Source organism: Lissotriton helveticus, chromosome 12 (assembly GCF_964261635.1).
Source record: "Lissotriton helveticus chromosome 12, aLisHel1.1, whole genome shotgun sequence".
NCBI lineage: Eukaryota > Metazoa > Chordata > Amphibia > Caudata > Salamandridae > Lissotriton > Lissotriton helveticus.
Genome location: NC_136073.1, coordinates 455,708,054 through 456,655,717, shown reverse-complemented (window position 1 = coordinate 456,655,717; position 947,664 = coordinate 455,708,054). Strand labels below are relative to the sequence as shown.

The 947,664-nt window shown below is 45.8% G+C and overlaps 3 protein-coding genes, 1 long non-coding RNA gene and 1 pseudogene across 5 annotated transcripts; 3 read left to right on the top strand and 2 right to left on the bottom strand.

Moving 5' to 3' along the window:
• Nucleotides 1-54,200: 54,200 nt before the first annotated feature.
• Nucleotides 54,201-66,012, top strand: LOC144799951 (F-box/LRR-repeat protein 8-like). Its single transcript, XM_078671585.1, has 3 exons — nucleotides 54,201-54,318; nucleotides 60,237-60,440; nucleotides 64,785-66,012. The coding sequence occupies exons 2-3, from the start codon at nucleotides 60,289-60,291 to the stop codon at nucleotides 65,764-65,766; spliced, it is 1,134 nt and encodes a 377-aa protein (XP_078527711.1). The 5' UTR covers nucleotides 54,201-54,318; nucleotides 60,237-60,288; the 3' UTR covers nucleotides 65,767-66,012.
• Nucleotides 64,684-187,121, top strand: FBXL8 (F-box and leucine rich repeat protein 8). 2 transcript variants are annotated; one of them, XM_078671584.1, is made up of 3 exons: nucleotides 64,684-64,744; nucleotides 184,476-184,686; nucleotides 186,053-187,121. In XM_078671584.1, the coding sequence occupies exons 2-3, from the start codon at nucleotides 184,535-184,537 to the stop codon at nucleotides 187,065-187,067; spliced, it is 1,167 nt and encodes a 388-aa protein (XP_078527710.1). In that variant the 5' UTR covers nucleotides 64,684-64,744; nucleotides 184,476-184,534; the 3' UTR covers nucleotides 187,068-187,121. The 2 variants fall into 2 exon arrangements, with proteins under 2 accessions (XP_078527710.1, XP_078527709.1); XM_078671583.1 differs by lacking the exon at nucleotides 64,684-64,744 and adding an exon at nucleotides 144,450-144,802.
• Nucleotides 187,122-190,760: 3,639 nt separating this feature from the next.
• Nucleotides 190,761-191,689, bottom strand: LOC144799937 (uncharacterized). The gene is made up of 2 exons (XR_013603902.1): nucleotides 191,611-191,689; nucleotides 190,761-191,252 (listed from the first exon to the last, which is right to left on the bottom strand). It is a non-coding gene; the product is annotated as an uncharacterized LOC144799937 (long non-coding RNA).
• Nucleotides 191,690-405,480: 213,791 nt separating this feature from the next.
• On the top strand, nucleotides 405,481-912,945 carry HSF4 (heat shock transcription factor 4). Its single transcript, XM_078670271.1, has 12 exons — nucleotides 405,481-405,603; nucleotides 565,272-565,380; nucleotides 579,836-579,963; nucleotides 586,230-586,354; nucleotides 601,824-601,899; nucleotides 617,549-617,613; nucleotides 728,548-728,647; nucleotides 736,405-736,529; nucleotides 817,426-817,531; nucleotides 837,466-837,531; nucleotides 888,440-888,527; nucleotides 909,427-912,945. Exons 1-12 carry the CDS (start codon nucleotides 405,481-405,483, stop codon nucleotides 909,621-909,623), a joined length of 1,308 nt encoding a protein of 435 aa, XP_078526397.1. The 3' UTR covers nucleotides 909,624-912,945.
• LOC144799086 (serine/arginine-rich splicing factor 7 pseudogene) lies at nucleotides 747,424-748,678 on the bottom strand (annotated as a pseudogene).
• Nucleotides 912,946-947,664: the final 34,719 nt, after the last annotated feature.

The window sequence follows — 947,664 nt, the reverse complement described above, 5'->3', positions numbered from 1 at the left end:
AATCCATTGTAACTGTGTTTTGCACCCTAGACACAGTGGATACCGCTGCCCTCGGAGTCAACGCAGTATCCTTATCCGAAGCCACACATGACTCCACATTTCAGCGTTTAAATCCGAAGTGCAGCAACATCTGTTCAACCTCCCCTTTGATGGAGAACAACTGTTTTGGCCATAGGTTGACCAGATGTAAAAAACAAAGATAAAGAAGCATTGGCAAATCCAATAGGTCTCACCTATGCAAGATCTATTCCCTTTGCCAATCCAATGCGTTTAATCCATATTATATACCAGCATGACTGATGTTAACCATGGCTAAACGTTGCATAGAGGAGAATGGCATGGTATAGAGGAGAGTGGCGTGGAGTAGAGTGGTGTCACTTGGAGTGTTTACATTAAACTCCAAGCACTCCAAAATCAAGTCCAAGTTCGTATTGTACGTTGATTTCCAGTGTCTTTTATTCTGACATTATACTTCATATTCCATATGACAGTTCCTCTGTACAAAATTCATAGCCAAACATAACAGCTTCATGCCACAGCTTCATGCCAACACATGTTTCGTCCGTTATGTATAGCAGGACTTCATCAGGGCTTCAATTGTCACTATTCTTACACGATCTAACTGGAATCTATAATCCATGAGAAACTTTTTTTAAACCACAGTATTAAGCTTCAGTCCACATGGTATATGGAAGTGGAAAAGTATAGAAAAACGTCCGTATTCGGTCGGTAAATGGAGTGTTGTAGACTAGGGTGGCATAGAGTAGTGTGTCATAGAGTGGAGTGTTGTAGTGAGGAGTAAAGTGGCTTAGAGTGTCGTAGGGTAGGGTGGTTTAGAGTGGAGTGTCATAGAGTGACGTAAAGTGTTGTAGAATGTCCTGGCATGTAGTGGGCTAAAGTTCAATTGGAGTGGAGTAGAGTGCCATAGAGTAAAGTAAAGTGGAGTGGCATAGAGTAACATAGCATAAAGTGGTGTATAGTGTTGTGGATTGGTATATAGTGTCTTAGAGTGGAGGGACATAGAGTGGAGTAAGTAGAGTGGCGTATTGTCACGCAGAGTGTAGTAGACTGTCGTGGAATGTTTAGAGTGGTGTGGATTTGAGGGGCATAGAGTGTATATTGTGGAGTAAAGTGTTGTAGAGGGGCGGTGTGCAGAATGTCGGTGAGAGGCACAGATAGGAGAAAAATGTTGTACCGTGAGGAGGAGTAGAGTCTAGTAGAGTGGGCTAGAGTTGAGGGGCATACAGTAGAGTAGTGTGTCATAGAATGGAGACACATGGCGGGCAGTAAAGTGTTGTGGAGTGGTGTAAAATGACATGGAGTCTAGTAGGGTGGAGAGGCATTGAGTGTCATGGAGTGGCGTAGTGTCGTAGAGTGGAGAGGGATAGAATAGAATAGAGTGGAGTGTCATGGAGTGGACTAGAGTTGAGTGGCGTACATTGGTGCGCTAGTGCACTACCATTATAGACAACATGTTTTCAATTGAATGACCATTACATTTGAACAGACATACAGTTTTACTGACAAAACTATACAGCAGATAAATGATAATGTGTGGAAATGGCATCACCTAGTGCAGGGTTCTCCAAAGTCGATCTTGGAGGGCCGGATCAATGCCACATCTTTAGCATATCCCCATTTATATAAATGTAGTTATCTTAAAAATCTGGTTTGGATCTGGCCCTCCACGATCGACTTTGGAGAACCCTGACCTAGTGTATTGATTTGGCTTGATCTTATCCAAATATTTTTTTCCAGCACACTTCAAAATTTCAAAACAAATGTGCTTCATTTGAGCTTTCCCAATTCTGATATAGTCTGAAATATTTGCACAGTTCATTTACAGATATTAAAATGTGTTGTGTGCTAGAGAATAGCCTTTAGTAAGTCAAATGAATTTGTATAGCGTACAGTACCCAAAGATATGACTGCCCTAGCAAAACCCAGCAGCTGCGACAGAGGCAGGGAGAGCAAATGAACTAGAAGAGAAAATCCTACACTGAATCAGAGGGAAAAAGACTCCCGCTTCCACTCCCCCAGATTGTCAGATAAAGCCTCTCACTTTGAAGTCAGAAAAAGAAAAGCAAACACCAAACTCCCTTGGAAGACTGAGCCTGACATTTGACCTCTGTCTTTTTTTAAAATTAGCTTTATTTATGATGTCAAAACAGACCGTGGCCGCAATACAGTAATAGTACTTTCCAAACCCATGTACATTGAAACATCACATACAAATCCATATTCTCCTACAACCTTCACAGTACAAAGCAGAAGGACGGCACAGAAGGGAATAATCAAGAGACAGCAGCATATGTTCAACACTTTAACAAGCTTAGAAACTCCAGCTACATCAAGATTGATCATGCCCATAGACAGACTGCAGTACAGAATGATGGGTTTGTGCTGAGGGAAAGTCATGCCATTAGGGCTGGGTCAGTGGGGCATAACTGCAGATAAGTGTGGAGGTATTGACCTCTGTCTTGGAATCCACTGCAAATCTGACAAGATAAGAACAAAATGTAAAGGCATGTTTACAGAAAGCGAGCAATGTGGAAGAATACATTAGACAGGTTATACTCTAAAGGATGGACTGACTCAAGCTGGACCGCCTAAAATAAAGCCAGCAAACAGAAAGCCACCAAATGTGAGTTACAAAGCCAATGGTAAGCAATGGTTGGAATGCATTCCTAGGTCTGCTTTCCAAATGTACCGAAGAAGTCTTTAGCAAACTAGACAGCTGCGGTGCCTGGAAGACCTTGACCTAAATAGGATACTGATACTGCAAAGGCCATGGGTGCCCTGCAAACCCTTGTCCCCAGTGGCCTCTTGCAGAGGCAACAGTATCAATGCACCTGCAAGGCTACCTCCCAAGATGCAGGCTTCTACCAGAGGCAACAACAACAAGCCTACCACGCCTACACTCCCCGAGGATATACTAGAGACGGGTATAGAGGAAACTAAAACAAACGTAGAATCAAAGGAGGTTCCAGCAAAAAAGCCTCCACCGCCAACAAACACATTGACTTTACATCCTCCGCACCGATCACACAACACGTATCATGGATGCAGGATTCTGGGATTTCCTGCCACAGAGGCAGCTAATTGGGGAGAGGATGTGGTCTAATGGCTGGAGCGGTCAACCTCCAATCTGGGGAACCAAGTTTGAGTCTCTGCAATGACGCTCAAAATCCTGTGATTCTGGGCAAATCACTTAATCTCCCCGTGCCTAACAAAAATGAATGTGTCCTTGTGTAACACAACTGGTTCTCATGTACAACACTCTGATACCTAACACCTTCGGGTAAAGTTTGAGCTATATAAAACTCGGAGATTTTTTTTTTTTTTTTTTTTAATAATCACCGCCGACTATCGGGCTAATGGGTCCTAACAGTGGTGCAACACGGTTACTGCCTAGAGCTTCTCACTCTCACCTAATCTTCCAACATACCACCTGGTGCCTCACACCTCAGGAAAGAGGTGCAAGCCCGCTTCACAAAGAAGCTATCAAACCTGTTCCCTTGCAACCGAAGGGAAAAGGGGTCTACCTCCTCTACTTCGTCATTCCCAAGAAAGACAGCTCCTTCACCTTCCTTGACTTACCAGCCTGCCTTCTATCTCTGGCGCGGAGAAGGCGTTCAACCGAGTGGACTGGACCTTCCTCCGGGCGGTGTTGCAGAAGATCAGACTGGGCCGGCACATGATATCTATGATCATGGCCCCTTACCTCTCCCCACAAGCCAGTGTACGGGTTAATGGACAGCTCATGGACCCTTTCTCCATTCACAGGGGCACACGACAGGCCTGCCCCCTGTCCCCCCTGCTGTTCGCCCTCGTGGTAGAGCCTCTAGCAGAGATGATCTGACAGGCTGTGGACATACATGGTCTTCCCCTCGGGGGTCGTCGGAATAAGGTGGCGTTTTTGCGGATGACCTCATCCTCACGTTGTCACGTCCACATATATCACCCCTGGCGCTCCACTCCCTACTACAGTCTTTTGAGCGGGCCTCGGGTTTCAAAATCAATCATGGAATATTCTGGGCTCTGAACCTTACCATTCCTGCGGAAGAGATACCAGTCTGGAAAATGCTTGCTCCTCATCAATGGGCCACTGACCACATGCGATATTTAGGCCTTCAATTGACCCCCTCCCTAGACACGTGGACCCAAGTGAACTGGCAGGGGTGTAGGAGAACTGTGTTGGAGGATTTGAGGGGAGAGAAATCTCTGACTCTGTCCTGGTTGGGCCGCCTTAACGCTATTAAAATGTCGATGCTTCCCAAAATTCTGTATTTATTTCTATGCCTCCCCACCCCTATCCCGCAGCACCAGATTCAGGGCCTTCAGCGAGACCTCACCAGCTTTATATGGGGCGGGCGTAGGCCACGATTCTCCCACAGGGTCCTCATGTTCCCACGAGACAAGAGGGTTGGCATGCCCCAACCTCCTGGAATATTATTGGGCCTCCCATCTTCGCATTGTTTCGGAGTGGACAACCACTGAAAGTGAAAAGATCTGGTTCCATATGGACAGGATGGTCGCTGGGTGTACCATCTGGGACCTTACGTGGCTCCACCATACTGTGCGTTCCCGCAGCGCCTATATTGTAGTGCCCACAAAGACAGTCCTAGATATATTGGACAAAGTGGCGGTGCGTAAGGGACTCACAACCTATCCCTCTCCCCACACTCCCATTGCAGGCAACCCGCTATTCCCTTCGGCCCTTAACCCACAGGCTTTTGCAAAATGGTTGCAAGGGGGATGCAGAGTGATCAGTGATCTGTACGAAGGGAGAGTGCTTAAGACGTTTGCTCAATGCAGAGAGGAATTCCACCTTCTAGTGGGAGCGGGAATACAGTACGCTCAGCTGCGACATTGGGTGTCCTCGCCCGAGATGCAAAAGGCAGCCACTCGTCCATTCACTCTCTTTGAGGAATTGGTTTGTTCCTTTAACGAATCAAAGGGCCTTATCACTCGGACATACCAGATCCTCCAACACCCCCCATTAATAACCACACATCCATATCAGCACCAATGGGAATTGACGTCCCCTACTGAAATCATGCCCACACAGTGGAATCGCCTATGGCGCGACAATCAAAGGGTCTATCGTAGCATCTCGCAGCAAGAAACTGCGTACAAGATCATGACGCAATGGTATTACACGCCCACTCAGCTGCACAAAATGTTTCCTGCCACATCCCCATTGTGCTGGAGATGTTCGAATGCATCTGGAGACTTCATCCATATCTGCTGGGCTTGTCCACTCCTAACCCTGCTCTGGAAGGAAGTCCTCAGCAGCCGCGGGCCGTGGAGGGAGTTACGGTGGGGCGGGGAGGGGGAGGGGCAGGGTGGAGGGACCTAAAAACCAGCATATGGATAATTGCAGGTAAGTACACAATTTAATTATTAAAACGAATTTCGTAGCGCGCACTGCATCGCATTCCTCCACCCTGGCCCTCCCCCTCCCCGCCTCCCTGCCCCACCGTAACTCCCTCCACGGCCCGCGGCTGGTCCTCAGTCACATTAAGGAGGTATTAGGCTTCCCTCTGCCTGAGTCCACAGCCACGGTTCTGTTAGGCCTCAAGCCTGATAACTTAAAAGCACTTACCCGCAGCAATTGGATTATAGCCCTTCACATGCTTGGAGCTGCTAAACAACTTATAGCGTTATATTGGAAGAAAGCGGAGACCCCCCCCAATTGCCGCTTGGTTTGTGCGCCTATGGCACGTTGTAACTATGGAATTCTTTACAGTGCGACTGCAATCACGTGACACCCGCTTCACCGCCATCTTGCAACCCTTAGTTAAATATCTTTGTAAAATAGAACATGCACGCTACCTACCTTCAAAACTCAGGGCCTTACGACTCTTTGAAGACGCTTTATTCCCGACTGACCCCAACAGACTACTCAAGCACCCAAATCAACCCTGCATGTAATCTCCCCTGACAGGTATTTAGACTCTTGGTCTAAATAACAGGTGACAATGGTTCCACTACACCCCTCCCCACCGTCCGCCCGTACGAACCCTTTCACTGCTGTCTCTCTTCTCTTTAGTGTCTCGTCTTTTTTTGGACATTTTTCTGTCTGCTCACAACTACTCACTTACTATGGGCCTCTTGCCCACGTTCTCAGTTTTGCTCTTTGCCACAGCATTAGTTTGTTTATATAGGGTCTTGAGAATTCCCACAATAGTAAAATACAGCTGTGTATAGTACACCACGCGGCCGGCCCAACACGGGTTGTAGGCAACATGCTGTGTTTAAAATACTTAACTAATGCTACTCCCAAACTTTTGGAGACCCTTTTAAACCACGCGGCCACCCCTGTATAGGTTTGTGGGCATAACGCTGTGTATACCTGGACCCTCTATCTGGTCTTTCTATAGAAAATAAAAACATTTAAACAAAAAAAGAGTCACCCCCAAGGGTGCCTGCAGCCCCTGACTGGAACTTGATGTAGTCCTTACTAGACTCATGTGGCCCGCTTTCAAGCACCTATATTCCTGCCCTCTCCCATATTTGTTTCTGGAAAGTAGCATTTCAAGTCATGATGACTTCACCTAGTTACATTAGTGAATTGCAAACATTCATGGGGCTTTTGTTTAGGTTTTCAACAACAGGGTACTTAGGACTAACCCAAAGTTACTGCCTAATGTTATTTTTCCTTTTCACTTTAAACAGACTATAGATCTCCCAGTCCTTTTCCCACATCCAGAAACAGTGGCAGAGAAAGCCACCCACTCTTAAGATATTAAACTGGCTCTTGTGTACTACATTGACAGAACTTAACCTTTTCCCAAGGCAGACCATCTGTTTGTAGCCTTTAGCAACCCCCAGAAAAGTAAGCAAATTTCAAAAGTAGGAATTGCTAGGTGGATGGTCGTGTATTCAGACTTGCTACCAAAAAGCAAAACAAGTTCACATCGTACCCTCCGTGGTACACTACATTTAAGAAGGCCGCCACCATGGCCTTCCTCTAAAACATTCCACTAGCATTCCACTACATTCAAAGCAGCTACCTGGTCAAAACTAAACACATTTGCTACATGCTACTTTGTGAATATTCTTGCTAAGTAGTACGCTCAAGTTGGCCAGACAGTCCTAAGGACCAATTTTCAGATTTCTGCCCTTACTCGAACCACCATTTATTCAAAAGGACTACTATGAAGTGTATGTGTATATACAGCTTCACATGCTACGAACAGAAAATGCTACCCTGTAAGCATCTGTTTGTTGCGTGTTGTACTGTAGATTCACATGTGCCCTTCCTCCTCCCTGGAATGTGTGGCTTTGAAAGCAGATCTCTTCTTCATATACACAAAACCCTGAATATGTAACTTTACTTTGCACGTGTTTACAACGCTTGCCATTACCCCGCATTTTTTACTCCGCGAAATCTTTTACAATGCAGGGCTTTACAGCACATTATTCATTACAGCGCACTTTACTATTTTAACTCCGCCGGGGCGTTGTAATGGAATGCGTTGTAATGGTTTGCGGTGTCAAGCCCTGCATTGTAAAAGATTTTGCGGCGTAAAAAATGCCTGGTAATTGACTGCGTTGTAATGCAGTTATTGTAAAGGATGTTTAGCCAAAACCCTTAACAACGCAGACGTGCACCACACTCTTTCAACCACTCCATACTGCTCCTACCCAACAGATGAAAATCAGTCTAACATGGAGTTGCTACACATGCTCAGTGCCAGCCTAAGGAAGACTCACCTTATACCTCGTGACTCAAAAGACTTCGTCAAAGAAAAACAATTTGTAAATGTCCAAGCCCAACACTAGAAGGCATGAGTACACACAGAGCATGTGAATCTACAGCACTACAAGCTACGAAGAGGGACTTACAGGGTATGTAACATTTTCCTTACTATAAAGAAAAACATAATTGTAAAATCAAGATATCAGATTATACTTAAAGAAAACATTAAACAGTATAGTTAGCAAGTGGAAGTATCATACTGCAATGAAACAATCAGTAAACCATATTCACTATAGTGCATTTATAATGGAAAGAATATGCATGTGAATACGTGAGTATATAAAATCAACTATGGAGTGCCTCAATTGGAAGACTATATCACATATTTGTGTTTTCAACAAACAAAGCACTGCTCTTCCCAAAATAGCCAACAAACATCCTTGAAGACCTATACAAAGGCAATTGGTACTTCATGAAGGTTGTTGTGAAACTTGGACAGGCTTGGCAAAGATGCTGTAGCACCAAAACGTATCTTCTACAGGAGCGCAGAACAAGTGTGAACACCTCCTTTCAGGTCATTACGAACAGTGTGTTCGAGGCATATGAGCTGCAGATTGTACACGTAGCAATAGATCGCCACCTGGTGTGGGGCTCGGATGATTGCAGGTTGTTGTCTTCTTGGAAGAAGTCTTTGTAGTCACGAGATATGTGACTCCTCCCTTGGACAATACTGCACATGGTCATCGACTCCATCCTCAGATTGTTTTTTTCCGCCACTGGGTTCGGATGAAAGTTTTCCGCTCCGGCTAGAAAAGACTCTTTTTGGCATTTTCGAAGCGTGAAACTTTAGACCAACAACTTTCGACATCGAATAAACTTTTTGACATCACCAGCTACATCCCGGTGCATCGACGCGGGCCGTTGGGCCTATCGGCGCCTCATGGACAGAACTCCATTCAAGAGATGCCCGGTATGTCGAGCAAAATTCCCTCATAGCGACCATCCCGAGGTTTGCAACCTCTGTCAATCGCCGGAACATGACGAGTCGACCTGCACAGCCTGTGCCTCCTTCCGATCGAAGAAGACCATTCGGGATCGGAGGGCCCGTCGACACGAGATGAGGAGATCAGCGCCAGCACCGGAGGCCATCTTTGAGGAGGAGATCGTCGAAGAAGACTTCTCCGAGGACGAGAACCCACTCGATGATATCTCTGAGGATGAGGCTGCACTCGTCGCCGAAGAAGACTCGCCTGATCTCCAGATCATATCGGGAGCAGAGGACTCGGACGATTCGATTCCATCTCGACAACCCTTGAGTACCTCTGCCCCTGCACAACAGACATTGCCCAAACCAAAGGCAACGGTTAGCACTCCGCCCATGGGGCCCAGTCGAGACCGAAATTTACCCTCCGACGCCCCGCCTTCGGGCTCGGCTCCGAGGAAAAAGACTACGCCTTCCGGTGCCTCTGCACCGAAAAAACCACATGTGCCAATTCCACCTCCTCCGTTGGCACCGAAACATCCTTCGACACTGAAGGACTCTTAGGCACCGAAGCTAACACACCCTTCGGCGCCCAAAGACTCTTCGGCACCCAAACCTAAACAGGCATCGGTGCCGAACCCAAGAACCGTAACTGACCCGAAAGCTTCGACTCCGAAACCATCCGGTTCCAAAAATAAAGAAGGGAAGCTAGATTCCGGTGCTGCAGGCACAACAAAACCTGTCTCCACGCCAAAATCTTCGATAACGGTACCAAAGACTCCAAGGCCTGATACAGACAAGCCTAAACCACCTTCGGCACCGAAGAAATTGCCACAGGACTGAATCACTCCTCCTACGGCAAAAAACACTAAACAACCACTAACGGCACCGAAGAAATCGACGCCGAGGAAGATTATAGAAGAGGAAGATCTGTTTAGACCAGATCCTAAACAGAAAAAAGTCTATATTAATCCAAAAACCGGACATGTGGAAGCAATTCCTCATAAGAAAAGACCAGCAGACACACCACTTCCAACTGTGGTTCCTGCCAAAAAGGATTGTGCAACTTCTCCAATGCACCCTTCCTCTCCTTCACCTTCTTCCTCTCCTATCACTCCTTATATTGAGCCTATAACTTCTCCTGCTCAATCTCCCGCATCATCACACCACACTGATGAAGAGTATGACTTAGGTGGGGGGGATGATGTACCAGAGCCACATACATACCCTTTAGATGAGGATGAAGATGTCAACCCAGAATATCCCAAAGAGGATGATGCATATAATTTCCCACCAAATAATGCACCAGACATCCCTGATCCTCAGTACTACCCAACAAAACCTTCCCCTCCAGAGGATAGTATTGGGTTCAATCATCTATTAAACAGAGCTGCACTTTACCACGGAGTTCCAATGCACTCCGATGCCATTGAGGAGGATTTCTTATTAGACACTTTTGACCAGTCACAAAGGTCTACTCAAATACTACCTATGATCAAAGGGGTCATTAAACATGCTCCAGAGATTTTTAAAGATCCAGTGAGGTGTAGGGTACTAAATCCCAGAATAGAGAAAAAGTATAGACCAGCACCAGCTGACCCAGTCTACATTAAGGGACATCTACCATTAGACTCTTTGGTAGTGTCAAATGCACGTAAAAGAGCCTATTCCCAGACTTCTGGTGACACACCCCCGCCTGACAAAGAATCAAAGATTATTGATGTGTCAGGGAAACGGATTGCTGCGCAAGCAACAAACATATGGCGCATAGCAAACACACAAGCCTTACTCTCACGCTACAACAGGGCTCACTACAACCAACTAGAAAAATTAATGGAACACCTACCAGATCAATACAAAGATCAGGCAGCAGAGCTTTTACAAGAAGGCAAATTAATATCTAATGCCTCAATTAAATGCGCAATACGCATTTTGCAACGGCCCCTCGCGGTGGGATGCCTGGCTTTCACCTTGCGGATACCCTGCTGGGGTTATCTCACAGGGGAATACCAGGACGGGTTCCCTAAGCAAGGGTTCCCTAGGAAGAGGTGTGGCGCCGCGGCCAGGGCGACTGACGCTGGAATCTGGGGACCATGGTTCGATCCCCGGCTCCGGCGGCAGGTTAGCCCAGCACCATGTGACTCTGGGCAATAGCTCGCTTAATCTTCCCGACGGCCCCCAGCGCCTAGAGACCCTTACGGGTGATTGTGCGCTTTACAAATGTCGACTTTACTTTACTTTAAGCAAGCGCTTAGAAACCGCTTGGTGATTTGCGCTATATAAATTCCTGTACATTTACATTTACATTTAGATGTAGCTGACACAGCATCCAGAGCAGTTAACACTAGTGTTATCCTCAGACGTCATGCATGGTTAGGCATTTCAGGTTTCAAACCAGAAGTACAAACTACCATCCTGAACCAGCCCTTCAATCAGAGCCAGTTGTTCGGGCCAGAAGTAGATAACACACTAGAGAAGATGAAGAAGGACACAGACACTGCTAAGTCTATGGGTGCATTACAATCCACCCAGACTAGATGTTCTTTTCGTCGCTCCTCTTATAGAGGAGGCTCCAAGCAGACCGGCGCAGATAACACATCATCTTTTAAAACACATACACAAACCCCTCTAATAAAGGCTACTTTCGTGGAGGGTACAGAGGCAACAACAATAAGGGAAGAGGTACAGGTAATAACAACAACCGCTCCTCTTCCACTCCCGAACAGTGACTTCCATCTGCCTCCCCTACAGCATTCCACTCCTGTGGGGGGCAGACTATCACAGTTCCTACCTGCCTGTAATTCCATCACAACAGACAAGTGGGTAAGACAAATTATCCAACATGGTTACTGCCTAGAACTCACAGCAACCCCCCCAAACATACCGCCCAGGCAGCGTTCAAGGTCCACAGAACACATAACCCTGCTTCAACAGGAAGTTCTAGCACTTCTACAAAAAGATGCTATTCAAGTGGTCCCCTTACAGGAACAAGGAACAGGAGTGTACTCCCTGTATTTCCTAATACCCAAAAAAGACGGGACATTAAGACCGATTCTCGACCTCAGGCCCCTAAATCACTACATACAATCGGATCATTTTCACATGATCACTTTACAACAAGTACTCCCATTACTAGAACAGGGAGACTTTCTTACAACACTAGACCTAAAGGACGCCTATTTTCATGTTCCTATACATCCTGCGCACAAGAAATATCTAAGATTTGTCATACAAGGACAACACTATCAGTTCAAAGTCCTTCCATTCGGGGTCACAACAGCACCATGAGTGTTTACAAAGTGCTTAGCAGTAGTAGCAGCACATCTCAGAAGACAACAAATACATGTCTTCCCTTACCTCGACGACTGGCTCCTAAAAGCAATATCGTTCAACCAGTGTGTACAACACACAAAACAAACAATACAAACATTACACGACTTAGGGTTTACAATAAACTACACCAAGTCGCACCTAGAGCCTTCGCACGTTCACCAATATCTAGGAGCTACCATAAACACATCGGCGGCTCTAGTGTATCCCAGTCAAGCCAGGATTCAAAGCATTCAGAGCTTAGTCTCCCTTTTTCAATGCCAGCACTCTCTTCAAGCCAGAGTGTTCATGAAACTAATAGGCATGATGGCGCCTTGCATCTTCATAGTTCCTCACGCAAGACTGCAAATGCGCCCACTACAAGAATGTCTAGCACAACAGTGGAATCAGGCTTAAGGTCAGCTCACAGACCCAGTGGTGGTGGACAGCCATACACATCGCTCTCTGCAATGGTGGAACACCAAAAACTTGACAAAGGGACGGCCGTTCCTAGACCCTGTTCCACAAATAGTGCTCACAAGAGATGCATCCCTCACAGGATGGGGAGCCCATCTCCTGCACTATACCACTCAAGGCCAATGGAACAGCCAACAAAAACGGTTCCACATCAATCATTTAGAGTTGCTAGCAGTTTTCCTAGCACTCAAGACTTTTCAAGTACAAGTACAAAACAAAGCTGTTCTAATCCGGACGGACAATATGACAGCTATGTATTATATACAAAAACAGGGGGGGGGACACACACTCTGCAACTGTCCCAGCTTGCACAGAACATTTGGAGATGGGCCATCCCTCAAAACATACATGTGACTGTAGAACACCTTCCAGGAATTCACAATCAGATAGCAGAACTGTTGAGTCGTCAGTCACAACAGATCCACGAATGGGAGTTGCACCCACAGGTTCTCCAACCATTTTTCCAACCAAAGGTGGGGGCAGCCACAAATAGATCTGTTTGCCACCCACGAAAACGCAAAATGCCCAACCTTCACCACCAGGTTTCCACACCCACGGTCGGAGGGGAATGCAATATGGATGAACTGGTCAGGCAGATTTGCGTCCGCTTTTCCGCCTCTCCCACTTATTCCACTAGTAGTACGCAAGCTCAGACAACAGTCTCTCAAACTAATACTAGTGGCCCCCACATGGGCACGTCAGCTGTGGTTCACCACGCTACTAGATCTCTCACTAGTTCCACATCAGAAATTACGGCTCACGCCATCCCTGTTAACACAGAACCATGGAGAAATAAGGCACCCAGAACCAAGCCAACTGAATTTGGCGATCTGGCTCCTGAGGTCTTAGAGTTTGGCTACTTAAACTTACCACCAGACTGTATGAATATAATTAAAGAAGCTAGAAGACCCACCACTAGAGCATGTTATGCTGCTAAGTGGAAAAGATTTGCAATATACTGTAACAACAATCACATTGATCCTTTGGATGTTTCCATCCAAAATATTATTTGCTACCTTCTACACCTACAAAGGTCCAACTTGGCTTATTTTTCCATACGACTGCATCTAGCAGCAATTGCAGCCTATTTACAGAATAAACAGCAACCATCTCTCTTTAGAGTACCTGCGATAAAAGCATTTATGGAAGGATTAAAACAAATAATCCCACCTAGGTTACCACCTGCACCAGTATGGAACCTAAACGTGGTCCTTACAAGACTTATGGGTCCCCCTTTTGAGCCTTTACACAAGTATGAACTGCAATTCCTAACATGGAAGACTGCCTTCCTTGTTGCCATCACCTCTCTCAGAAGAGTTAGTGAAATACAAGCATTCACAATAGAAGAACCATTTTTTCAGAAATACCCTAACAAAGTGGTTCTTAGACCCAATCCAAAATTCCTGCCAAAAGTGATTACTCCTTTTCACCTTAACCAATCAGTAGAGTTACCAGTGTTTTTTCAAAAACCAGACTTTGTTGCGGAAAGGGCTTTACACACCTTAGATGTTAGAAGAGCTCTTTTATACTACACAGACAGGACTAAATCCTTCAGAAAGACAAAACAACTATTTGTATCTTTCTCTTCCCCACACAAAGGCAGTCCCATCTCTAAAGGAGGAATTGCCAGATGGATTGTAAAGTGTATTCAAATATGCTATCAAAAAGCTAAACGTACACTAACAGTTCCTCCTAGAGCGCACTCCACTCGCAAACTAGGAGCCTCTATGGCTTTCTTAGGAAACATACCACTAGATGACATATGTAAGGCAGCAACATGGTCTACCATACACACCTTCGCTAAACACTATTGTGTTGACGTGCAAGCCAAGCAGCAAGCTGCAGTAGGCCAAGCTGTCCTTAAAACACTATTTCAGTATGCTGCAACGGATACAAGCGACCACCGCTAGGGGAGACACTGCTGCACAATCGTTGCTAAGTGTACAATCTGCAGCTCATATGCCTCGAACGGAATATGCTACTTACCAGTATGCATCTGTTCTTGGCATGTAGAGCTGCAAAGATGTACACGCCCTCCCGCCTCCCCGGGACTTGTATCCGTTCCAGTACTCATCTTACTTAGATGCACACGCATGGACATCCTTTCTCTTTACTTCTACTAACTCCATCATTTCCCATCATGGCGAAAAACAATCTGAGGATGGAGTCGATGACCATGCGCAGTATTGTCTAAGGGAGGAGTCACCTATCTCGTGACTACAAAGACTTCTTCCAAGAAGACAACAACCTGCAATCATCCGAGCCCAACACCAGGTGGCGATCTATTGCTAAGTGTACAACTCTGTAGCTCTACATGCCAAGAACAGATGCATACTGGTAAGTAGCATAGTCCTTCCAGTCCTGAACCTTTGTGTGATCACCTAACGTATTCTGGGTGTTGTATCTTTCATTCAGTTAATTAGACTAACACCTAAAATCAATGTTTTGTAGGTGAAACATTCAGGACTGGAGACCATGTCTGACCTAAAGTGAGGTGGTAATGCTACAATGAGCCAGAGGATACCAGGAAAAAGAGGGATGCCAGATTGATTATGTGTTGTGTCTGTTAGCAAATCTGCAGCTGGAGTGGAGCACAATAGAAACTAGAGAGAGTGTAAGGTAGAGAGAGTGGTAGTCTGCAGAGGATATGGTCAATAAGAAAGAACTTCATTTTGTCACACGAGCAGTGACGTTTTCTGCCACTCCTTGACTGTGAGTTAACCAGGTGCCAAGAGGTGTTGAAACCTGAATTTAAGTCATTGTTGAACAAAACCACGTAGTCCAGGTTTGCCTTTGGAATTCCTTTTAGCATGGTGGGAAAATAGATCCCCTGTGGGGCAAAATTCAGAAGGTAAACTTGGCTCGCATTTCTACATAATTTGGATTGGGGCAAGGAGGTTAAGTTGGCACCGACAAGGCAAAAAAAAAAAGGGGTTATTGTACTAGGCCATGCAGGGCCTTCCCTTTCTGTCCTTCACTGGCTAATGAAAGACAAACTAGTGTTGCCTGTCATACGCAGATGATACTCAGCTGCTGTTTCCTTTTCAGACAATGACGTCAGCAGTCAAAAACTCCTTCGCTGCGGGGATGAGAGCTGTATCCCATTGGATGACCTCCAATTGCCTGCAATGTAATGTGGGAAAGACGGAGGTCATGCTTTTCGGAGAGGCCCCGCTCTGAGTGGTGGCCTCCCGACCTAGGCTCTGTCCCTTGTCCTAAAGAGATAGTAAAAAACTTGGGGGTTCGACTTGATCAATCTTTGACACTCAAAGATCAGGTAACTGGATCTTGTTTTAGGGTCATTGGACTCCTGAGAAGGGTGTTCCCCTATCTAGCGGATAGCCATAGGAAAACTCTAGTCCAGGCATTGGTAATCAGTAGACTAGACTACTGTAATGGGTTGCTTATTTCTGCCAATGAGGAGCAACTTGGTTGGCTACAGGTATCCCAAAATACAGCTGCTAGACTGTCTTGAATGTTCCATCTAGATCCCCCTCTCATCCTCTGTTGAACAATTTACATTGGTTGCCTATTCGCCAGAGGGTGAAATTAAAGATATGCTGTACAATTCATAAATGCCTGTCTGGTACTGGTCCTAAGTACCTATCAGAAATTTTTAGACCTTATGAGCCAGGTCATTCTCTGCGCTCTCAGACCCAATCTTTGCTCCAAGTACCACGGATCAAAAAGGAAAGACAGGGAGGCCGAGCTCTCTCTTATAGAGGCCCCACCCTTTGGAACTCCCTGCCTCTCACCCTTAGGCAAAATCTTAATTTTGCCACTTTTAGGAAATGCTTAAAGACTCATTTGTTCCTGACCATGTAAATATCTTTTTCCTGCCTGATCGTTTTTTATTTGAATATAGCTCTGGTAAGAACACAAGCGCGGAGATACCCCTTCGGGGGTCGAATTCCTGCGCTATACAAGCAAATAAATAAATAAATGTTGGAACTGCACAGCAACCTTATGGGAAGTCCTGTTTGTGACAAGGGGATGAATCGATACAGTGGGTATTGTTGTTTAATGATCTAAAATACCATGTCATTTCAATTAACTGTCCAAGTTATTGATGCTTACTTTTACATTTACCTTGTCAAGTGTTTAATTATGTCTAGGCTTTCCTGTTTTCAGTTTCAGTTTTTGATAAAATCTGGTGTTTTTTTCAATGTTCTCAAGTGATTTCAATACCTTAAAAAAACTGTAGTTATCAGTGGTTACACATTGTTGTGCCATTAAAAACAACAGACTCTGTTTTGCTTTTATTACTGCTTTCTGCACTGATAGTGCATGGTATAAAGTCCATGTACATAGTGTGTATATGTGGTCCAAATACATTTTTACAAATCAAACTTAATGTAGTACACCATGTATATGTTTATCTGTGAAATGGCCATCTTGAAATTGACACTTGAGACTGGCAAAGCCAAAACAGCCAGTTCACAATTTTTTAACTCTGGCCACTGGCATAGCTTTCCATGCCTGTGGGACAGGTTCTACAACAAATGCATTGAACTGGGCGCATATGCCCTCAGAGTTATTGAAGCTGTCAAAAATAAAGCAGCACTTTTGAAAGTCTGGAGAAAATTCCCTTTGCGAAAGGAATCTAGAACTTGTGCAGAGTACCACAGTGAGGCTTCATTGACTTCAAATGCCATGGTTGGTGAAGGGACATTTCTATGCATCATTGCAAGCCATTTCTTATACATTGTAAAATAAAATTTCCTGAATTGCCCTTCAACATTTCTTTGCTTATCAAGTGGCAAGCACTCTAACATGGGACATTTTCTAGTGCCAAAGTCACTAAAAGTGTTTTCCAGCCTACTCTAAAGGAAATATTTCACATCTAAAACAATTATGCTGAACACTTCGTAGACAAGGGTGACTCTAGTTTTTTTTATGATGTCCACTACAGCAGTCATGTTTTTCTGTAAACATCAAATAATGCCGTAGAGTGCACTTTTTTCACATCATTATCAATATGTGACCGAAAATGCTCACATTTATTGCCATTGACATCATCACTCAGTAAACATTCTGTAAACAGTTGCCACATGGATAATATAGCATTCACGGCCTCTAGGACTTAGATCCACCAGCTAAATGCCACAGTTGGGATGACTCTTTCTTTGATGCCACACAAAGCACAAAATGAGAAATATTTGCAGTTTAGTTCCCGCGCGTAGCAAAACAGTGCACCAGAATAGACTTAAAAAATCAAAAGCATTCTTCATTAACTCTGAATAGTGTACAGATGCTTTCGGCAGACCATCTAGCAAGTGGCAAGGATCTCTTAGAGGGAAGTACTTCAGCTCAGGTATCGATTTTGACAGGTCACCCCACAACTTTTTCATATATGTAGCGGAATCACTGCAAATACAAATAATATCACTCCAATCTTTGTTGAACTTGGTAAGAACTTTTTCAGCAGCATTCCAAGTGACACTGCGTTCCATGTTTTCTAAACGTCTGGTGGCATGTTTTCACCACTATTCCAGATGCTTGGTGACAGCCCTCTTTTCACAAATGTCTGTCATTACACCTTGCATTGGATGTTTAAAGCCTGGGGTGTTTGGCAATTCACTTACTATCAATACTGACACAATAGAAAAGAGGGCTGATGTATCAAGTGGTTTTACCCATTCTCTGTGGGTAAATGTGATGGTACATACTGGGAACGATTCTATATAACCAGCCATTTTACCTATCAGTGAAAGAATCAAATGCAGCCAAAATATCAAATATGATTTTGATATTTCCGCATTCTCTACAGTTTATAAAAGAATTAAACAAGACATAAAACATGCTTCTAAACCCTGCATCTTTAAACCAAAGACCGCCAAACTGAAAAAAAGCAAAAGGAAGAAGAAACCATATTTTAGTGACATCCCTAAACAACAAACCTCAAGCAGAATATTATTAGCCCGGTCTTTCTTGCTGCTACCTGGTTTAACAAAGTTACATTGTGTTGGCCCCTTCAGGAAGAAATAAAAATGACTCTTTCACTCTCCTTTTCCTTTCTTTGAATGGCATTTAGTTTGTGGTTGGCAGTTGTTTTTTCAGTATTTATATGTTTAAACTGGTGAGGGCAATTTCCCTTTCGGTTGAGTTTTATCAGTTATCCTATGTATAAACCTAAAACAGGTTAGCCTAATTATGTCTCATCAAAATGGTAATTTCTAAATTGTTAAATATCTTTTTGAAGGCTGATTTTGTTCTTTCTTTATCCATTAAGACTCAATTCACGAATTTACAAGCACTGGATTCTGTTTCACACATATAAGGCTCTGCCCTTAGTTAAACCGGCTACTCCTCTTGTGAAGGTTTCTTAGATAACAGTTGTAGGCAATTAGGTGGCTCGGCTTCTAACGACATAGTCTGCATTAGGGTCACTGGCCAGTAGAATGAAGACTATCCTGCACTCAGAGCAAGTAGTATCCAGTTTAGGGGTTAGATAGGGATATGTTAAGTGCCCTGAAGTAGCAGCCATCATTAATTCTAGGCTTGACTATCATAGTCCTCCGTACCTAGGTATTTCAAATTCACAGGCTTCAAGTCATCCAAGATCAAGCAGCTACATTTGTATGGTTAGCTCCTCATTTCGCATCAAGTAAATCTATTTTGTCCAGATACCACTGGCTTTCTGTCTAAAAGAGTATTCTTTTCAAAACCACCTGCCTGGAACATAAATGCCTTTTTCATCTCTCACTCTGCTTCCCTGAATCTAAATAAAGTAAATATATGCCCTCTTGCTCCCTATGCTCTTTCAAAGCAAACCCAAAGGCCAGCTCTTTCCATTTCCGTTTTAGGAAAAAAACGGTAGACCTATCTTTTCACACTTTAATTACTGTCGGTCCTCTCTGTCCCCTTACTGCTCCAGCACCAAAAGTCCTTTCGGTGTTAGTGCGCTATATAAAAGCTATACGTAGCATACCCATATGTTTTCGGATTGCATTTCCTAATTCTTCATGTGTCTATTATTTTACTTCTGATGTGTGGCAAAAGAGGTCAGTGCATTAGGGGTAGAATAGTGTGTGGCTTGAGAAGGCTGGTATGTGCTCAGCCTATAATGGTCTCCATTTGAAGTCTATGCATTGTAAATACTGATTCTGCTGATGCTGATAACTGTGCTAGATTCTCTGTAAATAAACTCTTTTTTAACTTCATAATAATGCAATTGATCCTTTTGAAGCAATTGTGAATAATGTTGTAATTTGGCAGTGTCCAGATCTCTTCCACTGATTCGCAAATCCAATGAAAACAAATAATAAAGACACTCCATTGAATGGGGGGAACTTTTTCCCTGTTGTTCATTAGGAATCTTCTAATCTAGATGCAAGTTTATGAATACAGCACACTTGCTGGCCATCACTGACAAATGCCAGTTGCAGTCGCCATTACCCAACACGCTGCACCAAGCATCAGGTTGCGAGAAAAAAAAAGGGCAGAATGTGATGGGGTGAACCGACACCGACTCCCAGGCCCATGTCAGGGACCCCAAAGGGAAGGCCCTGTGAATAAAATGATTATGAAAAATATATATTATTATTATTGCAGAATTGATTGATTGTAAATTGGATTCCTGAACCGCGGAGACCCCCTGGGCCCCAGGATTCTCAAATTCAGCATAAGGTCCACAAATCCTGTAAAAAACAAAAAACAGTATTCAGTTCACTACTATTGCACTTGGCCAACGGCAACAGGTGGGTGGTGGCCGTTCATTGCAGGGTGTGAGTAAGACCTGGCCATAGTCCAGGCCCTGCGACCAATCCCCCTTTGGGTATGAGCATTGAAGGGTTGGGTTCAGGACCTGGCCCGAGTCTAGGCCCTGTGGGTTTTACATCTAGACCTCAGCTGTGCATGGCTGTAAACTGCACAATTGGAGTAGGCTGCTTGTAGAGGGTTGGGAGCAGGGAACGTTTGGATGTGGTATATGTATATATATATATTAAAAAAAAAAAACATTTATGAACTTTTATATAGCGCAAACTTGACCCGAAGGTATCGGGTATCAGAGTGCTTTATATAGCACCAGCTGCGTTACATGGGGACACATTCATTTTTGTTAGACACGGGGAGATTAAGGGATTTGCCCAGAATCACAGGATGTTCAGTGTCATTGCAGAGTCTCGAACCTGGTTCCCCGATTCGAGGTCGACCTAGCCGTTAGGCCAACTCCTCCCCCCAATATATGATTAAAAGAAATACACTTGAAAAAAAATTAAGATTAAAATAAAGTTATGGTTAACTTTGGTTTTACCACCTTAACATGATTAAAAAAAGAACTTCACAGATTCACTTACAAACATTATTAAAATGCAGTTATTGTTCTAAATTAAAACCAAAAAACGACTGACATTCACAAGTTATGGGAGGTTCAATCCATAGCTCACACAACATCCATGCAACCATAACTCACATACCAAATGCAACGCTTATGACCTCACAATATTTATACTAATAAATAGCATTACCTAAAGTGAAATGTAATTCAAGAACTACACATAATCAAACCAATTATTGATACTAAATTCATAGTCTTCTTTGTCAAAATATAATGGGTAATGTGACATATAGTTGGATCAGTTTCATTCAATCGAGGTTATGAGCATAGCATTTTGTGTGTGAGTTATGGTTTCAAGACGTTTGTATGAGTTATGGATTGTGCTCCAAACCATACCTTGTGAATATCTGTGGTTTTCCAGTTTTAATTCGAAAACCACAACTGTACGTTAACTGTGTCTTTTGGATGACCTTCTGTAAGATTATGGGTGCTTGGGTTGGGAGTGACCGAGGTAGAAGGCACTGTAGGCTGTGCATGAAAATGGAGGATTCAGTCCATCACATTATGGTGAACTGTCTCCTGCGCTCTGATATTTGAGAGAAGCTTATCCTCCGCTCTTAAAAAAATCTAAAATGACCTCAAACTTGATTTGGTACATGAACTATGATAAACTATCAAACACTAAATCGCGGAAGGGGAGGCACTTCCTAAAAGCAGTTAGCGGTCTATCAGTTGCCTTTCAGGAATGCAGCAGCATTGATGACTAATGAGATTGGTCTATCAATCAATCAATCAATCAAAGCATTTATATAGCGCACTACTCACCCGGAGGGTCTCAAGGCGCTGGGGGAGGGGGTCTGCTACTGCTCGAACAGCCAGGTCTTGAGCTGCTTCCTGAAGGCGAGGTGGTCCAGGGTCTTGCGGAGGTGGGTCGGAAGGGAGTTCCAAGTCTTGGCGGCCAGGTAGGAGAAGGATCTTCCTCCTGTGGTGGCTCTTCGGATGCGGGGGACGTCGGCGAGTGCGTGGCTGGTCGATCGAAGCTGGCGTTTGGGAGCGTAGAAGTTGAGGCGGCTGTTGAGGTATCCTGGGCCTTGGTTGTGTAGGGCTTTGTGTGCGTGGGTGAGGAGCCGGAAGGTGATTCTCTTGTTGACCGGGAGCCAGTGTAGGTCTCTCAGGTGTCCGGAGATGTGGCTGCGGCGGGGGATGTCCAGGATGAGTCGTGCTGAGGTGTTCTGGATCCGCTGGAGTCTCTTCTGGAGTTTGGCGGTGGTTCCGGCGTAGAGGGAGTTGCCGTAGTCCAGATGGCTGGTGACGAGGGCCTGGGTGACCGCCTTCCTGGTCTCGGTGGGGATCCATCGGAAGATCTTACGTAGCATGCGCAGGATGTTGAAGCACGACGAGGAGACGGCGTTGACTTGTCTGGTCATGGAGAGGGAGGAGTCCAGGATGAAGCCCAGATTGCGTGCGTGGTCTGTGGGTTTGGGTGCGTTGCCCAGGGCGGGGGGCCACCAGGAGTCATCCCAGGCAGAGGGTGATGATCCCAGGATGAGGACTTCCGTCTTGTCCGAGTTCAGCTTCAGGCGGCTGTTCGACATCCATTTGGCTACTTCTGTCATCCCTTCGTGCAGGTTGGCTCTGGCGGTGGTGGGGTCGTTGGTGAGGGAGAGGATCAGCTGGGTGTCGTCGGCATAGGAGATGATGTTGAGGTTGTGCTGGCGTGCGATGGCTGCGAGGGGGCTCATGTAGACGTTGAAGAGTGTTGGGCTGAGCGAGGAGCCTTGAGGAACGCCGCAGATGACTTTGGTGGCCTCCGATCTGAACGGTGGGAGGCGGACTCTCTGTGTCCTTCCGGCGAGGAAGGAGATGATCCATTTCAGTGCCTTCTCCTGGATTCCGACGTTGCTGAGGCGCTGCACTAGGGTACGGTGGCAGACAGTGTCGAAGGCCGCGGAGAGGTCCAGGAGGATGAGGGCCGCTGTTTCTCCGTTGTCGAGCAGGGCTCGGATGTCATCCGTAGCTGCGATCAGGGCGGTCTCGGTGCTGTGGTTGGCCCGGAAGCCAGACTGCGAGAGGTCGAGGGAGCCGTTCGTCTCGAGGAAGGCGGCCAGTTGCTTGTTGACGGTCTTCTCGATGACTTTTGCCGGGAACGGAAGCAGCGAGATGGGGCGGTAGTTCTTGAGGTCGGTGGGGTCGGCTGATGGTTTCTTGAGTAGAGCGCTGAGTTCGGCGTGCTTCCAGCTCTCCGGGAAAGTGGCGGTGTCGAAGGAGGTGGTGATGATGTCCCGCAGATGGGGTGCGATGACCGCGTCGGCCTTGTTGAAGACGTGGTGAGGGCAGGGGTCGGTCGGAGATCCGGAGTGGATGGAGTTCATCGTGCGGATGGTGTCTTCGGTGTTGATCGGGGTCCAGGCGTGGAGGGTGGTGGTGGGGGGCGGTGGTTCGGTCGTGGCGTGCGTCGGTTGAGTGCTGAAGCTGTTGTGTATGTCCGCGATCTTGTTGTGGAAGTAGGAGGCGAGGGAGTTGCAGAGGTCTTGCGAAGGGGTGATGTCGTTGATTCCGGCGTTGGGGTTGGAGAGCTCTTTCACGATGTTGAAGAGTTCCTTGCTGTTGTGTGCGTTGTTGTCCAGTCGTTCCTTGAATGCGGTTTTCTTGGTGGCGTGGATCAGTTGGTGGTGTTTTCGGGTGGCGAGCTTGAGGGCAGTCATGTTGTCCGGTGTTGGGTCTCTGCGCCAGGTTTTCTCGAGTGCTCTGCAGTTCTTCTTGGAGCTCTTGAGTTCGTCGTTAAACCATGGGGCTTTCTTGCTGCCGGGTCTGCTCGGCGGGGTCTTCAGAGGGGCGAGGTCGTCTGCGCAGTCGCTGATCCATTTCGTGAGGTTGGTGGCCGCTTGGCTGGGGTTCGTTGTGCTGGTGGGAGGGTTCTTGCTCAGGGAAGTAGCGAGCTGGTCTGCAGTGATCTTGTTACAGCTTCTGCGGGGGACCTGTTGCTGGTGAAGGTGGAACGTGGTCCTACTGAAGCTGAAGTGGACGCAGCTGTGGTCCGTCCAGTGGAGTCCCGTGGCGTGGCTGAAGGCGATGTCCTTGCTGGAAGAGAAGACCGGGTCGAGTGTGTGTCCGTCGTAGTGGGTGGGGGTGGTCACCAGTTGCTTGAGTCCAGTTGAGTCTATCAAACAAAAATGTAGCTTAGGAATGAGATGATCGGTAAAGGGGCTGTTAATGTGGATTTCATGTTTGTTAAATGTAGTGAAATAATGATGCTGCCAAATTTTAGGAGAAACAATACAATTTACTTTGAAACTGTATTATTATTAGTAGGGTATTACACATTTTTTTCCCCAAATATACTTTTTTTTTAGGACAGAACAATCATAAAGGATTCCCCGGTTTGAAATAAGTAGCACAAACAAATGTTGTTTTAGAAGTTTTTGGGACATTTGGTAGGTGTTCAGACAGATTCTGAAGGGATTTTGAGTTTAGATGACAAGGTTCAAGCTTGTGTGTATATGGCTTCCACAGCCTTAGCCTCAAAGATTTGATGATTGTGTAGCAGAGATTAATGTCTAATTTGGCAGTTCTTCAGAAAGAGTGGAGGAGGAACATTGTTGATCAATTGAGAAAAGAGGCCAAGGCTGGTGTTTCATGAGCAGGTCACAAGGTGACACAGAAAAGAAAAGAATTACCAGGGAAAAGAGAGGAGAATTCTAGTTTGCGGGGACATGATGGTCCAGATGTTAAGACGATGGCAAGACGAGAAGGGTGACTCAGTTGGAGCAGATGTTACAGCTATAAAGGCCACAAAGAGGGTTCACAAGCGATTGCTTATGATAGATCATCCAGCAGTCGAGATGTGGAAATAAGTTGATCTTCTGATCTAGAGGAGTCGCATTAGGAGGAACAAAGAGTTGGAAAAATAAAAAAGGTATTAATAAAGTGGATCAGTGTAAGGTCCTTTCGCAGAGGATATGTTTGATCCGCATCTTATTTACCGCCCTTTGTCTCCTCAGTGCTCTCCGGCTGATTTTGTTATTCAATATGTGGATTATTGGGTTGGATGAGGAATGCTGGAGGAGGTGAGAAAGCAGATCATAAGGTGGCTTATACTCCTGAGTTAAATCCTAAGATTTGTTCTAATTTTTTTAATAAATCTGGTCGAGATCCTACAAAAGGTTTGGACAAGGGCCTTAAAGGATGTCAATATAGATTGTTTGATGTGTGGGGACCTTTGTCTAAGGTATTTAATATGGGTGAGAACGGATATTTTAAAAAGTCTGAAATTAATGTGGAAGAGAAGTGCCAATGGGTGCAATGGGAAGTTTGTCTGTTGGGTAACACAAATGTTGGTCTGTGCATTGAAAAGAAGAAGAATATCCTCATGAAAATTGACTAAAAGCTGGTGGAGCTAGCAAATAAGAACCTGGGCTTGGGAGTCAATGGGTTTCATTTTTGGAGAACAGTTTGTGAAGGATATGTCCAGGTAAGTGGGGACATTCAAATCGATTAAAAAGGGGCAGAAGGATATGAGAAAGATGTTTGGAGGGGCCGGCAGAAAGCAGAGTATTTTTCCCAGCCACAGATAAAGGGTCACGCCGGCTTCATTCTCGCAGGGTTGTGAGCCTCTGGCAGATAACAATCTTCATGGTTCTATAGCAAAGAGGAAGAGTGAGAGGTGAAAAAAGGGTCAGAAGATCAGCAGGTATGTTTGGCAAAAGGCCATTTATGGATCCTTAAAAAGCTGGGTGGTATACTGGCCCAGTTTAGGTCACTTTGGAAGGAGATTACAGCAGATCCAGGGGTTTTGGATACGGTACAGGGTTATCATGTAGATTTAGTACGGTTGCTAAAGCAGTTAAAGAATCCCACGGCATTAAAGTTTTCAAAACAGCAAAAGATTTTGGTTACTTAGGACGTGAAGGCACTTGTGTAGAAGAGTGCAATAGAATGATCACAGACTCAAAAGGGCCTGTAAGCAATATCTTTTTGGTAGACAAAAAGGACAAAGGGATGAGTCCAGTGATCTAAGGGATCTCAATGATTGTGTACAGTACAAGATGGAAGGAATCAACATTTGAGAGATTTGTTGAGGAAATAAATATGTGCCTTTAGAAATGATGATCCATGCGCAAATGTACTCATTAGATGATCCCACCTGACAAGCTAAAACTTGTCATTACTGTAGAATAAGCTGACTTTATCAAAATATATTTCTTCCTTCCTACGCTACATATTCTCATCATATTTAGATAGTTTTATCCTCTGTACAATACAATGCTGAATAGTGACTAGTATATTAAAACAATTAATGTGCATGTGAAAACGTGAATCTCATGACTTAATCAGAATGCTGCAGAAAAGTTCATTGTTACGCAGTTTAATACTGAATAGCTGGTAGTTTAGGCTTGCTAAGATTCTCATGAGAACTCAGACTCACTGTAACATTGATATAAATGTTTAGCAACTAACTGATACTTTTAGGTTGTGCTTTGTCAACATTGTGAGTTTTCCCTGGGTATGAAGGAAGAAGTCGCAGACTGTCAGATAATTGCCTTTCATTGGCTCGTGATGATTTGACACCTGAATGGATTGATACACGCTTTAGAGTTTTGTATTGGTGCGTGATTCCTAGTTGAAGCAGAGGTTCTTACATAGCCACTCTCGAGACTCCAGCCCACACTCCTCAATACTTGCTATAAGCTAGTCCTGTCAGTTCTTGTTACTTGCCACTTTGGCGGTGACTTTCTTAATTTATTCCTTTTCATACTTATATGGGTGTAGCTACTGCTGCACCTGCTGAATTCGCATAGGTTGACTCGGCTGAGTCTTCCTGACCTGCCTTTCATGAGTTTGACTTTAAATGCTTCACTGATCTCGCTCTTTTCACGGGACTCTATAGGTTTCTGTTTACTTTCTAATTCTGAGTAATTTAGAATAGGGACCAGTGGCCAGATGTACGGCATGCAAAAAAGTGCATCGCAAATTGCGAGTCATTTGCGACTCGCAATTTGCGAGGCGCTATTTTGCATGTACAACAGTGTGTTTTACACTGTTTGCGATTCCCAATGGGGCCGCAAATTGCGAGGCTCATGAATATTAATGAGCCGCTCGCAATGTGCGAGCCCATTGGTAATGACAGGCCCTCCCAGGGATGGTGGCCTGCTGGGCTCAGCAGACCACCATGTCTGGGACTGCTTTTTTAATAGAGCAGCTTTTTTCCTTAAAATGCAGCCCGTTTTCCTTAACACCTTGGGTGCTCATGACGTCTCCCGGCCGTCATGAGTCACAGTAGGCGTGTGCTCATGACAGCCGGGAGCCGTCCGAGCGTTGCCGCTCCGCCCACGCGGTATTAATTCCCCACCTGTGCAAGGGAATTAATCAGTGGGCGGAGTCCGGATGGCTACCGGCTGTCATGAGCACACGCCCACCATGATTTATGACGGCCGGTAGCTGTCCACAGTACGGCAGCGCCACGTCCAGCCCCGGCATTCTCGCACCGCGGCAGAATTTCCCCAGCAGCGAAGAGGTTAAAGGAAAACGGGATGCATTTAAAAAAGAAAAATTTAACTTTTCAGTTTCTTTTTTTTTTAAGGGCAGGCAGAGGTCTCTGGGACCACTGTCTGCTCTTAAAAAATATTTTCCAACATACTCACAAAGGGGAAGGTCTCCCATGTTGACTCGCTATTAGGAAGGTACACCCCTTCCTAATAGCAAGAGTCACAAATGCTATTACCTTTTTTTTCGCAGTCGCAAACGGGAGGTTCTCCCGTTTGCGGACACAAAAAAAGGGTGTACATCTGGCCCCAGATTCCTTCATGGAACAATCTTATTTGCTGCATTTATTCTGACTCTAACCATGAATAACTTGATATTTCTGTAAATTGAGTTATCTGACCTACTAATTGAATAAAAATGCAACAAATCTAAACTTGTAATAAGAATAAAGGTTTTAAAAACATAACTTAAACTATCATCATTGACTGAACTAAATTAACTGTGATGATATTGAATATTGAAATGTGTTTTACTTATGCTCCATTCTAAAATGGTGGCAAAGATCCATTCGCCTGGAGAAGAAACAAAGATGCATAGTCGGAGTCCACTCTTGTAAGTTACGGGTTGAACTGATAAATTCAAATCAACTCGCGCTCATGCACTACCTATAGATCAGCAGGTAGTGTGGTATCGGAGCTCAGGGGTCTCGGAAGCATTAGGACTGAATATAAATTTCAGAGAGCAACCGTGTGTTAGCTAAAAAGCTTCCGTTGACTGGAAGCGTCAGACATGAGATGGAGAGACTTGGTCATTACTACAGTGCTTGGTTATACATGGGATAAAGAGCCAATAAAAATAGCAAGTGTGAAAGGAGTAACATTTCAGATATATTGCTCAGGTACTGTTCTCTACATGTATTCTTTTAAGCTTATTCCCTAAACTATACAAAGGTGTGTTAAAAAAATCAACACATTGATGAGAAGAAAAACATTTTAAAATATTTGTTCTTTATTACACTTGTATGGTTTCTTATAGATCAATGGGTCTTAAACTGTGGTCCCTGGACCCCTCCGGGGGCCACAACTGTTTACATGTACTTTCACTCGAAACCTGCATACGTTTTTAGGTCTCGCCTAGTCAGCGCACATGCTCTGCTCTAGGAGGGCCTTTAGCCATTAGTCTGCTCATTTTCAAGCACACCTTGCGGGAGCGAGCAGCGGGGAGCAGCGGCGCACGTGCTAATTGGCCACTGCACGCTCCCACAAGGCGGATGGCACCACAAGCATGAGTGTGCTTGAAAACAGCTGCTGCTTGTTTTAGCATTAGTCATTCACTGTCACACAGCACTACGTGATGCATGCTTTATTGTACTGATGTGTACGTCTACTTCGTTGCCTCACATCGGTATTCTAATGGTTCACCTGTGACTAATAGGCTTCCGGGAGAATATTGAGTTTGCAGTTTTCCAAAGAAAAGAGGAAAAATACGAGCGCTATAGAAAGATTACTATTGTTTTTTGGAGAGTAAGGAAACTGGGGTGAATATTTTAGACTAATGTCTTAAGGAAGAGTTTTGTTACTGTAACAAAGACTGCTTTTTGCCATCTTTAAATATTGTTTTCATTTAGCCCCATAAAAGGTGTCCAAATCTAGATGGTTTGATTCTTAGGGTGAACCAACTTTCTTTGCTCACTTTTAAACACGCACAGTTTTGGTTGCTAGCTTTCAGCGTCATACCGGTAGGCAGCCCAAAAATATGCATTGTTCCATATTCTATTAGGTTATCACCTTATTCACCTGTATAGAGTCCTTATAATAATCAATATCAGTGCTGTAGAGGCACTTCTAATCATCGATTGATTCTGCACAGTGAAGTACGGGCATTGAAATTTGACCTGGTGCATGCCACGTTGTAGTTTGAGAGAGATAAAGCAATGTCTTTCGGCTTCCAAACAGGGTTTCTGGAGAGTGGAACACTTTTTAGGGCCACAATGAATGGTCTATGCTCAGATCTTTTCACTGGCCTTTTTAAAAAAATATATTTTTATTGCATTTTATCTTTTCTGTTACATATAATCTAAACATCGGTACATGTTGCACTTATAACAACATTATCAGTACTATGTTGCTGGTGTATAAATCAAGGTGTTTCCATTTTACAATCTTAGTATAGTTTGCGACTACAGCGCAGGATTTGATGTGCATTTGTCAAGTAATCTATGTGTCAACAGCCCACACATACTGTCATCCCTAATTGAGGAGCGAGATATGTCTACTATGTGGATGTGGACAAGCCATCGTCCCTACCCCGTCGGGGCGGCGTTCCAGACAAGGGTCCCTCCCCACAATGCGGTATGCTGCCTCACTTACCCCTCGGACTTCCTCTCTCTCTCTCTGCCCCCAGGACCCGGCAACCCTCACCCCGACCATCGGACCGGAAGAGACCGCAGCAGACACCGGAAGTCAGGCATCGGTCGATGACCCGGAAACCACCAATACTGACCCCGGAAGCACTTCAAGCAAAAACAGACCGGAACGGAGAAAAGCCGGCTGGAAAGGAGGAGAGAGGTTCCCACCAGCGGACTCGTGGCAGGAGACAGCGGTAGGCATGGAACCCCTGACGGAGAGCGGAGCGGAGACGGAGCGAGGAGAGGAGGACGAGGAAGAAGACGTTTGGTCGGAGGACTGGTGGCGACCTCCGGAGGTGGCTGGAGATCGGCCGCAACTCGGATGAGAGTTGCGGCGGGGCACGTGAGTGACCACTATCCTTTCTCCGTGTACCTTTGTAGATTACTGTACATATTGTGTAAAGATCACGAGCACCCCCTCACTAGCGATAGAGTTAGCGAAGTCACTGGCACTGTATATACTCCCGCGCACTGACCCCGGACACAACCAACACTCTCTTCCCTTTCCTGATCCTCCTAGTCCTTTCCCCTCTTACCCCTACCGCCTTCCCCACGCTCGATTTCCGACTCCCTCACTCCCCGGTGCAGGTGGAAGCACTCAACAGTCCGGAGCTGAACTGGACTAACCCCTGTCTTCTCTCTCCCTTTGTATACCTCCGAGGAGTACCAGTGTCCGGCCCTTACCGCGACGACCTCAGCCCAGCAGAGGACTACAACCCCGGAGCCTTCCCTACCTACGAACCACCTCAGCCCTGCACATCCCGCCTGGACTCCCTCATCCCACTCGGTTGATATGGACCTTGCATTGTACTTAACTATAAACAGCACTGAACATAGCTCACTATATTCGACCTCCCCGCCTGTTATTCCGGTCCGCCCTGCCCACTAGCCCACAGGTGGTGTCAGAAGTGGGATCAACCGGAGGCATGGAGGCCGCAGTACAAAAACTCGCGGAGACTCAGGAGGAACTCGGCAGAATGATGGAACGTTTCCTTAAAACCGCAGAGGACGATAGAGGACAACTCCATGATGTCCTGAAAGGCCAGGGGACCTCACAGGATCAAGCACTAAAGAAACTAACCACTGTCATGGGGCAACAAAGACCTGTAACATCCTTGCCCTCAGTGGTCCTACAAAAGTATGTACCTGGGGAAGACCCTGACTATTTTTTTACTAATTTCGAGCGCCTTGCCCAGGCTGCGGCTTGGCCTGTTGACCGCTGGGGCCACTACCTGGGTCCCCTGTTGACTGGTGAGCTCCAGGCCGCCTACCAACAGGCCAATATACAGGGACAGACCCCCTACAACGACATCAAAACCTGCATTCTGGAGCATCTGGGGATTGACGATGAGAACTACAGGGTGCGTCTACGTCAGGCTAAGGAAGGACCCCAGGAAACACCTCGGGCTCTCTCGTTCCGTATACAGGACCTGGCTAATCGGTGGCTGAAACCCGCCACAGCTACCAAGGAGGACATCATGTCCAAGATATACCTCGAGCAGTACTTAGCGTCCCTGCATCCAACCACCCAAAAATGGGTACGACAACACGCCCGCCTAACTCTTGATAGCGCTGTGGAAATTGCCAGTGCCTACAACCGAGCCCAGGAATCACAGCGAATCAAGGAGGAACTGCATCCGCGTGCTCCCCATGGCAGCCATTCCCGACCCCAAAGACCGCCTCCCGCGACCAGAAGAACGGATCCGGTCCCTTTGTTCCCCTACCCGGTTATGCCTCGGCCCAACCCTCCTGGACCTCAGTGTTATCACTGTGGTGGGTACGGACACATAGCACGTATGTGTCCTCAAAAGGAAGAGCCTATGGACATAGGACTGGCCAGAAACTACGTCTGTCTCAATGCTGATGCCACCCCACCGCCTTTCCACTGTCCGGTACGGATCGAAGGTCACCGTATGATGGCACTGGCTGATACGGGTTGTAGACAGAGCGTAATACGACCCCAGGAACTTCCCCCACCGGTCGGTGCAGTGACCGGAACAGTCGCTATCAAATGTGTCCACGGCGACACCAAGAGTTATCCGACAACCAGAGTTTGGGTACAACACCCCTCAGATGAAGGAAGTATGCTAACCGTCGGATTGATACCCACTCTCCCTGAACAAGCTATTCTGGGTAGTGACTACAGTGGCCTTCCCCACCTCCTCCAGGACACTACCGACTCCCTAAAGAAATGGTGGGCAGAAGCCCCGCTTCCTCATGAGCTTCCTTCTGTGGACTCTTCGTCAAAACCAGAAAGACCAAGAAGCAAAAGAAGAGAGAAAAAAGGGACTTTACCAGTGCCTACCCGGCTCAAGCAGAGATCCATCCTTGGGAAACCGATAGGGAATTCCGCGCAACCCAGCAAGAAGATCCGGTGTTACACGAAGCCTGGAACAGTGCCCTGGACAACGAGGACCCCCTGAAAGTAGGTCCTTACTTTTTCAGAAAGAACGGACTCCTGTATAGAAAAGGGGGGCCACAGCTTCCACCCCAGCTAGTCATCCCTGGGTTGTTTAGGGACAAGGTACTGTTTCTGGCCCACAGCCACTTACTGGGAGGACACTTCAGTGACGAAAAGACAGGACAAACCGTCCTCAAGAAGTTCTACTGGCCGGGTGTACACGGACAAATAAAGCGGTATTGCAGGGAGTGCCCGGTTTGTCAGAGAAACAGTCGGTATCGTCCCCCCAGGGTTCCTCTCCAACCTCTCCCTCTCATTGATGTCCCTTTTTCCAGAGTGGGGATGGACCTGATAGGACCCTTACTACCCTCTAGGAGTGGGTGCAGATACGCTCTGGTGTTGGTGGTCTATGCCACCCGATTCCCCGAAGCAGTCCCCTTGAAACAACCCACAACCCAAAACATAGCTAAGGCCCTCATCTCCATCTTCAGCAGGGTAGGGTTCCCTCGTGAGATCTTAACCGATCAAGGGACGCCTTTTGTGTCTGCCCTCATGCGCCAAGTATGCGCCCATCTGGGTATCAAGCAGATAAGAACGTCAGCATACCACCCCCAGACAGATGGGTTGGTGGAGCGATATAATGCCACCCTGAAATCCACCCTTAAGAAACTCCTGGGCCTCGAAAGCAAAAGGTGGGAGGAGATGCTTCCCCTGGCCCTTTTCGCCATCCGCTGTAAGGTACAAAGCAGTACCGGGTACTCCCCTTATGAACTGTTATATGGACGAGCCCCCAGGACCCTATTGGATATGGCTCGCGAGGCCTGGGAAGCTGAACCAGACCGAACCCGTCCCCTCCCTGAGTATGTCGACAATCTCCGAACCCATTTAGGACAAATCAGGGAGATCGTACGACAGAACATGGTAGCGTCCCAAGGCACCCAGAAACAACAATATGACAAAGGGACCAAAGCCCGCTCATTTAACCCTGGGGACCTGGTGTTGTTACTCCTCCCCTCTTCAGATCACAAGCTGTTAGGGCAGTGGCAGGGCCCGTTCACCATCCTAAGACAGGTGACTCCCGTCACCTACGACGTCGAAACGGACTCCGCACGAGGGATCACACAGATCTACCATATAAATCTCCTGAAAAAATGGGAAGGCCCCCGCCCTGTCCTGATGAACACCTCATCCCTTCCTTTTGAGAAATGCCTGGACCCCGATCTCCCAGACAGCAACAAACAGGACCTCAGACATGTTTTGTCCTCGGTACAATCTGTGTTTTCGTCCCTGCCGGGCCACACAACTATAGTGGAGCATGCAATCCACACAGACCCAGGAAAAACCGTGAGACAGAGACCGTATCGTATCCCTGAAGCGCGACGAGCTGTGATAAAAGAAGAAACAAACCAGATGTTGAAGATGGGTATCATAGAACCCTCCAGCAGCAGCTGGAATTCTCCCATCGTTCTAGTCCCCAAACCCGATGGTTCCACCCGTTTCTGCATCGATTTCAGAGAGGTGATCAAGATCTCTGCTTTCGATTCCTATCCTTTACCTCGCGTCGACGAGATGGTGGAGCGCATAGGTAAAGCACAGTATATCAGTACCCTGGACTTGTGCAAGGGTTATTGGCAGATCCCCTTAAAGCCCGAAGACAAACCAAAAACCGCGTTTTCAACCCCTGAGGGTTTGTTCCAATTTAGGGTTATGCCCTTCGGGCTCCATGGAGCCCCGGCAACATTCCAAAGGGCTATGAACCTGGTATTGCGACCCCATTCACATTATGCCGGGGCATATCTTGACGATATAGTCATCTACAGCGACAGTTGGGAACAACATCTGCAGCATTTGAACTCGGTGGTACACTCACTGGGGACACACGGTTTCACCATTAACCCCGCCAAGACCACTTTGGCTGCCCAAAGCGTGAAATACTTGGGGTATCTGTTGGGGGAAGGGGTCATCCGTCCCCAAGACAACAAAATCAAGGCCATCCAAGCCATACCCTTCCCCCACACCAAGAAGGAACTTCGTGCCTTCCTCGGTTTACTGGGATATTACAGGAGATTTATCCCCAACTTTTCCCAAACCGCAGCCCCCTTGACCGATCTGCTGAAAAAGACCACTAGAACCGAGGAAAAGTTAATGCATCCCGCTCCCATGATGTTACAAGCCTTCGACCTACTCAAACAGTCCCTGCTGTCCGAACCAGTCCTGATCAGCCCTGATTATACCCAACCCTTCATCCTGCAGACAGATGCCTCCGATCAGGATTTGGGGGCAGTCCTGTCACAGAAAGATCCGGCAGGAGTCGAGAAACCGATCCTGTACCTCAGCCGGAAGCTCTTCCCACGTGAAATGAACTACGCTGTTGTCGAGAAGGAGGCCCTGGCGATTAAATGGGCCGTGGACAGTCTCCGGTACTACTTAGAGGGACGTGAGTTCCTCTTGTATACGGATCACGCCCCCCTTGAATGGATGGCTCGCAATCGGGGCCACAATGACCGAGTCCTTCGGTGGTTTCTCTCTCTCCAGCCCTTTCGGTTCAAAACACTACACCGAAGGGGCTAGAACAGGATAATGCGGATTACCTCTCTCGTTATCCACCTCATTCAGACCCTACTAGTAAGACAGCTAGGGAAAGGGGATGTGGAGAAGCCATCGTCCCTACCCCGTCGGGGCGGCGTTCCAGACAAGGGTCCCTCCCCACAGCGCGGTATGCTGCCTCACTTACCCCTCGGACTTCCTCTCTCTCTCTCTGCCCCCAGGACCCGGTAACCCTCACCCCGACCATCGGACCGGAAGAGACCGCAGCAGACACCGGAAGTCAGGCATCGGTCGATGACCCGGAAACCACCAATACTGACCCCGGAAGCACTTCAAGCAAAAACAGACCGGAACGGAGAAAAGCCGGCTGGAAAGGAGGAGAGAGGTTCCCACCAGCGGACTCGTGGCAGGAGACAGCGGTAGGCGTGGAACCCCTGACGGAGAGCGGAGCGGAGACGGAGCGAGGAGAGGAGGACGAGGAAGAAGACGTTTGGTCGGAGGACTGGTGGCGACCTCCGGAGGTGGCTGGAGAGCGGCCGCAACTCGGATGAGAGTTGCGGCGGGGCACGTGAGTGACCACTATCCTTTCTCCGTGTACCCTTGTAGATTACTGTACATATTGTGTAAAGATCACGAGCACCCCCTCACTAGCGATAGAGTTAGCGAAGTCACTGGCACTGTATATACTCCCGCGCACTGACCCCGGACACAACCAACACTCTCTTCCCTTTCCTGATCCTCCTAGTCCTTTCCCCTCTTACCCCTACCGCCTTCCCCACGCTCGATTTCCGACTCCCTCACTCCCCGGTGCAGGTGGAAGCACTCAACAGTCCGGAGCTGAACTGGACTAACCCCTGTCTTCTCTCTCCCTTTGTATACCTCCGAGGAGTACCAGTGTCCGGCCTTTACCGCGACGACCTCAGCCCAGCAGAGGACTACAACCCCGGAGCCTTCCCTACCTACGAACCACCTCAGCCCTGCACATTTCGCCTGGACTCCCTCATCCCACTCGGTTGATACGGACCTTGCATTGTACTTAACAATAAACAGCACTGAACATAGCTCACTATATTCGACCTCCCCGCCTGTTATTCCGGTCCGCCCTGCCCACTAGCCCACAGTGCACCTCTTCCCAACAGTGATCATCAATGTTTAAGTATATCGATGTATACAAAAGTGTGCAACCCATACTCAGCTCAACTTTGAAATCGTAACAGATAATGTTTCTTGGGCAATAAAAATATAAATGCCGTAGCTGGTTACTAGATATCTTATTTTTTAACATTTTAACCACATCTAATGAAAACAAAATAAAATCAAAAGAAAGGAGATATCAAATACTTAAAGGGATATGTATCCAGTAAATAGAGTGCTGTTCGAGTTTAGTCATGCCTAAGCTTGTGTGTTCGTAGTGAAAGTGGACTGCTGTTCCTGTGCTATATACTGTTGCATGGACACTAGGGTATCTTGTGGCAGAAGTCTTACCTATGAATTGTCATTAAGGACTGTGAGGTCATTACCCAACCCAACAGCTGTGGCTGAGGTTTCCTATGATTGCAGCGTATCCGCTTCACCTAAGCGACATGTCAGGTATTATCCCCCGCTCGTTGCGTAGAGGGTGCACGTAATGTGGCGTTAGAGTGTGTAAGGGCTTTGAGGACATCATCCCAGGATTGTGCGATGGGATATTTTCGCAACCCTTCTGTTTCGTCCCTGTGAAGGATAGTGCTTTCTTCTTGTGCCCAGACCTCTAGGGATTTTATCCAGTGGAGTATCTCTGGAGGGTCCTTGCGCTTCCACCTCTTAGTTATCAGTCGTTTTGTGGTTATTAGGCCTAGATCACGAAATCTAGAACTTACTGTGTTAGTTTTAGTGTGTTTGTAAACTCCCAGGTGTGAGAAGTTGGCCTGATGTATGATGTTCACTATTCTAGTGAGCACCTTGTATCAGCCCAAACAATCCCTTATGGTGCTGGTTGTAAAGTCAACCTTATAGACAAGCTATCCTAGGGGTAGCATGGACTAAGCAGTCTTAGGCTAAACTCAAGAGGGCATGTGAAGCCAGCTGTTTTACCATATGCAATCCTGTAATATCAAATGAAAGGACACCACACAAGTTATATTTTATAAAAATATATGTATTTATAACTAGAATAATCCTCTGTACTCTTTATGAGTGCAGAGGCACAAGCATTTAAACAAAAGCACAGTTAAACATACAAAAGTTGCACAATTATGGATAGGCCCAGTGGCCACTCAAACCATATATTAAATAAGTGGTATAAGAACCGCTGTACAAACAATGGTAAGGCCTAGGGCCTTGGGAATCGCGGGGACTACACTGGACTAACTGTAGTTAGGACGGGAGTAGCCTGCGGGATCCGGGTGCAGCGCTAAAAGCACACGCATGCACCAATGCAAAGTCAATGGTGCGTAAAAGTTACAAAGTTACTGTTTTAGAAGTCTTCCGACTGGACTAGAACTTAGCCACTTAAAACTAGGACACTAGAGGTGTAAACCACTACAGGAGCACCGGTGTTTGATCGTTACCTCACCCACAGGAAGCGGGTGCATAGGTGCCAAAGTGTGTCGGGTTTCGTCATGGAGTTCCATGGAGCCTGAAGATGAAGATGCTGCAGGCGGCCAAGAGAGAGGAGTCCGGTTGGATCCAAGGGTGGATCGAAGATGTGAAGTACCTGAAATCAGAGGGGACAGAGTCTGGGTCAGTAGCCAGTGACCAGGATGGAACCAGGAAGGAACCAGGCGATGTCGGGCGCAATCAGGTGGTTGTCGGGAAGCTTGTCTCCGCTGCCACGTGGACTCTGGGGCACCGAGGATGACCAGGAGTGGATCACGAGCTGTCCCACGAAGGCTCTCGCTGTCAGCGGTGTCGGCTTCCGGATCGGAGTGAACAGGCCTTGGCAAATGCAATCAAAGTCAAATGCAACCCACGCAGGAACTGCAGATCGCTTCTTACTCGGACCACCAAGGTCAGAGAGGTGGCTCCTTTTTAGGGGAGCGAGGGCCAGTCTGGAGCAACCAGACCAGCAGAGAAGTTTCAAAGATTCATCGTCGTAGACGGACGTACGGCAGCGCTCCTATTATTAGATCTGAGCGCTGCTTTCGATACTGTGTCCCACCGTATACTGATCCAGCGCCTTGAGGAAGCCGGAGTAGCTGGAACCGCTCTCCAGTGGTTTCGATGTTTCCTCTCAGATCGAACCTTTAAAGTGGCTATACCACCCTGCCAATCCACCATTCATCCCTTGGATCTGGGGGTCCCACAGGGCTCCTCGTTGAGCCCCACTCTGTTCAACCTATATGTGAAACCGCTAGCAGCAGTCGTCAAACAGTGGGGTTTGACGATGACCTCATATGCTGACGACACGCAGCTGGCGGTGACACTGAGTGGAGACCTGGAAGTGGAGGCCCCCAGATTCCGAGCTGGACTTGTGGCAGTAGCTAGTTGGCTACGTACCAATTGTTTACAATTGAATGCCACTAAAACTGAAGTGTTGGTTTTAGGGAAACATGCTGAGCTATGGGGAGACCAGTGGTGGCCTCCAGAGCTGGGCATTACTCCCATTCCAGCGTCCGAAGTGAAAAACTTAGGGATCTGGCTGGATCCTGCGCTCACTTTCACAGGTCATACGAAGAAGGTTGCAGCCACTTGTTACGGTATTTTGCGAGGCATAAGGCCGGTTCTTAAATACTTCGACCCTCCCACTCGGCAGCTCGTGGTTCAAGCCTCGGTTTTATCTCGGTTGGACTACGGAAGTGCGTTGATGTTAGGGGTTAATCAGGCTGAGGCATCCAGGCTTCAGAGGGTACAAAACGCCGCGGCGCGTGCCATTGTTGGACTTCTCAGACATTGCTCTGTTTCCGGCACTATCTCTGCCCTTCACTGGTTACCGGTCAGACAGAGGATTAAGTTTAAAGCGCTCTGTCTGGCTTTTAAAATCATGAAACTTTCCTCGCCGCCGGCTCTTGTTAACTTGCTCATTCCCTACATTCCTCCGAGATCGTTAAGATCAGAGGCTTTGCATCTGGCGGTCTGCCCCCGTTTCAAACTCAGTAGAATGGGTGGCCGCTCTTACCGGGTGCTTGCCGCGGGACTGTGGAACTCGCTCCCGGTGCACATCCGAGCTCTGAATGACCTGTCCACCTTCAGGCGTGCTATTAAAACTTTTTTGTTTCCTGTCTCTGAGTAGCCGCTCCCTCCTATTTTTTCTGCGTGTTATGTTATAGTACCTGTCTGAGCGCCTGGACGCCCCTTTGCTGGGGCAGCAGCGCGCTATAAAAATAAAATTAACATAACATAACATAACATAACTAGCCAACGGGCAAGTGACCGGACAGACGCGTCGAGCAGCAAAATGCAAAAGGGCCCCACGCAGCACTCGGTGAGTGTGGAGGGGTGAGCTTCGGTGCACGAGCTGCTCGGGGCTGGGGCTTCTCAAACCCCAATGCACAGCTTCGAGGATACCTCAGGAGCTGCACGGTCAGCACTTTGCAGTCTTTTCAAGATGGCCGGTCCCACGACTCACGTCGCCTCCACGGGTCTCAGCTTTGCTGTAGCTGTTAGATGCCTGGGAATCCGGTTCTTGTCGATCTCTGTCGCTCGAGCTCCGGATGGAGCTGCAACAAAGCAAACCGTCGGGCGCTGGATGGTGCCTGTTTGCACAGGGTGGTCACTCCTTGACCACAAGGGAGATTCTTCAGTCTTCCACACCGAGTGGGATGTCGAAGGGTCCAGAGTTCTGTATCAAAGTTTCAGTCAGGATAATCTACTGCTCATGGGCACAGCTCCTACCTTTATTCCAAATCAAGGGGCTGGATTACCTGCTAGGTCCCTCCTATGGGTGGGACCCAGGAAGGGGGTGGTTACACCCCTTTCTCTTTGTCCAGTTTCGCATCAGAGCTGGGGCTGGAGTGCCCCAGCACCGGTTTGAACTGGGCTATGCATGGGACACCTTGTGTGCCCCAGGCAGTGTCTAGTTTCCCTCGCCCTGCTTGCCTCAATCCACTATCTCCTGTCTGGGGTGGTGTAACACCTCCCTGTGACAGGAAACCTTTTGTCCAGGCCTCCCCTGCCAAGTTTCGGTCAGCAACAGGAGGCCAGACTTGTGTCTGTGGCGGCAGCATCCATTTTGTGATGCTGAGGCTCTGGTTAGTTTTAACCGCATTTACTGTTACCCCCATGTCTTAGCCCTCTATAAGGGTGGAATGCTACCCCCGTCGCCAGAACTGGCGAGGGGGTAGTATCCAAAGTGTATGACACCTTACACGACATGTTTTGATAAAGCCAAACCAAAGTTAGCAATAACCGCGAGGATTATAATGCACTTAAGAGTATATGGTATGGCAATATCCCAGAACAGCTATAAGGACATGGTTCCGAAAGCTGCAGACAGGCTCAGCTCATGCTAGAGCACCATCTCACATAAAACCAAGCACTCTGCCTCCAGGATTGTTAAGGCCTGCCATAGGAGTGACTTATAGGTGTATATGTGTCCAGATATAGGTTTAGATATAGGTATACTATATCCAAGCAAGGGGTGATTACACGACCTTGCCTCAGCTGAGTGATCAGCCAGTTGTGTCAGTTTGGATGGCCAGCCAGGGGTGGCAAAAGATATGCTGCAGCCCCTGGTAGGCCTTGGATGCACCTATGCCCTGGGTACCTTTAGTACACTGTACAGGGGCTGATAAGGTGACCCAATATCCAATTAGTTATGCACCTAGGGTACATGGAGTCAATTTTAAAGAGAGAGCAGATAGCCTGGGGCCCTGATTAGCAGGGTCCCAGACCAACTAAGTCGAAAAACAGCTAAACACAAGGCAAAAAATCTGGGGTAACCATAGTCCGGTATCCACCCTCCTACACCAGGATACAGACCTCTCATGTGGTAGGCACCTCGGTGCTAGTGCAGTTCGTAAGTGTTTCTGTTATCGTGCGTCAGTAGGACAGAAGCAGGGGGCAAGACCATAGCATATGTACCAGATCAGCGTCCAGGAGACGGCAGCTCGGGCATTCAGAAGTGTTGATGTTAAAATATTTATTGATCTTGTCTGGTGAGAGATACGCTCTATGGAATATATATGTTCGTATAAGCTTAAATCGGGAATTGCGTGGTATGTGCGTGGCACTGGCTAGGACACGTTCCCATTCCTTATTGGTCCTGGGTCAGCCTCTGTCCTCAGCCCAATGTGTGCAGAGTCTCTGTATTGGTTTTAATAAGTGGATAAGCAGGGCTTGTACTAGCCAGTGGATCCCATGCGACCCCTCCCCATTACATGCAAATACTGCAATAACTGATGTGTTGATGGCTCGTTTGTCAAGTCTCCCCATGCTAGCGTCAGCGTCCGTATGATAGCTGCATGTAGAAGGAACTGGCTTACCGGCAAACCATTATCTGCTGACAGGGTCGCAAAAGGGAGAAGGGGGCCGTCTGCGTGTAGGTCTCCTAGCGTCTCCACTCCTGCTTCAGTCCAGGGCGTCAATGCTACGTTTGTTATAGAGTCTCTGGGTGTCCCAGTAAGTGGCAGTGTTGGGGCATAAGGGACTGTATCTTTTGTGAGTTGAAGGCTCCTCCTGTAACATCTATGAACTAATTCAATATGCATCTGTGTCGGGCGAGGGAGCTTCGCCAGTGGGTGAAACAAACTATAGATCTGAGTCTGCGTCCGTGTTGAGGACTCCGTCGCTGTGTCCGTCAGGTTCTTGCCACTCAGCCACTTTGTGACCCATTGTAGCTGGGTAGCTAAGTAATATAGCTCCAAATGAGGAACTGCCGAGCCTCCACATTCCGGTGGTGCATACAATTTCTGCAGTGCTATCCTGGGTCACCCCGTATTCCAGATTAGGCCTCGGGTTAATCCCTCCAGCTCCCGAAATAATTGTACTGGAACATATACCAGAAGGTTTGCAAAATAATACAGTAGCCTTGGCAGTACTATCATTTTGGTCAAGGTAATAACACTCATCACATTGAGCGGTAGAGTCTTCCAGAATTGAACTGCGCCCTTACGTAGGAAATGGTGCACACTAAGTTACCCTCCAGTATGTCTGCTGGGGACCTGTATTTATATATATGCCCAGGTACCTGAACGTGGTCGGGTACCAAGCAAGCTCAGCCCCATTGGTTATTATATCCATCACGGCCAGGTCCTCGCGGAAAGAGTAGGCGCCTGATTCAGCCCAATTTACCTTGAGGCCTGACACTTCCTCAAAGCTACGGAACAATGCGGGTATGGCCGGCGGCACAGCATGCAGGTCTCTTATGTACAGCAGCAGGTTGTCTGCAAATAGGGACACTGTGTGGAGTTTATCATTCAAGGGGACGCCCCAGTCAGCGCCACTCTCTCGGAGGAGAGCCGCTAAAGGCTCCATAGCAAGAGAAAAGATAAATGGGGACAAGGGGTATCTCTGGCTGGTTCCTCGTCTAACCCTGATCGTATCAGAAATGAGCCTACCCGTGCGAGCCCGTACTGTGGGGCGCTGATACAGTAGTTGCACCAGTTGCAAATATCCGTCTCCTAGCTCGTACTTGCGCAGGACCAATGAAAGATAGGGCCATTCCAACTAATCAAAGGCCTTCTCTAGGTCTAGCACTAGGCAACCAGATTGTGGCCAGTTCTTCAGTGCATACTTCTAGACTCTAAACAGTCTACTTATATTAAGAGAGGTACTCTTGGTTGGAACAAATCCATTTTGATCATTATGTACCAGAGTCGGCAAAAACGGGGCTATTCGTTTAGCTAGGGTGGAGGCAAGTGTTTTATAGTCGGTGTTCAATAGAGCCAGTGAGCGGTAGGAGCCCAGGAGTTCAGGGTCTCTGCCCGGCTTCAAGAGGGAGATTAGCGTTACCTCCTTTTGCATGGGTGTGAGCGCTGAGTCATCTAGAGCCACTGCATATACCCGCAACAATTCCGGTATCAATATGTCCGAGTAGGCCTTGTAGAATTCAGCCGGTAGTCCGTCTGGACCCAGAGATTTGCCATTTGAGAGGGAGAAAATACTATCCCTTATTTCCTCTGGTAGCAGAGGGGCACCCAGTTCCTCTTGTTGGGGCTCTGTCAGTTGCTGCAACGTGAGGGCGGATACAAATTCCCATATGACCGCATCTGTAGCTAGCAAACAAGACCTGTACATCGTGGAATATTGTTCCACAAAAGCTTGGTGTATGTCACTCTGGGTATGTACCATGACGCCTTGTGTGTTCTGATGTTACGGGTGCAGTGACTGCATCCTGCCGTATCAGCCATGACAGTAACTTGCCAGGCATGTCTCCCATATGGTGGGTGCGCGCTGAGTGTGCTGCATAGCTCAAATTGCAGAGCCGGTCTAGCAATCTGGAGTGTTCCTCTCTAGCTTGCTCTAAGGATCTGGCATTGCCCCCTAGCACTTCTCCCTCCCTTCGGTGCAGTTTATTTTCAAGGTGTGTGAGTTCAGCCTCGAACTGTCTCCGCATGCCCGCCCGTGCACAGAGGCAATCGCCCCGTATCACTACCTTAAACACATCCCATTCTACCTGAGGCGTCGTGGCTGTGTCAGCATTTCCTTCAAAGTATTGGGTGATGTTAGCGGCTAGCGGGCTACAAAAGGGTGCATCCAACAGCATATCTGGTTGCAACCACCAGGTTGGAATTGGCGGCGGGGTGTTCCCACGACACTTCAAATATATGTGGGTTATGGTCTGAATGTGTCCTGCCTAAATAGTAAACTGCAGATATATGTGGGAGCAGCTCCTCCGAAAGCATGTAACAGTCTAACCGCACATGCAACTCATGAGCACCTGAGTAATGGGAATATACCCTGTCATGGGGGTGGCGATGTCTCCACACATCCCTTAGGCGCCATTGTATTGCCCAGTTAGCCAACGCCTTCATGGCATTGTGTGTGTTTGTACCCGGAAGAGGTGGAAAGGAGCGGTCCAGTGACATGTCAAGTACGCTATTATAGTCTCTCCCAAGAACATAGGAATATCGTGCCATGGCGCTAGGACGTTCGATATATTGTCAAAAAAAAGCAACCTGCTGGCTGTCCAGTGTGCCCCTAACTACAACATAACTGCCCTCCGTGTCTACCAATGACTGTGTGATTTTAAGTGGGACCCCTGGATTTCTATTTTGGCCAGGTGAGTCTCTTGCAGAAGAGCTATTTGTATGTGATGCCGTTTAAGGTATGAATATATCTTATACCTGCGTGATGGTGAATGCATGCCCCTCACATTCCATGTACCAATTTTAAGTGAAGACATAGTCCTTACAAAGTGCTAAGTGTCTGTGTCTGTAGCGGTCCAACAAACATGTACGGTACAAATGACCTGGTAATGCATAACTTTCCAAGCATACTGACTCTTGGCATGTTATGTTGTATGAATCGGCATACAATAAATGATATCTCACAATTAAACCAGAACAAGAACATGATCATAAGCAATTCCAAAAGGGCGAAAATACAACTAGCAACCCTCCAAACTCTCAATAGAGATAACAGTCAAAAACGATCTTGGGGATGCGCTGCGTGCTACTCTTAGGTAGCTTACAATTCGTGTGTCCAGTGTCTCAGAGGCTCCCCATCTTCAGGCCAAATACAATATAAACAAGCATTTGCAATGCAATAGGTCTCCCATTAGGAAAGTTTGAGCTATTGGTATTGTAAATGACAATATTTTTATTTATGTGTTGGTTTTGAAAATAGCTAAATTAATAGCTTTGTCATTTACAATGCCAATAGTTCTAACTTTCGCAAATGTGACACCTATAGCATTTGTACTGCAATGTGTGTTGTATTTACGTGACTTAGATGTATTGATATTCCAAATAACAATGGCTTTTAATTTTTTTAAATAATTAATACTTAAATAGAAGTTATTGTAATTTATAATGGCAATAGCTTAAACTTTTGTAAATAACTTTTGTGAAAATTATGTTCAGTGTATTTTATTGTGACGAAAATCCAAGAATAGAAGTGAAATATTAACATTTTTTGTGACATTTGTAATAAAGCTTGAAACATTGAGAGAACATATTTGAACCAGTTGTTGTTGAATGGATGCACAGATTGATGCTGTGGTGGCGCTGAGTGATGCTGTGGCGCTGAGTGATGCTGTGGCATTCAGTAATACTGTGGTAGCGCATAGTGATGTTGTGGTGCCCCTGAGTGATGCTGTGGTGATGCGACAGATAGAGTGAGTGCGATAGATAGATAGAGTGAGTGCGATGGATAGAGTGAGTGAGATAGATAGATAGAGTGAGTGCGATAGATAGAGTGCGATAGATAGATAGAGTGAGTGTGATAGATAGAGTGAGTGCGATAGATAGAGTGAGTGGGATAGATACAGTGAGTGCGATAGATAGAGTGAGTGCGATAGAGTGTGATAGATAGATAGATAGAGTGCGATAGATAGGTAGAGGGAGGCCGATAGATAGATAGAGGGAGGCCGATAGACAGATAGAGGGAGGCCGATAGATAGATAGAGGGAGGGAGGCCGATAGATGGAGGGAGGGCGATAGATAGATAGAGGGAGGGCGATAGATAGAGTGATAGAGTAAGGGCGATAGATAGAGTGATAGATAGATAGAGTGAGGGCGATAGGGCCGCCCACGACTGTGGAATTTCTGCACATTTGCCAGAAGTTTCCAGTTGCAACTGGTATCTGCACCTACACAAATGTACTCATTCGGCCCATTAGGAAGCACCACGAGAAGAATACGAATAAACTGTGGATGGTGTGGTGTCCTCGTAGAGTCATGTGTGGGTACCGAACAGCCCTAAACATACCTGAACACAAAGGAAAAAACAACAGTCTAGCTTAAAGTTTGTTAACTTAGCATAACATCACAATAGAGCGGCCCAGGATGGTATACAGTACATTAATGTGCGGGTCTGCGAAGATGCCAACAACAAAATATAGTGGTTTTAGTATTATGTACATCAGAAGAAGTCCATTAAATGTGTCATATTTTGTTTAGAACCGTACTCAAAATATGTGTTCCCATCACTTCCAGCATTTAAAGGCAATAGGCTTTATTTGTCCTTCTATTATTAGTGAAATATGTTGAAATATTTGAAACCTTCCAAGAGTGTGCCAGCAAATGATGGCACACCTAATCCCTGAAAGGGCCAATAAATTTGTAGCTATAATACGGTTCCTACTTTGCAGCCAGACACACACAAACATCGACGTGCATACAAAATGTTGTAAAATGCAGTATCGATGTGGCGTAACTGCAGCAAAACATTTGACCACCCAAACTGCAAGAAAAATGAGTTAAAAAACTCTAATTGCACAGTCTAGGGGCTGAAATGGCTCCAAGTCATGTGAGTGTGCGGCAGCGCGTACCGCACCGTGCTTCCAGCGCCCTGCAATTACGTGCATTCAGATTTAACAATCCGACCCGTGCCCAATAAATTAATGATGACAGCATCCTCTGCTCCGCGGAGCTAATGATTTGTTCCAGCCTCGCGTGCTGGGTGCCAAGCAATTGTTCGCTGCCTCTACCTCCAACGCAGCACACTATAACACCTTTTGTGTGTTTTCCTGGTGAAACGTTTTGCCTGCTTTTCTTTAAAAAGTCTGAATTTGTTCTCGTAACTAATTGAATGAGCTTTAAAAGCACTGTGATTTGGATTGATATCTCCTCATCAATAATGTCTTAGTCTTGGGGCTAGATGTAGCAATATACTGGTTGGAAAAAGTGGTTGCAAATTATGACCAGTTTTTTATGACCACTATAGAGTTTTTCTTTGCAAATTAACCACTAGTTTGTGCACTCCATTCTCTGGTCCTCCGGTTTCTTCGGATAGAATCTCCGTCTTCTTTCTGGCACTACCTCTCTCACACTACACAGCATACATATTTACTGCTCAGTCGTAGGAAAGAGACGCTATACATTTCCCATCTATACGCATGCGCAGGAGGCCATCTTTGAGCATCAAGCCTCGTTCTCAATCTTCCCACAACTTCGTGTTTTAGTTTTGTGGAGGGGAGAGGAAGACCTGACCGGAGACAGCAGGCAAGATATCGATTAAGGAGGTGACCGATGCTGTACACTTCTTAAAGCAAAAACTGACGTTGCTGAATTCCAAGGCGCCGAACCAGGAGGGGAAACCTGAGGCTCTGAAGGTGAGTAGGGCGCAGCAAAGATGGTTTACATGAGCGAGAAGGCTCCATTCGGAATAACGGCGGCGGAAACCCAGCGCGAGGGATGGTGCGCGCGATGCTGACAAAACGGCTGCAGGCACCTGCTTGTGGGGCACATGTGTGAAAGTTGCAGGAGGTGTGTGTGTGTGTGTGTGCGTGCGCGCGCGTGCGTGTGTGTGTGTGTGTGTTTGCGCACTTCAGGGAATCTGAGGCAGGAGATGGGTTCGGCGCCGACCTGGACGTGCGCGTCCACAGACACCAATCGCCGCGCGTGCCCAACCCCTGTCTCATATTCCCAGGAGACGGGCAACATTAGTTGTCAAGCTGGACGCAATGCTTCGCATTGCTTTCTCGAGCTCGACCTAAAAAGGCAGTCGGTGCACCCCGGCTTAAGAACACTCGTCAGGCGAGCGAGTGTACTGGTGCCCACGTGACAGCAGCAGAGCTTGCGGTTGAGTCCCGCCCCCTCTCCCAATAGCATGACATCACCCCCGACCCCATGTGAACGTTCGGAATCACAGTAGTGTCTACCCCATATGGCTATACTGTTAACAACTGCATACCCCCACATATTTACTACAATACCTCAAATTGTAGTCCATTCAAGGATAGGGTCTCGCAATGTTCATACTATTATATCAGCCGCCTGTGGGGTGACATCTGGCTGTTCAGCTGAATCCTGTGAGTTCTGCAGGCCATATATTCGCTCGTCATCACTGGATAGGTCACGCTGACTGGAGTTGGATGTGTCCTCAGTCACCAAAGAGCCACTGATCTCCGCTACTGCCTGCAGGGCGTCACGTTGTCCGCTTAGGATCAAATCTGAGTGTGGTCCTACAGTTGGGGAAGGCGGTGTCGGCGTCCCTGTCTATCTTGCATCTCTCCGGCGGCGGCGGAAGGGGCCTCTCACCTTCGGTAGGGTCGCTGTTCCGGCAATGTCTCGATGTCCCGCAACAGTGAAGGTGTCTAGCCAATCCTCTGCCTCTTCCGATGTGCTGAAGAAGTGTGTTTTATCACTCGCATCGACTCGTAGGTGCGCCGGGAAGAGCAGAGAATATTTCAGGTTCTTTTGCCGAAGGCGTTTTTTCACTGCCATGAATGAGAACCTCTGTCTCTGCACCTGGTTGGTATAGTCCGAAAAAAACATTATCTTATGATTCTCTATATGAATATCTTGCAGCTTCCTGGTTTCCTGTTGGATGGAGTCCCGGTGTCGGTAATTGAGGAGTCGGAGGAGCAAGGGCCGCGGGTTCGACCCTGTGGGAGGGGTTCTCGCCGGGACTCTATGTGCACGCTGTATGACAAAGTGTGATGAGAGTGTCCCCTCAGGTAGTATCTGAGCCAATTTTCCATGTGCAAGGTAGATTCCCTTCCTCCCCATCGTTCCAGCACACCCACTATGCGCACATTGTTTTGTCGTGCTTGCTCTTCAGCATCCTCGGCGCTGTCTTCCAGGAACTCCACACGGTTCAATAAATCTTGTACATGTTTATCTGTCTGAGTCACCTGTGGTTTGATGTCAGCGAGCGTGGTTTCCAGGACAGTGGTGCGGTATGTTAGCTTCCAGTGATCTGCATGCAAATGAGTGAGTTCGATGGCCACCTTGTCGATTTTAGATTCCAGGGAGGCGGGGTCTGATTTATGGTTTCTTCCAGCTGCTCCATTGCAGCAAGCACTGCATCCAGTTTATTTGCTGTTTGGTCCATGGGTTCCTGCTTCGCCATCTTGTCTGATTTAGGCTTGGACGGCGGCGGTAGGGCCTGTGTTCCTCCTGTTCCGGTCTGCGCTCTGGTGCCACCCGACATGAGTCGTAGAGTTCGCACACCTATTCTGTTCCGTGTATGGCAGAACCCCAATACGATGTCTCCACGGTGCAGGCTTCACAGCGGGACCCACTTCGACGCCAATGGGTTGCGGTCATTAACCGCTTCACAGCTCGTGGTTCAGCAGCAGGGCTCCCCCGCCACGCACAGGTATCCCCTCCGCAGCACAGCCATCATCTATGCCACACAATCATTCAGGTCACGCCAGGCAGTGGTGCATATCTTCACATCAGTAAGAGGTCATTTATGTTTGGTGTCAGTGGTGTAAGTTCCATGGGCACCAGCAAGCTCCACCTACAGACACCACCCAGGCAGCCCGCACGGAGCCCCCCCAGGCGCGGCCCACCAGGGCAGAGACGGTCCCGCACTAATAGTGCAGCGACTACCAAAATAACTGTGTGTGTCTCATTGCAACAAAAAATTAAAGAGAGGACCCCTATAAAATCCAATCAAGGACAGGGGAAGAGTATGTTGCAAAAATAGAAAATCCCTATGCACTCAGAGTATAGAATCTCAAACTAGCAGTCAAAAATAACCATGCCACATTATATCTAAAACCACTGTGAAATCACACCAAATAGAAAGAACAAGATTATGTGTTCATTAATACCAAAGTATATTATTTGCATTTTATTAAGTACAATACATGTTAAAAATGAGTTGTTGGGCAGTAAAAACAAATTAAAATCAGGACATCAGCAGCATAAACGTATTTAAAAAAACATAACAAAGTTCCAATTACAATAGTCATAAACAATAATAGGTCACAGTATTCATACAGGGTAGTTGATCACCAGATTACAATGTTCATACAGAGAAGTTTGTCGACGCAGCGTTTCGGTATAGTAACAATTCTTACACCTTCTTCAGGACTGTTTGTAAACAATGGAGAACAAGAAATTACTCATATTGCCTAATCACATTGCCTAATCACATTCTTAATAAACAATACATAGAGTTTTATTCAACAGTGGTTTTAAGAGGCAGGCTCTACACCTAGTTGTTATTGGCGGTTATGACTGTATTTTCACAATAGTCATCTTAACTTACTGATTTTAGTATACATTCGATAGGTCGAGAATACATATCGTTTGTCACTGTATGTAACAACAATGTGGCTTGGAGTACATTAATAAACCTATTGGTTTAACAAAACAAGGAGACAGCGGAGAATAAACAAAATCATGTAGGAGAGTTTATGAACATTATGTCTGCTTTTCTAAGGAATTGGGCTATCCTTCTGTCATTACTGTTTGGATATAGGTATATTTATGTTACATACCTCAATGAATAAATTTATTGAAAATTTCCTTATAATGGATTCAGAAGGCAGGTTTGATGATATGCACTTCTTTCGATGTATGCTAGTGTCAGCTACTTACATCTGGACATTCTGATCATACTAAAATACAAAGTTATACCTCTATTATAATTATCTGTGATCAAGGTACGTAATACTCGATAACTAGACAGTATAAGAACAGAGCTACCTTAATTTATAGTTATGATTACGATATTCTTCCAGAGGAGCCACCGTTTCTGGATTTGGTAGTTTCAGAATAAAATCTAAAAAATAATAAGGAAAAAGAAACTAGAGATCTAGCTTTTCTGATTTAAAAGGTCACTAGTGCTATTGACTAAATAAACTGCATGACCCAAAAGTTACTTACCAATTGAAAGTAAAATAGAATCCTAGACCGTCATAGCCTTGATTGTAATGCTACTTATTTTCAACGGCATTAAGTACTTCTTAATTGTACACTAGGACTGTATTTGTTATTGGCCAATCTGTAATAGAAAGAAGGTGTATGTTTGCACTTTAAGCCGCCAATTATTAGCAACGAATATTAGTATGTCGTCTAAATCGAACAGTTTGAGAAAGATATTTTAAAAAGTATTTGGCGGAGGTACTAAGGGTACTAATAATGTTATTAATGTCAGGGTAGCTAGTATCCAACTTTGGCCATATGTTATCCTATAGTTAAAGATCACGGTTAGTATAGCTGTCATATATTGTACATGTGACTAAGCGGAATGATAACTATCCGGTAATGCTTACAATGACAAGGCAGTATTAGGGCTGTAATTGGTTGCGTATGAGGCGCAAACCCTATCTCAATGTCGAGACTATAATAATTAAATTATCGCGGAGGTAGCATTGCGGCTATGATTTACTCCGTATGCCTGTCCTCGTGCAACCAAATAGGCGCATAGTAAATGCTGTTAGCGGAGGTTTATAATAGTCAACGAGGCATTCAACAGAAAGCGAGAAGCTCCCTGCTCCCACTGGCGCGAAAAACAGCATAACATCAGATTCCGTGTTTTGGGCGTATGAAACCAAAACAATATGTTAAAGAATTAAATGTCAAATGTTAAAAAAAAATTCTACTATCATATAGACATCTATCAGCACAAGGCTCTATGTTCCAGGGCACTAAATACCCAGTGCTAAAATGAAGCTGCTCTAACAGAATATAACTACTAGCATATGAAGATAATGATCAACATTATAAGTGATAGCCCAATTCCTTAGGAAAGCAGAGATAATGTTCATAAACTCTCCTACATGATTTTGTAACATACACCTTCTTTCTATTACAGATTGGCCAATAACAAATACAGTCCTAGTGTACAATTAAGAAGTACTTAACCCCGTTGAAAATAAGTAGCATCACAATCAAGGCTATGACGGTCTAGGATTCTATTTTACTTTCAATTGGTAAGTAACTTTTGGGTCATGCAGTTTATTTAGTCAATAGCACTAGTGACCTTTTAAATCAGAAAAGCTAGATCTCTAGTTTCTTTTTCCTTATTATTTTTTAGATTTTATTCTGAAACTACCAAATCCAGAAACGGTGGCTCCTCTGGAAGAATATCGTAATCATAACTATAAATTAAGGTAGCTCTGTTCTTATACTGTCTAGTTATCGAGTATTACGTACCTTGATCACAGATAATTATAATAGAGGTATAACTTTGTATTTTAGTATGATCAGAATGTCCAGATGTAAGTAGCTGACACTAGCATACATCGAAAGAAGTGCATATCATCAAACCTGCCTTCTGAATCCATTATAAGGAAATTTTCAATAAATTTATTCATTGAGGTATGTAACATAAATATACCTATATCCAAACAGTAATGACAGAAGGATAGCCCAATTCCTTAGAAAAGCAGACATAATGTTCATAAACTCTCCTACATGATTTTGTTTATTCTCCGCTGTCTCCTTGTTTTGTTAAACCAATAGGATTATTAATGTACTCATTGAGGTATGTAACATAAATATACCTATATCCAAACAGTAATGACAGAAGATAATGATCAACATTATAAGTGATAGCCCAATTCCTTAGGAAAGCAGAGATAATGTTCATAAACTCTCCTACATGATTTTGTTTATTCTCCGCTGTCTCCTTGTTTTGTTAAACCAATAGGATTATTAATGTACTCCAAGCCACATTGTTGTTACATACAGTGACAAACGATATGTATCCTCGACCTATAGAATGTATACTAAAATCAGTAAGTTAAGATGACTATTGTGAAAATACAGTCATAACCGCCAATAACAACTAGGTGTAGAACCTGCCTCTTAAAACCACTGTTGAATAAAACTCTATGTATTGTTTATTAAGAATGTGATTAGGCAATGTGATTAGGCAATATGAGTAATTTATTGTTCTCCATTGTTTAGAAACAGTCCTGAAGAAGGTGTAAGAATTGTTACTATACCGAAACGCTGCGTCGACAAACTTCTCTGTATGAACATTGTAATCTGGTGATCAACTACCCTGTATGAATACTGTGACCTATTATTGTTTATGACTATTGTAATTGAAACTTTGTTATGTTTTTTAAATATGTTTATGCTGCTCATGTCCTGATTTTAATTTGTTTTTACTGCCCAACAACTCATTTTTAACATGTATTGTACTTAATAAAATGCAAATAATATACTTTGGTATTAATAAACACATAAACTTGTTCTTTCTATTTGGTGTGATTTCACAGTGGTTTTAGATATAATGTGGCATGGTTATTTTTGACTGCTAGTTTGAGATTCTATACTCTGAGTGCATAGGGATTTTCTATTTTTGCAACATGTGTCTCATTGCTGCCATAGGCTGCGGTGGGCTGTGCACCAAGATTGCATCCAAGTACCTGCACTGCGTCAGCTCTGGGGATTAACAGTTTCGAAGATCTCAGGTAGTAGGTGGGGCAAGTTTAAATTCTCCCATGTATTGCCACACAGCTCCCACAGGGGCACCAGCAGTCCGCTCTATATTGCACAGCCGCAGGTATGGCTCAGCATGTCCCTGTCACAGTTAGCGATGTCTCAGTTAGCATCATAAGGAAGCCTGACGTCCCAAGAGCGAGCTGGTGGTTCGCAGCAGGCAGCCTCACAGCGGGGGCCCACCTTATTTAATCACGCCATGAGGGTAATAGCGGCGCTGGTGATCTGGGAAGCATCTTCACATGCTTTCTTCCTCCCTCCGCAGCAGTGGCCAGCAGTCAGTCTTTGGAGTCTCACGCAATGGAGATGTTCAGGTGGTTCAATAGGAGAACCAATACTGCATTTTAGGTCATGATGGATTAAATAAATATTCTAAACTTTCTTTGTGTCTTTTGAGTTTCTTCTTGTGGAGGAGTACGAGTGAGAGAGTGCACAGGTGTGTTCTGGTACCGCGATCCCTGAGTGGGTCGAGACTGTTGTGTTCTGGGGTGCTAATTCGCTTGCTTCTCTAGTAAGGCTAGGAGGGCAAGTGAGACACTATAGCTAGTCGGACTCTGGCTCCTAGGTACTGAGCTGGTATGGTAACTCATTCCCTAAACGTGGATGTTCTATGGTCCCAAGCATAGTTCTGTTTCTGAGCCGAATTCCTGCAACAACAGGTTCTAATAAAGAAGTCAATGCAAGTTGAATAGAGTGAGAGAAAGTGAGAAAGATTAATTTACCAGGTGGCGCCTTAGATGGTGGGGGCCCTGGGCAATTGCCTCCTTTGTCCATACCCTAAACCGTCGATGTAAGGTTCATGTGTTGGAATTTAAGGCTCAAAATGTTGTAGGAGCAGGGCATGTCTAGCAAACAGAATCTAGTTTGCACCATATGTGGCCTCAATTGAAAGACTGCATGCTACAACAACAAAAAAAAAGAGATCATGTATAAGGAGTAAAAAAGACGACGTGATATGTTAAAAGTCTAGCATGTCGCTTATCTATTGCAGATAAAACCCACATTTTTAAACGCTTCAGCCATCCCATTTAAATTAATATTTGTATTTTGTATGTTTTTAAATTAAGTGAAATGTTTAATAATTTGTGTATTTGCTTGATGTATGACTATTTGTGTTTATTGTTATGAATTTAAAATCGTAGAAATGTCTTTGGTCATGATCCCGGCATCCAGTAGGGTTTCCGTTGGGGTTCAGATACGTCAAAAGGTTTAACAACATAGGCTGTAGATATTCCGTGCTCCAGACTGCAGCGATATTCTGATCTCCAGACTGCAGTGATCCAAGCTTGATGGCCTGGAAGGATCAGAAGGCAGGACGCGCACTGATTGGCTGCCCCAAAAGTCGTCATTGAATTGAATAGCCAATACAGCTGGAAGAACGAAAAGGCGTCATCAAACAGGAAAAGACCTACAGGTTATGTCCTACAAGGGATGGCACTGTCTGAGACTGGGCGTTTGCGTGGAAAAACAGCGCAGCTACGACAAAGTATTTAATTAAAAGCTTTGAGAAGGTAAGACGTGTGAGTGGACGTCATGTATTTCTATCCATCTGATCAAGCGGGCATCCATTTTCTTTAAGTTTACTGTTTCCGTTCGAATCTTACTGTCCCCGGCTTGAGTGCGTCATTGCAAGCCTCCATAAAGTGTGAGTAAATTGTGATATTAAACAGGCTGCAACTATAAAAACATTAGGTGCAGGAACTGAACTTACTAGTGATGCCAAAGTGCCCCGGGTGCTTAGCGCACTCAGGCTTGTTGCTTTGGTACCGTGGCGTTTCAGGTTACAAACCAAAGAGAGTAAAATTATAACTAAATAAAAACAAGACTGCACAATCTCTTGGCATTTGTCATGCACCAGCTTTTCATATCTGCCCTGACGTTACTGCTCGGAAGGAAAGGTAAGCACTGTTATACTTAGTTCCACGTGACCCAGCGCTGGAAAGGTAAACAAGCATTGGAAATGCAAAATGTCTCGCCTTAGTTAAAGCAATTTGTTTTGTAAATGGTATTGTTTTTTAGTTTGGTATTTATTAGTGTATGTTTTTGATTTGTCGAGATTTTACGTAATAAGAATTGTGTTTGTTAACTGGGTAATAGTTTAAACCATAATGTAATAGGAGAGGAGCAATGTTTAAGATTTTAGAAAGAGAATGATGAGAAGAATGCATTAGAGTGAATGTAGAATAGTGAGGAGTAGAATAGTATGATGCAGAAGACCGTTTTCGCATTTATGAGAGTTTGAGCTATTGGCATCATACTTGACAATGTCTTTTATTTATGTGTTGTTTTTAAAGGTATTGTAATTTACAATGCAAATAACAAACTTTCGCAAAAGCCGAAAAATTGTTGGTAAGTGCGTAGACACCGCGGCTCCCCCGACCACGCCATTCCTTACTGTCTTTAAGAGTTAATTACGATTTTTAAACCCATTTTATGAACAGTTAGAATTCATGTGGGTCGGAATTCCGAAAAGAAATTATAACATGCACACGCTCTCTGGTGTGTTCTTTTGAGGCAGAATAAAAACGAAATTGCTCTTATGGAATAAATGTGTTCTGAAGTACAATTCAGGAATCAGGGGCCCCACTTTCTTTTAATTCACTTTAATATACCAGATTGGAGAGGCGGGCATCTTATGCAGAGCTGGCTCAAGTGAAGCACTAATTTCACAGGGTTTGTGTGACAGACAAGGGGTGGGAGCAGGGAACTACAGGGAGATGGGTGAGAGGAGAAAGGGCACATCAGGAAAGAGGAAAGGGGAAGAGAAAGCTAGGTAGAGAAGAAAAGAGCTACCGAAGGAGCAGCGCTGAGTGACATATAGCATTTGTGTATGATTTAAAACCCCATACTTGTTACTCAGGAATACTTCAGATCTGTAGGGAGGGGTGTTAAATAAGTCCAGTTTCATGAAAGAGGGAGGGTGAGGCCGAGGATAGAGTCTATCGGGTGGGTGCGATATGGAAGCAAATGACACACCTTAGGTGTCCACTAGTGCCATGAAGCGGCTCAGGGCTTAACACAGTGATATCAAATAAACACTAATGCTTAGTAAGTAACTTCACCCAGACGACGACGTCCCTTCCCCCTCCCGTGGACAACTCAATACAAGACAACGGATTCTCAGCGCCATGAAGCATTTCCCACGCCACGGGGTGCAAGTTAGAAACATGCACAAAAAACATGTCCACCATTTTGCAGACTTTTATCCTGATGAGCGTACAATATTTTATGAAATACCGTGCCACACATGTCATAGGCTGCACACACTCCCTGTGCCAACCTTCCATTCTTCACACGTCAGGCTGTGCCTCAGACCTCTGCAAGAGAATGGGGTGCAGTGAGTGATCCGCAAACAAAAGTGGAGGTAAGGAGATGGTCGTGGGCACTGCAATCACTAGAGGGGCAGCGAAGGCTTTGGATACGAAGGAGGACGGCGAGGGCTCGGAAAGAAAATGGGGGTAGGTAAGAGGGTTGTGCTGGAAAGGGCAGTGAGGGGTTGACGAGACAGCGAGGGCTCTGCGCAGCAAGAGAAGCAACAAGCGCATGCTCTTCAAGTCGTTAGAAGTCCGCTGCTAGAGAAATTTGTCTAACTTGGGGCAGCAACCATCGCTATTGAACTTGGTGCCGCTACTCACCGTCGCTGTCCTCGGCATGCCGTCTACGGGACATGATCACTGCTCTCAACTGCAGGTATGCAAAAACACAGTAGGTCCGCTGGGGTCTATCTGGTGCTCTCACGAAGAGTACCTGCCTACTCAACCGGGAAGGCACTTCATCCGTGCTTTTCTGTAACTCATCTGCACAGTACTTTGCAGGATCCGGGGAAAGGAATTGCTGAGTTTTACAGCAAAATTTACAAATTCTGGGAGATTTGGATAAACACCAAAATAACTAGCATGTTAACTTTTTATTTCATGGGAAAATTTTGCAGTGCGTGCAGAGCTTTGAAAGGGTTCGACAGTTGCCCATGGAAGGGAAAGGGTGAATGTGTCAGTGGGCAGATCCCTGGTAGTACTCGGTTCCCCAAGTGACATGTGGGGCTGGCATGGTATGCCAGGCAGGATCCCTCGAGGGCTGTGCCATGGGAACTCGAGTGGCCCCTCGCCCAAGAGGCACCTAATGATGTGTGTTTCTGTTCTGAGGGCACGTGGCCAGAGACCTCTTTTCCTTCCCACTGGTAGAGATTCACATTGTGGGAAGGGTGTGTGTGTGGGGGAAGAACGACTGTGTAACGGGGGTCTGTCTCCCTCGTTTTGCCTTTTCCCTCACCTGCATATGGCGTAGTTCACATCATTTCATGGAATGGTATGCGCCTACGGTAATAACCAGCGGTTCCGATTGGTTTAACCAGGTCATTTTACTACTGTTGTTGTTGCCCCTCGCGCACTCTCCTTGTTGTTGGGGCCCCGTTACACTGCTCTCATCTCTCAGAACTCTGTGGCCACCCTCTCTCTCCAGGTTCATACAAGTGTACTCCAGGGTAATGGAGCACTCTTGAGAGGTGCTGCTCGCCGCTTATAACCTTTTTGTGACAATGACTCGGAGCTGCCCGGCTGGGGTCCGTGGGGCCTGCGTTTCCCACGCAGGACATGATGATAACAGCAGAAAGGACCACACAAGAGAGACAATGAATAAAATAGGAAAACTGGAACAACAGAACGATTTCAGAACAAGGGATTAGTGCAGACGCGACATCAGCAGTGTAGTGTGTGTGCAACCCGCCCACCCCTGCCCGCAGGCAGTGTCAGCCGAGGGCTCGATCACACCGATATGTGTGTGTTTGTGGAGCATTATTAATGCACTGCACAGAAACAATGGGCAAGAATGTTACTAGTGTGCACACCTCGTTCGCAACACAATTCACCCCATCCTACGGCTATGTGTGTGCACACAAAACACGAACCCCGTTTTATTAATGCTAATACTAAAATACATGGGTCCTACATTTGCTTTTTGTGTAAAACTCTCATACTTTTGCTGCTTATGAGCCTCTTATCAGCTACTGCTTTTCATGCCCCTTCAACTGCCTGACAACCCCCTGTTGGTGCCTCACTCACAGCGGCCTGATGAGCAGTTGATCGATCTCATCGGAGGGGATCATCACCTCCGCTTTTCTCACCACCGATATTTCATCTGCGCTTGAACATCCTTTATACCAGGGGAGCCAGCTGCAGTCTGAGCAGGGGAACGCAAAGCCGGAAGAAGGACTTCTCTATTTCCGGTGAGACTCCAACCTACTGGCAGAAAGACACTTTGGTAGTGCAGTCGAGCAATTGGATTACATCGAAAGCTAACAGGAACCATAGAGCGTGGGAGTGAGGTGTAGAGCGACGCCTGGTGACAGAGCCTGTCATGAGAGGCTTGTAGACTCTACCTGTTTGTCAAGTCGTCAGCAGACTGAATATGTCCAGAGATGCATTGGAGGCGGTAAGAAATAACGTCACAGGGCTGAGTGAAGAGGGCGGAATGTTGTTGGAATGCCGAGGGCTATTAAAAATATAGAGTATTTTGTATCGCGACGAATGCGATAATTCATAATTTCAACGTCAAGGTACAGTAATGTTGTTATAAGATCTGACATTATGACAGAGACTTTTCTCTTTTTCAGACGGCCCACTTGGACGGGCTCGTCTGACTTCCTTTTGGCGTAAAAGGTTTCTTATCTTTATGGGGCCCACCCCATAAAGACAAGAAACCTTTTATGCCAAAAGGAACTCAGACGAGACCGTCCAAGTGGGCCGTCTCAAAAAGAGAAAAGTCTACGTCACAGAATGCTCTTTCCCAATGGCTGCCCCCGTTTAGCATAAACAGTGACGCCGGCCAATGGGAAAGAGGGGCGGGGCTTAAAGCCCGATACTGTAGCTGACATAAAAACATAAAATCTCACCAGCGAGACTGCGCATGCGCAGCCCACACAGGTGAGACCTAAAAAAATGTCGACCGAGAGCGCAGTATGTATTCATTCTCATTGCCGTGTGTCGGATTACAGACACTCCCATTTCAACATGCCTGGGGCACGCACACTCACTTAAGACTGTGATATTATTGCACAAGACCAGTTAAAACTATTCAACTTGTGCGAGGTGTCATTTTATTGGTACACCTGCGCCTTCAACCTGAGACTTTTTTTTGTTCTTCCATTCACTTCACGGTTTCCTGGTATTATTTACTGTGCCCTCTTAAATGTTTTGCACGGTAGCTGGAAAGAGAGGTTTGTACTAGGGCAACTTCTATGTTACCAAATTTTAGATTTTCTTAATATTTCATGTCAGCGTGCCCCGGTCATCTGTCATGGAACACCTGTACAACGCTTGCTGGAACTCGAATAATGTTGCATTCCCTCTGTTGCGTTTTGTAATGAGAAACTGTTCCAGAAGAACAGTTTTTGAAAAGTACCTCTGGCTCAGTGAATGATGGCTCTTGCAGCAGCAGAATAAATCTCTCCATGTGAACAGTGGCCGGGTCTCCCATTTCTTACACATTCTGCATTGCTTTTTGACACCCTGGAATAATTATACAGCATTTTATTGCTTCCCTTGGGGACATGTATTATATTTTAACTCAGTTTTATACTGAAAGTATTCATGCGCTGCCTGATATGTGTGAAACACTGGACAGTGCGGTTCGGTTGCAATTAGTAACAATACCAACATGTTCAGTTATGTTAGTCCCAAGGTGGAGTTTTTCTTATCACTTTGAGACACCCATCTGTAGAAGATGGATCATTTCTAGCAGGCCTTTGTCACTGAGCACTTCAAATGTTGTTCTTATGGGAGCAGTGAAACCACGGAAGTGAGGATACCTGGTCTGACGGCGTCATTGTGCAGGTCAGGCGCAGCACTTTGTTCAGCCACTCATTGGTATTAACATTGTCGAGGTGAAATTAGACATTTGCAAATTAGTCGAGAGTGGTTTCTGTGACCACAAATTTGCTTGAAAATGCACCATTTGTCCACTCTTTTTTCAAACATTTCTCAGGGAGAGAACCTCCTGTAGGGTATTTGGGCTTGCTCGCTCGCCGCAGTGCAGTACGACAATAATTTTACGCCACACCACTTTCAAATGTCACCAGCCGCCACTGGCCCTAAGTATTGTATTTTTAATTTTAACATGCATATTGGAATTGACTGTGAATTAACATAGATTGAGTATTTCTTTTGAAATTGGCATGGCATTTACTGTATTTTCAAAAATTAAGTTGGAATTCATGTACTTTTTGTTACAAGCAGTATCTTTGCGACTTGAGGGCAACGGCATACAACCTACCATAAAATACATAGGGCAGGATCATACTTATCACGTCAAAGCTAACAAACTAGTGCTAAATCTATCAGCTCTACCACAGAAATATTTTAAATATAGAAACAATTGAGATTATCATGAAGATGTCTTCTGGTCACCTTACTGAACTATTTGTGTTTTTGAACAGGGAGTAAAGACTTCTGAAAGAACATATTTACCATCATTCTGCAAGGATTCTGATGGCCGGACTTTGGAAGCATGTCCCACAGGAAATACTCTGCCAGATCTTTAGTCATTTGTCTTTGAAAGACAGACATGCGGTGGCCCAGGTGTGCGTAGACTGGGCAACAGCTGTGCTTGATTACTCCGTTTGGTACTCTACAGAGATCAGGTGAAAATGAGACTGTGTAGATAAGGTTTTGTGGGCCGAATGGGGGGTAGCTAGTGCTATTGTGTATCTCTTAGTTCACTTTAGCCCACAAATATGAGACACATTGGAGAAACATTGATGGCAAATAGTTTTGTTCTTCAAATGTGTTTTGGCCTATCTTTAATAAGCATCTGAGAGGTTTCCTGGTGATAATGTTCAGCGCATCACAGATGATGTTCGACTACTTACTAGTTATTTTTGATACAAGGAGTTCTTATCATCATTAGCAAAGTCCTCACCAAAGAGGTGAGTTTGTGACTGGAGGAAGGCAACATGCTATCCCATAAAGCGTGGTTTTTATTAATCCCCACATATTTAGGTACTAATATCACACATCAACCTTCTGTTTACTTACAACAGCCGTTTGTTCGGCACATATATCTTTAGAACTCCCCAGATCATGTAGTAATACATCTTCTGTGCATTTTGGGTATCATAAAAACACTGAAAGCTCCGCTGATCTATATAAAAAAAGGCGATGCATCTGTTTAGGGCTAAAATCCTGCTTACAGAATTTCCGTATCAGAGAAAAGCACATATATGTCTTTAAATTAAACAATGATCCTAGCTTACCAGCCAAAGACGCACAATATTAGCTGTAAGATATGCCTACCATATGCTCAAAATGGTGCTGCCTATAAAAACAAAAGTAAATCCACGCGCATCAGACAACCCAGCTGTTATATGTAGAGAGAGTGCCAATGCTGCAAGTATCAAATCAGTTTTAGCTAATAGGGTCTGAAGAAAAGACACAGCAAGATGCAACAGAAACCCATTCCTTAAAACTTCTAATCTCTTTTAGGGGTTGCAAAATGGAGAAGGACATTTTTGAAAGTGCACTAAGAAAAAAACCCACTGACACCCAGTGTACTGGATATTCACACATCCCCCTTTAGAACACACAGTTCAACCTCTGGGTCATTAGGCAAAACTGACACATCGTCTGAAGAGGCAATTGAGGGAGACGAATTGGAGAAGTCGAGGGTGAAAGACACAGTGGCTCATGACTGGTAAAAGTAAAGGGCACCTCGCCATGCTCTGCTATTCCAGAAGCACTAAAATGACGTGCTTCAACTTCCTTGGACATTGGTAGTCGAGATATCATAACAAACAAAATCCTTCCACATGACAGAAGAGGATAAACAATTGGTAAAAGGGCTTTATTCTACGAGACAAAAGTAATGATCTAGATCAAGCTCCTGAACAGATCCATAGATTTTGAAAAATAGCTCCAAGCTCTGTTCAGTTCGATGACCAGGCTTTTTGCACTGGAAAGCACAATCACTGGGCAGATCAGGATTCCAAGTTAACACATCCGCCCTTAATCCTAGATTGGTCTCCAAAATCAAGGGCACACATCGGGTCGTTGACAATGCTTCTTCTGTCATTCAGGAGGAGTTCAGCCTTCAGGCCAGATTTATTTTCATTAAAGTCATAACTGAAATGAAGGTCTTCTATATGAGGTATGTCTTCCTCCAACTGGACTGTAGATTTTGAACACGAATCTTTAAAAGCAATCATGCCCTAAGAACAACACCTGTAAATGTGGACAGTTCTCCTTGAGCTGTCAACTATTGCTGCGCTGTTGCTGGTTTCATCTCCAACATGGTCAAAACTGACTCTGAAACTTTAACTGGCAATCTAGCGAGAGAAATGTATGTCTCCGGACCAAGTAGAACCAAGCACATGTGCATTCTAATTGTTGGTGTGGCTGAGTGCTCGGTGTTTACTGTCTATTGAAAACCCAGACTGCTTTGGAGTCTGTCATATTCTCTATGTTTCCAGATAAATCTGCTGAAACATCAAGTGGTTCAAATGTGGATGTACGTAGCCCCTCCACTCTGCCACCGGCCCACGTAATGAACCAGGGAAGGAAAGCTCCTTGGACCAGCAAGTTTGGAGCAATCCGCCCCAGCTGTAAAAGCAGAGAAAACATCCTGTACTCCAAGAATTTTTAACCACCATAACCAGCTGAGGACAGAATTATTTGCATACCACAAACAGATGATGGACCAATGCATTCTTTTATTTTTCATGCACGTTCTGGGAGCAGGGAATTCCATCCAGCTGAAACAGAAGAGAGACTGAAAAACAACTGCTCAACTTCTTAGACTAGCAACCACTGTGACCAATAAGAAACACACTTGGCTACCCCTTGTTCATGGAAGAGCTGGCAGTTCCTTTCCCAAAAAAAGAGACCTGAAATTTTATAAGAAACGGTTGACCCACATAAACTGAAAAAACGTTAGTTTGCATACTGACTTTCACAGCCACATAAGGCACTGGCTCTGATAGAAAAAAATGTTTTGCCTCCAGACAGGGATGACTTGCTAGGTTCATGATTATCGAGTGCAGAATCACTCCTGATGAACTATATATAGCTAATTCACCCAAGGAACACTGTTAGGCTATCAGTGGTGTTATTCTTCCCAAACAAACTCAGCCAAACATAAGAATTCAATTGAAGTAGTTTGGTACTGTTGAAGCACGAAGTTCTCCTCAGGATGGACTCCTCAGTAATTGTTGACTAAACGTCTGATTATTACAGAATTGGCTGACAGTCAGTCAAGTGTTGTCTATGACTTTATTGGAAAATCATGGTTTATTGGCTTTCATCTGCCGTATCTACCTCTTTGTGAGATGTGTATATGCTAGTTGTGAATCCTTCCTGTAGCTTTTAGCTGTAACTAAGTATTTTTCTGGATTAGTTTCAAAAGTTCTTTCTGATTTTGAGAGAGCCCACTTGATGGCTCTTGAAAAGACGGTCTACTACTCCTGATTTGTCTCTATATTGTCTGTTATCTCAGACACATTATCAACATAATATAACGTAAGACTTCTCTTATCCGCTTGTTTATTCTTCACCACCATCTAACACTCTGCTACTACAGTTGAATGAATTGCTCCTTTAAATCTCTGTACCGTACTTCTAATTTGAGGCTCTGTATGCTTCTTGCATCAGTTCACCCAACCAAGGCTGAGCAATTTCTCTCATCCTTTGCAAGTCTATGGAGCTGCCATTTTAAAGTTCAGATAGGTACTGACTTCAGTTTCACCCGCCATTATTGACCAACCTGAAGTAGGTGCTCATGTGGGTCTACCAGCCACTTAAACCATGTTCGGATGCCTTTCCACTTCTGCTGAATGGGTGTTATGAGCTTGCGTACCAGATTATTTGGTTCTTTCATGGTAGGTGTTTCCAAGTCATGGGGGTCTGCAAAAAGTGGTGAGACAAGTTATTGGATGAACTCAAGCTTAGGGGGACACACACTCTTCAGTTCTGGCAAGAACCATAGCATTCTCTCTACATTTTGAAGCAAACAATGCTACAACAAAACTGAGGCACCACTGCAGTATGCATTCAAATGTACCACAGGAACACTTTCCAGTAAAGTAATCACCAAAGTATTGTAGCAAGGTACTTTGAAAGAGTAACTTTTTTCAAAGAAATAGAATAGATTTTTTCAATGGTGAGTGTGAGACATTTTTCAACCGCTTCGAAAATATGAACATAGGGATTATACAGCACATTCAGATCCCTTTGATCATTTCTTTCACTTTCTAAAATAAGTTTGTCTGGGCGATATGGTCAACATATGACCTACATTTATAAATTGTTTCTTGACTCTTGGTTGTTATAAAACAGTGAATTGCTATTACATATGTTAACATAAAATTGTACAATTCTTTTAAAAAAAAAAGGAAATTAAACATGTTAGTACAAGCCATCTTTATGATAAATAGCCAAAACCAAACCTACAAGGTATTCATTTTTGGGAAACAAACAACCAGTTTCATAGGGGGACGTGAAGTATTTTTGTTGTAAAAGGAGTGACTGAATATTTTTACTTTAAATAAATGATAATATGTTGCCTTCTTTAGGTCACAGATTCACTTTATGATTATGAACTTTTGCAAGGAGTACAAGCAAAGTGGTCAGTTATATCTAAAGGCAGCTGTGAGTGCTGTTGCATTGCTGTCTCCAAGTGCAGCAAAATCTATTAGTTTATGGCTGCTGTGCTTTGAATACATTACTTGTCAGTGACTGGGGTTTCACTTAAAAATCGCTGGATCAAGCTTTCAAATAGTCAATATTTAGCATGCTCTCCAGACTATAATTGTTTAAAGTAAGCTTTTCCTAAAAATAAAAGAATTGACAATTATCTCAACCTGTTGAAATAGCTTATGTTTTTCAGGCCTGCAGCGCTCTCTTTAAATGCCCTTCAAATAGAGATCCAGCAGACGAGTAGTGATTTGTGATGTGGGTGAGTTTACTTCATTAGTTTATTACTTTCTCTCTTTCAGCTGTGACTCAGTTGATGACAATGTCCTGTTGTATCAGGTTTTGGGTCATATTAAGCACCTGACGGTCTTGTTTGATCAATCTGTGGAACTTAATCGAAACAATGTGGCGCATGTCCTGGACAGCTTGGCCCTGGAGAGTGACAGGTTGGAGAGTCTCATCATTATATGCGAGGGGGAAAACCCTTATTTCTACTCTGGACAAGACCTCTTGGAAAGCATAAGAAACGTGTGTGGACAAAACAATCAAATTGACCTTCATCACATTGATTTTCGGAAAATGCCTATCACTCTTGATGATGAACTTGTTATGCTGATCGCCATAGGAAACCCAAACCTACGTGGCTTGTTCATCAACAACCGCACACTGGTTTGTAATGTGAGACCAGAAACCATCAAAGGGGTGCTTAGGGTTTGCCCTAAATTATCTGTGTTGGGTGTGTTTTATGCCAGCTTGTCTGATGATGTTCTTATTGAACTGCTGAAGCCTGAGAGAGTGCCTCTCACTCGGTTAGATATTTTCTGTGAGCGATGGGACAAGTATATCCCTGTCATTTCGGAAGCTCGTTGGGACGCTTTAAGTCTTCGTCATCCTTTTTTGTTAGTGGACCTGGTTTTGTCCTTCTCTAGACCCGCGTGGAAAAATCCAGACATTCTGAAAAAAAAGATCCGTGTTTCCACTTTAGAATTAAACTCGCTAAACTGTATGGCAAACCAGGTCAGGTTTGCCGCAAGAAATTATAATCAGACTTTAAGGAAGCTTGTCTTGCAGACCATCTGGACAGCCGAGCTAAACTCCTCATTGATAGAGCTGTCTGTGCAGTGTCCGAGCCTGGCGGAGATCCATTGCAACTGTATGGTGACAAGGGACGTTCGGGAGGCATTTATGGCAAATTGTCCTGGACTGAAAAAATGTACGTTGGAGGTTACAGGAGAACCTCATCTAGTGTCAACGACAGTCTCACCCAAGAAAAAGCTAATATAGTTGGTGGCCTGAAGCCACTTAATGTAATCTAATGATTCCTTAAAAATGGGATAATTGTTAACGGCAAATCATAAGCATATGCCCACACCATGTTGACATATTTATCGTGTGGAGATGTGAAGTAAAAAAAAAAATATATATATATATATATATAATGGTCGGGTTACTTCTGGCAGAACCTATAGGAGCCCAAGATTTCTAACAAGCACAACAATACTCAAAGAATAAACACCTGCTTTCTTGATACCTTTATGCAGACATTAACATTCTGATTCTACCTGAGGGATCAATGTACAAAGATGTGGGTGGAGTTTCTAGACTTTAATTTATGGAACATACTACAGAGTGGGACGCACAATATCTCAGAAATTGTTGTCAGACTTCTTGTAGTATTTTTATGGTAATATATTATATAGACTGTTATTTACTAATAACGCATTTTCATCATGTCTGTTATCATATGAGAGTGTATGTACGTGAAACCAGTGTGGCATGTTTAAAAGCACGCACACTTTGACATGTATTTGTTTTTTACATTGACTCGGTCTCTAGGATGTGCTTTTAGAGGTATAAACTAAAATCTATAATAGGCATCTTTGACTTAAGGATAAGAACAATATAAAGCTGCGACATGAAAACTGTAAGCTCCGCAAAATACAGACAATACACAATGTTATTATTTTTTTGGCATTACTGATTTTGTTTGAATCTTTTTATTACATTTTAAACAGGGGTAAGGAGCTGGCATGTCGGGACAAGTTACATTGACTAATGCCAATCGAAAAATGGGCACATTCCGCAGCCGGCAAGTCCATAGGCTTCCAGGTACAGGTGAAGCAGGTTTTAAAAGCCACCGCAATACCTCCTCCTCTCCCCTTACGGTTTAGAGTATGGATGGCATAGCCCGGAGGAAGATTCCAGATTAACACTGGCCGTGTCCTCATCCCTTAGCCAGGTCTCCATCATAAAGAAGACATCAGGGCCTTCTAATGAGATAAGATCGTAAATATCTTGATGATGCTTTGACAGTGATCTTGACATTATGGTGCCATAATTTTATGGCGCTTAAAGGGAGAGGTTCTTTCCTCCGGTGTACCCTTACCTGGCTAGGTGGCATCCTTGGTGCAGGTAGTCCCCACCAGCCACAAGAACAGTTATAAGGGCCGCAAAGAGGATGTTGAACCGTGCACGAGCACGGGGGCAGGCTGCGTCTTATCAGGCGTAGAGCCTGGCTAGAGTATTGTAAAGCCATACTACTGCCCGATAGAGTCCAACCGCGTCTCACGCGTCCTTAGCGCGGACGGGCGCAGACGGGCACGACTCTGGCACGACTCTGGCACGACTCTGGCACGACTCTGGCCACGCGAGGACGCGCCCGCTGCGCGATCCCGCTGCGTTAAGGGAGGAGCTTTAAATAGGCGTTCACACGCAGGCACATGGGCACTAACGCGCTGGCGGATGGAAGCGCCTCAGCCCACTCACCCCACTCCAAAATGGCGGCCAGACAAAGGCTCCTACCCCAGGATCAAACCCGCCAAAACGGCGGTGCGGGGACCAATTTATCGTGCAAGTAAGAGGGCAGTGCAACAAAATATTAAAAAGGTGAGTTTTAAAAATTGCAGGTTTTCAGCATGCGCGCAAAAGCGCTGTCGCAGCAATCAGCGATCAGCTTACCTAGTCAGGGGGAGAATGTCCACAGGGACTCGCCCTAAATAGGCGTTCACACGCAGGCACATGCGCACTAACGCGCTGGCGGATGGAAGCGCCTCAGCCCACTCACCCCACTCCAAAATGGCGGCCAGACAAAGGCTCCTACCCCATGTTAGGCCCAGACTAAACCTCCCAGCCCTCTCCCTCCTATATTTGTCAGCAATGCACGTTGCCAAAAGCCAACCCAACGAATCATGATTGTGATGCAGGTTGAGCACCAATCATCTTTCCGTGTGTCCGATGCAAAATAATATGTCAGGTCTCTGCATCTACCTCGCCTTCTCCCTCTGGGCCCCCGGGGCGGTCTGAGTCAGGGTGCATTTCACTTTGAAAGTCATGCAGTATAGTGTCCCAGTTGGCAGCTATGGAGAGTTTACGCAGCAATAAAGTATCCTCCCTGTGCAACGCAATGCTCTCAGCCTGGACCCACATCAGGAGAGATTGCCTCCAGGCCACCAGGAGCGTAGGCTTGGTTGACCTCCAGCGTCTCCTGATAAGGCATTTAGCTGTCAGCATGCCCAGATCAAGGAAGTGGCAGGTGACCTTCTGCCTCTTTTCTCTATGTAAGAGGCCCAAGATACATACTTCGCATTTGTGCATCACTGTGCGCCTTGTGCAGGCGGACAGCTGATTCCTGACGCTTCGCCAGTAAGTAGTAAGGAGTGGACAAGTCCACAATGAGTGAATGAGGTTGGCATTGGGGAGGCTGACATCTAGGTCGGCATCAGTGCTGTGAAAGTTACAGTTTATCTGAGCAGGAGTGAGGTAAGACCTTTGGACAATGTAATATTGAATGAGGCGGAAGCGAGCATTGCAAGGAACTCAGGTCAGACTTTTTCATATAACGTGGCCCACTCTTTGTCCATGCAGGCACGGGCCAGATCCTCCTCCTAGTGTCTCTGCAAAGGCAAAAACGGTGTCGCCGTGTGGTGGACTAGCAAATCCGCAAACCAATGTGCACAATCTCTTCCGGTCCCCATGACATGTAAGTATAGTATAATTATGTGCATTGGATGTTTCCGTATCGTGTTGCCCCATTTGTTTCCTAATGCCACAAGTAGTGAGTTGTGCAGATGAAATTGGCCCATGGGTGTAGACCCTCCTCCTCTACTAGTGTGTCATAGGGCACAGTGGCACCATCCCGGTATAAGTCCCCCATAGTGTGTAAAAACCAGCCTCTATCCAGGCGGAGAGCTCTGCAGGCGTAGCGGTGGTGCAACCTCTAGGTGTGCTGAGTAGTGGTAACGACGATGCTTTCAAGATCGTGGATCGGGTGAGTTACAGACTTCGAAGGTAACATCGATACGCAACTCCAAGAAGCAGTGACTCCTGCGGTTTACCTGATTGCATGGGTGAAAGAGTCGAAGAATCGCTAGGAGAGTCCAAGCCGGCGACAGCGTGCCAGTGTCTGACGGATGTAAATCCACCATCCATTAGAGTTGATAGACAAGGTAATATTGTTCAACACTGCAAGCCTGCCTTGGAATGTAGATAAATAAAGTTTCAACAGCACCACCCTGCAATGTGAATTGCTCCAAATAAACTCTTATGGTTCCCTCAAAAGAGCAAAAGAAGTGAGGCGCGATGTGCATGGGCAACTTGGTGAAATGATAGAGCAACTGGGATAGGACCGCCATTTTGAGACGGCTATAGGGCTCATCACAGACAGCGAGTTTAAGCGCCAGAAGGACATCAGGGACCTGATGGCTGATGTAGCCCTTGCATGGTTACCATCAAACAAGTCAGCTGGCTGGTGATACACCCTGACTCCCAAATATCGAAATGTCAGGCTGCCACAGTATGGGAACTCCACTAAGGACAAAGGTATGATCAGAAAATGCAGGGGTACAGGGAAACAGGCCTAATTAACCCTCAGACCGGAAAGAGATTTCTTTTTATGCATTATTGTTAATGTCTGGTAGATTGGTATGCTGACTATAGGTCGGAATGCCTTCCACAGTGTTATCATGTTGATGACAAAGCTGATCTGTTCTATACTTTCCTGACATGCTAGCAACCAGTGCTGAAGATACCAAATTTACAACGGAACAACACCCTGTGTTGTTGGAGTGAGTACCCAAAGCTTAGCACCAGAGAGGTATGCGTTGAATCTAGGTAGAGTACACAGTTGCAGTAAACGATAACTATCCCGCCACAGCTTTGTGTATATAAAATATGTTTCCAGTGTAAACAGTAATCAAAGTAATAGAAACATTAATACTGTGGTTAAGCGGTTTATTGGCATCTTCCTGCACAAATGGGACACCTGGTAACGCTTAAGTGTGTGACTAGTGTTGGAAAACCCAGATCCCTAGGAGGACCTACACAACACAAGTGAAACAAAATCACAAATAGTAACTACAGTGAAGCTGGGACCAGCAGGGAAAAGGACAGTGTCTTGGAGCTCGAGTGTGTTGACAGGGCGGAGACTGGGGAGGTACACAAACATCTGTGTAAGGGGACATGAAATAGACATGGATGGGGGGGTAATAGAATGGAAACCAAAACAAAATGTTGGAGAGAAGGCTGTGCTTGCCAGGGAGAGTCACCAGTGTCTTAACTGCAGTTATAGCAGCCAGTCTCTGGGGGAGCCTATCTCCACTGCAGGTGCTCTGTTGAAGGGGCTCAGCAGATGTCTGGAAACACCTGCGGTCATCAAGGTAATTACTTCAGGAGCCTCCTGCATCTCACAATGAGAGGTAGAGTGGCTCATCCCCTCTTCACTCGGGCAGACCTCCTTGAGCCGGATGGGTGGTTCCACGAACGGCAAGATCGGCAGCAGGCAGACAAGCATGTGTTCAGCAGGTCCAGTTAGCGTATTCCTAAAAGTGAGGAATTGGGCAACATGCCAGCTCCCCATGGTGGAATACACCTTCAGGAGCCACCATACAGGTCCTCAGTCCAAGTGATGTTCAGTGAGCTACAGGAGGAATTAGTTGAGCAGATTCTCAATGCCAGTCAACCTTCAGTGCATCAATGCGAATTCAGTAGTCCATCAACCAGGCTGGGTCATTCTTTCCCTACTCAGAGAGACGTCTCGGAAGGCAGGAGTCTCTGCCGATGTGCAGGGGGCTTAGTTGAAGCCTTCTGGGATTCTCTCGTGACAAAGTATGTTGATTCCCTCCCTGAGTAGCTACAAACTAAAATCAAAGCAGGTCTAAGAAGAGAGGTATTTGGCTGTTCTCAGTGACCAACACTTATGCCACATCTTGCAAGTGCCATTTCTTTTTACATTATAGTAAATGGTTTCGATTATCTAGGGGTAATGTTTGTGAAAACTTTCCCTCACACTAGTGCTTGTGAAGGGTAAAACGGCAATGATTGCACACAAATTACTTGTATATTTACAAAAATTGCACAGTTGCACGGTGTGCCTGGGATTTTCGTCCTTGCACTACAATGCGGTATTTTAAAAATCAGAGGTCCACGGAGCGCTAGTACCCAACGTACTTCGTGGAGGACTGTTTTATGATTCCCATTTTAATATATATGTTATGGCTCCCAGGCTTGGGCATAGTGCGTGATTATAGTGCCCAATGGCGAAAAAATATGCACCTAAATTTCCTCCAAGGCTCGATCTATTCAATCTTGATTTCTTGGATACTTCAAATATCCAGAATAGGAGACCATGCTTAGTAACATAAGATTCCTTTCTTCAGTGCATTCACTTTTTACCGACCTGATTTGAATGTAGGCACAGTGTAGGGAATAAAAAAGATGCTGTAAATAACGGTTCTGGTCGGACTGGGGAACCAAAAGCTGCCCAGGCAAATTAACTCAAACCAGCTCTGCCCCCGTTGTCTCCATGCGCAAGCTCTCTCTTTCCACCCATCCATTCTCCATCTCCCCCTCTCTCTTTTATATCTGTCATCACTTTCTCTCCACCTTTCCTCTCTTTCTTGGAGCCTCCCTGTGCCTGCTGCACTTTCCTCGGGTACCTGGGAAAGTGAGAGGCATCATGGGTGGTCCTGAGATTTCAAATCAGGGCTCCAAGGGCTCAAGCTCACCAGGGAAATGCCCAGTTTAATAAAAGGCCCGACCGGCCCTGATAATGGCATATGCAGCAACCAACAATCCTGCTCATTTGAATCAATGAAACCATTTTTGAGGCCTGTTGATGTGATAATAATGATGGGTGTGTGGTAACTGAAGGTGTTGCATGCATATCATTGACCCGTTGTCAGGCATATTCAGCTTCTCGTTTGTTCTGGGGTCACCTCTTATGACAGCCAATCTTCATTTGGGCAAGATTTCTCTCAGGTAATGCTGGCTGCCCTGGAGCACAGGGCTTATAGGACATTACAAACTCACTTGAATCAGCCAGGCTTACCAATATGGTACCTTCCCCTTTCGGATTAGTTTTAGAATAACGAGTTTTGCAAAACAAAGGTTGCCCTCATCCCTTCTAAGCAAATGTGTACTCTAAGAATTTACACAGTCCTGTTTTGAAGTCTGTGCCCTCTTGGGCCCTCATTGTGAAATGCCAGAGCGGTACACTTGATTAGCCTACAGCTTACCCATTTTATGGGTGGTCTCTATTTTCTGACCGAAAATTACCAAGTTAGAAAACAGTCAACCCGGTTTTACCAGGAGTGCATCCACACCATATTAAACTCAGGATGGGTAGCAGCAGGGCTGCGTACAGAGGATCGGCTTGGTACTCATTGTTGACCTCCTGCACTAAAAGTGGTGCAGGTGACACTCCTCCCCAACCCACTGCGGCCACCCCTTGCACCAGACACCACTTTTTCCCCACAGCAACAGTCCACTTCGCTTAGGTCAGGTGGTATATGTCAGTAGAATTGACCTTGGTATCAGGAATAAAATGCTGATCTGTACCTCCTATTTCAGGGTGTGCATAATTATTCTCCATTCTAGTGACTATAAATCGTAATGACCAAATGTAAGGCTGGGGATACTGGCCAGATTCAGACACTTGTGGCCGCTGTTATTCCCACACCTACATCCTGCTAACGTGTAATGAGAGACTAGGTTTGTTAGGTTTGCGAGGAATCTGTGATTATCTCTTAGGTTTGCTTTTCAGGTACTGGGCTTTGTTTTTTAGACATATAATCGACCAAGAAGCTCCTGGTTGGAATCATCATACTTTCTCGATGTGTCCACAAGTTCACCCTCTATTGAATGTGTCGATGAGCCCTTGTTGTCCCTTTCTTTTGATGAAGGGCTCCACCACAGAAAGTCTGCTGTTCAGTGGATTTCATTTCGACTTCTAGTGTCAGCACTGTTGTCTCTATTCAATTGCTGCTGATTACTGTTCAGACCCATTTTATTCTGTTTCCCTCCATATCTTTCAAATTATTTTCCCTGCCACTATCCCTTCCCCAAATTTATTGGTGACACTGGATATTTTTAATTGCTGCTGCTTCTTCTCCCATCTCTGAAAAAATGTTGTGTCCTAAATAATATTTACAAAATACTCCCTATTGGAGGTAATAAAAGAACATCTACACCCGATGGAACATTACGTAATTGTATTATTTACTTTTTCAATATCGATACATTATACGCATCCAGTTTTCACATAGTTGAGATATGTCAGCCAGGTACCATGTTTTTCCTCCTTTAGACATTTACATTAATACGCGAAGGAGAAGAGAGCAGGTATTACGTGGATCAGTAATTGATCCAGTTGTCGTTGACTTGACCTATCCCCCTCTGGCATCAACTACAGGTTCCTTCACATTATAAAGCAGGGGTCTCCAACATTTTCTGTAGTGAGAGCTAATTCTGCTCACGGAAAGTCCTGCGGAGCTACTAGCATATTTTATCACTGTAAAACGCTGATGATATGTACTAACATTACACTATGACCACCCTAAGAACGATTTATCAGTAGTAACCACCCAAACATTCCAGATAAAGTTATCAGCAGAATGCTAGGAAAACGTTTATCAATATTAAATGCTTGTAATCAAGTAAAATTCAAATCATCACATGCGGTGTGCCACAAAGGGTACTACCACAGCAGTAAGTCTCCCCAACTCAAATTGAATTATCATTCAGCTAACAACTTTATATGTGTTTTAGAATTGTAATATTTTGTCTTAATTAGCATATTAGTTTTTAAAAATACACATATTTTGCTATCAAAACCACTTTTCACTTTGAGCAATCAAACTCAATTTTCCAAAAGAAAAAGCTTTTCAGAAAAAGCATAATTTTTTTCTTTAAAAATCAAATCAGTTTTCATTGTTAGAAAATACACAGTCCCTAAACATCAGCTTTTCATTTTCATTGAGTACCGCCATGTAAAAATGCCTCTGATGGACAAATTCTGCTTCAAATACCCAGGAATTTGAATCATAGGCCATGCTTGCTCCCCATACCACTATTAATGTATCTGTTATGCTAATAATGCCCACCATTAAACCGGGGCTACCACTGTGCCACAGCTGGATGCCCAACATATATCAGTTATGGACATTATTATGGGAGAAGCGGTTGCCACTCTGTCAGGAATGGCTAAATGCAAGCCAGTCATGCTCTTAATATGTCAGTTATGGCAGCAAGTATGCAATTACTAGACTTGTATGCCCAAAATAGCCAAGGTTGAAAATATTATGGCAATAGCACATTATGCCATGAACGGGCACAATAGCGTCAGAGATAATACTCTTATGATGGGGACCAGCATACATATTTGGCAGCCCTTGACACTAGGAGTAGCTTTCAGGAACCATCACTGTTTATTAGGGAAGGACACAATGTCACACACCCATACAAAAATGAATGTGATGCTTCTAATTTTCTCTGCCCTGGATGCATACTCTCTTCCCTCAGCTCTTTGGTTGATCATGCTCCCAACTAACACATTTTCACTCTAGTTCTTGCAGTCACACTATGGTGAGTCAGCCCTGGTTACTGCTGCCACTAATCTTTGATTTCACACACGGTGTGACTGATAGAGCAGGGCATATAACATGGCCAATTTCCTTCTTACGTAGATTTAAAGTGGCTAAAGATGGTTCATGTGGCAGACCCATAGGCCAAAACCGTAGCCTCCACATGCCTACAACACCCTCTGCATACTTCGCAAGACCTTTAAATGGAACCCCCCCCCCGAATCCATGAAGACCGCCACCCATGCACTCATCACCAGCAGGCTGGACTGCCGGAATACCCTCCATGCCGGAATCAACAAATCTCTGCTCCACAAACTCCAGGCCGTCCAGAACACCGCAGCCAGACTCGTCCTCAGCATCCCACGACAAGACCACATCACCCAGCACCTACGAGACGTCCACTGGCTCCCCTTCGAAAAAAGAGTGACCTTCAATCTGCTCACACACACCTACAAAGCCATCCACAACACTGGACCCCAATACCTCAAAGAAAGTATCTCCTTCTACGCCTCCAAGAGAAACCTCCGCTCTGGTGACCAGGCCTTGGCCGAAATCACCCCCATTCACAGAGCCAGAACAGGAGGCAGATCCTTCTACATCACGGCCAAGACCAAGAACGAACTCCCCCTCAGCATCATATGAAGCCATACACTGAAAGCATTCAGGAAGAGCCTCAAGACCTAGCTTTTTGAAGGACCGCAGCTGCCCAAATGCCCCCCCAGCGCTTTGAGACCCTCACAGGTGAGTAGTGCACTCTATCAATCCCTGTTTGATTGATTGATAGGCCAACAGAGTGTGTTGGAGTGTTATCAAGAGGTCCTGCCATTGGTTTGGCTGTCTGTAACTCTTACGGGTAATGAAACGAGTAGTGCTGCCTTCTTTAATATACACAGAATCCCTGAGATCGGATTGGTTTGGCTTCACCTCTGAGAACTACTTTGATGGTGCTGGTAAGCTACCAGTAGCTCCCGAGCTACTGGTTGGAGACGCCTGTTATGAAGGGAATAAGTTACATCTTTAAGTATATACGGTTCATACTCCTTCCACTTATTTTATTTTGTGCATGCTATTGGGAGCATTTTGCGATGTATTCGCCCACAGTGTTGGAAAACGCAATATCCGTCAGCCAACAGTCCTTGGAGGCTACTTGCCTTGAACCGTGTCATTGCCACTCGCCTGTTCACCAACACCATCATCAGAGTCTAACATTTCTTTGCCCTTTTAGGGAGTTTGTGTGATTGACTTAAAAGCGCCACCATCGGACCAAAAACTAACTGGGTCCATACCTCGTCAGACACTACCTTAGAATTCTCTCCAATACCTCTTCCCTAGCTGGCAGGACCGTGCCAGGTCTATGACCAAGCATTGGCAAAGCCAATGGGTCCCACCTATGCAAGAGCTATTGGCTGTGCCAGTATGTTTTACCCATATTGTACACCAGCGTGGTTGCTCTTTAGTATGGCTAAAAGTGGGGTAAAGGAGAGTTGAGTAGAGTGTCGTAAAGAGGAGTAGAGTGGAGTGTTATAGAGTTGCTTAGAGAGTCGTGGAGTGGTGTAGAGTAGAGTTGTGTGGCATGAAGTGGAGTGTCATGTTGTGACATAGAGTGGAGTGAAGTAGAGTGTTGTGGAGTGTCGTGAGCGAGTAGAGTGTCCTGAAGTGGAATGGCATAGAGTGGAGTAGAGTATTGTAGAGTGACCTGACATAGAGTGTCGTGGAGTGGTGTAGAGTGGAGTAGATTGCCGTAGAGTGAAATGGCATAGAGTCGAGTCGAGTAGCGTAGAGTACTTTAGAGTTCCTTAGAGTGTAAGAGAGGAAATGGCAAAGAGTGAAGTGGCGTAGAGTGGAGTGCATTAGTGTGTCATAGAATAGAGTGGACTAAAGTGGCATAGAGGGAGTTGCCTATAGTGGAGTAGTGTTGTAGAGTGGAGTATAGTTTAATTGAGCCAAGTGTCATAGAGTGAAGTATCTTGGAGTGCCGTAGACTAGAGTGAAGTGGTGTAAAGTACAGTGGTGCAGAGTAGATTGGTGTAGAGTGCATTGCTTTTGAGTAAAGTGGTGTGGAGTCCATTGCCATAGAGAGCACTGATGTAGAATGGTGAAGAGTAGACTGCAGTGGCCTAGAGTGCATTGGTGTAGAGTACAGTGGTGCAGAGTACAGTGGTGCTGTGGTGAAGAGTGCAGTGGTGCATAGTAGAGTGGGTTATATTGCACTGTCATAGAGTAGAGTGGTGCAGAGTAGAAAGGCATAGAGTGAAGAGGCGTAGAGGGCAGTGGTACACAGAAAATTAGCATGGAGTAGAGTATTGGTGTAGAGTGCAGTGGTTACCGTGGTGCAGAGTAGAATGCAGTGGCGTAGAGTGCAGTTGGGCAGAGTAAAGTGGTGTACAGTTCAGTGGCAGAGAGCACAGTGTTGCAGATTAGAATGTCGTAGAGTGCACTGGTGTAGATTAGAGTGCCATAGTGTAGAGAGCAGTGGTTTTCTGATCTTGGCTACGAGATGCCTTAAAATGAAAGCTTGTATAAGAAAGTCACTTCAGGAGATCAGAAAGTGTGGTGGTGAAATTCACATTTAGGTGTTCATGCGGCACTCTAAACAATTGTGTCAAGTGTATAGTGAAAGTTAGTATGGTTATCCAGGTTGAGGGCGTGCAGAGGTCTTTAAAGGAGATAACATTGGCGAGTGAGCCACAATGAATATTAGATGTTAATTGTGCATGATATGAGATAGTGTGACCGTAGCCGGATAGCCTACAAGTCTGGACAATAACTCTTGTCTAAAAGCACAGATATTTAATTGGTCAGTGATGAGCCAAGGTTGCCCTAATCTTATTTTCTTGAGGAGTTGTGAGCATAATAATGAAATATGTTTAAAAGCTGACTTGTTTTTCTGCTGATTTGAAATGTTCATACAACAAACCATCCCCTCCTTCTCCTCCACAGGAAAATTTTAGATTTATCCCAACGACTACATGGCCAACTGAGTAGCTTAGTATTTTCTGGCTATCTGTTCCATGTCCTACCTATTCACCCATCACTTCCAATTCTCCTCCCCTCTGCTGCCTTGCTACCACATCCACTCCCCTGGGAGGTTGAAGCCTATATATGTGCCAAAGCTCAGTCATTTCATTTGTAAAGCGACATGCTTCATTAAAGTGGAACCAGAATGGTAACATGAGTGAGGGTTATGTGTGACACAGCTTTGTCATATGCTGTACACAATATTTGCATTAAACCTTGAACGCCTTAGTATGTTATAATACATGGAATTCTGTAATCCCTATATAAAAACCTTTCTCTAATTTCTTTATAATTGGCAACTTGTAACACAGCCAGTCACCGATTATAAAGAAAAGACATTATAACTCAACTGTAATAACTTATTAAAGTTGAGATCTGACATCTTAATGCCTGCTGCAAGCAGCCAAGGTGAAAGGCAGGTCACAGAGCATAATTAAAGCAGCTCTTTAAAGGTACGAGAACAAAACACTACTTTTCTTTCTTCTGCTCTATTTTTCTTGCTTACCATGACAAGCAGAAAGAACATGTTTATTTTTTGTACTTTATAAATAATTATAAAAAAGTGAGAATCCTTCTGCATGTTTCTACACATCCTGATTTTGCTGCTAGCATTAGTTGTTCTACCTGTTCATGGGTAACCTGATAAAAACAAGAGAACACAATATGTCCCAAGCTGTAAGCAGAACTTTCCTCTAATGGTCATTAGAGATTTCGACCTCATCTGAACCTTCCTCCTTAAGGTCTTTTGAACTTGTAGCCTCAAATTGAGCATATATATATATATCATTAACTTTTTCCGTAAAAATGCTTGCGATGTTGTTGCAGATTGCTTGGCTGCTCTTTTTAATAGTTTTATTAGGTAGGGTGGTAAGCTTGTTTACTACCTGAAATAGTTCTTTAGCGGAGTTTTTGGCCTTTTCAATTTGTTTTGTATAAAAATCCCCTGTGCCTAAAGCCTAGTGTTTAATTTTGCACTAGAGGTTCTATTTTCATTCTTCATGTTTACAAACATGTTCTCTCTTTCACATGAAAGAGCTATGCACTATGGTTTTAAGTGGTTTATGAAAAAGATGATGGTGTGCCAATGCATCCTATGGGATAAAGTACCCCCTGCCATACATGATCAGAATATTGCAAATCACCTCAGAGTTCCATAACCTTATAAAGGAATTCGACATTCAAACTCGTTTCTTTATATGGTTATGGAACTCTTCTTATGTGACTTGCAATATCCTTATAATCTATGACAGGGAGTACGTTATTCCCTTATACAATACACAATAACCTACAATCTCTGTATAAAAACCTGTCTATAATTTGTTTTATTGCATTGTGACATCACCTGTAATTAGAACATGACATAGCTCCCTAGCAATAGCAAGTTATTTTAGGTGCATTGTGATGTCACAATGCCTGCTACCCAAAGTAGCCGGGTGAAAAACAGGTCCTGGAGCAGAATTACAACGGCTCTTTAAACAGTAGTGGAAATAGGAACTGGCTTTTCGGCTCTTCTGGGCGGTTTTCCTGCAATTAACAGCAATGAGTGAAAAGGAGCCACGTATGAAAGCACGTTTATTTTTTTTGCATAAGTTCCAGGGGCTTCTAAAGAAACTTGGTGTTCACCTTTGTTCTCCTACATGGTCACGGAATACCTTGGTCCTTTGTAATATCCTTCTAATGCACAGCAGAATGTAGTTTATGTCATATATAGGGAAAAAGGGGAGAATTTGTATTCTGCTTTTTCCAGGCCACACGCTAACTTTCAGTACTACACAGGTGTCATGAACCCTTTCTCCAGTGTTACAGCATAAATCTAACTTGAGGCCATTTAAGATATTTTAGGAATATAACTTCACTGATACAAACTCAAAGTTTTGTAACTTTGAGGTGGTAACTTATATGTTAGATTTTGTAATATGGCTCAGTTAATAAAACACGTGAATTTCAAATTAGAAATCTGCAAGCTATTTGTAAAAGAAGTTTATGTGATGGAAAGAAGGTTCAGTGAAATATGTTTTGAAAATATGAGATGTTCACCGTTCATATATATAGCTCCTTCAAAAGGTGAACCTGTGATTCTGTCTTTGGTGAACGGTGCTTATTTTTGTTAAGGAGGGTCTGTAGAGGCCTTTGTGTGTATTTTTCATTTCAAAATATTGTATTAATTTTGAGGATACAGAAATAGAGAGAAGGGTGATAATAAAATTGCAGTGGATACAATGCTTGGTCAACATCTTCATTGGGGCCAGGACCCTTCCCCTTGATATGCAGGTGTCAATTCCAAACCCCTTATCCTACCCTGACAGGGCCCTCAGAGTCGGAGATCTGCAGTTTCCCTTTGAGTGTCTTTTTTAAGCTGTCTCCCGGGAATGGACAGATGTAGCTGTCCCCGGAGCACTCAGATGGGGATTGGAAACAGGCTAACAGGCACACAGAGAGCCATGAGCATAGAAATGCCCACTTTCCCAAAGTTCCATAAGTGGGGAGAGCAACATTCACACTCCACACCCTGGTGCACTGCATTTATTTCGGATGCTAGATCCATCATATATTTGTCCGTTTGTCTCATCCATGTTTATCCATATTTAATCCTTTTTTGTCATATTATCTTCTGTGATTCCGTCTGTTCCACATCATCACCAAATTGCTTTTGAAACTTTACGCATCAACATGTGCCCATCCAGGCCTCCTTGTAAATACGATCCATACACAAAAAGTAGTTGTCAGCAGCATTCTTTTATTCATGACCCAATGCATTTCGAGCAATTGCTTGCTCTTTGTCAGGGGTATCTGAAATTTCACACAACAAATTTTTCCATTAGATTTAGTCTGAACGGACCCACATTCAAATCTAAAATCTATCTCGTGCATATGTACTATTCAAAACGATGTTATGGCATTATAAAATTAGACAATCATTCTCATAAAATCACCCCTGATGCTTAAACCAGAAACGATCAAAACTAACAGTTTTCGAGGTCAAAAGGCTAAAAAATTAGGCTTTCTAGCTATTTGTTCATGCATATTTTTGTGAACACCCGGTCTCTTATCGCACATTGTTCTTGCGCTATTTATTAGTAACATTCACACAATTGCTATATTTATTATTTACGCATGCCTGTGGATTTATCAGTTTAAATGCTTAAGTTCTGATCACACAATTTACTACTGAACCTCGCTAATACCAATCGCGCGTACTGCGTACCTGCTTTTACATTCTCCTAATCACAAGTCCCGGTTCGTCATGAACTCCTAATTACTCTCTCCTTCTTCCCGCCCAACTTATAAACTAATTTGACCCCTCCCTTTCCTGCGCAAACAGTCAAGGTGAAAGGTTAACCGCGGGTGTGCCTTTGTGAACTCACGCTACCATAATGCATCATAAACATCAAACCCTCATGTTATTCAAATGTGTTTACATTGCACAAGTGTCCATGTCCTTTCAGAATGCCTCCGTACTCGCTGCCGAGAACTCGGTGTTCTAATAATGTTGCGCCTTTCAGACGGTGATGCCTTTTCTCCAAACATTTCATCTTTAGGTGCAACACCAATGTGGCAGTTAGTGTTCATAATGAATGTGGTAGTGTGCACACCATATATACCTAATTAATCCAATCGAAATTTCTTTAACATATTTGACCTTTTGGTCACATATGTTAAAGAAATTTCGATTGGATTAATTAGGTATATATGGTGTGCACACCACCACATTCATTATGAACACTTTCCCAAAAGGGGCATTTCCCACATTAGTAATGTTGAATTCACTCTCACTACCAGACAGGATTAGTCATTACCAATCCCTTGATACTAAATAGCATTGTGCTACTCTTCTGCTATTAGCAAATACAGCTCAATAGCCTTTCCACAGATCCCCCATGTTAATAAATGCGGGAAGCAGGCCTCCGAGTACTGAACACACCCTCTGATGTTATTCACTACTAGGGCATGTAGTGCACCTGTGCACATGCCTACCTCTTCCCTACAGTACACCCTGCCACCCAGTTCAAATTCAAATTTAGTGAGAGACATGCAGAACTTGGCAAGTAGCTTTTAAATGCCACGCTGAGTAGCAGTAACCCACACACACAGGCCTGTGTCACATTTGAACAGCTACTTCTGTGGGTGGCACAACCGGTGCTGCAGACCCTAGTAGTAACATTTGAGTTCCATGCCCTAGGTATATGTCTTACCCCTGGACAAGGGACTTACAGTTAACTCAAGTAAGCCAATCATGTACACACCAATCACCAATATGTAAATGACAAGCACTACGCTTTAGCACTGAATGGCAGTGTTAACGTGCTTTAACCTCTTCGACGCGACCGCGATTCCCCCTCCGGTGCTGGGCCCTAATAAAAACGGGCGTGGTCATGACGGAACGGTTCCGTCATGAGCACAGCTCAACCGTAGCTCATGACGGAACCGTTCCGTCATGAGCATCGAAGGGGTTAAGTCCTAAGCCTTCAAAACAATGTCCAAACCGGAGGTCAGAAAGCAAAAAGTTTGGGGAGACCACGGCGAAATATGCCAAGTCTAACAAATCTTTTTCAAAATGAGTTCAGCATCTTTTTTTAAATCTTTTTATATACGTTTTTAAAACAATAATACAGCACATTAGGAAAGGAAGAGACTGGAGTACATAATAATTTATCTCGGGTAATTCAATGGAACAAAGCAAAACATCAATCGAATCCTTCCATTCCTCTCCAGTCTCCTATGAAGTGAACTGTTCACCCCCACCCCCCATGTAGTCCCCATATCAGCATCGAATCTTCCACCACATACGATCTGTGCCCTCCACCCAACCAATCACTCACTATCTGAGTCACCATCCCTTCCAATACCCTCAACAACAAGTTCCGGATCTAAGAACCCAGCACACAAATCACTGCAAACAGCGATATCCTCTTCTGCCTTTTCATCCCTCCTACTGAGCCTCATATGAGCTTCCTCTGCGACCGCCCATTCCATATTATCCCTACGCCAGCGATTAAAATCAGGAGCATTCTAACTCGACCACGTAATGGCCACGCGTCTTCGGATCAAGACCAGGGCCAACTGCAGAAATTCATAGGACATTCTCTTTCCCTTTGGTCTTACAATATTTCCCAGGAGGCAGCAAGCCGAATGAAATCAAATGTAATACGTCCTGCCCTTTGGATTTCCTGCACCACCAATGCCCAATACCTTTGGACCCCCACAGTCTCAAGCTAAATGCATAAAATCCACCTTATCCACGCCACTCCTAGTGTATACCGCTGAGTGGGTAGGATCGCAGCACTGGAGTCCCTGCAGTGTTATGTAGGACCTATGTAGAAAATGATAATGAGGCAACTCAAAACGCTACAGGACATTGTGTGCATGAGATCATTAACTCTGTCCCAATGCCTGTCGGTGAGGGTTATATCCAAGTTTTACTTCCCAGGCTAGATGCGCTTTAGAGGTGGGCCCCACTGGTCTTCACGCACAGCCTTATAGAGGAATGTAATCAAGTGTTGGCCCCTTCACATGTCAATACTATGCCCAAGGTTTGAGTAGTATTAGGAGCCACAGGGTAAGTGGGGCAAGTCATTATAGCGGTGTCCACCAATCCGACCTACTGCAAGAAATGGCGAGGGCCAAACTGGAAAGGGAAATCAAAGGAAATTAAGTGCTCATCCGGGTATAGATCCCAGAGATGTTCACAATTGCCCGCTCGCCACGCCTGAAAGGACATATTATCCAGTAATAATCGACTGACTTCAAAATCCGGGTGGGAGTTCTTTATGGAACAGAGCCCTCTTCAATACTGACCATACAAACAGTGGCGGCTAGTGACATTTGAAATTGGTGAGCCGTAAAATATAAGCATCGGTACTGCGATTATGGGGATGATTGGCAACAGTGTTTGGTCAGGTGTAATAATCAGACGCAACTTCAACCTGAGCCTGCTCTGGGCACCATCTGTCATTCTAATTTAGTTCAGAGTTAAAGTTAGCATTTTCTATGAAGTAACTTAGTTTTTGTTTTTCTGTGCCCAGAATTAACGGCAGTAAGATCCACCCTACGGTTATTTCCCAAGTTATTTCTGCTTGCAGAGATCAGTTCATTGGCTGTGAGCAAAGGTATTATCCACTTCACTTCTGTGTGTTTTCGATAATGTCCTCTGCTGTATGTTGGTGCTGATTACTTACACTGACAATAGGTTAATTGGTCAAATTACCATCAGAAACCTATTAGTGAGACTGCCAATGATGGGAAAATGTATGAAACTGTAAGGAATAGACCAGTTAGTGAACAGACCAACAATGGGGAATTGAATTGAAATGACGGCAATGACCAAATTAGTGAGACTGCAATGCATTTGCTGATATATACGAAAACCGGTAAATTCCTGAGACTGCAGTGTGTAGGCTAATTAATGACCAAGCCGAACGTGTGTCAATTAGAATGTCAAATGTGTTTCAAATAATGATGCTGCCGGTCAGTCAGTGAAACTAGCAGACGTGTGCAAATTAAGGAAACGGCAAACAATTGACCGATTGGTTAGATTAACCAATCAGATTTCCTTAAACAGGCAGACTGCCAACAAGAGTACAATTGCCAAGATTTCACCTGTGCCTGTGAACACATACCTCTTGCTTGCAGTCGCAGTGCCTTCACTCTCGCTCCAGAGTTCAATCTGAATTGCAGCATAAACTATAGTGCTTTTATGCCCCGATGAAATCAAGGATGTGGTGGCGGCGAACGCGCTCATCGCTCAGGCGCAGGATCAACTAAGCTTTGAATGCATTTGGGTTCTGGCTAATTTCTTCTCTGAGTTACAGATGTAAATGAGTCTAATGGATGGCCCCACCAGTATGGTGCGTGTTTCTTGTAGAGAAAACATGTTTCCTTTACTGGATTCTCACCTTCTTTTCTGTCTAGCAGCTCTGAGGTTGTTGCACACATGAGTGGCGTCGCCCTCTGTGACGTGGGTGCAGTGAGAGGCCTGAGGCGACGTTTAGGTAAAGCGGGCTTTATTTTCTACAAAGCGTTTCTCTGGCGGAATGTCAGTCTCTCTCGTGCAAACTCGGATGCATCCGTGGTGGCTCTGGACTCCGTCTCTTCCTCCCGGTGTCTTTGGCCTCTTCCGGATACGGTCTGGGGAGGCTGGTACCCTTCCGTCGGTTTGCAGCGTGATGGGGACAGAAACAGAAGGACCGTTAAGTCTCACAGCCTCGGTTTATACACACCCGGGGGGATACCAGGGGTGTGAGGGGGTCACCGGTGACTCGTGCTATACAATTTAGGTAGCGTGAGTTACGTAGTGAGGGGAGGAGGTGTAGGGTGCAGGTGGGAGACGAGGCTAGAGGGGGTCGGGAATATTTACACTTATGTACAACTATGTACAGTAGGGAGGGAGTGTTCACTTGATCTAAGGTGGTGCAACACCCCGCTTCCCCGCCCAACTCGCAATCCTCTGCCGTACCTGTCTGAGCCACACTTCTCTCCGTCCGCTTGTCTCCTCGTCCCGTCTTTCTCCACGGTGTCGTCACACGCCGTTCCCTGTTCTTCCCGTCTTTTCTCCAATGCTGAGAAGCCAACGTCATACAGGGGCGTTTCTTCGTCTGTGGTGTACGCCCAATTAAAGGCGCCGTTTCCGTCCTCTTCACCCGACAACAGTTGCCATGATTTCTGTTCGTCCTGAAGGGAAGGAGGGGAGGGATCAGTGACCCACCATTCCATACAGGGGTCATGTTCCTCCATACGGTGTTGTTCCGTGTTACACCCTCCCCGATCAGTGGTGGCTGGCATCTACAGGGGGCGAGCGGCACAGTCAAAAATAATATATTTTTTTTTTAACGTACCTGGAGACGAACGCGACATCCTCCGATGCATCTTCTTCCTTGCTTTCACCATATGAGCAGCTCCCTGATAGGAGAGAGCAGCCTCACCTGGTGCTCCAAAGCACTCTGGCAGATTGCACTTACTCTCAACCCAGCTGTCTTAAGACAGTTGGGTTGTGAGATTTAAAGTGAGCATGTGTGGCTGGCCGTCGCAAGACGGCCGGCCAAAAATCCATGCGCTCTTTAAACAAGTGCAAAAGGCAGCCAAACCTTCTTCCTGCTGCTGTCATTCAGCAGCGGCCCGCCCCTGTCCTGGCGCTCTGTTCGGGATGGGGGATGAAAAATAAAGTGGTAATGAATTACCATTTTATTTTTCATCTCTGGGGCTTGGGGTTATGTGAGTAGGGCGACGCTCCCCCGCTCCAATGGAGGAGCCGCCCCTGCATACAAACCTGTTCCATAGTGTGGCAATATGTGTTACAATGTGAGGGGTGTCCGATGGGACCCTTGCACCTTCCATTAGGAGTTCCAGAAGACTTTACAACTGTATCCTGCCTCGCATCAACCTTTTCTCATGATTATCAAAAGAGTCCAACCATCAAGCTGCATATTGCAACTGGGCATCAAAATAATATAATTCGAGACACAGAACCTCAAGTCCTCCATCCGTATACCGCCTAGTCAAAGTCAACAACACCACTCTGCTTCGCTTTCCAGCCCACAAAAGGGAGATAAGGATGGTATCTATCTGTCTAATATATGAGGCGGGAGCAGACAAAGGGAATTCTGCAATACGTACAGACATCTAGGCAACAGCACCATATTAGCTATGGCCATCCTGCCAATTAATGAGAGTGTCAAATTGTTCCAGATTGTCACCGAAGCACAAAGTCCTTCTAGGTGTCTAAGATGAAGTTCCTGTGAGTTTGCTACGTTAATCCTTATATATCTAAACTGGGATGTTTCCCAGCATATACCCAGATTGGGAAATCCTTCTTTTGGGTTCTGGGCAAACAAGCGAGGAACATCAATGACTTAGTGCGATTGAGCAGGAGAAAGGAATATGAAACAAATTGCTCCAACAAACCCAGCAACACTGGGACTGACACCCGGTGTTGTCTGACGTTTTAGGCTCCGATTGAATTTTCCCTATTCATGCCCTTATATAGGTACAATTCACATTGCCCTTATATAGGAATAGAAATCCAGCCCTTATTTAGGCATAGCCCATGCTACCCAAATACAGGCATGGCTATTTCCATCCGTTCACCAAACGTCACAACGATTTCTTGGAAAACCAGCTTAAGCCGTTAGGGAACTTCCCTTTCGCTTGAATATTGATTTCTCCATGACGTTCATATGCTTGACTTTACGTCAAACTATGGCATTCCTAAACACCTTCAAGGTAAGATACGGTGGTTCGGAGCAGTTCGAAGACCTACTTGCCCGATGCAGCTCGCTACAGCAAGTGCCGAAGGAAGCCGACTCTCCAGCTGACGCACTGATCAGGAAGCTGCTTTTCTCCTGCCGAGAATCCAGCTCCAGTGTTTCCGGCTCCCCTTGCGGGGTGTTGGGAAATCGAGTTCTCGAGACAGAGACACCAGACCTCCTTCATTCTAAGGTATGTAGCCGATTAGAACCTTTGGTAGATTCTTGGCAAAAACTAAACCTATGCTAAACAATACTTACTTCTTCCCTCGTACTAGACTTAGGTTAGGTACATTGGAGTAGGCGTTTTTTAGAAGCACCAGTTGAGTATTTTAGTGTATGTTATTTATGTATGTATTTTTATATGGCTTAGAAACCATACAATGCTCTTACAGTATTATTTCATATTACTGTTTACGCTGTACGCATTATACTTTGCAGTCTGCCTAACGATTGTAGCAGTTCACTTCTCTTGCATGAGGAAAAAGACTGTTCAATAAACCCTTTTATTGAAAACGCCCATCTCACTATTTCTCTGCAAACTCTGTAGAAATGAAGCATGCAGGATTGACTGAGTGAACTAGTTATCTATTGTTTCCGCGACTCTGAGAGATATATTCTTATTCTGGGGAAACAAAGTTGTCATGTTTATGCGGTTGTCAGAAACGAATCCCTTTTTGTGTATTCGAGAACGTTTCTAGTGACTTCTGAGTTAGCTGGCACACTCACAATTAAGTTTAGTATATTCGACAGAGACCTACTGACCTAAATCCTACGTCATATCTATAGGATATAGTATTCCAATGCACAGAGCCTATTGGGAATATAGGAACTACACTACACGGCGCCCAGCGTTTGGTAAGGCACTAATTTAACGCTAGATACTAAAGTAACTCAGTCGTGCTTTTCTCAGAGACCCCTTTTCCCATAAAATACTCCAATAGCCGTTTGGAGTGGGTAGAAGGATAAATATCCACCATTGCTGAGTAGGACGAAAAATCCTATGTATTAGTTTTTGGTTTATTCAACGTTGAAGGATACAGTGTTCCAAAATATTTAGCACCTTATCTTTGCTTCCTTGAAACTTGATCTGCAAACTTTCAGTCAACAAAAATGTCCCTTGATAATAATACCGAGGCCGGTGGAGCTACAGGCGACAACGCCGTACAAACTTTACAGGTCTCCAAGAGACCGACGAGGATGCTAAAAGCATTCCAGAAAATTTAAGGAAAGCCATCACTATAAAACCCATACGAAATGGCCTAACAGCAAGAGGTGGTAGGGTATTTTTTGTGATAGAGTCACATGAATATCACTAGACAGAGGTATTCTATTCATGGATAGTCTTCCCTGAAGCAGATCCAAGAACAAAAGTGTTTCACTTCTACAAAGAAGATGAACCACCAGAGGAATACATTCCTTTCGAGGATATTGAAATTCCACTAACTTACCAGGAGCATGCGCTCTGGTTTAAAGGCGCCCTAAAACATATAAATCACATTACCATGCTCGGTCCACTAGGTAGACCAGGAGCAACATGGCCGGTATTAGCCAGCTATACACCACATCCTGCCATTGAAGAAATGTCATATGCAGAGCTATTAGTTCAACTGAAAGAACTAATCAAAATCTATAGACAATTGGTTCAATATTTCATGCAGACTCTTACAGTCCAACCGGCAATAATGATTCCACAGCATCCTCCTTACCAGGGGAGCACAAATAAAATTACACCACAGACTCTACATTCGGTCGTTGGTAAGTTGCCTGCAAAACAGGAACAAATTCCATTCTGGATAGCTCAAATTACTCAAATCGAGGCAGTAATTCCTTATACTACCCCTCATGAGAAACACAGAATTCTAGTTGGTGGCTTTATCTGGGGGAACCGGAGACGGAGGGTGGCACTAGATACACTGGTACGCCCGAGAGCGGAGGGGGGACATGCAGTGCATGATTTCGCGTGGTATTATTTGGCTGCACAGTTCCAGGGGCTCACCCAGGCGGTGGCGCTGGAATTCAGAGGTCCCGAGCGAGAAATTGAACCGGATATACCTCGGCACGTGCTGTCGTTTGTTGTACTCCAGCAAAAACTATATATGGACTCGCTATCCGTTGAGGAGTCAAGTCAAGTCAAAAACCACTTTATTCGATTTAGTTAAAAATCATAAAAGCATTCTACAATCACATTAGAAGAAGGGCAATACAAATTCATAAGGAGTTACAAAAATCGTCAATCAATAGTATTTACATATGCAGAATAAAAAGATGATATGAGAAAACATCAATAATAATTAATTAATATACAGTGTAAAAATACATCGTAAAAAGAGTAAATACTCAATAAGATAGATATTTAAATATGCACAGCATTTTCATTTCAGTCTTCTCTACAAAACCCTAATGTAGCATTATTAAGTCTTCTTCTCCTCCTAATCCTAACAGCAGCAACAAGATAATTGGCCACGCTAAACATGGCCAACGCAGAGTCCAATAATTGGAGATAAAGGAGGGCAGGTTTTGCCTGGTAAAAAGCTTTGTCCTTTAATAATGGTACCAGGTATTTCTGTCTGGGCGCAGTGAAAAAATTACAAAACAACATAAAGTGCATATTATTTTGCGTAGAAAAATTATCGCAATTACAGACAGGTGCGTCCTCCTCCTTAAACCAGCCTTGACTATCACACAAAACTGTGTAAATCTGATTAAACCGGAGTTTAACCAGAAGCCACCTATGAAAGGGGATAGTGACGATAGTAAGGTACGGTTGTATAGTAAGGCAGGTGATGGTCAGATAATGGGCTCTGACCGTGGGCTTAAGTAATTGGCGTTCCTCCCTCTCCACATTTTTCAATGTAATGAAATTGGCCTTCACCCAATCTAAATCAGATTTCTTTAGACCCTGGGGGACCAGAAAAATGTCAGGGCGTCCCAGGTCCAGAGAACACTTTTGTATGTAAGAAAGCCAAGTAATGTTTTTGTAATTATCCAGATTTAAACAGTCCACTAGTATTTTATGATTCAGACCCAAGTTTTTGTTGGTCCAGAGCCTTATCCATAACAAGATAGGGGCCATGAGAAGGATGTCAGATATGTACCCAAGGCCAACTTCCTGGTGAACTGAAAACGTGGCTGTAGATTGGGGAAGCCCTAAGGTGGAACGCAGGAACTTATTTTCTTCCCTTTGTACTGATTCACTATTTACATAGCCCCACAGACCTGAGCCGTACCTGGCTATTGCTACTGATTTCGCCCTGTACAAGTTAAGTAAGGCACCAGTTGGCTTCCCGCCCAGTCTCCTGGAAAAATTTAAAATAGCGGTGGCCGAGCTCCTGACCGCTTTGGTTTTAGCTACAATTTGCGGAGCCCAACTCCCCTTAGTGTCAAAAATAACACCCAGGTACGTAAAAATTTTGACATTAGTGATCACGTCACCATTGCAGTAGAACTGTTTAGAATTATTTTTCCCAGCCCCAAAAGCCATGACGTGAGATTTGGAGTTGTTTATCACTAAGTCTAATGATGACATAAAATCATTAAAAGCATTTAAAAGTTTTTGCAAACCTATCGGGGTCCGAGCTATTAAAGCTGCGTCATCCGCGTACAGGAGAACAGGAATACGAGTGTCCCCTGCACGCGGAGTATCCAAGGTAGCAGTTAAAAGAGTCTCCTCAAGTGAATTTATATACAAAGTGAACAGCATGGGAGCAAGAATGCAGCCCTGCCGCACGCCCCTACTGGATTTGAACCACGCAGTACAATTACCTTCTTGGTCCATTCTAATTGAGGCTTTTAAATCTTTATGTAGTTCTGCCAAAAAGTATACAAGGGGAGGATCAAGACCCAGCTTTAACAGCATGGTCCACAGCCGGGCTCTATTCACCAAATCAAAAGCCGTGGACAGGTCCATAAAAGCAACAAAAATTGACCCTGTTAGACGGGGACTCTGAGGGTCGGCCGAATACTGAGGGAGAGGTCCCCGATGAGGACCGTCTCCGGCGATCGTACAGACAAGTCACCTCCCTCCCCACAAATAGGCACCACACCAGGTCGAGTTCAATGCTTTATATAAGGTACGTAAGGCAAGGATATTAGCGATACAGGATATCTCGGACCGGAGGGTCCTCTCACTTCTAGTCTCTGTAGGGAAAAGGGGGTAGCGGGACAGTCTTGGTACCGGGTCGGTACCGGGGGTGGCAAAGGGGCGAGCTCACAATCCTCGAGCTGGAGAGTCTGTGAGTCGGGCCGCGGCAGCGCCAGCAGGCCAAGGCGATGGTTTCACGAGGCAGAGGGCCGCGGCAGCGCCAGCAGGCCAAGACGATGGTTTCACGAGGCAGTGGGCCGCGGCAGCGCCAGCAGGCCAAGACGATGGTTTCACGAGGCAGAGGGCCGCGGCAGCGCCAGCAGGCCAAGACGATGGTTTTCACGAGGCAGAGGGCCGCGGCAGCGCCAGCAGGCCAAGACGATGGTTTCACGAGGCAGAGGGCCGCGGCAGCGCCAGCAGGCCAAGACGATGGTTTCACGAGGCAGAGGGCCGCGGCAGCGCCAGCAGGCCAAGACGATGGTTTTCACGAGGCAGAGGGCCGCGGCAGCGCCAGCAGGCCAGTCACGGATGAGTTCTTCTCGGGTCTCTCGACTCCAGGATACAACTGCCCTCCTGGTCCGGCCCTGCCCCAGTTATAGGTCTGGACCCCTTTGATGTCCGGACCCTCGCGCCTGGGGGGCCGGGAGGTCCGGGATGAGGGAGTCCAGACACCCAGCAGGGGGGTGGAGCCAGCGCCCAGGGCGGCCTGGGGTGATCGACACCTGGCGGAGGAGAGCCGTTGACGATTCCTTATCCCATTGACTCGCCAAGTGGTCACTCTGCCTCCTGGGCGGAGGTTGGTGCCTCGATGTCGGGGCCGGCCGGGCCCAGGGTTAGGGTCGAGTTGAGGCCACGCGGCCTCGTGCTGTAGTACCCAAAATGGCGGCTGGGCCGAGGCCGGGGTGTGGATGGTGACCCGGGCCAGCTGGGTCCGGAGCTGGTGTCTTGTGGTGGAGGGATTGCAGGGTACTTCGGGTGGTCGCCGGGGACCCTGGTTGGGGATTCAGGGAGAGCCAGGGTCCGGGTCCCGTTGCGGGGAGGGGGGACAGCCCGACCATGCGGCCTGTCCAACATGCGTCCCCCCCAGCTGAAGGCGGGGAGAGTCAGCCATCTTCCTGGGGACTCGTCTCGCTGAGGCGGAAAAAGCGTGACAGGCCGTCGGCGTTGGCGTGGTCCTGGCCTGGACGATGTTCCACCGTGAAGTCCATCCCCTGCAGGGAGATGGACCAGCGCAACAGCTTCGGGTTCTCCCCCCGCATTTGCATCAGCCATTGCAGGGGTCGGTGGTCCGTTTGCACCCGGAAGGGGGTGCCGAAGAGGTAGGGCCGGAGCTTCTTGAGTGCCCAGACTACGGCGAAGGCCTCCCTCTCAATGGTGCTCCAGCGCTGTTCTCGGGGCAGTAGGCGTCTGCTGATGAAGGCCACTGGTTGGTCGACCCCTTCGGGGTTGAGTTGGGAGAGGACGGCCCCCACACCATGATCGGAGGCGTCCGTCTGCACAATGAATTCCCGGCTGTAGTCGGGAGCCTGGAGCACGGGGGCCGTGCACATGGCGGTCTTTAATTTCTCGAAGGCCGATTGGCAGTCCGGGGTCCAGTTGACTGTTTTGGGGCTCTTCTTGGAGGTGAGCTCTGTGAGGGGCCCCACGATGCTGCCATAGTCCTTCACGAACCGCCGGTAGTATCCGGTGAGCCCCAGGAAGGCCCTGACCTCCGTTTGGGTCGTGGGGGGTTGCCAGGCCTGGATGGCAGCAATCTTGAGCTGGAGAGGGGCCACCAGCCCGCTTCCCACTTGGTGTCCTAGGTAGGTCCCGGACCCTTGGCCAACCTGGCACTTGCTGGCCTTGATGGTGAGCCCGGCTTGCTGGAGGGCGTGTAGAACCTCCCGCAGGTGGCGGAGGTGGTCGGTCCACTGATGGCTGTACACAGCAATGTCGTCCAGGTAGGCGGCGCTGAAGTCTTCCAGGCCCGCCAGTACCTGGTTCACCAGCCGTTGGAACGTTGCCGGAGCGTTTTTCATGCCGAAGGGCATTACTTTAAAGTGGTAGTGCCCGTCCGGGGTAGAGAAGGCGGAACGTTCTTGGGCTGTTCGGGGGTCGAGGGGCCCCACAATGTCTATTCCCACTCGTTCGAACGGGGTGGTGACGACAGGAAAGGGTTGTAAAGGTGCTTTGATTTTTCGGCCACTTTTTCCGCTGGCCTGGCAGGTGGGGCAGGCCCTGCAGTGGTTGGTGACATCCTTTCGCATTTGGGGCCAGAAAAAATGGGTCACCAGGCGGTCGTAGGTTTTATCCTGTCCCAGGTGTCCGGCAAGGGGGACATCGTGGGCCAAGTTCAGGAGAAAGTCTCGGAAGCGAAGGGGCACCACCAGTACCCGACTGGCTCCTAGTTCTGCAATTTTCTGCTCGCTGTAGAGCAGGTCTTGGTCCCAGTAGATCCAGTGGGCCCCCGAGGTATCCCCTGTGCTTTGGGCCAGGGCTTGCTGCCGGAGTCCTTCGAGAGAGGGACATGTTTTCTGTTCGGCCCGGAATTGTTCCTGAGTGGGGCCTCCCTCCTGAGGCCATTGTGCCAGGTCAGGGAAGTCCCGAAGCTGGTCGGATCCTTCTTCTGTTTGGGTCGAGGGACTGGCTTCTGGGGCGGCCTCCTCTGGGATGAGCGCGGGAGGAGGTTCCGGCCACTCGGGCTCTTCTAGACTGGGGACCGCGCGGGCGGTCATGGACCGGGTCGTGTTGCAGACCCATTCGGGGAGGCCGAGCATCCCCAGGTGATCCCTTCGTTCGACAGCTGCCCAGGGAGAGCTTTCGAGGTCGTTTCCTAGGAGGCAATCCACGGGGGCATCATCGCGGACAGTTACCCTTAACATCCCTGTTACTCCTCCCCACTCGAAGGGGACGCAGGCCATGTGGCATAGACTTTCGGAATTGTCTGCTGATCGGACAGGGCAAAGAATGTTCGGCAGGATTTGGTCTGGAGTGACAAGGTGGCGTCGGACCGCCGTTACACTGGCCCCGGTGTCGCGGAGGGCTTCCGCCCGGCGGCCATTAATGTTGACCCACTGACTGTACTTCTGCGTGTTGGCGGGAAGGGGGGCCCGCGGAACCATCTCTCTCTCCCCCAAGCAGACCAGCGCCATGGCGGCTGGTGCCCACTCAGAGGGGTCGGTCTCGTACTCTTCTTGGTCTTCCGGGATTAGTTCTTCCCCTAGGGCGGCCGCTGCGACCTGGCGGGGGGTAGTGTTCGGATTCTTTGGGCAGTTGGGATCACTGGCGTAGTGGCCGGGTCGCTGGCATCTGTGGCACATAACGTTGGCCCGGAACCCGGCCCGGATGGCTGGGCTCCCTCGGCCGACCGGGGTCGAGGGGCTGCTTGTGGGTGACAAGGGGCCGGGGTCTCTCCCCCGACCCTGGCCTCCTCCTCCTCCTCCCCGGGGGCGATGGGGCCCTGGGTACGGTCTGGATGATTCGCTGGGTCCGTTCCGGCCAACTCGGGTGCTTTCCCACCGGTCGGCTTCGGCGGCGAGTTGTCGAGGTTCGGTTAGTTTACTGTCCAAGAGGTGTTGCCGGAGTTCCACGAAACAGTTGTTAGACAGGTGCTCCCATACGATAAGGTCAAAAAGTTGTTCGTAGGTGGTCACTTTGTTGCCCTTGACCCACCCTTCGAAGGCTCGACTAAAGAAGTTCACGTACTCCACCCAGGTTGTACCCGGAATCCGCTTGCAGTCGCGGAACCGCTGGCGGTACATCTCGGGTGTGAGCCCGTATCGGGTGAGGAGGGCGGCCTTCATGTGGTCGTAGGATGTCATCAGATGGTCCGGGAGTTGCAGTAGGGCGTCCCGCCCTTCGTTGACAAACCTCCCCCATAACCCAGCTCCCCAGTCGCTCCGTGGAATCCGGTGGGAGGTCATGGCCACCTCATAGGCTTTAAACCACTGCTGTATATCATCGTTCTTGTGGTATTCCCGGATGACATCTTTGGGGATGTGAACCTTGGGCTCGGTAGAGGCAGGCAGGGTCGGTCGTTCGGGGACCCCGAGTTCTTTATTCTGTTTCTGGATTTCCAGTTCCTTGAGGTTGCGCTCATGTTCGTACGCTAGTTTCTTTTCCTCTAGCTCTCTCTGTTTTTGCTTCTCTTCTCGCTCCTCTCGGAGCCGTAAGTGTTCCAGAGTTATTTTTTGTTCCGCCAGCTTGAGTTCTCCATCCAAGCGAAGTCGGGCCAGTTCTAATTCGTGGAGTCTGCTTTTTTCTCTTTCTCGGATCTCTTCCAGGGAGAGACCCGCTCTTCTTTCTTCAGTTGGTGCGGGGCTCGTCTCAGTTGTTCGTGTTCGGGGTACGGCCGTACCCGTTTCTGCCCAAGCTTCTAGGGCTCGTTTGAAGTCTTCCTTTGTGCTAAGACCTGTGGTTGGAAGGCCAAGTTCTATGCAATATTGCTTCAGTTCCCGGTGGTTGTAGTCTTCCAATTTTTCCATCTGGAATTTTTCCGTTGTTCCGCTCTCTGTTGTCATGGTGGTTGTGTGTCGTGGGGCGAGTGACTTTCTGTACGATTGTGCGTAGGTTCGGATCCCGTCGCTGGCCACCAATGTTAGACGGGGACTCTGAGGGTCGGCCGAATACTGAGGGAGAGGTCCCCGATGAGGACCGTCTCCGGCGATCGTACAGACAAGTCACCTCCCTCCCCACAAATAGGCACCACACCAGGTCGAGTTCAATGCTTTATATAAGGTACGTAAGGCAAGGATATTAGCGATACAGGATATCTCGGACCGGAGGGTCCTCTCACTTCTAGTCTCTGTAGGGAAAAGGGGGTAGCGGGACAGTCTTGGTACCGGGTCGGTACCGGGGGTGGCAAAGGGGCGAGCTCACAATCCTCGAGCTGGAGAGTCTGTGAGTCGGGCCGCGGCAGCGCCAGCAGGCCAAGGCGATGGTTTCACGAGGCAGAGGGCCGCGGCAGCGCCAGCAGGCCAAGACGATGGTTTCACGAGGCAGAGGGCCGCGGCAGCGCCAGCAGGCCAAGACGATGGTTTCACGAGGCAGAGGGCCGCGGCAGCGCCAGCAGGCCAAGACGATGGTTTTCACGAGGCAGAGGGCCGCGGCAGCGCCAGCAGGCCAAGACGATGGTTTCACGAGGCAGAGGGCCGCGGCAGCGCCAGCAGGCCAAGACGATGGTTTCACGAGGCAGAGGGCCGCGGCAGCGCCAGCAGGCCAAGACGATGGTTTTCACGAGGCAGAGGGCCGCGGCAGCGCCAGCAGGCCAGTCACGGATGAGTTCTTCTCGGGTCTCTCGACTCCAGGATACAACTGCCCTCCTGGTCCGGCCCTGCCCCAGTTATAGGTCTGGACCCCTTTGATGTCCGGACCCTCGCGCCTGGGGGGCCGGGAGGTCCGGGATGAGGGAGTCCAGACACCCAGCAGGGGGGTGGAGCCAGCGCCCAGGGCGGCCTGGGGTGATCGACACCTGGCGGAGGAGAGCCGTTGACGATTCCTTATCCCATTGACTCGCCAAGTGGTCACTCTGCCTCCTGGGCGGAGGTTGGTGCCTCGATGTCGGGGCCGGCCGGGCCCAGGGTTAGGGTCGAGTTGAGGCCACGCGGCCTCGTGCTGTAGTACCCAAAATGGCGGCTGGGCCGAGGCCGGGGTGTGGATGGTGACCCGGGCCAGCTGGGTCCGGAGCTGGTGTCTTGTGGTGGAGGGATTGCAGGGTACTTCGGGTGGTCGCCGGGGACCCTGGTTGGGGATTCAGGGAGAGCCAGGGTCCGGGTCCCGTTGCGGGGAGGGGGGACAGCCCGACCATGCGGCCTGTCCAACAGACCCTTTTTTAACAATTGTGTATTTCGAAATTAACAAATGAAGATTTAAGCATTGGTCCTCAGTCCCTCTACCAGCACGGAACCCATACTGGGCATCTACTAGAATATCATTGTCTATGGACCAGGTGTTAATTCTAGCTAAAAGGACTTTGCCCAAAATCTTCATAGAAGAATCTAATAACGAAATTGGTCGAAAACACTTGGGGTCGCTTCTTTGACCCTTTTTAAAAATGGGTACTATAATAGCACAAGACCACGTTTTTGGCAAACCCCCCTCATACACACAATTAAAAACATTAGCTAAAATCTCAGCCCACATCTCAGAGTTAAGTTTATATAGGTCCAGGGGTACCCCGTCCGGGCCCGGGGCTTTATTTGCAGCAGAGCCTAAAATTGCCAACTCTACTTCTGATTTGGTAAAATTTAATTTAGAGGGAGACGATGGGGAGTAAGGTATATAAAACGCCTCGGCTATTTCATTTGAACCATATATATTGGAGAAATGGTTAATCCAGTCAGCTTCAGAGATATTTGTTTCAAGATCCATGTTGTTAGTGTGGGAGAACAAAGGATTATTTATTATGGCCCAGAATTTGGAGCTATGTTTAAGAGTAATAGGGTCCATCAAAGAGTCCCATGCTTCATCTTTGATGGCTTTTTTCCAAAGTTTAACTGCCAAAACATATTGTCTTCTTAAATGTGCCACCAAAGACCTATCTCTAGGAGATTGTTTAAGACCCTTCAGCAAAGCTGAGTGAGCCTGTGAGCAAGAGCGGTCAAACCATCTACACGCTGGAGCAGAACCCCTCCCTGGTTTAGCTCTAAGCTCTTTTTCTACTCTAGCACAGATAGCTTCAAAGGCACTCACAACCTCCCCCTCCCTCCTCTCTCCATTCCTACATTTCTCAATTTCGACTAACATATCTTGTACAATAAGACCATGAAAATCTTCTGGGCAGACTTTACACCATTTAAGGCGTCTTCCCTGATCTTTACTCCTTACGTCCCTTGTAGAGCTAGCCCTTAATTCTCCTTTATGCAGCCCAGAGAGGGCGTCCAAAACCAACAACACAGGATTGTGGTCACTAAACCCACTTACAATTGCATTATAAAACAATACATAACGAAGGAGCCCTGGAGACATAAAAAAGTAATCGATAATCGATTCACTGCCCCTTGCGTTATACGTGACCACACGGTTTATTGGATCTGAAAACCCCGGTTCATATAAGTCATTTGATGATAACAGGTTTTCCATTGCCACACCTTTAGGGCTATGTTCAAAGTGTGGCAGCGAAGTATAATCAGGACCGGTATCATCAATGATCTGACAATGGGACTTACACGCATGAACATTAAAATCACCCATCATTATAAACTGAACAAAAGTGGTTTGTTTTGACATATATTTGGTTAAAAAGGCCGATAAACCATCTAACACAAAATTTGGGGGCCCCCCCTGCATAGAATTATAACAATTTATTAATACAATCTTATTCCTGTCAGCCAAGCAAATTTCCACCAGCTGAAAATAATGCGAAGCACTGGGGATTTCTCTAACATTCCCTGCAATTTTAACTGAAACAAGGAGTAGCAAACCCCCTCTATCCCTTCCTGATGTAGAGCTCTGGGCATCAACAAAGAAAGAAATGTATCCATCTACCCAGAAGCCTTTATCTTTCGTCCAAGTTTCTTGTAAGGCAACTATATCATGGTTCTTCACTGATTGTAACCAAATCAGATCGTCCTGTTTTGCCCGTAGGCCCGCAATGTTCCATGATAATATCCGTATGTGCCCTCCACCTATTTGTAATGGGTCATTTATAACAGTTTCAACTCTGTCATCAGGTGGGGCCACCTCAGTATTGCCTGTACATAGGCGAGTCAGGTTTTCCTGTTCAGGTTCAGGTTCTAGTCATTCAATGTCTATTCTATCAGCTAAAGCCGAAAACATGTTTGACAATGGAAGATCATTAGAGGGTGTGTTCCTTACAGCATTTACCACCCCATTACCTTTGGTTGGCTTAATCATCCAGACATTAGTAGGCATAGGTGAGATAAGTTTATCCTCTGCCCAGGTATTATCAGTAAACTGTAACTTATTGATCTCCATAACACCTGGTCTATAAGGACGAGGATAAAAAAAAGCCAAGGGGCATCGCCCGAACCCCTTTACTTGCAGAATCCAGAGGGGAGTCATCCCAGAAAAGTCGACTAGCGACATTCTTGGATTTGAAATTTACAATGACACAGTCTCCAGATACCTCTTTCTTGCTTCTGCCCACCCAATTTACCCGTCTACTTGTTACGATATTGTCTGCAATATTACTTTCTCCCGTGCAGTTAGCATTACACCATTTTTTAACGTGCCTAAGAAGGGTCTCATGTTGTTCCACCACCCCGTCTTCAAGTTTGGGCACGTTAACCAAAATTGCAACAAAGGGTGTTGCATCCGGAGGTAAATTTATTGGGGGAACCCTTTTTTCCACTGCCCCCCACTGGCCTCTAGGCCTTGTGGAGGAACTTGCACTGTTGCCAGCCTCTGTTATGGGAATATATATACCTTTATCTACTTTCCCTTTTTGTGGCACAGGGTTGACAATAGGCAGAAGAGGGATAGCAACCGGCCTGATTGTGGGTGGGTCACCAACTTTAGGGGCAGACACCTGCACAACTGAGGGACATGGAGCCAAAGGCATAAAAGAAGAAGGGGCCCGAATGCTAAGAGCATCATTGATGCGATCACATTTTGCCATAAGATTCTTAACACAGTCCTTCAGAGTTTCATTAATGTCCGAGGCAATCTGAATTAAGGCAGTCTCCAGTCTTTCTGTGAACAGTTTTTCCAATAAGGCCATAATGCCCTCCTCCGTTACAAAAGTTGGCTGGGTAGAGCCAGCCATAGTTAAAGCAGACCTTCCAACCTCCCCGGGGTTCATAGGAAAGTTAGGTATCACAGTTTCAGTTACAGCCGGACATGGAAGAACTGTGGCGAGTTGTGATAAAGTAGGTCTACAAGCCTCAATGATAACCCGAGGCTCCAACGGAATACAGTTTATAGCAGAGGAATTGGATGTATCAACAATCCCAGGGCTAGGGACAAGGCCTAGTTCACGCTCGGACTCAGCGATCTGCGATGATAATTCCCCCACCTTTGTTGTTAAGTATGTCAGTATGCTGGTAGTATACTTTGGCACCTTCGCTTTTGCTTCATCTGCCGCTGATGTAACCAATTTACGCTTACCCATGATTAATGATGCTACGGACGTGGCGCTTGTGCAGGAAGTGGGCGGAGGTAACTGCAGGGCTCGCTGGGAGTTGTGGTCTGCTCCGCTCCGCGGCCGTGCGATGGCGCTGCACAGCGGCGGGGGCGACCACAACGTCAGGGACCCAGCGGTGCTGTGTGGCAAAGGCGATGTAGGCAGCGTCTCTGCGACCCCTCCTGGAGCCGGTAAGTCTTTGGTTTGGACCCCCGCTCCTCTCCGGGAGCTGTCGCCTTTAGTAGCGCCTCCTGGCGCTTGTGCAGGAAGTGGGCGGAGGTAACTGCAGGGCTCGCTGGGAGTTGTGGTCTGCTCCGCTCCGCGGCCGTGCGATGGCGCTGCACAGCGGCGGGGGCGACCACAACGTCAGGGACCCAGCGGTGCTGTGTGGCAAAGGCGATGTAGGCAGCGTCTCTGCGACCCCTCCTGGAGCCGGTAAGTCTTTGGTTTGGACACACTCTGAGGCTTTGCTGGAGACTATACCACTGTAGAGTTAGGATACAGCGCCCTTATGCCCCGGAGATACCCTTGGTTATGTGTACCGCCCTTCCATATGGTGGGGACTGGTTGGCACTTGCGGAGTGGGAGTCACTTGGAATACAGGCAGTAGGAGACCTATACGAAGATGGCGCTTTACTACCATATAGTGGACTGCAGGAGAGATTCGGGCTCCCGCGGGGACACTATTTGATTCACACAGCTCTGATAGCTGACATCCAAAAGTACTGGGGAAGAGGCCTGTCGGAACCACCGGTGAGCTCAGCATGCCAATATGTAGTAATGGCAGCGGGCACCTATAAAGCTGTCACCTGCTTATATCGACGCATGCTTGGGGAGGGTTTGCAGCCCCTGAAGAAGATACATGATCAATGGATGATAGATATTGATAAAGAAATTCCAGACGTGGCCTGGTCACAGATAGTTAAGAGGGCATTGAAGAGCACTAGAAATGCCAGATTCCAACTAGTTCATTTCTTCATACTGCACAGGGCATATCTCACACGCGGCGAAGATAAATCAATATTTTCATGTAGACACAGCACAGTGCCCCCGCTGTACGTTAGTGGATGCGGGCCTGTTGCATATGCTATGGGATTGTCCACAATTGGGTACATACTGGGAAGATGTAGTGGCGCTACTCTGTAATATTACGGAGCGGCAGATTGCTCCGGACAAGGGTTCCTGCTTACTGCATTGGTTCCCCCACACTAGTAAGACAAAAATAACTAGTAAATTCCTGGATTTGTGATTGTTGCTTGCCAAAAGGGAAATCACAACCCACTGGAAGGCTACAGGAGGGCCCAGCTTCGCCAGATGGAAGGCTGCATTGTTTACATGGGCGGGGAGTGAGAGCATAGTTTGCCTGCAGCAGGCTCAGAGATCCCACAATGATAAAGCGCTGGAAGCAGCGTGGGAAGGCCTGGTCACGGACTTGAAGGCTGCAGATGCGGACTCTGGTTCGGAATCAAGCCAACATGCAGGAGATGGAACCTCGTAAATGATTGAGCCAATAGACAGATATAGGAGCGTGTGAGTATGTTCCCCCCCTGCTATAGTCATGTTCTTGTACACCGACATATATATGGAGCCCCGTTTAACTAGCACTGTCCAGTATACTATCGCGATATTTTATGCTGTAGTAAATGACACGCCGGTGTGAGTGGGTGGGTTGAGGGTGGGATGTGGGAGGATGGGACAGTTTGATTTATTACTATATGGCTCTGCAGCATATACATACTTATAATGCAGTTGTGTATTCTGGTGATAATATGAGAATATTGGGACTACTTAGCTGTTACTTAACGATTGGACATTACTCATCCTGACCTAATATGCCGATTGTGTTATCACATGTATTATGATTTTACCACTGCCTAAGAGATATCAAAAGAGCACGTATTGATATATTTGATCATTATGTAAGTTGATTGTGGTGGAAAATAATAAACAGATAAAAAAAAAGAGAGAAACACAGAATTCTAACAATCTGTTTACCGATGGGGATCGCACCACACCTGGAGGACTGCGACACTTGGGGTATAGTCTTTGCTGTAATTTACACTAAAACACATGGTGTTCTGTCTATGGCGGTAATACCAGACGTCCTGAAACAGATTCAAAATGAATACGGGGCAGAGCCTGCTCCAACTCTAGGTATGAAATTATTGAAAGATTTCAAACAGGTCTCAACCATAATATTAGCTAATATTAAAGGTGAAGCAGCATCCGTGGCAATCCGCCAAAAGTTAAGGGAATTTGGTTGAACTGAGCAACCACAAGAACTATAGAATAATTGAAAAATCCTATGAAGAATTAGGCAGGGACAGCTTGGGGGGGGGGGGAACCAGTTAAACCCCAACTGTCAGAAAGTCCTGAAAAGGTCTTCTCTAAAAACATTCCTACTCTCAAAAAGAAGTGGGAGATCACTAAACAAACTTCTAAAGAGAAGCGTTCTCAATCCCTAGGCAGGTCTCCTCAAAAGGAGCCCTCTGAAAGGAGGTATAACCTCAGGAATAGAGATAAGTTGAGAAAACCTGATAGATACCAAGATACTGATACACGTTCCTCTCGTACCTTTCAGACTTCGTCACAGAAATCCGAAAGAAGAGGACGGTCAGAAAACAGGGAAGAACGTGTGAAGTCCAAAGACGATCAACATGTTCAGAAAAATAAGAAAACCCAATTCATCAAAAAGAAAGTAGCAGGTGTAAAAATCAGACATGCCGAGGATCTTGAGGACACAACTCAAGAACGGGGAATGGGCTCAAACGATGTTGGACAGCGCAGCAGAAGTCACCATAGCTCGCAAGAACTTGAAGGATCATCTGGAGACAGTGGACTTGAATGAGTTCATTCAAGTTTAGACTGCAGATACCAGGGTTAGTGTTCCACATAAGTTATACGAAGTAACACTCTGGATGGAGGGAGACATACCAGGAAAAGTGAGAGCACTCTCTTGGGAGCGACTTTCTAAGGGTTATGACATTCTTCTAGCTGAAAAAGACTGGCCACCGGAATTTGTCAGGGAGTGCCCACATGGCGAAGATATCATTATGCCAGCTTTCTCCAACCACATTCCAATTCATTTAAAATATATGTATGCCAGGAAATGGGCAGTTGCCCAAGCTCCTGCATTATATACAAATCATGCAGGATGGGATGAGGAATCTCCTCACCATAAATTCCAGTTAAAAAATCAACCAATTGCACAAAGGCAGTACCCAGTTAAGCAAGAAGCTAAAAAACAGGTCAGGGAGATATTAGATCAACTTGAATACCAAGGGGTGATTGAAAAATGCACCTCGTCAATGAACAATCCTTTGTTTCCTGTCTCCAAACCAGACAATACGTATCGTCTAGTAATGGATTACAGGCATTTAAACTCTTGTTGCAAAACGTTTACAGTACAAAATGCACTTAATGCAGCACTAATGAATAACATTGTGCGTAAAAAGTATAAAAGCACATTAGATATTTCTAACGGTTTCTTCTGTCAAAACATTGCACCAGAAAGTAGGTATTTGACCGCTTTCTCAATTATGGGGACACAGCGTCACTTCTGTCGTCTCCCTCAGGGATTCAAGAATAGACCAGGGTTATTTTCAGCCAGAGTAACAGAGTTACTACAAACCTATGATGATGAGGCATTAACATATGTCGATGACATCTATCTAACAGGCGATGACTTGGATAGGCACTTGAACAGGGTGAACACCACCATACTTGGCTTCACCTCTGAAGGGTATAACTTCAATTTTAAGAAATCGAGAATTGCCCATTTAAACGTCCTCTTTTTGGGATATGAATTATAAAGTGAAGGCAAAAGCCTGTCAGCAAACTTTCCAGAGAAATGTGTGCTGCTCCAACCTCCAAAAACGCTGAAAAACGTAGTCGATTCTAGGTTTCCTAAATTTTGGAAGAACTTACATTCTAAACTACGCAGAAAGGGTTAAACCTCTCTATGAATTAATCAAATTTGATTTTAAAACAGTTAATTGGACACAAAAACACACAGACATTTTGCGTTCAGTCCAAACCGACATTTTAGCAACAAAACATTTGCAGACACGCTTAAAGGTGCACAACTTAGTGATCCGAATCATTCCAGGACAATGCCGATTCACGTACTTAACCTTTAGCGAAGGAGAAAAAGTACCAATAGCTTACAAATCATACTTGTACACAAAAGCAGAAATGAAATTCACTTCAACAGAAAAAATTCTGACAGCTGTTCAAACTGCAATATCAAAAGAAAGCCCTGGCACAGGGAAAATGAATTATGGTTGTTACACCTGTACCTGCCTTAGAGGCAGTAACAAAAGCGAGCATTCCAAATGCTAAAGCTTTACATACGAGATAGATACAATGGGTTAATTCTCTAGCTGCAACAGACGTTGAATACATTTTTATTTTTTTAAAACTTTTTATTGATTTTATAACGCAAACACAAACAACTTGCAAGGAGTGAAGAAAAAGAGACATCAGTATACACAACGTTGCAGTACATGGTGTTGGAGCGGTAAGGACAATCCAATGAGCGTTTGTTCTATCGAGAAAGAGTCTCACAGGGGGGGGGGGGCAGAAGGAACAAATTGCAACCAGTATACAATAGTATGTGGAGGAACCCTCGGGTTACGGGGACGTAGGTGCAACATCTGGGTCAGGAAGAGGAGGGGCACATATATCGCCACGGTAAGTGTTCCACTGAGTCCATATCTTCCCCCATTTTCGGGGGGTACCTCAAGAAATATAGACAGTTTTTTCTCTGAACATGCACCAATCCATGTTTTGTTTCCATTTCCGAATCCCGGGCGATCCCTGAGCGCCCCACAGTTGCGCAATGTCTCTTTTGGCAATCATATTGCCCCAGGTCACCCACCGAAGCTGCGACACGGAGTAATCATTCGGTTCCCATACGTTCAGCAGGCATCTCCTAGCCTCCGGCATCGATTGCACCCCCGTAACCTCACTCATCACCTCGTGCACACGGGTCCAGAATCGCACTATCTCAGGGCACTCCCAGATGATATGTAAAAAGGTGCCCAGGAGACCGCATCCACGCCGACACAAACCATCCACAGAAAAGCCCATGTGTACCAAACGGGGACCAGTGACATACACTCTATGCAGGATTTTAAGTTGCACAAATCTAAGGCGCGCCTGGATGGCCACCTCTTTAGGGGAGGAGATCGCCGCCTGCCAGTCCTCATCGTCCAGCTCCAGCCCATCACCAGTCCAGACCTCTCTGAGGCGAAACAGGAGATCAGACCTGGAGTTGATTAATTTTTTATAAATAAGCGAAATCGTACTATCAGGAACATGTCCGTCCAGTACCCTGTCCTCAAGCGGGGACGACTCCGGAATCTCCACACCCGAAGGGAAGACCGAGAGCACCGCGTGGCGGACCTGCGCATAGCGAAAAAATTAGCGATCGCTCAAAGCGTACTCGGTTTTCAATTCCTCAAACGTCTTCATTCTCCCCTTAGTCCAAACATCATCAATCCTGCTGATACCAATCAAGTCCCACCTATCAAACCCCCGGGACTGCCAAAGTGAGCCAAGTCTATCAGACGCGTACAGGGGGGTGGCACGAGTCAATTTATCAGTCCACCCAAGCGCCATGGAAGCATGTCGCCACACCTGGACGGCCGTCCTAGTGGGGCCCGTCACGTTGCGAGGGGTGGGTTTCGAGTAGAGGGCTCTATTGTAGTCGCCCCCCGGTAACAACCATTTGTCCATCTCGAAGGCCGGATTCGGCAAAGGGCCATACATGCAATGATTTATTGCCCCCAGTTGAGACGCCCAATAATAGCGACGGATATCAGGCAAAGCAATTCTACCGTCGTACCACGGGAGCGACAATTTAGCAATGGCGATCCGGGGCCTACCCCCCCACACCAGTTGTCTCTGTAAACTCTCAACCTCACGGAAGTATGTAGCCGGGACAACGTCAAGTGTGTTTTGCAATGCGTAGAGGAAGCGGGGCAGTGACATCATCTTAAACAATGCCGCTCTACCCAGGGGAGAGAGAGGAAGTTTCCCCCAGGCGACCACATCTGCCCGAAGGCGCTAAAGAGGGGGCAGTAAATTACGGTCAAACCGCAGTGCAGGGCTCAGCGTGATAAAAATGCCTAGGTATTTAAATCCATCTTTCACAATCGCGATAGGACAACCACTTGGCAGAAGGGGGGCGGCACCCGACAGGACGTATACAAAGGACTTCGACCAGTTGATGACAAGACCCGAGTTTTTGCGGAAGGACGTTAAGACATCAAACAGCACAATGAGGGATTTACGGGGTGATGTAAGATACAGCAGAATATCATCAGCGTAGAGAGATACACGGTCCTCAAACTCCGAATTCCATCTAATGCCCTTCAGGGACGGTTCCCACCTCAACCAGGCCGTCAGCGGTTCCAAGGCGAGATCAAACAACAAGGGGGACAGGGGACAGCCCTGTCGCGTCCCTCTGCTCAGTGCAAAGGGCGCAGAGACCCGACCATTGACCACCACCTGAGCCATGGGACCGGCGTAAAGCAATTTGACCCACCGAACGAACTCCGAACCGAAACCAAACTTAGCAAGGACCGCCCACAAATACGGCCATTCTATTGTATCAAACGCCACCGTAGCGTCTAAGGACGCCAAGATGGCGGGCTCACGCAGCGTCTCGGCCCGTGCCAGGACGCCATGCAACCTTCGGAGGTTAAGCGCCGTGTTACGATGCGGTATAAAGCCGGATTGATCAGGGTGAACCAGGTCCCCAATGACGGTCGCCAAACGTGTCGCCAGCAGCCTGGCCAAGATTTTAGGTTCCGCATTAATCAACGAAATGGGTCTAAAAGAGGCACAGCGATCCCGAGGTTTACCATCCTTGTGGATGACAACAATAGTGGCCAGTCTCTGGTCTGGCGAGAGAGAACCCACCTCCAAAGACTCAAGAAACATAGAGCGCAGATGAGGAGCTAGCGAATCCGGGCGCAGTTTATATAGCTCAATGGGGAGCCCATTAGGGCCCGAGGCCTTGCCGGATCGGACCGAACGGACAGCAGCGGCAATCTCGTCCACAGTAGGCGGAGCATCCAGAGCATCTCTATCAATGTCAGACAATCGGGGAAGTGCAATATCACGCAATAGCAGGTGGGAGTCCTGCTCTGATCGATCAGACACCTGGGAGTACACCTCGCGGAAATAATCGGCAAAACATGCAACAATATCAACAGGGTCTGTACAACACTCTCCATTCTCCGCAACAATCACAGGGACGACACGACTTGCATTCTCCCTCTTATCCAACCAAGCAAGCAGTTTCCCAGCCTTATCACCCACATCATACAGGCGTCCCTGCTGTTCTCTTCCCATTTCCTTAGCAGCTTCAGTGACCAGAGCTCTGTATTCATGTTGTTTCAACTCCAGTAGATGTAACCCCTCAGCGGTAACCCCAGATTCCAAGCACTCCTCCAGGGCCGTGACCTCCCCCTCAAGTCGAACCATCTCAGCACGGTTGGCCAACTTCACGCTACCAATCAATGAGAGGGCCTGGCCACGAATGACTGTCTTGTAAGCTTCCCAAAGTAAACTAGGGGAGGAAACAGAGCCCACATTTTCCTCAAAATAACAATCGTGTGCTTTAACCAGCTCATCCCTGACCCTGGGGTCCTTCAAATACCAGGGGTTGATCGGAGCCACTCGGCCCGCCGAACCCTGCCGTGCATCAACCACCAGCCAAAGCGGAGAATGGTCCGAGATACCCCGTGCCAGATGTTTAACTTCCCGTATGAGGGATGCACGGGCCGAGGGCTGTAATACGTGATCTAACCTCGAGAGACTACCATGAGCACCAGAATGATAGGTATATTGCAACTGTCCCGGGTGAAGCAACCACCAGCAATCAGTGAGCCCCAGCGTCTCCAGGAAGTCACTCAACCAAGTCTGGGCCTTCGGCAGTTCCCTGGGAGGGTGACGATCACGCATCCCCGAGACCACCGCATTAAAGTCACCCCCAACCAAAAGCAGACCCTCGGGGAGACCCAGGATAAGTCCACTCAGATCAGCAAATGTGGTGGCCTGGAGGCCCGGGGGCACGTACACAGAAATCAGAATAAGAACCTTCCCCTCCCAGCGCCCCACAATGGCGGCGTATCGTCCCTTATCATCCAGTATGACATCATCAATGGCCAAGGGGAGGGAGGTCCGAACCAGAATGCCCGCCCCCCTAGAGCCCGAAGGAAACCCGAGTGCGCCACAAGGCGATAACCACGCCTATTCAAAGCGTAGCACTTGTTGCCGAGCAAATGAGTCTCCTGCAGTAAGACAACATCTGGAGTCAAACGTTTCAGCAATTGCAACACCACCCTCCTCTTAATCCCATCCCCCAACCCGTTCACGTTCCAACACAATAACCGAAGTCCCATACCCCCATCCCCGTGTTCAGCCCCTCCCCCGCCCCACACCCAGAGCAACTGCAAAAAACAGGAGTGCGCCTTTCCTTCGCCTTGCAAGTAACAATAAAATTCAAACAAACAACCCAGTTCCCCCAACAATGTCAAAACAACTATACCCCCCACCCCGCACCCCTGCTGAAGACCAAAGAGCCCCCTAAACTTGCAGTGTGCCTGTCGCCCAACCACCCAACTAATCTACGAAAAGAAACCCAGGAGGAGAAAGGACCCGTTCACCCTCCACCCACCCCCAAAAAGACTATTACTTGCAAACATTAAGAACACAGCATAGCACAGTTCAAAGCCAACGGGAAGGGTACGGGGTCAAAGTCAACAGCTACTCCTGCTCCGTCGGGCCACCTTCCGCCCGATCCGACTTGCCAGAGTCCTCAAAAGGTTCATGATCCGTAGGCAGCGTGTCAAGCCAGTCACTCACGACCCCAGGATGGTCGAAGAAAAAAGTACGATCCCTATGTACCACCCGCAAACGGGCCGGAAAGAGCATGGCATACTTCATAGACCTTTCCCGGAGTCTCTTCTTGACCCCTTGAAACCCCAGCCTCTGTTTCTGGACCTGTTGTGTAAAGTCCGGATAGAAGCTGACAGTAGAGTTCTCAAAGGCAATGGGACCAGACTGCCGCGAAGCCTGCAGGATAGCGTCTCTGTCCCGGAAATGAAAGATCCTCGCAATGATGGGTCGAGGGTTAGCACCCGATTTAGGTGTGCCGCCGGGGATCCTATGTGCACGTTCGACAGCGAAAAACTTGCTGAGACCCTTGGGCGCCAAGTGATTCAGCACCAGGTCTTCCACCAATAGGTCCGTCGAGGCAGCAGTCGATGATTCCGGGACCCCAATCAGGCGGATGTTATTGCGCCTGGCACGACTTTCATAGTCCTCTAGGCGCCCAGAGTAATAATCATTGGCTTTCCTCAGATTCCCGACTTCAGCCTGTAAGTCAGAGACGTCGGTGACCAGGCTAGAGGTCTTAAGATCCAGGGATTTGACCTTTTCATTTGTCTTCGCCAAGTCCGCCCTGATCAGATTGACATCAATCGACACCGTATCCAGTTTGAGAGTCAAGGCCTCATATTGTTGCCCCAATGAGGCCTTCATACCGGTGATGGCGCCCATGAGATCTCGCAGCGAGGGCTCGTCCTCAATCGATGAGTCCTCCGGCATTGTCGTCAAGGGTTTAGCTGCTGCTCCCGGCGATCCCTTAGCTAGAGTGTACCGGTACATAATGTTCGTTTGCAGAGCACTCCCTCGAACGCCCGGTTTAGGCCCGCGCTTCCCACCCTCAGGCTTGGTGGCCATCTTGGATCCTAGACCCGTACGGGTCGCCTGTTGACGGGTAAAAATGGTGACTGCGGTGGCAAATGTAGGACCAAAAGGGCGATGGTGGTGCCAGTCTCAGATCTGGAAGCCGCTACAGATCGGCAGTAGAAGCGGAGAGACCAAGGGTGTAGGAGCGTCCGGCCGTCCACGGAGCCGACAAAGTCAGGTTGAGCTCCGGACAGGAATCGAAACCGAAAGCGGTCGCCAGCCCACGCAAGTCTGGCAGTCCGTTGTTGTTCACTTACTGGACGGCAAGCGAGACAAGATAGCGCGGGGCGTCACCATGGAGCAGGCCAGAAAACTGCGACAGTCTGTAGCTCTGGACCCCGAAGTCCAAAAAAGTTCGCTGAAACAAATAAATGAGCAGTAGAACTGTGCCAATAAACACCCGTCGTCCGAACCAGGATAAAGTACAGGATAGTCGATGGAGGTGGCGAGGGTCCGGGAGCCCTGTGCTCACGCGACCATCTTGGCTGCGCGCGAAGCTCCTCCCGTTGAATACATTTTTGATCCATATTTAAAAACACAAGCATTTCTACAATACGAACAAGAATGTCCTCTGCCTACTGAAATTCTGCCTCTAGAGCAGTATGAATGTATAATTTATACTGACGGATCAGCTCAACCAGCTATGGGGGCAAACAAGCCTATAGTGCTGCGTATGCGATCGTTAAAGGTTGTTGGCGCGATGGCAAATTCCGACCAATGGTCACTAAAACACAATCTGTAGGAGATTGTACAGCTCAGCGAGCTGAACTACAAGCATTCAAGATGGCACGTCCGAATAAGGACCGCGCATTCCCCACACTCATAGTGTGCAATTCGTACTATTGTGTTCAATCTTACAATGAATACTTGCAAAACTGGATTCAAAACAGTTACAAAGATGCAAAAGGTGGCAGAATCAAGCATAAATAGCTTAGGGAACAAGTAGTTCAGTTACGACAAGGACTACAACACGCTCCTGTGATACATACACTGAGTCATCAACGTGATGGCATTCACGTTGCAGGGAATTCATTGGCTGATGAAGCCATGAAGGCAGCTGTGCAAACGGCTTCTTTAGCTGCAATCACTCGTTCAAAAACGAAAATAGATGGCGAAATAATGTTAGACAAAACTTTCCACTCAAATACTCACATATAATTGATGTAAACTCCGTTCCTTTTGCTCGAATCTCTGGAGTGGGGGATAGAGTAATTCCAAACAGGAAACGTAGAGTAGCTTTGATACACGAAGCACATTTGGGAGAGGGTCTGATACATCAAGGGATCTCTCAGTCTATACTAGAATTAAAAAAAACCAGGGATGAATGCTCACATTCACACATTTGCAATTAATTGCCATGACTGCAACAGAGATCGCAGCAGAGAACGCCGCCAGGTACCTGACTACAGTGTAGGCAGCCCAGTACAGACACCATTGTTAGACAGCATTAGACTATCTACATGCTGACGTCCCTATGGACAGATGCAGGCCCACAAATATTAAGACAAGATTTATTTGGATGTGGCCTCAGCACCCAGCTGACGCTCGAACTGTTATAAAAGATTTGCGAGTCTTTATCGGCACATACGCAGTCGGCACGCTACATTCAGACCAGGGTCCTGCGTTTAGCTCTCTAGCTTACAAGGAGCCCATGGCAAAATTGGGCGTTGCATTGCGGTACTCTAGTCCATTCCATCCTGAGGGAAATTCGGTAGTGGAGAGAAAAAACAGGGACATAAAGAAATCTATGACCGCTAAGGTATTAGGCTCGGGTGACGGGTGGGTCAAACATCTAATAAGTGTCCAACGTAGTCTTAATAATCTGCCAAGAAGTTCTCTAGGGGGTATCATTCCATATGAAGTCCTTTTTGGAACCAGAATGATAATTTCGGATCTCGATTCAGACTTCAGTGGTAGACCAAAAACCCTTTGATATCAAAGACCGTTTGGCTGTTTTACCGGACTTAAATGAAATAAGAACGAAACAAAGTAACGTGTTCCTGAAGCCAACCACCACTGAAGAGAAACCAACCGTTCCAGCAAGGCCTGTCTGGATTCCTAAGCTTGGGGATCTAGTCAGAGAAAAGATCGCGGACAAGAAGGAATTGGGCCTTCTTACAGACAACCAGTACCTGTCCTAGCAATCCACGGATCAAGAAAAGTATTACTGCCGCCCCTTGCTGGTAAAAAGAACAGGTTTGTGTCCATCGACCTGGTCAAGCCACATCTTGTGGCCAATCATAAGCAGTAGGCCAAGTGGACTCCGTCAATGTAGCAGATGCCCTAATCTGGCTACTATCCAAGAGGTTCAAACTGAGAGACTCATCACCTTTGAAGAATCTGCAGTGCAAAATGAAGGTCTATGCAACAAAGCTATGGAACTTGTACCTCTTGAGACCCAAATAACAGTTCGTCAAAAACACCTGTCTACAATGAAATAGCATCTGACTATACCAATGTAACAAGTGATCAAGTGGTTCCAGCGATTTCAACGAATGCTGATGCAATCCCTACAATTGACAGAACTGCCTCTGGCTATTCCATTAACTTTGATACATTTTCCGAGGATCCCAGCGAACCTGAAATGACGCCAGTAAAAAGAACTTTAAAAGAACAAGCAACAGACCTTTCTCATCACTTGGAAAAGACTTCTCTAGTTCCACCATGGATTGAACTTTGGATTGTGTTGGGTGTACTTTTTCTTCTACTTTGGTTGACTCTGGCAATAACTTTGGGAATGCTGATAAATGGAAGATATGTTAAAAAGGACACAGCAAGTAAGAACATCAACTTACTCCTCAAGCCACACAAATCATCTCATCATGAACAAAGAGACATGTCATCAGTGAACATCACAGCCGTTCCTATACCTGGTGGTTTAGCTTGGGACAGAACTGATTATGACATTTGTGGTCCTGCGGAGCTGTTGAAGATTCCACACCAGTTCAAGATTTCCTTGAATGACTTTGTTTCATCTAGTACCTTTTCTTATGATTGGGACTTTGAGACTTAATAATATGATGTCAGACTTAGAAATGTCTGCTGTATTTACAAATCATGAATACTTAGAAGGTTCATCAGATTATGAACAAATGTATTGTTAGAATCACTATGGTCATCATTTCTTGCACAAGTCTGCAAATCCTAGAAATGTACTGATGTATAACCAATGGGAACATTGTCCGACGCCACCAAAGCGTAGCTCAAAAACATTTTGTGGCAAATTTCCATACTTTTCAGGTTTTAATGTATCCAATCCAGAATCATTTTACTTTAAAAATGTTAATAGGAGAGGAATGAAAAGTATGTTGACAAATTCCAAACAAATTTATTCTGCTGCCTTTTATGCTCAGCTATTTTCGTTAGGTTTCGACTTTTGGAAAGACAACATTGAGACAAAAACTGTCTGGGGCACAAAAGGCTGGCAAGTGCAGGGATTGGAAGCCTTATTTAGAGCCTGCACCATCCCAGAGCAAATAATGTATTTGTATGACACTGTCCAACAGACATCTTGTCTTGGGTTAGTCAAGATCAAAGAGTTAAACAAACCGTCCATACCTACACCTACACCTGATAGCAGTAACACTTCAGAGGGGGAGGTCGACGTACATACTTTTTGCATCACAACAGAACAGATCCAGATTGGAAAAAATGGTTATTCTGGCCCACAGACACAAACATCTGTCAAGATAGATTCTTGAATAAAACACGGGGGTTCAAATTCACTAGGCCAGTTCCAAGATATGTTCAGAAACAGCATCCAGGAATAGTAACAACATACAGTGTAGGGAAACTGTGCATTGAATGGTTACTTAGATCTAACTAAAGGATGTTAAACAACACTTATCTTTACTTAAAGATGGCGCTGATCATAGGGAATTCTTGCTAGGACCAAGAACACCGCGCCATAAACGTTTTATATATGCCGGTATCTATGCATTGTATAATGAAGCATGGAAGATTACGCAAGCAGAGACTGCAGAACGAATACGACAAATTGATCATATTAATTTAGAGAAAACTCTGTAGTTGACAATGGGTTAACAACTCTGTCGTCCAGGATATATTCTTTGGACAGCATAGTATCCTCTGCCATAGACATCATGGAACAGGACTTGGTCATGTTGCAACATGGTCAGTGCAGTACAAAAGGGGGTGGTGATGGACGGAGCATCTGAACCAATCAAACACTCACACCCAGTCAAAAGATCTGGGTTTGATCCATCACCGTTCTTTAGCCCACTCTGCCACCCCAGTTCAGACTTGGCTATATGCAAATCAGTCTGACCCTGTGCCTCATGGGAACAGTCCAGCCCGAACTGCCAAGCCATGCCTTCCCTGGACCGGAAACAAGCTTCCGAGGACCGGTTTCTGGCATTCCAGCCGTCTTCAGCCCGGCTTCCTTGAATCCAGTGGCTAAGTGAGCAAGGGACTCGCGTCTGAGCATACCCTGCCACACTTATGGCGGCCAAAGCGGTACAAAAGGGGGTGGTGATGGACGGAGCATCTGAACCAATCAAACACTCACACCCAGTCAAAAGATCTGGGTTTGATCCATCACCGTTCTTTAGCCCACTCTGCCACCCCAGTTCAGACATGGCTATATGCAAATCAGTCTGACCCTGTGTCTCATGGGAACAGTCCAGCCCGAACTGCCAAGCCATGCCTTCCCTGGACCGGAAACAAGCTTCCGAGGATCGGTTTCTGGCATTCCAGCCGTCTTCAGCCCGGCTTGCTTGAATCCAGTGGCAAAGTGAGCAAGGGACTCACGTCTGAGCATACCCTGCCACACTTATGGCGGCCAAAGCGGTACAAAAGGGGGTGGTGATGGACGGAGCATCTGAACCAATCAAACACTCACACCCAGTCAAAAGATCTGGGTTTGATCCATCACCGTTCTTTAGCCCACTCTGCCACCCCAGTTCAGACATGGCTGTATGCAAATCAGTCTGACCCTGTGCCACATGGGAACAGTCCAGCCCGAACTGCCAAGCCATGCCTTCCTTGGACCGGAAACAAGCTTCCGAGGACCGGTTTCTGGCATTCCAGCTGTCTTCAGCCCGGCTTGCTTGAATCCAGTGGCAAAGTGAGCAAGGGACTCACGTCTGAGCATACCCTGCCACACTTATGGCGGCCCATTTGCTTTGCCTGCCGCAAGACTCATAACGGCTATCTCAATCTCATCCCAGCTTATTGGCCTTATAAATAAATCTGTCTCTTCTGGACACAGTGAAAGTTGATTAGCGCTTCTAAGATAATCTACAGGATTAAGAGTCTTATCAACTTCATTGCTAAGATCATTATACAATGTCTTATAGAAATCGTGAAATGCTTCTAATACTTCTTCCCTACGTTCGTGAAAAACACCATTCATATCTTTAATACACTGTATTTCGTTAATTGAGGCTTTTTGTCGCAGGCGCTGGGTTACTTCTAGATGGTTGGATATAGATCCACCAACATTTGAACAGTGGCTGGGAAAGTTGCTAAACATCTATAGAATGGACAAAGCAGTTTATAAACTGAAGGGACGGAAAAAGAAGGCCTTTGCTCGGAAGTTATGGTCCCCTATTGACAATTGGATCTGAATCTAATAACAATTGTATATGTAAAGATATATCTCATATTCTATATTTCTTTTTTTTTTCCAGTTTTTTAAAATTTCCTATATGACAATAATGTAACAGAAACTATGTGAATGACTGCTGCTGGTTAGATATTGCTTTGTCCTTGTATGTTTTATGCCTCTGCCACAAAAAAAAAAAACAAAAAAAAAAAGAGAACTAGAATTCTTTGAAAACTTCCAGAGACTATATTTGACCTTGTTCACATTCAAACAGTTTAGATAATCTGTCATGAAATGGTCTCGACTTTTTCTTCTGTATTTAAGAGCCATTTCATTAATGTATTTTTTCATGATTCAGTCGGTTAGCATTTTCAAATGTCAAACTATATGCTTTGAATGAAACATTGCTTTAAATGCGTACAGCGCATATGCTCTTTTCGTGTACAACCAGTACCAATGCACTTTTATGTTTTTTGGGTGGGTTTTTAACACATCCTGTTTAGATATGTTTAACTTGTTTAGAACTTAGTAATGTCGTACATAAGGAAGTGGAGTTGGTGTTGTGTGGCGTTTTAGGCTCCGATTGAATTTTCCAGATTCATGCCCTTATATAGGTACAATTCACGTTGCCCTTATGTAGGCATAGAAATCCAGCCCTTATTTAGGCATAGCCTACCCAAATACAGCCATGGCTACTTCCATCCTTTCACCAAACGTCACAATGATTTCTTGGAAAACTAGCTTAAGCCGTTAGGAACTTTTCCTTGCTTGAATATTGATTTCTCCAAGAACTCAGTAGTTTAAAATGAAAAACTATTCCCCAGGGGTTCATTTATGACGTTCATATGCCCGACTTTACGTCAAACTATGGCATTCCTAAACACCTTCAAGGTATAAATATACCTTCACTTGCTATAGCAAGATACGGTGGTTCGGAGCAGTTCGAAGACCTACGCAGCTCGCTACAGCAAGTGCCGTAGGAAGCCGACTCTCCAGCTGACGCACTGATCAGGAAGCTGCTTTTCTCCTGCCGAGAATCCAGCTCCAGTGTTTCCGGCTCCCCTTGCGGGGTGTTGGGAAATCGAGTTCCCGAGACAGAGACACCAGACCTCCTTCATTCTAAGGTATGGAGCTGATTAGAACCCAGAGCAACCTTTGGTAGATTTTTGGCAAAAACGAATCCTATGCTAAACAATACTTACTTCTTCCCTCATACTAAACTTAGGTTAGGTACATTGGGGTAGGCGTATTTTAGAAGCACCAGTTGAGTATTTTAGTGTATGTTATTTATGTATGTATTTTAATATGGCTTAGAAACCATAAAGTGTTCTTACAGTATTATTTCATATTACTGTTTACGCTGTATGCATTATACTTTGCAGTCTGCCTTGCATGAGAAAAAAGACTGTTCAATAAACCCTTTTATTGAAAACGCCCGTCTCACTATTTCTCTGCAAACTCTGTAGAAATGAAGCATGCACGATTGACTGAGTGAACTGGTCATCTATTGTTTCCGCGACTCTGAGAGATATATTCTTATTCTTGGGAAACAAAGTTGTCATGTTTATGCTGTTGTCAGAAACAAATCCCTTCTTGTGTATTCGAGAAAGTTTCTAGTGACCTCTGAGTTAGCTGGCACACTTACAATTAAGTTTAGGATATTTGATAGAGACCTACTGACCTCGGTCCTACATCATATCTATAGGATATATTATTCCAATGCGCAGAGCCTATTGGGAATATAGGAACTACACTACACCGGGGGGACGACAATGTATCGCCATCATATAATGATATAATATGCTGTACGTCCCCTGATATAATACCCCATGCCTGCATCTCTCGTCATACCCAGACTGCCTATGCTTCCATCACAAGTGCAAAGAGGAGAGGGGACAGCGGGCAACATTGCTGCGTTCCCCGACTAATTTCCCAGGCCTCCGAATGGTTTTTGCCCACCCTAACTTTGATACGTGGCTCAGTGTACAACGGGTGCACCCACATGCGGAAGCACAGCCCAAAACCTATGACCCGGAGCACCGAGTTCAGCCTCTTGAAGTGAAACAGCATATGGCTGTGGGTGTCTGGCGAGTCATGACAAATCCAACATTTGTCCGAGTCTGAGATACCTAGTTTAGAAAGTTTTTCGGTGGTCCAATGGGCTTTGTGTAAGATCCAATACTTGCATTGTGAGACGATGAGGATACTTTGTTTTTAGCTGCGTTAGTCCACATTTTCTTCCATGTGTGTATTTAATGCTAAATGGTACCTATTTTAAGCTTGTGTAAAAAGGGTGAGAGGGAAGTCCTAGAAAATCCTTAAGTAACATTGCAGACTGCACTAAGGTGTAGGCCGAAGGTGGTTCAGTACATGAAAACAACCTCTTGAAATCTGGAAGCAAATTACAAACTCATCAAACAGTGGTGTCATTGGAAGGCACCCAAATCTATCAATTGGGCCAGTGAGTAGATGATTCAGCATGTGAAACACAAGGCCTGTCAAGACCGGTGCTCGGGCTCCTGTGCAATATTTAACAAGGTGAGTGATGATGGAGCAGGATTTCGCAAAAAGAAACCTGCTCTGATGAACACCCCCATAAAACGTACTAACAGTATGTAGTAATAGAAAATGAATGTACACATCACATGAACATGAGGGAAACTGCTTTCCGCATGCATGTACTAAAGTGAGATAATGCATGAAAGAACTAAAACCGTATTTACATTTTGCTTTGAAAGAAATTAGAAATAATGCATGATTAAGCCGTATGTGCATTACGTAGTTTGCATGTTGCTTGGAATTAATAAATAATGCTGCTTTTGCTTAAAGCTATGCTAGGAAAAACATCAATAAGGGATAGAGCTAAGGTGGGAGGTGAACTGTGAAAAGTGCATATCTATGTAATTAATGAATGCTTATGTTCTATTTGCCATAGTGAGCCGAATTATCTTCCATTTCCTTAAGTTTGCCGGATAGAGAAGGGGTTGGAGAAAAGAGTGAAACTGACCTGTCTGAACAGACAGAAGTGCTGAACATTGCAGATGAGGCACAGAAGTTCAAGGCTGATACGCTGAGAGACTATATTGAGTGCCTGCCAAAGGGATGTGACTGACCGTGGGACCTAAAACCTCTTCCGCAGGCATAGCCGAAATACTTATGAGAATGTCATTTAAACTGTTACATGTATTAAATGTATGAACGAGTCAGAACTGAGGTAATGGGAAGAGAATAAAAACAATTGTCTATAGTAGTCCTGAATGGGAATCTGATGGTGTGACACACCACCCCCTAAAGCCACCAATCAACTGTCGAGTTTTGTGAAATGTTTCAACTGATGTGGGTCGGCATGTTGGTTTTAGGGTATAACTGTGGTACCTTTAGGGGTGTGGTTCTTAGTTAGGTTGGCTACGGAGAGAGAGAGGGGAGATGCGTCGCTGTCTGTCGGTTTGCAAAGAGGCCTAGCTGTTCCTGTCTTGTCCTGTACCTGTTCCTGAATCCTTTGTTCCCTGACTCTATTTCAGGGGACCCCCACCACTTTCTTGGCCAGGGGTATTCTACAGATCTTTTGGGTTTGTATTATTCTGCCTTCTATGTCATTCTCTTGAATTTGACAGCATTTACCAAATATTATGCAATGCCCATTACTTTAAAAACAAGGCTTGTCATTGTGGAAACATTATATGTAATGTAATGCTATATTTATATAGTGCGGCTATCACTCCGAGGAGCATCTTGGTGCTGAGGAGTGGAACCCCGCTGGAAGAGGAGGAGGTTTACTGCAAGATGGTAGGGAACGGAGATCAGATCAGCGTTTTGCATAGAGTGTTCGGAGCACTTAAGATCCAGGTTTTTTGTGCGTTCCTAAACAGGGACTCTGATGTAATTTGGCGGAGTGTTGGGTGGAGTTTGTTCCAGGCCTTTGAGCCTAAAACCATAAGCGATTTTCCTCCCTTTGATACTAATCTGAAGGCAGGTTTTTAGGTCTCGTGACCTTAAATGCGCGCAAGCGCATTGAGGGAGCGAGAATTCAAGTAGCCAAAATCCTCGTCAAACCAAGGGCTTTCTGCTGCGGTTTTCCTGAAGTTCATGTGAACCACGTGACCAAACAAGCACGTGCATCAGCCTCCCTCCCTCCTATCGGCCGTACTTTCAGTTTCCCATCAAAGGCTTCCCCAGCACTGCCCCGCCCATCAATCATCCTCCCACTGCCACCCCCCTCCCTCTCCATATGGTGCGCTCTGCCTCAGGCCTCTGAGCCGTCCCTACGCTCCCCGCCCACCCCCATCCTTCACACCCTTCGGCACCACTCCGATCCTGAGCCGTCCCTACGCTATTTCACTTGTTTAAATATTCTGGCCGATTTTTTCCCTCTCAGCCTGACACCCGCTCTCTGTACCATCTGTACCCCCTGGGCAGATTGGCAACGAGGGGACAGTTGCGGTGTTTTACCATTCTGCACCTATTTGCTCTGTGTAGCGATAAGGTAATTTTTATCACACACCTGGCTTCCACTTTTCCTTTCTGGTGTTTTTTCCATAAAACTTCGGCGAAGCAAAAAGAAATACTCCCAGTAGTCCATGTGCCTGCTCAAGTACCGTAAAGTCACAGGTTTAAATCATGGTAAAGCCAATTTAGATTTCATTCTTCAAGGTCGATAACATAAGTACTTTTGAATTGAACAATGACATGTTTCAAACGCGTAGACCCAATTATGTTTATGCTAGCTGTAAATTAAATATGAATGCTTTTATTTTTTAACTCAGGAAGGTATTTTGTATTTTTGAAGGAAACTTGATGGTTTCAGAATAGCATACTCGAGTCTCAGAAACTTAAGAGTTTGACAGAAAATCTACTGCAGTTATTAAAGCAGCACTGCCCCGCCCATCAATCACCCTCCCACGCTGCTTCACACCCTCATCGCCGCTCTCCCCGCTCCGCCCCCTCCCCTGCCCGCCGTGTCGCATTTCTCCTCCCCCCTCCCCACAGCAATGCCCTCGGTCTTGTTACTAGTTTTCGTGACAATTTTGAATAAGGTATTTTTTTAACGATAGATAACTTTCACGGTGTTTTACCATTCTGCACCTATTTGCTCTGTGTAGCGATAAGGTAATTTTTATCACACACCTGGCTTCCACTTTTCCTTTCTGGTGTTTTTCCATAAAACTTCGGCAAAGCAAAAAGAAATACTCCCAGTAGTCCATGTGCCTGCTCAAGTACCGTAAAGTCACAGGTTAAAATCATGGTAAAGCCAATTTAGATTTCATTCTTCCAAGGTCGATAACATGAGTACTTTTGAATTGAACAATGACATGTTTCAAACGCGCCGACCCAATTATGTTTATGCTAGCTGTAAATTAAATATGAATGCTTTTATTTTTTAACTCAGGAAGGTATTTTGTATTTTTGAAGGAAACTTGATGGTTTCAGAATAACATACTCCAGTCTCAGAAACTTAAGATTTTGACAGAAAATCTACTGCAGTTGTTAAAGCAGTGATCGGAAGCGGTTTTGTCTTGTTTGCTGAACAGTCGGAAGCCTACAAATTCAGAAACGTATAAAACCATGATAAAGGCCAGACACGTGAGGTTCCCTTTGCTGTCATACTACAATATCTGTGCTTTTATTCTTCTTCTTTTGTACTCCGCCATGATTAAGTATTGTCACTATTCATATGTAAAGGTCCCAGACAACCATTTCAGTTCATTTGGCGCGTGCACAGGAATTCGCCCCCCTACCCCTCCCACAAAGCAAGACAAGAACATCAAAGGGGCCATCTGCTTTTCCTGAATTCCTTTGTGGACATCTGCTTTTTCTGCCTCTCACACCTGCCCCTCCCTCTCCCCCACCACAGAGCAGCCTAAAACATTAGGAGGACTGCTTCTTTTCTAGAAGGAAAGCAGGAGTTTAGGGCAGAGATGTAGAATGGAACAATAATGGCGTGTACCACCGATTCTCCTTGCTCTTATACTACCTTTCTCTTTGGTGATAGATCTATTCGAATACCAATTTATTTTGTCTTTTATATATTATTTGGTCTTTTATATAGCGCTAGAAGTAGTCAAACAGTGAGAATAAAACTTCATCAGACGCTAGGAGGGTTGCAATTAAATGTACAGAAACTTATGAGAAGTTATCTTACTACAGCATTAGAGTATAAAAGAAATTAATGTATTGGGGCATTTATAGTATATTAAGTGCTTTAAGCCTTAAATGTACCAGCACCCCCCCCCCCCTCCAGAGTACCAGAACTTCTCCATTAACAAGGAGAGTACTGATATGAGCAAGCATCTCATTTCGACACTGTGGTACATGTTTACACAATGGCCATTTTACACCGGTAGCGACCATAGCAGAACAACGTGTGATGACACTTGGCAGGTAGCTTTGCGTGGGGAAGAGGTCGCTGTGCGGCAGGAAGTAAGGAGAGCCCTTTAAAACATGCAGTTTGCTCTGGCTTTCCCGTTCTTTTTTTTACCAGCGCAGACAGCAGGACGTAAAACGAAAAGCCATACAATTCTGAGGAGGCAGAGAAGAGCTCCTGCAAGAAGCCAGGGTTGCCCCCAGTGCCAGTCAGATTCAGGGTCCAGCGAGGAACCTTCTGCAACTATAACATAAGTGAGTGCCCTTACGGCGCCCCTGCCCCAAGCACACTGAAGGGGAACCGATGTAGCGTAACGGCAAGAGCTGCTGCCTTTGTGTAATATAACTGGTGCTCATGTAATGCTCTTCAATAATTTTGGGCCGAGTTCACGCTTATATAAAACTGCAAAAAATTACTGCACCACAACTTCCCACATACCTCTATTTAACTTTTATTGATGCTGTACCATACTGTATTTTTAACATGCAGTTGAATGCCAAATCGTTATGCAAGAGCTCAGGCAAGACTGATGACAGACTCACTAATTCTTTGTAGCTACAGACGTGCATCCCATCCCACAAGCCACCAGCCTCCCTCCCACATGCATCTGAAGCTTCCCCTAGCCGTGCGATCGGCCGGCTGTGACTCGCATTTCTCCTCCCCCAACCCATGTAGACACCAATTAACACCTTAAAGCTTTCCGTGTTAATGTTAGACACGGGTTACCATTCTCGCCACCATGTGAGACATGTCCTCACTTTACCGGTTGACTCGCCATTTTCTTACGCGATCATCTCTTTGTGGTTTCTACTGCGCAGGTTTTTACATTCACGGACCATTTTGCCTACCAGTTTTTGTTAGGTCTCGCGACCTATCGATGCGCGCAAGCGCATCGAGCGGAGCGAGAATTCAAGTAGCCAAAATCCTCATGAAACCACCAGCTTTTTGCTGGCGTTTTCATGAAGTTCACGTGAACCGCGTGATCAAACACGAACGCGCATCAGCCTCCCTCCCTCCTAATTGCATTTGCCGCACAGCACATCAAAGGGCTTCGCCCAGCGTGCGCTCTGCGGCTTCTCGGCTTCTCCTCCCCTAATTATTCTTGGATGGCCGGCCGGCACACAGCCTTCCTTGCATTTCTCCTCCCCCTCCCCAGCCAGCTTCCCCCAGGCCGTGTTCCCTCATCCCTCGCACCCCCTCCTCCTTCAGGCCCCCACCATTTGCTTCCATTTGTTTTGCAATGTTCCCAATGTTCGTGTTTCTCAAAGTTTTCTGAAAGTTTTCTGTTCACTTTAAGGCAATTGTTGTTCTAATCAAAGCCAATATTGTACAGAGTTTTTCAGTGCTCAAGGGCAAGTATATCGATAACGTATCTTGAAAAGTTTACTTTTTGCCAAACGAATCTGTAGCAAAATTCACAGAATTCATTCATATTTAGAAAAGGGGATATCTTCGAGGACCCACATTTTCTAAGATTTTCGCCAAGGTAGAAAGACCACTGTTGCCTTTTCTTCGTGGGGCAGGGCTGAGACGCGCCTCTCCTCTAACGGGCGGAATTACAGTGCTGCAGCCGTCGGCGCTGGAAAATACGGCAGAAATGTGAAGACAGCCGGGAAGCAGGCCCTAACGCGTTTTCGGTGGAAATGAGAAAATGTTATTCAACACCAGAGTTAAACTTTTCCATTCCTACACTTCCAGTAATGCTATGGATGGGGAAACGGTTGGCTACATGGGATACGAAAGCGGCAGAAGTCGCTGTAAACGTGGAGAAAAACAAGCATTGGCATTGCCAACCTTATAAGTATTTAGTTTTGCAGCACAATATCCTTGTTGCACCAAGGATATTGTGCTGCAAAACTAAATACTTATAAGGTCCCACAAGCGAGACCTATTGGCAATGCCAATGCTTGTCTTCAATAGACGACAATCGTGATTTTTGCAGAATTACCACGCTACACATTTTTTTTATGTCAGACTCATCTCCCTGTTTATATTTGCACAGAGTCATCCTTAAAATCAGTGGCACCCAGTTATTTATATCTGCACATGATTTACTTTGATATCAGGGATTCCTAGCAGGTTTACATGGTCCCAGTTCTTGGATTTTCGTCACAATAAAATACACTGAACATAATCTTCACAAATGTTATTTACAAAAGTTTAAGCTATTGCCATTATAAATTACAATAACTTTTATTTAAGTAGTAATTATTTAAAAAAATTAAAAACATTGTTATTTGTAATATCAATACATGTAAGTCACGTCAATACAACACATATTGCATTACAAATGCTATAGGTGTCACATTTGCGAGAGTTATAACTATTAGCATTGTAAATGACAAAGCTATTAATTTCGCAATTTTCAAAAACAAAACCTAAATAAAAAATGTGTCATTTACAATACCAATAGCTCTAACTTTCCTAATACGAGACCTATTGCATTGCAAATGCTTGTTATAGTAGATTGGCATTCGCAGATCTCAAGCTTCAGGAGGGAACATAACGCTTGAAGCCCAGTCTGAGGTATTGGGGGCCCCAAGAATGGAAGGCCCTGAAAGTAATAATAAGGACCTTAAACAAAATACGTTTGTGAATTGGTAACCAGTGTAGGATATCTAGTGCCGCTGTTGCGGATGATCGCCTGGGCCATTTCATTACCAACCGTGCAGCTGCATGCTGGACCATCTGGAGCTTGTGCAGTACTGCTCTATTAGTTCCTGCATATAGACTATTGCAGTAATCTAGCCTGGAGGTGATAAGGACAACGGCGACCGTTTGCCTTACCGAGATGGGAATTAGATCAAAGAATTTCTTGAGGCTTTTTATGATGTGAAAACAGATCCTGGCAACTGTCAGGGATTGCTGTTTAAACTATAGGGTATTGTCAAATTTTATTCCAAGGTTTCTAACCACGTTTACTTGTTTGGAGGAGGAGTAGTATCTTCTGGCCACCAGAGTTTGGGCGAGAAAATATTTTGTTGACCTCATGGTAATATTTCATTTTTTTCCAGAGTTATATCTCAAGTGGTTATGGTTCATACAACTGAAAGTTGCTGTGAGACAGTTGCAGAGGTTTTCTTCCATCTGTGTAGCATTGTTGTCTAAGACAAGGATTAGCTGAGTATCATTTGCATATGAGATGGTGTTTATATTGAAGGATGATATCAATTTAATTAGCGGAGACATGTAGGCATTGAAGAGGGTCGGGCTAAGACTCGAGCCCTGGGGGACCCCTGACAGGATTGTCCTGAGAGTTATATTGACCTAATGTGATCACTTGGCGACAATCTTGCAGGAAGTTCTTAATCCATTCTAGTACAGTGCCAGATATGCCATATGATATGAGACGGTCTAGAAGAATGACATGTGAGACCGTGTCGAAAGCAGCAGACAGGTCTAATAACACTAAGACTGCTCTCTTTCCCTGGTCCAGGGCTTCTCTCAGGAACGTTGTGCTCTGAAACCTGATTGATTGGTGTGCAGTGCATTGGTTTCCTCCAAGAAAGTTGCAAGTTGTCTATTTACACATTTTTCAGTCAGCTTACACAGACTAGGAAGGAGCGAGATGGTGCTTAGGTTAGAGAGAATAGTCGGATCTGCCAATTGTTTCTTTTGGAGTGGTTTGACTGCAGCCAGTTTCCACTCTACTGGGATCTTTGCTGTGGAGAGGGACGAGTTTATTATCTTATTTATGTTGGGATTCACAATGTCTATGAGAGCTTGTAATAGGGTAGGGGGGCAAGGATTGAAGGGAGATCCTGATTTAATGGACATGATCGCCAAACATGATTCTTCCAGTGTAGTAGGCTTAAAGGTCAGCATACTTGCTCTGCCTGTCTCTTTGGGAATATCCTTGTACGTGGAGGTGAGGGTGGGAGAGGGAAAGTCTTTAAGTAGTTTCTGAACCTTCTCTTCAAAAAAATCCGCTATCTCATTGCAGACACTTTGAGAGGGGGGATTTCTTGTTTTAGACTTTTAGGATTTGTGAATAGATTGACTATTTTAAAATCTATTTTTGATTATTATTGGTAGTTTTAATAGCCTCCGTATAATATGCTTTCTTGAAGATTTTGATCAGGGTGTGATGTTTTGTGAGGGCTGTTTTGAAATTTTTAAGCTTATTTTCATTGTAGTTTTGCTGCCACATGCGTTCTAATGATCTAACGCCTTGTCTTACACTCAGCACAAGCCATTTTAGATTTACTCTGAACACAGCGTAAAGGAATTGACATTGAATTCACTGGATTCTCAAACACAAGCAATGGCACATCAAGTTGACTGTCAGCTAAAGAGCCAATATGCCCTATATGATAGGCATCGCATTTAGTCGCCAAACATAATATTTCATATGCTACTAGCAGGGCTCCCGGTTCTATGGTATTTATTTTAGGTAATTTCTGTCTGTATTTATCCATATTTATTTTTTGTCAACTTTTTCTGTATTTATCCATATTTATTATGGGTTTTCAGAAAAAACTGAAGCTGAAACTGGTATATTTCCACTTTTATTTAACCAATAAATATGCAGTCATGCTTGAATGCCTGCCAGGTTTCAGTCATATGAACAGCCGCAGAAGATAAATCAATGCACTTACATGAAAGCATGCACATTTCACTATCACCCTTGTGCATAGTACTGTTTAAGCCTCTTTACTAAAACTCCCTTCTTTTTTACCCCCCTTACCTATCAATCCACACAGTTATTGGCCTGCCAGTTATAGCAAAGTGTATTTAAAATCACTCAAAAAAGCACACAATTTCCGTTTTTATCCAATTTAAAAATAAATAGACAAGAAAACAAATGGTTTTCTGTCCGTATTTATCTGTAAAAATCAGTAAAAATGGAAAACAGGGAGCCTTGGCTATTAGACATAAATGTTTGTGATATACTAGTATCCATCCATAGCGATTTGCAACCTTTGTACTAGTAGGTCGCGAATTGTCCATTCACCGGGGGTTGTAAAACAGCCTGCCTAATGAATTTTAAGTAGGCAGGACGTAATTTATGACACCCTTTGATTGACTTTGAATGCAGTGATGATGGACTGCAATCGATAGCAGACGTCTGCCCACTTATTTGCATTCCCAAACAGAGGAAAAAATTAAAGCAGCGGATGAACAAAAGAAGCACAGGTGCCGCTTTAAATAAATGTTTCTTGTTTGTAAAGGCATCAAGGGAGCAGGCAGTGGTCCGCAAGACCACCGTTTACTACAGTAACGTCACCGAACATGAATCCTCTCTACAAATCAGTTACCACCATTAACTGGTGTCTGAGCAATGGTTTGTGACTGTAATTGCAGTCACAAACCATTGAGACATAACTTTGTGCCTCATAAATAGAAGGGGAGATGACCCCCGAAGATGCCCCTGCTATTTTTGATATAGAAAGGATCTCAAAATCCCTTTTTTAAATCAGAAAGACTTTTCTGATTCATGAAAGGAAGTCTTATGTACTTTGTAAAAATGCCTTTCACATTATAAACCATTCGATTTTGTGAATTGAAAGATCGTAAACAACCCTTATGTATGTATATACACAAATACAGACCTATTCACACACCTCTCCCTGAACACCACACTTCCCCTTCTTATGGCCAGTCCCAAGCTCAGCTCTGCCGTTGAAACACATGTCTAGGCCAGTGCTGTATTTTAATGAGGGAGGCTTGTGAGTCTGCATCTGGTGGCATCTTTGGTCCAACAGCAGGCTATTTTCCCGCCCTTGCTGGCCGGCATCTGCCAGCCACAGGGCTTGCTTTTAAGACAACATCTGTCTGTAGACGTCAGTTCACCAAAATGGCAGGAGTAGCAGAAGTAATGTCAGGCTATTTTTACCTCCTGACATAGGATTGAGTACTTGTTCTCATCCTTTGCCTCACAACTGTTTATTTGCTGCTGATGGCAGGGCTAAAGGCAAGGAACAGGAATTGCAGACAGTAAAGAAGGTTTATTATTTAAGAGATTTGTGAAGTGCTAAAACATATGCCTTTTCAGACTCTTCAAAGTGCTCTGGGGTGGCTTTTGACAAAGAATCAGTGCAGTCCAAAAGGCCCAGACATACAGGATAGATCTAAAATGTTTCCTTGGGGACGTGAAGAATAGTGAGCGGGCCAGACTAGTCGTAGTGGGGACAGGGCATTTTCCCCGTAGACTGGAAGGGTGGGTCCCGGTTTTTGATCAGTGGGGCCGGTTTTGTTTCTGGGAGCTGGATTTGCAGCAGTGCTGCAATATCGGCCCCCTGTAACAAAAGCAGCAGCAGTGTTAAAGTAGCTGGCAGCAGGGCTAAAAAAAAGAGGCACAGCAGTGCTTCTCACTGGTACCCCACCCACTGCCCCCCCCCACCCCCCATGCAGACGGTCCAGCTGTATTGCAAGGCAGGGCCAGGCTGGCCCCAGCGTGCACTGGGAATATCCCCGGTGGGCCGGAGGTGTGGGGGCCGGTATTGTGACCGTGGGGGCCCAGTTGTTACAGGGGGCTGGTTTTGCAACTGTGCTGTAATATCCCCTGTAACAAAAGCGGGAGCATCGCTTTTTGCTGCTAGCAACCCCCCTTGGCAGTTTGGGCTGGGCTGTTCCCATGAGGCACAGGGTCAGACTGATTTGCATATGGCCATGTCTTAACTGGGGTGCCAGAGTGGGCTAAAGAACTTTGATGGATTAAACCCAGATCTGTTGACTGGGTGTGAGTGTTTGATTGGTACAGATGCTCCGTCCATCACCACCCCCTTTTGTACCGGGTTGATTTCTGAAGCAAAGGTTTAGTTCAGCAATTCTTTGCCTGTGCCCTGGAGGTCCGCAACACCTAATCAGGGGTTCACAGCTGTTTAGAAAGCTAAATTATATTATCAGAGTGATAAAGCATATATAGTATATAGTCACAAAAATAACAAAACTGGAAATGTGTAAATATTGTAAACATGAAGGAATTAGAACCTGGAACTAAAAATTTATTTAGCACCCTTATCCTTAATTTGTGGGAGCAGTATGACTACAGCAAATGGAATGAACAATTGGTGGCCTCAATTGAAGCACCGGTACACAATGACAAAAATAGAGCATGTTGTAGGAGGATGAAAGACAAAATGATATCCTAGGGTCTAGCATATTTTTTCATCTTTAAGAAATATCTAATTTTTTTTTTAATCCAATCTTCCCATTAAAATTAAATGTTAGGCTTTTTAAATGTTTGTGAATTCAAATATTTCATAATTTGTTTATTTGATTGATGTATACTTGTTTCTGTATTTTTATCTATTGTTTTGAGGTTCAAGTCATAGAAAATACTTAGGCATGGTCCCTAGCTTTCAGTAGCAGACGTCTTAAGGTTAAGAACCGCTGGTCTAGTTTGTTCCACATGTAGGGGGCCCAACACTAAAGCCCAGCTTACTTTCGGTTCCTTCCTTTGCCTCCACGATCTCTGACATCAAGGGTAGCAAGGGCAGAGTCAAAGATACTCAAGAAAAGGCTAAGAATAACAGCTCTTGCTGTAATTGACATCTGTGCCTTTGGCTATCTGTCAGCTGTTTGTTTTCTGCTCTGGACAGAATTGATAACAAATAGAAACCTCTGTCTCCTACAAAAGGATCTCCCTTTCCCACCTAGGGGGGACTATAAAGGAGAGGCACCTGTTACTTGTGGGCTGTGGTATCTCTTGGTGCTGCACCTTGGGCCGTCTTCAGATCTGGATCTTGTTGTGGCTTATGCTGCTGTCTTTGCTTGGGATTTGGCTTGTTAATGGTGTTTTGTGCTCTGCTCGGTTTAGTTACTTTTGGGTACTCCCTTGCTTCTTCCTCTGAAGGATGCTGGCTGAGGTGCTATTGTCAGTCTTCTGATTTACCCTTCTGCAGAACGCCTGGTCCTTAAGGTGCATCTTGTTCCCGCTCCTTTGTGAAGGGATTTTGCAAACTTGGGTGGCTCTAACATCTGACTTTTTTTATGATGAATAGACTGCTGAATAGCTTTCCAGGCGTTCTGCAGAAGGGTAAATCAGAAGACTGACAATAGCACCTCAGCCAGCATCCTTCAGAGGAAGAAGCAAGGGAGTACCCAAAAGTAACTAAACCGAGCAGAGCACAAAACACCATTAACAAGCCAAATCCCAAGCAAAGACAGCAGCATAAGCCACAACAAGATCTTTGCCCAGCCTAGTGTGTAGGCTTCTGTGTCGTCCCTTCATCTTATGTCATCCTGTTGTTGTTTACTCTTGTTCTGGTGTCTACCACTATTTCTCCTGTGATGGCCGTTCTGGGCTATGGTTCCTCTAGTGATGTGGCCATCATCCTGTGGATTCCCTGGAGCCATTCGAGAAAGAGAGAGAGGTTCACTGTTTTGGCACTTCAGTTGGCATGACCTGGCTCTGACTGTGGTCCTTTGTCTCGGTTGTTCCTGTCCCTGTGTCTTGCTAAGGGCTATGGTTTTTTTTAGCTTTATGGCTGCTTGGGTTTTATCCTATCTGTTTGTATGGTCCCAGTTGCAGTGCCAGGTTTGGTTCTTCGTGTACTTGGTGTATTTTTTTATTTTATTGATAAGCCTTAAGCAATAAAATCAGGACAGTTATCATGACAACTTGGCAAGCATGGCACGATGATTGGGTTACATAATCTGAGAACCTCAATCCCACAGTATACAAAATTGTCAAGAAACATATCTGGGATACAGAGGATTGCCATTAGTTACTTGTGTACATTAATATCTCAATACCACCCTGAGCAGTCATTTAACATCAGTTTAGTACATAACAATCAAACAGTTTGGTGCATCAGAGGAGCTAGCATATGAAACGACATCACTGCAAGAGGGACACATCTGTTAGTCCAGATTCAAGTTTGCCAGATAGGATCTCAATGGATCCCAAAAGTCTTGTGGACGGGCCACCGATGACACAGTTTCTACATATATGCCAGACTATTCCTCACACAAAGACATGTCCTTCAGCCAGTCCTGAAACCTCCGGGTAAGGCTGCTACCCAATCTCATGGCCACTCTGTGGTTCCCCAAAAGCAAACCAGGCATTGGAATCTCTTTGACATAGCCCAACAACACTATAGTGGGAGTGAGTCGATGGGCGTGTTCTGACATTTCGAGTAGCACTGTCATGAGTTCAGTCCAAAAATAGCCACTGCTGAGTAGGTCCACGCTAAATGGAAAAGAATATGTTCCATAGTACCACAGCGCTTGCATCTAGTGTAAATGTCTGGATAATAACGTGCAAGAGCTAGTGGTGAAAGGTACACTCTATGTAGAAACGTAGAACGAATCAATCGATACCTGCCGTTGGATGATATCTCCTTTGTTTGTTGGCAAGCTAACCACCCAAGCCCGGCGAGTCCTAGGAGACTTTGGAATCAAGCCGTCCATTACTGCTGTGTACAATCTTGAAATAAGTCTATACTGTTGTGGGTTAGTAAGTAGAATGGTCAACACCGACCTTTCAAGGGGCTCCTCTGGGAACATATCAAAGAGGCATTGAGCTTCATGTGAGAGCTTGCCTAAAGTAAGAACATCTAGCACAGTGGCTGGTGAGTCGCTCACATACTCTCGCTATGGTTTGAACCTGTCTACTAGAAATAAATCACCTAGTGTTGTGATGTCTCTTTCCCATTGACTGTACATTTTCAGGGGTGCAATACAGTTGTAGTATGTGATGGTGCCTAATGGGTATTTGCGGGAAACATGGGATGGATACATTATACAGAGCTACTAGCCTGTTCCAGGCCCAAATGGTGCAATGCATCGTGTGGATTTCTTGGGTTGGTCTCAGGAGCTGAGTGAAAGTGGCCGCCAGGAGAAGGGCAGGGGACACCAGACCACACTCAATAACAACATGGAAGCCTGTCTGCTGTTATGGAACCAGCGGTGAATGAATTGTACTTGTGCCACCAAATAGTATGCTTTAGAGTAGAGGGCTGCAAACCACCCGTGTGATATGAAAGCTGTAAGGTGTGCAACCAATCCTGGGCTGCCTGCCTGCCTGTCGGTCCATCACAACTTAATCTGAATCCAGACCAGCGACCAAACTCTATTATGTCTCTTCTTTTGTGGCCGTATGCTCCAGTATGTGGCAGAGAAGTCTAGTATTGTCGTTAGACATCCGCATACGTAGGAAACCCACCTGGGAGTTGCTTATCAAGTTGGGTAGGACAGAGTTGAGTCTGGTTGCTAAGATTTTTGCATATATTATAAGGTCCACATTAATAAGGGATATGGGTCTGTAGTTTTTGGGTGACAGATGGTCCTTACCCTCCTTTGGGATGACTATTATGTTGGCTTCCGACATGAATTGAGACACAGTCCCTTTATCTGCACAGTGGTTGAAGACCCGCTTCATGGTAGGTTTCAGCTGCTCTAGTAAGGTCTTGTAGAAGGTGGCTGTGTACCCATTCGGCCCGGGGGCCTTGTTATCTTTCATTGATTTGACTGCCATTTCAATCTCAGCAACGCTAATTTCTTGCCCTAATCTCCGTGCGTCTTCACGGGTTAGCTGTGAAAGACCGAGTCTGTTGAGGTATTTTGTGCATGCCTCTAGATCCATGGTCTGGTCGTTTTCGTAGAGTTCCTGATACAACTCTTGAAAGGTCTTGAGGATGTCTGTGTCTTGTGTGGGTTTTGTTGTTTGAATCTGTGATGGATGAGACGGTAAATTGGCTGCATTTGTGTTTTAAGTAGGATGCAAGCAGTTTCCCCACGTTATGTGCTTTGCTTAGGTTAAGGGCGTTATATTTGTTAAACCACAGTCCAGCTCTCTCACTTCTGGATTTTGTTGTATTCATACTTTTTTTTGGTTAGGTCTGCTAGGAGTTTGGTATCCTGAGTGGCCCTGGTATGGATTTCTAGGCTTTTAATGTCCTGTTCGGGCTATGTCAGCTGCAGGTTTGTGTTTTTGTTTATTTTGGATTTTATTTCAATTATTGTGCCTCTAATGGTTGCCTTCAGGGCATCCTATAGTGTGGTGGTACTAGTCCCCGGCGAGTCATTGTTTCTCATTTAGTCCGTTATGGCCTCCTCAATCTTTTCTTTGCTCGCAGGGACTGTTAGGACGTCGCTGTTAAACCGCCACCTCCGGGGTACGCTTCATTGTGGCAGCCGCTCAGCTTTAGGTTAATACATGAATGGTCTGAAACTAATCTAGGTGCTATGTCAGAGTGTTCTATTAGATGTGGTGGAGCCCTGAGATTAGTATGTAGTCTATCCTGCTGTACGAGTTGTGTGGGTTCGAGCAGAATGTAAAGTCCCTAGTGTCTGGGTGCTGGAGGCGCCAAGGGTCCTTAAGGTTGAATTCAGAGCAAATATTTTTGAGTGTGGTGTGTGAGTTAGTCGGCTGATATTGGCAGGATGACTCTCTATCCAATATATGGTCCAGTGGCATATTAAAATCCCCCGCCATTACCATGAGGTAGTTCTGAGGGAAGGTATTTAGTTTGTGTGAAACCCCCTCCCAAAAGGTCGGGTCGTCCGTGTTTGGGCCGTATATGTTAGCTACATGGATTAGCTCCTCTCCCCTTCTCAGATGTGTGACCAGAAGTCTACCCGCTTCATCGTGGTACTGTGCTAGTGTTAGGTTGGATCTTTTAGATAACAGTGTGATGACCCCTCGCTTCTTCCTTTCGGCAGGTGAGCAAGCCATCTGTGAGATCCAGTTGCCTTTCACAAGCCTAGCATCCTCCATGGATAGTTTGGTCTCTTGTAAGAGGATTATTTCTCCTTTAGATTTTGCAAAGTATTCTAGGATCTTCCTGCGTTTAATGGTTGAGGCCTTTGACATTGAGGGATACTATATTTAGGTCAGAAGCCAGGCTGAGAGTGTTACTGTTGGCCATTATCTATGGTAATGTGTGTCTGGCGAGTCTATTCTAACTACCTGATATGTGGTTATACTCTCTTTGTGGGGCCTGGGCTGAATGGTGTTGCTTGCCCCCCCTCTACATCCCCCTGTATGGTATGGCAAAAGGCCTCTTGTAAGCTGCGTGTGGATTGTGTGGGCTTTGTGTGGATATCTATGTCAGGTCTCTCAACTTAGTAGGTTATCAGTACTTGCCAGAACCCTTGTGTGGTAAACAAGAGGTGAACGTGAAAATCTCGAGGATCTGGTCCCCAAAATCACAAACCTAAAATTCAACCGTCAGTTTGAGCCAGATATGGCATACAGGGTCCCCACCTTCAAATCCACAACATTAATATGCAAGCCTCTGAGAGCACAGCACACGGAAGCCATCTTCAACTTTGCTCGTAAAAACCACCAGATCTCATGGAATGGGTAGAAGATCATATTTTCACAGGACTACTCTACCCCCATGAAACCAATTCGTCCCGGCGACACACCCCCAAACCCCTTTAAGTGCGGTAAAAAGGAAGGTAACTGAGCGCAATCACTATGGCCCTACGGATCGGTTGGACTGACGAGTCTCCCTATCTCGCCATAAGCAAGCCAGTGATGTGGCGGTTTGATCAGGTGTTTATAAGTCTCACAATTACTGAGCCTTTCTTGTGTCCTTCTTTCACCCCTTTCTCTCCTGCTTTTTTCTATCATCTTTTTCCTTGTTCTCACTAAACCACGTCAGGTGGGGTTAGCTAAGCATATGTTTCGAAGTAACTGTTAACACTGTTGTACAAACTATGATTGGCTAACCTTGTAACAGAAATGCTAATGTCTTGTCTATAAAAAAATAATAAAATACTTTGAAATCTAACTCTATTATGTCCTGTATAATGGAAGACAGGCTTACAGAGGGGTCTTTTACAACCATCATCGCTTCATCAGCGTACATGGATAATAATGTGTAGCAAAACCCCCATATTTACTCCCCATCTGTAGTGGAATTCATTTAGGGCACACGCCATAGGCTTCACCATCAGGGCAAAAAGAAAGGGCAACAGGGGGAAGCCCTGTTGTGTACCTCATCCAATCACAAAAGGCTCCCACAAGCCCCCATTCAAGCACAGCCTAGTATATAACACCTGTACCTGTTTCACAAATGCCTCACCCAGTCCCATTCTGGGTACTATAGTGTGCATGAAAGGCTATGCAACTGGGTCAAATGCCTTAACGGCATCAAAAAATACAACAACTGGCACATCAGGTTTAGGCTGATGTGTGAGGGCAAAAAGTGAGCGGTCTGCTGTTGAGCGCCCGAGAAAAAGACGGACTGGTCTGGATAGATCAGCCTCGGTATTAATAAAGAAACCGATTTGCCAGCAATTTGGCCAAAATGTTACTATTGACATTGATAAGAGACAGGGGACAATAGGATTCACATTTATTCAGAGGTTTGTCCAGCTTGAGATGTGTGATTCCCTCATTGTCAAGGGTAGGATACCCAGCTGAAACGCCTTATATACAGCTAACAATATGGGTGTCAGCAGCTCAGTGTAGGTTTTTATAAAATTCTACCAGGAAACAGTCACTCCCGGGTGCCTTTCTGTTTTTTAGGTCTCGCGCCTAGCGTTGTACTGCGCAGCAGTGCTCGTGTAGCGCGAGACATTTAGTGAGAGAAAACCGGGGTTACCAGGCTAACCTAGGAATCGCACACGCTTGTGCGTGTGCTTTTCCTTAGGTGAGACCCAATTGGCCTTTACGTGCGTGCGTCTTTTCATGAAAGACTGCACGCAATAGGCCAGAGGCGGGCGCATTGCTCCACCCATGGCCTATTGGTGTCTATTACGTGCTTGGTGCGCGTAATAGACACCAATAGGCCATTGCTCGCAGTAGCGCGTTCGCGCGTACCACTCGCAGGCTTTTTTTTTCAATCGGAAGTGAAAGCGAACGCTTTCCCTGCCGCTTGTTTAATTTTAGGCAGTTTTTTTATTTTAGCAAGGGAAAATATTAATGAAAACAAAAGCTCTTTCACTAAAGTATTATGGCTGAACTAAAATGCGTTGATAAAAATATGTTAATTGTGGCAAACCAACTACACATGAGCCAATCAGTTTGGAGGGCCATGAGGGTTAAACAAGCATTCCAACAGCAAAGGTGGACAGAACAATTAACAAAATTAAGATATTTTCAGAGAGGCTGCTACCTCGTAAAAGGTCCCTAAGGCAGAGTTACATGTTTTGTGCTTCTAACTCGATACATCCCCACATTTCAGAAGAAATGTTGAGTCGACAAACCTACCAATTTCTTCTTGCAGTCTAAGTCGTTCCTGTTCGTTATTTTTAAAAAGCCCAGTGCACACGCCTTAACCGGAGTAAGAAACAAGTGAGCCTAAGGCGGGAATGACTGGTACCTCTTGATGGCCGCCCACTCCAGTGAGCGTAACTGCGCATGTTGTCCAGGTAACGCCACGCAGAGGTCGAAACAAAATGGAAGCATGTGGGGAAGTCCTCTGGTCAGCAATGATGTCTCACTGTAAAGAATGCAAGTCAGGCAGATTCTACCTGACTGCAAACAGACTAGCATGAGGGCCCAGGGTGACATTAAGCAGCAGTGTCTCTAAGAGATGCCACACAGCCCATGGGCACGTGACCTGCCTTCCGCTAGGCAGGAAACCATGCACGAGACCTGCGAGGGAAGAGATGGAAGGTGACGCACTTTGCAGAGACCCTGCCTGCAGCAAACGGGTCGGCCGTCCTCCTTGTTCACAATGTATTTACAATGCCAGACCTTTCACGTTTGCTTCTGCCTACAGAGTTCAATGCTATTTATGGACTCGCCCCCAGGTCGCAGTGCGCCCGGAGCGCGGGCACCACAGAATGCACCTCTATACCCTGTCTAACCTGATCGAAGATTTGGGTCATAGTGTTGCTTGTGTAAAGACAGCTTGCTTGGGGACTCTGCACTTTCATCAATAAATTATCGTTACTTGAGCTTGCTGTTGAGTGCATGGCAGTAGACTTCCTTACCACCTAAACTGTGAAAAATAAACCAATATTTAATAAGAGCAGAGGCCTAAAGTTTTTCTTTAAAGCTAGAGCTGAATGCTGAGGTTGCCGAATATCAATGCTGGTTGGTTTTCATTCCACCGCATATATTTCTCTTCTGTCTCCCTACACTTACTGTGTTATCTCACTTGAACACATGTTCTTTTTCATCCCGGTTTTCTCACTTTGTCACTGTTTACTTATTTTTCGCTTCATCTTCGCTTTTTACCTTTCTCTCTCCTGCACCAGGTCAGAGGCTGATGAGGAATAGTGAGTTTTGGTCCCTAAAAATGAGTGCTGGTGCCGACTGCCTGCAAATATTATTAGACAGTCTGCTTCCACTTGATGAGTTGTATAGGAAAGCCAGTACTTCAGTTCTATGATGGTGAAATGCAAGCCCAACTTGTACAGGGGCCAGACACCTTCCTGCTCCGCATCTTACATGCTGGCACTTGTGCCTCTAATCCAGTGGTCTTCAAACTTTTTAATGCCACACTACAATGTAAAAAAATAAATAAATAAATAAATAACCCTTCGCCATTAGATTTTGCATTCTGTTAAACTGCCAATGTTTAAATATGTCTAAACATACTTAAACATTGCAGTTATAATTATGTTACCCCATTTACACACACCCCCAGGCAGGATATTAATGACAAAATATGTTACTGATGGCCCATTACAAAGTGGCTTACTACTGCTCACTTCTGTATCACTTAAAAACAAAGCATGATGCTTCTCTTGGCCAGAGCCACGTGCCCCCCTGCCCCAGGGATCACTTAAGCCCCCTCCCCTCCCAGAGGGGACCGCCCCCTTAGTTTGAAGACATCTGCTATAATACCACTTAAAAATTGAATGGTCTGGTGACAACCCCTTTTACATCCCTAACAAGGGGAGGCATTTGTAATTTAACCTCAGATGTTGACCTCATTTAGTTGCTTCGTAAGTAGGCGATGAGGATCCATCTGACACTCTCAACCTAAGGTGAATGTATGTCTGAATCCTTAGCATGGATTCAGATATAGTTATGTGTCTAATGAACTGCAGTCCTCTGAAACTAGTGCGCCCGCTCCTCTGCTAGATGGATCATATTGTATCATTTATTTAGTGCCTCATTAGCATGACAAGGCTTCAAAGCTCTTCCATTTGCACGTGGTTCCTGGTGCCACTTTCAGAGTGCTGGCTAATATGATATGGGTTGCAGTTTGGCCTCTACTGGAAGTGCTTGAGTATTGGAGACGTGCTCCATTCATACATAGATGGCAAATTGCTAACTGTGCATAAACCGGAGGTATTTCAGAAAAGTGTGAGCATAAATACGGGCACTGATGTGGGTACCAGCCAACTTTTTTAGGATTGGTCTGTTCAATGCAATTATGTGACTGGATAAAGCCAAGTATTTCATCCAGGTTTCGAGGTGGTTATCAATTATTCTCACTATTGTAGGAATGCACTGAAAAAGAGCTTCACAGCCGGGCTTATGCGATCGTAGCCATTTTTCATGGTTCTACATGCCATCTTTCACGCATTCAAGCCTGTCCACGCTGTGTGTGATCAAACATTAACTTTTAACTTCAACAGCCGCTTTAGGTAGTAGATATACAACTGAGTCAATACAATATACTGCGTGTATAATGAGGCAGGGTAATTGCGGGAGGTCATGTTAAAACTCCATCCTTCTGAACATCCGTTTCTGGAGCACACTCATTGGGCCTCACTTACAACATCAAAATCCTCCACTAATGGAGTACACTGCAACCACCATTTCTTCCTCATCTATGTATTGGAAGAATGGGTAATGACCTGTACCAATTTGGAGAGCACTTTGAACCTCTACAAGAAATAGGAAAGCATTATAAAAGTGCAGCAATGCAACATATTATGCATACATTCTCATTTGTTAGATTTGCCCTATTGAAGTCCCTCATCGCCCAAATTATTATTTTTTAACTTTATTTTCATTTTACTATAATACAATGCAACTAGACCGTTTTGGAACATGTATTGACTCTGCACGACGTATATTTTGCTGTTACGGTGGTAATCCAGTATCTTTGTGAATGAATGGAACCGTAATCACATGTTCACCCAGAGTCGTCTAGTCTGTCCCACTTTCAGACTAGTGCTGTAACCATAAAATTATCGGCCTATACGGTATCCCTAAGAACCCGGGTACATCTCTTATTTTAGTAACAACAATTCTTCTCTCAGGAGAAGTCTTGTGCGCTTAAACTTCTAAAAGCATAAATATAACATGTGTTACTTATCTTGTTGAGGATTTTACAGGGTTTTTCATTGCTGTCAAAGGTAGAAAAAAACCAAAGCTAGAAAAACAGTCAATATTGACAGTGGGTGCTCCTAAAAACGGTGCAGTGAAAGTGATTGGTGAACTGAGTCGCCCTTAGTAGCCCTGTTGAGTTCAGGTTGTGGGTGAAAGTTTTCAATCGGCCACAACTGAGGCCACTGGAATTGAGGCTGAAGGCAACAGAAGTTTCTCACATTGCCTGTCATTGGGTCATAAAGGAGTGCAGAGCACATGCTCATCCAATCCTTGTCCTCTCTGCACCGAACAATGTCGTGTATTCCAATTGTAATTGTGATTCTGTGTGAAAAGTGTGTGAAGGCGGTACACAGCTGTTGAAATATTGACAGGGCAAAAGTCAATCAATCAATACATTTGTAGAGCGCGCTACTCACCCTTAGGGGTCTCAAGGCGCTGGTGGAGGGCGGGGGAGTGCCGCTACTGCTCGAAGAGCCAGGTCTTGAGGGGTTTCCTGAATGTGAGGTGGTCCTGGGTCAGTCGTAGGTGGGCGGGGAGGGAGTTCCACGTCTTGCCCGCCAGGTAGGAGAATGATCTTCCTCCGGCGGTGGTTCTGCGGATCCGCGGGACGGTGGCGAGGGTGAGGCTGGCAGAGCGGAGTTTGCGTGTTGGAGTGTAGAACATGAGGCGGTTGTTGAGGTATTCGGGACCTATGTCGTGGAGCGCTTTGTGTGCAGCGCTTTGTGTGCATGGGTGAGGAGCCTGAACGTGATCCTTTTGTTGACGGGAAGCCAGTGCAGGTCTCTCAGGTGGGCTGATATGTGGCTGTGGCGGGGGAGGTCGAGGATGAGTCTTGCGGATGCTTTCTGTGTGCGTTGGAGTCTTTTCTGAAGTTTGACTGTGGTTCCTGCATATAGGGCGTTCCCGTAGTCTAGTCGGCTGCTGACGAGGGCCTGGGTGACCGTCTTTCTAGTTCCGGTAGGGATCCACCGGAAGATCTTACGGAGCATGCGCAGGGTGTTGAAGCATGATGATGAGATGGCGTTGACTTGCTGGGTCATAGTGAGAGAGGAGTCCAGGATGAATCCTAGGTTGCTTGCGTGGGCAGTGGGTGTCGGTGCAGTGCCCAGTTCTGTGGGCCACCAGGAGTCGTCCCAAGCGGATGGGGATGGTCCGAGGATGAGGACCTCTGTCTTGTCTGAGTTCAGTTTCAGACAGCTGAGTTTCATCCATTCAGCGACGTTTTTCATTCCTTCCTGGAGGTTGAGTTTGGCGGTGGCTGGGTCTTTGGTGAGGGAGAGCATCAGCTGGGTGTCATCGGCGTATGAGATGATGTTGAGGTTGTGTTTGCATGCGATGGTGGCGAGGGGGCTCATGTAGATATTGAAGAGGGTTGGGCTGAGCGATGAGCCTTGGGGTATGCCGCAGATGATCTCGGTGGCCGCAGAGCGGAAGAGAGGGAGGCGGACTCTCTGGGTTCTGTTGGAGAGGAAAGAGGTGATGCAGTCCAGGGCTTTACCTTGGATCCCGGCGTTGTGGAGGAGGGTTATTAGGGTACGATGGCAGACTGTATCAAAGGCGGCTGAGAGGTCTAGGAGGATGAGGGCGGTTGTTTCCCCGTTGTCAAGTAGGGTCCTGATGTCGTCGGTGGCTGCGATGAGGGCGGTCTCGGTGCTGTGGTTGGCTCTAAATCCGGACTGGGATGGGTCGAGGGATCTATTGGCCTCGAGGAATGCGGTCAGCTGTTTATTGACGATCTTCTCGATAACTTTTGCAGGGAAGTGAAGAAAAGAGACGGGGCGGAAGTGTTTCAGGTCTTTAGGGTCCGCTGTGGTTTTCTTCAGTAGGGCGTTGATCTATGCGTGCTTCCAGCTCTCTGGGAAGGTGGTGGACGCGAGGGAGTTGTTTATGACGTTCCGTAGGTGGGGAGCGATGATGGTGTCGGCTTTGTTGAAGATGTGGTGAGGGCATGGGTCGGAAGGAGAGCCGGAGTGGATGGTGTTCATAGCGTGGGCGGTGTCTTCGGTGCTGATGGGAGACCAAGCGCTGAGGGTGGTTGTCGGGGCATTGGTTCGGTGGCTGGGGGCAGAGTCTGGGAGCCAAAGCTGTCGTGGATATCGGCGATCTTGCGGTGAAAGAACGTGGCAAGGGAGTTGAAGAGGTCTTGCGATGGTGTGATGTCGTTGCTATTGGCGCTGGGATTGGAGAGCCCTTTTACGATGCTGAAGAGTTCCTTGCTGTTGTGTGTGTTGTTGTCCAGCCGTTATTTGAACGATGTCTTTTTGGTGGTGCGGTCAGCTGGTGGTGTTTGCGGGTGGCGTTCTTGAGGGTTCCTATGAGGGTGGTCTTGAGGTCGGTGTGGATCTGGAAGTGTAGGTGTTCGGCGGTGGTGAGGGCATCTTCGGAGTTGGTCGTGACATCGATGGTGTTCCTGTAGATGATGGCGATTCCTCCTCCGGTTTGGTTGACGCGGTCCTTTCGGGTGATCTTGTAGCCGTCCGGGATGGCTATGGCGATGTTGGGGGCTTAGGAGACGTTCATCCAGGTTTCTGTGAGGAAGGCGACGCCTGGTGCTGTTGTGTCGAGGAGGTCCCAGAGTTCGGCGGCGTGCTTGTGGACGGAGCGGGTGTTGAGCAGGATGCACTTGAGGTGGTTGTTGTTTTTACCTGGTCCGGGTGGTGGGGTGTAGGTTCGGATGCAGGTGAGTTTGCAGATTTGTCAGGAGAAGGGTCTGTGGGTGCGCTTCGGAGTGGCTTGGTAGCAGGCGGCTGGTCGGCCGGTGTCGAGTGCGTGGAGGGTGGTGGTGTCGTATCTCAGTCGGGTTTCTTGGTTTCGGCGGTGGCCAGGGGTTCTGGCCCTGGGCGCGGTCCAGGCGCGGACGGGCGCAGACGGGCTTGCCTTTCGCGCGCCAGCGGCGCGCCCGCTGCGCTGCCTCCATATGAGGGGCTATGGGAGGGAGGAGCAGCTGGGAGGCAGGAGCGGGGTGGCGAATGGGGCACCAGGGGGGCGGGGCCGCACGAGGCATCGGCGGGAAGCGCGAGGGAGGGGAGCGGGTGGGGGCGGGGGGAGGGCACAGGGCACTGGCGACTGTGGCAAAAGAAGCAACAATTAGAGGCAGCAGAAACATTAACATTGGCAAAAAGAGGAAAAAACAGTAAACAGTGGTCAAAAAAGGAAAAAGCAGTCCAAGGCAAAGGAAGAAAAGGATGGCAGCAATCACAGGCAACCAGTCGAGGACACAGCGGGCAGCTAGACATCGGCACATGGGGACCGTGTGGTGGCTGAGGGGGGCGACCTACCTGGTGACGGTGTAAATGACAATGTAGTGCTTACAGGGGAGTGATTGTGTTGTAAGTGAGGAAAAGTGTAGTTATTTAGATGCAAAGAAGTGCAAGCAGAAGAGTGACGAGGGTGCTAAACAGGAAATAGATGAGGTGTGAGATATGTAGAAAAAGGGTGTAAGTGTTCAACGCAGTAGGGAACTGCGGAGAAAGTGGTGTGACGGGAAGAACCTGAGTAATTGAGACACTATCCCTTCTACAGACCGTAGTAATGTTAAATTCAGTCTCATATTTTCAGAATTGAAACATTTTCCATTCTAATTATGCACAACAAAATGATTGTTCTTATTCATTAATTGGATTCTTCTAATAGTATTGACAAACTAATAGGGTGGTGTTTTTAATGTGCATGTCTGTTATTGTACTTTTCTGGATGCAATAACAGAAAGCTCACAGAGAGGCACCAAAATACTGGTTGGGTGGCACAGTATGTGAAGAACAGAATATTAGTTTAAATGTTTGAAGCCATTGCCTTATTTACATAGGGAACCTCACTTGTAAAAGATTGTTAGGTATGATTCTTAGACCACACCCCTTAAAGAGAACCCTGCCCCCCAATCATCGGCTGCCTCTTACCTCCTCACCGGTTTGGAAAAGAAAAACACCGGGCACAGTACTGTTTACTTAAGAAGACTAAACAACAACAAGAAATGCCAGTACTGATACGTAATTAAAGACCAATATTTAGAACCCAAATACAGACACCAGTTCATTACTCAGGGCTGCTATTAAATAGCTGTTTATTCGAAAATATTTCTGTAATGCACGATTTTGAATTAATGTTCAAATTCGAAAAACACATACATTTAACAACAAAGGACATCAGGACAGAGTAATAAGGTAAAAATTCATCCAAACTAACACTCGTTAGCCATCAGACATATCACATTCAAACCACTCACGTACAAACATTCAAGCTGAGGGTGTGCTCATTATATCTCAGTGTTCATTTGTTTTTCACGTTGACCTGTGTTTATAAATTTCATGCTGTAAATTATGATGAAAATTACATTGATTTATTTGAATTAGCAACAGTGCATGATTTAGATCATTATAGAATGCTCTAGATTCTTGAGCAGACCTTATACTTCTCCAACTGGTTTATTGGTTTTTCCAGATTGTGTGAGGTATTCAGCTTGAATGTTTGTACGTAGGAGTAGGCCTCTGTCAGGGATCCTAGTGCTTGTTTATAGTGTGGCTCACTCTCATTGTCACCATCCCTGTATCCCTGTATTGAACGTGGAAGCTGATGCGTCTCTGCTTTTTTTAAATCCATGTACTTTGATATGGCGACTATGTTTTCTTTTGTGATGATCTGCTCTTTGTTCTGGACATCGTGCGTTACTTCAGGCATTCATGGGCTGTTTGGAGATTGGGTAATGAGTATGCTGCATCTGGTACAGCCTCAATGACCTAAGAACTAATGGAATGTTCCAATTTCTGACAATCATCATTACTCCAATTATCATTTCCTCATCCAATTATTTTAGGCCCACCCTCCTGTGTCTTGATCCCTGATTGAGATTCCCAGTGCCTGGTGGTGTTAAGTGCGACGTGGCTCCCTTTTATGGTCTCTCCTGCTGGTGAGGCGCAGGTGGTTTGGTGGATGAGATGGTACATACTTTTTTGTTGCAGCTAGATCATGTGGTGCCTATGGGAAGGCGGTCTGACCTCAGTGATGTAAGTACTGGGACGAGGAATGGTAGTTGGTGTAATAAAGACTACTAGTAAGTAATTAGCACAGTTCGGAACACTCTCTACATCAACTGTGGGTCTGCGGACCACTGGGGTTCTGCGGACCACTGGGGTTCTGCTTTACTTGCTCAGAGACTGTTCAGAAAATAAATAATATTGTCAGATTATTCAAGCACACATGCATAAATAAGCAAAATTGAAAAATTGAGATGCACAAATACAGCACTTGTTTGAAGCAAAAAAATTTGAAATCTCCAGCATTCCTACTAAAATATAATTTAGATTTTTGCATGTTTTTGTTTTGTGAATTAAACAAAATATTTAATAATTTGTGTATTTGTTTGAGGTATACTTGCTTCTGTATTATAGTAGAAATTGCCGTTGTGGGGGGTTCCTGGCTCTGAGTAGTGATTCAGGGGAGGTCCACAGAGGTCAAAAGGGTAAGAACCTACTCTACAGCCATAAGTGAATTATTGGCAATTATCTTCTTCCTCAAAGAAACGGTTTAACTAACATTTTAACCAGTTCAATCTGCAGAGTGCCAAAGCACAGAAGTAGGCATCAAAAAATCTTTAGGATATATTTTCCCTGAAAAAGTAGTAGCCTTCTCCCTAGTTCGATATCGCCTTATATGCTAACATGAACTTTCTTCTAAAGTATTGTCCACCTCATTGTAGTTTATTTTATCCGCTGTCCACATGCATTTACCCGATGACCTATTGCACGAACCAAATATATTAACACATTGTGCAATAGCGAACTTTTTTTTAAGGAGTGTCTCTTTTCCTGGAACACCGAGAGCCTTCCCAACCCTTTGAACACGTCATTATAATTGAAGTACAATTGTGCCACTCCCGGTGTAGCCAGTAGAGGCTGGCTCTTAAGAGGAAGAGTTCCCATTGGACGGAGTGCTTCCGCTCCTACCCTTTAACCGGTCACGTCACGAGCGTGCAAAAGCTGTATAGTAATACGAGGAAGTGGAAATGTATCTAGGAGACCGAGGATGGACCTAAAGGGAGAGAGTTAGTTAGGACAGACATATCGCGTCAGAGGACATACCCTACGAGACTCCTGCACACTGAAAAAGAAAAACAATACGTTAACGCGATTAATTCGTGCCTGCCGAGAAGAGGGCGTCTGCTGTATTTTATACTGCGACTGTTAGCGAACAATACTTACTTTTTCACAGCTGCATAATCATCAGACACTTTGTCCAGGTAAGAAAACAAGGGACATTTTATCGTGCAGACATTATCTGTCGCATCGGTAAGAGTAAGTGGACGTACTTGCAATCATTAATCTAAAGTGCATTTAACTATATAATGGAACCGTCCCCTTGACTGATCTGAGCATGTTTGGCTATTGCGAGAATCACTCATTACCTCCTCGTCCTGTCTCCCCGTCCCATTCCTTATACGTGAGCAGCTAGTCTGCTCCCCAGAAACCTAAAACCTAGCAGAGCTTTTCAGCACTTCCCCCAATATGGCGCCACCAATCCGGTGAGGATAAAGGGGGAAGTGCGTCAGAGAACATCCTGTTCTTTTTTTTCTGACTTCGTCAGTTGCCTTCATGCCTAGCGGAGCTTCGGTTCGGGTAAGTGTCCCTTCTGATTTTTAGTTTGTTTCTTTTGGCAGCCTGCTGTAGCGGCCGCTTTTTTCCTTGTGTTTGGGGTTGGTGCTGGGAAATGTGCGTTTTTCTTTTGTGCCTTCTCACGGCCTGCTTTAGCGGCCGTTTGTGCCTATTTCTTTTCCCTGCCCCTCGCCCTCTGGTACTCGGCCTGCTTTGGCGGCCGCTCCTCTCACGGGGGTCCCGTCTCGCCCTGCTTTAGCGGGCGGGGGCCATCTGTTCTTTCCCTGCGGCGCGGAGCGTCCTTGGGTTTGCTGCCTCCCCTTGTACTTGGGGTTGGTGCTGGGAATTGTGCGTTTGTGTTTTGTGCCTTCTCTCGGCCTGCTTTAGCGGCCGTTTGTGCCTGTTTCTTTTCCCTCGCCCTCTGGTCCTCGGCCTGCTTTGGCGGCCGCTTCTCTCACAGGGGTCCCTTCTCGCCCTGCTTTAGCGGGCGGGGGCCATCTGTTCTTTGCCTGCGGCGCGGAGCGTCCTTGGGTTTCCTGCCTCCCGTTGGTGTTTGTTGGGAGGCCGGTCGCTTTTTTTATGCGTCCGCCCCCTTACCACCTGGCTTGCGTGGTCGGGTGCCTCGATGGCTCCTTCTTTGGCTGCCTTGCTCCTCCTTATTGGTGGGGCGTGTGTACTCTCTGGCCATGTTGCCTGGTGGCCCTCTGGTTTGGCCTTCCCCTTCTGCTGCTGTGGTGGGGCCCGTTAGGGGTGTTTGTGGGGCACTTGCGGCGCGCTGTGCGCTTGGTGCTTCATCCACTGCTACGACCTGAGTTCACCATGGTCGCTGGACTGCGGCCGTGCCTCCCTTATGTGGCCTGTTTTCGTTTGGTTTCCTCGCGGTGGCCTAGTGGTTCGGGCCTCTTGCTTTGTGGATGCTGGGTCTGGTGGCTCAGTGGCCTGTTGCATCCGCTGCTGCGGCCTGTGTTCTCGGCCTCATGGTCTTGGGTTTAGGTCCCGGCGGGTCCGCTCAGCCTTTCATCCCTCTGAGGTCGATGTGGTGCTGCCTTTGTGTTTGGTGGCGATGCTACATCTGTCTTTTGTGCTCCACGTGTCTTTCTTGCGACGCATGTTGTCAGGTGTTTTCACTCCTGGTGCTTCTGTGGTCGTGTTTTGCCTGGTTGGTCCCTGGTTGGGGGTCTGCCTGGGTGTGCCGGTTGCTGTGGGTTTTATTCCCCTCTTGGTCCGAGGTGCTGTTGCTCTGGGGTAGGTCTTGTGCCTTTGGTGGTGTCCTCCCTCACGAGCCTGGTTCACTGCCTGCCCGTGCTGTTGTTTGCCCTCCCTCTGCCGCTGTCAGCGGGTGGAGGGGGTGGTTGGACATTCCTACACTGCCTCTTTGAGGTCGGGCTGTGTCCTTTTCCATCTACATGGTCCGGTCCCTGGTGCAGGTTCCGGGCCCCGGCTCTTTTTTTGCTGGTGTGATGTTTGGATGGTCGGACCCCGGCTGCGCCTTTGTTTTTTGCATGCCCCGGTGGTTGCCGGTTCCGGTTGCCTGGTCCTTGCGGCCTGTGTCCATCCATGGGTTTTCGGTTCCGGGTCCCCCCCCCGATCTTCTTTGTAAACCCCCCCTCACCCCGTCATCCTCTACGGGGGTGGCCTTGCTTGGGGGTGTGTGCCTTCTGTTGTTATAGTTGGCTGTCGTGGTGGTTCATTTCTGGTGTGGGGGCGAGGGTTGTTGTTTGTTCCTCTTCCTGGCCTCGGTGATGGGTACTTCCTATTCTGTGCCCTGTTTGTGTCTCGAGAGGTTCGTTCTTTCTTTCCCGGACTTGCGTTCCTGTTGGTGGCTTTGCTGTCCATCCTGCCTCTGGTGCTTCTGTGTGGCTGCCTGGCGTCCCTGGTTCTGCTGGATGCGTGTCTGCTCGTTCCTGACAGTCCCGCGGGTTTCTCCGTTTGCTGTGGGGATCCTTCGCTTCCTTTCCGGGTGCTCCTGTTCGGCCTTTCCTCAGCACTCAGGGTTTTCGCCGGGCTCTAGGCCCCTCTGGTGGATGTTCTTCATTCCTGAGGGCTGCAGGTGTTTCCCTGTCTGGTTGACTGGTTGTTTTTGTCTCCTTCTTTTTCTCCGGCTCTGTCGGAAGTGGAGCGGGTGTGTCTTCTGCTGGGTTCCTTTGGGTTCCTTCTCGCCCCCAAGTGTCCTCCCTGGTGCCCTCCCAGTCCCTGTATTTCCTGGGGGCTCTCTTCCGCATGGCCCTGGGCTTGGTGTTCTTCTCCCGGGTGCGCCAGTTGGCTTTGTGTCGTCGCCTTTTCTGGCTTCTGTCCCTGTCCCGGGTGTCTGCCTGCCTCTGGTTGCGGAGTCGGGGGAGATGGCGTCCGCTTTGCGTCTCCTTTCTCGGGCCGGGCTGCGTCTGTGCCCCCTGTTACTTCGTGTCCTGTCACACTGGGATCCTGCCTCCTTGATCTACGTGTCTCTCCTCCTTGTCGCTCCGGGGTTTCGGGCGGATCTCAGGTTTTGGTTGTCCCCTCTGTCTCTTTCCCGGGGGTTCGATCTCCTTCCTCCCCTGTCTGTGGTCGTTTTTCCACGGATGCCAGTGCTCTGGGGTGGGGTGCCGTTCTGGGTGCCTCCACGGCTCGGGGTCGGTGGTCCGGCTTCGAGTCCCTCCGGTCGTCGGACTGGAAGGTGCTGAGGGCTGTTTGGTTGGCTCTTCTTTGGTTCGCTCCTCTCCTTCGGGGTCGGGCGGTCTCGGTGCTGACCGACGATCGGGTGGTTCGGGCTTCTGTGAATCGCCTGGGGGGCATGTGTCGTGCCCTGTCTCTCCTTTCCCGGAGGATCGGCCTGTGGGCGGAATCGTATCTCTTGTCTCTGTCGGCGGTCTATCTTTCGGGGTCGGAGAATGGGCCTGCGGACTCTTTGAGCCGGGTGTTCCCGTCCTCGGTGTCCCTCTGTCTGTCCCCGGTTCTGTTCGATCTGATTGTCCTCCGGTTCGGCCTTCCTTGGCTGGATCTTTTTGCCTCGGAGGAGTCCGCCCTTCTTCCTCAGTTTTGCGGCTTCGTTCCCTCTCCTCTGGCGTGGGCCTCCGATGCTTTCTCGATTCCTTGGTCGGAGGGTCTGCTGTTTGCCTTCCCTCCGTTTGCCTTCCTTCCGTGAGTCCTCCGGGAGATTCGTTGGGATCGGGCGGTGGTTCTCCTGGTGGTTCCGGAGTGGTCTCGGCGGTCTTGGTGCCCCCTTCTGCTGGCCTTTTCTGTTCGCCCTCATTGGTGGTTTCCCCTGTGTCCCTCCCCTCTGAGGGTCCCTCTTCTGGGCCTTGCCTCCCTGTGGCGCCTCCGCCTGGGGGTTTGGCACTTGAGGGGTTGAGTTTGCTGGATCTGGGGTGCTCGGTGGCGGTTGCCCATTGTCTTCAGCTTTCTCGGCGTCCTTCCTCTTTGCTGTCGTATGCCCGTCACTGGAAGAGTTTCTCTTCTTGGTGCCTTGGGACGGGTCTCTCTTCTGCCTCCTGTGACGCTGTGCGGGTCTTGGACTTCCTGCGGGAGGGTTTCCTCCTGGGTCTTGCTGTTTCTTCCCTACGGGCTCAGTGGGCTGCCATTCTTGCTTTTCGGAGTTCCTCCGTTGCCTCTGTCTCCCCGTTGGTGGCTCGCCTTCTGCGGTGTTTCTTGCTTCAGCGTCCTGTCTCTCGTTCTCCTGTGCCTCCTTGGGGTTTTACCCTGGTTCTGCGGGCTTTGACGGGTCCTCCTTTCGTGCCTTTGGACTCCGTGGCCCTGTAGTTCCTTCCTGCGAAGGTTATTTTCCTGGTGGCCGTTGCTTCTGGCCGGTGGGTTGGTGAGGTTGGGGCGCTGATGGCTTCCCCGCCCTTCTTGCGCTTTTGCGAGGATGGGTTGGTTCTCCGCCCTAGTCGGTTTTTTCTCCCTATGGTGGTGTCTTCCTTTCACTATCAGGCAGATATTGTTCTCCCTGTCTTTTTTCCGGCTCCTGCCTCTCCTGAGGAGGTGCTCCTCCATTCTTTGGATGTGCTGCGGGCTCTCCGCATCTACTTGGTGCGTACGGCTGGGTTTCGTTAAGTGGATTCCCTGTTCGTCACCTATGGCCTGTCGGGTTTGGGGCTTCGCCCTTCTCTGTCCCCCTTGTCTCGTTGGGTCACGGGCGCTGTGGTTTCTGCTTACGATTCTGCCCGGTGTCCCCTGCCTTCTTCTGTTCAGGGTCAGTCGACTCGCAGTGTTTCTGCCTCCTGGGCCATGTTCAGGGAGGCCTCTTTGTGGGACGTTTGCAATGCTGCCACGTGGGCTTCTCCCCACACTTTTGTTGCACATTTTCGTCTGGTGTTGGGGATGGCGGCCTCTGCTGTTTTTGGGGCTTCTGTCCTGTCTGCTGTACATGATTTGTGATCTGTACTTGTTTTTGTTGATTACAACGGACCTGTTACATGCTTTATTCTGGTCTGTTTTTTTCTTCCAATCACCGTGGGCTTGGGTATGGGCTCACGTATAAGGAATGGGACGGGGAGACAGGACGAGGAGGTAATGCCCGGTTACTTACCGGTAATACACATTACTCCGAGTCCTGGTCTCCCCGTCCCATTCCTGAGCCCTTCCCTCCCTCCCTGGTTTGGGTTTTCTTTGGGTGATTGTCTGTTTTCGTTCTGGTTTTCTTTGGTATTCTCAGGATGTTCTCTGACGCACTTCCCCCTTTATCCTCACCGGATTGGTGGCGCCATATTGGGGGAAGTGCTGAAAAGCTCTGCTAGGTTTTAGGTTTCTGGGGAGCAGACTAGCTGCTCACGTATAAGGAATGGGACGGGGAGACCAGGACTCGGAGTAATGTGTATTACCGGTAAGTAACCGGGCATTTCTTCTCTTAATCTTAAATTAAAGTGCTAATCTCAAACAACATGTTTAGAAGATACTTTGCCATATAATACCGCGTTATTTCCCTTGCTTGTGAGTTTATAATGGTAACAATGTTTTTCTGGTTTATAGAATATTTTTGTTACAGAAAGTGTTGTAAACGGATTGGTATTCCACTTTCTTTTCTGTCACTGCTAAGGTTTTGTCATAACTGTTCATTTTTTAAGACTGAAATGAAGGTATTTTTTGTGCAACACTGAAGACAACTTCGGATGGTATCGGAGGTACATCAAGATGTAATTTTTTGGGGTAATTTTTCCCCCCAGCAATAATGCGTTTTAAAGGAATGAATGACTTTGGTCAGAACTTGGATAGACTTTAATGACCACTTCACGGGGTGAGGAGGGGGGGTGGGGGAGATTGGGTTCTCCTCCTGGGATTTGACAACAAAGAAAAACAATAAAAAATGTAAGTTTACCCTCTTACACTTACTACACAGACACTGTGCAATTTCTCGTCTTTTATCTCTTATTACATGTTTAATATGGAAAGGAATGCGATTGGAAAGCAGGGGAATAATTGAGTGGCTAGGTTGCAGTTTTCAACATCAATAGACATTGATTTCTTGGTGTCTTTTTTTGATTGGACCATGATCTTGGGCATACTTCAATGAATCTGAGATTCCTTACCATTTTATGAGTGCCTAGTGGGGTTTAATTTGATGTGTGTACTTCACAAGAAAAATAATTAAGAATCAGATTGTTTTGAGTCACGGAGCAAGCAAAGGCCATTTACTAAAGGGAAGTAAGTAGATCACATCACTGGCTGGTTTGCAATTGTCTTTTTTCGTACTGAGGTCCAGTTTTCACAACTCTAGCATGTTTATTTGATTGAATTATTTGCAGGCTTGTGTCAGAAACCATGAGAGTGATGAAAGGTTGGGCGTTTAGAGCGATTTGCATATTTGTGTAAACATACATGTCACTTTGTAAAGCCTAAGTTAGCATTGGTTTAACATGCAACATGTCAGTGAGTCAAAATTTATTTCCTGTTTGTTGTAGAAAACTTGTATTGGTTTCAAGGATGCATTGGAGCCCATCATTTTAATGGGGTACTTGCCACCATGTTGGCAAAAAATTGCTACTTTTTGACAATTTTACAGCACACAAGTGACTTGTGACACACAATTCTACAGCAATTACAAATATTATATGGCCATTGAAGTGAAGCCATTTTTGCAAGAATCTGAAAGTCCTATGTCAGAGATTGCCAAATCCTGAAACTTCGGTTGCAATCCCGAGGGATTCCTGCCTCGATTTTTCTCAATGACTAGGGCTGCAGCCTTTTTTTGCTTTTGTTTATCCAGGCAACACACACAATAACAATAATTATGTGTTAATCCAAGGGACGTGTCTAATGTAATAAAGGGCGTGGCTGAAAAGCACATAAACTAAAAATCTGTGCTCAGCATAGTGTGCCGCCGACTGTTATTTTGTTGTTTATTTGTGTCCAGATATATAATACATTACACCCACAACAAGCCAGGACTATTGCCTTTGTCAATGGTTGTTAGTTGCATAAGACAAAAAAGCAACAACCATGTCTTTGTTGTATATAATATTGAAAATGCCTCAGTTCTGAAATGGTAGGACTGTGAAAGAACTATGACAAGTCACTTTAAAGTTCCATCAAAGCCAGTGAAGGGGGGCACTGCTGCAGAGTAGAGTTTTCTTTCACCCTGAGGGTGAGGGCAAAAATAGAGAGCGCGATAGGGACCCATCTCAGCACCTGGTTTTTAGAACTGCCGATGCTGAGCACCAGCAGGACCCGCCCACTTAAAGCCCTGGTGCAGTATATGGGAGCCTGGTGCTCCGTGCATCTGCAGAAAGTACCAACAGACTTCCCTCACAGGTGGTCCTTTCTCTCAGTGCTGGCACATATCAGCGTGAGCCCTGCCCTTTTCCATTCGCCTGGAGGTGTTTGGTCTATTCAGTATTGTAAAGTTACTTAAAGAGACCTCTAGTCAACAGTTTTGTCAAGTTCCTAAGAAAAAAACTAGGGCCATGTTTACATAGAAGTCATGTAATGCAGATCTGCAAGTTAAGTTGCTGTGAGAGGGAGACAACAGAACAGCATCATACCTACTAAGATGTGGTGCTGTTTTGCTCTCTCCCTCCGCTGGCGCACTTTTGGCTGCCATGAGCCAATGCAGACACTGTTGAGCCATAGTGCAAGGGTGCCTGCATTTTGTGAATCATAGATTTTGTGCTAGAGGGCTGCTTTCCAATATAAAAACTATGCTTTAAGGCGTTTCCCACTTTGTGTGTGTGTGTTGTACAATGCAGCACACATGAAAAGTGGAAAAACGAGGATAAATGGAAACATTTATCCTTGTTATGCCTGCCTCTAGGATCCGAAGGACTTTGGCGTAAATCTATGTCCACAGGTGTTTGTAGATGGGGATTTGCTTCAAAACCCATGGGTAGTTGCATGGGTATGACCATGCTCCACTCATGGAAAGACCCATAGACGCAATGTAACTCAGGGCAGTGCATTGCGCTTCTTTCAGTTACTTGGGTTACCATCCAACGCAAATTGTGACGTGCTTTCAATTGTAAATCCCACCACAACACTCAGCGTCAGGGTTGTGTTAAAAAAGTAATTCAAATCCATAACAAAGTGCTTGTAAACCTGAGCCCTAATCTTTTTCGTCCTCAATTGCAATGGAAGAATTACGCTGAAAGGTGGGCCCCTTTGTCATTATATTCACGATTTTGTGCCTAATTTGGCTTGTGTGCAGGTGTTTAGCCTGGCAGGTGACACCGCAAACTATAGGTGACTTGTCAGGTCTGAGAATGCAGAGCCTCGGCCCCTCTTTTAAACATGCTTGCCGTATAACTACTGATTTCAAATGTAGGCAACTGCATTTTCAGCAAATCTAGAGCCTTATCTAGTGCCTACAGATTTGTTGGTGTCATCCTACAGTATTTGGGTTATCTGGGGATTGAACCCTGTCAAGAGCTGAGTAGGAAGAGAATTACCAACAAGTGTGTAAAAGGCCCGCTATGTCCTGAAATACATTCTTCTCTTTCAGCTACCGGTCAGTTACGAGTTGACACTGTACCTTTGCTGATGATGAACTGTGTTAATGGGGTTTAAACTGTCCACCATGCACAAACATCACTCCGTATTATCATGCGGGGGGCTAGTACCTCGTAGTTGAAGTTTTTCGTGCTGTCCTATGTGGGGCACTGTATGGAAGTTCAGTTCATTTTCCACAAGGCTCAGGTAACATTTTACAATTACTATGTGGCACAGCTTTTCAGGTCTTCCAGTGGCATCTTGTTCAAACCCCTCCCAGGGGCAAGTCTCCCCCCCCCCCCCCCGCCCACTTAACCGCGTCCATTTTACCTTTAAATTACACCACTGACAACATGGTTTGGTGCCTTAAAAGGTCGCAGTTTATTCAAACATAACATGGTTGTACATTTCGCAATTTTATTGGTCATTCATAAACATCCATGTTATTGTATACATTCATTGTCTTTGTACATTCCTTGTCGTTATGTGCTCTCAGACAGTATAGTGTGCGGGGTGCCCCTTTGGCCGGTCCTCTGTGTCTGCGGTTCCAGGCTTCAACTTCCTACCGAATTTGGTGGGTGTCCGTCAGGACCTGCCTGGGTTGCAAGTGCTGTTCTGTTTGCCCTGGACTCTTTGTTGGCCCCCTGCCTGCTCCTCAGTGCCCCTGGTGTGTTGCATCACAAGGACTCTGTGTGAGCATTTCATCTGTCTGCCTGTGGCTGTGTCCTGTCATTTAGTTCCCTCAGTACCACTGCCGTGAGGCTTCCCAAGGACACTGTGTGAGCTTTCCGTCTACTTTTTTCTCTCTTTTGTATATCTTTCCTGGGTTTCTACTGCCACGCTACCTACGGTTTTACGATCGGAGAGGGCTCCCCTGCTCTTCCTTCCCATCCTTCCTCACGAGAAACCCATGTGCTCTAGTACCCCTATGATGTTTAGCAAGAACATGTCCATCCCCACCCCTGTAAGGTGTACCCCGTCATCCAACTGATAACACAGGGATCTCAAGTTGATAAAACCGTGTCGCATGTACCCCCAGTCGTTGGCCCTGCATACTTTTGCCATGGTGATATTTAGCTTACGTCTGGACTTCTCTACCACCCCCAGATCCACGGCCCCTCTCCATGCTTTGCGCACTATTATCTCTGAAAAGATCACCTCGGCCGGGCGGACTAGTCTTACTATAGCCGTGAGGCCTGCCTGCCTTTTCTTCAAGAGACCCCATCTCCCTATTATTGCCAGGTCATTCCCTCCTAGGTGGACCACCACCGCATCCGGTCTGCCATCTTGCCCCAGTGCCTCCCGCACTGCGGGGAGCAGTCGGTCCCATTTCATCCCTGGTCTCCCCAGTCAGATTACTTCCGTGTCCCAAAGCCATAGTCCGGCAAATTCGCGTCTGGCTGCCGTCCACCGTTGTGCCCGCGTTATGTATGTAGCACCTTCCTCATCACTGCTATGAATTGGAACCGGCTCCAGTAAGACCCGTCCTCCTGCATAAGCAGCGACCCCCTCTTGTGTCCCCCGTGTTGCAGGTATGTCCGAACTAAGCACACTGGACAGCATGACTTGTCCCTGATGCAGTCGATCCTGGTCCACTTACCTCTGCCTGCCTGGTCCATCTTCAACCGCCACAGGAGGATGTTCATGTATCCCGCCCCCAGTTCTACATCGGCCCGGCGAATGCAGACCGCTCCTGGGTTATCTATTGCGGGGGCCACTATCTCGCTGACCATGTATGTCCCAAAGAATGCCAGCGCGAACGCTGCCCTAAAGAACATAGCCTCCAGCTCCGTGGTGCATTTCTCGCCCACTGCCCCTATCATTTGCCGTATTACTGTAAATTCAATAGGCCGCCTACTATCCCCTTTTGTTTGCTGCAATCTACCCCAGCCTTTTAAAGCCATCCTACACCGGAAAGACCTTGTTGAATCCTCCCTGCTGCCATCTTTGTGTAATATGCTGCAGCGTTAATATGTGCCTGGGCCAAGGACTTTGTTTTCCCAGTCAAGAAGGCCCATTCTAGGAAACCTAAGACCTCTTATTGCCCTGCCATCCGGTCCCCAGTGACCCCCATTATGTCGGCAAATGTCACCCAGCACTTATGGTATCGATTCTCTGTCTAAGGGGTCAATGCGTTGTCCAGCATCATCTTTAACCCGGGTCCAGCCATGCCCATGCTTCTTCCGGCACTGGGGTCATCCCTTGGTCCGTGCCCGGGGCAAGCACTCGGAATCTTCCCCACTGAAAACGAGAAATGGCATCTGCAATTGAGTTGTCTACCCCCGGGATGCGCTGTGCCACAAGTGCGATGTTTGCTTTAAACTGGCTGTTGACTAGTTTCCGCTGCAGGTTGATAACTGCTGGACATTTTGCTGTTCCTGTGTTGATTGCCTGCCTACCGCATGGTTTTCTGACCAGAGAATTATCTGTTTGTTGGCCAACCAATGGGGCCCAAATATGAAATGCCACCACAATGGGAAATAGCTCTAGTAGGTAGAGGTTGGCCGTGACTACTGCCTTTTGCCAGCTTGCCGTCCATGCCCCTGCTGTCCATGCTGTCCCTAGAATGGCCCGAAGCCGTAGCCTCCTGCCGAGTCAGTGAAAAGTTCAAGCTGATTGGGGTGTACCCATGGCTCTTGCCACATGAGGGTGCCATTGAAATTGGTCAGGAAAGCCTCCCATTGCCCCAAGTCCTCCTTCACTCCCTGCGTCAGGTGAACCCTGTGGTGTTTCTGTGTCATGCCCCTGGTTAGTCAGGCTAGGCGTCTGCAAAAGGGCGCCCTGCAGAGACTACTCTAGTGGCGAAATTCAACATTCCTAGCAGCTGCTGCACCGCGCCTAGCGTTGCCTTCTTTTGTTGCCTAAGCCTGCCAATGATTTGGGCGGCAGTTTGCATGTTCCGGCCACAGAGTCCAGCTCTATCCCGAAAAAGGACAGTCTTGTGGTTGGGCCCTCCGTCTTGTCCTGAGCTATGCAGACCTCCAATTCCTGCGCCAAGTCCATGAAAAGGCAGAGGAGGTTTGCACATTCCCCTGTGCCAGCCCCCGATGAAGAGGACGTCATGCACGTAGTGGACCCTCCCCCGGCCGGGGTGCGCTCACCTATCTCCCATTCCAAGAACCTACTGAAGGCCTCAAAGTATGCACAGGAGATGGAACAGCCCATAGGCAGGCATTTGTCGTAGTATAATTGACCATTTAGCTGGAAACTTATGAAGTGGTAGCTATCCGGGTGTCCTGGCAGGAGTCGGAAGGCCGACTCTGTCTGTCTTCGCTAACAGGGCCCCCCTCCCTGCTTGTCTTATTAGGTCTACTGCGTCATCCACTGATGCATATACTACTGAGCATCACCCCTGTTCCAGCCAGTTGTTGATGGATTCCCCATGGGGTGTGACAGATGGTGTATCAGGGGAGTAGGAATTATCTGGCCGGATTCCCCCCTGGGTTTAGGCCCTTCCTGGCTCTACTTTTTTCTGCGTTGTTGGCCTCAGAAACTGCTCCCCCCGCGCGGTCTCCTCATTCCTTGCCTCTCCATTCTGTGTCTCCTGCTGTGGATTCTCCTGTCCCCTGCCCGTTGCCCCCTTTGGGGCCCCTTTTTTCTTTGATCTTTGGTCTGGCCCCTGGCTCCCTCCACTGTCCTCTATATTCCACTGGGGAACCCCCGAATGTGGATCCAGCCCCCGGCCATTGCCAGCAGGGCACCAATGCTGCTGGGTGAACTGTCTTTGACCCCATGCTTTGCCCTCGAATCCCTGTTGGTCCCCTCCCAGGCCTGTTAACCAGGGGCGTTGGAGAGGCCATGTCTCCCGCATCACTAGATTGTTTACCCCTAGCTGTGTCCCTATGTTCACAATTTGCCCTGGCCCCCCCATCTGCTGGACCAGCGCGCTGCCTCCCCTTGCACTTTATGCATGGTGCTTACCCATGTCCTTTTCCATTGCGATCTTCTGCCCTCTATGTGATTCTTGAGGGGCTGCCATGCTGTCTACCGACCCCTCATCTCTGCTGCTCTCCTCCGTGTCCGAGCCGGACAACACCTCAAGGGATGATGGCGCTCTGCCTCTGACCCGGGCTCCGCTCATGTCCCTGGTGCCCTTCACTTTCCACTAGCTCCGATCTTGCTCATCTTCCTGAGGGACCCCGTTTTGGCTCCATGCCCCCTGCCTCCTGCTTGTTTAGGGGTTGGTGTGAGAGGGGAAGCCTGTCTTGGCTACTTCCCCCTCCCGTTGGGCCCCTCCCCAATTTGCTGTTCCATCCAAGTCTTCCACTTCAGGGCAACCAAAGCCCTGGCCTTCTCCAGCCTGGCCTGTAAGTCCGCATTCAGCTCAGGTCCTACATCTGCTTGTGGCCTCTTCTGCCCTTTCGGGGTGCTCTGTGCCCCCTGCGTCTCCCTGAAGCGCCCTGGCATCCATTCTTTCTTCTCCTGGCCGGGGGGGGGGGGGGTTTGTGTGCTAACTAGCGCCCTTCTTTAACCCCCCAGCCGCTCCCCAACTCGCCCCCTGATTGGAGGGGGGCGCCGTAGGCTACTTTGGGCAACCGATCCTGGTCGCCTCTTCATTTGCGGGCTTTTTGTGACGGTCATACATTCACCCCAGTACAGAGATCTGGGCCTAAATCCATCGGAACAGGGTCAAGACTGAATTGCATATGGCTGGGTCCAAACTGGGGTGGTGTAGTGAGCAAAAAAATGATGGATGAAACCCAGGTCCTTGTGACTGGGGGTGAATGTTTGCATTGTCCAGCATTCCATCCATTAATTGTTTATTTTGCATATGTTGCCCTAAGTGGGAAGGGTATGCCCAGACGTGGGTCCCGTGCTCACTACACCACTGGATTCAAGGTAGCCTGTCTGATAAAGGGTGATGCCCTGAAACCGGTTCCAGAAGCTTTTTTCCGGCCCAGGGAGGAACTGGCTTGGCAGTTCTGGCTGGACTGTTCCCACAAGGAACAGGGTCAAGACTGATTTGCATATGGCTGGGTCCAAACTGGGGTGGTGTGGTGAGCAAAAAAATGATGGATGAAACCCAGGTCCTTGTGACTGGGGGTGAATGATTGCATTGTCCAGCATTCCATCCATTAATTGTTTCTTTTGCATATGTCGCCCTAAGTGGGAAGGGTATGCCCAGACATGGGTCCCGTGCTCACTACACCATTGGATTCAAGCTAGCCTGACTGATGGAGGGTGATGCCCTGAAACCCGTCCCAGGATGCTTGTTTTTGGTCCAGGGTAGACCTGGCTCTGCCGTTCGGGCTGGACTGTTCCCACAAGGAACAGGGTTAAGACTGCTTTGATTATGGGTGGGTCCAAAATGGGGTGGTGTGGTGAGCAAAAGAATGATTGATTAAACCAAGATCCTTGTAACTGGGGGTGAATGTTTGCATTGTCCAGCATTCCGTCCATCAATTGTTTCTTCTGCATATGTCACCCTAAGTGGGAATGGTATGCCCAGATGTGGGTCCCGTGCCCACTACACCACTTGATTCAAGCTAGCCTGGCTGATGAAGGGTGATGCCCTGAAATAGGTCCCTGGATGCTTGTTTCTGGTCCAGGGAGGACCTGGCTTGGCAGTTCGGGCTGGACTGTTCCCACAAGGAACAGGGTCAAGACTGATTTGCATATGGCTGGGTCCAAACTGGGGTGGTGTGGTGAGCAAAAGAAGGATAAATTAAATCAAGAACTTTGTGATTGGGGGTGAATGTTTGCATTGTCCAGCATTCCGTCCATCAATTGTTTCTTTTGCATATGTCGCCCTAAGTGGGAAGGGTATGCTCAGACATGGGTCCCATGCTCACTACACCACTGGATTCAAGCCAGCCTGGCTGATGAAGGGTGATGCCCTGAAACCGGTCCCAGGATGCTTGTTTCCGGTCCAGGGAGGACCTGGGTTGGCAGTTCAGGCTGGACTGTTCCCACAAGGAACAGGGTCAAGACTGATTTGCATATGGCTGGGTTCAAACTGGGGTGGTGTGGTGAGCAAAAGAATGATGGATTAAACCCAGATTCTTGTGACTGGGGGTGAATGTTTGCATTGTCCAGCATTCCGTCCATCAATTGATTTTTTTTTGCATATAGCTCATTTTAAAAAGCATTCCACATTGGCAAATCCAATAGCGGCACCATCACAGCCATGGTAAAGGGAGACGAATAGTACTCATTTACTTTGCATTCCCGCATGGGGTGGTTACTAATGTAATTTTGTGTGGCGTCTGCCTAGTAGCACATTAATAGCTGGATATGATTTTCTTTGAACATAAGCGTCTCTTATTAAAGAAAAGGCTGGATATATATATATATATCTATATATATATATATATATATATATATATATAGATATATATATATATATATATAAAACATATTACCTACCGGCAGTCGCCAGTAGGTAGTTAAAGTTAGCACCTAGTTTCCATAGGGAAATAATTTTTAGACTTGCCTATAGCTTTGGTCTCGTTTGACCAATCTTCATGAAATCAAAAAAAAAAGGTGTCAAGGTAGGTTCTGGTTGTCATGGAAAGTTTGAGCGTGATCCGTGCAGTGGGGATCGAGAATATGGAGCGCGACATAAAGGTGTGTATGTAATGGTAATTCCCTTAGGAACCTTTAGCCACAGCTACAGCCCGAACTGCTGAACAGACTTGCACCAAAATTTGGCAGGGAGGTAGATGCTGGTTCAAGGAAGTGCCTTTTGCTTATTTGGTGTAAATCTGTTCAGTAGCTTTTGAGAAATTTAAGCCAAAAATGATAGTGATATTTCTGACTGCAGATATTTCTCTGTGGTTTCACAATTAATCACCGATGCACGGGCCAACGGGGATGCTCTGATTGGCTGGACAGAACCTGAAAAGAAATTTGCAGCAGCCATTTTAGTGATCAGTGAAAAGTTCCCGTGCTGACAATTTGTGAAAAAGTTAACATAAGGGTTTAGACTAGAGGTACTCTGACCCCATGTTTGAGAAATGGGGGTGTTAGTGACACAAGATATGTGTCCAAAATAGTTTTTTTAGTCATTCCCAATATTCACGACGACGACTCGCCCGCCAGCGCAGCCCTCATGTACCATTGTGGGGACATCGCAACTATCACGACGACACCGCAAATATTGGCAGAAATATAAATAAATATATCAGTGATTCATTAATACGCATTGTCCTAGAGATATTGAGATTCGGATAAATGTTATTTATATAGTGAGTTATCTACTGTGATGGTTGGAATTAATAATATAGTTCTATATTTTTGATGTGGTGGTGGCAGCGGCTATTGAATTTCTGCTTTTTGTTTCAGTTTTCGCGACGTGTCCGTGGGGTATCGCAATTACTGAAGTCATCGTGATCTCTGGAGTCACTGCAAAAAGACAAAATGGGTTTTAGAGATAGTTTTTATTGAAACTCTCTAGAAAAACATGACTTTGGAGAATACTGTAGTACTCACAGACTCATCCATTCACTCAGCCACTACCCATGCACTCATCCATTCCCCCAGGTACTATCCATGCACACATCTGATCCCCCAGTCACTTCCATGGCACTCATCCATTTACTTAGGCAGTACCCGTGCCATCACCCAGACCCAGCTTCCCTCTGCTTGATCGCCAGTTGGATACGCTTTCTTTGATTGGTTTTAAGTTTATATAACATGGACGTCATCCCACATGAATTTTGCAGCAGTTTATGATTTCCCAGTTGGGATTTAAAAAACAATCCTAAGCCACACTTGCCCTTTTCTGGGGAGGCCCCTCATCTTCAATATCTTCTGTGTCTACCTACTCCACATCCAGCTGTTCTTGCAACTGATCCCCATCTCCTTGCTCGGTTGCCATTTTTGGTACCAAAAAAAGCCCCCAAATAGTCTTTAGGCAAAATCAATCACCTGCTCACAATAAAGTTCTGGAAAAGAATATTCAAGATGAAGGAGTTGGTGTGTACTTCCTGTTCATTTTGCTGAAAAGTATATTATCCTGTGATATTCCTTACTTTCCCAGTCAGGTGATAATCACGGTGACCAAAATATTCGCGGTGACCAAAATAATCGCGGTTAACGACATATCCACGTTTACCGCACAAAAGCGGAAATTCAAAATACAAGTTTACAGTAGTTTTTTCTAAAAATGGAAACAAAAGCAGAGCTTTCAATACTATAATAGTGAACACCTATTCTGGCATTTGTTCACAATACCTCTACATATGTTTCGGGGTTGTTGAAAAACACTCGGTATCCACGATTACCGACGTCATCACTACTTCCGCTGTCTCTTCGGAAACGGAAAATATGAGTTTGAACAGTACACTAATAAAGCTCTACTGTTAAATATACTGTAGAATGTCTATATATATATATTTTACATTTAGTACAAACCACGCACTCTTCGTGACTACCGACATCACTGCGATGACGTTGGTAGTCGTGTGTGTGTGTGTGTATATATATATATATATATATATATCTCAGTATGGTGAACAAAATCTAAAAAAAAGAACAATAAAAACAGAAATGATGGCTGGTGGTGTTTCTAAATAAATCAAACTTGCACTGAATTTGGGTCTACACTCGTTTTCTTCACAAGTCTGAGGAGGAAATTGTGTAAGGAGCGGGCTTTGCGATATATATATATATATATATATATATATATATATATATATCAAACCCCTGCAGCAGACAGAAAATCCACGGACAGCAGGTACAGACCACTCCAATGCAGATTCAGGTGTAAAGTGCTTTATACCTCCTTTACTCTGGCAGCATGACGCGTTTCGACCGGGGCAACCCGGTCTTGATCACATGGTGCATACAGAGACCAACGAGTTTAAATGTAGATAGTCTTACATAAGCTCCTCCCAACTAGCCATGAACAATGAAAACATACTACAAAAAGCAGTAAGTTCAAGTCTAATGACAAATCCAATGACAATTATTTCAATCATGGATAAAACCTAAATGTACAGGCAAATTACAAATAAACAATATATATTGCAAAAAGCCATAGTCCAAGAAAAAACATCAAGGGCCCACATTTCATCTGAGCTAGACACTTTCAAAGCGTTCATTCTGTTATGAATAATGAACTTCTGGAAAGAGGAGAATGATGATGTGCAAAAGTGCAGTTAAAATCAATTATTGAATCTGGAATAAACTTCAGTCCAATAAAGTGGCGGATTCCTGTAACGACAATAAAGTGCAAGTGCCTAACAAAATTAAATGTGTACAGTCAAAAGCAAAATAAATAACGAACCTAGGAACTGGGGTAGAGGAATCATATACGTAAACAACGAATTTATGTATAAATACATCAATAATACCCAATATTATTTCATCATAGGGTGATAAAAACTTCACTGATGTATCTAAAGTGCCACAATTTTATCGATAATCAATGAAAAATCTCCAAGAATTCACACCACATCTCCACCAGACTAAAAACCAGTAAAACTAGGGACACTACAAAAACTAGTTAAAAATCTGATAAAAACATGATAAATAGGACCCAGATAAAATCCATTGATATAAAATACGAGCTTAAAATTCATATTTCAGATAGCAGCAAAATAGAGTGGAACAATAAAGAAACAGTAATATAAGTTGAGGAGCAAGCCTGCCCCTCATCAAGAAAAACGTGGTTACAGGATAAAGGATATTCACTATAAATATAAATATTGCCCAAATACCTAAAAAGTTATCTATATCCTCATAAAAAATTATACAAATCATCCCCTGTGTTCAGACCATTAGGAATTTTGGTGTCCAGAAGCAAGATATAATGGCTCTCCAATTGTCTCAGCGTGCGCTCCCTATCTCCACCCCTCTTGGAACTTGGGACTGCGTCAATCACAAAATAACTCAAATCCTTGAGATTATTTTGATGTACTAGTTTGAAATGACGTGCCACCGGGTAGCTGGCATCGGAGTTGACAATTGCTCGCAAGTGTTGCAAAATACAGTTGTAAACTTGGAGCTTAGTGCTCCCAATGTAGTGCAAATTACAAGTACACTTCAAAACGTAAACAGTGTATTCCGTTTTGCAGGTAAAGAAACCTTTAATATTAAATGTTTCTGGACTAAAAGCATCATTGTACTCCCTAGTGTTACACCCAAACTTATAGGCTCTGCAAGTACTGCATTAAAAAAAATCTGTACGGTTGGAGAGCCAATTAGACGATTTCATCACCTCTGGACTAGTCTTAACCAGAGCATCTCTCATAGAGGGTGCCCTCCGAAAAGTAACACAAGGGACCTCGCTCAAAAGTGGAGCCAAAGTAATATCCGTCTTATATATATATATTAAATGTTTTTCTCCTAAATTGTTCACAGAAAGAAAAGTTAAAACAATATCTTACTACATATTTGGACTTAAACTTTATTTAAAAAATGTCTTTAAGTATATTTTTCAGTAGGTGAAATACATTTACTGATCACAGATCCTTCCCAGTAAATGTGACAACGTTGTGCAGAGTCACAAAATTGTTAAAAATAAAACCAGTTATTATTGTACTTTTTGATAAACACATACCAAATCTAAAAATTTGTGATATATAATATAAATATAATACACATTATCCAATTATAGAAAGAAAATACGAAAATCTGAGCGGTCCACTTCAAAAAAATGGACGTTACAATTAAGAAATAGAATTTTAGAAAATCACTGAAAAAACCAAAGGTGACAGGGATGTTTTAGTTAGGAAATATAATTTAAAAAACCTTAGAAATTCCCTGAAAAAACCAAAGGTTACAGAGACATTATAGTTAGGTTGACATTTCACTCATACAAATCCTGAGAAATTCAGCAGTTATTGTTAGCTGAGCTAACTATAACTCGCACTCCTGCAAAGCACTGCTTATAACCTCACATATTACATCACTCAGGACATGGTCAGTGACATTACTGATGACACCACTGATGACATCTCTAATAACTTAACTGTAGTGCACTTGCACGTTACTTTGACCTGCCTGTTTGGTTGTTTTTTTTTTGCTGCTAAACCTCAAGTATTATTGCACTTGCACTTTATTCTATACTGTTTGCATAGGATCCATTTAGCATGTTTGTGCATATATACGTCCATGTTACTATGACCTAGTGTCCTGAATAACTGTGTAGTACACAGGAAATAGGAAATATTTATTGCACTAGCGCTTTTTGTTTAGTGTCCAGTTAGAACTTTCCATTTGTAAAACATAACCGTAGTTTTTAGGAGCAAAAACTGTGCAGGCTAACAGCACTATCCATATGAGCATCACCAAAATACAGTAGTAAATAATTTAAAGCATATAGGGTGGTCTGCCATGGCCTCCGAAATGAATTCACATTGTTTTTATAATCCATATCGGACTATGATCTCAATGGCGGATACAGGAAGGCGTAATAGCCAATTTTAAAAACCACATGTGCACGTAACTGGTGTTTACTTGCACGTCAGTTTGTCATGATAATGGAAGTAATTTTAACCTCTGAAGAGTTTTTAATGTTCCCTTGGTTCTTAGGCAGTATTGACAACAGGATTTTCCTTTTTACATGCATAAATTTGAAAATTAGATCATACAATACTGCGGAACCTGCAGGTATTCAAGGATGTAAGGAAATATTTATATGTTTATTTCTGCTTGAAAGTTTACATATGTAGCATTGTTAATTTACGTACTGTTCTGTATATAAAGAGTTTAAATGATTTAGTCCCATGACATCATGAAACAAGCTGATTGGTTAATGGTTTACTCACGTCACTACAAATTGCGTTGTCATGTGCCCTAGCGTGTCATGTGATCAAGGCCGTGGAGACTCTGCCGAAACGCGTCATGCTGACTGCAATGCAATAAAGCACTTTAATTTGGAAAGCACGTCCAGCAAAGAGTCTCAGGAGTTTGCTGGCACTGAACTGTTTTGCATCAAGAGATTGATTATCCCGGGACCGCCACAAGAACGGGCCAGGCATGTGGCCGCAGCCAGCAGGCAGACTGTGACTTCACGGGGGAGAAAGCTCATTGTAGTTTTTCTCCGCGGCCCGGTCTTTTCTGCAATTGTAGTTTGGGCGTTGGAGACTCGAGGGAACCTTGAACACTGCAATAACAGACGGCACCTGCCACTACATGGCCCCTCCTAAACAAGGCACTGTCAGTGCTTATTGGAAGAAAAATCAACCCTGCTACGGTACTTACCATCATGGTGCACCCTAGGAGCTGTGGTCTCTCATTTGATTACAGCCATTCCTAATGTAGCAGGGTCAGCTGATCTCCCACCAATGGGAGTGCCGCAGGAAGATCTTAGGAGGGAGAAAGTGCATTCCAGTGGTGAGCGGCGTTTGAGGAAGGCTTGATTAGCCAAAATGCATTATGCTGCGCCACAATGTGAATAAAGGGCTCCTGAACTTATCCCCACTGTGTCCTTGGATTACTTCTTATTAAGTGGTCTTCTTTGATATATATATATATATATATATATATATTTCTCGTACTTCACCAAAAAGACTTTTCCAGCAAGCAGATGAACACGCGGACCCAAAGGTTCTTTGTGCCAGTTTTATTTTCGAACACCATGCATCAAAGCCGCCATGACGCGTTTCGGTCCCACCTGGACCTTGATCACATGACGTGTTACGTTTAATGAAACGCCCTTTTAAAGTGCTAAAGTTATTCAAATTACAAACAGCTGTGTCATGGCAAGAATAGCAAAGGAAGACAGACTATACACATTAGATTTCGGCAAAATGCATAGAACATTCGATTTTTTCTCATTTTGACATGGCATAGCAGCATAAACAAATATTCGATATTTACAAGTAATAACCACGATAAATGGATATAAATCAATAAATATATATCTGTGTTAAAAAACATAAATATTCAAATAGACATATTTACAAAATTGGTAATTAAACACATATTAGTTCCACCAATGACAGGCGGTAAAGATGGGAGAAATGTGGTATATAAAACCTCAAATCTGTATACCTAAATATCAGAGAGGTCTCAATGGCTAAGATGACCAAAATTAAGGGCATCTTCCAACAAATCCCCATGTACTCACTATATACCATGGTTATAGTTATATCAGATTATAAGATTATAGATGCTGCTATTACCGAATTTACGTGTACAGTCCACACTTTCAAAAGTTTCTCAATAGTGCCCAAGTGGGCAAGCACAGCTGACCAAATATAGCTTAAAAGAAAAGGGCAATGGCCGAACTATTCGCAAAAAGACCCCTAAACCAAAGGTGATAGGAGGATTAGCTGAATAGAAACAAATACATACTGTAAGATTTTGAATAACACCCAAGTGAATAACAAAAATAAATCATTGAATTAAAATTCTCAAGGACACGGTTTCATCAAAGTTTCTAAATGGAGAATAAATGTTACGCGGTCATAGTTCATATGAGCTAAAAACAACAATCATGATATGGTTATAAGTAATTCATAAACATGTATATAAATCCTCCGTTGCGTTAATTCCAAAAGGGGATTTAGTATTTAGCTCTAAAATGTACTTGGTCTCAAGCGTGCGTAGTGCACTTTCCCGATTGCCCCCTCTACGGGACAATGGTATACAATCAATGGCAAAGTAACTTAAAAAGGCCGGGTTGCTGTCATGGGCTGTCTCAAAATGCCTCGCTACAGGATATGCTTGATCTTTATTAACACTTGCACGAATGTGCTGAAGAATTCTTCTGTGCACGGGCAGTTTTGTGCTGCCCACATATCGTAGTGCACAAGGACATTCTAAAATATATACAACATATTCTGTTTTGCAGGTAATTCTTTTCCTTATCTTAACTGGTCGAGGTAAAAACGGGGTGTTATACGTTTTTACATTGTTTGCGTTCTGGCATGCTTTACAAATTAAACATTTAAAGAACCCCTTTTGTTTAGATAACCAATTCGAAGGTGGTTTAATCTCATGGTTGCTCTTAACGAGACAATTTCCCATGGACCTAGTTTTTCTAAAGGTCAACTGTGGCAACCGATTATACTGAGTCAAATCACCCCCAATTACAGGGTCCCTTAGGAGTAAACCCCAATGTCGTTTGAAGATTTTTCTAATCGCTCCATGTTGTTTGTTAAAAGTCAAGATAACTCTGACCTTGGATGCCTGGGGTTCATCCCTGCTTGGAATTGCTTCCTTTGGGGTCAATGCCTGTTCCCTACTAAGTTCTCTAGTTTTGTCAATGGCCTTATTTATAACCGATATGTTATAACCTCTTGAAAGGAATCTCTTTTTACATTCCTCCTGGGCAAATTTACATTCCTCCTCACTGCTGCGTATGCGCTTGATCCTAAGCATCTCCCCATAGGGGATGCTGTGGATCAAGTGCTGAGGATGATGACTAGATGCATGCAACAGTGAGTTACCCACAATGGGCTTGCGGTAAAGTCTAGTGGACACGGTGCCATTAGATATAAAGACCTCCGTGTCCAAAAAGACAACCGATTCCTTGCTCATATGGGCCGTAAATTCAAGGTTTAAATGATTAATATTCAGTTTTTCGATAAACTGTATGGCTTATTCCTCCGACCCCCTCCAAATTAGGAAAAGGTCGTCTATATATCTCAGCCATAGGGGAACATGGTTGTTCGAAATGTCCTCATGTTGCCTCCTGAGGACCTGCTCCTCCCACAACCCCATATGCAGACAAGCATAGCTGGGGGAAAAGCAGGCCCCCATGGCAACTCCCCTTATCTGTTGGTAAACAGTATTATCGAAATAAAAATAGTTGTGCTCTAGGCACATCTTGACCATATCCACAAGCATCCTATTGTGTAAAGAAACGCATGCAGGCCTGCGATTTAGATAGTGTTCAACTGCTTTAACTCCATCAATATGGCCAATGGAAGTATAGAGGGAGGTAACGTCCATGGTGATAAGGATCAAATCACTCCCCCAAGAAATGTCCTGAATTTTACGTAGAAAATCTGAGGTATCCCTTATGTAGGACGGTAAAGATGTAACCCATTCCTGCAAAAAATTATCTACATATTTGGATGTATTTTCTGTGATGCTACCTATTGCAGAAATAATTGGCCGTCCTGGAGGCCTCTGATTATCTTTATGGATCTTTGGCAGGAGGTAAAGGGATGGAATTACCGGATGGTCATTTCTTAAGAAAAGGTACTCCTCATTACTTAATAACCCACCACTTTTCCAAGCCACCAACCTGCCATAATAATTCAACCAAGAGGCTTTTACAATCTGTAAATAACTTTGTTTATAGCACAAGATGTTATTTAACTGTAAATAAGCCTCCTCCATATACAACGTTCGTGGCCACAGGACAATATTCCCCCCCTTATCAGATTGTTTAATAACGAGGTTTTCATTGCCCTGTAACTTCTTCATTAACTCAATGTAACAACGTTGTTTCCAATTTAGTTCAACACTATCATGATGTATAGATTTATAGAGTTCTTTTAAGTCCTAGGTCACCTGTTCATGGAAAAGATCAAGATTATCATAAGGCAAAATTGGCTGAAATACAGATTTCGGTTTAAAAGGGGTTTTGATAGTACCACCCACGTCTATACCTTCGAGCCCCAGATCAGTTGTTGGGGCACTTTGTTCATCCTGTAGTTGTTGCAAGTCCTGAAATAAATAGATGTCCCCAGCTGACAATAAAGGAGGACTTAAGGCAGTATTAGATATGTTCATAGGTGCCTTTTTCGCTTTAAGTTTATGAAGCTTCTGAAGTTTTAATTTGCGAATAAATCTGTAGACATCCATCCGGGTCTCAGAATAATTAAAGCTGCTTTCAGGACTAAAAGACAAACCAAGTGCAGGGATTTGCATTTCAGCCTTATTGAGGATCACATCAGACAAGTTGATCACAGTATTGGGCACTGTATTAGGGTCTATTTCCGATTCCACCTTCCTCTCATTGTTTTCTTTGGAGGCTTGTTCACGCCTGCGCTTGTTGCTGCACCTCCTCCTTGCGCTGCGTTTTGCATTTGCCCGCTTGTTTTTGGGAGGGTTGGCGATTCCGGGATCTTAGGGTATCTCTCCTGTCTTGGCACAGGCAGTCCACCTCCTGTGCCAGAGATAATTTTAAAGTACCTGCCTTTGACCCTCGGTGCATCCGGCTCCCTTCCCCATCAGTTTCACTTTCCGTAGTTGTACTGATATCAGAACCTGATGTGGAAACAATGGTGGTGTCGCTTAAGACACTAGTGTTTGTCAATTTAGTAACGCTGGCCTTTGCTCTTATACCCTCATATTTACGTGCGAAGGTAAAAACATTTCCATTTTGATAGTCCAATTTATCACGGTTGAACTTGTAGGCCTTGCGTTTTTTTATGACCTCTTCGTCTTTCTGTAATTTCACCAACATGTCTTTCCTCATCTTTGTAATACTCTCAGTTTCCTCCATTTTCCCAATCTCCAGGTTTATTTCATCAATTTGTCTTGTAATTTGAGCCTATCGCTCTCAGCGTATTTCACCAGAATACGAAGCAATCTAGCCGAGGTGTCTAAATTGCAGCCCGCCCACTCTGCCAACATTTCAGGGTCAGGGTTCTCATAACTGGGCGCTAAGGTGATCCGCAAGCCCCTTGGAACCCTGCCCACTTCCAAGTACCGAGCAAGCGACCTCTGCTCCCACCATTTCGCTTGCTCGGACCGCATTAATTTCTCCAATTTCTTAAATAAGTCCCGTGCACTAGAGTTCACCGGTGGAGCAACAGTTTGTTGATCCACCATTGCTGACGCCCCAGCCGGGAATCGTCAAACAGCTCGACCGCAGCCGCTTCGTGGCTCCGTAACACCTCCGCGGCCATGGTGCAGGTGTGAATAGATGCAATCAACAATTTTGACGGTGAGTGGTTAAACGAAAGCTTTCAAACCCTCACCGGGCACACTCCTTCACTGGAAAATCCGTAGCGTCCCCAACCTTGCCAGATATCTTCAGGCAGCGTGGAATAACAACTCCGTCCGCCTCGATATATATATTTTTTTTTTAAACCCTCTCTGCAGGGTCACCCTCAAACTTTTTACCTTTACCCTGCTGCCCGTTTTTGTTGGCTTTTAGGACTCTGTGCACTTTACCACTGTTAAACTGATTTTAAACATCATAACATTGGCTTACACCCAATTGGCATATTTAATTTAGTTCCAAGTCCTTAATAAAATGGTATTACATGTACCCAGGGCCTTCAAATTAATTGCTACTAGGAGCCACCTGTTTCAGTAGCCCTTTAAACATGTCTCAGCCTGCACCTCCCTTTTTATTTCATATATGTCACCCCTCGAGTAGGCCCAGAGGGTAGGGTGCGGTGTATTTTAAATAGTTGGACATGTAGTTTTAAGTTTTTACATGTCCTGTTGTGAAAAACTGCTAAATTAGTTTTTCACTACTGTGAGACCTACCTCTCCCGTAGGATAACATTGAGTTAACCTATTGCATTTAATAAGTGATAACTTTCTATTAGAAGCAGGTATATAGAGTTTGGTGCCTAAAGAATTGTAATTAAAAGCCTTCTTTAATGGTAAAGTCGGATTTTAAGTTGCAGTTCTGAAAATGCCACTTTTAGAAAGTTGACATTTTCTTGTCCTAACCCTTTGTTGTCTGTTGACTTATCCTGGGTCACTGACAAGGTGTAGCTGGCTGTTGGTCTTTCCCAACTCATTGAGTGCCATTTACTTGTGCCAAGCACTCAGAGATCTTTGCACACATAAAGGAACTTGCACCCACCAGTAATCCCTGCATTAATTCCTAACTGATGTACATTTGGTAAATTCAATGATAAACTTACATTCATGACCAAATTTACATATGTGAATGCACCACAAGAGTCACTGATGCTTGACATTGGCGCTGATGGCTACCAACTCATCCATGTATGTCAGTGAGGGGATATTTCATTTTAGTAGATGATTTACATTAGTTGTTTTATTGTCTGGGTGTCCGTTTCTCAAGGGCATGTGTAAAGGCTTTTGAGACACAAATAGGCATCTTAATAACAGTCATTTCTGTACTGTGAATGAATAAGTAAATGGTAGAAAGGTAATTTTTGTGGCATTCCTTACTCCAAACACCCTAACGATTACCTTAAAAAATAAGAGAAGCGCATTTCATTTAGTTAGTGACTTTGTAAATTCACATTTTATTCCTGCTAAACAACCAAGATAAATTGTAGATGGTATAAGAATGCTTCCTCTTTCAGTGAATTCTAAGTATGCTTATTCTTTTAAGACTGATAGCGAGACATTTGATTTACAATCAGTGAAAATGGCATAGGGTTTGCTCATGTCAGTTGTTCGTGTGTAAATTTGCAGCCCATGGGCATGCGCGATGGAACATACTTAGGCATTTCGCCCAAGCCGCAAAAACACAAGGGCCAGCTCTGGTTAGGCATCAAACAATTTTGAGCAAGGCCGACGGTAGTGATGACAAAGAGATAACAGGGGCTTGTGGAGCAATTATGTAAATGCATTTTCTATTCAACTTTCGGAGGAGGCTTTCCAGTACACACAATAAAAACATCACATATTACCAAAGACATGCAGTTGGTGGGCAAAACCCCTGTCATTTGGTGAGAGTGCCAACATCTATTTGGTCAGGAACATGTTGATTTTGTCTAATAAAAAGAGTCCGGCATGTCAGTATGTGTCTTTAATAAGACTGGTAGACATTTATTTATTTATTTATGTTATAGTTTTATAGAGCGCCAAACCAGACCCATGAGAGTATCAGAGCGCTTTACAGTATTAAGGGAGGTGTACAGAGCGAAGGGAAGGGAGGGATCAATTGGGTAAAAAAGAGGATACATAATGCAAGGAAACAAGTAGTCAAAGTCCCAGCTACATGTGGGAAGGAAATTTTAACAGGTAGATACATTGTGCAGGAAAGTACATAGACTCAACTCTTGGGGGAATGCCTAGGAGTGCAGGAATGGGTATCGTCCATAGAAGGATAATAATGTAACATGTTCATTATGCAAGGTATTTACCCATTAAGAAGGTTTTTGTCTCCTTCTTAAAATGTGCCAAGGACGGAAGTCTTCTAATGGCGGGTGGGAGAGAGTTCCAAATCCTTGGTGCAGCCCCAGTGAAGGCCCGGTTGTAGGTTTTCTTTTTCCGGAAGCGTGCAGGTTGCAGCAGTAGGTCTTTGGCAGAATGGGAGTTTCTGGGTCCACCTGATAGCACGAGTTTTTGTGCCAGAAATGCAGGGGCGTTGTTATAAAGAGCTTTGTGAGTAATGCATGCCAGTTTAAATTGGATTCTGGCCTCTAGAGAAAGCCAGTTCTGCTCTTTGAGGTGGGGGGAGATGTGGTCGAATTTCTTTGAGCCGGTTAGTAGTCTGGCAGCGGTGTTGAGGCAGGCTTTCAATGGGACCAGAGATTTTTTGGGTAGCCCTGCAAGGGTAGAGCATCCATGTTCTAATCTAGAAATGACTAGTGCCTGTACTGCCGTTTTAAGGTCGGACACATCGAGGAAGGGTTTCAGGTTTCTTTGGTAGTTCAAGTGGAATCTAGCCATTTTGGCCATCGAGTTTATATGGCCACGCATGTTCAGGCTGCTGTCCAGGGTTATTCTAAGGGATTTCGCCGCGTTAACAATTGTAGGAGGGCAGTTTAATGCTGAGATGGTCTTGATCCATCCCTGGATGTCTGGATTGGGTTTGGGTGGAGAGATCAGAAGGAATTCAGTTTTATTCGCGTTGAGTTTAAGCTGGTTGGCGGTGAGCCAGTGGACTGTTAGCTTCAAGGCCTCATTCAGGGAGAAAATGTCCTCAGAGGAAGAGATTTTTATGTAGATTTAAGTATCGTCGGCGTACATATGGTAGAAGATATTAGCGGCACGTAGAACCTCAGTGAGAGGTTCAAGGTAAAGGTTGAAGAGGGTAGGTGAGAGGGTTGATCCTTGGGGAACTCCAACTGTGACCGGAGATGGGGCGGATAGATTACCGTTGATGAGGACTCTCTGTGTGCAGTTTTGGAGGAAGGATCTAAACCATTCAAGGACGGTGCCCTTCAACCCCATTCTGAGTTTGAGGCGTTCCAGGAGAAATTGATAGTTAGTTAACTGTGTCGAAGGCAGAGGAAAGTTCTAGGAGGATTAGAAGAGTAAGTTATGTGACAGGTGTGTGTGTATCCAATGGGGTTGTAGAACTGGGAATAGTCAACCAATGGAAGTTTTGTTGTTTCTGAAAGTAGTCTGTTAAATATCTGTCTTGTTATCTTAAAGGGTGTTAGATCTGGGAGAGGGACAGACGGACTGATGCCAGTGAAAGTGTTGGGAGAGTCAGTCACATTGTTGCCTGACAGTCAACACCTTCTCTCAATAATTCATGCATAATTATTGAATTTATGCAAAAGGAACATTTGATGGACAGAATGCTGGACAATGCAAACATTCACCCCCAGTCACAAGGATCCGGATTTAATCCGTCATTCTTTTGCTCACCACACCACCCCAGTTTGGAACCAGCTATATACAAATTAGTCTTGGCCCTGTTCCTTGTGGGAACAGTCCAGCCCGAACTGCCAAGCCAGGTCATCCCTGGACCGGAAATAAGCATCTTGGGACCGGTTTCAGGGCATTACCCTTCATCAACAATCCTGGGATTGCCCATGAAGGGGACACAGAGTATTTTACCTGGCAAACATCTCTTTAGTCTGGTGCAGAGTTTCCTTTTGAATTTCTTACATTGTACAACTACTGGCTAGAGGGGAAGTATTTCTCTTTCTTTGGGAAATGACTGACTAAATACAATTGCTTTTCAAAAGATTGGTACGATGTTCCCACAAGGACACAGTGCACCCTCATGGACTCTCTGTATTTATAGGCTCTTGCAACGCAGAATAGGGGGACAACACCAAATGGTGAGTGGAAAGTGGATTGCGCTTAGACTCTCTTTATCTAGACCAGTGGTTCTTAAACTTTGGACTCTGTGGACCCCCACATAATCATTACTGGAATCCAGGGACCCCTACTGAATCATTATTGCAATCCAGGGATATCCACTGTGTCATTATTAAAATTTGAGGACATCCACTGAGTCATTATGGGGACTCCAGACTAAGCAATTTTGATTATTTGAACCGCAAATCAATATACTAAAATACAGAAGCAAGTCTCCATGAAACAAATACCAAAATGTTGAAATGTTTTATTTAATTCACCAAATATAGAAAAAAAAGTGAATTTTAATGGAAAGGTTTAAGCTTTTTTAAATAACATTGAGGACACTCATTGCCCATTCTCTACTCTGTCTGAGGCCATTGCCCTGCTCCCACGAATGAATCCAAGGATACCCACTTAATTTTTAGCCCACAATTTCAAATTTTCAATTTTACATTTTGTGTCTTTATTGCTATACATTTTGTTAATTTGTTAATATACTTGATTTTTTTAAGCAGTCAATGACTCCCTATATAGCCGTTGTGGACCCCCAGGGGTCCCCATACAATAGGTTAAGAACATCTCGTCTAGGCATTCTATTGGGGAAGGGATGAGGGAGAATGCACTTCCATTACTCTTTATGGGAAGAAGTTGGCTTGGAAGTAAGTGAATGAATAAATCATGTATTTATTTAGTGCACAAAACCTCAGAAAGAGTTGTTTTGACGCTTCCAAAGCCACTCTACCAAGAAACATAAACATAGGGAGCCACCAGGATCAGATGTTCTTTGCTTTCCTGAAGTGTTCGTAATTTGTTTAGGCAAGAAGAGAGATAGGCATGTCATTCCATGCCGACAGTGATCGACCTCCCTGGCTGGTTATTTTGTATTTTCGTACATTTATCAAATGATTGTACTTTGATGATAGACAATGTGCAAGAGAGTACAAGGAGAACATGATGGACATGTGTGACCCAGCTCATGTGCAATACAGTGTTTTGTGGCAGAGATGGAGTGCTTTAAAAGGCATCTCTGGGCATTCGATACCCAGTGCAGTTGTCACAGGTTGATTCAAGAAGGATGACTTCTTTTTAATCCTAGGATGGCTATGGCTGCAGCATTTTGTACTATCTGTGCTTTGTGTACAAGGTGAGCATGGCGGTCCACCAGTAAAGAATTGCAATAGTCCAGCCTTGACATAAGAGGATGTGGCCTAACGGCCAGAGCAGTCGACCTCAAAGCTGGGGAAACGGGTTCAAGTCTCGGCAGGGACGCTCAACATCCTGTGATTCTGTGCAAATCAGGTAATCTCCCTGTGCCTAAAAAAATTAATCTGTAGGTCTGTAACGCAACTGGTGCTCGTGTAAAACGCACTGATACCTTGGGGTCGAGTTTGCGCTACATAAAACTCAAAAAAGAAGAGAATGAACCAAATCTTTCCTGAAAGTAGGTGGGAGAAAAGAAAGAATCTTCCTGATATCTGAAAAAAGACGGAAATAGTGAGGGTGTTTATATATTTTTCAAATCTGAGTCTGGCATTGAACATGATTCCTAGGTTTTGGCCTGTTAGGGGCAGGCCACCAGTCTGTTGTTACCCTTATTTGGTTGTCTCCAAAAATAAGGAAGTCAGTCTTAAGTGATCTGCAAACTCCACTCTCCGGCAAACCAAACACCTAGATAGAGTTAGTCGCTGGACCCCATGGATATTAGAATGAAAATTGTCACATTCACAAGGTAAGAATGTGAGGGAACCGCCACTTTATTTCAATGTTCTTCGAAAGACATGGCCCTTCAGCTGCCTCACGCACACGTGTAACACACCACAAATACCAAAACGCACATCATGGAGGAAAAGAAAGTAGGATCCGAATTATGGGGGTCTAGAATGATTTTATATGGCGGTAGGCACCTTCCCAAAAGGTATAGATAATATGGCTTGTGCCTGGTGTATAAAATGAAGGCCTTTTGGAGACAAACGTAGGTTAGCTCAAATTGTTGTGTAGTTACTCATGTCGGTGCTGAATCATTCTGCGTACAGGTAGCACACTACTCCATGCCTGTTAATACTTTGTAAGCCAGAGAATAAAAATGATTTCCGGAGTACTTGGGCTGGGTGTGGCCTTTTACTCCAAACATTAAAGGAACTTTGCAAAGTAAATGTTTGAGGTACAGTTGTCCCTATGGATAAAGGTCGGTTGCAGAATATACACTCTAGAAAGATAGTTTCATTTACAACGTTATGAAGGAGAAATTGTACCATTTCTTTAGTATCTTTTTTTGGGGTTTTTTTTTTGTCCTCATTCTCCTCTCCTCACCCCTTTCTGTCGCGGTTCCATCCTAGGGCAATTTCATCTCATCTGGTAGAAATAGTGCTATTGGAAGGAGGTACGTCACTCTCACCTTTACTCCTTAAAGCAAGTTTCCGCTGAGATTTTGGAGAGGCTTAATCATAGGACTTATTTGCACCTTTACCCCCCTCACCATCACCCATAGCATTGTAAGAACGGAATCCAAAATCTGTATCTCTTCTTATTCCGACCGACCATATCTAGCTTTGCTATAGCTCTCATAGCTCTTAACCATTTCAAGTCTGACGGAGGGTCTGCAGATACCCACATCCTGCAAATTTCCCTCCGGGCCACCAATAAAGCGTAAAACACCAGTTTAGCTTTGTCGTTGAAGCCCTTACCTTGTAAATCAGTTCTTCCCGTCATAACAAGTTCAGGGCTTACCTCCAGATGTTGGCCCAGTACGGTTGACAAGCATTTACTCACTGCTTTCCAGAAGTCCTCTATCGCTGGGCATGTGACGAACATATGCAGGTCGTCTTCGTTCAGGCTGCTGCATTTGGAACACCTCACTGTTCCGCCAGTTTGAATTTCGCCAGTTTTTTTGGAGACCAATACGCCCTATGGAGAGTGAACAAGTGGTTTCTCCTTAAATTTGCCGGTTTAACCACCTTGTAAAGAATCAACATAGTTACTTGCCATTGGTTCTCTGTCGCGATCCTCGGCAAGCACTCTCCCCACAGGGTCTCCGGCAATGTAATAGGTCCGTCCTCCATTTCCACTATTGACCAGTACCATATCGCCACTTCTTTTTTAATCGGGGTCTCCAAAGCCAGCTTCTCTTCAAAAACATTATATTGCCCAATTAAATTTTCTTTCCTGGCGGCCCAGCTTTGTATCTGGAGATATTTAAACTTAGAAAAATTGTGTCCCCACTTATGTTCACAATATCTCCACGATGCTAAGCTACCTTCTATAAACAAATCCCCCCATCTCTGAGGTCCCTCTAGTTTTAGTGATCTTGCCAAGGCATCCTCGGACCAGCTCAGAGCTCCTGGTGTATCCCAAATCGGTGCCATTGCGCTAAAGTATGGTGTTTTTGTTGCCCTCCTAATTCTATACCAGACCAACGATAGATCTTTCAGCACCTTTAATCTTATTTTTTTAAAGTATTTTGGGTCGGAAAATGTGTACATAAATCCATTCTGCTTGATCTTCTCCGTTCTAAGCAGAGCTGACAGTAATTTACCAATGACTGAACTCCCTGGAGTGCCCAGAAGCATTCTGCAGTTCTTCAACAAAAAAGCCCAAGAATAAATCTGGAGGTCTGGAGCTGCCAGGCCTCCTTTCAAAAGTTTTCTCCTGATCTTTTTCCAAGATAGGCGCGATCCCTTAGATCCCCAGATAAATGACCCAATCTCACTTTGCAGCTTCGTGAGCCCCTCCTTCTCGAGCATAAGAGGCAAGGAGTCAAATAGAAAAGTTATCTTGGGTAAAACCATCATTTTCACCAAATTGACTCGGCCATATAATGTTAGCGGCAGGTGTGTCTAACCTCTCATAGCCAGAGAGATTTCCTTCCTGACTTTAGCAAAGTTAACTTTGGTGAGTTCCTTTATATCTTGTGTTATTCGCACCCCTAAGTATCTTATCTCTGTTTTGCAGGCTATATCATCTGTTTTTAAATTCCAAGACATGATCTCGGTTTTGTCAGTATTTATTCGATATCCAGAGACCTCCCCGAATTTCTTCGTTATGGTCTCTATGCAGCCCAGCGATTGATGAAGTTTAGGGGTTAAAATAACTATATCGTCTGCGTATAGCCCGATCTTTCTGGCCCATCCCTGGAACTAAAAAGGGGGAATCAAATCTGCCTCTCTAATTCTACAAGGTAACGGTTCTATATAGAGGTCGAACAAGAGAGGAGATAAGGGACATCCCTGCCTTGTACCCCTCATTACTTTTATTGGTGGGGTTAATGTCCAGTTTACTAATACCCTCAAGGTAGGTGACTGATATAACCGCGCCAAGACCGTGCCAAAATTAGCCCCCATCTGTAAATGTGTTATTACGGACTTCAAATACACCCAATTGACACGATCAAACGCCTTGGCGGCGTCCAAAGCAACTACCGCCAAGGGGAGATTGTGTGTAACAGCCACATCTATACTGCATATAAGGGAAAAAGTTAACTCCTTTAAATACCTGCCTTTAATAAATCCCTTCTGATCTTCGTGTATAAGATGTGGGACGACTCTGCCCAGCCTGTCTGCCATGATCTTCGCAAAAAGCTTGTAATCGCTATTTAAAAGCGAAATCGGCCTATATGAATACATGTATTTTGGTGATTTCCCAGGTTTGGGAATAACTATAATGTTTTCCTCATTCCATGATGCCGCATTTCCCAAAAAGACGTCATTGAAGAGTTTCGTTAATAAGGGTGCCACACTCCCAACCAATACCTTGTATACCTCAACTGGAAGCCCATCCAGGCCAGGTGTCTTCCCTCTCTTAACCTTCTTGATAACCTCCTCAACTTCTCCCTGCATTATCTCTTGGTTTAATATTTCCTAAAGCTCTTCTGTCAGTGGATTCAGAACCTTCACCCACTTGTCTATTTCCTGTTTATCTGGAACAAGTTTCTCCCTGTACAACTCTTCAAAATACCTGTGAAAAGCATCAGCAATGTCTTTCGTGTCCGTAACAAATCGTCCTGGCTCGCCATCTTTCACTTCTTTGATCATGCTTCGAACCAGGTCTCTCCTTGCTTTCCATGCTAATAATTTACTTGTGCCTTCACCATATTCAAAATGCGCCAATTGGCTGGCCTCATATTTTTCCTTAACCCTATTAGTAACCACCGTAACTATTTCTCCTTTCAGTTCATTCAAGTCTTGACCAGTCTTTTCCTTAACCTCGCTGCTACCTACTTTTACTATCTCTGCCTCCTTTTGACGGACTTCCTTTTCCAAGAGCTCTACTCTATTATAGTACGCTCTTCTTTTGCTTGCACCCAGAGCTCCCAACCTCCCCCGAAGAAAAGCTTTGCATGCCTCCCAGACAATATCAGTTTTTGCTGACCCCACATTCTGTTCTACAAATCCATCCACTTCCTGCCTTAGACTCTCTATCGCCTCACAATCGTACAACACTGTACGGTCCAACCTCCAGACTGAACCCAAATCGCAGGCCCCTGTCTTTACCACCAAGGTAACTGCTGAGTGATCTGATAAATGCACTCCAACATGTAAGATCTGTTTCGCTCTATCTATCAGTCTCAAATCTATTAAGATGTAATCAATCCGTGATCTATGACGGTATTTTTTATTATAATAAGTATAGCCTAATGCTTGACCCGACATCTGTCTCCAAATGTCGCATAATCCAAACTGGTCAATCAATCCCTTTACTCTGTTTGACATTTTGCTATTTACCTGCGCCCTATTATTGGAAGATCTATCTAGCTTGTTATCCAACACAGTGTTAAAGTCACCAGCAAGGATAATGTTACCTGAAAGGCCGAGCATCTCCTTAACTAATTCATCGAGAGGCCCCACATCATCCTGGTTTGGGCCGTAATAACCTATGATATTGTAAGTGAGACCACTAATTTTAATGTTTACAATCAACCATCTACCCTTAGTGTCTGCCACCTTGCCCTCGATGATACAATCTACCCCTTGCCTGACCAACAGTGCAATACCTTTAGTTACCGCCGCTTGTGGTGTGTAAAAAACATGCTTCAACCAGCGCTGTGATCCAATACATTTCTTACTCTCTTCCCCTGTTAAATGGGTCTCCTGTAAAATCATAATGTGTACTGGGAGATCTCTCAGATATTTCATAATCATATCCCTCCTAGACTTCACTCGTAGACCGTTCACATTCCATGACATCAAAGTCAACTGTGCTGCACTACCCCCCTTCATCCCAAGTCCCCTCAAACCTCATTAACACCCTGGTGAGAAAATAGCTCATGAGAACATTTTTAGATTTTTTCCCCGTGCCCCCCTCCCCTCCCCCTGCCTTCCCTACCTCCCTTCCCTTCCCCCCCTCCCTCCCTGGAAAACCCAACCAGCTTCCTTAGGCCCTTCCAAGGCCCTTTCGAGTGCCCGTTATGGGTGGTGGTAGCATTTATCCTCAACACTTAACCTTATTAGCTACAGTAAACCTCTACCTGGCTAGTGCTGTAGACCAACTCCTCAAGTTTTTTTTTATTTTTTTTACACACTTCCACTCTGACATCCACATCTTCAACAAACCTGAAAGTGTGCATTTTATTCTTCCACATGACTTTTAAAAAAGCCGGAAATTTCAGTTGCACAGTAGCTTCTAAACTCCTTAACGGCTCCATCCTTTTGCCTAACTCCCACTGCCTGTTTGCCGTTACCACCGAAAGATCTGACCTGACCTCCACTCTAACATCATCCACCATCAACGCTCCCTTCTTCAGAGCAGCAGCCAGAAGCTTGTCCTTTAGGCTGTATGTTAAGAAAGTAATCAAAATCCTTCTAGGTTTTGAGCGATTTGGGTTCAGTCTAAAGGGATCACGGTGTATCCTCTGAATGTCCAGAGAGATCTCCTCCTCAGTTTCCTCTAACTGTAATTCTGTTTTTAATAGGTGAACAATATAGCCTTTTATGTTATCTCCTTCTTTCCCCTCTGGTAGTTTCAAAATTTTAAAATTGTTTCTCCGTTGCATGTTTTCTAATCTTTCCAGCCGATCCTCATGCGCCCTCTCCCTAAATCTAACCTCTTCCAGTTCTTTACTGTTTTCCTCTACCTTGCCTCTAATCTCCTTAATCACTAGTTCAAGTGCCTCCGTGCGCATGTTCAACTCATCAAACTTAGCTTCCAACAGTCCACATGCCTCCCTGATCCCCTCCTGATTCGCCTTTGACTCCTCAAAACCTTTATGTACATCCAAATCAAGCTTCCTTAAAAGGGCAATGACCGTACTGTCCAAATTCTCAGCCCCCGATAAGCTCTCGCCGCCTCCTCCATCACCCCCTAATACCTCTCTGCCGCTTGGTAGTTCTGACGAGGAGGTATCACCTTCTCCTAAACTTGTAAGTCCATCGTTAACTCCCTGTCCTTCGGCCTGCTCTACATCTACTGCATCGTGGCTGTCTTGGTTCTCTTCGTCCATCTCTAACACCTGGTATCTATTAGGACTTAGGTGATCATCCCACTCTGTCAAGCTATTTTCTAACCCAGCCGCCTTAAAACCACTTCCAGCCTCTGGTACTTCCCCACTTGTCTGTTCTTCCTTCGAATTCTCAAAATTATTTAATCTAGCACTGTCTGGGATAGAACCCTTCAAGAGTATTAGAGTCTTGGGCAGTGGTTTAAAATACGCGTTCAAGGAGGGATTTATCGCTAATTTTTTACCTAGTGTTCCTGCCTTGTTGGTTTGTCTAGTGTGCTTTTTGATAATGTTCCTTAAATTTGAGCCTAAATCCCCTCCGCGGGCTTTTTGTGGATTAGCCAAATTTTCCTCCCCTGCAGCTCTTCCTATACTTCTCAAAGCATACCCTGTAGCCTCCTTGTTTTGCTCCCTCTTAGATTGAACTAAGCCTTTTTTCTTCTCACATGTAATGTCTTGGCCGTGCTCCCCCCTCCTTGCCCCCACAGCCTTTGTTCTCTAAACCCACCACAGAAGCACTCACTTTAGTGATTAATTGTATTTGCAGCGTTTTGGCTTTCCCTACCTCGGTCTTCTTTTCTTCCTTCGTGCTCCCGGCTCCTCTTCCAATTGCCCCTCCCGCGCTATGCTGCAATCTGGCTGCTGCTCGCCTGCCTCTCCCTATCTCGGCAGCCGCTCTGCTCCAGCATTCTCCTCCTGCCGTAAGCTCCTGAGGCGGCTCCGTAGGAGGCTCCTCCTCCACTCCCCTCTGCCCGAGTGTTCGCCCCGCGTCTCGCGCCGCCATACACCGCCTGCGGCTGCCGCTATCGAATTACTGAAACATTGCTTTTAGAGACGCCGGTAGAGGATTGAAACAGCAGAAATCCTCCGAGCTCAGGTACGAATCTTTCTGCGATTTTACCGCAACTTAGAACCGCCGTACTAGCCGTGTAGCAGGTCAAGCCGCATCTAAATGCCCCACCTCCCTCACCGGCACTCGCGACCGACTACCTAGCTGGCCGCCATGTTCCCCCCCCCCCAAAAAAACTGCCCCCCCCCAAAAAAAACCACATTTCTTTATTATCGGTATATTGGTGAACTGCGCTATCCATTTTGGACTGATGTTTTAGCTTCTCAACTGTAATTATGTTATTGGCTAATAGCAAAATCCAGATTTGTAAAACTTCTGATCATTCACATATTTTTAGTGCATATTCTAAACTCCTAAAGCCTCACATGTAAATGCTCGTTGTCTTCCACAATATAATTCAATTGTGTACACATTCTTTAGCTTGACAATTTGGTTTATATTGGTTTCAATTTTGTACCAAGTGTGTTAATTCACATACATGTAGTAGCCCTTATTCTAAATTCTGGTTGCATCTAAGTTAGAAGATTATTGTGATCCAACACGAATTTTATTCAAATAATTCTACTGCAGAGTCGGAGCGAGTTTATCAGGCCTTACAACACATAGTGTGTGTACAGTTTCTGTAGTAGGTCTACGCTGGCAAGTCTGTGTCTTTGGATACAGTAGCATTCAAACACATAAATATCAGCCAGTACGGTTTGAATAAGCTATTCTGGGAAACACTCTGTTTTAGAGTGAAATGTTCATCAGTCCATGTCCATCTATTAGTTTCTGCTGGGGATTTGCTCCATTCTGCATACTTTTTAGGTCTGGCATTAGCCAAGACCATTCTGATTTTACTAAAATTATATGTCTAATATACTTATAAGGGCTTACAACCTGCCCTCTTTATTCGTCTGTTATTGTGTCATTTACATTTTTCTTCTGTCCACTACAGCACACAGGATGAGGCAGGGGTTCAGCCCACTAGAGCCGTTGGCTAATGCCACTGTGAATTATGCAATTCTGTTCTTTTCCAAGGAGTACTTCCACGCACAAAGTAGTTCCCCTTAAGTTCCAGAGCCTACTATGGCGCAAAACATATTTTTGCTTTTAGCCAATATTTTTTATTTTAGATTGATTAGGGTCCAGTGGGTTCCCCCTCCACAATCGTTTGAAAAAATAATGACACAAGTAAACCAGGATTGACAAAACCAAAAGAATAGCGGCCAATGTCAGACCTAAAGGCTTTGCTATGCTTGGTTTTAGTGTTAGACCCCACACCTCTCTCCCATGAAATTAGGTTTGGGAGATGCTCTGAAGCAGTTTTAGGCTTGATCTTATTGGTGAATTAACATGTGATGGTTGTATATTGATGTTGTCGAAAGCAGGGAGGGTTGATACAGTTTGGTCCACCCAGAGCACTGACGGATGGAACGAACAGGGGTTGCACATTCACATGCAGCTAAACAAATATAGAAGAGAGTGTGACGATAACCAGTGACCGAAAGTGAGTGGAGAGAGAAGGTTAATTCTTTAGTCTGAAGACAACAGGAAGTGTGGACAGCCCAAAGGATTTGAGGGTTCACTCGGTGTGAGGTACTGGAGACTGAGGGGGGGGGGTGTGTTTGTGTGTGTCTGAGTGTGTCTATGTCTTTCTGACTGTCTATAACTTGAAAAGAATTGTAACTAAAGTATCTAATAGTGGCCAAGTCAAAATGCATGGAACCACCAATCTAAAACTGAGCAACGTTCAGTAGACTAACGTAATTCATTCTCGGCAAAGAGAAGGGAAAACACTAAGAACATAGCATGGTCGCTTTCAACAGAAACACTACTATGTTTTTTGTCAGTGAAAACCTTTGCAAGGGAGTTAAAACTGTTTAATGAGACCTAAAAAAAGCTACGTTCTTGAGACATAATACACTTCAAGGCGTATAGCTGATGCATTATGCTTATTTTGCGGCTCAAATATTTTGTTTTAATTTCTTTTTCCTTCGTGGAGCCACTACTGCCAATTTCCATATCCAAAATATATGATTTGACTACAAGTATGACTAAAATGAACGCACTGATAAAATATTTAATCAGGAATAACAAGGGTATAATTGAAATCACTCCGTATTCCTAGAATTCGTTTTTAAAAGATATTTTTTTTAGTAATTCCACTTTCTCCATTTAAGCTTTGCAGTGTCTTACATAACTACAATTTTAACATCCCTGAATATTTTTTAAAAGATGCAAATAATCTTGAAGATCAGAATTATACTAAGAGTATGAGAACTGCATAATGAACAGGGTACAGTTAATCTTGTGTGCCTCTCACTTTACTGTTTCTTGACAGGACGAGGGCTGCTTGAGGAAGAGACCTTTGGAACCGACCAATAAGGGCCCAACACGTCAATGGCAGAATATTGGACCGACATTCCACAGGAAGTTCTTGCTCAAATCTTTTTACACCTATCTCTGAAGGATAGGTATACCGTCTTCCAAGTGTGCCAGCAGTGGGCAGAGGCAGTCTGCACCAGTTCAGTCTGGCACAAGACAGAGATCAGGTAAGCAGACGCCTGGACGCTCCTGGTTTTGTTGGCCCATCCGCCCAAGTCATTTCTCACTTGACTCGCCCAAGGCCACATGACCGCTTGGAGACTGATGGCAGCTTAACGAGGAGAATGAATCATGATCAATACACAACCTCGGATCGAAGTCCGGGTTGCAATGTTTGTTCTCATAAAGTGGGAGCGGGGTTTTTATTTGGCTCAATGTTTCGGTGAATCATGAAAGGTAAACAGCTTACATTTTCAGGTCGCTTCGTTTTTAGATCTCGCAAGAGCCAGGCCATGCGCTGCTCTGGCGAGACGTTTAGTAGCTGCTTCAGAAGTGCTACCTTGCCGGCCACCAGCTTGCTATTACGCGCACGAGCGACGTGCACAACACTTTTTCCCGTCGAGCTCGCGCGTGCACACAACTCGCGTCTTTTTTTTTATTGCCGCTCGGCGTTACGTTTACGGCCGCGCGACCATTGCTTGTTTATGTTTTCTATCCATGTCCCTCATTTGATCTCCATTTCATATGCTCCTCCACTCCGCCCCCCAAAGCCCCCATCCATGCTCTGGCACACTGCGCGCTCCGACACCGGAGAGGGAACACGATGTACCTGCTCACATCCTCTCTACAGTTCTCAACAGCAGAGAGTGGCGGGCCGGTGCCAGCTCACGACAATGAGTCACAGATGTGCAAGGGGGTGGTCTGATTCACGCTCCTCAGCCTCTTAAATCTTCTCCCACATGCTGCAGATCATCCTGAAGCACAGCCAGGGCATCTGAGGGCACCAATGCATCCTGACAGTAGGTTTAAGTGCCCGCAGGACGGCCTACAGATTTTGTAAATTAAAATTCTGGGTATCTGAGACCGTCACTTCAGCTTGTTGCATGAACCTTATATCTTGCCCTTAGTTCACATTGCACTTGCAATCAGCAAAGTATGCAAACGAGTGTATGGTAATTATTTCATGTTTTAATGTCTAAAGTATATGGCGCAATCGGCATCCTCTACCGTGAGTAAAGAATATGACTTGTGTCGTCTATGTTGTTTTATTGCTGTGTGTGACGGATGCTTAATTATGTTTTGGCATTCTGCCAAGGCCTTGTTATAAATTATTTATTAAATTATTACATAAGGACATAAGGCTACCAGGAATCTGACCCATGATTCTTAAACAGAGCTGGCCCTCCATCTCAGTTTACCTCACCTTCAAGAAGTACCCTGTTACGCTATTGTGATCATAATAATCAAAGTAAAAGCCGGTTACATTAGCACTCCAGAAATCATTCACCTACAAATGATAATATATGCATTTTAGAATACAGTTTAATTTAGGAAATCCTTTCTGCTCTAAATATTGTCATTTCTTTCTTTCAGTTGCGACTCGGATGAAGAAGAGGCAATGTTGCAGACTGTGCATCAATTTTTGGGTCATATAAAGCATCTGAAGATTGTATTTGATCAGGCAAAGGAGACAAATCGAAGAAATGTTATTCAGGTCTTGGATAGCTTGGCCAGAGAGAGCCGAAGGTTAGAGAATCTCTGTATAATGTGCCAGGGAGAGAATCCCATATTCTACTCTGGTCAAGATATCTTAGACAGCATAAAAAATGTCTGCAGACGAGACAATGAAATCAATCTTCAGCACATTGATTTTCGAAAGATGCCAATCACTCTGGATGATGGACTTGTGAGACTGATTGCTGCCGGTAACCCAAACCTGCGTAGCTTGTTCATCAACAACCGCACGCTGGTTTGCAATGTAACACCAGATGCCATCAAGGCACTTTTGAATTCCTGCCCCAAATTATCTGCGTTTGGCCTCTACTATGCTAGCCTATCTGATGATGTTTTTAAGGAGTTCCTCAACCCGAATAGAGCACCTCTCACTCGTTTAGACCTTTTCTGCGAGCGCTTGGACAAATACACTCCAGTCATTTCGGGAAAACTTTGGGAAACCCTGTGCAAGAGACACCCTACCCTTTTTGTTAACCTTGAGTTGGACCACACAATACCAGCTTGGAACATTCCAAGGATTCTGAAAAACAATATCCCCGTTTCCACTTTGGAACTGAACACATTTAGTTATCTGGTGAGGTACGTGCAATTTGCCACAAACAATTATAGTAGAACTTTAACAAAGCTGATGTTGCACACCACCCCCTCAGCTGATCTGAACTCAGCCTTGGTAGATTTGTCCACAAAGTGTAAGATTCTGGAAGAGATCCACTGTTATTGTATTGTGCCTCAGGAGGTGGTGCAGGCTTTTATGGAGAATTGTCCCAGGCTTAAACGATATACTTTAAAGGTTGTTAAGGAACCGCACCCCTGGAAATCTACACTATTGCGTCGAGCAGGAAAGCAGAATGTGCCACTGGATCAGCAAACCTAGTTTTCTTGAAAACGTAAACCATTAAATGTTAATGCATTACCCTCACGCTTAAAAGAGGATCCTTTCTACCTTTATATTGGAATTGAAAACGTTTGGTGCATGGTAGTGAAATTCTACTAGGGGAAACAAATTAAACAGTCTGTATATCTCCTCCCCAGAAAAAAACACTTGAATCTTCTGAAAGTACCTTTATTCTTGTACATTTTCTTTGGTATGTTCTCACACTTGCAATCAGTTTCACAGTAGTGAACTAGAGTTGGGCAGTAGCAGCAGAAGGACATAGGCTATGCAGACGCCCACCATATACATTTAAAAGGTAAAAGAACCGTGCCAGCAAAGTAGTCCCTTGTGGGCGTGTCTGCGTTGTGCTGTGGGCGTGTGCTGGGGGCTTGACAAACGCGGGGGGGTGTGGTACGGTCCGCCCTTCATGCCATGTCTCATATCGTATGCTGGGGGAGTGGGCGTGTGCGGGGCGTGGGATTAGGGGAAAACAAACGAGCGTTATGCCCAATATTTCATTGTTTTTTTTCCCAGGTTCTGTACATTCCAGCTCCGGGTGTCCACCCTGCTCCCTTTAAATACCCCTGCACCCCATAATCATAACCCACCCTTACTCCTTAAAATACCCCAACACCCTTAAACACTAGCCCATCTTAACCCTATAAATATACCCTGTACCCCAAAACCCTAACCTACCCCTGAACCCTAAAATACCCCTGTACCCCAAAACCCAAACCTAGCCCTGAACTCTTAAAATACCCATGTACCCCAAAACCCAAACCTACCCCTGAACGCTAAAAATACCCCTGTACCCCAAAACCCAAACCTAGCCCTAAACCCTAAAAATAACCCTGTACCCCAAAACCCAAACCTAGCCATGAACCCTAAAAATACCCCTGTACCCCAAAACCCAAACCTACCCCTGAACCCTAAAAATACCCCTATACCCCAAAACCCATACCTAAACCCTAAAACTACCCCTGTACCCATAACCCAAAACTATATCTGAACCCTTAAAATACCCAAACAACCCAAAACATATACCTCAGTACCCCAAAACATATACCCCTATACCCATACTTACCTTATGCAAACATTAAAAAAAACATGTTTTTACCATTCATGCATTTACAACGAATTTCGTTGTATATGTATGCGTGGTAAAAGCATATAAAATGTAATGCCATGCGTTATAATGGCATTGCGGAGTCATGGTACTTTCGTAATGAAAGTATGCGGAGTGATGGTATGCGGAAAGAAAGTTGTGGAATAATGGGTGTTTACCCTCCCCCGGTAAGTACATTGGTGGCACGGCGGCCCACATCTCCAGCAACATACTCATATTTTTTCACCACCGATTTGAAAAATGCACAGGTCTCTCTCATTGATGGCCAGCACCGACATACACTTTTAGACACACAAGTTCTAGAATTGCGAACTTTAGAGCTGGGGAGCTACGTTCGAATCTCGGCATCAGCTCAACATCCTGTGATTCCTGGCAAATCGCTTTGTCTCCCCCAGGGGCGTAGCTAGAGCTTGTGGCGCCCGGGGCTATCCCTCAGATTGCCGCCCCTGGGGCGGGGGCTGGGAAAAAGGACGGCGAGCACTTGAAAGAGGTCCCAGAGACACGTAGTATCACTGCTAATAGTTACCTCGATCATGCAAGTTACATGCACATACATGACACGGTCCAAGGCTACACAGTTGAATACACTGGTGACCGGCAGTACAAAGGAGAAAACACAGACTGCATTGTCTATCTGGGGACTCAGAAAAAACGCATGTGACATCCGACAGAGAGCTATGTGAACTAATACCTGGTCCTTTTAATTCAGTAAAACACCGGGCGTGCAGTGCGCACTATTTATTTCATTAGAGCAGTGGTTCCCAAACTTTTGCGGCCTGCGGCTCCCTTGACCTAATTGCCCATTGGCCGTGGCTCCCCATCATATCACTTTTTGTTTTTTACAGGTGCAGGGATGTAAGCCCTACATTGGGAGTACTTCCACGTTTCTCCCTTACATTAATTGTGATGAAGCCGATGAAGGTATTATAGTTTGAATTCGGAAGCGCAACATAATCTATGTACATCAGAGAACAAAGCTGACATATCTCCTTTTCGTAAGTGGCACCTTCAGACATTTCCACCTTTGCTACCAACAGCACTTTCATGCTAGGTATTTTAAAGTTCATATCATGTTAAATGCGAAACTACAAGTCCCAGAATATAACATTCTGTTGGGCAAAAAAGCCAGAAGGGCTGAATGTGTTCTATCATACACAGGGCTAGCACAGCAAAACAAAACCAGATTTACAATTACCAGAATGCAAAGATAAAAGTAAGACTGGGAGAGCCATTCGCAGAAGACATGAAACATGAAGCCCTCTCGTGTTTTACAGATCACTTCCATTAATTAATCATGACCCATACATAACCACATGCTACTAACGCTAACCAAACATTTAACGTGGTTAAACTCACATAAAAGACTGACATGGCAGCCGAAGGGATAAAAGGACATTATCATACATAGCAGCCAGGACCTCCCAGAAGTGCTCGCCTGTAAAGGCTGCTGCCTGCTCTCCTGGGCTTGGCTGGAAGTGAGCATGCTTGCCGGGCCCGAACATGCTGCTAATTCTAATACATCACAATCACGGTAATGAGGACTTGCTTTCAGTAGATTATGTTTAGTGTAGGGCCTACAACTACACATAATCTGCTGAAAGTGAGTCCTGTCCTACAATGTAGGCCCTAACCCATAGCTGCCAAGGTTTCAGGTTGCTATGTGTGACATTTTCATAATTTCAGTGTAATTATGTGTGACATTTCAACAACTATGAGTGACACTTTCTCATGAGCAAAATCAAGCATTGTAATGGTGCTAATTTCTCGCACAAACCACACAGGACTCAGGGTAACCTCTCCGATACGCATAAATAACTTGTCTACCTATAAAAGCAGGCTAAGAAACAATAGCAAAAACAATAAATGAATGCCCAAGTGGGCCAATCACACTTTTTGCTTCTTTCCACATGAGAGCCCTGCTTTTCGCACAGCACCCCCCACACAGCGCAACCCGTGGACTTCAACATGGAAGTGCAGCCACAACCACAAACACAAAGGACCGCCATACTCCATCACATCATACTGGCTGCTCTGATATGGACAGCACCACAGCCGACCAACTCATAGCAATCCGGCGTCAGCTTCCATGAGCGAAGCTCCACTCACCACAGAAACTCACAGCTATCTGCACTGAAAGCAACAGTAGCCCATGAGGCTCTGCCATCATGTACAAAATTAGGTATCCGCCAAGAAAAGGAAAAAAAGGAGGAGGTGGTAACAACTAACAGCACTGGTGACCCCGCTGTTTAAAAGCGAACAACGATTTGCAAACTGTGAAATTATTTTTTGTTTCTGGTGCACAGTTGATGTTGGTCTGTCAAAGTACTAGAAATCTAACAGCAACCCCATATAAGTATCAATAAAGACAGCACATAAAATAACGTGACACAATTTTAACGTGATAACTTGCCTGGGATGATATGGGGTTAATATTGTGGCTGTTAGGCATGTTAAAATGAGCACAGCCTTTTGATGTATTATTGCTCTATTTAGATAGGAAAAAACAACAAAGGGCTGCTTCAAACAAGTAGAAATAACGGAGTAAAGCAACCCTTTCAGCCGGGGAAAACAAAAAGTACATCTTTTATTCACTAACATGTAACATTCAGTAAAATACAAATCTGCAGTGTTCGCATACAGCTGAGCACTTCCTGTTCCATGGCTAGTTGGGTTAAGCGTCCTTTATTTCAGCTCCAGAGTGATGCTCGACTCTTGCATGACATGCCCTTCCCCATAGCAATCACTGCAAGGATGTCTCTCAGAGCAGAAACACGACAGTCTCGGTAATATTAGGGCTGCATAATAATTATGTTTGGTCGTGGTCAATTGAAACCTTTCCTGCATAACAGAACACTACGTGTAAACTTGCCATGATCAACGTCACGTCGTGGGACATCATGCAGTCTCACTTTGGTTACAGCCTGTGGCCGCCAGACAGCCTTGTCTGTATGCATGCCAGCCCGGGGATTCTGAGCTACTAACATTTAGCTCTCCTCTCCTCTTTAACACGACCGGGCGGCAGCTAGTGACTGCAGGCGGAACTGCCTGATCTTGCGCTGCTGAAAAGGAAATAATTCATGAGAACATTTTAATTCATACGCACAGTGCTGCATGTAACCCTCTTCTTAGAGCTGTCATCTGTCAGGACCGAGCAGCCGGTCCTAATCACTACCCCGCTTCCTCAATGACATGTACATTAAAATGCGGGCTTCAACACTTCACATTCCTGGCTTTGGCACTTGCTGGCCTCGCTGCATAGGCCCAGCCCCAATGCTCGGCCCTAACACAGTTGTGCAGCGAGGCCAGCAAGTGCCAAAGCCAGGAAAGTCAAGTGTTGCAGCCTGCATTTTAATTTACATGTCACTTGTTTTGCATTTATTTTCTACTGCCGACGATGCGCATGGGACATGAACCTACCTATTTGATGTAAAGAGGGTCTCTAGAGTTGCGGCCGAACTTGGAAAGCAATAACGCTTGGCATTGCTGTATGTGCGTTGTACGCCTGGCTAGCACGTCTAAACTACGTGAAGCACGTACGCGGGTATGGCGGCCGTACGCTTTGGACCAAACCATGATTCCTGGTTTTACAGGTGGCACTTTCAACTCCCCCCTTATGTTGCGCTGGTATTTATTTTAATTATGCGCTGTTGCAGTAGCGCTTTTAATTCCCAACCCACCCACATGACATATTCGGGCGACCATTGATTTTGTCATTACAACACCCGATATCTTCCCTAAAAAATGTCAAAGATGTTGACGGCCCCCCTAGCTAGTCTTAATAGTGCACCAGGGAATCACTGCATTAGAGGCTTGCTTGCTCGGCCTTTATAATTTATTTGGGGTCACTGAGTGTCTCCAAATAAATTATAAAGGCCGAGCAACGGGCCGCACGGCCGCCGCCTCCTAAATGGTGCGGCCTGGGGCGGTCTGCCCCCCCCCCCGCACCCCACTAGCTACGCCGGTGGTCTCCCCGTGCCTACCACAAATGAATGTGTTCTTCTGTAATGTAAATTGTGCTCATGCCATGTTGTCGAGTTCGCGCTATATAATATTGCAAGGAAAAATAAAGTAGGGAAACTCGAACTCACACACTACTGAACGCACACTCTTAAGTGCATCAGCAGTGCACTGTGAATCGGAGCGTTTCACAGGCCTGTCACAGATAAGAAATGCTATCAAAACGAAATCCTACAAAACAATATACTACTGGCCGGCAGCAATTCATACCCGGACAACGTCGGGACGGGCTGCTAGTTAGTCATAAATAGAATGTTATAGTGCGCTATAACATTACAACAAATACGTTTCTGTCCATCAACCAAGGTGCAACTGTAAACCAAATTGACCACAAAGATGGTGGCCAACTCGTATGTATTCTGTCTGCACGTTGGTTCTTGTAAGATTAGAGTAGTAAATGTGTTTTTCATAAGTGATGGTAGCACCCAGCACATGTCCTCTCTCAGGGCCCGTTTGAAGCAAGAACAAAGCAGACACAATTTCTTTGCCAGTCTGAAACAGGCTGTTGTGTCCAAATACGGCCTTAAAGTCTATTTGGTAGCCAAGATCTGCAAATGTATTTCTCTGTCAAAGTTTATTAAGCTTTGATATTGCATGGAAGTCTGCAGCATAATAGGAAGTATAGACGAGTGCACCACCTGATCAGCCCTATAATAATCAAAGAATATGTTGGAGACATATACTGTAGATCTCTCCAAATATCTTACTTCTAGCAAAGCTAGTATTTAGTATGGTCAGTTTCCATGCCGACAGGGACAATGGCAGCTGTCATTGGTGTTAAATTTGGAAACCGAATGCTACTCAGCAGGACATTACTGAGTCCACGAAATGCAAACGGACACTATGACAATACATATCTCCACCATTCAAAGACACAAGCTAGCACACACTGACACAGCACTGAAACCATGAGACTGCATGTACAGAAACCAACATCCAACGAGGAGAAGAAAGTAAAAGCATTAAAATATAACTTTAACAGTTGCATACTAGCTAAATATCCCACCACCATCTGTGAGGGGCGCAGTTCCTGGTGTTCACCATGACCACATAGCACCATACATAATGGTGGGGCAATAATCTCAAACTCCACCATGAACCTGTAAAATCAGATATAAGGCACTGCAATAAAACCAGGTTCACCATCATTTTATCTGACCTGTAGGGGCACTACAGTATTCCCCAGGATCTCACATGGTCTTAAACACTAGGCATAAGAGCACCACTGTAACCTTTCAGTTAACATGACACCACAACACAATTTGTGTAAACAGTACAGTAGCCCCAAGACCCACCATGGCACTAACATATAACAATATATGTAAGAGCAACACAGTAATTTCTTCAACCGCTTTCACCCTACAACACCAGGCACCATTACATATCTGTGTATAACAAGGGAGAGAGTAAGGGAGATTACACAGATTATGTGTGGTGGGAACTCCTAATCCCCGGAATTAATGGTATCAACAATGGAGGAGTACCCCCTAGGAGAAGAAACAGAAAAAAGAGTCTTTTCTGTGTCTAGAGCGTGAAGCTCAGGTTAGCACAGTGTGCCCCAACCCCTAACAGGACAAGACATGTCCTTGAAGAAGACCCCTCACTCACCAACCTAGTTGGTGACATGCTTCATCATCGGGGTCCCACCCCATAGGCCGAATGCCCATAGGGTGTGCTGCGACACCTGATTACAGTGGAGCGGGTTCTTTTGTTTATATGTGCAAAGTGTTAAAATAATCAGTGTTTTAAAAGAGGGCCATATCTACTCACAACAAGACTTTATTCTTGAGTGTTTGGACCATGGTTGAAACATGTAGACCTAATTTCCATTTATCACATAGCACACTACGCTATTTTTAATATTTAGTACACTTCTTTAGACACCGAAGCCTTCCTAATGAGGCACAGGTACCACACTGGATTTTACGAGGGTCCAACCACTCAAGAATAAAGTCTTGTCCAAATGTTAATTTCTTTATTGCAAGCATATGCCACAAAAATGAAAAAAAAGGAAATAAAAAGCCTTCTGCTGCATAAGTGTGGTAGCCATATACTTGCAATACAAAAACAAGCATTGGCATAGCCAATAGGTCTCGCTTTTGGGACCTTATAAGTTTTTAGCCACACAACAGTTAATGTTGTTGCACCAAGGACATTGTGGTGCATAACTAAATACTTAGAAGGGCCCAAAAGCGAGACCTATTGGCTATGCCAATGCTTGTTCACATTGTGCCACTGAAGACAATAGTTAATCATGGTACTGGTGCACGTGCATAGCGCTTCGTACTCTGGGAGAGCAACGAAGCACTATACGTTTTATCGATTCCTGAGCGCCCTTTTGGAAGTGGGTGGCTAGAAAGCGAAAGAAACCTGGTTAGGGACTAATCAGATCAGTAAATGAGGGAGGTTTGGGTCTAATGCATGCTGCTTGCTTTATCTACTTCAGAAGCATGAAAGGCAGAGCCCACTCACAATTCTGAAGCAGACTCCCTTAAAACGCATTTGGAAACTTGGTTACTCACTTCTTGGTTGGTTTGCCTCTGTAGATTAGTTTGTCTCGCAATAGCGCTGCTGCCCACAAGGGCTGTGTGTTTGCATGACCCGAGGGTCGTGCGGGTTCAAGCCCTGCTGCCTTCACGGAACCGGTCAGGACCGGAGCGCTGCTGGAGTGTGGGGGCGTTCAGCGGGGCAAGGGGAGCTTTAAAAGAAGTGTGGCTACTTTTAGGAGAAGTGGCATTTACCAAAACAAACATGCAGGGCGGCCGTGAAAGAGACACGGCCGTGTGAATGTGACGGCCGTGAAACGCTCTGTGGTGGGGGAGGGGCAGTTGTGAGAGGCGACGAAAGGTAGGAAAAGCAAAGCAAATGTTGGTGCGAGTGATTTAATAATTACTATCGCCACAGAAATCCAGACGTGTAAGGAGGGGTTATTAAAAATCGGAAATGTTGATCGTTGACTAATCATGTCGTGCTCCACTGGCAGTAATACTATTTACAATGGTACATTTACACATGTAGATTTAATCATGCCTGTCTTGCCTAACGATTTTGTATCTGAGCTGGGTGGCCGTGGTAATATCAGGAGCAGAAGTGGGGTTAAACAGGTTTCTGTGAGGAACAGGAGCTCTGGTGGGAGGTCATGATGGGGCTCCAAGACTTGTATGGCAGAAATAGAGAGGGAGCATGTGTTGCGTAGGAAGCAACGGCTAGGAGAGAGAGATGTTGATAGGAGGGTTCTAATGTTTGCAGTGTGGGTTAGCTAGATGGTGTTGGTGGACCAGAGGTTCAGGCACAGGGCACGGAAGAGGTGCAAATAGGTAGACACCGGCTTGGTTTTGGCATGCCAGCTGCGAGTCCACACAGCAGCTGCCATAACAAGACAAGGAGAAACACGAGAGACGGCCTGCGGCCGTCAAAGTGAAAGTACGGCCGGCGGAGGGTATTGCTGTGGGGAGGGGGGAGGAGAAATGCGACACGGCGGGCAGGGGAGGGGGCGTAGCGGGGAGAGCGGCATGAGGGTGTGAAGCAGCCGGGGCCTTTGAAGTGAAGCTAAGCTTCACTTCAAAGGTGTGGGAGGAGTGCTGCAGGTGATTGACTGGCGATTTGATGATGTGCATGCGCATTGACCTAAAAGCGCACGGGCACAGCATCAAATCGCCAGTCAATCGCCAGTCTAGGTAAAGCTTATTTAAGCCCCTATATATCTCGCTCCAGCTCAATGCGCATGCGCATTGAGATAGGTCGCTCGACCTAATAACCATCACATATAAAATGTAATTATAATTGTAATTAATATTATATTATAATATCTGATAGGGACTTCTAGCCACAGATTCCTTATCTTATAATATTTCCCGGGCGCCATACTAGATCTGGATAATCTCGAGCAGTACCTCCACACACTGGTAGGTGGCTCCAATCGGCTCAGTGTCATCCACGTTGCTACTAGGTGCCAAACCAGTGCGCTAACATCAGTTCCTTTCTTTGCGCCCAATCAGCGCAGATCCAGGTGAGCTACATCAGTCATTTTTGACTATTTTACGAGTTTATGTCTGCTATTTTTGAGCTATCAGCTCCCAGTCTGCTATAGGGATATCCCTAAAAACCTGTGTGTTTTAAACCCTGTTTAGCCTGTCACAGGCAAATGTCGCTGACAAACCCCAATCTGGTTTGTTTGTGGTGCTTGGAGCTAGACCACGACTTCAAGGCCAGCCACAACTGTCGTACTATGAACTCCAAGGTGATCTGGAAGCAGGCCATGAAGCTCTTGCCCATTTGACACCGGATGACTCTGCACCCCTTCAGGTCCAGGTTACATAGAAGGTCCCAGGGCTATTCTTGGAGTCGATCCTGCTAGTCATCGTCAAGGTCTAAATCATCATTGGGTAAGTCTCACAAAAAAAGTTCCAAGAAGCCGAAGTGCTCTTCGACTTCACCGCACCTGTCCACGTCTATGGACAAGGCGTGGAACAATGCAACAAGTCTTGGCACTGTTCCCACACTTCCCCCACAGAGCTTGCGCTATGCCTCCCTGACCTCTTCAGAGCCGGAGTGACCCCTGTTTTGCAATTCCTATTTGGGCGTCTGGATCCCTCTGGAGCGACTTCGGGTTTGGGAAGTTGTGTGACTGAGTCCCTGCTGGTGGGTTCGCCCGCGGCACTAGTTTGGCCATCTAGACCCATTGATGGATTCGGACAGACTCTGGTCGCAAATCCACGACCTAGCCAGGGTTCAGTCCGGTGGAACACCAGTGCCAACTAGACCAAAACCTTTCAAGTCGGGGACAGTGCCTTCCTTTCTTAATACACACTTCACCGGACACTTTTCTGGTTGCTCCTCCTACTGTGGCTATGGAGGAAGGAACTTAATTTGTTATAGTGGTGCGGAGGGCAGCTGTGGTCCTGAACCTTATGCTGCCTTCAGTGGAATTCGAGATGAATGTCCTGATGGAGGTACAACCCAAGGTATGATGCACTGAACCCCTCCTCCCCTTCAAGGAAGCTCCTGCTTGGGGACTTAGCCAAACTCTGCACAGGCTTTCGGGTGCATAGAACAATCACCCATCGCCACCGCCGAGCTCGTGGAGATCCAGATTTCCTCACCCAGCACCCACCCCACCCTTGAGAGCCCGGTGCTGCAGGCCTCAACATCCAAAGTTCACCCTGTATAATTCCTTACCACTCCACCAGATAGGGAATTGAAGATGCTGTATACTTTTAGTGAGATGATTTTGTCTTCCATCAGCCTTATCTTACAGTCAGTGAACACAGTGTGTCTCTTGGGCATGTACAGACATACAGTGTGAGACTCGGTTGCACAAGTGATGCCCATGGTCTCGTAGGTGGCCTGAGCCCTCCTGTTCCAAACTATTGTGATGGCAGGGATGCAGCAAGGTTCACAATACGATGTGGACTGGATACGACTGACTCACTGGGCAGAGCCATCGCTTAATTTGTGGCTCACAGTCGCCACACCTGGCTGAGATCAACTGACTTCTTGAGGGATGTCCATGCATCCCTTATGTACATGCCCTTCAACAGCACTCACCTGTTCATTGACAAGGCTGATTCGGCATGTGAACACTTTAAGGATGGAAGGGCCACCACCTGGTGACTAGGACGCTCCATGGCCCTTTGCCAACCACACTCTTCCCTTTTCTGTGGCTATGGTAGGGGCTGCCAGCCATGTCCTCTTCCACCCAGCTACCACGGCCACCCGGCTCGTCTGTCCTTTTCTGACAGCAGACATAGTTCCCGCAAGCATCGTGGGATCCAAGGCATGAAATCTGCCTAGTCCGCTACCCCCCATCCTTTTCAGATGCAGCCTCCAAATCCCTTTAGTATGCTGTCACAACAACAAGGGCACCCTGTGGGAGGCACGATCAGGCACCACTTGCCCCAATGGTAAGCCATAACTTCAGACAAGTGGGTGCTCAAAATTGTTAGGTGGGGTTTAACCGTACCATTCACAGTAACTCATCCACCCCTGCCACGTCAACGGATCGGCTGAGAGAGGACCAGTGCTCCCTTCTTTGTCAAGAAGTGCAGACTCTTTTAGACAAAGGAGCCATTGAGAAGGTACCAACATCAGAAGTAGGTCGTGGTTGCTATTTCTGCTACTGCTTGGTGCCAAAAAAGAATGGAGGCCTCCGTCCTGTACTAGATTTTTAACCACTCAACTGCTTCCTGTAAAAAGAGAAATTCAAAATGCTTACGGTGGTTCAGGTCCTGTCTGTCCTGGAGACTGGGTGGTAATGTTGGACTTGCAGGACGCATATTTCCGCATCCCCATTCTGCTGGCCCACAAATGTTACTTGAGGATCATGGTGGGCCACACACACTTTCAGTTCGCTGTACTCCCCTTTGGCCTTAAAAGTGCCCCTAGGATGTTCATGAAAGTGATGACATTGGTTGCAGCCCATCTGCAGAGGTCAGGGGTTCCAGTCTTCCCCCTACCTCGATGACTGGCTGTTGAAGTTGCTTTAACAGGTGTTACCCATCTCCAGACGACCACGGACCTCCTGCACTCACTGGGGTTCACTATAAACATGCTAAAGTCACACTTCACTCCCTCTCTGATGCTGTCTTTCATCTTGAGAAATTCTGAACTCAGTGCAGTTTCTATCCTCTGGAGCAGTGAGTCCAGGCTATTCGGGCTATGATCCCAGTGTTCCAGCCTCAATCCTGGATTTCTGTGAGACTAAATCTGTGTCTGCTGGTCTCCTGCAGCCTGTTGGTGAAGTATGCTTGATGGCATATGTCGGCTCTGTAGTGGGTTCTGAAGTCCCAGTGGGTGCAGCACCAAGGAAATCTCTCCGACCTGGTCCAGATATCGGACGGCACTGTGAAAGATCTGCAGTGGTGGCTGACAAACTGAAATTGTGTGAGCAGCAGACTACTCCCCTATCTCCACCCAGAGCTCACAGTGGTGACTGATGTGTCACTCCTGGTTCGAGTCGGCCATCTGGGAGACGTGGAGATCAGAGAACGCTGGTCTCCGGTGGAGTCTCCGCTTCATGCCAATTTGCTGGAGTTCACTTGCCATTGAAAGCCTTCTACCCATCCATCAAGGGAATGCTGTTTCACGTGTTCACAGACAACACAGCACTACCACTGATACTGCAATATACAGAGCGGAATGGAGCCATGGACCCTGTGCCTTGAGTCCCTGTGCCTCTGAACATGGCTGGAACGCAGACATGGCTGGAACGCAAGGACACTTTTTTGGTCACACAGCACCTGGTAGGCTCTCTGAATGTCAGGGTGGATGAACTCAACCATTGATACCTTGCGGATCATGAATGGTATCTCCATCTAGAGGTGGTGCAAGGTCTCTTCCACATGTATGGAGAACCTTGGTTGGATCTATTTGTCACCGCTGAGGATTCACAATGTCAGCACCAATGATGTTCACTTGGAGATGCATTTCATCTTGAGTTGGATTCAGGACTCCTGTACTCCTTTCCAATGATACCACTTCTGCCCAGGGTTCTGAAGAAGATCAGGACAGACCTGAAGAGGATCAGGACAGACCGGGCCCAAGTCATCGTAGTGGCTTTGGATTGGCATGGATAATATGTTATTCCAAATTCCTGAGCATGAGCACCAGTCCTTTGATAAAGATGCTCCTTTGGGAGGATTTCCTGTCCAGCAACATGGCAGGGTCCTACACCCAAACTAGCGCACGCTCCGCCTTTATGCGTGGAGATTGTGTTACAGCAGGTGAGAGTATTTAGTCTTCCTCCTGAAGTATGTGAGGTCATCTTGGCAGCCAGGTTTCCCTCCACTTAAACTGTATATCCATGCAGTTGAGATATGTGTGTGGCTTAGTGCGCTGAAATACATGTTGGCCCCCTTTCTGCACCCTGCCTAGTTTGTGCATTGAAAGTTTTAGGGTGATCCATCAAGTGGGGACCAGGAAAAAAGGGGGGTCCCAAAACACAAAATAAAATCGCCATGCATTTTCTGTAGACTTCTTTTGGCAGGGCTACAGCAAAAACTGCAGAATATAATTTCAGCACATTTGGCAGGAAGCTAGATCATAGTTCTTAGATTGTGCTTTTTGTGATTTGGTGTAAATCTGTTCAGTATATTTTGAGAAATGTAGGTGAATAAATATTTGTATATTTGGCTGGTTGGATCTATGAGAGTCCCTCAAGGCTCCTTCAGGAGCACCAATTTGAAATATAACTGCTGTTTCCCTCTGAGGCGGAAGCCGGAGGCCCTTGTGCTCTCTTGCACCTTTTGGCACTAAAAAAACGATTGATTTTGCGAATTGTTTTTAGAGTTGTATTATATTTTAACCGGAGCGCTTTTAACTTCCCTGACATCCCTATAGCGAGATCATTTCGCTGGGCACACCCTTTCCCAAAGCGTCGATCCACTGAGGCGCTGGGAACATTGTTAAACAACTTTGGCAGCCATCTTTGATTGGGCAGGCTCGCCAGAGAGCTCGACGCCCCTCCCGCCCTCCCAGGGTATTTAATAGAGCATTATTCGGCTCCGCGAGGTATAACTGCTGTTTCCCTCTGAGGCGTAAGCCGGAGGCCCTTGTGCTCTCTTGCACCTTTTGGCACTAAAAAAACAATTGATTTTGCGAATTGTTTTTAGAGTTGTATTATATTTTAACCGGAGCGCTTTTAACTTCCCTGACATCCCTATAGCGAGATCATTTCGCTGGGCACACCCTTTCCCAAAGCGTCGATCCACTGAGGCGCTGGGAACATTGTTAAACAACTTTGGCAGCCATCTTTGATTGGGCAGGCTCGCCAGAGAGCTCGACGCCCCTCCCGCCCTCCCAGGGTATTTAATAGAGCATTATTCGGCTCCGCGAGGTATAACTGCTGTTTCCCTCTGAGGCGGAAGCCGGAGGCCCTTGTGCTCTCTTGCACCTTTTGGCACTAAAAAAACGATTGATTTTGCAAATTGTTTTTAGAGTTGTATTATATTTTAACCGGAGCGCTTTTAACTTCCCTGACATCCCTATAGCGAGATCATTTCGCTGGGCACACCCTTTCCCAAAGCGTCGATCCACTGAGGCGCTGGGAACATTGTTAAACAACTTTGGCAGCCATCTTTGATTGGGCAGGCTCGCCAGAGAGCTCGACGCCCCTCCCACCCTCCTCTCGCCCCGCCCGAAGTATGTATAAAAATAACAGTGTCACCCGTCCGCGCAGCGGGCGGGCGCAGCGGGCGCGCCGGCGGCGCGCCAGAGGCGCGCCAGAGGCAAGCCCGTCTGCGCCCGTCCGCGCCCGTCCGCGCCGGGACCGGGCCTAGGGCCACAATCCCTGGCCCACCTCTCTCATATAACCGGAGCACACTGCTGGAGATTGGTCCTTCTCATGCCCCTCTTTGTACTAAATATGATTTCTCCACAATGTTTCCAGAGACACAAACACAATGCCAACATTGTAATACTACACTCGCGTTTACGAACTCTATCAACCTAGATCAAAACCGGGGAGCTGAGAAAGACACTCATGTGACCATGGCGCTAATTAACGCGCGTTCCCTCAGCAAGCACTGTCAGGAAATAGCCGATCTCATCAGCGATCTCAATCTGGATGTTTTATACATCACAGAGACTTGGTCTGATGAGGCATCCGGCCCAGATTATGCAACGGCAGTTCCCTTAGGCTTCAGTGCCTATCGGCAGGACAGGCCCAAAGGGAAAGGTGGTGGGTTAGCCATTATAGCGCGAGATCATTTGGAAGTACGCTTCTCGCCTATACCCACCACTTCATGTGAAGCTATGCACTTTAACATAAAGCTGTCCCCTACCTACAACTTCAAGGGAGTGCTCCTTTATAGACCCCCTGGGAACAGATCAGCATTTCTTGATAACCTTGGTAACATCACGGAGTTTATAGCGACAGAAGAATCTACCACTATCATGGGCGACTTCAATTTCTATCTGGAGCAAAGCAGCGATAAGGATACTATTTCCCTTACGTCTGACCTAGAAATAATGGGTCTTAGTCAACTGGTCACGACCTCTACCCACCAAGCAGGTCATACGCTAGATGGAATTTTTTCAAATGTGGAAGGTCTGTGCATAGCCTCAGTTCTCCCCATGACATGGACTGACCACTCTGTCATCCTTAGCAACCTTACCATCAAAGGTTTGCCTAGGAAAAAGGCTGCGTACACGAATAGTGGTACTTTTAAAGCATGGAAGGACATCAATCCCAATGACCTTACAATGCTGTTAAACAACACTATCCCGGATTTTTCTACTGACCCTAATATCGCCACCAACCAATTTCAGAAATGGTTGGCTGAAGCTACTTCTCAGCTGGCACCTATTAAATCTATATCAAAGAATAGAAACCGGCCTAAAGCTCAGTGGTATACAAAAGATCTGAAAATTCAAAAACAACTAACTAGGAACAGAGAACGGCACTGGCGAAGAACTTACGATAGCGAAAACAAGGAAAAATATAAACAAGCTCTTGCTTCCTATAAAGCTATGATAGTAGCAGCAAAAAAACATTATTTCTCCTCTAATATAGAGACCGCGAAAAACTCTAGCAGAGAGTTATATAACATTGCTAAAGCCCTTTCTGGAAATACTTCGGATCTCAACCCCCCCCCATCACAAGCACTATGTGATGCCTTATCCGAGTTTTTTTTCAAAAAGGTCAATGACATATACCAAGTGTTTAACTCTGACTCTGTTAGTAGCCCTGCTTTGTCCTCAATGATTATACCGAAAAACACCATGACCAATTTTAAAACCCTCACCACGGATCAAGTTAAGAGCATATTAAAATCGATCAAAGCGGGGTCAGCTCTGGATCCCTGCCCAACCTCGGTGATCGCAACCGTACCAGACACAGTCATCCCTATTATCACACATGTCTGTAATTCTATACTGATATCTGGAATTTATCCTGATGTATTAAAAAACACGCTGATTAAACCCCTGCTAAAAAAGCCTGGTCTAGACAAAGGTGAATTAAAAAACGATCGCCCTATTGCGAGTCTCCCTTTGCTAGCAAAAGTCACCGAAAAGGCCATGAACCATCAACTCTCAGAATTCATTGAGAGTCATAACCTGCTGGATGACACACAGTTCGGCTTCCGTAAACACCACGGAACGGAAACCGCTCTTATTAAGGCAGCGGATGACATAAGAATCATCCGTGATCAGGGAGGAACAGCACTGCTTGTCCTTCTTGATCTCTCAGCGGCCTTCGACACGGTCGACCACAAGATCTTGGTCGACCGTGTCGAAAGGATGGGTATTCAGCTAACAGCCAAGGATCTCCTGGCCTCTTTTCTGGCCAACAGAACCCAGGCTGTCACCTTGGGCCCTTTTCAATCAGCGGACTTGTCGTTGCCGTGTGGGGTTCCCCAAGGCTCATCCCTCAGTCCGACACTATTCAATATCTATGTCTCGGACCTTGCTAGTGTCATCAAAGCACACGGGATGGGCCTCACCTCATACGCTGACGACACCCAGCTGGTCTTGGCCATAAAGGGTAACGGACAGGAGGTGGCAGAAAGATTCCAAAGGGGGATGGTTGCTATCGGTGAGTGGATGGCAAGAAATTGCCTGAAGCTCAATTCCGATAAAACTGAGGTGGTGATCTTTGGCAACCTTTTGCCAGCCTGGTCGGCAGCTTGGTGGCCATCGGCTCTTGGGGTTCCTCCCACCCCCACCGCTAAGGTCAGAAACCTGGGAGTCACTTTTGATGACAAGCTCAGTTTCATGGCCCATGCAAATAAGGTGGCAGCTAACGCCCATTTCAAGCTCAAAATAATAAAAAAGATCATCCCTTATTTACCAGACTCAGCAGCCAAGACGTTAGTCACCTCCCTGGTCCTGACATCGTTGGATTACTGCAACGGTCTACTGCTCAATGCACAAAACAGAGTCACAAAAAAACTTCAGACTGTGCAGAATGCAGCGGCACGCGTGCTATCCAAGAAACCCAAGTTCGCCCCCATCTCGGACACCTTGAAAGAGTACCACTGGCTATCCATCCAAAACAGGGCCAAATTTAAAGCACTATGCATAGTTTATAAGACCCTGCAGGATCAAGGACCGTGCTTCCTCAAAAAGTTACTAATTCCCTATAACCCGTCCAGAACACTTCGCTCCTCTTCACTTAACCAACTGCTGGTTCAACGAAGTAGAACAGTCTCTTGGGGTGATCGCCGCTTTGCTATTGCAGCCCCCAAGATCTGGAACGCCTTACCGAACCACATCAAAATAAGCCCCACCCTCCTTCAGTTTAGAAGGAAATTAAAGACGTGGTTATTCAACCAGTAAACCTAGCCACCATCTTCTTGATCAGGGATAGACAGCATTGTTTACTAGCGCCGAGACGCCTACGGGTATTTGCACGCGCTCTACAAATGCTATTAAATAAATAAATAAATAAATAGAGTGTTCTGTATGGCCCAAGAAGCTTTTGTTTCCATTGTTCCCTCTCGCTCCTGCAGAAGTCTTAATCGTGCGAGAGCGGGCGCTCTGATTGGCAGCCAGCAACCTGAGAACAATATTGTTGGCACCCATTACAGGACTCAGGGACTTAGTCTCCTGTCATGAAGTAAAAAATAAAAAGATGTTTGGGAAGCAGGGTAGGTATACCCTGCCCCCCTAGGCTCCATGGGGCGGACCCAAAGGGACCCTCGACTGGGGCCAAAATAAAAAAAATCTGCCTTTTGTTGCCACGATCCTCTGGAGTCACATGGAATTGCAGCAAAAAAAACATATGGCCACCGATATATATATATATATATCAAACCAAAGAGTTGCCCCCTCTGAAGCCATCACACACGGGGGGTTACACACACAGCTGCCACAGGCGGTTGCAGGCACAGCGCTCCTGTCACGCTTCGTCTTTTCATGCCAAACGCGTTTCGAGTAAAAAACCCTTGATCACTGGCAGGCAATTCAATGATAACAATGCATGAGTTCAGCAGATCGTTTCCAGGACACCATTTTATTCAAATAACAAGCCCCGCCCATGTGGGCGTTACGAAGTTAACACCTCGGCTCTCTGGTTGTAGTAGTCCAACAATATTAGCCAGGCTAAGGTCCCATTAAATACCCGAGTGGGTCTCTGCATAGTCCATAATGTTCAAAGCACCATTATTGCAACAATACTACTAAAATAGTTGAAAGCGATAGGCAGGCTTACTGCAGTGCAACCAATATCTCCCTGTGGCTCTGGTCCCCCTCGTTCCATAACAAGCCCGCGTTTGCAGGACTTGAGGATCCGTCTTTTACAGCGGCGGGACAGCTTCGCGGCTGGACCTGCCGCATTACACTAAACCAAAGAGTTGCCCCCTGTGAAGCCATCACACAAGGGGGGGTTAAACACACAGCTGCCACAGGCGGTTGCAGGCACAGCACTCCTGTCACGCTTCGTCTTTTCATGCCAAACGCGTTTCGAGTAAAAAACCATTGATCACTGCCAGGCAATTCAATGATAACAGTGTATGGATTCAGCAGATCGTTTCCAGGACACCATTTTATTCAAAGAACAAGCCCCGCCCATGTGGGCGTTACGAAGTTAACACCTCGGCTCTCTGGTTGTAGTAGTCCAATAATATTAGCCAGGCTTGGGTCCATTAAATACCCCAGTGGGTCTCTGCATAGTCCATAATATTCAAAGCACCATTATTGCAACAATACTACTAAAATAGTTGAAAGCGATAGGCACGCTTACTGCAGTGCAACCAATATCTCCTTGTGGCTCCGGTCCCCATCGTTCGAAAAAACAAGCCCGCATTTGCAGGACTTGAGGATCCGCCATTTACAGCGGCGGGACAACTTCGGGGCTGGACCTGCCGCATTACACCAAACCAAAGAGTTGCCCCCTCTGAAGCCATCACACACGGGGGGTTAAACACACAGCTGCCACAGGCGGTTGCAGGCACAGAGCTCCTGTCACGCTTCGTCTTTTTATGGCAAACGCGTTTCAAGTAAAAAACCCTTGATCACTGGCAGGCAATGCAATGATAACAATGCATGTATTCAGCAGATCGTTTCCAGCACACCACTTTATTCAAATAACAAGCCCCGCCCATGTGGGCGTTACGAAGTTAACACCTCGGCTCTCTGGTTGTAGTCCAACAATATTAGCCAGGCTTGGGTCCCATTAAATACCCCAGTGGGTCTCTGCATAGTCCAAAATGTTCAAAGCACCATTATTGCAACAATACTACTAAAATAGTTGAAAGCGATAGGCAGGCTTACTGCAGTGCAACCAATATCTCCCTGTGGCTCCGGTCCCCCTCATTCAATAACAAGCCTGATTTCATTTCTCAGGGTGATGGACGCTCTCTAGGTGTTGCTTGTTTAAGTGGTGGAGACTGCAACGATCTGCGTGTGTCTCTCCGTTGGCAATGAATCCCAAGTGTGCTCTGCCAGATCGCAGCCACACATGTGAGAAACGAACCGGCTGGTCCGGAATCGCCCAGCACGTCCCGGAAGTGCAGAGGCAGAAACCCATCTGAGACCATCCTAGTCTCTTTCATAAGCATACGCCCGGCTGTTTCCAGATCTCTCACACAACTGGAACATACTGCTCTCATCATGGGCGGTTTTAAATTGTTAAATACCAGGCAAATGTAAATATTGTCAGTCCTGATGATGATCCCAGTTTATTTAGAGCAAGGGATCGAAACGTCGACTTCTTCTAGTGTCTCCACAACTTACCATTGTGTATAATTCTGTTGTGGGTAGCACTTTGGCAATACTTCTAAACTGATACACTGACTTGAAAGTGGCCATTTTTGCTCAGCCTTTGCCTGTAACTTTTGCATGTTGTATGTGTTCCTTCCCCAGTCCTTTCCTCCCAAGTACGGTACAGGACTGTGCCCTACTACAAACCAATGTTTTGATATCTTTTGTTCTCATTTATGTGATTAACTAAAAAATTAAATCCTGGTCCGGCTGGACATAGGAGTAATATAGCTACCTATCACGGTCTATATTTTATTATTTCTTTGACTTCTCAAGTGCTAAGGACCTTTGTTCTTTGTAATATTTGCAACCGCCTGTGGCAGCTGTGTGTTTAACCCCCCGTGTGTGATGGCTTCAGAGGGGGCAACTCTTTGGTTTGGTGTTATGCGGCAGGTCCAGCCGCGAAGCTGTACCGCCGCTGTAAATGGCGGATCCTCAAGTCCTGCAAACGCGGGCTTGTTATGGAACAAGGGGGGCCGGAGCAACAGGGAGATATTGGTTGCACTGCAGTAAGCCTGCCTATCGCTTTCAACTATTTTAGTAGTATTGTTTCAATAATGGTGCTTTGAACATTATGGACTATGCAGAGACCCACTGGGGTATTTAATGGGACCCAAGCCTGGCTAATATTGTTGGACTACAACAACCAGAGAGCCGAGGTGTTAACTTCGTAACGCCTACATGGGCGGGGCTTGTTATTTGAATAAAATGGTGTCCTGGAAACGATCTGCTGAATCCATGCACTGTTATCATTGAATTGCCTGCCAGTGATCAAGGGTTTTTTACTCGAAACGCGTTTAGCATGAAAAGACGAAGCGTGACAGGAGCGCTGTGCCTGCAACCGCCTTTGGCAGCTGTGTGTTTAACCCCCCCCGTGTGTGATGGCTTCAGAGGGGGCAACTCTTTATATATATATATATATATATATATATATATATATATATTACCTACTGGCGGTCGCCAGTAGGTAGTTATAGTTAGGATTGGCTACCATAGGAAATCCGCAACATTCTATTGGGAATAACTCTGGCACCGGTTGAGGAATTTGTGTGTAATTTTCCAAAATTCTGGCCAGCTCCGCTCCGCTCCTTCCTTGGAAGTTTCGGGGAGATTCATGAAGTAGGGGCTGAGAAAAAAGGGGGGTCCCAAAACGTGTTTTCCCCATGTTAATTTCCATAGGACGGTCTGACAAGTCTACAGTCCGAACCGCTGAACGGAATTACGCCAAACTTGGCAAAATTGTAGGGACTGGTACACAGATGTGCCTTTGCTATGTTTGATGAAAATTGCTCCAGTCGTTTTTTTAAAAATTACCTTCAAAAACACATATATATCTATAGGCGCGCTCCGAGCGCTCACCGGTACGCGTACCGGGGAGCGCACCCGGCGCGCTACGGGAGTGCGCGAGCGGAAAGCTGATTGGCTGTCGGGTGTCTGTCAACATTCTAAACAGTCCGGAGAGTCCGCCATCTTGTGTCTCGGTAGAATCGAGACACAAAAGGTGAAAAATAAAGGGGGAAATAATTAAAAGGGGGCAGAGTAGACACCCCCTGACCCCCTAGGTTTTCTGAGGGGGCCTAGAAGGACCCTGAAGGGGCAAAAAAACTATTTTTTTTGTTGAAATTTTCGAGGGGTAAGCGCTGGGTGCGTTCCCAGGTGCGCGCTCCGGTACGCACACCCTGAGCACACCACAGGGAAAAACAGTGTAAAAAAATAGAGTAAAAAAATAATTTAGAGTGCTTAGAGGTAGGGTAGCTCTGAAAAGAGCTGTTGTGTTATGTGGGTGTTTTTTGTACCTACAAGTAGGTACCAATGCAGAGTATTATATTCAAGAGGAAAACTCTATTCCCCTCATCTGTAAAATGCACACCATCTCTCCTATAGATGTCTTGCATGTTGTAACGCAAGTTGTTGTGGTAAATGGAACCCATACCATAGTCTCTGAGGAAAGCAGAAACAGATTTATTCACATGTTTCCTTGCTTTCTCAATCTGTGGACAAAATTGGTTGGACCAGTTCCATTTTTGCCTTTGGCATATATTAGAAAATACCAAGGCAGTTTTTGGAAAAAGTGACATCAACTGCCCAAAGATGTCCTTTAAAAGCATTTCCAGACCTGCCCCAGTCAAAGTGCCCAAGTAATTGCCACCACAGTGCACAATTATAAGGTCAGGGTGTGGTAAATGCATAAAGGATTTTACCAATGGTATCAATTGGTGACTCAAGGCCTGTTAGAGGTATCAGTATTAAATAACGATCTCTTAAAATTACAAGGGGAGCAGTCTAAAGCAATGTTGCTTGAGTTGTCTCAAATCAGAGGGCTAATGCCGGCCTTAGTTAGTCCGAATAGCGAAGAACAGGAGGGGGTAGGTAGAATCGAAGAGGTGGAAATGGGGCCAAGGGCTCCTAACCTAAAGACAGGGGAACCATCTGTATATATATCGCGGCAGCCAATGATTGTGAAAAGATGGGGTGAAAGAAGATATTATATGAATGGTCGCCCGAGATTAAGGGCGGGGGTAGTCGCCCTTAGAAAAAGACATTTAACAAGGCATTATGTAAGGAAGGTGAGAATAGGGACAGTAGGAAAGAGTGAACAAGATGGTTGCGAGAGGAATACAATGCAAAGATTAAAAGAGAATAAAGCAAAGCCCCAAGCTGAACTAGCTGAACAAGAAGAGCATTGGAAAATCTTAGACAGACCTAAGATTAGTAAAAGTCGTTTGGCATCTACAATGAGAGAGAAGAAGGGGAAAGAAGGGGAAAGTATAGAAAGGAGGAAATTGATGCAAGAGAGACCTGGAAACTCTAGAGATAGTAAGGCCCCTATAGACAAAGAAAAGGGGGATCCTATAACAATGAAAAGGGAGGCCAGACCAAAGGGGGTTACCCTTGGGGTAAGGGAAGAAGGTAACCCCGACTTATGGGTATTTTTAGAACCTTACAACATCGGCAAAGGTGGCAAAAAAGTTAAGAAGTTAAACCCATTAAATCGATCACAGCTTCTATTCTCCCTGGCAAAATGTGCAAGTCTCGGCAGCATTGGTACGGAGGACCTTAGAGAAGTAGGGTTTGTTAAAAGTAGCATAGGGGGTGAAGTGACCAAGGTTCTGTTTTATTCAGCCTTGGTAAAAGATGCGGTGGAAAATGCCAAAAACGAACTGCAAATGGAGGGGATTAGATTGGTAAGAAGGGAGGAAATACAGGGACTGCATTTCCTTAAGAATCATGCTGAACTAGGATTACGGCAGATTAGGTTAATCAACTGTAATTGGAATAAGAGGGAGGACTTAACAATAACGGTATTTGATAATAAATCTGTAAGATACGGAAATGATATATCTGATGGAAATAGATTTAATGTCCTAGTATCCCCAGAATTTAGAGAGTATGAAGAGGAGGGATTTCTAAGTGAAATCGACTAGGAATATGGGTCGTCACACAGCCTTTCAGTACTTTCATGGAACATAAATGGCTACAGGAAAATATCATCTCAGACTAACTTTGATAATTTCATTAAGAATAATGATATTGTGTGCCTACAGGAAACTTGGCTGTGTGACGATAACCTAGAAACCTTAGTTATAGAAGGATTTGTCCAATTCTCTAAAGCAGCAAAGAAAAATAACTCTGGGAGGCCATCAGGGGGTCAGTTAACGCTAATTTCCACACAAATTGTAAGGAAGGTTGAAAATCTGGATCTACTCTGTGATTGGGCTTTAGGTTGCAGGACCCTACTACAGAACTCGGATCCCCGTTATGACGGAATTTGTATTATAAATGTTTACATACAGAAGGGAAAGGTCCAGGAATATAAGATAAACCTGAGAAGATTGAAAGAAGATATAGCGTCGGTTAGTGTAAAGTTCCAGAGGGATATTTTATTGGTGATGGGTGATTTTAATCATAGATTAGATCCCCGAAGGGTGGATAGCTGGCATAAAGATTTATTAGAATCTTATAATATTGAATTGGCAATTTTCCCAAGAGGAGAGCAATTGCCACAGGACGTGACTTTTACCCAGCTGATGGGTTCATTGGGCATGGTATGTGCAAATGGGAGATTGAAGCCAGATCGGCCAGCGGAACGTACTTTTCTGAGGGGCCAGCAACTCTGCCCAATAGATTATGTGTTTTGCCAGGCTTGGTGTTTTGGGCTAATTAAAAACTTTGAGGTGGTGAAAATGACGGGTAGTGATCATTATCCATTGAGGGCAGAACTACATTCACTACGTAGGATAAATAGAGAAAGGGTTCTGCAGGTCCAAGTGAATTATCCAAAACGGCTGACAACTAGTATAACAGAGGATTATATTGAAAAGTTAAAGCTAACCCAGCAGGCTATTCCTGTAGAAGAGTTCGAATTTAGAGATGAAATTACCTGGTTTGAATCCACCATTGGAAAGCTGGTGGATACCTCAAAGAAACAATTTAGGTCACGAATGCCAGGTTCTGGGAGCCATAGTACTAATAAAAATAGGAAAACCTGGTTTGACGATGAATGTCGGTTTCCCGCCGGAATATTCGGTATTTACTCTTAACCGAGCTTCCAGAGGTGGAGGGATAGCTCTTGCAGTTAAGTCCTGTTATACGTGCACCTGGCAGGGTCAAAGAATTTCTGGCTGCGAAAGCGCAATGTTTAAGGTAGCCATTACGCCTAATTTTACCCTGTCGGGGCTATTGATCTATCGGCCCCCAGGGAGCGAAGTGGCTTTTAGAGCAGCGCTACCAGATGCCATTAGTGTACTGGCTGCAGGGTGTTCTAACTTCTCCATCATTGGGGATTTAAATATGCATTTTGATAATCTTGCTAGCCCGACGGTGTCCAGTTTCTTGGCAGATCTCGAGGCGCTCCAGCTGACTCAGCTGGTGTCACAGCCCACCCATTTAGGGGCCCATATCCTCAATCCGCTCTTCACCAACCTTCCGGAAGCCTGTATCTCCAGCTATACACCATTGGCATGGACTGATCATTACTTGATACAGATCCACTGCCCTACACCGGCTATACAACCTAAGTCAGTGGTGTGTTGTATCCCGAGACGACGCTGGAACAAATTAAAGCTGGATGAGTTTTTCCATCTTTTATCGACCGACCCATTTAAGATATCACTGGGTCAGCTGATCAGGTCTATGATAGGTTTTGTAACTGGGTCACCAGGGCTTTAGACACCCTCATTCCAATTGTATGCTGTAAAGTGGGGTCTGGTAAATCCAGCCCTTGGTACGATGACTCGCTGCGGGCATTGAAGGTTTCTTGTAGGCGTGCAGAGCGGGCCTGGCGAAAATCCTACAATAGCGGGAAGAAAATCTTGTACCTGTCTACGGTGAAATTGTATCACCGGGCAGTGTGCAGAACCCGCGCCGCCTTCTATGCCGCACAATTCAGGACGAGTTCTAACCCGTCTAAGGTTATCTTTAAGGTGTTGAAAGATCTCACTGCCAAAAAGGTAACGACGAGCCACCAAAGCTCTGTTGAGCACTGTGAAAAACTAGTTGGTTTCTTTCTGGAAAAGGTCAACGCCATTTATCGGGCCTTTCCGTTGGCGACTCCCTCGGCTAATCCACCTCTTAAGCCATTAACATCTGAGGGGTTGCATTCTTTTCCTATTTTAGCACCTGAAAGCCTCGACAAATTGGCTCACCAAGTGAAGTCGGGGTCCCCTGCGGATCCGCTTTGCTCAGCGGTGTTTAAAGACTTAGCGGTACATGACACCTCACCGTTATGCTCGTTGATCAATACGTCGCTTACTTCCGGCGTAGTCCCATTAAAGTGGAAACAAGCTGTGGTTCGTCCTATCCTTAAGAAACCTAATTTGGATGGCAGCAAGCCTGAGAGTTATCGGCCAATCTCACTTTTACCATGGCCTGCTAAGGTGACTGAGGCGCATGTCAACGCGGTCCTCTCGGAACACCTACTTCATGCTGACGTCCTCGATGTGACGCAGAATGGATTCAGGGCTGGTCATAGCACGGAGACGGCTCTGCTGTATATGGTGGAGCATCTTCGCTCCGTGCTCGATGCGGGTCAAACGGCGGCGCTGGTGCTATTAGATCTGAGCGCCGCCTTTGACACCGTATCGCACCCTATCCTTCTGCGTCGCTTAGAGGAAGTCGGTGTCACCGGCATCGCTCTCCAGTGGATCCGGTCTTTTTTAGCCAATCGGGCCTTTAGCGTGACCGTCCCGCCGTACCAGTCCAAATACCATCCTTTGGACCTGGGGGTTCCTCAAGGCTCCTCGCTGAGTCCTACGTTGTTCAATCTCTACGTAAGGCCGCTAGCTGAGGTTGTCAGGCAATGGGGCATGACAATGGTGTCATACGCCGACGACACCCAGCTAGCGGTTACGATCAGCGGGGATGCCGATGTTGATGCCCCCAGATTCCAACAAGGTCTGCGGGCGGTCGCCGGCTGGATGACGTCCAACTGTCTCCAGTTGAACGCTAGCAAGACCGAGGTCATGATTTTTGGCAAACAACCGGAACGCTGGGGAGAGAGATGGTGGCCAGAGGATCTGGGTCCGATTCCCATCCCAGTTGCCGAGCTTAAAAACCTCGGGGTCTGGCTGGACCCGTCCCTTACGTTTGCTTGCCATACCAAGCGTACGGCGGCCTGCTGCTTTGGTATCCTGCGCGGGCTCCGTCCAGTGCTCAAGTTCTTTGACGCCTCCACTAGGCAGCTCATGATCCAAGCTACCGTCATCTCTAGGCTGGATTATGCGAGCTCCCTGTTGGTAGGTTTGAACCAGGCTGAGATCGGACGTCTGCAACGGATCCAAAACGCCGCAGCAAGATCGGTGGTAGGATTACCTAGATCTTGCCCCACTTCCAGTACTCTACGCTCATTGCACTGGCTCCCGGTGGCCCAGCGTATCCAGTTTAAGGTCCTCTGTGTCGCATATAAGATTCTGAAGGGGTCCCCAGCTGTGATTCTGTCGACTCTTTTGGCCCACTACATTCCAGCCCGAGCTTTAAGATCTGCTGATCTAGAACTGGCTGTTGTCCCGCGCTTTAAGCGGAGTAGAGCTGGCGGGCGCTCCTTTAAAGTTCGGGCAGCGGTGCTTTGGAACTCCCTTCCCCCGGCGATTCGTGCCCTTGGGGATCTGCTTTCTTTTCGCCGGGCGGTGAAAACCTTTTTATTCCCTTAGTTTAATTTTGCCTGATTATTGTTTCGTTGTGTTGTGCAGCTGCCTTGTCGGGCGCCAGGACGCTCCTTGGCTGGAGCATCTGTGCGCCTAATAAAAACGCATAACATAACATAACATAACAGCTAAGGCCCAGATTAGACAGAAGGAAAGGAAACTAAGGGTAAGGTTTAATGTGGAATTATATCAGTCGCTCCAGTATTTAAGGTTAAAATATAAAACCCTAAATCGGAATAAAAAAGAACATTTAAAAATAAGTGTTGGGTAAAAATGTTGGAGGTAGTTGAAACTAGAGATGCCAAAGGATTTTGGAAATTAGTTCAAGAAAGTGTGGGCAGGGAAGTAGGTTCCCTAGAATGTATGGTCCCGGAAGATCACTGGGCGGGCTACCTGGGAGAAATCTATGGGAAATGGTCAACGCAAGAAGAGCCCAGGATTCCAGTTTGGCCGCAGGTGAGGGATGACATAAAGGAATACTTCACCACAAGCTATATAAAGAAAATTATAACAAGTATGAATCTTACCCGTGCTGCAGGCCCAGATAACCTTCCGGCAGTGATAATAAAAACTAGGCCAGATTGGTGGGCTGAGTGCTTTGCAAAGATGTTTCAGGTAGTCTTGGAAACTGGTATTATTCCAGAAAGTTGGAAGGGTGCAATCATAAGACCTATACATAAGAAGGGCGACTACAAAATACCGAAAAATTATAGGTTGATAAATCTCCTTGATGTAGGGGAAAAGGTCTTTGCCAAAGCCATATTGGGTTTATTAAAAGACTGGGCAGAGGAAAATCAGATTATACCCCCGGAACAGGGAGGGTTTAAAGCAGGGCACTCAACAATCGACCACTGTTTTGCCCTCTGGGCAATAGCGCGGAAGTCGACGGAAGTACGGGGAAGTTTGTTCTGCTGCTTCGTAGACTTCCGAGCAGCTTTCGATCTGGTGGATCGGGAACTGTTGTGGGAGGCCCTAACTAGCTTTGGTATTCCTAAAGATCTGCTATGCCTGATTCAATTGCTCCACTCTAAGAACTGGGCCCAGATAATTATAGATATAGACAGTAGTTTAACTGGGAGAATTGAGATTGGAAACGGGCTGCGGCAGGGATGTGTATTGGCACCTCTGCTGTTTTCCTTGTTCTTAGCAGATCTGCCAAAAATGTTGGGGAATGTGATTGGAGCAAGCCTGAAACAAGATGGTAGGCACATTGCATGTTTGCTTTATGCCGACGATCTTGTGATCATGAATCAGACAGAAGTTGGCCTGCAAAGGAAACTGAATATATTTAATGATTACTGCTCCAGGAAAAAACTTATAATCAATATGGATAAGACTAAAACCCTGAGCTTTGGTAGAAGGAAGGCCGGGTTCACATGGTGGCTGGGGAAAGATAAATTAGAATCGGTTACTGAATACAGGTACCTGGGGCTATGGTTTAAAAAAAGTATGAAATGGTCCACCCATCTAGAGGCATCAAAAGTAAGAACTTCCGCATCAATAAGTGGCTTGAAATTGTTTAACAAAGCCTATGGTGGGATGTCAGACAGACCAGTGCTAAAAGCTTACTCGGCCATGGTACCTCCGCAATTTCTGTACGGCGCAGAATTGCTATACCTGAGCGGCAAAGAGAGCTGGGATGTTGAGGAAGGTAAAAACCTAAAAAATCTATTTATACTGCCCTTGTCAGCCATGGTTCAAGCTGTAAGACTAGAATTAGGACTTACTTCATGGGGCATTCTAGCTGGTATGGCCCTACTTCGATTCTGGCAACGTCTAGGAGTAGACGAAGACACCAAAATTTCACAATGGTGTAAAAACGAAATACGGAATAGCGAATTAAAATGGGCAAGAGAGACTAGGGCGATTATGATGAAACTATGTCACATGATGGAGGTTAAATTGTGCCCTACGACCCTTATGATTAATATTGACAAGAAGATACTAAAGACCTTGGGGAAGGAATTATCCCATGCACAGGACCAAAATTACCTTGCAAATAAAATCTCAGTGCATTTTATGTTAGATGCATGGAAAAATGAGCAAAGCTTTCCCTATATCGATAGGCTACCGGACTGCCGACTACGAAGTGAGGTTCTCAGGGTAAGAATTGGGGTGAACCCGTGTTATATGAATAATGTGGCAAAAAATGTAATGATCGATAAGACGGGAAGATGCACTTGCACCTTGGGCACCTCTTGTGACTTGTTACATATTTTACTTGATTGTCAGAAGTTTCTTGACTTACGAATTATGTTTTTAAAACCGATTTTTAAGAAATATGAACTTAAATCTAGGGCCCAGGCTGTAACTTTAATGACTGAAATGACCCATCTAGATATTGCTGTTGCTATTGGGAAATTTATGCAAAGAGTGAAGGCATTCCTTCTTACCTTTTTTAATGAGTTTTAGTAATAATGTAGCTCCAATCAGAGTTACTGGAGGGTTGTATATTGAATATGTTTTATGATATGTTTTAGTGTGTTAAAGAAGTGTCATTTTTAAGAGAAAATTTTAATAGTATATGTTTGGTTTGTGGACCAACGGTCCAAATAAACGTGATTTTAAAACTGAAAAACTGAAACAATTGGTGACTCCTCAATCCTCTCTGTCCAATCCATACAATGGCCACATTTGATAAATCAAGATTGTAAATACCTCTGTTAGCTGCGTATTTTTGACTCCAGTGGACATAGCTATGACCCACAAACCAGACTTTTTGCATGTTGAAGGTAGATGTGCTTCTAGTCAGATGAGTTGTGGAAATGAAATGGCAGTTTGATTATGAAAAAAAGTGTTTGAGAATCAGTGCAGTTGAATAACCAGAAATGATTGGAGCTTTCTTAAAAATTTCCACTGAAAATTAGGCTGCATGCTTTTTTTTGTAAGAAGTCATTTCAATGGTTGAGAAAAAGTCATTTAAACAAACATTGCATTTCATTAGCTAGTAGATTGAGAGGTCAAACAGCCTTGATGGATTTTTTTGCAACATAGTATGATGAACTTGTGAACTGTGTGCTGGTTTAAGAGGGAGTTACCATGGTTACTTGGTGAATGAGCACTGGGGGAGGGGTGAATGTTATGTGAGTTTCAAAGTCTAGAAATGTACAACCAATTAAAATGTGAAGTTTGGTTTTGAATTTGTGTGGGAACAATTTTAATTGGTTAGGTACAAGAATATGGCTCTGAAATGAGAAAGAATCTATGCCATTATTCTCTGGCTCAAGTGAAGGAAGCATTGTTCAGAGATTCTGCAAAAGAATATCTGTTGACTGTGACTGGCACTGTTTTATATCTTCAAAAGCATTTTTAAAGGTGAGTAATGATTCTTTTAGAAAAGATAGACAGCATAAAGATTTATGACAAGTATCACAGTGAGTGTGTGTGTGAATTAAGGAATTATATTTTTACCTTCTGTTGGCTGGGGCTGAATAAACTACACTTGCTTATCTAAACTACTTGGACTCCCTCAACTTTATTACACTGGCGACGTTTGAGGAAAGGTCTGCGTGTGCAAGTCAGCCTCAACAACAGGTGTAAAGTAAAAAGAAGAAAAAAACACCCACTTGGCTGCTGTCTGGAAGAAGGAAAGTGGATTGGCATCTTCAGAGGGGGATTACAGCAAAACGAAGGTAGCGCTGTAAATATTGAAGAGAAAGACCAAAACGCGGCGGAAATCGGCAAAGGTAGACTCTTTTCTATGATTTAATAAGGAAAAGGAGAAAAAACGGAGTTTGAGCGTGACGTCGATTTTCGTGGGTAAATTCCCATAGAAAAAAGAATGTTTGTTGGAGGAAAGTGGCAGACATCTTTGAATGGGAGCGTTTTAAAAAGAAAAAGAAACAAGCCCGATCAGCCGAAGAAAGAAGTCTGATCGCTGTGTGGCGGCCATTTTGGGTCGGTCTAAAAAAAAAAACAAGGCCAATCGACTTAGAAAAAAACACCGAGTGCATTTCTGGAGTTGGTGGCGGCCATTTTGAATTTTTTTTGTCGTTTTTCGAGTTTGTAAAGAAGAAGACATCGAGGGAGACAGGAAATTCGGCGTTTCGACTGAAAAAACTGTATTTTGGGAAATGACATTATAGGAGTTCATATTTGGGATAAAAACAGACTTGTTGAAAAAAAGTGGAAAGTGGAAAAGAAGGAGGAGTAAAGCCGAAGGAGCATTGGACTAAGGGGCATAAGCTGGAAAAGCGACTGGAGGTGTTGATGAGACTAAACAATTGCAACTGAGTGGGTGACTACAAGTCTGTCAACGGTGATAGGCACACTCTATCAGGGAAGGGTGGAGGTATTTTGATGGTGAATTAAAAAAGTAGAAAAAGTCAAGGTATATTGAGGTGAATAGGAGTAGCAAGATGCAGAATGTAACTGCACCTCCTTTCTTTCTGATGAAACCAGGGGAACCACTGATTAGGTGGAAAAAGTGGAAGAAAATATTCGAAAACTATGCGAGGGTGTGTGGTGCGAATTTGAGTGGCGAAAGGAAGCATGCATTATTAATGCATTGTCTGGGAGGAGAAGGTCAGGAAATTCTGGAGACACTTCCAGTTCTCTCACATGCTGATCAAAGAGGATTGAATGAGTATGAGGTATGTGCTAGGCAGTTGGACTTGCACTATCTTCCTAAAGTGAGTACCATCATGGAAAGGTACTATTTCGGGTTACGAGAACAAGGCAAGGAAGAGAGTGTTGAGGACTACATTACTGCGCTCAGAAAGTTGGCATCAAGTTGCAAGTTTGGGGTTTTGGTAGAAGAACGAATTAGGGATCAGTTTGTTTTGAGGTGTGTGAGTGATAACATAAGGGAAGAGTTATGGCTAAAAGATGAACCTGCACTAGAAGAAGTGGTAGGCATTGCAAAAAGGGTTGAACACATGTTAAAGTGCGTGGGAGAACTAAGCAAGGAGAAAAAGGATGAAAAGCCAAGTAGTTCTTCAACACAAGAAGTGGTGTGTCAGGCTGTGAAGAGAGTGGATGAGAAGAAGAAAAAAGAAGTGTGTGAGGAGGAAAAATTAAAAGGGGAGGTTGATGGTGGCATTTCTAAAACACAGACAAGTAAGAAATTCACAACTCCTTTTCAAGGAACTTGTTACAGATGTGGGAGGTATGGGCATATGGCAAATGCGAGAGAGTTTCCTGCCCTTAAATTCAATTGCAATGTGTGTGGAGGAAAGGGACACATTGGTAGAAATTGCAGAACAAGAGTAGGGAGAGAAATGAAGACCGAGACCAAGTTAGTTAGCTTTCAGATTAATGATGATGTGGTGGAACACCCTTCTGATTATGTGTTGATAGGAGAAGCACGTGTGTTGATGAAATTTGATTCTTGCTCACATGTCACCTTCATTTCAAACGAAGTGTTTGAGAATGCGTTCGGAAAGAATAAGTCCTTGTGTAAACCGGATATAAGACCAACAGGTTATCAAGAACATCCCATAAAAATAATGGGTTACTTTTTTGACTGCATTGAATATAAGGGAAGGTATACAGAAGCAAAAGTTTATGTGGTAAACAGGGGAGACAACTTGTTGAGTTGGTCTCATCAAGCAAGGTTGGGGGTGAGTCTCAATCCTAATGCTCGTCCAGTTATTCAAGTTCAGGCTGTAGACAATGTGGAGAACAAGTTTATTCAGTGAAAAACTAGGATGCATAAAGGGTTACAATCACAACATAAAGCTGAAGTTGGGTGCGGTACCTGTTGCTGCTAAAGTAAGGCGCATTCCAATTTGTGTAAAAGATGCTGTAGGTAAAGAGATTGAGAAGTTGTTGTCGACTGGGGTTATACAACCAGTAGAAGCAACTGAGTGGCTCGCACCTATTGTGGTCGCGAGGAAGCCTAACAATGAGATTCGGCTGTGTGTTGACCTTCGTGCTTTAAATAAAGAAGTAATAGTTGACAAGTACCCTTTGCCAAACATAGAGGAGTTGGTTTCTACATTAGATGGAACATGCTATTTTACCACCTTAGACATGGCTTCAGCCTATCACCAAGTTCCATTGAAAGAAGAGTGTCAAGAGCTTACTAGTTTCATTACTCCAATGGGTGCATTCAAGTTCTTAAGAATGCCTTTTGGGCTGGTTTCAGCAGCCTCGGTATTCCAGAGAATTATGGAAGATCTGTTCAAAGGAATACCGGGGGTAAGATGTTATCATGATGATGTTCTCATTTCTGGTAAGAACGAACAGGAACATGATGAGAGGGTTTGCCTAGTGTTGAAGAAAATGTTGGATGTTGGTTTAACTCTGCGTCAGAGCAAGTGCAAGTTTGGTGTCAATGAGCTAGATTATTTGGGCCACCACATCTCAAGGAAGGGCATATCTCCAAAAAAAGATCTTGTAGAACAATTGAAAAGTTGAAGGAACCATGCTCAAAAGAAGAAGTTTCATCGTTTTTGGGCATGGCAGAATTTTATAATAAGTTTGTCAGAAATTTTGCAGATAAGACTGTTAATCTGAGGAAAATCATGTGTAAGAATGCTGTGTTTAATTGGACAGAAGAGTGTAGCAGAGAGTTTGATCAGGTGAAGATGGATCTGAGGAATGCACCAAATTTGCAGGTGTTTGTTCCAAGGGATCCGACGTTTATTGTTACAGATGCTAGCAGCAAGGGTCTGGGTGATTTGTTGTTACAGGTGAGGAAGGACAAAGAGGTCCTGATAGCTTGTGCTTCGAGGTGTTTGAAGGAGGCAGAGTTGAATTACTCTGTCATAGAGAAAGAGGCACTAGGTATATATTGGGCTGTGAATAAATTCAGAAAGTTTGTGTGGGGTTCCTCCTTCACTGTCAGGTCTGATCACAAACCACTAAAGGAGGTCTTCGAAAAAAAGGGGCTAGACTCCATCTCTGCAAGAATAAGGCGATGGGTAATTTCGTTGCAGGAGTTTGTGTTCAAGTTTGAGTACATACCTGGGAAAACTAATGTCTCGGCAGATTGTCTGTCAAGGTTGGTGGATGTGGTAGAGAATGGTGAGGAAGCCTTGGCTGACGATTTTGAGGGTGATTTAAAGGTGTGTGATGTCACCTTGGGGGCGGTGAAAGAAGATGCTTGGAGAGAAGAGCTGGGTAAGGATGAGGAGTTGAAGGAGGTCATTAAATTGCTGGAAGGTGGAAGGTCTCGTTCTTTGAAGAAACCTTGGTCTTTGATTGCCGATGAGTTGGCAGTGGTGGATGGCTTACTCATGAGAGGTACTAGGTTGGTTCCACCAGTTAATCTCAGAAGTGTTCTGGTTGACATGTCTCATGAGGGGCACTTGGGTATTTCAAAGACGAAAGAACGCATAAGAATGGACTTCTGGTGGCCTGGTATCGATTTGTTGGTGAAACGCACTGTTAGAGATTGCTCTTCTTGTCAGGCAAGTGATAAAGTTTTGAAGACGAGGTCTTCTCCAATGGTTTGCAGGAGGTTGCCTAGGTCCCCCTGGGATGAAATTGCAGTGGATATTGTGGGGCCTTTACATGGTGAGCACCAAACTCCATTTATGTTGGTTCTATTGGATTTGTATTCTAGATGGGTTGAGGTTAGTTTGGTAAGGGAGATTACAAGCGAGTCTGTTATTTCTTTTTTGGAGTCTGTCTTTAAACGTGAGAGTTTTCCGAACTCCATTCTTTCCGACAATGGACCACAATTTTGTTCAGGGAAAGTTGAGGAGTACCTCAGTAAGTGTGGCATTGTTCACAAGAGAATTTCTTTGTATCACCCTGAGGCGAATGGTGCTTTGGAGAGACTCAACAAAACTTTGAAGGAAAGCATTCAATTAGCAAGGGTCAACAATTTGGACTGGAGAAAGGAGTTACAGAATAGAATTTCAGCATATCGATTCTCTCCTCACTCAACTACAGGAAAAACTCCGTTTTAACTTTTCAAGGGTAGAGCACCTAACACTTACTTATGTCCTGCCTGGATGATTGCAGACAAAGGTGTAAAAAATAATGAGGTGGGGACATGGAGAGAAAGGGAATTGGAACTACAGAGGAAAAGGAAAATATTTGTGGATAGAAGAAATTCTGCAAAGGATTCGAAGTTTGTGGTGGGGGAGATAGTAAAGATCAGGGCTCCTGTGGGCTGTCAAAATTGGTCAAAGTTTTCTGTTCCTAGAACCATTGTGAAAATTTTCAAAAATGCTGTAAAGACGGAGGATGGTCGTATCTGGAACAATAGTCGTGTTTCTCATTTTGGGGGTAAAGGGAAGTGTGATGATGTTGTTGCTGTTCCTGATCTGCATACTAATTATTCTCGCAAGAGTGTGAGAGTATGCAGGCCTCCTGTTCATTTGCGTGATTATGTCTAGGTAGTTTCTTCTTTGAGTTCTTTATCTTTCTGCTGCCTACTTCATTGCTGGACGTGTAAACCTGTTTAATGTTTAAGAGGGAGAAGTGTGATGACTTGTCTTTCTAGATATTCTGGTTCCATGTTGGAACCTAGTGTTTGGAACCATATGTCACCAAGGTTCCCATTACTGGTAATTCCAGGATTGTCAGTTGTTAGCTGACTGTTGGCTGGGGCTGAATAAACTACACTTGCTTATCTAAACTACTTGGACTCCCTCAACTTTATTACAGTTAGCTGTGTGTTTATAAGGTAGACTTCTTTTTAAATTGTTTTTTATGCCTGGATTCAATGCTGGTTTAGAAATTGTGTAATGGTTTAGTTGGACTTGTAAATATGCTCCTTTTTTTGAAGCGCCTTGTGCAATCTTTAACATGGGTGGAAGCAGTGAATGTATGGAGAGGGATAGGAATAGCAGATAGAAAACCATATGAAACGGTGTGGGAGATGCATAAAGTATTTCAGTAATGGTATCAATTGGGATGGAATATAAGTTAAAGAGGGGCATATTTACAAGACTTTTGCACAATGTTTGACATGGGTGTAAGCAGAAAATGCATGCAGAGTAATAAAATTAGCACCTAGACAAGAATATGAAATGCCGTGAGAGATGTTTAAAGGTTTTTTTTAATGGCATAAATTGAGATAGAATATACAAAAAAAGAGAGGCATAATTACAAGCTCCTTGCGCAATGTTTGACATTAATGCTGCTCCAGAGATACTGTATTGGTTTCATTGGCATATTTACAAGCCGCGTGCGCCTTGTTTGACATTTATGCTGGTCCAGAGATACTGCATTGGTTTCATTGGCATATTTACAAGCCACGTGCGCAATGTTTGACATTAATGCTGGTCCAGAGATACTGTATTGGTTTCATTGGCATATTTACAAGACGCGTGCGCAATATTTGACATTAATGCTGGTCCAGAGATACTGTATTGGTTTCATTGGCATATTTACAAGACGCGTGCGCAATGTTTGGCATTAATGCTGGTCCAGAGATACTGTATTGGTTTCATTGGCATATTTACAAGACGCTTGCGCAATGTTTGACATTAATGCTGGTCCATAGATACTGTAATGGTTTCATTGGCATATTTACAAGCTGAGTGCGCAATGTTTGACATTCCAGAGATACTGTATTGGTTTCCTTGGCATATTTACAAGCCCCGTGCGCAATGTTTGACATTAATGCTGGTCCAGAGATACTCTATTGGTTACATTGGCATATTTACAAGCCGCGTGAGCAATGTTTGACATTAATGCTGGTCCAGAGATACTGTATTGGTTTCATTGGCATATTTACAAGCCGCGTGAGCAATGTTTGACATTAATGCTGGTCCAGAGATACTGTATTGGTTTCATTGGCATATATACAAGCCGCGTGCGCAATGTTTGACATTAATGCTGCTCTAGAGATACTGTATTGGTTTCATTGGCATATTTACAAGCCGCGTGCGCAATGTTTGACATTAATGCTGGTCCAGAGATACTGTATTGGTTTCATTGGCATATTTACAAGCCGCGTCACACATACTGTTGGCAGAGACAGACATGGTACATTATATGTAACATTCTGATCATGTGCCTAAGATCACACTGTGACTGAAGCTTGATTCACCCATCACTCTGATCTTAGGCAGAGTCACACATACTGTTGGCAGAGACAGACATGGTACATTAGATCTAAAATTCCATTAATCTGCCTAAGATAACACTGTGACTGAAGCTTGATTCACCCATCAGTATGATCTTAGGCAGAGTCACACATACTGTTGGCAGACACAGACATGGTACATTATATGTAATATTCTGATCATGTGCCTAAGATAACACTGTGACTGAAGCTTGATTCACCCATCACTGTGATCTTAGGCAGAGTCACACATACTGTTGGCAGAGACAGACATGGTACATTAGATCTAAAATCCTATTAATCTGCCTAAGATAACACTGTGACTGAAGCTTGATTCACCCATCAGTATGATCTTAGGCAGAGTCACACATAGTGTTGGCAGACACAGACATGGTACATTATATGTAACATTCTGATCATGTGCCTAAGATCACACTGTGACTGAAGCTTGATTCACCTATCACTGTGATCTTAGGCAGAGTTACACATACTGTCGGCAGAGACAGACATGGTAAATTATATCTAACATTGCGCAAGCGGCTTGTAAATATGCCAATGAAACCTTTACACTATCTCTGGACCAGCATTAATGTCAAACATTCAAAATGTATGGCAAATGTGTGTCACGTCTGAATGCCTTCTTGATGGAACCAAAGTAAACAAGCATTGAAAATGCAATAGATCTCGCCCTCGGTGTCACACATACTGTTGGCAGTGACAGACATGGTACATTATATCTAAAATCCTATTAATGTGCCTAAGATCACACTGTGAGTGAAGCTTGATATAATGAGCAACTAGCGTGCTAACATTCTGAATTTATGGCAAATGTGTGACACATCTGAATGCTTTCTTAATGGAACCAAAGTAAACAAGCATTGAAAATGCAATAGATTTGGTGTGATCTTAAGCACATGTCCACGATATTACATGTAATCTACCATCTCTGTCTCTGCAAGCAGTATGTGTGTCTCTGCACAAATTATTTCCCTGTATCTACAGGCCAAAAACAGGCCACCTATATATAAGCAAGACATAACATTAATTAGTAAATCGTTTTTGACACAAAGCAAAGCACATGTAATGTAAATGAACCGTTTGTTGTATAGTAGTGTTTATATTGTTTACTTATTGTAATTGATATGTAATATGTTTGTAGTGGTCTATAATATGTTATTTTTTGTTTACCACAGATTATAATCATCTATACAAACAAACAAAAAGATGCCTTCTAAAGGAAGAAGACAACACATTTATAAAAGAAAATTAAGGTCTAAGGAAAAAGAAAATCAAGAACCAACCAAAATAAAATCTTCAGAGAAAAAGAAAAATGCTCCTGGTAAGCAAAGTAAAATTTTTATCAGGAACTTATTGAAATGTCAAGAAAAAAAAAGTTTTTTTAGAAAGAACAATGAAACACCTGTAATTTCGAAGAAGACAGGATGTCCTTCTAAAAATGTTAGACCTGTACAAGGAGATAATATTTTGCATACCAAAACAAGAAGCAGACAATTTACAGAAATTCGTAGACGAATGTTTTACAACAGAATTGTATCCAATTTATTAAAAAATTTAAAGGAGGTACAAAAAAAAGACCGCTTTTTACAAGAAAAAAAATAGTTAAGATTGTGGATGAAGCATTTAAAGTGAAAATAAATTGTTTAGTTTAGTAATGAATAGAATTCGTACACTTGATAAGGTAATCAATGTGTTCAAAACAAAATGTAAGTGGAGGAGAGTAATTAATCGAACTAATTTCTGTGATGTTTTTTCTGGAGAATGGAAGCATAGTTAAAGTTCTGAGCCATTTTTTTATGAAGAAAGTTACTTTCAGGATAATGATTTGGTGCATGCAGTTGACACCAGTGGTCGAGCATATGGAGTGAAGGATGGTTGTCCGGTTGAAAAAGAAGAGATTGTGCCTAGAAATACAGAAGAGGTGTTACCTGATGAAGTTTTAGGGAGATGTCCTAAGGCTCCAGTATATACATGGAATTGTAGTAGTATTTGTAGTATCCGACAGGAGTCAATTGATTTGTTTTGCACTTTCTTACGGAAATATACTAAGAAGAGTAAGAAACAAAAAATGAAAATTTTACAAGAGTTAGATCCTTGTAGAGTGAGAGAAAAAACAGGTTTGCAAGGGCATTCACTGGCTTGTCTTTCAAGAAAAGTATGTCAGAGTGTTTTTCCCCATTTTAGGATGTTAGCAGTGCATCATAATAAAGTGAGGAAATTAGTGAAAAGCTTGTACTATGCAAAAAGTCCAGCACTTAAACTAAAACAGTTAAACAGTGCTCTTTTGCATGGAACTGGATTAGATGTCAAAAACATTTGTGATGACATTGAGTTTTGTTACTTTGGTGAAAAAGAGGTTAGTGCAGAAATTGATACAGTAATAGAAGGTAATGTAGAAGAGAATGTAGAGATTTTTAGTACAGAAAAATTTGAAAATGAAATTACAAAGTTTAAGGTCAATTCAAGTGAAAGGCCTAATTTTTCTTGTGTTTGTTGTCGACGAACTCATTATAAGCATCAGACTAGATTAGTTGATTTATATGTAAAAAGCGAAAAGATAAATAATAATGAGTGGAAGGATTTTGCAACTTATTTGTTGGTTGAAAATTGTGTTGATTTGGGCTCTGATCAACGTATTTGTACATATTGCTATAATAAATTAAATGAAAATAGAATGCCTGCTAGAGCTGTTCATAATAATCTGGAGTTGGTAGACATTCCTTCTGAATTGATGGATTTAAATACCTATGAGTCTATTCTGATTCAATGTGTGCATTCTTTTCAGGCTATTGTTCGCATGGAGCCTAAGACAGGGAAATTGCCTCCTTCAGATTTACAGAGAGGATTAAAGGGAAGAGTTGTTTATTTGCCTCTAGATTAAAAAAAAAATATTGATACAATTGGTGTCGAAAAAGTAGAAGAGGAACCTCTGGTTATTCTAGTTAATGGTGTTCCGACAAAAAGTAAGAAAATCTGGCAAGAATTAGTAGATGTTAGGAAAGTCAAAAAGGCAACGTTGTATTTGGTAAAAAATAATCAGTACTATAAAAATGTGTATGTGGGAGAAGAGGAAACAACTGTACAAGACGACACTGATGTCTCTGCTGGGCAAATAGAAAAAGTTGATGTCTCTAGAAGTGAAGAAATTTATGAACATTATAGTGTTCATCCATTGCATTCCAAAGAAGTAATGGGGAATGCTATTGACTTGTTTCAAATGAAAAAAGCAGAAGGAAGTCCCATTAGTGTATTGGAAGAAAGTTTTGAAGCTCGTTGTTTTCCACAGTTATTTCCAACAGGTGAAGGTGGACGATATGACGACCGACCTGTTCAAATTCCTGCATCTGAATACCGGACTTCAAGATTATATGCAGAAGATCCAAGGTTTCGTCAAAGCATTCCATATTTGTTCCATCTACTGTTTGAGAGTGACTTGTCTGGACTTTCCTATGCAGTAAACCATATACTCAAAAATGGAACACATCTACAAAATGTTTCGGCAAGGGATTTTATGGATAAAGTGAAACTGCAAGACAGTGTTTTGGAATCTCAGCTAATAAATCTCATGGCATGTCAGCGTGGCACTAATGAGTATTGGTACCATTGTCATGGGGAATTGAAATGTATGCTAAGAAACTTAGGAACTCCTACATGGTTCCTCACTCTTAGCTGTGCTGAGTATGCTTGGGAAGATTTACTTGAATTTTTACGAGAGGCAAATAAAAACATTGAAAATTTTGAATACAAGACACCTGGAGAACTGTGCTCTTTGGATCCAGTTAATGTATGCAGGTATTTCAATCATAGGTTTGAAGCTATGATGTATTTTATTACAAACAAAATAAATCCTCCGCTTGGAGAGCTGTTGGATTTCTTTTGGAGAAAGGAGTATCAAGCAAGAGGTGCTCCTCACATACATATGCTGCTATGGATTAAAGATGCACCAAAATTTGGAACAGATTCAGATGAGAAAGTGATGAGTTTCATTGAGCAGTATTCTACATGTGCTGTTCCGAAAAGTACAGAAGAAAACAATTTAAGACACCAAGTTTTACGCTTTCAAAGCCATCGTTGTGGGAAATACTGTCGTCGAAAATACAAATCCAACGACAAGTTCTACACGAAATGTCGTTTTGCATTTCCATGTCCAGTAACATTGAAAGGAAGAGTCAACAATTTAATGTCTTCTCTGCGACATACTGTGACAAGGAAATCACCCAAAAATACATACAACCTAAGAAGAAATGAGGAATCCAAATTCATAAATTACTACAACCCCGTAATTTTGTCCATGTGGAATGCTAACATGGATATTCAATATGTGGCTGACAACTCTATTGCTGTGGCTCGATATGTGACGTCGTACATCACAAAATCAGAAAAGACGGAACTGAAAGAAATGTGGGAGGAAATTTCACAGGAAAAGAGTCTAAGCAAGAAATTATACAGTTACAGTCTGAAGATGTTGTCGCATCGAGAAATTGGAGCATATGAATGTTCTGATCGGTTGTCATCAGCAAGTCTATATGCCAAATCTAGAACCATCATTTGGGTGAGTCTAGGTCTTGCTGCAACACGAAACCGAGTTTTGAAATCTGTACAAGAAATAGAGTATTTGGCGGAGAAAGAACCAGACAGCACAGATATTTTGAAAACAAACATGTTGGATACATACTATCCAAATAGAAGTACTCACCTTGAGAACGCTTGTCTCTATGAAGTTCTGCAGACGTATATTTTTAAAAAGAACGTCACAGAAGACATCAATAAAGGTGTATATGCTGTAATTGGTTGTGAAGGCTGTCTAGTGAAACAAAGAAAAGGCAATTTGATTAATCATCGAAAATTGAGTTGTGATTCTCCAGACAAAAGAGAATTTTATTACTTAGCTCTTTTGCAACTCTTTAAGCCTTGGCGTAGAGAAGAGGAACTACTTGGAGATTTTCTTTCTTATGAAGATTCGTTCAATGCAACCAAGGATACGATAGAATGTCCTATTTTTTCAAATTATCTGCAAATGTTGTACGAGGAAATTCAGCAAGAAGCTACAATTGCAGCAGAGATTGCTAGAGACAGTTCTCAAGATAGTCAGAGTTCTGCTTCATTGAGTCAGGATCCACTAGGAGGACCAATTATACAAAATGAAGCTGCCACTGCCATGGATGAAGTTGAAAGAGCCATGGAACAAGCTCAGGAGGATGGAGTTGACTTAGAAGATTTGGAAAAAGAACTAAACGTTCAGCAGAGACAAATATATGACGAAGTCACAGAACACATTGAGCATGGTTTATCTCATGAGAAAAAAGAGTGTTCATGTACATCATTTGTACCTGTCCGACTATATGTGAGTGGAGAAGCAGGAACTGGGAAAAGTTTCCTGATTAAAGCGATTGCAACATATTTGCAGAAAACAACGGAGTCATCGCTCTCTTGTGTTGTTACTGCTCCAACTGGGTTGGCAGCACACAACATTAAAGGGATTACTTTACATCGCTTATTGATGCTGCCAGTGGAGCATGATAACAAATTACAAAACCACAAGCAATCTGGAGAAGCTTGTTGTGAAGTTTCAAGAGTCTTAAAGAAAATGAAACTTCTTATCATTGATGAAGTAAGCATGGTATCAAATGTAATGCTTGCTTTTGTGTATTTAAGAATGCAAGAAATTCTTTAAACAGACTATGATGTGTTATTTGGAGGCAAACACATCATTGTTTTTGGAGATCTAGTGCAACTAACTCCAGTGAAAGGACAGCCAGTGTTTAAAATGCTTACGCATGAAGATACCAGGAAGTGCTTAGGAAGCATTGGAAATGTGAATATCTGGTTATATTTTAAGTATGCAGAACTGCTTCAAAATATGCGACAGGCAAAGGATGAAGATTATAAAAATATTCTACAAGATGTAAGAATTGGAAAACTAACTGAGCATGGCAAAGAAGCTTTACATGGACGATTAATTTCAACTTTGTTTCCGAATGAAAATATTCTCCCAGAGAATATTTTTAAGAAAATTCCTGAAAACAAATCTGTCATATGCTTGATGCCAACTCTGCAAGAATGTTAAATGTTCAACAACAAAATGTTAAAGTTGGAAAATCAAGAGATTGTGAAACTGGAAGCTATTGATAAAATAGAACATGAAGGAGCAACTATTGTTTTGTCTGAAAAGTTGAAATCAAAATTGGATTCTTTAGAGAAGACAATATCTAAAACTGCTGGTATGGAAAAGACTCTGTATGCATCTTTAAATTGTCGTATAATTTTACGACGTAATTTAGATGTGGAAAGAGCTTTAGTAAATGGAGCAATGGGTCATGTTGTGGATTTTGTGAATTACCGAAATAGAGATGGAATTGAAATTATAAAAATTAAATTTACAACAAATCTGTCGTTGTTCTGCCCGTTTTTTGCTTGTGAAAGATTTATATGTCCGCAAAAACAGTTTCCTGTTTCTTTGGCATATGCAGTGACTATTCATAAATCTCAAGGTTTAAGTGTGGATACTGCTTTGGTGAATATTGGAAGTTCTGTGTTCAAGGAGGGTATGGCATATGTTGGTTTATCTCGAGTCAGAACTTTATCAGGATTGTACTTGATTGATTTTGATGAGACAAAGATTAATGCAGATCTAAATTGTGTAAAAGAATATAATAGGTTAAGAAGAGAGTATGCTCCAAATTTACATCAATATCCTCTGTTTGAAAAGCGTGTGGTATGCCGAAAAAGAAGAAATGAGAAAAATTGTAGTGAAGTTGTAGCAAAAAGAAAAAAGGTGGATGAACCAGTAATTGTAAGCAAAAACAAAATGGATTCAGTTAAAGATGTTGTTGGATTTCAGTTTGAAAATAGTTCTGGTGTCAACTGCTATGCTAATGTTGTGGTTAATGTTGTTTCCTTTCTACAAACTGTACAAGAACAGATTGCTGAAAATCGTGATCAAACACTTTGTTGTTTATTAAATTCTGTATTTGAGAAATGTAACATTGATAGAACAAAAATACAAAGTGTTTCTGAAATTCGAAAGGTTTTAGACATGTTCTGGTCTAAATCAATTTACACAGAATATTCAACAAAATTGTCAGGAATTTCTAATGTATAGGCTTGTTGTTTTGCAAGATGAAGGTGTAGATGTAGAAAATCTTTTTGGCCTTTCTTATAAATGGCAACATGACTGCGACAATTGCTCCTTTTCAAGTAGTACTACAGTAGACACTGAAAGATTTATATATTTGACTTTACCAGACTGCAAATCAGTGTCTTTTAATAATCTAGTTAGAGAAGCAAATCAAAGCATGGTCTGTACTCAATGTAAATCTGAAATGCTATTAACTTTATTTTTAAGAAGATATGGACAGTATGTTATTTTAATGTTCCAACGATGTAGACCTGATGGAACTAAATTGACAACATTAATAAAAAATGTTGTGGCTTCTCAATTATCAATTTCAGGAAGAACGTTTACAACTGCAGCAATTATTTACCATGATGGTCCTTCAACAACATCAGGGCATTACACATGTTATTTAAAATGTCATAAAGGATGGAATCACTGTAATGATACTCAATTGACTTTCAAACAACGTTTGCCTTCTGACTTACTAAATTCTTACCTAGTGTTCTTACAACCAACATTTTAGGGAAGGTAATTGGCCTATAAAGATTGCAGCAGTTAATATAACTTAGTTTGTTCTTCAAAATTACTTTCTGAATGAGAGTGATGAAGATAATAAAAACATGTAGTTCTCATAGAGATACAATATGTATATCATGTAGTGTGTGCTGTGAGTATTATAGAAATTATTTATAAAAAGTAAGCTAGAGGTGGAAATTAAACTCTTGTTCCATAATGTAAAAGATGTTGGAGCTTTTCTTTCAGAAAGTCGGGTAAATGAGAAATTACCAATATTCTGGACTATTTTCCAAAGAAAAGGACTTTCCATATACTATTTGGCCTCGTGGAAAAGTGGATGGATCAAAAGTGAGTTTAGATATGTTTTTTCAAAATTTTACATTATTTAAACAATTTTTGGGGGTTTTTTTAAACACAATCATTTTAATTGTGTTTTTTTTGCCCGCTGTTATATGATGAGTACTATTGAAGTCACTGTTTTAAGTGAAATTCAATATATTCTGAGAACAGCAAAAATAAACCATATAACATGTTGTTGAAATTATTTTGTATTTGCTATTAAAAAATATATAATATTTTCCCATTCTCTTATGCTCACTTACCTATTTCCACCCTCTAATACTCCTCTTAACTCACCCTCACTGGCCTTTTTTCAGTCTCCCTCACCTCCCTTCCCTTATTCCACTTTGCTCACTTATTCTCATTAACCACTACTTCACTGCCCTTTCCCTCTCTCCCATTCACTACTTTCCAGCTGTCAGTCACTCTACTTCACTCCCTTTCCCCTTATTTTTTTTCTTTGTTTCCTCAATAATTCCCCTTCTCTCACTCACCTTATTACACTTCACTCACTCCTTCTCTCACTTCGTCTGTCCTCTCAGATCCTCAATTCATTTACCTCACTCCCTATGTCTTAGTTTTAGTCTCTCAATCCTCTTACTCTCTCACTCCTCTTCTGTCATCCTTACTCCCTAAAACTCACCCACACTCCCTTTCTTATCTTTCTTTGCTCTGTTACTCAGTTTCTTTCTGTCAGTGTTTCCTTTTACTACCTCTATGTTCTCACTCTTTCACTTCCTTTGTCTCAACCTCATTTGCTTTTATCCTCTTTTTATTTTCCTTTTTTATCAACCTCACTCTCCTGTACTCACCCTCCCTCATCCCTGTTCCCTTACTTCAGTTCGTACAGTTATCCTCAATCATCATCTTTAACTACACTTCTTCTGTCTTTCATCACATACTCACCTTTTCCCAGTCCCTTTGCTTCACTTTTTTTCACTTTCTTCCCTTCCTTTGCTCTCTCAGTCATTCTCCTTCTCTTACTCATCTTACTGCCCATTACTCACTGTTTTTCTTACTCCCTGCATTCTCTCATATTACCTTTTATGACTTTTAATGCCGTACTTTGTCTCTTGTATTGTAAAATATATATTATAAATATTCTAACTTTTTTTCTCTTTCACAGATATAAATTTTAATGGAAATAGGAAATTTAGTTTACATTAGATATAAGGTAAGTTTGATGTACAAAATGTATTTTCTCTATACTCTTTTCCTTAACCTCACTACTCTTCTTTCATGCTCCCACACCTTTGTTCCCTTATTGCACTTGCCTCACTTATTCTGAATCCCCACGTTTACTCCCCTTTTTCACACTCTTCTCTTACACTCACCTTCTTTCCGACCTTCTCCTTTACTTTCTTTCCTCACTCTTCTCTTACTTCATTGTTTTACTCTTTTCACTTCCTTTACTCTTCTTACTCCACTTCACTTACTCCTTCTCTTTCTTTCTCTGTCCTCTTACTTCTACACTCCCCTTCCCTCATTCTCTTTCAGTTAGCCTTAATCTCTCCATCCCCTTAGTCTCTCACTCCTCTTCTGTCATGCTCACTGCCTATAACTCAGCCATACTGAAACACTCACCTTCTTTGAAACCTATATTATAAAGTGATGCAATGCTGGAGTGTGTCATAAAAGTGACACAACTCCAACAATGCATCCTTTCACATGGGGCCAGCCCCATGTGAAAGGGCCTGCGTCAGTCTTACGCCTGCTGTGAGGCAGGCACAAGATTTTGACGCAACGGTGTCCTAAAAGTGACGCAGTGAAATCTCCTAGATTTCACTGCGTCACTTCTACGACCCTTCCTTGTGTCAATACGCCCCCTTTGCATACTTTACACCTGGTGCAGGTATAATGTGGCGCAGGGGTTTACAAAGTGATGCATCTACCTAGATGCGTCACTTTGTAAATATAACTCAACAAGGTGCATTTTTTACACCACTGGTGCATCACAAAAAGTGACGCACCAGTGGCGTAAAAGTGACACATGGCCTCATAAATGAAGCCTTCAGTCTTCTACTGTCACTTCTTCTTTCACTTTCTCTGTCACTTCACTCCCTTACTCACCTTGTCTCACAGTCACTTGCCTTTATCCAGTCTGTATCTCCACTCTCGCAAGGAGTTACAGATACGTCAGTATTTCTGACGTATCTGTAAGCGAAAAAGTGACGCATTGCTGGAGTGTGTCACAAAAGTGATGCAACTCTAGCAATGCATCCTTTCACATGGGGCCAGCCCCATGTGAAAGGGCCTGCGTCAGTCTTACGCCTGCTGTGAGGCAGGCGCAAGATTTTGACGCAACGGCGTCCTAAAAGTGACGCAGTGAAATCTCATAGATTTCACTGCGTCACTTCTACGACCCTTCCTTGTGTCAATACGCCCCCTTTGCATACTTTACACCTGGTGCAGGTATAATGTGGCGCAGGGGTTTACAAAGTGATGCATCTACCTAGATGCGTCACTTTGTAAATATGACTCAACAAGGTGCATTTTTTACACCTCTGGTGCTTCACAAAAAGTGACGCACCGGCGGCGTAAAAGTGACACATGGCCTCATAAATGAGGCCTTCAGTCTTCTACTCTCACTTTTTCTTTCACTTTCTCTGTCTCTTCACTCCCTTACTCACCTTGTCTCACATTCACTTGCCTTTATCCAGTCTGTATCTCCACTCTCGCAAGGAGTTATAGATATACGTCAGTATTTCTGACGTATCTGTAAGCCCAAAAGTGACGCATTGCTGGAGTGTGTAAAAAAAGTGACGCAACTCCAGCAATGCATCCTTTCACATGGGGCCAGCCACATGTGAAAGGGCCTGCGTCAGTCTTACGCCTGCTGTGAGGCAGGCGCAAGATTTTGACGCAACGGCGTCCTAAAAGTGACGCAGTGAAATTTCATAGATTTCACTGCGTCACTTCTACGACCCTTCCTTGCGTGAATACGCCCCCTTTGCATACATTACACCTGGCGCAGGTATAATGTGGCGCAGGGGTTTACAAAGTAACGCATCTACCTAGATGCGTCACTTTGTAAATATGACTCAACAAGGTGCATTTTTTACACCACTGGTGCGTCATACAAAGTGACGCACCGGCGGCGTAAAAGTGATGCATGGCCTCATAAATAAGGCCCTCAGTCTTCTACTCTCACTTTTTCTTTCACTTTCTTTCCTTGCGACATTCCTGATGCGTCGTATTTAATATATGACGCATTATGTCGCAAGGAGTTACAGATACATCAGTATTTCTGACGTATCTGTAAGCGCAAAAGTGACGCATTGCTGGAGTGTGTCACAAAAGTGACGCAACTCCAGCAATGCATCCTTTCACATGGGGCCAGCCCCATGTAAAAGGGCCTGCGTCAGTCTTACGCCTGCTGTGAGGCAGGCGCAAGATTTTGACGCAATGGCGTCCTAAAAGTGACACAGTGAAATCTCATAGATTTCACTGCGTCACTTCTACGACCCTTCCTTGCGTCAATACGCCCCCTTTGCATACATTACACCTGGTGCAGGTATAATGTGGTGCAGGGGTTTACAAAGTGACGCATTTACCTAGATGCGTCACTTTGTAAATATGACTCAACAAGGTGCATTTTTACACCACTGGTGCGTCACAAAAAGTGACGCACCGGCGGCTTAAAAGTGACGCATGGCCTCATAAATGAGGCCTTCAGTCTTCTACTCTCACTTTTTCTTTCACTTTCACTTTCTCTGTCTCTTCACTCTCTTACTCACCTTGTCTCACACTCACTTGTCTTTATCCAGTCTCTATCTCCACTCTCGCAAGGAGTTACAGATACGTCAGTATTTCCCTTCCACACCCCCATTCCTTTACTACATTTTTTTCACTTATCCTCATTCCCCATGTTCACTCTCCTTCTCCTCACTCACCTTCCCCACACTCACCTTCTTTCAGTCCCCCTACTTCACTTCCCTTCCCCTCTTGTCCCTTTCTTTGCTTTGTCACTCATTTTCCTCTCCTCTCCTCTCTCACTGCACTCTACTTCAGTTACTCTTTTTTAAAGAACACAGCTCTTTTTTGAGAATTGGAGGTAGTTCTGAAAAGAACTTTTTTTTCTTCTTTTTTCTTTTTTTTCAACAAAAACAAAAACGGGGAATGGCAAACTGCTCAACTGGAGCAAAAAAACAAATCCAAATTAGGGCTGGGGACGGCAGCGGTGGTTCTCTAATGCTCGAGCAATGATCATAATACTTTGTTCCCCGTAACAAAGTAGAGCATCACAATGCTTGCATTTGATGAAGGCCTCATTAAAAATAGGCTGAATATTGGGGATCAGCTGCTCTGGTCGCCCCCTCACCGATGCAGTTGCTCCTCCAGTTGAAGTAGAGGCACCATCTCTTGGAGCCTCTCGTGCCAGACCCCTGACACTCTCCCGGGCATAGTTCCGGGGATGCCTTCTCTGGACGTGGCGAATCATGGTAGAATTACCAAAACTGTACTTCCTTGTGGGGTCTCCTCGGGAAAGTACAGTATGGCAGATCTTACACTCCACCTTTGGAGCATTTACTTTTTTACGTCCCTCAGGTATATCAAATAATTTCCAAATGAAATGTTCTTTCACCTTCGGCTGAGGAGGCTCTTCATCTATGAATCCATCAGAGTCATCACTGCTGCTGGATGCTCTGGCAGCCATGATAATCCAAAAAAGATTAAGTAGGAAAAAGACAGGTCTTGCAGTCACAAAAGTGAAAGAAGAAGTGAAGGAAATGGCTGGGGATTTCATTCTTTGTAAAAAAAAACTGTTAGCAACCAATGAAAAGTGTTATTTTAAGGTCACATGACTTGACACGCTTACGCTGCGTGCACCGGAGCGCTTCCGGGGGCGCTTACGCGGCGCGAACGTAGGCGCTTCCGGGGGCGCTTACGCGGCGCGCCTGAGTGACGTTTTGTTAGCTTTACGGAAATGCAAAATCATTTTCATTACGTAAATCAAAAATACTGCTTTTATAAGAATGGTACTGAATGTCTTGTATTAATATTTAGTTTTCTTACATATTTTTTTTTACGAACGCAGAAGAACAATTGTTACTTACCTGTAAACAGGTGGTTCTCCAGTATTGGTGTCTTTCATAGATTCACATGTTTGAATATTCCCCGTCGTCGAAGTGGGAGTCCCCCGGTACATAAAAATAGCAATAATGCTAATATATATATATGTAATAACATAATACATGATAACCTAGAGATAATATACACTGAAAAAAACCTCTACAATGGTTCCTCCATAGGAATGCATTATAAGAGAAAAAACTCATTTGCAACATATCAGTGTCATTATGTTAGTCCAAACTGCAGCCAATCAGGCTCAAGCACCCTCTAGAACCTTCTCCTCAGAAGCTCAAGCCCTCAGATTTTCGTAGCACTAGTAATAATAGCGTATGAGGAGAAGACAGCCTCTGAGGGGAGGAAGGGTGGGTCGCATGTGAATCTATGAAAGACACCAATACTGGAGAACCAACTGTTTACAGGTAAGTAACAATTGTTCTTCTCCAGTATTAGGGGTGTCTTTCATAGATTCACATGCTTGAATAGAATAGATAGCAGTAACCTCCTAGAGCTGGGATTGCTAACACATTCTCCAAACTTGAAGACAAGAAAATACAGCTTAAAAGCATATAGCAATCACAGAAAGAAATGGAGGAGGGAACAGAGGCTCACCTTATTTAAAAAGATGACGAAGCACTGCTTGCCCCACTGCGGTATCCGCTTCGTTGATGGAATCCAAACAGTAATGTCTGGTAAAGGTGTGCCTGCTTGACCATGTCGCCGCCCGGCAAATCTGGTGTAGAGGCACCCCAGTAAACAAAGCGGTGGATGACGCCATCGCTCTCGTCGAATGTGCCTTTACGGAACACTGTAAAGGCTTGCCAGCTTGTTGGTGACAGAAGGATATGGCTGCTGAGAGCCATCTTGCAATTGTTTGCTTTGTCACTGAGTGTCCCCTCCGCATCCTTCCATATGCTACAAATAGTTGATCGGATTTGCGGAAAGGGGTAGTCCTTGAAATGTAAAACTTTAGACAACGTTTGACGCTAAGGAATGTAGTCGTTGTTCTGCCGGTGATCTTGGATCCGGGAAAAAAGTCTTCAAGAAGACAGGTTCGTTCAAATGGAAATCAGTAGTTACTTTTGGCAAAAACGAGGGATTGGTACGAAGAGACACTCCATCGGGTTTAAATTGTAAATACGGAGGCTTGATCGTGAAAGCGTGAAGATCGCTTACACGACGAGAAGATGTTAAGGCCAAAAGCAATGTAACCTTCCATGTAAGAAACTTGATGTCTATCCTGTGAATTGGCTCAAAAGGAGGCTTCATAAGCTGTGACAAGACCACATTGAGGTGCCATGCCGGAGGAGGGCGCCTAATAGGAGGAAACTTCCTGAAGAGACCTTTAAAGAACTGTCTGATTATTCTGGATGAGCAGAGAGACGTTGAACCATCGTGTCGAAAACGCGAAATAGCTGCTAGAAAGACTCTCAAGGTGGCATGAGAAGTAAAGTAAAGTAAAGTCCACATTTGTAAAGCGCACAATCACCCGTAAGGGTCTCTAGGCGCTGGGGGCCGTCGGGAAGATTAAGTGAGCTATTGCCCAGAGTCACATGGTGCTGGGCTAACCTGCCGCCGGAGCCGGGGATAGAACCGTGGTCCCCAGATTCCAGCGTCAGTCGCCCTGGCCGCGGCGCCACACCTCTCCCTAGAGAGACCAGATTGAGCGAGGCTCAAAAAGAAAGGCAAAAGTTGCTCCGGAGTGGAGTTGACTGGATGGATACCGGATGCAGCGCACCAATGACAAAAACGCGTCCACTTTAGCTTGTACGCTTTAATGGTTGATGGAGCTCTAGCAGAATCTAGAATGTCTCTGCATTCCTGGGGCATATCTAAATTTGCGAATTCGATGTATTCAGGTTCCATGCCCATAACTGAAGCGTGGTTGGGTCTGGATGGCAAATTTGACCTTCGTCCATCGTCAGGAGGTCTGGACGTGGAAGCAGACGAATGGGAGCGCATAGGGATAACAGAAGAAGTTCTGAGAACCAAGCCTGTCTGGGCCAACGAGGGGCGATCAGGATCAAGTGGCAGGATTGCCTGCGCATCTTCCACAACGTTCTCGGCACCAACGGGATTGGAGGAAATGCATAAGCAAACAGGCCGCTCCAATCCATGAGAAGGGCATTTCCGCTGGACTCTGGATGGGGATGCCCGCTCGCAAAGGCGGGGCACTTCCGATTTATTGGGGTTGCAAAAAGGTCTATCATGGGATGACCCCAACGGCGGAAGACCATGTCCAGAGTAGGTTGATGTAATTCCCACTCGTGAGTGGATGACGTGGACCTGCTCAGAGAATCCGCGAGGATGTTTGATACCCCCGGCAAATGGACCGCCGTTAAAGAAATTTGATGACGAAGAGCCCAATCCCAGATCCTTTGAGCTAGTCGAGACAGTGGCTGAGATCTTGTGCCGCCCTGTTTGTTCATGTAGTGCATGCTGGTGGTGTTGTCCGTTTGAACCAGCACGGACTCTCCCTGCACTACGGGCAAAAAGGATCGGAGCGCTAGGAAGATCGCCATCAACTCCAGCCTGTTGATATGCCAGGTTCATTGTGCCGTCGTCCACTTGCCCTTGATTGAAAGGTCCAGGAGATGAGCGCCCCAACCCTCCATGGAGGCATCTGTGGTCAGCGTTAGATCCGGAGATTGGACTAGAAATGAAGTTCCTTTGTCTAGATTGGATGGTTGTTTCCACCAAAGGAGACTGTCCCTCATGCGGGATGAGACTCGCACTAGGTCGTTGAAAGACCCTGACACTTGGCGCCATTGCAGGTCCAATTCCTCCTGTATAGGGCGAGTGCGCAACCTGCAATTCGGGATCAGGGCGATACAGGACGATGCCATCCCCAGAAACGACTTGAACGTCCGCACAGAAACTGACTGCTTTGAACGGATGAGGGTGACCAGACGGACTATCTTTTGCTGTCGTTCTTGGGAGATGAAGGCTTTTGACAGGTCTGTGTCTAGAATCGCTCCCAGGAAGTTTCTTCTTTGCAACGGTGCAAGGTGTGACTTTTCCATGTTGATGGTCAACCCCAGTGACTCGAATGTCTGCAGGCAGAGACATGTGTCGTGAGCCAGCTGTTGAGGGGATGGGGATTTTAGAAGGCAATCGTCCAGATAAGGAAAGATTTGCACTCCCTGAAGACGCAGATGAGCCATGACCGGGGCCAAAGCCTTCGTGAAGACACGAGGTGCCGATCGTAGGCCAAAAGGTAGCACCTTGAACTGGTAGTGTATGTGCCCCACTTTGAACCTTAGAAATTGGCGATGCTGATGGAGAATTGGCACATGAAAATAGGCGTCTTGCAGGTCTATTGTTGTTAGGAAATCTCCGTGCAGAGAAGTCACAAGACTTCCGACAGTGTCAGCATGCGGAAAGATTGTTGTTTTAGAAAGAAATTGAGTGCTCTTAAATCCAGAATGGGCCGCCACTCCCCCGTCTTCTTGACAATGAGGAAAAACCGTGAGTAGAAACCTTTCCCTCGCTGAGATATAGGAACCACTTCGACTGCACCCTTCTCTATTATAAGACGAACTTGATGTTGCAGTTCCTCGAAATGGGGAGGTGGCGGGCCTGATGGAGGAGAATCTGGAGGAAAATCTGTGAACTCCATGGCGTGACCCTTGCGTACAATGTCTAATACCCATTGGTCCGATGTTATCAGAGACCATTGGGAATAAAACTGCGAGATTCTCCCTCCAACTCCTTGTGCAACCTGAAAGTCATTGGCGTTTGTTGGTGGAGCCCCTATAATTTGATTTTCCTCTATAGGGTTTAGACTGTGGCTGTCGATTAGACTGCTGGTTGGAGTAACGCTGATTTCCTTGATTGTACTGGCGGTACTGAGATTGTCCTCCTCGAAAAGTGGTTGAAGACGAGCCTCGCCCACGTGCCCCACGAAAGGGCTGCTTCTTGAATTGCAAGGATCCCAGCGACTTCGCCGTATCGGTGTCTTTCTTTATTGATTCAAGTGCCTCATCGATGTGAGAGCCGAAGAGAGATTCACCTTCATACAGCATGTCGAGTATCTTCGACTGTACCTCCTGTCGAAATGACGCGGATTTAAGCCAACCCTGACGGCGGAGCGCTGCAGCACTGGCAAGGATACGAAAACCAGTACTTGCCACATCAATCGCACAGTCGATCATCTCTTCTGATGCCCTCATGCCATCTTGAAGGATCTGTTGCGCCTCCGCTCTGGACGCCTCTGGAATTAGTGATACTAGGGCAGAAAAATCCGACCACATTTGCCGGTCGAAACGACCCAAAATGGCCAAAGCATTTGCGGCACGGACTGACGTAGACGCCATGGATGAAAATTTTTTCCCAATTGCATCCAAACATCGACCCTCTCTATCAGGTGGAGTGGTGATAGGAGTCGCAGGGTTACGTGATCGTCGTTGCGCCGCCTGTGTTACCACGGAATCTGGCTTAGGATGCGAAAGCAAACAAGCGGGGGATCCAACTGGAGCTTTATATTTCTTCTCCAGGCGAGGGAGTTGAGCAGGCAAGGAGTTAGGAGCATGCATGATCTTTATACCCTCTTTCCATACAAATTCGATAATAGGTATGGTGTGGATTTGTTTGTAAGGTTGGTTTTTGAAATCATAGAGAAAACAGTCTTCCTGTCGCTGTGCTCTCTGTAGTTTAAAGCGGTCCGCCGCTTTATTCATCAAAACATGGAAGCTAGCGATGTCAACCGGAGGTGAATCACCAGCGTCTGCCTGCTGAGGAGAGGGCGTCTGTATTCGATAATCATCTAATTCCGCCATATTTGGGTCCTGGTCCTCATCAGTATCCTGGGGTACTTCCCCTTCCTCTCTATCCGACTCCGCCTCATCTGCAGCAAAATGATGCGAAATTGTGGGAACAGCAGGACGGGGTCGTTCTGGTTGAGCCGTCTGCTCTGTAGAGTGCTGAAGGTGAGTAGGCCCAGCTGTCTCTGATGTTGCATGGGCTGGTGTACCCTGAGGTGTCGGAGGAAATCTTCTATTGTAGTCGTCCAGCATATGCTGGAGGTTGGAAAACAAAGATACCGGAAATGTTGCCATAGGAACCTGAACATATTGTTCTTCTTGCTGGTCAACGTCCTCCTCCTCATCGTCCTCAGAACTTGAGTCCTGACATGATTAAGTCCGATGGACTATGTGCATCGCCAAGGACATCATCATCATCCCCAATGGATTCTGTTTCGTGGTCAGTAGCCATCATTGGTGAGGGTGGCTGGAGAGTAGGAGGTGGCAATTGGAGAGTAGACTCCTTGCAACTGGTCGTAGAAGGCAAAGGCACTAGGGGCATAGTGGCGAAAGAACCCATCTCTGACGTGGATCCTGTACGTTCCGGCCGTGATCCTGAAGGTAAAGGCAAAACTGCCGTTGACGTAGTCGTCGTCGACGACGAGCCAGTTGTGTCGACAGCGGTCGTCGACGATGGAGCAGTCAGAGACGATGCCTTTTTTAAAATAGTCGTCGACGAGCGTTTTGGCTCAGCCGTCGACGGTGCCGTCGTCGACGGAATCTTCGTTGACGGAATCTTCGTCGACGGAATCGTCGTCGACGAATCCTTGGATGTCATCTTCTTAGTCGACGAAGCCTTCGTCGACGGTACGGAAGTCGTCGGCGAGCTGGTCGACGGAGCTGTCAGCGTCGACGGGACCTTCATCGACGTGGAACTCGACGTCGGAACCTTCAACGTCGACGATGATTTCTTCGTCGACGGCAGTTTCTTCGCCGACGAGACAATTGGGATCGTCGACGAGACAGAGGAGACAGAAGCTCTCGTCGACGTGCAAGACGCCGACGAAACAACCGTCGACGACGAGGAAGCAGACGTAGTCGTCACTGAAGTCGTCGACGAAGACACCGCAGCCAACTTCGTCGATGGAATGGTCGTCGACGAGCCCGTCGATGACCGCGGTGTTATAAGTGTAACAACACTTATAGAGGCTGGAAATGACGCCTGAGAGCCAGGTCTCGTGGGTGTAGACACAGAAGCCACAGGAGCAGTAGGTGTTACTTGTGCCACTGTCAAAGCCAACTTTTTCTTCTTCAAAAAAGGAGAAGGTAACTCCTGAACACTGCCACGCTTGGAAGCGACAGTAGAACAGCCTGACTGGAAACTTTCTGCGTCTGATAAGACATCCTCTTTGTCCCGAAGGCGCTTCAACCACAGAAGAAGACGACCTTCCCTGTCTCTGAGAGTCTTGGCTGGAAAAGCTCTACAGAATTTACAGTCAGCCACCTTGTGTTTTGGATATAAGCAGTAAATACACTTTTGGTGGGGGTTCTTTTCAAACAAACGTAGCTTCCCACAGGAAGAGCAAGGTCTAAACAAAGACTTCTTACTTGACATCTTGTAGAAAGAACAATTGAAGTAATAAAACTTGAAAAAAACTGAGCAGAGCTTAGGGAGACTCCCTTCACACGACGTGCGGTAGAAAATCTGAGGGCTTGAGCTTCTGAGGAGAAGGTTCTAGAGGGTGCTTGAGCCTGATTGGCTGCAGTTTGGACTAACATAATGACACTGATATGTTACAAATTAGTTTTTTCTCTTATAATGCATTCCTATGGAGGAACCATTGTAGAGGTTTTTTTCAGTGTATATTATCTCTAGGTTATCATGTATTATGTTATTACATATATATATATTAGCATTATTGCTATTTTTATGTACCGTGGGACTCCCACTTCGACTACGGGGGATATTCAAGCATGTGAATCTATGAAAGACACCCCTAATACTGGAGAAATAGCGCTCTCGCTGCGCTCTCGGGAGAGCCTACCGGTGCGCGCACCCTGAGCGCACCAAGTAAAAATGATACGGGTAAGCTTACCGGTGCGCGCACCCTGGGCGCACCAAGAGAAAATGATTAAAAAAAAGAAAAATACAGTGAACAAATAATTTAAAAACATAATAATAATTATAATTAATAGTTACAAAAAACAGCTAATAAAAAAATAAATCGTAGGTAACAAAGTCGATATACAAAGGAATTAACTTTTAAAAAAACTATGAAATTCACTGAAAAGACCATAGGTTTCACACTCGTTATCATTAGGAATTAGCATTTAAAAAACCTTTCAAATTCACTGAAAAAACCATAGGTTTCACAATCGTTATAGTTAGGAATTAGCCTTTAAAAAACCTTTGAAATTCACTGAAAAAACCATAGGTTTCACACTTGTTATAGTTAGGAATTAGCATTTAAAAAACCTTTCAAATCCACTGAAAAAACCATAGGTTTCACACCAGTTATAGTTAGCTGAACATTTTACTCATACAAAACCATTGAAATTCCCACGTTATAGTTAGTTGGACTCACTATAACTCGCGCGCCCGCAATCCACTGCTGATGATGTCACATATTACATCATTCATGACATGGTCAGTGACATCACTGATGCCATCACTGATGCCATCTCAAATGACATCACTGATGACATCACTGATGATTGACTATTTTAAAAAACCTTGTAAATTTACTGAAAAAACAATAGGTTTGACACATGTTATATTTAGAAATTAGCATTTAAAAAAACCTTAGAAATTCAGTGAAAAAAACATAGGTTTTGACACACGTTAAAGTTAGGAATTAACATTTAAAAAACCTTGCAAATTTACTGAAAAAACCATAGGTTTGACACACGTTATAGTTGGAAATTAGCATTTAAAAAACCTTAGAAATTCACTGAAAAAACCATAGGTTTCACACACGTTATAGTTAGGAATTAGCATTTAAAAAACCTTGCAAATTCACTGAAAAAACCATAGGTTTTACACCAGTTATAGTTAGCTGGTCATTTTACTCATACAAAACCATTGAAATTCCCCCGTTATAGTTAGTTGTACTCACTATAACTTGCGTGCCCGCAATCCACTGCTGATGATGTCACATATTACATCATTCATGACATGGTCAGTGACATCACTGATGCCATCACTGATGACATCTCAAATGACATCACTGATGACATCATCCAGTAAATGTGGTTTACTTTGATATTTAAATATGTGTTATCAATACACTACTTTGCATTGAAGAATGAGTGGATATATAAATATAAATGTGTGAATTATGGATTTAGTAACAGTGTCATTGATTGTTTCCTTGACTAATTTGTAGAGTCTCACTATATATAATATGTAGTTATTTAACTGTGTTAAAGTCTTTATTTCTTTGACTTAATTGGTATATTAAAGACGATATTTGTTATTGGTTTCTTAACTGAGTATTTGTATGGGTAAATGCATGTCTATGTGGTTTGGTGGGGGGTATGTAATTGCCTAAAAATGTGTGAATAGTTCATTCAGTAGGTAAATGAGGTTAAGACTACATGTTATAACACTTGTTTCAGTGAGTGTATATGTTTATGGATGTGTTGGAGATTAAATATGTCTCAATAGTATATCTCCATTAAATGTGCATAAAAAAGCAGTGTATGTTACAGTTATATCTAATTAAGTGAGCCTAAGACTTAGTGATTGTATGAGTCACTGTATGGAGAACTGAATATTTCTAATAGTCATTTTATAACACACTAAGTGTATAGATGAATAGATGAAGTGGTGTTTGTAGAAGTGTGTAGGTGAGTAAATGTAAGTATGATCCATTGTTTGCATAAGTCAATAAGATGTCTGTATAAGTGAATACAATGTGTGCTGGTGTGTAATGTTGAAATAGGCGTATAAGTATATTTGTTAGTGTTCTGTTAATTATTCACTGCATATAAAACTGAATCTATAGGTAAGTGATTAGATGTGCGTATAGATCTATGATTCACTGAGTGAATGTTTAGAAAATACTATTGATGTGTCAGTGGTTTGAAATAGGGCACTTTCTATTTTACAGTGAGTGAAAAATAATATACTAGTGTGTGATGAGGTGTATTTCATTGTCACGTGGATGATGTCATCAGTGATGTCATTTGAGATGTCATCAGTGATGTCACTGACCATGTCACGAATGATGTAATATGTGACCATCATCAGCAGTGGATTGGGGGCGCGCGAGTTATAGTGAGTACAACTAACTATAACGGGGGAATTTCCATGGTTTTGTATGAGTAAAATGACCAGCTAACTATAACTGGTGTAAAACCTATGGTTTTTTCAGTGAATATATATATATATATATATATATATATATATATATATATATATATATATATATATATCAGTGGTGGCCCCCTCCCAAGCCCCATCCCCTGGGGCATGTGGCCCTCCTCTCTGAGTTGTTTTCAGCCCCTGGAACCCCATCCCTCTGGCCCAATGAATATGTTAAGTGGACTAGGGCACCCCCCTACCTTATCCATCTTCACCCTCAGGCACCCATCCCTCAGACCCAAAGAATTTCTTAAGGGGAGGGGGCGTGCGGCCCCCTACCTAAGCCATATTCGACCCCAGAGACCCCACCCCCGGGACCAAATTTAAATATTTAGGGCCCTCACAAGCCTTAATATTGTCCTGGGGACCCAATCTCTCAGGGCTATCATATTACTTAAAGGGTAGGGGGTGCGATGCGACTGCCCTCCCTGAGCCTTTAATGGCCCTGAGGACCCCACCCTCCTGGGTGCAAGCAGGGAAACTAGTTTGCTCCGGCCTGGTTGGAGCATTTTCAAATCTCCCTTCTAACAGGTGCAAACACTGAATCTGCTCCCTACGGGTGGGAGCTTTAAAAATGCTCCTGCCGACTGGGAGCAGACTTCTGTTCTCTTTCCTCCCTGCACTGATACGGGCAGGGAAACAGAACAACAGATTGCTCCTGCCTGAGGGAGCTGCATAAATAGCTGCTGTATGTTGGTGTGACCAATGCCAGCTCCTGCACCATGTGTGCTTGGTGGGTACACCGGGTAGGCACCGGAGGATCCACCTATTTAAAATTGAGGTCCTGGGGGTTGGGATCCTGGAGGCCAAAGTAGGCTAGGGGAGTGGGGGCGACGTGGCCCCCCTCCCCTTTAAACAAACACACGGCCCGGGGCGCAAGTTGTAGTTAGCTCTGCTAACTATAACCACTGAATCTCTGTGTTTTTTTTAGTTAAAACGTTAATGTTGTAATTAGCATATTCACTTAACTATAATGTTACTTTAACCTTTTTTCAGGGAAAATATATGTATATATCGAGCATGGGGGCATTAAGCTTTCTCTGGGGGAAGAGTTGGACATTTTAAAACAGGGCAGGAAGGATTCATTGCGGCCACGCAACAAGGGACTAGCTGCAAAACAGAATCACAAAGGAGAAGGGGGAGACGCCAGGCCTGCAGGAAACGGAGAGTCCAAGAAGCGCAGCCGTGGCAAGTATCAATAGGTGATTCAATCATGGGCCACACTAGCACTGACAGTGCAACCAGTAAGCAGGATGCCAACACTATCATCAATTTGGCCAATATTGATTTATCTGCAGCGGAGACCCAATTATTATCCTTAGGACTGTCCTATTGTCCCGAATCCAATTTTCAATATACTAGGATTAGAGCAGATATCTACCAGTATATTAGAAAATTCAAACTCCAAAAATTCCATCAACAAAGGTCAAAGTTGGATCAAACAAATACTGCTGTACCTGCCGTGGCCAGTGGCGACCACCCTGGTCTCACGGTCTCTGACATAGGCTTATATCAGGACCTCTGTGAATTGGAAAGTGGCGTACGAGTCAGAAGTCAGGATTTGCCTCCAATGGGAGCCCATGCTAGACCTATAACTAAGCATGGGCGTAAAATCCGTTCCGCTCGCGGATTTTGCGGATTTTCGGCAAATTCGCAATCCGCGAATTTGCCGAAAATCCGTGAATTCGCACGCGGCGGATTTTTTGCTTGGTGATACAATATTGCGGCGCGCGGCGTGGTGCACGGCGTTCACTTTCCGTCATTCAGCGTTTGCCGAGTTGTTTTTCTCGATCATATTTTGCGAGTGCTGCGCCATTTTGGATCTTGCTGCGGGATCCCGCGGGAGTTTGGCGCCCGCGAATACGTAATCGCGGCTTGCCACCTTGCAGAGCACGCCTCGCGAGAGTTCGCAATTGCGAACACGCAGTTGCGGCGGACAGGAACAATCTCGCACTCACGAAATAGAGATTTTGCAATTCTGCACAAGAAATCCACCAGCAAACAGCATAAACCTTCAGAAAATGATGATTTTTATCAGAATCACTCCTCAGGTTCACATTTGCATGCCCTTTTTTTTTTTGCAAGGAGTCCATTTTTGGGGTGGGGGAGGAAGGAAGTGCCCCACAGTCTCCAACTTCCTGTTCCTGTCCAGCAGGCTCCTCCCAGTGCTTTCTTCATGTGCTGGTCACTTTCATTTAGACCTTGACCTGGAAGGATTACTTTTTGTGGGTGCTGCTGGATATTTGGATTTGAGGCCTTTTTGACTTTCTTTGGATCACTTTTGGATTAGAAATCAACTTTCACAAGTAAGTTTGTTTGGGGCATTACAGTTGCTGCAACTACAATTTTGGAACTTTTTCAGAACATTAAATAAAATATATTGTGGGTAGCCACAGTATCCAGTAGGACCAGGGTTGGTTATGGGTGCATGATACAACTGTTTTGTTGAATTTAAACACCATTGAGGCCATGGATGGGCTGGGATTGTGCTGAATTTTGTGGTTTTTGTCATTTTTTGGGGGCTGCTGGTGGGGCCCTTTGCCCAGGGGTGCTGGTGCATGGACTGAGTCTGCCTGTGGGGTCTCACTCTCTTTAATGTAAACATCCTGGAGGGCATTGGATTGTGGTGATTTTTGTGTGTTTTTCGTTTTATTTTGGGGTGTACTGTTGATGTGGACTGGCCATGTGGTTGGTGGTGGTGGCCATCTTGAGTGCTGCTGGTACAGGCAACGTGTGCTTGGGGTGCAAGGGGCTATTTTGAAGAGAGGCAGTGTCTGAGGCCTGCACTTATTTTGCCTACTTTTCATCCATTATGCCCAGGGGTGGTGAGTGTTGCATGGGCCTAGTCTTTCTGTGGGGTGTCTTCTTGAATTTAAATACCATTGAGGCCATGGATGGGCTGGGATTGTGCTGAATTTTGTGTTTTTTGTCGTTTTTTTGGGGCTGCTGGTGGGGCCCTTTGCCCAGGGGTGGTGAGTGTTGCATGGGCCTAGGCTTTCTGTGGGGTGTCTTCTTGAATTTAAACACCATTCAGGCCATGGATGGGCTGGGATTGTGCTGAATTTTGTGGTTTTTGTCGTTTATTGGGGCTGCTGGTGGGGCCCTTTGCCCAGGGGTGGTGAGTGTTGCATGGGCCTAGTCTTTCTGTGGGGTGTCTTCTTCAATTTAAACACCATTGAGGCCATGGATGGGCTGGGATTGTGCTGAATTTTGTGGTTTTTGTCGTTTTTTTGGGGCTGCTGGCTGGGCCCTTTGCCCAGGGGTGGTGGTGCATGGCCTGAGTCTGCTTGTGGGGTCTCACTCTCTTTAATGTAAACATCCTGGATGGCATTGGATTGTGGTGATTTTTGTGTGTTTTTCGTTCTATTTTGGGGTGTACTGTTGATGTGGACTGGCCATGTGGTTGGTGGTGGGTGTGGCCATCTTGAGTGCTGCTGGTACAGGCAACATGTGCTTGGGGTGCAAGGGGCCATTTTGAAGAGAGGCAGTGTCGGAGGCCTGCACTTATTTAGCCTACTTTTCATCCATTATGCCCAGGGGTGGTGAGTGTTGCATGGGCCTAGTCTTTCTGTGGGGTGTCTTCTTGAATTTAAACACCATTCAGGCCATGGATGGGCTGGGATTGTGCTGAATTTTGTGTTTTTTGTTGTTTTTTGGGGCTGCTGGTGGGGCCCTTTGCCCAGGGGTGGTGAGTGTTGCATGGGCCTAGTCTTTCTGTGGGGTGTCTTTCTGAATTTAAACACCATTCAGGCCATGGATGGGCTGGGATTGTGCTGAATGTTGTGTTTTTTGTCGTTTTTTTGGGGCTGTTGGTGGGGCCCTTTGCCCTGGGGTGGTGAGTGTTGCATGGGCCTAGTCTTTCTGTGGGGTGTCTTCTTGAATTTAAACACCATTGAGGCCATGGATGGGCTGGGATTGTGCTGAATTTTGTGGTTTTTGTCGTTTTTTTGGGGCTGCTGGCTGGGCCCTTTGCCCAGGGGTGATGGTGCATGGACTGCGTCTGCTTGTGGGGTCTCACTCTCTTTAATGTAAACATCCTGGATGGCATTGGATTGTGGTGATTTTTGTGTGTTTTTCGTTTTATTTTGGGGTGTACTGTTGATGTGGACTGGCCACGTGGTTGGTGGTGGTGGTGGCCATCTTGAGTGCTGCTGGTACAGGCAACATGTGCTTGGGGTGCAAGGGGCCATTTTGAAGAGAGGCAGTGTCTGAGGCCTGCACTTATTTTGCCTACTTTTCATCCATTATGCCCAGGGGTGGTGAGTGTTGCATGGGCCTAGTCTTTCTGTGGGGTGTCTTCTTGAATTTAAACACCATTAAGGCCATGGATGGGCTGGGATTGTACTGAATTTTGTGTTTTTTGTCGTGTTTTTGGGGCTGCTGGTGGGGCCCTTTGCCCAGGGGTGGTGAGTGTTGCATGGGCCTAGTCTTTCTGTGGGGTGTCTTCTTGAATTTAAACACCATTCAGGCCATGGATGGGCTGGGATTGTGCTGAATTTTGTGGTTTTTGTCGTTTTTTTGGGGGCGTATAACTGATGTTCCTCTGTCTTCCATTGCTTGTAGGTGCACAAGAGAACCACCAGTGCCAGGAAGAAGTCCTGCTGCGGTGTGTGCAGCACAACGTCACGTGTGGCCACAGACAACTCTGCAACTTGTGCAACTGCGGCCTGCTGTTCAGAGTGACATCTGAAGAAGATGGCCCCAAAAAAAGTTGCCCGTAGCTCCTCTAGCAAGAAAGTTGCCAGTAAGGAGCAGAAGAAGGAAGTGGTGCCACTTACCAAGGAGACTGGTGTGATGACGACCGCCACATTTTTTGGGATAAAAAAAAGTACGCCTGCAGCAGCAGCGGGATCTGCCGGGGACCAAGCTGGGAGCAGCACCTCCGCTCCATTGGGCTCAGTGCCACCACCACCACGCCAACTTAGGTCCAAGCCCTTGAGTGCTTCAGAGGCAGCCAGTATAGTTCTTCAATCACCATCGACCAGTGATGTTGGCTCATCGCAAGAAAGCAGCAGCAATGTCCCTCAATCAACACAGGTTGTTGTAGCTCATCTGACGAGTGTTGAACAACCACAGCCGCAACAACAATCACATGTGCAAGTACAAGCCCAAGTACATGTGGAAGGAGAGGCGGCGCAAGGAGAGGAGCAAGCAGAGGTGCATGGAGGGGCACAACAAGTGGCCACAATAGTTGTTCCTCCAGAAGTAGGGGCACATCTGGAAATCGACAATCAAGCCGAGGTATCATTCGAGGAAGCCACTCCTCCTGATGATCATTCATTGTCGTCCACATCACGAGCAAGGAAAAGATCAAGGGTGTTGGTGTCTACATCTTCTTCAAGCCCACCTCCTTCTGATGATATGGATCTTACTTGGGAACCAGCACCACTGCCGTCTAAGAGTGAGGTTGAGGAGGCACACCATGATCCCTCGCCGCCCCCGCTTCCCGCCACCACCGCTGACCCCGCCCCTTTTTTCCTTCTGTTCCCTCCCCGCTCCCGCTTCCCAGCTGCTCCGCCCACCCGCGCACTTGGCCTTATAAGGCGACCGTGCGACACAGGTGAGTGTGACCCACTTGTGGGACACCCCCGCGCCGCACGGCCACCAGCAGCTGCGTGTGCCCCATCGCTTTGCCCTCTGCCTCGCTGCCTGCCTCGCTGCCGGCTGACCCTGCTGTAGTTTGTCTTGACTTGTTTTGTCTTTCATTTGTGCTTGTTTTTCCTGTAGCTTTTGCCCGTGTTAGCGTTTCTTGACTTGTTTTGTCTTTCATTTGTGCTTGTTTATCTTGTAGCCTTTGCCCGTGCTAGCGTTTCTTGACTTGTTTTGTCTTTCATTTGTGCTTGTTTATCTTGTAGCTTTTGCCCGTGTTTGCGTTTCTTGTCTTCATTTGCGCTTGTTTTCTAGCAGATTTTGCCCGTTCTGCCTGTTTCCCGCCTCCCTCGCCGCCCCCCGCTTCCCGCCACCACCGCTGACCCCGCCCCTTTTTTCCTTCTGTTCCCTCCCCGCTCCTGCCTCCCAGCTGCTCCGCCCACCCACGCACTTCGCCTTATACGGCGACCGTGCGAACGCGCAGCGTTGACGCGCAGCGGGCGCGCCGAATGTGCGCCGAAGGCGCGCCAAAGGTAAGCCCGTCTGCGCCCGTCCGCGACCGGATCGCGCCCAGCGCCAGGACCCCTGGCCCACGAAGACCTCGACCGACCCGCCTGACGTACTCCGCCGCCTCCCTCATCGCTCTCAACACCGGCCGACTCCCAGATTGCCACCTAGCCACACCACGACGCACCCACGGACCTTTCTGCTGCCACGCCTGCAAATTCACCTGCATCCGGACCTGCCTCGCTCCAGCACCCGCCAAGTCGACCTCCAGCAGCACCCACCTCAAGTGCATCCTGCTCAACACCCGCTCCGTCCACAGGCACGCCGTCGAACTCTGGAACCTCCTAGACGCCACAGCACCTGACGTTGCCTTCCTCACGGAGACCTGGATGAACGCCTCTTCAGCTCCCGACATCGCCATCGCCATCCCAGAGGGCTACAAGATCGTCCGCAGGGACCGCAACGCCAACCAGATGGGAGGAGGCATCGCCATCATCCACAGGAACACCATCCGTCTCACGACCAGCACCGACAACACCCTGACCAGCGCCGAACACCTGCATTTCCAGATCCACACCGACCCGAAGACCACCCTCAGAGGCACCCTGATCTACCGACCCCCGGGACCACGCACTCAATTCTGCGAGGACATCGCCGACTTCGTCAGCCCGCATGCCCTCCCCTCCGCCGACTACATCCTCCTGGGGGACCTCAACTTCCACCTGGAGAACAACAACGACCGCAACACCAGCACCCTGCTCGACAACCTCGCCAATCTTGGACTCAAGCAGCTGGTGTCCACCCCCACCCACCTCGCCGGACACACACTCGACGCAGTCTTCTCCTCCAGCACAGACATCGACTTCAGCCACGCCACAGAGCTGCAATGGACGGACCACAGCTGCGCCACTTCACCTTCAAGAGAACAACGACCCACCACCACCAGCAACAGGCAGCCCGCAGAAGCTGGAACAAGATCACAGCAGACCAGCTCGCCACCTCCCTGAGCCAGCACCCTCCTGCCAGCTCAGCCAACCCCAGCCAGGCCGCCGACAACCTCACGAAGTGGATCAGCATCTGCGCGGACGAGCTCGCCCCGATGAGGACCCCGCCCAGCATACCCGGCAGCAAGAAAGCCCCGTGGTTCACCGACGAACTCAAGAGCTCCAAGAAGAACTGCCGAGCCCTCGAGAAAGTCTGGAAAAGGGATCCTACACCAGACAACAGGACCACCTTCAAGCTGGCCACCCGGAAGCACCACCAGCTGATCCGCGCCGCCAAGAAAACTGCATTCAAGGACCGGCTGGACAACAACGCACACAACTGCAAGGAACTCTTCAACATCGTGAAAGAGCTATCCAACCCCAGCGCAGGAAACAACGACATCACCCCATCGCAAGACCTCTGCAACTCCCTCGCTTCATACTTCCACAACAAGATCAAGGACATACACAACAGCTTCAACACCCAAACAACGCACACCAAGACCGAACAACCACCCCCCACCACCACCCTTCACGCCTGGACCCCGATCAGCACCGAAGACACCATCCGCACGATGAACTCCATCCACTCCGGATCACCGACCGACCCCTGCCCCCACCACGTCTTCAACAAGGCCGACGCCGTCATCGCACCCCACCTGCGAGACATCATCAACACATCCTTCGACACCGCCAACTTCCCCGAGAGCTGGAAGCACGCCGAACTCACCGCTCTACTCAAGAAGCCCACAGCGGACCCCACCGAACTCAAGAATTACCGCCCCATCTCGCTCCTCCCGTTTCCAGCCAAAGTCATCGAAAAGACCGTCAACAAGCAGATGACCGCCTTCCTCGAGACGAATGGATCCCTCGACCCCTCACAGTCCGGCTTCCGAGCCAATCACAGCACCGAGACCGCCCTCCACGCCGCCACCGATGACATCCGAGCCCTGATGGACAACGGAGAAACAGCGGCCCTCATCCTCCTAGACCTCTCCGCAGCATTCGACACTGTCTGCCACCGCACCCTAGTGCAACGCCTCAGGAACGTCGGAATCCAGGAGAAGGCACTGGAATGGATCATCTCCTTCCTCGCTGGAAGAACACAGAGAGTCTGCCTACCACCGTACAAGTCAGAGGCCTCCGAAGTCATCTGCGGCGTCCCCCAAGGATCCTCGCTGAGCCCCACCCTCTTCAACGTCTACATGAGCCCCCTCGCAGCCATCGCACGCCAACACAACCTCAGCATAATCTCCTACGCCGACGACACCCAGCTGATCCTCTCCCTGACCAACGACCCCGCCGCCGCCAGAGCCAACCTGCACGAAGGGATGAAAGAAGTAGCCGAGTGGATGACGACCAACCGCCTGAAACTGAACTCTGACAAGACGGAGGTCCTCATCCTGGGCTCTTCACCCTCCGCCTGGGACGACTCCTGGTGGCCTCCCGCCCTGGGCACCGCACCCAAACCGACAGACCATGCACGAAACCTGGGCTTCATCCTGGACTCCTCCCTCTCCATGACCAGACAAGTCAACAACGTCTCCTCGGCCTGCTTCAACATCCTACGCATGCTACGGAAGATCTTCTGGTGGATCCCCACCGAGACCAGGAAGACCGTCACCCAGGCCCTCGTCACCAGCCGACTGGACTACGGCAACGCCCTCTATGCCGGTACCACCGCCAAGCTCCAGAAGAGACTCCAGCGGATCCAGAACGCCTCAGCCAGACTCATCCTCGACATCCCACGAACCAGCCACATCTCCGGACACCTGAGAGACCTTCACTGGCTCCCCATCAACAAAAGAATCACCTTCCGCCTCCTCACCCACGCACACAAAGCCCTACACGACCAAGGCCCGAGCTACCTCAACAACCGGATCAACTTCTACGCTCCCAAACGCCACCTCCGATCAGCCAACCACGCCCTCGCCGCCGTCCCCCGCATCCGAAGAGCGACTACAGGAGGAAGGTCCTTCTCCTACCTGGCCGCCAAGACCTGGAACTCCCTCCCGACCGACCTGCGCCTGACCCGAGACCACCTCTCCTTCAGGAAGAAGCTGAAGACCTGGCTGTTCGAGCAGTAGCGGCACCCCCCCCCCCCCAGCGCCTTGAGACCCTACGGGTATGTAGCGCGCTATATAAATGTCATTGATTGATTGATTGATTGATTGAAGGTAGCTAAGCGTAAAAGGAAGGTCGTCAAAACTCTCAAATTTATGGAGTGTGATGACGCTCAACAAGAAGTGGCGTATACTCCTGCTGCTGAAGACTCTCACCACGATGACGCAGTCATCATCACTAACGTCACTGAAGCCCCAGCGGGCATGCAGCAAACAGACATTTTGACCCTAGCCCGACAAGCTGCTGAGTGTGATGATGAAGTCGACGAGGAGGCAATGGGAACACCAGAATCATTGATGTTAACTAGTACACCACAACGTACCGCTTCCATATTTCTTACTCACCAGAAGGGACCTCCATCCACCTCGACCTCAATTAGTGGTGGTGAAAGTGCACAACATAGTAAAGTTCAGCAATACACATCCTCCACTTCATCTGGCATTAGCAGCACGACCACCACCAGTATCGCCTCCTCCGGCCCCCACAGACATTTCAAGTCCGCAGTTTGGGACTTCTTTAGTGTTAGCACAAAAAGTGAAAACATAGCCATTTGTAGCATTTGTAAGCTTGCAGTTAGTCGTGGTAAGCTTGGTACCAACTATGGGACTGGAGGCCAGAGAGGTCATCTTAAGAGACAGCACACTGTCCAATGGTTGGCGCACCTAAAGCAGATCAAGGAAGCCCGAATTGCAAGTCGAGAAAACATTGATGTTCCATCTGATGATGATGACGAGGAGGAAGAAGTGTCACACACTTCACTTACACCCAGTACCCCTGGGAGCCACACTAAGAGTGTGGGACAGAGTGAGACACCAATGCGAAAAAGTTCATCAGCGAGCGTAACTGGGTCGAAGAAGTCATCATCATCATCCCGTAAAATGGTCCAGGGCAACATTAAAACAATGGTTTTTTCAGACACGCCATATGACCGCAACCACCCAATGGTGCGTCTGTATAACACTAAGCTGGCTAAAATGCTAGCGCTGGATCTTCTACCTTTTTCTTTTGTAGAAGGGGTTGGTTTTTTCGAATTAGTGGCAGCGCTCTGCCCTAAATGGAAGGTTCCTAGCCGGTACTATTTTGCCCGAGTTGCAGTTCCAGCACTACATGAAGATGTGCTGGAGGTGATTGGGGCAGCTTTGCAGAAGAGTGCTGTTCACACTATCCATCTCACAACAGACATGTGGACCAGTGGCGCAGGCACTGATTACATGTGCATCACTCCACACTGGGTCTCTTTTTCAGGGGTTAAAGCAAAGCTAAACGCAGGTGCTGACCTGGACCAAGTTTTTAAAGCTGCTCGGAAACATGCAACACTAGCCATGCTTGGCTTGGAGAAACGTCATACAGCAGAAAACATTTTGAATGAGTTCAACACAAAGGTCTTTCACTGGCTGTCTCCAAAAAAAACGCGGCATTGGTTATGTTTCCACGGATAATGGCGCCAATGTAGTTAAGGCCATGGAACTGGGCGACTATTTCAGAGTGCCGTGTTTGGCGCACTGTATAAACCTGGTTGTTAAAAAATTCTTGGAGAAAGAAAGTCCAGCATGCCAGTTAGTGGTCACCTGCCGAAAAATGTGCAACCATTTCAGCCATTCTTTTAAGGCCCGGAAGCATCTGAGGAGCCTGCTACATGAACGTCGAATGCCAGTGAAAGCACTCATCCAGGAGGTGCCAACACGTTGGAACTCAACCTTCTACATGCTTGAGCGTCTGTATGAGAGTTTGTTGTACTCGATCAGTATTTCTTAACAATGGGTACAGCTGTGAAGGAGGACCTGAGGTTAAATGCGGCACAATGGGAGCTAGTTAAAAGCCTGACAGACATGCTTCGTCCTTTTGAGGTCTTCACGCGTGCAGTCAGCAGGGAGGACTGTAATTTGGGAAAAGCTATCCCATTGTTGCGCATGCTGGAGCACAAACTGAAGGCGGTATCTTCAAAGTTTCAAAACAATGAAGAAAAGAAAGAAGCTTTTGTTTTGGCGGAGAAATTATTAGAGCGTCTACTTGGCGATGAACATCTTCAAAAGATCCACTCAGAACAGCATTACATTTGTGCTACTATTCTGCATCCACGCTACAAAAAGGCGCTGGCAGGCTGTGCATTATTTCCTTTTGGTGATGAAGATGTTAAAAAGTACAAACGTTGGATAGCCTGGTCAGCCATCAGGTTTGAAAAAGAACGGAAGGAAATTGAAGCGAAAGGCAGTACATCAGCATCAGCAGGCCATCGCCATTCAAAAGACTCCACTTCTGCACCTGTGGCTGTGGCAGAAGTGACCTCTCAGCCGTTAAGCACACCGGCAACCGCATCATCTGCACCAGACACAACAGAAATATCGGGTGATGAAGAGGATTGGCTAGCTGAGATTGGTTATGGTTCTCAAAAGGTCCGAGCAAAAATTCAGCAAAGTGGAGGAACCGTGGAGAACTTTGAGTCGATGGTGCAGGACTATCTGAATGACTCAACAGAGGTCTATGTTAATGCTGACCCATTGGCGTATTGGCATGGGAAAAAAGAATTGTGGCCAGAGATCACCCGCCTGGCTATACATTACTTGTCTTGCCCACTCGCAAGCGTGTCTTCTGAACGTGTTTTCAGTGCTGCTGGTGGCATTGTAACTTGCAAACGGACCCGCTTCTCGCCCAAAAATGTGGAGATATTGACAATGATCAAGATAAATGAGCACCTCATACCACCAGATTTCAAAGTACCAGATCGCACGACTGAAGAAGACGAGGAGGACAGCAACTTAGATGAGGGAATTTCTTCTGTGTTAGGTGACACTGACCTACTCCTGCCTGAATTCGCAGAGTATGAGGACGAACTCTTCTTCCCTGACACCGAGGCCTGAAAATGAGACAATGAATTCAGAAATTTTCTTTTTCGTACTTACTCACTTTTATTCCTGTGTTTCTGGTTTTCTTTGTTTTGCACAAGTTAATATAATTAAAACTTTAACCACATTTTTGTACTTTTGCTTTTTGCCAGTTTGGGGGTCTTCTACTTGTTTTCGCCTGGGTTGACGGCTCTGGGGCCATTTGTGGGAAGGTCTAATACCGGATAAAACTGCTTTTAACAACATCCATGATGAAAAAGGTTTTGCATTTTCTGACATTTCGCTCAATGTAGCGTTTTCGGGGGCCTGTTTGGGGGGCTTCCTGGTGTTTGTGGGTGGGTTTCGGGGTCTGGGAGCACTACTGGGTATGGATAGTTTAGATAGCAAGAGGTTTGAAGGAAATCCATGGAGGCAGAGGGGAGTTAGGGCCTAGCTGCAGAGCGCGCGCTGAGTGATTTGGCAAATTTTCAGAAAAGTGACTAAGTCCACATTTTTGTACTTTTGCTTTTTGGCAGTTTGGGGGTCTTCTACTTTTTTTCGCCTGGGTTGACGGCTCTGGAGCCATTTGTGGGAAGGTCTAATACCGGATAAAACTGGTTTAAACAACATCCATGAGGAAAAAAGGTTTTGCCTTTTCGGACTTTTCGCTCAATGTAGCGTTTTCGGGGGCCTGTTTGGGGGCCTTCCTGGTGTTTGTGGGTGGGTTTCGGGGTCTGGGAGCACTACTGGGTATGGATAGTTTAGATAGCAAGAGGTTTGAAGGAAATCCATGGAGGCGGAGGGGAGTTAGGGCCTAGCTGCAGAGCGCGCGCTGAGTGATTTGACAAATTTTCAGAAAAGTGACTAAGTCCACATTTTTGTACTTTTGCTTTTTGGCTGTTTGGGGGTCTTCTACTTGTTTTCGCCTGGGTTGACGGCTCTGGGGCCATTGCTGGGAAGGTCTAATACCGGATAAAACTGGTTTAAACAACATCCATGAGGAAAAAAGGTTTTGCCTTTTCTGACTTTTCGCTCAATGTAGCGTTTTCAGGGGCCTGTTTGGGGGGCTTCCTGGTGTTTGTGGGTGGGTTTTGGGGTCTGGGAGCACTACTGGGTATGGATAGTTTAGATAGCAAGAGGTTTGAAGGAAATCCATGGAGGCGGAGGGGAGTTAGGGCCTAGCTGCAGAGCGCGCGCTGAGTGATTTGGCAAATTTTCAGATAAGTGACTAAGTCCACATTTTTGTACTTTTGCTTTTTGGCTGTTTGGGGGTCTTCTACTTGTTTTCGCCTGGGTTGACGGCTCTGGGGCCATTGCTGGGAAGGTCTAATACCGGATAAAACTGGTTTAAACAACATCCATGAGGAAAAAGGTTTTGGTACTTTTTGCAACTTAGGGTTTGTTAGGGTTAGCCTTAGCAGCAGGATTGCATGTGTTTCGGGGTGTTCTTGGTTTTTGCAACTGAGTTCTGGGGTTTTAGAGCACTCGTGGGAATGTGTAATTTTTGTTGCAAGCGACTTGAAGAAAATCAATGGTGGGAAAGGGGGGATCACTTACTCTGTGAGAGGCACTTAGTGTTGAAAAGATTTAGCCATTTACACTTAAAGGAAGAAAATGACACAGACTTAAGTTTCAGGGAAACAAACTTACTGTTAAACCACCACCCACCAGATTCAAAAGCAGTAGTATGGTGGGAAAGGGGGGATTTGGCATAGTTAAAGAAAGCCTTTGCCACTATTCTTAACTTAGGGCGCGTTAGGCCGGGTTTCAGTCTGTGCAATGGGGAAAAAAGGATGGAGTCAGGCTTCACATTAGCGAGCCGCAATTCAGCATCCGCCAGGCAGGCAGTGGACAGGGTGTCTTCTGGTCAGCAACATTGCTGGACGAAGCGTCCGCTGGAATGGAGGAGTGCCGCTAATAAGAGGAATTGTTTGCTGCATGCAACTTACTTACCAAATTCAACAGGACAACTACAACAACATACAGATACAGTATCCATTGTTTTCTTCTATGAGTGTGACTGCATTATTTTCTTGGATCTCTCTCTGCTTCTAAATTGAACCCTACAGCCATTCTATAGGTTTTACTTTGGCTAATTTTTAAACCTCATTTAATGTAAGAAGTGTTTCTCTGAGTGCAGAGATAGGCAAGTGAAAACGCTGCAGCCCTGTACCGTCGCATTCTAGTACTACTTACTTTTCAGTAACAATGCATGCAGTAGGGCATGCACTTCCTTTATGTCACTTAAAAGATTTATGGTTAGCTTTGTACCCAAAGATTTCTTTATCTTCAATTCTTGTTTGTCAATGCTGTGCTTTTTTTTTTTCTCTCAACAAAACCTACCCAAAAAGAAACCCCCATTCCCATCCATTTTCCAAACCCTAACCCTCTCCCCCCGGGCTGTGTGGTTTTGCTTGATGTGTGACTAAATGACATCAATAATTCCACACACTTGCTGGGGAGGATTAGGTCATAGCAACAGGCTGGTGAAGGAATCCTAGGATATATTCTAGACTTACTCAGCTAGCTTCAGTACTATTTCTTGTAGTAGTAGGTAGCCAATGTCAAATAAATTCAACACAAGTACTAGTTATACTTTCTACTTTACCATTTGTTAGGCTCTGTGTGGCACTGTTCTAGTGTACTGTCACCTGCTATATTCTCTATCGTACCGTTGTAATGCTATAGTAAGGACAAACCAGGTTTCATTTTCTTTTTTTCCATATGCATGCAACTGCCACTGTGTCACACCACTAGTACCACCGCAATGAGGACATTTCATCCGCCCAGGATTGCCAACCTTAATCGCCATTTCCCGTGGAGCCAGCCCTGGGCCTAGCCCTACTTTCAAACACAAATTACAGGTAAGATAAGCGTTTGGTGGGAGGTAGTGTAATGGAGTATTAGGAATAGACGAGAGATTGACGGTAGTACTACTAAAGTCCTAGGACTCTTCAGGAAAACAAACTTACTGTTAAACCCCCACCCACCAGACTCAAAAGCAGTAAAAAACAGGTATGGTCAGATAAAGATTCAAAAAGTATATTTTTGTAGCCCTAACAAAATAATCTCCCGCAAGACCCTCCCTAACCCCAACGATTGTCCTTCAAAAGTCCCAAAAACAACCCAACTCCCAATTCCCACCCCCCAAAAGTCTCTAAAAAAGGGGCAAGGGACACTAAACTACGGGAGGGTGCTGCTGTTGACTTTAGCGGCCAGGGCATCATACTCCTTGCGGAGGGTGGCATGGTCGAAGCGGAGGCCCTCCACCAAGTTCTTATAGCTAAGGACCTCCTGCTCCAGGTAGGACACTCTGAGGCCTAAGCGGTGCTGGCGTGCCTTGCAACTCCTGTGGGGGGCAGCTGGTGTCTTTGCTGCTCTGCGGTGGCGGTTGGCTTTGGTAGCCCGGCTCTGTACCGCTGGAGCACTGCGCTGGCTGGCAGCCCGTGGGGGCACGGAGGAGGATGCAGCTGTCCCAGTGGATGTTGTTGTTGTTGTACTGGTTGACTGCGTGTCCTCCTCCTCCAGGGCCACCAGCCGCCGATATTCGGCGACAGTGGCATCCAGCCTCCGTTGCCGGGCCATTCGAGCCTGCTCCCTCCGTGATGGTCTATTTGATTTGGAAGGAGCAACTATATGAAGAAAGAAAGACATAGTCTGTAACCAATGCTCCTTAAGATTAATAACACAAAGTGATTGAGCAGAAAGTTGTGTCACAGTACAAGTAGCAAATTGAAAGCACAGTGCATAACTATTGAGGACAGTATCTATCTAACCTCCCACTTCTTCATCCTTGCTCTAACATTAGTGGGAGTTTAAGGAACAAATTCTACGAGCACTATGGACATCCATTACAGTCGACTATGACAGTACACCAGTCTTATTCTTCTTCTTCTCTCTTGTTTAGGAAAATTGGTACGTTATCTTATGCAAGCCGGCATAATGCCAGCGCAGTAAACTTGCACCCGAGAAAAACAGACGCACACCATGATGAATGAGTGAGACAGACTTGCGTTACTGTACCGGTCCAGTACATGCAGGTGGTGAAGCTCTTACTTTTCTATTACGGGTGGCACTGAGAATACTCTGTTACTTACAAGGGCTACTGCTTAATTAATTTAGCTTTCACCCTACAGTGCAAATGAGTACTAGAAAAGGAAAATGAAGAAGCTAAATAATTTGATTATCTATCACTTCACATGGGATGTATTTGATGACATATGGGATGACTTTAGGTGCTTTGCTTATTATTGAGTGAACAGTGATACACCCACACATGAATGACGTACTACTACTAAACTAAAGTTATTAAGAGAGGTAGGGAGTGTCCACCGTAATAACCGGATATATGCTGTGCTTGCAGTTGCAATACAAACTACTGCTACTATTCATGGTAGTATTTGGACAAAATTACAACTTCTTTTCCTTGCCTTTCCTACACTGGAACGGACGTGCGGGTGCGGTGTTACATGCTCTTCAAGGTAACACTTAGTTCATCCAGTGACCGTCTACTCTCTCTAGATACACATATGCTATCTAAGAGTCAGATAATACCATGATCCAGGCATCCATCCATTCAAAGTATATGCACACATACAGTTTGTGTTTCACCCACCCAGGCTGTTCTCCTTCCACCTATCCTTGCTTCATCATTCACCCAGCTATGCACCATACCATATTCTTTCCTTCCCAGCCACCTCGGGGACCAAGAAAACACATATCATTCTTCTTTGCCAGCCATCATTACATTTCTCGTCCTTCCACACTTACTTACACCCTTCTTTCGCTTTTCGTTCATCCCATCCATCAAGTTCATCTCAGATCTTATTGGGATTCTTCTCGCCAAAAACTTCAGAGCTAAGTCGAAGTACATTTAGAGGAGGCTACTACCTGGTTGATTTATAATACACCCGTGCAGAAAGCACACTATGCAGTCTTCAATCTCAATAAGTAAGGAATATATAGCTTACCTCTTCCCGCCACCACTGTGTGAACCCTCACAGGAACGTCCGGCACTTGCACCACCTCCTCCACAGAGTTTCCCCCCTCGTCCAATACCACCACCTCCGCGCTGGCCCCGCCACCAGATGTTCGACCTACAAAGTACATTTAAGAATGTTAGAATACGCCACTCACTACTATATAATATTTGGTCTAGGAGGAATAAAGAAATGTGAAAAAAACTGAATACAATGTAATAATTTGTAACTGTCTACTCTAAAGTAAAAATGTCCTATTTTCCAGGGAAGGATGTTGTCTTGCTGCACTTTTTGGCACAACTGATGAATGCTTGCTTTTTATTTTTAACCCGCACCACTTTTTCTCCTAACAGAAGCTTGACTTCTAAGAACACGAGCAGGGTCAAGCTCAAGTTCAAACCAGGTGAGAGCTCAGCTCGACCACAAGAAATGTGTCCAATTAATCGTTAGCACTAAGCACTTTTCCATTTTCAGTTAAACGTTTAGTTTTATGACAAAGTTGATTTTAATAAATGTGTTTACTTTTAATAAAGCTTTTAAACTTAAATAGACTCTGTGGTTTTTGGTCCTCCAGACTAGAGTGGATGAGCTAAAGGTTTTGGAATTTTTTGTCAAGCATGAGTGCCTCTGACACTTCTTGACTCTGACTCCGTACTCTTGTCCTGCGTTGGATAATCTAATCATCATTGGGGATCAATCATCGGTGACTTTGGGAGCTAAATGACTCTGCCACACTATCTAGTCAGTAAGGAGATTGGGGGTTCAACTACAAAGTCTGTAATCACTGAGGTATGTGGAAAGTCTAACAGCACCTATTATAATTGATAAGCTAAGCAATGCATTATTTAGTGTCCATAGTTCTGTTTGTGCAGATTTTTCCCTGCAACAGTAGTAGAATGGATTGTCCTACTATCCAAACCAAAAGTAAAGTAGTATCTTATTCTTTCTTGGTGGTCATTCACCTTTTTATTGTTGGCAATTGTCAAAGCATAAACATTTAGAAGACTTGAAAAGACATTATGGACAATCCCAGAGGACTGCACTCAGTGCATAGAGCTATTGCTGACTAGAATGGGAGTCCAATGGAATTGCCAAATGTGCAATCTTAGTTAGCTACACAGACAGACTAATAAGAATGATCTAGTAATACCACAGGGAGTCATAGTCGAGGCAGGATAAGAATTTAGATCCAGTCTACAAGAAGATCAAAGACGATTTAGAAAAAATCGAATGAGGAACGCTAGGAAAAAATAGGTACTCTATATTAAAATTAAAACTTACTGGGGCCAGCAAAGGAGCCCTCGCCTGCCCGATCCTGGCCTGCATCCTGAACAGCTCCCTCCTCCTCCTCCTGTGTCCTCTTGCCCTTGGGGGGGGCTGATGTACAACGTGAAAGAAAGAAAGACCAGAAAACATGGATGATATTTGTCAACCAAATCAAACATTTCAAAAGAACAATAACAAAATATTTTGGCGAAATAGCAAATAGATAGACAACTATTCCACGGGATATATTGACCGATCTCATGTGGTATACTACGTTATTAGTATTGCTTGATTTGCGGACCGTTGACTTTGAAAGTTCCTATGTAACTCACTAAACAGAATACTAAAAAGGTTTGCCTTGGCCTGGCAGGCAGCAGTCCGCAGCACGCGAAGTGACAGACAAAGTCCATCGTGCTTGCAGATCAGTGAATACTCAAACTATCAATCCACCGACCACCACCACTATTTCTTCTTATAGCCATGTGTCTAAAGGAAGGACTGGACTTGAGTCTATAGGGGCTGATTTAGAAGCCCCTTGCGGCTCTTTTGCTCCATTGTTGCGTGACTTTTGTGACGCAGCGGCAGAACAAAAGAGGCGCCATGGTGCGGCGTATATTAACAAAGTGACGCATATGGGAGATGCATCACGTTGTAAAGCCCTGCGCCATCAGGGGGCGTTCCGGCGCAAGGGAGGGCGTTCCTGCGCAGGAACGAATCCTAAAAGTGGCTGAGGGAAATCTACAAGATGTCAATCAGTCACTTTTAGGACAATGATGCGTGACTCAAACCCTGCACCTGCTTGAAGCCGACGTACGGCTTGATGCAGCATTGGGGAGATAGGGCACCCCAGAGCATTGCTGGAGCTGCGCCATCGTTGGCACGCAACTCCAGCAATGTGCCGCCTTTACGGCACATATGCGTAAGGCTTCTGTGACGTTTTGGGCCCATGGGTGGTGGTGGCATGGCGCACAATTACTGGCGCATCCCTGCTACTTTGCAGGGATGCGCCGGTAATTGAAAATATGACCCTTAGTGTCTAGCATTACACAGTTCTTTACACTACACTCATACATAATTTCTCAGGCCAATGAAATGAACACAAAATACAAAACAAATAAGCATAGTAGCAAGGCTACTGAGAAGGAGAGCAGTGCACCTGAAATGCATAGAAGATTTTGAAATATAATTTACCTACAATGTAATCGGCAGCATTATTGCTCTTGGTGAAAAACAAAAATGTGCAAATAACAGAGCGGGATAAAACAGAGTAGTGATGAAATAGCTAGAAATAGCTACTACTACTCACCAAGCCCGGGGACCTCTACGCCGAGCGCGTCCAGCAAGTTGCGTTCCCGGTCCATGACATCCGTCCAGCGGTGGGTGGCCTGGTTATAGGTGCGCCGGACCCCAGAGTGTTTAAACATGGCCCGGCACACCTTCTCCCACCGCTTCCGGCGCTCCCGGATGCCGTAGCCGGTAGCGATCTTGCCGCCTCCCATGATGGTCTTGGGGAGGCGGCGCTGGACGTGAAATATTAGTGCGGTCACCTCCTCCGCACTAAAAATCTCCCGAGCTATCACTGTCTCCCCCCTCAAACGCCCGCACGGGAGCCGGGCACGGGGTGCGGGACCCTTGCCCTTTGCGGGCTTCTTCCCGGCTCCCTTTGCCATGGTCTGGGCAGAAAGGAAGCAAAATAAGTAAGAAGAAATAGAACAGGGAAGAAGAAAAGAAAAGCGTTTAAAAAAAGTAGTTTAAAATTAACAAAAAGTAGCAGAAAACACAAAAATATAGAGCTAGAAAAATAGAGGGATAGATAATAAGTAAAATAGATTAAAAAAAACTTCAAACAAGCAAAGGATGGCAGAGATTAAGAAAGGATACAGAGAGCATGCCCAGAACCATAGCAATGAATGAGAAACAAGATGGCCGCGCCCGTTCACGACCGCGTGGGTAAGTTCGCGCGAGATTTTCCTCGCGATCACACGCGAAATTGTACTAGTGAGCCGCACACTTTGCGAGATTACACATAGCGGCCGGAAACGGAATTACGTCACGCAAACAAGATGGCCGCGCCCATGTACGACCGCTAGGGTAACTTCGCAAACGTTGCGCTACAAGCGGCTTGCGAACATGCAAAAAATCACGCGAACAAGCACGCAGCAAAAAACAAATCGTGTATTCGCACGAATTCGCGGCTTCCGAAATCGATCTCGCACGGATTCACGCCCCGCAAATCGCGCGAAATTGCAGAAAAACTATTTTTGCTAAACTGAAAGCAATCAGCAGGTGCAAAAGTTCAATCTTAACATTAGTAACCATTCACTCTAGTGCTTCCTGAGGGGCCCCTCCAGAGTTCAGTTGCCTATTTGCAACTATTCTATGACCCTGCTCTGACCCTCACAGCAGGCTCATAGAATAGCTACAAGTAGGCCATAAAGGTCCTGTGAACAAAAATTGCACTGCAACAGAAAGCAAATTACAGATAAGGAAGGAAGCAGGTGCCAGCCAGACTGGAAGTTTAAAAATCAGTGACACATTAATCAACCCCAAATTAATTCATGGCAGTTGAAGCAGGGCAGGTGTGCTTGCTTTTTTTCACCCCCATAATCTACAGTGATAAACCAACCAGGGGGTGGCAGTGAGGATGTACCAGAGGGTGGCATGGGTGTACCAGAGGGTGGCAGTGGTGAAACAGAGGGTGCCGTGAACCTGTGATGATGAACCAGACGTAGAAACAACATAGTCGTGGCCGTTGCGAGCCGAAATGTAAGTTCGCAATTGCGAACTGGTAAACAAACCTCGCGAACTGGCAGAAACCCTTGCGAACACAAAAAAACAAAAAAATCGGTAAATTCGCAAGAGTTCGCGGATTTTGCGGATTGCGAATCCATAAATACGCAAGTTCGCGTGCGCCAGATTCGCTACATCCGCCCATGCTTACCTATAACGCTGTTCAAGATGAAACCTAAGTTTGTTCCTATAATGGCCCGAGATGGACTGGACGCTTTCAGTGAATATGTTGTGAGTTAAATCAATAAACTGAATTGTGCCGTAAACAGATCAAGTAGAACTTATACCAATAGAGAAAGGAAATATAATCAAATTATTGTCAAGCTACAAAAAGAGAATGTGGTCATAAGAAACTCTGACAAGGGCGGCAACATTGTCCTCTTGCCAATTGAGGAATACATGAAAGAGGCATACAGTCAACTTAATGACTTACAGTGTTACAGAAAAAGTACTCCACTCAAGTACAAAAGTACACAAAGGGTGCTTTGTTTAAACACCTGCTAGCATGGAAAAAAGCCTGGGATCCTCAGTTGGGAGGATTACAAGTTAATTAAAAAAGAGTATCCTTTGGTCCCGGTCCCGGTACCTAACGTTCATTGGAATATCATTAGACCGCCAGGCAGGCCCATCATTGCTGCCTGTGATGGACCACTGCAAAACCTATCCAGGTATATTGACTATATTATTGGTGGAGAAGTGTGGCTCAATGGTTAGAGCAGGCAGACCTTGATGCAGAGCTCTGGCCAAGGACCAGGGTTTGATTCCCGCCTCGGCGGGTCTCCGGCTCATTAATTCCCCTGACTGGATATTCTCGCCTCAGAGCCTGTTCTGATCATGGGTCCCACGCTGCAACTCTGGGCAATAGCTTGCTTAGTCTCCACAACGGCCCCAAAAGCGCTGGGATGCCTGGCTGCACCTGGGGGGTGCCCAGGAGTGGACATTTCCCAGGAAAGCCAGGAAGGGTTCCTAAGCGGTATACGGACAGCGCCGGGACACCTCCGGTGGAGGTAGCTGTGCGCTTTACAAATTCCGACATTTACATTTTTACATTTACTATTGTCTGCAGGTGTATATGAAACAGCTCAAGTCATATGTACAGGATACATCCGATTTTCTGAACAAAATTAAAGACTTGAGCTGGAGCTCTGAGTATTTGCTCATAACACTCGATGTGTGTTCCTTATATACTTGTATTCGTAATAAGGACGGATTAAGAGCTGTTGAGTATTTTCTATGTACAAGACCTATTATGTATGCACAACACACACGAATGTTATTAGACATGCTGCTCTTTTGTTTAGAAAATAATGTATTCCTTTTTTAAATTAATTTATTTATTTTTTGTAAATCAAGGGTCACTTTGACATACACAGCGAAATGCCTACAACCCTGAGGCTGGCTGCAAAAGCATTTAAGGCACATCTCAATGCAGCACATCCTACATCCCGGAGGCCGGTTAGCGCTGTGCACAAAGAAAGTTTATTTTTAATTGTTTTTGTTTTTTGCCTGTCAGTTTATCACGCTATTTCGCTGCGTGTCAGCACTCTCATCTGACTCTCAAGAATAACACAAAGTTTTTTTAATAAAGAAAAACACCCCCCCCAAACAAACATTGAGGTGTCAGGCCAGACAGTCGCTCACAGGACTCACAGGACTCTAGCTTAATAATATTAATACGACTATGAGATACTAAATCAAACACCAATCCGTTCCAGATCCCCCTAGTCACCATCATTACACTCAATCTATGTCGACTTTCCGTTCCAGCCCAGTGTTCAACCTGTACATGGTCAGACCCTCTTTCGGTGGAACCCCTCCAGACCTTCATAATTCCAAACACCTCAGGGTGTCAGGTGCTAGAACACGCCTCTGCACCAGTCCTTGTCATTGTCGCCACGCCTCCACCCCCGCACTTAGATATGCAGTGTATGGCCCCCAGAAGTTCTTTGGTCTGCTCCGCGGTGGGAGGAGTTCGCTGAAGTTTTCAGATTGCGTGCATCAGTAGAGAACATCTCGTGACCATTGCGACATCGTGGGTAAGGGCCCCCTCAGCCAGGACATTGCTACCCTGCGCTTTGCCATCAATAGTCCTAAGTCCACCAGTCTGCGCGCGGCCTTTGGTAATTTCCTAGAATATCCCTGCAGTGCCACCGCGGGATGAGGCAGGATCTCCAGCCCGGCAACAGCACCTATCTCTCGGAATATGTTTTCCCAGAATGTAGAGACACCTGGGCAACCCCACGCTAAGTGGAAAAAGTCCGCCGTTGGGAAGCAACATCTTTCACAAGCTGTGTCCTCTCGTAGGCCATACCTGTGCAATCTCTCTGGCATATAGTTTACTCTATTAATGTATTTAAAGTGGATCAACCTGTGTTTGCCTTGCAGAGATATTCCCTACGTGTTGGTGCAACAGTATGACCACATATCATCATCTATTGTGATGTCCAAGTCTCGTTGCCAGGCAAGTCTGGCTTTGGTGTACTGATTTGCTCTTTGAGACATTGCTAGTTTATATATATTGGAGACCAGTTAGGGGGGAGATGTGGTTTTAATGAGGTACGACAGTCCTAGGACCTCAGGGGGCTCTTCCATGTCATCCCCAAGGTGTTGTCTCAGAGCTCCGCTCAGCCGATGGAACTGGAAGCACTGCAGCATAGTGGGAGTCTCCTCAGTGGCAGTGATTGCATCCCAGGTTTTAACGATGCCGTCTATAAACAAGTCACCTACTTTATGAATTCCCAGTGCTCGGAGGGCAAGTACTACTCCCTTATCTCTACAGGGGTTCAACCAGACTGCCCAGTCCAAAGGCATCTCCGGGGAGTAAACAATGCACCCGCCGTCTGCTGCAGTATGCAGCTCCAGGCATGTCGGGTCGAATTTAAGGAGTCCAGGATCCCAGTCCTGCAGTCGACTGGCTCAAAACTAACGGCCGGGAGGGGAAGAGGGTCAGTGAACAATCTCTCCAACTTGAGATATGGTATGTTATCTGCGTTGTGAATCCAGTCATGTGCCTGCGCCCCCTGCGCCACCCTATAATACAGCTCAAGGGCCGGTGCACCCAACCAAATGATAGGGCAAAGTAAGAACTCGCCATTTAACACAAGCTTGTTTGCCCACCCAAGCCAGCCACACCAGGGATTTATTGAGTCTGATGAATAAGGAGCACAGCAGCACTAACGGGACATTAGTAAACAGAAACAAAAACCTAGTCAGCACTACCATCTTCATGATGGATACCCTACCCATCAGCGATAGGGGGAGCCCGATCCAAGTCTCAACATCATTCTCAAGCTTGGCAACCTCTGTCCCATAATTTTCTCTAAAAATCATTTCGGAGTCCGTATGTAACCAGGTATCTGACTGAATCATCCGACCACTGCAGTGGGTACTCCATCTCAATTGATGAAGTGGACGGGGTGAGAAGAAAAGCTATGGAGAATTAGACCAATTGACCTTTAGTCCAGAAAGAGCCCCAAAGTGCACCACTTCTCTTAGGACCGGAGACAGGTTGTGTTTGGGGTCTTTCACTCAGAGCAGGGTGTCATCCGCGTATATGGAGACCACTATCTGGTAGGTGGGAAAACTTACGCTACTATGGCTGTGGTATTCCCTAAGCGCACTTGCCACGGGCTCGGCGACCAATGCATACAGTGTCGGCAACAAAGGACATCCCTGACACGTCCCCCTGGAGATGGGAATAGCGTCCATGACTAAGTCTCCCAGCCGGGTTCGCGCAGAAGGCGCATTGTACAATACCCCGACCATTTGTAAAAAGGCAGGGCCAATTCCCATTCTAATCAATACTTGTCGCATAAACGGCGACTCTACAGAGTCAAACGCCTTCTCCATGTCCAGGAAAACAGCGATTGCCCTAGTATCTCGCCGGACATGTTGCAGTGCACCAAAGACCTACACAAATTATAGGCGAGGTTTCTGTTGGGTACAAACCCTGCCTGTTCCGGAGCTACCAATTCCGGTGTCAAAAGGGCCAGGCGAGTAGCTAAGATTTTCGCAAACAACTTAGTGTCCACGTTTAGCAAGGAGAGCAGGCGATATGATCCATATTCTTCCGGTGGTTTACCCGGCTTGGGAATGGCCACCAAAATGGCTTCTCTCATTGATTGTGGCACCTGTCCCGTTATGCACATATCATCAAACAGCTCTGCTATATGTGGGAGCAAAAAGTCTATGAAGGTCTTATAAAATTTCACTGTAAGGTCATCTGATCCCGGGGCGCTATTCACCTTCATTCCAACTAATGCTTCCAAAATCTCGTCCCTTTCTATGGAGAGAGACAGGAACCCCCTATGTGTATTGGTCAGGAAGGGTAACTGAATATGCTCCAAATAATTCGATATTTCTCCATCCATATCCGACTGACGTGAAGCGTACAAGGTCGAATAATACTGTTTAAAGCTATGAGCAATGTCCACCTCATCAGTAAGGAGTTCACCCCCCTCCAAGCGGATCATGGTAATGGAGGTCTTTCACCTTCTAGCTTTCGAAATGTTAGCCAGCACTGATCCAAGCCTATCGCCCTCACCATACGCACAAGCTGTGGCATATTTTCCCAAGTGTTGTACTTCACTGTCGCCACCTCATGATACTCCTCCAGGAGTGTCTTCATTACCTCTGCGGACTCCCCATCCAGCCCGACTGTTGCCTGGCCTCCAAATCACCCAATCTGGGCTCCAGACTCAACAGTCTCTGTCGTATGTCCCGAAATACCCCAGAGTGCTTAGACATGGCCACTCCTCGAATGTACACCTTAAACGCTTCCCAAACCGTCTGGAAGCTATCCATGGACCCTATATTAGTAGAAAAACAATGACTCTATCGCTTCCACTATCGCTTTTTTAAAAGGGGGATCTAACAGCGAGTAAGGGGGAAAACGCCATGTGAAGGGAGGAATAGTCTTCTTAGGAGTGGACAGAACCAACAGAATAGGAGAGTGATCTGACAGAGTGCGCGGCAGAACCTGACACCAGCGAATCTGGGACATAAGACGATGACATAAACCAATAATCAATACGTGTATGAAGATTATAGTAAGTGGAGTAGTGAGTGAAGCCTCCCTCGCTAGGGTGAAGTTCTCTCCATACATCTATGAGAGCCATGCTGATCATTGCCCTATCTATTGCTCTAACTGCCATCGCCGGCCTTCTGGACAGTCCACCTGATCTGTCTAGACACGGGTTCCTAACTACATTGAAGTTGCCCCCCCACAGCATGGAGTCCCCCCCTTCTACCTACTATGCTGGCCAGCGTGGGGAATAACTCCGGGCAGTCATAGTTGGGTCCGTATACATTAACCAATATCAAGTCAAGTCCCCTACCCTGACAGCGGAATATCACAAACCTACTGCCGGTGTCAGTTGTCAACAATTTCAGCGTATAGTCAGACCTGGGGTTGACCCATATCAGTACTCCCTGTGAGTGAGTTGTGAAACCTGCAGCATTGATATTCCCCAATAGGCCCCTGGAGCGCATCATTGGACCCTGGAGCGGGAGTTGCTTCTCCTGCATGAAGGCAGTGTCTACGGTGTGTCTAATGAGGTAGTTTAACACTTTGCGTAGTTTGCGGTGGTCATTAAGGCCCCTAACGTTTCACGTAAATGCTCTAAGGAAGTCTACTGGCTTCTGGGGAGTGTCCTCTTTAGCCGTTGCCATCCTGACTATCATGCGTTATATAGTGTCCTGAGTCACGCATGTGGCCTTTTTTTGCGTGATGTATGACAATATGTCTGGCCTAGCAAACCTCTTAACAAGAAACTGTGACACAACCCTTCCCACCTCCCACGGTTGACCACTCACAACTCGGTCGAGCTGCATCCCGTGTAGGGACTTCCCACACCTCCCCCCTCCCACCCTCAACTAAATTAACAGAAGTGGTGGTTTTCATTTGAGGGCAGAGGTCGCACTATGCTCAACCACTAAGTAGACGCCAATTTGTTCACTATTCGAAATAACAGATATCAATGTGTGTCCCCCAGCGTAGTGTCTAGTATCATCTGATACTGCACTTACCAATGTAACTCCCTGTGACCCAGATAGAAACTGTCAGGGAGTCTCCTAATTACTGTCTGTCTACCGCATAACTAATGACAGTAACCAGTCTAACATGAAACATGCACAGTGGAGCACCAGTAATTGTCCGCTTCAGAACAGCATCATATACAATACCAACAGACCATCCCCCGACCCCCCAGCACACAGAATACTTAACACGTGTCTGCCGTTGAACAAGTCTCAGTCCTGTTCCTCTAGTGATCCCCCAGCTGCTTCATCTAGTAGCTGTCTCTCCGTACTCTGCTTTTGTTCTTTGTTCCAGTCTTTCAGCGCCTTCTGTAGAGCCTTCGGATCAACAAAGATATGTGACCTTCCTCTCCTGTTCACCCACAGCTTGGCCGGGTACAACATCACATAATCTAAACTCAACTCCCGCAGCTGCTTCTTCATGGGAACAAATTGCCGTCGGCCTCCTCCTCTCGAGCTGTTAAATCCAGGTAGAGTGAAATGTTTGAACCCTCATATGGCAACGTTTGCTTGTCCCTTGCACGCGCAAAGCCGCGTCTCTGTCCTGATAGTTCAACAGTTTAGCTATGATTGGACGCGACAGGGCGCCTGGCCGGGGCCTGGGTCCCAAGGAGTGGTGCGCTCTTTCCACCACAAACATGTTAGAGAACACATCCGCGCCCAGCAGATCCACCAATAGCTTCTCCACAAAGTGTTCCATGTTCCCAGTTTGTGTTGTCTCCGGTAGGCCCGTAATCTGTAAGTTACAGCATCTCGACTGGGCCTCTAGGTCCTCTGTTGTGTCCTGCAGCACCTGCATGGTCCTACCGAGCACAGTTTCTTCTACTTCTGTGAGTCATTGTTCGGACAAGTCCAGCTTCTCGGCATGCTTGTCCAGCCGTTCCCCCATCCTGTCCATCCAATATGAGAGGGCATCAATCTTCGTGCCCAGGGAAGAGATGCCATTCTGCAATCCTTTCTCCATTGATAGCAATAAACTGTGGATATCTTGCTCGTCATCCGTCCAGGGAGAAGGTCTGGTCTCCTCTCCTGAGGCAGGATTGTGGGATATAGAGCGTTTCCGGCCAAAGGTCAACTTGGACTGAGTCCTGTCTGATTTACCCATCGTTCCTACTGACTCAGCGCGGCTATACTCAAAGCGACACAGAGGATTTCCGCAGTAGCCAGACGTTAGAGGGTGACTGGAAGCCCTCCTTTGGGCAGCAGACAGTGGGGCCCCTTTTCACGAAGGTGCTGTGCAATAAGCATCCGCAGCGCTGCCAAGCGATCCCGCTGCAAAGTACTTCGCGTATTTCTGCTTGCCGCTCCACCAGACTCTGTGCTGCCACCTCCACAGGAGCCACCAGGTTGTGCCGCTCCACCCGCGATCACTCAGACGGACATCAGAGGCTGTTGTGCAAGGAACTCTATGCAGCGCAGCACCCCAGCCACGCCTCCCAGCCGGGGCCCGAAATGAGAGGAGTTTGGCTGCCAGGCACTACACTGCATGAAGAAGGAGTCCGATTCCCACTGTGTATTCCCGCCGTGGCATCCACCTCTGTCCTGCACCGCTTGGCGCCCTAGGCCTTACCACAGAGGGGTTTTTGTTATCCTGGCATGCTCCCCTATTTGTGTCCAATTGAGACCTCAGCTGTTCCTTCCCAACCTCCAATGCCGGCCAGAGCAGCTCTCTGCAGGATCATTGGCCCCTTGCCTGTCGCAGAGTCGCGGGCTGGGTAAAGCGCAAGCTCCGACTATAAACACATCAGGCAGCTGCCCCATCCGAGTCTCACACTCTGCGCAGCCTTCCTGTGTCACAGTATTGTCCCCTTCTCCACTATGCAAATAGACAGCGCGGTTCACTGGAAGCCTCCAAGTTCCTGCACTCAGGTGCTGCACTTCTGCACTTCTCCTCAGCTAGTGCCTATGCCATTGGTAAACCATGCAGTGCTGTGCATACAGACCTTGAGGGCACATCTGCAGGCTGTATATCAGTTCCCTCCCGGCCGCGGGTAAAATGGCTGCTCCCACGTCCACTATGCAGTGCCCCCGCATTCAGAGCACCAGATGATCGCTGGAGCCCCCCGCACCCCTGTGCACGGACCTTTGTTCCGCTCAGTTCCTCCACTGCCGGGGCACCGCAGCAGCAGTCCCCTGCTCCCGCTACTCGCCCCCAGCAACACCACAAGCGCCGTCAGCGCTTCAAGCTTGTACCTACTCCGGTCCGGGTCCCGAGTTTCGAGTGGACCGGGCCGATCGAGTTCGCGACGCCGCACGTACTGCGACACTGCTCCGCCCCGCTCCTGACTGCAGTACGGGGTTCGGCGGCCTCCTACTCCGCTGCAGACAGCCACTGCATCCTCGGCTCGGGAGGGGGCTGAAGGCATGTGCCAGAAGTCCCGAGCTGTCGCGGTTGTTCTACGACGGGGTCACCGACTCCAGCAGAGATTTTGGCAGTGTGAGGCAGGACAGAATTAGGATAGGTTATCCAGGCTTTGGAGCTCAATGCTCAAGCGGCCATCTTCGCCGCCATCTTCGCCGCTAGCCAAGCTCCGCCCAAATGTATTCCTTTTTTTGGGGGGGGGGAAGCTGGCCCTTCCCCCTGCTTTCAACAAACATGGCACGGAGAAACGGTGCTAACTTATTAGCATTAATTTTATACAGCTCTATAGGAATTCCGTCCGGGCCGGAGGCCTTCCCGGAACGGACCCCCCTGATAGCCTGACCCACTTCGTCGTTCGTGAGGGGGGAGTCTAGGTACTTCCTGTCTTCTTCCAACAGTCCGGGCATTTGGATATCGTGTATCATTTCCGCATTTTCGGCCTCCGTATACACTGCTCTATAATAAGCAGCAAACTCCTCTACTATCACTTGCGGGTCTGTCACCCTGCTTAAGTCTCCTGCCTGCAGCTCAGGTACCAACCTCGATGCCCACTCTCCCTTCTCCAACCACGCAATCAGTTTCCCAGCTTTGTCTCCGAGTTCGTATATCCTGCTCTGGGTGTTCACGTGCTGCACTTTTGCCCTACCCCTCGCCAGGCCCTTATATTCATCTTGGAGGAGTCGCAAACGGTGCTGTCCTTGTGCTAAGAAATAATGCTAAATGTAACAGGACAAGAATAGCAGCTGCTTGCTGTGCATGTGTCTCCAAATAGTTGGCATAAAAATGTTGTCCTGTTTCAACTGAGTCAGATCAGCAAATACTTCCTTTACCACTGCCACTATACTCCACACCAACTTATTTAGCCCCTCTTCAACTTCAAACTTGAAGATGTCAGGGGCCCTAAACAACAGCATTTCAGAATAGGAGCTGGGCTAAGACCAGCATAGGGTCACACCAGTCATAACCAGTCTAACAAAAACTGACAAATGATGATCCTCAACAGAAATATCAACCTTGGACGGCAACAGACATTCATTTGTTCCTGTGGAATGAAGTAAACAATAACACTTTCTCATGCACACCCAAACATGTTGCACTGTAAAGACCTCTGTCAGCATCAGACACCTATTTTACCCAACATAAAGCATTACTACACAATACATCGAGCAAACCAATCTTCACTGGAGAAAAACAATTACATTAGATAACCATGAGTCAATGAGAAATCTAAGACTGTTTACACAGAACGCCCACACTGAACAATAAGGAAGTTAGCTTAATATAAACACTCCAGGTGGTTCTCATCAACAAAGCGAGAACACTGGCCACTCCCAAACCTGTTTTACTAATCGGAACTGGCAAACCATACCAATTAAACAAAATTACTCTCTGCACTCCCAAAGACTCCATAATACTCTAATCCTACAAATTTGCTTAGAAAGAATTTAAATTGAAGTTTTGATTCATAGTGCGTCCACGACCTTACAGGTTTCAGAGCAACGTTCTGTAATTTGGAACAAGCAAAAAGAAGTGCAGTTCCAACATAGGTAAATCAAAGGAAGAAAACATATGTCATAGGTAAGATTTACTACTTAAGAATTTAAAAAAGCAATCGAGTAAGCAATAGTATATAATGTTGCATCAGCTAATAGCATTGGTATGATGGAGACCTGTGGAACTTAGCCATAAAAAGTCCGCTTTTAGATTATTGTTGAATGTCCTAGGAAGGGGCAGAACATGGAGTAGGAGTATTGTTCATTTGCAAACAAAATTACATTATTCACATGACTGGTGAAACAAAGTAAAGTATTATTTTTTTTTATAAATCTTTTTATTAACTTTGCTCATTGACTCAAAAGATATACAGCAGTGCTTAAATGGCATGTGAACAATCCATTTGCATACACAAACATGCAGTAGAGTACCATAGAACAACAATTGTCAAAAGGATTTCTTGTCCATTGTTGAATATCTGTTAGCAGACTCACAATTGTTTCAATATTTCGACAAATCGATATTACAGGAAAGTAATTAAAACTCCAATCGCCAAAGAATGGATAAAGTAAAATAATAGCCAGCACCCGTGCTTCTGAGTGCAATACCCCCTATGTTTGTGGCATATTAGATGCAGAGTGCTCCGTTTCTCCAGTCACCAGCGGTGTGGTGCTTCGGTATTCTAGGAAGCAAGGCAGGACGCACTAAACGCATTGCATTTTTGTATTCACTGGTGCAGGACATTCTTGACAAAAAGCTGGATCCCTTTCTGGACGAAAGCATTACCAGGGTTGAAAAGCGATGGATGCGGAGACTGCTTGCTATCCAAACACAAACAGTTCAATATGGGAATTTAAAGACAAAGGCAGCTCTAGGTGAGCTGAGCAGAATGAAGAGGTGTGGACAGCTGTCAGGGTGGAGCTCCAGCACTGTCCTGTGTTAAGGTGCAGAAATACTTTCCAGGAACCACATTGCTCCAGACTGCAGTGCACGAGGAAATAGTTAGGCCTCTTCACTTATTACCGGAGTAGTAAAGCAGTTCCAAGACCTTGAGATAGCAGTGCTTCTGGGTTGTGTAGGGGGCTGCAAGTGGGACTGGCACGCACTCATACAGGGACTTATTCAGCGCCCAACCATTCGGCACAGTAAAAAAATACCCAGTGCATTGCACCACGTTTATGTCAACTGTATGAGAAATCGCATTCTACCCTAAGTCCCATACAGAAATGAATACAAAAAATATGTTTATGTTATTTTTAGGTGATGCAAGCAAAATTATTGTATTAGACTACTTTCAATTTCTTAGTAAGGATGTCGAGTTAAACAGCGTTTGAGATTGCCAAACAAAATGATTAAAAAATCTTACGTTTAGGTAACCGATGTAGGCTTAGGGGCAGTGATCACAGCAAATCCTCTTCCAATATGTTGGTCTGCCTCACAGGGAGTGTCGTAGGACGCCTACAGCGAGAGTAAATAAAAACCAAGCATTGGTCAATGCAACAAAATATGCTACAGCTAATAGAACTGGAGGAAAAGTAAGTGGTCCGCCCAGAAACAAATGAAACGCCAGGAAAGAGAGGAGGTGGGATGTTAACACTTTGCAGGCCATACCTAAAAAATCAAGGCCAATCCCCCTTAAAAGGAATCCCAAACCAAGCAAATATCCTACTAGGAAAAGTCTAACTGACGGTGGAGATCGAAAAGTGCAAAAAGCCTAATGAAAAAAATACAGGCAAGAACGGGAGCCACGGTGGGGGAGGCAACAGTGAAAAAGGCAGCAGTAACACAACTGTGGCATTAGAGAAGGTGGGAGGAATAATGCTATATCTGAATGGAAGTAGCTAGGGTTCTGAAACTAAACTCAGACAAACAGTAACAGAGCAGGAAACCAAGAATAAAATAGTCAACCAAGGAACAAATAAAGAACCATAGTGGAATGAGACAGTACTAAGTCCCTGCTCTGTGAGAGGAACAGAAGAGAGAAAGGAGGGACAAAGAGGCAGGGCTGGCCACTAGCAATCAAGGCTTTTTAAAGGACACTGACATACACAAATAAAAAGCAATGTTAAGAAAGGAGATGGACTTGAAGCACACAGACTGATCACAGCAGGTTTTGAAGAGGCAGCACATGAGCTGTCTAGCTCGACCTAACAAATGCTTTTCTCCCATTGACTTCTAACTAGCTTTTTATTTTACTGACTGGCAGTAACACCACAGGAGTGGGTGAGAAGGGGCATTATGCCAGTGGTCTCATGCTACTGCAGGGCCCCAGGTCCCTACTTTAAAATGTATTTATAGATTTTAAAAGCTGGCAGATCATATTTCATTGTTAATAATGAGGAAGCAAACATGTAAATGCCACTAGATGGCATAGGATGATGTGTAAAGTAGTGGGAATACATTGTCTCTTCCCACGTGGGTATTATTTTATAATCTGAATCAGGTGTGCATGGCATAAATGTAAGAAGTGGTGGACCGCACACAATTTTTTTACCTTGGCCCCACAAAGATGCCTGACAAGACTGCTGATTGGCACTTTCAGTGGTACACAAATGACACAAATTTGCTTTTACAATGTTTGTGAAACTAATATACTGATCCTGTGACTGAATGGCTCACATGGATCAAAGAGTTGGATGATGAAGAGAACATTTCAGTTACATGCTGGTGAAAGGAAAGCCACCCTCTACATCTTTAAAAGTACAATGATACTCTTAGATGAAACACCCCCTTTAATTTTTGGATAATACATAGAACCAGTTAAGGAAATTAAGAACTTGGTAATGATTATAGATGAGAATATGGCCAAGAAATGGCACATCAGCACCATTTTAGGGTGTGGTAACTTTTAGTTTGGTGTAGAAAAGAATCTGTGGATTTCACAAGGTCTCATAATAGCCAATAGAGTAATAAAAAAAACTGGAAAAGGAAAAAAGAAACTAAATTTAGCAATTTGTCTCAACTGCATCTCTTGTTAATCCTCCTCGGAGAAAATCACTTTCAAGTTTCAGAAAAAAGAAGAGATGTTCACTAAATTATGGATTAATTGCCTTCAACTTTGTGCAAGAATATTCAGATTTTTCTTTAGTGGACACTTGTGATATTAGTTTTCATTGTTATATAGATTGACCTGAATGTTAGGTCTTGATTAGGAGGGCCCCAGTTTGGGAATCTGAATACTAGGTGTTTGGAACTAATTGCCTGTGATAATTATCACCTACTCTGGGTTTTGTCTAAATATTGGAGATAACCTATGGGTTTTCAGGGCATATTATCAAGGACCGGTGTTAAAATTATCGCCAATTTATCGGCAGGAAACTACAGATAAAACGGCGATAATGGGCTTGATAATACACCCTTGTTAATTCCCATAGAAGCCCATGTTCTGGTGTTAACATGGCTTCTATGGGAATTAACAAGGGCGTATTATCAAGCCCATTATCGCAGTTTTATCTGCAGTTTCCTGCCGATAAAACGGCGATCATTTTAACACCAGTCCTTGATAATATGCCCATTCATTCTTCTCTCACTAAAACCTCATGTTCTGAATTTACTAGGTATGTTTTCACTGACAAATATCCGCAGGTTAGACCCTCTGAAATTGACCACAGGAAAATTGCAGGAATTGGATGTTTGCTGCAAAACTTGTAGTTCCAAGTTGTGTATTGAGACGTGTTACTACACATATCAGAATTAACTGGACCACTCATTATCGAGGCCTTAGTGCTACACCTGTGGAGATGATCATACAGAGCACAATTGTGAGAAACAATTTGTAAAAAGATGCTGCCCATGCTTTGTTGATAATCGGACATGCCCATCATTCTTCATGCTCATTGCTGTTGATGACAAATGAAGAAACTTAGTTTCATGTGTGTGTGTGTGTGTGTGTGTATGTGTATATGTATATTGATCCAGTGCCCCTATAGAAAATATGTCATAGCAACGCTACCCAACTCCACAATACTCACCATTAATCATAAAACACTCACAAGGCCCATAAACTAACGTGACATATTTTTGAGCAACTGAATCATGTGACCTAATTAATAAAACCTATTCACAAATATATACATTTATATACAACTGCAGTATAATGATTTCACCATGGTTTTTGTAAAGTTCTGCATTTAATTAAGTCACTTAGGCAAATGGATCTGCTGATGGTAACAAAACTCATGAAATAACAAGGCCAGCTTGTTTTTCAAAAATCTTATTTATTAACTATTTATTCGAGGAAAGTGCATTTTATTAGAATCTTTTTATTTAAGCAGCATTATTTGAAGAATAGCAATTTGAAACGACAGTTTTCAAGCTAAATCAATTAGCATGATTGAAATGAAGAATAAACAGTTTTCCATCACCTAAGCCCTATTTCCCTGTCTAAAACTCACTTTGCCTAAAGGAATTAAATGTAAAAGTCATTTAGCCCTATTGTTCCTTACATGCTCCAAAGAGTCCGACAGCACGTCACGCCCAACTGGATTCGGAAATCGAGAAGCGCCCTCCCTCCAAAGGGGTCAGTTTTTATACCTTTTTCCCTAACTAATCTCACTAAAATGAATACTTTTCCCTGCCAACCAAAGTTTTGATTGGCTGACAAACGTCAGACCACATAATGTCATCATCTTTTCGAAGCCCAGTTCCGACTCTCTTAGAGTCTATTGTCTCTCATTCACAAGTCACGCAGCTTCCTCCAAAATGAAACATTTATAAATGACAGTCTGTGACTTCCTTAGCTTGACAATCTCTCTGCCGGTTTCCGACCTTGGCTTAGTCCGACCAAGAGCACGAATAGTTCATTGTTCAATTAAACTTGCATTCTTTTTTAAACGTGACAAACACTTTCCACACTGGGCTCTTGCTTTTTCTGAGCAGGACTTCGACAATCACCATATTAAAGTCGTACTAGGCCTCAAGCCTTTTTCTCAGTAACTAGTATTCAAACAAACACAAAAGAATAATTAATGCAAGAATTTGAAATCATTCTGTTACCCACCCACCTTTGCTAAATATTAACCCATTAATAAATGTTACCTAGCAGAAGCAAATAAAGCAACAAACAGATTTGTGCAACATAAAAACAAAAAGACAAAACGTGAGCACACAGAAATAAGCACATGCCATTAATAAAACAGCCGCATTTAATTCTGACAAAAACAATAGACAAGATTAGTTTATTATTTTTTTAACAAACATGCATTTGCGACATTAAAGCACATTTATGAGCACATATATTAATTTCCCACTTGTAATGATCTGCAATTTTAATCTAGGTTGATTAATAATTTTCACTTCACACATGTTAATATTATTATTTATTATGGAAGTTTAACTTTTCGAGTTGAAATAAATATATTTCTAAATCTCGCTCCATCAACTCCCTCATCTGGTGATTTCAAAACCACCAAACCACACCCAAAAATGTAGCTACATTTTATCCCATAGATGAACATGTTTTGATCTACACTGTGTTAATAATTCTAAAGACTTGTCTCAGCTGTTTGTCTGCAACTTTCATATTGAGTTCTACGAAACTCATCCAGTTGTATTTCTCTCTCCTGTTCCTTTCTGATCTTGTATATTCTCTTCTTTTCCCTCAGGTATTTCTTTCTCTTGTGTAACATGCAACTGATCTTTAACAACAGTATCACAAAAACTATAACTAATAGAGGTGTCAGTATTTTGCCAAGAATTGAACCACCAATCTCTTGAAACCAGGTTTTGATTGCTGTAAATCTTTTGGTTAAACGTTCTGAAAAATCATCCTCTTCTAAGGGAACAATTTCTGATTGCAACTCAGTGATATTTTTGATATACATCTCAATACCCTGACTCTTATCTGGGATATAGGTAAAGCAGTGTTGAACATGTAAAATGCCACAGACTCCTCCCTCTTTTGCTAACAGAATGTCTAAAGCAAGACGATTCTGCATTACCATGGACCGAATAGCAATAAGCTCAGTATCCACTAATTGGAAACCACTAGCTGTGTCAGTTGACAACCTGTCAACAATTGTGGACAATTTCCTGATTCTACCTGCATTCAGGGTTATACCCACTAAAGGTATCACTGCTTCAAAAATGTCTCCCAAAATTTCTGAGAAACTTTCTCTTTTGTATCTGTTCAAATGATTGCTGATTTCAAATGAACCTTCTGCATTTCTGTCAACATGAAATATTTTTGGGAAAACCAATCCTACAAAACACGTCCCATACCAGTGATCAGGGAGATTGTAGTAAGCTTTATCTCCACCTACAAAATAAATCCCAGGAAAAATTGGATCCTTGCCACCTTTGAATCCCCAACCCCCCATGATTTGATAAGTGTCCTCACAATGACTCGCACCTACAAAATAGTTGTCAAACATAGTATTGTCTCTCCTAATGCAAAATTTGCCACTAATTGGTTTGTCTATGTGTATAGCAACATTCTCAAAGGATTTACGATTAAGCTTTTCGTCCTCTAGCTGCCAGAATTTAGATTTGGTCTGCTTAAGCATTTCATTTCTTTTGTAGATTGCTCTTCTCTCCTCAACTAGATTCAGGAAGGACTTTTCCTCAGTTCTCAATTTACATGTCAAATTATTTCTGAAAGCCTACTCATAGGTGAGTTAATTTGTCACGATAAAAATTCCCTCATCTGTTTAGCTTTTTTGTGCTTATTCAGGCTTTTCTCAATTTTCAGGTTTGCAAAGATCTCGTCATGATTAGAATAGTAATACTCCAAACGACCAGTCTGATAAAATAAGCTAGCTATCACACTGCAGGTTATGCCATAAGTAAGAGGAAGCATATTATAGGTAACTCCCTCCGAAACAGAAACAGGCAACTTCAGACAAATATAGCAGTCTTTCACTTCCATGACCTTTACATATTCAGCCAGGAGTCTTGAAAATGTATTACTAGAAAAGTCACCAACAGATCTATCTTGATGAATCTCTGGTCAATGATCAATAACTCTGTTAGTCTTGCCTGTTGCACTATGTTTGTCTTGTTTAACTGAAGCTTTGCTCGTCATATTGGCCTTATACATTTCCTTGTCAATTCCAAAAGGGAAAATGACAGCTAGAACTAACCAAACCAGGATTATTAGGACCACACAAATCAAAGACATTTTACAGCATCTCTTAAAGATGGAGTATCTTGAACTGTTATTTACAAAAACGTAAGGCATTGTCACTCTTTCAAAAAAGTTTTGCAAAGAAAAACAAAAATCAAAAGTTTAAAAATGTCTACATTTTCTAAATTCTAACACCCCCCTTTTTAATTTTTTTTTTTTTTTAGAAAACCCCACTTACTAACAGCTTTTCTTCGACCTTATGTCACAATTTGTTTTCCAGCTAACACAATTTCTTCGACCTTGTGTCACCTAACACAATTTCTTCAGCCTTATGCCAAAAATGAAAACCCTATATTTTAACAGAAAAATACTTCAATCGTTGTCACTATTGTCATCTATCTCTTCCTGACTGCTACTGTTGATCTCCACGACAGGTGGAATAATTATGTAGGTCCACTCAGGGGACTTATATTTTTGGTTTGGTTTCACAACTCTTTTTGCCCTTCTATTAATGACTTCTATTTTCTTTCCTGCCTCACTTTTCTTTTCAGGATCCTTTTGACTTGATATTTTGTTAATTTGCTCCTTTGATCTGTGTACCAATTTGAATTTCAGGCCTTCATTTTCTCTTGGCCAGTTATCACCTTTTCTTGGTAATTTCTTCTTTGGCTCAGTCACATTACACTCTGTTCTCCAAGCTCTTTTTCTGAAATTTCTTATTTGAGAATCTTCATCACTCTCATCAGTTTCACTGTCAGAAATTTGAATTCTGGACTCAGGTACTTCTTTACTCGGCAGCTTCACTCCGTTAGGAACATCATCTTTATAGCTGGTACTTGGTAATTTGTCTTCTTCTTCTTCTTCAATTACCTTCAACTTCCCAGTTTCAGATTTTCCGTTCCTGCTTTCAGAGCTTCTTTTCTGCTTTTCAATACTCTCCCGGTCTTGAATCACAACTTGATCAGACTCTTCTTCTGCTTCTTTTTCTAGCAGATCTTCATCATTTTCAGAGTCTACAATCACAATCTCCAAATCTTTTTCAATCGATGCTTGATTTTCCTTTGAACTTTCCAGATGTCGACTTTCTTGTCGATCTTCAGGATCTGGATTTCTCTCAGGTTCTTCTTCAGAATCTGAATCAGCAGTGGTGTCACTTTCTTCGTCAGAATTTTCAGGTGTAGGTACACGAATAGTATGGCTCGCGTGGATCCACCTCTTCAAACCCTTGCACTTCACTGCATTTGTTGTGACTAGAATGACTTGCCTTGGTTTCTGCCACCTGGGTACTAAACAGTTTCTTCTTCGGTGAACTTTTGTTCTTACCCAGTCACCTGGTAACAGATCATGTGCTTGCTCTTTTTCTCTTGTTTGTACTTCAGTTCCCACCTGATTGAACACAGAAGTCACGACGTCAGAGAAGTTCCTGCAGTACTCCAAAATGACGCTATCATTAATAGTCATCAACTTTCCTACTGGTATAAATGCCTGTCTCATAACCCTGCCCATGAGAATGTCATGTGGGCTTAAACCTGTCTTTTTATCAGGTGTACTCCTCAGAGACATCAAAACAAGTGGAAGTGCATCTGTCCACTTCATACCTGTAGCTAGACACATCTTTCCTAACCTGTTTTTAATAGTTCCATTCACTTGCTCTACAACACCTGATGCTTCTGGTCTGTATGCACAATGAAGTTTCTGTTCTATCTTTAAAGCTCCACAAACCAACTGTAACAGTCTGTTTTCAAAATGTCTTCCACGATCACTTTCCACAGTCACCGGGAAACCGTACCTAGGTATAATTTCCCTTAAAAGCAACTTTGCAACAGTAATTGAATCATTATGCCTAGTAGGAAACGCTTCAACCCATCTTGAAAACAAACAAATTATTACGAGGACACAGCGCAATTTGTTGTGTGGTGGCATGTCAATGAAATCCATTTACAACCTGGTGAAAGGACCACCCTCCCGTCCTATGGTTCCCATGCTCACAACTGTTTTTCTGTTGGGGTTCATTTGTTGGCAAACCAAGCACCTCTGACAAAAACATTCTGCAATAATTCTGAACTTTGGATTGAACCAAGTCTGTCTAAAAAGCCTGATCATGGAATCTCTTCCAATATGTCCCTGACCATGATACATCCTAGCCATGTCAGCAATCATGCTATTTGGTAAAACTGGTCTGCCATCTTTGTAAGTCCAAATTCCATCCTCATCCCGCTGTCTACATTCTGCTTTTAACCATGTGTTTTTCTCCTCATCACTTGCTTTGTCATGTAAATCTTTAACTCCCTGCCATGTTTCACCTACTGATGTTAGCATAAGTGAGCTCAAGACATGTTCATCATTCTTTTCCCGATTAATTGAACAATTGTTTTTCGCACAATACCTCGCTATCTCGTCTGCATAGGCATTTCCTTTAGTGATAAAGTACTCACCTCTTTTGTGAGCTGAACATTTCACGACAGCAATCTTTTCTGGTAATTGAATGCCATCGATCAATCTCTTAATTAGTTTTGCATTTCTGATGGGAGTACCTGCAGATGTTAAGTAACCTCTTTGAGACCAGAGCTGCCCATAATCATGCACAACTCCATATCCGTATTGGCTGTCAGTCACTATGGTGATTTTCAAATGTATTGCTCTTTCACATGCACGAATCAAAGCAATCAATTCTGCTACTTGAGCTGAACGAATTCCTTCGAGACATGATGCCTCAATCACAGTAGCCACTGTGCAGACAGAATATGCTGCTCTCAGAAAACCCTCATCTGTTGTTAGACAAGAGCCATCAACAAAGTAAACAAAATCTGACTCAGGCAAAGGAACATCTTTAATGTCCTGCCTTGGCTTGGTGCAATATTCTAAAACATCCAAGCACTCATGGTCAATGTCATTCTCATTTCTGATTTCTGTTACAGTACCATCAGGCAATAATGTGGAAGGATTTAAATTCACACATCTTGCTATCGAGACATTATCTGATCCCAGAATAATTTTCTCGTATTTGGTAAGCCTGTTACTTGTTAAATGCTGCGTTTTGCTTCTGGTAAGAAGAATTTCAACTGAATGGGGTACATAGACTTTTACAGGAAATCCCATTATTATTCCCTCACTTTGCTCAAGGCTCACACTTGTTGCAGCTACTGCTTTTAAGCAGCCTGGTAATGCTTTTGCAACAGGATCAAGCACTGCTGAGAAGTATGCAATTGGCTTTCTCAGTTTTCCGTGTCTCTGAATTAGAACTGACAATGCACATCCTTCTCTTTCACTGCAATACAGCTCAAAATCTTTTTCGTAATCTGGCATGCCTAAAGCAGGTGCTTCACACAAACTTCTTTTTAGCTTTTCAAAAGCTTCCATTTCAATTTCTGTGAGAACAATTGGGTCTTTTATATCTGATTTTGTTAGTCTCTGCAGTGGTTTTGCAATTACTGAAAATCCACTAATCCATTGACGACAATAGCCAACCATTCCTAGAAACATTCTGACTTGTCTCTGTGTTTTTGGAGGTTGCATTCCCTGAATCATTTTGATTCTTTCAATTGTCCCTTGTCTGATTCCCTTTGCAATTCTGTGACCAAGGTATTTTACGTCTTGTTTGCAAAACTGTAATTTTGCAGGTGACACTTTATGTCCCTCATCTGCCAAGTGATTCAAAAGAGTAATTGTATCTGTGACACAGTTATCTCGTGTGTTGCCTGCTACAAGGAGGTCGTCAATGAACTGAACCAATGTCGATTTTCCAGGTAAATTTAGATTCTCCAATGATTTCTTTAACAACTCATTAAAGATAGATGGACTCTCTGTATACCCTTGAGGGATACAACACCATGCTAATGTGCGACCTTGGAACCTGAACGCAAAAATTTCCTGGCTGTCTGGATGCAATGGAACAGTAAAGAACACATTGCAAAGGTCAATGACAGTATACCATTCTGCATCATGCGGAATCTGGTAAAGAATCACTGCTGGATTTGGAACAACTGGGCAACTATTTGATTAACTTTTCTCAGGTCTTGAACTATTCTGTATGTTCCGTTCGGTTTTTTGATCCCCATGATCGGTGAATTACAAGGACTGCTTTCAATTTCTTTTAGAACACCTTGCTTTATGAATTTGTCAATTACAGGAATGACACCTTCAATTGTTTCTGCTTTCATTTTGTACTGAGGAATGTTTGGAAATTCTATTCCCTGTTTCACTGTAATTTTGACTGGGTCAACATGTTTCATCAAGCCCATCTCACTTCCTGACAAATCCCAAATTTCAGCTTTGACTGTCTTTTTCAACTCTTCTGGGAGATTATTTTTATCAAATGCAGGAAATAATTTGCTTTCTTCTGCTTCAACCATTAACATTGTCAATTTGTAAAGCCCATCTTCCTCTAAGGTTTGAAGCGTAATACCCTCCGGTGAGCAGTATATTTTGCAGTTCATCTTGCAGAGAATGTCTCTCCCAAACAAGTTTACAGGACTGCTGTTACAGACTACAAATCTGTGTTTGTCTTTGAATTTGCCAATTTCTACTTTTACAGGCTCTGTCAAATCTGTTTTAATTTGTTGATTAGCTACACCAACTACTTGGATGCTGTCACCAGAGAGAGGCAGGTTTTCAATTTCCACTGATCTAACAGTAGAACGGGTAGCACCAGTGTCCACAAGGAAAGTGATTTCTACATCATTCACTTTGCCATTTACAAATGGACCAGACTGGTCAACCTCAAGAGTGGCTCCAAGCACACACTCTTCCCCCTCTCTCGGGCACAGTCATAAGTTATCCTCTGAATCAATTCCTCCATTCCCTGTCATCAAAAACTGTCCAGAAACATTTGGCACATTCACTCTTTGCGGTCTGATTACCTGATCACCTCCGCTGAATCCTGTTTCCGAATTATACCTTTGACCATTCACACAGTTTGGAAGAGGAGGTTGTGGAGTCTGACTCTGCTGATTCGCTAACTGTCGCTGTAGCTGTTGCTGCAGATTCAATTCATTTAACTGTCGCTGTAGCTGTTGCTGCAGATTTACATAATTCTGCATCTGTGGATTTAATGATGCATTTTAAAAATTTCTGGGCGGATTTTTACATTTGCGCTTCCAGTGTCCAATTTCGCCGCAATTAAAACAAGGCAGCTTTTGTTTAAGCTCTTCAATATTAACATTAAATTTTGACTTGTTAAAATTACCCTTAAATTTTCTTTGACCCTGATTTTGATAAAAATTGACATTTTTGTTCTCCAAATTTGCAATCTGCTGTTCAGCTACTTTCACCTGTGCTCACATTGCTTTTTCTTTTAGCTTTTTCTGCCTGGCGTCTATCTCGTCACTGCAGTATTTAGCCTTTCTTAGTATGTCATCAACTGAGAGTGATTGCCAACCGACAATACCATTTCTAATCATATCACCAATTTCAGGTCTCAGGCCATAAACAAATCTGTAAATAAAGTGGCTCCTGTCCTTTTCGCTTAATTTTTCATAGCCACTGTACTGCTTAAAAACCAACAGTAGTCTTTCATAGAATGAATGAACTGATTATTTTGGCTCCTGATTTGTTCTGTCTATTTTGACTCAATCAACTTCTTTAGGAGGAATTTTCTCTTCTAACCAATAGATTACTTAGTCATACAGCCCCATGACTTCTGATGATGGAGCACCTGTCACTGTATCTCGAGCTGGTTCCACTTTTGGCCAACTTACAGCAATTTTACATTCTGTCCAAAAGATCTGATGGGACAACAATGTCAAAAAATCCATCAAGATCAATCCACAGGACCTTTGACAGTTTTATGAACCTGTCCACTTGTCGATACCATTCAACAGGCTTTTCTCTCAGCCGAGGAAAATCATTTGTGAACCACAAAATGTCCTTTCTGGAGATTCAGTATCTGACTCTGCACCCATTGGTGTTCTGCATAATGAACCCGGATTAAAAGTTAAATCAGGAATCATTGTTTTCTCTCGATGTATTTCAGTTAATTCTAAGTAAAAATTTTTAGCCACTTTCTGTATTTCTGTATTTAATGGAATTATCAAACCTGGATGTCCAATTTCTCCCTGATCAAACAGAGGCTGAACAGGACCAATTGTTACTGGAACTGTTACTGCTTCCATGCCTTTAGTTAATTGTCGAATTAATTCTTCATTTGATCGTAAATATTCCGAAGTGCTTGGAGTTTCCTCATCTCTTCCGGCACCCATTAAACCTCTGCTAGGAGTCTCATTTCTTGAAACTGGAGTTTCAGGAAAATTTCTACTTTCACCATATACACTAGAATTGGTTCTCGTTTCTAATCTTTCAGGAGTTTCTGTATTATTCGGGTAAAATCTGGGTGATTCTTCATTTAATGGAGGTGCACTTGGTGTGGTTCCGGTAAAACCTTCGGGGTAGACGATGAACAAGCTGGTTTTAAAGGAGTCTGTCTTTTATTTGTAAGATATATTTCTTCTAGAACTGGATCTTCCAAATCACTTTCTCCAATGTTATTTTTCTTTTGGGTATTCTTTTGACCTGGTATTTCAGTAATCATTACTCTCACTGGGTAAAGACCATCACACATGTCTGCCTGTCTCCATCGACGCATTCTATCCTCATGAGTTTCTCGTTTAAAATTCGATTTTGGAGGTCTTTTTATACCACTGCTTTCCCGCTGTAGTTCAAACATCTCATCCTCCCATTCAACTAAAGCCTCAAATTGTGTAGGTCTAGGCTTCGGCACAAGAGCCATCATTTTTTCTCTCAAATTTTTCAAAATTCTCATATTAAATGAGCCATCCTCTGGCCAAGCTAAAACACTATCATTCTTGGTATAATCTATCCAAACGTCAAACCAAAGGCAAGTATGATAACCATATTCACCTTCCATATAAGCTGCAGGTGTTTTGTACTTATGAAGTAATTTTCCACCTCGCGTCTCAATTTTCTTATCGGGTGAAAGTATATTTTTCAATTTCTGAAGCCAAGTAAGCTTCTTTTCCTCTTTTCTGTAATAATAACTTATGTTTTAATCAAATCTACTTAATTTAAAATTATCGTAAATGTTTCCTGGTTGTTCCGCAAAACTAGCCAATCCGTGCGCGAAACACACCAACAAGCCAATCAGGTTAAGCTACGTCACCACCTTGCTCAACCAATAGAATTGCTGCTTTCAGTATGAGCCAATCAGCTATCAGCTCGACTCAGTCACGTGAGCCAATCAGTGCGCTAGCTGTGACGTATGTTAGCCAATCACAGCGCGGACCCTGTGACGTACACAGCCGCTGCAGCTTCCCGTCTCTCACTCCTAGAGCTCACCCCTCCTTCACAAAATATTTTCACAGCGCCATTTTAAGAAAACTTTTCAATGAATTACAATTAATAACAACAGAAGAACAAACCATTTGTCTGTTTCGCTAAAATAAAGTGATAGCTTTTACAGTCATACAAGTACTCTTTGCGTGGAATAGACAACGCTACTCTCACAGAATATACATTCGTTGATAAAGTAAACCTTTACTCTACCCTTCTAACAGGTAATAACAAACTCATTTCCTTCTGAATGCACATGAAGTAACAATTCAAAGTTTGACTCGGACGGAATTACAAAATCATGTACGCACTTTCAAACGGAGAGTTTCCCTAACCATACATACATGAAATCCTGGCAGGACTTTAACCAACCATAGAAATCCACATTTGCCAGTAAAAATAGACGACGCTACCTTTACCCTTCACACAAGCTCGAATAAATTCTATTACTCCTTTCGCAGTGAGTTTTAAAACAGGCTCCAAGTCCCTATACTCGAGAGCTACGATTTCATAGACAATCCTCACTATACATTCTACCTAGCACACCTACAATCCCTAAACTTGTGTTGTACGCCCACAACACTAATGACATATGACAATACCACTATTTTGAAACAGAACAAATGCACTGTGCAACTTCACTTCTTGTTACACCACTCAAATGCCGCGGCAAGCTAGGAATTTTCACGCTGCTGGAAAAAACCTTTCAACAACATCTAACAGTTTGGACAAACTTAACATGTGTTTAACACCGATCCTATGTAATTACCATGTAGCATGTCAGTTACCACAGCAACCGTAACTCTGCTACCAGAGAATTGATCCAGCGCCCCTATAGAAAATATGTCATAGCAACGCTACCCAACTCCACAATACTCACCATTAATCATAAAACACTTACAAGGCCCATAAACTAACGTGACATATTTTTGAGTAACCGAATCATGTGACCTAATTAATAAAACCTATTCACAAATATATACATTTATATACAACTGCAGTATAATGATTTCACAATGGTTTTTGTAAAGTTCTGCATTTAATTAAGCCACTTAGGCAAATGGATCTGCTGATGGTAACAGAACTCATGAAATAACAAGGCCAGCTTGTTTTTCAAAAATCTTATTTATTAACTATTTATTCGAGGAAAGTTCATTTTATTAGAATCTTTTTATTTAAGCAGCATTATTTGAAGAATAGCAATTTGAAACGACAGCTTTCAAGCAAAATCAATTAGCATGATTGAAATGAAGAATAAACAGTTTTCCATCACCTAAGCCCTATTTCCCTGTCTAAAACTCACTTTGACTAAAGGAATTAAATGTAAAAGTCATTTAGCCCTATTGATCCTTACGTGCTCCAAAGAGTCCGACAGCACGTCACGCCCAACTGGATTCGGAAAGCGAGAAGCGCCCTCCTTCGAAAGGGGTCAGTTTGTATACCTTTTCCCCTAACTAATCTCACTAAAATGAATACTTTTCCCTGCCATCCAAAGTTTTGATTGGCTGACAAACGTCAGACCACATAATGTCATCATCTTTTCGAAGCCCAGTTCCGCCTCTCTTAGAGTCTATTGTCTCTCATTCACAAGTCACGCAGCTTCCTCCAAAATGAAACATTTATAAATGACAGTCCGTGACTTCCTTAGCTTGACAATCTCTCTGCCGGTTTCCGACCTTGGCTTAGTCCGACCAAGAGCATGAATAGTTCATTGTTTAATTAAACTTGCTTTTTTTTTTTTAACGTGACAAAAACTTTCCACACTGGGCTCTTGCTTTTTCTGAGCAGGACTTCGACAATCACCATATTAAAGTCGTACTAGGCCTCAAGCCTTTTTCTCAGTAACTAGTATTCAAACAAACACAAAAGAATAATTAATGCAAGAATTAGAAATCATTCTGTTACCCACCCACCTTTGCTAATTATTAACCCATTAATAAATGTTACCTAGCAGAAGCAAATAAAGCAACAAACAGATTTGTGCAACATAAAAACAAAAAGACAAAACGTGAGCACACAGAAATAAGCACATGCCATTAATAAAACAGCCGCATTTAATTCTGACAAAAACAATAGACAAGATTAGTTTATTATTTTTTTTAACAAACATGCATTTGCGACATTAAAGCACATTTATGAGCACATATATTAGTTTCCCACGTGTAATGATCTGCAATTTTAATCTAGGTTGATTAATAATTTTCACTTCACACATGTTAATATTATTATTTATTATGGAAGTTTAACTTTGCGAGTTGAAATAAATATATTTCTAAATCTCGCTCCATCAATATAACTATATATATATATAAATATATTTATTCTAGAAGAAAGCTCACATTCTCAGCAAACCATGAGAAACAAGCCCTCCATTCAGGAGTGAGATAAAACAGGTTCTTTATTCCAGCAGGTACTCGAGGAGAACAACATCCTGGACCCATCCCAATCGAGATTCCGCAGCAATCACAGCACTGAAACCGCCTTCATCGCTGCCATAGACGACATCAGGACCATACTGGACAACGACAAAACCGCGCCCCTCATCCTCCTGGACATCTCGGCCGTCTTCAACACCGTCTGCCACCACGCCCTACGCACACGTCTACATGACGCAGGAATACACGACAAAGCCCTGGACTGGACCACCTCCTTCCTCACCAACAGAACCCAGAGGGTCTGCCTCCCCCCATTCCGTTCTGAAGCCACCCAGATCATCTGCGACATGCCCCAAGGATCATCCCTCAGCCCTACACTTTTCAACATCTACATGGCACCACTCGCCAACATCGTCCGCTCGCACTGCTTCAACATCGTCTCTTACGCCGTCTACACTCAGCTCATCCTCTCACTCACTAAGAACCCCGCCACCGCCAAAACCAACCTCCACGAAGGAATGAAGGCTGATGCAGAACAGGCTCCTGAAATTCAACTCAGACAAGACAGAGGTCATCATCCTTGGTCCCACCCCATCAGTCTGGGACGATTCTTGGTGGCCAGCCGCCCTGGGAGCCGCACCCACACGCACCAACCACGCACGCAACCTAGGGTTCATCCTGGATTCATCGCTCTCAATGATCCAGCAAGTCAACGCCGTCTCCTCCTCCTGCTTCAACACGCTCCGCAAGATCTATAGATGGATCCACACCGGAACCAGAAGGACAGTCACTCAGGCCCTCGTCAGCAGCAGACTGGACTACGGCAACGCCCTCTACGGAGGAACCACGGCCAAACTCCAGAAAAGACTCCAACGCATACAGAACGCCTCCGCACGCCTCATCCTCGACATTCCCAGCCACATCCACATCACCACCCAGCTGAAAGACCTGCACTGGCTCCTAGTCAACAAGAGGATTACCTTCAAGCTCCTCTCCTATGCTCACAAAGCGCTCCACAACACCGGACCAGCATATCTCAACAAATGTCTCACCCTCTACAGCTTTGCTCTGCCGACTTTGCCCTCACCACCATCCCACGCATTCACAGGACCTCCACCGGCAGCAGATCCTTCTCCAACCTCGCCACCAAGACATGGAACACCCTCCCCACACAGCTGCGACAGGCCCAGGACCTGTTGACCTTCAGGAGACTTCTCAAGACCTGGCTGTTCTAGCAGTAGCTGCATCCCCCCACTCCTCCTCAGCGCCTTGAGACCCTCACGGGTGAGAAGTGCACTCTACAAAGTCTGATTGATTGATCACGTAAGCATAACACGTTTCAACCGTAATGGGTCTTAATCCTATGCAAATTACGAGGATATGTAGTTAACAGGTTTAAATACACTGAGATAACTGGAAATTGAGGAAGGACTTCACCTGCACAGTTTTGGGTCAGGTGCCGTAAATCCCAATAAAACTGTACAAATCTCAATTCTTAGAGGATCAGTTTTGTGCTTTTCAAACCCCTACTCTTCATTTATATAAGACATCACCAGTTTTCCCGCGACAGCAGGCGCAAAAAACATCACCACAGAAGACCCCGCCAACTATCGCTAATGAGATGCAGAGTAGGCGTTCCCGTGCCAAAAGCCGCGACAACAACGCTCCGCAACATTCTCAACGATCAGCCATATCAGCCATAAGATCACAAAACAGGTGATAAGGCGCGTTAGCAGCTGGAAAGTAACACCTGCTCTGACCTGGTGCAAAGTCGGACGACAGCCTGCACTACAAAAGGGACCCCATCCCAGAGTCACACCTGACGGGCAACAGATGCCATGGAGCCACTGATCATGCGGGCCATACACCCAAGAGGGCCACAACACCCACCGCCACCACCCCTTGGAACACCCCCCACACCCTCCCGGGCACCACCCCGGGCACACCCCACCTCCCCCGGACCAAGACACTGCACATCAATAGTCCGAAAACATGAAAAAAGCACCTGCCTGATGTCGCACAATTGCAGCAATCAACATACACGTGAGTACAGAAATTCTGATTCATTCATGCGCCATTGAAAGATCAAACAAAATGTCACGTGCTGATTTGTCTCCAAACAACTATTATAAAGAATCATGGCGGGGCATCCCTGGGCAATCTGTGAGTCACAACCTGCAAGACAATATCCAAGATAAAAAGGTGTGTCAGGCACTCATCAAAGGACAGGGAGAGAGAGAAAGAGAGAGAGAGAGAGAAACGAAAGAGTGAGAAAGAGAGAGACTGAGGAATTCAATGCCAATTGGGCCCTTGGCTCATGCAAACATGCCAATAGCTGCGTGTGTCTCGAAATTTGTGCACCCCAAATCACAGGCCTGGCATCAAAGTCAGCGCAAAGGCTTCATCACAATTCAGAAATGCAAGCAGCTAAAATTAGGTATGAAATCTCCTTTGTCTCAACACACAAGGCGGAAGGCCAACCGACCCTCCGACTTTGGTCCTGAATGCGACTGGCACCCCCTGAGTGAGATACCAAACCAACCCCCGAAGACTCCCACACCACGAACTGCGCTAATGAAAAACCAACATGCCCACACCCCACACACACTTGTCCCTACACGACCTACACCTGCAAGGGATGCCCTTGACACATTGGTCAAAAACTACCCATGCGTCCAAACGTTGCACACACAAACGACCCATTGCCCAGAGCTGCGGCATATCTTCCACAGAACTAGCGCCGACCTGTGGAGTGCCGGTGCTACAAGACCAACAAATGCAATGGCAGGCAATCCCGGGCACATACACAACCCCTGTCACGTGGAACTGTACCGTGCACGAATGCTGCATCTGTTGGGATCACTACCAATGGCAGTGTTGCGAACCAGTTACCGTCTGTGTTTCCGTCTTGCCTACATCACCTGCGTCCACGCCTGGTTCCACTGTCGATCATGCACATTTGAGTGCCCCATGGAGGTCTGCCTATCCAACGCAACGGTAGCAGAATTGGATTATGACCTGACAGTGCGCCCCCTGTTGGCCCACGAACAGGAGTGTCACCGGGATACCCGAGCATGGGATGCACTGTCTTTGGCGTATGTGCTGGCAGTCGTGCATGGGAGATTGCACAACTCCTTGTGTGCAGTGACCACATCGAGGCGCTACCCTATTGGGCTGTGTTGCGGATTGGGGGAAAGGCTTGGACTGAGCACATCTGCCCGGACCAGTTAATGGATTGTGTCACCCCGTTGTTCCTTGAACCCGACAACGACGTACTATTGGAACACATTGCCCATTAAGCTGCGCTGGCATTCATGGACGAGTAACTACGTTCCTGCAGCCACATTGGGTTGTCACCCATAGCACAGGTCCCAACACCTTGTTGCATCTTGGGCAATGCTCACATATCCCACCTCAACAGTTAACATGTCTGCCTTCGTCTGGACTCTGAATGCATGTGCATGGAACTACGCGTGTCTACACACACCTCTGCAAGGTGATGCACATCCATGGTCGGAGCAGCACAACGTCGTTTGGCAACGTTCCCAATTCAGACATACCGCTGGAGGAAGAGTACACACATGGCAATGTAGCACGACATGTGACCTTCTCAGACCCTTCCGGCTGATCACTGTCAGCAGAACAGACAGTCGGTGTAGTCTGGTGGCACAGCACTATGCAGACCCCATGGACTGTGAGTCGTTTCCCATCAGACAGGGCAATGGGCAGACGCAAAACATCACCTGACTCATCCAGCAAGGTAAGGTGGGCTGAGACCGTTGCCATCCGTAATGATTTTGTGTACATTTTTGCCTCCCCATGTCTTGCACCTCGACATGTTCCCATGCTGCATGTAAGTGTCTCAAGCATGTCCCTGCATGTTGTGGCCATTGCCTTGTCCGTAATGACACGCACATGCCAATAAAGTCTATGCAACTTCACTACTGTCCAACTGTGATGAGTGTTGATTAGATTTAAAAATCGTGTGCCACAATGAGCATCGTCCCCACACAGGGAGGGACTGAGTGACACATGTACAATGGGGGTGGGTCCCTTTGGACTGCTCCATCTCTGTGAGCCAAACACTGTGTGTGGGATAGTTGCTGGCAGGCCAGTGCACTTACGTTTCTCCAGCAATGTGATTATGGTGTCCAAGCTCTGCCCGCGTGGAGCAATGCTATGAATCTAAACAGAATGTGTCCACACAGATGTGTGTGACTAGGTACGCAAAGTGAAATTCTGTTGTCACATGTGATGTAGGACACCACTTCTGGCCTGCTACTGATTTGGTCATTCCTACACACAGCCCTATTCAATACATGGACGTGTGCCTACGTTGGTGGGTTGCGAGATTGTTGTTCATGTGCAATGAGGCCACAGCTAGTACTCTACTTCACAGTCATCCTACTGGCTTTGTGGCTCAGGGTTCAACATGCACATTGATTTCATTTACCAGGGTGTACCTACTTGTGCAATCATTGTCCATACATACATCCATACTTTCATACTTGAGTGAACATAGTCATGACGCATCTGTGTGATTTCAAATGTTTTATTCACATTCTGGTGAGAGCTGAAGCTGTACATGACCATGCCAAGCCCACATTACAAAGGAGCCCAGTTGTGGGCCAACCTGAGTCCTTTGGGGATTGAAATGTGATTTGGGAGAGAGAGAGTGCAGTCCGCAGCAGGAATGCTGTGTAATTGTCAACCAGTGAAGATATGGCAGTCCATGTCACGGTCCAGGTGTATGTCGCAGAGTGTTCTAGGGGTCAGTGGAAGGTGTTGTCCCAAGGCATGATGCATAGGGCAGAACCAGGCAGGGTCAGGTCATATGGCGGTGATGGATGCTACTACCTCCTTCCTCACATAGTGATTACCATCCACATCTTAGTCTTCCGATACTTCCTCTGTGTCCAGTGTGTGTGGCGGTGTAATGGCTGCATCACTGTGTGCCACGGACACATCAGGGTGCGATGGTGGTAGGGTTGCATCACTGTGTGCCACTGACACATCAGGGTTCGGAGAGGTGTGCGTCGAAGTTCCCGTTGCAGTCATCTGGGAGCGGTTTAGTGGCAGCAATGGCAGGATGATGAACTGCAAGGCATGGAAGATCCCAGCTACATCTCGCAGGGGTTCAGCCGTGGCAGCCATACTTCCAGCCTGCATCCGCTCCATGGTCTCAATTGTACTGCGCATCTGTGCCAACTCTGTGCTGTCATCGCTGGTGCCTGTCTGACTAGATAGTTCTTGTATCTGAGAGATGGCCCCAGCGATATCGGCCAAGGATTGTTGTGGAGCATGGTGTGGACAGCGTGTGTCCATTAGGGACTGTAAGTGGTCCCTGATGGTTCTCAGACACCCACGTATGGCATCGAGTTTGGCTGCCACGAGCTCGAAACCCACCCGCAACTGATCAGCCAACTCCACCTGGCAACCCAACACACGGCATTGAAATTCCATGTGTTGTTCGTGGGGGTCCTGGTAGACAGCCGTGGTGGTGTGTGTTTCCTGCTGTGTGGTCTGTGCAGGTGGAGGGGTCACCTCGAGGCAGCTGGGCTGCCCTGCTCCTGTGGGTGGGGTGCGGAGGCTGTCCACTAGACGTTGGAAGGTGCCTGTATATATGTGCAGGTTCATAGAAAAAGGAAGGTGCACTCTAATGAAGTCAGTGGCGCAAAAGAGTTTTTTTTAAAGTTCTTTTCTTTATTCATATTCCATCTTTTCATAAAAAGGGCAGAGCCAACGCGTTTCGTTCCCTAGTGCCAAGGGAACTTCATCAGGGCTTATGCAGTGAACACCTTTGAATTGGTGATCTCAATCAGTTTGGTAAGGGTCCTCACTAGGAAGCGTCACCAGGCTGAAATCGTCCCGGGTGTTCACGTTCTCGAACTGGTCGTACAGTCCGCATCAAAGGATATTTCCAAAGATAGTATCAGCACTCAGTGGTAAGTAATTATTTTCTTCCTATAGCGGGAGTACTCCTTATGATGAGCTCAGCAAACAAAAAGAGGAGGACCAGATTCGGAATTTATATACCTCAGTAGAAATTATATAATAGCCCGTATCTCAAGAATCTTGCCCAAAGGTGCTAAACAATTGTAAAGATGCGCCTCTCATGAGGGTTCAGTGGAGCAGGGCTACTATCTCGTTAGTGCCTAAAATAGGGCACTGTTGCGAAAAACAAAGAACAGTGGGTAGAAGGGATTCTTCTCCCATGTTATGACCCGGCCTACACCTTGTAAGTGTCCCGCCCGTGATATTGAAGAAGTGAGCCCCCAGCACCTGTGATAAGGAGCGTAGGTCCGATATATCGGGATAGCCGGCAACTCGATGAAAAGATGGAATATGAATAAAGAAAAGAACTTTTAAAAAACTCTTTTGCGCAACTGACTTCATTGGAGTGCACCTTCCTTTATTCTATGAACATTTCTTTTTTTTATGCACCTTTTGGCAGCAGGTGTTGGGAGAAGTTGCACCAGCAAATATTTGAAACACAGAATTAATGTGCTTGACCTTGGTCTGCTGCTGTGCCTTTTGTACCATATATGTGCAGGTTGTCCTCTTCATCATCACTGATGGGATTTGTGGTCTGCTCTGCAGGAAGTGCTGTTTGTTACCCTGCAATGTTAAGGGGAGATGCAGGTTAACAGAGAGTTCCATGTATGTTGCCGCTTTGTAGATGTTTACATACAGACTACATGACAATGCACATTGTGACTGTTTTGGTGGAGCTGGCTATTTGATGGGAGACAGTAGGTTTTTCGAGTACATGACATATTTGTGGTAGTACCCATTCATTGTCATCACACAGTGTCAGGCAATGCCAGATGTGAGTGGCCAGTTACTACGCACAAGCGTAACCTGTTGTGTCCTCTGTCCTGTGGTGTAGGTGCTGCACTTTGTCCTACAATGCCGTCATTGGTGATGTACTGTGGTTGCTATATGTGTGTGCTACATTGCTGGGGAGTCGCCCCTCCAGCTCTGATTTCGTGGAACTTGTCCCTTTGATGTGGTGTGCCTTTGTAATGTGTGCTTTTCGGGGGCTGACACGTTTGGGACTTGGGTCATTTGTACTCTTGGACAGATTTTTTGGCCTTATGCATTGTTTGTCTGCTGCATGTATTGGACGGCATGGGTTTTGGGTGCACGTAGATATGTCAGAGTGTGACCTGCTCCTTTACAGATGTGATCCACACTGGCCCACCTCCATGTCGATTCGTGCACCATGTCATGTATTTTGGCTGCTGCCATGCTATCGGTCATGCAGTGTCACTTGCTTAGTCAGTGTGGCTCACACAGCTGCTGCTTTTCTGGATTCATCACATGTGCATGGATTGATGGTGTCGTTGGTTAATCGGAGGGGGCTCATATGTGCACATGGTGGACGGGGGCCTTCTTGGTGTTTGTATGTGTGCTACAATGTGCCAAGTGTATCAGGGACATGTTCCACCATCATTGTGCAGTTGCAGTGTGCTTCACATCGTTGGGCATGTGTGCCATTGTGCCTATCTCCCCCCATCCCCTAGTATCTGGTCGTTACTCACCCTGTTGCTGTTGGGTCAGGTCATATCATGCTGTATCCAGGCCCCCAACTCCTGCCACCGTCTTCACACTGGTGACTGTGGCCACCATTTCCTCCAGCTCATTCAGCTCCTCCTGTGGCGCAGGACTCCCACCTCCAGTCGCCGTTGCTGCCTTCCTGTTGGCGGCGAGTTTCTGTTTGGTCTGGCTTTGCACATCATGCCAGCGCCTCTTGACCTCCTCCATTGACTTCCTCGGCGCTCCGACTGCATTGACTTTGGTGACAATGGTCTGCCATATTTCCGTTTGGATTGCCAGTGCCGCAGTGGAGGTGACAAACAGTTGTTGGTAGTGTTCTATCACCTTTGTGACGATGATCCAGTCTTCCAACGGACTGAACCCCGTCTTCCTCTTCTCCTTGCCCTTCCCCAAACACGGGGTTCCATGCTGGTCCTCCGTGGGGCTTGTGGGGTTCGGCTTGTCCTCTGCACTCGGTTCGGGTGCATCCATGGTGCTATGCAGTTTTAATGGGTTTTGGTGTGGTTTTTTGTTTTGGCTTTTATAGTGCATTTTCATGCATGACGAGTGGGAATTGCAGGGCTGTTGCTGGTTTTTGGTGAATTTGGTATTGCGCTTTGGGGCATCGCTACCTTTTTGGCGTCCCTGTTTCGCATTTTTTGTTAGTCGCATTGACTTTTGTGCGGTCATTTGGCGCGTTTTATGCTACTATCACATGGTGCCGCTGGGTTGGGAATTGGACGTTATGACTGTGTTATTTTCTCGCGGTAGACTGCTATATGCAAAGCTGCGTTAAGCAAAATTTGCGATGGTTATCACACGTTCTTGAGTGGCTCCGATTGCTGTTGGTCATGGATTGCAAATCGTATCCTACGCCGACGACACTCAGCTGGTTGTTTCCCTCTCGCGTGCACCCGGCCTTGCCATGGACAGTTTCAGAGCCTGCATGCAAGATCTTGCAACCTGGATGTCCACTAATTGCCTGAAATTAAATGGCAACAAGACCGAGGTGCTCGTGGTGGGGGGGAACCCATCTGCCTGGTCGTCGGCGTGGTGGCCCCCATGCCTAGGTGAGGCCCCAATACCCCGACATGAAGTAAGAAATCTTGGGGTCTGGCTTGATGCAGATCTGTCTTTCGGGCCCCAGATAGACAGGTTTTAGTGTATTAAAACGGCTACGGAAGGTCCTAGTTCTCCTCCCCATGACCGCCCGCAGAATCCTGGTGCATGCCCTTGTCACAGCACGCATGGACTTTGGTAATCTGCTGTATCTGGGAGCAACCTGTAAGGCAATCAATCGCCTGCAGGTGCCTCAGAATGCTGCAGCTCGCCTTATACTAAAGCTTCCAATAAGATCGAGCTCCAAAGCTGCCCTCCAGACCCTCCACTGGCTGCCGGTAAGGAGCAGAGTTGACTTTAAATCCCTATTCACTTGTTACCGCATTCTTGCTAAGAGGGCGCCTGCACCTCTCCAGAACCTAGTCACCAGGTATGCTCCATCTCGCGCTCTGCGCTCCTCACATGGAGGCCTATTAAAGGTCCCTAGAGTGAGAAGGGCCCGCATGGGAGGAAGATCTTTTCGCTACCTGGTGGCGAAGAGCTGGAATGCTCTACCCCTCGATCTCCGTCTGGACCCATCGGAAACCAGTTTCCGGAGGAAACTAAAAACACACCTCTTTTCAAGATAGTCGGGTCCACTCCTACTTCTGTTTGAGTCTGTTTTCTTTCAGTTAGCGCGGAGACATGCTTTTAGCGTACCAGGCGCTTTATAAATTTCCCTTTATTTATTATTATTATGCCACTAAAACATTTGAGAAAATGTCTTACTGTGGATAAAATACTGTTCTAAAACCCCATAGACATGGTTCAAATCCCGGTCTTGGCACTTAACAGTTAAAATCATGTGATTCTTGGCAGATCACAAAGGGTCTGATTCCCAAATGATTTTACATAAGAGGCATGCATGAGAACAAACCAATATAATTATCATCCAGTTTCAATGATTGTAAATAAAATTTAGAATGACAAAATGTTCCACCATTCTATGTTTAGGAATAAGTGTGGGAAACTGTGTCTTGCCAAGGGAAGAGACTCTTTTATACACCCGCAGCCTCATAATTTTGCAGCTTTTTATATATATTAACAAATAGCGTTTGGCTCAATCTACACACCTAAAACTAACTTTGGGTGGAAAAAATTCTAAAAAACTCACAGTTTTTCAAAGACAACACTGCCAGGATTGCTGAATAGGAAAATTAAAGCTTTTATTTGCAAATTCAAATTTTCGCTACAGATTTTTCACCTGGCCGAAAAGCTGCAGTAACAAATAATGGAACAGTAATATTGGAAATGTATGATAGCTGTAGATTTTCAGGAGTATTTCCTGGAGTTTTTGTTAATAAAAAGAATAAAAAAATTAAAGGCTCTTCCAAACATACTGAAAAAGAACTAAGGTACATTTCCTGCTTTTCTCACACGCGCTTTTCATCTTAGTCTGAATAAAATTGTGATTGTGAGATGAACAGTTTATTGCATAGAATTGTTCCACCAATCACATCCTCATCTCTGTAATTCATTCTCTGGCCCTCCCCGCCATTATATTTTGTGTGCAGTACTTCATGTTTGAGTTGCTCCTCCTACATAAAAAACCGGTTCTCTTTTCATAGTTCTGATGTTGTCCTTGAAGTAAAGTCTGTCCTACAGCAAATGCTTTATATTTAAAAAATAAATAAATACAATAAGAGATGTATTCTGCCCTATACTGTAGTTACCCTATTTTATTTCCAGTTGTTTCCTTTTTAATAAATGTAATGCACTTGATTAAAATAATCATGCTCAATATGGCTTTGTATATTATAGAACTCTTGTCTCTACCTGGATTCGCGACCCATGTAAGTAAGAGTGGTGGGCCGGGTTAGGGGGGGGATTATATAAATAAAGAATTTTCCCTTGTCGTCGTTTGTCTAAATCCCACCCACACGACCCCTCTGCCCTACCGCTCTTACCTGTCCGGGTCGCGGCAGTTGACCGGTATTTGATGTAATACGCATCAAGCTGCAATAAATTATCTTTTTTTTAATGAAAAGCCCCTTTCAGTAGAGAGGCGACCTTCCAGCAAAATTACCATCAAAACTACAAACAGAGCTTATCTGGGCTGACCATTTGATAAACACCTCAGCAAAATTAGTCTGACACTATAATACTTAGATAGCTCTGCTAGTTACCCACAATATCTAGAACTAAATTAAAAACTCTTATCTTGTCCCCCAGTGCCAAGTATAGGGAAGGCTTTTGCTACATAGTGGACAGAATTTGTAAATGTGTGTGACCAAGGAGCCTCCATTCCCGGTAATAAGCATTACTAGTGCTATTTTTTTATTTAAATTTGTTTTTATTGTTGCAGTAAAGTATTTCAGTACAGAAGAAGCAGACCGCCGGCGTGGCTTCAACATTCAGCCACGTACAGCTATGTGTGCAACGTTTTTCTTGCTATATAAACCTGGTATACATAAACATGACTTCGGTGAATCAGTGCATTACAATCTTGTAAAGGCTCCTGTAGGCTGAAAGGTAACGGGACGGTATCGCCATAGGGGCGATGAATAAGAACAGATGGGTACTTTCATGCCGTTACAGCGCCGGATCTAGATCTGTACTGTGCACACAGCAGTGTTACCAGTGACCAGGGGGGTAACGAAACTGTGGGAGGGAAGCATGTAGGCGCTAGCAGGGTCTGAGTCGGGAGATAATGGCGGCGGGTGTCATGGGAGGGGGGGGGGGGGGGGGGGGGAAAGAAACCCATGGATGGCCGGACCTGCGAGAGGTCGCTTAGGATATAGGGGGTTATTGGGGTCCGATTCTGGGGTGGCTCACTTCCGGTGAAGGCCACTGGTCGTCTCGGGTGGGGGGAGGGGAAGGGTCAGGCGGGTCTCCAGCCTGCGTGGACTGGCGGAAGCTGTGGAGGAGCATGGCCCATTCCATGGAGATGGGAAGCTTGCGCGCGCCTTTGGCTTCTTCTTCCCTTAAAGCGTCTTCCTCCGCTGCCGCCCATTTTTTAACTGCCCCCTGCCAGTGTGCTATGGGGGGACCCTCTGGGGAGCGCCAGCGCATGGTTATACATCTATTGGCTAGTAGGAGCGCTAAGGACACGAAGCGCCTATGCACCGGCTTACGTTTAGAGATGTGGAGGATGCCTAATGCACTGGATTCCCAGGTGGCTAGTGTAGTGAGACCCGTGAGTTCCAGCAGTGTGTTGTGTACCTCCTGCCAGAAAGATTGGAGATTGGGACAGTCCCAAAACATGTGACGGAAGTTCGCAGCTGGGGAACAGCATCTGGGGCACAGGAATGGCGTGGAGGGGTAGTATTTCTGTAATCGCGCTGGGGTGAGATATGCCCTGTGTAATATATAATATTGAATATTTTTGAAGCGGGCATTTCTAGAAACACGCTTAGGGGCCTCAAGAGCTTTAGTCCACTCCGAGTCGTGTAGATCACGACCTATGTCCTCCTCCCAAGTGGCTCGCAGGGTCGTCAGGGGGGTGAATGAGAGTTCCCGGATGGATTTGTATAGCCATGTGACCAGGTGGCGACCCACCCCCATATGTAGGATAGTATGTATTACTGGATGCGTGTCTGGCTCGCCATTTTGGAGATTGAAATGGGGTCGGTATCCATCGAGCAGTTGCCTATACCTGAGGAACTGGCCTGGGGGAAGCCCGTATTCAGCGACCAGGCGGTCCAGCGGTTTCAGTTGACCCTCCTCGAGGAGTGATCCTAGATCTGTGATGCCACAGCGGGACCAGTCGGCGAGTAGTGGGGCCGCAAAGTAGGAATCCTGTTTGGGGCCGCCTATCAGGGGCAGCAGCGGGGAGTATGGGGGTCTAGCGGGAGACAGCCGGTGAATCCGCAGCATACATCGGCGCGCCACCGTCACCTGGAGGGGGTAAGTGCGCCGCGGTTTGGTGCCCGGGAGGAGCAGACGGGTGAGTTCCGGAGTCACGATTCTACCGGTAGGGGTAACCGTCTCCTGAGGGTAGCGGTCCGCCGTCCAGTAGGACAGCCACTGGAGCTGTGCTGCGAGGAAATATGCCTCGAAGGATGGAGCTCCGAGTCCCCCCTGTGTGGTGGGGAGTTGAAGTGTTTTCAGGGCGACTCTGTGGCGGCCCGCTCCCCAGATGAGAGTTCCTAAGAGGGAATCAACGTCGCGGAAGAAGGATCTGGGTGGTATCACCGGCAGGTTTGTGAACTGGTAGAGGAGCCGGGGGAGCATCACCATTTTAGCAAGGGCTATCCGTCCAATCGGGGCCAGTGGCAACTTATTCCAGAAGGCGATCGTCGGGCGCAGATTCTCGAGCACCTTGCGGTGATTGCCCTCAAAGATGTCCGCCGGAGAATGGTATAAGCGGACGCCGAGGTATCGGGGAGCCTCCGTGGACCATGAAAGCCCATGCGGTCCAAGGTCTATGTCTCGGGGGGGTAGGTCCGGGTGTAGGGGGTAAACCGTGGACTTGTCCCAGTTGACCTGTAGACCCGAGGCAGTTGCAAAGTCCGCCAATGTGGCCCCTATGGGGGTTAGGTCCATTTCAATGTCTCGGACAAATATGAGGAGATCGTCCGCGTACATGGACACACAGTGGGTCCCGTCTGCGAGCGGCACTCCCCAGTCCATCCCCCCTTGACGCAGTCGAACCGCCAGCGGCTCGACCGCTAGCGCGAACAGGAGGGGCGATAGGGGGCAACCTTGTCTTGTGCCTCGTCGGACTGCAAACGCCGGCGAGATACGTTTCCCGATACGAACTCGAGTAGTGAGGTCGGTGTATAGGAGGCGGGTGTATGCCAGGAGCGTCGGGCCGAGATTGAGGCGCCGCAGGACCGAAAATAGGTAGGGCCAGGTGAGGGTGTCAAACGCCTTCTCTAGGTCCATAATGAGGCAGGCAGCGCGGGGAAATCTGTCGCGTACCTGATCTTGGATATGGAAGACCCGGCGGAGGTTCTGGGAGGTATTCCTCCCGGGAACGAAGCCGCATTGGTCGGGGTGGACCAGCGGGCGTATGACCTGTGCATAACGATCAGCTAGGATCTTCCCCAGGATCTTACAGTCGGCCGACAGGAGTGTGATAGGTCGGTATGACCCCATGTGCAGTGGATCCCTGTGGGGCTTAGGAAAGGTGACAATCACGGATTCCCGTAGCGACTGGGGTAGTTTCCCCGAGTGGAGTGACGCCCCGAACACCCGTGATAGACGGGGAACCACCAGGGAAGAGAATGTTGCGTAGTATTCTAGTGGGAAGCCGTCCAATCCTGGTGCTTTATTTCGGGACATGGCGCGTATCGCTTGGGTTATGTCCGAGGGGATTATCCTGGAATCTAGTGTGCGCTTGTCGGAATCCGATATCGTGGGCAGCGTCAGGGGGTCCAGAAACTGATCTACGGTAAACGCGGTACAGCATGTCGGGGCATCGTATACTCGTGCATAATGGCTTTGGAATTCTAGGAGAATCTCCGCTTGCGATTGCACCAGTACACCCTCCGGGTTGAGAATGTCCGTGATCGGCTTGTTTTCGGTGTCTTGTTTCGCCATCCAGGCCAGAAGAGCCCCGGTTTTGTCTCTGTCTTTGTGCACCCGAGAGGCGTATGCCCTGAAGTTATACTTACGAAGGTCAGCGCAGGCAGTTTGGTATTCCGTTTTGGCCTCTGCCGTGAGCACGGCGTGTTCCTCTGAGTCATCAGGCCGTTTAGTGAGAGCAGCTAGAGTTTGTTCCGTCTGTAAAAGCGACCGTTCTAAGGTGCGGCGGACCCCCACTATCTGTTTGATGCATTCTCCCCTCGCTACCACTTTATATGCGTCCCACTCCACAAGTACCGATGACGCAGTGTTCTCGTTGTGCATAAAGTAGTCGCCTATGCTGGTTTTGTGCGCGTCCCTGAAGACCGGGTCTGTTAGGCAGTCTCTGGGGAGGCGCCAGGTGGGGACCGGTGGATGCGGGGGGCGCCAGGTAAGCCGCAGTATGTGGGCATCATGATCCGAGAGGATCCGTCCCAGATAATCTGTAGACGTAACCTTAGGGAGGATCGGAGCAGAGCAGAGGAAACGGTCCAGGCGGACCCGAAGATTGTGTGGAATCGAGTGGAAGGAGTAAATGCGAGCCAGTGGGTGTAGGTGTCGCCATGCATCAGTGAGCGCCCAGTGTGTGGTCCATGCCCTGAAGAGGGCCGCCTGCCGCGGAGCCGGGGAGTGCGTGGGGGGAGGGTGTGAACGGTCCAGTGAGGGGTCTAGTGTGCAGTTAAAGTCGCCTCCCAGTATCCATGGGATAGTGGTGAACTGGGCCAGGACGCCCGTAAGGTGATCCCAGAACCGGTCCTGATCTGTATTAGGGGCGTATATGCTGCCCAGTAGTACCCCTTGCCCATCCAGAATTCCCTCCAGAAGCGCGTATCTGCCCTCCCTATCTACTACTCGTCGGAGCGCCCGGAAGGGAGTACCAGGCCTCACCCAGATTAACGCGCCGCGTGCGAACGCTGAATATTGTGTGGCGCAGATGGTCCCTCGCCATTTGGCTTGTAGGCGAATGAGTTCAGTAGCGTTAATGTGCGTCTCTTGTAAGAACGCTATGTTGGCCGACATGCGCCGTATGTAGGAGTATACAGAATAGCGCTTGCTGGGTGTGTGTAGACCCCGTACATTTAGTGTAAGGATACTAATGTCAGAGTGGGTGACAGCCATTGCTAGGGTGACTTGGTTGGGGGAGGGGCCCCTCCGCAGTTCCCGCGTGTCGCCTATGTGTGTGTGTCGTGTATGCTCCTGCGCGCCAAGCTTCCTTAAACGTGGGGGGGGAACTGGGGGTGTGAACAGGAACTAAAACTTCGGGTGGGCAACTGTCCCAATACTGAGGATACGTCACTGGGGGTGGCATATCCAAACTAGTGTCCCACTAGGGGAGAAAGTCAACAGTAGTTTGCGGGGGTGGCAGCATGTGTCTTCGCTGGGCCTGTGCGCGGTTCGGGCTCTAGTAGGAGAAATATCTATCGCTCGCTGGCGCGTACAATTATCTAGTAGGTCAGTCTAGGCTTCTAGACGTCGCGCATCATCACAGGCAATCAAGAAAAGGATATGTCAGGTGTCAGTTCAGTTGTTCACGAGGAAGTGACAGGTTGGCTGATGAGGGCAGCGTCCAGAGGCCGCGCCACAGCAAGGGGAGAGGAGATCGGGCCAAATCCCGACATGGTCCCATCGCTGTCTCGATCTTTCTCCGGGGTGAATAGGTGTGGCTGACCTTCCAAGTCCGAAGCAGGGGGTGACGACTGCAGTTCAGTGACCGCCCGCAGGGCGTCTCGTCGTTCCTGCATGATTTGGGTGAGATCGGGCGAGCCCGCTGGGGAGGACGCCTGGCTCTTGGGGTGGCCAGATCGCTCACGGTTAGCGCCACGTCTCCTGGGCCGTCTGGAGTCATTATTGTGTGCCTTCCGGGGTCCAGGCTTAGGGAGCAGTGGGCAGTGAAATTCGGTCCAGTCCTGTGCGTCTGCCACCGTGTCGAAGAAGAGGGCTTTCCCCTTGTGGATCACCTTGAGGCGGGCAGGGAACAGCAGGGAATATTGAAGTTCGTTTGCGCGGAGGCGCCTCTTGACTTCTAGAAACGTGGATCGACGTTGTTGAATCTCCCTGGCATAGTCTGGGAACACCATAACGTGTTGGTCCTCCACCTGCAGGGGGCCCGCCGTCCGGGCCGCACGAAGCACCGCATCTCGGTCCCGGAAGTGCAGAAATTTGGCCAACATAGGCCGCGGGGGAAGACCAGGTTTGGGTGCCCGGGCCGGGACCCTGTGTGCCCTCTCGATGGAGAAGTACGGCGACCGGTCACAGTCCGGGGTGAATGATTTAGTCCAGGATTCCATGTAGGTCAGAGGGTCTGAGTTTTCTATCCCTTCCGGCAGGCCCAGGACGCGAATGTTGCAACGTCTCGAGCGTCCTTCCAAATCCACTGTGCGTTCCTCCAGGGTCGCCACGCGGCGTAGGATCTCCTGCATATCTGCTGCCTGCGATTGCACTGTTGGTTGCAATTCAGTCACGATCCGCTCACCCTCCTTCACTCTGTCCGCCAGTTTACGGTGTTCATCCCGGATCAGGCTAATGTCTGTTGCCAGGGTGCCTAACCTCTCCTCCATCGATAGGCGAGACATTTCTATTGCTGCCAGCACCTGGTCCAGCTTTGTTGATAGCGTAGGGTCGGTTTGCGACGTATTGGATTGTGTCCACGCCCTCGTCTGGGGCATCTTCTCGACAGCCGTTTCTGGGACTGCCGTCCCCTGGATGTTCCTCGGTTTCCCCATGGGTGCTGCTGAGGGGAGGAGGGGGGGGGTTTTCCCCTCGGGCGTCTCGAGTCCTGTGGGTGGTAGGTCGTCGCCACGTGGTATCGGTGGATGAGTGGGTCACCACTCCGGTTCCGCCGGATTCAAGGCGAGGCTCGTTTCACCCTGGGGGGGCCATCACCAAGGGCGTTGAGGGTGGTATGCGGTTACCGGGCCGGTGGATTAAATCGTGTGGGGGCCTCTGCACCTCACAGGGCGGGGTCCAGTGCCCGCGCCGACCGGTAGGTCGGGCGGCGTAAGCTGGGGGAGGCGCTGACAATGTCTCCAATGTAAGTGGGATGCTCTCGTCCCCAGAGCGGGACTCGTGGCTGTTCCTGAAGTTGGGCCTGCTCAGTCTTGGGTGCTCCGGGCGGGTGACAGCGTGCTCTGTGACTGTCCTCGTGGGTGGGTGTGAAGAGGGGGCCACCGGGGTGCTGACCCGAGATCCTCAGGGAGCAGGAGGGGAAACGGCAGCACAGCACTCACCGATGGTAATGGCGGGGCCTCCAGAGCGCTCAGCTCCGTGCGAATGACGGTCCTCCTGTGGTTCGCGGTGGCAAGCTGTCTGGGTCTGAGGGCCGGTCAGGCTCCCGGCAGGGACACAGCCTCGGGGCCCCGGGGTGGCGGCCGCTATTTTGGGAGCCGGGGCTCCGGGGTGAAAGAAAGCCCCGTTCGGCGTTCCAGCTCTCGCAGGGGCGGCTCCCTCACCTCGCCGCGCGTCCGGGTAGGTGGTATCCCGATGTTGGCAGGCCTCTCCAGTTCCACCCGGGCTCCAAGTGGGGCTCCCCACCGGCCTGGGGTGTCAGAGGTGGCTCGTCAGGGCCGGCAGCGCCCGGCGCCAGGAGGTCGTGGGAGCGCCCTCTCCCTCGCTAATGTATATTGCAGAGTTAGTGTCCGGTCGGCTGGGGCAGGTGGTAGCGTCCCAGGGGGGGGCGAGGTTCGGATCGTTCCCGGCGCCTAGGCCTCCGCGGGCGCCATGTTAGGGTCAGGCACTCGGGCCCTCCACCCAGCTCCCAACATAATCTTTTCCGGGTCCCTCCGCCCGGTGGCTATGTGGGCTGCGCACCCCTGCAGGGCCTCGTATAGGCTGGGGGGGGTCCCGCCAGGTATCGGTGTCGGGGGGGGAGGAGCGGGTAGCACTCACCGCCCTCGAGGAGTGTTGCGGGCCCCCGGAGGCACAGCCCCGCTCTGGCGGCACGTTCGCCGGCCCCTCGTGGTTCGCTGTGGCGGGTCGGTCGGTGTCACGGCCTGATCAGGCCTTCGATGCAGTAGGAGCGCCGGGGTTGCGGAGCCCTGGTGCAGGCAGCCGCCATCTTGCGCACCGGGGGTGTAGAGGTGGGACTGAGCGTCGTCCAAGGTGGACCCTCGAGGGTCGGACCCACAGTTTCCCCGGGATTCCCCACTGTCGCCAGCTGGCAGTATCTTCTGCGGCCGTCGCTGAAGGTGTCGGCTCTTAGCGGGTTCCGCGTCCGGGAGACGGGGCTGCGTCCGCCATTGTCGCCTCAGCGCTCGATTTCGGTAGGAGACTCTCCAGGGCGCGCCGTCCGTCAGCTGCTACTGTAGGTCGCTAAGGGGATGCCCCAGGTCAGCACAGGTGATATGCGTGGAAGTTGAAGGTCCCGGCGATCACAGGTAATGGGCAGGATGCTAGCCCGATCGCGGAGCCTCAGCTAGACACAGCCGCCATCGTGGCTTGCTTAGCCACGCCCCCAGCATTACTAGTGCTATATGGGATAAAGTCCCCCCTGCAACACATTATAAGGAAATTGCAAGTCATCGAGGATTTCAAAAACCATATAGAAGGTTAATACAAGCATAATAGGGCAGTTCCCCGAGAGATGGAAAGATGCTAAAATTCCTCCCTCTACTTAAGAAGCCTGTCACCGATCCTGTGGTGGCTTCAAACTATAGACCAATTTCTTTATTGCCCTTCTTCTCCAAAGTTTTGGAAAAATGTGTAAACTCGATTTTTACGGAAAATGTGGAGCCCAATCATGTATTACACCCCAGTCAATCGGGCTTCAAAGCTAACTTTAGCACCGAATCTGCCCTTCTGGAAGTCTCTGAAGCCATTAAAGAGACTCTGGACAAAGGGGGAAAAGCAGTGTTGATACTGCTGGACCTTTCCGCGGCCTTTGACACTCTGCCCCATGATCGGCTCTTACAGAGACTCAACGAGTGCGGCGTAGGGGGCACAGTGTTCAAGTGTTTTTCATCCTTTCTTAGTGACCATCAACAAACAATTTGGTCCCCTCCAATTGCAGCCCCCATTCCTGCTATGAAGTTGGATGTTCCACAAGGATCTATCTTAAGTCCGTCACTCTTTAATGTGTATATGGCTCCCCTCGCGCTGGTAGCCGAGAGACACAGCGCGAAAATAGTATCATATGCAGATGATACTCAACTGTTGTTCACCTGCGAGAAGGGCACTGATTTCAGAGGTGGGGAAATCAATACCTGCTTGACTGAGGTATTTTCCTGGCTGAATTACAACCAACTAAAATATAATCCAGATAAATCAGAGATCACTTTTATTGGCCCCCCTCCGTGTGAAGCCTGGCATCAGTGGTAGCAGCGTGACAGGTCTCCCCCGGCAGCTTCAGTGAGCATTGTTAAGAACTTGGGAGTCAAGTTGGATGCCCAACTATCAATGAATGCCCGGGTACAAACTGTGGCCTGCACCTGCTTTGTCCTCTTAAAAATGTTTTAAAACTTTCTTCCGCTGCTGCCGGATGCCCACAAGAAAACGGTAGTCCAGGCCCTGATTGTATCACGGCTTGACTATGTCAACCCCATGTACCTTGGCCTTCCGGAGTACTTGTTGAGCCATCTGCAGGTAGTTCAGAATGCAGCGGCTAGAGCTATTCTTATAGTAGGGCCCAGAGCACGTATGTCCACACATCTGAAGTCCCTGCACTGGTTGCCAGTTCGTAAAAGGATTCAATTTAAAGCTTTGGTTATGGCTTTCAAGGCCTTCCATGATACTGGAGCCATCTATATCAGAAATAGGATACAGCATTATGTGCCACAAAGATCCCTCAGATCCTCACAACAGCTTCTCATGACGATTCCTAAGTTTTCCGGCTCGCGATTAGGCGGCTGCTCTTTTCCAGTGTTTGCCACCCGTTTATGGAATTGTCTGCCTCTGCCGCTTAGGCAGGTCCAGGATTTGCTCTCCTTTCGGAAACAGTTGTAAACCTGGTTGCTGATGGTGCTCTTCCATAACATGGTTGTTTTTTTAACAGTATTTCAGTCTGTCTTCTGGTGCTTAGCGCCTGAACACTCCGTGGAGTAGCCGTGCGCTTTACAAATATCCTTTTACATTAAATTATTTTACATTACATTCCATCCGTCACTTTTTTGTATACTTTAGTGTGTCACCCTAAGTAGGATGGGTATGTCCAGATGTGGGTCCTGTGCACACTATACCACTAGAACCAAGCTGCACCCGGCTGATTAACCCATAACTACAGCGATCCCAATCCTGGGTTGCTTGTGTTCCGGTTCAAGGAGAACCTGGCTTAGCACTTTAGGCTGGACTGTTCTGATTGGAGCAGGGTCAAGATTGATTTGAATAAAGCTGGGTCCAAACTGAAGTGACATGGTGTATAAAATAACTAGGGATTGGGATGCCGTCTGGTAATTACCAGTGTCTGAGATTAATCCAAGCATTCCAACCATTACTTTTTGGAATACTTTTAGAAAGTTGGCTTTTTCCTGTCCCAACCATTTGGTGCCTGCAGTCTGTTTCCTGGGTCACATTACTAGGTGTAGTTGGCCTTTGGCCTTTGTGTATTCCTGTCAGACAGCCACACAATAGAGAGAGTGGGTGTTGGTAGGATGGGTCATCCTTGCAGGAAGAGGGGGCGCAGCTGTGCACAGCCCCACTTGCACTTCAAAGACGTTACCTCAGCTCATACACAAAGAACTTCAAACTAGCCTATTGTGACTGCAGAGAGTCTGGGACAAGGGCAGAGAGACAGGAAATTCCACTCACTTCTGTTGGGGAGGGGCTCCAGAGATTTCTTCAACTTCACAGCTGAAATCAGGTAAAAAATTAGAACCCTCAGGCCTACTCTTAAGTTCACTTCTGAACCTGTGGAAGGACTCTCGGAGGACTGCCCTGCTGCATGTGGCCTGCAATGTGTTAAGAGGACTGCCCTGCTGCCTGAAGCCTGCCCTGTACCCTCAAAGGACTGCCCTGCTTCTTGAGATCTGCTTTTCTGCTTGAACTCAGGACTTCCAGAGTGACTCCAAGGGCTAGTTGGCTGACCCCCTGATCCGAGCATCAGGGACTGTAAAGGCAACAGCTATCTTGAACTGCACTTGGACCAAGCCTGAGGGAGTCCCGACCCTACAAGTGGTGTCCCTCCAGTCCTGGACCTTGGAACTGGTGCTAATTGTGCCCCAATAGCAAATCCAGCTAAAACATGCTCTGAGAACTAAGAGGAGACCGAGATATACCTGCTCACCGATCTGCCCAAGTAGCATCGTCAGTTAGCCTGAGTTAACTGTAGCTCCTGCTACCTTCTTATCCATGGCACCAAATCCTTTTCAGTGGCTTTCTCAGAAGGGGTATCCAGCCTTCTGGAGCTCTCGTCGGCTACAGTCTGCATCTTCATTCCGCTGGAAATGTTCGCCTTCCATAAAGAGTTTAAGTACGAATAGAGATCTTTACCGTGGCTTTGTCCTGCGACTTCCCGGCGATGACGTCTCCTCCTCGAACACCGCAGGCAGCCTCGCCACAGTGAACTTTACTTTTGCAGACATTCTTCTTCAAAATTTCATCTACGTCCAAAGTTAAGATGTGACCAGGCCCAATCCACTTCATATATCCAAGCAGCGCTGTGTTGTGGTCATAACTTTCGACTTTGTCTCGGTATCAGACAACTAGTTGTTCACGGTTGACACTTTGATCTTATGCAAAATTTTCACTTCAAACGTTAAAAATTCATAACTTTGGCCCTACTGATTGGATTTTTGTCATTTTGGTGTTAAATAATTTACTCTATGGTTCTAAATTAGTGTAAATCTTTTCTTGTGCTGTGTTTTCACTTTATTACTGTTTAAATGCTGCATAACCACTTTACATATTGCCTCTAAATTAAGCGTAACTGCTTTTGGTCCAAGCAACCAGAAGGTTGAACACAGGTTAAGTTAGATCTTTTTTTTGGTACCTTGACAAGGATTGTGGCTAGTGCTTGAGAAGGACCCTCCCTTCAACTAACAACCCAATTTTTCACACACACCCCAATAATCAGTTAGTAATGTTTACAAAACTTTATAACAATACCTTTAATGGTAATCAAAAGAAAAGATGCTGTGACTCAGATTGTGTAGAAACATGCAGGCATTCAATCTATCTGGCAATGATCTACAAAATGGATAAAATAAACATAATTCAATAAATATCTAGTTTCTACTGATCACTTTTTGTTTTTTTATAAAAGGATATCTTAGAAGAAGGAAAACCAGTAGTGATTTTCCTTGTTTAAACTGCAGCTGTAATGATGCTCCATGACCTGCTTTTCACCTTAGTTGCTGGCTTTGGCAGCAGGCATTGTGATGTCAAAACTCAGCTGTAATAACTTATTATAGTTGAGCAGCTACTTTGTTTCTTTATGACAGATGACTGGGTTCGAAGTGGACAGGAGTGAGAAATGTAGCTTCTGCGTTTTGTTTATAAATGACCAAAGGTAGTAATTGAATCCCTTCAGAGAGTGGAGACCACCATACTGTGTAGCCCTGGGACTGTCCGTCCATCTCTCATACATATTTGTTTGTCTTTCTGAAGCCTGCCTCTGACCCTTGCGAAAGGGCTTTTACAATTTGTATAGTTTGTTTTTCAAACAGGGCGGATTTACCTCTGTTCAGCTCACAAAGGGCTGGCCACTGCAGCTTTATACCATGCCTGTGAAGACAAAGGGGGAGTGTTAGCGGAATAGTGGACACACGTTCCTCAGTATTGTTAGGTCAGCGAGCTGGAGAATTGCAAAGGACAATGGGTAGCTCCCGAGTATTTGCATCTGCTTGAAAGCCAGAGCTGTGAAAGCTTGCAAAAACAGTGTAAAAATAAGACAAACAAGGTGATTTTCCCTGTGCTGAAATTTGTTTTCGACATTTCCATTTGTACTTTAATATGTTTAGATGCCAGGTGTAGAGGAATTATGATATCTACCTAAGGAATGCGATGCACACATTTTAGAGGGTGTGAGGACTGCAAAAATGAAAGAGCAGGCCAGATGTCTTCAAGATGCCGGGTGGCATATCGTATGTGCAGGTTGTAACATTAACAGTGTGGACTATGCAAAGTGCTGAAGGACACGTGAATCCCGTGAACCGCATTGTAACTGGTAGCACTGTAATTCAGCAATGTCACATCATAAACACACCAGTCAATGGATGGACTGGAATCCCACTCTGCCATCAATGCAAGGTCTGAGGTACAACTGGGGCTGCCGTGGAGTATGTTATTTCTTGTGCACATTACAAGTAGGTGTACGCATAACTCGAGTATTTAAGTGTAGTGTAGTCATGCGGAATTACCTAAAAATGGCACAAGATTACGCATAATGACACAAGAAGTGTAATCTGCGTTTAGCTCTATTAACACAAAAATGCCCCCTCGTATCATAAATTTGCACCAAATGCATTTTGCCATAAGAAATGGTGCTAAATGCAACAATACATGAAAAGCAAGCATGGACAGCCACTCGCGCTCAATGATGTGCTCTTGGGGTAGGATTTTCACCCAATTTACCACCAGCATTTACCAATATTTTCTTATCGCAAAATGCCCCTCGCATCCAAAATGGGCACAGGGATGCAGTTTGCATTAAGAAATAGTGCTAATGGCAGCAAAACGCAAACAGCTAATGCGAGCAGGTGCTCACAGTCGCTAATGTGCTATTGCAGTTGGGTTGGTTTCCCCCTCAATCACTCTTAATCCCACAAGCAGGTGTAATCATGTCATTATCGTAATTCCACATGAAAGAGTAACATAGAACTACCGAAAAGTACCTGAAATCCTGGTTGCAGAGCATTGCGCGAGTCGAAGAAGTGGGGAGAAGCTTCTGGAGACATACCTTTGAAGTGCACAGATGCCATGCCTTGTCAGCACTGGCTCCAGACTAACTACAGGGGATATGCAGCCTTCGTGTGGGAACAGGACACAACCTATTCAGGTGTAAGTAAGGCTGGGTCCAGCTTCTCCCTCCTCCCATCCTATCAGTGATGGTCCATTCAGTCACACCTAAGCTCCCATTGTGTGTGGTTGTTTACACAAACCCCAACCAACAAGGTCTTGGAGTAGTAAAAAATTAATTTAAGAGTTTTTCGCTACCAGGACATGTAAAACTTAAGAGTGCATGTCCTGTTCTTTAAATACATTGCACCCTGCCCTTTGGGATGTCCAGTGCCTACTCTAGGGGTGACGTATATTTATTAAAAAGTAAGGTTTACGCTTGGCAAGTGCTTAATTTAGCCAGGTCGACATGGCAGTTTACATCTCCCCATACAGGCTCTGCAATAGCAGGCCTTGGACATGTTTACAAGGCTACTTCGGTGGGTGGCCGAATCATCATGGCTGCAGGCCCACTCGCAGCATTCAATTACCAGGTCCTGCGCAAATGCAGTTCACTTTTTTGGGGACAAATAAGTAAGTTAAATATGCCAGTTGGGTATGAGCCAATGTTACCATGTTTTAGGGAAAGAGTACAAGCACTTTAGCACTGGGTAGCAGTGGTAAAGTATGCAGAATCCTGAGGCCAGGAAAAAAGAAGACAGCACAAACAGGAGGTCCGAAGGCAAAAAGTTTGGGGAAACCATGCGAAGGATGCCAGGTCTAACTACTAACATACAATCTATTATGCTGCATGTAATGAACATGAAGAGGAGCAGAACATGGTATGAAGAAGGAGGACCAGAGAGGTGCAAAGCAGAAATACTAGCTTTGACTGTAGTTGTCAAACAATGAAAAGGAGGAGGAGGGACCATCACTTAGATAGTTGGGTGGGATGGAGAGCGGAGTGGGTTGAAGGGTAGGTGTAAGTACTAAGATGGAGTGGGTAGCACGAGGCCATTTGCAAAGAAGGGCAGACAGCATGTTTGGCAAATAACCTGAAGAAGTGTATGACAAGGAATGGTTGTACCTGACGGCTAATTATGGGTACCTCAACCAGTAACCAGTAATTATTCGAAGCTCACCCATAGACGTTTGGTGGAAAGGTGATGTTGTGTGGCGCTTCACATACGTTGCTGTACTGGATACAGTATAATGCGTGGAGAATTTGATGCACAACTTTGTCGCAAGGTGATTGATTTAAGAGGAAAAGGAGGTAGGTTCTTAATAATAATAATAATCTTTATTTAGATATAAAACAATATCTTTAAAAGTTTTTCCCCAAATCACATTGTGTACAATTTTGTATGTAAAATAGTTAAAAACAAAGAACCCATGCGGGCACAAAAAACATTAAAAAAATAGAAATTTAAACTGTTTTGTATAACATGACCTAGCGTCTCTTGTGCGGCTCCCATTATATTCAAATGATAAAATCGAACCATAAGCATACTCGCCACAGAATTTCAATTTGAGTTACGACCCTCATAATCGTCGGAAAGTCTATTACTATACATTATTTGATCTAAATGAAGGGTGGCAAAGCCAAGACAGTTTTCTTTGTATTAAAATTGCGATATGCTTGCTGGATAAATTTAGCAAATGTTATGTTTAAAACAGTGTTATCCGTAGACAGGGCGGCAATGATGGCATGCCTGCAGGTCCGAACTCCCAGCCTATTCCATTCTGACCTGAGCATACACCTGCGTTGAGAGTTGAAGGTGGGGCAAATGCAAACCACATGCATGATTGTTTCTATTGCTAACCCACACCCTCTGCAGGTTATGACCTCCTCCGTGCGACGCCAAATGGGTAGATTTTGAAGGAAGCGCCAGTCCCCCAATCTTAAGGCTATAAAACTGCGCTTTAAATAGAGTAAAAAAGTGGTGGAAAAATACATAGCGGGGATAGCCGTTTGTAGGAGTTGACTACTGCCCAAGAATGGCTACGTTTCGTAAGGAGAGCTTTGTCAGTGGCGAGAGATGTCGATCTCACACATTTTTTTAATTGCATTTTTAAAGGCAGACTGACTAGGATTAAGGGCCCAGAGGTCAGCAGCTGACATTTGGTGGCTATAGTCCTTAAAAAGACAGCCAAATGATCCACCTGGGTTGCTCTCTTTGATTTCTTTCCAGACTAGGGATTCTAGTGTGCCTGGTTCAGCCTGTCTTAATTTGTGGCAGAGCTTAAGGTATGTGCCAACGTTAGAGGCTTCGTAATTAGTTAACCCCAACTCTAATCTGATCTGTGCAGGGGATGCAGAACTTGGCAGATGGAGTACCTTTTTGTATATTTTGGTTGTGTGTTTATTTAAAACAGTGTTCATTTTACCTTTAAAGATCTCTATACCATATGATAGAGTGGGGCCGATCTTTGATCTTAAAACTTCCAGTAGGGGAGAGAGGGTTGGACCAGAAAGTTTCTTCGACAACTTAGACAGTGATACCGCAAGTGCCATGGCTTTGGCTGTGATCACATTACTCTGCTTTATGAAGTTGCCCCTGTGATCCAAACAAACACCTAGGTATTTATTTATTGGCCGGTGGTAAGGCTTGTTTTGTTAAATGACCAGCCACCACCGCTGTAACGTTTCTTACCAAACTGGACTATCAGGGTCTTTTTCAAGTTAACTTCTAGTTGGTTGGTGGACGTGTATTGCATTAATGAGTCAAGAAGCCTGTGTAACCCTACCCTTGTGAGGCTAAACAGGGCCAGATCATCGGCGTATAAAAGATTACATAATGCCGTACCTCCTACTTTGGGCGGGTGATTGTTTACTTTGTTTAGGGTACTGGACAGGTCTGCTATGAAAAGATTGAAGAGAAGAAGGGCCAGCACACATCCCTGCTTGACGCCTCTTGAGGTCATGATTTTTCGCGAGAGATGCGTGCCGGACCCTAACTTCACTCGGACCCAGGTACTGGTGTGCAATTGGATAATAGGGTTCAGAATTCTATCTGGAATTTCCCACTGCCTCAGTTTTTCCCAGAGTGCCGCCCTGGGAGCCCTATCAAATGCAGCTTTGAAGTCGACAAAGCAGCAAAATGCTGTCCTAGATGATAAAAGGGCTTTGTCGACGATGGTAGAGACTGCTAATAAATTTGTCATGGTTCCTGAGTTGGCAACAAACCCTGTTTGATTCAGTGGTATCAGATTGTTGTCCTTTACCCATTGCCCAAGGTCCTCCAAGATAAGCCCAGCGTAATGTTTTACCTCTATGTCCAAGAGGGCGATTAATCTGTAATTGTTAGGGCTAGCGCGTGATCCAGATTTATAAATGGGATGAATGATTGCACCCCGCCATGAGTCCGGGATTGTTGCTGTCCTCAAAGTGTAGTTAAAAAGGTTTAATAGCACCGTGGACCAGAAAGAAATGTCCGAGTTAAACAACCTCTGTGGGAGGCCGTTCGGGCCTGGTGCTCCATCTTGTCTCCCTTTTGTCACTGCTTTGGTGACTCTTTCTTCGGTTAATACATGTTCCACGGCGGACCCTTGCATTGGATCGGGGGGAGTGCTCAGTGGTACACCGACGCCGGTGCCATGTGCACTGGCTGATCCAATAAGATCTAAGTGGTCTTGTACCTGGAAATGGTCCAGTAGGTATGAAGCCCATTCCGCTTCCTGAATGTTTGCTGAGCCAGAGTTTGTCAAATTCAGATTGGTGCGGTTAACGAGAGCCCAGAATTTGCTGGAATTTTTTTTCTTGCTTGCCCACACCAGTTTAACCCAATATTGGGTTTCCTGTGCCTTTTTCTCTTGGGCAATTGCCCGCTTGAATGCTTTTTGAGCTTGATCGTATTTAACAACGTAGATGCTATTCCCCGGGAATTTTGAAAGTGTCCTCAGGGCATTGTTTCTCGTTCTCTTTAAGGACTTTGTGTCAGTGGAGACTGCAAACCTGGCTGATAAAGTGCGGCTTGGACCCTGCACTGTCGCTGAAAAGTAGCTGATCAAGTGAGAGCAAAGCAGCGACCATTTCACTATCAGGGAGGCGTCTAGGTCCAGTCTGCCTTTGGCGAAGTCCTTACTTGCTGTTTACATTTTCTGGCTGTTCATCTCACTCCATTTGAGACGCTTTACATTTTCGGAATATATTCCCTTGTGGGTTGCGGGCGCCGTTTTATGGAATTCTGTCTTTGTGTTAAGGGAGATAACCTGCGGCCTGTGGTCACTTTCAGACCGTGGATGGATGCAAAAATTGTCCAGATTGAATAATAATTCTGAGTTGCAAATGGTAAAATCTAAATAAGAGTTTTTGCTTCCGTTTGACCAGGTCCAGTTTGGGGGTGTGTCACTGGTTGACCTGCCGTTCATTACCAGGTAGCCTGCATTGTAGAATCTCATCACGGAGAGCTCACCCAATTTATTGAGGGCTTGATTCGGAGGTTTCGTTTGAGTCATGGCCTCAATGATGTTTGTCTGGGCGGGCCCTTCCATGTCTGCTGTTTTTCCCTGGAATAGATTGGTATTGAAGTCCCCCGTGACAATGCAGTCCGAGTTAGGGTGGTCTATGGCAATGTCATTCATGATTTCACTGAGGCGGGCCAGGTGGTCCTTTTTAGTACGGGTGCTGGGTTAATGTACACGTTTATGAGGAAGAGTGAACGCTGCTTCCTCCACGGATTGATTTTGACCCCAAGTAGCCAGTCTTCCATAAGTACAAATTGGTTGAATAAACCTTTTAAGTTGTTAGAGATATATGTAGACAGACCACCTTTAGAGTGACCATAGTGGCTGTCCCTAAGTGCTGGCTTCCAAAATTCAATGTAACCTGCAATTGGGCAGCCCTCTGTGGCCCAGGTTTCCTGTAGGGCAATTGCTGCATGTTTGCATAAGAAGGCCAGGGTGTCATCATTGGAGGTTTTTTGGTGGAGCCCGCTGATGTTCCATGAGCACAGTGAAAGGAGTGACCCCCTTGCGTGTTGTCTGTTTTTAACTGTGGTTCTGCTACTGGATTTAATTTTCCTGGGGGTTTGTAATTTTCGGCCTGCGTCTCGGCCATGAACGGTCAGTTTGAATTTTTAGAGGACAGGATCGCTGGCAGCCATCCCCAGCCTTGGCTTGGATCTACGTTGTCACCATCTTTTTCAAAGGATTTTTTGGTCTTCTGGTCCTGACGCATTTTTTAGAACGGAGTAAGGTCTCACATGTACTGTTGATTTGATAGTAACCGATTGTCTGGGTAAAGTCGATCTGGTTAGCAGGGCAGTTGGGTACCCTGGCGTGAAATATGGGTACACTCTGATTCCCCAATTTCGTAGAATGGGCTTATGTTCCAAAAAGGCACCTACCCAGCTTGCCGATTTAAAAGTCGCCACGGTGACCTCTGATGGTTGGTTACCTCTGGGGGGGAGGAATTCGATGGAGTCAATACTGTCCGTGGACAGCCCTGCGAGCCCCGGGATGTCTTCGCAAGTTTTATCAGGTTCGATCTATTAAGAATGTCGTGACGACCCTTTGATTCATATTCAGGAGCCAATAGGATCTGATGGCGCAGTAGATCGTTTTTGCTCGTCTCCGGTGCGCTTAAAGGCAAGTTGTTAAGATTGTCGGATAACATGGCTGGTTTAATTTCATGTGTCTGTTGTGTCAATGTTTGGAGAGCCGTCTGCAACGGTGGCTGATCAAGGTTGTTGAATTATTACAGATGGTTTTGGAGTAATTTGATCTTAACGTTGCATTGTCCTTTCCGAGTGGAGTTGGAGCCATCAGTGACTTAGGGTTTCCTGGTACTGTCTTGGGCCCAGTTGCACTTGTCTTATCAGAGCTCATCCATGTGATTTTTGTGGGTACACTGGGCTCGTCCATTTCTGGGTCCGTATTTGACTTACTTTGGTCCTGGTTGCTCCTTGCTGATTGTTGGGTGGATGTTCCTAGGATTTCTCCATTTTGGATTGTCATAGGCGATAATACACTGATTTTGGTGGGGAATTTTTTGTCTTCTGGTTTTACAAAGAGAGGGAAGAGTTTCTGGTGAGTCACATTGGTGCTTACCCTAAATTTGTTTCTATTTTTACGCTGGCGTTTGCGCTCTCTCTTACTGCATAATGGGGGGAGCGCTGGGGTAATTGCCACTGTTGGAACGGTCTGGGGCACTGGGCTGTCTTTTGACCCGATGACAGGTTGATCTCGGCTAATTGTTGGCCCAGTTGAAGTCAATAGGGGACCGTTGTCATCTGTCGACTTTGGTTGTAATTGACCACAGTGGCCCTGCCCGATCGGCTCAATTGGGCCGGTGGTTATTCCTGCTCTTGGCGCCGCCCCTTCCGTCATATTTGCACTCCGCTTGACAGGATCTTGGGTAGGGTGTTGCTGTTTTTGCTGTGGGGGGGAGGAGGGTATAGTAGGGGCGTTTCCTCCCCTCATCAACTTGACTTCCCTTATGACAGTAGTCAAGCATTCTGGAAGCAGAGAGAGAGAGTCTATGATTGGGGAGCAGCAGCAAACTGATTGGGCTAGCTTCGTAGAGGCTTGCGCCCTTAAGATTAAGTTGTTTAATTTGTCTAGTTTGCTGTCGATCCCAGACGTGAATAATGCCAGGGTGTTTAATAGGTCAACCTGCACCTCCAATTTTACCGAGTGGTAGTTTAATGCCTTAACAGTTTGTTGGAGGGTCTGGAGGAGTTGCGGCCAAGCACTAGTTGCTGTATGATCTTCGGTGTTGGACTCTTCGTTTGAAATGTGCCTAGGGGAATTTTGAGTGGTCTTGAAAAAAAGAGATAGGTCTGAGATGAGCTGATCATGCAGGTCGGGCGGATCTAACTGATTTTGCTGTGAGTCCTTTGTTAATCCAGGTGGCGAGAATATCATATGCAAAGGGCTTGAGGCTGGTGAGACAGTTGGAGTGGTTGTTGTTTGTGAGGCTGAGGGCGGCTGACTGCTGTTAAGAGGCGCAGGGTTGTCATGCCCATGGATTTGCGCCGTTGTTGATTGCCGCGGCAAAACCACCGAAAGCTCCGTTGGAATGATCGGGCGGGTTTCAGGGGACTGTGTTAGAACAGAGCAGGCCTTTGTTAATAAGTTCTAGTAAATTTCTGGCCGGCACTGTGTTGGACTGTTTTTGATATTGGTATGGATTTAAATTCTTATCAATCAAACAACTGTTCCGTTTGAAATTACACACTTAACATCTTCATGAAGTCTCTTCTTTCTTCCATTGGGATCCTATTACTAGTGCCTGCTCCCCAGTTCCTCTCAAGAGTGGAGACACCACTCTCTCGTACCATCATTTTACAGTAAAGATCATGCTCCCTCGTCCATTTATAACTCAGCTGCAATGTTTCCCGCATATTTTCTATTGGCCTCGTTACATTGCAACCACTGCCACGTCCGAGCTTTAGTCAACCCCTTCTGCCCCTACATGACATATTCACATTTTTACTCTTGCAATTTCCAGTGCTTTGCACATTTTGCTTTCACCATGGGCTTTGTCTTTAAGACAAAAGGCATTGTTAGAAAACTTAATTCTCCAATTTCTTGACATTCTTCTGGCATCGTTTGTATAACCAGGATGTTAGGAGCTCCTTTCTTTACATAAAAAGACTAAACTAAGTTGCCAACTTGAAAACAGGAAACAATTGTGACTCTTTTTTCAGGCTGAACATGAGCTCAGCTCCATACCAGACCAGCCTCCCGTTTGCGACAAAGTGCTTCAGAGCAAGGGATCATGCACAGTGATCTTGAGGTCTCTTCCTCTAGCACTCTGAGATTTGGCATAACCAGGTCTATATCTGAAGAATGCAAGCTTTTCTCCATCCTTCAGTGCCATGTGCATTCCCCACACACAGTTGCCACAACCAGCACACAGCTTTCTATGTCCAAGTGATTTATGAAAGACTGACGGTTGTCTAGCCTGGGTATATAGTAGTGTCAATTCATAGGCAATCCTCCTGGCTCTCACTAAAACTAGCATATCAGGGGTGGGGCAGCCAATTGTAGTTCAAACAAGCTGCATAATAATTCCCTTATAATGTTTAATCCTCTGACAGTCACATAAGACAGGACCCCAACGGGTCACGTCCATCACCCAGTATTGTACCAGTCTGCTTCAAAAAACCACCCGTCACAAACTGAACAGCCAGAGAATATCTGAAGCGATCAGCCACATACCACTGATCAACTGAAGACCCTAATTTAGTACACCAGTGCCCTGACTAGCTACATACTATGACCGCTTGGTGACATCTCATAATGATCATTATATATAGGATGAGATAACCATGTCCATCTCTACAGATCTTGACACTACCTCTCCCTCCATCCTATTCCTGCTAAGAACCATAAACTAAACATAAAGTCTCAGAATGCAGTACCCAGCTTGTTAGACTATGTTCTTGAGACATGCTTTAAAGTGACCTGCAGAGCAGTTCCAGGCTTCCAGCTAACTGAAAACCATGAAGTGCATGCCTGTTACACTTCTTCATCCTTCACACTGGTAAGTGCTACGTCCCGAACCACAATAACCACACCTTGGTGGTCATCAGACACTACATGGACACACTAACAAAACACAGACAACACCATTCCAACCACACACCCTACATGGTGTACAATGCTAATCATGTAGACAAGCACATCAGCACCCACATGGGGTTAGAAAACGCTATATAAATGTTACAATACAATGTCAGCGATGCAGTCCCAGTTTGCATTTTACATGTTTTACATCTTCTTGCTGTGCCTAAAAGTATTTACTTTTTTCAGATGTTACGTTGCTCTGTTTTTTTTATGCGACAAAGGATTCTTGTACAGCTCATACTGCAAAATGAGTCACTTTTAGGTGACTGGTATGTGTTAAAGTTGTGGGTGGATGTCCCTGACAGTTAACGACTTTGAACACTGAAGTAGTGAGAGTTCTGACAGAACGTATCCATGAGTCATAAAGGTGTTCTGTCTACATGCTCATCCAATCCTTGACCTCCCAGCAGAGTCCACCCAGCGAGGCGACACATACGTGACAACTGTAATTACAATTTTATGTGAAAGTGTCTGAAGGCGGCTGCAGAGCCCTTGAAATATTGATAGCATCAAATGAAAAGAAAATACTGTGCTTACAGGTAAGGACAGAGAGAGAGAGAGAGAGAGAGAGAGAGAGAGAGAGAGAGAGAGAGAGAGAGAGAGAGAGAGAGGGAGAGAGAGAGAGAGAGTGTGTGTGTGTGTGTGTGTGTGCGTGCGTGCGTGCGTGCGTGCGTGTGTGTGTGTGTGTGTGTGTGTGGTCAGACTGGCCTATATGACAATGCCTGAAGGGCCGGCCTGACAGGTAAGTGTGTGGGCCGTATATTTATTGGCTGTTTGTGAGTTTGTTTTATAGTTGGTGGACTATTTTTTTTAAATTATTTCACAGATATTAATACAAACATTGCAAACAGCAAGCAGAAATGCATGCAGTCTGCCATACCTTGCAAAACACACACAGAGCTTTTTTTTTTTGCAAGTTCAAGTGCCTTGATTAAAAAATGCGGGACAGTTATTTTCAGCTACCTGACCTGCTAATGGCGCGCGCGCGCACACACACACGCACGCACACGCGCACACACACACACACGTGTATATATATTTGCAAGGATGATGATGGGGAGGAACGATATGAAGTCTGCCACATACATAGATAGGATTTCAGAAAGATGTAGGGAGAAAAACATATAAGTGACTAACAAAGTGAGATACTGTGAAGGAAAATAATGAAATGAGGGACCACCACACCTTCCGCAGTTCCTAGTAAGGTTTAATCAAAGGCTCATATGTTCAGAATTGAAACATTTTCAATTCAATTCAAATCCAATATTATTGTTACAACTTGATTTTTTGAATTCAATAATATTGTTGCTACTTGTTTCTCTGTTACTGCTAACAAGGACTTGCAAAACCAATATATCTGGCATATTTTCAGGGCCGGACTGGCTACCGGGCGTTTTGGAATGCTGCTGAGTTGGGGGCTGATTTTGTTGAGGGGGACCTGCGTGTACTGAACGAAATTCGTTTTGCTTTAAATATTTCGAAGCACACGCAGGTCTCCATGAACTAAATCAGTCCCCACCGCAGTGAAATCAGTCCCTAGCTCGGCAGCATTCCAAAACACCCGGTAGTCAGTCCGGCCCTGCATATTTTAGGCAAATGTTTACTGCTGTGTGATATGTCTGGCTGCAATAACAGAAGCTCATAGAGATGTAGACAAATAACGGTCAGGGGCATGCTTTGTGAAGCACAGCCTTTTAGTTAACATGATTAAGGCATGCCCTTAATTACACAGGGCACACCGCTTGGAAAGGATTCCTTGCAACACTTTATTTGCTTCTCCCCTTTCAGAGACTGCCATCTTTTAGATGCCACTCAGTGCCCTGCAAGCAAGGATTCTTCTAAGAGCAACAAAGTGAAAGGCAATGGTAACAACTACTACCTCTACCAATCCTACACAACATACCTGCTGATGTCACAGGTGACAGGCCAGTTTCCATCATACAAGTGGTGGTTAACCGCATTGGTGCAGAACCAATTATCTAACTAGGGTGCTGGCCAGGGGCAACAGCACACTAACATTATAGACGTTCTAAAACATCCTGGTGTTACTGAATGGACAAGTGCAGCACATGAGTAAATACAATTAAGTGGGGACCGTGTGTTTGTCTGAGGAAAGGGGGTGGATACGTTGGCAATCCAAGACACTTTTTGCGAAACACTGTTTCAATGGTGCATCATTATGCAATTTTCTTCATGATAGAGCTGCATTATGTTCATTTTTATTTAAAACAGGCCGAATCAAAGCAGTTTTAGTCATGTGTGCTCACAAGGGTAAAAAAGGGTAAATAAAATAAGTGAGTATTAGTTTATTTTCTCATCTTACTTGATGCTTGTCTGGACAACAGTCTTCAATTTAAAGCTCCAAATAGGAGTACTTTAAAAAAATATTTGTGAAATTAAAAAGGAGGTATTTTGTTTACTTTGGTGTCTTTCATGTGCCTTATTCTTTCATCATCCAAAGGACCCTATCACAAGTGTGACAAACGTTTTTGGGACTGTTTGTTACCAAAGGCCATCTCTTTAGAACGTAAAATTAGACATACACGACAAGTTCATGTGCAGTGGTTGGGTACAAATTGTCCTCTGTTTTTTAAGGTCGAGCCTAGGCCGCGCATGCGCTGCTCTGCGAGCCATGATGTATTCGAGTATGGACTTGAAGCTCCGTCCATATTTTTCATTGGATTATGTTATTGTTCTTTGTAAATGCTGGCTTCTGATTCGTTAATAGGCTTGTTAGTCCCTCCTTAGTATCGCTTTGTCTTCATTTGTAACCTCCCATGTGGTCTGGCCCTTTTACTTCTGTTGGTACACAGTATGTCTTATTTAGTCTGTAAGCACTATTTTCTTTAAGAAGTTTCTCCTACTGCAGGCACAACATGCTTTCCTGCAACATTCAGCGTGCCATGCACGCTTTCACTTTACAAGCAGACCAGGACAATAGCGGCCACTTCTTCGAAATGAAATAGGTCTCACATTTACAAGAGTTTGAGCTATTGGCATTGTAAATGACAAGGCCTTTTATTTGTGTGTTAATTATCAAAACAGATAAATAAAAGGCATTGTCATTTACAATGCCATTAGCTTAGACTCTTGCAAATGCGAGACCTTTTGGATTGCAAATGCTTGTCCTTACTTTCCAAAGACCTTTCACTGCATTTGAGCAAACAGCTAGTGCTGCCTGTAAAGTACATTGATTAAAAAGCCTCTTTGTTTTCAAGTCTCCTCTTGAACTGCCTCTAAGTCCGGGGTGCTGCTGCACCAGCCTCGCCCTATTCCATCGCCCCTAGCGAGGTGCAGAGAATGTGCAAAAAAGGGGTGTTCATCCAGACTTGGCTATGCAACTCCGGGCTGTAATGGAACACAAGCAATTTTAATAAATGCTGCAACAGTTCGGAGGTGCTTCAATGTTAGGTGCAAATATTCATGAAAGTTCTACCTGGTGGTCTTCAAATACTTTTCAAAACCATGAACAATGTATTTATTCAGAGCCGGCTTTAGGACAGTGCGAATGGTGCGGCCGCACTGGGCGCTGACCTGGGGAGGGGGCACTGATACCTCAAGCGTGGTGAGGGATGGGGGCCGTTTTAATCAATAAAGCATGATTTAAAAACACCTTCAACAGAGTTACTTGTGCATCCAATTTTCAGGCTGCATTAAAAATGTCAAGATAAATCTTGTTCTCAATGTTCCTGATAGAGAGAGAGATCAGAGTTTTGTCTAGGGGCAGTCTTGACTCACCATAAAGAAGCGCAGAGAGTTAATATGCCTCCTGCAAATAACGTGTACTGTGCACATCACGTTTCTGTAGTTTATGTGGATAGCTGAGTGGATTACTTGTTTTCAAGTGTTTCCGAAAACGTAGGAGACAAAGCTCCGAACGTAGGGCAAATGGAAGTGAGTTCCAAAGAGAGGCGACATTAACGGAGAATCTCCTTCCTCCTGAACGGGCCTTTTTGACCCTGGGAACAACGATAAGATGTTGTTGGTCCGAGCATAGAGATCTACTGGCTTTGTACGGGATCACCATCTTTTGAAGGGCGGGAGGGCCTTTGCCTTGCAGGATTTTGTGAGCAAGGCAGAGAGATTTGAATTTCACCCGCTCTCGTACTGGCAGCCAGTGTAAGGCCTTCAATGCTGGTTTAGCCGATCGTGACATGGGGATGTTATGAAGCATTCGGGCTGCCGCATTCTGCACTTGCTGAAGTTTGTTCAGAGTAATCTCAGGGGCACCTAGGTAGATCGCATTATTGAAATCTAACCTGGACATGACCAGACCCTGGATTAGTAACTTCCGAGATAGATAAGGAATCAGAGGCAGTACTTTGCGTACCGATCGGAGAAGGCCGAAGCAGACACCAGCTAGTTTGGAGGCCTGGGTCCTAAAGGAGAGATCTTGCTCCAGCCAAATACCCAGGCTCTTGATCTCAGCCTTGGGTTTGGGAGGGGATCCAAGGCAACTGGGCCAGGCTGAACAGGGGAGAGAGGGATTTTTCAGTCCCACCAACATTATATCCGTTTTTGAACCATTCAGCTTTAATGCTGAGTCCCCCATCCAAGAATGGACTTTGGACAGGCAAGAGTGTAACACCTGGGAATTATCCGTAGATTGGGAGAGGGCGAACACCAGCTGGGTGTCATCGGCGTAGCTCACGATCTTGATGTTAAAAGGCGCCACCACATCCTCCAGAGGGGCCATATACACATTAAATATTGTGGGACTCAGGGAGGAGCCCTGGGGCACACCACAGTGGAGGTGGGTTGATGCCGATCGTGCGCCCCCTTCCCAGACCTGGAAGGATCTTTCACTGAGAAATGACCTAAGCCATTTCAGTGCTGTCACCCTCACACCGGCATCTGACAGTCGTTGGAGTAACACTCGATGGTTAACAGTGTCAAACGCTGCACTAAGGTCCAGGAGGATCACTGCCACTGATCCTCCTGAGTCCAAAATGCAGCGTACCTCCTCCGTGACTGTCAGCAAGGCGGTGTCAGTGCCTTGACCCGGGCAAAAGCCTGTTTGGGAGCTTCTCAGCGCCCCGTTGGACTCAAGGAAATTGGACAGCTGAGAGTTAACCAATTTTTCCGTGATTTTACTGAGTCCCGGAAGTAGCGAAATGGGCCTATAGTTAGCCATATCTAGAGGGTCTAGGCTCGGTTTTTTTAGGAGGGCTTTTACTATGGCACCCTTCCAGTTAGGTGGGACTACACCCGTGCCTAGTGAGGCATTAATAACCTCGATGATAGGCTCCACAATGGAAGGGGCAACCAGTTTGAGGATCCTCATAGGGACAGCATCCCGTGGAGAGCCACTCTTAATGGACAATAAGACTTTAGAGACTTCGTCCTCAGTCACTGGTCTGAAGGAGTCCAGGGTCCTCTGGCGTAGACCCAGGTCCTCCAGGGGCTTAGCTTCTATCTTAGGTGGGGGCAGGGTGGACAGAATGTTTGCAATTTTAGTATGAAAGTACACAGCAAGGTTGTTGCATTTGTCTTCCAAATTATCCGTAAGGGTAAGAGGCGTGGGGACCCTCAGGAGTTCTTTAACCACCCGAAAAGTTTCTCTAGAGGAGTTGGAGGCGTTGTTGATTTTCTCCTCTAAGAATGCAGTTTTAGCTAGCCGGATGGAGAGCTTATAGCTCCTCATCGCCGTACGATATACAGTTTTACAGGCTATTTCCCAATTTTTTCTCCAGGCGCGTTCTAGTTTTTCACAAGCCCTCCGCATTACCCTCAGCTCAGGCGTGTACCAAGGGGCGGTGTGCAGTCTTTTCTCCTTTCTTCCTGTCGATCTTACAGGAAGGACGGCGTCGAGTGTGTTCGACATCCATCGGCAGAAGTCTGCTTCTGCCAGGACAGGGTCCTGCGGGAGTAGTGGGCGTGAGGCTTCCAGGCTTCGCGAGAAGTTTTCCACAGAAAGCCTGGCCCAGGGTCTTTCTGGAGCGCCAACGCTAGTGGGGGGAGTGTTCTCCAACTTAATTTGCCAGGCAAAAGGAATCATGAAGTGATCTGTCCAGGGCAGAGGAGTCCGGGGGGCTGCTTTCATGGTGGGAATATTAGAAAAAATCGGGTCTAACAGGTGGCCCTTGTTGTGGGTGGGCTCCAAGTTTATGAGGTCCACCCCACAGGTTTTAAAATCGCATTGGAGGGCTGTCGCTGACCGGTCTTCCTGGTCGTCAAAGTGGAGCTTAAAGTCTCCCAGGGTGATGAAATTAGTTGTAGAAGCAGCACAGACCAGTACCGTTTCCGTGAGGGAGCTAGTGAAGTTGCCAATACTTCCTGGGGGACGATAGAGTAGCAGTCCCGACATTGTGACAGTAGGAGAGATTTGGAAGGAGAACTTACAGCTCTCACAATCTTCCACCTCCCCTTTCTGGGCTCTGCAGGTCAAAGAGTTCTTGTACAGAATGGCGACGCCTCCCCCTCGACCCAACGGTCGATCCTGGGTGTGAATGAGAAAATCAGGGGGAAGAGCGGGGTTATAGCTGACTAATGTTAGGGCAGTTTGACAGATGAAAAGGTAGAAGAATAAAATAGTTATGGAAAGCTTTCTAGTGTGTTATACCCGTAACCCATATGGTGAGTTTTTAAAATATGCTTCACTGCAGGACTTTAAGTGGGCCGGGTCCTGCCGGTGCTCAGGTGTTCAAAAAAGCAGGCACTGAGACGGGTCCCTATTGGGCTCTCCATTTTTGCATCACCTTTAGGGTTAAAAAATAAATCTTAACTCTGCAGCAGTGCCACCCTTCACTGCCTTTGATGTAACTCAAAAGAGACTTGTTATAGTTCTTTCACAGTCTCATCATTTCAGAACTGAAGCATATTCAGTATTCTGTACAACGAAGCCATAGTTGTTGCTTATTTCTCTTATGCAACTAACAACCATTGGCAAAGCCAATAGCCCTGGTTAGTTGTAAGTATAATCTCACTTGTTGTACTATATATCTGTATGCAACGACAGAAACAGCAAATTGCCAGTGGGGCGGCAACTATGCTAAGCACAAATTTTTACCTTATGTGTTTTAAGCCACGCTCTACTTACATCGCCCACGCTCCTTTGAATTCAGTCCGCCATCTAGCAAGAGAGACTATGATAAAACTTTTCCTCAAGTCCCATGTGCAGCACCTTACTGCTAGATAGGACAATAGTTCTAGTAATAATCCTTTTTACTAATTGTATCGCTTTAAACGTCTTTTCATTCATATCTAATTGTGTGTGATTTTAAACAAGCTTTTGTTCATAGATATAATATTGTAACAATTTTGATTAATTGAACAAGAAAGAATCATTCATTCATGTCCTTTTCAAAGACTCCCCAGTGTTTTCATCCCACTTAAAGCCCTGCTTCACTATACACAGCTTTACTTACATTCACCAGAGCACTCATTGCCCATCTATGATGTTTATCGACTTGGCCCAAAACCTGTAGCTACATCTTCTTGCGTTTCTTATAATTATGTTTTCTGTTTGTCTTCACCTTTCTAGCTGCGTAGATAGAACTGTGTTTTACAGGCGGTGTGAGTTCCACTTTTTGGTGATATGATGATTTACAAGCCTGTCAATGCCGGTTTTAATGTCTCTTTTTATGCATAGCTGTATTTTAATGAGTTTTAATTAATTTTACTATAAGCTTTTTCTTTCTTAACCTCAAATTAAGGAGCTTGACATTAAGACCCATTAGTAAAATAGAAAAAATTATGCACAAAAATTACTGTTCGCAGCCTATAGAAGCTAGAATGAACTGAATCCTAACAGCTTTATAGAATTCAATGTATAAATGGCTTTCTTGACCAAGGATTATAATGTGTTCCTTAGATATTTGCTGGCGAGCCTTATGACTATAGTTATTTTTTGAGATCATACACCAAATGAAAACTTTCCAATAGGATGCAATTTAACAATTCTGTGGTTGGTCACTTGATTTACATCTTCTCTGCTGCTTCCCGAAACCTTGTTATCTTGGCCAACAATTGTAGCCCATACCTCACAAGAGAAAACTCCATAGCCTTTAGGCTAGAGAGAACACATGCCCTATAAAAAAAGCGTTTCAGGAAATGTCTATATTGTGTGTCAAAGAGCTGAAGAGGTACAGAGTAAGTGGACTCCTTTTATCTCTTCAAAGGTGGCAACATTCTTCATGCAAACCCAAAGTCTTCCAACTGCGTTTAAATTTTCCCAGTGGGCTCAGAAGAAACCTTAGACTTATACATTTTTCTCCAAGTATAACTGACATTGGGGCAGCCAAGTATAACAACAGCTCACTATTTGCACAAGTAGGTAGAACGTAGTTACAGTATTTCATCCTAGCAGCATCCATATTGACCATTTCACGTGCTTTTTAGGTCTCGCTGGCGTTGCAGCGCGAAACGCTGCCGCCAACGAGACTTATAGCTGCCGTGTTTGCCTCCAAGGGAGGCAGACCTGGAGACAGACCTGTGCACGAGCCGATTCTAGTATGGGCACGAGCTCAGGTCTGTCTCCAGGTCTGCCTCCCTGAACGCGCTTCTAGCTTTGCAGGGCCGCCACTGGCAGGAGCCGCAGGGAACGCTAACGTGCACGCTCACGGCGTCACGCTCATGCCCTCCCGCGTCCCGCTGTTCTCCGCTCCAGGCCAACTTGTTATAACAGTGCCACTCCCGCACCCTTGACAGGCTCAGCAAACAGAGCGAGGTGAACTGAACTCGCGCACAGGGCAGCACTATGGCGGCCGCGCACCTGGAGGAGATCGTCCATGAAGGCGCCACCTGCTCCATCTGCTTGGATTTCTTCACGGAGCCGGTGACCACGGGATGCGGCCCCAACTTCTGCCATCCATGTATCTAAAAATACATGGCGGACCCGTCTGCGAACTTCTCGTGCCCGCAGTGCAAGCGGACCTCCGATCAGGCGACGCTGAGGGCCAACGTGCAGCTGGGCACCATGGCGGACCGGCTGAAGTGCCTCAGCCTGCAGCGGGGCCCAAGGGCGGCCACTTCTGGTGCCACAAGCACGACGAGCGGCTGAAGGTCTTCTGCAGGGACGACCAGCGGGCGATCTGCGTGGTGTGCGGCCTGTACAGCTCCCACACGGCGGTGCCCGTGGAGGAAGCGGCGCCGGACTTCAAGGTACACCGCAGCTTGCACGCTATAATCCTGCTGTTGTTGACAAAAGGAATATGCTTGCCCTAAACACTTCGTTTTCACATTTAGATTTAAAAAAAGTAGTCATTTATAGTTTGGTTGAGATGTAGGGCAAAGCTGCTGTGTTACTTAACCTATTATTTAAAAGAACAAGGGAACCCACTCGGTAAGCAAGGACCAAGGGTATTAGTATAAATGAGCAACAACGGTCCTTGACAAAAGGGAGATACACTATTGAATAATTATAGGCCACAATCTGCGCTATAATGAACAGGAAGTCCAGCCGGACTTCAAAATTTAATCGATAATGTGATGAGCAGAATATCAGAACAACATATTGACAGTGGGACACAATCCTGTATCCAACAAGGCTAGACAAACAATTTACAATACACAAAGGTTAGGAAGTTTCTCAGGCAATTTACAAAAAGTGAGCAGCTAAAATTTAGATAGAATCAATTAGCTTCGCTCATGTAGAAAAAACGCAATTTTAGCACATAATAATGAACTGGTGTTTAGACTACATCAACTGTCGACGGCGTTTCGATCCAGTAAGAATCAAGGATCATCATCAGGACAACCAATATATTGCCTGAATATGCAAGCCTGTAATTACAAGGGGGAACAAAAAGGGACACATGGGACATTGATTAGCAAGCTATCCTCTACCAAGAACACAGAGCAATAGGATATCCATGCCATGCTTAAGGTGATACCTGCCATACGTGCAGGTGAGTGCCAATTTGACAGTGCCAAGCGTACACGGCGCGCATGCACGAAAAAAGTGAATTTGGCTAAGGCCAGTCATACGTGTATGTCGGACAAGTGTCAGTCATACCAGTGTCAACCGCAACGGGACCCTAGAGGCAAGGCAAGTTGGGGCAGAGCCAGGGATGTGCATTTACCTTGGGTGATGATTCGAGGAGGCAACCGTCGTGCCTGGTAACCTCGAGAGATTGTTGAGGGTTATTAGGAGCGTAGGGGTGCCGGGCACAGGAGCCTAAGGAAGGATACCAAGGGATGAAAATTAGTCAACCCGAGGGTCGGTCGCCCAGTACTAGGGGGTAAGGAAGGGAACTCTTACCTCGGTATCGCGGGACTCGTTTGCGGCGGTGGCCGCTACGGTGAATAGAATGAGACGGATCAATGAGGGATCTCTGTGGAAATTGCAAGGGGTTAGAGTGGTGAAGGACCGGTGATACATAGGAAAATTATGGGGCAAGAAGCTGCTTACCCAATTTGCAGGATAATCCCGGATGGAGAGGGATGAAAGAAGAGAATATTGCCGCGTGGCGGTGGAAGCCTGCAATGAGGCACCTGTAATGGTGAACAGTTACGGGTTAGAGGTTAGAGAACCGCTTGTCTGTCACGGTGATTCGCGGTGGAAGGGTGAGCTAGGGACTGGAGCCACGCTTACCTTAGAGTTCACAGTGGAACTATCGCAGTCATCTGGAGGGCCGAATCGCGCCGGTCAGACACTGAGTACTGGGCGTGCTACATGAAATAAGCAACCAGCCATATTAGGAAGGGCTGTTAGCTAGCGTGTGGCATAATACGGCGGCCATTTTGGGAGGGGCAGAGGGTTCTGGGTATGGCGGCCATGTTGAAGGGGGTTAGAAAACGGCGCAGTGGAGAAGGTGCAATAATGATTGTGAACACACAAGTGGTGATGATGTGAGTGATTAAAAAATGCCAATTGCAATAAGGTTATTTGCTGCTGGCCATGCAAGTGACAGTAAAAGGGCAATTCTTTATTTAAAAACCTTAACACTAAGGATTCAGCTTAAGCAGGTAACAGGTAACAGAACGTGGAGGTACATATTCAGAGAAGTGAGGTCCAATCCTCATTACGATTCAGTCCATTCCTTATACTGTCCATAAGTAGAATCATTTTCAACTCCTCTCTGTTCATTTAGAGTCCAATATCTCCTCCACGAGGCGGTAGCTTCACAGATTTCAGGACGGTCCATTTCAGGTCATTGTCATTGTGTCCTTTTTTGGTGAAGTGGTCCACCAGGGGAGCGTTGGGGGTCTTGCAGCGGATTCGGCTGCGGTGCTGACCTATCCTTGTTTTGATTTTTTGCCTAGTTTGTCCAACATATACCAGTTTACAAGGACAATGGATCAAATAAATTACATCGCTGCTATTACAATTGGTGAAACTTTTGCAATTAACAGTCACATTATTGAATACAAATGATTTGCCTTCGATGGTAAAATCACAAACGTTGCATGATCCACATTTGGCATGCCCTACTAGCGGCATTTGGGTCCACAGGGAATCTATTGTACCAAGAGTGGGGGGGCTAGGTAGATCAGCCCTGACCAGATGGTCCTTAAGATTGGAGCTTTTCCTGAAGGCAAACAAAGGACGGTCAAAGTGCAAGGCACCTGCGTTTAGGGTCGGCCAATGTTTGGTTATGCTTTTTTTCACCGCATTGGAAGCAGGAGAGAACGTAGTTACACATGCTATTCTAGCATTAGATTATTTTTCTTTGGGACAAAGGAGGACCTCCCTTGGGCAGTACCATGCCCGTTTGACAGCTCTTCTGACCAACCTATTTGGGTAACCCCTGTTTTTGAGCTTTTCAGATAAGACTGCAGCCTCCTTAAAATAATCCTCTTTGGCAAAGCAATTCGGTCTGATGCGGAGAAATTGGGAGTAGGGCAAGGAGTCTCTAAGAGCTCTTGGGTGATTGCGATTATAGCATAACAACGTATTCCTTTCAGTGGGTTTACGGTATAGTCTTGTGTGTAGTGAACCATCACGTTGGTAGATGGTGAGGTCAAGAAAGGGAATAGACTGGGTGTCAACTGTACTAGTGAATGTGAGTCCGCAGCAATTATTATTAAGCCAATGGATGAATTGGTTCAAACTGTCTCCATCGTTATTCCAAATTAAAAAAAATGTCGTCGATGTAACGCCTCCAGATGGAGATGGCAGACGAAAATGGGTTAGATGGCGTAAGAATGGTGTCAGTCTCAATTTTATCCATGAAGAGTATTGCCAGATTGGGGGCAAAAATAGCCCCCATGGATGTACCCTTCACCTGTTGAAAATATTGCTGGTCAAAGGAAAAAAAGTTTCTAGTCAGACATATTTCCAACAATTGGAGGATGAAGACAGAAGGAACCCGATGGGGTCTCGGTCTGGTTTCAAGGATGTCACGAATGACCAGAAGGGCGGCAGTTTGGGGGATGTTTGTGTACAAGGACTCAACGTCCATTGTACACAGTAACTGGTCACCCACAGAGAAAGGTGTATCTTTAATCAGGTTCACCATGGCCATGCTATCCCTGACGTAGCACTGAGTAGCGGGTACAAAGTCTTTAATAAAGAAATTAACGTACTGCCCCAAGGGCTCAAGAATTGAACCGCAACCCGATACAATCGGTCGTCCCGGTGGGTTGGAGACGCACTTGGGCACCTTGGGAAGGGTGTAAATTACGGGCATTCTCGGTGATGTAATGTTCAAAAATTGGAACTCTTGCTGGCTAATAATACCTAATTCGAGAGCCTCTGTAGTGACTTTCGAGATAAGGTTCTGTAAATCCTTAGTAGGATTAGTTGGGAGCCTCATGTAGTGGTCGGTATTAGCTAATTGTCTAAGGATTTCTGCGGTGTATGCATCTCTGTTTTGCAGGACAATACCACCACCTTTATCCGCACTTTTGATGATTAGTGTGTCCATTTTTTTCAATGATTGGATGGCTTTCTTTTCTTCTAATGGCAAGTTGTAAGGAATTAATTTTTTCGTTTCCTTCATGGCATTCAGATCTTTAGTAACCATCTTTTCAAAGGTAATGACCTCTGGGGCACCATCCCTGCAGTGGGAGAGAAGGTGGACGGTGGTCTAAAGGGGGTGTTTGAAACAGCCAGGGGTGTGGGGTTCATTTGAAAGAAAGCATCCAGGCGAACCCTCCGGAAGAACCTAAGGATTTCTGTCTGGAGCTCCAAAAAATCTGTGCATATGGTAGGCACGAAGGAAAGGCCCTTGCTGAGGAGAGAAGATTCAACACTAGATAGATTGTGTGTGGATAGGTTAAAGATGGGGATGGTCTGGGTGTTCATCGTGTTAGTATCTACCACTGGTAGAACTTCTGCCGGGTTTGGCGTTCCCCGGGGGGATTGTACCAGCGGGAGACTCGTTTGGCTTTCCCTCTGGTTGGTGGGTTGGATTGACCTCTGTCTAAAAAATTATTCCTGCTTGGACCAGGGTTCCTATTTGAGGGGCCTGAGTTATCACTGGAGTCAGAGTTGTCAGATTGGTCGACAGAGGAGTCAGAAAAACCGACCAGGGTTTGGCGTTGGTTATAACGACCCCAAGGCCTGGAGGTGCGTGGATTCGAATAGGCACGATTCGTATAAAAATCTTTCTGGAGGTAGGGGTATGCAGTTTCAATATGAAAGGACTTAATATCCTTTTTGACCTTATTTGTTTTTTTATTTTGTTCGATTCTGTAGAAATCGTCCACTGTTTTCTGCACCTGGTCAAGTAACTTTTTGGCATCAAGGACTAGATTAGTGTCGTTGATCTTTTTCTCAATGTCATCAATCTTAGCTACAAGGGCAGAAAGTGTTTCAGTGGCTATTTCAATACCCAAAACCAACCAATACCTTGAGCATGTGGTACCGATATGGCTGAAGCTGGTAACGTATTTAGGGTTAGCAGTAAAAATACCGGGAATATTCCGTACTATAAGTCCAACTGGTATGATTTCTGCTTTAAGATACTGTCTTAACATAAGGGTCATTAATTCTAGGCGTAAATGCTTTTTCTTTAATTTCTCTAGTTGGTCGGGCAGAGTGGATGGGACATTAGATGGGGTACTGTCGGTGCTATCAGAGAACAGAGAAGGGCCTTCGCAAATCTTTTTGATATATTCAAGTGAGTACAGTGGGGCAGGGTCAGACATGCTATGTGTTACTAAGGGTAGAGGAAGAGGAGAGATACCCGTGACAAAACAACACAAGGGGGTACAGAAAGGCCCACTTCAAGGGGAAGTAGATAGGGAACTAACCCTTGCAATCCGGAGATTGCGCAACATACTATTTAAAAGAACAAGGGAACCCACTCGGTAAGCAAGGACCAAGGGTAGTAGTATAAATGAGCTACAACGGTCCTTGACAAAAGGGAGATACACTATTGAATAATTATAGGCCACAATCTGCGCTATAATGAACAGGAAGTCCAGCCGGACCTCAAAATTTAATCGATAATGTGATGAGCAGAATATCAGAACAACATATTGACAGTGGGACACAATCCTGTATCCAACAAGGCTAGACAAACAATTTACAATACACAAGGGTTAGGAAGTTTCTCAGGCAATTTAGAAAAAGTGAGCAGCTAAAATTTAGATAGAATCAATTAGCTTTGCTCATGTAGAAAAAACGCAATTTTAGCACATAATAATGAACTGGTGTTTAGACTACATCAACTGTCGACGGCGTTTCGATCCAGTAAGAATCAAGGATCACCATCAGGACAACCAATGTATTGCCTGAATATGCAAGCCTGTAATTACAAGGGGGAACAAAAAGGGACACATGGGACATTGATTAGCAAGCTATCCTCTACCAAGAACACAGAGCAATAGGATATCCATGCCATGCTTAAGGTGATACCTGCCATACATGCAGGTGAGTGCCAATTTGACAGTGCCAAGCGTACACGGCGCGCATGCACGAAAAAAGTGAATTTGGCTAAGGCCATTCATACGTGTATGTCGGACAAGTGTCAGTCATACCAGTGTCAACCGCAACGGGACCCTAGAGACAAGGCAAGTTGGGGCAGAGCCAGGGATGTGCATTTACCTTGGGTGATGATTCGAGGAGGCAACCGTCGTGCCTGGTAACCTCGAGAGATTGTTGAGGGTTATTAGGAGCGTAGGGGTGCTGGGCACAGGAGCCTAAGGAAGGATACCAAGGGATGAAAATTAGTCAACCCGAGGGTCGGTCGCCCGGTACTTGGGGGTAAGGAAGGGAACTCTTACCTCGGTATCGCGGGACTCGTTTGCAGCGGTGGCCGCTACTGTGAATAGAATGAGACGGATCAATGAGGGATCTCTGTGGAAATTGCAAGGGGTTAGGGTGGTGAAGGACCGGTGATACAAAGGAAAATTATGGGGCAAGAAGCCGCTTACCCAATTTGCAGGATAATCCCGGATGGAGGGGGATGAAAGAAGAGAATATTGCCGCGTGGCGGTGGAAGCCTGCAATGAGGCACCTGTAATGGTGAACAGTTACGGGTTAGAGGTGAGAGAACCGCTTGTCTGTCACGGTGATTCGCGGTGGAAGGGTGAGCTAGGGACTGGAGCCACTCTTACCTTAGAGTTCACAGTGGAACTATCGCAGTCGTCTGGAGGGCCGCATCGCGCCGGTCAGACGCTGAGTACTAGGCGTGCTACATGAAATAAGCAACCAGCCATATTAGGAAGGGCTGTTAGCTAGCGTGTGGCATAATACGGCGGCCATTTTGGGAGGGGCAGAGGGTTCCGGGTATGGCGGCCATGTTGAAGGGGGTTAGAAAACGGCGCAGTGGAGAAGGTGCAATAATGATTGTGAACACACAAGTGGTGATGATGTGAGTGATTAAAAAATGCCAATTGCAATAAGGTTATTTGCTGCTGGCCATGCAAGTGACATTAAAAGGGCAATTCTTTATTTAAAAACCTTAACACTAAGGATTCAGCTTAAGCAGGTAACAGGTAACAGAACGTGGAGGTACATATTCAGAGAAGTGAGGTCCAATCCTCATTAATATTCAGTCCATTTCTTATACTGTCCATAAGTAGAATCATTTTCAACTCCTCTCTGTCCATTAAGAGTCCAATATCTCCTCCACGAGGCGGTAGCTTCACAGATTTCAGGACGGTCCATTTCAGGTCATTGTCATTGTGTCCTTTTTCGGTGAAGTGGTCCACCAGGGGAGCATTGGGGGTCTTGCAGCGGATTCGGCTGCGGTGCTGACCTATCCTTGTTTTGATTTTTTGCCTAGTTTGTCCAACATATACCAGTTTACAAGGACAATGGATCAAATAAATTACATCGCTGCTATTACAATTGGTGAAACTTTTGCAATTAACAGTCACATTATTGAATACAAATGATTTGCCTTCGATGGTAAAATCACAAATGTTGCATGATCCACATTTGGCATGCCCTACTAGCGGCGTTTGGGTCCACAGGGAATCTGTGGTACCAAGAGTGGGGGGGCTAGGTAGAGCAGCCCTGACCAGATGGTCCTTAAGATTGGAGCTTTTCCTGAAGGCAAACAAAGGACGGTCAAAGTGCAAGGCACCTGCGTTTAGGGTTGGCCAATGTTTGGTTATGCTTTTTTTCACCGCATTGGAAGCAGGAGAGAACGTAGTTACACATGCTATTCTAGCGTTAGATTCTTTTTCTTTGGGACAAAGGAGGACCTCCCTTGGGCAGTACCATGCCATTTGACAGCTTTTCTGACCAACCTATTTGGGTAACCCCTGTTTTTGAGCTTTTCAGATAAGACTGCGGCCTCCTTAAAATAATCCTCTTTGGCAAAGCAATTCCGTCTGATGCGGAGAAATTGGGAGTAGGGCAAGGAGTCTCTAAGAGCTCTTGGATGATTGCTATTATAGCATAACAACATATTCCTTTCAGTGGGTTTACGGTATAGTCTTGTGTGTAGTGAACCATCAAGTTGGTAGATGGTGAGGTCAAGAAAGGGAATAGACTGTGTGTCAACTGTACAAGTGAATGTGAGTCTGCAGCAATTATTATTAAGCCAATGGATGAATTGGTTCAAACTGTCACCATCGTTATTCCAAATCAAAAAAATGTCGTCGATGTAACGCCTCCAGATGGAGATGGCAGACAAAAATGGGTTAGATGGCGTAAGAATGGTGTCAGTCTCAATTTTATCCATGAAGAGTATTGCCAGATTGGGGGCAAAAATAGCCCCCATGGATGTACCCTTCACCTGTTGAAAATATTGCTGGTCAAAGGAAAAAAAGTTTCTAGTCAGACATATTTCCAACAATTGGAGGATCAAGACAGAAGGAACCCGATGGGTCTCGGTCTGGTTTCAAGGATGTCACGAATGACCAGAAGGGCGGCAGTTTGGGGGATGTTTGTGTACAAGGACTCAACGTCTATTGTACACAGTAACTGGTCACCCACAGAGAAAGGTGTATCTTCAATCAGCTTCACCATGGCCATGCTATCCCTGACGTAGCACTGAGTAGCGGGTACAAAGTCTTTAATAAAGAAATTAACGTACTGCCCCAAGGGCTCAAGAATTGAACCGCAACCCGATACAAACGGTCGTCCCGGTGGGTTGGAGACGCACTTGTGCACCTTGGGAAGGGTGTAAATTACGGGCATTCTCAGTGATTTAATGTTCAAAAATTGGAACTCTTTCTGGCTAATAATACCTAATTCGAGAGCCTTTGTAGTGACTTTCGAGATAAGGATCTGTAAATCCTTAGTAGGATTAGTTGGGAGCCTCATGTAGTGGTCGGTGTTAGCTAATTGTCTAAGGATTTCTGCGGTGTATGCATCTCTGTTTTGCAGAACAATACCACCACCTTTAGACAGCACAAACAGGAGGTCCGAAGGCAAAAAGTTTGGGGAAACCATGCGAAGGATGCCAGGTCTAACTACTAACATACAATCTATTATGCTGCATGTAATGAACATGAAGAGGAGCAGAACATGGTATGAAGAAGGAGGACCAGAGAGGTGCAAAGCAGAAATACTAGCTTTGACTGTAGTTGTCAAACAATGAAAAGGAGGAGGAGGGACCATCACTTAGATAGTTGGGTGGGATGGAGAGCGGAGTGGGTTGAAGGGTAGGTGTAAGTACTAAGATGGAGTGGGTAGCACGAGGCCATTTGCAAAGAAGGGCAGACAGCATGTTTGGCAAATAACCTGAAGAAGTGTATGACAAGGAATGGTTGTACCTGACGGCTAATTATGGGTACCTCAACCAGTAACCAGTAATTATTCGAAGCTCACCCATAGACGTTTGGTGGAAAGGTGATGTTGTGTGGCGCTTCACATACGTTGCTGTACTGGATACAGTATAATGCGTGGAGAATTTGATGCACAACTTTGTCGCAAGGTGATTGATTTAAGAGGAAAAGGAGGTAGGTTCTTAATAATAATAATAATCTTTATTTAGATATAAAACAATATCTTTAAAAGTTTTTCCCCAAATCACATTGTGTACAATTTTGTATGTAAAATAGTTAAAAACAAAGAACCCATGCGGGCACAAAAAACATTAAAAAAATAGAAATTTAAACTGTTTTGTATAACATGACCTAGCGTCTCTTGTGCGGCTCCCATTATATTCAAATGATAAAATCGAACCATAAGCATACTCGCCACAGAATTTCAATTTGAGTTACGACCCTCATAATCGTCGGAAAGTCTATTACTATACATTATTTGATCTAAATGAAGGGTGGCAAAGCCAAGACAGTTTTCTTTGTATTAAAATTGCGATATGCTTGCTGGATAAATTTAGCAAATGTTATGTTTAAAACAGTGTTATCCGTAGACAGGGCGGCAATGATGGCATGCCTGCAGGTCCGAACTCCCAGCCTATTCCATTCTGACCTGAGCATACACCTGCGTTGAGAGTTGAAGGTGGGGCAAATGCAAACCACATGCATGATTGTTTCTATTGCTAACCCACACCCTCTGCAGGTTATGACCTCCTCCGTGCGACGCCAAATGGGTAGATTTTGAAGGAAGCGCCAGTCCCCCAATCTTAAGGCTATAAAACTGCGCTTTAAATAGAGTAAAAAAGTGGTGGAAAAATACATAGCGGGGATAGCCGTTTGTAGGAGTTGACTACTGCCCAAGAATGGCTACGTTTCGTAAGGAGAGCTTTGTCAGTGGCGAGAGATGTCGATCTCACACATTTTTTTAATTGCATTTTTAAAGGCAGACTGACTAGGATTAAGGGCCCAGAGGTCAGCAGCTGACATTTGGTGGCTATAGTCCTTAAAAAGACAGCCAAATGATCCACCTGGGTTGCTCTCTTTGATTTCTTTCCAGACTAGGGATTCTAGTGTGCCTGGTTCAGCCTGTCTTAATTTGTGGCAGAGCTTAAGGTATGTGCCAACGTTAGAGGCTTCGTAATTAGTTAACCCCAACTCTAATCTGATCTGTGCAGGGGATGCAGAACTTGGCAGATGGAGTACCTTTTTGTATATTTTGGTTGTGTGTTTATTTAAAACAGTGTTCATTTTACCTTTAAAGATCTCTATACCATATGATAGAGTGGGGCCGATCTTTGATCTTAAAACTTCCAGTAGGGGAGAGAGGGTTGGACCAGAAAGTTTCTTCGACAACTTAGACAGTGATACCGCAAGTGCCATGGCTTTGGCTGTGATCACATTACTCTGCTTTATGAAGTTGCCCCTGTGATCCAAACAAACACCTAGGTATTTATTTATTGGCCGGTGGTAAGGCTTGTTTTGTTAAATGACCAGCCACCACCGCTGTAACGTTTCTTACCAAACTGGACTATCAGGGTCTTTTTCAAGTTAACTTCTAGTTGGTTGGTGGACGTGTATTGCATTAATGAGTCAAGAAGCCTGTGTAACCCTACCCTTGTGAGGCTAAACAGGGCCAGATCATCGGCGTATAAAAGATTACATAATGCCGTACCTCCTACTTTGGGCGGGTGATTGTTTACTTTGTTTAGGGTACTGGACAGGTCTGCTATGAAAAGATTGAAGAGAAGAAGGGCCAGCACACATCCCTGCTTGACGCCTCTTGAGGTCATGATTTTTCGCGAGAGATGCGTGCCGGACCCTAACTTCACTCGGACCCAGGTACTGGTGTGCAATTGGATAATAGGGTTCAGAATTCTATCTGGAATTTCCCACTGCCTCAGTTTTTCCCAGAGTGCCGCCCTGGGAGCCCTATCAAATGCAGCTTTGAAGTCGACAAAGCAGCAAAATGCTGTCCTAGATGATAAAAGGGCTTTGTCGACGATGGTAGAGACTGCTAATAAATTTGTCATGGTTCCTGAGTTGGCAACAAACCCTGTTTGATTCAGTGGTATCAGATTGTTGTCCTTTACCCATTGCCCAAGGTCCTCCAAGATAAGCCCAGCGTAATGTTTTACCTCTATGTCCAAGAGGGCGATTAATCTGTAATTGTTAGGGCTAGCGCGTGATCCAGATTTATAAATGGGATGAATGATTGCACCCCGCCATGAGTCCGGGATTGTTGCTGTCCTCAAAGTGTAGTTAAAAAGGTTTAATAGCACCGTGGACCAGAAAGAAATGTCCGAGTTAAACAACCTCTGTGGGAGGCCGTTCGGGCCTGGTGCTCCATCTTGTCTCCCTTTTGTCACTGCTTTGGTGACTCTTTCTTCGGTTAATACATGTTCCACGGCGGACCCTTGCATTGGATCGGGGGGAGTGCTCAGTGGTACACCGACGCCGGTGCCATGTGCACTGGCTGATCCAATAAGATCTAAGTGGTCTTGTACCTGGAAATGGTCCAGTAGGTATGAAGCCCATTCCGCTTCCTGAATGTTTGCTGAGCCAGAGTTTGTCAAATTCAGATTGGTGCGGTTAACGAGAGCCCAGAATTTGCTGGAATTTTTTTTCTTGCTTGCCCACACCAGTTTAACCCAATATTGGGTTTCCTGTGCCTTTTTCTCTTGGGCAATTGCCCGCTTGAATGCTTTTTGAGCTTGATCGTATTTAACAACGTAGATGCTATTCCCCGGGAATTTTGAAAGTGTCCTCAGGGCATTGTTTCTCGTTCTCTTTAAGGACTTTGTGTCAGTGGAGACTGCAAACCTGGCTGATAAAGTGCGGCTTGGACCCTGCACTGTCGCTGAAAAGTAGCTGATCAAGTGAGAGCAAAGCAGCGACCATTTCACTATCAGGGAGGCGTCTAGGTCCAGTCTGCCTTTGGCGAAGTCCTTACTTGCTGTTTACATTTTCTGGCTGTTCATCTCACTCCATTTGAGACGCTTTACATTTTCGGAATATATTCCCTTGTGGGTTGCGGGCGCCGTTTTATGGAATTCTGTCTTTGTGTTAAGGGAGATAACCTGCGGCCTGTGGTCACTTTCAGACCGTGGATGGATGCAAAAATTGTCCAGATTGAATAATAATTCTGAGTTGCAAATGGTAAAATCTAAATAAGAGTTTTTGCTTCCGTTTGACCAGGTCCAGTTTGGGGGTGTGTCACTGGTTGACCTGCCGTTCATTACCAGGTAGCCTGCATTGTAGAATCTCATCACGGAGAGCTCACCCAATTTATTGAGGGCTTGATTCGGAGGTTTCGTTTGAGTCATGGCCTCAATGATGTTTGTCTGGGCGGGCCCTTCCATGTCTGCTGTTTTTCCCTGGAATAGATTGGTATTGAAGTCCCCCGTGACAATGCAGTCCGAGTTAGGGTGGTCTATGGCAATGTCATTCATGATTTCACTGAGGCGGGCCAGGTGGTCCTTTTTAGTACGGGTGCTGGGTTAATGTACACGTTTATGAGGAAGAGTGAACGCTGCTTCCTCCACGGATTGATTTTGACCCCAAGTAGCCAGTCTTCCATAAGTACAAATTGGTTGAATAAACCTTTTAAGTTGTTAGAGATATATGTAGACAGACCACCTTTAGAGTGACCATAGTGGCTGTCCCTAAGTGCTGGCTTCCAAAATTCAATGTAACCTGCAATTGGGCAGCCCTCTGTGGCCCAGGTTTCCTGTAGGGCAATTGCTGCATGTTTGCATAAGAAGGCCAGGGTGTCATCATTGGAGGTTTTTTGGTGGAGCCCGCTGATGTTCCATGAGCACAGTGAAAGGAGTGACCCCCTTGCGTGTTGTCTGTTTTTAACTGTGGTTCTGCTACTGGATTTAATTTTCCTGGGGGTTTGTAATTTTCGGCCTGCGTCTCGGCCATGAACGGTCAGTTTGAATTTTTAGAGGACAGGATCGCTGGCAGCCATCCCCAGCCTTGGCTTGGATCTACGTTGTCACCATCTTTTTCAAAGGATTTTTTGGTCTTCTGGTCCTGACGCATTTTTTAGAACGGAGTAAGGTCTCACATGTACTGTTGATTTGATAGTAACCGATTGTCTGGGTAAAGTCGATCTGGTTAGCAGGGCAGTTGGGTACCCTGGCGTGAAATATGGGTACACTCTGATTCCCCAATTTCGTAGAATGGGCTTATGTTCCAAAAAGGCACCTACCCAGCTTGCCGATTTAAAAGTCGCCACGGTGACCTCTGATGGTTGGTTACCTCTGGGGGGGAGGAATTCGATGGAGTCAATACTGTCCGTGGACAGCCCTGCGAGCCCCGGGATGTCTTCGCAAGTTTTATCAGGTTCGATCTATTAAGAATGTCGTGACGACCCTTTGATTCATATTCAGGAGCCAATAGGATCTGATGGCGCAGTAGATCGTTTTTGCTCGTCTCCGGTGCGCTTAAAGGCAAGTTGTTAAGATTGTCGGATAACATGGCTGGTTTAATTTCATGTGTCTGTTGTGTCAATGTTTGGAGAGCCGTCTGCAACGGTGGCTGATCAAGGTTGTTGAATTATTACAGATGGTTTTGGAGTAATTTGATCTTAACGTTGCATTGTCCTTTCCGAGTGGAGTTGGAGCCATCAGTGACTTAGGGTTTCCTGGTACTGTCTTGGGCCCAGTTGCACTTGTCTTATCAGAGCTCATCCATGTGATTTTTGTGGGTACACTGGGCTCGTCCATTTCTGGGTCCGTATTTGACTTACTTTGGTCCTGGTTGCTCCTTGCTGATTGTTGGGTGGATGTTCCTAGGATTTCTCCATTTTGGATTGTCATAGGCGATAATACACTGATTTTGGTGGGGAATTTTTTGTCTTCTGGTTTTACAAAGAGAGGGAAGAGTTTCTGGTGAGTCACATTGGTGCTTACCCTAAATTTGTTTCTATTTTTACGCTGGCGTTTGCGCTCTCTCTTACTGCATAATGGGGGGAGCGCTGGGGTAATTGCCACTGTTGGAACGGTCTGGGGCACTGGGCTGTCTTTTGACCCGATGACAGGTTGATCTCGGCTAATTGTTGGCCCAGTTGAAGTCAATAGGGGACCGTTGTCATCTGTCGACTTTGGTTGTAATTGACCACAGTGGCCCTGCCCGATCGGCTCAATTGGGCCGGTGGTTATTCCTGCTCTTGGCGCCGCCCCTTCCGTCATATTTGCACTCCGCTTGACAGGATCTTGGGTAGGGTGTTGCTGTTTTTGCTGTGGGGGGGAGGAGGGTATAGTAGGGGCGTTTCCTCCCCTCATCAACTTGACTTCCCTTATGACAGTAGTCAAGCATTCTGGAAGCAGAGAGAGAGAGTCTATGATTGGGGAGCAGCAGCAAACTGATTGGGCTAGCTTCGTAGAGGCTTGCGCCCTTAAGATTAAGTTGTTTAATTTGTCTAGTTTGCTGTCGATCCCAGACGTGAATAATGCCAGGGTGTTTAATAGGTCAACCTGCACCTCCAATTTTACCGAGTGGTAGTTTAATGCCTTAACAGTTTGTTGGAGGGTCTGGAGGAGTTGCGGCCAAGCACTAGTTGCTGTATGATCTTCGGTGTTGGACTCTTCGTTTGAAATGTGCCTAGGGGAATTTTGAGTGGTCTTGAAAAAAAGAGATAGGTCTGAGATGAGCTGATCATGCAGGTCGGGCGGATCTAACTGATTTTGCTGTGAGTCCTTTGTTAATCCAGGTGGCGAGAATATCATATGCAAAGGGCTTGAGGCTGGTGAGACAGTTGGAGTGGTTGTTGTTTGTGAGGCTGAGGGCGGCTGACTGCTGTTAAGAGGCGCAGGGTTGTCATGCCCATGGATTTGCGCCGTTGTTGATTGCCGCGGCAAAACCACCGAAAGCTCCGTTGGAATGATCGGGCGGGTTTCAGGGGACTGTGTTAGAACAGAGCAGGCCTTTGTTAATAAGTTCTAGTAAATTTCTGGCCGGCACTGTGTTGGACTGTTTTTGATATTGGTATGGATTTAAATTCTTATCAATCAAACAACTGTTCCGTTTGAAATTACACACTTAACATCTTCATGAAGTCTCTTCTTTCTTCCATTGGGATCCTATTACTAGTGCCTGCTCCCCAGTTCCTCTCAAGAGTGGAGACACCACTCTCTCGTACCATCATTTTACAGTAAAGATCATGCTCCCTCGTCCATTTATAACTCAGCTGCAATGTTTCCTGCATATTTTCTATTGGCCTCGTTACATTGCAACCACTGCCACGTCCGAGCTTTAGTCAACCCCTTCTGCCCCTACATGACATATTCACATTTTTACTCTTGCAATTTCCAGTGCTTTGCACATTTTGCTTTCACCATGGGCTTTGTCTTTAAGACAAAAGGCATTGTTAGAAAACTTAATTCTCCAATTTCTTGACATTCTTCTGGCATCGTTTGTATAACCAGGATGTTAGGAGCTCCTTTCTTTACATAAAAAGACTAAACTAAGTTGCCAACTTGAAAACAGGAAACAATTGTGACTCTTTTTTCAGGCTGAACATGAGCTCAGCTCCATACCAGACCAGCCTCCTGTTTGCGACAAAGTGCTTCAGAGCAAGGGATCATGCACAGTGATCTTGAGGTCTCTTCCTCTAGCACTCTGAGATTTGGCATAACCAGGTCTATATCTGAAGAATGCAAGCTTTTCTCCATCCTTCAGTGCCATGTGCATTCCCCACACACAGTTGCCACAACCAGCACACAGCTTTCTATGTCCAAGTGATTTATGAAAGACTGACGGTTGTCTAGCCTGGGTATATAGTAGTGTCAATTCATAGGCAATCCTCCTGGCTCTCACTAAAACTAGCATATCAGGGGTGGGGCAGCCAATTGTAGTTCAAACAAGCTGCATAATAATTCCCTTATAATGTTTAATCCTCTGACAGTCACATAAGACAGGACCCCAACGGGTCACGTCCATCACCCAGTATTGTACCAGTCTGCTTCAAAAAACCACCCGTCACAAACTGAACAGCCAGAGAATATCTGAAGCGATCAGCCAGATACCACTGATCAACTGAAGACCCTAATTTAGTACACCAGTGCCTTGACTAGATACATACTATGACCGCTTGGTGACATCTCATAATGATCATTATATATAGGATGAGATAACCATGTCCATCTCTACAGATCTTGACACTACCTCTCCCTCCATCCTATTCCTGCTAAGAACCATAAACTAAACATAAAGTCTCAGACTGCAGTACCCAGCTTGTTAGACTATGTTCTTGAGACATGCTTTAAAGTGACCTGCAGAGCTGTTCCAGGCTTCCAGCTAACTGAAAACCATGAAGTGCATGCCTGTTACACTTCTTCATCCTTCACACTGGTAAGTGCTACGTCCCGAACCACAATAACCACACCTTGGTGGTCATCAGACACTACATGAACACACTAACAAAACACAGACAACACCATTCCAACCACACACCCTACATGGTGTACAATGCTAATCATGTAGACAAGCACATCAGCACCCACATGGGGTTAGAAAACGCTATATAAATGTTACAATACAATGTCAGCTATGCAGTCCCATTTTGCATTTTACGTGTTTTACATCTTCTTGCTGTGCCTAAAAGTATTTACTTTTTTCAGATGTTACGTTGCTCTGTTTTTTTTATGCGACAAAGGATTCTTGTACAGCTCATACTGCAAAATGAGTCACTTTTAGGTGACTGGTATGTGTTAAAGTTGTGGGTGGGTGTCCCTGACAGTTAACGACTTTGAACACTGAAGTAGTGAGAGTTCTGACAGAACGTATCCATGAGTCATAAAGGTGTTCTGTCTACATGCTCATCCAATCCTTGACCTCCCAGCAGAGTCCACCCAGCGAGGCGACACATACGTGACAACTGTAATTACAATTTTATGTGAAAGTGTCTGAAGGCGGCTGCAGAGCCCTTGAAATATTGATAGCATCAAATGAAAAGAAAATACTGTGCTTACAGGTAAGGACAGAGTGTGTGTGTGTGTGTGAGTGTGTGTGTGTGTGTGTGTGTGTGTAGGGTCAGACTGGCCTATATGACAATGCCTGAAGGGCCGGCCTGACAGGTAAGTGTGTGGGCCGTATATTTATTGGCTGTTTGTGAGTTTGTTTTATAGTTGGTGGACTATTTTTGTTTAATTATTTCACAGATATTAATACAAACATTGCAAACGGCAAGCAGAAATGCATGCAGTCTGCCATACCTTGCAAAACACATACAGAGCTTTTTTTTGCAAGTTCAAGTGCCTTGATTAAAAAATGCGGGACAGTTATTTTCAGCTATCTGACCTGCTAATGGCGCGCGCGCGCACACACACACGCACGCACACGCGCACACACACACACACACGTATATATATATTTGCAAGGATGATGATGGGGAGGAACGATATGAAGTCTGCCACATACATAGATAGGATTTTAGAAAGATGTAGGGAGAAAAACATATAAGTGACTAACAAAGTGAGATACTGTGAAGGAAAATAATGAAATGAGGGACCACCACACCTTCCGCAGTTCCTAGTAAGATTTAATCAAAGGCTCATATGTTCAGAATTGAAACATTTTCAATTCAATTCAAATCCAATATTATTGTTACAACTTGATTTTTTGAATTCAATAATATTGTTGCTACTTGTTTCTCTGTTACTGCTAACAAGGACTTGCAAAACCAATATATCTGGCATATTTTCAGGGCCGGACTGGCTACCGGGCGTTTTGGAATGCTGCTGAGTTGGGGGCTGATTTTGTTGCGGGGGACCTGCGTGTACTGAACGAAATTCGTTTTGCTTTAAATATTTCGAAGCACACGCAGGTCTCCATGAACTAAATCAGTCCCCACCGCAGTGAAATCAGTCCCTAGCTCGGCAGCATTCCAAAACACCCGGTAGTCAGTCCGGCCCTGTATATTTTAGGCAAATGTTTACTGCTGTGTGATATGTCTGGCTGCAATAACAGAAGCTCATAGAGATGTAGACAAATAACGGTCAGGGGCATGCTTTGTGAAGCACAGCCTTTTAGTTAACATGATTAAGGCATGCCCTTAATTACACAGGGCACACCGCTTGGAAAGGATTCCTTGCAACACTTTATTTGCTTCTCCCCTTTCAGAGACTGCCATCTTTTAGATGCCACTCAGTGCCCTGCAAGCAAGGATTCTTCTAAGAGCAACAAAGCGAAAGGCAATGGTAACAACTACTACCTCTACCAATCCTACACAACATACCTGCTGATGTCACAGGTGACAGGCCAGTTTCCATCATACAAGTGGTGGTTAACCGCATTGGTGCAGAACCAATTATCTAACTAGGGTGCTGGCCAGGGGCAACAGCACACTAACATTATAGACGTTCTAAAACATCCTGGTGTTACTGAATGGACAAGTGCAGCACATGAGTAAATACAATTAAGTGGGGACCGTGTGTTTGTCTGAGGAAAGGGGGTGGATACGTTGGCAATCCAAGACACTTTTTGCGAAACACTGTTTCAATGGTGCATCATTATGCAATTTTCTTCATGATAGAGCTGCATTATGTTCATTTTTATTTAAAACAGGCCGAATCAAAGCAGTTTTAGTTATGTGTGCTCACAAGGGTAAAAAAGGGTAAATAAAATAAGTGAGTATTAGTTTATTTTCTCATCTTACTTGATGCTTGTCTGGACAACAGTCTTCAATTTAAAGCTCCAAATAGGAGTACTTTTAAAAAATATTTGTGAAATTAAAAAGGAGGTATTTTGTTTACTTTGGTGTCTTTCATGTGCCTTATTCTTTCATCATCCAAAGGACCCTATCACAAGTGTGACAAACGTTTTTGGGACTGTTTGTTACCAAAGGCCATCTCTTTAGAACGTAAAATTAGACATACACGACAAGTTCATGTGCAGTGGTTGGGTACAAATTGTCCTCTGTTTTTTAAGGTCGAGCCTAGGCCGCGCATGCGCTGCTCTGCGAGCCATGATGTATTCGAGTATGGACTTGAAGCTCCGTCCATATTTTTCATTGGATTATGTTATTGTTCTTTGTAAATGCTGGCTTCTGATTCGTTAATAGGCTTGTTAGTCCCTCCTTAGTATCGCTTTGTCTTCATTTGTTACCTCCCATGTGGTCTGGCCCTTTTACTTCTGTTGGTACACAGTATGTCTTATTTAGTCTGTAAGCACTATTTTCTTTAAGAAGTTTCTCCTACTGCAGGCACAACATGCTTTCCTGCAACATTCAGCGTGCCATGCACGCTTTCACTTTACAAGCAGACCAGGACAATAGCGGCCACTTCTTCGAAATGAAATAGGTCTCACATTTACAAGAGTTTGAGCTATTGGCATTGTAAATGACAAGGCCTTTTATTTGTGTGTTAATTATCAAAACAGATAAATAAAAGGGGAACCACTGAACCAAACTGTTACTGACCAGGGAGCTTGCCGGAATATCCCTGCAACGTCTCTATTGCAGGATCAACTTGAACTGCTGCCACGCCTCGCGGAACCCGCTGCGCGGGTCCCGCTTCGCCCGTCCTGCTGGGCTGCCTCGCTGAGGTGAAGGACCTTGTCGGCGCACTGCGTGTTCACAGGGCAGGAGAGGAGAACATTCAGCCAGGGCTGCGAGCGCCAGGTGAGGGACAGGGACTCCATTTCCCAGGAGTCCCTGTGTAGCCATCCCCTGCACCTGGACGCTCTCCCTGGTTGCCCCGCCCCCGACCGCCGGGCTAAAGCTGCCGCTCACCGAAGCCAGCTGGGAACCACTGAACCAAACTGTTACTGACCAGGGAGCTTGCCGGAATATCCCTGCAACGTCTCTATTGCAGGATCAACTTGAACTGCTGCCACGCCTCGCGGAACCCGCTGCGCGGTCCCGCTTCGCCCGTCCTGCTGGGCTGCCTCGCTGAGGTGAAGGACCTTGTCGGCGCACTGCGTGTTCACAGGGCAGGAGAGGAGAACATTCAGCCAGGGCTGCGAGCGCCAGGTGAGGGACAGGGACTCCATTTCCCAGGAGTCCCTGTGTAGCCATCCCCTGCACCTGGACGCTCTCCCTGGTTGCCCCGCCCCCGACCGCCGGGCTAAAGCTGCCGCTCACCGAAGCCAGCTGGGAACCACTGAACCAAACTGTTACTGACCAGGGAGCTTGCCGGAATATCCCTGCAACGTCTCTATTGCAGGATCAACTTGAACTGCTGCCACGCCTCGCGGAACCCGCTGCGCGGGTCCCGCTTCGCCCGTCCTGCTGGGCTGCCTCGCTGAGGTGAAGGACCTTGTCGGCGCACTGCGTGTTCACAGGGCAGGAGAGGAGAACATTCAGCCAGGGCTGCGAGCGCCAGGTGAGGGACAGGGACTCCATTTCCCAGGAGTCCCTGTGTAGCCATCCCCTGCACCTGGACGCTCTCCCTGGTTGCCCCGCCCCCGACCGCCGGGCTAAAGCTGCCGCTCACCGAAGCCAGCTGGGAACCACTGAACCAAACTGTTACTGACCAGGGAGCTTCCCGGAATATCCCTGCAACGTCTCTATTGCAGGATCAACTTGAACTGCTGCCACGCCTCGCGGAACCCGCTGCGCGGTCCCGCTTCGCCCGTCCTGCTGGGCTGCCTCGCTGAGGTGAAGGACCTTGTCGGCGCACTGCGTGTTCACAGGGCAGGAGAGGAGAACATTCAGCCAGGGCTGCGAGCGCCAGGTGAGGGACAGGGACTCCATTTCCCAGGAGTCCCTGTGTAGCCATCCCCTGCACCTGGACGCTCTCCCTGGTTGCCCCGCCCCCGACCGCCGGGCTAAAGCTGCCGCTCACCGAAGCCAGCTGGGAACCACTGAACCAAACTGTTACTGACCAGGGAGCTTGCCGGAATATCCCTGCAACGTCTCTATTGCAGGATCAACTTGAACTGCTGCCACGCCTCGCGGAACCCGCTGCGCGGGTCCCGCTTCGCCCGTCCTGCTGGGCTGCCTCGCTGAGGTGAAGGACCTTGTCGGCGCACTGCGTGTTCACAGGGCAGGAGAGGAGAACATTCAGCCAGGGCTGCGAGCGCCAGGTGAGGGACAGGGACTCCATTTCCCAGGAGTCCCTGTGCAGCCATCCCCTGCACCTGGACGCTCTCCCTGGTTGCCCCGCCCCCGACCGCCGGGCTAAAGCTGCCGCTCACCGAAGCCAGCTGGGAACCACTGAACCAAACTGTTACTGACCAGGGAGCTTGCCGGAATATCCCTGCAACGTCTCTATTGCAGGATCAACTTGAACTGCTGCCACGCCTCGCGGAACCCGCTGCGCTGGTCCCGCTTCGCCCGTCCTGCTGGGCTGCCTCGCTGAGGTGAAGGACCTTGTCGGCGCACTGCGTGTTCACAGGGCAGGAGAGGAGAACATTCAGCCAGGGCTGCGAGCGCCAGGTGAGGGACAGGGACTCCATTTCCCAGGAGTCCCTGTGTAGCCATCCCCTGCACCTGGACGCTCTCCCTGGTTGCCCCGCCCCCGACCGCCGGGCTAAAGCTGCCGCTCACCGAAGCCAGCTGGGAACCACTGAACCAAACTGTTACTGACCAGGGAGCTTGCCGGAATATCCCTGCAACGTCTCTATTGCAGGATCAACTTGAACTGCTGCCACGCCTCGCGGAACCCGCTGCGCGGGTCCCGCTTCGCCCGTCCTGCTGGGCTGCCTCGCTGAGGTGAAGGACCTTGTCGGCGCACTGCGTGTTCACAGGGCAGGAGAGGAGAACATTCAGCCAGGGCTGCGAGCGCCAGGTGAGGGACAGGGACTCCATTTCCCAGGAGTCCCTGTGTAGCCATCCCCTGCACCTGGACGCTCTCCCTGGTTGCCCCGCCCCCGACCGCCGGGCTAAAGCTGCCGCTCACCGAAGCCAGCTGGGAACCACTGAACCAAACTGTTACTGACCAGGGAGCTTGCCGGAATATCCCTGCAACGTCTCTATTGCAGGATCAACTTGAACTGCTGCCACGCCTCGCGGAACCCGCTGCGCGGGTCCTGCTTCGCCCGTCCTGCTGGGCTGCCTCGCTGAGGTGAAGGACCTTGTCGGCGCACTGCGTGTTCACAGGGCAGGAGAGGAGAACATTCAGCCAGGGCTGCGAGCGCCAGGTGAGGGACAGGGACTCCATTTCCCAGGAGTCCCTGTGTAGCCATCCCCTGCACCTGGACGCTCTCCCTGGTTGCCCCGCCCCCGACCGCCGGGCTAAAGCTGCCACTCACCGAAGCCAGCTGGGAACCACTGAACCAAACTGTTACTGACCAGGGAGCTTGCCGGAATATCCCTGCAACGTCTCTATTGCAGGATCAACTTGAACTGCTGCCACGCCTCGCGGAACCCGCTGCGCGGGTCCCGCTTCGCCCGTCCTGCTGGGCTGCCTCGCTGAGGTGAAGGACCTTGTCGGCGCACTGCGTGTTCACAGGGCAGGAGAGGAGAACATTCAGCCAGGGCTGCGAGCGCCAGGTGAGGGACAGGGACTCCATTTCCCAGGAGTCCCTGTGTAGCCATCCCCTGCACCTGGACGCTCTCCCTGGTTGCCCCGCCCCCGACCGCCGGGCTAAAGCTGCCGCTCACCGAAGCCAGCTGGGAACCACTGAACCAAACTGTTACTGACCAGGGAGCTTGCCGGAATATCCCTGCAACGTCTCTATTGCAGGATCAACTTGAACTGCTGCCACGCCTCGCGGAACCCGCTGCGCGGGTCCCGCTTCGCCCGTCCTGCTGGGCTGCCTCGCTGAGGTGAAGGACCTTGTCAGCGCACTGCGTGTTCACAGGGCAGGAGAGGAGAACATTCAGCCAGGGCTGCGAGCGCCAGGTGAGGGACAGGGACTCCATTTCCCAGGAGTCCCTGTGTAGCCATCCCTTGCACCTGGACGCTCTCCCTGGTTGCCCCGCCCCCAACCGCCTCATCTCCTCATTAGGAGCTATTGATACCCGCTACGCGGGACGCGTGCGGGACGCCCGGGGCTAAGCCCGGGCAAAGGGCGGGCCCTCTGTGGCCCTCAGAGGCCAGAGGAGCCTGGACTGGGCCACTCCCTTTGTCATTTGTCTGCCAGCTTTTGTGGACTATTGGACCTTTCATTATAACTGTAAGTCTGTTTTTTTATTTATTTATTTATTTATTTTTTTTTTTTTCTGCTGTTATCATTATTATCATCGGGACTAACATTAGAGGCTGAGTTTCCTTTTTCTTTTTTCCCTATACTCAATTTCTGCCATTCTGCGTTATTAAATTTCTGGGGCTTGTTATGAACTTACGAGAGACTAGAAGTATGGCAGCTGCTGGAGCCAAAAAATTGACAGGGACCCTTGATGATTTTATCGTCCGGACTCATGCTTTAATAGATGAAGTGATCATATTAATGGATAGAAGGGTGTCTCAGGACCTGGCAATGGCCAGGAGATCTTCTTTAGGACTTATAGCGCAGGCCCGTACTCCACACGCAGCGACTGGCTCAAACACCCTTGCTATTGTACATAATGAGGGGGCCCTTGATGAAATTAGCTCCCAAGAGGGCTTGGAGGCAACACCTAATCTTGCCTTGTTAGTTGAGAGCGATTTTTCAAATGAGCCCGAAAATGTTTCTGTGGTTAATGTACACGACAGAGGTCTGAAAGAGGGTGCAATTCCCAAAAAGAAGACCAAATCAGCCAAACGCAAAGGAAGGAAAGCACTGACCACTCAAAACCTAGATCAAACCACTTTAGACTTGGCGCCCTCGGACAGCATCCTGGTTGCGCATACTGCTGACTCGGATGGAGCGGTCCAAACTAATGTGCGTTTATCCCTAGGCCTACCAGATGACACGGTGATAGATAGTAGCTTAGAGGAAATACTGGATTTGGGTGATGATATAGATAACCATGTTAGAAGCAACGAGGATAGGAACAGCTTAAACATGGTAAATAACAACATCTTGGAAATGTTAAAAATCCTGCTTGAACCAATTGAGGTCAGGTTGCGTTGCTTAGAAACCATCCTAAAAAACATTCACAAAGATATTAGTGCCCCAAGTTTTAGTTTGGAAAATAAGATACCCCCTGTAAAAAAGCCCACGAACAAGCCTACCACAGCTGACAAAAACACCCTTTCTCAAAAAAAGATTGAACCCACTAATCCCACCAATGTTACCATCTCTGGTGGCACTTCTTCAAAAACCACTGATCCCAAGCAAATAACGAACCCAGTAAAAACCAAGGTAATCCCTCAGGTTAAGTTTAAAGATCCAACACCCCCGGCCCCTAAATTAGATCAGACCCCGAAAGAAAAGAGAGAACCACGGAGAAACATCCACCTTCCCCCGGATGCATGCTCCTATGTAGTGATTCTGACTGGGGTCACTGAACTTGTAACAACTGAAACGGAGTCTTACCAAGCTTTAAAAAACAAGGTATGTCATTGGCTGTCTAAAAATTACCCCTTACCGCCTGGCATGCCTAGTAACATCCTAATGGTGGAGAGAACCCCTTGGGTGGGAGGCAATAGGAAAAACCTACAAGGTGACTGCGTTGTGGTCCCCTTTGAGCATCAAGAGGTAGTAAATTACATCTGTGCTGGTACACCACGCCATCAGGCGAGTACGGTCACTGCCAGGCCTCTCTCCTATTTTTATGTACAGGGGAATCAACCAGACAGTAGGTGGAGCTGGTTAAAGGGTCCCCAGGAGCTTAACTATCGACAGAAGTACAATCCCCCATGGGAGGCTCAATCACGTGGTTGGGAGGAGATGGGCGAGGACGGGTGGAACGTGGTTAGAAGAAGAAGAGCCAGACCTTTTCAGGGTGGGTTTGCTGCAGGCCCCCAAAATAAATTTTCATATCATGACCATCACTATGTAAATGGGCAAGATAATTATTTTAATGTCCCAACGTTTAATCATTACGACCACCCGTCCTTTATGGACTGGGTAGATTGACAAACATTAGGCCCCTCCACCACACGAGTCTTAATTGCTCCTCTCATCACACCACAGTGCAGTCAACACTCACAAGAATTAAACCCCGAGCCAATTACTGAGTCAATGTTAACCTCAGGACAGGGTCTGGAGGGAGGGACAGCATCGTGTGTGATTGATGGGAACAAAGGAAGTAGACGGGTGATTGCAATGGCCACTTGGAATATAGCGGGCCTTAGGAATAAGATTGATGACCCTCATTGGAGAGACTTAATAGGCACTATGGACATAATTGCCATGCAGGAAACGTGGGCGACTGAGAATTTGCTCACACTGGATGGGTATACCACCTTTTACCTCCCAGCTGTCAATTCATTGAGAGGGCGCGCTAGAGGTGGTCTGGTCACCTTGATATCTGCAAAAATCTCAGGCATATATAAAGAAATTCCCACTGGAAGCCCCTATTGTTTGGCAGTCTTAATTACACACAGGGGATTCAACGCTGTACTATTAGTTAACTTCTACAACTCCTTTGATAGAGAACACCCACTTGATAACCTGTTGAGGTTAAATTCTTTCTTAATTAGTTTTCAGGAGTCTATGGAGGCTAACTGCATTGTAATTTTACTGGGTGACTTCAATGTCCATAGTTGCAAGGAAGAATGCCCCCCGAACCTTTTGTTTGGTCCCCCAGAAGAAGAGAATATTCATTTTGAACATTCAGAACAGGGATCCTGTTTAGAATCCCTGTTAGCTGAAAATGGTCTAATGTTGCCTCTCGGGGGGGAAGAGGGTATTCCAACTTTTACGGGACATGGCAGTGGGTCTACCATCGATTATATTTTTTTAAGCAGCAGTTATAGTAGTCATATTCTCGGTTATACTGTTGTAGGGTCTCATTTTAGTGACCACAATCTTGTTGTATTAAAAATTGAAAATGTACTAGCTACTAATGTTAGCAATGTGAGTCCAGTAGATAAATGTGATTTAAGAACATCTGATCAGGCCCGCCGAATCAAATGGTGTAAAATAATTCCAGAGGATTTTTTTGGTAACCTGTGCATAAGTAGCCAGGAGGCCTTTGCACTTTGTATGGATGATCATGTGGGAGACACCGAGGTGTTAGAGGCGTATAATAGGGTCTGCGCCAATATTGTGTCCAACCTGACACAACAGTGTAAAAGGAAAACACAAGAAAGGGTGGGCTGGTTTGACAACAAATGTTCTGCTGTTAATCGCAAATTAAAATCAGCTTTAAAATCGAATCCAGTAGATAGAAGACTTGTGGCCACCCTTAGGAAAGCATATAAGACCGCCATTGAGAGTAGACGGCGCGAGATCAGAGAGGACGCTTGGGCTGACCTGACCTCAACTGATGTTTTGAAGAGTAGCGCCAAATTTTGGGCCGTGGTCAACCAACCATTTTTTGCGGACTCACATAACAGTGAGTTGGATTGTGGCATCCAAGAAGATAAATGGCACCTGCATTTTAAATCTGTGTATGAACAGGAAGCCCCCGGGGCCGAGGGCATGACCAGCTTATATCAACTTCCTTACAGCCTAACGGTGGATGAGGTAGAGGTGGGTCTAGCCATTGAAAAAATGACCAGCAATAAAGCTCCCGGGCCGGATGGGGTTCCCGCCGATCTTTTTAAAGTGGATATTTTATTTTGGTCCAAAATTTTAGCCAGAGTTTTCAACAGCATTTTTAAAATAGGTATCCCAGCTTCATGGTCCCAATCAGTAATTGTCCCCATTTTCAAAAAAGGAGACAGGGGGGAGCCGGGAAACTACCGCCCCATATCCCTAATAGACTCTGCGGTTAAGGTCATAGGGAGAGTGGTTCTCAGTAAACTTACTGATTGGCTAGGTGAGACTAACATTCTCTCACCCCTTCAGTATGGTTTTAGAAAGGGAAGGAGCACCATCGACCAGAGTTTAAACTTACAACTGTTGATAGGAAAATACACCATAGCTAAGCCTGGATCCCTGTACATCGCCTTCATGGATCTGTCCTCAGCCTTTGACCGAGTTAACAGATCCAAGCTGTGGGGTCAGCTCCTCAGCATAGGCATTGATCCAAATATTGTGTACTTCCTAGCAGACCTCCACAAAGACCTTACCGCCACTGTCCGTTATGACAGAAAAGGGAACTGCACAGGGAAAATTCATATTACCAACGGTGTTAGGCAGGGCTGTATCCTTGCCCCCCTGTTATTCACTTTATATATCAACAATCTGGGCGGAATACTGGGTACAGCATGCATAGATATACCCAGGGCAGGTAAATATACATTGCCCGCATTATTGTACGCAGACGATGCTGCTCTTATAGCTAGAACCGCAGTAGGTCTGCAAAGTCTGTTGAATTCCTTTTATAATTTTATGATAAAGCTGGACTTAAGCATCAATTTTGGTAAATCCCATGTAATGGTAGTAGGGCCTAAAACAAAGGCAAAAAAACAAGCCATGACGTTACACTGTAATGGTCACAAATTATCTAGAGTTCCCAGATTCCCTTATCTGGGTGTAGTGTTTGACGATCGCTCTACATGGCTTCCCCAAATGCTGGAGAAAAAAAAGGTCTTAACACGATCCATATCTGCAGTTCTCGGCTTTTCACGTAAAATCGGGGTGAAGCCTATAGAGGCCGTTTTAAAAGTGTACGCTGCCAAATGCATAGCTATTGTTATGTATGGTGCAGACCTGTGGGGTTTTAGGCCTGTCAAATTTATTCAAGTGATCGAAGACAACTATTTAAAATCCATTCTTTCCTTACCAAAATCCACGGCAAGCTTTATTGTACATCAGGAATGCGGGGTGGATTTTTTGGAGGATCGGGTCGCTATGGCTCCCCTCCTGAAATGGATATCTGTGTGGCTCAACCCAGAGCTTGAAGTCAATCATGAAATCCTGAAGGACTGCCTTAAACTAGATCACTGGAACAAGATCCCCTGGCTGAATTATGTTGAGCAGCTGTGTGCTAAGCTAGGAAGACCTGAATTGTTCCATAACCCCTCTGCCCTTGTGAAGGCAGACTTGAAGTGGACAAAGAACACTTTTTTGTTGTACAGTGGAATGGACAGGGAAAACAGGGAGTTGATAAAACCCTCGGTTAGGTCGCATCAATTGATTGTTTCCTCAGACCATGATCCGGAACTTTATCTGAAGGTCGTAAATAACCCAAACCATAGGTACCTTCTCACCAAGTTCCGTCTGAATAAAGTTCACTTGTTAATTTCTGGCCGTCCTGGTTGGACCAGGGACTCGGAACTGAATTTATGTACTTGTGATGGACATTCAATTATGGACACTGCCCACTACCTGTTCTTTTGTATCCACTTTAAATCTATTAGGGAAAAATTTATTATTCCCATGTTAAAAGGGAGAGGGTTTAGGCAGGTCAAACCAGCGTTATTATACCTTCAGATGCTAAATGATATCTGGCAAATCTATAATGTGGCCAAATTTCTAACTATCGCAGTCAGACTGGGTAAAAAGATTAATTGGGTGTAGAATACCTACCAACAACAATTATGCTTACTGTAAAATTGAATCTAGTTTTTTAAAATTTTGTAATGTTTTTATTCTGATTGATAATTGTAATCTTTTTTAATGATATATTGTGCTTTTTGGACCATTGTTTATGTGTGTCTTGTACTTTTATGGTTTTGAAAATTCGAACCGAATAAAGTATTTCTTGACTTGACTTGAAATAAAAGGCATTGTCATTTACAATGCCATTAGCTTAGACTCTTGCAAATGCGAGACCTTTTGGATTGCAAATGCTTGTCCTTACTTTCCAAAGACCTTTCACTGCATTTGAGCAAACAGCTAGTGCTGCCTGTAAAGTACATTGATTAAAAAGCCTCTTTGTTTTCAAGTCTCCTCTTGAACTGCCTCTAAGTCCGGGGTGCTGCTGCACCAGCCTCGCCCTATTCCATCGCCCCTAGCGAGGTGCAGAGAATGTGCAAAAAAGGGGTGTTCATCCAGACTTGGCTATGCAACTCCGGGCTGTAATGGAAGCTTGCAAAATGCACAAGCAATTTTAATAAATGCTGCAACAGCTCAGAGGTGCTTCAATGTTAGGTGCAAATATTCATGAACGTTCTACCTGGTGGTTTTCAAATACTTTTCAAAACCATGAACAATGTATTTATTCAGAGCCGGCTTTAGGACAGTGCGAATGGTGCGGCCGCACTGGGCGCTGACCTGGGGAGGGGGCACTGATACCTCAAGCGTGGTGAGGGATGGGGGCCGTTTTAATCAATAAAGCATGATTTAAAAACACCTTCAACAGAGTTACTTGTGCATCCAATTTTCAGGCTGCATTAAAAATGTCAAGATAAATCTTGTTCTCAATGTTCCTGATAGAGAGAGAGATCAGAGTTTTGTCTAGGGGCAGTCTTGACTCACCATAAAGAAGCGCAGAGAGTTAATATGCCTCCTGCAAATAACGTGTACTGTGCACATCACGTTTCTGTAGTTTATGTGGATAGCTGAGTGGATACTGGTTTTCAAGTGTTTCCGAAAACATAGGAGACAAAGCTCCGAACGTAGGGCAAATGGAAGTGAGTTCCAAAGAGAGGCGACATTAACGGAGAATCTCCTTCCTCCTGAACGGGCCTTTTTGACCCTGGGAACAACGATAAGATGTTGTTGGTCCGAGCATAGAGATCTACTGGCTTTGTACGGGATCACCATCTTTTGAAGGGCGGGAGGGCCTTTGCCTTGCAGGATTTTGTGAGCAAGGCAGAGGGATTTGAATTTCACCCGCTCTCGTACTGGCAGCCAGTGTAAGGCCTTCAATGCTGGTTTAGCCGATCGTGACATGGGGATGTTATGAAGCATTCGGGCTGCCGCATTCTGCACTTGCTGAAGTTTGTTCAGAGTAATCTCAGGGGCACCTAGGTAGATCGCATTATTGAAATCTAACCTGGACATGACCAGACCCTGGATTAGTAACTTCCGAGATAGATAAGGAATCAGAGGCAGCACTTTGCGTACCGATCGGAGAAGGCCGAAGCAGACACCAGCTAGTTTGGAGGCCTGGGTCCTAAAGGAGAGATCTTGCTCCAGCCAAATACCCAGGCTCTTGATCTCAGCCTTGGGTTTGGGAGGGGATCCAAGGCAGCTGGGCCAGGCTGAACAGGGGAGAGAGGGATTTTTCAGTCCCACCAACATTATCTCCGTTTTTGAACCATTCAGCTTTAATGCTGAGTCCCCCATCCAAGAATGGACTTTGGACAGGCAAGAGTGTAACACCTGGGAATTATCCGTAGATTGGGAGAGGGCGAACACCAGCTGGGTGTCATCGGCGTAGCTCACGATCTTGATGTTAAAAGGCGCCACCACATCCTCCAGAGGGGCCATATACACATTAAATATTGTGGGACTCAGGGAGGAGCCCTGGGGCACACCACAGTGGAGGTGGGTGGATGCCGATCGTGCGCCCCCTTCCCAGACCTGGAAGGATCTTTCACTGAGAAATGACCTAAGCCATTTCAGTGCTGTCACCCTCACACCGGCATCTGACAGTCGTTGGAGTAACACTCGATGGTTAACAGTGTCAAACGCTGCACTAAGGTCCAGGAGGATCACTGCCACTGATCCTCCTGAGTCCAAAATGCAGCGTACCTCCTCCGTGACTGTCAGCAAGGCGGTGTCAGTGCCTTGACCCGGGCAAAAGCCTGTTTGGGAGCTTCTCAGCGCCCCGTTGGACTCAAGGAAATTGGACAGCTGAGAGTTAACCAATTTTTCCGTGATTTTACTGAGTCCCGGAAGTAGCGAAATGGGCCTATAGTTAGCCATATCTAGAGGGTCTAGGCTCGGTTTTTTTAGGAGGGCTTTTACTATGGCACCCTTCCAGTTAGGTGGGACTACACCCGTGCCTAGTGAGGCATTAATAACCTCGGTGATAGGCTCCACAATGGAAGGGGCAACCAGTTTGAGGATCCTCATAGGGACAGCATCCCGTGGAGAGCCACTCTTAATGGACAATAAGACTTTAGAGACTTTGTCCTCAGTCACTGGTCTGAAGGAGTCCAGGGTCCTCTGGCGTAGACCCAGGTCCTCCAGGGGCTCAGCTTCTATCTTAGTTGGGGGCAGGGTGGACAGAATGTTTGCAATTTTAGTATGAAAGTACACAGCAAGGTTGTTGCATTTGTCTTCCAAATTATCCGTAAGGGTAAGAGGCGTGGGGACCCTCAGGAGTTCTTTAACCACCCGAAAAGTTTCTCTAGAGGAGTTGGAGGCGTTGTTGATTTTCTCCTCTAAGAATGCAGTTTTAGCTAGCCGGATGGAGAGCTTATAGCTCCTCATCGCCGTACGATATACAGTTTTACAGGCTATTTCCCAATTTTTTCTCCAGGCGCGTTCTAGTTTTTTACAAGCCCTCCGCATTACCCTCAGCTCAGGCGTGTACCAAGGGGCGGTGTGCAGTCTTTTCTCCTTTCTTCCTGTCGATCTTACAGGAAGGACGGCGTCGAGTGTGTTCGACATCCATCGGCAGAAGTCTGCTTCTGCCAGGACAGGGTCCTGCGGGAGTAGTGGGCGTGAGGCTTCCAGGCTTCGCGAGAAGTTTTCCACAGAAAGCCTGGCCCAGGGTCTTTCTGGAGCGCCGACGCTAGTGGGGGGAGTGTTCTCCAACTTAATTTGCCAGGCAAAAGGAATCATGAAGTGATCTGTCCAGGGCAGAGGAGTCCGGGGGGCTGCTTTCATGGTGGGAATATTTGAAAAAATCGGGTCTAACAGGTGGCCCTTGTTGTGGGTGGGCTCCAAGTTTATGAGGTCCACCCCACAGGTTTTAAAATCGCATTGGAGGGCTGTCGCTGACCGGTCTTCCTGGTCGTCAAAGTGGAGATTAAAGTCTCCCAGGGTGATGAAATTAGTTGTAGAAGCAGCACAGACCATTACCATTTCCGTGAGGGAGCTAGTGAAGTTGCCAATACTTCCTGGGGGACGATAGAGTAGCAGTCCCGACATTGTGACAGTAGGAGAGATTTGGAAGGAGAACTTACAGCTCTCACAATCTTCCACCTCCCCTTTCTGGGCTCTGCAGGTCAAAGAGTTCTTGTACAGAATGGCGACGCCTCCCCCTCGACCCAACGGTCGATCCTGGGTGTGAATGAGAAAATCAGGGGGAAGAGCGGGGTTATAGCTGACTAATGTTAGGGCAGTTTGACAGATGAAAAGGTAGAAGAATAAAATAGTTATGGAAAGCTTTCTAGTGTGTTATACCCGTAACCCATATGGTGAGTTTTTAAAATATGCTTCACTGCAGGACTTTAAGTGGGCCGGGTCCTGCCGGTGCTCAGGTGTTCAAAAAAGCAGGCACTGAGACGGGTCCCTATTGGGCTCCCCATTTTTGCATCACCTTTAGGGTTAAAAAATAAATCTTAACTCTGCAGCAGTGCCACCCTTCACTGCCTTTGATGTAACTCAAAAGAGACTTGTTATAGTTCTTTCACAGTCTCATCATTTCAGAACTGAAGCATATTCAGTATTCTGTACAACGAAGCCATAGTTGTTGCTTATTTCTCTTATGCAACTAACAACCATTGGCAAAGCCAATAGCCCTGGTTAGTTGTAAGTATAATCTCACTTGTTGTACTATATATCTGTATGCAACAACAGAAACAGCAAATTGCCAGTGGGGCGGCAACTATGCTAAGCACAAATTTTTACCTTATGTGTTTTAAGCCATGCTCTACTTACATCGCCCACGCTCCTTTGAATTCAGTCGGCCATCAAGCAAGAGAGACTATGATAAAACTTTTCCTCAAGTCCCATGTGCAGCACCTTACTGCTAGATAGGACAATAGTTCTAGTAATAATCCTTTTTACTAATTGTATCGCTTTAAACGTCTTTTCATTCATATCTAATTGTGTGTGATTTTAAACAAGCTTTTGTTCATAGATATAATATTGTAACAATTTTGATTAATTGAACAAGAAAGAATCATTCATTCATGTCCTTTTCAAAGACTCCCCAGTGTTTTCATCCCACTTAAAGCCCTGCTTCACTATACACAGTTTACTTACATTCACCAGAGCACTCATTGCCCATCTATGATGTTTATCGACTTGGCCCAAAACCTGTAGCTACATCTTCTTGCGTTTCTTATAATTATGTTTTCTGTTTGTCTTCACCTTTCTAGCTGCGTAGATAGAACTGTGTTTTACAGGCGGTGTGAGTTCCACTTTTTGGTGATATGATGATTTACAAGCCTGTCAATGCCGGTTTTAATGTCTCTTTTTATGCATAGCTGTATTTTAATGAGTTTTAATTAATTTTACTATAAGCTTTTTCTTTCTTAACCTCAAATTTAGGAGCTTGACATTAAGACCCATTAGTAAAATAGAAAAAATTATGCACAAAAATTACTGTTCGCAGCCTATAGAAGCTAGAATGAACTGAATCCTAACAGCTTTATAGAATTCAATGTATAAATGGCTTTCTTGACCAAGGATTATAATGTGTTCCTTAGATATTTGCTGGCGAGCCTTATGACTATAGTTATTTTTTGAGATCATACACCAAATGAAAACTTTCCAATAGGATGCAATTTAACAATTCTGTGGTTGGTCACTTGATTTACATCTTCTCTGCTGCTTCCCGAAACCTTGTTATCTTGGCCAACAATTGTAGCCCATACCTCACAAGAGAAAACTCCATAGCCTTTAGGCTAGAGAGAACACATGCCCTATAAAAAAAGCGTTTCAGGAAATGTCTATATTGTGTGTCAAAGAGCTGAAGAGGTACAGAGTAAGTGGACTCCTTTTATCTCTTCAAAGGTGGCAACATTCTTCATGCAAACCCAAAGTCTTCCAACTGCGTTTAAATTTTCCCAGTGGGCTCAGAAGAAACCTTAGACTTATACATTTTTCTCCAAGTATAACTGACATTGGGGCAGCCAAGTATAACAACAGCTCACTATTTGCACAAGTAGGTAGAACGTAGTTACAGTATTTCATCCTAGCAGCATCCATATTGACCATTTCACGTGCTTTTTAGGTCTCGCTGGCGTTGCAGCGCGAAGCGCTGCCGCCAACGAGACTTATAGCTGCCGTGTTTGCCTCCAAGGGAGGCAGACCTGGAGACAGACCTGTGCACGAGCCGATTCTAGTATGGGCACGAGCTCAGGTCTGTCTCCAGGTCTGCCTCCCTGAACGCGCTTCTAGCTTTGCAGGGCCGCCACTGGCAGGAGCCGCAGGGAACGCTAACGTGCACGCTCACGGCGACACGCTCATGCCCTCCCGCGTCCCGCTGTTCTCCGCTCCAGGCCAACTTGTTATAACAGTGCCACTCCCGCACCCTTGACAGGCTCAGCAAACAGAGCGAGGTGAACTGAACTCGCGCACAGGGCAGCACTATGGCGGCCGCGCACCTGGAGGAGATCGTCCATGAAGGCGCCACCTGCTCCATCTGCTTGGATTTCTTCACGGAGCCGGTGACCACGGGATGCGGCCACAACTTCTGCCATCCATGTATCTAAAAATACGTGGCGGACCCGTCTGCGAACTTCTCGTGCCCGCAGTGCAAGCGGACCTCCGACCAGGCGACGCTGAGGGCCAACGTGCAGCTGGGCACCATGGCGGACCGGCTGAAGTGCCTCAGCCTGCAGCGGGGCCCAAGGGCGGCCACTTCTGGTGCCACAAGCACGACGAGCGGCTGAAGGTCTTCTGCAGGGACGACCAGCGGGCGATCTGCGTGGTGTGCGGCCTGTACAGCTCCCACACGGCGGTGCCCGTGGAGGAAGCGGCGCAGGACTTCAAGGTACACCGCAGCTTGCACGCTATAGTCCTGCTGTTGTTGAAAAAAGGAATATGCTTGCCCTAGACACTTCGTTTTCACATTTAGATTTAAAAAAAGTAGTCATTTATAGTTTGGTTGAGATGTAGGGCAAAGCTGCTGTGTTACTTAACCTATTATTTAAAAGAACAAGGGAACCCACTCGGTAAGCAAGGACCAAGGGTATTAGTATAAATGAGCAACAACGGTCCTTGACAAAAGGGAGATACACTATTGAATAATTATAGGCCACAATCTGCGCTATAATGAACAGGAAGTCCAGCCGGACCTCAAAATTTAATCGATAATGTGATGAGCAGAATATCAGAACAACATATTGACAGTGGGACACAATCCTGTATCCAACAAGGCTAGACAAACAATTTACAATACACAAAGGTTAGGAAGTTTCTCAGGCAATTTACAAAAAGTGAGCAGCTAAAATTTAGATAGAATCAATTAGCTTCGCTCATGTAGAAAAAACGCAATTTTAGCACATAATAATGAACTGGTGTTTAGACTATATCAACTGTCGACGGCGTTTCGATCCAGTAAGAATCAAGGATCATCATCAGGACAACCAATATATTGCCTGAATATGCAAGCCTGTAATTACAAGGGGGAACAAAAAGGGACACATGGGACATTGATTAGCAAGCTATCCTCTACCAAGAACACAGAGCAATAGGATATCCATGCCATGCTTAAGGTGATACCTGCCATACGTGCAGGTGAGTGCCAATTTGACAGTGCCAAGCGTACACGGCGCGCATGCACGAAAAAAGTGAATTTGGCTAAGGCCAGTCATACGTGTATGTCGGACAAGTGTCAGTCATACCAGTGTCAACCGCAACGGAACCCTAGAGACAAGGCAAGTTGGGGCAGAGCCAGGGATGTGCATTTACCTTGGGTGATGATTCGAGGAGGCAACCGTCGTGCCTGGTAACCTTGAGAGATTGTTGAGGGTTATTAGGAGCGTAGGGGTGCCGGGCACAGGAGCCTAAGGAAGGATACCAAGGGATGAAAATTAGTCAACCCGAGGGTCGGTCGCCCAGTACTAGGGGGTAAGGAAGGGAACTCTTACCTCGGTATCGCGGGACTCGTTTGCAGCGGTGGCCGCTACGGTGAATAGAATGAGACGGATCAAAGAGGGATCTCTGTGGAAATTGCAAGGGGTTAGAGTGGTGAAGGACCGGTGATACATAGGAAAATTATGGGGCAAGAAGCTGCTTATCCAATTTGCAGGATAATCCCGGATGGAGAGGGATGAAAGAAGAGAATATTGCCGCGTGGCGGTGGAAGCCTGCAATGAGGCACCTGTAATGGTGAACAGTTACGGGTTAGAGGTTAGAGAACCGCTTGTCTGTCACGGTGATTCGCGGTGGAAGGGTGAGCTAGGGACTGGAGCCACGCTTACCTTAGAGTTCACAGTGGAACTATCGCAGTCATCTGGAGGGCCGAATCGTGCCGGTCAGACACTGAGTACTGGGCGTGCTACATGAAATAAGCAACCAGCCATATTAGGAAGGGCTGTTAGCTAGCGTGTGGCATAATACGGCGGCCATTTTGGGAGGGGCAGAGGGTTCTGGGTATGGCGGCCATGTTGAAGGGGGTTAGAAAACGGCGCAGTGGAGAAGGTGCAATAATGATTCTGAACACACAAGTGGTGATGATGTGAGTGATTAAAAAATGCCAATTGCAATATGGTTATTTGCTGCTGGCCATGCAAGTGACAGTAAAAGGGCAATTCTTTATTTAAAAACCTTAACACTAAGGATTCAGCTTAAGCAGGTAACTGGTAACAGAACGTGGAGGTACATATTCAGAGAAGTGAGGTCCAATCCTCATTACGATTCAGTCCATTCCTTATACTATCCATAAGTAGAATCATTTTCAACTCCTCTCTGTTCATTTAGAGTCCAATATCTCCTCCACGAGGCGGTAGCTTCACAGATTTCAGGACGGTCCATTTCAGGTCATTGTCATTGTGTCCTTTTTCGGTGAAGTGGTCCACCAGGGGAGCGTTGGGGGTCTTGCAGCGGATTCGGCTGCGGTGCTGACCTATCCTTGTTTTGATTTTTTGCCTAGTTTGTCCAACATATACCAGTTTACAAGGACAATGGATCAAATAAATTACATCGCTGCTATTACAATTGGTGAAACTTTTGCAATTAACAGTCACATTATTGAATACAAATGATTTGCCTTCGATGGTAAAATCACAAACGTTGCATGATCCACATTTGGCATGCCCTACTAGCGGCATTTGGGTCCACAGGGAATCTATTGTACCAAGAGTGGGGGGGCTAGGTAGATCAGCCCTGACCAGATGGTCCTTAAGATTGGAGCTTTTCCTGAAGGCAAACAAAGGACGGTCAAAGTGCAAGGCACCTGCGTTTAGGGTCGGCCAATGTTTGGTTATGCTTTTTTTCACCGCATTGGAAGCAGGAGAGAACGTAGTTACACATGCTATTCTAGCATTAGATTATTTTTCTTTGGGACAAAGGAGGACCTCCCTTGGGCAGTACCATGCCCGTTTGACAGCTCTTCTGACCAACCTATTTGGGTAACCCCTGTTTTTGAGCTTTTCAGATAAGACTGCAGCCTCCTTAAAATAATCCTCTTTGGCAAAGCAATTCCGTCTGATGCGGAGAAATTGGGAGTAGGGCAAGGAGTCTCTAAGAGCTCTTGGGTGATTGCGATTATAGCATAACAACGTATTCCTTTCAGTGGGTTTACGGTATAGTCTTGTGTGTAGTGAACCATCACGTTGGTAGATGGTGAGGTCAAGAAAGGGAATAGACTGGGTGTCAACTGTACTAGTGAATGTGAGTCCGCAGCAATTATTATTAAGCCAATGGATGAATTGGTTCAAACTGTCTCCATCGTTATTCCAAATAAAAAAAAATGTCGTCGATGTAACGCCTCCAGATGGAGATGGCAGACGAAAATGGGTTAGATGGCGTAAGAATGGTGTCAGTCTCAATTTTATCCATGAAGAGTATTGCCAGATTGGGGGCAAAAATAGCCCCCATGGATGTACCCTTCACCTGTTGAAAATATTGCTGGTCAAAGGAAAAAAAGTTTCTAGTCAGACATATTTCCAACAATTGGAGGATGAAGACAGAAGGAACCCGATGGGGTCTCGGTCTGGTTTCAAGGATGTCACGAATGACCAGAAGGGCGGCAGTTTGGGGGATGTTTGTGTACAAGGACTCAACGTCCATTGTACACAGTAACTAGTCACCCACAGAGAAAGGTGTATCTTCAATCAGGTTCACCATGGCCATGCTATCCCTGACGTAGCACTGAGTAGCGGGTACAAAGTCTTTAATAAAGAAATTAACGTACTGCCCGAAGGGCTCAAGAATTGAACCGCAACCCGATACAATCGGTCGTCCCGGTGGGTTGGAGACGCACTTGTGCACCTTGGGAAGGGTGTAAATTACGGGCATTCTCGGTGATGTAATGTTCAAAAATTGGAACTCTTGCTGGCTAATAATACCTAATTCGAGAGCCTCTGTAGTGACTTTCGAGATAAGGTTCTGTAAATCCTTAGTAGGATTAGTTGGGAGCCTCATGTAGTGGTCGGTATTAGCTAATTGTCTAAGGATTTCTGCGGTGTATGCATCTCTGTTTTGCAGGACAATACCACCACCTTTATCCGCACTTTTGATGATTAGTGTGTCCATTTTTTTCAATGATTGGATGGCTTTCTTTTCTTCTAATGGCAAGTTGTAAGGAATTAATTTTTTCGTTTCCTTCATGGCATTCAGATCTTTAGTAACCATCTTTTCAAAGGTAATGACCTCTGGGGCACCATCCCTGCAGTGGGAGAGAAGGTGGACGGTGGTCTAAAGGGGGTGTTTGAAACAGCCAGGGGTGTGGGGTTCATTTGAATGAAAGCATCCAGGCGAACCCTCCGGAAGAACCTAAGGATTTCTGTCTGGAGCTCCAAAAAATCGGTGCGTATGGTAGGCACGAAGGAAAGGCCCTTGCTGAGTAGAGAAGATTCAACACTAGATAGATTGTGTGTGGATAGGTTAAAGATGGGGATGGTCTGGGTGTTCATCGTGTTAGTATCTACCACTGGTAGAACTTCTGCCGGGTTTGGCGTTCCCCGGGGGGATTGTACCAGCGGGAGACTCGTTTGGCTTTCCCTCTGGTTGGTGGGTTGGATTGACCTCTGTCTAAAAAATTATTCCTGCTTGGACCAGGGTTCCTATTTGAGGGGCCTGAGTTATCACTGGAATCAGAGTTGTCAGATTGGTCGACAGAGGAGTTACTTAACTTAGCATGTGTTAGGGTCTTGCATTCCTAACATTCAATTTCAAATTATATATATACATTTTTCCAGCAATTCACGGGCTAACATGCAGCCTGCAGGCAGAGTGAAATGTCTCTTTCTCGGTTGCAGTGTTTGTGTAGTTCTGTTCTTATCATCATGTTTACCGGCGAACACACCTTCTGGTAAGTGTACTTTCACATGAGTCATCTGCTGCACTGCATTCCTGTAGCGAGTGACGCTTGAAGTAATAGCTTCCCACTGTACATTGTAACATCGCTGGTACCTGCCGCTTCCAGGCCAAGCTCCATGAGGCTTTGAGAGGCACGGTGGCGCAGGACCGCTGGCTTTATGAACGGGACACGTCCCAAGTAGTTGGTTGGGCTCGTGCTATCCGTAGCTACTTCTGTCTGAAAGCAAACACTAGCAAGAGTTAGGAAGCACTAGCAAACACTAGCAAGCGCTGGCAAGCACTGGCTTTACGTCCATCATCTCAATGTAAAGCGACACTGACCAATAAACCTTTGTGGGACCATTGCCTAGGAAATGAGGACCTGAGCATATGTTCCAGCCACAAATTGGGATTACACCAACTGAACCCAAGGTTTTTTTTTAAGCCATTTTGTTGCACAAAGTTGTTTAAACACTTCTGATTTAATTCACTGAAGTCCAGCTATGGTATTTTTTTGTGATGTGCACGAGTAAATCCAACTACTATACTCCAATTACTGGATTTGAGGGTATATGTTTTGTAAACAAAAATGGAATCCACTCTGGTAGTGGTAGTGATCCCTACAATGGTGGGGAGCACACAGTGTTGTTTTAAATACCCCTCACACACCAACAGGCCCCTTGGTGTCATGCTTCATCATCGGGGTCTTCGCACCCCTCTACGGGATGCGGCGTGCTGCGACTCACGACTACGTAGGAGCACTGAAGGTGTACTATGTGTTGGTGTGTGTGAGGTAAACAAGTGTGAGTGGTGAGGAGGTGAAATGTGATGGTTAAAAGATACCTGGCTCGTAGGTGAAAAAATAATAAAACATTTTTATTAATTCCTTGGCTGGTATCATTAAAAGGGGTGCAGGGTGAGGTTGTTTACTGCATATTAGGGTACATCAACCTCAGAAAGTGCGTTGACATGTTTCAGAGTGTAAAAACTCCTTCTTCAGGACGAGGATATGCACAACTTTCCTCACCTTACTCACATGAAATGTAGATGTGAAAGTGAACTCTACAAAAAAATGAATTAGGTGAAGTGTACCTAATAGTGTTTAATAGAAATGTAGTCTGTTGCGCCCAATTGGCGTTCGTAGAACAAGACCTGTAAGTAGACAAAAACATGATAAATCATACCATCACAACAGGACGTAGATTTTGACCAGGAAAAATGACCTGTTCAATATAAGGAGGGTAATGTAGAACAAAAATGAGGTCTAAAAACCCTGTAAAAGGAAAAAACACGGACATACACAAAGACCAAGACACACATATATTTGATTGGAAACGCCATAGTTATTCCTCAGTTGGTTTTCAGGATGGAAAAAAGATTGATTTAGACAGTGCTTACTTATGAACAAAGGCTAGCTGGCCTCATGAGCCTTTGCGTGGTGTTGTTTTTTTTTCCGCTCAGTACGGCAACCTAAAGGATGTTAGAAAGTTCAATTCAGGTTCTTATTGCTAATACTCACGGGTAATGTAGATACCATTGCCCTGATTTTATAAGCACCAAACTCACGGTTTCTGCAAGACCCGGTAGGCTGCCTTCCCCTCAACGCGGCTCCGACGTAATGTCGACTGCCAGAATCTTGCCCCTTTATATATTGCCAAATATTGGTTAATTGCTGCTTAATTCAAAACGGATCATGCCCAAAGAAGGAGTGTGTCCTTCGATTGATAATCCGGTACTGCGCGGAAGTGTTGGGCGTTACCAGGCTAGTGCGCATGTGCGTAGGGGAAGTGTGATACACAGAGTCACTGTTCCGGTTTTACCGCGCATGCGTGAAGTTACGCTAACTCGCCGCGCAAGCGCTCTGCGGTGGAGCCCACAGTAGATCTACTTAACCAGCGAGCCGGCGAAGAAATGCTAAGTACGGGTTTTTTAAAAAACCTTACTTAGGTCTATAAACTCTACCGGGGTTACAAAAAAAGATGTAGATAATCCACAATGTTATTTTTACAAACATGGACCATATCAATAGGGACAAGAGGTGTTCAAGCTATACCAGTATTTGTCAGGGTCTGCCAATAGGGATGTTAACAAGGCAGGGCTCAATGGTAGAATTAAGGGTATCACTTCTAGATGGATATAGTGAGTGATGTAATAATGGGGCTGATATATTAGTTGGACCAGGGTAGGCTAGTGCAAAAAGTAAAACATCTTAGTTTCAGAAATGGGCCCATAGGTCATTGTAACTGGCCCCATGGGATGGAGTCATTGAGTCCAGTGGTGTCCGTGCCAAGACGGAAAACCCACCTCGGCTCCTTTTCAAATAGGCCAACATCTGTTGGTAGTTGCTCAATGACAGTCCAGTGTAATTCGTTGAAACAGTGCTGTGCCTCCCAAAAATGCGCTGCCATTTTTGTGGTCGATTTTTTACACCTTACGTTACTCTTATGTTCATTTATTCTGGTCTTTACAGCTCGTGTAGTAATGCCCACATACTCCATGTTGCATGGGCACGTGATAAGGTAGACTACGTTCTTGCTGTAACAGTTGGTGAACACTCGCTGTTCCCATTTTGTACCATTTCTGAAAGTGAGGGTCTGACTCTTCTTAGTTAATTGGCAACTGTTACAGGTACCGCATGGATGATGTCCACGTAACCCTTGTAACCGGGGTTGTTGGGTAACTGGGTGTGAGACGATGCCGCGGGCACCCCTACCTGGACCCTGCCCTCCCACTTACGTACCTTCTTCCTTTCCGCCGGGACTGCAACCCCGCGAACACTTCCCCGTGTCAGAAACGGGGCTCGGAGCAGCAACCATAACAACCGGACCCCCGCCCTTCTCTCTTTTACAGGAACCAACCAGAGAACAGCATTCAGAGGAAGTACATCCCTATGACCCCGGAAGTCCCGCCACCGTGGCAGCGCCAGAACAAGGAAAAGCCGAGACCAGGGAGCAGAATGCCGTCGGAGCATCGTGGCAGGACCCTCGGACTGGAGCGGAAGAAGGAGAGCAGGCGTACGACAAAGACGTGTGGACCGAAGAGTGGTGGAGATCTCAGGAGGTGGCTGAAGAGCGGCCGCGACTCACTGGAGAGTTGAGGCGGACCGTGTGAGTACCCTACAGCTTTCTTTTCAGTGCTCGCTAGGAGCTCGCTGTATACTCCCTGTAAATATCCCCCGCCCTTCTCCGTAGAGCCACGTCCCTTGCTCTGTATTATATTTGTATAGCACTCTCACAGCGTAAGAAGCCCTTCCACGCACGACCCGATCGACACCCTTGATGTCTGCCGCCCTGCCTTTCCTCCACCCCGATACCTTCCTTCCCTCACTGGCTCTTTCCTTTCCCCCCTCACTGCCCGGGTGACGGTGACTGGTACATTTGTGCCTTGAGTCTCATGATAGGACTAACGGTCCCTTGTTTTCTTCTCTTGCTGCCCTCCGTGGATCCTCCCCACTACCGGAGACGTCATCGGACTTCCTGAAGATCTGGACCCGACCCCAAGACCCGGAGCAGACATCGGCCTCCTCCCCTGGAACTTATTGCTTCTACTGCGACTTTACTTTCTACCTTCTGTGGAATAAAACTAACAGCATAGCCCACTATATTCGGCCTCCTTGCCTGCTTTTCCGGCCTGCAGCACACCCACCATCACATCTGGTGTCAGAAGTGGGATCTGCTGGAAGCATGGAGGCCGTCATAAAAAAAGATGGCGGATTCACAGGAACAATTCGGAAAACTAATGGAACAATTCCTGAAGACCGCTGAAGACGACAGAGGACAGCTCCACGACATTCTTAAGGGTCAAGGAGTAGCCCACGAACAAACCTTGGGAAAACTCACCGACGCCATGGGACAACAAAGGCCTATGACCTCTCTCCCCTCCGTGGTCCTCCAGAAGTACGTGCCTGGGGAAGACCCGGACTACTTCTTCACCAACTTTGAACGACTAGCCCAAGCAGCCAATTGGCCTGTGGACCGATGGGGCCAATATTTAGGTCCCCTATTAACCGGCGACTTGCAGGCCGCCTATCAACAGGCCAATATACAGGGCAACAACCCGTATGCTGATATTAAACGTTGTATATTGGAACGTCTTGGTATAGATGACGATACCTATAGGGTACAACTGAGACAAGCGAAAGAGAGACCCCAAGAGAATCCAAGAGCCCTCTCTTTTCGGATCAGGGATCCCGCAAACAGATGGCTCAGACCCGAAGCCTCCACAAAAGAGGACATCCTAGAGAAAATATATCTAGAACAATTCCTGAATTCCCTGTACCCGGCTACCCAGCGCTGGGTAAGACAACACTCCCGCCTCACATTGGACACCGCCATCGAAATTGCAAGTGCCTTTAGCCGTGCTCAAGAACTCCAGCGGGGCAAGGAGGACCATCTACACAGGCCCCACAACGTGACAGCCACTCGTCCACCCCGACCACTGCTACCCGAAGACCAGAACCATCCCCCTTTTTTCTCACCGGTCCTGTTCCGGCCCCCTAACCCCGGACCCCAGTGCTATTCGTGTGGAGGTTTCGGACACATCGCCCGTATGTGCCCACGGAAGGAGGAGCCGATGGAGATCGGCCTTGTGAGGAACTATGTCTGCACCGCTCAGGGCACCGCACCTCCCCCGTTTCAATGCCCTGTGTCTATCGATGGACAACGAGTCATGGCCCTTGCCGACACCGGTTGCCGTCAAAGCGTTCTCCGGCCTCAGGACCTATCCCACCCGGTTGGTACCCCTACAGGAGTCGTAGACATCCAATGTGTCCATGGGGATGCCAAACGTTATCCTACTACCCGAGTGCATGTCCAGCATCACAAGGACCCGGAACAAGCCTCACAGTGGGACTGGTGCCGGCTCTACCAGAGCAAGCCATTTTAGGGAGCGATTATCCAGGACTGCCTATGCTCCTCCAGGACACCACCGACTCCCTGGCTCAGTGGTGGATGGAGGCTCCCTATTCTCAGGGTTTGACATCCCCGGCTATGGATCCCAAACCACACAAACCCAAAAGTCAGAAGAGAAGAGAGAAAAAAGACTACACCAGTGCTTATCCTGCACTTACAGAAGACCACCCCTGGCAGACAGACAGGGATTTCAGGGCAGCACAACAAGAGGATCCCCTCCTACAGGAAGCATGGGGAAGGGCCCTAGATAACGAGGATCCCTTGCAAGTAGGTCCCTACTTCTACAAAAAGAACGGGTTACTATACCGAAAAGGGGGGGCACAACAGAAGCCACAGTTGATAATCCCCGGTCCTTTCCAAGACAAGGTCCTCTTCCTAGCTCACAGCCACCTTTTAGCGGGTCATTTTGGGGACGAGAAGACCAGTCAGGCGGTTCTGGAGAAGTTCTATTGGCCTGGCGTGCATCAGAAGATTAAGACTTACTGCCGTGAATGTGCGGTCTGTCAAAAACACAGCCGTCATAGACCCCCCCGAGTGCCATTACAACCTCTCCCTCTTATTGACATCCCGTTCAGTCGAATAGGGATGGATATCATAGGACCCCTCCTGCCCTCCCGAAGCGGGTGTCGCTATGCGTTGGTCATAGTCGACTATGCCACTCGCTTTCCGGAGGCCATACCCCTACGTCAACCCACTGCACAGAACATAGCCAAGGCGCTTATCTCTATATTTTCCCAGGTTGGGTTTCCCCGGGAAATCCTGACCGATCAGGGTACCCCTTTCGTTTCTGCTCTTATGAAGCAAGTTTGTTCCCAGGTAGGGATAAAACAGATCAGGACATCAGCGTATCATCCGCAAACAGACATCCGTCTGTTTGCGGATGATACGCTGATGAGCGCTATAACGCCACTTTAAAACAAACACTAAAAAAACTCCTGGGCCTAGAAGCAAAACGGTGGGAAGACATGCTACCGCTGGCCCTATTCGCCATCCGCTGCAAGACACAGATAGCACCGGTTATTCCCCATATGAGTTGCTGTACGGGCGCCCCCGCGTACTCTGTTAGACATGGCACAGGAGGCCTGGGAAGCAGAGCCTGATCGCACACGTCTACCTGGAAAACCTGAAGACCCACCTGTCTGTGATTCGGGACATTGTCAGGCAGAACCTAGTAAGTGCCCAAAACACCCAAAAGAGACAGTATGACAAGGGCACCAGAACCAGCATCTTCGCTGTTGGTGATCTGGTCCTCCTCATGATGCCCTCGTCCGATCAGAAGCTCCTGGGTCAATGGCAAGGACCCAACACCATCCAACTGGGTGACCCCAGTTACCTACGAGGTGGAGCTGGACCCCACTCGGGGTACGTCCCAGATATACCACGTAACCTGCTAAAAAAATGGGAAGGACCTCGTCCGGTCCTCTCCGGAACCTGCCTGCCCCTGCCTTTCCCTTTTGACCCCTGCCTTGACCCCGAGCTGAGCCCCGCACAAGCTCGAGAAATCCAAGAAGCCCTATGTTCTGTGAAAGGGGTCTTCTCCTCTTCTCCGGTCCGAACCACTATCACTGAACATGCCATAGAAACGGAGCCAGGGAAAGTTGTCCGTTTGCAGCCCTACAGAGTCCCAGAGGCTCGCCGGGCAGTTATAAGGAAGGAGATAGAAGAGATGCAGAGGATGGGAATTATAGAGCCCTCAGTGAGCGACTGGAACTCCCCTATCGCCCTTGTGCCAAAACCTGATGGGTCTGTCCGGTTCTGTATTGACTTTCGTGAGGTCAATAAGGTATCCAGCTTTGACACCTATCCCTTGCCCCGGGTGGATGAAATGATTGAGAGGATAGGAAAGGCAAAATATATCTCCACCCTTGATCTATGCAAAGGGTATTGGCAGATACCCCTCAGGGAACAGGACAAAAAGAAAATCGCCTTTTCCACCCCTGAGGGGTTGTACCAATTCATAGTCATGCCCTTTGGGCTTCATGGCGCCCCCGCCACTTTTCAGCGTGCTATGAACCACATCTTACGGCCCCACTCCCAGTATGCCGGAGCCTACTTAGACGACATCATCATTTTCAGCGACAGCTGGGCCCAACACCTGGCCCATCTTTTTGATGTTGTCTCATCCCTTGGCTCCTTTGGTTTTGCTATCAACCCTGCCAAAACCACCCTGGCAGCAAAAACAGTCAAATACCTGGGCTATCTCCTGGGGGATGGCCTGATAAGACCCCAAGTAAGCAAAACAGAGGCCATCCAATCCCTTCCCTTCCCTCAAACAAAAAAGGATCTACAAGCCTTTTTAGGGCTGTTGGGCTATTATCGGCGGTTTGTACCCAATTTTTCACAGAGATCAGCACCCTTCACAGATCTGCTAAAGAAAGCAAACCGATCCAATGAGATGCTAAGAAACCCCACCCCTGACTTGTGGCAGGCTTTCACGGACCTAAAAAACGCCCTGACCTCAAGTCCTGTCCTGGTGAGCCCCGACTACTCGCTGCCCTTCATACTGCAAACGGATGCTTCCGATCAAGGGTTAGGGACAGTGCTGTCACAGAAAGACGCTCTAGGAAACGAAAAACCCATTCTCTATGTGAGCCGAAAACTGTTCCCCAGAGAAAGACATTATGCTGTAGTAGAGAAGGAAGCCCTGGCGATAAAGTGGGCTGTTGAAAGCCTACGATACTACCTGGAAGGCAGAGACTTCGTCCTCTACACCGATCACGCCCCCTTGGAGTGGATGGCTCGGAACAAAGGGCAGAACGACCAGGTCCTCCGCTGGTTCCTGTCCCTACAACCCTTCCATTTCAAAACAAAACACAGAAAAGGGTCTGACCAGTGTAATGCCGATTTCCTTTCATGCTACCCTCATTCTCCAACCCGTACAAGAAGGACAGCTAGGGGAAGGGGATGTGAGACGATGCCGCGGGCACCCCTACCTGGGCCCAGCCCTCCCACTCACGTACCTTCTTCCTTTCCGCCGGGACTGCAACCCCGCGAACACTTCCCCGTGTCAGAAACGGGGCTCGGAGCAGCAACCATAACAACCGGACCCCCGCCCTTCTCTCTTTTACAGGAACCAACCAGAGAACAGCATTCAGAGGAAGTACATCCCTATGACCCCTGAAGTCCCGCCCCCGTGGCAGCGCCAGAACAAGGAAAAGCCGAGACCAGGGAGCAGAACGCCGTCGGAGCATCGTGGCAGGACCCTCGGACTGGAGCAGAAGAAGGAGAGCAGGCGTACGACGAAGACGTGTGGACCGAAGAGTGGTGGAGATCTCAGGAGGTGGCTGAAGAGCGGCCGCGACTCACTGGAGAGTTGCGGCGGACCGTGTGAGTACCCTACAGCTTTCTTTTCGGTGCGCGCTAGGAACTCGCTGTATACTCCCTGTAAATATCCCCCGCCCTTCTCCGTAGAACCACGTCCCTTGCACTGTATTATATTTGTATAACACTCTCACAGCGTAAGAAGCCCTTCCACGCACGACCCGATCGACACCCTTGCTGTCTGCCGCCCTGCCTTTCCTCCACCCCGATACCTTCCTTCCCTCACTGGCTCTTTCCTTTCCCCCCTCACTGCCCGGGTGATGGTGACTGGTACATTTGTGCCTTGAGTCTCATGATAGGACTAACGGTCCCTTGTTTTCTTCTCTTGCTGCCCTCCGTGGATCCTCCCCACTACCGGAGCCGTCATCGGACTTCCTGAAGATCTGGACCCGACCCCAAGACCCGGAGCGGACATCGGCCTCCTCCCCTGGAACTTATTGCTTCTACTGGGACTTTACTTTCTACCTTCTGTGGAATAAAACTAACAGCATAGCCCACTATATTCGGCCTCCTTGCCTGCTTTTCCGGCCTGCAGCACACCCACCATCACACTGGGGTTTTAGGTCTTGTATGTACAAGGATGTCTTTAAGATTCTTTCCTCTCCTGTGGGCAAACAGAGGTTTTTCCAAATCTAGTGTGCCACTCGTTAGTATGCGCCAGTGTTTGTTCACCAGTTTAGAGACCTGGTTGGAGACTGGACTGTATGTTGTTACACAGACAGGTCTGTTCGTTGTGTTCTCTCTGGGAGTTCGGTCTTCCAGGAGCGCCTCTCGGTTATTGTTCCGTGCTCTTTTCGTTGCATTGTTTATCACCCTATCCGGGTAATGTCTTTGTTTCAGTTTTTTGCTCAGATCTTGGGCTTGGGATTTGTACCTTGCTATGTCGCTACAATTCCGGCGTAGACGGAGGAACTGTCTGTGTGGCAGATTCTCTCTTAGGTGCCGGGGGTGGAAGCTGTCAAACCGGAGAAGACAGTTCCTCGCCGTAGGTTTGAAGTGAGTCTCTGTCTTTAAAAACCCTGACTCATGGTAGATGTTTAGGTCCAAGAAGACCATCGACTCTTTTGACATAGAGTGAGTAAATTTGAGGAATGCGTCTTGTGTGTTCAGCCAGGTCATGAAATCTGTGATTGATTGGCCGTCACCTTCCCAGATGACCAGGACGTTATCTATGTAACGTCGCCAGGTGTGGATTTTGTCCCTGAAAGGGTTGCTGGGATGGAGGATCTTGGTGGATTCCAGGTGGTGTACATACAATCCCGCCAGGCTCGGTGCGAAAGTGCTCCCCATGCTGGTTCCATGTTGTTGCAAATACAGGGTGCCTTCATATTCGAAAAAGTTATTGGTTAGTGCTGCGGAAATGCACTCCATCACCACTCCCCGTGGGGTTTGATATTTCCATGAGTTGGAATGTAATACTGATGGAGCAAGGATTCGCACGTTACGCGACTTGCTTGTACTCATGAACCTCGAATAACTATAATGGATTAATTCAATATGTCGTCTTACTAATTTCCCCGTTATTCTGACATTTTGGGTGTCCCAGAGACGCTTGCCTATGTGTTTACTAAAACGTAATAACGCTTGCCACTAAAAATGGCCGCTGCTTGGCGGGGGTTTCTTCTGCGCATGCGTTGGTCACACTCATGTGACGTGACGTACTCGCAGTTCTGGTGGGAAATGTTTGCTCCTGCGCAATACAGCTAAAATGGCCGCTTTGTTTTCTCATATGCTCCGTGCTTGCAAAGCTGCTTTCGCAAAGTTGTTTGTTCCGCATTTACCCTAATGCTATAGTTATTATAAAGTAAGGGGTATAGAGTAGCTATTGATGGTATACAGTGTATTCATTTTTTCTGTATTTCTAAATTGTTTACGCTTATTTTACATGTATCGCATTCTTTGGGGCCTGAGGAACACTCGTGATTCCATATTGAACAGCCTTTCTGCGCATGTCAGTCTTCTGCCAGTGGCATTGAAACCTTGCCAACCGAAGTCCCAGCCAAGATGTGCCTGGGAAGATGCACCTTCGCCTAGCAGAAGAAGCTGAACTGTTCTCAATGTATCATAATTCATAGATGCGCTATTGTAATGTAGAGATTTAGGTCATGGGAACCCCAAATTCAATAGGCGGTCCCAGATCATGCAAATTAAGTCTTGTAGAAATGAAATGTGGTTGGTGTGTTGACCTATCCTACTTGTGGACCAATCGAAATTGGGGATTCTTACACTTGCAACATTTGGGGGGTGGTACACTGACCCGAAAACAGTATAACTAGCCTAGGTTTAGCTAGAGAAATCGTCCGATTTGTCCGAATAGCTGACCTGTCACTGACCCAACGCACTCAATAGGTGACTGATTCAGAGGGCTGCGGAGCACTCTGTCCGAAATTTCTAGAGACTCAAGGGGTTTTGTTGAAGAGACCTTAAGTGCTGGCGGAGCACTTTGCTGGGGAATTCGATAACCCAATCGGGGTTCTGACTGATAGCTGCAGAGAGGGTGGAGCGCAGGCGTTGCTTCCGTACTGCGGGTGTTGGTCTTACCTTGGTGGTCCTGTCCTGATCCTAATCTGGTTTTCCTGTCCTGTCCTGGGGTGTCCATTCTGCACTCGCTGGCCTACTGGTGACTGTTTTTCCTTGGGGTTTCTCCCGTCCTTAACTGACCCGTGGCCAGGGTTGGTCTTCACACCATACTAGGTAAATATAGTGCTGAAAAGTCTACTCTGCATTTTCTATTTTCCTTTCTTTTGCTTCAATAAAGTCATACTCGTGCATATTTGAATTTCCATGCTTTCCGCAAAACATTAAATGAAAAGGTCATACATTATCGTTGTTTTTTTACATGTTCCTATTTTTCCCTTCCTTTAAGTCTAATCCTCTATACCGTTATTAGCATGTTCCCTGTTCTTACCTTCCTTTAGACTCATAAATGGTTGGTTTGAGTTATTTCCTATATGGATATGTGCTCTTTGTAATTTTTGGTTATTGATAGTTTCATTGCTGTAAACCTAATGCTTACAGAACTTGATGAACCTTAGATAAAGGGTTTAAAACTTTCTTGAGTCTGTGGTCATTATATGAGTGCAAAGAAAATTACAATAGTTGGTATTGTGGTATCTGCCTTTCTTTTACAGCTAGCTCCCTGATCCATTGTGGTCATAGGTACCCGTAACAGTGGATTGGTAAGTCGGGTACGGTAGGAATAAATAGGAAGGAACAAGGGATACTGGTAGTAGAGTGTAAGGTCACCTGATTAATAAATATGGGGAATTGAAGTTCATGGGCCCGATACGTATATGTTAAATTGTTGGTTGGGTGACCTGCGCGCTCTATCAGTATTTTTCTGGTAGCAGAGCTATGGTTAGGGATTAGTTAAAGATAGGTAAGGACTAGTTAAGATAGGTTATATGCTGCTAAAATTTATTTTGCTGCTAAAAGATTGATGAATCGTACTGTTTTGAAATTGCTTTGAAATTACTATGAAATGTTTTAAACTGTTTTTCTTGCTGCTATATTGATATATGTTCTAACAAAACTCGTTAGTGATTGTTATATGTTTGTCTGGAATCCCCGGGGAATTGAATAAGTGGGTGGTGAGGAGAATCCACGCTGTAGTGAGGTCAGTGGCTCGAGGAAAATTAGTGCATGGTTAGGCAGAACTGGAAGCGCTAATTAGGGTTTCTGTATGAAAAGTTGAATAAATGATAGCAACGAGTTCGCTAATGAAACTTCAGTTGTGATATAACCTAGTAAGGGCCACACGAGAAAGGAGTAGTAGGTTCGTCGGAGCTTGGGTGATAGCAAAAGGGTTCGCTAGTGAAACTTTAGACTTAGTATATATCCCGGACAGAGTGGATGAGTCAAAGAAGTAGCAGGTTCTCTAATGCTTGAGTGAAGGGTAGGCAGAAGAGATCTATCCGTAGTGTATGAAAAGTAGACAGAAGAGGTTTACTTGCAGTAAAACATATCTTTCCTTTCTAGACACTCGAGTACAGTGGCGAATGTTTTACGTCGTAAATTAACTAAAGCTCTTGCACTTTAAGAGAGAAATCAAGTTTCCGTTACCTTGTGAAGGAGGGAGTCAGTTGCGGAGCTGCTCTGACGTCACTCTGTGCCACGCTGGTATTGGTAGAGACAGCGGGTGTGTAGCGGAGCTGGTATTGTAAAGGAGGGGTGAGCGCAGAAGCGTGAGAACTGGTCTCGCGAAAAAGGCTGCGCACCCATTGGTCAGAAAATTTTGCAACCACCGTGTTGATTGGTTGTAGAGGAATAAAAGACGCATTTGGATTGGGAGTGATTTTGTAAACAAAGTCGTTTGCAGAAAATCGTATGTGGCATACGTATAGGCCAGAGACTAGACCTGATCCAAGACATTTAGGGTTTGAGAAAGATCAGTGGAAGGGTCATAACACCAGCATTATGTACGGAAATAAGCGAAAATTGACTCTTGTAGACAAAGTAAAGAATTATTTAAAAAAAGACAAACCTATTAAAACTCGAGAAGGAGTTGTCATTCCGCCACCTAATACTCCCGCATCTTTCATGATGTTTGATAAAGGGTACCACTCGTGTGTATGGTTGGAAAATTGGGTGGAATACACGAAGAATGACGGAATTTTGGCCTTTCCATTAGAAGGTACATTTAATGGCAGGATTCTATTCAATTTGAGAACCCGAATGAATGATTTGCATCCCAGACCCAGATTGACACATTACGAAGCCTTAGAGGAATGGGAGATAGAGGCTTTTGAGAGAGACAAACCCCGAATGGATAAAGGGTTAACCAAATGGTATCCTAAATTGAAACAAGAAACCCGAGAGAAAAGAATGAAACAATGGAGACAGAATATGATAGTAGAAGGACTGTACCCTATGATGGCACTAGACGAACCCGTGGGAGGGAAAAGACAGAGAAGACCAAACATTGGGTAACCAGTGGGGATTCAGATGACGATTATTTGGAGGACTTGTTAATGAAGAATCCACCTCCTTATAATGAAGGACCCAGATCCTCCAGTGTAGGGGATGCTTGCCAAAGACCCCCTTATCAGGAGGGATCAAGACCAGTAAATGTAAGAGACGGTTGTCAAATACCTCCTTATCAGGAGATGCCGAGACCTATAAGTACAGGAAAACCGTTCATGAAACCTAATTATGATGAGGGACCCAGTATGAAGCATCCAACTGCCCCGACTTATGCCCCAACCTTGACTCCACGAATAGTACATGAAACAACCCTGGAAAGAGCACTGCAGGAAAGAGAGCGAGAGGCTATAGCTAAACAGAGAACAGAATTAATTCAGAAAATTTCCCAACTTAATACAAGTCCTGAAGCCTTGACAATTCCAGTAACTATTGGACCAGTGGTTCCATTGTACGGGGGAAAACCGGGATGTTCAAAGACTCCAATTATTACCCCAGCTGTAGTGCAGCCGAGAAAAGAGCCTTTAATTGTAGATGACCAAGAAAGTGAATGTGAGTCTGTGATTTCCTTAATGGATTTACCGATAAGAGAACCAGAAAGGGGTTCAAGAAAGAAAAACACTCCTTTCAGTTCAGGAGAAGTACAGATAGAATCAGCTTCTGGTACTAGAAGTGCTACCGTAGTGACTCCGGATGAAATTGAGAGATGGAGTCGAGAATTAGAGAAACAAAATCCCCAGTCAAAACCATTAGATATTTACAAATTGAGAATAGAATTGGAAGAACTGATGGCTGGAAATGTGGGGTTAGACAGACTAAATACCTTTTCTGAGGAAGAGTTGCTGTTTATCTGCAAGAGTATCACCCGTAATACCAGGGTGTTCCATGAGAAATTAGTGGACACCGCGGCTAGTATGGGAATAGATTTTGGGAAATCTAAAGCATTGCAAAAACCCTACAGAGCAGAGTTTTCAAACAAAGATTTAGAAAATATGAATGTGTCAGGGAAAAAGGTACAGATCAGAGAATTGTTGAACCTGTTGCAAAAATGGGGAGAACTAGAAAAATGGAAAGCCAGATGGGCAAAGAAAAAGGAAGAAATTAGATCAAAACAGATGACTTCGGAGTATGTTTTAAAAGAAGCTGACAAGCCAGAGCAATTATACCCTATGAGAGAAGTGCCAGGTGGAAAGTATGTGCATGTTCCATGGTCCCGTCAGGATATTGTGTCCTTTACAAACGATTTCCATAAATTACGAGAGAAGTCTGTAGATTGGTACCGACAGGTTGAGAGGTTCGTGAAGGTTCAAAAATGCCTGTGGAAAGATTTGGATGGGTTTTTCGATATTGTAGTTCCTGTAGATTTGTGGAAAGAATGTAAGATTGCTATTGATTGGCCTAGTAAGGAATACCCGAGGGACCCTATCACAGGGGCTCCTTCTGATGATGTAATGAAAAAATACAATCAGGTAATGTTGCATCTAAAGGGAAAAGTGCCTGCAAAGGAAACTGATTGGACCCGGATAGATAGAACTACCCAGGATAGAGATGAAACTGTGCATTCCTATTATGAACGACTGTTACAGGTGTTCAAAACATACAGCGGCATAGATAACATTGAGATGAAGGACATGACCCATTTCATTTACAGGTTTGTATCGGGTTTAAGACCTGAAATTTCCCAATGGATCAAAGACAATAAAATCTGTTGGCAGTCTAAGAAAATTGACGAGGTGTTAAGATATGCCAAATATTGCGAGGATGAGATGGCGGACAAACGAAAGGCTTTAAAGGAAAAGGTCATGTGGGCACAAGTAAAATTAGCCGAACAGCAGGAAAAGCAGTTGAGAAAAATGAACAATAATACCCAAAACCAAGGTTCTGGTGGTGGAGGGAAGCCCAAAGTAAAAATGAGCCGAGAGGAAGCCAAAAAGAAGTTCACCTGTCACGGGTGCGGACAGATAGGGCACTGGAGAGACGAGTGTCCATACGCACAGAATGGTAACATCCAAATTAATGATTTAAATCCACAGACGCAGAATGAAAAACCAAGAAAGACCCAGCAACAGGTAAAACAGAATCAGTTGCCCCGTGCACCTAGACCGAATTTTAAGGGCAAAGCACAGCAGGGAGAAGACATTGAGGTGTGGGGAGGAAAGGAGGATAGAAATGCAGCAATTTCGCAATTTCTGTTGAATGATACCTTCCTCTGTGATGAACCTTACTGACGGTGCCTGAGGGGGGAGGACGAGGAGTGCGTACTTGGCGCCTCCTTGCCGGTAGACCAGTCAGGGCCATACATTGATGGAAAGGTTGAAGGAAATGATGTCACCTTTCTGTTGGACACTGGGGCTACCCTTTCTACTGTAAGAACAGCAGACGTTCCAAACCTACCCCTCTCGGGAGAAGCGATCCAAGTAGTGGGCGTATCTAATCAATTGATTAGTACCCCTGTTACCGAGGGGTACTATAGGGAATTTCAAAGAAATGCATAGATTTGTTGTCTGTGGTTCCAGTCCTGTAAACCTATTGGGACGTGATTTGTTGTGCAAAATGAACTGTACCATCTTTTGCACACCAAAGGGCGTCGAAATTCAAACCCAGATGAAGATGGAATATACAAATTAATGCTTATAAGACCTGACTCAGAAATTAAAAGACTGACAATACAAGACTTACCTGAAGAACTCCAACAGTGAAACCAGAAGTATGGGATTTTACTGGAAAGGATGTAGGATTAATGGCAAATGTTGACCCAATTAAAATAGCCATAAGGGAAGATGCAGTTTACCCAAATACTAAACCATACAAAATGAGTGCAGAAGTGAAAGCAGGAGTTGCCATTGAAATAAAAAGATTGCTAGAAGCAAACATCATACAAGAAGTGTTGAGTAGTCCTTGTAACTCGCCCATAATCGGAATCAAGAAACCTAGTGGGAAGTACAGGGTAGTGCAGGACCTAAGAAAGGTAAATAAAATCGTTGTTCCTTGCTGTCCCATTGTTCCGAACCCAGCAGTGATCTTGTATCAAATCCCATGGAATGCTGAGTGGTTCACCGTAATTGACTGTCACGCATTCTTTTCAATCCCATTGCATCCAGACAGCAAATTTCTATTCTCATTTGAATTCGACAGTCACGTGTTTGTCTGGAATCGCGTCCCTCAGGGGTATACAGAAAGCCCCTCAATTTTCAATCAGATTTTGAAAAAGTGCCTTGAATCCTTGGTTTTACCTGGAAAATCAGTTTTGGTGCAATATATAGACAACCTCTTGGTGGCGTCTAAAAGTCAGAAAGACTGTGTTGTTGACACCATTGCCTTGCTGAACCACTTAGGAGAAGGAGGACACAAAGTATCGCCTGACAAACTACAGTTCTGTACTTCTTCAGTAAAATATCTGGGGCACCAGATAGAGAAGGGTATCAGGAAAGTAACTTCAGAAAGAATTAGAATAATTCGAAACATGCAATTACCCAATACTCAGAAAGATATCAGAATGTTCCTTGGAGTTGTAGGATACTGCAGACAATGGATTGTGGGATTTGCAGTCCTAGCAAAACCTATGATAAAAATGACAAGGAAAGGAGCAAAGGACCCAGTGGAATGGGATGAGGAAAGCATGACAGCATTTACAAAATTACGAGAATGTCTATGTACAGCCCCCACATTAGGAATGCCTGATTATTCGAAAGAATTTGCACTGTTTTGTGATACACGAGACAATTGTGCACTGTCAGTCCTAACTCAAGAGCATGGTTTGACTAGACGTCCAGTAGCGTACTTCTCTGCTACCTTGGATCCAGTGGCTGCTGGATTGCCCGGATGTCTGAAAGCAGTGGCTGCAACTTGCATGAGTCTTGAACAGAGTGAATCCATCATTATGGGACATCCTGTAACTGTGTATGTTCCACATGCAGTTGTAATCTTACTGACCAGAACTAAAACCCAGTATCTCACACCTAGTCGGCTGACTAAATATGAGAGGATCCTTGTGGGTGCAGCAAATGTAACCATTACTCGGTGTAACATATTGAATCCAGCTACCCTATTAGCAAATTCACTGATTGCAGAAGCAAAGGGAGAGGTCGAGCATGACTGCATTGACCTGACTGAGTTTAGTACCAAACCACGCCCAGATATCAAGGAAATGCCCCTGCCTGTAGAAGATTACGAGCTGTTTGTAGATGGCTCATGTCTGAGACATGAGAATGGAGGCCTAAGTGCTGCTTATGCTGTAGTTACAATATCACGTGCCGTAGAAGCATCCTATCTATTTGGTGTAAAGTCTGCACAAGTAGCCGAATTGATTGCATTGACAAGAGCCTGTAAAGTTGGGAAAAATAAAAGAGTAACCATATATACTGACAGCCAATATGGTTACAGGGTTGTGCATGACTTCGGCCAATTATGGCTACAAAGAGAGTTCCTGACTTCTTCAGGTACTCCTATCAGAAATGGAAAAGTGGTACAGGAATTACTGGAAGCAATCCAGTTACCAAAAGAATTGGCAGTGGTCAAGTGTGCTGCTCACAAATCTGGCGATGACAATGTGACAGCAGGTAATCGATATGCTGACCAACTGGCCCAACATTGTGCAAGACATCAAATGTCAGTCAATATCAAATTGGGGGGAAGCGGAAACAGCTGCAAACTTATGGTGTTTGAGAATGTACAAACATGGGAGGAACTGAGAGATTTACAGAATGCAGCAGGACCAAAGGAAAAGAGAAGATGGAGAAAGTTTGGTTGTCAACAGAGGAACGAGGATGGTGTCATTGTTTGCTCTGATGGTATGCCTGTGTTGCCTGACAGCTTGCTTGCTCCTATGGCCCGGTTAATACATGGAGATGCACACATTGGTAGGGATGCCATGGTTCGTGTTTTTAAACAGACATGGTTCAACTCGAAATTCAGGAAAGTAGCAGAGGCACTCTGCCAGAGGTGCTTGACATGTCAGCAATACAATGCTGGGAAGAAAACAGTAGTTTCACTGGGTAAAACTGGGAAAGCAGAAGGTCCTTTTTTAAGATTACAAATTGACTTCATTCAGTTACCCCCTTGTAGAGGAATGAGATATGTCCTTGTCATTGTTGGCCTGTTTTCAAAATCGGTAGAGGCTTACCCGGCAAAGAAAAATGATGCCATCACTGTGGCCAAATTGTTATTGCGAGAACTAATACCTAGGTACGGGTTTCCAGTCACAATTGAATCAGACAGAGGTGGGCATTTTCAGAATGAAATAATAGGTCAGATTTGTGAAGCATTCAAAATTACTCAAAAACTGCACTGTGCATATCGCCCAGAGGCTTCTGAAGTGGTGGAACAACTGAATGGCACTATCAAGTCGAGACTAGGAAAGATGTGTGAATCTACTGGCATGAACTGGATAGAGGCTTTACCTCTTGTCCTAATGGGAATCAGAAGTATTCCAGACCGAAAAACAGGCCTGAGTCCTCATGAGATCCTGATGGGAAGAGTAATGCGACAAGCATGGGTACCAGGACACAAACTGATAAGCATTTCTGATGATTTGGTACTAGAGTACTGCAAGCAACTGGGTGACCAAGTGCATTCTATCTCTCACCAGATTGGGGAAGATGCCGTCGCCAGGCCAGCAACTCCAGTCCATAATCTGAATCCAGGTGATTGGGTGGTACTAAAGAAACACACCCGTTCAAGTTGCCTTGCACCGAAGTGGGGGAAACCAAGACAAGTGATTCTGGTAACCACAACAGCGGTGAAGTGTGCCGGTGTGCCAAAGTGGATCCATGCCAGCCATACGAAAAAGGTAACCGAAGACGAAGAAACTGACGCTGAAGGTTGTCCAGCTGAGGGGTCTCCAGACGTTGGTCCTGAAGTAGCTGATGATGAACAACCGAGCACCAGTCAAGATGAATGGATCCCAGTAATCGACCTGACATTTGATCCAATAAGAACCAGAAGCCAAACATACTCAGACAGAGAGTGGGATAGTGAGGAAGAGGCAAGAATAGAAGAAGATAATCAGATTATCGAAATCCATGTCAAATCTGATGAGGAACAAGGTCATATAGGGACAGAACAGGTTATCGACACACCTCCAAGAACTCCTGAAACTGAAAAGGGACAGATAAGAATTAGGGCGAAAGTTCAAGCGGAAGAAAATCAAAGGTTCGAAGTGCTTGAACAGGATCAGATAGAAATAGACGAATGTGTTCAGGACACAGAAATTGAAACGTCCAAAAGTCAAATCCAGGACACACCTGAACAAGGCCAGCTTAGCAACCAGGCAGAAGAAACTGAAATAATACCTGGGACTAGTCAGATAGAAAGGGAAGAAGAAGAAGCAGAAGTGCCACAACAGAACGAAAATAAAAGAGCGTTAGAAGAAAGCCAAACAACAGTGCCAGTTAAAAGATTCAAGAAAAAGAATAGAGAACCAAGGTATATCAAAAGACTGAGACTAAGACTGAAAACAGTAGAAGAGAAGCTTGAGCAAAGAAAACAAGGCTCCAGTAAAACAGAACACACTGAAGAGAACTCTAAGCGGAGGAGTGCCCGAATAAAAAGACTGAACGATAAGTATCAGGATCCTGAATGGACTTACCTAGTGTTGGAGGAATTTGAGGATCTTGATATAAGTGACGAAAGTGATGAAGAATTGACTGCTGACCAGTCTACTGAAGAAGAAGAACCAACCTGAAGTTGCCCAGTGTAAGCAACCTGTGCAAAGTTACAAAGAGGGGTTGGAAAGCTTATTTTGAGCGAAAATGTCTGATTCCAATGTGAATGGAAGACCTAGACGCAATTGTTGTAAAACATGCTGCAAAGTATGTGTATGTAGTGTAGTTTTAGTATTAACATTATGGATAGGACTAACAATTACTATTCCTTATATGATGAGTGAAGATACTGATATTGAATCTACAAAGACAATGACAAAAGACATGAAAGAACTGACACCGCAAAGTGTAGAAGGACATGAGAGAGCCCTTAGCATTAGACAAACTAAAATGGACTTAGAAGCACCAGATGAGGAAGGACTACATTATCACGGAATAAAGAACAGGACTCATTTAAACGTATTCGCAAACCTTTTAGTGCATTATGTAGAAACCATGGAAATAGAAGACTGTTATGTTTGCATGAAGCTACCTACTTCTGTAGCTGAGGGAGTGACATACCATCACTTGCCACTAACCTATGGAATTTCTTGTAGTATTTTAGCTAGCTTATTCTACAAAAGAGGACCGTTACAGTACTATTACTCTAACTCAGACGTGATATTTTCTGAACTTCCTATACGTGGAAATCTGAACCCTGTACATACCAAAAGTGAAGTCACACGTTATAGGTACCATAGATCTAGGTGAAGCACATAGAGATAACTTGACCTGTTCATTACAAGAACAAGAGAAAATGTTTCTAAACATGGCGAGAAAAGAAGAGAAAGTTTCCAACGAAAGGCAAATGATAAAAGGCAGAAAACTCCTAAGTGGGCTGAAAACATGGGAAGCACCTCAAATGGTGGAGCAAATCCTGCTTTGTTGCTGGATTTCGAAAGAAAAGGGAAACTTTGTCTTCACCGAGAAAAGACTAGTTATTATAATAACATTTTCATTGGTTCCAGTCAATGCGAACACAATTATAAGGTAATTGGAGGATGGGGTTTCAAAAATGGGTCAGAACCTGTGTTTCCCGGAATTTATTACATATGTGGAAACAAGGCTTATTTCAAATTACCGGATCACTGGTATGGAAGCTGCTATTTTGGAATTGTCTTCCCGAAAATATATCATGTGAATGAAATTACTGGAAGCAGTGAAAACACTAATGGTTTAGTACGTAGTAGAAGAGAAAGTATAGGGGAAATAATGGGTGATATATTTAGTGCATTGATACCTGCAGTGGGAGTGGTTCTGAACACACACAGAATTTGCAAATTGTCAACAGTAGTGGATCGGTTATCTACTGACACTGCTGGTGGATTTCTGATGATCAATACCGAAATGGTTGCGATCAGATCTATGGTTTTACAGAACAGGCTTGCTCTTGACACTCTATTGGCAAAAGAGGGCGAAGTCTGCAGAATGCAGAAAGCTCAACATTGTTGCACTTACATACCTGACATAAGTGTGGAAATAAAAAGGTATGTAAGGAATATTACAAATTTGGAAAAAGAGCTCAAACCACTGGAGGTTGACAGTGCCTGGAAGAGACTTACTGATGGTCTCTCCGCTGTAGGTCATTGGTTTTCCAATTTAGGTAAAGGTTTTTTTGATTAAGGTACTGATGCCAATTGCGGGAATAGGTTTGATCATATTCCTCATATTTATCTGTTGCAAATGTCTGCAGACTACACTAAGAGGATACGCTGGACGATATAACTACTAGCCAAGACGAGGCGGCACTTTTGTTTTAAACAAACTTCGTATGAGAATCGCCTGCCAACACGGATATACGCCATGACTGAGTAGTGTGGCTTAACACTAGGATATCTCATTGAGAGCGTCCGGGTACCGCGTACCAAGTAGCGGCTACATATTTTAATATTGTATATCCGAATTCCGATGTACCGACTACCTCAGAACCAGAGATATTGATCCTGGATTCGTATGAATTTGTAGCGCAGAATATTGTGCGAGAGTATTGGCTAGAGAAAGCGGTTCTGCTTCGTTGTGGCAACTACTTTGTGGACATAGGAGATATCTATCCCTGGTTTCCACTAAGAAAAGTTTTTATTCAGAAATAACTGGGAAGACATTTTACGTATTCCTGATGAAGGTGGCATTATTTTAAGGTCTGCCGAAACGCGTCGATGCAAGAAACAAAGAAGGAATATGTCATATAGCAATTAGAGAATAATTCTGACGCTTTCGCTGAATTAATTTTCTGTTTGGTACCTTCTTTTTACTAATAGGAACCCCATTGTTTCCTTACTGTAATTGTCTGTCCCATTCTTTTAACTTTTTGAATTATTGTACTGTAATTGAATAAACTGTGTAGCATTTTCTCATAATTTAGTTGTTGTTTAGATTGTTTTATAAGTATTTTGTCATGGTACTGTCTGGGTTTGTCAATGTGCCTTTAAGAAATTATTTTCTACATTAAGGTGTCCCAAAGGGAAAAAACCTGTCTGACGAAAGGCAAATGTCGCAAACACCAGAGGAACTATACTGTGAACAAGAGAGGAGTGAAACGGAATGTGGATGAACTTGAATTAGAGGAACTGAATAATCAGATTTATAAAAGGGTGAAAAATTCTCACCCTAACAAAGAGACCAAAGAGAAGTTGAATCGAATGTTGGAAGAGATTGAATTGGGCAAAATGTGAAAAAGTTGGCCTCTGATTCTATTATTTTTGTGATGATAGTAAATATCATTAAAGAGGGGATTGATGGAGCAAGGATTCGCACGTTACGCGACTTGCTTGTACTCATGAACCTCGAATAACTATAATGGATTAATTCAACATGTTGTCTTACTAATTTCCCCGTTATTCTGACATTTTGGGTGTCCCAGAGACGCTTGCCTATGTGTTTACTAAAACGTAATAACGCTTGCCACTAAAAATGGCCGCTGCTTGGCGGGGGTTTCTTCTGCGCATGCGTTGGTCACACTCACGTGACGTGACGTACTCGCAGTTCTGGTGGAAAAATGTTTGCTCATGCGCAATACAGCTAAAATGGCCTCTTTGTTTTCTCATATGCTCCGTGCTTGCAAAGCTGCTTTCGCAAAGTTGTTTGTTCCGCATTTACCCTAATGCTATAGTTATTATAAAGTAAGGGGTATAGAGTAGCTATTCATGGTATACAGTGTTTTCATTTTTTCTGTATTTCTAAATTGTTTTCGCTTACTTTTTATGTATCGCATTCTTTGGGGCCTGAGGAACACTCGTGATTCCATATTGAACAGCCTTTCTGCGCATGTCAGTCTTCTGCCAGTGGCATTGAAACCTTGCCAACCCGAAGTCCCAGCCAAGATGTGCCTGGGAAGATGCACCTTCGCCTAGCAGAAGAAGCTGAACTATTCTCAATGTATCATAATTCATAGATGCACTATTGTAATGTAGAGATTTAGGTCATGGGAACCCCAAATTCAATAGGCGGTCCCAGATCATGCAAATTAAGTCTTGTAGAAATGAAATGTGGTTGGTGTGTTGACCTATCCTACTTGTGGACCAATCGAAATTGGGGATTCTTACACTTGCAACATTTACGGGGTGGTACACTGACCCGAAAACAGTATAACTAGCCTAGGTTTAGCTAGAGAAATCGTCCGACTTGTCCGAATAGCTGACCTGTTACTGACCCAACGCACTCAATAGGTGACTGATTCAGAGGGCTGCGGAGCACTCTGTCCGAAATTTCTAGAGACTCAAGGGGTTTTGTTGAAGAGACCTTAAGTGCTGGCGGAGCACTTTGCTGGGGAATTCGATAACCCAATCGGGGTTCTGACTGATAGCTGCAGAGAGGGTGGAGCACAGGCGTTGCTTCCGAACTGCGGGTGTTGGTCTTACCTTGGTGGTCCTGTCCTGATCCTAATCTGGTTTTCCTGTCCTGTCCTGGGGTGTCCATTCTGCACTCGCTGGCCTACTGGTGACTGTTTTTCCTTGGGGTTTCTCCCGTCCTTAACTGACCCGTGGCCAGGGTTGGTCTTCACACCATACTAGGTAAATATATTGCTGAAAAGTCTACTCTGCATTTTCTATTTTCCTTTCTTTTGCTTCAATAAAGTCATACTCGTGCATATTTGAATTTCCATGCTTTCCGCAAAACATTAAATGAAAAGGTCATACATTATCGTTGTTTTTTTAGCATGTTCCTATTTTTCCCTTCCTTTAAGTCTAATCCTCTATACCGTTATTTGCATGTTCCCTGTTCTTACCTTCCTTTAGACTCATAAATGGTTTGTTTGAGTTATTTCCTATATGGATATGTGCTCTTTGTAATTTTGGTTATTGATAGTTTAATTGCTGTAAACCTAATGCTTACAGAACTTGATGAACCTTAGATAAAGGGTTTAAAACTTTGTTGAGTCTGTGGTCATTATATGAGTGCAAAGAAAATTACAATAGTTGGTATTGTGGTATCTGCCTTTCTTTTGCAGCTAGGTCCCTGATCCATTGTGGTCATAGGTACCCGTAACAGTGGATTGGTAAGTCGGGTACGGTAGGAATAAATAGGAAGGAACAAGGGATACTGGTAGTAGAGTGTAAGGTCACCGGAATAATAAATATGGGAAATTGAAGTTCATGGGCCCGATACGTATATGGTAAAATTGTTGGTTGGGTGACCTGCGCGCTCTATCAATACCTCCTCAATAATTAGGAGCATTTCATCATGAGGAAGGCTGGTGTAGAGGCTTTCTACGTCAAGACTCAGCAACATCTGCGAGTCCTGGTCAAATGGGTAGTTTTGTAGTAGCTGCAGTACTGCTTTTGTATCCCTCAGGTATGTGTCTGTTGCTTGTACTAAAGGCCTCAAAATGGCGTCTGCGAACTTGGACAGTGGTTCCGTTTTGATTTAAGCAGCAATTAACCAATATTTGGCAATATATAAAGGGGCAAGAGTCTGGCAGTCGACATTACGTCGGAACCGCGTTGAGGGGAAGGCAGCCTACCGGGTCTTGCAGAAACCGTGAGTTTGGTGCTTATAAAATCAGGGCAATGGTATCTACATTACCCGTGAGTATTAGCAATAAGAACCTGAATTGAACTTTCTAACATCCTTTAGGTTGCGGTACTGAGCGAAAAAAAAAAAACACCACGCAAAGGCTCATGAGGCCAGCTAGCCTTTGTTCATAAGTAAGCACTGTCTAAATCAATCTTTTTTCCATCCTGAAAACCAACTGAGGAATAACTATGGCGTTTCCATTCAAATATATGTGTGTCTTGGTCTTTGTGTATGTCCGTGTTTTTTCCTTTTACAGGGTTTTTAGAACTCATTTTTGCTACATTACCCTCCTTATATTGAACAGGTCATTTTTCCTGGTCAAAATCTACGTCCTATTGTGATGGTATGATTTATCATGTTTTTGTCTACTTACAGGTCTTGTTCTACGAACGCCAATTGGGCGCAACAGACTACATTTCTATTAAACACTATTAGGTACACTTCACCTAATTCATTTTTTTGTAGAGTTCACTTTCACATCTACATTTCATGTGAGTAAGGTGAGGAAAGTTGTGCATATCCTCGTCCTGAAGAAGGAGTTTTTACACTCCGAAACATGCCGACGCACTTTCTGAGGTTGATGTACCCTAATATGCAGTAAACAACCTCACCCTGCACCCCTTTTAATTATACCAGCCGAGGACTTAATAACATTTTTTTATTATTTTTTCACCTACGAGCCAGGTATCTTTTAACCATCACATTTCACCTCCTCACCACTCACACTTGTTTACCTCACACACACCAACACATAGTACACCTTCAGTGCTCCTACGTAGTCGTGAGTCGCAGCACGCCGCATCCCATAGAGGGGTGCGAAGACCCCGATGATGAAGCATGACACCAAGGGGCCTGTTGGTGTGTGAGGGGTATTTAAAACAACAATGTGTGCTCCCCACCATTGTAGGGATCACTACCACTACCAGAGTGGATTCCATATTGTTGATGTGAATTGCCAGGGGAGACCGAATCCACTTTCCCTCTCCCTCCCTCCTTTTGTTATACTTTTGGTATATGTTTTGTGTCAGCTATGAGCCATGATCGGAGTTTCGATATTTATAAAACTAATAACACTTTATCACAACAGCCAAAAAGGAAACAAGGGACAGCACTAAACAAGTAGCCAGGTTTTCTGATGTTTTTTTTAAATTCAGATGATTTGAGTCTAGATGCAGAGAAAGGGACAGAGCATTTCACCATTTGGGACCCACAGATCTTCCACATACCAATGCGTTTAATTCGCAGAACAATCTTCAAGGGGACCTCTGATAATCTTGAGGACTCTGCCAGGAATATGCCTGTCTAACATTGCTTCCATCAGTTGATGCTCCTACTTGTTATTTTACTCTTTCTGTTCCGGCCCACTTACGACTGACTCTTTAACATCCCCGCCTCACACTGCTGCACGCCTCACACTGCTGCACGCCTCACGCTGCTGCACGCCTCACGCTGCTGCACGCCTCACACTGCTGCACGCTGCTGCATTACTCACACTGCTGCATGACACACTGCGGCACGCCTCACACTTCTGCACGCCACACACTGCTGCACGCCACACACTGCTGCACGCCACACACTGCTGCACGCCACACACTGCTGCACGCCACACACTGCTGCACACTGCTGCATTACTCACACTGCTGCACGCCTCACACTGCTGCACGCCTCACACTGCTGCACGCCTCAAACTGCTGCACGCCTCACACTGCTGCACGCCTCACACCGCTGCACACCTCACACCGCTGCACGCCTCACACCGCTGCATGCCTCACACCGCTGCACGCTGCACACTGATGCATTACTCACACTGCCGCAAGCCGCACACTGCCGCACACTGCTGCACGCCTCACACTGCTGCATGCCTCACACTGCTGCATGCCTCACACTGCTGCATGCCTCACACTGCTGCACACCTCACACTGCTGCATGCCTCACACTGCTGCACGCTGCTGCATTACTCACACTGCTGCATGCTGCACGCCTCACACTGCTGCACGCCTCACACTGCTGCACGCTGCACACTGCTGCATTACTCACACTGCTGCACGCCACACACTGCTGCACGCCACACACTGCTGCACACTGCTGCATTACTCACACTGCTGCACGCCACACACTGCTGCACGCCTCACACTGCTGCACGCCTCACACTGCTGCACGCCACACTGCTGCATGCCACACTGCTGCACGCTTCACACTGCTGCACGCCTCACACTGCTGCACGCCTCACACTGCTGCACGCCTCACACTGCTGCACGCCTCACACTGCTGCATGCCACACACTGCTAAACGCATCACAATGAGGCACGCATCACAATGATGCACGCCTCACACTGCTGCACGCCTCACACTGCTGCACGCCTCACACTGCTGCACGCTGCACACTGCTGCATTACTCACACTGCTGCATGCTGCACACCTCACACTGCTGCACGTCTCACACTGCTGCACGCCTCACAACACCGCCACATCACTCTAGGACACCACCACATCACTCTAGGACACCACCATATCACTCTAGGACACCACCACATCACTCTAGGACACCACCACATCACTCTAGGACACCACCACATCACTCTAGGACACCACCACATCACTCTAGGACACCACAACATCACTCAGGGACACCACCACATCACTCAGGGACACCACCACATCACTCAGGGACACCACAGCATCAATCTGTGCAACCATTCAACAACAAATAATTCAAATATGTTCTCTCAATGTTTCAAGCTTTATTACAAATGTCACAAAAGATGTTAATATTTCACTTCTGTTTTTAGATTTTCGTCACAATAAAATACACTGAACATAATCTTCACAAAAGTTATTTGTAATATCAATACATCTAAGTCACGTAAATACTACACATATTGCATTACAAATGCTATAGGTGTCGCATTTGCGAAAATTAAAACTATTGGCATTGTAAATGACAAAGCTATTAGTTTCGCTATTTTCAAAACCAACACATAAATAAAATATTTGTCATTTACAATACCAATAGCTCAAACTTTCCTAATGCGAGACGTATTGCATTGCAAATGCTTGTTTTTTGGGTCACTGTCTGATTGGATAGACCCAGCTCCCAGATGTCTAGAAGACCTAGGTTTTACAAGGCACTCTCAAGACATTGAGGCCATGGATTAAGAGGCGTGTCAGAAGTAATTCCTAGAACGTCCTATAGAAGTGCCTGGAGACAACCTGCATCAGCTATCAGGTTCTGAAGTAAGTCTTGGCAAACTTCAAGTGCCAATTCCTGCTTCACAATATTAAATTCTATCCTTAATTGTGACTGGGATCTAGAGGTACAGATGACCAAATATCTAAAATGTCAACATATGAGATTGAGACATTTGACTAATTTCCTCAGAAAGTCTTCCACAACACCTATAAGCATGAATATTAATTTATCTTTCATAACAGATAGTAGTGAAGTGAGGAGTGCCAAACTACCTTAGAGGAAAGGACAGAGAGTCTGCCTTAAATTTTAGTGCTGGGAAATTACACTTAGAAATCCCCAGATTGACCATAAGCCAAGATAGTTACAGCTAGCCACATGCGCTACCGCAACTCCACCAATTGTTAACTTGACTCCCTTCTTTGTCTTGTGACCAAAAAGGAAAATTAATTGGATTAACCATAATACAATAGATGAAATACTCCACGAAGTCAATTTACTTCATAATGGAAACCTATCCTGTCAAATGCTGCAACGTAGTCCACAGAGCACGCATAGAAGAGTTGTTTAAGGGTGTGAATAGCCAGTTGACTATGGAGAGGTAGGACTAAGATATTAGCAGGAGGAATGTATTGAGCATGTCCAATATTTCAGTTTCTCCAGTACGATTCTTGCACTGAATTGTAGACTCAGCTTCTAAAGGTGCACGGTTTTTATTCTTTTGCACGATTAATTAGAATCATTTCAAACCATACATTAATTTTATAAGTAAGCAGAAAAAGACTAAAACACAAATTGGGGGGGAAAATGCAAGTAGATTCAAATATAGATATAATCACAACAACTATAATAATTAAGAAGTGAGTCGTGGAAATCTCTGCTAAAGATAATTGCAACAGGAACTATGATTAAAATGCAAGAGTTCAATGTACAAAAATTGCAGCCTGTATAAGCAGATATGATGAAATCAATACCAAATCATATATCACACTACATGAAGCTCAGTGGTAAGTCCCATGCCAATTCAAGGCTTAATGAAAGAACTCCATGAAAGTTAAAAACCAGCAGCACCTGTCTCAAACAATTAAAGTGACAGTGCTTTCCAGTATACACCCAGCGCCCCCAAACAATGATGTAAGGACTTTTGTTAAGTTCCCCTAAGATTACTGTGCAAATTGACTGTATAAACAGAAATGAGAGCCACAAAAGATCTAAAGTGCCGAAAAAACCCAATTTGATTAAGATCACATCAGATTCTGCATGCGGCAGTCTGATCCTAAGGCAGCTGTTCAAGTAAGCTACAAAGGGGAGCTCCCTCCTAGGGAACTAGCTTCTAAAAAAAGCAGTAAAGTGATCATGAGTGTGTCCTCTCAAGCCTATTGTTTATCCGCTGCCTTTGCTTGATCTTTGGGTGGGTGGGTTGGTCAATGTGTGTGGTTGGGTATGCAGGGGCAGAGCTCCGGGGGAGGGCGGGAGGGGTATTTAGGCTGTGACCCTCCCCCCCCCCCCCCTAATAAATGGACTCTGGTGTGTTTAGTTTGGTCCGGGGCCTCCAATTGGGCTAGTAGTGTCTATGGCTGGGTTTCCACTCGGATTAGCAGCCCTTACACCACAGTCTCTATAAAACTTGGCAGAGTTTGTATACACCTACTCTTCCTCTTCCTCTCTCACAAAACAGGCCAAGAATAAACAAAGGACTGGATCACTCTTTTGTGACGCAGAGAAGCTCTTTAAATGTAACACTATTTTCATCCATTTTGTCATTTCAATGGCAACGACGGCTCAGTTTTAACCCGAATCTAGTCTAACTGACTAAGCTACCGCCTTCTGGGTATGGGGCAGGGTTGTGGCTGCGAAAGAAGGAGGTCATTGCCTCGTTTCATGTCAGAGACATGAAAGGGGGACCCTTTTCCAATTATTCAGGGTTGCCACATGGCAAGTTAATGCCTTTGACCATTTCATTTATTTAAGATACACAAAGTTTATGCCCAAGGTTTTTCATTACTGGGCTTAGAGGGGCGGTGTAGGTTATTGAATAGAACAGGTTTCAGCTTCGAAAACCCTTAGCGCCATGAACAATGGTGCCGTGGATTTAAGACTACCTTCAAAAATTTGAGGGATTTCCATCAACACCCCACTCTAGACCAGGCCACTGCTCCCTCTGTACCTTCATTAGATAAACACCAGTGGATTCAGCACTACTTCGTTTCTAAAACAAATAGCAGGAAAGGGACAGAAACTAATCAAGTTTAATGAAAGGAAACGTCTGCATGGAGGACGAAATGACAGTTTTGAAGAACAGCCAGGGGTATGCTGTCAATGGTGTTACTCGGATATATTATAAGACACGCATGCACCATACGAGTGGATGGTACACACTGCACATAAACATGCTACTTATCCACAGCTGGTCCCGCGCAGACTTCACATAAGTCTGTCAGGGCCGTACACGTTTCCATCCCGAGCCAGCATACCCTGGCGCTTTAGTTCTGTGCGCCTGCCAGGGGAGGCCTCGTGCTGAATGGCCGCGCCGGGTCCTGTGCCCGGGGTGCATGTGCACGTTCTCTTTGCATGACGCTGCATGTTTATTCAAAGCTTTGTCAGGCAGGCGGCCGTGCACTTCCATTCTGTGCATTGTTCTCTGCAGGGGATGATGCTCGCCGTTTATGCTGAGTTTTTAAGAGCGCGAGCAGCGGGCTCTCCGGTGAATCGGTGGCTGACGCCGCAGCTGCCGCCAGTGTGACCTGGATACCTCAATGGTTTTCCCGCTCTCGCCCACCCTCCTTGGCTGCTGTCTCTCGCGCGCGCATAGACCTACAGTACTCGGGCTGGGACTTTGACAGGCATGGAGATAGTGTGACCCGCAGGACAGGACGATGCAGGAGCCCCCCGGATCCCTGGCTATGGATGGGTATTCCAGCAATGTGCCCGCCTTCCTCACCAAACTCTGGACCCTGGTGGAGGACCCCGACACGAGCCACCTCATCTGCTGGAGCAGCGTAAGTGACGCGTATGTGAGGCGAGCGGGGCCAAGGCCCAACGGTAGGCCGGCGCGCGCGGATAGTGCGCCGAGCTCTCGCGCGCGACGCACACAGGCCATTACTGTATATCATCATCATTAAGCAAGCCTTGACTATCATCACCTGCAGACAGTGCGGGTGGTAACACGGGGCCATAGGGCGCAGCACGGCATAGGTCGAGTCATTCACAACTTTTGTATCAGGCTCTTCCATCTGTTGCACTTGTGTTTCTATCATTTCTGCCATTTGCGCATGTAACCATGTTATATTTCTCTGTACGTCTTATTAACTAAACTAATAGCATGTTTAATGTTGCTGGTCAGGCCACACTGGGATACCCCACCCTGGCAGCCGCCAGCCGCCCTTCCTTTGATGCGCTTCATCTACACACCTTGTTAAAATCAAATCGCTGAATATTTTGCACAGCAGTGAAGGCTCCCAGGCTGTATTTATAAACTCTCTTCCAGCTGCTATATTTAGAGGCTTCAAGGCAGCAGCTCATTTCGGTCTGTTAGGCTTAGAGCATTTGTAATGCGTTTTGGACAACAGACAGCGCCTGGCACAGGCCTGCTTGGCAATCCGGGATATTGTGATCTGCGTCACAGGTTTACACTGCGTTCCTCGCCCCTTCCCAGAGTCAGCTTGCTGGTGGGACTGGCCTGACTTTTCATGTCATGTTTCCCTTCAGAGCAATGAGGGTTTCCTGAAACTCAAGGTGGGCACCGCAGATATCAGTCAAGAGTGCGCCCTAATAAACATAAGCCTGGTCTGAGACCCCTTCCTCTTAGGCATTGAAGCCACTGGCCTGCCATTGACCCTAGGCAAGGCAAATCCTTTGCATAGTACTCATGCCTGAAGGCACCCTAGCCTGATTCCAAGTGGCAGGCAGGTCCTCAGCACCAGTTTGCAAGTGTTCCTCAGTGTATTGATTGCACACTCAGCTGGACTAGCCCATGAACCAAGATGGGGGGTTGGGGGTGCTTAAGATAAGTTAAAAAATATATATATTCTACTTTTAGAAGTTGGGAGCACAGTGATTTCTCAGGGTATAACAATGTAATTGTTTTTCTTGATGGGAGTATTTTTATATGGTACAAAATGAACAAATACTACCACATCCATTTCATTTCAAAAATCTTTATTTCGATCACTGATCATAAAAGATACATATCAATATATACAGTTAAAAACTTATTAAACCAGAGTGATCCAACAGTTAAAAATGATTGAATTAAAATACATATGAGACAGTAGATACAAATCAAGTGATAGGGAGCATTATACCAGTCTTTTCATAGCTCGGCTGCGGATAAACCAGAGTGATGTTAAAAATTTTGAAATTGCAAAAACCACAGCAGCAGAAAGATCTGTTTTTAAAACTCTATAGGCGGTTTGGTGTGATCTAAATCCCATGTTCCTGAGCAATGGTACTAGCCAGTATTTCCTGCTCCGCTCGTAACCCTTACAGAAGAAAACAGCATGCATATCATCCTCCTTTGGATGTGCACACATTGGGCAGGATACTACAGTGGAGCACGATTTCCAGGATGCTGTAAATGAAGCTAGTGGGAGGCATCCATAACGCCACTGTAGGAACAGTTTCCTCGTTAATGGAGGAGCTATCTCGTCTAAAGTTTTTTCGAGGGAATATGAGTCTTTCACTTTCAAAAATAAGTTTGTCAAGGACCCTTCTCGAGTGTCATTAATTGTTCTAGTCAACATCAAAGCATAATAAGCACTCGCAATGACCTTTTTTGGAATCCTGGTACATGAGTTTAAGGGGTCTGTCCACAATTCCGGGTAGCCCAATTCATCGAGCCTCCCTTTCACATACATTAACCACGGAATCTTCCTTGTATTCCGTAGTTCGAGGAAATCCTGTAATTCCTCCCTATAGTGAACGAGATCTGGGCTGCTCCACAATCGCCTCCAAAAAATTAGGGGTTTGAGTCCTAGCTCCTCTGTAATAGGTTTTATTCCCAGATCTAATCTAAGGGGCAGCAAAGGAGTGCTCTGGGGGAGGGCAGCTACCTGTCTCAGAAATTTATTTTCAGTTGTCTGTAGCTTTGGATATCGGATATGACCCCACAGCTCACCCCCATATGTAACCCCCGCTCGTGCTTGTGTTTTGTATATATGAATAATTGGGGTAAATGGACGATAACATGATTTGTTTGCCAGGCGCAGAGTGCCACCCGCCAACTGTGCCAGTTTGATGGTCACTCGGGCCTGATGCGGCGTCCAAGTTAGATGTTCATTTATAGTGATCCCCAAGTATTCAATATTATGCACTCTTTCTAATTGGGCAGTGCCTAGCATAGGTGGTGTTCGTTTTCGGGATTTGGGATTTAAAATCATAAACTTTGTTTTTTGTGGGTTTATTTCCAATCCCCGGTCAGAGCAAAAATCCAGGAAACCATCCAAGATGCGTTGGATCCCCATCGGGGATTTAGACAGCAACAGGGTGTCGTCTGCAAACATAATAGCAGGCACCCTGTTGCCGGTCAACTTTGGAGCATCGGAATTGGCAATCCCATTAAGGTGGGCGACAACCCCGTTCACAAAGATGCAAAACAGGGTAGGTGCGAGCACGCACCCCTGTCTCACACCCCTGCGAACGGGGAACCTTTCGGTTAGTTGGCCACCTTTGCCACATCTTACGCGGGCATAATTGTTGGAATGAAGTCTCATCAGGATTGCCAATATATCCGCAGGGACCTTCAGTTCTTCCAAGACTTTCCACAACCTTGCTCTGGGAACTAAATCGAAGGCGGCACGTAAGTCTACAAAGTCTACAAAGATGGTATATAAACTTCCGCCCTCGATTACCGCTGTTCTCCAATAGAGAAGGTGCAGCCTAAAGATTTGGTCTATGGTAGATACTCCCTCCCTGAATCCTGCCTGATACTGAGATAGGATGTTCATCTCTTCAGTCCACGCCTGCAGACGATTCAGGATCAGTCTGCCAAAGAGTTTCTGTGATGTGTCAATCAGGCTGATGGGCCGATAGTTGGAAGGGAGCAGGGGGGATCCCTTTTTATAAATTGGGACCACCTCTGCTCCCCTCCAAGTATCAGGCACCATCATCCCCCCCCAAATGGCATTGAATATTAAGGTCAGGTACGGAGCCCATATCCCTGGTTCCTGTTTAAACAGGTCCCCTGGGACCCCGTCCAGGCCCGGTGCTTTTCCTGGAGCTAGCCCTTTAATGGCATCCCTCACCTCCTTCTCAGTAATGGGAATATCCAGGGGGCATGACATGGTTGCAGCTCTGACACTGTTTAATTCCCAACTGCCCTCCGCGTACAGTGCTTCAAAGTGGGCCTGCCATACAGAGGGGGCAATATTGGGCTCAATTGCAGACGATAGGTCCTCCGTGCCATTCGCCACTATGCACCAAAATTTTCGGGAGTCTCTAAATGCTAATGCTTTCATGAGATTCTCCCAGTAATCGGAGTCCCATTCCGCCCTCGCGTTCACTAGAAGGGATTTGTACCTTTTCCTCCTAGCGCGGATTTCTTCCTTGCTAAGGTGTCCCTTGATAGCAGCTAACAAGTGGGCATTAGCCTCCCTACACGTGGCATTATACCAGGAGGTTTTCGGCTTGTGGGCGTTCCTTTTCCCTGTGGTTTTAAACAAATCTTGTTCTAAAGAGACAATAATACTATTATGTATTTGTGCTAGTTCTCCTCTGGTGTCTTCATCTTGGACCTTGGTTCCTAAATAGAAGGCTTTTTCAAGCAGGGGAGTTAACCTTTCATATATGCGGGGTATACTATCTGTGCTATTCGCCAACTTCTCCCACTTCACTTTCCTACGGTTATTTTCAAGTAGGAGGCCCATCTTTTCATTGCCCGATCCCTGCGAAGTGTCCTCCCTCCCAGTGAGTGAATATAACACTTCCAAGGGGTTATGGTCACTATCTGTTCTTGGGCAAACTTTAAAATCAACTATTGCAGGCCACATGAAAGTTTTGACCATGATATAATCGAGTCTGGACTCACTACCAACTTTATTGTAGGTAGGATTACTCGGTATATCCGATTGACATCGGCCATTGCACGCCCTGAAACCAAAGTTGAGCGTAAATGCATTTATCTGCAGGGCTAGAGGAGTCCAAGCCCTTGGGGGAGGAGCCACCGTCTCAGGTATAAACCAACAAGAATCTTCATCTAACGATGGACCATCACGTAGTCCAGGCAGAGGTTCATAATGGGAGTTGAAATCGCCCCCAATCAAACAAGCAAGTTCAGGTGGAACGCCCTCTACCACATCCAATAGCCCTGACTTTAATGTGCCAAGGCATGTAAATACCTGCATTTGCAAATGCTGTTTACGTGTGTTGCATGCACAAATTAAGTTTATCACATTAAAGCCTGACCTATGGGCCTTACCAATTTCATGTAGTAAGATAAAGAATTGAATGCAACAAATGGCATGATGATGGAGTGTCATTTGAGATGTAAATGCAGAAGTATACCCCATATAGCCAACAGCATGACTCGTCCGGTTGCAGCCAAAACCCACTTTATGTTCATTTTAAATTATTGGTAATAATAGATCTTGCAGACAGGTTCACTGTCAGGCCAAGCCTGAAAATATAATTTAAAACTTTAAACCATGGGTATGTATTGTTCATAACTCATGCTTTCATTGCAGCTGGGCATTTATTTAGTTGAAACAGTGTATTTTCAAGTTCGGACTGGCCTTGTGGGCAATATGGCAGTGTAGATGGGCCAGTCAGACAGGGCAGTGTGTGGCCCGGTTTTGTGCTGTGTTGGGCTTATTTTGTGACTGTGTGTGGGCTGGTGTTATAAACATCTTCAAATGAAGACTAGGTGCTAGTGGCAACCATCATTGTGCCGGCTGTGGATGGTGTTATCTCATTGCATTCAACGTGGATGTACCAATCACACTTTGCGTACAGAAGAGCGGGAATTGTCAATGCTTTTATCTTTTTGATAGAGAAGGAACATAGTGATTTAGACTGCTGCATTTCTCGCATATTACCTTATATGTCGACTGCAGCAGGCAGAAATACATGTGGTTCGCCACACCTCATTGACCACCATGGCAGCATGTCTTAAAAAGTCGAGAATTGTTGGATTGTCAAATGTGGGACACTGTTTTTACTACATAGTTCCTAAATGTCGTCCACTTTTATTTTGGTTCTTGGACCTATTTTCCTACCCAGTCGCCCTGTCTACTTTGCCCCCATAAAGCTTCTCTTCACACCAGACTGCAACAATAATTCCAGTTGCATTTCGTGGTAGGTCACTAGCAGTGATCTGGACATAGAAATGGGGCAGTTCCGGAGGAAGCTTGTATAGAGTTATGTGTAACCTTCAATTAGATAGGAAAATCTGATCAGAAGTTGGGAAAACTGTGTACCAAGGTCTTATTGCACCAAAGGATCCCTGGAATCTTAAAGCTGTGCTAGCATGTGGATCCCTGTGATGGGGCAAAATACACCCAAGCAGCACCTTTGGTGTAGGAAGCTCCAACCCCAAGGGACTCAGGCACCGATGCCACAAATGAGGTGCCTTAAAAACTGAGGATCCTCCAGAAATTTTTCCACCTAACTGAGGGGTTTTTAATAGTGACATGTTTATGGTTGAACAGTAATGTCAGAGGCCCATCCCTATATCTTCCAGAGACCTGCGGTCCTATACATTTCATACATAATACAAGAGATGCCCTACTTTTTACATTACTCATCTGCCCTTGCGCACTGAGTGCCTGTGAGTAACAATCTTTGGACCCCCTTTTCTGGGTGGCTCTGAGAATGAGTCATGGATCCCCAAGTTCAGAGTTGGTCTGTGAAGCTTACTCTTGTCTGAAAGGAGGACAGATTGATTCTCTCAGCTCTGGTCTGAGCAAAAGGCGTGTTTGGCCCACAAGGTAAGATAATGACCAGACTCTAAGAGGCTGACCCCGAGGGCCTGGCCCTAGCCTCCCCGAACCATGGTCAACCTGAGCTCCTTCAGAGCGTGCTAGGAGGAGCATCACCCTGCGCTATGAGTCATGCTCAGAAGTTCATGAAGCCCTTTTACATGTCACGGATCTTCTCTGAAGGTCAAGCGCCAAATACTCTTCCAAGAAAAGCTGTAAACGCTTTTTGAAGGGCACAAGGGGAGGCCCTTTCTTCCCCGAGCCACTGTTCTCTTCAAGTGCGATTGTAAATAAGGATCTTCGGTGACGCTAATAAGTTGAATTACTGGGAGAACCTTATCTTTGTATGATTGATAAAAGCTGAGCCGCCAGCTTTACTGCTCGTGGTATTACACAGCTCCAAGAGAGATGCGCCACAGACTGTACTGCCTGTGAGAGAGGACACATCACAGGAAGTCTATGTTTTAAAATTTCAAATCGTTTTATTGTACAGAAAGAACACATAGGGGCTTGATATACGAACTGCATTTTACAAAACTTACTACCAATCATAGGTTTTACCTATACCTATGTGTGCGGAGTTCTCTGCCCCGACTATGGAGTCTCTGCGCATGCAAGTATATGTTTTGTAGTACGTGTACACTTGGCGTTTGTGAATACCTAAAGTATCAAACTTATTTTGAATCGATCAGAATTGCATAATGTTTTGATGTAACATCTGTGTACAGCTTAGTATTTTCTCCCATCACCCAAAAGGAAAATAAGCTTTGGCAAAGTCCATAGGCCCGGGTTTAATGTGGTAACGCATGCAGCATAAGCACTCTAGAGTGAGGAATTCGTCAGGGAACCTGCAGGAGTAGGACAGAGAGGGCTATATCTGTGAAGTAGTCTTTCATGAGAGTCAATGCAAGTACTCAAGTGGCGGAAGGATGTACATATGTAAAATCATTTTTGTGGTCGCAGATGGCACAGTCAGCCCTCTCGGACCACATAAATGCTTTGTACATCTGCCCCCAACTTTCTTAGTGGTGCCTCTAGGGCAGTAACACAGAATCTGCTTCATATAGTGTTAATTTGACAATACAGCACAGTAGGGCTCCCATTTGCTCTACATAAAAGGCCAGTTCCACATGAAGAAAAAACCTCTACATAATGTTGACTTCATGTAAAGCCAATTTAATATATTTAAATGCAAGGTAACTTGAGTTTGAAACACAAGAGGGGTCCTATTTCTCAAAAATGGACACAGCCCAGCAAGTAACCTTGCTGCGCTGCGTTACATTCCTGGCCTTTCCTCAAAAGACACAATTGATGGACAGAATGCAGAACAAATCAAAACATTCACCCCCAGTCAAGAGATCTGGGTTAAATCCATCATTCTTTTGCTCACCATGCCACTCCAGTTTAGACCTGGCCATATGCAAATCAGTCTTGACCCTACGCCTCATGGGAACAGTCCAGTCCAAACTGCCAAGCCAGGTCCTCCCTGGACCGGAAACAAGCATCCTAGGACCGGTTTCGGGGTTTCACCCCTCAACAGCCAGGATAGCTTGATTCCAGTGGCACAGTGAGCCCAGGACCCACGTCTGGGCATACCTGGCGCACTTAGGGCGAGAACGCAAAAGGCACACAATTGATGGATAGAATGCAGAACAAATCAAAATATTCACCCCCAGTCAAGAGATCTGGGTTAAATCCATCACTCTTTTGCACACCATACCACCCCAGTTTAGACCTGGACATATGCTGTCCTTTCCTCAGCGCTGGCACACAGTAGGCTGTCTAGTATCAATGCAGACATCCTTGAATCATGGTGCAAGGGTGCCTACGGTGCATGCAGGATTATTTTTGTGCGCCTTCCTCCACAAAAACAATTCTGAGAGGCATCTTCCTCTTTCTATGTATGCTGTAGGATGCAGCACACATAGAAAGAGGAAGTTATGAGGCATTCTCAGGTCTACCAGCAATGGTAAATCTGGGAAGGTGCATTCAATGTTCTCCTTAGGTCATGTTTTTGTTTTATACTTCTTTTGCAACAAACTGTTCTTCATAAAAAATGTGCATTTAAAGTTTTTATGATAGTTTTCTATTGCTATCTTCATTTTATAATAGTTACTTCCAGTAATCTTTTTCAAACAACCATTTTTAGGTTCGCCTGCAGCGCACACCCGCTGTTATCAAAAGCTATTGTAAATGAAAAAAGCTTAAAAACAGGTTCAGAGACTGGTTATTACTTACTAATACTTGCCATTGGTTGGCTTCAACGTCACTCTTGATTCCTTGCTTCTTACTGGTCACGCCTCCTGCTTCCTGCCGGCTGTTTGCCTCCTCATGCAGGCTTCTGTCACTGCCAGGGAGCATGGATCTAGCACAGCTTCGTGTTTGCAGACAGCATGTTTCAACTGGCCACATTGTAATTGTAATTATATAGCACTTACTACCCAAGACGAGGCGTCAACATGCTTTTCGGTGAGTAGCACGCTACTTCGAGACCCAAAAAGGATTAGTGGTGAATTAGTATAGGGAGATATGAAATTATTTTGAGCGGTGGGAATGTGAGGTTCTTATTTTGCTTGAAAAAGGATAGTGGACGGATAGAAGAGGGAAGGATTTGCATTTACATAGCGCTTGCTACCCCTGATGAGGTGTTGAAGCGCTTTTCAGCAGGTAGCACACTACTTCAGAACCCAAACAGGATTTAGGGAATTTGTATAGGGAAATATGAAATTAATTTGAGCTGTGGACATTTGAGTCTGTTAGTTGGATTCAAAAGGATAGTGGAGAGATAAGAGGGAAGGGTCTACAAAGGGTTTATTGGAGATCATAGCAGTAGGAGGAGGTTTGAATGAGAAAAGGGAGGTGGAGAGGGAAGAGTCAGAGGGAAAGGTTTAGACAGCCTTGTTTGGGAAATTTCAATAGTAAAAGAGGTTTGAGATGATAGAAGGAGGAGTAAAGAGGCAGGTGTCTAGAAAGGGTTATTTTGGGGATCATAGTAGTAGAATGGGGATGGGGATGAGTCAAAGAGTGGAGGTAGATGATATATTAAGAGTGGTATAGGGTTAGATATAGGGTAGTGCATTGGAGATGCTGAATTAAAAGTAAATTAATTAATATAAAGATACATAAGTACATGGCGGGTATATATGTAAAAGGAAGGCAATAAATGTAGATTTAAGTTGTTTCAACTGTTGCTGTACTTTTAACTAATATATTTGTTTTTATAATTAATATTTTTTTGTTTTGTTTTTGTAATTCAATAGTGAAACAATTGTAGATAAATAGTTACGATAAAAATGTATGCAGTGACATATATACATGTTAAACATAGAATAATATAACCATAAGTAATATGTACACTTGTTAAGCAGAACTAAGGAATGCATATTAGAGACATAATTATTATACACATTTATACAAAGGAATACACATATCTAGGTACACATGTATAGTCCAAATAAATGCTTATATACACAGGGATATGCTGTATATTTATGTTTGAATATGGTGGTTATGAGGAGAAGAGCCAACTCGTGAGTAATGTTCTGAAGATAAGAAAGTTATCCAGGGATCTTATGTTTGGGGTAAAGAGTTCCTTAGTCTGGCTGTTTGAACAAAGAAGGATATGCCACCTATGGTTATTTTCTTGCTTGGTGGGATTTTGAGGAGAGGGGCTAATCTAGAGTCGAGGTTCCTTTGTTGAATGTATTTGGTGATTTTATTCCTGATGAAGTTTGATCCTGTTCCATGTATTGCATTGTGAGTGATACAAAGCAGCTTGAATGTGCATCTTCTGGCAACCGGTAACCAATGTAGGGCCTTCATGGTATGGAAGATGTGGGGCTGGTGCTTTATATGTAAGAGTAGTCTGACAGCAGAGTTCTGAATATGTTGTAGTCTTTTCATAGTTGTTAAAGATGATCCGTGGCAGAGGCTGTTGTCATAATCGAGTTTAGACAGAACAGGAGAGATAGTAGCCTGGAACTTAGTGAGAAATACCAGGTGGGGGAAGATGTGCTGCAAAGTTTTTTTAATAATGAATCTTGATCTTGCTAGTTTGTCCACTCATGCATTCATTGATAACTTGTCGTTCATGGTAATTCCGAGGTGTCTTACTTACTTAGATTCTTTAGGCAGTGTTCCTAGATCTCCAGGCCAGGTGGCGAGTGGGTTACTTTTGACCCTGCACTCTATAAGACTTGCACTCTATAAGAGTACATGGCACTGTGTGCTGTACCAACCCCCCTCCGTCCCCTCTCACATTTCCCCCACCCTCCCCACTCCTCTCACACCTTCCCTACCCATGTTGTGTTTCTGCCACCCTCCCCCCACTTCTCCCTCTCTCATTGTCTTTCCCACCCTCCTCCTTCATATTGCTTGTCTTTAACCATCTCTCTCCCAGAGTGAATTAGCAGGGGTTCACTTTATTGCTACTAATATTTTGATTTCCCCACTTGTGTAGACTGTCATTTATTAACTCCTTCCAATCTTTTTGGCAGTAATGCCCTGATCCAGGTGTCTCCAACAAGTCGATTGTGTGCTACCAGTAGTTCGCAGAAACCTTTAGAGTAGTTCCCAGCCTTGAGTTCCTATTTAACTAAGAACTGCAATACATACGTGTTGCTTTCCTTTTTAAGTTAAGGGAAGGCTATGTTTATTTTTCATTATTATCAGGCTGCAGACAGCAGAAACTGATAATGAGCATTGCTAAACTGAGAATTATGATGCATGTGGGTCATAGAAGTTCAGAACAGAAGCACTGAGGTATTTAACTATTTAATAGACTTTAAAAAGGAAATGAGGGTGGCAAAGCACAAATATAAAGAGCAAATTTGGTTGAAAATGCTCCACGCCAGCCAGCAAAAAAATTCAAAACTTTTCTGGACAAATATTAACATCTTTCTAAATGATAAAAATCGACACTTTAACTCAGTTATAACAGAACATACTTGCAGCACCCACATATCAACTATATATAACAAGGTGTCTCATTCCAGTACACCAACCATCAACGAAACACCGAAGGTGACCCAGTCGGCCTCCATTCGGAGAACGAGCCCCAAGGCCCCAGTGCTCAAAAATAATTCGAAAACAGACTTCAAAATGTGCCTACCAACAACGATAAATCCCCTTAAGACCTTAGATAGTCACTCAGAAGACTACGTGCAGTTAGGAGTACATGCTACATCATGGATGTATCTAAAGTTGGTATCATCCACAGATTACGCAAAAGTAGGTATTGAATGCCATAAAACAACAAAGATCCGATGGGGCCCCGGGGCCAAATGGCCTGTCCAATGCCTTATTAAAAAAAGATCCAGCTTTCTGGTCAACAAATCTAACCCCACTGTTCACCTATGCTTTGGAGACATGTACCATCCCAGACTCATGGTGAGGAAGTATTCGCCAACCGATATACAACACAGGGGTTCATTCAGACCTAACCAACCATAGACTAATAGCATTCATTGATGTCAAGGCCAAGATATACGCTTCAAACCTGTTGACTGATCTAGAGGATTGGGTCAACAGCATAAATCTAATCCCTAAAACACAAACAGGATTTCCGCGCAGGGATGAGCACCCTAACAAATATATCAGCAGTTACGTTCCTGGCCGACCAAGCCATCGCCAAATCAAGCTTCCTGCATGCGTGCTTTGTAGACCTTAAAGCCGCTTTCGATAAGGGTCTTAGAATCAAACTATATGTAAGAATCAAAGCTTGGTGAGCTCCCGCAAAATTGCTTGAAGTGAGCATCCACCTTTACTCAAGAACGTGGGTACAAATAAAATTGGGGAATGGTCGAAGTTTAACCACCACATTTTCAAACACCAGTGGCTTAAAACAGGGGTGTGTCTTGGCCCCCTGCCTGTTTAACATCTATACAGTGAATCTAGAGAACCACCTCCACCTAACTCAAGGAAACCCCCCAAAACTGGGTAATACCCCAATAGCAAGCCTGCAATATGTAGATAACATTGTTCTACTCAGCAAAACACCCTGAGGCACTCCTGCGGCTGATCACCTAGCTAGTAGAATATACAACTATTGCTCAATTAGACATTAACTTAAAAAAAAGCGAAGGTTATGTGCTCTTCAAGTCTTCAGAAAAAACAAAACAAATTACCCTGGTCAGCAAATAACAACTTAGACCAAGTGGAATTTTTGTTGTGTTTGTGTATTTGTTTCTCCGCCACTCCGCACACAAAGTCAGTTGTCCAGTGAGACGACCATTAACCTCGCACCCTGACGAAATTGTCACGACAAAACATAGGCAATGAAACATGTTGGCTTACTTTGAAAAGGTTTGTGACATGCTGCGTTTTTAATGTTGAGTAAGCTCAAGAGTGCGAATAAAGAGGGCAAAGCCAAATGTGAGTCTTAATTCAATTTTAATTCTGGGACATACTGTCCTGTATAGTTCACGTTTCTTTTTTGCTTTGGATACATTCATTTCTAGTCTTTCACCTTTCTTGCCTCTTTACTGGACACAAATTCTGTCTTTTCAGTGAGAAAGTAACCGATGATGATAGATGTGAGCGTGCTGGTGAAAACCTGCCAGTAGCCCCCCTGGTATAGTCTGAGGTGCTTTCTCACTCTTTCACCTATTTTTGATGTGTCCTATACTCACTTACCTTGGTCAAGGGTATATTTTTGTGGAGTGTTCTGATTAACGTTGTTTTTAACAAACTTGAATGTTTAGTGTACCTAGGATAGGTTTAGACAAAAAAATGAATTAGCTGTTGGGTGGAGGTGGATACCCCCTAAACACCTTTCCTCTGTAAAGAATCAATGCTGCTCCTTCAGAAGCCAGGTCTTTGTTGTTTAAATGATTGATGGGTGGAGGGTGATCTGGCTTTAGCTTTTCCTTCTATAGCTCCTTTTTGTGAGGAAGCATACAAATACCCGGGGATACTATTAGATCAGCATCTAAATTACAAGCAATACCTGGCACAATGGCAAGCAAAAGCAAAACAGATGCTATTCGTATTTAAAACCTTGCAGAAAAAACATAGTGACTGCTCAACAAATCACTTGTTAAAAGTTGTCGCAGCAAAATTCTAGCCTTCAATCTCATATGGATCGGAACTGCTAAACATGAAGGACTCATCAGCCTTAAATACTGCACAATCTAGTCTCTTTAGGAAACTATTTTCAATTCCACGCTACACATCCCAAGCTCAGATAAGATTGTACTTCGGTTTGAAAAAACAGATACCAACAGGACAAGGGGCCCTCGTTAAATACTACTGGAGAATGAGGGCAGCAGATAAAAAACTCCTTAGCCCATTACTGCTGGATGGAGGTTGAAAAGCAATCCAAGTCAAATAAGTCAGTATACTTCGTTTTAAAGCAATCACTTTCTTCTCTAAAGTTGGAGGATGCTAGGCTCACAATACCAGCCTACACCGAGTTAAAAAAAATCACCAACAAAGCCATCTCAGCTAAAATCCACATGGGTGGTGATGCCAACGTATATAACTCTAAAACAAAAACCATATCTGTTGGAACATTTTTCAAGCTCAAGAAAGTTCAACCTGATATTACTGAGGCTCGGAGTGTATTCATCTAAAGACCTTTCCCCAAAATGTAAACAGTTGTGGCACAACCCGAAATGCCGCCTTTGCGGGTACGGAAAGGAGTCACTACTCCATCTATTATGCACTTGTCCAGTGCTACTAAACCTTCGGAAAACTCTTCGATGGTCAACACTGAAGCAAGAATAAATAAGGACTTGCAGGTCTGCCATTATAAAATGCTTAGGAGGCTTCACAGTCCAAATGGCATGCAAGGCGATAAAGTTCTAGCGGCAAAAGAACTAGAGAAGAGTGACAGATGAATTAAACATGCCTCTCAGAATTAACTTTGCTGGCTAAAATCTAAATCCCACACTTTACATGACCATTGCAGCAGCACTTTATTCATAAACTATGTTAATGAATTATTGGTTTGGACAGCCTGTGCTCGACCTAGCCCAAATATACCAGAAGCCTGATTTCACCTTGCAGGCCTGGACACCATATGTTTAAATGGAACCAAGAAACTCGTTTTTAACAACAGTTTTAGAACATATTTTAACAAGTTTAATGTAATTGTATATTCAAATTAGTATTAATGTTTAATGAATTTTAAGTATTTTGTGGGTTCATTGTATCGTGCTTTTATGATTTTAAATGAAATCGAATAAAAGTATTTTTCAACTCTTAAATAAAAGTTGTTGTCAGCTCAATATTGGAGCATGAGAACAGAATTATATTTCTGAATTCTTTTGAATGAGAGAAATTTAAAAGGAAGAGTTAATGTAATTATTAAGTTAACTCGTCATTTTAATTTTCTCCCTTTTCATAGTGTTACATTTGCATCTTGCTCCCAGTGGGTGGTAGACACAATGCAATATTTATAACTGAAAAACACAGTAATTTTCTTTTAAATGGGAGAAATTTGAAGTGAAGAAACATCTTTCTATGACACATTGTCTTAATGTTTTTCTCTACTTTAAATTAAGCCAATTAAGTTGTGATGTGTTTATGAAGCATGTTTCTTCACTTTAAATTCCTCACATTTAAACAAATGACTCTATTTTCCTGTTATATCTAGGGCACCATGTCGACAGCCAAATGGGAGTAATAAGCCTGCTGTTTGTAAAGACACTTTGACTATGGGAGACAATTAAAATGATGAGTTTTAGGTAATGCATATAAACATAAAGTTAACTCTACAGTTGAATTTTCTCCCATATCAAAGTGCCTCCTTTACACACAGCAGGCATCTTGTTCCCAGTGGCTGGTAGACACACTGCCATATTTCTAACTGCAAAAAACAGCTATTTTCTTTTCATGTGAGAAAATTAATGTGCAGTCAAATGTTTCATCAAGTGCAGAAACATGGCCCTTGTTAAGAACATTTTTGCAGAACATTTTTCTGCTCTCTAAATGTATTCCATTTAAAATACAATGGTTATATGTTTGCGTTGTATGTGTGATGGTGTCACGTATGGCGAAAGTTATGTCCTGTGCCACTTGTGTAAATAAGACACAGGCTCTCAGTCACCCATACATCCCATTCATTAACATACATTGTCATACATCCCTAGAGACCATGCACTCACTGATGCACATGGAAGCCCTATCATAGTACCCCTAGTCACAGAATATTGTTGAAACCATAGTATCAGGCTCCCTGGACTTTAGGTTTAACACCTTGGCTGCGGCGGGAATTCCACCACGGTGCTAGACATTCCAATCGCGGGCGTGGCTCGGACGGCCCCCAGCTGTCATGCGCACACGCCCACCATGAGTTATGACGGTCGGGCCGTCATGAGCACGGAAGGGGTTAAAGTCAATGAAGCTGGCCTAGGGGGTGTCTGGTAACAATGCATGAGTTACTTAGCTTCAGTAGCTCAGGACAATTTTCACTGATCAGAAGTAGCTCTCATTACAGAAAAGGTTGGTGACCCCTGCCCTGATCCTAGTGAGTAGTAAACCAAACCACTCAAATTCTTGTGCTGGGGCCTAGAGCACTGAGGCAGACACCAGCTCTCTGGGAGAACAGTAGGTTCTTTGGAAAAGTATTATCTTTTCCCCATTTCACTGGCACACTCGCACTCTCTAACACACCAGAGAGGACCTTGGTCCTCTGAGATGATCCAGTGCATTGAAACAGAATCTCCTGTAGTGCAATGATAATAATTATAGCTCGTCTAAAGTTTCAGTTTCTGTCCTTGGCATTGGTAAGGTGCATTGCCACACCATCTTCACCTTTGCAAGCTGTGGAGATGATCTTTCTGTTACAGCCTACAGCTGCTCAAGGAATGTTCTCTACTGGGAAATATTCTGAGTGACACAGGCGTCAGGGACATGCATAGGATTCTCAAGCATGCAGGCATGAGTCACAGACCTGCACAAAGGAGTCTCGGGGCCCTGCCTGATGTTCAGAGGCACAGGTAAGGTTTTTGTGGACACGGGGCATATGTCAGGGATATACCAGATCCTTAGGGACAGAGCACAGGTGATGTTGTACAGGTAATACTGTCACAGTTACACACAATTAACAGAGTAGCAGGTAATATTGTGAATGATACACAGAATATTGTTAGGGGTGCTGGAGACATAGCTAAGGACACACATTGGATTCTTTGGCACGCTACCGTCCCCAGTGAACGTGATATTCTTAGAAACTTGGGTCATGTTCTCAGGGGTAGACGGAATGTACAAACTTACCAGGGAGGCAGGTAATGTCTGCAGGAAAACAGCTGGTCTTGTAATGCCATTATGGACCTAGGTGATAATCTGAGGAATGCAGGTGCTTCAGTCATGTTCTTTTGTTTACTTTTCATTTTTTTATTGGCGCAAACTCGATGCGTAAGTATTGGAGCACTTTACATGGGCACCCTTCCCCCCACCCATTCCTCCCCCTCATGACTTTGCTGCACCCACCCTCCTCCATGTGCTTCCCTCGTGTTGCTTTCCTCCCCCTCCACTGTCCATTGTTGCTGCTCCCTCCTATTGCTTGCCTCTCGTTCGCACTTGATTAACAAAAAAAGTGGTCAGAATGGGCACGTCATATATATTTTTTTCTTTTACTTTAAGCCATTTTTGCACAACACCCCACACTGCTGTGCAACATTGGCTTAAAGTTAAGAAAAAGCGCTCTGATGCGCTCAAGATTGGCTGCGTCATGGCTCTTTTTTCTTTACTTTAAGGATGCTTGGTTGTTGATACTTCTGTCTCCCATGGGAGGCCAACTTAGCGACTGAATTCTGGTACAATGTGGTTCTATCAACGAGATCCAGAGACCTGTTTTGCTATAGTTCTAGTCTGTCTGTAGGCAGGCCTGTGTGTAAAGATTTCCCATGGTCCATCCTTAACAATACTAGGCCTTTTACCACTGAATCTATGATGCAGGTCTTTGTTAGAAAGCAGTATGTGTGACTTCTGAGCCAATATCAGTGAGCACAGTGTTATTTCTAGAAACACCATGGGGGTAATAGGAGGACCAGAAGTTTGTCTCGGTGCAAAGAAGGGGTTTAATAAGAAGTTGACAAGAGCAGCATCTTTTAACAAATATGGCGGAGATAGAAGACAGAGGGGCAACAAGTGATACTGTGGAAATGTTAAGCTTTGACCTGAGCATTGTAGACAATCTTGGTTCCTGGATAGTCAGCTTCTACAGGTTAGTCAGTTGCAGGTTTACATATGCCTTTTTTTCCAAAGAAGTGATGAACCCCCAAGTCCCCTGAAAGCCATGAACCAATGACAGAAGATAATGATCCTTCTGCAGCCCCGGCTTTCATGAATCTAACTTCTGCGTCATATGAGGAGTCTGCCAAAATGAATCCGACAACTTTTTGAAAAATAGGCAGCTCTTGTATAGAGTCAGACTAAGGAAATCTAAAAAGTAGATGAAGAAATGAGAAATGTGATATCTTGAAGGCATCTAAGACCATGGCTGATAATGGACCATAAGCTGCCGACTACCATCACCGCCTCCAGAATGGACAGATATGAAAATCAGACCAAAACCATATGATTATCCAAAGCCACAAATCAAACCATATCCACAAATGTGGTGCTCTACCAAAAGTGCCAGTCAATGTGGAAGTTATAGTAGGGAGACAGATATACACCACAGTAAGGTTTGCGTACAGCTGACAAGCGTTTTTTTTCTTTAGGTCATGTTGCACAGCAGCTTGCGCTGCTTTGCAACATGTCTAAAAATAAAATTGACAAAGCCAATAGATCTCGCTTAGGCGAAACCTATTATCTTTGCCAATGCCTATTCACCATGATACCAAATCAAGGGAAAACTCAGAATAATGTCAACCTACGCCACTTGCACCTTTCGAAGTCAATGAAAGACATAGCTCATAGAAATTGAATTTGAACAATCATAACTGTGTTTTGCCCTTTTCATGACTGGTCATTGAGTTACAGTCGGCATACTTTGAAAGTAATAATGATTGAAGGGTTATCAGATTCAACTAAAAGGCAAAAAATGCAATAAAAACATTTAAAGAGCCATTACTACCTGCCATTTGCTAACGGTATTGGCACACAATTGGTGTGTGTGTGTATACATACGTACAGTGGTTGTGGTACAAGTACAGCGAGTGTTTGAGGTCATGAGTTTCTGAATCAATCCTCCCGAAATTGACAAAAATAGAAACATCTGTTTTTCCCACAGTTCAAAAGGAATCGCGATATAAAAATGTAGTTACTTTTACAAGTTTAATTATTGTGCCGTGCTGCTTTACATGTTTTAGACTCTGTGAATGGACCTGTCAGTGTAGCTTTCCATACTTAACAATGTGGAATTAGTCCTGTAAATGGTGCTTTACTTACCTACAAAGAAGGCAATGGACTTGCCAATGGCGGGATGTTTACATACTTGGTTAAGTAAAAACCGGCTTGCCAATGGCGGGGTGCTTTATGTACTTGCAGAAACAGGCTTGCCATTGTTACCTTCTTGTCAATGTGGACTAGCCCTGCTTAGGGGCGTGGCTACCACGGGTGCAGCAGGTGCAATGGCACCCACTGGGGCCCAGAGCCCTGACAGGCCCATTGACTCCTGATAATTGCTGTAGTTTACTACCCCAAGAGGTGTTCAGAGCCCTTGGCAACCTTGCGTGCTAATGGTTTGGGGATGCTTTACACACTCGGTAATATGAAAACGAACCGTATAAAGGGGGCCGGAGGGAGATGTGGTTTACCCACTTGCCAGTGTGGAAAGAGGTGTGTAAAGTGCTCTGTAGTGATTTACACACTTTATAGTGTGAAAACTGACTTTCTACCATTGAGGTGCGTTACATGCAAGCAAATATTGAATCCACCGTCTTAATGTACCTCTCATGCTTTACTTACTTGGCAATTCTGTTAATTTGTTTATTTGAATTGCTTACAGCACATATGCCAGAAAAAAACACGCTAAAAGCACAGAGAGAGAAGATACAACATCCATTTACCTAATGGGAAAAAGACAAAGTGGACAAATAAATATTTTTCAGCTAGTGTTTAAAAGGATCGAGAAGTTGAACAGGAAAAGCATTCCTGAGTGCAACTCCACCTCCACTATGCATTTTACTTGCATATTTACTGCTCTTCCACCTCATGGAGGCCATCTTAGGATCGAATGCTAAGGGAGAGAGCGGCACAGAGCTACTATTTGATAGACTATGCTGCTCTTTTCTCATGCAATGGTGCACGAATAGGTAGCCTAGGGGCACACACGGTGTGTGCCTGTTATCTAACTTAAGATTTGTACTGCAATGGTACCATTCCAGTACAAAATCCTATGCTTACCCAATTATTAGGTCGAGCCTACTAGACAGCGCATGCACTGTCTGTTGTGAGACATATTGTGATTTACCAAGAACATGAAACCCGCCCATTGCTTATCACTCATTAGCCTGCTTCTTATTTGTGCCCTAGCTTGTCAGTCTTTGTCCTGCTCATTGATCATTGGCATCTACCATCTCTTGATTGGCTGGCATCTCTGCTTCACTGTTTGATTTTCAAGCACTTTTTTAGGTCACGCCTAGGCAGCGCATGCAAGGTCTCTCGAAACATGCTGTGTCTACTCTATGGGCTTTCAGCATGCCCATCCCTTTTAATTCCCTCCTTCATGTGCCTTTCGAAATTCCTTTGTTTTCGTTGGTGAATAGTTTACATTTGTCCCTCTTTTTGCTGATTTCGTCTCACCCTGGAGACTGGCCCTGTTACATGGATCATTTCGGTATCGGCCATATATGTTAGTTTTGGAGCACTACTTTTTTTTTGCCTCGACTAGTTTGGCTTTCCGAGTGCGCTCAGCCGAGGCCTGCAAATGATGTCCTTATCTTGTTTTCCACTGTCTTTAATTGCTATAGCACTTTTTCAGCTGCAGGCTATACATTTTTTCATCTTATAACATTTTCATTAGCTCAAATGTCTAAACCTTAAGTAATATACTTACTTTTTTTTTAACAAAGAGAACAAAAATCAGGACAATGAGAGGTAGACATTGGCATGGTCCAAGTATTATCGTTCACATTCAGCAGTACAGAAATCACACATTGTGGTATCAGAAAATAAGAGAGAGGCATAAACCCTCATCACAACTGACACATGTGGTCCCGCCCACAGAACCATGCATAGTCCCACTACTGTCATATCATAACCCAGAGGGATAAGGTGCGTGCAGAAATGTAACGTTAAGCAACAAAAATGAGGATCTCTTTTACGTTATAGGGTCATGATTGTCTTGGGCAGATGTAACCGGAGGTAGAGGGTCGTACGGGTCAGGGGTCGTCGAGGTGGTTCTCCTGGTCATGTAGAGGGACCAGAAGTTTTTGGGTCTGTTGCGGGGTGGTAGTAACTCGTTATAATTTTCCGTTTGGGTGCAGCAGTAAAGCTTGTCTCTGGACCATTGCGCCACTGTAGGAGTCGGTCCATGAAGCCAGCAAAGCGTCACACACCTTTTCGCCAGGAGGAGTGCCATGTCCACAAGCCGTCTACGTGCCTTAGGGAGTGGTTTGGAATAACCCAGCAGCGCTCAGAAAGGGTCAGGAGTCAGCGTCATATCCGTGACGCGATTAATCTCAGCAAAGACTTCTCCCCAGAAGCGAGCAACTCCCGGGCAGACCCAGGCCAAGTGAAAGAAATCCGCAACCAGCTCTCTGCATCTTTCGCACTGAGAGTCTTTTTTATTTGGAAATATATTTTTATTGCAGATGTTCTCGTATACATGTATGCCGGACACCATTACATAAACATCGTGTGGTATTGATGCTGCATCAAAGGTCATACTACACAGCCATTTAGCCCACAACCCGGGGGTCGGGCGGCACGAAATCAAAATGTGAGATGCGTGTGTACTTCATGTATGCAGAACCGTGTCCGGCCATCTAAGAATTCTTGTATCCGCTTTCCTTTACTCCCATTACTTTAACATAGAAACCATAACTATCCCTGGGGGCTGATATGGAGTGATACATCCCGCTATCTCTTGAGGTCCCTGCTCACGGAATCCGTGCCCAAGCCCTTTTCCAGGAACGTAGCACAGCTGGTACAACATCCAACTTAACATCAAGTGCAATTGCTATCTTATCCAATCCCAAATAGCAGGAATAACTTTCCCTCACGTTCAGCCCCCCTCTCCCTCTCAGTTCCCTCCCCCGTACATGAATGGTGGTGTGGGCGCTCACATACATACTCAGCAATCTCAAAGGCGTTATCAATTGGCTAGCAAAACCATACTGTATTTATATTGATCAGAAGGATGGGAAGCTCACTCCTCTTCTTCTATTACCTGTTGGTCCCTCAAGGTTTGGACCAGTGCTTCCCATGCTCGAGCTACCTCCAGCGTTTTGATATTACCTGAGCGGGTAGCGTGCCGGAGCCTCACTACACTCTCGCAGCCCGCCCATTTACAGAGGTCCCTCCTCCATCGTCCAAACGATGGACCTTCTATGGCCTTCCAATGCCAGATAATTTCACGCTTCGCCAACAAAAGCCCCAAATCAATAAATTTACTGGTTACCTTAGTCTTAGCCGTATGCGGAAACCAGTGTAGCAAGCAGGTGGCCATGTCATAATCTAATTGTCTGTCTGTGATCTTGTTCATGAGTTCCCCCACCTCCTCCCAGTAGCCGCCCATTCGGGGACAAAACCACAGCATGTGTTCTAGTTCAACACCCTCCTCCTTACATCTCGGGCACGCTGCAGTCGGAACCTGGAAGTATTTACGGATCTTCCCTGGTGTCAAATAGGCCCGATGCAGCACAAAATACTGGATTTACTGGAGGCGAGCGTTTCTAGTGCTTTTCCATGCGGATCTGTTCCCAAGTGGACTCCGGTATCTCCTTACCTATGCTTTCTCCCATTTCGCTTTAAGAACATCTAGGGGTCGCATGCCCTCCCGGAGCAGCCTAGAGTGGAGGCAAGTTACTGCTTTGACCGTACCCGCCGCCATCACAGTATACTGGCAAGCAAGTGTCAACACCGGTTCCACTTTCCCTGCTTTCCAGTGCTTTTGGACTGCAGTTGTGACCGCAGCATGAATCAGAAAGTCCCCCTCCGGCAACCCATACAGCTCCTGCAGCACCGGGAAGGGCACCAGCTCCTGATTCACATAGAGGTCTCCTACCATCTGTATGCCTAACTGTTCCCAATTCGCCAGCGGGGTCCAGTCCCCACCGTGTGGCAGCGCTGTCAGCATGCCCAGTGGGATCTCCGGTGCATACGGGTGAGGAGTGCCCGCCTTCCGCTGCATTCTATTCCAGCACAGTCTCAGGGTTCTTTCTTCCCCGGTCAGATCCCTCAGGTCAATCTTTTGCTGCAAAACTATATAGGCCTGTACATGTCGTGGGATCCCTTTCCCCCAGGCTGTCTCTGGGCCCCGGTATTCCCGTGCTATATTTTGTGTCAAAACTTGTGGTTGGGCTGCCAAATAATAGAGTTCGAAATCCGGCACTGCCAGGCCACCTTCCAGCCTGGGTCTCATCAGCGTCGCCAGAGCTACACGTCGTCTACCGCTGCCCCAGATAAAACCCACCATCAACGATCTTAGCACCTTAAAGATTCTCGGTGGTAGCCAGATCGGGAGTGTACGGAAATAATATAATAGCCTGGGGAGTGCCACCATCTTGAGCAACGCCACTCTGCCCATTACCGACAGAGGAAGCGTCGCCCAGAACTCCACACAGCCCCTTAAAGCTCTATTACATCTGTGTATGTTACCTTCCAGCAGATCTTGTTCCGTATGATAAATCCGGACCCCCAGATAAGTGATGCACGCCGGTTCCCATTTAATGGTTCCCAGCTCGGCAGGCAGAGGGAGATTCCGTCGCGTTGGGAAGAGGCAAGTCTTAGTCCAGTTTACCTTAAGACCAGAAACCCCTCCAAAGCTGGATAGCAGAGCAATCGCTCCCCGTAGATCCACATCGACCTCCCGGAGAAAGAGGAGCAGATCATCCGCGTACAGAGAGATGTAGTGTATACTGCCCGATGCGCCAGTCCCTCATATAGTCGTCCCATCCTTGCTTGTGCCGCCAGAGGTTCAATTGCCAAAGCAAAAAGCAGTGGCGACAACGAGCACCTTTGTCTCGTGCCCCTCAAAATAGGGTATTGGCCAGATATCACCTCACCTAGTTTCACCCTAGCCGCGGCCGAAGAATACAACACCGTTGTCCATTTCACAAATCTGTTGCCCAGTCCGAATCGGGCCAGAACTCTACAGAGGAAGGCCCATTCCAGGCTGTCAAATGCCTTCTCTATGTCCACAGAGAGCACCGCCGCCGTACTCTCGTCGCTCTGATGGTCCGCCATAACCCGAAGAAAGTGACGAATATTCGTAGCCGTGCACCTCTTGGGAATAAAGCCTGCTTGGTCCATATGAACCAGCGAAGTCATGTGTGGTAGTAAACGTGTCGCCAATATGCGGCTCAGGAATTTGTAATCTACCGAGAGCATGGAAAAAGGCCGATATGAAGCCACGTCCAGCTCTGAGCGACCCGGCTTCAGGAGAGGAACTATCAAGGCCTCTCGCATCGAGCCCGGCAGGTGACCCTTTTCCTCCGCCTCCCCGTATACCTCCAGTAAGGCGGGCGCCAGTTTATCAATGTATTGAGCATAGAATTCGATGGTCCCGGCGTCTTGTTCCGGGCCATGTGTTTAATTGCCCCATGTATTTCAATTAATGTGATATCCTGGCCCAAGAGTTTGGCGGTTTCGTCCTCCAGCGCGGTAAGGGGATTCCCTCAAGGTACTCCTCTTTGTCTATCTCTGTCTCCCCCCTTCTACTTCGATACAGATCTTCGTAATAAGTAGCAAAGTGAGATATCACCATATCCTGTGAGTGGGTCAGAGCGCCACTATCCAGTGCTATCTACATAACTGGACCATTCTGCTGCACCGGGGCAGCCAATCTGGCTGACAGCGTGCCGACTTTATCCCCCTCCTCATGAGCTTTCGCCAGGTAAACATTGTGGTCGAAGCATCGCAGCCGTTCAGTTGCGGCTGCCACCTTCTCCTTCGCCTCTCGTAATCGGTCCTGCACGGATGGCAACTCCGGCCTCAGCCGCTCCAGATCTCTCAAGGCCCTGTCTGCTCTTGCTACATCATCTGCCACTGATTTCCTAGCCCCCGAATACTTGGCGATGCACAGCCCTCTTATAACCACCTTAAAAGCGTCCCACTCCAGCGCTCTCGAGCTTGCCATACCCCAGTTCTCTCGGAAGTAATCGTCAATTCCTTCTCCCACCTCTGTCCTAAACACCTGGTCCTCTAGAGTTTCAGGGCGGAGACGCCATGTTGGAATCGCCAACCTCATCCTCCGCCAATTAAGTGACATCAGTAGCGGATTGTGGTCGGAGATAGTTCTGGTAAGGTATTCAGTACGTGTCGCCATGGATGCCAACAGGGGGGAGCATAGGATAGCGTCAATGCGCACGTGTAGGTCATGTACAGAGGAAAAGAACGAGTTATCCCTATCATGTGGATGATGAGCACGCCACACATCTATGAATCCCCAGTGTTCTTGCCAGTCGGACCTAGATTTAGCCAACTTACTGACCGGTGCTGCCGCCAGAGGAGGGTGCGATCTATCCATGTCCACATCTGAAATAGCATTGAAATCCCCTCCCACAATGATTGGGCCAGCCAAGAGGGGCGCCAACGCACCCGACAAACTGGCCAGGAAACGAGCCTGCTCAGTATTCCGGGCATAGATGCTGCACAACACAACGTCCCTGCCATATAGTTTACCTTCCACAGTTACATAACGGCCTTCTGGATCTAGTACCTGCCTAGTAACTTGAAATGGGATTCCCGCCCTTACCCAGATGAGTACCCCCCTAGCAAACGCAGAGTAAGCTGTGCTGAAGACCTGGCCCCTCCATCTCCGTGCAATGCCTGACCCTCCGTCTTTGTGAGATGTGTCTCCTGTAATAGGGCTATTTGCACCCCCCTTCGCAATAAATAAGCATGCACCTTATGTCGTCTAGTCATGGTATGTAAGCCTCTCACATTCCAAGTGATACATTTCAAATCATGTAACGTTTCCATCAATGTAGCCTAGTTGTTCCGCCCCCATCACAATAGCCACGCCCACACCACCGCCAGCCCTCAGAAACCTAACACCCCAAGAAAACCCCTCATCCCACCTCCCCAATACTGGACCCATCCTCCCCCCCAGAACAGGACCCAACAGCAGCATATCAGTCCCCGTCCAAACCACCACAACAAAACACACACTACTACCCTGCAGCAGTCACTACAGGTTGCCTTAAGGGCAAAAGGGAGTGCGGGTCAGCTCCGACGGGTGGCAGCATCGCCCCAGCCTCCAACCCTCAGCCCCATTTCGCAGCAGTCTCAGCCACACAAACTTAAACATTACCAGGGGCACCATTCCTTTGCAGTATAGTCAGTTGGCGTAGGTCCGCAGGCAAAGAGGAACCCACTACAGGTCGTCTGCCGATCTAGGCGTCACCTCCGGCCCCCGAGTGCTGTCCTCATCCGAAAGTTCAGTGCCCGATTGCCTCCTATCCTCATCAAGGTCCGAACCCCGGTTCGAGTTTCCTTCCTGTGAGCCTGTAATTTCCGCTGTCGCCGCTAGAGCGCCCCGCTTGTCAGCCGCCGTTCGAGCGAGCAGGAGGGCCTGTTGTTTCTTGTTTTTCTTCCGGAGACGCTGCGATTGGCGAAGCCTTGGTGGCTTCAGTCGTCCTCGGTCTCCCCTGTCACGGGTGTCCGTACCCGCCCTGTAAGATTCCAGCCATGTCCAGGTATCTTCAGGCGTCAAGAAGAAGTGGGTCGCATCGTCCATAATGACTCTCAGTTTAGCAGGGAATAACAGTGAGTACTGTATCCCCTCATCTCTGAGTTCTTTTTTGATGGTTAAATAGGAGGCCCTGCGTTGCTGGATATCCTGTGTGTAGTCCGGGAAAATTGTAACAGTACCGTTTTCCACTTGGAAGGGCCCCTTTGTGCGCGCGTTCTGGATCAACAGGTCCCTATCTCTGTAGTGGAGGACCCTAGCAAACACAGGCCGGGGCGGGTGACCCGGTGCCGGCGGCTTAGCCGGGACCCTATGCGCCCGTTCGAGCGTGAAAAAGGTGGAGAGGCCCTCCGGAGCAACCTGCGTTCTGAACCAAGTCTCCATGTATGTCACCATGTCCGATCCCTCCACTTTTTCAGGCAGTCCCACCACTCTGAAGTTGTTGCGCCGATTTCGACTTTCAGCATCCTCGCCCTTCTTTTCAAGAGTTGTGAGGCGCTGCAGCGCGTCCTCCAGCCTGCGTTCCACCGACACCACCGCTGGTTTTAGTTCCTGCACTACCAACTCAGTGTCCTTCACTCTGTCCACCAATTTTGAATGGTCCACCTTTAGGAGGCCGAGCCCTGTCGCGACCTGTGAGATGTCCTGGTGCAGGGACTCTTTTGTCGCTGTGATGGCCTCCAGGATCGCGTCTAGGCGCTTATGCAGCCGTTCCTCCGAGTCTGTGCCCACATCACCTTCCTTGTCGTCGCGGATGGTGCTTTGGCCCGCAGCCTCCTCCGACCGCGGTAGAGGCTTCATCCTGGGACCCGTGGGACACCCTGCGTCACAAAGCTATGTCCACATGCGCCAAAAAGGCGCCCTCGATGGTCGTTTAGGGTATAGCACAGGAATGCCGATTTCAGCCTGCCTCCGCGCTCTATGCCCCCGTGCTCCAGAGGGCCACCCCCCCAGACCAGCCGTCCAGAAACCACCGCAGCCGCCAGGGCCGGCGCAACCCACCTTCAGGGACCTCCAGTCACTCGAGTGCACTGTTAAACCACTCACTGCAGCCAAAGGCCGTTTAAAAAGTCCGGCGCTCAGTGTCTGCGCCACAGTTCAGGCACCCGCCAACGCCATCTGCTAATGTCCACGCTGTCTCAGTGCCCAGGTCGCGCCTGCAGTGTGTGCCCAGTGGATGCTAGGACCGTGTCGCTATCCAGTCAGGGGAAGTAGAACGGGCCGTGAGGAGGAAATAGCCCCCGGAAACCAGTTTCTTCACCAGCGCAGAGATCCCCGGCACCCTGAACCCCGAGGTTCGTACTGCGTTCGCATCTACGGTCGTGCAGTCAGTGGGGACAGGGCGCATCCGATTGGCAAAGATAACCCCCGGGGCCCAGACCCTCCACCACAGTCCTTACCCGGCAGCCTCAATGATCCTACCTCGGCTTCACCCACGTTACGTTGTCCGTGGGGGCCAAACACTCCGTCAGGCCGATGTCAGAGGTACCTCCACAGAGTCATGGGTAATGTCATACCGGCATCCGCCGTTCCGCTCCCGTCATCCGTGCAGAGCAGCAGGCCCGCGCCTGTCCCCACTTTCATCGCACCAGGCACTGGCCCGCAGCCCCACACTCAGCAGGGCATTCACGTCCCGCTGTCTTCAGCGCCGCCTCATCTGAGCTCCGTGCACCCTCATGCACCGCCGGACGCCAGGACCCCCCGGAGCTCCGCAAGCAGCCAGCACGTCCAGCTCCAAAGAGGTACCTGATAGGGCTCCTGCTCCGCTCGCGTCCCGCCGTCTTCAGCGCCGCCTCCTCCGAGCTCCGTACACCTTCGTGCACCACCGGACGCCAGGTCCCCCCGGAGCTCCGCAAGCAGCCAGCACGTTCAACTCCACGGGGGTACCTGATAGGGCTCCTGCTCCTCTCCGTGCACGCCGGTCGGTCCCAGCACCCTCAGGATCCAAGAGCTCGGCGGGCCGACCAAAGAACCCGCAGTTGCAGGGCCGGTCGCTTTGTTCTCCGCTGGCAGCTCACCCAGGGGCCGCCATTTTATCTCCCTCCGCAGACCTCCATCCCCGGGCCGGGTCCATCGTTGCCCTTATGTGAAACCTGGGTCTCCAGGTACCGGGGCACGATCGCTGGCTGCTCCTTAGTTCGGGCACTGCATATCCGCCGGTCGAGGCCCGGCGGCAAGTTCACAGCTGGTTCTCCGGCATCTCCCAGACAGGGGCTCCGGCAGTCGCCGCCATTTCCTAGAGCCGTCCGCTATCCCTGGACACCGTTCTCGGCTGTAACTTTGCAGCGGGACGTTCTTGCACTGCCGCTTTGGTCTCGGAAGGTGCCCCCAGCTTTCCGAGGTGCAGTCTGCTAGTTTGTGCCACGATCAGGAGTCAATATCAGGATATTAGCTGGGCTTGGGAGCGGATCTATCGGCTCACGCAGCCTTCACCATCGGCGTCCAAGCCACGCCCCCGCACTGAGAGTCTTCACATAGGCCATAACGATATAGAGTTGCGCCGTGTAATAAACCCTATTAAGAAATTTAAAGTGAACTAACCTATGGCATCCGTTTAGCGAGATACGCTTGGTGCTTAAGCAGCAGTAAAGCCACTTGTCATCCGTCAGCTCCACCTGTAAAATCCCTTTGCCATGCGAGACGTGGTTTGGTGTATTCGCCGTCCCTAGAAGACAGCGCCGTATGATATATTCTGGATACCAATTTAACGGGCGATTTTGCCTTAATAACTGCTGTTAGTGCCGGAACCTCCGGGGGTTCTGCCATATCGGCCCGAGTAGCTCCCTGAGAGCGTGTCTAACTCTGTGGAATTGGAATTGAGCAAGGAGCAGCTGTACATCCTCCCCTTCCGCGACATCCTCCCAGGAACGGGCAATGCCGTCTGTGAAGAGATCTCCTATAGTGTGTAGGTTTAGTGTCTGCAATGCAAGTATAACTCCCCTGTCGGTGCACGGAGCGAGCCAGTGGCACCAGTCTAGACGGGCCATTGGGGCATACAATATATTACCGGCTTGCGCATCCAGTAGGTAATGCCAGGCATGTGTGACCGAGTTCAGAGAGTCCAGTATTCCAGTGCGTCTGTCACGGGGCGAGAACAGAAGAGCCGAAAGGGGCTTGGGATCTACAACTATGGTCTCAATCAGTATGTGAGGTATGTCAGGGGGTCCATGCATCCAATGGTGTGCATGTGAGCATTGCGCAGCTCTATAGTATAGTTCTAGGTCAGGAGCTCCGAGTCCCCCCATCTTGTACGGCAACGTCAATATCTTCCAGGCTACTTGTGGCTGTTTGCCCGCCCAGGCTAGCCGGACCATTAATGAGTGTACACGCTGGAAGAATGTTTTGGACAGGAGCATGGGGATGTTCGTAAAGAGGAAAAGGAGGCGTGGTAAGACAATCATTTTCATTAATGATACCCTGCCCATCAATGATAGTGGGAGGCCGACCCATCTCTCTACGTCATCTTCCAGCTTGGAGATAGCCACTCCGTAATTCTCCCTAAGAACAACCTCAGAGTCGGTATGCAGTCGTATGCCTAAGTATCGCACTGCCTCTGTGGTCCACAACAAGGGATATTCCGGTTCGAACTGCACCGTGGCTGGAGTGAGGGGGAACATGATGGACTTGTTCCAATTGACGTTGACACCGGAAAGGGAGCCGCAGAGTACCACTTCTCGTAGGACCGGTGGGAGATTGATCTCAGGCTCTCGGACATATAGTAATGTGTCATCCGCATATGTGAAGACAATTAAGCAGTAGTTTGGAAATCGGCTACCCCTGTGCCTGTGGTATTCCCATAGGGCACAAGTTAGAGTTTCCGCCATGAGGGCATACAGTATTGGGGACAAGAGGCAACCCTGTCTCTTGCCTCTGCAAACCCCTATGGGGTTAGTAACCAGAGATCCAATCCGGATGCGCTCCGTGGGGGAAGAGTACAGTATCGCAAGAAGTTGCAGGTAGACTGCCCCCACTCCCATCCGACTAAGGACCTGTCTCATGAAAGGCCATTCGACCGAGTTGAAGGCCTTTTCCACGTCTAAAAAGACCACAACTGCAGGGACCTCTGGGCGGGTATTTTTGTAGAGCCGAAAAAAACGTGTGTAGATTATAGGTTAAGTTCCGACTAGGCACAAAGTCAGCCTGCTCTGGTGCCACCAGGGTGGTGACAAGCGGACTGAGCCGATTGGCAAGCAGTTTCGCGAAGATTTTGGCATCCACGTTCATGAGGGACAAAGGCCTATACAAGGCGTACTCCTCCGGAGGTTTCCCCGGTTTGAGTATGGCCACAAGAATCGCTTCTTGCATAGTCTAAGGCATTGTTCCTGAGGTGCAAATATCCTCAAAGAGTGTGAGTAAGTGTGGGAGTAGAAGATCCTGAAACGCCTTGTAGAAGGCCACGGTGATGCCGTCACTCCCCGGCGCGCTCCCTGCCCTCATCTCCGAGAGAGCCAAGACCACTTCCTCCCACTCAATGGGTCGAATCAGGAACTTACGATGCACGTCAGATAACCACAGGAGTTTAATGTGAGTCAAATAGTCTAGTATGCGCTCATCTGAGCCGCAGCCGCGGGAGGAGTATAGGTCTGCATAATACCTTCGGAACTGCTCCGCTACTTGGGCCTCCGTGAGCGGGGGATCTCCCGGTGGTGGAGTAATGTCTGGTATTGTAGCCCCGCCCCTATGTTGTTTAAGGATCTGTGCGAGAACCGCCCCGGTCGTTCGCCCTCGCCATAGATACGGGCGGTAGCATGTTTCCCAGGGTGTTTTATTTCCGCGTCTGCCTCCTCATGATATTCCCGGAGTGTCTGCGTGAGCTCCAGAGTAATTTCCTTGCTTTGGTTCGCCACGCGAGAGGACTCAAGGTCCTTCAATTTGCGCTCCAGGGCCACCAGTCTGTCGCCTATCGACTTAAGGACCCCCGCATGTTTAGAAATAGTTATCCCCCTGATGTATACCTTAAAGGCCTCCCAGATCATTTGAAAAGAGTCCACGGAACCTATATTTGTCTCGAAAAATGTTTCAATGGACACAGCAAGCTTTCTTAGGGGAAGCAAGTTTCAGTAATAGTGGCGAATGGTCAGAGTAGGTACGAGGAAGGATCGTGCATGCATGGATATGTGGAAGTAGTTGCCATGACACGAACCAGTACTCTATTCTCGTGTGAATTTATGATGTGCCGAGTAATGCGTACGACCACCCTGTCGTGTATGTCTGTGTCGGCAGACATCACATATGTCCAACCTCATCAGGGACGTCTCCACAACTCTGGCTGAGGCCAAGGGTCGTCTATCTGGGCCATCAGACCTATCCAGCGCCGGGTATCGGGTACAGCTTTTTATTTATTTATTTATTTATTTATTTCGTCCAGTTGACATGTTATTTCACAGTGGTATTTCAAATAGTTACATCGTATGGTACATAAACAGATATGCGATCCGTACACTTTACATCAGGCATTTCTCGGTGGACACATAGGATCTTACAGTGGTGGAATGATTACCGGTAATGTACATTAGGTTTCTCTATGCAAGTTAAATGGAGATAAGACCGAGATTGTGATCCTGGGCAAGGGTAAAGATCTATGGGGTCCTCAACACTGGCCCGAGAGTATGGGTCCTACCCCTCAACCCGTGGCCCAGGTTCGCAATCTCGGATTCCTCATTGACGAAAAGCTCACAATGCGGCAACAGGCCGTCAAGGTGGCTTCTATCTGTTTTGCCACCTTAAGATGGCTTAAAAATTTTTTGTGGATGCTTCCTGCCTCTACACAAAGTACGGTAGTCCAGGCCTTGGTAATATCTCGCCTGGACTACGGGAATGTCCTTTATCTTGGTGCCGATTTAACAACTTTGAACAAACTTCAGGTTGTTCAAAACGCGGCCGCACGGCTGTTACGCAATGTTCCTCGGAGAACATCTGCTTCTCAAGCCCTTCGTGATCTACACTGGCTAAGAATAACAAATAGAATCAAATTCAAGGCCTAATGTTACATCTTCAAGATAAAACAGGGCTCTGCCCCGAGGTATCTACAGAATCTCTAAACCTAGTCGCAGCCTGAGATCCTCAGGAAAAGGAGATTTTATCCTTCCTAGATTTAGGTTAGTGAAGATGGGCGGCCGCTCCTTTTCTCATCTGGGCACTAAATCCTGGAATGCCTTGCCTGTGATGTTGAAGTTGGAAACAGATCTTCTTCGCTTCCGTAAGGGCTTAAAAACTTGCCTCTTTCAGCAGTAATTTTGAACAGTCTTCTTTAGTAGCTTCACTTATAGATGCCTGGTAGTTCTTTCTTCTTCAGTCTATCCCTTGGCGCCGGGAAACCCACTGCGGGTAGCCGTGCGCCTTATAAGTTTAAATAAATAAAATAAAATAAATAAATATACATCCCATCGTACCTAGTTACGCTTAACCTGCATACACAGACACAGATCAGTGCAGCATATACATTGTACATTTTGTACTCCCCTCGGAGGCACAACTCCCGGTCAGCCCCCTCCAACCAACACCATTTGTTATTTCTTTGCGTCAGTCCCCAGTTCCAATGCTTAAAAGATATTGTTTTACCGGTTCCCAGAAATCTTTAGGTCTTGACGCTTGCGGCAACTCCTCAGCATAGACATCCATAGTTTCTCTACAATAGGACATGTCCACCAGCCAGTCCTTGAATCTTGGGGGACGCTTGCTACCCCACCTGATAGCTACCCTTCGTTTTGCTAGCAACAGGGACACCACAAGAAATTTCCTTCTCTTTGCTGGTTTTGATTTATGCATCCCTAAAAGGGAAACCCTAGGAATATTCGGCACCTGTTCGGCTAGCATCTGTGAAAGCGCAGTCATTATCTCTTGCCAGCACTTGTTTACCTGCGGTCATGCCCATGCTATATGTAAAAAGTCGGCGTGGTCAGCGTCGCATCTGTAACATTTGTCGTGTGGTCTGAGCCCATATCTATGTAGTTGGATCGGAGAATAGTAAAATTGGTGCAGAAATTTGAAATGAATAGTTCGCAAATTGCAGTTTGATGTTAAGATTTGCGATTGCGTGCAACTGTAGTCCCAATCCTGTACCTCAATAGTTTCACGCAGCATTGCCTCCCATCTGACTAATGCTGTGTTGCCCGCCTCTATTTGTTCTGATTGCGAGGCTGTGTATAGACGTGTGATTAGCTTCTGTCTGGTCGGTGCTTGTAATAATGATTTTAATGCCAGTAGTGTCGGTGGTTCCTCCGGATAGGAGGTGTACATGTCCTTTATCGCCATTTATAATCGCATATGAGCAAATATTTTCATTGGGGTATTGTGTACGCTCAGCGACGGATCCGTTCGTTGTATAAACCTGCCTTGGGGGAAAATATCTTTCATTGTGTGCAACTGCATGTCCCATAATAGCGATGACATTCGTTTCTCTTGTGTCACTGATAGTTTGGGGTGATTTACTATAGGGAGTGCCTGGGCATAAATAGGTAGTTTGTCTGCTCTGTTTGCTAGTGCGTGCCATGCTTTGGAAGTACAGAGCACTGGTTGGATCGTGTCTGTGTGCATATGAGATGTAGGGTTGGATACAAAAGCCATCAATGGAGTAGGGTGAACACTATCCGTTTCCACCGCTACGTGTGGGATGTACGCATGGTGTGTCTTCCAGTAATGTGCGTGCTGCGCCTGTGCGCAATAAAAATACAATTGCATGTCTGGTGCACCAAACCCACCCCGATGATAGGGTTTCGTCAGCACTTTCCAGCTTACTCTAGCTTGTTTTCCCGCCCACGTGAGTCTTTGTAACATAGTTCGTAGTGTAGAAAAAAATGCCTGTGTTAGCCAGATTGGGATGTTAATAAATAGATATAGAAATCTAGGGTGTACTATCATCTTTTGCAGTGCAATCCTATCTGCCAGCGACAAAGGCAGCTTAGTCCATCATGCAATCTGTTCATCCAGTTTAGTGATCACCTTGCCATAATTTTCTTTCAATACTTGGTCTGGATCCCTATGTATCCAGATACCCAGGTACTTGACCGGGTCGGTGTGCCATTCCAGAGGGTAGTTCAATGTTTTGTGTGTGTTGCACGGAGTTAGAGGAATTAACACCGATTTATCCCAATTTATACGCAGACCTGCGTATCGTTCAAATCGAATATATTCCCTGATCATGCCGTCCAGGTATTCATTGGGGTCACGCATGAACAGTACCATGTCGTCTGCCTACAGAGATATATTAAGGGGACGCAGTTTCAGCTGTAGTGCGGCTTCGGAGTGGTGTTGGCGAATCTTGCAGGCGAGGGGCTCTAGTATCAGTGTGAATAGTATGGGGGATAGCGGGCATCCCTGTCTCGTCCCTCTACCTATGCTTATAGGGTCGGACGTCTGTCCATTAATTCTAATCCTAGCAGTCGGGCCTGTGTACAGGATGGCTATCCATCTTCGAAAGCTCTCCGGGAAGCCCATCCTACGCAGCACCACAAACATGGGATGTACGACATTACAACGCATGCTTTTACATCGCATGCTTTTACAACGCAGTTTTTACAACGCATACCATTACAACGCATAGTGCTTTTGGGCGCTGGATAGTGAATAGTTTAATTTACTATTCCAACCCCAGTCCCCGTGGATAGTAGGGAAGGTTATTGGATAGTAAATTAACCTATTCCCTATCCTAGAGCGCCCCCCAGCGCAATGCGTTGTAATGGTTTGCGTTGTAAAAGTTGCGATGTAAAGGCACTGCGTGGTAAAAGTTGCGTTGTAAGTGATGTTTCCCCAAACATGTACTCCCACTCTACTGAATCAAATGCCTTTGCGGCATCTAGCAGGGCTACCGCCGCCGGCATCTCCGGATCCAAGTGGTGATACAGGGCAAAAATGGTTCTTAAGTTTTGGGTAGTGGATCTGTTTGGTACAAATCCTGCCTGGTCAGGCAGAATCAGTTTTTCTTGCAGTAGCTGTATTCTAGTGGCTATCACCTTAGCCAAGATTTTCACATCTATATTTATGAGGGATAGGGGCCGGTAAGAATCGCAGTTCGTCGGGTCCTTGTCAGGTTTAGGGAGCGCGATTAACAGTGCCTCTCTAAGTGAAGCAGGGAGTGTGCCTGTCGTACATTGCAGCTAGGTGCGGCTGTAAGAGGTCTTGGTATGTTTTATAGAACTCGCCTGGGAGTCCGTCTACCCCGGGGACCTTGTTGTTTGGTAATGACTTAACTGCATCACTAAATTCGTCTTTAGTAATGTGGTGGCTTAAGAATTTCCTATGAGTGTCCGATAGCCAGGCCAGTGTTACATCCTGCAAGTAGATTCAAAAAGGGGGTGGTGATGGACAGAGCTAAAAAACGGTGATGGATCAAGCCCTGATCTTTGACTGTGTATGGGTGTTCTGTTTAATTCAGATGCTCTGTCCATCACCACCCCCTTTTCTGAATCGTTTTGGCCACTATAGGAGTGGCAGGGTATGCTCAGACATGAGTCCCTTGCTCACTGCACCAGCAGGATTCAAGCAAGCCGGGCCGAAGACGGCTGCAATGCCAGAAACCGGTCCCCGGAGGCCTGTTTCCTTTCCAGTAAAGAATTGGCTTGGTAGTTTGGTCTGCCCTGTTCCCATGATGCACTGGGCCAGGGACAGACTAATTTGCATGTAGCCAGGTTCTGAACTGGGATGGTGCAGTGAGCTAAAAAACGGTGATGGATCAAGCCCTGATCTTTGACTGGGTATGAGTGTTCTGTTTAATTCAGATGCTCTGTCCATCACCACCCCCTTTTCTGAATCGTTTTGGCCACTATAGGAGTGGCAGGGTATGCTCAGACATGAGTCCCTTGCTCACTGCACCATCAGGATTCAAGCAAGCCGGGCCGAAGACGGCTGCAATGCCAGAAACCGGTCCCCGGAAGCTTGTTTCCTTTCCAGTAAAGAATTGGCTCGGTAGTTTGGTCTGCCCTGTTCCCATGATGCACTGGGCCAGGGAAAGACTAATTTGCATGTAGCCAGGTTCTGAACTGGGATGGTGCAGTGAGCTAAAAAACGGTGATGGATCAAGCCCTGATCTTTGACTGGGTATGAGTGTTCTGTTTAATTCAGATGCTCTGTCCATCACCACCCCCTTTTCTGAAACATCCTGCAAGGCATCAATCTCTGCCGCAGCAGTGCATGTCTGCGTGTCATATAGTCGTGAGTAATATTGCACAAAGCGGGCCAGAATGGCAGGTGTGTCATACTGCGGGTTACCTAGATCGTCTCTAATTTGTGTTATGTATGAAGTTGTGTATGATGGGCTGATCTTACTGGACAAAGCCCGCCCTGGTTGTCCGCCCTCGCCATAGTTTCGGGACGTGTACCTCCTCGATTTGCATTTTATCTTATCCTTTGCAAATGTAGAATAGTCATCCATCTTTCCCCTTATTCTGCCCAATAGAGTAGGATCACCAGTCCGTGTAGGTTCCGCTTCTAGAATTCCAATGTCTTTTTCTATAATAGTCAATTGTTGTTGTATGTCTTTTTGAATCCCAGCGTGTTTACTAATGCAGTGCCCTCTGATAGTGACCTTGAATGCTTCCCATAAAGTACCAGCACTTGACACTGATCCTGCGTTCAAATCGAAATAGTCTGTTATTGCCTGACGGAGCTCTGTGTGAAATACCTGGTCCAGCAGGGTACTCCCTTGTAACCGCCATGTGAATTGTTTAGGGATGTGGGTGGGGATTTCTAATGTAATACATACTTCAGAGTGATCAGATAATGTTTTGGGTAAATGGCTGATAAATGTTGTCCAAGTGCAGGCTTCCGCTGTGAGTAGCCTGTAGTCTATTCTTGACCACGTGTTGTGCGTGGTTGACGTACATGTGCCCTCTCTTCTACAACTGTGTCTCATTCTCCATACATCTGTCATGCCCCACAATTCCATACCTTCTTCTAGAACTTTAGCTGCTCGCTTACCATACCGCTCATTACCCGTGGATCTATCAAGGGTTGGGTCCAAGCAGGTATTAAAATCCCCTCCCCATATTATAGGAGCACTGGGAAAATCTCTAAGTTTTGTCCATATGTCTGTGTAGAAGTCAGGGTCGTCCACATTAGGTCCATACGAGGTCACTACCATCAATATTGTGCCCCCAAAGTTCGCCTGTATTATAACGTACCTGCCCTGGTCATCGTATAGTTCATGTATGAGGTGAAAAGGGACATTGCGTCTAACTAGCAGCATCACCCCCCTGGCATAAGTGGAGTAAGAGGATGCCATTCGGTATGCCGCCCATCGTGCGCCTATACGCATGTCTGTGTTGGGTGTTAGGTGGGTTTCTTGTATACACGCTACGTCTATCCCATGCCTATCCAAGTATGCAAATACCTTACGCACTTTCTGTGGGTTATGAAGCCCTCGTACATTCCATGTCAGAATGTTTAGTTTCCTAGTCGAACGATCAGCCATATTCCTTTGTTTCTGTGTCCACCGGGAATCCTCCCAGTTTACAGTACTTCCAGTACAACGTAAGCTCTGTACCAATCATCACTGTCGTCAACCACACAGTTTCTGAATACCCCGAACTAAGTCCCCCCTCCCACTCCGTTAAAGACGGAGACAGTCCCGAACATAGATTCCCCATTCCTCCTCCGCTCCCTTCCCTCCCCCCGCATAAGTATGCAAAACAGTCCCAACAAACATATAAAGAAAAAACATGCGTGGTGCACACCAGGGGGCAGGAGCTGCCAGCCCATTTCCTGTGGGTTCCAACCACATAGGCTTATGCCCTACTAATCGCAACATATTTAGAAACTATAAACTCATGGCTTGTATTGTTAAGTACGTATGCAGGACTACCACTTTGTAAGGTAAATGACAACAGTAATTAGTATGAATAACATTACAGCCTGTTGCTCTTTGGCCATAATAACATTTGTATATCCAGTCCACAGCTATAATGGCACTTATCTGGTGATGATCTGCAGCTGTCGAGCCCTTCCGCACAGAGCTCTGCTTTGATCTCCCGTCTCAGGAAGCTGCTGTGGCACCAGTGTGTACGCAGTTCAAAAAGTTCACAGGAAGTAGACCAGTCCACTTTTCACATCAGTGTCCAAAGTCTTGCCACATTTCTTCCATGTTCTTCAGGTTTGTCGCACCTTTATCTATTCATGTGTTCAGTGTATGATCCCAAGATAGACACAGGGTCGTCGATGACCCATCCGTCACTCAGCTGTGTCCGATGACGCTTCTTGGCCATCCTGGTCGGTCCTCTGGGATATCCGTCTCGGGCCTCGACTGTGTCTTTGTTGAATGAATTTAATCACGTCTTTAGGCTCATTGAAGACTTTAGACTTCCCATCCTCTGTGATCTTGAGTCGTGCAGGGTACAGCATGGCGTATGGTACATTTAATTCTCTCACTTTCTGTTTCGATGTGAGGAATTTCTTCCGGGCCTCTTGAACCCCCACTGTAAAGTCCGGGTATTTTGATACATCCATGCCTTGATGAGATAACTTCCCCATCTCACGGGCTTTCCGGAGAGCGGCGTCTCTATCTCTATAATTGAGTATGCGGGCTATAATCGGTCTCGGACGCGTACCTGTCGGGGGTTTTGGCGCAAGAGATCTGTGCGCTCTTTCTACTATAAAAACTTCTGAGAATGTGTATCTTCCAAGCAGCGAGATTAGCAGCTGTTCGACATACCTCTCCATGGGTCCCGTGTTCGTCGTCTCTGAACTACCCATTATGCGTAGGTTGTTTCTCCGGGACCTCGCTTCCAAATCTTATGCCTTCGCCGCGAGGTCAGCCATCTGCTTATCCATTCGCACCTGTTTAGAGTCCATCTGGACATGCGCATCCTCTGTCTCGGATATGCGACGCTCCGCCATATCTAGCCTCTCCGTGTGTCTGTCCAGGCGCTCCGACATCCGATCGACCCTATACATGAGAGAGTCTATCTTCCCATCAATATTCATCAACGCCGCCTGGATTGTAGCAAACATCGCCTGCACATCTCCAGTTGGAACTCCACTATTTGTGCCTGAATGCCCTTGTACTGGTTGTTGTTCTTCAGTGTTATGTTCTGTAGGTTTTTTAGCAGGATCAAAGTTAATTTTGGTTTGGTTTCTATCCGGCTTGCCCATTGTTGGCCAAGGTCAGGGCTGGGTTGCAGTTGTACGATGAAAAAATGCTCGGAGTAACGTTGGTCCTTTTGTCAAGCTATATGTACGATGATGGCTATCTGTGCCCGCTGGGTTCCCAAAGTGGGTGGGTGGCCCGTGCCTCCGTATCGCCGCTAGTACTCCTCAGCCCAATCACAATATGGTACAAGGGCGTCCCTCCAGGCTCTGTGCTCAGCTCCCCTCAGTAATGGCATTGTCAGAGGGCCCCGTGCGTGATGCGCCTTCAGGTTTGAGATCGTCCGTCTCCTTGCACATTAGTTGGTTGCCTCAATCCCCCACACCTCATGTGTCCGCCAGATCTGCAGCTGCTCTTCACCCCAGGAATGTCGGGTATACGGGCCTGGCAGAGGTGACTAACAGGGTGTGCTCATCAGTTTTTGTTCCCGCAGGCCTTCCCGGCAATCCTCTTCACCCTGAAGCCGAGCTCCCGTGTCCCTGCCCAGCCCCGCCAATCTGTTCTCGTCTTTCTTGCGGTTAGGGAGGGGGGTGGAGGGGGTGAGAGTTTGGGCCCGCTTAGTCACACCCCAAGATGGGGGCTATGTGTTCTTTCAGGCCCCAGCGTGGGCCGCTGTACAGGACTCTCTCGCCTGACCGGGTGTTAGAGCCGTCACCTACCCCGTCTCAGCAGCTCCCAGGTGCCCTCGCGTGTCCTTAGCTGGTCTTCGGTGGGGGCTCCGACCGGCGCACGGCCTCAGAGACGGTACCGGTGCTAACGCGCAGGGGGGTCTTCTAACGGACTCTCCCCCCCTCCGCAAACGGCCAGGTCCCGTCCAGAGTCCGACTCGCTTCCTCTCCGGAACTCCGGCCAAGCGGATCCTAGGCGCCAAGCGAGGCCGGCGTGCGTGCTCTACGTCGCGGTCTCAGCACTCACCACAGGTCCCCGGCATCACTTTTGGTTTCTGCTCGCCAGGCCGCACACGGGATGAGCCAGTTACCCCTCACTCCGAGCGTATCAGAGCCCCATTTACTCAAGAACGGGCACCGGACATGCTTCAACGGTAGTCCTCGTTCCGATGTCAGAGGTTTTTGTTTCAATTGCAGGATTTGAAAGCATTATTTCGTGTTTGCTGCGAGGATCTCTTCTAGTATACCGCCATCTCGCAGCGTGGCAAGCTCCGCCCCCGGGTATCTGGTAAAGTTAAAATCCCCTCCCCACAAAATACGGTCCTGGGCGTGATGTTGGGTCAAGGCTGTCAGCTGAGTATAGAAATCTGGGTGGTCATAGTTAGGACCGTAAACATTAAAAAGGAAAAGTTCTAGCCCCTTCCCACAGCACAGAGAAATGACTAATCGACCCTCTCTGTCCTTTTCCAGGGGTGTGAGTTGCAGCTGTAACCTCGGGTTTACCCACGTCAAGACCCCCCTAGCGTGGGATGTAAAGCCTGCAGCATGTATATTTCCCAGTAGACCTTTAGTACGTAAAATGGGGCTGTCCGGTCGGAGGTGTGTCTCTTGTAAGAGGGCTACGTCGACGTTGTGTCTGTAAAGGTAGCTTATTATTTTACGGACCTTGCGGTGGTCATTAAGACCACGCACATTCCAAGTAAGCAGGACCACGGCGTCATGTGTGATATCGGGAGCAACCGTCAATGTGTCTGCCATAAAAAGTGGATGTAGCTCAAAGGTAACAAGGATAGTCTCACCAAGACCATGTCACGCCTCGTCTATACAGCATGTGGTAACACAACAAGGAATACGTCCAAAAACATTCCCAACCTGTGCTCACCCCCTACTCGTGTCCGACCAGACTCTTGAGGGCCAATATTTTTTAACTGCAATCCCATAATCATGCAGAACATAGGAGCAATCAGCGAGAGTGAGCATGGTAACTTTTCAAGATTCAATCCCCCCCCCCTCTCACGCCTGCCCAACCCTAACTTGGCCACAATACCATCCCTCCCACCCAAAAGAAAAACCCGCCCAGTCCCAAACAACAAAACACATCCCAGGTGTGATTCTCGCAGGGGTGGATATAGCTAGCACCACTATAAGGGTGTGGAACCACCAAGGGTCCGCCTCTTCACCCCGCCAGTTATAAATACTCACAGCTGTGAGATAGTGTAGTAAAACATAGCTTGGCAGATCCCCAGGAGGCATAGATATATCGTAGATCACTTCCCCAAACCAGCCTGGTATTAGCCCATAGTGGCCAACCCTTCCCATCTTCATCACCAGGTGAGGTTGGAGCTAGGTAGTATATAAAGGTCACATTAATGTGTTCGCCTTCTTCTGAGTAAGCAGAACCTCGCCCCCTCCCACCATGTAAATAAGGGGATCCGGATCACCAAGGAGTACTACTGAAGAGCCCAGCTATACCGGCCCTGTAGGTCACAACCCAAACACAGTGTTATCAAAAGAACAAAACTCCTACCCCCCAGCGACATCAGGCCGCACTCAATAGTTCGAGGCTTCTTGGCATAGTCAATCCTGCTCATCCATGTGGCCTCCTGATGCTTCACTCAGGAGATGCTGTTCCGGGTGAGGTCGCTTCTCCTTCATCCAGTCTTTCAGCACTTTTTGTAAGGCCTTCAGATCCGTGAAAATATGCGAGCGTCCCTGTCGATTAACTCTCAATTTCGCGGGGTACAACATGGCGTAGTCCGCTCCGAGTTCCCGGAGTTGTCTTTTCATAGGAGCAGACGAGCGACGCGCCTCCTGAACCTTGACTGTAAAGTCTGGAAACAGTGAAATCGTCGACCCCTCAAATCTTAATAGTTGTTTCTCATGGGCTAGCTTAAGGGCAACATCCCGGTCCCTGTCGTTTAGCAGTTTCGTCGGTCTGGGGGGTGCACCCGGCGCTGGTCTCAGGCCCAGAGAGCGGTGTCCCCTTTCCATCACAAACATATTAGAAAAAGAGGAGTCTTCCAGTAGAGTCTTCAGCAGCTTTTCTGTGAAGAGTTCCATGTTCCCCGTAGATGTTGATTCCGGCAGGCCCATGATGCGAAGATTACAGCGCCGGGAACGGGTCTCCAGGTCCTCTGTTTTATCACTCTACCCAGCTGTTTATATTCAGTGTCGAGAACAATTTGCGCCTCCTCCGCCTCAGTCAACCTACTCTTCGACATGTCAAGCCTTTCCGAGTGTTTGTCCAGTCTTTCGGCCTTGCGGTTCATTCTATAGGTTAGGGCATCCATCTTGGTGCCTAGAGAGGATATTAAGCCTTGGAGGTTCTTTTCCATTGCCAACAATAGGCCGGGAATGTCTTGGCGTTGGTCATCTATGACCTGTTCCTGTTATTCAACGCCATACTCCACGGTAGGCTCGCCAGGCTTGGTCCGCTTTGGGTCGAAAGACAATTTGGATTGTGTCCTATCCGCTCGCCCCATATTGGCGTTGCGTAAGTGTCGCCCCCCTGTGTAGATGTCGATACAGGCGTTAGGGTTGCAGTGGGGCGCCCAGCGCGGTGCAGCCAGAGCTCACACAGGAGAGCAGTAAGTTTGTCCGGCCCAGTCCCGGGCCCACCGTAGTCACCGCGTGCCGGAATAACCACTCGGAGAGTCAGCCGCAGATGCCGCAAAATGGCGGCACCCCAGGCCCCTCAGAATGCACTCAACCGGTGGGACCTCCGAGCCGGCGTCCGCACCGCTCCCTCCCAGCAGGATTCGCTTGTAGTCCAAGAGGAGAATGGGGGGGAGTGAATCCACCCACAATGCCCAGCGTATTCACCCGAGGGGGCTTTAAGAGGCCTTCATCCCTCACCAGCCCCTCGGGCCTACCTGAGAGCGGCCCGCTCGCCGCAAGGTTGACCACCGTCCCCTCCTTCAATAGCAAGGGGGCCTCAACCTCTGTCAGCTCCGACCACTCCACCCGTGGTCAACTCGATGCCGACCCTCCACAGCGCACAGAAGTTCAGAGAGGGGTGCGGCTGGGCAGCGCACCCCTCCCAAAGCGTGCTCCCACGGGGAGGGCAAGGCGCTCGTGTAGGCAGGGCTCCAGACAGCGCGCAGTCGAAGGTACCCCCCAGCGGGTACCAACGACCCCCAAGACACGCTCCCCCGTGCAGGCCGGGGGGGGGGGTCCGCAGCAATCCAGGAGAATCAGCCTGCGCACTCCCCAAAGCGCCGGCCCTCGCGGTGCTTCTAGGCCATGCCGCCCTATCCCGCAATCAATCGGCTCCGCCACCAAGTCCAGCCGGGGACGATTAGCAGGCTCCACCACGTAGGGCCAATCTCTGACTTTGGGTCGTGAAAGACCAAAAGTCCAGGTGAGGTGGGAAGGGCGGGGAGGCTCTCCACTTGTCCGTCCGCTACCAGAGAGAAGGGGGGGGTCTTAGAGGAGGTCCCTCGTCAGACTCAAAATGCTCCAGGGCCTGCCACCCAGCCTTTGCTCAGGGGGCCTGTAATGCACGCCGGCGCGCACCTCCAGGTGCCGGTCTCACCGCCTCCGCAGGACCGCTCCACAGCTTCCTCAGGCTGCCGGCTCCTCCTCCGGCAGCCGCGGCACAGCGATTGCGAGCGGGGGCAGCCAGCCCCCTCACCAGCGGTCAGGCAGGATCTCCGCCCTGCGGCAGTCGCAGCAGGGCCACCAAGGGAACCAGTTGTCACCCCCCGATCGAGGGGGAAGAAGGAGGCCCTCAAGTCTCAGCAGGTCCGCAACCAGGGCCAAGCCCGCACCAGCTCCGAGAGGGTTGTATCTTTGCCGAGGAAGAAGGTAGGCGAATTGATCCTTGTGTGATCTGCTCTCCGATGCCTCCGGGGATCATGAGGCACCGCGTAGCGGGGAAAGAAGTGGCACAGCTGCAGGATATTTTAACGGATAGTTGGCGGTCTATCGGAGCTCTCGGCTCAAGCGGCCATCTTGGTCGCGAGCTAGCTCCTCACCCAGTAATATACTTATTTAATGGAAGTGTAGTTTAAGAAGACGGCTGACAGTGGGATCAACCCTATTTACATTCTGCTTTGGACAGCATGATTTTTTGGATATGATTAAAAGAGGTAAACATGCTGTTATTACTCTGTTTTATGAAAATGGAAGCAGCCTTAAGTTGCCGCTTTTGATATGTTTTTTTTTTTTAGGTTTCAATCGTTGGTGAAATAAAACCAATATCAAGGGATGCCTCCTTGTGCTCTCCAAACGCAGTATGTAATGTGAGGTTACTTAACAGTATATCCTCCAAAAAGTCAGTGCAACACCACCTCAGCACCACCTCAACATCAGCGCAGCACCACTTCAGCACCAGTCAGTGTCACTCAGCACCACTTCAGGAGCACCACCGCAGAAGTACCTGAGCATCTCTCAGTATCAACACAACACCAGCACAGCACTAATTCAGCATCACTCAGCCCCAACACAGCACCACATCAGCACCAGCAGAGCACCACTTTAGCATCAGCACAGCACCACTTCAGCATCAGTGCAGCATCACCTCAGCATAATACCAACTCAGCGTTACTCAGCACCACCCGAGCACCACCTCAGCCCCACCTAACTACCAGCGCACCACCTCAGCACCAGCACAGCACCACTTCTGCACCAATGCAGCACCACCTCATTACCAGAAGACCACTAGCTTAGCATCAGTGCTGCACCACCACCTCAGAATCAGCACAGCACCAGCGCCGCATGACTCAGCACCACCACAGCATTACTCAGCACCAGCGCATCATTTTCTCTGCATCACTCAACATCACCACAGCACCATCTCAGCATCAACACAGCACCACCTCAGCATCAGTGTACAACCACCAGTGCAGCACCAAATCAGCACCAGCGCAGCCCCATCATAGCATCAGAGCAGCCCCACCGCAGCATCAGCACAGCACTGCCTCAGCACCAGTGCAGCACCACCTCAGCAGCAACTCAGCACCAATGCAGCACCACTTCAGCATTAGTGCAGTACCACCTAAGTTCAAGTGCAGCATCACCTCAGCACCAGTGCAGCACCAACTCAGCATCACTCCGCATGTCCTGAGCACCAGCAGAGCATCACCTGAGCACCACCAAGACATCCCTCAGCACCACCTCATCATCCCTCAGCACCCCCTCAGTACCACTTCAGCATTAGTGCAGTACCACAGAAGCAACAGTGCAGCATCACCTCAGCACCAGAGCAGCACCAAATCAGCATCACTTTGCATGACCTGAGCACCAGCACATCATCACCTGAGCACCATCAAAGCATCACTCAGCACCACCTTGCCTTCACTCAACACCACCTCAGTATCATTCAGCACCACCTCAGCACCAGTGCAGCACCACCTCAGCACCAGCACAGCATCAGCGCAGCACCACCTCAGCACCAGCTTAGCACCACCTCAGCACCACCACAGCACCACCTCAGCATCAGCACAGCACCATCTCAGCATCACCACAGTACCACCTCCTTCTCAGTGCACCACCACCAGTGCAGCATCCATCTCAGCATCAGTGCAGCACCAGCGCAGCACCACCTCAACATCAGCACAGCATCAGCACAGTACCACTTCCGCATCAGTGCACCACCACTAGCACAGCCCCTCCTCAGCACCAGCGCAAGTCCACCTCAGTAGTAAATCATCACCAATGCAGCACCACTTCAGCATCAGTGCAGCACCACCTTAGCATCAGCGCAGCACCACCTCAGCACAGCACCAACTCAGCATCACTCAGCACCACCTGAGCACCAGCTCAGGCCCACCAGAGCACCACCACCACAACAAGACTCAGCATCACCACAGCATCGCTCACCACCACCTCAGCATGACTCAGCTCCACCACCTCAGCATGACTCTGCACCACCTCAGCATCAGCACAGCACCACCTGAGCACCACCACAGTTCCACCTCAGCATTGGCACAGCGCCATCTCACAATCAGCACAGCACCACCTCCTCATTGGTGCACCACCACCAGTGCAGCCCCACCTCAGCATCAGCGCAGCATAACCTCAGCACCAACAGAACTCCATCTCAGCACAAGTGCAGCACCACCTCAACATCCGCACAACACCATCTCAGCATCACAACATCACTTCCGGATAAGTGCACCACCATCAGTGCAGCCACACCTCAGCATCAGAGCAGCCCCACCACAGCACCAGCAGAGCACCATCTCAGCATGAGTGCAGCACCTCCTCAAAATCAGGACAGCACCATCTCAGCATCAGCACAGCACCATGTCCGCATAAGTGCACCACCATCAGAGCAGCCCCACCTCAGCACCAGCACAGCCTAACCTCAGCAGCAATGCAGCACCAACACAGCACCACTTCAGCATCAGTGCAGCACCATCTCAGCATTAGCGCACCATCTCAGCACAGTACCAAATTAGCATCAATCGGGCACCACCTGAGCTCCATTTAAGCACCACTTGAGCACCAGCTCACCACCACCTGAGCATGACCCACCACCTCCACAGCATTCCTCAACACCAGCACAGCATCACTAGGTGCCACCACAACATCACTCAGCATCAACTCAGCACCAGCACAGCATCTCCTTAGCATTAGCGCACCCTCACCTCAGCACAGCACCAGCTTAGCACCACCTGAGCACCAGCACACCACCACCTGAGCATGACCCATCACCACATCATCACTCAGCACCAGCACAGCATCACTAAGTGCCACCACAACATCACTCAGCATCAACTCAGCACCAGCACACCATCTCCTCAGCATCACTCAACACCAAACAGCACCACCTCAGCATCAGTGCAGCACCACCTCTGCATCAGTGCACCACCACCAGCTCAGCACCAACTCAGCACCAATGCAGCCCCAACCACAGCATCAATGCTGCACCACCTCAGCACCACTTAAGCATTGGCTTTGCACTACCTCAGCACCAGTGCATCACTCGGCAGCACCTCAGCATCACTGAGCACTAACTCAGCATCACTCAGCACCACCTCAGAATCACTTGGCACCTCCACAGTATCACTCAGCACCATTTTCGCACAAGCACACCGCCACCTCAGCACCGCCCCAGTTTCGCCCAGCACCACCTCAGCACCAGCACAGCATCAGTGCAGCACCACCTCAGCATCAGCACAGCATCACCTCAGCATCAGCACAGCACACCTGAGCACCACCTCAGCATCACCGCAGTGCCAACTCAGCATCCGCACAGCACCACCACCTAATCAGTGCACCATCACCAGTGCAGCACCTACTTAGCATCAGCACAGCACCACCTTAGCACCAGCGCAGCACCATCTCAGAGCCTGCACAGCACCACCTCAACATCAGCACTGCACCATCACTGCATCAGCATCAGCACAGCAACACCTCCGCATCAGTGCACCACTACTAGCACAGCCCCACCTTAGCACCAGCCCAGCCCCACCTCATCACCAGCGTAACCCCACCTCAGCAGCAATTCAGCACCAATGCAGCACCCCTTCAGCATCAGCACAGCACCACTTCGGCATCTCCGCAGCATCACCTCAGTACAGCACCAACTCAGCGCTACTCTACACCACCAGAGTATCATTCAGCATCACCTGAGCATCATCTCCGCACCAGCACATGACCACCTCATCACCACCTCAGCATCACCTCAGTCTGCCCTCGAAATCTGGCATCTGTTGATTTTCCGCTGCTTGTGTTGTAATTCAGGCACTATTTCCCAACCTCCACCCTCCCGTTGTTTATGTCTCCCTCCTATAACAAAAAAGGTATAGCAAACAAGCATTAAAACAGGCAGGAAGAAGTTGCCAGCATTGCCAGGACAAAAAACTAGAAGACATTTTTTATGTTAATTCTTTTTTTAATAGGGTCCTTCAGTTGTACATATTGTCTTCTTGGTAAAATATAAGGTAACAAAATGCTTATAACACTTTTTTGTTATAACTTTTCAACATGCTGCCCAGCAGCCACACTGCTCTACAACATAGCGTAAAGACATTGGCAAATATCTGGCTAAACACTTATAAGGTCCCAAAGGCGTGACCTATTGGCTATGCCAAAGCTTGTTTTCTTTTGTGTTATGCCTGTGTGCTTCTCCCTGCCCCTCCCTGTTATGCTCACCTGTGTACTCCTCCCCATTGCTTTTGCCCACCTGTGCCCCTCTGGTACTTTTCCCAACTCCTGTGCTCTTTTTTTTTTTTTAAATCTTTTTATTTATTGCAAAAAGTCAACATAAACACATAACAAACAAAACAGAAGCAGTGCAGTGGAGTTATTCCAGTATAGATAGTCGTAATATTTGAGTACAATAAAAACGTATCATAGCACTGGGTCTACAGTGCAATCACCTGGTCCATAGTTCTCCATATATGCAAGTCATTAAATATCCTCATTTTCAATCCCCAAAGAGGGAGTATCAAACCTCTGCTTTCATTCCAGGGCCCCCAGATTTTAGTCCATTTATGTGGGCATTCTCTACTCTCATTAATAACCCTCTCCACATGCATGTACCAGTCCATATCCGACTCCCAATCAGTGTATCGTGGCTGAACCCCTCCCCTCCAAGTTCTGGCTATATTGCGCTTCGCCACCATGCATCCCAAAGACACTCACAACTTCTCGGTACGTGACAGATCCGTGGCTTCCCAGATATTTAGAAGACAAAGCTGGGGGAGACATCTATGGGTGCATTACTGATGCTGGACATAGAAGACATAACTTTACCCCAATACCTTTGAAGGGTCGGTCATTCCCAACATTGGTGTAGGTAGATTCCGTTGTGACCACATTCCCGGGGACAGGCCGGTGAGTTGAGTAACCCCATTTTGACAAGTACTGAGCTAGTGTAATAAGCCCGGTGGAGAAGTTTAAGTTGAATTAATTTGAAACAGGAACGGATCGCCACTTCACAGGACGAAGCTGGGGCCTCCCGCCAGACGTCATCGTCCATATCCCCTATGTCCTCTACCCATTTTGCACAAATCTTTTCCTGGGTGTCCGGCTCATTGTTCAGAATTGTACTGTAGGTCAATGAAATGTTTTTTTCCTGGAGGTAATCGTCCAATAGTCTATCCACTGGCACGTCTGTTCCCTTAGGGACACTTTGTATAAGGCGTTACGGGCCTGGAGGTAGCAAAAGGTTTCCCCCCCTTGTAGTTGGTAGTCTCGTTGTAGGTCGCTAAATGGAATCACCCCACCCTTTAACCACATATCCCCGACCTTCAAAAGGCTGATCAGGTCCCATTTATCGAACCCTAGCTGCTTCGACAGCATACCTAGTCGACAAACTTCAAGTAACGGGGTGACTTGCATGATTCAGTCTTTCCAACCGAGCCGCTGTCGTCTTGTGCCATAGGGCAACCGTGGTGGAAGTTGGGGTGTACCTGGTTGCATGATTTGCCCCACCGTAGAGCGCCCTTAAATAATTACCAGGGTGCATATTTTGCCTATCCATCCTAGAGGCTGGATCTGCAATTGATCGGTACACTCACTGGTTCAATAGCACTAACTGTGAGGTCCAATAGTAGGCTCTAAAGTCAGGCAGGGCAATACCACAATCATACCAGCTTTTTGTGAGCTTTTTAAGGGCAATGCGAGGGGTACCATGATTCCATAGCAAGGCTTGCACCTCGGAGTCAATAGACTGAAAGTAATGTGATGGAACCAAGTATGGCGTATTCTGTAGGACATACAAAAAGCGTGGGAGCGCCATCATCTTGTAAAGGGCAGCCCTGCCCAACAGCGTATGGGGAAACGTTTTCCAGTGTTGCACATCGGCTCGAAGGCAGAGCAAGGGGTGTATAAGGTTACGGATGTGGAAAACTGAGGAATCAAGTGTAATATATATGCCTAAATACTGAAAGTCGTCCGTAACTATTTTGGCCTCTCAGCCAGCGGGTAAAGTTGGGCGGTCTCCACCAAAACGTAAATCTGTGCTTTATCCCAATCAATAGTATTACAGGATTATTTTTGGAAGAGCGTAAAGATATGTAATACTAGGTGGATAGAGAAGTGGGGTCTGGCGAAATAGAGCAGAATATCGTCGGCGTAGAAAGAGATTTTATCCATCCAGTCTACCGACCAATTAAGACCCCTAATGAGGGTGTCCCCCCTTATACAGAGAGTCAAAGCCTCGAGAACCAAAGCAAAGAGCAGAGGTGAGAGGGGGCAGCCCTGTCTTGTACCCTTCCCCACTGCAAAGGTCGGCGATCTACCGCCATTTAGAATAAAGAAGATGCACCCAGGACAAAAACCGACCTCCGAACCCTTATCTTTCAAGGGAGGCAAACAAGAAATGCCATTCAAACATGTCAAACGCCATTTTAGCGTCAAGAGACATGATAACGGAATCCTCCTGTATAGTGGAGGCCCTACCCAGAATACCGTAAAGGCAACGGAGATTCAGCGCTGTGTTCCTAGCAGGCTTAAATCCAGACCGGCCCAGATGTATTCGTTTGTGGAGATAGGGCGAGAGACGTAGAGCCAGAATTTTTGCTAAAATCTTGATCTTAGGGTCCAAGAGGGAAATGGGTCGGTACGAGCTACATTGCTCAGGGGGTTTACCTTTTTTATGTATGACCAATATATTCGCAAGTCTCTGCGTTTCAAACAAGACTCCCCTAGTCGCGCTCTCCTCATACATCCGCATGAGGAATGGGGCACTCGTGCGGGCGTTGGTTTTATAAAGTTCGATTGGAAGGCCACTAGGGCCCATGGCCTTACCGGACGTGTGAGTGGTGTCCGGTGTGCCTGATTTCACCAAGCCGCCTTCAAGAAGGGTAACCTCTTTCCAATTGTTTCCTTTTTTCTTTCCTGCGACCCGCTATTGCCGCCACCCCAGATCACCGTCTTGTAAGCCTCCCATAACGTTACGTCCGAGCCAATGGAACCGTCATTTTCAGCGAAATAATTTTTTGTAGGTTTACCAGTTTGTCACGTATCACTGACACTTTGAGGTACCAGGGGGTTAGAACCATTTTGTGACAAGTGGGGGGTGGAACGCCTCCATAGTGTGCCATAATCGGGGAATGATCTTAGGTGCCCCTAGGTTGCCAAACATAGGGAGTTGGGTGGCTTTACAAAAGAGGTAATCCATGCGGGACATACCCCTGTGAACCCCGGATTAGAAGGTATATTGTTTGGTGGTAGTGTTACAGACTCCCCTTATATCTATCAGGCAGAGGGCTCCAAAGAAGTCTGCCAACAATTTCCCAGGTGATTCCCCTTGCTTGGGTGGCAGTCGGTCTAAGTCACCATTAAGGGCTGAGTTGCAATCATCTCCAATACGTCACCCTCAGGTAAGCTCAGCATATGCGGACCCAAATCAGTCAGAGTGGGGGATTAGAGTCAGGGGTATGTATAGGGAAGTCACATTAAGGGGCCTACCCACCCACTGCCTGGAGGCCGTGACAAACCTACCAAGTGGGTCCTGAGTAACCTTTTGTATCTGGAAGGAAAGGGAGTTGCGTGCCAGAATACCAACCCCTCTGGACCCTTTAGCATAACCTGCGTGGGCCTCCAATTTTTACCCCCACCTATTAAGTGTGCAGTAGGAGGTTCCCTGGATATGTGTTTCCTGGAGTAATACTAGGTCCGGGGCATGTCGCTTCAGATATTGCAATACTATTCCTTGTTTAATTCGATCACCCAAGCCATTTACATTCCAAGAGAATAACTTAAGGTGGCCCAATAGCGGAGCCGTCTCCTGTTCAGTGCTCATTAACATGTGGGACACAGGCCCTCCCTCATGGAGGACAACAAACCAGCAATGACAAGTCTCTATCAGGCCTCCCCCCTTGAGTTGTTGCGGCTGAGACAATACACATCTGGCATACAGAGAACCATTGATAATATTACTGACGACACAAAGTGCGAGCAACGCTACACAGCCAAACTACCAAGGTGAATGGCCTCGATCCCTCATAATAACCACGATGTGAGCCTAAACTATAGCGTGTTAAGAGTTTGAAATCCACCTAAACCCGGAGTCCAAATAATCGCAACCAACGGCCCCGCCCCATACAGCGAGTAGTAGCGGTATGTCTAGCACCTGAACGTGCCTGGCCATCAAATGCATGTGTTATATATGTAGAAAAGTTGCAAACATCAAACTATATTTGGCAAATCAGTCACTCTTGCCCTCCTGGGGCCGGTCGGTACTCATAGTCACTGCCACACAGCAAGGGACCCCTTTGATCAGAAGGGGCTAGTCGAGCCATGGCTGTAGGAGGAGTGCCACAGATGATCAATCTCACTGCTTTGATAGACCCTCTCAGGATGGCCGTTTTGCCCCTGTGTTCAGTAGAAAGAGGAACGTCACTTTGTACCCGAGGATTGCCAACCTTCAAGCCAGACCCAGGATTCCTCCGGAGTCTGGAAGAACCACGATTTCCCATCAGCCTGCACCCGCAGCTTGGCTGGAAATAGCATCGCATATTTCAGGTTGTGCTGTCGGAGAGCCCGTTTTACTTCCAGAAAGGATCTGGGTTTCTGTTGTACCTTACAGCTGTAGTCAGGAAGGAACGTGACTGTAGAGATCTCAAACTTGAGCGGCGGGGTGGCTCTTGCCGTTTGGAGGATGACACCCCTGTCGCGGAAATTAAATATCCTTGCCAGTATGGTACGCGGAGGGGTGCGCGGCTTCTGGGGGTCTCCAGGCACTCTATGCGCACGCTCCACCGACAAGTATTGTGAGAGGGACTGCAGTTGCAGTGGTTCTGAATCAAGTCCTCCACGAACAGACTGTGGCTTGTCCCTCCGCTTTCTCGGGATCCCCCAAAATTATTTCTGCGTGCGCGGCCCTCATAATCCTCTAGTTTTGTCTGGAGGTTGGATGTTTGAGCCTGTAGCTTCTTGACCGTCATTTCAAGTGTCTTCTTGGAGGCCTGCCTTGACCCTTTCTCCCATGTTGCGGAGGTCGGTGCGTATGAGGGTGACTTCCGTTGTTACCGTGTCAATTGTTTGTTCCAGCGCAGATTGAATCCCTTGAATAGCCTCTGTGGCGTTTACCAATGTTGGGGCCCCTTCATCGACTGGTAGCTTCGGGTCAAGCTCGTCATCGTTCTCGTCCATAGCGTTGGGCCTAGAGTGAGCAAATTTTGCTAGCTTCAGTTGATGGGTCTGCCTGGAAACCTTCGCTGTGGCCATGGCGTTGAGCCAACTGGCAAGTCAAGCCCCCTGGCAAGAAAGGTAGTGGAGGCGTTGATATAAGGGATGAATGTGAGCAACCACCCAGAGGGAGTATGAACACGGCACGCTCCACCACCACACACCCGCGGCGCTCCGATCCAGCAGATACCCAGGAATCCGAATCCAGCTTCAGTAATGCAGCCCCACACTCGCGTACCACATTAATCAGGCCACAGTGCCTCACCTGTGTCACCACTTTATGGTCTTGCCACAATATCGGGGCTGAGGCAGCACAGAGTGTGAATCCCAGTCCACTTTGAAAGTGGTGGTGTGTCCACCAACAGCCGTGCGAGGAGGCGGTACTCCTGGCTAATGCCCCTCAGTGTGCACCCTCCATGTAAATATAGGAATAAGGCCTCACTCCGATCTGTCGTCAATCATGGGGGAGTGCGCAACGAAGAATCGCTCTGCAGGGCAAGAAATGACCGCGGAGTCTCCTGGTTTACCTGAGACTCTTATGCTGGCAGGAGCATCGTCTTGCCAGACACTACTCAACTGTGTACAGATATTGTATGAGTGCAGTGATGGTGAGATTGTTTGAATTGGTTTGATTGATGTATGATTGTATGTATTTATTCTCTTCCAGGGTCATTTTGTAGATATATCTTTTCTTAGGAAGAGTTTCTTATAAAAAAATATTTGGGGGATTGTAAATAATCACGGTTGTAAGAGAAATGTACTAGTGACAAAATATGATGACGAACAATTTATAAAAATGAAGCTCTTTAAAAAAGTCTGGTAATGCAAAAAAAGAGATGAAAAAAGAATATGAAATATTAAAAAAGTAATGAGAAGAGTTGAGTTGTCACTGTTGCGTTTTTAATGTTTAATGAGATGCATATGAACTATGTCAAAAGATAAAAATATGACGGTCTGTGAGGGAAATAGATAGTACCAAGAAATGACCACGTGCCACAGCATCCTGCACTCGATGCCGTGCTGAAGGGGGGTGGGGGAGGATCCAATATCACCGCCACCCTCTGCCCCAGCCACTAAGTCCGGTACTTTACTGGGGAGGGGAAGTTCCGGAGATGGCTACGTGAACCGGAGCCCACCCGGCACGTCGCATCTCACGTCGGTGGTCAGGGAATCACCGGGGAGATCCCAGATGCATCGACGGGGACACATTAATGGCTCTGGCAAGCTGTAATCTGGAGATATGCTGGGGCACACGAAGGGCAGCGCTCCAGGGCCCACGGGCCTGCTTCTAAGCTGCCAAGATCACGTAGCGGGCTGCTGAGTGTCGCTGCAGCAGGAACTCCCAACTTCTCCCAGCTAACCGTTGCGGTGATGGGTATCTCCGGGTGGTCTGAGTGGAATTTCTTCATTGTAGGACCGGGTTACTCCTGCACTCAAGGAGCACCAGGTTGGTGAACTTTCGGGCCCTTGCGTTATTGACCGACCGATGACTGTGTGACTCCAAATCTCAAGCCTAATTAGCACTGGGCATGACGAATTAATAAATACAATTTGGAACTTGTACGAAGCGGCTCGGTGTAGCACCAATTTATCGCATGATCGTATTTGATTAGTATTTGGCCCTAGGCTATGAGGAGACCTTTCACCGTTGACATACACCATAGATGCATATTGAATCAAATGCATACTCAATTAGATCGTGAATTATCAGCTACTAAATACTGCAAAAGCAGACTTTATTAGTCAATATCTTTCTCTAATGATACAATTTTGTATTGAGAATACAAGTATTCCCTGGGTATTTCTGTGTTTTGACATCTGGCTAAGGTCCTGAGAAAGGTGGTGTCATCATCTTCTTTACCACTGAAACGTGCGTCGACCAATAGTGTTCAGATTCTGCTGAACGCAGCCATTCTAATTGGTCGTGGAGACAGTGCAATCTTTAGTCTCCCATTTTCCAGATAACTGTATTAGTGAATGTTGTATGAATTGGTATGAGAGTGTATGTTGGTGTTGTAGTATGTGTGAATTCCTTGTATGATCCTTCACTCAGGGGGTAATTATGGTAGATTGTACTGCATTCTATTCTGTATACTAAAATTGTGTTTATTTGCATGTACCTGTTTTTTTTGTTTTTTTTTAAATAAAAAAAAAAATCCTCATATGCCAATAAAGATATTTTCGGTATTGATTATACCGAGAATCTTTATGGAAGCTCTTTTTGAAGACACCCAGTATGAATCTCACGGTGCCACCATGTGAACAGCCAGCTCAGTCTCCCAATTTACCAGACCCTTAGACTGATCTTAGGGTGGATCATTCCGCAAAAAGGCCTAATCATTGGACAAAGTTGTTCATAATCCGTCGAGCCAAATAATACAGGGAGTCCAAAAATGCTTCCTTCTCTTCCATGCCATTCTATCCAAGCTAAGAGTATGCCTGATTGCCCTAATCCAATCTACATATGCTCACCCACAGTTTACATATTTCCCTACGAGCTAGGACAATTAACCCCTTGACCGTGGCGAAAATTCCGCCGCGGTGCGGGTGATTTACGGCGTGGGCGTGGTTCGGATGGCCCCCGGCCGTCCTCCGCACACGCCCACCGTGACGTCGGACGGCCGCCGGCTGTCCGACGCATGGAAGGGGTTAAATAAAAAAATTACTTGTTACTGTGGCGTGGGCGTGGTTCGGACGGCCCCCGGCCGTCCTCCGCACACGCCCACCGCGACGTCGGACGGCCGCCGGCCGTCCGACGCATGGAAGGGGTTAAATAAAAAAATAACTTGTTACTGTCTCGAGGTACTTCCTCATAATTAGAAGGGATTCCAAAAAAAAACTTGTTTTGCGTACTAACCTGTATTTCAAACCCAAAGATGGCTTTCATACCTTCTTGTATTTCAAACCAAAATTCTCTAAGTGCGGGACAGGTCATGAACATATGAAGGTCATCTGCTTTTTCCAGATTGCACTTTGGACAACAAGGAGTAGGCCCCTTCGAAAATTTGGCGAGCCTAGCCGGAGACCAGTATACTCTATGGAGAGAAAACAAGTGATTCCGCTTTAAATTGGCAGGTGAGACCGTAAGATGTAGTAAGTCAAAGGATATTTGCCATAAGTTCGGCAAGTCGACGTCCAGAACTTGGTCCCTCCATAGTTGTTCCGGAAGGGTGAACTCTCCATCTTCTTCCTCGAGTATTATCCAATAAAGGACTGATGTTTTGAGGGTTCTCGGTTTCTTCATTAAGAGCTCATCTAAAACAGTCTTAACACCTTTGTCCCCTGTAACAGCCTGGGTCCAGCTTTTAATTTGTAAATACTTGAATTTAGATACATTTTTATCTGTAAGAACAGAAATGTCTTCCCAGCTCAAAAGGTTCCCTTCAGGCAATAACTGGCCCCATGTTCTGATGTTTGCGCTCTGCAAAGCTATAGATAGTAAATCCATTCAGGAGAGCCAGGAGAGTCCCAGATTGGGGCGATAGCGGAGTAATATGGAATGTTCAGCGCTCTCCTAACTCTGGCCCACACATATGCCATGTCTCTAAGGACCTTTAATTGCACTTTTCTTTTAAAAACGCATGTCTCCAAACTTAAACAAAAATGCATTAGATCCTCCCTGGATCTCAGATAGCATATTTTGAAACATAAAGTCAGTTTCTGTCTCCCCTAAGGTATCAAATAACCTTACTCCTGCCTTCAATAATAGGGTCCAGGCGTATACTCTCAAATCTGGTGCGCATAGTCCCCCCTTGCCTTTCTTTCTACGGAGCTTTTTCCATGAAATCCTTATGCCTTTTGAGGCCCAAATAAAGGAATTCCATTTAGCTTGGATCTTAGTCAGTCTGGCTTCTTTAAAGGCGAGTGGAATGTTGTGGAATATATATATTAATTTAGGTAGCAGCATCATTTTTACTATATTGATTCTTCCAATTAGGGTCAAAGGAAGAAATGACCAGCTTTTTAAGGATTCCGCCATTTCTTTCTCGATCTTTAGAAGATTTTTTTCCGCAAGTTGATTTATATCCTGCGTAATTTGAATTCCCAGATATCTTTTTTTTTGTAAAAACAATTTTTATTGGCAGTCAAGGTCGAAAATAGTTCAGTGCAAAGGATAAAACAATGCAGTAATAACCGACATTTTAGGATAACAATGCATTTCTGACAAGATGCCTTTTATATATAACAATCCCCCAAACCGTTCCCTCCCTGTGTCCCACCCCCCTAGTCAGTGTGCCGTTGTCCTCTCTCTCAAGCAGCTGAGAACCAACAGCGAGTTACCTCCCTGATAAGAACAATAGTAAAAGGTAAGTAGTGCATATCAATAGGGGATCCGATCTCTCAGAACCTCTATCGTTACTTGTTGCGATTGTGTGCCTCGCTGGAAGTGGGGTACCCCTTAAAATAATATCCCTACGGTGTGGCTACTCCCTCATCCTCACTCAGTTCGCTCTCAGGCAACTGGAGCGCAATCACTAGGGCCTCCCACGCTCTAGCCACCTCTAAGGCCTTGTCATTATCTAGGCGCCTGGCCTGTTGCAGCCGCAACGCGCTCTCCGCTTTCGCCCACCGCACCAGAGTGGTCCTCCAACGCAAGTAGCTGGGTCCCTGGCTAGATTTCCAGTGCATGGTGATCTCTCGTTTGGCTAGTATCAAGCCCAAGTCGTAAAACTTACTGGTAACGCGAGTACGGGGGGTGTGAGGGAACCATAACAATAAGCAAGCGCCCATATCTGCGTCAATCTGCCGGTCCGTGACAGCATTCAGGCAGGCTATCACCGCTTCCCAGTAACCAGTTAGCTCACCACAGGACCAAAACATGTGTGCGAAGTCCGCTTCCGCTGTCCCGCATCTAGGACAGAGCGAAGATGCACCTTCAAAATATTGCGAGATCTTAACTGGCGTTAGGTATGCTCGGTGTAGGGTGAAAAACTGGATCAACTGGAACCTAGCATTCCTAGTGCCTTTCCACGCCCGCTGCAATAGCTGCGGCCACGTCGACTCAGGGATCGGTCGCCCGATATCACCTTCCCACTTGGCTCTCAGCCCATCCAGGGGCTGCAGGGTTTCAGTCGACAGCCTCCGGTAAAGGCAGGTGACGGCCTTGTAAGTGCCAGCAGCCATGACCACATATTGACAGCACTCTGATGTTGGTGGTTTGGTGAGCCCTTTCTGCCAGTGTCTTCGAATACCGGCCACCAGCGAGGCGTGCAGCAGATAGTCACCTCTTGGGAGGTCGTAAGCGTCTCGCAGCTCTTGGAACGTGAGCAGCGATCCCTCTTTGTAAAGATCACCGAGCATTTGCAAGCCAAGCTCCTCCCAGGTCGCCAGCGCAGACCAGTCGCCTCCGTGCGGAAAGGCAGTGCACATCCCAAGCGGGATCTCAGGGGCATATGGGCGAGTGGTGCCGGAGCGCCTTTGGCAACGAAGCCAACAGCTACGAATCGTACGTTCCTCCAGTGTGAGCTGGGTAAGGTCCAATTTCTGGCCTAGGATTATGAAGAAGATGACATGTCTTGGAAATAGTCTGCCCACTACCCCCTCTGGACCCCGGAATTCTAAAGCCACTGCCTGGGTAAGCCACTGCAGCTGCACCGCCAAGTAATACCACTCGAAATCCGGGACCGCAAGTCCCCCGTCTGCCCTGGGGCGCATCAACGTGGCCAGCGCTACGCGCCGTCTACCCGACCCCCAGATGAACCCGGAAATTAGGGAGCGGAGTCTGGTAAAAACCGACGCCGGGATCCAGATCGGCAGAGTGCGAAACAGATATAATAAACGGGGAAGTGCTACCATTTTCAGTAACGCCACTCGTCCCGCGACAGACAGCGGCAGCGTCCGCCAGAATCCCATGCAGCTTCGCAGACTCCGGATCGCTCTGTCGATGTTACCCTCCAGGAGGTCCAGCGATGAATGATAGATGTGCGTACCTAGATAAGGGAGGCAATGGTATTCCCATCGCAGTTCACCCTCCGGTTGGGAGTCATCCGTCCCTAGTGCCAACGGGAAGAGGCAAGATTTCCCCCAGTTGACTCTCAGGCCTGAAAGGTGGCCAAAATCCGAGAGCAAGCGCTCGGCCCCACGCAGGGAATCGTCAGTATCGGCTAAAAACAGCAAACAATCGTCTGCATAGAGAGAGATGTAATGGGTGTCGCCTCTCAGTGGAAGGCCTTCATACGCTCGGCCCATACGGGCGTGAGCGGCCAGGGGCTCTATAGCGAGCGCGAATAGTAGGGGGGACAAGGAGCATCCCAGTCGAGTCCCCCGTCCTACCCTGTATGGGGCAGAGATGGTGGCCCCTTGCTTGACTCAGGCAGTGGCCGCAGCATAAAGCAAGGCGGTCCACTTCACAAATCGTTCGCCCAGTCCGAAGGCCTCCAGTACTCGGAGCAGGTATGGCCACTCAACGCTGTCAAATGCTTTCTCGATGTCAATCGAAAGGACAGCGGTACCCGGTGGGCCAGCAGCATTGCCCCCCATGACCCGAAGCAGCCGACGCACACAGGTGGCAGTGGTGCGCTGGGGAATAAAGCCCGCTTGGTCTGAGTGCACCAAAGCGCGCATGTGGGCCAGAAGCCGCGTCGCGAGAACCTTGCTCAGAATCTTATAGTCCGCTGTGAGCATGGATAGTGGGCGGTAGGCCGAACGGGAGCCAGAATCGCCGCCACGCTTCAGTAAGGGTATCACCAAGGCCTCGAGAGTAGTCACAGGTAGGACCCCGTTGTCCCAGGCCTCCCGGTAAACCGCCTGTAATCGCGGTATCAGTACATCCGCGTAGGCTGCGTAAAATTCAATCGGTAGCCCATCTGTGCCAGGGGTCTTGCGGTGAGCCATGTGTTTAATGGCCACTCGGATCTCTCCTTCAGAGATGTCCCCGCCCAAGCGGTCCGTGTGTTCCGGGTCGAGCTGGGGAAGCCGTGCCGCTAATAGGAACTCATCTAGCTCCACAGGCGCACGTGGCATCTCGCTCCTATAAAGTTGCGCATAATATGTCAAGAATTGATCGTTGATCTCCGATTGAGTATAAACCATGTGTCCCTCTGGGGTGGCCAGAGCTACAATCGGAGTGCCTCGGGTCCCAGGATTGGCCAACCAGGCCAGCAGCGAGCCCACCTTGTCTCGTTCAGCATGAGCTCGAACCAGAAACTCCTTATAGTCAAAGCAGCGCAGCTTCTCCATCGCTGCCGCCACTGCCTCCCGCGCGGCCGAAACCGCTCCGTGAGCCTCAGGGGTCACGTGATTACGTCGTTCCTCCTCGCGTAAGCGATCCTCGCTTCGCGCAACATCCTGCAGGAGGGTCTTTCGGACTCCCGCGGTAGCCGAAATACAGACGCCCCGAACTACTGCCTTAAAGGCGTCCCACTCTAGCGCCCTACTGGAAGCTGTGCCCACATTAGCATCGAAATAGCCTTCCACCCCAATGCATACATCTGCCTTAAATGCCGCATCCTCCAACGCCAACGGGTTTAACCGCCACGTCGGGATAGCTTGGCGTTGCCGCGTCCATTGGACCACTATTAAGCAAGGGTTATGGTCGGATATCGTTTTAGCCAGGTTTTCGCTGTGGCGGACTAAGCACTGAGCATCCGGCGAGCATAGAATGCTGTCAAGGCGAACATGCAGAGCGTGTGGGGGGGAATAAAAGGAAAAATCACTCTCTGTAGGGTGTTGAGTTCGCCATGCATCAACCAGGCCCCAGCTACTTTGCCACTCTCCCCTACTCTTCGCTAGCCTGTGAGCTGCCGACTGCGCCAGTGGTGGGTGAGATCTATCAAATTCCACATCCAATACAGAGTTAAAATCCCCCCCCCAGTAGGACCGTATTGGCTAGGACTGTCGCCAGTTTCCCGGACAATCGCGCAAAAAAGGCAGGCTGTTCCACATTTGGGGCGTAGACGCTGCAGAGCGTCACGTCCCTCCCATCTAGGTGGCCCTGTACAGCCACAAACCTCCCCTCAGGATCGATCACTGTCACCAAGGGTTGGAAGGGAACCCCCGCCCGCACCCAAATCAAAACTCCCCTTGCAAAGGCCGGGTATACTGTGTAAAACAGCTGTCCCCGCCACCTGCGCTGCAGAGCCCGCCCCTCTGTTTGGTCAATATGGGTTTCCTGCAGGAAGGCTACCTGAATCCCCCTACGAACAAGATAGGCATGCACCTTGTGACGTTTCAGCATGGAATTCAGTCCCCACACATTCCAGGTCACACACTTCAGCTCAGGTAAGGTCCCCATTCACAATAGCAAGTACAGTTCTGAATAAAAAAAAAATCCTAGGCACACTGACAACACCCCAAAACCAGAACCCTAAGACCACCCAACAGTCCCGCGTCACACCCATCCCCAGAATAGGCCCCAAACAGCAGAAACCCATCCAAAAGTCAAAAGCCCAAGAAAAACAGTCTCTGGTAACTACCAGAGTCCCACAGTAGGTGTGAGATAGGGGGGGTGGCCTGTCGCTATTTCCAACAGACCGCAAGCTACATACGCCTCCCGACCGGCCCTCCCCAATGTGCCCTAGGTGCCTCACATCCCCACCCCGTCGGCGGCAGGAGCCACAAAGGGCGTAAGACAGCCGCCCAACAACAGTTCCCTGCCCACCCGGGCTACATGTCTCTGCCCCAAACACAAATCAGGAACACAGCAGCATATACAATACCACTTCGGGGGGGGGGGCATTAGGATCATTTGTCTAGTAAGTCATCTGCAGTTCCAGGTGTGACATGGGGCGGCCCGGGGCCACCAGCGCCTGACTCCTCCGATGCCGCCTCCTCAGAGCCCCCACGGGAGCCCAACTCCATCGCCGACGTCGATCCCACTGTCTTGGAAATGGTAGAGACCGCCCGGAGGGCCTCCTTGCGTTCTAGCTCAGTCTGTGAGACGGAGGGTGTCCGAGCATTCGGTGGTCGTCTCCTGGGTCTCCTGGTCCGCCTGGATCTCGGTGCCACCCTCCGCGGCTCCCCAGATGTAAGATGAGCATCCGCACCGGTCCTGTAAAATTCCAGACAGTCCCATACTTCGTCGGGAGAATTGTAGAAGGAGGATTTACCTTCCATCATGATCCGCAGGCGGGCTGGGAATAAGAGAGAGTAACGGATACCCTCCTCCCGAAGAGCCTTCTTGACTGCCAGAAAGGTGGAGCGCTGCCTCTGAACCTCAAAAGAATAGTCCGGGTAGATGGAAACTTGGGCGTTGTCCACCTTATAGGGCCACAGCGCCCGCGCCTTTTGCAGAATAAGATCACGATCCCTGTAGTGCAGCAAGCGCGCCACCACCAGCTGAGGAGGCCGACCCTCAGCTGGGGGCCGAGCCGGCACCCGATGGGCGTGCTCCAGAGTGTAGAACGGCGTCAGACCCTCCGGGACCACCACGTCACGCAGCCAGGACTCCAGATAGCCCAACATGTCTGTCCCTTCAATTTTTTCAGGCAGGCCAACCACGCGTATATTGTTGTGGCGGTTGCGTCCCTCTGCATCCTCCGCCCTCTGTTCCAGCAGGTGCACCCGTTGTTGCAGCTCCCCCAGCGAAGTCTCAGTCGCCTTGGTCGTGGGTTCCAGTGCGTCCATCCGAATCTCGGCCTGCTTGACCCGGTCCGCCAGTTTGCTGTGGTCCGCCCGCAGGAGCCCCAAACTCATGGATACCTGCCCGATGTCATGGTGCAAGGCCTCTCTGGTGTCGTCGATGGCCTTCAAGATCTGCTCCAGTTGGTCCTGTGGTAGGCCCAGCGTCGATCCATTGTCCATTGTGGAGTCTTGACTGCTCGCCGTTCCCCCCGCAGCGTCCGGAGGAGGCATCAGGCGCTTTCCCATGATGGCAGCCGGTCTCAGTCCACCCCGACAGCAGGTGCAGGGCGTCCCCCCAATCAAATCCACCGAAGGTGCACCCTGCGCTGGCGGGCCAGCACACAGGCCCGCAAGCCCAAGGGACACTCCCCGTGTCTCGCACGTGTCAGCGCCGAGAGCCTCCGAGTCCAGCACCCCACAACAAGGGATCTGCTATGCGGCAGTCCGTGCGTTCTCCGTGATGCGGCGACACCAGTGGTAGAAGGTCCCGGTCCCAGCCAGGGGGGGTCAACGCCACTGCCCACCGGGTAAGAACCGCCCCCCGGGACTAGGCCCCGCTATACTCCCAGGAATCACATCTGGGTCCCAGCTCCCACGCCAGCAGCGTCCGGCGGGGCCCCTCAGGCTCCAACCACGTCAGAGGTCCACAGTGCCGACCCTTCAGGTCTTTCGCCGCCGGTGGTCCACGCCAGTTCCACAGGGGAAGTGTCCGGTGCCATCAAAGTACTTTCGGCCGTCCGCCGTCCCCAGGGTACGAACCGGGAATCTCCCCGGTCCCGAGTCCGGGATGCCCCGCAGTCACAGGAGGCGGTCAGCCCTCTCACCAATGGGGTTCCCCAGGCAGATCTCGCCTCAGCTCCTCTGCGGGGCAGCCCGTCCACCGCCGCTGGCAATCCGGTCGTGAAGCTGCAGTCCCGATCCTCGTAGCAGCCGGCGGCCGGGCAGCTCCCACTGCAGGTCGGTCACCCGCTTAATCTATGCCGGGGATGAAGCAGGGCACACAGGCCGCACAAGATGGCCGGCGCTGTTCAGGAGAGCCCGGGCTCGGCGCGTCCCCACACCGCTGCCGGGACGACTCTACCACCCCAGAGCGAGCCTCAATGTCCGCGGGTGGGGATGTGGTCAAACCCCAGCCAGCAGGGTCAGCAGGAGGATTCAGAGCAGGATAAATGGGGAAGGACGTGACGGAACTCAGAGCTCACGCGTCCATTCCCATCGGCGGTCAAGCCACGCCCTTGAATTCCCAGATATCTAATTAGGTGTTTCAAAATTGGAATGGGGTTAATATGGGTTATATTCCAGCACATACATTCTGATTTAGATTGATTAATCAGATATCCAGAAACTTGGCCAAACTGCTCTGCTGCTTTATATATGAGAGGAATTGATTTGATAGGGTCAATAGTGTACAGCATCAGATCGTCCGCATATAATGCGACTTTTTTCACCCAGTTGTTATGTTTAAAGGGTAGGATGTCTTGGTCTTGTCTGATCTTTTCTGCAAATGATTCCATACATAGATCAAAAAGCAAGGGTGAAAGCGGACACCCTTGTCTTGTCCCTCTTTGAATTTTTATAGGAGAGGATACACTTCCGTTTATTAATAATCTAGCTATCGGAGCTTGGTAAAATGCTGCTATGACCTACAGATGTTTCTCCCTAGATTAACCTTTTCTAGTACTTTGGCCAAAAATTCCCAGTTAACGCGGTCAAAAGCCTTTGCGGCATCTAATGTGATAACCGCTAATGGAACTTTATATTGAGAGGAAACATCTATTGCACCCACCAAAGCTTGTGTAAGATCTTGTATAGAGCGGCCTCTGACAAAGCCCTTTTGATCTAAGTGTAATAATTGACCTGCTGCCCCGTTTAATCTCTCCGCTAATATTTTTGCCATGAGCTTGTAGTCAGTATTAAGAAGGGAGATTGGCCTGTATGAATCACACTGGGATGGTCTCTTCATTGGTTTTAAAATAAGGACCACTATGGCATCATTCCAAGAAACGGGAATTTTGCCTCCTTCCTCATATATTGAGGTAAATAGCAATTTCAAAACTGGTATTAGTACAGGTGCTAGCGCTTTATAGACCTCGGAAGGTAGCCCGTCAGAGCCCGGAGCTTTACTTCTCTTGGCAGAATCTATCGCCGAGGCTATTTCAGTGGAGCTAATCTCTCTATTAAGATTGTTGGAAGCCTGATCATCTAAAGCTTTAACCTGGTATTGGCCGAGCCATGACTGTATTAATTGTTGTTGTGGGAGTAGATCTTCTCTATAGACTTCATCAAAGTGATGATAGAAAGCCTGATCAATATCTGTTCTTTTATCTGAGATCACATCCGTATTTGTCATCTGTACTTCCTTAATAGAGTTCTTCTTGATATCCTTTTTTGTTTTCCAGGCTAAAAGTTTTCCACTGGCCTCACCTTATTCAAAATGTGCTAATGAGCTAGCCTGCCAACGTTTCCTCAACCTTCCATCTAATACCTGCTCCAGCTGTGATTTACACGTTAACAAATCTTTTTTATTGTTCTCTTGATCTGGCAGGCTGGGATGTAATATAACTTGTTCGAGGACCTTAATTCTTGCTTCAATCTGTGAGATTTGCGCCTTATATGCTGAATGTTTTGCAATCTGAAATGCTAATAGACGCCCTCTCAAAAAGGCTTTATATGTGTCCCAGACGACCGGGAGTGTAGCTGTATCTAAATTAAGAGTAAAAAACTCGTTTGATTCCTCAAGCAATTTATCTATTACTTCTTCTTCCAACAGAATGCTTCTGTCTATAGTCCATCTCTTGACCAACTGTGGACCTGACAATTTTAGGGTTAAAGTAACCGCTGAGTGATCAGAGATGTGGGCACCAAGATGTTTTATCTCCTCCACTTGCTGGCCTAGGTGTTCTGCGATCAAGAAAAAGCCTAGTCTAGATTTATGCCGTAATTTCTTATTGTGGAATGCAAATTCCCTTTTTGTGCCATTTTTTTGTCGCCAAATGTCTTTCCAACCGAACTGGGTAATAGCGTTAGATAGTACAGCTCTAGTTTTAGGGTTATGTGAGAACCTTACAGTAGTTGATTTATCTAGCTGTGGATCAAGTACTAAATTAAAGTCTCCTGCAAGAATCACCGGATCCTCATAATCCAAAAGTTCAACTAAAAGATCTTTAAGAGGAAGGGTATCGTCCAGATTAGGACCGTAGTATCCTACGATCGTAAATTTGTACGAGTGTTGCTTTATTTTTGCTATAACCCACCTCCCCTTTTTATCAGACTTAGATTGTAGCAAAGTTATCTCAGAATTAGATTTGATCAATATAGCCACCCCTTTAGTGGCAGTTTGTTGCGAGGTGGTTATCACCTGCTGGATCCATTTTTTTTCCATAAAAATATCTCTTAATTCTTGTTCGGTGGAGTGGGTCTCTTGTAAAATAAAAATGTTTTCAGCTGCATCCTTTAAATACTGAAGAATTCTCTCTCTTCTATGCTTGACCCGTAACCCGTTGACATTCCACGACAGAATCTTAATGTATGATGAATGAGCTACCCTACCTTGCGCTATTTCTCCTAACAAAGGTATAAACAATAAAACTTTGAGTATGGCGATTTGGACATTTTTTTATTTTTTTCCCAGATGCTCCCCACCCAGTGCCTTCACCTCCCCCCCCCTGTCCTGACCCTCCCGTGCTCCCTTGGAGAACCCCCCTCCTTTTTCTTGGCCTACTTGGGTCATTGAGACTCTTCCACCCGGGTGTCTAGTCAGTGTATGTTGAGAGCAATGAAAGTATATGGCTGAATATTAATAATAATAGTTAATGCATAAGCCAAAGTTTTCAATAACTTCAATGTTTGTTGGCTTGCTCTCTTAGGTTGTCGTCTGTGAGCAATGGCAGATATTCTTCTGCCTCATCCAACCTTTTTAGGACTTTCATTTTATTTTTATACACCACTTTCAGTGATGCCGGAAATTTTAGCTGGGCGGTAGCGCCTTGTTGTTTGAAGGGCTCTAGCAATTTACCAAGCTCCCACTGCCTAGACGCTGTAATGGAGGACACATCAGATCTAATCTGATAAGAAAACCCATCTAAGAAGAGTTCGCTGGTTCTTAAAGCTCTATTAAGGATCTCTTCTTTTAGGGTATAGGTCAAAAAATGTACTAGGATCTTCCTAGGTCTGCTTTTATTTGGGTTCAGCCTGAATGGGTCTCTGTGAACTCGTTGAATATCTTTTATTATTTCTTCTTCTGATATCTCAAGTTCACTAGTTTGTTTAATCAATCTGGCCACAAAAGCTTTGATATTTCCCCCCTCTGCCCCTTCCGGGACTTTCAACAGGCGCAGATTATTTTGCCTCTGTGCGTTTTCTAAGGACTCAATTTTTTCTTGGAGTCCTTGCTCCCTCAGTCTGAGATCCTCAAGCTTCTTACTATGCTGAGTAGCAGCCTTTTTTAATTCTGTTACTGAAGATTCTAGTTCAGTAGTTCTAGCAGCTAGTGCATCGAATTTCTCCTTTATCTCCTGCTGGTTGATTAGTGTCGCTTCAAAACCACGTTTTACCTCATGACTCAAGGCTTTTAGCATTGCTATCACCGACTGGTCCATAGCTGATATATTTGTAGGAGCTGCAGATAGACCGTCCTCGCTATTAGTATTCATTATTTGCGTTAATGCTTCTTCTCCTAATTCAGGTTCCTTATCCTCAGAACTGTGTATAATATTTTGTTTTAGAATTTCTGCTCAGAGGCTTGCTCGAGCTCCAAGTCCATCTCTAACCCCTCTAAGAGTTGGTATTTATTAGTGGTTTGCAGACCCCTTATAGACACCCCAGCTAAGACCTCTTCCGAAAATTTAAGTTCCAGCACTGAAGGCACGGTTTTAAAATATGCCCTCAAAGACGGAGGTGGTTTAGCCTTTTCAACTGTTCGCTGAACTTTAGCAATTTTTTTCCAGTTTTCTTTAGAGACTTCACCTTGGATTTAGCTGAGGAGGGGGTATCTATGGGGACGTTTAGAATAGGTTGCTTTCCTCCCTTGCTTCTAAGGGTATATCCCGAAGCCTGGGAGCCTTGAGTCTCTCTTGCTGACATATACAAATAAGGGACTGATGAAACTATTTCCGCAAAAGTCTCACTTGGTCCATTGCATTGTGGACTTGGTAGTTTTAATTTTGTAGTTTCAATGCTTCCCCCTGAGCAAAAAAACCTATATCTATACCCAGCTCTTCTCCCCTTCTTAAGCTCATACGCTGCTTTAAACCATTGTATCAACCCCTGTTTTGAGGCATTATGAGATCCTACCTTTAAAGTGCAGGGAGCAGTTCGTGAAAGAAGAGGAGTCACGGCCCCTGCCGTGTCAATATGAATGATCCTCTCCGGACTGCCTTGATTATAGAGTTCCAGCACGGAGAAAACACCAAATATCGGACTGCAGTCAAGAGGCCCTTCTCCTTCCTCGCACTACAAGTGGTTCTGTTATGCAATCCACTGCTGCTTCTGCCGCTCCATTACCGCTCCATTACCGATGTGACCGCCTTGTGCTTCGGGCTGCAGCCCCGCCCGCTTTCCGCCGCTTTCCGCCAGCTTGAGTTTGTTAGTTAGTTACGGCGGCGGCTATATTGTTGCATTATTTGCCGCTCGCACTGAAGAGACGTAATGGGTAAGCGCGTCTACTATATTTTCACCTAACAAAGGTTGGATTTTACTGCTTCCACCGCTTTCACCGTTCTGCTCACATTCCGCGCAGCACGGACACCCGAGCCTCAAGAGTCTCCCGACTAGCCACGCCTGCTAGCCGCCATGTTCTCATCGGTTTGAAAAAAATCTTGTGGTAATTTTGAGGGATTGCATGTACATGTTGAGAATAACATTTTTACATTAAAATAAAGGAGAAAATAAGTTATGAAAAATATATATTTTTGTAAAATATAAAAATGAGGTCAAATAAACAATGACAAAATGTTAAATTATAAAAGTCTTCCCTCTTATTGAAGCACATTGTTGGTATGATATAGCTGGTTAGCCCATGTTGCATGTCATTTCCAGATTTGTGAAGGAGAGATATAGATCACAAAGGGAGTTTCTTTATATTGCACCAGGTCGGTGAAAGCAGCAGGCACTGCGGATACATTTAACTGATGTTGGGGGAGATTAGTCGAGCAGCGCTCGGAGCTTTATTCAGTTGCGGCCATCTTGGGTGTTGGCTAGCCACACCCCCCTCCTGTGTTATTTCTTAGACGTGCGCACCATGTATGCATGAGCTTACATAATTACGGTAGTGATTGTATCAAAGGCTTTTTTGCTTAACTTTAGCCATGCTGCACAGCATCAGAAAAACTGTGTAGCGTGACTAAAAATTATTGCCAAATGCAATAGTTTGCACATGCGAGGCCTATTGACTTTGCCAATGCTAGTTTTAACATCCCTCATCCAATCATTGAATGTGTGCTGTGCACTGGATTGCACATAAATTTCGAAATGCCAGTTTCAAGCTATTGGCGCTACTTTTCAAAAGAAGTTTTGCACTGGAAAAGAAATACTTTATCAACAATTTGCACTGATTGCTGTGACTTTGCGGTGGAGCAAAGTGTTGATAAATCTGCCCTGAGTAATAACTGATATTGGGCCATTGGTGTTTCACCAAATATGGGCATAGTTTTATCACTGCCCGATATGAAAACAGTCTTCAATCTTGGCGATATGAAGGCAGGCAAGCTGATGGTGTAATGCTATACATACTTGATAGCGTGTCTAGTGAACTATCTCTTAAAGAACCTTGCTTGAAAACATACAATGGGCCGTCATGTTTCAACTATTCATATGCATACAGGGATGGTGTGACGGTTGTCTTAAAGACTTTGTAACTTTGTTTATAAGAAGTATCTACATAATAAATTGTTGATGTATAGTAACACTAAGAGCCTTATTACGATGCCGGTGGGGCCGCCACCGACAGGCCGTAGGTGACTGGCCCACCAACATACATAGAAACGGTCCAACCGCCAGATTATGATTCAGCGATCGGAGGCATCAGTTGTAGGGACCAACAGTTGCTTTTCTGACGCGCTCATGGAGCTTGTCGCGGCAGCTGTGGGACTGTAATCTCTACAATAGGGCCAGCTCAAGTACCACCGTAGGGATTACAATGGCCCTCTTCCCTCTGCAGTTACATAGCGGTTCAACTGCCATGTGTAAAGGCAGATGGAATTGGTCTTTGGGGGCCCCTACCAGGGCCCCTACCCCCCAGTGGGATTCCGCTATGTGTCCAGGGGGGCACAATATGTGCTCCCCCCAAACCTCCATGAACTGTGCACCAGGCACACAAAACTGTTTTTTGCATTCTGGCTTGTGCTGCGGCCTTATTGTAGGACTGCAGTACATGCCACAATACAAAAAAGCAGTTTTCCGACCGCCTGCATGGTGGATGCATTGTAGTTGGGCAGGTGTATCCTCCGACATGTAGTCTGCCGGACACCTGCCTGATAAGATGTTGGTTGGACCCTCGTCCAACCGCCATCGTAATGAGGCCCCAAATGAGCCATCTGGATTTAAAAGTTCCATCAATGCATTGTTCAAATTATGTATTTGTCCAATAATACTTTATATATGATGTCTTATTGTTGACTAAAAATCAGATTCATTCCGCTGGAGTTATTACTGTTCTTTTTCTACAGGGACCTAGGACTGGCATTGGTGATTTACATACCTGGCAGAGTGGAAACAAGCTCATTAGTAATGGGGGTACTTACATTGTTGAAAATGCTGAAGTGGATTTTTAAAGGGGAATGTTTCAGGTATTCTGCAGTAGCTCAAATGGGCTTATTAACAGACCTATGGTGCTTCTCTGTACTTGACTCTTTGGGAACAGACTTGCCAGTGGGGCTTGATATACTTGGCAATCTGCAAACAGGTGCTTTATATAGTTGGCAATGTGAAGCCTGACCTGGAAATGTTCACTTTGGCTGATGTTTGCCTGTTGGTGAAATCTCTTCCCCTTACCGATCAGCGTCTGGCATAGTTATTATGCAATGGTAGATCAGAACTTTTGAACTTCTGTTGCCTTAAAGGATATTTGCAACAGTGACATCTTTAAGTAGCTGCAAAGTTTACATGATTTATTGTGGGGTGTGTGGTCATTTCTGAGGTCTCTGCCTGTTGCCTTCATGCTCTACTCATAGTCCAGTTGAATGTTGTCCCACACTTTCTCCACAAGGACTCAAAAATTATTCATATAATACTTTAATATTTGTCATTTTAAAATACTAAACATGTACTTTCTAATACTTTTGGTGTAGTTCCTAACAGTATTTGGTGAAAAGGTTACAACGTATGAATCGTAAATCATGTGTCACCAGTTATGAGATCCCGTCAAATCACACATCGATTCAAATATGAAACAGCTGCTTTTGACGTTGTCACTCTTGTGAACTGCTCTGGAAACAAAAATGAAAACAATACACTAATATCAAAATTGTCGATTGACAGCAGGTAGGCAAATACAAAAAGTTTTATTTGTTAAGGAACTCCAACGGAGGTCCCCAAAATGCATCAATACAATAAAACAGACAATTTTAAATACAAATACAAAAAATATTTCCCTTTTTTCCCTAAAATACAACAATAGATTAAAAGATGCAGCAAAAGGGTGAATATACTTTTTGTACAGTAATCGCAACTAATAACGAGATTTTAAATAAACCCTAATAAAGAGCCAAATTTTTTTTTAAAAATTGGAGTATCCTATAACCGACCATTTCATTTGGTGGCGATAAAACACATTTTCTGGCCTCCTGGGCTGAATGAATATTACATTTAATAAATGATGGTCTTAAAAACAAGCACCTTGCCCTTTGTAATTCCGGACAATCAAATAAAACACGATTAAGAACCTGGATTTTATTATAACATAATTCACAAATTCTCTCCTCTTTCGGGATTTTATCCCATATGCCAGTAACATCTCTTAAGGGCAACAGATTAATTCTCAAAAGAAGCATCGATCTTCTAGTCCCAAGTGGGTGATTCCAGATTAAATAAGGTTGAGGTATTTTCCCCATAGCACTACAACAGACCAACTCATTTTTGGACTTAGATTTACTTAGAGCAATATCTCTTGCCATGCTAATAGAGCTTACAGAGTTCTTTATGAATAGCTTCAATGCAGACTTAGGCATAGGAGAATTACTATTTAAACTGAGCCCAAATAAATTATTTGCATATGCAAATGATCTAAAAAATGCTGAATAATCCTTCAGCTTGTCAAAGATTTCCACTCTCAGGGCAGCCCTGATGGAGCCCTCATCTCCCCAGAGGAGAGCGTTCCCCCATCTCAGGACCGCTGACAAAGCTAAAATAAAAGAGGAGACTAAACCAAATTCCAAGCGTAAAACGTGGGGCGGCCGGAGAATTTAGATTACAAATTTGGCGGAAGAACCGGCCTTCAGCCTTGTCAAAGGCGAGCCAGTAATTATTATTCAATACTTCTGCGGAGTAGGTTAATGAGGGCGGAATTTTAACCTTAAATACTGACAGGACATGACCAAAATGACGTCTCCCACAGAATTTCTAAAATCTGTTCAGAGCTCCAGCCTGAGAGGCGGCCTTACCAACACATAATTTAATATGTTCTGAGTCACGCCCATTTTTTGCAAAAACCTTACCCAGATAAAATTATGAGTCAACCAATTCCAGTTCCTAATGCCCTAACAACCATTTATACCCTTTCTTTATTCTATGACACTTTTTTGCGGAAGATTAAGATTTTACTTTTGGAAATATGAATTTTCAAAAGATGACCCTCTGCATATTTCATTAGGAGATCCAGTCGACGTTGCAAGCTGATAGGAGTTAAATCAAAAATTACAACGTCGTCTGCGTAAAGTAGAGAAGCTATTGACAATGAGCCAATTCTAGGGGCACCCCCCCTCATTAAATTTTGCGTGTCCGGAAGATCATATATATAGAGGGAAAACAGAAGAGGGGCCAACAGGCAGCCCTGCTTCAGCCCATTTTGAGTCTCAATCCTGCATAATAGACCTTGCTGGCCTCCCATCATCACTTGACACCAGGGGCCCCATTAGGATGGCGGGCGGATTGTCCCCGCCGGGCCGGCGGTAGTCACCGCCAGCCCGGCGGGGGCAATCCACCCACCATCCCCTTAGAAAAGACCCCCCGCCATATTAGAATGGCTGGGGGGTCCGCGGCAGACAGAAAGACCGTCCGCCGCTTTTCCGCCCGGTCGACCGGGCAGAAAAGGGTTCTATATGCTGGCGGTGTCTGAAAGACACCACCAGCCATATTAGATTGTGCATGTTTCAATGCCTTTCCGTGGCGGCGGGTGCCCGTTGCGGGCCCCCATGGACTCCGGGGGGGGGGGTACACATGGGGGGTACCTATGGTACACTCCTGCCTGTCAAAGAACAATAAGGCAGGCACCACGCGGTGCCTGTCACGTTGTGCTTGGAAATGCACAAGATGTATTTTTAGCATTGCGGCGGGCGGTGCTGAAAGGACCGCCCGCTGCAATGTTAAGAATACGGGATGCGCCCACCACTGTGGCGGGTGCATCCTAATTGCCCCATGGGACCCCCGCTCTTATGGCGGGCGGTCCCTTGTACCGTGAGGACTCTGTCCGCCCGCCATCCTAATGATGGCCCAAGTGTCTGTATGTAATTCTATCAAGAGGCCCAGAAGATGGTGTGGCATTCCAAGATGTTGAAGTTTTTTCCACAGCGTTTGACGATCCACTTTATCAAACGCTGTGGAGAAATCAGGTAGGCAGATTTAAAAGGTCTTGCTTATTGGTTTTGCCAATGCTGTTTGCTGACGCTGTGCACTCCTTGCAATCTAAGTAACACCATATACAGCACAAGAAGTGCTTAGTGTGATCAGCGTGCACAGAAGCACAAGGTGCTTGAAAGCGACACCGGGCATGAGTGTGAGAAAAGCATGCAGGGAGATAGCTGAAAACAAAACACTCTCATGGAGTATTTCACAAAACAAAACCGAAAAAACGCTATAGGTGGAGCAGCAGGCGGGGTGGGGCGGGGGGGCAGAATTAGTGCCTCAAATATGTTGGGAGCAGTGGACGGGCACCAATTAAGTTGAATTAATCTGTGCTTGGTCCACGCTCCACAGCAAGCATCGAAAGGGACATTTCAGCTGGACTAGCTAATTTGTGACGCTGCCAAGAAAGTGGCGCTGAAGCTTACAAATGGTAAGCAATGGGTGGGCTCCAAGCCCTTTTTGTATATAACAATGTCTCGCTGGCGAGACCCATGCGCTGGTGCATGCTCTTGCAGGCAAGACCCTAAAAAAAGCCTAAACAACCTAACCCCCGGGCCGGACTGGCTGGAGCGGGCACCTGGCATTTTTCCGGTGGGCAAGAAGGGTGGTGGTGGTGGTGGGGGGGTGTTTTTGGACTTGTGGGGACGTTTTTGTTACTGGGGGCTGCAATAGCGGACTCCTGTAACAAAAGCAGCAGCAGTGTTTCCCACCGGTACCCCTACCCCCCCAGGCCGGTGCAACATAATTAAGCAAACACAAGGAGATGATGGATGGAATGCTGAAACTTTTTAGACACTCTCCCCCAGTCACAGATCTGGGTTGAATCCATCATCGTTCTTTAGCTCACTTCGCCACCCCAGTTCAGACCCAGCCATATGCAAATCATTCTTGACCCTGTGCCTCATGGGAACAGTCCAGCCCCAACTGCCAAGCCAGGTTTTCCCTGGCCTGGAAAGTCATGCCGTTTATATGGCGATTCATGTAATAGAGGTTCCAAAAACTGAAATAAAAATAGCACGTGTTCCAGATTCATACTTCTACAGTCAAATCAGAAAGCAAATATGTGAATGCTATTTATGGATAGGGTCACTGGAATACCTTGACTAACCCACACAGTTTATGTTTAAAAATAAGAAGGCATGTGTATTGTTATAGTTCATGTTATTGTAACTTGGTGTTTATTTGTAGGAGCCCAGCTTCTTGGCAAATGAAGTTAGCACTCTAGCATTGAATATCATTAATTGTGGAGCTGTTTGCCTTTCTGGCACTGGAAAATTTTTTTTTTGAAAACCTTTATTGATATCAAAAGAAGACAAATCGAGGCCCACAACCAAGCCGGCCGGCCGCAGTGTACAAAACAGTCAGGAGTCATCAGGCAAATAGTACATAATCAATCAATACAAAGCAGAGGCCGTATAATCGCAATAGGGGAAAGGAAATACAGAAACTAAAGGGCTAAAACACAGGAGTAAAGAAGGCTTAATTTTACAATAAGGGGAGAGGACATATGACAGGCACAATTGCAATACGGAGGCATCCGATATCCCGTAATCAACCTCAACATTAAGAAGGGGGCGTGGGGCAAAATATCAGGGGGACAACACAATGCATTCAAGAAATCAGGATATGTGAGATACAGTCAACCCCTGAGCGTTATCCTCGTAACACGCCCGCCACCCGGGACACTACCAAGCCAGAACAGTGGGATCAGAAGACAATGCATGAAAACCCGCCCGTCACAGTACCCTCTGGGACGCAGGAAGGAAAAAAGGGAAGGGGGACTAGGTAGGGGGGGGGAAGAGGAAGGGAAAGGAAAATGGAGGGAAGAAAAACCAAACAATAAAGGGAATAGGGAAATATGAAAAAAGAAAGGTAAAAGACACGCCGACACGGCACCCCGTGGTGAGAGGACAGGAGACAAAAGGATTAACGGCCCAAGTGGGGCATGGCAATCGGATGAAAAGACAGCCAAAATGTAGCAGGAGGAGTAACGACGCCATACCCCCACCCGAAACACACCATAGGAGGTCGGGACAGACGCGGCCTCACGAAAAAGATATACAAAAGGGCCATAGAACCAGAAGACAAACAAAAATAGGACCCAACCCACCCGTCCCACCCTGCACCCCTGTAGAAGGCTACGGCCTACCCTTCAAACAGCGTGCCTGTCGCCCTAAACCAGAACCCGAAATATAGCAAGAAGAAAGAATGAAAAACGAGACAAAAAGACCACAAAAGCGGAGAAAGAAAACAGGAGGGAGGAGCAGAAGAGCTATAATACAAACGATAGGCCACAGCCCTCCGCCCAACCCGACAAGTACAATCAAAAAACAGACCAGGATGACACCCCATCACGCGCCACAAAATATTAGGAGAAGGGGACCTCCCACCCCTCTACAATCAGAGACAATTGTGCAACGAAATCGCATACCGGGAATCAAGCAGAAGTCGTACATTTCACCCCCAACCCTTCCGAGCGACAAACCCCACCCACCACATGGCAATGTACAACCACATACTAAATACGAAATCCGCATATATTCGAGTGGAATGGAGACTAGCATAGCTACGTGGGGAGTAGATAGATCGACAAGTGAGCAATAGTTCAAACTGAAAGTATCGATGCATCAACAATCGAAGCACGAGCCATGAGAAACAGGAGTTCAGTTGCGCCACTGGAGCGGGCGAGGTGGTCCCATTTTTAAACACAGGCAAAGTCATCGAAGCAGGCACAGGAGGAAGTCCACCCATAATTCCAGGCAACAATGTCGAACAGGGTCGCAGTACAACATCCGAGTCCCCGGGGTCCGAACCTTGAAAAGCAGGGCGCCCCAAAGTCACCAGCACATTACACGATCTTCGATCAGCGGTGGAGACACTCAGGTCAATCGAGGGGGGTGAGGCAATGGAGGCATCGAAACAAGAGGGCGACAAGAAGAAACGGCCGCCCAAAATGGCGGCGGATCGTGGCGGACCCACCGAGACGCCCAGGGCCAGGGAAGCGTACAGGGATCTGAGGGCTTCCAGGATATCTCTGACTGTCGGCTCACGCCCACCAGATCCGATCCCCACACAATCAGGCAACTCGGGCCCGCCGCCACAAGGTGACTCTCGATCCAGAGGGCCGGCCGCCATTTCGTGAATCAGCCCAATCGCCGCCCACGAGGACCCCCGGAAATAACAGTTCTCAAATGTAGGACTTTACAAGCGCCGGGGGTCCCAGCAAGGGCGGCTTCGATGCCAAAAGGATGTCCGCCCAAAACGGGTCTCCGCCCGCACCAGCACCGGTGCCCCAAACAAGCGGAGTCCGGGCCTCGAGGACCAGGGCCGCTGGACAAAGCAGCGGCGGGGGGAGACCCCCTCTCAGAATCAGGTCCCGGGGCTTCTCACCCACGTCTGCCACGCGACCAGCAGGGCAGGTCCGGGTCAGGATCGCCGGGATCTTCGCACATCGGCTCCCAACACTGGTTCTCGCTCTCGGCCGGGGCCGAGAGCCGTCGGATCCCACCGGCCAGGTCCCGGTCCAAGTCTCGCAGAGGCCCCGATCTCTCGGAGGACGGAACTCCGGAGCCACTGCACGTCAAGACCCCGGGGTCAGATGGTAAGTACAAACAAGCCGTAATGTTTCCAATTCCCCAAAAGTGTGCCGTCCCGAGACAGGATAGGCAGTCAGGATGGAGGGCTGCGGGAGCCGAGCTAAAAGGCGACCATCACGGCCGCGAGCTAGGCTCCTCCCCCCTGGCACTGGAATTTTGATTGTTAACTGACATAGGAGGAATGATTCTGATAGTCGTTAGGCACATTGTAAAACTGGGGTTAAAGCTCCTGCCATTTTTTTTCAGTGGGGCACACTTTATGAGACTTTTGCTCCTACTCCTGTGCCACAGATATTTGTGTGCATTCCAGGACACATCTAGCATACACAGTTTTCTTATAGGCACGTGCATGAGTACCTGCAGCCCAGACATAATGCACTTGAGTGCTGTAACGGACACTGTAATATTGGAATAAGTTTGAGTGTCTTCTTACAACTGCATGTAACCCTTTGGTCCTTTAGCCAATATTCTGAGAAATGTGTGCCATTTGGTCTCATTAGGTCTCGCCTGGCGATGCAGCGCGAAAGAGCTGTCGCCAGCGAGATCTATTATTACTGACTTGCTTCGCAAGTGGTACAGACCGGTGCACGAGCAGATTGGGGTCTGTGAACGCGCACGTATAGGCATGCGCACATCTCCAGTCCCGCTACCCAGGCAAAAGCATGCAGTTTCACTTTCGAGTCGACATTGCACTTACACTAGGCTTTTAGTGCACATGTAAACAACACAGCATTCAACATGTAAGTCTTGCTTTAAATGCTTTAAATGTACAGCATACCCCACTTACGCGGGGCTCCGTTTTGATCACAGGAGCCCCGACTGAAAATCATGCTTTTGCCGTGCGGCATTCACGAAGGCATCCCGCTGGACTTCTGCTTTATTTTTTCATTGGGCGTTTTGGCCGGGCTAGGATGCCATCGCAAAATAGATCACCTGTAGATTGGATGCTGGATTTCTTCCAAACGTCCTGAGCTCACCTAGACAAGCTGTAATATTGTAAGAAAGATGGTATCCAGTGGAGATGCTGAAACAAGATAAAAGTTTATTCTTCAGTTTCAAGTCACAGGTTCCAGGTATTGAAAGTTGTAAGATAGCAGCACCACGGGAGCAGTATCCCAGCTGCTCAGCCCACACACTCCAACTACCATTCACTCCACCAGGCGCACATAGACATCCTATGATATCACACTCACACCGGCTGAACAGCAGGGCACATAAAACAAAGGAATAAATACATGGCAATAGGAGCTCACACAAGCCATGTCTTTAGGCAGATGTGCTCCACAGTGAGATAGGACAATTATACATGATTACGTGATATGTGAAGCTTAAGGCTCATTTGTGGCATCCCAGTGTAGTACAGAGCAGATGACAGGAACCCTTGGGCCCGGCTGCCCAAGGTTGGAAATAATTCCAGAATCTTGTCACAAGCAGCAGGAGTAGCCAGTCAGCGAGGGAGACATAGTAACAGCACTGCGGAGTAATAGTGTTCAAAAACAAGAACTCCCAGCCTTACCCGGTCCATAGGAAGCTATAGACTAACCAAGGAGACATGAAAACCTGCCAGGGCACCAAACTAAATCACACAGAATGGCGCCCAATTTGCAGAATAATTTATTGGGGGGAGAAAAGAGTTAGATTTGAGAAATGATAAAGCAGGAAAGGCAACATGATCCTTTTGGCTAGGGCAATCCTGCCCCTTACAGAAATGGGCAGAGACGTCCAGAAAGTAATCTATGATCTGAGGGAAGTTACCACTTTTGTCAAGTTGCCATCCAAAAGATCTTAGTTTCAGTGATATGTTTGTATCTCAAGATACAGAAATGTTGTTTTCTTTCTTGTCATATGAATTTATAGAAGGCTCAATTCAACCTGGAGGGTATCCTAGCACTGAAAAGCAGGAGAAGCGTGAACTGAGCTAGACCCAAGGCTAGATAAAGAGCCAGGTCTGCAGCTTCTTGAAGAATTCAAAATCTGAGGAGGTGAATCTGATGTGCAGGAGTAGGTAGTTCCTGGCTTTGTAAGTGAGGTAGGAGAAGGTCCAGCCACTTAATCTGGTTCTGCATATGTGGGGGAAGTGTGTGAGTTAGAGTCCGGCTGAGCTGAGGTGTTGGGTCAGTATGTGAAAGTCAATGCCATTGTTGAGGTAGGTGGGGACGATGTGCAAGGCTTTGTATGTGCGCTTGAGGAGTTTGAGTAGTACCTGCTTATGAATGGGAGGTCTTTGAGATGTGGAGTGATGTGTGTGCAGGGAGGAAATCTGAGTGTGAGTCTGACAGCTGGAGAATATATAGTCTGGAGTCTTCTGGTCAGTTGTGCGTTGATTTCTACGTAGAGTGTGTTTCTGTAATCCAAGTTACTGGTAGTGTAGGCCTAGGTGACGGATCTGCAGGTTTTGCAGGATAGCCACTTGAAAATCTTCTTGAGCATCATGGGTGTGTGGACATATGAGACTTGCTCTGTCATAGCACACTGAACAAAGTTCATCCCGTGCACCACACAACAATTGTGCATTTGAATAACCAAGAAGTATGATTCAGTTTCCAAAGATGCATTTAAAATCATCTCTTTATTCAGATTGGATCAGAAGTAGAGTTTATATACAGTGGAAAACAGCTAACGTGTTTCGTCCAAGACATTGGACTTCTTCATGGCAATTATTAAGAAAGAACAGCAATGATGATGTCAGTAATTCAATCATCAAATGATGTGGTTTGGACAAACCTACGTTACTGTGTGGACACTAGGGAAGTGCAGGCACCATATCGGCACACACTTGGATGCCAATCCAAGGGTGGATGTACACTTGTTCTCCTTATTTGGATAATTCAGGAACTGACTCCACCTGATGTCCTTCATATATGCTACTCACGCATGGGTGGAGGTACACTGGGTTTCCTGTATTGGAAATGACATTTACTCTACATTATCGTCGCATAAGTGGCATTCCCTTTGAAGTAATATCGTCTCCTTAGATTGCGTTTATCTGCACATGATTTTACCATGAATAATCCCCATCAAATGTACTACTAATGCGTGGTGCACCGGATAAACTTTGTTTAGCTCTGTATAGTCCTGGCAGGACCGCACCTTGACAGTGGGTGCTTGATCTGTGAGCACATAATATATGGCTATTGCCTCTATTACAAAAAAGTTAGGGATATCATGATAGGTGTGATTGCTGGTAGGGTTTTCACTGTTGTGTTTAGATTTTTGCCATAGCAAGCTGGTAATAGACTATTAATTTGAGGTTATTTGCATGGGTGGTTGGGTTGGGTGTTGGTCTGTGATCAGTAGGCAACATGGAAGAGTCCCATAGTGATGCGTCTTTACCAAATATGACTACTTCCATCTAGTGTACAGGAGTGAGGAAGGAGAAGCACGCCCACCGAATCTGGTTCCAGTACTCGGTAGGGGATATTGTGTGAGTAGGAGTCTGGCTGTGTGGATGTGTCTGGTAGGTTTGTGGAAGTGTTGAAGGGCATGGAGCCAATGTTGTGTAAGGCTTTGTATATGTGCATGAGGAGTTTGAAGAGTGCCCGTTTGAGGATTGGGAGCCAGTAAGCTCTTTAAGGTGCAGGGGATGTAAGTGTAGAGTGCGAGGTTGTTAGTGAGCCTGGCCACTGAGATTTCTATGGTCTGGAGTCTTCTAGTCAGTTGTGTGTTGATTCCAGCGTGGAGTTTTTTGCCGTAGTCCAGGTTGCTGATGAAGAGGACTTGGGTGATGGTTCTGGGACAGTTGGTGGTGAGTTATTTGAAGATTTTGAGTATGTGGAAGCAAGAGATGGAGATTGTGTTTATTGGCCAGTCATGGTGAGTTGGTTGTAAATTACTATTCGAAGGTTCTGTGCCTGTTTTGCCAAGAGGGGTGTGGGTCTGGGTTTGGCAGACACCAGTTGGAGTCCCAAAGCAAGGTGTTTTGCAGAAGAGTACTACTTCTGTCTTGTCTGTGTTGAGCTTGAGGTGTGACTTTGGTCATGCAGGCAGAGAAATTGATCCAATGTTTGGCATCTTGTCAGAGGGAGAGTATGAGCTGGGTGCTGTTAGAATAAGATATGATTTTGATTTCTGTGGATGTGGAGGAAGTTGGCGAGTGGGGTAATGGAGCCTTTGAACAGAATAGGGCTTCTTGTGGAACTCTGCAAATGAGGTTGACCACGTCTGAGGTGAAGGGGGTCAGGCTGACTAACTGGGAGCAGTCTGTCAGGAAGGAGCAAATCCAGGTTAGCGCAGGAACTTAGAGCCCAGCGTTGTGCAGTCGTTGGATAAGTATAGGGGGAAATTGTGTTGAAGGCTGCAGAAAGATTCAGTACGATGATGGCTGCAGTGTCACCCCTGTACATAATAATCCAGAGGTCGCCTGTGGTGGCGCTGAGCTTGGTCTCTGTACTGTGGTTGGGCCTTATTAAGGATTGAGTGGTGATGATGAGGTTGATGTCAGTGAGGTGGGTGGCTAGATATCTGTTTATTTGCCCTTACTTTAGCTAAATAGGGTAGCAGGGAGATATGCCAGTAGTTGGCTAGTGTCTTAAGGTCTGTTGATGGTTTCTTGAGGAGGGGGTGTACTGTGGCATGTTTCCAGGCATCAAGGTAGGTGTATTTGATAACTGAGTAATTCAGGATCGATGTATGGTCTGCGCTGATGTGGTCCAGTCCTTTGATGAAGACATGGTGAGGGCACGGGTCTGAGGGTGCTCCAGAGTGAATGAAGTACATGGTTGTTTGTGTTTCTTGAGTGCTGATTGTTGGCTAGGTGGTCAGGGTGGTTCTCTGCATGTTGGTAGAGATGACAAGGAGGGCTTCAAGGGAGGAAGGGTCCGGTTGGGGTGCAACGTTTTCATAGATGCTGATGATCCTGTTATTGGAGGGTGCACAGGTCCTCAGGGGAAGCACACTATTGGAGCTTGCTGCCAGAGAGGTGATATATTTCACTACTGCACCATTTCCTTGGGGGTGTTGGTGCTTCTTCTGATTCAGTTGGTGAGAGCAGAGAGTTTAGTAACTCTGATTTGCCAATGGCAGTGCATGAGGGTGGATTTCTAAGTGCTCTTGTCAGTTTTGTTTTACGTCTGTCTCCATCTATGTTCAAGTTGCCTGTAGTGGCGATGTTAAGCCTGCACTCTTCCATGGTCCAACTTGTGTGTGGTCTGTTTCTCATGGCTTGTTGGCTTTCAGAGGAGGTAGGGTATCCACACAGACAGTGGTACAGGCATTGGAGATGGAGTTGAGGAGGTTTTTGCTTTGTCAAGGTAGGTGGTGTAGGAGTTCAGAAGGCCAGATTGCTTCTGAGATCTTGTTCCAGTTCCATCATGAAGATTTGGTAATGGTGCTTCTGTGGTGGTGTGGGATGCTGAAGTTGATGAGGGTATGTTTGGACCCGGTGATTAGTGTGGGCTTCTCTTCTGTGACGTTGCTGAAGCAGATTAATATGGATTTAGTAGGTGTCCAGCGGTGTGTGCAGGACTTTTCACTTGCTGCGTGAGTCTGAAGTCAGACAAGTCCTCAAGGAGGTTGGTCATCTTTGGATCAGTGAGGTTCCCCAGGTGGTAGCTGAGATCGTCATGAAGGTGCAGGATCAGGGTGTGATGATGTCTGCAATGGTGCTACCCAAGTTGTCGCGTGTTCCGGGAGGGTCGTAGACGAGGGTGCTGGTCAGTGTATCGTTGGCGGTGATGGGGAGTTTGAAAGTCAGATATTCCATGTTGCTGGTGGTGCTCTCTGAGGTGGTGGAGCATTGGATGGATTCTTTGAAGATGACAGTGATTCTGTCTCTGGATCTGTTTGTCCTGTCTGGCTTATGATCTTGTATTCAGGGGGGATTGCTGTGGAAATGACGGAGGCCAACGAGGGAGTCATTCAGAAATCGGTCAGGAAGAGCATGTGAAGTAAGTGCTCATGTAGCAGATCCCAAATTTTGGTGGCGTGTTTAGTGAGGGAGCGAGTGTTGAGGAGTATGCAGGACAGCAAGAGGTGTGGTGTAGTGGGGATCCGGTGTGTGTTGGGTGTGTGAGGTGTGTGGGGGGACGAGGTGGGTCCAGGAGAATGCATGCGAAATGATAGGTGCGGTAGGACAATGCACCTTCAGTGTTGGGTGGCGGGATGCAATTACAGCACTGGGAGATACGGCCAGGGTTAAGGGTGTGGTAGGTCACAATGGAGTAGTGATGGGGGCAAGTGAGTCCTGCTATTGGGCGGGGGAGGGGCGAGAACAGGCACAGACGTGCTTGACCTTTTTACATTCGCCTTGCAGGCTCCATTAAATGAAGACAGTTTTGTCAGGAAACCAGGGATGTAACTTCCTGTGCAGATAGATAATGCACAAATCAGTGATGTCACCTGCTGTGTAACTGGATGATAGGAAACCCAGTGATGTAACTTCCTGTATACAAGGATGATTGGAAATTAGTCCTTTTGCTTGGCTTCTTTTAAAGACTGCTTTGGTGGAAAACCAGTGATGTCACTTCTTGTGCAGGTTTATAATATGAAATCCAGTGATGTAACTTGCTGTGCTGATGAATGATGGGACATTAGTATTAGTTGCTTGGTTTTTTCTTTTAAAGACAGTTTTGGCAGGAAACTAGATGTCCTGAGTGAAAACCCGTGTAGATGGATGATGGGAAAGTCAATGATGTTACTTCCTGTGCAGATGGATGATGGAAAATTGTAGTCTGGTTGCACAAGAACAGTGTGGGCAGTTAAGGCCTTCCGCACTGACTTCAAGGGGCTGGGCCAGACTAGAATTTTATTAGGGGCCTTATTTAAAGTTTATTGCATGGGACACCCCATCACAAACATGGCAGATATCCTGTCACCACATTACAAGTTCATTATAAACTATGACACTTGTAATTTGCCTGCGAAACCCTAAATAAGGCCCTAAGTATTTTTTAACATGGCATGGGGTCTATTTGATGCAACGTCTAGGGCGTGAAACACACGCTGTTGTCAGGCAATCCGTACATTGTGAGGCAAGTCTTTATACTGATACTATCTCCTGTGACCCAGAAGTGCCTGCCGCAGATTGTGAAAGTTCACTCCTCAATGCTACATCCCTCTTCTGAGTATCTACCAATCTATTGGCCAATGCCATTGTGCTATTTGTTATTTCAACCTATAGTCTACCTCCAAGATTTCCTGTACCCCTCCCCAACCGTCTTCATAAGTGCAAATGAATGTTACATTTGTGTAGGATTTTTGTGCATTTGCCATTAATGCCTGAAAACTGTTTGTGTGTTGCAAAAAGTATGTATTGCCTCAACTCAAATCTTGACCAAAAAAAACAAGCACTGGCATAGCCAATAGGTCTCGCCTTTGGGACCTTAGTGTTTAGCCATGCAACAGTTGATGTTGTTGCACCAAGGATATTGTGCTGCATAACTAAATACTTAAAAGGTCCCAAAAGCGAGACCTATTGGCAATGCCAATGCTTGTTCCATATTTGGCGGGTGTGGACATCTGCCACTGTAGGGGGTGGGAGTTCATCCTCTAAATTTGGAATGCGGTCCTTCTGATCGATGCGCTGGTGCTAGCATGGATGGAAAAGCATGGGGCTGATGCTTAAGTGCCAGTGCAAACATTCTAGTATGTAAAGAATTAAGAGGGAAATTTGTTCAATCTTGATGAAAAATTGAAAGTTGCGTCCCTTTAGAAGTTTCACATTGGTTGGGATGTCAGAAAGAAGTTGGATCCAACAATTGCTTTTCTGAGATGTTTCATTCACTAACATCTAGCGCAACGCGTGCACCAGAACAATGTTCAAGGAAGGGCCACCGCTGTTGGGGAATATATATAGATCTCCATATGTATGCACTCCATAGATCTCATACTTAGTTCCAATACTCACCCGAGCTATCTCAAACCTGCTGAGCTATCTCACTTCTCCCTGTAACAAGCTGCTCGGAGCTGCAGCTCAGGACCTCCATGGTACACCAGCCCCTCTAATCCAGCCATGAACCAGGGCTCCCCTCTGACCTCTCGGACACCTCAACAGCTGTGCATACAGACCACTCCAGAGGTTTAGCTCCTCAGGACAACTCACAAGCAAGGCCATAGCTTCCTTTCGCCGCCTACAGCTGTGCCCCTGTTTTCTGTTTTCTTTTATGCCTACTCTGCATTTATGTATATTTGGCACTGTGTTCTTTTCATTTGTGCATATGTGGTAATTCTGTTTTCCATATGGTTGGACGGTGTCCTTATGGTTTCTGCTGGTGGCTGCATTTTTGTAAAGTACGTAAAGGCCACACAAGAGTCACGCATGGGAGAAGTCGCCTGTCTGTCCTGTGCACACGAGTTTCGTGTCTGCTCTTCATCCTTGCTGGCCAACAAGAACTGGTACCAACAGATGCATTTCATACAGATGAGCAACTGTTGAGTCTGGTGTCAAACTTTCACCGCCCTGGAAGGGGCGAGTAGGAGAATTGTTCCCTGACAAAACTATGATGTGTCAGTTGTAGCCCCTTGCAGTTTTCAAACCCTTGGAGTAACCTCAAGGCCCTACAGAAATCTGTAGATATGCGTTTTTTTTTTAGGGCCGCGTCTGCTGTCCTGCCTACTAGAACTTACAACACTACTGAAGACGGAGCCAATAAAACTCCTTCCCCGAGCTGGTGCAAATGGTGCATCCTTGTTCTAATCAATGGCCCTTCCAATAGAGCAAGGTGTAATCTATCATGTTCCATAATTGAGTGGGGACATAACCCCTTGCAGTTGAGAGGTGCCCTGTACCTTCAAAATAAGATATTACATCGGATACATCAGTTGTCATCCTGTCACTGGACAGGGGGATATTTCTGTCACAAGAAATTTTTCTCCTGTGACAAGAAACATGATGTAAACTGTGGGCTCTGCAGCAGTAATGGTACAAGTTTTTCTGTGTGTGACTAAATCTCCTTAGTGATTGGCTAGCCGGGGTGTTCCACCAATCACCTAAGGCAGGCTGAGCCCCCACAGAAATGTAAATAAAAATGTATTCTGCAAGGCTGGACCCTGCACTGTTCTTTACTGCATCCACAGCACTACATTTTTAAATAGCTGCAAAGTACCTTTTTCATTGTTACATTTATTTTGATTGGATGATCACCGCACCACCTCTACGCAACGCTAACCACCATGAGCATCAAAAGTAATGTGCATTGGTTGATGCAAACACTGTGCAGTGTGCTAAACTGCTCATTACAGGCATGGTAATTAACTGAACTGGCCTGGTGGAGTTGTGTAACAATGAGCTTCCCTTCACACACGGACGTTCAATGCCCACCCGCCGTCCACCCAACTCTACTGCAGTAAAGGAAATCAGGGCAGGAGTGTGCCTAAACAGTATATCACGAACACTAAAAACAAGCATAGGTAAATCGTCAGACTGCATGAATTGTTGCCATAGGCATCTTAAAAGAGCTTGTGCATCCCCCGGCTACACGGCATCTCACCCTCGTGTCCAGTGTCCACCGACTAGTGAAGCCTCTGTCCCTCCAGATGAGAGTGAGAGGCCCAGACTCAGCAGGAGGGCTTGAAGGCCTCTCTGGGGCACTGCCTCGGGGCCACTGGAAGGCCACACACATGTGCAATAGATTAAAGCGTGTGCACCCCTGTCTTCTGAGAGGCGTGAACATACGAGGACACGTAGAGGCCTGGGTAGGAAGGTCACGCTTCATGCCTGTAATTCAAACAGAGCGCCGCAAGGTGCTCTTAGCAGCATTTTTAGCAAGACTTACCCGGATATGACAATAGTCCATCCACCTTCGATGGACAAATGGCCTCACAGAATTGGACATGAGATCAGTAGATCAATGCATCTGTTTGCAGCAGGTGCATAACCAACCAAGCTATCCTGCAGCTTTGCATCACTCTGTGGACTTGCCTAGCAGGGGAAGCAGAATACCTGTGTGCTGTGAAAAGGTGGCTGTCGAGGGCCATTATTAAATAAACCCTCATGCACCGAAGTTCACTACTGCTTGAGATTGTATTACCCTACATAGTGCTTCGTAGGAAGTCAAGCGCTTTTTCCTCAGGCGTGGCCTCATTTTGAAGTCACTGGGAATGGACTGCAGATGTTAACAATGCAGTGAGACTGGAAGAGGCGGCCAGCTGGTCAGTGAAGCCCCTGGCTATACAAGGTGGCCAGTGACCACCTGGATGGCATGTACTGGGCACCATGATTGCTGCCAGGTAGCCCTCCAGCGGAAGAAGCGATACACAAGGTCTTTGCACATTAAATGCTTGTGAGGCATTTATCCAGCAAACCTTGCACATTCCTCCCCAATTATTGGTAAGGAAGAGATTTATTAGGGGTGTACAAAATTCGCAATTTGTTTTTGTGCGATTACGTGAAATGGAAATGGAAAATTAACGGCAATTATGCACAATGCAAACCTGGCTTTTAATGCTATAGTTGAGAGCTTTAGAGCTACTTTTTTGGAGGTGAGGACAACTAGTCGCCCGGATGGAGGAGCACGTGAGGCGCGGCCACGGAGCAGGTGGGAGCAATGGGCCTTGCTGCGAGGGTGGGGGATGTGGGGGTGTTTGTAAGACGTTTAGAGGGTGACAGTGGGGTGCCAGGGGGTGCCAGCAGCAGAGTTACCAGAATGCTGCGCGTAAAGAGGGGGCCGCGGTGTTTCCATTTAACAGTTAATCGCTTTATTGCTCCTAGGAGGCTTCGAGATAAACCAAGACTATAACTCCCAGTGTGCATCGGGCATTAGAGTAGAAACCCAGGGCTGGAAGATAGTATGTCCGTGATATGGCGTAAACTGTTGATACTAAACAAAAGGAAATGTCCGTGATAAAAAAAAAAGTCTGTTGCAAATAGGGTTGTCGGAAATCACGACCCCACATCGCCATATTAAAGAGAAGAGAAGGGGCAAATGGGCAACGAAAACTCAAGTTTCGCTTCCAGCCCGGCAGGGTTTCTGGGCTCATTCATGACTAGCTGTTCCAGTCTGGGTTACTCTCTGCAGTCTTCTCTAACCGATCACAAAACAAAGACTACAAGTCCCAGAATACAAAGGGAAAGAAACCTGAACTGGAGCAGCTCATCCTGCAGTTTAACCTAAATCATGTGTAAAAGAAATGACCTTATGTAAAACATGACATTTAATCGAATATTTCACTTTTGATTTTAAACTGCCCCACTTATGGAAAACCTCCTATGGATGGGACGAAATGTGAATTCATTCCATAAAAGTTTTATTTAAACTGATGTACGCTCTAATCAAATACCTCTTTCAGGGGATGTTCAGTGTCCAGGCGGCGGGCCTCGCCGAGGGTCCGAGTGAAGGACGCCCACAGATTCTGTGTTTGGGGGTGACACCCTGCACCAGCTGCAGCCCCCACTTCTGGCTGTGAGCCACATACACAGACAAGGCTCGCTCGGGCCGTGTCTGCTCACCAGGGTCAAAGCCCCGGAACGCTGCGGCACCCCGCGTTTCATCCTGAATCATTCAAGGTATGCACCCCCAGTGGGATGGGAAAACTGGAGGCTCTCTCAAAGGGGCGTGGTCTATGTAAACAAGCGTGTGGCTTAAACATGAGCTAAAAATGTGCTCGTGAGCCACCGGATTAGGTTTTGCTGCTTCTGCCACTGCATTCAGATATATAATGTAACAAGTAACATTATACCTATAATAAGCCTGCACTGTTGACTGTGTCAATGGTTGTTCGTTGCATAAGAAATGAGTAACGACTAAAGGCTTTGTTGTGTAAAGCGCTGAAAATGCCTCTGTGTCCGCTGGAGAGTTTGTGGCCTGAGGGCCAACGCTGCGGTCTTTGGCGCACAAGAAGCCGGTTTGATCCTTGGTGTGGGCTCAACATCCTGTGATAACAAAAATAAACACGTCCTCTTGTAATTTAGAAAACTGCAAAATAATAATAAAAACAAGCTCGCGCTGCAGCAGGAGGAGGGGGGCCTGCACTTGCGGGAGCGATAATTGCTGCCATTTGGCGGCGTGCGCTCCCGCAAGTAGATCGCCTCACGGGAACGCGTTGCCATTGATGGCAATGCAACGCGTGCACGTTTTTGCCCAAAAAAGCAAGTCGATTACATGAGGTCCCCTCCTATGCAACGCATGCGCGTTGCGTAGGCGAGACCTAAAACATGTACGTTATGGGGGCTATGAACCATATCTGCCCCAAATGCCCTGCTCATGATCTTACATAGGATGTTACAAGTGATAACATAAAGGACATTGCCTAGCACTTCATCACTGACAGCAATACTGCAACCTTTCAGGTATTGTCTATGTGGTGTATACTGCTATTGTATGTATCTGTAGCAGCCTTTACTCTCTATGGACGTCATCAGAGATGACATTATTGAAGACTTTACTGGTGACATTATACATTACAGCACAGTTTACATCATTGATGACATCACTAACACTATAAACATTGTCTCTTTTCACATGAATTTGCTGACAGTGCAAATGCCCTCATTAGGTTTCGCCTATACAGTGCGTGCACTGTACTTGCGAAATCGCTTATAACAGAAATAAAATCTTTAAATGGGCTTAGAGCCCACGCATTATTTATTTTTAATTACCATTGGTTGGCTCTCATTTTCTTTTTTTCTGTTGGCCAAAGTCTGTTCCTGCCTCCAGCTTCCTCCTCGGCTTCATGTATTCCTCCATGCTCTGAAGCTTGGACCAAGTCTTGCTTCCAGCAGCAAGTGTCCTTCCACTGGCCGTGCAATTTTAATATTCTTTATTTATTCTTTTTTCTTTCCAGCGTCTGCATTGTGTTTGTTGCTTACCTGTTCCTACCACCACCTCACTTCCATCGTTGCATGCCCCTTCCCCATTCATTGCTGTTCTGTCACTCCTACCACCTCGCTCCCATCACTACATGCCTCTTCCTTGCCCTGTCACTAGGTGACTCCCTTCTATCACCATCATAGCGTGTTTTATATAGTGCAAAGTTGACTGGAAAGACTTGGAGTGCTTTACATGAGCGCCAGTAACATACTAAGACACATAAATTTTTACAGGCGGGGGAGATTGAGTGATTTGCCCAGAATCACAGGATGTTGAGCCGTCAAGAGACTCAAACCTGGTTCCCCAGCTCCAAAGTCAGTGGTTTTGGCTATAACATCACAGCCTCTCCATACTCAGTGCTTAAGACAGCTACACTTTGACACCCTGGTACCTGCAATGGGCATTTGTTCAAGAATATAAATGGTATGGTAAGTGTAGGAAAAATAAAAAATGTTACTTGTTTGTATGCATAGCTTACAATAAAATAAACCGCTTTGGCGTGGTCAGACCACGTCATTTAACTTTTTTTAACTTTAAGCTATATAGCACAGCAGCTCGCACCGCTGTGAAACATAAAAAAAAATATTGATAAAACCAAATGATTTCGCTTTGGCGAAACCTATTGGTTTTGCCATTGTTTGTTACTACAGATATCAGTTACATACACACCTATATACAGTCCTTCCAACGAGTTATAATGCGTATGAGGATATAGATTACTATTTAATTGAATTGCAATAGCTTTTATGTTCTATAAACACTGATGTCGCTACAAATTACACTAGCATTTACATTAGGGTGTCATTACACATCATGTCTCCAGTCACATCATTAATCACATTATTGAAGCCTCAAAACATTGCTCTTGGGCACATCTAGTCCCAACCAAAGGCCTTCCGCGCTGAATTCAAGGGACAGGGCAGGGCCAGCCTGGATATCAAAATCAGCCCTGGCAAAAATGTTCAAATTGGCCCACACTGCAGGAGACTGCATCTCCACTGCGGTCATGGCAGCATGGTTTACTCATGGCGGCCCATCTGGCTTTGAAAGCAGTCTCCTAGCTTGAGGCCCACCAAAAAAATGCCAGAATGACATAATGGCCAATCTGGCTCTTCGGCAGGCTGACTGAGTGAAGAGTGTGCCTGAAGGGCATAGCTGATGGTCATGCCTTGGAGAATAAATAATCCTCAGTGCACGCCTGAAGGACACGCCCATGTTCAGCAGGATCTGGGCTCCAGAGTTAGGGATCATTACCTACATTGTTCTGGTCAGGGAAGGTGAGGTGACAGGGCGAACTATACTTTTTCTTCCTCTCATCATCCAACATTTCATGAACATAGAGCACACGAGTAGAAGGGGGCTCTGCTAGAATTAATCTTGTGGCTCCACACTCTCTGGCCCAGAACGGCGAACTAAGTGAATATATCCTAGGCCCATTTTTACACTGACTCACGAGCTAAGTGATCTAAGTCACAGTGATGTTGTTGGTCCATGTTAGACATGCAGAATCAAGATCATACGACTTGTGAGGATCTTTCATAGGTTTTATAATGCTAGCCTACAAAGTGAACATTGTTATGAACATTTTATATTAATTTCAACGCACAATACCTCAATAAAACACATAATCATTTAACTTCAGAGGTTTCTTTATGATAATCTGTTCCTTCCACGCAAACTTCCCATCTTTATCCACATTCCCTTCCACCACCTCTAAGAGTTTGCATATGACTATTTTTCTCATATTGTACTTTGCATTACCCTCAAGAATGGCTAATATTTTGTGCCTCGACCACTGATTTAGGCAAGAACATCTTTGACTTGTCCTTTTTATTTCTTGTTCTCCTCTTTCCACGAACACAATCACCTGCTTCAAACTTCCTCCTGACACAACCATGCTTTATTACATGCCTCTCACAAAAAAGGTCCTGCTTCTGCTGTACCATCCTTTCCAGAACTCCTCTGTCATATTTTGTCACACCACAACTTCCCATCCATGCAGGGCAAAATTCAATCCAAGGCAGTCTACTCCTCAGCAATTTAAAAGGTAATTCGTCCATAGTAGCATGCAGAGTAATCCTATAATTCCATTACATGTTATAAATCTCACTCCTCCATTCCTGGTCTTAGCAATCAATGAGTTGACCCAATTCCTCGAAAAATGTTTAGAATTTGCAGATAATCCGTTATCACATGGGTGATGCAATGTAGTTCTGTGGTGTCTAACTCAATACCTCTTTAGAAAGTTTTCAAACTGCTTTGATACAAATATGGACAATGGTCTGACACAATTAATGCAGGCCCCTCTCTGTGGTGAAAACATCCTTTAAAAATTATTTAACTTCCTGAGTTTTAGTCTCACAAACAAATTTTAATTCAGACAACTTGGAAAAAGGATTGACTGCCACTAATGGCTACTTGTCATTCAACCCCTTACAATAAAATGATCCACAAATGTCGATACTAACCGTTTTCCTTTGCTGTTTTGAATATTCCACTGGAACTATTGGTGTATCTATAAGGAATCTGTCACTGCTCTACATAACCAGCAGCTCCTTATAAATTTCTGAATCTTCTGTCCATCCCTGGCCACCAGAAATCCCCTCTCATCTTCACCTTAATTGATAATATTCCTCCATGGCCTTCTTGCAACATGGAGATCAATTTCTCAAGCAGACCTACGGGAACCACTAGCTTATCTGATCTTGTCATTATCCCCTCATCCACAGACAATTCCAACCAAATAGTGTTATAGTTATTGAAGTGGGACCCTCTACCTCCAACAACAAGACCTTCAGATTTGAGACGCTCCATGCCTCATGCAAATCCATATCTTTCTCAAGCTCTGCCTTCCTTTCCTCCTCTATTATTGTCCATCCACTGCTCTCTTCTACACTAGCCAAGTCTTCTCCACATTCTTCCTCTGTTGATAGTCTTAACGTGCAATCAGTATACGTAGTTTGCCTGACAGGCATATATTTTATCTCAAATGTGTGTATTCTGTGGGTAATGCAAGCACTTTGCCAACCTCGGTGTGGCATTTGCGACCCCTTTAGTCTTGAAAATATTCTCCGAGGATTTGTGATGAATTCTGATGACAAACACAGCCTGAAATGGTGTATGCTCCACCAACAATCCAACCGTTCTTCCTCTATCACTGAACATGCATCTTTTGCACCTTAGAATGTGCACGATGAAAAGGCAGATACCCTCTCCATCCATTTTATGCTGGCATTAACCCCACCCCAAGACATTACATATTAGTATTCGTTTCTACAATAACCTGATTGTTGGGGGTCATATGGTCTAAGTACTACTGCTTCGTGGTAAGTTCTTGGAATGCTCGTTCGCATGTCTGAGTCCACTCGTATCTTTAATTATTCTTCAAACAACGCATGTCTTTAGTACAACCAAAAAATCATACATAAACTTTGAATCTTGTTTGGACAACCCCGGAAGGTATGCAGCTGCTCCTTATTCACTGTGCTTGAAACATCTTTTATGGCTTTAACAAAGTCATGTCTGGGTGTTTTGTTAATAGTCTTTGCACTGCTAGATGGAAGACAGCTGACGCCAATGCGAAACCAAACAATATTCTTCAGAACTGGTAGGCACTTTCTAGGGTGCTAGAAGATGCCAAATATCTACAATCAGGGTGCCAAAAAGCCTGATGATAAGCCTGGGATAAATCAATTATGGAGAACAACTATGCCTTGCCTTCCGTGGCCACCATCTTCTTTATATTTAGTAACAAATCTCTATCCATCCATGTGCTTTTGTTCAAATCATTTAAGTTAATACACATTCCCACACTTCAATTTCGTTTTCTGGCTAGAAGTATGGGGCTTAGCTAGTCTGAATGTTGAATTTGCTCCATTATGTTATCATCACACAACTTTGTAATTCTTTCTGCAAAGGTTCCCTCCTGGATAATGGAACATTCCTAACTTTGTGAGCTTTCGATAACATACCCTTCTCACAACTCAAAGCAATGTGTGAACCTCTTTAAACAAACTAGTTATCCCCCCAAAATATTGGGAAACACACTCATGTCACCTCTCTCTCTTCACTCAGGGTTAGAATCTGATCAGGATAGTTTGGATTCGAAAAAATATCTACCTTCCTTTGCAACATCCACCCCAGTAATCTCTTTCATTAGCTCACTGCATAAATTGTGACCACAGATTTGTGGTCTTTAAAATTAACCTGCAGCTCTAAATAGTAATGGAAGCTTGACCTCACAGTAATTTACGGGGTGTACCATGTCTCGTCTTAGTTTTACACCTTCCAAGTTGTTAAAGAAGACTATAGAATGAGCACAAAAAGTTGCTCACATGCCAATAATCACTCCTGTGAGTTCAACCTTGCAACATGGAAGGTGATGTTTCTCGCGATCCAGCAGCTATCTTCACTAATGCACTTACCTAATATTTGATCCTCCTCTCCTTCATCACAGTAAGTTATTACTCTTTTAAAAACCCTTGAAAGTCGGCAATTACTTTACATTTGTAACACTTCACTTTAATATCAGGACAACTGGTAAGGATGCAAGATGCTTCACACTGTTACAGTGGGTTGTATGACGCTATCCCGCATACTTATTATATCAAAGGCTTTATTCGCGGATTAATCTCATAAAAGCACAAACATACATTTAAAATACATGATTAAACATTTGTTTCCTTGTTAAATACAATAGTTTAAAAAGGATTAAACAAACATGCACAATTAAAAACAAAGAAATATAAAACTTTGATATATAATTACACGGGTACCAAAGAAGATGCTCCATTCAGTATACTCTTGGGAACAGCCCTCCGTCTGATAGACCATGCCCAACCCAAATACTTAGCTGTTGCTAAAACTACAGGCATATAAGTAGAGGTACAAATGATTCGTAAGGCCTCTACACCCCTAGATGTCCCTAGATTTTTACAAACAGGGACTAGCCAAACTTTCCTCGGGATGTCATAGGCTTTACAAGAGAATAAAAAGTGGCCTATGCTTTCATTTGGTGCACCACAGGCTGGACAATATAGGGTGGAGAAGCTCCTCCACCTACCTGTCAGTGATCTCAATGGAAGGGCACCTGATCGACAGCGGGGCAAGATGGCGGACGCAGCAGTGTCCGAGTGAGCAGCGCTGAAGGAGGCTCCCGTCCCAACTGGCTCTACTCTGTGAGACACCGGTACCGGTTCGGAACCAGCACAGCACGGCTGTTCCTAGGAAGAGACCCTGACCCAGACACTTGATAAAAGAAAAATAAACACTTACGGATTTACGAATTTGGATTCAGTTTCGGGGCTTGGAATGCGACTGGACCTGTGGAAAAGCTACTCACGGTCCCTTCGCTCGGCGTGGCTACGCCCGACTCACTCCTCCCCTTCCAGCGGCACACCTGATCAGAGCACACGCCTGGAACCGTCGGAACGCGGAAAGCAGCACTATCGGTGGATTCAAAAAGAACAAAAGGAGTTTCTGTTTTCTAAGTTAGGGATGGCACCAAAAAATCCTACAACCGGCATCCAAAGGCAACAAAAGCCAAAAACAAGGGCACAGGAAACTATTCAATCAACGGGGCAGTAACAGCTTCATCATCTGCTGGCATAGTGAGTACAACTAATGCAGTTTGTAGTGAAACCCCATGCATGAATATGACTAGAAATGTGACTGAAATTCCTATTTCTTCTACCGCTGTACCCACAGAAGTACTTGTAGTATCCAATCTACAAGATTCAAACATGTTGAATTCTGGGAGTTGTAGGCAAGGCGCCATTCCAAAAATACCAGGGATGTTTATAAAAAAAGTGGGTACTACAGCCAATCCCTCTAAAAGCCCAGACAATATAAATATAACTAAAGATAAAGCATATGTTGCCGAGCTATCTAATGATGATACAACTATCATGGGAAATGAACAAACTGAGGAGGTATTAGAACAGCCGCATTCAGTATCTCTTAACTTAATTGAAGATATGGATTCCATAGACTCTGCTGGAAACTTTTATTCCATGACTGATCTCTCTCAAGCCTTAGACTCGGATGGTACGGAAGACTTGGAGGTAGCAAGGGGGCCTTAATCTCTACAAGACTTTGAAAAATCTTTTTCTGATCCGGGACAAAATGATCTAAGTGATCCGGAAGACTCAGATCCTGAGGAGTCTCCTAATAGACTAAGGCAAGATGATAATGGATCTACTCTTCCTTCTATCTCTACTTCGCCTAAAGTAACTAAATAAGGGTCTGATACACCAGAGATAACATTAGAGGTTCTTTATCAAGTCATGTTGCATCACAGAGAAGAGACAAAAGCAGAGAATCTTCACACTCAAGGGGCAGTAAGGAAATTGCAAAATAATTTGAGGAAGGTGATGAAAGAATCTAATGACACAGTAGCAAGAGTAACGGAAACGGAAACTAGGATCTCTCAACTGGAAGATTCAATGGTTCAACAAAATTCTCAAATAAAGGCAATGGAAGGAATAAAGGAAGAAATCAACTGGAAACTGGTCGATTTGGAAAATAGATCACGCCGGAACAACCTCCGAGTCCTTGGTGTTCCGGAAGGAAAAGAAGGGTCAAATCCGCGACAGTATATTATAGAGCTTTTTTCAGAAGCCTTCCCTGATTTAAAACAATGGAGATGGGAGACTGAAATTCAGAGGGCGCATAGATTTCCTTTCCAAAAGAAATCGTCAAGACTCAGCCTCTAAACCTCGTGCTATTCTGATCTCCTTGAACAATTTTCTAGCTAGGGAAGCCCTCTATGACTTGGCTAGGCCAAATAGAAAGCGCAAGGGTAAAGATATCAAATTTTTTGTGCGTCCTGACTATTGCCATGCTACGGTTCAACTTCGCTGGCAACTTCGCCAGCTTATTCCTCTATTCCAGGCTAAAGAAGCACAGGCATTTTTGTTAAACCCTGCAAAACGTAAAATCGTCTATAAAGAGCGCACTTATTTTCTAACTTCAGAGGGGGCAGCTAAAGAGCTATTACTTTCGCTATGAAAAAAAAAAGGGGGGGGGGAAATGCTACTGTATTCTAAAAAAAAATATAGGGGGTCTAATGCAATCTGTAGCGGGTTTCTAAGTTAATGCTCTAATTTGTTCCAAAAAGATTCAATATATATATATAAGTACAATACCATATCATGTGTTGGAGAAAAGTTAAATCCTTGGTTTCTTTTGGTATTTGTGCTTATGCTCTTTTTTCTTTTACCAGTATCAACTCTGTTTTTTGTTTAGATTCTGACTGTTGTTGTATAACGGTCGCATACTCTTTGCTGGTAGTACACTGTTCAGATACTGGGTATGGTGGGATTTTGATCTGTTTTGGAACAATAATCATGATGTGGAGCCACAGGCCGCGAGCCACGAAGCGCCTATCACATCATCAATGAGAGGGACTAGTAAGTCCCTTTGCCCTGATGGTTTGGGAGAGGGAAAGGGGGTGGGTGGGCTCGGGTTGAGCTCTGGGAGGTTAGGGAGGGAAAAAGGGGTTGCAAACAAAATCAGAAACTACCGAAAGATGTTTATATGGAAATTTTTCTTTCAATTTGCTCTTTTTTGTTCTCTAAATGCTTATGATGGTCTGAGATATATACGGAGATACAAGATGAACTGCGAAATATATGTTTTCATTTCTATCATATATAGGTTACGCTTGGAGGGGGGAATGAAAAATATTTACTGAAATGGAAAAATTACGAATATGTTCTTGGAACATATGTGGGATAAATAATTTAAAAAAAGGGGAGTTGCTGCACAAATTATACAGACTATGAAACTGGATATTTTATGTATTCAAGAATCACATATTATGTGGAATGATAGACAATTGTATGAAGACTTGGGGATGAAATTGTTAGTCTGCACGTCACAAGGTACAACGACAAAAGGAGTGGCAATTCTAATTAGAAAAGGTTTGGGGACTCCTATTCGTAATAAGGCAGATCAAAATGGGAGATGGGCAATTGTGGAATTAAAAATTGATAGTAAAATTTGGACTATTTGTTCTGTGTATGCCCCAAATCTAGATGACCCAACTATATTGAACTCCTTAAATTTAGAATTAGCCAATTGGGCTCCATCATTAATATTGTGTGGAGATCTCAACCTTCATATAGACCTTAATAGGAATCTACGTAACATCATAGATTATCAAGGGGCAAAAAAAAATCATTCAAAGCTCTTCACTCTCTGATAACGGATCATGGCTTATTTGATGTTGCTCATGAAAAAAATCTGTCAATACCCGGGTTTACATTCTTCTCTTTTCCCCATAAAAAGTTTGTACGCCTTGATTATTTCTTTATCAAGAAGACACTACTATGTGATACTAAATTTGATCTATATCCACGAATAATATCGGATCATAATCCAATAGTAATCGAAATAAAAACTAACCTACCAATCCCCCATGTAAGGACTTGGACATTCAATCGAAAACTATTAGCTCACTCTGAATATTTAGACATGATGGCAAAGTGGATAAAAGAATTTCTTGACATTAATAGAGGAATGGCCTCGGTTCAGAATACATGGGACGCTTTTAAAGCGGGGATCAGAGGGGAGTCACTATCGTATGTTATTAAAAAACAAAAAATGATACGAGAAAAGGTAGATCAAGGCTATAAAAATGTCTTACTCTGGGAAAAAAAACTATCAATTGCTATTAGCCAAAATAAATCAACATTAGATATTGAAACAAACCTAGCAATTCATAAAGCTGCTCTATATGAATCTTTTGCTTCTAATCTGGCGGAAAAATTAGCAACCTATAGATCTCAACTGTACGAGATGGCTGAAAATGCAGGGAAAATTCTGGCTAAAAGAACTAGACAAAAAGAAGTATTCAATACAATAGATTCAATTCAAGACGAAACAGGACAGATACATAATAATCCTGATTCAATTCTTGAAGTTTTTCGGCAATTTTATCGAAATTATATCAATACAAAGATGATACGTACTCATCACAACAATGTATGAACTTTGCTAGAGCTAATGCTCTACCATCTCTCTCTAATGACCAAAAAATAGCTCTAGAAACAGAAATTACCTGGGAAGAAATCGAAAACGCACTAACATCGCTAGCAATTGGAAAAGCAACGGGATCTGACGGTATCCCATTGGAATTCTATAAGATCTTTAGGAATATCATAAAACAAGACATACTTATTACTTTTCATGAGGCACAGAGAGGCTTTCCACTGGAGTCCTGGGCCCAATCACTAATAATGACATTTCTTAAAAAAGATAAGGATCCATTAAACCCAGCGTCATACAGACCAATATCATTAATAAATACTGATAGCAAGGTATACTCAAAAATATTAGCTACACGATTGTCAAAAATAATAGCAACAATCATATCTCGCTGGCAACACAGGTTTATCCCAAACAGAGATACTGCAGATCATGTACGGAGAGTTATTGCTATCATGGACTGGGCTGAGGGTACCAAAACATCAATAGGGATCACCCTATTGGATGCCGAAAAAGCATTCGATAGGGTGGCATGGCCCTATCTTTGGGATTTGTTAATTATAAAGGGCTTCGGTCCAAGGATTGTAACTGCTTTTAGAGCTTTGTATAAAAATCCAACCTCAGCTGTAAAAATTGGGACTACGAAATCAGCCTTATTCCCTATCCAATGTGGAACACGACAAGGATGTCCATCCTCCCCTCTCCTTTTTGCTATTTATATTGATATTCTCCTCAATCAATTAAATCAAGATGAGCACATTGTTCCGGTGGAAGTGGGCGGTATCAACTATAGAGCCCTTGCCTATGCAGATGATCTAGTAGTACTCACCAGGGATATTGAAAGGGCTTTCCCTAGAATCGAAGAACTAGCAGCAAATTTTGGTTCTTTTTCAGGATACAAATTAAACTTATCTAAAACACAAATAATTTACGTGGGTCAAAATCCTCCGCTTCTTAATAATATAGTCTCCGAAGCAACCTATCTGGGGATTAAACTAACCACTCCTATCTCGAAGATTCCTAATCTTAACTTTGCCCCGATCCTGAGGAAAGCCAACTCAACCCTGGAAAGAATAGATCATCTACATTTATCATTACATGGCAGGAACAATGTGCTAAAAATGCTCATCCTTCCAAAATTTATATATTTATTCAGAACAGTTCCATTGGAATTCCCGCTTGAATTTTTTAAGCAACTTGAAAGAATGACAGGAAGATTCTTATGGGGGTATAAAGGCATTAGGAGAGCTTATAAATAAATGATCTTACCAAAGGATAGAGGTGGATGGGCCGCTCCATATTTCTTATTCTACTATTTGGCTACAGTGTATCCATTTATATCTCCTTTAATTGTGGGCAATAAAACTCCCATATCATATGCACATTCCCCATCGATATATGAATTAGTTCTAGGTATGGAAGTTAACAACCAATTTTTAAGAATAATAGAACCAAGCTACTATAAAAAAACAAAATTTAAGATTATATCGTATCGGCAGCCTATAAAGTATGGAGAATTATAAAAAAACTGGCGGGGATTCCAAAGATTATGAGATATACTCCCTTAAATTCTCCACATGGCTTTCCTCCCATATTAAGAGACGCGGTGATGAAAAGGTGGAATCATACTGGTATATACTACCTGAGTGATTTATATTCGGTCAACTCCACCACTATATCTACCTTTTCTGAACTACAACAGAAATGTAGAATCCCTCTTCATGATTACTTTAAATACCTACAGATTTTTAGCTTCTTAAATTCGTTTTCTCCTAATGATCGTCAAGGGTTAAAAACGATTCTGACGATAGAGAATCTGTACGTTAAAAGAAAAATAGGTTATTTTTATAACCTTTTTATAACATTTCTTCCAGACGATCTTTCAGTGATCCAACATAGATGGGAGGAGAAATTGGGTGTAAATGACCTGATGATAAAAGAATCAATTAAGACAGCTAATGCTATTCTAATTACAGGGCGATCACGAACTCAACATTATATGGTTATGTTTGATCTCTATCACACACCAGCTAAAATCATGAAATGGGGGGCTACTGTTGGTATAACTTGCAATCGATGTACACAGATTGGAGCAGATGCAATACATATGTTCTTTTCTTGTTCCAAATTACAAGGTATTATTTCAGAAATTCAACTATTTATTGAAAAAATCACAGGGAGAACAATAACTTTTTCACCAGAATTGATTTTATTTGGACTATCAATAGAGACTATAGAAAGAGAACAGCAACACTTGATCTTTATTATGTTGTCCGAATTCCGGGCATGTATCCTCAGGAATGGATTAATTCGGAACCACCATCGTTTTCTATGTGGAGGGCTCGTTTATTAGCAAAATTTAATTTCAAATCTGCTATATATGCAACAAAAGGAAGAAAGAAGAAACAATTAGGGATGAAAATCTGGGCTCCGATACAACAATGGATCCATGAGGAAATTACCTAAATATCCTTTCGCTCTACTTTTCGGTGTTGTGTTCCTCTTTCTTCTTCTTTAATTTAGAATCTGTTATTGTGTATTTCATCCATGTAAATTGTAATCAAACTAATGTGTTTTTGTTTGCAACATAAAAGCTATAAAAAAAATAAAAAAAAAGGGAAGGGCACCTGATCTTAACTGGAAGAAAAGCTTCCTGTCCCCAGGATTGGTTATACTATCCCAATAGGGTTCCAAAACTGGATACAGTTTAGCTTCCACAAAACGCCCCGTCATGGAATCAGATTTAGTTTTACTCCACACTTTTGCTGCTACATAATCCCAGTATAGATCTTTAATCACTTTCTTGCTTGGAAAGAGCTCCCCCGTTGGATTGTCCCATAAATTTGAGAGGCCAAGATCATATAAGGATGACCTAAGATTTTTTAGCCATTCTATCCTATGAAAGATATCAGCATTTATTATGGCTAAAAACCCCTCTGCGTAATGCAGAATCTCCGGGGTAGTCCAGAGCCTTCTCCAATAAAGAATCGGGCGCAACCTCACCATATCACTAACTGCTCTCCTCCCCAGGTCGAGACCAAGGGGAATCAGTGGGGTGCTCTGCGGGAGTCCTGTAATTCCCCTAAAAAAACTATTCTCGGAGATCTGCAAGGGGAGAAGCTTCCCAAAGCCCCACAGCTCAGCCCCATAAAGAGCAGACCCAAGAGCCTTGGCCTCGTACACTGCCAGAACGGGTTTTTTTGGTTTGGACTTGGATTTTTTGTGCTCCACCCGAAGTGCCCTCGAGATTTGTTGGTGCCTCAAGACCGCCATTTCTATATGCTGGGACCATCTCGAGTCATTTGTTATCTGAATCCTAAGATAGGTGAAGACGGTAACCACCTCTAGCATACAATTGTTCAAGAATATTTTCGGCCTGGGACTACGGTTTGGTGCAAAGGCCATCAGCTTGGTTTTGCCCACATTGACTTCCAGGCCATGCTCCCCACAAAAAGAATCAAAGCTGTTCAAAGCTCGCTGCAGACCGCCTGGAGTTTTGGATAGAATTAGCGTATCGTCAGCGAACATCAGGATCGGAACCCTGAGGCCCGCCAGCGATGGCGCATCTACACTGGCGTCCAACATTCGAGCCACAATCCCATTTATAAATAATGAGAAAAGCAGGGGAGCCATTGCGCACCCCTGGCGCACTCCTCGTTCAACCGGGAAGTCATCAGACGATTCCCCATGCGTGCCCCATTGGATTTTGGCGAAGTTGCATTCATGCAACCTCATAACCAGGGTAAGTAACTCAGCCGGGAGACCTATTTCACTCAGAACTGCCCAGAGCTTTCTCCTTGGGACCAGGTCGAAGGCAGCCCGCAGGTCGACAAAAGCAACATACAGACTGCCTTCGCCTAGCACCACTGTCCCCCACTGTAGCAGAGTAAAACGAAACACCTGGTCAATTGTACTAGTGGCCCGCCGAAAACCAGCCTGGTAAGGGGACAGGGCATTGTTCTCATCAACCCAGTCCATCAATTTGTTAACCACCATCCTACCTACCACTTTTTGAACGGTGGCGAGCAAGCTTATCGGCCTGTAGTTGGCTGGAAGGGACCGATCCCCTTTTTTATATATGGGTATGATGATCGCCCCCTTCCATAATTCCGGGACGACCGATCCCTTCGCAATGGCATTTCCCAAAAGAAATATATATCTAGCCCACCGCGCCTTATCATTAATGAAAACATCAGCTGGTACACCATCTAAACTCGGAGCCCTTCCCCCGGGGACAGTGCATAGAGCATCTTTGGTTTCCTTAAGAGTGAATAGATTCCCAGTGGAATATACAGCTAGAATTGCTTCCATACCCTTATACTGTGCAGTCTCTGCATATTGAGGTTTAAAGTGATCTACCCAGGCACCCTCTGGGACGTTGTTACCGGGTTTATCTGGAATTCCACCTCTACCCCACTTAACAATGTTCCAGAATAGCCTAAAATCCTTAGCCCCCGAGGCCTCCTTAAGTTCGGCCCAATGCTGTTCATCCCATAGTTTTTTGGCTACTGATAGGGAGGCCTTATAATGCTTTCTAGCGCCACTAATCACTACCCCATCCCTGCTCCGGATTGCTCTGCCCAAACTTAGCCTAGCTTCCCTACATTGGTGGTTATACCATTTAGCTAGTTTAAGTGGTTGTTTGCTATTTATCTTACAAGGCTTCAGAAAGTGCGGTTTTAGGAGGGAACAAAGTTTATCATGGATATCAGTTATTTCCCTTGACCCTGGAGTTACTAAGGCTGCATTCTCCATTGCGGTGATTGCAACGTCCACCTCGGAGGTTATAAATGCCATGGATTCCGCATTAGCCAGTACACACGGCCATTTCAATCTACGCATGTCATTGGTCATGTCAGGCAGCGGAACATTGGTCGGTTGAGAATTCCCTGTTGTGACCGACCACCAATTGTGGGCCACACAGAGAGGGTTGTGGTCGCTCTCCAATCTACCCTTTACTTCCATGTCACATACTAGCTGCCACAGATTCAGGCTACAGAGGACATAGTCTATCCGACTTTGGCTGCGACCATTGTCAAATGTGCAGGCGCCTCCCCTGTCACTCTTCGTTCTCCCGTTTAGGGCTCTTAGTCCCTGTTCCAGGCAGATGGCATTCAATCGTATTATGTCGTTAGTCCACCGCCTAACCGGTGCCAGATCTAAGATTGGAACGCCCCATTGCGTGTCTTCCTCCCGCCCCAAAGGATCGTCAGAGATATCTAGGGGTTCAAAAGTCCGGTTTAGATCGCCAGCAACAATAACATTGTTGCCCAAGGACTGTTTCTCCAAAAGAGAGGACAAGGCCTCTAGAATAGGTGACTTCCCTCTTATATTGCCCCTAACATAGACATTATAAATGTCTAGTCCTCCCCTGGGGTCTAGAACCATTCTTATCAATTGGATATCATTGCTACCCGAATCCACCACGTTGATTGTAACGGGTAGACTTTGACGTATCCAAATAGTTAGACCCCCCATGGGTCGTCCCTTGACACCTTTGCTAGCCGGGATTGAAAAGTTTAGGTAGCCCGGAAGAAATATAGGATCACAGGCCCATGTTTCTTGGAATAGACATACATCAAAACCATTGATGAAGTCTATCCAATTTTGGGATTCCAACTTACTACTTAGTCCCGCGATATTCCATGAGACCATCTTACCTAAACTGGAACCGTCTACGGGAACTAATCCTACAGGAGGAGCCCCAGGATGACTAGTTGGAATTCCTGCTTGCCCATCCTCTTCTAGATTTTCGTCCTCCTTATTATACACAATATTGTGAATGCCAAGGATGTTAATTTCATTTAGATCCTCATTTCCTAATACCCCAGGAATTGGTGCAGACTCCCCAATCCTTGCCTCAAAATTCATACTTACCCGATTAATCATAGTATAATCGGGATAGAGTTTTTCTCGGCCCAATCCTAGTAGATTGTTACCATTTTGTCGACATCACTTCAAAACGATTGAAAGTTGGTACATTATAAAGGTTTCCCTGCTGGTAGGGTACAGTGAAGGGGTCTGGTCCGGGAGTGGGAAGGTTGTTGTAGCGACCTACTTCTGGGGTGATGCCAAAGTAAATACCAGGTGGTCTCGGGTAGAAGAAGGTCAGGTCGACTACACCAATACCAACACTACTTGTACCCAAGTTCTGCCTCGAAATTAAATGAGCTACCCTGGAATCCTTGAAGTTAACTACTACAAAATCACCCTCAAAGCGCTTAGGGGTACTACCTACCCAACCTATCCTTCTAACACCAATAATCAGCCCATCCACTTCCCTGGGCAGTGGTCTATTGATCCTTAACCAGTGCATTGCTTTGTTTTTCAGCATCTGGAAGGATTCTTTCTGCCCAACCAACAACGGTGGTACGTTGGTAAGGATGGCAACAAAAGGATAGCAGCCTGGGGGCAGATTCATGGGAGGTATCCTGCGGGGCACTTTAAAAGGGATTGTGTCGGGCAGACTAGAGGGGAGAGGAGCAGGGCAGGCCGATGGAATTTGAGATGATGCGTTGGGGTTTTTGGATCCAAGATTACCAGTTTTGGATCTATCAATGATACCCGTGTCCACAGTAGCTAAACACTTCTTGGGTTGAGATGTATTAACCCGTGGATAGTCTGGAGGGTGGGGGGTGATCTTGGGGATTTGCCCTGAGAGACGGGGCCCCGTTTTGGTAGTAATAGCAACAGAAGGGGGGGGGGCTCTGGAACAGGTACTCCACTTACCAACCCTCTTGTAATAGTGGGATTGTTACTGTCCCCCGTCCTAAGGTGGGTTTTGATTAAGGATTTAGTTGAGAAAAAGTTATCTAGGGTAGCCTGTTCAAAGCAATCTAATCGATCCGCTAACCTTTTAACTCGTTCTACAATGGGGGTAAGTAATGACTTCATCAACTTCTCTATCTGCGTAAGCAAAGGTAAATCTAGGGATGAAATCTCAGCAGGCCCTGTCACCGGAGAGTCACTAGGGTTAGATACAGGGTTGACCGGGGTTGCTTCATCCTTAACAGCTAGAGCCCCACCTAAACCGACCCCTTTAGGCTTCCCGGGAGCTCCCAGACCCATGCCAAGTTTCCTAATTTTCTTAGGTTGCTTAGAAATACAACTCTTCCTCGTGGTGATATATCTTTTCCTTTTAGTGCGAGGGTTTTTGGAAACCGCATCGGATAACACACCTGATTGGGCAGTATTAACCTCATCGGTAGAGGAAACATTTAAAGTAATAGACAGAGGGGGAGGCAAGATGGTCGAGACAGCGCCCAAGGGGCTATTTTCGATCCGAAGGTCTGAACCTAACTTGCCTTCCACCCTGACCAAACTTGGTGATTGTGAAGAGGCATGGGACTTTTCTACTACCACTGGCATGTTTAAAGGTGGTGAAAAGGGAACCGGTGCTAGGGAACCCATGGGTGGCCGCTTTTCTGGAGGAAGTTTGAGGAGTTCAATAGATTGCCTTCGCTCGGCGCGTCTCTCAGCTAGGGCAATCTCTTTGTCAATATCACGAGTTGCCCGACTAAAGTACTTATCCAGGGGGCCCAGGATTGTTATCCCTACCGTGGGCGGGAGGGGACTCAATACAGGAGTAGTTGGGGGGGAAAACATACTTAGTAGTCAGTGCCGCTTAAGGGGCGGGCAACAACAATGTAAACCAGCACGGGACCTCTCGAGACACACAGTTCCTCCTCGGGTGTATGCCCCTCGACGACTCCCGCTGATGTCTGTGCGCTGCGGGACCCGCACAGCGGGTCCGGCGAGCGGTGTGGAAATACCGGTGGCAAAAGTGAGGAGAACAGCAAACAAAGTCCGGCCACAACAATCCAGGTATCAAGAACAGAGTCCCAACGGGTCAGTACAGGCAGCCGCTATTAATTCAGTAGGCGGGGGGCGTGTCCAGCAGGGAGAGCGGCCCAGGTGGAAGCTATCGGGCACACAGGGACTCCTGGGAGATGGAGTCCCTGCCTCGGCGCTCGCAGCCCTGCACGCAGCAACTCAGCCCACACAGTTGCTCCTCGGGTGTATGCCCCTCGACGACTCCCGCTGATGTCTGTGCGCTGCGGGACCCGCGCAGCGGGTCCTGCGAGCGGTGTGGAAATACCGGTGGCAAAAGTGAGGAGAACAGCAAACAAAGTACGGCCACAACAATCCAGGTATCAAGAACAGAGTCTAGCACGTATGCCTTTATTATGCCGGCATCAGAATGAAAATGTTGTTACAACACATTCCTTTAGCATGCAAGTCGGCACAGCGACTTGCCTTAGGGGGACGCTGGACTTTGGAATAGTATCATTTACTATTCCAACTCCAGTCTGCACAACAATAGGGAAAGTGTTGGACCTAAAATCCAACACCATTCCAAAGCAAGTCGTTGTAACGATCTACATGCTAAACGAATGCGTGCTAACGACGCATTTGTTTTACTGCCAGCGTTGTGAATGCACAGAGTGATTCCGGCTTTGTTCTAAAGGATATTTCCCGCTACAGCGGAAGCACCACGTCTTGCTTCCCAGACTTTTCTCATACTATCACATTTCAGTTTCTCCAAATTGTCCTAATATTTTTTGTCTGTATTTGGAGCATCTACTGAATTTACAAGATTTGAACAAATCTATAAATTTGCTTTAATTTCTATGACTCCGTTCCTTATGATACACAGATGTGCTCTCCGTTCTCTCGGCCACATGAATTACACTGTCTAAAGTTGGCTCATGAACACAAAGTAACTTTTCTTGAATCTTCATATTGTTGATGCTGTCAATGGGTTGATCTCTTATTATCTCTTCAACAAGATCTCTGAGCTTGCACATGGACAACAATATTTCAAGCATCAACATATACACCTCCCCTGTCTTACAGCCTCTGCCTGTGCACGTAAGACCGGTGGGGCGGGATTTCGACAGATGACGAGGGAAAATTAAATAATTATTTTTCCCTCCTCGTCGTCTGTCGAAATCCCCCACCACAGAGCCACACCACTCTTATCTGCACGGGGTGTGCCTGCTGTCTTACCCTGCCTCAAATATTTCCCTGTGCTAACATTGCGATTTCACATGTCCTCAGTGTCATCAAGAGCTATATTATCTCCATCCACCTTGATCTTACCTTCTAGGTAATGGTAACCATTTCAGTTCTGTCCTTCCTTTTACTCCTAGATTGTACCTCAATTAGGAAAGTTTACACCTGGGAACAAAAACATAAACGTCCTCCATTTAAGTCTCGAAGGCATCTCTCTCGCCCTCCCAACTAATCAATTAATCATCACACCTATAAAGAAGCACACCACATACCCGTGAGGGTCTCAAGGCACTGGGGGGGGGGTGCTGCTGGTGATCGAAGAGCCAGGTCTTGAGGAGTCTTCTGGAGGCCAGTAGGTCTTGGGTCTGCTGTAGGTTGGTGGGGAGGGTGTTCCAGGTCTTGGCGGCGAGGTGGGAGAAAGATCTGCCACCGGCGGTCGTTCATTGGATGCGGGGGACTGTGGCGAGGGCGAGCCTGGCGGAGCGGAGCTGGGGGGTGGGGGTGTAGAATAGAAGTTGAGTCGTCTGTTGAGGTATGCTGGGCCAGTCTTGTGGAGAGCTTTGTGTGCGTGGATGAGGAGTTTGAAGGTTATCCACTTGTTGAGCCAGTGCAGGTCTCTCAGGTGGGGTGTGACGTGGCTGCAGCGGGGTTGACGAGGATCAGATGTGCCGACGCATTCTGGCTGCGTTGCAATCGTCTCAGGAGCTTAGCCCACGTACCTGCGTAGAGGGCATTTCCGTAGTCCAGCCTGCTGGTGACGAGGGCCTGGGTGACTGTTCTTCTCGTCTCTGTAGGGATCCACTTGAAGATCCTGCGGGGCGTTTAGAGGGTGTTGAAGCAAGATGAGGAGACGGCATTGACCTGCTTAGTCATGGAGAGGGTGGAGTCGAGAATGACCCCTAGGTTGCGTGCGTGGTCGGTGGGTGTCGGGGCTGTTCCTAGTGTTGTTGGCCACCAGGAGTCGTCCCAGGCTGAAGGGGTGGAGCTGAGAATGAGGACCTCAGTCTTGTCCGAGTTCAGTTTCAGTCGGCTGTTCCTCATCCATTCGGCGACGGCCTTCATTCCTTCATGGAGGTTGGTTTTGGCGGTGTGAGGGTCTTTGGTGAGGGAGATGATCAGCTGGGTGTTGTTGGCGTAGGAGATGATGTTGAGGTCGTGATGTCGGGCGACGTGGGCGAGGGGTGCCATGTAGATGTTGAACAGCGTTGGGCTGAGGGAAGAGCCTTGGGGTATGCCGCAGATGATTTAGGTGGCAGTGGAGCGGAAGGGGGGGAGGCGGACGCTCTAAGTTCTGCCAGAGAGGAAGGATGTGGTCCAGTCCAGGGCCTTCTCTTGGATCCCGGTGTCTAAAATCTCACTGGTTCGCGTGGAGATTGTAGACAAGTCGGAGGTGAAAATACTGATTCCATTAGAAATTCCTTTAATACAACTATAACAGATTCTTAATACTCCAAGTTACCACTGTTTTCTAACACTTCAGTATCCTACAACGATATTGCTTGCTACACTTTGTTTTATTACAGTTTATTTCCACTCTCTCCTATGCCTTTCATCAGATGCACACAGTTTATAAGTTTTGGTTACAGTTAGATGTTTGTGGCTATTAACCAAATCAAACAAGAAAGAGGCGGGGACCAGGAACTTGCTATGGTCCAGTGCCCGTGCTCCGAATTTTAATGTTATAACCAAGTAGGGGGTCACTGTTCCATCGGAGTGCGTGCTGTGAAGTCACGCTCACACTCAGATAAGGAAAAGGATAAAGCGAGAAATCCTAAAGAAGGAAGAAAAGCTAGGCTCGGTCTTGGACCTCACACACGCCGAAGGATGTCATGCTTTATCATCGGGCGGGGCTCCTCGTCGGGCCGGCGCTGCAATGCCCTACGAGTCCCCCGAAGTGTCGCTTTTGCGGAGATCTTTTAAGAGAACAGCCGTAAGATGAGTGCAGGTATGTAGAGAGGGTCCTTTTCTTAGTGATGGTGCAGGTGGGAAAGGTAATAAAAAATGGCTAGGGGATGCCGAAAAGCAGTAATTTTAATAGAATATATGGATTCCCCAGTCATAATAAAAAAACGGAAGGTTGTGAGAGAGCGCAAACTGACTTAAATGTATGAGTACATCACACTTATCTGTAGTAAGCACAAATCATGAGGAGAAATGCCATGAGTGCTAATAGTATCTGCAATTATATTCTGAATGTATAGCTAATGTAGAGATTTAAGTAGAAGTGGAACTAATACCGAAATGTGTGACATTATATGATTTTAGTAGATGTGTTTATTTTTGAATCCATGTCGTGTAGCTGCTAAAACATAAGATGGTATGTGGTTAAAAGCAGAACGTGGTAGGCCTCAGGGCCAGAGCTGGAGGGAAAGGGAAGGTGGTTCTTTTCACGACATAGATTGTATTAATGTTTTGGTCATTGCATTAAATAGGCCATGATTTATAGAAATGTTTACTTAATAATAGAATAAGAGTATTAACATGCTTTAATTAAATGAAGAAGTTGAATGCTATAATCATAATGAGAATTATTATAGGCCTGAAATGTTTTAGCATTGATTTACACGTACATGTCTGGGCTGAGAAATGTTGCAAGCCTTTTTAGAAGTCTATGAGAGTTGGGTTCTTGGCTACAGATATCTGTCTACAAAGGATAAGGGGGGATCCAATTATAAATGAATGAATAGAGGTCTGTTCAGTAGACGGCCCAGACATGGAGGAGGGTTCTGGAATGTTTGAGGGGTATCAGCGGGCCGGAGAAGAGTCTGAGAAGCAAGGTCAACTCTAACGCATGAGGCCCAAGACAAAGCATCATGGAAAAAGCCAGAAGTTGCACCACGTGAGGGGCGTTCCGCAAAGGGCGTCTCAAATGTTGTTGACTGTTTTGTATTAGGGACAGCACCCCTGGGTGGAGTTACAGCAGATACCTGAGGACCCTTTAGAGAGCGGATGGGTAGGCAGAGAGGGGTCATGACTGGAGAACTATAGGTTTTCACCAAGAGACTTAGAGTGAGTGACTTCCCTTGGGGGTCATTCACTGCTGACACCTTTGTTAGGTTGGGATTTGGTTAAGTAGGGATACCATCTAGAGCAGGGTAGGGATAGCCTAACCTTTGCGTTTTCCTCCAACCTAAATGAAGGAGAGATATGCGTCTATGCTGATAGCTTTATTATTCCTAGAACTTGTGTTAGTGATTTCTGTTGCTCGTCTGAGGGCTTTTCGAGAGCACATGTATGTAATTGGACCTGTGTATCTCGTGAATCTCATTCTGAGATGCTTGTATTTGCAGCTTATCATTTCTTTACAATAAACTTTTGAAAGCTAGAAGTTGTTTGTGATCTTTGGGGGTAGAGTCCTTTCTTGGGTGAACTAACTTGGAAATAGGTGCACTTTCTTTCCTTACAGACAGGCAACAAAGGTTCAGTCGACCAGATCGAGGTTTGGATCAATAGAGATAAGGTATCGATCAAAATCTCGCCCTTTCAGTTGGTAGCTATAGAGGATGGTTGCCTTCTTGAGGACGGTGACCTAGGCCAGGTTAGCTTACCCCAAGGCCCCTAGAGATCGATGATCGGAAGAACAGCCCGCTGAAGAAGATCCGATGACGTGAGACAGAAAAAGCAGCAGTATCGGTCGAGAGTGAGTATAAAGGGTTATGCGTGTTAGATTGCGGTGTTTTGTATTGTATCTATGTTGTAATGTCTGGCGGAGTTGAATGTCTGTAGAGTGACTGTGGAACAGGTTGTGAGCGCGCGCAACCGGTGGAAATCTTAAGTTCAAGGAGAGCTTAAGTGGTTCGGGTGTATCGGACACCCAGAGTAATTGTCAACTAGTGTGAAGGGGGTCATGAGGTACCATTGATCACCCGAGAGACCGAGATAGGGGGAACGTAAGAGTGAGTGCGTGAGTAACGGACGCTGGTCGGAAGTTACTGTGTGTGTAAGCAACCTATCAGAGAGACGATAGACATCTCGTCAGTTGTGTTGACAATTACAGATAGACTGTGGACGTACAGTCGAGAGAAGTGACCGCTTGGTCGGAAGTAGTCATTTTTCGGTGTATGAATGGGACGCATGCATAACCGGGAGACGAGTTGAGAAAGGAGGGGTGCTGCTGCGAAGCGGAGAAAAGTGACGTCAGGTGGTGTCGCGCAGTGATTGGCCGACCGGAGAAAGACCGCGCTGCGATAGGCCAAGCTAGCAAAGCCGCGACAGGATTGGTGGATTGTCATCAGGAAGTAAACAGAATAGCGAGGCTGGATTTTGTGCGCATAATTATGAAGTGTTTTAAATGGCTGAAAGCGGTGTTTAAAAGAGAGAAGCGGGGATCGTATGAAGGGGAAGAAGCCCCGCCGGAGGGTACGCCAGCTCGTTACATGGCAGTGAATGTTGGGCTGCATACGATCCTTTGGATATCAGAGTGGAGTAAGATTACTGAAGGAAATGAGGAACTGACGTTCCCGAAGTACGGGACGTTCAGATTAGAGGTGTTACATCGATTAAAATCAGTCATGACCTCAATGAGACCCTTGCCTAGACCAACCCAGTTTGAAGCTCTTGATGCATGGCTTAGGGCAGCGCATGAAAAGAATATGAACAGACGACAAGAAAGGGTGAAACGATCGGTAAGGGCAGTACAGGATGCCAGGTGGGATGCGGATGCTAAAAGATGGAGAGTGCATAACATGGAAGTAAATAAACTGTACCCAGTGTTAGAGGCGCCAGTAAATAAAAGCCCCCTAGAAGAAGATGAGGAGAGCGAAACAGAGGATAGCCTGATAAACAGATTATTGACAGACAGGCCACCCCCGTATAATAGAGCAGGGGGAGAGGTCGAGAATAGTGAAGGAGTAAAGGGGGGCAATGCAGGAGAGCATAGACCGCTTCCCAGTTCAGAGTGGGATCCTGAGCCAAAGAAAGAGCTGTCCCAGCCTAGTCAGGTGCAACAGGTAGTCGGGAGGTTTGTGGTACAAAGAGCGCCGGAAACGGAAAGCGCCACATCCTACCCATTACCAGATGCACTACAGGTACCTGTTACCATAGGTCCTATAATATCGATATATGACCAAGAGAGAGCAAGAGGGGAAGAACGGGTACGGAAAGACAGAGAAAGAGCAGAGAAGGCAAGGAGGAACGATACCACTAATTCCCCAAGTCAGATGCCGATACCCAGAGAGTGGAGTACACCGATGCACACAGCAGGGGACCCAGGAGGAGATCCTGGGGGCCCTAGATGGCCAATGGATCTGAGGGGATCTGGACGAAAATCCTTTCAAGAGCTAAATGAGTACATGAAGCAGTGGGATGAGGCAGTGAAGGCTCAAAAGAGCATCAATGCTGCGGAAGCTGAAAGGGAAAGTCAGGACAGCCGAGCTCGGACTCACTGCGGGGCTGGGGAGAGCAGCCCGGAGTGGGACTGTAGAGGGAGTAGGGGAGTCACCCATTGGGCCCGGAGTGGAGGTAGAACAGACCTGGAAAACGGGGGCCCCGGGAGTGAAGGGGTGGCGCGCCCAATACTCAGTGAAGGGGAGAGGAGAGCGCAAGAGTACAGAAACAGCTTTAAATGTCCACACTGTGTGCCCGGCACCAGAGAACTGAATGGGAGTTGTGAGAGGTCGCACCATAGTCCCTGTGATGACGGAAATGAGTGCAGCCCAGGGAATATGGGGAACCAGGAAGGATCGTATCGGGTACTGAGCAATATGAGGCAAAGAGAGAGTAGCGAACAGAGGGAAAATAACAGAGAGGTGTGCGGTGAGAGGAGAGAAGAAGAAGAGAGTGGGCAGAGAGAGAGTGGGGGTAACAGGCCCGTGTTCCATCACCTTCCTAGATCGGATGGCCGAGCATGGGACCTGGAGAGATGGGAGCGAGGGAGACCACCCATTAACTCTCCCGAGCCCAAACGCAGAGCTCGAAGTTGGGATGGTAGGGAGACCAGTGAGCCCCCTTCGAAAGACATATTGCGAGCTGAGATAAAAGCCAAGAGACTCGATGTCTCCAGTTTAAGGTCAGACCTGGATGACATGGTAGATGGTACCCTGCCTTTAGAAAGAATGGAAATGTATGAACAGAATGAAATACTGTATATGGCCAAAGACATTACTCGAAAAGCGAGAGCAGTCCATGAGAAGTTAGTCGAATTAGCAGGCAAATATATGGTGGACTTGTCAAGAACCAAAGCATTACAGGGTAACCACAGGCTACATTACACAGATCGAGACCTAGATGAGAGGAGAACGATTGGGCTGAAAACACACATAAGGGAACTGATTACTGGAATAAGGACATGGAGGGCACTAGATAAGTGGGAAGAGAGGTGGTCCAAGAAAGGGACCGGTAGGAGAAGCATGATTGGTATGACACCAGGACAGCAGGGAATAGAAGCATACCCTTTGCGTGAAGTCGCAAATGGGAACTATGTACATGTCCCTTGGAGTAGGGGAGATTTAGCTGCTTTTACCACCTCTTTCCCCAAATTACGTGAAAGCCCAGTGGAGTGGTACAAGCAAGTGGAGAGATTTGTAAAAATCTCAAAGGTCCTTTGGATAGATCTGAACACGCTGTTTGACATTGTAGTACCAGGCGATCTGTGGACAGCATGCAAGGTTAGCGCTGAGTGGCCCACAACGGAGCCAGAGAGAGATGCCAAGACTAATGGGCCGTCCGAGATTGTGATGGCAAAATACGAGAGAGTGATGACTTGGCTGAAAGAGAAAGTGCCAATGCAAGACATAGATTGGGTCAGAATAGACCGAACAAGACAGGAACCCAAAGAGACAGTCCACGAGTATTACGAGAGATTGCTGAAGGCGTTTAAACAGTATAGCGGCTTGGATGTAATGGATCCAAAAGACATAGGGCAATTTGTGTCCAAGTTCGTCCTGGGATTGAGACCGGATATTAGTTTAATGATTCAGCAACACTCGATTTGTTGGCAAACTAAACCTCTAGATGAAATACTGAGATATGCCAGGTACTGCTGTGATGAGATAGATTCCAAGGCTAAGAAACTAAAGGAAAAGTTGATGGTGGTACAGATGCAGGCAGCAGGGAAGGGGGGACAACAGCAACAGCAGCAAGGAACAGGTACAGGAGGAAAGAAGCAGTACAGTCAGAACAAGGGCAATGAGGAGAGTTCCACCTTTAGACCCAGAATAGATATAGCTGCCTTGAAGAAAACGACTAGGTGCCACCAGTGCAACGAGGTGGGGCATTGGAAACGCGAGTGCCCCTACAATGTAGAGATAGGAGAGCAAGAGATAGAGGAGGAAGAGGTCCAGAGCGCGCCTACAAGAGGGGTAACGCCATACCAAGGAAAGGTGCTCAAAGGGGGGGCTCCTCCCCGAGCCCAGTTCCCGCAACCTCCTCGAGTAGGGAGTATGGGTAAGACCTATAGACAAATGCCCCTGTTTGTGGAAGGAGAAGAGTGCTATTTTGTGGACCCATTAACCGGACAGAGAGTGGAAAGAGAAGACTGCACCCTCGGGGCAGCCTTGGAGGTAGATCAGAGGGGACCCTATGTTGAAGCAGAAGTAGCAGGGTGCCCTACGACATTTCTGGTGGACACAGGAGCCACTAGATCCACGATCAGATCAGCTGCAGTTCCAGACCTGCCCATGTCTGGAGAGACCATACAGGTGGTAGGGGTCGCAAACAGGAGAATAACCAGCCAATTGACAGAACCGGTGCAGGTGAAAATAGGGAAGTACAGTGATGAGCACCAGTTTGTGGTTTGCGATTCAAGTCCTGTGTGTCTGCTAGGAAGAGACCTGTTGTGTAAATTGAATTGTACTATATACTGTACACCTCAGGGAGTGGAGGTATTGACCAATGACGATGATGCAGATTTCAAAGTTGCAAACTCAAGAATATGCGTGGAACTGTACCCTACTTTAACAGTAGAGGAGCTCCCCTGGGACTTGAGAGAGACAGTGGCACCAGAAGTATGGGATTTCACTGGGGAAGAGATTGGATTGGTCAAAGGGGTGGACCCAGTGAAAATTGTAGTGAAACCGCATGCTGAGTTCCCAAGAACACCCCAATATAAATTGACTCCAGAAACGATTGCAGGCATAAAACCCGTGATCGAGTCCATGATTAAACAGGGAATACTGAAAGAAATCGTGGGTAGTCCATGCAACTCCCCGATTATGGGTCTGCAGAAACCAAATGGGAAATTTCGGATAGTACAGGACCTGCGAAAGATTAATAACATAGTCGTTTCATGTTGTCCAGTGGTACCGAATCCATCAGTGATACTGTTTCAGATTCCATTCCAAGCTGAGTGGTTCACTGTGATCGATCTTTGCCAGGCTTTCTTTTCGATCCCTCTGGACGAAGAAAGCCATTTTCTTTTCGCATTTAAGCTGGAAAATCGCGTCCTAACATGGTGTCGTATCCCTCAGGGGTATACAGAGAGCCCATCGATCTTTAACCAGCTTTTGAAGAAAAATCTTGAAAGTCTAGTGCTGCCCCAGAAGTCAGTTCTGGTCCAGTACATAGACGACCTACTTGTGGCGTCAGAGACAGAAGAAGCTTGCAGGGAAGACTCCATTGCTTTGTTAAATCATCTAGCTGCCAATGGGCACAAGGTATCCCCGGGAAAATTGCAGTACTGCCTGACAGAAGTGCAGTATTTGGGACACAGAATAGAGAAAGGCAAACGAAAAGTGTCACCAGACAGGATAGAGGCGATCATGAAAATGAATGCGCCTAAGACTCAGAGAGAGGTCAGGATGTTCCTAGGGATGGTGGGTTATTGCCGACAGTGGATCGTGAACTTTTCACTGAAAGCAAAGCCCTTGCAAAAACTGACGCACAAGGAGGTGAGTGATCCGGTACCATGGGACAAAGACTGTTTGATGGCGTTCCTACAGCTGCGAGAGGACCTGTGTCGTGCTCCGGCATTGGGAATGCCTGATTACAATAAACAATTTTTTCTTTACTGTTGTGAGAGAGAAGGTTGCGCGTTGTCTGTGTTGGTCCAAATCCATGGGAATGCCCGTAGACCAGTTGCTTATTTCTCGGCTACTTTAGACCCAGTAGCCGCAGCGTTGCCCGGATGTCTCAAATCCGTTGCTGCAACGGGTGTCAGCATTGAGAGATGTGAAAATATTGTCATGGGGCACCCGTTAGAGGTGTGCGTGCCACATTCTGTTGAACTGTTAATGACCAGGACCAAAACACAGCATCTGACCAATAGCAGGCTCACGCGCTATGAGCAAGTTATTCTTGCTGCAGAGAATGTGACCCTCAAGAGATGCTCTGTTTTGAACCCTGCTACCTTGATGCCACTTCCAAATGATATTGAGGATGATGATGAATATACAGACCATGACTGTCTCGATGTGACTGAACTATGCACCAAACCCAGACCCGACATCGTAGATGAGCCACTGACTGACCCAGATGAAATTTTCTTTGTCGATGGCTCATGTGTAAGAGACGAAGTTGGGCAGTTGAGAGCAGCTTATGCTGTATGTACAATTACTGGAGTTGTGGAAGCTGGGTGCCTGGAAGGAGTACACTCCGCTCAGGTAGCCGAGATTATTGCCCTGACACGTGCTTGCTTGGCAAGCAATCAAATTCGAGTCACCATATACACCGACAGCCAGTATGGGTATGGGGTAGTTCATGATTACGGGCAGTTATGGTCTCAAAGAGGGTTCATGACTTCTTCAGGCTCTCCCATTCGCAATGGAGAGTTTGTGCGCCTGTTGTTAGAGGCATTGCAGTGCCCAGCAAGTATTGCAGTTGTAAAGTGCACCGCACATACCAGAAATGAGGACTTTGTTTCGAAAGGCAATAGATATGCTGATGAAGTTGCGCGATATTGCGCGGAACAAGGTTACTCTTTCACAGAGGTGGAAGTGGGTGGTATAAATGTAAGAACTGAATTAGCCATGATACTGGAAACTGTTGATACTTGGGATGAACTGTCAACCATGCAAGAAAATGCTCCTGATTCTGAAAAAGAAACATGGGAGAAGGCAGGATGTGTAATGGGTGAGACCCATTTTTGGGTCTCAGCAGACGGCAGAGCAGTGTTGCCCAATGAGATGGTGAGTCCAATGGCTAGACTCATACATGGTCCCGTACACTTAGGGAGAGATGCTATGCTGAGAGTGTTTAGACAAACTTGGTACAATCCTAAGTTTAGAATAGCAGCAGAAGCAGTGTGCCAGCGTTGTGTGACCTGCCAGCAGCTGAATGTAGGGAAAAGAACACCAGTTGCACTAAGTCACATAGGAAGGTCTGGAGGTCCATTCAATCGAATGCAGATAGATTTCATTGAAATGCCAAGGTGCAACCGCCTCCGCTACGTCCTGGTGATTGTTTGTGTGTTCTCCAGATGGGTTGAGGCATACCCTACACGTAGGTGCGACACCCTCACAGTGGCCAAGTTACTGCTCAGGGAAATCATTCCTCGCTTCGGGGTGCCGGCCTTTTTGGAATCAGATAGGGGAACACATTTTAACAGCGAGCTTGTGAAGATGGTCTGTGTAGCGTTAAATATCGACCAAAAGTTACATTGCAGTTACCGACCAGAAGCCTCAGGAATTGTGGAGCAGATCAATGGCACGATCAAGTCCAGAATAGCAAAAGTTTGTTCCTCAACGACCCTGAGTTGGCCTGACGCCCTGCCATTGGTCCTCATGAGCCTTCGTAGTACCCCAGACAGAAGGACAGGGTTGTCACCACATGAGGTGTTAATGGGGAGAGCAATGAGGCTGCCATCTGTCCCAGCTACTGCACTGTTAAATATCACAGATGATATGATCCTGGACTATTGTAAGGGGCTGTCTGACGCCATGCGTTCTGTGTCCCTTCAGGTGCAGGCTGCCGAGGTTCCAGCGTGCCAGGGCCCTTGCCATGACCTGTATCCTGGGGACTGGGTCCTGGTGAAGAAACATGTGAGAAGAAGCTGCTTGGATATTCGTTGGCGTGGGCCCTTCCAGGTCATCCTGATCACGAACACAGCTGTAAAGGTGGGAGGCCTGCCCAATTGGATCCACGCGTCACATACGCGAAGGGTTCCAGCACCTCTGGAAGAAACAGCTCCTCTCTCGGATAGACGTCCAGCAGAGGACCGAGAAGCCATAGAGGGGGCTAGCCAAGCTGTAGAGGTGCCAGCGGAAGCAGGGAACGAGTCTGACCAAGCTGAGGACGGTCAGTACAACAGCGAAACAGACGACGCTACAGAAGGAGAAAGCAGCTGGGAGTACGAGTCTGACCCTGACAGGTCTGAAAGAGAGCGAGAACAGACCAGAAGGAGAAGGAGTAGAAGGGCACGTGGAGAAGCTAATTGGCCGCAAAGAAGGAGCTCTAGCCTGAGGTCAACTCCAGAGGTAACCCTTCCTCCGATATCAGAAGACTCAGACCCAGAAGAAGGTGCTCAGGGCGCTGAAGCACCGGACCAAAGAAGGTCAAGAAGAGTGCGTGTGCCTAACAGAAGATACTCCACACCTGAGTGGACATATCTGGCGACAAATGTCTGTGAAACCGGAGACAGGGAGGATCCGAGCGGTGGTGGTGTCCAGTTCTGAGCCCATTATCACCGTGGAAATAAGACTGTTGGTACCCGGTGTCGAACAAGAAGGGTCACTAACATTCATGCTCCCTAGACCTCCCCGCCTCAGCAAGTTAAAACACATGTTCCTTACAGAATTGCAATTCCCCGACTTTGGTACAACGATAACAGCACATGAAGAGCACAATCTTCGTTTGGAAATACTGAACTATGCTATTGAAGCTGCAACCACGAATCTGATAGTAGACTGTTAAAGGACTTTGTAAATAAAGCAAGCAGAAAAAGAAGATTACCTAGCGCCCAGGAAGCAGAGAATTTTAGGGAACTACCCTTGAGTTGATGGAGAAGGGCTAGGGTTGTCTTTTTTGAACTGTTAAAGAACTTTTGCGAAGAAGGTTGTCAGCCTCCAGTTGTGTGGATTCGAAAGACAAAAGGATTAAAAAGAGACTGTAAAGGAACGAGAGGAAAAGAACTTTTTGCTAAGATAAGAGAGAGCCATATTGTCTGACGAAATGGAGGCCGGCACCCAGAACCGAAGAGCTAAATGTATAATAGGTACACTAATAGTAGGAGTGATAATATTAATAGCTTTAGTGGTAACAATTTCTTATGTAAAGGGACATGAAGAAGAGGTAAAGGTAACTGATGCGAATTCTGTAGTAACACTTACACCTACTGTTGCTGGTGAGAAAAGGGAAAACACTCAAGAGAAAGCGTTATTGGCTGCAGAAGCCCGCAGGTTACACGTAGACGAGTCCCAAGGAGACTTTAGGTCAAATGCTTATGCTAAACTTTTATATGAATACGTGGATGCCATGGAGGTTAAGGATTGTTATGTCTGCATGCAGTTGCCGGCATCTGTAGACGAGGGTATTAGATACCATCACCTCCCGCTGACATATGGCATTACATGTAGCTTATTGCTTAGTATATTTTATGAGAGAGATAGTTTTGAATACTATTTCTCCAATTATGATTCAGTGTTGCCAGAAGTCCCAAATTATAAACAGATGAACAAATGGGACTACTGGAAGAGTGAAGACAGACTGGCCAAGTTCTTCATTCCTTGGATTACCTTAGATACTTCACATGCCCGTAGAAATAACCTGACATGTAAGGTGTCAGAAGTCGAGAAGAAGTTTATAGGGCAAGTGGATGATCGTTACAGGAGACAAAAGATTTTGAAAAAATCAGGACAATGGAAAACAGATTGGACCGAGGAAGAGAAGTCACACAAGAGAAAGGGTAGTAGTGGTCCAATAGCTTTAGATAAAGCGAAGAGAGGAAAGCTATGTCTTCACCGAGCCAAAACGTATTATGAAAATGTCTACGTGGGTGAAGTAGACTGTGAACATGCTTTTAATTTAGAGTACTACACTAAGGATTTCCTAAAGGGAATGCAAGTGATTCCAAATGTGTATTTTGTATGTGGAAGAAATGCCTACGTGAGACTACCTGACAACTGGTATGGATCATGTTACTTGGCAATTGTCTTCCCCAAAATATATCATGCACAAGACTTAGTGATCATTGAGGGCAAGACATCTTCGAGGGGAAGGAGAGATGTAGGAGATGCAGAAATGGTTGGAGATGTCTTTGGAGCTATGTTCCCTCTTTTGGGAGTAATCCTTAATGATGTTAAAATTAGACGACTGGCAACAGTTGTCGACAGGTTGTCTGCCAGCACTGCTCAGTCCTTAATGCTGGTAGAAGGAGAGATGCAATCGATAAGGGCTATGGTTCTTCAAAACCGTCTTGCTTTAGATGTCCTATTAGCAAAAGAGGGCGGAGTCTGTAAGGCTTTGAAGGTCCAGGAATGTTGCACTTACATTCCAGACAATTCGAAGCCCCTTGAGAAAGTTATTAAGAACATAACTAATATTCACAAAGAGATCGAAGACTTGAGTAGAGAAAATGTCTGGGAAAAGGTGGGCCACGGAATGAGTACAGTTGGAGGGTGGTTTTCCACCTTAGGCCAAAGCTTTGTATGGTATATTCTAAAGCCTATCATCATAATATTGATCTGTGGGATTATATTGTGGGGATTGGTGAGGGTATTCAAATGGTACAGAGCAAGAAGGTCAGAAAAGGCCCAAAGAGAACAGCTGCAGAGATTGGCTGCCATACAAGATAATCAGTACAGGAGTCTGAGGGCTCTGGAAGCGCAGAGAATGCCAGCAATAACTGCAGTTTAAATGTTAGTGATGACCCCGAGAGGTCATCAAAGGGGGGAACTGAGAGAGCGCAAACTGACTTAAATGTATGAGTACATCACACTTATCTGTAGTAAGCACAAATCATGAGGAGAAATGCCATGAGTGCTAATAGTATCTGCAATTATATTCTGAATGTATAGCTAATGTAGAGATTTAAGTAGAAGTGGAACTAATACCGAAATGTGTGACATTATATGATTTTAGTAGATGTGTTTATTTTTGAATCCATGTCGTGTAGCTGCTAAAACATAAGATGGTATGTGGTTAAAAGCAGAACGTGGTAGGCCTCAGGGCCAGAGCTGGAGGGAAAGGGAAGGTGGTTCTTTTCACGACATAGATTGTATTAATGTTTTGGTCATTGCATTAAATAGGCCATGATTTATAGAAATGTTTACTTAATAATAGAATAAGAGTATTAACATGCTTTAATTAAATGAAGAAGTTGAATGCTATAATCATAATGAGAATTATTATAGGCCTGAAATGTTTTAGCATTGATTTACACGTACATGTCTGGGCTGAGAAATGTTGCAAGCCTTTTTAGAAGTCTATGAGAGTTGGGTTCTTGGCTACAGATATCTGTCTACAAAGGATAAGGGGGGATCCAATTATAAATGAATGAATAGAGGTCTGTTCAGTAGACGGCCCAGACATGGAGGAGGGTTCTGGAATGTTTGAGGGGTATCAGCGGGCCGGAGAAGAGTCTGAGAAGCAAGGTCAACTCTAACGCATGAGGCCCAAGACAAAGCATCATGGAAAAAGCCAGAAGTTGCACCACGTGAGGGGCGTTCCGCAAAGGGCGTCTCAAATGTTGTTGACTGTTTTGTATTAGGGACAGCACCCCTGGGTGGAGTTACAGCAGATACCTGAGGACCCTTTAGAGAGCGGATGGGTAGGCAGAGAGGGGTCATGACTGGAGAACTATAGGTTTTCACCAAGAGACTTAGAGTGAGTGACTTCCCTTGGGGGTCATTCACTGCTGACACCTTTGTTAGGTTGGGATTTGGTTAAGTAGGGATACCATCTAGAGCAGGGTAGGGATAGCCTAACCTTTGCGTTTTCCTCCAACCTAAATGAAGGAGAGATATGCGTCTATGCTGATAGCTTTATTATTCCTAGAACTTGTGTTAGTGATTTCTGTTGCTCGTCTGAGGGCTTTTCGAGAGCACATGTATGTAATTGGACCTGTGTATCTCGTGAATCTCATTCTGAGATGCTTGTATTTGCAGCTTATCATTTCTTTACAATAAACTTTTGAAAGCTAGAAGTTGTTTGTGATCTTTGGGGGTAGAGTCCTTTCTTGGGTGAACTAACTTGGAAATAGGTGCACTTTCTTTCCTTACAGACAGGCAACAAAGGTTCAGTCGACCAGATCGAGGTTTGGATCAATAGAGATAAGGTATCGATCAAAATCTCGCCCTTTCAGTTGTGTGTTACAACATGGGTAATAATGTACTCTGGGTAGCATTGTTTCATGCTAGCGTGGTCAGATTGATCCAGTGCGCTTCATCAGGACCAGTGCAAAAATAATAATAATTGTGTAGTCTAATTTGTGCAAGAGTATGTGTAGGGGGTAGTTGCTAACCCCCTATGCTGGAGGTACACGCGGTGCTATGCTCCTACTAGAGCACCGCATTGAACAGACAATTAATATTCTCTCCAGTGAGACCTCTATTAAGCTGGAGCATTACTCCATGGGTGGCGGCGTAGGTATCACTGTTGACTCACGGTGGACTCACGGTGGTTCTGCAGATAAACAGGCGCTGATCAGCACCTATCAACCATACGCCGGCCCAGATTACTCCCATGGAGTAATGCCATCGGATTTGTGAGTATATTAGGTAAGTTCTTTTTAGAGAGCCAACCTAGTGAACCACCCAGCCTGAAAGACAAGAATTAGCTGTCATTTTCTGGAATGCAGGTTGCCAGCCCTGAATCTTTTCCCATTTACAGGATTCCACATTCCATTACCTCAGAAGTAACAAGAAGAATAGACCTACAATTTACTTCATTTTTCATAGTGAGGTTCACAAACTAGGAGTGTTAGCTTGTAAATCAAAAAATGACAATCATATATGAATTTCTATTTAAATTATTTCGTAAACTCATTCATGGATCAAACTGTCACTATACTGCTTTTAAATTCTAGCCAACAAAGTTACACCAAACAGTAAAGAACATTTCACTTTAGTCCAAACCATGTCTTCCTGATATGTTTGTTGCACTAGATTCCAACATTTTAGGTTTTGGTTTGGACTTGAGCAAAACTTTCTGTGAATACGAAATATATGTTGTACCCTCTCCTAGTAACATCTTCCCATGTTCAATCTGTACATTTTGCAAGATCAAGCATACGTGCTTTTGTTGAGAAATGTTGTCAGTCAACTAAACTGAGCCTAAGCAATTAGAAATTAAACAGGAACTTTTCCTCTGGACTAGTAGTTGTTGCTCTATTGCCCCCACACAATTATTTTGTGAAACAACATCCTCCAAAGTGGCACAACAACTTCTGCCTCAAACTCCAGCTGAGTGAGCGCAGATTGCAGCAGCTGCCCCCCACCCGCTGTAGCATAAAAAACGTTTGTGTGCCTGAGCTTTTGTGCAATAGATGGAATGTAGGAAATAAAACAAAACAACCTTTAAAGTCTACTCTTTAGTCACACCCTGAAAAAATGATACCTGTTGCCGTGTTTTTACAGACAAGCTGGGATGGGGGAGGAGCAACACAGAGCAGGGGTGGGTATTTAAAGAGGGAAAGCATTACAAGAGGGAGAGAGATCAAGAAGCCACCTGCACTCTCTTCGAGTGTTGAATGTTAAGTAAAAAGTAGTTCTCAAAATGTGAGCAGTGGAAGGATACAAGTCAGCCTGCCAAAAGGATGATAAAGCTGTGCTGCAGGGCAGAGACAAACACAAGAAGAGAAAGGAAAACCATTAACTATGCAAGCAAATTAGTGTCAATAAAGAGAATCACTATTCTCAAATCAGTAATGCATTTTTTGAGATTCACACAAATCTATTTGAGAATGCAAAGGTAAAAAATCCTTGACAATGCAAAACGTAACTTGGTTCCCAACCTAACAGGGCCGGGCTAGCCGTAGCAAGCACTGGCATTTCCCTTGTGGGCTGCCAGGGGAGGGGCCAGTTTTAGACCCCTGGAGGGGGTGGGGGGGGGTTTAGGTCGAGCCTTTGGTGGCAGGGCGCATGCACTGCAACACTCTGCGAGGCATGCAGTAATGGAGTATGGAGTGGAAGCTCCGCCCACTCTCCGCCCATGTTTTTAATTGGCTTGTGTCATTGTCTTTCATAAATGCTGCCTTTTGATTGATTATGAGGCTTGTTAGTCCCTCTTCGTTATGCCCATGTCGTCATTTGTACCCTTCCTCAATAAATAAAAATGGAAACCAGCAACGATTGGTCTTTTAACAAATATTTTATCTTTCTTCAGGACAGGGTAGATGCCTCTGCAGGACATTTGTTTGAGTCCTGGTGTGGATGGCAGGCTGTCACCTTGGAGGCTTGGACAGCTGTCTGCTGCCCCATTCCAATTCGCTCTGTTTGAGTGGAGCTGACCAGAGCACCTGGCAGGTCTTATGGGGTCCAAATTGCCATAGTGTAGAAATGTCAATCATCTGAATCCTCGATGAACATCATAGTCTCCAACTTCATACTCTGAGTGCACTCTGAAAAAATGAAAGTAAAAGGTGTTGAAAAGGGGCACAGGGAGGGGAGGGTAGAATTTGCTTCAGAACACAGGGGATTGGTTACCAAGTGTAAGGCTAGACCAGGGAATCCTGTGTGCTAATGTAACCAGGGTGGGACTGTCGTACCAAAATAAAAAAAATGGAAAAATGCCCCACATTAGTTAATTAGATAGTTAAAAAAAATAGTTGCTCATGTTTGCACATCGGGGCAGCTTTGAACTTGTAAAAATACGCTGTATCGGTGTTTTGCAAGGTATGGAAAAACTGCATAGATTTGAGCTTGTTGCAAGAAATGTTTGTTTTAGTATAAGGGAAAATAACAGAAAATGCTGGCCCAGCAGACCATAAAACAGGCCCAAAAACAGCCATAAAAAGCAGCTCACTCACTAACCAATCAGTCCAGCTCTTCGGGCACTGCTTGATTGCCCTTTCTGGCCAGGCCGGCCATGAATGTAACATGTGTACAGTGGCAGCTAACTTTCTGAGCAGTGGGTCCAACCACATGGGCAATGGTGAGGCAGCCAGTTGTAGAAGACAGGGTGGTGTAGCAGCAAGTGAGTTGGCAGCAGTGTAAAATCAGTGTCTGGACTATAGGTTTGCTAAAAGTTGAAAACTGGGAGACAAATACATCAAAATAATTCTGTTTGCTTAACAGGGTCTGGTAATCACCAGTGACATCCAGGGGAAATACCTCATCAAAAATAGGCCAAGGTCTTCCTAGCCCCCTGATATTCCCAACTCTAGGCTGAAAAGGGCCTAACAAGGTTAGTTTGCGTAGACTTCAGCTGTAGGCAAGCTAGAAGCTCAGTTGGCCTTCAGGCATATGGCTATAGGCTAGATGTGAGACAGGCAGATTGGCTGACATTTTCCATATGATGGGATGAGCAGTGGCAGGTGCCCCTGTACAAGCTGAAAAGGACATGCTCTTTCAGACATCCTACTTCAATGGAGCAACCTTCTCAATGGAAACTCAGCCTGAGTAGAAATCACCAGCAGTAGGATACATTAGAAATCCCCAGGAGAAACAGCATTCCTCCTTTTTGGTCCTTTCAGAAAGCCCAGAATCTTACCACATGATTTCTATATGAAGTGACTAAGAAGATTCTAGCATCTATCTAGTAGTTAGCATCATGTTTAAGTAATGTTGATACAACTATTGATGTTTCAGATGTATTTACTGTGGGATTTCTTTACTGCTTTTTGGTAGTTGCATGTTTCTGGGTATTGTTTTCTGTTTTATTGGTTTGCATGGCAGATGTCTGGATATATGTGACACGGGATGTGTTGATGTCTGATGGAAACTCATCTCAATGTAGGATTGATGTGGAGGTTTACCGGTTTGGTCTGGAGGCATCCTAGCACTGTACAATTAATGGAGGCTTCTGCTTGCGCAGTTGCTGACGTTATTTGCAAAGTGAAATAGGTGTACCTCCTCTGTTGTACTGCAACACATTAAGGACCAGTGACACTTTCAGTATGCAGCATTTGTTATGGACTTTTTTTATCTCCATGTTATTCAACAGATACCTACAATTTCTTTGCTTGCTATTTGTCTACCATCCCATTGCCACTTTTTCATCATTCACCATTTTCTTGTTATTCTGTGGGCAATCCCTTTTTAGCATTTCATTGTCACCATTGCATCGTTTGTTTATTCAACTTGTGACTTTTACCTTACACATTTAAATAAATAATGAAATCTCCAAAAGTCTTAAATCCTTTACGCTTAAACTGTTACCCCTGGCCCCTTAACCACTTAACCATTGCATTTAACTACTTACTTTTATTTTTATTTAATGCTATTTATAAAGCGCGTGCAATTACCCTTAGGCGTCTCGGCGCTGAAATTGCATTAAAGTCTCACCCTAGACAGAAAAAAGCAGGAAGTGAATTACTGAGTAAAAAGCCATGTCTTCAGTTTTTTCCTAAACTGAAGAAGAGTAGAACTGGTCCTAATATCAATGGGTAAGGTGTTCCAGAGTCTGGGGGCCGCGATTAAAAAGCGGCGATCACCCCAGGAAACTGTACGGCTACGTTGAACCACTAGCTGGTTAGAAGATGTGGATCTGAGCTTTCTCACAGGATTGTACGGAATCAATTGTTTTTTAAAGAATCGAGGTCCTAAATCCTGAAGTGATTTAAAAACCGTGCACAAAGATTTGAATTTGACCCTATTGTGAATGGACAGCCAGTGGTATTTTTTTAGCGTGTCCGAAATGGGGGCAAATCTGGGTTTTTTTGCAAGTACGCGGGCAGCAGCATTTTGAACGGTCTGTAATTTTTTGATGACTCTGTTCTGGGCGTTAAGCAACAGACCGTTACAGTAGTCTAGTGAAGACAACACTAGCGAAGAGACTAGTGTTTTTGCTGCTGATTCAGGTAGGTATGGTATGATTTTCCTTACAATACGTAACTTAAAGTGAGCGTTAGCAGCCACTTTATTCGCATGGGCCATAAAGTTGAGCTGGTTGTCAAAGGTAACACCTAAGTTTCTAACTTTGACCGAGGGGCAAGGAGGTGTACCCATAGCTGCTGGCCACCAGGTTGCCGACCAGGGTGGGGAGAGCTTACCGAAGATAACCACCTCTGTTTTATCAGAGTTGAGCTTCAGGCAATTTCTTGCCATCCACTCACTAATTGCAGTCATCCCATCTTGGAAACTCTCCGCCATCTTCTGTCCATCATCTCTTATGGCCAAAACCAACTGAGTGTCGTCCGCGTATGAGGTCAGGCCCATCCCGTAGGCTTTGATGACACTAGCAAGGTCCGACACATATATGTTAAATAGTGTCGGACTCAGGGATGAGCCTTGTGGGACCCCACACGGCAACGACAAGTCGGCAGATTGAAAGGGGCCCAGGGTAACTGCCTGGGTTCTATTGGCCAGAAAAGAGGCTAGAAGATCTCTAGCAGTAAGCTGAATGCCCATCCTCTCGACACGGTCGACCAAGATCTTGTGGTCGACCGTGTCGAAGGCAGCAGACAAGTCAAGGAGGACTAATACCGCAGTACCTCCTTGGTCACGGATGACTCTTATGTCGTCGGCTGCTTTAATGAGTGCGGTTTCCGTGCCATGATGTTTGCGGAAGCCGAACTGTGTATCGTCCAGCAGATGATTATTCAGCCTTCTCTTTTCCTTTAACCCTTTACCCATAATTCCTTATGCATAACCCATACACTTACCATTTCCCTTTAAATATTTAACCTCTTATCCATCTACTCCCTTTACTCTCAATCCCTTACCCCTAACCTTGTATTTTTATTTCTTAACCTTAGCCAATAACCACTAATCCTTTACCTTTATATACTTAGCCCCTTAACCTATTATGCCCTTACTTCTAATCATTGCCATAACCTCTTTACCTTTAGTCCATTAACCCCGTAAAATTATTTATAACGCCTTACTTTTTCACCCTTAATCTGTTACCCTTAACTCTGAACATTACCATTAACCACTTACTTTTGCCCCTACCTCCTCATTATCTTACTCTTAACACCTTGCTCCATACCGCCTAATCTTTACACCCTAAAGCCCTAACCCAACCATAACCTGTTACCTTGATCCCAATACCGTAAACCCCTTTCATTAACCCCGTTGCCCTTATCCTCATGCTTAACTTCTTGGCTTTACATATTTAACCCTATACACTTATCACCTTATCCCTTACCCCATTTTCTTAAATGCTAACCCTTACCTTTAACCCCTGCCCATTACCCTAAAACCTATTACCCTTACATTTAACCTCATATTCCCTTACATTTAACCTTCTATTCTTAACCCCTTGCCCTTAACTGTACCCCGTCTTGAAACATATTATCTATAATAGACTACTTAAGGATTTGTCCCATCATATTACTTACAGTGAAATGAAAAACGATGAGCTGATTTACAATAGTGTCAGGAGAGTTTGGGGGGCGGCTGCCACTAGCGTTCAACCAGTTCTGGTGTCTGGCAGTACCACTCCAGAGAAGAGGGTGCAGAAGTCCAGAGGGAGGGATGAGAGGGGGAGAAAGTCCCAAGCACCTCAAAAAATGTACTCGCCCACTCACAATTGCGAGTAAATGTTTATTAGGGCAAACTATTTTTAGCACCTACTAGTCCCAACTGGCGAGTAAACTTAGGCTGGAAAGGAACAGCGGTTCTGTTCATTCAGAAAGTGAATGAGCAATAAAGATGCCATTAAATCTTGTTTTTATCTTGACACATTTGCTGTTTGATCAAGGAAAGAGCTCAAATGTCAGTTTGTCTCTTAATTAATTGCTGCTTGGAAAAGGTTTATTTTTCACTCTCTCACTAGAGTTAGAGGATTTTGTCAAGGCTGTCTGAAGATGTCAGTTATTTTTCTCTAACATAACATTTTATTAAATAGCCCGTAAATTAATTGTAACTAGACAAAATATCTGAAAAAATATTTAGAATGGACACAATATCGAATTCAAAACATAGAATGGACATAATATCGAATGGACATAATAAAGCGGTTAATAATATCGAAATTCAAGTAAGTAATATCGATTGTTAACATATCGAAGTATATAATATAGGCATTAAAATATATCGAATTTTTAATAATATAGTTTTTTTAAAGTGTTTTGTATGTTAGTATATGTGTTAAAATTGTATATTATTTTTGTAATGTATGTTTAATTTTTTTTAAGTAATGAATTTTATGTTATTTCATTTTTGAGTAATTAAATTCTGTAGCGAGTTGTGGGTTTATAGGGGATTAGGGTGGGAAGTAATTTAATTATAGTAAATTAAATATGAATTTTTAGGAATTATTAATTGTTTTGAATGTAATAGGCTGGGAAGTATTTTAATTGTAATTTAGTCAATATGTATTTGTATTTATTGGTATTAATATTTATTTATTGTTAATTAATTATTAATTGGTAATTAATTTCTATTATTTGGCAATCACTTTTTATTAAACGATTAATTGATAATTAGTTAATGGTATTCATTTATTATTTGGAGAGTGTTGTGGGTTTATAGGGGAATAGGGTGGGAAGTAATTTAATTGTAATGAAGTAAATATTGAAATTATTTTTTGTGTATTGGTAATTAATTTATTAAAAATTAATTATTAATTGGTAATTTTTGTATTACTTATTACATTTTTGGTATTGAAAATTAATTGGTTGTTAATTAGTTATTAATAGGTAATTACTTTTTAATACATAATATTTATTGGTATTTATCATTAATTATTTATTCAATATTTTGTAATTGGTAATTAATTTTAATTAATGTTTTTATTGGTATTGATAATTAATTTATTTTTATTTAAATATCAAATCATTACTTTCCCTAGTGTTGCACTCACTGGAGTGGGAATAGTAATTTTTACCCCTACGCTATCCAACGCTGTCCCTACTATTGCACTCTCTGGAGTGGGAATAGTAATTTTTACCCCTACGCTATCCAACGCTTTCCCTACTGTTGCACTCTCTGGAGTGGGAATAGTAATTTTTACCCCTACGCTATCCAACGCTTTCTCTACTGTTGCACTCTCTGGAGTCAGGATAGTAATTTTTACCCTCCCGCTATCCAATGCTTTCCCTACTGTTGCACTCTCTGGAGTGGGAATAGTAATTTTTACCCCTACGCTATCCAACGCTTTCTCTACTGTTGCACTCTCTGGAGTGGGGATAGTAATTTTTACCCCTACTCTCTCCAACTCTTTCCCTACTGTTGCACTCTCTGGAGTGGGAATAGTAATTTTTACCCTCCCACTATCCATAGTTTTCCCTACTGTTGCATTCTCTGGAGTGGGAATAGTAATTTTTACCCCTACGCTATCCAACGCTTTCCAGACTGTTGCACTCTGTGGAGTGGGAATAGTAATTTTTACCCCTGCGCTATCCCACGCTTTCCCTACTGTTGCACTCACTGGAGTGGGAATAGTAATTTTTACCACTATGCTATCCCACGCTTTCCCTACTGATGCACTCACTGGAGTGGGAATCGTAAATTCTACCCTCCCGCTATCCTACGTAAAAATATTGATTTAAAAAAAATATTATTTAATATATATATATGTTTTAAAAAATATTAATACATGTTTTTTTAACTTACATTACTCATTTATTAATGTTAAGGTTATTAAAGTATTTTCAAGTATGTTTTAGTTAGTTATATTTATTATTTTATTGATTTTACGTTACGTTTAAGACATTTAAAAAATTTGATATTTTAACAAACTATATTATTTGCAACAATATTTTGGATTCGATATTTTTGTACTTACCTGTTTGTAGATAGGAATTCGATATTTTGGCATGTTATATTTTGTCCACGATATTTTGGCAGGTCGATATTTTGGCATTCTATATTCTGTCAGTGATCCAAATTAATATTAGAAATATTTCAAAATACATCCGAAATTACAAAAGCAAATTTTTTTGTTATTAGAAAGCGTAATGCATGCAAAGAGTTAAATAGGAGCAAATCAAACCAGAACACTTTACTTGGTGATGTACAAATGACACATATTTGCAGAAACTCTATTTCCTAACATTATTGTTTGTACACTATATAGTTTTATCAGTAAAACGCATGCCAGTGGGAAGGTTTGTGGCCGTTTCAATGTAAAATCTGTTGATTACAAATTACAATGTGCTACTACTTTATGCTCCAGTTATGTCTTTAATACAAGTGATAGTTTTTAAACATGATTTGAGAAACATTCCTGCCCTGTCCTAATAAAAGTGCTATTCATGAACTGAGTGGCAAGTCAGGGGTCATGAGTATTCTATGTGTCTAGATTTGAATTGTATATGGAAAATAAGTTTAGTCTATTAAATCAAACAAAAGAGTTTTTTGTACAGCAGACATGCTGAACTCACACATTTGGAGGTGCTCTCATATGTGATAAAGAAGAAAATGGCGGCTCAATAAATTAAATTATTTGCTTACAATCACATCACTTGAAACAAGTGTATGGGTTAAGAGCATTACAAATAGGTCAAGTAGATTATTTAAGTCACTAGACCTGCAGGACTAGTAACATTTATATGATTTTTCAAGGCCTGCCAAGTGGCAGGAGCAGTGGGTCAGGGGTTGCCGGCTCTGAGATCAGACCAACCCAGGACTGACCCTGGTAAAGCCACTTCTGGCTTGGGAGGACTCTATGCTCTGTCATATGGACAGGGCTGGGACAGGAGTCACACCCGGAGGGTGGAATTGGCCACCCCAGTGTGTTGGCCATGGTGGTACTGTCTGCCTACTGGGATACATCTGTGAGCAAAGGAAGGTCATATGCTGCACAGATGGGATCCACAGGTGAGGAGAAGAATTCACCATGGGTTAACTTAGTGGACCCTGATCATATGGACAGAGGGATCCAACTGGGTTCAGAGAGGCGTAGAACTGGAACATACCCCTGCTGTTGCGGGCCAGGGTCCATGTTCTATCACCCTAAACTGGACCTGGCCCTTTTTGCAGGGCTATCTCCAAAATTGTTGCCTTCCTCCTGTATTTTTTGACCTTTTTGTTGGCTGTAGGGCTCTGGGCACTTGACCACTGTCAACCAGTGCTAAAGTGCATATTCTCCCCCTAAAATGTAATGGTAGTCCATGATTAGCATATTTGATTTACTAGCAAGTCCCTAGTACAGTGCACCATGTGTGCCCAGGGCCTGTAAATCAAATGCTATTGGTGGGCCTACAGCACTAATTATGTCACCTACAAGAGTTGCCTTGTAAACATGTCTCAGACCTGCCACTGTGTGTCTGTGTGTGCCGTTTTAAACAGTCATTTCGACCTGGCAAATGCCTCCACTTGCAAGGCCCAAACCTTCCCTTTTGGTACATGTAAGGCACACCTTAGGTAGGTCCAAGGTAGCGCCATGGGTAGGGTACAGTAGGACATGTACTGCTGTGTATAGTGAAATACTGCTAATTTCACTGCAGCAAGGCGTATCTCTCCCACAGGGTAGCATTGGAGCTGCCTTGTAACAGCTTACAAGCATATCTTCCAATTGGGAGCTGATAGAAAATTGAAGATTGGGGTCTCTGGACTCACAATTTAAAAATAGATCTTTTGGTAAACTTGTTTTGTAAATTGCAGGTATGTAAAATGCCACTTTTAGAAAATTGACATGTTCTTACTTTAACCATTCTTTGCCACTCCCAGTCTGCTGAATACACATCTGGGTTAGGATGACAGCTGGGCTGTAAGTTCAGTCTCGCTAGACAGTCACACAAAGGGAGCTGAGGTGTGCCCTGAATATCCTGATGGCCCATCACCAGGCTGATGGGTCTTCCTGAGCTAGAGTGGTGGGAGGAGTTGGCACTGACACCTGAAAAGTTCTCTGCCTGTCCTCACACAAAGAAGTCTCCACCCCCTGTAGTGTGTCTGATGCCAGGGCAGTGAAAGGCAGGGCCTTGTGCACTACAAAGACTGTCCTTTGAGGTTTTCCTACTTCAAAGACTAAAATGTGTATCAGTACTGGAGCTGTGACCCCCATATCATTGAAACACTTCTGGACTGAGGACATGCTGCCAGGAAGAAGAGCTGGGTTATGTAGGAGAGACTGCCAATCTGTCTGTTGCTTTGTTGTGCGGACTGCTGCTTGCTGCTTCTGTCCTGGGAGTGAAAGGAATGGACTTTGCTTTCTGTATCCTGCTTCTAAGGTTCTTCAAGGGCTAGAGTTGAGATTGCCTCATGTTAAGAAGTCTCAAGACCATCAAAGACTTCACCTGCTGGTGCCTGGGCTACTCTGCTGAGAGCCCTGACTTGCCAAGTGGTGCCAAATCAAATTCCTGGGCCCTTGGAAGTGAAACCTGGTGATCTTAAGGAGATAATCCACAAATCAACTCCCAGCGCCTGTTTTATTGATGCATCGCTGCAAAAGATTGATGCATCGCCTCTGCCTGGCCTGAACCATGGTTTCCGCTCAACGCATCGACCGCGTCTTTCACTGCATGTCCCAGATTGCCATTGCATCGCTTTATGAAAATCACTGCAGCTTGAGTTTCGAGGACCGTGCCACTGACGTCCGTGACACCCACTCCAACGCAGCACCTGCTTTGTGGTTATGGCATTGGCACAGAGCCTGCTTCGCCGCAGTTGCATCAATGCATAGTATCTATATTTTCAACACATCATTCCTGGGCACCAATTCTTCGACATCGCACGCAGTAAGGAACCGAGGTCGTGTGTCCCGAAACTGATGCATCACCTCCCCTGCCAGTAAGAAACTGATGCATCACCTCCCCTGCGAGTAAGGAACCAGTGCATCACCTCCCCTGCCTAGTAGTAATGAACAGGCACATCACCTCCCTTGCCAGTAAGGAACCAACGCATCACCTCCCCTGCATAGTAAGGAACTGGTGCATTGCTTTGCTTTTCTGGCGCCTCACCTCTCCTGCATCTTGCCTCGTCTTTGATTGTTTTGAAGCATTTATTGATTTCTATGGCCTAAACTTGCTTAATCTTTTAAAAGTGTTATTTTGACTTGAGTATGTTGGATTTTTGTCGTTTTGGTCTTGTTTTACTCAGATAAATATTGGCTAATGTTCTAAACTAGTGTGGACTCCGTTTGCAATGTTTTCTCTGTGTTACTGTGTGTGTGTGTACAAATACTTTACACATTGTCTCAGAGGGATGTATGACGGTACAACGCGTACCGTTACAACGCGTACCTTTACGACGCAGGTTTAACAACGCAAGTTGTTACAACGACTTGCGTTGGGGGGTGCTGTATAGTGAATAGTTTAATTTACTATTCCAACTCCAGTCCCCGTGGATAGTAGGGAAGGTGTTGGATAGTAAATTAAACTATCCCCTATCCTAGAGCGCCCTCCAGCGAAAGTCGTTGTAAAGACTTTCGTTGTAAATCCTGTGTTGTAACGGTACCGTGTTGTAACGGTTCCGTTGTAAAGGATGTTTCCCGTCTCAGAGACAATTTTTTTTGCCAAATTCCCCTGTGCCCAGGTGGACATCTTATTCTAGCTCCCCTACTGGCACCTATGCCACAGTTTGAATTCCAGGTCATAAGTCATCCTCATATTTGGTTTGTTCTTGACCAATACAGTAAACCAGACAGGTTTTACTAGGTAATTTCTTTTGTTATCAATCTCAAGCTGATATTTAAGAATAAAATTAATGCATTGTTAGCTAATGACAAGCTTGGTGTCAGAATCACTGTCATCTCAGGAAAGGGCAAAATTTAGGTTAGCGGGCAAAAATATTTATATAGTAAATACCAAAAACTATTTATTTAGATATAGGTGACACTAAGGGGCACATTTCTCAACGCAAAAAGGGACCGCCCGACGTAAAGGCAGGGGTCACGTGGGGGACATTAGGATGCTCCCGCCACAGTGGCGGGCACATCCAGCATTCCTGTCATTGTGGCGGGCGGTGCAGTCAGCACTGCCCGCCACAATGCAAGGAAGGCATGCTGTGCACTTCAATGCACAACATGGCAGGCACCGCGCGTTGCCTGCCATGTTGTGCATGGAACTGCTAGGGGGTACCATAGGTACCACCCATGTGCAACCCCCACCGCCAAGAATCCCTGGGGGCCCGCTACGGGCCCTCAATGTTAAAAACCGTGTTCAAAAAAGAAGTTGCACTTTGGTATTGGTTGCTGCTTGAGACGGAGGACGGTGATTTTACGTTACTGGAAGATCTGTGAGGAAGATGCTTGCCAGAGACTGCGATGGAAGATCAATGGCAAGTATCTATGTCTATGCTATATAAAATAGTCAAACCTGCGTATCTCAGGAGGAACCATTTCTTTACCATGCACAGGGCCTATTGGTCACCACGAAGGCTGTTGAAATTTGGGTCAGGAGGAGTGGTGGTGTGTCCTAAGTGTGGCAGTCCAAATGAAGATGACCTTCACATATTTGTACGCTGTTTGAAGATTCAATCCTTTAGGGAGGCCGTGGGTAATTGCGTGTCTAATATCCTGAAAGTGCAGATCAATTTAAGCGTTGAACTGATAATATTTGGAAGATTAGATCTGCAATGTAATATTACCAAGGAGGGTGCAAAGTTAGTATTTTATGCTATACTTTTGGCTCGTAGAGAGATATGAAAATTATGGGTATCTCCTGTTTCACCAATGGAGTGGGCTGGCTCCAATTGCTAAGCTGGATACTCCGGATCAGATGAGAAAGAGATATGAATTCTGGACTCTCTTTCTGTCTTGGTGTGGTTGATGGTTGGGGAATATTAAAAAACGGTTCAATGATTAAGGTGACACTAAGGGGCACATTAGGATGGCGTGCGGACTAAGTCTGCCCGCCATCCCAACGCAAAAAGGGACTGCTCGCCATAAAGGCGGGAGTCCCATGGGGGACATTAGGATGCGCCCGCCACAGTGGCGGGCACATCCAGCATTCCTGTCATTGTGGCGGGCGGTGCAGTCAGCACCGCCCATCACAATGCCAGGAAGGCATGCTGTGCACTTCAATGCACAACATGGCAGGCAGCGCGCGGTGCCTGCCATGTTGTGCATGGAACTGCTGGGGGGTACCATAGGTACCACCCATGTGCACCCCCCAGATTCCCTGGGGGCCCGCTACGGGTCCCCAATGTTAAAAACCGCCTGCCTTTCCATGGCGGCAACGCCCCGCCCTCATAGTAATATGGATGGCGGTGTCTACCAGACACCGCTACCATATGAACTGCTTTTCCGCCCGGTAGGCAACCGGGCGGATTGCCTACCGGCGGAAAACCGGCAGGCGGTCTTCCTGTCCGCCGGGGTCCCCCCCGCCATGGTAATGTGGCGGGGGGAAATTAGAGGCGGCCGGTGGTTTTTGGTGGGCGGATTGCCACCACCATACGGGCGGTGGCGATCCGCCCGTTATCATAATGGGCCCCTAACTTGTTTCCATGGCAATTATTTCATGAATTGTTTGAAAGTCTTTCATGATTTCAATGTATTGCCTTGTATTATTTAAAACCAGTATACATAAATGTTGTCTAAGACCTGAACGTCCAATAATGCAGTTCCCTTGCTCTAATTAGCATGCAAAGTCAGCCTGACCTTGAATGACACCTCTGCTTTCTAAGGTCCAAGAAAGTGAGATATGTGTAACTCTTCACTTTCCCAACGTTCTCCTTCCAAGCGCATTCTATGTCATACCTTATGGCTGATAATCTACCTAGAAGGTGTTATAGTGAAGTCGAAGAAAGTGGAATGGTAATGTGAAGATATTTGAAATACTTTATCATTTCTGAAAATGATCGCAGGTGACGTTATTTAATTTGCTTGTAAAATCGGCTGCTTTTAGACATATTCTTTAGGAAATTGTGATGTAAAATTCTTTGTATATATCTATTTCTTTCAGAATGTTGTTGAGAGGTGGTTGTGAACTCCACAAACACCCTGGCAGGTGTCTGCCTTGCATCAAGCCAAGATACGTTAGAATATTTTATGAGTGCCCCTTTAGAAATGGCTGTGAAACCTTTGAGGTTGACGTACATTATTCGTATAAATGTTGTGGAAAAATAACCATTTAGCCCTATGCCCCAATTTTCTCAAGGTAGGGTAGCTTCCGCCTCCATGGATTCTCCTTTGGGGAGAAGGGCCAAGGCTGAGTCACTTGGCGTTTGCTAATTGGGCAGGACATGTATGCCCATTTCTTTTATTTAACCAGCTACCAACGGTCTTAGCTGTCAAGGACACTTCATTTAGATTGTTTTACTTACACTTTCTTTCATTTTGGCTTTTTCTACAAAATTACACGTACTTTGCGACCTTCACAGGTCTGCACCTTTTTTTTATTTTTTTTATGTCCTCATTTGCCTTTTTTTCACCCTTCTTCTAACTTAACCAACCCTGGGTTTCATGCCTCATATATACTGGACAAAAAGGGGGGAAGGGAGGGCAGACAGCACAAAGTGAGGCCTCCCATAGAGGCACCCTCATATTCCTTCTGGGAGATCTTGTCCTCTGTTTTACCGCCTACCAACCCCCAAGACCTCCTGCTTACACAGGAAGGACTAAAAACCAACCGAAGCAGATGAAAGGCTTAATCATTGAACCGTTTTTTAATATTCCCCAACCATCAACCACACCAAGACAGAAAGAGAGTCCAGAATTCATAACTCTTTCTCATCTGATCCGGAGTATCCAGCTAAGCAATATATTTCATCAATCGGAGCCAGCCACGCTCCATTGGTGAAACAGGAGATACCCATAATTTACATATCTCTCTACGAGCCAAAAGTATAGCATAAAATACTAACTTTTCACCCTCCTTGGTAATATTACATTGCAGATCTAATCTTCCAAATATTATCAGTTCAACGCTTACCTTGATCTGCACTTTCAGGATATTAGACAAGCAATTACTCACGGCCTCTCAAAAGGATTGAATCTTCAAACAGCGTACAAACATGTGAAGGTCATCTTTGTTTGGAACTACCACACTTAGGACACACCACCACTCCTCCTGACCCAAATTTCGACAGCCTTCGTGGTGACCAATAGGCCCTGTGCATGGTAAAGAAATGGTTACTCCTGAGATATGCAGGTTTGACTCTTTTATATAGCATAGACATAGATACTTGCCATTGATCTTCCATCGCAGTCTCTGGCAAGCATCTTCCCCACAGATCTTCCAGTAACGTAAAAGCACCGTCCTTCGTCTCAAGCAGCAACCAATACCAAAGTGCAACTTCTTTTTTGAACACGGAACGAGACAGAAGCTTTTCCTCCAATTCATTTGAACCACCTATTTCGTTACCCGACGCCCTGTGCCAACTCTGGATCTGAAGATCTTTAAATCTTGAAAGGCTCAAACCCAACTCCTGTTCACACCAGGCCCAGGAAACTAGGTGTCCATCTAGGAACAGCTGCTTCCACCTTAAAATACCCGCCTATTTAAGTGGTTGAGCCAGAAGATCCTTAGACCACATTTGAGAGCCTGGCGCATCCCAAATCAGGGCTGACCAACTTAAGTACGGAATTTTTAAAGCCCTTCTAATTATGTACCATGTTTCTGCCATCGATTTTAAAACCTTTAATTTGAACTTCTTAAAATACTCTGGATCAGCAAATGTAAACATAAATCCCCTTTCTGCACCTGCTTCTTCTCTCAGTATTTCTCTAAACATCCTACCTATCTCTGTATTCACTGGGGAATCTAATAGCATCCTTCCATTCTTCAAAAGAAATGCCCAAGAATAAAATAACAGCTCTGGCAAAGCTAAGCCCCCCTTAATCAGCCTCCTTCTCAATTTTTTCAGGAAAGCCATGGTCCTTTTGACGCCCAAATAAATTAACTAATTTCGCTTTGCAATCTAATGAACCACTCTTTCTGAAATGTTAGGGGGATTGTTTCAAATAAAAAGGTTATCTTTGGCAAAACAATCATCTTGCCCAAGTTCACTCGACCATATAATGAGAGTGGGAGATGAATCCATCCTCGTAAGCTCGCACTAATCTCCTTCATAACTTTATCAAAATTCACCTTGGGAAGGTCTGTAATATTCTGTGTCACCCTAACACCCAAATACCTTATTTCTTTTTTACATTCCATCCCCTCTGTCTCCATATTCCAAGCCATAACTTCAGTTTTCTGCTCATTGATACTATATCCCGTAATCTTCCCAAAATCTTTCGTTATACCCAACAGGCCCCCCATCAGTTGTTGTAAATTTGTTGTGAGAATTAAAATGTCATCAGCATAGAGCCAAATCCTCCTTTTATTCCAGCCATGAAATTCAAAAGGCAATATATCTTGACTGCTCCTAATTATTCTGGCTAAGGGTTCTATATATAAGTCAAACAAAAGTGGGGACAAAGGGCATCCCTGCCTAGTTCCCCGCTCAATCTGTACTGGTTGTGTCAATACTACACTAATTAGCACTCTAGCATTTGGAGGCTTATATATAGCTTTTAATATTTTACAAAAATTCGCACCCAAGTTAAGGTGCTTTACCAGTGTCTGCAGGTATAGCCAATTTACGCGATCAAATGCCTTTGGCTGCATCTAGCGCTATTATTGCCAAGGGAAGATCATAAGCCGTAACCATATCTATAGATCCTATCAAAGAGTATGTCAACTCCTTCAGAGTTCTTCCTTTAATAAAGCCCTTCTGATCCTCTTGAACTAATTTAGGCATTACTCCATTTAAGCTAATTGCCATAACCTTCGCAAGAAGCTTATAATCAGCATTTAAAAGAGAAATAGGCCGATACGATTCTACATTTTTTAATGGCTTGCCAGGCTTTGAAATTAACGTTATATTAGCCTCTTTCCAAGACTCGGGTAACTCAAAGTCAAACAAAAAAGCAGAATTAAAAAGCTGTCTCAATATAGGTATTAACTCACTAGCCAGTGCTTTACACACCTCTGTTGGAAGGCCATCAAGCTCTGGAGCCTCCCCCTTCTTACCAGCCCTAATAGCCTTCTCCAGTTCCTCAATCTCCTTATTCAATACCCCCATTTCTTCTTCTAATAGTGGCTCCATGTCATATAACCAAGTCAGCACATAACAACCAGATCTTCCTTATATACCTTGCCAAAATACTCATAAAAGGCTAAGGCTATCCCACTACTATCACTTAGAACCACATCTTACCCTTCCCAAGTAATTTCTTTGATCAGGTTTCTAACCTGTTCACTTTTTACCTTCCAGGCTAGTAGTTTGCTAGAGCCCTCCCCATACTCAAAATGTGCCAACTGGCTAGCCTCTCCCTTCTCCTTAACTCTATCCCTTAAAACTCCTGACAAACATGCTTTTAAATTTATTATTTCCTCCCTCTCCTTCTCACAGCTTTCCTGACTTCCTCCATTTATTAAGACTGCTTCTGATTTCCGAATCCGTTCTTCTAAATCTGAGACTTTTTTATAATATATTCGACTTTTCCCTGCAGCTAAAGAACCTAGCCTACCTCTTAAAAACGCCTTGTAGGCCTCCCAGACAACCCCTGTCTTAGCTAAACCCTGGTTGCTCTCAAAGATCTGCTTCTTGATTTAATTTTTCCTTCAGTTTAACTGTGCAGCTGTGGCTCCTTCGTCAAACATTTGCAGTTATTGAGACATTCTTAAGCAAACTGCCCTGGGCAGTTTTTTATTTGTTCTTTTATTGATGCAAACATTTACTCCATTAAAGTCATGCCGATGAATTGACTTGAACAGAGCATATATTTCATGTGATAGTTATTTTGTCTTAAGAGTTTTTTTATCATTTGAAAGGTTCGTCAGTTTCAGAGGGGGCCTGGATGAGGGCGTAGGTAAACTTTCAGGACCAGACACACAGGAAGGCAGTAATGGGATGACTAACAATGAGCCCTGATTGTTTACCATTATGCATCACAGCCAACTCCATCTGTAAGTGTGTGCCTAATTTGTGCCTGTGGTTGCTGGTGGCAGGCACAAGCACCCATTTTTGTGGACCAGGACTTATTTTTCATCATCAGACTTTGACACAGACCAAAAGAGGAAAAGGCCGAAAAGTGGGAAAAGGGAAGGAAGGGAAACACTGAAAAAAACTGTGACATAGGGAAAAAAGCAGGCGTAAATAAAGAGACAGGAGGAATAGGGTGGTGGTAGAACGAGACATTCAGTGGAATCAAGACTAGACAGCCTTGGAATTCAGTCATCTGACCAGCGCCGGACTGGGAACCAAAACCAGCCCTGGCAAAGTGCTCGGCCAGCCCCCAGGGGAGTTGGGAGTCCGACCGAGCTCTTTGCCAGGGCCGGTTTTCGGCCGATTTTGTCACATGGCCAATAACGGCCCTGTAACAAAAACGGCCCTGAGGGGCCCAAAACCGGCCCCCATTCTTGTGGCCCACCGGGGGATTGCCCGGTGCCCGCAACGGCCAGTCCGGCCCTGCATCTGACATTCGGTAGTGGCGCCAGGGGGGTTCTGAGAAAAACATTGGCCCTCACGGATTATTTTACAAATGGAGCACTGCTCCATCCACAAGAGTTTCTATAGGAAGGGCACCTCTCTGGTCTGGAAGATCCAAGACACCATCTGGTAATTCAACACCCTTTAATGGGGAATGAGAAGAACGCAACTCTGTTGCGCTGCCGGTACAGTCTGCGTTCCCGAAGTGTGCTCTTCAAGGAGATATATGTTCGAGATGGAGAACCGGGGTCGGACTGGCATCAGGCGTTTCCCCGGGAGCCTGGTAGGGTGGGGGACGATTTTGCAGGGCTGGTTTTGCAGCTGTGCTGCTATACCAGCCCCCAGTATAACAAAAGCAGCAGGGGGGGCTGGTCCATCAAAATTGCCAGGGCTGGTCTGGGTTTCCAGTCTGGCCCTGTGGAGAACCTCCTTCATTCTCTTGGAAATGATGGGGTGCTCGCTGGTATTCGGGAGAAAGAACCTCGCAATGGGTAGAACATGACCGACACTTGAGGAGAAGGCGGCTGGAGGACTGCGCTTCCAGCTTGCATCGGACAGATAATTTCAACAACTGTCATGATCCTTGTAACAGTAGCTCATTCAGAGCACTTCATGAAGACTAACGCAGATGCACAAAGTCATGAGACTGAGCAGCCTCTGGAGCACCAGCGCATCATTCGGCAATGGAAGTGGAAGCATGCTACTGTTTTCTTGAATTAGGAGACGCTTGCACTTATCCAGGATTGAGTCTATTAACTGAATGCTCTGAGATTGGACAAGCAGGTCTCCTATTAAGAAATGGAGGACTACAGGTTGTACTGAGATTGCAGGAAAAGGACAAGTCAGTAGTGAGCTTGCTTTCAAGATGGGGTTCTTAGCAACTAGTTGCTTGAACAGAAAAGCACATTGGCGAATGGAAGGTATGTGTACGGAGAGCTTGAGTCTCTATCACAAATCTGAGAATAGTGACAGGCACTTTACAGAAAGTTGAGATGAAAGTATGCTTCCTAGAGCATGATAGGATATAATTCTTCTCCGTCAGACTTAAACTGGACCTAAGTGTTAACATAGTAAACATCTGGACGGAAAGCTCTCAACAATAAACCTGCCCTGATGCAACCTTAGAAAACTGGAATGTTGAGAGCTCCTTTGATGAAAAGGGAGTAAATCAGGCCCAATAAATAATGATGACTGGTATAGACTTTTTTTTCAACATTCCAATGTTTGCCTATCTGTTGCTCCCTTTTACATTTAGAATATTTTATTCTCAGTGATTTAAATATTCCAATGCGATTTTAGCCCTCTGCCTTAGGCTATACCAGTTGTTAAAGAACCTTTCTCTTGGGCTCAAGGCCATTTAGAAAAGGTTATATCCTTGCCAGCGGGTTATATATAGAATTACAGGTATGTGATTGGGAATAACAGGGAATGGCTCCACCGAGGGATTCTGAGTGACAGCATATACACAATCAGAGTGAAGCTCTAGATATTTATAATGTCACTCAGGACCCTAGGGTAAAAAAATCCCTGTAATTCACATTATACCCACCCTAACTAATATGTTGTATATGGTCTCCACAAATCATCTGCCCCTACTTTTAACATACATCCATGGAAAAAGAAGTAATTGGGAAGCCATATGTAAAATGTAAAAAAGAAGTTAAAAAAACAACAAAAAACTGTCTTCTTGCCTCTCACCCCTATTACTCTTTAGATACCCTCATCCCCCAAATTAAAAGAAAATACCTGGCCTGCTGCCACCCATCCATACAAAACTCCCGTCTCCTTCCCCTTTGCCCCATCCAAGCAGAAAACAATGACTTGTACCACTGCCAACCACTCCCACCATCCTCTATGCCATCCCATCTCCTCCAAGCCAAAGCTGAGCTCCCTGAGTCAGCACTGCATGGACAGCCATCCTGCGAGTGCCGCTTGTCATCGGAGCTTCTTTTCTCATCTCTGTGCAGAGACCCACACAGATAGGGGACAAAGGGCCTTCAACCATATTGCCCCCCCACCCCCCGGGTCTGTGGTAGTAGTCCCCTGTCAAAGTGAGGGGCGGGCCGGAGGAAAGAGAGGTGGGGAGGGTTTGGGTACAAAAAAAAATATTTACCTTGACGCTGCCACTGCCACCGTCTCCTGTGTATCGGCTCTTCCTACTTCTGACTCTGTGGTTGGGCACAGGCTCCCAGCCTGCCCTGTGGCCAATCCTGAAGCTGCTCTTGCATGAGAGCAGCTTCAGGATTGACCTGAGCGTCGGCAACTTGCGCTCCTAGGCAGACTGGGAGCTTGTGCCAGCGCTCTCCATCCCCTGCAATGCAGCTGAGGATGGGGAGAGAGCTTCATTGCGCAAGAGGGGTTTGGCCGGTCATGTCTGCCACTCCACCAGCAGTGTCATCCCCAGGACACTCCCTCGAGACTCGTCAGAATCCTGGGGGTGGTTCCAGGGGATTAAAATAAAACGATAATAAAACAGGTTTAAAACACGTATTATTATTGGTTTATGTACTGGTGGTGGCAAGGGGGGCGGTGCTCCTTCGCCCTAATGGAGTGGACGCCGCTGGTTCTGTGGAGACCGTGAAAGGCAGGAGAAGGCGGGTAAGATTGCCATTCACCATCCCACCGTTGCACTTGTGTCGCTGGTGACCCGGGTGAGGTGGCAGAATTAAAGGACAGCAATGGCTCCCCTTGGTTGACATCACAGCAGTGATTAACCACAGTAGTTAACTTTGGATAACCACTGATGTGACGTCACTGCTGTGAATAACCAACTGCTTTCCGACCTGTCATTTAGGATAGAGACTTCCTATGATACTAGCCATATACACCACGCTGTGATATGTTGTGTCCTAGTAAGCAGTAAGGTCGGTCGAGCAATGGGCAACATGTGACCTCTAGGCGCTCCTGAACATGACGCTCTGACTGGATTTCCTAAACTGCACGTTACCTCAGAATCAGCAAGAACACATTTGTGTTTAGTTATGCGATAAAGCAGTGGTCTATTGTTGGTTTCTGCCAAAAGAGCCCCTGGTACAGAGGTGTGATCGAACACGGGGTGATCACATGCACGGGTGAGGCTGTCAATCAGCGGCGGGGGCGTACGTGGAGAAGATGAGGTCAAGAAGCGAGCCACCTTACTATTTTTCCGATGATAGTTAAGGGGCTTGACTACTCATGCTGACATTAAGGACCCGCGGGCTTTTTCCTACATATAATTAACAAAGTGAAAGGTGGATGGGGGAACCCCGTCCAAAGTTCAACCACGCATTATGTTCACAAAAAAATTAGAAGCCTTTTTTTAAAGCATGTTGCTCGGGCTCGGACTATAAAAACCGAACATGAGGTGACTCACTTGGACTTTCTGCGAGCCTGCAAATCGTCGCCCTGACTCATTGTGAAAGTCCGGAACCTAATTCGTGCCAAAAGGAATGGACTGCGCCCACTGACGGGGATGAACTCACACCGCGCTGACTTTCATTTGCTTGAGCATGAGGTTGGATTTCAAGTACATCATCACGTCACCAGCGACGCTGGGTTGGCGCCATCTGGTGGGCACTGTGTATGCATCACTTTCAGGTTCCCAGTTAATTCCACGTTGTCTTTAGTTTGATAAGCGCCTTACGAAACTGCTGACGGTTATTATAAGTACACAAGATGTGAGAACAGGACAGAGCAATGGCTTAGAAATTAGATATGTATGTCGCAGGGGCAGTGTCCTTGAACCTTACTACGCCAACCTTTGTGCGGGTGCTCTCACAACACAACTCTAAGCGTTTTAGCGCTGCGCAGAGTAGTGCTGGAACATTTTTCAGACTTGAGGGACTGCAATAAATGTTACATCACTGAAGTCAGCAATTGTAATAAAAATACAAAAAACTAAGGGTCACAGAAAGAAGAAGTGTAACAAATGAGCCACGCCCATTCAGCAGGAGTCATGTAGCTGGTGGTGCATTTTGCAGCACACTGTCGCAAATACATTATTAAAACATGGATGATAGCTCACTGTTGTTTACAGGCAGCATATTTTCCATTGAAAGGCCCACTAAACTTGCACAGACAGGCAGTTTTACTGATTGTTAGAACTGGGGCTCTCTAGTTGGCAGAGGTAGGTATCACTGTCCAAATAGGGACCCTTGCTTATAATCAGGGTAAGGAGGATACCCTCTGAGATAACCCCTGCTCACCCCCTTGGTAGCAGTCAAGGCTTATCAAAGGCAATGTGTAAAGTATTTGTACCAAAACTCACAGTAACACAGTGAAAACACCACAAACTGATTCCACAACAGTTTAGAAAAATAAAGGTATTTAATCTACACTCCACAAGACCAAAACGACAAAAATCCAACATACACAGTTCAAGAATATGGTTGCAAAAGAGTTCTTAAGGTTAGCGATAAAATTATCCACAGTTGCGTCACGTTTTAGCCACAGTACCTTTGTTAGCGATAAAAAGTTACAAACACAGAAGCTGTAGCAGTGAAAAACAAGCGATGCGTTGCTCCTGAGACCCTGGGGAGGCGTTAGCGACAGCCCCGCTGCAGCAGCGGGCGTGTTGCGACAAATCCGATCTGTTTGGGGAGGAAGGCCACATTGTATGGATTCCGGTGCGTAGGCTCTGTAGGAAGTTTTCTCCCGCAAAAGCACAATGTGATGATTCTCGGGTGTTGCGACGATCTCCGGGGCGACAATGCGCGATCCAGCGGTGATCTTTCTCTCGCAGCTCCTCGATGCGATGGCTCTGCGACGATTCTCGCATCGACGTGATGCGATCTCACCCAGCGATGACAGGCACTGCGACGATGTTCGCAGCGGCGGAAATCTTTCCGCTAACGAAGGGTGGGACGTCTTCAGGCAGCGGCGATAGGCGCTGCGACGATCTCGGTCTTCAAAGCGGCAGGAATTTTCTCGCTCGGCTGGGATTGCAAAAAATGTTCTGTAGCAAAGTCTTTAAAATCTTGATTTCCAGCTCCCCAACACAGGTACAACTTCCTGAGGCACTACACATGGGCCAATCACTCCAGGAAGGAAGAACTCTCTCAGCAGAGTTCAGGGAAGCTGGGGGTGAAGTCCTTTTGTTCCTGGGACTTCAAAACAGGGAGCCAGCTCTCCTCAGGCCCTTGTAGATTCATTCAAGCAAGGGGGCACAGCACAAAGCAAAGTCCTTCCCCTCTCCTTGGCAGCAAAGCAACAGCAGGTCAGTCCAACAAAGCAACAGCAGGACAGTCTTCCTTCTTCAGTTTCAGCTTTCTCCTTGGCAGAGGTTCCTTCTTGATTCCAGGATGATCTAATGTTCTGTTGTCAGGGGTCCTGTACTTATACCCCTAAAAGTCTTTGTTCTCTTTGTGCAAGTGGGCCCTGAGCCCGGTCTGAACCAGTTCTGGGTGTTCCTCGAGCATTTTGTTTTTCTGGCTTCTCCTTTCCTTTCAGAGTGAGGGGCAGGGTTGTCAGCCGCCCAGCAAGAGGTGGAGCCAGCATTGTGGAAGGCAGGCACAGCCCTATTCAGGCCCAGGTGCTATCTCCTCCCACCACTCAAGTTGCAAATGCAGTCATTCAGCCCAGGGCTGACCCAGTCAGCCTCCTGGGGGCTCCCCAGCACCTGTCACTCTCAAACCAGACAGTCAATTCACAAACAGGCCAAGGCACACAGAAAGGTCAGACAAGAGAACAGCTACTTTCTAAAAAGTGCTGTTCTCAAACACAGGATTTAAAAACAAACTTTCCTAAAAGATGTGTTATTAAATTCTGAGTTCAGGGATACCAGACTTTTATCTCCTATCTTGTTCCTATGAGAAGATATGCTGGTAGCCACTGTAGCCTGCATCCCCCATGATAGCCTATTGAGCATGATGGCCTTGCTGCATTGAAAAACGAAAATGGCTGTAATTCACTACCAGAGCATGTCACCTACACAAGTACATGCTCTACCTTTCACATACACTGCACCCTGCCCAAGGGGGTACCTTGGGCCTTCCATAGGGGTGACCAATGTGCCCAGAAAGGGAAGGGTTAGGCCTGGTCAGTGGGGACACTGACCAGGAGGACATGGCAGTTCACAGACTGCACACAGGCACTGCGGTGGCGGGCCTGAGACACAATTTTAGGGCTACTCATGTGGGTGGCACAATCAGTGCTGCAGGCCCACTAGTAGCATTTGTCATCACCAGCCCTGGCACACCCAGTGCACTTTACTAGGGACTTCTTGGTGATACAAATATGCTAATCATGTATATTCAATCACAATAACAATTTACACAGGGAGCACTTACACTCTGACACTGATCAGCAGTGGCAGAGTGTCCAAAGCATCTAAACCAGCAAAAACGAAGTCCTGCACAGCATCAAAAATACAGGAGGTAGAGGCAAAAAGATAGGGGATACCACGCCAAGGATGCCAGGTCTAACACGTGTCCCCTCCAGCTGAAAGTGGGGAGAACTGCCCACCCTCTTGGGAGTTCTTTTCACTAAAGCGGAAAAACCTGGCATTGGCGTGTTCTGTGCCAGGGCGGTGTTCCACCTTGAAGTCCATTCCCTGTAGGGAGATGGACCACCTCAACAGTTTTGGGTTCTCACCTCTCATCTGCATTAAGCATCTGAGGGTCCTGTGGTCTGTCTGAACACGGAAGTGAGTCCCAAACATGTAGGGCCTCAGCTTCTTCAGAGCCCAGACCACAGCAAAAGCTTCCCTTTCAATTGCACTCCACCTCTGTTCCCTGGGGAGTAGCCTCCTGCTAATGAAAACTACTGGATGATCCCAGCCCTCCTCAGTGATCTGTGAGAGTACTGCTCCCACACCATGCTCTGAAGCGTCTGTCTGCACTATGAACTCACTGGAGAAGTCAGTTGCCTTGAGCACCGTTGCTGTGCACATAGTAGTCTTCAAGGCATCAAAAGCAGCCTGGCAGGCTTCGGTCCAATTCACTTTTCTGGGCTGCTTCTTGGAAGTCAGCTCTGTCAAGGGGACAATGATGGGGCCATATCCCTTGACAAACCGTCTGTAATACCGGATGAGACCTAAAAAGGCTCTCACCTCTGTCTGCGTCTTGGGGGGCTCCCAAGCCAGAATGGTATCAATCTTTGCCTGTAGGGGCGACACCTGGCCGCTCCCTACCTGGTGTCCCAAGTATACCACAGATCCCTGCCCTACCTGGCACTTGCTGGCCTTGATAGCGAGGCCTGCCCTTTGCAGTGCCTTCAACACTTCACAGAGGTGTTGCAAATGTTCCTCTCACGTGGAGCTGAACACAGCAATGTCATCCAGGTATGCGGCGCTGAATTGCTCCAGCCCGGTCAGTACCTGGTTAACCAGTCTCTGGAAGGTGGCAGGGGCATTCTTCAACCCGAAAGGGCATGACTCGGAACTGGAAGTGCACATCTGACGTTGAGAATGCAGACCTCTCTTTGACCCCATCAGTTAAGGCAATCTGCCAGTACCCAGAAGTTAAATCAAACGTACTGAGGTACCGGGCAGCTCCCAACCGATCCACAAGCTCATCAGCTCTGGGGATGGGGTGTGCGTCAGTCTTGGTGACCGCATTGAGCCCACAGTAGTCCACACATAACATGAGTTCTGGAGTGGCACCGGGCGCAACAGCTTTTGCGACTAAGACCACTGGGCTAGCCCAGGGGCTGCTGGAGGGCTCAATTACCCCTAGCGCCAACATCTTGGAAACCTCTTCCTTGATGCTGGCCCTGACCTTGTCAGCTACCCTGTAAAATTTCTGTTTCACAGGCAGACTATCTATGGACGCACCAATTGGTGACACCTGGGGTCAGGGATAACAAGGAGGAAAACTGACCCAACACCTGGCGACAGTCCCTCTGCTGTTCTGGGGTCAGGGTGGGCGAGAGGACCACACTACCAGTAGGTCAGGGAGAGGATCACTATCCTCTTCCCCTCCAGCATCTATAGCCATGAGCAATGTCACTTCAGACCTCTCAAAGTGTGGTTTGAGGCGGTTCACATGCAAGACTCTCAGGGGTTGCCTGGGAGTCTTCAAGTTAACCAGGTAGGTTACTTCGCTCTTGCGCTCCACCACCTCATATGGCCCAGTCCACTTGTCTTGGAGCGCACAAGGCTCCACTGGCGCCATCACCCACACTTTCTGCCCAGGTTGAAATTCGACCAGAGTGGTATTCTGGTCGTACCATTTTTTAATTTCTTCCTGGCTGGCTTCCAGGTTCTCCTGCGCGAGCTTCCTGAAGCGTTGTGTCTGGTTGCGGATGGCCAGCACATAGCTGAACACATCCTGGGGGATTTTCCCACGTGATTTCTCCCACCCCTCCTTTACCAGTGTGAGAGGTCCTCTAACAGGGTGGCCATACAGGAGTTCAAAGGGACTGAACCCTAAGGACTTCTGAGGCACCTCCCTGTAGGCAAACAACAGGCATGGTAACAAGACGTCCCACTTCCGTCTCATGGGCTCCGCTAGGCCCATAATCATACCTTTCAGGGTGCGGTTGAACCTTTCAACCAACCCATTTCCTTGAGGGTGGTAAGGAGTGGTGAACTTATAAGTTACCCCACACTCCTCCCACAGAGACTTCATGTACCTAGAGAGGAAGTTGGTACCCCGGTCGTAGACCATCTCTCTGGGGAACCCCACACGGGAAAAGATCCCCATCAATGCACGGACCACCACGGGTGCTGTGATTGTTCTGAGAGGGACTGCTTCCAGGTACCAGGCAGTACAAAAGGGGGTGGTGATGGATGGAGCATCTGAACCAATCAAACACTCTGGCATTACAGCCGTCTTCAGCCAGGCTTGCTTGAATCCAGTGAACTGGGGTGGCAGAGTGGGCTAAAGAACGGTGATGGATTAAACCCAGATCTGTTGACTGGGTGTGAGTGTTTGATTGGTTCAGATGCTACGTCCATCACCATCCCCTTTTGTACCGCTTTGTTCGCCATAAGTTGGCAGGGTATGCTCAGACGTGAGTCCCTTGCTCACTTTGCCACTGGATTCAAGCAAGCCTGGCTGAAGACGGCTGTAATGCCAGAAACCGGTCCTAGGAAGCTTGTTTCCGGTCCAGGGAAGGCATGGCTTGGCAGTTCGGGCTGGACTGTTCCCATGAGGCACAGGGTCAGACTAATTTGCATATGGCCATGTCTGAACTGGGGTGGCAAAGTGGGGTAAATAACGGTGATGGATTAAACCCAGATCTTTTGACTGGGTGTGAGTGTTTGATTGGTTCAGATGCTCCGTCCATCACCACCCCCTTTTGTACCGGGTGGCATGGTCCACCAAGACCAGGATGAACCTGTTGCCTAAGGCTGTCTTGGGGTCCAGGGGCCCCACAATGTCAATGCCCACCCGCTTGAAAGGGGTGCTCACCACAGGAAAGGGTTGGAGGGGTGCCTTGCACTTCACTCCAGTCTTGCCACTGGCCTGACATGTTTGGCAAGATCAGCAAAAGGAACCAACATGCTTCCTCATCTGGGGCCAGTGGAAGTGGGTGACAAGCCTGTTTAGGGTCTTGTCTTACCCCAGATTGCCTGCGAGAGGCACGTCATGAGCCAGACCCATTAGGAAGTTCCTGAAGCGCGCGGGTACCACCAGCACACGGGCTGCACCGGGCTCAGCAAACTTAGGCTCGCTATATAACAAGTCATCTTCCCAGTAGATGAAGTGATCTCTGGATTCTCCACCTGCTGCCTGGTCTGCAGCCTGTTGCCGCATACCAACGAGAGAAGGGCACTTTTTCTGCTCCTTGCAGAATTCCTCCTTGGAGGGCCCCCCTTCTTGCTGCCAATGGGTCAGCTCTGGCAGGTGGCCCAGTTCGGCCACCTGTTCCCCTGTAGGTTCCAGGGCATCCCCCTCAGGTTCTGCTCCTTCCTGGACCGTGGGAATGGCTAGGGCTGGTTTCCCGTGCCCTCTGCCTCTTCCTCGCCTGGCAGGTCTCTGGGCCACTGTTTCAGGCTCCAGTTCTGCTGAATCACCCCTACTGGCTGCCATAGCACGCATGGTCACACAGATCCACGCAGGCAAACCCAACATCTCCAAATGAGTTCTGTGTTCTACATCCTTCCATGGAGAACTCTCCAGGTCATTACCTAGCAGACAGTCTACAGGCAAGGCATCACTGACAACAACTTCCAAGAGACCAGAGACCCCTCCCCATTCAAAGGGAACACGTGCCACTTTGCAGAGGCTCACTGAGCTATCAGCTGCAACTACCGGGCGGTGTACATTGGGGATACACTGCTCTTCAGACACCCACTGACACCTCACGGATGTCACGCGGGCTCCTGTGTCTCTCAGAGCCTCTATCTCCCTCCCATTGATGATCACCTTCTGCCCATATTTCTTAGTGTTAGGGGGCTGTAAAGTTTCCTGGACCATCTCTTGGTCTCCTAGAGAGACAAGAGTCATAACTGCTAGTTCTCCTTCCCCACTAGAAATCAAATCCCCTCCCAAAGCTACACTTGCTAACCCTGGGGCGGGAGCACCAGCAGGTGCTGGGGGTTTCTTGAGGCACCTGTTGATAACATGTCCCACCTCATTGCAGTGAAAGCAGGTAGGGGGACCTCTGTTTTCCCATCTGCCCCTAGGGGGCCATGGCTGCTTGGGTCTGGGGGGTTGGGACTTCTTTCCCTGGGAACTATTTTGGGGCCCTTGAGAGAACTCCTTTTGGTTACCCTTGTCCCCCACTCTTCTGCTGGGGACCCTGCCCACCTTTGGCTGTGGTACCCACAATTCCTCTCTGAAAACCCTGGTACAGGTCCAGCGGTCCGCCTCCTTAGCAAGCTCAATGGGGTCTGCCAGCTTGCTGTCTAAAAGATGCTGGCGCAGCTCTGGGACACAAAGACTACTCAAGTGCTTCCAACTAATTAAATGCAACAACCCCTTATAATCAGTTACTTTGCTGCCCTTCATCCAACCTTCCGGTGCACGTGAGTACAAATTCACACATTCCATCCAAGTCTCAGACTCTCTCTTCTTGGAGTTTCTAAACTGCAATCTATACTGCTTTGGAGTAAGGCCATACCTGAGACATAAGGCCTCCTTCATATTGGGGTAGGTCATGACATCTGCCATCTCTAAGGGCTCTGGAGCACTCCTCCCAGAAGCCTCAAAATGTTTCCACAGGCCCGCCCCCCAATGTTGTTCAGGCACACCATTCATTCTCAATGCAATTTCATAAGAAGCAAACCAGGCATAAATATCCTCACTCCTATTGTAATTCTGTACCAGATCCTTGGGAATACATACTTTACCCCCCTGCACTGGCTGTGCGCTGCCACCATTTGAACTGCCATCCACCTCCTTGGCTTTAAGATCCAGTTCTTTCATGTGCAACTCATGAGCCAAAAGCAATTTCTTTTCCTCCAGGGCACGGGCATTTTTACTCTCCTCCGCCGCCCTTTCCCTCTCAGCTCTTTGATTCTCTTTTTCCATTTCCAATTGCTTCATTTTCAATTTCAGGACCTCCAAGTCATGGTCCCTTGCTCTTTGATTTTCTTCTAACTCTTCTTGAGTGAAACCCCTACTGGAATGGTTACTGCCAGCCCTTGAGCCTACTCTGCTCACAGGCAGATCTGTGATTTGAAACCCATTCCCTGTACTTGCATCATTTCCCATCTTGTGCCTCCCAATGGGCCTTCAAGAGTCTCTGCGACTTCTCCTTCATGAGGGTGCTCTTTGCGGGTCACCCAAACTCTTGGCAGAATTTCCTAAGATATTTTGCTCTGTAGGAATACAAATCCTCAATGACGAAATTCCAATTCCAATTCTGCCTCCTCACTGGGTGCCTTTCCTTTCAAAGACATGATGCTTTGAAGAGTTACTCAAAAATAGAACCAACCAAAAAAATCCAGTGGTATGCGGTGGCGTAGTGGTCTGCACTCACTAGTGATGTACACCAATCACTGTGGGTCTAGTACAAATACAAGTTCAAATCCCACCGCTGACCAACAATGTTAGAACTGGGGGTATCTAGTTGGCACAGGTAGGTACCACTGTCCAAATAGGGACCCTTGCTTCTTGTCAGGGTAAGGAGGAAACCCTCTGAGATAACCCCTGCTCACCCCCTTGGTAGCTTGGCACGAGCAGTCAAGGCTTATCAAAGGCAATGTGTAAAGTATTTGTACCAAAACTCACAGTAACACAGTGAAAACACCACAAACTGACTCCACAACAGTTTAGAAAAATAAAGGTATTTAATCTAAACTCCACAAGACCAAAACGACAAAAATCCAACTTACACAGTTCAAGAATATGGTTGCAAAAGAGTTCTTAAGGTTCTTGATAAAATTATCCACAGTTGCGTCACGTTTTAGCCACAGTACCTTTGTTAGCAATAAAAAGTTTCCAAGCACAGAAGTTGTAGCGGTGAAAAACAAGAGATGCATTGCTCCTGAGACCCTGGGGAGGCGTTAGCGACAGCCCCGCTGCAGAAGCGGGCGTGTTGTGACGAATCCGGTCTGTATGGGGAGGAATGCCACTTGTATGGATTCCGGTGCGTATGTTCTGTAGGAAGTTTTCTCCCACAAAGGCACGATGTGATGATTCTCGGGTGTTGCGACGATCTCCGGGGCGACGATGCACGGTCCAGCGGCGATCTTTCTCTTGCAGCTCCTCGATGCGATGGCTCTGCGACGATTCTCGCAGTGACGTGATTCGATGATCTCACCCAGCGATGACAGGCTCTGTGACGATGTTCGCAGCGGCGGAAATCTTTCCGCTAACGAAGGGTGCGACGTCTTCAGGCAGCAGCGACAGGCGATACGACGATCTCGGTCTTCGTAGCGGCAGGAATTTTCTCGCTCGGCCGGGATTGCGATAAATTATCTGTAGCAAAGTCTTTAAAAGCTTGATTTCCAGCTCCCCAACACAGGTACAACTTCCAGAGGCACCACACATGGGCCAAGCATTCCAGGAAGGACAGAACTCTCCCAGCAGAGTTCAGGGAAGCTGGGGTGAAGTCCTTTTGTTCCTGGGACTTCAAAACAGGGAGCCAGCTCTTCTCAGGCCCTTGTAGATTCCTTCAAGCAAGGGGACACAGCACAAAGCAAAGTCATTCCCCTCTCCTTGGCAGCAAAGCAACAGCAGGTCAGTCCAGCAAAGCAACAGCAGGACAGTCTTCCTTCTTCAGTTTCAGCTTTCTCCTTGGCAGAGGTTCCTTCTTGATTCCAAGATGATCTAATTTTCTGTTGTCAGGGGTCCTGTACTTATACCCCTAAAAGTCTTTGTTCTCTTTGTGCAAGTGGGCCCTGAGCCCGGTCTGAACCAGTTCTGGGTGTTCCTTGAGCACTTTGTTTTTCTGGCTTCTCCTTTCCTTTCAGCGTGAGGGGCAGGGTCGTCAGCCGCCAAGCAGGAGGTGGAGCCAGCATTGTGGAAGGCAGGCACAGCTGATAGCCAGAAACCGGTCCTAGGATGCTTGATTCTGGTCCAGGAAAGACATGGCTTGGCAGTTCGTGCCGGACTGTTCCCATGAGGCACAGGGTCAAGGCTGATTTGCATATGGCCATGTCTGAACTGGGGTGGTGTGGAGTGCAAAAAAACGATGGATTTAGGCCCAGATCTCTCTACTGGGGTGAAAGTATGACATTGTTCTGCATTCTGTCCATCAACTGTTGTTTTGCATTTGTCACCCCGAGTGGGATAGGTATGCTCAGACGTGAGTCCCATGCTCTCCACACCACTGGAGTCAAGCTATCCTGGCTGAAGACGGCTGATAGCCAGAAACCGGTCCTAAGATGCTTGATTCTGGTCCAGGAAAGACATGGCTTGGCAGTTCGGGCTGGACTGTTCCCATGAGGCACAGGGTCAAGGCTGATTTGCATATGGCCATGTCTGAACTGGGGTGGTGTGGAGTGCAAAAAAACTATGGATTTAGGCCCAGATCTCTGTACTGGGGTGAATGTATGACATTGTTCTGCATTCTGTCCATCAACTGTTGCTTTGCGGTAGCCACTGTAGCCAGCACCCCCCATGATAGCCTATGGAGCAAGATAGCCTTGCAGCAGTGAAAAACGAAAATGGCTGTAATTCACTACCGAGCATGTCACCTGCACAAGTACATGCTGTACCTTTCACATACACTGCACCCTGCCCAAGGGGGTACCTTGGGCCTTCCATAGGGGTGACCAATGTGCCCAGAAAGGGAAGGGTTAGGCATGGTCAGTGGGGAAACTGATCAGGAGGACATGGCAGTTCACAGACTGCACACAGGCACTGCGGTGGCAGGCCTGAGACCCCATTTTAGGCAGTGCTACTCCTGTGGGTGGCACAATCAGTGCTGCAGGCCCACTAGTAGCATTTGTCATCACCAGCCCTGGCACACCCAGTGCACTTTACTAGGGACTTCTTGGTGATACAAATATGCCAATCATGTATACCCAATCACAATAACAATATAGACAGGGAGCACTTACACTCTGACACTGATCAGCAGTGGCATAGTGTCCAAAGCATCTAAACCAGCAAAAACGAAATAAAGCACAGCATCAAAAATACAGGAGGTAGAGGCAAAAAGATAGGGGGAAACCACGCCAAGGATGCCAGGTCTAACACCGATGAAACTAGAGAGGGCACTAATGATAGATCAAGTGTGGGGTTTCGGTGAGTATTTATCATAAGTGCATTATTGAGTAACGTGTCTTCATATGTTTGGAACACAGGGCTCGAGTCGGGGTACCATGCGGGTGGACGGCGTCCCCCCACTTATTTTACCGGGTGATGCCATTCCCCCTGCCAAACAGCTGGACTTCACTCTTTGGCCTCTCTGTCATTAACTGCGACGGGCGAATGCTAATTTGTGCTCCGTCTCGCGCGGATCTCGGCGCCAGAGGAGAGGCAATGAGCGCGATGGTGCAAGCCACCTTTCATGACGTCACTTCCTGTCATGAGGTCACTTCCGGTGACAGCGTCCCCCCACTTCTTTTTTAGGACTTGTGCCCTGTTGGAACATATTAAACCCTTTGTTCCTATCACACTTCAGAATTTTCGAAAATAGTGCCTCTTTGGGGCTCGCCTAACTGTGCTGTTTCAATCCAGGTTTTTTCTTTGAATTTTGGGACTTGTAGTGTTGTTTTATAATGGAATAAATAAGCATACTACTCCCAGAATTCAATGAAAAAACTGGACTGGAACAGCACATCACGCATGGACATGGGGAACTTGGCAGGGCTGGATATATTCTGAAATATTGTAGAGTTCATTTACAGGTATTTGAATTTTGTTGTGTGTTAGAAAAAATAGTCATCCAGCCTTTCCTTTCTCATTCCCTGTATAACGGGCAAGATTTAGTTCATAGTTCACTTTACAGAATCCTACAAAGTGGCAGTCAGAGAAAGAAAAGTAAACACCAATCTCCATATTAAAAGAAAAAGCAGCAGTTTATCAGAAACATAGCCTAACATTTGACATTTATGACATCACTGATGACATCTCAAATTACATCACTGATTACATTATGGATGACATCATCCAAGCTTCTTTTCCCCGCATAATGATCCATAAATTACTATGGCTTTATATGCCTGACAGTCAGTACAACATAGCTCAGGAGAATATCAGCGATCATTACTGCCATCACAGATACAACTCCCTTAGGTGTAGAAAGCATGCATTATGCGCAACATTGACCCTATACCATACACTTTACAGGTAGCATTGTTCACATTAACAATCAACCTCAAATATATAGGAAACCCTCATTGAGTATGGCGATCAGTCTGTATGCAACTGTTCACAGAAAGCCAAGTTCCTAAACATAGTGAATGTCATTTCCAAAACAAATGACCTATTACGGACAGCTGTATACCAGGCAAGACTTAGTTCATAGTTCACTTTACAAAAACCTACAAAATTGCAGTCAGAGAAAGAAAAGTAAACACCAATCTCCATATTAACCCCTTTAATGCTGCGCACGTTCAGCAGACTTCGCGTGCACTACCTCGGTAATGCTGCGCACGTCCCCTGAACGTCGCGGCCCGGCCCGTGCAATAGAACGTTCCGCACCAGCACGGAACGTTCAGCGCAGCGGAGGGGTTAAAAGAACAAGCCGCAGTCTTTCAGAAAACGTAGCCTGGCATTTGAGCTGTCTTTGAACAGTATAGCAAATGTGACAAGATAAAAGCAAAATGTAAAGCCATATTTATTATTCACTCACCTTATGAACTCCAGCTTGGTTATTTTGGGGATGTTGCAGCACCTCCCTCACTCCTACTACCAGCGCCCCAAGGCTTGAAATTGGTAAGTGAATTAACGCTTTCTTTTGCGTTGCGTTGCATCACGTGAGTGATCGCGCAATATTTCGGTAAATGTGGGCATTGGTATTTGCAACTCCTGGTGACATTTACTACACAGAATCATCTCCAAGGAGGGCTAAGCCATTTGTTTGACACCAATGAAATTAATGGAGGCAAGCACATCTTGGGAGGGTGATGCTGCGTTGCTGGACATTCCTTGGAGGTATTTGACCTGTTAAGAGGTAGACAATGCCTGGTTACAAGGAGGGTGATAATCTTCAAATGAGAGAGAGGGTTAAAGAGTGTGTCCTCACAGAACAGGGGAAGTGTTAGCAGTTTGGAGACTCTCTGTCCTCCTGACTTGTATAAACACCAGCAGTGTCATTGTTTAGAGGTGTGCTTGCCAACGTGTGACGAAAACGAGGAAGGATTTTTTCAGATTAAAAAAACAGCAGTTAGCATAATGATTACATCACTGGAAATGACATCCACTGACTTTAGGCCTAATGATGAAATCACATCGCTTGACTTTGGACCCAGATCAGAGGTAATGACAATGTGACTTTGTGATCTGCACAGTTTACTGAGAGTGAACACTTTTTAGCTTTCATCTCCAGGCAGGTTTTATTCCCTGGAGAGACCTCTCGTTGATTCACATTCACTAACAAGTGCAAACACACACATCACTCATAACACACATACAGAAAGCTGCTTTGGGCCAGCCTGCTTCAGCTATTGACATGTTTGAGAGAATCACTTCAGGCACTGGCTCAGTGAGCTGTCTATCACACTGTGGTTTGTGTAGCATTAGTAAGAGTTAACCGTAGCTTTGTTCTTATAATACAGCCCTGACATTTGGTACTTTGTTTCCATACTGACGCACAGGGGTATTAATCATACACATGAGGTCAGACCACTGTTTAGTGACTGAAGCTTATCTGAACCTTATCTTAATACTTAGTAACATGCCTCTGCGAAGTCACACAAAGGCACTAACTTGAGCACTTCAATGTTTGGAACACAGCAATTGACACAGATACCACTAACAGCATCTTGTACAGTGTTATATAACATTTTCCAACATTAATGACAAATGATAGACATCATGTGTGGTATGAAATTAATTCTGCAAACTGTGACTTGTCCAGGAGTTTACACACCAATGCCAAATAACTGGGAACCCACCCATCATCAAGCCCAATCACAAGCTACCTGGCAAATGAACACACCACGAAGCAAGCAACCCGGTGGCAGAGAGAGAGAGATCGTAAAGGCCTGCAGCACACCACATCTAACCTCAAGCTAGCCACAAACCATTCAAGAGTCACTTTTGAACAGTTTAAAAGTGACAGAAGGTGCCTTATGTGTGTCCATCATCTGTTATGTTCAGACTTTCTTGTGTTTACATTGTTTCCTATTTGAGAACCACCAAATTAAAGGAACAGGTGGATGGGGAAATGTTGCACTCCTTGTGCCATGGATGAAGTGCAAAGTTCCATTTCCCAGTATAGTGCTAAGGAGGCACGTCCTGTGTGTTCTGCTCCTAGACCAAGGTCTTTCTTCTTTAGGATGTGGTGTGAGCAGCAAGAGTTGTGTTTATGAGACTAAGCTGCTTCTTGACACAGGTCTTCCTCTTGACCAGAGTGAGTGATCGGGTGCGAGACAGTTGTTACGCAAGCATCCACTCACCTCCATTTCTCAATCTCCCCCAGTATGAGTACATTATCTGCACAGTCCCAAAGGAGTTGAAACGTACTTTTTCTCTGTGATTTCAGGATTTTAAAGTCCTTTTCTCTTCCCTTGTTTCAGAATGGAACCAGCTTTCATGTGTTTGACCAGGGCCGGTTTGCCAAGGAGGTGCTGCCCAAGTACTTCAAACATAACAACATGGCCAGTTTTGTCCGGCAGCTCAACATGTGTAAGTACCTGCACCGTGCACAGTAACACAAGTGGGCATATTTATGGATATTGAGTGCAACGCGGGGCAGAGCCATATCTACTAAGGTATACTAAGGTATAGGGCCGCTGTTCTCTTCCCTAGCACTGGCGCACAAACAGGCTGTGTCTTCTGATGTGCCTATAGCTTGCATAAGTGCTAAGTGCCCCATGTCATGTGTGACTCCCTCAGCCAATCTGACTTTTGTGCTAACATCACTTGGCAAACATCACTTGGCTTGCTGTGATCACTAAGCATATGCTTTCAATTTTAAATGGGAATCAACAAGTCCCAAAGTGCACTGTGTTGTGGGCTAAATCGTCACCAGTGGCTGGAAGTGCCACGCAAGACACTGGGGCTATAAATTGGGCATAGCCATCCTGAAAACCCTAATACCTAACCTACTAGGTTGCCAGATGACACGTCCAGTTCAGGCCTAGGCTTTTGTTTTTCAAATGTTTGTTTCTGTGTGTGTCAGTGCAATTAGGTGAATTGAAATGAACCAACACTATAATATCCAGAATGCATCAGGTTGTTAATAGAAAGCCTGGACTGGAAAATTAGCTTGTTGGTTAAAGAGTACCCCAATGCCGTGTCTGGTGGCTTAGTGGACTAATGCTTCCACTGCAGGGGGCTGTGTTCGACCTCATGGTCACAGGTTCAAATCCCAGTGGGTCCACTCACCCTTTCATCGTTCTGAGGTTGATAAAATGAGTACCATTAAATTGAGTAACAATAAACATCTGTTATTCAGTGCCAAGATACACCTGGGTGAATGTGCGCATTACAAATACACGTGTTATGTTAAATAGAATCATCAGCTACCTAAATTGAGGGGTATGTTGCCATCTAAGCCTACAAAATAGTGTGTGTTATGAAACCTGATAGTTGTAACCATATAGATAAAGTTACCAGACAACGAAGGCAGCTTTTGTCGTCGTTTTGCTATTAACAACCTCAAGTTTTCTGGGAGTTGTAGTCTCAGTCCAGTTCAGATGCTCCAGTTGAGCTGACACATCCGAAAACAATGACGTTAAAAAAGAGGAGAATTTCAAGAATAAGCACAGCATCTTTGATGACATCGATTCTCCTGCTAACCATTACCTATTTACATAAGCTCACCAAATGGCCAATTGTGTGGCACATCAATGGAAAACAATTAATCTACCCCATTCACTTGCCATATTGTTATGTGGCCAGAGCATGGGACACAAGTTCTTAAGGTTAGATTCTAGAGAGGCTGAGCTACTTTTTCTGGGATCCACCATTAGCGCAGTATCCCGTGCCATCATCTGTGGGGATACCACCAGCGCAAGTCACTACAGCAAAATGTTCAGCGGTGCTACTTGATGAGGTGGATTCACTAAATATGCTGCTCAGGGTTGTGGTTAGCTCATATTTTTACTAGGGATGTGTGAAATTCACCCAATTTGCTTTCAAAGAATTAGGCGAATTTTCAGGAGAGTTACGCGTAATTACTTAAAATGCAAACCCATTATTTAGTGGTATCTTTTTAGAGCAAAATGCTTCCTTTGATACGAGGATGCATTTCGCGCAAAATAATAGAGCAAAAAAACAAAGGGCCATATTATCAAGCAAGGGCTATACATTATCGCCGCTTTTATCGTCAGGAAACTGCCGCTAAAGCGGCGATAATGGGTTTGATAATATGCCCTTGAAAATTCCCATAGAAGCCCAGGTTAACAACAGAACCTGGCTTCTATGGGAATTCACAAGGGCATATTATCAAGCCCATTATCGCCGCTTTAGCGGCAGTTTCCTGCCGATAAAGGCGACGATAATGTATCGCCCTTGCTTGATAATATGGCCCAACGTTCGAACCACCACCGAGTGAACCCTCCATGCGTGAGCCACAATTCAAATGAATACAAAGTACAAATACACTCTTTAGGCATCGCACGGTACTCGCGCGATGTCACTTTCCAATACAGTGCCCTCAAACATCACAGTCAGGGTAATGCAGAACTTTTTTTTTTTGCAGTTTTATATAGCGCGAACTCTACCCGAAGGTATTGGAGTGCTTTACGTGAGCACCTGTTGCGTTACAGAGGGAGATTAAGTGATTTGCCCAGAATCACAGGATTTTGACCCCACGCCGAGACTCCAACCTGGTTCTCCAGTTCCAAAGTTGGCTGCTTTGACCGTTATGACACATCCACATCTTTAAAAGTTCAGTCATGTGTCCGAGGCTCAGGGATAGCTGAATAGGTTGGCTGTGGAGGAGAAGGTGCCCTTGTGCTCAGAAAAGCTGCACAATGATGTATCCCACTATTAGGAGCGAGCAAGCTGGAGGCCGTTCCGTCAGAGAACTCATTCCAATGTTTTTTTGCAATGTGCCACTCAAGTTGAGGGAGGTAGAACTGCATCTTGTTTTCTGCTGATCTCTAAAATATTCCTTTTCTGTTAGGGTGTTTTTCTAGTGGTTTTCAGTCACGCTAATCTTACATTTGCTGCAAAAATTCCACATGTGTAAACTGTGAACCTATCACCCCTAAGGGTATTCAGGCGCTGGGGGCCGTCGGGGAGATTAAGTGAGCTGTTGCACAGAGTCACATAAAGCTGAGCTGCCGCCGGGGATCAAACCGTGAGCTCCGCGTTCCAGAGTCTGCCACTCTGGCTTCTGCGCCACACCTCTCCTGTATACCTTGGTTTCATTTGCTGTAATAATTCCGCATTTGAAAAGTGCAAACTTATCACCCCTAAGGGTAGCCAGGCGCTGGGGGCCGTCGGGGAGATTAAGTAAGCTATTACCCAGCAGGCCCGGCTCCAGGAATTTTTATTTGGGTGGGCCAAGGGTGCTTTCGGGTGGGCCACTACCGGCCCAATTTGTCGCTTCTGGAGATAGTCTACAAGCCATAGATTACATCATATCTACTTGCAAACAGTCACCAAGATGCAAGGATTGCTTCTGTGTGTATACAGAGCATGTGGAGAGTTATTTATTGGTGCCCTCACCACTAACGTCTTTCTCTGTAGATACCTTTACTACCATCCTCCAACAGTGCACTCCATCTCTCTGTAGCCCCTCCCCCTCATGACCTCCTTCTCAGACTCCCTCACTACCACCCTCCACCAGTGCCCCTCATCTCTCCGTATCTCCCACCCTCCCCCAGTGACCTCCTCCTCTGATTCCCTCAGTACCACCCTCCAACTGCACCCTCCTCTCTCCAAAGGCCCTTCCTCCTTATGACTTCGTCCTTGGATTCCCTCATTGCCACCCTCCACCAGTGCCCCTCATCGCCCCATAGCCTCTCCCCCTATTGACCTCCTTCTCGGATTCCCTCACTTCCACCCTCCAACGGTGACCCTCATTGCTCCAAAGCCCCTCCCCCTCATGACCTCCTTGCATGCCCTCACTGCCACCCTCCAAAAGTGCCCCTCACAATCTCCCCATAGCCCCTCCCCCTCATGACCTCCTCCTCAGTCTCCCTCACTACTACCCTCCATCTCTCCGTATCTCTCACCCTCCCCCCATGACCTCCTCCTTGGATTCACTAATTGCCACCCACCACCAGTGCCCCTCATAGCCTCTCCCCCCCATGACCTCCTCCTGGGATTCCCTAATTGCCACCCTCCAACAGATCACTTCATGTCTCCGTAGCCCCCCCATGACATCCTCCTCGGATTCCCTAATTGCCACCCTCCACCAGTGCCTCCCCATCGCTCCATAGCTTCTCCCCCTATTGACCTCCTCCTCGGATTCCCTAATTGCCACCCTCCACCAGTGCCCTCATCGCTCCATAGCCTCTCCCCCTCATCACCTCCTCCGCAGACTTCCTCACTACCACCCTCCAACAGTGCACTTCATCTTTCCGTAGCCCCCCATGACCTCCTCCTCGGATTCCCTAATTGTCACCCTCCAACAGTGTCCTTCATCTCTCTGTAGCCCCTCTCTCATATTCGATTTCATTTGTTGTATAGCGCTACTTATAGTGTAGGGTGCCACAGTACTTACATCATGCAGAGACAATGAATCATACAAGTATGTAAATCAGTCTATAGGGAATGTCACATAAGCCAATGAGGATTACAAGCTGTAGGTATCACATGTCATCCATACTGGTGGGCAGCATGTTTTAAGAGGGTTTGGTCTGGAGAAGCGCAAACACAGGACTTAAAGCATACTCCAGTGGTTGTGGACTTGGCTTTACAAATTAAAATGTATATCTGCCAAAACAAACTCTTTATAGCAACATTAGAGTAATGAAAGACAGGGTAAATTCTAACTATATTGCAACACCAAAAAAAACAAGTTCTTATTATACCATTCAGGTTTGTATGCAGCTCTTTGATGTCAGTTCATAGGTCACTGTCCTATTTTAGGATTGTAACTTCTGTACTGCAAGTAACCCACAGAGCTATCCAAATAAATACAGTTTATCTGCATTTAAAAATTAGGAACAGACAAAATATTGCTCTCCAGGAGGATCATTAATCACCAGAGTTATCTGGACATTTTAGTAGTTGTGTCTTGCATCCGTCATGATAACGATACAACGATATGAAATATACACAGCATACACGAAGTATGCCTCATGCTGGGTCCTCATAGATTTTTTTTAAAAGTAACTAATATACACACATCTTCGAAGCATACATCTAGCTGGGCCTTTGCAGATTTAAAAAAAAACAGAACAATAGCCACACATTCTCTTAACTGCTCCGTTCAAACTCTGCGGCACAGCCCGATCTCATAAACAGCTGAAGGGGTCAGGAAAGGTGAATCTGGATCAACAAACTGCTTTTCTCCAGCGCTGAAATATCCACGCATTAGGACAGTGCGCACACATTACCCGGTGCCAAAGAGGATTTCTCCCCTTTGTACCTGCACAAGTGGGCGGGGACACAACCCACCTTCCTAAAAGGAGATGCGTGATTGGGGGTGCCTGTGAGAAAAAGCCCAGGCCCAATCACGCAACTCCTAGAAAAATAACGTTCAGATGAACGTTTTAATTTCCGTGGCCATTTGCTGTTGCCCCCTGACGTCAGGGCCACGGTTCATGTTTGGGTGGGCCAGGCTCATGTTTGGGTGGGCCTGGCCCACACGGCCCACCCGCTAGAACCGGGCCTGTTGCCCAGAGTCACATAATGCTGAGCTGAGCTGCCCCCAATGCCGGGGATCAAACCGTGAGCCCCGCACTCCAAAGTCTGCCACTCTGGCACCTGCGACACACCTCTCCTGTATGCCTAGGGATCATGAAGCCTTCTTGAGGCATAAATTAATGAATAAACAGATGGTTTCAACATGTGGTGATGATGTATTCCCTACATTAGACCTCGGGTTTAAACACTATCAGGCTGTGTTAAAGGAGCATTCTAAATATTTGAGCCCTTTAATCACCCCTAAAGGTGCTGGCTGGTGCATGTGTACACAGTTTGGTCTGATGAATGCATCACCAGTAACCCATCAGGTAATATTTAACTGGTTGAAGGGGCACGTTGGTTTTCCAAAACAATATTTTACCAATGAGAGGGAGCACACAAAGGTACTGGATAATATTTAAAGATTCTCCAACAAAGTCTTCTCAACTCTAATGGAGCTGCGTGCAAATTTGTTCAAAGTGAGGAGGAGCTATTGGGTCATTCCATTTTGACCAAGTGGATTAGGCTATTTGGAAGATATTGAGGAGGCACCGGTGAGGTCAGATAGAGGGTGGCGGGAGTACCTCATAGAAATTGTCGGGTTTATTCTACAGTCATTAACACTTCAACAGATAAGAGAAACCCACTCAGAAATTGTTGTAGAAAGGTAGAAAATGTGAACAGGGAGAAAGGCAAAATGAGGTACTTGGCACACAATTATCAGTGATGTCATGAATAATTTACCAAGTTTTGCCAGACAGGAAGAATATTGAATTCGAGCTGGACAATAACTTCTTCAAATAGCAGCGAATAAGGTTGGCAGGGAGAATGTTCACTTATGTTGTTATAGAATTTTCAGAGAATGCATTGGCAAGAGAGGGGTTACCATTGGAATAAAGTAGCAGACAATGGAATTCAGTTTGTTTCAGAGGATGTGGTGTGACTATTGAGATGATGGTGTCAAACAGGGAAATTGCCCTTTATCTTCCGAAGACCAAAGGCAAGGTGAACAGAATGAAAAGAATAGTCAAGGAAACAAAACAGTTATCAATAATGTCAACATTGTTGTGGAAGAAGTATCGCAGTCAGCAGTGGTGGCTTATAGACCTGGGTTGGCACCTTATAAATTGTTGAGGGGACGGTGTCAATCGACTAGTGTGTGTTCGATAGGATTACTTTACATGAGTAAGACAAAGGAAAAAGAGACCAGTGGAAGGAGTTACACAAGAAGGTGAATAAATCAAAAGCAAGGAAAAAGTATGTCAATGTAAAGAGAAGGACAGGATCTCAGGGATGGGGTCATTTGTTGGCCAGGGAATAAGTGCCATGTGTGTGAGTCACATAAGGGGTATGCTGTGGGGCCAGAGGCACAGGACATGAGTAGGGGACAGAGGGAGAGAAGGCTTGGATCCAATTTCATTGGCTATGGTGCTACCAGTCTAGTTTGAGTCACTGTGAGCCAACAACTCCTACCAAAGCAATAGATGCTGTTGGCACAGAAGATTCAAGGAGTCTGAAAGAGATCAACACTCTGTTGTCATACTGAAATACTCCTACTCCTCTTCCCTTTTTGTGATGTGGATTCAGCCTGCGGTGCATGTTGTACCTTGGTGCTTGACGGATCACTGACATAATATCGAATACACAAATATATAATTACCAAAATATCGAAGAAAAAATATAGAATGCAAAAATATCGAATTCCTATCTAGAAACAGGTAAGTACAAAAATATCAAATCAAAAATATAGTTTTAAAAAATATAGTTAGTCAAAATATCAATTTTTTTTAAATGTCTTAAAATTAATTTAGAATGAATGGAATAATAAATATAACTAACTAAAACATACTTTAAAATACTTAAATAACCTTAAAATTATTAAATAATTATTTTAAGTAAAAAAAACATACACTTTTTTTGTCATTCTTTTTATTAACTGCATAGAAAAAACACAGTGGTGTACATCACAGCTGCAGCATTGAACGCATAATTGTACCAAAGAAGACCGAGGCATAGCACATGAGATCACAGATATAAGCCTTGCAGTATACAGGATTACATCATACATTTAACCTTTCGAGTGATTCGTCAACTCTGGCTGTCGCGGGGGTTCACAGAGATGGACCAAATACCAACCCACTTCTGTGGGCAGCCCCTTGCCACGTAGACTGTCTTTTCATGGAGCATGCACCAGTCCATGTCCGTTTTCCATGGACCAATCTTTGGAGGCACACCCGCCCCCCAGAGTCTGGCTATATTACGCTTTGCAATTACAAACCCAAGTGTAGCCCATGTTCTACCTGTGTAGACAGATCAGTGGGTTCCCATATATTCAACAGACATCGTTTCAACTCCACCCGCAACTCCACCCCCCAAACCTCACGCATGCACTGGTGTATTCGTTGCCAATAGACCTGTATCAGTGGGCATTCCCACAGAATGTGAAAAAACGCCCCTACCTCCCCGCAGCCCCTCCAACAGAGCCCGTCAGAGCCACGGCCCATGAGCCGAAACCTTGTTCCTGAGATATACACACAGTGGAGTATTTTCAGTTGAATCAGACGAAGTCTAGCCGATATGGCCACTTCCCTAGGGGATGCCTGCGCTCCATTCCACTCCTCTTCATCTATTTCCAGCCCATCCGCCTCCCATTTTCTCTTGAGATTATACAGCAACTCAGGAGAGTTATTAACAATCTTTTTATATGTGAGGGAAATGGCGTGGTCAGGAATGTGACCATCCAGCAGTCTGTCTTCCAGGGGGGAGGATGCTGGGGGAAGGGTCCCAGGGGGAATGTTGGATTGGAGGGAGTGGCGAACCTGCAAATAGCGGTAGAATTCTCTAGGGGCAAGCTCATAAGTCTGCTGGAGGTGTGCAAATGATATGACCCCTTTGGAGCCCCATAGGTATCGGATGTGGGAGATCCCAATCAAGTCCCAATTATGGAACCCCTTAGTGCGGTGCAGGTTACCCAGGCGCTCAGAAGCCCACAACGGAGTGGACATGGTGAAAGTGTCAGCCCAGCCTAGTTTCTTTTTGCACCACATGCCAGATTTGCACAGAGTGTTTGGTGGGCCCTGTGAGCAGGAACCTACCCGGCCTAGAATACAGCGCTCTCTCGTAGTTCCCCCCCGGCAACAGCCACCGGTCCATCCCATACCCCGGGTCGTTACCACCACAGTACGTGCCCTGGTTGATGGCTGAGAGGTGTGCAGCCCAGTAATATTTGCGGATATCAGGTAGCGCAATACCCCCATCAAACCAACTAAGTGTCAATTTCTGAAGGGAGATGTGAGGTGCTCCAGCCCATAAAATCTCCCAGAGTGAGGCTTCAAGTGTCGCAAAGTATGACTGTGGCACCAGATCAGGATGGTTCTGTAAAGCATACAGGAATCTCGGTAGTGCCATCATTTTAAACAACGACGCCCTGCCTAACAGGGACAGTGGGAGTTTGCGCCACGCGACTGAGTCCCTCTGGAAGCGCTGCAAAGGAGGGAGGAGGTTCTTCTCATAGCGAGTGCTCGCAGTCTTGGAGACATAGACCCCCAGGTACTTAAACCCATCCGCAGCTATAGTAATTGGGCAATCGCGTGGCACAGCCGGTGGGACGCCATGAAGGACATAGATTACAGATTTGCTCCAATTTATGCTGTAACCTGAGTTTCGCCCAAAGCTCGTGAAAATGGCCATGGCCACCATGAGTGATTTACGAGGACTAGCCAAATACAGAAGGATGTCGTCCGTGTATAGCGAGATTCTGTCCTCCCAGCCGTCTGCCCATCGGAGTCCTTTTATAGAAAGGTCTTGTCGAATCCAGGCAGCTAAGGGCTCCAGGGACAGAGCAAAGAGCAGCGGCGAGAGGGGACACCCCTGCCGCATCCCTCTCTCCAGAGCAAATACCTCAGAGAGTTTGTTATTAACAGTAACCTGGGCAAGTGGCTCAGAGTAAAGGAGGCGGACCCAGCCAATAAATTCGGGCCCGAAACCCAGCTTCCGGAGGACCGCTATCATGTACGGCCATTCAAGAGTATCAAAAGCCATGCTGCGTCTAGGGACACTAGCACAGCGTCATCCCGGATGGTGCTGCAGCGCCCCAACACCCCTTGCACTCGGCGGAGGTTAAGAGAGGTATTGCGATGTGGCATAAAGCCCGATTGATCCGGGTGGACCAGTGTCGAGAGGACAGGTCGGAGCCTGTTAGCAAGAACCTTAGCCAGGATCTTGGGTTCCGAATTAAGGGGCTCATTAGGATCGCGGATTTCCCGCATCCTCCGGGCCGGCGGAAGCCACCGCCGGCCCGGAGGATGCGGGAAAACCGCCGCGGATGCTTTAAAGACCCACCGCCAAATTAGGATGGCTGGTGGGTCTTAGAATCTGTCCGCCGCTTTTCCGCTGCGGTCGCATTCCGACCGCGGCGGAAAAGCATTAACATGGCTGGCGGTGTCTATCAGACACCGCCAGCCATATTATGATGGAGTAAAAAGTATGCTTTTCCACGGCGGCATTTCCGCCGTGGAAAAGCATACGGACCTTCACTTCGGGGGGCCCGTTGCGGGCCCCTAGGGTGAAGGGGGGGTGGGGGGTGCACATGGGGGGTACCTATGGTACCCCCCTGCATTTGCGTGAACAAAGCGGCAGGCACCGCGCGGTGCCTGCCGCTTTGTGCACGCAAATGCCGTGCATGCATTTTTAACATTGCTGCATTTTTAACATTGCTGCAATGTTAAAAATGCATGCACGGCATTTGCGTGCACAATGTTAAAAATGCATGCACGGCAACATTGCGGCATGCACGCCGCAATGTTAAAAATAGAGGATGTGACCGCCACCCTGGCGGTCACATCCTAATCTGTATGGAGGGACCGCCGCTGCCCCTGCGGACGGTCCCTCCTACTCTATGGTGGCGGACGGACTCAGGTCCGTCCGCCATCATAATCGGCCCCTAAGTAGGGATATAGGCCTATAGGAGGCACACAGGTTTCGGGGTTTGCCATACTTAGGGATGGCAACGATGGTAGCTATGCGTTGATCTCTGGGTAGTAGGCCTTGCTCTTTACTTTCCTCAAACATCCACTTAAGATACGGACTAGACGGAGTGGAGTGGTGTGGCTCACTGGTTAGAGGCGGCAGACCCAGAAGCAGGAGTCGGCCCGGGACCAGGGTTCAATTCCCGACGCGGCAGGGTCGTGGACCAGGGTCAGCAGACTTGATAATTCTCGCCCCGGCGTATCATAATACCAACCCCTCGGGAGCCAGAAGTGAAGCCTGCATGAATAACAAGGGAGAAACCATATCTGTTAAGCGCGTGACAAGTATTGCCCAGGAGATGGGTCTCCTGCAGGAGAACCACGTCCGGTGTGTGTCTTTTAAGGAATTGCAAGACTATTGTTCTCTTAAGCTTGTCCCCAGCCCGTTGATGTTCCAACTCAGAATTTTAAGGCTTTTGTCCCACTTCATGTTGGTAGACATACTGAAATGCGCGTAAAGCCCCGATGCTCCTGGCACCACACTGTAGTACAATCATTTTCTTCTTGTGTGACAACACCAAACAATCCCAACCCCCTCCCCCCAACTCCCCCCCCCCAGTCCCGACCGCCCAAACCAGACACCCCAGCAGGCCCTCCCCCCACTCCCCCCCAAACAAGCCCCCCTCCCTGCTTCCCTGCTCCGTAGGCTTAGAACTACCCACATCCCCAATTAGCAGAGCGCCTTTTGCCCAGAACCCCAACCTAGAGTGGAGAAAAGCTCCCCTCTTCTAACTAAGCTTTATGCTCAGAGGAACAGTTTTATTTTTTAATACATATATATATATATATTAACATAATATTACAAAAAAATATACAATATTTTCACCGTAGGATAACGGGAGGGTAACATTTACTATTACCACTCTAGTGAGTGCACCAGCAGGGAAAACGTTGGATAGCGTAGGGGTAAAAATTACTATTCCCACTCCAGTGAGTGCAACAGTAGGGAAAGCGTTGGATAGCGTAGGGGTAAAAATTACTATTCCCACTCCAGAGAGTGCAACAGTAGGGAAAGCGCTGGATAGCGTAGGGGTAAAAATGACTATTCCCACTCCAGAGAGTGCAACAGAAGGGAAAGCGTTGGATAGCGGGAGGGTAAAAATTGATATTTCCAGTCAAGTGAGTGCAATAGTAGGGAAAGCCTTGGATAGCGGGAGGGTAAAAATTACTATTCCCACTCCAGAGAGTGCAACAGTAGGGAAAGGGTTGGATAGCATAGGGGTAAAAATTACTATTCCCACTCCAGAGAGTGCAAAAGTAGGAAACGTTTTGGATAGCGTAGGGGTAAAACTTACTATTCCCACTCCAGAGAGTGCAACAGTAGGGAAAGTAATGATTTAATATATTAATAAAAATATATTAAATATCAATACCAATAAAACATTAATTAAAATGAATTGCCAATTTAATATTATGTAATAATTAATCAATTATAAATACAAATACATATTAGTTATTAAAATTAATTACCTATTCGTAATTAATTAACAACGAATTAAATTTTAATAACAAAAACTAACTAATAATAAAAATTAATACCAATTAATAATTAATTAACAGTAAATTAATTATCAATACACAAAAAGTATTTTTAATATGTAATTAATTACAATTAAATTACTTCCCACCCTATTCCTCTATAAACCCACAATTCGCGACAGAAAATAAATTGATACAATTATCGTAATTATCAATGAATAAATTAATAAAAATTAATCACCAATTAATAAAAATGAATTACCAATTAACTATTAATTAACAATAAATAAAAAATCAATACCAATAAATAAATAAAAGTTTTTTTTACTGAATTACAATTAAATTACTTCCCACCCTATTCCCCTATAAACCCACAACCCGCTACAGAAAATAAATTAATAAAATTAACATACTTATCATTTAATCAATTAATAAAAATTAATTACCAGTGAAAAATTAATTAACAATTCATTCAAAATGATTACCAATAAATAAATAAAAATATTTTAATTAATTACAATTAAATTACTTCCCATCCTATTCCCCTATAAACCCACAACCCGCTACAGAACTAAAACGTAAAATTTAATTAATAATAATTAGTAATTTCTAAAAATTAATATTTAATTTAATATAATTAAATTACTTCCCACCCTATTCCCCTATAAACCTACAACCCGCTACAGAATTAAATTATGCAAAAATTAAATAGCATAAAATTCATTTCTTAAAATAAATTACAAAAATAATATACACGTTTCACTTATATACTAACATACAAAACACTTTAAAAAATTCGATATTATTAAAAATTCAATATATTTTAATACCTATATTATATACTTCGATATTTTGACTTTCTATATTTTAAAAAATCGATATTATATTACTTACCTTCAATTCGATATTATGCACCACTATATTCTGTCCATTCGATATTTTGTCCATTCTATATTTTGACTTCGATATTTTGATAATTCTATACTTTGAATTCAATATTTTGTCTTGTTACCAGTCAAATACCTTCTTCTTCGGCCCACCTCCTCCAGGCTGAAATGGATAGAAGAAGTGGAAGCAGATGACCAAGTAGTGACCCTGCAAATAAGCTGCAGGATACCACCCTGTTGCACTGCCCTAGAATGCCTTCAGGAACCTTTCTGCCAGACACAAAGTATGCTTTTATAACTGAGGATCTAATTCAATGATTTAGATTAGATTTGGAAGGATGGCACGTTTTTGGCCAGGGTTCAAATCAACAAAGAGAATATTTGTTTAGTGACAGTGCACCACCCAGTTCAAGTACCAGGAGACTGCCCTGCAAACAAGGCGAAGAACTACTTTCTCATAAAGGCGTGGTATTATGGTCCACTTACCATTAGTAAAACTTTTGTGTACATAGTCTGAACGTTATGATTTCTTTTGTATGCGTTTCTAGTGAATTATTTTTAACTATTCTTCAATACAGCTGTCATTTTACAAATAAAGCATATTTTTGATCACTAAAAAACATTAAGCATTGACAAAAACGTCTGAATTTAATATGAAAACAGATGACAAACACAGGCATACAGAAATTATGCCTCAATGTGATAACACATTAAAGCCAAACCTATTGCATTTGTGAATGCATGGTAGTGGTGGTGGTTATGATGGTGGTGATAGTGGTGTCAGTGTTGTGGCATAGGTGATGCTGGTGGTATATGTAGAGGTGGTTTTGGTGGTGATGGTATTTGTGGTAGAGTTATTGGTAATGGTAGTGGTATTAGTCGTGGTATTGGTGGCTGTATTAGCATTGTTGAGGTAGGATTGGTTTTGGTGATATGGTCATGGTAGCAGTTGTTGTTTTGTTTATGTGTTGGTGGTATTGGTGGTGGTACGAGGTAGAGTATTAATATAGGTGGTGAGTTATTCGTGGAAGTATTGATGGTGGCATTATTTGTGGTTTTGTTGGTAATGTTGTGGTACTAGTGGATTGATGGCAATGTTATTTTTGTGGTGGTATTGGTACTGGTGGTGTGCGGCATTGATGTTGATGGTGGTGGTACTGCTGGTGATGGTACTGGAAAATTGCTCTATATCTTCCCAAGACATATGGTTTAGTTTGGTAATGATGTGGTGGTGATATTGATAGTAGTGGTATTGGTGTTGGTCTTGTACTAATGGTTGTTATGAAGTGCCCATATTACCATATGTACACACACCTCTTACTTGCTTTTTATTTATCACATCTAGAGGCTTTGACCCCAAGATGGCCGTCCAATGTGATCGAAAAATAGCAATGAGGATGCCCTTTAATGGTCAGATCACACTCATTAATGAGAAAGACATTCAGAAATGCCTGCTGCATTAAACAATTGTTTTCTGTACACTATGTATGTATGAATAAAGCATTGAAAGTGTCAAAATGTGTGATGGTTGAGTGTAACTACTGGATGTAAAAAAGTTCCTATTGCATTGCAATTACACATACTCAGTAGTAGATGCAATGATACACCAACTAGCCCCTTGCATGATGGGGAAAGAGAAATACTCCTCTGGGCTGATCTAAGATCTGCTTGTGAATATAGCAAGCCAATGGCTTCTAGAGGGTGATCCAAATACGTCAATGGTTGAAGTGATCTGACCCCCAGTCCATTCTAGTATGCTGTAAGTATAAGGGCTGTCAAAAGCCAGCTAAGAACTAAAAAGAGCGGAAGTGGCATGAATTCTGGAACTAAATGCATTGTGGAAACTTCAGCATAAAACAGCAGTATAAAGTAGCATACATGTTTATGTATGTATTACTCTCTCCTCATTAATTAATCTCTCTCTCTCCTCTATGTTCCTAGATGGCTTCCGGAAAGTGGTCAATATCGAGCAGGGCGGTCTGGTTAAACCCGAGCGCGATGACACGGAATTCCAGCACCTCTACTTCCTCCAGGGCCATGAGCATCTCCTGGAGCATATCAAGCGGAAGGTGGGACACGGCCACTCTCCTACTCCTGCTCTCAGACTCGTAGAGCACCTCGCAGTGTATACCAACCTCCCAGTGGCACCAGGGGTGTAGCTTCGGAGGGAGGGTGAGGGGTTACACCCCACCCCTAATAACTGTGGGGCATATTACCAACAACTAGCTATATTTATCGCTAAATGGGCTTAGCGAGTTTTTTTTATCGCCAAGCATCGCCGGATATTATTGCAGAGATAGCGTACTATTAGCAACGTTTATCTCTAAAGCGATAAAATATCCGGCGTTGCGGCGAAATGCGTGAATATCGCTGAGAGTACAGCGATATTCACGCATTAACGCCAATAGGGTCTTAGCCATAATATTTACCTCCCATTGGATATAATGGCTAAGAACTGGTCTGAGCAGGCGTTAGCTTTTAGAGATATTCGCGCTTAGCGCAAATATTTCCATCGCTACGCCTGCGTTGATAATAGGCGATAGCGATGTTAGCAACTGTTTTAGTCGCTAACAGGTTGGGTACACCCACTTTGCATGTCATTAGCAATAAATATCGCTGACATGCAAAGCGGGCCCCAAACGGCTCGCTATCACCTAAAACCTGTCGCTAACTGATGTTAGCGACAGCTTGCTAATAGGGCGATGAAATTATCGCCGTTTAGCGGCTGAAAACGGCGATAATTTCATTTCGCCCGCCTTGATAATATGCCCCTGTATTTCTTGAAAAATAGTTGGGTACAGATGCTTTCAGTCGGGTATTGTGAGATGGCAGATGGATTTCACCAAGTATTTTTACATACACTCAGACAAAAAGGCACACACACTCTTCCCTCTTTGTTTTGAAAGTCCTCAGAATATTGGGTATTTTGCAAAATATTGTGTTTTCTCTCTTGGTACCCCTACCAATCCGCATTCCTCTCTCTTTCCACTGCCCCTTAAGCCCCTCTCATGCACCCTGCTTGTCCTAAAATTTATTTAAACATTATATGCCCGCTCGATTGTCGTAAAATCTGACGCCCCCCCCCAATCTTATTGACCAAGCTTCGACCCTGATTGTCATTAGACAGCTATGCAGCTGTATACCTGAGGGCCACAGCCAGCCTCGTGATTTGTTATCAGAGAACAGCTGCCTGGTAGCGTGTGGCTCGTTGAGAGGTAGAAAAGTCAAACCCAAGCACGTTTTCAGAATGACCACCGACCATGCAAAAATTCTCCATTGTAGTATGTGTATTTTGGTCTCATATGTATTCATTGTGGATATCCTGAAAACCTGACAGCTTTTTATCATTAGGGATCCCACCTACAAGTCATACATCGATTGGGGTCTATTTATTGAATTATTAGTGCACGTTCGTAGAGAGAAATCTTATTAACTGCAGAGATTCAACCCGTTCTCTCTCAGTTTTAAATCTTTAATGATCAATTAGCAGGCCTGGCAGTGACATCAACGGTCAGTGAGATTTTTCTTAAATGAGGCGCTATAAATATTTAATGTAAGTTTTATTTGGTTTTTGTTGTACGAAAGAAGGGTAAGTCTAGTTAAAATTGTAACACACCGAACTTATTTGAATAGGTAATTCTAAAGCTGTTCTTTTTGTTTTTCGATGTGATACTTTTTAAAATCAAGGTTGGTATAATAAACACATAAGAATATGCAGAACATTGCGCTGCACCCCTGCAACGTGGGTTTAATATTCTTAGTTGTGCTGCCATTTCATGAGGCCAAGCGTGTGGTTTATTCTCGTAAAAATGTGGTCAATGCTGCTCCAAAACTAAGGTTAGCAGACCAGGCCTGAGGTGTAGGTAGACAGTGGAACATCCCTTAAAATTGTAAAAAAGAGTGAAATGTTTGTACTGTTCTCAGCAACTGGTAAATACTCTGGGCTGCAAGTATTCCACTCCATAGTTATTTTTGCTTACTGTGCAGCTACAGGCAGGGACTCATGCAAATTAGTTTTGGCCCTGCTGTAATAAGAAAACTCCAGCCTGACTGCTAGCCCATCTCCCCACTGAATGACATGGGCGGCTAAAGGTCTAGCTAAGCCACTGAAGACATGCAATCCAGAATGGTTATGGCCTTTTGGCGCTGCTTCAGTGTAGCATAGTTAGAGTCCTATGGCTCACTATGAAACAGGGGGACTCGCACTCACGTATGACTACAATTAAAATGGAGGGTGAAATGCTTTCTAAAAGGTTTCATTTACATTGACATTAGGGTGTGGTCAGTGGCGTAACATTAGCCCCTGCAGCTCCCGCTGTGCTCGAATGCCCCAAGTTACATGGAAAATATAGGAGGGTGGGAGACCCAATATACCCTTGCGGGCTTGGGCAGATACTGAACATTTAAACGATGCCAGCAAGGGAATTTATTTGGAAAAACAATTAGCAGATTCCAGACTTAAATTTTAAAATTTATATCTGATCTCAGTTGAATTTATCTGTGTCCATTGGACAAGAGGAAATTACAAATTATTCCTATATGAATTATAGGAATAATTTGTAATTTCCTTTTCATTTGAAAGCATCATGATCAGTTTTTTAACTGTTTAAATGTACCCTTTGAATTATGGAGAAAAATATATACATAAGAAATATTTTTTGATAAAAAAGATTTCCCGTGCTTTTTCTTCATTTTCTCTTGTCCAATTGACAGACAGATATATTCAACCGACATCAGATATCAATTTTGCTTGAAAAGACTAATATACAGAAATAAAATTTAACCAAGTTACATGGGGCCCCCACCAGCACTGTGCATGGGCCCCAGGCGCGAGAGTTTCTGACTGGGTTTGGAGTGTGGGGCCCCCCTCCATGTACTTTGCAGGGCCCGCCCTCAAGTTTTGTTACACCACTAGATGTGGTGGAAGCATATGTGAGGATATAGACAGCCGCGTAACCTAGGTGCCATGGACTCTAATGCAAGCATGGAATCGAAGAGCCATCCTCTGGTTTGGTAGTAAGAAATAGCCACTAGTTAGGGTAAAGTGGACCCCTGGCACTCCTAGCACATGGTTGACTGCACCTGCTGCACAAGTGATACCTACTTTTCTGGCTATAGAGGGTGCATAAGACAATTGGCAAAAACAGGAGTATCCTGGAGGGCACCGCATCCTTTATACACCTTTCATGGAGCCCCCTTTAGGTTTCATTTCTTCACTGTTCAGCCGTCACCGGGCTTGGTGCGAAAATGGCAATTTGTGGGCTCACAGCGACAAAGGCCATATGCATCAAGGGTAATAGCAGCTTTAGAGGCTTTTATTCACAGTGCAGATGTGGGCGAGGAACGTCTGAATAGAACAATGAAGACAGCACTCTGCATAGCTGAAAAAACAGAGAACAGGGAAAGGTGGAGAAAAAAAGTGGCACAGAGAGTGGCACAAAATCAGGTTGCCGTTTTGAGGAGCAAGATGGGCAATTCCTCTGTCCCTGAAGCCTTCTTCACATTTCCTTGTGTCCATGGCTGCCAGGGGGCGTGTTTCAGGACTGAGACACAAGCGAGAATAGTCAAATGACTACGAATTGTTGAGAATCTTGCATCAACGCTGCAGAAAGAGAGATAGCATAAGATCAAGAAACCAAACGCCCTCGATGGGCTAACTTTGAGTGTCACAGTTTCATAGATTCAGAAGGTAGTGGTGTAATGCAAAATGATGCCCCCCCCTCCACAAAGGGCTAGTAGGGGCCCCAAAGTGTCCCATATCTCAGAGATATTCGTTGACCTGGAGCTGAATGGGGGCTCCTGAAGTGCTGCGGGCCCCTGCGCTGCAGGGACTGCAGGGTTCTGTGTGACACCTGTCAGAAGGCTTGGAACGCGACGGGAGCTGTATGCAGATGTCACATTGGTGCAGGTGGAAGCAGTCCGGACTGGCAAATCGACAGCAGCCCTGGCAAAAATGCTCAAACCGAACCCACTCCCTGCCTCTCCTCCTGCAATCTCTCTCTTATGATCCATCCATTCTCCTTCTCTGATCGCTTTCTCTTTACCTTCCCCCTCCTTCCCTCTCTCGTTCTCTCTCTTTTGAATCCTCCCTGTGTCGGCTGCAATTAACCTCAGAGAGCTGGGAATAATGACAGAGGCCCCCGTAGCGACCCTGGACTTTCAAAACCAGCCTCCTTACTAGGGCTCCAGCCCACCAGGGAAATGCCCGGCGGGATAAAAAGCCTGTCCAGCCTTGTGTTGAATATCACATCAGTGACAATCAGCGAGCCGCTTGCTCCGTGATCAAACTGCTGCTCACTCTGTGTGGAGAGTAAAGTCCACATTTGTAAAGCGCACAATCACCCGTAAGGGTCTCTAGGCGCTGGGGGCCGTCGGTAAGATTAAGCGAGCTATTGCCCAGAGTCACATGGTGCTGGGCTAACCTGCCGCCGGAGCCGGGGATCGAACCGTGGTCCCCAGATTCCAGCGTCAGTCGCCCTGGCCGCGGCGCCACACCTCTCCCTCGAAGGACGACCTCGTGGAAAACGTGAATGACTGACATAAAAGAGAGTTAGGACTGCTGAAGTAAGGTGGGCTTAGGCTAGGCCCTAGGGTGACCAGGCGTGCCGGATTTGCCGGGACGGTTTTGGTTTTTCACCACCTGTCCTGGCAGATTTAAGCAAATGTAGCTCATGACCGGTTTTCAGAGAGGGCCGGCTGAAAACAGTGGGAGGCACTTTTTGTGTGCTCGAAAACAGAACTAGCAAATTGCTCTTTGCAGAAAGCAATGCAATTAGCAGGTAAAATACTGGCCTTTAAAACGACATTTTATTTCCTTAGTACCTCCTTGTTTGCGTTTCGGTGTTAATCAGTTCTATCATTCTGTGCCCCATGGCTGATGTACAATTATAGTCCTTCTTCTATTTTTGCGAAATGTCCCTGTTTTTCGTTTTCAAAATCTGGTCACCCTAGTTTAGGCAGGGGCTACTCGTTCTACTTGTTGAGCAATTAAATATTTCCTGGCCTCTGTCTCTGGATTGTCAGGATTAGCGCCTGACTGGATGTCCCCAAATGTTTTGGGGTGATACAAATGCACTTGGCACTCGCTTCCTTGCCGCTCCCTCTCCTCTTATACTGCTCTCGAGCACGTAATATCCTTGGCGACCTCGTGCTGTGTAGGGATTGGCCTGTCTTCTCTGTAGTCTCAACATGAAGGCACATGTGGTATTCTCCTTCAATGCTGTCATCCGTTTCCCCTGGGTGCCCAGTCTGGAATGTCATTTCTCAAGAGTGTTTTCACTTTGTGATCATTTGATGCAAGTATTTTGATTCTCTCACAATCGATTTTGTATTGTTTTATTTATTTATTTATTTATTTATGGTTTTATTGAATCCATAGACGACTTTTAACAAAACTGCTAATTTCAAAAAATAAAAAAACTGTAAAAATTCAAGAATATGTCAAGAAAGTGTGAACTAAAGTAGGCGGGCATAACAAAGAATACGTTCACTAAAAGAAAAAAATTCATGAGGAAATGCAAGGTTTAGGGGTAACTTGTGCTGTTTCTTAAGAAGAAAGACAAAGTCGAAAAACTGAGATTACCTTGTTCCATATTCTGGGATCGCTCCCCTTTTCTCCGGCACTGTAAATACCAGGAAATGGTGCTGGTCATCATTGGACATTATACTATTTCTAGTGGACTTTTGATCTATTAGGAAACTGGGCACCACATTTAGATTGGGTTGTGTGTTGCCTTATGTGTGGTGATCAGAGATGCCATTTGTGGTGTTCTACCACATAATTGGGTTTTATTTCAACTAACAAATTCATCCAGTCCACAATATTGACTACCACAATAAGTATATGTAGGTATGTCTAGATTTACTATTCTTAAGTTCACATTGATTTACCTTAACGATGTATACATTGTCAAGGTAAAAGGATTTGAAGTTCAGAACATTAAATCTATACTTATCTATACATATTTACTTTGATGATATAGTGGTAGTCTATGATGTAGATTCTATAATATTGTAGGCCGAAATAAAAGATGTGATGTCTATAGTCCAGCCACCTATGATGCAAATAACAATGTCATTTGTGATGTCATCAACTATCTAATTTGTGAAGTAACCTGTGATGCCTTGTGTTAGCGTATGAGCAGTGCATGACGGGAGGTTAGATGGTGCTAGCCAGTCTTTTGCAGATAATGTATCTTCAAGTAGGTATTTAATGCTATGCAGTGCTCACCTGAAGCCATACTTCCGCCTCAACAAGTCATCAGAAGAAGCAGTGTAAGCAGAATATATGCCCCAGTCATGCTACAAACAGTAAATGACTACCTACTATTTGCAGGTGTCTGTTGTGAAAAATGAGGAGACCAAGATGCGGCAAGAGGACCTGAACAGATTGTTGTATGAGGTGCAGATCTTGAGAGGACAGCAGGAGAACATGGAGTGCCAACTGCAGGACATGAAACAGTGAGTTCAGCATCCTCTCTGAAGACACCCCTTTCTTGCAAATACTGTCTATTCTTTGGAAGACCCAAAGACAAACGGACTTTGTACTGCTAAAAGACTTCTCTCCAGATTCCAAATTTCCTGGTGGTGCCTACCAGCTAGGCTTGTGCAAAACAGCATTTTCTTCCCATGTACATTGCATTAAAACCTTGTAAAGGTTTTGGGGTTTCTTCGTATTATGCCCGGGGGTCATCTGCATGAAAACTGTTAGCGAGGTTTGCCATTGCATTCAAAGTTATGTGTGATACCAGCTTAACGATCTGCCGATAGACTTTCTAAAGTCCATGCAATATACTATCCAAGCGCAGCGCATGCAGCAGCGAAACACATTACTGTTTCGACAACACATTTTCATCTCAAATTTGATCTCCTGCAACTGGATATTGCACAAAAATCTAAGCATTATAAAAAACTGAAATTATGCAAAAAACCACATACCACAAAAGTCAGAATTTTTTAGAGATTATGCTCATGTAGAAACAACATGGTGGGCCTAATTTCAACAACCTTTTTCAGCATTTCGACGAACAATTCCTCTATTACTTCATCACAAAAACCTAAAATTTGGCCTGACTCTTGGTAGGGGCTAAAGGAACTCTTTGGTGACACCTCTATATGCTGTGACTAACAGGGTGAGACCACCCCAAAACAGCTATGGCCTACATAGAGCAACATAACTCGGCCTCCATATTTAACTGGGAAAAACAGGTTTCTCTGCATTAACAATAAAATGTGGATGCTTCTTTTTACTCTAAACATCATAAATGACTCGGTTTGGTCTTATTGTGATAAACTTTAATACCAAATATATCGAGTTATGTCTAGATATTGATACTGAATACAATAACAAGGTATTTAGATCCACTTTATACATATCATTTATAATCTGTAACATGTTTCCATGGTGAACTAAAATCAAATCCTATTTAGATGTGGCAAATCTACCTTCATAAACACGCACACAAATTCAGGCAATTGTAAAGTCTGTTATTGAAAATATAAATCGTATTTAGAGGGTCTGAAAGGTATGCCAGGTTCCAAATTGTATTAAAGACTGTTTGGTCACTTGAGCTTTGGGACTTCAGACACAATGAAGTACATAAGAAACATAAGCACAAGTGTAGACTGCAAGGATTGTTTTCAAATCAGTGGGCGAGTATAATGTCAGGGAAGGGGGTAGGACTCTATGCAGTGAATTACTAAGAGTTTAAACAGGCAGTGGTAAAATACAGACGACTTGTTCGGGGGGGAGTGGGAAACGACGGCCAACTTGTTCTCGCAGGGCGGGGGGATGGTGGCAGTCGACAGACATGACTCCTGCAACCCAGGTCAGATCACCACCGCTACCCCCTAGCTACGCCACTGGTGACGCAACAAAAAATAATGGGCCTCCCCTGCAGAATGTGAAGGGGGATATTGAGTCGCCCATATGTCTCAGATACTCTTTGGTCTTAGGCTGAATGGGTGTCTCCGTAGGGGTAGTGGGCCCCTGAAAGGTCTTGTACCCCATCCCCTGTGCCACAGGGGCTGCAGAGGCCTGCGATACCCCCCGTTGAAATGCCACAGCCCGGTATAATCTTCTTGGATGATGTTTTCCTTCCTCTTTTTTACTGCAGGACCATCAGGTCTTGGCCAGTTGCCTTCTCCACAGCCTATTATTATTCAGTAATTTATTGCTCTCTATTGTGGACTAAGCGTCCTTTTCACCTCGCGAGACCCAGATCACTGCCAGAACAACATTACTTTCCAACCAAGCAGGTAATTTGTTTCCTGTTGTTCAGGACTTCGGATTTGTGATTGTTATATTTCTCTCGCTTTCTGAGACCCTTCTGTCTTTCACTTTTGGCTGTTCACCTTTTACCCTCACTATTACATTGGTGTTGATGATTGGCTTTGGTGGAAGGCAGAGGAGTCAACGCACCAATATTGACCATTTACTTGTTTTTTTGGGCTCAAACTGTGCAGGCTCTGACAGGGTGCCAGCTCGGAAGGATGGCAGAGGCAGGGTTGTTGGCTGAGGACCATCATTCTTGGACAGGGCGTTTGTGCAGGAATTCTGTAGCTGCTCCCCAGTTTGCTTGGTTCTCCTTTGCCCTGATGATTATGTTATTCAGGTTTATCGGGTGCTTTCTTGCTGGAGTTAAAGGACCACTTCTAATGCACACGTCTAACACTGGATACTGAACAAAGATCCTGATGAAACTGCACAATGTCTCCTTTTCGTGTTTCTGTTCTGATCTTCAGTTCCAGATATGACGTTGAGGTGTGGCTTCTGGAGTGTCCTCAGATGATTCATCGGGAGCTGGCCCTACCTAGAGAGTGACTTGGTTGTCGCAGTGGGATAGGTTGAGTCAGTCTGGGATATTCCTATAAGTGTGTGGATGGAGCGTCCTTCTCCCTATGCTTCAGCCAGTGGGGAACCCTCTAGGGCATGGGTTTGTTGGAGGAGGGCTGGTCACATTGTGTTGGGTAGCACTAGAATCAAGCTCCTTTCTCTTAGGCCCTTCTTTCTTCGATCTCCCTCGTCTCTATTCCAGCAAGGACTAGATCCTTTACTTACTCTTTCAAAAGTGGCTGTAATGAAGTGTAGGTTCTTTTTTCCTCACTCCCTCTTCAACTTTTTCTCAACTGCCATTTTGTTGGCTTTCCTCTTTGGTATTCCCGCACCAGCACTTTTAGTCTTCGTCACTCACCGCTATTCCTCTGCATGTCCCCTCCACGGTGATGCAAACAAAGCCTCAAGCCCTCCGTACAATTCCAGAGAGAGAGCTATCATGGCTTGCACCCAGACACATCCATGCTCATCCATACACAAAGGGGTCCATTACGATGTCGGGCGGTTTGCCTCCACCAGGCTGGCGGTGGCCACCGCCGGCCTGGCGGAGGCAAACCGCCCGACGGTAAACAGACATAATATCGACTACAAAATATCGAATGGACATAATATCGAGTACAAAATATAGTCTGGACAAAATATCGAATGGACAGAATATAGTCATCAAATATATCGTTTTGAAGGTAAGTAATGTAATATCGAATGTTAAAAATATAGTAAGTTAAAATATCGAAGTATATAATATAGGTTATAAAAATTATCGATTTTTTAATAATATCAAATTTTTTATAGTGTTTGTTATGTTATTATATGTGTGAAAAGTGTGTATTTATGTTATAATTAATTTTAATTAATGAATTTAGTTTATTTATTTTTTGCGTAATTTAATTCTGTAGCGGGTTGTGGGTTTATAGGGGAATAGGGTGTGAAGTAATTTAATTATAATTAATTAAATATGTAAATTTATATATTGGTATTCATTTTTAATTCATTGTTAATTAATTTATATTCAGTAATTAATCAAATTTTAATTGGCAATTAATTTTAATTAATTGATTAATTAGTAATTATGTTAATTTTTCTAATTTATTTTCTGTAGCGGGTTGTGGATTTATAGGGGAATTGGGTGGGAAGTAATTTATTTATAATTAATTAAATATGAAAAAATATTTATTGGTATTTTTTTAGAATTAATTGTTAATTAATTTTTTATGGGTAAATAATTAAATTTTAATTGCCAATTAATTTTATTTAATTGATTAATTGCTAATTATGTTAATTTTACTAATTTATTTTCTGTAGTCGGTTGTGATTTTATAGGGGAATAGGGTGGGAAGTAATTTATTCATAATTAATTAAATCATTCAATTTATTTAATTGTATTTAATTAGAATTATTTGTTCATTAATTTTTAATTGTTAATTAATTAATTGTTAATTTGTAATTAATTTGAATAGGTAACTAATAGTAAAAATTAATTGTAATTTGTAATTTTAATTGATTAATTATTATATTATATTAAATTGGTAATTACTTTTCATTAATTTTTTATAGATATCAATTAATATTTTTTTAAATAATATGAGAAGTATTTACTTTCCCTACTGTTGCACTCTCTGGAGTGGGAATAGTAATTTTAACCCCTACGCTATCCAACGCTTTCTCTACTGTTGCACCCTTTGGAGTGGGAATAGTAATTTTTACCCCTACGCTATCCAACGCTTTCCCTACGTTGCACCCACTGGAGTGGGAATAGTAATTGTTACCTCTACGCTATCCAACGCTTTCCCTACTGTTGCACTCACTGGAGTGGGAATAGTAATTTTTACCCCTACGCTATCCAACGCTTTCCCTACTGTTGCAGTCATTGGAGTGGGAATAGTAATTTTTACCCCTTCGCTATCCAACGCTTTCCCTACTGTTGCACCCACTGGAGTGGGAATAGTAATTGTTACCTCTACGCTATCCAACGCTTTCCCTACTGTTGCACTCACTGGAGTGGGAATAGTAATTTTTACCCCTACGCTATCCAACGCTTTCCCTACTGTTGCACTCTTTGGAGTGGGAATAGTAATTTTTACCCCTACGCTATCCAACGCTTTCCCTACTGTTGCACCCACAGGAGTGGGAATAGTAATTTTTACCCCTACGCTATCCAACGCTTTCCCTACTGTTGCACTCACTGGAGTGGGAATAGTAATTCTTACCCCTACGCTATCCAACGCTTTCCCTACTGTTGCACTCTTTGGAGTGGGAATAGTAATTTTTACCTCTACGCTATCCAACGCTTTCCCTACTGTTGCACTCTTTGGAGTGGGAATAGTAATTTTCACCCCTACGCTATCCAACGCTTTCCCTACTGTTGCACTGTTTGGAGTGGGAACAGTAATTTTTACCCCTACGCTATCCAACGTTTTCCCTACTGTTGCACTCTTTGGAGTTGGAATAGTAATTTTTACCCCTACGCTATCCAACGCTTTCCCTACTGTTGCACCCACCGGAGTGGGAATAGTAATTTTTACCCCTACGCTATCCAACGCATTCCCTACTGTTGCACTCTTTGGAGTGGGAATAGTAATTTTTACCCCTACGCTATCCAACGCTTTCCCTACTGTTGCACCCACTGGAGTGGGAATAGTAATTTTTACCCCTACGCTATCCAACGCATTCCGTACTGTTGCACCCTTTGGAGTGGGAATAGTAATTTTTACCCCTACGCTATCCAACGCTTTCCCTATGTTGCACCCACTGGAGTGGGAATAGTAATTGTTACCTCTACGCTATCCAACGCTTTCCCTACTGTTGCACTCACTGGAGTGGGAATAGTAATTTTTACCCCTACGCTATCCAACGCTTTCCCTACTGTTGCAGTCATTGGAGTGGGAATAGTAATTTTTACCCCTACGCTATCCAACGCTTTCCCTACTGTTGCACCCACTGGAGTGGGAATAGTAATTGTTACCTCTACGCTATCCAACGCTTTCCCTACTGTTGCACTCACTGGAGTGGGAATAGTAATTTTTATCCCTACGCTATCCAACGCTTTCCCTACTGTTGCACTCTTTGGAGTGGGAATAGTAATTTTTACCCCTACGCTATCCAACGCTTTCCCTACTGTTGCACCCACTGGAGTGGGAATAGTAATTTTTACCCCTACGCTATCCAACGCTTTCCCTACTGTTGCACTCACTGGAGTGGGAATAGTAATTTTTACCTCTACGCTATCCAACGCTTTCCCTACTGTTGCACTCTTTAGAGTGGGAATAGTAATTTTCACCCCTACGCTATCCAACGCTTTCCCTACTGTTGCACTGTTTGGAGTGGGAACAGTAATTTTTACCCCTACGCTATCCAACGTTTTCCCTACTGTTGCACTCTTTGGAGTTGGAATAGTAATTTTTACCCCTACGCTATCCAACGCTTTCCCTACTGTTGCACCCACCGGAGTGGGAATAGTAATTTTTACCCCTACGCTATCCAATGCATTCCCTACTGTTGCACTCTTTGGAGTGGGAATAGTAATTTTTACCCCTACGCTATCCAACCCTTTCCCTACTGTTGCACCCACTGGAGTGGGAATAGTAATTTTTACCCCTACGCTATCCAACGCTTTCCCTACTGTTGCACTCACTGGAGTTGGAATAGTAATTTTTACCCCTACGCTATCCAACGCTTTCCCTACTGTTGCACTCTCTGGAGTGGGAATAGTAATTTTTACACTTCCGCTATCTTACGGTTATAATATTGATTATTATTTAATTATATTATGTTACTATATATATATGTTTTAACAAACATGATTGTAAAATTATTTTTTTATAACTTTTTTTTTCAAAACCGTATTTATTAAAAGTTCAAGCAGATCAAGTGTACAGCACCCCAAGAGCAGGGGAACACGACAATATGCAAAGTACAGTAGAAAATACGTATGGCTCAAACTTTCGATTAACCCCTACCCGCCCCCGTATCCCCCCCACAATCCCAACAGTACCAACTACCCACCCCTTATCCCACCCTAACCCGATGCACGTGATCACAATTAGCTGCAGAAGACAAGAGAAAACACACTAAGTGTCTTGGAGCTATCCGGGCCCCGAGGCTTCAATCATCAGACAGACCATCATCCGTTACAATGGGAGGATCTAATGTCAGGTCTCTGTAGTCCGCCCACCGCTTCCAGATCTTGTAATGTTTCCTAGGGCAGCCCCTGGCCTCAAACACCGGCTTTTCCAGCCCCATGAGGAAGTCTAAGCCCGCCTTCCAGGCGCCAAGTGGGGGGGCACGGTCACTCTTCCAGGCCCTCGCCAGGTCTCTCTTGGCCACAACAAGGCCCAACAGCAGGAGATGGCGCTTATAGGCGTTACCACCCACTTGATCTAGGACATGAAGAAGACCCAACCTAGGTGTACGAGGTAGCTCCCACCCCAGCACCTCCGACAGGCAGTCCCACACCCCACCCCAGAACCGGACCAGGCCCACACATGACCACACAGTATGCACTAATGTGCCCCTCTCGGCCCCACAGCGCAGGCAATCTGGGGAAGCAATAAGGCCCGCCCTCCACAGTCTCTCCCTGGTGTAATAGGCCCGATGTAGGTATTTAAATTGTATGAATCTCAACCGTACTGCAATAGCCGCACCCCGGGGGGATTCCAGCGCCTCTCTCCAGTCATCCTCATCCAGCGGTCCAACATCCATCTCCCAAGCGGCCTTCAGCGACACCAGGGAAGAGGAGCAGTGAGTGACCAACGATTGGTAGATTTTCGAGACTTTTTTATCCCCAAGGTCTCCCATGAACAGCTTAGCCTCAACGGGGCTGAAGTCTGGAAGCTGGTCCAGCTCCACTAGGCTCGGCGCCAGCGCATGACGAAGCTGTAGGTACTTAAAAAACTGGGTCTTGGGCATCGCAAACTCACCGCTGAGCACTTCAAAGGACTTAAGGGAAGTCCCGGTAAGTACGTGACCAAGCGACGAGATCCCTATGGAGTCCCAGCCACCAAACCCTTGCAAAGAAGCCAGCGCCGGGAGTCGCCCGTTGTGCCACAGCGGAGTTTCGGCCGTCAGCCGTCCCCACCAACCCATTCGACGTAGTGCCTGCCTCCAAATCAGGAAGACCACTTGTGTCGCATGTGGCAGCGACTTCCGCCGCCCCGCTGAATACAAGAGGGTATGGAGCGTGGCACCTCCCATCAGAAAATGTTCCAGGGCATACGCCGGGTCGTCGCGGCCCCCGTACCACCACTCATTCAAGACCAGCAAATGAGAGGCTTGATAGTAGGACAATATGTCTGACGTCGCGAGGCCTCCACAGTACGTGGACAAAAAGCAGGTCCGCAGTGCCACCCTAGAAGCACCCCCAGCCCACAAAAACCGGCCTAATAGGGAGTTCACACGCCGGAACCACTGCGGGTCTACTCTGTATGGATGGTTCTGTAGTTGGTAAAGTAGTCTAGGGAGGGCCACCATCTTAAAAATGGCAGATCTGCCATAGATGTTCAGAGGCATGCGTGACCATGTCTTAACGTCGGATTGAACCCTGTCCCACACCGGTTGTATGTTACGCTCCCAGGCAACAGCGGCAGACTCCGACAGGAAGACTCCGAGATACTTCAGGCCACCAACCGCCACCTGCAGATCCACTGCCCAAGGAGACACCTCGCGCCGGCCCCCCAACAACCAGAGGGTCGATTTGCGTGGGTTAAGGTATAGTCCCGAGACTTCCCCAAACACACGCATTATCTCCAAAATGCGCGGTCCTGAACGATCCAGGTCTGTCAAAAAGAAAAGAACATCATCCGCATACAGTGCGATTCTGTCCGTGAGGCTCGCACTCCACACAAAGCCACGAAGCTGTGCATCAATGCGCACCCAGGCCGCCAGCGGCTCCATGGCTAGCGCAAAGAGATACGGGGACAGGGGGCACCCTTGCCGGGTCCCCCTAGCAATCGGGAATGTCTCCGAAATGGCGCCCGAGACACGCACCGAGGCTGTGATGTCGGTGTATAGCAGTCGGACGTACGAGACAAAAACTGGGCCTAAGTTGAGGCGCGGCAACAGAGCAAAGAGGTATGTCCAACTGACAGAATCAAACGCTCTGTCGATGTCCGCCAGTAAGAGCGCCGCCCGCTCCCCAGTCGCCCCCATCGCACTAACCGCCACCTGCGCCCGTCTGATGTTGTGCCTTGTCGCCCTGCCCGGCATAAATCCCGCCTGATCCGGGTGGACCAGATCCGTCACATACGGGAGAAGGCGATTTGCCAACGCCTTAGCCAATAATTTGGCCTCAAAATTAATAAGAGAAATCGGGCGATACGACTCGTGCCTGTCAGGGGGCCTACCCGGTTTCAGGAACACCACTATTTCAGCCTGACGCCAGTCGACCGGCAAGCAACCACCCTCTCGCGCCGCCTCCAAAGCCTTCCGATAGTGCGGTCCCAGCTGCAAATGAAATTTCTTGTAAAATTCGCTAGGGAAGCCACTCGGTCCCGGCGCCTTGCCTGTGTTAAGCTGTCCCAGCGCATCGCCCAGTTCCTCCGCCGACAGGGGAAGGTCAAGGGCTGTCCTGGCCTCATCCGATAACGCTCGGGGGGGTAGGTCAGCTATGAATTTGTCAATCGCCTCCGGTGGGAGACAATCACGCGAAGCGTATTGTACCCTATAATAGTCGGCAAAACTCGCCGCAAGCGCAGCAGGGTCCGTCATAGCAATCCCCTCCCTGTCCGTAAGGCCCGGCAGAGAGATCGGCTGTAGAGTTCGCTGACACAGGCGGTGGAGCATGGTGCACGATTTGTCACCCCACTGATACACCCTACTGCGCGTGGCCAGCCAGGCCTGACGAGCCTCGTCCAGCAGGATCGAAGCATAGGAACGCTGCGCCTGGAGAAGTAGCCTAAGCGCCACATCCCCTGCATTGTCACCACACTGCCCCTCCAAAGTTCTCACCGCGGCCGCAGCCGCCACAGTGGCCTCCCGACGCCCCCGACGGGCGGCAGCACACCAGGCGATGTCTACGCCCCGTAGCGTGGGTTTCATGGCCTCCCAGACCGTCACACTGTCCATGCCTTCGGTCAAATTCTCCCGCCAATATCGGGCTATCGCACCGCGCAAGTGGGTCGTATATTCCGCCCGTTGGAGATGCCACGAAGACATCCGCCAACGGAACGGCTGACGGGGTTTACATAGTGCAATCCGCACTGCGACCGGGGAATGATCTGACAATCCACGGGGCTGGATCACGGCCTGCTGCACCCTATCGAGGAAGGCCCCGGATACAAACACACAGTCTAACCGGGAAAAGGAGCCATGCACCGCCGACACAAACGTGTACTCACGCGCCCTGGCATGCAGATGTCGCCATGCATCCACCCAACCGAGCCCATCACTCATAGCTCTCAGACGAGTAGGGGCAGGCGCCCCCGCGGCCACTTGCAGTCTCTGCCTGTCTAGATTCACATCCATCACATCATTCCAGTCACCCCCTATGACAGCTAGGCAGTCCGGAATATCGGCCCACAATTCAAACAGGCGCTCCGCTAGAGACCACTGCAGGGGAGGGGGAGCATACACACTGCCGAACACCACAGGTTCCACCCCAATCATGCCCTTGACAAACACAAACCGACCCTGGGGATCAAGCCAATGGCGCTCGTGAACATAAGATAAGCGTCGATGGATGAGGACAGCCGCCCCTCTCGACCCCCTGGTAAAACCTGCATGGAACACCTGGGTATAACCAAAACGTTGTAGACTCAGCACCTTCGTTCCTAACATATGTGTTTCTTGCAGCAACATGACATCTGCCGAGTCCCTCTTACCCCAGCGCAGCACTGCCCCCCTTTTAATTTTGTCCAGCATGCCCCTGACATTCCAGCTAAGAATCCTCATGGAGCCACCAACAGGCGCCGCCCCTGGAGAATCACCCATAGTCGCGGTGGGAGAGCATCTGGAAATCCCCGGACCCAGCCCAAGCACCCAGTAGTACAAAAACCACAGCAGCAAAAATCACGTGCATCCCTATCCAACCACCCTGCACCCCCCCCCACCCGAACACCCACACAACATCCTCAACTACCAAACCCCCGCCTATCCCCCCTCCCCCACCCCTATACCTCATGAAACAGTGAAGTACCTGTCGCGGCATAAAGAGCCCCGGGCCCAAAACAGAGCGCCCAAGGTCCCCCAGGCCAATGGATCCCCCCACACTCCCCAACTAACAGTACCTCCCCTTCGGGCCCCCCTCGAACATGGGAGGAATGGGCCGCCCATGGGTCAGCACCCCGAACCCCATTACTCACATGTGGCCCACCGCTTAAGCGCAGCGGGACAGAGCTACTATAAACATCACGCCCATCCCCTGTGGGACCAGCCACGACCCAGACCACCCCACACCACACACCAGCCCATCAATCAATAGTGTCACCCCCATGGCCACCAGCCCAGGCTAGAAACGAAGGACATGCAGGAGATAGGAGAGGGCCCCACGCCCCTCAGGTCCCAGTCCCAGACTGAGCAGTATCTGACTGTGCACCATCCAGTAGGTCACCCCCGGATCGGGAGCGTCGTCGCGATCTGGACTTCCGGCGTCTCTTGCTCCCGTTGGAAGAGTCGCCCCTCTCCGGCGACGACCCACGCGATGCTCCGGAGTTCAGGCCCGGCTGGGCATTCGGACGGATCCTGACAGTCTCATCTGTCCATTGAAAAACCGCCTCCGGGGTGTCAAAGAAGTGGGTCTTGGAATGAAACACAACACGCAGACGTGCAGGGTACAACAGCGAATACTGAATTTTCAGTCCACGTAACTTGGCTTTTGCATCCTGGAAGGATCGGCGCTGCTGCTGCACCAGCCTGGTATAGTCCGGAAAGATCATTATCCTGTGACCCTCAAACGACAAGTCCTCCTTCGCCCTTGCTTCCCTAAGGATCACATCCCGGTCATGAAAATTGAGGATCTTAGCGATGACCGGACGCGGTCGCTCCCCCGCCGGTGGTTTCTGCGCCAAGGCTCTATGGGCACGCTCCACCACAAAGCAGCGCGATAAAGCGTCCGGGGGAAGCCAGCTCTCCAACCAGTGCGCCAAGAATGAATCCATGGACCCCTTCTCACAATCCTCCGGAAAGCCCACAAAGCGCAGATTATTCCTTCGCGCCCTCCCCTCCGCATCCTCGACACGGAGCGCCAGCCCTTTTTGGATCCTGGCCATGTCCTCCACCTTCTTTTTCAGGGCCACCACATCGTCCTCCACTCCAGTAATCCGAGTCTCGGTTTCGGTGATGCGGGCCACAGCATTGCGGAGATCTTGACGCAGCAGCATGACATCGGCGCCAACGGCCCCAATCTTGGCATCAAGCATGTCTCTGGACTGCGTAATGGCGGCCATCAGGGCCGCATTATCAGGGCCCGCGTTCTGGCCACCACCGGAGGCCCCGGATCCTCCACTGGGCCCCGTGAATTTATCAATTGTCCCTTGCTTGGTGGACCCAGTGCCGCCCCCTCCTCTCGTCATGGTTAGCGGCAAGGAAAATGGCCACACTGCCCCAGTGGGGGGCCCCTCGTCGACAGCAACGCAACAGGTACGGCCACTCAGGGGGGCCAGGGAAACTCCGTCGGGGTTCAAATGCCGTCTCCAGTGAGCACCCCCAGCACGCCAACACCGCAGCCCAGCTCCAGGCAGCAAGCCCCAGCGGGAATGCCTGGCAGGATAGTCACGGCACTAGGGAAGGGCTTCCAGGATCGCAGACTGGACCCTACCCCGGACCTATGAGCCGGGCCGCGCAGAGGAAGGTTCCAGGAATTGGGGACGTCCAGCCCCGTCGACCGCCCGGCCACTCCACACCCCACCCGAGTCACAAAGCAGCGGCTAATGCAGAGGAGGGGGGGGGGGGGGGGCACTCACAGTTCGTCTCGGGCTATCCGTAGGAGACCTCCACGCACCATCCGGGCAGCAGGCTTGTCCCTCCAGGTACCACCAGCTCTGGCCAACCAAGACCGACGTGGCGTGCAAATCGCTAGGACTTTATCTGCTCTGAGCCCACCTCTCGGTCCAGGAGCCAGGGAAAGCACCATCCGGCTAAGGCCCACCAAACTCGAGGCCCCGGCGTCTCCAGGGCCAGGCAGGCAGCAAGGACACTCCAGCGCCCCAGTATCCGAGGCAGGATCCAGCGGGGACTCCCTCCGTCGTCCCACCGGCCCCAATCAATCCTGGGAACAGGCCCGGGGAGTCGCGCCTCAGAGCGCACGTCACGAGGAGATTGCAAGGCCACCGGGCAGTAGGGGGCGATCCGCGACCCAGTCCTTCAGGGTCCCCCTGGATGATGACAGCGGTCACCGCTCACAACAGGTGCCGCACTGACCCCAGGAGCCAACTTCCGCGACACCCGGTCGCACAGACACGGACCGGCCCGGGGTCGCAAAACTCGAGGCCCCGGTCTCCCGGGGTCCACACAGGCCGCGGCGTCCCCACACCGTCCCAGGAACACCCCAGGGGTAGCCTCCGATGATTCAGGCACTCTCAGTGGTCCCCGCGGGTTCCGGTGCCGATGCTGCTGGGTGAGGGTTCTCCCGACCGGCTCAACCGCCGGCCGACGGTCTCGGGTCGCGAAAATCGAGGCCCCGGCTCTACTCGTGGGCAGTAGGCCGCACCTCGTCGCCAGCAAGTGCGGGTCGCCGGAGCAGCTGAAGAAGCGGGGCGGCACACCGGACAGGTCTCGGTGCCACCCGGAACACTGCCAGCACAGGTAGGGTAGTTTGCGGGGCTCGGGGGCCAGGATAACAGTCGGATAACGTGTGGGCCGGCGGGAGCTCCTCTAAGCTGCGACCGCCATCGACGCCCTCCAAGCCACGCCCCCATTTTTTTATAACTTTTAATTATTATTTAATTATTATAAGGTAATTTAAGCATTTTAAGTATATTTTAGTAATTAATTTTTAATATTAATTTAACATTGTTTTTAATAAAGTCGATATTTTTATAAACTATATTTTTGTAAACGATATTTTGTACTCGATATTTTTGTACTTACCTGTTTGTAGATACAAAGTCGATATTCTGTCTATCGATATTTCGTCAACGATATTTTTGATACTCGATATTATGTCCGTCGATATTATGTCAGTGACCCCCGCCCGACATCGCTAGCCCAATTCCCCCCGCCATATTAGGATGGCGGAGGGGAAGGCGGCGGTGAAAAACACCGCTCGCCTGTTTTCCGCCCTGGTCGCCTTGAGGCTGGGGCGGAAAATGAGTAACATGGAGGCGGTGTCTGTTAGACACCGCCCGCAATATTACTATGGGCTTCTTTCAATGCCTTTCCGTGGCGGCAATGCCGCCACGGAAAGGCATGCGGTGTTCACTCTGGGGGCCCCCTGTGGGCCCCCAGAGTGAAGGCAAAAGGGGGGTGGAACACGGGGGGTACCTGTAGTACCCCCCTGCCTTTGCATAATCGAAGAGGCAGGCACCGCGCGGTGCCTGCCGCTTCGATTGTGCAAAGGCTGCTTTTGTTTTGTGACATTGAGGCGGGCGGTGCAGTGAGCACCTCCCGCCACAATGTTAAATTGAGGGATGCGCCAGCCACTGTGGCGGGCGCATCCTAATGGCACTGTCGGGACCCCCGCCGTTTAGGCGGGCGGTCGCGATTTCCGCTAGGGTGGCGGGCGGGCAAAGCCCGCCCGCCATCCTAATGTGCCCCATAGTCCCCAATCCTCTCAGATCCCTGTGAGGATTGGGAACATGGCAGTCGTCCCATGAGCTAACGCAAACCGCTATTAAACCCCATGTACAAGCCAAACAGTTCACCATCACACCAAGTCTTAGAGAATCGCAGAACCATAAATGGTGTGGTGATTCTGAAAACACAAGGGCACCACACAAATGGTAGAAGTGTGCTATGCAAATGCTAGTAACAGTGCAATTTAAAGTGTTTGTTTTTCCTCCTGGACTACTAAAATTGCTTATTTAATCATTTGGTGATACGTTATAATATTTTAACACCACCTTTAGAAATCTAAATGTCTTATTACATAGGCCACTAGAATTATGCGGCAGGTGAGGACCAAATTATGTGGCAGATATGACTAAAATATGTAGCAAGAAAAGATAAACGATGCAGCATAATGAAGCACATTTAGTGATAGTTTACCCCAATATTTACATGTTAACACAACTGAGTAAGGTTTCACCTCATTAGTACCAGTTTGACTCCCAAATACATCAATCATCAAGGTGACCAGCCAAAGTTTGTGACGGCTCTTCCACTGAACGGCAACATGTGTCGCCATGTTTTAGTACCTTTTCATCTGTTTGAGCTAGGAACAATTTTTTGTTAAAATCTGCAGATTATGTAGCAGATGTGAGATTATGTAGCAAAGGCGACACATTCATAACTATGCAAAAAGCACCACAACTGCAAAATCGTAAAATTCCAGTGACACTGCTTATTACAGGAAGAAGAACGCTGCTTGGTAGGCAGAGATGTGGTATTTGCTTTTCTCACACAGTGTACTCACTGAGCTTGTGAATTCACTCTTGCTGATTATAAAAATGTACACTAGAACCACAGTATCAAATTGGGGTTCCCTGGTTGTTGGCTAGAGTTGTAGATTCCACTAGCCTACTCATAAATAGCATAGCTAACACATTTAAAGAATGAATTCAACTACCATTTATATTCTACGGGGATAACACATTCCAGCTATACATAAAAGGTGAAAACAGACTAACATGAGCAATTTTCTGCCACAAGAGGTTTTAAAAAGTGTTTTCCAGAAAAATAGTTTTTTTCCTTTTAAATATAACACCCAGTATTGCACACGGAGTATTAAAATATAATCCCTCTTCAGGGTGTCTTGTAAATGGCTTAGTGGGAGTGCCCGAGGCTTTGCTAGACACTTCCTTCTGCCACCCAAAATATCCAGTACAGGCTGATCCTCATCGGATCTCTTGCATGGTAAAACTCAACTATACTCACCCACTTGTCGCCATACCTTTAAGAATTGGAATGCAGTAATTGATACTCCAGCAAAATGTCATCGTTTCCCCTTAGAAGGAGATAAAGCAGTTGCGACTTGTCAGACTTATACGTCTTGTTTTTCATTTCTAGACAGAATGAAGTTCTGTGGCGTGAAGTTGTTTCTCTTCGACAGAATCACTCCCATCAGCAGAAAGTAATCAACAAGGTAATGCAGCGAATCAACTCAATATTAAGACGCCATTTTGCTGTGTTTTGCTTCGGCTGAGTTTACCCCAGTGTACCCAGGCATGACAGAAACGCCTTTGGGGCCAGGGAGCAAAAATGTAATGGGGCCCTTATATGGTCTGTGATCCACGGAGCAGCTCATAATTAATAAAACATACGCTCAGTTCTTACTTTGTAAAAAAAGAAGTGCAGGTGCTGAAAATTTTGCCAAGGAGGCACAGCTCAATTCTTCCTCCGGTGAGCCCCACTTTCAAGACTCTCACTGCCTCAGTCTCTATCTTCTAACCTTGATCTTTTGTCTGTCCCCTACGTCTTTGCTCTAAGAGTCTATCCTCTCACCTCTCTAATTGTTTTCTATCATCTTTGTCACACCTGGTGTGTTACCTTATTCGCTGCATTTCTGTTTTGCCCTATATTCATTCTACCCCTGCCCTTTTTCGTCTTCACTTCACTCTCTCTCCCTTCGATCTTGGCTCCTTACGATCACTCTTCTAGCAGTGATTAGCTGTGTCTCCGTTTTATCATTTGTCTGCTTTTTTTCCTCTGTCCTGTCCTCTACATCCTTACATTCTATCTTCTCTCGTCCTAATGCTCTCTTCTTCACATCATGGCTGCGTTCTCTTTGTATCTGATTTGCTCTCCTTTTCTTCGACTTTGCTCCGTTATATCTCTCTCCTCTCCTGTTGTTTCTTTCTCCTCTTTACTTCTGCTCTCTCTCTCATCTATAACACTGCTGCTGACTGTGACCCCTGCCGTCAGCCTGTACATGTCCCTGCTATTTTGAACTCTGCGTTTTCCTGTTGTCTTTCCTAATGAAGAGGAAGATGAAATGTGTTTTAGTTTCTTACCTACACCGAGTGCAAAAACATAATGTACACCAAAATGAAAATGCTTTTTTTGCATATATTAATCAGTGCAGTATAACTGGGTTATTTGCAGAATAGGTAGCTGCCCGAGCATAGCAGGTGATGTCACTACTAGTGCTGCCTGTAATTAGTGGGTCCAGGGATGGCGACTGCATTGGCATCCACTGCTCAGCTTGCTGTGACCCTGCCTGCTACAGCACAGGCATTGTCCCCAGCCGTAATGCTGCCAATGCCGGTAAGTATGGCTGTGGGGCCTACTGGACTCACGCACGCTCAGCAATTACCATGCTGGGGGGCAGCGCACAGATTCTACAGGTGACTCCATGGCGCATAAAAGTTGTGTAGGGCCACAGCCGCATCAAGCACTTTGAGGATAGCAGTAATGCAGGGCTGCAGGATATGCTACTCTGGCTACAAAGCAAGTGGAAAGTCCATACTTACTTTTGTTTATTCTTCCTCAAGAGCCCTCACTCCCAAGTACCAAATGCGCTCTCGCAGCTTCCAGCCCCCAGCTACAATTATCCAATGGGAGGCTTAGGCTCAGGCAGTGGCAGGGTGCAGCTGACTTGGGGAATAGAATGCAAGACATAGTTTGTCGATGACTTCTTGGATTTGTGATCGGCGAGATGACATCATCACTAACGTGGTGATACACAATCATGCCTGCCTGGACAGGCGTATGCTGGCCTGTCTATGAACATTTACCAAGCTGTCACCATGCAATGTATGTTATTATTATTTTTTTAATTTGCACAATTAATATTGAGACCACCACCTGCAGGGTCAGAAATTGTAGCCCCGGCCCTGTGAAAGAAGTGCAGGTGCTGAGCACCTGAAAGCACCTGCTCAAATTAAGCACTGCGTACGCTTGGGGAAAGGGAAAAACCGTATTTGACCCCATCTCTCCGGGGTAAGCTGCATCACAGAGGAATATGTTATGTCTCCTTTGTTTATCGGAAAGATATAAAAAAGCATTACATCATGGGGGTTACAAGTCGACAAATAGGTACAAAGTAACAACTCATATCTCAATCAGATTTTGTGAGAAAAGATAAATAAATAAATTATTCTTAGGTTAAAAATACTACATGTGAAATAAAAACACTTCATGTGAAATAGACTCCTGATGATAGAGACACACACTGCTAATGCGATAATATTTTTTTTAAGTGTCGAACGTAACCGGGTGTAAGATCAGACAGTCCCTGCCTAACCTTTTCACAAATTTTCTTCAACCGCCTACACCTCGGAATATTTTGTATAGTTGCCATTTCCAACTGAAGCAGAAAAGCCAAGTCCTGCCACAAGGTGAGAGGACCTGGGGCCTCTTTTGGAAGCCAGGCACATGCTATAAGTAGCCTGGCTGTAGTTACAGCAAAGAAAAAGACCCCCATGACATTGACTGAGGCACTGAATGCAAGCCCTATGGTAGTTTTAAGTTCTAGGCGAATACATGTCTTCAAAAATGCAAAGTCCTGCCACCAGGGGCCGTATTACATAAAGTGCCCCTGGGGCACAACAGGCCTTTGTACGGCCTGGGGGCACTTTGGTAATATAGAAGGGGGCGCAGACGCTTGTGCGCCCCCTTCTATTATATCGATAGCGCTGGCGCACTTAAAGCACCTGCGCTATCAACAGAGGGTGTTCCCTCATTTGCATAGGGGATTGCCCTACAAAAATGAGTGAATTCCTTTGACTCTGCGCCCGCACCATATTACAGATGCTGGCGCAGAGTCAAAGAAACCCTCAGGAGGCGCACTGACAGCGTGGCATTTAAAAGGTGGTGCACTGTCAGTGTGTTCCCTGAAAGCAGCCCTCTGCAGGGGGCAAAGGGGGTCCCATGGACCCTCAGACATCCCCTTCAGGCGGGTGCAGCCACTGACTCCACCCACCTGCAAGGGGGATCTCAAATCCCCTTTGAAAGTGCAGGCGGGTGCCACCTGCACTGTGAAAACACGGAGGGCTTCACTTCCCCCAGGGCTATGCGAGTGCACAGCTGCCCACTGGGCAGCGCAAGTGCACGGCAGCGCATTCACCATAATGGGACGCATTGGCATTGTTTGAGCCCGGCGCACCTTTTCAAAGATGCACTGGGCGCAAACAATGCCAGTTCGTAATATGGCCCCTGGTGATAGGATCCAGGGCATCTTTCGGGGACGGCGTCAGGCTATAAGCAGCCTTGCAGTTGTTATAGCAAACAAAAAGACCCCCATGACATTGACTGAGGCACTGGATTCAAGCCCTTATGGTAGTTTTAGGTTCCTGGTGAATACATGTCTTCAAAAATTTGCGATTAAATCAAAAACATTACCCCAATATGTCTACTTGTTATGTAATTGCAAGAGTTCACATAAGAACAGGCTGTTCTACGACTTTACTTAGTTATCGTAGTTGGAGTAAAAATCCACTGTTTTGTTTCTGATATTTGCTGACGATACATCTTTTTGGCAAGCGATATATTTTATAGAACCCCAAGAGACACCACAAGTAGCTCACGGTGATCTTCACTGATGAGAAGTAGCTCTCACTACACAAAAGGTTGGAGACCGCTGCAGTACACACACACTTAGTATGACCAGAATGAGTGCTGGTATACACGGTGTGACATTTTATTCTGATAAATAAAGCACCATTGATGTAAGGTGGACCGATCCAAAGTATGAATAGAAGATGATTATTAGCTGGATGGGAGCACCACTAAAAAGATGGGGGTTCAAAATGAATAACAAACAAGGCTTGGGTTCCCCGCTCTGAAGTGCCGTTCCCTGTTCTACTCCAGGCCATCTCCTCTCTCTGGGAGTTCAAGAAGGCCCTAAAATTCCTTTCCCAATACTCAAGCACCCATCAGCACTCGCTGTTTCTTCTGGAACTACTCACCTCAGCTGAACTCTGTATAAGAATGCAAATATGTACACTGTGTAATGAGCTGTTATGCCCTAAAGTGTGCAGGCAACGTCCCACTATATAAAAGCAACAACTGCTACTTCTTTCTATCAAATGGAAAGGCATTTTAGGCAAAGACCACACACTGGAAGAGACTCTGGGTGCTTGGGGTAAGAAGGTTTTTATTGGTTGAGTGTAGTCGCAGTGAGCTTGTGGAAACATTGTTTGTTTTCGGGTGGTCTAGGGAGTGAAAGCTGTAGGTGATCCATCAGTAATTCAGCGTACTCGTGACCAAAATGTTGATTTCTTCCCCTACCTACCCCACATACCTGGGAACATAAGAATGTTTTGTCATTTCATCCTCCAGACTATATTCTTTGACATTTTTTACAAGAACCCCTATAATTGTGCTAACAGTCATACTCGGGAGACAACTTCCCTCTGTTAGAACCCGGGGGTCTCTGGTTGGCAGAGGTAAGTACCTTAGACCAAGTAGGGAACAGCGCTTAGAGACCCCGGTGGTTATAACGCGCTATACAAATTAAATAAATAAATAAATAAATAAATAGGGACCCTCGCTTCCAGTCAGGGTGACGGAACAGCCCTCTGAGATAACCCCTGCTCACCCTCTAGGTAGCATGGCGCGAGCAGTCTAGGCTAAACAGAGGCAATGTGGATAACATTTGCACTTAATGCAACAATAATCCCCAATCCACCACAAACTGAGACCACACAGGTAAGTATATATAAAATATAACTTTATCTAGTTTCAGCAAGGTAAATCAAGCATTTGCACGATAATCACTTTTTTGATAACAGGTTGCGCTTAATCTTAAGGTTGGTACTTGTAAATAGGAAGTTCTTGTCATTTAAAACAATAGTCTCAGGTCTCTTGTGAATCAGGGTTCCAAAATAATCACGACTGACTTATTTTAAGAAAATGTGCTCCCAAAAACGAGCAAGGAACCCTCTGCCCACGCGTGCTCTTATGCGTGGGCTTCACGCGCTGCAAATGCGCTCTTTGCGCGATGCCCGGAGACTCTTTCTTTCCCCCGGGACAGACTCACGCGTTCCTGAGCTTCGGGCGCCTCGCGCACAGCAGATCTCCCGCGTCCCCACCCCGGCCGGTCCCCTGTCCTCTCCCGCCCGCTCTCGACAATCCAACGAGCGGCGGGGGAGGTGGTGCTGCTCACCTGGTGGGGGACGGCTGGCCGGGGGTGCGGAACGCTTCAGAGTCCCTCGGCGAGGTCGGCTCTCGCTGAGGGGTCGTCTCCTCTCTTCCTTCTCTCCGCGCCGGGACCAACCAATCCCGTCGCGGCGTTGGGTCGAGCCTCCCGCAGCACCCGGGAGTCAGCCAATGGCAGTGCGGCTCCCGGGGCAGGCCAACGATGACGCTCCTCTCCTTCGGCCAATCACGGCCCGATCCCGCTGATGACGCTGCGCCGCACGGGCCAATCCCGTCGCGGCGTTAGTGAGGGGGCTCGGCTCCCTCCACCAATGGGAGCGCGGCGGCTTCGTTCTTCGCCGCGGCAGCTCCTGGACCTCGGAGCAAGTCACGGGGGGGGGGGTTTCCTGGCCCCGGGCCGCGGTGGTGATTTGGCGGCACAGGGTTTTCAAGGGCGCTGGTCACGACTAGACCCCCTCTCGACCTCCCCACCGTCTGGGAGCGGATTTCACGAGGGGAGGCTCCACAAGCCTCCGACCCTCACTGGTAATGTGCCGATGAGCACACCGATCCCCTCCTCACGCTCCGCAGTCAAGCACCACGCGTCTCGGGTCACAACAGCACGATTTTGCAGCTGTTTTCTGGGACAGTTTTAGGAACCTTTAGCCCTGGGTTCCCAACAGGAGGCCAGCTCTTCTCAGGCCCTTGGAGATTCAGTTGTAGACACAGCACACAGCAGAGTCTTGGCAGTTTCAAGTAGGCAGGGTCACAGCACACAGCAAAGTCCCTTTCTCCTCCTCAGCTTCCAGGTAGACAGTAGAACAGGTCAGCCCTTAGAGCACACAGCAAGGCAATCTTCCTTTGGTTCTCTAGCCGTCCTCCTTCCAGCCGAGGTTCCTTCTTGGTTGCAGAATTTCAGAATCTAACTTCTGTAGTCAGGGGTCCTTTCCTTATACCCCTCAATGTCTTTGAAGTCCTTTGAAGTCTTTGTGCATGGAGGCCCTTGGTCCAGTCTAAACCAGTTCTGGGGGTTGCGGAGCACTGAGGTGTCTCTGGTTTTCTTCTTCCTGTCAGCTTCAGGGCCAGAGGTGTCAGTTGACCACCAGGAGGGAGCTAACATGGGGGAGGTAGGCCTTGGCACAGCCCAGTACTTATCAGGCATTCCTTCCTCCCACCTCCCAGGCAGGCAGATGTGCCCTTTCATCCCCGGGCTGGCTCCGACCCTCTCCTCTGGGGCTCTGCAGCCCCCCCTGTCACATCCAGACCAGGCAGGCATTCCACAAACCCAGGCACACAGAAAGGTTTAGACAAGAGAACAGCCACTTTCTAAAAGTGCTATTCTCCAACACAGGGTTTAAAAACACCCTTCACTAAAAGATGTGTCATTAAATTCTGAGTTCAGGGATATCTTTCACTTATATCCCATCTGGTTCCTATGGGAAGATAGGCTGGTATCACATGGGCCCAGCCTCCTCCATGTTACTCTATGGAGCAGATAGCCTTACAGCAGTGAGCGCATAAAATGGCTGCAGCCCACTACCAGAGCATATTACCTGCACTAGTACATGCTCTACCTTATCCATACACTGCACCCTGCCCAGGGGGTACCTTGAGCCTTCCATAGGGGTGACTGATGTGCACAGACAGGGAAGGGTTAGGCCTAGCCCGTGGGGACACTGGCCAGGCTGACATGGCAGTCACTGACTGCACACAGGCTCTGCGCTGGCAGGCCTGAGTTACCATTTTAAAGCTACTCATGTGGGTGGCACAATCTGCGCTGCAGGCCCACTAGTAGCATTTGTCATCACCAGCCCTGGCACACACAGTGCACTTTACTAGGGACTTCGTGGTGATACAAATATGCCAATCAATATCACAATTTACAGAGGGAGCACTTACACTCTGACACTGATCAGCAGTGGCAGAGTGTCCAAAGCATCTTAATCAGCAAAAACGAAATCCAGCACAGCATCACAACACATGGGTCAGAGGCAAAAAGATGGGGGAAGAACCACGCCAAAAGGTGTCAGGTCTAACACGTGTCCCCTCCAGCTGAAAGTGGGGAGAACTACCCAACCTCTTGGGAGTCCTCATCACTAAGGCGGAAGAATCTGGACAGACCGTCAGCATTGGCGTGTTCTGTACCAGGGCGGTGCTCCACCGTAAAGTCCATCCCCTGTAGGGAAATGGACCACCTCAACAATTTTGGATTCTCACCCCTCATCTGCATTAACCATCTGAGGGGCCTGTGGTCGGTCTGAACACGGAAGTGAGTCCCAAATAGGTAGGGCCTCAGCTTCTTCAGAGCCCAGACCACAGCGAAAGCTTCTCTTTCGATGGCACTCCATTTCTGTTCCCTGGGGATTAGCCTTCGGCTAATTAAAGCCACCGGTTGGTCTCCGCCCTCATCATTAATCTGTGAGAGCACTGCTCCCACGCCTTGCTCTGAAGCGTCAGTTTGCACAATGAACTCACTGGAAAAGACAGGTGCCTTAAGCACCGGTGCTGTGCACATGGCAGTTTTGAGGGTGTCAAAAGCAGTTTGACAGGCCTCAGTCCAATTCACTTTCCTGGGCTGATTCCTAGATGTCAGCTCTGTCAAAGGGGCCACAATGGTGCCATAGCCTTTGACAAACCGTCTGTAATACCCGGTGAGACCTAAGAAGGCTCTCACCTCAGTCTGGGTCTTGGGGGGTTCCCAAGCCAGAATGGTATCAATTTTTGCCTGTACGGGTGCCACCTTGCCGCTCCCCACCTGGTGTCCCAAGTACACCACCGATCCCTGCCCTATCTGGCATTTACTGGCCTTGATAGTGAGGCCTGCCTTCTGCAGAGCCTTCAACACTTCAGTGAGGTGTTGCAGGTGTTCCTCCCAAGTGGAGCTGAACACAGCAATGTCATCCAGGTAGGCTGCGCTGAATTGCTCCAGCCCTGCCAGTACCTGGTTGACCAATCTCTGAAATGTGGCGGGAGCATTTTTCAACCCAAAGGGCATGACACGGAACTGGAAGTGCCCCTCTGGTGTGGAAAATGCTGACCTCTCCTTTGCCCCGTCAGTTAAGGCAATCTGCCAGTACCCTGAAGTCAAATCAAAAGTACTCAGGTACTGGGCAGCTCCCAACCGATCCACCAGCTCATCAGCTCTGGGGATGGGGTGCGCGTCAGTCTTGGTGACCGCATTGAGCCCACGGTAGTCCACGCAGAACCGAAGTTCTGGGGTGCCACCGAGGGGAGCAGCTTTCTTAGGCACTAAGACCACTGGGCTAGCCCAGGGGCTGCTGGAGGGCTCAATAACCCCAAGCGCCAACATCTTGGAAACTTCTTTCTTGATGCTAGCTCTGACCTTGTCAGCCACCCTGTAAAACTTCTGTTTCACAGGCATGCTGTCTCCAGTGTCCACGTCGTGGACGCACCACTTGGTGACACCTGGGGTCAGGGAGAACAGTGGGGCGAACTGACCCAAGACTTGGCGACAGTCCTCCTGCTGTTCTGGGGTCAGGGTGGGGGAGAGGACCACACCATCCACTGACCCATCTTGCTCCTTGACTGCCAGGAGGTCAGGGAGAGGATCACTATCCTCCTCCCCTCCAACATCTGTAGCCATGAGCATAGTTACTTCAGTCCTCTCAAAGTGGGGCTTGAGGCGGTTCACATGCAGCACTCTCAGGGGCTGCCTGGGAGTCTTCAGGTTAACCAAATAGGTAACCTCGCTCTTGCGCTCCACCACCTCATATGGCCCAGACCACTTGTCGCGGAGCGCACAAGGCTCCACTGGCGCCATCACCCACACCTTCTGACCAGGTTGGAACTCAACCAGAGAAGTGTTCTGGTCATACCACCTCTTCATTTCCTCCTGGCTAGCCTCCAGGTTCTCTTGAGCGAGCTTCCTGAAGCGCTTGGTCTGGTTGCGAATGGCCAGCACATAGCTGAACACATCCTGAGGGGTTTTCCCACGGGATTTCTCCCACCCCTCCTTCACCAGAGCCAGAGGCCCTCTGACAGGGTGGCCATACAGCAACTCAAAGGGATTGAACCCTAAGGATTTCTGAGGCACGTCCCTGTAGGCAAACAACAGGCATGGCAACAAGACATCCCATTTCCGCCTCATGGGCTCTTCCAGGCCCATAATCATGCCCTTCAATGTGCGGTTGAATCTCTCAACCAAACCATTTCCTTGAGGGTGGTAAGGAGTGGTGAATTTGTATGTCACCCCACACTCACTCCACAGGGACTTCATATACTTAGAAATGAAGTTTGTCCCCCTGTCTGAGACGACCTCCCTCGGAAATCCCACCCGGGAAAAGATCCCCATCAGGGCACGGCCCACCACTGGGGCGGTGACTGTCCTGACCGGAAGGGCTTCCGGGTACCGAGTGGCATGGTCCACCAAGACCAGGATAAACCTGTTGCCTAGGGCTGTCTTGGGATCCAGGGGCCCCACGATGTCAATGCCCACCCGCTCAAAAGGGGTGCTCACCACGGGAAAGGGTTGGAGGGGGGCCACGCGCTTCCCTCCACTCTTGCCACTGGCCTGACAAGTCTGGCAAGACTTACAAAAGGCAGAGACGTGTGTCTTCATCTGGGGCCAGTAGAAATGGGTGGCAAGCCTGTGATAGGTCTTGTCTTGCCCCAGATGTCCTGCGAGAGGCACGTCATGAGCCAGACCCAGTAGGAAGTTCCTGAAGCGCTCCGGTACCACCAGCACACGGGCTGCACCGGGCTCAGCGAACTTAGGCTCACTATAAAGTAAGTCATCCTCCCAGTAGATCAAATGCTCCTTGGACCCCAGGCCTGCGGCCTGGTCGGCAGCCTGCTGCCGCACACCAATGAGAGAAGGGCACTCCTTCTGAGCCTGGCAGAATTCCTCCCTGGAGGGACCACCCTCTTGCTGCCACTGGGACAGCTCAGGTAATTCCCCTAGTTCGGCCACCTGCTCTCCTGTAGGTTCCAGGGCATCTCCTTCCGGGTCTGCCTCCTCCTGGACCGTGGGAACATTGGGGGCCGGTTTCCCGCGCCCTCTACCCCTTCTTCTCTTGGCAGGTTCCTGGGCCATTGTTCCAGGCTCCAGTGCTGCTAGACCGCCCTCTCTGGCTGTCATTGCACGGGTGGACACACAGATCCACGCAGGCAAACCCAACATCTCCAAGTGAGTCCTGTGCTCCACCTCCTTCCATGGGGAGCTCTCCAGGTCATTACCTAATAGACAATCTACAGGCAAGGCATCACTTACAACCATTTCCAAAATACCGGAGACTCCTCCCCATTCAAATGGAACCATTGCCAACTTGTAGTAGCGCACTGAACTGTCAGATGACACCACGGGCCGGAGTACCTTAGGAACAATTTGCTCTTCAGTCACCCACCGACACCTGACAGATGTCACGCTGGCCCCTGTGTCTCTCAGAGCCTCCACCTCCTGTCCATTGATAATCACCTTCTGCCCGTATTTCTTAGTGTTTTGGGGCAGCAAGGTGTCCTGGGCCATCTCTTGGTCTCCTAGAGAGACAAGGGTAATCAATGCTAACCCCTTCTCCCCACTAGAAATCAAATCCCCTCCCAAAGCTACACTGGCTAACGCCGGAGCTGGAGCTGGAGCACCAGTGGGTGCAGATTTCTTCTTTAGACAGTTTGGAGCAATGTGCCCCACCTCCCTACATGCATAGCAAGTGAGGGTCTTCTTGTCCTGCGGGCCCTTATGGGGCCAGGACTTCTTAGGCTTGGGGGGTTGAGACACCTTCTCCTGGGAACTACTTTGGGGCCCTTTAGAAGACTCCTTTTGATTACCCGTGTCCCCCCCACTCTTCTGCTGGGGACCCTGTCCACCTTTGGCTGGGGTACTTACCACCCCCTTGTGGACCCTGGTGCTAGTCCACCGGTCCGCCTCTTTAGCAAGCTCACTGGGATCAGTTAACTTGCTATCCAAAAGATGCTGGCGCAGCTCTGGGACACATAAACTACTTAAGTGCTCCCTACTAATCAAGTGACACAACCCCACATAATCAGTAACTTTGCTGCCCTTCATCCAACCTTCCAGTGCACGCGTGTACATACTCACACACTCCACCCAAGTACTTGAATCAAGCTTCTTGAAGTTCCTAAACTTCTGGCGGTACTGTTCTGCAGTGAGCCCATACCTGAGGCATAAGGCCTCCTTCATGGCGGAGTAGGATAAAGCATCCTTTGCTTCTAAGGGTGCCAAAACATCCCTCCCTGAGGCCTCAAAATGCTTCCACAATCCTGCTCCCCAATTCTTCACAGGCACCTCATTCATCTTTAAGGCAAGTTCATACGCTCTGAACCACGCATAAATATCCTCACCCCTCTGATAATTCTGTACCAGATCCTTTGGTATGTATACCTTACCCGCCTGTACTGGTTGTGCGCTGCCACCATTAGAACTGGACACCCTCTCTTTATATTTGATGTCCAACTCCTTCATGCTCCTCTCATGAGCCAATTGGAGCTTCTTCTCCTCCAAAGCGAGCGCATGTCTTCTCTCCTGCGCCGCTCTCTCCTGCGCCTCTTTCTCAACTTCCAGGCGCAGTCTCTTCTCATCGGCTTCCGCTCTGAGCTTCAAAAGCTCAATCTCATGGGCCCTAACTCGCTGATTCTCCTCTATTTCCTCTGGAGACATAACCCTACTGGAGTGGTCGCTGCCGGTCCTAGACCCTGGCTTCCTCACTGGCAATTCACTGGGCAAAAACCCGTTCTCCGGTGTGTCTCCCTCTCCAGTAGCAGCTTCCGGGTCACCATGTTTGGCCTCCCACCAGGCCCTCAGAGCTGTCCGTAGCTCTTCCTTATTTGCGCCGCCCCTTACTGGGCATTCAAGCTGTTTGCAGACTTTTCTCAGTTGCTCCTTGTTATAGGTTAACAACTCCTGGATTTCAAATTCCACTTCCACGTCTCCATTCACGCTTGGCGCTTTCCGAGACATGATGCTTCCTAACCTTTTCAACTAAAAAGGTTTCACCAAAAAGAAAAAATCTTGTGCAACCTGTGCCGCTAAACTAGACTAGTGATGTACAAGAGATCACTGCCGGTCAAGTGCAATTATTAGTTCAAAATCCGGACCGCGAGCCACCAATGTTAGAACCCGGGGGTCTCTGGTTGGCAGAGGTAAGTACCTTAGACCAAGTAGGGACCCTCGCTTCCAGTCAGGGTGACGGAACAGCCCTCTGAGATAACCCCTGCTCACCCTCTAGGTAGCATGGCGCGAGCAGTCTAGGCTAAACAGAGGCAATGTGGATAACATTTGCACTTAACGCAACAATAATCCCCAATCCACCACAAACTGAGACCACACAGGTAAGTATATATAAAATATAACTTTATCTAGTTTCAGCAAGGTAAATCAAGCATTTGCACGATAATCACTTTTTTGATAACAAGTGTGCGCTTAATCTTAAGGTTGGTACTTGTAAATAGGAAGTTCTTGTCATTTAAAACAATAGTCTCAGGTCTCTTGTGAATCAGGGTTCCAAAATAATCACGACTGACTTATTTTAAGAAAATGTGCTCCCAAAAACGAGCAAGGAACCCTCTGCCCACGCGTGCTCTTATGCGTGGGCTTCACGCGCTGCAAATGCGCTCTTTGCGCGATGCCCGGGGACTCTTTCTTTCCCCCGGGACAGACTCACGCGTTCCTGAGCTTCGGGCGCCTCGCGCACAGCAGATCTCCCGCGTCCCCACCCCGGCCGGTCCCCTGTCCTCTCCCGCCCGCTCTCGACAATCCAACCAGCGGCGGGGGAGGTTGGTGCTTCTCACCTGGATGGGGGACGGCTGGCCGGGGGTGCAGAACGCTTCAGAGTCCCTCGGCGAGGTCGGCTCTCGCTGAGGGGTCGTCTCCTCTCTTCCTTCTCTCCGCGCCGGGACCAACCAATCCCGTCGCGGCGTTGGGTCGAGCCTCCCGCAGCACCCGGGAGTCAGCCAATGGCAGTGCGGCTCCCGGGGCAGGCCAACGATGACGCTCCTCTCCTTCGGCCAATCACGGCCCGATCCCGCTGATGACGCTGCGCCGCACGGGCCAATCCCGTCGCGGCGTTAGTGAGGGGGCTCGGCTCCCTCCACCAATGGGAGCGCGGCGGCTTCGTTCTTCGCCGCGGCAGCTCCTGGACCTCGGAGCAAGTCACGGGGGGGTTTCCTGGCCCCGGGCCGCGGTGGTGATTTGGCGGCACAGGGTTTTCAAGGGCGCTGGTCACGACTAGACCCCCCTCTCGACCTCCCCACCGCCTGGGAGCGGATTTCACGAGGGGAGGCTCCACAAGCCTCCGACCCTCACTGGTAATGTGCCGATGAGCACACCGATCCCCTCCTCACGCTCCGCAGTCAAGCACCACGCGTCTCGGGTCACAACAGCACGATTTTGCAGCTGTTTTCTGGGACAGTTTTAGGAACCTTTAGCCCTGGGTTCCCAACAGGAGGCCAGCTCTTCTCAGGCCCTTGGAGATTCAGTTGTAGACACAGCACACAGCAGAGTCTTGGCAGTTTCAAGTAGGCAGGGTCACAGCACACAGCAAAGTCCCTTTCTCCTCCTCAGCTTCCAGGTAGACAGTAGAACAGGTCAGCCCTTAGAGCACACAGCAAGGCAATCTTCCTTTGGTTCTCTAGCCGTCCTCCTTCCAGCCGAGGTTCCTTCTTGGTTGCAGAATTTCAGAATCTAACTTCTGTAGTCAGGGGTCCTTTCCTTATACCCCTCAATGTCTTTGAAGTCCTTTGAAGTCTTTGTGCATGGAGGCCCTTGGTCCAGTCTAAACCAGTTCTGGGGGTTGCGGAGCACTGAGGTGTCTCTGGTTTTCTTCTTCCTGTCAGCTTCAGGGCCAGAGGTGTCAGTTGACCACCAGGAGGGAGCTAACATGGGGGAGGTAGGCCTTGGCACAGCCCATTACTTATCAGGCATTCCTTCCTCCCACCTCCCAGGCAGGCAGATGTGCCCTTTCATCCCCGGGCTGGCTCCGACCCTCTCCTCTGGGGCTCTGCAGCCCCCCCTGTCACATCCAGACCAGGCAGGCATTCCACAAACCCAGGCACACAGAAAGGTTTAGACAAGAGAACAGCCACTTTCTAAAAGTGCTATTCTCCAACACAGGATTTAAAAACACCCTTCACTAAAAGATGTGTCATTAAATTCTGAGTTCAGGGATATCTTTCACTTATGTCCCATCTGGTTCCTTTGGGAAGATAGGCTGGTATCACATGGGCCCAGCCTCCTCCATGTTACTCTATGGTGCAGATAGCCTTACAGCAGTGAGCGCATAAAATGGCTGCAGCCCACTACCAGAGCATATTACCTGCACTAGTACATGCTCTACCTTATCCATACACTGCACCCTGCCCAGGGGGGTACCTTGAGCCTTCCATAGGGGTGACTGATGTGCACGGACAGGGAAGGGTTAGGCCTAGCCCATGGGGACACTGGCCAGGCTGACATGGCAGTCACTGACTGCACACAGGCTCTGCGCTGGCAGGCCTGAGTCACCATTTTAAAGCTACTCATGTGGGTGGCGCAATCTGCGCTGCAGGCCCACTAGTAGCATTTGTCATCACCAGCCCTGGCACACACAGTGCACTTTACTAGGGACTTCGTGGTGATACAAATATGCCAATCAATATCACAATTTACAGAGGGAGCACTTACACTCTGACACTGATCAGCAGTGGCAGAGTGTCCAAAGCATCTTAATCAGCAAAAACGAAATCCAGCACAGCATCACAACACATGGGTCAGAGGCAAAAAGATGGGGGAAGAACCACGCCAAAAGGTGTCAGGTCTAACACCCTCCAAGTAATTATGGACACTGTTTCCATTCCTAGAATGTTTTGTGATATCGGTTGCCTTCTTTTGTACTTCCATTGAACTAATTAGACAAACACACCTGAAATAAACGATTTGTAGGTGAAAAATTCTGGACTGCAAAACGTGTCCATAATGTGCTGGAGTGAGGTGATCACCCTCATTTGTGCTGCAATTGACCCCAGTTTTGGCCAATGTGTTGGCAGTAGCTCATGTATCTATCCTGCCAGATGTTGAGCAGAAGTTTCACTTAAGTAGATGAAGGATCTCTCAGAAATTGTCCTGTATGAGAATGATTAGCATAAGGTGTGTCACTCTTGTTCCTGTTTTATCAACACTACAGGTACTTAAATATGTTCCAGAATTCAGATGTGCAAATTTGCAGGTCTTAACAAAACATGCAGCAAAGCACTTTCCAGATGTAATTCAGAACATTCCATTTCATTTCATGGTGGCATGCCTGGTATAATCAAGCATAGGTAGTTTCAGATTCTCGAATGAGCACAGGTCATTCCTTGGAATGGAAATGTCACCTTACTTCATTTATTACACTGCTTACTAAATTCAGATTAAAGTAACTCTCTGTCAGAAGCGTGACCGAGCAAGCTGGCGTAGTTCCCGGATTATAATGCTTCTCATAAACGAGACAGGTACATTAGTAGTTATTTTGGAACCAAATATGTTTTCTTTGACTCCCACATTTGTTTTAGATGGCCCATCTGTGACCTACAACTGAAACCTTTCACTGTTTTGCTTACTCAGAATTTGAATTGTGTGGTTTTCCTGTTGCCTGGACAGCGGTTTTGCTAATCTGAGCCCTGCCGAGGCAGATGCTCGCTTTTTGTGTGACACCTGGCCCTGTGTGCATGGACTGCTGAGTCATTGGTCATACTAACACGTGACCTTTTTTGCTCTCCAACGACAGCTGATCCAGTTTCTCTTCGGCCAACTCCAATCAAACCCGAGCCCTGCAGGAATAAAGAGAAAAATGTAAGTACCCTTGTATGACAGGCCACAGTGCACTGAAGGACAATGGTCACTCCACTGAAAGCACCAGCTCAGCTCTGCTTGGGGGCTATTGGGAGCTGGGTCACGTGACATGGTCACCGCGGTGGCCACTGATGAATAGGTTTAAAGTGCTGAGCAGGGCCTGCTGCTTCTCTTCATTCATCAGTCTTTAGAGAATCTGCCCCATCAGCTCTCTGGTCATAGCCTGGTCATAGAGATGAAAAGGAGGAGAAGGGAGTAAAGTGTCACATGTGTGGACGTCATTGTAAGGAACTTTGTATGCGAGATACGTTGTCTCCCCTTCTATGCGCAGACAATCCAAGTCCCAATGTGAAGATGGGGGTGATCTCTTTGATAATCACCTGAAATATCCTTAAAACATATTCCGTCACCCCAGATATTCCTAAATTGGCCATAATTATCGCCAATCACACTGAAATTGGTCGTAATTTGAACTGGCGGTGAATTAGTAACTGTGTCTACACTACATTCACTGTCCATGATACAGTTGTGACATCCGGTCACTTCTGCAGGTGACTCTTCCTTCTCGCTGAGTCCTGGACCCGGAAGTGACTCTAGTGAAAGCTGTGATGCAGCCCTATAAATATGAAAACTGAAACTCAATGATTGAGCAGCCTGATGAGACCTTATTGCAGAAACCATGATCAGGTGGGGGTAGATGAAATGGCAATGGACCGTGTATGTATAATTGGGATACTTCTTGACTGCACACTGCACTGTAGGCTTATCACATTATAGATGCTCACAAAGCACTATGTATTTATAATTTGGGGGAGGGGGTGGTATTAGGCTGCCAGCACACAACTGGCCCGACTATGTCAAAAACTAGAGTCCGAAATGTATTTGAGTACGTTTTATATCTATGTTTGGAGTAGATTTCCAACGTTTTAAGTGTTCAAAAAGAACTCTGGATCTACTCCAGGAATTCTGTAAGTCTTGCAGATTCCCCAGAGTGCTCACTCACACACATAACTATTTCTACGTAAGTGAATGTAAAAGGGATCCATTGCACAAGTGGAAGTGTACCACAAATGCATTTACAGTAGCAGATTTATTTTTCCTTTTTTTCTCTCCAGAAAATATTTTGCCCCATGGTGAAGCCACTTTCATCTCACCTCCATCTTTTCTCTTGTTTCTATCCATGAAAACCAATCACGGCTGACCTTGGCAGGAGTAAACCCATGTGCATATATTTATGATGCATTACTTGCTGCAAAATGCTGGTGAAGACCCACAAAGTTGCGAGCTTGTGTGTGTGTTCACCAACCTTTGATGGTGAATCAATCTAGGAGCATCCATGAACCCACATCCTTAGTCACAGGTTTACTGACATGGAACTTCCTTCATACTGGCAAAGGTTTCCTTGTTAACAAATGTCATTATAAAAGCAAAATCTAATCCCACCACTGCTGAGTTATTGAATCAAGAGTGGTATTGTGCTCCCCTAAATCCGTATTTTGCTTATTTAAAAGAAACTGTGCAAAGGATTTTAAGAATTGGTGCCAACGTTTTTGACCAAAGACCAAACAGGAGATTTATTCAAGTTTTCTGGATTTCATGTTCAGAAGCTTCCAAATCAGGAAGCACAGTACACTAGCTGCGGTGGTCTAATTCTGGTATGAGCCAGAAAAGTTGTACACCATCAAGAGAAGGAATACATGACGAGGAAAAACAAAAAAGACAAAGGGGCATATTAACAAGGCAGACGATTTGAAATTATCGCTGTTTTTGCGGCCGTTTTCGGCCGAAAAGCGGCGATAATTTCTTCGCCCTATCAGCAAAGACACGCTTTCGCGTGTTTTGCTGATTTTGCGCCCTGGTCAATAACGCCCAGCTTTGCATCTCTAATGAGATAAGCGACATTTCTCCTATTAACAAACTGCTCGCTAATAAGCAGAGCGTTAGGAAAAGTAGCGCTAACCACAGTTAACGCTACTTTCCTAACGCCTGCTTGTGACCTGTACTTAGCCATGTAATCCAATTGGAGGTGGATTACATGGCTAAGATTGTCCTGCCCTATCAGCAAGGTTATTGACATTTTTAATGGAATATCGCTGGAAAACCAGCGATATGCCATTGAAAACAGCGATAATCCCCGCTATCGCTGGGATTTTTATTTCCTCGCACTAGCAGCGGTCAGCGATGATTATCGCTGCCGCTTGCTAATATGCCCCAAAGTACTTGATATAGAAGGCAGGTAAATGAACTCTACAACCTAGGTTTGTGGGTTGAAAAATGGAGTGATCAATACAGCCAAAGAGAATGGGGTGTCAGAGCGCTGTACACGAGCATCTCTGCGACATATTCTTCACTACCACTACTACTAAAGGCCATTGTAGAGTGCACTAATACTCCAAAGGGTCTCTAGGCGTTGCATAAAATACTTTCCAAAATAATAAGGATAATGACATAGCAGAGATCTAAGTATACAAGTGAAATGCATATGGGAGTATAGTAATTCCCAGACAAATAGACTGGGTATACATCTTTATCTTGTAGTGTGTAGGTGAGCTGAAACAATTCTACAGGATCTATATGGTCATGGCCAGGGCAGTCATTTCACTGGGTTGCAGTGTTTGGATTTGGGTCCCTGTGAAAGTCAGGGGCATGACCATGGGTTAAAAATAAATCAATAACACTGAAGAAGACAGTGAGAGAGGGGAGTCTCCATCTGGCAGCATTTAGCTCCATAAATGCTCCCCCGCCACTCTCCGCCTCCCGTGCTAGGCCCTTTAAAAAAAATTTTTTTCGCAGTTTGCGCTTACACCTTCATTACTTTGTTTCAACAAAAGATATCCAGAATGCATTTGTTGCCTTTTCCCCCACATATTGGATATTCTACAGGCATCCTGGGTTGTGGATTTCTTTAGAGGGAAGCGAGAAAAGGATCATATTTTGTTTAATGTAAAAATGGGGAAAATGCGTGCTTTCAGAAAAAGGCCGCATTTTAAAATAAAATCATTTTGTCCACCACAGTTTAATGTAATTTTGTAAGTGGTGGCTAATATATTACAGTTTCTAACTAACTGTAGTTTATGGGGGAAACATGTCAAAAATCATGGATGAAATTTTAAAACTATAGATTTCTAAAAACTAAATCAAATTCTGAATTCTGCGCGGGGGCATTTGTGTACATTGCTCATGGATTTCTCAAGGAAACTAATGTTTTAAATATAAAAAAATACTGACACTAAGGAACGAAATATAGAAATTGGTGACCATGGTTTTATTTGTAATTTATAGTGCTGAAGGCCAATCCATAAAAGTAATAAAGTGTTTGTCGGTTGTCAAAAAACACACACAATTACCAAAGTCATCAATCGACTGTGATTTATAATGATTTTTTATTGTGTTTTGTTTGTGCTTCAGTTCATAAGGTAAACACCAATAAACATAAAATAGATATAAAGGAAAACACTTTCAAATTGTGCCAGAGAATTTAGGAATAGAGGTTATTTGTACCACTCTAAATTTTGGGATGCCCATAATATAAGGTGATTGTGAGGGCATTCTAAAAAATGTGCTCTTTTGTGCACACTGACATACATTTGGAAACTAAAATGTAATGGAATTCTATACTTGATTACTTGATATGAAATGCCCTACTATTCTGTGTTCAAACACATCCTGATAACAAGCATTGAAAATGCAACAGGTCTCGCATTTGGTTAAGTTAAAGCCATTTGCTTTACTAATGGTATTGTATAGCAAACAAATGGCTTTAACTTAATAAAAGGCGAGGCATATTGCATTTTTAATCCTTGTTCATTGGGACACTGGCTCACTTGGCAGGTCTGACACCACCCATTACTGCTGTGAGGATTCTTCAATTGCATCGCAGACAGAGAGCTGGGCATATCACACCTAAACCTACTGTCCACATCAATGATGGGAATTGCTTGGGCAGTTAGGGACTGGTTATTGAAATGGGAGTTGACAGACTCCTGGAGAGCCGTCCATCATTTTACTTACCCAAAAACGACTCATGTTATACTAGATAAGATAGTCTGCTTGTGGTAAATAAATAAATAATACCTCTCTTTTTGACTAGACATATATCATAACAGATAGCTCAATAAATAAGAGTCAAGATTCGAAGTAGTAGGAGTTTTGCAGGTTTAATACAGCATAAGGACAGGAACAGGACAACCTGCATAGGAATAGGATGACAGGGCCCAGCAGCTGCTGGGGCTGGATCTGGGATGAGCGCGCTGACTTTTAATAACAATACATGAGCATATATACATAACGCAAACACATAGCATTACATTGCAGTAGGCGTAGCAGTGGGTGGAGCAGAAGGTGTGACGCGTAGCAGTCGCGAAAGATAAGGGCGAAAAGAGGTGTAACAGGGCGTATACATAGACATGTGATGCAAACGTAACAGAATATGTCATGAATGGGGCGGAAACCATGGAGGGGGCTACCTAAGGAGCCGGGACCTCTAACCTGATGGTGCGCGCAAACTAGCAATGACGTATCACTAGGAGAAGCTGGGGGCTATGAACTCTGTGCTAGGAGCAGAGACTGAAGTCTGGAGAGTCAGGGCGACATGTACCTAAACAGTATCTAGTATCTGATGTTTAGAGAACATGTTGATATAAACTAGAAGTCAGGAGGGGAAAGGCTGACTTGATTCTAAGACTGGACCATGCATTATTCTACATGTAGTGCGTGATGAAGAATATTAAATGACCATTAAATGCAGTATTTCTCTAACGTGGAGACGTGAAGGCTAGACAATGACGGAAACTATTGATGCGATTCAGTAGCTTAGGAATGCAGAGAAGGAGGACTGAACTGATAACTGGAATCATAACATATTCTTGGCAGACTCAGAGACTGAGCCAGGCTGGGCCGGGCACTGCGAGGCAGGAAGTAAGTGAAGGGTCGAGGATACAGGTGGGGGCTGTATCGCTCCTCAGCGAGGCTTCAGGAGACAGGAGCTGAATCTGATGTCCGGGCCCTTTTGAGGCCTAGAAACGGGGACTTTATAATAGAATAACGTGCACACTGAGAAACGTGGCAACGTAGCTTTACATAGGCCTGATATTCGTAGTATTCACGAGGACTAGAAACTGGCATACTAGAGGTGGACACAACTGTAATTGCGTCATTAATCGAACATGGGGAATGCATATGCATATTTAATCATGCACACATAACATATGATGGATGACACGTAGGGACACAGAACATGGCGAAATTTACTTTTCCACATTCCCTCCTTGTCACTACGTTTCCATCAGGAAACATCAATTTTCATGATACCGTCTATCATTTCATACAGTATCATTTGCTCGTCTCGAATTATCCTGGAACGGGATTTAGGACGGGGCTTGGGACTAGGAATACAAGAGGTAGCACAAATGCCGCAAATCGCAGGGCCACATTGTATACAGAGGCAGCAGCTGAATATGATCGCTACTGCAATACCTAGAAAGGACAATATTTTCCATCCCCATGCGGAAATTATATTCCAGAACCAACCGGACCATGTCCAGGTGCCTGGATCTTGGTGTATCAGATGGGCAATTTTATGGAGTCTGGTTATAGCTGAATAAACAGACGGCGCGTTATTTGGAATGAAAATGCAGCAACTAGATCCGATGACTCTACAGGCCCCGCCCCTATCGGCCAGTATGACGTCAAGGACGAGACGATTCTGTAAAACGACAAATCTCATAGCAGATTGCTCTTCAGTTAAGTTACCTAGAGCAGAGGCAGTCTCATTTACTACAGCTTCGAGGGTTCTGGTTAATCTACGGATTAACTTACTATTCTGGATAGGTCCTATAAAAAAGAAGAAACCTCTGTTGAAATCTGTATACTGTTCTAGAGCAGTTTCAGTATAATCGACAATTGGGGACTCCCTTCTATGTCTAATGTGTACTAGATGTGTGTTTCTATGATAATCAGGTGGGGCTAGGAAAACTGGTGGCAGTAGGAAGGCAATGTAACAGGTTCCCTCCCAATCGAGGGGCAGACGAACATATGCGGTTTGACCACAAATAAAATAAGAATGACGTGAAGCTTTGAAAATGGATTTCCCACTGTCACTATACTTGACAATAGTAGTACAATCACTATGTCCTACGTGTATGGAACCCTTATTTCGGACACATAATTCGCCTTTGACTGGTAGTACTGAAATAGCAGGTAAGTCTGGAGTAGTATCAGACTGAACATTCAGGACCATAAAATTCAAAGAATAGTTACCTAAATTATACACTTCATTTTCTAGATCTAACCCTGTTCTGTGGGGAAGACCTTGCTTGTCTGGAAAACATGTATTGTTAAGAAAAGACATATCTGTTGAGGATGACGTTAACGTGGACCATGCTCCACACGAACCATTATGTGAAAATGGATAAGGAAAAAGTGGCAGAACTCCCTTCGGTGTCTGGAAAAGGGGGAGTCGACCACACACCCAACAATTAGTGGCATTGCTGGTCTGGTGTGAGTAATGTAACATGCGGATGAATGAGTTATTTTGCATAGCGAGGCGGTAAGAGAGTTCATGAGGAGGCAGATCACTAAACGTGTGCTCTACTGTAGCATTAGCAGACTTATTTACATGAAGAACTGGGAAATACAAGAAAAATGCATAACTGGTGCAGGAAATCATAAGGCTGAGAAACAATATGAAACATAGAAAAACGATACATCGGATTGAGTTTTGACTAACTCTCTCATTATGAGGGTCTATTTTATACATGTCAGAAACAGTCTAACCGTTTCACCTAGGGGAGGACTTAGACAATCAAACTGGCTGACTTAATTTACTAGACCGTAGTTTCTGTTTATACTCCTGTTGCGGAGTTTTCTCTAACAGGGGAGGGGTTGTAGCAATGTCTTTTGCGGGACAGTCCTTGAGAACAATGCTTTGGCAATCCTTCAAATCCTGGGAAATGTTCTTTAAGACGGGTTTCAGTCCATTAAAAAGTTTGACATGAGAAAGGTGCACCCAGCCTTTGCGTCCTTCCAACTTCACGGCTGTACGGGTGGTGAGGAGGACCTGTCGGGGCTCTTTCCAACGAGGCTCCAGCGGACTTGATCTGTCAAAGTTGCGGACCATCACCATGGATCCTGGAACGATTTCATGCGGTGCCACCTCGGTATTGTCTGGAAATGCGGCAGCAACCTGTGAACGACATGAGTTGAGGGCAGACATCAAGGAAGCTAGGTAATCTGTCAGCATATTACTTGAAACATCGGTAATACTTCGGGGTCTAGGAGTACCCCACATGTTAGGGGGGCGGCCGAAAACGACCTCATACGGGGACAGACCTGATCTGGAATGTGCGACCATGCGCATATAAAATAAAGCGACTGGTAGAGCTACTAGCCAGTCCACACCTTTCTCTTTACATATTTTGGCGATACGGATTTTCAGAGTCTGGTTATGTCTCTCTACGAGACCGGCTGCTTCAGGATGGCGTACACAATGAAACTTCCACTGGTACCCTAGCAAAAGGGAAACATGCTTCATGAGTTCAGATGAGAATGGCTGGCCGTTATCAGAATATACGACTCTAGGGAGTCCATAACGGGGGAAGAACTCACGAACCAACTGCTTGGCAGTGGTCGCGGCTGTGTAATCTGGGACTGGATATGCTTCTGTCCACCTGGACAAAGCGCATACAACTACAAGAACATACTTGAAACCTCGACATCGCTCCATCTGAATATAATCCATCTGGAGGACTTCAAAAGGGTGGTCAGGGGGCTGGAATCCACCTTGTTCCACCGGGACACTTTTACCTGGATTGAACTGACAACATATCATACAGGTACGGACTTTCTGTTTAGCTGCAGCTCGTAAATGCTTGTTGAACCAAATGTTCTGGATACTATCTAACATAGCTTTTTCCCCTAAATGTGCTGGACTATGTGCGGTATTGATAATGACTTGAACCATAGAGTCGGGGAGAAACCATGCGGTTCTACCCTTCGTTAACCATCCTTGATCTGTCTGGACCCCTCCTTGTTCGGACCATTTCTTGATTTCCTCGGGAGTAGCATGTAACTGTATGTCTATGACATCTTGTGTAGGGTCCTTAACTGTCATACATGTAGCCGGATCTGGAGTATGTGTCTGATTAACTGGAATGTCTAGAGTCTGTGCTGTAAGCTTGGCTGTGCGATCTGCTAGATCGTTACCTTGAGAAATGGTGTCAGTAACTTTCGTATGTGCTTTGCACTTCATGATAGCGATAGATGTCGGTAAGTGTATGGCATCTAACAGAGCTTGAATAAGGAGACCATGCTGAATCTTGGTTCCATGAGAAGTCATGAAACCTCTCTCCTGCCAGAGCACTCCGAAGTCGTGTACAACTCCAAATGCGTAACGCGAATCTGTGTAAACATTAACTTTCAAGTTCTTGGCGTGTATACAGGCTTGTGTCAGAGCAACTAGCTCTGCTGCTTGAGCGGACAGGGTATCAATACGGTGTGTTTCAATAACTTCGGTGTCAGTAGTCACTGCATACGCGGCGACTAGTTTTCCTGTACTAGTTCTCATACATGAACCATCCACATAAAGTGTCAGGTCGGGATCTAATAACGGAATATCTGTCAGGTCTTGTCTTGGCTTAGTCATAATGTTAACTACTTCCACACAGTCGTGTGTGGCAGGATTTGAATTAACTGATGGTAACAGTGTAGCAGGATTCAGGATGTTGCAGCGTCTGATTTCTATGTGTGGCTGGAACAGTGTCAGTTCATAACCTGTCAAACGTGCAATTGTCAAGTGCTGAGTTTGTGTTCGGTTTAAAAGAACTTCCACAGAATGTGGAACTTGTACTGTCAAGGTATGTCCTAAGACTATGGAATCACTTTGTCTGATTGCTAGTGCTGTGGCTGCAACTGACTTGAGGCACGCAGGCAGCGCCTGGGCTACAGGATCTAATGTGCTCGAAAAATAAGCACAAGGCTTGTATTGTCCTGCTTGATCTTGTGTGAGAACAGATAATGCTGTACCTTCGCGTTCAGTGACGAAAAGTGTAAAAGGCTTACTGTAGTTCGGTGTTGCTAGAACTGGAGCTTGGCATAGGGCTTTCTTTAACTCATTGAAACTAAGTGTATGTTCAGATGTCCAAGGGAGGACAGTCGATACGGCTGCCTCCTGTGTCGTTAACTGTATCAGTGGTTTGGCTAGAAATGCATACTGGGGAATCCATTGTCTACAGTAAGAAGTGAGGCCGATAAAAGCACGTACCTCCTTCTGGGTCTTGGGCTGAGGAAGACTCGCTATTAACTGGATACGGTCTGGTGTCAACTGCCTACCCCTCTTGGACAGTAAGTGTCCTAAGTAGACCACTTGCTGGACACAGAATTGAAGCTTAGAAGGGGACACCTTGTGCCCCATCTCGGCTAGGAAATACAAAACTGTAAGGGATGCTCGCTCGCATGCACGTTCAGAACGGGCTGTGATCAGTAGATCATCGACATACTGGAGCAGGGCAGTGTCAGTTGGCATGTGAATGTTGTCTAGTTGTCTCTTGAGTGCTTGACTGTAAATACTAGGACTTTCTGTGAAACCTTGAGGAGCTCGTGTGAACATATAGCTCCTTCCATTTAAACAAAATCCGAAAAGGAACTGGCTGTCTGGATGAATAGGAACACTGAAAAATGCGTTCTTGAGGTCTATTACAGTAAAGAACGTGGCTTCGGAATCAATGGCTGTCAATAGGGAAGAGATGTCTGGGACAACTGGGTACTGCGGAATAATACATTTATTAAGCTCTCGTAGGTCAATCACTAATCGATATACTGGGGGTGCATTTGGATCAGTACGTTTCATGACTGGAATGATCGGAGAATTACATACATTGGAGTCAGTTTCTACAACCACTCCTTGAGCCATGAGCTCGTCAATAATTTTGGATAAGGCTGCTACAGCCTCAGGTGGCAATCTGTACTGTCTGATTCGTGGTAACACTACACCTGGCTTGAGAGTCACACGATAGGGTGTGATTTGCATGTAACCTACATCAGTTGGACCTTGCGCCCATAAATACTGTGGAACATTAGACAGTCTTGAATCAAAATCTCGTAATACATAGTGACCCTTGAAGTCACGTAGGAACAATCGTATTCCCTCTGGGGAACAGCATATAACTGCACCTAACTCTTTCAGTGTTTTAATGCCTAATAGGTTTTCTGGACATGACTTAGTAAGTAACAGATCAGTAGTGCGGGACAATGGACCTACTTCTAGAGTAACTGGCTTTGAAATCTCATTTACGATAGGTTTTCCTGAAAATCCAAGGGAAACATTTCTTGAGCCTGAGAGCGGAGCCCCTGGAACTTCGGCGTGACTAATTGTGGTCCTACTTGCCCCTGTATCAATCAAAAACTTTCTGTCTTTCCCTAATACTTGACTATGAACATAGGGACCTTCTTGATCTACAGGTATCTCGATGAGAGGCAAGCCTACCTCCCTCTCTAGGCTGTTTCATGAATACTGCTGGTACTCTGGATACTCAGACTGTGCATACTGGTACATCTGCGATGTAACATGCTGTGTTGCAGCAATAGGCTGCGGTGCTGGAACTGTCTGTTGTGCATTCTGTGGCTGAGGAATCTGTGAAACTTGTTCTTGTCTAGGCGGACGTGGTCTTTCTTTTGTTTTACCGGTAGCTATGTTGTGTTTCAGAACTGCACACTCATTTATAAAATGACCTGGCTGTTTACAATAATTGCAGTTCCCTTTAACGGGAGCTGCAGGGTGACTGGCTTGATTCGGACCCCTCTTCTGACTGTCTTGAGGGACAGATTGTGCAACTAGTACTTTCATTTTCGTGTCTTTCATACGTTTTCTCTCGTGTTCTTGCTCTTCCCTGATTCTATTCTGGTGGTACTGGAGCATTTGCAACATCTGGGACGGGGTATTAGCTTGCCAGGTACTTTCGACTTTCAGAACTCGATTTTTAATTTGTGGACTTGAATTCTCGACTAATTTAGTAACAAAAAGGTGAGGGTATGACTCACTACTTGTCTTGAGGCCACTGTTGATGCTAAAACATTTTTCAAATCTAGAATAAAAATCACTAATATCCTCATCTTGCTTCTGTTTACAGGCTGAGATTGCATCCCAGTCTTCTTTTCTAGTTGTCAATAATCTGGGTAAAACTTGTATCAATAATTCTGGTAATTCTTTACATTTATCTCCAAGGCCGGTACCTGGTACTCGTGCCTTGTCTTCGGCTTCTAGAACTGCCCAATCGATCTTTTTCTCTCCCACCTCCCATTCTTTTTCCTTGAGCTTTTCATACACCCCTGCGGGCAGCAGAACCTTTAACATTTTAATTATATCTGGGTATGTGTATTCTCCCATACGGAGCATGTCTTTTAGTTCTCTATGGAACCCTGCTGGATCTTTGTCATGACAGGGAATTAATTTCTTCATCTCGAGGAGTTCCATCTTTGTTATTGGAGTGTATACAAACACTCGCTGCATTTCGCCACCCGTTCCTTTAACTGGGTGGACTTCTCGTAACGGATTCTGTCTCTCCATGTAAAATGGTTTACTTTCTGGAGGTGAGACATGAACAAAATGCGGGTTCAGAAACGTTCTATATTTGTGACGCTGTTCTAGAATGACACTAATTAAATCGGTACCTAAACCTTTCCATCTATACTGGAGTAACTCGTTCAGGACATCATGTAACGGACCTGGATCAGAGTGCTGACCCTCATACAATGTAATGAGGTGCTGAATCATATACATACCCACCAGTCGTTGTTCGGCTGGGGGCATTTTCAGAAACATTTGTGCCACTATTTTGTCTGGAAAAGTGGTAGAATCAGTAATCCATCTGACTGCTGATCGGGCTAGTTCTTGTTCATGCATGGTACTTAACTCACTGTAACCGATTCGTGATTTCAGAATGTGATCGGTAGCTTGGAAAACTTGTTCTAGTGAACCTTGTTCTGGTGCTGGATGATGGAAAGTAGACTTGTGTTCTAGGCGTAAATGGCGATCTGGAAATCTAGATTTTCCTACATACGCTATTCTGGCGGGATTCTCGTCCTCTACCTCTTCAGTATCAGAGTTACTTTCTTTCTCGCTTACTTGTGCTGCTTTACGTTGTTCGTGTATCTTTATTATTTCTCTACGGATTTTCTTGTACATACTCTCCACAGCACCGACGGTCTTGTGCTTACCCTCGGCTATATTATCACTCCACCTTGTCAGGATTTTCATTTCGGCCGGATCTTTAGACGGGTAATCTTGTTCTCTTATTAGACAATTGATCAGAAACTTTAATATCATGAGCTGGATCTCGGCTTTCCTTTGAGACATGGCCTCGCTAATACTTTCTGGATCATCTCCTGTACGGATGAAACGATATATTCTGTCTAGATCTTCTTTCATATTCGGTAAGGTGACTAGATACTCGGCCACCTTTCTTACGCGGAATGAATATAAAACCATATTATCCTCGCCTGGGACTGGATCATAGCCGCATTCGGCAAGGGATTTTCTTATTTCTGCTACAGTCTGATGTCTGGGCGTACGCTGTGACGCTTGTGCATGTAATTCGGCTATCGTTAAACGCTTGTGTGGCGGCGGGGTTTGAGGAGTACCTCCCCCTGCGGCCCCTAAACTGGAGTCGTCTACTGAGGCTCTTCGTCCTGGCAGAGTGGGAAATGGAAATGCAGGCTGGACTTGTATGACGGACTGGACCGGGGGTACCGTAACAGGTACTCCGGTGTCTGGAGGAGCGGGAAGTGCCTGATTTACAGGGACTGGTGGAGCGCGAACAGGATTTGCATATTCTGGGACTGTGTCGTCCAAATAGGACGAAATGAAAATATCAGCTGCGGTCTGTTTGTGACGTAGCTTGGTCGGAACTAATGGTGGCGGGAAATTACTGGATGCCTCTGGGGTCGCTTTTGGCAAGCCCTCGGCAAGAAGAGGATACATACCCCTAATAAGGGCATGCCTCTGTCTGTCTGACTGTTCGGCTTTGACTTGTTCACCTATCTCGATTAGTTCTTTTTCTTGTGCTCGTTCTAAGGATTCTCTACTTAATTCTGACTTTCTGATTTCCTTTTCAGTTCTCTTATGAGATTCTTTACGCCATAACTCGATGGCATCTTTCTGTGACTGTCTGGCTTTCTTTTTCCATAATGCCTCTTCTACTCGCATGATGCATTCGGCATCCCATGTACCCGATACGGGCCATCTATACTTTTCTTCTAACTGTTTGGTATACTCTACCCATAAATCTAGATACAATATGGCGCTTATGCCATGCTTCTGATACATAAAATGACCTGGACTGTCCCTCGGCGGAACAGGAACTGCTTCTTCTAACAAACCTTTTCTAGTTTTTAGCTGACGTAATCTCGAAAAGAGAGACATTGTAAACTTGAATCGGAACACAATACAATACACGAGAAACAATAACAATTGGGAGAACAATTCAGGCATACCACGACATTGGAAATACATTGAACAACATCATAACATAACAGTTCGGACAGAATATTACCTGGAATACTGAGAACAGAAACACAAGAATTTCTCGAGAACGGAACAGACTAGAGTTACTGGATGCACTGCTGAAACAGTACGGAACATACCGGTCCCATAAAGGGACGCATCAAGACCCGTATCCACCTAGGTGAACACTTCGTTTGTGAGTCTGTGTACCACCAACCCACGGACCAGAGTCAATTTAGATTGACCCTGTCTAGATACTACCCCAGTAATGGTACTCACCGGGCAGCAAGAACGGAAAGCCTCGGACTGGACTGGACTGCTACGACGACGGACGACGAACTTCGGACTTCAGTTACGGGTGGGCCTCCGGATACCTCGGACCTTGGACTCTTGGCTTGGGCTCTGGTCGGGACTCGCCGCGTTCCTCCACCGTCTCGTTTGGATGCTGGACCGCCTCCTCCGTCTCCTCCGTGGGCCTGAGGGATACTTGAAGCAGAAATATCTGCCGGTGCGCAGAAGAGTTCCGTCACGACTGCAGAGGGTCAGGGGGTCGGCGTGGCTTCACCGACGCGTGGGGAAAGGGCAAGTCCCTGTTCGGGCGCCATTATGTGGTAAATAAATAAATAATACCTCTCTTTTTGACTAGACATATATCATAACAGATAGCTCAATAAATAAGAGTCAAGATTCGAGGTAGTAGGAGTTTTGCAGGTTTAATACAGCATAAGGACAGGAACAGGACAACCTGCATAGGAATAGGATGACAGGGCCCAGCAGCTGCTGGGGCTGGATCTGGGATGAGCGCGCTGACTTTTAATAACAATACATGAGCATATATACATAACGCAAACACATAGCATTACATTGCAGTAGGCGTAGCAGTGGGTGGAGCAGAAGGTGTGACGCGTAGCAGTCGCGAAAGATAAGGGCGAAAAGAGGTGTAACAGGGCGTATACATAGACATGTGATGCAAACGTAACAGAATATGTCATGAATGGGGCGGAAACCATGGAGGGGGCTACCTAAGGAGCCGGGACCTCTAACCTGATGGTGCGCGCAAACTAGCAATGACGTATCACTAGGAGAAGCTGGGGGCTATGAACTCTGTGCTAGGAGCAGAGACTGAAGTCTGGAGAGTCAGGGCGACATGTACCTAAACAGTATCTAGTATCTGATGTTTAGAGAACATGTTGATATAAACTAGAAGTCAGGAGGGGAAAGGCTGACTTGATTCTAAGACTGGACCATGCATTATTCTACATGTAGTGCGTGATGAAGAATATTAAATGACCATTAAATGCAGTATTTCTCTAACGTGGAGACGTGAAGGCTAGACAATGACGGAAACTATTGATGCGATTCAGTAGCTTAGGAATGCAGAGAAGGAGGACTGAACTGATAACTGGAATCATAACATATTCTTGGCAGACTCAGAGACTGAGCCAGGCTGGGCCGGGCACTGCGAGGCAGGAAGTAAGTGAAGGGTCGAGGATACAGGTGGGGGCTGTATCGCTCCTCAGCGAGGCTTCAGGAGACAGGAGCTGAATCTGATGTCCGGGCCCTTTTGAGGCCTAGAAACGGGGACTTTATAATAGAATAACGTGCACACTGAGAAACGTGGCAACGTAGCTTTACATAGGCCTGATATTCGTAGTATTCACGAGGACTAGAAACTGGCATACTAGAGGTGGACACAACTGTAATTGCGTCATTAATCGAACATGGGGAATGCATATGCATATTTAATCATGCACACATAACATATGATGGATGACACGTAGGGACACAGAACATGGCGAAATTTACTTTTCCACATGCTCACCAAGCCTACATACAGCTATAGTGTACACTGAGTATTTGTTCAGAACAACAGCCGCACAACCCCTTGCTAGTGATTGTATGTTTCGGCTGACCACAGCAGCGTTACCTGCATGGCACTACAAGTTGCAATTGTGGAGGACGAAGCAGACACACAAGACAATACAGAGCTACTTCAGAGAAAATAGGGGTGCTGCATCCTCCCTACTACTCGAATAGGAAACTTTAAATAGAATTCATATGGGGAAATTGCATTAAAGTACCATGTAGGATAAAGCCAACACTCTCAAAGGAAATAGAGAAACAGGAGGAGCAGCTGAGAGAGATGGAGAGAAGGACACATGTAGATCCCAGACAAGAGAAGATGCGACTGGAGAAAAGGGAGAAATGTGCCCACTCAGAGAAAACATTAATGGTTTTGAATAAACATGCAACACAAAAAGATGGACGGAATGTTGAACATTGTCAAACATTCACCCCCAGTCACAGATCTAGGTTTAATCCATCGTTATTTTGTTCACCACGTCACCCCAGTACAGACATAGCCATATGCAAATCAGTCTTGACCCTGTGCCTCATGGGAACAGTCGAGACCGAACTGCCAGGCCATGTCTTCCCTTTACTGGAATCAAGCATTCTAGGAACAGTTTCGGGCTTTCAGCCCTCATCAGCCAGGATAGCTTGACTCCAGTGGCGTAGTGAGCACGGGACCCACGTCTGGGCATACCCTTCCCACTTAGGGTGAAAATGCAACACAACACGATGATCGACGGTATGTTGAACATTGTCAAACATTCACCCCCAGTCACAGATCTGGGTTTAATCCATCGTTATTTTGCTCACTACGCCACCCCAGTTCAGACATAGCCATATGCAAATCAGTCTTGACCCTGTGCCTCATGGGAACAGTCCAGACCGAACTGCCAGGCCATGTCTTCCCTGGACCGGAATCATGCATCCTGTATGACATTGTTCTGCATTCTGTCCATCAACTGTTGTTTTTGCATTGGTCACCCCGAGTGGGACGGGTATGCTCAGACATAAGTCCTGTGCTCTCCATGCCACTGGAATCAAGCTATCCTGTTTGATGAGGACTGAAAGTCCGAAACTGGTCCTAGGATGCTTGTTTCCAGTCCAGGGAGGACCTGGCTTGGCAGTTTGGGCTGGACTGTTTCCATGGGGCACAGGGTCAAGACTGATTTGCATATGGCTGTGTTCAAACTGGAATGGCATGGTGAGCAAAAATACGATGGATTTAGGCCCAGATATCTGTACTGGGGTGAATGCATGACATTGTTCTGCATTCTGTCCATCAACTGTTGTTTTTGCTTTTGAATAAACATTATACTTGATCAAGGCACAAACGTGAATGGGGCAAGACAGGCCTCCTTCTAGCAAGGATAATCAATCCAGATAAAAAGGGGAACTCATATTATAGATGCCAAAACAACTTAAAGAGACCTGGTCTACTCCAAATTTGAGATACCAGGGATAGGCCTAGACCTATGCGCAAACAATAGATTAGCATGGCGCCAAACAAAAAGTCAAGATATCATTTTCACATATAGTTGGGTAATCGTGGCAGATATATATGTCGGTTACCATGTACGGAACATTCATGCCCAACAGCCACTATCAAACGCTTTAATTATCGCACCTTGCAAGAAAAGGCACCAAAATGTTAGACATTCATTAGGAGTTATAGTTTAACAGCAACCTCGGAAAGATGGCCTTAGTGTGTGTGGGGCAGAGTTAAGCCTAGTATTAATGGGGTTTATATAAAACAGAAAAGGTCAGAGAAAGACACTATTTGAAGATCAATGGGATGATACATGAGTGAAAAGTCTACTTATTTATTTTGGTTTAGACAGTGCGCATAAACAGCAGGACTCATGGTGAATGGGCACGTTCTACCGTGATAGATTGTACAGGTGAAAATAAAGTAATTTAAATTGTGAACAGGCTTTACACTGTAGCATTTTAGTTGGGGGAGGCACCCAGCATGTACTCTTGGATAATCAGGTAGAAGCAATGGAAACAGTACTACAATACATATGTGTGGTTTGGTGAATATACAAGGGAAGGTCTGGGTGTAGTGGGATTTTTTCAGTAGGAATAAGTTTGTAGGCAGGCTACAGAAGGGCTGTGTGCGATCGAAGCCCTGTGGAGGAGGGGCTGAGGTGATCTGTGTATGAATCTCTTAGAGAAGGAGCCCTGCTTTTAAAGGATTCTAGGGTGAGTGGGGCCTACGTGCGATAGTGGTTTGTGAGTAAAGGGGTCCATGTATGAAAAGGTTTCTTTCCATGAAAGATTGTGCTTCATGAATACGCTGCAGGGATACACTTAAGCAGGGAGAGTTCGCGGTGTATATTTGACGGGCACAGATGCACGCCAGCTAAGGTTTCGGTCGTGACTAGTGTCTCACCTCGCTGCGATCTGGAGTCCCACTCCTTTCCTCGGGATCCAGATCCACAGCTGCCGCCACAGTGCGCAGGAAGCACAACCTCTGACCCTGACTAGAGTTTCACACGCATGCGCACACCACCCTTTAGCAAAGATGTTCGGAATCCGTGGTGGGGACTAGTTCACCTTAGATGACAAGCCGGGTAGCACAAAGGTCAGCACCATGTGGCAGTCTTACCAAACACTGCAGCAAGAACCCTGTGTAACTAACGAACCCCCACTCCTCACCCACCAACAAGGCCTCCTTTGGCTCCACCCCCCTCACCAACCCACCCCGAGGTCTCCATTGGCCCCAGCAAGCATTGAGCACTAGCCGCTGGCCAGCATCTTGAATGCCCCTTGTGATCTACCCGCTGACGGCAATACTCCTTCACCAGCCCACCACACCGCTGAGGCCGGGGGGGTAACCATTCTGACCTACAGATATTGGTAAAGGGCGGAGGGAGCACACTGCCGGACGTACCCGCACAACTGAGTACCAAAGGCTTTCTACTGGAGTGAGTCATGCACTGCATGTACCACAGTGCATCTCGCGAGAGTTGGCTGTGGGTTGCGGAAGACAGCTGACCAGTGGCAGGAAGAGGGGACGCAGGGTACGCTTTCGAAAGGCAGGCGCTTCTTCTTGCCGGATAGTGACTCGCTCTGTATCGCTACGTTCAGTAACACTAGTGCCTACAGCCGTCAAGGTCGATACTGTGTTGGGTGGCCTTTCTCCAAAAGAGGAGGGCGAGTTGGAGGACAGCGAGATAAGTGGCGTGGATAGCGGCGACCCCCAGGATGGAGGTGAAGTGGCGGGACTGGCCTTGCGCTACCCTGCGGTTCGGCGTGGGAGCTTTCGGCGCTGCTATTCCCCTCTGCCTCACACCTACAGACAGAAGGAGCCACAATACCGCTCTCCTCCTGCTGGCTCAATGCGCCCCCAACAGCAGTAGTGCGAAGGGAACTCGTGGCCTTCTTTTTGGGAGTGCAGCAGCACCTTGCTGGATCGGCTCCGGTACCGAGGTGGCGGCTGCGGGCGTGTTGCTAGGGGCACCCTTCATAAGCCATACTGGGAGGATGAGCGAGGGGGCCGAGACTGGAGTTGGGGTGGAGGAGCTCCAGAGAAGCCCCCGAGAAACTTTGGAGGCAATAACAGTGGAAGTAGTTGGAGAGATGCGACCTCCAGGAAGGAAGGAACCACAGCGCTACATAACACAAGCGCTCGCCATGACGTAGACTTCTCTCTTTTAGGTCGGCTTTCCTTCAGAAGTAAAAGGTTTGTTATCTTTATGGGGCCATGTGTTTGGCCCCATAAAGATAAGAAACATTTTATGGCAGAAGGAAGGCAGACGAGCCTGTCCAAGTGTGACGGCGCAAAAAGAGAAAAGTCTACATCACCAAAAGCTATTTCTCAATGGCTGGCCACCGTTTAGCATAAACGCTGACGCCGGCCAATGGGAACGAGGGGCGGGGCTTAAAGCTTGAAACTGATACTCACTCAACAACATAAAATCTCACCTGCGCGGACTGCGCATGTGCGCAGCCCGCGCAGGTGAGACCTAAAAACAGGCCTTTGTGTGGGTGGCAATATAACCTGCAATAAAAAAAGCTCCCAAAATGCAACATGGAAACATCAAGATTTATCCACAGGATTTCAGTCATTCAGGCACCCAGGCAAACCTGCCAATTCAAGACCTTTCTGAAAACTAGACACCCAAGTGAATCCAGCGTCCAGGGTGATTGCATGGCTGGCACAAATTTTTCTTACCCACCCCCCAATGCCTTGTGGATGTCAAACTTTGGCTAAAATTACAGATGTTCCTCTAGTTTCTGTGAGGGGGAATTTCCAGAATCTGCAGGGATTGACAAAAGTCCTACCCCCCACGATTCCCACACTTCTCCTGACGCAACGGTAGTCAACTTGTGTGAGTGGGCCTGTTGCCTGCAAATACCAAAATGCAATGTGGAAACGTCAGGACTTTTCCATTACATTTCAATCATTCTATGGATGTGGGTAACTTCTATATTTGGGGGTTGGCCGGCACGCAAAGAAACTTACCAATACTTGAATTTTTAAAACCAGCTACCCAGATGATTCCAGGATGGTGTAGCTTGTGTAGACCTCACTTACCCAGAATGCACTGCAAACGACACATTTTGGCTAAATTCATAGACTTTTCTCTATTTTATGTGAGGAGGAACTTCCAGAATCTGCAGGAATTTACAAACGTCCTACCACCCAATATTTCCACACTTCTCCTTATACAAATTGTACTCAACTTGTGTGAGTGGGCCTGCAGATGTCAAACCTTGGCTAAAATCACAGAGTGGTCGTGATCCAGCGGGCTATAGGAAATATGTCATAAGCAACGCTACCCAACTCCACTATATACACCATCAATCAATAAACTCTCATAAGGCCCATAAATCTAACATGACATATTATAACCAACTGAATCATGTGACCTAATTAACCTATTCACAAATTATATACAACCATGGTAAATGAATTCATCGTACTTCACAAATCCTACAAGCTAATTAAGCCCTGTGGCGATAAGATCTAGCTATAAGTAACCTATACCCATGAAAATAACAAGACCAGCTTGTTTTCCAAAGTAAGATTTTTATTAGCTACTCATTTGGAAAATGTATTAGAATTTTTATTTAAGCATTTTTTATTTGAATCATTGCAAATGAATATGACAATTTTATTATGAATCAAAATTATTATATCAAATGAAAATTATCAGTTTGGCATTTTTCAAAACCTAAGTCCCTAACTAATGCTAACTATAAAGAAAATTTAAAGAGTAAAGTCTTTGAGGGTTCTTACGTGTTCCAAAAGAAGTCCAACAGCATAACGCCCTCATCAAAAGGTCTGCAAGGAGAAGCAACACTCTTCCACGGGGCAAGAGTTTTTATACCTTTCTACGCTTAGCTAATCTAAAAATTTTATATTTTTCTCTGCCGAGTTGGAGTCCCATTGGTTCAAAAGTGACAGGCGATGTGTCACCACATTTCAGAATCATAGTTCCGTCATCATTCTTAGAGACCATTGTCTCCAGTTTTCGAACAACGCAGTTTCCTCCAGTTCGCAACAATTGCAACAAATGAAGTTTTTAGCTTCCTCGGATACGTGAATGTCACAAGCCTTTTGCCGGTCCCTGGCCTTGGCCTTGTTCGGCTAAGAAAATGTCATCTCAGCACGACAAACTTTTCAGGCAGGAGAAAACTGTTGCCATCATGGACTCACTCTGGCTCCAAGCAGATTTTTGCAAGCACGGAAAATTTCACTAGGCCCAAAACCTTTTTCAGTAACTATTGTATAAACAAACACAAGAGAATAATTAATGCGAGTAATATAATTTGTTCTGTTGCCACCCTCCATTGCTAATAATTAACCCATTAGTCTAAGTTACCTAGCAGAAGCAAACAAATAAAGCAGCATTTTATATCTACCATTCTTCTTATTATCCAGCAAGGTTCTTTATGCACCTATAGAGAATAGAGTGACACCACATAGACAGGGAAGCAAAATAAGCACATGCCATTTATTCTAAACAGCTGCAGTTAATTTGACATGACAAATAGACACGATTAATTTATTATTTTTCACAAACAAGGAAATGCAACATAATGCACGTTTATGAGCACACATGTTAGTAGCCCTTTATGTAATTTCTCATGTATGTAACTTAAAACTAGGTTGAATTAATACACACATAGCACAATTTGTTAATCTTATTATTTTATTTATGGAAGTGTGACTTCACGAGTTGAAATGAAAAACATTTCTGAATCTCGCTCCATCAGTCGCACATTCTGTGAGAGAAATTTCCAGAATCTGTGGGGATTTACTAAAGTCCTATGGATCATTGTTCCCATACTTCTCTTGATAAAACCAGCAACCGGTTTGAGTGGGAGGGTTCATCACCAGTGACAGGAACCGGTCAAACCTTATACCATGTGAAGTCAATGTAATGCCAATGTGATTTTCACATGATTACATAGTTATAGTTTTGGTCCGTCCCTATGGCATGCAACAGGTCCACCAAGACGTGGTCTACCATTTTTCTCAGTAGAAGTGTGGGAATGCAGGTCGGTAAGACTTTGGCTATTGACTGGAAGTGCCAGAGAAATGTAGGAAAAATTGTGTATTTGACCAGTGTTGCAACGGTTGCAAATATGCCAGCCAACCCAGGCTCAAACTGTTGCAATCATCCCCCGTAGAAAGAGAGCGATTTTGATCTATTTTTAGGTCAAGCCTAGGCAGTGCGCATGCGCTGTCTGCAGGACCTGCAGTAAACAGAATCGTGAATGTAATCCCGCCTGCCGCTTTCCATTGGTTCACTTCGGTGTTGCTTTGCTTTCCTGGCTCATTAAGGATGGCGCTCCGATACGTCACTTCCGTTTTGTGGGAAGCTGCACCGACCAACTACAGTTAAGTTACGCTTTAGGTCTCTATGTCTTTCGTTTTGAGACTACTTCATTAATTTATTTTTTGGGATTCGCCATTGCGCACACTTCACAGGTTGCCACGTGCATATGTTTAATATGCACAGGTGCCATTATATTGGAGCAGGGTGCCCACTATCATTATTATTACTTTCTATGTATTACCATGTCGCCTGCTTCATGGGCCACCATGTGTGTAATGTTTATGAGCAAGGGCGCCGTGCTTTCTTTCACTTTGAGCAGTCGGCTTAAATCCTCTTTCGGGTGACCAAACACATACTTACACTAAAAAACTTAGGCACAGTTCACACATGATAGACTATCTTAGCGGCGCATTCACGTTCCAATGGGAAACAGCCGTTACATTGCATGCAATATAACGCAAGTTGTTACATTGACTTGCTGTAGGGTGCGCGCTAACCTAAGGAATAGTGTAATTTACTATTTCAACATCTTCCCTACTGTTGCGCACGCTGGAGTTGGAATAGTAAATTATGTAAATGTAAATGTAAATGTAGTTGAGCTTCTATAGCGCACAGCTACCCGCAGTGGGTGTCCCGGCGCTTGCTTAGGGAACCCTTCCTGGTATTCCCCTGTGAGATAGCAGGGTATCCACAAGGTGAAAGTCAGGCATCCCGCCGCGAGGGGCCGTTGTGGAGATTAAGCAAGCTATTGCCCAGAGTCGCAGAGTGTGAACCCGTGAGTCGAGGAGGCACCGGAGCGAGAATTATCGAGTCCGTGGAATTTTTAGCCCAAGACCCGCCGAGGCGGGGAATTGAACCCTGGTCCAGGACAGATCTCAGCTTCCGGGTCTGCTGCCTCTAACCCCTGAGCCACACTTCTCCACGATACTATACTATTCCTAAATCCAGCGTGCCCCCTACAGCAAGTCGATGTAATGACTTGCGTTGTAATGTACTGCAATGTAACAACGGGGTCGTTGTAATCGCATGCATTTACAACGCATGCGATGTAAGATGCTATATTCCGTTCCCACACCAAACAAAAACAAACTCTGAAGCTTGTTTTTACACAAACAAACATGACCCATGCGCCTCAGGACTTTGTCTGTAATGTCACCTCAGGCGGGTGCCATGCTGTAGGTTTCAGCACAGCGCCCACAATGATTCCTCATTTATAAATGCTGTGGCCGTGGGGGGGAATTATTACAACTAAGAACATGTCTTAAAAACCAGAGTTACTGACTTTGGCCCTGGAGAACCAAGTTCGAGTCTCGGCTCCACTTCATGTGATTTATTTTTACAAATAATTTAATTATTTACCCGTGCCTACAAAAGCATGAATGGTTCCATTGTGTGATGAAACTGGTGCTCACCTAAATCGCTCTGACATCTTCAGGTCTAGTTCGCACGGTATAAAGTTGCAAAATGTATACCGTCATTAACAAGCTGCCTGACTTTAATGGGGGCTGGGCCAGAGACGTTTTAAGGCATGGGCAAAGTGGGCTCTGGCCCAGGGCCCCAGTCTATCAGGGGGCCCCCTGATAGAGCCAGCTCTGTTCTGCAGAGAGTCTTGCCCTGATGACCTTGAATAATTCTTCAATGGCTTCAAATACAGTTTCCCTTTAATGTATGTTATATGTGGATGATGAGTGAGAGGCTATTACAGACATTTTGCAGAGAAATGTTGGGCTTATGTTTCATGCAACATCCATAAAAAAGTTTCTTTTAGAGCAAAACAAGACCCCACATATGAGAAACTGAATGGTTTCACGGAGATAATTTGCAGTAATATTAGTGAACTGCTGCTGTGTTGCAATATTACAAACACACATCACTATCCCTGAATATTAGATGTAAACACATTTAGAATTTGAACGAGTGTGTCTGCGCACTATCAGTGACCTGGCCAAAAAGGGCATGAAAGAGCTGAAAGTGGCTTGTAAATTCAAAGCAGGGCCCCCCAAAATCCGTTTGGCCCAGGGCCCCCAAAATCCTTAAAATGTCCCTGGGCTGGGGCTGTTTAGCCTTGCATATGCGCAGTCTAAACTTCATCTTTGACGTTGCCTAATGTTTCCTGCGAGTTACAGCTGGAGGCGGGGCCGGAAGTGTTGCTAGGACCGGCATGTTCTAGGCTTTTATGGTAATTGATACACAAGGTTCTCCTGATTGAAATAGACGTGACAGGCTGGGCTGGCAGTAGGACAGTGGGGGTGGGGGGGGGGGGGGGGGGAGATGGGGGGGGGGGACAAGATCGGAAAAAAATGGCAGAGCACAATAATAATACTAATATAAAAGAACATAAGCAATGCCCTGCATGATCTGATATACCAAACTAAACAGCAAAAGCATCGCACTCAGCAATTTTTTATTTTAATAAGAAACATAGTATGTGCCTTAGATGTGGAGCATTGAGTCAACAATATCAAAAATACGCAATGCACAAATGCAGTCCTGAGCACACTGCGCCCCAGGCTAATTACATACTGCCAATCTAAATAAAGTACACACAATCCAAATCCCATTCCAAAACTGGAGGATCGCTTTGAGCCACAATGTTTTTTTTAATTGGTCAATGAACATTTAGCTTCAAGTCTGTCAGTTCTCAATGACAATCACCTCACACTGACTGCTGGTCCACGGCTGGCACCTGTGAAATGCACTGAACTGCAGAAAACATTTTGAATTGTGACACGAAGAAAGTAGTTTATTAAAATGTATTTGCAATGCAATAGGTCTCGCATTTGCGAGAGTTTGATCTATTGGCCTTGTAAATGACAATTCCTTTTATTTATGTGTTGGTTTTCAAAACAGATAAATAAAAGGCATTGTCAGTTGCAATGCCAACAGCTTAAACTCTCGCAAATGCGAGACCTAGTGCATTGCAAATGCTTGTTTAAATTTGCAGTGCATTCTCAGTAAATAAAACATGCTGGGACCAAACAAGTGGCACATCGATGATTCCCCTTGTTTTCTAGGTTTCAGAAATGCCCAGGAGAGTTTCCTTTGGTGTTGGCTGAGCCACAGTCCTTATAATGCAGTCATTCCCCATGGTTGAGAGGAAACTGTGATTTCTTTGGGCATTTTGACATATGAATTGGAAGCGAAGGGTACATCTCTGATTCTGCCTTCTCCTGGGGACAGAAACATTGTTCATTGCCTGGCATGGGGGGAGTGGTCCTCAAGCCATGATGGCTTGGCTCTTCAGCCCAGTTTTCGTCACTTTTTTTGCCAGGTAGTCTGGTGGGTTTTCTTCCCATATTAGTGGTTGATGCTGCAGTCTGCTTTCTGAGGTGGCAGAAAACTGTCTGGTGCCTGAGAACTTGGCAGTCAACCAGATGCCAGGATGAGTCGGCCCCCACCACCCCATACCATTTTTTTCCACTGGTGGTCTTGTTGTGTTTCTGTCATTCTGGGTAGAAGATTGGGGCATTTACCCCTATCTGTCCTTTCCAAGTTTGGGGCAGAAGTGCACCAGACTACTAGGGGAAAACGTTTGAAACTGAATGACCCTTCTTCCCCCTTAAGGGAAAGACTGGAGTGTTCACTGACAATCTTCCTGCCCCTGGGACAGAATGCCCACTATATGCCACATATTGGTGTCCACAAAAGGAATTGTGTCGGCTGTCAGCGCATCTTGCCATTGATTCTTAGCCCCAGGCACCAAATAATCTTTCGGCCACCTGTGGAGGCAGGATGGGGGATTGCCACCTCTCTGTACAGCCATAAGTAATAACTTACACTCAAAGGTATCCAAATAGTGTGGTTGTAGCCCAATGCCATGAAGGGCATCCCCTCAAAAAGGAAAAAAGCAGGCACCCCTGGGCCGGAATTACACATGTCAGCTGTTTGTTTTGTGGGGTACCCTTAATAAGCTGTGCTCGGTGCAGACTAGGACAGTGTACTCAATTACAAGGAAAAATGCTGTCCTCAGTGCATTCAATCAATCAGGTATTTGTGAAGCATGCTACTCACCCGTGAGGATCACAAGGCACTGGGGGGGTGGGGGGATCATGCAGCTCCGTCCCACCCAAAGCGCCAGGTCTTGAGGCTCTTCCTGAAGGCTTGCAGAGTGAGTGAACGTCTGATGCTGAGTGGGAGTACGTTCCAGGTCTTTGCCGCGATATAGGATTAGGCTCTTACACCCGTTCTGGCTCTGCCGATGCGGTGGGTTTCGGCAAGGGCGAGGTTGGCAGATCGGAGACTTCTCTTGGGTGCGTAGAAGGAGACTCTTTCGATGAGGTATTGGGGTCTGGTGTGGTCTGGTGTTGTCGAGGGATTTGTAGGCGTGAGTGAGTAGCTTGAAGGTCACTCTCTTCTCGTAGATGCTGGGCAATCTGGTCTTGTCGTGGGATGCCGAGGACGAGTCTGGCAGCAGTGTTCTGGATGGTCTGGAGTTTCCGGAGTAGGGAATTGTTGATCCCGTCGTAGAGGGCCTTTCCGTAGTCCAATCTGCTGGCTATGAGTGCTTGGGTGATGGTCTTTCTGGATTGGGGTGGGATCCATTTGAAGGTCTTGCGGAGGATGCAGAGGGTGTTGAAGCATGTGGAGGAGGCGGCGTTGATCTGTCGGGTTTTTGGGAGGGAGTAGTCGAGTATGATGCCGAGGTTGCGGGCATGGTCCATGGGTGTGGGGGGGTTCCCGAGGGCAGTGGGCCACTTGGTGTTGTTCCATGCGGAGGGGGTGGGTCCGAAGATGAGGACTTCTGTCTTCTCCGAGTTGAGCTTCAGGCAGCTGCTGCTCATCCAGGATGCAACGTCTTTCATTCCTTCCTGGAACCTGTCTGGTGGTGTTGGGTTCCTTTGTGAGGGAGAGCATGAGCTGGGTGTCAGGGTAGAGGTAGCGTTGGCCCAGGTTTCTGTGAGGAAGGCAACTTCTGGTGACAGGGTGTTGAGGAGGTCCCAGATTTCCACTGCATGTCTGTGCAGGGAGCGTTGGGTGCGCTGGCGTCTGGTGGGTGGGCGGTGGCCGTAGGGGTTCGGAGGTGGTTGAAGGTGAAATGGCAGTGTCGGCAGGAGAAATGGCCATGTGTGGTGTTCGGCGTCAACAGCTGGCAGTTGTAGTTTCTTCCAGGGGTTGAGTGTGTGGAGGGCAGCTGAGTCATAGCGATGGGAGGTCGGAGAACCGGGGTCCCTAGCGCTGGTCGCGGACGGGTCTCAGACAGCGCAGACAGGCTTGCTTTTGGCACAGCGTCCGCCATTAAATAGAGGATGGGGAAGGGATCGCAGCTGGGAGGTGGGAGTTGGAACTGGCAGGGGGAAGGGGCCACGGGGGCAGCAGCGGCAGGAAAAACGTCAAGAGGAGAGTGAAAAAAGGGCACAATATGAGACAAAATAGACCCAAAGAGCACAGATAGACAAAAAGGGAAAAGCACGAAGCACAAAAAAGGCTAGAGCACAAAAAAGGCAAAAGCACATAGCACAAATGGACAAAAAGGCAGAAGTGGACAAATGGGGCAGAAAAAGCAGGGGACAGACAGAGGCAGACAAACGAAAGGCAGACAGTGCAGGTGTGAACTCTGACAGTTTCTGCCTGCATTGAGAACACATTAAAAGTCAGATCTGAGATTGAAACTGAGGCTCTGTATTTCACCTAAGCCTCTCTTTGAAGAGGGTCTAGGTTCCCACAGCAGGTGGGCTCATTGTGTTAGATGTTCCTGGGTGGTTTCTGGAACTCCCATGCCTCCCTTACAAGTTGCACCCTCGGGAGCTCACCAACAGTGCACCAGCTCTATGTGCTGCACAGTCAGTGTGCTTACCAACAGGTTTTTTGCCTCTGCACCTTTGTCTTTAATACGGCACGGGTGCAGAGGCATAGGGTCCCTCATTTGCTTGAGGCAAGCACCCATGTAAATGAGGGAACATTCCCTCATGATCGTGTAGGCACAAGAAATGTGCCAGCTCACTACATATTTAATATGGGGCAGCTGAAGCATCTGGGGCCCCTTCTATAATGGAAAATTGAATGCGTGGACAAGGAGCAGGAGCTATTCCCTGGGAGGGAGATTGGGGATAAATCCCCCATTCTGCTCCTCAGTGGGGCAGAAGGACTGTTGGTGCTCCAGCGGTGGATGTGCTAGCGAAACAGCATTTTTTAATATAAATCTGTCCCTGGTCTCTAGTGCACTTTCTGTCCCAAATGGAGCAGAAAGATGTTTGGGCTGCAGCGGTCAGAAGTGTGGCTTGATGCCAGGACAGGCAGGCCCCTGCTCCATTCTTTAAAAGGAAAAACAATCTCTTGTGCCTAGTACAGTTTTTGTCCCCCTGGAGAGGTGGAGCAGGGATTCACTTAAGAGAGGTACTGCTACAAAGAGGGGAGTATCCCTTTACTAGTTCTACCTCTTGAGTGCAGATTGGTGGAAGGGTGGGGGTCTGCCCGCGCATAGATCAAACACAGTTTCAATGTCATCAGCATGCATTGTGTGCTGGGTGTCACGGAAACTAGAAAGGGAAACTTCCGGAACTAAGAGGCCAGAGCCACGTGTTAGGAAGCCCGTAAGACGAACAGCGACTTGCCCGAACAGCAACTTTGACTTAACCACGCATGTGCATGGTTAAGGCAAAGTCGGTCTAGTGTTCAAGATGGGCGGGGAGAGAGGAGCATCTGAAAGCGAACAGGAAAGGTAAGAGGGGTTTCATGGTAGTTTTAGAGGGGGTGTGGGTGTTCGGAGTACTTTTTAGGGGGTGCGGGCGTCCGGGGTAGTTTTTAGGGGGTGGGGTTTGGGGTAGATTATAGGGGTCAGGGTTCGGAGTAGTTTTTAAGTGGTGGGGGGATCAGAGTAGTTTTTAGGGGGTTGGGGTTTCGGGTAGTTTTAGGGTATGGGGTGTGTTTGGGTTCGTTTTAGGTGGTGGGGGTTTGGAGTAGTTTTTAGGGGGTGGGGCATTCAGGGCTTAGTTTTTGTAGTGGGGGTCAGAGTAGTTTTTACAGGGTGGGGAGGTTTGAGGTAGTTTTTAGGGGGTCGGGTTGTTTTTAGGGTGTGGGGGTTCGGGGTCGTTTTTAGGAGGTTGGGGGGTGTATTTAGGGCTCAGGAGGAGAGGCAGGGGGTGGTAACCTTAGCCACAGATAGCCGTTTACCATGCATGCCTTTAAAGTGAAAATCCATGGTAAAGGAATGCCTGGTAAAGCAATTTGTGATTAAGACGCAGTTGTTTTGGAGACCGTTGTGATAAAGTAAGCAGTATAACAAAATGTGGTGTTGTCAAGAGGCCTTTATTAAGCAACCTCATCCATCAGCCTGCAGTCACCAAATGTCAATCTGTCGATCCCCCCAGTGGACCTAGTTCCATGTTAGAACACAGAACATGGAACTAGGTCACATCACACTTCTTCCCTCTTACATTTGAAATACAAAATCAGAAAATGGAAAATAACATATAAGATAAATGAAAGGAAAAGTTAACATCTCACATATTCTCGCAGATAATTAGGAATTTTGTGAACCCTATTACTCCTGCAAGTAGACTCAGATTTTGAACTAGCATCAGATGAAACCCCAACAGAGACTTTAGACTCAGGGTCAAATGTTTTATCCAAACCCACATGAACAACACGACTGTTGTTCCAAATACGCCCATCATCTGTTTTTACAGCATTTTTGAAAAGTTTAATAACAGTTTTCACACTAGTAAATTTGGAACCAATTCTGGCACCCTACAAGAGCCTTAATTTTGACTTTGTCACCAACCTTGAAATGGGTAACTTTACTTGACCTTCGAAGATCAACGTAAATTTTCCTTTTCTCTGAAGAGATAATTCTTTGTCTCTCCTCTTACCAATGTCATTGTTCTTTAGACCTTTATCACAGATCATCCATCCTGGACACAAACTAGTATTAGAAGACATTCCTCTGAATAATTCAAAAGGAGTTTTTTCTGTCGTAGAATGTGGAGTACATCTGTAAGCTGTAATGCGATTTTGTAACTCCTTCCTCCAATCAAGACAGTTTACTCTTGCCAATTGAATGCTCTCCTTCAAAGTTTTGTTCAATCTTTCCAGGGCACCATTTGAATCAGGATGATAATGAAATTCTTTTATGCACTCTACCACGCTTAAGTAGATATTCTTCCATTTCACCAGAACAGAATTGAGGTCCATTGTCCGAAAGTAGTGAATTAGGAAAACTCTCACGTTTAAAAATAGATTCTGAAAACATAATAATACATCACAGAACTGACTTCAACCCATCGAGAGTATTAATCCATCAAAACAATTAAATAAGGAGTTTGTTGTTCACCATGTAAAGGACCCACAATGTCAATGGCTACTTCATCCCAAGGACATATTGGCAATTTCCTACAAACCATTGGTGGATGTCTTGACTGGAGTACTTTATCACTCAACTGACAAGAGACACAATCACGAACAGCACCATTAAATCCAGACCAGGCCACCAAAAATCTTGTCTGATGCGTTCTTTTGTTTTAGAAATGCCCATATGTCGGGGCGTGGCTTGGACGACAAAGGAGATGGTCGTCTAGGTCCGTTAGCTCCGCAAACCCTGAGCAACTAAGGCGATTCTGAGCAGCCAAACCCGATGGTCTGAACCTCGGAAAAGAACCCATAGAGATATGAACAGAAGGGCTACAAGGTGAGCCCGGAGGAAGCACTCGGAAGGCACAACAAAGAAGAAAAGAGAGGAACTAAGAAGTGAGGGGGAAGGCAAGATGGCGACTGTGCCATAATAGACCGACTCTAGACCAGTGCCAGCAACCGTGCCTGCAAGGAGAGCAAGGAGGAGATAACCGATCCGATCCCTGGGCAGACCGATTGAGGTGAAGAGGTGAAGAGCTACAAGGGAACAAGCGACCGACCCTCAGAGTAAGCGCAGAAGCCCCAGGTGCAACTAAGCCTGGCATCGTATGGAACTTGGCTTCCCGGACCCCCTCCTACGATCACTAAAGCACAAGCGGGCACATGCGAGTATAAGTGCACTCAGCGGGCAGGCGACCAGAGTCCGACCTGGGAGCCAGAACTGCTGAAGTAAAATTGTAGCGGAATGAGGTAAAGAACAGAAGCAGAGAGACCCTGCAGCGCAGAGACACCCCCGGAGTGCTCACCGACCAAAAGGACGCATCACCGGCAGTGACCGCAGGACCCGTGGGGCGACAGCAGGGACCACTGGATTGCAGGCACCAAGCGAGGCAAACCGGAAGTACCAGACGGAGGCGGCCATCACAGGAGGTAGGGGGCGGAAGAAGAAGGCGACCAACCGGAACAAGAGAGAGGGAGGAAGCGGAAACACTCGTCAGCCAGAGACCCGGAAGCTAAACAGGGCAGAGCGCCCGGTCTGCGCATGCCCGTGCTCACCATAACAAAGTAAACCCCCGGACCTAGCCTGTGAGCCTTCTAACTTAAGGCGCTACCTCCAAAAAACGACAAGGACAACCGGAGACTCGGCGGCACCCACAAGGACAACCGGAGCAGACAGGCAGCAAGCGCGGGACACTGAGCGCGGAGCGCGTTGCTCCGAGGCCGCCTGCTTGAACACGCCTCCCCCCCCCCCGTCATCCGCAACGGAGGCTGTGAAGGGGAGCGAGTGCGGGCGCGAGAAGCGGCCTGAATAGCTAAAGAAGCACGACCGAGTGCGCCCCGCCCCCGCCCTCTGTATCGGTAAGAACAAACGTGGGGAAAAGGAAAGAAAAGAAGCGAACAGAAGGCACACGGTGCCCCAGCCCTCATCAGCAAGCAACATTGGGGCAGTTTGAAGGCAGCTTGTAGCAGCAAGCAGAGGGGGGTGTACAGATACACCCTCTGACACCTACAGGGGGGACGGCACCAAACCCAAAGCCACAGCAGTGCAGAGCAGCTAAACTCCCTCAACACACCCACGGCCATCGAGGGAAAAGAACTGAGGAACGGTGGAGCTATCTCCCCCAGCAGTCGGCGCCACAATCAAGGGAGAGAGGTGGAGTAACAGGACAAACGCAGTGCCAAGGCCATTGAAGTGCACAACAAGACCCGCACAGGGTCCTACGAGACAAGTAAACGCTGGAGGGGGCGAGAATAAAAACAAAGACCAGGCAAATCAAGGTTCCAAGCCGCTTCCGCTATAGCACCACAATAAAAACATTAGCAACCACACAGGATAAACAGCAAGCCAAGGAAAGGTTTACACGCACTCTAAGCAGTGAGAACGGATCACAACTAAGGAAGATGGCCGAGCTGAAAGACACTAACGACCAGAAGAAACTAAGGAAAGAGATACTGGAATCACCCGGGAAGCATAGAACAGAGAATGCAACACTAGAGACAGTGCTGAAAAGTATTAACGAAGTCAAGGTCATGGCGAGAGAAACCAAAAAATCGATAGACAACATGCAACTAGAGCTGGCTGCGATTCGAGCGGACCAGCACAGCACTAACACCAGACTGGAGAAAGCAGAGAACAAAATAGGCGAGGTGGAAGATGCAACTAAGAAGAACATCAAGGCCACGGAAGAACACGCAAAGATGGCCAAAGCGATGCAGAAGCAGCTGGCGGAACAAGACGACAGAGCAAGAAAGGGGAACATCAGAGTCCTAGGCGTAGCAGAAGGCCTGGAAGATAAGGAGAAATCCTGTGCTGCAATGCTCGAAGACATGCTCCCTAAGCTCACCGGCCTAACTTTTGAGAGACAGTTTGAAGTCAACAAAGCATACAGAATACCAGCAGGGAAGCCTGCGCTGGGCAAGGCCCCAAGGGCTATAATATGCTCCCCACTCCGAGCACAACATACAGACGCGATTTTCGCCTTTGCTAGAAGAAACCAAAACCTCACCTGGGTGAGCAACAAGATTGTGATCACGCAAGACTACTCAAAGACCACAGTAGAAGCCAGGAAAGGCTTTCTAGCCATGAGAGAAGAACTGCGAAAAAGGAACCTCACATACTCATTCACGGGACCATCCCGATTCAAGGTCACAGACAACTGGCGATCCATCGCGTTCGAGGATCCAAGAGAACTAAGACGCTACCTAGCAGGTCCACCGACCGAGGAGATGGAAGCAAGCGGACACAGCCAAAGCGCTCCAAAAAGAAGCGCATCACCATCCGAAGATGGGAAAGCTGATTGAGCCGGCCACAAGAAGAAAGAAGCACAAGGAATGCACAAGGAACACCTCAACATCAACACCAAAGGACCAAGCCAAGAACACTACACCGGAATCTACCTCAAAGCCACCTCAGAGCTACCTCACAGCTCGAATGAAGAGACATAACAAGACACTACCCAGAACAATGAAGGAAACTTCACAGAGATAAACAGCAGAACTTCTAACAAGAAGAAAAACATTGCAGAGCGACGACCGATCTACCTCAGGGAGTTGCGGACAAGGAACTTTGTTGTCGCACACCCAATATGCAAGTAAGGGGGGGTGGGGGGAGGGAGGGGGGGCAGAGGGGGGGGGGGGGGTGCGGGGTACATGCACATGGGCTGACAATACTTTCTTATCTTTCCCTATCTTTCTACACCCTTTTCATTCTTCAAGAGAGAGTAGACAGGAGAACCAAACACAGAACTAGGACAAGTAGGAAGCCAGCAAAGAAGCCAGCCAGGAAGGAGCGAAAATGACACACAACATGAATCATAATCTCGCAGCGGACATAAAAGTAGTATCAATGAATGTAAAGGGCCTCAACCACCCTGTTAAGAGAAGGAAAATCCTAGATCACCTTTTCAAACTGAAAAGTGACATTTATGTGCTGCAGGAGACCAGGCTAGCCGAGGAAGACATAGACCGACTAAGAGCAGGATGGATAGGACACGTAATAGGGACCCCCGCAAGGAAGTCATCACTATACTAAGCAAAAAGTCAAAACTATCACCGGTCAAAACTAAGAGGGACGAGGAGGGGAGATTATTAATCACTAGCGTGCTCAGGGGTGAGGAGCTTATACATGTGGCAAACATATACGGACCCAACACAGAGGATAAGGCATTCTGGGAACAGACAGGCAAAGATTTAGACGCGCTACCTTTGGTTGAGCTGCTAATAGTAGCGGGCGACATGAACCAAGTTCTGGATCCTGCCATAGACAGACACCCACAAAGACAGAGCCTGAACACACAGAGAGGTAACCCACTACAAGACCTCTGCGCTAGACTCAGACTAGCAGACCCGTGGAGACTACAAAACCCAGATGAGAGGGAATACACCTTCTACTCTAATCCACACAACTCATACAGTAGGATCGACTATATACTGATATCGGACACTCACACACACCTGATAGAACGCACAGAGATAGGCCCAAGAGCGATATCAGACCACTCCCACATCTGCCTCACTCTGACGGGCAGACACAACGAGCAACCCACACGACGATGGAGGTTTGATGATGACCTCCTCAAAACCAACAGCTACAGTACTGAAATAGAAGTTGCACTCAAGGAGTATCTAGCGAACAATGACACACCAGACATAGGAAGAGATACACTATGGGACGCAATGAAAGCTACTGTGAGAGGGACAATAATGAACATCAAAAGGTAGACAGAACAGGGAAAGAAACAAGAAGATATCTGACTTAGAAAACGAAATAAAAAGACTAATAAAAAGACTAGAGGCAGGTCACATAATAAATCTAGAAGACAGGAACACCCTCACAACACTAACAAAGAAAAAGTACGAATTAAACAGGATCCTTAGTGAAAGGGCAGGCACCTGGATTAACAAGTATAGAGCAATAAATTTATGCTCGGCCAACAGGGCAGGGAAAGCACTTGCGGCATACCTCAAGGGCAAGCAGAGACAGCACACAATAGCAGCAGTCAGAGACGGCACGAACAAATCACACACATCGAACAAAGGAATACTGGACACTTTCAGAGAATTCTACGCACAGCTATACAAAAAAGACGAAACGCTTAGAGCAGATGGAGGGAAGGAACTACTAGGGAGTGTCACGACTCCAACCCTGACGGAGACACAGAAGGACAGACGAGACTCAGAAATAACTGGAGACGAGATAGAGAGAGCAGTCAACAGCCTGAAAGATAAAAAAGCCCCTGGGCCAGACGGCTTCACAGCCAAGTTCTACAAACACTACATCAAAGCTCGAAGGCCAGCAATGACAGCAGTCTTTGCGAACTGCATACACAAAGGACGCATGACGCCGTCAATGGCGGAAGCAAACATTATAGTGATCCCCAAAGAAGGCAAAGACGCACAACACCCAGGGAACTACAGACCAATATCACTTATCAATGTTGACTGCAAAATATATGCCAAGATCCTAGCCACCAGGCTCAACACCTACCTTCCATCCCTCATACATTGCGCACAAGTGGGATACCTGAAGAATAGGATGTCCCAAGATAATACAAGACTGCTATGCCACGTAATCAACCACGCAGCCAAAAGCAACAACGCGGCAGTCATGATCGCCCTAGATGCCGAAAAAGCTTTCGACAGAGTGTCATGGCCCTATTTAGAGCTATGTATGCAAAAATTTGGACTGGGCCAACAGTATAGGAAGATGGTAATGGCACTGTACAACGAGCCCAAAGCCCGTGTGGTTGTGAACGGAGGCACATCGGAGCTACTAGACCTCAAACGAGGGACGAGGCAGGGATGCCCTTTATCCCCAGGCCTCTTTCTACTAGCGATTGAACCCCTACTGTGCATGATCCGCTCAAACCCTGACATTAGGGGCATACCTATAGAGGGTGAATCCTTCAAATTGGCAGCATATGCAGACGATGTCCTCATAGTAACGGAGAACCCGGGAAGTTCCATTAAAGCACTAATGGGAACCATAGACCAGTTTGCGCAAGTGTCAGGATACAAACTCAACAGAGAGAAATCGGAATGCAAACCACTGAACGTACATACCAACAAGACAGTACTGGGGACCTCGGGTCTAGCATGGCAGAAGAAAGCCATCAAGTACCTGGGCCTCCTGTTCGAGAGAGACTTGCGGACCACAGTAGACCAGAACGAAAAAGCAATCTTGCACAAAATAAGAGAGAAGCTAGAGGGATGGTCACCAAGATTTACCACATGGTGGGGAAGGGTGGAGACCATCAAAATGATGGTCACCCCTATGATCAACTACATGCTCAACATGCTACCACTAACTAGCACACCTGACTTCCACAAAAAGCTGGACAAACTACTAAACACATTTCTTTGGAGGGGAAAGAAGCCGAGAATCAGCCTTCAGAAACTCAGACTACCCAGGGTTCTAGGAGGTCTGAACATAACGAACTTCAGAACCTTCCAAACAGCCTGCTTGGCAGCACAGGGCCTACACTGGATATCACCAAAGAAGGATTACACCCCGGCCTGGCTCTCCCTAGAGCGGAGACTTCTAGGAGGAATGGAACCCGTGGCACTACTCACAGCGACAAAACACCCCGCGATTAAACAGAACACAATCCTCAGGAACACGCGACTGGCCCTACTAAAATTAGACAAACTGCTAGACACCAGCGTCAGACAATCTCAGCTAGAGTCGCTATGGCACAACCCCAGAATTAAGTACAGGAATAAAACACTAGACATGCACACCTGGTACAGGCAGGGCATAACGACGGTGAGCCAGCTGAAGGAGACAGGGATTCAGACATCATTTGACGAACTCAGACAACAATACAACTTCGACAACATAGAGCTCTATAACTTCCTTAAAATAAGAGTAGCAATAGCCAAAGCCAACATAAACACGCTCGCCCCATCAATAACACAATACGCCAATAGCCTGAACATTACGGGACACCAGGTAGCACACATATACAGAGCCATGACCCCCAAAACGTCCAAATTGAACAACAGAACTGTAAGCCAATGGGAAGAAGCAGCAGGGAGAGAGCTAAGCGAGAAGGATAGGGCAGACTTATGGTCCTCCACATCAAGGAGGAAAGTGACAACGACCCTGGATCAGACAAAATTCTGGCTAGTACACAGGGCCTACTGGACCCCAGCCCGTCTCGCCAACATAGGCATCAGAGAGACTGACTCCTGCTGGAACTGCAACAGGCAGAAGGGGGACCTAGCACATCTCCTATTCCACTGCGCCAAAACAAAGAAGTTCTGGCACTCCATAATCACTCTAATCAGTGACATGACAGGAGCCACACTATCAATGGACTTCCACCACCTAATACTGGGATACACGGACCCTTCCATAACATCCGAAAATGACAGAGACCTGATTGACCTCCTGCTTACAGCAGCAGTCAAGACGGTGTTGAATAACTGGAAGGACACAGCAAAAGCCACCTTTAAAGCCTGGTTCAACTGGGTCATTTTCCTAAGGGGAGCCGACACCATAACGTCTAACAGCCAAAGGGACTCAGGGAAAAAGAGCGAGTTATGGCTGTTACTAGACAACTACTTGTCCTCTCACAAGCCACCCTAGACACTCAGACCAGACAATACTACCGAACGCACACATGCACCCTACTCAACAACATAATATGCCTACGTCTCTCTTCATCTTTTGATCTTCTATCTCCTCACACCACCAGGGGGGCGGAAAGATAACCATGCCGGTGGCAAAGGGGCACGGGGGAAACTGGAACGTGCAAGAACGGAGTGAAGAAGATGGAACAAATTGCAGAATGAACTGTCAAGAGCCAAACTAATTAAAGCCAATGTATACAATGCTTGACAACCCCCCCCATCCCCCCCCCCCCCCGGTGCGTTTTTCTTCTTTCTCTTTCTCCATGTGTTCTCCACCCAGTACCATGTAAATATGCTCTTTATTTTCAATAAAAAATTACAGAAATAAAAAAAAAAAACCTGAGTATAGGCAACCAAGAGAATTACAGCTTTAGAACCTCATTCATGCATGGCATCTTAATGCTTGCCAAGAGCAACAATTCAATGCTGAGAAAAGGAAGGAGGACGCAAAAGAGGCAAGTACACAGGATCAGCCATCCCTCCTGGGGAAGAGATTGCCTGAAAATATCCTGCAGGAAGAGAAAGAAAAACTTGATCTGCTTTTCAGCTGTGAGCCTGCATTGCTTGGAGTCTCACAAAGTAACCTCTTGCTAAGAGATCACTCGTATACCTCCCAAAAGATTTAGCCATTCTGCATAAGAAGACCTGTAAATAGTATGTTTTTTCTTTATCCCATTTCTTTGTCCCTTTTTCGGTGCTCAATATGACTAATCATTTAAAATTAGTTGCTCCGCCCCCAAATAAATCTTTTAACAAAAAAAAAACACAAAAAAAAAAAAAGAAATGCCCATATGTCCTTCATGTGCCATCTTTACAATGTTGTTCCTTAAACTTTCAGCTGGAATTAATCTTGTACCTCTAGTTAGAACGCCATCAACAATAGCTAATTCATGACACACTAATGACCATGGTTTACTAAGACTGTTAATCTTATTCCAAAAAATAACCTAACATTTTAACCCCTTGCGTGCTCGTGACGGAACCACTCCGTCACTAGCCATGGACGCGCTGTGCTGGTGACGGAGTGGTTCTGTCACGGCGCGGCTGCCCCGCCCACGCTGCAGGAATTCTGCGCCTGCGCAGGCGTTCTATTGAGCGGGCGGAACCACTCCGTCACAAGCACAGCGCGCCCGTGGCTCGTGACGGAGTGGTTCCGTCAGGAGCATGGCGGCACCGGGCGGACCACCCTCCCCCCCAGCACCGCGGCGGAATTACCATTTTAGAGCATCCTTGAGGAGTATTGTTCTCTCACACTCATGCTATTGATTGGTGTATCGTTCCCCTTCTTTGGAGTGCTTGCATTAACTAGTTTACTTGGAAAAGGTACTGTCAACAATCACACTTTTTCACATTCTTTACCTGATACATGCATTGCATACAGAAAGCATTGTTTTTTGTAGCAGGCATTTATGTAATACTTTTGTCATAAACTCGAGTGCATGTTTGACACTAACATGACCTAATTGCTTTTTGCTTATCACATTTTAGGTTCACCTTTCGGTTCAGGCTGTCCCGATGGATACAAAAATAACAATTGGGAGGTATATGTGCAAGATAAGCACATGCTAATAGGTGGGCACATAAGGAGAACCACAATTAACAAACCACACGAATACCATCATGCCACTTCAACACCCAAAGCCAACCACAATGAATACCAGTAGCAGCAATCCTGCACCACCACCAATACAATCCCCAATATTACCACACCGGCAATACCGCGGTCATCTCCACTAAGACATCAATATCACATACACCAATGCCACCACTGCTAATACCAATACCACAAACATCGCCATCAACACCACAAATGCCACCACAATACCACTAATGCCACCACCAGCAGCACCACTGTTAGCACAAGAATAGCACACCGCCGCCATCACTATCTTTTTTTATTTTTTATTAAAAGACCTTTATTGTACTTCATCATTATACACCGCATCTGGCCTACAACCCCTTGGGCCGGCCGTAACGTAGCCAAAATTACTTTGCAATATCAGTAATAACACAGCCCATGTGCCGACATCCCTGAGGTACGGCGGCATTCCACAATCATGAGAGTACATAATTCACAGAAGGATCATAAATCACATAAGGTCCATTTTCTATTTTTAGATTAACTAAACTTGTTAACATCGCATCGCACATAGAAGACGACATAACAGTCATGTGTGTAGTAGTTTGTAAACACGCAGTGTAAGTACAGGTAAGTCCCCATCAATAAACCTTCTGCAGTCACTGGCCAAATACCGGAATGAACAAAAAACCCACCATACATCACTGAATCGCGGGGAGGAGACTCAGTCTGAAAGGGCCTCTTCCGAGTCAATCTGGGGCGGCTCACAAATATCTCCCCTGAACTTGTTCCACGCCCCCCAGATCTGCCCCCATTTCCTGGGGCATCCCGATGGACAAAAACCGCTTTCTCGGCAACCATTGATTTATCCATGTCCCTGCACCAGTCCCTTAGCGTAGGCGAAACTTCAGCACCCCACAGTCTAGCTATGTTTCGCTTTGCTACCATCATCCCCAGCATGGCCCAGTCCTGTTGTCGGAGGGTTAAATCCGTTGCGTCCCATACGTTTAACAGGTAACGCCTGGGTTCAGGCAGCAGGGAAACATTCATGGTCTGAGACACGGTACGCATCACAGCGGCCCAGAACCTAGCCACTCGACCACAGTCCCAAATAGTGTGGTAGAACGTTCCCCTCTTCCCGCAGCCATGAAGACAGTACTCGTGGGAGCCTTCCCTATCTTATGTAGGACTGTTCTGGTGTAATACGTGCAGTGCAGTATTTTCAGTTGTACCAATTTAAGTCTGGAGGGGTCGCTGTTTCCCGCGGCCAGGAGATAGTCTCCTGCCATTCTGAATCCTCAAAGTCACCCACATCCCTTGCCCAACTCAACCGTAACCTAGTCAACCTGTCCGGCAGATTGTTCACCAGCTTTCGATATGTGAATGATGTTGCTTTGCGGGGCATGTGTTCCGTTAGCAATCTATCCTCAAGAGGAGTGGATTCTTGTAGGGCTGTCTCTGCCGGGATGGCTGTCTGCAGTGCATGGAGGATTTGCATGTACCTATAATGTTCAGATTGTGCCATCTCATATTTGGTTTGTAGAAACGCAAAGTCCACTACCCTGCGTTTCTTCCAAAGGTCCCCCACAACTGATATTCCTATATTGTCCCACGCCTGTTACCCTTTACTGTTGCAAAGGAATCCTAGTCTGTATGAGTCCCACAGAGGTGTCATTTGTGTGATTGTGTTAGCGCATTGGAGGTATCTGTGTGCCTTGTACCAAATTTGAATCTTGTGACGTGTCGGTCCAACCAGGTCGGTTGGCACACTACGGCTATAGAGGTTTCACAACAGACCTCTGGGCTCCAAGCCGTGCCTATCAGCTAAGTAAGCAGGTTCAGTCTGTGGGGAATGCAACCAATAGTTAATTTGTTTGAGATGGGCCGCCCAGTAATATATTTCTATGTTTGGAAGTGCTATGCCACCATCATACCAGTCTTTTACCAGTTTGCACTGCGCAATCCGTGCCGGCTTACCGTCCCACAGCAAAGCCGAAACCGCAGACAAGATCGCCGTGAAGTAGGAGGGGAGGACCGGGAACGGGGTATTTTCAAGAATGTACAGAAAGCAGGGGAGCGTCATCATTTTGAACAGTGCAGCTTTGCCAAGGAGAGTAAGAGGGAGGGAACGCCATGCTTTCACATCCCGTTTGAAACGGTCCATTGGGGGTTTCAAATTCAGGGCGTGGAATTCGTCCGCGTCTGACGAAGCGTAAACACCCAGGTATTTAAACGCCGCGTCAGTATAACTCAAGGGGCAGCTCGCCGGGAGAGACGGTGGGTGACCTGCAAGAACGAATAGGACCAATTTGGTCCAGTTAATCCTATATCCCGACACTCTCCCAAATTTTTCACAGACGTTAAGAAGCTCAAGAATTGACTTTTTGGGAGAGGTGAGATAGAGCAGGATATCGTCCGCATAGAGAGATATGCGATCTTCCCACGTCGGTGACCATCGGATACCCTTAATGGATGGGTCCCACCTGATTCAAATTGCTAACGGTTCAAGAACCAGAGCAAACAGTAGGGGGGAGAGTGGGCAGCCCTGCCTTGTCCCTCGACCAAGCGGGAAGTCCCTAGAAATGTGGCCATTGGCTACCACCTGGGCCAGGGGCCCGGTATAAAGTAATCGAACCCAGGCGCAGAACTTGGGGCCAAAGCCCATATGTTGAAGCACAGCAAATAAGTAGGGCATTCCACAGTATCAAATGCCATAGTGGCGTCAAGGGAAAGGAGAACAGCTGGTTCTTGTATACTGTCCTGGCGGGCCAAAACGGCCTGCAACCGTCGTAGGTTATGCGACGTATTGCGAGATGGTATAAAGCCAGACTGGTCTGGGTGCACCAAGGTGGCAAGGTGCGGGGCCAATCGCTGCGCTAATAACTTGGACAGGATTTTTGGTTCCGCATTTATTAAAGAAATAGGGCGGTAAGAGGTGCAAGCCTCAGCCGCCTTACCGGGTTTATGGATCGGAATAATTGTGGCGAGGCGCTGATCTCTAGGGAGTTCACCCGCTTCCAGACTATCGGTAAACATATTGAGGAGATGGGGGGCCGTGATTTGAACTGAGTTCTTGTACAGCTCCACTGGGAACCCGTTGGGGCCCAGTGCTTTGCCAGATGCCAATGCGTAGGTTGCCTCTTGTATTTCTTCCACCGTAATATCTGCTTCAAGTTGGAGCACCGCTTCTGGAGAGAGGCCAGGAATGGTCAAGTCTTTGATATAATCATATGCCTCCTCGATCGAGTATTGCGCCTGGGGGGTATATAGGGTCTCGAAGTGGTCTGCGAGCAGGTCGACTATGGTCTCGGGATCCGAGGTCGTATGACCTGAAGGTGATGTCAGTTGAGCGATGACTCTGCCCGCCCTCTCCTTTTTGTCCAGCCAAGCCAGCATCTTTCCGGTCTTGTCACCCAGCTCGTAAACCCTGTGACGGGTGGCCTGGATTGTGTCCAGCACCATTTCTTTCTGGTACGTCATCCACTCGGTGCGCTGTAGCCGGACAGCCTGGGCCGCCCCGAGGGACGGTCGAGCCTCCTGGTCATGGATCGCAGTGTTAAGCGCCTCCTCCAAAGCATGAAGTTCCCATCGCTGTGTTCGTTTGTAGTCAGCAACGGAGGCTATGGCCTGCCCGTGTAGAACCGTTTTGTAAGCCTCCCACAAGGTACTGTGTGAATCCACCGATCCAGAATTTTCTTGGAAATACTGTTCAGTAACCCTGGTGAAGCCTTTCGATAGAGAGTGGACCTGCAGGTAGCTCGCGTGGATTGGGAAAATTCGGCGTCTATGGGGACGGTGGTTCGTGTATGTGAGTCGCAGTGGAGAGTGATCAGATATTCCCCTAGGACGGATATCTATCTCCTCAATGCCCTGCAGCCCCTCCCCAGACATCAGGAGGTAATCTATCCGGGAGAGGCAATCGTGGGCAGCCGAGTAGTAAGTGTATTGCCTATCATAAGGGTGTTTGTGTCTCCAGCAATCCGTAAGTCCCAGGGCGTCTAGTAGTCCGAGGAGTCGTCTGGCTCCTCGCACCGTCGCCGTATGAGGGTGTCTATCGAGGTCTTGATCAGCAATGTCATTGAAGTCTCCCCTTATCACCAATGTCGCGTCTGGCAGAGTCAAGGGAAAGGTTGTGAGGGCCGCGTGTGCTGTGGCATGTAGGCCTGGTGGAATGTATACGGACACAAAGTTAAAAAGTTGGCCCTCCCACTGTACCGTTGCCACTGCAAAGCGCCCCTGAGTATCTACACGTGTCTGTTGTACCACCAACTGAAAGTTCTTTCTTATGAGTATCCCCGTCCCCCTTGAACCTGATGAGAAGTCTGCATGCGCAATGAACGTATATCCCCATCTATCCATTGCCTTGGACGCCGAGCCTACCAGATGAGTTTCCTGCAGTAAAACTATGGCCGGGCTACAACGCTTTAGGTATTGCAGCACTAGGCCACACTTCACCTTGTCTCCCAATCCCCGAACATTCCAAGTCAGGACTGTTAAAGCTGACTGGCGGGTTATACGAGTTTCAGGTACATCTGCCATCTGTGCAGCCATCTATCAGAGTGTGTAACCTCGCGGGGGATAAAACCTGCAATGCCTCTACTTTCATGAAACATGACGTCTTCAGTACAACACAAGAAACCGGCACGGTTTTTAAGGTGGAAGACAGCTTTTCCATCGATCAGTCGGTAGAGGACAACTATCTGTCCCTCTGCACAAGGATCTCCAACATCTCCGATCGCCTCGTCCCTCAGAAAAAGGGCAAACCAAAGAGACGAGCTCCTGCCCCATGGTTCGACGACTCACTGAGAGCACTCAAATTAGCCTGCAGACAAGCAGAGAGAAGATGGAGGCAAGGCTATTCTGACACCAACAAAACTCTTTGGAAAGATAACCTCAGGGCGTACAAAACTGCCATTGCCCAAAATAAGGCCAACTATTACTGTTCCACCATTACCAATGCCACCAATAGCTCGAAAAGTATTTTCCAGATACTTAAGAACTTAACCCATCCAGACTGTGTCACTTCTACGAAGCCCCCCACCCAAGCCCTCTGTGATAATCTCGCAGCATTCTTTATAAACAAAATAAACACCATTATTCAAAATCTAAAATCACCTCCCTCTCTGGGAGCCCCCTACACTCAGGGACCTAGCTCCAGCTTTCAAAGCTTGACGCCTCCAGGCTTCGGCCTGACGACCAGACTTCGGGAATTTCCCCCTATCCCGGTCTCCGAGTTTGACAGATTGGCGCTTGGAATTACCTCGGGCTCCCCGCTCGTCCCCCTGCCTCCAAAGATTTGGAAAAGTTTTGGAGCTGAACTTTTTGGCACCATGCGCCAAATATGCAACCAGTCCTTGCACAGTGGCCATGTCCCAACCTTGTGGAAACAAGCGCTTGTCACCCCACTCTTAAAAAAACCCTCCCTGAGTCCAGATTGTCTATCCAACTATCGACCCATCTCCCTACTGCCATTTCCAGCAAAAGTCGCGGAAAGATGGGTCAGTTCTTGCCTCTCCCGGCACCTAGAACAGAACAACTTTTTAGACGATCACCAGTTCGGTTTCCGTCCTGCCCACGGCACCGAAACAGCGGTCTTGACAGCCATGGAGGACCTTCGCATGCGTGCAGACAGGGGCCAGTCAGTAGCACTGATACTGCTGGACCGGTCTGCCGCATTCGATACGGTCAACCACAGAACGCTGCTGCAGAGACTAGGTGAAGCAGGTGTGGATGGCACAGCGTTGCTCTGGTTTCACTCCTACCTGTGGGATAGGAAACAGGCTGTCTCCCTCCCCCCATTCCAATCCACTTTCGCACCGGTGCCTCAAGGAGTTCCCCAGGGCTCCTCCATCAGCCCCATTCTTTTCAACGTGTCCCTCTTCCCGCTGATCACGTTGATTAAGTCCTATGGGATAAAAACGATCAACTACGCTGATGACACGCAGCTCATACTCTCTTGGGAAGGAGAAGACTCCACTCCTTTAACCACCTTCCACGACTGTTTAAGAGAGACGGCTGGGTGGCTCCACAGAAACTCCCTCCAATTCAATTCCTCCAAAACAGAGGTTTTGTTTTGTGCTGGCACCAATATACCCCGCCAGTTTCCGAGTGAATTCTGGCCTCCAGAGACTAGAGACAAACCTCTGCCAGTCTCCTCGGTCCGCAACCTGGGAGCCATGCTCAATAACAAGCTGAGTATGGAAACCCAGGTAGCAAAAACAGTGGGGATCTGTAAAGCCCTGCTACGCTCCCTGCGTAAAATCATGCCACTTCTCCCCGCACAAGCCCGGGCGTCGATAGTCAGGTGTACAATACTTAGTCGCCTTGACTATTGTAACGCCCTGCTCCTTGAATCTCCAGTCACCCTGACGGACCGACTTCAAAGAATACAATCTGCCGCCGCCAAGCTGGCTCTTGGTTGGACGAGAAGGTCTTCGGCCACAGCAGCCATGGACAAGCTACATTGGCTACCCTTAAAGCAGCGGGTGGCATTCAAGTCCCTCTGCATTGTCTTTAAGGCTCTGCATGGACTCGGGCCTAGACCCCTGCAAGCTTTGTTTCTGTGGTACATTCCTACCAGAGACTTACGTTCATCCTCAGCCTGTCTGGTAAAGGTGCCCAGATTCAACAAAGCTAGAACCGGGGGCAGATCCTTTAGGGTCGCAGCGGCCAAGTTATGGAATAGCTTGCCCATTGACATACGCCAGATCTCACAACTTCTTCCATTCAGGAAACGCATCAAGACCTGGCTTTTCCCCTAAAATTCCACCCGCCTGCTAGCTACTCCGGTCTATCCTCAGCAGAGTATTCTTCAGCGCCAGGAAGCCTGCAAGGTATCAGCCGCGCTTTATAAATATTCAAAATAAATAAATAAAAAAGGAAAACAAAAAGAAACAACCCAACCAACCATCCTCCCCTACCCCCCTCCCTGCCTCCCTGCTTAACGGACCTTCTACTGCCCGCCTCCCCAACTGAGCAGAGCACTTAACCCTTCCCACAACCAGAGTACTTGCGTGTTGGGGGAGAGTATCTCCCCGGGCAGGCGGCATCCCTGCACTCTTCCGGGTGCCCCAGGCCAGCGTCCAGCCGCAACCACTAAGCAATTAGGTCAAGCAGAAAAACCAGCAGCGTCCATTACTGCCCCGGGTGTTCCGGGTTATTCTCCTCTGTCGGCCCCAGTATGTTCCTGAGTCAGAGACCTGTCCGCATCTCCTCTACCAGATGTCTGAGACCCGGTCCGGCTGTCGTCGCGGCGTCCGTGGTTTGTCCTATGTGATCTGCGCGGAGGCCCTCCGGTGCGCCATCCCTCGAGCCAGACCCTGGCCGCATCTGGAGAGTCGAAAAACCAGACTTTTTTGTCAGCGACTACCCGTAGTCTGCCAGGAAACAGCATTGAGTAGGGTATTTCTTTTTCTCGCAGCGTCCTTTTAACCTCAAGAATCTTTCTCCTTCTTCGTGAAACTTCCGCCGTGTAGTCTGGGAAAAAGGATATCCTGGAGTTCTGAATTTGAATGGCCGGAGCCACTCTGGCCGCTTGCAAAATGGCGTCTCGTTCACGCGAAAGTTAAAGAGTCTTGCTAATATTGGCCTCGGTGGGGCCCCCGGCTTCGGCTTCCCTCCTGGTACCCTATGGGCCCTTTCCACTGAGAAGAAGTGTGAGAGTCCCTTGGGGTTGAGCTGTTTTTTAACCAAGTCCTCCACATAAAGGTCCATAGCTCCCGCATCTTCCGATTCCGGAACTCCCAGTATTCGGACGTTGTTCCGCCGAGAGTGCCCTTCCTGATCGTCCAGCTTCTCCCTGAGTGATTTGTTGTCGGCTTGCATTCTCCCCATTTCAACTTGCAGCTCCGATACATCTTCCACCAAGGATTTAGTCACCACTTCCACTTGTTTCACCCTTTCGTTCATTTTCTGAAAGTACGCCCGTGTCAGGGTTACTTCCGTCGCCGTCGCCCCCACCGTCGCCTGCACCTGTGCCAGGGCACTCATCACGTCGTCTAACGTGGCTTTCTTTGCCCCTTCGCTCTCTGCTGTTTTCCCCGTGGACTTGCGTTGTTCCGCCGGAGGGGGATTCTGCTTATCATAAGCAAATTTATCTAGCTTGGCCTGTGTGGAATTGTGTTTAGTTCCTCTGCCAGCCATGGTGACGACCAGTCAGTCTTCTCACTTCCGCGTGGAGTGTCGTTCGTCCAGAGGGGAGAGGGGAGGGGTGGTCTCACACTCCTCCCGTCCGGATTCTTGACAGCTGTCCAATCCTCGTGTACCCACCAGTGTTGGGGGTAAGGTGCTGGAGAAGTTCTTGCTTGTCAAGGTTAGCGCGGTCACAACGAGATCCGCCCCAAGTAGACCCCTCCGGATGTCTTCCCTCACTTGGTCAGCTATCACTCCATATATTGCTGGATGGCGTGATGCGCGGCCTGCGTAGCTTTAATTCAGCGGGCAAGAGAGTATTTGGGAAACCGCACCACCACTTGACCACTGCTTTCCCCTCTCAGGCTGATGCGTGGGCCGGGCACTCCGCCATTCGTCACGGCCGTTGTATGGTATACCAGGGTCGCCCGTCCGCTGTGGCTTGGCCAGGCGCTGCTCCGAGGAAACAGCAGGGGGGTCGCCTGCGTGCACTCTACGCCCCCTGATCTTGCAATGCCCAACGTGTCCAGGTGAGGTCTTGAGGGCGATAGGTCTCGGTGGTCAGTAGGGGTTCAGGCGGCACGCTCTCAGCCACCGTGACGTTATGCCTTTTTGGTCTATGGCACCTGTGCAGCCGTCAATGCGGGCGCCTAGCGTCTGTCACACAGTGTTCATTCCGCCCGATTTGCTGCCGGTCCGGGAAGCGGTGGCGCCATTACCCGAAGCTCGGCGTCCGTTCCCCTTCTCCTCCGCCTCCGCCTACCTTGCACCACCGCAGCACGGTCCTCACTCGCAGTTCACGGTGGCTCGCGGGGCTTCCGCAGGTGTTCCTCCGGTTTATGCGGAGTTTCGCCTCTCCGCGGTCACTTCCGGCAATTAGTCCCCGCCAAGGCCTCACTTCCGCCCGGGCGCCTCTTCCACCACGGCCCGCTGCTTGCTGGCCGGCGCCAGGCCCCTTCAGTCGCGTCGTCTCTCTGCCGTTTCCGGGCGCTCCGCTGCTTCGAAATTGCTCTGTGGGTTACCGCCCGTTCACAGGACCCGGGGCATTCCTTCTGAGCAAGGCATTGAACGGATTTAAGTGCGGATTTTTGCGGGATGCCCCCTTACGCCGGGAGCCTCTAGTTTGCTGCAGCCATTGTCGGCCGCTAGCCACGCTCGCATCACTATCTTTATCACCCCGCAAAACCACTACACCACCACTAGTGGTACCACAAAAACACACATCATCAATACTACTACCACCAATATCATCAAAACAACCTCCATCAATGTCAAGACAAATACCACTAATATCACCAGCACCAAAACCAACCCCACAGGTACCACATACACTACCAACACTGCCACCAATACCAGTACGACCAATACAACATCAATAATGCCACCACCGTATATACTACCAACAATAATACCATTCTTACTGCAAACTATGCCACCAACAGCACCACCAATACCACTATCAAAAATACTACCCCAGCACCACCTAAACTACCTGTAGCTCCATCACAATACTGTTACCACCACCAATAGCAGTATTTGTTCCACCATCACCAATACTAATACCACCACCATCAATGCCTCCACCACCAACAACACACTAACAATACCTCCATCATGAAAACCACCAATTTTAAACCCCAAAAAGACATTAATACCACTACTAACAATACCACCAATTGCATCACCAGTACCGCCACCAACAATATCCGTAGCACCACCAATACCCTTACCAATATAACACCAACAACAACAATATTGCACTGCCAGTACTACCAATACAACCACCAGGATATCAAAGCCACCACCACCAGTAATTTCTTCACCACCAACAAACCCACAACATCTACCAGTACCAGGCAACTACCAATACCACAACACTACCAGTAGCACAACAACACTACACCACCAATACACCACCAGCACCCCACCATCACCACTATCTTGCAACGACAAAGCCAATAGGTCTAGTTTTAATGTGCTATCACATGGAAACATAATGTATGGATACCTGTTTGCCTGTGTTCTCACATTAAACCCCTACCTGTTGGCTTTGCCAATGCTTGTTCCAGTTGATTCCAACAGATTTCGGGTCTCTTCCCACAAAACTTCACCCCTATTCTATTACACTACCTCTCCCAATAATCCCAATAGCTACAGCTTATTAGAGTTTGATGTATTCAAGAGTCACCTCATTAACTTTCTTCTATCCATTTCATGTTTCTTACTGACATTCCCCTCACCTCATTTTGGTAGCCCTCTTACTATGGTTTCTTTGCTGCATTTTCTCTTTCCAGTGCCCCCCTACCAGCTCTTCTGCCCATTCTGTCACTCTCTACCCAGCAAACTGCACACTTCTAGTGCAGAAAAGTGCTGCATCTGTGCTGAAAGACAGATGACAGATGTTGCAGATTGATAGGGCAGCTCATAACATAAAATGGCATGATACCCTAGGACATCGCTCTATGCCTAGTTGGCTTGTGGCGAACACATAGAGGCTTGGTGTAACGCAAACCCTTCTGTCTAACCATACGACCTTAATATCTCTCAGTATTTGATGTAATTCCAAGAATTGAACGAGGCTGGCTCATTCACGTAATGTGATATGCTTTATCATTTGTCACCACGTCCCACCCATGTAAGATGATACTACCCGGGTAGATTCAACCTCAGGAAGGGGCTGGCCTGAGGGATTTCTTAGATGTTACTTATCTTTTCTGCATAATGCTCTGTTCCAGTTTTTCTCATTAAAACAGGATAAGCCACAAAGTTTCCTTTATTAAGGTGGTATCCTAGACTTATTAAAAGTACCAACAGGTAAACCCAGGAGGCATATCATGGTTTGATGACCTAAATGCATCACTGCGTAGAGTTTATCATGCCAACATATTTCTGCCTATAACTAGCCTATTGGTCTAAGGCATTCCTCAGGGAAAAGTCTGTGTCCCTACACCACAAGGAGTTAGTGCTGGATCATCATCGATGTGAAAAGTAGAGAGGACCTACCTATCAAATAGGGCTATTATTGATTCACCTGGAAATTGATACAAAATGGGTAGTAGTAAGACAACATTAAAATATATGTATATTAGGGAGAAAGATCCTAAGCACATTATTCTCTACTTTAGCTTCTAAGGTGCTTATTTTTCTTCTATTCAAAGTCTCAAGATTTATATTTGTTAACACATCCTAGCACACTTAATCCAATAATCAAATGCAAAGAGGTGCCATAAAAGCATTAAGAACAGCATGCATATGTGACACACTACACATGTTGGAGAAAAGAAGATGTTATTACCTAGTCATATAGGACTAATTGCTTCATGGTCTGTTAGGGGTTGGCCTCTCCTGTTGTCACACTCTAAGTTATAGGGCGACATACAACAATAGAGTTTTCAAAGATGGAAATTTCATGAAGAAAAATTAAAGAGAGCAAATATTAGTCATAACGTTAATAGTATGGAGGACTTCATTTCTTTGTTACCTCTGGGATTTCTTAGGTCATCCTGTATGCCAACACAAGCTTTTACTCACTTCGCCAAGATAGAGAGCCCACTTTGATCCTACAGTGCCCCTAGGAAACAGCAGACTCGTCCAATGACAGTCAGCTGGAAGATCTTTCTTTTTAAAGGGCCTGTAGTGGGCCTGCTTCCCTCCTTCTACCTGCTACCTGATCCGGATATTGTTGGCGAGTTAGAAAATCCAGAGTTATGGTGGTGAGAATAGTGCTCCGGCCTTTTTTCAGGAGTGTTATCGATTACTTCTCCGAGACCGATTCCGCTGCCAATCCAAAGTATTGGAGGACGGCACAGGCTCTGTGCTCAAAGAGAAGGATGTGTCTGCTCTTCCTACGTGTGAAGCACTGGTTGTTTGTGTGTCTGTATACAATTGATTATTAATTCTCCAGTGGGCAGACCCTATGCTAGCACATAAGCCTGGAGGATCCTGGGACTCATAGTCCCTTATTCATTATTGTGTCGCCATTCTGGTAATTGGGAGGGAGGGCAAGCCGACACCGAGATCCATTTTTGTGTGTGAAAAAGGCTGCTTTATTGAATACAGGTGCATATCACAATGTCCAACCTAGGCCATTGCCTTACAAACTAAAACCTCACTACATATAAAAAAATTGAGCCTCCATTTCCCCCCACCCCTACGATCCCCACTTAAATCCCCCACGCTGCCGATAACATAACATTCCATAACAATCCCATTACACAGTATTGCAGTTCCAAACTCCTGCCCACTAACAAAAACCTACACCCCTACCTGTCTTTCTGCAACTGTAACTACCTAACCTCTAGTCTAAACTTAGCCTACCTGCCTAACCTTTCCCTTGCCCTGCCCACAAAACTTCCAACATTTAACTAAAAACTTCTGCCAGTCGGGCCAACTTTTTAACAACACCGCAGCACCTGTTTCAAGTGACAGCATATACAAATTTCACCAAACCCCTATTCACTTGTCCCCAACAGCTGGCCAACCCTAACTAATATCTCTTTGAACCATGGCTCCCAAAAACCTTATATTAAAGGGTGGGAGGGAGGGACAAAAAACGAACTGCCTACTGCGCTCCCAGCCACCAGGTCGCCAAAACCTAAAATGGTGGCTGGGAGATGGAGGGATAACCCCTTATAGCCTTTGGGCTGCAAAATGCATTGGGCTACATTTGGGCTGTTCCCCACGCAGCCCAAAAGTAACAAAATGGCTACTGTGGCCGCCACTCCCCCTCCCAAACTGCCCAGGGGGCAGACCTCACGGGGCTTGGCTGCCCCCCAAACCCCCCTTGGGAGGGAAGAGGGCAAGCCGACACAGAGACCCATTTTTGTGTGTGAAAAAGGCTGCTTTATTGAAAACAGGTGCATATCACAATGTCCAATCTAGGCCATAGCCTTACAAACTAAAACCCCACTATACATAAAATAACTGATCCTCCATTCCCCTCCCCACATAAATCCCCCACCCTGCTGATAACATAACATTACATAACATTCCACTACAATCCCATTACACAGTATTGCAGTTCCAAACTCCTGCCCTCTAATAAAAACCTACACAGCAACTGTAACTACCTAACCTCTAGTCTAAACTTGGCCTACCTGCCTAACTTTTCCCTGACCCTGCCCACTAAACTTCCAACATTTATCTAAAAACTTCTGCAAATCTGGCCAACTTTTTAACAACCCCGCCACCCAGGAAAAAGCCGGAGCTTGGCCGGTTATGCCACCTCCCCTTTTTTCTGCCCCTCCCTGCCCTAACAGGAGTGTTTCCCTAACGGCCTTTACATTTAACATCCTAGCCAGTACCTCCCTAATCTAGAGCAAATTTAAGTCCATCCCCAAACGGGACAAATGGACTCCATCACCTCTAAAAAATTCTACGGTGTCAAACTTAATCTCCCGATGTGCAATCCTGGAAAAACCCAACTCTCTGCAATAACAAACTGTCTCTGTATTCATTTTCTCCTAGCCCTGTCCACCACCCCAGGGTTGATAGCACCTCTCCAAACCCTGCGCGGAACAAACACTGTCCAAACTACAGAGCACCCGGACCACTGGCGCTTCAACAGTCCCAGGTCCCTCTTCATGCTTCTCATAAGGATCAAACCATTCTCCCTAACCACGTAATTTTCCCGCAGGCACCTACCAGCCAACAACATACCATTCAATGTACGCAAAAGTTCCCTCCAAAGCATGCCCCCCGCCCTTTCCACAAAACATTGAATACATCTTTTTTTAAACCAAAGTTTTCTCTGAAATAGCGGCACCGTGCCTGGACCTGGGCCCACTTCACAAATGAATGTCCCACTATCCATATGGTCATCTCCCTGGTGAGGGAGCCCTCAACCGAACCTGAAACAGAAAAACTGGGTGAACAGAAGAAAACACATAACCGCGCTATATTCCCCCTGCAGCGCCGCAAACATATCTCTGGTAACAGTCCGAAGACCATCTCCCCAACATCATAATGTCCCCACTCCCCCACCCCCTGTTCCTGGCTTCAGATGCCACCCCAATCTTGAAAGAATGCTGCCCAAATCCCTTGCTGTCCAAACCTAGCGCTGCGAGCGCTTTACTCAAAACTGACAATAACTGAAAAGCTGACACTCTGCGCTCATCCTTGTGTGTGAAGACCAAACATTCCTGCCCACCCGAAAGCTCCCTCTACCGGGCCTCACACTTGCAAGGACAAGTTAAAGGGGGTGGTCTGCTGCTTGCAATGATACCCATTTCCCAACGCAGCGCTGCTCCGTCTTTGCCTTACAAAGCCATATGCAAACCCGTTCCTGCCGCTGAACCACGTCTCCCCATGAAAGACCCCGTGTGTTTCTGTCCCAACAATTCAGACACTCAGAGGGCCCCAGAAAAACATCCACACCATTATCAAGTGGAAAAAAGCACGGCTCAAACCCGTCCGCACATACTGAGGACAAAACTCCTAGTACTCTGCCTAGCAGATACCATGACAATGGCTGACGAAAGCGCCCAGCCGGCCCTTGCTCCCTGGCCCACCCTTCTAGCAGTCGCAACCCCAGTTCTCCCGCGGATGGAGCTGTGACTTTGTCTCTGGCCAGCATGGCCTCCAGCAGCCCCAGCATCTGCTGCTTTTTCTCCATCGGCAACCGTGCCTATATTACTTGGGAATACAGCTCAATGCCCAAAAAGGAAAGAGCCGTACCGGGCCCCATTGTCTTCTCCGGCACCAAAGGAACTCCAAGTTCCCTCATGATCTCTTTGATGCTGTCCAGTGCTGTCTGGCACTCCATGGAGTCTGAGGTGCCGACGAAGAAAAAGTCATCCTGGTAATGCGATACCAACTGGTGACCCGTGTGCCTGGAAAACAGCCACTGTGAGAACGTATTGAATCATTCAAATAATGCACAAGACACAGAGCAGCCCATCCTTAATGATTTGTCCACGTACCATTTACCATTGAAATGGATACCCAGGAGGTCCCAATCCTCCGGGTGGACTGGAAGCAATCAGAAAGCTGACTTTATGTCGCATTTTGCCATATCCGTTGTTGCCCCCGCAGTCACTACCAGTGACATGGCCACGTCAACTGACGAATAAGACGCAGTAGCCTCTGTGTCGTCAATAAAATCATTTACCGAATTGCCTTCTGGCCATGACAAATGCTTGATTAACCGGGATTGCCCCTGTTTCTTTTTGGAAACCACACCGACCGGAGAGACAATCAAATTCTCCAACGGCCACTCTGCAAATGAGTCCACCATGCAACCCTCACGCACTTCCTTGTCCAATTTGTCTTGCACCGTCTCCGGGTGCTCTCTTGATGACTGTAAATTGTCTGCCCATCGCCTAACCCTGGGGCCCGGTAACCTAACCGAAAACGGTCAGTAAACCTGTCCTGTAGCGTTTTCTCAGCTTTCTGGTTGTCATAACCCTGTAAGGCTGCCACTAGTTTGTCCACCCTAACTGATTTTATGAGCCCTTTGGCCCAGCTCCTCTGGCCCCCTGCCAGGCTGCTGCCCCCCACCTGGAACCCCCCTTGGTGCCTCTGCTGGCTCCCTGACTGCTGTCCCAACCCCCCCCCCCCCAAAGCCATTAACCAAGGTGTGTCTGCCTCCACATTTCGAGCAGTCATGCCTGAATCTACAAAATTCCCGGGTGCACATTCCCTTATTGAAGTCCCAGCAGGCTCCTCCAGATCCCAGCTGCCCTCTGCCAGTACCACCCACCCCTCCCCGGGTGGGCCACCCATGAAAGGGCCAATAAATGAGCGGTAGTCCGCTGGCTGTGAATATCGTCTTCCCCGCCCTAGTGGCCTCCATTGTGTGCTGCCAAAGGTCCGTATGTAACTCCCCCCATTTAGCTTTATTGTCCCATGCCATATGGGCTCGCAACTCCTTGTCGTATTTGGCCCATGCCCTCCCCCGTGATCTGCGCCTTCCTAATGACATCCATCTACTTAAAGAGAGCCACACACCTCTCTGGGTATTTTTCTCAATATACGCTGGCATATATTAGAAAAGCCGGCGTCCAGTTTTCAATAGCGAGGGGCACCCTTGGCGGCTTGGCCAATTCGTATTCTTCCTCTTTTGACCCTTCTTTTGCGCGCACCACCCTGTGCAGCAGCTTGAGCTTTTCCACGTATTCCCCTTTCCATATGCGCTCTTTAGTGGCCAACGTCAAATGCGTGCCAAGTGGCTTTGTTACCCCCATATAGGGACGCTTCTTGATTTTCAATCCTTGCTCTCTAGTTTTACGTCGGACTCTACTGTCACTGATGCCCCTGTGTCGCCCACCTCTTAGGACTTAGTGTCGACCCCCGAGCCTACCACCGCTTTGCCTGCGTTGTCAGTGCTCACTACCACATCCAACACATACTTTCCCATGCTTAACCTCCCCCTCCTCCTCTAGCTCTGATTCCCACTGAAACCATCTTAGGTTTCACCCCTCCTTCCTGCTTTTTACCTGGCTACAAGGAGGGTACTTGTCAAGCTGCAGTCCTCCTTGGCACAGGAGCCGTCCTTTCCACCAACCCAGATGTCTGACCCGTGGGCTCCGCCGGGCGCCGTGACACCTATAAAGTACTAGAACAACCTTTATACGGCCACCCCACACCTCCTCCTTGCTTTCCCGTAATTAACGCTCTTCCAGACTATCTTCTTCATAGTCCAACTCTTAAGGCTCTACCTGCCCCCAATTCCTGTCTACAGGAGGGGCAGACTGCACTCTCCTCCGCACAACCGCATTAAAGCCACTCATGGTCCTACGTTCCCGATATCCCGTGTCCCGCTGAGGGCCATCGGGTGTTGGGGAAAGCGAGACCACTCGGGGCCTACTTGTGCTGGCCGCGACGGGCTCCCACGCCGGTACTGGGCATGCCATGTGAGGCTCGACCCTCTCTTCACCTCGGCGCCCACGAGCCGCTCCCAGCTCTGCCAAGTCTGGCTCCTGCCGTTGCTCCGATGCCTGCAATGACAATGAATGGACTGGTGTGCTGGGTCTAACAGCCCTACCCCTCTCTTCCCCATTTCTTCTCGCACCAACACTGAAAGTCGAAGACGCCCAGTTTCGCCCCACTCTGCTACGTCCTAATGCTACCCCCTTCCATCCTCGTCGCTCCACTCTAGCTCCCTGGGGCCCCCAATCCCCCGGGACTCGGCCCCCGTCCAACTGGCACCTGGACCCCGACCCATCCCCACTTCTGCGTGACCACCTGCACACACCCTCATACTGGCTTCCAGACCCAGCGACCCCCCTTGTGCCATGTAGGCATCCAATTACCCCACCCTGTCTAAACCCCGCACCTCCTCATGCCAGGAGGTAAAAATATCCAGACCATCCCAATCCCGACCCCCCGCTGGCTCCAGCACCTCTGGGATGCTATCCCCGTTGTCCTCCCCAAGCCAGCCACCCTCTGCCCCCTCCCCCCCAGCACCCCTTGCCCCCTCGGAGATACCTCCCACCTCGACCCAGCTGGCACCCTCTTCTATGTAGACTCCCGTGCCCTCATTGTGGAAGGGCCATGGCAATACCCCGCTCCCGCCCCCTACCCCATCCAGCCAGAAACCCCCCCAAATCCAGGCCCCCCACTCCTCAGGTTGTCCCTGTAGAAATCATTGCCCAGATTCCTCCCCTCCCCACCCTCAGCCAGCATAGCACAGCCTGGGCTCACGTTTTCCCATCTCCTGGACTTCCCATGCATGCCCAGGGGCCTGACCGGAGAGCCTTGCCCACATTCTTCCCTGCCAGAGCCTCTTCAGGGTAAATGCGTAGGTCCAGGAAAGGCATTTCCTGAGTACTCATCTTTACTGTGAAACGTAGGTAGGGATCGAGGTAATTTAGCCAGTTAGTAAAGTTAATGGCTGCCTCTCTGGTGCCTTTCCAGATCACAGGGATATCATCTATATACCTCTTCTGTAGCCTCATTTCCTTCACAAAAGGGTTCTCCTCGTTATAGATGTATTCACTGTCAAAATTGTGGACATAGAGGCATGCCAGACAGGTGCTGCTCATGGAAGTGCCGTGGGGCTGTAGGAAAATATTGCCCTCATATTCAAAGATGTTTCTTGTCAGAACCATATGGGCACAGTCTAAGATGAATTCTACTAGCGTCTGCTGCCTTGCCTGTTTGGAGGGAGTAGCTCCTCTATTACTTCTAGTGTGGAGTTCTGTGTGATGTTCATATAAAGTGATTCTAAATCTAGGGTCAATAGTATTTCCTTCTCTGGATCAAAAGGCGTATCCCTTAGTTTTTTAAGGATATCTTTAGTATGGTATAATATTTGTGCACAATATCGATGCTATATTTATTCTATAAACATGCTTCCAGAAAATCTCTTGCATCATGGGGTAAAACACCCAAGAGGAAAGGCAAATTGAACCGAGGTTATATCCACCATAGAAGGAAAGCATAAGTTGCACATGCATAAGATGAGGAATTCACAAATGGTGGAGTAGGACGTTTAAGGGTACCGGGTACAGAAGATATGCAATCATTCTATAAATGACGGTCTACATTTAGACTGGGCACAAAAAAAGTGTATCCGTAGAGGTGCTGAACAAAAAATGACTTCATTGTAATCATTAAATGACAGTGTTCAGTGAGTATAGGGCAGGCAACGATAATTGTAGAAACACCCAAAAATGAGAAAATCGCCAGGTTACTTGTCAGACATGTGTAACTTAGGTATGACCTAAAAAAGAAAGAGATAGCAATTGATAAATTACTCTAGACAACACAGACAGATTATCCTGATGTTGTGGAAACACCTTTGTTGTTAAAGTACAAAAATATGGAATGAAAATCCATACAGTGCACAGGCGTATTCTGGATTGATGGCTATTGAGAAGGCTGAACATTCCACTTTCCACCACACGGGATCCTTGATCTTACCATGGAGTGGAAAGGATGTTCTATCATTCATTCCCTCTCCATGTACCCTTTTGGAAGGACAGCAAGACCTCAATCCCATCAGTTGACAAAGAAAAGGAGAAGGAGGGAGTGACATGCCTCTTTTCAGAAGAAGAATTTCCCATCTGCGCTGAAAAGTGAAACTCATGCATGTGTGATTAAATACTCATGCGCACTTGTTTGAGTGCCAAACACAAGAGCGCTGATTCTAGATGTGTATGTGTGTCATACCTCCAACTCATAAACTCGTTGGGGCTCCAACAAGCATGTACGTTTTACACAGGACACATACAAGGTCATCATAAAACAAAGGGTCCCTTGCCATGGGGCGTCCTCTTAAAAGAAAAAAAACAGAATGGGGAATATTGTGAGTGAAAACTCTCATATTTTACCATGGAAGATCTCCAACTGAGCTGGCAATAATTTCTCCTGTCTTCCCATGCCCACCTGTGATGGAAGCATGGTTTCGCCATGAGCCCTGCATAGGGAAACCCTTGCTTTATGATGAAGATGTCAGCCAGGCTGGTATCGGCATTCCCTCGCCCTGGACAGGACACAAAACAGGAAGTGCTGGGAGAATGCTAACCTATTAACCCCTCGCATGCTCGTGACGGAACCATTCCGTCACGAGCCACGGTGGTGCTGTGCTGGTGACGGAATGGTTCCGTCACGGCCCGGCCGCCGCGCCTGCGCGGCGCTGATTTCACGACTGCGCGGCGCGTTCTATTGAGCGGGCGAGGCTGTGACGGAACCATTCCGTCACAAGCACAGCGCCACCGCGGCTCGTGGCGGAGTGGTTCTGTCACGAGCATGGCAGCGCCGCGCGGCCCCCCCCTCCCCCCTAGCGCCGCGGTGGAATTACTGCCGCGGCCAAGGGGTTAAAGCCCCTAGCTGAGGGTAGGTGGGGTCAGCAATAACATTCCTGTTTTGTTTCTTGCCTTGAGGTGGGGTCAAACGTCAAAAGTGATGACTGGGACGATGAAATGCTTGCTTTCCTTCTCTGCATAGCTCCACCCCTCTTTTAAGTGTGAGTTCATCAAGCCAGGATGCAGCACATCTACAACTGATCCAGACACTGACTTAGGCAATTCATGCCATTTACGACATCGGTTTCTCTCAAGCATATCCACCTTTTTGCCTTTACCGGCCTGTTTTTCACTTGTACTGTTGGACGTGCCTGGTTTCAATTTTTACCCTCTATTTGATCCTGTATACTTATTACTGTACCTCTGCAGTATTTTATTATTGCAATTACTTTTACTTTCTTTTATTTCTCATTGTTACTTTAACGTGTTTTACTTTCCTAGTACAGGTATCTAGAATGAAGTCTCACTATAGTCTTTGGAAGCACCTGGGCTCCAGTTCGTTCTTCTCTGCCCACTCAGTATTCTTTTTTCACTACAGGCACCTACATGCTTTCCTTCTTGGCATAGCTCCACCCCTGCTTAAAATGTAAGCCCGTCTTTGTCAATCAGTAAACTGGATCGTTCATCATCCAAAACCCTGCTTCTTTGGCTTCTCACCCTGTATATTCGACAGCCATTCTCAAGTTTGTGAAACACAACAACGACTCAAGTGTCTCTCCTCCCTGATCCCACCTTTTGAATCTAAATGTAATTGCCCTTGTTGCAATTGCCTCTTCCCCACTCCTTTGAAAGAACGAATAAAGCTTATGCCTCTGGCTAAACTAACTTGCTACTTTCAAAATGTGAGTTCTCTAACTCCATCACAATATGGAAATCACATACTTTATCTCTTTATATTACATTGTCTTTTCCTCAGGGAACCATGGATTTGGGACTCCTCCTCACTTGATACTGCAATTACTGAGCCACCCAACTACTCTTCACTTCAATTGACCTCTCAGAACTGGAGGGGTATTGCATTTATTTATCACTCTGCACTATTTTTTCCATCACAGACAAGGATTCTTTTTACCTTGCTGAAAACCTTCTATTTAGATTTAGTCTCTACCACTTTTGCTTTTTCAGGTGCCCTGTTATATCACATAACTGATACCACCTCCAGTTTTGGCACCACTCTTGCAGATGCCCTTGTCTGCTTTTTTTATGCGTGCTGTCAATTTTACCATCTTAGAAGACTTTAACCTCCAGGGAAATGCCCTAGACCAGTGGTTCCCAAACTTTTGACTCCTGAGGACCCCCATTGAGTCACCACTGGAAGTCGGGGACCCCCAAGCAATTTGTATGAGTTAAATTTCAAATATTAAAACAGTAATTAAAAAAACACGTGAGCACACAAAATAAATACTCAAAGTACTAAGGATTTTGGGGCCAGATGTACGACCATTTCATTTAGTGCCTCACAATTGGCGACAAATTGCGACTGGCTAATTGCGAGTCGCTAAATGAAATTTACAACAGTGTGTTTAACACTGTTTGGGATTCCCAATGGGGTCGCAATTTGCGAGCCCATTGGGAATGCCAGCCCTCTAAGGGATGGTGGCCTGCTAGGCTCAGCAGACCACCATGTCTGGGACTGCTTTTAAATAAAGCAGTTTTCTTTTTAAAAATGCATCTCGTTTTCCATGCATTTAAAAGAAAAGAAAATGAAACGTTTTCGTTTCATTTTTTAAGGGTAGGCAGTGGTCCCTGGGACCACTGCCTGCCCTTAAAAAATAATTTTGCATGCTTTTGCAAAGGGACCCCTTTCGCATTTGCGAATGCATTACCATCTACTTGAAGTAGGTGGTAATTGCAAGTGTTTTGCGTCCGCAATTGCAGTCGCAAAAAATGTGTACATGGTTTTGAGACTCGCTATTTGGAAGGGAATGCCCCTTCCAAATATCAAATTGCAAAACCTATTTAGCGAGTCGCAAAAAAAATGCGACTCGCAAAATAGGCTATGTACATGGCCCAATAGGTTTTTAAATGCTCAAGCGGGTTTGCGAATCTGTTTGCGCATATAAAAACGGGTCGTAAATCTGGCCCGTAGTATTTTATATTGAAGGAATAGCCCCTCTGTCACATGTATTTCATTTGTTTATAGCATCTCTCATACCATTGTAGGGTGTCAGAGCACTTTACATCACAGACATATAGAGACAATGAATCATACATGTAAATCAGTGTATAGAAAATGTTACAAAAGGTAAAGGGGACTACAAGGTGTAATATTCACATGTTATTCATACTGGTAGGCATTTTTAAATAGTGCTTGGTCTGGAAAAGCACAAACTCAGGATTCAGAACATAACACAGTGGCTAGCACTGACTTTAGCATTAACAATGTATTTCCACCCAAATAAATCTTTTTAGCAGCATCAGGATAATGAATGACTGGCAAAAAACATAAGTTACTAACTAGTACCATGCCGTTTGCAAGCAGCTCTTTGATGACAGTTTATAGGTCCCTCTGCTAGATTACAATTGTCACTTGTGAAGTGCACAGTAACAAAATAATCTCTGTGACAAAAGCAGTAACCACAGACTTATGCACATATAATACTGCTTTTTAAAATGCAGGTTACACTTTCTTTGCAGTAGGCACATTAACCCTCTGTGCTACATTAGTTAAGTCAGATCTGCCACTGAAAAAAACTCTCATCTCTCTCCAGCAGTTACATAAATCACTGGCATGATCTTGACACTTTTATTGTTGCTCGAAAGCTACTAATTATACAAGAAACGTTTCTGTGTTTTTAAAACTATTTCCTACGGACCCCCTGGGAATGTGTCACGGACCCCTGGGGGTCCGCGGACCCCAGTTTGGGAAACACTGCCCTAGACCATCCTGAATCACTTACGGTCATCAGCGTCTTAGCCCATAACTTGTCAAGAGATCCATTCATTCGGCACGTCATATTCTGGTCCTATTTTTACTAATTGTTTGGGTCTCTACCTTACCTTTCTTCTTCCTCTAGGGGGTCCGGCCACCTTGCTAACTCATTTTTTACCTAGACAATACCACTTCTAATGGATGTATGACGTTACAACGCATACTTTTACATCGCATGCCTTTACAACGCGGTATTTACAACGAATACCTTTACAACGCATAGTGCTTTGGGGCGCTGGATAGTGAATAGTTTAATTTACTATTCCAACTCCAGTCCCCGTGGACACTAGGGAAGGTGTTGGACAGTAAATTAAACTTATTCCCTATCCTAGAGCGCCCCCCCAGCGCAATGCGTTGTAATGGTTTGCGTTGTAAAAGTTGCATCGTAAAGGCACTGCGTGGTAAAAGTTGCGTTGTAAAGGATGTTTCCCTCCCACGCCAATAGTATCTGCACCTGTGCTTTATAAAAAAATATAAAAGTTTGTCAAATCAGATCACATCTCCTTCTATAAATCTAAAATAATTTAGACCAGCAACTCTACTGGACACTGCTAAGGTTGTCCTGTTTAGGTGTTTCTTTTTTGTGGATTTCAGTGTTATTCAATTCAATTCAATAGAGACTTTATTTCGGTTTTGATTCAAACCACAAAAGTACATATACAATATTAGAAATTTAAAACACAATAGTTCTAAACATGATGGATAAAGTGCAAGAGTGAAAAAATAAAGCGTATTCCATACATAAAAGTTCATTATAAAGACAATTCAGTCAGCAAGGACCATCACTGGTCCAAACAATTTCTCAACTTAACAGACAATTTTAAAAATTCAGTAACTTGTAGAATACTGTCACTATGTAAAAGTTGCAGATACATTAATGCTGGTCTGATCTGGTTAAAATTGAGTTTCCTTAAAAGATCTCGATTTCAGTGTTATTTCAGTGCTGTTTTCTCAGTGTTTTCGAAAACTTTTAAAATCAGTGCTTACCAGTGGTTAGTTACTGCCGGACTCCCACAAAATAGAAAAACTGTGTTTTTCCAGTGTTTACAAAACATTTTGTTTTTGCTGTGATTGTTATAAAGCACATATTTCATATGACTGAACAGGCATGCGTAAGATTGTAAAGTGCGTGGGCGTGCATCGACTAATTGCAGTGGCTTACTCCAGGATTGCATTGTGGCCCTCGATGTTTTGCATCTTAGCCAAGTGTACATGTGGCTCTAAGGTGCGCAAGCATGCATTGACAAAGAATCTAGTCATGTGGAGCATCCAAGTGGCATAAAGTGCAGAGTGTGAGCAAGCGATCCTAGGGTGCAAGATTAGTGCAAAAAAGCGTGTAGTGCAAGTCCAAATGCAGGGCTCCTCACAGAATGATTTACAATAAGGTGTTGAATCCTCAGGTGCAGGAAAAGCGCGTAAATCTGAGTGGCGCCTATTCGTGCAAAGGACCCCACCAAAGGGATTGTGCCAGAGGTGACTGGGGCACAGAATGTAGCCTCAGACTTGTGCACAGGTCCCTCGAGGTGCAAGCCTGTGCAAACAAATGTGCGCCTCGAGGTTCTGGAGTGCGAGGTGCATGTGTTGAGCCATTCAGTGCCAATTCATGTAAAGTGCCTCCCAGGAAAGTGTTTCTACAACAATAAACGATCGACAACGTGTGCTTTGCGGTCTTTTGTGTTCGATTCATGGGATGTTCGTAGAACTCTTCCTGCCTCCGTGTAAAACTTCGTGCAAGATTCATTGGCACCGCGGTTGTGTAGATAAATGTTAGAGCAACCGCGAACAATGACAGCCGGTACCCTGCTCTTCTGAAAAGCGTTTCTCCACTTTGGATCGACTTATTGGCTTTCCCTACAGTGTGTGACATTTGCCTCCTGTGAATCCAGAACCCCCCCCCTGGCCCCCCCCCCCCCCCTGTCTTGATAAAGATCCGCGTGACCACCAATCGGGGCACACTAGGATCGAAACGTCGACGCACAATACTGGTCAAGAAACCTCCGGGAACGGGCACAGTTACCATCTGTCTCCTTGGAGTATTAACTCAGAACTCTGACCGCCAAAAATCTTCCCCCGCCCACTTTTCCGTGTATAAACTTTGTATATAATTGTAAATAAGTGTCACTGAATTTGTTGCACTATTCACTTTGCTCACCAATAGTCACTTTTCACATATGATTGAAACTGAAATGGAATGAAGTAATTCCGGTGTTTAAATGTGACTTTGTTTCTTATATAAAAGTTTTGAACTATATCTGTTGTCAGAGAGGTTTTCTCATTCTTATTGGTTATATGGTGTTATGAGCTAACCTAGCCTTCACCCGACAGAACCATTTTTGTCTTTAATAGATAAATGTTAGGGCCTCTTTGCAAGTTCTCATGCCGTTTTGCAAAAACATCGTTCTGAGGGATAGTGGTCTCTGGCAGGACAAGGCTGGACAGCAACAAACAATGTGCTCAGCGCACAAGCATTATTCCTTTTTTACTGGCAATGTGTTTTTCCAGTGGCCCCTATATTCCCATTTTGACAGTGTTAGGAGCCTGGTTCTCAGAATGTTCTGTAAGACTTGCCTTCCCTGCCCTGCCTTCAGATATGGTTGGCATGCTGTAACTTCGTGTGAGTGGGCAAGGCCCTCTGCACCGGGGATATGGCTGAGCCGTTCGAGATCCTGCTCCTTTGAAATGCTCTTGCCCTGTGTGTTTAGCAGTCTTTTTAGGCTGGCCATTGTTAAAGGTGTGTCAGTAATAACTAACGCTAATAGGATAGGCAGTGGTCTGACAACTACGAAAGCCCTGACCTGAAGGGGGATTGTGTTATTGCTTTTGAGGATTGTGTTATTGCTTTTGAATGTTGTTTACCTTTGTATGTGTAGAGTTGGAATTAAATACTTATTTTTAAGTAAAAACAAGTATTTGACTGGGCATTGGTTTATTGTTTGCACTACTTGCACGCTGAGTTGTGTGTCGTATTCACTGATCTGTATGTGCGCTTCCCCCCAAGAAGCCTTGACTGTTCGACTAACTCTACATAACTGAGAGTCAGGTGCAGGAGAGGTGGTTAACCTAGTTTAGCAGGATCCATTGTAGAGCGGGCCTCGGGACTTCGGGAGTAAAAGGCCTCATTCACCACAGTTGGGCCAAGTAACTCCTTCGTGCCCCGTAGCCCTATAAGAGGGTTTCTAACAGGTAGCCACTCTTTTTGTTTCATTTCTTCTAGCCAAACATTGGAACTCCCTTCTCCATCAACTCCACTCTGTCAACATGTAGTCTTTCAGGAAAAAGAATACCAATTCTCTTTTCGAACCTCTCCTAAACTGAATCATCTACCCTCTCTAGCCTCATTGCCATGATGTCCTTTGGGTAACAGTTTGTACTATATAAATCAACAATTAATTAATTCATTCACATAGGCAACCTGATACCTGATACCCCAAAACCCAAACCTAGCCCTGAACCCTAAAAATACCCCTGTACCCCAAAACCCAAACCTATCCCTGAACCCTAAAAATACCCCTGTATCCCAAAACCCAAAACTATATCTGAACCCTTAAAATACCCAATCACCCCAAAAAAATATACCTCAGAACCCCAAAACATATACCCCTATACTCATACTTACCTTATCTTAACATAAAAAAACATGCTTTTACCATACATGCATTTACAACAAATTTCGTTGTAAATGTATGCGTGGTAAAAGAATATAAAATGTAATGTCATGCGTTATAATGGCATTGCGGAGTCATGGTACTTTCGTAATAAAAGTATGCGGAGTGATGGTATGCGGAAAGAAAGATTCGGAATAATGGGTGTTTACCTTATTTGCCATGTGAGGTGGGAGCAATTCCAGTGTTTTACGCATAAATGCTCACTATCATGACACAGAAATCATAGGTACACTGGAGTTTAATGGCATGGTGGTGTCTTTAAGCACCCGGAAGGTTATTGTAAACTGTGCATTAGTAGTCACATAGTCTAGCCATTACACATGTTCAGTACCTATCTACTAGAGACAGTGGAAACTTGCTGGAACAGTCAACATCCCAAACACATATGACCCTGGAACCAGCACACCAAATGTGTGCCAAATGCAACTCAGGATCACAACAATCTGACAGCAAATCCCAACTCAATACAAATCCACAACTGACTCTCATGGACGGCTCCCCCAGCAGCTTAGAACATGCAGCATACTTTGAGGAATTAGAAGCAGCCTACGCCCTTAACTACAAGGGAGTGGACAGATGAGCAGGACGATGCAGGGGAGGAAGAGGACATGATACAAGAAACTATTGGTGGTGACCAGCCGTAGTGCAGGAATGGGAATCTTGTTGCCTTCAACATTGCACATTTCTCAACCCATTGGCACACCAAGGCCACATGTGTCAGTATACGAGTGAGCACTTTGTCATTCACTGCCACAGTTCTCAGGTGGGTGACTGGTGTAATACTTTCACAGTTACAGACTGCTCCACATGAATAAAATAGTCTATTCCATACCTCATTTATAGTCAACAATGCTTGTGCAATATAGATGGACTTGTAAATGCACTTCAAATTGACTTTTTAGAGACAAACAGGCACATGCATCATCGCAGGCTTTTGCGATTTCATAATTGCGATTTTTAAGGAATCCAATTAAGAAATCGCAAAAGCCTATGCATGAAGAAACCGCTGAAGATTTTGCGATTTCTAAACATTCCTTAATTGCGACTCGCAAATTGCGACTCGCAATTAAGGAATACCTCCCCATTCATTCCTGTGGGCCTAGAGGTCCATAGGAATGAATAGGAAGACATTCTCAAATTGCGATTCGCAATTAGCGAATCGCAATTTGAGAATGCGATTTCAAGGGTGCAGGGGTGTCCAAAGGACACTCTTTTGCACCCCTGAAATCAATCTGTGCACATATGTTGTGCACACACATGCTCTAAGGGCATGTGTGTGCACAACATGACACTTTGAAAAATGAACAAAAGTGCATTTTTCAAAGTTTTTGCAAATTATCATGAGGTTCAACCTCATGGTAATTTGCTCCCCCTAATTGCGAAATCGCAATGTTTTAAACTTTCATGCATTGCATTTAAGGATTCACAAACTGCGATTCCTTAAATGCGATCGCAATTTGAGAATTCGCAAATATTTGCGAATTCTCAAATTGCGAGGGCCTTCACCCTTCATGCATCCCATAAGCTGATTTTGCAATCGCAAACGGCAGATTTTTGCGATTCGCACCGTTTGCGATCGCAAAATGCTTTGATGCATGTGCCTGAAACTTCCTTAAATGGTAAAGACAGCTGTGCAGCCCTGTCCATGATAAACTTCTACTGGGCTGCCCTCTGTTTTCAAACCTACCACACTCATGGATTTGCGTAAACATGGCAGTGGTTCATGTTTTTGATGATTTTCAGGAGCAGAGTAGAAGATTCTGCTGTTTGCGGATGGACACAAAGTCATGGGCAGCTCCAGTTCCTTTTAACAGCCATGGGTGATACTGCCAGTTGGTGGCTGATGATTCTAGTGCAGGGTTACGAGCCCTCGGTACCCTTTGTGTGGAGATGGCCTACCAATGCTCTCCTGTAAAACCCACACAGGGGTTCTACTTTCCCTCCTTAGTGTGTGTGGCATGCTACATGTTTTTTATATGACTGAGATTGGTGCATGCTGATTGGCATCCAATGGAACGTTAGTGACTACAGAAAATGGCAGTTAAGGTTCAGGCTGTCCAGGTCCACCTAGTTAACATGATCGTTGGCAAGCTGTCTGCCCATGGAACCTTAGCGCTGGCATTCAGTATTTGTCTAGTGGGTTCGGGGTTTTATAACCACATTCTGCTAGCCAGAACACCAGCCCAGCAACAATGCATGTGCTCCACTTTTCCAATATATGTTTCACCAGATGTCGCCTATCAACCCAGAGCCCTTGTCTGACAGAGTGTGATATTGGTAAGTGTAATACACATGCCCTTACCAGTTGATGCCAGCCTCTCCTCTGGCCAATCAAGAAAAACTGGGAAAAATGTGAAAATGCACATTCCAAGATTTGAAAAGGGTTTCATTTGTAAAAGGTCTTATTTTGTTGGTCCTGGCTGCCCACAGTGCCTCCAAAAGAGATATAAAGTGGCCCTATTCAGCCACTGTATCTGGACTGCGAGAAGTAACCTGGTGCATCAGCCCACAAAGACATTTACAAGAATCAAAGTGCTGCTTGTGGCTGGTTACTTTATTGTTAGGTCCAGGCATAGTACTCCAGAAGAAGCACTGGTATACCAGGTAAAAGAGGAAAGCTCATGGTCCGGTATGTGAAGAGGAGCAGTCCCCTGATCAGGAAGAAAGTAAAAGAGGAAAATATATTGGCTGGTATGTGGAGAGGAGCATTCACCTGATCAGGAAGAAAAAAGATCCATGCTCAGCTGATTGAAGCCACATTGGAAGGCATCTCTAGCCAGAGATCCACCCCGGAGAAGAGGGCATTGCAGCCTAGCTGGCTAGAACCAGCTAAAGGATATCTTGAGTGAACAACTGGTTGAGGACCAACAGAAAGCACCTATTCCTTGTATAGACTGCAGACTGCCCAGAATGCGGCGGCTAAATTTGTACTGGATGCCCCAAGACTCTCTTCCGCCACGGCTGCTAGGAAAAGCCTGCATTGGCTTCCTATTGAGTCTAGGATCGCCTTCAAGACTCTTTGCTTGACCTATGGGGCACTCTCTGGCAAGGGGGCTGGTGAGGTGAGGAAATTGTTGCTTCCTTACGCACCGGGCAGAGACCTCCGCTCCTCAACTAAGAGCTTGCTGGTGGTGCCTCGTGTTTGAAGAAGTAAATGGGGTGGGAGGGCGTTTTCAATGGTAGCCCCCAAGCTGTGGAACAGCCTCCCCTAGAAATTAAATCCCAACTGTCTGTCCTGAAGTTCCGGAAAGCTCTTAAAACGTGGCTATTCTCAAAGGCGTACCCGTAGTGCTGGTTACTTGGTCATTTTGATTGTTTTTATGGTAGGCGCCTTGAGGCCTTTGGGCTTAGTAGCGCGTTATAAGATTTATTTCATTCATTCATTCAGTTTCCCAGTGACGCTGGGTGTAGAGCTGTACCACTTTTTGTATTTGAGATCAAGTGGCTAAAAAGCCCCAAAAAAGAGGCCCGGATGTAAAGTCACCTGTGACTGTATCACCTAGAATGAACATAGGCTACAGGTGCCAGCAGCCCTAATCATCAACACACGTTTGCCAGCCCTAAAATTGGCTGGCACTGTGAAAACACGGAGGGCTGCTCCGTGTTTTTACATGAATGCGCTGCCCCCAGTGCAGCGCATACAACACATTAGGGCACATTGTGATTGTTTGCACCCGGCGCACCTTTTCAAAGATGCGGTGGGTGCAAACAATCACAATGCATAATACGGCCCCTGGTGCACTCTAAGGTCATCATTTACTGTGCTTAAAAGGCTAATACAGTTGAATACAGAATTAAAAATGTGAATTAAAAATGTGTTGTAGAATGCACCATTTTTTGCCAAATGTTCTTGGGGGGGAGAACCCTCCCCACACTCTCCTTGTTGTGGTCAGGGTCGTTCACTGCACTGACTAGGCACCGTACAGGGGCTGGTCTGATACCATTTGCCAGGGCTGCTTCGGGCTCCCAGTCCTGAGTGTGTCGGCCTCTCTCACGACACGGGGGTGTGCTGGGAGCGGCCGGGGAAGTACAGTGCAAGGTAGGTTCCTAGACTCTTAGTAGCAGTCACAAGCATGTAGGAATGTGGAATAATGGGTACATATGGCTTGAGGCGGTGCACGGACCGTTCCAGTTTTTGCAGGATATGTGGTGAAAGAACTATTATGTATTAAAAAAATATTTCGAGGACAGAATACAAACAGCAGTTCACATTTTACCTAAATCTATGCGTGCATAACGAAGGCGAAGCATAGCATGTATACATAAAACCCTACTCCCACGTCCGTACATTATTGTACGCACACTCCACGAACGTAAAAGTGAGAGAGTGTACATAAATGGACAAGCAACAGCGTAAGCAAAGGAGTGCACGTAAATAGACAAGCAGCAGCGAACTCTGCGTCTGGGGTGTTGTAATGAAGATAAGTGGATCAATAAAGATGCTACGAGTGAAGAATTATGAAGAAGAGAACAAACTCGCACCTGCAAAAGGCTCTAGGCTATCACCCTGGCCCTGTGCCAACCAGTAAATTATAGGTAAAAGTTAATAACAGGTTTAAAAAGATGTACGGCTGTTACAGTCTTCCCCAGGGGGGTTAATTTGCTCGCTGCTCAAAGCTTATTCGTTCAATGTAGTGTTCCACTGACTCGCTTACATGTCTCGTGCGCTGGGCCTTCTGTGCCTCCATTTTCCTTGCCTGTGATGGGGTTGCTTTCCGTCCTCGCGGCACCTTGTAAAAGGAAACATGAGAATGTGTAAAAATAACATTATTCGGGTATAGGCTCTAAACATCTTCTTGCAGAGTTAGTTGTTAGTGCGCCTTGTCAGAACGCTCTGTCCTTATTCCTGGGTCACCACGGTTCTCTTCTGTGATTGGCATTTGCATAGCGCTGTCATTACTCACTGACACAGAAACTGAAACACTGACCACGTCGCTTTGCCTGTCTCGCCCTTTGCTCTGGAGCATGAGTGCGCGCTCCTAGGCCTGGCTTGTAATTCCGGTTTGCTGCAGTGCTAAATTTGTGCCGGTGGTTACAGGTGGTGACCAGGACTCATTTTTGGGGACGTGGATTAACCTTTCATCTTCAGACTTTGACAAAGAGAAAGGCAGAAAACGGGCGAAGCAAGAGGAAGAGAAAGATAAGAAGAGTGTGACAAAGGAAACAAGCATTGGCAAAGCCAATAAATCTTGCCTATGTGAGATTTATTGGCTCTGCTAATGTTTTATAGCTATGTTAGCAAATGGCTGAAAGTAATGTAATAAAACTGTACGACACATCCAGCGCTGTCTGCATTATAGCGCTGCTGTATAATATGGCTAAAAAACATTGACAAAGTTAATAGATCTCGCATAGGCGAGGCCCATCGGCTTCGCCAAATCTTGGTATGGAATGCCATATGGTAAGTTATAAGTGTTTATATAATGTTTACTATGGCTGAAGTGCTAATGTTGTAAATTGGAGAATGCCCTTGCCAAGGTGTTAAGGTGTCCAGATTCAGATGCATTTTAGGACCATAAAAAACAGTAAACGTGCTATTTAAATGCGCTGAATGTAACATAAGCTGTAGATAGAAAGAAAAGTCCTGTAGGTTATAGATTTTAATACAGTGATGCTTAAGGCGATGTGTTACTTTGTGCGCAATGGTTACAAAAGAAATAAAAAAGCCCTCCTGGCTGCTTGTTTAGTAGTGCAATATAGAAATACTCTGTGTTCAGGGGGTTTCTCAGACCTTTTGGCTCCTGTGCAACTGCACCTGCTGCACCATTCAAATCATTGCCCTAGAGCCTGCAAGGCATCTGCACTTGTGACTGCTTGTTTATTAGTAAAATATAGCCATAATCGGCGTTCAGTGGGTCGGCAAGAGCTTTTGGGCCCTGTGGCACTGTTCTTTCTGCACCATTCAAATCATGGCCCTAGTGTCTGCAATATAACTGCACTTCTGATGGCTTGTTTAGTAGTAAAATATACAATAATTGATGTTCAGAGGGTTTCCTAGAGCTTTTGGCCCTGCCCGTACTGCACATGCTGCCCCATTCAAATAATGGCCATAGTGCCTGCATGGTAAATGCACTTGTGACTGCTTGCTTAGTAGTAAAATATCACAATAATCAGTGTTTAGTGGGTTTCCTAGACATTTTGGCTTCTGTGCTACTGCATCTGCTGCAACATTCAAATCATGACCCTATTGCCTGCAAGACAACTTCACTTGTTACAGCTTGCTTAGTAGTAAAATATAGCATTAATTAGTGTTTAGTGGTTTCCTAGACCTTTTGGCCACTGCACCTGCTGCACCATTCAAATCATGACCCTAGTGCCTGGAAGGTAATTGCACTTGTGACTGCTTGTTTAGTAGTAAAATATTGCAATAATCAGTGTTCAGTGGGTTTCCTAAGCCTTTTGGCCCATGTGCCACCGCACATGCTGCACCATTGAATTCATGACCTTAATGCCTACAAGGACAAATGAGGAAATTGTTTATATCCTGTGTTCCGGAAAAGGCAAAGTTGCAGACGGAATACATAATTATCGTGCAGCTAAACATAAAAACAAACATTTTCATAAAAAGTGCCTTTAAACTTATTCAACTCTGAAAAACGAGTTGCCATAGATGTTATAAATAAAGCGTACGCTTTACACAACAAAGTGAAAACCAACACATTGTGTTGCAATGTAGCTGGCTGTTTCCTGTGAAACTATCTTATCCTGTGCTTGACAGTGAATGGGCCATAAACAGTCTATATTGCCCATGATCACCATACGAGCTCAACAACCACACAACAGACCCAATAAATAAATGTCTATCCCAGTGCTTTTCTTTTTGAAAAGAGAAATACTTCACATCAAAATGTAATACGGTACATAAAGAAGGGGGCAACACTACTGGCTGTCTGTGCCCTTGTTCTTCCTCACTGTCTTCCAACTTCCACAAGCATTTATGAAGGGATTTCTGTAATATATCCTCGACCTCCACTCTGACTCATCTCAAACCTCATTCTATTACTCTCTTCAATGCACTACCCTATTTCCCACCCTATACCGCTCTCAATATATCCTCTACCTCCACTCTCATTCATCCCAAACCCCATACCTCTACTACGATCACCAAAATAACCCTTTCAAGACTCTTCCCTTCTCTACCCCACCTTGCATCATCTCATACCTCTTTTACTATTCAGATCTCCCAAACAAGCCTTTCTAAACCCTTCCCCCTCTACCTCCCCTTAATCATCCCAAACCCCTCCTACTGCTATGAATCCCCCCTAAAAACTTCCTAGACCATTCTCTCTTCTACCCCTCCACTATTCTTTTTCAATCTAAATAACATACTAACATGTCCACCGCTCAAATTAATTTCATATTTCCCTATACTAATTCTCCACTAATTCTGTTTGGGTTCTGGAGTATTGTGCCACTCGCCGAAAAGTGCTTCAACACCTCATCAGGGGTAGCAAGCGCTATATAAATCCAAACCCTTCCTCCTCCACTATCCTTTCAATCCAAATAATAGACTTATATGTCCACAATGTGGGAATGGATCGCATACCTTCACCCCCACCACTCAACCCCCTCACGCACACAGGCAACGAGAACCCCACAACGCAAAAACAAGCCATGTACCCATATCAAAAGCACACAGGGAAGCTCAACAAAGACTGCTAGCCCGCATCAGAGTGCGGTGAGGCAGCGACGGGGGTGCCATTGTTACCTCACCTGCCGGAGTTGCGCATCCCGAGAAGCAGAACCATAAAGGACCATAAATGACAAGGAAGAGGTGCCGACATTCACCCAAACAGCTCTTCGCCTGCTGCCGCGAAAGTGGACCCCACAGATCGAGACGACTACACTCGAGGAGCTACGGCCCAGGTAACGAGGGCTGCTTCTATGAACTGATAACGAATGCCGACAGCACAAAAGCTAGCAATGGGCCACCTAAGCAAAAATATGCAGCAGCTCAGCACACTTAATAGTAACTTAGAAGCGGAAACCGCAGAAGGCAACACTACCACAAAGACACCACATGCCGCGCTCGCCACCAAGTTAGACACAGTACTGGCGGCGGTAGAGAAGATTGGGTCTGCTTTAGACCAAACCCGCTCCTTGCTGGAGTCAAATTAGACAAGGTCACCTCAGATTTGACCCTGCTATGATGCAATCATCACAAGCTAGGGGAAAAAGTATGTCTACAGGAGCAAGCACTTGCGGAGCTGAATCCCATTACACAAAGCCACACTGCAGCCCTACAGGACCTAATAGACCACGTGCATGAGCTGGAAGACAAAGTAGAGGACACAGAAGGTCGCTTGCGCCAAAATAACATCCGCGTCATAGGCCTCCCAGAAGGTGAAGGACGTAATCCTGAAGAATACCCCGTGCGCTGGATTAGTAAACTACTGCCCCACTTTGTATTCGATAGAGCGCTCTGAGGACCTGCGCAGAAGCCCCCCACCGGGAGCCCGACCTTGCCCATTCCTGTTCAAAGTCCTCAACTATAGGGACAGGGACATGATCCTACGAGAAAAATGCAAGCTGGCAGACATAAAGATAGGCAACAGCCAGATCATGATATTTCTGGATTACACAGCGCAAGTGTAGCGACGCATACACTGCAGTGAGGCGAGAGCTACGTGACCTTGACTATTCACTACTATTCCCTGCCAGACTACGAGTGGTCACATAAGGAGTGGTATGCTTCTTTGACTCTCCATCCGAAGTCTGGGACTGGCTGGAAGAGTCAGGAACATCGACAGAGCCTAGGCCACACGTGGCAGAAGCACCAAAGAAACTTAGCAGAAGAAGATGACATCGGGCAGGCGTAACAAGCCCTGAGCAGACGCCTCCGCAACCTCCGCTGCCCCGAACTTAGAGAAGAGAAGAATGGAGAGGCAGGAGGCAATACACGTGGCTGCAACACTTGGAGCCACAACACAGCACCATGACCGCCATCTGAGCCCGACAAGATCCCCAGACACCAAGGCCTCCACGCCCTGCAGGCTCGATGACCCAGAAGAATATCAAATGATGGATGTCACACTGCAGACGGAGGATGGCATCATATGACATTCTGTGAACTACTGTTCCCTGTAGAAAACAACACATGCAAGAACCTGCCAACCTGGCAAAATGCTATGTAGTAATTGATATGTTGTCTACGCACCTGCCTTTTCAACAAAACAGCACTGCACTACACACTGCGGCGAACAGCGCTTGCCAAACGCTGAGATAAAGGACATGCGTGACACACACGCGTCACCTGCACGTAGGATTGGCTGGGGTGACATGCAATTGTAACACGACACCGAGGGACGAATCAACCCCAACTAGTCACACACCACACATACCCGTACCGTACCACAAATCAGATTAACACAATTCTTGCAATAGGTTGGGCACCCTAGTTTGGACGAACACCCAAGTGAAACTCGCCCTCGATAGTTATGCACAGTTTTGTTCACACTCGCGCCTTGTTTTTAACATAACTGAGCTGGAGCACACCCATACACGCCATGCGCCACCCTGGTAAACTTAAAGAAGAGACATGGTACAGGTCAACTTAGTTACATGGAATGTGTGTGGTAACACACACCGGCACGTAGATACTCAATTTTTGCCTATTTACGGTGCAGGTCTACCTGTATTGCGCTATTTCAAGAGACGCACATGTCCCAAATGGAATTAAAGTGCCTGCGCAGCAGATGGAGAGACCAAGTGTATGGCACAAGCTACTCGGCCCATGCACAGGGTGTCCTCATTTGGGAGAGAGCTGGTATCCCATTCACACACGAGGACGTACTGATAGATCCTGAGGGAAGGTACACGCTAGTTAGTGGGCGACTCAACGTCCAGCTGATACTCATCGGTTCCATCGATACCCCAAATGTCAGCCAGCCCTCCTTTGTAGATAGCCCAACAAAGATATTAGCTAAATGGAATGGAATCCCCTGGCTCTTTCTTTGGAGGGGACTTTAATTCGGTGTTTCGTGTAGATTTAGGCAGCTCATTTCCGCCCCTGACCAGAACCACATCGGCGTCCAGTGCACAGGCCCTCACAAACTGGCTAACTCACTGGGCACTATTAGATATATGGTGCACCCTCAAACCTGACACCCTGGTCTATTCGTACTACTCAGCGGTACATAGACTACACGTACATCTAGACCAAATAGTGGGATCCCCACATTGCTCCCCCTGGTCTACTGGATAGACTATCAAGGCCAGACGCAGTCTGACCATAATCCCGAAATACTGCTACTCACCTGGGAACCTGTACGCCCCCCCTGCCCCCACATTGAGACTCCAAACTGCAGCACTAGAAGACCCAGCATTCCGTTTGTCACTAGGAACAGCACTCCTTGAATATTTTGAGGTCAATGAGAATACAGCAGGAGACATACTTTTGGAATGGGTGGCCTTTAACGTCACAACAAGAGGACACTGTATGGGTATGACCTGGAACATACTCAGACAACTAACAACTTACCTAAGTAGAACAGAAACGCAGCAACTGCAATACGAAACAGATGGGTAGGGGAAGAGACATGCATCGCCTGGAGATGTTGCACACAGAGCACACTGAGCTGATAGAATGCCTTCCTTGTCACAACTACGCCCCACACACAGCCCGCACCCATGCCACCGCTGATCAAGCGGGACGACTTCTGGCTAGGCTAATCCATCAAAACCACGCTTGCAAACTGATAGGCGCACTGCGCGCTAACTCAGGGCTCCTAGTACACATGTAGCGTGAAATTCACACAGCTATGACACAACACTACAACCAGCTGTATCAATCCCAAAGCGGTTCCGATCCACATACCCTAACAGCCTTTCTAGACCAAAAACAACTGCCTGAGGAGACGCCGGCACATAACGAGATACTAAACGTGCCGATCTCACTAGAGGTGATCAAGGAGGCAATATCATCATCCCTGGCCATGGGAAAGACTCCGGGGCCTGACGGGCTGCCGGGGGAGTATTATAAGGCGTATCAGGTATCGCTAGTGCCGTGGCTACACGCCCTTTATGCAGCCGCTGTAGAGGCGGGATAGCTCCCTCCTTCCCTGCGCTAGGCACACCTGATATCACTGCCCAATCCTGATAGGGACCCAACGGACATGGGCTCCTATAGGCCCCTCGCCCCTACCTAACACTGATTATAAATTGTTAGCAAAAGTATTGGCAGACAGGCTAGCGAAGTGGTTCCCACCCTGGTCCAGACAGATCAAAATGGCTTTGTGCCAGCCCGAAACACCTCTCTTAACCTGCGTCACTTCTATCAGGCCGCAGCCTATTCCACGCACTCATGGGCAAGGGCAGGCTGACTCATACTTGATCTTGAGAAAGCCTTTGATTCTCTCGAATGGGACTATATGTTTGCAACCCTTGAAAGATACAAGCTAGGCCTCACTTTTCTGAAGCTGACCCGCTTGCTCTACACAAACCCAGTGGTAAGGGTGAAGATGGCACCGTACATATCAGACATAGTCTCAGTGCGACGAGGGATGCGACAGGGCTACCCACTGTCCCCCCTCCTCTTTGCGCTTGCGATGGAGTCACTTGCGGAGTCAATAAGGACGCAGCTACATGATGGTATCCCGTTAGGTGAAGGCACACACAAAGTGTCATTATACCCCGATGACCTGCTGGTCTATCTCAGGGACATAAATATTGTGCCGGAACGGCTGGCCCAGATCTTCCGGGAATTTGCAGCCATATCAGAGCTGAGGGTAAACATCGGCAAATCTAAACTATACGCCTTTGGCGAAGTAGACCACGACCCAGGCCATGTATTTAATGGTGAGAGGGTGCAGTGGAGTGTAGAAACATTCTGCTACTTAGGCATACGAATATTTCACAGCCACTGGATCTCTTTGACGGCAACCTAGGCAGGACACTAGCAGCCATCAGATCCTAGGTGCAATTTTGGAGCGCACTCCAACTTGCTGTCACAGGAAGAGTGGCGCTTGTGAAAATGATGGTCATACCGAGGTTCATGTGTTACTTCGCCAACTTACCTACCCATATATCCACCTCCTTCTTTACCACTCTAGAGAAAATTACTAGAGACTTCACATGGGGCTCCAGTCGACACAGGATGGCGGTAAATAAACTATATTTGCCTACAGATCGGGTGGGCCTAGCAGCACCATGTTTCGAACACTACTACCTGGCAGCCCAGCTCCAGTGGATTGCCAAATGGATGGCAGACCTCCAACGTAAAGACATGGCGTCCACATGCCCACCATGCATGCTAACCCAGCTCCTCAAGCTTTTCCACCCTGGTGCACGGATGCGACCTCCAGAACTCCTGATTTTGAACATGGCGTGCAGATGCTACCGAAGGAGCCTCTGCATAACCCGGAGTACAACGCTTATGCCCTCATGCTCCCCTTGGAAGGCGCTCCTAGATGCCAGGCTGTACTCACAACCGCTGAGTTACAACACTGGCACGACGTAGGAATTCAGACTTTAGGAGACCTTTATCGCGACGGCTTGTTTATTCCCTATGCGACACTGATAGAGGACGAGGGGCTCCCCGCAGGACAGTTCCTCCTGCATCGATCATTGGTAGCTACGCTCGCGGTGAAATGGGGCGACCTCACCACAAAGCTACAAACACATCTCACTGTACAATACTAGCATGTCGTGGGACAAGGTCGGCAACTTACACGGTGGTTCTCAGCCTCGCTGAGACAGCTCGCAGCGATTAATCTAGACTCCCTTCGGCCCAAGTGGGAATATGATTTGGGCTGGCAATTCTCAGACAAAGAATTGGGCGCAAGTGCTGGCCAGCCCAGTACAGATCCCCAGGAACATGACATTCAGACAAATACAATATTATATTACACAGAGAGCGACTTCGCACCTGCTAAGATCAACAGATATTTCAACTGTGCTGATTCCGTCCTGTCCAAGATGCGCCACCCTAGATGCCGATCTTGTACATATGCTCTGGAGTTGCACCAGCCTCAGCACGTATTGGAGGGAAGTAGCAGATGTGCTCCACAACTGCACAGAGAGAGACATACCCTTTGACTGGCCGACAAACATGCCACAAAAATTCAGTGGAACACGTAACACTAAGGTAACCTTCAAGTTCCTAGATCTGGGAATAGTGGCAGCCAAAAGACTAATTACGAAAAAATGGAAGGCGCCTGACCCCCACGTATACAGGCATGGAGACACTCCACACTCGCATGGGCCAGAGTAGAAAGCATGGCGATCTGGCATGAAGAAACTATGGGCCTCAGGAAAACACCTATATCCGCAAACTGGGACGCAATCCTGACAACGCTACAACAGAGCGCATACCTGCCAGATCAGACCCCACAGGTGCCTGACCCGGCTGAGTGACACCGTGCACGCGACCTATTACTCCAAACTACCCAAAGACACATAGTCTGTCACCACCTGCTACACACCCGCGCTCCAGTGTGCGCGCCCACCAGGGGCCAGTCGACAGGGCAAAGGGCGTAGGCGCAATAGGCGACACACATGCACACAAACAGACATATGGGATACTCCAGCTCAGCTCCTAGTTTTATGCCCTCTCTCCCAGTCATCTAATGCACTACTCAAAGTTGTCGCCTAAGCAGTATCAGTCCTCATATGGTACTCATTGCACAATAAAGTGAAGACAATCTAGTTGTTTCGGACACGCACTGTGAGACTGGTCATGCGCAACTCTTGGGCACCACCACACAACTATGCCTTCTGTACAAACAACTGTGATGCTGTAATCCCTAATAATGTCATGATGTAACAAGGTCGATACCACTGAATGCTAAAGTACGATGTACTAATTGGAAAAAAGCAATAAATATATATTTGAAAAAAAACAAACAGACTAACATGTACACCGCTCAAATTTATTTCATATTTCCCTATACTAATTTACCACTAAGCCTGTTTGGGTTCCGGAGTAGTGTGCTACCCACCAAAAAGCGCTCTAACACCTAATCAGTAGTAGCTAGCACTATGGAAACTAAAATCAGCATTGGTAAAAAATGTCAAACCAGCTGCACAGAGGATGGGACTTGACTAGAAGGAGGCATGATTGGATCATGGCTGCCAACGCTGCTCTGAAAGCAACGCCATAACCTACAGGCTACCAGGGAAACACCAGAGTGGCAAAATGGCCAGTCCAGCCTTGTTAGTGAGAATTGTCTAAGGAAAAAGGACAGCTGAACTTTCTTTTCAACCCCTTCGCCGCGACGCGAATGTCGCCGCGTGCGGTCGGGGCTAGGGGTGAGCGTGGCGCTCATGACGGCTCCCGGCCGTCATATATCTTGGTGGGCGTGATCTCATGACGGCCGGGAGCCATCAGAACTCCGCCCACTGATTAATTCTCCAGCACAGGCGGGGAATTAATAGCGCGTGGGTGGAGCGGCAACGTTCTGACGGCTCCTGGCCGTCATGAGCACATGCCTACTGTGACTCATGACCCGGCGGTCATGAGCACCGAAGTGGAATTAATCTATATTCTGCGGTACACCAAATGAGATGTATTTGTTCAACTCATTTGAACGTTATGAGGTGTGCATACCTATTGATGAATCACTGCACCCGATAATGTTCATCTCTCCACCTATTATCATTAAAAGCAATTGACAGGATTATATGGCCTGGTGTGTTAATGGTTATGTTTTATGTTTATGTTAGTTTGATTTATAGAGTGCAAACTATCTACCCTCTCGGGTAAAAAGGTCATCAAACATGTTCTAATTGCCACTAACCATAACTAATATTCAGCCTTGGGAAGCAACAAGGTGTTCATTTCTTCCCTAAAAAAAAATGTTCTTTCTTTTGAGTAAATATGGTAGATCATTCTAATTTTGGGCAGCAGGGATCAAACAAGCCTTTCCGCCTAATGTGTTTTGCCAAAATCTAGGTACCACAAGGTTCAGATGACCAGCTGATCTCAGATTCCGAGTGAGGCAGCACAACATAAAGTGAGATCTCAGAGTAGTGCAACTTGGCGAGTAAATTTCTTGAATATCATTTCAATGACTGGAATACAATTATGTTCCTTTCTGGTAGCCAACACTGGAGAAATATGAAAACTGTGCTGCGTTACCTGTTGTAAGTTCTGTATCAAAAAAGCCCGCAGGCCAATGTAATCACAGTTATACTAGTCCAAACAAGATAAAATTAAGGGATTTAAAATTGTAATCTTTTGAGAAGGTGTAAAGTAAATATGAAATTTGTTATTGGCAGTGTAAGACTAACAGGTAAGTCTTAACCTCTGTTGACACTAGTTTTGTTAGTTCTGGAACCAGAAAGAGCAAAGGCTAGAGTGATCAGATGTCCTGGATTTCTCCGGACAGTCCCGGATTTCAGAGGACTGCCCCACTCAGCATCCCGACGTTTTTCTAAATTTGAAATACATGTCAAGGGTTTTGGGACGAAAGTCGAGTGACCCTGCAAAGCAGAATTCAAATGTATGGTCTAGGTTCCAAAGGTGCCTATATTTTACAAATAAACTCAATTTCCTCACATTCCAGAGTACTTGCATTCAATTTGTATTTTCCTGAGCAAAACATATTCTGGCAAATTTAAATTAATATGATGAAAAAGACAAAGTTTGCTTTTTTAGGCAGATGCTTTAAGTATTGCTCAAGAACTCTGTGTTACAAAGCAAACTGTGTCTTTTGCCAGTATATGTTCTGCATGGAAAAATACAAAATGTAATAAAAAATATACAGTATTACGAGGATATGGACTCTTTATTTGTAAAAACGCTAAGTTATTAGGAGTGAAGGTTAAACAATTAACATTGTGTTTATATATTGTCAGCCTTCAGTCCTACTTCTATGTATGACCTGCTGGCCTGTCCCTGTTTTTGTGTCTCAAAATCTAGTCACCCTAGCGAAGTTCTCCAGCCAAAACCTGTCTGGGGGAGGTCTCATGGACCCAGAATCTCTGTCTTTAGTCTATTCATTTTAAAATGATTATAATTCATCCATTGTTGTGCCTACAGTAAAGCCATCATGTAGACTGGTTGATGTCCCTATATCATTTTTAAAAAAATGTACAAACATTTGAGGGTAATCAGTGAATTAAAAAATGTAAAGCTTAATGACTAAATCAAGTGGACCGAAGGGGTTAAGTACAAGTTAAAAAGAAGTGAGGAGTGGATAGAGCCGTGGGGACGCCACAGGAGTATTTTCGTACTGAAGGTTTGTGAGTTGCTAATATAACACGGAATGTTCTATTCGTCAAAAATATCCTTGAACCACTTCAGAACTATTCCTCGAATCCCAATTCCTTCAAGTCTCATAAGAAGAGTATTGCAATTCATGGTATCGAATGCTGCAGTGTGCTAGGAGCCTCGTACTGAGAAGAGCATTTGTGGTAACAAACCTAGCTGCCTGATTAAACTCTGCGTCTCTAACACTTTGCTTAGGAATGGCAATTTGGGAGACCGGTCTATAAATAGGAAGGATCTGAGGATCACGTCCAGACAGGGCCGGCTTTAGCGCTGGTGGTGCCTCGGGCAACAATGTTTGTTGGCGTCCCACAATAACCACCTCTACCACGGATTCCCTCACCACCACCCTTTAACAGTGTCCAAGTCTACATAACCAGTTTCTCTCTCTCAGATTAATTTAATTGGTTATATAGCACCACTCATACCAGTGTAGAGTATTAGAGCACTTTGCATTACACACAAATTCCACAGAGACAATCATATGTATGTTATTCAGTAAATAGGAAATGTTACATGAGACAGAGGCTTACACGTTGTAGGAGTGACTTGCAATATATACTGGTAGACAGTATAGTTTAAGAGTGCTTGGTCGAGAGAAGTACAAACTCAGAATTTAACAAGCATTTGCAATGCAATAGGTCTCGTATTAGGAAAGTGTGAGCTATTGGTATTGTAAATGACACATTTTTTTAATATGTGTTGGCTTTGAAAATATATCAATTCATAGCATTGTTATTCACAAAGCCAATAGCTTACACTTTTCTAATGCGAGTCCTATTGGCTATGGCAATGCTTGTTGGTAGCAAGCAAGGACAGTGCTGTTGTGGTGCTGAGTGATGATGTAGTTGGGCTGAGTGATGTGGTGGTGTATTAGCGTGATCTGGTGGTGTATTGGAGGTATTGGTGTCACTACATCGCGGTTTTTTACAACGCATTCCGTTACATCGGAATTTTTACAACGCAGGATCCATTACATCGGATGCCATTACAACGCATGGCATTACATAGCAGATGCTATTACAACGCATGGCATTACATCGTAAGTATAGGTAAGTATAAAAAATGTAATTAAGTTAAGTTAATTTAATTAATTGAATTAAAATACATTTTAAAATAGTAATTAATTTTATTTAATAAATTTAAATCTATTTATTTAAATTAATTTTAATAAAAATTGTAATTAATTTTATTTAATTAATATAATGAAATTAATTTAATTTAAATATTTTTTTAATTGTAATTAAATTAAATTAATTTAAATAATGTATTTAATTTAATTATTTTAATTAAGAAATGTAATTAATATAATATAATTAATTTAATTCAACCTAAAAACATCCCTGTACCCCAAAACCCAAACCCTGCCCTGAAACCTAAAAACACCCCTGTACCCCAAAACCCAAACCCTACCCTGAAACCAAAAAACACCCCTGTACCCCAAAACCCAAACCCCACCCTGAAACCAAAAAACACCCCTGTACCCCAAAACCCAAACCCTACCTAAAAACACCCCTGTACCCCAAAACCCAAACCCTACCCTGAAACCTAAAAACACCCCTGTACCCCAAAACCCAAACCCTACCCTGAAACCTAAAAACACCCCTGTACCCCAAAACCCAAACCCTACCCTGAAACCTAAAAACACCCCTGTACCCCAAAACCCAAACCCTACCCTGAAACCTAAAAACACCCCTGTACCCCAAAACCCAAACCCTACCCTGAAACCAAAAAACACCCCTGTACCCCAAAACCCAAACCCTGCCCTGAAACCTAAAAACACCCCTGTACCCCAAAACCCAAACCCTACCCTGAAACCTAAAAACACCCCTGTACACCTGTACTTATTTTAAAAATTACTTTAATTAATATAATAAATAATAAATTAATAATATTAAAAAACATAAATAAATATATTTAATTATAATTAATATTAATAAATTTAAAAAAAATTAAATACTTACCTATACTTACGATGTAATGCCATGCGTTGTAATAGCATCTGCTATGTAATGCCATGCGTTGTAATGGCATCCGATGTAATGGATCCTGCGTTGTAAAAGTTCCGTTGTAAAAGACTCCCGTTGTAAAAGTTGCGATGTAACGGTGCATCACCGTATTGGAGTGATGTGGTGGTGTCCCAGAGTGATGTGGTGGTGTCCCCGAGTGATGTGGTGGTGTCCCCGAGTGATGTGGTGGTGTCCCCGAGTGATGTGGTGGTGTCCCCGAGTGATGTGGTGGTGTCCCCGAGTGATGTGGTGGTGCCCCCGAGTGATGTGGTGGTGTCCCCGAGTGATGTGGTGGTGTCCCCGAGTGATGTGGTGGTGTCCCCGAGTGATGTGGTGGTGTCCCAGAGTGATGTGGTGGTGTCCCAGAGTGATGTGGTGGTGTCCCAGAGTGATGTGGTGGTGTCCCTGAGTGATGAGGTGGTGTCCCTGAGTGATTTGGTGGTGTCCCAGAGTGATTTGGTGGTGTCCCAGAGTGATTTGGTGGTGTCCCAGAGTGATTTGGTGGTGTCCCAGAGTGATGTGGTGGTGTCCCTGAGTGATGAGGTGGTGTCCCTGAGTGATGAGGTGGTGTCCCTGAGTGATGAGGTGGTGTCCCTGAGTGATGAGGTGGTGTCCCCGAGTGATGTGGTGGTGTCCCTGAGTGATGTGGTGGTATCCCCGAGTGATGTGGTGGTGTCCCCGAGTGATGTGGTGGTGTCCCCGAGTGATGTGGTGGTGTCCCTGAGTGATGTGGTGGTGCCCCTAAGAGGTGCCCCTGAGTGATGTGGTGGTGTCCCTGAGTGATGTGGTGGTGCCCCTGAGTGATGTGGTGGTGTTCCTGAGTGATGTGATGGTATCCCAGAGTGATGTGGTGGTGTCCCTGAGTGATGAGGTGGTGTCCCTGAGTGATGAGGTGGTGTCCCTGAGTGATGAGGTGGTGTCCCTGAGTGATGAGGTGGTGTCCCTGAGTGATGAGGTGGTGTCCCCGAGTGATGTGGTGGTGTCCCTGAGTGATGTGGTGGTATCCCCGAGTGATGTGGTGGTGTCCCCGAGTGATGTGGTGGTGTCCCCGAGTGATGTGGTGGTGTCCCTGAGTGATGTGGTGGTGCCCCTAAGAGGTGCCCCTGAGTGATGTGGTGGTGTCCCTGAGTGATGTGGTGGTGCCCCTGAGTGATGTGGTGGTGTTCCTGAGTGATGTGATGGTATCCCAGAGTGATGTGGTGGTGCCCCCGAGTGATGTGGTGGTGCCCCCGAGTGATGTGGTGGTGCCCCCGAGTGATGTGGTGGTGTCCCCGAGTGATGTGGTGGTGTCCCCGCGTGATGTGGTGGTGCCCCAGAGTGATGTGGTGGTGCCCCAGAGTGATGTGGTGGTGCCCCAGAGTGATGTGGTGGTGCCCCAGAGTGATGTGGTGGTGTTCCTGAGTGATGTGGTGGTGTTCCTGAGTGATGTGGTGGTGTTCCTGAGTGATGTGGTGGTGTCCCAGATTGATGTGGTGGTGTCCTAGAGTGATGCGGTGGTGTCCCAGAGTGATGTGGTGGTGTCCCCGAGTGATGTGGTGGTGTCCCTGAGTGATGTGGTGGTGTCCCCGAGTGATGTGGTGGTGTTCCTGAGTGATGTGGTGGTGTCCCTGAGTGATGTGGTGGTGCCCCTGAGTGGTGCGCCTGAGTGATGTGGTGGTGTCCCTGAGTGATGTGGTGGTGTTCCTGAGTGATGTGGTGGTGTTCCTGAGTGATGTGGTGGTGTCCCTGAGTAATGTGGTTGTGCCCCTGAGTGATGTGATGGTGTCCCTGAGTGATGTGGTGGTGTTCCTGAGTGATGTGGTGTGTGAGGGGGTGAGGGTGAGAGGGTTGTGAGGGTGAGGGGTGTGAGGGTGTGAGGTTGTGAGGGTGAGTGAGGGTGTGTGAGGGTGTGTGAGGGTGCGAGGGTGTGTGAGGCTGAGGGGGTGTGAGGGTGAGGGAGGGTGAGGGTGACGGGTGAGGGTGATGGGGTAAGGGTGTGTAGGGTGAGGGTGTGTGACGGTGAGGGGGTGTGAGGGTGAGGAGGTGTGAGGGTGAGGGTTCGAAGTAAATGGTGGCAGGGCAGACATCATAAGACAGAGAGAAGAGACTGCGTGGTGACTGCGTTGGTCAGTTTCAGAATCAGGAGGGGCAGAGTCAGCACAGTCTGCGAGGGATCAACGTGTCTGGAGGCAAAGCATAGCGGATGTAGCATTGCAGCTAGCAAGTCAAGTGTTTTCAAGCTGTGTCCCTAGAGAGATGGCAACACAGCAACAGCATTCAGGGCCGGACTGGCTACCGGGCAGTTGTGTGTGCTGCCAAAATGGGGGCTGATTTCGTTGATAGGGACCTGCGTGTGAAAAACGAAATTCGTTTTGCTTTTTTTATTTCAATGAGCACGCAGGTCCCCATCAACGAAATAAGCCCCCACCACAGAGTAATTAGCCCCCAGCTCGGCAGCACACACAACTGCCCGGTAGCCAGTCCGGCCCTGACAGCATTTGAGGAGCAAGGCTACTGTAAACAAGCACGGTAGGCTTTCACTTTTGTCCAGAAACAAGCTCTCGGCATTGCTTGGGGGGGGGGGGTGGGGGGGGGAGCGGCAGCGTTTGAAGTCTGATGCCGAGGCACAGACAAATGGTGGTGGGCGTTGTGCACGCGGGGGCGGGGGAGCGGCAGCCTTTGAAGTCTGATGCCGAGCCACAGACAAATGGTGGTGTGTTATGTAGCTGTGCACGCGCATAGATCACATAAACTGTATGCGATCCGCAGCCGTTTTGTTAGACTTTTCTTTTCCGCTTACTATAATCTCGCCGGAGCAATGCGCAAGCGCATTGGCTCAGGCGAGACCTAAAAAGGAACACCAACATTGGGGTTCTCTTTAATAATAAGAATCGATTTCTACCCAAATGAACCCTTTTTGCAAAATTAATCTATGCTCTAATCTATACATTGCAGTGTGTATGTAGCCCTTTGATGAAAATTAAAAGCTCACTGTTATATATTAGTTTTTTAACGTATAAACTGCAAAAAACAAAAGGATGGCTCTTTTAAAAGCAATAACCCACTGACCTATTTACATTATACGCACTTTGTAGTCTGCATGGTACACGTTCTTTGCAACAGGCATATTAACCCACTGCGCTACCTTACCATGAGTCAAAACGTCAACTAGACAAAACTCCGATCCCTCTCCAGGAAGAACATTAATCACAGGAGTAATCTTGACATTCTTTATGTTGCCTGGAAATTGCTGGAGGAAAGGAACGTGGCAGCAGGTGCTTTAAAACAATAACAAACTATCAAACACAGCGCCCCCTCATGTCAGCACCCGGTGCGGTGGCACCGGTCCCACCGCCCTAGAGCCGACCATGGCCAGATTTCTTCAAAAACGGAGATACTGAAGCGCTTTTAAAAAGGCTGTCTGAAACAACTAAGCTAAGCTACCATTCAAAGATGCTTTTTTATGGCCATAGTCCAACTTGGGCCAATCGATAGCTATTCTTTGTACAAGTTTGCTGCTGGTAAAAGGTCTGTTGGAGAGACTGAGGCCCTCACTCACTCACTGTGTCTCTAAACTCATGGTGTCCAAGTAAGATTCCCTCAGAGATCGAGCCTCTCCCTCCCCCCCCCACACCACCCTCCCGCCGCCCTCCCAGAAAGACTGACATCACTTTACCTCAGCCCTATGCGCTTTTCTGGGGGCCTTCGTACAGTGGATATTAGAGGCTGTGCGTTTCAAGGTTTACAAAGTTTGTGGTCATGCACGGTCATTTCACATTGCTGCAAATAAGGACCTATTTAATCCACAATTTTTCAACGCCAAGGTGGGCCTAGGCCTCCATGTCGAAGCAATTAGTCGCCTCTCTTTTGCAGTTGCGTACATGAATCTTAGCATCACTTTAACAAAGCAATGCGCTGACTTCCTTGTTTTACTTTCATTTTGAGGTACATTGTTTGGAAATTCCACTTTCAGTCTCCAATAATATTATGCTAAAGAATGGACCGTGGCCACGGAAAACTAAATGCACTTTATGTATGTGCAAATTGTACCTGGCCCAGGACCACAAATACGGACAGATGCTTTTGCATAACTTCGGGCGACACGTGCATGTTTTGCGCTTGTGCCAAATGGCAGCAAGTGCAAAAACTGGAGAAAGAAAAACGCAGAACATTTTTAGTCCTCGACTTTCTAAGTCAAGGCGAGGTGACATCACACTTGGCTTGCTAAACGAATGAAGTGAAAAAATGTATAATCAACGCAAGATTAATAAAATAACAAAACAGCATCTGTACCGTTGGGTGAAGCAACACACATGTGTCCGCGGCCAGCCTTCTTCATCTCTTCTCTTATTAGCTAAGATAAACTGCAGATAGCATTGATGGGAGGCTGCCTAGCCTGCTACCCCACTTGTAAAATTAAAAGTGTGCACGTGAAATGTGGTAAACTTAGAAAGGCATGGTGAGGCTGGAAGCCTATGCATATATTAAAGTATAACTAGGGCCACTGGAACTATGCGATTTCGAGGCCACGGCTTTTTTGCCTAATCATTTATTTGCTACATTTGCCACAATAATCCATCATCTGCTCCATAAACTGCAGATTTAAACATAAAAAAATTTTCTAGCTAGACTGGATCAGAAGTTATTAAAAATGTGACAATGTGTATTCACATGCAGTGGAAGACGATTCGCAAAGGTGAACCAGTCATCTTTTAGTTGCTTATTTCTATATTTGCTTCATAAAATGGTACTAATGAAGAGAAAGCTTTATCCAGCTAGTAAAAATGACACAATAATGAAGTAGTACTATTAAAAAAATGTGCTGCATAATTTTGTTTTTCTTACCGCTTAATTTATTCAACTCTGCCGCATACTTTGTGCTCCTATGCCACATAATTCCAGTGGCCCCGAGTATAACAGGAGGATAGGGCAGGGGAGCCAGAGGCTGTGGATGAATAGGCTGTAAATATCTGCAGTTCTTTTATCCTCATATTCCAACCTCTTCGCTTAATATTTTGTCGGTTCCGAAACTCTTGTCCCTTCAGTGCTTCATTCCAAGTGATGTGACTATCATATCAGGGTCCAAGGGATTGAGACAAGCAGTGGCGGCTTGCATCAACAGGGAGGGTGCGCACGCTATTATTTTTTATAAATTTACCTGAAACAACGTCTTCCGCTCTGGACCTCTTCCCGGGAACTGGATGCAGTGCGGGCACCAATCCTGGCGCTGCTCTCATGGTGTGAGATCTGCGCCCTGATTGGAAGGAGCGGGCTCACTCGCCGCTCCCGAGGACCCTGGAGCCCAGCACTTACTCTAACCTAGCTGTCTTTTTTTTTGTTGGGTTTTTTTTGTAACTAAAAGCCATCTTTAATACCCAGATTGTACTCTGCTAGAAATATCAGTGGCTTTCGAGACACTCTAGGGAAATTGTATAGCAAATGCAATGTTTTGCCACCATTTTTCAAGCTTCCAAAGTTTTCTTGATGAGGTAAACCCTCAACGTTCCTGTTCTAACCTAGCTGTCTTAAAACAGCTTGGTTAAAGGTTTCAAAGTGCGCATGTGTGGTTGGCTGTCACAAAACGGCAGACCAATGGGACATTTGCACTTAAAAAAAGTGCCCAAACAGCCCGCCCTCCTCCCAGCTGCTGTCATTCAGGAGCGGCCCCAATCCCCGTCCTGATGTTTAGTTCAGGGGAGGAATAATAACATGGTAATACATTACCATTTTATTTTTTTCTCTTTGGGGGTCAGTTAAGTGGGGCAACGCTCCTCTGCTCCAACGGAGGAGCCTCCCCTGGAGACAAGTGATGATGTAGCTGCTTCAGCGAGTAGAAGGCTGTTTCTCAGTCAAGTCAAGCCTAACACAGGTGAGGCTGGACTGCTACGAGCACGCCTCATGGGCCCTGAAACAACTGAGGAGGCCAGGGAAAAACCAGAAAGACCCAAGCACCATTCTAAGAAGACATGTGTAAGTTGCACCGCTGAGGATTTGGCAGCTTGCAACTGCTGCAAAGCTGCTTGATGTTTAGATGTGTGCGTTCTCAGCTGTTGGGCACCTAAACAGAAATAATAAATCATTGCAATCTGAATCCAATTAAAACCCATATAACAACCTAGTTAGATGGACCTTTGTAATATCCCTATATTTATGCTTTTAAGTCCGTTCATGCTCAGTTCTTCCCAATCAACCACACAGCCACATTTTTGTAAGTCTAGATCAATAAAATGCACATCAAATAGCCACCAAGTCATTGCATGGCAGTTTAATCTGCTTTCCAATAGACCATTTGCCGCCATATTGAACATCTGCTGAGCCTCTGTTGGGTTCCAGTTTTATCTTGGAAATTGTTATTGTTGTCTGACATTTCCAACAACCCTTATCCCACTACTGGATGCATTAGACATAATTTACAACTGCTCAGCTGAAGTTTACACCAGGGTTACTAAGGTATAAACCAAAAAGAAGAATAAGCAGAATCAAGCATGCTCAATATTGAATGCTTTGGTCTGGTGTTCTTGGTAGCCAATTTCCAAGGAAATGTGTTACAAATTGACCAATTCCTATAATTTAGATGGCGTTTTTATGAACTCACTTGATCATACTGGACAATGTAGTCACATCAAGGCTTGTGCAGTCTGAGAAGTTTTTCTGTCTGTCTTTCTTTTTTTTTTTTTTTTTTTGAAGGGTGAATTCTTTAATGGAGCATTTGCCACAATAGCATAACACTTTATTTAAAGCATTAAGGCACTCAATTAGAGAACTTGAAAAGCACATAATTAAGGAACATCAAAAGCACTGCCATTTGACACTTCATGACGGCCACTTTGTGGTGCTGAAGTGCATACTCCTATTTGTAATGGCAATTTTTAACAATTGTTTTTTATATTATTGCATGCATTTTATTTTATTTATTTTTAAAAGCAATTTTTATTATTTTCTTTTCAAAGGAAACACAAAAAGGATAAGCTTTTCTTAACAGGAGCAATACATTCCATTGTGTTACTGTGTCATTCTTGATACATGTCTCCAAGGGATACCTTGTCCTCACCAAGTCCCTTAACACACATTCAACTAATAGCTGAATATAAACTTAAACTGTGAACACAGACCCCCCTCCCTACCCCCTGGGTCATGTTAATCTTGAAATGTCAATCCCAGATCATAAAAGCTCAATCTCTATGTATGTAGTCCGCACAGTCTCATCATTCTCAGGTCTCAGGGAGCCTCCTGCACCCCCTCTATCTTTGATCCATCCGTGCCTGCCAGTAGTTCATCAGTTTCTCCCGAAGATGGGTCGTCTGTCTGCGTTAAGTCATTGATCATGGTGTACCATGCCCTCGCATCCTCCTCCAGCCTATCATCCCTCCTGACTCTCTTCATTCCTATTAACTCCGCCATGGCCCATTCGCTCATATCTTTAGTCCAGGTCTCTACCACAGGGGGGGTTGGACTCATCCATTTAATGGCTATCCGTCGTTTGGCCAGCACTAGTCCCAGTTGAAGGAGCCTCCTGGTAAGTTTATTAGTTTTGGGCGCAGGAAGAAGCCCAAGCAGCACTCCCCCAAACATCATGCGGCACCGTCCAGCCTGTGACCCTTTGTCGACATTGTGCCACCCGCCCCCAGAAAGGTGTCAACTCAGGGCAGTCCGAGATCATGTGAAGGAAATGAACTTCCACAGATCCACATCTGGAGTCTGAAAAGTTAATGTTTAAGGCACACGTGAGTGCCATTAAACTCAGAAATCGTAATACCTGTTACAACACTTAGGAAGAGCAGGATTGTGACTTAAAGCAATATATGAAAACCAAGGTGTTACTATTATCGTTGTTAAACCATGTGCTCATCAGTTCCTAAAAGTAAAGAAGAGCTTATTATGATGCCTTACAAAGTAGTCAGGTCCTGATGTCTCAGGGCAGAGGGAAGATTTTGTTATAGAATTAAAACAATTTTGTTGACCAATGAACAGTCTCCACACTCATTGCGTAAATGGGACTCCCTACCAAAAAACACTGTGCTGTGAAGTTCAGGGGTCAAAATCCCTTCCTATTAGGAGGAGGGGGAAGAGGTGGGGCAAACACCATCAGCAAGTGCTATGAAATGAGTCAACCTGCCGGCAGCGCAGGATGCATTGCGGATGTGCCCGGCCTATGCCCGCCCCATATTTAGCCTAATCTTGATCACCCTGGAATAATGTGCAAGCGCAAAATGACCGGGGGCGTTCCTACTGAGGTAAGACTTACTACCATCAAGAGTTTGTGAATCGCACAGTGGGGGGTAATATGGAAAGAAATTGCAGAAATACACCTTACCCTTTCATGTGAAGCTCCTACCTTACCTTCTGGCCTGTCTCATGCCCCCCTTTGCAGTATATAATTAAGGTGGAAGCTCAAATCATCTATAACTCCAGCAATCCAACTGAGGAGACTGGTATGTCGCCAATGCCCGAAAGGCTTCAGACACCTTTTGGCTCACCTATGTCTAGCTCTGCAGCAGCTGCACAGCATAAAAAACTTCCCAAACCCACAATGAAGAGATCCAGTAGCGTTGCCAAGTGTGCCGGTGTGCTCTCTCAGCGTTAGCACCTTCTGATACAAAAGTACTTACACAGATGTTATGTGGAAAACTCAAATCCCTGTTGGACACTCGTCTCCAAACCCTGTAGGACTGTGTGGGGGCTATTGATATGTTACTTGCAAAGTTAGGGGATAAGTCTCTGACGTTGTGCCTGACCCCCAAGGTCAGACTACAATTAACCCAATGTCCTCACTCCCTGTACCAATTAAGCCAGCTGCAACTTCTTTGGCACCCCTTCTTGCTCTGGACATTATGGGGACAACTCTGTGCACTGTCCTGATCTGGGGTTTCTGCACCCCTCGAGGTGTATGCATGCTAGAGGGGTAGAGCCAGTCAATGACAGTGAGCCAAATAAAGATGTAGCAGCTCCTGGTATACATCTGCCTCATGCTGTGTACCCTTATGTATTTGTATTAGCAGAAGTACCAATATTAGCCCCGCAGGCAACTGAATCTAGAGAGCAACTAATAAATAACGCTTTCCACTGGCTAGCACGAAATGTCAAGTTTAATAAATACAATTAGAAAGATATCTTAATGGTGCCGAGATTATGAGTTGGTCTGTTATCCAAGGACTTTGAAGGAGACTGTATTATAGTTAATTTTAGAAGGCCTCACTCAACTGGCTGGTTGTTTACTGGATTCCTCACAACATGGCCTCTCAACTTTATCCTCTATTATAAACTGCGGCCCATGGGTTATTTTGAATTTACACTTAAACCCTGTACCTCAGGATTCCTGCATTTCATCACATACGATTTCCTTAGTTGGTACCCCAGCCCCAGACACAGCCAGGATATCCACCTCTAACCGATTCAAAATATTTGCTGGACTCCCCCAAAATGAACGACAGCAGCCTTCAGGGTCCTGTAAATCTGTGGGTCTTGCCCAAATCCCACGAGCTGGGTGGGGTCCATATTATATCCGTAAGATCTTTATTGCTCAGAGCTTCTGATCTGAAATGAATTTGTTGGAACATAGCTGGAGTCTGCTCTATACTGAAGGTGGAGAATTGGCCCAATTATATGAGTGAGTTTGATGGGCCATGTTGCGAGAGGCTTGGACATAAAATACGGTAGTTTTTTTTATAGCTTTTTATGTTTTAGTAAATCCCCGATCTCTTCATCATCTGGCAGTTTGCAAGCAGACTTAATGACATGGTTTGAGGCCACCCTAAAATACACTATTTACCATATATTTGTATCCAGCGATTTGTTCCAGATTAATTTATGTTTATAATGATTTTGTACCTAGAGGCAATCAAAATTATAATGTATTATTTGGTTTTATTAGTGAGCTGAGCATCAAGCCCTTTTCTGTGGGCTGGCCGTTCAGTGTACAGCTGGGGTGGGAATTTAATGCTAACCTAGGCCATAGAATCATGTTAATTGGAAATAATCCTTCCAGCTTAAATGGTAATGGGGATGAAACATCTAACGGGGACGGTAGGGGCAACCTCTAGAACAATTTTTTGCAGTTACATGATTTGTGCAAAATTATGGATAAAATAGGCCCCTTGTTTCCTTCTGCATCCAATTTTGTTGACAGGGACTGTTGTATGACAATTGATTATATGTTGCCCCTAGGGAACTGGAAAACATTCATTGTATTAGAGGCTTCTAGAAATCCTAAAATATTCAGAGATCAGGATGCACTATCTTTCCCAACAGGTTGCAAGTGCTTCAAGCCACAGGGATTTCTTCCAAAAACAATAGACACAGGCTAGTGTGGAAAAATGTGGATCTTGGGGAACTTTCAGGCAGACTTATTAAAGGCAATATGGGTCTTGTAGGCCTGTGTTTCTCGGCAGGGCCGGACTGGGAACTGAAAGCAGCCCTGGCAAATTTTTTCAGACCAGCCCCCGGCCGGCACGTAGCGAGCGAGCGTAGCGAGCGAGCCTGACAGCTATTATGGGGGTTTGGAAAACGCCAGACCAAAAGAGTGAATTTCACAGCACATTTTTCATTACATATTCAATTGTATCAACTTTCAAAGCACAGTAAATAGTAGATGATGACCTTAAAGAGCACCAGGTTACCCACCCAGTCATATGTACCCATAGACTTTCTTTCAGAGAAAACCAAAAATAGACACGAGTAGTGCATCAGAGAGAACAAAGTAAAAATGAGACCACCCCCACATGGTGTGTAGCGAGCAAGCGCAGTGAACAACCACTACTAGGGGGAGTTTGGGGGGTTTAACTTGTGACCCCTCCCCCCCCCCCCAAGAAAATTTGGGAGACAGAAAGGCCAAAACAAAGCATTTTTCAACACATTTTACATTACATACTAGATTGTATTCACTTTTAAAGCATAGTAAATGATTACATAATTCAGCCTCGACATTTGGCCAGGTCAAAATGGCAGTTTTACAACTGCACAGGCAGACTGCAATGACAGGCCCTGGCCTTGACACATGTTTGAATAGGCTACTTAAGTAGGTGGCACAATAAGTGTTGCAGGCCCACTAGCAGCATTTAATTTACAGTCCCTGGGTACATGTAGAACCACATTTTTAGGGACTTGCAAATAAATAAAATGTGCCAATTTTACCATGTTTAAAGGAAGGAGCGCAAGCACTTTAGCACTGGTTAGCGGTGGTAAAGTGCACTAAGCCCTACGAGCCAACAAAAATGGCTATTGATGTAATAAAGCAGAATAAAACCTGCATTTCATTTGGAGAAATCTTAGGCCAACAAGGACTTATCCAACCATGTCTCAGCCGTCAGTATGAACAATAATATATCTAAAAAACACTTCACACAGGAGGCCTGTGGAAGACTAGGTCTACAGCTCACCATCCTTGAAGAGTATCTCCCCATGAAGTCCCAGTATCATTTTGAATGTTTAACACAGGAGAGAGTTTACGGATGCATATTCTTTAAAGTTCTTTTCAAGTATTCTGAAATGTTATGTGAAGCAGATTAGCAGATCTGTACGTCCATTTACTTTGAGGAGTTAATAATTGACATATCCCACTTCTATTGTATCAGCATCAAATAGTTACAGACCCCACCAACCATTTAGCTTAACTGTGAATGTGAAGCATAGGTTGTCATCAAGGGTACGCCACTTATGTGACAATTCACTTGTGTGACAATTTGTAGGACACTTTGTGAAAGGCATGTGCTTTACATGTGCATCGCATGTGCGCAGCCTTTTGAATCTCAAAAGAACCAGGAGGGGACTACGGAGAGTAATCGCACGGCCTATGCACACATTTGTGCCAAGCAAGGAAAATCCTCCATGTCATCACACCATCAAAGAGCTCATTATCAGACGTAGAAAGGGCACGCTGTGCTCATTCAGTACGCACTGTGAGGGTTTCGAGCTGGGGCCATGCAAAACCCCTACTAACCACAGACCATCAAACCAACCAATGGTAGAACAGGTCTGGTTGGCAAGAGGGAATTGCTCGTTTTACAGTCTAGGAAAAACCATGTCCTCCGTTGTGCTCCTTGTGAAGATAATGACTGTTTCCAAGGATATCAGAAAAAGCTATGGGCTCGGTAGAAACGTGGACAGGCTTACAACACCACAGGCACATCTGTGTTTCTTATTTAAGTCTGGCCTAGAGACAGCTTTAATTGACTCTGGGTTAAGCTATGGAAAGGAAAGAGGCACATCAAGGACAGGCAAGAATGCACTTGCACAGGCAGAAGGATGAGATGGCCTTGGGTAGCCACACAGGTCATGTACAACTGCACAGTCAGCAAGCTACAATGCATACTAGTAAGCAGTGGGGTAAACCACCAAACAGCTGGCATGCTGCAGGTCGGAAGGAACTCATGCTATATTACAGGTATGATACAGTAGAGACTGCTTCTATTTGGAAGACAATATCCACAGGCAGTAAGTACCAAGTGAGGTAAATCTGGTGCATGCATTGGGAAGAAAGAGGTATTCTACTAAATGCTGGGCAAGAAAAACACTTCACGGATAAATAAAACAGAATAAACTGTCCTAACAAGATACATTGATATTTTTTAATTTGGAACACAATATGTGATAAATAGATGGAAAGAGTTACTTTTCCAAATTGAGAGAAAGAGCCCTGAGAAAGCGGATTTACACTTTTGCGAAACATGTGTTGGCTGTTGTCTTAAATGTCATGAACTTGTACAATGAGAATTTCATAGTATGAATTTGACATTTTTGAACAATTTCATTACCATTATTCTGATTACCAAGCGTTAGAAAGTATACATCTTATTTTCTGTTTGCATTTTAATAAATACACTGGAGGTGGCATCTAGTGTATCAATGAGGAGCACCAGTTACAACAAGACCACCATCTCCCTCAACTGCAAGTTTAGCTCAAATATAATAGGATGTTCTGACTGCACTACTTTGGCTATTAAACACATTTCCTATCTAGGAGATGCCCCTGGCTTCTTCACATTCACTCCTGTTCAAGTACTTTCAGCCAGATTAAATAATCTTTCATCTAGCTTTTTATCATGTTTTTTTTAAACATGTTCTTCCCCAGAAAGAAGGGCATTCTCCCAGTTACCTTTCTTTCCCTTGCTACTCTTTTTCCTAATCCTGCCTTCTACACTTTTTACTCAGATGTCAAAATCTCCATTCTTAAACCTTTTTTGCCATTTGATTTTCCCCTCTATTTCCTCTGCTCTCTTATCCTTTCAGTTCTTATCCTCCTCGTCTCTCCTTTTTTCTAAACCATGTCTGAATATAATATCCCCTCTCATTCCATTGTGTTCTGTTCTTTTCCCTACCATTTCTCCATGATCACCTAAGATTCTTTACTTAATTCCTATCCTGGTTAATGCTCTCTCATTCCGCCCTCCTTTACCCTTGTTCCTCCTTCATTTCACCCTATTACTTGATTCCATTCCTTCTCTCACTTATTCCTCTTGTCTCCTTTTCCTTCTACTCTCTTTCCCGATTCGCATCCTCAATGGCCCACTGTTGTAGGGTAGACTCTAGCACAACTGAATTCAGGCAGAACGTGCAAATGTTCACAGGCATCAGCAGAAACTTAGCCATCACCCCTCCGAGGCCTACGCCCTTGCACCTTAGGCCCCTTTTGCTTTCCCAGGTTCAGTAATACAGGAGGATAGGTCATAAAACCAGGAAAGCCACATCCGTGTGAAATGTGTTTCTAGTAAAGCGAATATCTACATGCTAATTCCAATAGTGTTGTTTAATTAGATGGAGGCAAAATGGAGGCGGTGATTAAAAACTTTACTTTGCTGGGCATGACAAACGTGTCCACTCTCTCACAATGGAAGAACTGAAGGGAGAATGCTGAAGCAAATGAATCATGTTTTTGCATTTAATCAGTCAGCTTTAATTCATCTATTTTGTAAATTTATATCTATTTTGGAGATTTTTTTAAATTTAATTTAGATCTATTTTGGAGATTTTTTTAAATGGTAATTTAGGTTTTCCCAGAACTGTCTAAAACAAAGTCCACAGACGTTTAACCACAGTGCACTGTATTTTCACCGGCTCGTCTCCCCTCCCCGCCACCAACGCAATTTTTCTGCTGATGCAGGCGGAATCAAGAAGAACACCGGCACATTAAATACAGATCACCTGTTCGCCGATTAGTATGTAAAATTTAGAGTAAAAATAAAGACAATGTGGTACTCTGCTTACATTGTTTCAGCAAAATCAGCAGCATGACCCAAACCGGATAGTTCTCATTTTGTTCAATCTTAACTCTGACCTGCGAGTCTTTCAAAACGCACCGTTGTTCATGTCTATCTCTACAAATTAACTTTCATCCCAATCTACTCTGGTAACAGTAAATCATGTGCACATGAGCGTCATTAGAGAGAGGTCAAGAGGAACAGCAATTTTCAATGTTAGCGATGTCAAGTGCAAGTGCTGCTGGAACTGGAAGACGGGGATAATTCTATGTAAGGGCGAGGCTGACACCTTGAAGGACACGTACAGCGTTACCAGCTCCATACACGGACAACCCGACCTAAGGATATTACACCAGAATTAGGGGCACTTCAGGCGGTCCTGCCAACATAACCATCAGGCCTGATAACCCTCCTTTTGCCAAAGCTCCAATCACTCACGTCACAACAATGCCCCTGCACAATGCACCCTTACTTCGACATGAAAACAAAGCCAGCACGCAGTGTTTCAACATGAGAGCAGCCATGATAATTCAACTTCTGGCCCGCCCGCCCCGGTCGCAACAGCTAGTGCCACTGTGGCACCCACTGTCTGTTGAGACTCGCAACAGCCAGTGCCACGGAACTTGCAACCAGGCCAGGCCCAGAAAGAATTAAAAAAAGCAAAAGGGGCCTAAGGGGCAAGGGCATAGGCCCGGCATCCATCGATGATCAGGCCAGAAGCAGGAGGATTATTGAATTCAATTTAAACGACTGGACGGCGTCTGGTCCAGTCGCAAATAGACTCACCTGCGGGCGGCAGACAGGGGGGAATAAAATTATGGGGTGCTGACTTTCCCAGTCCCTGGCCTGGCCTCTGAGATGCGTAAGATGCTGCATAACGTCCTTTCACCTTGTCTGCTGGATCTGCAGCAGTTGATATCATGACATCACAACTCTTAAAAGATGACGTGCACGGAGACTGCATTTTGGGACAGCGATATTTTAGAACCAAGGCACTATTTTCTGAGAGTATTTGCCAAACAAATTATGGAAAATTATATTGTGGTTTAAAGAAACCGAAGGCAGCCCGCCCTACTATCACTTTCTAAGTTAAATGTCTAAACTTCGCTGAAATAGGTGCGGAGGTCTGTGATGTAGGATTCTGAAGACGCACCTGCCAACCGAAAGTGAAAGTGACTGGTTGTCAACTGCATCTAGTTTCATGTATTTCAGCTGCCTTTGATCCTCTGGCATTAATTTCCTACGACTAGTGACAAATACGCTTTTCTTTCAGTATAAGGTGCCATGGCTTAAAGTTTAGCTGCTTGAGCTCTTCACATATTCAGAATCCGCCGAAAAACGTGCATTTGCCCCTCAGGGTGGGCGCTGAAACCCAGCGAAGGTGAAAGATGGGCGGCGAATACCCTCTCTGCCAGACACACATACAAAGACAGACTGACATACACAAACAGCAAGCGTTATTTACCGTGTCGAGTGCAGGGTCCATGGCGAGAGAAAAGCAGCAGGTCTCCTCAGTGACAACTGTCGACTAACAGGGAATAGGTAGAGGGACGGTCACGCCCCCAGCCGCACATTTACTGCCGGTAAAACAGTTCCTCCAGCTTTTATATCTGGTCGGTTCCTTCTGCATCTTACTTTCACTTTTTGGGAAGTCACGGGGTTCGGTCCTAGGCGCTATGCAGTGCTTGGTTTAGAAGCTTGCACGGAGCGAAGCAATTTAACATACATGCCAATAATTTAAAATGGAAAGTGAGAAATGTGTAAATATTCTTCAGGGGAATGGACTTTTCACATTAATTTATATTGAATCACAGACATTTTAGACGGAAGAGATTTAAAATATAACAATATTTCATTTTAAAAAATCGTGAGTCTCCCGCCTGAATTGGTTCTATTGGCATGTACGTGACTATCACTTTGACTTAGCATGACAAAGTCCACAATTTTGTAAATATGAACTTGGACAAAGCGATTTGGGTTGTCTGCACTAACACCACTTTATTACCCCCCAAAGGAACTCTTCTTTACAACAATAAGGATCTAAATCCACGACTTACAGGTTGCATGCAGCTCCTCGATGCTGGTTTATAGCTCACTGTGCTATATTAAAAGGCTTGTGTGTGTGAACTGGAAGTTACAAACGGATCTGTGTCAAAAGCAGTAGTCAACACACATACCTAAATAAACTCCAAATCTCCACAGGCATGTTAAACGATGGGATTTGCAGCAGGCGCATTAGCCCGCTGTGCTACTTTATGAATCAAACCTATCACTGGACAAAACACAGAACTCTCCCAGAACTGTGTTAACCACTAAAGTTGTTTTACCGCTAATGTAATTCATTCAAAACTGCTGTTCAGACAATGATCTCTGCAGCAGGTGTCTAAACCCTGTAGAATGTTTTAAATTGCAGCCTCTTTGTGACCAATCAAGAACAGATTTACTGAAATATATGTCCTTGTTGCCAACTTCTTTACAGCTGATATTTAAAAAAAATTATATGTAGTCTGTTAGACTTTACTTTTCAAATTTGGCCCCTTATGACTACACTCCCTTCCCTCTGCCACATCTTCACCCACTATGGGTTTCCAGAGAAAACAGTTTCCAATTCCTTGTATTTTTCGACCCTGATATTTTAGAAACAAAGCACCATTTTTCTGAGGCCACGTGCCAAACCAAAGTTGAAAAATTATATTTTGGTTTAAAGAAATCGAAGGCAGACCCCTCAACTATCACTTTCCAAGTTAAATGTCTAAAGGTCGCTGAAACAGGTGCGGAGCTCTGTGCTGTGTAATTCTGAGGACGCACCTGCCAACCGAAAGTAAAAGTGATCTGGTTGGTTGTCCAATGTCCACTGCAGTGTTACTTCTTGTGTTATATATCTGGGTGAATAGACAGAAGCAGCAAAATACCAGTGGGGCAGCACATTACGCTATGCACAGATGTTTAACTTGTGCTTTAAGCCACATCCTTAATCACATCGGCCACGCCCCTATGAGAGACCCTGTAGTTTTTTCATCCCACTTAAAACCCTGCTAAAATCCACAATATTCACATAGGTTCTGAACCAGACACTATTCAGGGTCTCAGCCCGTGGATATAGGATTTGAACCAGGCGCTACCAATGACCTCTGCTGTAAGTACTGGGACTATTAGCAACCTCTTTCTGCAGGCATAGACTGAATCAGAATTCCAGACTGTGTACACCATTGGACGACGGGTGCATTCTGGGTAAGAACTGCGGACTGTCTAAGCCTAAGGCCTACAGCTGGCATTTAAATCAGAGACAGTCTTTTCCTCAAGTAAATCGAAAGGGCTAACTACCATTCTGTTTCACATGAACGGAAAAAACATACACACAGAACTAGTATTAAAACGCTATGTGTGCAAAAAGCAGGTTCTTCTAGAGCACGAGACATAAATCATTCTGGAGTCCTCTAGCCACACCGGAAATTGCACTCGTGTTGAAAGTTAAGAGTTTCAATACTAAACCACAACATCAAAAAAATGTGTCACGTAGTTTCATGTACTTCAATTGTCTCAGATGCCTACCTCGCCTCCTCGACGTCCTCGCCTCAGATAATCTTCAGGCACACTTTTTAATGCGCATGAGCTCCACCAGGCAGGAGTCAGGAGAAGACCCTCCGGCCCCCTAACCACGCGCGCAGACTCGCATGTGGTGACATCATCTCACGTCACGTGACCCATTTACCGAGCACCAGCATATTATGCAGCCTGGAAAGCATCAGGAGAGAATCCTTGTGCTCAGGGGGCCTTGCTGGGGGCTGATTCGGCCGTGTCGCATTGACTGTGCAATGTAAAGTCAAACATAACATTGCATTAAGCACAACCAGGCTTGGTTGTGCTTAATGCAATGTTATGTTTGACTTTACATTGCACGATCGGTCCGACGCGGCCAAATCGGCCCCCAACAGCAGAACCGGCCCCCTGTCATAAAACCGGCCCCCACCCCATCCAGCCTACCGGGGGATTGCCCTGTGCCCGGAAATGCCAGTCCGGCCCTGTTTCTCGGAGTATATTATGCCATTCGTAATTACACCGGCATATGTTACCTGGGGGTTCAGTTTAAGGAAGCTACTGATGAAATCTCTTAACAGCTAGCAACATGCCAAGGTGGTTTGACATTACCTGTACATTTGTCAACATCAATCTCAGGAACGCCCTAAAATGTGTCCCAAGAAATAGGGAGGAGGTCGCACTGTGCAGGGGAGAATACAAAAGGGCATTGAAAGAAATGTCAAATGGAGGTCTGGAAGAAGTTGGTTACCTCATGTAAGCGTAATGTCCCTTATGGTTTCCGGAAGGAAACCAATACCAAGAAGTTGTGCGTTGCCCCAGTTCGGGACTTGGTTCAGAGCTTCGATCCTGAAGAATAGGTTGCACATTTTGAAAGATTTATACCCCCCTCCCCCCCACTGATACGACTGACTGTAATTAGGACCTGCCTTCATATTCCCTAAACATAGCACAGGATTATGCCCAATATGGTTTTAGGAGTGGTGTAGGGACACTTGATCAGTGCTCGAACTTATATCTCCTTATCTCTACATATACAATGCCTAAATGTAACTCATTTTATATGAGTTTTATGGACCCTTCCTGAGTATTCCATAATGTCAATAGGTCCAAACTGTAGGAGATCATGGGACATATTTACAAGGGAGTTGCGTCACAGGAGCGTCACTTTTTACGATGATCTGGAGGCGCAATTCCCTGCTCCATATTTACAAAGTTGCGCTAAGCCACTTTGCATGGCGAATTGCCAGTTTTTATATATCCTATCCTTTCACTCAGGTAGCTGCATGAAAGGGGCATGCAATGGGTTTTGCTGTGAGCTTTCCATCACAATACACATTGCAGGGGGGGCGCGCACTCCTCCCTAAAATCTCACCTTTGTCCTTTGATTCTTCAAACAATGGCAGAGTAGAGCTGCAGGGGCCCTAAGAAGGGGTGAAAAGCATTAAAGCCTCATTAAAAAGAAAAAGGTCTTTTAAAGACCTGTGAAATACTCAGTGGGCTATGTGAGCACCGGGAAGCTGTCTCATCGGGCTGCCACACACGGGGTTTGGGAGGGGGGGCTATCCTGGTTAATTCTTACATCTGAAATGCTTTAGCTGCAGTGGGAGGCAAGGGGCCCCCTTTGCTAAAACTGAAAGCACAATTTCAGAGCAGAGGAGACTCCTCACCCCACACTTCAGATTAAATGAATGTTTGTTACTTGCTTTCAGTTTTATCAGAGAAGGCTTCCTGCCTCCCACTGCAGCTGAAGCATTTCAGCTCTCGGAAATTAACCCAATCCAGGGAGGGACAGCTCTTCCCAGAAAGGCGACAATGTTGCTTTTAAAGTACACTGGCAGGAGTGCAATGATCACAGGGCTAAAAGGGGTTTAAGTTGCCAAAAGACAAATCCCAGTCAGGTGTTTAAACAGCCTGCAAATTGCTTCTCTTGACACTAAATATGAGTTATAAAGAAGTATGTATTCATTCATGATGTGACTTTTCTATCTTTATTCCCTTTTATTATCAGTCATATCATTCAGGCAGCCCTAAAATACAATTTAAAGTGCTTTCTATTTATATTTGCTGTTCAGAGTTTGCACAAATAAGTGCTGAAAATAGAGCTTTAGGTGACTGCTTATTTTTTGTACCACCTGGGACATCAAAATAATGAGCTGGCAACCCTAATCATAAAACTGGAAGTTTGTTGCAATATCAGCCCAGTATTTATTTCCTCCACCCTCGATCCCTGGTTAATGCCATAATTGCAATAGCAATAGTTTAACATATCTGAAACCCTGCGCTGCCGTCAATAGCATGCTGAGTTACTGCAAGTGTCTGGGAATGCACCCTGCATTCAGACAACTTGCTCCAAATTCTCGCCCTTCACATTCATGCTCACCCTGCACTCACAGCGATCACAATTCCCTCATACTGACCCCCATGCACCCACACCCTGCACTCCGTGATCCCTCTGCTCTCACAATGCACTTGCGCGGTTTTCCCTGTACCTCAACCTGCAGCCACACAAGCACACTACCCACCCTGCACTCATGTGACACTTCACTCACCTGTCCCCCTCACTGCTCAATCTGCAATCTCACTTAAACAAGCCCATCTCTAACCATGCATTCATTAGTCCCACTCAGCACTAACATGTACACCCAAATTCATATGGTCACCTCACTCACCCTGCATTCACTCCGCTTACCCTACTCTCACACTGTCGCATACCTCACTGTGCACTCACATGAGCACTCCTGCCACCCTCACAGCACAGAGGGTTAATGTGCCTGCTATAAAGAAGGTGTACCATGCAGATCAAAGAATTGAGGGGCATATGTTCAAGGAAGTTGCGGAGTGAGGCGTTAGCAGTCATGGGTTAAGACCTCTCTCCGCCACTTCAGAAACGGAAAGCTGCACTATATTTACAACAATATGGTGCAGCCTTGCATTTCCCCTGCGCTGGCGCTACACTTAGCAGTGTAGCGCTAAAGCAGACACCATTGTACCATAGTGCAAGGGTGTCTGGGTGCAGGGAAAAGATTGTTTATGTACAGGAGGGGGACCTTCCTCTACATAAGGAGGGGGACCTTCCTGTACATAAACAATCTTTAAATGCCATTTGTCTAACTTCCATGTGTGCTGCTTAATGCAGCACACACAAAAATCACAAAATTGATTTTTTTTTTTAAGATTACAAATAAAAGGCATTTTGCTTTTTCCATGTGTGCTGCACAAGGCAGCACACATTAATGAAGCAAACATGAGGAGAAATAATGCATTTCCCCTAGTTTCCCCAGCTTAAGACCAGGTTTTCCCTGTTCTTAATTTTAACGCTGCCTCACTTTTACACTGCCCTTGTAAATAGGGCGCAACATCAAAATCAGTGCCTGTTGCAGTGGAACGCCCACCACAACACCCACTGTCCACCCTTTCACGCTAAGCATAGCATGAAAGGGGGCCTTATTTATAAGGCAGCGTTAAGCCAAGTGAAGTGGCTTAACTCTGCCTTGTAAATACGCCAATGCCCCTATCGCCACCACAACGTCGTAAAAAGTGCCGGTGTGGTGTCTATAGGGGCTTGTACATATGCCCCTAAGTATGATGAAACTATGAGTAGCAATATAAAAAATATATATGTTTGCCAGAAAAGTGCTATAGAGAGATGAGGTGCATTGTTGGTGAGTGGTAGTGAGGGTAGTCATGGAGAAGGAGGAAACACTCATTGTTTTGAACATTATTTGCCAGATATGGCCCGGGATATGGGGGTGGCTGTCGAATATGTAGAGTACCAGATTCCAGAAATGTTTGTCAGGTGGTGGGGGGGACCGACATTTAAAAAAATTCAGCTGGGGGGGCTCAACCTTCAAAAGTTTGAAGACCTCTGCCCTAGACAATCTAACTGCCTGGATGTCCTGGTTAAAAGTTGGGAGTGCTTGGATGTTTAGCCCTAGGTCCTGTCTCACCCAGATTGTCAAGCCGCCTGATGGCTACCCTTTAGTGGCCGGAATATAAAAATGTAGATATCCCACGCAAAAGAGAGGAACATCTGCCCAAGTCTCTTGAAAGAGACAGATCACAAAACCCTTGATAAAAGAATGCCACTCTGGGGATCCCAGTTTAGAACCTAATCCTGCGATGTTCCAGGACAACAGGGTTTTCTTTAAGGGTATTGTGCAAACGGCCAGATGACCACTTAAAGCAGAGGAAATTGGTCTGTCCTCCTGCCATACTCCATCGTTTTGGCTGGTTGGCAGGGGTTCCACTTCTGAGGTTTGTTCTAGCTCTTTAGGTAAATGTTCAATGCTTGATGGACTAACCTTTTGGATGGTATTAGCTAATTGATGTTCCTGCTGCTTTTTTGGCAAATCCGCCTATCGTTAGTCTATATTTTCTAAAGTAGAGCTTCCCTGCATCCTAGTTTGCGGGTGAGAGAGCAGGCGTTCTCACTTCTCAAAGGGGAGCATCTAAACTGAATGGCTGACGGTCCTGGCGGACTTGTACAAAACTCTAGAGCAAATACATTTTCTGCTAGATCTTCCTTAGTCATTGTGAGCTCTATACAATCCAGGTGATTAACTGGTGAAAACAACCTACACGCTTTTGCTATGTTTTCCCTAATCACCGATCGGCATCCCCTGACATGCCGTATCCAATTAATAGTTTTATTTATTAGGGAGTCCTCGTTTTCTGGGCTTTTACTTACATCATGTTTTGGTACGTTCACCATAAAAATCTATGAGTACTGACGGAGTCTCTAAAATGATGAACTGATTGCCTATGTCTCTGCCCGGCCTCTGGCTGAATAGGATGCACTACAGGATTTATGTTATGGCATGTCGGAACCCTCCTGAGAGCTGCTTTATATGAGTTGTCAATGTAGCTAGCAGTAGGGTGTAGAGTGGTTCTAGGCTTTGGTGAAAGTGGCCTCGTATTATCAATCCTGGGCCTTCCCAAAGTGAATGGAGCCCTTTCTACAGGAGTATTTGTTACTTGGGGGGCATTGACTGGTATAGCCCTTGATGTTACCTGGATGGCTGGAGTTATACCCTGTAAGCATCCAGGGCAGCTACTTTCCCTTACATCCCGAGTTTGTGATGGAGCAGAAGTTAGTAGCTTGACCATCGATGTTAGCTCCTCTATCTGGCTTCTTATTGATCCCATTTCCTGTCTTAATAAAATAACTTGCTGTAACATATCTTGGTGCTCCTTAGTCATGCCTGGCCCTACATCCTTTCTCTGCACAGGTGAAGTCTGTGTCATCTGTAACCCTCCCCTTGTTTTGTTATCGGATATGTCTAACAGTGGCAGAAATCTGTTAGTACAATCTACAGAGGAAACAATGTGATCTGTATTAGCTGCACTCCTATTAGCCCTATCTCCGTCGTTATTATTATTAGACGATTTCTTTTTAAGAATTTTATGGAACATTGCAGGGAATGTGGGAGTAATGGGATTTGTATATGGGGACAAACTAGGGGGAGTTGTAATACAAGTGGGTTGTGTAGTGGGTGCGGACTCCAAAATACCCTCGCACTCTCCTATTAAAGTGTCAATCCGATCTAATACAGTTACTGCCTGCATGCAATTGGAGCTTCCTTGCCTTTTTACCCCTACTACCCCGATTTGTTCCAATGCTTCCAGCCCCATCCCCATTTCCACCTGGTAGCTTTCTTTTCCCCATAGCTGGTTGATACAAGTTAGATAATGTAACCCCTTTAGACAAACAATACACCCAGCACGAGTACTACAACTTCGCCTCAGTATGATGATGCCTTGCGAACACTATCTCTAATGTAACAACCAAAAGGGGAAATGTTGCACAATAAATATTAGGCCGACTATTTCAAACAAACAGTGTCATTATAGGCTTTATCATTTAGTCAAAGTCAGGAGGGTGTAAACAGTACCTTGCGGATTTGTGATAGTCTCCACGAAGTCTCAACAGCGACTCCACAGCTGGGCCAAGTAAACCAAATGAAAGTAAATGAAAGAGGGGTGGGCCTGCCCTGCTTCTTCCTGCCACTGACAGGCCTGCCCTTAGCCCCGGCGCGTCCAGCGGCGCGGCGGGAGAGGCTGTGGTTGGAGCACGATGGAAGCTCAGGCGCCTCCCCCCTTACTCGCAGCACCTGCAGATGTCTCGTTGCACGCTGGGAGATGTAGTCTCCAACCAGGGTGTAGCAGTGTCAGCGCGGCTTTCCGGAGGCCCTGGGAATTCCTGTCCGACCAGGGCAAGGTCAGCGGGTTGGCGGGCAGCAGTGTGGGCACAAGGACACAAGAACTCAACAGGCTCCCGCACCGCGAGGGGAGAGGCTGTGTTTTGAGCACGATGGAAGCTCAGTCGCCTCCCCCCCTCACTCGCAGCACTTGCAGATGTCTTGTTGCACCCTGGGAGATGTAGTATCCAACCAGGGTGTAGTGTAGCAGGGTCAGCGCAGATTTCCGGCGGCCCTGGGACTCCTGTCCCACCAGGGCAAGGTCAGCGGGATGGCGGGCAGCAGTGCGGGCCCAAGGACACAAGAACTCAACAGGCTCCCACATCCATTCGGGTTAGCCCCCCTGCAAGGTATGTGGAGGTGCCTCCTCCGGACTCAATCAGGAGCTCTCCAGACAGAGTACGGTGCTGATGGGGCCGCCTGCACCGCGGGGGCCTGTGTTGCACCACTGAGCTGTGTCTTACCTCTAAATTTGTTTTTACTTAATATTAATGGGCTTGGGGCAGCCTTGCAGGAAGTAGGGCAGGATATGCCAGTGGTTAACATCAGGCCCGTCCTTGTTTTGTTGTATGTGAAGGATGCAGTTATTATGTTTAGAAACCTCAATGGTCTAAATAAAGTATGCATAACATTTGTGCAATTTGTGGAGCATTTAAACCTAAAGACTAATCTTATTAAAACTTTTACTATGGCTTATGATCCTAAACGTCTGAAGTCCCGCTGTTAAGCTGTCTTGGGTAAATGTATAGAGAGGATCTCACCAGTGCCAGCTCCTCCGCTTAGGTGGAGGAGCGTCACCCCACTGCTCAAAAGTAAATTGAAAATGATAATGTATTGTTATCATTTTAGCTTTCTTATAGCAGCCAGTGGCTCTGGGGGCAGGTAGGGCTGGCCAGAACAGGGGGAGGAGTGGTTTGCACTCCTTAAGTGTGTACAACTGCTTGGCTGGCCCTCTTGGGCTAGCCAAACAGTCATGCACACTTTGCATCTTCCGCACCAGGCAGTAATGCACAGTCTGGTGAGAAACATGACCATCCTCCTATTCCCTATCTGAGCGCCAAACCACAGTGCACAGGCCAACCACAACGCTGCATTGCAGCATTGTGATTGGCTCAGGGGAGCCGTGGTACTTCCTGATGCCGGGCCGGAGACAGGAAGAAGTGGACAGAGGAGAGGTGGTGGCCGGATGTTTTCAGGTAAGGGATTTTTAATTTTATTTTTTCGTACCTACCCCTGCCTCACCACCTAGGTCCGGTAGCAGCTGCTACTGGGCCCCACACTTCCCATTTGGGGGTGACTTTTGACTCTAATTGGTCCTGGACTCCCTGTTTGGTTGCTAATAAACAGTGTTTTGCATAATCACTTGTTTTCTTTTCAATCTAGCAGCATATCTAGGGAAAAAAACAATCAGCCCACTTTTGGAAATGTGTAAATAAGTCTCACTAATGACGCTTGGGGCTGGAATCACGGGGTATTGCAATGCTAGCACCCTACAGGTGGAAAAAAATCATGCATGTTGGTGCATTTTGAGCCTTCCTATAAGTAGCTCAATTATGCCATGCATGACAAACTGGGATTAGGTTTTATAGAGGATAGCATTAAACTTGCTTATCTATCGAGCGGGAGAGGGTGGAACTCTTAATGTCATCTTTTAAAGAATATATATTGATACAGTCTGTTGCTGGTCTCAAGCCATATCTTGGGGGTTGTTAATCCAACATGGAGGGTCTGTTCCTGACCAGGCTTCGAATTAGCTCAATAAGGTAGTAGCTGTGCTTTCCTTTGGAGCAATATGACACCGAATCCATACGTTGTTGCCTCTGAAATTAATTTTCGTCAAAGACTTTGCTTCATTTCGTGTTCTTTTGTAAAAAAAAAAAAATAATTATGGAGATGCCTCTTTCCAATTTTTAGAAAGCGGCATTTGTTGAGTGTAGGTCAACGTCACTCTACTTACTCATGCATCCTTCTGTAGAGGTTTGTGTACATGTTGGCCTTTTCCTCAAATCAGCTGTTCTCAACCCCAATAGCCTGCTCTTTTGATCTTGGTTTGCTGTGAAAAACTTGTTTTTAACTCATTAATATTATTCTAACTGATGAGTTAATTCCATATTTTTATTAATGTTCCTTCATGATTATTTTTTAATGATCGAATAAAGAAAGATTGAGTAAAACAATTCATGGTGTCGACCAATGAACAGCCACCACTTCACAGTCATTGCATAAACGGTGCTCTCAACTGTCAACCTGATCTAGAGTTCTTCAATCTGAGTTCTTTAAGCATGCGAGGCTTCATAGCTTATACAAATATGGGCTGATGGTCCAATTAAGGTTGCCATAATTTCTTTATAGGTGAAGTATCTGTATAGCCTTTTCAAATCTGTGCTTTTAGTATCTTTTGTTTTTGTTGAATCAATAATCCTAGAGATGCTGTTTGAAAAAAGGCAGCCATATTGAAGGATTATTCTTTTGGTAAAACTCCCTTTTTTGCAAAATGGAGTCTGAAAGAACACTTGACTTTTCTTCTTAGTAGACCTAGAAAATATGACTATTCAACCCCTTTACACAGACTTTTTCCGCACTGGAAATTCAAATATGTTTGCTGTGTTTTTGTATAATTGTATAAATAACACAAAATTAAAGTGTCTTTATCTACTCCAGTAATGCAACACACGAGCAAATGTTACACCAATGCCTAAAAATAAGAGGGTGAGTCTGTTGAAAGCACACTTCAAGTGCTTAGAATGATATTGTAATGGTGCATAAATCCATACCTAAAAGGATGCATACCTGCTTTCATGGTAGGTGTGTTCTAAGAGTAGTATTAGTTTATTATTTCATTTGTTTCTTAACTGGGGAAGCATTGGTTCGGTCCTACGTCCACTGTGGAAATTCTTCAATGGTAAATCAACCTCTTTCTGTTATGTTTTTCCTACCGGGCTCCAAGGTATGGCTGTTTTACTATAAGAGATACAGGCGATCATGCTAAAATGTGATTGCGACAGGAGAGAGTACCCAGTCATAAATTGACAAATTCCTTCAGTCATGGTTAGTGCCCAGTGGAACAAGGGTTTTTCACTATTCCCATTTAAAAAGCTGTAGTGGTGCACACACCAAATATGAGCTTTCCGAAGGAATGGACTTTTGTTTTTGCTGCTGTGACCATCATTTAAATTAATTTCTTTCTCTCCCCCCATCAGACCTCTTATGCTAGATGACGGAAACACATCTCCTCAAGCATCCAAGTTCAGCCGCCATTTATCGCCTGATGCACTTCATGACTCCTACTTCATTCAGTCGGTAGGTGTCACTTATTCGTTTATGTTCTTCTCTAGGGTTGAATATTACAAAACAAATTGTATCTACTTTGGCTCACAATTTGTTCGCTGACATTTGCGAACTAACCCCATTTACCGGCCAGGCACCTAGAGAGTCGGCCACCTTTTGCTATCACCTGCAGTCAATATACCATCTGATAGGTGAATGTCACAGGGACAGCCAGGGAAGCAATCTGCTTTCAGGGTGTTGATAAAGAGAAGTAAAATGTGCTTCCAATTGACATCACTTCACTACCCAACACTAAAACTAATACCATAACACTCAGCAGTCAGACAGGATTTTAGTTCATACAGACTGCTTAATATTTCCCTTTTATTTCTTGACATTCTTACATTCACATAAAACAAAACTGCTAAGGGTCATATCCATCACCCAGTACAGTCCCTGTCCACAGCAACAAATCACCTATTACCATCTGATCAGGCATGGAATACCTAAAGAGACCTGCCATATGCCTCCTGCTTCCTCCAGCATCATCACCCCCTCACAATACAGTTGCAAAAAGCTCTCGGAATTTTTCTATAACAAAATCATCTTCATATTCAGCATCTTCGATACTCAACTGGACCCCGTCACCATCACAACACAACTTCCCATCACAGTCGAAGAATGGACCATGGACTCAAGACCATCAAAACCTCTGCTACCATGAAGACCATCCACTGTGGGGCCCCCATCTGACACTTGCTCTCACCACACCTTCACTCTAATTTAGTCCACCACTGCAGGTCCCAACTAGACAAATACTATGGCCACTTCTTACCATCTCAGAATGACAATCAGATATGCGAAGATATTAACACAGTCCATCCCAGCAGATACCTCCACCACTTCTCCATTTAACCAATACATACTCAGGACCATAAACGTTAAACAACATATCTCAGAATGGACAACTCAGTGCAGTAACCAGCTAAGTGTAGTATGAACATAAGAAATACTATTAAAGGCTCTGCAGTAGCTCAAAGCTGCCAGCTTACTGAAAACTGTAACCTTTGTGGCTGCCTTTCACACTTCTTCATCCGTCATACTGCTAAGCACTGTGTTCCATAACACAATAACGGCACTTCCATGGAAACACTTTCCACACAGGATCAAAGCAAAGACAACACACTTCCAACCACACAACGCAGCATGCGAACCACGTAGGCAACTGTTTCAGTGCCCCACATAGGGATAGTAAGTGCTATATAACTGTTGTAGTACACAGACATACTTCGGCAGTATGCACTTATATGAAAGATTTGTTAAGGCATGGACCTAGCGCAAAGAAGCACCTTAGAGGACACTTTTTGGGGGGCGCAGGAGCATCTCTCTATACAGAAAAAAATGGTGTGTGGTCTGGTTGGCAATTGATTAAACAAAGTAGCTTACAATTTTGAGGGGACATCAGATTATGACAGGACACCTTCAGTTTACTTATTTAACTTGCATCATTTACAATTTGAGCCACAGCAATACAGAAAGATGTGCCCAGAATCACACAATGATTTGTTCAAGTGGCAAAGCGTACATAGAGACCTGTGCCCAATCAATATTAGTGTGTGTGCGCCCAGAGACCAGTCCACATGTTAATGTACAGCTATAGGTCTGTAATGCCCCAGTAAGATGGCCAGAGAGCAGTGGAGGAGGTATGCATGGGCAGAGTGTGATGTGAGTGATAATTCTCGCAGGTGTATGATACATTGAAGTGACAGTGTGTGGGTGACATGAGAGAGTTCTAGTAGTGTGTGGGTGACATGAGAGAGTTCTAGTAGATTCTGTTCAGTTGTTATGCATGATGCTTCCAGGTAGGACAAGTGAGGAGCCGGGCTTTGGCTAGGTTCTGTCTTTCACAGAAACATGGTGTTTATAGGAATGTGTGGCAGGTCGAGGGAACTTCCAGGAAGTCAATGACAGAGTGGTCAAGGAGACCCAGTGAAAATCAGACCTTTGAAAAATTGGGTGATAATTCGCTTTTTTTTTTAACAGCTTTTTAGGTCTCGCGACCTATCAATGCGCGCAAGCGCATTGAGCGGAGCGAGAATTCATGTCCTCAAAATCCTCGTCAAACCAAGGGCTTCTTGCTGCGGTTTTCTTTAAGTTCACGTGAATCACGTGACCAAACAAGCACGCGCATCAGCCTCCCTCCCTCCTAATTGCATTTTTTTTAACGGCCGCACAGCACATCAAAGGGCTTCGCCCAGCGTGCGCTCTGCGGCTTCTCCTCCCCTAATTATTCATGGCTCAGTTTCCCGGCGCACGCATTTGTTCACATTTTTTTGTTCTTGCCTTTCATCTCCTACCCGTCTTATCCCATTGTTAACATTTCCGCACCTCCGTCCGTCTGTCTATACGTCTCTGCTTTATCACAATCTGCCTTTTCCCACAAGCCTTTCTACTCTGTGTTCGCACTCTGCCTCCTCAGTTTCCTCCGCCTCTGTTTCACTGCCAGTCTTTCATTTCCGCACCTCCGTCCGTCTGTCTATACGTCTCTGCTTTATCGCAATCTGCCTTTTCCCACAAGCCTTTCTACTCTATGTTCGCACTCTGCCTCCTCAGTTTCCTCCGCCTCTGTTTCACTGCCAGTCTTTCATTTCCGCACCTCCGTCCGTCTGTCTATACGTCTCTGCTTTATCGCAATCTGCCTTTTCCCACAAGCCTTTCTACTCTATGTTCGCACTCTGCCTCCTCAGTTTCCTCCGCCTCTGTTTCACTGCCAGTCTTTCTTTTGTGACCTTCTCCCCCCCCCTCTTTCCTTTCAGTCTACCCTAATTTCTCTTTCGTCATGTGCCTATCTTTCCTATTCCTCGGCCTTGACCCTCTCTCCATCCTGTCTCACTTCCTCTGCCTCTTTCTTAGTCACTCTCCGACGTCTCCGTTTCCCCCCTTCGAATCTCCATCCTGTCTCACTTCCTCTGCCTCTTTCTTAGTCACTCTCCGACGTCTCCGTTTCCCCCCTTCGAAATTCTGCAGAGATGCCACATAACACATCCAAACTAGACTCTGCATAACACACCCACTCCAATGTCACATATCATTTGCCACCCAGACAACACATCGAAGCCAGACTCTGCATACTAACACACCCACTCCAATGCCGCATAACACAACCCACCCAGACTCCAGATAGCAGATCCAAACCGTACACTGCATAATAACACACCCACTTCGATGCCAAATAGTAACGCATCCCACCCAAATTACACATCCTGCTCACACTCCCAGTCACCCTCAACCTAATACCACATCTAAACTACACTTCACATATTTGTACAACCCACCTAGAGTCCACATAAGACATCCAAACCAGACTGGATAATAGCACACCTCACTCAGATGCCACATTATTACACGTCCCGCCCAGGCTCCATATAGTAATGAATCCCACCTAGACACCAGTTACCACATCCTACACCCACTCCCACCCACACTCAGCCTAATACCAGGTTTCACCCCGTTGCACATAAACAGAACATGCAACGCAGACTCCACACGCCCCACCCACTCTCAAAGTAATAACATATCTCACTCAGACCACATGTACTAAGGCTTCCCAAACTCCACATACCATCACGTCCCAATCACACTCCACGTAATGCCACATCCCACCCAGCCTCCACATAACACACCTCGCCCAGACTCGAGGTAGTAACTCGTCCCACAGCACTAGCTGGACCCACCCTCGCCCTTCGTACTGGCACTTACAGCCAGATTCACATAAGATGTCCCACGCAGAACACACCCGGATGTCACAATACACCTCCGACCCCCTCTCTGTGTAACATCAGACCTCACCCAGACGCCATGTAATCACGTCTTACTCCGACTCCACGCGCCAAGCCCCATCAAAATCCCAACAGACTCCATATGATAACACAAGCCACCCACACTATATGTAATAACATATCTGACCCCCCTTCTGTGCACTGGTGCTGATCGCACGGACGAGTGCCTCCGAGGCGGCGTGCACTAACATGCCCCAGCCAGGCGCGTGACACTGGGCACTAAAGTGCCCCACGGTGATTCCACGGGCTGACGTGCCCCACTCGCAGCCTCTGCGCCAGCCCTGCCTGTGAAATATGTTCTTTTACATAAATTTTTCCCTTCTATTTTTTTTAATTCTAATTGTTTTCAACCACGTTTTTAAAGTTACTTTTTATAGCAAGTTATTTCATCATCTTGTTCAGCTTTAGAATTCACAAAGGTGACAGTTTTGTAATGGGCTGTGGCAATTTCGCTTCCTAAAACTTCCGAGAAACGCACTTTTGTTTTCCAGCTAAAAGTATTGTATTTCTAACCAATCTCCATGGGGAGGGGTCTGTATACTCGAGGGGGGAGGGAGTGACAGCCTGCACAATTTGACACAGCGGACGGTGTGGCAGGCCGCAACCTCGCTTTAAGAAGGAACAAGCACTGGCGTTGCCAATAGGTCTCGCAGTAGGAAAGTTGGAGCTATTACAATTGCTAATAACAATGCCTTTTATTTTTCTTTTCATTTTAAAAACATAAAGGGCTTTGTCATTTACAAAACCAATAGCTCCAACGTTCCTACTGCGAGACCTATTGGCAACGCCAGTGCTTGTTCTTTGTGGTACCATGTATGTGAAATCATACCTGTAGGATGCTACAACATTGCTTCTGCTGACAATGCTCTGCACCTTTTCTGCTGGAGCAACAGGAACTTTCGATTTACATTTATTGAATTGAAAGTCCATTCCTGAGGGTCATAAGAAAAGATATGTAGAAATGGGTATTAACCACTTTTGCTGGTGACCTTACACCGATCTTAGGGACTGTGGTGAATGGTAAGACATTTTTCAGTATGAAAAAAGGCTGTTCACTATAGGGATTTGATGGACCATCAGTAGGATGGAAAGACTGTGAATTAGCATCATTGCCTTATTTCAGATTTAATAATTTCTGACACACCCTGTATGTCGAAGAAAGTCATAGCAGTGCCTGTATATTACATTTACTATGTGCAATGCTAGTGTTATCTGTATCTGAGCATTCTACCGCTCCCCTCCCTTCAAGAATAAGCCTTGACTGCTTGCTCTTGAGAATCAAAGGTTAAAAACCCCAAGAGTCTTCTCATTTATGGAGCCTCCAATAGTACCTGGCTAATGAGATTCGAGGGTCAAAGGGTTACAATTTAACAAGGGATGGCCATTTTCCCCACCAGTTCTTAAGACTAGGAGAATTCATCTTGCCAGAATACAGTTTTCTCACGATTGTGCTCATGGAAGTGGTAGACGTTTTTATTCACCCCTAACCTGTCAACTTTGGAACAAGATGCCTATGCACCTTAAACGTCAGGCTAGCCTGCTTAACTTCGGGAAGAAACTACAATCTTGGCTGTTTTCCCTTCGGTATTAAGCTTTTGCCCCAAGCTTAGCCACCAGATGTATGTCCGTGTGAAGACGCCTTAAAGGCATTTGTATGCTCTAGAAACTTATTTCAAAATTCAGATGGAAATTATGTATATCTATTCAAAATGCTGAAATGAAGGTACATTTTATGTAAAATTGTAAATTCCTTCTTCATCCATCTCTGAAAAATACACAGTTGCGCCAAGCATATACTTCTCAATGCTGTCATTGGATAGTAGCTTTCAGCGTTCTACAGATGTATTTTGTATTGATTGCAAAGATTAGGCTTGCTATGTTGCTGAAGAGCAGAGGAAAAATTCGCAGTATTTCAAATTGAACAAGCTGCAGGAAATTAGCTACGTGTGGGGTTTAGTTTTACTACATTTTTGCTAGTGCAGATGGAAAAACTACAGATTTGGTCACTTTCTGGAATAATCTAATAAAAAAAAAATCGAAAATAGTTAAGAAAGAGTTCCCGACCCATGCCTAAACTCTTTCCAAAACATGTTATTGTATGTGAAAGTTAGAAGAAAAATAATGTTTTAATGTCTAATCAATGTACTCCCTTTCACACACCCAAACAGGGTCTCACACTGGAGTAACAGTACAAAACATCTTTCACTGCAGGTACATGAAGTTTCCTAATCCTACTTCCACACTGTGCCTATAAACACTGGGGAAAATCCTCCCTTCTGCCTTAAAACCCATCCCTTAAATGATCTTCGCATGTCTTCTATTTATGATTGGTTGCTTGGTTCTCCCTGCTATGCTCCTCGATGCCCTCAGCCTGGCCCCCACTCACAGCACTGCTGCTACACCGAACCATACAACACGGAAGGAGCATTCCCATGCGCCTCTACACACCAGATTCACTACTCCCACACCAGCAGCACCCTGCACCCAACTCAATCGCACTCACGCAAACTAGCCATTCGATCACACAGACTAAACACCACCAGTACAACATGCCACACTCTTATGCATGCTTCTCAACAGCCACTCTCTCACCAAACACACCACAGAGATACAGAATCTACTGCATGACCAAACTCCAGCCCTGCTTTGCCTCATTGAAACATCCAATGTCTGCACCGGACATAATTACAGCCATCCCAGCTGGCTACACGGTTACCAAGCATGACCATCAACACACGTCCAGCGGTGAAGTCACCATCATATTCATCAGCTGCACCACCTACACGGACACCAGCTACATGGAACAGCTCACGTTCAAGATGCACATCACAGCCACTTCTCCCATGGACGTGGAAGACTGAAGAATCTCCCTTGTGGTCAAGGAGTGACCACCCTGTGCAAACAGGCACCATCCAGCGCCCAACGGTTTGCTTTGTTGCAGTTCCCGCCGGAACTCGATCGACAAGACCGAGCTTCCCTGCACAGCTGTATTTTACACAAAAAAAGAAATGTATATTTCACAAATAATGATAGTGTCATACCACAAGTAAATTCCTATTTGCAGCTATAAAAAATAATTAGCCTTCATGAGCCACGTATTGGTAACACTGACTTTTAACCTCCATGTTCATACTTCGCCTACGTCTTTTAAAAAGAATTTGAGATTCGCCTCTGCCCTGTTACAATTGAACTCCGCACACAAATAATTGTATTTTGGCAATGAGATGGTCATATTTTAGGTCAATTACAGGTGTGTTTTTAACAATATTTCGCCCTTATGATTAGAGTAGGGTTATAGAAGTATATAGGTGCAAAAATTGATTTTTGATTAATGTAGGTTTTAAGAATTATGATGTATTTTAATCAAAGAAATGTATAGAAAAGAGATGTTTGTATAGCCTTAGTGGCATGATATCAAACTGTTAAGCTACAAACCTGCTCAGCACCTTGATGCAGTCGCAGGTGATGGTGCTCTTTACAAATACTCATAAATTGATGCCGGCCAAACACAACTATGCTTCAAGACATTATGCAGAATACACACCATTCATAAATCCATGGGGGGGGGAATCAGGTTTAAAGGAGCAATTTGCGACATTTATCGGAGGCTTCTGAGCTCCAAATGTAATCATTTACTTAATGGTCCGCAAGCTGCCACAAGCCAGGGACATAGTCCCAAGTTACCTGGGTCACAAAGTTTTGTCAATTTCATTTTTTATCAAATCATAGCAGTAGATGAATTTGTAGGTCGAATCTCTACTACCAAGATGCTTCTTGGAATTAACATGGTGCTTCATAAGAAATATATAAAGAATAAAAAAAATTAAAAAGGTGTTTTTTGACTGAACGGTAAATGTTTTCAAGCCTCAAAGTTTTTTTAATGCTTTTACCGTTCTTTTGGAATCGGTTATCATGTTTAGTTTATTGATTTGCTCTGCTGTTGATTTGCAGCCATCCGCAGAACCAGCTTCCTGCTTAAATAGTCCAGCTATAGCTGGAGGACCAATTATATCGGATGTGACCGAGGCCTCGTCAACAAGTGGGGCTGTGATGGGAGCTGCCCAAGAAGGAGAGAGGTAAGAAAGCAACACTTCAATGTTCAGAGGCTTGTTGAAGATCATTCAAACTACTGTAGGATCTTCAAGTGTTCCCTTTGTTGCACAGCAAACAGCTATAGCAATGAACTTGGTTGCAGAGTGACGGGTTGCTGGGGATATGATACCAATGTAAAAGGGCAGGAATAAAGCAGATATGGCACTTCAAGCTTACTGAATGAACCCACTGACTCCATGGCAAGACTTCCTAGATAAGTGATATGGCATAGGTAGCATATTTTAACAGCAGTAGGGCGATACAGTGCATATCCCCTTGTGTTACAAGAGTAAGCCAGGGACTTAGTGTGCAGCTGGCGCTCCAATTCACTTTGTGAAACATAGGAGTACCCTAAAGCTTGCTCTCCCTGGTAATGGTTGGTCTAGGGAAGGCTCCGAGTTAAATGGTTAATGTTGAAGATGTAAAATGAACTAGGTTTCTCTAGAGGAGTTTGGAGGACTAGGGAATCTCTTATCTAGGGCAGACAGCAGATAAAGCAAAACCAGCATTTGCAATGCAATAGGTCTCGCAGTTGTAATGCAATAGGTCTCGCAGTTGTGAGAGTTTGAGCTATTGGCATTGTAAATGACAAACCATTTATTTATGTGTTGGTTTTGAAGTCAGAAATACATGGCTTTGTCATTTACAATGCCAATAGCTTAAACTCTTGCAAATGTGAGACCTAGAAGTCCACGGTGGTTACGAAATGATTTAGCATGAACTTTTAGAGGGATTCAAAAAGCAAAAAAAATGCCATATGTTCAGGTACATTTTTTTGACATTTGAAACTGTTGTGAGAAAAAGGTATACAAATAAAGCAAGAAAGGTTGGATATTTAAATCTATTTCGATAATTCATTAATTGATATATTGTCTGAGTGGTTAGAACTTTATGAAAATATGAATCATGTAAAATGTAACAGAAAATAAGCTAAATAATATAACTGAACATCGGGAAATCCCATGTCTCTCTGTAGCTGGCCTTTTAATTTTCTGAAGTCTAACCCTGGGCAGTCAATTTGCACATGAAATAAAAAAGGAAAGAAACTGGAACACGATAAATTACCAATAATGAGAGCAGGTGTGAGACTGGGAGGACGAAATGGAGAGAGGGGGAAACTGGAGCAGGATTAGGGAGAAGATACAACAGACTGAAACAAGGAGAACGAAACTAAAGAGAGCATAGAAAGAAGAGAGGAGTAAAATCAGTCCCTGAGAGCAGACATGGAGAGAGAGAGTGTGTGTATGCCCCCCTCCCCTTCCTAACAGCAGGCATGAAACAAGAAATGACCGATGGCATAGAAAGGAGAGAAATTAACAAAGCAATAAGTAAAACATTAGCAAAAAGAAAGAAACCGAATATAGGGGAGATGTATACAGAAAAAATAAAAGTAGAAGAAAGAGAAGGAAAGTAAAAAGAGAGGCAAAGAAATGGGAGCAAATAAAGAATAACACAGAGAAATGGAGAGTGAGAAGAAAAAAAGAGAAAAACGAACAAATGCAAACAAAACTAGAGAAGCACAGCAAAATGCACGAAGAAATTACAAAACAAAGTTTGTGTGGTAGAAAATGCTCCCGGAATCCCGCCGCGGCCGCCCCGGAAGTCAGGCAAGGTCGCCTGTGACTGGGGCGGGGCCGGACCGGAAAAGGAGGCAGGCGGAGTGAATGTGTCTCGTGGCTCCTGTGAGCAGTGGAGAGCCCCGGGGCCGCCAGCAGGAGTCTGCGCAACTGTTGCGGGGCTCCCTTGACCAAGAGGGAGCCCCGGGAAAGGAGCTGGCAAGAGTCGCAGCGTGAACTCTGCAGAGGGGGCACGAGGCACATGCCCGGTGCCTGCCCCTGCCGCGTGCTGAGAGCGAAGTCCCCAGAGATTGGCCCAGTAAGTTTAAAAGGGGGCTGGGGTGGGGAGGGTCCCCGTACGTGCTGTTGCCCTGGCCGACCATGGCCCGGGAGGATCACGATGAAGCGCGCATTGCAAGGGAATTGTGGCCTAACCGAAAGCAAAAGCGCACCCACACAGCAAGCAGCCAAAGCGCGCTCACAAGGACAAATCAGAGGTAGAAAAAGCGCGTGGCCGACTCGTGTCTCACATTCCCAGAAGTCAGTAACATTAGTTGTCGAGCTTGGACGCATGCTTATTCCAGCTCGACCTAAAAACGTGGGCAGTTGCTCCGAGCAGGGACACGTACAAAAAAACACCACCAAAGGAAATACTTGCATTGCAGCAAACTAGATCAACTTTGGTAACCTGCAAAAAAATGCCATTCCCTGCAATAAGAACTACACACATTCATTACACTACTTGGGAAGGGAAACGTGTTGGTCATCTGGAGACTAGCATGCACTCCATAATTATTTTAAATGTGTGAATATTGCAACTATATACACTCCTACATTTCAATTCAAGGAGACTTTAGGAAATAAATGTGAGAATGAGTGCTCTCTTCTAAGCCCAGTCTGTGCTCTTGCAGACTGGTGATGGTGGTTTGTTGTAAGAATGTCTAGCCAGAGTGGAAGCAAAGATGCACAGTAGGGTGAAATGAAGATTGAGCCACCACCACTTTAGGACTTAAAGACATTAATGCTTGTCATTAGACTGACAAACCAGTAAGTCCAGGTTGCAGCCCATGATGAAAGCACTGTAGAAATGTCACGTTGCCCAAACCCCTTGGGCAATGGCAATTATGGAGCAAGGCCAAATAACAATCTGATAGTACTGTCAGCTTGCAGTGCCTAAAAAACGATATTTGAAACAAGAAAAGCCTTCCTGGTAGGGGTACTCTTCAACGCTCCCTGGGAAATGAGCAGGTCTGATAAATAAAGAAACCAGCTAAAATCTCTAGGGACATGGTCCTCCTCTTCAGCCCAGAGGAGCACGAGGTCCTCTCCTCAAAAAGTTGCATCCACGAGACCAGCCAGTAAACAGTAAATAAAATATCTGCTTGTCAATGCTACTTAAAGGACTGGGAGAGACACATTAAAGGATTACTCCAGCCAATAAATGCAGGGCTCTTTTAATGCAACCCAAATTAGTGATTGCGCCTACAAAGCAGCCAGCTGTGGCTCCCTCATCTTAGGGTACATAAATCCAATTCTTTTGGTGGCCTGTGCTAGTAAGGCATCCACTGAAGCACCCTTTGCTTATCCCAGATCAGGCGCAGCAAACGCTGGAGCAGTTTACTCTGAGGCCAGAGTAAACAGTTCCCTTTCCGCTCCATCCTATTCCAATCTAATCTAAAAACAAGTACATTAAACTATGAATCTACTTGGACATTGGAATGATGGACTAGTTGGGAGTTCCAGCAGACAGTCACGTGTACTTCATATTTCCCTCGGGAGTGGTGGGTTCACTTTATGGCCTAAGTTGTCAATTGCAGTAAGTAAAGGTTACCAGAAGTTTGTGCCCAGCCCAAACCCATGGACTAAGAAGTGGTTGCCTAGCAGTAGCTACAGACATAAGCACAGGGACTTAAACTCTTCCCGCTGAGTTTTTTCTCAGAGCCCCAAAAAACAATTTTAAACTTGGGCACCATCCCCCCTTAAAATCTCTTTGGCAAAGAGTGGAGAACCTGGGGTGAGTGCAGGGGGTCTCGGCTTATGAGATCATTTCATGGATACGTTTTTCAGTAGCACATAATCCACAATAAATCTGAAAACTACAAAGAGCAAATTAAACAAAAACAGAAGTCCAACCAATTCTGCTCCCCATAATGGTGCGTTAGGTTTATCTTGCACACCTGGCGCCAATGCAACTACATCGGTTACACTACTGATAGATAGCAGCAGCCCTGAGTAGAAGGACATCACCTGTCTCCCACCAATGCCTGACAATCACTTAAGTCTTGAAACAGGCCCTGTATCGGTTGTTTTTTGAGAGTTCTATTCCAGGCAAACTCAGCCCAGTGACATTGGAGCACTCATCTACATGAACACCAGTTACATTACACAGGGTCGGATTTTTTGTTTTTAGGTACATGGATATGGCGATTTGCCGGGCTGGATGTTGAACATCGGCAGCCAGTAAAGGCTTGAACTAATGGAGCCACTTGCAGCCCCACAAAGGTTTTTTTATTATTGAGAAGCAATGCACGGGTGTCACCAGTGAGCTCGAGTGCTTCTTTTTAATGAACACTCATCAAAAGATTTCTAGGTGTACTCCAATTACTGAAATATTTAGATAAAAATTATGACTTACATATTAAGTGTTTTCTGTAACAGGATCGGAGTTTGTAGCACAATATATACACATGCCACTATTCCCCACAGCACCAACTAGGATTCAGTTTTGTGATTTTCTGGCAGGACCACTGAAATTATGCAATTCGGTGGGATTTCCACATAATTATGGATTTGCCACATATTCAGTCATCTGCTGCATAATCTGCTAATTTTAACACAAAAAGGGGTTTTAGCATAAACGGATTAAATGGTATTAAAAATGTAGCGACATGTTGCCACACAGTGGACAGCCTTCACAAAAGTGGATTAGTCACCTTTCAGTTGCTCATTGGTGTGTTTGTGGTAAACTAGTACGAATGAAGTGATATATTTGCCCCGACAGGATTTACATGTATCCAAGGGTAAGCATAATGAAATACTATCACAAAGTATGCACATTAAGTTGTATTATTTACATTTTCTTGCAACATAATTTAAACCTGCTGCATAACTTTGGTCCTTTCCTGCTGCATAATTCTAGTTGCTCCTTTCGGGTCACAAACCGATATCTGCCTTGATTGCATTAGGGCAACTGAGGTTTGGGAGTAAAATTGATTGCCTCAGGGCATCAAGGATCAAAGTTCATACTATGTGTTAAAGCCCTCCAGCATGTAAAGGAAGATTGCATGGAAATGCGTCAAATTAATAAAATCACGTTTCCAGGCTTTCCTCGTTTGCAAGTACTTCAAGAGCCATTTACCAACACCCCCCTCTTTTCGAATGCTGCCATGGCCCCTCCCAGATGGGCACGCCCAACAGTTTGAAGTACTCTGAACTGGCATATTTAATGCTGGTGTATGCATCACCACACTAAAAAATATTCACATTTATAGTGGCCACCAGGGGTGCACCACGAGGGAGTGAAGAGTTTGCTATCAGTAATCGTGCTATCAGGTATGTGCGTGCTAAATGTAGATTTACATTCTAAACATGAACTCTGCCCGTCCATAGATCACCCCTACTGTGCTCGTTTGCACAGAATCAACAGTGGAGCCCTGCCGCTACCAAACTCGTCTACAGGCAGTGACAGTTACTGGTGGTTTCTGCCATGGTGGTCATAACATTTAACATGATGTTCTAAACTGGGTGGTCTCAGCCCAGGCGTGTAATTTACTCTTACCTCGTCGGCCCAAAAGCCATGCAGGCAGATCACATGAATAAACAAATTGAGCTGAACGTCTTGCCGGTGTGAGGCAGCTTGTCAAAACCGTTTTGTTGTTTATAAATAAACATTGCCCCATGTGGAACCAGGTGCAGCACTTTGTCTCTTTGTATTTTTCATAAGGTGTGCCTGCCTACTGTGACCACACAGAGTGATTGGCCCCACAGCAAACACTCTTGCACCAACTAAGTATTATTTTTCTTGGCACTGCTGCCAAAGTCAAGTGGTCTTGCCTACAAACAATCTTTTAGCACCACACAGGCTACTAGACGTCAAGAGGAGGCTATGTTACATGGATACTAGGGGCTGCAGCCACTGTCTGGCAAAATATGATCGCCGGAGAATCGCCTTGTTGGGACTCTGCCCTCATGTGGGTGGTCCAGGAGCCCACAGATCTCATGGACATGATCACCTGACCTGGCCATGTTGTGGGGGCCACACACACGTGCTGCCCGATTCTAGCAGTGTTGCATGGTCTTCACAAGACCAGCGTTGCAAGATCTGACAGATTCCTCTGCAGCCTCCATGGATGACCATAGACTAGCGGCACCAACCAGTGCACTCTCCCCTGAGCCCCAGGCCAAGTCTTGAGAGGAGCCCCTGCCACCTACGTTGACGCTAGCAGCAGAGCGCCATTGTCCGAAGCCCCAAATGGGTGCTTCAAACAAACAATGCAATGACAACTCAAACTGTAGACAATATTTGCAGTAGCCCAAAACTACTCAGAGCCTCGGACCCTACCTACAGTGCGACACAAGAGCACAGCAAGCATCGCTGAGTCACCACGCAAGTCCTGGCATTTGAGACCTATGCGTTATCAAAAGAGGATACTCCAGCCCTTATGGGAAGTTACTGCCTAATACTTTCATGTCATTTGTAGCATTTCTGCGGATAACTTTTTATCCCTGACCAAGTTTGTGTGATGGCACATGTAGTTTTCTTTTACACGTCATACAGAATGGGCACAATACAAATCCCGAGCAAACAAGGAGGATGGACAGAGCGCTGAAACTTTTCAGACACTCACCCCTCACAGATCTGGGTTGAATAAATCACCATTCTTTAAGTCACTTAGCCACCTCACTTCAGACCCAACTATATGTATATCAGTCTTGACCCTGTGCCGCATGAGAAAAGTCCAGCCCTAACTGCCAAGCCAGGTCTTCAATGAATCGGATACAAGCATCCTGGGCCCGGTTTCTTGGTAACAACCTTCACCAGCCAGGCTAGCTTGAATCCAGTTGCACAGGGTCAAGCCCTATTAGCATATAGCTGGGTCTGAACTGAGGTGGTGAAGTGAGCTAAAGAATGATGATTCAACCCAGATATGTGACTTGGGGGGGGGGGGGGGGGGGGGGGGGGGAGTGTCTGAAAAGTCTCAGCGCTCCGTCCATCATCTCCTTAGGTTTGCTTTGTTTGCCCCAAGTTGGCATGGTATGTCCAGACATGGGTCCCTTGCTCATTTTGCCCCAGGAGTCAAGCTTGCCTGACTGATTAAGAATGTTACCCAGAAACTGTTCCCAGGGTGCTGGTTTCTGGTTCAGGGAAGACCTAGCTTAGCAGTTCAGGCTGGACTGTTCCCCCGGAGACACAGGGTCAAGACTGATTTGCATATAGCTGGGTTTGAACTGAGGTGGTGAAGTGAGCTAAAGAATGATTAAGGAATCATGCATGCATAATGATGGGTTTGTTTCACTAAAGACACAGCAATACTCGGAAACAATGATGTGCTGTTGACACCGGGCCTGTGGCCAAAAGTGGCACAATTACCTCATACGTGAGTGATTATCTTGTGTAGGCTGAGAATTGGGCAAATAAACATTAAATGGCACTTTCCGTAGGTAAACATGGTATTGTTCACTAGGGATCTGACTGTATAAAATTGAGAGCGAGTACTGGTTCAGAAACGTGAGTAAAATAGCAGTACCCACCATCAGCTAGATAGACTGGTAAGGAGAATGGCTAGGCACCCATTAATCTGTTCAGGAACGTCAATGGCAGTGACCGCCCTTACTAAAAATTATAGGAAGCTATGAAGCAATTAGAAAACAAGTTCTACACTTATAAACATGTGATGAAAGTTTCTGCAAAGTATGGAAAACATTTGCATTTCCAACTACATGCTAGCAATTACTTCATAGACCTTCCACGACAACCAACTCAAAAGCACTCATCAAAAAGATTGGAAGCCCTGGCCCCATCCGCTGATTAAATGAACCTACCCAGCCTGCCACACCTCCATGACCCTACTGCAGAGTTAATCAATCTGTGGGGTGCGGGTGGGGGGCACGCACTCCAATTTAAGATCTCGCATTTCATTGTTTCCCAATTAATGGGGCATGCCATGCCCTTTAGTCTTTGGAAAGAAAGCTAATTCTGCGTCTCAGAGCTGAAATGCTTTCAGCTGTAGTGGGAGGCAGGGGGCCTCCTCTGCAATGAAACCAAAAGTGAAAGAACAGACTGCTTGTTCGCTTTTGGTTTAACAGCAGAGGAGACTCTCGGAATTAACCCTCCCAGGATAGTTAGCTTTTCGAATAAAGGAGGCAATGTTTCTCTTAAATTACGCATAGCTGCTAAGGTTTCAGAGTGCTATGAGTGAAATTTCCAGAATTTTAGTGTAATTATGAGTTACATTCTAAGGCCAATGAGTGACATTTTCTCATGAATAAAATCAAGTAATGAAGATGAGAAACATTTAAATATTCATAAATTAAACCTATTTGAGCATCGAGAAACTGTCATTTTAGAGTAACTGTCGTAATGTGTCACACACTGTACAACCAGCACTCACTTACTGCAGGCAGTGACCTGATTGTGTTTTGCCAATGAATTTAATTGAGACGGACACTCAGCTGCAGGTGTCTTAGTGCACTGTACACAGTCTCACTACTTCACCTTTTGAAAAAGCCATCCATCTCTGCTTTGTGGTGTCTGGCTTCAAGATTTTCTATAGGGCTAGGGGCCAGCATTGTCATCCACTATCCTAAGGCTTCACCGAAAAGAGACACCCGAGGCAGTGGAGCACCTGCACGTAGGGGCTCAGCACCTCAACGCGGCGCAAATTAACCTCTGTTCCATTGGCCACGAAGTGATGGAAATTCAAACCCCCAGTCAGAGCACAAGTCCTAAACAACAAGTGGGGGGACTAATGAGCATAAGCAATGTGCATTGTTGTCACATGACATCACAGGAGAGGATGTCACCACCCTAGGCTTTCCTTCCTTGCTATGGCCACCTCCTTTGATAGTTACCCACGTTTTATCAAGACAAAGCCTTCAGTTGTATTGGTAACGCTGAACAATTTGGAAAGGTGCAACAAGTCTGGGAGTGAGTTGCTCACTTCCTTTCACAATGTTTATGAAGGTTTGTAGGTATGTGCCTGGCTTTAGGGTAATTAATTAGGAGGTGAACGAGCTGCACCAGATAACACTGTCCCATCTTGACGCAACTGCATAAGTAAAACCCTAGTAAATACAATTAGCGCACATTTTATCTGAGAAAATTGTGATTTGAACTATGTAATAAGCCTCTCATTTTAACGAAACCCACTCACAAACCTGCACTTTATTAAACACTCTTACTGTGTTTAACCTTATATGCTAGATATGGCCTGGAATATGTGAATGGTGGCCGTTTATGTAGTGTACCAGATTCCAGGGATTTCTGTCAGTGGTGGGGGGCCAAACATGTAAAAAAAAAAAAAAATAGACCTCTGCCCTAATGTCACCATCTACAACATCCAAATTGACAAAGGCACACCAGTCTCCTGGACAGACTAGGTCCTTGTCAAATACAGCACCCCCAGATCAGCACACTGGAACAGCATCACTGATCTCAACAGCCACTGACCCAAACGCAGCAACAACCCCTTCCCGCCTTCCAAGTCAATATTTGGGGGAGACTTAAGGATGTAACGCAGGCGAGGGCTGGCTGGACAGAGCCAGCAACAAATATATTTTTAAAGCCAATAGCTCTTGGACAGGCAAGATGTATTGGCTTTGACAATGCATTAGCAAAACCAATCACAACAACCAGAATGGAGGGAGGGGGTAGTAGCATGGAGACACCATGCAAGGAGTGCATGAGATCAAACAATAAGCTGTTGGGGAGGATGAGCAAAGCGTGATAGAATTAGGAACGGGGGTAAATAAAAGAGCTAACTTAGTGGCAGTGAGTAAAGCAAAGCAGAGGTGCATGCAAGGACTGGAGGGCCATGATTTTGGGGGAGGGGCGAAGCAATGTTCTGTGGGAGAGAGCAACAAAGGCAGGAAGGGCACAGGTCAGAGGTGTGTGTGTGTGTGTGTGGGGGGGGGGGCAGCCCATGGAAGAGCAAGGAATCATGCAAGGGTTAATTCAAAAAGAGCTTGTAATTTTATAGCACTTCCTACCCATGACGAGGCGTCAAAGCACTTTTTGGCAAGTAGCATGCTACTCTGGAACCCAAAGGCAAATTAGCCTGAGCAACACACGTTTCCCCTCCGAAATTTAAGTTTACCGAGAGTAAAGAATAAAGGGATATAGATAAGTGTGAGGGAACGCGTTAACAATGTGTGACAATATCTTACTCTTGCAACGAGATTAATTAAAAGATTCTGTATCAAACAGAACAGCTTCACATAGATGTGTTGGTTCTGACGAATTACTAGAGTGAAGAGGTTACATTACAAGATTAATGCCATCAGTAATATATATTTCAACTAACGTATTACCAAAAATAAACACCTAGTCGACAGGTAAGCGCGTTGGAATCTGGTCGGGACACTCCTCTCGCGCACACAAGCTGAGCAGGAGTGTTCTGTGCTCCACCGATCGGAGTATGCACGAATGATCCAAGACGAATGCTGCTCTTCGGGAGTTTTAAGAGGCCGTGTACTTTCACCGCCTAAGCCAAGTGGTAGGTGCCAGCTCCCCATGCACCATGTACATTAGGATTACATACAGATATATGACAACAATGCAAACTAGTTAGACAGGATCCACGAACATTACTGAAACCCCCAAATTGTACTTTACAACGCACGGGAGTTCAAAAATGGATATCGGACGGGCCTTACAACGCCCCACTGTGCGCGAAGATGATAAAAAAGAAATAAAAACTGAACTCTTGCATCCTTGATAGCCGGGCCATATGACCAATTATTGACAACGACTCATCACAGGTGCTAGTGCAACAACAACTAGACACTTGGTAATATCGCTTAACAGATTTGCGGCCATCTAGGATTAGGGGTGTGTTGCGTTGTTGCTGCCTCGCACATCACACCTTTAAGCTGCCAAACAGCCGAATACAATACACACCATTTAGCAAAACGACGTATTTAAAGGCATGCTATAAACATTTCATCGTCCAACAAACCCACTTGACGGAGTGAACGTGGAGGAAAACGTAATTTAAATTACTGAAACGCATACCAACACCAAAAGCAAGAATTACATTAAGCTCACAGTGACAATAACCAAGTCTGTTCCATCGTCCTCTGGACACAGAATTAACGAGACAACTTTCAGAAAAAAAATACGTTTTATTTTTGCAATTGTAGAAAAAAAAATCCGTTGGGCAACCAGTGGCGCCTATAAAGGTAGGCTATTTTAGAAAACTTGGGAATTGGAACACGGGTCAAAGCATGAAGTGAAAACGTAAAGTTTCAATAATTAAATGTCACTGATTTATTGTCAGAGCTGCTAGTATCTGACCACATCACGTTGTAACACATTTCCAGGAGGCGGGCAGTTCTAGGACAGTATAATTTCGGGGAGCTGAAAACATATGGAAAACACAGCTTGGAATATAACGCGCAGTATGGGCAGCTCTGATTTGAGGAGGTGGCGGCTCTTAGAAGAACCCTTGGGTTTGGTTGGAGGGTCAGTTGTTGGTGTTCGGGCGTTGATGTGAATTGTACCCTTTGACCCGGATGATGCACACAATGTCTCTTGCCTCTTCCTCGTGTGCCTCCCCGATGGCGGTCACTTCCTAGGAGACACAGACCTGGAGACTGAGCGACTTTTAGAGGCAGCCTCGGCTCCTCCCCTGGATGCCGACCGAGAGCGTGATGTCGATCGGCGGGTCGGTGATCTCGAGCGAGATCTGGACCTCCGAGCAGAGGAGCGGGGCCTGCGAGGCGACGGGCTCCGCGTTCTCCTGCGGGGAGATGGGCTGCCGCGCCTTCCGCGGCTCCTGCTCCGGGATCGTGAGCGCCGTCTGCCTCCGGAACGGGAGCGGCTCCTGCGGCGCCCGCCCAGACGATCACAATCATATGCATAATGGCCTCGCTCCCCACAGTCGTAGCAGCGGTCTGAGGGGTTAAAGCCGCCCCTGCCAGGGGCGCGGCCCATCGAGGAGCGCCGGGGTCTGCCGGCCGACAGCTCCACCCGCACTCTGGAGCCGCAGATCACCTTTTTGCCGTCCAGTCCGTGCACGGCGTCCTCGGCATCTCGTGGGTCTTCGAACTCTACGAAGGCGAACCCTGGTGGGTTCCGGGCGATCCACACGCTTGTCAGAGGGCCGTAGTAGCTGAAGGCTCGGGCCACTTCGCCTTTGTCCGCCCCGGCACCAAGGTTTCCCACGTATACCTTAGTTCCTTCGTCCCGAGGCCTGCGGGAAGACGAACCCGAGTCATAGCCACCACCATAGCGCCCGCCGGACATGATGGCTGCAAGAGGGGGGGGTTCGGTACTTCCTGCTCACAGCAGCCTCGCTGTGCGTGTCGTGAGCGCCGCCGGATCTGAGGGGGAGGCGACCAACGTCGATTGAATATAAAGCACAAGGCCTAAATACAAAAGGCTGCTCTGAATGGTTAAAAATGGAGGCGTGTTGAACCGCCCGCGCTCCGCAGGTATTGGGTAGGTAGAGACAAAGAAGACCCCGATTGGATAATGGGGTAATTTGAAAAAAATATCCCGCTCTTAGCAGTGTGAGTGACAATCGCCCAAACCAATGAAATATCGACATGACGTGTTTTTTTTTATGTAACAATATCCCTTAGGAAGCTTAGTAATCAATGAACTCTTCAGGTACTCGCCGTCAATTACGGTTTTTTAAATAGTTGCTTGCGATATTTAAAAGCTTTGACAGAGCTTTTGCTTTTCCGGTAATAAACCAACTGGCAAATCATAGCTTCAGGCACAGGGTTCGCTTCCTGTCAAGTAGAGTATCTTCTTCCGGTCTGTGAGCTCCGGAAATTAAGGAATGTAACGTCATTGTAGTGTTAAAAGATACGGCATTTGGTGGCCATCTTAGACGAAGATACAACTATGTTGCCAATAGAAAGATGCCATGGTAGACTATTGGTTGCCAAAGCCTAGAGACAGAACATGTGCTATAAAGCAGATCATTTGGAAATCCCCTTTTGTCCGGAGTTAAGGCAGATTTGGGTGTTTTAGCGGGAACGGTATATGGATGATTTTTTGACAATATAAGTCATGACACCTCTTTTTGTTCTGGTTCTTTATGTCTTCTCACAATGTGTCTAAAGAGCACCACGGAGCCAAAGAGCACCACGGAGCCAGCATGTCTGGCTTCAAGGCTCCAACCATTGCAAACAGGTATTCAACAAATGCTGTTTACATATTTTGCGTGAAGAAGTGGTGTTTTAAAGACTGCTTTATTTCCTTTGCCAATGCTGGGAAGAAGTAGCAGACAAGAATTGATTTTTCTATAAAAACGTGGCTATTGAAAGTGACATACGGCATGATGATTGAGTGTTCTTTGAAGGTGCAAAACAAATCTCCACGTACTTCAATACAAGCCCTTCCTGTTAGGCAGAATGATACCTCAACATACATGCCAACACACCCAATTCAAGCAGTAGACTCAGAATTTTTAAAGGCAAAAATGGCTTTATTTTAGCCGTCTCCCACCTGAAATGACCTCTGTTTCAATAGAAGTCGATAGGAAAAATACCTTCACCTGTTTTTATTTTTTCAATACCTCCAACCTTGCTGTTCTAAAACGTTTGCATGTATGCATCAAATAGGCCATAGCATGAGGCGAACATTATTTTTCTCTGGATGCAGCCGTAGTGCCGATTGAGGTTTATGTTTGGGTTTTGACAGCACAGCTGTCAAACATGCCTGTTGCTTATAATATACATATAGGGATACCACCTGGACAGTTTTCTACCGACACCAGTATTTTAATGTCCTGGCCCACACAAAAATATGCAAAATAACGTAAAGCTGTTTTTGTTAGCCCCTATCTATACATACTGCAAACAGAAAATATGAATAGAAGTACTACTTAATGGTTCTAGAGCTGCATTAACGCTCCCTGACTAATTATGAAAGTAAACAAAGTCTGAAAAGTCATGTTGCAAATGAATACATCCAATTTTATTTAAAGTCCTATTTAGTATCCTGTCCGCGTCTTTGTAGGCTGTTCAAACACCAACAAATGCCCAATATCTTTCTCTTGGAAAGGTGGCAATCTGGGTTTGTCGTAGAGTGCTTTTATGCCCTTCAAAAAATTCCCCCCAAAACCCATTTTGGACAGCACATTCCAGAGGTAGACCCACCCTACTCGGTCAAAAGCCTTTTCAGCATCTAATAAAATCATGCCGAGTGGGGTGGATTCAGTCTCCGCGATATCGAACGCCGTAATAGCCATATTTACGTGTGTTGTATCTCTCCCAGAGATAAAGCCGTGTTGTTGCGGGTTAACAATTTCGGGCATATATGGGGCTAGTCTGAGTGCCATGATTTTGGCGAATATCTTCGCGTCGGTGTTTATCAGAGAGATGGGTCTGTATGACCCTCTCTCCTCCTTAGGCTTGCCTTTTTTTAGAAAAAAGATTATTTTTGTCCTATTACAGGATTTAGGAGCCGTTCCATTTAATCCGATCGATTGTATAACTTCTAGTAGTAGCTGTTCTAATTCTGGACTGCAAATTTTATAGAGCTCCAGAGGTATCGTATCCTCTCCTGCTGCTTTTCCGGTTGGTAGGGAGTTAATGGCCTGATGTAATTCGGTCAGTGATATGTCGTTAGACAATGCGCCCAGGCCTAATAGGTTCTCTGTGTTAACTAGGTATTCATCAACATATTCCTGAATTAAGTCTTTATCTACAGGGCTATCTGGAGTATATAAATTTTCATAATATTCGGCAAATTGATCAAGTATGTCTTGTGGCTGGCTATATAGTTTATTCCCTTGTCCTCGAATATTAGAGATTAGGGTATCCGCTCTATCTTCTGCAACTTTATAGGCTAAAATTCTACCAATTTTGTCCCCACCCTCGTATTGTGCAATTTTGAATTTGTGAATCCTTGCACTGACTTTTCGAATAAAGTTAGATTTTATGTTGGTTTTCAGTGTGGTCAGTTTTAAATTAATTTCTGTGACTGCTGAGGAATTAAGCTGTAGAGCTTTGACTAATAGCTCTTCTTGTTTGGTTATATTTTCTAATAGTATGATCTTGTGTTGCCTCTGTTCTGCGTTTTGCCTGTACACATAGGCTTGAGTAAAGCCCCTAATGCTTGCCTTGCAAGAATCCCACACCATACAACACCCGGTTGAGTAGCTATGGGGGCCTGACTTCATCAGAATTTCCCATTATGCGCGGTACCAGGGAAGGATGTCCTCTTTCACCTCTTTTATTTGCCCTCTCACTTGAACCCCTTCTACTTGCCCTCCACTCTCAAAACCTGATTGTCCCCTTCAGCTCCGGTTCACAGGAGCTGAAAATGACAGCATACGGGGAAAGCATGGGACTGTTATCTAGCAAGCAGAGTGATAATGATGGGAAGGAAGTGGGTTTGGAGTGTTTATGTGTTTGCTTGCGATGAGGGATCGTTAGTGTGTTGTTTCATAGTGAGGGACTAGATGCAAGTAGGGTGACCAACTGGCATTGGTGTAAATTCAGGACGGTGAGTGTAAAAATTCAGGACAAAGGGTCAAAATTTAGGACACAAATTCAGGACAGGAGGTGAAAATTCAGGATAAAACTTCAGGACAATTGGATACTGTAGGAGAGTAGGGTCTGCAATCCTATGATCACCCAGATTTTTGCTTTTTGCTGCACTGGTTTACGACTTTCCCTGGCTGTGGGCCTGCTAATCAGACCCACAGCCTAGCTGTTCTCTCTATCCAAATTGTACTCAGGTACTGAATTGGCACTGGGCCCTCTCCAAGTCCCTGTACCCAGGGCTGAGGTGCACCCAGAAGTCTCCCAGGGGCTGAAGCATGTATTGTGCCACCCCTGGACTGACTAACTAAACTGACACAACTGGCTGCACGACAGCTGGGGCAAGGTGGTGTACTCACCCTTTGCTTTAGATATAGTATACCTATATCTAACCCCAAAATGGACACACAGATCTCCTATCAGTCACTCCTATGGCAGGCCTTAACAACCCTGAAGGCAGAGTGCTTGGAATCGTGTGAGATGGTGCTCTGGCATGAGCTGAGCCTGTCTGCGGCTTTCGGGATCTATCCCTTAGCCGTTTCCATGATATCGCATACCATATACTCTTAAGTGCATTATAATCCTCGCGGTTATATGCCAACTCTGGTATCGCTTTATCAAAACATGTCGAGTAAGGTGTCATACGAATTGGAATACTAACCCCTCGCCAATTCTGGCGACGGGGTTAGCATTCCACCCTTCTAGAGGGACACGACATGTATGTAACCTGTAACCCCGGTTAAAGTCCAACAGAGCCTTAGCTCCACAAAATGGATGCTGCCACCGAGACACAAGTCTGCCCTCCTGCTGCTGGGAGTCCTCCCAGAGCAGGAGGCAAGGACAAAGGGTTTCCTGCCAGGGGCGGTGCCAGCACCGTCCCAGACAGGATTTTGTGTATCCTAGGTAGGCAGGGCTTCAGAGGAAGGTGACTGCAAGTGGCACCCCGGTGCTCACTGTGCATAGGCCGGCTGAAACCAGTTCCAGGGGCACTCCAGCCCCTGGCCTGGGGAAAGCCCGCCAAAGGAGAGGGGTGTAACCACCCCCCTCCTGGTCCCACCCATAGGGCAGGACTTAGTCGCGTGCCAGCCCCCTTTTCCCAGATAAAGGTAGGAGCAGGCCCCCTTCCAAATTAGATCATCTTTGGAATCAAGACACGACTTTCTACGAAAGGACATCAAGATTTCTTCTTCAAGATTCTCCCTTGTGACTAAGGAGTAGTCACCCTGCATCCGCAGGCACCATCTTAAGAACACTGCGGTCTGCTGCAAGTCCTTCCTCCGGAATCCGACTGCCCAGCTCGACGAGAACCGGCTTCCCTGGCACCTCTGACCTCTACCCACCTCTACAGCCCAGCTGAGAACCGTGGGTGCGACGAGACCTTGAGGGACCGGCCATCTTCAAGACTGCACGACTTCTTTCCAGCACGACCGCCGAGGCATCCTCTGGTGAGTGCTTTGGGATCCGAGAAGCCCCGACCCTGAGCAGCCCCAGCACCGAAGTCCAGCCTCCCAGCATCTCCACGATCTGCGTGGGGCCCTTCTGCTTGCGACTGCTCACCGCGTTGTTTGGCTACTAGCCCGCTGGCTTGTGGCCTTCTTAACGACGCTCGACGACATCACTGCTGCTGGTCTGGTTGCTCCAGACTGGCCCTTGCTCCCTTCCAGAAGAGGAGCACCCCGGACCCTCCTGGTCCACTCCAGACGCCATTTTAGGTCCACCGCGTGGGCTTGAATTTGCCAAGACTTGTTGCCCCAATCCTTGGTCCAGCGACGTCGACAGCATCATCCATCGTGGGACAGCTCGTACCTCCATCCTGGTCGCCGACAACGCCTCCTGGTCCGTGAGACTGCAGAGCACAGCGTCGCCCACTCACCTAGTCGAGGTGACTACCATCCGGTGCCCTCCTGGTGCCCCCTGACTACTGGCTAGTAGTCACGAACTTGGTCCCCTCTGCTTTCAGGTGTCATCCATCTTCGATCCAGGCTTGGATCACTCGAACAATCTTCACTGGTCGCCTGCCAGCAACTTCTTTCCTTCAGGCTCCTGGTTCGTCAACGAAGAATCCCGACGTCTTTTCAGACCTATGCAGCTGCAGCCCCTGGGCTAGGTAACTTCGGCATTTCGGTGCCCCAGCATAGCCTCACTATCCAAGGGTCCAGATCCACTTTCGTTTTTGACCTACCTAGTCGGGTTCGCCCGAGAACACTAACTTTGTGAATACTAGCTTCCATAGGCTTTTTCCCGCCTTACGCATGAGAGTTCCCACTCTGCACGTGGTGTCCCTAGGCCTCCTGCTCCTAACCTGAGTGTTCAGTATTGTAGGCCTAGCGTTCCTAAAGCCTCTGAGAATCGTTACTTACCTGCTAGTAATTCGCATTCCACTTTTAGAGTATATGGTTTTTCGTGCCCCTCGGGCATTTGTGTAAATTGTGCGACTTGAAGTATTTTTATAAGAGTTTTGTTGTGTGCTTAGCTCCCTGTCTCATAAAGAGCCAGGGTAGTCTTGTTATAAATAAATACACTGTTTATTTTCATAAACAACTTGTGTGGTGTCCTTTCACTGGGTGTTCAAGGGGTAATGTGATGGTAAAACAGCTGGCTTAACACGCCCTGTAGAGTCTTAGCCTTAGACTGCTCGTATCCATGCTACTAGGATAGCTGGTCTATAAGGTTGACTTACAACCAATCATCAATAAGGGTTGTTTGGACTGATATATAGTGATCACTAGAATAGTGAGCACTGCACATCAGGCCAACTTCTCACATTGGTGAGCAGCGGTTGGGATTTGAGCTTGCTGTTGTTTTACCACACATATCCTAAGAATATCTTGTGAAAGATCACATAAGTACTAAGGTACATATAACTTAGCTTAGAATACTCTGAGTTCTACTGAACCAGCTGTTGTAGCTCCTAGGGCCTAGCACACCCTAAACTACAACTCTAGCAAGGGATCAGTAGGCAAACATATAGTGTAGGTAAGTGCACCACTTACACCTCACTAGAAAAAGCATGTCTACCCAAGGAGAATCTACTGAGACTCCCCTTGTGGATGTTGACCCTCCACAGGTCAAATCAAGATATGCAGCTCTCAGTTTTCAGGAGATGAGACAAGTGTGTACCTCCAGAAAACTGAAACAGGGGTCTAACCCCACCATTCCCTTTTTAATAGGTCTCTTAGAGACTTATGATGCGAGAAAGATTTCTCAGCTAGATGGGAATATGCCAGCCTTAGAGGGTACCTCTGGGGATCCAGACCTCCCCAACATTACCAATGCAGTTGAGGAGGAGGATCAAGAGGAACTCTCTGGGGATGAGGTAGACGAAGGTCTTGAGGTAGTCAGAAGGCTAACTAGGGCCAACTTAGACTTGCTTGGGCTAGGATCTGGGGGACCCCCAGTACTGACCCTAAGTAGGCCTAACCTTGGAGTTAGGAGAGATAGATCTCTTTCTAGGGACTCCAATAGATCTCTGCACTCTAATGCCTCTTCCCAGAGGAGAAGGAACTCTCCACAGAGGAGAGTGACTTCCCCTCAGAGAATAGAGCATGAAGCTAGAATGAGACAGGCTGCTCTGAGGATTGAAAGGGAAGAACTTGCCCTGGCCAAAGAAAAGCTTGCCTTTGCTAGAGAGCAGCAGATGAGTGGGTTAGCTCCCACTGGTGGCAGCAATCTCCCAAGAGATAGAGAGAAGGGTTTAGATACTAAACACCTGACTAAGATAGTGCCCCCCTTTAAACAAGGGGATGACATCCAGAAATGGATGGCTGCTTTGGAGAGGGCCTGCACTGTGCAGTGCATTCCCCAGAGTCAGTGGGCAGCTATACTGTGGCTCTCCTTTGATGGTAAAGGTAGAGATAAGCTCCTCACTACAAGAGTGGAGGATGCTAATGATTACCAGGTCCTGAAAAATGCACTGGTTGATGGGTTTGGTTTAACCACTGAGCAGTACAGGTTGCTGTTCAGAGACACCCAGAAAACTCAGTCTCAGGACTGGTCTGACTTTGTGGATTGTGCCACTAAGGCTTTGGAGGGCTGGTTGCTGGGTAGCAAGGTTACTGATTACACAGGGTTGTACAATCTCATGATGAGAGAACACATTTTAAATAATTGTCAGAACCAGTTGTTGCACCAGCACCTTGTTGATTCAGATCTGACCTCTCCCCAAGAATTGGGAAAGAAGGCAGACAAATGGGTCAGGACAAGGATCAAGCAGAACCAGAACCAGGGTGGTCAGAAGAAAGCAGACCAGAAGGGTAATGTTAAGAGTGAACAAAATGACCAGAAGTCTTCACCAGGTCCCCAACAAACCAAAGAGGGTAGGGGTCAGGCTTCCCAGAAGAAGAAGAAGACTCAAGAAGGCCAGTCAAAGAGGTGGTGCCAGTACTGTAAAAGTAAGTCTCACTGGTTTAGTGAGTGCACCAAAAGAGGAGGACAAACTCCTACCACTACAGCCCCTAAGGCAACTGCACCCCCTAGTACAGTCAGTAGTGGTAGTGTACCTCCCAAGGCATTAGTTGGGTTAACCTTGGGAACTGAGGGGTCTGACAACTTAGTTGGCACACTCACTCAGGCTGTCCTTGTATGTACAGGGGATATGGATATGTCCCCTGATATAAGTCCCAATACTTTGGGCAAATACAGGCAGACACCTTTGATTAATGGCAAGATGGCTCAGGCCTATAAGGACACTTGTGCCAGTGTCACCATGGTGACACCTAACTTTGTGGACCCTGGACAGATCATGCCAGGTACAGATTTCCTGGTGACCAATGCCAGCAACGTCACTACCAGTCATAGTATGGCGATTGTGGCTTTCTCCTGGGGTGGAGTGAAGGGTCAAAAGAAAGTTGTAGTCAGTTCAGACCTCCCAGTTGATTGTTTGTTGGGCAATGATTTGGAGTCATCACTATGGTCAGAAGTGGAGCAGAGGACTCACATGGAAATGTTAGGCTTGCCAGCACATGTGCTTGCTGTGACTAGGACTTTGCCTTCCCCCTTGCCCCAGGTTGAGGATCAAGTCTCTGAGGAGGCTGATCTGAGAGAACTGAGCCTAAAGAGCTTGAACTTGATCAAGTTGAGTTTCTGGGCTCAGGGGGACCCTCCAGAGCAGACCTGGGGAAGGCACAGTTAGACTGCCCTTCCCTTGAACCCCTCAGACAGCAGGCTGCTGCTGAGGCTGCAGGGAATGCCACAGGTTCCCACAGGGTATACTGGGAAGATGGACTCCTGTACTCTTAGTCAAGAGACCCCAAGCCTGGTGCAACCAGGAGGCTGGTCATCCCCTTGTCTCTGAGAGGTTTCCTTCTCACCTTGGCCCATGAGATTCCCCTTGCAGGTCATTTAGGTCAGACAAAGACGTGGGACAGGCTTGTCTCACACTTTCACTGGCCCCACATGAATGAGAATACCAAGGAGTTTTGGCGCTCCTGTGTCACTTGCCAAGCCAGTGGTAAGTCAGGTGGCACAACAAAGGCCCCCCTCATACCACTACCTGTGGTGGGGGTCCCCTTTGAAAGAGTGGGGATTGACATTGTTGGTCCAATGGAACCCAGACAGCATCAGGGCACAAGTTTATACTGGTGGTGGTGGATCATGCCACCAGGTATCCTGAAGCTATTCCACTTAGGACCACTACAGCACCTGTAGTGGCAAGGGCCCTAGTTGGAGTGTTCTCCAGAGTGGGCTTCCCTAAGGAGGTTGTTTCTGACAGAGGTACAAACTTCATGTCAGGATATCTGACTGCCATGTGGAAGGAGTGTGGTGTGAACTACAAGTTCACCACACCCTATCACCCACAATGCAATGGGCTTGTTGAGAGATTCAACAGGACCCTCAAAGGGATGATTCATGGGCTACCTGAAACTCTTAGGAGAAGATGGGATGTCCTGATCCCCTGCCTCTTGTTTGCTTACAGAGAGGTCCCACAGAAGGGGGTTGGCTACAGCCCTTTTGAGCTTCTGTATGGGCATCCTGTAAGAGGACCCCTGTGTTTGGTGAAGGAAGGATGGGAGAGACCTCTCAAAAAGCCTGCAACCAACATAGTGGACTATGTACTTGGTCTCCGCTCCAGGATGGCTGAGTATATGGAAAAGGCATCTAAAAACCTGGAGGCCAGCCAAGAACTTTAAAAAGCTTGGCATGACCAAAAGGCTGTTCTGACTGTGTACCAGCCAGGACAGAAGGTGTGGGTGCTGGAGCCAGTGGCCCCAGCAGCTCTGAAAGACAAATGGTCTGGGCCCCACACCATCATTGAGCAAAAGGGAGAGGTTACCTACTTGGTGGACCTTGGAACTCCCAGGAGCCCTCTCAGAGTGCTCCATGTAAACAGGCTCAAGGCATATGTTGACAGGAAGGACATGAGCTTGCTCATGGCCACAGATGAGGGACAGGAGGAAGAGAGTGACCCTCTCCCAGACCTGCTCACTCAGAATCCTGATGATGGATCAGTAGATGGTGTTGTCTTTTGTGGCAGCCTCACTGAACATCAGCAACAGGATTGCAGGCAAGTTCTGCAATCCTTCAGACATATGTTCTCTCTGACACCCAGCCAAACTGATTGGTGTACCCATGATGTTGACACTGGAGACAGTCTGCCTGTCAAGAGTAAAATCTACAGACAGCCTGATCATGTTAGAGACTGCATCAAAACAGAAGTGCAGAAAATGTTGGAGCTGGGAGTCATTGAGCCCTCAGATAGCCCTTGGGCTAGCCCAGTAGTTCTAGTGCCAAAGCCTCACACCCAGGGTGGTAAGAGAGAGATGAGGTTTTGCGTAGACTACAGAGGCCTCAATGCAGTCACTAAGACTGATGCCCACCCAATACCAAGAGCAGATGAACTTATAGATAAATTGGCTTCTGCCAAATTCTTAAGTACATTTGATTTGACAGCTGGGTATTGGCAAATCAGGTTAGCTGAGGAGGCCAAACCCAAGACAGCATTTTCTACCCCTGGTGGGCATTATCAATTTGTGGTAATGCCCTTTGGTTTGAAAAATGCACCTGCCACCTTCCAAAGGTTGGTGAATCAAGTCCTCACTGGGCTGGATGACTTCTGTGCAGCATATCTTGACGATATTGCTGTCTTTAGCTCCACCTGGGAGGATCACCTGGTCCACCTGAGGAAAGTGTTAGAGGCTCTGCAAAAGGCAGGCCTCACTATCAAGGCCACTAAGTGCCAGATAGGGCAGACACAGGTTGTATACCTGGGCCACCTTGTAGGTGGAGGCCAGGTTCAGCCACTGGAGAGTAAGATACAGGCCATCCAGGACTGGACTCCTCCAATCACCCAGACTCAGGTTCGAGCTTTCTTGGGCCTGACTGGGTACTATAGGAAGTTTGTCAGAAATTATGGGTCCATAGTGACCCCTCTTAATGACCTGACAAGCAAAAAGATGCCAAAGAAAGTTCAGTGGACAGCAAGCTGTCAGAAAGCATTCAATGACCTAAAGCAGGCCATGTGCACAGCACCTATCCTAAAGAGTCCAGATTACTCCAAGCCATTCATTGTCCAAACAGATGCTTCTGAGTTGGGTGTGGGAGCTGTTCTGTCTCAGCTGAATTTTGATGGTAATGATCAGCCTATTGCTTTCATTAGTAGGAGGCTGACCCCCAGAGAGAAAAATTGGTCAGCTATTGAGAGGGAGGCCTTTGCTGTGGTTTGGGCCCTGAAGAAGCCGAGGGCCTACTTGTTTGGCACTCACTTCACCATTCAGACCGACCATAAGCCCCTCTTGTGGCTAAATCAGATGAAGGGTGAAAACCCCAAACTGCTTAGGTGGTCCATTTCCCTACAGGGGATGGATTTTACAGTGGAGCATAGACCTGGTACTGATCACAGCAATGCTGATGGGCTCTCCAGGTATTTCCACTTAGAGCAAGAAGACTCACCTGGTCAAGGTTAGTTTATTGTCCCAAAGTTTGGGGGGGGGGGTCATGTAGGAGAGTAGGGTGTGCAATCCTATGATCACCCAGATTTTTGCTTTTTGCTGCACTGGTTTACGACTTTCCCTGGCTGTGGACCTGCTAATCAGACCCACAGCCTAGCTGTTCTCTCTATCCAAATTGTACTCAGGTACTGAATTGGCACTGGGCCCTCTCCAAGTCCCTGTACCCAGGGCTGAGGTGCACCCAGAAGTCTCCCAGGGGCTGAAGCATGTATTGTGCCACCCCTGGACTGACTAACTAAACTGACACAACTGGCTGCACGACAGCTGGGGCAAGGTGGTGTACTCACCCTTTGCTTTAGATATAGTATACCTATATCTAACCCCAAAATGGACACACAGATCTCCTATCAGTCACTCCTATGGCAGGCCTTAACAACCCTGAAGGCAGAGTGCTTGGAATCGTGTGAGATGGTGCTCTGGCATGAGCTGAGCCTGTCTGCGGCTTTCGGGATCTATCCCTTAGCCGTTTCCATGATATCGCATACCATATACTCTTAAGTGCATTATAATCCTCGCGGTTATATGCCAACTCTGGTATCGCTTTATCAAAACATGTCGAGTAAGGTGTCATACGAATTGGAATACTAACCCCTCGCCAATTCTGGCGACGGGGTTAGCATTCCACCCTTCTAGAGGGACACGACATGTATGTAACCTGTAACCCCGGTTAAAGTCCAACAGAGCCTTAGCTCCACAAAATGGATGCTGCCACCGAGACACAAGTCTGCCCTCCTGCTGCTGGGAGTCCTCCCAGAGCAGGAGGCAAGGACAAAGGGTTTCCTGCCAGGGGCGGTGCCAGCACCGTCCCAGACAGGATTTTGTGTATCCTAGGTAGGCAGGGCTTCAGAGGAAGGTGACTGCAAGTGGCACCCCGGTGCTCACTGTGCATAGGCCGGCTGAAACCAGTTCCAGGGGCACTCCAGCCCCTGGCCTGGGGAAAGCCCGCCAAAGGAGAGGGGTGTAACCACCCCCCTCCTGGTCCCACCCATAGGGCAGGACTTAGTCGCGTGCCAGCCCCCTTTTCCCCAGATAAAGGTAGGAGCAGGCCCCCTTCCAAATTAGATCATCTTTGGAATCAAGACACGACTTTCTACGAAAGGACATCAAGATTTCTTCTTCAAGATTCTCCCTTGTGACTAAGGAGTAGTCACCCTGCATCCGCAGGCACCATCTTAAGAACACTGCGGTCTGCTGCAAGTCCTTCCTCTGGAATCCGACTGCCCAGCTCGACGAGAACCGACTTCCCTGGCACCTCTGACCTCTACCCACCTCTACAGCCCAGCTGAGAACCGTGGGTGCGACGAGACCTCGAGGGACCGGCCATCTTCAAGACTGCACGACTTCTTTCCAGCACAACCACCGAGGCATCCTCTGGTGAGTGCTTTGGGGTCCGAGAAGCCCCGACCCTGAGCAGCCCCAGCACCGAAGTCCAGCCTCCCAGCATCTCCACGATCTGCGTGGGGCCCTTCTGCTTGCGACTGCTCACCGCGTTGTTTGGCTACTAGCCCGCTGGCTTGTGGCCTTCTTAACGACGCCCGACGACATCACTGCTGCTGGTCTGGTTGCTCCAGACTGGCCCTTGCTCCCTTCCAGAAGAGGAGCACCCCGGACCCTCCTGGTCCACTCCAGACGCCATTTTAGGTCCACCGCGTGGGCTTGAATTTGCCAAGACTTGTTGCCCCAATCCTGGGTCCAGCGACGTCGACAGCATCATCCATCGTGGGACAGCTCTTACCTCCATCTTGGTCGCCGACAACGCCTCCTGGTCCGTGAGACTGCAGAGCACAGCGTCGCCCACTCACCTAGTCGAGGTGACTACCATCCGGTGCCCTCCTGGTGCCCCCTGACTACTGGCTAGTAGTCACGAACTTGGTCCCCTCTGCTTTCAGGTGTCATCCATCTTCGATCCAGGCTTGGATCACTCGAACAATCTTCACTGGTCGCCTGCCAGCAACTTCTTTCCTTCAGGCTCCTGGTTCGTCAACGAAGAATCCCGACGTCTTTTCAGACCTATGCAGCTGCAGCCCCTGGGCTAGGTAACTTCGGCATTTCGGTGCCCCAGCATAGCCTCACTATCCAAGGGTCCAGATCCACTTTCGTTTTTGACCTACCTAGTCGGGTTCGCCCGAGAACACTAACTTTGTGAATACTAGCTTCCATAGGCTTTTTCCCGCCTTACGCGTGAGAGTTCCCACTCTGCACGTGGTGTCCCTAGGCCTCCTGCTCCTAACCTGAGTGTTCAGTATTGTAGGCCTAGCGTTCCTAAAGCCTCTGAGAATCGTTACTTACCTGCTAGTAATTCGCATTCCACTTTTAGAGTATATGGTTTTTCGTGCCCCTCGGGCATTTGTGTAAATTGTGCGACTTGAAGTATTTTTATAAGAGTTTTGTTGTGTGCTTAGCTCCTTGTCTCATAAAGAGCCAGGGTAGTCTTGTTATAAATAAATACACTGTTTATTTTCATAAACAACTTGTGTGGTGTCCTTTCACTGGGTGTTCAAGGGGTAATGTGATGGTAAAACAGCTGGCTTAACACGCCCTCTAGAGTCTTAGCCTTAGACTGCTCGTATCAATGCTACTAGGATAGCTGGTCTATAAGGTTGACTTACAACCAATCATCAATAAGGGTTGTTTGGACTGATATATAGTGATCACTAGAATAGTGAGCACTGCACATCAGGCCAACTTCTCACAGATACTTTTTACAGACACATCAGAGGTCACACAATAGTATATAAGTAAGCCCAGCCATATTCAAACATATTCAACCATTTGCAAACCTATCCATGTATCCTTCCATCTATTATTTCACTCATTCATCCTTTCACTCATCCATCTATTATCCATCCACCCTTCCACCCTATCCATACGTACACTCATCCATCCACTCATCTACCCATCCATCCATTCACTCATCCATCCTTTCTCTCATCCATTTATCCTTTCACTCCTTCACTCATCTATTCATCATTTTGTCCATCTACCCTCCCTTTCACTCACTCATCCATCCTTACATCCACCCTTTCACTCATCCGATTATGCATTCAACCTTGCACTTATCAATTCTTCAATCCATCCATCATTTCACTCATCCACCCACTCACTCATCATCCACCTTTTCACTCATCCATCCTTTCACTCATCCATCAACCCAGCTACTCTTCCACCCATACATCCAGCTATTTACCCTTTCTCTCTTCCATTCTTCCACTCACTCATCAATCCATCCTCTCTCCTTATCCATCTATTCAATCTTTAATTCATCCATTCACCCTTTCACTAATTCATCCAGCCATCCACCCATCCCTTCACTTACTCACTCGCTCACCTTTTAATATTAATTTTGAGCTGAGCCTTTTTGAGAAGAGGCCCGTCTAGAAAAAAAATCCGTTCCTGGATAATCCTCGCTGCAGGAGCCATTCCAGGACAGGGACAGAAGCCACCCAGGGCAGAGACAGGATCCACCACAGGGGGGGGGGGCAGGAGCCATCACAGGTGCGGGGGGACAGGAGCCATCACTGGGGGGGGGGGTGGAGGGGCAGGAGCCATCACAGGAGGGGGAACTGGATCCACCAGGGTGGGCACAGAGGTGGGCATGCAGTATTCTAGTATCATCTTGGTCTCTTCCAGGGTGGGGTAGGGCTCCTCAACCCCTCCTGGACAAGACAACGAGAAGACAGTCTCTCTCTCCAAAATGTTAGTTGTGCCATACCCCACTGTGATGTACAGTACTTACAGGAGATACTCCAAGAGAACTGATTTAACTGATAGTCCTTTTTTTTTTGCAAACTCCTATTTTTGTACAAATAAATATCATATTCTTCTGCTAAATCTTCAAGTCTGTCATGTGGTTCACATGCACACTAGCTGTTTCTTTGAGCAAGTATTTCAGTTCATCTCAATTATGAATGAGCAGCCTTTCCATATCAATTGTACCGTGTGAAATGTTTTCAAACTCAATTTCAGATAGGCAATATTCATTTCTTTACTCTCTGTACTAATGATAGCCTCAGTCACTGGGACTACCATGTCAGCAGCTGCTGAAATTCCACTAGGACGAGGCAAAGCAAATTGTCTTTGTTTTTCATTTCTCATTTTTGGAATCATCAGATTTATTCTAAGTTTTTATTTTGTCTGCATCGCTAACTAATAAAGGAAACATACATACCCACATCATGTCTTCTCTATATACATTTGTCTGCATGCTTATTTTGATTATAACCAATGACCCACTGAATTTCTAACCTGCGTCATAATTCTTTTACTTTCCTTGTCACTAGCCACCCAGCCATAATCATTTAATGCCTCAAATTACATCGGTCTAGGTTGCAGCTTTCTTTCACTCATCACATGCCTCATGTAATCAAGCTGTCTGATGTTTAAAGTAGCATATAAAGGAAAGTGCAAATTCTTCTCACTTTACTCTTTACATTGCTTGAGAAATTGAGACGGTTAGTTCCATGTGCAGCCTGTGTCTGACCGCCATCCCCCACTCACCAGGTTCGAGCCACCGGAATAGGTGGGAGAGGGCTTCGCTTCCTGCCCCCTTCTCCCAGCTTCAGCCACTGTCCAGCCCGGCTCCTACTAATACCTATAAACAGGGCAATATGTGAGAGGTTGCCAGAAACCTTTGCACCCCGCACTGCCCAATCAGGTGGGCAGAGCAAGGGGCCAACGCAAGGGGCCCACTCAATCCTGCATGAAGGATCTCCAGGGGGCCTAACAGTGCCGATCTACTCACCCTGGCTCAGCTCAGCAGGAGGTAAGAGGGTTAGGGGGGAAGAATAAGGTGCATTCGACCACCACAGAGGCGGCTCAGGTGGGTTTGAGCACTGGGAGGGTCCGCGATCCCACAGCCCTGCTTAGAACCTATTCCTCCCTCCCTCCCTCCCTCCACCCTGGTGTTGTCTTCTGCTGTCTTCCAATGTCTGCCAGGGCCAGCAGGATGCCCTGTCCCCCAGCCCTCTAAATTCAGTCCTAAGTTTGGAACACCTGGCAGGGACCTGGGGGCAAAAGAACCATTCTCCTCACAAGACAAGTTGGGCGCCAGCCACATTATTACCTAACTACCTCCTCGAGACCAGAAGTCATTAAGCGGGTGTGTTCAGTGACCCTGACCTTGAAAGACTCTACATGCACCACAACATCTTAGATGGACATGAGGTAAGGAAGTGAAAGGCAAACTGTCACCAATGTAATTAACAACAGGAAAAGGAAAAACAAAATCCTGAGCGAATCCATCAAATGTCAGACCAAGACAGGTGCAAAGGAATCAACGGATACAACTGACCATATGGACCACGCCATTCTGGTAGAGATAGACAGAGCTTTGCCACCGCCAGTGAAAACAATAAAAACCTGCTATCAACCTAAAATATATTCAAAATCTTCTTTTGTGAAGGACGCAGGGGTAGTATTAAACTCTATTAACAGCTAGCAATGGGGACTCCCTTACCCGCTAGAAACAACAACAAAGTTGGGACCAGGGAATGGCAATAAAGAACACCAGGTTTTCTGACCTAGCTCCAGTTGGACCAGAGCCAGTATCTGCACACAACAACTTAGCCAGCTGTATCAAGAGGATAGGCACCGAACAAGCAGAGAACCCCAATCCCGAAGCTAGTAACACATCTTTTCTTACAACAGAAGAGTGGGAAAAGATGGTTATCTCATACCCGCCTGAGGACAAAGGTAATAGAACACACAGAGACAGAGGAAACAAGACAATGGAGGTAACTGAGGAAACTCCAACTGAAGGGAACACATTATGGTCATCCCTTTGAAATACTATGCAACTCTCACCAAAGGCCTTGCAATACCACTCGGACAAAATGGATATTCAACTTTCCCTCCTTAATTGTGTATCCATACACGTCTCAAATATCGATAGCTAGCTGTCAGAAATGAATAATTTAATCAAGAGAGTGCAAGACGAAGCCGAAACAACCCCACCCCGAGTTGCACCTGCTACTCTATTGTTGACAAACTGGCTACACTACCATCGTTGATGGGAGACCTCCTTGCTGACTTAAAAATGACGAGAAACACCACAAATACGGTAAATTCCAACAACCAAGACTATAACTTAGAAAGATTAATCCATAAAAACTCAATGGAAATGACACAGTACCACCCTGAAGAAAAATCCCGGGTCACGCCCCAAAAGAGCCAAGGTACTCTGGATGACTCCTCCCTCGAGGAATACGTAGGCACTGGTCAAGGAGGAAGAGATCCCATTGGGTCGGAACAACAAGAGGAGACCGGGAACGAAGCAACTCTAAGGGTAGTACTTGGGTCCTGTCTCCACAGGGCCCGTAGAGGATTTGCAACAATAAGTAACAGAACAAACTACTAGCAGCTGCCGCGTCCAAATAGGGCAACCGCAAGAAGAGGAATTATCTGCCATAAAAAGGCAAATGATGAAACAACGCCGGAAACAGAGGAGAAAAGGGAGGAACAAAATCGCATCCATAACGTCTTACTTTCAAGCAGAGACTAAGTCCCCGACAGGAGATCGAACAGGGCAGAGGGCAAGCAGGGCATTGTTAACCCAACAGACCAAGCAGACTACCTCCAGTGAACTTTGCCAAAGGGGGGCTGACCATGTAGGAAAGACAAATCAGAACGTTGGCAAGGGCATCGTGGCCACCTAGCAGAGAGGAGGGGTTGAAAATAGATTCACAGCGGATGTAGCAAACGCAGTAGGAATTGAATCTCAGCCAGATATAAACCCTCAGAGGCAGGAAGAGGAGCTAATATCAGGAACACCCCAAATTAGTTATCGACTGGAGGAATCCAAGATAATCCTGTTTATCCCAGAGTACAAATCGAAAGGCCGTGGTGACATCCTAAACTGCGGAAATATTCTCTGACTGCCAACTTCCATCAGCAACCTGGCCGGGACAGACTCACGAGATCTGGAATCCATAGAATCTGAAGTTCATAAGCACCTGTCAGAGCAAGAGATAAGAAAACCAACTTCGACCACACGGGAATAGTGGAGAAAATCTTAAAGGAGGAAAACCAACTAAACACCTGAGGGATCCGATTAAAGCTCTAGCAACAAATACCCAGAGCCACTACTCAGACATCAACAAGAGCAGAATGACAACAGGCCCAGAAACACAAGGACCTCAGGGAAAACCCAATTCCTGCTTAAAGGGGCCCGTTGTACCTCTGTCTAAGCTATGGAGAGCAACATCCTAAGACCTCGGCAAGTAGGCGATACGGATTGAATAAATGACTGGTCCTGGATAGCGAGAACCATAACGTTTGGCCCAAGAATTCATGACAGATCATGAAACACCGAAAAAAGGGTCCACAGTTAAAACTCTGCTCTTGGAACATAAATGGTCTGGGAACCAAAACAATGGACAAAGAACTACTGATGTACTTCCAACTATTTGACCTCATTTTACTTCAAGAATCTTGGTTGGAAGAACCATTCCATTTTCAAGTTAAGGAATTGACATGCAAATGCACAACAACTAACGGCATAAAAGCAATAAAGGTGGACATAGCAGGCCACAAAAATAACAAATAGTTAATGCTTGTAAATATTTACTTACACCCACGTGATAAAAAAGCTGGTGCAAAACTCCTGGTGGCCAAGCTGAGGAAGCTAATCACAGAAGAGGTAACCCCGAACCATATTGTCTCAGGGGATTTCAACATGTTCCTCTCAGGGTGTGCTGATAAGATCCAGCCAATGGAAGATCAACTGTTAGCATGGGGGGTTCCGCACCAGGAAGAATGCAAGAGGGGCAAACAAACCAGGACATCCAAAGACCTCTTAAAGGACTTAGAAAGTCTGTGCCTGGTAGCAGTAAATGGTCGATTTGCGGGAGATCGCCCGCAAGCAGCAACTTTAGGATAGGAACGTTAGACCATATCGACCATTTCCCGCAAGAGCTTACACTTGCCATACAGGGGACAGCACTTACCCATCCATCTGGGGACACAAGCTCAACGGTCATATCTAATTACAAAAGAATTAAATGCAAAATGCGCAACCCAGAAAAGCTTCTGTCAGAGGCAAAAATTCAGTGCGAGGAAAGTAAGCCGCTGAACGTCAACACCTTAATTCGCTGGGAAAAATTTACTAATAGCCTCGGTGCAGTCAATTCCAAAACAAAAGTGACAAGTGCAACTGCAGGACAAAAGGCCCAACAGAGAACACTCTCCAGGCCATCCAGCATGCAAAGAATCCAACTCTCGATAACTCAAACAGCCCAACTAAGACAAATAAAGAGAGAAATAAATAGAGCAATTCGCAGCCTCTGTCAAACGGGCCCAGTGATAACATACAGACGGAATTAAGGTGGTTAAAGACTAGCAAGAAGAAAATTATCTGGCAAGCAAAACAGGAAAGCTCAGAAAAGGCATGGGCCAAACTACTATACGATGCAAAAACTAACAGCACCAGGTTTTGGTACACGGTGAACAATATAGAGAATCCAATGGCCCGTGGAATCAATTCTCACTTGACAAAAGAAGCCTGGGATAGGTATCTATGGCACCACTCGCGACATAGATGCGACTGGCCGGCTCAAGAACTGCAAGTTTTAGAGACGACCAAATGGATCAAGAATAGAATTGCGAAAGGCAGAATGGAGGGAGCACCAGGACCTAACGGTATTGTGGTAATGAAAATTCTGGACTCGTGTAATAAACTTTGTCGTAGCATGACGATTTTTATATCAAAAGACCGAGAATGGCTAGTACACTATGTACAAGCATTTTCGTCATATTCCAGTAACGATTTCACCTCGAAATCGTCATTTTCGTCCTGAACCCTTGGCTTCCATTTTGTGAACGGCAGCCATTTTGTGGATTGCCCTTACAGTAGGCCCTCACTGTGGCAGAACAAGTATTTAAGGACATAACCTTAGCATGGGTTTGTGCTGACTCCTGCATGACCTGGCGAAAGCTGACTCCCTTGCCCGAGGCTGAACTCGTTGAGCCAGTTCCTTGTTAGGCAGTTGGTCAGATAGAGATCAAAGAGCAGGACATTGCAATTTTATTGTACACGCACACACCCCTTTATCTTGCTCCTATCTGTTTCTGTTCCTTCTTTATGGTCTATTTATGACGTGGGCTGCGGGCCTTTTCATTATGGGTCTTGTCCAGCTTCTCTAAAGAAGAATGTTTATTATGGGTTTGTTTGATGATTAATTTTGGGCTGGACAAACTGAAAAGTGGGTTTGTCATCAGTGCTTTGTGTGCACGTCCTGGGAGTGACCAACAATAATGTACTTCAAAGAGAAAATGTGTGCCTAGGGCATAATAAATGGTATAAAAGGTCTGTGCTGAGACCATTCAGCAGACTGCCTCATTCAATTGCTAAGGCAGTTGGGTGACGTAGCCTCACTTAATTGTGTTTAATAAAGATGTCTTTTTCATATTTTCAGAGTCTGTGCCAAGTTCTTATTATATTAGTAAGTATTCCCTGAGAACGAAATTACCAGTTCTTCAGTTGGTGCCCTAACGCGGGAATCATCAGAGAAGTGACTTTCTGTGGGAGTGATCGTGCCAGGAGACTGAAATAAACTGAGGAGGACAGAGCAAGATTCTACTAAGAAGGTACTCTGTGCACGGGGTTTCTGGAGATTCTTTGATTCTGCAGCCCAGTATATTTCTGACCTTCCTGATTTTTGATCCTCCACATGATGTCACTCCTGACTGATAACCTTTTTGGCGTGAGTATTCTTAAAAAGACCATTAGTTCATGTAGAACTTGACAGTTAGAATCTGGATAACATTTTTGATTAGTAAAAGTAAGAGTTAAGTATAAGTGGGTCGCTCCCAGTCCTTTGTTCTTTGATTCTTTGATTTTGATTGGTTCTTAGTTTGATTTGTCCTTAGTTTTTATTTGAATATTGCAATGTTCGAAAACCGAGGGTCTTGTATATTTACGAGTGTATCGATAGAGATAGCCCCTTGAAGTTTGAAGCTAGATTAGTGAGCTATAAGATGCCTGATCTTAGCAAATTTGGAGCTTTGTGTTGGCCAACTTTGTATACGTTTGGATTAGCCGGCTTCCCCTAAAGGGGATATCTAAATAGGTTTAGATTTATAAAACATATTTCTTCCTTGGTGATTTTGTATCCCCAGGGAATTGAAATATGACATAATACAAAACAAGGATCCTTTGTTCTGCGCAATTTTATGAATGGAGTAACGATTTTTGGTGTTCTGCCAGCCAAAGCTAGTGAATTAAGTGTATTGTGGCTTCGTGCACATACAGCAGTCTGTTGGGCTGTGGTTTTTGCAGTATTTTGGAACACTATTGAGACGTGTTTCTTGTAAATATGACTTACAGCTAGTATTTACAAATGGCTTTGTTTTCGTCCTGAGTGTCGATTTGTGGGTTCAATGTGTGTTTCAATGTCTATGTGGTTTTTCTCATTAGTGTAACTTCAGGAATAGCTACAGCGCTGTATTGTGTGTCCTTGAGTGTTTGAATACCTTCTCTTTATGTCTGCAATGAGCTCTCAATATGTGTTTGTAGGTTTCTTGATGTTTTCAGTCTGTTACGTAAAATGTCAGATTAATTAAAATTAAGTAGAAATTAAATAACACTCCAGCAATTTTCTATGTCACATGCTAAAAATCGCTATATGTTGCTATTTTATTTACAGACTAAGCAAAAACGCATATGTGCAAACTGTTAAATGCTTAAAATAAATAAAGTAAAATTTCACATTCACTAGGAATACGAAGGGCCTAAAAAATAATTGTGTGTTTTGTAGCAAAACGAATTTATAGCGTTTTTACTTACATGCATTATAGTTTATCTAAAAGGCAAACACCTCAGCTAAAGTACATTTTTTTCTTGCTAGATTTAAATGCGTCTTTTTGCACGCGCATTTTTAAAAACGTGAAATGTCTGTTTTCAGTAAAACTGAAAGCGTGCTCAGGTTTCAGCACTGTTTCAGGTTTCAGCCTTTCCTGCCCTAAGGCAGCAGATGTTGTTTTTCGAAGGCCATAAATAGCATTGGACTTAGCCGTTAGTTAATAACAATTGGCCTCTTTTTCATTTCAGAATAGTGTTTTAGAGGGTTACAAAATTAAGGTTCATCACTTTGTATCACTGGAAGACATTCCAAATGCGGTTTTCCTCTCTGAAAGCATTTTTGAAGTATATTTTTGGTTCTGTCGCTAAATACTGATTGTCCTTTAAAAATGGCGCGAAAAATGTCGCGAAAAATGTCATGTTTTAAGTTAGGTTTTTGTGCGTAGGCGCATAAATGAATACATCTAAATTGATAGACAAGGGATGCAACTTACCTTTAAATGTGGAATTATCATAAAAACAGATAATTGGTTTCGTTGAACGAAAAATTATTAATTATGGAAAAATTATTTGAGAAAATAATAAGTGTTTTTTAAAATCGTTTTTTGATATTTATAGAGCTTAATACTCATACCATGACCACCTAGTATTAAAATTTGATTTAAGTTATGTGTTACGGTGTAATTAGGTAATTTGCATGTTGGTTTTCACTTGACGCAGGCGTAAAAACTCATTTTTTCAAAGGAATTAGATGTGATATGCTTAATGTCCAGTCTTTGCAATATGTAAAGCACATTCTGAGGATGATTAATAAGTAATATAATTGTAGGATTTTTATTTTTAAGTGCCCCAAAGATAAAAGTCGAAATTGAGTTAAATTTTTTTAACACAGATTCTTGTCAATTACCATAGCTTGAGAGTGTCTCTGGCTTCAGTAAATGCATACATTTGTGCATAATACAAACTTGTGAGTTGTTATTGAGGTTGTTTTTCATAGCTCGGTGAGCCAATGTGCCCGGTGCAGAACTTTGTGTTTAATATCAGGGTTGAAGGTTCTAACTTTAGCGGTACCAAGAATTTGTTCTAAAAACTGGTATGTGTGAACCATTCACAGTAAATGTAGTAGGCCTTCTGTCTTTGTCATGCTGACATTTGTGACCTTTTAATTTCGAGCCTTGTCTCTGTGAAATGCAGAATGACGTTGCTAAACAGGCCTCTGAAAGGTGGAATTTCTGGTTTAAAGTTAAAGACTTAATTCCAAAGGGAAATATAAAAAAGGTTTCTTGAAAGGTTTCTTTAAAAGTCCCAACATCATGACATTTGTATTTCTGCTCTACAAAAAATATTGTCTGCTAGTACAGAAAACGAAGTGTTGCATTACGTCTTAGACAAAAAAATAAGATGCAGCCTTTTACTAAATTTTTGAAGCCTACATGAATAAGTAAGAACGATTTGCCAATTAAGAAGTTTTTTTTTATCATGGAGATTGTGACACAAGGCTAATTTTAGGTGTCAGGGAAAGGATTTTACCTCTAAAAAGTTAAAAAGGCTTCATGTTGCAAGGTGACTGACAAGATGGTAACAGTTAAGTAATGGAAATTTATTTTTGTGTTTTTTTAATGTGTATCATGTTTTGTCTTCTGCTTAAAAGTTACAATTGGTGTCAGAAATGTCTATCTTTTGTGTGCTGTGTATTTTTTTTTCCTTTTCGCTTCTGCTCACAGATCATTCATGGATTGCTCTGGGGGCTTTTAAGGCACAAGACACGTGAGTTTGGTTGGTTGAAATGAGATTTTTTTTTGCGCAACTCCTTTGAAAAGAAATGTCCATGCGTTTTTCATGTTTGTGTATTTTGATCTATCATGAATTGTTCTTGCTGGTTCTGTGGGTCAGAAAGTTGTATTTGACAGCAGATACCCACTATTGGGGATCTACTGTCAAAAAGGAGGGTATCCTTACACGGTATTATGTGTCACCGCTCATTTATGTATGCTATCGTTTTACAGCGAGTATATCTGATGGCTTGACGTCCGTTTTGTGCGTTTTTGCATGTTTTATGTTGTATGTTGCTGCTTAAGAAATTATTACAAATTCACCCGTGTTGTTGTGACATGTATGACAATACGTGTCGCTGTCAACAGTTGGGTAAAATTTTCGCTGATACTGAAATTCACAGATATGATTTTTTTAATTGTGAACCAGACAGACAACACTTCACCAGTGTATGTCAAAATTTGGCTATAAGTATTGAAGAAAAATAAACAGCAAATTGTGTCATTTGTAGTCACGATACTGCCTTCCTGTAAGGAACAGGCAGCCCTAAAATTAGATATCCTGATTGGACGTAAGGATAAATTATAGATTTGTGACTCTTGTACATGGTGACCTAATTTCTATATCACATTAGTCAGTTTTATTCTGCTTCCTAAGTGGCCTTCCTATGGCTCTGGACCGTAAAAGAAACCAGGTTTAATTTTTTCTACTCCCATTCCTCTTTTCCGTATTCCTTTCACCAGTCAGCTTTTTATTATTATTAGCGTATTGTTCAGGTTCACACTTTCAGATTGCAGTAATGTACCATGGACCCCCATCTTATGTATAATTCCCTTTTGCATAACTAGACTGGTTCTAAGAATTTTCTTTAGGCCTATTCTGATGTTTTTCCAGTCTGTCTGTTAAGGTAGTCATGGACTGATTAACTGACTCAATACTAGCTTTCCATCTCAATAGGAGACACTTTTACGTTTTTTTTAAAATTAATACGACAAATTCAATGCCTATTCTAATTTGGTTTTTAGTTCCTTTTTCTGCTGCTTTAATTTTAATGGACCAGATGTATTTTAAATAATGGAAATACCAGGACTCTCTAGTTCTTGTCTTTTGTTCCCACATCTTGATCATTAGCTTTTGCATCGCATAGTCCCACCTGATGCACAATTATTATGATAACATGTATGTGATCCCGCTTTTGAGATGTTCTAGATGAGGAATTTAGGAACAACTATGTGTATCATTGAGATAAAATGTGTTTGCCCCATTAGACATGCCACTATGTGTGAGGACATCCATTCAGATAGAATTCCCATGTCGCTATGATGATGAAAGATATGCTCTCACACGGAAACCCAATTGAAGAGCCTAGAGGCACTGTTTTGCATATTGCCTTTGTTTTTGTATTGCCTTTGAGAATGGCAGTGTATTTGAACGCAGAATTGTCCCATGGCGTGTGGCCACTCCATTGAAGATCGCAGGCCACCTGTTTGCAGTCCCCTTGTTGTACAATGAACTGTTTAAAGCATCGCACTTGCTTCATCAGAAGGCGTTCAACATCAGAAAAGAAGAAGGAGCTGGTTTTGCCACAGTCCCTTGAGATTTCAGTGCAAAAGAGAGCATGTTATGTGCTGGTTAACCTCTGACAGTGTGCAGTCCCCTGAGCAGTGCAAAAGAGCACCTGTTATGTGCTGGTTAACCTCTGACAGTGTGCAGTCCCTTGAGCCCCTTGGCCTGAGTTTTGGCCACGCACCCCTTTTTCCCTTGCTTCAACGGAAGTGCAGTGCACCGGAGGATCCAAGAGCGGCAAAAGGCACTCCATTCTGGTACCCATGAAAGAGCTGCCTGAGCGTCCTCTGACACTGAATGATGAGTGTTGGAGTCTGAGAATGGTCCCGGGTCTGCACGAGATGATCTGTGCCCATTGACCAATGAAGCGCACAATATCTGTAGTGTCTGCCGCAGAGGAGAGATACGGTGCACTGCCTTGAGACATTGAGACTTTGTGAATGAGCTATGAGTGTTTGCCAGGAGGGCACTCCAACAGATACTGAACATCAAGAGCATGGGAGGCCTGAATCCAAAGGCCCATGCAACAACGGGAGCAGACTTGATTGGACAATAGAAGTCTGCCAGAGAGGCTTTTTGAACAGACGCTGGGCATAGTTGGTTTCACAAGAGGTTTCCGTGTGATTGTATAGACTAAGTGTTAGGAGAATGATTTTATTGTTCAACTGGCATTATTTTTAAGTAGTATTCTGTTTAGAAAAAGCAGAATAAAGTCAATTTCCTGTGGAAGAGTATCCTCTTTTCACCTCAGAGCATTAATGAGGGTCACCACTGTTTCACTTGAACATATAATGAATTACAGAAATTCATAGGAAGACCTAAAATGTACTAGATCATTTTAGGATTTACTTTTTGCGTAGGGTTGTGGAAAATTATGATTCATTTGTAATAGCGGTCACTACTTTGTCTATATGTTCTTAATGACGTGTTTTCTAGTGTTTTTTTAAACATGGCATTGTCTTTTATGGGTTGGATTGTTTTTTTTTTTGCCGCCCAATTCACATCTGTACCCACCTCCCAACCTATGTCTCTTCCTACTTCTACTTCTTTGCATTCATTCCAGATTTTACCTGAACATGGACTAGTTAGGAGGTCAGAGTTTACTGATAATTCCTTTTGTACAGTTTCTGCATCACTAATTGTTGGGTGTGTGGTCTTATACCACACACTACAGATAGAGGCATTCCCTATTTGGTCCTGCCATATATGGCCTTTGTGCTACTGCGTGTGTAAGGAGACCTGTCCCGAGAGAGTCGCTAAGTAATAGGATTATGCTTCAGCAACATCTTGATGATTTGATAAATATAGACCTGGACTCAGACTAGCGTGAGTATAGGTTATTGCCTATGTAAGGGCAAATGGAGCGTCTGTGGTACTGAAAATTCTGGACTCGTGTAATAAACTTTGTAGTAGCATGACGATTTTTATATCAAAAGACCGAGAATGGCTAGTACACTATGTACAAGCATTTTCGTCATATTCCAGTAACGATTTCACCTCGAAATCGTCATTTTCGTCCTGAACCCTTGGCTTCCATTTTGTGAACGGCAGCCATTTTGTGAATTGCCCTTACAGTAGGCCCTCACTGTGGCAGAACAAGTATTTAAGGACATAACCTTAGCATGGGTTTGTGCTGACTCCTGCATGACCTGGCGAAAGGTGACTCCCTTGCCCGAGGCTGAACTCGTTGAGCCAGTTCCTTGTTAGGCAGCTGGTCAGATAGAGATCAAAGAGCAGGACATTGCAATGTTTATTGTACACCCACACACCCCTTTATCTTGCTCCTATCTGTTCTGTTCCTTCTTTATGGTCTATTTATGATGTGGGCTGCGGGCCTTTTCATTATGGGTCTTGTCCAGCTTGTCTAAAGAAGAATGTTTATTATGGGTTTGTTTGATGATTAATTTTGGGCTGGACAAACTGAAAAGTGGGTTTGTCATCAGTGCTTTGTGTGCACGTCCTGGGAGTGACCAACAATAATGTACTTCAAAGAGAAAATGTGTGCCTAGGGCATAATAAATGGTATAAAAGGTCTGTGCTGAGACCATTCAGCAGACTGCCTCATTCAATTGCTAAGGCAGTTGGGTGACGTAGCCTCACTTAATTGTGTTTAATAAAGATGTCTTTTTCATATTTTCAGAGTCTGTGCCAAGTTCTTATTATATTAGTAAGTATTCCCTGAGAACGAAATTACCAGTTCTTCAGTATTCCTCCAATTTTATACAAGCAGGATCCGAATTATTGGGCAGAAACATTATTACCACTCTTCATTCAGATATATTATGGAAATTGAAAGAATTACAGATTCCAGAAAGGGATAAATTATTTCCCCTATCCATAAGAAAGGCAGTAAAAACGAAGTGAAGAACTATAGGCTCATTGTGTTAATTGGCATCAATGCTAAATACTACGAGGGCCTTCTACTGTAAGAACTCATAGAGTTGACATCGGAAAAAGCCTTAATCCCCATTAACCAAACGGAATTTCAAAAATATATGGGGACAACAACAAACATCCTTGCCCTCTCAAGCTTAAGAGACGCTGTCAAAAACATCGATAAGCCACTTTTTGTCTGCTTCATAGACTATTCAGCCGCCTTCGACAGCATTGACAGGGAGAAACTCTGGGCAAAACTATCTGGTTGGAAAATTGCCCAAAGCCTCCTGAGTCACTTAATTTTAGTCCACACCAACTTATGGGTTCAAATAAAGCTGTGGGCTGGCGACTGCCTATCAAGGAAAATACTGACTACCAAGGGGCTGAAGCAGGGTTGTGTCCTGGACCCTACCCTGTTTAATCCTTTCATGTCAGATCTCACAACAGAGCTAGATAATTGTAATCATCATGCCCCAAATGTGGGCGTTTTACTCTTTCGAATTTATTGTATGCCAATTACCTTATACTAATCAGCCGGACTCCAATTGGACTACAGCATTTGATAAACACCACAAACAACTTTTCGGTCAAGATTGGGATAAGTATGAATCTAGATAAATCCAAAGTGATGGTACTAAACCAGAAAAAAACCAAATAGCAGTATTGTTGGGAGCTCGGGGGTTGCCGACCCGAGATGGCTGAAGAATTCAAGTACCTGGGCATAATTTTAAATTGAAAATGTATGTTCCTTCCACAAAAAGCAGTCATTAGAGGAAGAGGGACTTCACTGGCTGTCACATTAAAAACATCAAACATGAAATAACTGGTCCCAGCGTCACCCCTCTACTACAGGTGCTTTGAGCAAGGCTCTCCCAACTATTACCTACGGCAGCAAATGCCTGAGAGGGAGAGATGAGGGCATTCTGGACAAAACTGTCCAAGGCCCTGAGAATAATATTCAATCTCCCGCAGTATACTTCGCCGGTACAAATAAGGTTAGAGTTTGGCCTGCAAAAGCAACAAATCGCACACAAGGGTGCCTACGTTAAATGCTGGGAGCCGAGGCTGGATCACTGAAAGCATTAAAGTAGAGGTCCCATGGCTGGCTTGTCATACGGAGCTACCCCAGAAGCTCGCCTCAATCGTACCGTGGCACAGGTTTTTCGAGAGCAGTGAAGGAAAGATTCCTGCAATTTGAGACTAGGCATCCTACCAGCAATGCGGCATTTCCCACCATGGAAACGGTCTGAGACAACAACACAGTGCCGATTATGATGTGACGCTAAAATAGATGTACTACACCTATTGCGCATCTGCAAGTGTCTAGATAAGGAACAAAGATCCTTACTAAAACTAGTCCTGAAAGAAAGACAGATTCGCTCATGTAGACAGGCAGGCAAAACCTGCTTTGAAGCAGGAGATATCCAGATAGCGTGCTGCCTGGTCTGTTTTATGAGTGCTGCAGGAACAAAGTTAAATCCAGCAGCTAACTGATTTACTGGACACAAACCTAGACACAAACCTGTGACCTTTGCTTCCTTTAGAACAAGCTGGAAAAGTTTCTTATGGCAAAGGTCCAAACGAATTACAAATTTCCACGATAAAACCCAAGGTTTTAACATAGACATTATGGCATATGTTGTTTAAATTCACTGTTCTTTTTTAGATTTATTAACATGGTTTTATGAATTTGGGGATTTTTAGTATGGCTACAATGGTATTAAGTAATCAAGCAAATAAAGATTATCTTATCTTATCACTAGATGTGAACTTGTGCCAGTCTTTCATCCACACACACATATGAAAACCCAGATCCTCCACCATTTTGAATTCAGGGGAACCTACTGCACGAACCTATTCACCTTTTATACTATTTTTTTTAAAGCTTTAGGCTTTTACAACCCAGCACACATTTCTCCTGATTAAATATACACTAAACCATGCAAGATTAAACAAACCAGTCAATCACAGCACAGCTGTGGCAGAGGTCAAACAATCACAACCCACTATGACTGTGGGGCTTGTGGTGATATGTCACCAATCCCTGCACAACTCTCTGGTGACTTTTAGCCAAATGCACCACAACTTCCTCATGAACAGGAACAATCACAGTGCTTTTGCTCACAAACAAAATAAAACCTTGTCTGCTCAACCTAACTAAGAGGAGGAAAAAGAATGCTTAATTTCACAAATGGATCGGAATCTGTAGTTTCTTAGCAATGTCAATCACATTACGGGTGATTCTCGACCAGCCATTATCCACCCTGTCAGAAATAGAGTTGTTGGTTGAGGTGGTGTGAGCCATCCTCAAGCAACAGCCACAGTCCATGTCAGGGTGAACTACAAAAAGTCACTAAATTAACCTGTGCCCAACCTCTCAGCTAGCTTCGCACAAAAGCAGAAAGGCATAATTTAGCGGCAATTTGTAAAGTATTTATGCAATACTTACGAGAAATAAAGGAAAACCACAACACAAGAAAACTCCCACATCAATTTATAAAACATAATAAATTAAGCGCTAGCAAGCACATATTGATTTATCTTATTTAGTGTCTGTCTTCTCTGAGGTTCTGTGAATTCTGAACCCTTGGGTTCCATTTTGTGTATGGCAGCCATTTTGTGGTTGCCCTCATATAGGCCATGATTGTGGCTGAACCAGTCTTTTAAGGACATGTACACCTTAGCTTGAGTTTGTGCTGACTCCTGTTTGACCTGAGTGAACTGACCCTGTTGCCTGAAGCTGGCCTTCTTAAACCAGTTCCTGCCCTTTAGCTGATCAAGATTGAGGATCAAAGCACAGGACATTGTAGAGTTTGGTATGCACACACACACCCCTTATCTGTTTTCTGTTCCTTCTTTTATGGTCTGTTTATGATATGGGTTGTGGTCCTTTTATTATGGGTTTGTCCGGCTTGTGTAAGAAGGAATGTTAGGCATTTTGCATGCTTGCAAAAGCAAGGACTGCCCCTTATTTTTATGCTGAGTTTTGTAACCCTGAAGCATATATAAGACCACTGTTCTCTGTACTCCTCAGACTACCTCATTCAGTTGCTACGGCTTCTGTGTGACGTGGCCTCACTTATTACATTTAATAAAGATTTCTTTTCATATTTTCAGCTTCTGTGCCAAGTTATTTTTTATTAGTAAGTATTCCCTGAGAATGAAGATTACAATTCCTCAAATGGCGCCCAACAACGTGGGCTCATCAGAGAAGTGACTTTCTGAAGGACTGATCTTGTCAGGAGACTGAAATCTACTGAGGAGGAGAGGATGGGACTCTGCTACTTTGTGCACAAGGATTCTGGAGATTCTCTGTCTTCGCAGCCCGGTATATTTCTGATCTTCCTGATTTTGATCCTCCACATGATGTCACTCCTGACTGAGAACCTTTTTGGCGGGAGTATTCTAAAAAAGACCGTTAGGTCATGTAGAACTTGACAGTTAGAATTTGGATAACCTTTTGATTAGTAAAAGTAAGAGTTAAGTATAAGTGGGTCGCTCCCAGTCCTTTGTTCTTTGGTTCTTTGGTTCTTTGAGTCCTTAGTTTTTGGTTCTTTGAGTCCTTAGTTTTTGGTTCGTGGAGTCCTTAGTTTTTGGTTCTTTGGGTCTTTGATTTGGTCATTGCAATTACCAAAGCCGAGGGGCTTGTACATTTGCGAGTATATCGTTTTTGATAACCCCTTGAAGTTTGGAGCTAGATTAGTGAGCTATAAGATGCCTGGTCTTAGCAAATTTGGGAATGTAGGTTTGGAACTTTGGAATTTGTGTTGGCCAACTTTTGGATTTGTATAGGTTTGGATATGCGAATTGCAATTTGTGTAGGCAGGTAATGAGGAGATATTTCTCCATTTTGTTTAGTTGAACGGTGCACGTACGAAAAGTACCTTAAGCACCACTTTGATTATAATACTTGCGTATTCCGCAGTATTTTTTTTGGCATGCCTGTTTGTAAGCTCACATGGAAAAATGTTTTGCTTTTTTGGAAGGTACCATAGTGTGATGTGAAGTAAATTAGCCGGCCCCCCTCTAAAGGGAATATCTAAATAGGTTTAGATTTACAAACATATTTCTTCCTTGGTGATTTTGTATCCCCAGGGAATTAAAATATGACATAATACAAAACAAGGATCCTTTGTTCTGCGCAGTTTTATGAATGAAGATATGCAGAACGATTTTGTTTGGTGTTCTGCTAGGCAAAGCTAGTGAATTTTCGCTTCTTGGACATACATCAATCTGTTGGGCTGTTTTTGCAGTCAATTTGAAACACAATTGAGAAGCGTTTCTTGTAAATATGACTTACAACTAGTATTTACAAATGGTTTGGTTTAAGTACAGTCTGTGGGCTGTCCTTGGTTTTTGTTCTGAGTATTGGTTTGTGGGTTAAGTGTGTGTTTAAATGTCTATGTGGGTTTCCCATTAGTGCAATTTCTGTAAGTGAATAGCGTTGGCGCTATTCATGAAATGCATGGCTAAAAGCGCGCCGTATTGTGTGTCCTGAGTGTTTCACCCCTTTCTGTTTATGTCTGAAATGAGCTCAATGTCTGTTCGTGGTTTTTCTTGATGTTTTCAGTCTATTAAGCAACATTTTGTAAGCATATTCTTGGGTCTGTTGCTAAATAAAATTGTCCTTTTTAGAAAGAAAAAATGGCGCAAACATTTTGTCATGTTTCAAGTTAGGCGTCTGTGCTTGGGCTTATAAATGAATGTGTCTGAAAATGATAGGCAAGGGATGCAGCTTGCTCTTATATGTGAAATTATCAAAAATAATTGGGTTTATTACTTTTTTTATTAATTATGAAAAATAATTATTAAAAATAAGTGCTACAAAATTCGTTTTTTACTATTCATGAAGCTTAATGCTCATACTATGACATCCTAGCATTAAAATTTAATTTAAGTTGTGCTATAATGCATAATGAGAACATTAGCATATGGAATTTCACTTAGCGCAGGCGTACAAAACTTTTTTTCTAAATATTTACATGGGATATGTCTGCTTAAAAATCTCTGTAATTTGTAAAGAACATTCTGAGGATGATTAATATGTATCACAAGTATAGGATATTTATTTTTAAGTGCCCCAAACATCAAAGTCGAATTTGGGTAAAATAGACAATTTAAAACAGCATTCTTGCCATTTATGATAGCTTTAAAGTGCTTTAGACTTCAGTAAATGCACACCTTTAGGTGTAATACAAATTTGCAGACTGTCCCCATTTGGGGTTTGCTTTTACATGACCCAGTGAGATCCATTTAAGGTTGATGGAATGAGTACCATTGCAACAAGCATTTGTTCTAAAACTGGTAGAATTATTTTTCACAGTGGGAAATTGTAAGTGCCAAATTAATATGGAGTGTCAGTGTAACAATTTTACTTTTAGGAAGGCAAAACTAAGGTGGCTTGATGTTGCAAGCTGCCTGACAAGATGGTAACAGTTAAGTAATGGAAATTTATTTTTGTGTCTGTTAATGTGTATTATGTTTTGTCTTCTGATTAAAAGTTATAATTGATGTCTGTTTGTTATGAGAAATGTCTCTCTTTTGTGTGTTGTGTATTTTTTTTGCTTCTGCCAACAGATCATTCATGGATTGTTCTGGGTGATTTTAAGGCTGACAAGACACGTGAGTTTTGTTGGTTGAAATGAGATGTGTTTTTGCGTAACTCCTTTGGAAAGAAATGTCAATGCATTTTTCATGTTTGTGTCTTTGGTTCTATCATGAATTGTTCTTGCTGGTTCTGTGTGTCTGAAAGTTGTATTTGACAGCAGATATCCACTAATTGGTGATCTACTGTCAAAAAGGAGGGTAAGGATTTTAAACCTGACAAATTAAGAAGGCCTCAATAGTGGGTTTTGGGCTGCAGGTTCACAGTGCATAAAGTACAGGACTTGAAGTGGGTGCGTCACCGCTCATTTACATATGTTATTGTCTTGTCTATGTTTTTTGTGCTTGATATACAGCGAGTATATCTGATGGCTTGACATGTCCGTTTTGTGCGGTTTTTTTGCATGTTTTTTGTTTTATGTTGCTGCTTATGATACTATTACAAGTTTACCTGTGTTGTGAAGGGATATACATGGCGGTGTGTATCCTGCAAACAGTTGGGTAGATTTGCTTTGGCACTAAATTTCATAGAAAGACAGACAACACTTCACCAGGTCATGTCTATTTTGGCTATATAGTATTGAAGTAAAATAAAAGAGATATACAGGAAACAAGGTTTCACCTACAGTCACGTTACTGCCCCCTTTCCTGTAAGGAACAGGCAGCCCTAAAATTATGTATCCTGAATTGGACGTAAGGATAAATTATAGATCTGTGACTTTTTTGCATGGTGACCTAATTTTTATATTACATTAGTCAGTTTTGTTCTGCTTCCTAAGTAGTATATGGCTTTGTACCATAAAGGAAACCAGGTTTCATTTTTCCCCGAAGAAGGAACTGGAACATTAGCTGAGATTACCGTATATGGTGTAGCAGCCAGCGGTAGAGTTTAAATCTGTGTATTATTTTGACCTTTTGTGTATCACCCATACTCTTGGTATTGTGTCACATGCCTGACTATCACCCAAGCGCATCGTGCCTAGTTATTGGGATTTTAGCTGTGTCCTAGTTCCATTTCCCTTTTTCATATTCTTTTCACCAGTTAGCCCATTTCTTTATTGTTGGTGAATTATTCAGGTTCACACTTTCAGATTGCAGGAATGTACCATGGACCCCCATCTTATGTATAATTCTGCAATGGATCGCACTCCGCTAGCCCCTCCTCCGGGTCGCCCCTAAGCACTCTGGTATTTGAAGTGCGTGTAGTTCGAAGAATAGAAGTCAAGTTCATAAGTGGTTCACCAAAGTTGGTGCGAGTAGGTACTCGTTGTTCCCAAAATCTCTAGACCCAAGACATGGCTCGGGTTTCGGGATAGTTTCCCTCATCAGTAGAGAACAAGTATGGGGTGGATGAGAAGGCCGCCAAGTAACCGTCACAGGCCTCGATGCCTCTCTGGCTCGCAGGGCGTCTCCAGAAGCTCGTCAGCTTGGCGCTCAAGGGAGCGATAAGTAGAATTCTGCAATGGATCGCACTCCGCTAGCCCCTCCTCCGGGTCGCCCCTAAGCACTCTGGTATTTGAAGTGCGTGTAGTTCGAAGAATAGAAGTCAAGTTCATAAGTGGTTCACCAAAGTTGGTGCGAGTAGGTACTCGTTGTTCCCAAAATCTCTAGACCCAAGACATGGCTCGGGTTTCGGGATAGTTTCCCTCATCAGTAGAGAACAAGTATGGGGTGGATGAGAAGGCCGCCAAGTAACCGTCACAGGCCTCGATGCCTCTCTGGCTCGCAGGGCATCTCCAGAAGCTCGTCAGCTTGGCGCTCAAGGGAGCGATAAGTAGAATTCTGCAATGGATCGCACTCCGCTAGCCCCTCCTCCGGGTCGCCCCTAAGCACTCTGGTATTTGAAGTGCGTGTAGTTCGAAGAATAGAAGTCAAGTTCATAAGTGGTTCACCAAAGTTGGTGCGAGTAGGTACTCGTTGTTCCCAAAATCTCTAGACCCAAGACATGGCTCGGGTTTCGGGATAGTTTCCCTCATCAGTAGAGAACAAGTATGGGGTGGATGAGAAGGCCGCCAAGTAACCGTCACAGGCCTCGATGCCTCTCTGGCTCGCAGGGCGTCTCCAGAAGCTCGTCAGCTTGGCGCTCAAGGGAGCGATAAGTAGAATTCTGCAATGGATCGCACTCCGCTAGCCCCTCCTCCGGGTCGCCCCTAAGCACTCTGGTATTTGAAGTGCGTGTAGTTCGAAGAATAGAAGTCAAGTTCATAAGTGGTTCACCAAAGTTGGTGCGAGTAGGTACTCGTTGTTCCCAAAATCTCTAGACCCAAGACATGGCTCGGGTTTCGGGATAGTTTCCCTCATCAGTAGAGAACAAGTATGGGGTGGATGAGAAGGCCGCCAAGTAACCGTCACAGGCCTCGATGCCTCTCTGGCTCGCAGGGCATCTCCAGAAGCTCGTCAGCTTGGCGCTCAAGGGAGCGATAAGTAGAATTCTGCAATGGATCGCACTCCGCTAGCCCCTCCTCCGGGTCGCCCCTAAGCACTCTGGTATTTGAAGTGCGTGTAGTTCGAAGAATAGAAGTCAAGTTCATAAGTGGTTCACCAAAGTTGGTGCGAGTAGGTACTCGTTGTTCCCAAAATCTCTAGACCCAAGACATGGCTCGGGTTTCGGGATAGTTTCCCTCATCAGTAGAGAACAAGTATGGGGTGGATGAGAAGGCCGCCAAGTAACCGTCACAGGCCTCGATGCCTCTCTGGCTCGCAGGGCGTCTCCAGAAGCTCGTCAGCTTGGCGCTCAAGGGAGCGATAAGTAGAATTCTGCAATGGATCGCACTCCGCTAGCCCCTCCTCCGGGTCGCCCCTAAGCACTCTGGTATTTGAAGTGCGTGTAGTTCGAAGAATAGAAGTCAAGTTCATAAGTGGTTCACCAAAGTTGGTGCGAGTAGGTACTCGTTGTTCCCAAAATCTCTAGACCCAAGACATGGCTCGGGTTTCGGGATAGTTTCCCTCATCAGTAGAGAACAAGTATGGGGTGGATGAGAAGGCCGCCAAGTAACCGTCACAGGCCTCGATGCCTCTCTGGCTCGCAGGGCGTCTCCAGAAGCTCGTCAGCTTGGCGCTCAAGGGAGCGATAAGTAGAATTCTGCAATGGATCGCACTCCGCTAGCCCCTCCTCCGGGTCGCCCCTAAGCACTCTGGTATTTGAAGTGCGTGTAGTTCGAAGAATAGAAGTCAAGTTCATAAGTGGTTCACCAAAGTTGGTGTTCCCAAAATCCTGATAATCTGTATTATGCGATTTTTCTTTTGAGATGTTCTAGATAAGGAATTTAGGAACACCTATATGTAATCATTGAGATAAAATGTGTTTACCCCATTAGACGATGCCAATATGTGTGAGGACATCCATTCAGATAGAATTCCCATGTCGCTATCTACCCTTAGATGGTGAAGGATATGCTCTCACACGGAAACCCAATTGAAGAGCCTAGAGGCACTGTTTTGCCTACTGCCTTTGTTTTTGTATTGCCTTTGAGAATGACAGTGTATTTCAACGCAGAATTGTCCCATGGCGTATGGCCACTCCTTTGAAGATTGCAGGCCACCTGTTTTCAGTCCCCTTGTTATACAATGAACTGTTTAAAGCATCGCACTTGCTCCATCAGACGGCATTGGACATCACAGAACTAGAATTTCAGTGCAAAAGAGCGCCTGTCATGTGCTGGTAACCTCTGACAGTGTGCAGTCCCTTGAGCCCCTTGGCCTGAGTTTTGGCCACACACCCCCTTTTCCTTTGCTCCAACGGAAGTGCAGTGCACCGGAGGATTCGAGATTGGCAAAAGGCATTACATTATGGTGCCCATGAAAGAGCAGCCTGAGCGTTCTCTGACACTGAGTAATGAGTGTTGGAGCCTGAGAATGTAGGCCTGGATCTGCATAAAATGATCTGTGCCCTTGATCAATGGAGAGCACACTATCGGTAGTGCCTGCCGCAGAGAAGAGATATTGGTGCACTGCATTGAGACATTGAGACTTTCGAATGAGCTATGAGTGTTTGCCAGGAGGGCACTCCAACGGATACTGAGAAGCACCATTTACATGAAAGGCCTGAATGAAGAGGCCCATGCGGAAGAAAACAACAAAAGAAGATTTGATGGACAATAGAAGCCTGCCAGAGAGGCTTTTGAACGGACTCTGGGCATAGTTGGTTTCACAAGTGGTTTTCGTGCGATTGCATATAATGGGTTTTAGGAGACTGATTCTTATTATTTTGCTGCCATTGTTTTAAAGTAGTATTCTGTTTAGTAAAAGCAGAATAAAGTCCATTCTCTGTGGAAGAGTATTCCCTTTTCACCTCTCGCCACTGTTTCACCTGAACATATAATAAGTTACTGAAATGCATAGGAGCCATAGAGCCATAAAAATGTTACTAGATAATTTTAGGATTTGCTTTCTGCTTAGAGTTGTGAAAAATGATACTTTTATTTGTAATAGTGGTCATTACTTTCTCCTGTTGTCCATATGTTTTTAATACCATGTTTTCTAGTATTTTAAGCATGATGTTGTCTTTTGTGGGTTGGATTATCTTTGCTACCCAATTGACATCTGTACCCACCTCCCAACCTATGTCTCTTCCTACTACTACTTCTTCGCATTCTTTCCATATTTTATCTGAACATGAACTGGTTAGGAGGTCAGAGTTTACTAATAATTCCTTTGTACAGCTTCTGCATCAACACCAGTTAGTAATGAACACCACTAATTGTTGGGTGTGTGGTCTTATGCCACATACTACAGATAGAGGTATTCCCTATTTTGGTTCTGCCATTTAGTTACAATGGGTCTGTATGGGCATATCAGACGATGTTTATTTATGCCAACGAAGTCTATCCCTTGTGTTCCATGAAAGATAACTCGAGTAATAGTGCCTTAGTGAAAGGAATAACGGATAATATTGATATCGATTCAGACACAGACTGAGTGATTGCCTATGTAAGGGCAAAAGGAGGGTCTGAGGTCCTGTGAATTCTGAACCCTTGAGTTCCATTTTGTGTATGGCAGCCATTTTGTGGTTGCCCTCACATAGGCCATGATTGTGGCTGAACCAGTCTTTTAAGGACATGTACACCTTAGCTTGAGTTTGTGCTAACTCCTGTTTGACCTGAGTGAACTGACCCTGTTGCCTGAAGCTGACCTTGTTAAACCAGTTCCTGCCCTTTAGCTGATCAAGATTGAGGATCAAAGCACAGGACATTGTAGAGTTTGGTATGCACACACACACCCCTTATCTGTTTTCTGTTCCTTCTTTTATGGTCTGTTTATGATATGGGTTGTGGTCCTTTTATTATGGGTTTGTCCGGCTTGTGTAAGAAGGAATGTTAGGCATTTTGCATGCTTGCAAAAGCAAGGACTGCCCCTTACTTTTATGCTGAGTTGTGTAACCCTGAAGCATATATAAGACCACTGTTCTCTGTACTCCTCAGACTACCTCATTCAGTTGCTACGGCTTCTGTGTGACGTGGCCTCACTTATTAAATTTAATAAAGATGTCTTTTCATATTTTCAGATTCTGTGCCAAGTTATTTTTTATTAGTAAGTATTCCCTGAGAATGAAGATTACAATTCCTCAGCTCCTCGTGCTGTGATTGAAGTACTATTTTTTCTTCCCCTCCGACCCCGCTAGTCCGTGGTGCACCTTTCCCCCTTACACCCACCTCTTCTCCATGTCGCTTCTTCCTCCTCACCCCAAAATCCGATTGAGTTGTCATAGAGCTCCCCGATTTTCAACTCTGGAATGTCGTTGGTTTAAACCTCCGGCAGTCTGGTCTAGTGTCCTCTTTTTAAAACAAGGTAATTGTTACTCACTATCATTCTCTGTCATGATTGAGTAATGTGTACATCTACTGCTAATGTTTGGAAACCCTTTTAACATTTATAGCTTTCCACATGGCTCCATCTGCTTTATCCCCAAGTGTTATACATGTTGCTCCCTTGCCCACTATCCCCTCCCTGTCTAAAACCCATTTATTTCTAAACAAACCACGTCTCACAGAAACGTTTTATTTTCTACAAGCTCCTGCTTCAGATCAAAGGCATCAGATGGTTACATAGATTGTAAATTGAGATAATTAATAACAATTGGATTATAATTGCATTTAAATAGCATAAGTATTTGAAGCACAATAGGGCAATCCAGTGACACCTTTCCAACCACACAATGCCACTCCACGCCACAGAATAACACTTAATTCCACACAATTCCACTCCACGTCACACAATTCCACTCCACGCCTCACAAGTCCACTCCAGCCCACACAGTTCCACTCCAGTCCACACAGTTCCACTCCATTCCACACAATTGCTCTTCACACAATTCCACTCCACAGTACATATTTTTTACGTTACACACTTCGTCTCTACACAATGCAATTCCACTCCATGCCACACAATTCCATTACACACAATTCCACTCTACTACACCAGTCCATGCCACACAATGACACTGCATGCCATTTCACTTGATTCCACTCCATTCATTTCCACTCCATGCCACTCCATGCCACAGAATTCCACTCCTCTTCATGCCAAAGAGTTTCAATCCACTTTACAGAATTCCCTTCCACTCCACACAATTCCACTCGATTCCACCCCACACAATTCCACTTCACATCACTTCACACAGTTCCAATCTATGCCACAGAATTTCACTTCACTCCATGCGAATACACTTCACTCCACCCCATGCTACACAATTCTACTCCACACCACACAATTCCGCTCCATGCCACAGAGTTCCAATCCACTCGACACAATTCCTCTCCACTCCACACAATTTCATGCCACACAATCCTACACCACTCCATGCCACACTATTCCACACCACACAATTCCACTCCACTCCACACAATTCCACTCCACTCCTCACAATTCCACTCCACTCTACATAATTCCCCGTCACTCCACTCCATGCCACACAATTCCACCGCACACAATTCCACCATACACCACTCTGCACAATTCCACTCCAAACAATTCCACTTCATCCCATGCCACACAATGCCACTCAACACCACACAATGCCACTCTACTCCAACAATGCCACTCCACACACTGCCACTCCACTTTACTCTGCACAATGTGACTCTACTCCACTCCATACCACACAATACCACAGAACGTCACTCCAGAAAATGTTACTTCACTTGACACCACACAATGCCACTCCACACCACACAATGCCAATCCACTCATTGCCACTCCATGGCACACAATGCCATTCCATGCCACCCAGTGCTACTCCCGCCACGCAATGCCACTCAGCTCCACCAATACCATTCCACTCTATACCACGCAATTCCACTCCATTCCTCCTGTACACACAATGCCATTCAAGTCAATACCCCTTCACTCTACTCCACGAATTCCACTCCACTCAATTGAAATTGTATTTATTTAGTACTTACTACCCCAGACGAGGGATGGAATGGCTTTGCGGCATGCCACTGCACTCTACTTCAAGCCACACAGTGCCACTCCACTCTACACAGTACCACTCCACTAAACACAATGCCACTCCAAACCACACAAAGTCACTCTGCTCAACTCCACACAATGCTACTTCACATTATACAATGTCACTCCAATTTTCACAGTGCCACTCCACACAATGCCACTTCACACCACTCAATGCCACTCAACGCCACACAATGCCACTCCATGCAATGTCACTCCACACAACACTCCATGACTTTCCACTCCACATAATCTCAATCCACTCCATGCCATACAATCAATGCTTCCTCTAAATATTTTCCTCTATGTGTGGCAATAAAGGTGCTCCATGCACTACAGCCAAGGTTGCGTGCACCTTAGACAAGCAACAACTTAATATATAAGTATGTCTAGTCAGCAAGCTATCAAAATCAGAGGGGTAGCAAGGATGCTGTGGGTCCTAAGACCAACTAGAAACAAGCATTTGCAATGAAATAGGCCTGGCATTTACGCAAGTTTAAACTATTGGCATTGTAAATGACAATGACTCTTATTTATGTTTTTAAAAATAAAAGGCATTGTAATTTGCAATGTCACTAGCTCGAACTCGCGTAAATGTGAGACCTATTGCATTGTAAATACTTGGTTTTCTGTTGGATTCGAAATGACCCAATGATGGTGCATGAGCAAGAGAACGTTTCACATTTACAAAGGCATCCTCACACACAGAACCCCATGCAAATGCACTTTTAGGAATACCCTCATAGGCGTCACCACATCTGCAAATTTCGCACAAACCTTGAACAGTATTCTGCAAGTCCTAAAAAGACTTCAATTGTTCTTTGTTGGTAGGACGAGGAGCATCCTCTATCGCTTTTACAATGCTGTTCTTAGGTTTATTACCATCAGCTGATATCTGATGTCCCAAATAGTCAACTTGCCGCAACCTCAACTGGCACTTTTCCTTCTTAATGGTCAACCCACGGCTTTCTATTCTTTTTAAAACGTCCTCTATCAGCACATCGTGATCTTCAAGTGACTTACCCACTACCATAATGTCGTCCTGAAAACATAGCCTCCTTTGCAGCCCTTGAAAGATATTGATAACGCCGGATTCATATCTAATATTTATCTTACCTTGCCAATTATAAGAATCCTCGGCCGACTGGATCTTTATTTCCTGCTAAGAAGTGTAAAGGGGAGAAAACTCAATTTTACATATGGTTAAACTTTTTCAATTTTGTAACTTCAAAGGACCACTGACTCCGAAATCAAAGGTTAAGGGATTTATTACAGAGCCAAAAATAACTGAACATACAGACACCTCAACAAGAGGTTCAGAAAATAAATGGACACTGATACAAACATAATCCTACACAGGAGTCTCCTCCGACTCAGAATAAGAAGAATAGTTAATTCTAAAAGCATCAGGCATCCAATGATTGCTCCAATCTCTAATTTAGTTTTCATTAGCCTAGAAAAGAAAAACGATTAATCTGTCCCTACACTCCCGCTAAATGACATCCCTACTTAACATCATTCCCAGGCAAGAGAGAAAAGGGTGTCAGTAGTGAAGACTTCCTAAGAAGTGCACTCACTTTGCATAGGTAAGTAGCCATCCTTTGAAAAACAACAGAAGCCAGTGCCCTCAAGTCAATGCATAAATTAATCTTATTTCCATCCATCGTTGCAACTACCATAGGAGACAACCATTCTGACGATTCGATAGGCTCAATAACTTTTGCCCTCAATAGATTGTTTAACTTTAGTTGTAGTGGTTCTCTCATCATATATGGTTTAGTCCTCACTTCATGCACAACAGTTTTAACATGTTTCTTTAGAACAATTTGATGCGAAAACTTCTTTAACACATCTAAATCGTCTGAAAAAACATGAGTGTTAGATTTGAGGGTCTCTAGTTGGCACAGGTAGGTACTTGTGACAAATAAGGACCCTTGCCTCTAGTCAGGGTAAGGGGGTACACTCCTAAAGTAACCCCTGCTCACCCCCTTGGTAGCTTGGCACGAGCAGACAGGCATATCTCAGAGGCAGTGTGTGAAGCATTTGTGAACGCATACAGTAATCAAGTGACAACACTACATATAAACACCACACAGGTTTTATATCAAAAATACGTTTTCTTTATATAGATTTACCACAAGACCACACATGACAAAAATACACAATACTGTACTTAAGATGGTAGAATTAGCTTATTTCTCTTTAGACCTTAAAATGTGAAACTTTGAGTCAATGTACCTTAAGATGCGACACGCAGGGCAACGAAAGTGTTGCAAGAAAGGTGATGCTGTAGTCCTTTACACGCAAGGACGGTGATGCACTGAAGATCTGGTGCAAAGAAGCAAAGATGGCGCTTTCTCTTTCATGCGACACTCTTCCCGGTGATTCAGCAGCGTCTGCTGCGACGTTGATCCTCTTCTCCGGCGATGCAAGATGCTTGACACGATGCGAGCCGCTACAGGCCCTGCGACACACTTCCCAGTGATGCAGTGGCATCTGCTGCAACGTCGATCCTCTCCCCTGGCGATGCGAGTTGCTTCCACAACGATGTGAGCCGCAACAGGCCCTGAGACATTCTTCCCGGTGATGCGGCAACTTCGGCTGAGACGATGATCCTCTTCTCTGGCGACGAGCAGCGACAGGCCCTGCGACACGCTTCTCGGAGATGCGGTGGCGTCTGATGCGATGTCGATCCTCTACTCCTGCAATACGCTTCCCGGTGATGCGGCAGCATCTGCTGCGACGTCGATCCTCTCCTCTGGCGATGCGAGGCGCTTCGTATTGTGAAGTGGCAGCGGCAGTTCGGCAACACGCTTCTTGATCTTGAGTCGCGCTTCCAGCTCCTTGCGGCACACAAGTCCCCAAAAAGTCCAACACAACTGCAGGCACTTCAGGAGAACTCTTGGGGAGGTGGTGGGTGAAGTCTGTTGTCCCTTAGACTTCAGCAGGAGGCAAGCTCTGTTCTCAAGCCCTTGGAGATCCTTACACAAGTTGATGAAAGTACACACAAAGTTCCTCTATCCTTTCTTTGGCAGTCAGCCAACCACTGCAGGCCAATCCCCAAGCAGCACTTCAGCTTAGGGATAGTCTCTCCTCAGTCTTTCTGGTTCCACTCCACAGCAAAGGTTTCTTCTTGTTGTCAAATTCTCTGGGGTTTGTGTTCCCCCTTTTATACACCGTTTCTCTTTGTTCTCTGAAGGCAGAGAGGACTTTGCCTAGTCTAAACCACTTCTGGTTAGTCCTTGAGCACTCTGTTTACATGACTCCTTCTTTCCTTTCACAGTGCAGGGCAGAGACATGAAATGCACCACAGGAGGTGAAGCCAGCATTGTGGAGGGAATGCACAGCCCTATTCAGGTCCCAGGTGCAACTCCTCCCTCCCATCTAGATGCAGATCTCTCTATTCACCACTGGGCTGACTCACCCTGTCTCCTGGAATCCCCCAGCCCCTGTCACTCAAACTCTAGACAAGGAATACACAACCTAGCAGAGGCAGGCTTGGAGAGTTAGACAAGAAGATACATACTTTATAAAAGTGGAATTTTCAAACATAGAATGTTAAAACCAACTTCACTAAAAAATGTATTTTTATCTTTCTAAATTCAGGCATACTAAACTCGAATTTCTACCAGTCAGTTAGAATTATAAAATGTAATAATCTAACTGCCCATTCTGGCCTATGGGGAATAGGTAGCCTTACAATGCACCCTGCCCTTGGGCCTACCATAGGGGTGTCTGATATGAAGAAAAGGGAAGTTTTAGGGACTGGCAAGTGGGTGCACTTACCCAGTCAGCATGGCAGTACCAGCCTACACACAGGCTCTGCAATGGCAAGCCTTAGACACACTTTTACAGGCTGCTTCTGTGGGTGGCACAACCAGTGCTGCAAGCCCACCAGCAGCATTTGGATTACCAGCCCTGGGCACTCCTGTTGCACTGTACTAGGGTCTGACAGGTAAACCAAACCAGCCAATCATGGAATCACTAATCCATACATCAATTTACAATAAGGAGAGCATATGTACTTTAGCACTGATCAGCAGTGGTAAAGTGCCAAGAGTCATAAAACCAACAAAAACAGGTCAGGCAAGATAAAGGAGGAAGGCAAAAATTTCTGGGATGACCCTGCAAAAAGGGCCAAGTCGAACAATGGGGACACTTCTCCATAAGCTGTTTCCCCCATTCATCGTCTACAATGCTCTCCTTCAGTATTACACTTTCCACCACCGGCTCCACAACCATGACAGATTCCCCATCATTGGGATCAAGTAAAATGTTTAAGTCTCTTTGGTGGCGCCAACGCAAAAGATTTGAACCTTCATTGGTCACATAGATTCTTCCATGTACTCCTCATTGTTTAAAAATGATATCCATCCATTGCATCCCCATGATATTAATCTTAGTGGTCTATCCAACAAAATCAGGAATACGATCAAACACCACTGGGGTATTCTCAACACAGGAGACATGGTCCTGGATGAACCAAGGTTCGCCTTCAAAAGATCACAAAACCTGAAGGATATCCTAATTAGCACCAGGCCCAAGAATGTCAGGAAAGAAACTCAACAAACCTTGTGGCATCTACCCCCCGTAACGGGCCACTACCCGTGCGGGATGTGTGGGGTATGCAAATACACCATGACACTGAAGACCATACAACTTTCAGAGACATTCAAATGGGAGCTCAGACACCACACCAATTGCAACACATCACACTGCATTTACATGCTCACGTGCCCGTGTGGCTTGCAATATATCGGGATGACAACCCGCCCAGTCAAAACCCGGATCATCGAACATCGCAGCAACTTCCGCTGCAAGAAGACCCACACAAAGATGTGTAAACACTATGTTGATTCAAACCACAATGAAGATTCTATGAAGTGGGTAGTGTTAGAATCCAGCCCAAACTGCCCAAAAAATGCCCTCTTCCGGAAAGAACAGAGATGGGTACACCGACTGTCCTCAGATAAACAGGGCCTCAACGAAGACATACCCTGGCACTCACTCTAAACCATCCAGCTGTAATTAGGGGATTTAGCCCATCGTCCCTTGCCTTTGCTTTTGCCTTTACATCCGACAAAGGCATACAACGAGTGCAAAAATGACACTTTATCTTACTCTACCTTGTTGCCATCACACACCCCCCTCTCTGGGATTTACTCACACTTTGACGTTTGTTCCCCTCTACCACTACACCGGGGTCCGCCCAACTGTAAGACCAACAAGTGGCTGTGATACGACATACTCCAGTCAATGTCTATCGAACACGAGCCAAATGCCCACTACATCATGGCCGCCACACTTCGGACGGACACCGGGTTAGTTGGAAATTCTGATTTCCATATTGAAACTCGTATGATACACCCTTTGATCCACACGGGGTCCTTCTCCTTCTGCTTTCTCCCAAAGGTCTCCCACATCTAGACCCTTTGTTACAAACTATTGGTGATTACTAACCCAAGAAACTAGCGCTTCAGCGCCCATTCACCATTATAAGATGGCCGCCACAATACCGGCTAAAATCACATGACTTTGTGGAGTGGGCGGCGTCACGTCCATACACGCCGGGTCGATTACCAGGTTAAAATACACCGCACGCCGAGCTCACTTATCTACTCGAGCTCGGCGGATATGGGTAGGTCTCCCCACGCGGACACTGGTGATTTGAGGTGAGTGACATCGCTCCAAGCGGGAGCAGGAAAGGTATAGCCTTGACCAACGAACACTCCCGTGTTTGTATCAGTAACCGATAGGCGCTACTTATGTGCTTCCCCCCAGCGACCATTCATGGGCTCATCCCTGATGTTCTGCCCCGCCGATCCCTCATGTGGCAAGTAGTCCTTGACCAATAGGTAAGAAGGGAACGTGTGCTGCACCATCTCAGCGCATTTCAGGTCACAGTGTGAGTGAGTTGGGTGTTTGTCTGTCTGTTTGGTGCTAAGCCACAGTATGTTTTAAATTGGTGCCCTTACTACAAGAACTGCTCATTAAAAATGTTAATGGATGGGCAACGCACCGCTCTTAGTATGCTGCTTTTTAAAACCCTTGTTTTTTAACTTCACTCCTTCACACCACAGTCCTGCTCACTTATACAGTGGTTGTGTGTGCACCTAACTATGCACGCTGCACACTCCACTTTCCTAGGCATGCAGTGGTTGTGCACAATAGTTCACAACACCGCCAGCATGCCACTACCTTTTCATGCCCTGGCAATAACGTGACTTGTTTTGGTTCAATGTAATTACGTTTTAACCATTGTTTCCTTACCTTTTTTTCTATGTATAGGCATAGGAGAATCCACAGAGGTAACACACACCACATACATGACACTAGCATGTTGTTGTTGTTCTTTCCTTCTCCTCACTTTTGTAAAGGTCCTGATGAATCGCGGGTGATTTGACCCTTTGCGAGAAACATGTCGACCACCTTCACTTCTAGTCTCCTCTAGGATCACTTGAGTTAACCTGCTGACACCTAGCGAGCTAGCCCCACATTTTAGTTGCAGCCAGGGGACCCCCAGAATAAAGCGAATTCCGGTACCCCTTGCTACATTTTAAATCTCCCAATCACAATAACACACCATCCTGCCCACACACCCCCACCTCATCATAAGGCTGTTGGATAAAAAGATCTCCGCCAAAGAGCCCCTCTTTGAGGTGAGCCCGTCGGGGGTTGCACCGCCTCCCCGACGAGGAGCAAATGCCGATGATGAAGCATGACACCCTTCTGGGTGTGTGAGGCAAATGCATCCAACATAATGGATGCCCTGGGGTGTCACACGAACGCCTTTGGTCACGCCAGATAAAAACTTCCCTATCTCTCCATAGGAACAGTTCAGCAACCCCTCTTTTGCTTGCTCAGTAGTTGATTAATCTTAGTGCTACCATATACAATAGCCTTAACATCAGGTTGTTGCAAATCGTTAATCTGTGCACCTAACTCTTTTTGATACGTCTCTTTAGATATCAGGGTAAACAAAGTACCAGAATCAGCTAATAATTTGATTCTTGCTGCCCCCAATATGATCTCACAATATGTTTTTTTCTAATTTATCCGTGCTTCCTTGTTTTATATTTACTTCACATGTACAATTGCTCCTAGGAAAAGCAGTACATTTCCCATGACTTATGGTTGAAATCCTTATGCTTTCTTTTTCTACATTAACTCCTTTCACACAGTTGCTTGCCTGGGTAATTGTGCTTTCTATTCCATCTATAGTTAAAAATATCTCCTTATGCTCTGCATCCTGACCTTCAACTTCTTTGACACTTGAGTTCTGTGTTTTCCCCCTTAACCTACAGACCTTAGCAAAGTGCTCTCTCTTTCCTCACGATCTACAAGTTACATTTCACGCACCACAAGCAAAACTAGAACTAATGTGTCCTGGAGATCCACACCTGTAGCAAGTTACAGTTCCTATTTCTTCGATTCTTGGGTTTGGAGACGATTCACCTCCCCTACCAGACTTCTTATAATATTCCTTCTTCATTTCTTTTGTTTCAGCTGGCAGTTCATTTTCTATAGTCTTTGCACTACTACCTTTTCCTTTGTCAATCTCCCTCATCCACACGGCTGTATGCTCCATACTCCTAGCAATTTGTACGACTTCTTCCAAACTAGGATCTTTTGACTCCAACTTTTCTGTTACTTTCTTATTGTTAGTGCATCTCGCTATTTGGTCCCTTATTAAAGAATCAATTACATTTCGAAAATCACATGTCACTGCTAAACCAAGCAAAGAAGCAACATAAGTCAAAATATCCTTATCCTACCCTTGTATTCTGCAGAAAAATTGTATGTCTCTCGAAGACTCATCAAAGAACAAAAAGATGGGTTGAGGGTCCAAGGGAATATTTAATGACCTCTGCACAGTTACATTCCCCTAATCAAGATATATAATACAAAACGAATAACTGTGGGTCTTGAAAAGAGAAAGGTGTCTATGTGTATGTTGATGAGTTTGTGTGTGCCTTAAACTGAAAGGCAAACAGCCGGATATTTACACAGTGTGAAAGATATCCATCAGTTACTTTTTCTGTGCCGCCCAATTCATCATCTGGACCACTTCACAAAGTGGGGAATCCGTGTTATCACCACTTCAAAGGGTATTGTGATGAAATGTTTAACTACAACGATGTTGGTGCCCAGAGTGATCAGTGGCTGTTATGTATTTGTAACTGAAAGCAGTGCTTGGAAAATTGTGGAAAAGAAAAGTGCTTGTGTTAAAATTGGAAAGTGTACGCAATAACAACTTTATTCTGGAGCCGTCCACTTCCAAAGATATAAAAACATATGAGTGCAAATAGGTCAGTTGGTTTAAACAAATAACTACTGACTAGATTTACTGGTCGACATGTTTCTGCGGAAATTAAAGACCCAAATGGTGTCTACCGCTTCTTTAGGACCCATTAAATATTTGCTACTGCTCAAAGAAATATAAAACATGAAGTGAACCCAAATAATGATGATAAATATCACCTGTTCACTCCTGGTGATCCTCCTGATTGAATAGAAGATATCCAGATGTCGAAGTCACCAAGACACACACACATAGATAGAGACAAGAACAAATCAGGATAACAAAACCAACATTAGTATAAGTTATCACAAACTCAATTTGAGATTATTGCTCTTTTCACATGTTGGTTCAACTGAACCTGATTTAAAAACAGAGTTTGACCTCAGGCTCACCTCAGTTGCTAGAGGAACGTGCTTCTCCTCACCTGGCATACAGCTCAGGCTAATGGGGCACCGCTCTGTAGTGTAGAAAGATATTTAGTCATGATAATCTTCGCGACTATTGAACAGATAGAGACTCTGTAGGTTTATTGGTTGAGAGAGCTGACAAATAACTTGCTCTCCCATTTGGTTATCTGTACACAAAACATAGTATTACTCTTTCTGAAGATCTTATTATTGATAGAGCTAAAAGGAAGGATAATCTATGTCATCACTGATAGAGAACTACAAACGCGGATCGAAACGCATATATTTTATAGTATATACATTGACACAACGCCCATGTTACATTAGAACGGTGTAATTAGCGTCCTCCATTTATTAACAATTTCTTAACGATTTCACTTAGATTTTTCGGAGGTTGCAGAAAACGCTATTACTCAGTAGTAACATGCTCACATATACAGAACTGCTCTCAACTTTGCCCTGTATGTAAGATATGGGGTTTCACTGGTTAGTCAATGTGCCCAGCGGTATTGTCAAGGTGCTCACACCCGCTGAACCCTCATCTGTTTAGACTGAGAATATTACCGCCATCGTCAGCTGTAATGGTAAACATGCAACCGCTGACGGTGAACTCATATTCTGGGATAAGGATCGCTATTTGTAATTGCTAATAGCCCAAATCGCTTTACCGCTATATTTATTTGAGGCATCTACCGCAGCAAAGACCTCGGTTACTAGCAAAAATCCGCGACACATCTACGCATGTCGCATAGGAGGCCATATGTTCTGCTGGACTCCAAGGCATCACACTATTTAGACAATGCGGGGAAGACCCGCAATGAGCCGTGTGCAATCACCGGCAAAGTGGATAAAAGAGCTTAGCCTCCTGTAAAGTCAAACAGTTATCAGCGTTGTACTGACCTGTCCGTCGGTACTCCTGGCAGCCAACTGGGCTGTACGGGGATGTGCCGCGGCAGAGTCTAGCACCTTCCTTATTTACTCGCGCCGTCATCGGATAGGGTAGGAATGACGTCATAGTCCCGCGACACAGATTCGTGGGAAATGTAGTTCCAAGCCTAATACCATAGCGTTACATGTAGGCGTGGTATAACGATGACAATTTATCATGAGATAACTGATCCGATAGAAATTTATGATGTTCTACATAGTGCGTTATAGCATACAATAGTATAATAATTTAATAGCAATGTAACCTGTATCCGCTCATACTCCTGAGACGTGGGATGGAACGTGGGATGGGTGGGATAGGGATCTCACTATAATCCTACTTTACGGGATCATGGGAATTGTAGTGATATAATCAAAGACTCAGCCATCCGTGTGTATCTATCATACCGATTATATTATATCATAATGCATCTGAACATGTGAAAAGCTATCATATGATGATTTAATTCTATGGTAAAGGAGTCGGACTGATTCCTTTGGCCCGTGTCAAACTGTAAGAAATATTTTAGATATATCTGAGTGACAAATTGTACTACGCCCTTCATGATGGTGCATGACACCAAAATATCAGGGGAGTCTGAGGCTACGTAACCTCGCGAAAGCAATGAATGAGACTCTAACCCTCTTCTGTGCAGTAAACAATGTGTCAATTACAAGTTGAAACTCATGTATTGTATTTGATAGTATCTTTAGATCTTGATTATCTGTGCTTGAGTAGGTATTCAGGCCCAACTTCAGTACAGAGTCAGCTCTTCTTGAAGTTTCGGAGTCAATTCGAGAATGCACGGATAGGGGAGAGGAGACCATGTTGGTTCTCCTCGACCTATCCGCTGCATTCGACACCATCTCCCATGACACTCTCCTATCTCGCCTACAAGAGGTCGGAATAAGTGGAATTCCCCTCACCTGGATCAGATCCTTCCTCACCAACAGATTTCAACAGGTGATGATGGGCTCCTTTCTCTCCGCCAAGAAACCTCTGATCTGGGGCGTGCCGCAGGGTTCTGCGCTCAGCCCACTTTTATTCAACGTCTATTTAAAAGCCCTGGCCAAAGCAATCGAACAGTGGAGCGTCAAAGCTACCTTTTACGCCGACGACACGCAATTGGTGTTCTCCTTCAAAGATCATACCGAAATAGCTTTTCATAAATTTCGCCAATGCATGATGAACATCGCCTCCTGGATGTCAGCGAACAACTTGAAGCTGAATACGGACAAGACCGAGGTCCTATTCTTTAATCAAAAATCTCCAATCCCCTCCACCCTCTGGTGGCCAACTGAATTGGACCCTCCCCCTGAACCGGTTCAAACAGTCCGTGATCTGGGCATTCAATTCGACACTGCTCTCTCCAGTAAAGCGCAAATTAATAAAGTTACTTCTGCGTGCTTCAGCAAATTACGCATGATAAAAAAAATAATCCCTTACCTTCCTCCTGACTCCCGAAAAACAGTTATCCACTCTCTCATCACAGCTCACCTGGACTACGCAAACAGCCTATACGTAGGGGCCCCAGCTCACCTCATCAACCAACTACAGAGAGTACAGAACGCAGCGGCTAGGCTGATCTGCAACATCCCATTTCGCCACTCTATCACCCCCCATCTGATTAAACTTCACTGGCTCCCGATAAGACTCCGCATCCAATTCAAAGCCCTCACCCTGGCCTTCAGAGCGATGAACGATCGAGGTCCTCTTTACCTACGCCACAGAATTAAACATTCACAAGCCGCCCGGAACCTCCGATCCAACCACCTCCGCCTTATGACCTGCCCCCGCTTTCGACTGGCCCGTACGGGTGGTAGAGGCTTTGCAGTGACCACCTCCAAACTTTGGAATCAACTGCCAATTGAAATAAGATTCTTGACATCAGAACCCCTTTTCCGAAAAAAACTCAAAACCTGGCTCTTCTCCCTTATCTAAATAACCTCTCAAATCACAGTACTCACCCTCCTCCCCCCTGTAGAGGGTATTTCTTTAGCGCCGGGACACCTCCGTTGGAGGTAGCTGTGCGCTCTACAAGCTACTAAATAAAAATAAATAAATAAATAATAGAGAGATCTTGAAAACTCGAATTCATACTTTAGAGTGACATCCAAGGGATATCCTCATTAAGGCCAGCCTTGTCACAGTTCAATTTATATACCCACTTTTGCTCTATTCTGAATAGATGTTTGGACACGTCAGTTATATGTGCTGGAATTGTCGGTTGTTCCAGTACGGTCCACTCAAAGTCTGTTGGTTTGTGACCCACTTGTAAAAAGTGATTGGTTAGTCGGGTTGCCTGTTTCTTGCACCTTATCGTGCTTTTATGTTCAGAAATCCTAGTTCTTATTTTGCGAGTTGTCATCCCGACATACCTGAGCAGACAGGGGCAAGTGATAAGGTAGATCAAGTGACTGCTATTACAATTTGTAAAACGTCTTTGTTCCCAAGGGCGACCAGTCCCAATGTCAATTATTGTGGAGCGCTTCGTTTGTGGACAGGCTGCGCAGTTCCCACAGGGATGGTGTCCCGTTACTGGCGGCATATCCCATAATGTGCCCACTTGATGCACCTCTCTTGTCGGTGGTCTAGTGTGTATCAGTTGGTCTCTGAGACTAGTGCCTCGTTTAAATGCAACTACATTCTACAGACTACATTCACCTTAGGTGTGAAATGTTTTTCCATCATTTACAGTGACATGTAATATAGATTCATTGTTTGATCATTCCCCATGCCCAATGAAATTTCAGGCAAATCATCATAAATCCTTCTACCTTCCACTCCTAGATGATGCAAAAGAAAAGCTTGTTTGCGTATGGGACTATATACCCCCCCCCCCAATTGCCAGTAAATATGTGAAAAACCTATTTTTCCAGTGCTTCCATGGAATAGATGGCTCATCAGGGACTGGTAAGGAGCTCAGGGGTGCCTTCATACTTTTTTCAGACATACCTGCAAGAAACGTTAAATTAACAAGCCAATACAAATGACCAACATAATAATCCAATATAAAAAATTGAAATAACAGATTAAATACATTAACTAAAATAATTATTTAAAATAATTGATTAACATAATTATTTAAAATAATTAACCAAAATGACAACAGTTGATGTAGGTCTCAATTTTGCAGGATCAGCTTGTCTCCTCTTTCCTCAAAATCTGTCTTCCAATTTTATGCATGTACTATAAAGAGTCCTTCTTCGATTTCTCCCAAACACCAGAAGAGTAACAGCAGGAAGTCCTGTAAATTCCAGCACAAATGTAATCTTGCTTCAGATTATATTGAAAGGCGTTATTTAAACTTTATTTGGTCCCATTTCCCTGAACACACATGGGCATGCAGGCTTCTTAGCACATATAGAGCGCAAAACGAGCGGGAAAGTCAATTACCAACCGCACTTGAGGCGCTCGCGCGCTTGTCTTGAGCATCTAAATGACTCAGCTCCTTCTTTAATGAGTCACCTGAAGCCGAACGCAGGTGACGCTTGCATTATTCTTGCATAGACATGGGGCACGCTTTACAGCTGACAACAGTTGCTAGGCATCGTTACGAGAAACAAGGGAAACCCAAAAGAGCAGTAGGTCAGGGACCTTGGTTAGTAACATATATTACAAAAACAACGGTCCCTAGACAGTAAAGGATGTGTTGCCAGAAATAAATATATAGACTAGATAGTGGCTATATTCTTTGTCCAGCCGGACAGTATTTAATATTGTATTTAACAGTTTTCACAAAGAATTGTAGTGTGAGTTCAAGTGGGACACCAGCCGATGTCCAACTACCACACTGTGGACGAAACAAATATGGGGGGTAGGGGTGGAGGCAAGTTTGGCGGTCTGTGGATCATATGAGTAAACAGACAAGGTTATAGTAGGTACACTATTGCTTCAAATCATACAATGTGATTATGTGCATATAGTGTATTCTGGTTGACGACGTTTCGAACCCTATATGAGAATACAGAGTCATCTTCAGGACATACGATACATGTCTTCAGGTTAGTAATACATTGACATAACACACAACTGTGTGGAATAAACGGGTGCCAAAGCATAATATAATCACATTACATAATTGGAAACGGGAAAAAAGGTTGGATAAAAAACGACAAAACAGAAAATTAGAAAGGGCTAGGATTGCTGACAACATGACATATTCATGGTCGAGATATTGCAAAAGGATGTCCTAGTTATGTGCGTGAGATACCGTAGAGAATGAGGCGACAATCCAAGTGGTGGTAAAAGAGATGATCTCGCAACCATACGGAAAAGTACGATGTTTATAACCAGAGTAGTAACCAGAACGGTCAGAAGTGCATATGCAGTGATGAAGTCCATGCAAGCAAAAAAGTGCTAAAGGAGCGAAGATTAAAGGCAGACAAGTAATTTGGTACAAGGAGTAAATAGTGGTGCATGATGATAACGGGACGTGGTGAGATTAAAAACCATGTCAGCGCAGTGGAACGGGCACATACCTCGGCGGGTATGTATGGGAGCGCCTACGGGGTCAAAGCCGCGCTGCCCTCTTCAAGAAGGATGGCTGATGAGTCACGATGGTCTCTGTGAAGGTAGAGCTGAAATTAAAACCGGGACTCACTAGGAAAGGTCCTGGACGTTTGCAGGGGAATAAGCAAATTAAGACGGAGGCTTACCAGGTTAGCTGTGAATAATAGTCACTGGATGGGTGCCATCCTATGGGAGAACAGGGGAGGTCGGTAAAAATGGTGCCGATTGCGCACGAACCGTGCGAGCGACAGGGTGATGGGCAGCATGCACTCACCAAAATTGAAAAAAGGTCGGGGGCCTCAATGGGGTCCTCTCGATTCGTGGTCGGTGCTCACGATTCGTGGTCAGTGCTCACGATGTGTTCGGCGCTGAGGAGTGAAACTGAAGAGGAGGAGTGGAGAATGACACGTGGTGTCGCGACAGCCAATGGAAAGCTAAGGGAGCAATGACGGCCATCTTAGAGTGGTGAGAGGAAGGAGGTGAAGGATTAGGATAAAAGATAGACAGGCGACGCAGTGGCATTCGTGGGTGGAACTAAAAAACACTTATGATCATATCATATAAGACCAGGGATAGCAATAAGGCATTTTCCAATGTAGGAGCGGAAAGACAAGAGCATGTTTTACATTGGCAGTCAATGGCAGGATAAGGCTAACTTGATTAGAAAAATTGTGAACAATGACAGACATCTTAGAATGGTGTGAGGGCCTAAGAGCAAAGAGGTGAAGAATTAATATAAATGGATAAAAGGATAAAGAGATAAAGGATGGACAGGCGGCACAGTGACATTCATGGGTGCAATTGTGAAGAACGTAATGGTCGTACATATAGACATATTGTTATTGAACAGGGATTACAATGAGGCATTTTTCATTGGAGGAGGAGAAAAAACGAGCATATTTTACAGTAGAGATGTCCAGTCTTCAAGCCGGTTGAGACCGGTGTGGATACTGCGAGTCTTTAGAATCCATTGTAATTCCTCCTTGTTTAGGAGTTGGTGAACATCTGTGCCTCTGGGAGGGATTTTGATGGCAGAGATAATAGTCCATTTGAAATCCATTTCTATGCGGCCCATTTCAGCAAAGTGATCCACTAATGGTGCGTTTTGCGTCTTGCTTCGTACTCTGCTGCGATGTTGACACATCCTGATTCGTGCTTTCTGCGTGGTTTGCCCTATGTAACCTTATCACAGGGGCAAAATATGGCATAGATAATATTTGAACTATTACAGTTGGTAAAATGTTTGCGCCCAAACTTTATTTCATTATACACAAAGTCTTTGCCTTCAATGGTGGAATCGCACATGGTGCAGTCACCACAGTTTGCATGTCCATTAAGACGTGGGAGCCCCCACAGGTCATTGAGAGTGCCCTTAGGGTCTGTGGTGGGCAGGGCTGCACGAACAAGATGGTCCCTTATGTTTTTGGATTTTTTAAAAGCAAAGAGAGGCTTTTCCAGATCTAGTAGGCCTGCATTAATGACTGGCCAGTGTTTCTTAATGCTCTTTTTGATGGCATTAGATACCGGGGAGAAAGTGGTTACACAGACCAGCCGGTTCTGTGTTTTTTTGGGCTTAGGTTCAAGAAGTACGTCTCTAGGACAGTACCATGCTCTTTTGAGTGAACTTCGGATTAATTTACGTGGGTAGCCTCTAGTGCACAGTTTGTTGCTAAGTGTCTGTGCTTTGCGGAAGTAATCTTCCTTCATGTAGCAATTTCTTCTGATTCACAGAAATTGTGGATATGGGAGAGAGTCTCGAAGGGCTCGAGGGTGGTGGCTTTGATAGCTCAGCAGAGTGTTGCGCTCAGTCAGTTTTCTGTATAGACTGGTAATGAGCTTTCCCTCGTGGAGATGGATTTTGAGGTTTAGAAATGGGATGGAGAGATGGTCAGTGGATAGAGTAAATGTAAGGCTGCTGCAATTGTTGTTAAGCCAGTGGAGAAACTGAGAAAGAAGTGCCTGTGTGTCTTGCCAGATCATAAAAATATCATATATGTACCTCTTCCACAGGGCAATGCCGCTGTGGAAGGGGTTCATAGGCGTGAGGATGCGTCCACATTCAAGGTAATCCATGTACAGGATAGCCAAATTTGGGGTAAAAACAGCCCCCATAGAGGTACCCTTGATTTGACCATAGTATTGTTCATCAAAGAGGAAGAAGTTTTTTGTCAGGCAAATTTCGAGCAGTTGTAAGATGAATAGGGTAGGAACAGCATTGGGGCTGGGGCGTTTGTCCAGAACACGTTGAATAACAAGCATAGAGTCCGTTTGCGGAATGTTAGTATATAATGACTCCAAATCCAAAGTGCACATTGTTTTGGATGTGGGGTCAAAGGGGTATTCTTCTAAAAAATATCATATGATCCACAGACCGCCAAACTTGCCTCCACCCCTACCCCCCAAGTTTGTTTCGTCCACAGTGTGGTAGTTGGACATCGGCTGGTGTCCCACTTGAACTCACACTACAATTCTTTGTGAAAACTGTTAAATACAAAATAAATACTGTCCAGCTGGACAAAGAATATAGCAACTATTTAGTCTATATTTATTTCTGGCTACACAACCTTTACTGTCTAGGGACCGTTGTTTTTGTAACAGTTGCTAGGCAACATAGCCTCTAGCAGGTATGGGCGACTTGAGACACTCTAACTCGAGACACTGCAGTTATTATGAGACACAGAGATTAAAAAATATACTCTGTTTCCTTATTCGCTTTTTCCTCGTCTTTTAACAGCCCAATTTTTCCCATAGAAATATGAGTATAAAGATGGTAAAAAGTCCAAGACTAAGTAACCCCAAAGCAAAATAACTCACAGTTGTTTTTTTCATGATCAGGATTAGGGAAGAAGTTTTTTAATAGCGCTATTTCACCAAATAGCGGCGTTCCAGAAGTAGAGGCTACATATCCTTACTGTCCTCTGCACAGGACCAACTCATCGCCAAAAATTGTAGTAATTACAAGATCCAAATGAGTTTCCAGGAGATTTATTCGTAATCCAAATTTAACATGCGTAGCCTCCAACAGCTTTCAAAGAATGACCATTCCTAGAATTCTATACAGATCCATTCCACAACATCATAGCTTACCTCATATGATTCTACATTCCGCACACTGCTCTTCAGCGGAGCTCTCACAAAGGGTGTGTTAGAAATGCCTAAATAATATTTCCCCTTTGACATGTTTCTATAGGGAAGTGTCAGAGACAGTAAAAAATAAACAATCAAAAGCAAAAAACTTTCAGGCTAAAAAATATATATTTTTTTTAAATGCATGAGCAAGAATTAACAATTTGAGAAAGGAAAACTCCGGGCCATCACACCTACAAGGACAAAAAGAATGAAACAACTTTCGGTGTTGCTTGCACTTTATTTAATCCCCCTCCCTTCCCCTAACACCAACTCCCACCCATGAATGTGCATGTCAGTGTGAAATATCCGCCAGCATATCCAATTCTGTGTGTAAAACGCCAGATACATGCTACCCCTAAGTACATGTATTATTAAATAAAAGTACCACTTTTAAACATGATTGTTTCACTTTCTGCCCTTTTCCTGGCCATGACGCTGCTTACACTTCACTTAATCTCCCTGTGCCTTCCCCCAACACCACCTCCCGCCCCAAAGTATGCACACGTTACTTTCATATGGCAGCATTCCTAACTCCCATTTCTGCGCGACACTTCTCCATCCCCCAAATCTATGATACATACTTTATTTAAAGGAACATGCTCTCTCCCTTGTAGACCTTTCCAGTTGCATTATTTATTATTGTTTACAGCCTTATGAAGCATGACGTTCCGCTTCTAGACCTTTTCTATTGGGAATTTGGAGCAACTGCTCATTACCTGCCCTCCTCACTCGGGATGTAGCCTGTTAACATATTGGATGCATATCAATCAAACAGGCTCTACCAAATCTAAGGGCCTGTGTAAAAAAGGATGTTCTTTGCCTGCCATTAGGAGTGCATACTTTCAGTTTGGAGGAAGAGCTCATTCATTCTGGAATCTATTCTTCACAGAAAAGAAGACTAGACAGATATTTTATTTCCATGATGTGGTGCACAGAGAGACTATCATTTTGGTGAAGCATGCTTTGTCAGTGCAGTGTGTTAGACAAGCATATAGGAATGAAAAAAAAAGATATGACCGCCTTTTGATTTGCTCTCAAATATAAACATTTGTTTGGAGTTTCCTAATTTTTTTCAATCAAATTAAAACTTGTCATTTGATTCAGGAAAACTGAGTGGAAACACAAACTACCAGTACCATTGGCATATTTCATCTGTATTGAAACATATTTTCTTTGGAAATGAATGCTGGCAACTCCTGCAAGGAACCAGTTTAAAGTGAAGAGAGCTGGCAAAAAACAACAACATTTTTATGCATGATGAAGTAAAAACATTAACATGTATCATATCAGGCCTGTGGAGCTCAAGTATTCAACATTTTTGCAAGGCAGTTTTAAGTGTCAGGGCAGACTAGAACACATCACTAACACAAGGTTACTATCCTGCACTCTTGTGCAGCACTATACAAGCACACCTGATATCACACTTCCCACTAGCTGAAACATTTAAAAAATGTACCTGCAGTAGTGAGCTGAAGTGTGATATTACATTGCTCACTGGTACTAACAGTAACTATGGCACCTCCGTGGACCTAGTGTCAACCAGTCTGAGGCACCTAAAAGTAATTCAGTTCAGGGTGAGCACTAAACAAAAACACCTCTCCTATATGGTTTAACAAACAATAATGTTGCTTTACATACTTCACCAGTAGCTGAGATTAATTCAAGCACTCCACCCATCACTTTTTGCTTTTTGACAGTGCGATACCTTAAGCGCAGTAGGCATGCCCAAATTTGGGTTCAGTGTGCACTGTGCCACAGTACTCACGCTATACTTCACTGCTGAGTCCTAACTAAGAAAAAACCTGCGTGGCATTTCTTATGGTTCTGGTTATTTTTAGAATGCTCAGAAGGTATGTTAAGAAATAGTTGCATACAGGCCTGGTGACGCTCTGGAAGCATTTCACATAATTCCAACACTACACATGTTAAACACATCTTCAGTGGCTTACCAGTTTGTGTTGTATTTATTCTCCTGGGTATTGGTAGTTAATTATGTAAAGACACCGTTGGCTCTATTTTTCCATTGAACTAATATATTCACTTGAGACTGTGTTTCACAGGGCACACAACTTGACACAGTACTATAATGTAGCAATTTTTCAGAGAAGCGCCCCAGCTCACAAGACAACCTTACCAAAAGGTATGGTTTAGGTAAGGTTGTTTTTGTTTATTTTTCGTTCTCGTTCCATTCCCCTCCCTGACTGCCACTTAACTTTTGTTACAGCCATGAAGAAGCTATAGGCATTCTGTTGAGCAAAACACGTGTTGGATGTGATCCCACCTTTTAGTAGTAACTCCTCTAAGGTCATAAACCCTAGGTAGCTTTGCAACACAGCTACTTCACAGCAAAAAACACCCTCCAGGACTTAACATTCAAATAAAACGACAGATATATTCTCCCAGATCTCATTTAAAGAACTTGGACTATTATGGCCAAGTCGTATTAACAATCAAACATGGCAGTGGTCTTTTTGCCGGCTTTCCTAAAACCTGTACCACACAAGTAAAATAAGTTCCTAACACAGCAGCCAAACTCTTTCCAAGAGCTAGGAAAGTCATCCACATTAAATCAGTACTGGCATCACAGAATTGGCTACTACTACAAACAGTGAAACAGCTGTTATAATGTTCTGCATTGGCTATAGCAGACTCTCAATAGAGTCCATATGTAGTCACTGGGAGCATGCACTCGTATGGGCAAGTGCCCTCCCCCATCCGAAGGTGGTATGCTTCATCATTGGGCTTGCTCCGCAATGTATTAAATGCAATAAAAATATATAATTAACAAAATACCATTCCACATAATTCCACTCTATAACACTCAATCCCACTCCACATAATTCCAGTACACTCAACAACACATAATTCCACTATACATCACCCCACATAATTCCACTACACAAATTCACACCACACAATTCCACCACACACAATTCAGCAACAGACAATTCCAAACCAACCCACATAATTACACTCTACACTATTACATCCGCTCCTTTCCAATCTAAAACACATGGGTAAAAGACATTATCATTTACAACGTCAATACCTCTAACTCTCACAAATGCGAGACCAATTTGAATTGCAAATGCTTGTTATACTTGGGGCCAACTTTGAAGTGGAATAAACTTCTGAAGTCCCCCCACACCCCCAACAGAAGTGACTGGAATATCATGCTTCCCTGCCCAGGTCCCAGTCCGTCTGGGGCACAGTAGAGTAGTGTGAAGTTCTGTGTGTGTGAATGGATGCAGACTCTTTGAAGTGCAAGTGGAATGTGCACAGCTCCCCCCCATCCTGCTTGGATGGCCCATTCTGCCAACACCAAATCACTCTATTGTATGGCTGTCTGGGAGAAATACACAAAGGCCAACTGCCAACCACACATTGTTATGTGACCCAGGAAACAGGCTGCAGCCACCAAATGCTTAGGACAAGAAAATGCAAACTTTTTAAAAGTGCCATTTTTTTTAATTGTGACATAAAATCCAACTTTACCAATGAAGAGGATTGTAAATTACAGTTCCTTAGACACCAAACATGACATTTCTTCTTGCTCCTGAACAAAGTTACACTTATTAAATGTAATAAGTGTACCCAATTGTAACAAGGCGCAAAGACGGATCCCAGCCAATTCGCCAGGGAGAGACTCACGTTTAGGACACGGAGAACTTTGATGCTCAATACCAAACGTGTTATCCCAATAAAACCCTCTTTACCTGCAAGACCTGGTGTCACTCTCCTCCCTGGTTTGCAACCTGTTACTTCAGTTGGTCCTGATCCACATCCACAATCCCCTTTTCCCGGCAGTCCTGAGCAGCCTGCCCTGTCTACACCAATATTATCCTATGGGAGAAGTAGTCCTCAAAGTAGTGGAAAACAAATGTGTAAGTTTTTCACTACCAGCACATGTAAAACTGATAAGTACATGTTCAGCTTTTTAAGTACTATGTCCCCTGCCAAACCATGTATTCCCTGGACTGGAAACAAGCATTCCTGGCCCGTTTCGGGATAACACCCCTCATCAGCCAGGCTAGCTTAAATTGAGTGGCAAAGTGAGTCAGGGACCCACGTCTGGGCATACCCCAGTTAGGGCCTGGCCGTTCGGGCTGGACTGTTCCCATGAGGCACAGGGTCAAGACTGATTTGCATATGGCTGAGTCCAAACTGGGGTGGCGAAGTGAGCTAAAGTACGGTGATGGATTTAACTAAGATCTGTGATTGGGGGTGAGTGTCTGAAAAGTTTCATCACTCCGTCCAGCATCTTCGTGTGTTCTCAAGTCATACTAGCACTTTGCAGACAAGTTCAACAATATATTTCAAGATCTTGCATTACTACAAATCTGATTACCTTAACCAAAAATAAACATAAACCAATTTATTTTTCGACACAAGCACAAAATTAGCCCCCGTCACTCAAATAAGCACAGGGACAACAACTAGGTCACTAAATCTCAAATATGACAAAAACATCACAGTAATCAAACCACCTAATGAACTGGAAATCAAAAGCCCATAACCAAAAATCTACATGCAGTGTAATTCATGACTCCACACACACACCAGCTGTCTCAAAGTACAAATCGCTCAATGTATTAACAAATCGCCACAATCACTTACAGAACATTCCACCCTATTAATACACTCTATCCTTTGCTTGGGAACAGCTCTAGAACACTGCAAATAATCCAATTTAGGTCTGGCCATGGAAAGCAGAGAATGTGGACAGACTTCAGAACAGTGAGGAAAGTTATGTTGGGGTTGAGCTGTTATCACCAAAAACTGGGTGATATCTCTTTGATAATCTGCATGACTGTCATAGTACCTATATGTGGGGCCAGCAATGGTGTTGTGCTCAAGAATTAATTTTGAGTGATAAGATAGTGATAATATTTCAAAACATCATTTAAAAATGCAGTCAATAATGAAGGCTGAATCAAAACGTGAGTTTGTGATCAGTAATGAAGACAAAACCATGAAAGTTATTAAAATAATGATGTGCAATACAGAAAAGTAAAAATATAGCAATCTTAATAATCAGTCAAAATACATAGAAATCAATTGCCACAAAGACTCTCCAGGTTTAAATCAAATGCAGCATTAAGCAAAATTTGCAAAATAGACTAACTGCTAAATGTGCAGCAAATTGACAGAGAGATGAGCAGCATTGCTGGCAGAGACCAAATAAGATCTGTCTCGCTCCCCCCTCCCAGTTTGAGGGTCTTTTATAATGAATTTCACCATAGAATGTGATGAGAAATGCAATGTCAGCATTGTGTAAGTATAAGTATCAATATAACAGCAATTTACATTTCAGCATTACAAAATGTAATATAATCCCACTATCCTAACACAATCCCTTTACATGAATATTGATTCACCCCTTTGGGCCTAATGTTATCAAAGGTGTCCAAACAAATTAGTTACATGAACAATGAAAAGACTCATGAATAAATGCAATACAGTGTGCAAGCACGAAGAGCCTTGAAAGTAACTAAACACTTCATGTAGAGTTCTTTGAGAACAATATGTTGTATACAATAAACAGTGTACGTTATGCTGCCTGCATTGTCAATGGAAAATATAAACACACAATAAATATTAAACTGCAGTAATTGCATTTTAAAAATGGAGTCGAGGCCCAGTTAGCCCGTGCTAGAAAACCAAAATTATAAACATCACAGCTTTTTCATTTTAAATCCTAATGACTAATTTTAATAGGCACATATGATTCTAATCAGAAAATAATTCCAGATTAGAACACACCAGATGCAAGTAATCGGCAAACACTGTGCTACACAAATGCCCAGAAGCATAACTTCTACAAGTGACTTGTGCATTTATTCAGTGAGAAAATATTACTTTGTCTCCCTGCAAAAATATTTTAATTACAGTTTAACATTCTGGGCATATTGCAAAATGCCACAAGGCCCATTTATGCACTGAGATTATATTTCATAGCACTGATCTAACCCCCTTGTTAACTTTTTAATAAGAATCCAGGTGACTTCAATGTGTAGTGAGAACTTGTTTCTTAAAATAGCCTTTGATTTATAGCCATCGATAATTTAGTTCTTACAATTTAAATAAATAAAATTCAATAAAAATATACATTACATTAATTAAAAGGTTGCTTAAATGGCATCCTTTTTCAGGTAACAGCAAACATTGTTTGCAGCATGAAAATGATATTATGCAAAAACTGCTATTACATTTTTAGGTTTCGCCCTGGCCGTAGCACTGCATAAGCAGTGCTCCGCCCAGGGCGAAATCTTATGTCCTACATATGGGGCTTTGGTCCCGCCTCTGTCTTCCATTGGTTAGCTCCATAAATGGAGGCTAGCCATTGGAAGAGATTGGCTGTCAATCACGCTTTCCCCTTGAAAACGCGATTCGGGGGCGTTTCCGTGTGGTTTTTTAAGTCCCGCCCTCTCCTCTTCCCATTGGCTGGAATTTTACCTTCCAGCCAATGGGAAGGGGAGAGCACGAAAAACACGCCCCCGAATCTGCCGGCCGGGACACCCCGTGACGTCATTCCCCGGGCCGGGCTGTGATTGGCTGCCGGCCCGGGACCTGACTTGTTACCTGTAGTGCAGAATTTTTGCTTTAACTACTGTAAAGCGGAGAAAAAATTCAAATGCTTTAAAGGTCAATTTTTAAATGCATATTAGATTGTAGAATAGTGAACATTATCTGAAGTGATGGGGATGTTTCTTTCTTCGTGGAACCTTAGTAGCAGGTGCAGAGGGCACTCTGGGGGAAGGATAGCAAACATTCACTGCCCTTTTCTGATATTGTTATAAGTTGATGCTCCATCAGGCAGATTTGACTAGGCTTTGTCCAAAAAGCAATCACCGTACAATAAACGCGAACCTCATATAGTTTAAAGTATTGTTTTATTATCATTTGGGGTTGCCCGGCACTCACAGCCTTGCCCGGAGCGGAAACCCGTCCTCATCCCCAATATGGGGCTGCTTTCTCGAAGCTGCCCATGGCTCTCCGTGCCCATAATCCGGGGTTGGGTGGATAATAATGGACACCAACCCGCCTCTTTGGGTTCAGTGAGTCAAACCTGTACCAAGCTACACGCACATTAGCCGCTGTCTCGTGCCCGCGCTAACGCTCGCGCCGATAGCGCGTCTTCAGGAAGTGCAGGCAGGTGCCTTTCCTTCCGAAGAGCCGGCACGTGCCTTTCTTTCCCTGAGATGTCTCTGGCTCTGATACCCACGGGGACGCGGCTGATGAGAGCACTTTCCAGCTCTCTTTGCTCCGGCATTTCTTCCATTAAAAGCTTTTCTCTGGGGGCTTGTCGAGCATCTAATGGGCAAGACTACTGTGCCCGTGTGCGGAGGAGGCGGCTGTGGCCCCCCCTCTTCTCGCAGCATCCTTGTTTAACATCCTCGTGATGTGGCACTTCCGCTTCCCGGCCTGAAAACGCCTGTTCCTTTTAGGAGGGTTGAGTTTAGCCGTATTAGTATGGTGGCCTGGTGTTTTGGGGGTCTTATCTTTTGGTTCTTCGTGACTTATCTCAAAAAATATTCGTCTTGTCAATCATGCACAAATATCTTGATATAACATGATACGTGCCTTACATTTTTTAAGTATTTTGTACTGTCTTGAAGCGTTTCACCTTCGTACATCAGATTGTATCTCTACATTGAGACACCTTTATTAAAATTAAGAGTTTTTAAACAAGAACTGAGATGTATTTCTGTCCGCGCTGTGATGATAATGCTACTAGTGAATCAAGAGGCAAGTCAGTTGATAAATGAACCCTGGATGTGGCCTAGAATGTTATCGATATAACAACGTTATAGCCTATTCATTGAAATGCAAGATAGATTTTTGTACAGCACACATCCTGAAGTCACATATTTGAAGGTGCTTTCATATGAGATAATGAACACAAAGAAGGTTCGGTGGAATAGTATTTGCTAGGATCACATGTGCGATGACGTAACCTGCCGAGACTACCCCGTGGACTGCCCCAACGCTGAGATCCCCTTCGGAGAGTGCTGCCCAGTCTGCCCTAATGGCGATGGTAATGCCCGACTTATGGTTCCACAGGTGGTGTTTGCGGCTGCCATTTTTTCATGTAGCTGGGGCGGGCGGGTTGCGAGTTTGATCGGGAGCCTGGCCCTCCACATCATTGACTCGGAAAGAGAGCAGGCAGGAGATTGATGGCTACTATGTCCTCCCTGGCCCAGCTGCTACCTCAGTGATTGCTTCATGTCGCTCCGGTGCGTAGATGTGCTGAGGTCAGGGCCGCGCTGCCTGCTACACGCCTGCTCTCATGAACTCTGCCGATGGAAGTGACACCGGGTGCAGCCACCGAGCAGAATGTAAATGGGCCAGGCTGCACCCGGTGCAATGACAACGTTGTTTCTTGGATTGTGTGTGGACAATTGAGTGCCTGTTTCGGTCTGAAAGTATTGCTGGTGTGTTTGTGTGCGAGTCTGTGAGTGAGCGTGTGTTTGTGCGTGTGCAGATGTATGCAACATCATGTGCGATGACGTAACCTGCGGAGACTACCCCGTGGACTGCCCCAACGCTGAGATCCCCTTCGGAGAGTGCTGCCCAGTCTGCCCCAATGGCGACGGTAATGCCCGACTTATGGTTCCACAGGTGGTGAAAGGAGTGGGGGAGGGTGGGGGGAGCAGAGGGCGGCTTCCTGTCCAGTTTGGCGTCCGACCGACGAATTGTAGAGCATGCACCTGGGTGTGCAATGACAACGTTGTTTCTTGGATTGTGTGTGGACAATAGAGTGCCTGTTTGGGTGTGAAAGTATTGCTGGTCTGTTTGTGTGCGAGTCTGTGAGTGAGCGTGTGTTTGTGCGTGTGCAGATGTTTGCAACATCATGTGCGATGACGTAACCTGCGGAGACTACCCCGTGGACTGCCCCAACGCTGAGATCCCCTTCGGAGAGTGCTGCCCAGTCTGCCCCAATGGCGACAGTAATGCCCGACTTATGGTTCCACAGGTGGTGAAAGGAGTGGGGGAGTGTGGGGGGAGCAGAGGGCGGCTTCCTGTCCAGTTTGGCGTCCGACCGACGAATTGTAGAGCATGCACCTGGGTGTGCAATGACAACGTTGTTTCTTGGATTGTGTGTGGACAATTGAGTGCCTGTTTCGGTGTGAAAGTATTGCTGGTGTGTTTGTGTGCGAGTCTGTGAGTGAGCGTGTGTTTGTGCGTGTGCAGATGTATGCAACATCATGTGCGATGACGTAACCTGCGGAGACTACCCCGTGGACTGCCCCAACGCTGAGATCCCCTTCGGAGAGTGCCGCCCAGTCTGCCCCAATGGCAACTGTAATGCCCGACTTATGGTTCCACAGGTGGTGAAAGGAGTGGGGGAGGGTGGGGGGAGCAGAGGGCGGCTTCCTGTCCAGTTTGGCGTCCGACCGACGAATTGTAGAGCATGCACCTGGGTGTGCAATGACAATGTTGTTTCTTGGATTGTGTGTGGACAATTGAGTGCCTGTTTCGGTGTGAAAGTATTGCTGGTGTGTTTGTGTGCGAGTCTGTGAGTGAGCGTGTGTGTTTGTGCGTGTGCAATGTATGGGGTTTGTGAGGCTTGGGATATGTATGTGTTTGGTGAGTCTTTGGGAACCCGCGCCATCCGCTAGATGGGGACACGATCCCCAGTCCCTGTGACCTTGGGGCCCTGCCCGCCCCCAGCCGGTCTCCTCCCAGGCCCCATCCCACTGGCACAGCTGTAACTGCCGGACACTTCCAGGGCCTCCGGGAGCCACAGACGCTCAGACGTTATCCGGCGAGGAGTCCTGCTTGCTGCTCCGTTCCCAGGCTCCGAGCTTGCGGGGCAGATGACTCCGGCCTAATGCCTCCCCGCCTCGCAGCCCCGGGCCCGTATTAAATATGGTTTACTTTACACTCGGAGAAGGACACAGATCTGAATGGGCGTGTGTCAATCACAAAAACCAATGTTTGAAAAGTGTGTTACAGAGTCGGAGCTGAAAACACCACTTTCCCTTCATTACACGAACTTTAACACTTTTATAACATTGCATGTTTAAAGCTGCATGCCTTACGTGTAATCCGGAGTACGTAAATATGTATGTCAAGTGCATGTCCCACTATACACTGTCACACACATGGCTACTACGCCTTGTATATAATGCTGCAACATTATTCCCGTATTTAAATTTCATTATTTGTGTATATACCTATAGTCACGTTTGTAAAAACACACACTAAGAGTGGTTACTACACACAAACTCGCACACAAATATAGGCAGCTGTGGGTTACTCTAGGTATAACATGCAGCGTGTCTTTACAAAAGTATCTGTTTGCGATATTTCATGAAAGTGCACATTATATATCTGATATATGTATGTGATATCAAGCTACGACCTGCACAAACTCATATAGCTATATAAAATATAAAAAATATTGCAAGTACGAGTAAGTCCATGAACACGTGCATGTTTCGAATGCATGTGTGTTGAGAGGTGGCGGTAGTAGGGTAGATAGTGTTTCTGTGGCTGTGTGTGTGACTGTGTATGTGTGTGTGTGTGGCTCTGTAGGTATGTATGTGTGTGGGATTCTGTGTGGGTTTGTGTGTGGCATTTGCGAGAGATGAAGCTATTGGCATTGTAAATGACAATGGCATTTATTTATCTGTTTTCAAAACCAACACATAAATAAAAATGTTGTTATTTACAATGCCAATAGCTCTAACTTTTTCAAAGGCGAGACCGTTGCATTGTAAATGCTTGTTGATTGTGGGCCTAGTAACAATAAAATAGCAGCTCTCTTCTGCTTTGCCATAAATAATATAAAATATACCTTTGTTTTTGCAGGACAGAGATGGGCGACCCTTTGGACAACTCTGAGATGAGCCTAGAAGGCCTTCAGCTTCTGCTTCGAAGCCAGCACTATAACCTGGAATCTTCCAGTGTTTTGGATGTGAGTCTGTCACCTCTTTTAATGTCTGTCATTAGAAACCTAATGACTGTACATAATTATTCTGAGAACCACAGTGTGAATGCCTTATAAGGAATTCAGGAGTTTTCGAAAATGCTGAAGTTGCTGATAAGCTTTGTAGGTGCGTAAGTGTATTCAATCGCAAGTAAGATTTGCCTGCAATGTCACTGACTCTGTCCCAGACTTGCTGAACTTTCGAGACATTAGTGTGGGCAGAAATATGCAAGTCTGCAAAAGGCAAGGATTGTGAATCTGTGACAGACAGTCATATGTCAGACCTGGTGCACCTTTCTTATATCAAAGGACTAGCAGCCCGTCCCGACGTTGTCCGGGTATGAAATAGAATGTGTGTAATGTGTGTATTTGGCAAGGGCAATTTATTTTAAAATCTCGCGGTAGACAAAACATTTTTGTTTCATTAGAATAGGGACGGGGAAGGCCCAGCTGCAGCCCTGGTTGATGTTAGCAGGCACGTGTAATTGGTGCAGTGATCCGCCGCTTAAGCCCAGCTACAGCCCTGGCTGATGTTAGCAGGCGCGTGTAATGTCGTTGAATGAGAGAGTTATCAGCCGCGGGTAAATCCGTTTAATGAGAGAATTGAGTGACAGCGAGTAGGAGAGGCTGCAGTAATTGTCCCCGCAGACACGCTCATTTGCGTGTTCCCCCGCTTGAGGCCCAGATGCAGGCCTGTTTGATGTTAGCAGGCGCGTGTTCCCCGCTTGAGGCCCAGCTGCAGCCCTGGCTGATGTTATCAGGCGCGTGTAATTACTGTACTGATCCGCCGCCTGAGCCCGGCTAGAGCCCTGGTTGATGGTAGCAGGCACGTGTAATTTCGTTGAATGAGAGAGTTCAGTAACAGCGCGCAGGAGAGGCTGCAGTAACGTTACTTACCAGGCCTCCAGGTGAACGCATTTGTCACGCCCCCAGCAGACGGCCACAGCAGATGATCTTCTGATTAATGTACGACCCACATGGCATGAAGGGCGGAATGTAGCACATGCCCCCAGCGTTTCTCACGCCCCCAGTGTGCCCCTTGATGTGGTGCAGCTGGGCCTTCTCCGTCCCGATTCTAATGAAACAAAAAATTTTGTCTAAATAAATTGCCCTTGCCAAATACACACATTACACTTCATACCCGGACAACGTCGGGACGGGCTGCTAGTCAGTGTTAAAGTGCCCAGAGTACCTAAACCAGCAAAAACGAAGTCCAGCATAACGGTCAAAAATACAGGAGGCAGAAGCAAAAAGACAGGGGAAACCACACGGAGGATGCCAGGTCTAACATTACTCACATAGATTAATATATATGATCTTTTTATAGTGTATACATATCTCTTACATACAGATCTAGGAAAACTCAAAAACCTGACTCCAAATCATATTTTAGTGAAAGCACCTGTTAAGTGACAAGCTAAGAATGTCTTTGTTTCCTCAATGACAACAAGGTGTTAAGCTCCAACTAGCTCTTAACCAAGATGACATTTGAACAAGTGATGATGGCTCTTAAAGTGAGGCATTTTAATTGGACCCTTCTAGTACTAAAGTACACCTTTTTGACATCTTGCAGATTGCTCTTAGCACAAACAGTCAAAAAATGTGTCTTGATGTCTGCAAATTGCGCCAGGTCAAAGTCAGCACATTTAACTGAGGCCAGCCAGGACCGTGATCTGACTCAATATCAACTGCTGGATCCGGGATCCTAATGAATCTCCCTCATTTCCACCATTGGGGTTAAGGGATAAAGTAAATAAATAGGGTTGAGAGCAAGGGAAAGGGAAATGGGGACTTGTTAAAAATAAAAGAGAGAAGAGTTTTGGGGGATCTTTCCTGTAAAGCATATACATTAGATTAATTTGCAAACATAACTAAAAAGCATTGGCAATGCCAATAGGTCTGGCTTATCAATGCACTGTCAAGCCGGACCTAAACATTCATGTTTGTTAATGACTGCCCTCTTCCCATCTGCATTGCCAGAGAGAAAACCCATAAATTATCTAATTATGTAAGACACTTTCGTAAGACTGCAATGGCATATGTGTCCATGCCCGAAAAGTAAAAGCCCAGCAGCTGGATAAATAAACAAAATGATCGCAGCTGGCATTTTGTTTGTGTAAGCACACAATTTCTTCCCAGGCAAAACATATACCCCTGGCTCCCAACATGTGGGTGGAGCCAAGGCCCCTTTCCCCGTTATACTCACATAATTGTTGCGTGATAGCAGCACTGCCAAGCCAGACCATAAAAAGAGGATACAGAGGGTCTCCCTTGTGAGCCATATAAATTAATTTACAGACAGGATTAAAATGGTGGGGTTTATGGGCCTCCACTTTAAGTATAAAATCAAATTAAATTGTTTGAATAAAGTTATAAACACATTTAGTGTTTAATTAAAGCAGGAAAATAAGTGCTTGAAGACAGCTCAGCAATTTTAACCACAGACTAAAATGAAATGAATATTGGATGAAAATGATATCATTCATCTGATGTTTATTTAAAAATCAGATAAAAGCTTTGGCAAAGCTAATAGGGCTGGCTTTCATTTTGTGTCCCAACTAAAATATGTTTTTTAAAGCCTGTTGTGGTGAAAAAAAGCAAGACAAAAAAATGCTTTCTGTATACAATTCAAAAAGTGGGGGTGGTGATGGACAGAGTATCTGAATTAAACAGAACACTCGTACCCAGTCAAAAGATCAGGGCTTAATCCATCACCGTTTTTTAGCTCACTGCACCATCCCAGCTCAGAACCTGGCTATATGCAAATTAGTCTGTCCCTGGCCCAGTCATCATGGGAACAGGGCAGACCAAACTACCAAGCCAATTCTTTACTGGAAAGGAAACAAGCTTCCGGGGACCGGTTTCTGGCATTACAGCCGTCTTCGGCCCGGCTTGCTTGAATCCTGATGGTGCAGTGAGCAAGGGACTCACATCTGAGTATTCCCTGCCACACTTGTGGTGGCTAAAACGATTCAAAAAGTGGGGGTGGTGATGGACAGAGTATCTGAATTAAACAGAACACTCGTACCCAGTCAAAAGATCAGGGCTTAATCCATCACCGTTTTTTAGCTCACTGCACCATCCCAGCTCAGAACCTGGCTATATGCAAATTAGTCTGTCCCTGGCCCAGTGCATCATGGGAACAGGGCAGACCAAACTACCAAGCCAATTCTTTACTGGAAAGGAAACAAGCTTCAATGATATAAAAATGTAATGCGTCACGAGTGAATGTATGTATTAGGATATAAAACTGTTCCTAATGCATTGCAATGCTAGTGTTACGTAGAGGGGACAAAAATAAAACAAACATCCAATAACATGAGTGCAGGAACAATGCTCCTCTAGGTGGAACTGAAAACCACTCAAGCTATACTTTAAGAAACTGCTAACAATGGGCCAGGCAGATAGCTGCACTGCCAAGCCAGACCCAACCAGCAGTGACAAAGGCACTTGGCCTGGCTCTGGTTGCCAGCCTCGTGGGTTTGCCAGATTTATAAAATGTTTTAGTAAATCTTCATAAAAAAATTATTTTTATAAAATTACTTGCCCATGCATATGCCTGCACAAGCGGATGATTTTGAATGTTTTTTAAATAAAGTTGTACAAAAATATTCAACTGCCCTTACATGCGCCTGAGCACAAAAGTGTATCTATTTTTGAATGGTTTAGAAGCCTATTTACAAAGATGGCAGCTCTAAGATGTGTGCATGCAGGATGCATGGTGAGAGCCCAGTAGCAGTATTTAGAGAACTGCTGGGCCCTCACAAAATGTAACAGCAAGACATATGTTTTGGCAAAAAGCAAACAATGACCCAGAAGTCTCTGGCCCGGTAAGGGATTACTTTCTGTGAGGTTGACACCATTGTGCTTCAGCAGAATGCCACCACTCAAACAGCAAGTGCTGAGGTGGCTTCATGCTGTATGCTGTGGTGGGTGGAAGCAAAATGTGAATGGGATTTCTGGGCCCCTTTGCTTTTGAATGTTTTTAATAATTTCACTTTGCCAAAAATACCCGAGACTTGGGCTAGAAGTATAATAGTCCCCATTTTTAAGAAGGCAGATAGATCTCTTCCGTGCAATTACAGACCTATTTCTCTAATAGACAACACCCTCAAAATTCTGGGAAGAGTCTTGTATAACACAATTGTGGGGTGGACAGAAGAAAATGCCTTCTTGGATTCATGCCAGCTGGGTTTTAGGGGCAAGGTTGGAACTATCGAACAATGTCTCAACTTAAACTTAATTGTCGGGAAATACACTATTGCACGGAGGACCCTAATCTATATGGCCTTCATGGACTTGTCCACAGATTTTGACCTAGTGAACAGGTCAAAGCTGTGGGCAATCCTTTCGGCAGGAGGGTTGGATGAACCACTGGTACATTTTTTAGCATATTTACATAGAGACCTTCAGGCTCAAGTAAGGATTGGCATGGGAGGAGAGGTCTCTGGGACCATTGATATTGGCAGGGGGGTCCGACAAGGTTGCGTGTTGGCCCCCCTGCTTTTTATCATATATATTAATGGGCTGAATAGCTCTTTGAAAATGGCTACTCGAGATGTCCCATACATTAATAAGAAGCCCATCCCCGTGCTTCTTTACGCAGATGATGCGGTGCTTATAGGCCTCACTCTAAATTCCCTGTGTCTTCTTGTCCAAAATTTTAACAATTACATGAAGGAGTTAGATTTGCGGGTACATTTTAAGAAATCTTTTTTAATGAGTAGTGGCCCAGGGAAGCGTGAAATAGGCTAGATTATAATAGACAGTAAAAAACTGATCTCTGTAAAATCTTTTGTTTATTTAGGGTTGGCCTTTGCTGCGAACGGCTCCTGGAGTGAGCATTTGGCTCACACCAGGAGCAAGTTCTCAAAGGCCACCAATTCAATTTTAAGCCTACCCAGCCCTAAGACCACGGGGGCTCTTTTAGCAGTCCAAAAAAAATACAAACTCCAGTGTACTCCGGTGGCCACTAATGGCGCCGATATTTTGGGGAACAGTTAATTGCTCAGCCATCCAGCAGGAAGAAAACAGGTTCTGCAGGAAATTACTGAGCACCCCAAACTCAACCTCCCAATATATATGTCACAAGGAGCTTAATATTAATTTTATAACTGATTTTATTCGGGCACGACCGGCACTTATGTGGGTATCAGTATGGAAGAACAAAGCGGCATCCTTGACACAGCAGATTATAATGGATTGTTTACATTGCAATAAAGGATTAGAAATCCCATGGCTAAGTGGTGTGCTCCAAAGTTTGTGCAGTGTAAAAAGAGAAAATGTTTTCCAGGACCCAACATTAGCAGAATCAGTTCCAAAAAAGGAACTGCGGAATGCTCTGTACTCCCTATATGATTCAAAAAGGGGGGTGGTGATGGACAGAGTATCTGAATTAAGCAGAACACTCCTACCCAGTCAAAAGATCAGGGCTTGATCCATCACCGTTTTTTAGCTCACTGCACCATCCCAGTTCAGAACCTGGCTACATGCAAATTAGTCTGGCCCTGGCCCAGTGCATCATGGGAACAGGGCAGACCAAACTACCAAGCCAATCCTTTACTGGAAAGGAAACAAGCTTCCGGGGACCGGTTTCTGGCATTGCAGCCGTCTTCGGCCCGGCTTGCTTGAATCCTGATGGTGCAGTGAGCAAGGGACTCACATCTGAGCATACCCTTCCACACTTGTGGTGGCTAAAACGATTCAAAAAGGGGGGTGGTGATGGACAGAGTATCTGAATTAAGCAGAACACTCCTAGCCAGTCAAAAGATCAGGGCTTGATCCATCACCGTTTTTTAGCTCACTGCACCATCCCAGTTCAGAACCTGGCTACATGCAAATTAGTCTGGCCCTGGCCCAGTGCATCATGGGAACAGGGCAGACCAAACTACCAAGCCAATCCTTTACTGGAAAGGAAACAAGCTTCCGGGGACCGGTTTCTGGCATTGCAGCCGTCTTCGGCCCGGCTTGCTTGAATCCTGATGGTGCAGTGAGCAAGGGACTCACATCTGAGCATACCCTTCCACACTTGTGGTGGCTAAAACGATTCAAAAAGGGGGGTGGTGATGGACAGAGTATCTGAATTAAGCAGAACACTCCTACCCAGTCAAAAGATCAGGGCTTGATCCATCACCGTTTTTTATCTCACTGCACCATCCCAGTTCAGAACCTGGCTACATTCAAATTAGTCTGGCCCTGGCCCAGTGCATCATGGGAACAGGGCAGACCAAACTACCAAGCCAATCCTTTACTGGAAAGGAAACAAGCTTCCAGGGACTATAGGAGTGGAAGGGTATGCTCAGACATGAGTCCCTTGCTCACTGCAGCATCAGGATTCAAGCAAGCCGGGCCGAAGACGGCTGTAATGCCAGAAACCGCTCCCCGGAAGCTTGTTTCCTTTCCAGTAAAGAATTGGCTTGGTAGTTTGGTCTGCCCTGTTCCCATGATGCACTGGGCCAGGGACAGACTAATTTGCATGTAGCCGGGTTCTGAACTGGGATGGTGCAGTGAGCTAAAAAACGGTGATGGATCAAGCCCTGATCTTTTGACTGGGTAGGAGTGTTCTGCTTAATTCAGATGCTCTGTCCATCACCACCCCCTTTATGAATCGTTTTGGCCACTATAGGAGTGGAAGGGTATGCTCAGACATGAGTCCCTTGCTCACTGCACCATCAGGATTCAAGCAAGCCGGGCCGAAGACGGCTGTAATGCCAGAAACCGGTCCCCGGAAGCTTGTTTCCTTTCCAGTAAAGAATTGGCTTGGTAGTTTGGTCTGCCCTGTTCCCATGATGCACTGGGCCAGGGACAGACTAATTTGCATGTAGCCGGGTCCTGAACTGGGATGGTGCAGTGAGCTAAAAAACGGTGATGGATCAAGCCCTGATCTTTTGACTGGGTAGGAGTGTTCTGCTTAATTCAGATGCTCTGTCCATTACCACCCCCTTTATGAATCGTTTTGGCCTTTATAGGAGTGGAAGGGTATGCTCAGACATGAGTCCCTTGCTCACTGCACCATCAGGATTCAAGCAAGCTGGGTCGAAGACGGCTGTAATGCCAGAAACCGGTCCCCTGAAGCTTGTTTCCTTTCCAGTAAAGAATTGGCTTGGTAGTTTGGTCTGCCCTGTTCCCATGATGCACTGGGCCAGGGACAGACTAATTTGCATGTAGCCGGGTTCTGAACTGGGATGGTGCAGTGAGCTAAAAAACGGTGATGGATCAAGCCCTGATCTTTTGACTGGGTAGGAGTGTTCTGCTTAATTCAGATGCTCTGTCCATCACCACCCCCTTTATGAACCTGTACTCCCTATATAACAACGAGCGGGATGTGGGGGAGTCTAGGAAAACAATTGCGCGCAATTATATGGCCATTGAACAACACTGTTATCCGCTCCATATGTATTTGACCTTACCGATGAGCCGTTGGGAAAGGAGCCTTTTGTTTCGATTAAGAGCTGGCACAATCCGTTTGCACTTTGTTTTCCACTGGCATATAGCCCAAATTTTAATCAAAATTTGTGCTCATGTGACGGGAGGAGTGAGCAAATTACTATGCACTTTATATTCTTCTGTAAATATTATCTTAAATATTTTAAGCAGTTTTTTTATCCATATTTTAATAAGAGAAGATCAATTACTTTGGATGAAGCGTATCGTTGCATATTAGATTTAGATGACGTTGAATTGATTCTCCGCACTGGCACTTTTCTTAAAACTGCAATAAGGGCGCGTAGGTCTATGATGGATCCTTGATTATGTGTGTTATGATTCGAGAATTTTTTAACAATTATATCTTAAAATGATGGCTGCTTCTGCACTAGGCACTTTGGATATATGTATATGGAATTTTAATCTTTGTATCAATTTGTTGTGATGTATTTATGTTAAAATGATGGCTGCTTCTGCACTAGCACTTTTGGATATATGTATATGGAATTTTAATCTTTGTATCAATTTGTTGTGATGTATTTTTGTTTTTGTGCTTTTATGGTACTATTGTATCCGAATAAAGTTGAACTGAACTGAACTGAATGACACTAGAGCAGACCAAAGGCTCAAGAGGGATGACTGAATAGCTCCATAAAAAAGCGCATTATATATATAGTTTTGTAAAATGAAAGGGTCTTGGCTAACACCAGACCTAAATAGGGGCCCAAAAATAATGACCTCAAGATCAATCTCCAGACATTGATTTAAAAGTAATTAATTATCGTCATACAAACAAATGAAACCAGCTTGAAGATCAAAGCTCAAAACTCGCTTTGGCAAACTTTCCTTTTTATCCCTCTGTGGTTGATAAAATGAGTACGACTAGGTTTGGCGATAATAACACCTTCTAATTATAGTGTAACAAATGAAAGTTACAATTAAAAAACTGTAGTCCTAATGCCATGTTAAAAGGCCAATAAGGTTTTTATCTCTACGTGAAAGTGCTTCTTCATTGATTAGCAAGTATTTGTTTGTGGATGGCTGTGTGTCTGTATCTGAGTATGTATTATGCTTTCTGTGTGTGGAAATGGGTATCCGTATATGTGCCCAAGACCAATATTTGCAGAGGCTCATTATTGGTAGATCGACTAATATTTGCAGAAACACATTATTGGTAGATCCAGACACATATATGGCATCACCACTGCTGTCTGAACCTCAGATTGTAAGATTGGTGTAACCTGTCTGCATCCGACCATGCCCTCATTATCTTATGCTCTTAGTTATTAAACCATTCATTCATGCATTTACCCGTTCTTCCATCCATGCTTTAGGTGATCTATCATCTATGCACCCAGTCACTCTGTCATTCATCCTCTCATGTACTCCAGCTATCCGACCGTTGACACTTTCTCACATCACTCCCCCACTCACCCACACAGCCGCACACACAATCATACCAATCATTTATGAAGCACTTTCACTTAGAAAATAGTCAGATCTGCTAGCTTTACACAAATCATACCTGAGCGAGGCTGTTCCAGGTGCAGATTACAGACTAGAAGCAGGGAGAAGAGTGCAAAAGAGGTAAGACTGCAGCACGCCTCTGACTTACATTTGCAACAGATACCCTAAAAATCAGGCATTTTATTGCATTGGTAATAGCATCAGTAAGTCCTACTTGTGATCTGAGAACCGCTTCACCTCGAGGAAGTTTTTTCAGTGCTAGGAACCATGAGAGAAAGATGCTGCCGTTGGTAAAGTGTCCTGGATGCACGTCAGGTTTAGCTTCTACTGCGGCATGGTCTGCGTTGGAGGCTGAGGAGGTTGGCTTGGGAAGGGGGTGTGGAGGAGAAAGGGGGCGGATGAGGCACAGTAGGAACAGGGTCCTTTTTAGGTCGAGCCTAGAGCAGCGCATGCGCTGCTTGCTCGACTTTTAGTAAGGGGGTTTTCAAAGGGTGAACAACCTTTACAACAAAACTTTTACAACGCACTACCATTACAACGCAGGCATTACAACGCAAACCATTACAACGCATTGCGCTGTGGGGCGCTCTAGGATAGGGAATAAGTTTAATTTTCTATCCAACACCTTCCCTAGTGTCCACGGGGACTGGAGTTGGAATAGAAAATTAAACTTTTCACTATCCAGCACCTCTAAGCGCTATGCGTTGTAAAGGTTTGCGATGTAAAAACCGCGTTGTAAAGGCATGCGTGGTAAAAGTATGCGTTGTAACGTCATACATCCTTTTCAAAGTGCTACCAGAGGCTTTTGCTGTCCTCAAGCTTGCGTGCACGTGCACGCGCGCTGCTGCCAAGTGAGTAATTAACTTTCGCGCATGTCTTGGCTCCCACTGTGCTGCTCACTTCTTTTGGCTTCACTCTGCCATCTTGCGGCCGCTTGCCCACCGCCAATGCCAACTGTGTGCGATGCACAAAGCACTTCAGGGACGCCACAAACCCCAGCGTTCTATACCCCGGCTCCTAAACCTCCCCCTGTCCTCCGTCGCAAGAAGCGCCTCGTAAACCTAGTGCCATTCATCCTGCGCCATCGTGCTCCGTAGCAGTGCATGTGGTTAGTGTCTCTCTGCCTCGTGTGCCGTCACTTCTTTCCTCACTCTCTCTCCTACCTTCCTCTCTCTTACCCTATCCCATTCTTACCCCTCACCCATAGATGTTGGATGTACACGCAAAAGCATGGGAGATGCAAATGAGCCCGCAACAAAATCATCCTGTGAGTTGAAATTCCAAACAACAAACAGTCTGAGGTATTAGCTACACACTGCAACCATATTTGTAAGGACAAAACAAAGTCTGCACACATATTCTCCCATTCACCCCAGATGCTCATCCCATGATGGCCGCACATCAGACACTGCGGCAGTCCTACACATTCCATTGTGACAAGGCTGGGACACGCTTCCCACACAGGACCAAAAAACTAAGACTAGTACCCTCAAAAACACTCTCTCAACACAGCACACCGTGCCTCCATGTCTGGTCCTCATCCTGAACGTGCTGCACTTTAACAGAGGAAAACCATCTAAGGCAATTCCTCTGGAACATCCGAGGTCACCAACACTGTGTCCCAGACACCCCGCTAGTTGTGCCTCTGCTGCAGCACCTGGGGAAGTACCAATTCTTATTAGGTTCTGTATACGGTAAGAGCCTGTACTTCTCAAATATATTGAATGGGAAAGTACAGCACTTATTAAGATCAAACCAGTCATCTACACATTTAGTGCATGCACTTCTTCCCATATATATTTAAGGGGAGAATACCAGTACTTATCAGGACCAAACAAGTCCTGTAAACGGTCAGTGCGTGCCCAGCATTTGGACTCCCAGGGAGGGGTTGCTCCTAGAACTGTGCCCTGGGCCACCCTGCTTCCAACGGTAAACATGGGAATTCCACACCTTCCCGCACCTCCTCCGTATGCACGCTGGTCCCCTGTCCGTCATTGCTTAAGGGCTGAGGATACCCCACCCCCCACCGTTGATAGAGGGGACCGATTCGGGCCCTGAGGGGACACTGAACCACCCCGTGCACGAGGGCCCTGCTCCTGCTGCCAAAGGAGAGATGCGCCCGCTTCCCACCCTTCCCAGACCATTTTTTATTGACCGCAGCATGGAGCAGCAAACACAGGGGGAGGGGGAGCGCAACCCTCCCTGCTCGCAATCCTCCATGCTCACAATCCTCCATGCTCTCCGGTGCACGGTCCCAGCCGCACCCCAACGTGGCACTGAATGCCCTGCCCGCCCAACTGTACCAACTCCTCCCGTTGCTCCCCGCATCCCACACCACCAAAATACATTTATTTGGTGCTCCCTGCCGTGCCTGGTGAAACAACCCCCGCCTACCCCGTACCGTCCCAATTCGCCAGACCGCCCATATGCCATAGCCGGCCCTCCCTGCTCTCCTTATCTGGGAAATTCTCTTCCTCGGACGGCCCTTCCCTCCTTTCACCCTGTGACTAAACCCAATGCTACCTCTTCCCTAGCTGCCTAAGTTAGTGCTCTCCCCCCACCCTCGCCGCTCCCCCTGGCAAGCTTTTCCCCCCTCCAACCATACTCCCTTTGCGCTGCGACCGCACCAGAGACAAGGTACCATCCACTCGCGCGGCTTCTACCCCTCCACTGGCGACCTCTATTTTTTACGGCCTTAACCCCTGCGTTCCTTTAACATAATTTTATCGTGACCCATAAACTGACACACATCTCCTTGTGGGTTCTTTGGTACTAATGAGAAGAGTGCCCTTCCCCTCATAGACCTCCTGTCACCTTGTCCACCCCTGGAGCCCAGCATGTCATTAACTCCCAAATCCTCTAACCCCTGTTGCTCTAGACCATGAACCAACACCTCAGAGCGTCATACCTGCCCCCTATCGTCTTGTACAAGTATGAAGGCACTCTGTGTCCATTTCGCCTCTCTTTGGTGCGGCATGAACGAACCCAATGAAAGTGTGTCATTAAGAAAGATAACTAACACTAGACTTGTCAGCTTGGCCCTAGGTGTTTCTGCATGTAATCGTGCATATAAAATTGCATCTCATAGATATGGGCTCCACACAGGTGAGGACAGGGAGCGACGCTGAAAGTGCGGTGAGTAAACAAACCCATCCTTTCTATATGTAGGATACATGCAGTTTGGCAGGGAGTATGTTTTTGGCAGTTTTTCGTATTTATGGAATGCATAATCAATGGCATTGAATGTGATTTTCCTGATATTTTATTTACAAGAGTGAAATGAGGAGTAGTAAGCTCATACACAGATTTAATGTGTGATTCCACTGAAAGGGCACAGTTTAAGGATGTACATTCTCAGCAGGGAGCTGAGCTGAAGCCTTCGTGCGGTGTGAGAGAAGCTGGAAGCTTGTAATGTTTATACATATCAAAACACCCCTAAAGAAATGGTCTCTGTTATCTGATGCCGTTCACTTGGTTCAATTGTCTGACGTTCCCAAGGTCTAATTGCGTTGTTTGGTATGCGATACCTTAGTGCTTGAGTTTCAACCCAGGGCGCTGTGTCAGCCTTTCCTTACATGTACGGCAGGGTCTTTGCCATTACTGTTTAGGTGTGTGGGTCAGCTGTGCAGTTATCCTCCTCGCACAGCCTGTCCAGCACTATCTGGTGCTCTTGTGTCCTCATGTTTGGATCTGGTCAGGATCAATTTGATGCCCAGGAAGCCAGCCTCCACTGGTATGCCTCGTGTGGAGAGAATCTGGCAGTCCAAACTGGGGAGTCGTGGGGTTTCCACTCGGAAGGCCCAGTATACGTCGGGCCTCCAGGAGGGTTTTGATTTAATGGAGCAGCCCTTGACAACGAAAGACAATGAAAAAGGGGTGGCATCAGACATAGAAAATCTCCTTACTTCTTAGAAAGTCTGTTACTGGTTTGAAGTCATGGCGGCATTGTATGGTAATGGCAGTGCCAGCTTGTGCCCAGGGAAGCTCAGTTGTTCTGAGTTTCTGGCTTTTTTAAGAATACCCTCCTTCAGCTGAAAATCAAGTACACATACCAGAATTTCGGGTGGGAATCTTTACCCCCAGGGCGGGCCACCATCTGTGCTCTGTCTAATTGAACTGGCTGATCAGTGTTGCTCCCAGAATTTGCCTGAATTGGGTTTGCACAAGTTGCAGGTTGTCAGTCCCATCTACATTGGTGAGGATACCACGGATTCTGATATTGTTCCGGCACAAGTGGTTTTCCAGGTCCTCTCCATGCGCCTAGAGGTCAGCTTGTCACTCACAGAGGAATAGAATTTCTTGTTGCATATGTTCAATCTCCTCTCCTTGGGCAATCTCATTGTCCTCCAGGGTGGAGACCCTAGGTTCTACTTCACATATCTGAGTTCCTGCAATAGGTCCTGTTTCACTGTGTGCAGTTTAGTTTTGAAGGAGTCGAAGAGAGATGCCAAAAACACCCCGGTGACTGGTGCTTCCTTTTGCTCTGGGTCATCCTCTGGCTGTTCATGTTGCTGGAGTGGGCTCTCCTTGGTGGATGAATTTGCTGAGCATGTTAGAATGTCATGTAAGCTGTAGTCTTTTTTTGTGCTTGGAGGATGCCGTGTTGGGGAGCATTCAGGAGGAGTGAGGCTTGGTTGGAAACGTGGGGGGCATTGTTAGTGGGAGCCTTTTCAGCTGAAGTTAGTTGGGGCCTTATTCGCGTGGACCACCACCGCCCTTTTCATGGGGGCCCTGGGAGAATCCAGTCCAATCACTCCGCCCAGTGCCTGTGTTCTGTGCAGGCCAGGTCCTTTATCTCCCTCCTTTATGGTTCCTGATCACACCCTCCAGTGGGCCTTTGTTGCAGGTCCTGCAGTGTACCTTAGCGGGCCTCAATCTGCATGGTAAGTTCCGTGGGCTAGGTTGTTGTAACATGCTCAGATGGAGGGAATCCAGCTCCTCAACAGTGGGCTGCCCTTCGACAGGGGATGTCCTGTTGAATTTTTCCTCAGCTCCTGTGATTCACCGGCCTCGGCGGACCCCTGTGTCAGCAGCAACATGCAGAGGGGTCTGCCAGTGCTACTTCAAGCCCCTGCGGTACAGGGCCTCCCCCAGTCGTGGGTGTGGCTGGGGATGCGGTCCACCACTCACTGGCTGCTCCAGTACACACTCCTGCCACCTTCAGGTCAAACTGGTTTAGCCACCCGCTCTCCACTTGTGGGCCGTGCAGCACTGTGTAGCAGCCCTCCTGTTGGTCACATGTGGTCCCAGCAGGAGGCGGGGCAGTGTCTAGTAGCCTCTCAGCGGCTAGCGGCGGTGCCAATCGGTGTTGGTCGGCCCAAAGTCGGGTCACAGCTGCCATCTTACCTTCCTCGCTCTGCTGTCCTCTGCCACCTGTCTCTACCACTCACGCAACTCAGCTCTTGCTGCTGCCCAAGGTGCATTTTTTGCTGCCGGTCGAGGGCTATGGGGGCTTAATAACTATTGCAAATTAAAAGTTCTCGAGATAAAACCTAATAAAACCAAATACATGGCTATTAAACCACTCAAATATTTCCTAAAGATTAGCTTTGAATGGGGTGCCCCTGGAGTGTGTTTCCAACTTTGTATACCTAGGCGTTACACTAGATTCAAAGCTCTCAGGAAGCCACAAGTAAATAAGTCAAAAACAATTTTTATGCAAACCTCTATTCCCATTGTGAAGAAACAATATCTGACTGTGTCAAGGGCCATCACTCGTGCTGTGGAAGTATATAAATCCAGAGCCCAATCCGCCACCCTCTATGGATCTGAGCTATGGGGTGGCGAAAATCTCCAACCTCTAACTGTAGGGGAAATACAATTTTGAGAATGTTCACGTGTCTCCCAAAAAATACCCCAATGATCCCACTCACATACGACATTGGGATTAAAAGGCTGGAACATCTTGCTGTATGGGGGTTGTTGGCATATTGGGTCAGCATTTGGACAACTGTGGAATTGGAGACCTACAGGCAGACACTGAATGAGTTATTGGAATTGGACGTATATGTTACTTTTCCCTGGTAGGCCCATATTCGATAATGGCTCCGTGATTTAGGTCTAAACAGGTATTGGGTAAATACGAGCCTGCTGATTCCTGAATCAAAGACAGAGATCATGTATGTTTTTGGAATGTTATCTTGCACAAAGTTACTTTAAACTCCGAGTCAGGGAGACTCACTACCCAATTCTTGTTTTTTAAAATTACCTCGAGCGTCGAGCCCTTCCTACATGAAATTAAACCACAACTAGCAAAAACACTTTATATGAAATTCAGCTACGAGACACTTCAGTTAAACGTCTTTACAGCTAAATGGGCAAAGCCTCAACTGAAATTAAGGGACTCCAAATGTACATTATGCTCACTAGGTGCAAACGAGGATATATTGCATGTCTTATTCCTCTGTACAGCTTATGTAACCCCCAGACGTAAATGGATTAATCCATTGTGTTAAAGGCTGAATACCAAAAGCTATTTAGAGACGCTTAGAATAATAAAATCATATAGCTCTCAACTTATTGTATTAGGTATGAGCACATTTTTAGTGGCCGCCAGTTACATAAGGAAAAAGAAAGGGCAAAAGTGTTAACTTCTTTTAATGTAAACATACCATATGCACTGATTGCCCGCTTATCCAGTAATTGAATTAATGGTACAGCATATGTTGGGACAAAGGAAAATAGTATGAATGTTTTTATTGTGAACTAGGCTAGGACTTAACTATTTTCCCGTAACTTTTAATTAACTCAGGCGCAGTTATGGGCTAATTGAACAAGCATTTGCACTTTGTATATACAACAATTTTAGTCGAATTATGATCTTTAGAACCATGTTAAAAATGGGAAATTCGAATTGTTTGCATTTTTTGCACTTAAGCTTTTATTGAAAACTGTTCTTAATGCTTTTGCTAGTTGGAATACTATTACAATGTTGATTCTTTGAATCGAATAAAGAGATTTTGAATTTGAATTCCCCACTATTTGCATTGGTAGTGGCCTGGCGGAATGGAGGGGCACCGTGCATGGTTGCCTTCTCGGCCACCCCCTTGGTAATCTTTTTAAAAATATAATCTATCTATTTAAGGCCCTCTAGGAGAAATGGGCCCACCCAACCCTGAGAATGTCATATCCCACTTTGCCCCAGGCCTAGCCAGTTGATACAGCAAATCGCATTCAATCGAGAAGGTGTGTATGGCAAAACAAGGTTGAAGACCATTGAGAATTCATCGGAATATCTAACAAGTATTCAGTATCCAAACAAACAATGGCAGATTTAAGACAGCCAAAGACTGTAATTCTAACAAAAGTGATCAAATTTGAAAGGTGACTTAAGAGCTGTCCCTTTCTATCCACAAAGGACATAGCCAACTGAGCCACCAGACCACAAAGAAGCTGGTCCAAACAATAAGCCTTAGCAGTACATGTTGTTCAAAATGATCGCGACTAATATAACGCTGATTCCTTATACTTTGAGCAACAATCCAGCACCAGGTCATGAATTGTACTTTACATAAAAATAAGTATATGGCAAAAGTGACCTTTGAAATTTATAAGGTGCATAGTTTTCTGACTTTCAGAGGGTTTTGCAATACCCCGCTCCAAGTAACTCTATACAAAAATGAAATAAAGGAAAGGCTTGAGAATACCTGGATGGTTTAGCTGACTTGGAGATTGTGATGGAGTAATTGTCAAGTTTGGAGCTAGGGGGTTCATTTGAGGTGAAGGTTTTTGGTTGTATGTCCATGGCTTTAATTTGGTTTCTCCAGTCTCTGCGTGTTTCCTAACATTTCTTTTGGGGGAGGAGGAAACAGTCTGTCTTCTGCAGGTTCAGCTTAAAGTTCATATATTTCATACTGTTTTGAATTTCTTTAGATAGTAGTTCAAGACCATGATGCTGTTTAAGCATCCAATGCTGATATGTAGCTAGGCAACGTGTCATCAGCTTATTTGAGAAAAGAGATTATCTGCTTTGTTAACACCTCACCTAGCAGTTCCACATACAAAATTAAAAGGATGGGATGACAATGGAGCCATTAGGGACCCCATACGGAATTTTAAAAGGTTAGAATGAGAATTTCACTTCTGGATGTATTTTGATCTTTCTCATATTTAGGATCTGAGCACTATTCCTTCAATACTCATTCTATTACTTGTGATTTGATGGAGAATTCCATTGCCAAGCGGTGCCAAAGAGAGGCTTAACCCCTTCGACGCTCATGACGAGCTGGGCTCGTCATGAGGTAGCCTCCTCGCACGCTCATGACGAGCCCAGCTCGTCATGAATAATGGGTTTTTGCATATTCCAGCACAGCAGGGGAAAATGTGCCGCAACGATGCGGTTAAGAGGTTCTGGGGTGAGAGTTTCCTTCTCTCAATAGAATGTTATCCACATTTTCAAGGATGGAGGTTTTGGTGCTATAGCTATAGTGGTACTCTAATGGAAAGCCACTTAGGAGGCATGTGGAATTAGTGAACTCTTCTAGTTAGGCGCCCGACTATTGCAGAGGAAGGAGAAGCTTTTAATGCGCCTTTAATTCCCCAGCACTTTCAGGTCATCAATAGAATTGTTATGAAAAGGGGGAGTATGATCTATGATTTGTAATCATAATGGGGGAGGTTATTGGAGTGTTACTTGTCTACATATGACGGGGTGGTGTCTGAAGAAATTTGAAGGCTTTGTATTAGCAAAAACTTTCTTTAATGTGTCCAAGGTAATGGGAGTGAAGTCACTTCTGGTTATTGAGACATTTTTCTTGGTGAAGCTATAACTGACCTTGGGTATACGTTTGGATACTTCTTTATTGATTGCCTTGATTAGTTTTGATAAGTGGAAGGCTGCATTGTGGTACTCTTAGTGCATATGAATTGGACTCTTTTTGTACGATTTGGAATAGTTTGTTTGGGTTTTTTAGTATCCAAAGTTTCGGTTTTTGGAAGAATGAGCACAGTGTATATGTTGCTTTTATGCTTTTTATTTAACCCTGAATTTAAGGAGGTGGGCGAATGTGGGAGATTTTCTAAAAAGCCTTTCAGACTCTCCTAGGGTTTTCACACCGTGGTTGTCACACTTGCACTAAATTGTTGTTTTCTTGGTTCTTTCGTGTTTTGATGTGCTAAGAGATATGTTGTCCACAATGCTGGCAATCTGATTAATTGAAATGCCCCTCTAGTTTGAAGGAGTAATCATTTGACATGTAGTTTGTCATGGGACTTGTATTTGTACAGAGGGGCTTGGACCCTTTTGTCAATGTCTTTGATGATTCTCGATTTTCCCATTTCTGTCTTGTTTTTTGCATGAAATTCTTTCAAGGTTCAGGATTCATTACAAACTCATGAAACACTGGAATTAGCTTACACAGTGGTGTTATTACTTTCCTGTCAGCTGTCATTAATCCTCACAAATAATCTATTTCGAAGATTTGAGTGGGCTGAGCCAAAGGAATGGACTGTGTGGTTTGTATTAGGCATCCCTTTGAAATATTTGGAAAGTAGAGCTTTGAACGCCACCCACATTTAATATGCTTCAAAATGTATTACTGAAAAATAGCCCTTTTGGATAAAAAATAATGTGAAAGACACTTCAAAGATGCAATAGCTCAGAGGGGCTGATGCAAAGTATTTAAATGAGATGAGGACATGAATTGTGCCTGACATCCAAAGATGACTGTAGCCAAACTGAACACATGAAACGTCGCCCCACCTTCCAGCAGCCAAAAAAATAAATCGATAATACCCACTTGTGTACTATTGTTTTATTTTTTTGCTATTGAAGCCGACGCTTGGGAGCGGGGGCCAGGGTGACGATAGGATGGTGGAGGAGGGTTTGCACTGCTACTCAGTGCGCATGACGGTTTGTCTGGCCGCCTCAGACCGGCCAAACCGTCATGAGCACTGAAGCTGTCTCCGATCCGAACTGCGATGCTGGGTTGGAGAGAGCAGGCACAGACTCCCAGACTCACGAGGAGCACAAATCATTGGAGCTCAGGCCACTCCTGACTGCTTTCAAGAGCATGAAAGCATCATCAGGATAGGCCACACTGCACTCTGGGAGCCTGTGCCTGCAGAAGACAGGGGCACAATGTGGCAGGTAAGTCTTGTTTATTTTACTTGTCTCATCGTCTGTCTCCCTTGTCCCGTCCTTCTCCCCCACCCCATAATTCTATGAACAGACCGGCCGCTACTGATGTCTTGTATGTGATCTAGAAATATTCTGATAAACTGATGGAATTTAAGTCACCCAGAGTCACTTCAATGCATTCATATCTATCACTTTATTGCTGCCAGACTGATGGCATGAAACGCCTTCCCAGGAAATAACTTAACTTGCAACCTAGAGTGACTGATGGAATTTAAGTCACCCAGAGTCACTTCAATGCATTCATATCTATCACTTTATTGCTGCCAGACTGATGGCATGGAACGCCTTCCCAGGAAATAACTTAACTTGCAACCTAGAGTGACTTTCTGGAAAGCAAAATTATGTTTCTAATTAATCCACCTTATGCCTTGTCAGACTGGTGCGCAATTCCCAGGGTTTCAGGCATTTACCCATAGCACAAGCTAACAGACCTATAACTCAGCACAAGGGTGTTACAAATGTACATGAAATGTTGCCTGATACAACACTGGTGCATCTTCCTGAAGTCCTCCATATTGGTTCCCATTTCTACATTTTATCTTAAGTATCGTGGTGTTGTAATATATATTATTTTTTCATGTGTTGAAAGGGAGAAGTGTCCTAACAAATTTGGCACATTGTTACAGTACTTACATTTGTGAACTTAGCCAGCAAGCCTGAGAGGGCTTTGGTTTTGATATATGCCAGCAATTTACAGTTGCCGGTCAATCAGCCATTTTGTCAACATTTCCATTTTCAATTTGCAGATTACTGGCCTACATCTTTGTTGCATTTTCATTTCCAAAAAGATTTTTTAGGAAGGGCAATTGTGAGAAAATTTATGAATTGATTATATCGCTCCTGCAATGTTTCTTCATAATAAGAAAAAAAACCATTGTCTCATTTTCGACAGGTCTTTAATCCAAATCTTTCAGTGAGTGACTGGGGTCTGACAGACATGGAAGCCAACCTATCACCGGTAAGAAAACAATAATTTGCTAGCACTGTGCAGAAGTCTCTGGCAAAATGTAACACACAATGTGGCTGCAACTGAAAGAAGCAGTTGCTCAAAAGTGTGTCAAGCACATCCGAATGGGAGGAGCGGGCGGTCTGAGGGATACCCCGATCTCTTGTTTGTTGCAAGTCACCTTTGAGGACTAACTTGTCATTGCAGGCATTTGAAAACTTTCCACTGACGTCACCTCTAATTGCATATGTTTTGGTTTGTCAAGAACTTGCTCTTGAAAATACATCTGACAGGGAAGTTCACTAAGAGCATGCATATTTATTGATGCCATTATTGCAAATAATCCGAGAATTCAAAATAATTACCAGAAAGCTTCAGAGCCCATCACCCACAAAACCTAACCCACCCACCCTTCTTTAAGGTGCACTTGCTTGGATTTCCTCTGTGCTTGCAGGTTTCAGCATTTTATCTATTACCCAAAGAAGCTCTGGTATACCCCAGTCATTACCAGGCAAGGTAGAGAGCCACGCTAGAGCAGATAACATACTTCATTGTAGCGAATCGCTACCAACAAGGCAGATAAAATTACATCTGTTCAAGAAACCAATCAGAAAGAAAATTCTGCCTCTAGATAGAATGGCACTCTAAAGTAATGGCTGAATATTGTATCCAATTTTTACTCCTTGTTCTTTAGTAAGCATTGAAGGTGATTCATTGGAGTGATATGGGTGCTCTCCTCTGCCCCGGGAAGCTGAGAGGTAGTTCGAGAGTGTCATGGTTCTGCCAGTCTGGCTGTTGGAGTTAGAATTTCAGTACTGGCACCGAGTACAGATGGTTGTAGAACTTAAAGTTGAAGCATGTGTTGTCCTAGCAGAGCCCTGTGCCAGAAGAAGCACCTGGCAAACGTGGCAGCTGCTGGTTCGGTAATGAGAGCGGTGTCACACTGGATGGCAAGGAATTGCCTCCAGTGCAATGTAACAAAGACCGAGGTCCTGCTCTTTGGCAAAGCAAATATCCTCTGGACCCCTGACTGGTGGCCACTCGACCTTGGCCCAGTACCGGTACCCAAAACACACGTTAAAAATCTTGGAGTGAAGTTTGACCAAAAACTGACCATGAAAGAACACACCAATTACATCGCGGGTTTGTGTTTTTACACCATTGGTTTACTCAGGCGTGTCTTTCCTTTCCTTCCTGCCACATGCAGAAAGACACTTGTACAGGCTTTGGTAACCAGCCGTCTGGACTACTGTAACGGCCTGCTGACATTAGCCAGTATGGATGCAGTAGGCCGTCTGCAGGTGGTCCAGAACACGGCAGCCAGATTGGTCATGGGTGTACCTGCCAGGACTCCTTCCAAGCCCTTGCTGAAAGAACTGCACTGGCTTCCCATACGACAGCGCATCCACTTTAAGATCTGTTGTACGGTACACAAATGTCTGTATGGAGTAAGCCCCAAATACCTAGCCCAGTCTCTTGAACTGTATCAGCCTAGCAGATCCTTGCGCTCCTGCAACCAAGCCCTGTTAAAACCCCCCATTACAAAGAAGACTAGACAGGGTGACCGTGCCTTCTCCGCTGTTGGTCCTGCCCTTTGGAACAACCTTCCCACTAACCTAAGAACCACCATAAACCACCTGTCCTTTAGAAGGGCATTAAAAACCCTCCTTTTCCAAGAAGCATTCCCACCCACATAAACCACATAAACCTCAGGTTGCTCTACCCAATAGCTCTCTTAGCTGGCAAAGCGCGGAGATACCCCTCCGGGATTGATTCCTGCGCTCTATAAGAAATTAAAATAAATAAATTAAAATAAATAAGAAGCATAGAACTTGCAGCCATTCCATGTTGGCAGGCAGCGCCACCACCGCAGTGTCTCTTCTGCAGATGTCCGGTAGACTGACAAAATGTGCAAGCAAAAAGAGGTAGATCTTTGTATTCATTAAGAGAAGACAAAGCATCTCCTCCATCTAAAAGGAATCACACAACATAGGTCTCACCAGCAGTATCTCAACACACCATGTGTAAAATTGAGCCAATCTCATTAATATGTTTGGCGGAAGAAACTCAAGGAAGACAAGGAGTGTTCACACTCTATTTTAGTAACCTACAAGGTGTCTGCTACATGATTAGGGGAGTAAGAAGATGAGGAGGGCACTCTAGAGAATCTACCAAGGAGGAAGTATGTGCTGAAGAATTGTTAAGCCCATATACTGGTTCACGGTGTAGGGTTTTCCAGAGGATCTGACAATATAATAAGCCAGAGCAGTCTGGCTTCCTCTTGCTTCCTGAAGTGAGGGTGGTCACGATTCTAGACTGGAAGGTACCATATAACATCTTGTTTTGTGGTTCTAGGGCAAGGCTGTACTGATTTCGGGAATGGAGGAATTTCCTTTGCCGGCAAGGGGGAACATCCTTTACAACGCAACTTTTACAACGAAGTACCTTTACGACGCAACCATTACAACGCAACTTTTACAAAGACTTGCGCTGGGGGGGCGCTCTAGGATAGGGAATAGTTTCCAACACCTTCCCTAATATCCACGGGGACTGGAGTTGGAATAGTAAATTAAACTATTCACTAGCCAGCGCCCCCAACGCAAGTCGTTGTAACGACTTGCGTTGTAAAACTTGCGTCGTAAAGTCATGCGTTGTAATAGCATGCGTTGTAACGTCATACATCCGCCGGCAAGCCTGTTAACCTGTCAGCTGTCCATAGGTTGTCAAAGAAAACAAGAAGCTGAAAGATCCTGTTTATAAAAAGACCGACCAACATTATGCATGTTATGCCCAAGATATTTAAAGTAAGACAATATGTGTTTGCAGCATGTGGGACCATAGTTAAACATGCATGCTCTGCATACTCCTACCATCTAGTGTTGGACTCAGACTGTTGCAAGCTGGTTTTCTTTGAGGAAGTTTTTTGAGTCACGTGGTATTGGTGATTTCTCCTCTAGTAGTGAACGCGCATGGGCACCGACCCCATTGTTACATTGTTTTTCTCCGCCATTGGGTTCTGACGTGTATCGACGTTGCTCCCGGTCTCTGCACATTTGATGCTTAACGAGTGTTCCCGGGATCCGTTGCTTCCCTTCCTGGTTGACACTGAGGCAAGGTGTCAGCCAAAAGCTTTGACCCCCCCATCAGCCTTCGACTCAAAGGCCACACACCAGAGGCAAAACGTCAAAGCAAACAACTCCATCCAAGCAGAAGCACCGTCTAAATCAGTGTGGGCTCCAAAACCATCGATGACAGACAGTGCCACATTATCATCCATCATCACACTGGCAAGATCTGTACCACCTATGGATAGATTTTGCCTTAACAGCAGATTTTCTCTCAAGGATAACTGGAATGTTACTGTGACTCAGATAGCCCTAATACCTGTTCCCCAGCAGAGGGCTTTGGACGTGTGTTTACCGCCATCCCAAGCCTATGGTGGGGAGAGCCCATGGAACCCTGACCTGTGGCATGTGCCTGTTAGAGCTTATTTATGCTGCATTCAGCTGCCTACCATAAGATAGATATGCATGTTACACCTTAGTATGACAATTTTCTGGTGGAGACACTGTTGAGAATTGAATGCTCCCTCCAGTTTCTCCCTATGTTAACAAAAATGGCCAAACCTGCCTCAGAAATCTTCATGGAGCCTGCGAAATCAAGGATGGTAACACTTAGGGGCTTATTTACAAGCCCCTTGCGCCACTTTTGCATCATTTTTAACATGGGAAAAGTGACGCAAAAGTGGCTCAAGGGGCTTGTGAATCTTTCCCTTGGAATTGAGAACAACTTTTAAACATGTGCCATCTGATCCCCTATACATCACAAGCCATGTCTCCCCAGGTTCCCAGGTGGTCTCCATCACCTGTAAGAGAGCGGCAGCCCAAGCCACAGGTGATGCCCCCCTTCCTGATAATGATAAGGAGAGTAAGGACATCAATGTGGCTAGCAAAAGGGTGCCACCACACACTGGCTCAGTAACAATTCTGTGGGTCCCTGTCCCAACGCCACAGGGCCCAATGGGACGAAATGAAGGCAAGAAGATCATGTCGGAGGGGAAAGCCGTATTTAATACCACTATGTGGTGTGCATGAGACTCAGAAGATACAACTGTCAGAGTGGTAAACACTTCTGTTATCCTCCATTGCCACTACTTCTAGTGTATTTCTGGCTTTAAGCTAGACCTCCAACAACACCTCATTAACCTTCCCTTTGACGGAGACACATCTTTGATCTGCAATCTGATGAGATATTACAAAAAATAAAGAAGGATCTTGATACCACTAACGCTGTGGGTGCCCTTCAAATATAGCAAACCAGAGGCTTCTTTGAAGGAAACAGACAAAGGTTGGGTCAAAAGCTACCAGCCAGACTCACCATTATCATATCAATGAGAGTAACATGACTATCACCAACAGGGAGGTAGGTACACAAGGGGCACCTTTCAGAGTAATAACTCCAAGGGTCAAGGCAGAGGCCACCAGTCCAAGGGAGCCTCTACCTTTAAAGACTGACTTGCTCCGCGTCCCCCTGATCACACTTCATCTGTCGGAGAGAGGCTCCAATGATTTCTTCCTTGCTGATACAAAATTACCACAGACCGGTGGGTTCTATCTATTAGCCATGGCTACTGCCTTGAGCTCACCTCAACCCCACCAAACATCCCACCCCCCAAACACTCCCTTAGCCCAGAACACCTGATCATTCTACAGGAGGAGGTCCAGGTGCTCATTCTCAAAGGGGCCATAGAGCCAGTGTTCCCCCCAACAATAGGCAAAGACGTCTACTCCCAGGCTAGTCCTCAATCTTAGACGTTTCAACAGGTACAACCTCTCTAAAAATGTTCATACGGTCGCCCTATAAGATGTAATCCCCCTGTTGTGACAAGGTGACTCCTTGGCCGGACTAGACCTCAAGGATACCTACTTTCCCATCCCCTTCCATTCAACTCATTGGTGCTACCTATGCTTTATGGTATGTGGTCTGCACTACCAATTTAAAGTGTTACCTGTGAGAGTCACCACAGCCCCAAGGGTTTTCACCAAATGCCTAGTAGTGGTAGCTACCTTCCTCAATCAGGGGTGGGGGTAGTGGGATTGGAGATCATGCCTTCCCCTACAAAGACAACTGGCTGATCAAGAGTGCAAGCAGAGAGGAGTGCCTATCCCACACCCTAGCTGCCATCTTCCTGTTCCACATATTGGGCTTTACAGTCATTGCCACCAAGTCTCATCTTCAGCCTCTCCAGATCCAACACTTTCTGTGGTCTCTACTAAACATAGTCACGGCCACCACCCACCCAAGAAATCAAAGGTTGGTGGAATTCTAGAGAATGTTGCCTCTTTTTCAGCCATTCTGGCCTTCCACAGTTCGACCAGTGATGCTCATCCTAGGTATGATGGCCTCCTCTATAGGTATAATCCTTCACACAAAGCTTCATATGAGTCCACTTCAGGAGTGCCTCTCTTCAGTGGTGGAGCAGCAACAATCTGTTGCGGACAGGCTCTGCAGATCCAATTCCGCAGGTGCCCATCATCATGGATGCATCATGTGTGGTTGGGGCGCTTCTAGGTGACATGACAGTCCAAGGTCTGTGGCCATCTCATCAGTGGGGCCTCCACACATCAAGCATCTAGAACCTTTAGCCGTACAGCTGGACCTAGAAGCCTTTCTCTAAGGTATTTAGGGCAAGGAAGTCCTGGTACGAACAGACAAGATTACCACCATGTTTAATCTTCAAGGTCAAGGTGGCATACACTCTTTGCTGCTGTCAGCACTGGCACATCAAATTTGCCGTTGGGTGATCCACCACTAAGTACAGCTCCTACCGGAGGACCTCTCAGAGGTGGATAAAGACTTTGCAGACCTACGCAGTGGGAGCTCCACCCACAAGTCTTACTCCTGCACTTTTGTTAGTGGAGGGGTCCCATAAAGAGACCTCTTCGCCTCTTGCAAAAGGCAAAATGCAAAAACTTTTCCTCCAGGTTTCCACACCCCAGTCCGTGGGCAATTCTCTGTGGATGAACCGTCAGGGAACTTTCCACATGCTTTTCCTCCAGTCCCATGTCTACTGTACGTGGTCAGGAGACTACAGCAGTCATTCCTCAACCTCATCCTGGTGACTCCCACATGGGCCAGCAAACCATGGTTTTCAACCCTTCTATAAATATCCACTGGTCCACATGAGAAGGTTTCCAACAGACTGGATCTTCACACACAGAACCAAAGCAGAGTCAGACACCAGGAGTCCAGGCAGCTCAACCTAGCAATCTGATTCCTGTCGTCCTAGAGTTTGACTACCTTATACTTGCTTCAATAGTTTATGAACATATTGAAGGAAGCCCATTGACCCACCAGGCACACCTGATCTGCCGCTAAGTGGAAGAGGTTCATTCACTACTGTACATCGAACCGCCTAACCCACTTACACCAACTATCCAAGACATAATTTGTTATCTCTTTCATTTGCAAAAGTCAAGACTAACCTATGCTTTGATTTGGCTGCACCTAGTCACTATCGCCATATATATACAAAACAGGGAACACTCCTTACTGTTCAAGATCACTGTCATTAACACCTTCATGGAGGGCCTTAAATGCATCATCCCACCTGGGGTGCAACCTGTCTCAGTCTGGAACCTCAGTGTTGTCCTCACTAGAAGTATGGGCCTTCATTTTGAACCACCACATCCTTTCCCTTTACAGTTCCACCCCTGGAAGTTTACTTTCCTAGTAGCCATAATATCCCTTAGGAAGATCTGAATATCATGCTTCGTGTCGTGAGAATTGGATAAAACTTGGAGTAAATGGATAAATATTTCAAAAAAGATTTGAAAAAAAAAGAAATTTACAAGTATCGTGGGATTCATACTGGCCTACAGGCCTACTCATGGTCTGTGCACCTTGGGACTGTTGTACCAAATTTGGTCATCAGCTTCACACCATTTTTTTCCTGTGGTTTGGGCAGCGCACGCACCAGAAGTTGCATGCCAGGCATTTCTGCCTCAGAGCATCATTAATATGGTTTGAAATGTTGTCATTTGGGTGGGTGTTCTATCACTCATTTGATCTTCTTGGGAATATTCCCATTACTGACATCGGCAAAGCTGCCCCATGGTCAGCTACACACACTTTCACAAAACATTCCTGTGCGGATATTCTTGAAAGGCAACAGGCTAGAGTTGGTCAAACAGTCTTGAGGACTCTATTTCAGACCACTACAGCATCCACTGGCTAACCACTACTCAACGGAATACTGCTTTACAGTTCATGCAGAAAAAAATCTGTATATACAGCCTTCATATGATACAAACTGGTTAGTTTACTCACCTCTGTAATCATCTGTTCGCTGCAAGCACTGCTGAAGATTCACATGCACCCACCTTCCTCGCTGGAAGCTAGTGTTTGCTACATTATCTTCATCTTAGATAATTATTTACATAAAACACACAATCACTATAGTATCCTCCTCACTACTCAATACTTACTCACCTCCTGTATAGAAAACTGTCTGACATCTAACAATAGAGTTGATGCCCATGTACGTTCACTACTAGAGGAGGAGTCATCTATACCTTGTTACTCAAAAGACGTTTTTGTAGAAAAACTATTTGAAGCAGCCCAAGCCCAACACTAGATGACATGAGTTTGCAGAGCATGTGAATCTACAGCACTAAACACGATGAACACACGCTAACAGGGTAAGTAACATTTAGGTTTAGATTCTACAGATTCGGAAGAACTTTATTTGGATGCAAAGAATACCCATAAAAGTAGCATACACATGATAAGCAATAAAACATATATTAAAAGCAATAAATCCGTTAAAAATGATATATAACAACAATTTAAGCAGATAAAATTAGGCAGAAATAGCAGCAAGATTATAAAAACATGGAGCAGCGGGCCTGTACAGCCGATTTAAAAGAGGACCAATGTGCAAAATAGCTTCATCATCTGACAATTGTTGCAACAGTTTAAAAGATGGCTGGCAGTGTCTGATGTTATGATGTTTCTTTTTTTAAATTGAATAAAAAACTGTCTGTTTTACCTTCCATAAAATGTACAAATAAATGCAAAATGCAACATTGATTGACCTGACTTTCCATCGCCAGAGCAAGGGCCAACATCTAGATTCTTCGTGAAGCCCAATGTAAAGCACATGAGATATTTTACCTTGTCAGTTCTGATGTGAAATATTAGGGAGCATTTCCTGCGCCCCATGCACACCAAAAATAATTGGTGGAGCAATCTGGTGTAATCAGGCTAAGGTAGAAGGAAATATTAGTTTTTCCTTCTACTTTCATTAATCTCCGAGAGTACTCATAATTATAAAGTGCTTGTTGAAAGCGCCTTTTTTATGTTTGAAAGCTTTTTTGAGAATAATATTAATAAAAATACAATTGACAATAGCAAGGAGAATAAAGAGCAAACAAGTCAAATGAAATCATAACAGTGCTAATGCCAAACTAGGGAGTTAAAGCATTTTTTTAGATTTTAAGGGGGAGAGATGGGGAAGGGGAGGGTAAGGAGAATATATATATATATATATATATATATATATATATATGCGATACAATAATCAATGTAGTAAAGGGTAGCGGCAAAGGAAGAAATAGTACAAACAACAATCAAAGAGAATACAATATATGCGAAACATGGCAATAAATAAAAACTGTAAAACAAAATTGAAATACACAAGTAGGAGAGAGTAAATTCTTTCAGGGTGGTTTAAAATTTTCAGAATTGATGGGAATCGGTTTCTTTTGGGCTAACTGATCTAGATATGTGGTAAGAGGTAACCAATACAATTCTACATTACGAGGGGGTGTACAGGAGGAAGCAAAGGAGACGTCCAGTCTGTGAAAATGACATAAAGAGTTCCACCAGTGGCATATGGAGACATTTGTAAGGGATTTCCAGTTAGAAGATATATGTTAAAATGCAAGTGCAAGCATAAAATCAAAGAGACCCTTTGAATGTGGGGAAAGAGTTAGAGAATCTGAGAGACTACCAAGAAAAAGAAGAAGAGGTGAATATGGAATGGAAAGTGAGAAAATATGAGAAATATAAGACCAAACTTGCGTCCAAAAAGTAGAAACTGTAGGACAGAAAAAGATTATATGTAGAAGCCCAGCATCGGGTGCATTGCAAGTCCAACAGTTGGAGTTAGAGCAAGAAGTGAAATGAGAAAGGGAAAGAGGAGAAAGATAAAGTCTGTGATAGAGAAAGAAAAGAGATTGAGTGAGAGATGCGGATCGTGAGACTTTCAGTATTTTGGACCAAAGTGTATCCCAAAGGGAGACAGACCAAGTGCATCCTAGATCTGTTTCCCAAGACAATTCCAATTTGGATTTGACACGATCCGGATTAGGGGAAGAAAAGAATTTATAAATAAGAGACGCTTTAGGAAGAGTAGAGAGTAGTATAAAAAGAGGAGAAGGATTAGTAAGGATAGTTGAGGAAGGAAGAGAATAATAACGATCAAGAATAATCTCCATGAGAAGAGTATATTTCAGAAGAAAATAATGGGGACAGTGAAATTGAAGTTGAAAATGAGGGAAGGAGCAAGGCGAGACACCATCGAAAAGCTGACGAATCCAGATGATACCTTTAAGTCTCCAAGAGGTCCAAGAAATAGGTATATTATGGAAGAGAATAAGCGAATTATACCAGATGGGTAACTGTAGAAAGGATGTACGCGAAGTAGGCGATGAAGAAAATAATGGTTTAAGAAGAGAGGAAGTGAACCTGAATAAGGGAAGCAAGTCATAAGGGGATTTAGAGGAGAAACGAACAATCTCCTCAAAAGAAAAGGGCGATACAAAAGATCATTCAATATCGAGCCAGAGAGGAGAGAAAGGGGGAGATTCCGAAGAAAGCCATCTTGAAGCCTGTCGGAAAGAAAAGGATTTGTGATAGAGGCGAAAGTCTGCAACGTTGACACCACCATTCGATTTAGGTCGATGAAGGGAAAGAAGAGAAATTCGAGATTTTTTCTGTTTCCAAAGAAATTTCGAGATAGAGGAGTCAATACGTTCGAAATATAATGCAGGAATATGTACAGGTAACATCGAAAGAACATAGATGAGAATAGGAGCAATCATCATTTTAATGGAATCAAGTCGACCCCACCAGGAAAGAAAAAGAGGATTCCAGGAAGAAAATAACTGATCAAGTCGAGAGAGAACAGTGGACATATTTAGTTTAATGGAGGAGGAAATAGAATTGGAAAACGAAATGCCAAGATTTTTAATTTTAGTTTTATTCCAAGCAAAGCCAGTGGAGGAAAAAAGGTGAGGGAGACAAAATTTAGTCGGGGAGGGGAATTTCTGTTTTATCCGAATTAATCTTATAACCAGAAACGCGGGAAAATGCTTCGAATTCCGATAACAAAGGAGAGATGGATGATTGCGGATCTGAAATAAACAAAAGAATGTCATCAGCATATGCAGAAAGCTTTAATTGATGATCCCCATAGGGAAAACCGGAAATAGAGGTATTATGCCAAATGGAGGATAAAAAGGGTTCCAGAGCGAAGACAAAAAGAAGTGGAGAAAGCGGGCAACCTTGATGAACACCTCTTTGGAGGGTGAAAGAAGAAGAGAGTTGGCCATTCACAAGGACAGAAGCTTTGAGAGAAGAGTATAATAAGGAAATAAGAGAAATACATTTGGAGCCAAAACCATGCCATTTGAGTGAGGCAAATAAAAAAGACCAATCCACTCTATCAAAAGCTTTTTCTGCATCTACAGAAATAGCAGCCAAAGGAATGGAGAGTGAGGGGGCTTTGTTTAAAACATTTAAAAAGAGACGAGAGTTGTCAGAAGTGAGTCTTCCTTTAATAAAACCACATTGTTCTTTTCCAATAAGATGGGGCATGAAAGAATCCAAACGTAAGGCAAGTAATTTAGCGAACAACTTATAGTCAACATTCACTACTGAAATAGGGCGATAATTTTTTCAAAATTTGGGATCCCGACCCTCTTTTGGAATGAGACAGATGGTGGCATCTTGAAAAGTACCTGCAGCCTTGCCAGAGGAGCAAAAGGATTGAAAGAGCAATACAAGTTTAGGTAATAAAAGATCAGAAAAATGCAAATAAAACTCTACCGGGAAGCCATCATGACCAGGAGTCTTACCTTTAGTGAGGGAAGATAAAGCAGTAAAAAGTTCATGTAGGGAAAGATCAAGGTCAAGGGTGGAGAAATAAAGATGAGATGTAGAGGGTTTAGGTAATTTCTCAAAGTAAGAATGAAGCATAGAAGAGGTGGGAGGGGATTCTGGAGTGTATAACTGTTTATAGAAGAGTTGGAATTGCTCAATAATATCTTTATCTGTATGGAGGAGAACATTGTCCGAAGAGAAGATGGGTTCAATGAAAGTACGTTCTTTACGAGATTTGAGATAATTAGCTAAGAGTTTCCCAGATTTGTTACGGCCTCCATAATACCATGCAGTAGAACGGAGAAGAATAGAAGAGGCATTGTCCGTGGTCATTTTGTTAAAAGAAATCTTTGCTCGCAAAAGTTCTGGAGACATACAAGTATCCGATGAAGTATAGAATTGGTGTTCTAATTTTTTGATATATGCAAGAGAAGACTTACGTTTTTGGAGAAATTGTTTCTTTTTTTGAGATACAAAATCAATAATAAACCCTCGAGCAGTAGCCTTAAAGGAGTCCCAGAGGATAGAAGGAGGAGTATTGGGAGTGGAATTAATTTGAAAGAAATCGTTAGTAAAAGTTCGAAAAGAGGATATGAAAGTAGGGTCAGTAAGAAGAGAAGAATTAAAACGCCAGCGAGAAGGTTTAGGTAGAGGTAGAAGTAAGTCAATATCTGATATAATGGGAGCGTGATCTGAAATAACAATAGGTTCAATAGAGGAGGATAATAGATTTTGAAGGAGAGATGGAGAAAGAAAGATATAGTCTAATCTAGAGGAGGAAGCATGAGGGTGTGAAAAAAAGGAGTAATCCAAAGTATCTGGATGTGTGAGTCTCCAGGAGTCGGAGAGATGTGTTTGAAGAATAGTATTTAAGAATTGCTTGTGGGGTTTGTGAGGGATAAAGCGAACAGTAGATTTGCGATCAAGGAATGGATCAATAACCTGGTTACAATCACCTCCTTAAAGAAAAAAATCATCTTTGTGTTGCTGACATTTGCTGGTGATTAAAGGCCAAAATGAACAGTCAGGTTGAGTAGGACCATAAATGTCAGGTTCGCGCTCCGCAGGATCAGCACGCAGCAACAATGCTCCACCTCCGGACCCTCCGACCACCCTGAAGTATGTATACACAGGGCGGTCAGACGATACGGCGAGGGAAAAAACCCCAAAAGGGGAAAAACCCAAAAGGAAAGAGAAGAAGGGAAGGGCAGCAGGGAAAAAGAAACTGGAAAACAAAAAGGGAATGGTTAGTAATACATCACTACACTCATGTAATTCTCACTACAGCACAGCCTAGAAATCACCTGTATGCTTTGTGAACCGGCCCAATACCGCAGTTTCTCCAACCTTCCTTCTGTCCTATTCAACACAAGAGAAAATATTAAACATGTGCCTCCTATCTCCAGTCACCTAATTAGAAATTGTGTATTAGCAACCTACCCTATAGCCTCCCTCCACAACTCTAGAAGTGGTTCCAGGAATCCAGTAAAACACTCAAAGAATATATAAAAAGGAACAGTCCCTCCTTGAAAGAAAAAGAAGCCCAAAAGTTTCTTTGTTGAAAGCACAAAAAACTCCTTTGATTCGCTAGTGTAAATGGCTCCTTTACACAGTAAGCAAGTACATGTCAAATGTCCTTAATCAATCCAAACACGGCATGACGTAGGATCAACTACAGACATCCGCTTTGGTAATTACAATCCCATCCAAGATCGTGTGGCCAACAGTGATTATTCATGCCGGTAGTGCGGAGGTCCTCATCCCCCCCTGCACTCCGCCACTTGCACTTCAGTGACAACGCGTCTGGCTCCGCACACAATATAACCAAGCAGACAGCCTGTTTAGAATATGGACTTCCACAATTCGTACTACATGTTTCCTTGAAGCAGCTAGGACAACAACAACATAGCAGCGCGCTCCACGTTAGCATTCACGGAAACAGGTAAACAAACATACACGCTAGCCAGCGTGAATAGCTCACAGGGCATACAAACACCAGTCTCAAACCTCATGGACGAGGTTCCCAAATCCGGAAACAGCACCAGAACGCCGGGCTCGAGGAGGAGCAGCCGCGTCCTCCTCACGGTCAGAATCGCAAGCCTCGAGCGCCCAACTCCGCCCAGGGATATCCCACTCGGCGCCGAGGATGCTGGGAAACGTAGTTCAACCCCCGGTCTTGCTGGGAACTGTAGTTCGTTGGGCAGGCGCAACGTCTACAACCTGACAGTACGCTCTCCTCCCAAGCGCCTCCTAGGTCCAGGCTTCGTAGGACATCTCCTGTGGAAGGCCAGCACAGCCCGAGGGGCGTTGATGTTGTTTACTGGTTCCCATGAATCCTCCTCCGAACCGTACCCCTTCCATGAGACGAGATACCAAAGCCCCCCCCCTACGGTATTTGGAGTCTCGAATGGATCTCACCTCATACTCCAGATTTCCATCTGCCGCCACTGCAGGAGGCGCTGCTCGACGAAAAGAAAGGGCCTTCTTCAACAGATGCACATGGAACACCGGATGTATTCTCAGTGCAGCAGGCAGTTTCAGTTTATATGCCACAGGGTTGATCTGTCGCACAATGGGATAGGGACCAATGAAACGCGGATTGAATATGCTCCTCAGTTTGAATCGGATGTATTTGGTGGAAAGCCAAACCATGTCCCCCACCTTGAACTGAGGACCAGGAGTACGATGCCTGTCCTCCCATCGCTTGTACACTTTCTTGGCTTGTATCAGACGCTTTTGCACTACTCTATGCACCCTCCTCAAAGTCTGGACGTGCTTCCATACCGAGGGCTGGGTCGCCAAATCCTCTGGGATGGATACCGGCAGGGTGTTAGCATCAAACCCGAAATTGGCCCTGAAAGGGGACATTCCGATGGAGCTGTGACAAGCATTGTTGTACGCCAGTTCCGCCATCCACAACAATTCCACCCATGACTCGTGTGCTTCCTTAGAGTAGCAGCGCAAATACTTCTTTAAGGTCTGGTTTAGACGTTCAGTTTGCCCGTCTGTTTGAGGGTGGAAACTGGTGGACAGCGCTGACTCGATCCCCAATGCCTTACACCACATACGCCAAAACCGAGCGATGAATTGAGGCCCTCTATCAGACACGATGACTCTTGGTATGCCATGCAAACGAATGACTTGTGAGGCCAACAGCTGCGCCGTTTGACTAGCCGTGGGAAGGGTCACGCAAGGGATGAAATGTCCCATCTTAGTTAGATTATCCACCACCACAAGTACAGCTGTGTTGCCCCGATCAGCTGGCAGCCCTGTAATGAAATCTAAGCTGATGTTCTGCCATGGTCGATCAGGTGTGGGCATCGGCATCAACAAGCCCTTCTTTCTGGTGTTTTCCCCTTTTGCTCTGGCACAAGAGCCACACATGTTTACCCAGCGGGTAGCATCTCTGACCAGTGTCTCCCACCAGAAGTGTCTCTTGAGCAGGTTCACGGTCTTTGTAACCCCAGGATGTCCAGCCATAGGAGCCTCATGACACCACCGGAAGGCCTTCTTCCTTATCTCCTCTGTGGGCAGAAGCAGACATCCCCCCTGAAACGGCAATCCCTGTTTCAATTTCCGACCTTGTTTGGCAGCCGCCCATCTGATCCATGAACCCATAGACCTGGAGCCTTTGACATCATCCAGAAACCTTTCGGCTCTGACCACACACACCACCTTAGTCGCAGGGATGATGGAACACTCCTCCTCAACCATTCTCACGGGAATCTCCTGCCTGGACAGGGCATCAGCCTTTCTATTTTCCGAGCCTGGACGAAACGTAACCACGAAGTTGTACTCGGAAAAGAACAACATCCACCGCATCTGCCGTTGCGTGAGATGCTTAGCCGAGGACATATACTGCAGATTCCTGTGATCGGTATACACCGTCACAGCCTGAACAGCCCCCCACAGGTAAGGTCTCCACTCCTGGAATGCCTTTTTTATAGCCAGGAGCTCCTTCTCAGCTATGGAATAGTTGACCTCTGCCGAGCTTAACTTCCGAGAGAGATAGGCAACCGGATGAAGCTGGCCTGTGTGTGCGTTCCTCTGGGACAATACTGCCCCTACGGCTTCATCCGAAGCATCTGCTTCTACAATGAAAGGATGCTCTAACACCGGATGAGCCAACACAGGTGCCGAAGTGAAAGCTTTTTTCAATGCCACAAAAGCTTCCTCAGCCTCCTTTGTCCAATCAAAAACCTTGCCTTTCCGTAATAGGCTTGTGATGGGGATAGCAACCTGGGAGAAGTGCAAAATGATTCGGCGATTATAGTTCGCGAACCCCAGGAAGCTCTGTACTTCCTTCACATTCTTTGGGGCTGGCCAATCCCTTACCGCCTGCACCTTTCTTTCTGACATCTGCAACCCGTGTGGACTGAGGTTTACTCCCAGGAACTCCACTTCGGTTACGCTGAACTCGCACTTACTTAGTTTCACAAACAAGTGATGTTCTCTTAGCTTGTCCAACACCATGCACACATGAGAGGTATGACAAGACACGTCCTGTGAATATATCAGTATGTCATCTATATACATGACAACAAAAAGATCCACGTATTCCTTTAGGACATCATTAATAAAAAACTGGAATGCCGCAGGAGCATTGCACAGGCCAAAAGGCATTACAAGATATTCATATAATCCGTACCGCGTCTTGAATGCCGACTTCCACTCGTCCCCCTCTCTTACTCTGACCAGGTGATACGCTCCCCGGAGGTCCAGTCGAGTGTAGATCTTGGCCTCTCTCACCTGGTCAAGCAAAACCGAGATGAGGGGGAGAGGGTATCTATTGCGGAAGGTGTTTTTATTCAAGACGCGGTAGTCCACACACGCTCTCAAGTCTCCATTGGCCTTAGCAATAAAGAAGAGAGGAGAAGCGGCCGGAGAGCGGGATGGCCGGATGAACCCCAAACGAGAGTAATGCTCTATGTACTCCTTCAAATGGGCTGTTTCAGGCACCGACAAAGCATACACTCTGCAGGACGGTATCGTGGCCCCCTCCACTAAATCTATACGACAGTCATATTCCCTGTGGGGGGGTAGTACTTCTGCCTTTGCTTCACTGAATACGTCACCATAACCAGAGTATTCTATTGGTATTGCGACATTTTTTTCCGCGGCAGTTGCGCCCAAAAAAGGGCTGGCTAGTGTAGTGACATTGGCACAGACACATGGCACTAAATGCTCATAACAATGCGCAGGAAGGAAATGAAAGGTTTTTGTCTGCCAATCCACCACCGGATTGTGTTTCCTTAACCAAGGCATACCCAGGATTATCTCATACTGAGGTGCTGCTATGATGTTCAAGGACAACACCTCTGTATGCACCATGCCTTGTACCACTACAGACAACCCTACTTCGCTGGTTCTTTCGGTGATCTGACCTGACGTTAAAGGTTGCCCGTCGACCGCCAATACCTCCTCAGGCGTCTCCCTAGAGACACGAGGTAAGGCCAAACGTCTTACCAGGCCCTCATCCACGAAATTACCCGTGGCTCCAGAATCCACCATAACCATCACTTGGTATCTCTCTAGGTTACACTCCAATGTCATAACTATCACCAAATGAGGTTCTGTTTCATCGTCCCCCTTGGAAGACAAAGAAGTGAGCTTCCAAGGCGGCCCTCTCTCTTCGCTAGACGCGTTGTCACCCTTCAGCTCGCCTTCCGGCACCGTATTAGACACCGCGACTTTCTTGAACCTGCTAATATTGCCGGAGGTCTTGGGTTTGGATGGACATTCCCGAACATAGTGTCCCTTCCTTCCACAGTACATACACAGGCCCTGTACTCTTCTGGTCTCTCTTTCCTCCCTAGATAAAGGGGCTCTGAGCGCTCCTATCTCCATAGGTTCAGGCGGGTTTTCAGTCCCCCCAGTGACCTTACGCTGGTTTCCCCCGCCGCTGTAAACCCCTTTGTCCCATCTCCTCCGATTACTCCCCCTGTCTGACATACGAGCATCCAACCTCAACACCAGATTCACCATGTCAACAAAGGATGTAGGTTGAGGATCAACCTGTGCCACCACATCCTTCAAATAGTCATGTAAACCCTGATAAAATAGGGACATTCTTTTTTCTTCCGGCCATTCCGTTTCAGCCACTAAACGATTGAATGCGGTTAAATAAGTAACCAATTCTCCTCTGCCTTGTCTCAATGTTAACAATTCTCTATCCGCACTGAACGTAGTCGCTCTGCGGTCGAAAACCCTCTCAAATTCTTTCCTAAATGCTGACCAGTCCGAAAGGATGGCATCATCTCTTTTCACTAATGGTACCGCCCATTCTGCTGCATCCCCCACCAAATAAAAAATCAAAAATGCCACTCTAGAATGGTTAGTGGGGAATGATGACGGTTTACACGAAAAATGTAAAAGGATTTGAGTCATGAAAACATGCACCTTAAGGGGGTCTCCAGAGAACCTTTCGGGAGTGGCCAGCGGAATGGGGGGTGGCACAGTAACCTGAACAGCAGAGGACGGGGCTGAAGCATTAAATGGGTTGCTACTCAAACGCTCCACTTTGTCTCTTAAGGCTGCAGTCTCGGCCTTGGATGAGGCCAATTCCTGTTGTACCAGTACTAAAGCATGCAACACATCCTCCATAGACGCCATTGTTGCTACAAGCTGACCGGGCGGAGCGAGAATTCGTGGGCTTGCGATTCTGTCAGGTTCGCGCTCCGCAGGATCAGCACGCAGCAACAATGCTCCACCTCCGGACCCTCCGACCACCCTGAAGTATGTATACACAGGGCGGTCAGACGATACGGCGAGGGAAAAAACCCCAAAAGGGGAAAAACCCAAAAGGAAAGAGAAGAAGGGAAGGGCAGCAGGGAAAAAGAAACTGGAAAACAAAAAGGGAATGGTTAGTAATACATCAATCACTACACTCATGTAATTCTCACTACAGCACAGCCTAGAAATCACCTGTATGCTTTGTGAACCGGCCCAATACCGTAGTTTCTCCAACCTTCCTTCTGTCCTATTCAACACAAGAGAAAATATTAAACATGTGCCTCCTAACTCCAGTCACCTAATTAGAAATTGTGTATTAGCAACCTAACCTATAGCCTCCCTCCACAACTCTAGAAGTGGTTCCAGGAATCCAGTAAAACACTCAAAGAATATATAAAAAGGAACAGTCCCTCCTTGAAAGAAAAAGAAGCCCAAAAGTTTCTTTGTTGAAAGCATAAAAAACTCCTTTGATTCGCTAGTGTAAATGGCTCCTTTACACAGTAAGCAAGTACATGTCAAATGTCCTTAATCAATCCAAACACGGCATGACTTAGGATCAACTACAGACATCCGCTTTGGTAATTACAATCCCATCCAAGATCGTGTGGCCAACAGTGATTATTCATGCCGGTAGTGCGGAGGTCCTCATCCCCCCCTGCACTCCGCCACTTGCACTTCAGTGACAACACGTCTGGCTCCGCACACAATATAACGAAGCAGACAGCCTGTTTAGAATATGGACTTCCACAATTCGTACTACATGTTTCCTTGCAGCAGCGAGGACAACAACAACATAGCAGCGCGCTCCACGTTAGCATTCACGGGAAACAGGTAAACAAACATTCACGCTAGCCAGCGTGAATAGCTCACAGGGCATACAAACACCAGTCTCAAACCTCATGGACGAGGTTCCCAAATCCGGAAACAGCACCAGAACGCCGGGCTCGAGGAGGAGCAGCCCATCCTCCTCACGGTCAGAATCGCAAGCCTCGAGCGCCCAACTCCGCCCAGGGATATCCCACTCGGCGCCGAGGATGCTGGGAAACGTAGTTCAACCCCAGGTCTTGCTGGGAACTGTAGTTCGTTGGGCAGGCGCAACGTCTACAACCTGACAATAAATGTTAAAAACAGTTAGAGAAATTGAGTTAATCAACAATTTAACCAAAACCCATCTTCCTTCCGAATATTTTTCTTCTAATAGTATTTTACATTTCAATTTCTTATGAATTAAAATAGCAACTCGATTTTTCTTATTGGAGGATGGAGAAAATAAAATTGTACCAACCCAGTTCCTTTTAAGTTTAAGAGATTCAGTATCATTAAGATGAGTCGCCTGTAAAAGGACAATATCAGGGCTATAGGAGGATAAATGAGAAAGTACTCTCTGCCGCTTGATAGGGTTATTAAAACCTTTTACATTCCACGAGATAACTCTAAATTTGCAAATAAGGTAAACATAATAGCATTAAAATTTGCGAAAAAGATTGAAAGCATCTTAAAGCCAAGAAGAAAAAAACAGCAAGAAATCAGAAAAAAGGAAGACAAGGTCAAAGGAAAAGGAGGTTGGGAAGGAAAGGAGAAGAGGAGGAAGAGAAGAAAGAAAGCATAAGAAGAGACAGTACATATCGAAAGAATGACTGCAAACAACGTACCTGAGAAAATTAAACACGGGAAAGTGGGGAAGTGGCGACACTCCACAAGACGGATCTTGCACAGGGAGGGAATCCGACCGTACCAGGACAAAAGACAAATAACAAATCGACCCACGTAGACTCAAGGAGAGAACACCAGGGACCTATGGCGCAGGAAAGGAGTCACACGGCACAAAGGAGAAAACTGCACAAATCTACGAGGGATATAAAATGGTAAATAAGGATGAGAAAAAAGGAAAAAAATGACAACAGGAAAGTATACTGTAAATATCCAATACACAAACATTAGAACAACAGACGAAATAACAGTGGTAAAGGAATTCAATATAATACACAAATTAATCAAAAAGAACAGCTAAAAGTGTGATAACAATATACTCATTAGAAAATGTCAAACAAGTATGCAAAATGTACATGGTATTACTAAGAATCTAAAACAAAGAACAATAGTAAAAAGTTCACAAAAAGAGAACCCAACAGGTGCAAATGTAGAGGATGAGATGATCAGCCACACGAGGAAGTGGATGTATCCATTGCACCACCAGATTGGAGATGAATAAGTTCTTTAATTCACCATGGTCTTGAAAAGTCCAAGTTTTATTTTGATGAGTGACCCTAAAAGTACAGTGATGAAACAGGCCATATCTAGCACCCAAAGAACGTAGAGGTGCACGAAGATTCAGAAACTCCTTCCTCCTGGACGCCGTGGCATTAGAGACATCCTGGGAGAGGAACACTCTCTGACCCATCCAGGAGATTTGACGTTTAGACCTGGCTGCAGAAAGAACGGATAGGAGATCCGTAAACTTTAAAAAAAGAATAATGACACCTCTTGGCTTCGGCGAATCAGATGAGCGTGGACCAAGCCTATGAGCCCTCTGGATGCTGAGAGAAGTGGTGGGAGGCATGTCCAATAGTTTAGGAATGAAAGAGGTGAAAAATGTCACAGAGTCATCTCCTTCTAAAGACTCTGGAAGACCATAAACACGAAGATTATTCCTTCTGTTTCTATTTTCCAAATCCTCAGTATGTTAATGAAGGGCGCGGACCGACTTCTCCAATGAAGAAATGTGTTGGGAGTTGGATTGAACTTCTGAAACTTGTTGCTCTACAGATGAGATTCTAGCATCCATAGATGCCCATTAATCTTTTAAAAGTTGCATGTCTCTGCTGGTATCTTCAACAAAAGGGCGCAAAGTGCGGATCTCCTCAAAAAGCAGCTCCATAGAAATTGAAGAGGATGGCTTGTCCGGTGATGGAGGATCTTGCTTCAAACATTTGGAAGAAGCATTGGGAGGAGAGGATTTATTTGATGACGACGATGGTGTAGAGGAGGAACAATGTGGAGCCAGCCCAGCCATTTGATCCCCTGATGTAGAGACGTTGGAGGATGCTGAGATGGAAGTTTCTTGAGGAGAGTTAGAAGAGACAAAGACGAACTTTGGTTTGCGCAATCTGCCCATACGAAGAAGCTACTGTAAATGCCTCAGTAAAATTACGATGAAAGCAATCAGAAGAAAAAAGCACAGATAGATTGAAGCTAATGAGTATATTCAGAGCATGAAGACATATATATATACTGTGTGCTCATGGCAACATCATCAAAGCCATAAAAAATAAAAATGAGGAAGAAAAAGTCATTGGTAAGGTAACAGTAAAACTGAGTTGAAAAAAGATAGGGTTTCCAAGTAGAGTCCAGTGGCGTAGAGGTGGGCATTAGATAACTGCTCCTAATATTTGCAAAAAATGTATAAGGCACCTGAAGCACAGACCAAACATGCAAGTGCAGTTTATTCAAGGAGTGCAGCAAAAATATTATATGTTAAAGAGGCACCATAAAGGAGAGGAGCATAGTACTCGACGTTGAACAAAACAGTCCTTATGATGGCATATTGAGAAGACCAGGAGGACTATTGCTGTCAATAGAGGCAGGCTGAGAGGGAAGCATTGCAGACATAAGCCAGGTAAACAGCAAAGATAGCAGGAGTTACACAACACCACACAATTCCAGGGCTGCACCAACACTGACTGACCAATTGCGAGCGTTGTTTGACAAAATGGCGGCCACTGCTGAGTAAAACTGCAGCGTCGAGTGAAAGAAAACAGCACACTTGCAGTTGCAGGTTTGTTAAATAAAACCAAAATGTCCCTGGAGTAGAGAAGTGAAAAAAATAATGGCCCAAAGGACAAGAAATTAAGAGGGTGAGCAGCTTACATGAAGGAGGCGCGAAGTCTGCAGCTCGTCATTCAGCCGCGGGACTTCTGCAAAATGGCGGCGGACTTCACGGAAAGAAACGCGAAGCCAAAAAGCTCCTCAATACTGCTATTGAAAGCATGGAAAAACATTCACCAGGCTCCTTAGGAACTCCGGTGTACACAAAAGTGGTCCGACATCGCTGGGGACGAAGAAATGCACCGATATAATCACGGCAGTGTCCCGGCACGACGGAGCTCCCTCACAGTGCGGCCATCTTGGACGGCGCCATAACCACTCCCCCCCCTTGAACGCGCCTTTTATTTACATTTTTACAGAATGCTGAATCCGTAAGCATACTGTAAGCCAATTTTACAGTATTCAGATATCACATATGCCTACCAGGTGATTTGTAGACCTCGGTCACATGAGAGGAAATCTATTATAATATCTCTTGACCGGGCAGCCTCCCCGTTTCTCCAGATTGTGAGCCACAATAATGTCGGACGGGCTCTGCTATGGTCTTCTAAGCAGGGTGGTCCCAGCTCTTTGTGACAAATAAAGTGAGAAGGTGCTATGTGAACTGACAGAAGTTTTTTACACAACCGGTTCTCTTCGAGCTGAATAGCCTTGCACTGCGAGATACCCCACACTTTACCACCGGATATAGCAATAGAGGTGCATTGCGACTTGTATATCTGTAACAGAGGGACGGGAGAACCACCCCCACTGGCTGCGGGAGACTGCAGAAAGAACCAACTGCCTTTGACAGCTTGATTCTGCACTGTACAATGTTGGGTGACCACTAACCTGTGGCAGAAAAGGTAACCCCTAAAGAAGAACAATCATTTGCAATGCAATCGGTCTCGCCTTTGGGTCCTTATATGTATTAACTATGCAGCGCATTAGCCTGGGTGCTGAAACATATACTGTTCTTTGACATGGAGGGAAAGTAAGCACCAAACTGCGTGACACGCCAGGTATGGGAACACATGGAGAGAAATATTGCCTTTCAGTGGGAAATGGTATAGTCCAAAGCTCTGTTTTTAATGTAAACAAGGACTTTGGTGGTCATATCACTGAAAATACAAGATTTGAAAAAACATTATTGTCTACGGGTGCTCGTGGAGGACAATGTCTATGGACTGGAATCTAGAGAACGCTAAAGGGATTCTGGTATTGTACTCACCTCTGCTGGTCGTTTTCTATCAAGAAGATTAAATAGAATCAGTTGCCAGAAAAAAAAAGAAAGTCCCTCAGCAGAAAGAAATTCTGGTATTTTACTGACCTCTGCTGGTCTTTTTCTATCAAAACAGTTAAATAGAGGCAGTTGAACAGAAAAAAGTCCCTAAGCGGAAGTAGACAAGTCCTAGGGATGATCTCCAGAGCCCACAAAGTACATACACATATAAGTATATACTAAAGTATATACAAGAGGTCTCGAATGCTCGACCTAAAAAGTGCTTATGCTACTCATGCCATTGGTACCAGTGGATAAAATGGGCAGCTGTTTGTGCTTCGGGCCTGATGCCATGACGTGTATTTTTGTAATTTGTGCATAAATCCAATGCAGCCATAAAGTTCACGAAGGCAAGTACCAGGAGGCGCAGAGCCTTTGGTGTATTTCCCATAAGCACTGCGTCATCAACATAAAGGAGTGTACATTACAACTTCCGATACTTTGGGGGTAATAATAGTAAAAATGTGTGAAGCTCATTAATGTATAAAATGAATAAAAGGAGAGCCAACACACACCCCATCTCACACAGCGGCAGATAACTATGTTACCAGAAACCTCTACCTGTGTACTAATTCTGACCCTAGCTTTCATCTCATTGTGCAAAAATACAAGAAAATGTACACGTGCTACATCCAGGTCTCGCGAAATAAGCACGTGCCATAATTTGGAATGATTAACGCAGTCAAATGCTGAAGTCAAGTCCATAAATGTCAAGTAAAAAGGAGTTTGTTTGGCCACAGTGTATTTGCCTAAAATTTGATTAAGATTTAAGCTCTGCTCAACCGTCCCAACTTTATTCCTAAACCCATACTGATATAAAACTGACTCAACTTGAGTCCATTCCTACCCTCCTGAGAATTTTGGCCGTAGAATCGATTAATGAAATGAGACTATAACAGCAGCGGCCCGTGGAGGGAGTTCGGTGGGGCAGGGAGGAGGTGTGGGGGAGGGGCAAGGTGGGGTGTGGTAAACAACGGAATATGGATAATTGCAGGTAAGTAAACAATTTAATAAATAAAACGAATTTCGTAGCGCGCGCTGCATCACATTTTAAGATGCAGGGTGCGCTACGAAATTCATTTAATTGATTAAATTGTTTACTTACCTGCAATTATCCATATTCTGTTGCCTACCACCCACACCCTGCCCCTCCCCCACACCGCCTCCCTGCCCCACTGAACTCCCTCCACAGGCCGCGGCTGGACTATAACATTCGGGGAGGGACCGAGCCCCTTTTTTTAAATAAGGGTACTATGATGGTTGTTGACCAGGTACCAAGCACTGTAGAACACGCAAGATTATTAAAAACGGTGGTTAATAGTGGAGCCCAAAAATCTATATTACTTTTTATCAAATCAATTGGAACACTATCCGGGCCAGGTGCCTTACCAGAGTTTGATTTACAGCATCCTCTACTTCGCTAGCGCCTTGAGACCCTTACGGGTGAGTAGTCGCGCTTTAACAAACTCCTGATTGATTGATTAAGGACATCTGGAACCTGTCAGTTTGCTTCTATGACAAAGCAACCTTGGAAGAAGGAACAGCATAGAATTTTTCAAAATGGGCTTCCCAGGTCTTGCTAGCAATGTGGCAAGTAATAGAGGACATAGACTGATGTTTGCATCTCGCTTCCGAGACAGCTAACCAGAAAGAATTACTATGTTTTGTGAGGAATTACTGCACTAATGAGTCCCATTGCTGCGCTATTATCTCCCTCCACCGTTTCGATGTGACCGCTTTCTTATGCTTCCATTGAAGAGCCCAACAGTAAATGGTCCCTGGGTTTAGATGCAAGATCCCAACGCAATGCACGATTAGCCACTGAGAAATCATGATTCACCCATCTGGGTGAATTAACAATGGAGCGGAGAGGCTTTAGAAATACTTTCCTGATGTTAGAGCTTAGGCCAGTAAATGCCTCAACTACCTGGTGGTCGACCTCCTCATCCTCTAGACACACAACCACCAAAACTGCATTCCCCTTAATTATTGCCATAAACAATTGGTTCGGCTCACACAATCGCCACACCAATCTTAGGTTATCCGTGTATAGCTGAAGGATACTTGCTCCTTTATCTACCCTGAACCTTTCTTTTTGGCATGCTAGAAGGGCTATCTTGATGGGGTTCTGATCACTAATGTTGGAGGGAACAACCATTCTGTGCAAGAGTATGTTTTCCAAAGTAACATAATACTTTCACCATTCAAGAAAAAAGCAGTCATACCATCGTTTTCGTTACGGGTTGCCTCTCTCAGGCATCTCTCATGATGGAGGTCACCATTCTCTAAGCTGCTACAATCTAAGCCATATACCAAGCAAAATGCATCTATGGGTTAGGCCAGTAGACAGTCTCTTTCTTCCCATTTTAGTAGCTAGGTATTCTGACTGTGATGGAAAAAGAAAATTATGATGGATGGAATGCTCACAAAAGCCACAGCCAATGGCAGTTACTCAGGCCATATTCCAGCCTCTGTCTTGTTTCCACTATAGTACTCCCCTTAAATTAGAAACACGTGCAGTCTAAACCTATTGCATGTGTTTACTCCATGTCTGGAGTTAAGTAACAGGCAAAAAATGCACTGCATCCGGGGTCTGAGCAATTTTCAGTGGCTGAGACTTTTACACACATGCCACCCATTACCTTTAGTTGTGTAATTCTGATTCTCCTAGACGAGGAACACTTTGGAGGGATTGTCTTCAGGTCATTGGGTCATGGCCATCATCAAACAGTGCACCGTAATAAAATTAAGTCTTTTTCACCAGCCTCTGGGACACAATTACACCCTGACAAAAGGCTTCATCTTAATGAAGCTTGTCCTGGTGGGGATTTATCACCTGGACAAAGAGCATCCAGTTATTTCTGTCCTCACGAAGCAATGAAGGCAGGGAGACTATTCAATTATCTTATTATAGAAGTAAATGAAGGAGTGATATATTAATCTTGGACTTGAAGACGACGAACACGTGGTTGAAGATTATTTGATTTAGGATTCAGACATTTATTGATCAGGGGGCATTCCCTGCATCCTTAGAACTCTTGAATTCCTATCAACTTAATACCAATATATCCAGATCATAAGCCGTTTCCCTAGGTGTGCACTTCATCAAACCCATAAGCAAGGTTCAGTATGCTCTTTGAGTTTAAATATATGATTGAGGCCCATTCTAAATATGATTCTGGCACCAGGGTGGCACAACTGCATAAGTAAGCTCTCTCAATCTTTCTCTGTCTCAGTGATTGACACCTGCAGATGTCTTAACAGAAGATGAGTCAGCATTGCTAAGAAAGTGTGGAGGGTACTTTAAACCCTCTTTTCTTCAGTCATTTGTATCTGAATCCATCACAGGATCTCCAGTTCACCAGAGCCAGGTTCAGTAGAAGTTGAGGCGTTGTTTACTTCCAGACGACAGGGCAATCAAGGTTAGGACACTTCTGACACACCTGGAATAGATATTGTAGGCATCAGTAGCATTGTGTCTGGTATCACAGAGAAGCATGTGAGCTTGTTGTGACATAGGCCAGGATGAACCATGAACTATTCCTCCTCACATTGCACCCCTTGTTCACTGGTCCAACAGGACTTTGTACACTAATACCAGTGACTCAGGGGTTAAATAATGAAATGCATTGGTGGTCAGTGTCCTCCAAACGTCCACAGAATATTCCACTGATCCCTTTTCTTCAAGCATTAATTCAAAAAGACGCCAGATGTAGGGATTGAGGGGTGATAGCGGTGCAGTGCTCTTTGAACGAGCTGTGATGCCATCCATTTGAAGGGTGTTTAAGCAGTGTACTATACACTTCATCTCCTAGATCAGCAGAAACAGTAGGTTCTAGTCCTGGTCCATTTAATTAATGTGGTGACACAAGCACACATAAAAAGACGAAGGAGTTTGCAACCTGTCGCAGTACTGGCATTTTAAGGCCATGAGCCGAGGAGCATCTCCTGTCCCTAATCTCTGTGTGTATCAGAGAAGTGGACAATACCCAGTTAGATACCCTCATCAGGGTTTTTTCCTTTGCAAGATGGTTATGCTTGAATGAGGGTGGGTTTTGGAGAAGCAAATTGGAGATTTGAGAGCATGTTTTGTCATTGGCCTGGCCAATGTAACTTCAACATGTATTTCTCTTTATCATTTTATGATTTAGCGGTAGCTCCAGTGTAGGGAAGTAGAGTATTATGTGATGTGGGGGTTAGACTTCACCATGTAATACTATCATAATACCCCAAAGATGGTCCTTGGATCACACTAATGAATCTGTAGCTTAGTCCTGGTAGTGTGGCAAAGAGCAGTCAGACTTTAATAGAGGAGCATGTGTTAACCATTTCAGAGTACCAACATGGAGGATAAGTAATTGACATGACTTGAGAGGAATCCAACAACCAATTTATAAAAATAGAGTAGATATTTATCTTAACTTCAACACCAAAACAAACGGAATGGCATACATAGAACCGGAACTATAGCATTTTGAAGCTATATTAAATCAGTGCAAAATAATACATCAAAAATATAACATTGTGGTCAATGGGAAAAACCAGCAGTGACAATCAGTCACTTGCAGGTCGAGTTACATGGAATCCTTCAGAGTTGAGGTTATGCGAGGCCCTGGACCAGGCCACGACAGTCAGATCAATTTTACCTAGCACATGGACTTCGGGTGCAGAGTTGTCCTAGCTGTCCATGATGTTGAACGGGAGCCATGGGGATGCTGTTTTTACCACTTACACAGTGCTGCAACAAACAGAATGTAAAAACACAACAGATACACAGCTGCTGATGTTGGATCTAGGTTGCATGGTGTTCCCTGTAGATGCAGCGTTGAGTGTGGGGGTTAGTTGTTGGATTGACGACCAACAAGCCATGGGAGTGGTAAGCTCATCAAAAAGGTACTGGAAGATCATTGGGTCCTGGGATGTGAGGTAGATGCCTGACACTTTGTGGCAGGTGAGCCTACCACTCACACAATGCACTGGACCAACTGGATTTGGGCAATCCCACTGAGGGCCTGATGGCCAGCGATTCTTCGAATCCAGTGAGTGTTTTTACCTGCAGGGGACTAGTGCCAGTAGTCCAGGGGAGTTTGTGGGTGCTTCTGGCTTCCCCAGGGGTCCCTCGCTCAGAGAGTGCTGAGACTTAGCCAAGAATGAGGCTCGTTCACTCAGTTCCAAGCGTGTTGCCACAAGGGCAAAGCATCCCTCTTTTGTTTTTGTGATTTGGGCAAAGTCCTGTTGCCGGCGACACAGGTCTCTTCTGGGTCCTTCCTTGATGCAAGTTGTTCAGATCTGATGTTCTGCTATCAGGGGGTCCCTTAAATCCTAGATTTAGAGGTGTGGGAGCTAGTAGCCAATGGGCAGTGTGATATACCCCGGTTATGCCCATGTAGCAAAGCTACTTATTTCTTACATTGTCCTCACAAATAACATTTCCAAGCTGTGACCTTTTGCATACATTTGCACGGATGACAATGTTGGATTAGTTTATCTGAAACTATACTTGTTTTACATGTAGCTTCATGAAACATTATCACAACACCATGAACATCATGTACTAGGTCTCGTTCCTTACTACGTACAAATGTCATCACTATCTTCATCCACAAGGCGACAGGGCTATTTACATATTCACAATATCACTAATCTATGCATACATTGCAAGGCTGCTATCTATTATAAAAGATGAAAAAAAAACAACACACAAATATTGACAAAGTTCTCCCCATAACAACGAGGAAAGACCACTGCCTAGTATCTCCTCAGTGCATATGCGCTAAACACGGGACAGCCGTCCCTATGTAGGACGCATGCGCGAAAACTAGAACGGTCTCAGGTGCGCCCAGCACACACGCACTTACATCGCAGGACCTACACAGTGGTAGCCGTATGCCGGGACCGACAAACCGCACCGAACGGCCCATATTAGGAGATAGACTTCTGGCCAGGCACACAGGCAATGAACACCTAATTGGCTAGTTTAGCGACCATATAAGCGCGAAGCAAACCCGGTCTCCATTATCAGCGGAGCCGCGTTGGGGGCAGTAAGGCAGAGACTCTTCCTTGTAATCGTGAGTAACTGAACAGGCGATAGACAACCTAAGCTTCAAAACCTGTAAGTAAGATATCTGAGCTATACTTTACCTTACAGGATGCATATTGGCTCGTTTTGACCCCACAACTTAAGGAGGCTCATGAGGTACAACGTACTATGGAAATATGTATGTATCTAATAACGACTTTCTAAGGATTTTAACCCCCCCTAGCACCAGCCAACCAAAACCACATTGGCTAGAGCGAATAGAGTGTGTGTTTTATATTCCATGTTGTGTATGTCTTGTTCTTGTTCCCCTTTTTTTACAGGGCTCACCTTCACTGTTAAAATGCCATTACCTGTCTAGCAGTCGCTGCCCACACTTTTTAAGGTCACGGAACGTGGAGCAATACAGTCAATCAATAGTATGATATATTGTCTTTTCCACACCTCTTCCTTAGGTTCGCGAATTGCAGAAACCTCCTATAAAGATTGATTTAGGAGCACAATAACCTTTATTAAGTTTCACTTTTCTGTAAGAAACAGATTTTTGATAAACAAAACGTGATTAAGGTGGGGATTTGTGTACCCCGTCCTGAAGAAGGAGTTCCACTCCGAAACATGTTGACGCACACAAGAGGTGATGTAAATTGTTATACATAAGAACCTCAAAACACACCTTTTAATAATACCAGCCTGGGGTCCATAAAATTTTTCTGAGTACACCCACGAGCCAGGTATCTTTTAAACCATCACTTAACAACACTTCGGACCCCACCACTCACTCACTACCACTTAAAACCTCACATACACCACACATAGTCTGTGTATAAAAGTGCTCCCACGTAGATGTAGGTAGTAGCACGCCGCATCCCGTAGAGGGGTGCGAAGACCCCAATGATGAAGCATGACAGCAAGGGTCCTTTTGGTGTGTGAGGGGTATTTTAAAAACACTGTGTGCTCCCCACCATTGTAGGGACCGCGTACGCCTATCAGTGGATTCCACTTTGTTTATATAATTATTATTATAAAAGATGAGCATCCCGATAGATTAGTAGAGGAGGTACTTCCACTGACACTGAGGGTCCTTGTATCCTGAGAAATCACCATGCAGCTACCGGACATCTCGAGAGGGGTGTCCAGTACTTGACCAAGACGGGGTCCTTCATTCTCTCCAATCAGGCAATGGGGTTGGATCGTCCCTTGGAGGGATTCTTGGGTTTACACCTACACACACTCTAGATACACTAAGAGTATGGTGCGCATCATAGGAGTACGTGCGATTACTGCCTTGTTTATATGCCTGCATATATACATTGTTTTAGCACCATGGTAGCACTCTACCTACTATTTACACTTTTGGAACTTGTAATCGCGTTTATCTGCTTCTGTCTCCTAATCATTGCAGCATACGTATTTTATGTAATAATAACATTTGTTCAATAAATATTATCAAAAATGTCCCACTGTGTATTCTCTGTATATTTTCTCTGAAAATAAGTAAGCACGAGTGACTGAGCGAAAGGTACTGTACTGTTTCCACTATTCCTGAGGAATCAGAGTATCATGTTCAGTGGTTGCCAGAAACTATTCACTCACTGGTAAGGTTAGGGGGGCTTATGGTGGCACTGTGAGCTAGCTAGTCTGTAGGCCAACATATTCTATGGGGGTGTCCGGGATCAGTCTTGACACCAAGCCCTTAGTTTATGTTGTCCGAACAATGCGCTGGTACTATGGATTGGTAGGAACTACACAACAGCAGCTTGTCCCTGCAGCTAGTCCACCCTTGAGATGAACACATCCGGAGATGTAGGTTACCTTTTCTACCCAGAATCCTCTGTTCTGCCATTCCTAAAGATGGCAGAAATCAAATTGTGGTGTACAGACACTGCCCGTGTACAATTGTGCCTGGAGTAGGGAAAGGCTGTTTCCTCCACTGTGATTCAGCTCTGATGCATATCATAGGTGGTGCAGCCTTTGAAGCTCACCGCCTTGATGTACCACTTCACTAGCCTGCTTGAGAGGAAGGAGGTGTGACCTCTTTCCTGCCCAAGCCTTTTTCCCAACCCCTGGGAGTAATCACACTGCCTGGCAGGAGGACAGAATACTGTCTTGGTGGCAGCAGGCGTGGGAAAGCCCAGTTGTGACAACAAGTGCACAGAGAAGCTGGGGCAACCAGGTGGACAGCCTCTAAGCCATTTGGATGCATGCCACACCACCCAGGGCACAAGATCCATGTCAGGGGTGAGAAGGCAAGATTTTTTATACCAAACATGGCATATTTTGGTGGTACTATAATGAAGCTGCCAACCTCGAGAATGCCTGGGTAGCAGCCCATGTTATTCAATTGACCGCTAACACTTATAGTAGTTTCCAATGGGGAACACCACTATAGGGACATATGAGCTTGCACCTATATGTCCTCACCTTTAATATACTGCACCCTGTCTCCGGGGTTGAGGAGGCCTACCTTAGCGGTGCCTGACATATATTAAAGACAGTGCATTTGACTGTGCCACACATGGTGAGAGCAAAGTTAAGGTCGAGCAGTTTGCACTGCATCCTACAGTCTGTAATGGCAAGCCTGCTATCAGTAGTTTGCTTGGATCACCCAAGGTGGCACAAACAATGCTGGGTACCTCTGGTACCATATATTAGGGACTTAAAATAGGTAAAGGTTTTGCCAGTTTAGGATTACCAAGTCGAACATGCAGTTTTGGGAGAGTGCACTGGCACTGGGGTCTGGGCAGCAGACTCCAGTGCACTACCAGAGTCATAACCATCAGAATTTGGAGCCACAAGGGGGGTCTGTAAGTTGCAGCTCACCCCTATTTTCCCCAGGACTATTTATGCATCACCAATTTAGAAGGTCAACCATGAGCGGCTGAAGAGAAAAGTACTTCACAGAAGATAGTCCAGTGTTGCAGCAATGTATGAGGCCAACCTCTGTGAAAGAATGTAACAGACAATGAAGATTTCTCCCTGGTTGTCCTTTGGGAAAATTGATAATTCAATGTCATGTTGTATAATTGCTTCAGCTGCACAGGGCTCTCAATGCCGTCTCTGCAACATCAGTGGACTATTATACAAGCAATTTGAAGATCTTGCAGTTAGCAGTATAAGGAGAAGCGGATGGTGCCGTTACCATCAGTTGAACAATGCACAGATCCCTGTTACAATCTCTGGAGTGATCCTTTTTAATAATCACCTTTTGGGGACCTCACGATTATTGCAGGAAAAATGGTGTTCTTAGTGTTGATCACTTTTACAAGGAGATTTGGAATCCTGGGAGTTTTTTTGCCTAAAGAACCTGATTGGTGGTTCACCCAGATTCTGTTACATGTAGGCCAGATGCAATATTTGCCTACAGGAGTTATGCTTATTCCATAACTCTCAAGATGTTGTCCTGCCTTTTCACTGTCCATTCTGAACATCCCGGTGAAAAAGAACTTACAGTCTTTGAATGTGCCTACAGCAGTTTTTATTTAGTTGCAGACGTCTGCCTCTTCCCAAACATAATCCTGCTTGTGATGTTCAGATATTTGGGTTTGAGCCGGATGGCATCCAAAGACGTAATAAGCAGGTGGATCCGTCAAACGATTGTTTTACATACAGTCAGTTTCACTTGTGTTCCCCGCAGGGTAGTATTGTGGGAGGTCAACAAGAATAATGGTTGCCTCAAATGGAAATTAGCTCACCAAGCGCTCACCAGTCACTCTCATAGCTCACCCTTCCCTTTCACTGCTCATCCTGCACTCACACAGGCACAAGGGTTCCTCTTATTTTTACATTGTAAGTTGGGCGTGAAAATCTCAATATGCAAAGCGTTGCTGGATAAAAAACGTTTGCCTAAGGAGTCAAGCATTTTATAATATCAGTTGAAGACTGATATTAATTTTTAAAAAGTGGATTAGTTAATAGTGTTGCTGTTTGATTTACATGTGAAACTAAATATAAACCCTTTACAGCAATTTTAATGAAGTGCTCTTTTTCATTCACATCATTCTTGTATTAGCATTGACAAGGCCATATATTATGATTTCTGAAAGTGAATGGAGAAAATGTTTATACTAAGCTTCACTAAGAGGGAAGGCAAATATAGCAGGGGCATCAGCAGTGCATGCCTTTCAAATGCAATACATGCGGATTTGATTAATTGGACTGTGAGCAGAAGCATGTGTTTGTCTCTGTGTAAGTATGACAGAGTACAAATGTATGAAAGAGTGCAAGAGATATAATGAGAATGAGTGGGTGTGTGAAACTGAGTGTGAACGAAAAAGTCTATGTGAGAGAATTTATATGTGTATGAGTGCCTGTTTGGGCGTGCTTGTGTATGTTGTGCTCTCAAGTGTGCTGCCGGTCAGGCATACTGGAAGTAATTATTGCCTCATGGCATACGAATGAGAGGTGTTACCCATGGCAGAATGCAGGGTCTGACATGTGATGCATAATTCTTAGCATATGGTGTATCCATAGCAAAGTGATGAATCTGACGTTTGAGGTAATTTTTGTCATAAGAGCCCTTGTACTCGTTTTATAGGGGGTTCCAATGGCAAAATTCTGACCCCTTTATACCAGAGGTAATTTTTGTAGGTACCATGATTATTGGTTGGAGTATCCATGGCAAAATTCTGGCACTAGCATTTTGTATGTAATCCTTGACATAAGGGACCCAACCTGTGAAAAAAGGCAGATTGTGGCATAGTGGAAATCATTTCTGACTAATGACATTTGAAAAAATGGGATCTACTCCTAGGAAGGGCCAGGCTTCCCTCATGCGCTTTAAAAATACTGGAATATTTCACAAATGCCCTTTTAGGATCTATGATTTAGCAAATTTGACCCCAATTTTGTTTTAATCTCTTGGAAGAAGCCCAATCTCCAGCCGCGGTCGGTAGTAGGAGTTTCTGCAGGGCGGTGACGTGGGGAGGGGGAGTGACAGGGTGGAGGGTAGTAATGTATGGATTATGGAGTTTAACAGGTAAGTAAACATATAAATAAATAAAATGAATTTCGTTGCGTGCACTGCATCACCAAATGCGATGCAGTGCGCACAACAAAATTCATTTTATTTATTTATATGCTTACTTACCTGTTAAACTAGCAGTTTAAGAGTAGAGTGTGCATCGTGTTTGCTGAAAGGATACCAGCAGAGATTTGGCAATGAAATAACTGCATTGTCTAATCGTAAAATGGATATATTTGCTTACATCTCAAAAGTGGCTAATCTTGTTACTCTCTTCCCCACTCTGTATTTCTTCCCGATTTATTGTCAAAATTGGTCGAGGCTATCCAAAGAACTTGGTGAATATGGCTTCCATGCCTGAGGTAGCTGGCCATGTGTGGAAAAGCAAACTGAGACAGTAGGTTAGTGTGGGAGGAAAGATCGACATTAGACTATTGAGGCTACAGCAACTGGCGTGTCTGTCGGAGTGCTGGGATAGGAGGGCAGAACAAACAGCTTTTCTGCACGACACAAACCTAAACATGGAAGAAAGAAAACATGCACAAATGTTTTTGCAGCATTACGATGGTTGCCACACCCATTTTGAAAGTTTAAACTTCCTTATTAAGAAGGTCTATTTGCCAATAGCATTAGCCTATCAATAAAAGCATGGTCCACGCTATAGTTAATGCACACACTGAGCATGTCATGATGCTTCAGCAATTTTATTAGCCAATATTACAGCATGGTAGATGAGTCCTCCCATTGTCAACTGCCTCATATTTACATTTTGTTAGGTGACCAAGCTCCCTTCAGGAGCCAATAGGAGTACAACAACCACTGTTTCTCAATTTCAGCACACACCTTGTGCCCCATCAAATACTGTGCTCAAGGTAACCAGTATGTGGGGAGAGACAAAGCCCCTACCTCAGGTGTACTTTTTAAAGATGTTTTTCGTTTTATTGCACAAGGTCAGGTGCAATGTGAAGCCAGACCCAAAAAGTACATATTTCAATCTCAGAAATTCTGAAATGGCGACTGCCATACCCTTCTTCTCGCCAGCTCTCCACTTTCTTCTGTACTATTAGCCGCGGGATGCCTGGCCCGGGGTGGCGCCCATCTTGCACGATTGTGTTTCTCCTTTTATATTTCTTTTTCTTTGTTCCTCCTTTTTTCCTTTCCCCTGTTCTTGCCCTTCTTGGTTTCCCCCCCTCTGTTTCCCCCCTATTTTTCCCCCTTTCCCTCCCCCTCTCCCCTTCCCCCTCCCCCCTCCCCCCCCCCTTTTCCCAGGCTCGTATGGAGAGAAATAGGTTCCGTTCGTACAGTCTATCCGCTCCCCTTGCCTTTGTTAGCGTGTTATTGGGTGGGGGACATGCGATGCTGGTAGTACTTGTATGCTTATCCACTATATTTTGCGTTTGTTTTGTGCTACGATCGACTCGTGTCTTTACATCCTCCTCCCCCCCCCCCCTCTTCCCGTTTTGGCATGGGTGTATTCCTGTTTATTGGTTTTTCCCGTATTTATGAGTCTGCCATGAGCCTTGTCCCCTTATTATAAAATGGACCTCATTGATCCTGATATTGGGCCGTTAATGTCGCTTATCCCATTCCTAGCATTGTTTAAATATGTTTGCCTGCCTGCCAGCTGGCCTTGTGTCCTTATTTTGACTTTTGATCGTCTTTGACTTGTGGCCGGCCGGATTGGTTGTAGGCCCACGCATGTTTATCCTATTGATGCAAATAAAGGTCTTCAAAAAAAAAAAAAAAAAGAAATTCTGAAACACATCCATTAACTATGGTTCTTTAAATTAAGCGCATCACAGTGCTCTACAAGTATATTACCTTTTTCAGACTACATCATGGATTTATGTCATGCATTACAATGGCTTTATAACACTTTCAGTTTTATTCAAAATCATATTGTCTGTTTTCATTTCTTTCCTGTCATTCATTTATTGCCAATAATCTTTCAAAGTTCATATTTCACCCATTGCACCTTTGCCTCCCATTGAAATCTTAGTAAGTGAATGACAGTGACTTCATGGAGTTAGGTAGTGCACAGTGCACAGTTGTCCTGTCGGGATATTATCCTTTGTAGCAGAGAGCGTATTCATGCAACTTTTATATTCCTCCTAAATTAATATGGACTTTCTTATAGGTTGCTCACTCCGTACATGTTTAGAGGACTCCGTTACATGTGTCATTGCATGGATACTAAACTGATGTATATTTGCGTCTCAATTTAATCCTTAATGTATAATCATTAAACTCAATATGCATTGTTTCCAATAATTGTTAATGTCTATACAGTGCACACCTACAGTAATGGCCACTGCTCAACCTTTATATGGTCAGCAGCATGGATGTATCATTTTCTTTTCTTCTGAAGAACAACACAGGAGTAGGTAGTAGGGGAAGCTGACTGGAGCCAAGATACACGTTGCCTGCCTTCATAGAGAGGGACCTGGCCTATGTCGTGGAGAGATGACCTGCAGCAGAAAAGCAGCTCATACTCAAGAGACCTTAACATGAGACAGGAGATCTGAACAGGGAGAGCTGTTGATGGGCCTCAAAAGCGTAAGAATAACTGGCTTCACTCTCTATAGCTAAAGCATTGCTCAATCACAATTCCAGTGGTGCTGAGCAGTTTACCAGAAAACACATCTTGAAAACAACCACACTTACTCAGCTTTAGCCTCATAAACATACAGAAAGCTTGTAGGCCAGCACGATCACCAATAGACCTGTGTCCTGCTCATGTATACAAGAATATCCTCATAAATACAGCTGCATCTATTCCAGCAAGAGGTATCAACAACTTTTTGCATAAAGGTGCCTTCTCAAAAGAGCTCCCTAAACAAAGAGGACTTCAAGCAAGAATTCTTTCTAACTTTCGGCCAATAACCAACTATTTCTAGACCAAAAGATTAGAAGATCTGTGTCAAACCAAATAGCTACATCCCTCGAAGAACATAATCTTCTCTTAGCTTACCAACACAGATTCTGGTATGGCTGTGGCACAAAAGCAGCACTGACTTTCACAGTTGGGTAAACTAACTTGTACCTTCAGTCATTAATAGGATGAGAGCATTTTTCTGCACATAAAATGATAAATATTTCACAAGCAAATTGTCCTGCCACAGAAGGGATCAGTGAATTGACAAAGAGGATGTTTCCTTGAAATAACTTTGCCTTATGTGCTTTGGATTGATATCTGTAGCAGCCACTTTTTAGTTGTCAATGCAGTTAATCTGCTTTTTAAAGATCACTGCGAGTCGCCTAGGAACAGTGTCAAATCTACAAAAACATGTTCATTGTAATAACAGGTTTGCCCAATGCATTTAAATTGCAGAGTTTATCACCTCTTTTTCTTTCATTGGTTATGAGGATATAACCGATCCCTCTTCTGGAAATGCTTGTTCAGCCCCGTTGCTGGAAGTGTTAGTCCCCCCCCCCCTCCTGAAATCTGGGTCTAGTTGTGCCCCTGTTGCAAGTGCAGGATCGGATATTAGAAATGCAAATATCGTTTTTTTCCCTTCACTATGAGGAGTACAGAGAAAACGCTATTGCAGGCAGTCAGATTGTGACAAAAAATGTTGTGTAGTGGCCTGCAGGAGCAGGTTATTGATAGTGCATCCTCCAAGTTACACATGACCAGTTCCTGATGGCTGAAGCCAGCCAAGGAATCAAGTTTTTGCATGCAGGAACCATGAGGCGAGAGACTAGCCTTGAAATCGGTAGCCTCCCGTTTGAATAGGGAGGGTTGGCATATATGTAGGACATCCCCATGCTTCCCCTAGTCAGCAGAACCACAGTAGCAAACAGCTGAAAGGGACTGTTCAAAAACCCCTTTCTGTATATGTGTCTGTATGTATGGGTATGTTCTGTGTTGTGTGGGATGATAATAGTTCTCGACAGAAAGCTAACATTGTGTGTATGCGAGACCTAAAAATAGTGCATGGGATACAAGGTTCAGCACAGTCCCTTGCTACCTAGAATTGAGCATTAGCCAACCATTTGGTTTAAACCAGGCTCAAATCTACTTAGATTTGGTCTCCTTTAAATGTGGTAATCCTATTTGCAAACTGTAGTAGCCTGCATTCACATTGTAAGGTGACTGCTAGAAAATATTTATGGGACAATCATGCAAGTTTCACCTCCAATTATTTGCCCCGGTTGCTAAGTAGAAAATGACTTTAAGTAGACAACCTTTTTAAAAAAAATGGCATGGCTCTTGAGTAATAGTAAAAAAAACTAAATGACAAAAAACAATTATATTTTGTCCGACAGTGTTTAAAGTGTCTTTTCGGAGGGGCGTGGCCAAGATGGCGGCCTGATCGGACTTGTCTTGTGAGGCTCTCCGGCCCTGAACCCCAAAACACCTTCTTATCTGAGTGACTCACCCCCTGAATCCACCAATTCCGCAGCCAGGGACGAAACGCTTGGTCCCGACGCCTCGTCTGTGAGGAATTGGGCTGCACTGCCTCCTGGAGCCGAGATACATCCACCCGGAGCTCCCGCCGGTGAACATCAGGGAAATGGCGGCCACGGCCGCCCGCCACCCAGAGTGAACCCGGAGCCCCGTGGCCAGAGACGGAGCGGTCGGAGGGGCGGGTGCGACCCCCGCCGCCCTCGGTGCAACAGACGGTCGGCCGGGGACCAGGCGGCTGACTTCCAGACGGGACTGGCGGTGGAGGGACCAGCCCACAGCAGTGCGGGCAGCTGAACCACTCGAGCCCCCGGCGTGGGGCCTAGTCCTTAAAGAGACCGGAACGGGACGGCGGCTCCCACGCCCCGAGTAATAGCGGGCCCCCTGGCAGAGCATCAGACCCCCGGCATGGAGAGCAGCGGACCCCCCCGCCTTCCGGAGACTGAGCCCCTGTGAAGGTGAGCGGGACGTGGGGCGACGGGGACGACGGACCGGGCCTCGATCCAGAGAGGGCCGCAGTCGCAGTTTGGAGACCAGAGGCGGGGAAGAATCGTACCGCCCCGGGTTTTGGGCGGTCCTGCACGCCACCAGCTTGGGGCTCACCCCGAGGGCGGAGAGAGAGGGGTCCCCGACTCGCTGGCCCCTCGGACGGAGGGCCGGAACCTGCGGCCTCAGATTTGGGCCTACTGCGGGCAGGCATCAACGGCCACTGACAGGGCGCCATTTTGGGACTAGAGTGGCTACAAAACGGGGGCCTGCGGTCCTGGGGAGGGAGCATCCGGCGACCACTGCTTACACTAGGGTCCCCTGGCTGAGATCCGACCACGCCGACGGCCCTCCAGGCCCAACGCCCGTGCCTACAAACTAGTCCGCGGGGCTCACGGACCCAGATGGGGAGTCTCCATACCCCACCCCTGCCAGCGGAGTCGCAGCGGACCTCGGCCGGCGCCTGCCGATTCACGGCCTCCGCACCCAGCGGGCTGCCCAACGAGAATAACAACCTGGGCGTAAAGTATTGTCAGTTGCCGGACCAGACTAACGAACCTCCCCTGAGTGTCGGGCTTGCCCTCTACCTGGAGGCACATAACGGACCCGGCCCATCACGAGGCGGCCCGTCGCCCCGGCCAGGCGGGAATACGCGCCGTTCCCAGTAGCCAGTACATAACGGGCCTCAGGACTCCGCGACGGACCAACGGGACTGGTGGGTGCCATCCCAGACATCGCCATAGGGCCGCCCGTGCCCTCCTTGAACACTGCACTTGGGCACCCAAGACTCCATACACCGGCGACATGGCGCACGCAGGACGCAAAGGATCCCGCAATATCGTGGACTTACTCCACAAGAATGCTCCGAAGGGGGAGAAAACCCAGGCGACGGCGTCCCCGAAGACACCTGCCAGCCCCCAAGGACAGGAGGACGAGACTGCTCCCATCACCAAAGCCTTCCTGGCCTCCCTCTTTAACACCCTGAGGGACGACTTCCAAGCCCTGAAACAAGAGCTGGCGGGGGAACAACGGGAGCTACGTCGAGACTTGGACGGCCTGGGCGAGCGTGTGGCGGCAGTGGAGGAAGCGGACCAATCCCGCAGCATGGAGGTGGAGCGGCTGCATCAGGAGATTCTTCGTCTTCAAGACCAGCAAGTGGACCTACAGGCACACTCGGAAGACCTTGAGAACCGCTCTCGGCGGAACAACAAACGGGTCCGGGGAGTCCCGTTGAAATCCGAGGGGAACAGTGTGGTCGAATACCTGCAGGAACTGTTCCGGGAGATCCTGGGAGAATCAAAGGTGTTTGACATACGCATTGACCGCGCACATAGAGTCGGTCTGGCACGAAGAGCGCCGGCTCCCCCCCCCGGACATACTGGCTTTTCTCCCGGATTTCTCCCTGAAGGAACGCATTTTAAGAGAGGCCCGGCCGAAACAACCACTCCACTTCCGGGGCAATCCAATAGCCCTCTTTCAAGACCTCTCTGCCATTACCCTGCAGAAACGTAAATCCTTCCGGATTGCAACGAACTTCTTGAGAGACAATGGAATACCATACTCCTGGGGGCACCCGTTTCGGCTCATTTTTAAAAGGAAAGTATCACTGCACCAGCTCAAGTGACTCCGCGACACTTGTGCATTACTGGACATTAACATGCCGAAGGAGGCGGGATCTAGAGAGGCATCCCCGAGCAGATCGCAGGATGGGCCCATGCGGCGATCTGGTGATGGATGGCAGACAATGCGGCGGAGATGATCCCCCAGGTCTCTCTCGAAACCTGACCCCACCACAGCCGCACAGGAACGGGAGGCGGCAGTACAGGAGGTGGCAGATAACACAGCGACTAAACTGTAAGACAATATTACCCAGGGGTATGCTTTCACGATATAGCCTTGCCTGGGGGAAGGGCCGGGGAGCCGCTGATTCAGTCGCGACCACGTTACCCTCCACTGTGACTTACTACGGACCTGCACTGTGCTCCAGTAGGCCCGAGACTATGAGTAGTATTTCTTTACCGGGTTGTAATGGGGAGGTTGGGGGGAGGACCATGGGCGTTGGGGGGGACTTGGTTGAGGTTGGGGTAGTTGTTTTGGGGCTGCTCGCAGCCGGGGTGGGGATGGGGAGGGGGAGAAGGGAGGGACCAATGGGAGTTGAGGGGGTGTTGGGGTCGGGGGAGGTACGGGGCGGTTTCTCCTTGTCCACGGAATTTTGAGTTTACTCTTGAGTCTCCTCGGCCACCATGCGCAGAACGCAGCGCGACACTGTCACAGCGGCACACCTCACTATTGCAGATCAGGCGCAGCGCGCAGCCTGCCCAACTGACCGCTTAGAATGACACGCCCTTTGACTGTTCTCTCGCTCAATGTGAGAGGGCTCAATAACCCCATCAAGCGCAGAGCAGTCCTATCCCTCCTGGAACACTCGAAAGCAGACATCTGCCTCCTGCAGGAAACACACCTGTTGCCCAAAGATCAACACAGACTCAAGTCCTGAGCCTTTCCCTGGCAGTTTTTCTCGTCCGCGAACAGAAAGGTAGCCGGGGTGGCGATTTTAGTGGCCAAATCCTTTGGGGGGCAGGTCCTGCAGAAGGATGCTGAGGTCAAGGGTAGGTTGCTGGTCCACCGTTTCCAAGTAGCGGGTCAGACATTGTTAGTGGGTACCATATATGCACCCAACGAAGGTCAGGAGAACTTTTTGCATACGGCCCTAGAGGCTGCCACAGCCACCACGCATCCACACTTACTGCTCGGGGGTGACCTTAACCTTGTATTTCACAACACTGCAGACCGCTCTGGCCAGAGGTCTGGTCAGGTAGGGGCGCTATCGGCGGGAGGGCACACTCACCTCTCAGACCTGGATCTCACCGATCTGTGGAGACACTCACACCCACGGGCTACGGCGTACACTTATTATTCCGCGGCCCACAAAACATACGCAAGACTTGATTACCTCCTGTGCTCCTCCCAGCTGGTGCTTTAGGCACAATATGTAGAGATCCTCCCGGCCTCCCTGTCCGATCACTCACCGGTGGTGGCGTCCTTTCTTATCCCGGCCACGCCCAGCCCACAGCGGCACTGGCGGCTGCGGGATGGCCTCTTGCAGAATCCGACCACGTTAGAACGGATTAAAGCGGCGCTTGCTCAGTTCCTCACTCACAACGCTAATGATGATACCTCCAAAGCCACACAGTGGGCGGCTCTCAAAGCGGTTCTCCGCGGTGAGTATATCTCTATAGCCACGACTAATAATAGAGAGCGCGCACAGAAGAGAGCCGAACTCACCCAACGAGTGGCGGAACTGGAGCAGATGCACCAACGCACTGGGGCGGCTCGGGCGTGGCGTCAGCTGTGTACAGAGTGGAAAATGTTGGCTGCCCTAGACTAGGATGTGGCGGAATATGCCACCATGCGCCTAAGACACGCATACTATACCGGAGGAGACCGCTGTGGGAAACTGCTGGCGAGCAGATTACGGGAGCAGCATCAGAGGCAACATATCCGAACCCTCCAGCCTAGCCACGGCGCCCCCATCACGGAGGACGCGGCTATCGCCGCGGCCTTTGGAGACTACTACACTAAACTTTATACGGCGGACCACCTCGACCTGCAGAACGGCCATGATTACCTGCAGGGAGCCGCCCTCCCATCCCTGAATGAGGCACAGACAACGTTCCTCGACCGGCCCATCGGCCTGGAGGAGGTAATTTCGGCGATTTCCCGCCTCAAGTTGGGGAAATCACCAGGCTCGGATGGCTACACAGCGGCCTTTTATAAGACCTTCTGCCCACAAGTGGCCCCACTGCTGAGAGACCTTTTTAACACTTTCGATCGGCCTGGTGCCATCCCTCCCGGATCTACTAGAAGCGCCGATCTCGGTAATTCCCAAGCCCGGGCGGGATCCCACCCGATGTAGCTCCTACAGGCCCATCTCCCTGTTAAACATCAACCTGAAGCTTTACACCGGCATTATTGCGGGTAGACTGGCACCATACATGCAGCAACTGGTGCAGCCTGATCAGGCCGGCTTCATCCCGCAACGGCAGACCAGCGACAACACCAGGCGTGTCCTTCATCTTATCGAGGCTGGGTCACGGACGAAGCCGGACTGCATGCTCCTCACTATCGATGCAGAGAAGGCATTTGATAGGGTGCATTGGCCCTATCTGAACCTGGTGCTACAGCGGTTCGGGGTAGGAGAAATCCTTCGCAACCGTATATTTAATTGTTACCGCCAACCAAACGCTGCAGTCCGGGTTAACGGCCAAACCTCCCCATGGTTCCCGATCGGCAGGGGAACCAGACAGGGGTGCCCGCTCTCTCCCCTCCTGTTTGCGCTCTATATGGAGCCGTCGGCACAGCGCATTAGGCAGCATAACCTCATCACAGGCATCCCGTTCGGCGGGGACACACACTCGATCAGTCTCTACGCCGACGACATCTTACTTTCCCTGACCAACCCGATGCATTCTCTCCCAGCGCTCTTTACTGAGCTCCACACCTTTGCGCTGGCATCAGGCTTTAAGATTAACATAGCAAAGTCAGAGGCCCTGAACGTATCGCTGTCCCCTGAGGTGCTGGCGGACGCCAAAGCTGAGTTTGACCTGCAGTGGTCGGCATCTACCATTCCTTACCTGGGGGTCTTGTTGGCCCCAACGGTGCAAGCCACCGCGGATGCCAACTATGCTAGACTCAGCTCCCGCCTTTGCGACGATCTCAGAAGATGGAAACACCTCACACTATCCTGGCTGGGTCGTGTAGCGGCCGCCAAGATGACTTTGCTGCCACAGATCCTTTATGTGTTTCAGACCCTCCCTCTACGCCCCCCGGCGGGATGGCTCCAGAAGACACAATCGGACCTAGCACGCTTTGTCTGGAACTGTCGCCGCCCGCGGTTTAAACATACAATCGCTATACTCCCCCCCCGAACATGGGGGAGTAGGAATGCCAGACCTCACTTTATACTTTCAGGCGACCCAGCTGCGCACTCTGGTGGAGTGGCACCAACTGGAATCTGGCAAACATTAGCTCTTTCACGACCAGGCAGTGGCAGGTCGTACACTCCAGGGTGTCCCATTCTTGCCACGCTGCCATAGACCTCCCAACCTCTACGCATCGCTCATCACAAGCACCGTCCTGGATATATGGGACAAGGTGGCTGTTAAGTGGGAGCTCACTTCCTTCCTCTCACCGATGATGCCGCTCTTTGACAACCCTGACTTCTCTCCCGGCCTTGACCCCCGGGCGTTCGTGACGTGGAGGACTACACCATGCAGGGATTTGGGACATATGTTTGATCTTAACGGCATCCTTCCCTTTCAAAAGGTGAGAGAGGACTATGGCATACCGGAAAAGGATCGCTTGCCCTACCTGCAAGTCCGCCACTGGGCGTTACAGCCATCGGTCAGACCCGGTGCACTGCGCTTCCTCACCCCGTACGAGAAATTGCTATTGACACGCACCTCCGATAAAAAACTGATCTCAGATCTGTATCAGCACCTACTCTTCACCAACATATACACTTACAACGCAGGGAGAGCCAGGTGGGAGAGGGACTTGGGGAGACAACTCACATGCAAGGAATGGGAAGGGGTTTACTACAGAGCCAGACATTCTGCCTATCACACGGGTCTTACCGAAACCATGACCAAAGTAGCCACCTACTGGTACCACACACCTGAACGACTACATCGATGGGACCCCCGAGTTAGCGACCGCTGTTGGAGAGGGTGTGGGGAGCTTGGAACATTGGAGCACCTACTATGGAGCTGCGACCGCCTACAGCCATATTGGAACTCAATCCTAGACTTGATAGACGCACACCTAGATACTCAACTACCCAGGTTCCTTGCTTATGTCCTGCTGGGCCTTCCTAACGCTTTGATGTACCCCTTAAGATCCAGGAGAGGGAGGCTTATTGCTATTGCACTGGGGGCAGCTGTGCAAAATATAGTAGCGCATTGGAGAGCCGTCCAACCTCCCTTACAAATAGGCTGGCTACACAGGCTATGGGCGATCCTGGGGATGGAGAAACTATCATTGGCAAAGGCAGGGAAGGGAGAAGAATTTGCAGCACAGTGGCGGCCGATCTTGACCCTGCTGACAGGAGAATTCCGAGAACTGAGTTGCCCCCGCTACCTGCGACTGCTACGCCTTGCAAACACCCCGCTTACAGAACCTAAGGCGCAGCCACGCAAGCGCATGACCTCTCGTTCTGCAACCTATGGAACCTATTAGAGAGGTGACCTCTTATAGTCTATATCTTTGCTCCATGGACAAGGAGGGGAGTGGTTGTGGGGGGAGGGTGGGGGGCAGGGGTTTGTTTTTCCCCTTTCTTTCCTTCCTTTTTTACTCATGTTTCATAATCACTACAACATGCACCTGCTTTTTAGCCTTTAAGACGCGGCCGGCCCGGATGGGTTGTAGGCGGCTTGCTGTGTTAACGCTCACAATTGGAGCATCTCTTGGCCGTGTTTACGCTATTGAATTGTTCTTGTCCGCCCTGTGCTCATGCAGGTGCGGGTGGTTGTACTCGATGCAATGTTTTCCTTTGCTGCTTAATAAAAAAGATTTAATACTAAAGTGTCTTTTCGTTTTTGCTATTTTATTAATGTGCACATTTCTGAATCAAGCCAGATCTATGTTTTGTCAAATGACAGCAATAAAATCATGTAATAGGAATAAAAATCAATTGCTTCTTGTGAATTACAGATCTTTAATATTGTATCGGTGGTCTGGTGACAAACTATTCAACCATTGGTTTTGTGAGTTATGTGAGTTATTATGTCATTATAAACCTTTAATTCACAGCAGGTGCCCTGGCCCTGGACTTACCTATAACTCAGTCCTCCTACTGGTCAAGGCCCTGCCAGACCCAGCTCCTGTGCCTCAAGGCACCCGCCTCACTCTCTGGCTCTCACTCGCCATCTCATTCTCTCCTCAACACGCTCTCACCTTCTCCTGCTCTCTCTCGCACCTCTAGTGCCTCTTGTTTTTTCCTGTGCTGTCTCCGTTAGCTTTTGTGCCATCTCTCTGTGCCTTTTTATCTTGTACTCTTTGCCTCTTGTTATCTTTGTGCCATCTCTTATGTCTTGTGCTCTTTTGCCTCTATTAACGTTATGCCATGTCTTTGTGCCTTTTTGCCATTTGCTCAATTGCTGTCTCTTTTACCTTGTGCTCTTTTTCCTTTGTGCCACATCTTTGTCCCTTTTGCCTTGCACCCTTTTGGCGTGTCCTGTAGACTTTGTGCTGTATTTGTCAGGTTTTGTACCATCTCTTTTTGACTCCTTTCTCTCTGTGCCCTTCCCATGATCATCTTCCCACCCGCTCGCCCTCTTTCTACTCCCCCTTTCCTTTCTGTCTCCATCCTGTGATCCAGCTAAGACCCACCCTCTGGGTTCCTTCCTCCTAGTAGAGACCTACCTAATGGCAGCCATAACGTAGATGCACGGAGGACGTGCCACTGGCATGCCAAAGTCATTCCTGTCTGTGCCTGTCTACCCGTGAAGCCCTCCCCAGGGCTACTCAGCATTTGTTCCTTCAGTCTCTCGACCCTAGACGCCATTCTCCATAATGCTGCTGTTCCGCACTACACAGAAGGAGAATTTTCTTGCACCTGCAAAACAAGCACCTCCAACACACACCCAGTCTACACCCATCACCCACCCACTCCCACTAGTGAACATGAACACCAAGACATACTATCATGCATGCTCTTCAATGCTTGCATTCTCAGCAAGCACTTCACAGAAGTCTGGGACCTACTGGACAATGACACTGACGATCAGGTCATCCACTTTCTTATGGAGGCATTGATGACTCCGCGTCAACACCCGACTTTGCCATTTCTGTTCTGGCAGGATACAAGACTGCACAACAAGACTTCCAACACAAGCCCGGAGGAAGAATCACAGTTATTTTCAAGGACACCATCTATTGCACCACAGCTACAGAGATTATGACTTACCTTCGTGGAAAACTTGCATTTCAAGCTCCAAATTGGCTAACTTCACCCGGAATAGACTTACAGGCACATGCATCAATATTGCATTTTGCAATTCCTTAATTGCGAAAAATAAGGAATCGCAATTAAGGAATTGCAAAATGCAATGCATCAAGAAATCGCTAAATAAATTGCGATTTCTTAATATTCCTTAATTGCGACTCGCACATTGCGAGTCGCAATTAAGGAATACCTCCCCATTCATTCCTATAGGCCTGGAGGCCCATCGGAATGAATGGGAAGACATTCGCAATTTGCGATTAGCAATTTGCGAGTCGCAAATTGAGAATGCGATTTCAAGGGTGCAGGGGTGTCCAAAGGACACCCTGTTGCACCCCTGAAATCAATCTGTGCATGTATGTTGTGCACACACATGCCCTAACGGCATGTTTGTGCACAACATAAAACTTTGAAAAATGCACAAAAGTGCATTTTTCAAAGTTTTCGCAAATTACCATGAGGTTCAACCTCATGGTAATTTGCTCCCCCTAATTGCGAAATAGCAATTTTTAAAAGTGTCATGCATTGCATTTAAGGAATCGCAAAATGCGATTTCTTAAATGCAATCCCAATTTGAGAATTCGCAAATATTTGAGAATTCTTAAATTGCGAGGGCCTTGACCCTTCATGCATTCCAAAAGAGGATTTTGCGATCGCAAACGGCCGATTTTTGCGATTCGCACCGTTTGCGATTGCAAAATCCTTTGATGCATGTGCCTGTTAGTCCATAATGAATGTTAATGTACATGTATTTATATAGCGCAAATCACCGACACGGTATCTAAGCGCTTGCTTAGGGAACCCGTCCTGGTATTCCCCTGTGAGATACCCCTGGCAGGGTATCCACAAGGTGAAAGCCAGGCATCCCGCAGCGAGGGGCCGTAGTAGAGATTAAGCGAGCTATTGCCCAGAGTCGCAGAGTGTGACCCCGTGAGTCGAGTAGGCACCGGAACGAGAATTGTCGAGTCCGTGGAATTTTGAGCCCGAGACCCGCCGAGGCGGGGAATCGAACCCTGGTCCACGGCCGATCTCAGCTTCTGGGTCTGCCGCCTCTAACCACTGAGCCACGCTTCTCCACTGGACACACCCATGACCCCATCTTTGCCTCCTTCAATGACATCAGGGTCACCACAGCCGGGCCTCTTCGAAGGACTGACCAGGCCATCGTCAACTTCTAGATCAACATCCCCCACCACAAAAAATCCATCCCTACAAGTCTGGGCAGTCACAGCTGGAATACCATCACAGAATAAGACTGGTTCCATACTATTCACCTGATCCGGTCCAACCCCACTGGTAAGCTAACCACCAACATCAACCAATTTGACAGTTAGATCACAGACAGTGCCAATTCCCTGGCACCCTCAAACATAACCCCTAGAAGAGAAACCCAGAAACAGGTATGCGGATGAACTCCAGTCATCCAAGCAATACTGCAAACATCGGGAGTGGAAATGGGGAGCCAGTAAGAAAGAAACCGACAAGGCCACCAGCATCCACCATCAATAGCATCACCCCTGCCCAAGTACTATGTGGCATCCTATCGGAATTCTTCAGCAATAAAATCAAAACTATGAACAACTTTGACCTTCAACAGAAACCCAGCAGCCTCATCTCCAGCCTACTCACAGACAGCTCTGGAAAATACATGGCTACTTGGAAAACAATCACCACAGATGAAATAGGCAACATCATGAGTTCCATCCACTCTGGGGCTCAGTTGAACCCTTGACCCCACATCTACAACATGGGTGTCTCCCCGATCAGAGAAGCACTCATCCACATCCTAAACACCTCAGTCACAAAGCTTGGAAACACACTAAAAAACTTTGGCAGGCTCAATCCAGCTAGCAAACTACCTCCCCCTACTACAATACCCATCTAAGGTAAAGGAAAAAGCAATCAGCAAGCGACTCAACTTACACCAGCTCCCGGACTTCACTCAAACAGGTTTCATGCCCAGTCACAGCACCGACAGAGCCCTCATAAAAGCAATCAATGACATCAGGATGATCCTCAACCGAGGGAAAACAGCTGCCCTTTTCCTGCTCACCCTTTCAGCAACCTTTAGCACAGTCTCCCACTCCACCCTGATCAGAACACTTCACAAAGTGGTAATCCAAGGTCCTCGCAACTGGACCTGCTCCTACCTAACTGGAAGAATCCAGAAAGTCACCATGCCATACTACACTTCGGAAGGCAGGAACCTCATCCATAGAGTCCCTCAAGGATCCTCTCTAAGTCTCACGTTATTCAACATCTACATGACTCCACTGGCCGACATCATCAGGTAACACAGCATCAATATTCTATCCTACTCAGCAGACGACACACAACTGATACTCTCCCTTACAGACAAGACACCTGAGATGAGAGTCAACTTCACCACCTGCATGACCACAGTAGCCACCTGAATGAGATACAACTGCCTCAAGCTCAACACCGACAAGACCGAAGTTGTGATTTTTCAATACACAAACTCTCAGTGGGACTCGCCCTGGTGACCAGCAGACCTAGGACCTACTCCCATCCCCACAGCCAGTGGTAGAAACTAAGAATTACCATAGACGGAAAACTTTACATGACAGCCCAGGTCAACTGTGTGACCTCCACTTGTTTTCACATCCTGAAGAAGCTGTGAAATATCTTCAAGTGGTTACCAGGGAACACCTGGGAAGCTCACACGGGCACTCATTTCCAGCAGACATGACTACGGAAATGCCCTCCATGCCAGAATCACTATAAAACTCCTGAGCAGACTCCATACCATCCAGAACGCAGCTGCTTGACTCATTTTCAACCTACAATGCTGCTTCCAGACCACATCACACAGAAAACTCGACATACATATGCATATACAAACACACACAAACACACTCAATTCAAGCTCCTCACACACATACAAAGCATTTCATGACATCAGCCCGCATACCTCGACAGCTGCACTCTTCCTCTGCCCCTCCAGACACCGCCGGTCAGCCGGATTCTCACTTGCACACGCACCCCGAATACCCAAAAGCAGAGCAAATAGCTGTGCCTTTTTGTAAATCTCCCCTAAAGAATGGATCAACCTCACACAGAACGCCAGAGCCTCCTCATCGCTTGAGCCCCGCAAGAAACTAAAGACCTGGCTCTTCGAATAAACTCCTGGGAGTCCTTCACCTACTCACCTGCAAAGTGCCTGGATACTCTCACGGGTGATAAGTGCGCTATCCAAGTATGCATAACATAACAGTATTCATTATTTGTCTCTCTCCCTCTCCCCAATCCCTCTCTCTCATGCCCACGCTGTCTTTTTCACGCGCACACTAGTAGAGATGGCCCTCAGAAGTCCAAAATGTGTACAGGGAACACAGAAATTAAACTGACACCTGGGAAAATAATCCAGACCACAACCTCAAAATGGGACTCCTAGGTGTCTAGAGTCAATTTGATATGGACTGTGTAATAACAGATGCATGTGCTAGGTGTATTACTGCTTACTTCTTGAAATATTATTGACTGATTCCACAGTGTCAGAAGGACATTGACTGGTTCTGACAACCAACAAAGGACACTTACTTAAATGCTTGGGTTACATTTGGTAAATTATGTGTTGAGCGCTGGGGAAACTAAAACTCTACAGTTTTATGAAAAATGTGAAACTTTGTTCCCAACTAGAAATTGTCTTTTTAGCTGAACTCGCATATTATTCCCTTTAGTTCTTCTCAGATCTATATTCCTTCATGTTTCTTTTTCTGTGTTTGGTAAAATTGTCGGTGATAAAGCTTTCTTGTTACATTAAGCACAAAATAGCGGAAGATGTTTTTTTTAAACCTAAAATTAACTAAATGAAAGAGTAAATTATCAGTCGAAAGGCTCGTTGCATTGTTTATTGAATAAATATGTGCTCTGGTAAATATAATTTAGGTGCAGCTACAGTTCTTCTCTAATATTTCATGTGTTGCGAGCAAGGAAGCACTGACATGAATGAACCTCCCTGGTTCTAACGAGCTCCCTGTCTTTGTATAATTGCACACTGTAGTTTGTGTTTTTGCATCAAGATGCAGCGCCACACAGTGGATCTGGAGAAGAATGCAAGTGAGATGTCTTCAAAAGCATTAAACCCTTCTTTTAGCCCAGCTTGCTCAGGTACAGTAAACAGAATGATTTGTGTGCTTGGCCTGGAATCACATGAATTGTCTTATTGATTAACATATTGTGCAGCCATACATTTGTCGTAGGCATGAGGTCATATTTATGTTCAATTATTTATTTGCTATTTACTAGACTCTTTTAAGAATATTTTTAAATAGTGGATGTAAGTCAGCAAGCAGACATGGAAAGTAAGAATGAGGAAGAAAACCAGTACTTTGAAACTGTGGAATGGAATGGAAATGGAAACTGTTATTTGTGCTTCTCCGAAAAAGAAACACCATATTATTTGACAGTTTATTTTGGTTTCATTCACTGAACTCATTTGTTCCTACACCGCGCCCATCGTTTGTGTACACGTGTTATTTTAGGGCCCCTGCACGGTTCTCATCATTATCAGCTGGCCTAATCAACAGACGTGCCAACAACCCGCAGAGCCACCGTGTGTCACACTGTGTCGGCACTCTGCACGCAAAGAGTTGCTATTGCTCGGTTAGCGTTAAGTGAGCTGGAACCCCCTCCCCACAATGGTTTCTAGTTCGTTTGTGTAGGCTCTGGATCAGAGGACTTCAACCTTTTTTGCTCCAAGTCCCCCTAAGCAAAATGTTTTGATGATGCCCCGGTCAAAACTTTATGGCAAGATTTGAGAGAGCGGGTGGAGCACAACTGATCGGAGGGGGTGGGAATAATTATGTCATTTTCTGGGCTACTTTTTCTTTAGCTCATAATCCACACTGAACACGAAACTTCTAAAAGAACAAATCATCAAGCAGAAGTTGACTAAAAAGCAATTACTCGCCATAATTGTGGTGATGTTAGCCCCCTCACACTTTTAGTCACCAATGCAACTGCTGCATGAATAATAACTAGGGCCGTCAGTTGCAGGCTGTCTCTCTTCTGCATCTTTCAGCTCTTATCCACCATGCCTTACCATCACTCCAATTTTGAACCAGACACTCTGTCCCTTTCAGAAACAAGCATTTACAATGCAATGGACTCGGCATTATTAAAGGTAGAGCTATTGACATTGCCCATGACATTTATTTTTTTTATTTTTTATTTTTGAAATCATAAATAAATGGCATTGTCATTTACATTGCCAATAGCTTAATCGTTTGCATATGCGAGACCTATTGCATTAGCACCCACACACAGGGGGCAGAGGCAGGAGAGCAAGCACAACGAACGTGGGGGCAGAGTCAGGAGAGCAAGCACAAGCAACGAGGGGGCAGGGGCAGGAGAGAAAGCACAAGCAACGAGGGGGCAGGGGCAGGAGAGCAAGTACAAGCAACAAGGGGGCAGGAGAGCAAGCACAACAAACGAGGGGGCAGGGTGCAGGAGAGCAAGCACAGCCAGGGGGCAGGAGAGCAAGCACAACCAGGGGGAAGGGGAGCAAGAACAGCGAGGGGGCAGGGGAGCAAGCACAGCCAGGGGGCAGGAGAGCAAGCACAGCCAGGGGGCAGGAGAGCAAGCACAGCCAGGGGGCAGGGGAGCAAGCACAGCCAGGGGGCAGGGGAGCAAGCACAGCCAGTCAAGAGATCTGGGTTTAACCCACTGTTCTTTTGCTCACTATGCCACACCAGTTTGGACCTAGTCATATGCAAATCAGTCTTGACTCTGCTCCTTATGGGAACAGTCCACCCCTAACTGCCAGGCAAGGTCCTCCCTCGATCAGAAACTAGCATCTTGGGACCAGTTTCGGGGTATCACCCCGTCATCAGCGAGGCTAGTTTAAATCCAGTGGCAAAGTGTGCATGCGACCCACATCTAGGCATATCTTCAGCCACTTAGGGCAAACATCATTATTCTTAAAATGTGTGTACTGTCTTGCAGATTGTAATAACCTCCCTGTTTTCTGTTGCTGTTTGGCATTGTTTGCAGGGAAGGAGTAATGGTGATTTCATGTTATACCTGCACTGAATTAGCATTTCTAATTCTGTCAATTCTCAAGGTGATGCAGATATGTTACAATGTAATGTTGACAGCTCAGAACTGTTGGGGGAACCGGCAAGTCAGACTGGGACAGAAAATAAGCTGGGCATCAGAATAAAAGTGCCCCCCTTCCCCACACACAACCATTAGCGAATCAGATTGCTTAAAAAAGTGGCCCACATTTGCAAATAGCTGCAATATTGAACGTGGGTAGTTTTCAACTAGCGAAGACATGTATAGGTTTTTTACAAGGCAAGGGGGCTTTATATATCGGTGCTTGCTACAAGCAAGGTCTGTGGTAATATCATGGAAATCGAGAGTGATAACGGACCTACCAGACCGTAAAACACGCTCCCAAACAGCCAAACACTGACCTGTCAGTCCAGCTCTCCCAGAGTGCCCTATAGGCCAGGCCTGCCCTGGGAACGGGAAGGAAACAGCAGGTTCGAGAGTAGAATATGGCTCCCTTTCCTCGGCTACACAAGGCCGCGCTCCATTCACCGAATAAATGCCCTGTCCTTATCTCGCATCCCAAGCCGAGTTCGGCATCTGGAGAAGCTTAGGAAACTCAATGCATCAAATTACCCGGCTCAAACCGTTGTTTATAGCGGACCATTTTGTCCTGTCATCCCCCTGACAGAATGTCAAAGCTTTTCTTGCCTTCGCCTTCAGCTTCCAGCGTCTGCAGGGATCTGATACGCGGCCGCTGCGTTACACTGGGGAGAGCTGTCAAATGAGTGCGATTAAGGCAGCAGACGCAGCGGCAGGCTCTGGGAACGTCTGCTGCCTAACTGCAGATGTCTCATGCTAGGATAGCTCCTCGGCCCTCGCTCCCGCACAAAGCTCCCATTCAGCGCGGGCTTCGAAATGCCCCTCCGAACCCTCACGAGAATATCTGCATATAGCGGCCCAAAGTAATGAAGGCAGGAAACACTGGCGTTCTGAACAGGACGCCTCCCCACGCAGCATATCGGCGCGCAGATGTGCTTTGATTCTTAAACTATGCGCAGCTTTTTGACGTGACAGATTGCTATGTTACGTAGCTTGACGGCCTCACCACTGGGGCGTAGCTAGGTGCTGTGGCACCAGGGACCAGAGTTTTAAGGGTCCATGTGGACCATGATTGTTGTGTTTTAATACCCATGCAGCTTTCTGGAGAGGATGTGGCGGTACGACCAAAGCTGCCGATTTTGGAACTGGGAAACCAGACCAGACCTCAGACTGACCCACAGTTTGGAAAGGCATATCCATGCTGACCGCCTGCAGCTGAGTTTCTACTCCCTCCCTCAACCCCAGCTGGAAGAAAATGGCACTCGAGGGCTGTGTGGTTACTACAACTTGTGAATCTACTAATCTACAGACACCCGTTATTGTTGGGATTACCTCTGCCTGCCAGACTCACTCTCACAAGAGACACGAAACTGACACTTGCGAGAGAGGCCACGAACTGAATGAGCACATTCCCATCAGACTGAAAAAGGGGTGATATGAGCTGGTGGGCATTGTGAGGAGGCTTGCACTGTCATGGAAGACTTTACTCTCTATTGGTCGACATCCTGCATCTTTTATGAACACTAAATCCTCAGCAAGTAACTGATGGGAGATATGCAGTTGAATGTTTAAACTGAAGGGTCCCCAAAAGGGCCCATGACATCAGGTGGGCCCATCAGTCCTGGTTTTGTTACGCAACAGCTAAAAGTAGCTTAACATTTCCAAATGCGGGCCATCGTGCATTTTTGTTTATTTAAAGAAGAGGTACTTTTGCCGGTGTTTCTGGTGACGTGACCAGTTGGCTGTTAAATTTGCAGAGCTCAATTTGAAGTGGTTTCCGCTGAATGTGTTGGGAGAACATGGTAACATCACTGCTGTATCTTCTATGCAGACTCCCAGTGACCCTGTGCCATGTGTGACATCTTCAGCCATTCCTGGCATTAACCCAAGAACGCAATGTGTTCTTCCCAGTGGAGTTGTTGAAACATTTCACTGCACCACCTGGAGTTACATGCTCATTTTATAGATCTATGTTTGCGCTTAGGGTTCTCGGCGGAGCCATTCTCAAACGTGAGTGCAAAGAAGGCTGAGAGAGAGAAACAGAGTGTAATAACAATGGGGCCCTTACATGCAAAAAAGTTGCAAACGTTTCTTTATTTCAAAATGTTACCCATTTAAGAAACAAAATAAGGGTTTGGGAAAATCGGAAGTCAAGAAAAGGCGGGTATAGCCTGCTTTAAGGCGGACGTCTCAGACACGTTGTTTGCGTTGGTTAGTGCTTGTGCTTGTGCTCAGATTGGGCCAGGAGATCTGCTCTGTGTGTGCTCCCATCTGATCTTCATTAACCGTGCTAAACACCGTAGTGAGGTCAACCCTCCCCCCACCCACACAAAACAAGGCACCACAAGCTGCAGAGCTAGCAGCCTGGTCCTCACCGTGGCATGCTTCAGAGAGAAGACATAAAAGGCGACAGGAGAACCAGCACAGAGCGGTGTTGGGCCCCAAACCCGAAGAGCTTCTAGCTTTCCCGGACTATTTTACCCCCCTTGAAGGGGAACAAATGGCAGAAAGAGGGCCCCGGGCCCCGCAGAGCAGAACAACAGGAAGCACATAATCCAGGCACCTGTCACCTCCCGGGGAGAGGTAAATGGATTAGGCAAAGCCACAAAGGCACGGGACGTCCCCTCAAACGGGCCATTGATTAGCACGTCCACTCTAATCTGCAGCACCGTAGCCAGTCCCAAACACAGCACAGGGGCGGCTGCATTTCAATCGCATTCCTGACAAACATTATCATTTTTAAAGCGCACACTGGCAACAACTGCGCGGGGCAAAGTGAACAGCTGGAAGAGCCACCGCACTTAAAATGCATGAAGGGAACTCTTCTGAAAATATGGGTCTATGAGAAATATATTTATATATTATCTGTCTCCAAACGGATGTGGAGAAAAGAGGCATTGTTTCAAAAAGAAGGCACTGGTACAATGGGCAACCTTGCTGTTGTTATAAGTTCAAGGGGGGAAATCTACAAACTCTGGACCGTTGGACTCAGATGAGAGTTGAATGGATAGGCAGGCACAACTTATCACATACTCATCCTGAAATAAAACTGCAAATCAGTCCCGTTATATGCAAGAACAGGCTTTACCCCTGACCACAGTAACCAGTTGCTGATAAAAACAGCCTGCTCATTGATACATTATTTGGGGTTACGTTATAGCCCCCCTCCCCCCAAACCCCACATAACCCAAAATCACGAGGAAGTGGCCAGGCGCAGTGACCCCGGGCTCCTCTCCCACCGCCCAGGGCAGCGCCCCCTGGTATGCATCTCGGGACATCAAAGTCCCCGATAGCAACTGGCACTGGTGCCCTGGACGTAGCCCGGTGCGTAAGGTGGTCACCGGGGACTGGATGCGAGGCTGGACTTCTCGAAGAGGTGAGCTAAGCAATCCAGCCCCTGACGCCGTGCCCCCTCCCTTAGTCTAGAATTCCAGACATCTGCGACGGGCAAGGGGCTTTTCCGGTTGCTTTCTTCAGGAAATGAGGAGGGGGGTTAATTGCATCCCAAAGTTTTGTTCCAGACTCATTCTCAGCGCGTAAAATAAATGCCCAGCCACATTTCCCTGGTCACAGAGGTACCTCCCAGCCTTCCCATGGAAGTGTGAAAGCAGAGCACGCTGTAAGGCGAGGCTCCGGGGTCTTACCTGCAGCGTTGAGCCGGAGGAGCGAGGAGGTTAGCAGCAGTCCAACGAGGAGAGCCCCCAGGAGACCCCCTGGCTGCGCCGTGGTCCACAGCATCCTCGCGGCGCCTCCTGATTCTCAGTCCCTCTCTGGCCCTGCAGTCTGTACCCGTCCGCCGAAATCAATCCAGCCCGTGTGGTGCTCCTGCCAGTTCTCATGCGCAGTTCCTCCAGCCCTCTAAACACCTCTCGGCTCCACAAAGGTCCTCTCTGCCTATCCTGCGCTATAAGCAAGCGGATGGTTGCAAGGGCCGGACGCGGTGGGGCAGAAATGGCTGCCGCAAAGCTCCGACATTTTTGGAATCGGGGGCATGTTTTTTGTTGAGTGACGGATGATGTCACGGTGAGAAAGAACGCAAAAAACACACCCCCGAATCCCAAAAAAACGGGGCTTAAAGGGAGTGACGCCCCTCTCCTCCAATGGCTGGCCAGCTTTTACGAGGCCAGCCAATGGAGAAGAGGGGCGGGTTCAAGCCCCCTAACTAAAAAACATTAAATCTTCGGACCGAACTGCGCAAGCGCAACCTACGGTCCTCGACCTAAAAAGGAGCACTTGTTTTAGCTTAAGCACTAAATCATTTTGTGGCAGCCTATCTTCTACTCTTCTACTCTGGGCAACTGGATTTATGATTATGTGATGCTGTGGCTGCAGCGTTTTCTGTACATGCCACATAATCCATCATCTGATGAATAATCTGCCGATTTTAATAAAAAATAATTGCTTGAAGCTCAAATGGAACAGAAGTTACTAAAAAATGAAAACGCTTGTCCTTGCACAGTGGAAAGCCCTTCACAAAGGTTCACTGGTCCTCTTTCAATTGAATATTTCTTTATTTGGATGTTTAACTGCTACTCATTAGGTAACATATTTTCCGAGGCAGTGCTCCAATGTGTAAAAATTACAACAGCAAAAAACTAATACAAAATGTACCACATAATTAGCCTTTTCTTGCTTTTTAATCCAGTCACCCTTGCAGAGTAATTTGGTCCTCCTCCACATAATTCCAGTAGCTCTGTTTATACTGCGTGCAATGCAATTTTAAATAATGACATATATTCACAATGCGAACTGCACCAACTAGGATTCAATTCTGTGACTATATGGTCTTACAGACTGGCATTTGGAGTGATTACATTAACCAACTGAGATTTAATTCCGTAGAAGAGTGACTCTCCCACCATTACTTTAAATTCCATATATTTTTCATTTGAACATGTGCACATAATTTTATATACCGTTGCCTACAGGTGAAAAATACAACAAAATACTTAAGAATATTTTTTTCATTTTAGCCGCCTCTTTGATCCTGCCACCACAGAGATCAGGATTACAATTGCCATGCTTGTGCTATGCAGCTTTTAACACAGGTTGTCAATGAAGATAGCCTGCAAAGGCGACAAAAAATCAAAGTCTGCCTTCCAGGCCATCTTCATTTACAAGTAGTTATAGTCATTTGCGCTCACCTGGGAACACGGCCCTCGTAGGGGGGCACCCCCCCACAGTTTGAAGACCTCTGTTCTGGATAGTTAGAGTGACCAGATGTAGAGAAGAAAAAACCGGGACAGACCAGACATAAAAGTAGGACTAACGCCTTTAGGCTTACTGGCGTGTTCCGGTTTCTGATTAGCTTTGTGTCTGTGTTTATATATATATATCTGGTGCTTTGCATTAAAAGAATTTTTCTTTTTCTGACGTGTTTCGGGCCTTTTCAGTCCTTGTTCACAAGCTAAATGTGTATGCATACCTACAAGGCTAGTGCAGATCACTAATTAACTTGCAAAATATCGATATAGCTCTCTGGTGGACCTCCCAAGTGAGCAAACAGTCTAAATGCATGCTGGAATTAGTAGTTCTGCATAATCCATTTTTTACCCTTCAGTGGGTGTACGGTGTCAAACATTCACAATTATCAACGTCTTCTCACCCTCCAGTGGGCTTTCCAATGTTGTATGCAATAGTTGTTACAATTGAGCCAAACCTACAGGTCCATTTTAGGCTAAGCCAAGTTCCAAACCACGGACCAGCTACAAATTCCTGCACTGGTATAGTCTCACACTACATTCCTTCAAAGCCGTTGTTCACAAACAGAGACACACTCCTCCGCAGGTTTATTTTAATTGGCATTGAAACAAATCCGGTGATTTATATTGAAATCATTTTTGTTTTCCTGTCACGTTCTGGATCTTTCCAGTCCTTGTTCACTGGCTAAAAGCGTGGCATACCAAGAAGCTTAATGGAGATCACTAGTTATCTTGCAAAATACCAATGTCGCCCTCTGGTGGGCCTCTCAAGGCAATATACATTCTAAGTGCAAGCTGCAATTAGCAGTTCTGCATATTTCCACCAATTAATATAGCAAGGTAGTTATATTTGCCCCAGTATTGGAACTTTCATAGATTCCCATGCTTTTGTATCATTCCCCGTCGTCGGAATGGGAGTCTCGGTAACAAAAATAACATAGCAGTACGTACAAAAGAGAAAGAAAAAGGCCTAGGCCTCATTCCCTTTTGTAGCATATCCGCCTCTTTTTGTAAAAGAGACCAAACTTAGGCATCAGCCAACCAGAAGAGCCTCACCCCATAGAACCCTCCTGAAGGAACCTCAGAGCCTCAGATTTTCTACCGCACGTTGTGCTAGGGAGTCTCCTTTGAGCTCTGCTCAACTTCTACTCTTCAGGAAGTTTCTTCAAGGTTTTTTCTTCAGATTATTTTCAGATTTTCTTCAGGTTGTTAGCTGTTCCTTCCAGGATGTCTTACAAGGAGAAGAAGAAGGCCCTTTTCAAGCCATGTTCCACCTGTAGTAAGAAAAGGCTGTTCATTGAGGATAAGCATAAAGACTGCATCTATTGCCTCTATCCTGACCACAAGGCTGCGGACTGTAAGATCTGTCGCACCTTTACAACCAAGACCTTCTGGGACCTTGAGGGTAGGCTTCTGTCATGGCTCCAGAGAAGGATACTGTCTCGAGTGACAGTGAGGACTCTGCGTCTAAGTCTTCATCAAGAAGGTCAGCCAAGAGGGGTAGGCGTTCCCCTTCTCCTTCTGTGGAACATCCTTCTAAGGCCCCAAAAAAGACCGCCAGAGAGTCTGAGAGCCAAGGTCCAGGCGAATCTCCTCACCGTGGTGAAAAGGAGAGGGTGGGACCATCTATGCCTTCAAAGGGTTTGAAGACTGATCCAGCCTTCAGAAAACCCTCTTCCCCAGCTTCGGGAAGGTCTGACAGGAGTTCCAACAAATCGTCGATGAAGGCGTCGTCGACCAAGGCTCCGCCGACGAAGAAAAAGAAGCCTAAGCTGACACTGGTTCTGTCGACGGGACAACCGACGACGACAGGATCGTCGACGACGACAGGATCGTCGACGACGGCTACCTTCGTTGACGAGGATGCAGACGACGACCACGTCAACGACGATGACAACGTCGATGAAGGAGTCGTGGACGAGAAGTTCGTCGTCGGTGGTGACGACGATGGTGTCGTCGACGAGAGCCTCGACGACGACAACACTCACAACGTCGACGGCGGGGATGTCGACAATCTTGTCGACGGCAGCGCCGCCGCCGCCTATCTTGTTGTCGAGTGCCTCAGTGTCGACGAAGCATATTCCGTCGACGAAGCCGACGACGGCAGCGTTTTCAGTTCCATCGTCGACGGGACCATCGACGATTTTGGCATCGGAAAAGAGAATCGCTATCTCAATGACCAGAATTACGCCGGACATGACTTCTCCAAGAAGGGTAACCCCCTTGCCGCCATCACTATTATTGAATGAGGATGAGTCAGAGGAGGAGGAGGAGGATCAGGACTCATATGACTATGCTGACAGTCCCTCTCAACTTCTGGTAAAGTGCCAGGAGATGGATTCAGAAGGAGGGTATGACCAAGATGGTGATTATTATCCTCAGACTCATTCTGTCCAACCACTTCAATCTTCGGATCAGGGCATGGTTTCAGTTCCTTCTTCTTTCTTGCAAGATCTACACCTGATGCTTCAGGATTACAGAGCAGCAAAGTCTACTCAGGCTCCAATTGTACAAACTGTTCCTGTCATGGCATCTACCTCAACAGCTGTTCCTGAGATACCAGCTCAGGTATCTCCTGCACCACAGACACCAATGCCAGAAGAGCCTTCCAGACCAGTAGACACCCATGATTATTCCTTGGATGAGGATCATGATTCAGACGATGGTGATCAAGCTGCGAATGGAATGAATACATCATTCCGGACCCTCAATCTCCATGTCTGGACACGGTGGATTCCCCTCCGGCGGATATAGGCGGCTTCCATCAGTTAATGGAAAGAGCAGCTGGCAGATTTAAGTTGGCAATGCCTGCGGTGGACACTGAGTGTTTCTTGTATGATTTCAAGGAACCTTATAGAAAGACGACAAGATCCATACCGATAGTGCAGCATCTGTGGGAGAAAGGCCTTAAGGCTATGAAGAACCCAGCGACGGTGGTCCCTGTGCTACCGCGTCTTGATAAAAAGTACAAAGCACCTGACGATGGGCCAGCGGCCTTAACGGGCCACCCAAGACCGGATTCAGTTATCTCGCAAGCTGCGCAGAGGAAATCCCGCAACCCCTCTGCTCCCTTGACAACTCCTCCGGACAAGGACGGACGGAGATTGGATAATGCTGGTAAGAGATTCTCGTCGATGGCGAGACTTCTGGTGCGAGCTGCCAATGCCCTCGCAATATTGGGCAGATATGACCGCCAGCTTTGGTGTGATGCCGCTCCGTTCCTGGATCAGCTTCCTCCAGAATCGAAATCAGTGGCAAAAAAGATCTTACAAGAAGTGGAGGCGACCTCAATGGAGATCATTGACTGCGCCATGGACATTGCTACGGCGGCGTTTCGCTCATTAGCTGGGGCCGCAGTTCTCCGTCGCCAGGGGTGGCTGAAGGTGACCTGGTTTCGACTTGAGATACACAATAAGGTCCTAGATCTTCCTTTTGATGGGGATGCACTATTCGGAAAGCAAATTGACGACACTCTCCAGGACATCAAAAAAGACACCGAGACCGCCAGATCTTTAGGTACGCTTCAGTACCGCAAAATGCCTTTTAAAGGATGCAGAGGCAGAGATACGAACTATAGAGGATCCTATCAGCAACAGCGATATTCATCCTACGGCTCATGATCACAGCAATACCATCAGCCTTATCAACAAAGGCAGGGCCAATCCTACAATTACTCCAGGCCTTACAACAGGGGGAAACAGGCTCAACGGGGACGTTATACCTCCAAACGTCAATAGCGGCCTCCTGGCTCTTCCTACTGTGCCCTCCTCCTGGAAGTCATCAGTTGGAGGAAGGGTATCCCAATACCTTCACAATTGTTCCATGATAACATCGGACCATTGGGTGCTCAACATCATTCGAAAGGGCCATACTTTAGAATTCACTCAAATCCCGCCATCCAAAGCCCCTGCAGCCATTCCATCGAAACACCTGCATCTTCTGCGGCTCGAAGCACATCAGATGCTCCTGAAAGGGGCAATAGAGCCAGTTCCTGCCGACCAAGAAGGACAAGGATTCTACTCCAGGTTCTTCCTGGTAAGGAAGACGCTAGAGAAATGGCGCCCCATTTTAGATCTCAGGGAGCTCAACACCTATCTCGTCTCCCTGTCTTTCCGGATGGTCTCTCTTCAAGACATCCTTTGGCTCATCAATCCGGGGGGGTTTCATGGCCACGCTCGATCTCGAAGATGCGTACTTTCATGTACTGATTCACCCAGCGCACAGAAGGTTCCTACGCTTTACAGTAGCCAAGAGCCATTTTCAATTCAGGGTTTTACCCTTTGGTCTTTGCTCAGCCCCGAGGATTTTCACGAAGGTGCTGGCGCCAGTGGCGGCTTTTCTGCGGAGGAATCATTTTCAAGTCTTTCCTTACCTGGACGACTGGTTGCTGAAGGCCCCGTCCAGGAGAGCTGCACAGGACGTGGTTCAGGCTTGTACAAACCTGTTTCAAAATCTGGGTCTCACGTTAAACAAGGAGAAATCGTCTCTGATTCCATCCAGGGAAGCACGTTTCCTGGGAGCAATCCTGAACTCAAAACTCTCAAAGGCTTTTCCAACTCTAGAAAGACGAGAGAAACTGCAATCCATGTCTCTGGACATACAAAGAAGAAGGTGCCTTTCAGTACGCCACTACAAGTCTCTGCTGGGGGTAATGTCATCATCTATACCCCTGATACCTCACTGCAGACTGCGCATGCGTCCTCTCCAAGAACAACTGGACATCCAGTGGACACAAGTTCACAGGTCATTCAACGACAAAGTAAACATCACTCCGTCAATGAAAAGAGCAGCCCAGTGGTGGACAGACCAGAGAAACCTTTCCGAAGGTCTATCCTTCATCAGCGATCCATCTCCTCAGGTGGTGACAACGGATGCGTCCTTGGAGGGCTGGGGAGCGGTGATGCAAGACCTGCATGTCAGTGGCCATTGGTCTCCTCACGATCGTCGGCTCCACATCAATCTCTTGGAGCTAAGGGCAATAAAGCTGGCTCTGCAAGCCTTTCTCCCTCGCCTAAAAGATTCACATGTGCTCATCAGGACGGACAACACCACGGCCATGCATTATGTGAACAAGGAGGGAGGAACCAGATCTCTCCCATTGTCGCAGGAAGCTCAGGAGATGTGGGAATGGGCGATCCTTCATGGAATGTCGCTGCAGGCAGAACACTTGCCAGGAGTTCTAAACGCGAAAATGCCAACAGATTGAGCAGGTTATCCTCGGTCAGTCACGAGTGGGAGCTGAACCAGCGGGTTCTGGAAGAGGTCTTTTACCAGTGGGGCAGACCAACAATAGATCTCTTTGCCACACAGACCAACAAGAAATGCCGGTCTTATGCAAGCAGACATCACCAACAAGGATCATTGGGAAATGCGCTTTCGATAGCCTGGTCGAGGACATTTGTCTACGCCTTTCCCCCCATTCCACTGATCCTGAGATTGATCAAGAAGATCAAAGTGGAACCATGCAGTATGTTCCTAATAGCCCCTGCTTGGCCGAGACAGTACACGGAGCTCTATCTTCCCTTGAGGGCTATTCCAGATCTCCTCACAATGTCCAAAGGACAGATTTGGCATCCAGATCCACAGTCGTTACACCTGACAGCATGGCTCCTGAGCAGCGAGAATTTATGAATCTCCCCATCTCAAACGAAATAAAGGAAGTCCTCTCCCAAGCGAGAGCTCCTTCCACAAACAGGACTTACCGCTTAAAATGGAAGAGATTTTGTATTTGGTGCAGGAGACAGAAAGTTGACCCCTTTACTTCAAAGCCTCATCAGCTTCTACCTTATCTCTTGTCCCTGGCTAAGTCGGGACTGGCCCATTCTTTTATAAAGGTTCATTTGGCAGCCATTTCAAGATACAGACGGTCGGAGTCAGGTCCTTCGTTGTGGTCTTCCAGAATTGTGAAACAGTTTTTGAAAGGCTTGTTCCGGGTCTATCCACCAGTGAGGCCTCCCCCTCCTACCTGGCACCTAAATCTAGTCCTCACTCAACTCATGAAAAGCCCATTTGAACCAATTCATCGTTCAGACATGAAGTTCCTGTCATGGAAATTGGCTCTCCTTCTTGCTCTCACATCGGCAAGATGTATTGGAGAATTGCAGGCTCTCACAATCCAAGAACCTTTCCTGCAATTTAAAAGAAACACCGTTATTTTGAGAACTAACCCAAGGTTCATACCCAAGGTACCCTCGGACTTCCACTTGAACGAGCCGGTTATTCTGAAGGCGTTCTTTCATCACCCGGCTACACCAGCGGAGAAGTCGCTACATTCTCTGGACGTTCAACGATGTTTAAAATTCTATTAGGATCGTACCAAGGGATTTCGGAAATCCTCTCAGTTGTTTGTTGCCTTTGGTGGTCCAAGCAAGGGTCTCCTGCTGTCAAAACAGGAGATTGCCAGATGTATTACAAGTGCCATTCTACATTGCCATACTGCAGCGGGTAAACCGCTGACTGGCAGGGTTCGGGCACTTCAACAGCCCTCTTCGCGGGGGTGCAGGTTAAAGGTATTTGCAGAGCTGCTACCTGGAGCAGCGTCCACACCTTTACTAAGCATTACTGCTTGGAATCCTTACAGCAAGAGAATGCGGCAGTGGGCCAGGCTGTCCTGAGGAACCTATTCCAATAATTGGTTAGCTTTTCCTTTCTATCCCACCTTCCGTTATTTTGCACATTTGGTATCTTTATGTCATGTTGGCTATTGCAATGTTTTATGACACAAAATGTGTTTTCTTATTGCTAACTGCTTACTACTCTGATACAAAAGCATGGGAATCTATGAAAGTTCCAATACTGGGGCAAGAAAACAAGTTACTTACCTGTAACTTTGGTACCCCAGTATTGGTAACTTTCATAGATTCCCATGCGCCCACCCACCTCCCCGGGGCAAGCTCAACCTTCAGCAGATATGGTGACTGTTACACAACGGCTACGAAAATCTGAGGCTCCTTCAGGAGGGTTCTATGAGGTGAGGCTCTTCTGATTGGCTGATGCCTAAGTTTGGTCTCTTTTACAAAAAGAGGTGGATATGCTACAAAAGGGAATGAGGCATATGCCTTTTTCTTTCTCTTTTGTACCTACTGCTATGTTATTTTTGTTACCGAGACTCCCATTCCGACAACGGGGAATGATACAAAAGCATGGGAATCTATGAAAGTTACCAATACTGGGGAACCAAAGTTACAGGTAAGTAACTTGTTTTCTTATACAATTGATGCCCATTCTTATATTCCCATTATGACAAAAACTACCAATTCTTATCTTCAGCTAAAACCTGTCCCATCATTCCATTCACAAACCGCTGGCAGTTCTGCCTGAGTCCAGTCTTTCAAACAGTTTTAACCCTACTCTGCCCAACTGTCCAAAGTCAGGTGAATTAATATATCTTTTGGGCTCTATAAACCACATTTCACTACAGAATAAGCATATACTACCTTGCTTTATCAATCCAATCTAGGTAAAAATAAGAGGCAAATGGCATCCCTGCTTATGTGTACAGGTTTGGTCCTTAGGCCATACCCAGTTCTTTGGCATTGTGACCCCAGAGCCAATTGCTCACCACTAGGACTAGGAGAAATGTAAATTACCTCACTATAATTCAGGTATATTCTGAAATTTTGTGTTACACTTGTTACCGGTTGTTGTGTAATTATGCTGCCATTAGCGGCAAAATTATAGTGCGAGAACATAGCAAATAACCAGAAAGCAAGCTGCTGTTGTTGATGCAGTTGTGTTTTTCACACTATTTTCTAGCGCGGAATACGTCCTCGCATCACAGTTTAGAGCAAGGAAGCATTTTGTGCTCAAATATAGCATTAAATGTTGATTCACATTTTTCATATATATACGTGTAATTCCATGTAATTTTCTCCAAATTTCGTGTAATAACGCGAAAGCGAATTACGCGAATCTTGCACATCTCTACTCATGGCCTTCAGTAATGCATAGTGGATTTTGGAAGCAGTGTGCACGTTTCAGTCATGCATTTCATTCAGTGCCCATTGCTACAGAGTTACTGTGCAGTGCCTTTGTCCATGTTCTGCCTTCAATCTTCCTGACTGAAATGCCCATTCAGCACTGTGGACTTACTTTTTTGAAACTGCAGATCTTTGATATGTGGTGCTAGTACAGCTCCAGTGGATCCAAGAGCCTTATTTTAGATTGTCAGATTCCTTGTCTTCAATTTATTTTACCTTTGAGAGTCGGATCTGCCTTTCTGTGTTCTCCTACGTCCCACCCGTGGTTGGAGATCCATCAATTTTATTTCTGCTGCATCTAATCTGTGAGTAGCTAAGAATCCCTCAACAGGCGTAATAAGTCATGAACAAAATTTTCACTCATGACCAACCAATCAAATTGGTTAGATCCATGGGTCGTTCTTAATCTGGGGGGTTAAAAATGGGTGTTGCCAAAAAATGCTCTCTTGTCCAGTGAGATCTGAATAAGTATCACATTTTCACCTTTAGATGTGTATCCTCTGGTAATGGGAACAAATGTTTTAAATTTGCAGAAAAGAAACCATTAAACTTAATGTAACCCCTTTTTGTAATGTATATATCTAATAAACATACTGAACAAGTTTACACCAAACTGCAAAAGAGGGAATATCATTAGTAATGTTTTACTTTCAGACCAAGTTTAGTGCAATTGTGTTCAGTTTTTGTTGTATCAAAGAACACAAATTCCTATGGAACCTAATATATGGCTTGTTAATTTTAGACCCTTCCCTCTTCTCCCAAATAGCATTTCTCTATGCAATGACGGCAGTGCTTAATTTGTAAAAAGAAAGAAGTGCAAGGCTCTCGTCAGGAGGCCACTACGGCTTGCACCACACGTTGCTCCTGTCATACTGCCAATGATAGTAACAACACAGTTAATAACTATCACACTTTGGACTATTTCAGGCTTCCAAAGCTATACAAATAGCTTAGGCATCTGGTAATAGTAATTTTTGATATGTATTGAATTAATAATTACCTTTTGTGGTGGTCATCTCCAAAGTAGCCAGATAGTGCCACCTAGTGGCAGACTGTCATAACGGCCGGTGTTGACAATTAAGGGCTGGTGCCGAGTACCAGAAACCACCGGCTCAAATTAAGCACTGCACAACGGAAGACATCAGATACAGGTTTTAAAAAGATTTGATTGGAGAGGTTTGGCAGACTTCTTTCCTACCAGGGTATAGTTCAAAAGGCATGTGTCTCCCGACATAAAATCAGCTGTCACCAATGGTCAGTCTCTGCATAGCCTTGTTTAAAGTGGCAACAGTCACTCAATGTGTGGAGGTACACTTGGATATGTCCATGGCTAGCAAAACATGGTGCTTTACTGAGGATCATCAGTAAACATGGAACCTTTTCAGTGGACACAGATTGTTTAGTCCACTGGGGAAACAATCATGGGCAGACCAAAATATTTTGAAGTGAGGCAAGGTTCCACAATTATCATTTGCCTTGCAATTACCCTAGTCCCTGCAAGCTCACCTTATTAAGTGGAAACTCAGTACTAGTTGCAGGAACTTATATTAACCTCTGTTCAGCTCCTTAAGTTATTTCAGTTCAGCCTTTTCTTATGTTTACCCTCTATGTCAGCACGATACCCTTATCGTCCATGGAATTGAGCTCCCATATGTACAGTGGTCCAGGGCTTACCTGTCAAAGAGGTGGCCCACAGAGTGAGCCCCTTTTCTCCTCTAGTTAAAACTGAAGAAGAGTGGGAGTCTGAGAGGCTTGGAAGATGAACAGCTTTGAGACTGGCCATTGCAGCAGATGCCCACCAAACCTGCTTGCATCTGCCTGCAGGGAGAGAAGTTGCTCACAACTCCATGGCTTTGTGGTGTGAGGAAGCGGGGATGCTCAGAGGAGAACACCACACCATAAGCTGAAGAGATCAACAAAGAAGCATGCTGGCTTGCTTCGAGCCAGGGATAGTGAGAGTGGCTAGGACCTCGCCTAAGTGGAGGTTACACGCTGTCTTAACTTAGTGATGGCAGATCTGTTGGCAGTGAGGAGAGTGGAGTCTCTCCTTAAAGTTGGAGGGGCGATTGACCAACTTGAAAAACTGGGAACCAATCAGTAAGAAAGGCAAAAAGTTCATAATTTAAAAGTGACAGCAAATCACCTAGTGCAACAGAAATGAAGGGGAGGCAAGGGGCCATAACCCTGGGCAGTCCCGGTGACACACCTGAACCAGAGAGGGAGCTTAATATCATGTGTTTCTTCTTTTCCAGATTGACCTAGAACAATTAAAGAATACAGAGTATTAGGTAACCCTGGGCGAAGTACTATGCTACGCTCACGTAGTTTGCGCTACTTCGCACTACGTGAATTGCACGTAGCACAGTGCAAACATGCATAGTGTAGTGTAGCGGTCATTTTTTGCTTGCTCGCGGTCCTCAGCGTCAAGTTGGCGACCGCGAGCGAGCAAAATGACATCCCGGCGAGACTTTTTGGATCATCAAGTTGCCGATCGCGAGTGTGGGAAATAAACCTCCAGGCAAGATTCTCAACGCGGGGAGTTCAGGTTTCTCATTGGGAGTGGTTGCGTATGCTCACGACCGCTCGCATCCGGCATTGTGCAATCAGTGCGAACAGCATTTTGCACAGGGCACTACGCGGTTCGCGTAGCGCACTTTGCGTAGCTACGCATAGCGCTACTATGCGAACTATGCCCAGGGTTAGATTAGGTAGACAGGAGTCAGTTCAGGAGAACATACTGACTTAAGTACTTGCACTAAAGACTGTTTTATACAGGGAGCTGAAATAATGACCCTGAAGGCAGCCTCTTTCAGAAAGTACCATAAACGTTCTAAAGGATGGTTGTAGGATTTGCTGAATAGCACCTCCATGTGATCAGTGCGTTTAAAAGGGTTTTTGAGTCTGGTCTATGGCATGACAACCCTGAAGTGACAGGCAGCTTTTTGTCCTTTTTGAGACTGATTTTATTTTTTATTTCACAAAACAGCGCAGAATAAGGCACAGCTTTATTTCTTTTGAATTATGGCCTGCATATTGCATGTTTGTACTGTGTTTTCATTTACTCGATTTCTTTATTGGAAGGGATAGCTTCTCTAGGATCCACATTAAAAAATTCTCCTTTCTTCATGTGAGATATTCTACTTAGGTTAGACCTTAGAGGACAGTGTAACTGCCCGACTCTGGAAATGTTGTGCATAGAAGAGTTTGAAGCTTCATATGTGTTGTGTTGTGATGTGTATAACACATTTTCTGTCCCACAAGATTTGTGTACCCAGAAAAGAGTAAAAAAAACTGCACATGACATTTCTGCATTGTTTCTTTCCCAGAATTTGATCCATTAAATTGCTATCCCTTCTAAGGAGCATTGTAACAGACTAGGGGCCGGATGTAGGTCGGTCGGTAACGGCCGAAAATCGGTATTTTCGGCCGTTACCGACCGAGATTCACAAAATGGTATGTAGGGCCACATATTTTACAGATTCGGTAAATTTACCGATCGGTAAATTTACCGAATCTGTAAAATACCGAATCGGTATTTTTACCGATTCAGTAACAATGAGATGTAGGTGGGACTCTTCTGAGTCCCACAAGCCTTACAGAATCGGTATTTTACCATGAAATCCAACTTCATGGTAAAAAACCGATTCCGGTGTGCATGCACATGTGTGCATGCACACCTGTGCCATATGACAGGCAGACCTGCCCTTAGGGCAGGTATGCCTGCCACATGGCCCTCGAATCTTTTTTGGGGGTGCTAGAGGGTGTCAAAGTGACACCCCCTGCACCCTTGTCAAAATCGGTATTTACCGATTCGGTAAATAACGACCGGTAATGCCCCATTCATTCCTATGGGCTTCAAAGCCCATAGGAATGAATGGGGCATTACCGGTCGGTATTTACCGAATCGGTAAATACAGATATTTACCGATTCGGTAAAAGGAACATCTGGATGTTCCTACATATCCACCCCTTAGATTTACCGATTTTTAATTACCGAATCGGTAGGATTCGGTAATTAAAAATCGGTAAATCTATTTTACCTACATCTGGGCCCTAGTTGCTCAGGCTTTCTTCCTGTGAGACTTTCACAGTTTTTCTTTTCTTTATTTAACTAGTGGCTCATACTCCTGACAGAAATGTGAGCCTCCTGGTAGTTGGACTGTTTACATGGATATCCATCGTGAAGGGATTGTGACGATAGTCTTTCTTCTAGATTCTTCAGGAATAGTTGTAACAATGAGAGCTCTGCATGGTTACCAGTGAAGAATTTAAAATGTTTGATTCTTAATTTACGTTTCCTGAGATGTATCTCTCTGCATTCCTACAATTTTTAGCCCTTTTCTTTGTGCAGATTCAGGGCCCATAAAGCACTGTCTGATGAATCCAAATCCACAGCTGAGACTAATCCTCAAATCAATACATTTAAATATCATGGAACACATTAGGATCAACAAAGAAAGACAGAGAATGGTTACGTTTTTAAACCATACAGGGTTAGTAAAAGTTAAAAGGTTTACAAATTCAAAACCATCAAATTGGTATCAATCAGTAATGAATATATGAATGCATTTATTAATTATGAAGTTTAAATCAATCAAAGTCATATAAGTAAGAAGACAAATTAGTATATAGTTGTTGCAAAGGAAAAGTTAAATAAATCAGGTCTACCATAAAGATAGTACTCTGCTCTAAACTGTCTGGAAAATAATTCTGCTCTCTTGCCTACATTGCACTAGCTTAAATCACTAAATTCTAACACCTTCACATAGTTCCCGTAAAATGCTCCAATCAGGTTAAAAGATACAGATGCAGTATAGGGCTGATTAGTTTCTCAGGATACTACACAATGCAAGTTTTCTTAAAGTTCTTCAAACATACAGTTATCTGCAACAAACGAGATACATTGAATCAGTTTGTACTCTGCACGTGCACTGTAACAAGTAGTTAGGACATTCTACAGCTATTATGCAAAGGAAACATTTCACATTAGAAAGAAAGTAAAGACACATTGTCTCCTAGAAATAAAAACACATATGACATGAAACAATATGGCTCCAAACGTTAGCCAATTTAACATGCCGAACTACATTAGCTGTGGTCGAATCAGAACTGTAAATAATACAGTTAGCACCACCTGCCTGTTCCAGTGTTAATATTGAAAACACATGCAAAATACTTAATATGGAAAAAGAACCCTATCACTATCTAGATGAGTTCAGTGTTCTGTTTTCACTCCTCCTTGTTTTCAGGTATGAGTGAAAGAATTTGTCTCACTGCCTAACAAGTAGTCCTTTGTTTATAATGTGCCCCCAAGACCCTGCCCAGTATTTGAGTCATATGTGTATCTCCAGGCCATCTTATACCTTTAGAAGGGCTGGCAATGCACTCATATGTAAAGTAGTAAAGATACGCATTATAGGGAACTGGTGTTACAGATAATTAATCTTTTCTTTCTGTGCAATCAGTGCGACGTATTTAGGAGATATCCTGTATCAGAGCCTCTTTCACATCTGATTAAAAATCATCCTCTTTGTCGGACTAGGGGGCCAAAGAACTAATGTTGCCCAGTAGCCGGGAGTAGTTATGGGGTTGGTAGGAACCCAAAAGGAGGTACTTGACCTAAATAAGTGAAAAGCATTGCCCCTACCTTTGATTGAGCTGTTGTCGCCAAATAACTAGGAACATTCATTTAGGGGTCACCTTTATTCATGCATTTGTCATTTACATTTACAGGTAAGGAGCTTGTACTTGACGGTACCCAGCAGTTATTCACCGAAGAACGCGCCACCTTCGGAAATGATGAGGTGAACCTAGAAGAATGCCCTGCTGTGTACATCCCGGCTCAGAACATTGCTTCCTACCTTTCCTCAGGCATCCTACAAGCGCATATCCCATTACATTTAGGTTCTGTAGCTGAAAGTAACGAGTGATCCATATTTAGCTTAATAAAATTGTAGTGCCTTTTGTATAGAACATTTTCATGGGGAATGTAAAAAAGCAACAAACAAAAAAAGTTCAGAAACCAATAAGAGTTAATGTTATTTGTTTACACTGCTGCTTAGCAAAATGAATTCAGATACTTGCCTATATCATAAATAATAGCTTCGTTCAGAAGTACATTAACTAGCATACAGGAATTTCAAATACTTATGTGGACTAGTGACGTTGATGGGTTATGGCCGAGGGAGTCACTGTCTCTCACGTCTCCCCGGTCAGAGACAGTCATTCTTGCATTCTACCTTTGATGTGGTATGGATGCTGCCTGACAAAAATTAGAAAGTCGAAAGGAAACCTTTGTGTGCTTCTACATTCTGGACGTGATTCACAAGTTTGTAATTTTACACCTGCAGATTTACGCATTCTCAAGGGTAGAGAATTAAAACGTTTCCAATTCACAAAACTTTAGATATATAATCTTAGAAGGTTGTGCCAGTCACAGGTTTTATACTTCAGAAAAAACCTTTGTGAATTCCATGATGTGCCTGTGAATTGTAATCTACACCATTATAATTATACATGGTGCCCAATTGCACCAGCAGAAATCTCAATACATTTGAACAATTGCACAGTTTTTCTTTTTTGCTTTTTCCCACGTTGGGTTTAATGATTTTTCCCTGTGGAGTAACTCTTTCCTCTATACCCCTATATGGTTTTCTGTGATCAATTCCCCTTCCGAACCTGGAACGAGATTACTCCTACCCTTTGCAGAAGCAAATATCCAAACATGTCCAGGGTGGGAAAGGGTCGGACTGGAGTTTGAAATTGTCTACTTCGAGGCTGAACACGCCTTGAAACACCCACTCCCTCCCCCTTGAATGGAATTTACTCATGCATAATTTGCAGTGTCGTGGGGCAATATTAAATTGGAGTGAGAGTATTTGTGGCTATGAGGCTGTGTATTCCTTGCATACATAAATCCTGCCATTTGCACTCATAAATATGATCTGTGGGAGCAGATGATTTTTGCTGGTAGTTCTCTGTGGCCAGTGCTTAATTTGAGCCGTCATTTCCGGGGCTCGGCACCTGCACTTAATTGGTTTCTGGTGCTCTACACTGGTACTTAATTGTCAACACCGCACTTATGACAGTCTGCCACATGGCGGCACTGTTCATCTAATTTAGAGATGAGCAGAACAACGGTTGTTTATGAATACAATCTCTATAAAAAATTACTAATACCTGCCTCCCCAGCCATTCCTTTAGCTTTGGGTACCTGGAACAATCTGAACAGTTGTACTTGCAGGCGAGAGAGATGGTTAGTAGTTGTTTTGGCAGCAATGACAGGGGCAATGGGTGGTGCAAGCTGCAGTGGCCTCCTGGTCAGGGCCCTGGCACTTATTATTTTACAAATTAAGCAGTGCACAGTAGAAATTTAAACTATGACTATTGTTTACATGTAAATAACCTCTTTGTTCACTTACATTTATAGCCTGATAAAATGTCATTTTACTTTAATCTTGTAAGTCTCTGAATTAGTTGTTTCATTTCAAAGCTGAAAGCTTCTGGAGACAGACTAACTATAGGGCAAAAATTGAAATGTAATCAGGGCCATTGGAATTATACAATGGGGGTGTACCAAATAATGCTCCAGGGTTTACTAAATTATGTGGCAAGAATAGGCAAATTATGCTTCGTAATGTGGCACAGTTTGTGACAAAATTACTGTAATATTTTGTCTTTTTACAAGTTAACACTATTTTAGCAAAGATTCCACCTCGTTGGAAACAGTTTAACACTCAGATATATCAATAGACAATTGAAAGGTAACCAATCAACTTTTCCAAAGGGACTTCACTGCGAAGTAACACATGCTGTTTTAGTAATGTTTGGTCCACTTGAGCTATAAACTATTTTTATAGGTAAATTATGCAACAGATGATGGATTATTTGGCCAGTCTTTCTCCTACTTAGGCCCCAAGCTATCAAGGTTGCCGGCCTTTCTCCTACTTGGACCCCGAGCTGTGTAATTCTTTGCCCATTACTATGAGAGGCTGCCGTTCTTTTTCAGTTTTCCAAAAGCTCTTAAAGACTTGACTCTTCTGAAATGTGCTTCTTTGTTATGACCCGGATTGTATACCAAAAATTCTCAGCACTGGGACACCCTGGCAAGGTAGCTGTGTGCTGTACAAAATAATAAAATAATTATAATTATGTGGCAAATATGGTTAATCCATAATATGCAGAAAATCCAGTGGACACACAATCACCTAATTCCAGTGGCCCTGAATAAAATACTGTTAGGCAGGGATTTAATGCTGAACTTAACTTTCATACAATGATGTAGAGGGTGAGTTTACTACCAGTTCTGCCTATTTGGCTTTTATGCGACTGCTCACACCCTTCTGGCTGCATAGAAACACTGGGTACCTATAGTGCACATTGCTGTCTTACTCCTGAGTCCAAGTTATCTTGGCCAGTTTGAGGTTTTAGTTTAGCTGCATTGGAAAATCGCATATTTTGCCTCGTTCCGTATTTTCTGCCTCGGGCAAATTCTTCAAGTTAATACCTAGAAGAGTTAGTGCGAGGAAAATTATAGATGTGCAGAATTAAAGCACAACCGGGAAAACCGTCATCAGGTGCAAGCGGTACCCCTAATGATATGGCTTTGAGAATGATGCTGGGAGAGGAAAAAGGAGGAAACTGAGAAAAAGGAGAACTGGTAGAAGTGAGGAGAGAATGAGAAGCAACATACAACATTTGCAAGTTTCAAAAAGTCTAAAATTAAAAAATAAATTGACAGCTCGAGTAAATTATTCTGCAATCAAAGTTAACTGTATTATGTCAGTGAGGTGTTTTTAATCACTTTACAGTAGCCTTATAGCCCGCTGTAGCGGGCCATTCCGGCTATTAAAGGCCCGCTCCAGCGTTAAAGTCCCGAGCCGAAGGCGAGGGACTTTAACAAGGGAGCAGGACTTTAATAGCCGGCATAGCCCAGCTACGAAGGGCTATAAAACTATTAGAACATTCTGCCACTAGAGGGCAGAATGTTCCAACAAATAAAACAAAGGCCTCTCGGAGTTCGAGGGGTTTAACTTCCCTCGGGCTCCGACTGAGAGTCCTTTGAAAAAAAAACATTGGAATGTTGCTTTGCAAGCCTTTACCGGCCCGTAAAAGCATGGAGCACTCCATTGTCTTCAATGGAGCTTCCAACATTTCTTCACATAATGCACTACTTTGAGATGGTGCTAGTGGCATGGAGCAATGCAGTCTATTTAAAAAGTAGCACACAAGTCTTTCGTCGTCTGCCCATATTAGATGTACAATGACTTTACAACAGCTAGTTTCCTCTATAGTCCCAAAAGGGATACAGGTGTCGAATTACCATTGTAATTGATGCCCAGATTATGATTTTGTTTGATAATATTCTTAATTTTTTATGGGTTAAAGATTAAAAAAAATACAGATTTACTTACATAAGTTTTCCATGATGGCGTCATCAAATGAGCAGAAGATTAAATCTCTTTCTTATGCAATGCAGATGAAAAAATGTTAGTCCATTGAAATGAGGCAGAACATAATCTACTGTTCCATTACACCCACACCCTTGCAACCAAGCACAATGAGCAGCTTAGCTTTGTAGTAAAAGTTGGTAAGTATTCGCTAAAATGACACTGTACTCTTCTTAACCTCACACATGACAGTCTTTCCAAATTATCCATTCTATAACCATAGACAAATACAACAAAAAGTAGTAGCCATTACAGAGAATACTAGGTTTAGTTTTCTGAAATGTTTCAGATCACTTATTTAATGTCATATGCCGTCTTCCACAGTTGATGTGATGGAAGAGGGCACCTGGTTTATGTCTGCCATAGAATGGGAGAAATAATAGTCAGAGAATAAAGTAAGTCCTACTCCTGCAAATTCAGGAGTAAGCCACACCTTTGTCAAGTAAAAGAAACAGCTATTGTGTGTCTCATTTTATGCCATGGGAGCCAGCAGTACAGCCCTTCCTTTGTTATGGTTGCATTGAAGAGCCTATCTATGGGGCCATTTTCATAACCGAGAATTCTAAGCAATTGTGGGAATAGATGAGGATGTAGGAGCTGTATTGACAGATTCCTCAAGGATCCCTTCCATTTGCTGATATGCAGGTCTTGCTCTATATTATGAGCTGAGTCACCCAACTATTCAACACTGATCTGCTGACTGCGTTTTCCCTTCAACCCTGGAGGTTCGGAGTCATCTCCCTCTTTATAAACAGCCCATTGACCGAAATTAAACATGTATGTCTCGGCCAATAAGCGTCCTGAAACTGTTGGTGCTACTGGCCACACAGCTGTTAAGTTACCTTGAAGGTCTTCATAACCTTGATTATTAGCAGCTGGGATTTTTTCACCCTAAACATGAAACATAAAGTATCTTGTTGGTTGCCTTACATCAAATCGCAATTATTCTTGATGAAGATGCAGTGCGACTGATCCTTGAGGATCTTTCTGTCACTTTTGATTTTGTGGACAATAGACTTCTCCAAATAAATGGATGAAATGTAGTTCCATGTTTCTTTACTGGTTTAAGTACTTTCTGTATAGTCATTTTTAGCCACTTGCACTCCCCCCTCACAACATATAAGACAAGTAGGAGGTGACATGAGGTGCCTCAGGGATCCTCCTTGTCACACATTCTTTTAGTATACATTTTTACCGTAAGCCTGATTATTTGGGAGTGGGGATCTATTCTACGCCAATGACATCCAGCTAATTATCAGACTCAGGAGATGTGCTGCATGCTTTAATATGAATCTGAGAAGTTTCTTTGCGGCCATCCATCAGTGGATGTGGCATATTTACTTAAATATAAATGCCTGCAGAACCAAGCTATTGCCCTAGGGAAGTAACATCACAACTATGATGACATCTTCTGGCCACCCTGCATGGAAAATCCCCCTATATCATCTGCAAAAGCAGAATAGGACTAATTCTGTACTATGAATACTCAAGGATAAGCCTTTTGAAGGAGCAAGTTCCGAGATGCCATCTGTTAAAAAAAACTTCAATTTCTACACAGAGGCAAACTTGCTCAAGCAGTTGGGGCATGTGTCTTATTTGAAACTGAATACTACATCTTCTTCGGTTTGGGGCTTCTTTCATATCTCTGTGCAGTACTGCAGTGAGCAGAATGCTTTCTGTAAAAGTGCTGCACAGACGTCTGCAGTGGGAAGATGTGCCTGGAACTGGCTGGCCTTGGAGCCGATGTAGCAGATCACATACCGCTGTAGGAGTCACTGATTCCTTTATTGGTGCAAAAAAATCCAAATTACCAAAATTGATGCAAATGTATCATCCCATACTTCTAGTCACTCCTTGTGCCAAGTTATGTGTTTCAGTTATTAAGCTCTTAAATTATGGAACAATCTGCCACAGGAATGCAAGAAATGGAGAATTACCGCGTGTTTTGCCATTTCTGATAGGGCATCTTCTATGTGTCTAGGGTGGCTAAATACACTTTTCCCTCTTGTCTTAGCATCATGAAGTCACTGAGGCAGCCATAAACTCTACTACGACTACTACTACTACGACTACTACTATGCATACTACTACTACTAATAATATTATTAATAACAATCATAATAATAATAATTATACTTTCTATAATTACATAAGGACAATTCAGTTTGTAATGCATGCTCTATAATATATAATTTACAGATTTTTTTTGTTGCAAAGCTGATGATAGCTCTTGCTACCTTTTGAACAACAAAATGTAAGAAACTTCCCACTGTGAAAAATGACTTAATACTTACCCTTTTCCAAAAAGTTCTAGGAAATAGTTGAGGAGTGCTCCTGGAATTCAAGTAAAAAAACAATCTTGGCAGTTTGCACTGCTCTTTATTGCTTTTGAAATCTTCAGTAAGGATTTATTTACACCTTGAAGTTGAGTTGTGCACCATGTGCTTGTTGTATGCTCTTATTCCCAAGTCGTAATACATCTCCTTTCCTAGACTCTTTTGTCTAATTAAACAAATCAGGACCAAAAGGCTCATAGGGCACACATAGTTTGATTTCATGCTGTTTTTTTTCCAAAAGAATGTCCGAACCTTAATAAAATAGTGAACAAGGGTAGGAGGTTAAGCTCCAGTACCTTTAAAGTAGTGTGTAAATTTGTCTGTGTGGGTTTAAAACATTGAAACATTGTAATCATAACAGTAGTAAATGGGCGTGTATACAGTGGGTGCAATATATCAAGTGCCAAAAGTTCTATTTTAACCAAAAGCTTCTGGAAACCAAGTTTAAACTTTTTAAATGTTTTTAATCTACCAAATCTGCCCAAAGTTTCAGGCAGACTGATGTGGTCATGTCAAACGAAAGAGCCTAATCAAACTTGTATTACAGAGGCAGATGAAAGTTCATCTCCACCTCAAATAATTTTGGGGGGGGGCGGCGTGTTCCAATCCCATTCCCACTATACTAAGGGATTTACTCCTGGCCTTAAGAGCAGTAAACCTCCGTTTTTTTTCCAGGGAGGGAGGAGGTTGTAATGTAGTAAATGTAGTGCTGGTTGGGGGCAGGGGGCGGGTGTGCACAACCATCTAGGGTATTCCTGACCTGGAATGCCCTCAGTAGTAGATTTACTGAGACAGAAGCTTCTATGAGAAAATCCATATACTAATGCAAAACCATTTCGTAAAATTTTTATTTGGAGGTGTTGTTTAACTTTCACACACAAATAGATTTCTGAGTCATGGTCTCTAGCAATTAGCTCAATAGTAATTTATTTTGCAGCAGGGTGGCTTTAAGGAAGATAGTAAAATCACAGAAATCTAAATTTTCAGGCCAGGTGCTTCACTGCCTTTTAGCTAAGTTTAAGCTATATAAATACCTTGTATACAAATACATACATTGACTCAGGAATACCAACTACCAAAGTAAGTCTTTATGGGTAAGTATAGATTTAATATACTTAACTCCAAATCTAAGTACCTTTTAAGATATGTATGTTGTGAAGGTACATAAATGTTGTGTTAAGAATATTAATTCTCTACATACTCACTTTGACGCTATACTGAAAGACAATATACTATAGACAGTAATTTTACTGAATGATATTAACAACTCAGTAATGAGGTAGAACAGTGTACTAAAGATGTATCAGCACCTAATGAGCCTGAACAAGAACACTGACACATAGCGGTCTATGTTGTCCATTTAAATATCAATTTCTGTTGGTTTTCCATACCCTATTCGTTGCCTCATTTGCTGCAAACGTTGTGATATCTTAATAGTTTCTGAAAACGATAGCTATCATTTTTACAAACATAAAAGATAGGTGATCATTTTCTATAGCTACGTTAACAAATGCTCATTGAACAAGTCTCTACAAATCCAGAATCATGAATAACATCATACGAAACCAAAACTTCAGAAGTGTCTAATTTCTGACTGGCACGCAGGTAGTCTGCCATGCTGTAACTTTTATCTTCACTCTTAATTTCCTTATTCGGGCAACAGCTTTCTGCAGGGATAAAGGATAATAAAAAATAAACAGAAGTTAAAACTCAGTCCAGCAAGTATTTGACCTATGTGTTGAAAGCATGGTTGTTTTTTAATAGTAATTAAGAAACTGATTGCAATTGTAAATAATGATATTCACTGGTTTTCGCACAGTGACATTCAGCACAATTAGACATGCTTATTATAAGTTGACATTTCACAAAAAAAGTTTACCACAGAGTGCCACAGATTCAGTGGCAGGATGACGAATTCCATGAAAAAGGCTAAAAGAGTGAACTCTGATATGTACTGATTTGATCTGTTCTATGTCATCCACAAATTTGTCAGAAAGGAAATAATAGGAAAGGGTGCTAGAAATTAAGCAGAAGACAGAGATAAAAATCTTGTTTTCTTCCTAAGGTGACATCTTTTGGGTTCCACACCTCAATTTTGTTTCCATACAAAGCCACACCAGGAGCAATGCTGAGAGTCCTAATAAAAGACGCAAAGCCCAAAAGTAGGGCAATTTGGCCTTTCCTTTTATGTGGTATTTTGGACAGAGTGCCTTTCTGTCCAGTAAAAGAGGAGAAGATCCGATTACCTATAGAAATATGTTAATCTATTGTTTTGTGCATTGGTCACTTGAACAGTTTCTTTTCTTAAAAACGAATTCATTAGGTTTCTTTAGTTTCTTTGACCTTCCAACATATATGTATATATTCAAATAACCTAATATTGTTGTGTGATGCAGGTAGAAATTTGAAATAGCTGTAGAAAAGAGTTGTTTCCCTTGGTTTACTGTGGTAGATCCTCCGTGTTGTATTATCGTAATGTAAAATTATGGACAAATGAAAGCATTTGAGGGACTCTTATTATAAAATAAAAATGATAAGTGTTATTTGTTTACTAAAATCTTTGGGAGGGTGTAGAGTATGAAGGCTGTTTGCAATGTGTACTTTGTCATTTAAAGCACTACTAGTAAAAAGAATATAACAACCTGTTCTTTCTTTCTATTATTTATTATTTGTGCACATTATCAAGCTGCAAAAACCATTGAAGGCAACATCTGTTTGTAGATTTTGCTATGTATAATAATAAATAATGATTAAAATAAATACGTCAGACTCAAAATTGCTGCATAATGTTATATTTACATTGCACTTTATAAACTTTTCATCTCATTGAATTTTGTAATTTTAACACTTAGGCTATGCAATTTTTAAGTGACCGCCTCTACTTCAGTTACTCATTGTTAGGTCTCCTGGGATAAACCTTCTGGTTCACAAGAGCAGCTATTGGAAGACCCAAAACGGAAGTGAGCTGCTAATAAAATCTAAAGCTTGCTCCTGTAAACTAAATCCTATGTTTGGAGTACGTTTCTGACTTTTACAGGATTCTCAAATGACAGAAGTAGTTTTGAAAATCTATGGCAGCTGCAGATTTCCCAGAGTTCTCATGTATCTAAATATTCGCATGTATGCAAATATAGCAAGTCTACAGATGTACATGGTAAAAAACAAAACAAAAGCAAAAAAAATGAGAATTTGCACTGTTCAACCTTTATTTATTTTTTCACCACTGGAAAATATTTTCCCTTCAAAGAATTACCCACACATCCTTACCAATTTTGGAAATGTTTTCACCTCTTACCCACCTTTAAAATGGAGTTATGCCTGGTGGTTAACAGGAGTAAATTTCAAACAGTTATTAGGGACGAAAAATAATGACTAACATTTTATGAATGCCCACAAGTTCGGACGTTGGTCGGCTTACCACTATTTGCAGTTGCTCCCACCGTGAATGCCAAAAGCCCACCCACATGAGCCTAACTACTCACTGTTTACATGGGAATACATATGTATGCCTTAGGAGGGCAACAAAACATCAGATGCTGATCTTAAAAATGATACTATTTGTGTCCCTAAGTTGCATGCGGGGACACACGCACCTTATGAATCAGCCTATAGTTCTATGAATGCTAGAAAAAAGGCAGCATTGCACCACTGACCGACCGAGGTAATGAAATACATCTTTAGGGCATAGTCCTCCTTTAGAAGGTGTGACTTTAATAGAAACTCATCAAGATCAATGAGTTGAAGGCATTTTGAAGATGGCGTGCAAAACTCATTGAACATGCTAGTATGAAACGGCGCTATAAAAATATGAAAATTGTGCCTAATTACTAACTTTTCTGTTGATCACCAGTGTGTACTGTTTATACATCGCATGACTGACTATATAATCTGATGCCAATTAAAATATGTTTTTTTAAAAAGATCAATGAGATGAAAAGTATAACAAATAGGAATTCTACTACAGTATAATTATGTAAATTGATAAGGGAATTATCTTTCTGAGAAGAAGCACATCTTTAAGTAAATCTTCCCTCTTCCACTGACAATGTAACCACCTACTTCTAATATTTGCCCCCTACGCCAACCCACACAATGTTTTGTGTCTGTTGTTTGAAAAGTTTACAGGTCACCATAAAAACTTTACACAGTGTCTTAAGTAAATAAGAGCCTAACAGAAGACTGCATCATCATCTTCTCTCTGTAAAAGTGTGAATGCGTTTCTTGGCTTTTTAAAATATGTTAATACTTGAAGTTGATGCACTGACATAACATTTTTGCACTATGCTGTAAATTTGTAAAGTTTTTCAATGATCACTGGTTAAATAAACTTTCTTAATTATTTCTGCATTGTTGTGTCTCGTATGTTTGTGTCTAGTATTGCCAAATGCCATTGAACTGTGTTACTTTAGCAGTATTTTTATGGGTTTGAAAGAAATACAGGTAATGCAACATATGTTTCAATGATTCTTAGTGACAACCTGGCGATTGTTAAAAAGATTTGTGTCTAATGTCCCCTAATTGTGATTGGAGTCCTCTATGTTAGTCAACACGGTTATTGACATGTGTGATGATCTACAATGTCACACGTTTTCTGTGGTCAAGTAGACCATGCTTTACTTGGGTCACTTTCTCCAAAACAAAAGGGGAACCCTGTAACCCAGGTACCGGGTCTGAACAAATAATTATTCATAAAAATTGGTCCCTACGGGGAAGTGTAGCCCTTGACTTCAACGGCAGTAGTATTGCACCAGGGATAGAAGAAAATCTGTGTTAATCACTGGAGGGTTCCTGAGAGTAAGTGCAAGCCCATTTGGCATCGTGAAATATAGATAAAGGGCCACAGTGGTGGAGAAAATGCCTATCTTTCTTAGTGAGCTAAGGTTGGATGCAGGGGAAGTCCTCCAAATTGGAGAGCTGTCCTCACACACCCGTTAAGGAGTCATGCTTCATCATTGGGCATTGTGCTCCTCATGGGGGTATTGCCGCAGTACCCGACGGGCCCCGCGAGAGGGCTCTTTGTCAGAGATCTTTTTTAGAGGAATGCCGCAGTGGTGAGTGCGGGTGTGTGGGAAGTGTGCAGGTGAGATGAAAATAACGTAGCGTTACCCTAGGGAATATTTATTCTTGGGTCTGTTCGATATAGTTCAAAACAGGCAAAGAAGGAAAAAGTGTACCCTACTGTCAGTGAGAAGGGTTTGTTTGTTCTTGCAATTTGAGTGAATAGTGATAAGGTTAATAGTCAAGTCAACATGTTTCACGCCGGTTTGGTCCCTAATGGATCCTATGGCATTTTATCAGGACTAGGAGAAGTTCAGGTTAGTGTTCTAGGCGTATCTGCACCCAATCGATATTGACCACTCCTACGTGTAGATCCAACCCCAAGTATTGTCCCGGGATGCCTCAACAGCGGGAGGAGCGGCTCAGGTGGTTACATTAACCACCAGGTACTTAGCATTCATACCTGCCCACAACTGCATGGTCACCGGAGAGCAAGTGGGCAGGCAGGTATGAATGTTGAGTACCTGGAGGTTAATGTAACCTACTGAGGCTCTCCTCCCACCCCTGAGGCATCCTGAGACAATACTTGGGGTTGGAACTACATGAAGGAGTGGTTGATACCGATTGGGTGCGGATACACCTAGACCACTTACCTGAATCAGGTTACCATAACAGGGTGTATTGTGTGTTTTTCTCTAACCCCTGTGCTATAGGTTTCTATTCTTAACTTCTCCTGGTCCTGATGAAACACCATAGGATCCATTAGGGACCAAATAGGCATGAAACATGTCGATCTGACTATTAACCTTATCACTATTCACTCAAATTGCAAGAACAAACAACCCCTTCTCACTGACAGTAGGGTACACTGGTTCCTTCTTTGCCTGTTTTTAACTATATTGAATGGACCCAAGAATAAATACTACCTAGGCTATGGCTACATTATTTTTAACTCACCTGCACACTCCCCACACACCTGCAGTCACCACTGTGGTGTTCCTCTAAAAACGATCTCTGCCAAAGAGCCCTCTCCTCAGTCCCAGGGGGGAATGCTGCGCCACTCCCATGAGGAGCACAACGCCCAATAATGAAGAATGGCAACGGGTGAGTGAGGACAACGCTCCAATTTGGAGGATTTCCCCTGTATTCAACTTTACCTCACTAAGAAAGATAGGCGTTTTCTCCACTACTGTGGCCCTTTATCTATACTTCACGCTGCTGAATGGGCAGGCACTTACTCTTAGGAACAGTTACCGTACAGTGATTAACATGTATTATCTTGGGAGCATGGGTACTGGACCTCCTTTTCTTAGCTCCCCGTCCCTCCCTTTGTGCATCATAGGAGAAAATCTCTCAAATAAATGAGTTTCAGTTATGCGTTTAGTGCATTTATTTATACATAATGCAATGTTTATATTTTTCTTAGAACCAAGGAGCCTCTCATCTAAAAGGTGACAACACAGTGATAGTGATAAAGCTGAATCAAAAGTGCATACGTGCTATGTACAAATATAAATACATGTGGATGATAGGGATAATAGAATGTTTGAAGTCAACACCCATAAAACAAGTGTTGATTTTACCACTAATTTCTTAAAAGCACAATCCACATATGTTATTTTTTAATATTTCGACCCTTGAGTATAAGTATTTATAGTAGGGTCATCATGCACCATCACTTTTTAGGAGCACCTTGTTTCTAAGAAAAATATAAACATTGCATTGTGTATATTCAATAATGGGATATGTATAAATAAATGCACTAAATGCATATGAAACTCATTTATTTGAGAGGTTTTTTACTATCCCTTGTGCAATACAACTGCTGTGGAAGTCAAGGGCTACACTTCCCCCGTAGGGACCATTTTTTGTGAATAATTACTTGGGCCACTGCCGCTCTTGTGTGCAACCCAACAGCCCGCATCTAATGCATGCCCTCTTCTGTGGCAAAAAAGGCATCTCCAAATAGCAAAATCTATCTTTTTGAGAGTAGACCCATGCCACCCGGGCCTCTCCACCTGTGCAAACTACACCTGATGATGGTCAGTTTACTGGCTTATGATAAGTCATAAACTGTGTGTATTTATCAACACTGCACTGTACGTTCTACATTACAAAGCCCATAGGAAAACTGAGGCCCAGTCATGCAGTTGTGTGACTTAGCAATCATTGTGGACAGAAGCTGAAAACCCTACAAAGGTGTATGAGTAACTCCTTGCAGTTGATAACAGTTGACATTGGTGTTTTGCATGGTTCTTGATCACATGATTCGTTTTCCCTTCTTCTAACATTTTGGTTGAATTTATTTCATTAGGCATTACAATGTTACCATACAAGTCTGTGCCATCAATCCTAGATAGCTACCAACTGTGTAGTAGAAAAGGAGAATAGGAGCACTTCTGAAAAATGCAAAAATATAAAAAAGAAGAAAAGTGGCAACAAGTGTCACTCTTCTTTTTTACCTGTAGTGCAGTACTCATCAGCCCACTAGGGTGTAAAGAGTGTTTTTACATCATTGGTTACTTTGAGTTTGTCCCTTTAGCCATTGTTGTGAGTCCATATCTATTGCATCTTGAATCAGCGCAGAGGAATATTTCTCTCACAATCGTGTTATGAGGTGGATTTGTCAGCGTAGTCAAAGAGCATTCATTGGACACCATGATGTACATCTTGCCCAGGAGCAGCAGTAAATGGCAGGAACTAGTTTGCACTGGTTTACATTTTACTGTGTTGATTAGTGAAAGACGTCTGGTGTATTAAACACTTGCAGAGCCTGTTGGAACTTCTCCCATGAGCAGCATGTCTGGGATGCAGCCCCCACTGCACATCCCAACAGTGACTCCTCATCCTTCCCATGCTTTGCAGTCTCAATGCAGATGCACCTAGTTAGAAATGGGGGTCTCTAGTTGACAGTTGTATGTACCCTGTCCAAGTAAGGACCCTTCCTTCTAGTCAGGGTAAGGGAGTTTCACAGCCAGATCAACCCAGGTCACCTCTTTAGTAGCTTGGCACGAGCAGTCAGGCCTATCTCAGAGGCAATTTGTAAAGTTTTTCTAAATAACACACACAGTAACACATGTAAACACTACAAATGGACACCACACCAGTTTAGAAATATAAACAATCTTTATCTACCCCAAACAAGACCAAAATGACAGAAATGTAACACACACGACTTGAGATATCACTTTTTAAGGGCTTAAACACTTCGGTCCCTGGAACTCTATGGATGCATTGTTTTTAGCACAAAGTACCTTTGATGCATCCAAATCCAAGAAGATAAATACTGCAGAGGAGGAAAGCTTTGGAAAACACAAACAATGTGTCAATTTTTGAGTCCCACCGGAATGGAGGCATCAGTTTTGCTGCACGCAGGAGAAGTGTTGCTTTGATTCCTTACTGCGAGGAGAAGGGTTGCCTGATTTCCAGAGGCGGCTCCTTACTGCAGCGTGATGCAGTGGAAACTAGGTGCACAGGTGTGAAGCCTGAGAAAATCCAGGTGCTACGGTTCAATGTGGTAGTAAAACAGGTACTGCATCGATTTCCACAGCCGTTGCAGACAGGTGATGTGTTGAATCCTTCAGCTGCCCAGCAGGGCCTGTGTCGAAGTCGAAGCGGGAGTCTCGGACATTGGAGACTCGGTGCTCTGGACTCGGGCTGTGGCGGATCCTCCAGCCGTGAACAGACGCTACATACATCGATTTTTCAGCCACACCGCAGCGATGCATTGTTTTTTCAATCACACCACAAGCTTGCGGTGGGAAAAATGGAGTTGGAAGAGCGATGCGTGAATTTTCGGTTCTTGAAGCAGGAAAACCCCCTCCAAGGGCCCTAACTGGAGTTGGCACCAATTGGCAAGGCAGAACACCAAGCAGTAGAGTTCAGGGGAGCTATAGATGAAGTCTTTGATGGCCCTGGGACTTCCAAAAGGAGGCAAGCACACATGAACCCTTGGAGAACCTTGGGAAAGCAGGATTCAGAAAGTAAAGTCAATTTCTTTCACTGCCCAGAGACAGAAGCAGCAACTGCAGGCCAACACAGCAAAGCAACAAACAGCAGAGGGGCAGTACTCCTCCTAACAGCTCTTCTTCTTGGCAGAGTCTTCAGTCCAGACGTTTTCTAAAAATGTAGGGTTACAGGTCAACTAATTATAACCATTTTGGCCTTTGAAGTAGGCAAACTTCAAAGAAAAGTCTTTGTAGTTCACAAGATCCTGTCTTGCTCTGCCTTGGCTCCAGACGTACTAAAGGGGGTGGAGACAGCATTGTAGGAGGACAGGAATATCCCTATTCAGGTGTCAGTGACAACTCCTTCCACCGCTCTAGCTCAGGTAGACCCATCATCCCAGTGATGGACCATCAGGATATGCAGCGCACACTTTAGCTCCCTTTGTGTGACTGTCTAGAGTGAATGCACAAACAGCCCCTGTTAGTCTAAACCAGATGTTGATTACACAGGCAGGCAGCAACACAGAATAGTAAAGCAAGAAAATGCACACTTTCTAAAAGTGACATTTTCAAATTCACAATTCGAAAAATAAAATATGTATTTTTAAATTTTGATTTCAGGGTACACAAACTTCAAATCTCTATCTCTTCCCAATTGAAAGTTATATTTGTAAGATGTTACAAGGCAGCTCCAATGATACCCTTTGGGAGGGATAAGCCTTGCAATAGTGAAAAATGAAATTGGTAGTATTTTACTATCAGGAGATGTAAAACACACCAGCCAATGTCCTACCTTTCACATACATTACACCCTACCCATGGGGCTACCTTGGGCCTATGTTAGGGGTGCCTTGGATGTAATAAAAAGGAAAGGGGGGTCCTGTCAAGTGGGTGCAGTCACTTCAGTGCAGTGCAGTCATTGCAATTGCAATACAGAAAAGGGGGTGGTGATGAACAGAGTGTCTGAATTAAGCAGACCACTCTTACCCAGTCCAAAGATCAGGGCTTGATCCATCACCGTTATTTATCTCACTGCCCCATCCCAGCTCAGAACCTGGCTATATGCAAATTAGTCTGTCCCTGGCCCAGTGCATCATGGGAACAGGGCAGACCAAACTACCAAGCCAATTCTTCACCAGAAAGGAGACAAGCTACCGGGGACCGGTTTCTGGCAATTCAGCCTCTTCGGCCCGGCTTGCTTGAATCCTGATGGAGCAGTGAGAAAGGGACTCATGTCTGAGTATACCCTGCCACACCTATAGTGGCCAAAAACGATACAGAAAAGGGGGTGGTGATGAACAGAGTGTCTGAATTAAGCAGACCACTCTTACCCAGTCCAAAGATCAGGGCTTGATCCATCACCGTTATTTATCTCACTGCCCCATCCCAGCTCAGAACCTGGCTATATGCAAATTAGTCTGTCCCTGGCCCAGTGCATCATGGGAACAGGGCAGACCAAACTACCAAGCCAATTCTTCACCAGAAAGGAGACAAGCTACCGGGGACCGGTTTCTGGCATTTCAGCCTCTTCGGCCCGGCTTGCTTGAATCCTGATGGAGCAGTGAGAAAGGGACTCATGTCTGAGTATACCCTGCCACACCTATAGTGGCCAAAAACGATACAGAAAAGGGGGTGGTGATGAACAGAGTGTCTGAATTAAGCAGACCACTCTTACCCAGTCCAAAGATCAGGGCTTGATCCATCACCGTTATTTATCTCACTGCCCCATCCCAGCTCAGAACCTGGCTATATGCAAATTAGTCTGTCCCTGGCCCAGTGCATCATGGGAACAGGGCAGACCAAACTACCAAGCCAATTCTTCACCAGAAAGGAGACAAGCTACCGGGGACCGGTTTCTGGCATTTCAGCCTCTTCGGCCCGGCTTGCTTGAATCCTGATGGAGCAGTGAGAAAGGGACTCATGTCTGAGTATACCCTGCCACACCTATAGTGGCCAAAAACGATACAGAAAAGGGGGTGGTGATGAACAGAGTGTCTGAATTAAGCAGACCACTCTTACCCAGTCCAAAGATCAGGGCGTGATCCATCACCGTTATTTATCTCACTGCCCCATCCCAGCTCAGAACCTGGCTATATGCAAATTAGTCTGTCCCTGGCCCAGTGCATCATGGGAACAGGGCAGACCAAACTACCAAGCCAATTCTTCACCAGAAAGGAGACAAGCTACCGGGGACCGGTTTCTGGCATTTCAGCCTCTTCGGCCCGGCTTGCTTGAATCCTGATGGAGCAGTGAGAAAGGGACTCATGTCTGAGTATACCCTGCCACACCTATAGTGGCCAAAAACGATACAGAAAAGGGGGTGGTGATGAACAGAGTGTCTGAATTAAGCAGACCACTCTTACCCAGTCCAAAGATCAGGGCTTGATCCATCACCGTTATTTATCTCACTGCCCCATCCCAGCTCAGAACCTAGCTATATGCAAATTAGTCTGTCCCTGGCCCAGTGCATCATGGGAACAGGGCAGACCAAACTACCAAGCCAATTCTTCACCAGAAAGGAGACAAGCTACCGGGGACCGGTTTCTGGCATTTCAGCCTCTTCGGCCCGGCTTGCTTGAATCCTGATGGAGCAGTGAGAAAGGGACTCATGTCTGAGTATACCGTGCCACACCTATAGTGGCCAAAAACGATACAGAAAAGGGAGTGGTGATGAACAGAGTGTCTGAATTAAGCAGACCACTCTTACCCAGTCCAAAGATCAGGGCTTGATCCATCACCGTTATTTATCTCACTGCCCCATCCCAGCTCAGAACCTGGCTATATGCAAATTAGTCTGTCCCTGGCCCAGTGCATCATGGGAACAGGGCAGACCAAACTACCAAGCCAATTCTTCACCAGAAAGGAGACAAGCTACCGGGGACCGGTTTCTGGCATTTCAGCCTCTTCGGCCCGGCTTGCTTGAATCCTGATGGAGCAGTGAGAAAGGGACTCATGTCTGAGTATACCCTGCCACACCTATAGTGGCCAAAAACGATACAGAAAAGGGGGTGGTGATGAACAGAGTGTCTGAATTAAGCAGACCACTCTTACCCAGTCCAAAGATCAGGGCTTGATCCATCACCGTTATTTATCTCACTGCCCCATCCCAGCTCAGAACCTGGCTATATGCAAATTAGTCTGTCCCTGGCCCAGTGCATCATGGGAACAGGGCAGACCAAACTACCAAGCCAATTCTTCACCAGAAAGGAGACAAGCTACCGGGGACCGGTTTCTGGCATTTCAGCCTCTTCGGCCCGGCTTGCTTGAATCCTGATGGAGCAGTGAGAAAGGGACTCATGTCTGAGTATACCCTGCCACACCTATAGTGGCCAAAAACGATACAGACACTGCAGGGGCAGGCCTGAGACAGGGTTACAAGGCTACTCATGTGGGTGGCACATCAGTGCTACAAGCTCACTAGTAGCATGTGATTTACAGGCCCTGGGCACACACAATACTCTTTTCTAGTGACTTACCAGTAAATCAAATATGCCAATCATGGATAACCAATCACAATCACAATTTATACAGGGAACACTTGCACTTTAGCACTGATCAGCAGTGGTAAAGAACACAGAGTATCAAAACAAGCAAAAGTGAATTCCAGCATACAGTCGAAAATATAGGAGGTAGAGGCAAAAAGACAGGGGAAACCATGCCAGGGATGCCAGGTCAAAAACGTGCCCCCCAAATGAAAGTAGTGAGAACTACACAATCTCCTGGGAGTTCTCATGACTAAGGCGGAAGCACCTGGACAAAATATCAGCATTGCCGTGTTCTTTGCCAGGGTGGTGTTACACCGTAAAGTCCTTTCCCTGTAGGGAGATGGACCACCTCAACAGTTTTGGGCTCTCACCCCTCACCTGCATTAACCATCTGAGCGCCTGTGGTCTGTCTGAACCCGGAAGTGAGTCCCAAGCATGTAGGGTCTTAACTTCTTCAGCATCCAGACCACAGCAAAAGCTTCTCTCTCAATTGAGCTCCACCCCCGTTCCGGGGGAGTGACCTCCTGCTAATGAAGTCTACAGGCTGGTCTAGGCCCTCTTCGTTTAGCTGTAAGAGAACCACCCCCACACCATGCTCCAAAGCATCTATCTGCACAATGAATTCTTGGGAGAAGGTGGGTGCCTTGAGCATGGGTGCCATGCACATGGCTGCCTTCAGGGCATCAAAAGCAGTCTGACAGTCCTGGAAGTCAGCTCTGTCAGAGGGGCAAACATGGTGCTATAGCCCTTGACAAATCTCCTGTAATAACTGGTGAGACCTAAAAATGCTCTCAACTCTGTCTGGGCCTTGGGGGCTCCTAGAATGGTGTCAATCTTGGGTTGTAGGGATGCCACCTGGCTGCTTCCTACTTGGTGTCCCAAGTACACTACAAACCCCTACCCTTTCTGGTACTTACTGGTCTTGATAGTGAGGCCTGCCTTCTGCAGGGCCCTAAAGACTTCCCATAAGTGATGCAATTAACCCTGCCAGCTGGAGCTGAACACTGCAATGTCATCCAGGTAGGCAGCGCTGAAATCCTCCAGCCCAGGCAAAACCTAGTTGACCAACCTCTGAAAGGTGGTAGGGGCATTCTTCAACCCGAAATGGCATGACACAGAAATGAAAGTGCTCCTCTGGCATTGAGAACACTGACCTCTCTTTGGCCTCATTGGTCAAAGCAATCTGCCAGTACCCAGATATTAAGTCAAACGTACTGAGGATCTCGGCAGCTCCTAGACAATCTATTAGCTCATCAGCTCCGGTGATGGGGTGCATGTCAGTCTTAGGGATGGTGTTGAGCCCACAGTAGTAGTCCACACAGAACCACAGTTCAGGTGTGGCACTGGGTGCAACAGCCTTTGGGACCAAGAACACTGACTGGCCCAAAGACTGTTGGAGGGCTCTATCACCCCTAGCACGACATCTTGGAAACCTCTTCCTTGATGTGGCTTTGACCTTGTCAGTCAACCTGTAGATTTTATGTTTCACAAGTGGACTGTCTCCAGTATCCACATTGGGGTCAAGGAAAACAGAGAGGTAAGCTGTCCCAGCCACTGGCAATAGTCACTGTGCTGCTCCAGGGTCATTGTATGGAAGAAGTTCACATCCTCCACTGACCCATCCCGCTCCTTGGCAAACAGGACATTAGGAAGAGTCTCCTCTTCCACTCCATTATCTGTTGCCAAGAGCATGGTCAATTCAGATGACTTAAAGTGTGGTTTGAGGCGTTTCAGTTGTAGGACCCTCAAAGGGTTCCTTGGATTCTGCAAGTCCTCCAGGTAAGTGACATCACTCTTGCAGTCCTTCAACTCAAAGGGCTCAGACCACTTGTTCTGCAGAGCGCAGAATGCCACTGGAGCCATAACCCACACTGTCTGGCCATGCTGAAACTCAAACAGAGTGGTATTCTGGTCATACTAGCGTTTCATGTCCTCCTGGCTGGCTTCTAGGTCCGCCTGAGCAAGTTTCCTGAAGTACACAGTCTGGTTTCTGAAAGGCAGCAGGTAACTAAACACACCCTGAGGGACGCTTCCTGGGAGCTTTCTCTCAGTCTCCCTTCACCAGACTAAGAGGACCACTCACAGGGTGCCCATATAGCAGCTCAAAGGGGCTAAATCCAACCCCCTTCTGTGGTACCTCCATGTAAGCAAAGAGGCATGGCAAGAGGACATCCCACTTATGCCTCATGGATTCTGACAGATCCCCAATCATGCCCTGTAGGGTACTGTTGAGCCTTTCAACCAAACCATTACCTAGAGGGTGGTAAGGAGTGGTGAATTTGTAGTTTACTCCACACTTCTCCCACATGGCCTTTATGTATGTGGACCTGAAGTTGGTACCCTGGTCGGATACCACCTCTTTGGGGAAACCCATTCAGGAAAAAATCCCCATCAGTGCCTGGCCCACCACGGGCACCTTTCACTGTCCTCAGTGGGATAGCCTCCGGGTACCAGGTGGCATCATCCACCAAGACCAGGATGTATCTGTTGCATATGGCTGTTTTGGAGTCCAGAGGCCCCACAATGTTGATGCCCACCTGCTCGAAAAGAGTGCTCCCTACCGGGAAAGGCTGGAGTAAAGCCTTACATCTTCCTCCTCTCTTACCACTTGCCTGGCAAGTTTGGCAAGACTTGTAATGTGCATCAGAGTGCCTTCACATTTGATGCCAAAATAAGTGGGTGGCAAGCCTCCCAGAAGGTCTTGTCCTGGCACATCATGAGCCAGACCCAGTAGGAAGGCTCTGAAGCACTGGGTACCACCAGCACACTATACAGGAGACCATTCTCCCAGGAAATCCAGTGTGATCCACACTCCTTTCCAGCTGCCTGGTCTGCAGCCATCTGCTGCATACCTTCAAGAGAAGGGCATTGCTCCTGCTCCTTGCAGAATTTCTCCCATGTGGGATCCCTTCTTGCTGCCAATGGGTCAGCTCAGGCAAGTCTTCCAAGTCGGTCACTTACTCCCCTGTAGGTTCCAGGGCGTCCCCCTCAGGTTTAGCCCCCTCCCAGACTGTGGGAACTTCTGGGATGGGTTTACCATGCCCCCTGTCCATCCCTTTTCTGAAAGGCACCTGGGCCACTCTTTCGGGCTCCAAGTCTTTCTGATCACCCTTATCAGCTGCCATTGACCAAGTGGTCACACATGCCCACTCAGGCAGACCCACCATCTTGAAGTGTGACCGGCGTTCCACCTCACTCCAAGGGGAATCCTCCAGGTCATTACCCAGCAGGCAATCAACAGGCATGGATGGACTCCCAACTATCCTCAAGGAACCTGAGCCCCCCCCATTCAAAGGGAACCTGCATTTCCTTGTACTGATGCTCATAGGTGTCCACTGCAACTACTTGATGAGAAACATTGGGAAGAACCTGCTCTTCAGACACCAGGTGACACCTGACAATAGTCACGCGTGTTTCTCTGTCTCTCAGAGCCTGCACCATTGAGGGTCAAACACTGCCTGTAATCCCTAGTGTTTCCAGGCACAAGGGCCCTCTGGATCATCTCACTGTCCACTAGTGATACAAACTCAAAGGGTCATCTCAGCTGGCTCTCACCCTTCTCCTGGAACCAACTCCTCTTCAGGTGCTACACTGGCCAACCCCGTAACTGCCCACCAGTGGGTTGTAATGTCCACTGAGGACACTTGGGAACCCCTCTCATGTGACCCTCCTTACCACATGCATAACACTTGCTGGGACCCCTCTCTGCAGGCTTCCCTGTAGAGACCCAAAGTTTTTTATCACATGGGGGATGGGAATCCGAACTAGATTGGGGCCCTTTAGAGAACTCCCTCTGTTTACCCGTGTTCCCCCACTCTTCTGTTGGGGACCCTCCTCACCCTTCCTTCTGTTGGGGACCCTCAGACAGAGTCTCCCCATACCTCTTGTGAACTCTGGTACTTATCCAGCAGTCCATCTCCTAAACAAGCTTCCTGGGCTCAGTCAAATTGCTGTCAATCAGATGCTAGCGCAGCTCTGAAAAACAAAGACTATACAAATGCTTTCATTCAGTGAAATTATACAGCCTCTGATAGTCTGTTACCTGGCTGCTCTTCACCCAACCATCCAGTGCTCTGCAAAAATGATCAACACATTCAAGCCTAGTGTGGGAATCAAACTTCATGTATGCCCTAAACTTATCTTTTGTACTGTTCTGGGGTAACCAATACCTAGTGATCAGGCCACCCTTCACAATACAGTAGGTGAGATTCTGTGCAGGCCCTATAGTGGTCAAAGTGCCCCTCACCTCGTCCTCAATGTACTTTCACAAACGCTCCCTCCAGTGTATGTCAGGGACCTTGTTCATGTGGAGAGCTGACTCATACCCCTGAAACTACAGATGTATGTCATCCCCCTCTTGTAATCTTTCACTAGATCTCTGGGAATGTACACCCTCCCCTCAGATTGCACTGGACGTACACTTCCACCATTTGTGCTGGACTCTGCCTGCTTGGCCTTGATGTCCAGCTCCTTAAAACCCAAGTCATGAGCTAAAAGAAATTTATTTTCCTCCAGAGCAGGGGGTTTCTCCATCTCTTTTTCCTGTTGCTTGTGCTCCATTTCAAACTATTTGCTTCTCAATTCCAACTTTCTGCTTTCCATTTCCCACTTGAGCTACTCCAGCTTCCGTTCATGCTGTCTGGCCTTTTGCACGTCCTTCGGTCCCTCTGGGGACAAACTTCTACGTGACACACTGCTGCCAGTCTTAGAGGACGCTCCCCCCACAGGCAAATCCTGAGCTCCAAAATTCCCTTGATAGCTCTGTAGGGTTGTCCGACTCATAACACTCTCATCAGGATGAGCCTAACTCGTTATAGAAAAGAATGAAAGATACTTAACTGTTTTCCCTTTTCCATGAAGAGAGTGTGATACACAGTATCTCTTTGGGGCTAAGGAGATGTAACACCCACCCCCCAAATGGGAGCTTCATGGCTGCTCTACACAACTCATTCACTTGAGAGAACAAATAGACCTGCATAAATTACAAACACACACACACACACACATACACACACATACACGCACAGACACCCACATAGATACAAACATACAGAGTTTGAGAAAGTAAACCAGTTTCTTACCCTGGTTCATATCTTGGGTGATGTGTGAAGTATATATTTGCTCTCGTGGGCTGCTGAGTTTGGATGCAATCTTCTTCACTTCCCAGAAACACTGCCTTTGATTACAACCAGCTAGGACTTTGACAAATTCAATGGCTAATTGTTCTTAAAGTGAGACTTGTGGAGTGCGGAGACAGGTATGCTAGTGGTGGAAATCAAGCATTGGCAAAGACAACAGGTCAGATCTCAAAGTGCTAACCAATGCAAACCGAGGTATGCACCCAGAATATTTGTGCTGTATTTCTGTACAACCTATTTCCTAAGTATCTGCCTGTATTATATTCTCCAAGCTTCCAGTGTTGCATGGTAGCTGCGCCTTGAGCTCGGGGAGCAGAGCACTGCATGCTTAGGGAATAAAAATGTGAGCCAACACATAGGAGGTACAGAAAGAGCAGGTTGAAAAAGACACCAGCAAATAGTCTGTTTATATTTGTGCATGCCTGTGTTTACAGGTATTAGCACGTTAAAGCCAGACCTATTGGTTTGTCAACTGCTTTTTTTTATCAGTTTAAGTAGCACAGGAAAGTGCATGCTCATTCACTTTCTTGGGCTTTTTATAGTTTGAGACAACATTTAATGAGTTTATGGTTTCTGAAGGGACGTCGATGTCGTAATACAAAGTTCCATTAGCCAAAGTGTATAGTCTATAGATAGTTTATTTAAGCTGGGTTACAAAGTAAGTCCTAGTAAAGTAGGGAGATGATAACAGATAGGATGTAGATAGCCGATAGCCTCACCAGGAGCATCCTCCTTGCTGTTCAGCCTACACAGTCCAACTGACACTCAGCACATCGCCAAGCACCCATGCATTCTATGACATCACCAAGCACTCAGCATCCCACACATCACCAAGGAATCAAGCGCTTATCCTGGCTGAGCAGTAGAGAATTTGTAGCTAAGGAAAACGAATGGAAACAGCCAAGTCACAACACATTCCCTTTCCTTTTTTTTTATTGTTCAGCTTGACACCAAAGTTTGTTAAATATCATACAAACCAAAAGAAAAAAAAATATTATGGCAGTCCATACACAATATAAAGAATAAACATATTTACAGTGTAAACAATATGCAAGATAGCAAACAAAACAGAGTCAACAAATTCATGGCGTTCAGTTATGTAACCAATGGATAAATGGAGCCCATATTTTCAACCCCCTCTCTGGCCTCCTCTTTCCCCCTCTTTGAAACACCGCTGATTCCAAATTATGAAGAGCAAGAATCCTTGCTCTCCAATTAACAAAAGTTGGGGGAATAGGATTAATCCATTCAGAAGTTATAGTTAAACGTATTACAGACATAGCAATACAAAGAAAAGCAATTTCATGAGGTGATTTAGGAAACAGACAATCATTTTCACACCCTGTTATAACTAACTCGGCTGAGATAGACACAGGGATCTTGAAAGCGCTGGTAATAAAAATTGAACATCTTGAAAAAACAAAGCCAATTTCGGACATGTGAAAAACATATGAACGTCATTAGCACCCATGACCCCTAGGACCTCCCCATTTAGAGATCTTAGCCGGGGTGAAGTAAAGATCAAAAAGGGCCATGTAACTTTGAGAGCGTAAGCTCCCAGAAATTAATACTGAGTTAGCTAACTCCAATATTGATGGAATATCAATACCACTATTACCGAGCTTGAGATCCAGTCTAGTGTTTTGATAAGAAAGATCGTCTGGTAAACCTGTTAATAAGTTCTGATACAAAGCCCCAATGCGCACTTTTCTCAACACGAGTTCCATAAGTGAATTTTTAACAAGGGCAGTGGGGGTCCCTAACAAAAGTTTGTCAATATAACTACGTATCTGTAGGTATTTAAAAAATTCATGTGTGCCTTATCCGTATTTTTCTTTTAAAAGAGAAAAAGGAGCCATATTACCGTCGTCGGCTAAGTCCCCCAAAGGACAAATACCATGTGCTCTCCACCTAATGGTGATAAAGTCTTGAAAAATAGAAGGTAGCAACCTAGCAGCCGCCAAAGGTGTATAAAAATTATAATTAGAAATTGCCCATTTCCGTCGTATTTTCCTCCAAACTGAATACATTGTTTGAATTACCTTGAACTTAGTTTTTTTGTAATAGCTGGGTTCCAGCACCGAGAGAAGAATCCCTTTAGCGTCGTCGCCCAGCCCTATCTCAAAAATAGAAGGGGAGCAGGCTGGTAAAGTTGGAGCTCTAGCCCCAAACAGAGGTACAGCTAGATGTTGCAACAGAGCTGACCAATTATACAACAGCAGATCAGGAACTGACCACCCCCCCGTTCAATGGTAAGTGCATCCACTAGGCCGCCCTCCGAGGGGAATGATAACCCCAAAGAATCCTATCGCGGCAGCTTTCTGCTCGAGTTAGACTGGTCTGAGCAAATTCCAGAGGAATTGTCCTAAACATATACAAAAACTTAGGTAAAACAAGCATTTTTAAAATGTTCCTCCTACCAAATAAAGAAAGATGTAACTTATCCAGTCTACTCAAAGTAGCATTAACTGTTTGAATAATTTGCGAAATAATTATTTCCGGTAAAAGTTCCACTGCTGCTATGATTTCAACCCCCAAATATTTGGCACTTCGTACCACTGGGGCGTCCGAAGGGCCCATATTAGTAGTTTGTATAACCTGGGTTTTCTGAATGTTCAACTTATACCCTGAAAGTTGACCAAAGGAATCTGCCAACCTCTGTAAAGCTGTAAATGCAGATGACACATTGGTAGTTAAAACAGCAATATCATCGACATACGCCAATACTTTGAATTCGTGCACATTAATCATGACTGGAGCTATATTTAGTGAAGACTCTATTTTATTGATGAACGGATCGATGTATAAGGCAAATAACAGGGGTGAACAGGGGCACCCCTGTCTAGTGCCCCTGCCAATTCCAAAAGAACTTGAAAGGAGACCTGATATAGATAGCATTGCGCAAGGGGTAATGTACAGTGATTGTATAGCATGAATGAAGCTTGGACAAAAACCCTTCCATTGAAGAACCCTCCACAGAAACCCCCAAGCAACCATATCGAACGCCTTTTCGGCGTCCAATAGGATTAGCCCTAGAGGAGAATCTGTGACTTGGGCCCAGTCCAGCAAAGCTGTAACTCGGCGTACATGGTCCGCCGTGTCCCTTCCCGGGATGAATCCGTGCTGACGGATTGACCAAAGGGAGATATGACTAATGCAAGTCTAGCAGCGAGGATTTTTGAAAATAGTTTGCTGTCCGTATTGATTAATGAAATCAGCGAAATGAAGCTGGATCCAACTCTGGCTTGTCTTTTTTTTTTTATCAAAATAATAGTTGTCAAATGCCAAGAGTCCGGAGTGATCCCAAGCTGAGCTTTCCTAAAGGTTGTTAGGAGATCTTCACGAATCTCTGCCCGAAATGTGGAATAGAATTCTAAAGGAATAAAATCGGGCCCTGCTGCTTTGCCTTTAGCCAGAGAATTTAGTGCTGCTTCGACCTCATACCACCCTATGGGAGCGGCAAGAAGGGAATTCTGAGAGTCAGAGATCTCACACGTATTGAGGTCGGCCACAAAAGTATCAAATTCCTGATCTATAATAAGGTCACTAACTTCCTCAGTATACAAAGACCGATAAAATTCCGAAAAAACTGTTAGTACCCCTTCCGGAGTGTCGTGAACCTGCCCCTGAGTGTCTTGAATCTTAACAATACGATTAGCCAAGCCCCGCTGCTGAAGACGTTTGGTGAGGACCCTGCCTGATCTTTCGCCAAACTCGAACATTGTCGAGCGATACTGTAAGTATTTAGCAGCAAGGTCCTGGCCAAGGAACTCCAGGAGAGAGGACTTAATGCAAGCAACCCGCAATTGAATAGAATCTATGTTATGACCATCCCTGATCGCACTAGTGAGCTGAATCTCTGCCCGACGTAATTCGTCAATGTGCTCATTCGTCTGTGTTTGAACCAGCTTCTGACGGTGAAATGACATACTTTTGGTCTCGCCGCGAATTGCGGCCTTAAATGAATCCCACAGGACCTCACTAGAGACTGAACCTCTGTTAATATCCAAGAATTCAGTTATCCAGGACCTCATATGATCTATATACATTTTATCCAATAATAATTTTCGCTCGAACGTCCATGATTTTGGCATTCTTGCTACAGCTTTCAAAGTACATCTGATAGTTAACAGATTATGATCTGAAATAATTCTAGGCATAATCGAAATTGAAGTGGTATCTGCGATTTGATCTGAGACAAAAAAAAATCTAAGCAAACCATTTTTGTATGGGGAGCTGAAAAGTAAGTTGAGCCATCTACATTTTTACAGTGATGAAACCAAAGGTCTACCATTGAATATTCATGTACCAAAGCTTGCAAAGCCCGGAAGACCCTGGGTTTCAAACCCAGATATCTCTGACCTTCAACCAAATTAAAACTAGCAGATAAATTAATATTGAAATCGCCACAAAGACACACGGATGTGGCCATGAGGCCAGCTCTACATTTAAGTAATCCAAAACTGAAGGGTCGTCAGAATTCGAGCTGTATACAGTACATACCGAAAAGGATGTGCCATTAATCAAAATCTCTGCCAGTAGCCATCTCCCCGCAGGATCCTGTTCAGATCTTGCACATGTACCCACTCCACGTTTTAACAATATGGCTACCCCTCTTATCATGGAAGACTGTTGAGAACGTGCTACTAAGTCAAACCCGGGAATATATAAGCAACTTCGATTATTCCAAGGTACATGCGTTTCTTGCAAACACACAACCTCCAACCGAAGACCCTGGATAATTCGAGATAGCAAAGCCCGCTTCTTGCCATTATTCAGGCCACAGACATTCCATGAAGCTATATGTATTTTACCTGACGCCATTAAAGTGCATATACATAGGCTTCGCAATTGAAGTGGTTAGCTGTTTTAATACATGATTGCCATAACAAAAAAATAATTTTTCAAGCTGAATTTTTGAATGCGCCCCCACCCCTCCCCCCAGCCACCAACAAACCCCCCCCCCAACCCTACCACCTACCCACCACCCCCTGCCCCCCACCCCCACCCCCAAATCTAGGCAACAGGACCGAAGTCCGGGTGATGGAGAAGCTGGTGTGAGCAGAAACCCTCCTCAGAGTCGCCGCCAAACCAAAAAAAAAGAGCATTTTTGTTTTCAACTAAAGCAGGATGTGCCCCATAGAGGTATGAGAAAATAACAATGCAGTGTTTCAATTTCAGTGACTTCCCCTACAGAAACACAATCCCTCAAAGAGAAAGAGAAAAGAAAAGAGTATAATGTACAATCGTAGTCATACATTTAAAAACATTTCATCGATTCACAATGAGTCCAGAAAAAGTTTAGCCTGAATTTCGGACTCAAAAAATCTGGTCTGGCCTTGATGAATAATCTTAAATTTGGACGGGAAGAGCAAAAAAACCTGTGCCCCTTTTGACTGAAAAGGGGCAATGAGCTGACGGAGCTGCCTCCTCCGTTCAGCCGTAGCCGGACAAAAATCTGGCCTAACAAAAAATTGGCAGCCCTTCCCTGATCTTTGTATATCTGGCCTGGACACATCGTAAACTCTTTCTCTGGCTAGAAAATTTTGAAAACAAATTAAAATAGGGCGGGGTCTGCTAGTGGATTGACCTGATCGTGGTTTAATTTTAAAAGGAAAGCGATGGGCATGTTGGATCTCCAACTGCCAGTCCCAGTCCTTGACTTCCGGGAATGCTTCTGCAGAGATATCCACAACAAATTGCCGGGTGTCCGACCCTTCCAAGCCCTCGGGCACCCCCAAAATCCTTAGATAGTTTCGCTGTGCGCGATTTTCCATGTCCGTCAGTTTCATTTGGATGTCGAGCCTCTGGGACTGAATTGCATCAATTGTTGATTTTTGGGCAACTACCTCGTCTTCGAGGGTAGAAATCCGAGTTTCTGCCTCTGTAATCCTAGTTACAATGTCCGTGCACGTCTTTATCACTCTACGCAGAGAATTTTGTATTCTGCGACATGATCCCTGTGCTCGGGCGCTCTCCTGCCGTGTCTCCACCCGATGGGCCATTATCGTTTGGTATAGTATAGCTAATGTCATCTCACCTGAAGGGAGATTAGCATTGGGATCCTGAATATTTACGGGCGGAAAAGAAGAATTATCTTGTACTCCAGGATGAGCAGAAAATGAATAGTCCCAGGCAAGGGGTCTAGAGTTTAAACAATTACCAGCATCCTGAGGTAACTTACGAACTGTAGGGAACCCCATGCTATTCAAGCCATCGTTTGTGCGCCAGTCACCCAGCTCACTGCCTTCCTCATCCGACCAATCTTTATCCAGCCCCTTTTCGTCAGCAGAAGACCCCCGTATGCTCAGAAAGAGAGAAAAAATTATCTGTTTCTACATCAGGAGCATTGTTAGATGGAGCGGGGACTACACCTCCCACAATCCCGCTGGGAGGTAAACTAAGAACCAGAGTAGAGTCAGAAGATGCCGCTTGCCCCCCAGCACTTAGAGGCACCCCCACTTCTTCTGCCTGTACCAGTGAACTTGTAGAGCCCCCACAGCGATGCTTTTGGGGGTGGCAATGGAAGAAGATGCAGTTAGGGCAGTTCTTGTCTTACCGGTTACAGGCACAGTGATGTCCAACAGCGGAGCTGTAGGGGCGCCTGCGGAGTTCAGCGGAGCAGGGCTCTGTTGACCTTTAGCTGCAGAGCCTCCACGAGCTTTAAACATTGCTGGTACCGGTGGAGGGAGAGCCTTCACATTCTTCAAAGGCTTACCGGTAGCGTCAGCTTGAGATTTTTTTAAAGGCTCGGCTTGCGGTGATAACGAAGCCGCTACCGACACTGTTGCCGTTTTGCTCACAACCCTCTGGGGGGTCTTCGGCGGATTTTGTTTTTTCTGCGGCATTGCAACTCCGCCGTGACAGCGATGGAAGCGTTGAAAAAGTTCGAAGTACTGGCGGGTGAGTGACGTGCTGAAGCCGGAGAAGCACCGCGTTAATAACATCCAGATCGGCAAAGTGTTCTGATGAAGTATGCAGCTGCCAGAGCATCTCTTTTGGAAGAAAACAGCATGCTGAGAAAGAAGGTATGTCCCGAATAGCTACACAGCCCCGCGCTGGGTATCTCAAGGTTGACGGCTCATTCTAGAGGAGCGTTTTCTGAGATCAGATCACTCGGCCAGCGTTCTGGCCGCCATCTTGCCTCACACATCCCCTTTCCTTAGGGAAACTATAGGCAGAAATGATCCAAAAGATGGAAACGGGGATATATTCCAAAAGGAAGAAAATAGAGGATACAGTTACAATGCCAAATCATTAAATACATGAAATTCACAAATGATTGATTGAACATTCCTAATGTATACATGCATTAAAATTACGAAAATAATTTACTGAATATTCCCAAAACAAACGATAAATTCTAAAGCAACCAACACTTCCTGAATCAGCAAATACATTGAGATCTCTCCCACCCCCCTTCCTTAGGGAACATAAATATACAAGCGTATTGAGCCACGAGAGGATGAGACGTAACACCCAACCTCCCTGTACCTCTGACCCAACAAAAATCTCAGGAAAACATACTTCACCCACTACAACTCAACACTCGGGAAGAACTACTCAGCCCTGAGCTACAACTATGTAAAACCCTATAACTCTGTACAAGGGCACTCACAACCCTACAACTCTGTATTATGGTACTCACTACCCTACAACTCTGTAGTAGGGCACTCACAACCCTACAACTCTGTACTAGGGTACTCACAACCCTACAACTCTGTACTAGGGTACTCACAACCCTACAACTCTGTACTAGGGTACTCACTACCCCACAACTCTGTACTAGGGTACTCACCACCCCACACCTCTGTACTAGGGCACTCACCACCCTACAACTCTATACTAGGGTACTCACCAACCTACAACTCTGCACAAGGCCACTCACAACCCTACAATACTGTACTAGGGCAATCACCATCCCACAACTCTGTTCTAGGGTACTCACCACCCTACAACTCTGTCCTAGGGTACTTACCACCCTTCAACTCTGTACTAGGGTACTTATCACCCTACAACCCTACGCTATGGTACTTACAACCCTAAAACTACCAGCCAGGACACAAGACCTAACCACAAGCACACCATTATTAAATACACAAGAACTGCACATCAAGGTACAAGACTCTATAATCATTGAGAATCAGGCACAATAGAGTATACCCCCTATACACCACCCAAAAAGGGTCCACCAGGAACATAAACAGAAACTGCTAATGGCATGAAATAAACAAAGCAGAATAGTGACAATAAGAATAACCCAAACATAGTGCAGAAACATCAGTTGCTTAAAATAACAAGTATGGAAAATACCAGAAAACTCCCAGTTTACGAGATGAGCGATATCTCATGCAAGAGAAACCAACAACAACAAACAAAACAAAAACAATGACACCATTAGCTTGCTTCACGGTGCTGCAAAAATGTATCTACTTAAATGACAGCAACCGATTCGCTGCTGCAGTCCTCGACTCATCACACATTGCTGAGAGCTGCCGCATAATCTCACAGCCTTCCAGATTCTAAATCATTTCAATTTCTTGCTTACTGTTCTTGCTCCGGCAAACTAGAGCTAGTTGCTCCTTCACCCATTCACAAGTCACTTTGAGAACACCGTCCAGAGAAAAACTGGTGCGGAGACTCCGGTCGCTTGCTCCAAACACAAGCTTCATCATAGTCAACTGTGCTGTGGTAATGCTGATTCCGGCCTGACCTAGCGGGCTAATCATCTTGCTGGACAATGCACGGCCTGACGAGCAGCATGGGCTTCCCCATAGACTCCAAACATTGTATCACGTAGACATGAGGCGTGCCGGATGGCTCCAGGTGCATGCGCGCCCCCAACAACGTTGCGCAGCACACTTGCCCAACCTGGAATTAGGCATTGTCACTGTTTGCTCATGGAAACCTCCTCTTACCATGGATATGTGCTGAGACTCCTTCACTCATGTATTTTAAAAGAGGTAAGCCTCGCGTATTCCTGGCACCAGCGTAATGGGCTACCTTTTTAGGTTTCGCCTGTCAAAAGCTGCGCAAGCAGCGTTTTGCGCAGGCGAAATCTTTTGTTTAGAGTATTTGAGTCTAGTCCCGCCCCTCTGTTCCATTGGCTAGCTCCATAAATGGAGGCTAGCCATTGGAACAGAGATCTGTCCGTCAATGCCGGAGCAGATTCAGGGGCGTTCCTGCCATTTTTACTCATCCCGCCCCTTTGGTAACGTCATGCGGCGGTGGGCGGTGTTTTTTTTTTTATAAAGCTTTGTTTTCGCCACACTTCCAAAATGGCGTTTTCAGGGGTGGGTTGCGCGATGTCCCGCTGTCCGTTCCCGCCCCCCTCCCGCTGTCCGTGTGCCCGTTCCTGCCCCCTCCCGCTTCTCCGTGTGACGTTGTGCTTCTGGCTCGCGCTGTCCTTTCCCGCCCCCCTCCCGCTGTCCGTATGTCTGTTCCCGCCCCCCCTCCCGCTGTCCGTGTCTCGGCACCATCGGGATCCACGTGGGATCCGTGGAAATGCCATCGTCTGCCCCCCAGAGCACAGCCATGGGCAAACGGAGCCTCACATTACCCCCCCGCTGTCCGTTCAGCTTTTTGAAAGTCCAAGTCACTGGTTTTGCGCCCGCTCCTGCCTCGTGCAAACTCGGAGATTATTTTTAGCCGCAGCGCGGGCCGAAATCCTCGGATCGGATTGTGAATGTGGAACCTGGCGCTTCAGACTCGACTCCTGTCCGCGGCCGTCGGTTCTGTGCAAGACTTTAAAGGAGAGACGCCCTGGGCCGTGCCAGCTAATTCTTTGTAGAATACAACCCACAGATTGTATTGGGGCAGTGGGGTATAATCACACAAAATCTCGGAGCGCGCTTCTCATCGATAATTACTTATCGGCTTTGGCCGGCACTGTCATATTTGTATTTATTTTAGATTTTTGTACAGGGCAAATCTATTAATATAGGTGTCTGTGAGATTTACATTTAGGCAATTATGGGCATGCATGTATCGAGAACAGAACATGCATTATAATGCATTGATAAACTTCAGTGTACAGAATGTTGAGAGCCCCGCTGAGGACAGGGGGGCGGGGGGATCAGGGCACATGATGAGTGACATACGCCTCCTACGTCAGCATTTGAGTACTGGAATGTATAGCCCACCTCTACCCTCAGTGGTTGGAGTGTTTTAATAGCATTTTATGGACTCTGCCTCGGACTCTATCGGTCGTTAAAGCCCACTGCCTCGTTTTCGAGTTCAGGGCTTTTAACAACCAATATATGCCTCGGCAGCGGGCATAATGTTATATAACAGCCCGGACCAGCAGCCTGGGTACCGCGATAGGCAGTAGCCGTTTCTTCAGTCTAGGCCGCCTTCGAGCTGCCATGCTGTTCGTGTTCTCTCCTCCAGACACTGTTGGCACCCCAGCCATAATTTCGTCCTTCCTGGATCAATCAACACCAACTTTTCTAAAGAGGTAAAAAAACAATACAACACTGCAGAGGCCCCGCCATAATTATGTTTTTCACACACAAACACCGTCTCGAAGAGTGGCTGGCGAGCGTGGCGGGGTCTTTACACCGGAATCACACGTTATGATGTTTAATCCTGCTGTCCCCTCCAAAAAGACTCCAGGGCTGCAGAGATTAGCAGGAAAGAAAGAGAAAATGTTTTCTTTGAGCCGAGAAACTTTAGAAGATGTATTTTCCCCTCTAGTATCAGAGCCCGGGCTGCGGTGAAACCCGATCGAGGCTGAGGCTTGAATGAACATTTGGCCCTGTTTTATGCCAATTGCTCCAAGCTGTTTTTGATGCAAATCTTGGGATTTAAGTTAAAGGCCCCACGCGCCCAGGGCAGGCCAGTCCTGCCTTTTGAAGAGAGCGGCCATGGCTGGGCCACGAAGTGGGGTGGGTCACCTCCCTGTGCCGCGCCGACTGGAGAGACCAGCGCGACGCCAGCGCCCAGAAAACTAGGACCGGCTTCAAGGCTCTGAATTAGGTTCACCTCGGCCCGCTTCTTTGCTATGAATCAGTACTGACTTCTATTTTCTTGCCATACTTTCTTTCATTGGACACATTATAGTACTTCCTTTATGGGTTCTTAGTCATTTTTTTCTCTCTTCTTTCTTTACGTATTCAATGTGACTTTGGTTTTCCCTATGGTGTATGTCTTTCTTTCTGTCTGTCTTTCTTTCCTTCGTTCTTTTTCTTTCTTTCTTCTTTCTTTCTTTCGTTTGTTGTTCCTTTCTTTCCTTATTTCTTTCTTTCCCGCTTTCTTTCTTTCTTCCAATTCGTCTATGTCCTTCTCTCTCGCTCTCACTCATTCATAAGGTCTTGTGTGCAATAAACTCCAGAACACACCGGCACGGAAGGTTACACACCAGGAGGACACAGGGATACGCTGGAATCCAGACCACGGAGTAAACGCTATAATCCATAATCCGGAACATACACCAGAGCACACTATATATATATACACCTGAACAAAGAGGTGCAGACTCCGGAAGAAACTAAGCACAGAGTTTTTTTATTTAGTGCATTTTTATATAGCGCGGACATTACCCAAAGGTGTCAGAGCGCTGTACTATAGGACCAGTTACTTTACATGGGAAACGTGTTACTCAATAGAACGTTTCAAAAAATAAACAGGAGACTAAACAAGGTAGGGTCCTCGCAGTGTGGGGGGGGCTCGCATTGTGTGTGGGGTGGCTCGCAGTGTGTGGGGGAGACTCGCAGTGTGTGGGGGGGGCTCGCAGTGTGTTGGGGGCTCTGTGTGGGGGGGCTCTGTGTGGGTGTGTGTGTGGGGGGCTCTGTGTGGGTGTGTGTGTGTGGGGGGACTCTGTGTGTGTGTGTGTGCGGCTGGCTCTGTGTGTGCGGCTGGCTCTGTGTGTGTGTGTGTGCCTTTGTGTGTGTGTGTGTGTGTGTGTGGCTCTGTGTGTATGTGTGGGTGCAAATGCAATAGGTCTCACATTTGCGAGAGATTAAGCTAATGGCAATGTAAATGACAATTCCATTTATTTATCTGTTTTCAAAACCAACACATAAATACAAATTTTGTCATTTTTCCCAAGGCGAAACCATTGCATTGTAAATGCTTGTTAAAAATCCATGCAATTCCTTAAAACTTTGCTCAGCACTGGGGTTACGCTGAAAGGGAAGGCAAAACTCACCACAGTGCTTCTTTCCCTTTTTGATGATCCCCTCCGGCCACCGGTAACATGGCTCTATTATTAATAAAATTCAGTGCGGGGCTCGACTCTTCTACACCCGAAATGTAGACTGCAAAATCTGGCAGTTTCTATCAGGCAAACCCTTGCTAGTAATTTTGCACACAACTGATGAAAGGACCCAAGTACATTTGGTTAATGGGAATGTCCAGTTGAGAGCATATCAATAAATCCAACCATTCAGATTCAACACAGCTCCTCAAACACAGAGGCTCCCTTCGTTAATGTCAAGAAGGTCAAAAGCCCCGGGCTGTAGGGTGTCCTGGTGATGAGGAACACTGGTGGGGCTTACCAGGGAGTTCCTTTTCCTTAACTTCACTTCAGGTTCCAGTTTCTTCATTAGGTTCATATAAAGTCTATCTTTCTCAGCACATAGGTTCTTTCACAAATCGTCGGCAAAATGTCATAATACAAAAGTCCATTAGCGGAGGTGTATATTCTCTAGATGGTTTATTTAAGCTAAGTTACAAAGTACGTCCCAGTAAAGTAGGTAGATGATAACAGATAGGATGTAGATAGTGGATAGCCCCACCAGCAGCAGCCTCCCTGCTGTCCAGCCTGCACACTCCAACTGACACTTAGCACATCACCAGGCACCCATGCATTCTGTGACATCACCAAGCTTTCAGCATCCCACACATCACCAAGCACTCCAGCGTTCATCCTGGCTGAGCAGTAGGGAACGTGTTGCTAGGGAAAAGGAATGGCAACAGACAAGTCACAACACATCCCCTTTCCTTAGGGAAACTATTGGCAGAAATCATCCAAAAGAGGGAAACTGGCATATATTCCAAAAGGAAGAAAATAGAGGATAAAGTTACAATGCCAAAAAATTAAATACATTAAATTCACAAATGATTGATTGAACATTCCAAATGTATACATGCATTAAAATCACGAAAATAATTTACAGAATATTCCCAAAACAAACGATAAATTCTAAAGCAACCAACACTTCCTGAATCAGCAAATACATTGAGATATCTCCCACCCCCCTTCCTTAGGGAACATAAATATACAAGCGTATCGAGCCGCGAGAGGACGAGACGTAACACCCAACCTCCCTGTACCTCTGACCCAACAAAAATCTCAGGAAAACATACTTCACCCACTACAACTCAACACTCGGGAAGAACTTCTCAGCCTTGAGGTGCATTCCAAATGTATACATGCATTAAAATCACGAAAATAATTTACAGAATATTCCCAAAACAAATGTTAAATCCTAAAGCAATCAACACTTCCTGAATCAGCAAATACATTGAGATCTCTCTGACCCCCCTTCCTTAGGGAACATAAACATACAAGCGTACTGAGCCACGAGCAACAGTTAAGTCACAACACTCCATACATTGCATCTTGGGCATTGTAGTTTTTTTAAGCTGTTCCTACTGATAAACTAGAAAAAAGCTGATACATGCATGTTTGTTTTCGTATCTGTTTTACTTGGCCCTCTCTGCATAAATGTCCCCCAATATTTTTTGATTCTACCCTCCAGTTTTTTTTATTTCAGTTTTGTAATTTCATTAAGACTCTCTGCACTTTAGGACTGCAAACAAGTGCCAATGTGCTTGTGCTGTCTCTGTAAAACATGGTAACATTGTCCTGCACTTGATTGACACTTTCCATTTACTTATAAGTCCCTAGTATATTGTATTATATGTATGCATGGCCTGTAAATTAAATGGTACTAGTGGACCTGCAACACTCATTGTACCACCTATTAAAGTAACCCTTTAAAACATGTCTCAGACCTGCCATTGCAGTCTATAGTGCAGTTTTAAACTGCCAATTTGACTTGGCAAAATAAACCTTTTACCTGGCCTAAGCCTACCTTTTTAATACATATAAGGCATCCCTAAGTTAGGCCCTAAAGGCCCATAGGGCAGAAGTATTGTATTTAAAAAGTAGGGTTAACCTTATTGCATTTAAAAAGCACTAACGTTTGATTGGGTGAATGTAGAACTGTCATTTTAGGATGTAAGGCCCAATTTCTTTACTCACCGGACGCAGTTACATGGAGTGAGAACCTCCATGACACTGCTGGTGGTGAGAAAAGTCGTAATATGCTTGGGGGAGTGGCAGGGCACCACCAAGCATATTGCAGCCCTCTGTCTGCCACGCCAACGCCCGGGATCTATGATCTCAGGTGGTTGCGGTGGTGCAATGGCCGTCTGACCACCCAAGTTATAATTTGGCAGTCGGACCACTGGTGCAGTGGTGGCTGGACCACCACCGCTGCACCACCATGAGTTTGGTTGTCCTCGGACCCCCTAACTCATAATTTGGCCTTAAGTAAATAAACTTACATATTCATCTCCCCATAGAAAAGATAAGACAGGTGGAGGTGGAGCTTCCACGTGTAGGTTTATGAATTCCATTTTGCAGTAAGTAGTACTATTATTGTATCTTG

Excerpts from the sequence above, each read along its gene's own strand:
- LOC144799951 (XM_078671585.1), top strand. The coding sequence starts at position 60,289 with ATGGCCGGACTTTGGAAGCATGTCCCACAGGAAATACTCTGCCAGATC. Across the intron at positions 60,441-64,784 it reads TGGTACTCTACAGAGATCAG|CTGTGACTCAGTTGATGACA; the intron begins GTGAAAATGAGA and ends TCTCTCTTTCAG.
- FBXL8 (XM_078671584.1), top strand. The coding sequence starts at position 184,535 with ATGGCAGAATATTGGACCGACATTCCACAGGAAGTTCTTGCTCAAATC. Across the intron at positions 184,687-186,052 it reads TGGCACAAGACAGAGATCAG|TTGCGACTCGGATGAAGAAG; the intron begins GTAAGCAGACGC and ends TCTTTCTTTCAG.
- HSF4 (XM_078670271.1), top strand. The coding sequence starts at position 405,481 with ATGCAGGAGCCCCCCGGATCCCTGGCTATGGATGGGTATTCCAGCAAT. Across the intron at positions 617,614-728,547 it reads GCAGGAATAAAGAGAAAAAT|ACCTCTTATGCTAGATGACG; the intron begins GTAAGTACCCTT and ends TCCCCCCATCAG. Across the intron at positions 817,532-837,465 it reads AATCTTCCAGTGTTTTGGAT|GTCTTTAATCCAAATCTTTC; the intron begins GTGAGTCTGTCA and ends CATTTTCGACAG.